Below are 1,153,433 nucleotides of genomic sequence, written 5' to 3' on the forward strand. Positions count from 1 at the left end.
CCATAGCCTTGACTAGATGGAAATTTTTTGGCAAAGTAATGTCTCTGCTTTTGAATATGCTATCTAGGTTGGTCATAACTTTCCTTCCAAGGAGTAAGCATCTTTTAATTTCATGGCTGCAGTCACCATCTGCAGTGATTTTGGAGCCCCAAAAAATAGTCTCTCACTGTTTTCACTGTTTCCCCATCTATTTCCCATGAAGTGATGGGACCAGATGCCATGATCTTAGTTTTCTGAATGTTGAGCTTTAAGCCAACTTTTTCACACTCCTCTTTCACTTTCATCAAGAGGTTCTTTAGTTCCTCTTCACTTTCTGCCATAAGGGTGGTGTAATCTGCATAACTGAGGTTATTGATATTTCTCCCAGCAATCTTGATTCCAGCTTGTGCTTCATCCAGCCCAGTGTTTCTCATAATGTACTCTGCATATAAGTTAAATAAGCAGGGTGACAATATACAGCCTTGACATACTCGTTTTCCTATTTGGAACCAGTCTGTTGTTCCATGTCCAGTTCTAACTGTTGCTTCCTGATCTGCATTAGGTTTCTCAAGAGGCAGGTGGTCTGGTATTCCCATCTCTTTCAAAATTTTCCAGTTTATTGTGATCCACACAATAAAGGCTTTGGCAGTCAAAGGCTTTGGCATAGTCAATAAAGCAGAAATAGATGTTTTTCTGGAACTCTCTTGCTTTTTTGATGATCCAGCAGATGTTGGCAGTTTGATCTCTGGTTCCTCTGCCTTTTCTAAAACCAGCTTGAACATCTGGAAGTTCACGGTTCACGTATTGCTGAAGCCTGGCTTGGAGAATTTTGAGCATCACTTTACTAGCGTGTGCTGCTGCTGCTGCTGCTGCTAAGTCGCTTCAGTCGTGTCTGACTGTGTGACCCCATGGATGGCAGCCCACCAGGCTCCCCCGTCCATGGGATTCTCCAGGCAAGAACACTGGAGTGGGTTGCCATTTCCTTCTCCAATGCATGAAAGTGAAAAGTGAAAGGGAAGTCGCTCAGTCATGTCTGACTCTAGCGACCCCATGGACTGCAGCCTACCAGGCTCCTCCGTCCATGGGATTTTCCAGGCAAAAGTACTGGAGTGGGGTGCCATATTAGCGTGTGAGATGAATCCAATTGTGCGGTAGTTTGAGCATTCTTTGGCATTACCTTTCTTTGGGATTGGAATGAAAACTGACCTTTTCCAGTCCTGTGGCCACTGCTGAGTTTTCCAAATTTGCTGACATATCGAGTGCAGGACTGTCACAGCATCATCTTTCAGGATTTGAAATAGCTCAACTGGAATTCCATAACCTCCACTAGCTTTTTTCGTAGTGAAGCTTTCTAAGGCCCACTTGACTTCACATTCCAGGATGTCTGGCTCTATGTGAGTGATCACACCATCGTGATTAACTGGGTTGTGAATCTTTTTTGTGTTCTTCTGTGTATTCTTGCCACCTCTTCTTAATATCGTCTGCGTCTGTTAGGTCCATACCATTTCTGTCCTTTATTGAGCCCATCTTTGCATGAAATATTCCCTTCATATCTCTAATTTTCTTGAAGAGATCTCTAATGTTTCCTATTGTTTTTCTCTATTTCTTTCCATTGATCTCTGAGAAAGGCTTTGTTATCTCTCCTTGTTATTCTTTGGAAATCTGCATTCAAATGGGTATATCTTTCCTTTTCTCCTTTGCTTTTAGCTTCTCTTCTTTTCACAGCTATTTGTAAGGCCTCCTTAGACAGCCATTTTGCTTTGTTGCATTTCTTTTTCCTGGGGGATGGTCTTGATCCCTGTGTCCTGTACAATGTCATGAACCTCTGCCCATAGTTCATCAGGCACTGTGTCTATCAGATCTAGTCCCTTAAATCTATTTGTCACTTCTACTGTATAATCATAAAGGATTTGATTTAGGTCATACCTGAATGGTTTAGTGGTTTTCCCCACTTTCTTCAATTTAAGTCTGAATTTGGCAATAAGGAGTTCATGATCTGAGCCACAATCAGCTCCCGGTCTTGTTTTTGCTGACTGTATAGAGCTTCTCCATCTTTGGCTGCAAAGAATATAATCAATCTGATTTCGGTGCTGGCCATCTGGGAATGTCCATGAACAGTATGAAAAGGCAAAAAGATAGGACACTGAAAGATGAACTCCCCAGGTCGGTAGGTGCCCAATATGCTACTGGAAATCAGTGGAGAAATAAGAAAGAATGAAGGGATGGGGCCAAAGCAAAAACAATACCCAGCTGTGGATGTGACTGGTGATAGAAGCAAGGTTCGATGCTGTAAACAGCAATATTGCATAGGAACCTGGAATGTCAGGTCCATGAATCAAGGCAAATTGGAAGTGGTCAAACAAGAGATGGCAAGAGTGAATGTCGACATTCTAGGAATCAGCAAACTGAAATGGACTGGAATGGGTGAATTTAACTCAGATGACCATTTTATCCACTACTGTGGGCAGGAATCCCTTAGAAGAAATGGAGTAGCCATCATGGTCAACAAAAGAGTCCGAAATGCAGTACTTGGATGCAACCTCAAAAACGACAGAATGATCTCTGTTCGTTTCCAAGGCAAACCATTCAATATCACAGTAATCCAAGTCTATGCCCCGACCAGTAACGCTGAAGAAGCTGAGGTTGAACGGTTCTATGAAGACCTACAAGACCTTTTAGAATTAATACCCAAAAAAGATGTCCTTTTCATTATAGGGGACTGGAATACAAAAGTAGGAAGTCAGGAAACACCTGGAATAACAGGGAAATCTGGCCTTGGAGTACGGAATGAAGCATGGCAAAGGCTAAGAGAGTTTTGCCAATAGAATGCCCTGGTCATAGCAAGCACCCACCCTCTTCCAACATGAAATCTTAGTCATAAAAAAGAATAAAATCATGCCGTTTGCAGCAACATGGATGGACGTAGACATTAACATGCTAAGTGAAGTAACAGACAAATGTTGTGATATCACTTATAAGTGGTCTAAAAAATGATACCGATGAACTTGTTTACAAAACAGAAACAAACTCACAGACACGGAAAACAAAACTACCAAAGGGGAAAGGGACAGTGGAGAGATAAATTAGGAGTTTGGCATTAGCAGATATATGCTGCTGCTGCTGCTAAGTCGCTTCAGTCGTGTCCAACTCTGTGCGACCCCATAGATGGCAGCCCACCAGGCTCCCCTGTCCCTGGGATTCTCCAGGCAAGAACACTGGAGTGGGTTGCCATTTCCTTCTCCAATGCATGAAAGTGAAAAGTGAAAGTGAAGTCGCTGAGTCTTGTCCGACTCTTAGCGACCCCATGGACTTCAGCCTACCAGGCTCCTCCGTCCACAGGATTTTCCAGGCAAGAGTACTGGAGTGGGGTGCCATTGCCTTCTCCACAGATATATGCTACCGTATATAAAATAGATAAACAGCAAGGTCCTACTTATGCACAGGAAGCTATAGTCAATATCCTGTAATAAACTATAACGGGAAAAAATCTGGAAAAGAATGTATATATAGATACCTCTGTCTATCTATCTATGGCTTCCCAGGTGGCGCAGTGGTAAAGAATCTGCCTGCCCATGTAGGAGACACAAGAGATGTGGGTTCGATCCCTGGGTTGGATTGATCCCCTGGAGGAGGGCATGGCAACCCACTTCAATACTCTTGCCTGGAAAATTTCATGGACAGAGGAACATGGCAGGCTATAGTCCAAGGTGTCTAACAAAGAGTTGGACATGGCTGAGCAGACAGGTATATATGTGTATATTATATATAGACCGGAATCACTTTGCTCTACACCAGAAACTAACACAACACTGTAAATCAACTATAAATAAAATAAAAACAAACAATAAAAACAAACAAAACTCCCCCTGGGATTTCTAAGAGAGAGCCAGGATTGAGATTGTGAGACCCAGAAACAGTCAGAACTGGGAGGCTCCTTAGCGCTCATTAGGAGCCCAGGCCCCTGGGGCACACTCCTGAGCTGGGGACCGAGCTGCTGGATCTGGGGGCAGGCTTGCATCTTGTTCAGCAGAAGGTGCTGGCAGGAGCCGGTGTGGGCAGGAGCTGTAGGGCTTCGTCGCTCAGAGAGCAGCACTGAAGTTCAGGCTAATCGGCAGCTTTTCCTTCCCCACCTCCCCCTCAGCATCCCACTGCCTCCAGAAGGCCTGAGCAGGGAGGAGGGAGAAGGGAGGCCTGAGGGCTGAGACTCGGTTTGGCTACCACGTCTCCAGGTTGCCCGAGGGCCACTTCTGCTTCTCTGAGTTAGTCAGTTCAGTCGCTTGGTCATGTCCAACTCTTTGCTACCCCATGGACTGCAGCATGCCAGGCTTCCCTTTCCATCACCAACTCCCGGAGCTTGCTCAAACTCATGTCCACAGAGTTGGTGGTGCCATCCAACCATCTCTGCTGCTCTGAGCTGGGTTCCAAACCCAAGGGAGTTTGGGCAAGTTATTAACCCTTATTAAATAGCCAGCCATTAATCTCAATTAACTTGATTGTTAATTGAGAAAAAAAAGCAGCAAAAACAGCACACAAAAAAGTTCAAAAAACAGCTCAAAAATAGGGAGGAAGACTGTCGAAATAAAAATCACTCATGGCAGGCAGACAGGCTGCGGTCTTTGAGAACCAGTGGGAGTCAGGAGGTCCTAGCTCTGTCCACCCTTTTGCTAAGACCTGAGGGGAGCAGGAGTTTGCAATGCTAAACCAGGAGCTGATGGACAGTTATAGGGCATATGTTATGTAGATGAGCAATTTTCAGAGAATTGGAAAAACAAATAAATTCAAACTAAAAACCATACTGAATAGTCTATAATTTCTCTTTGCTACAAACTACATTTCAGACTTGTGCCCTGTCATTATATCATATAAACATTGATTAGAATCACACAGCAGTGTAAATAGGAATAACAGGCGCTCAATAAATAGTTATTGACTAAAAATGCTTTCTAAGACCCTGAGATGGGGTATCAGTGGTTTACTTTGATTGTTACTTTATATTAGTGCATGTTTATTGTGGCAAGCTTGAGCGATGGAGAAAAACATAAGAAAGTTGCCTTGAGATCACTGTAGCGAACAGTTTTGTGTATATATTTCTAGTTCTCTTTTTCTATGTACATATACACAGCTTTCAAAGATAAAATCTTTGATGCGAAAGTAAGTGGGGCAGGGGGAGGATATATTAGAAGTCTGGGATTAACCTTTACATACTGCTATTCTTGCCTGAAAAGTCCCATGGACAGGAGAGCTACAGTCCATCGGGTTGCAAAGAGTCAGATGAGACTGAGTGACTGAACAACAAATCCTAGGCAGGAAGGATGAGAGGTCCCTAGTTAAGGAGGCTCTGGGTATGTTATGTACAGTTTCTAATCCCCCCTCTTCCACCAATTCATGGGAAGGACTGGAATGAATCTCTCCACTCTCTGAGCATCTGTCCTTTCATATACAACAAGGGATCTGGACACACTGATTTCTAAGATGCTCTGCAGATAACACCCTGAATGGGGCTAAGAAGAAAACAGAAAGTGGCCTCTAGAGTTGCAATCGTAAGCCTCAGGCAAAGGTGACAGATATATTAATTGAGACAGGCAGTTGCCACGATAAGAGAACCCACAGGGCAAAACTTAGGGCCTGTGAATAAATTCCATTTTGTGACCTCAAAGCTCTTTTACAGAAGGAAGGGAAAGGAAAAGTGAAGTCACTCTGTCATGTCCAACTCTTTTCAACTCCGTGGACTGTAGCCTAACCTGGCTCCTCCGTCCATGGGATTTTCCAGGCAAGAGTACTGGAGTGCGTTGCCGTTTTCTTCTCCAGGGGATCTTCCTGACCCAGGGATCAAACCCAGGTCTCCCGCATTGCAGCCAGAGGCTTTACCCTCTAAGCCACCAGGGAAGCCAGGGAAAAAAGAAAGAAGGTTGAGATCACAGAGTGGGTACCTTCCAGGAAGTACATACAGGGGTCAAGGGGAATAATGGCTGGAGCAGCAACTCTCCTGGCTTATGGGATCCATAGCCTGGACAGAATGGGCCTGGTATCAAAGAAGAGTCAGTGTGAAGTCACATAGCCTCCTGCACTGCACTGTGCCTCCCAGAGCTTGTGCAAAGCTTGGAGGTCAGTCGCACACCCTAGAGCCACAACCACCTGGTCACAATCCAGATGCTGAATGAGCAGGGCTGTTTCTGGACAAATTTGAACTGGTGAGTCTACCTTCATACCCTCCTCAGCCATCCCCCTTCCTTTAGAATTTTCCTTTGGTGCTTCAGATGCTCAGAGTTTCTTAGCAGCCTCCAAAAATGGTGCCTAATCAAGGTTGATGCCCTGTAAACACGGCCCGTGTTCCAGAATTTTCCGAACTTCTAGGTTTCCTCTCTTGTACCATTCAATTTGGGAGCCACTAGTCACATGCAGCTATTTGCATTTCAAATTTCTTTTCTTTTTCTTTTTTTTGGCTGTGCTGGGTCTTCATTGTGGCACACGGTTTCTTTGCTGTGATGTGTGGGCTCCTTTAGTTGTGGCACTTGGGTTCTTTAGTTGTGGGCAAGCTTAGTTGCCCTGTGGCATGTGGGATCTTAGTTCCCTCACCAAAGATCAAACTCATGTCTTCTGCATTGCAAAGCAGGTTCTCAACCACTGGATCACCAGGAAATTCCTTTCAAAATTCAATTCATTAAAATTAAATAAAAATGTGGTTCCTCAGTCACACTAGCGACAATTTTCAATGCTCAATAGCTACGTGTGGCTAGTAGCCATCATGCTGGAGAGTGCAGATAAAGACCTTTTCAGTGTCACAGCAAGTTCTAGCTGACAATGTTGCTGACCCCTCATGGCCTGAGCACTCAACTCCAAGGCTTCCAGGCTTCCTTACAAAAATCTGGATGTAGGAAGGGCAAGCAGAAAATGGTTTGGGAGACCTTGTGCCCAGAGTGTTTTAAACCCTTACTTTCAATTCCACTGGTTTGAAAAATTACAAGTATGGTTAATACTAGCAATGATCAGTACAATGAACTGAATGTTTGCGTCCCTCCAAAATTCCTCTTATGAAGTTCTATTCTCTCTCTCATTTTTGCTCGGTTGTGTCTGACTCTTTACAACTCCATGGCCTATGCCCACTGGGCTTCTCTGTCCATGAAATTCGCCAGGCAAGAATACTGGAGTGGGTTGCCGTTTCCTTCTCCAGGAGATCTTTCCAACCCAGGGACTGAACCCAAGGATCAAACCCAGGTCTCTTGCATTGCAGGCAGATTTTTTACTGTCTGAGCCACCAGGGAAACCCCTTGGAAATCCTAACCCTCAGTATAAGTAGGACGTGAGACCTTTGGGAAGTGATTAGGTGATGAGGGTGGAGCCCTTATGAATAGGATTAGTGCCCTTATACAAGACCCACAGGACTTTCCTGGTGGTGCAGTGGATGAGAATCCACCTGCCAATGCAGGGGATGTGGATTTAACCCATGGTCTGGGAAGATTTCTCATGCTGTGGACCAAGGGAGCCCCTGGGCCACAACTATTAAGCCTGCATTCTACAGCCTGTGAGCTGCAACTCCTGAGCCTGTGCCACAACCACTGAAGCCCACATGCCTAGAACCTGTGGGCTTCAACAAGAGAAGCCATTGCAGTGAGAAGCCCGTGCTCCACAAGTAGAGAGCAGGCCCCGTTCACCAGAACCAGAGAAAGCCCATGCCAAAAGCATCGAGACCCAGTGCAGCCAAAAGTAAATAAACAAATAAAGAGACCCAGAGAACTCTCTTGCCCTCTTTCTGCCATGTGAGGATACTATAAAAAGAGGGTCCTCACCAAAATCCAACCATGCCTGTACTCTAATCTTATGATTCAGCCTCCAGAACTGTGAGAAATAAACTTCCGTTGTTCCTAAACTACCCAATCTGTGATGCTTTGTTACAGCAGCCCAAGCAGACTAGCAGACATACAGCTGCTCTGAAAGCAATTCTGAGGCCACACTGGGCATTTTATGCAAACATAGTGGCGGAAGACAGGCAACTTAGTTGGTGAGGGGCCAGGAGGGGAGGGGTACAGAATTCCCAGAGCCAACACATTCAGAGAACAGCAGATGGTACCTGAAGGCTAAGAGTGATATCTGGACTTGCCAAAGGAGGAGACATATGGATGAACAAGGAAGGCATTCTGAATACTCCTCCATGCTTCATGTACTGGCCAGATCTGTCACCAAGTGAATAAAGCTCAGGAGTATTTTCAGGCATCATCATGGCATGTCTCCTAGAGCCTGCCATTTCCCCTCAAGAACAAAGGCTGTCGTGGGAGTGTGTGTGTGAGTTAGTTGCTCAGTTTTGTTAGACTCTTTGTGACTCAATGGACTGTAGCCCACCAGGCTTCTCTGTCCATGTAATTCTCCAGGCAAAAATACTGGAGTGGGTTTCCATTTCCTTCTCCAGGGGATCTTCCCGATTCAGGGATCAAATCCGGGTCTCCTGCATTGCAGGCAGATTTTTACTGCTGAACCACTAGGGAAGCCCACTGTAGGAGTGTTCAATAACAGTAACTGTTGTACTTCAGGGAAATGTGTTTATTCAGCACAATGTGCATTTAGGCACAGTTACTGTTCTTGGAAAGAAAGTTATGACCAATCTAGATAGCATATTGAAAAGCAGAGATATTACCTTGCCAACAAAGGTCCATCTAGTCAAGGCTATGGTTTTTCCAGTGGTCATGTATGGATGTGAGAGTTGGATTGTGAAGAAAGCTGAGCGCCGAAGAATTGATGTTTTTGAATTGTGGTGTTGGAGAAGACTCTTGAGAGTCCCTTGGACTGCAAGGAGATCCAACCAGTCCATCCTAAAGGAGATCAGTCCTGGGTGTTCATTGGAAGGACTGATGCTGAAGCTGAAATTCCAATATTTTGGTCACCTCATGCGAAGAGCTGACTCATTGGAAAAGACTCTGATGCTGGGAAGGATTGGGGGCAGGAGGAGAAGGGGACAACAGAGGATGAGATGGCTGGATGGCATCACTGACTCAATGGACATGAGTTTGAGTGAACTCCAGGAGTCGGTGATGGACAGGGAGGCCTGGCGTGCTGAGATTCATGGGGTCACAAAGAGTCGGACACGACTGAGTGACTGAACTGACTGACTGACTGACTGTTGGAGAAGACTCTTGAGAGTCCCTTGGACAGCAAGATCAGACCAGTCATTCCTAAAGGAAATCAATCCTGAATTTTCATTGGAAGGACTAATGCTGAAGCTGAAGCTCCAATACTTTGGCCACCTGATGTGAAGAGCCAACTCACTGGAAAAGACCCTGATGCTGGGAAAGATAGAAGGCAGCAGGAGAAGGGGACGACAGAGGACGAGATGGTTGGATGGCTTCACAGACTCAATGGACGTGAGTTTGAGCAAGCTCCGGGAGATGGTGAAGGAAAGGGAAGCTTGGTGTGTTGCAGTTCAAAGGGCTGAAAAGAGTTGGACATGACTGATCGACCGAACAACAACAACTGTTCCCTCTGGATGGGTGCCTCATGGGACCCTTAACTAAGTGTAGATTATTCAAACTAATTTTATTCGGTGGCACTTGCTCTCAAGTTTCTTATTTTGATCTTGCTTTGATATGAGTTAAGACTGTTTTGGTTTCCTACTTTCCTGGAACATGCTGGGGAGAACACGTGGTCCAGCAGAGAGAGGGTGAACTTCAGCACCAGGCAGCTTGGCTTGAATCACCACCTTGCCCTGTGAGCTGTGAGACGGTAGGCACGCGATGTCACCTCTCTGCCTCAGAGTGCTGTGGCAGAGACACAGTGAGATAAGTCCACGAAATCACCCACACAACATCTGACCCAGAGGTGCCAGGAATCAACAAATAGTCGCCTCCCTCTTCTCCCACCTCCTGCGGAACTTACGGCTACAGCACTCTACACTGCAATCTCAAATCAAACTCCTGCTTTATTTTTTCCCTCCTCCTTTGGCTTTGAATGCAGCGGCTGGCCGCTTCTTTACCCACCAGTATTTGGAAAGAGGAGGCATTCATCATTGGCAGCTCTCTTCTCTCTCCTGGTTGTGCAAATTTCTCTGCAAACTACCAACCCTTTATTTTGCGGCTGGGTTCTATAATTCACAAGTTGGTGTGGGTACTTCTTGGAAATGGCAGAGGGATGATCTTCTCTGGGGTTTATCGAAACTGCTGAATTTGAACTCTTTTTGCCAAAGCCCCTTCTGTAGGATGTGAAGCAGATGGTGGGTTGGCAGATGCTATCCTAGCAGGAGAGAGGCGCCTGCAAAACAAGGACTCTGATGAAAATGTCAGTGAGAGGTGCCCAGGCCTGCAGGAGGGGATACTCAGCACAGACAGATGGCCTGGCTACAACACTGCCCTCTGCCTCCCACCAAGTATGGTTGTGGCTGCTCCATCCAGGATGGAACCCTCATAATCAAGCAAGGTGTCAGTCCAGATGGCCTGTGACGAAGGCATGGGGGCCACAGGTGGGCAGGCAGGTAACAGAGCTCTGGCAGCCCCCTCCCGTGCATGGTTAATGCATGAGGTGACATTCAATCACCTCCCCGTGGAGCAGTTGGGAGCAAGAGAGCGGCTAACTACACAGCAAATGACCAGCCTAGACACCACTGGAGTCAGGCTGTAGCTCAACAACCAAGTTCTGTGCTGGTTCCCAGTACATAGTTTCCAAAGCTGGCCAGGGAGGATTTCCTACAGCCTGGATTAAATCAGCTTACTTCTTTCCCTCAAGCTGAAAGAGAGGGCCTGGGGGCTTCTGTCTTGTGACCTGAGTGATGGCGTGGTGATGGGGGGTTGCGGGGATCATTTTCAATCCTGGACAACTTTGGAAAAGACTGGCATGTGGGAGGGAAGTCAGCAAGCACAAGGTACTGGCAAGCCCAAAAACATGACTGACAGGGGAACTGTGGCCAAGACTGGGGATCAGGGCCCAGGGAGTGGGGAGAGGCTGCTGCCAGGGCAGGGCATGTCACCAAGAAGTCCCCATGCAGATGAGAGCTGGCGGCCCTGCCTGCCTTTAACTACATGGTGGCCCCACCTGGAGGCTGTTGACCCACCCATCCTGATCCACTAGGGGCCAGCTGACAGCTCCCCTTTGCCCCGAGACCTTGACACCCAACTGGGGGCATGGGAGCGGGTCTGTGTCCTCAGGGCAGGAGTGAGCTCTCAGCCAGATGCGAGAGAAGGGCCCATATTCTCAGTTCTCTTTCTGATTTCTTCTGTGAGGTCAGAGCTAGGAGTGGTTGACAGAGAGTGAGGGGACATTCTTTCTCTGTCAACCACAGGAAACTGTGGGCAAAATTTCAGTGGTGAGGAAATACATTTTCTAAGCGTCGAGTCGCCTGTCATTTAACAAGGCCCGGGTGTGTGGACTGGGTCAAAGTTCTCGTGTCTCAACCAAATTCCTTGTTACCACCTCCCCCTAGGTCTGTTCCACCCCTCAATCCTCCTGGTTAAGCATGACAAAGGGACTCTACTTCTGGTAACTCCAGCCAAACCCTTTAAAGCCATCCTCTTCCCCTCTCAAACCCCACATTCTTTCTCTCATCAAGCCTTGTTTCTCCTCCTTCAGGAAGCCCACCGTCTAAACCACCACCCCTTGTCTCCCAGCTGGTCTCCCTGCCTCCTATGTGACCCCATCCCAAGCCATCCTCCAACCTGCGTCCCCAGTGATCTTCCAGAACATCCCTCCCCTTGTAAGACCCCTGCCTGTGGTTCTCTACACTCCATGGGATAAAGCAAAAGCTCCTTTACCTGTCTTATTATGCCTTTTGTGGTATTACCGCTTCTTACTTTTCACAGGCCTCTCACACCACTCCCCTCCCCTACTGCTGGCCCTTCCACCACCATCCAGGCCTTTATTTATTCATTTTTATTAGTGACTCATTCACCAAGTATGTATCAAGTTCTTACTGCCTGCCAGCCTCTGTTCTAGGTACAGTGAATACAGCAATGGACAATACAGCAAGGGCAGCAAATGATCTGCCACCAGAGAGCTTACAGTCTTTAGTGGCAGGGGTGGGGGTGGGGGAGCAGGACAAAAATATGTAATGAGCAAATACGCAGTATGTCAGACGATGATAAGGGCCAAGGGGAAGATGGAGCAGAGGAAGAAATGGTTGGTAGAGATTTCTAGCGCTCACCTACATCCAATTGCTCTCTCCTTCTAGCCCATGGCCTAGCAGGGTCACCCTCCATTGCTGTCCTCTGAAGTTAGATGGGGCTAATAGATATGTGGTTGCCAAGGGGGAGGGAGTTAGGGAAGAGATAGAGTGGAAGGTTGGAATAGTAGATGTAGGCTATTACATATGGAATGGACAATCAACAAGGTCCTACTGTGTAGCACAGAGAACTATAGTCACTACCCTGTGATAAACCATAATGGAAAAGAAAATAAAAAAAGAATGTATGCATATAGATAACTGATCATTTTGCTATATATTAGAAATTAACACAACATTAACTATAAATTAACTATACTTCAATTTTTAAAAAAGGAAAAAAGTCAGATGAAGCTATTCGACTAGTTCTTACCAATGGGACGTGAGCCTTGGTGATGTGAGAGTCAGTTTGGGGCTAAAGCGTTTATTGGGGCGAGGTCGTCCAGTGCTTACTTCCCCGGCCTTCTCTGGCTCTCTCCAAGTGCACATTCCTCAGTAAGTCACTCAGTACTCTCCACAATTTTGACCTTCATTCTTACCTCCTTCAATATCTTCCCCAGCATCTCCCTCCATCCCCCTGGCTCCCCTTTCCTCCAGCCATAACAATCTACTCCTCCCAAGAAGACACCTTGACATATTGTGCCTCCTTTCTCCACTCCCCTATCTGCTAACATTTCAAGGTTTGCCTCAAATTCTATCTTCTCAGGAAGTCTTCTTGGATTTCCTCATCAGGGTGAACTTTTCCCATCTGTAGGACTCCACCACCATTAGCATTTCTGTTTTAGCATTTCTCAGAGGCTGCGTTCGTTAGTTGCTTGGTTATATGTGTGTGCTCGCCAACCAGTTTTGGGGCTTCTGGGGGTTGAAGACTCTGCCATATTCATCTCTGTCTCCAGGGCTGCTGTATAGGGTTGCGCAGGTGGGACTCTGCACAAGAACATCCAGCTTGGAAGTGAGGGGAAGGGTGAAGGGAGAGGGTTGTGGGAGATGATGTAGGCTGAGCATTGCTCACCAAGCTGTGCTGCCTGGCAACAGCCTGCGTCAGTCCAGAGGAAGAGATGACTTTTTACTTCACACAAAGATTCTGTACAGGTGAGAAGGGGCCTAGCCTGTGCCCCTTTTAATACCTGAGCATTTTGCTTTGCAGGTGATAAGGGCTTCAAGAACATTTGCAGGCGAAGCAGCCCAGTTCTTACCATAAATGCTAAATAGTGATTGAAGGCCGTTGATGAACAGAACAGATCATGCCCTCATGCTCTTTTCCATGGCTGCCTCTGTGGGCCATTTGAGTGGTTCACTTTGTTATGAAGACCCTGCATATGCCTGTGAAAGGATTTAAGAAACTGTCCTGCATCACGACCCTCAGCCTGCAAAGCTGTCAGCCCCTCCCCCTTGGAGAGCAGCCTACTTGTCCTTGTTCTCAGGTGGGTCTCAGCCTCGGCCACATCCTTGGGTGGCTGGTGGAAGATTCTACTACCAGAGTCACAGAAGGCCTGGAGCCAGCTGGAAAAATAACTGCATTTCTGTCCCCCAAAGTGAAAATTGTCCATTTTCGTGTTTCTACCTGGGCCAGCCCTCTGTGGCGTCATCACATCCACCAACTCTTTGCCAAGCCCAGGGGGAAGGGAAATTGTTAACAGGAAATTCCTTTCAGGGGCGTCCAGAGGCCACCTGGACCTCCACATAGGAAAGTCATCAAAAGGAACAAGGGCTGTGCTTGGGGGCAGGAGAGAATGAGGGAAGGTGGGGGAAGACCATGAGGCAGGTTGGCCTGTCATGGCCTGAGGCCCAGTAGGTTCCCAGGCTGGGAATCACTTGGGGGAGCTGTTCCTGAAAACAGCTGAGACTGGTTGGGGTGGGGTGCGCCTTGACCTTCCAGGCTCTTGCCCTTCTGCCTGTGTCTTTGCTTGCTCTTCACTTTCTAGGCCCCACATCTCTGCACATCTTGGCTGGTCACCTTCCTTCTAAAAGTCTTCACTCTTCTGGCTTCTACAGCATGGCACCCCAGTCTCTCTGGATCCCTTCCCTCCCAGGGCTCCTCTGTGCTTCCCCTCTTCCCACCTCTGCCACCCACTCTTGGACGCTGGTGGACGTCTGATCTCATACTGCAAGCCTCCCTGGCTAGCCAACAGCATGGAGGGTAGCCTCATAGCTCTTCTCCCCTTTGACGGTGTATGAGTGCACACACATAAGCTACTTTTTTAAAAAATCAAGAGTTTCCTACTATGTGTACTGTGTTCTTGATTTTACCTGATAATACCATCATCCTCTGGTAGCAGAGGCAGAAGTCTGGAATCAACCTTGACTCCTATTTCTCATGCTTTCCAATTTAATCTTCTAAATCATTCTGAATTGCCCTTCTTGTCTATTTGGACTATGCCCATTCATCACCTCTTACCTAGATGATTATAATAATTTTCTAATTGGTCTTTCCATCTCCAGATTGGTCTCCTTTAGATTAAGCCTTTACATCATTAAAAAATAGGGTTTTTGAAATTGAGATGAAAGTCACATAATGTAGAATTCACCATTTAAACTATTTTAAAGTGTGCAGTTCAGTGGGTTTTTTGGTATATTTATAATACTGTACCATCATCATCACTATCAAATTCCAGAATATTATTATACCAGTGTTTTTGAACTCCAAGCCTTGGCCTATTACTGGGGGGTTATGAAATCAACTTAGTAGTTTGAAACCATTATGTAATTAAAAAAAATAAAATCACCATAGATCAGGGATCATTGCAAAGGTGAAAAGGTAACTACTGTTTCATGAAAATTTTGTTTCACCTAGATGCTTTATATGTTTCTTGTGTATACAAAAAATTGAAATGAATTTCCAACTGTGAATCATGATTTTAAAAAGGGGAGCAAGAAGACCATTATGAGTCCACAGTGTCTAGCTAGAGAGATTTTAAATTATAAATCTAAGTATGTCACACACATCCCCGCCCCCCCCCCCCCCAATCTAATGCTTGCCAGTGGCTGCCTAGCTAAATCATTCATTAAGAAACATTTGTTAAGAGCCTAATATGTACAAGTCACTGTTCTAGGGGCTGGGATATAGCAGTAAACAGAGTGGACAAAAACACCCGCCCTGATTCAGTTCATATTCCATATGAGGGAACATAGTAAATAAGAAAACTGTACAGTATATTGGGGTTTCCCTGGTGGTTCAGTGGTAAAGAAGCCACCTGTCAATGCTGGAGATGCAAGAGACATGGGTTGGATCCCTGGGTCAGGAAGATCCCATAGAATAGGAAGTGACAACCCACTCCAATATTCTTGGCTGGAAAATTCCATGAGCAGAGGAGCCTGGCGGGCTACACAGTCCATGGGGTCACAAAAGAGTTGGACACAACCCAGCAACTAAACAACAACACAGTGTTAAAAGGTGGTAAGTGCTCTGAAGGAAAAAAATTCAATGGGGTGCAGGGGTTTGGAGTGTAGATGGGGGAAGGAAGCTGATGAAATTTGGGAAAGGATGTCAGGGCAGGATTCATCAAGAAGTAACATTTAAGCAAGACTTAAAGGAGGTGAAGGGGTGAGCCATGTAGATGCCTGGGAAAAGAGCACTTGCACTAGAGGGAAGAGGCCAGGAAAAGATCCTGGGGCAGAAGCTGCCTGGCTGATCTGAGGGCTAGGGAGGAGGCTGGGAGAATGTGTGGGGGCCACTGGAAGGAGATATGGTCAAAGAGGGAGCTAGAAGCTAGGCCTTGTTGGGCCTGTGGGCCATTGTGAGGGTTTTTACACGGGGGGAGTGGAGCCATTGCAGAGTTTTGAATAGAGGAGTGACATGCTCTGGGCTACATTTTTAAAAGACCATCCAAGGACTTCCCTGGTGGTCCAGTGGCTAAGACTCCACGCTCCCAATGCAGAGGTCCTGGGTTCAATCCCTGGTCAGGGAACTAGATCCCATATGTTGTAACTAAGAGTTCGCATGCCACAACTAAGATTGCATATCCCATGTGCCTCAACTAAGACTGCTGCTGCTGCTGCTACTGCTAAGTCGCTTCAGTCGTGTCCAACTCTGTGCGACCCCATAGACGGCAGCCCACCAGGCCTAGGTACAGCCAAATAAGTAAGTGAATATCAAAAAAAAAAAAAAAATAAATAGACCATTTATTGGATTAGTTTGAGGTTCACAGTCCTTTATGTTTTGTTCCTGACTACAGATCTAGATTCACTTCTGGCCACTTCTATCAGCAACACTAAAACGCTCTCATTTCCCTCCAGGTACTATGATGTTTCCCACCCTGGGACTTTGCTGTTCATTTTGCTTGAAAGACCCCTCCCCTGTGGCTGGGCTCATTCTCCTCATACGCTCTCAGCTCAGCTGCTCCCTCCTGTCTCAGTCCTCCCTTGGACTGGTTGATGTGCTCCGCTACTCAGCCCCCACCCTTCCCTGAATGTCTAGCAGTTTCCTGGATTGTACTGTGACTCGTGTTACAGTGTTCAGCTTGCTTGCACATCTCTGATTCCTGGGAGGCACAGGACCTTGCCTCTTGCATCTTCTCATCCCATTACCTACAGCAGTGGTGCCCGTAGATCAAGGAAGTGGTACGGGGATGGGTGTTGAATCAGCTGTTGCTGCTGAGAACTCAGCGAGGCCTAAACCAATTGCCCAAGCCACGCAGCTTAGTGCTACCTGCTCCTCGCTGGTGTCCCTTCCACTACACCTTGAGGTTCCTTTCCTGGGGTTCTCTGAGGTTTTCCTGGGGTAGGAGGAGTTGCAATTCTGCAATGTCCCTGGAGGAATTTAACGGATGGGATGGGACAAGCTGAGTGGTGGGAGGGCTGGGGTAGGGAAGAGACTTAGAGGTGGCAGCCTGCCTAAGGTTATGCCATGCTCACTGGACTTCGGGGGGTCCCCTTGCAGGTCTGGCTCTGGACCATGATCAGTCTACATGATATGCCCCAGGCCTGGCTGTATCTCTTCTGAGCAGCAGATCTCCTTACACCCAAAGTGCTTCATCACATTAGAACCAGATCAGAGGGGACAAGCCGGTGTCCCTGTGGCCCCTGGCATAGACAGAGCTTTGGCATAATTTGGGAGCAAACTCAGGGACTCCCCTGAGACACCAGAGTGTTCTGCCCTGGGCTGCCCGGCCAGTGCTCAGAGATTAGGAAAGAAGGGGTGCAGACTTCCCCTGTGAGCTCCTCTCTCCTGTGGTGAAAAAGACACACATGGAGGGGAGGGATAAGTGAGGAGCTTGGGATTAACAGATACACACTGCTATATATAAAATAGGTAAGCAACAAGCGCCTCCTGTACAGCACAGGCAACTCAGTGTTTTGTAATAACCTATAGTTGAAAATAATCTGAAAATAATATATATTTCATTATATATTATATATATATATACATTATATATTATTATATATTTTTATATACATATTTTATATAGTGCTTAGCCTCTTTGAGGTGTCCAACTCTGTATGACCCCGTGAACTGTAACCTGCCAAGGCTCCTCTGTCCATAGGATTTTTCAGGCAAGAATACTGGAATTGGCTGCCATTTCCTACTCCAGGGGGTCTTCCCAACCCAGGGATTAAACCCGTATGTCTTGCATCTCCGGCATTAGCAGGTGGACCCTACCCTGTGCCACCTGGGAAGCCCTATATATTTTACATACAAATATATATATTCATTTCAGGTTATTTCTTATATATATATATTTATATATAATTATATATAATGTATGTAACTGAATCACTTTGCTATATACCTGATATCTAACACAGCATTGTAAATCAACTATATACTTCCATTTTTAAAAAAGCCAGGCACACAAGAACAGGGGCACGATTGAAAATGAAATAAAAGGTCACACACTGTTCCCTTCCCACACGTTGTTTTCCTTCTTTTCTCCCCTTTCTCCCCATAGGCAACCAAGAATCACACTTTCTGGACACACTATGAGCTTCCTCTTCCAAGCATCTCTGCAGCCTAGACTTAGAGTTTTTCCTTCCCAGGTCTATTTCCTTATAAATATTCCAAGGTGAGGCTGCCAGCCGGTGATTTATTTACGAGGGAGTATCATTTCAAGCAGCTGTGGCTACTACACCTCTCACCAAACTTAGCCTCGTTATCTATTTTAGATGAGACCAGGATGATTCACTGTATCTTGAGTTTTCATTCCAGCCAAGCTAAAATGATTTCTGCTTTAAAAGATCTAGAACGTAGAAAATTGACAAGTCGAACGAGTGGCTGGTCTGATGGCGGCCACTACTCCTAGTGCTCGAACCTTCTCACAGGGAAGGCACCCACGTGTGCACACACTGGTGTGCCATCACCCTGGGGCCTCTGTCGTGGTTCTCCACCCCCAAAGGGAACCTTACAAAAGAGACAGAGGAGCGCACACGGCCAGGCCAGTCTTGCTATATGGCTGCTTATCCCAAATCTTTCTAAGCCTCCTTATTCCACCCCTGTAACTTCTGGGGGATTGAGGGCTCTCTTGGGATTTCCCAGAAGATGGTGCCTGTGCCCACGTGCAGACCACTTCTGCCTGTGATTCCAGGAGATGCCGGAGAGTGAAGGGCAGCAGATATAAGGCAGCAGGTGCTGGAGGAGGCTCGAGGGGGCAGCAGTCCAAGGGGGTCAGGCCGAATGGGTAGGGATAGGGAGGGGTAGCTGCAGTCTGGACCCTGGTTTAGACTTGGCGACAGAGAGGAAATGAGAAGTCCTTCAAAGAAGAGATAATTCAAGGTAGAGGAGCAGACACTCAGATGTCGTGCTGTGGAGAAACAATAAAGGGAAGGCGGTGAGCGCTTACTGAACACTGCTATGTCCCAGTCACTGGGGTATGTACCAGAGGGTATAAACAGGTGTGGTCCCTCACCTGAGAGAGCACAGAGTCTAGTGGGGCGGGCAGGTGAGTCCTGGGTGCCATTAACTATAATACAACTCAGGGGGCATCAGGGAGCAGTAGTGCCATTGTCAAGTCCAGAGGCTGCAGAGGGGCTGCGATGGACGGGCATCCCTGGTTCCAGGGTCCTCACCCCCAGGGCAGAGGGATGGCTTCCCATTAGGGGCTGGGCCCTAGGGGCAAATGCATGATGCCTCAGTTAAGGCTTTCAGTTTTCTGGAGGTCCCTGCCAGCTCCAGCTTCTCACATCAGACACAGGCAGGGTCATATCTTGTTTTCTGGTGTGGTGACTCAGCTGACCAAAATAACTCATGCTAGCAGCAGCTCTTTCTGCACCTTGTGGGCTGGGGACAGGCAAGCTGGGAAGGCCCACACTGCCAACCACGGAGATGAAAGGACTGCTCCATCTGACTCAGCCACAGATACGGAAGGGGAGAAGAGAAGCAGAGACTCAGAGAGAGACGGAGAGAGGCAGAGTGGGGCTTCTTCTAGCAGTAAGGTCGGGTGCTCCTCAGCTCTTGGTTCGGCAGCTGGGGAAGTCACAGGGTGATGACTACCAGGGAAAACAGCTTATGAGTCTCAGAACTCAGGATGCTCCCCCCGACCCCGAGACACTGCTGGCCACACCTGCAAGGTGGTGTGAGTGCCCCCCCTAAAATGGACTCCTCCCAGTCAGTCTGTCTGCTCCCAACTTGCCCAGGCTCTCACACTTCCCTTGCTCTTGGCTCCAGGATGGTCCCACACATTCTGTCCCCAGGATCCCCTTGTCTTGGCCCTTGGTTGCAGGGTATGAATGTGCACTTCACAGAATCACTTCACAGGTGCCCTTCTCCTAAGGCCGCCTCATTCTGTAAGTTGGGATTTGCCAGTGAAGAGGGATGCCAATCCATCTTTCTGCTCATCCATATCCAGTTCACACACCAAGGCTCATTCATCCCCACTTCTTCCATTTAGAGTCAGCACAAGAAGCTCACATTTAAAAGTGGGTCTCTTACACTGTTGGTGGGAATGCCAACTAGTACAGCCACTATGGAGAACAGTGTGGAGATTCCTTAAAAAAACTGGAAATAGAACTGCCATCAGATCAGATCAGTCGCTCAGTCATGTCTGACTCTTTGTGACCCCATGAATCGCAGCACGCCAGGCCTCCCTGTCCATCACTGGGCATACACACTGAGGAAACCAGAATTGAAAGAGACACGTGTACCCCAATGCTCATCGCAGCACTGTTTATAATAGCCAGGACATGGAAGCAACCTAGATGTCCATCAGCAGATGAATGGATAAGACAGCTATGATAATATACACAATGGAGTATTACTCAGCCATTAAAATGAACACATTTGAATCAGTTCTAATGAGGTGGATGAAACTGGAGCCTATTATACAGAGTGAAGTAAGCCAGAAAGAAAAACACCAATACAGTATACTAACGCATATATATGGAATTTAGAAAGATGGTAACAACACCCTGTATGCAAGACAGCAAAAGAGACACAGATGTATAGAACAGTCTTTTGGACTCTGTGGGAGAGGGAGGAGGGGGATGATTTGGGAGAATGGCATTAAAACATGCATAATATCATATAGGAAATGAATCACCAGTCCAGGTTCGATGCAGGATACAGGAAGCTTGGGGCTGGTGCACTGGGATGACCCAGAAGGATGGTATGGGGAGGGAGGTGGGAGGGGGTTCAGAATGGGGAACACGTGTACACCCGTGGCAGATGCATGTTGATGTATGGCAAAACCAATACAATATTGTAAAGTAAAAAAAAAAAAAAAAAGTGGATCTGGCACCTTGCTGGGGCTTCTCTGATGGTTCAGCAGGTACAGAGTCCACCTGCCAATGCAGGAGACATGGGCTCAATCCCATGGAAACACAGGCTGGGAAGATCCCCTGGAGAAGGGAAATGGCAACCCACTCCAGTATTCTTTCCTGAAAAATCCCATGGACAGAGGAGCCTGGTGGGCTACAATCCAAAGGGTTGCAAAGAGTCAGACACGACTGATCAACTAGGCATGCATCACCACGGCACTAGGCTGAGTGCTGACCAACATTCTTTCATCTAGATAATAAGCCCAAGACATAGATACTGTTAAGTAGGGGAGAAAACTGAGTCCAAAGAGCATCAGTGATTTGCCCAAGGACTGATCCTGAGGCTGAAGCTCCAATACTTTGGCCACCCGATGTGAAGAACCAACTCATTGGAAAAGACCCTGATGTTGGGAGAGATGGAAGGCAGAAGGAGAAAGGGGTGGCAGAGGATGAGATGGTTAGATAGCATCACCAACTCAATGGATATGACTTGAGCAAACTCTGGGAAATAGTGAAGGCAGAGAAGCCTGGCATGCTGCAGTCCATGGGGTGGCAAAGAGTCAGACGTGACTGAACGACTGAACAACACAAACACCAGTGGTTAGGGTGCAGCTGGGTCTAGGCCCAGTGCCTTCTGAGGCATTGCACCCAGGGTCACATCCACATGCCTCTCTCTCAGAATCCGACTGTGGTGCTCAGAGCCCAGATAACTCAGAAATACAGATGATTTTATATTAATAATAGCAAGTGGAAGTCCTCTTTTCCTTGTGATTAGGACTTGTAGTTGGTTGATTAATCAAGCTGTAAAGTCAAAATAGGACATGCATAATCTTATTTTGATGTGAATCCAGGGCCTTTTCTTTAAAAATAAAAAAGCCCCCTAATGATAATCTTCTTTGTCTTGCACAAGCCACACTCATAATTTCTGTTTTTATAGAGAGAAATTAAGCCATGAAACAATTTAAATGCAGAATCCTAGATTTAACAAGTAGCAGTAGTGTTAGTTGCTCAGTCATTTGTGACTCTCTGTGACTCCATGGACTGTAGCCAACCAGGCTCCCCTGTCTGTGGGATTCTCCAGGCAAGAATACTGGAGTGGGTTGCCATTCCCTTCTCCAGAGGACCTTCCTGACTCAGGGATTGAACCCAGGTCTCCTGCATTGCAGGTGGATTCCTTACTGTCTGAGCTACAGGGAAAGCTCCCTCTGATTTTTAGTTATCTCATCTTTGAAAGATTTTTTAGTGGTTCACCTTTGCCAAGTTTTTCTAAAGTATTGTGTTTGTCATAAAATAGCAATAGTTATCTTTTGTTCCACTCCTCTCTTTTGGTTTATATTCCTTTTGATTAAATCAAATCATTACAGTGTTAAGTATAAGTGTCATAAATAGATTGGGGAAAAAAATAATTGATTCTTGGTAAACATTTGGTGGGAGCCAAATGGTGACTGCCATTGTAGATTTGGGCAAAAGGCATTATATGTCTTCACCTGTTTTCTTCTCTGTAAGCTGAAGTGATTATGTGAAATTGTCTGGGAAGGCTCTCCTGGCCCTGTTAGTTTTGAGCATCTCAGGATCAGGTTTCCTGTTCACTCTCGTCCTTGGGGATCTCAGTCACCCTCAAGGTGACAGCACGCTTCCCTAAGACTGTAGTGACCATTTTGCCCCCACATGTTCTGCATTGAGCAGACCCATGATTCCTGCTGTTCATCCAGCTGCCCTGCAAGTGGGATGACCTGACCTCTCTTGGATGAACAGGTGAGACATTTTAGATGAACTAAATGCAAAAGCATATTGTCAAATGACAATTACTAAGATAGTACCTCTCTGGAGCACAAAGGGCTCTCTTATAAGAACATAATACATGATAAAGGAACTAATGTTTGGTATTAGAAAAGCTAAGTAATGGTTTAGGAAAAAATCATTTAGGCTCACATCTCAAACTATACTCAAAAATAAATAAAGTTTTTCTTAAAACAATTTTTTCTACAGAAAAATCAAGAGAAAATGTAACAGAATATTATCAAAGCCCTGGAGAGAAATGTCTCTGAAAGTCTAAAAGCCATGGATAAACTCACAAAGGGAAAGAATAATTGGTTTCACTGGTAGCTCAGAAGGTAAAGAACCTACCTGCAATGCAAGAGACCTGGGTTCAATCCCTGGGTCAGGAGGATCCCATGGAGAAGGGAATGGCTACCCACTCCAGTATTCTTGCCTGGAGAATCCCACTGGCTATAGTCCATAGGGTCGCAAAGAGTTGGACATGACTGAGGGACTAAGCACATGTAAAAATAGGTAAAAGCAGTTTGTGAAATAAAGAAAGGGGCGGCAGGAAATATTTCCAGCTAAGATAAAACATGAAGGGTTAACAGATAAGAAAACCAGCAAGACACCTATCAACAAATGTTTCCTTGTAAAAGAAGACATTCAACTGGTATGGTAAAAATTCCAAACTTTTCAGTAGTTACATACATGCATGAAAATTAAAATAAGAACAAATAAACCATTAAATTAAGCAGAACATAAGAACTTAGACTATTAGTGCTGATAAGCCTAGGAGAAAGTTGCCAGGTGGAACTATTAATTCCAACCATTTGGAAATTGATTTCACTTCAAGACATTTAAAAATGGCCTTGTTCCCTTTGATTCTGCTTCTAGAAAAGCATCCTAAGAAGATGATGTTAAATATAGATAAGGCTATTTCTAATGAAGCTGTTCATCAGAACATTTTTAAAGGAAACACTATATATGTTACAGAAGAGGGATGAGTTAAACATCATGCATTAATGCCAACCCAATGAATGATTTTGCAGACATTGAAAGAATCAACACTACGGCAAGGTGGAAAATGACATTTACGTTGCAACTCAATGACCCTCTCTGAGCTTCAGTTTTCTTATTAACAAAATGTGGGTAGTAATAGTAATTTCCTTGAGAAACTATAATTTGAAAAGATATGTTCAATAGCAGCACTGTTATCAATACAAGAGCCAAGACTGAAATCAATCTAATTGACAGATGAATGGATAAAGATGGGGTACATATATACAATGGAGTATTACCCAGCCATTAAGAAAGAATGAAATAATGCCATATGCAAAAACATGGATGAACCAAGAGATTATCATATTAAGAGAAGTAAGCCAGACAGAAGAAGACAGACATATGATATCACTTACAAGTAGAATATTAAAAAATGATACTAATGAACTTACTTACAAAACAGAAGTAAAGCCACAGACATAGAAAACAAACTTACGGTAACAAAGGGGAAAGTAGGGGGAGGGATAAATTAGGAGTTTGAGGTTAACATATACTACTACTATATATAACATAGACAACCAGCAATGACCTATTGCATAGAACAGGGAACAACATTCTTTATTTTGTAATAACTTGTAGGAGAAAATAATCTAAAAAGATACATATACACATACATACAAATATATACACACACATATATGAATCACTTAGCTATACTTTTGAAACTAACACAACATTGTAAATCAACTATTCTGAAAAGAATAGTAACTTCCTTAGAATGTGTTATAAGAATTGAATGAAATCATGTGTGCTGTGTGCTTAACCTAGAACCCGGGCTATGGGAAGCATGCAATAAAGGTCAGTTAATGCCATTATTTCCATAATTGTCAAATACAGATAATATAGAATTGGAGTGGAATATAAAAAACATAATAGTTATGTTAGGGTGGTGGGCTTATAGGTGTTTTTTCCCTTCTATTTTCCAAACTTCACATACTATTGATATATTTGGTTTATAATCATAACAGCTTTATTGAAGATCAATTTATATAGCATAAAATCTATCCATTTTATGTATACAGTTCAGTGCTTTTTAATATAGTACAGAATTGTACGACATCACCAAAACCTATCACCCTAAAAAGACTGCTTGTGCAAGTTTGTAGTCCCTTCTTGTTCATACCTCAGCCCCAGGCGACAGCTAATCTGTTTTTTTGCCTCTACAAAGTCACCTCTTTTGGACATTTCATACAGATGGATATAGGCAAAAATGGTCTTTGATGGGCTTCCCCAATGGCTCCCCAGCAATAAAGAATCTTCCTGCAACACAGGAGACACAGGAGACCCACATTCGGTCCCTAGGCAGGGAAGATCCCCTGGAGGAGCATACGGCAACCCATTCTAGTATTCTTGCCTAGGAAATCCCATGAACAGAAGGCCACAGTCCAAGGGGTTGCAGAGTCTGAAGCGACTGAGCACAGCACAGCACAAGCACATGACCTTTTGGGTCTGGTTTATTTCAGTATATAATTTATGGGAGTTCAAAAGAAGAGTATGCCACTGTCATTGCAAAACAAAAAACAAAACAAAAAGCAGTGGTTGTTCCTTGGCATGGTTGTCCTTTACATTTTCATCCAAACTTCCAATAACAGCCAGGCTCCTGGCAGAAACAGATGCCCACTTGGAGAGGTCAACTCAAGAGAGTTTAATGGAAGCACTGTTTAGAGAGGGGCTGGTTAAGTGAAGGGACCCGATGGTGCATCATCCAAGGCCTCCCATCAGACAGCATCTGGTCCCACCTTGAAGCCTAAAGGACAGAGGGGAAGAGCAGTGGTGCTGGAACCTGCAGAGTAGGGCCAGACGAGCTGGCACAGAGGAAGTTGGTGGACGGTGGGTACCAACATCCCGACCTTGCTCCCTGTCCTCCATCTTCATCTGCTGCCTCCTATTGGCTAAACCCAGCGGGAAGGCAGCAGATTGGGAGCTCCTAGAGGTCAGCCTTCAGGGCAAGAGGAGAACAGAGAAAGGTCATGTATGGGCGTAGAGGGGCCACAGAGACCCCAGAGCACAGTTTTCCATTCATGTCTCCCTCTGTCTCCACACCCTCCAGCACTATGCACTTAATCCCACTACAGCACTTGGAAACCTTCCCCATGCTGTGAACTTTAACATCCTCTTGCGTGTGTGCGTGTGTGTGTGTATTCGGTTATGTCCAACCCATGGACTATAGCCCACCAGGCTCCTCTGTCCATGGGATTTCCCAGGCAAGAACACTGGAGTGGGTTGCCATTTCCCTCTCCAGGGGATCTTCCTGACCCAGGGATCTCACCTGAGTCTCCCACATCTCCTTCACTGGCAGGCGGATTCTTTACCAGTGGGCCGCCTGGGAAGCCACCACAGGAGGTTTAGTCTCTTAGAAGAGCATTAGTGCATTTTGCTGTAATTCTGTGTTGGCATGACTCTCCATTTCCCTGGAGGGAAGTAGCTGTTTTAGTCATGATGCCTGGACTAGCGCCTGTCACATGGTAGGTGCCCAAAAAATATTTGTCCAAAGGAACAGTGCCCTCTAACTTTTCTGTGTTCCTGCCACTCCGTCCCATTAGCATCATCCCCAGTGTTGTCTTCTAGCTCAGAGGATGGATTTTAGTGTGCTGGTAAATGATGAATAACCTTACATTTTAGAGATGCTCTAGGATAAGGCAACTGCATCATGACCTCTGACTTCGGGATAAGCCCACAACCTAATGAAGGTGGGAAGTAAGAGTATGAATGCTCCTTTTGTACAGATGCAGAGTGACTTCCTCACTATTTTATTTATTGAAAAAATATTTTATTTGTTTACTTAGCTGCACCAGGTCTTAGTCACAGCACATGGTATCCTTGATCCTCACTGTGGCATGTGAACCCTTGGTTGCAGCATGTGGGATCTAGTTCCCTGACCAGGTATTGAATCTGGGCCCTCTGCACTGGGAGTGCGGAGTCCTAGCCACTGGACCACCAAGTCCCTGGGAAGGTTTTTTAATTTAATTAATTAATTTATTTTTGTACTGTACAGCATGTGGGATCTTAGCTCTTAAACCAGGGATCGAATCTGTGCCCCCTGCATTCACAGTGCCAAGTCTTAATCACTGTACTGCCGGCCAAGTCCCTTCCTCATTTTAAGCAGCTCCAAGCATTTCACTTTCTCCAGGTCCTCTATCCCAAAGGAAGGGAACCTCTCTAACTTTTTGCTCAGCACTCAGCTTGCCCTCTCTGATTAGGGAGACAGTAATCATCCCTTGGACTGCAAGGAGATCAAAGCAATCAATCCTAAAGGAAATCAGTGCTGAATATTCATTTGAAGGACAGATACTGAAGCTTCAATATTTTGGCCACCTGATGTGAAGAATTGACTCAGTGGAAAAGACTGATGCTGGGAAAGGTTGAAGGCAGGAGGAGAAGGGGAGACAGAGGATGAAATGGTTGGATGGCATCACCGATTCAACGGATGTGAGTTTGAGCAAGCTCCAGGAAGGAGTTGGTGATGGACAGGGAAGCCTGGCAAGGTGCCGTCCATGGGGTCGCAAAGAGTCAGACATGACTGAGAGACTGGACTAAACTGAACTGAACCATCCCTAAAGCAGAACCAACAGAGTGAAGCTAAGACAGTGAGTGAAGTGGCATGAACCAGGCATTCACAGATGCCCAATAAGAGCTCAGCCCATTGGAGAAATCTGCTTTTGAGACTATCACCCATTTCTCTCATTTCGTTGGTTCTCAAGCTCCTATAAAAGTCCTCAAAGGAAAGAAAAAGAAAACAATTTTCACATTCAGGTGCCCTCCCAGCTGAAATAGATGCCTTTGTGTGCAGCCTCAAGCCCAGTGGCATTTCCTGACTGGCCACTGCAGTGGGCATTCCATCAGGAGCTTTGTCCTCCAAGTATCATCCCTGGCAGGGAGACTCCAGGCCACAGAACAGACTAAAAAAACTCCGAATCCTGGGCCACAGAGCAAAGTTAGTTATCTGGCAAGAGAAGGAGGAACGGCATTTAGGAGGGTAGCTACTCGATCCCAAGAAAAATACAGAATGAGTACAATGCCATGCAGATGACCATGAAAATGCCCCTTTCAGGAATGGTCCAGAGGGTAGAGTGGTGGAGCAAGAAGATGATCCTTTGAGCAGATCCTTGTCCAAACCCTGCCTCGGACACTCATTGGCTGCGGTAGGGGTAGGGGCAGCATGAGGGTTCTCAGGACACTATTAAAACAAGATTTCCTGTTGGCTTCTTCCCAGGAAGGCAGCATAGCATAATTGCAAGGGCATGGCTTTGGAATGACACAGACCTGAGTTTGAATGTGAGTTCTGTTATTTACTAGAGCATGCACTGCCATTTTGCATAGGATTTTTAGCTGGGCACATTAGCCACTGAGCTAAAAGCTGCATTTCCCAGCTTACCTCATGGCTGGATATGATTGTATGACCCCAAGTGGGAGTGAATATGCAACTCACTCACCTGCCCTGAAAGTGAAGGAGCATGTACCACCCTTCCCCGTCCTGACTTTCCTATTGTCTGGAAAGTAAACAGGGGGTCAGGGGACTCTGCTTGGATCATGCAAATCCCCCAGGTGACTGGCAGAAGCAAACCCAATTCATCTCTCTGTGTGTTAGTTGCTCAGTCTTGTCTGACTGTTTTCGACCCATGGACCGTAGCCCACCAGGCTCCTCTGTACATGGAATTTTCCAGGCAAGAATACTGGAGTGGATTGCCATGCCCTTCTCCAGGAAATCTTCCCAACCCAGGGGTCGAACCCAGGTGTCCCGCCTTGCAGGCAGATTCGTTACTGTTTGAGCTACCTGGGAAGCCCAATTCATCTCTGGAGCAATGTAACTTCTATTTAGGCCTCAAAGAACTCCATAAAGAACCAAGGCATAAATGTTCACAAGACAGAGACTGAGAAAAAAAATATATGCAAATAACATATCTGAGAAAAGACTTTGTCTTAGTTCATTCAAGCTGCTATAACAAAGTACCACAGACTGGGTGACTGAAAAACAAGTGAGAGGTATTTCTTACAGTTCTGGAGACTGAAGTCCAAGATTTGGATGACAGCATGGTTAGGTGCTAGTGACAGCTACTTTCTTGTATCCTCACAAGGCAGAGGGAGAGTTAAGGAGCTCCCTGGGGTTGTTTAGCCATTTAGTTGTGTCTGATTCTTTGCGACCCCATGGACTGTAGCCTACCTTGCTCCTCTGTCCATGGGATTTCCCAGGAATACTGGAGTGGGTTACCATTTTCTTCTCCAGGGGATCTTCCCGACACAGGGATCAAACCTGCGTCCCCTGCTTGGAAGGTGGATTCTTTACCACTGAGCCACCTGGGAAGCACCTGGGGTCTCCTTACAAGGCCACTGATCCCATACATGAGGACCCCACCCTCATGACCTCCCAAAGGCCCACCTCCTAATACTATCACACTGGGGGTTAAGATTTCAATATATGAATTCTGGGGGGACAGAAACACTCATTTTATAACAGACCTGTGTGCAGAATAAAGAAAGAACTCTTAACAACTCAATAATAAGAAGATAAACATTCAATTAAAATGGGCAAAAGATTTGATCAGACAGTTCACTGAAGAAGATAAGCAAATGGTTAATATGTGATGAGAAGATGCTTAGTATTAATACCATTAGTCATTAGGGAAACGCAAGTTAAAACTACAATGAAGTACAGTTTGACACCCATTACAATGGCTACAATCAGAAACAAACAACAACAAATATTGACAGGAATGTGGAGAAATCAAAATCCTCAAGTATTAGTATTGGTAGGAAGCTGCTTTGGAAAAATGTTTCAGTTTCTTAAAACTTAAACATAAAGTTGCCGTGCTGCTGCTGCTGCTAAGTCGCTTCAGTCACGTCCAACTCTGCGACCCCATAGACAGCAGCCCGCCAGGCTTCGCCGTCCCTCTTAGAGATAATAATCAAGAGGAATGAAAACATATGTCCACATAAAGACTTGCATACTGTTCATAGCATCATTAATCACAAAATGGAAACAAGCAATTAGTGAATGGATAAACCAAATGTGCTGTGTTCATACAGTGAAAGACTAAGTAGAATGCTGAATGAAAGAAGCCAGACACAAAAGGCACATGTTGCATAATTCTGTGTATATGAAAAGCCCAGAAAAGGCAAATTTTTAGAGACAGAAAGTAGACTAATGGTTGCCTAGGAGTAAGAGAAGGAATTAACTATGAGTGAGTATAAGAGATCTTACTGGGATGATATAAAAGTTCTAAAATTGTATTATGATAATGGTTATATTACATTATACAACTCAATAAAGTCACAAAACTATTGAATTGCACACTTAAAATGGATAAATTTTATGAGATATAAATTATACTTCAATAAAGTTGAGACATAGAATTGTATACCATTAAATTTTTCTTTTAAGAACAAGAACAAAAAAATTTTCAGATAAGCGCAAATCAAGAGAGATTTTAAAAAGACAGTTTTTTAAAAAGACATTTTAAAAAGGAATCTTTAAAGGAGATAATTTAAGAAAAAATAATATGGGAAGGAAGATTGAGGAAGGAGAAATGATGAGCAAATAAACTAGGAAGGGAAGAAAATGAATTAACCTGATCCAAGGCAACTATAGGAGATTGCATAATTACCTTCTCAGAAAAAAGAATTTATAAATAAATTTTTAGAATTAATGAGATTTTAACAAAGCTGATGTATTGAAGGTCAATATGCAAAATTCTGTTATACTTCAACACACCACCAACAATGTTTGAACATATAATTGAAATGATAAGATTTATATATAAACAAAATATGCAAAGTATGAAATTAACCAGACATATGCAAGCTCTTTATGGAGAAAATTGCAACACTTTCTTGAAAGTCGTTAAAAAAAATAAGCTGAATTAAGAACTAAATCATGTTCTTGGATAAGAAGATTCATCATTGTAAAGATATTGATTATTTACAACATAGTTTAATGTAGTTCCAAGAAAAGCCCTAACAAGATCATCTGTGAAACTTGAAAAGACTTCTAAAATTCATATTGAAAAAAAAAACAACCCAAGATTAGCTAAGACACTCTTGAAGAACAAAGACTTGGGAATTAATCAGCTTGCTGCTGCTGCTGCTGCTAAGTCACTTCAGTCGTGTCTGACTCTGTGCGATCCCATATACGGCAGCCCACCAGGCTCCCCCGTCCCTGGGATTCTCCAGGCAAGAACACTGGAGTGGGTTGCCATTTCCTTCTCCAATGCATGAAAGTGAAAAGTGAAAGTGAAGTCGCCTCAGTCGTGTCCGACTCTTAGCGACCCCATGGACTGCAGCCTACCAGGCTCCTCCGTCCATGGGATTTTCCAGGCAAGAGTACTGGAGTGGGGTGCCACTGCCTTCTCCTTAATCAGCTTAATATAAAATAATTAAGATAGTGTGGTGCTAGAGCAGGAATGGATAAGTAGATCACTGGAGTAGAACAGAGAGATCAGAAACAGACATAAACATATACAGAAACCTGAATTATTACAAAACAGTATTGCATATAAGCGGGGAAAGGATGGACTATCAATAAGTGATGCTACAACATTCTTGATAAATGATCCCTGAGAACTGGAGGGACATTGACTATCTACCTCACACCACACATAAAAGCAATTCCAAGTGGGTTAAGCACTAAACAACGAAATGCAAATCTATACATGGGACCAAATTATGTAAAAACCATACACACACACACACACACACACACACACACATATACACACAGAGTATATGTGAAAACTGGTGAAGACAGAATAAGGTCTGTCATCTAGCCAAAGTTTCTGGGTTTTTACATTGTACTATAGGTATACAAGATGTCACATCTATTCATTGGTTTTGCAACTCTCTGTGAGTTTATAATTATTTCAAAATTAAAAGTTAAAAAAAGGAAAAGCCATTAAATGTTTAGAAGACAATATAGAATGTGTCAAAGACCTCAAGGTGGAAAAGACTTTCTTAGCCAAGATAGACGATGTAGAAGCCATAAAGGAAAAGATGAATAAATATGATTACACTAAAGTTAGAAACTTCTTCATAAAATGACATCTTTTATAAAGAAGATAAGAATACAAGAAAATACATGTGCAACATATATAGTCACCAAAGAATTAGCCTCTAGAATATAAAATAACTATGCATCATCAAGAAACAGAAAAACAAGACTTCCCTGGTGGTCCAGTGGTTAAGATTCCACCTGCCAATGTGGGGACGTGGGTTTAATCCCTGGCCTGAGAAGATTCCACATGCTGCAAGGCAACTAAGCCCGCACACTGCAAATATTGAGATCTGAGCAGCAACTACTGAGCCCATGTGTCTTAGAACCCATGTTCTGCAGTAAGAAAAGCCACTGCAATGAGAAGCCTTTGCACTGCAACTATAGAAAGCCTGCACACGGCAACCAAGACCCAGCACAGCCAAAATCAAAAACAGATAGATAAATAAAAACAAAGCCAAAAACAACCCAATAGAAAGATGGGCAAAATGTACCATAGACATGTTCAGAGAAAAAATAAAAATAGCCTAGATATATGTGAAAAAAAAAAATCCCCAATCTACTTAGTAGTCAGGGATGTGTGAAATGGAATCTCAATGAAATACCATTTTATACCCAACAGATGAGCAAAAATTAAAAAATCAGACAGTATTAAGTATAGAAAGAGATGTAGAGAAATAGGAACTCACAAATACTGAGGATGGAATTACCCACTGTGGACATCTGGCAATAGCTACTAAAACTGAACATATACATATCACATGACCCAGTAGTGCTGGTGATAGGCAAACACTGGAAGTAACACAAATGTCCGTCCATAGTTGAACAGATACGTTGTAGACTATTTACATGATGGAATACTACACAGCAATTAAAATGAACAGAACATAACTCTACAAAACAAAATGAATGAATCTCACAAGCACAAGTTTGAATGAAAGAAGCCAGACACTAAGGAATATATAGAAGATGATTCCATTCCCAAAACAGGCCAAATTAAAATATGTTTCTTAGTGATACACTCACAGAGGGTAAAACAAAATGAAAGGCAAAAAAAAAAAAAAGATTACTTCAAAAGTCAGGAAAGTGGTTATTCTGGGGCATTAGGGGAGTGGGGTTTGCTTTTGATCAGTGAGGAGCAGACAAATGGCTTCTGAGGTATTGGCAGATATTCTCAATCTAGATCTGAGTCATGGTCTTTTTGGTATCCATTTGTAATTATTTCTTAATTTGTATATATGGTATAGATGGTGCTAGTGGTAAAAAACCCATTTGCCAATGCAGGGGATGTAAGAGATGCAGGTTTGATCCCTGGGTCTGGAATATCCCCAGGAGGAGGACATGGCAACCCACTCCAATATTCTTGTCCGGAGAATTCCATGGACAGAGGAACCTGGAGGGGTGGGGCTTATGGTCCACGGGGTCGAAAAGAGTCGGACACAACTGAAGCACTTGGTCGGACACAACTTAGCACACACACGCACACAAACTTTTCTATATGTGCATCTCCCAATGAAAGAGGAGGGAAAAGCAGAGCATGTTCTACTCTACATTTCTTCTATTACAGCCTTTATCACCAGATTACAGTTGCTCATGGCACAGTTGACCCATTACCATATAAGACACATGAGAGCAGGAATCACGTCCAGTTGTCCTTTTAGCCTTGCTGGGCACTGAGGAAGTGCTCAATGATTGTTCAGGGAATGAACAGTAACCTGCCACTCTTTGAAGCAAAGCCTGAGCTCGGGAAATGGCATCTGATTTTACAGCCTAACTTACCCTTCTGCCCAGGAATGACAGAAAAAGACTCAACCAGCAACTCTCACCTCCACAAGGGCACTGTGACCACAGTGAACCAGAGAGAGGGGACACATCCAGTTGGCTGCCAGCTCTCAACACATCACAGAATGTTAGACAACTTGTGGAGAGAAATTACAGCTCAGCTGGGTGGCTCATGATTTAAGGCCTTCAACATCCTCAGTGGATGGTCTGTGGTGAGAACTGTCAGGAAAATGTGCCTGCCTGGAGCCAGCCCCTGTCTAGTGAGGTCCCTGGAGAAACTTAAAACAATGACAACAGCCCCGGGTTTGTTCACAATGTATGGTTCTCTGCTTATGACCTGACATCAAGCCGCTGAACCCAGCTGCCTGGTAGATGATAGCAGTTTGCCTCCCCGACATGGGTCCCAGCAGATGGAGGAATAAGGAGGAAAGAGGTCAGGGAATCAGACAGTCTTTTGTTCCACGGGAAAACTGTGGTCTAGTGATTCAAGCAGAAAGCCTGTATTTCTGCCTTCCTGCTCCCATAGGCTTGGAATGTGATTGCTAGCAAAGCCTGAGTCAAGTTAACCCACAGCGGTTGAGTCACAAAGGTCAGGGATGCTGGGGCTCACATATGGATTGGTCTAGGGGTACACACTTGGTGCTCACACATTCACTCAACAAGCATGCGTTGAGTGCCCACCACGGGCAGCTGTTGTGCGGGCCCCAGGGAGAGTGTCCAGAGAAGAAAGTCAGATCACCTTTCCAGACTAGACTGGTGCAGGTTGCTGTTCAGGAAGGCACAGATATGGTGGAATTGACCAGCAGTCTCAAGATGCTGGTCCTGAAGGAGTTTCCTTGAGGATGGAACTCAGGAGTTTTAGGACCAAGGAAAGGAGGCATCACCTTGCCAGATTTCTCATGGGAAGCCCTGGAACAGGCTGGGGAATGTCAATGCTTACAATACAAATCTGGGTTGACTGAACTATAAAGGGAGACACAGATGTTTGGGGAAAGACTCCCAACTTTTGAAGTTATATCAGGAAGAGTAACTGTTCTTTTTAAAGAGCTGTGCCTTGCTATCATGGTTAGAGACAGCATGCTTGGCTAACAAAAGGATGAGCACTGAACCTCCCCATGGCCCCAGTCGCATTTATGGAGCCCAGGCTAAGGCCCAAACAGTCCTTGTGTGGTGGGATACATGCTGAGCCCCTCACCACGATAACACAATGGGCTTATGCTGTAATGGGGCTACATGAAACACTTTGTCCTTTTTCTTAAGAGTTCATCTCAGCACATTTTTTTTTTAATTGGAGCACTCCTGCCAAAATATGGAAAATATTCAGTGATCCTGTAAGAAGCAGGTTTGTTAACTTATATAAATATTGATACTGAGAGGTGACAGGCAAGTATGCAGCTGTTTATAAGAATCATATACATTTCTGATCATTTATGTCATTAACCTTCTCAAATCTAAACTTAGAATTCCCACTCCATGAAATGTTTTTTGAACAGTACATAAAAGTGTGTGAAATTTGGATATTCTCAACTGTATATTTAGTTAATCAAAGAATTTTATGCATTCTGAACTCTTATGTGTTTAATTATGGATTTGAAAATTTAAAGAAGCATAAAAATAAACTATGATAGAAACTTTGAGAAACCATGGAAGAAAAATTAATTAAACATCAAAGGCGAGAGCAGACAGACTGCAAGACTGATTTGAAAGTCTACTGGTGTCTCAGTCAGTAAAGAATCTGCCCACAATATAGGAGACCATGGTTCAATCCCCAGGTTGGGAAGATCCCATAGAGAACGAACTAGCATTCTCAGTCGTATCCAGTTCTTTGCAATGCCATGGACTGGGGCTTGCCAGGCTCCTCTGTCCATGGAATTCTCCAGGCAAGAATACTGGAGTGGGTTGCCATTCCCTTCTCCAGGGGAGCTTCCCAACCCAGGAATCGAACTTGGGTCTCCCGCATTGCAGGCAGATTCTTTACCATCTGACCCACCAGGGAAGCCCAATTGTGGTCTAACTTATAATTAATGCCCTGTGTACTTTTTTCTTTTTATGTGAAAATTTAATAAAAGATGTCCTGTCCTGTAAACTCTAATATATACATAAATATATATATACATATATGTATATATATATTTACAAAACAGCTCATACAACTCCATATAAAAAAAAAAATCAACAAAAGGGCAGAAGACCTAAATAGACATTTGTCTAAAGAAAATATACAGATGGCCCAACAGGCACATGAAAAGATGCTCAACATTGCTAATTATTAGAGAAATGCAAATCAAAACTACAATGATGTATCACCTCACATCAGTCAGAATGGCCATCATCAAAAAACCCTGTAAATAATAAATGCTAGAGACGATGGAGAAAAGAGAACCTTCCTACACTGTTGGTGGGAATATAAATTGGTGCAGCCACTATAGAGAACAGTATGGAGGTTCCTTAAAAAACTAAGTTACCATAATATCCAGCGATCTGGTTCCTGGGCAATATATATATATATAATAAAAGGTGAAAACTTGAATTCAAAAAGATACATGTACCCCAGTGTTCACAGTAGCACTATTTACAATAGCCCAGACAATCAACAAACTAAATGTTTATTGACGGATGGATAAGGAAGATGTGATATAAATATTATGCAGTCATAAAAATTAATGACATTTGCAGTAACATGGATGAACCTAGAAATTTCCATAATAAGTAATTCAGACAAAGAAGGATAAATATCGTATGAATCATTCATAGCAGAATCTTAAAAAATGATACAAATAAACTTATTTACAAAACATAAATAGACTCACTGATATAGGAAACAAACTTATGGTTAGCAAAGCAGAAAGGGGTGGGGGAGGGATAAATTAGGAGTTTGGGATTAAAAGATACATACTACTAAATATAAAACAGATAAACAATGAGCATCTACTGCATAGCACAGAGAATTATATTCGGTACATTGTAATAACATATAATAGAAAAGACTCTAAAAAAATCTTTATATGTGAATATATAAAGATGTGGGCCTTGGCCACAGCAGATTTGGAAGCCATGGAGGGTATAATCATACCTGGGATTTTATGAGTAATCATGATGACACTGTGATGTCCAGTTCAGTGAAGAATGATACTAAATTCAGGCTAGGCTGGAGAAGACCACAACAGCCTAGGGAGGCAGGATGAGGCTGCAACAAGGGAGGGAGGGACAATGGGGTGAGGAGAGGAGCTGGTCTGAGAAGCATGTTGGTGATAGATGGACAGATCTTGGAGTCACTTGGCTGATGGACAAGGAGAGCTGGACCAGACCATGACTCTGGTGAGGATAAGTCCAGGGCATGGAGGTAACAGGCTGAGGGACAGACCTGAGACAGATTCAATATGGGGGACATTGGAGTCTTTGTAGAAATGTCAAAGGGATCACCCAGGGAAGAAACTTAGAGAGAGCAAGAACACTTAAGGGAGGGCAGAGGAAGAGAAGACAGTGGAGGAGGTGGAGAGAGGTTAGTTGGCTCCGAAAGGTTGTTCTTTCTTATCATCTTACAAAGAAAACAGCTTCTTTTCTTGAGTGCCTCCAGCATCCTAGGCCCTTAGCCTCTATGACCTCTTTTTATCTTGTCTCTGCATTACTGACCTTTCTGTGTCCTTTCCTATGTCACCGTGGTGTGATTGTGGACCTCCAGCCTTTGTGGCGAGGTTAGCTCTATGGCTACTTCCCTTGCACAGGCCAGACCAGCAGTGACCCTTGGCTCAGGCATGGACAGAATGGAAGGACCCCCTGAATGACCTTTTGGACCCTACCCAGTTTCTTTAAACAATTCAGCTCTAAAGAAATAGCCCCCGTCATGGGAATCTATGGTTTCAGGTGCCTCAAAATGGGCTTCCTTGGTGGCTCAGACGGTAAAGAATTCTGCAATACAGCAGACCTGGGTTCAGTCCCTGGGTCAGAAAGATCTCCTGGAGGAGGGCATAGCAACCCACTCCAGTATTCTTGCCTGGAGAATCCCATGGACAGAGGAGCCTGGTGGACTACAGTCCATGGGTCACAGAGAGTCAGACACAACTGAGCGACTAAGCACACACCGCCTCAAAATAGTCAGCTTGGGAGTTTGTTTCCCATAACAGCCCTCCCCTGAAATAGTGCTCTGAGGCTCTCTCTTAGTCAAACAAAAATGACACTGTGCTCACACTGTGCCTGTAGAGCGGCCTTAGAACTCAAGACCATGCTTTTTATGGGAACAAAGCCAGATGATGCTCAGGATCTAGTTAATGGAGTACAGTCTTTGCTGGGAGAGCACAATCTCCAGGTGTTAGCCCACGGCTGGGAGCAGTGTTCACTGTAAGAACCTGGATAATCATTTACAAGAGCCTGCTCGGTGTCAGGCTCAGTGCCAGGCCCGGTGGGGAGGGGTAGGGGTAGGGGGATGGGATATGGCCTCACTATTGACTGCTTCAAGGAGAGGAAAGACAGAGGCCTGGAGCCTGTAAAGATAAGTACAACCCATCTTAGACAAGTCCTGCTGCTGCTGCTGCTAAATCGCTTCAGTCGTGTCCGACTCTGTGTGACCCCATAGACGGCAGCCCACCAGGCTCCCCCGTCCCTGGGATTCTCCAGGCAAGAACACTGGAGTGGGTTGCCACTTCCTTCTCCAATGCATGAAAGTGAACAGTGTCCGACTGAAGCTGAGTCGCTTCAGTCGTGTCCGACTCTTCGCGACCCAATGGACTGCAGCCTACCAGTCTCCTCCGTCCATGGAATCTTCCAGGCAAGAATACTGGAGTGGTTGCCATTGCCTTCCTAGGGAGACAGATACAGAGGCAAATCCATTTCAGAGAAATGAAATAGGTTGGCAACCTTCCCCAACATCCTCAATTTTCACACATTAAAAATAAGATTATCTTGGGGACTTCCCTGATGGTCCAGTGGTTAAGACTCTGTGTTTCCGGCAGATGAATAGATAAGAAAGTTGTGGTACATATACACAATGGAATATTACTCAGCTATTAAAAAGAACACGTTTGAATCAGTACTAATGAGGTGGATGAAACTGGAGTGTGTTATACAGAGTGAAGTAAATCAGAAAGAAAAACACTTAGGATACAGTGTATTAACGCATATATATGGAATTTAGAATGATAGTAATGATGACCCTATAAACGAGATAGCAAAAGAGACACAGATATAAATAACACACTTTTGGACTCTGTGGGAGAAGGCAAGGGTGGGATGATTTGAGAGAACAGCATTGAAACATGTATATTACCATATGTGAAATAGAGCAGCAGTCCAAGTTTGATGTATGAAACAGGGCACTCAAAGCCGGTGCACTGGGACAATCCAGAGGGGAGGGAGGTGGCAGGGGGGTTTGGGATGGGGGACACATGTACACCCATGGCTGATTCATGTCAATGTATGGCAAAAACCACCACAATATTGTAAAGTAATTAGCCTCCAATTAAAATAAATAAATAAATTAATAATAATAAAAAAAAAGAATTTGCCTGCCAAGCAGGAAATGTAGGTTTGATCCCTGGGTTGGGAAGATCCCTTGGAGAAGGTAATGGCAACCCACTCCAGTATTCTTGCCTGGGAGATCCCATGGACAGAGGAGCCTGGTGGGCTACTGTCTATGGAGTTGCAAAATGTCAGACACGACTTAGTGACAAATAATACCAACAACAATATATATAATCTACAAATTTTTTTTCAGGATAGTGAAGTGAAGCTACAAAATATATTAAAAAGGAGTTACTGGTTTTGAATGGCTTAAATGTTCTAAACTTTTAATATGAACTAAATTCTGAGAAAACTTAAGATATGATGTTTATTACACAAATCAACAACAAAAGCTTGAAAACTGCTCTAGTTTTGTAGGTCAGGCTGGCTAGAAGCTGCCAGGTATTTTTATACACCTCTAGAACATGGGCATGGTAGGAATAATTCAGATTTATTCCGTTAGTAAATTTGATGGTTATATTTATTTTTTACTTTATTTTAGAATACAGCAGTTAACAATGTTTTGATACTTTGAGATACATAGTCAAGTGACTCAGCCATACATATACATGTATCCATTATTGTTGTCTATAATCATTACACTGCATTAGACCTCTAGGACTTTTTTACCTTTTGGTTGTAATACTCTTAAAAAACATCTGTTCCTGCACCCTTTAGCCCCTGGTAACCACAATGTTATTTTCTGTTTTCATGCATTTGGCAATAGGGGTGCCAACTGATGCTACAGTAGCAATCATATTGCAATATGTGAATATATTAAATCATCAGGTTGTATGTACACTTTAAACTTACACAATGTTATATGTCAAATATATTTCAATAAAAAATAATAAAATTTTACAGCACTGTTTACAATAGCTAGAACATGGAAGCAGCCTAGATGACCATCAACAAATGAATGGATAAAGAAGTTGTGGTACATATACACAATGGAATTACTCAGCCATAAAAAGGAATGTATTTGAGTCAGTTCTAATGAGGTGGATCGACCTAGAGCCTATTATACAGAGTGAAGTGAGTCAGAAAGAGAAAGATAAATACCATATTCTAACGCATATATATGGAATCTAGAAAAATGGTACTGAAGAATTTATTTGCAGGGCAACAGTGGAGAAACAGACATGGAGAATAGACTTATGGACACGGGGAGAGGGGAGGAGAGGGTGAGATATACAGAAAGAGTAACATGGAAACCTATATTACCATACGTAAAATAGAGAGCCAATGGGAATTTGCTGTATGGCTCAGGAAACTCAAATGGGGCGGGGGGGAGGGGGGTGTTTCTGTATCAACCTAGAAGGGTAGGACAGGAAGGGAGATGGGAGGGAGTTTCAAAAGGGAGGGGATATATGTATACCTATGCTGATTCATGCTGAGGTTTGACAGAAAACAGCAAAATTCTGTAAAGCAATTATCCTTCAATAAAAAATAAATTAATAAAAAGAAAACAAAAAAATAAAATTTTTTAAATGGGGCGTGTATAAGCCTACATCAAGTTAAAAAAAAAAAAGACTCTGTGCTTCTTTTGAAGAGGGCACGGGCTTGATACCTGGTCAGGGAACTAAGATCCCACATGTCAGCGAGGCAAAGAAAAAATTAGAGTATCTTGAGGAAAGTTTTCTTTATACTAATAAAAGGTAAATTACAAGCTTCATCTCTGCTTAGACTTGAGGGAAAACATATATTAAATATTGTGGTAAAGGATAAGAATCAACGGTTAACATAAAACATCACACTGAGCTAAAGAGTTTGTATTTCTTTCTGCTGTTGTTTAGTCACTAAGTCATGTCCGACTCTTTGCAACCCCAAAGACTATAGCCTGTCAGGCTCCTCTGTCCATTGGGTTTCCCAGGCAAGAATACTAGAGTGTGTTGCCATTTCCTTCTCCAGGGGATCTTCCCCATCCAGGAATCAAACTTGAGTCCTACCTGGCAGGCAGATTCTTTACCACTGAGCTGCCCGGGATAGCTGTATTTCTTTTTATTTGCCATCAATTCTATATGTTTAAGTCTTATTTAAAATGGTATATTTTTATATAATAGAATAAAAATCCATTTAAATTGCTTATTCTCTGCTTTTTTGACATCTAAAATGATCTTTTTACAAAAACAGAATTTAGTAGAATCTTTGGATTATTTATCCAGGACTAAGGAGAATCTATCTGTAAGATTTCAAGATTAGATGTACGCACTATTATTCAGGTGGCAGGAGCTTATCCACATGAAAAGAATAAATAAAAAAATTGATGCCTATGAAAACATCAGTATATAAAATTATTATAATCACAACATTGTTTATAATAGCGAGAAATTAAAAACAAGCAAAATGCACAACAGTAGGGAACTGAACGAATTCATTGTGGATAAGTTCTACATTATTGCTGTTAAAAATGATGCTGTAGAGTAAATTTCTGGGGGTTTGGGTGTGAGGTTGGGTATACAGATTTTCCCACGTCCCCCTCTTTCCTTAAGATTCTGGCCAAAAGGAAATCATTGGACAAAACGGTATCAAAATAATAGCATTATTACTAACAAGGGAAACACCAATAACCAGTACCAGCCTACAGGAGAACAGGACTTGGAGTTGATGCCAAACTAGAGCCTCCTTCTTCCCCTGGATACAGACTTAAGGACTTGTCTGTAGGAATGAGTAGGCCCACCCAATTATCTCTGAGTCCAGTTCCCCTACTGGCATCATGGACTTGGCTTGTCTCACTTGCATGGTTACTGCAGGAAAAAAAAGAGAGAGAGAATAAAAGAGGGAGGCACTGGGCCTTGCCCTGGATGAGTTTACCACACGGAGAAAGGAAGCTAAGGAGAGGTCAAGCGAGTCCACCCTCAGGAGCTGGCCTTTAACGTTTTAACTCTGCCCACTAGCCAAACAGAGCCTGATGCTGGGCCTCACTAGAAGAGCTACTTCTGCCCACTTGAGAAGAGTGACTGAATGTAGAGAGAGAAAACAGAAGAATGAGTTCCTTCCAACTCTCTCCAAGGGAAAGGAGATATGGGTTCCCTCCTCCATTTGTTGTGGTAGAAATACAAAAAGAACAGTGTTCTCCTCCCCCCAGTACATAGAAACATGAAAAGAATACTCTGATATATGGTTATTGTATTATTTATATTCTCATATATAAAATATAACATGTTTTAAATATTTTTTTCTTTACAGACAGATTTTTTTTTACCATTAGCATTCATTACTTTTTAAAAGTAATTCATTTTAAAAATACCAATAAAAACAGTAACATTAGGGTAAGCTGGGTAAAGTATGTATCAGAACTCTGTATTTGCAACATTTTCATAACCCACTCCAGTGTTCTTGCCTGGAGAATCCCAGGGACGGGGGAGCCTGGTGGGCTGCCGTCTATGGGGTTGCACAGAATCAGACATGACTGAAGCAACTTAGCAGCAGCAGCATAACTTTTAAATTATTTCAAAATAAAAATCTTAGGAGATACTAGCCTTGTAAATACTACAGCATGATGGAAAAGTGTTTGATGTCATAAACATCATCCAGTAAATGGGGTTTGCCTATGCCTTCTGTCCTAGCTGAGATAGAGCAGTAGGAACTGAATATACCCACCTACTTGAAATAACTAAAAACTGGATAAATGGTTTTCAAGACATTAGACAACAAGCAATGACGGTCAGGGGTCTTGGAGAGCTGGGAAACAACTAAGGGAAGCCTGCAATTACTCTCAGTAGAATTTACAGGCTATAGCATGGAGAGAGGGGGCCCAGGCGGATCCTTGGTGCTCCCCCTGAGTTGAGGAGATGGAACTGGGAGTTTGGTGAAGCCAAAGTGAGTAGCTTTCACAGGGCCAAGCACCAGAGAGGTGAAAGCTACACAGAGAGAAAATTCCAGAGATCCTCAGAGCAGCCACCTGAGTACTGGAGAGTACATTCACATGAAGAAGTTGCCCAAAGCCGGAAAGAGAACCACCCTAAAGGATTAAAAGGAACAATCCTCAGAGGCCACACAGAACTGAAAATAGTGCTTGTTCCCACAAGCCAGATGGAAAAACTCATAATTCCAGAGGGCAGTGGTAGAATACACAGGAAGCTTTTGCCTCCGTAGTGGGAATAATTAACCTCAGGTGGAGTCCTCTAGATCCACCTAACAAGTCATAAAAGCAAAACCCAAAAGCATCAAGATGTTTCCAAGTAACTGAACTACATCTCAGAACAAAGCTCAAGAATATTTATAAGAATTCAAAAATATCCAGTGCCCCCAAGTGCATGGCATCAAATAAAAAATTGTCAGGCATGCAAAGAAGTGGGAAAACAAGAGCCACACTGAGGCAATAAATCAATCAACCCAAACTGACCCATCTTTTAAAAATTTTGAGTCACTGTATTGTATACTTGTAACTTAAATAATACCATCCAGCAACTATACTTCAATAGAAAAATAAAGGGAGGACAAAAACACTTAAAAAAAAAATGACCCAGAACTGACACAGATGATAAAGTTAGTTTAAAAGGACATTAAAACAGTTATTATAATTCTATTCTATATATTCAAGAAACAAATGAAAAGACTGAACATGTTCGAAGGTAACATGGAAGATATAAAACATATTCAAATCAAACTTCTAGAGATGAAAACCATGTCTGAGATTAGATTAATGGGAGATTGCATGGAATAGCGAACCTGAAGACTAGTGAAAGATTCAGTGCAATAAAAATGATCCAAAACTATCCAATAGAAAGAAAAAAGAGTGGGAAATAAAGGAACAGAGCACCACCGAACCATGAGAGAACTTCAAATATACGTGTAAAAGAAGTCTCTGAGGGAGAATGGGAGAAAGTTGGGAAACAAAAAGTTACTTGAAGAAATAATGGCCAAAAATGTTCCAAATCTGATGAAAACAATAAACTCACATGTCCAAGACTGGGACAAACTCCAAGAAACATGAATAAAGCTACACCAAGGCATTGCACAGTTAAATTGCTCAAAACCAACAATAAAGAAAAACTCTTAAAATCAACCAGGAAAATAAGACAGATTATGTACAGAGGAACAAAGATAAGAAGGTCAGCAGTTATTTTTCTTTGTAAATAATGTGAGAAAAGAGTGGAGCAATATCTTTTAAGGAATGAAGTTTTAAAAAATACAACTTGTCAATCTATAATTCTATATCTAGCAAAAATATTTTCCAAGACCGAATGTGAAATAAAAACCTTTTAAGACATACGAAGCTGAAAGAATCCATCAACAGCAGAACTGCAATATAAGCAATGTTAAAGGAACTTCTCTGGTCTGAAGGAAAATGACACAAGATGGAAACAGGGATCTCAGTAAAGGAATGAATAGCACCAGAGATGTTAACTTCATGGCTAAATAGTAAGATTTTAAAAATTATTTGGTGTGTTAGTCACTCAGTCATGTCCAACTCTTCGCCACCCCATGGACTATAGCCTGCCAGGCTCCTCCAACCATGGGATTTTCCAGGCAAGAATACTGGAGTGGGTTGTCATTTCCTTCTCTAGGACATCTTGCTGACCCAGGGGCTGAACCCCAGTCTCCTGCATTGCAGGCAGATTCTTTACAATCTGAGACAACTTAAATGACTTTTGACTGTTTGGGGCAAAAACAGTAACAATATATGATTACATTCATTTGTGGAATCTAAAAAAAATTTAATACAAACAGACAAAACAAAAACTAACTCATAGATACAGAGAACAGACTGGTGGTTCCCAGAAGAGAAGGGGATTGAGGTGGGTGAAATGGGTGAAGAGCGTCAGTTGCATGGTGATGGATGAGAACCAGACCTTTGGTGGTGATCACCTAATAGAACATACAGACATCAAAGTATAACGTTGCACGTCTGAGGCTTACATAATGCCATGTACTAATTGTACCTCAGTAAAAAGTAAAACAAGGTAGTGTGGGGTTTGTAAAATATGTAGAAGTAAAACATGTGACAATGGCAGAAAGGCCAGGAATGAAGAAATGGAGCCATTCTGTTATAAAGTTCTCATACATATGAGAAGCCCACTTGAAAGTGGACGTGGTAAGTTAAAGACGTTACCATGTGCTTTCCATTGGGCCTGTTAGGGAAGAACTGATAGGCTTGGAAAGACGCGGGTCAGGAACATCAGGATCAGGGCTGCTGATCCTGGGGATGGACTTGGGACAGGAGCTGGACACCCCCTCCCTGGTCAGACAATGCTGCAAGACCAGGGCAAGTGGGAGGAGGCCAGAGCCAGCCTCGAATAAACCATAATTTCTTAGACTCAGAACTGAACTTGAGTGGCAAGAGGGTTCTTTTCAGTATTTCTTCTCACTGGCTCTGCATTTAGAAGTCATGTGGATTGTTCCAGACTATAACCAAATAAGATTCCATATTCCCAGTGGGTGCTATAGTTCATTTGACATTTTTTGAGGCCAAATACAATAGTGTCACAGGTTAAGACATTGAGATTAAGGAACTGATCTGTGAGATGGAGGAGATGAAAAGAATAAACACAGTGAAAAGAAGGCATGATTCAAAGACAACTCAGGGTCTACAATGAAAAAGCCAGACTTCATGAGATGAATTTTAACCAAGAGCAGGCTCCTAAACATACAGTGAAGTAACACACAGAAGTCAGGTTTCTCCACATAGAATAAAACATCCAGGGACGGCCCCGGTGGTCCAGTGGTTAAGAATCTGCCTTGCAATGCAGGAGATGCAGGTCTGAAATCTGGCTGGGGAACTAAGATCCCGCATACCATGGAGCAACTAAGCCCACATGCTGTAACTACTGAGCCTGCCCACCAGAAGTAGAGAGCCTGTGCACAGCAACTACTGAGCCTGGGTGCTTCAAGCAGAGTCCATGTGCCTCAACAAAAGATCCCACAAGATGCCATGAAGATCCCATGTGCCAGAATTAAGACTCAATGCAGCCAAATAAATTAATATTTTTAAAAAATAAAAAAGAGAACAAATCATTTTAAGAAAAAGCAAGAATAAAACATCCAGGTGGGGGAACACATGAAGAAAGTCTTACCTCCATTTCACTGATGAGGAGTGCAAAGCTCGCACAGAAAGATTTGCCCAAGGATATGCTCATATATCAGAAACAGGTCTTAAGACTCAGGCTTCTTGCCTTGTGATTTAGACTTCTAACTAATTTTAAACTGGTGCATCTTTGAAACATTTTAATGAAGTATAATATGTAGGCAGAAAAGTGAACAAATAAAGGATCAGAAACCGAACACACCAGCATAACTAGCACGCACATCAAGAAACAGCACTCCCAGCCCCAGAAGTCACTGCCCCCGCCCCTTTCCACTCGCTTTCCCTATGAATTGATTACTAGCCTGATATTCAAGCACATAGAATACTTTTGTCTGCTGTTTTACTTTCTAGAAATGGAAAGATAAATATTTTTTTGCTTCTGTTTGCTTTAGCTAAGCATTTTTTAGTGAGGTTCACCCATATTTTTGCATATTCATATGCAAAAATGAATTTCATATTGCATTTCATTGCATTTCATATTCATATGCAAAAATATGGGTGAACCTCACTAAACAGTCTATATTCATATAGACTGTTCAGTCTCATTGCTGTACAGTATCCCATTAAGGGCTTCCCTGGTGGTTCGGGTGGTAAGGAATCTGCCTGCAATGCGGGAGACCCAGGTTATATCCCTGGGTTGGAAAGATTCCCTGGAAAAGGAAATGGCAACCCACTCCAGTATTCTTTCCCGGAGAATTTCACGGACAGAGGCGCCTGGCAGGTTACATAGTCCATGGGATCACAAAGAGTCAGACACGACTGAGAAACTAACATACACATCCCACTATGTGATTATGCCACAATTTATTCTTTCTATCAAATACTACAAGCACTTAAGTAGTTCTCAGTACAAAGCTATTACAAAGAATGCAGAAATTAAAGTCCTTTTAGGTGGCTCTGATGACTATATGTACACATTGCTGGTGGATACATATTTAAGACTGGAATTGCTGAGTCTTCAGGTATGTATATGCTAAGCTTTAGTAAACACTATAATTGTCAAATTTAAATTTTGGTTATCATAGTTTGAAAATCACCTAACTATAAAATTCAGAATTTGTTTACATCTGGGCATCAGTCTCATATTACTGAATAACTGTCTTCTCTGCTTATTTGGATCACTGGGGAGCAGCTCATGACTTGAACTTTTCTTTTCCTCCTTGGTGCTGGATACTTGGGGTAGGTATACAGTATCTGTTATATAAATACTTTCTTATCCAAATGTAGAAAGAACTGCATAGGCATGAGTCTGCTCCCAGAAAGAGTCACTGACTCAGACACACATTCAAAAGACACAAAACACCTCAATAGAAAGAATAACGAAACCAAAATTGGTTTAAAAACTTGGGAGCAGAGCTCATGGTTCATGAATCTTTGCTTCCCTCACAGTATCTAATACTGTCTCAAACAGAATAGGTGCTTAATGTCTATTTGCCAAATGAATGAAATCAAGATAGGGATGTCTGTGAATTGCATTTACCACCTACAGCTCAAAGGCAAGTGCCTTTTGAGATGGGAAAACAAGATGAATATAGAATCGGGTAAAAGTTGGAGGAAAACATGCTTTAATCCAACTCACAGAAAACATTTCATACAGGAAAGAAACCTAAGTGTTTTATTAACGTTCTGGCCCCTCCCTCCAGAGACAGAGAAACCCTGGATCTCTTGCCCTGATCCTAAACAATGTAAAACTGGAGAACAGACAAGTTTGAGGTGCTGGACGTTAAACTTTATTCCTCAGTACCTGGAGGCAGTGCAGTGGGAGAAGCAACATTTGAAAAGTTCCAGTAACACCAAAGACAACTGCAGCTCTCTGAGAGACCCTCACCTTGAAGACTCAAGGTGAGCCCTGGGGTGGTGGCTGACAGAGGGTCTGAACACTGGCACAGACTCTGGTTACTAGGAATTAAGGTTCAGCTTCCCCGTTTATGCAGCAACAACGTTCATAAAGACAGGCTTAAGCCCTAAGAAACTGAGACAAGAGGGTAAGCTGTTTCTTGAAAGGGTTTTTTAGAGAAAAGCAGAGCTTTGAAAAGAGATCTGAACTTGACAGTGTCTTGAATCCCTCGACAGACCGTAGGCCCCGGCAGACAGAGAGCATGTTACCCAGACGTGCATTTCTGCTGAGGGCAACACAAAGGAAGTGTCTTTTGTGCATTTCAAAGCCAGAGAGAATGAAAAATAGACCTCTGTGAGTTATGCTCATGGCCTGTTTTGACATCTCACAAGAAATCACAGTTCTGCCAAGGAAAAGCCAAGGGTTTTTGGTCAGGACCCAAAGGAGCCTTTCAAACTTCTCATTAGCAAGCCAGAGGACAGTGTGAGCATTCTCACCCACCCTGTAAACCGTGGTGAATCCCCTTCATTCCAATCAGAAAAACCCACGAATATTTTTCTAAATGGGGAAAGAACTCGAAAAGGAGAATCACAGCTGTCCTACAGCCAGGATGGGAGGAGTGACGCCTTCTCAGGGCCACTGTAGGCAGGTGAGCCCAGCCCAGTCCCACCTGGGCTTGAGAGAGACAGGAAAGGAGATGTGGGATGGGATGGGGAGTGGAGAGAAAGGAAGGGAAGACGAGGGAAAAACTAGGAGCATTAGAGGTGGAGAAGAAAATGAAAGTTTATTGAGCACCTATTTATAAACTAAATCGTTTATTTTTATGTAAACTATTTCATTTGATCCCCAAAGCACCTCTGACAATGAAGGTGTATTATTCCTACTTTTGCAGTCAAGGAAATGAATGCTTGCCTAAAATCACACAGCCAGTCCCCTTCCCCTTGAGCAAGTGGGCTCTAGAGGGCTGTACTATGGCCAAATTGCTCTCCATGTGGTCAAGAGACCCAGGGGCAGGGGATTTCCCAGAGCCTGTGCATCCCTCATCTAGATGCTGCTCCAAGGACCTGCAACCCAGGAATCCCCTATCAGAGGACCCCCAAGCCTTCTTTCAAGGTCCACAGAGGTTTCTTCCCTGAGTCCATAACCCTGAAGGGGTGCTGAGACGTTAATGTGTATTCCCAGGCCTCAGGGGGGTACCAAGGGGTTACTGTTGGCAGGGGTGAGCTGGTGTCTGCACCCGTCCATGTGAGATTTCTTGTGATGTAGGATAGACAGGGTTGGGGAAAAAGTGGGGAGAGAAGGATGGGACAGACACGGATTGGGGAGGAGGCTGGAGCCTGGGTCTTCTCACAGTATCAGAGCTGAAGTTCAAGGAGGCTGGGAATTCTGAATCAAAGCTGGCCTTCCAGATTCTTACAAAGGTATGTTTATCAAGGTATAGGATAGAACTCACATTTAACCATTTGTTATATATATATACATGTAAAACATACATTTGTTATATATATGTTTATGTTTGTTTTATGTATAAATATAAATAATAAATAAATATATATATATATATATAAAACACACATATATATTTAACTCTTCAATATTGAGCCATACAGCATGGCAGTCTTCATTTCTGCTCTTGCATGGCTCCTGCAAGTGTTAGTGGTGGGGCTGCGTACAGCCTATAAGAGATACAGCTGGTGGGAACTGAATCTAGCTCTGTCCAACATCAAGGGTGAATGCTTTCAACCAACTGCCCCGTGACTCCTGACCCCACAGAGAAGTGGGATACAGGAACAGAGCTGCTATGTAATTTATGGACATGTTCTCATTTTACAGAAATTATCCCAGATGATTTCCCATGGCAGGTCCTGAACTGTTATGAACATGCTGCCCTTGGAAAGCCACCTGCTCCTCTGGGCTCAGTTCCCTCTGCTAGGAACAAAGGGCCGATGACCTCTAAGGAGTCATTCAACTTGAAGACGCTGGGCATCTGAAGAGTACTAAAACCTGTTTTCTGACTGTACTGGGTCTTAGCAATGACAGTAAATAACAATATAAAGACCATGATGGTGAAGATAACAAAAGGAACAAGTCACCTCGGACAACTGAAGGGCCAGGCTTTGGCCATCAATGTCTGGAAAGGGCAGGGGCAGTAGTAGGGAAAGAGGGTGGAAAGCTGAAGATCTCTTCTGTGATGGGAAACCAGAGGATCTAGGGAGCTTCTGGAGGTTGGGTCAGTGGGGTCTGGCCCTGGGATCCCATCATGGCCCCTCCTGCTCCATGTCTTTTGGAGGAGAGGGGGCAGGAGGCTGGGGATAGACCCTGGAGAGCAAAAGAGTGCATTTGGGCCCCTGGGCAGCCAGAGCCAGGCTGAAGGAAAGGAGGGGCCTGGTTCCGGTTAAGGTGGGACCCTGACAAACTCCCCAGAGGACTCCCAGGTATGGGTCTTCTCATCTTGGGTCTGGAGATGTGTTTCTGCCTCTCAAGCTCCATCACCCTATTCTCTGTGTGAAGAATTCTGCCTCCCTCTCCCTTCAGTTCAATAGGCTATTTCCTATCCATTAGCCTAAAGGGTCAGTGGGTACTGAGATTCTCTGCAAGAGGGGTGGGGTGGGGGGTGGCTATCTCTTTAGAAAGATGCATTGGTCTCTTGCCCCCTACTCTGAGCCTTGGATCATCAACCCTGCTCCCCACAGACCCAGTGCTGAGGCAGCTGGCAGTCCTCCATGGGCCCTGGTCCTCCTCAGGTGTGCTGAGAGAGGGTACAGGTGGGGAACTACAGGATGGGAGGAGCTTTGGATTCTTGAGTAAGCAGATCTGGGGTTAATCTCTTGCTTCCTTCCCTAGTGGCTCTATGCTCTTGGGCAAGACTCTGCATTGTTCTGAGACTCAGTTCTTCTCATTTGTAAACTGGGGATGATAGTTTCCTATCTTTGAACCATGAATTTAACACCAAATTATACATGCATGTATTTCAGTACTTCATATTAAGGTCAATGTTGCCTTTAAAAAATAAGCAACATCATGCGTATGGATTTCCTCTTTCCATGCTGTCTCAACCCTCTTCACTTATTCTGTGGGTCTTCCCCAGGGCAATCAGATAAAAGGCATGTTCACTGGAATCTGGAATAAGACCTGGCAGCCTCTAGATTATGCCATTGGTCTCCCAGAGGGTTCTTACATCTCCCCAGACATTTCCCTCCACTGGACTTAAGCATCTAAGCATTATTTATGGAGAAGACCAGACAAATAGACAATGGAGGAGACAGGAAATCAGGACTTGTGTGTTGAGGAGAAACACATCTGGCTCAAGTTCTGGCTTAAAAGAAGGACCCGGCTTCTTTCAAGCAGCAGACAGCCTTCTGTTGCAAACTCTGCCAGGTCAGTCCCTGGATTATCAGAGTAAAACCCAGAGGACATGCAGGCAAAAGCCTTGGTTGTAGAAGACAGAGAAGCAGACGTGGGGAGCATCTACTGCATAGAAGTGGACCTCCAAAATGAGTAAGACATACTGTACAGCCTATGTGCTCAGTGGCCCAGGCCTGGGCAAGGTAGGGGTTTGAGGGGCTGGGTCAGAGCAGAGTAACAGGTGACAGGACAAGGAAGGTGAGCCAGGCTGTAGTTACGGCTGTGTAGGAGGTTGAATGCACAATCCCATTTCCAGTTCCTAGACTGCCAGACCTGGGGATGGTGTGTGCCCAGGCTGGACCAGACAGTAGCCCTCGGATAAGTGCTGAGACTAAAATACGCACAAAGGGATCTAGAAACATAAGTGAGAGGGCCATGGTTTCTGGCTCCGTGTGTGTGTGTGTGTGTGTGTGTGTGTGTGCATGTACAGCATGGGGAGATAAACGTCAATACTGATTCCACCAATACCTCCTCTAGACCTTCTTTCTGCACCCTCCTCCTCTTTTTCTCTGGCAAAAATCCCTACTTTTTGACAGTGTATCATAATGACTGGAATGATTCTTGGCTCCATAATTCTTTGACATGCACAAGACTTGGCAGACTCACAGGAAAATGAGGTCATTTAATAGAAACCTTGTAACGATTGGAACCTGTGCTCTCTATGGTAGGCAGTGAGGCAAGGGACGAGGGGGAGGGAGAAGTAACCTGGGACAAAATCTTGTCAGTCGGAAATGTTCAAGCTGGGAATTTCTCTTCTTCGGGGAGGTGTGATGGATGGGGGGCTTTTATGTCTGGGAATGGGTTTCATACCATTGAGCAGAAGCCTTTGTGCTGAGAACATGGCTGGGTTGGCCTGCCCATCCCAGCTGCTTTGCACATAAAATCTGAGCAAGCTTATTTTAGAAAGATATTTAACGCCAAATGCCGAGTGCATGGCTTACACATACCTGAAAGTGGTGGGGGCCAGTCCATCACAGGACGGAGAGCAAATCAAAGTTGTCCTGTAACATTAGCCGCCGGGGGCAGGGGGTAAACTGATAGCTGACCGTGCTTACCCCATCCTCCAGAGTCACCAGTTCACATTCTCACAGGACAGCGGATTAACAGCTACAGGTGTTCCTACCTTGCCACATGCCCTGAAGTCTATGAGCCACTTTCTGCTATAAACACTTTTGAGAAGAAGCAGGGGTTCTTAGCACCACAGAACAGCCTGTGCACGTGCAACAAACTGCTCTTTTTTTTTAAAAAAAGATTTTTTGTATGGATCATTTTAAAAGTCTTTATTGAATTTGTTGCAATATTGCTTCTGTTTTTTATGTTTTGGTTTTTCAGCAGAGAGGCATGTGGGATCCTAACTTTCCGACCAGGGATTGAACCTGCATCCCCTGCAAAGAAAGATGAAGTCTTAACTACTGGATCACCAGGGAAGTTCCCAATCTACTTCTTGATTAAAAAAAGAAAGAAAGAAATGTCCCTAGGCTCTAACGCTTCTCTAGTGAAGTCTATCTTTCTGGGAGACTGTGGCAGGGTTGGGGGGGTAGTGCTGAAAGGAGTGACGAGGCCAGGGTCTAGTTTTGGATCCTTTTCTTACTATTAAAAGCACTGAGTTTCTTTGCCAGATCATCTGTCTGCTTTAGCTTTATTATATATATATATATATATATATATATATATATATATATATATTTTGTCTGTTAACACACATTTGATATCTGCCTATCCCTTGAGGTCAAAATAAATCAGATACAACACCCAAGGTACTGTGAAAGCTAAAAGTGCAATAGGACTATTGTTATTTTGCTGTATAGTCAATGTTGGACTACTCTTTCTTATGAGCCCTAATTCTAATCAACATGAGACATGTGAAAAGCCTAATCAATTCATCCACTTCATGTACATTAAGAAACTACCACGTGCTAGGAATTCTGAGATTCATGCGCTAGCCACTGAGAATACAAAGATGAATACTACATGATTTCTATTTTCAAATTGATTGAATTTTAAGTCCTCTGTATGCACTTGTGGGCTGTATATTTATGAGTTAATGAACTAACAGACATTTCACTTCCATCTGCCTTGGGACTCCAGGAGATATATAAACACACACACACTTATCCTCACTTCTTTCCAAAACTGCGACCCTCTGGTTTCTGCTCCTCTGCTTGTAGCTGGGGTGTGGCACAGTTAGCTCCACATGCAACCTTGCAGTAAAAGAGGGTCTAGTGCTCTCAACACATGAAGCTTTCAGGGCCTCACACAGTCAGTCCTTGGTGTTTCAGTGGGAGAAAGAGAACTCAGTTGAGTTCACTGAGACCTGGGTTTGAGTTCTAGCTTTGTTTATTAGCAGCTCTGTTACTTGTATTCCCTTTAGCAAGGCTGAGCCCAGCTTCTCGGCCTATAAGGCACCCCAGCTCAGCGTGCTCTCCTAGAAGGACCAGAGGAGCCCCCAGTTCAGATCCCTTCTCTACAGCCTGGACAGCTTCTTAACCATGCTGAGAACTAGTGGCGGTCATTCACTCACCCTGTAAATACTCACTGGGCACCTCCTCTGTGCCAGGCACTGCTCTCACTATGGAAGAAAGCAACAGCCAGGGACCTGCTCTCCCGGAGCCCATCCTCCAGCTTCTTCATCACAGGGCCCTTCCCAAGGACACCAGGGCCTTGAAATCCCAAACAAGCATCTGGACTCAGCCCCTGTATTCTGATCTGGAATAATTGGTTGGGCTTTTCTTTTTTTTAAACAAATGCTGCATTATTTCCACGCCCCCACCCCCACCCCCGAGCCCTTTTTTCTTTTTGACCACACCATGTGGCATGGGGAATCTTAGTTCCCTGACCAGGGATTGAACCTGCTCCCTCTTCATTGGAAGCATGGAATCTTAACCACTGGACCACTAGGGAAGTCTCAGTTGTTGTTGTTGATTAGTTGTTAAGTCGTGTCTGACTCTTCTGTGACCCCACAGACTATAGCCCACCAGGCTCCTCTGTCCATGGGATTTCCCAGGCAAGAATACTGGAGTGGGTTGCCATTTCCTTCTCCAGGGGCTCGTCCCAGATCAGGGATCGAACCCATGTCTTCTGTTTGGCCAGCAGATTCTTTACCATTGAGGCACCTGGGAAGCCCGTAGGAAGTCTCAATACAGGCTTATTTCAATTGCGGTCTGATAACTGGGAAAACCAAGATCTAAACAATGATTTAGATCTTAGTTTGTTCCCATGGTTTGCTTCCCAAGTGCTATGGCTGCTTTCAGGTTGGCCCAAAAAGAGTGCCTGTGAGGGTCCTGTAGACAGAAGGGTGTCATTCACAGCCATCAGCACACGCAAATTATGGAAGTCATGGCCCACGGGTTCTTTTTGAGTCATGTGGGAGGGGCCTGGTGCCAAGCTGCAGACCTGAGGCGGGGCCCAGGAGGTGCAGCAAAGAGCTGAGGTTTCCTTAAATCTTGCTGGGTTCCAAATTCCCCTGTCTCTGCATCTCAGTGGCCTCGTCTCCCACTGAGACTATCACTGGCTCCCTTGGCCATGGGATCTGTATTAGGACCAAATAAAGCAATGAAAAGCTTCCTTGAATAAGCACACACACATGACATTTAACAATAAGAAAAATAATATCATTTCAGGATGATCTCACTGTCTATACGTTGATATCACGTGGCCCTCTTTGGGTTCACTTTTCCCAAGCCATTAGTTTTCCTTGGTAGAGAAAATGGAACTCACAAAGCTGTGTCTCTGGACAGAATATAGCCCTGCTTTTGCAAACAGAGTGGAGGCAGTCAAAGAAAACGTGTGGGCCAGCGGAGAGGGCAGATGCGCAGGTTTGCTCCATGTTATAGACAAACCATCAGGCTTCCTCTGCAGGAATGTGTGAGGCCAGTCAGCCCAGAAGTCAGTCTAATCTGGCAGGGATGGAAAGGGATATTTGCATTCACCCAGGCAAGCCTGGAGAACAGGTGACAGGATCTACCATCCATGGTAGGCACAGGACTGACTCTCCTGAGACACACAGGGTCTGACTGCCTATTGGAGCCCTAAGAGCCACAGGATCAGCCTGGGGTGGGCGAGGGTAGGGGCCTCTGACTCCTTCCAGGGCGCCTGGTGTCCTACAGAGAGGCCTGACCCTCCAACATTTAACTTAGAAATGGTTCAGCCAAGGCCTTCTGGGCTGTAGGCTGGGTCAGCTTCCCATGCTGAGTGCAGGCCTGGAGTCTCCTGGCTCACTCACTTTCTGCCTCTTCTGTGACACAGGGTGAGGCTCTGTGATATGAGGGTGCCAGAGGTGGAACCTGCTGAGCATAGCCAGCCCCGAACAGCAGTGAGGATGCTGTGGGTGGGCAGAAATCCAAAAGAAGGGGGCTAACATTTATTGAGTTGTACTATACCAGATGGCTTTGGCTTCCTAGGTAGCTCAGTGATAAAGAATCCACCTGCCAATGCTGGAGACGTGGGTTTGATCCCTGGGTCGGGAAGATCCCCTGGAGAAGGAAATGGCAACCCACTCCAGTATTCTTGCCTGGAGAATCCCATGGACAGAGGAGCCTGGCAGGCTACAGTCCACAGGGTCTCAAAGAGTTGCACGTGATCGAGTGTCTGAGCACACACGCAGTATACGAGGTAACTTATGCTAGGGGCAAAAGAGGGCAAGGGTCATGCCTCCTGAGATTACCTGGGTTCAAATGCTGGCTCTGCTACTCACTTGCTGTGGGGCATTGAGCAAACTGCTTTACCTCTCTGGGCCTGGTTTCCTCACCTGAAAACAGGAGGGGTAGTGGGCACTTCCGTCGTGGGCATCAGAAACAGATTCTGGTTCACTTAAACAAAGGGGGACTGAAGGTGTAGGTAACTCACAGAGGAGGGGGACAGCTGCAGACAGGGGGGCTCAGACACATCGAGCCCCAAAGTTACTCCGGGGATCCTGGAAGCCAGACACCAGCCCAGGTTGTGTTCTCCGTTGGGGATGAATCAGGCCCTCTCAAGCATCCCAATCCTGATGGAGACTTCCCTCATGGTCCAGTGGTTAGGAATTCGCCTTGCAATGCAGGGGACATGGATTTGATCCCTGGTCAGGGAACTAGGATACCATGGGACATGGGACAGCTAAGCCTGAGCACTGCAGCTACTGGGCCCACGTGCTGCAGCAAAGTTCCCAAGTGCTGCAACTGAGACCGGACACAGAGAAATAAATAAATATTTTTTAAAAAGAAAAAGGACCAATCCTGGGGGACAGAACCCAAATGACCTTTCAGGATCACCTGGCCAACCTATGGCTAAGAGAGGAGGTGAGACAACCTGGCCAAACCGCCCTGTGCGTGTGAAATAAATCCAAGTGGCTGATACATATTGCTGGGGTCTCCTGTGCCCCCACATCTCTGTCTACGTGCGTTTTCCACTATCCTTCAGACTTCATTTGCAAAACAGAAATTGAAAGATAAAATTACTAAAGATTTCAGGACAGTGATGGCAAAGCATTAAAACCAAAGGACAGAGAAGGACAGAGATTGCTCTCAGGACAGAGCTGGTTGCAGGACCAGGAGATGGCATGAATGGCTGCTGGAGCCAAAATATCAGAGGAATCCAATGTATGGGCAGTATCACCCACTGATGGCATTGTTGTGAGGAACAAATGAGATCAAACGGTAAAGTGCTTTAAAAAGAATACATTTGAATCAGTTCCAATGACGTGGATGAAACTGGAGCCTATTATCTAGAATGAAGTCAAAAAGAAAAACACCAATACAGTATACTAACACATACATATGGAATTTAGAAAGATGGTAACGATAACCCTGTATGCGAGACAGCAAAAGAGATACAGATGTATAGAACAGTCTTTTGGATTCTGTGGGAGAAGGCGAGGGTGGGATGATTTGAGAGAATAGCATTGAAACATGTAAATTATCACATGTGAAACAGATCACCAGTCCAGGTTTGATGCATGAGACAGAGTGCTCAGGGCTGGTGCACTGGGATGACCCTGAAGGATGGGATGGGGAGGGAGGTGGGAGGGGTTTCAGGATGGGGAACACATGTACACCCATGGCTGATTCATGTCCATGTATGGCAAAAACCACTACAATATTGTAATTAGCCTCCAATTAAAACAAATAAATTAAAAACAAACACCTCAGACAAACAGTAAAGTGCTTAGCATAGTGAGTCCTAAGCGGTCCCCAAGGTTTAGCTGCCCAATGACTTATCTTAATTCTCAACAACTGTGAAATATTGCCCCCATTTTCCAGATGGGAAACTGTGACTCCCAACTGGTAAAGAGAATTACCCAAGGCTGCCCGAATACCAAGCAGGATCCTGACCCCAACACTGGCTTCAGGGGCAGCTACTCAAACTGCAAAGCCCTGTGCAAGGCAAAAATCGAGGGACCCTTTATTCAAAAAGCAGGGGGAAAAGATACCATTCGAGGAACTTAAACAAAGCTTTTTCCTTCCTCCAGTGTCTCTCTCTAGAGTATTGGTGTTTTTTTATTTCTACTTAATGTCATTAAATTAAAAATTTTAATTATTACTGTCAATTTTACTGGCCATTAAATTGGGCAATGCCAGTTTTAAATGCACATAAGAGCATTTAACTTGTATGTGGAGTCATCAAGTCATCTGCACGAGTGGTTGGCGAATCCAGAGAAGTAACATGAGTAAGAAAGGATAGAGTTGACTTCCTTAGATGTTCCTGCTTCTTGCAATAGCACTGCCTTCTTTTTGCCTGGAAAGAAAGTTTTGATTTGATTGGAAAGCGTAGCCTCTTGCGGTTTTCAGTGTCATAGGTCTAACACTCTTACCTTGTGCTGATGCTGGGTCTCACTGGATTCCCATGCATCATGGGTCCCCTGGAATTCTGCATTCACGGGGCACCTTGAGAGCCTTGAGCATGTGAGACAGCTCCAACTGGCCGAGACGTATTGCTGGGGTCTCCTGTGCTCACACATCTCTGCTTACGTGCATTTCTCGCTATCCTTCAGGCTTCATTTGCAAAACATAAATTGAAAGATAAAGTTACTAAGGATTTCAGGACAGTGATGACAAAGCATTAAACCAAAGGTGAGGCCCTTCTGAACTGGTCCTGCTTGCCGCTGACCTCAGAGCCTTGGCTTGTGGAACACACGTACCCCTGGCCCCAGGAGTCCACAAGCCTCTTCCTCCTCTGGGTTTACTTTTTGTTCTATGACAGAAACTGAGTTCTGCCATTAGGGCTCCAAGAGCTGAGGAGGAGGAGGAATGTGTGCCCAGGAGCCTCTTTGCACAGAGTATAGGGCCACAGGGACTGTGAGCTCCAGCAAGGGCTGTATTGTTCATACCCAGCACACTGTGGTGAGGGAGAGACACAGGTCTGCAACTGGAACCCTGATTCTCTGAGGGTAATGCTCCAATGGATCTGCCCAGCTTCAGCCAGCATGAAGCTGAGGGGTTGGAAGCACAGTACCCCTCAGGCAACTGTGTCCTGGGCCTCTTGGTTGCAGGTGGCCCCCAGGGTGAGCTCCCCAGGGAACATGAAGCACCCACAAGACTTGCTCTTGGGTCCAGAGCAGAGCGGGTACCCTGCCTGCTGACTTCTCCTCCTCAGGAGTACCCCTCCAGCTCTGAGGGCTGAGCCGCCACCTCTCTTAAGCATCAGACCCATGCTGGCTCTGTCAGCTCCAAGGGGCTCAGCCAGGATGCCTCCCAGGGTCTTGGAGGCCAGTTCTGGAAACTTCTCCCTCCCCTGCCCCCCACCTCTTGGGGATTCCAAGTGGTTAGAGGAGAACCACCCCACACCCACAAAGCTCAGCTACATACACATAGGTGCTTCCTGGGGATTTTATTGGCAATCCAGCCACTGGAGTGACCAGTAGGCCCCCTTGGTGTGGGTGGGAGGCTGAGGCAGTCTGAGCAAAGAGCCATTTCTCCTTTGTTCTTAAAGAAAAGAGAACAAAAAAGACTCAGATTTATCTTCTGTTCCCAAGAAGCCAATAGGGGCTTCCCAGATGGCATTAATGGTAAAACAACAGCAACAGCAAAGAACCCCTCCTGCCAAGACAGGAGGCGTAAGAGATGCAGGCTCAATCCTTGGGTCCTGAAGATCCCCTGGAGGAGGGCATGGCAACCCTCTCCAGTATTCTTGCCTGGAGAATCCCCTGGACAGAGGAGCCTGACAGTCTATGGTCCATGGGGTCGCAAAGAGTTGGACATGACTGAGCAACTAATACACACACAAGAAGCCAATAAGAATATTGACACTGTGACTCGTTTCTTACCTGTTAAACAGGAAATTTTTCAGAGGAGGGAAAGCGAGAAATAAAATGTGGAGACTGAGCTGTAATGGTTGTAAAGCCTCTCGACATCCCGGGCTCGGCCACCCACCACCTCCTCCACAACCTGTGCTAGCCTGCACCAGCCCCTGTGCCTGCATCTGGAAGGGAGACGGGGTGCCCCCAGCCTCTGTGAGGATTACGGCCATACAGGCTGGGACGTGCCCAGGCAGCGCTGCGTGGAGGTGCTGTCCTGTTGCTACTGTCCGATTTTCAGAAACTCTCCCAAAGCAGATTTGCTTCCTTTTAAGCAGACAGTAACCTTTGTCTCCGCCAGTTTCAGGATTTTATATTTGAAAGAAAGAGCCACTGTATCAGAGAACAGGAAATAAGATTTGACCCACAAATGTTTCATTTTACCAACTGCCTTGGGGAAACTTTGTGGTCAACACCCTCCCTTAAAAGCTTGCTGTGGGAGCTCTGAAATCGTCTCCCTCATCCCTGGAGAACCTTTGTCTGCTTGGCAGGAGGATGCCTTTCTAGACCCACAGTAAATCGTTGTGGGTCAAGGGGCCCAGTGAGGGAGGGGTTACAGCCCTGCAGTTAGGGCAGGCTGAGGAGGAACCAGGCAGATCTTAGGACTGGAGCCTCTTCAGAAAACCCTCCCTCTGCCCGCACAGAAATACCATCTACCTTGCGAGGAAGGCCATCCTCCCACGCTCCTCTCCTTTGTTCTAAAATGTGTGCTCAGGGCCCAGAATATCTCCATGGGCTGGGCCTGTCTGACCAAAGCTCCCGGGCAGGTCTGTGCCGTCCAACTGCTGCAGGAGCAGAGCTCGATGCTGAGCCCTCCAGTGTGGAGCCATCTGCCGTGAAATCACCTCTCTGTCTTGGGTCAGAAAGGAGAAGAAAAATCCACTCTCAGGAGCTCAGGTCGGCGTTTCTTGCTCAGGCCCTGGAAGTGGGAAATGGCGCTCCTGGGCTGGACAGGTGCGGGTTACTGTCTGCTAATGAAGTCTTTAAGCCCTGCACGTGAACCCTGCCCACAGGGGCCCAGCAGCCTATGGGGCACTCTCATTAAAGGGCTGTGGAGGAGCTGGAAGAGATGGCTACATTTTAGGCACAGGAACAGCCACCAAAATTTCCTGGCCATTCCATATCGGTGAGGTTGGCTCCTTACCCCGAAAACAGAGGCAAGGGGAGGAGCAGCAGGCTATGCCTGCATCCTGGCCCCTGCTGACCCCACCCTCCCCCACTCCCACCCCACACCCTCCTCCCCACGCCCTCCTCCCCACCCCCACTCCAACAGCACAAACATTTCTTTTGCTAGGCTCAAGGATGGGGGGTGGGCATCAGCGAGTTGGTGTCTGAAATGTGTCAAGTATAGAAACCACACCAGAGGGACTGGGTGTCTATTTAACATTCCAACTCTTCCAAGAAGCCTTCCTTGACTTCTCCAGAGCAGGTAGATTATTCCTTCTTGGAAACTCACACAGTATGGACAACCTGTACTATAAATGCACCCTTAGATAGGAACACAGTCTGCCTGGCCTCAAATCTCACCTCTGTCATTGACTAGATAGATGTGTGACTCTGGGTGAGTTACCTTCTCTCTACTTCATTCCATTACTTTCACTTTCACTTCCTCTTACTTTTCTGAGAACACTGAAAATGCCCACTGCATAAAGTCATGGCAAGTACAGTACTTAAGATATACAAAGTGCTTAGAACAAGCTTTAGACAAGAGGCTGCTATTGTAGTCATATCATTTTTTTTTTTTTTTTGTGGTAAAGTATGCATAACACACGGAGAAGGCAATGGCACCCCACTCCAGTACTCTTGCCTCGAAAATTCCACGGATGGAGGAGCCTGGTGGGCTGCAGTCCATGGGGTCGCTAAGAATCGGACACTTACTGAGCGACTTCATTTTCACTTTTCACTTTCAAGCATTGGAGAAGGAAATGGCAACCCACTCCAGTGTTCTTGCCTGCAAAATCCCACGGATGGAGGAGCCTGGTGGGCTGCAGTCCATGGGGTCGCTAAGAATCGGACACTTACTGAGCGACTTCATTTTCACTTTTCACTTTCATGCATTGGAGAAGGAAATGGCAACCCACTCCAGTGTTCTTGCCTGGAGAATCCCAGGGATGGTGAAGCCTGGTGGGCTGCCGTCTATGGGGTTGAACAGAGTCAGACACGACTGAAGTGACTTAGCAGTAGCAGCATGCATAACACACGGAGAAGGCAATGGCAGCCCACTCCAGTACTCTTGCCTGGAAAATCCCACGGATGGAGGAGCCTGGTGGGCTGCAGTCCATGGGGTCACGAAGAGTCGGACATATGACTGAAGCGACTTAGCAGCAGCAGCATGCATAACACAGGGCTTCCCTGGTGGTTCAGCAATAAAGAATCTGCCTGCACTGCAGGAGACCAGGGTTCAATCCCTGGGTCAGGAAGATGCCCTGGAGGAGGGCAAGGCAGCCCACTCTGTTACCCCTGCCTAGAAAATCCCATGGACAGAGGAGCCTGGCAGGCTGAGGTCCGTAGGATCACACAGAGTTGGACATGGTTGAAGCAACTAAGCAGCAACAGCTGCAGCATACATAAAAATTATGATTTTAACCATTTTTAAGTGTTTAGTTCAGTGCCATTAAGTGTATTCACATTGTTGTGCAACCACTGCCACTGTCCATCTCTAAACTTTTTCATCATCTCAAATTGAAATTGTTTCATTAAAGAATAACCCAGCACTTCCCCTTCTCCCCAGCCCCTCATAACCTCTTCTACTTTCTGTCTCCAATCATAACTTTTTATATAAATGTCTTATTTTCTTTATTTGACAAGTAGTTATTAAATACTTACTTGGCACCTGGAACCGAAATAGAATTTGGGGACACAGTGGTCAAAAAGATTGATAAGAGTCTATGCCCACATGGAGCTTTTACTCTAGTAGGTTGAGGCTCAGTTCAGTTCAGTTCACTCAGTTGTGTCTGACTCTGAGACCCCAGGGACTGCAGCACACCAGGCTTCCCTGTCTGTCACCAACTCCCAGAGCTTTAAACTATTGTCCATTGAGTCGGTGGTGCCATCCAACCATCTCATCCTCTGTCGTCTCCTTCTCATCCCGCCTTCAATCTTTTCCAGCATCAGAGTCTTTTCAAATGAGTCAGTTCTTCACACCAGGTGGCCAAAGTACTGGAATTTCAGCTTCAGCATCAGTCCTTCCAATGAATATTCAGGACTGATTTTCTTTAGGATGGACTGGTTGCATCTCCTTGCAGTCCAAGGGACTCTCAAGAGTCTTCTCCAATATCACAGTTCAAAAGCAGCAATTCTTCGGTGCTCAGCTTTCTTTATAGTCCAACTCTCACATCCATACATGACTACTGGAAAAACCTTAGCTTTGATTAGACGGACCTTTGTTGGCAAGGTAATGTCTCTACTTTTTAATATGCTGTCTAGGTTGGTCATAGCTTTTCTTCAAAGGAGCAAGCATCTTTTAATTTCAAGGCTGCAATCACTATCTTCATTCTTGAAGAACTATACAAAAGGTTGAGGCTGGAAATGAGCAAATAAATACAAAAGACAATCTCAGATAGAGATGCATGCTACTGTTGAAAAAATAATTTGAACTTGGAAATAGGCAAATGAGAGTACAGTACATCCTTTCAAAGCCACACATGGGTTTTCTTTAACAGTACTGCCCAAAGATCATTCAGTACTCCAGAGGACACACCCATGTTTGATTTAACTATTTACCATTTGATCAGATTGCAGACACTGGGAGTTGCATGTTAACTTGCAGATTTCTTGCCAGTGGAATAGATTATCCCAAAGATTATGGGTTTATTATCCTGTAGGACAGTAGCCAAGTTTGTAGCTAACTAGACTGATGAACTATGGACCGAGGTTCGTGGCATTGTACAAGAGACAGGGATCAAGACCATCCCCATGGAAAAGAAATGCAAAAAAGCAAAATGGCTGTCTGGGGAGGCCTTACAAATAGCTGTGAAAAGAGAAGTGAAAAGCAAAGGAGAAAAGGAAAGATATAAGCATCTGAATGCAGAGTTCCAAAGAATAGCAAGTAGAGATAAGAAAACCTTCCTCAGTGATCAATGCAAAGAAATAGAGGAAAACAACAGAATGGGAAAGACTAGCGATCTCTTCAAGAAAATCAGAGATACCAAGGGAACATTTCATGCAAAGATGGGCTCGATAAAGGACAGAAATGGTATGGACCTAACAGAAGTAGAAGATATTAAGAAGAGGTGGCAAGAATACACAGAAGAACTGTACAAAAAAGATCCTCATGACCAAGATAATCACGATGGTATGATCACTCACATAGAGCCAGATATCCTGGAATGTGAAGTCAAGTGGGCCTTAGAAAGCATCACTACGAACAAAGCTAGTGGAGGTGATGGAATTCCAGTTGAGCTATTTCAAATCCTGAAAGATGATGCTGTGAAAGTGCTGCACTCACTATGCCAGCAAATTTGGAAAACTCAGCAGTGGCCACAGGACTGGAAAGGGTCAGTTTTCATTCCAATCCCAAAGAAAGGTAATGCCAAAGAATGCTCAAACTACCGCACAAGTGCACTCATCTTACACGCTAGTAAAGTAATGCTCAAAATTCTCCAAGCCAGGCTTCAGCAATAAATGAACCGTGACCTTCCAGATGTTCAAGCTGGTTTTAGAAAAGGCAGAGGAACCAGAGATCAAATTGCCAACATCCACTGGCTCATTGAGAAAAGCAAGAGAGTTCCAGAAAAACACCTATTTCTGCTTTCTTGACTATGCCAAAGCCTTTGACTGTGTGGATCACAATAAACTATGGAAAATTCTGAAAGAGATGGGAATACCAGACCACCTGACCTGTCCCTTGAGAAACCTATATGCAGGTCAGGAAGTTGGAACTGGACATGGAACAGACTGGTTCCAAGTAGGAAAAGGAGTACGTCAAGGCTGTATATTGTCACTCTGCTTATTTAACTTATATGCAAAGTACATCATGAGAAACACTAGACTGAAAGAAACACAAGCTGGAATCAAGATTGCCAGGAGAAATACCAATAACCTCAGATATGCAGATGACACCACCCTTATGGCAGAAAGTGAAGAGGAACTCAAAAGCCTCTTGATGAAAGTGAAAGAGGAGAGTGAAAAAGTTGGCTTAAAGTTCAACATTCAGAAAACGAAGATCATGGCATCTGGTCCCATCACTTCATGGGAAATAGATGGGGAAACAGCAGAAACAGTGTCAGACTTTATTTTTCTGGGCTCCAAAATCACTGCAGATGGTGACTGCAGCCATGAAATTAAAAGACGCTTACTGCTTGGAAGGAAAGTTATGACCAACCTAGACAGCATATTGAAAAGCAGAGACATTACTTTGCCAACTAAGGTCCGTCTAGTCAGGGCTATGGTTTTTCCAGTGGTCAAGTATGGATGTGAGAGTTGGACTGTGAAGAAAACTGAGCACCAAAGAATTGATGCTTTTCAACTGTGGTGTTGGAGAAGACTCTTGAGAGTCCCTTGGACTGCAAGGAGATCCAACCAGTCCATTCTGAAGGAGATCAGCCCTGGGATTTCTTTGGAAGGAATGGTGCTAAAGCTGAAACTCCAGTACTTTGGCCACCTCATGCGAAGAGTGGACTAATTGGAAAAGACTCTAATGCTGGGAGGGATTGGGGGCAGGAGGAGAAGGGGACGACAGAGGATGAGATGGCTGGATGGCATCACTGACTCTATGGCGTGAGTCTGAATGAACTCCGGGAGTTGGTGATGGACAGGGAGGCCTGGCGTGCTGCGATTCATGGGGTCGCAAAGAGTCAGACATGACCGAGCGACTGAACTGAACTGAACTGAGAAAACTAATAGGATGAGAGAGCTCAGAAATGAACCCATGTTTATATGTGCAATTAATCTATGACAAAGGAGGCAAGAATATACAATGGGGGAAAGACAGTCTCTTCAATAAGTGATGGCTTCTCTTATGACTCAGATGGTAAAAAGTCTGCCTGAAATGCAGGAGATCTGGGTTTGGTCCCTGGGTCGGGAAGATCCCCTGGAGACAGGAATGGCAACCCACTCCAGTACTCTTGCCTGGAGAATTTCATGAAGAAGGAGCTTGGTGGGCTACAGTCCATGGAATTACAAAGAGTTGGACACAACTGAGTGACTAATACAGCCTCAATAAGTGGTGCTGGGAAAACTGGACAGTTGCATGTAAAAGAATCAGACTGGTCTACTTTCTCACTCCATATACAAAATTAAATTTTAAATGGATTAAAGACTTAAAAGGTAAGACCTGAAACCACAAAACTTCTAGAAGAAAATATAGGTAGTACATTCTTTGACCTTGGTCTCAGCAATATATATATATATATATGAATATATTTGGTTCTGTCTCCCTAGGCAAGGGAAACAAAAGCAAAAACAAACAAATGAGACTACATCAAGCTAAATAGCTTTTGCACAGCAAAGGAAACTATTAACAAAATGAAAAGGCTGCCTATTGAATGAGAGAAGAAATTTGCAAACAATATGTAGGATAAGGGGCTAATATATAAAATATACCAAGAACTTCTACAATTCCATATCAACTCCCCCTCCCCCCAAAAAAAAACCCAATTAAAAATTGTACAGAAGATCTGAAAGGATATATTTTCAAAGAAGGCAGAATGGCCAACAGGCACATGAAAAGATACTCAATAACAACTCAAACTACTCCAAGCCTGGGCCAGCTGTTTCTTCCACCAGACTTTGTCTCATCCCTGGCTGTGAGAGTTTGGGTTCGGGAAGTGGATGCCCTGCAGAAAGGCATGGAGAGAGAGGGGCCAGCCCTGGGCTGGCTGGTAGGAACCCAAAAGAGGGACGTCCAGTGAACCCCAAGAAGTTGCCCTAGGGCTCAGCAGTTGGCCGTGGTCACCAGTGTGTTGGATTCAGGGACTTGGTCGCACTCCTGCTGTAGGACCTGTCCAGTCAAATATGAGTGATACTTTCACCTCTAAAGCCCTCCAGAATTCCCTGAACACCACCCCCAAAACTACTCTTCAAATCCCCTTTCTTGCAGGGAAGAGTCCTCATGATAGCGCTACTGAGCAGTGCCCTCTAGGGAACCCTGTGTTCTGGCTGGAACCCCTCTGGGGGAAGGGATGACAGGCTTTTCACAGAGGCCCAGCCCACTCCAGTCCTCGGAGCGCCTGCTGTGTGCTCTTTAAGGTGCCATCAGCTGTTGTTAGGTCTGGGAGCAGCACAAGAGCTCGCCGGTCTTGTTCACCTTTGGGCCTCAGCACATCATATTGCCAGCACATACTGAATATTCCTTAAGTGCTTTTTAAATGAAAAAACAAGATGCAGTGTTTGGACCTTAATGAAATCAATGTGGGGACTGTCTTGTGTTACTTCAGAGCTCTAGCATGAGCAGAAGTTGTGTCTTAAATTAAGCTCAGCCTAACAGGCAGCTGTGTATACTGTTAAGCAGAGTTCTGGAGTCAGACGGCCTGGCTGTGCCACTTAACAACCCTGTGATCTCTGATAAATTACTTAATCCCTCCAGATCTAAATTTCTCTTCTGTTAAAACAGGGCTACCTCATTGTATTGCCATGAGGGTTAAAATAATTAAAAATTGTAAAGTATTTAAGAGTACCTTTGCACTGTGTTAGTATATGTTTAAAAAAAAAGGGAAAACTTGCTAAAAAATGGAGTACACAATAAACAGTCTAAGTAATATGGTACTGAATTGTCCATAACAGAGGATGTGTTAGCTCTTTAAGATAATCAATCATAACTATTATCTATTAGGCACGTAATGTCCTCCAGCACTAATGCTAAGTACTATGCACTTTTTATCCTATCTGTCATTGTCTGATGCAGGAAACAGAGGCTTTGTGACAAGTTGAGATCCCTTAGCAGGGAGCTGTTGATTCTGAGGTGAGTCATGTTCAGGGAACACCTGGGTGCCCGAGGTCAAGTGGGGCATGGGAAACACGAGGAAAAGGCAGGTGAGTGATCTGTGGGCTGGAGGGAACACTCTAGGATTGGCCAAAGCCCAGGGCTTGGTGATAAGAAACCCTTTGCGTTGGCGCCCAAAGGCAGAGGAAAGGCAGTTGGGGGCAGGGATGCGGAGGCAGCTTTGGTAGCAATCAATCAGATAGTCAACCCACCCACCAAGCCAGAAACATGCTGTGTTTGGCAATGGAGGGAAGGGAGGGGCTGACAGGTGCTTCCAAATGCCCCAGGTGCAAGGCAGTGTCTCAGCCGGTCCATGAAGCTCTTCAAAGCAGGTGTCCCTGCAAAGACAGAGCTGGAAAATACTGGAGGAGGGAACCGCAGGTAGATGGGATGAGAGATGGGGGGGAGGGGGGACTTCCTCGGCAAAGTGGGGACAAGCCTTTCACAGCAGGAACAGGACGGAGGACAGGAAGGGAGAGACATACCTAGAGGCAAAGAGGAAGGCTTTGCCTTTACAAAAAAAAAAAAAAAAGTGGAGATTCAGTTTTGTCTTTTATAATAAAAAAGGAGCTGAGATCCTCAAGTTAAGGGCATGAAGTCCTGAGTTTGGAGGCTTGAGAAAGGCATAGTTTGTAATAAGTCTGAGTGAGGTATCCTAGCAGAGCAAGAGAAGCAAAGAAATCTTGACCCAGCAGGCAGATCTGGGGAAGGAGGGTGGGAAATCAGGGGTGCTCAGCAAGACAGATATTTATATGTAGGGGAGGTGACTGCTAGCTCAGTCTCTCTGCTACTCAGCCCCCTGGTTCTTATGTGAGAACTCCAAGTTCTGGGCACTCTGGGAACTGTCCTATTCACCTATAAGTTATTCTTTCTCCTTGTCCAGCCACTCAAGAGCACATGGAGCCCTTTCAGTGGCCCCATAGGACTCCTTGGGCTTACACATCTGGTGTACTCTCTACCCACTTCCTGTACCCCGTGCCTTCTCCACACTGACTCTCAGGAAGACATCAGTGACCAAAGAGGGGTGTGGCCGCAGCCTCCAGACTGTGTTCCTGGATAAAGCCTTTCCCAGTTATCTCACCGGCAGCTAAGTGGGCATCTAATGAACACCGTGACTTCGTTTTCCAGGTTGGGAGAGTTGACTGTATCAGGTTCTCCATCAATAGAAGCTGCATCAGGCTGCCAGCAGTTGTCTTGATATTAAGGCAAGAAGTGTCTGGTGCTGTGGTCTGTACCTCTCTCCGTCCATGCAGGACCACTCCCATCATTGTCCTAACTGTGGGGTTCCAGGGGGTGTTGGGGCAGGGATGGCAAACACTTGAAACACACATCTCACCGTGCTTTAATCTGGCGTCTGTGGCAGACACCCATAATCTGTCATGCACTGTTTCTCAACACGGTACTCCAGGCAGCAGCACAAAACGAGTGCAGTGGGAAATTATTCCATTTGTCGGGTGGGTTGCTCCAACACCCTTCCTCCTGTGAAGCGGGATGGCTGAAGGTCAAGTTGTGAAGGCATGAGGTGTGGCTTTGCCCCTCAGCCCCGCTTCCCCTTTACTTCCAGAGCTGGGTTCTCTCCTGAAGGTCAATCTCCTCAGGGTGCTGAGGAGCTAAACAGATTATCAGGGTCATTGGTTGGCCACGATGGGAGGAGCAATGGGTTCCCATCACAGCCACGCCCCCTTCACTGCCTTCCTCTTGCTAAGGCTTTTCTCTTCTGTAAAGGAGTCAAATGGCACCCACCTGTGAATCCTTGGCCCTAGGACTGGGCTCAGGATAGAAATGAGTCCCTGTATGTGTAAGATTCTAAATTGAAATGATCTTTATCAACCTAAGAAAATCTTACATTTAATCCCCAGCAACAACACTTCGCATATTTTAACAGGTGCTTTGAGGGCATGGGGCTTCCCTGGTGGCTCAGACACTAAAGAATCTGCCTGCAATGCAGGAGACCTGTGTTTGATCCCTGGGTCAGGAAGATCCCCTGGAGAAGGAAATGGCAACCCACTCCAGTATTCTTGCCTGGAGAATCCCATAGATGGAGGAGCCTGGTGGGTTACAGACCATGGGGTCACAAACAGACACAACTGAGCGACTTTCACTTGGGAGCACAGCTTTTTAGTTTGAAAGGAACAATTCTGATAGTGGAATTTTAAAAAATGTACTTATTTATTTATTGGGTCTTTGTTGTGGAATGCAAGATCTTTAGTTTTAGTTGCAGCATGAGGGCTTTAGTTTCCTAACCAGGGATTGAACCCAGGCCTCCTGCACTGGGAGCTCAGTGTCTTAGCCACTGGACCACTGGAGAAGTCCTTTATGGTAGAATCTTTAACTGGCGTAGATATTTGGAGGCCTTGTGGCACCCTCAAACCTACCTCATGCTGCCACAGAACTCACATGTATATGGTGCTTAACCGGTGATAAATAAACAGCTGATAAAGGGTTTGGCACTTTCTCTTATGAGCACTCTGTTGCTATTTTAGTGGCATCAGCATGGCTTTGTAAATTTCCTACCTGGTAGATGCTGCAAATTCCTTACTTCCCCCTCCCCCCATTTTTAATCAAGGGCTCATGATGGAAGGTAACTTGCTGGGCAGGGACCATGGTGGACAGAAGTTCTGTCTAGGCTGAAAATGTTTAATATGGGATCATTCACCCATCTCTGCCCCCAAGGGCAGGGAGAGCATAGCCAAGCCAAGCCAAGGGGAGGGTTATTTTTAATCCCAAAGATGCAGCGTTTGAGAACAAACAGCCTTGGCCCTGGAGTACCTGCCAAATGAATGTGGGCCTGGAGGTGTCAGAACATGGCCACTTCCAAGAGCTCCAGGGCCCCTCCAGAAACTAGAGCTGCGCGGCCGTGCATATTTTTACACCCGCTGACTTGCTGTGGCCTCTGAGAGCCAGCAGGTCCTGTGAGGACGGGGTGGGAGCCCCATAAGCCATGACCTTTAAATCCAGTCAGGCCCTAACCCGAGACGGTGCCTGGCATCCCCACTCCTCCCCCAATTTCTCATTGCCTGATGCTCCCAACCCCTCCACCTGCTGCCCCGTCCCTATTCCAGCCTCACAGAGCTGAAGGCCACTGGTGAGTATGCTTTCTTTCTTTTATATTTTCCTCTTCTCTTCCTTTATTCTCTGTAATGCAGATAATTCATATTCATTGTAGAAAAAATAGAATATTGAGATGAACAAAAAGAAAAGAAGGGACCTCCCTGGCAGTCCAGTGGTTAAGACTCCAACTTTCCAATGCAGAGGGCATGGGTTCAATTCCTGGTCAGGGAACTAAGTCACAGGCTGTTCAGTGTGGCAAAAAAAAAATTTTTTTTTTTAAATTTAAAAAAGAAAAGAAAAATCCCTATCACCCCCTGATCCTATCCCACTGTGGGTGAGGACCAGCACTTGGTAATACTTGGTGGATATTTTCCCTGACTTTTTGCTATAAATATTTTTTACACACATTTATTTTTTTCAAAACAGGAACTCCACCCAAGGCCTGGTACTGAGGAAATCATGACGGCTCCTCATTTAGGAGGAATGCTGACCTTCTTTCCCACTGAGGGCCACAGGCTTTATGGCCAGAGCTTTGAGAATGTTACAGGAAAATGCAGCCCAGTGCCTATTTCATACACGCAATTCTCCTCTCCATCCTCATCTTTCCCAGCAGGAATCATTTTGACAGTGTCAGGTTTTGTCTGTCCAATTAAGAAGGCAGGCTCTGGGGACTTCCCTAGTAGTCCAACGGCAAAGACTCCAAGCTCCCAATGCAGGGGAGTCTGCGTTCAATCCCTGGTCAAGGAACTAGACGCTGCATGCCACAACTAAAAGTTCAAGTGTATGCTCAGTCCTACTCTTGCAACCCCATGGACTGTAGCCCACAAGGCTCCTCTGTCCATGGAATTTTGTAGGCAAGAATACTGGAGTGGGTGTCATTTCCTACTCCAGGGGATCTTCCTGACTCAAGAATAGATCCCACATCTTTTGTGCCTCCTGCATTGGCAGGTACTTCGCTACCTGGGAAGCCCAAGAGTTTGAGAGCTGTAACTAAAGATCTTATGTGCTGTAATTAAGATGCAGCCAAATAAATAAATAAACATTTGAAAAGAAGAAGAAGAAAGCAGGCTCTGGAGTCAGGAAGCTTCAATCTAAACCCTTGCTCCGCTTCTAAATAACTGTAAAGTTGGGCAAGTGGCTTAAATCCTTCGTGTTGAATTTCCTCATTTGTAAAACAGAGATGAAGATAAGATACCTGTTACAGGCCTGGCATGAGAATTCAGTGAACTAATACAGGTAGAGCAGCTAGAAGAGAGGCTGGTACATAGTAAGTGCTCAATAAACATTAGCTCTTGTTCTGCTATAATGAGTATCTTCTTCACTTGTATGGAGCACCTTCTGTTTCTGGCACTAGTCAAGCTTCCTGTATGACTTGGGGCAAATTAATTATCTGATCTCTTTCTTACTTCATTCGATAGGTGTTCAAGGCAGTCGTGGAATGGGGAGTAATTCTGGGTACTTGGATATCAGGAGATGTAACACATTTGCATCATGGGGTCACTTTTAAGTGTTAAAAGCCATGTGGCTTTCGTTGGAATTCTCACGCACATACTACTCCAGTTGTGTACTACTTTTGTGTCTGTTTAAAAACTTCCATAATAAAAATTTTATACATATATATGTATATAATACATCCAGGGCTTCCCTGGTGGCTCAGATGGTAAAGAATCTGCCTGCATTGTGGGAGATCCAGGTTCAATCCCTGGGTCAGGAAGATCCTCTGGGGAAGGAAATGGCAACCCATTCCAGTATTTCAGTATTCTTGCCTGGAGAATTCCATGGACAGGGGAGACTGATGGGTTACAGTCCATGGGGTCGCAAAGAATTGGACAAGACTGAACCACTAACACACACACACGTATATAATATATATATCCTAAAAAATCCACATCACTCTACTTTCACATTTTTTCTTCATTGTTTTAACATACTTCTTTACAATGTTAATTTTTTTTTTCATTAATCAAGACAATGCAACCATTAGAAAGGGCTTCCTCTGGGACACAGTGGTGTTGACAGAAGCCATGGCTGGTCTGTAACAGTTTCTGACTCTGGGCTGGTCATACTCAGCTGTACTGATGACGTACAGAATTCCCAGCTGACAGGTGATGGGGACAAAGAGCAGACACACTCTGCACCTGGTGCCAGGCTGCCCGACTTCCTTTCTTTGCTTCCCAGTACTGGCTTCCGGCCCTTAGTTTGGGTCACCCTCATCTTATCTTTGTCAATGTCCAGCACTTAGTGTCCACCACTAAAACTCTGAGAACAGAAGAGGCGGAGGTTAGAGACACGCATCGGGATCAATCAGAACTTCCCACCTCAAGGTTAAGCGGCCCTGACGTCTGTCCCCTCCCTCTTCCGGGAAGCAGAACAATCAGCAGATTGCTCACATCTTTCTCCCTGGTTTTGGCATCCTCCAGACTCTTGACAACACAATGTCATGTCCTCTGTTGAGAGGACCAAGCTTACCTTGCTTTTTGTGATCATCCAGATGCATTGGCTGTTTTTTGTTGCTACGAACGTTATTATTGTGAATAATTACAGCTTCCAATTACAGATTGATTACTGGGCATCAAGTGTTGTTCATCCATGGGTATGGTCTGATTTAATCCACACAACAGCCAATAAGGTAAATACTGTCATCCCATTTTTCAGAGGAAGATGTTGACGCTTACAAAGGCTGAGTGACTCATCGAGGGTCCCAGAGCTAATAAATGGAAATTGAAATCACAGGCTGATTCCAAAGCTCATTTGTTGTTGTTGTTATTTAGTCACTCAGTTGTGTTGGACTCTTTGCAACCCCACGGACTGTAGCTGCCAGGCTCCTCTGTCCACGGGATTCTCTAGGCAAGAATACTGGAGTCAGTTTCTTCCTTCTCCAGGGGATGTTCTGACCCAGGGATCCGACCTGTGTTTCTGCGTTGGCAGGCGGATTCTTTACCACTGAGCCACCAGGGAAGCCTTCCAAAACTCACGCTCTTGACGCTATGCTAATTAAGACTCTTTTCCATCCTCAGAAAGAGGAGAGGGATGTAAAAGAATGGCTGGCTTTTACTAGGCCTACAGTTTTGTTGCTGTTTTGTCTATATCATAAACAGAGATTACCATGAAGAGGAACCCCTTGTTTCCTGGGCTATGGCCTTTCATAAAGGGACCCTAGGAGGTGGATATGTTCATGTGTGTGTACCTCTAAATGTATGAGGGCTGTCCACAGGTAGAGGACTGTCCACAGGTAGAGGACTGTCAGGTAAGACTCAGCACACATGGTTCCTGCCTCAGCTCTGACACTCACCAGCCTGTTCTCTTGACCCAACCCATTCCCCTTCTCTGGGAATCAGTTTCTTCATCTGTAAAACAGGGATAACAAAACCTAGGTTACTGTCAGCAAGCACATTCAAGGAGATCCCAAGTGGGATGTGCCCAGCTGAGGGTCTAACTAAAGTAGAGCTTGAAAACAAAGGTATGCCTGAGACAGTGGTCCCACAGCAGGATCTGGAACAGGAGAGAAAGGGGCAGTGGGGGTGTGTGTGTGAGTGGAACGAAAGAGGGTGGAAACCATCCTGTTCTGAGTGCTAAGTCTGCCCTCTCTGCCTCACATTCCCTATCATCTTGCCCAGGGTGCTGGCCGGCTCTCCACACACCCTCCATCCTGCTCCCAGCCAAAAAGAAGATCCTGTTCCTTGTCCACAACACAGGTCACAGCCATGTGTTCTGGGCAGCAGGTGGTTGGCGAGATCCTAGTGGGCTTCTGGTCCAAGAAGTTTGGCCACCTGTGCTGTGAGCCACCTTCTCTTAGGAAACCTAGAATCAAGTGCATTCCTGACCACCTCTCTCTGCCAAGAACACATGCACACACACACACACACACACACACACACACACACGGACAGACACAAAGATGCACAGACACACTGGCTCTCTCCCAACCCCCAGGGCCAGCGGTACCCCCTCTCCAGCTCTGACTCTGTCGTCTAATAAGGGTGAGTGAGAAAGGGTCATGCGATTCCAGAGAGATTCCCAGTGCTCTCCTCCAAAAGCCTTTCAGTTGAATGTTCAGCTCTGGGCTAGCGTCCAGAGCCCAGGGCCCCAAGGCTGAGTCATGGGTTCCTCAAGCCCCAAGTCTCAGTATTAGCCCAGTCCAGACCTTGGGCCTTTAAAAAAAACTCACAGGTCATCCCTCTGAGTCAGCAAAGGTTCCCACAGAAACTCCATTTGGTGTGCATTTAATCACAGGGTATTTTTAAAGCCTCATCTGGAGGTAATTTGGAATTTAAATTACCAGGAGAGAGGATATTTTTACCAGAAGAAGGGCTTGAAATAGTTATATCCTGTCAGTTATTGATCAACCATTTCCAAAGAATTTAAAAAAAATAGACCTGTCTTTACCAAATATGTTATAAAAATTCCCTTCAGGATTTGCTCATTATTAGCGTAACTGATATAAATTGTTCCACGACACTTAGGAATGTGTTCCATGACACATTTCATGAATTTTCTAAATCAAATTGAATCATACTTAGACCTCCATCTACTGGGACCGCAGAAAATTCCCAGCCACTTGCCAGGGCCCCTCACTCTCCCTCCACACAGAACTCTGAGGCCTTCAGGATTCCAGAAACATGGAGAAGGGCACCGGGTCTGTGATGGTCACTACTGAGTGGCCTCTAGTCCAAGCTCTAGCAGACCACTTGGAGGCTGCTGCTGCTGCTGCCCACAGCATCTTCTCCAAATCCAAGGCCGTGGCGCACGTGTTAGGTCCCGGGCATCCCTTCCCCTCTTAGTCACTCCCCCAAGGCCCTGCCAAGTCCAGCATGCCTGGTGGAGGCCCAGCACTCAAGGGTCCTCCCAGCCCTTAATGACTTCTGGGCTCCAGGCCCCCTCCCAACCCTCTCCATCTCTAACAACTAGTGTTAAGACTCCAAACCCTTAGAAAATCGAAGAAAGGCCTCTAACTTTTCCCTGGGGCAAGAGAAACCCAACCCTCCAAAACGCAGAGGCCTCTGGAGAGGAAAAGGGGAAAATAGCTCACATTCTTTTCTAGTGAGCCTGTAGAAGAAAAACAGACATGGTTAATTTCTCAATCACAGTAGTCCCTGACTTAGACAATAATTACTCGATTTACTTCGTATTGCACACTCTTTGGGGAGTAAGTAGAGAAACTTTTGGGACCAAAACAAAAAACAAAAACAAAACCCCTTCCTTAATAAAGGTTATGAAATCTTTTGGCTTCTGTGATTTTCAGGGTCTCTCTAGGATACTCCTGTTTGGACATGACATCAAGCCACACAGATGCCATCTAGTAGCTTGGTGTCCAGTAGCTTGGTCTCATGGTTGTTCTTCTTTGTGGAAGAACTACACTCCATTTGAGGACAGATGAGGTTGAGATGCTTCCTAGGTGGTACTAGCAGTAAAGAACCTACCTGCCAGTGCAGGAGACACAAGAGACATGGGTTCAATCCCTGGGTCAGGAAGATTTCCTGGAGGAGGGCATGGCAACACACTCTAGTATTCTTGCCTGGAGGATCCCCGGACAGAAGAGTCTGATGGGCTACAGTCCATAGGGCTGCACAGAGTCAGATACAACTGAAAGGACTTAGCGTGTATGCATGAGGTTGAGATAAGGGATGACACTGAAATTCAAGTAAACGTGGGTTAGCTTCAACTCACACCCAATACCACAGAAGGCAGGGGGGCTTATGGTTAAAGAGGAATGGCTGTGGAATCAAATCAATCAGTTTAAGTTCTGGCTCCATAACTTTTTGGCTGTGTGAATTTAGACAAGTTACTTGGCCTCTCTGAGCCTCAATTTTTCCATTTCTAGTATATCAACAACCTTGCAATTAAAAGAGCTTTTCTTTACAGGATTAAGTAAAAATTTCATAAGCAACTTGTGATTTATAATAAGTATTCAGTTCAGTTCAGTCACTCAGTCATGTCTGACTCTTTGTAACCCCATGGACTGCAGCCCGCCAGGCTTCCCTGTTCATCACCAATACCAACTCAAACTCATGTCCATTGAGTCAGTGATGCCATCCAACCATCACATCCTCTGTCATCCCCTTCTCCTCCTGCCTTCAAACTTTCCCAGCATCAGGGTCTTTTCAAATGAGTCAGTTCTTCATTGCATCTGGTGACCAGAGTATTGGAGTTTCAGCTTCAACATCAGTTCTTCCAATGAATATTCAGGACTGATTTTCTTTAGGATGGACTGGTTGGATCTCCTTGCAGTCCAAGGGACTCTCAAGAGTCTTCTCCAGTATCACAGTTCAAAAGCAGCAATTCTTCGGTGCTCAGCTTTCTTTACAGCCCAACTCTCACAGCCATACATGACCACTGGAAAAACCACAGCCTTGACTAGACAGACCTTTGTTGGCAAAATAATGTCTCTGCTTTTTAATATGCTGTCTACGTTGTTCATAACTTTTCTTCCAAGGAGCAAGTGTCTTTTAATTTCATGGCTGCAATCACCATCTGCAGTGATTTTGGAGCCCCCAAAAATAAAGTCTGTCACTATTTCCATTGTCTCCCCATTTATTTGCCATGAAGTGATGGGACCAGATGCCATGATCTTAGTTTTTTGAATGTTGAGTCTTAAGCCAGCTTTTTCACTCTCCTCTTTCACTTTCACCAAGAGGCTCTTTAGTTCTTCTTTAATAAGTATATATTTGATCAACATCCCTCTTCCTGGCATGGAGCTCCTAGGACCCTTGGAGTTTCCTGTAACAAGTGTCTTTTGTTGTATGAATGAGGTGACTTTGGGGAAGCACATAGGTCACCTCAGAATGGGGACTGGTCACCAGAGGAATCAACGGGTGATTAGAGACAACTTTCAGGCCTCTCTGGGGAGGGGAGAGCAGCTGAAGACTGAGTTCAGTCACTAAGGGCCAGTAATTCAATCTATTGTGTCCATGTAATAAGGCTTCTGTAAAAACCCGAAAGTGGAAGAGTGGCAAGCTTGGGGAGGGCATGGACACTCTGAGCCCCTCCCCACATACCCTAGCCTATGCTCCTCGTTCACCTGGTTGTTCCTGAAGTATATTCTCTTATATATACTGGTAACCTGTTCCCAGGTGGCTCAGTGGTAAGGATTCTGCCTGCCAATGCAGGAGATGCGGGTTCAATCTTTGGGTCAGGAAGATCTCCTGGAGGAGGAAATGGCAGCCCACTGCAGCATTCTTGCCTGGATAATCCCATGGACAGAGGAGCCTGGTGGACTACAGTCCATAGGGGTGCAAAGAGTTGAAGAGGTGTTGGAGAAGACTCTTGAGAGTCCCTTGGACTGCAAGGAGATCCAACCAGTCCATCCTGAAGGAAATCAGTCCCGAATATTCATTGGAAGGACTGATACTGAAGCTGAAACTCCAATACTTTGGGTATCTGATGCGAACTGACTCATTTGAAAAGACCCTGATGCTTGCAAAGATGGAAGGTAGAAGGAGAAGGGGACAACACAGGATGAGATGGTTGGATGGCATCACCAATTCAATGGATATGAGTTTGAGTAAACTCAAGGAGTTGGTGATGGACAGGGAAACCTGGCGTGCTGCAGTCCATGGGGTAGCAGAGTCGGACATGACTGAGCAACTGAACTGAATTGAGTGACTAAGCACACACACATAATCTAGTCTAAATGTTTCTCTTGAGTTCTTGAGTTCTGTGAGCTGCTCTAGCAAATTAATTGAACCAAGGATGGGGTCACTGGAATTCGTAGTGTTTAATATGTTGGTCAGAAGCACAGGAGAGAACCTAGGCTTGCAACTGTCACATGTGATGGTGGCGGGTAGGAATAGTCTTGTAGGACTAAGACCTTAACAAGGGGAGTCTGATGTTGTCTCCAAGCAGACAGTGTGAGATTTGAGTTGCAGGACACCCAGCTGGTGTTGGAGAATAGCTTGGTGTGGGGGGAAAACCACATTGAAATTGGTGACAGAATCTTACAACTATGACACATGAAGACAGAGATATCTCTGTGCCCAGAGCTTCAGAAATTAAATTTTGTACAGTTTTTCATAGTCCATAATATTTCAGAAAGGGAAATTCTCTGGCCTGGGTTGGTCTTCTCTGCCTTTATTAAATATAAACACATTCTTCAGCCACTGAGTGGACCACAGCCTGAATTCAACAGTGACAGGATGTGTGTCACTCAAGAAGCCAGACTGCCTGATGGAGCTGCCCTCTGAAGGACCTTAACAGCACCCAGGGAGCTCCAGCATCAGTCCTCCTCTCGGAAAGAAGCAAGGACTTAAATAATTAGAGAGTACCATGTTTCCTAAAAGTCTTGTTGATGTATCTATTCCCTAAAATTATCCTTCAGAAAAGAAGGAGTGGTCTTAGACAAGCTCTTAATTACAGGGTGTTCTCATAATAATTGTATTTTTGAATAAGAGAACACTATTTGGAGAATGTGCAAAATCCTCAAAGAAACTCTATCGATGTTATTTTTAGGTTGGTAAGGAGATCACTTGACAGATTTTGGAGGAAGCAAAGAAATGAATATAAATGTACTCATTGCTGGGGCAAGATGTTCACAAATGTGAGTGCTGGTGGTGGTGGTTTAGTCACTAGGTCGTGTCCGACTGTTGCAACCCCATGGACTGTGCCCCGCCAGGCTCCTCCGTCCATGGGATTCTCCAGGCAAGAATACTGGAGTGGGCTGCCATTTCCTTCTCCAGGGGATCTTCCCAACCCAGGGATCGAATCCATGTCTCCTGTGTCCCCTGAACTGCAGGCAGATTCTTTTGCCGCTGAGCCACCAGGGAAGCACTGGATATCACTACAAACAACTGTTTAAAGATCACTGATCAAAACGATACTAAAACTAGTTATGTTACAGAAATCATACATATACTCCCAAAAGAAACTTAGAAAATTTGTCTTACAAATATGCCAGTGGGTACTTGTGGCTTGGTATAAATTTCCATTAACAACAAGAAACACAGATTCACAAAGTGCTGGATTTCAAACAGTTTTAGGAATTAAAGATGACTGTGGGAGAGGACTCAAGAAGCAGCTCCAGTGAGAGAGACAGTGATGGTAAAGAGAAGTTGGAACAAATCTGTTCCATGAAATGCAAAAGAGGGGGAAAAAACATAATCTTTCTCTGTGATTTTTAATCATGTGATTTGTAAGTTTGTTGTAAATAATATTAAATATTAGCTGTACTTGACTTTTCTGCCGACATTCCTAAAACTTAGTACATTCAAGTTGTGTCTCCTTCCCAAAGTTTTTTGTTGTTGTTTGTTTAATCTCTCATTTGGAAAAAAAACAAAAGATGGTCAATATTCAGGGTTGACTTTTGCTTGGGTATATAATTTAAGCTGTAACAGGAAAGAAGGTGATGAAGGTCCCTGACCTTCCTTGCCAAGCAAGCCCAGCTGTACTGGAGGTAACAGACTCCACTTAGACTTGCTTTTATTTGTGCCTCTTTGGCAGGTCCAGGTTTGAATCCCTGGGAACCTGAGCACACTGAGGACATGTCGTTGTTCAGTTGCTAGCTGTGTCCTACTCTGTGGGACCCCATGGACTGCAGCATGGCAGGCTTCTCTGTCCTTCACTATCTCCCAGAGTTTGCTCAAATTCATGTCCATCAAGTCGGTGATGCCATCCAACCACCTTGTCCTCTGTTGTCCCCTTCTCCTCCTGCCTTCAGTCTTTTCCTTTTGCAATGAGTCAGCTCTTGGCATCAGGTGGTCAAAGTATTGGAGCTTCAGCTTCAGTATCAGTCCTTCCAATGAATATTCAGGGTTGATTTCCTTTAGGGAACTTGGAACTACTGCCTTCACTTACCCAAGAGCAGATAATTGCCTGGTTCTTCCCAAGAACTCCTAAATGTTCTGGACTGAAGGTGTCCCCCACTCCCCAAATTCACATATTGAAGTCCTAACCCCCAGTGAGATGGTGTTTGGAGATGAGACTTTGGGAAGGTAATTAGGTCTTAATGAGAAGATGAGGGTGGGGTCACTGTGGTGAGATTAGTGCCCTTATAAGAAGAGGAGGGGACCAGAGCCTCCTCTCTCTGCTGCATGAGGATCCAGGCAGAAGGCAGCCATCTGCAGGCCAGGAACGGGCAGCAAAGAGGTAATGAACTTCTGTCCGGCTTCCCTGTGGAACAGCAGAAGAACTGACTTTCTCTGTTCATGGCTTTCAAAGTCCAAGCCCAACACAGTGGAGAACCATCACTAAAACCATGGGTTGGAAAGGCTCATGATCCCACTGGGAGCGTATGGTTTCCCTCTCCCTACTGGGTGTCCCCCAGGCATCAAGGAAGGCAGGGAGGGAGGGTTACCAAATTCCACCCTCCTTTGCAGCCCAGGAGATAGTCGGGGGATAATTGACTGTCTGAAAAGGACCCTGTCAGGGCCTCCAGGAGCTGACTTCCCACCCCTTCATCCCCTCCCAGCTGCCAACTCTGTCTGAACCGTAGACAAAGCAGCCAGTTGTAACCGAAATGACAGAGTATAGAATATCTGAGGTTGTTTCCAATTAGTTTTTCAAGCAGTCCTACAGAAGGGGTTGGGTTTTTTTAAGTGCTACTTTGCGCATTAGGTAATCATCACTTTCGGCCTCTCTGAGCAGAGCATCCAGAGTACCTTCTCTTGGGTCTCCTGGGCAGGAATCCAGAAGTTTCCATTTCATGGAAATCCAGAGCCTTTATCCTTCCTGTCAACATTGCTGATAAAAGTTGTAGATCATTAGATCCTGGGTAACTCAATGTGGCAGCAGCCTTTCATGATGTTTACTTTTTACAAAAGTTATAAAGTCGAGAAGGTAAGAGCAAACTGTTCCTGGTGAGATGCCTTCCCTGTATCAGCTCTGTCTCTAGTAATGCTGCCCCATGTGGAGGTTTGTGCAGAAGCTTGACAAGGTGCTAAATGACCTCAGTTTATTTCAATGGGAGGAAGGTTGTTTTAGTTGAATTCATAAGCAGATCATAAGAAAATCAGTGAGGCCCAGTGGAAAACGGCCATGATGAGCAGGATTGAACCATGATGATTTAAACCCGTTGGTATTAAGGCAGAAAATGTATCACAAACTCCCCTTCCCTGAGTAGTTCATGAAACTTGGATACACATAGATGGAAGACCCTAGAGTTATGGCAAACCTTAGGCACACATTTGGAAAGCTTCAATAAAGAAGCCTCCACCAGAAGCTCATAAAACCCAAGTGGGATGGAGTTTGGGAGTCAGAACAGAGCCTTCAGCTCCGGGACATCTTGGAGCTTCACCTCATGCTGTTCCCTTCTTCGTGGAGGCCATCCTTCCCCTCTTCCCACCTTGGCAACACATAGCCATTCTCAAGGACCATCTCAGGGACTTTCCTGTGGTCCAGTGGTTAACACTCCACACTGTTAATGCAGGAGGCCCTGGTTTGATCCATGGTCAGGGACTAGACTCCACATGCCATAACTAAGACTCGGTGTAGCCAGATAAAGAAATTTTTTTTTTTTTTAAAGGACAAGCTCAAGTCCTGAAAATTAATTTGACATCAGTCTTGGAAAGTCCAAAATTATCACCTAGTTCTATAATCTACCCCCCTTTATACTTTTGAGCAAGAGTTTGAACACCATTGTTGACTGGAGACTCATTACCCCCAGAGATAATTCCTTCTAGCTCCAAATAGCTTCATTTTTATTAATAACAATATATACTATTTGGGCTTCACTCGTGGCTTAGCTGGTAAATATTCCACTTGCAATGCAGGAGACCTGGGTTCGATCCCTGGCTTGGGAAGATCCCTTGGAGAAGGGAAAGGCTATCCACTCCAGTATTCCTTCCTGGAGAATTCCATGGACTTTGGGTCCCAAAGAGTCGGACACAACTGAGCAACTTTCACTTTCGTATACTATTTACTGTGTATTAACTTATGCCTGACAACTGTCACGTGATATAATTCTCACAAGAACCTTATGAGGGAAGGTTTTGTTTCTCTTTGGGAACCCAGGATGGACTGCACAGTGCTGAGCACACCTCTGATGGACTGAGTGGCAGTGGAGAGAGTATCAGACCAAGGGTCTGGCGTCCTGGATTCTGGTTCCAGCTCTGCCACCTCCAGACCAGTCTGGCCCATTCTCTAGCCTCTGTTTCCCCACATGAAGCAGATGATGTGTTGATGTGTGCCCCCACCTCTCTTTGATGCTGGCCAGCTAAGCGCTGGAGCTCTTTCAGGCCACAAGACTTGAAGTTAAGGCCAGGGAGATGGAATCCATTACTTAGACTGAATCACGTCTGCAGGCACCCACCTGGAGAAGCGGGAACGGTCCTTTAGAGCACACAGCTGGCACAGGGAGCCAGGTAGAACCCATGGGCAAGCGCTAACTTCTGTAGGCACCTTGGTCTATTTGTCCTCTACACTCTCCAGGCTGATAAAAAACAGAACTAACCCTTGCATAATTCAGAGTCTTTCAGCCTCTAACCTTTTCAGAATTTTCTCAATATTTAGCAAAATATAATTGCAAGAGATAATAAAGATACTCCACTCATAAGGTTATTATGAGAATAAAATCATGTGACAAATGTCAGGCAAAAGTTAATAAACAGTAAATAGTATATATTATATTATTAATTAATATTATAGTGACTGAGTGACTTCACTTTCACTTTCATGCATTGGAAAAGGAGATGGCAGCCCGCTCCAGTGTTCTTGCCTGGAGAATCCCAGGGACGGGGAGCCTGGTGGGCTGCCGTCTATGGGGTCACACAGAGTCGGACATGACTGAAGCGACTTAGCAGCAGCAGCAGCATAGTATAGTATTATATTATATTATTAATAAAAATGAAGCTATTTGGAGCTAGAAGGGGTTATCTCCCTTCTTTCCCAAATCTCAATATTTCACACAGTGTCACTGATAATCTCCAGAAATTTCTTTGGAAAATTCCTTGCTGGAGGTGAGGAGGGTGGACTGGGTCCAGCCTCCAGCGTGGTGTTGGGGAGTTTTTCATTCATTCGCTCATGCACTTCACAACCTGTGTGTGGCAGGTGGCAGGGGTGGCTGTTATATCCCAGGCACTGTGCTGAGTGGTGTCTTGATCATCTACAACGATGAATAAGACTGGACATAATTCCTGTCCACAAGGGGTTTATAGTCTCACTGGTGCTAAAAATATTAAGCAAATAATCACACATCATGATTAAAATTTGTGGTGTCATAAAAAAAAAAAAACACACACAGGGGGCTACCAGGGAGACCTATCTTAACCTGAGGGTGAGGTGGGATCAGAGAGGGCTTCCTGGAGGAAGTGGCATTTGCGCTTAGACCTGAAACATTCAGGAAAGAAGCGTGGTGAGGGTTGGGGAGAGGTGGCTCCAAGGAGGGATAACGTGTGATCCGACCCACAACATACTGTGGTGGGTTGGCATGGGACTCATACTCTCAGCTCTAGCTTTCACTGACTGTGAAACTGTGTGAATCACCTAACCTTTCTGGGCCTCAGGGGCTTTTCACTTTGTTTGGGTTTTGTTGGTTTGTTTTTTATCCCTTCTGTAAAATGAAGATCTGCTACCTCAAGCAAATGTTGTGATGCTCAGATGAAAGCATTGGCTAAGATACCACCCAGAAAAAGAATTCTACGTGAATAAATATGAGAGATTCTTATTATTGACATTTACCTTTGAAATTCACTGCATCTGTGAAAGCGAAGTTGTCTGTGGGAGAACTTCAATTGACATTCAGAAAAAATGTGAGTGGAACGGGTTTTCCTTATTTGGATTCTCCACTTTAAATGCAATATTCCCAGATAATGTACAGACACATGAAGGGGATGCAGAGGGATTGGGAAACCTGGTCCCAGCTGACCTTGAGAGGGAAAAGCCAGCAGACGAGTGATGGGAGAAAGGGGCTTATTAAACAAACCTCACCGACAGTCACTCACCCTTCTTTTCCAGATGCGCCTCAAAACGTTTGCCAAGAACTCTAATGAGAAACAGACCCTCGCTCCATCCTTCACCTGCAGATTTCTAAGCAGAGATATTGCTGCCACTTCTGCTCAGAGTCCAAGAGTGGTTTGTTTTCAATTCTCCCTTGTAGTAATCGGGACTTTGAGAGCTGGAGAAAACAGTTCAGATTTTTCCTTCGTCTATACTCCAGCCAAAATGCACAGGGTCAAAAAACGAAAGGGAGAAAACCCAGGACATTTGGTGGAGGCCTGGGGCTAATCACCCACCGGAAGCCCTGGTAGTTAATTACCCAAACCCGTATGTTGAGAGGAAGCAGAGGAACCCTAGTTTGCACACAGAAATGTTTACTCAGTCGTGGGACTGTCCAAGTTTATGGTCCCCACCCACCCACCCACCGGCTTCAGTGTGGGTCAATGAATCTATTGTGGAAAAAAGAAAGCCAAGGCAAGACCTTAGCCAGCAAAATGTAGAAGTGGGATTTGTCTCCTTAGCCTGAAACAGAGGTTATAAACAGAGATCTGCCAACTTCTACCATCTTGGATTGGGGGTTTCCTTCCTAACTGCATAACATTCTAAGACAAATGTGTTCTCCTCTTTTGTCTTTTGGGCCAGAAATCCAGGCCTGCCTCTCTTCTCCACCACCTGTCCTCGTTTCTCTGAGGCCTGTTTCAATCTGTCTTGCTTGTTTCCTCTGCTTTCCACAGACTTTGCTTGCCTGCTCGACCTGCAGAGCCAGGATGGAGATTCTTTCTGCAAGGCACTCTCTCCAAGAAGCCAGCACAGACCCTCGCTCTCTCTTTCTGTGTTTACATACAACTGTGGGAAGACCATACTTTTCTATTTCTCATGTCATGCTGTCTCTTAAAAAAATCCTTATTTCTAAAAACTTTTCCTTCCTGGGACTCCCCTGGTGGTCTTCACTCCTTAGTTCTGATGGCTAAGACTCTTTACTCCTAAAGCAGGGTGCCTTCAATCCCTGGTCAGGGAACTAGATCCCACATACTTCAACGAAGATCCAGAGCAGCCAAATACATAAATATTAAAGTAGCGTGGGGGACAAAAACCTTTCCCTTCTTACAGGCAACCAGGATAATGGTTTGCTAAAAAAGAGTTGAGCTATAATCGGCATAAGTGGTGGGAAAACCCAATTCTTGACATCCTTTTGGATCTGTTCACCCCACAGCACCCAATTTCTCTCCATGAGAGCGCTATGCTCTTTAAACCAAGCTTCACCCACATGAAAGTTTGCCAAGACAAACTCTCTATGCGGGAGGAGCTCCCGTCAAAGCCTCTTGTTGGAATAGTGTGCTATGTGCCAAATGAATGCGCAGAGGCTAAAAAACAAGCTGGGAAACCATTTTTTATGATAAAGTTACGTGAAAAAGAAAAGCTAGAAGCAAAACTGGAATTTCATGTGTTCAAAAGTATGGAACCCAAACATTAAAAATAAAAATGCTTGCTTAAAAATAAGAAAGGTTGAAAGAGAAGATTCCAAGATGCACTATAGCTGTGAGGATAGTTGAGTGGGATGAGAATGTGCTATGGGGCCAGGCTACTTGCCTCCAGGTAACAGCTCTGAGTGAATTCTAGGAGCCTCAGTATTCTCATCTGAAAATGCTCCTCCTCTCTGAGGGTTCTGGTGAGGATTAAATAAAGTGATGTATGTGAGAGTTCTGGGGGCTTCCCAGGCGGTACAGTGATAAAGAAAGTCCCCATGGACTGTAATCCACCAGGCTCCTCTGTTCATGGGATTCTCCAGGCAAGAATACTACAGTGGGTTGCCATTCCTTTCTCTAGGAGATCTTCCTGACCCAGGAATCAAACCTGGGTCTCCTGTATTTCAGGCAGATTCTTTACCATCTGAGCCACTAGGGAAGGCCCAGTGGTAAAGAATCCCCCTGCCAATGCAGGAGCTGCAGGAAACATGGATTCGATTGGGTCAGGAAGATTCCCTGGAGTAGGAAATGGCAATCCACTCCAGTACTCTTGCCTGAGACAGTCGGACACGACTGAGCAACTGAGCACACAGCACGCATATGAGAGTTCGAGCAACACCTCTTCAGCCTTAAGTTGTCTACTATTCTGCACTTTCTAAACTTTCCATGATGTTTGTATCCTCATTGTGGGGAAAAGTAAACTTATAATAACAACAATCTGGTCCAAGTAATTTCAAACAAGGTACATTTCAAACAAGGTAATGTTACCCAGATTGGATATCATATCTAGTGTGGCAAAACTTCTAAAGTGTTTCCGAAAGCTTTAGTAATAACTGGTCTAAAAGTGCAATTATTTTATCCTGCCAATAACGCAACCATAGACTCAATCTGCCATGGTAGAGAGAAGGTTTCATTTCTTTGTAATGATGGCTACTCCAGGGAGCACATTTTAGAATACTGATGCCTCCCACAGAGATGCAAGGAACTTGGCTTTCTGCTTTGAAAGATACCCAGCAGGCTGAATGTCTCTGAGGAATGAGAGTTCCCCTCCCCCAACCCTTTAGATCCTCTGAAATGGCAACATTCTTCTCATCAAACATTTTCATTAGCATCCTATTGTAACCCATTAAGTCCTTAACAGCAGCTTTGACGGGTCCCACCTGTTTTCCATCAAGATTTCAACTGTAAGCCAGCACAAACACGTGTGATAAGTTGATGCTAAAATACCATGACACACTCCTTGGATTTACTAGCGTTTAATAAATGAAGGAGAAAGCTTTGCCTTTTATAGCTCTGAGCCTCCCAGGCCCAAAGCAGACATAGCAGTTGCTTCCTGCTAAGCATTCATCACCCACTGCTTCCAGATCCAAGGGCCAGTCACCTCCAGTCCCTATAAGGGCAGGAGGACCCCTCTCTTTAGGAGTAGCAGGTCCAGCATTCTCAGTCCTGACTGTAGCTCAGTGTCAACCAAGTCGTTTTCTAAGAAGCCCCCGGGCCCAGGCCCCAGTCCCAGAGATTCTGATTTAATTGGTCTTTGGTGTGTGTGTGGTGGGGGTGGGGGGTGTGGAGAATGGGAGCTGGGGACTCAGGGAGTCATAGTTTTTAACAACTCCGCAAAGGCCTCTTGTGCATAGACAGGACTGGGATCTGCTGAAAGTGATTTAGATCATAAGCAGTATGAAGTGAAGTGAAGTGAAGTGAAAGTTGCTCAGTCGTGTCTGACTCTTTGCAACCCCATGGACTATACAGTCCATGGAATTCTCCAGGCCACAATACTGGTTCCTTAGGAGAATATAGTATATTCTACCATCATCTTGGATGATAAAACCTCTCTTCAAAGCAAAGTGCCTATCATATAAAGGTCAATACAACACCGTAGTAGAGATTCTAGTCAACATAATAAAGCAAAAAGAAGAAATAAGACACATAGACTGCAAAAGGAAATATCAGTTCAGTTCAGTTGCTCAGTTGTGTCTGACTCCTTGCGACCCCATGGACCACAGCATGCCAGGCCTCCCTTTCCATCACCAACTCCTGGAGTTTACCCAAACTCATGTCCATTTGAGTAGCTGATGCCATCCAACCATCTCATCCTCTGTTGTCCCCTTCTCCTCCTGCCCTCAATTTTTCCCAGCATCAGGGTCTTTTCAAATGAGTCAGCTCTTTGCATCAGGTGGCCAAAGTATTGGAATTTCAGCTTCAACATCAGTCCTTCCAATGAACCCCCAGGACTGATCTTCTTTAGGATGGACTGGTTGAATCTCCTTGCAGTCCAAGGGACTCTCAAGAGTCTTCTTCAACACCACAGTTCAAAAGCATCAATTCTTTGGCACTCAGCTTTCTCCACAGTCCAACTCTCACATACATACATGACCACTGGAAAAACCATAGCCTTGACTAGATAGACCTTTGTTGGCAAAGTAATGTCTCTGCTTTTTAATATGCTGTCTAGGTTTGTCATAACTTTCCTTCCAAGCAGTAAGCGTCTTTTAATTTCCTGGCTGCAATCACCATCTGCAGTGATTTTGGAGCCCAAAAAGATAAAGTCAACCACTGTTTCCATTACTTCCCCATCTATTTGCCATGAAGTGATGGGACCAGATGCCATGATCTTAGTTTTCTGAATGTTGAGCTTTAAGCCAACTTTTTCACTCTCCTCTTTCACTTTCACCAAGAGGCTCTTTAGTTCTTCTTCGCTTTCTGCCATAAGGGTGGTGTCATCTGCATATCTGAGGTTATTGGTATTTCTCCTGGCAATCTTGATTCCAGCTTGTGCTTCATCCAGCCCAGTGTTTCTCATGATGTACTCTGCATATAAGTTAAATATAAAATTGTCCTGATGTGCAGATGGTGTGTCTACATAGAAAATCCAAGGACTATTAACAAATGCTATTGAAACTAATAAATTTAGCAAGATTGGAGAACCCAAGGTCAATGACAAAAACCAATTATATCTCTAAATCCTAGCAATGAGCAACTGAAATTTTTGGTTTAAAAAGCAATACCAGGGCTTGCCTGGTGGCTCGGTGGTAAAGAATCACCTGCCAATGCAGGAGAAATGGGTTCAATCCCTGGTCCAGGAGAATTCCACATGCCACGGAGCAATTAAGCCTGTGCACCACAATTACTAAGCCTGTGCTCTAGAGCCCAGGAACCACAACTACTGAGCCCATGTGCTGCTTCTACTGAAGCCTGCACACCTTAGAGTCCGTGCTCTGCACCAAAGAGAAGCCACCACAATGAGAAACCTGAGCGCTGCAACTAGAGAGTAGCCCCTGCTCACCACAACTGTGGAGAAGTCTGTGCAGCAAAGAAGACCCAACACAGCCAAGAATAAATAAATAAATTAAAAAAAAAATTTTTAAGCAATACTATTTACAACATAAAAAAAACATGAAATACTTAGGTTTAAATTTTACAAAATATGTGTAGGACCTATATGTTGAAATCTAAAAGTCACCATTAAAGAAATCAAAGGAATCTAAACAAGTTACATAGATTAGAGGGCTACATATTAAGATATCAATTATCCCCAGATTGATTGAGTATAGTCCAAATCAATATCTCAGTAGACTTTTTGTAGAAATCAACAAATTGATGCTAAGATTTATACAGAAAAACACGGGACTTAGAACAGTCAAAACAATTCTGAAAAAAAAAAAAAGGAGCTGGAGGGTTTATATTATCTTATTTCAATACGTACTATGGAAGTAGAGTAATCAGGACCTAGTGGTATTGGTGAATGAAGAAAGGGGCCCAGAAATAGATCCACATATTTATACGGTCAGCTGATTTTTGACAAAGGTACAAACACAATTCAGTGGAAAAAGAACGGGATTTTTCAACAAATTGTGTTGGAACAACTGGATATTCATAGTAAAAAAAAAAAAAAAAAAAAGAACCTTGACCCTTGATCCACATTCCATAACTTGTACAAAAACTAACTCAAAATGCACCATAGACATAAATGCAAAACCTAAAACTACAGAACTCTTAGAAGAAAACACAGGAGAAAAATCTTTCTGACACTGGGTTAGACAAAAATGTCTTAGATATGACACTCAAAGCACCATCTATAAAAGAAATGAATAAATCAGACTTTGTCACAATAAAAAAAAATCTGCTCTGTAAAAACCACTAAGAAAATGAAAAAAAAACAAGCCACAGACTAGGAAAATATTATTGCAAAATGCATCTGACAATGGGCTTATTATGTTCATAGTGCATAAAGAACTCTCAAAATTGAACAAGAAAACAAACAACCCAACTTAAAAAAATGGACAAAATATTTAAATAGGCAACTTAACAAAGACCATATAGATGGCAAATGAGCATATGTAAATATAACCAGCATTACTACTAGAGAACTTCAAATAAAAACCGCTATATACATTAGAGCAGCTAAAATTTAAAAAAAAAAAATTGATAATATCATGTCCTGTTTAGGTGGGGAGCAACTACAATTCTCATATATTGTAATGGTGTAAATGCAAAATGGTATAGCCACTTTGAAAAGCAATCTGTTAGCTTATAAAGTTAATAAGCACTTATCAAATGACCTAGCAATTCTATGTCTAGGTATTTATCCAAGAGAAATAGAAACATTTTCACATGACAGTCCGTATACAAATATTTACAGTGATTTTATTCAAAATTACCAAATGTGGAACTCAAATGTCCATCAATGGGTAAATGAATAAGCAAACTGTAGTATATCCATGCAATGAAATACTACTTAGCAATAAAAAAGGAAAACCAACCACAGATACATATAATACACAGATAAATCTCAGATGCGTTTTACCAAGTGAAAGAAAAGTGAAAGTATTAGACACTAAGTTGGATCTGAGTCTCTGCGACCCCGTGGACTGTAGCCCACCTGGCTCTGTCCATGGTATTCTCCAGGCAAGAATACTGGAGTGGCTTGCCATTCCCTTCTCCAGGGGATCTTCCTGACCCAGGGATCAAACCCAGGTCTCCTGCATCACAGGCATATTCTTTACCGTCTGAGCCACCAGGGAAGCTAGACACAAAAGTCAGCAATTTATGTGATTCTATTTATATGACATTCAGCGAAAGGGAGACATTTAGGGACAAAGAATAGATTAATGATTGCCAGAGGCTAGAAGTAGAAAGAAAGGATGACTACACACAGTGATATGAGGGAAGTTTGGGGGGTTATTTAATTGCCCAATGTCTTGATTGTGATGGTGGTTAGATCAATATATGCATTTGTCAAAACTCATAGAACTGTACAACAAAAAGTGTAAATTTCATTGTATGTAAATTATACCTCAATTTTTAAAATGTTGGGGCATCTCTGAAATAAAGAAATATAGAATCTCATTGATATGTGGATTGGTTTGACTCAAAGGTCAAGCAGTGGGTGAAAGTGATTCTTCTGCAAAGTCAATCACAAAATTAAAAGAACTGTATCAAGTAAACTAGACCAGTGATTTTAAATCTGGGTCATTGGAGCCCTGGGGATTTATCTAAAAAAGGTAATGATTAGGAATATGGAGTTATTTCCATATTTCAAAAAAAAGTCCTAAGAAAAGTTATGTTTTATATGAGTAAAATCTCACATTCTTTTGCTTTTGGCTGGAATTTTCTTTTTCTGCTGGTCATATGTAATTCATAGAGAGTTAAAAAGCCCAACCTGTAGCTTGTGGATAAAAGTCCTTCTGAAGACGAGGCTCATGGGGAGAAAATTGTAAAAGGGGTTTTTGGCAGTGAAAAGGTTGTGAATGGCCAGATAAAACCAGACATATGAGGGAGGTGAAGGCATACACTCCTCTGGGAAGGTCTGAAAAAATCCAAACATGGTTTTATTTGCCCGAGATAAATTAGGCTCATCCTGAGAAATGGTGGGGAATAGCCCCCCTCCCACCCCCCACCTCAAATCCTTTCAGGCCTGTAGGAGCTCCAAACCAGCCTGTGTGTAAATCAGAGACTGAACAAACCCTCGAGGTCCGATACCACATGTCAACCCCATCTAGAGCTCCTCTCTCAGTACTAGGACATCCCAAATGAAAAGAAGTGCGTTTCTAGGGACTTCCCCGGTGGCCCAAGGGCTAAGACTCCCACTCCCAACGTTGACGGCCTGGGATCAATCCCTGATCAGGGAACTAAATCCCACGTGCTGCAACTAAGTGTTCACATGCCGCAACTAAAAAGATCCCGCATGTTGCAACTAAGACCTGGCTCAGTCAAATAAATAGATATCTAAAAAAAAAAAAAAGTGCATTTCTAGGGCCCAGCCTGAGCCTCTTTGTTGACAACTAGTTCATTGGTTTTATGATTTTTCATCGTAGCAAGAAAAGTTGGGGTTTTGCATCAAGCAACACTGAAACAAGTGACACTGAGCCCAGGCTGAGGTGGGAAAATGCAAGAGATTATGACAGCAACCTTAGACCCACCTGTACAGCGGCCAGTTAACATGCCCTCCTCTGATCAGCTTGCACACAGCTCAAGGGAGCTTAACGGGATTAGGGATAAATACCTTGTTGTTATTTTTAATATAGCTCAACTCTCTAGTAAATCTCTCATTGTCCCTGCCAGTAACCTCTTGGTAAGCAGAGGCATTCACCCTTAGAGACACAGCAGGCAAGACTAGACAATTATTTGTCTGAGACCTTACCCAGCAGTCCCTAAAAAAGAGACTCATAATCTTTGACATCTGTGCCCTTTACGGCATGATAGGAAGTTTAAGGGCTTTGAAGCCAGGTAGAGCCAGATTTGAATACCGATTCTGCCACTTATGAGTCATGGTCAAGTTATCTTGCCTCTTTGAAGCTCAGTTTTCTTTAGAACAAGGAAAATATTACCTACCTCATAAAATTATTTACTTCACATAATGAATGCAGAGTCCCTGAAATGGAATTTATTCCCTAGGAGATGCTCAGTAAAGGTTGGCTACACACACACACACACACACACACACACACGTATGTACTAAAACCTATATTCACATGTAGCGTGCATGTGTGCTAAGTCTCTTCAATCACGTCTGACTCTTTGTGACCCTATGGATGTAGCCCGCCAGGCTCCTCTGTTCATGGGATTCTCCAGGCAAGAATACTGGAGTGGGTTGCCATACCTTCCTCCAGGGCATCTTCCTGACCCAGGAATCAAACTTGCATCTCTTACATCTCCTGCATTGGCAGGTGGGTTCTTTACCACTAATGTCACCCAGGAAGCCCATACACATATAAGTGTATATTTAAATTTTAATTAATAAATAATTAGAAGAAAAATAAGACGCACACTTTTTCACCTTTGAACATTTCTGAGAGTGGCTTGTGTCTTTTAATTGATGTCAACCAAAATTTGCTAGCAGCAAATAGAGGAGTGACTCATGACATGGTTGTCATCACAGAGCTGTGCAAACTCAGTGGGTCTCTCCAAGTAGATCATGGACGTGAGAGCTGTGAGAAGCTGCTGGGGCTAATTCGTGCCTTGTGGAAGATTATCACTAGACACGACACATCCATTTGTCAAAAGTGCCTGGCTGACTTTCAGATTTCCAGTGATATGCAATTCAGTAATGGAGAAAATGAAACCATGAGTTTAACCAAACAGGAAATACATGCAAAACCTGACATTAACTGTCTTTACTAAGTACACCCAGGAGGTCAAGTCCACGGGTGCAGGCTCTGTAACTCTACATATCTTTGGCAGTATTTGCCTCAAATGGGAAGTATCCTTAGACTTTAAATGCAGAGAAAACTTAGAGTAGATTGTAAATGGTTACATTAAAATAGAAAATGACATGTAATTGTATAGATAAATAAATGTACACCATTATTCATTACAAATTTTAGATGAATTTTAAATTATAATATGATGTGTCATTTCTTTTTTTAATCTACATCAAATTGATGATGCATCTTATAATTGAAGGCATCTTATAATACACTGGACATGCTAATAACTAAGTCTGATAACCTCACATGGTTGTGTTTTCTGTGACATTGGCTGACTGGGCTGATTCAAAGGGAGCAGTGGCAGGCAAAACATATGGCCAACTAACACATCCGATCTCATTAATAATTAGGAAAACACAAATAGAGATTACAATGAGATGCCATTTTATAACCATTTTTGGGGGTAAAATGTGTAAAAGTCTGAAAATATTCAGGTGCTGGAGAGAAAGTGAATTCACAAGATCTTCTAGGCATTCTTGTAATTTAGTATAACTACTTTGAAAGACAGTTTGGTGTTCTCAATAGCCAACTCATTGGAAATGACCTTGATGCTGGGAAAGATTGAAGGCAGGTGGAGAATAGGACAACCGAGGATGAGATGGTTGGATGGCATCGCCGACTCAGCGGACATGAGTGAAAGTTGCTCTGTCATTCCTGACTCTTTGCGACTCCATGGACAGCGGCCTGCAAGGCTCCTTTGTCCATGGACTTCTCCAGGCAAGAATACTGGAGTGGGTTGCTCTTCCCTTTCCAGAGGATCCTCCCTACCCAGGGATCAAACCTGGGTCACCTGCATTGCAGGCAGGTTCTGTACCATCTGAGCCTCCAGGGAATGGACATGAGTTTGAGGAAATTCCGGGAGATGGCAAAGACAGGGAAGCCTGGGGAGCTGCAGTCCATGGGGTCACAAAGAGTCCAACGTGACTTAGTGCCTGAACAACAACAACAGGAAGTTGAACACACATATACTCTATGGCCCAGCAATTCCATTCCTAGTCCAGGAGTCTCTTTGTTCATGTGGGCCAAGAATCAACATGAGGAAGAGGCTAGTTCAGCCCAGGACTCAGTCACACAAATGCTGGTATCACGACGTCCACTGTGCCTCTCTGTGTGTGCTTCCTATTTTATCACGCAAGATATTATAGACATGCTCAAGAGTTGAGGTTTAATAAAATTAATAAGTTTTACTGTTTTATTAAGACATCATCTTAATGAAACTGCCAATTCTTTTTTTGTGGTATGACAATGAAGAATGAAAGGCGGTATAGTGATTAAGACTCCCTGCTTCTGATGAAGGGAGCCTGGGTTCAATCCCTGGTCAGGGAACTAGAACCTACATCCTACAGTGAAGATTGAAGACCCCATGTGCTGCAACGAAGACCCAGCACAGGCAAATAAAATTTTTTTTTAATGAAGAATACAAAGAGCAACAAGTACAGTGAAATGTTACTGCCTCAATTTATGTTCAGTCACTCAAACTTTAATCAGCCATTGCTTGCCCACCATCAGTGGCATATAAAAATCAGTACAAATGTTAATAGAGAGGAGAAGGCAAATAATGTCTTAGAATTATTGTGAGAATAATCTGACCTTGTAGATTTCCTGAAAGGATATCAGGGACTCCCAGGGCCAGGCCACACCATGAGATGCTGCTGCGTGGCATTCCATAATATGAAGAGCCTCTAGATTAATTAATGTATTCTAATGCTGGGCTTTCCAGGTGGCACAGTGGTAAAGAATCTGCCTGCCAATGCAAGAGACACAAGAGACACGGGTTCAATCTCTGGGTTGGGAAGCGCCCCTGAAGTGAGAAATGGCAACCGGCTCCAGTATTCTTGCCTGGAAAACCCCATGGACAGAGGAGCCTGGTGGGTTACAGTCCACAGGGTTGCAAAGAGTTGGACACAACTGAGCACACACGCAATACTGGTGGACGTTTGGGTAGTTTCCAGTTTGAGGCTATTGCAAATGGTTTATAGCAAGCTTTTTAAATAAAGTTTTCTCCCTGCTACATAAGATATGTACTCAGTTCAATGTCTAACATACAGTACATTTAATGCATTATGATTATTAAAATTCCCTTACAGAGATGTCCTCATTCTGTTCTGTTTGATTCCCCTATCCCATCCCACACAGGACGTAGTGGAATTTCCACGCCTACAGATAATAAAAGATGTTTTCTCAAAAAGCCATAAAGATAAATGAATTAGTCACACTGGAAAAGGCAGAAACAAAAATTCACCTCTTCCCTCCCCTCACCCTGGTCCCCAAGGGTATTCCTAAACTTTTCCATAGCATGGGGGCAGGGATAAAAGACTTGATGAACGGGCTGCCCATCCCCAACAGGAAGTACCTCTCCAGCCAAGAAAAGGACACCCAAAGAATGGCTGATGCCTGTCCCTTGGGGCCTCTAGGCCTCCTTCCCCTGCCACCGGGAACCAGAGGGTCCTACTATCAGCCTGCTGGCAGTACTAAGGTGGAGATGGGATCCAAGTCTGTACAATTTGGAACTCAGACCATTGGAGGAAAGATGCAGAGATGGTGCGAAATTACTCTTGGAAATGGTAGCTGTTTCCTGGACATGCCCTTGCCCTGCTGGCTGCCACCCTGCCTCACTTGGTTCCCATCTACTGAAGCCTGGATTCTCTGGATTTCCTGCTGATGTGGGCTCCCTACAGACTTCTGTGCTTGAGTCAGCTCATGAATCTCTGTCACCTGCCCTCAGTGACCCTGGCTCACTCCAGCCCTTCATCGGAAGCCAATTCTAAGGATCCTGTCTCAGAAGGAGGTCAAGGCCAGGCTGCCACCCAGGGAGCCTTCGTAGGGGTCACCACACGTTGGAGTCTGTTCACTCCAGGTGAACAGTGAATTCACTGTTCACATTCAGCCCTCCCTCAAGGCCTCACCCGGACGCACTGTCAGCCTCCTGATCGGGCAGCAGACCAAGGTGACAGCCCTCAGAGCCTCTTTGCTCCCACGGGCATTAGTCATGACCGCCTTCACTCTCCCAGCACCTTGTCTTCACCTCCCATGAGGGACAAATCACATTCTTCCGCAGCTGTTTGTTTACCCACCTGCCTCTGTGTCCCTCAGGGCTGTGGGCCATCAGGGTGATGATGATGATCCAGGAAGCAGTTTACACTGTAGCTGATGACCCAGCACCAAAATGACCCAGACTGAAGGGCCAAATGTGCTCTTCTTCTCACCTTCCCATGAGCAAGCCAGGGCTGAGGAACTCAGTTCTACAAAGAAGCCGCAATTTAGAAGGAGAAGGTTAGTTTTCAGAGAACATACTTGCGTGCTTTCCTTGGGAGAGAGCTTTGCTTAGATTCTCAGAGACATTTCCTAGCACGGAAGTTGCAAGGCACAGCCTACACCTGGAAGGTTGGAATCCTCACGAGCTCTACCTCCAGCTGGAGAGTCACCACAGCAGCCTCTGGACCCTCTGGACCCAGGAAGCAGCTGCCTGGAGTGAAACAGGCTACTAGAGGTGAAAAGCCCTGAGTGGCCAGGTGAGCACACTTCCATACCACCATTGGCCTCAGAATCCCATACCTGCTGGGGAAAGCCCCCTGGGAGTGATGGTGTTATTGGTTCAAGGGTCCTCAGGCAAACCTCCTTTACCTGCATGTGGATCCTTCTGAATGAAAGGTCAGAGGTGGCAGTGGCTGTATCACCCCTGGGGCCCTACTCCTGAGGCTCTATGACGCCAGGTGACTGCCTGGCCTGTTGCTGCAGCCTGCTCTGGGCCTTGTTTGCCCAGCAAGAGCTGAAGGGACATTCAGTGCAAAGTTCAGGATGGTCCTGGGCTGTCCCCCATGGCTGTAGAATTGAAGGGGACCCCAAATGTCATCAGTTGCCTGCACCTGGCAAGGCCACCCCAAAGTTCTCCCATCTCTGGTCCAGGCAAAAAGCTGTTTCCCAGAAGTGGCGTTACCTGGGAAAGCATTCCCTGTGGGTCCCCTGAGTTAGCTGTCTTTCTCATTGTGACCAGACCTCGGGGAAGGTAGACAGGGGCTATCATGTCATGGCTGCAAGATAAGACGGGGTCCCTTCTCAAAGGGCATATTATTAAGTAGCCATGATCACAACACAAGGGGTTTTCAAAGGCTAGACTTGTCCCCTAACACTCCAGAGATTCCAGGGGCAGGCGCCTAACTCTCAGAAATCAGGAGGCAGAAGGTGATGGGACACAGGATATGGGGCTAAGTTGGGGTGGGGGAGCGGCATTCTTTTGGAGAGAGAATTAAGGTGTAACAAGTTCCTTGGCTGATAACTTTTATGTTTCTTTTTTAAAGAAGACTTTTAGTGTGGATCATTTCTAAAGTCTACTGAATTTGTTACAACATTGCTTCTGTGTTTTCATGTTTGGGGCTTTTGGACCAGAGCGATCTTAGCTCCCCTACCAGTGATGGAACCCACGACCCCTGCTTTGGAAGACAAAGTCTTAACTACTGGATCACCAGGGAAGGAAGTCCTGAAACTTGTATGCTTCTATCATCAAAAAATGATTCTATGAAGACTCATGGATGACGGGCTACCAGAGATCAGCTACCCCCACCCTCACCATGGGCTCCACTGCCCTGGGCCTCTCCTGTGCCCCACAGCAGACAGAACCCACGGCTGAGAGAGAGAGAGAGAGAGAGAGAGAGAAACCTAGGACTGAGGGGCCACTCTCCCTGGACTCCTCAGACTTTCCCGTTTACCCCACCAACTCTCAGCTTCTTCACCTCTCAAGGAGGGAAATCTGAAACCTCCTAAGGGTTTTGTGAGGCTCCCGAGAGACAGGGCAGGTACACTGAAGTGTGAGGTGCACAGAGCTGCACAATGTGAGCTATTTTTAGTGTTATTGCTGACTGCTGAGTGTGGCCATCCCTGACGGGGAGGTGGCATGCAGAGAATGCCCAGCTGGAAGGGAAGTGGGCCACAGGGGACTTGCTGGGGCCTGTGACTCGGGACAGTGTGCCTGGAAGCCAGGTGTGTGAATAGGGAGTGTGTCTGAGGCTGTGGACACATACCCCACACACAAAAGTGTAGGTAGTACGGGCAACCCCGCTTTCAGGACCAGCTCTTCCTCTAGCTCAGCTTGGAGCTGGGAAGCAGAAGCAGGGGGCGGACCAGAGCTTGGGGTTGGAGATGATGAGGGGGCTGAGGTGGACCTGCCTTGAGCGTCTGCTGTGGGAATGCCATTGAGCACATGCCCTCCACTGTTGCTGCCTGGCTGGGTAGAACCAAGCCCCTGTGCCTTTAAAACTGTTTGACATCTTTGAGATTGGAACCAGAGCTCCCCAGCGGAAGGCCAGCGGTAGCTCTGGAATGCTGTTCTAATAGAAAACTCACTCTGGGTGGATTTCAACCAATACTCCCACTGTCAGGCTTCAGAGCGAAATCACCTATTATGGTCCTGGAAAAAGCCCCAGATTTCCTGGGCTGATCTCGCACCCATGTAGGTTTGTGAGAATCAAGCTGTTTTCCTCTCAGGCTGTGCAGCCTTTTCTTCCACCCCAGCTCACCGAGCCACCCTGAGGTTCCCATTTGGATGCAGGGCTAAGAGCTCAGGGCTGGGGAGCGAGTGCCAGGGTGGGCTGCCTGAGCCTCCTCTAGCCTGGCCGCTCCGGGTGAGCCTTGCCCAAGCACTCACGGTAGGCGAATGGCAGAGCCTGGACTGGCAGCCAAGACTCCCCTCTGCTGCTTCCCCCACTCCACTGCCTCCTCCCCCAGACCATACGTGGGTGCACATTTTGTGTGTTCATGGAATCCAGTTGAACTTGGACACTCTGGCCCCTCTTCATGGCCAGTCAGCTTCCTGATGGGAGGGTCCCTTTGTCCCACTGTGGGAGTTCCTCATTACAGCCAGAAGCCTCTCCAGCCACATCCCTCCTGGGCTGGGCCCTGCCAGTGGTCAAGTTTTCTCTTCAGATGCAGGCCCTGGAGGCAGAGAGAGCAGGGTTGAAACCTGGCTGCTGTTCAGCAGCTGTGTTACCCAGGGCAAGCTATTAGACCTTCCTCATCCTCACTTTCCTTATCTGTAAAATGGGAATAGGGAATATAACCCTTTCAAGGTGTCAGGAGAATTAAATAAGCTAGGCTAAAAATAACAACCTAGCTCAAGAGTTCTCAAAATGTAGGTGGGGTCCTCGGAAAGTTCCCAAGATCCTCTCAGGGATGTGGGGTTGAAACTATTTTTCTGAAAATATTAAGATGTTTTTTGCCCTTTTCACTCTCATTTCCTTGAGGGTACAGTGGGGTTTTCCAAAGAGTACTGACTCTGTCAGGTAATGGAATGTGTGCTGGGTATTCTTTTTTTTTTTTTTTTTGCAGTCTCTACATGTGGCATGTGGGATCTTAGTTCCTCCACCAGGAATTGAACCCATGCACCCTGCATTAGAAGCGCAGACTTAACCACTGGGTCTCCAGGGAAGTCCCTGTGCTGGGTATTCTTGCTTTTAGTTGTTCTCAGTTTTAATTTATAGAATAGTACATGCCAATAGATATAATACACATCAACAGAAACTCTCTGAGGTCATCGATAATTTTTAAAAGTGTAAAGGGGTCCAGAGGCCAAACACTTTGAGAAATGCAGACCTGGTACAACAATGGGTGCAGAGATTTTCTTGTCTCTGGGCTGTCCTCCTCACCCACGTCTCCACTCTTCCGTTCATTTGGTTCCGTCTTTTGCACCATCAAGGATGCATTGTACTGTTACTGTTCCAGTCCCAACTTGTACCTTCACATGTGGGAAGATTCTAAGTATTCAGCCTGATGTGTTGGTCATTGTTTCTTTGCTCCTATTGCTTAAAGGGGTTTATGTAAATGCCCATCTGGCTTGCAGCATGACCTCACTGTTGATATTATCCTGTCCAAACTGTAAAAGCAGTTTGGACAGTTTAAGAAGACTAAGCAGTGTCACTGAAGGTGAAAGTCAGGCTCAGACCTGTGGGTTTCCTATGGCTGGACAGTAACAGGGACTCCTGGAAATGTGGACATGGCCTTGATATTCAGCCAAAATCTGCTTTACTTGGTCTTCAGATTTTGGAAGTTCAAATAGTCCAAAGTTTTCTTCAAGATTCTTCATCATCGCTGAACATTGAGTGTGATCAGTGATTTTGTGACTGTGTATGTGATTGTACTAGTTGGGGTTTTAGTCAAAATAACATAAGCCATTCTAGGTATTTTCAATAGGAAGAGGCTGTGCAGGGGATTAGAGGCATTCACAACCTTGGGACAGCAGTGAGAGGAGAGGTCAGAAAGGCGGCTTTCAAATCTGGAAGTTCAGAGACCATAAGGAAGTGGTCAGACCATTCTGAGGTTTCAGAATCCTGGAGCACCTCAGTGGGTGATTCTCAAGGAGATGCCCCCAACCACATGCAAAACCCCACAGATGGAGCTGCTTATGTGCCTGTTTGGACTGCTTCTGAGACATCAGCCTCTGCTTATTTTCTGTATCCCCTCCAGATGCCAATCTTGGACAGAGCTAGCCAGGGAGTCTGGGAAGTCTTATTTTCAGGCTTCGTGTCCCTGTGGTTTGGTGACTGCTTAGAAGTTCAGGGAATCAGCAAACAATATGCCTCATGATGGTTTGTGCTCAGTTATTGAGTTGTGTCTGAATCTTTGTGACCCCATGAGTTGCAGCCAGTTAGGCTCCTCTGTTCATGGAATTCTCCAGGCAAGAATACTGGAGTGGGTTGCCATTTCCTTCTCTCCAGGTGATCTTCTCTACCCAGGAATCGAACCCAAGTCTCCTGCACCAGCAAGCAGATTCTTTACCACTGAGTTATCAGGGAAGCCCTCCTGACAGCATATGTGGCTAATGGGCGAAACAATGTTGGTAGTAGGAACAACCATTCAGAAAGATGTACATGTGAGTATTTCCTCTCAAACTCTGAGAAGTATTCTAGATGTATACTTGATTTTTTTCTTCCAAAAAATATTCTGCTTAGAAATTCTTCATGCTTTCTGAGATTCATTAGAAGTAAAGTGTCAGCTTTGCCACCCACCTTAAAATTTCAGGAGGTGCAAATGAAATGTGAAATCATCTAAGCATGCATGATGAATCATTCTTAATCCAGAAATTAAATAAAGTATATAAAGAGTGTTTGCTATGACCAGTGTGTTCTCTTGGCAAAATTCTGTTAGCCTTTGACTTGCTTCATTTTGTACTCCAAGGCCAAATTTGCCTGTTACTCCAGGTGTCTTTTGACTTCCTACTTTTGCATTCCAGTCCCCTATAAAGAAAAGGACATCTTCTTTGGGTGTTAGCTGTAGAAGGTCTTGTAGGTCTTCACAGAACCGTTCAACTTCAACTTCTTCAGGGTTACTGGTCAGGGCATAGGCTTGGATTACTGTGATATTGAATGGTTTGCCTTGGAAATGAACAGAGATCATTCCGTCGCTTTTGAGATTGCATCCAAGTACTGCATTTTGGACTCTTGTTGACTATGATGGCTACTCCATTTCTTCTAAGGGATTCTTGCCCACAGTAGTAGATATAATGGTCACCTGAGTTAAATTCACCCATTCCAGTCCATTTTAGTTCACTGATTCCTAAACTGTTGATGTTCACTCTTGCCATCTCCTGTTTGATCACTTCCAATTTGCCTTGATTCATGGACCTAACAATCCAGGTTCCTATGCAATATTGCTCTTTACAGCATTGGACTTTACTTCCAAGATGAGTCACATCCACAGTTGGGTATTGTTTTTGCTTTGGCTCTGTCTCTTCATTCTTTCTGGAGTTATTTCTCCACTGATCTCCAGTAGCATACTGGGCACCTAACAACCTGGGGAGTTCATCTTCCAGTGTCGTATCTCTTTGCCTTTTCATATTGTTCATGGGGTTCTCAAGGCAAGAATACTGAAGTGGTTTGCCATTCCCTTCTCCAGTGGGCCACATTTTGTCAGAACTCTCCACCATGACCAGTCCATCTTGGGTGGCCCTACATGGCATGGCTCATAGTTTCATTGAGTTAGACAAGGCTGTGGTCCATGTAATCAGTTTTGTTAGTTTTCTGTGACTATGGTTTTCATTCTGTCTGCCATCTGATGGAGAAGGATGAGAGGCTTATGGAAGCTTCCTGATGGGAGAGACTGACTAAGAGGGAAACCGGGTCTTGTTCTGATGGGCGGGGCCATGTTCAGGAAATCTTTAATCCAATTTTCTGTTGATGGATGGGGCTGTGTTTCCTCCCGGTTGTTTGACCTGAGGCCAAACTATGGTGGAAGTAATGAAGATAATTGCAACATCCTTCAAAAGGTCCCATGCAGGCATTGCTACACTCAGAGCCCTTGACCTTGCAGCAGGCCACCACCGATCCACCCCTCTGCCAGAGACTCCTGGACACTCATGGGCAAGTCTGGGTCAGTCTCTTGTGGGGTTACTACTTCTTTCTTCTGGGTCTTGGTGTGCACAAAGTTTTGTTTGTGCCCTCCAAAAGTCTGTCTCCCCAGTCCTGTGTAAGTTCTGGTGGCTCTATGGTGGGGTTAATGGTGACCTCCTCCAAGACAGCTCTTGCCATGCCCAGGTCTACTGCACCCAGAGCCCCTGCCCCTACAGCAGGCCACTGCTGACCTGTACCTCCGCAGGAGACACTCAAGCACAGTTCTGTCTCAGTCTCTGTGGGATCTCTGGGTCCTGGTGTGCACAAGGTTTGTTTGAGCCCTCCAAGCATCTCTGGCAGATATTGGGTTAGTTTCCAAATGCTATTTTGCCCCTCCTACCATCTTTCTGGGGCTTCTCCTTTGCCCTTTGACATGGGGTATCTTTTTGGTGGGATCCAACATTCTTCTATTGATGGTTGTTCAGCAGCAAGTTGTAACTTTGGAGTTCTCACAGGAGAACATGAGCACACGTCCTTCTACTCCGCCAAACTCAGGTCTCCTTGCTTCCATATCTTCCTTCCATAGCACAAAATGAATCAGATCAAAGGCTAACAGAGTTTTGCCAAGAGAATGCACTGGTCATAGCAAACACATAGAGAAGATTCTACACATGGACATCACCAGATGGTCAACACCAAAATCAGATTGATTATATCCTTTGCAGCCAAAGATGGAGAAGCTCTGTACAATCAGCAAAAACAAGACTGGGAGCTGACTGTGGCTCAGATCATGAACTCCTTATTGCCAAATTCAGACTGAAATTGAAGAAAGTAGGGAAAACCACTAGATCATTCAGGAATGACCTAAATCAAATAGCTTACAATTATACAGTGGAAGTGACAAATAGATTCAAGGGATTAGATCTGATAGACAGAGGGCCTGAAGAACTATGGACAGACGTTTGTGACATTGTAGAGGAGGCAGTGATCAAGACCATCCCCAAGAAAAGAAATGCAAAAAGGCAAAATGGTTGTGTGAGGAGGCCTTACAAATATCTGAGAAAAGAAGAGAAGCTAAAGGCAAAGGAGAAAAGGAAAAATATACCCATTTGAATGCAGAGTTCCAAAGAATAGCAAGGAGAGATAAGAAAGACTTCCTCAGTGATCAATGAAAAGAAATAGAGGAAAACAAAAGAATGGGAAAGTTGGACACGACTGAAGTGACTTAGCAGCAGCAGAGATCTCTTCAAGAAAATTAGAGATACCAAAGGAACATTTCATGCAAAAATAGACACAATAAAGGACAGAAATGGTATGGACCTAACAGAAGCAGAAAATATTAAGAAGAGGTGGCGAGAATACACAAAAGAACTATACAAAAAGATATTTATGACCCAGATAAACACGATGGTATCATCACTCACTTACAGCCAGACATCCTGGAATGTGAAGTCAAGTGGGCCTTAGAAAGCATCACTACGAACAAAGCTAGTGGAAGTGATGGAATTCCAGTTGAGCTATTTCAAATCCTGAAAGATGATGCTGTGAAAGTGTTGCACTCAATATGCCAGCTAATTTGGAAAACTCAGCAGTGGCCACAGGACTGGAAAAGGTCAGTTTTCATTCCAATCCCAAAGAAAGGCAATGCCAAAGAATGCTCAAACTACCGTACAATTGCACTCATCTCACATGCTAGTAAAGTGATGCTCAAAATTTCTCCAAGCCAGGCTTCAGCAATACATGAACCATGAACTTCCAGATGTTCAAGCTGGATTTAGAATAGGCAGAGGAACCAGAGATCAAATTGCCAACATACCCTGAATCATTGAGAAAAGCAAGAGAGGTCCAGAAAAACATCTACTTCTGCTTTCTTGACTATGCCAAAGCCTTTGACTGTGTGGATCACAATAAACTGTGGAAAATTCTGAAAGAGATGGGAATACCAGACCACCTGACTTGCCTCCTGAGAAATCTGTATGGAGGTCAGGAAGCAATAGTTAGAACTGGACAAGGAACAACAGACTGGTTCCAAATAGGAAAAGGAGTACGTCAAGGCTGTATACTGTCACCCTGTTTATTTAACTTCTGTGCAGAGTACGTCATGTGAAATACCAGGCTGGATGAAGCCCAAGCTGGAATCAAGATTGCCTGGAGAAATATCAATAAACTCAGATATGCAGCTGACACCACCCTTATGGCAGAAAGCAAAGAACTAAAGAGCCTCTTGATAAAAGTGAAAGAGGGTAGTAAAAAAGTTGGCTTAAAACTCAACATCCAGAAAACTAAGATCATGGCATCTGGTCCCATCACTTCATGGGAAATAGATGGGGAAACAATGGAAACAGTGACAGACTTTATTTTTCTGGGCTCCAAAATCACTGTAGATGGTGACCTCAGCCATGAAATTAAAAGACACTTGCTCCTTGGAAGAAAAGCTATGAACAACCTATACAGCATATTAAAAAGCAGGGACATTATTTTGCTGATAAAGGTCTGTCTAGGCAAAGCTATGGTTTTTCCAATAGTCAAGTATGGATGTTAGAGTTGGACTATAAAGAAAGCTGAGCACCTGAAGAATTGATGCTTTTGAACTGTGGTGTTGGAGAAGACTCTTGAGAGTCCCTTGGACTTCAAGGAGATCCAACCAGTCCATCCTAGGAAATCAGTCCTGAACATTCATTGGAGGGACTGATGCTGAAGCTGAAACTCCAATACTTTGGCCACCTGATGCAAAGAACTGACTCATTTGAAAAGACCCTGATGCTGGGAAAGATTGAAGGTGGGAAGAGAAGGGGATGGCAGAGGATGAGATGGTTGGATGGCATCACTGACTCTATGGACATGAGTTTGAGTAAGCTCTGGGAATTGGTGATGGACAGGGAAGCCTGGTGTGCTGCAGTCCATGGAGTTGCAAAGAGTCAGACATGACTGAGCGACTGAACTGAACTGATATAAAGAATATGAAACAATGAAGTGTTAGAGAAAAACGAGGTTTTCAAAAATATATTTTTATCTCACTCATCACACTTTACAACAGATTTCAAAAAAATGCTTTAAAAGATCATTTGTTACAGTTTTGAATTATAAATGCTAAATTTTTAAATTGTCAAAGCAGTTGCTATAGACTGCTAACCATTTTTACAAATGGAAGCGCAAGGATTAAAAAAATATATATATATTTCCCAAAGTTTCCTATTGCTGCTATAGGAAATTAACCACAAATTTAGTTGCCTAAAATGACATAAATCTATAATCATACCATTCTGGAGGTCAGACTGAAAAGTAGGTTTTGCTGAGCTAACTTCAAAGTGTCGGCAGGGCTACATTCTTACAGAGGCTCTGGGGAGAATCTGATCTTTGCCTTGTCCATCTTCCAGAAGCAGCCCACATTCCTTGGCTCAAGGCCCCTTCCCCATCATCAAAGTCAGTCATCACATCACTTTAACTTCTGCTTTTGTCTTCCCATTTCCTTCTCTAACTCTGACTCCTGTGCTTCCCTCTTATGAGGACTTTGTGATTATACTAGTCTCACCCAGATAATCCAGGATAATCACCCCATCTCAAGATTTTAACCTAATCACACATTAAAAGTCTCTTTTGCCATGTAATGTGATATATTCACAGGTTTTGAGTCTCAGAGTATAAGCATCTTTAGGGGTCAGTGGCTGAGATGGTTTGGATGGCATCACCAACTCAACTGACATGAACTTGGGCAAATTCTGGGAGGTGGTGAGGTTCAGGGAGGCTTGGCATGCTACAGTCCCTGGGGTTGCAAAGAGTCAGACACAACTTGCTGACCAAAGAACAACAACAAATCTTTGAGGGGTCATTTTCCTGCCTACAACAGTTAAGAAAAATAATAAAATCAGAAGCGCCAAAACTTATGGGGGATTGAGCCTTAACTGGTGTTAAAAACAAGTTATGTCAAGTTTTAGAAAGCATGTAACATTGATTAATTCAAGGTCTAGTGTAAATGAATTCTCTAGAAAGCCTTTCTAACATTTTTACATTAATCAAGTTTTCAACAAAATGATTGATTAAAAAACCCTCCTTGGGCTAAGTTCTCATCACTTTTAATGATTCTATTATAAAATAAATAATAAAGAGCCAAAAAACAAAAAATAGTTTATTGAAAAATGTTTTCCTTCATTATACTGTCCTGTGTCAAAAGGTTAGAGAGATTATGTGTGCCAGCTGAGTGTGACACCTACTTAGCAATAGAAATGTGCAGCATAGTAACCACGCGAGCAATCTGAAAACTGATATTGCTGTGTGTTTTTTTTTCCCCCTTGTAGCATCAAAGTTTAAGGGTTTGAAATTTTAACTAAAATAACATTTCCCTTAATAAAATTATAAAATAATTAAAATCTAAAAGTAAAATTTCAGCCTTATTCTTGTATTCTCAAAGTTATTCTATAATCATGCTATTTGACTGATGTTGAATATTTATTTTAACACTTGGCCTTTCAGTTTCAACTAAAATGTAGATTTTGTGCACTCTTGCTCATGTGCTCAGTCATGTCCAATCTTTGTGGTCCCCATGGACTGTAGCCTGTCAGACTCCTCTGCCCATAGAATTTTCCAGGCAAGAATACTGGAGTGGGGCACCATTTCCTTCTCCAGGGGATCTTCCCTGACCTGGGGATTGAACCGAGTCTCGTGTCTCCTGCATTGGCAGGTGGATTCTTTACCACTAACGACATCTGGGAAGCCCTCTTGTTAACCCTTCCCCAAGACAATATAGAGTATGAAAAGAGAGAAACAGTGTTTTTTAATAAAACATTATACTTCTCTCTTATGTCTATCTGCTCTAGATATAATACACTTTAACTTATTAGAAAATGTCTTTCCTTACCCAGTTTTCGATCATTTGTGACTGGGTGTCTTGACTCTCTCACGCTCAGCTAGGACAGAGGTATTAACATACTTGTAGTCACAACGTCTATTTGTGTGGTTTAAAAAGTTTTCTTTCGTTTTTCACTCAACTGAATTTCATCATTTTCTTTTTTTTGTCTTTGTGATGTTCCAAGCTAATAACCTCCTGGGAGGCATCTAAAAGGATTTCAAACGTGGATAGCAACTTCCCAGTGATCAGCACAGAGTAAGCATCACTGGTTTTCATGCGTCCAGCTGCTTGACCCTGGCCCTGCAGGGCCCACTTACTGTCCAGGCTTAGGGCTGCTGGTCCCATCCCCCGCTTCCCAAGAGTGCTTGGTGAAAGTCTCTCGTGGGGGCAGCCTAGAGGCTCCACAGAGGGACTTTCCACCCTCATTTCCTCTAGAAAATGCTGTCACTTCCACTTGTCTTTTTTTTTTTTTTTTCCCCAAGTATTTATTTATTTGACTGCCCAGGTCTTAGTTGGGGCATGTGGGATCTTTCGTTGCAATATGTGAGATCTAGTTCCCTGACCAGGGATTGAACCTAGGTTCCCTGCGTTGGAAGCACAGAGGCCCAGCTGCTGAACAGCCAAGGAAGTCCCATCCTTCACTTACCTTTAACCAGCTAAATAGGGTGCTATACTGGGAGACAGGCATTAAGTGGCACCATCTTTCTGACTTGGTTGGCTGGTGTTCTGGTGCCTTCACGGACTTGTGACCTGGACAGCTGGCCCAGTACTCCATCCAGCTCTGTTAAGAATAAAAACTTTGGTGTCTGATAGGCTTTTTTTTTTTTTTTAAACACTGACAATAGCTTGCGGACAGCCCTTCTTCCCCATGATACCCAGCTGGGGACAACTTCCCCATCTACTTCTTCACAATCTTGACCTTTTCTCAGGAAAGTTGAGGCCTTAGTGGGGACCAAACAGTCCACAGTGAGATACTCCCTTAGGGTTTCAAAAGGCTTTCTGGTCCCATCACCCAGAGCAGAACATGGCACTAATTAAAGATGATTTGGATCCATTTAAAAGATTAAGGGGACCCTGAACTGATTTGCACCCAGTAGGAAAGGCTGTGCAATAGGACTGGCTCTGGTTGTTCATCTGTGAGCTGGGTCAGAGTGAGGACTCCATCAAGGCGGGGATGAAAGACACTGTGGATGGGATCCGGAGGTGAGGGGACGGAACTGGGGTTGGAGATGAGTTGCGAGAGGTAAGCCGACTTGCTTCACTTTGTGTGGCAGAACCTAGGTCTATCCACATCACTACAGATGACTCAGTCTCGTTCCTTTTCATGGCTGAGTAGTATTCCATTGTGTACACGTATCACATCTTCTTTTTCCATTCGTCTGTCACTGGTGTTCCAGGTTGCTTCCATGTCCTGGCTATTGTAAAGAGTGTTGCAGTGAACACTGGGGTATATGTATCTTTTCTGTATGACAGTTTTCTCAGGGTATATGCTCAGCAGCAGGTCAGGCTGCAAATGTAGAGAATGGACATGTAGACACAGCAGGGGAAGAGGAGGGTGAGGCAGACCGGGAGAGTAGGACTGACATATACATACTACCACGTGTAAAATGGGTAACTAGCTGGAAGCTGCTTTACAGCACGTGGAGCTCAGCTCTGTGCTCCGTGATGACCTAGAGGGGAGTGATGGAGGGGTGGGGGGAGGCTCAAGTGGGAGGGGATATATGTATCCATACAACTGATTCCCTTTGTTGTACAGTAGAAACTAACACCACATTGTAAAGCAATTATACTCCAATAAAAAACAGGGGTAAGCAGAGATCACAAGACTGCTGCTGTAGTCTGCTTGGGCTGCTGAAGAAAGCAGCGCAGACTATGTGGCTTTGAGCAGAAGTATACTGTCTCACAGATCTGGAGGCTAGAATTTCAAGACCAAGGTTCAGTAGAGAGTTGGTCCCTTCTGAGGGCAGGGAGGGAAGCATCTGTTTCAGGTCTTCTTCTTTGGCTTGTAGGTGGCTGTCTTCCCTCTATGTGCCCCTGTGTCCACATTTCCTCTTTTTACAGTAACACCAGTCAAGTTGGATTAGGGACCACCCTCATGACCTCATTGTAACTTGACTCATTCTATAAAGACCCCATTTCCAAATAAGGTCATATTCTGAGGTACTGGGGGTGGGTGTTGAGACTTCAACATATGAATTTGGGGGGACACAATTCCACTCATAACAGGCTCATGATAAAGTGTGACGGTGTCATGATCTCAATATGAAAGTACTCTGCACAGACATAAACTCGGACACAGCACATGAAGTCAACCAGGTGTTCGTTTCTGGGCGATCACACTTAAGTTGATTTTTGATTATCATGCCTCTTCATAGTTCTACATTTTTAAACTTGAAAATATATTCATGTATAACTGGGTGAATACTCTGACAAATAAACATTAGTGGGGGAGGAGAGAAGAGTAAAAACTGCCAAGTTCCAACTGCCCGTGCTCAGATACTGGCTCTGTCACCTTGCGGCTGCGTACCCGTGGGTTAGATAACTAAGTTCTATGTGCTTTGTGTCCTCATCCAGAAAACGGGAACAGTAAGTAATACATAATAGAATATATGAAGATTGCATAAGTTAATATGCGTACGGTTCTTTCAACAGAAATGACAAAAACATAAGCTGTTATTCATTTATTGCAGTATTTTTGAGCTCTTGCTTGTACTACACGAGGTGCCAAAGACAGCCAAGTATACAGATAGCATCATGATGGTTAATACAAACTAAACCCTTTCTATAGGCCAGGTGCCTTTCTAGGCCTTTATGTCATAGAGCATTTAATTCTCACCATAACTCTCTGATACAGTTCCCATTTCTGGTTCTCTCTTCTAAGTGGGGAAACCAAAGCACAAGGAATATTAAGCAGCAGAGCAGGATCTGAACAGACAGCCTGGTTTTTAACCACTTCGTTGCCACTCCCCAAATGCATCCAATAATGGGCTATCGGAGGCCTAAGGTGACTGAAGTCTGTCTCAGGCATCACAATTCATGGCACATAAGCTATTTAGGAAGAAGGGACACTTCACACTTAAATGACAGCACTTCAATACCAGGATCAGGGCACACCTGCCAGCTTGGCTGTACCAAACGCAAGGATGCTTTACCCAGGGATGCAGATCTGGAGCTTGGCGTCTGCTGGCTTCATGTGGATCCTCCTGCCTTGATTTTCCTTTCATTAATACAGAGATATTAGCATAGTTTGTGTCAAGATCCATGTCCACCCTCTTATTTTACTCTCAAAAGAAGTCTGTGACTCGAGAGAACAAAAGCTCAGAGGGGTTTTCACAACCTGCCCAAGATGACACAGAGGAGGGCATAGAGCTGTCACCAGAGTTGGGTCTCCTGACTCCTGGCCCACAGTTGCTCTTTCACTGGGGCCCGCAGCCTCCGCAGGAGAGTGTGGGCACAGAGGGCTTCTCCCCTGGACAGAGGAGCGCTCACGTGGCCAGGGAGCCTCTCCCCTGCCCCGCCTCCCTGCCTGTCCTGCTCTCAGAGGGCAGGGTCCTCTGCTCCCCAGCAGAGGACACAGTGCCTGGTGTTAATATTCACACATTAATGGGGGGATGGGGCTAGAAGGTACCTGGAGATAGCCTTCGTGTTTGAGTTCTTAAAGCACCAGACCCCTTTTCCAAGTGGAAATACACATGGAAGCCCAACACGAAAGCAGATAAAAGCAGCTCCATCGAAGTAGGTACAGGGTCCTGACTTTCAGCGTCCTCTTCACACATTCCTGCAGAAGAGGCTCCTGGGAACCTTCTGAAAACCCTGGACTCCAAGAAAATTTAGTGTGAAAACCACCAATCTAGGGATTTCCCTGGTGGTTCAGTGGCTAACACTCTGCGTTCCCAATGGAGGGGGTCTGGGTTCAATCCCTGGTCAGGGAATCAGATTCCACATGACACAGTTAAAGATCCCATGTGCCCACAATGAAGATTAAAGATCTACAACTAAGACCTGGCACAGCCAAATTAAAAAAAAAATTTTTTTTTTTTTAAGAAAACTGCCAATCTAGTCCAACTGCACCCCCTTTCCCACCTCATCACTTGGAAGGCTGAGATTTACTGAGGGTAGGTGAGTTACACATGGACCCAAGAGCCAGGATATGAAGACAGGTCCCCTGACTCCATCCACTTTCCAGCACTCCAGTTTCCTAGATACACAGCCAGTGTTCAGTGTGTTCACACAGAGGACGCAGGCATGGAGGATGGAGTTTCTTTGTTTTCATTTTTCAATGATGAGAAAAACCGTGGGCTTCTTGGTTTGGAAAGACCACTTGCCCTGGAATCAGACGGAACTGGGTCGGAATGCCATTTCTACCCTTTAGCAGATAAAGATATTGTACCTTAGCATCTTTATCTATCAAATGGAGCCAATACAACTCATGCTGCAGAACTGCTGAGTGGTGAACCAGGCAGTGGATGTGATCTGGTCCAGCAACGACTGGCACAAGGGTGCTGAAGAAACATTTACTGCTTCCATCTAGGAACTAAAGAGTTGGTATTCACAAAGCACAGACTCCATCTGTAAGAACTGAAGAACTGTCAGTAAAGAAACGGTCAAAATTACAGAAGTAATTAAGAAAACCCAATACGCCAAAATCCAGATTTGCAAACCAAATAAAGGTAAATGATTCTTCTTGCAGAAGGATTCTCCTATTTCTAAAACAAAACAAACAAAACTCTGAAACATGCACAGGAATCCCCTTTAAATTATGAAGTAGTAATTTTACTTATCCAGTCTTCAGGAATGTATTTATTGCATAAAAGCAAATTCATGACAACTTGGACAGCTCCCTCTCAGAACTGCCCAGGGTCTGAATTCCCATAAAGGGAGGAGGAATTTACTTCTTTTAAATAAGAGTTAACCATAAGCCTTTGAGATTAAAAAAAAAATGCCCCTTGGATATTCTCAGCATAAATGTTTTGATCTCACGGTCACAAAGAAAATGCCATAAAGGGAAGTGTTTCAATAATACCACAGGAGTGTAATTCACAGGAGGAATCTTCTCACTGGAGGTTCATTGCACGTCTCTCTTTATCAAAACCGTTGCTTAGCTCTGTGGCCTTGAGCCAGCTAGGTGACCTCTCTGAGCCTCAGTCTCTGAGTCTATGATTAGGGCTTGGAGAGGGGGCCTAGTCTACATGTCAGACAACAGGCCTGCATTAGGCCTTGCCCTGAAAGGCCAGCTTCCTTCCCTGAGGCAGTCACAACAGGAGATCTGGCCACCACTACTGTTGCCATTTCTGTGCTCTCTGTAAAACACTTGTTATTGATTTTGACATCAAACAGTCTTCCGAGCTGATGCCCGGAGCTGGACTTTGACCCACAGTGGACTGGGGAAAGGCTTTGCTTTGAAGGACACCAGGCTTAGCTGGATGCGGGTGGGAATGAGGCCAGCAGAGGCACCACGCTGTCTTCATGGACAACAGCTTTCAGCCCACCTGGAGCAGACGTCTGTGTACCGGTGAGTGGGTGACTCATGCAGGGCAGAGTTCTCATCCTTGGCTGCAGGTCAGACTCATCAAGGAAGCCTTTAGAAAAATACTGATGCTCAGTACCCACCTCGGACAAACTGAATCTGAGTCTTGGGGTGTTGTCACGTAGCCCTGCCTGATTCCAGGCCATCGTCATGGAACCAAACTCCCCTTTTGTGACCCTCCTTGGCTCAGGGGAGTCCAAACCACTGTCAGTTTAGGCAATAGCAGCGAAGCCTCCTGCCACATTCCTTGGACATGCTGGGACTTTTTCATTTTATTTCAGCCTCATAAACACTGGTGCTTGGCAAGACAGTAGATGAGCAGCCAGTATTTTGCGAAAAAATTTTAACAAGGACATTCAGGCTCAAGGAGATAAGGAAGCTCGCCTAAGCTCACATGGCTGCAAAACGAAGACAACAGGATTCGGGGGCAGTTCGCTTGCCTCTGAAGCTAGTAACACCTGGGTTGGCAAACTGTAGCCTGTGGGACAAATTCAGCTTGCTGTTTACTTTTATACAGTTGGGGAGCCCAAAAGTGGCCTTTACATTTTAAGACAAAAATAAAAACAAAGGCGATGCAACAACAGATGCTATGTGTGGCCTGCCGAGCCTAAATATCCACCATCTGGCCCCACCGTAGAAGTTTGCCAGCCCCTGGTTAAGACAGTGACAGACGCCTGCGTCTGAGCTCACGCTGGGATGGCTGAGGAGATGACCCTCGATGAGGTGTCCCTCCAAAGCTTCACTGTGACAAGCAGCCTTCACAGCGGTTCTGACCCTTACATGACTAAGGTCTTCAAAGGCTCTTGCAATCCTTGTTCTCCTAGCTTGGCATGAAGGTGATGCCCGCTCGTTTGGAGGCACCACAGTTTGCCGGAGCATCCCAGAGAGTTAAGGGCTTCGCAGTGTAGCCTGCTTTTCATCAAAGGCCTCGTTTCACATGCCGGGGCTGAGCCCAGTGGCTGGTCCGCCATAAATCAAAAGCCAGAACAATGACTGACCCCATCTGCTGTTTTATTCACTCCTATTTGATCCTCGCAAAAATTCTGTGAGATGGAAGAGAGGGTATTGTTATCCTAACTTGAAAAATCTTAGATGATGCAACTATGGCTCAGAGGTATAGAGGTGAATAGGCACACAGAGTGGCGGGCCACAATTTGAACCTGGTGGTCTTCTAATGTGAATTATCACGCTCTTCTAGGTTACAACAGCCTTGGCGGGGTGGTGGTCATCAGCCCAAGCATCCAAAACTTGGAGTTAGGAAAAAGAACTGCATGGAGACACACCAGAGGCTTATCGAGTTTTCTAGGGATATATTCCTTTGTTTTGACCTTCTATTTACCAGTTGACTGAAGCACTGGATTACTTCAAATGGATGTGAAATCACAGGAGACTGACAGTATTGACAGCTAATTCTTGTCTTACAGAGGCACCATGATTTTGTCTGGAAGAAGAGATTACAACCCAACAGTTATAGTTTCGCTGCCTTATAAAATAATTAATTTAACAGTGATAACCCACATACTGTATTCCAGCAATGATTAATATTTTTCTTTTTGAATGAAACTTGCCATTCTGCTGGTTCCTTCATGAATGAATTCAATAAATCCTTGATGTATGTTCACTCTATATTTGTATAAGATTCATGTTTTTTAGCTTTTAAAATTATATTTTGACACCCTCATCCATGGATACAAATGGAGACCTCCAATATCAGATCTACCAAGATGCAGTGGTCATGCTGGGTGTTCGAAGAGTCTTCTCTCTGGGTGTATTCACCTACTGAGAGGGCAGAAAACCTTTGGAAAGGTTTGTTTTGAAAACAAAGAGGTTCCAAGAAGTCAAGCAATGTTCCCAGGATCATTCAGCTAGAGCCAGAACCCAAATCCCATGACTCCCAGGCCACATTCTGTCCCCTACACAAAGCCCAGGAGCCAGACACTGAATCTGTGTTATAAACGGCTCAGCTTCCTGCCTGTCTTATTCTCCCTATAACTTTCCTTCCCAAGGAAGCGTCTTCCTCCTGCTGCTGCTACTCCTGCTTCTATATTTCAACTTGACTTCCACTGGGGGGCCAGAGGAAAAAGCCAGAGCCTGAGCAAACAATACCAGGTAGACGATGGCACCACGCAATCCCAGATGCAGGAATAGAGGCCGAACCGTCCCGCTCCCTCCCTCTAATTTCCACTCCCCTGGGGTCCTCAGCTCTATGCTTGTGCCTCCAGACAAAATAGTTCAGGATTCCCTTGCCAAGTGATGAACAGAAAAAACAAACCCACGCCATACCACATAACCCTGCATACCAGACATTCCTCGGATGGTTTGCTTTGTAGATGATTGGCCACAGACGGCACCACCTTACCAGTGGCAGATGTCCGAGAGAGCAGGCATGGAGACTGGGGGTGGAGGAAGTGGAGGACCTGTGCTCCTGGTGCTTGTCCCAGAGTCAAGAAATGGGACTGAGACCTCTGCTCTTCACATGCACATCTATTATTACTTCCATTCCCACTGAGCCAGCCATAAGCTGGAGTCCAGGCATGGCCAACATCACCATTTAGAGGTGAGTCCCAGGTTAAGAGTCATTCAAATACTTACTGAAGACCTGCCATGAGTCTAGCGCCATATTAGGCTCACAGGATTTAACTCTTGAAAGTGGAAGAGATGGGATTTTCTTGGGACACATTCTCAAGATTGCATTTATGTAGGCATGAGGCAAAAAGGAAACTTTACTGAATGCCTACTCTGTGACCAGATGCTTGCTGGCCTTTCCGCACGTGACTGCTGCCTGGGATCAATTACACTGTGTTGGCAACTCAGGCTGGCTTAAATATGGCAGGAATGTATGTGGTTAGGGACTAGGATGTATGAAAGAATTAGACATGTTGATCAACAATGTCACCAAATACCCAGATTCTTTGATTATCTTTGCCATCCTTGGTGAAGGCTCCATCCAGAGGCTGGTTTTACTTGTGGTCAGAAGAGGTTTCTTGATCCAACCCTGATGCAGGGTGGGGAGGCTGATGCCCCAGCAGACACTTCTTCCCAGTTCCTTGGCCAAACCAGGTTTTAGTTCATCTGAGAACCAATCACCATTGGGAGGAATGATGCTGTCATTGTGTTGCAAGAAGGGAGATCCCTTCCAGGGTCTGAGAGTGGGCTCTTGTCTAACACTCAAAAATGAACTGTCCAAAGAGACACATGTGCTGACAAAGTAAGAGACTTTATTGGGAAGGGGTGCCTGGGTGGAGAGCAGCAGGCTAAGAGAACCCAGGAGAACGTCTCTGCCACATGGCCCTTGAGTTTTATGGTAATGGGGTTAGTTTCCGGGTTGTCTCTGGCCAGTTACTATGACTCAGGGTTTGTCCTAGTGGCACGCGCATCGCTCAGCCAAGATGGATTCCAATGAGAAGGCTTCTGGGAGGTTGGCAGGACAAATAGACCGGAGTCTTCTCTCTCCTTTTGACCTTTCCTGTATTCTTCCAGTTGGTGGTAGCTTGGTAGTTATGCATTCCTCACCAGGACTTCCTGATGTGAGGTAAGTCATGCATATGAGATAATTCATTGCCCCTGGCCAGGGTGGGCAGTTCCAGCCCGTGTTTCCCCCAACACTTGGACTAATCAGGCCAGCTGTAGACTTGCCGATCAACTCTCCCAAATTACTGCTGCGGCTCCGCAGGATAAGCAGATGTTGGGAGGTGAAGTACAGTGTTCAGTCCATATCCCCACAGGCTTGGAAGGAAGTCCCCCAGGTGTGCTCTTTTCACCTCACCGTGCTGCCTTATGAGGCGAGAAAAAGGAAGGAAGAGGGGTTGGAGAGTCACATTTCAGGTGCCCTTCAGCTGCAAGGGGAAACTCTGGCTTTATTAAAGAAACCTCCAGCTCAGCCTTTCCCTTTTTTCCAGATGGCCTCCACATTCCGCTGGGATTTGGGCCATGAGCACCATTTTACAGCCATCAGCTCACAGCATCTGAGGTGTTTTCAATATTTTATTAACAACCCCCTACTGGCTGGCGCCCATCTTCTGGATTTTTCTGAACAACGGTGTTACCAGGAGGTTTCAGGATATATAGGATCAAGTTGTGCTTCCTTGCAGCTGTCTTAGGAAGGGAATCCCAGGAAAGCAATTTTCTGAGGAATTATTTTAGCAAAAGTGTTGCCCTCTGGCATGGTGGGGCCCCATGAGGGTGTGGGAAGGGAAGGAACAGCTGTAGTGTATGACTGGGTTTTTTTTTTCTCCCTATTCAAGTTCAAATCCAAGCTGGAGTCCAAGACAGCTGATCCCCAGGTCATAAACACTGATTGCAAACTGCATGGTCTAACGATCACCCGGGCAATCAATCTTCATTGAATTTCTCACATATCCACAGCTCAGTTTTAGGTGCTGGAAAAGCTACATGTGACAAGATACGATCCCTGCCTGTGACCTAGATGAGGCTGCTGCACAGACGAAATATTACCTAGTAACGCTAGACAGAGCACCAGCCACGTGTGCTAAGGGGGCAGGGGCACAAAAGAGTAATTCCACTGGAATTTTAGGACAGGGTTTCCCAAGGCACGATCCTTAGAACATCTGTCCCTCAAAATATACTGGAATAAAAATAAAAAGTGCTTCAAGGAGCAAAAACAAAAACAAAAACTGGGGCAAAACCATATGTCAAATGCTCCTTTTGGAGGTAGCCAATGTATTGGTTGGTCAAAAAGTTTGTTGGGGTTTTCTGAACGAACTTTTTGGCCAGCCGAATATATGCATTTCTTACAGGCCCCAAGACACCTTATAGAGAATTAAGACATTTGTTTGTCTAAATTTAATACAATGATTCTTACATTTATTTGCCCACAAAATGTCCTCTTGTTTTCCTTAAGGAAAACAGGAATGCTCTATTAGTGTCCCATGGAACCACACTGCCCCCTGTGGTCACAACCTGCCAGGACACATAACAGAGAAGACAATCTTGGGTGCTGAGGGCTTTCCTCCCGGGAAGCCAGAACAGCCCCAGTGGCAGGAGGGCTTTGGCGGGAGCCATCTAATCTGCAGACAGGGGGCCCTCTAGGATGCAAACCGAGAATGGGCTCCACGGTGCACAAACATCCCACGCATCAGGTGAGCACATGGTGAGCTGGCAGACATAAAGGGCAAGCGTGAAGATTGTGGCCCTGAGGCAGAGTGCAGCCAGCCTGAAAGCTTTGCTGCGTCTCTCCTCTGCTTCTCTGTCTTCTCCTTCCTTTCGGATGAAGCTCTGATTCTACAGAGCACACCTCTGCCCCAACTCCTCTCCCCAGCTCTCGGCCTCTCTGTGGTACTCTCTCTCCACCTGCTCCTTCCTGCCTGCAGGCCTAGGCCCCCAATGTCCTCCCTGCTCCTGGCAGCTAGCCCAGCCCAACTGTTTTCCATCAACTGCAGGTCTCCCCTGCTGGCCTCCCCGCTAGCCCACACTGTTGCTCGTGCCCTGATGCCCCGCACCCTCCCAGCCCTCAGCCCAGCAGAAGGCAACTCGCACCAGTCTCACCTTCCTCGCAGGAGACTGCATTCTTCAGGAAGGTTTGAAGGGTACAACTGCGCCTTTTAGTCTCTTTCCATTTTCATCTTCCCTCATGCCCATGGAGTCCGGTCTGCCTCTTCCTTCCTGCTTCTCCTTGAACGCCCCGACAGTATCGGGGTGCTAGGACCACAGGACCGGGGAGCCTGGCTCACCCTGGGCTGCCACAATTACAACATGGCCCGCCTCTCAGAGAACCCAGTAAGAACTTCTTCAACATTCAGTTCTGGGCTTTACTGACCAGGATTCTCTTTCTAAAAAGTAAGTTCTAGAGTCCCACTCCAGTACTCTTGCCTGGAAAATCCTATGGATGGAGGAGCCTGGTGGGCTGCAATCCATGGGGTCGCTAAGAGTTGGACACGACTGAGCGACCTCACTTTCACTTTTCACTCTCACGCATTGGAGAAGGAAATGGCAACCCACTCCAGTATTCTTGCCTGGAGAATTCCAGGGACAGAGGAGCCTGGTGGGCTGCCGTCTATGGGGTCGCAGAGTCGGACACGACTGAAGTGACTTAGCAGCAGCGGCAGCAAAGTCTCTGGAGAGAGAGGCCCAAGCGGACAGGAAGCTGTTAATGATGGCCTGTACCCATCCCCCACCTCTATGCCCAACACACACACACACAAGTTGCCAGACCCACCGGGCACTTCTGCCTCCAGGCACTGAGGGCTTCTTGCTTTGGGATATTCAAGGAGCAAACCTGCCGGAATCCTGCCCTGCTCAGGGTGGAGAGTGTTCAAACAAAAACATATGGTTGAATTGCTCTGAACCACAGGGTTACTCTTGAACGCTGGTGGTTTAGACTCCGTAGAGAATTGTGATCTGAGAGAAAAAGACCCCAAACAGGATTTTTGAGACACCAGGTAAGAGTAGAGCCAAGCCAGGCTTGTGGTAACCTGTACATTAAAAAAGAAAAGCTCCTTGCCAGGTGCCCATTCAGTGACCCTCATACAGATGCAGACTCACCACCGACTCCTGTGGTACCTACTGTCCCCTCGACCCCCCACCCCACCTGCCCAGCAGCCCCCTTCTTGGACGTCCTAGGCTCTACCACATGACACGTGGTTCCCTCTGCTCCAAGGTCTTTCTCTTTACCTCTGCCTAATTTCCATCCAATCTGCCAGGCTCAGATAGCTTCTCCATCAACTCTTAGCTAAAAATGAGCTTTGGAAACAAACTGGAGTTTCAGCTTCTGCTTGGCCACTGGTGTGTGATCTTAACACCGTGGTTGGGAGATCCCAGTTCTGTTGGCTGTGTGGCCTTAGGCAAATGACCTAACCTCTCTTAGGCAAAAGACCTAACAGTCTTACCTATGTCTGTGTGTGTGCTCAGTCGTGTCTGACTCTTTGTGACCCCATGGACTGTAGCCTGCCAGGCTTCTCTGTCCATGGGATTTTTCAGGCAAGAACACCCTTATCTATACAATAAGCATGAAAGACTGCCTATGCTTTGGCCTTCCCAGGTTCCCCAGTGGTACAGAACCCACCTGGCGATGAAGGAGACAGGTTCGATCCCTGGGTTGGGATCCCCTGGGAAAGGAAATGGCAACCCACTCCAGGATTCTTGCCTGGGAAGTAAACAGCAACGTGGGTCATGCTTTACATGTTGTGGTGGGGACTCAGGGTAATAAAGGCCCATGCCTGGGCACAAGTACCTACTGGTATAGTAGTTCAGTAAGTGCCAGGCATCTGGAGACCAAACCCCCTCTCCCCTCTAAGCAAAGCCTGTCCCGACTCCTGGCATTGGTCCTTCCTGCTATGGGATCTCCCTGAGAGGCTTGGTGGCTCGGCTCCCATCCTCTTTCCTTGCTCTGAACATCTCAGGCCCAGCAGCTTGGGACCCACTTACTCCTGAGTTACTGACCACGGTCAGGTCATCCCCACACTTGGATTGTGAAGACAGAATCTCTCTTCTGATGCCCCCACAGAGCGATTCATCAGCTAACTGTCCCAAGTGCCTTGGCCTGAGCAAGGCCCTCCTTGGGCTCCTGGCCACATTTCTCTCCATGCCGCTCGCCCTTATCCCTGACCACACTGAACCCTTACTTGTCCCCCTAAGCAACCAACTCCTCATGAATCTGGGTCTTTGCATGTGCCCTTCCCATTGCCTGGAACGCTGCCTTCACCTTCTCCCCCAGCTTCTCTGCCTGGGAATGCCGATTCATCAGGAGTCAGGCCAAAGGCCCTCTGCGCGAAGGCTGTTCCTTTTCAGGGTTTTGCCCTCTTTGTCCCCTGGCCTGGGCTCAGGTTTGTCCTCCCTGGACTGTGACCTTCTCCAGGAATAAGATAGGGGCCCCAGTGTGCTGCACATAGTAGGTGACGGGGCAGTGAGTAATTTTTTATAATCTTTGATTGTAATCAGCCTGATTTAGCTGCAGAGGGTGTGAATTCCCACAGCTTCCAATCTCACGCCTACCACTGCCCAACTTTCCTGAGTTGTTGTCCCTCTGAAAAACAGCCACAGCACCTTCCCCATTGTTGGCCAGGGCTGAGAGGGTTGCATGTCCAGTGCAGTCCATCCAGGACACCCCACAAACATGGGCACCCCCTCACCCACTCTTGGACCGCACATCTCAGACTTCCCACCTTCCTTTCTCTGATAGTCCCACCCCCATTTTTAAGTCAAAGATAGAAAAACATGACTAATGGGCTTAGTGATTCTAAATCACCATTTTAAGAGGAAAAAGCCTCTTAGTTGTCAGACATAGTGGTGACATTCTCTCCGTCGCTATGGTGAATCTTTGACATTACCCTCTCACAGACTAGAAATGATGCACAGTTTCGCCAAGTCTGGTTCCCCCAAACAAGGACTCTGGCCAAACAACCTGCGTGCCCACTCTCTACAGGAAGGAGGGGTCACAATCTCTGGAGGCTGCCTTTCTGCCTCGGCTGCTGAAGGTAAAATGATCTTCTGGGGTCAGGCTCCGAGTCAGGTTCACGGAAGAACATCTGCACAGGGCATCCAGCTGTGCAACCTTCGCATCAGGGGATGTGTGTGGTCCCACGGCCTGAACTCCTTGTCTGGGACCCTGCTTCTTTAGGAGGAGGAGAATAGCATCTTCCTACTTAGGGTCTATTTCTTACTTGGATTTCCTCCAGAGTCAACAATGCTGTATGGAATTCAGTGGTTCCCTGTGGCTTTGCCTTGGTCTCTCTCTCCCTCACACACACACACACACACACACACACACACACACACACTCACTCTCTCCCCTCCTCTAACACAGGTTGGTGACTACAGAGCTAGTGCTCAAAGGGGAGTTTCTCTCACATGATAAAGACACAGTCTCCTCTTCCTCTTTTCCATGTTCCCATTCCCGTGAGACTTTCACACGGGTTCAGTCCTTTACAAGTTTATTTCTGGTGAATAATAAAAAAAAAAAAATTTATGCGACCAGATCAATAAAGACATCACGACCCAGGGCAGAACTCGGCTATCCCACTTCCTTGCAGCTTTATCAGCTTGGAAAGAAGGTAGCCAAGGGAGACCCAGCTGCATGCTTTGTGGAATCAGGAGCTGCTCACACGACTGGGACGCCTATGGGGGTGGGAGGGGGCTCTGAGGAAGGCAAAGCCAAACCTCTTTACAGAGAAGAACTCTCTTTGTAGTGTTTGTTTCTTCAGTTCACAGATGCTCTGTCACATGCCTGTTCCTAATGCCCGTGAACATAACACACCGAGCAGATGCTCAGAAGGATGGAGCAGTCATCTCAGGGACATTTAAATATGGCGCCTGGGGACTCTGTAGGGGAAGATGCCTGCTCCACCAGAGGCCATCCTGAGGCCAGCACTTGGAGGAGGCTGTGCTGAGGTGGGACTTGAGTTGCTGATAAGCTCTTAGGACCACTGGGTTTTTTAATTCTACTGCCTCTGAGCCTGAAGTGAATATCCCCCAGTTCCGTGGGATCCCCTCAAAGCTCTGAGAGATAGCCATCACCTCGGTCAGCAGAGGCTGCCTCCTCCAGGATTCTGAGTGCTGAAACATATGGATAGCCTGTGCTGGGAGCACACAGCCCGATCCCTGGGGGCCCAGCCAGTGTCCAGAACCTCAGCGCTGGGGGATACCTGGGGGTTCACACCCATGGAGGAAGCAGGCTTGCTCACCACATCACCCTGCTGCCTGGCTCCCGTGTGAGGTTGTGGCTTTGGGAACACATGGGTGGTAGGGTTCACTCTCCTGGGTGAATTTTGGTTGTAACATTTTGAGAAATATGGAATACACTTTGGTTGTCTGTAAACTCACCTAGAACGCAAGCAAGGAGAACCCATGAGGAGCCCTAAGGGGCTTTCTGGGATAAAGCACACAGGGCTCATCACTTAACCATGTGAGTGCTCTGCCGGCGGCCTGGGGGGCTCACAACACCGGACTGAAAGGTGCCTACAACCCAAGGTTCCTGCTGGCACTGATCACCTGGCCTGCACCTGACCCGATGCCAGCAACTTAAACAAGAGCTGCTTGTTCAACTGAATTGGCTTGAGCATTCTTACTCAAAGACTTCTTCTGAAAGGCAGAACCAAGCAAAGCCCAAACTCCCCAATCACCTGGCAGTTCTGAACTCCAGTTCAGGTTCCTTTTTTTGACCTTCAGATCAGTTCAAGTTTCCTGTCAGTTCCTCTCATGGGGCACACACCTACATACCTACTCCCCCTTCACACAGAGAGGCATCTTTATGCTCCAGGCTTGGAACCATTTTCCATCTGAAACCACTCTCTTGTTAGAGGCTCTGAAATGAAAATTCACACCCGCTCCCCCCAAATTCATATTTCCCTTTGAAGGAAAACCAGAACCCTCCCTCCCTTGCTGCCATCCGGGCACACCTACAGGAGCACCTATTACATCATGCCCGAAGCACAGCCTTTCCCCCATTTCATGAAATGGGGAGAGACCAAGTCAGTCACGAGGCCACTCACGTATGTGGCAAAGGGTGGACGGGGGAGGGGCAGATGAAAAACCAGCAACACGCCAGGTGGGGAACCAGCTTCCCTAATGCTCACAGCTGCAGAACGTGCCGGATGGAGGACATTCACCCAGGTCCTACAAAATCAACTTTATTCCCTACCTGTTTTTTGGAGTTTAAAAAGGGCAGGCCTTCCACCTGGCTTTCTGATATCAAACTCAGGACAGGTTTTAAACGACTCTGAGGCAGGGACACAGAACTCACTGGCTGGCTCCTGGGATGCCAGGCTGTGACCCAGGACAGCTGGAAGGGGAGGAGCAATCACATAGCCTGGAAGACAAGGAGGTGATGGTGGGGTGTGGTGGGGCTCCCCAGAGGCCTGCTATGTGAGGCCATTAGCACATCTAGATCCTGAGCCTCTGGATCTGATTCCTAAGAGTCTCAGAAAGCATGGTACGCCCACCTGCAAAGGGATTCTTGGAGACAGCCCCCAGCCCACGGGCTAAGAAATGACAGGGTGCAGCCCAGACAGCAGTGAAGACTTGTGCTGGCCACACTTGAGCAGGGCGAGCCACAGATTTGTTAGTTTCTCCCATTAGATGGCAGGGCCCGGCCAGCTCCCTCTTCTTTAGGGTTGATTCCTTCATCCCTAGCTCTCTACAGACTCTCTCCACTTGCTTCTCATTTATACTGTATTTCTTGTAGCTTCCTACGTGCCTGGGAAAAAATTCTATGTGGAGTACTTACAAGTCTCTTATAAATAGGAGGAGCCATCCAAAGTTTAACTGCATTTTACAACCATGGCATGGGCCAGGGTCTGTTAAAGCAGGACCATTGGGCAAAGTCTACAGGTGATTCTTTTTGAGAACCAAAGCATCATCTTTTCCCTGGGTGGAATATTCAAGCTATCCTGTGAATGAAATATGAGATGTGAGACCACAGGACTGGATAAATGGAGGATGACTGCTGTCAACAGTTACCAGCTTTAAAAAACCACATACCTCCATCACCACTGTCTTCCCTCAATTAAATTTTTTTCAAAGACACCTGCTACCTGGCATTAGTAGCTATCCCACAAGCCATTCATCCTTCACATACTGTCTTGGGATAAGGCTCAAAAAAGTCTTAAAATGCCCTTCCAAGGAGAGGGCTCTGAAAAGAGAAAGGAGGTGGGGGTGGGAAATATAAGATTCTTGAACTGTCGCATCCAGAAGACAAACTCTGAAAATATCGTATGTCATCACTTTTAAGATGGGCTAATTAGCAAAACTATGTTGTTAAAAATTCATTATGGTGTTAGAACGCATCTAGGTTTTAGGACTATCAGGACATAGAGAAAACATCCATCTTGGGTTAGAGAGTGGGTGACAGATTTTTAAACAGAATTCTGAATGCTGACCATTTTGAGAGCAGAAAATCTGATATGGGACCTAGAAGACAGGGTCACCAAGGAATGGCTTTACTGGAGTTGAACCCTCAGTTTGAATGCCTAAGGTGGGGGCTGCTGTATTGACTGCTACCTGGAGGACCTGGGTTTATGTGGATGAATTTGTATGAACTCAAACAGCCTCTGCAGAGTAAGGAGCCCACACATTTTATTACAGCCCCTGCTCACCGAGCCCTGACAGTCCCCCATGCCTCTGTCCTTTGGATTATGGAGGAAAAAAAATCATTCAATTTTCTGGGCCACAGAATACAAGTTGGAGCTAGATTGTACAAGGAGCTTACACACGGAGGCAAAAAAGCGTGCAAACAGGAGCAGGTATTGTTCACCCTCCGGGTGAACCAGTGCTAGTGACAGGCAGGAAGGCCTGAGCTGCCCTCCTGGAGTCCACACTGGTTTATGTTTCTGGCTTTTATGAACTGTGTCCAACTCCAATGTCCACCTTCGCCTGAGAGGGAGAAGAAGATCTTTGAGTATCTATGGCATTAATGATTTCCCCCGAGCTGTTTTCGTTTTTTCCTATTAAGATTTCACAGCAGGCCCAGCAGCAGGCCTAGAAAAGGACCGACAGAAGCACGAGTGTCCGAGGGCGACGTAATACTGCCTTCGTTTTGGTAACAGTCCGTGAGCCCGCGCCCCTCTCTCCTGAGATGTGTGAGGTGGGGGGAGGCGGCGGAGGAGCTGTGGGGGGCACTCACTGTACCGTGCGACATCACGATCATGCAGCCGGTGCCTGACGGCACAGCGGAGGGAGCCGGAGCGCTCAGGCCCCGGGCTCGCCCCAGGGGGAGGTGGGCGGTGCCTGGGCAGTGCCCGGCCTCCCAGGACCGCTGTCTGTCCAGTTCGCGCGCGGCCGTCCCCTGGGGCGCGCACCCCTGGCTCTGGCCTTATCCTTCGTCCTCCCTCAGCTCAGTGGGTAGGAATTTATACTGCTGTTGGCGGATCTGGGCCAGTTTTTTCCTTGCTTCTTCCAGTTCTCGTTCCTTCTTCAGCATTTCCTCCTGGGCGGCGATGATCTAGAGGGAAAGCATCAAGCTGGAGGGGTGTGAAAGATTCTAGCAAACTGCCCTCCCCTCCATGCCTGCCTCAAGAGCTCCCACAGCCTCTGCTACCACGGGACACAGCACTGCTTCAAGACTGTGTATTCTTAGCTCTGGAGACCCACCTCTGGGCCATGGTTCAGGTTTTAAGACTAGTGATCCAAGACAATAAGCTGATTTCTGGCCGCTGATTTCTGGCCCCTGATTTAATAACCGACATAACCTGCATCCCTACAATGCACCCGGCTCTGGTTTAAGCACTTTACATAGAGTGTTCCATCACCTCCATGGTGACATTGTAAAGTGTGGCCTATTGATAATGTCTCATTGTTCCAAAGAGAAACGTGAAGCTCAAGAGATGTGGGTCCACTTTCCCGAAGGGCCTCAGCTAGTGGAGTAGGACCCATCTCAGGTATTCTTGAAGCTAAAACTGGAGCCCTTAACTATTAGACAGCTTTCATATATTTATTTCAAGCCTCTAAGGTGTGATCTGAAGAATATTAGTTCACAGGTTTCAAGGGGAAAGGGTAAGCCTGTGCTCTAGAAAGCCACATAGATTTCTGAAAAGCAAAGGTCTTTTCAGAGCCTTGCTAGACTAACGAGCATTGTGATATCTAAGGAAGGAGAACAGAGTTCAGCCATTCCCAGAACTGCTGGATCACAGAATCTTCTTCATGGAATTTCTCATGGAACTACTGTATTGAGAAAGAGATTCCGGTAAAAATGTATCCTGCTGCTGCTGCTGCTAAGTCACTTCAGTTATGTCTGACTCTGTGTGACCCCATAGATGGCAGCCCACCAGGCTCCTCTGTCCCTGGGATTCTCCAGGCAAGAACACTGGAGTGGGTTGCCATTTCCTTCTCCAATGCATGCATGCATGCTAAGTCGCTTCAGTCGTGTCTGACTCTGTGTGACCCTATGGATAGCAGCCCACCAGGCTCTTCCATCCATAGGATTCTCTAGGCAAGAATACTGGAGTGGGTTGCCATTTCCTTCTCCAAAAAATGTATCCTATGTATTTCCAAATACAGGAAATGGTTCAGGAGGAGCTAAGGAAGGTGTGGGAATGAGTAAGTTCAGCCACGGAACCTCAGTGCTCCTGGTGGAAAACCCATCTTACATGAAGGATTTATATGAACATACCCAAACTGCAAGCCCAGTTTCCTGACCTTTCCACCGCACTCCCATGCACAAGAATGCAGGCCCGCATAAGTCAGATTCCCATCCACTCTTGTAAAACTTCTGGGAGAGGGTCATCGTTCATTCTTTCTCTAGGGCCAAAGATCTGGAGTAGCAGCTCCAAATGCAACATTTGAAGATAATATTGCTGTCCTCTAACTCTCTTCTTTCCCTTTTCTATAAGAGAATCCCTGATTTTTAGGCAGGCACACTACTACTCAGAGAAGAATACTGCGTTTCTTTGCATCCTTTGCAGCTAGGTTGGCCATGTGACCGAGTGCTGGCCAATGGCATGTGAATTAACTGAGGCAGACAACTTCAAAGTCATGCCTGCCCTAACTTTTCATCTTCCTGCTGGCTGGAAACCTGAGGCGATTATCAAGCCATCTCAGACCGAGTGGCCAAGGGAACATCTTGGGGATGGTGGAGTGATAAGGCAGATGGAACCTGGATCTCAGACATAAAGAAGCCGCCATACCATGCCTGGACTCCTTATACCCAAGACTGTCTTACCAGGGAGAAATAAACTCCCATCCTGTTTAGGCCACTGTTATTTTGTGTCTCTATTATAACTCAGTGCTCATCTTAGGAGTAAACACTGTCTGGGTTTAATCACAAACCTGAGCAATGCCCCCTACAAACTTTGTTTTCACTACAACATCGTCATCATCAGCTTTGCCAAATGCTGCCTTCTGGGCTGCACGAACAAGGTTGTCTGAGGCTCTTTTCACAGCATTTCCTGCTGCCTGGAGAGGGGACAAGACACACATGATACCATTAAAAACAGTCATTTGGATTCAGCAAGAACAGACATGGAGGCACAGCTCACGAGACTAGGTATCTATTTATCACCCAATTATATACAACACAGTTTCTCTCTAGGTAGTATTCATTTGTCTGTCCGTCCACTCATCCATCCATCCATCCAATCCATCCATCCATTGATTCTACCAGCATTGGCACCTACCTAACCTTAGCTCATTCATTAGATTGAGACACACTTCCTGGCTCCCAAGGAACATGCAATTCTAATGGGAATTACAGTTATGTGAACACACGATTATAGCACTATGATACGAAGGTTAACAGAAGCTTGCTCAGGACCTGTCTCCTGGGTGAGAAATTCACCTCCTCCTGCCCCATCCAGCTGAGGCATACTTGAGGAATTGGCTCAGAGATCACTTTTTCTGTCCGCCTTGGCCTTACCCACACCCTCCCACGCGCCCCTGGAATGCTCTGTGCTGGCTTCTTTGCAGCCCTTACCACACTTTTGGTTGCCTCTCTCGTCCCTGGACAGTGAGTAACTTGAAGGCAGGGGCTGTGACTTGAATCTTTGCATCCCCAGCACTGGGAGCAGTGGGTACCCAGGGCTTGTGCCCACCTAAGGCTTTCTGAGGGAATGAAGGGAACACAACCTACCCCCCGCCCCCCGCCACCGGAGGAACGGAGCCCTGCAGTAACTAGGGCCTTTACAGAAGTGGTTTTAGAGTCACAGCTGGCCTTGGGCTGCAGGCTCAAGGAAGTGGCAGGTGGTAAAGACAGTTACAGAAGGGATGGTCCTTATGCAGCCTGGATCTGCAGCGAGGGTGGACCAGGGGGCTTGCCCTCTGCCACCTGAGGTTTGGAATTTCCTTTTCATTGTGGTTAAGGTTTTGTTAAATCTCCCATAGTCCTTGCCCAGCCCCCTTAGAGTCAAGAACTTGCACTTGAGGGTAAGCCATCAGAGTGATGAAATTTTCTCAAAGTTAACTGGGGACTTCCCTGGTGGTCCAATGGTTAAGATTTCACACTCCCAAAATAGGGGGTCCAGGTTTGATCTCTGGTCAGGCAACTAGATTCCCACATGCTGCAACTAAGACCCAGTATGATCAAATAAATAAATAAATATGAAAATAAAAAGTTAACTGGCTCATCTGGTTGGTGGTTTAAAGTGGCCAAGGGGTTTAAAAAAAGAAAAGTGGCCAAAGGGGACCATGAAGGCTTGCACAAGAAGGGAAGGTCAGAAATTATTAGTGCACTTTTCTATGTAGAAAGTGAAGTTGAGTAACCTAAGATTCTGCAGCTGATAAATTATAGAGCTGGGATTCGAACAGAGGTCTGTGTAGCCCCAGAGAACCTCTGGGTCATTGTAAGGGACTCATACAACATTGCAGCATACAGTTAAGTCAGAAATGATGACATAAGAGTGATGCTCGGCTACACCTGTGTAAATCCTTAGGACTTACAAAAGCACTTTCACATTTCTTGATTCTTGTAAGAGCCAGTGCCAGCATCTCTATCCTCATTTTACGAAAGAGGCAACTGAGGCCTGAAAGGTTTGAAATGATTTGTATAGGACATTGCACTTAATGAATTGTAGAGGCATCAAGGTCTTGAACCTAGGTATCTGTAGAGGTCTTGAACACAGGTATCTCTTAACTCAGGATATTTTCCAAAGAAGTGTCCCCCAAATCCATAAATCACACATTCACAAACATGCAGCTCCCGACTTCCCCCCTGGGTTTATGCCAGGAGAAAAATGAAGGCAGGTGAAGGAGAGAGATTGACACAGGAGGACCAAACGACCGTAACACACTTTACAACTTAGGAAATAACAAAAAAGTCTGGAGTTTCACTGGAATCATTCAAATATTTCTGCCAGTTATGATCTTACATAAACATTTTTAGCAACATAAACAATGTGCATTACAACATTTATAATAGCAAACATCTAGAAAACTGGACACAAATATGTCTAATTTTGTAAAGAGAAATTCTGGAATAATTAGTTGATAGAATGTCATGCAATCATTAAAAATGAGACTCATGAAGAATGAACCAGTTAGCATTGCATAGGGCCATTACGAAGACTTTTCTTCCAGGAAAAAAAAAGTGTAATAAAATGTGAAGTGAAAAAATGCAGACTGTCTCTGCTTAGGATGACAACTAGACAAAAGCATTTTATATAAGATAAAAATAGGATGAGAAAAAACATAACATTGGACACATGAAGATGCTGAGGCTATCTTTTTCATTCCCACATTTCCTTTACTGTGTTTAAAATACTTTTATAATGAAAACAATCAGGAAAACTTAGATCCACTGGGCAGGATTCATGTGTCACCCTCATAAGTATGTTCTTTGAGCTCTGGGAAACCTTAGCAGCATCTCATATAAATTCTTCAGTCCTTTGGCTCCTTTCTTTAGCAAACACTAAATGAGAGCCTTCACTGAAACAGGTACCATCTTAGGGGTGAGATGCAAAGATAAAGATCTGGGACCTGCACCCAAGAAGCTCAGTCTCATCAAAGGCAGACATACAGATAAATCTGGTGGTACAGGGTGACAGGAACCATTAGGTTGGTCTGTTCAGAGGCTCTGGCAGGGCAGAAAAAGGACTGACTCCCCAAGGCCTAGGAGTCAAGGAGGGCTTCCCAGAAGAGGTGGCTTTGGAGATGAGTCATGAAGGATGAGCAGGAGTTCACCAAGATTGGTCTGGTGGGAGGAGGGCCCCAAGACATGAGACCAGAAAGTACATGTGGAGAACATCAGTTTGGCGGGGCGGAAGGTATAGGATGCATGCCTCACGTGGCAGGAAATGAGAAACGTGGGACAGAGCTGGCTGATGGAAGGTCCAGTAGGTCATGCCAAGAAAGTTAGACTGCTTACCCTCTGGTGACACTTACCCGCTCCAACAGGAGTATTTTCCCACCAGCATCAGTGACCATTACCTGTAGCCGCCTCATGGCCTCCGAATCCTGATCAGCCTTCACCTTGCAGGCCACAAGCAGCTGAGCCGTGGATGCAGCTACCTGCTTGGCAGATGAGATGAGCTTCTCCTCGCTGGCGTGTCCCTGCACTGAGGCGTTGGCTGCCTCGCAGAGACTGCTGGTCGCGGCTGCCACCATCCGGGCCTGGCGACAGTCAACAGAGAAGTGACCCCCAGCCCAAACCTCCCTCAGGGGATCTAAAAAGCCAACGGGGAAGAAGGAGAGAGCGACTCACGGCAGAAATCAGGCCCTGCGACCACTGTCCGTCGTCCGCAGCATTGGCAGGAATGGAACCCACCTAGAGAGGAGCATAGAAGGGGTAAGGAGAGTGGGAAGGTGCAGGGTGACTGCACCGCTCATGCCCTACTCATGACCTGCAACTGGACAGAAAAGCAGCTCATCAGACATGCAGCATCTCCCGGGGACCCCTGCCAATGGCACCTTTTCCCACACAGGACCCTAGCAGCTCCAAGACTGCAGGTCCTGGCCGGTTTCCACCTGGGCCACAGGCGACTGGAAACGCTCTCAATGGCCTCCTTTTAGCCATCAGGTACTACATTTCTGGGAAAATGGCTTAGGAACAATGGATGGGGCTATCTTGATATGTCTGTTTCCTCTGCTGACCCCTCCCCGTTTCTAACACGGGAGCCATGGAGGCCTCTTCATTTAAGAGGTGAGGGAAGCTGAAATCTCTCCTGATTCCTGACTCTGGAAGTCACACTGTGACTTTCTGGCAGATGATGTTAAAAAAGGAGTACATCTCTGTACAACTGAGCACAGATCCTTGTCTTAAGGAAATACAGACCATTTTGTCAGGGGTGGGTATAGAAGTAAGAAGCTGGAAGTAGGATGATCTCTGTTTCTATTTAGAAATTATGGCAACAAATAAAACGTTTTCTGACCAGATGTAGAAGGAACTATGGGAGCAAATACCTTTACTGGTGGGAGGTGTGTGGAGAGGTAAGAGATGAGTAGCTAAATTTGAATATGAAACTGGGGATCTCTTAGCAATTACAGGCATCACATGAGGGCTTGTTGAAGGTCAGATAAGGCCCCAGGGTTCTGCATACAGTTCCCCCAATCCAGCTGGACCGCTGCTGTTGTTGTTCAGTTGCCAAGTCATGTCCAACTCTGAGAACCTCTGTTACCAACTTTTTAAATGCTTGAACATATAAGTTCCTTGGAGGACAAAGCCTTGGCCATGCTCAAGTTCAGTTCTCTAGTATCCAACCCTCTGTCCAGCATGCAGACGAGTCTTCATCAAGATGCAGATGAACTGAACTTTCTAGGTAGGATATTCTTCTCAGTGATCCATATTTGGTCTTTACAGATCAACCAGTTAACAAGTCCTAGGTGAGTAAGGACTGCACTCTGCTCCATCAATAGGGGATTAGTGAGAAGGGGAAAGGGACAGATTTATGCTGGCTGGGGAGATGTGCATACATTAAATTGGAACACAATGGTTTGGAAAGAGGAGCCAGTGTACGCAGGTTGGATTAAGACATGGCTAAGCTTCCCTGGTGGCTCAGTGGGTAAAGAATATGTGTGCCAATGCAGGAGAAATGGTTCAATCCCTGGGTTGGGAAGATCCTCTGGAGGAGGAAATGGCAACACACTCCAGTATTCTTGCCGAAATATTTCCATAGACAGAGGAGACTGGCGGGCTGTAGTCCATGGAGTTGCGAAAGAGTAGGACACGACTTAGCGACTAAACAACAAAAACAAACAAGCTTACGAGAGACTTCATGGAGGAAAACGGAAGGCCACTAGCTGAGCCTAGCCATCTCTATTGCAAGTTTTTAGGTCAAGACACAATTGCATCTGTCATCTGTACACTGACAGTAAAGAGCTTTTAATATCAAACAGAAGTGACTGACAGGTATGGTGACCAAATCTCCCCAACCTGTCAGGATTTCTGTGGTGCCTCTATGATTGAAAGTCTTTTCTGCAAGATGTAATTTTGATGGAGTGGTTCCATGCTATATAGGCATAACAGGACACATGGAATATTTTCAATTGAAAGGCCTTCCCACACGCAGGATTAGTCTAATGTACTATTAATCCTCTGGATCACTGAAAAAGAACTAAGCTTTCAGGCTAATGCAGATGGAATGGGTGACTGCAGATAAAGCAGGTCGAAGAAATCTCAGCTTTAAAAACAGACCAGTTTTTTGACCAAAGGACTCAGGAAAATGCTAACTGCAGAGCTGGATGGCATTCAGCTCAACAGTCCTAAGAAAATGGAGTCACTGGAACTGAACAAGGTATTACAAAGCCCCTGACTATGGTGCTTATATAGCCATCCACCGGGAACATATGACAGTTTACATCTTTAAATAGACTAATGGACAGCAGGGAGATAAATGAATGTTCAGGCCCTGATGGCTGCCTGGAGTGGGAGCTCTCCTTAATAAGAAGCAGGTGAGAGGCCTGGAAGCCAAATCCTTCATTCTGTATGTTAAGCTGAAGCAGAGTGTGCAGTGCGATGGGCAGAGCGGGGTGACTCGGGGAAGGATGGGGCGACAGGGCTTCCTCGCTCAGAACACACGTGGTACTGCCTTTCCCTCGGTCCTCAGAGGCTCCAGCAGCCTGACGTTCCTCACGTGGCCAGCGAGGTTTACAAACCTTTCCTTGGGCCACCAGCTCCCTCTGGGCTGCCGAGGCCGATTTGACCAGGGCACTCGTGGCAGCAGCAATGGATTTAGCAGCCTCCAAGATCTGTTCTTCAAAATCCAGGGTCTCGTCCGCTTGCTATAACCAAAAGAAAACAGCATCATACACAATTCATATCCCAAAGGACATTTTCTGCCAAATGACTTACTTCTCGGTCACCTGGCTCTTCAACTGTACATGGCTTCTTATGGATAAACCATACCCAGGGTAGAAAGGCTTAAGTTGGCTGGAGGCCTCTCCATCTGCTACCTCCCCCCACCCCCTCTCTAAAAGATAAAAATTACCAGCATTGAGATTCTGTACACATTTAAAATCAGGCCATTTTAAGACGGATGATTTTTCCAGACCAGAGTCTTTAAAAAGACATAAATTCACTGGGAAATAAAATATATACAAATATATACAAATGGTTTCATCAACATCAACAACTCAAATCAAAATAATCAATAATCAAAAAAAAATCAATAATCAAAATTCAAAGACTAAGTGGTAGCACACTCTCTCGCCGTGTAGGGCCTGAAAAATGGGTTGAAAAAAGGAAGATGGCTATTAGCTGTTGAAAAACCTTATTTCTCTTGGGTGAAAACAAAGGTAAAATAGTATTTGCATTTCTGTGGTTGAGCAGAGAGTCACATGCCAACCAGAGATCACACGTGGTAGAAAGGAAGCCAGGCAATGTGACATCAAGGTAGGGCTGGCCCCTTGGAAGCCTGAGGCATGGTTCCACCTGGGGAAGAAAACAGGCTCTGACTGCACTGGGGCTCTCAGGTCATCAGGGCTCTGCTTGAAATTCGCCATCACCAGGTCTCCTGCTGCCAAAATGTCTGGGTTGTTGAAGAGAAGCTTTTGGGAAGTTGGGCAAGTGTAAAGACCCTAGTCCCAAGCTCAGTGGGACAGAGCATCACCATAAAGGGTGGCCAGACTAGATAACCTGCAAGGTCCCCTCCAGCAGCATTGCTCTGTGGCCATGAGCCAGTGTGGATATGGATAAGTGCCTCTTTGGTCACAGTACCTTAAAGATGTGGCTGGTACCTTTCAGGCATTAAGAGATGATGGTCAAGGACAGCAATAGTTTTCTTTGTGTGTGTTGGTAAAATAAATGTAACACAAAATTTACTCTTCAAATCAACTTAAAGTATACCATTCAGTGGCACTAAGTACACTACCAATGTACAACAGCAATACGTTTTTAAGAGTGCCTACTATGTGCAGGTATTTACTTCCATGCACACTGACTTGTTTAATTCTCACCAAAAAAGCAAAAAGTCTTGCACTGAAGTTATCTTTATCCTTATATTTACATTGGAATACTCAGGCTGAGGGAGGTGGAATACTGGCCCGAAGAGGCCAGTGGAGGCGCGAAGACTCTAGACATGATCTAAATCTAAGCTTCTCAGCCTTCATCAGGATAGGCTTTTCCCAGACCAGGCCACCTCTTAGGGCATCAGCTGGGGGCAGACTTCAGGTCAGAGGCTCCAAGTCGGCTCACACATGGTCCCATGTGAACCACCAAACAGGATGGATACACAGATACAATGCTTTTCCAGTTCCCTATTCTTTATGGGATCTCTCATGATTCAAGATGTGGCCATTCTCATTTCTGTTTGAATAACTCATTATCAGAAAAATATTTCCACGCAAGTCCTGTGGATGTGAAGACGGACGGCAGCACTTGAGAAGTTCTGAGACAGAAGCAGTATATTCTCTATTTCTGACAAAGTCTTGCTCCAGGAGCATTCAGGATAGAAATGGGCTCAGTTCCAAAAGATTAAGTTTGGATTCCTGGGGTGGGGAAGCCTGTGGTAATGGTGGAATATAAAATTTGTTTATTGAAACATAAAACAACCCATCGTAACACACTCTGGCATAAAAGGTACTGGTATATTGAGTTGGCCAACAAGTTCATTTGGGTTTTCTGTAACATCTTTAGGGAAAAACTCAACTGAACTTTTTGGCCAACCCAAATACACAAGCCATGAAGAAATGGTACTGGGCTCTGATCGGTGTATTCAGTGACCTTGAATTAAGAACTTTTCTGGAAATTTGTTCTGCAAAAGTTAAGAAAAGTTAAGCTTATAAAAGATATAAGCACTGGGGAAGCCAGAGTGTCTGAGTCCAAATGGAGCTCCTACTCCTTTTGCAAATGAGGAGATGGAGGCTTGCTGGTGGCTCCTAACATCTCCCAGGCCCTTTTCACAGGCCCTCAGCTATGCTATGGCTTCTAAGATCGAGTCCACTTCACAGGAGGTTTCTGATTTCCCAAATTTTAACATGCATAAAAATGGAATTTCCTTAAAACTAAGTGCAAACTCTAAGCATGGACAGATCTAAAAGAATATCTCATTAGAATCAACGTAAAAGACCTCTCCCATATCTTTTGCTACCCTTGAAGTATTCCGTTTTGTTTTCATAAGACACATGGATTAACATATGCCATATGCACACTACTATATATAAGACAGATAACCATCAAGGACCTACTGTGTAGCACAAGGAACTCTACTCAGTATTCTGTGATAACCTATATGAGAAAAGAATCTGAAAAAGAACGAATATACGTGTGTGTGTGTGTGTATAAAACAAGTCACTTTGCTATATACCAAAACCAATGCAACACTGTAAATCAACTATACTCCAAATAAATCTAAAAAAACCCCATGTGCTTGAAATATATACTCAACTTGGAAATATTTCTTATACCCACATATTTTTCTTGCCATGGTAAGTGTTGTAATGCCCTTTGATGAATATCTTTTCCTTTCTATAAGATCTCTAGATTTCAAAATAGACATGGCAGGAAGCCTTATCTCTGGGAGACATTTGCTTTGATTAAAAAGTATGAGAGTTTCCAAACAAAAGGCTTAATAAAGCTGACTGTGATGGAGAGTAAACATTTAAATGCTGCAGTTGGGCACAGTTCCATGATGATATCTGCTTTCTACCTGCCGGATCTGTATCTTTCTGCAGGCCAGATTTACCATCAAGACTAAATGCCCACTTTATCTCTCCTGCTGAAATTATGCATTAACACTTGATGTTTCCTCACACCATACAACTTCTAGCCTAAGAGAAAATGGGATTTTTCCAAGTCAAGGAGAATTCATGAAAAGCCATGGTACTGCAGTCTGAGTTCCTGTTGGCTTTAGCTCCTGCCACCAACATACAGGATGGACTCTGGGAGAGGGGTGTGAGGGCAGCAAGAAGAAGAAGGACATATGCTTAACCACGTTGCAAAAAAGGAGACAAGTGGAACGGGCGTAGTCTTTGAAGGCTTTCCCTAAATAAAAGAATCACAATTCAAATGCTGGACTGTTAATAGAATAAACCCCACTGTAGCTGGGAGATCAAGAACAGTAACTTGGAGATGCAGCTAGGAAACCCTGGGAAATAATTTGCAGACCAGGACACCTGAATATGAGGAAATGCTTTCACTCAATGGGCCGGTAAATGGACAGCCCTTCCTTGCTCAGATCACTGAGGATCTGGTGCAAGATGCAGGTGGTAAAGGCTGCTGCTGCTGCTAAGTCACTTCAGTCGTGTCCAACTCTGTGCGACCCCATAGACGGCAGCCCACCAGGCTCCCCTGTCCCTGGGATCCTCCAGGCAAGAACACTGGAGTGGGTTGCCATTTCCTTCTCCAATGCATGAAAGTGAAAAGTGAAAGTGAAGTCGTTCAGTCGTATCCGACTCTTCACGACCCCATGGACTGCAGCCCACCAGGCTCCTCCGTCCATGGGATTTTCCAGGCAAGAGTACTGGAGTGGGGTGCCATCGCCTTCTCCGTGGTATAGGCTACCCTAGGGTAAATGCAGGCCTGGGCTCAAGACACCAGTGAGCTGAATCCTACCAGCCTGTGATCTCCTCCAGGGCATGGACTGTTGTTTTATCCAAGTTATGTCTCTGGAGCATAGCATGAGGCAGAGAAACCCATGCAGAAAAGGTTTGTTGAGAGAATGTATCCATTTAAGATGAGTTTCTGAGTACTAGAGTTCAGCCAGAGGACAATTTACATGGTAAGCAAAGGGGAGAGGCATGGAGTAAGTGCCCGCATCAGTAACTTTCCTTTCCTGATCTCTGGGGATAACTGGACATACACATCAAGGCACTGACTCCTGCCCTGTGGAACACTGTGGGTTGTTAATTGTATGCCCTGCCTGTATGCCTCAACTGGCACTCACACTCTGACACTGATTCACGCATATACAGATGCAAAACACAGCAGCATGTTACTAAGAGGCCCTCTTAACAAAATAGTGTAACAGATGTTAAGCTAAGAACCTGCCCTTAATGAAGGTGTCAACTGCAGCCTCTGAGATCTGAATCCACCCTCTCATCCTCTGTACAATACTCTTTCCCTGGTCTCTACTCCAAAAGACTATTGACCAGGTCACCTGTAGTACTCAGCAACTGTCTTTTCTGGACTGTTGAGTAGACTCTAGCTTTGACTTTTCAGTAGCTTTGAGAAAAGTCTAAGTACCCTTTTGCTGACATTCTTCCTGTGAGGTGATCTTCTCCAGAACTCCTTTTTTAAAAAGTTAGAGGTTGGGTGAGATCCCTCTGGGAAAGGCCACACTTTGGGCTGACTCCCTCACTACCTGCTTCCCGTGCACGAGAGAGCATTTGAGACTCTTGTTGTACTGATGGAGAAGAGGAAGGAGAGGGAAAAAGAGGGCGGAAAAGGGAGGCCTTTACTCATTTCTGTCTTTCGACCTTTCAGGAATTCTTGTTCTAGGGACAAATCTGACTCCATATTGGATCTGTTTTTGTTTTTAAACTTTAACATCTGTATTCTATTGTGTTTGCTATGAGTTAAGAATGTTGTCTAGAACCTGAAATATATAAAGTAGCCCACTCTCAAGGCTCTGGCCTCTAAAGGCATAACACTTTTCCATTCATTTAGAGACAAAAAGTTGCAGAACAGGCAATAACATGTGTCATGTTTGAGTTTATAGAAACACTGTGACCAAACCTACATGGACAGCTGCAAGAACAAAGGATTCCAGAACCAAGAAGTTTGTACCAACCAAGCACACCCTCTTCCCTTTTAGTATTAAGGGAGCCTAAATCCTAACTCAGGGAAGATGGTTCTTTGGGACAGGAGTCACCATCTTCTTTGTCGGCTGGCTTTCTGAATAAAGTTGCTATTCCTTGTCCCCGTGCCTCATCTCTTAATTTACTGTCATGTTGTGTGGCAAGCAGTATGAGCTTGGACACAGTAACATTCTGAGAATATAATCTTTGTGGCAGTTCACTCATTTTCCTAACCTACCTTCCAGCCTGCTGCTGCTGTTGCTGCTAAGTCGCTTCAGTCGTGTCCGACTCTGTGCGACCCCATAGATGGCAGCCCACCAGGCTCCTCTGTCCCTGGGATTCTCCAGGCAAGAATACTGGAGTGGGTTGCCATCCAATATGGCAGTTATATATACATTATTAATATACACAAAGCATATAGTAAATGCTCAATAACTCCCAATTAACTTCATTTTTCTTTCTATTAATACACATACTTTTTGTGGTTTTCAACAACAGTTTTTCAGAGTGTGAGTTAAACTAGTTTGTTTCTCTGCCTGAACCCTATTCTTCACCCATAATTCTAATACAGGTTCTAGCTGCTATTTCTGAATACAACCTACAATACAAACAAAAAAGACAAATCAAAGATAAATGAAGTGTCAAGCGTCGGCACTGCTTCTAGCTCCTCCTTTGACACCCAACCAGGAAATAGACAACTGGGTTTCAGTCCCTGCTCTGCCCTGTCTGGCCAAGTGATTGGGGAATTTGATGCCCTTCTCCAGATATCAAACAAACATTTCATTTTCTGTTTGTGAAATCTTTTTAAAGAATGCATGGACTAAAATTAGCACAGACTCCATTTTTTCTTCCTTCCTCTCTTTTGGCCTCCTTCCTAAAGGATCTTTACTAACGTCCACCAAGCCCATCCTCCTACACAGGTCCCTGGGCATGCACCTGGCAGAGGAAGAACATTTCCGCCTGTGGTCCTCTTTTTTGCCCTTGTCTTTGTGAATTACATCCCTGAAACATCGTGTCCCTTCCCCGACGGACTTGACAGTGAAGGAGCTGAAGACAACCATAGGAGATGGCCTAAGGGTCACTAGCCTCATTTCTGCCTCCCTCCCTGAAAACCTCCTCTGAGGGATCACCTAGCTGAGTGCTGATAAGCATCATAGTCATCTCTCTCACAGCTGGCCACTAAAACCAGACTACAACTCACTGCACTATCTTTCCAGTTAGGAATCACGCTGTGTTTGGTGTTACTGAAGGCCTTGTGCTGCTATTGCTGCTAAGTCGCCTCAGTCGTGTCCAACCCTGTGCAACCCCAGAGACGGCAGCCCACTAGGCTCCTCTGTCCCTGGGATTCTCCAGGCAAGAACACTGGAGTGGGTTGCCATTTCCTTCTCCAATGCATGAAAGTGAAAAGTGAAAGTGAAGTTGCTCTGCCATGTCTGACTCTTAGCGACCCCATGGACTGCAGCCTCCCAGGCTCCTTCGTCCATGTGATTTTCCAGGCGAGAGTACTGGAGTGGGGTGCCATTGCCTTCTCCGAAGGCCTTGTAGACACTTACAGTTAAAAACAAGGTCATAAATCACATCAGAAATTAAAAAAAAAATTTGGGTATAATTTTCTTAAAGTGTGAACATCTGCATATAATTTAAATGTCCTCCAGGAAAAAAACAGAAGGCAAACAACAAGAACTTCCATAACGTGAGTGAAGCATTTTCCTGCCAGGTGGAAACCTGAGTGGAACAGGCAGTCCCAGGTTCCTCTCTTTTGGTAGTGAGTCTGGCCACTAGCGGTTTGCTTCTGATTTTGAGTTGAGAGGAGCTGGAGGGGAGACCTTACCTGTACTCAAAGACCTGAACAGTATGTGAGCCAGGTCAGCTTCTCTTCTGGAGGACCCCAGGTGGGTTGTCTTTAGGACTACCACGCTTACTAGTCCTAATAAAAGGGAAACTTCTCAGAACCACGGGAACTGCCAAGAGACCAGAGCTGGTCAGCTGGCCTGGTCTCCCCAGGTTGATCTGGTCCTAGGGGAAACTCCAGGGAAACAGTCAACAGACAAAGCAGGTGCCAGAGAGAAAGCGTTGCCAAATGGTTATGCCAGCCACCTGGGAAGGGACTGGCCTCTGCACCCAGATGTGGAATAACTGCATGTTTCTGCAACATCTGATGGACAAAGTCCAAGCTTGTCCGATTAGTATTTTGGGAGCAGTTTTCCCACAGCAGCCACCACTCTTTCTTTAAATACCACTGGAATAATCTTTTAACTATTTCTGTTCTTTTTTTCCTGTATGTCATTCCAGATTTATGTTACAGATATCTATCCATCCATCTGTCCTTTATCAGCGGAGAAGGCAATGTCAACCCACTCCAGTACTCTTGCCTGGAAAATCCCATGGACGGAGGAGCCTGGTAGGCTGCAGTCCATGGGGTCGCTAAGGGTCAGACATGACTGAACGACTTCACTTTCACTTTTCACTTTCATGCACTGGAGAAGGAAATGGCAACCCACTCCAGTGTTCTTGCCTGGAGAATCCCAGGGACGGGGGAGTCTGGTGGGCTGCTGTCTGTGGGGTCGCACAGAGTCGGACACGACTGAAGTGACTTAGCAGCAGCAGCAGCAGCATCCTTTATCAGAATCTACTAATTGTGCTTTCTATTTGATAGAAAAATTCTTAAAGATAATGTCAAACTCTTAAAAAAATATATAGGCACTCGAGTGTCTATCTAGGAAGCATGGATGAAGAACAGATGACAGGATTTTCCCAAAGATTTAATTAGGTAGAATTGTTACACTGTAAAGCCATGTGACATGAATCCTGTGTGTGTCTGAGGAGGGTCTGAGAGACCCACTGCTCTATTTGGTGGGGAGTCATGTGGGAATACATGCTGACTAGGGGCCCCACTCACCTTTACTCTTCCGCCCACCTCACGTCTCCTGGCCTGGAAGCAGCTAGTGGTACAGGAGCTCAATGTCCACTGCTTGGTCATAGAGAAAATGCTGTATCCTTCTCCCTGAACATCTGGCTGCCTTTTCGCATTTGCCCAACTAATCAGTAGAGCCTGCTGGTCAACAGCAAAATGTACCCTAAAAAGATACATCAACTCTAATGTACGGGCTTCAAACTTCAGGTCCTTTTAAACTGAGCTTTTCATTATTCAGAACAGCTTGCTGTTGCTTTTCCATGACTGTCATTTTGGCCAAACAACTTTAACTGGGCCTAAAACCCAAAACAACGCCATCTAGCTGCGTGAAGGTAGCATTGACTACGGCAGCATCTTGGCTGGCGTACAGCTCTCTTCTCAATGAGGAGGATCCCAGGGACAGGCTCCACTTCCTGACTCTGGAAGCTGGAGCCCCAACACTGTACTGACCTCCCCTGTGTCACCACTTGTCTGCTGCTGTGACCTGTCACTAGGCGGTCCCTGCCAGCAGCGTTGGGCTGGCTCTTAGACCCACCAGAAGAGGCTTTCCTAATCCACCTGTACACACTTCTGGCTCACTATCTTCATAGAGTAGTGTTTGTATGTTCAGGAGTGACCTTTACAAGAGCACATCCTCTTTGCTCCAAAAATCGGAGCCATTAGCACAATACTTCCCCTTTCAGAAAGCAGAGTTTTAAGTCTTTTGTTGAAAGAGATCAGAATGAACTCACATATCCTTCACAGGCTCTTCTAGGGGGAGGAGGTCAGAGCTAACCCAGTTAGGCTGTTACGTGCCAGGAAAAAATGTTTCACAATCCCGAACTTCCTGTTGCACCCAATTAGGCTATGGAATCACTTTCTGATTGTCGGCATATTCTAAATATTATCAACCTCTTCTGACAAGTTAACCTGCAACAGGAAACTCAACAGACAGAGTATATTCCACACTGCATTATCTTTATTAGATATATTTCGTCCCCAAGGTTTATATAAAGCCCAGTGACTCACCATCCATACATTTGGTTTGGCTGATTTGGTTTATACATTTTGTTACTGTGGGTGGAAAGCAACGTTACAGAGAGTTGATTTGTGCTTGAATTTTTTGCTGAAAGCTTGATCGTGAAAATTACTAATTTCTAAATTGAAGATCAGGATAAAACTGAATTAAAATGAAATGTAAATCTAGATGTGTCTGGAGGTTATAATCCTGACCCTGTATCACAAACATGGGTTTTATTCCCCCACATTGAGCACAGCCTTTAAGGATTCATCATTGCACAAAACTAAGCTATACATAATACCTAAGCTCTTATGAAACATCATTAATTATGATTTGTTTCTATAATAAACAAAATAATCTAGCAGTACAGATACAGGTTTTAAATGCTACAAGAAGAAATGGAATATAACAAAAGAGATGTAATGAGTAATCTACCTCTGATTCTAACACATTCTTTCCTGTTGCCTTATAAGCTATATTAGGAACCCCCGGAGACAGGGCAAGACACTGTAGGAATATGTTTGATATATAGTTGGATTAAATAACAACCTAATATATCAAACATATCACACAGAGGCCTGCAGAAAGGCATCCAGGTCTGACTGAGCTGAGAATGGGGCACAGCATTGCAAGCTGCAGCCACGTGGGGGTGGGGTGGGGAGGGCGCCACTGTGGCACCTCCGTTACCTGTCTGTGGAGCACAGGAGTGTCTGCAGGTATGGAAACGGCGCCATCAGCGGGATCCTAGGCACACGCACCTGGGCTCACCGACATTCTCATTTTGCCTTTATACCATCTTCCCAAGCAAACGGTGGATCCAAAGATGCCAATTTGTTACTTGTGTCTGGGTGATTCCCGGTAAAAAGAGATGCTTACATTTTTAAGGGCCCAAGCTGGGAATATACCAGGAATCATCTTTACAAACTCTGGATCATTCTGTTTTTAAAACAGGCAACCTGGGAATGTGGTGGGCAAAGCAACGGAGACGAAAACACTGCCCATCCCCCAAACTCCCTCAAAGAAGTGGAGCTGCTTCCCAGGGACAGAAGCAAAGCACATTCACCCAGTCTTGGGTGCCTGGGGTTTTATGTAGTTACCAGGGGCAGAGGTATGGCAGGAATGGCCTACTTACAGAACCCTGAGGATTTGGAATTGATTGACTTCCATTTTGGAAGGGGATGGGAAGAACTGGTTGGTCTCAAAAGACTGATTGATTATGATGTCAGATTGGGATCTTTTTTTTTAAACTGGGGAGAAATTCCTTCTTGAAGTCAAGAAAGATATTTTATTTCATGCAGGCATTAACCACAGAGGAGATGGCATTCCCAGACAGGCACAGAATCTGGTCTTGGGTGATGGGTTCTTCAGAATGGTTTTATAGATAACACAATCCATGTGGTGGGAACCTTTGTCACTGGCTGGAGTGAGATTTTTAATCATTTTAAAGATTCAGGAAGGGCCAAATACTCCTTCATATGAAGATGGGAGTGACACAGTGTAGGTACCCCCAAGGAAGGGACTCAAATCAACACTTATGTCAACTGTGACCCTGGCTTTCCTTATAAATCCACACTGTAAACAGAAAGGCTGGGTGATCCTGGGGCAGCGGGGGAACGCGCACTGGCCCAGTTCAGCAGTCATCACTAACTTTTTAAGTGCTATTATTTTTAAAACATTGTTTTATGAAATTTTAAGACATAGACCCTCCCACCACCCCAGTCCCACCATCATTCTTACACATTCCTCACCTGTCTCCTTCACTCACAAGTGTTTCTTTTAACAGAGTTGTGATCATACTGAGTACATGACTCCACATCCTGTTTTCTTTTCACTTAATATTATGCCAGGAGCACCTTCTTCATGCTACACAGACTGATCATCCATTATTCTGAACAGCTACATACTCGTCCTTCAAGGAGACACTCAGGGTCACCTCCAAATTCTTGCTGCTTTGAATAGCATGAAAGGAGCAACTCTCTCATGCACACAAGACTTTTATCCTCTCTGGATTTCCTCCTCTGGACAGATTCCCAGAGGTGGGATTAATGGCTCAAAGGGTATGGGTAAACCAAAAACATCCCCCATGGGACTGCACCAGAGTTCCTGATACTAGGTAGGCCAAGAGGACTGGAACAGGCTAAACTGCCACCTGGAGCCCACGCAATGCTGCTTCTAGCTTGGTCGAGGTCACCTGACTCTGGCAAGTAATTTGCCTCTGATTCCGCATCCCTAGAGCAGGGATGCTAATGATGCTGCCTGGTGGACTTGTAAGGACCAGATGAGTCAATCTATGTAAAATACCTAGAAGATTGACTAGCATGTGCTTGGTACTCAATCAGTGTGAGTTTTTTTTTTTTTTTTAAGCTAAGGCCATAAGCTCATGGATCCATGGAATAACTTTTGTTTCAGACATTTCCTAGGAGGTAGTAGATAAAAGTTCCAGAAGTGTATTTTTGGTGATAGTGATATTACTAAGTCTTATGACATGTCAGACACTATTTCTAAATTATCTAATATGTTATATTAATAATCCCATGGGGTAGGAACTCTAATGACCTTGTTTTTCAGATCAAGAATCATGAGATAAATCAAGAGCTGGACAGAGGGGAAGCAGAATTGAGAGCAGACAGAGCTCGGGAAGATCCTGCCGAAGGACAACAGGACTGGGGTTGAGACAGCAGCTCTTAGCGCTTGGGAAGTGCTGGGGTAAATTAACGCCAGGCTGATTCTCCAGGAGAAAGAGCAACTGACACGGCTGCAGCGCTAGCAGACAGAAGCTTTCCCCAGAGGACAGCAAAGTATGTGGCAAATCAGAGAAGGAAAAGGAAAATGAATTAAGTTTAAGCCTCAAAATCACAGTTAATGGCTGCCTGCTTCTTAGCTGAAAGAAGTTTTCCACTCACGCTGAACGTGTTTTATAAAGCAGAAATAAAGTCAAGTCCAGAAGACGGAGCTGCCCTTACCCCTACACTTAGCTCTGAAGTTTGCAGAGAAAAACTTGGTTAAAATCTCGTATCACCTAAGACCCTCAGGTTAAGGCCAGTAAAGAGGACCTTGACAAACTCAAAAACTAGAAGCTAAAACTCTGAAGTTTTGAGTTCAGATGAGAAATTCTAAAAAAGGCCTTTACCAAAGTTAGAGTGGCAATTAGGAGACTGGCTCTAAGAATTCCAAGGTTTTAAGAAGGTTTGCAAACTTAATAGATTGACTATATGCCCATGTCTATTTTACACACATCATGAGCCCAAGAACTGCTTTTGAGCACTTTGGTGTATTTTAGTACTCAAACTCCACCCTTTGTTTTTTTTTTTTTAAAGGTACACTTTTAGGCATATCTAAACTGGAGATCCAACTTTTTTTTGAGAAGAGCCAGATTTTACTTCCTAATGTATGTGGGTCCTTGGAAGGGAGGTGAGGTTATCAGCAGGGACTTGCTTGATTAGAAAGATGGTTCCCTTTGGTTCCACCATCCTCCTGGTGAAGACAGCCATGGGGGAGACGGGATTATGGTTTCTTTACAGGGTTGGGCTTTGTCCCCCAGACAGCACCAGTGCGCTGTCTTTTTACGAATTAATTGTCCTCTCTACTGCACTACCTTAAAGTATCTCTTTCTTTTAAATGACTTTCTCTTAACACATATTTATGATCTTAAGTTCTCAACATTTATCTAGATGACAACCATAGATGGAGAAAACATGCCAGTTAACCACAGTCTCCAGCATGTACTGAAAAAAGTCAGTTACTGGGTCCACTTTTGAGGTTCACATTGCTCTCTATTGATTTTTAAGGAAAGGAGAGACCCAGCATTGCTACTTTTGGTAAAAAGCATTATGGAAACCAGAAAATTACAGGGTGACAGTCTCACATTCAATTACTGGGGCTTTCTATAGAAAACATCCAATACCTGCTTCATATAATAGTGAAACAAAAATCACGATTTTTTTCAAGAAACACCTGGATTCTTCCTCTGGCTATCCAAAGGTATTTCTTGGGGTGGTTAACCTGAAAGACCCACTCTTGGGTTTTTTCCATACCCTGTAAAAAGGGGCTAGGCAGGCAGAACAGGTTTGCAGGTTACTAGTTCAAGCACAGGTAGGGACATGAGCTCCCTGCAGCCCACCTGGCTCCACTCACAGCCATCCACTGGAAGACCTGCTGACATCAGATAAGCAGCCACACATGGACACTCACTTTCGGTTTTGCTCTTGGCTTCAGCTGCTCTAACTTCTTAGCAGCAGCCTCAATGGATGCTGCAGCCCCCAGTAATTCTGTTTCTGCAATGACGGTTGGGTCTTCGGGATCCACCCACTCTGTTCCTAAAATCAGTCCAAAAAGGGTCATTCTTTGTAGCTACGGAACTCAGAGCAGTGACTTAATTGCAAACAGTATCGGGATTTGCATGCAGGCATGCTCCATAAGCCGACCAGCTGCACTCTCCTAAGGGATGTTCTCCCCAAGCTCTCGCAGAGACCAACTGGGTGCAGTGGCCGCCTGTCTGATCCTCGCTTTCCAAACCAGTTGTACAGACAGCCCTAGCACAGAAGCAGCCGTCAGTGTGAGCTGCAAAAGTCAAGATCTTAAAGACTGAGGCTAGCTTGAGTTTTACTCTGATTTGTAACTTAAAGCTCATGAATGCAAGTCAGCATCCACAGGAGAAATGAGATCATGCTGAGCACAGAGATTTGTCATTCTCTTCTGGGAACTCATCCTCATGAGTTCCCAGAAGAGAACAACCACTCCCCTCAATGCAAACAAAGGGAGATTGGTTAGAAAACCCTTCGTGGGTGAGCTGATTGCTTCCATGTTAACCATGAAGGGGTGTGTAAACAATGTACCCAGATAGCACCATTTCTAAACATGAAGTGTATTATTTAAATAAAAATAAATATTCAAAGAAAAATACAGAAGAAAATGGATGGCAAGACCCTTAAGAGAGAAGTGAACAGTTCTAGATGGATTATGCCATTTATGTTGAAGCACTTAATACATAACTTGTATTATGTATGAGAAAAGACTTGTTTCAGAAGGATATTACTTTTTAAGTCTAACTCTACTCCTATTTGCCTTTAAAAACTTCCTCACTCTATTCCTCTGGCTGTCAAGAAAAGGCCTGTGTTGGCTGCACATCTTCTCTGCTCAGCTGGCTGTCCAGGCTGCCCCACAGGATGACATGTGAGAATCCGGCCTACCTTTCATGGCCTCTGCTGCCTGGATGAGCTCAGTCACGGCGCCAGCCACGCGCTTGGAGAAAGCAGCCAGCTGGTGCTTAAGTTCTGGTGTTGGTTTCTGAAGAATCTGTGTGAAGAACACGTCAGACATGTAAGGAAGATGCAGCCATTGTGACAGGAAGCCCACTCTTGCTGGTGGATGCAGAGCTGGACCCCCTGGTTTGAAGTTGCAACTCTGTCCCTGAGTGACTTCAGAAACTTAGGGGAAACACCTAAGACTCACTGGCCTTCAGTTTCCTCACGTGAGAAATGAAAAGTTGAGGAGCAGGGGTTTTCCTAAGGTCTTTCTGACATACTTCCCTGAGACCATAAGGGAGATGAAGTTCTTAGTTGTCCTTTTATTTGTACCTAAAACAAATCTACACACATGAAAATTACCCAAGGTGAAAGAATGCTCCGAGTGAACATGAAAGCCCAAGGCCACAGGTCATTTGGTGCTTGTGACAAAGCAAATATGGGGCCAGAAGACACGTGTGACTCAGGTGGGATCTTGGAGGGAAAAATCCCCAAGAGGAGGGCTGTTCCTAAAAGGACAACTCATTTCCAGGGTTCTGACTGCAAGCTCTCCTGGGAGAAGTCCTACAGACTTTCCTTCTTTTAAACCTAGCTTCAAGCGGCTTTAAACTTGCTTTTTTTTTTTTCTTTTTTTATGGTGTTAAAAAACATCCTAAAAAATAACCCTAATCCAATTTAAAGGACATCCTCAGCTGATTTCTTCCCAAATTAATTCAAGAACAGAACTGTGAAATAGACGAGCACTCCCTACCATCCTCCCCCCATGGATTTACATCTGACTTACACCATCTTCTTCCTCCCTAATCTTGAAATTTCCTTCTTTCAATATTCTTTTCTGCATCTCTTACCCATGCTTTACAGGGGTCATGCTGAGATTTAGAAATGCTCAGACATTCAGGAGGAAAGCACCACTCCTGATGACTATGGACAGTTTTGGAGCCTCTGAGCAGTAGACAAAGCATGGGCTTTGGCTTTGTCAAACCTGTGGTTCAAACCTGGCTTCACCTGCTCCTGGTTTGTGACAATGGGCAGATTACTAACCCCCCTCAGAACCTGTTTTCTTATTTGTAAAACTGTAATAATGTTTACTCCTTAGGAGTGGCATAAACATCAAACGGAATCACACACAAGAAGTATCTTGCACAATGCCTGGAACAAAGTAGGCATTCATGAAACGTTAAATTCCCTTTTTGGTGTCCTATACCCTTTTCACATGGCCAGGAATTGTACTCTTTCTCATGAGTTCGGAAAATATTTCTTTTGAATCCAAAAACTATAAGAGAATTTTAAGAGAAGCTTGGTGAAAAATCTGGGGTTGGGAGAGTTAACAGGGTTACACATTGACCCAGACATACCAGTGCACAGAAGACATTATGCTTGAACTGATCAGTCACAGATTCTGGAACATCACTTCCCAGGCCTCTATCCCTACCCTCCTTCCTCTGGCACTCTTCTAAATGTTATATTTGTTACTGTTCTGAGTTCAGCTATTCTATTTTTCTCATTTCCTCACCCTAGGACCTACCTACACATGTCACCATGCAGATATTAACTCAGTACAAACCTGTGAATGACTGAACAAATAAATGAAGTACAACTGTCTTTGTTTATAAATAACATGAACGTCTATGTAAAAATTTTTAAGGCATTTGTTAAAAAAAGTAAAGGAAAAAAAGGTAAAATAAGTGAGTTTATTACCAAGGTCACAAGATATAAGGTCAATCTACAAACACCAATTATATTTCTACATATTACCAGTGAGTAAAAAAAAATTTTCACTGTCAATATGCTACTACATATTAGGAGTGAGAATTAAATTTTTTTAAAAAGCAATACCATTTATAGTAGCATAAAAATTATGAAATACCTGTTAAATTTGATAACAAATGTGCAAGATGTGCATGCTAAAACTATATTGTTGAAAATATTAAAGAAAACCCACATAAATGGATAGATATACTATATTCATTGATTAGAAGATTATTAAGATATCAATTGTTCTCAGATATCTCCATGATCCTAGCCAAAATCCCAACAAGATTTTTTTTTAAAAGATACTGACAAGATGATTCTAAGTTGCATGTAAAATGCAAAGGACCTAGAACAGCTAAACCATTTTGAAAAAGAACAAAGTTACAAGTCTTATAATATCTGATTTTGAGACTCATGATCAAGTTGTAGTAGTGATCAAGACAACATGATATTGTACAGACATACAGATCAACGGAGCAGGAGAGAGTCCAGAACTAGATTCTATCAGCCATAATGGTTGACTGATTGAGAACAAGATAATTGTGTCAACAAATGATGCTGGAACGATTGGATAGCCATAGGTAAGAAAATGAACCTGACCCTTTCCTTACACTACATGCATACATGAACTAGAAATGGAGTAGAAAGCTGACTGTAAGAATGAAAACTGCAGAACACAGGAAAATAACCTTAGTGATCTTAGCTTCTTAAATAGGGGACAGAACACATAAATTATGCTTTAAAACTTTAAAAAGCAGGAACCTGCAAGTTTGTCTTAGAACCTTAAAAACATTACGCTGCATGAAAGAAGCCAGTTACAAAAGACCACACGCTGTATGATTGTGTTTATATGCAATGACCGAAATACGCAATTCATCAGTTCAGTTCAGTCGCTCACTTGTGTCCTACTCTTTGCGACCCCATGAATCGCAGCACACCAGGCCTCCCTGTCCATCACCAACTCCCGGGGTTCACTCAGACTCACGTCCATCGAGTTGGTGATGCCATCCAGCCATCTCATCCTCGGTCGTCCCCTTTTCCTCCTGCCCCCAATCCCTCCCAGCATCAGAGTCTTTTCCAATGAGTCAACTCTGAGGCATAAAAAAGATCAGTGTTGGTCTTGGGCTAGGAGTGGGGCTGAAGGGAATGAGGAGGGCTAAAGAGCATGAGGTCTCTTTTTGGGAAGAAGAAAATGTTCTAAAATTATTATTATGGCCATAGTTGTACAACTCTTAAATACAGTGAAAATCAAGGAACTGTATGACTTAACTGGAAAAGTTTGTCATATGCCAATTATATTTCAATAAGGTCGTTAACAAGAAGAGAATTAACTAGGCAGCCAAATGAAAGAAGAAAGCGAGGAAGCTGGTAGTAAAGTATGTCACTCCAGAATGTGCCTCTTTGGCATACAGATTGCTTTCAGTTGGTTATTTTGAGAAAAATCAGACACAGGAGATGCTCTGAAAACAGGGAAGTTACCCTTTGAAAGGGAAATACACATTTATAAAAGAAACCTCCTTCTCTGTACCAGTAAGAGAAGGCTGACTCAAAATCACAAGAGAATGCTGTCAATGAAGACGGCTCTGACTTGGACTTCTCCAGTAGTGTAATGGATAAGAATCTGCCTGCTAATGCAGGGGACATGGATTTGATCCCTCTTCTGGGAAGATCCCATAGGCCCAGAGCAACTAAAACCATGGGCCACAATTGCTGAGCCTGTGCTCTAGAGCTCACCAGCCACGACTACTGAGCCTGCACTTTATAGAGAAGCCACCGAAACGAGAAACCCATGCACCACAATAAAGAGTAGCCCCTGCTTGCAGCAACTAGACAAAGACCACGCAAAGCAACAAGGACCCAGTACAGTCCAACAAGAAAAAACGCTCCGACTTAAATCTGCTAACAATCTTAACCCTCATTAACCCTGCTTTTCCTGACCACCTGCTCCAACCAGCCTCTTCGCACCATAAACACCTTTCCCCCTTTTTTTTTTTTTTTGCTTAAAGGCAGTATATAATCGGGTGGCTTAGGCCAGTTTGTGAATTACTCGTTTTTCCCCTGGGTAGCTTCCATTTATCCATGGGGTACACATGTGAATAAAATTTTGTTTGTTGTTCTCTGGTTAATCTGTCATACTATATGCGATCTCAGGCAAGAACTCAGAGCAGAAGGAAAATTATTTTTCTTCCCCCACACTGGGATATAATCCTGAAAATAACTTGATAAGCTTGGTGAACAATCTGCCTGCAATGCAGGAGATCCAGGTTTGATCCCTGGGTCAGGAAGATCCCCTGGAGAAAGAAATGGCAACCCATTCCCATAATTTTGCCTGGAGAATCCCCATGGAGGAGCCTGGCAGACTACAGTCCATGGGGTTGCAAAGTTGGACACGACTGAGTGACTAACACACACTTGCAAACAAACATTCAGTTCTTCCTAAATGTTTAATATTTTAGATATAAGACATATCTTAGTTGCACTTTCATTTTTACTCAAGTTCTATCTGCACTTTTTTGTTTTTGGTCTGCATTGCTGTAATTTTTTTCCTTTTAAATATACATTTGTCTCCCGCTGCCAGACACTGTTGGATTTCCTTGGTGGCTCAGATGATAAAGAATCTGCCTGCAATGCAGTAGACCTGCGTTCAATCCCTCGGTTGGGAAGATCCCCTGGGAAGATCCCCTTCGGCTCCTCGCTCCCCTCTAGTATGCACTGTGCATCTGCATTATACGTTAACAGATCTGCCCAAGAAATAGCTGCTCAACCATAAAGATCAATTTTTCTTCTTCTGATGTTGCCATGTAACTCCTTAGAAGATAAAATTCCTTTCTCAATCCTGTAAGGGGTCACAATGACCCACTATTCACACCATGTTCATGCAGACTTCTTTGGTGAACTTCACGTACAATGTCAACATACCATTTCCCTTAAAGATAGAGATGGATGCAGAGTAGATTGTTTAGACAATCTGAGGAGATACTGGGCCACACCTAATGAAAGTTCTCAGCTTAAATACTTACAACCTTATTAATGCTACCAGCATTAACAATTACTTGTATTCTGCCTATTTTACAAGATTATTGTTTCTTGCATTACCAAATGTGTGACTGAGCTTCAGATAAAACTAATAATGACTAGGTGAATTGAAACGACTGACCAAATATATAGTGCAAGGACATCAATGACTGTAACAGTGTAACTCATGATATCGGAAGAAGAAACAAGAGGGAACTGAATCCTGGACCATAACAGACTAGTAAGACCTGTGGTCCAGAGGCCTCTGGTTACTGTTAACAGGGCCTGGTCCTATAACAGCACATTGAGTGGCCTATCAACAAAATCCTGGCCTGACCTGTGAATGAGCATTTCTAGTACAGTGGCACAAATTGGTCACAAAATGCCTTCCAATCTCTGGTTGCAATTAAAACTGAAAGGGAAGGGAGTGTAAAATAAAGAATGTTGCTCCCCCCATCCAGGCCTGTAAGGATTAAGTCATTCTCCACTAAGTTACTGACCTATAATACATCCTCAAAGAAATTTAGGGCAAGGATGAGGCCTTTTGTGCTCCAGGAAAACCGACTGAACTGGTCCTAAGAGAAATAGATATTTTTAAGAGATTTTAAAAATGAACCTGAATTCTTACATCTTGTACTGTGAAAGCACTTGAACTAAGATGTCTATTTCTAGTGACTAGCAGCAAGCTTCTCCCAAGATGAGTGCTTAATTGTATGTAGTCTCTTTGCTAAAACCACATATATACTGATGCCTGCCTTCTCACTTTTCTCTTCAAAACAGTTCTCAGAGCTCTCTGAGAGACTGTCTCCCAGGATATAATCCTCAGGTTCACTCAAATAAAAATTTTCATTTCTTTCTTTGATTGACTATTAAGGTATTTCACCGACATGACAAAGAACTCATGCCTAGAAAATATAAAGAACTCTAATCAATAAGACAAAAACCCAATTAAAAAGGGCAAAAGATCTGAACAGAGATCATCTGAGAAGATATACAGAAGGCAAACCGGTACATAAAAGATACTCCATGTTGTAAATTAAAACCGCAGTAGACTTCTCTGGTAGTCCAGTGGCTGGGACTCCATGTGCCCAGTACAGGGGGCCAGGGTTCAATCCCTGGTCAGGGAACTAGATCTCACATGCCGAAACTAAGACCTGGTGCAGCCAAAATATATAAATATTAAAAAGAAACCACAGTAAGATACCACTTCATACCCACTAGAATGGATAAAATTGAAAAGACTGACCATTCTAAGGGCTCACAAAGACGTGGAGAAATGGGAACTCTCATATATTGCTACTGGAAATAACCACTTTACAAAAGAATTTAGTAGTTTCCTAAGAAGTTAAAAATATACCCATACTATGACACAAATACTCCACTTTAATATATTTATCCAAGAGAATGAAAACATATAGGCAAAAACACATATATAGGATGCTCTTAGCAGCTTTATTTTTAACAATCAAACCTGGAAACAACCCAAGTATCCATCAACAGGGAAACAGATTAGAGAACACCATGTAACAATAAAAGGGGTGAAATTACTGCTACACATAAGAATGTGGATGGAATTGAATACACTGATGCTGAGTGAAAGAAGCTAGACAAAGAGTATACACTAGAGGATTACTTTTATATAAAAGTCTGGAAAGTGTAAGCAAATCTATAATAACAAAATGCAGATCAGTGGCTGCCTGGCAGTTTTGAAGAGTAATAGATATACTCATTGTTTTGATTGTGGTGATGTTTTCACAGATGTATTCAAATATCAGCACTCAAACGGTAAACTTCAAATATGTGTTTATTGTATGCTAGCTATGCCTCAATAAAGCTGAAACAAAAGTGAAGGGTGTGGTAGGGAGATTCACTTAAATCATCCAACTGGAGTGGTGAAAGACTTCTGTCGTTAAAAGAACCTTGATGGAAAGAGAAAACCACTTCTGTATACACTCTGGCTCTAAGAAAGGGAACGGCTCTGACAACAAAGCACGCTATTTAGACAAGGCAGAGCAATGGAGGTCTATTTTTATTCTGCAATTAAGTCAACATGATTTCTAACAGCAGAAAACAGAACAGAATTAAAGTGCAGCTAGTGAAAGTGAGGGTAATTTTAACCTTGTCAAAGAGCTTATATTGTGGGTTAGCAGCAATATTGAACTGTGGTCACTGCAGAGGCCAATTGGCTGTCTCTCATCCTGCAGTAGAAATCCTCCACGACAAACCAGCTAACAACAAATGCAGAAGGCCAAAACTGCTCAAACAGGCACAGCTAAAGCTGCATAAAGTAGCTCCCAGGGCAGCAAGGACAGGGTTCTGCCTAAATTAGATCCCTCTGTTTATAGACTGATAACTGGATTCTCAAACAAACAAACAAATCATTCCCCAAGGAAGGGTTCTCGATTTGGAGTTTCTAAATTCCCAAAGGATGGAGCGGGGTATCTGGGAATCCTCCTAACAGTTTAAGGGACATTTGTGTTTATGTGCTGATGTTTCTCCTATGAGGGTAGAGAGATGGCAGGAAATGGGCTTTTACCTAATTCAGGGAGGCCCAAATCCATGAAAGGTTAAGAAAGCTGAAATCATGATAGTTATTCATGCCTCAATAGAGAAAAAAAAGGAGAATGATATTGGTAAAGGATATAAAATTAATTATTGAGAGTTTTTTTTTAAACAAAATAAGAATCTGAAACAAATAAGACAAAATATTAATTAACAGTTAATTATAGATGGTAGACACACAAATGTTGACATGGTTTTCTGTGTTTTAAGATTTTTTTTCTAAAGTTAAACTAAAATATAGAAATCAGCCAAAACAGGTGAGGAATCCTTGACTCTAAGATATTTGAACCGAACAAGCCAAAGCAGGATACCTTCTCCCACATTTTCGTGTGTCTAAATTTAAGAAAAACAGCCCCTAAAGAAGATAGCTGAACTTCTCTGGACCACTTGAAAGTGATCTCAGTTTATTCCTCTAAATTGCCAGACACTTTATCCAAGTGAGGAGGAGGGGAGGATGGGGAGTATGGTGTGTGTGTGTGAATCTCTAGTTTTCACTGCTTTTTAATTCACCACTCTCAAATAGCTTATCTTAGTATTCTTTCCCTCTACCCGAAAGGTAATTTCCAAATGAATCTAATGTCTTCTCTGAATTTGCAATTTGGCTTTCTTTATCTGACTCTAAGTTCCCTCAGAAGTGAACACTAGTGTCTATGTCTGTGCATTTCCATTTTCTTCATTTCTTCTTGGGTTGGGGCATCACCAGCTCTGTCCTAAGCAGTCTTATGGCTCATGGTCCTCTCATGTGGAGGGCTTCCCTGGTGGCTCAAGTAGTGAAGAACCTGCCTGCAGTGCAGACGTGGGCTCTATCCCTGGGTTAGGAAGATCCTGTGGAGGAGGAAATTGCAACCCACTCCAGTATTCTTGGCTGGGAAACGGACAGAGGGGCCTGGCGGGCTGTGGTTCATGGGGTCACAAAGAGTCGGACATGACTGAGCAACGAAGCACGCACGCCTCTCATGAGGAACAATCTTCCTCATACTTAGCATCGTATTAGCCCAGATTTCTTTCAAATCTGTTTGGAGAAGGAGTGAGGGCACATGAGGTGAAATGTGAGCTTATTTTCAGCTGCAGGACCAAGGAAACTACCACTGTCTGCAGCTTGGAGGTCGGAACGCTGTCACAGAGGTTCCACCGCTTTCAGTCAGGAACTCGTATTTTTCATGTTTATGATAATGAACATTATTATCTGGATGTTTCCTTCCTGTATTTTTATTGGAAAATATCCTTTATGGAATATGTGCAAGTCTCTAAAGAAACAAAAATATATGAGCTAATTTTCTAAAACAAATATTTGATGTGATTTCATTCTTATCTTCTTGGACATTAGAACCATCAGCACTTGTCACCATAAATAGGCAATAACATCCTTCTTGCAAAACATGAGACCAATTCTGTACGCTGTAAAAAAGTTTTCATGTCATCTAGCTTTTTTTCCTATTAGTGATTTCAAATTAGCACCAGCGTTTTTCACACCGTAAATCTCAAAACAACTATGGGGAAACAGGACATTTATACTTCTGCTTTACTTATGGGTTACAATGATAATAATTGTATAGAAAAATAAAAAGAAATTCAGGTGGCAGGCTTCTAACAGACACATCGACCACCACACAATCAACCAAATTAGGTTTGAAAACATAAGGTTTCAGAGTCCTGTTTCTTTAGCAAATATCAGGAAGAACTCATAACAGAAACACCGGGGAAGCATAGCTAGCTGTAAGGTGCAGTGGTGCTCGTGGGTCCATGAAAAGAAGTGAGTGGTCGCTCCCCTATTGCCAACCTCTGGCTTCACATGAAACCTCCCTGTGGAATGTGTCCTTCCTGTTCCAGAAGAACCTACTGATTATCACTAGGGCTGATGCCTGACAGTCCTTGTGTCTGTGATAAGGCGCTTTAGTTGTGTCTGACTCTTTGTGACCCTATGGACCGTAGCCCTCCAGGCTCCGCTGTCCATGGGATTCTCCAGGCAGAATATTGGCATGGATCACCATGCCCTCCTCCAGGGGATCTTCCCGACTCTGGGACTGAACGTGCGTCTCTTACGTTTCCTGTGTTGGCAGGTGGGCTGTTTACCACTAGCGTTGCCTGGGAAGTCCGACACAGCCATTAAGTGGCCATAAAGCTGGGGTCTCTGAGTGTGTGGCCTGGGAACGGCTCCTAGGTCTTCCCTCACGTTCACTGACACCCGGAATCCTGGGCTTCTTCTTGAGCAAAGAGGCCAACCATTCCCCCTGCCGCCACCCCCAGGAGGCCTGTCTTCTGCCACTAACACACGGCGTGCAGGGAGAGGAGCTGAGGAGACAGGAAGCGCCTTGGTGGATGCCGCATCTGGTTCCCAGGTACTGGGAGAGGGGCTACAGGTGGCTTGAGGTCAAGGAGGGGACCCTATGAGGGCTCCCTTTTCCTTCTCCCTTGGGAGAAACTTCTCAAAACAAGTGCAGGTACCTGTCCTTCCTCATGCAGACAGAACTCACCCGGGACTAGGGGGGAAGGAAACTCGACATCGTCACTGTTTGCCTTGAAGTCTGCTGCATCGTTCCATGCAGCTTCATGGATTTGGCAAAGACGCCACTGCAGGTGGGTCCCAATGCAGTAACATTCTCGTTAAATGGTTCACCAAGAGCAAAGGTGTGCAGGGGCCTGGACCTACTAACCCTGAGTCAGTTGTCAGTGCAACACAGATATGGACATAGGAGTGGGAAAAAAATATGGATTAACCAAGAAACGGACCTGGAGGAAACAGGTGAAGTGAGGATCCCTCCTGTGAGTAATAGGAAGATGCCAGAATTGTGGTGCTGGAGAAGACTCTTGAGAATCTCTTAGATAGCAAGGAGATCAAATCAGTCAATCCTAAAGGAAATCAACTCTGAATATTCATCAGAAGGACTGATAATGAAGCTGAAGCTCCAATAATATGGCCACCTGATGCAAGGAGCCGACTCACTGGAAAAGACCCTGATGCTGGGAAAGACAGGGCAGAAGTAGAAGGGGCAGCAGAGGAAGAGATGGTTGGATGGCATCACTGACTCAATGGACATGAATTTGAGCAAACTCCAGGAGATAGTAGAGGACAGAGGAGCCTGGCGTGCTGCAATCCATGGGGTCACAAAGAGTAGGACACAGCAACTGAACAACAAGGAAGTATTAAACAACAGAGACAGAAATCAAAGCATAGGAGAGACAAGGAGAAACGGGGGGTCAGGGGAGAGCCCCATTTAGGAAGCAAGGTGGGCACTACTGCTGTAGCCCCGCACCTCCGCTCAGCCAGGACGGGTACCTTCCAGAAGTATTTCAAATAAGTGTGCAGCAGAGGTAAGCTCAGCCAGTGCCCTGGCCTCCCCACAGTCTCACTTAATCCTGAATAAGCTGCCTGTCTAACATCTGAGCAAACTCAAGCCCAGAAATGGCAGTTGTGGAGCTAGTTTCTTGGCAGAGCCTGAATTTGAATTCGAGGGTTCTGAACCTTAGCCTAAGACTGTTTCTACTATGCTTTCTAATGTTTGGACATAACAAGATTCCATGTGTCCAGAACAGATCGTCTCATCCAGAAAATGATATCTTTTGGAAGCCTTACTGGCTTCATTCTCTTAACACTGAATTTCCTGCTAAGTGTGCTCATGGGCTGAAAACTTCAGTCCCAACACAGAGAGCTGGTTTGGCTGAGGGAGGCTCGTGCCTGCAAACGCTGACTGACCAAGATGTTCTCACCTGGCTCACAAGCAATATACTGGCTTCTACTCACAAGTATTCAGGCTTTGGGAGCCCAATGTGAGGAACCCCAGACTGGTCACTCTAACAAAAGATGCACTTTTGTACTGACCACAGTTACTGGTGGCTCAGTGGTAAAGAATCTGCCTGCCCGTGCAGGACACGTGGGTTCGATCTCTGGGTCAGGAAGATCTCCTGGAGAAGAAAATGGCAACCCACTCCAGTCTTCTTGCCTGGAAAATCCTATGGACAGAGGAGCCTGGTAGGCTACAGTCCATGGAGTTCCAAAGAGTTGGACATGACTTAACAAAATGACTGAACAATAACAGTTACCTGGGTGAAGAATATAAGTAATGCTCCCTTAGAAAACCAAAAATGCTTAACATCAGAGGGAAATTTAAGGTGAAGAGAAGGCACTGAAATGCTAGGATGGGGACAGCTGAGAATAGTAAGTAGGACATGGTCCCAGGTCTCCCATTAGTAGCTGGTAACCTCAACCAGGAAGCCAAACATCTTTGAGTCTTGGATCCTTCCTTTGCCCTGTGAGCCGCATGTGGTTGCATGAAAAGAGAAAAATTTCAATGCCCAGAGAATCAAAAGGCTTGACAGTCTTTGAGGTACATGTGTTGTATATCTGAAAGTGATGGATCTTTTTTTTTTTTTTTAGGTTTGGGAAGAAGCAAAAGTATTGAAGGGAGGGGAGCTACCGTCAAGTCTCTCCTGGGGTGTTGTTTATGACTCCTGAACAAGCTCTGGTCCTGACCTCCCCCAGTCCTTTTGGATTTGAATGGCACCTCTCTTCAGTCTACACCTGTATCTTGTGAGTTGGAGCAGTGAATTGTGAGACGCTTTTTGGCTCAATCTAGTCCGAGCCTTGCAAGTGGAGCTTGCATGAAGCTCTAAGTGGGATTTTCCCAAGGAAAGGATACTTAGCTCCTCCCCAGCCCCAGCGCTGCCTACGCCCCTCCTCACCACCAAGACGTGCTCCAGGAGGTCCAGGTAGCCGAGGGTGCACTCCGTCCCATACCGCAAGGCTCTGGTGCGCACCTCCTCACTGACGTCAGGGTGGAAGGAAGCTTGCTGGAGAAAGAAAGGAAGGTCACCTTAAGACAGGAAGAACCAGGAGGCAAGTGGACCAGGCGGCCACGTGGTGCTGTATGTCCACCTGTTTCCACTTTAGGTTCTCTGACAAGTTTGTGTCTGGCTTTTTCCAGTGCCAGGGGCCAGACAAAAGCAAGTGAATCTGGCCTCTTTTTTCTTCCTTTCTCATCATGCTGATGCTCACATCCTTTATTGAAAGGAAGAAATTCCTCACTCTGACCAGACCACACTGCAGTCATAGCCAGTCTCCTGACCGGGCCCACTGGCTCCTGGGAACCTTCAGAGAGCGAGCTCCCCAGCACCCTCAAGGTGCCATAAATAACTCACATTATACATGTCGAGATAAGCCAACCAGGACATATGGTTAACACAGCATCTGGCCCTCCTTCTTTTTGTACTTGTGACCTGCTGACTTGAGTTACTCAAGAAATATCGTTTCACATGGCACGTCCATTCACAGGGCCACCAGATGAACCACATAACATCCAGTGATGTTTGAATTTTGAATAAACAATGAAAACTTTTAGCCTAAGTATGGGGCACCCTGGTATGGTTTTTTTATTTTTTTGCTCAGTCTGGCAATCCTACCCATTTAGCCTTTCCTGCTATAACTTCACTCTGGAAAGAACTCCAAGGGGCTTACAAGAATACAAAAAACAGAAAACTGCAAAAAAAAAAAAAAAAAAAAAACACAAGTCAGGACAAACACAAATCATGCATTAGGATAAAAGGTCAAGGCAGAAGGGGAAGAGTGACCTGTCTCCATGCTTCCTCGTGTCAAATCCTTTTTCCCAGGGATTGGGGGCTATTTGGAGAATACCTGGGATTTCTCCTCACCTGCCCCCCAATTTGAGTGGCCAGCATCTATCATTTATGAGCCTGGTTTTATTCATCTGAGAACTAACAGGCCAGGCCTTTAACTCCTTCCACACTTTCATCAGCCTTGCTCCCCCATGTCTCCAAGCGTGAGGACAGAGCCCAGGTCTGGTTCAACGGGGAAGACAAGGGCTACGATGCTCCTCTGGTAGGTAGTGCGCAAGACCCTCATTGAGAGCTGTGTGGGTGCTGATGATCACTGCTGGTCATCACTGCTGGTGCCTCTAACTTGACAAAACCCTTGGGGAAAGCAACCTAGCAATAACTAGAAAGTCACACTATTTGACCCACTACTTCTGGGGGTTTTGCCTAAGGATATTATCCAAAGCATAGAAAAATACCCAAAGATGCCCAAAGATGTTCACCTAAGTTGATGATTAAGCAAAGTGCAGATAATCTAAATAGCTGATGGTAGGGGAAAGAGTATATTTATTAACAATGTATTTCATGCTCATTAAAGAATCAGTTACAATGACTTACAGTAACAAAGAAACAGTCATGTAATGTTAATTGTAATTGGAGGTATGAAGTTGTATCTGATAAAGACATATGAACATGAAAGCATGCTCAGAAAGAAATACACACTGGAATTAACTGGGGGTGCAGGGAAATCTGTGTTCCCACTGGAGCAATTAATGTAATCCTCCGTGTCTGGTAAGATGAGTCAATATGGGTTGTACCCCACTTCTGTTTCTTCCCTGGCTGCCCTGCTCAGACCCAAAGGCGGTGTTCAAACACGGCCATGTAGCCCTCTGCTTGGCACAGAATTGTTCCTTCTTGGCCCACCAACTGGCATGCCTAGTTTTCTATCTATTTACTGCACACCTTTTCTAGAAAGCTGTCTCATTTCCTTTCTGCAAGGGATGGGAGATACCAGAGACCACAGGAAACGTAGGCATCTGTAAGTCCTGTCCTGAGAGGAGTCTCTGGGCTTAGCAGTGACCCTTGTCATCAAGTCTGGTGTTGGCATGTGAAGCTCTGGCTGAAAAGCAGGATGGCTTGAGCCAGGGAGAGATCATAATGAAGAGTCAGGGCTAGGCCATTGGCACCTGTACTTTAATCCTTAACCTCTTCCCCTGGAGATGGGAACACAGGGGAGGAAAATCAGAGCTGTCTTCCATTTCACATCTGTAACACGGAGACAGAGGTTCCCGTTCACCATGGTGACCTTGATCTCTGTGACTGGGAGGCCACGAGGAGCAGAAAGAGACGGGACTGGAGCTCAGAGGGTACGATCTCAGTTCTGGTTCTGATTGTATGACCTTGGTCATGCCACATCACCTCTCCAATCAAATAAGGAGAATTCCTAGTTAGAAGAATTCCCTTACCCTACCCATCTAGGATCGATTCTAAAACTATGAGGTGCTCTGCATGTGAACCGTGGTGGTGCTCACTAGCCATATCTGGCTGGCAAATACTGCAGTGATGGAGGTTATAACCCAAACAGAATGATCACTTCTGCCAGGGTAGATCCCACTGAGTGCATCAAAACTGTACTTGGGAGACTTCCCCGGTGGTCCAGTGGTTAAGAATCTGCCTTGCAATGCAGGGGATGTGGGTTTGATCCCAGGTCAGGAAACTAAGATCCCACATGCCAAGATGTCAAGGGGCACTTACACCCTGATGCCACAGCTGTTGAGCCCACGTGCCACAACTAGAGTCTGCATATCTCGAGGAAAGATCCCTCGTGACTTGACTAAGATCCAACACAACCAAATAAATAAAAGAAATAACATAATAAAACTACACTTGGGGCCTGAGGAGAGAAACTGCCTGGCCCAGCACACGTGGGACTCGTGACAGCGGCCCCACCCTCTTGTCACCCTCTTCTCCTCCCACCTCCCCTCCCCTGCACCCCGGGGTCCAGGAAATGCAGTGTTGTTCGCCACACCCAGCCCTCCAGCCTGACTGCCTTGCCCTGCCTCTGCCCAGGGACACCAGCCCATCCATCCCTGCTGAGGAACAGGAGAAGCCATCGTCGGACCCTGCACCAGCTCTCCCCACAACTCACTTCACCACAGAGAAGGGCCTGTTCCCAAGGACCCCAAGGTGCAACAGCTGCTTTTCCCCTTCTGTGGTTCATCTCCATCTGCTGACCAGGGTGGTGGGGGTGGGGGGATGAGAGGGTGGGGTAGGGGTGAGGTGTCACTGATCCATCATGGGGAGAAGTCAGGGTTCCAGGGACATGGCTATCCCCAGAAGGGTGTTGGACTGGGGTGGGGCTGCTCAGTGGGAGGTGGGGGGCCTCTTATGGCTCCTTGGCTTAACAGATGTAAAGTCAAAGTTATAAAGCTCAGGTTATAAAGCTCAGGTCTCCCCAGCTCTCTCCAGCAGCACCAGCTCAGGGCAGCTGCCCCTGCTGTCCCCCTAAGGGTTGGAAGAGCTTCCCCAAGACTCCTGGTGCTGTTTGGTTCCTCTAACTCACTCCCTCACCCAATCATGGCAATACCCTTCCTGGCACAAAACGGCTGATTGAGGAAGCAGGTAAGGGCGCAGGCTGACGAGGGGTGCAGTTTTCCTTTGGAGGGCCTGGGACAAAACCTCACAGTCCTGCTCCACTACTGCAGCCCCTATAAGAAGGTGTCCCCCACCTATTTAGGAAGAACTGAGAGATGAAGTGGGAGGGCAAGTCAGCAGACCAAGTCCACGCCCTCTTAAATATGAAGCTACCTCCAGAGTGTCACCTCCCATGGCTGACGGGCACACCTGTCATCAGTGTGCACTCTATCACACAGGCCAGGGTACTGAGCTGCTCACTCCTACACATGGCCAGTCCCTCTCCTTCTCCAGACTGACTGCAACAGCTCAGCCACGACAGAGCACCACCCTACCCACCCCAATCAACGCCAAGGCCTTTACCTTGCAGGCCGTCAACATGTCCGACACGGCCTTCCGGCTCAGATTGGCAGTGGCTATCACGTCCTCCTGTCGACAAGAGTTCCCAGCAGCCACAGCTTTGGCCGTTGCCATGGTGATGCCTTTGGTCATCCTGATGGATTCTTCAGGTGATGATGTCTTCTCAGGTACCTCTTTTGACTGGAATACCTGGAAGTGAGAAATGGAAAAGCTGAAAAAAGTCAAAGAGGGAAGAATGGAAATAACATATGCTTCCCCTACTGGCTGCAGCGCAGTGTCTGAAAACCGAGCCAGCTATGGGAGGAAACTGGTCAAATGGCAGGAAATCAGAAATGTAACTGGAGTACAGTAATATCATTCTTGCTTTCAAAATTCCAGCGTGGATAAGCCCCACACACCTGTCTGCAGCATTCCTGGGGGGAGAGTGTGGGGCGGAGAATGATCCACACTGTTAACATGCTTGCCTGCGGACACTGACACTCCATGTGCATTAACTTCACCCCCGGGGTGGTGGGGTGGGGTGGACTGTGCAGCTTCCCAGATCTTCTGGCCCATTCCTGCTGATACCTCAGTGGTCCCCAGAAGCTCCGCAGCCCTGATGCTGGTTCCAGAGCAAGACTGACCTGGATGAATCACTCTGGACTCAGCTCTCTCTCTTAAAGACAGTGTGAAGCTGGGGAAGAATAAAGCATTCCATTTCTTCTATTCTCAGCCTGTCTTACAAATATAACTCCCTAATTGTGTGGAGGTGTTCATGTCGAGCCTGCCACCGTGACATTGTGAATTATTTAACAATACTCATACACCTTTAGAGAAGCTGAAATACATTAGCTATGGTAAGTGAGTATCTCACTTTAAAATTCCACCTGCCAGTCAAGCCAACCATTTCTGCTTCCAGCCCATCTGCCACGGTTCTACCATGAGTGATGGATCCCTGAATACGAGGACCCCTGAAACAGGTGGGGCTGCTCTGTCTTCAGTCCTTGTTGTTGTTCAGTCGCTAAGTTGTGTCTTTGCAACCCCATGGGGCTGCAGCACACCAGCCTTCCCTGTCCTTCACTATGTCCCAGAGTCTTCAGCCCTAGGCAGCCATGTTTGAGCCACGATTCAGAAGGGAGGACCCAGCTGACATCCCTGTCATGTGCCCATCAGCGTCAAACATCACTAACCCCCTAAAAATGAACAACAGCAATCTACTGCCCAGGACCACCCCTTAATGCTGCAGTGTGATGAGCATGGACAGAGCCCTCCATGCTAACATGGGCCTTAGGGCTCATGCTACTTTGGGAACCTCCTATGTTCATGGACATGCATTGTCTAGGTCAATTCTTTTTTTTTTTTTTTTTTTGATCTAGGTCAATTCTAGGCTGACCATCTGTAATATCCCAGGAATTACAAATCTCTTTCATTGCCACTGTTTGGCCCACCCACACCTGTCAGAATGTGCTCCAGACTTTTGATAAGAAACCTCATCCCAGGGACTTCCCTGGTGATCCAGTGGTTAAGAAACTGAGCTTTCAATGCAGGGGGTGCGGGTTCCATCCCTGGTCAGGGAACTAAGATCCCACATGCCATGTGGTATGGTATGGCCAAAAAATAAAATTAAAAAAAAAAGAAAAGAAACTCCTAGCCCATGTAGGCAGGTGAGAGCCAGGCAGCAGTCTTAAGGATACTGCCTGCAGTTTTTAGTTTCTTCTTTGCGTGAGAACTAAGCACAATGGCAACCAAGGTTGGAGTCATTAAAAACAGGACACAAGAACCCAAGTCTTCACCACTAAAACCCAACAGAATTGCTCATCTCTGCTGCTTCCCAGATGGCACTAGTGTTAAAGAACTCGCCTGCCAATGCAGGAGACATAAGAGATGTGGGTTTCACCCCAGGGTCATGAAGATCCCCTGGAGAAGGAAATGGAAACCCACTTCAGTATTCTTGCCTGAAGAATTCCATGGACAGAGGAGCCTTGAGGGCTATAGTCTGTAGGGTTGCAAGAGCTGACATGACTGAAGCAACTTAGCACGCACACACTGCTGACCCTCAGGAGCTTGTGGCCTTTGCAGGTGACTCTCTGAAGACTCCTCCTTCCAAAAGAGAAGCTGAATCTGTGAGCAGATCTGCTATTAAAAAGGAACCTCACATGATGGCCCATGTTGCCTCTGCATTTAAATTTTATTTATCTGCAATTCTTTGAAAAATATCCTAAAGCTGTCTGTTTAAGTCATTTGGCCTACTAAGAATAAAGGTACATATAAAATAATGAAAATAAATAGCATTTGTAATAGTAAATTAAAAAAAGAGGAATCTTAGTTTGAAGGTACTCATTTTCAGCATATTTGTTTCAAGGGATTAGGATGAGGCAATCCACAAGGCAATCCACGACCACCATGGAGTCAAAAGAACAGGAGACAACCACAGTAACCCCAGGATACCCTCATTCTAGGACAGTGGAACTGGGCAAGAGTGAACACAGGGTCGGAGTCTCTGAGATCAGACACCTCACGTGGAAGGCAGCCTGAAGTTAAAGGGAAGTGTCCCCAGTAAAAGCGTCTGGGTTTTCCTAACAGTGAACTCAGACTCCCACATCTATCTGTGTGCAGCAGGATGAGCTGCTGTTGGTGGCCATGGGAATCAGGCGAGGACTTCCCTGCTGTCTCAGTGAATAAGAATCCGCCTGCCAACGGAAGGGACACAGGTTTGGTCCCTCGTCCAGGAAGATTCCACATGCCACGGAGCAAGTAAGCCCATGTGCCGTGACTACTGAAGCCTACGTGCTCAGGGCCTGTGAGCTGCAACTGCTGAATTCTGTGCACCCTACAGCCCATGCCTCACAACAAGAGAAACCAGCGCAGTGAGAAGCCTGTGCACCGCAACAAAGAAACAGCCTGTTTCCCGCAACTAGAGAAAGCCTGCATGCATCAATGAAGACCCAGTACAACCAAAAATGAATAATAAAATAAGTAAAATTAAAAAAAAAAGCATAAACTCAAGGCGAGTGCAAAGGGCCACAATGAGTTTTCCCTTTGCCGAGGCTCTTCTGCAGTGCTTTCATTTTATGCTGCTATTTTAGTGGAATTAAACATGGTCCCAAGTCATACATTAATTCATTTAATTACATTTGCAAACTGATCCTAGCCAAACTCTGAGGTCAGTATCACATAGGTTCTCCATGGCACAAGGCTACCAGCAGGCAGGTGAGTGGGCCCCCCTAGCTCAGGCACTCCAAGTAAAATCTCAGAGAAGTTGCACTGGGGTCGGCTGTTGCACACAGGGCCTTAGAGAGGTGACTGGTGGCACCTTACCGTGAGCTCCTGCTTCATGTACTCGATGGTGGCCTCTAGTGCCCGTGTGCCCCGAGTGGCCTCGTCCTCCACTGCCTTCACGGTCTTGAGGAGGGAGGTGACATTGGTCACCATCACCTGCATGGGAAGACAGGCCAAGAGAAAACAGTGAGCTGAGGTCCCATCCCTCTTAGTGCAGCTCTAATGTGCCCACACCTCTACGTGAGGAAGGAACTCAGATGCTCACTGCCCCCTTCAAAACCCGAGAGTGTCATCTCTGTCTCTCACTGGAGCACCCCTGGCATACTTGCCCCTGGCTGGGGCTCCACTCTACCTTGGCAGCCCCCTTGAGCTGGTACATGGAGGGGTCATCAGCAGGCTTGCTGGCAGCTCCCTTGGTAGCACCAATGAGATCTGAGAGGGCCTTGGCCACGTCTTTGATGGCATTGATCAACACTACCTGAAAGAGAGCATGCACCCCCAGTGAGCAGCCGCACCAAGATCACAGCACAAGAGCAGGGCAGGGGGGACCTGGGAGGCGGGGCTCAGAGTCCACAGCTCCCCCGCCCGCAGCACAGGAGAGTCCCCAGGGCTTGCCCTTGGAGACTCCAGTGTAGGAGTCTGGGTGGAAATCCAGAATCCACGCTTGAAGAAGTTCCCTGAGGGAGGCAGGTACTGAGCCAGAATGCCGAACCCAGGTACAGTCTATCTGGCAAGTTCAGAAACATGTCCTGGCTGACAGCTCTGCTGAAAAGCTGCCTGTTAAAGGATGAAGGCAGCTAGGCAGACACCCCGAGAGGCAAAACCACTCACCTGTACCCAGAACTGGTCACCAAAAGCACTGAGAACAAAATGCACGCCCCCTGGCCTGGCCTGCAGCTCCCATAGCAGCCTGCCTGCATCCCCAAGTGGGATCCTGACCCACTCGCCATGCTACAGGCATGGACGTCTATCTTTTTCCCCATTGGAAATCCTCCCCGACTCTGACCTCAGGGCCTCTGCTCCATCCCCTTCTCTGCCTGGACCCCAGCTTTTTTATCCTTCAGGTCTCAGGGCAAATGTCACGTCCTCAGAGATCCTACTTGACCACTTGCGCCACAAGCCCATCTCCACCGGAATGCCCTCAGCTCGCCCTGCTTTATTTAATGCACTTAGCTGTAGTATAATAGTGATAAAGTAATGTGGAATTAGTTCATTATATACCATCTGCCTTCCTCGACTGGGATGGACGCTCCAGGAGGGCCAGCCTGGACTTCTGTTGTGTCTTGCACTCAGAACAAGGCCTGGCATGTGGTGGGCACTCAGCAAATCCTCAGGCAATGAGTGGATATACAGGTGTGAACCCACATAACACTAGATGGAACTCAGCGCCTTCACTCTTCTAACTGAACAGACAACAGACCACTTCTGGGTGACTTGGAATCTCAAGTACCAGGTGTCCTTAGGAATTCCATGATGCTGGGTATGACATTTAAGTCTTCTGGGTCCAATAGCTACAATAACAACTCCTAATTCTTACAACAGCAGCTTCCCTGCACAGAGGGCAGTGTTCCAGGTGCCGAGCCAAGTACAACGCACATGATCTTATTTAACCCTCATCACTACCTTTTCAAGTGGGAACTACAATAATTGTGTCCATACTTGAAGAGCCTGGGATCAGCTGGGTTGGGATTCAGACTCTGGTCAGTGTGATGCCAAGGACACGGTCTTCACTTCCACACTGTATTGGGCTCCTGTGGCCCTGGCTCCTTATCTGCAAATGGGGTGAGTAGTGCTAGCCACACCCCCCCACCCCCTACCACACTGCCGGCAGATGAACCAGGTAACAAATGTGAAAACATCTTAGAAACACTAGCGTCCCAGACACTGCAAGCACAGCCAGGCTGTGACTCCCAGCCTCCCACCCTCTCCATCTCGTGGCTTCTCACCCACAGAGTGCACGAACCTCTGCCAGACTCTAAAACCACAGGGCAGGCTGGGTTGTGACGGGGCTCCCGAGGAGGGGCTGTGGTGGGGACCACAGGGGAGAGGCAGAGTGGGCAGCTGTGCTGCTGACACCTGGCACAGGCTGTCCCCTCCCAGTCACTGGACACTGACCAGGAACAAGTGGGTGTACCTTTCAGACAGGGCATTTTGCACTGGTGGTCTCAAAAGAAGATGGGCTCTGGGACATCTGGATCATTTGGGAGTTAAAGACTAAGCAATTCGATACATTTTGGATTTAAATCCGAAGATCTAAATTCTCCCAGCTGATTCATTCCAGGTTGAGCCAGGCTCGGGTTCCAACTGCACTCATGCATTTTCTAGCTTTTCCTTCTTCCATGCGGGTAAGAACAATGCCCAGGCAGAGATTTCTGTGAATGCTTTGAATTCCACAGGGCAGTCAATCTGGGCTCTGATATTATCAAAGAGAAAGCCAGCACAGGAGTAAAAAGCCAACACATGGAATGTTTCCCTCAAGGGGCTCCACTCCACTGGAAGATGTCAGGAAGGGAGGGGTCACAGCCGTGTGGGAACAGAGCTGGTGGTCTGGTTGTATTCATCAGCACAATAGCTGTCATCAACTCTGGCACAGGACGGAGGGACCCTTCGTCTCCAGTGATGTCCAAATGGGCCTAACAGGCTTGTTAATTGAGTATAGTTCAAGCAGTGGAAACTGAAGTGTTCACCATTTGATGGTGCTGGGGGGTGAAACAACAGAGGGATATTTAAATTTTGCATTCAGGAATGGGAAGAATCCATCAATGCTGGCCATGGTTGGCTGTTAGTTCAGCAAGAGCTCAACTACTCTGTTGGGCATCCACGATGTGTGGAAGCCGTGAGTTTGTTTCAAAGATCAATAAACCATGGTTTCTGTCCTTGAGGAGTTGATGGTCTTGGCTGGGGGCTAAGGACCCAGCAGGTAACATCAGTGAAGTGGCTGAATCCAAAGCAGAGAGTCACAGAGCCTGGAGACCATCTCTGCCCCCCAGTTCCTCTCTCTCTTCCCCTTCAGAGTCAGATTTCTCAAATAGGGCATCTATACATACTGCCTCCTACCTTCAGCCTCATCTGGCCACTCCTCACTAACAGCCCTGACAGGGTGACCGCTGCCATCCATGGTGCTGGAGCTGGCTCTCACATCTCCTTTCTTGCCTCCTCGGCAGCGTCTCTGGAGGGCTGAAGCACTGCTTCCTCTTAACATCAGGCCCCTGGCTTTCTTCCCACCAGCTGCTGCCACTTCTCAGTCTCCTTGTGCATCTTTTTCCTGAAGATGGTCCAAATGATGGGTTCCTCAGCTTTGCCCTGACCCCGTCTCCTCATTCTCCTCTGTGGCTGTGGTCACTGTTTACTGGAGAACAAGCCCTGCATCCACACCCTCCAACCTAAGCCAGCTCAAGCCTACTCACTTGTTCCAGCTGAGTGTCTCTCTGGAACTTCTAATTCAAAACACTGCAATCTGAATCCATCTGCATCTCCACCCAGGCCAGGCCTCCCTCCAGGGAGCCTCGGCTGGGTACCGGGAGCCACTGTCCATTCACTGATGTAGCCTGAAACGCACGGTTGTCCTGGCCAGCTCCCTTGCTGTTATCTCCAAACACTTAGCGTGACCAATCATTTACCAAGCCCAGCAGAGACCTCCTTACAGATTCCTCTCAAACCTGTGGGCGTGTATCCATTGCCACAGCTGCGCTACAGTCCATGCCACGATGCTGCCTGGATAACTGCTTCCTACCAGTCCCTAAACCACAGACGCACCCACACACATACTGTCTATTCCCCAAGTTCCTATTTTGCCTTCAGTTTCTTCTAAGACCTGTGCATAGAGTCTGTGGGAACATGAGGCCTGACGACATGCCTACCTGGGTCTCGGGGTCATCAGAGCCCAAGCTGGCGGCCCCCAGCTTGACCACCTCAGCGAGCTGGGTGATGGTGGCTGCAGAGGACTGAGCTGCCTGGGCCAGCTTGTCTGGAGTGGATGCAGCCCCCGACACCAGCAATTTTGTGTCTTCCACCAAGGCCTTGGCTGTCTTCAGAATGTTCTCCCTGAGGGGAGGGAGGGCAGGGGAAGGGGGCAGACAAAGGGTAGACATTGGTCACTGGTAGTCAGGAAGAAAAGAAACCCTGTGTGTGTGTGCTCAGTCATGTCTGACACTTTGCGACCCCATGGACTGTAGCCCTCCAGGTTCCTCTGTCCATGGGATTTTTCAGGCAAGAATACTGGAGTGGGTTATTTCCTACTCCAGGGGATCTTCCCGACCCAGGGAATGAACTCACATCTCTTGTGTCTCCTGCATTGGCAGGTGGATTCTTTACAACTAGCACCACCTGGGAAGCTCAGTTAGGAAGAAAAGAAATCCTCCTAAGGGCTTTTATTAAAGAAGAGAAGGGATCCAGTTCTCCTCTTGTAATAGGAGGCTCTCATCTCCATGTAAGAGAATTAGGATAGAGGAGAGGAAAGTCAGCTCAGAATTCCCAGTCAGTTAATCGTAAAACTTCAATTACAGATTCAGGGCTATCAGTTTGGTCCCCTTCCCCTGCCCCCGTACCTTCCTCCCTGTGGTTCCTAGTGGCTCTGAAAATACTTCATAGCGACAGGGGGCCGTGAGGACACATGGGCAAGGGGACCTGGACATCAGAGCCCAGGGGGCTGAGTTTTGGAAGGGGTGACAGGGCACTGGGAATCACCTCCCCTGCCCAGTCTTGGGGCAGTGGAGAGAGGAAGAAAGGTGCTGGACACGTGGCAAGCACACGGGGGGATATATCCAGCAGCAAACGGAGACCCTAGCACCAGCCTCCGAAGCAGAGTCTGAAGAGCCAGCCTGGGAGAGACAGCAGGCTTGGAGCTTCACTCTCCATTTAGGTAGGAGCTAAATGCCTCCCCGGGCCACTCCCAGTCCCACTAGGGTTAGTGAAAAAATCAAGGGCATAGCTTTTTAGCTTAGAAATAAAAAAAAAGACGAAAAAGTTGGAACAGACTGGATGTAGGCTGTGAATGGCAGAGCTGGAACACAATTCTGTTTGTAGTTGAGAAAAGGCACTTATTTGGATTACGTGGTCCATTTCCCCCACTTGAACATCCTTGCGAAATAAAAATGCATAACCATATTTCTGGATGTTGGTCAGCATCTCCAAAGTCCATCAGGCCACAATGAACGTCTCCCTGTCCAGGAGCCCCCAGGATGGCTGTCACTCCCATACCTGTGGTCTGCGAATGTCTCGTTGTTCTCTGCATTCAGGGTCCCTGCAGTCGCAAACATGATGGTGGTGTCCAGGTCGGCGATGATCCCGGATACGGCAGTGGCAGCTGTGATACATGCCTGGGTCCCCTTGTTCCCAGCCTGGAGAGCGGACAGCACCAAGGATACCTGAGGGCAGAAAGGGAAAGTCAGTGGGTGTGGAAGATGGAGAAAATACAACCCTGAAGTTTAAAAACTAAAAAAAAAGACCACAAAGAACACAAAAAATAGAAGAGGAGGAAACTCTTCCAAACTCACTTTACGAGGCCAACATTACTCTGACACCAAAACCAGGCAACGATACCACAAAAAAAAGACAATTACAGGCCAATATCCTTGATGAACACAGAGCAAAAATCCTCCACAAAATATCAAGAAACCAAATTCAACAAAACAATAAAAGTATCACACACCATAATCAAGTGGGAATTACTCCAGGGTTGCAAGATTGGTTCAACATCCAGATATCAATGTGATATACCACATTTACAAAACAAAGGGTAAAAATTAAATAAGTCATCTCAATAAATGCAGATAAAGCATTTGACAAAATTCAACAGCCATTTATGAAAAACACTCTCAACAAAGTGCATATAGAGAGAACATATATCTCAATACAATAAAGGCCACATACAACAAGCTGATAGTTAACATTATATTCAAAGGTGAAAAGCTAAATGCTTTTCTTCTAAGATCAGGAACAAGACAAGGATGGCCACCCTCACCAGTTTAAGTCAATACAATAGTAGAAGTCCTAGCCAGAGCAGTAAGACAAGAAAAAAAATAAAAGGCATGCAAATTGGAAAGCAAGAGTAAAACTGTCCCTATTGGCAGATGACATGATATTCTATATAAAAAACCCTGATGATTCCATAAAAAAACACCAAACTTTTAGAACTAATAAATGAATTCAGCAAACTTGCAGGATACAAAATCAATAAACAAAAACCTATTGTGTGTCTATATACTAATAATGAACCAGCAGAAAGAGAAATTAGGAAATCAATCCCATTTATAACTGCATCAAAAAGAATAGAATACTTAGGAATAAATTTAACCAAGGAGGAGAAAGACTTGTGTACTGAAAACTATAAGAAGTCAAAGAAATTGAAAAAGGTACAAATAAATGAAAAGATATTTGTGCTCATGGATTAGAAGAATATTGTTAAAATATCCATGCTACCAAAACCAATATACAATTTAACACAATTCTTGCCAAAATTAAAATGGCATTTTTCACAGAAAATGAACAGTCCTAAAATTTGTACGGAACCATAAAAGATCCAAATAGCTAAAGCAATCTTGAGAAAGAACAAAACTGGGGGCATTATGCTTTTAGATTTCAAACTAAATCAGAAAGCAACAGCAATGAAAACAGTATGGTAAAGGCATAAGAACAGATATGTAGATGGAATTAGAAAGCTCAGAAATGAACCCATTCATATCTGATCAATTAATTTATGACAAAGGAGCAAAGAATATACAATGGGGGAAGAACAGTATAGTCATTAAATGGTGTTGAAAAAACTGAACAGCCATATGCAAAAAAATCAAACTGTATCACCATGATTCACCATACACAAAAATTAACTCAAACTGGGTTAAACATAAGACTTGAATATAAGACCTGAAACCATAAAACCCCTAGAAGAAAATATAGCTGGTCACTTCCTTGACAGAGGTCTTGGCAATGGATCTGACACTTAAAGCACAAGCAACAAAGCAAAAATAAACAAGTGGAACTTGTTTACATATTGATATATGTATATATGTACATATATATGAATATATAAAACTAAAAAGCTTCTGCACAGTAAAGGAAACCACCAACAAAATGGAAAGGCAATCTACTGAAATGGATAAAATATTTGCAAATCATATATTTGATAAACATAAATAGAACTCAAACTTACACAACTCAATAGCCAACCTCACCCCCCCCCCAAAAAAACCCCATCATTTTAAAAACTGGCAGACTATCTAAATGGACATTTTTTTCTGCAAAAGATACACAGATGGCCAATCAGTTCAGTTCAGTTGCTCAGTCGTGTCCGACTCTTTGCGACCCCATGAATCGCAGCATGCCAGGCCTCCCAACAGGCACATGCAAAGATGCTCCACATGACTATCAGGGAAATGCAAATCCAAACCACAGTGAAATATCTATCACCTCACATTGTCAGAAAGTTTATTATCAAAACGAAGCAACGAGTGTGGGCAAAGACGTAGAAGAAAGTGAACCCTTATGCAACTTCTGCTGGAAATAAAAACTGGTGCAGGCGTATATGAAAAATTTTATGGAGATTCCTCAAAATATAAACATAGAACACTCATATGACCCAGCAATTTCACTTCTGGCTATGTATTCGAAGAAAAAGAAAACACTAACTCAAAAAGATATATGCACCTTCAAGTTCATTGGAAAACTATTTGTCATAGTCAAGGCATAGAAAAAATCTAAGCATCCATCAAAGGACATTAGATAAAGGGAATGTGGTACATATATGCAAAGGAAAATTATTCAGCCATAAGAATGAAATCTTGCCATTTTCAACAACATGAATGGACATCAAAGACATTATACTAAGAGAAATAAATCAAAGAAGGACAAGTGCCACATTCCTCCCTTTTATGCGGAATCTGAAAACAAAGACAAAAACAAACACCAAGCCCAAAGATACAGAGAACAGATCGGTGACTGCCAGCGGCGGGGGATGAGGAGGAGGAATGGGAAAAAGAAGAGAAACTTTTTGTTCTCAGTTTAAATAAACTGAATAAAATTGAAAACAAAACAAATTCAATCAAATGCACAGAAAAAGAGATCAGATCTGTGGTTATGGTAAGGGGGTGGGGTAGAGTTTGGTGGTGGTGAGACAAGGAAACTGGTCAAAGGCAGAAACTTCCAGTTCTAAGGTAAATCCTAGGGATGCAGTGCACTAATGACGACTATAGCCAACACTGCTTTGTGATCTTTATAAAAGATGCTGAAGTCCTAAGAGTTCTCATCACAAGGAAAAAAATACATAGACACATACACTTTTTGCATTTGTAATGAAGTATGAATAACATACAGCGTTATCTGTCAACTATATAAATCTCAATAAATCTGGGGTGGGGGGGAGTAAAAAACAAAACAAAACAGAACAAACAGAAGAGTGAATTTTCTCTCTGGGAGTCAATGTGGCTTGGGGTTACCAGCAGTTTGGATTCAGCAGCCTGCCCGCCTTGGCACTGCCTTTGCTGGCGACACAACCTTGGGCAGGGTGTTTCACCTCTCTAAGTCTCAGTTTTCTCATCTGGAAAAGCGGGCTATTACTTCTTACCAATCAAGGCCGATGGGATGAATAAGTGGGGGAAAATGCATGTAAAGTACTTGGCATGTAATAAGGGTTTACTAGATGGTGCTGGAGAAGACTCCTGACAGTCCATTGGACTGTAAGGAGATCAAACCAGTCAATCTTAAGGGAAATCAACCCTGAATACTTGTAGGAAGGACTGATGCTGAAGCTCCAGTATTTTGGTCATTTGACGTGAACAGCCAACTCGTTGGAATGGGAAAGATTGAGGGCAGAAGGAGAAGAGGGAGTCAGAGGATAAGACGGCTGGATGGCATCACCGATGCAATAGACATGAACTTGGGCAACCTTCGGGAGATGGTGAGGGACAGAGAGGCTTGTCCTGTAGTCCATGGGGTCATAAAGGGTCGGACATGACTGAACAACAGAGGGCAGGTGCTACTTGATGATAAAAACCACAAAAAGGGTTAAGGGTCAGGCTCCTATGAACAGTGTGCCTGTTTCTGTCCCCACCGATCAGACTTTCTGTAGAACAGCCCTCTGCTGACACTTGTCACTCCTTCCCTTGGCTGCCTCTTTACTAGAAATTCTCCAGAGTGGACCCCAAAGGGGCTGGAGCCCAAAGAGGATGCCTTCCTTTAACCTCTCTACTCCACCACTCCCTTGCGTCACCACCTGCCACCAGCATACTCTTATGCTTCTAGAAACATTTCCCCCACAAGGCAAGCTGGATCTGCCCCACCCCTGGGGATGGCTCTTCTGCCACGGTAGAGAGGAGCTGAGCTCCCTTCACAACCACCTCCTATCTTCCAGGCCTCCCTCCATGTTCCTGCCACACCGGCCCCCTCCTTCCTTCTCCAGCCACCTGCTGTCTTCCTCTTATGGGTCTGTCCTCCTGGGTGGGGATGATCACACAGACATACCTAGACAGGTAAGGATGGTGCTGGGTGGAGATGGGAGGGCAGGGAGATGCAGCAGGAATCTACCCGTAAGGCTAGATGCTCTGAACAAACCGACTCCCTGCCTCTGATCCCTCTCCCGGCATCCTGAGTCAGGGGTACTCTGCTTGGAGAAGCAGGAAGATGGAGGGAGGCCAGCTCAGGAAGATCAGCCTGAGTGGCCACGCTCACTGGCACCTTGCAACTTGGACCACCTCCTCCCCTCCTTCATGCTCCTATTCCAAAGTCTCCTACAGGGGAACTTGGCAGGAGTAACTTCAACAGGAAGGGCTTTCAAAGGAGGGAGAATGCCTTCCTCGAGCTGAGAGATTTATTTCCTCGTCCTGGGGAAGCCTGGATAGTCCTGTGGGCTGTGGGAGACCGATGCCTGACCACGGTGAGAGACCACGGACAGAGGAGCCTCTGTCCCGGCAGCTTCAGGGGGAGGGTCCCCTGTGCACCCCTCAAGTCCCGCTGCCAAGCTTCTCAACAGTGCGGAGCTCTCTGTCCTACAACCCAAGCGAAGGACAGGGAAACACCCGCTAAGCACGGGTGCTGCTGCCGGCACCCCACGCGGCCTGTACAGCAGCGGCCCTGAAAAATAACTCCGAGAAACCAGCCAAGCAAAACCATCAGCAAACTGCAGGAGGGTCCAAGAGGAACGGACATTCAGAATGGGGTGCTATGAACCAGGGAAAACCTCCCAGAAGAAGGGGTGTTGGAGAACAGACTTAGGGAACAGTGGTTGAAATCAATCAAACTTTGAATGGTGTGCCTGGCATGGTGCCAAGCTCTTTGACACTCATCACTGTATATAACCTGCATAACCCCTGGGCCAGGCATTCTTCTTCTTCATCCTCCCTTGACTGACAAGGAAATTGAGGTGTGGCAGGGGAAGTAGCTTAGCTGAGCCCTATGCTCTCTGCTATGAGAGTCTGTCTCTACAAACAGCTGCCCATAGAGTCAGGAAATGTCCTGTGGCTCCTGTCCCCCTTCCTCACTGTGTGAACTTGGGAGGCTTAACCCTGCTGACTGCACTGTCTCCTCTGGAAATAAACAGGTTACACAAGAGGAGATGTGATCCTTCTTACCTAGTCTCAGCACTTGGGAGCCTCCCTGAAAAGGGAGGGTGGGGGCAACCATGTCCCCAGGGGCTTTAGGAGAGGTCCTGGCGCTGACTGTGACTTGGACATGGTCTGACCAGTCTATCCATAGGAGAGCCCATCAAAGTGACCACCAGGGCCCTGACCTCGGTGGGACAGTCCCTCCGTTTCTCAGGACGACGGATCACCCCCAGCTGCCCTGGGGAGACCCTGGGTGGGAGGGAAGACATCTGGACCTGACCGGGCTGGCTGGTTTTGGGCTTGGTTGCCTGGTCTGTGCCTGGGCACAGCTGGGTGCCATCGTGCCCGCCTGGCCTGAGGGCTGCTCCTTACCTTCTCTGTGACAGCGCGGGCACACTCTATCAGCTCCCTCTTGGTGTAGCTGTCCGTAGGGCACACCTGGAGGGCCCCCGCCTTCTGCACCAGGAAGATGCAGCCGTGGCCCAGGTCCTGTACGCGAGTGCGAATCTGGAAGCCGATCTGTGGAGGCAAGTCCGGGGTGGGGAGGCGAAGTATGATGGCCCTGCCGTCGAGGTCTTCCCTCCATGGAAAATTTCTTCTATGTCCTAGGGGAGCCTGGCTAGGAAAATTCCACTGCTATTAGGAGCCTGTGTTTGGTGAACTATGGAATTTGGTTGGGTTTGCTTCCCTTTTCAGAGACTGTAAAATGCCCACAGTCCCCAGTAAGCAAGCTTGGTAATATTTGTTACCTTTTCTGCTGCATTGCTTATCTGTATCCTGAGCCACTAAGTAAGAATGTTAATTAGATGAACTCTGTGGGATTATTCATTCAACCCGTGTTTATTGAGCCCTTCCTGTGTGTCAGGGCCTCTTTGAAGCAGGCAAGGCATTTAATTTCATTGATTCCTCACAAAAGCCTGGAGAGGGTAATTAGAAGTTCAGAATACACAGCTTTAGTATAAAGCATATTTTAAAGGGTTCAGATTCTTACAAATTGCTGTTTGCCAACCAGAACACCTTTTTTCCTCAGCTGTACCACGGAGTGAGAGCAGCCGTGCCAGGCCCAGGCTTCCTTTCCAGCAAGCCAGGTTGAGGTTTCCGTAAACAGTTACACTTTGAGAGCTGCTGGCCCAGGAGGCATGCATGCTTTTAATGACCTCTACGTTTGTGTGATCAGAAATGGTAATTTGCTTAAAAAAAGCCAAGTAAGCTCCATTATGGATAAGGTGCCAGCTGTCTCTTTGTGGTGTAATAAATTCCACCTCCATTTCCCAACTATGGTTTTTCTAGTAGTCATGTACGGATGGGGAAGCTGGGCCCTAAAGAAGGCTTAGTGCCAAAGAATTGATGCTTTTGAAATGCTGGGCTGGAGAAGACTCTTGAGAGTCCCTTGGACAGCAGGGAGATCAAACCAGTCAATCCTAAAAATCAACCCTGAATATTCACTGGAAAGACTGATGCTGAAGCTGAAACTCCAATACTTTGGCCACCTGATGCGAAGAGCCAACTCATTGGAAAAGACCCTGATACTGGGAAAGATTGAAGGCAAAGGAGAAGGAAGTGACAGAGGATGAGATGCTTAGATAGCATCACTGACTCAGTGGACATGAATCTGAACAAACTTTGGGAGACAGAGGAGGACAGAGGAGCCTGGTGTGCTACAGTCCATGGGATCGCAAGAGCTGCACAAAACTTAGCGACTGAACAACAGTAAACTATCTCCCAAAGTTTGCATTCTTCTGGCTCCGTTTCACAACAGTTTTCATTTTGGTCTGATCAATACAGCCCAAGTAAGCAAATGAACACAGAACAAAATAACCCTAAGCCAAGTGTTATTTTCAAAAATCCATCATAATTAGAAGCTGAGTGCTTATCCTTCCAGCATCTCTCAAGAAGAGTTACTCAGAGAGTCCAGGTTTTATGACTAAAACCTGGGAACTCACACACCTGGGAATTTGAGCTACCTGGGTGCAGTCTTTCAACATCATCCCGTGTGTCAGAGTTTAAGAAAGGGTGATTCCGGGGAGTGAGGAGGCTGCAACTGCTCACTCTGTTATAGACAGACATAATGCTTTCAGGGGAAAATGTTATTTCCTTAACCCTCTGAGGCCCAAAGGATGTTTAAATCCATTTGGTAATGCATTCTCCTGCCTAGGAAGTGAGCTTCTGCTCTTTGGGGTGTCTTCTAATCACACATGAGCAGGTGCTACTAAAGCTCTGTAATTAGGCAGGGCTTCTTGCTGACCGTCTCCACATGGAATGAGACACGAGCATCAGGCCAGAATCGTGCAACCAGATAGCTCTGAAAACACATCTGGACTAGTGCAGCATCAAGGTCACCATTGAGAACGAGACATGCTTGAATTCAGCCCACACAGTGGCAATGCCATTTAAGTGCATCTCTTTGCTGGGCATGTCTGCTGCTTTAAACATAAGGTCAACCTGAAGCAGGGGGATGCCCCAGTAAAGACTATTCTCAGTCTAGCTCTAGAGGCTTTTCAGACCCATATGGTGTAACCCTAAGTTCTCAAGAGTCAGAGCAAGGGACTTCCCTGGTAGCCCAGTGGTTAAAAATCTGCCTGCCAATGCAGGGGACACAGGTTCAATCCTTGGTCCAGGGAGATTCCACATGCCAAGGAGAAACTAAACCTGTGTGCCACTACTGAGCCCTAGAGCCCATGCTCTGCAACAAGAGAAGCCAGTGCACCACCACAAGAGAAAGCCTGTGTGTAGCAAAGAAGACCCAGCACAGCCAAAAATAAATAAAATTTAAAATTAAAAAGAAAAGAGTCGGAGCTCACCCCAAGGTAAGAGCTCTGCTGTCAAGGATGAGCACAGGTCTTTAAGGGGCAAGACACTAACAGGGAAGTCAAGTAAGGGGGGGATGGAGAAAGAAACAATCACAGACTTTCAAAATAAACAAAGACCTCATGAGCTCAGTCTTCCCATTTTACAGATGAGGAGACTGAGGCCCAGAGAAGTGCTGTGATTAGCCCAAGATCACACAGCCAATCCCTCACAAAGCCAAATGACAATCTAAGTCTTTCATCCCAAGCATGGTGCACTGTTCATTAGATCAGTGTTTTTCTAATTTAATTTTTTTTTTCTACTTAGCAGAACCCTTTCCCACTCCCCAAGAAAATCTTTCATGGAAACTCAACATCTAAAACTTAAGGAACTTGTTATTACTATACTCTTTCTTTGGAGTTAAAATTTATATTCTTGACTCAACAAGTCAACAGTTGAGGCTAAGTGATCCAAACATGGGATTATAAAGGCCAGTTACTGCCTTGGCCCCCAACTTGTTTCTGTATTTTGCCCTGCTTGCATGGTGTGGAGGATACTCGCCTGTGCATAAAGCAAAATGGGAGCATTTTCTTACAGATCCCTGGCCACCCCAGACAGAGCAGATGCCGTGCCAACCGGAGGCCAGCATAAAACCACCCATGCCCCAGGGCAAGGCAGGGGGGTGGGCAGCAGTGTATGTTTAAAAAGGGAAACTTGAGTCAAACGTGCAGAACTTCCAGAGCACCAGCTGCTTGAGGGTTCTAGAGAATGTGGTGTGAGGCTACGGTGCCAGAAAAGACCTGGTTTCCAGAAGAGCCTTCTCCAGGCACCTCTCCTGCTCCCTGTACAGAGCTGAGCCTGGGCTTTCTGTTTGCAGAATGACAGGGCACTGGGGCAACCACAGGCCACTGAAATCACTCCCCAGTCACGTGGGGGTGGGAGGGAGGAGGACCCACTCCTGAGCCGTTCCAAACCTGATATCTATGGGCTGACAATGATAAATGGTGGGAAGACACCCCCTCACCCCCCGCCACCGCAACCCACTCATGTTCTCTTAGCCCCCTCAGAAGGCTGTGCTATAAAAACACCCCAACATCCTGATGTTCAGCCTCCTTCCTGGAGATGACATCACGTTTGTAGCAAGCAATCCTCTAAATACAACTATGGAGCTGGCACAGTGGTCACCAGTTAGGAAGCCCAAGGAAGACCAGCACCAGAAAGCAAAGGGATGAGACCAAATGAATTCAACAACAGAAAAGCTTTGGAGTCCTTAGTCAACCCTGGGCTTCGTCCTGGAGTCTGGGTTTGTGCTAGATCACATGACTATCTTCTATAGCCTGGTGTAGGGCAAAGAGCACAAACTGTGATCCCCACTAAACCTGGGTTCGAATCCTGACTTTTCTGTCTACACAATAACTTGTTACCTTATTACACTTGAAACATTCACTTACTGCACAAAGTTATTTAAAAACAGGGCTTTGGACTTCCCTGGTGGTTCAGTGGTTAAGAATCCATCTGCCAATGTCGAGGACACGGGTTTGATCCCCGCTCCGGGAAGATTCCACATGCTGCCGGGCAACTAAGCCCGTGTACCTAGAGCCCTTGTTCTCAACAAGAGAAGGCACGGAAATGAGAAGGCTGCTCATATGGCACCTATAGAGTGGCCCCGCTCACTGCAATTAGAGAAAGCCTGTGTGCAGCAATGAAGACCCAGTGCAGTCATAAGTAAGTCAAATTTTAAAAGGAGGGTGGGTTCAACACTAACTATTGCAGCTGTGTGGCCCTGGGCATTTCTCAGAGTTCCTTGAGTCTCCTTCGTTTGCTTATCTACAAAATGGGAAGGGCGAATGAGTCTCGCCTTACACACTGCAGTTGAGGGAAGATGGGCCAGAGCCCATCACACCATCTGTGCCATATGGATTGGATAAATGGTTCGCATATTCCTTTCTGTCTCCACGGGCACACGGGTTAGTGAAGGACACCAGAATCAACACACTCAATGCTACTGCAATTTCACGGGAGGTTTTGTACTGCTGGAGGAACATCCTAAAAGGGAATGCATTTTGAAAGGCTGTTTCAGATAAGGGCTTTAAAAATGCTAAGCTTCTCAAAGCAACACTAAACTTCTCAGCAAACAGGACTAACCCCTTCCACCTCCCACCTCCCTGCCCGCAAAGTGATCCAACTCACCACCAGTGTTTATTATAAAGGAATGTTGCTCCAAGACATAAAACTTGGAGTTTGAAATTGGCAACTTGAGTCAAGCAATACTTAAACCTCAAGAAAAACCCTCAATTCCCCCATCCTGCCCAAATAAAAGTAAAATGGAGAAGACTGTCTCCTGGTTTTGTGCCTTGCGGGAAATTAGAAGCCTGGCTTTCATGAAGTTCTGGCTCTCATTTCAATTGGAGGGAGTCTAAGAAACACTGATCCATCTTTTACTGCCTCAAACTAAACAAAACGTACAGATTTTTCTCAGGCTTCAAGATCAATTACATCGGAAACCAGGTCAAGTGTAATTTGCCTGGGAGAGCTTATGGAAGTTGGAAAGGCAGTAATGGATGTTATCTGACAAACTACATTTTCTCCTGAGACAGAAAACATGGCAGGGAAAACCAGCGTGTAGAGCAGAAGCAGGGCATTGCTTTCCCACCTACAGAAAGTGTGCCTTGAAGTGGAAAGTTTTAGGGACGTCTAGACTGGACGCCCGTCCCATCTGGGGGAGAGGGCTGTGGTTCTCACCACGGGCTCTTGACAAATGTTCCTGCCAGCTTTTAAGACACCCAGTGTTATGAGTGGTTACAGCAACGTGCTCTCAGACATGGCACCATCATCACTAAACCTTTCCGCAGTATTTACATTTAGAAGCCGGTGGCTCACGGGATTTGTATCTTTTTCCTTCTTTTTTTAAAAAGAGGAAGTGCAGTCGCAGTGTAGTGTTAGTTGCTCAGTTGTGTCTGACTCTTTGCAACCTCTTGGACTGTAGCCTGCCAGGCTCCTCTGTCCGTGGGATTCTCCAGGCAAGAATACTGGATTGCCATTCCCTTCTCCACAGGATCTTCCTCTGGGTCCCCTGCACTGCAGGCAGATTCTTTACCATCTGAGCTATAGGGAAATCCCTTTAAAAAGAGGAAGTGCATCATAAAATGCCAAGCTGCCAGAGGGTTTTAACTTTTCTGGAGAAGGTATTGCAGAGATGTTAGCAAAAGTTTTGAATTTTCCATGGAAAAACTAGCAGATACAAAGCTCCGGCTTGATGTTCAGAGGGCAGAGCCAGGACTTTTCCTGTCATTGTCACATTCTGGAAAAGCCCAAAATGCTGACTCAGGAGAGCAGACTGCAGGCCCTCAGTGAAGGGGGCAGCTTCTTACTTGCCCTGGATATAAATATTTTCACATGCTGTGATGTGGGGCTCTCTTGGGTATACACATAATTCCACAGTCTTGGGGAAAAAAACTACATTGCTTCAGGGATCTCCTAGCCTTCTCAGTTTTCCCCCAAATATCTGTCTGGCAAATGCACACAAAGAATTTTCCTTTAGCAAGCCACTGGTAATTTTATATTCTCTCTGCCCCTCTGCGCTCCAGGTCACACTGCTCGTGTGTCTGGAATGTAAAACACATCTCAAGATGTAACGGTAAACAGGGGAAACCTTAATGGAAACGTCAGCTGCCGCAAAGGCAGGGCCAGGATGTAAAGGAACTTGCTGCTTTGCTTTTAGCAATGAAATTTTTTTCCTGGCCTATTTTGTTTCAGTGGTCTGGGCTGCAATTAGAAAACTGTTTGCTTCATACACAGGGTAGGGTTGCTAGCTCATAAGAACTCAGATGTGGAAAGTGTTCTATAGATCACGAAGTCTTCACTCAGCAATGCTGTTTAGGCTAGCACTGAAACTCTAGGAGTTGGTGATGGACAGGGAGGCCTGGTGTGCTGCAATTCATGGGGTGGCAAAGAGTCGGACACGACTGAGCGACTGAACTGAACTGAACTGAAACTAACCAAAGAAAAATCATGGAAATTCCATCTTTAAAGATTTCTAGAGACAAGAGATCCAAACCAAACCTCCCCCTACAATCACAGTCTCTTTTAATTTTCAATCCTCTCGAAAAGCCAAACACGTCTTCCTTTTGTCCAACCAAGCTTTCCCTTACTGTAACAGAAGTTCCCTTATGCTTGTTTATGAAATTCAAAATTGCATGTTAATCAAATGAATTATGAGTCCAGTTGCTCTTACTAAAGGTGGGGGGGGTTCTGTTTTTTGTTTTTTAAATGATGGGCCTGTGTAAAGAAATCAAAGGAATCTTATGTGGGTCTCTGATCATTTTTCTTTCCTGGTAGTGACTTGACAGACTCATGGCAAATAGAATTATTCATGCTGCAGTCTAAAAACTCAATCATCCTAAAATCTCAAAACGCAGGCACTGTTAGAAACTAAGGTCATCCCATGCTGGATATATATGTATGCGATACATATATATGTGGTACTCCCATTTACATGCATTGTTACAACATACGTTAGAAAGTGATTTGGTTCTGGGTCTTCACTTCAGTAGTGTCGCTGGGAGTCTTGGTGAAGACATGCTTAGACCCGACTCCCAGGAGAAACAGTAACTTGGGGACACTGTCTGTCATCGAAAGGAGAAGGGAAGACCAGCCACAACCTTCTGCCTTGACAGCCTGGTACATCTCAGAATCCCATGGATGGCGTTCCCTTGTTTTCCCTGGTCCCTGAAATTCACTCCACTGTTCTTTACTGCAAGCTGGTCTGTCTGTCTCTAGGGGGCCTTGCACTGGGTCAGGCCCCTTCCATGTGTTTAACACTGATACAGGTGTAATCAGGGGCCCCAGAGTTTCACCCACCCTGTGTGCTGGTCAATGGACCATTCGATTTCTCAGAGGTATGAGATATGGGACCTCTCAGAGAGTGGCTTCTGGAGTCAATCTTTTGCCACTTTAAGCCTCCTACAGGTATAGGTGTTCCAAGGTGAGTCTGTGTTGGCCGTTAAGGAAAGTGGCTGAGGGAAGACGGGAGGGAAGGACAAGAAGTCCACAGGGATCCAAGGACAGGGATCTGGACCAGTTCTTCAAAAGTTACCAACAATATTTGGGCAAGACTTTGTTAAACAAAAGCAGGCTGGCTACGCAGGTTTTTCTTAAGGGAGGTGGGGTTACATCCCATACTTGGCTTGTCTAATACTTCTGTGAGCCTTTGGAAAATATACAGATAATCGAGTAGGCTGCTAAGCAAGCACAGGAAGTACGAGGAGAATGGCAATGTGTGCCCTGCTCTTGGCATCAGGTGATGGGCTGGGGGACAGGAGACATGGCAGAAACTGTCAACAGAGTCCTTCTGAAAGCCCACCTCGCCAGGTGGCTCCAGCTGTATGCCCAGCAGCCTTAGGAAGGGCAGTGAGCCTGGAACACAGGCTGGGGCTGCTGGGTGTGAACCTGCGGGGTTGGCAGCAGAGGAGAGGGAACTATGCCTGGCTGTGGCTATCGGGGTGGGGTGTTCTGGAGTGGAGCTGAGCTATGGAGACTGCCGCCCCTCCCACCCCCACCATCGCCCGGCTGGGGGAGCGGGCACTAGTGTGGGTTTGCTTCTAAAAACAGGGACTTAAGGTGGCAGACCTCCTCTGGTTCCGCCGTGGCTGCTGCCAGCTGGCCCTGGAGAGCCAGGTGCCCATAGTCACTGGTCATTTGTGAAGCCAGTCCTCCCAACTCCTCCGGGTTAGTAACCGACTTAGTCATCTGGAAAAAGAAAACAAGCAAGACACAAACACACAAAGACACACAGAGAAAAGCATGAGAACCACGTGTTAATACCACTGGGAGCCAAAGGGTCTCATTCACTTTTAAGCTTGTGGCTTGCGTGTGGGGGCTGGACGCTGGAGAGTCCAGTTCAAGCAAAGCCCATGCTGCAGCCCACACGACAGGCCAGCGGGTCCTGGCTGGGTCAGGCGACATGCTCGGGTTCAGGCTGTGCAGTGTGGAGGCCAGGCCAAGGGGTCCACTCTCTGGGAGGTGAGAGCGGTAGCCTCCACCAGCCCTGCCCTGCGGGGTCACCAGGGGAGCCCCCCCGAGAAACCACAAGGGAGCCCAGCCCTGGGCAGGGCGCACCCCTGGTCATATGCTGCTCCCAGGCTGGTCTGGTCTCTGGGGACCCAGGAGCAGGTGCCATGCCACCGAGAGAGGGCACGAGGACAGGATCATCAGGAAATCATGCCTGTGGTGATGAGTAAGTCTAACGTTTTGGTGGCAGGAACTCACAGAACACAGCTTTGTAATAACACTGCTCTGAAGAATGATGATGTTTCAGTCATAAATTCAATGAGGAGAATACTGTAGCCTAAATGGTCAAGTTCTGCCCTTTTTACTCTGAAGATATTCTATAGTTATCTTCTGCTTCACAGAAAAACTCACCTTAGTGTACTCTACCGAGCTAATGTGCTTGCTTCTGTTTTTTTTTTTTTTTCTCCTCTGACAAAAACGCCTCTTGTCTCACAGGGGCAGTCTTAAGCTGCCACCGACAGGTGTCCACGTCCCTGTTGGATCCAAGCCCTCCTCCCTCCGTCCCTCCTGTTCTCTCACTCTGGGTGACAATACTTCCTCACTCTTTGTGGCATTTGAAGTCCTTGATTTTAAAGGACTTGAAAACAAAAATCTGTTAAATGACTACACAACCATTCAAGCTGGACAGGAACGTGGGCCCATCTAAGGCATGTTTACCAGGAAATGTCACAGGCTTTCGGGTAGAGGTGTGGGTGTGCAGGAAATACACACCGCATGCCAAGAGAACAAGGCTGTGCCCAGAGCTGCTCCACGTGACCCTGCCGTGAGGAGCACGATGACCCTGGGGGCCGTCGGTGTAGGGGGCTCTTACCCCCCAGGGCTCTTCACCCCTCAAAGCTCTAGCCAGTCCACCCAGGAGCAGCAATACTGGGCTCCTTAGGCGTGTGGACACCGAGGGTCAAGACAGGCGGGCTGAGAAACTTTCTTCCAGAAACTCCTGAGGCCACTGAAGATATTTTCGCCCCTTCTGTGATGCTCCCTGCTCAGAAGAGTCAGCACTGCTGGGCTGCCAGATTTGAGCCACGATGCCCCTAAGCGCTCCTGAGCAGGGCCAGCTCAGGGCCAACTCCAGCCTTCTCCTCGTCGCTGAGATGGGCACTGTTCCTTCCTCTGCAGTCCAAGTCCTTTTCAACAACATTGAGCCTGGCACAACTGCAGAGTTTCTAAGAACGAACAGCTGCCGCCAGGGGAGCCTCTGTGGTCCAAGCTCAACCTCTAGTGGACACAAGACTACATGACAAAACCATCCAGAGAGGCGCCTGGCCTGATGGGGCAGGGACCACGAGGTGGCCCAGTCTGGTCCCTGCAACTCAGGCTTAGGTGGCAGCATCTAAGAGGCCATCTCTTAATTTTATCCTGTGACATCTGAGCCTTCGGAAGTTAAGAACTTTCTTACTAGGTCCTCGTATTAAAGCTTTGAGGACAATACTTTTCTTTCCTTATACAACTTTTTAACCTATCAAGATAGTAGTCACTGAATCTCAATGCCATTTACAGCTAAATATCCATATAATACAATTCTGAATACATTACATTTTAGAAACAAAACGAAACAAAAAAGCCACCTCTAAAAGTTACATGCCTTCTGTTGCCAGGATAAAAAATTTTTCATATAACCACAGTGTTTCATTTTGCCTGAAAGACTGTCACTATTGTACTATTCATTATAAGCACTGTCCAAACATTAAAATTTGATTCATCAGACAATCTCAGTTTTGTCTCCAAATGCCTTCTCTTGTACTGTAACTTAAGTGTTAAAAACATCTCAAGTTTTCTGTGAGATAAATAGGATTTTGTTCTTTCTCTGTAACTCGCAACTTCCTTCTCATTTCCTCCCTTCTCTTCGCTCCCCTGTCCTCATGACCAACTCTCAGTCATTTTCATCTGGAGCTTCTTCATGAGAAGAGTGTCCACTGTAGCCTGTGTCCAGTGGCCTGGGGCTTCTAGACCACAGGCAGCCAGAAAGACCACAGACTGGGATGAAGCTGCGGCCTGGGAGGAACTAGGAACACAGAGGGCTGATCTCTCTGCACCACAGACCCCAGACCTGAAGATCCAGTGGTGTGGTGGGTAAAAGGGCAGCCAGCAGCGGTGGAGCAGCCCCTTTTCTTCTTACCATTTCCTGAGCTGTTACCGCGATAGCTTTGGAGTATTTAACCACCGTCGTCTGATAGTCGACAAACGTCCCCTTCGGTTCTGGAGGAGTACCTTCATCCAGCTGCAGGGGAGAGGAAAAGAGCCCAAGGGTCATCAGAGGCCTGTTCATTTTTGAACAAAATGAACAAAATGTGAGCTTCATTTTTCAGAATCAGTAACTTGGGAAAAATGGAGAGGCCTGCAGAGTTTTTTGGTCCAGAGTCAACAGAATCCCCCAGCTTCTGTGATAGGGACTTCTGTGACAGAGGGGCACACAAGTTACTCAGGGCACACAGACAAGGAGAGGCTCCCCGTTTGTTGGAGGAGAGTGGCAGGGCTGTCTGGAGGAATGGTGATCCAGTCAAGTCTTACCAGGTAAGGAGTATGCCATACACAAAAGGTGGGGAAGGAGTCTCAAGGAGCAGGATTAGCACTCAAGCATGTGCGAAGGTGGGTGTGAGTCGGACACATGCAGGAAGGTCAGAACGGAGAACAAAGAGCTGGGGGAGGACAAAGAGCCTCCATCACAAAGGGCTTTCCTAGGAACGGTGTAGCCCAAAGATGTCTATGCTCTAGAACCCTTGCTTCTGATCTACCTTGGGGAAGAGAAGGAGGTGGAAACATAGGAAGAACTTGTTTATCTGACTCTAGTGCCACAAGAATTGAGAGATCAGTGTGGAGGGGAAGGGATAGAGGGTCTGCCCCTTGAAGGGCTGGAGATTTTACTGGCTCAGAAGACTTGATTTGAGACCTGGTTCCGAGACTTGTGAATGGGCCTCAAGCTGGGTATTTAAACTGGTTCTCTGGTCTTTCACTGGAAATTTCAAAGCTCATCATAAGGTTGTAATAAAGACCAACTGAGATGATACCCCATCTACATGAATGGAGTGGAAAGGATAAGCATGATAATGAAGATGATGATGGTGATAAAGTCCATGATGGTTATGAGGAAGGCAACCCATCCTCACCACCACCATCATCATGACTGTCACCACTGATTGCCAAACAATATTCTAGGTGAGGAGGCAAGGTGAACAGAAATGAATACAGCAAGAGACAGCAGTGAACAGGAGAGAGCTGTGGAGGGGGTGGGAATCAGGCTGGACCTATTTAATAAAGAAGTTTGTAATCATGAAGAAAATGGTGGGATCTGCAGTAGGCAATGATCTATCTGAGATCTCCCTGGCAGCTCTCTGCTAGACAGACTTCAGTCTGGGAACACACTAGGGACCACAGAGCAATTAGGAAAAGGTTAGATGGAGTCTTCAATGGGAGCTACTTATCGTGAGCAGATCCCTGCTACAATGTGAGTTGAATGAATGTGTCACTGTAGCCTAGTATAATGTGCCTGCATAAACTGGATGTAATCGCTACTAAACCAACAACACAAACTCCAGGATAGACTTTTTTTTTTTATGTTTCTTTATCAGGAGATAGGGGGCCTCACTGGTCAAATGAGGACTGAGGTGTGGACTCACACACTCAGTATAAATTAACTGGGCATCTCGTAAGGGTCAGGCCACGTGCCAGGAACCTCCATATGAGATGTGGTGTAACTGCAAACGTGCCCGGATATTGGAGCTAGACGGCAGCTTAGAACACAGTGTCCACAGGCTGCCATGATGAACCTTTTCCCAGTGTGAAGACAATGAGAGCAGTAAGAACAAAGAAGTGACTATTTTAAAAAATAGGATTTAAAATTCATTTAGTTGAAAGAACTTTCCTTCATTCTGAAATTATAGTCTTTTTTTTTTTTTTGGCGTTAACATGTCCTTTATTTTATGGAATATTACTGATGTAGATACCAAGGGTTTTGTTTGTTTTGTTTCTTTAATTACCTTCCTTGACCAAAAGGAAAAAAAAAAAAATCGCCCAAACACAAAAACAAACAAAGAAAAGTGACTTGATCATAAAATCCCAAAGACTGAGACTAAGCTCATTGAATGGAGGAAAACAAGGTTTAGAAAGCTTCAGTAATTTGCCCAAGGTTACCCAGAAAGCTTATTACTTCATGCTGCTAAGTGCTGCTAAGTCACTTCAGTCGTGTCCGACTCTGTGCGACCCCATAGATGTCAGCCCACCAGGCTCTCCCATTCCTGGGATTCTCCAGGCAAGAACACTGGAGTGGGTTGCCATTTCCTTCTCCAATGCATGAAAGTGAAAAGTGAAAGTGAAGTTGCTCAGTCCTGTCCGACTCTTAGCGACCCCATGGACCGCAGCCTACCAGACTCCTCCATCCATGGGATTTTCCAGGCAAGAGTACTGGAGTGGGGTGCCATTGCCTTCTCCATGGTAACCTATTAATTCTCAAACCTCTGTGCTTATATACAGAGAGAAAAGTCTCAAAGAGATCCTCCAGAGCAGAGGCTCTAAAAGTGTCAAGAACTGTACCCAAGTTAGAATTAACTTTGTGTACACTTGGGTTTTTTCTGTCACTCACTGCCTTTTGGAACTTCAGACAATGATTCTAATAGTATGTCAGTGTTTTAACCAAATAACCCAAGCTCAGAAAATGACATATTTATATAATATATACTTACATAATGTGTTGCTGCTTAGGTGATCAAAAGACCTGAGATATCACTTAATACCGAGTTCCCAGTGATGAGCAGGCCCGGGTGGGCTTAGCAAAGGAAAGAGACACTGTGTGGTACTTGGGATGTAAGGTCAGGGTAGATAGGAGTTCAGGAGCATCAGTGAAATCCCAGTCATAGTAAATCCCCTACATATGAAGGAAATCTATTCCAAGAGCGTGTTTGTAAGTCCAGTTTGTTTTAAACTCCAAAAAGTTAGCCTTGGAGTTAACCAACTAACACAATCAACTATATAGCACTGTACACTGTAATAGGTTTATAATACTTTTTACACAAATAATACATACAAACAAAAAATAAACATTTAAAATCTTACAGTACAGTACCTAGAAAAGTACAGTAGTACTTTACAACAGCTGGCATACCAGGGTTGGCATCGAGTGAACAAGCAAGAAGAGTTACTACTGGAGGAGAGAGAGGAGGTAGGAGATGGTAGAGCTGAAGGATCATCAGCAGAAAGAGATGGAGGGCAAGCTGCAATTTCACTCTTGCCTGACGTTGATGGCACAGGTTCTGGTTCCTTGCTGGAACTAGATGCATGTTTGCAACTTGAAGGTTCATTCATATATAGGGGACTTACTGTATATACTTTGCAGAACTGAGGGGGAAAAAACCCTCTGCTCATAGCCTCGGGGGCTCATGTTATTAGCAGTTCCTAATTATTGCCCTCAGGTAACACCAGGCCTATTCCCCAGTACTTCCAAAAGAATCCAGTGTGTCCTAGGCTGAGAGCAGAGCTGTTACACCCCTGAAATCAGACAGTACAAGAGCCACTTTCCTTCTTGAAGAGCTATCACAATATGCAAGGCTCAAAGGCTATCAAAAAAGACTTCCCTCTTCTAGGGATTTATGCAACTCTTCCCTATAATAAGAGTGATGGTGAAAAGCACCTCCTAAGAAGGAAAAGATTATCATTTGACTTTCTAATTTGTACCTTGAGTTGCATTATTTAATATCGTTGGTAGATACAGGGCTTAATTTCAAAGTTTTGTTGTTCCGATTTTCTAAAAATCAAACAAGCCCACTAAGACTTAACTAAGGGCCTTGAGGAAGCGAATTCCATTCATTTTCTGCCAAACTGTGCAAAGCTGAAGCATGAGAAGCCCATGGCAGAAACTACTGGAGTGCTTTGACAAGGAAGCTTGGGGTCTCTGAGGGATCCCAGCACCCCAGCCCAGCTTGGGAGCTTATCAGTCTGATAATGTCTGCATAATGTTTAATGGGAATTATCCTAATGATAGTTTCAGGCTATCATCTCTTTACAGAGATACACACCAACCAATCTTCTCTAAATTAGCAATTAAAGACCACTTATTATCCTGAAAAACCACATTAGTGTATTCACCATTGACAATGGACATTCCAAAACACAGATGAAGTCTGCAGTTCTTGGCTATGCTATCAGAGAATGGCAATTAGATGCTGATGAAGAGTTGTTCATTCTAATGAGCAGCAAGCTGGCACGACTAGGGAAGGATTCCTTGAGGACAGAGCACGAGATACTGTCCGGTCATCCTTTCCTACTGACCCAACTCAACTGAAGGGTCACTGGAGAAGAATTGATACCTCTGACATCTCTGTCTGCTGTTCTCTGAGGGTTTTACACTTACCATTTCAGTGGTCTCTGCAACGGGTTAGATGCCAGAACCATGGGGAGATTTTTTTAAATACTAGGATCCATGTTAAAAATAAATAAAGTAAAATAGATTAAATTAAATTAAAAAAAATACTAGGATCCACCACCCCACAGAGATTCCAAAGGATTAGGGCTGGGAGAGAGTCGAGGGATGTACATTCTAAAATGCTCCCAGGGATTCCAAAGGAGCCATTTTGAAGACCAGCACTTGGGAATCACTTCATTTTAGAGTTTGCTCCCTACAACAACTCTATGAGGTGGACAGGGAAGGTAAATAATTACTTCCATCTTATAAGTGAGGGGACCAAGGATGCCTTCTCCATTTTTCCCCTGTGTAAATGTGGAAGGAAGGCTTACAAAAGTAATGAATGAGTAATAAAGAATAAAGAGTATGCTGGACGTTCATTAAGCAGACCCCTCAAGAAAAGAGGAGGCTTGGCGGTGTCAGCCTGGACTGCCAGCTCCTTAGAGAAAAACCTCTGGGACCAAGTTCAAGGGAGATCTTGGAGGAAATGGAGTTAAGGAGTGCAGGAGGGCGTCTGGGAGCCCAGACCCACCTTGCTCATGGCTTCTGCGATGGCGTCAACCATACCTCCCACCAACCCCACTTCACTGGCAGCTTCATTCAGTGTCACCATGATGTCATCCACGGCCTCTTTCATGAGCTGGGCGGCCTCCGTGATGGCATCGTGGGTGTGCTGTGCCTGAGAAGGAGGGGTCGGAAGAAGAAGATAATTGTAAGCTGTTTCCATAAGCAGAAGACAATGGTGCTTAATCTCTTTAAGAATTACTTCACTTTTTAAAAAAGATAACGTTAAAAAGCAGAATATAAAACTATATTCTCACTATGTAACACAAAAATGTATTGTCTATTTTTTCCTTTCCTTTTATTATATTTGTATACATTTCTTTGCCAGATAAATAAAAGCCAGAAGGACAAATAGAAAAAAAATCTCTTTTTGGAATCAAAATGGAAAAAACCCCTGCAATTTCAACCAGCATCTTATGACTCATTTTATGGTACTATGTCTAGGGTGGTAGAAAAAGAATGCCACAGATTCCCTAAAATACAAATTGACAGATTTAATAGGAAAAGAAAAATGATATAAATAAAAAATGTGTTCACAACCAACACTGCTGCTGCTGCTGCTAAGTCGCTTCAGTCGTGTCCGACTCTGTGCAACCCCATAGACGGCAGCCCACCAGGCTCCCCCGTCCCTGGGATTCTCCAGGCAAGAACACTGGAGTGGGTTGCCATTTCCTTCTCCAATGCATGAAAGTGAAAAGTGAAAGTGAAGCCACTCAGTCGTGTCTGACTCTTAGCGACCCCATGGACTGCAGCCCTCCAGGCTCCTCCATCCATGGGATTTTCCAGGCAAGAGTACTGGAGTGGGGTGCCATTGCCTTCTCCGACACAACCAACACACTTCTATTCAAAGTTACCCCACACACTAGAATTCCATTTCTATAAACACGACTGGATTATGGAAAAATAAGTACAGACAGGAGAGAGAAACCTGCAAAAGGCTACATGGGCTTTGAAACTGAGTCACACATTGTATTTACATGAGGTTGGAGGATGAATGGTGAAAGTTCTCCAGGGACAGACACTCTGCAGGCAAAGCTGGAGTGCTCATGAGTTCCCCTAGACAGTCCTCAGAGAAGCTTTAACAACACGTATGCAGTCCAGAGCAGGCGCCGGCGAGTGAGTGCATGAAAGGCTGAAAGAATGGTAGTGCCAGCGTCCTTAGAAAACACCTAAGTGACAGCAAGATGAAGTGGGGAAGAGCTAAGGTCCTGAGGTCAAGAAAAAATTCTGGGGCTGAAATCTGTCTCCACTGCTAACTAGCTAAGTGGTCTGGGGTGAGGCTTCCTAAGCAAAATGGGAATGATTATAACCATGTTATGCAGTGAAAGTCTAATGAGGTGATATGGTTGCAGGCATCTTATCATTTATAATAAGGGGACTGTGCCCTTACTCGGGAAATCTGACCTAATGCTGGGCAATTGGTGTCAAAATTCTATCGCACCAGGTACTGGATGCCCCCACACAGTGGTCACAGCTGCCCTGATGCTCCTCAGAGGAAGATGAACCCTTGAAAAGGACAAAGAAACTGCATCTTTACTTTGGTAGATGAGAAAGTAAGGAAGCCAATAAGAGATGGTAAGTGATAACTCCTTTGCATGATTAAATAAAAGAGAAGAGTTAGGAAGAGGCTACATGAGCCACACGAACTGGCTCAGCCTGTGGCATTGAAAAGTCACGGGAACCAAGCAGAGTCCTTTCAAATCAACATCTGATGAGATGTGAAATGTATTAATTATGGATGGTTATTCTCAAGGTGGGGCTTCCTACGTGGCTCAGTGGTAAAGAATCCACCTGCCAAGACAGGTTCAAGATGTAGGTTCGATCCCTGGGTCAGGAAGATCCTTTGGAGAAGGAAATGGCAACCCACTCCAGTACTCTTGCCTGGAGAATCCCATGGACAGAGCAGCCTGGTGGGCTACAGTCCATGGGGTCACAAAGTTGAACACGACTTAGCGACTGAACCATAACAACAACATTCTCAAGGCAATGGTGCTAGGACACAAACGTTAACTACTGACATTACTACTAAAATCACTTTAGAAGGTAATAATGTCAAATAACCTTGAGGAACAAAGATTACTTTGTTCCTTTGACTCTTCCCCAGACCAGTGTCCACCTTCTCTATTTCTCAGGCCCTCCATGGTGTTGGGAGGCACCTCCCTCCCAGACAAATTCCCCCATCTCCCTGGCACAGAGTTCTGGCTGCCATCTGGCTGGTTTCCTCACAGCTCCACCCTCTCATGCTCTGCCTGCAGAGACTGGCTCTGTTTGTCTCCTCCCTCCTCCCCTCCATCTAAATCCTAGCCCTTTTTTCAAGGGCCAACCTCAATACCACCTCCTCCACAAGCCTTCCAGGGATGGTTGTGTGCTCATCAACCTTCCTCTACATTCCTACAGCCCTGAGAGGAAACTCAGGAGTCAAAGAGTCATCAGAGGGCAATGGCCTAAAGTAAAGAACTGGGGGACAAGTGATGATGCCTGATTTCTGGTAATGGAAAACGATACAGCTTCTGCCTGGCTCTCTCTGAGGATGTGTGCCTTTGAAGTCTTCAGCCTCTATGTGAGAATGTTGGCTATCTTGAGGCTGTATGGCTGGCAGACTGCATGGTGAGACCACAGTAGAAGTAGCAAGGGGTGTTCCAGACCTCCAAAGTCCGGGTGATTTCTGCTCAGGAGCCAGACCTGGGAGTGACTGAGCCTTAGGTCCTTCAAGCCCCAGCGGCCATATGGCTACAGCTGCAAGAGGGACTGGGTGAGGACTGCCTCGTGGGGCCCAGTGGATCTGTACATCTGCCGGAGAGAATACAAAACTGGCAGTCTTTTAAGTCACTTCATTTCAGGGTGGCTTGTTTGTAGCAACAGCTGAGTGGGACAGTACCTAAGAAGGGCTCCTAACCCAGCCCTGGCATCAGAGAAGACTTCTCAGATTCTCTAGGCCCTGGAGGAAGAATTCAGTCTCTCACAGGGTGAGGAGAAGCGGGGAATGGAGGCAGCTTCCAGGCAGAGGGGACAGCCTGTACGGAGGTCGAAGGGTGAGAAGGCATGTGCGCTGTGAAGAGGAGAGGAACGCCGTATGGGAAGGGTCTGGTGCAGTGCCTGGCACACAACCCCTGCCCCCTTCTGCTGTCTCTCCAGCCAGGCTCTGAGCTCCTTGCAAGCCATTTGCTCTGCTTTCCTCTAGAAGATGGGTTTAAGGTGCTGAAAGAGACTCATATTTATTTTTGGAGGTATTTTTATAAGCATAGCCTTCACAGGCCACTGGTGCAAATCTCTCCTCTGGAGACTCATTCAGAAATAAATGGAGCCATCTTGGGACTTCCCTGATGGTCCAGAGGCTAAGATTTTGCACTCCTCATGCAGGGGGCCTGTGTTTGATCCCTGGTCAGGGACTAGGTCCCACATGCAGCACTAAAGATCCTGCATGCAGCAACTAAAAGACCCCACATGCAGCAATAAGACCCAGCACAGCCAAACAGGTAAACAGAAAAAAGAAAGAAATGGAATCATTTGTTTTTAGGCTTCAAAAGATCATGGGTGGCACACTTGGGGGCAGAGATGTGGTGTGTGTTGGGTGGGGGTCAGACTGGGCTCACTGGGGCTGTGATGACATGCCCCCGCTCCTCTAACTGGACCAAGAAAGCCCAACATTCCTAAGGACGTTGGCAAGATGCCAAGGGTTAGCGTGTACTTGTATATGTGAAAGCCAACCTGTGGACCCAATGAGACTTTTGTTCAGTTTTAAAGTCTTGGTTCTTGTATCCTGGGCTGGGTATTTGAGCATTTTATAGACAATGCTTCATCTTAGGTGTCAGACAGAGGCCAGGAATAACAATAAACATCAAACCACAGAAAAGCGGCAATGCAAGGACAGCCGCTAATTTGTAAGGGACATTTCCAGGGGACCCTTCTGTGCTAAGCACTACACTGAGTGCCATACACCTTCTGAAATCCCTACAGCACTCTGGAAGGCGGGGATTGGATGAGAGCCCTCTGACAGGTGCAATCTGGAATGGGAGCTTAAGCACTTAGAGCTTACAGGCCTGGTGGAGGACAATCGCCACTTACCAGCTGGCCATTTGCTGAGCCTAGGCCACCAGTCAAAAGGGAAATGAACCTATGGCTAGATCAGGTCAGGTTTACCAGCACTCCTGAACAATAAACCTTAATGGAGGGAATGTGCCATCTACAAGGGGGAAGTTTCAGCCTGTCCCTCTAAACAGGGTGCTTTTAAACAAAGTAAAACAACCAAGTACCATGTGGCAAAAGCAAGAGACCTCAGGATCAGGAGCTATCCAGAAAGTTGGCTGGGCGCCCCCTCACCTAACATCCTGGCATCAGCCTGGCCCCAGCTCTCAGCCACTGTGGCCTCCACACCTGACCATGAACTTATTACCAGTTCCCCAATTTTTTCCTGGAGGCTCACTCCTCGCCTCCCATGGCCTAGACTGCATGTGTCTTTCAACTCCAGGTAGCTGGCCACTGGATGAAACCCAGCCCTGGAACCTCACCCACTGCTGAAAACTAAGACATTTGGTTGATCTTTGTCCTCAGTTCCTAGGAACTTTTAACCCCTTAGTATTTCCCAAATGATCACACAAGTTTCTGTTATTTATGGTGGCCACACAGTAGCTTATGCCAACAAGGTCTCATGGGGCCATTAGGTAGATTCAGAATGGGGTTGGCTGGGTCTTTAAGCAACACGGTATCACCCTGACCGCCACATCTGGGGAAATGAGGGGGAATGATGGAATGGTTCGTCATATGACTAAACTCAGTCCATCAAGGCTACTTCGTGAAATCCCAATAAAAGCTCTGGACTGGAAGCTGGTGGGTGATGCACAGCAGTAAGCGGGAAGGGTGACACATCCTGAGAATATGGGAGTTGCAAATTTGAGACCCTCCCAGATCTCACGCTCTGGGTTTCTTCTTTTGGCTGGTTATATCCTTTATCATGGACTTCTCAGGCGGTGCTTGTGGTAAAAGAACCCGCCTGCCAATGCAGGAGACTTAAGAGATGTGGGCTCGATTCCCGGGTAGAGAAGCTCCTCCAGAGGAGGGCACAGCAACTCACTCCAGTACTCTTGCCTGGAGAATCCCATGGAGAGAGGAGCCTGGAGGGCTATACAATCCATGGGGTCATAAAGAGTCAGACATGACTGAAGTGATTTAGCATGCACACACACGCATCCTTTATAATAAAAGTGTGATTGTAAGTAGAGCAATTTCCTGAGTTGAGTTGTTTCAGAAAATTAACCAACTTAAGGAGTGGTGAGAACCCCTGAATGTAGCCAGAGCTGGTCAGAGTAAGAGAGGTCTAGGGAGCCTGGAGCTTAGGGCTGGTGTCTGAATCGAGGGCAGTCTAGCAGGGGCCTGTGGTCTTACCTGGGGAATCTGACCTAATGCCAGGTAGTGGGAGAACCATACTGCCCAGGTACCATGCAGTGGCCGTGGCTGCCTTGATCCACCTTAGGGAGACAGGAGCCTTCCAAAAGACCCAAGAAACTCCTTTGGTAGATGAGAAGGTAGTGAGAGATAGGAAACGATAACTCTTTTGAATGATTAAATGAAATAGGAGAACTCCAACAAGAGGCTATGTGAGCCATAGGAAGGTGAAAATTGAAAAGCCACAGGAATCAAGAAGAGTCCTTCAAATACAACGTCTGATGAATTGTGACATATGTGATCATGGATGGCTATCCTGCGGGAACTGTGTCAGAACGCAAAGCTCTCTCCCCGAGGGATGTGATGGAGGGGAGCTGGTCATTTTAGGCCAATGGCGGATTTCATGGCACGGAGAAGGTAAAACATAAAATGCGCAGATTGCTTCATTTGATGGAAGCCTGAAAAATGACATCTGTACATAATTTTTCAGAGAGAGAATCTCACATAAATATGATCTCATTGATAAAAAAGGTAAAATGTAAGGTGCACGTTTCTGTAAATCTCACTTAGACTGAAGTGACTATGGGTGGCAAAAAATGTCAGCAACTCTGTGCTTTTATATTAAAGCAAGTACACATTTTGAGGGAGAAGAGAGTCTGGTTTTCCATAAAGGTATAGTAAGGGATCAGAAGCTAATTTGGGGAGTGGCAAAAGTACATCACAAAACAGTTCTCTGAAACTCCCTGGAAAACATAAAGGACACTTCCCATACCAAGCACCAAAACCTACAAAAACACATCCTTGTTCTTGGCTGTCCCAGAAATGAATCACCCAGAATTCTGTTCTCCTTCATTCCACATATTAAAGTTTTACAGATACTTAAAGGGCCAGCTCAGAGTCTTTGAAGCCTGCTCCAATTACTCCATGCCTCACCCAGGACTGCTTTCTCTAACTCCAATGGCAAACCTCATCTTGATCACACTGCGGAGGCCAAACCCCACATGCAGGCTGCTTGAGCACACCAGCTTCAGACAGGGAAAGACACAGCAGGCTCTCAATTAAGGCAGGCTTAGCTGTACAAGGACATCTGGAAAGGGGAGCTGGCAGGCTCAACAATGAGGTTGTTATCTTAGAATCTGGAGGGGCTCCTTGTTTTGTTCCTCACAGAACAACACAGGAGAAAAATCAGACTTCACTCCTCTTTGGAAACAAGTCTGAAGTCGAATTCCAAGGGAGCCTTACTTCTTTATTACAATGTTTCAACTACAAAGCCCAGTAAAGCAGGCGTGGACATCACAGGAGTTTGGAAAATGGAAGAAAAGGCTACGGGGGCAGACCTCACCTTTAGTAGAGAGAAAAAAACAACTAATAATGAGAACTGCCCAGTGATGGACACCAGGGGATATTTGTTGGAATGTTACAGGCAGAAGTTGGAAGGTCCCTTCAAGGAGGATGGGGGCGGGGGAATGAGTGGGGGAGGGTTGGTGGGGGCCAGAGCTCTGGAGGTAGAGAAGGAGTGTAGAAGGGGCTCAGTGGGATGGGGTGAAGTCATACACCAAATGCCTTGTAGGCTCTGGGCCTGCCTCTTTTTAATTTTTTTCTTGCTAGATCAAAGCCACTAAAAACCATTCAACCACATTTTAACCACATTTCCTCTGCAAACAAGGACTATGACACCTAATACATACATACATGCATATATCACCTAACACACAGCAAGTAACACCTAGTGAATATTTGCCCAAAGAATTAGCAATCCCCTGAATCCAAGGGGATTAAGTCTCTGCATTTGGCCTCTTAGGAAAGGGGCTGCAAGCCCAGGTGCAGTGTCCCGGGCTCCCTGTGACAGGCCTGGAGGAGTCAGCAGACAGCACGGGTGATTGCTGTTGGTGAGAGGATCAACAGCAAGCCTGAGCTGCCGTCGCTCATCACGCGTCTTAGTTCCTCACCTGGTGCTTTAGGCCTTTCACTGGAAACGACCCCACGCTGGTCTCCAGCCACCACCTCCGGTCAGAAGATGTCATTATCAAGCTTACAGTGCTGACTACAAATGCTCAACCATGAGTTTCCTTGGCAAAAAAAAACAGACTTCCACGAGGACCTCAGAACTCACAGTCCCAGCAGATGTGCTAATATCGTAAACATGCAGAAGCATCCTAATTTGAGTTATTCTCTGAGAACAAAACTCCCTCAGGTTAGGAGTAGAGATGCGGCATTTAAACAGCCCTGGAGAAAAGACAACCCAGAACTGAGTCTTGAAGGTGAGTCCTGGCTCCTCCAGTTCAGGGAGGGAGCAGAGTGGGTGGGCCTGACTCTGGGACACCTATCACTAACCCATCACAGCCAAGAGGGCATTCTTGTTCTTGCTCTGCCCAGCGCTTCAGCAACTAGACTTATTTCGCCAGAAGACTCAAAACAACTTGAGGGCCGAGGCTGGCTCTCAATATTTTTAGCATCCCCAGAATTAGTCTCTTAAGAGTTGCCAGATGCATGAGTGAAAAACTGAACATAGAGGCTGCAAGTCAAAACATTATCCATGCTGTTTCCAGAATGGAGTTTCTAGACTATTGGTGGGTTGTCATCATCCCACGTTGCTCACAATAAAGCCCCAGCTGCTCCATGTGGGGAGGAAGCCGGTCACAATACAGCCTGGACTCCCCTCCCATCCCACTGTCCCTACACTCTCCATGCCCTATACACACCAGCATGTACGTGCTCAGTTAGGTCTGACTCTTCGTGACCACATGAACTGTAGCCTGTCAGGCTCTTCTTGTCCATGGGATTCTCCCGGCAACAATACTGGAATGGGTTGCCATTTCCTTCTCCAGGGGATCTTCCAGACGCAGGGACTGAGCCCGAGTCTCTTTGTGTCTCCTGCATTGGCAGGTGAATTCGTTACCACTGTACCACTGGGGAAGCCCAGGCCAAGTGCTAAAAAGATCCCAATCCTTCTATAACTCTATCTATACCTTTGCAGATGCTGTTTCCTCTTCCTACCATGGCTCTAGCTACCCTTATATGCCAGGTAATTTCCTTTTGTTGAGACACATCAGCCCTCCTCCCTGTATCTCTCCTTGACCCTCCCAGCCCTGCTCCAGGCTGAGTCCGCCGTGTTTCCGTAGGGTGCAGGCTCAGCCCTGTCCCCACATGCACCTCATCAGACATCTCAGGCAACTCAGCAGAGAAGTCAGCTTCCACATGTGTACAATGCGAACCACCTATGTCACAGAGTTTTTATGAAGATTAAATAGGATGAGGGCATAAGATGTCGTAAATGACATAGAGTCAGCACTCAATAACTATTAGCTCCGAGAACACTATTTGTGATTCTGACTCAGTCTAGAGTTTTCTCTGCTATACCGCTTGACTCATTTGAAGATCTTAGAGATACAACAAAACACACTAAGAAATACATATGGATCCCTGGAGCTTGTAGGTCAGTATCCTACAGAAATCTTTCCAGTAGTGCTCCCTCAAGTCAGTCTGCTTAGAAGAAGACATTCAGATCAGATGACTTAGTGGAGGAACGTGTTAGAACAAAATACGAGTGTAGTGGGAAGCCTCCACACCCTCTCCAGGTTCTAGAAACCTGAGGAAACTTAAGGTTCATGCTGGATTTACAAGTAAAACAATCACTCTGACAAAATCATTCCCAAGAGAAAAGAACATGCTGCCACCATCTCTGGCCACTTAAAGTACCCGAGCGACATATCAGGCTGAAGAAATGTTCCACTTGCAAACTGGTGAGGGAGATTTTCATATTAAACTACTGTCTCCAAGGCAACAGCAGCGTATGCCACAGGTGACCGGGCACCATGTTACTCTTTGAACTTAACTACCAGGAATGGAAATGACACTTACTGGAAAACAACAGAAGTTTGCTTTGTGTAAGCTGCGTGTCAACACCAAGTAGGTGCCCGGCTGGTATGGTTTTTATTCCTGTAATAACCACACAGTATATTTTTCTTTCCCAAGGACTCTTGCCTCTACATGCCTGAGCTCTAGAGCCTGTCAGCCTCAACTACTGACCCACACAATGCAGTTACTGAAGCCCATGAGCCTAGAGTCTGTGCTCTGCAACAAGAGAGGCCACCGTAATGAAAAGGCCATGCACGACAACAAAGAGTAGCCCCCGCTCCCCGAAAGTAGAGAAAGCCCATGAGCAGCAAGAAGACCCAACACAGTCAAAAAATAATAATAAAATAATGATAATAAAATGATTAATTAGAAAAATGCCACCATCCAAAATGTGGAGGTGCCTTCCCTGGAGGGATATGATACAGAGGAACTTCTGATGGCTTCTCAGTGTCCTCGGTGAGTCCCTAGCATCCTGAGTTGTACCTTGGGGTTTCCTCCGCCTTCCTTGGCTGCATACAGCATCTGCAGGGCAGACTCTGCGAGCGTCTTGGTCTGGTCCAGCACCGTCATCTGCTGCTGATGGTCCAGAATCTTGGAGGCGACACCCACTGCAGCTAAGATCAAGGGCTCAAAGTAGCTCGCCAGCTGTGTCACCTTTCAAAAAAAAACAAACACATACATGAGTCTCCTTTAGGGGTCCCACTGGTGAGGAGGGAGCTTCCTGGGTGGCTCAGTGATAAGGAACCCGTCTGCCAAATCAGGAGATGCAGGGGCTGAAGGTTTGATCCCTGGGTTGGGAAGATCTCCTGGAGGAGGAAATGGCAACCTACTTCAGTATACTTGCTTGGAAAATCCCATGAACAAAAGAGCCTGGTGGGCTGCAGTCCATGGGGTGGCAGAGAGTCAGCCACGACTGAGCACAGCACTACCACCGTCGGGGAGAGTGGGGAGAGACGAGGGCAGAGACGGAAAGAGTTGCAGGGAGAGGGAGATCTGCTGGACTCCACTTTTGTTTTTCTCTACTGTACATCCCTTGCTATGAACTATAGTCGCCATGTTCCATTTATTAGATCCTCGGACCTTATTCCTTGTTCAGCTTCAATTTTGAGAGTACTTGTAATGAATTAACTCTTGCTTGGATTTCTATTCCTCTGGGAAGTTCTCTCTCTCTGATCATAGCAGAAGTGCTAAGAAATCTGTCCTGAGATCCAGAGTTAGGTGTGAGAATTTTACAAATCTTACAAAGTTTTAACTTCACGAATAGAAGAGCTTTTGAAAGAACCAAAGGTGAACAACGTACGGACTCAAAAGGAAGGGGGCTAGGAGAGCGGCAGGGGAGCAGGAGATGAGAGAAGCAGCCTGAGAAAAAATGAGAGTAAGGGAAGGGAAGTTGCTCAGTCGTGTCTGACTCTTCGAGACGCTATGGACTGCAGCCTACCAGGCTCCTCCATCCATGAGATTTGCCAGGCCTTAGAGTAAAGACACCCTCAAAAGGGTTTTAGAAAGTCAACCCACTGCCCTCCACCCCCAAGTATTTTGACCAAACCATGGATTTGGGAAAAAAAAAAAAAAAAGATTTCCCATCAGTCAAAATGTTCTGTTTATGATGAACCCAACCTGGGATAGATCATGGCACCTGGTCCCATCATTTCATGGCAAATAAAAGGGGAAAAAGTAGAAGCAGTGACACATTTTATTTTCCTGGGCTCAAAAAATCACTGCAGATGGTGACTGCAGCCATGAAATTAAAAAGACATTTGCTCCTTGTAAGGAAAGCTATGACAAACCTAGACAGTGTATTAAAAAGCAGAGACATCACTTTGCTGACCAAGGTCCATATAGTCAAAGCTATAGTTTTTCCAGTAGTCATGTATGGATGTGAGAGTTGGACCATAAAGAAAGCTGAACACTAAAGAATTGATGCTTTTGAACTGTGGTGTTGGAGAAGACTCTTGCAAAGAGTCCTTTGCAAGGAAATCAAACCAGTCAATCCTAAAGGAAATCAACCCTGCATATTCATTGGAAGGACTGTTGCTGAGGCTGAAGCTCCCATACTTTGGCCACCTGATGTGAAGAGCTGACTTACTGGAAAAGACCCTGATGCTGGGAAAGACTGAGGGCAGGAGGAGAAGGGGGTAGCAGAGGATGAGATGGTTAGATAGGATCACCAACTCAATGGATATGAATTTGAGCAAACTTCAGGAGATAGTAGAGGAGAGAGGAGCCTGGAGTGCTGCAATCCAGGGGGGCACAGAGTAGGACATGACTTACTGGTTGAACAACTACGTGGGAGAACAAAAAAAGTCCATCGAGACAGTTAAGCGCTGCTACAGCAGAGCTCTGTCTCTAGTTGGTAACACTATAGATGGCACACACAGTCGTCCCTTGGTATCTGCAGCGGGTTCCAAGATCCCCGTGAATACCAAAAATCTGAGGATGCTCACATCTCTTATATGAAATGCTGTAGTACAGTCGGCCCTCTGCATCCGTGGTTTCAGCATCCGTGGATACACGGGGCTGAGTGGACATGCTCACCAAAGCTCACCGTCTACCTAGCATCTGTAATATCAGATGTTAACATTTTGCTGTACTTGCTTCAAATGCCATCATCTATTCCCACTCGGATAAAATACAGGAGGCGGGTGGTGGTGGTGGGGGCTGTGGCAAGGTGAGGGTCCAAAATATGAATGTTCATTACAGTAATACTGTGAGACTTCCTTGGTGGTCTAGTGGTTAAGACTCTGTCTTCCCAAGGCAGGGGGCCTGGGTTCAATCCCTGAGTGGGGAACTAAGATCCCACATGCTACAACTAAACCTATGTGCTGCAACTAGAGAAGCCCGCACATCGCCAAGAAGAGCCTGTGAGCCACAGTGAAGACCCAGCACAGCCAAAATAAATAAGCAAATAAAGTAAAATTATAAATATATATGTATATAAAGCTAATAGTGAGATAAGACTATCAGTGAAAAACAAACATTTTTACTTTTCTATTCCCAATTATAGTTATCTTACACATAGGTTTCAAAGCACTTGAGCAGGGCTGCTGCTGGCCCTTATGGTGCTTTATATGAATTTTAAAGGGGCTCCCCAACCTCTGGGCAGACTGACTGATGCCAAGGCATGTGACTTGGCTGGATTTTGACCTTCAGGCAAAGACTTATGTGTCAGGCCCAGTCTGCACGATCCAGGGCACAATCTTTCATGTTTGCATTGGATTTCATCTCCACTTCCCCAGGAAGGGCACTGGTCTCACCACCAAGAGCAGTGATGGGTCATCAGGAGTCAGGGCTCAGGATGGGTCCTGTCAGTACTAAAAGAGTCAAAATATTTAACACACTAGAATCCAACATGTTTTCTAGATTAGTTTTACTCAGATAGAAAAGAATCTGCATGCAGTGTAGGAGACCCAATTTCTATCCCTGGGTCGGGAAGATCCCCTGGATCCCTGGAAAAGGGATAGGCTACCCACTCCAGTATTCTTGCCTGGAGAATTTCACAGGCAGAGAAGCCCCGCAGGTTACAGTCCATAAGGTCGAAGAATCGGACATGACTGAGCAACTAACACTTTATTATTTTGAAAGTGAATTTTAGGGATTTCCCTGGTCCAGTGGCTAAGACTCAAAGCAGGGCGCCTGGGTTCAATCCCTGGTCAGGGAACCAGACCCTATAGGCTGCAACTAAGACCTGGCACAGCCAAATAAATATATATGTATTTTAAAAAGTACATTTTTTCAATGCAACTATAAAATGCTGTGCGCTAAGCATAAGTGAACACAGCTAACCATGTGCCTGACTGCCTCAGGGAGGGAGAGTGGTGGGGTGATGGGGAGTAAGCTGTAGCTGCAAAGCCTCTAGATTAGAATCCTCCCTACTGACTCTGTTTTAAGACATCTTAGGCAGGTTCCATCCCATTATTAATACTAAATTTTAGTTTTCTCCTTGGTAAAATGTAAGTAAGTTTCTTCAGATTTCTCAGGGATTAATTCAGCATATGTAAAGGCCTTAGCACCGGCCTCCATGTGGTATAGCAAGCACTAGGGGTCCTTATTCCTCACATATTGTGGGGCAAAGGTTTCAAAGGCATGGGATTTTTTTTTCTGTATTTAAGAAGTCTGGCAAGGACTCCAACAGCTTCTGTTCTTAGAGACATGATAGAAAAGGAAATCTTCTTACGTGGGTTAGCACAGAAGTTAAAATAAAACAGAATTTTGAGTATTTGGTACATGATGTGAGTCCCTAGGCCTAGGGAAGGTGAGTGGGTTGAATGGTGACCCCTCCCAAAGGTTTGTCCATGTCCAAACCCTGGAGCCTGTAAAGGTGATCTTACAAAGGGATCTTTGCATGAATATTTATGGATCTTAAGATGAGATCACTTTGCCAATAAAGATCTGTATAGTGAAAGCTATAGTTTTTCCAGTAGTCATGTATGGATGTGAGAGTTGGACCACAAAGACGACTGAGCACCAAAGAACTGATGTTTTCAAATTATGGTGCTGGAGAAGACCCTTGAGAGTCCTTGGACTGCAAGGATATCAAACTAGTCAATCCTAAAGGAAATCAACCCTTCATTGGAAGGACTGATGCTGAAGTTCCAATACTTTGGCCACCTGATGCAAAGATCTGACTCATTGAAAAAGATCCTGATGCTGGGAAAGACTGAGGGCAAAAGGAGAAGGAAGTGGCAGAGGATGAGATGATTGGATGGTATCACTGACTCAATGGATGAGTTTGAGCAAACTTTGGGAGACAGTGAAGGACAGGGAAGCCTGGTGTGCTGCAGCTCATGGAGTCACAAAGAGTCAGATACAACTTAGTGACTGCACAACAGCAGCAACAAAGATGAGATCATCCTGGATTTCTTGGGTGGGCCCAAAACCTGATGACAAGTGTCCTTAGAAGAGACAGGAAAAGGGAAGGCAGAAAAGTGGGCAAAAAAGTGATCAGGGAGAGAGACTGGCCAAGATTCAGTCAAGGAAGGCCAAGAACCACCACCAGTAGGAAGCTGCAAAGAACAGATTCTCCCCAGAGCCTGCACAAAACTTGTAGCCCTGCCAACACCTTGATTTTCGGCTTCTGGAGTCCAGGGCTGTGAGAGATTAAATTTCTGTTGTTTTAAGCCCCCCAGCTTGTGGTACTTTGTCTCAGCAGCTGTGGAAAAACAATCCAGGTGGGGTCTGAGAATCTGCCTTTATCCCTCCAAGTGGTACTGAAGCTGCTGAATTGGGGCCCCACATGAGCACCTCCACGAAACACTGGAATGAGGTGGGTATTAACCATCAGCCCGTGATCTCTGTGGACCAAGGGCCCCTAGGCTACCTTTGTCTAGAACTCCCTTTCAGAAGATGAGCCTTGTTTAGTCAAAGGGCCAAGAATCAATTGATAACTCAAGTGACACAAGTTAAGTTTTCTTCTCAGGCCACCCACGGACAGAGGAATTAACCTTCCACACAAACAACATACTGGCAGAGATAAAGATGTTACCCTGGAAGTTTAGAAATATTTTCTTATGAAATTCCTCCTGGAATCAAAAGCAGCTGTTGGGGACTTTACTGGTGACCCAGGGGTTAAGAATCCACCTACCAAGGCAGGGGACACAGGTTCGATTTCTGGTCCCGGAAGATTCCATGTGCCACTGGAGCAGCTAAGCCCACAACTACTGAGCCTGATGCTCTGGAGCCCATGCTCCGCAACAAGAGAAGATACTGCAATGAGAAGCCTGTGCACCTAGAGAAAGCCTATGCTCTGCAATGAAGATCCAGCACAGCCAGAAAATAAAATAAATACGTTAAAAAAAAGTAACTGCTGAAACGAAGTTTGGCTTCTGTGCCAAACTTACTCTGCCCACAGTAGTCACATACACCACACGCCAGCCTCCAGGCCTGTCCTTCCACCCGCACAAACCATTCCACACCGGTGGACAAGCCCTTTCTTATCATAAAGGGGCTCAGTTGAGAAGTGAAATTGGCCACACTTGAAATGGCAGAGAGACACTGACCATTTTAAATCTTAAATGCCTCTCCTTAGAACTGGCAGGAAGCTTAGTAGGCCCTTAGGTAATTTGAAAAAGCAGGAATATTGATTTTTTAAAATCAATACCTGCAGAGACAATTTGGCTACTAGATTTCTTGATCTGCACATTGCTGACGGTGGCACTGATAAATGCTAGGAAACCCTGCATGTTGTTAAAAATCCAATGTCTGTCCTCTCTCTGCTGAGGCCTTGACAAGTCAATGCTCCCTGAAGGATCTGCAAAATGACCCCAAACAGGCAAAGCGTTATGCAGTGCCTGAAACCATGTGGGTCTGAGTGCTCAGTTGAAGGGCTGACAGAGTGGCCACACGGAGGTTTTAGCCATCGAGGGTGAAGTCTGAAAGTCTGCTTTGCTTCCTCATGTCTGAAAATGGACACAATACCAGAAACTGTGGAGGAACACTGTGTCCTAAACACACTGGGAAGAGGCTGGCCAGCCAGGGCAAAAAAAACGGCAGACACCAGGCCAGGAATGCCAAGTTCAGTCTCTGGCTTGTTCCAGGAAAGATGAAGAGTAAGAAGTAAATGCCTTGTTAGCTGCAAAGTCTGACCATGGCTAAGTTTTAAGACGCTTCAGTCGTGTCTGACTCTTCAGGACTGTATGGATGGTAGTCTGCAAGGCTCCTCTGTCCAAGGGATTTCCCAGGCAAGAATACTGGAGTGGGTTGTCATTTCCTACTCCAGGGGATCGTCCTGACCCAGGGACTGAACGTGAGGCTCCTGTGTTTCCTGCATTGGCAGTCAGGTTCTTTACCACTAGTGCCATCTGGGAAGCCCCAGAAAAATTTCCCTGCAGTTTTTGTCTCAATGCCAAGTCAAAAGAGATCCTCGAGGGGGTCATTTTTGGAGAAGCTGTTGAGGGAGGCTGAGTGGTCTTTTCTCTAATGTAGGCCAGCACTGACCTGGCTCTAACACCGGCCAAGAGCCTTTGAGGAACAAGAGCAACAGAATCAGTATCCTCTCTCCCCCCCACCCCCACCTCCTCCTTGCACTCTTGGCAGGGTCCCCGCACCCAGCGTCTGTTACCTTATGTCCCAGCTGAGCTGCTTCTCCCCGAGCCGCTGTGGCAATGGGATCGATAAGGTGCCCGATTTCCTGGACCACTGAAGTCAGCTGCTCCTGTAAGGCCTGATAAGGAGACAGATCTGTCAAGTTCACCCCACAACAGCTCCCCAAGTAGTTGTACTGATTTAAAAAGGCCCACGTGAAAGATAAGGGAGGTCACAAAAAATGGATGTCAAAATGCCTGGGCGTACCCTCCAGCCACTGTTCCACTCTAGCCCTCCCAGGGACCCTCGGTTCCCCTGGGATGGACCCCCCAGTTCTACCAATAAGGGGCATGAGATGGGCCCTCGGAACACTTTTGCTACTGGCTTCTCACTCAACTGGTGCTAGTGGTATCTTTATTTTGGGTTACTCAGCATCATTACTGGAAGAGTGGAACTGTGGTGGCTTTCCAGTAAGGGAAAAGAACTGTGTCCAAATGGAAGGAACTGCCTTGGGGTCTGAGGGATATTCAGGTTGCTGCATCCTCAGAATTAAGAACCCCTTAAGTGGGGAATGGGGAGGAAGGTAACCTAAAAATGAGATTGGCTCTTAAAGCAGGACTATTTCCCAGACACCATCCAATGAAAATGCCAGATGAGGTGCCCACTAGGCTTAGGTCAGGCGCTCTATGCGCTGTACTTGGTGACGCGGATACCATTGTTGAAAATGGCACCCTCAAGGCATTTCTTCTCAGGTTTGAGAGACAGTTTAATTTCTCCATCCCAAAGAATTGAACTGCTCTCAAGAGACGGGGGAGGTACCTAGATGATTCTGAAGTATGAAGGGGGTGAGGAATTCAAAGATGGAGAGTGCTAACTGGTAGTGGGAAAGATCAGATCCTTCAGTGGGAATCTTCCACGGAGCTTTCCGAGACAGACAGGATTTCTAGGTCAGAATGCTGGGTGTTTTGGGTCTGCACATGCCAGCATGGAATGGGGTGATTCCTAAAAAGGTGACAATGTCCTGCCTATTAAATAGGGCATCTGGGCTACTTTCCCACCCAGCAATGCTGCACATGGGCTGGTGAGCTTTGAGCAGAGTTCACTCAATGAGAGGAGCAACCTAACCCACAAGCTTGGAAACAAAATCCTGGGTAAGAAATAAAAAAAGGAAAGAGAGTGATAGAGGTGGGTGGAGAGAAACCTCCACACTTTCAAGGGTCTTATTTAGCAAATTACTTCTGGTCTTCCCACTCATAACTGCAGTTAAGAATGTGAGACTATCCAGGCAAGGTTGTCTTGTTAAATTAAATATGGCTTAAATATGGTATAAGTAGGAAGCACATGCAGATAAAAGGGAGGGATTTTCTTCCCAAGGAGAAAGTCAAGACAGAGGATATACTTTGGAAGGGTGGTGAAAGAATGGGAGAGCAAGAAGTGGGAGGGGTGCTCATCATCTCAGGTTCTTGCTCAGGGTGCTAGTTACAGGATGTGCTTAGTTGGTGGCGGTCTATGAAGCTGCACACATGTGACAAGCACACTGTTTTGTATGTATATGCTACTTTAATAATAAGTTAACAATAATTCTAACATTCTACTTGGAATGAGAACGCACATTATTTCTTTCTTTCCTTGGAAATGGGGAAGACGGGTAAAGTTGGAGTGAAATAGTTCTATTAATAACAATAACCAATTCCAACTCCAGACCCTGCTTAGAGACAGGCCAAAGTTCTTTTTTTTCCCCTATTCTTTGGCCATCCTACACGACATGCGGGATTTTAGTGCCCCAACCAGAGACTGAACCTGTGCCCCCTGCCGTGGAAGCACAGTGTCTTAACCACTGGACCACCAGGGAAGACCCCAAGGTTTATTGCTGATGACCTCTGGGTCAGGAGGGAAACATCAGTCAATAGACCATCCATATTTATTAAGCACCTTGAGTGTCAGGCACTTGCACACAGGAAAAAAAGGAGTATGAATCAGGGGACTTTGTAATAAGTAATAGAAAAAACTCAAGGGAGCAAAGTAGGAAAGTCTATTCTCAACTTCAAAATAATGGGCAAGAGAGGGCATAGTGGCTCTGAACAGAATAGAAGAGGTGTCTCAATACTAGACACTAAGTAACAAGAGCAGAATCTGTGATTTCTGCATGGACAAAACACAGAGCATTGAACGCTGAATTTGCCCATTAGTCTAAAAAGCACATTGCTGAAATATGATAGGAAGCACTCAAAATTTACATGCTTAGGCCTGCTCTACTGAGGTATTCAACTGAATATGGTAACTCCACTTACGGATACACTTTTATTTGACAATAATCATTGCCTCCCAAATTTCAGCCACAGTGCACGTGTTCCTTCACCAAAGCATTGTTCTCTGCTCCACATGTGCCCTACCCCCTCCCAAGAACTTCCCAGGCTGGTTCCAGGGGAAGATGGTCCAATGATGAAACTCTTGCATCAACAACATGTTGGTACTATTCCCCCATTCCCAAAGCCTGGTGCCGGGATTCTTCAGTCCTTCCAGAGGCTTTCAGGCTGACCACACAGCCCCACATACCTCCACGGAGATGTCATCCCTCGTGGCCAAGCTCTGGCTGACGGCCGCCAGCGAGGCCTGCTCGATGTCCCGGATGCACCGGTTGATGCTGTCGATGGAGAAGTCACACTCTCTCTGTCCCGGGGCCTTGTCCCTAGAAGGGACAGGGCAAGTTGAACACAGGGTCCATGAAGTGCAAGTCCTACAACCTGCTCCAGCACTAGCGGGCCAGGAGCCCCTGTCTACTTTCTACCCCACTCCATTGCTTTAGCGAGTGAATCCCTGACTTTTGCTTGGCAATGCTTCTCTGCAGACCCTAGGCATTTCTTCATTTAACAATTGTGCTCAGTCTACTTATTTATGGTGGGAAGGGTAGGGTGCTGTCCTGCATCACAGGCAGGTTGCCAGGCAAATGAAACAGTTTGGTATTGGATTCTCCATTCAGTGGCTTAAACATAGAAACATCATTTAAACAAAACGAAAATCAGTGCATTTCCAGTGTAAATATACTATGCTCTCTACATTGCACACTACTCACAAAGTCCTGGGCTATGGCAGGAGTTAAAATATTTAGTGGATCTTTCTTCGCAAGGCATTAGAAAGTTGACGTGATCCTGAGTTTTAAAAGCAATTGAAAGACAAAATAACAACTGAGGAAAGGGATGCGATTCCATACTGTGGGCTATTAACTTTGGTCAACTTCAAAAATGTTTTATCTACGCAGGGAATAACTTTTCAGGCTCCTACTATCACCAAGGAGGGTAGGGATGCCAAGAGTTACTGTAGGACCTAGAATATTCTTTTCGTCTTATCAGCAAGGTAAGTTAACCATGAAGTGAAAGTGAAAGTTGCTCAGTCGTGTCCAACTCTTTGAGACCCCATGGACTATACAGTCCATGGAATTCTCCAGGCCAAAATACTGGAGTGGGTAGCCTTTCCCTTCTCCAGGCGATCTTCCCAACCCAGGGTCGAACCCAGGTCTCCCGCATTGCAGGCAGATTCTTTACCAGCTGAGTCACAAGGGACAAACGTACAAAGTACAAAGTGAAGTTGCTCAGTTGTGTCCGACTCTGCGATCCCATGGACTGTAGCCTATCAGGCTCCTCCGTCCGTGGAATTTTCCAGGCAAGAGTACTGGAGTGGGTTGCCACTGCCACAAGGGAAGCCCAAAGTTAAGCACGAATCCTGCTAAATATACAGTGGTGCTCTCTGCCTAAGCTCCTAGGTATAGACAATACGGTACAATGGTTAGAAGGACTGAGGCTGAAGCAAGCAGACCTGGAGATGACCTTGGGAATGTCATCTAAATTTCTTTCTGAATTCTCTCATCAGGAAAAGGGAGATAATAGCAGCATCTATTTACAAGGTTGTTATGATAAACATAACATTAATACAGGTAAAATGCCTTGAATAGTATCGAACACGTAACAAATACTTAAGTTAGTATTTGTATTGTTGCGACAAGTGCTACCATTGGTCCCAAAGAGGCAAAGAAGAAAAAATGATGACAATAATCAATAACACTGCTGTTAAATAAAAGTCCCGATGGGCTTATCCCCCTCCTGCCCTGTCAGATGCAGGCTGCAAGCAATTTCTGAAGGAGACACTAACCTGATGGACGTGATGAGACTCTTGATAGAGTCAGACACAGTGTGGGAATGTCCGGCTAGCACCGACCAGGTGGGTGGGTCTTTGGGGTTGATGGCCAGTGAGCGGGCAGTGCGGATGAGGTACGATGAGCTTTCCAGCATAGTCTTGGCTGAGACCAGGATTGGTTCCTGTGCCTGGGAGCCCTGGGACCAGACAGCGGAAGTCAAGTGCAGGGCACACAGATTAAGTGAATGAGTTTGACCCAGGAAGGTCATGCTCTTTATCAAGACAGAGGGAAGGGAACCACGGAGGCTGGCTCACATGGAGCCTGGATGGGGAGAACTTGGGGCCATGTCCAATCTTTAAGTATCATTTTTGAGTTTGACATATACCAAGAATCAGCCCCAAACCTATGCCCAGAGATTATTCTCAACATATAAAACCAAGACATCACCTTTTGAGAGATATACCAACACAGTTTCATTAACTGCATATGTCATCACCGACAAAATAACAGTGCCCTATGTACTGACAGACAGGGGTTTTGGAATTCTTAACTGTTCATTCCATTCAGGGACACACAAAACTAGCCACAGGCCTCAATGTCACTGTTGCTGTGAAGACTCCCTACCTCGGAGCTGATCTGGGCGGGAACACTGACAAACTCAGGGTTGGAGGCGAATGCCGTCAAGTTCTCCACGGCTGCGATCAAGGGGGCAGTGGCGACGCGACACTTGTTGCGGTTGTCCTCGGAGAAGTCCCCATCCAGGGCCTGATGGGGGCAAACGCAGAGATCACTCCTGGGCCACGGCAATCACCGCCCAGTGAAAAGGTTCAATGGGAATACTCAAAAGGTCTGGTGAGTTTATAAACAATGAATAAGAACTGACGAGCAGGCTCTCCGCCATCAAGCAGAGTGACTAAGTGAGCAATGATAAGGAATAAAGCGCAACATATGGTTCACAGGCCAGCCGACCTCACAGTCCATCAACTCCCGGCTCACATGCTTCAAAGGGTGCCCTGTTCTCCACTCCCCAGTCATGCTACCAACCTTCCGGCTGAGTCACTTTCTTCCCTACTTTTGAAACTATGTTTTGGCCCCTCCATTTCCACTCCAATTAATTCTATTCCCTCCCAAACTATAAAAATACAATTTTTCACACTGTGTGGCACTTTGAACTTCTAAGTTTACCCGGATGTCCCTGAATAACTGACAGAGGGAGGGCTTTTGTATCTGCCCTTCTGAAATGAGCAAAATGGAATGCAATGGAGAAAAAACAGAACTATTTTAAAGTAGAGTTTAAACTAGTTTAAACTTTAAACTAGTTTAAACTATTTAAAAAACTAGAACTATTTCCTAAAATATGGACAAATCTCACAGATTTAATGTTTAGGTAAGGAGGTCAGACACAATACAATACCCACAAATTCCATTTGTGCAAAGTACAAAGGCAGGTGAGACTAATTCTGAGTGTTGGCTGTCAGATCACCCTTTGGAGCCAGTGAGATTAACGGAACACAAAGTGGGCTTCTGGGGGCTGGCCACGTTCTGTCTCTTCATCTGGCTGCAGTTACTTAGGTGTGTTCAGCCTAGAAAATTCACTGAACTCTACACATATGGATTTTTTGGTCTATGTATCTTAAGCTTTCAAAGCTTATTTCTTTTTAAAATTAGCAGCATTAATACCACATCCTTCTTCTCCTTTTGCCTTGGGTGTAAGATGACATGGTTAGATAGTATCACCAACTCAATGGATATGAATTTGAGCAAACTCTGGGAGATAGTGAAGGACAGAGAAGCCTCGTGACTGCAGTTTATGGGGTTGCAAAGAGTTGGACATGACTTAGTGACTGAACAATAACACCATGACCAGAGCACTGAATGATTCATCACATCACCGATTAATAGCCGGCCTGGAAACCAATCCAGGAAAGCAGCCTGTGATGCATGCCAGGCAAACCCACAAAGGGTTAACACTTGGATCCAAAGTTCCCCGACCCCGGACTCCACATTCTCAAGTCCAAGACTGTTAGAACCAACAGTCTGTGATCCAGTGACAGTACTCCTGCCTCACAGCAAAGGGCTACATTTGAGAAGGCAGTTATGTTTGTAGAATAACATATACTTCCTTGTTAAATGACCAACTAAACTTTTAATGTAACTATTATGAGCAGTATATAAAAGTCAGTTTAGACAATTAGTGAGCAAAAAGCCAGAGGCACCAGAATTACGAAATAAACTGGATCTGAGATGGGAATGTTTCTATTTTTCAACACGGCAAGAGGCGGCAGGCATGGTTAGATTTAAAGGCTATTTGAATAACAACTATATTCCAATCAAGTCTTGGCAACTTGGGACAGCAATTATACATGCACCATGCTACTATTTTTCAGAGGAATCCCCATTAAGCCTCGTTAATTTAGTGTCTTTGCTAATACTGTGCAGAGCTCACCTCTGCTCAGGCCCTTCTCCACCAGACAGGCACTGACTTTGACCCAACCTTGCTCATTCTGCGGTTCTTCCAGGCCCAGTGGAAATCCAACGTGCCTGCTACTTACTCATATTGATGGCTTCAATTCTGACTGCCACACGTACTCACTGAGTGTTAAGTTAGCACCACCCGTTACTGCCCTGCAGCACCGCACTGATGATGTGGCAGTGAGCAATCTCGCTGCTCTCATGATCTTACACTCTTACCATCATTGACTGCTTGAGGTCAGGCCCTTCCAGCTCAATGGAAAATGCCCGGTCTCTGGGCGGTGCCACTTATTCCTCCTGCTCTTGCCCTCTCTGCTCTCCTCCCATCCTCTTCTTTACTTTCGACAACGCCCTCAGTCTATTAGGAAGGCAGATTTCTGATCATGTCACCAACCCTCAGGTGAACTTATGAAAAATGTCAAGATGATTACCCCAGGTTAATTCCAAGGAATGGTTTTTCTAATTGTGCAGTTTCATCAACTGCACCAACAGGATGATGAAAATATTTTTTTTTTTTTGAGCATGGGCCCTAAAATCATAAATCATGTGGCCCACTGCAGGTCAAGGGCGGGACCCTGAATAGCACGGACTGTGGACTAGGATGCCAAGCTCCAATCTGGCACCGTTGTTCATTTTCAAGAGGGAAAAGCACCGAGTGTCAGAAAGGATGGTTTGTTTACATGGAGAGTTATTTCACTTCTGAATGTGGCTTCCCCTCTGGGGATGGCTGAGACACCCCAGTAAACTGAATACTTAGATCTGGCTACAGGTAAATTTTAGGCAGGCATGACAGTTTTCATAGAGACATTCCACATCACATAATGACTAGCACCCCAGCCATAACAACATAAAGGTAAATCCACTGAGCCAAATGCGCAGGCCCCACCAGGAGAAGGGCACTCTTCATCCTGGGCCCGCAACTCTGAATTTTCTTATTTAGCAAAATCTCACAGAGATGTGGGAGAAATCATTTCTGCGTGTGCAATAGAATCAAGGCTTCATGGATTTCAAGGATTAGAAGGGATCTTGCTGCTGCTGCTTAGTCGCTTCAGTTGTGCCCGACTCTGTGTGACCCCATGGACTGTAGCCCACCAGGATCCTCTGTCCATGGAATTCTCCAGGCAAGAGTACTGGAGTGGGTTGCCATGCCCTCCTCCAGGGGATCTTCCCAACTCAGGGATTGAACTGGGGTCTCCTGCATTGCAGGCAGATTCTTCACTGCTCAGCCACCAGGGAAGCCCCAGAAGGGATCTTAAAGATCACTTTAAGATCTTTAAAAAGCTCCAATGTTCCAGGTGACAAAACTAACACCTAGGAAGTGACATGCGAGGCTAAGCTCATGCCTCAAACCAGAATCCAAGACCCCTGGCTCCCTTCCCTCCTACTGACCTTAGAAAAGGCAACAAGAAAAGGCATAAGAAGCCCAAGAGGTTTTTTTTTCCTCCCTCCTTTTTATCTCAAGAAACCCACTTTACCAATTCAAACAAAAGGATGATCAAGAAAGCATACTTACAGCCGAGTTTAAACTGGTTAGTGAGAGCTGGACCTGGTATCTTTTGGACGCCCTGGAAGTGCTTCATGGCAAAACCCTGAGCTTCAGCTCTGCTGTGAAACGCAAGGCTGAGCTCCGGCTTCTCAGAGCAACAGAAGCCGTTGTTGCACAACTTCTACTTGGCATCCAAACCTGAGTGACTGCACATTTAAAATAACATTCCATTCCCCACATCTGATTTGAGGCTAGGTAAGAAGCTGATGAAAGGGAGAAGCCGGCACGGGTGCATGTGGGGACGAGCAGGTAGATGGCACCCGTGGTTAGGGGTCCATGTGCTTCCAACTTGGCCGGCATCGAGAGCAGGGCCTGGTCAGAAGGAGGGTGCACACATTTATTCTTTCTGAGCCATGCTTTGGGATTGCAAAGAATGCCATCAGTAGAGATTTATGATTCCTGGAGGCAGACATTCTAATGGGTGCTGATAACCCACTGTGATGTAATCTGCTCCCTGCTCTCCAATGCCCCTCCGGGGAGGGGGAGGTTCCCCCCTTTCTTCAGGACTAGAAAGGTGTGGCGCTTAGGCATACCCTTGTGATTTAAAGGGAAAAATAAGGTTGACTAAGAAGTACAGAACCTAGAGCAAAATGCAGCCTTGATGGCAGCCATTTCAAGCATTTAGGGAATTAAATATTTATTTGTTCTGCTATTTGGCAGAATTCTTAACCATTCCTTAACTCAGGAGATCTATTCGATATGTAGTATGGTATCGGAGAAGGCGATGGCACCCCACTCCAGTACTCTTGCCTGGAAAATCCCATGGATGGAGGAGCCATGGATGGTGGGCTGCAGTCCATGGGGTCGAAAAGAGTCTGACATGATTGAGCGACTACACTTTCACTTTTCACTTTCATGCATTGGAGAAGGAAATGGCAACCCACACCAGTGTTCTTGCCTGGAGAATCCCAGGGACGGGGGAGCCTGGTGGGCTGCCGTCTATGGGGTCGCACAGAGTCGGACACGACTGAAGCGACTTAGCAGGAGCAGCAGCAGCATGCTGCACTGAAAGGAACTTCACCATTTTCCTATTAGTAAATTAAAAACAAAGTTTATTGTCTTCAGCAAAGCCTGCCCCCTGATGGGAATTGAAAAGCCAAGCTCACTTCAGCAAGCTGAGGGTGAGTGGGTCATTTCTATGTCTCCTGCGCTGCTACGGATCCCTGGAGTACTGGTGGGGGAGGAGGCCTCCATCTACCCCAGTTACAGCATCCTGCATGCACAGGCCTAGCTTTCAGGCCATCCCAAGAGATCATTGGTTATAGGGAGCTACAAAGAGGGCTTGCCACTGTGAGGAGAATCTGAAAAGGAGATGAGATCTTAAAGGAGACAGGTTAGGACTGAAAACCAAGGAATGGGGCAGGAAAGAAAGGTTTCCCAGAATTTGTAAAGAAGAGTTTCTTACCTTTTCCCCTCCTTGGCCCATCTAAATACAGCCTGTTTTATGACAATCAAAACGATCGTAAAATGGTCAAGTTTAACTAAAGTTAGTAAATTACATGGCAATGAACTATGATGTCATTACTTTTCAATTCTACTGCTGTCTTCCACCCCTGCATCTCCCCAAACTTGCATACAAGCACTCTAAACACACCCAGGGATTTCTTCCCAGGCTGGTGAGAGGGGTTAGTCTCTCCACGGTATGTACTCTGCAGGCCAAGATCGAGAGCAGGTTTGGAAAGAGCAGGGGATCTGGGTTTGAATTCCAATCCACTCCTTACTGGCTGAGTCACCCCAGGAAAGTTACATAATCTCCTGTAAAGATGGGGATGATAAGCACAGGGTGGTTGGTTGTGTGGCCTGAATGAGAGATCTATACAAAATATGGAACAGGCCTTGCTCAAATTAAATATTAAAAAATGTAAGCTTTCTTCATTTCTAATACCGTGGATCATGATGGTCATTAAAGTGAGCTGCCACCAGGATCCGGAGGGCACCTGGGCGTGAACTTTATTTACTCATCTTCAGTCGATCTTGAGGTGCCTTTTACTTTTTTAAAAGGCTGTTTAAACAGCTGCACAATCTCTCCTTGGCTTCTGCTTGGCCCAGCCTGTTGACTAATTTCTCCACAAGATTAAATTGGCTTTGTGGATAGAGGAGTCTGGTGGGCTAGAGTTCATAGGGTCTCGGAGTCGGACACAACTGAATCGACTTGGCATGCAGGCACAGTGCAGGAATGACGTGTGTGGTATCATATCCTCTGGAGGGGATGGGTGGTAGGGAAGCCCCGCTCCTCCAGGACTTGCCCAGCAACAAAGCAGCTCACCTCACCTCCATGACCGTGAAAACCCTTCAGTAAAGTCAAGCCCTCTGACACCCCTCCCTTCAGCAGGTCTGGTTTGCACAGAACTGGCAGCTTGCCTCTCTGACAGTCTCCTTTGGAGGCTCTTTGCCTGGGGTCAACTGTCTAGACGGCGCTGTCTTCCCACCTGGTCAGCTGCTTGCTCTCTGCTTAGTGTCCCACGTCGGGCAGGCCAGGTTTACAGTCTGATTGCCCAGATACAAACACTACAGCCCAGCTACTGCAAGTGCCTCCTCACAGGGCACCCTGCCCTGCCACTCCCACCCCCGCACCTGTTTACGACCTCGATCACAAAGACGAACTTGTAATCAACATGGGATATTGCATTTTAAGAAGTTGATGCTCCATTGAAAACATTTAAACAACTATAAATGGAAGAGATATCATAGGCTAGAATAGATTAAAAAAAAAAAAGACGAAAGAGATTTTCCCAGCAATTCCCCATTCCCTTCTTCTTCCACCTTATCTCTTAGTCCAGAGATATGTAACCATGGTAGGGCGCCTCAAAACTGTCCCCCTCCCAAACACACAGCTCACCCCTCCCTACACACTATGCAGAAGGTTCGTAGACACCAAGGCTGTTGGTTTTTCCTAATAACTATGTCCATCACCAACGAACTCCTCCTCAGTGACTGAAATCACGAGAACAAACGAGAAGTTGCCCCTCACTAGAAGCAAGTCTAGGAGCCGAGCTTCATTGCCATCTCGCTCTCTCACCTGCAGAAGGTGTTACAAAGATTCCTGAGGTCTTAGCTCAGTGACCTACCTTTATGGTCTTCACCAGGTTGGCGGTGCTGTTGGCGACCTCCTTGGCGGACTGGACAAAGTGCCTCTTGGCCACGGGGTTGCCCGTCTTGGATGAGGCGATTCGGCAGGCGTTGCACAGGGCTGAGGTGTGCTTGGCGACAATCGTGGCAGCAGACAAGACCTACAAAGCAGGGACTGCGTTGGGGGCACCCTGTGCTTCAGTGCAGAGGGGGTCAGTTCAAAAGAAGGCCACCCTGGTCCCCAGCCCTGGATTCCCCCAACTCACACGTCTAGGGCCGCTGTAACTAAAACCCATGTCTCTAGCTCTGCTACCCCCAGAGTCCCGCCGAGAAAGGGGAGGGCGAGAATTATTAAGGTAGAAAGAAGAAACAAAGAAAGAGAAAGCTGGCGCTGCTGTGGTGATGGGAGAGGGCTGGGCTCCAGGTGGTCTTAGAGGAGAGGCTGTCAGTATGCTTTGTAACCACTAGCCAGGAGGGATATAGCCCAGGGCCTAGGCTGGGGTTACCCAACAGAAATACAGTGCATACCACATACCTATTTTTAAAATTTCTAGTAGCCACATTAAAATAAGTACAGAAACAAGGGAAGTTATTTTAAATAACATATTTAAACCTCAGATATCCAAAATATTTCATTTCACCATGTAATCCATTTAAGAAGATTAAACTTTCATAATCCTTTATCATACTAAGTCTTTGAAATCGGTCTGTATTTTATACTCACAGCCTATCATGGTTTGGACCAGTTACATTTCAAGTGCTTAACAGTCACGTGCAGCTGATGTCACCCCCACCCCCAGGCGGGCTGTAGGCACCTTATGAAGGGGTCTGGCTCAAGAATTTTGCAGGCTCCAGCTCAACTGCTTTTCTGAATCTGCCTGATCCACTTTGCCGAGGCTTGTAACACTCTTTGGCCTTAACTGGACAGGTGAGGCATCTCAGGTACACTGATGCTTGTTTGGGGTCCCGGTGGTCCCTGTATTATCTCCTTTACTGGGGTCCTTCTCTTGCCTCAAGGATACTGGTCCCAGGGTCAAGCATGGACGAGCCCCTCATGAGCTGCCTCTGCTGGCCCATATAGGCCACTCTTGTTCCTTATAGTACATACTGCTGGAATTACTGGGCTTACCAGGTGGTGCTAATGGTAAAGCACCTGCCTGCCAATGCAGGAGACATGAGAGAGGCAGGTTCGATTCCTGGGTCAGGAAGATCCCCTGGAGGAGGGCACAGGTCGCACAGAGTCAGATAAGACTGAAGCGACTTAGCACAGTGGAATTACTGAACCTGATCCATGCCACTTGGGTATCAGAAGTATCATGGAAAGTCGCAAATTCTGTCTAGTTCTCAAATGTCTCTATGGCTCTTTCTGCACTGCAGGTTCTGACCCAGGTTTGGGGCCTGGGTCAGCACCACTATTTCCAGGAAGCGACCCTGACAGCCCCTCAGAGAAACCATTGACAATCCTGGCATGGTTATCATACCCCAATCACTCCAGCTTCCAAATTTTATCCAATAGTAAGAGTTAAGGGGGTAGGGGATTGGGTCTTACTCATGGTGACCCTCAGTGCTGAGCACAGAACCAGTAATCCATGTATCTCCCCTGAACTGATGAATGGAATTGTGAGCCTCCTGATGAATCTCGCTGTGATTACACCACTGTGACTGCCTTCCAGCACTCCATTTCAAAGCACCTACCTGTATTCACCTTCATCATATTTTGCAATAATCCTCTAAGTCATTATCTGGCTGGCCTTGCAAGCTCTGAAAAAACAGTAATCTTCATTCTTCCAGTCTCCTAGCACCCACCTCCAAGAGCTCAAGGATGCACAGACTTCACATTCCTCACCCCCTTCCCCTGCCCAAGGTTACCTGTGACGGGCTGCTGCCGGGATCCACCAGGTTCTGGCACGCCATCTGGATAGCCTGGTTGGCCCTGGCAAACTGGATGGGATCCACAAGGCCCTGGTGGCCTGCCTGGCTGTTTGGATCAGAGACGCCGACCAGGTAAGCAGCCTGGGAGGGAGGAAGAAGGCCACAGCTCAGGCTCTCTGTGCACCTAGATAAGCCTGTGGGGGATTGTGGTCCCACAGTGTACATGCAGCAGTCATTCTCAGGTACTCCCAGTGCAAGGTGGTCAGAGTCATCTCATCAATAAGCGTTTAGGGGTAGACAAGCCGATGCTCGCTTGGGCCAGGGAAGTGCCAGCAGGAGTCTGCTATGGGCTCTGGGGAACAAAGTCTCCTTATTCTTAAGAGAGCTTTGAGAAGCTCTTCCAGGGGAACATGGTCAAGGATGCATGTACCCCTGAGTGCTCTGGCAGCCACTTTATGACTCTGAGGAGGCCCAGGCTCAGCATGAAGCTTACTCTTTAGCTGGCAGATGGGAGAGGGAAAAAAACCAAGTGGGTGTAGACTGATGGCATGGAATTGCTGGGTAAGCCAACCCTGGAACCTGCCCTACATGAGGGCTTCTCATCTCATAGTCTAATGTATCCTTGGTGTTTTGGCCAATTTTTTCAAACAGTAAGTAAGAATGAGTAAGATGGTTCAGGGAAACAAAATAAAGGTAATATTTAGTCTCCAACAGGACAAGAGGGTAGAAGAGAAGGTCTTTTCTTCAAACGCTTTGAGTGTGTTAGCCAAATAACAAGGAAGAGATGAATCTGTGAGGGGGCATTTTAACCTCAGCTCATTTCCCCTGAGATGTGAGGGGCAGAATAGGAGGGAGGCAATTTCACCCCCCAAACTAGAGATGTTTTTCTTTGGTTCAATAACATCTTCCAGGCTTGAGGTAACGTCAGATGATAAATCCTTCAAGGTAAATGCTGACATTTTTGAAAGTTCAGTGATATGAGCCCAGTAATTATTGGAAATGCACAGGACCTTCAAAGACGAGCCAGGAACATGCCTGATCACGTCTCTGAGTGATGGCATCTAATTTTTTTTCCCTCTGATTCTAAAAAAGAGCATGACTAAGATTTTTGCAACTCTAAAGCCTCAGAGGGAATTTGAATTATGTAGTACACATCTTCCCCCCACCCCAAACAACTTACCTGTAACTATGACCTTAAAAAAAATTTTTTTTAAAAAAGCTGGCCTCTGAACCCTTATGTTGGCTTTATAGTACTCAGTGTCCTCTCCAGTTTGGTCTCTTCCTGGGGGTAACTGGCTGATATTTTGCCTAAATGCTCAGGAAGCAAAAGAGCCACCATGGTTTCCATGGTTTAAGTGGTGGTGGTCAGAGTTGGAGCTGAAGCCCCCTGTGCCTCCCTCGTGGACCAGGCACGGGATGGGCTGGAAGGCCTACATCATGGGGCATGGGGACCAGTCCCTTACCTGGGCTGCAGCCTCCGTCAGCCCACAGAGAGCCTTGGATGCAATCCCCACACACTCCCCAAAGGCAGGGAGGTCCCCGGTTTTGGCATTCTGCGAAATCCCTGCCATCGATTCTCCCAGAACCTGCAAAACACATCACCAGTGATACTGTGACCAGGATTCCTTCAGACCATGAGGTAAAGGGGCTACCCTTCCAATTTGAATACTCAAGGACATTTTATTTATAATATTTGCATTATTCTCCTTTATTTGCAGTAAGAAGAGATTCAAGATAATTATATCGCTTCTATCTCATTAAAGAGAAATACATAATGAAAGTATGAAGCTTTCATCTAAAAGTTATCTATATCTCAAGGAGGTACAGTTAATATACGCCAATCACTAAAGTAAAATCTATACAGGGCACCCTATGGGCAAATGGTCTAAATTGACCATCACACAAAATCACATATATCTGCCGAGCTGTAGATGAAGACACACCCAGAAAGTAGAAAACACACCCGTCCCTTCATTTATTTATTGACAGTAAAATCTAAATATATCTTTAAGGAGTGTACATGTAAAGAGGAAGATAGTCTGAAACTAAGGCTAAAATAATTTTTAAGGCTAAATTCTTAAAGTATTTCCCTTTCCTTTGAAAATCATTGGTATATTCTCTTTTCAGAGGTCTTGAAAATAATAGTCAAAAGGGATTTTAGTATTCAGAATACAACCCAGGGAGGTCAAGCACCCTGTACAAGGGGAGACAGAAGGTCACGGGGGCAGAGGCAGGGTGTCTGCCCCATATCTGGGGCTGTGTCTTCTACAGTCTCCTCACGTCCCAGGAAGGCAGGGGTTACTTTCCAGGGTCACAGATGGTAGAACTGAAGGACGTGCAAGGGACGCTTTAGAGAGACTATCAAATTCATGTCTAGAACACAACACAGAGCTCTTTGTCAAGATGCCATCTTGGATGGGCAAAGAGAGAAATTCCCTAAAGTTGCCTAGATACACAAAATAATCCAGTTTACATAAGGACTTGCAAAGCAGTTAGTGGGTATTTTTATGTACGGTATTTTCCTTTCCTTCTCCCTGCATCCCTCTTTAAGAAGAACAGTTTCTTTGGATCTAAGTGTGGGAAACACGTGCAGCCTTCGTTTAGACAATCCACAGTACCATAAAGGATGCTGGACAAAGCAAACTCTAGTCTTAGCCTAACTTGAATAAGACTTCCTGACACCACCAATACAGCTGCCTCTCCAAGCAGAAGAGCCCAAGCCATTCTCATTGTAGGCTTGTTGTTGTTCAGTCGCTATGACAGGTTGGGCTCTTTTGCAACTCCATGGACTGTAGCCCACCAGGCTCCTCTGTCCAGGGGATTTTCCATGCAAGAACACTGGAGTGGGTTACCATTTCCTTCTCCAGGGGATCTTCCTAACCCAGAGGTTGAACCCACATCTTCTGCATTGGCAGGCAAGCTCTTTACCACTGAGCTACTAGGGGAGCCCTGCTGTCTCCCCAAAGCTAATGTAAACGTGATGTAAGCTAACGAGCAGGAACACTCAATGTATAAAGCCATAAGGCAACTGCTCAATATCCATTCAGCTGACTTGCATTTCACTTCACCTGGTTCTGAGACGTTCTCAAAAACACTGGTGTATATGCAGAATACATCATGAGAAATGCTAGACTGGAAGAAACACAAGCTGGAATCAAGATTGCCAGGAGAAATATCAATAACCTCAGATATGCAGATGAAACCACCCTTATGGCAGAAAGTGAAGAGGAACTCAAAAGCCACTTGATGAAAGTGAAAGTGGAGAGTGAAAAAGTTGGCTTAAAGCTCAACATTCAGAAAACGAAGCTCATGGCATCCGGTCCCACCACATCATGGGAAATAGATGGGGAAACAGTGGAAACAGTGTCAGACTTTATTTTTCTGGGCTCCAAAATCACTACAGATGGTGACTGCAGCCATGAAATTAAAAGACGCTTACTTCTTGGAAGGAAAGTTATGACCAACCTAGATAGCATATTCAAAAGCAGAGACATTACTTTGCCAACAAAGGTTCGTCTAGTCAAGGCTATGGTTTTTCCAGTGGTCATGTATGGATGTGAGAGTTGGACTGTGAAGAAGGCTGAGCGCTGAAAATTGATGCTTTTGAACTGTGGTGTTGGAGAAGACTCTTGAGAGTCCTTGGACTGCTAGGAGATCCAACCAGTCCATTCTGAAGGAGATGAGCCCTGGGATTTCTTTGGAAGGAATGATGCTAAAGCTGAAACTCCAATACTTTGGCCACCTCATGCGAAGAGTTGACTCATTGGAAAAGACTCTGATGCTGGGAGGGTTTCGGGGCAGGATGAGAAGGGGACGACAGAGGATGAGATGGCTGGATGGCATCACTGACTCGATGGACGTGAGTCTCAGTGAACTCCGGGAGTTGGTGATGGACAGGGAGGCCTGGCATGCTGCGATTCATGGGGTTGCAAAGAGTCGGACACGACTGAGCGACTGATCGGATCTGATCTGATCACCAAAGGTCAGTGTTTCTCAACCTTTTAAAGTATTATTATTACTGCTCTGCTAAGAAGTCTTTTTAGACTACCCTCCCTCCAATTGCCACCCATATTAAATTAAATACTAAGAAATCAGAATCTGTTGAGCAAGGTCAAGATTTGGAGAAGGGAGGATATAAACCATTGTATTATCTTAGATATTTTCACTGCTTGCACCCCCAAAACCCCCACAAGTTTTCATATCCCTTTTTTTGGTCAAATTCCATAATATTTTATTTATTTATTTTTTTATTAGGTAAAATTCATGGTTAATATTTTTCTTTTTTTATTTTCAAAGTAATTTATTTATTTATTATTATTTTTTTACTTTACTATATTGTATTGGTTTTGCCATACATCAACATGCATCTGCCATGGGTGCACACGTGTTCCCCATCCTGAACGCCCCTCCCACCTCCCTGCCCGTACCATCCCTCTGGGTCATCCCGGTGCACCAGCCCCAAGCTTCCTGTATCCTGCGTTGAACCTGGACTGGCGCTTTGTTTCTTATATGATATTATACATGTTTTAATGCCATTCTCCCAAATCATCCTCCCCCTCCCTCTCCCACAGAGTCCAAAAGACTGTTCTATACATCCGTGTCTCTTTGGCTGTCTTGCATACAGGGTTGTCGTTACCATCTTTCTAAATTCCATATATATGCGGTAGTATATTATATTGGTGTTTTTCTTTCTGGCTTACTTCACTCTGTATAATAGGCTCCAGTTTCATCCACCTCATTAGAACTGATTCAAATACATTCTTTTTAATGGCAGAATAATACTCCATTGTGTATATGTACCACAGCTTTCTTATCCATTCGTCTGCTGATGGACATCTAGGTTGCTTCCATGTCCTGGCTATTATAAACAGTGCTGTGATGAACATTGGGGTACACGTCTCTTTCAATTCATGCCCCTTGAGGACACATGCCATAAATGGATGGTAACAGGAGCACACAGGAGAGTCTCACATACGGTCACTGATAGGCTTTCCCCAGCATGCCGTCCCAGGTGATGGACATGCATGCTTAGATTCACAATAAAACTCATCCCTGAGAGGGTATAAGTAGTGGTTCTCAGAGTGTGGCTCCTGGACCACATGGCCAGACCTGGGAACTGGTCAGAAATGCACAATCTTGCCCATTTTGGGATGTACTGAATCAGAAACTTAGGGGTATGGGTGTGGCCTAGCAATCTGTGTTCAACAAGACCCCCAGGTGATTGCAATGCATGGCTAGGTTTGAGAAACACCTGGGCAAAGGCACCACGAGCCTTTTAAGACATGGGCACCCCCAGGCCTGTGCATACAAAGCACGTCCCGATTCCTTCCCACAGTGGGGAGGGACGCTAACAGCACAGTCAGGCTCACCTTGGAGTTTTCCATCACACTCTCGATGCAGTCAAAGTACGAGAGGTCACTGACAGGTTCATTGGGATTGTCCAACATCCCCTTGACAGTCTACAAAGGAGAACATGACTTAAAAAGCAAGCAAGCCTTAGAACAAGGGAAACAACAAAAAATACCAATTATCAATCTCTCTGGCACACACAGCATTCTGATCACAATCGCTCATTGCACACATTCCTGGGAGGAATTTCAGCTGCACCAATGGCCTGATCAGCAACCTGGGTCTCAGTCAGGCCCTTCAGAAGGTGCAATTAATTCTCCCCTCCACCCCTAGCCCACCCTCTCTCACATGGTAAGTGTTCCTATTTCAGAAAACTAAAGGTACGTAGGGTACGACCAAGCCACACCCATTGAGATAAACAATACAACCTGAATTGGTTAAGACTGCTTTATGGACAGGTGGGCACACTGATTTTAGTTTTACTCACATATACTCTATGGGCATAAATAAATTTTCCATGAAAAATAAACCCCAAGTATGAATACAAATTGATTAGCACCCACCCTGTGTTCTGGGCCACCAGGGGCCTCATGGCCACCTTCATAGTAATAAGTGTTACTCTTGGGTTTTCTCTAATGCATCCTCTACATGCTACAAAATCAAATGTACAGGAAGACCATTTTTACTCAAAAAGTACTTTATCCTAGCTTCTCAGCCCTAGAAAAATCACTCTCAAACTTTTTAGGTAGAAATTACTTATTCTCAGCCTCCATTCAATACCAGAGGCCTCTTCCTGTTTGAAATAAAGACTCTCTTAAAAAAACAACTCTTAGAGGAAATACGGAGGCAGGGGTGATAACCTCACCAAATCTAATTTTTCTTGAATTCCATCCCACGAGATGGATGGAATTTAAGATTAGAACTTTGGCCCCAAAAGTTTCCTAGGAAAGATAAAAGGCAAGAAGAAAGGAGAAGAACCTGACCCTGGAGGGAAAGGACAGACAGACACATGCTCTTAAATCCTCAGCAGCCTTTCCAGGGACGCACCTCGAGTTCCCGCAGGGCGTTATCACATTCCTTCTGGCCAGGAGCTTGTTGCGTGCACAGCGTGATGAGCTGGTTGATGCTCTCAGTCACAGCTCTGAGACAGAAACGGGAAGAGTGTTTTGGGTTGTGTTTTGCAAAGATCAACAGAAATTTACCCAATGATGTTTTGTGGGTTTGACAGGAATACAATTAATTCACTATAAAGGCTGCAGTCCCCGTGAGAGCTCTTTCACAAGGCTCTAAACCAAAAATAAACCAGTCAGTGAAGAGAGAATGAGAATCCACACCTTGCTTCTCATTATTTATTCACTGATTTACCCTTAAAAGTACAAATAGGTCTCTTAAGAAAAGTGTGGCTATATACTCACAAGAAAGAAGTCACAACCAAGTTGCAAATCGCAAAGAGCTCCTGTTAACACTGAAGTCAGTATCCTTCACTAGCAGCCCATCAGGAATAGGATGATCTCAGCCAGGCTATTTTGGACAGCCTTTATGTAGTTTGGACTATTCTGTATATTTTAAAATAGTCACACTGTAAACTGTGCCTTATGATTTTAAAACCTCTTCTTTCCTTTCATTTCTACATGATTGACCAATTCCTAGAAGCTATACCAAAATTATTCCTTAAAAGAGCTATTTTCTTTGTTAACATTAATAGGAACCAGAGATTCTTAGATGATTTTATATGTGTTTCTATTCTTCTAAGAACTTAAGACACGGCCCAGATTTTTTTCTTCATTGGCAAGGGTTCTCCCCTTCCTGGGCAGTCACTGTTTAGGTTAAGCCATGGATATATTTTAGAAAGGCATGGTCCTTTCTGAGTTAATTCCTTTAATAAGGTGTGAAATATGGATCCAGATTTTAATGAGGGGGGGATATATGGAGATCTAATTATTCCATTACTTTTTTGATCCAAATTTTAATGGGGGGAGAATATCAGTTCAGTTCAGTCGCTCAGTCGTGTCCGACTCTTTGCGACCCCATGAATCGCAGCACGCCAGGCCTCCCTGTCCATCACCAACTCCCAGAGTTCACCCAAACTCATGTCCATCGAGTCGGTGATGCCATCCAGCCATCTCATCCTCTGTCGTCCCCTTCTCCTCCTGCCCCCAATCCCTCCCAGCATCAGGGTCTTTTCCAATGAGTCAACTCTTCGCATGAGGTGGCCAAAGTACTGGAGTTTCAGCTTTAGCATCAGTCCTTCCAAAGAACACCCAGGACTGATCTCCTTTAGAATGGACTGGCTGGGGGGGATTATGGAGGTCTAATTATTCCATTACCTTTTAAAATGCCATCCTTCCTGATATGAATTGCTTTTGTAACTTTGTGGACAATCAGTTGACCATATTTGTGTGGGTCTACTTCTGGATTCTATTCTATTCCATTGAACTGTGTGTCTAACATTGTTTGGATTACTACACCTTTACACTAGGTCTTAAAATTGAATATAGTATGCTTGTTTTTATAAACGAAAGAAAGAGAGAGAGAGAGAGATGAGATAATTCCCTAAGGAGATGTTACAATAAGGTGCAAAAATAAGACTTAAACCCATGCTCATTTGACTCCAGTGCCAGATCCAAAACCATTTTTCCGCAGGGTGATAACTGGTCTGTACCTTTGGCAGGACCCTGAATGCTATTCAGTCGGTAACCACTGCAGCTAACGGGCAACTTAAACAAAATAAAAATAGGATGCACATTGCTGCTGATCAGTAACACTGACTAATATAAAAATGCCTCATTTTATTAGTTAAATTGGCTTTGCAGCTTCCCACAGAATATCAAATTAGATGGAAAATGATGTTGCCAATGTACGAAGGCAATCAGCTTAATTATTTGATGAGGAGCTACTGCTTTGAATTTTAAATTTAGCAAGAATGATGGGAAGAAGAAAAACATTCCTCAACTCAAGAAAGAATCCTCAAATAGTTTCTGTTAGATTGATTCATTTAAAAAAAACAAAAAAGATCGATTCATTTATTTGGGGAAAAGTGCTTAACTATGTGTCATGGGGGAAGCACTGTGTCTTCCAGGTGCAAAGCAAAACAAAGACAAGTGACATAGCAGGACAGTCTCTAGTTGGGACCACCTTTGGAGGGTGCAGTTCATGACGTATTCATTGGAAGGGGCCCCCAAAGAGTCCAACACCGTGTTCTGTGTGGCAGCCCTCAAGACACATTTTAGAGTGGGCAGGCTAGATGTTTCAACATAGCAAAGGGTGCAAAATGACCCTAACTAGGATGACACAATCATTTGGGGAATATTTCCACATATCACACACGCTTTCCATTTAGCTTCTTCAATGTTTCCCATTTATCTACATTAAAAAAGTGTGGTCTCTATATAAAGATATTTCCATTAGAAACTAAGTATTCATGGGAATTCCCTGGTGGTTCAGCGGTTAGGATTCAGTACTTTCACTGCTGCGGGCCCAGGTTCCACAGTTGGTCAGGGAACTAAGATCCCATAAGCCTCATGGTGCAGCCAAAAAAACCCCCCAAAACAAAGACACACTATTATGTATAAAATAGGTAACTAACAAGAACCAACTGTATAGCACAGGGAATCCAAAAAAGAGGGCTCTATGTATACATATGGCTGATTCATTTTATTGTACAGCAGAAACTGACACAGCAGTGTAAAGCAATTATACTCCAATAATAATAATAATAAACCAAGCGTTTACAATTGGTGAATTCAGAGACTGTGTAGCTATTCATTGGCCTATTTCAAATATTTTTTAGAAGTAAAAAATTTCTAATAAAAACTTGGGGCAAAAAAAAATCCAAAAACCCAACAGACTAAGGATTTGTGGTCGGATAATCCATAACAGTGCCAGCATGGCACTGCTTGTCTGAATGAGTCACTTGGTAATACTGATCCATGACTGAAAAGCATTATATAGGTATCATTTATCCTCATAACTCATTTTAGAGTGTGAATTGCATAGCTAAATAAAAAACGTACAGAGGCAATTGGTTATGTAGATCTGACAATTGGAAATAGTATTTTTATGGTTCAAACTATAAAACATATTCATAAGAGCAAAGGATTAGAGAAAACCCAAACACGCAACAATAAAGGAATGATGAAACATACAGTCTACAACATAATTCTGGAGATTATTCCTTGTATCACAGAATATTCATGATATACAACTAAGTTGGATATACAACTAAGTTAATGTTAGAAAAGAATATATAAATATATATAAAGAATATATAAACGTGTAAACCATATGAGCCAATACCAAAATGTTAAGTGATTTTACAATATTATTTTTTAAATTTATTATTACTATTGCTTGCCATTTATCGGCTTGCAGATCTAGTTCCCTGACCAGGGATTGAACCTGGGCCACAGTAGTGAGAGTGCCACGTCCTAAGCACTAGACCACCAGGGAATCCCCAAACAATATTATTTTAAAGCAAAGATTTTAGTAAATTGACTAAAACACTATGAACCAACCAACTCACATCATTATAAAAATATGGCCAAAATTAGTTGCATGCTCCCTCTGCTACATGTAAATCCCATTAGGCTTGAATTGTAGTTATTTTTATTTTCCCCAGTTTTTTTGGTAAAGATCAAAGCTATACAAATTCATTTTAAAAATACAAAAAATTAAATAACCATAATTTCATCATCTAGAGATAGCGTTTTCTTATAATTCATTCTTTATCTAAGCATATGTAGCTACTCTCTGTCTTTAAACAATTGGAATCTACAACCTTAGATGTAAGAGGCTTTCTAACCTATAGCCAGTTAGTGTTCAGAGATACTAAACTGATTCAGACAGGAGTTTGTGAGCTCTGGAAGGAAACGGTTTATAGACAGGGAATTGGGGCAGAGGTGAGAGAAGAAAATCAGTCAATTTGTGCTCATGATGATCTATTAAGCATCCAATAGCGAGCCTGGAGGGAATAAAGCAACTTCAGACAATTCCCATCCTTAAAGGAGGATATGCTTAGGAAAGCAGCAAAGAGCAAACCAAAATTTAACCTTTGGTATTCCCTGGGTCCTACCATCACAGGCATGGGGAGTAAAAAAATAATACAGTTTAAAGCTCTCTAGGAAAGCAAGATGCCAGCAATCCTGTTGGAGAGGCAAGATAATGAACAGATAAGACATGAAGGTGCACCAAAGGAAGCAGTGATGGGGGTGTGACATCAGACAGGACTGGCGGGACACAGGCAGGACTCGCTGGGAGTGAAAGAAAATTAAAGCCTTGACCACAGGTGTGGGCTCTGCCTGTTAGGGAGAGCCAGACAGGGGCCACAGCAATTGTAAAGTCGGGGCTCAGCAAGATCCCAATTTGGATAATGGGAACAGAACATTGTAGAGGAGACTAAGAGACAGAAGGCCCAGTGTACACTTTTCTACTTTATAGCATGGAATTGCTATTTGGTGGGTCATCCTTTTTCACCATCTCTGGAGCCAGAAAGATGCCTGCCTGGCAGGAACCTCAAGGCAAAGGGCAGCATGGGGAGAGGCACCTCCTGCAAGGCCCTAGGGAGCCCTGGGAAACCGGAAAGCAGCAGAACACCTGGCTTAGGACGGTCCTGCTGCTGCCGGCAGTGGGCGTCAAGTCTTCAGCTCCCAAGAGTCCTTTTGAGCAGGGAGACTGTAGGCTGAGAAGCAGCTTGGGGGTGCTTGGAGGTAGAACACTCCTTTTTTTTTTTTTTTTTTTTTGCCACTGCAAATTGGCTTTTCAGTTCCTTGACTAAGTTTAGGGAGCATCAAACCAGCCCCAAGTCACAGAAAAAGCTGATAAACAATTACAAGAGTCTCTGGCCCACCCAACTGGCCAGAAAAGAGCCGGAGCCAAGCAGTTACACGGGAAGAAGAACAACAACAAGCCAGACACTCCACAGAAAATGACTTCCTCCCCACGAGGCATCAAAAACCAAGGGACCAGTTTGTACCAGGGCTCAAATGCAGAATGATGAGCAAAGCAAAAAGCACACATACTCTACTGCTCTCCCAGAAGTAAACCTTTTTTTTTTTTTTTTCTAAAGCAGGAAGAATCATGGTGACTAGAAAGAACAAAGAAAGGGTTCAAGTCTGCTGACATAGGAGCAGGGTGGAGCTGAGTTGGTCCAGGTGTGGGTCCCTACAGTGGCATGTCTGGGGTCTTTGGACATCCACAGGGACAGGGAGGGTACCGCTGTCTTGAGAATAGGGAGGCCAGTGGGACTGCACATGAGGACAATAACCATCAGATTCCTGCTACCCAGCTCCAAAGGTACTTATACACAGGACTTTTGTGAGGCCCAGAGAGGATGGCAGCCGTATGCCCTGGATGTGCCTGTCCTGACTGGACCAGGGCTGTCCTTTCTTACTCACAGTGTGTGCCCAGCACTGGGCCCATATCAGGCATGCAACAAAAATCGGTTTAATGAACAGATGAAGTAACAAGAGAATGAATGATTGCACCCCATGGGCAGAGCTTTACCCCAAAGAGGAGCTGGCCTGACTCACTCAGGCAAGCTCCCACTGGGAAAATACCCCAGGGAGCCGAGCTTGCCAAGAAGCCAAGGAGAATAGGCCAGCAACTTCCTGCAGCAGTTCCAACCCAAGGCTATCAATTCACGTGATGATTTTTGAGTGCTTACTTGGCTGTGGAACCATCAGGCTGGGAATTCTCCCTATCAACTGCTGAAAGCCAGGACAGACAGGGCAACGGAAGCTTTCTCACCTCACCTCCAGGGCCCTTCCTCAATGTAACCACCAGGGGGCGTGCAGACACGCACAGAGCGAGGACACCAGCAATAAGCTCTCAGGTCCCGGAGTCCTTTCTTTAAGGGGCTTTCAAAATGCCCATTTATACTCTCCTTTCCTTCTCACAATTTACGAGAGACGTCAACACGCCTCTGAGTTGGAAACTGTAATTTTGAAAAGGGGCAAAAAATTGAAGATAACGAAAAACAACTGAGTTCAGGTACCTGGAAACATTCGCTGCTTTATACAAAGGCTGTTCTTGAAAAAAAAAGTGATTAAGAGGGTTTTATATCAGAAATAGCTGCTCAATAGAGAGGACATCACCGTTCCTCCTCACCCCCACCCTGAGCTCAGGAGGGCATGCACCTGCTGGAACAATCACAAGCAAAGCACAAGATGGAGGTGGGGAGATGTGAGTATGTATCCCATCACCTAGTGGCTCTCGCTGTTGTTTGAAGGTAAAGTATCTTTGGGCCTCCCAGGGGGCACTAGTGGTAAAGAACCCACCTGCAGATCCCCTGAAGGAGGGCATGGCAAACCACTCCAGTATTCTTGCCTGGAGAATGCCACGGACGGAGGAGCCTGGAGGGCTACAGTCCCCAAGGTTGCAAAGTGTTGGACATGACTAAATCAACTTAGCACTCAAAGTATGTTGATGAGAATGAATGAAGAAATTCAAAAGTTTTCAAGGGAGTTGCTCTGAAATTATCTAAATCCCCCCATAAAAAATAATACTGCAAACAAAGAGGAGGCCAGAGACAGGTATTAACCAGTGGTACCAAGATACCTTGTCTATTGGGAATGGAACAGAGCTCAAGGGTGATGTGGGCTATACACATTCCTGTTTTGCGAATGGGAAAGTTAAGACGGGTTGAGTGGTCTGACCAAAGTAACCTACTTAGTCAAGCAATGAAGTCTGTATTAGAATTTAGGACTCCTGATTCTGACAACTTAAAAAAAGCCAGGAGAGATAAAGACATTGGAAAACAAGTAAGCAAACAAAACCAAATTTTAAAAATTTTAAGTAGAATTCAAGCCATGCTTTTTAAAAATCACTCATCTGCGTATTTTGAAAATGTTTCCAATTAGGCTACAAATCCTAACGGTCCTGCATTTAATCTTTCACTGCTGCTAGTTTTCCGATAAAGTGATACTAAGTAAGGCTAAGAAAACAGGCCTGCACCACCACAGAATTACAGAACACCCTACCCCCTTGGTTCAGGAATATGAATGTGGGATTACCAATATAAAATCTTCCTTAGCTATCACTGCAGTTTCTCCAGATACCAGCATTCAATCACTAGTCACTGAACTAAATTGCCAGAGTGGACGTGGAGCAGAAATTAATATCATATTACCTACTTCCTTGGGTGAAAACAACAGCAAAGAAGGACATTCACATCATCCCAAGTTCAGATTCATGTTTTAATATATTCCCCCAATTTACTCTCATCATCACCCCATCCATCCTGACTTTGAGCCCTTCTGCATGTGACAAAGTGACCATGTTTAAATCTAGCTAATTAACATGGGTGCCAGGCTCATAGTAGTAAACACACAAGAAATGTTGAATGGCTAGTTGAGCATCTTTTTTTTTTTTTTTTAAACTTTTCAGCATCTTCTGATTTCTTTTTAAAGAACATATGGTACTTTCATAATCTGAATGATATTAGCACTACTTAAAAAAAATCTAAGCCACCATATTTATAAATCAATGGAGGCCTTCAGTCTAAACAAGTCCTCCTGAAAAGGCTTTAAGAGGAGACAGAAGGCATCTTTAGCGGAGAATGCACATGCAAATGAGTCCATTTAATAAGATACCAGCATCTATGTCACTCTCGCTTCCAACTCTGAGAACAGAAGGTTAGCACCACTTCTTCACTCAGCAAAAGCAGCAGGATGTCAGGCGGACCTCGCAAACACTGATGTTATTTAACCAACATGAAAGCCCATTTTGTTCCACACTTACCTTGCAGCTGCAGCCAGGAGATTTTTCGCATTGGGGGCTCCTGGGTCTACGGAGAGAGATTTGGCAGCTAACAGTAGCTTGCTGGAGGCCATGGAGATATTCTTGAGGTTCCCTATGACTTGGATCTGGTCTTCTTTCGTCTGGAAGGTGAAAAGGAGCTAAAGTAATTAGGGGCTGCCCATTTCTCCTAAGCAGCATTCAGAGCTAGGAGCAGTACCCTGAAATGGAAGGAGGTTATCTGTACAGATGGCATGAAGCCCAATTAGTCTGCAGACGCCTAGCGTGTCGAGACTCTGCCTGGTATCTACTGTTCCCCAAACAGATTCCCAAACCGAGATGCACACAGAGGCACAGAAATCCATTCCCAAGTGGGTCAGCCAAGAACTATGCTGTATCACAAGTGTGGGTATTAATGGGGGGTGAGGGGTGGGAGTGAGTAAGAGCGTAAACAGACCAGGCCACAGTCCAGCATCTTGCTCAACAGTGCTGGAGATGTCCAGGGGCTGGTGCATCCCCTGGCTGGTGCATCCCCTGGTATGCCTGGCACATACCACCATCACTGCCTGGACACTGAGAGCTGACTGCATCCCAAAGGCTTCTGACTCTGCAAATAATACACTGCTCACCTGGCTTCCCATCCGAGAAACAGCCCTTTGTATATAACAGAGTAAGAAGCATGCTGGGTCCCACTTTGAGGGAGTTCGAAGCAAATAAATAGCTCGCAAATAAATAGCTCAGTGAGCTCACCCCAGACCAGTCATCCTCCCTTGTTCTAAAGTAGGGGTTTATCTGTTCATCTGAAGGAGGTAATTTTGAATCACTTGATACTCAGGGTTAGACACAACCTTTTCAAATGGACTCACCAAACCTGAAATAACATGAGTTTTTATAGTACCATACTACATTTGAAGTATAGGATGCAGGGCTCTCCTCCTTCTCTCCTCTGCCCTCCTTTCAAACAGTATAAGATGATGAGTTCTGCTGGAGGATCGTGGCAGAAGTTATCGGTCATCTTCATCTCACACATAAGCTAATAGCGTCTTTGGGAATATCATTCCTGTAAGCTCACGAAGGTCTCTGAGCAGCAAAGATGATGTAAAGCCGTGGGCTGTTCACAGCTTCCCAGCTCCTATTTGCCGCTTAGCCTCGGGGGCTGACAGTCCACCAGAGGCGAGAGGCAAGGGTCAGCTCCACTCGGCAACCCCCTCCCCCTCACCTGCGCCTGGCCTGCCATCTCAATGCCAGCATCGAGGAACTCATCGAAGTCATCACTGAACTTCCCGGAGGCTGCGGCCAGCTCTCCGCTCTGGCCCCGGGTGGCGTGGACCACTTCCCCCGCAGACTGGTTCAGATCGGCGGCTGCTTGGTTCAGTTCACTCTGGGCTTCCTGGAAGGGCTTTGTGCTTGGCGGTAACTGTGGGAAGAGAGGGCACAATTGCAGAAGTTTTACTGAGGGTAGGAGGAATGGTGGATGCGGCAGAGGGAAGACAGACTCTCCAGGATGCATTTCTGAATCGTTTAGGTGAAAAGGCTCTGTGTGGCCTGAGCCCACGTTACGTTTGACCTTCAAATAAATATACCCATTCACTTAAATTTGCTGAACACTTATTCAGTGCTAGACAGAGTGGATCTAAAAATAGTAAGGATGGCTTTCCACAGAGTTTCTGGTCTCCTAAGCCGCACAGCCAAGATTCATACCTGGACAGCCTGACTCTGGGATCTGCTCTCTGAACCCATGCTCTATCCTGGCATTCTCAGATGAAAACTTGCAAAGTTTTAGCTTTCTGGTACTAAAAGGCAGATGCTATTAATCTTTAAATCCTATTTTTCCAAACTAATAGTCACCAATTTTATTCATCAGTTGGTCTCTGCTAACAATATAGCTTTCCCTCAGAAGTGCCACTAGCAGAACTGTAACTGTTGGTAAAAAGTTCTAGAGAGTTAAGCTAGATTATATGAGTCACACCACACCCACTGTCTGCATACCTGGTTATGTGCAGGCACACAGCAGAGAAGAAACAGAGATGAAGAAGGCCAAGTCCCCCCAAAGGGGGCTTACAAAAAAAGAAGGGAACAAGCTCCACCGTGAAATTCCACAGACCACTCACTCTTTCAGTGAGTCCTGATGAGAGGTCAGATGATCCAAACCCTCCCCATCAACAGCCTGCCCCATTCTTGGCTCACAGGGATAACCCAAGATCGAAGGGCAACGTGGGCTCAAGGAAAAAGTAAATTTTAGATGCTCTACCTGGGAATTCGGCTGATTGGAAAGCAAAACAAGGAAAAGGCAAATAGGCACGAAAACCAACCCCTAAGGGAAGGTGAGCTACTCAAAGGGTCCCTGGAGGGGAGAAGACCCCACCTGCACCTGAGGTGAGCCCAGGGCCCCAGGTACCCCTTCCCGAGCCAAAACCTCTCACCGAGTCCACCAGAAGCTTCTTGCTTGACTCCCCAATGCTCTTCAAGGCCACATCCACATCCTTCTGCCCAGGGAGACAGTTCACACAGTTATTCAAGGAGTGAGAAACGGCTTTGGCCACCTGAATACACAGAGGGAGAAAAGCCCCATCAGAAAGCAGCTTCCAGGGCAAACAGACTTGCACATGTGTTGCGAGTGGGCAGAGCTAAGAAAGACGGAAATGACCCACCAGCATCTACCTGACACTGTTTACCATTGCATCAGGGCATTTAGGCCTCTCAGTGGCGTGAACATCCTGTGTCTTGGCACCAGCTGTGACACAGTGACAGAGCATGCTCTACCTGCTCCAGAGGCCAGGCCAAGTCCTGACTGTGACTCAGATACAGCCCTCCAATATTCTGTCAGGTTCCAAAACAAAGATGGCCAGTACCAAGAGGAAGAGAAACAGTTCCCTGCTAGGGAGTCCTGCAGAGGGCCTGAGGTAGAAGGAGGCCCCGAGCTCTTTGGATCACTGTTAGGCAGGCCTGTGATGAATTTCTGCTCAGTGACCCTCTGGTGCCATCACCTCCACACCTCACCCAGCTCAAGGGCTGGAGGGGCGCTCTGAGCTCTTCCAGACCAGCTTGGAGTTTGCCCACACGCTGCCTTTAAAGGAGGTTGTGAGGCTCTCCGTCCGTACTCTCTGGGAAGACTCATCTGAAGAGGCACTAGAGAGAGTTTAAAGTGTTGAGTTTCTAAACCAAGTGTATCTACCTCACCTCCCAGGCCAGGAAGAGGGATACATGTAAGTACACTAGGGCCCAAGACAAGCTTGCTGTGTCCAGACCCTTCAAGTTCCAAGCACAGGTCTCAACAAAACCCCTGTACTTTCTGTTGACTGAATTAAGAAGATCTCACGTTATGGGGGCTACCAGGCAAAGCTTCTGAAAGTGCTCATTACTGGGTGACAGCCTGTCAACATGTCACCGCGATGGTGACCTTAGCTGCCAGTTCTGGGCCTCACCTGCGCTAGTCTCTGCTGACTCTCGGCGTCTCCGGGTGCAATCAGGGCCTGTTTGGCCTCCTGGATGAGCATGGCCGAGCCCTCCATCACGTCCCGGGCAGAATCCAACATGGCGCGCGCAGCCGCCGGGTCACTCGTGGATGCAGCCACGCCCCGGGCAGCCTGGGCCAGCGTTTTCAGAGCTTGGGCCGTCTCTCGAGCAGCCACCCCTGGGGATTTAAAAGAAAAAAAGGCCCACCAGACTTTCTATTAGGTTTTATCCAAAAGCCATCCTTTTACTTGGGAGTAAATCTCTAGGTCCTTCTAAAGAGAAGAGAATCCTCAGACAGTGCCTAGCACAGGTAAGCTCCAAATTGCTTTTTATAAAATTTGAATTGATGTGCTTCTCAAAGAAGTAGCCCATGCCACTGGCTCTGGGCTGCTCCAAGAGGGATGTTACAACAAATGCCACACTAAAATCTATTTCCTTCTGCTTCTGTCACCTGCACTGTCCCGTCTGTCCTTAGACCTCAAATGCCAAGTGCACAGGATCCAACTCACAGATAAATCATTCTAATTCACTTTTCTTTCCAGTCACTTCTATCAGGGCATAACCCACATACAACAAAGTGAACAAGTCTCCCAGAACGTACAAATGTGTACACCCACGTACCTGGCATCCAGATGCAGACAGAACATTTCCATCACCTGTACTCCTTCCCAGTTAATAGACTCTCACACCAGAAGTAATCCCTATTCTAGTTTTTATCACCTTAGCCTAGTTTTACCTGCTCTTAAACTCCATGTTTATTGAACCACACAGTAGGTGTTCTTTTGTGTTTAGTTTCTTTCTCTGACCGTAACGCTGTGAGATTTACCCATGCTGTTACACACAGCAGGCCATTTCTTTTCCTTGCTGTGTAATATTCCATTATAGGAACACAGCAACATCTGCTTATCCATTCTTGCTGGACATTTGGGGACTGTTTCCCTTGTGGATTATTGTGAATAAAACTACCAGAAAAATTCTCATAGCAGCATTTAGGTAGACAAATGGAAGTGATTCTAGCAGATTTAAACGTAGGAGCTGAATTCCTGGGCCACAGACTAAGTGTATATTTAGCTTTGGCGGACACTACAAAACTTCTTCAGAATGTTTTTGACATTTTACACTCCACCAGCACTATATGAGAGTTCAGTTACTCTGCATCGTGGACCAAACTTGCTATTGCTAGATTTTTTTTAGCCAACTCTGATGAGTGTTCAGCTGCATCTCACTGAGATTTTTCTTTTTTGCGGGGGGGGGGGGGGGGCGCGGGGCGGGGCAGGTGGCACTGTTCGACATGTGGGATCTTAGTTCCCTAACCACAGATTGAATTCATATCTCCTGCAGTCCACAGTCTTAAAGTCTTAACTACTGGACCACCAGGCAAGTTCCTTACTGAGGTTTAATTCTTCTGCCCCCAGTGAGCAGTGATGTTGGACACTTTTCTCAGTGGCTGTTTGGATATCCTCTTTTGTGAAGTGCCTGCTCATCTTTAAATTTACTTCTAAAGATGATGGGATTTGGTGATAATCTGTAAATATAACCAATTCTTAAAAAATGATAGGACTTCCCTGGTGGCACAGTGGATAAGAATCTGCCTGTCAGTGCAGGGGACACAGGTTTCCCTGGTCTGTGAAGATTCCACATGCCTCGGAGAAACAGTCTGGAGCCACAACTACTGAAGCCCACACCCTCAGAGTCTGTGCTCCGCAACAAGAGAAGCCACCACAAGGAGTATGCACACTGCCACGAAGAGTAGCCTCCGCTCACTGCAACTAGCAAAAGCCCGCAAGTAGCAACAAAGCACAACCAAAAACAAATCAATTAAAAAAACTTTAAAAACTATAGCACCACCTCTCATAGAAAGGAGAGGTGCTACCCTACATGACACCTAGTATTTGGCACACCCAAGAAAAGGATGAAGACTGGAAATGCCAAAGCGTGTGACAAAAGGCTCCTAGAACCTGGGGAACTGCAGAATATCCAGCCTCAAAGCTCGTCTCATGAAACCATTTCAGATGAGGACCAGCGCTGCAAAGCTTCTTATCTGTGGACACACTTGAGATCTGAGGTTTCTTACATCTCAGATGTGTAAGAAAGGGGTCAGACCCTGCTCCGTGCTGTCTGGGACACAGAACCATGAGGGATTCTTGTCAGAACCCACAACATCCGCATGAAAAATTCAGATCATCTTCTCTTTCACCACAGGCTTCGGGTATAGGCCAAAGGCCTCATCTACAGGCTTCGGCTGGGTGGCCTCCGGGCACCACTGAGCGTGGCCTTTACTGCCGCTGATTCAGCTGAGTGGGCACAGATGCAGCAGGTGGTCCTTGCCTTACTGGGGACGAGGTGACCTAATACAATAAAGAATGTGAAAGGCCCCGGACCCATAAAACAACCTCACAGTGTTGCAGGCTGGCTCATCTGTAAATATTTAGGAAGCCACACAGCTGGGACATAACTCTACAATCTAATCAAGAAAAATCACAAAGCTGCCAATCTACCCTTTATCACCTGGCACTTCTGAGCATAGCATGTGGAATGAATGCATGTTTTTTTAAAAGTGTTTTTTATGGAAGAGGAGAAAACATTAAGATAAATAAAGCCAAGGTGAAGCAGACAGACACGCCGAGCAGAAGTCTGCATTTTATGCTGAAGTTGCTGGCACAGGTTGGAAGGACATCCTTGCTCAGAAGGGCCCCAGGGTGGTTAAGACCTTGTCCAGCTCTGGGGCTGGTGAGCTGTGTGGGCTAAACTCCTGCCACCTTTTCCCTCTGGGCCTTGGTTTCCCACAGGTTGTAGGAGAGGATGAGACCGCATCTTTGACCAAAGAAAATTCAACACAGTAATTTCTTAGACCTCGCCTCTTGACTTCCTACAGGGACTCTTGAATTTATCTGAGTTGTATGATTTTGGAAGAATAAAACATTTATCACATCCAATTAGAAAAGTCATGATCATGCAAAAATCATTCACCAAAAACCTTTTTTAGACTCAGACAGTTTTTCTAAAAGGCAGAAACCAGGAGAGTGGAATTCCAAAAGCTGAGGCATATGCACCCTATGTGTTTTCTGCTGAGGACTCACTATGAAATCTCTAGGCACATCAAGAATCCTCTCTGGAAGGATCAGGTTTTGGAGAAAGCAGAAGCCACACCAACAAATGGATGAAAGAGGACCACCAGATGCCAGGAAGCCCAATAAACATCGAAGTCTGTACATGGCTGAATTTATGGGAACGTTCTCAATAGTGATGTTGGTTATCATCAGGGTCATGTGTCCAAGCAATCACCACTCCCCCCCTGCCCCAAATTATTCCTGTAGTCAAGGGTGCAACATACCCCAAACTGCCAGTGGGAAACACTGAAGCAGACAACTATTTCAATAACCACAATCCTTGGAAGACACAGATTACGTTCACAGTATTCCTGCCAGCTACTTCTCAAAATACTGGGTTGGCCAAAAAGTTCATTTGGCTTTTTCCATAAGCTGGAAGTGAAAAACCCATACGAACTTTTTGATAAACCCAATATATTCAGCAACAGAGCTTAAGGAGACACATTAATAATATGAAATACAGGGGAATTCTTTATCAAATCATCAATCCTGATCAGAATTCATGTAGATTGTGGGTAGACAGCATTAGATCACATATCAAACTCACAAGGTAAAAACCATGTATGCATACTCGTAGCTGATTCATGCTACTGTAAGCAGAAACTAAGACATTATAAAGCAACTATACTCCAATTAAAAAATAAATTTAAAAATTCATGTATGAAAGATTTTTTTAACCTGCCCCCAAAGGATCTGGAAAGGGTTCTCTGTAACTGTAATCAGAGGAGACTAAATGCATTTTGAACACCATGCTGGCCAACCCCCGCCCCCCCCCCCTCCCCGACACATACATCTGCATTAGAATGCAGTCCAGGGGTAGCTTGTGTATAACTTCTGAATACCCCACACATCACAGATGTGGAGAGGGAACTGACACCCAGGGAGAAGTTGTCCACACTCACGTCCTCTCCCTGCTTCCCATCAACTCTTCGACTTTATTGAAACAGCCGTCAACAGGGAGAGTCAGTGACTTAGTTTTTTCTTAAGCCAAGCGGATGCTTAAGTCCCTCTCTTCAGTGTCTTTCTAGGCAGACACTGAGCTGAGAGACATCCCTTTCTCCTGGTTTCCTTGCTCTAAGGATGCACATTCTCGTGTCTTTCAAAGATTTCTATTGCTCAGCCTTCTCCTCAAAGGGTTCAGCAGGGTTATATCTGATAAAATTTTTCTTATTGTGCCACTACCCCCACCCCAAGGCAAACTTCTCTACCTCCCTACCATCGTATCAATCAACACCATTTTATTCAAAATTTAAAAATATTTATCTCCAGCTCAGACTTCTCTACTGAGTTCCGGAAGCAAATATCTAGTTGCCTAATGAGCGCCTCTCTGTGGATATCCTGCAGGCACTTCAAATTGAATCCATTTGAAGTTGAACCTGGAATCCTGAAATTCCAGCCCTCAACATGTCTTCCCATGATCCAGTGTTTCTACCACAGTGTGTTCAGCCATGAGGCTAAACTTAGAGCTGTCTATGTTACTTTCCTTACTCCCATTCCTACCAACTTCTAATCCACTGCCAACAATTGTCAAGTCTCTTTGTCTTTAATCCATCCCTCATCTCCAAGGCCATTTCTAAATACATTTTTATGTTTGGAAGTTCTCAGATCACGTACTGCTGAAGCCTGGTGTGAAGGACTTTGAGGACAGTCTTGTCAGCATGTGAAGTGAGTGCAATTGTATGGTAGTCTGAAAATTCTTTGCATTGCCTTTCTTTGGGATTGGCATGAAAACTTTCCCAGTCTTGTGGCCATGGCTGAGTTTTCCAAATTTGCTGATACATTGAGTGCAACACTTTAACAATATCACCTTTTAGTATGTTACATAGCTCAGATGGAGTTCCATCACCTCCACTAGCTTTGTTCATAGTAATACTTCCTACAGCCCACTTGATTCCAGGATGTCTGGCTCTATGTGAGAAACCACACCATAATAATTATCGGGTCATTAAGATCTTTTTTGTATAGTCTTCTGTGTATTCTTGCCACCTCTTCTTAATCTCTTCTGCTTCTGTTCGGTCCTTACTGTTTTCTGTCCTTTATCATGCCCATTTTTGCATGAAATGTTCCCTAGGTATCTCCAATTTTCCGGAAGAGATCTCTAGTCTTCCCTAATCTATTGTTTTCCTCTATTTCTTGGCAACGCTCTTATCTCTCCTTGCTGTTCTCTGAAACTCTGCATTCTGTTGGGTATACCTTTCCTTTTCTCCTTTGTCTTTCACCTTTCACTTCTCTTCTTTCCTCAGCTATCTGTAAAACTTCCTCAGACAACCACTTTGCCTTCATGCATTTCTTCTTCTTTGGAATTGTTTTGCTCACTGCCTCCTGTACAATGTTACGAACCTCCATCCATAGTTCTTCAGGCACTCTGTCAGATCTAATTCCTTGAAGCAATTTATCACCTCCTCTTTATAATCATAAGAGATTTGATTTAGGTCAAATCTGAATGGCCTGGTGGTTTTCCCTACCTTCTTGAGAGATTAAAATGCCAGTATTCTTTGGATCATGGAGAAAGCAAGGGAGTTCCAGAAAAACATCTACTTCTCCTTTATTGATTACACTAAAGCCTTTGAGTGTGTAGATCACAACAAACTGTGGAAAATTCTTAGAGAGATAGGAATACCAAACCACCTTACCTGCCTCCTGAGAAATCTGTATGCAGGTTAAGAAGCAACAGTTAGAACCTGACATGGAACAACAGACTGGTTACAAACTGGGAAAGAAGTACATCAAAGCTGTATATTGTCACCCCGCTTATTTAACTTCTATGCAGAGTACATCATGTGAAATGCATGGCTGGATGAAGCACAACCTGGATTCAAGACTGCTGGAAGAAATACCAAAAACTACCAATATGCAGATGATACCACTCCAATGGCAGAAAGTGAAGAGGAACTAAAGAGCCTCTTGATGAAGGTGAAAGAGGAGATGAAGAAACTGGCTTGAAACTCAACATTCAAAAAACTAAGACCACGGCATCTGGTCTCATCACTTCATGGCCAATAGAAGGGGAAAAAGTGGAAGCAGTGACAAATTTTATTTTCTGAGACTCCAAAATCACTGTGGATGTTGACTGCAGCCATGAAATTGAAAGGCGCTTGCTCCTTGGAAGGAAAGCTATGACAAACCTAGACAGTGTATTAAAAAGCAGAGACATCACCTTCTGACAAAAGTCCATATAGGCAAAGCTATGGTTTTTCCATTAGTCATGTACGGATGTGAGAGCTGGACCACAAAGAAGGCTGAGCACCAAAGAATTGATGCTTTCAAACAGCGATGCTGGAGAGGACTCTTGTGAGTCCATCAGACTGCAAGGAGATCAAACCAGTCTATCTTGAAGAAAATCAGCTCTGAATATCCAATGGAAAGACTGTTGCTGAAGCTAAAGCTCCAATACTTTGGCCACCAGATGACAAGAGCTGGACTTACTGGAAAAAGACCCTGATGCTGGGAAAGATTGAGGACAAGAGGAGAAGGCGGTGACAGAGGATGAAATGGTTGGATGGCATTGTCGACTCAATGGATATGAGTTTGAGCAAACTCCAGGACATAGTGAAGGTCAGGGAAGCCTGGAGTGCTGCAGTCCATGGGGCCACAAAATGTTGGACACAACCTAGCAACTGAACAACAACAAAATCTCCACGACAAACCACTAACATTTCTTATATGGATAATTGCAACAGCCTTCTCACTGGTCTCAGTGCCCCCAACTTTGTTTCTAACTTATCTGCACATGAAAGAAGGGTAATCTGCATTAAAGGGCAATTTAGACTGTGCCCATGGATGCAAACTTTTCAGTATTTTCACATGCTCTGAGATTAAATTTCAATTTATTTATTGTTTTAAAAATGTGTATTTATTTGGCTGTGTCGGGTCTTTGTTGTGGCTCATGGGCTCTCCAGTTGTGGGGCTTTGGCTTCAGAGTTGGTGGGTTCAGAAGTTGCAGTGCACAGGTTTAGTCGCCCTACCACATGTGGGATCTTATTTCCCTGATCAGGGATCGGACCTGTGTCTCCTGCATTGCAAGACGGATTCTTTTTTTTTTTTTTAATAATTATTTTATTTTTGGTTGCACTGGGTCTTCATTGCTGTTGCACCAGCAGGGGTGTCTCTTGTTGCAGAGCACGGGCTCCAGGTGTACAGGCTGCAGTAACTTCAGCATGCTGGTTCGGTAGTTGTGGTACATGGGTTTAGTTGTTCCACAGCATGTGGCATCTTCCCAGACCAGCTATCAAACCCGTGTCCCCTGCACTGGCAGGCAGATTCTTATCTACAGGACAACCAGGGAAGTCCGAAAGGCAGATTCTTACCAATTGACCACCAGGAAGGTCCCTCAATTTATGTAAATTTGCTTATGAGGCCTTTTGGGGCTTCCCAGAAGGCTCAGTGGTTAAGAAACTGCCTGTCAATGCAGGAGCCACAGGAGATGTGGGTTTGACCCCTGGGTTGAGAAGATCTCCTGGAGGAGGAAATGGCCACCCACTTGAGTATTCTTGCTGGGAAATCCCATCAACAGAGGAGCCTGGTGGGGTACAGTCCACAGTGTCACAAAGAGTCTGACACTACTGATGGATTGAGGATGTATGCATGACGCCTTTCAGGATCTGACCCCAGCCGACCTTCACAGCCTTATCTTCTCACTGCCTACCTCCCTGCCTTTTACTAGGATCCCTCTCAGTTCATTTGATTAGCCTTCTTCTCCTGCTTTTGGGACTTCACATATGCTGTTTCCAAGTCTACCTAGTTGGTACCTGCCAAAATGAAATGGGGCTATTCCTAGTCTGTTCTTCAGACACCAGCTAGACAGTCTGTCATTCTGGATGTTAATCAGTATCAGATGATACAAGTTGTAAAGCAGTCATTCCTTCAGTAAAAATCCATTTCATCATCTACATAAAATTTGGCAAGATTTCAGCAATGTGCAGAAATTCCTGAAACTACATCTTTATTATGCCCTACACTTTTAAAAATTTACATACACTTCTTCTCCTTAGATACTATGTGAGTTGTAATAATCCTTAAGACCCCTATCAAGTGTCAATTCTGCTTTAGTACCTTCCTTTAGCCTCTCATGAAGATAGAATTGCTCATTTTTACTGTTGTAGGTACTATATTACACTATGCTATAATTCTTTTTGTGTTCTTGCTATGCTTTTATTTTCAAAGTAATAAATATACAGTTTTTTAAAAAACCAAAGAGGCAGAATAACTTATCGCAGATGAATCCTCCCCTCCTGAGAGACAACTAGAAACACTGGGAGAAATATATGAAACATCTGTTTGAAGACAATGGAGAGATACCAAGGAGCCAAGGTAAAGAAAGCCAAGATCCTGAAGAGAAAGAAAGCACTTAGAAGTGAGTACAATGTTGCTTTTCCCTCAAGGCATTTTCTAATTCGTAAACTGCTGCCCAGAAGCTGAGAGGCTGAGCAAAACCTTCTGCAACGGCGTGGGGTTGGGATGCTAAACACATAGTTCTGAGTTCAACTGTCAGAATGGCCCTCATAAACGCCACAGGTGTTTGGACAGCTGGCACAAAGGGCTACATCATGGAACGTACATTGGAAATAGACTTTACAATATCCAGTCAGTTCAGATCCACTCATATTATGGTGATCTGCTCATTTCTAAACCACCTGCTAAAATAAAAGAATAATCCTCTGTATCGAAGAAAGCACAATCTAGAACTTCAAATTATCTCTACAATGAAAATACCAATGATTAGCATTAAATTTTTAAAATATCAGAAACATCAGGAGATAAGATCAATAATTGAAAACAGAGGGAAAAACCCCCAAAACAGACAAGAAGATGCCCATAGTTGATCTTGACATTGGATCCTCAAGGCTGGGACTTTGGAACTTCCCTGATGGTCCATCCAGTGGTTAAGACTGTGCTTTCAATGCAGGGAGCATGGGTGTGATCCCTAGTCAGGGAACTAAAACCTTACATGCTGCATGACCAGGCAGAAAAAAAATTTTTTTTTTTTAATTTTTACCTGGGTTTTAGGTAAATGTGAAAAGTATGTTGAAGAAGTTAGATGACAAGATAGAGAATTTCTGCAGAGAAGGGGGAAGTATAAGAAAGCTATCAAAAGACTAGTATAAAATATGACATTAAAAATTAAAAACCCAACAGAAGGTTTAAAGATAGAATAGACACAAATAAACAGAGGAATAGTGAGCTGCAGATTAAAAAAAAAGCCCACAGAATAAAGCATGAAGAAAAATCATGCCCAACATAGAAAAAAAGCATAGGAGACACATATAGTGAAAATGTCCAACATAGGGGGTAACTGGAATCTACAAAGAGGAGAGAAAAAATGGGATGGAAGCAATATTAGAAGGTGCAGTGGTTGAGTTTTTTAAAAGTGACCTAAGATAACAAATCTCATCTTCAAGGAGTACTAAAACCCAAGGCAGGATAAGTAGGCAAAACAGCACACAACAAAACTCTGGGCACAGTGGTTGAAAATCAAAGACTGAGAAAATTCAAAAATTCAAAAAAAGATCGAGAAAGTTCAAGTAGCAGAGGGAAAACTAAAACCACATTACCTGTAGAAGAGTAAAGTGACAGCTAACTTCACAGCAGAAATAAAGGAAGCCAGAAACCAAAGGAATAACATCTTCAAAAGCTAGAAGAAAGCAACTGCCAACCTAAAACTTTATAATACATAAAATTATCCACCCAAAATAAAGGTTACACAAGGCATTTTTAGGCAAACAACAACTGAAAGAATTGGTCACAGCAGACTCGCACTAAAGGAAGTAATGAAGGGAGTTCTTTGGGCAGAAAGGAAACAATCCCAGGTGGAGGCACACTGAGATCAGGGAGGAATGAACAACAGTGGAAAGGTCAATGTGGAGGAGCACTTGATTATTACTATGACGCAACTCTGAATCCGAATTGAGGAGGTTAAATATATGTAGAATTAAAACACTCAACAACAAGGAACGAGTTGGAAGAAAGATAAATAAAGTGTATGTGTCCCAAGATTCTTGCACTGTCCAGAAAGAGGCAAACATACTAACCTATATTATACTTTTAAAAAATTGTTAAAGAATAGGCAATGAGGACTTTCCGGGTGGGCCACGTGGTTAAGAATCTACCTGCCAAAACAGGGGACATGGGTTTGATCCCTGTTCCAGGAAGATCCCACAAGCCAGGGAGCAACTAAGCCTGTGGGCCACAACCTTGCTCTGCAACCAGAGAAGCCACCACAATAGGAAGTCTGCACACGGCAAAGAAGAGCAGCGCCCGCTCACTGCAATTAAAGAAAGCCCGTGTGCAGCAACAAAGACCCAGCATAGCCACAAAACAAACAAAATAGGCAATGAAAGTACAGAAAACCAATCAAGGGTAATGGATTTTATAAAGCACTTATAAATCCGAAAGAAGGCAAGAAAGGAGAGAAGAAGGGAACCTAGGGTAGGTAGGACATAGAGAAAAGAATAGTAAGATGACAAATTCAAACCTTGATATATCAGTAATTACATTATATGTAAGTAGACCAAATACTCCAACTGAAACGCAAATAGTGTCACAGCAACAAACAACTTCTCCCCCCATAAAAGGACAACTACATGATATAACAGGACACACATTAAATATAAACATAGAGCAAAACTGAAAGTAAAAGGGGAGAAGCTTGATGATGCATACTATAATGAAAACCAAAATATCTATGCAAAAAACTATAAAACAATATTCAGAGAAAGGAAACCTAAATAATGTAGACACATGCCGTATTCGTAGATTGTAAGACTCGGTGATATAAAAATGCCAATTATCTCCAGATTCAGGAAACCCAAATCAAAATCAAACCACCAAGAAAAAAAAAAAAAAACTAACAAGGCTTTTATTGGTGGGAAGGCACAAATTGATCGGCTGCATCTAAAACAGAGTGGATATAAAGGGTCAAGGAAGTCAGGACTAACTTGAGGAAGAACAGTAGGGTCAGGGCACTCACGTTCTTAGATACAGTTAGTATAAAACTGCAGTGATTAGGCAAGTGTGGTACTAAGGTAGGAACAGGCAATTACAGCAATGAAAAAGAAGCAAAGTTTAGCAACTGATTCACACACATTGATTCACTTAATTTATAATGAAGTGGCCCTCAAGACCATTGGGGAAAGGAAGTGCATGGATGCCCTAGTGCAAAAACAACTCCACTAGGACCCCGTTTGCCACTCAGTTCCAGGTGGATCACAGTTCTAAATATAGCAAGTCCATTACAAATGAACAGGTTCCATTCCAAGAGCACATTCATTAAGCCCAATTTGTAAGTCCAACAAAAATAGCCTACCCAATAGGCTATTTTATAAAAAATAGTTACCCAACTGACACAATCAGCTATTCAGTACTGTAATAGGTTTATAATACTTTACACACAAAGAATGCATAAACACACACACACAAATATTTTAAATCTTACAGTACAGTACCTGGAAAAGTACAGTAGTATAGTAAAACAGCTGGCATACAGGGCCTGGTATCAAGTAAGGCAAGAAGAGTTACTGACTGGACAAGGGAGAAGAGAGGGGAGAGGGTAGAGCTGAAGGACTGTCAGCAACAGGAGATGGAGGGCAAGCTGCAATTTCACTCATGGCTGATGCTGATGGGATGCACATTTGCATCTTTGAAAGTTCACAGCCTGAAGGATCATATACAGGGGATTTATTATACGGAAAGTGAAACAAAGCTTCTAGACTATAACAGCGAAGAATATCTTTATGACTTGGAAAAGTAAAATTGTTAAATGGGACACAAAAAGCACTAACCATAAAGGAGAAGTACAAATTGGACTGTATTAAAGTTTAAGTTTTGTTTATCAAGATACACCTTTAAGACAGCAAAAAGGTAAGCCACAAAATATGTGACAACTAATTCCTGCAGATATATAAGGAAAAGACAGAAAATCAATATTTTTAAAAATGCACAAAAGACATGAAGAGATGCTTCACAAAGAAGGTATCCAAATGGTTGATACACTGAAAATATCCTCAACCACACTGCTTCTCAGGGACACACAAATTAAAAACCGTAATGTGATTCCACTACACACTGAATAGAAAAGCTAAAATTGACAGAATAGAGCGGGGCCCAGGATGTAGAACAAGTAGAACTTTCAGGCACTGCAGGAAGGAGTGTAGCTGCGTAGCTGCACAGCTTTGTTTTCTGTTAAAGTTGCAAAGTCGTGTCCAACTCTTTTGCGACTCCATGGACTGCAGGCCACTAGGTTCCTCTGTCCACGGGATTTCCCAGGCAAGAACACACCCTCAGTTCAGTTCAGTCGCTCAGTCATGTCTGACTCTTTGCGACCCCATGAATTGCAGCACACCAGGCCTCCCTGTCCATCACCAACTCCTGGAGTCCACCCAAACCCATGTCCATTCAGTCAGTGATGTCATCCAACCATCTCATCCTCTGTCATCCCCTTCTCCTCCTGCCCTCAATCTTTCCCAGCATCAGGGTCTTTCAAATGAGTCCACTCTTTACATCAGGTGGCCAAAATATTGGAGTTTCAGCTTCAACATCAGTCCTTCCAATGAATACCCAGAACTGATCTCCTTTAGGATGGACTGGTTGGATCTCCTTGCAGTCCAAGGGACTCTCAAGAGTCTTCTCCAACACCACAGTTCAAAAGCATCAATTCTTCGGCGTTCAGCTTTCTTCACAGTGCAACTCTCACAGCCATACATGACCACTGGAAAAACCATAGCCTTGACTAGAAGGACCTTTGTTGGCAAAGTAAAAAGTCTCTGCTTTTTAATATGCTGTCTAAGCTGGTCATAACTTTCCTTCCAAGGAGTAAGTGTCTTTTAATTTCATGGCTGCAATCACCATCTGCAGCAATCTTGGAGCCCCAAAAATAAAGTCAGCCACTGTTTCCCCATCTATTTGCCATGAAGTGATGGGACCGGATGCCATGATCTTAGTTTTCTGAATGTTGAGATTTAAGCCAACTTTTTCATTCTCCTCTTTCACTTTCATCAATAAGCTCTTTAGTTCTTCTTCACTTTCTGCCATAAGGGTGGTGTCATCTGCATATCTGAGGTTATTGATATTTCTCCCGGCAATCTTGACTCCAGCTTGTGCTTCGTCCAGTCCAGCGTTTCTCATGATGTACTCTGCATAGAAGTTAAATAAGCAGGGTGACAATATACAGCCTTGACGTACTCCTTTTCCTATTTGGAACCAGTCTGTTGTTCCCTGTCCAGTTCTAACTGTTGCTTCCTCACCTGCATACAAGTTTTTCAAGAGGCAGGTGAGGTGGTCTGGTATTCCCATCTCTTTCAGAATTTTCCAGTTTATTGTGATCTACACAGTCAAAGGCTTTGGCATAGTCAATAAAGCAGAAATAGATGTTTTTCTGGAACTCTCTTGCTTTTTCCATGATCCAGTGGATGTTGGCAATTTGATCTCTGGTTCCTCTGCCTTTTCTAAAACCAGCTTAAACATCTGGAAGTTCACAGTTCACATATTGCTGAAGCCTGGCTAGGGGAATTTTAAGCATTACTTTACTAGCGTGTGAGATGAGTGCAATTGTGTGGTAGTTTGAGCATTCTTTGACATTGCCTTTCTGGGACTGGAATGAAAACTGACCTTTTCCAGTCCTGTGGCCACTGCTGAGTTTTCCAAATTTGCTGGCATATTGAGTGCAGCACTTTCATAGAGTCATCTTTCAGGATTTGAAATAGCTCAACTGAAATTCCATCACCTCCACTAGCTTTGTTTGTAGTGATGCATCCTAAGGCCCACTTGACTTCACATTCCAGGATGTCTGGCTCTAGGTGAGTGATCACACCATTGTGATTATCTGGGTCATGAAGATCTTTTTTGTACAGTTCTTCTGTGTATTCTTGCCACCTCTTCTTAATATCTTCTGCTTCTGTTAGATCCCTACCATTTCTGTCCTTTATTGAGCCCATCTTTGCATGAAATGTTCCCTTGGTATCTCTAATTTTCTTGAAGAGATCTCTAGTCTTTCCTATTCTATTGTTTTCCTCATTTCTCCCAGCAATTTCCCTGGGATGCCAAAAAATCACAAATATTGATAGTTTGGGGGAATCATATTTGATTAGTTTTTGTATGCTTAGCATCAAGCCCAGTAACAAGCATGTGGAATGTGCTTGAGAAATGTGTGTTGAACTGCTGAAATAAAAACATCAGGTTCATTGTCAAATCAATGAACTCCTCCCACCAGCCCGTGGTCTGTACCTGGCCTCAGGGCATCATGAAGGCGAGTCTCACCTGTGTAGTGCTCATTGCCTTGAGCAGCACAGGTCAGGAGCTGCGCCATGGAGGAGCCTACTGCTTTAGATGTACTTCCCAGGTCCTGAGCACATTTTTCCAGCTGTAAGAATATGCAACAGGGAGAAGAACTTAGAAGAACCAAATCATCCACAAAAGTCTTAGTCCCCAAATAATGCAAATCAAACTCTGGGCTTCAATTCTTTCCCATCTAATATACCAATGGCCCTACGAAGAAGGAGGGTGACAGAGGGGAAAGAACCCAGGTTTCAGGGTAAACAAATCTGAGTTCACACCCTGCCCTCTGCTCCCCTCCTCTACTTGCTACCTGTGATAGGTTTGGGTAATTCACTGAACCTCTCCAAGTCTCTGTGTCCTGAGATTATAGTATCTAGCTCAAAGGTTTTCAGAGAATTAATGTAGGTACTCAACAAATGGTAGCTATTAGTATTATGCCTTTAAAAGCTAATTCAGAAAGTCTGCAAAAAATCCTTAGTGAGAATTAATTATGCCTTGGCAGGAAGTGGGCAGACATCCAGCTGTTCCACCTTCCTGGCACGTGGGACCATTACCATTGTTCAATTTGATCATAATACTTTTATGGAATTCTAACCAGAAGGAAATGCAATAGAAATAGAGGCTTGGAGTGGTAAATGAGATTATAAAAACGGGCAAAGTGCTTGCTTCCCATGACGAGCACATCATCTTGCTTTGTCAACAGAATAAATAATTCAGAGAATAAAGTCAATAGAGGCCTAGGATACGAGTAATTGTTTGATTACTAGATGAGGACAACATTTTGGAAGAGAACTTTTGGGTGATCAGGAAGTGCATGCCATTTTAACCACAAAACATGTTTTCTAAGAGGCATTTTCTTCAAGTAAAAAACAGCCTGGTCCATTACAGGCAACCATATAATACAGTACACACAACAATTTCTTTAAAAATTACATGATGTTTCTTGCATTGTAACTAACCAGTTGTTTTACGTAAAGGCAGAATGGGCTCCTTGGAGCACAGAACTTTGCAATGGGACCCTGGACCACAGTTCAAAGCCGCTGGCCCAGGAGCCAATCCTGACCTCAACATTAGCTGGGGCACTTTAGGTAAGTGACTTAACCTCTCTGAGCCTGAGTTGCCTAGTTTTTACAATGAGGGGTAGCTTGACTTGATTATTTTCTGTGTGTTTCCTATGTACCAGGCATTGTTCAATGATAAATTAGTCTTCTTATATTCTTAACGTTTTTAGTTCATCCAAAGAGTGGCACTAGTTAAAAGCTCTCAGTGTAAAATATCAAGGACATGGGTTAGGGAGTCCTGTAGATCTGGGTTCAAACCATGATTGCGATGCTAATGCCAGGTAGCACGAAGAAGAACAGTGACAAACACACACCTCTGTTTTCTCAGCTGTAAAATGGGATGAACAACACTTGTTAATTAAGTTACTGTCAGGATAAACTAGATGGCTTGTGTGTGTATACACTGCTTAACAGGTGCTTAATAAATGAAGGTATCTCATCAGCGATGTTCAAGAGAGAGGGAAAGGAGAAATCTATATACAAACAAGGACAACTGGTAAAACTGTAGCCAAGAAAACCCTGGCACAGGCATTAGGAGGTATTGTAATAGGATTAAGTTAGATTTCTGGTGCCATCATCCCATGTGCTGTTGTGGGTTTGCTACAGCAAAGTGCTTTGTCACTGCCCATTATACAATGGAAAAAAATTTTTTTGAATATGATTGTTGAAAATAATTTGCATTTATATTTATAACTTAACTGCCACCCATTTCACAGATAAAATACTTGGAACATGGAGATCAGGACTTGCTCACAACTGGTAGATGATACATCCTGAACCAAGAAAGCCAGAACTTCTATGTGTAAACACAGTTCATTCAGCTGCACTGGGCATTCTTTTCAGAAAAAGGCACAACCACCAGCAGGTATTGTTTATGGAAAAGAGGGGTGAATGTTAACAGATGCCTGGTCATCCCAGGCACACCCTAGGGGAGCACACACAGACCCATCACCAGAGACCCCTTGGAGCCATCTCTACCCTAGTTCTAGAGACATGGGGCCATCCTGGGCTTTGCATTAACAAAGCTTGAAATTTAGGCGCACTGACCCACAACTTCTAAAAATGCCTCAATGTATCCTAATTGAAGGTGAAGTCCCACCCCTGGCTGCCACCGATATCTCCTACCGTCTCCCCGGGGAGTGGCTTCAGCTGACTCTCCACAGCCGCCATCTTGGCGTCCTGCAGTTCACTCTTCAGGGTCTGCACGGTGCTCAGTGCTGAATCGATTTCCATGGGACCACAGGCTTCGTGGGCCTGTCAACAGAGATGGGAATATGTACACGAAGGTCTGCTTGGAAAAGCAACCCCAGTACCTTGCAACACATGAATGCTTTTCGGGATATAATCAATGACTCTCCTAATTTAGCAAGAGCAAGCAAAGGTAACTAGCATTTCCTAAGAGAACAAAATTATGCTCAGTTAAGACTTTAGTCCTAAGTTCCCTAAATAATCAATTGTGTGTGCTTCACAACAGGATATACTTAAAATCTCCTTGAAGCTGTTTATATCTGCAATACACTGCCTCTCATACTAAGAGCATTCTTATTCACTGTGTCTGGGTTCTAGAAATGGGGCAACCAGCACAGTATGAGTGCACACAGAAACTTGGGAAGCATGTGGGAGCTGAATGAACGAACCAACAAATGAACCCAGGACTCTAGGGACAAGTCTATACCAAAATTCAGTTCAGTTCAGTCACTCAGTTGTGTCTGACTCTTTGCAACATGGACTGCAGCACGCTAGGCTTCCTATCCATCATCAACTCTCCAAGTGTGCTCAAACCATGTCCATTGAGTCGGTGACGTCATCCAACCATCTCATCTTCTGTCATCCCCTTCTCTTCCTGCCTTCAATCTTTCCCAGCATCAGGGTCTTTCCCCATGAGTCAGTTCTTCGCATCAGGTGGCCAAAGTATTGGAGTTTCAGCTTCAGCATCAGTCCTTCCAAGGAATATTCAGGACTGATTTTCTTTAGGATTGACTGGTTTGATCTCCTAGCAGTCCAAGGGACTCTCAAGAGTCAATTCTTTTTCAAATCTCTAGATTGTAAACCATTACCTTTTCATACTGAAGGTTATGAAAGATATTTTTCCTTAGTAAAAACTTTAAAGAAAACTACTTTATTCTGTGATCTTTTAGAAACATTAGTCTCCAAATGCTTTCATCACATCCCCAACACACTCATTAATAAATTATACACAAATATATTAAAAACAGGTAAATCTTAGCATCTTTCATTTTTAGATAATAGTAACAGCAGCAGCAGTACACACTATTTGATTGATTTCTGTGGTTAGTATTACTAGGTGAGGATGCTGAGACATAGAGAGGTTAATTAAGTTGCCAGGTTACAAAATTAGTCGATAGCAAGGCCAGAATTTGAATATTTAGATTCAAATTCTTCTTTTTTTTAAAAAAAAAATTATTTATTTGGCTGAGCTGGGTCTTAGAACTTTGCTGTGGCCTACGGGATCTTTAGTTGCCACATGTGGGACCAGTTCCCTAACCAGGGATTGAACCCTGGCCCCCTGCGTTGGGAGCACAGAGTCTTAACCACTGGACTACCAGGGAAGTCCCAGAGCCTATACACTTAACCCTCACACTATATACAAAAATAATTGGAAGCTCTCACAGAATCTTCGTGAACCGAGTGAACAGTCTTGCTTGAGTCCCACTGTGGGGCTCACAGCTCCAAAGCAGTTGTTGGAGGGGGGTGTGTCAGGGTCACTGAGGAAATTTATTAAAATGCAGACGTTTGGGCTCTAGAACCTGAGACGCTGACTTGGGTGCTCAGGGGCAAGGGCCAGGAGCCTGTATTTTAAGTGCTTCCGTGTGATTCCAGTGCAGATGGCCTCGGGACCTCTCTTTGAGAAACAGGGTTCAAAATAACTTTTTTATTAGATATAATCTAAATCTCTAGATTATATCTTTCCTTAGGTGATATAGTACACTGTTATATTACAAATTCAAATCAGCTTCAAACTTTCTTCCCTTAGTCATGTATGAGGCTGCTTGCTTCTACAAAGGGAATGTTACAGTAAGAACAATGAATTCATGCCAGAACTTCACGCTAATACCATATCAAACAGAACGGTAAGGAGGGTCTTCGGGAATTAATAAGTTCCAGAGACAGAAACTCCTCAATCCCTAATTCTGTTCTATTAAGAATCCTGGTGAGGTGAATGTTCCCATTTAAGACGTGGAAAACTTTCAGGACAAAGATAATACAAATGATCCTCCAAGTTAGACCTACCACCTCAATAATTTGTTACTAAGTTCACAAGATAATGTCTGAATGATGTGATCACTTACTTTGCCCACAGACTACCTGGCATCAAGAAACAGATGACCAGTCTCCTCTAAGACTGTGAGAAATAGATCATTGCTAGTCCCAGCATAAGGGAGGAGGGGGGAGTATGTAACCTAGCATAGTTTAACCAAAGTCATCTGTAACCAGAAGGTGATAACTAAGTCGAGGAGACAGCAGTTAAAAGTGGTAGAAGTCAGTCCACACAAGCATATTTAATGGTCAAGCAAAGGAAACAGACAATTTCACCAAGAAACATGCCCAGCAATGTTCTGGCCCCAAGGAACACCCAGGTCACAACAAGCAGCAAGGAATTAAAAGCTCCACTTGCGGCAAGCTAACTGCCATGACGAGGGTGCACTTGCCTTCTGTGAGGCGGTACGCAGCTCTGCCAAGCTGGTGGCGAGGTTCTTGGCACACTGGCTCAGTTGCATGGCCGCAGCCTGGTCGCTGACCGTGGGCACTGCAGCTTTGGCAGAGGATACCATCTTGCTTCCAGGCTGTAGAGAGAAAAACAGAAAGTCAGACAGCTCCTGGGCAGCAAGAGTCAGAGAAGAGAGACCCAGAGAGCAATGCCACCATATCAGTCACAACTTACTTTGGCCTAAAACAATGAACATTAAAACTATCTAGTTTCCCCCCAAATTTGCCACCCCAAATCAGATACTCTAGGGCAGGACACTCTAGGAATGTTTGAAACAAAAAGTATGTGTCTTTGTGGGTAGAGTGGGGAGTAAAATTAAAATTGGGATGGTGGCTTGAAATTCTTATTTAAAAAAGATTTGAAAGAGATTTCTCGTTAAAGATATTGTGTTTCTTGGAATAGCTCTTGAATATGTATCTCAACTATATCTAATAGACTATTCAGAAAAATACAGGGATATAAAATGAAACAAATGACCTCTCACATCTCAGAATCCAGGAAAATTTCAATATGTGTGGGTCCTGTGTGCATGCACATATATTTTCCAAAATAAGATCATACTACTTATTCTGTTTTTCAATCTCCTTGTTCCGCATATTCTATTTTTTGATAGCTGTTATAACACTCCAGTGTATACATCTGTTATGACTTTTCAATTCTGTATTGAGTATGTTTTCATATTTTCAAATATAATAAACAATAATGTGATAAACACTTCTGTAGCTAAAATGTTGTACACATTCATTTTTTTTAAAAATAAATTCTACAAAATAAAGTTACCAGAGCAAAGAGTATACATAATTTTAAGGGTATTGATATGTATGCTACACAATTGCTCTTAGCACAGCTATAACAATTTAAATATCAGGTCATAAATATCAAGAACATAGGAATATTATTAATATTTAAAGAATTCATGAGGATTTATACGAAAAATTAGCATGAATATACAAAAAGCATAAAGACACAAGTTTACATAATAAAAACAAATAACTGAAACATGACCACTGTTAAACACTGTGAAAACCACAGAAAGGCAAAATCAAACAATAAAAGCTTTACCAAGCAAATTGGTAAAAACTTTTTAATGATTGCTTTCCCAACTTGGAAGACATGTATTAAAAAGTGTGCTCCATACACTCTAGCTGTACACTTAGATTCATTCATCCTCCTGGAAAGGTTCTTCTATCGCACAGAAGAAGAAAGTTTAAAATGTAAACTTGAAAAAAAGTTTGAAACTTTCGGTCTGTTGATTCCATTTCTATTTATTTCTGACTCTGAACTTATTCTTGTAAAAGTCTGATGCACAGCAAGATTAGAAGAACAAAAGAAACAGGAAAACAAGTGTAGGGACTGGCAGAGTAAGCCCTGGAACACATCCACACTGTACTATTCTAAGACCCTACAATCCTGCTGACCGTGGGACAGACACGGCTGCGTCCAGGCCCGCTAACCACCTACAGCAGAAGACAAACAACTGGTCTAAGCCATAATTCTCGATGTCCCAAGATAAAAATAAGCTGCTTGCAATCTGAGTTCTAGTAACTTACTCTGAGGAAACAATTTAGGAGGGGCAAAGATTTGAGCACACATTAAGTCTCTTTTATTTTTATCATATCACAGGTTGTTTATGATGGCAACTGACTGTAAACAACCTGTATGCCCAATGACAGAAGAAAAGCTAACCACTGAGTATAGGAGATGGGAGACTATGAATCAAAATCATCAATGTTCTTAATAAATGTTAACTTGAAAAACACAGTTAATACACAGTGAATCCCAAGAGAATGCATACATACATAAATGTGTTTATGTATGAAGTTAAAATGTGAGGAAGCACAAGCTTTTCATGTTCTATACCTGCATGTCAGAGCTAAGGCACTTTAACCAAATAGATGTATCAGTGGGTCCTGTAAGTAGAGATTTGAATAGACAGGGATAAGGAAGAAACATACCAAACCAAATTGACTGTTTATGGGGTCCAAGTTGGCAAAGTGCTGAGAGATGTGAAAACAAGAAGTACAAAGGGGGAGTGTTCCCACAACTTAATAGTCATATTTTTTTGAATTAAAAAAAAAAGTGAACCTAGCCTCACTTAACAAAGACCAACAATACTCACTAATTCTACAACTGTCACAAGAAGGCATGACACCTTTGGAGAAGATGTACTCACTGCTTCTTGTTTCCCTGGCTATGAATAGCGCCATGAGATACTCCGGAAACTTGTCATAGTGTTAGTCATTCAGTCGTGTCCGACTCTGTGACTCCATGGACTGTAGCCCACCAGACTCCTCTGTCCATGGAATTCTCCAAGCAGGAATACTAGAGCGGGTAGTCATTCCTTTCTCCAGGGGACCTTTCTGACCCAGAGATCGAACCAATCAAACCGGGGTCTCCTGCATTGCAGGCAGATTCTTTACCGTCTGAGCCACCAGGAAAACTCAGTGAATAATGGCATGACGTATTCCAGAAACTAGCGAACCTAAAGCAATACTGAGTACTAGGCTGTTCTCAAAAAATGGAACTGGTTACATGTCTTCCCTCAGAGAAGAGAAATATAGATAGAAAAATGGCAATTTCCCTATACGTCGGCATCTTGCTTTGCCAAGCTCCATCTCCCTCTCCAGGTCTGCTTACTATGAAAACTTTGCTCTTGCTCTAGAATCTGTGAAGTACTCTCGTAAGGATAAAGGAACCCCCTGCCCAGTGTGGGGTGGGGTGGGTTCTGGTTCTGGGGAAGAGCGGGGCGAATGCTGCTGTAGTACCTGGAGGAAGTTCTGGCTGGAGATGATGAGAGCCAGCTGGGCGCTCAGGTCTTCTGCTTGAGCTTGGCTCCCTCTGACCCCCTGGACCAGCTGAGGAATGTGATCAGCCACCGCCTGCAGGAAGCAAGAAAGATGAAAACTGAGCACATCCAGGATGGTGAGTTACCAACACAGCGTGCGGGGGCAAATGCCCCAAGTGATAATGTTCTGTAGGTGTGCCTTCCCTCCTGGGGGGATGCCTGGTCCAGACCCTGCATTCACTCAGCAGCTGTAGCCAGCAGGGTCCCTGCCAACACTGCGTCCCAACACAGCACCTGTGGGAAGGCTCCTCCTGCACACCCCCTACCATGTGGTCCTCCAGGTCCCAACACACCCAGCACAAGACGATCCTCTATAACTTGGCCTGAAAACAATTTTACCAGTAGCAACTCATACCATCCTGACTCATGAGGATTGAAAACCCTAGAATTAAAGAATCTCTCCAATTTATAGGTAAAGTAGAGATTTATTCAGTCCCATGATCAGAAGAAAGTGAGAGAAATACTCAACTAACAGTATACTTCAGCATGTCGATTTCTGACTTTGTGGTTATATGTTCTGTCCATCAACTTTCATGTCACCATGGTTCCCCTTCCTCTGTTCTCATTTCTTTAATGGGGAAACCCACTGCTCAGCGTGGGGAAGGGAGTACAGCATCCTGTGGTGAGAGCACTTGAAAGAGACCATCTCCACCGTGCCGAGGAGATGACGGCCTTTCACTCAGAGTTCTCCCACACGTCCTCTGCGCCCATGCCCCGTCTGACTAACCAGGCCCTCAGAGCTCATGGCACAGTGGCCAGCACTCTAAGGAAGGGCCCAAGAGCAGCCCACCCTGGTGACATGTTCTTTTCAGGAGTCCATTTAGGCAAAAATCTAAAAAAAAAAAAAAAAATTCGAGGAGACTGTCCGTGGATCCTCTCCAGCAATCTGGTCCGCTTTCCCTTCTGCACAGCATCCTGATAAACAGCAATGCTCTCATCCCCTGACAGGGATACCCACAGGATGAGTATGTTCAGTTTCCTCATAAAATGCAGAGGTGAGGGGTTTCATACTATTTACCTGGACGCAAGAGGCATGTGCTCTCTGAGAAGGGAAATGCCATTTTGCTCTGCCTACTGGCGGCTGATGCCAGGCCCTGATAGGAAACCATCTCTCTCCATAGCAGGCACCTGGCTCTCAGAAAAACCCCCTTGACATGCACAGTTCCAAGGTCAGGGTCCTCCTGTATTGCTGAGGCTTTTCTACCAGAGAAAACTTGCTCCCTAATGAGGGGCTGGGCTCAGAGACCCGGGATTCGGGACTTAAAGGGTCCTGGGTGGTCTCCCTGCAGAAGTAAAGCCATTTCTAAAGTAGAGGCAACAACACCCCTCATGCATGCAGCATTTCAGAGGGGAGTTGAGAAAGGAGAGAGAGGGGTCATAAATCTAACATGTCCCTACATCCAGGTCCCACGGCGGACTGCAAACGCTTGTGGGAGACTTTAGTGAGAAACGGTGCCAAGATGTGGGCGACAGCTATGCAATGAGAGTGTGCATCTGGCACTGCTCAGGGCTCTCCCAGGAGTCAACCGTGGGCCTTCAGGGAAGGCGGCAGAGGCGTGCTGCACCCTCGGCGGCACTGTGGCTTCAGCATGGAATCAGGGCCTGGTCTCCGAAGATCCATCAGGTAACCAGAGTAAGCCCCGAGCACAGCAGCACTGAGACCAGGCAGGACGGATAAATCCAAGACTGAAGGTACATGCCACTGCTCAAAGGGAGGGAGGCACTTGGGAAATTCGATGCTTCATTACTGCTTCAGAGCCCGAAAATGGCCTCATCATCGATTGTCCTTGATTTGTGCTCACAAAAAGGAGGAAAAGAATCCAGACAAAGGAAAGACAACGCTGGTAAAAACATTGTGCTTCCCTTCCAAGTACAGGCCATCCGCTTAATAGACAAAAGCCAGATGTGCGTATGTGTGTGTACACCTGAAACACGGGAGCCAGAACAAACTGGATTAGGGGCCTGGGTGATGGGTCTTAACTGAATTAGCCGGCACCACGTGCTCTAATGCTATCAGGGTGTCCTTCAGCAGACCTGGCTCTCCGGTGGCCAGAGCCTCACCTTGCAGCTCTGCACCAGCTGCTGCTGGGCCGCGGGGTTCTTGTTGGACACGGCTGCGTTCTGGGAGGCGGCGATGGTCTGAGTGGCTGCAGCCGCAGCCTGCTTGGCTGCAACCTGGGGGGGTGGGCGGGACAGAGAGAGGAGGTGAGCCAGGGTTCTCGTGTGCAAACACACACACACACTGATATACATCTCTCCACTAAAGGGGGCACCGGACAGCTATAAGAAAGGGAGCACCAGGCGCAGACTCCACCCTTTCAGCACCACTGAATCCTAACCTAGCTGAGTCCTGATGTCTTCCTTTGGTTTATGTTGCCTGGGACAAATGAAAAAGAGAGGCTGGCTTGAGTGTCCAAGTTCCGGTGTTCATTTTTCTTTCCACAAAAGACAAGGGACAAGTCCCAAGACCATATGGAACTGATAAGCAGCACCAAGCCTAAATGTTTTAGGAAAAAGGCCTCTCTCTCCCATGAGGCATGGGCTGCTTTCTGGGTCACGTGCCAGGCATAAACACTGGTGCTCCTAACTTGCCTGGGTTCAGAAAGGCCCAGGCCTTTCTGGGCCTGGCACACTTAATCATGTTGACTCTCCAGTCTCCTTCCATGGACATGGAGGCCGGTTGTTTTCCAGAACCCAGAAAACTACACGTTGGGATTCCTCACCAGACAGGCAAGTTCTGGCCTCAAATTCCCCCCAAATTGTACCCTAAGAGTCTCCTGTGTACATTTGTGAGATTCATTTTCTAAAGAATTTGTACCTATTACTTTTTTCCCAAGAATAAATGAGCATTCTGAAAAATGACAAAAGTATTTATTAGTCCCTTTCATACCTCTTTATTCCCATTTCCAATCTTCAAAAGTGATTACTTTCTATTGGAAGTCCTGAAAGAACATTACCTCCAACAAAATATTTACATTTTAGCTACACTTTTACATTTTTTCCTGAACATGTACATCCCTTAATGCCAGGGGAAAACAAACAAACAAAAAAAAAACCCCACAAAAACCCTGGTTCCTCCTGAAAGAAAATTTGAATTTTATTCAAGACTGTTAAACTTTGAAAAGATCTTGGCTTTGTGCAAACATGACCTGAAGCAGTTTTTCAAACTGTGTCAATGGATCTAAACCACTGGACCTAAACGAACAGCGGCCCTAAACCAGCTGTTCAAGTTGCTCATGGCATCTAATACATTAAACTGCATCATCCATATTGATTTAGCTTCCTTTGGATGGGCATTGCCTTATGAATTCGACTGTTCTTTCAATGGACTCTCTGCAAATCTAAACTCTAGCAAACCAGGCTCTTTACTCCTTACTGACCTCCAGTCGGTTGACGATTTTTTTCTTAATAGCATTCTGGGCCGCAGCATTGGTTGCTACCCGGAGACCTTCGGCAGCTTCTCTCAGCCTTTGCTGCTGGTCCTCGTTCTCAGGGTTGGCTGCAGCCCCCTGCCAAGGTGAAAGCAAAGATTCCAGGAGGTCCAGGGGGCAATGTGCCAAAGACACTGAATTTATGCCTTCAATTTTATTTTTCCTAGGAGTACAAGATATCTCAGAATGCTCCGAGCAGTATCTTTGTGACAAAGATGTTTCCTCTCAATAAAAAAAAAAATATCTACCAGGGGATGGGATGTTTCAACAATGCACAGCGGAACAGGAGAAATCCAATGGTAACACTTAAGGTGATAGCCTTCGTCATCCATATCAATTACCTTGTGGTCAGAAACCCACGGTTTAAAAGCTGTTAAGTCCCTCCTGCTCACATCTCTCGGGAAGAACTATATTTTAACTAGAGTGACAGACACATATCCCTGCTGAAAGATTCTCCTGTCCTGCTGTACTGGCGAATGAGAATGGGCTAAGATTACAGTATCACACAGGGGCCCAGGTTGCAGGGAGGAGGGAGAGGAATGCCATTCAAAGTTCTATGAGGCAATGTTGTTCAAGAAAGACCATATCTAGAAATTACATTTCTAGAGAGCCTGAGTTGGCAAATGTATTCAAGTAGAATTGGTACCCAATTGTACTAAAGTAACAAGAGAAATTGATGCTGCTATCCTGGCATGGAAAGGGGAGGGTTCCATGCACTGCCGATGGCCATGCTTCCCTCGTGTAAGCCCATGGCTCTTTTATCACGTTACTGGAGAAGTCCGAGTGGATTTTACTTAGATAAGTAGGGTTTTGAAGAACAGAAAGGCTAAAGACAATGTAGGGAGAAGATAATTTTACTGCATGATGAGTGAGTGTACAAGTGTTAGTCACTCAGTCATGTCCGATTCTTTGTGACCCCATGGACTGTAGCCTGCTAGGCTTCTCTGTCAATGGAATTCTCCAAGCAAGAATGCTGGAGTGGGTAGCCATTCTCTTCTCCAGGGGATCTTCCTGGCCCAGGGACTGAACCGTTGTCTCCCACATTGCAGGCAGATTCTTTACCATCTGAGCCACCAGAGAAGCCCCAAATCAACAAAAACATAAAGCTTATCCAGTCTTATACCTCTACCAGCAATAAAAAGCATCAATCAAGATTCTTCGCACAGGGCCTGGATGTTTTGTGACCAGCACTGGATGTAAATAGATGAATGAGTTTCTTTCCATGAACATTTTCAGGCCATAATAATTGCTTGCAAGGCAGAAAGAAACACACCAATTACTGAAAATCAATTTTTTGAACGTCTCCATTTCCCATATGGCCACCTAGCCAAGTTTACCAATTTGTAAAAATTGACTTCTCTGAACTACGGTATTTATAAGAAGTCATAGGAATTCACACTGAGTGGGACAGATCTAACACCCATGGCAGAGTTGTACTGGCAATCTTCTTGGATGGAATCTCCCATTCTTTCAAATCTAAAACCACTTTCACTAGTCTTGATTTTGTGTTTCTAGCAACTAAAAAATTGTATCTTTGCACTTCGCAGGTGAAAGGATTGTTAGGGCTCCTTTTGCATTCTTCTGCTTTCATGAGAGTCATTTTTTCTGGTCACTGGGTATTTTTTATCAATGCCTCCCGTGGCACACCAGCCTAAACTGTGTGTTTAAGCAGCAGGAAAGCACCATTTCTGTACTTTATACTGACGTGTGTGTCTGGATCCTTCCTTAGCAATGTCTTTGATGATGAACATATATTAGATATGGGGTACTAATTTTGGCCTGCAATCTTAGTTACTGATTATCTATATTTTTTCTTCACATTAAATATATTCTTTGTAAGTCTAACTACCATATATTCTTTATCTTTCAACAAAATTCAGCAATTAAAATATTGCCATGATGACTTTTAACTAAAAGATTAAAATAACTTAGAAAAACACTCAACTTGTCCCATTTAATATAAATAATCCAAAATAACAAATACTTTGGTAAGTCGGTATATGCAGTGAATGGGTCTGGGGACCACCACCACACATCTAGAAAAAAATGCGCACACTGGTTGGCTTAGTCCTGGTTACCTGATAATAGGCTTAACTTTTCTCTTAGTTCTAATTTTCTCATCTGTAAAATAAAGGACTAGACTTTTCACTCTGGAAGAGAGCATGGCAACCCACTCCAGTATTCTTGTCTGGAGAATTCCATGGACAGAGGAGCCTGGCAGGCTACAATCCCTAGGGATGCAAAGAGCTGAACACGACTGAAGCAACTCAGCACATATGCAGACTTTTCATTAAAGTTCTTTCCAGCCTAGCAAGTAATTTTTGTGAACATGAGGAGGTTTGCTTGAAATGGCTTTGTTTAAACTTAGAAAGAAGAGAGAAAAAAGGAAAGAAAACCAGTAACAACCTTAAAAAAAAAAAAAAAAACTTACTATAATCCAAAGGTCTAATGTGTATTTTTGCTAAAAGGCATGGTTAGAAGCAGAGCTTCTTGGCAGAAAGAGGGATCAGAGCAGAGGAAGGAAGTTCAGACTCTGCCCCTCCTTGGGATTCTCTTCAGTCCCACACAGGATATATCTCCGAGGACTCTCAGCCCCTCAGGTAATATAATGATGAGTTAGACAAGGAGGAAGGTCTACTGGATATCACTGCATGTCACAGACATTGAAAGTGAATGAAATTCACATACTTGGTTGAGATACCCTACTGTTCTGTTAGAAGCCAAGGAGACAGGCTAAGCTGTGGGGGATGTATAATGAACCTGAAAATGCATAGAAATACATTCAACATGTTACCTTGGGGATATGAACTTGAAGCTGGTTTCTATTTTTTTAATCATATATATACATGAATTGTATAAGGTATAAAATTATATAAGGCAATTACATATAAAATCATATATAAGGTAATCTTTTGAATTTTGCCTGTGTATGTATGTATATGTATGTATGTATATATATATATTCTTTTTCAGATTCTTTTCCCATATAGGTTATTATAAAATACTGAGTACAGAGTTCCCTGTGCTATACAGTTAGTTCTATCTTATATATAATAGTATGTATATATTAATCCCAAATTCCTAATTTATCTCTCCCCCACATCCCCTTTGGTAATCACAAGTTGGTCACTTATGCAAAATCTTGGAAGAAGTTTAGCTGAGAAGTCAAACGGAGGGTAAAGTGACATTAAGGCTACAGGAAGAAAACAGGTCAAAGTGAATTTACTGTTGAAAATCTCAACTTTAGTCACCATTTTCAATAATGTCAATGGCAATGCCTCAATGGAAAGAATACTTGCTAAGCAGGGACTCTGCTATCTATGGCTGAGTCAGCACCATTTTCCTAAAGAGTTTCATTCACGTGTTCCATGATTTCCCTGTGTCCCACTTGAAGAAGGTTAAGCATTACAAAGCCACGTAGATTTTAAATAAATAAAAACATATACTCTGTTAACTACTCTTTATCTTGAAGGTAACTTTCAGATTCTCACTTTCAATAACGTTCACTTTTCAAGTGAATAAATCCAATGTACTACCTTTGCAGCCTCCACCATGCGAGCTGTGGAGTCAGCCAAGAGTTTAGCTGCTGCCAGGAGCTTCTTGGAATTCTCCATGTCGATTTCAGCTTCCGCGTCTGACCTCATGGCGTTGACGAGGTCTGAGGTGGCCTGGGCCAGGACCCGGGCCTGGCGTACCATTTCACCTAGAGGGTGGGACAGAGGATGCAGTCTGTGCGTCTGCCTCTTAAAGCTCAGGGGAAACCTCAGGGGCCAGTACAGTCTCGTCTCTGTTCCTCTGGCAAAAAGGACAAAGAGAAATAAGCCTCCATGCTCCATTCCTAAGCAATGAAGCCAAGTCAGACCCAGAACCAAAAACATTCCCTATGGCTGCCAGGCCTGTCTACCCCAGAGGCATCCAAGTTCAGTCTCTAACTGTGCGGGATAGAGATGACATAAGTAACCTAAGAGGAACTTTTTATAAAGAGAAGGCAGGGAACAAGATTATGTGGATTTACTATATGCATTTATGCTTAGTAAATACTTATATAAAAAATACTATTTTCCACATGTCAAGAGTCTCTTATACCAAAGCCCCTATGATAAGCTCTTTGAGTAATGTGCATAGAAAAAAGTTATTTTTTAATTTTGAGCCTGCCTAACATCAGATGAGTGGTATCACATAACCCACTCTATTTGTGTCACTTGGCTCTAACTCATAGAAAGCACAGACCCCAGTTTCATGCTCAGATGCTGAGATCTGCTTTGGCCCAGTCTCCCTATCAATTATTTCTTTGCTCACCCTTTCCTTCCCAGCATTGGCTTTGATCTTGTTCTTAGGAACTGTGATTTTATTGAAATCTGTTTCAACTTCCTTTTGGAAGTGGGAGGGCTACCATCATAAACATTAAAAAATAAAACGATTCAAATATGAGCAATATCCTCCTTTGGGTCATTTGTGGAGAATCTTGAGGCACTACCAGCATGAAGGGGGAATGGGAAACTTCATGAAAATCATAATGTGCTCGATTCAAGGTACCCTGGATTAGCTCCTGGGACAAGGAAGGGACATTAGTGAAAAACTGGTGAAATCTGAATAATGTCTGTAGTTTAAAGAACTGTAATGTACCAATGCTCATCTCCCAGTCCTGACCAATGTCCTGTAGGCTGGGGGAGATGTTAAAAACAGAGGAAACAGGGAATAGTAAAGGAAAAGTCTATTACTCCAGCAACTTTTCTATAGATATAAAAAAATCCCACAATATGAAGTTTATTTAAATGAAAGAACCAAAAGAACCCACTTCTTAAATCACTTAAGAAAGATGGAGAAAAGCACAAGGTAGTTTTCTTAAAAAAAAAAAAAAAAAACTCGACTTCTCTGTGCTGATGAATAAGTAGGAAAATAGACATCTTTCAAACTACTGGTGGGGTTGCAAACTGTGGAACCTTTCTGGAGAGAAATTTCAGACATATTTAAAATTAAAAATGTACATACTTATTGACCCAGAAATTCAAATGATGGGAACCTGTCCTATCTATACTCCCCAAAGTAAACAGAGATATTTTTACAAGAATCATTACTACATTAACTTTATAAAACAAACAAAAATTTGGAAATTACCATTAGAAAACAACTGGTTAAGTAAATTATGATGTATTCTTGAATAGAATACTATGCTCCCATTAGAAAGAATACTATAGGTCAACAGGCAGAAACATTCTAATATATTCAGTGAAAAATGCTGCAAAAGAGTATATGTCATAGAACTCCATTAATATGGAAAAAAAGAGGATGTTATACACACATACACCTATATCTAGGTAGGAAGACTGAACATTTCTGAACAGGTAAAACGGAAATTGGTAAATGGTCATTTCCAGAGATTTAGATGGGATAGTGATGGGCTGGGTCTGCTGCTGCTGCTGCTGCTGCTAAGTTGCTTCAGTCGTGTCTGACTCTGTGCAACCCCATAGACGGCAGCCCACCAGGCTCCCCCGTCCCTGGGATTCTCCAGGCAAGAACACTGGAGTGGGTTGCCATTTCCTTCTCCAATGCATGAAAGTGAAAAGTGAAAGTGAAGTCGCTCAGTCATGTCTGACTCTTCTCGACCCCATGGACTGCAGCCTACCAGGCTCCTCCGTCCATGGGATTTTCCAGGCAAGAGTACTGGAGTGGGCTGCCATTTCCTTCTCCAGGGCTGGGTCTGGGGAGACTTAATTTTTAACTAATAGGCTGAAAAGGTTATATATATATATATATGTGTGTGTGTGTGTGTGTGTGTGTGTGTATGTATAGTGATGTTTGACATCTTAGGAAAACTTTTCTGGTTGGAAAGAAACTGCCCCTCACAAAGCTAGCAAATAGTCAGAGACAGTAAAAGGTCTAGCCAAGAGTATGGTGGCAAACTAACCAATCCAGAGCTATCCTCTATCTGGCCCCTACAGCTAGGAGGCAATATTTCTCTGCCTTCATCACCCCAGAGCCATGGATGAGGCAACTTGGGATCATACCTATAAGGGAAGAGCCAGCTGAAATTATTTAGACTAGTCAAACCTAGGTTGTTAATCTTGCTCCATCTTGCTTTTTCTATGGAAATCCCAATAAAGGCAGTGTCCTGAGCTCTCTCCTCAATCCTGTCTCTTGCCATCTGGTCAGAACCTGATGCTTCCCTTGTGACCCTGTGTGACAGGCAAAGACGCCCTGACTGGGACCTCTGAGTATAATAAACGCCCAAGCCTCATTCTTGCCTCTTCCTGTGGTGACACCAACTTCACCATAGCCAACATGGACATTCTGGGAACAAAAGGGATATACTGTGTACCTAAATTATATATATACATATAAAACTCTAGATGACATTAAGTCTCTCGGTGTTGCTTAGACGGGCAGATTAGAAGCCTTCTATCTTTCCCAGCTTCAGAAGAAGGCTATGACTGAGAGTGATTAGCATTAGCCCTTTTACCAGGTGTCCAGGAAACCAGCATCTGACTTGCTCACAGTCAGTGCCATCAGGGAACCCCACACTGCCTGGCCCACCCACAGCCCCAGCCCAGCCCCTCACCAGCATCGCCCATGGAGCTGAAGATGCTCTCGGTGACACACATGATGGTGTCGGTGGCCTGGTCGTAGCGACCGATGGGCTCGCCTCGGCTGGCGAACTGGCGTACGTGCTGCAGGAGGTCGTGGAGGGCCTGGCTGACCACGCTGGCAGCCGCGCTGACCTGCTTCAGCAGCTCAGTGTCGTCGGTGGCCGCCTGGCAGGCACGGACACAGTTTTCTACTGAGCGATCCACAAGCTTCCCTGCTTCAATCAGCTGCTCCTGGCACACGGGGGAGCTGATGGTGGGGCTCACGACCTGAAGCGAGACGGGAGTGGGTCTTGGGCGCTGAGTCACAACTCTAGTCTCCAGTGCCCACTAGCACTTCTGCCACGTCCTTCCCTGCCCTGGGCCTCAGTTCCTTACTTAGAGGACCAGCAATCAAACTGAACCGTCACTGGAGGTTTCTCATACTCGACCACTTCACTTTGTGATTTTTGGATGCCCACTAACTTTCACCTCCTTTACTGCTCTATGACCGTGGATACTACTGACTACTTCTGTAGAGAGAAATTTCTGATATTTACCATTTACCCCTCTTCCTCTTGGGAACCTCTGAACTGAGTATTCCAAGCTGAGATAAAGACTATGTCAAAGAATTATAATTTTTTTCCAGACATATTTCCTGGAAGTCTGCTTCATGGTTTAGAGAATAGAGTGGGTTGCTTCAGCATCTGTGAAACTCGGCTGGTGAACAAGGAAAGCAGGAGGAGGAAGACCATCAATGATGCTCCGATTGATGCTGCAAACCCTCTCCTAGGACTGGAAATGCCAGGCGGAACCAGATTACAGATCCGTGCGTGTGTGCTCGGTTGCTCAGTTGTGTCCGACTCTGTGATTCTATGGCCTGGGATCCACCAGGCTCCTCTGTCCATCCATGGCATTTCCCAGGCAAGAAAACTGGAGTGGGTTGCCCTTCCCTTCTCCAGGGGATCTTCCTGACCCAGGGATTGAATCCATGTCTCCTGCACTGGCAGGAGGATTCTTTACTGCTGAGCCATGAGGGAAGCTCTTACATCTGTACAGTATGTTGTATCGTCAGGTGGAGAAACTAACACCTACCATCTTGTGATGCATTATCTCAGCAAAGATACACGTGGTTGAGTGGAAAGGGTATCTGAAGTTAGACCAGCCTGAGTTGCAAGCCTAGTCCAGGCACTTATGATTTCTGTGGCTGTAATCACTCAGTAACATCTAAGGGCCTCAGTCTCCTCTTCAGTAAACCGGGGGTGATGGTGCTTCATGAGGTTCTGTGTTACACAGAGTGTGTGCATCCTAATGACAACCATGAACTACATCATTATCCCTCATTCTGATACTGTGCAGTGCAGAAAGGGCTCCCACTATGTAGGTTATTACTGAACCCATGTATAATGCTATAACGGCATAATCCAAGAGCTCTTTGTGCACAGGGGTAAATAAGACATGCTGAGAAGTCCGAAGGGGAGACACAGCAATTTACATGCAGAAATGGCAATTAGACACGGAAAAGTACCACTGCTTCAGGACTTGAGCAAGGAAAAAATTATTAAAGTGGAATTGGACAGCTTATGCTAAAATACTACCATTTCACCTAAAAGACACCTGAAGCAAGCTCTGAATCTCAGACAATTTTAACAAGCTCTGCCCCTGCTTCCTCTCACAGACTGGAGGCGGATAAGAGCACGTGACACTCTGAAGAAAGGGCTGGGGTGCCCACCAGCTTACCTTGGCGCACGCCACTAGCTGGGAGGTAGAGAGGGCACACTGGGTGGCCGCGGCGATCACCCTGTTCTGCAGGACCGTGTCCTCAGCCACTTGGGCAACATTCTTTGCCTTTAGTACCAACATGGCAGCAGCATTGGCAACAGCTTTAGCCAAACTCATTAAAACGTCCTAAGGAAGGGGAAACAGAAAATAGTTATTTATATTTTGCCAGTCATCCATCAGAGCTGGAAAATAAAGCACTTAAATATTTTATGAAAATTCCATTCGACCTTTTTCCTTCAGTACTTTAGAATAACACTTTTTCCACTTATTTTACTGAAATGTCAAGTTAGTCTGAAAGCTAATTAAGGAAGGAGACTTAATCCTAATACTACAGTCTCCTATACTATAAGTAGCATAGGTTTCAATATAAAATAGGTTAATTTGAAGGAAGGGCTTTTTTTTTTTTTTAGGGCTTTTGTTTTAACCATTGATTCACATTTGTGCATTTAAACAACACTCAGAATCTTGACAACACCTCCTGAGTATGTGGTAGATCCAGCTGAAAATATACACTGAGTGGTAGGAAGGATGAAATTCATGGCCCGCCATGTCATCATGCTCCACTGTGACTTGAAAATTTATCTTTTGGATCTCTACTTTGCACAAGGATCCAAGCTGTTATCAGTTCAGCCACATCTTGGCCTCCAGAGGGCAACGTTGAACATGCATGGCTAGGACCTCCAGCTCAATAGCTCATGAATTCTCTGAACATAAGTTATCCTCAGTGTTCTGTAGCCTTCTAGATGGAGATAAATTATTATGAAAAGTGGAAAGGGAGCCTATATAAATAAACCAGTCTCAAGAAGACCTCACCAATGATGCAAAGCACTCTGAGCCTTTAAAGATCAGTTTATGTTGCAGGTCAACATAAAGGCTTCCTGCCTGCAGGCTGGAGAATCCTTTGACTCCCCCATCAGGTCTGTCATCATTCTGTGACCTGAAGAATCACCACTGCTACATTTAATGCACTTCTTGGCTTTTAATATTGAAGGTCATTTATTTTGTTTGGAAATGCCTTCCCAAACATATAGGCCAATTTTATTTTCAACCAGCATGTCAAGGCTTTCTCCCAGAGGAAATGTGGTTAGAAGTCTTTATTAATTCATCAGATAATGAAAAGCACTTTTGATTCTGAATGCAAAAGGCACCCACAGAGTCTTTACAACAAGATATTTTATGAGAAGATATACTGGAAAGAGTGTTCTGCTTGTACAATTTTATACAGAGCAAAGACTATATGTTTATTGTTGCTGCCACTCTTTGCGACCCTATGAACTGTAGCTTGCCAGGCTCCTCTGTCCATGGGATTTCCCAGGCAAGAATACTGGAGTGCGTTGCCATTTCCTTCTCCAAGGGATTTTCCTGACCCAGGGATTGAACCCATGTCTCCCGCACGGCAGGAGGGTGCTTTACCACTGAGCCACTTGGAAAGCCCAAGACCATATACGTTATCCAGGCAAATCAGAAACCCATGCATCCACCAAGTAAGGAGATTTTAAAATGGACAATAACAAAGCAGTCAGAAAAGGGCAGTTTGATCCAGTCTTTCTTAGGTTTCTGGTGTTTACTCGATGTCCAAGGGGAAGTCATAGCCTGTGGTGCCAAGAGGTGAAGAGGCCTTTGGGATCCGACTGGCACTCATCTGCCACAGAACTTCTAGAAATTGATCCCAACACAGCCTGCAAAGCTATGGTTCTTGGCCCTCTATCTCAATGCTTAGTGAAAGCAAAATTTGAAAGTCACAAATTATTATCAAGATTTTTAAAAGCAGTCTTCCAAAATGTGTCAAAGTATTCCTTCCCTTGAAAGGAATCCATCTTCTCACCCAGAGACCAAGATGTGGTCATGGTTTTGTTAGACTGATTTAAAAATCCTGATTCTCCTACTAATTTTGTCCACCCCCCCGCACACAAAAAATACAGTTAGAAAAAGAACATGATCCTGTGGCTATAGTTGCTGACAAGGCCCTTGTCAAACTTTTCAACAAGACCACTATTATGCAGCTCATGTAGAATAAACCTTTGTTAACTCTGGGAACATGCAGTACACTGAAAACTCAAGAAAAAGCTCCAAGATAGGATCTCAAGAACTGGAAAACCAAGAGAGTAAGAAATCCAATGTCAGTAAGCCAGGGGTTACCCACAACTGGAGGAGACTGTAGGATGACCTTACTGCACTGGTGTTTACCTAGAGACCTTACAGAAACAGGAAACATTCAAGCCAGGTCTTTCCTGTTAAGAAAACCACCATGGGACACTATCCTGAACTTGAACCTGCTTCTCTAGCCCATCTGAATAGAAGCAGACATTGGAGGCAGAGTTTATATTTACACGTGATGGAAACAGTTTGTCAAAGAATAAAAGGGGAAAAATCTATTAAAAAAAAAAAAAACCAAGAACCCACATGGATATATGAGATGCTTTAAGAAAGAGCTGTGACTTCCCTCTCAACTATTCCCAGACATTAGAAAATAAGTTGACTGCTTCAGGATAATTAAGCCTAGTAAACCAACGGATGAATCTCATATTTAACCAATTTCTAAGTAGGTACCTACTTACAAAGAACTACTTGCTCTAATACAAAATCCATAGGACAACACATGTGTTTGGGGATCTAATCAAGGGGAAGGAAGGATGAGGACATAATTAGCTTGGCTTTAGCAGGTTGTATTTATGTGGTCTACGTTAGTTCTGTTTACAGTTATTACCGGCCATGCTAGCACAGAAATGGCTTCCAGGAATACCCCTACCACCCATTCTGTGCCTCAGCCTCCCTGATCACATGAATGTTCAGGCACTGAATGTTCAAGCCTTAATGCAGGATCTGAACGAGTCCTGTGTCCCCAGCACCCCAGGAATGTGGAAAGTAGAGGAGAAGGGGCATGTTTAATGTATCCACAACATACATGATCATATCTTAGAGTAACTAACGCATCTCGAGGTGATGAAATCCAGTAGTTCTAGATGAAATAGCAAGCAAAATTGCCCCCCTTGAGGCAACTGGAATGCTAATAGAAAGCTGGATGATTTTATTCTAAATTCTACAGAAATTCCAAACACTGAACCTGCCATAGGATTTAGAAAAGGGTACCTTCCTGAAAACCTGGACTGCAGCAGTTTAATGAGAACGTATTTGTATGTTACTTGTAAAATTAAGACTTAGGAGGAGGAGGAAGAGGAATGAAAGGCATCTGCCCATAAGTATGTGAGAAGAGGAGTTCATCTGGCCTGAAGATCCCCAGCAGGAGGCCTCCCCACCCCATTTGCGGGGGCTGGGAATGGAGGCAGACAAGTTGAGATCTTGTCTGAGCTGGCAGTGCATCCAGCCAGCTGTAGACAGTGGCTACAGCTGGTCCCCAGAGGATATGTCTTTGGTATTGAAAAAAAAGGGGGGGTGGGTGACAAAAGGGACTTCTCTGCCACACTTGTGGTTCTGAATATGACACAGACACATTCAAAGGTCTCAACACAATGGAATGCTTGTGCTGTGTGGGAGCAGAGTGTATGGGAGTGCGTGTGTTTTCACTATTACATGTGGACTCAAGAATGATGCAATTCAAAACTGCCCCAAATAGATAAAACAAGACTGGCCATGAGTGGATAATTGTAGAGTTGGGTGGTTGATATAAGGATGGTTGTGACATTATTCCTTCCATGTTTGTGTTTAAAGAAAGGGCAGCATGCTGACTAGTGAGAACAGCTAAGCAGATGTTTCAGTGTGGTGATGGATGGTGTAAGTGAATTGAGTTTTTCAATTAAAATTTTTTTTCGTTAACACATAAAAGATTACACTCTAAGATAATCCACCTTCACCCTTCTCTTGTCAGTTCAAGGAAGACTCCGTTTTTCATTACCTTCTCCCTGCTTAGGTCTAAGACCATCACTTAGGGTCCAAGATTATGGACTGCAAATATCTTACCTGGAATCGCTCGTCAGTCTCATTCTCTCCGATCTGCCGCAGAAGATCCCCGCTGGCTTGTCCTATGCTTCCAGCGGCGGTCAAAACTGTCTGTCGAGGCTACAAACACAGAGCACATCTTAGTGGGAAAGAGAATGCACTGCCTCCGCAGCAGCATCAGACAGGGCAGCGCAGGAAGAGGAGTCCTACAGACTGGCTTCCTCCTGCAGCCCAATAAACTCTGGAACTGTCTGCCAGACAGGAGACATACATGTGCTTGTGGAATCTGTGCAAGGAACTACCATTGCTCAAAACCAGCAATGTCTGAATAGATTTGAAACGATCAATTAACAAGCCTCATTCAACTGGTAGGAAATTAGGGTACAGATTTGTATTCCCTTTACATGTGTATTTGTCATGTGTGTGTTAGTTTCTCAGGTTACATCTAATCAAGTAGCCTTGGGTGAGGGAAGGGAGGCTTCCTTCTAAGAGCCTGTTGTTGTTCACTCGCTCAGTCATGTCTAGCTCTTTGCAACCCCATGGACTGCAGGATGCCAAGCTTCCCTGTCCCTCATCATCTTCCAGAGTTTGCCCAAGTTCATGTCCATTGCATCGGTGATGCCATCCAGCCATCTCATCCTTTGACATCCTCCTCTTCTGCCCTCAATCTTTCCTAGCATAAGGGACTTTTCCAAAGAGTTGGCTGTTCACATCAGATAACCAAAATACTGGAGTTTTTGCTTCAGCATCAGTCCTTCCAATGAGTATTCAGGGTTGATCTCCCTTAAGACTGACTGGTTTGATCTCCTTGCTATCCAGGAGACCTTCAGGAACCTTCTCCAGCACCAGAGTTGGAAGGCATCGATTCTTTGGTGCTCTGCCTTCTTTATAGTCCAGATCTCACAACCACATGGGACTACTAGGAAGACCATAGTCTTAACTATATGGACTTTTGTCAGCAGAGTAAAGCTTCAGTTAAGGCGCTCAGTCATGTCTAACTCTTTGTGACCACATGAACCACAGCACACCAGGCCTCCCTGTCCATCACCAACTCCCGGAGTTCACCCAAACTCATGTGCATCGAGCTGGTGATGCCAATCAACCATCTCATCCTCTGTCATCCCCTTCTCCTCCTGCCCCCAGTCCCTGCCAGCATCAGGGTCTTTTCCAATGAGTCAACTCTTCGCATGAGGTGGCTAAAGTACTGGCGTTTCAGCCTTAGCTTCAGTCCTTCCAGTGAACACCCAGGACTGGTCTCCTTTAGGATGGACTAGTTGGATCTCCTTGCAGTCCAAGGGACTTGCAAGAGTCTTCTCCAGTACCACATTTCAAAAGCATCAATTCTTCGGTGCTCAGCCTTCTTCACAGTCCAACTTTCACATTCATACATGACCACTGGAAAAACCATAGCCTTGACTAGACGGACCTTTGTTGGCAAAGTAATGTCTCTGCTTTTCAATATGCTATCTAGGTTGGTCATAACTTTTCCCTCCAAGGAGTAAGCATCTTTTAATTTCATGGCTGCAATCACCATCTGCAGTGGTTTTGGAGCCCCCCAAAAATAAAGTCTGACACTGTTTCCACTGTTTCCCCATTTCCCATGAAGTGATGTGACCAGATGACATGATCTTAGTTTTCTGAATGTTGAGCTTTAAGCCAACTTTTTCACTCTCCTCTTTTACTTTCATCTTCACTTTCTGCCATAGGGTGGTGCCATCTGCATAGCTGAGGTTATTGATATTTCTCCCAGCAATCTTGATTCCAGCTTGTGCTTCTTCCAGTCCAGCGTTTCTCATGATGTACTCTGCATATAAGTTAAATAAGCAGGGTGACAGTATACAGCCTTGATGTACTCCGTGTAATGCTTAGCCAGTATCAAAGGCTGCACCATAGCTTCTGCACACAGTTCAGCAACCCCAAACCTTGCAGTGTGGTAACGTGAGCGACTGGGATGGAAGGAGCAGCTAGGGAAGCAAGAGTCCCATGGGTCTCAAAAGCTGCATCTACCTCATCAGAGCCTGAGTGACTTTGGGGGAGAATGGATCCATGTATATACATGGCTGAGTCCCCTCACTGTCCACTGGAAACTACCACAACATTGTTAATTGTTTATACCCCAACACAAAATAAAAAGTTAAAAAAAAGAACCTTTAGTGACTGCTCACCCCAAAGCTCACCTCTCCAGAAGTTGGCTGCACAGCTTTCAGCAAATCTGACACAGCCCCGGCGAGGGTCCTCGCGGCTCTGAGCAAGTCCTCCCCACTGCCCACCTCGTCATCCATGAGGGCTGCTAGCAGCTTCACGCCCTTGGACATCTCCGTCAGGTTGGAAGAAATGGTGGTGATGGCGCATCCCACGGCAGTGTAGTCGGTGTCCGCAGGATCACCTGGGACAGAGAAGGATTGACACCATCAGAGAAGGGCAGTGAAGGCTGCAGAGAGCCCAGGGTAACACGAGACAGGGGGTGACACTGGCAGCAGACCCCCACCCGCTTGCGACATCCTGCAAGAGTCAGGCATCTCGTCTCCCCATCTCCAAGGCTGCTCTTCATGAGGTCCTTTCACCCTGAGGTCTCACACTTTGAGATTCTGAGTGTGAACACCTTTAAAACTAGCATCTCACAGTCCTTTTCAGAAGGCCTCTCCAAGGTCAGCAGCTTGGAGAGGTCAACTCTGTCCCTGAAACACTGCAAGGCTGCTTGGTGATGCCAAGATCGTCCCTGGCTCTCACTTGACAATGCGAGGCTGAGAGCCATGCAATCCAGAGAAGACCACAGTTAGACAAGATGGAGGAAGGCACCCGTGACGGCTAGTCATACAAAACCATTTTGAGACTGTAAGCTCTCAGAAGGCAGAAACTGGCCTCAATAAATTTTGAAGTATGTCCAGCAGCTTGATGGACAATGAGCTGAGTAAGTGCTTTTCACTGAAGGCGCATGATATAGTCACAAAGGCAAGAGAGGTTCCCCTTATTTCTCCTGGGTCAGGTGGAGAAAATGCTTGAAGCATTGTGAGGGCCTAAAAATAGGCTCTTCTCTCAGAATAGGAAAAATCTGTTGCTTCAATCAAAGACTAAGAACTTCTCTTTTTTTTTTTTTTTGAACAAAACCACAATACACCACAAATCCCTCAAGGACTCACCGGCTGTGAGGTTAACAACTGACGCGGTTCCAGCTGTGATGGCATCGACTTGAGAGTGGATTTCGTGTTTGGATTCATCCACTTTATTCTGAACCCACACCCTGGACGCCTGCAAAACCAGATAACTGCATGACACAATCGCTGCGCAGGGTTACCCAGGAAACCAGAGAAGCCGTGCCATAAAATGAGACCAGCATTCTGACCACACTCCTCTCACTGGGCCGGCACCTGTGAGGCCCTTACGTCATCTTTAACAATGTCCTTAACAGGTCTCTTGCTCATTCATTCATGCCACATGGAATGAAAATTCTCAATGCTTCTTACTCGGGCTACCTTTTATTTAAGATTTTGGAGACAAAACTCTCTATGGTTTTACATAGGTAAATCCAGTTAAAAAAATGGAGATAATTAGTATCTTATAATAATACTGCCCAGTGGCACCAACGTGCATGCTCAGTCATGTCTGACTCCTTCTGACCCCATGGGCTATAGCCTTCCAGGCTCCACTGTCCATGGGATTTCACAGGCAAGAAAACTCGAGTGGGTTGCCACTTCCTACTCAATGGGATCCTTCCAACTCAGGGATTGAACTGCATCTCCTGTGTCTACTGCAGTGGCGGGCAGATTTATTACCACCGAGTCACCTGGGAAACCCACTGGCAGCAACTGTTGCTAATTTTCAACTTCATTTTTTTAGAGAATGGAGTGAGAATCAGGGTATTTTAGCTGAGAGTCTTCTCTCAGTGTAGCAACTATCTTTTATGACATGAATATCATGCTGATGTGCACCTTTACTGGCAGGATTTTGAGGGGTGGTCTTCAGGACTCCTGCTCTGGATCCATAATATGTCATATGACATTGAGCAAACTTCACTTAGTTCCTGTGCCTAAATTTCTTCTACTGTAAAAACTCAGTGGTCTTATACTTTATGCTCATGTGACTCTTAGCAAATTCTGCTTTTGGCCATTTCTGGTCTTAGCCAATGAGTGCTTATACTGGCAATGGTGATCCCATGGTAATAGATGGTTCTGGTCTCCTTCCCCAAATAGTCCCCAAATATTAATCTTGGTTCAGAGTATGTCTAGCACTAAAATATTTTATATATTAATTCTTCAAAAGTTGGTGAAGCAAGAATATTAAGTCCAGATATTTAAAAACTCCCTCTCCCAACTATGCTGGATATGGGAGGCTGCCATATGTATTTTTAGTCTCAAGTTCCTGAAAGCAAAATACTTAATAACTTCAGAGACTTGAGACAAACAGCTTTGAGGATGCTGCACCCTTCAGGTTTACAGGTACACAAATGAAAAACACATTGAGCAGAGAGAACTTGGAGGCAGCTGTCCTGACTGGATGAGACGAGGCTACAAACTGTGTCTTGGTTCTGCCCCTGTGATGTCCAGGCAGTACTACAGCCATGGTTTCCAACCCTGGCTGCATATGAGAATCACAAAGAGATAAAACACCATGGAAACCCAGGCCCCACCTCCAGCAACACTGATCTGCTTGGTCTGACCTGGGCCCTAGGCTTTGTCCTTTAAGCCTTTCAGGTGATTCTAATGTGCAAAGCGGGACAGAGAATGACAATGGTAGCCGGTGCTTGGCAAACTTCCCTGTGTACACAAAACAGCTGGGAACTAAAACATAGATTCTGATTCAGAAGGGCGGAGGCAGGCCTAAGATTCTGTACCTCTCACAAGATCCTAGGTGCTGCCAAGGCTGCTGGCCTGGGGATCACAATTTAAACAGCAAGGGACTAGATGATTTCATGCAATGGCAGCTATGGGAAGGCAGTTAAACGCCCTGCCTCACTGAAAAGTTCAGTAGTACGAACCCAGCAGTTCACAAAGCATGGTTCCCAGACAAGCAGTAGCACCTGAGAACTTGCTGGAAATGCAAATTCTCCAGCCTCACCCCAGACCAACTGAGTCAGAAAAAATGGGGGAGGGGCCCATTTTTAGCCTCTGGATGACTCTGAGGTTTGCTTGAGTGTGAGAACCACCGGGATTAACAACAAATCCAGCTAATACTCACTGGGCTCACACTGTGTTAGGTGCGGGGCTAAGAACTTTGTGAAGTGAAAGTGAAAGGTGCTCAGTCGACTCTTTGTGACGCCATGGACTATACAGTGAGAACAGTATAGAGAACAGTACAGAGACTATACAGTCCATGGAATTCTCCAGGCCAGAAAACTGGAGTGAGCAGCTGTTCCCTTCTCCAGGGGATCTTTCCAACCCAGGGATCGAATCCAGGTCTCCCACATTGCAGGCAGATTCTTTACCAGCTGAGCCACAAGGGAAGCCCACACACAAGGGAAGAACTTTTTTTTCATGATTGTGTTGTCAACCCTCACAACAGCCCTTCTCAGGGATAACAAAGTGGACCTTAGAGAAAGTTGCCCAGAAGACATAGCCACTGAGCCGTAGGCCTGGAATGTGGGCCCCACTTGAGTCTAAGTTCTTAGCCTAAAGGGGTACTGCCAATAGCCCGTAGCATTTTATGATTCTTTCTTCCTGTGCTAAGTGCTAAATTGCTTCAGTCATGTCCAACTCTTTGTGACCCTATGGACTATAGCCCTCCAGGCACCTCAGTCCATGGGAATCTCTAGGCAAGAATACTGGAGTGGGGATCTTCCCAACCCAGGGATCAAATCAGTATCTTTTATGTCTCCTGCATTGCAGGTGGGTTCTTTACCACTAGTACCCTCTTCCTTGGGTGCAGCTTAAAGACAGGGACTCCATCTCTTAAAAAAAATATGGATTGGCACCTCACCCAGCTGGAGACAGAGATTCACCTCACTGAATCTAGCCAGAGCACAGAATCCCATTTTCTGTGAGGGCAGAGACATCAAATAAAAATGCTGAACTTCCCTGGTGGTCTAGTGGCTGACTCCATGCTCCCAAGGCTGGGGGCCTGGGTTCAATCTTGGTCAGGGAAACAGATCCCACAGGCCACAACTAAAGATCCCATGTGCTGCAATTAAGACTGGCACAGCCAAATAAATGAATATTTAAAAAAAGAAAATATTCTTAAAAAAAAAGTGCTGAATGACCCTCACCATATCCTGGCCGAGAGGTGGCAGGGAGTCGAGCTCGCTGAGGTCATCCTGGGCCTGCTGGACAGCGTGCATGCTCGTGTTGATGGTCCCCATGAGGGCCTGCTGGGCTGAGGTCTGCAAAGGTAGGTAACACAGGGATCACACCATGCTCCTGGCCTGGCAACAGAGCCTCTATGTAAGCAAGGAAATTGGATCTGGGATCAAGACACAGCGGTCCAGAGTACCTCTCAACAAACTGCCTGAACCACCTCCTATTTCAACTGGGGCTGGAAATAGGTATTGTGACACATGAATAGAATACTAAATAGGGGTGTCTGCAATAGAGTGATTATAATCAGCAGAGTGTAGAGAGTGTAATTAGCTGACAAGAAGGCTCAGAAAGAGTCCCCTGCTGGGAGCTCAGGGGCCCCAACCCTTGAGTATTCAGAACAGAAGTTCCCCTGCACAGGAATCATGTGGGTGTTAGATTTGAATTCTTGGTAAGTAAATAAAGATTTCACCCAAACCTACAATACAGTCAACATGCTTCTTCAGTCAAATCACTTCTGGGCTTTCAGGCTCTTCTGCTTTCAAAAAGTTCTTGTCCCAAAGCATGAGATTCCAGAGAGACTCAGGCAGACGAGCACAGTGTAAGAAACCAATGATGTGCTCGGGGGGTGTGTGGAGTGCAACGGACTTGGACTAGTTCTGAGCCTCTCTGAGGGGTACTGGGCTGATGAGCAAGTGGGCGAGCAGGGTCCTAGCCCTCACTCACAAACCACGTGGAGAGGCCACTGGCTCTTGTCCAGCCCTTGAGGACACCTGTAGTCCTAGACAGAGCACTGCCAGAGCCACCCATTTAAAAGAAAACACACTGGGAATTGGGCATTTGGGACTGCAGAGCTGAAGAGCCAGGGTGCAGATAGGAAGTAGCAAGCGTGGGGATAACACACACAACCCATCACCAGGCTGGTATCGCTCCCTGGACACCAGGGCAGCCTAGTGATGCACAGGGCAGGGCCCCCGGGAGCCTCACCAGCGGGGGCATGTGACCGCGGTGCATCTGCCCAACCATGACCTGCTGCTGTGGGGAGGGCATGCTGCCAACATTGAAGGTCTCAGGCCCGCTGGAGCCAGAGCGCATTACCGCTGGCAGGGCCACCGAACCATGTTCCACCTTCCCGGTGCGATTGAACTGCTGCTGCAGGATGGTGGACCTGCGGGGAACAGAAGCTTTGGTCACTGCGAGGTGGCCGCTCACATGGAGTGTCAATGCGCCTGATACCACAGGTGTTAGCAGTGTTCATGCTGCATGCTATGACAACCAGTTTAAAAGAGGCAAATATAGACAGGATCATGAATGAGGTAACAGCACTCAAATGCTCAGCAAAACCCTGAGATGAATGAATCCTTTGATATAATCAGTACTGTAATTAATTACTGGCTTTATGCTATTAGCTGTTCAGAAAGACACAGAAAGCAATGACGTTCTAGGCCTAAGTGAATGTTCTGGATACAGTGATGTAGTATTTGGTAAATTCTACCTGAAATAGCATTCATTCAACACAAATCTACTGCATGCCAGGTTCTATTCTAAGCCCTGGGGACAGAGATCAGTAATCCTTAGTTTGAAGGAAGAAATGTGGAAATGAACTTCACATCTCCCTCAGCTTAGCTCTCCTTTCCCAGGTGGAAAGCCACTGACCACAGAGGATGTTTCAACACCTGTGGAGCCTTGATGACTGGCTGACCTTGGTACCTCGTCCAAATGATGTCAACTTAAGTCTGGGAAGACTCCCAGAGCATCTAGTAAAAAAAAATTTCAAGTTTTTACCTCTTGATATTTTCCTGGAATGAGAGGTGAGTGCCAAGGACTTTGAGCACATGAGGGTAAGACTCTGATAACCCAGAGGACAAACCCACAGGGAATGTGGGAGAGTCTGTGTTGTGGGGTGGGGAGGGAGTGGGGCAGGGTTGGTGAGTAGCTGTGTTAAGGCATAGGAGCCTCTGTCCCAGGATTCTGGAACCATCACAGTGTACTTCCTGTTGCCCAGGGCAAAGGTTGTGAGTCAAGTTAGGGTACCAATCGACAGGTATCCATGGAGGGACATTAGCATCTGCAGAGGAACTGGCACTAGAGAGGGTGTATCTAAGGCTCCTCTCAGAACTCAGCTACATTCCAAGATATCAGCCAATGTCTAATTCAGGGAGAAGTGAAAGATCTCGTGATGAGGATCTCCCTGGACTGTGATGCCCTCTGCAGTGGGGAGGGGCTGCAGTGGTGCCAGGCAGGGGAGGGTCCCAGCACTCAGGGCACAGACACTTACTGAGCTTCTCCTAGGAGAAGTTCAAGTGCAGTGGAATCCTGTGAAGCGCACAGTTGACCCTATTAGGAAGCACTAGCTTACTAATATTCATCTGATGGTCATTAATAACTCCAAGAAATCAAGTCTTTTGCCAGAGGGTACCAAACAGTACTTGAAATGCAGTACATCAAATTTGGCTCCAAGTTGTATACTGCTGCTGCTACTGCTGCTAAGTCGCTTCAGTCGTGTCTGACTCTGTGCGACCCCAGAGACGGCAGCCCACCAGGCTCCCCCATCCCTGGGATTCTCCAGGCAAGAACACTGGAGTGGGTTGCCATTTCCTTCTTCAATGCGTGAAAGTGAAAAGTGAAAGTGAAGTTGCTCAGTCGTGTCCGACTCTTAGCAACCCCATGGACTGCAGCCTACCAGGCTCCTCCATCCATGGGATTTTCCAGGCAAAAGTACTGGAGTGGGGTGCCATTGCCTTCTCCAAAGTTGTATACTAATAGGGGACAAATAGAGAAACACTTTCAAGGGGATTACGATGCAAACTGTGAGAAAGCGGTACACAGCAGCCAAGGTGGAGAAACAGTGACTACGACTGGGCAAGTTCAAGATGCTGCCCTAGGACAGCGCCCTAGAGGAGATGTCGCAGACCTGAATCCGAGTCCTGGCTCGGCCCCAGGTGTACATCTCAACTGACCTCCAGGAGCTTCAGATTCCTCATCCACGGTCTGAGGATGACAAGATCTGGCCTACCTCTGCCATGGGGGATGTTGCTGGGATCAAGTAAGACAGCAAGATGGACACACACAATATAGACCAGAAAAACTGTCACTACAATGCTCCATGAACATCAGGGAGTGGGCGAACAGGCTTCTCAACAGGTCTTGCCTATTCCTAAATTTTAATAAGTCTCAGTTTCCTCATTCACAAAACGGGGCTAAATTGAGACTGCTCTAAATTTAGAATAATGATAAAAATAGCAAATATGTATTACAATCAAGAGATTATTTAATGTGCTTTATTTGTTTTATAAGCATTATTAAGAACTCAAGCATCAAAATCAACTTATGAGGTAGTACTATCAATCAGTATTCATGAAGGAGACAGAGAAAACTCACAACGCCCCCAGGGCCACACGTTGAAAAACAGACCCCAGATTGAAACCTAGTAACTCTGGCTCCAGAGTCCCTGTTTTTACCATTTCCTTTTGCTACCTCATGACATGTGTATCAAGCATGGCAGTAACTAGCGTCTCATAAACAAAAATTCCCCTACTGGGTAGGTCCCTAGCCCAAAAGATACAGAACTGAACTCACTCTCCAGGCTTTGATGATAATGATGCAGTTTATGAGATTTAAATCAGAAATTCAAAGTGGGACATGAAGGCTTACCATGTCTAAAGATGGAATTAAGTACCACATGGTCTTCCATGTCTCCCTGAAATCCCCAGCCGCCCTCACCCCAACAGGACACCCTCAACAGTGATGACAATGGTCTGGGGACCACACTCTGAGAAGCAAGACTCATCTATCTCATCCATCATCCCTCCACGTGAAGGACTTCAGGCAACCGGCCCAGAGTTGGCCTAGAAAACCTGCCCATGCTGGGAGAAGGCAGTTATCCCTGATCTTAAATACACTTACTTTTTAGGGGAGACAGATTCTTCTAACATAGTTGACTCCTCATCGCCCTCCAGTCCAAATCTATCTTTACTTTGTTTCTGAGGTAAAACAAGACAAACATGAAAGTTAGCAGGTCTTGACACAAGATGCTTTTAAGGAGGCCTTTTAAAATGAGCCACATAAGCAGGTACGTTACGGTTGATCCCAAATTCCTTGTATGGGATATTTAATAAGTGATAGGTGAATAAAATTAATAGTTATAATGAAAAAGAAATGTAATATTTAATATATATATATATAGTGCCTTTTGTATATATTATTGCACAGACAATTTCATATAGTTAAAATTAAGACACTAATACTCTACTGCTGCTGCTGCTGCTAAGTCGCTTCAGTCGTGTCCGACTCTGTGCGACCCCAGAGACGGCAGCCCACCAGGCTCCCCCATCCCTGGGATTCTCCAGGCAAGAACACTGGAGTGGGTTGCCATTTCCTTCTCCAATGCAGGAAAGTGAAAAGTGAAAGTGAAGTCACTCAGTCGTGTGTGACTCTTAGCGACCCCATGGACTGCAGCCTACCAGGCTCCTCCATCCATGGGATTTTCCAGGCAAGAGTACTGGAGTGGGGTGCCATTGCCTTCTCCGAATACTCTACTAGAACTTGGCTATTTCAGCGGGTGGTATCTTGAAACCTTAGGAAAGGTTATTTTATGTACCACTATGGCATATAACACCCTCCCCCTCATTAAAACTGGATGAGAGAGAAAGAAAAAAAATGAAAGTAAATCTTTAGGCCCTCAACCCAGTTTCTAGAGAGGAAAACATAACAACTACCTAGAGAGGAAGATGCTGAGGGGTGAGCTAGGCTCATTCATTAGCTAAATGATACACTTGCTCACTACCTGGCAGTCAATGACACAAATGTGAGCTGCAGCAAAATCAGAAATGGATACGCGGTCAAAGACTGCACACTCAAGCAATCTTAATGCTAAAGATTCCATTAGCGCATCAAGTACTTTACATGAGCTTTTTATTTTCCAGGTAGCTACACCATCTAAACTGAGACTTTTAAATAAAGAAGTGCTGTCTAATCTGCACAGTATGAAATACCTTTTTGAGGATGATGTCAATGTAGCCTGCAATCAGCTGGGATATTTGCTCTCCTTCAGTGGTCTGTACGGAGTAGTAGCTTTCCTGATACTCCCCAAAATCCTAGGGGGGAAAAACTCACGTTAGAAGAAATACAGTCACATCACCAGTTCCAAAGGTGAGGGGGTCCAATCTTGGAACAAGTTCTGGCATAGATTCACTGTTCTTGCTCATCTCCCCTAAATACAACACCCTAAAATGTATTCAACAAACAATGGTAGGGCTCTGAAACCTGGAAAGTTGTATTGACTGGTGACCTCAGTATTCGAGGCACCACAATCTGATGAGTTCTCGAGTTTTATTTTATATCCCACATTTCCAAGGCTGGGTGCTGGAGAGGCCTGAACTTGGAACCTCCAACAGGAAGGTTATGAAAGCCTGTTCTCTCTAGCCAAGGGACCAGGAGATGGGAAGCCCAACAAAGACCTAATTGGGAGCCTCAAGCAGCTTCACAACTGAGTTGCTCATGGGCGGCTGCAAAGCAGTGAAAGCCTGGCCATCCCAGGCCCTTCTCCACAACCCAGGAAGGCAGGTGGTCTGATCGCTCTGCAGCAGTGGCCACAGTGAAGCCCTGTGTCTCCCTCCCCTCCACTCACCTTCTGTGTTCCTAAGAAAGGTCACCTGTTAATAGTAGGTGGCCATAGGAATTACTTTATTCCCTCATAGACAGCACTAGCAGGCTTTGAGCAGGAACCCAGCAATGTCAGAAGAACAAGGCAGTCCAGAACATTGCCAGGGCTCAGAAAATAAATTTCCATTGCCAACTCAAGTCCACAGAAGTATGCCAGAACATTGGACTATACACCAGACCTAAATAAGGTGACTGTCTACGAAAACAGAGATTTAAAGAAGATCCTGATATAAAATCCATAGCATCTAGGATATAATTAAAAATCACTACGCATGTCAAGAACCAAGATGAATACAATGTAAGAAAAAAAAAAAAGATAATCAACTGATGCCAATACTGAAATGAATCAGATGTTGGAATCATCTGGTAAGAATTTTTAAATTTTGAATCATAAAAAATGTTTCAACAATGACAAAATCTCCTGAAACAAATGAAAACAAGAGGCTTAACAAAGAAATTTAAGTCATAAAAAAGAACCAGACTGAAATTTGCAAATAAAAAAATGCCATAATCGAAGTAAAAAACTCATGGGATAGATAAAATAGTACTGTGGAAATGACAAAGAACAGAACCAGTCAGCTCGAAAATAGACTGATAAAATTTAGTCAAGTGAAACAACAGAAAACAGGCAAAACAAAAGAGAGCTTCAGGGATCTGTAGGACAATTTAAAAAGACCTAATATCCATATCATCAGAAACACAGAAGGAGAGTAGAGCCTCCTACTGTTGGGCCAAAATATATACATACATTATATATATATATATATGTATATAAAGAAACAATGACTGAAAACTTATAAAAATTAGTGAATGACATAAGCCTACAAATTCAAGAAACTAAGCAAACCCTACAACAGAATAAGCCTAAGAAATCCACACCAAGAACTTGTGAAAACTGGAGAAAGACAATCTTCAAAACATTCATAGAAAAGCAGCATGTTACCTATAAATGAACACCAACATGATGCCAGAAAGTTTCTATGCTGAAACGGCAGAGGCCAGAGAGAAGTGGAATGACATTTTTCAAGTGCTAAAAGAACTGAGAATCTCAAATTCTGTATCTGGCAAAATTAATCTTCATGAATGAAGGGAAAATAAGAAGATTCTCCGTCAGCTAAAGGAAAACTAAAAAATTTGTTGCTAGCAGATTTACCTTTAAAGAATGGCTTAAGAAAAACTCTCTGAATACACAGAAAATGAAAACAAAAGAAAACTGGGAACTTTAGAAAGAGAAAGAGCAATGAGATGGATAAAAACAGAAGTAAATTATATCCTTCACCTCATGCGTTTTCTTCAGTCTTATTATGCGGATGAAGCAAAAGTAATACCATCTCATGTAGTGGTCAATGTATAATATATAGAAGAAATACTTAAATAATTATACTCAAAAAGCATGGCAGGTAAGTAGACCTAAATGGAAGGAAGGTATGTTTTCTGAAGATTCCTCCCAACTGGCAAGAGTCAATGCTCAAATTAGATAACTAACATTCCCACCAAGGCCCCTTCTTGATACCTTTTTTCTGATGCTCTGATGTAAGATCTTTCCTAGATGCAGATGTTTCAAGTGTTCATGAGAGCTGGAGAATGGTACCATTTAGGAGTTCTGAAGAAACTGACAAATTTCAACACTTTCTGATTCACTTATGGCTCAATACACACTACAAAATAATTGCACTACTGATTTTCATATATCAGTGTGGCTGGCTATAGTGAGGGCCACACGGTATACTCTGCTAAAAGCAGATACTGACATTGGGAGGGAGAATTCAGAAGTTTAAAGGTCTGGAACAAACACACATCCTCCTGACATTCAGTGTATTTCACTTTGGGCATTTTGTTATCATCGTCTCATTTGACTCTGGTAACTCTGAGAAACAGGTATTACTATTCCCATTTCACAACCAAGGACGTTAAAGCTCAGAGAGGAGAAGTAACTTGAGCAAAGGCATAGAACTGGGAAGGAAAGCTGATTTCGAACACTACCCCACAGTCTGTGCTATTCCCACTGTACAGCATGTCTCTTCATAGGCAGGCTGGGAAAACACAGCTTGGCAAGATGTCACAATTCTTAAGAGCTTATTTAGAAACTTCTAAAACTAGAGATGAGAAGCATCCCTATGGCCTCACAGCATCATCAAATTGCTTTTTAGGCTATACTGGGGATGGCATCAGAACCACAGAAGACCGAGAATCATCCTTGACTGGCTCTTTCTAATTAAGGAACTCAGACCGCCTTAGAGGACCAGAGATAAAGAGGTGGCTAAGGAGACCCAGTGCTCAGACATCTCCCTCACTTCTAGACCAGTGACTACCCCCACTCCCTGCCCTAGGGACCCCCACCATCTGTCCCTCTCCAAGGCCAGGGAAGCCCAGTGGGCTTGTCTTGTTTCCCCTGCCCCATGGTATCACCCAGAATATGCTAGCCCACTCATTGCTTCAGCCAGTCCCTACCAGTGTGAAGCTCTTGGGTGAGGCTGCCCAGCGCTTGACCGTGGTCAGTGGCCACTCCTGCAACACTTCCTTGGTCTTTTCATCCACACGCATCACTGAGTCTTTGGTGATCCCCAGCAGGCGAGGCACCAGCTTGTTCTTCCCTTTCATCTTTTCCTGAAACAGGAGGTACAAAGAATCAGTGCTCTTCCTCTGAATACATCTGATTTTTCCAAGTCATCAGTGATTTTGTGATTTTTTACCTGCGGTCAACTTACATCACTGTTTCAAAATAGGCGGGGCTGTTGGAAAATCAAGAGTTTTTTAAAGACTAGATAAATGACTCGTAAATTAAAGGGATGGAAGCTAAAACAGAGCTATCAGAAGACTGGAAGGATCCACAGAAATTGGAAAGATCCACAAGTTTTCTCTGCAGAGAGATACTGTCCAGAAGGTCAGGCTGCTCCAAAAACAGAGATTGTGACAGAAAAAACATATCCAGAGAAAAAGAAGTTAAACTGAACTCCTGGTAGCCACCTCAGTGAGTAACACAAAAAGGTTAATGTAGAATTTAAATATGGCACTTCAGCTATTTAGAATTAACTAAAATTGCCAGAGTAGTTATCTTCTTATTACTAAGCACAGATTTTTTTTTTTTAAATATTCCCTGAAATATATTTCCATCTGGAGGCTTGGGTTTTGTTATTTTTAATGTGTATCTATGGACTCAAAATATTTTGATTGGTTTTAATAAGTTTTTTAAAGAAATAGTTATCATACCTATTAAAATAATTTTTTAAAATAATAATTCCTACCTCATTTCATGCAAAGATGAGCACAATAAAGGACAGAAATGGTATGGATCTAACAGAAGCAGAAGGTGTTAAGAAGAGGTGGCAAGAATACACAGAAGAACTATACAAAAAAGATCATCATGACCTAGATAACCATGATGGTGTGATCACTTACCTAAAGCCAGATATCCTGGAATGCATAGTCAAGTGGGCCTTAGGAAGCATTACTATGAACAAAGTCAGTGGAGATGACAGAATTCCAGTTGAGCTATTTCAAATCCTAAAAGATGATGCTGTGAAAGTGTTACACTCAATATGCCAGCAAACCTGGAAAACTCAGCAGTGGTCACAGGATTGGAAAAGCTCAGTTTTCATTCCAAACCCAAAGAAAGGCAATGCCAAAGAATGCTCAATCTAAAGCACAATTGCATTCATCTCACACGCTAGCAAAGTAATGCTCAAAATTCTCCAAGCCAGGCTTCAACAGTACCATGAACTTCCAGATGTTCAAGCTGGATTTAGAAAAGGCAGAGGAACCAGAGATCAAATTGCCAACATCTGCTAGATCATCAAAAAAGAGAGTTCCAGAAAAACATCTATTTCTGTTTTACTGACTATGCCAAAGCCTTTGACTGTGTGGATCACAACAAACTGTGGAAAATTCTGAAAGAGATGGGAATATCAGACCACCTGACCTGCCTTCTGAGAAATCACTGAGCAGGTCAAGAACCAGCGGTTAGACCTGGACGTGGAACAACAGACTGGTTCCAAATAGGAAAAGGAGTACGTCAAGGCTGTATATTGTCACCCTGCTTATTTAACATATATAAAGTACATCATGCCAAGTGCTGGGCTGGATGAAGCACAAGCTGGAATCAAGACTGCCAGGAGAAATATCAGTAACCTCAGATACGCAGACGACACCATTATGGCAGAAAGTAAAGAAGAACTAAAGAGCCTCTTGATGAAAGTGAAAGAGAAGAGTGAAAAAGTTGGCTTAAAACTCAACATTCAGAAAACTAAAATCATGGCATCTGGTCCCATCACTTCATGGCAAATAGATGGGGAAACAATGGAAACAGTGACAGACTTTATTTTGGGGGGCTCCAAAATCACTGCAGATGGTGACCGCAGACATGAAATTAAAAGACGCTTGCTCCTTGGAAGAAAAGCTATGACCAACCTAGACAGCATATTAAAAAGCAGAGACATTACTTTGCCAACAAAGGTTCGTCTAATCAAAGTTATGGTTTTTGCAGTAGTCATGTATGGATGTGAGAGCTGGACTATAAAGAAAGCTGAGCACCGACGAATTGGTGCTTTTGAACTGTGGTGTTGGAGAAGACTCTTGAGAGTCCCTTGAACAGCAAGGAGATCCAAGCAGTCCATCCCAAAGGAAATCAGTCCTGAATATTCATTGGAATAACTGATACTGAAGCTGAAACTCCAGTACTTTGGCCACGTGATGCAAAGAACTGACTCAGTGGAAAGGACCCTGATACTGGGAGAGATTGAAGGCGGGAGGAGAAGGGGACAACAGAGGATGAGATGGTTGGATGGCATCACTAATGCAATGGACATGAGTTTGAGTAGGCTCTGGGAGTTGATGAATGACAGGGAAGCTCAGCATGCTGTAGTCCATGGGGTCTCAAAGAGTCGGACACAACTGAGCAACTGAACTGAACTGACCTCATACTCATGATACAGCAAATTCAAGATAGGTTAATAATTTAGAAAGAATATATAGTTGGATATTTTTGTGATTCCAGCGGGGGATGGGGTGGGATGTGGAAATGTATAGCACAAATGCCAAATAAAGGAAAAGATTAAAAGCTTTAACTGTAAAATAGATGGACTTTGATATATTTTTTTTGAAAAGAAAGAGAGAAATGAAAGAAAGAGACCTCACCATAAAAAATTAAAGACAGATGACTGGTGAATAAATATTTACAACTAATAGGATGATAAAAAATTTCATATGCTTTATATGTCACAGGTTATCATAAATCAAACATATGTGGCAAAGAACATGATCAGAAAATGTTTAAAATTATAAAATAACTAGTTAATAAGCCATAAGAAGAAATTAGATAAATTTTCATGTATATATAATAGTTTATCTTTTACAAAATTAATGCTCAATTAAAGAAGGTATGAAAGAGGACCACTATTGATGGTGATTTAAAACAGCAAAACCTTTATGGAAGAAAATTTGTTAATGATTCAAAGCTTTAAAAATGTTCCTACTTTCAGTCCAACTTGCTTTTAGAAACTTATTAAAAAAGAAGTTACAAATGTGTATAAAGATAACAAAGCACGAAGGCTTAGCTAGAGTTTTTCAGAGCAAAAAAATACAAATAACCCAAAATGTCAACTATAAGAGATTTGATAATTATGATATTCCAAACAGAAGACTACTCTACAATGGTGCATAATCATGCTCAGTCGTGTTCGACTCTTTGTAACCCCATGGACAGTAGCCCTCCAGGATCTTCCCTCCACGAAATTCTCCTGACAAAAAATACTGGAATGGGTTGCAATTTCCTCTGCCAGGGGATCTTCCTGACCTAGGCATTGAACCTGTGTCTCCTGCCTTGGCAGGTGTATTCTTTACCACTGAGCCACCTGGGAATCCCTACTCTACAACTATTACAAATCATAGTACAGAAAAACAACTGGATTCATGATAATAAATTATTCACATTAAAAAAGTTTGTACAGCATGATCCTATGAAATAAAATTTTAAACAGTTTTTTTTTAGAAAATTCACTACACGAGGAAATGGTAGCAATGATCATCTCACATGATTTGTATTATTGTCCTGTGCTTTTCCTTACTCCAAAAATTTAACTTAAAACACATTTCTAGTGGTCAGGAAAAAAACAAACTTTTCAAGATTATTTGCAAAAATCTAGCAATTCCCACAGCACCACTACAAAAGCAATATGCAGACAAATTAGCACAAAGTGTACAAGTATACATGGATGTGTATGCAAGGACAGGTACTTAAACCAGTAGTGTGACCGATGCTTAATAAATATTATCATTAATTTTCAGAGCCTCCCTCAAATGTTGCCATCATCAGCACCATCAACTTCCCCACCTTGAAATGAAGGGGCCAGCAATGATAATAAGTGATAAAGCCAGGATTAGAACACAGGTCTGAGTACAAAAACATCTCTGACTTTAAAAGAGACTGTCTACCAGTTTACTACTTCTGAGGGAAACAATTAGAGAAAATGCAAAAATACCCCTCCCAGTTTCTGTGGGCGGTTCACAAACCATCAGACAGGGAAGGTCACGGCACACCTCCAGCTTCCTCCCAAGAGGAGGAGATAAAGGCAGTAGGAATCTGAGTGGGTGTCTGAGAAGGGGAATATAGCACTGTAAGAACCTCTGAGTCCTTAGGGAAAACTCAGGGACGAGTCAGATCCTTTGTAGAGAGGCTAGTTCCACCAGGGGTGAAATCAGTGCAGGGTGGACCATGCCAGGCAGCATCACTTGGCTTCAGGAGCCACTGGTTTAGTCATACAGGGTTGGCACCAGCCCAGCTGCCGGGCCTAGGAAGGAGATCAGAAATAAAATATGGTTTGCAGCTGTTGCCTTCCTGCTCTCAAATCTGCACCTCCCCAGTGAGGGGCTTTGGGGTGAGGCAACACAGGATCCTGATGGATTGCCCCGACTCCCGAGATCATTCTGGTCTGGGAGAGGAAACCACAGTGAACAAGCAAACAGCTTACAGTGGGCATTCCAGTACAAGTTCATAACTGGGGGTGGGGGAAGAGGGTATAAAAGAAACTCAGAAAACACTGTCACTCAGCAACAGGGACCACCATCAAGGGACACAATTGTTTTTGAGTCTACCCGCAAAATGCAGAGCAGCTGGGGAAAGTTAAAACAGCAAGGGGCTTGGCTCTGTGCTAGTGATATAAGGGCTCCCCCAAGAGAGGATCTGCCTTAGAACCTTAGTGGCAGACCTACATAATAGGAGAAGGTCCAGAGTCAATAAGGTTCCCGCTTCCTCCCTAAATCTAGAATCTCAGTCCACCCCACACGTCTCCTCTCCAGTTTTCCAACTACAGACACCAGTATCCTTTTATCTCTGGGAGAAGACAGCAGGCTAGGCAGGATCCAGTGAAGACCCAACTCTTTTGTGCACAGACACATGTAGACTCTGGTTGCGATTCTGTGAGCTACCCAGCAACTTCTATCTTGAGGCAATCCTCATCAGGTTGGTTTTGTTCTGAGGTGTCGAGCTTGCATAACTTAAAGGCAGGAGAAGGTACGTATTCTACCAAGGAGAGGTAGGATCCACTAATAACCCCAGCCTTTCTTCATTCAGGGGCTTCCCAAGTGGTGTGGAGGGAAAGAAGTGGCTTGCACTGCAGGAGCCGTGGGTTTAATCCCTGGGTCAGGAAGACTTCCTGGAGAAGGAAATGACAACCCGCTCCAGTGTTCTTGCCTGGAGAATCCCATGGACAGAGGAGCCTGGCAGGCTACAGTCCAGAGTGTTGCAGAGAGTCAGACGGGACTGAGAATGCACATGATCCTCTTCCAAGCACCTCTTAGCCGTTACTGAGGATTCAGTCCTGGCAGCTGGCTGTGATTAAGTCTGCTTAGCCTTGGGCTCTTCTTGCAGGTGTGTGTACTGGCTGATTCTTACATCACCTGTGCCTTACATCAGGTTCAGACTGGGGTGGAGGGATGACAGTGGGCTAAGCTGTGGGCATGCTTTGGCTCTAAGCCCGACTCCAACGTGGCCTAAGTCCGTGAGCCTGCCGTGCTCACCAGAATTCTACAGTGGCTTCCTGCCAAAGTGCTGCCTTGGTGCTTTGCTGTGTCATCAGTATGCTTTTCTTTTTTAATCTTTTAGGCACATGGCAGAGAGGGATGCTCAAAAGCAAAATGGTGTTAAAGACTCTGTTCATTAGCGGTTTCTCTCCCTAAAAACAACTGGCAATTCATTTTGATTTAATTCATGGTTCTGAGTTGCTTTGAATGCCTTCTGTGATGCTTTTATAGTTCAGAGAGAAAAGGGTCAGCTCCCCAGGTTTCTCACCTCAAAGCTCTGGTTGTGGTTGCAAGGAAAGTTAAAGGCAAATTTATAAATCGGAAGGTTTACACAAAGATTTCTTGCAAAGAAACAAGATCTTTTGCAAGTCATGGGAAATGCCTTACTGTTCCTTATGGGGTTTTGAAAAACTTATCAAGATAAACTGCAAAAGATTTCAATGAAAGAGGAAGACTGCAGATGCTTACAGCTCCCATCTATTGAAATCATTTGTACAAGCGTCTCCTTTTCTATATTATTTCCTTTAAACCTCATAAAAAGTCAACGTCCTAGGTTAACAAACCGAAGTTTAGAAATGAAAGTAAAGTAACTTATGGAAGGTCAAACTATGTGCAAAGCCAGAATTTGAAACCCAGGTCTTCTTTCAGAGTGTATGTTCTTAGCCACTGAGAACACTGTCACGTAACAGGCTCATGAGAGTTATCCTCCCTACTGGGGCCAGCAAACCATGACAGGTACTAAAGCCAGTTTTCTGCCCCATCACCCCCCGATTTTTTTGGCCTTAGAGCTAAGAGTAAATTTTCTATTTCTACAGAGTTGAAAGAGATTCAAAAGAGCAATAATACTTCATGAAAAGTGAAAACATTATATTTCATAGTCCATAAATAAAACTTTACAAGAACATAACCAAGCTCATTTATTTACATATTGCCTAACTGCTTCTGGGCTACAAGCACAGAGAGGAGAAGCACAGCCAGCAAGGTCGAAGACATTGACTATCTGGCCCTTTATTAAAAAAGGTTTCTAGCCCCTGCTCTGTATCATGATTCTAAAAGCCAATTAAAAGTTGGAGGACTCAGGGGCCAGGAATTAGGAGGCTGTAAGAAGGGCTAAGGAGTTGGCTAACCTAAAATTTACTAAATATCCCTATCTTCCAGCTACTATATTTATTTACATACATTATCTCACTTAATCTTCATTAGAGCTCTGTGATGACCTAGAGGGGTGGGATGGAGGGGATTTATGTTAATATTCAGCAAAAACTAATACAACATTTTAAAGTAATTATTCTCCAATTAAAACAACAACAACAACAACAATAAATGGGGAAAAAAGACCTGTCAGATTCTTCATCTGAACCTGTCAATGCACTACTTAAAATGCAAAAGAATTATAATTCCCATTTTTCACATGAAGAAACTGAGGTTTAAGAAGGTTAAAGATGTCTCTCCAAGTCATGAGTTTCTGCTATTTCTCACAGAGACAATATTATATCAAGAATTCTAGGCCAATCTTCCCAGCTCCAACACCCAAGCACTTTCTATTATAACAAAGAAAATACAGCATGAAGTACAGCTGACCCTTGAGCCACATGGGTCTGAACTAGGTTAGTCTACTTCTTGTCAAAAGTTAATTCTATAGAACTACATGATCCATGTTTGTTGAATCTACAAATGGGGACAGAATATTCACCAATATAGAAGGAAATATGATGGAAGTATCTATAAACATATCAAACTTGTTCTCTCACAATATATATATATATGATTGATCTGAAGGCTGTGTGGTATAATTGTGTTCAATATCAATATCTACATTTTATAAATTATAATTTCATTGAGTTTTTTAATTTAGAATTCCGAATAGCCTATTCAAGTAATGAATGAATCACTCACTTTTAACTTACTTCTTAAATTATGCCAATGAACTTCCTTCAAGATTTAATGGTATGTTCAAATTGAGGACCTAGAGAAATATGTTATTTATGCCATTAAAACACATTCTACCCCTTATCCAAACAATTTTATGTGTATGTCTGCCATTCTGTGTGTGATCTCTTTTTACCATATATTCTAAATGGTTGCACATGGTTATACATACACACACATGGGTTATTTCATGTTTTTGACATATGTCATGTAAATTTACTTGTTCACTGAATTTAAAATAAATCTAAAAATTTTAAATGACTCTGTATATTGTTATAACATGTACAAGTATCTGCACACTGAAATTACAAAATGTTGAAAGAAATCAAAGAGGATCTAATACCATGTTCATAGACTGAAAAACTCAACATAGTAAAGTTATCAATTCTCCCCTAATTGATCTATAATTTCAATGCAATGCCCATCAAAATCCCAGCTAAGTTTTTTTTGTGTGAATACAGACAAGGTTTTTCTAACATGTTCATGGAAAGGAAAAGGATCTAAAGTAGCTAAAACAATTCTGAAAAAGAAGAAAAAAGTGAAAGGAATCATTCAGGTTGAAGTTAAGGCATACTATACAGTTAAAGTGATCAGGACAGTGTACTATCAGCAGAAGGACAGATACGCAAATCAGCAAAACAGATGAGGGCACCCAGAAATAGATCCACAGCAATATATTCAAATTAATTTGACAAGGATACAGAAGCAATACAATTGGCAAAACACCTTTCAACAAACAGTACTGGGGCAACTGGACATCCACAGGTCAAAATGAACCTTGATCTAAAACCTTCACACTTCATACAAAAACTCAAAATAGACCAAGGACATAAATGCAAAACCATAAAGTATTTAGAAGTAAACACGGGAGAAAATCTTTGGAGCCTAGAGTTAGAGCTCTTTTAAAATTTTTTTAATATATTATTTGTTTTTGAGTTTTTCTGCTTTTAAAGTTTTATTTATTTACTTAGTTTGGCTGCAATGGGTCTCCATTACTTTGTGTGGTCTTTTCTAGGTGCGGCCAGTGGGGGCTGCTCTCTGGTTGCAGTGTGCGGGCTTCCCATTGCAGGGCCTTCTGTTTTTGTGCACAAGCTCTAGGGCATGTGGACCTCAGTAGATGCAGCTTGTGGCTCTAGAGTGTGGGCTCAGTAGATGTGGCACATGGGCTTAGCTGCCTGATGGCATGTTGGATCTTAGTTCCTGGACCAGGGATCGAATCTGTGTCCCCTGCATTGGGAGGCAAATTCTTAACCACTGGATCACCAAGGGGAGTACCAGATAGAAACTCTTAGATGTAACACTTAAAACAAGATTCATAAAAAGGAAAACAATGATAAAACACTTGTCATCTAAATTAAGAATGTGTATTCAAGCCTGGCATGCTGCAGTCCCGGCAGTTGCAAAGAGTCGGACATGACTTAGTGACTGACTAAATATCAACAAAATTCTGTGAGAGATCTTGTCAAGGAGATAAAAACACAGCTACAGACCATGAAAAAATATTTGCAAATCACATTCAATGAAGGACTTGGATCCAGAATATATAAAGAACCCTTAAAACTCAACAGTAAGAAAAAAAAAAAATCTAACTAGAAAACTGGCCAAAAAAAACTGTGAACAGACATTTCACTGAAGGGGATACACAGATGACAAATAAGCACAGGAAAAGATGTTCAAAGTCATTAGCCATTAGGGAAATGCAAAATATAACTGTAATAAGATTTCATAAAACATATCAGAAAGGTAAAATTTAAAAAAATGATAACACCACATGCTGGAGAGGATGATAAGAAACTGGATCACTCATATTTTGCTGGTAAGAGTGTAAAATGGTATAGTCACTCTGGAAAATAGTCTGGCTGTTTGTTATAATGCTTAATGTGTTCTTACCATATGGCTCAGCAATTGTACTCTTGGGCATTTATCCCAATGAAATGAACACTTCATTCACACCAAAATCTATACACAAATATTTATAGCAGCTTAGTTCATAATAGCCACAAACTAGAAACAACCCAAATGTCCTTCAGAGATGAATGACTAGACAAACTGCTACTTCCATACTACGGGGTACTATTCAGCACTAAAAAGCGATGGGGCTATTGATGTACATTATGACTTGGATAGATCTTGAGGGATTTCTACTAAATGAAAAAAAGAAGTCAAAAATTTATGTATTGTATGATTCCATTTATGTGGTACTCTTGAAATAACAAAATTATTGAGACAGAAAAGAAATTAGAGGTTGCTACTGGGTAAAGAGACCAGGGGAAGGGAGCAGGGTGTGAGGAGAAGCAGGAAGGGGTGGGAGGTGTCTATGGCCATAAAAGGGTAGCACAAGGTATTCTCGATGGATTAGAGTTCAATATCTTGACTACAGTGGTGGTAACACAAACCTACATTTGTGAGAAAACTGCACGGAACTAAACACACACACATAAATAAGTACATATAGAACACAAAATCTGATTAAGGTCTATGAACTGTATGTACCAAGGCAGTTGCCTGGTTGTGACATTGTACTCCTGACATGTTACCATTGAGGGAAAATTGATGAAAAGAGGACTCTCAGCATCTTTATAATTTTTAAAATGCTGCTGCTGCTGCTAAGTCGCTTCAGTCATGTCTGACTCTGTGCAACCCCATAGACGGCAGCCCACCAGGGCTTCCCTGTCCCTGGGATTCCCCAGGCAAGAACACTGGAGTGGGTTGCCATTTCCTTCTCCAATGTATGAAAGTGAAAAGTGAAAGTGAAGTCGCTCAGTCGTGTCCGAGTCTTAGCGACCCCATGGACTGCAGCCTACGAGGCTCCTCCGTCCATGGGATTTTTCTAGGCAAAAGTACTGGAGTGGGGTGCCATTGCTATTGAGATATAATTCGCATAGCATACAATTCACCCACTTAAAGTATCTGATTCAGTGGATTTTGGTATCTTTATAGATATGTGCAACTATCACCATGGTCAATTTTAAAATATGTTCATCACCTAAAAAAAATTCCTGTACCATTAGTTATTACTCACCTATGTCCCATGATCCCACCCCACTCTTAAGCAACCATTAATCTACCTTCTGTTTCTATGGATTTGCCTTTTCTGGACATTCTATACCAAAGAAATCTTGTCATAGGATTTTTTTGTTTTTCTTGTGAAGAAACCTTCCTTCACTTCACATACCAGTTCCAAAATTCATCCATGCTGTAGTATGAAGCAGTACGTTTCATTTCATTTTATGACCAATTAATATTTCACCTCATAGATGTGTGACTTTTTGTTCATCCATTCATCAGATGATGAATATGTTATTTCTACCTTTTGGCTAAATGCAGCTATATACTTTCATGTACAAATTTTTCTGTGAATATATGCTTTGAATTCTCTTAGGCATATATACCCAGGAGTAGAACTGCTGGGTCATATGGCATCTCTATGTTGAACATTTGAGGAACTGCCAGACTGTTTTCTAAGGTGACTGCACCTTTCCTACCAGCAGTAAATGAGGACTCCAGTTTCCCTACATCTTTACCCATACTCGTTATTCTGACTTTTTGATTCTCTGCATTATTTTTCCAAGTTCCTGTGAATCTATGGTTATTTCAAATAGTTAAAAATATGATTCCATATATCTTTGCTAAAAGATAAACGAACATAGCAAATATTAATAATAATTTTTCTTCATTTCCTAAAGATATGTGTTTAAAAATTTTTTTTTACCTATTACCACACTTGCTAGAATGCACAAAATAATGTTAAAGGGTAACTTGCTCTGATCTCAAATTCTGCAAGTTTCTCTCTAGCACTTCTCTGTTGAGTAGAATACTGGTGATAGGTTTAAAACATTCTATCCTATTGAAGAAATATATTTGTATTCTAGAATTTTACAGAAATTTTTATAATGAAGAGTTGAATTTTATCAAACACCTTAGGAGTTTTATTTAAAATGATCACATGATGCCATCTTTTCTAATTTTCTTTGGATATAGCTGATTCAGAATATTATATAAGTTTAAGGTGTGTAGTATAATGATTTGATATATGTAAATATTGAGAAAAGATTACGACAGAATGTTAAGCCATCCATTACTTCACATAATTACCTCTTTTTAGCTGTTATGAGTGCATTTTAAGTGAGAATATTGAAAGCAACAAAGGAAAAGCAACAGACAATACACAAGGAATTCCCGTAAGACTATCTACTGATTTCTCAGCCAAAACTCTGCAGGCCAAAAGAGAGTGGCACAATAGACTGAAAGTGATAAAAGAGAAAAACCTACAACCAAGAATACTCTACCCAGCAAGGTTCTCACTAACATTTGATGAATAAATCAAAAGCTTTACAGGCAAGAAAAAGCCAAAAGAATTCAGTACCACCAAACCAGCTTTACGACAAATGCTAAAGGATCTTCTCTAGGTGGAAAAGAAAAGTCCACAACTAAAAAGAAGGAAGTTACAACGAAAAAACTCACTGGTAAAGGCAAATATACAATAAAAGTAGGAAATCACCCACATACAACTAGTGAGGAGGATAAAAGACAAAAGTAGTAAAACCATCTGTATCCACAATAAGCAGTTAAGGGATACACAAAACAATTAAATGTAAAATACAATATCAAAAACAGTAATCATGAGGACAGAAGAGTACAAACGCAGAGGATCTAAAATGTGTTTGTAATTAAGAGATTAGTAACCTAAAACAAGTAGGTATATACATACGCTGCTATACAAAAACCTCATGGTAAGTACAAGACAAAAATCTGTAATAGATATACACCGACAAAAAAAGAAAAAGGAATCCAAACCCAACACAAAAGATAGTCATCAAATCAGAAGAGAACAAAATAAGAAAGGGGAAAAAACAAATCCAAAACAACTACTGAAATAGCAATAGAAATATGAAAAGTGAAAGTCACTCAGTCATGTCCAACTCTTTGCAACCCCATGGACTATACAGTCCATGGAATTCTCCAGGCCAGAATACTGGAGTGGGTAGCCTTTTCCTTCTCCAGGGGATCTTCCCAATCCAGGGATCGAACCCAGGTCTCCCACATTGCAGGCGGATTCTTTACCAGCTGAGCCACAAGGGAAGCCCAATAGAAATATACATATTAGTAATTAGGTTAAATGAAAACAGACTAAATGCTCTGACCAAAAGACACCAAACAGCTGAATGGATACAAAAATAGGACCTGTATATACACCACCTACAAGAGACTCATTTCAGATCCAGAAAGTGAAAGTGAAGTCGCTCAGTCGTGTCCAACTCTTTGCGACCCCATGGACTGTAGCCTATCAGGCTCCTCCGTCCATGGGATTTTCCAGGCGAGAGTGGGCTTCCCTGGTGGCTCAGATCCAGAGATACATACAAATTGAAAGTGAGGAAATGGAAAAAGGTATTCCTTGCAAATGGAAATCAAAAGAAAGCCAGAGTAGCAACACTTAGACAAAATAGACTTTAAAGTCAAGAATCTTACAAGAGGCAAAGGACACTACATAATGATCAAAGGATCAATCCAAGAAAAAAATATAACAAATTGTAAATATATATGCACCCCAATATAGGAGCACCTCAGTATAAAACACAAATGTTAACAGGCATGAAAAAAGGAGAAATTGACAATGACACAATAACACAGGGGGAGTTTAGCATCACACTTATATCAATGGACAGTTCATTCAGACAGAGAAATCAATAAGGAAACACAGCCCTTAAATGACACATTAGACCAGATGGACTTAACTTGATATTTACAGAGCATTCCACCAAAAGCAATAGATTACACATTCTTTTCAAGTACACATGGAACCTTCTCCAGGATAGATCATATGCTGGGCAGGATGTAAAAATGAGGAAGTTACTGGAAGAGTTTCCTCGTCAACTCAAGAACACACTCTCTGCTTGTTCATAAACTGAATTTCAAAGACCCATCTCTGTCCTTCTAGGTTGGAAGGCCAGCAATTTGCAAGAAAAAACAGATCTGAAGGCCACAGAAAATCTGCAAACCCATCTGCTGCTGCTAAGTCACTTCAGTCGTGTCTGACTCTGTGCGATCCCATAGACAGCAGCCCACCAGGCTCCCTGTCCCTGGGATTCTCCAGGCAAAAACACTGGAGTGGGTTGCCATTTCCTTCTCCAATGCATGAGAGTGAAATCGATCAGTCATGTCCAACTCTTAGCAACCCCCATGGACTGCAATCTACCAGGCTCCTCTGTCCATGGGATTTTTCAGGCAAGAGTACTGGAGTGGGGTGCCATTGCCTTCTCCAAGCAAACCCATCTAACAGGATACAAATTAAGTACCATTAAGTTTGTGGTCAACAAACTTCCTAGTCCAGGGCACTCCTGATAACGTAAGTGAAACATTCTTAGGAGAAAGTGCTAGCAAGTAAAAGTAAAGGCACTCCTTTGGGGACTTCACAGTAGTGACAGAGAGCACAGCCAAGACACAGCTGTTCTGAGAGCCTGAGGGCAGCCAGGCTCACTCACCAGCCTCATAGCTAACTTCATGTCTGTCCCACTGCTCAACTCAGGGCCCTACTGCCAAGATGCTGCATGTGCAAATGCTAGGGGTCTGGGGACTACCCCTAGACTCTTGAGAGTCTCTTGGACTGCAAGGAGATCAAACCAGTCAATCTTAAAGGAGATCAATATTGAATATTCATTGGAAGAACTGATGCTGAAGCTAAAGCTCTAATACTTTGGCTACCTCATGCAAAGAGCCAACTCATTGGAAAAGACCACGCGATCCTGGGAAAGATAGAAAGCAGGAGAAGGGGACTACAGAGGATGAGATGGTTGGAGGGCCTTACTGACTCAATGGACATGAATTTGAGCATGCTCTGGGAAATGCTGAAGGACAGGGAAGCCTGGCGTGCTGCAGTCTATGGGGGTGGCAAAGGGACTAAGCAAGTAAACAACAACAAAAAAGGGACGACTACCAAGCTTATCAGTGAACGCTTTTAACAAAAGAAGTGGTAAAGACAAACGCTCCCCTCCACCACACCCAACTCACCTTCACCAGGAAGAAGGACACACCATATGTCCGAAGGGACCGCGCCAATTTGACATACTTGACTTTGGCTTCTATTTCGCTCATCTCTCCACAGTTCTTGTGCTCCTATAAAAGTGACAGAGGCAGGGACCAGTTACCGCAGCTCTGACCACAGGTGGACTTAGTGAGAGCTACTACTTCACACGCCATCTATTTATTTGTAGATGCACGTCCCTGCTGCCCAAGGGTCAGAGCACACAGAAAGCACTAATGCAAGCCTTCTTAACTAGAATGTGAGCCCAAATTCCCTGTAGATTTTGCATTATAGGGAACAATTCATGCATGTGCAGCGTGACAAGAACAGGGGCCGTAACTGTAACCTAATTTTCAAAGCACTCTAGGTTTCAAAAGGTTCAGGACCAACACTTTAAACAAGGACTAGAAAAATGTTATTGTCCTGGGAGAGCTATCATTCTAATATACAGGCAAAAGACAACAATTTCCAAACAGCACGACATATAAAAGCCTGGACATCTCAGTGTGTGGAAACAATACTGGATTAAAAACTATGCATTATACACATGAAATTTATCTCTTTCAATTTATATTTACATTTCAATGCCAAAGAAGACTTTGATATTTTGGATTCACTAGAGTGAGTGTTTCTTGGCAAAGTTGACGACAAAGCTTTTCTTACTGGTTGCCTAGAATAGATAACTCTCTGAATTTTAGAATAAATCTGGATTTAAAAAACACACCAGTTCCCAGATTCTAAGGTACAAAAACAAATCTCAGGATTAAAAAAAAAAAGCTCCTTGTAGCTTCCTTGGTACACTTTAATGGAAAATCACCTTGTTTCAATGCTTCAAAGATAATGTCTTTGAAATTAAATGTATGCACATTTTTCTCAGAAGGGCTAAGTAACCTTTAGCAAGAAGGTATGGATTAAGATAATAAATCTGCCCAAAGTAGAACTGTCAGCTCCTTTCCTCCTGAGTCACTAATCATTTATTATATAAGTGGAGTACATGCACGGGGTCTGAAGCTTTTATGTACAGCGGCCCCTCTCAGACTAATAAATGAGGACAGGAAGTGAGGAGAATAACAAAGCTCTGACCATTCCCAATACCTGAAATATTCTCTTTTCAGCTCCTCTCTGCTTGATGTATTCTTTGGGCAGGAATTCTTTTAGACTGAGAGAGAGAGAGAGAGTAAAAAAGGTAAGGCATTTAATCGTACTCTATGATGAGAAGGAAAGAAAAAGAGACTTTTCATAAAACTCACAGTTAAGTTCCTAACTCTCAGTATTTTATGGTATAATTAATAACAGACGGCCACATCCCACAATGCACTTAAGTAGAACAGAAATATAAAAACTAGTCTGATAAAAGGGTCAAACTATTATAACATAGTTCAAGAAGAAAGAATGTCCTGAAATATTGTAAAGTAACAAAGCAAAGCACCCTAGAGCGTACAGTATGCTAGCTTTTGGGGAAAAAGGAGGAGGATATCCATTTTACACTTTTAATATGTATTTTTAAAACATTAGAAGGGTAATTCTAGTACAAGTAAAAATGATTCTTCATGGAAAGAAAGAAAAAACACGGAGAAGGGAACATGGACGGATATTAAACCTTTGACTTTTCCTTATACTGTAGTCTTCACTTTAGAACCAAAAGAAATCACAAAGAGGGTAAAATGCAACACCTAAAACTCTAAAGCAAATGGAAACAAATGAACCGAACAGTGTTTGATAGAGCCTAACTTTGAAAAACAGTCTTTGACTATATCCACCCCAATGAGATATATCTTTAATGTAAAATGCGCCACAGTAGACTTGTTAAATCATTATTTTTAAACTACTATCTACTCTCATCCTAAATATATACACAAATACACATACTGTAAAATTAGTATATTATATTATATAAGTTCAGTTCATTTCAGTTCAGTCGCTCAGTCGTGTCTGACTCTTTGCGACGCCATGAATCGCAGCACGCCAGGCCTCCCTGTCCATCACCAACTCCCGGAGTTCACTCAGAATCACGTCCACGAGTCAGTGATGCCATCCGGCCGTCTCATCCTCTGTCGTCCCCTTCTCCTCCTGCCCCCAATCCCTCCCAGCATCAGAGCCTTTTCCAATGAGTCAACTCTTTGCATGAGGTGGCCAAAGTACTGGAGTTTCAGCTTTAGCATCATTCCTTCCAAAGAAATCCCAGGGCTGATCTCCTTCAGAATGGACTGGTTGGATCTCCTTGCAGTCCAAGGGACTCTCAAGAGTCTTCTCCAACACCACACTTCAAAAGCATCAATTCTTCGGTGCTCAGCCTTCTTCACAGTCCAACTCTCACATCCATACATGACCACAGGAAAAACCATAGCCTTGACTAGACGAACCTTTGTTGGCAAAGTAATGTCTCTGCTTTTGAATATGCTATGTAGGTTGGTCATAACTTTCCTTCCAAGGAGCAAGCGTCTTTTAATTTCATGGCTGCAGTCACCATCTGCAGTGATTTTGGAGCCCCCAAAAATAAAGTCTGACACTGTTTCCACTGTTTCCCCATCTATTTCCCATGAAGTGATGGGACCGGATGCCATGATCTTCGTTTTCTGAATGTTGAGTTTTAAGCCAACTTTTTCACTCTCCTCTTTGACTTTCATCTAGAGGCTTTTTAGTTCCTCTTCACTTTCTGCCATAAGGGTGGTGTCATCTACATATCTGAGGTTATTGATATTTCTCCTGGCAGTCTTGACTCCACCTTGTGCTTCTTTCAGTCCAGTGTTTCTCATGATGTCCTTTGCATATAAGTTAAATAAGCAGGGTCACAATATACAGCTTTGACATACTCCTTTTCCTATTTGGAACCAGTCTGTTGTTCCATGTCCAGTTCTAACTGTTGCTTCCTGACCTGCATACAGATTTCTCAAGAGGCAGGTCAGGTGGTCTGGTATTCCCATCTCTTTCAGAATTTTCCACAGTTTATTGTGATCCACACAGTCAAAGGCTTTGGCACAGTCAATAAAGCAGACATAGATGTTTTTCTGGAACTCTCTTGCTTTTTCCATGATCCAGCGGATGTTGGCAATTTGATCTCTGGTTCCTCTGACTTTTCTAAAGCCAACTTGAATATCAGGAAGTTCACAGTTCATGTTTTGCTGAAGCCTGGCTTGGAGAATTTTGAGCATTACTTTACTAGCATGTGAGATGAGTGCAATTGTGCAGTAGTTTGAGCATTCTTTGGCATTGCCTTTCTTTGGGATTGGTATGAAAACTGACCTTTTCCAGTCCTGTGGCCACTGCTGAGTTTTCCAAATTTGCTGGCATATTGAGTGCAGCACTTTCACAGAGTCATCTTTCAGGATTTGGAATAGCTCAACTGAAATCCCATCACCTCCACTAGCTTTGTTCATAGTGATGCTTTCTAAGGCCCTCTTGACTTCACATTCCAGGATGTCTGGCTCTAGGTCAGTGATCACACCATCGTGATTATCTGCGTCATGAAGATCTTTTTTTGTACAGTTCTTCTGTATATTCTTGCCACCTCTTCTTAATATCTTCTGCTTCTGTTAGGTCTATACCATTTCTGTCCTTTATCGAGCTCATCTTTGCCATGAAATGTTCTGTTGGTATCTCTAATTTTCTTGAACAGATCTCTAGTCTTTCCCATTCTGTTGTTTTCCTCTATTTCTTTGCATTGATCACTGAGGAAGGCTTTCTTATCTCTTCTTGCTATTCTTTGGAACTCTGCATTCAGATGCTTATATCTTTCCTTTTCTCCTTTGCTTTTCGCTTCTCTTATTTTCACAGCTATTTGTAAGGCCTCCCCAGACAGCCATTTTGCTTTTTTGCATTTCTTTTCCATGGGGATGGTCTTGATCCCTGTCTCCTGTACAATGTCATGAACCTCAGTCCATAGTTCATCAGGCACTCTATCAGATCTAGGCCCTTAAAAATATAACTAGAATAAAGTAAATGAGTAATTATGGTAGTTGTTAGAAATCAAGATTTTTTAGCATAAAATAGATAAATAGATAAATAGAGCAAAAGAAGTTAAATGAATCTTGCACTCTTTCATTTGAATGCAAATACTGACCTGAATGTTGATTCACTTTTCTTTTTCTGAAAACCTTTTCTAGTTCTGTCCACTGCAGAGGCTAAGGGCAAGGACAACTGGGTTGAGATGAGCACCCTAGTAGATCAGCCAGACGGTCTTCAATGTCAGTTCCACTAAAAAGAATCCTTGGAGAAATGACTGATTCTAGCTTTGGGACAGATGTATGAAATGTTCCTGGGGCTTCCTGTGCCTAAGGATCAAGTGAGTGACGTGAAAGTTACTCAGTCGTGTCCGACTCTTTGCAACCCTGTGGACTGTACAGTCCACGGGATTCTCCAGGCCAGAATACTGGAGTGGGTAGCCGTTCCCTTCTCCAAGGGATCTTCCCAACCCCAGGGTCTCCTGCATTGCAGTCAAGGAAGTTATCAAAATGACAATGGACTGACATCAAGGGATAACCAATCAGACAGGACTGAGCACACACTCCCACAACACACGAACATGATTTTTAAAACCTCATACAAAAGAAGAGAAAATAGAACAATGAACCCACTGCCCAGACTCAACAATTATAACTCATGACTCATCTACTTGCTTATCCACATTACCTCTAATGGATGATTTTGAGGCAAAGCCCAGACATCGTATAATTATTTTTATATGAGGGGCAATTTGAGTGTCAGAAAGAATGAAGACCGCAATGGGTCAAAACACAGGTGTGTAAAATTCAATAACGATTCTTAGAAATAATCATTGATCACCTTAAGAGGTTACTAGGGCACAAGTTCATACTGAAAATTGATGAAGGAAAAGAAACAAAGCTAATAAATGCAGAAGGAATAATAGAAATCCAAAATGATCATTTTACAACTCTGCATGGAATAGTCAATAGATCTAAACAAGCATGAGTGGCTGCTAAAACCAGTGACAAGTCAATGGGGGACTTTATAATAGATGGATGTCTGAGCCAAACCAAATGATCCATTTGGCATTAATGAAAGTGGGATAACCACACAACACATGCCTTCTGACTGATAAACCAGTAAGTATACAGTTTCACCTAGAAGTATTCTTGGCAATAGAGAAAAAAAAAAAACAAGTAAATATATAACTGAATATGAATTTCTTTAAGAATCCAGATATAAATATAAGCTTAGCAAAAAACCTCATAATAGTTTAAAAAAAGAGAGAAACATGGTAAGTGATACTACCAGGATACTATGAGCCAAATCCCATCATGGTAAATATTATAAAAATAACCTAGGTTTTTCACAAATAAATGGCTTGCGGGTAGAGGTAAAAAATTTGCCACACAAACAGATTAAGAGAGTTTTAAGAAATGTATTTATGGGGTGTCACTGGTGGCTCAGTGGTGAAGAATCTGCCTGCCAATGCAGAAGACACAAGTTCAGTCCTTGATCTAGGAAGATCCCACACGCTAAGGAACAACTAAGCTTGTACAGCACCACTATTGAGCCTGTGCTCTAGAGCCTTGGAGCCACAGCTACTGAGCCCATGTGCTGTAATTACTGACGCCTGCACACCCTAGACCCCAGCTCTGCAGCAAGAAAAGCCCAGGCATAGCAACCGGAGAGTAGCCCCTCTCACAGCAACTAGAGAAAGCCTGTGCAGCAATGAAGACCCAGCACAACCAAAACTAAAGAATTATTTAAAAGAAGAACTGAAATCTGTTAGTATAGAAAGAAAGAAGAAATGTATTATAAAACCACAGTAACACAGATAGTATAGTACTGACATTAGAATAGAATTGAGAAGCCAGAAATTAACCCTTGCCTTACAGACAACTGATTTTCAACAAGAGTGCTAAGACGCTTCAATGGGAAAATAACAGTCTTTTTAACAAATGGTGCTGTGACAACTAGATATCCACATGCGAAACAATGAAGTTGGACCTCTTATCTCACATGACACACCAAAATTAACTCCAGAACTTCCCTGGTGGTCCAGTGGTTAAGAATCCACCTGCCAGGGCAGGGGACAGGGGTTCAATCCCCGGTCTGGGAAGATTCCTCATGCAGTGTGGCAACTAAGCCCATGTGCCACAACTACGGAAGCCCGTGAGCTCCGGGGCCTGTGCTCCACAAGAGAAGCCATTGCAATAAGAAGTCAGCGCAGCAGCTAGAGAGTAGCCCCTGCTGGCTGTACTAGAGAAAGCCCATGCGCCGCAATAAAGACCCAGGGCAGCCAAAAACATATAAATAAATGAATAATAACTTAAAAAAAAAGATTGCTATAAAAAATGAACTCCAAATGGATCACTGACCTAAATGTAAGGGTTAAAAGTTTAACTCTTAGAAGAAAAAGGAATAAATTTTTATGACCCTGGGTTAGGCAAAGGCTTTTAAGATACAATACTAAAAGTACACGCAGCAAATGAAAAAAAGTAAACCGGACTAAATAAAAATCTGAAAAACTGAACTGCAAGAGAAATCACTGAAAAAAAGTGAAAGGCAACCCACATCCTGGGAGAAAAGAAGTGCAAATTATGTATCTGATAACTACTTGTATGGAATCTCTTGCAACTAATGATTTTTTAAAAAACAATTAAAATGGTCATAGGGTCTGAACAGTCACTTCTCCAAAGAAGATATAGAAATAGCCAAAAAGGGTGTGAAAATATTCTCGACACCAGCAGCCATCAGGGAAACACAAAGAAAATCAATATTCAAACACAGTATCACACCAGTGCATACCCAGTAGGACACCCCAATAGAAAAAGACAGGTCATAAGGAGTGTTGGCGGGGGTATGGAGGAATGGGAACCTTCACACATTGCTGGTGGGGATGTAAAATGGCACAGCTGTTGGGAAAAATGATTTGGTAGTTTCTCAAAACATTAAACAACAATTCCACTCCTAGGCATATATCAAGGAAAAGTAAAAACATATGTCCACATAAACATCTGTACATGAACGTTCATTGTAGCATCATTTGTAAGAGCCAAAAGATGGAAACAACTCAAATTTCCATCAACTGATGAATGGATGAAAAGAATGTAGTTGAGCCGTACAGTGTAACTTTACTTGGCAATAAAAAATGTATTCAGTATGATACATGCCATAACATGGAAGCACTGTGCTAAAGGGAAAGACGTTCATGGCAAAAGACTGCAAATAGTTATGTTTCTGTTTATATGAAATGTCTAGAATAGGCAAATCTATAGAGGCAAATAGGATTAGAGGTTGCAGACGTTGGGGAATGGAGAGGGGGATCAGGGCGGTGACTGCTAAAGGACACAGGGCTTATTTTAGGAGGGATACAAACATTCTAAAATCAGGTTGTGGTGATTAGGTTGCACAATCTTGTGAACACACTAAAAAGTGCTGAAATATAAATGGGTCAGTTGGATGGTATGTAAGCTCCATCTCAATAAAGCTGTTCTTCAGAAAAGAAAAACATCAACCACTTTAGGCCTTGTTTGGCTCGTCATACAAACCAAGTATAAAATGACATTTTAAATACTATGTGGGGGAGAATTTAACACAAACTGGGTATTAGATGTCATTAAAGAATTGCTGCTAATTTTGTTTGGCATCAGGATGCATTTGCAGTTAGGCGGGATTTTAATTATTTAAAAATTCTGTAATTGTCAGGAAAACATATTTAAGTATTGACATGTGAAATGGTATGCTGTCTTGGATTTGCTTTCAATCACAGTAGCCAGAAAAAGGGGCAAGGGACTTCCCTGGTGGTCCAGTGGTTCGGAATCCACTTTGCAATGCAGGGGACACGGGTTCCAACTCAAGTTAGGGAGCTAGGATCCCACATGCCAAGAGGCGACTAAGCCCCAGCACCACAACTTCTGAGCCCGCACACCATAACTAGAGAGTGTGTGCAACTGAAAGAAGGATCTGAATGACCCAACAAAGATCCTGCATGCCGCAGCTAAGACCCGGTGCAGCCAAATAAATGAATAAACAAAAAAATATCTTAAGAAGGGGTCAAGTTAAGGTTCTGGCTACATTAAGACTTGAATCATGATGCCTCTTCAACCTGTAAACTGCATTTGTAGAAAAAAAATTCTGAATACATTTTCTGGAAGGTTGGGGAACTAGGTTTGAGCACCAGCAGAATACTCAAACCTAATCAAGAGACCCCATGTCAGTCCACAGGAAGGAACCTAGGGAACAACTGGGCGGCCGCACCTTAGATGCTGTGACTATTGTTAAGCAGCTCTGGGGACAAAAAGGTCTGATTGAGAGAAGACTGGAAGACATCAATGTCACAGAAGAGGAAGCTGAGTCACAGAGAGGTCAGGAGACTTGGCTGAGGTCACAGCAGCAGAGAGCCTCTGACCTCCAGTTCAAGAGCGGATGCATGTGGACCCAGGGCTGTTCCAAGCTCCCCTTGGAGCACACGAACAATGATAACCAGGAAGCATCACGGTGGGCCACTGCTGTGAGCCTCTGGATGGCAGCTCCCACAGTATCAACAAAGGAGACCTGGCAAAGGTTACCTAAAGGGCCCCAAAAAGGGGCCCATGCCAACCCCCTCACAAGAATGACTGTTACTAGAAGAACACCAGATGGTGACTTGTTGGTCATTTATGGTGAGAAAGTTCTGTGTGGCAACAAGCTGCCCTCGACTCAGACTCTGCAAACTAACGCTCCCGTTCTTTTGTAGGAAGAGAAAACAACTTCTAGAAGCTCGCACTGGAGGTGTGACCCCTAATGTTGCAAGAGTCAATTTTGAGGTAGTGTACTATAAAGCGCGGGCTTCCCTGATGGTTCACATAGTAAAGAATCTGCCTGCAATGCAGGAGACCCGGGTTCAATCCCTGGGCTGGGAAGATCCCCTAGAGAAGGGATAGGCTACCCACTCCAGTATTCTTGCCTGGAGAATTCCATGGACAGAGGAGCCTGGTGGGCTACAGTCCATGGGATCACAAAGAGTCGGACATGACTGAGAGACCAACACTTCACTTACTGTATTTTGAAATCTGAACTGAGGGAGCATGCGTGTGTGCGTGCATGTGTGGGGGATGTATTCTTCCCCAGTAAATCAACAGCACGCACAGTGTCAGCAGGAAGCCAGAAAGAGCAGGCAGCCTGCCATCATCGCTGCCTGCCAGCGCGCGGGGGAGCAGTTCCAGCTCAGTTGTTTTTTTTTGATTACCAGACCCAAGTATGGAAGGTTCCTAAGCGTACATGTGAAATCTGTTGGCTTTCTCTGAGAAAATGAGTCAGATGGTCAAATCTGATTGGAAAATTTTCTCCTAATTAAGCAAGCACTGGCCAAGCCAAGTCCTACCTACTGCCTCCTGAAATATTCCCACCTTAAAAGGGCAGCCTGCAAACCCTCTGCCAGCCTCGTATGTATCATCTTTTCTGAGTGCAAGAGTAACACTGATTACTAATACAGCAGACTAGTCAGAGTTCCTCTCACACTCTCAGATCCACAGGAGGCTGAAATCTGCAGCCAAAAGACTCTTCTCTCATGAGCTCTACTTTTGCTCTGGCTGAGTCAGTTGTCTTTCTTCTCCCGTTTGTATGATCTGCATTTATTCTTCAATCTCACTGCTGGCTGTGTATCACATAATTATGCAATAAACCAAAGTAGCCCCTAACCAGGGGCTAAAATAGTCCCTGGAACAGTACAAAAGAGAGCTTACTGAATGCTTCCTAACAGTAAATATTTACAAAAAGTTATTAGATATAAATAAAACATGTGAACTACTAAACAGAAAAAAAAATTAAAATTTAAAAATAGTCTGTCCTCAGATTGCTTCATGATTGTCTTTATATTCTCTTATGGATGACGTGGTATATCCAACAAAGATAATGAAGAGCCCTATCCAGGTGATCCATACCAGGAAAAAAAGTTGGTCCTGTATCAAAAGACTGGGAAATAAATGCCTAAGTTGAAAGTTAAAATACAGGGTTTCAGAGAGGTAGAAGCATAGATTCTACACTTTAAATGATTTTGGGGGATGATCCAAGAAACAGTAAACCATGTTCATAGGGGGTTTTCCATTACCAACAGCTGCCATTTATTGAAATGCAAATACTGTTTCAGGGGTTTTACATGCATAAATAGATTAAACTCTAACAAAATTCTTGGAAGAAAATATTTCAACATTCCAGTTTTTTTATACATGGAACAGGAGGCTCAGTGATTCTCAGGAAGTTGCCCACAATCATAGCCAACAACTTAAGCCTCATGTGTGGGCTCCAGAGACCATGCTCTTAGCCACTTAGCACTCTGGTCTTCCCATGTTACCCTTTGGTCAAAAGACATACCATATGATAGGTATTGGAGAACCTTGGGACAAAGAAACAGTAACACCCAATCAGATAATGGCAACAATGACCATAGTGGTGGCAGTCAATTTTTTAGAGATGCCAAGAGGCAATGAATAAAGGAAGGGGAATTTAATAAACACATCTTGGGGAGAAGGGTCTGGAGTCAAATCCAGACACTCACTTAAAACTTCATTTTCATATATCAAATGTAAGCTGCTTCTATAAGTAATTCCAAAAGAGGCATTCTAAAGATGTTCTCTGGTCTCAAAAAAAGTGCACAAGTACACGGGAGGCAGCATGGTTTGGGAAATGTAAACTGCGTCTCACCTGTCTCAGAACTCTCATCTTGAAATTGCACCACCAGAGGCAACTCCTACCTCTCTTAGCTGGTCTTATCACCTGGGAAGCATTTAAGATTCCCACCTAGGAATCATGCTGCTTATATGAAAACAATGGCTGCCCTCTCATTCCTGGGGAAGGAGGGCAACAATATGAACATAAAGCAGTGAGGAGGGCTTCCCTGGTGGCTCAGTGGATAAGAATCCGCCTACCAATGCAGGGGACACAGGTTCAATCCCTAGTCTGGGAAGATCCCATGTGCCTCAGAGCAAACTAAGCCCACAAGCCAAAACTACCCATGAGCCCTAGAGCTCGGGCTCCGCAACAAGAGAAGCTACTTCACCCTGCAACGAAGAGTAGCCCCTGCTATCTAGAGCTAGAGAAAGCCCACATGCAAATGAAGACAAATTGCAGCCAGAGTTTAAAAAAAAACAAAAACAAAAACGGGCAGTAACAAGTCTACCAGCACACAGTGGAGCTCTAAAGAGGAGAGGGGACAATGACAGAGGTGCAGCAGAGACAGTGTCACTCGGGGATACGAGAACACCCAGGTTTCCGGAACCCATGCCGAATCACCAAATGACTAATAATATTTCAAATTTGGTATCACATAAAGTTTCAAAGTGTGGTCTGAGGACCAGCAGCATCGGTACCACCTGAAAACATATAACACGCGCCAAGTTTTTAGGCTTTGCGCCAAACCCACTGAATAAGAGGCTCTGAGGTAAGACCCAACAGTGTGTTTTAACAAGCCCTCTGGACGAGCCAGGGTGGAGGCTTCCCTGGTGGCTCAGAGGTTAAAGCGTCTGCCTGGAATATGGGAGACCCGGGTTCGATCCCTGGGTCAGAAAGATCCCCTGGAGAAGGAAATGGCAACCCACTCCAGTACTCTTGCCTGGAGAATCCCATGGAAGGAGGAGTCTGGTAGGCTACAGCCCATGGGGTCGCAAAAGTCGGACACGACTGAGCAACTTCACTTTCGCTGGATGAGCCTGCCATAGGCTAAAGGCAGAGGACCCACTGGTCTAGTGGGCCGAAAGCTTAAATGATGGAGTTGGATAAACTGGATTTAAATCTTGGGTTTAAATCCAGACTCAAAGATGAAAATGTGACTTAAGAATATTGGTCAAGTCCTGGTTAATTTGAAGTGATGAAGTAGGTGGAAGAAAACACTGGTTGAGTTGGAAAATAGTTACAGTGGCAAAAAAGTAGAGAGTGAAGATCACACGGGGAATGCACAGGCAAGGCGCTGAGGACCTGTCTCAGTCACACGGCAGTTCTGTGCTCCTGAACCAAACCCAGTGCCCTTCAGTGTAAAGGTGGGAAATCCCACCGAGGCTCACAGATAGCCTAGGGTTAGATACATGCAGAGGTTCCTGGTTTGAAAGTTATGGAGTCTGAAAGTCATTAGGGAGGGAGACAGCAACCTTAGGAGGCTGAAGCTAGGAGGAAACAGTGAAGGCAACATTGACTGGTCATCACCACCCCAGACCAAAGGGAGCACTCCCGGCTGTCAGGAGCATGGGACAAAAAACCCTCTTGCACTGCTGGTGGGAATGGAAACTGATTACAGCCACTATGTAAGACAGTATGGAGATTCCTATAACAAACTAGGAATAAAACTACCATGTAACTGAACAACAGCACTCCTGGGCATATACCCTGAGAAAACCATAACTGAAAAAGACTCCTGTATCTCAGTGTTCACTGCAGCACTATTTACAACAGCTAAGACATGGAAGCAACCTAAATGTCCATCGACAGATGAATGGATAGAGAAGCTGTGGTGCATTTTTACAATGGAATATTTCTCAGCTACAAAAAGGACCACATTTGAGTCAGTGCTAATGAGGTGGATGGACCTAGAACCTGTTAAACAGAGTGAAGTAAGTCAGAAAGAGAAAAACAAATACCGTATACTAATGCATATATATGGAATCTAGAAAAAAGGTACTGATGAGCCTATCTGCAGGGCAGCAGTGGGGACGCAGACACAGAGAGCAGGCTTATGGACACCGGGTGGGGAAGGAGAGGGAGGGAAAAGTGGAGAGAGTAGCATGGGAACATGTACACTACCACAGGTAAAATAGACAGCCAGTGGGAATTTGCTGTGTGACTCAGGGAGCTCAAACCGGGCTCTGTGACAACCTAGAGGGATGGGATGCGAGGCAGGTTCAAGAGGGAGGGGCATATCTATATCTATGGTTGGTTTATGCTGATGAATGGCAGGAACCAACACAACATTGGAAAGCACTTATCCTACAGTTAAATATAAAAATAAATAACCAAATAAATAAATAAAATGGCATTATCTCCAAAAAAATTTTAAAAAGCCAACCAGAGGAACCAGTGCATGGGCAGTGGAGAGGAAGAGGGGGTAAGACAGAGCTGGGGAGATACAAAGGCGAAACTCTTGCTTTACTGTGGGTTTGAAAACAGAATCCACAGCCAAGTTATTCTGACAAAAGCACACACAGAAGGCCAACTACAAAGGAGGAATATGTGTTTGAACAGATGCCAAGAGAAAAACTGACTTAAGACTTCGTACTGTGTCAAAGGCTTTGTTTGTTGACAGTAGAATTATCTTGAGTTTGTGGGGGAAAATCTCGAGGTCCTCTCTGAAGCCTTCCTCAGAGACTCATACCCCGGCTGCAGTGTTTTCTCAGTGAAGCACTCCTAAGGAACACGGTAACAGGACGAGGGTGAAACCAAGGAGGACGGTGGTTCCCCCTGCCTGCCTGCACCCAACCACTGCACCATTTCTCCCCGAGGCATCCAGGGTCACGGAACCTTTGAGCCTGACCTCCAAGGTCTCTTAATTTTTTCCTTACTACGTGGTATATATCCAGCCTCAGTGATTACAAGCTTTTATCACCTCTCACACAGACTATAGCAACTATCCTTTTTAAAGACATTAACTGTGGAAACACGAAGTATAAAGTATACACCTCAACTTATATACCAATCATCAAGGATAAATACACGTTACCATATTGTCATATTCGCTTTATGATTGCTACTTCTCTGCTTTAAAGAACAAATTACAGATTGCGCTGAAGTCCCACACCATCCTTCTTTCTCACCCTATAGGTAGTCATTTTCCTGAAGGTAATTTCCATGCATGGTTTATTATGTTCCTACCTCTCCTTGTGTCTATAAACAATACATTCTGTTTCTCTTTGTATTTTTAAATTCAACAGATTCATCTTATAAAATATCATTTCCTCTGTGCTCTGGTGTCTTCATATATTAAAATGTGTGCCCATCTGAGAGGCATGAAAAAGCTATATCCTTATTGATTTTGCATTCTAGATTGCTTACGAGGCTGAATATCTTTCCCTATCTTTACAAGTAAGTTGAATTTCCTCTTCTCTCAAGTGCCTGTGCATTATCTTGATCTTTTTCCCTAGTGAGGGCGCTCAGTCACTCTGTCATATTTAACTCTTGCGATTCCCTGGACTGTAGCCAATCAGGTTCCTCTGTCCATAGTGTTTCCCAGGCCAGAATATGCCATTTCCTTCTCTAAGGCATCTTCCTGACCCAGAGATCAAACGCACATCTCCGGCCCTGGCAGGATTCTTCACCATCGAGTCATCTGGAAAGCCCCATTTGGAAAACGTCTTTTGCCTACTGTTTTAAGTTTCATTAAGGCAAGTTCATCTGGAGAAGGCAATGGCACCCCACTCCAGTACTCTTGCTGGCAAATCCCATGGACGGAGGAGCCTGGTAGGCTGCAGTCCTCGGGGTTGCTAAGAGTCAGACACTTTCACTTTTCACTTTCACACATTGGAGAAGGAAATGGCAACCCACTCCAGTGTTCTTGCCCAGAGAATCCCAGGGACGGGGAGCCTGGTGGGCTGACGTCTATGGGGTCGCACAGAGTCGGTCACGACTGAAGCGACTTAGCCGCAGCAAGGCAAGTTCGTCAACCTTCAGAACTCTTACATCACCCTATGTTAATAATAGAGTGTTTAAATTACTATAGCTTTCTAAGAAATTGGGATTAGTTGTGAGTCTTCCATATATTTCACACATACAAACATATCTATACATTTATTTTTCAGTCCTGCAGATGAATACCATGGTTGTCTGGACCTAGGTGATGATAAGCTGCTTTTCTCTTAACAGTTCTGATAAATTTCTTCACAGATTGAGTGAATTATCTATGTAGATAAGCCTATCACTTGCAACTGACAGTTTCATTTTTCTAATCCTGAAGTTGTTTCTTTTTCCTTTCCTTATTTCGTAACTTCTTTGTTACTTATTATCTCCCTCTACACTAGAACAAAAGTTCCATCAGGGAAGGAATGTTTGACTGTTTTACACTGCTGTCCTCAATGTCGGAGAAGGCAAAGGCACCCCACTCCAGAACTCTTGCCTGGAAAATCCCATGGGCGGAGGAGCCTGGTAGGCTGCAGTCCATGGGGTCGCTAAGAGTCGGACACAACTGAAGTGACTTAGCAGCAGCAGTAGCAGTAGAGCTTACCAGGCAGAAGACATGAATAAATTATTTATTGAACAATGAATTTTGCATTCCTAGAGAAACCAGTTATAACTTGCAGTTACAGATAAACAGAAGCAATGCTGGACTTTACTGATTTTTTATGAATTTTAGGTAGGACCCATATTGAGTTTAAAATTTTATTGGTCTGTATTCAGTTCAATTTTGCTATTTGATCTGCTAGCTTCAAGGTAAGGTGAGGAATTTTTTTTCCTCTTTCTGTTCTCTGAAACAAAGTGAAGCTACTTTTTGTTTTGTTTTGTTTTTGATTCATTTATTTTATATTATGAGGACTATTTCTTTCAAGATCATAGATCCATCCAGATTTTCTTATTATCCATTTTTGTCTAGATCTTCAATTTTTGGCTTCAAATTTCCATTTCATTTTCTTATGATTTTTAAAATCCTTATCTGAAGTTCTTCCCCTATAATTCATTACTAATGATTATTTTTGCCTCTTTCTTCTTTTGTTTTACTTGACCAAATCTACCAGAGAGTTATACATTTTATTAATTTTTTCAGGCAGGCAGCTTCGGGTTCTGTTGATTCTCTCTGAATTTCTATTTCATTCTCTTGACTAAAACATTTTCTTTGTATTATTTTGATCTTGTTCTACTTATCACTTCCTGAGGAAGGTACGTTAAATTAGTCCACTAAATTTGTGTCTCTGAAATTCCCTGTTTCTCTTGCACCCATTTTCCCAACAATAGAGCAGCTGGGGGACACTAAATAATTCTGAAATTCCTGAAAACTCTGAGAATCGTTTAGTCTCTGATTTTCATTTTTCTCAATAAGCACCTTCACTAAGGTGCTTCTGAGTACAGAAATCATTAAGGGGTCTTAAGAAAGGTGAAAAAAACAAACAAACCCCAAAACTCATAAAAAGGTGCATAGTAACTACCGTATGATCCAGCAATCTCGCTCATTGGTGTATATCCAAGGAAACTGAAGTCAGGGTCTGCAACCCATGTTCACTGCAGTATTATTTGGAATAGCCAAGATAGGGAGACAACGTAAATGCCCCTTGATGGATGAATGGGTAAAGAACATGTGTGGTAGATATATACAATGAAATATTTTCCACCGTAGGAAAAAAGGAAACCCTGCCATTTGTGACAACACAGGTGAACTCGGAGGGCAATATGCTAAGTGACATAGCCAGACAGAGAATGACCGAAACTATATGGTATCACTTACATGCAGAGTTCTTTCTTAAGCCATTCTCACAGAAACAGAAGATAGAAAGGGTGGATGTGAGGGCTGGGGGAGAGAGGTAAACTGCATAATACAGGTCAAAGTGTATGAAATTTACCGTAAGAATTTGGCACACAGCATTACAACTACAGTTAATAACATGGTTCAGTGTACTTCAAAGTTGCTGAGTTGATAAGCATTCTCAACACACACACACAGACACAACACAATGTGAGGTAACGGATGTTAGTTATTTTGATCTTGGTAATCATTCTACATGTATATGGACATCATATCATCAAGTTGCATACTTTAAAATATACATAGTTGTCGATTATTCCTCAATAAAGCTTTTTTTTAAAAAAAAGGTCCATCGTATGCTGACTTTGAGCACAAGTGCTACACAAATTTTCAAAAAATTAAAAGAAAATTAATTTTATCGTTAAAAGTTAAAAAGAAAGGAATTAAAGTCATTAAACATCCCTCCATGTACCTTACCCAAAAGCTGTGTGACTAATATCTCTGCCTGGCTTTATCTTCAACCAGACTGTGTGACAAGGCCAATCTTTTATTTATTTATTTTTTAACTGTGAACTGTTCAAAGCCAACAGTATATATGACAGCAAGATGGTGAAAAACAAAGACTAGCAGACATGGTTTGTCACCAGGGTCAGCACAGGGACCCTAACCCTGAAAGGTCTCAGACTATCCAACATACAGTCAGGGAACTGTGACCTCACTGTTTTGTTTAAAAGGAGATGAATATTCTCAGGCAAGTTTTTACCTGTAATGTATGTGCAATAATATACACAATTAAACATCTACATTAAATAAAAATGCCTCATTACCTAAACTTGGCCTAATTAAAGAGTAAATCAAATTAATAAGAAAAATAATTTCTATGAGGCACATAAGCTTATTTTAATCTGGAACCCGAGTACGGATACATATACCATTAGAGTCCTGAGCTTTATACCATAATCTCAGAAACAAGAAAGTTGAACACAATTGCTTAACCTTGGTGACCTCACATTACTAAGAGAAGGCACGTCTTTAATAGAGTGTAGGTGTGCCCATAAGTCCCAGGAGACAGTTGTGTGAGCAATACCAGCATGCTGATACTGCACGTAATCCACACACAAGCAGTCGGTGGTGTGATGACACTCACTGGGATGTAATAGGCACAACAGAGCGGAAGCCAAAGAATCCTGCGATCACATTTTAAAGTACTTTCCTAATCTTGCTGCATACTGGGAGACCAGTGAAGGGGGCAACTTTGCCCTCCAAGTAGACATCTGTTTGTAAAAAATGTAAATCCCAATGTGAGGAGTCAGAAGCTACCTGCAGAAAAAGTCTATGTAACCACGAACAAGCCACTTCTCCTCTCTGCTGCTTCTTTTGCATCCATAGCATAAAAATATACTGCTTGTTCAATTCACAAGGAGGCCCTGAGGATTATCTATCCAAAAGCTCCAGAGAAAAGGCATAAATAAAATGACCAGGGTAGCATCATTTCAGGTACCCAATGCAAGGCTGAATTTGGATCACCTTCTGATCAGGGCCACACAGGCTCACAGGTATGAAAGCTTAAAAACTAAACGTAAAACTTTTTGGTTCACAAATCTCTTCACTTTCTCCCATGCTTCATCAGTCACTCAAAGAAACAAAATACATTTCCTCCCTCCGGGGCTTAATTAGTTCTTTGTGCTGTCAGTTTCCGTGGCCATAATCCATAGGTTTATGATACCAAATGTATCTGAGGGACCAACTGTGAGGGCAGAATCCAGGAAGGTGAGAGTAACTGAAAGCTCATGTGCTTTCAGTTACTGGAAGGCATCTGGGGTATAAGAACAGAGAAAGGCAAATTTCCAAGGCTCCTGCAGGAAGGAAGTCAGACCAACTGGATACAAGTGGCCCTGAGGAACTTGGCCAAATGACTCATTTGGAGGATGCAGAATAAACTTAATGACAGGACCTGCCTAGAGCTAGTCTCAAACTCAAGGTTGCTATATGGAATACTGTAGGACAAAGCATCACTTTGGAAGGGCTCCCTGGGATTCATCAACCCAAGGGCAGAGGTTTTTTTTTTTTTTAATAACAACTCAGTTTAGACCCAACAGCACACGGCCCAGGCATTCTCTGCCACCCGGAGAGAAGTCTGATTTCCTTTTTACCTCAGGGTACGTGCTGGTCCCAATTACTTTCCACCAAAGCAAAAGTGAGGTCAGGGGCCAAATAAGCAGTTGTTATTGTCTCCTTTCAATAGACTCAGATACAATATGATGAATGACCTACTTAATGCACCTCACATTGGTGTATCCTATAGAAAAGATGACGCCTGCCCACTCCGGTCAGCATTCCTGTCAGGTCCCCACTTGCAAAGCCTCCTGCAAAAGCTGCACTCTACGTGAGAGCATGATTTTGACCAGGTTAAGACTTCCTGTAGTGATATTTTTGGCTCAGCCAAATATTTCATTGGATCTAAGAGGAAGTGGAAGAGAGAAAGAACAAGTGGGGGAAACCAGATAAAGGAAAGAAATATTATCAGAGAAAGAAAGAGACAAAATCCTTGGAGAAGCCCAGGCCAAACCAGAGGGGAAGATGACCTCTGACAAACAGCTGCCTACAAATGGTGAGGCTTGTCTGCTGGACATCTCTAGGAAACCCAGTTCCTAAGGCCCATGTTCAGTGACGAATCTTAGTGATGAATCTGGAGGGTTAGCTTTCTCTTGAACCCGTAAGTACTGAACCAGAAAAATCACCCCCATCATTTCATAAAATCAAACCAAAGACCAGATGGGTGGGAAGTGTAGAGCCAGTATTTAAAAATATATACATCACACTTTTTCAGAGCAGTGACAATTTCACTAAATTATACTAAATGATGTGAAACTCTCTCTTTTATACTCTGTTGCTCTAATACTGAAGTCTTTAAAAGAAATGCAACATGACAAAATGCTGCCCCATATGAAGAATATTCTAAAGAGCAGAGATTTCAGAAGATGGGAAAAGCGAGTATCTCAGTTCCAGAGATAACCTGGATCAGGGGTCCCCAACCTCTGGTACTGGGTCCATGGCCTGTTAGGAACTGGGCTGCATAGCAGGAGGTGAGTGCTGAGTGAGCAAAGCTTCATCTGTATTTATAGCTGCTCCCTATGGCTACCATTTCCGTCTGAGCTCCGTCTCCTGTCAGATCAGCAATGGCTGATTCCCATATTAAATTCTCATGCATCACAATGTAATATAATAGAAATAAAGTACACAATAAATGTAAAGTGTCTGAAGCATCCTGAAGCCATCCCCTACCACTCTGTTCCTGGGAAAATTATCTGCCATGAAATTGGCCCCAGGTGCCAAAAGGCTAGGGACCACTGCCTGAGACAGTAGCTGGGAGGGGTACCGCAGACCCTGTGGTCCAGAGGAAAACACACCCTGCCCAAAAGTGGGAAAAGCCCTCTTCATAGTCATCCCAACACTGAATTTCGAGGCCCCTTGCTTTCTCCACAAATGTCATCATATATTGAATCAAGTAAAAACTAACAGTCTCACAACTGACCAAACCTACAGTGTGTACGTTGCATAACAAGCTCAAAAATAAATAGTGAAAACAACAGAAAAAAGAAAAACCAAATGGTCATTTACTCTAAGAATCCAGGCTTGTGTTTATGCTCCACATGAGGTCCGAATTGAATCTGGGCTTGAAATCCACCAAACTCACATGCTTTCTCGAAGGAGACAGGGTGGGAGCCATTCAGGATATCATCCCGAGCCTGCAACACAAGAGGAAGCAAAAAGCATCAGGAGCTTGGGGGGACCAACACGATTTCTCCAGTTCCATGTTCCTGGCACCCAAGCCTACCCTCTCTGGGGAGATGAGGGGAGGCGTGCCAGCCAAGCCAGAGTGAGGCATTCATTCAGGACGCTGTGAGCGACTGTAGCGTCACAGAATTAATGCAAAGGGAAAACAAGTCCGTGCCCAAATTGCCTATGGATGGAAGGCATCAGCAATGCCCAGTATATTAAAACTAAAGCTTGAGTGCAATCTAGGGAGGTAGAAGTGATTGTGAAAAATAAAGGGGCCAAGGGAAGTCCTTGTATAATGACCAGATTCATAGGGGACAGAAATGCAATAGATTTTTATGACCCTAAGTGATAAAGTTAATAGAAAAATTACCTAGAAGTAAAAATCAACCCAATCCCCACCCCAAGATAAACAGAACAGACAAGCACTCAGTACTGCAGACATCTGGGTGAAATGATAAGCAAATACACAGTCCAGGAATCAGGAAGGCACTGCACTTGAAGTCTTTCTCCTGTTTCCTGACCCCCTCACTTGTGTTGCTATTTATTGTCTTTCCTTTCTCTAGTTAAATGACCCCCAGAACACTTTCAGATGTACACTCTGACCTGTGGCCCTGAGCCTTAAACCAACAAGCATTTTCTTATTGTCTGGATCTCTCTCTCCCTCTGGCCTACCAGCCTCATTTCTCCAAGTCCTTCCTCCATCTGCTAACTTGGGGGCCAGCAAAATTTTCCTGTAAAATGCCGGAGAGTAAACAAATTACATCTTCTGGGCCATGAACTCTGCCGTCAGAATGCGAGTGCGGCCACTGACAATACGTAGACAATTATGTGATAAAGAAGGGGATTTACCAGTGTGCAATATGTAAACAAATGAGATGTGGTTCCAATAAAACTTTAATATTTATAAACACAGGTGACACCGTGGCTGCATTTTGCTGACCCTCCCCCTCCCACATTATTGCTAAGAGCCAATAGGTTGATAAGTAAAAGGAGAGGAAAGGGAAGGAATACAGGGAAGAATGAAAGAAGTAAGAGAGGAAGGAAGATGTTTTCCTTGGGCCAACAGAAGTCTTTGGGACTGTCTAGTCAAAGCCCACATCTTACGTACTGGGTAACTGCAACTCAGATAAATTGAATGATTCATCTGAGTTTAAACAATTGCTTAATGGCAAAAATTTTAAATGTTATTGAGAGAATATCTTTCAGTTAATGAGAAATACTGATTTTCTGACCAATATCCATCCTTGTTTTCTAGATGTGAGCTAAGAAAGCAGTAGTACATGTGAATGGTGAGTATTTCCTGCAAAGCCAGAAGACAGAGAGAGACAGCAGTGGCTACCAGGACCCCGATGGGAAGCCAACCAAAGCCCCTCTCAGGATGGCCGGCAGCACACAGTGGACGTCAACCTGCACCACAGCTCAACATGATTGAAAAGAGAACGTCACAGACACGCAAGAACCAGAGCCCAGTTCCTGCCCTCCCCCAGCCACAGCCGGAGTTCTGGAAAGCTCACCAACCTCGGGGTCTGAGCGTTCGATACTGTACCTGAACATAGAGCAAGTTCAGCTGCACGGGGTCTCTTGAGTCCACATTCTGATCAGAGTAAAAGAACTTCCGTCTAAGCAGCAGTGTTTCATTTTCATCTACTCCTTGTTCTCTGAATGTTCGGCTGTGATCCAGCCAATTTACTGCAACGCAAGATGACATATGAAAGAACTGTGTCTACTTTTCCTCTTAGTTCAAGGGGATTAACCAAAACAGCAGCATGATGCAGACGTGGATTTTTAAAATGCTCATATTCAGTTATAGTTGCTTCTTAGATTAAATCTGAGCTCTTTAACTTGGCAAAGTAATTGGATGCTTACTACATGACATATGAAAAAGCAAATGACAGAGAAGTTCACAGCTCTTCTTAAGTTAGTAAAACCCTACAATGAATTTATAATATGCCCATTCCTTGGGTGGAGGAAGAAACAAGGAAAACAATGCTTTAAGCCGAGACAATCAAGTCTGCATTTTCTTTTAAGTCAAGACTGGCCTTTACTCTGATCAGGAGAAATAATTTATAAACTCTGAGCATAATGAGTTGTTACCCTTGACCTTAGGCAGAAAAGAGGAGGAAACTGGAAGTAATTGGGACCAGGAGAGGACAGGACACTGAGGGGCAGGGGAGGGGAGAACCCTGCACATGGCCCACCAGTAATCTCACTCATTTAGAAAATACTGGCCTGATACCTAGATGCATGGGGATGGATCGTTGCTCTATACTTCCCACAGCTCTCATTCCTACACTCCTCCCCAGGCTTAACACACACACACATACTGAGAGCAAGTATTTATTGACAAGCCTTGACTTTTAGCACAGGGAATGTACTGAATGGACCTCCTCTCCCACACTAGCCGGGAGAGCATCATGCACAATATAATCTTCAGGATTTGTCTACCAAGGTCTCACTTGGAAAGAAGCATGCAATTGGAAATCGAATGAGGTAAAAAGAAAAGAAAAAAAAGAGAGAGATTGGAAAAAGGGTCAGAGGAAATGAAAGCCCCACTGAAGACCAACGAACATAAGGACAAGGATGACATCTTCCCAAAGCAGCAGCAAGAGAAAGAACAGTGAAGGAAAGTAAGAAGTTGGGAAGGTCTGAGTGAAATGTGCATAAAGTATGGTCCTTCTGGGAAGGTGTTGGGGGTGGTGTCAGCCAGTGCACAAAACACAGGCTTTGGGGACACGTGGTGCACACATACTTGTTTTTCTGTATATTAACTCTGTAGCCATAGAAAAGGATTTTCCTGTGGTGGAATTATATTACTATTTTGTAACCCCTAAGGAAATAATGGATGGAGGCAATAGTCATCCAAGGCTGTTAATGTCACAAAAAGGAAACAATCAAATTCAGCTTCCCAATGGACGTACCACATAGGAGTCGCTATTCTTAAACACGGATACACGTATCTGATCAAGCCTCCAGAACTCAGGAATTAAAAGGGACATATGAACATGTTAGATGACACCACAGGCATCTAACAAAATCCAGAATATAGAAAATTGTATACAAGTAACAATCCAGGGTTCTCCCCTCAAGAATTACAAGGCAAAAAAAAAAAAAAAAAGAGAGAGAGAGAGAGCGATGGAGAGAAAGCTTGGGACTAAAAGAGTTAAGCAGCCTTTCATCCAAGCTTATTTGGACCCTAGTTCAAACTGCTAACAAAAAAGCTTTTTTTAGAAGGCAATGGAGAAACTGTAAACATGATGCATGTATTTGACATTAAAAGATTACCTTTTAGGTGTGAAATGCTATTATCACTTTTTTCCCCCGTAAGGGTCTTTTTCTTTTAGTGACACAGACCCAAATGTTCATAGATGAAATAACACAAAGGAATAAAGACCCCTGTCTAGACCATACAAATTATGGGAGAGGAGAGAGGCGGGCAGCCCATGTGCCCACATCACACTTCCTCCCTGGACACTCACAGTCGTCATCCGTGTGAAGCTTGGCCTTCAGCTTCTCCATCTTCCTCTCATCTCTTAACAGTGTCCTGTCTTTTTTTAGCGTACCCGTCCCTTCTTCTTTCTTTTCTTCAATTGTTTCTTGGATTAAAGAGTATTCTTCATAGTTTGTAATTCCTAAAATTATCAATGAGTTTATCAGTTAGATTAGTGACTGCATTGCCATCAGTCCCTTTCGTCCTGGGGCCCGTAATACTCCAAGGAGTCCCTGGGGATGAAGGACAGAAAGAAGCCTTGCCAAGGGGGAAGGTCAGGGTCACTCCAGGGAGCATGCATCAAGTAACTGGCCACAAAGGAGGGTCCTCCACTAGGTAAGTCACATTCCAACGTCATGCTAAAGTCTCCTGAGTAATTTTTGAGTAATAAGAACAAAATAGAAATAGAACAGAGGAAGGTAAGACAATGTCAAACAAGCAGTGTCTGAAGGACCTGGGCTTCATTTTCATTATGAGAAAAATAAGACAGGAAAGGCCACTTTCTTCAAATATTCAAGCGGGTTCATATATTGCAACATCTGTAAGACGTTACCAAAAACCAAACGAACATTTTGGCCAACCCAATAGAAAGGAGACAGACTTGTTCTTTGAGGAGACAAATAGAAGCATGGTGGGGGGGCAATGTCTAATATGATTGTATAGGTTGGCCCCATGAGTCTTCAGGAGGTAATGGGGGTCAGTGATGCTTAGACAGAATCTCCCAGTCATGGATGGGAGCCTGAACCATATGATTTCAAAAACATTATTTTCAATTTGAGAATTCATTTAATTTTGAAAGGGAAATAAAAGCTCTCACTGACTCAGAGAGACACTTAAGTGTTTACAATACCAGTTAGCCGGTTTGCTAATCAGGAAAATGAACACACTCTCTTGGGATTGCGCCAAAGTCAATGAGTTATGATATGTTCAAAATTGCCCAGACACCCAAAGTGGGTGTAAAAAGGAGAAGCATGTTATTAACAACAAAGCCAAATCCAGAAGCTTGGCATGTGAACACTCACCTATCCTGCTGCAGATAGTAACCAGGAGTTCCCCGACTGTCTTGGAGTCGTCCACCATCACCGTTTTCACAGATCCATCAAGCATCCGAATTTTCTGAGGTCTCTGTTTCTTTTTATATTCCAAAATATCCTAGAGCAAAATCATGTAAACATTTCATGTTGCATGGGAAATTAGTTAATAAACCTGGACACTTCTCTTTAATAAAAGAATTTTCCCTAGCTCCCTCTGATTCCCTCCTTCTAATTTTTCACAAGATTTTTGCCACTAATACAGAACCTCCAGTGCTAAACTGCTTACATAAAGATTTCTTTAAAATCTGATAGTATACATGTATACCTGTGGCGGATTCATTTCGATATTTGGCAAAACTAATACAATTATGTAAAGTTTAAAAAAAAAAATCTGATAGTAAAATTGCACCCCCAGAAGTACTACTTATAGCTCACAGTTACTGAAAACTAACCTCTATGAAGTCAAAGTAACATATGTCCTTCTGAAAAGCTGAGAATGATCTGCTGTAATGAGAATTAGCAAAGGAAAATGCCTACTTGTTTTTTGAAAAGATTGTGCTTCTCCAATGGTCTCTTACACAGTAGTAAGAAATTTGTATATATATATATGTTATAAAAGACATAAATAATGCCCCCATAATTCTTCATTTAATGGTATATCACCAAAAAAGTGGTTTTCACGATAATGGCAAAACCAAAAAGGTAATAAGTTTGAGAGTTATGTCTAAATAAGAGATTTCTCTTTTACTACACTTCTTAAAAATAGAACTATGGAAGGAAAATTAACCGGCGCCTCACACTTCACTCTCATTTATGGAATACTGACTAATCTGATACGTCTATTCTGTACATCAAAACCCAGTATATCTCAGAAGTTAAGTTGAACAGAATATAACACATTTAAAAAAAAATTGAAGTATAGTTGATTTACACATTGTATTCGTTTCAGGTATACAGCAAAGCGATTCAGTTACAAACATACATTTTTTCAGGGCATCTTCCATTATACGTTATTATATGATACTGAATATGGTTTCCTGTTACTCATTACTTTTTACTCATTATTTCTTCCTACTTCCACAACACAACCATTTTTGTTGTTAATATTACTGATAGTGATTAAACACAGCTAATATGAACTTTTTATAAAAGCAAAACACTGGTTATGATTTAACCTCTGACAATCTTTAGGATTGTAGATAGACTGACAGCTTGACAGAATGAACAACTTTTTTGTTTCCTCTGGATCCTTACTTTCTATCACCAGTCACCAGGGGACGTCCTACATACTTAGAGGAAGATGCTCTACTTCATAACTACCATGGCCCAACAGCAGCATGTCGAAAGAGCTTAAAACCATAGCCTCATGCTGCTTTAATTACTCTGTGAAGTCTCAAGAATTTGGACTGTTGATATTCCTATCACTAACCTGGACAGACTTTACAAAATACATTACATCAAAACTATTAAACAATGCTCTGAAATCAAAACAGATTTTCCAATCTCTCCTTTTCTTTGAAGCATAATCATGTTGGCTTCTATGGAAGGCCTAGGAAGAAAGTGATGAAAACTCAAAGGAAGATCAACAGCATACCCCATTTCTCAACATGTAGTAATCCAGTGTTCTGCCTGCTTCCAGCCAAATTCCTTTCCTGGGGTCTTCATCCGAGAGAAATAGCCCATAGTCAGACGCTGGAGGGAAAACAGAAGGAAAAATAAAAGGCAAAGTGATGATGAACCCATCACTGACTTCCAGGCCCTTGAATCTGCTGACTTGGCAGGATGGGAGGTGGGCTCCTTCACCAGAGAAATACTTCATTCTCCAAACATGAGCAGCCACTGGGACTAAAACAGATTGAGAAGAATAAGAGCTGAGCTGCAAAACCAGCACCCACATACGAGGTTCAGATTTCTTAAAACCAGTGGGCAGTAGGTGTGTCTAAGGTTTAGGGAAACACCAGAAACAAAGCAGTCTAAATTTCTTGTTACTGAACTGGGCTTTTGTTTCCTACCATGTGCTTCTGGACTTCCCTGGTAGCTCAGACAGTAAAGCGTCTGCCTACAATGCGGGAGACCCGGTTTCAATCCCTGGGTGGGGAAGATCCCCTGGAGAAGGAAATGGCAGCCCACTCCAGTATTCTTGCCTAGAAAATCCCATGGATGGATGAGCTTGGTAGGCTACAATCCATGTGGTCGCAAAGAGTCGGACACGACTGAGCGACTTCACTTTCACTTTCTTTCAGGTGCTTTAAAAGTCAGGCCAAGAACTCATGAGAGACCATGGAAATGATCACTTGAGTCCAAGGCCACCCAGGTAAAGAGGGGCTGATGGAGACTTTATACTTGGCATGATCCTTCCATCACCCCCACATGGCGTTACAAAGTAAAAGAGTTCCCATGACGTGAAGTCTCTGCTCCCCATACCATCAAATTAAGAGTAAAGTCGGAGAGTTAAACCCTGTGTTCTTCACAGAAATCCCTTAATCTAACCCAGGAAGTACAAGATGGTGGAGGCAGGAGGAAAGCGGTATCATTTCCTGTCTCAAAAGCAGAGACATTACTTTGCCAACAAAGGTCCGTCTAGCTAAGGCTATGGTTTTTCCTGTGGTCATGTATGGGTGTGAGAGTTGGACTGTGAAGAAAGCTGAGTGCCAAAGAATTGATGCTTTTGAACTGTGGTGTTGAAGAAGACTCTTGAGAGTCCCTTGGACTGCAAGGAGGTCCAACCAGTCCATCCTAAAGGAGATCAGTCCTGGGTATTCATTGGAAGGACTGATGCTAAAGCTGAAACTCCAATACTTTGGCCACCTCATGCAAAGAGCTGACTCATTGGAAAAGACTCTGATGCTGGGAGGGATTAGAGGCAGGAGGAGAAGGGGACGACAGAGGAGGAGATGGCTGGATAGCCTCACCGACTCGATTGACGTGAGTTTGAGTGAACTCCGGGAGTTGGTGATGGACAGGGAGGCCTGGCGTGCTGCAATTCATGGGGTCGCAAAGAGTCGGACACGACTGAGCAACTGAACTGAACTGAACCCAGGAAGTACAAGATGGTGGAGGCAGGAGGAAAGCGGTATCATTTCCTGTCTCAAGATTTGTCTCTTCCTAAATGTGATTCAAGGAAACCTCTGAGACCCAGATGAGGGCCAGAGCTCCTGTTGTTTCTTAGAAAAACAACTTCAAGATCTGTAAAGGTTTGTATCTCCACCAGAGCTTTTTAGCAATCCAACTCAAACAAAGTTTAAAAAAGTCTGAGAATAAACAGTAACAGAAAAGTAAAAACATCAGATATGATTGGATAACCAGAACTTGGGAACCTGGGCAATTTTTTTTTTTGGGTGGGGGGAGGGTGGGTTAATCTAGAAATAACAGATTGTTTTGAATAATATAGATTATTATTATAGATTGTGTTTTGAATAATATAGACATTGCTTTTGGACCAAAAGATTCGTGGTTTTGTGAGTAACAGAACTTTTCATGAAGACCCATGCCTAACAATAACTGTCTTTGAATGTTTGATTTTTATGATTCCAATTTTTAAGGAAAGTTTTATTTCATTTTCACACTAAAGGCTTATGAATTCAGGAGTAACCTCAATTTCTTATGCATCAGTCAAACACTAAATAAAGGAAGGAAATGTAGAGAGAAGACAAAGGGAAATGGAAAATAAACTTGTATGACTGACTTGTTTAAACTCAGATTAACTGTGGCCAGTGGTTTAACCAAACATTAAACAAAACATGTATCACAATTTTTTTTTAAGGTTTGAGATAAAGATTAGAAGCCCCTGCAAAGTACTTGAAATATGATGCTTGCCCTGGGTCCTGATGGCAGTTCCAGTCTTCTTCAGGCTGCTGGCAGTAGAAACAGTGAAACAGGGCTCAGGATACACAAAAGCAATAACTGTTTGAGCAACTTCATCTGTACTCTATAGGCCTTTATACCAAAAAGTGATTTGTAAACTGCAGAACACGTTGCTGAAGTATGAAAGGGACATGATGATGATGCTGGTTCACTGGCAGAACTACAATGATGTCATTACAAGTTTTATATACGAGGCGAGTAAGGTCCAGGATAAGAATTTCATTCGAAACATATACACTAGCTGACCTGTGCACATATGCAGAGCCTCTGTTTCCTTAGCTACCAGGGTAAAATATACAAACACACTTCAAGCAGCCAGCAAATAACCAATGACCTACCTTGGCCAGTTTGCGCCTCGGGTACCCTTTCTCGAATGACTCGACACGCATCGTACACAGCCGTTGATGGCTCAAACTGCATGGTCTTGACCACATTGCAGTGGCGGACACAAATCTTTAAAGACAGAGCCACCATTTTCCCAGGAGATTTGAGGACCCTCACTTAGAGTGCCTGGAAAACACAAAGGGGCAAAGCGTGACATTCATGACACCTGGCCAAAAAAAAGTTACACTCTGAATCAGCTTTAAAAATCGAAAAAGAAAAAAATGGCAATTAAAGAGGCTTTGGACAAAACTACAAATTAAACAAATTTAGAATAAGACAGCAGCACACAGTCTTGGAGTTACCACAGCGTGGCAAGGAGAGCCTCCTAGAAGGAGGGAACTGCAGGCGTTCACCAAGGCTCCTTCCTCAGGCTGCTCCCTACTTGGGGTTTTTCCAAGTATTAGTCAGTCGCGTCCAACTCTTTGCAACCCCATGAACTATATAGCCCACCAAGCTCCTCTGTTCATGGGGTTCTCCAGGCAAGAATACTGGAGTGGGTTGCCATGTTCTCCTCCAGGGGATCTTCCCGACCCAGGGATCGAACCTGCGTCTCCTGCATTACAGGCAGATTCTCAACCGTCTGAGGGACTGGGGAAGCTGTTGGGTTTTCCCAAGGGAGAGAGGAGTTTCCCAGGTGAATGTCCTCCACGTGAGAGGCAGAGCACCCACTGCTGTCTGCTGTAGATACCTGTCAGTATCCTCAATCATAGGGCTCCCTCCCCAGCAGTTCCTGGGCACAGAGAAGGAGCACCTCTACCCTCTGGTGGTGCTTCTCACAGCCAAACTGCACCACGTCTGTACCAGAAGACTTGGCTTGTAGGCCCAGACCCATCCCCAGGAGACAGCAACTGGCCACTCTGCATCCATTTCCCCACAACAAGAGAGCTATGCTGTTTGCCCTGCATAATTCATAGAAGAACTGAATCCTGAGCGGACATCAATGCCAGGCCAATGCACAGCCATCACTAATGAGGCCAGAGTGAGATATTTTAAACACTCAGTGTGCCAGGCAGCTTCACACTCTTCAGGGGTCTCAATGTAGAGAAAAAGATGATTTAGTTGTTCTTTCATTCTGACAAAAGCCTGGGATATTTTACTTCTTACCCAGTTCAATGGCTTTAAAAATAGATAGGTGCTTAGGCTAAGTTTGAATTATTTCACAAAAGCCTTCTTTGCCATTTTATATCCAACCATTAAATACACTTTCCAAGTTGATGGCTTCTAGGTTATTCGAATTACCTGTTCTATTCCTTGGCCAAACTTACCCCCGACACCCAGCCCAGTCCAGTCTCTATCAATGCAGGCCTTGGGTGCAAAAGGGAGGCACTTCTCTGCACCTGAGGAGCCAACACGGACTTACCCAGCTCACTGTCATTCTGGCAACCAAAATAAGGGGCTTCACAGCGAATAAGCTATTAGAATCCTAGAATGGCATGAATAACAAACCTTCAGGAGTGGCAAGCTCACACTCCTTTCTTATCTTTCATTAGATAGTCTACAGGAAGTAAGCACCACAGCTCCCTCTGAGAATGCAAACCCTAAGAAGCAACAAGGTGGCCACAGGCAGAGAGGAAAACAGGCTGACCAGGCCCAGGCCTGGGGTGGCAGCCTCGATCTGCTTCCCAGCAAGCCTCAGTGACCACTAGCTTCCTAATATCAAGCAACTCTGGTCACTTGGCTATGGAGAACACTTTTCAACAGAAGCTCTGGTATCCATGGGCAGCATGTACACACACTCTCAGGCAGCAGCCATTTGGTCTGTCCAACTGTAAAGTCATTCTGACCTCTGCTTACCTTCTACATGAATTCTGTCCATGAAAACATGAAAATATTTCTTACTTGAGAAATATCAAGATATACTTCTTAACAAACAACAGTATTTGCTGACAATCTGCCTAAATGGAATTAATTGACTCTAGTCTGGTCATTGGCTAGACTGAATTATTCAGAATATCTGATGGCTTTCCATCTACAATACTGTGGTCTTACAAAGCCATATATGCAGGCATCCCTTTGGAGATGTTGCAGCTTTGGTTCCAGACCACCACGATAAAGTGGGATACTGAAATGGAGTGAATCACGTGGATTTTTCTGGTTTCCTCGTGCATATAAAACTCATGTTTACGCAATAATGTGGTCTATTAAGTGTACAATACCATTATGTCTGGAAAGAAAATACATATACTCTATCAGGAAATATTTTATTGCTGAAAAATGCTAGCCATTCTCTGAGCTGTGAGCAAGTTGTGATTGTTTTGCTGGTGGAAGGTCATGTTGATGAACGCTGACTGATGAGGCCAGTAGGGTTGAAGATCAGTCTGGCTGTGGCCACTGCTTGAAACGACAGTGAATTTTGCTGTACTGACTGACCCTTCCTTTCACAAAGGATTTCTCTATAGCACTTCTAATTTCCTTCGAGAACTTTTCCTCTGCATTTACAACTTGACTGCTTGGCACAAAAGGCCTAGCTTTTGGTCTGTTTTGGCCTTTATCACTAATGAAATCACTCCTAGCTTTGGACTTAAAGTGAGAGATGTGAGACTCTTCCATTTATTTGACCACTTAGAGGCCACAGTAGGGTTATTTACTGGCCTAATTTCAATATTGCTGTGTTTCAGGGAATAGAAGAGGCCAGAGGAGAGGGAAAGAGCTGGCTGGTCAGTAGAGTAGTCAGAACACACTTATCAATTAAGTTCCCTGTCTCATGTATGGGTGCAGTTCAAACAAACAATTATAATAGTCACATCACAAATATAATAATGAAAAAGTTTGAAATACTGTTAGGATTACCAAAATGGAAAACAGAGATATGAAATGAGCATATACTGTTGGGAAAATGGTGACATTGATAGACTTGTTTGACTCAGTGTTGCCACAAACCTTTGATTTATAAAAAAAAAACACAAAAAAACACACAGTATTTGTAAAGCACAGTAAAACAAGGTGCTATGAAATGCTGTATGCCTATAAGGTTCAACTCAACTCTTTTTATAGGCATATTTAATGAATCAACTCTCTAATTTGAGGAAATCAAAATGTACGGTATCACTTATACATGGAATTTAAAAAATAATACAAATGAATGTATATGCAAAACAGAATCAGACTCATGGAAAAAGAAAACATGTGATTACCAAAGGGGAAAAGAAAAGGAGAGGGACAAATTAAGGGTGTGAGACTAACAAATACAAACTACTATGTATAAAATAGATAAGCAAGAAAGATCTACTGTATAGCACAGGGAATTCCAGCCATTATCCCACAACCCATAATGGAGCATCATCCACAAAAATACTGGATCACTATGCTGTACAGCTGAAACTAACATCATATTGTACCTCAACTATACTTCAACAAAAACAACTCTAGAGATAAATTGACAAATCTGCTGTGATGCAGACCACTCCATGGGTTAGTTTTTCCCCTGCAGCTGGTGACAACTATGGGGATTCCTGAACCTGTGAGATCCATGTGCATGAAAATGAAAGTGGCTCAGTTGTGTCCGACTCTTTGTGACCCCATGGACTGTAGCCTGCTAGGCTCCTCTGTCCAAGAAATTCCCCAGGTAAGGATACCGGAGTAGGTAGCCACTCCCTTCTCCAGGGGATCTTCCCAACCCAGGGATTGAAACTGGGTCTCCCACATTGCAGGCACATTCTTCACTGTCTGAGCCACCAGGAAAGCCCCATGAGATGGCTGGTGGTAACTGTCAGTTGGAAAGACTGTGAAACTCAATGATTTCATGGATGCTGTTTATGAATACACCAAAGAGAATGGGATGGTTAATATTTTTCATTCCCTGAGAACAGGAAGCAGTACAATATAAGTGTCCCTGCATGAAGCATCTCTTCCCAGCCTAATCATTGGATTTTCTGAAGAGTAAATGAATGGTTTCTGCAGCCAAGCAGAGAAAGACTCAATCATAGAAAGACAGAGCCATGACATGGGGTGAGAGCAGAATTGAGCAGCAGAAGAGACCACACGGGAGCTCAGCAGGAGGAAGAACTAGGGCAGCAAGGAGAAAGGGGCAAATGAAGGTCTGGGGGCTGCTCTAGGACAGATGGTGCAGAATCAATGAGTAACGTGGGAGAGAAGCCCAGAACACTGGGAAGCAGAAGGCAAGAAGAGAAGAAGAAAAAATTGACGGTGAAGGAACATCTCTATCCAAAACAACTGGGAAAATGAAGAAGCCATTGACTGAGGAGGAGAAAGGTGCTGGAAGGCACAGGTTTGGGGTGAAAAGTTACGAATGAGTTTCTTTGGGATGTATTCAGTGAGATGTAGAGCGGAGTCCAATACAAAACTGGAGGTACGGGACTTCTCTGGTGGTCCAGTGGCTAAGACTCCACACTCTCCAAGGAGGGTGCCCAGGTTCCATCCCAGGTCAGGGAACTAGATCCCCCCCTGCCACAGCCAAGAGTTCAAATGCCACAACTAAAGATCCCACATGCTGCAACAAAGATGGAAGATCCCGCGTGCTGCAACTAAGCGCTGGCACAGGCAGGTAGCTAGACAGAGAGATACACACACACACATATACATATAAAATATTTTTTTTAAAAACTGGAGGTATAAGTCATCATAGTCAAATCCTTGGGGTTAGAAAGATCATCTAGGGAGTGAGCAAGAGTGGAAACAGACCTGAGGTCTGGACCACAAGAAGGCCTAGTGGTGGGGGAGGGAGGAGTATGGAGAGGGAGTGCAGGCAGAGGAAGCTGTGTCACACAGGAGGGAGCGATCACCTGGGTTAAATGCTAGTCACAGTTCAGGAAGAGGGGCACTGAGCTAGGACAGCTGAATTGGACAGCTTGGAGGTGTCTAGCAGCGGAGGTAAGAGGAGGTAAGAGGAGCGGGAAAGGCCAGAGCAGCAGCTTTACGAGACAGATGAGGAGAAGGGCTGGCACACAGAGTATGGAGACCTGCTGGAAGGCGTGGAGGGACAGGCAGTGGCTCTCATTCATGCGTTAAAGGCTCTTTATCCAGAAGCAATTCATCACATGCTTGCTGCACACTTTACAGAGTATCTATATAGCCCTGGCTGCCCCCTTATTACAGCCCAAGGGGCAGCCCCGGGATAGCTAAGTGCCCTTCCTGGAGACAGGTGCCTCACCACACACTGCAGCGTGCATGTGTGTGAGAGGAGAGGGTAGGAGTAGGTAAGCCATGGTTCAAGCAAAGGGTGCTGGACGGGAGCAGGCGGACCAGGGTCAATCCCAGCCTGTCGACACCTTGAACCTTCTCTCTCGGCTTTCCAGAGAGCAGGAAGTGACCAACTCCCACGAAAGGAGCCAGCAGACAGGTGATGCTCAGCTAACTCCTTCCCATCTCCTTATCCTGATATCTCATGATGGAGGCCACTCTCCTTAGTTTAGGACAGATGTTCAACAGAATAAGGGACACCAGATTCATTACTTGATCCGTGTTCAACTTTTCTACCCTCTAAAAACAATCACTGCAAAAACCATCAGTTTCACTACATGGGGACACATTACACAAAAATACAAAAAATCCAATTAGTCACCCTGAAAGAGCTGTGCACAGTGGTTGAAAACTACAAGGCTCCAATTTCTTCTACTAGTCTTGGCTCTCTCTCTTCTTATGACTCAGTGTTCCCAACCATGAAAGCATGAAACAAGACAGACAATTTCCTACATGGGAATATTTTTTTTAATGTAAATTATGTACATAAAATGCTTTACAAATGACAAAATTCTGTATAAAGACATATTTACTACTAACACGCAAGAGGATCCCACACACAGAAAACCCTCAGTGAAGTTTTGAAACCAAAGTGCATAGAGATTTAATCACCATTCCGCCAGGAGCACAGCAGTGAGAAGTTCCTAGCCCTACTCTCAACATGACAGATGTGCAGAATGGACATTTGTTGGAATAAAGTGTCCTGACTTACAACAAAAAGAAAGTAGGCTTAAAGTATAAAGCAGCCTAGAGATGTCAGCAAAAGATGGGTATGTATTCAACACCCCTGAGAAGTCTCTATAGATCCACTCAGGCCCAAAGAAAATTAGGCAGCTCTGATGACACGTGATAAAACCTGACTTTGCCTCTCCACTGTGATGTTTTCAGGTCAGTGCAGCACTGACTCTGACAACAACTGACCCTCCTGTCCACTTTTCTGTATTCTTAGCCCTCCTGCTAATTCCTGGCCCTCCAGGACGGGAGCCTGGGAGACATGACCAGGCTGCTTCTTCTCATTTGGCTTCACAAAGACAGAGAACTGAACACGTGTGCTATTTCTTTCAGTCCTGTTAGAGTCTGATGAACCTCTATTCTACGTTCCTATCCTTGTTCTTCTTCTGCCCCAGGCGGAATGTCTGCTATAAAATTGGACCTTATGTTCCTGTTCTTTTTTTTTTTTTTTGCTAAAATACAGGTATAGGAATTCCTGGCAGTTCAGTGGTTAGGAGGACTTGGTGCTTTCAATGCCTAGGCCCTGGTAGGGGAAATAAGATCTTGCAAGCTTCGTGGTGAAGCCAAAAAAAAAAAGACAGGGTATAAAGGCATAAAACATTCATTACTCTCCTTTGCAAAATCTCTTCTCATTCCGACCATTTTGGCCCTGCGCGTGTGAAGGTTGCCTGGACCAAGACAGAAACCCTTCTGCGCCATCCACTGTGGAAGATGAGCCAATGGAACCAGTGGTGAAGCGCAGACGTTCTCTCCTTTTAAAGTAAACACTTTTCAGTCCCAGAGAGCTGTAAACAGCCCAGTGTGATGGCAGCGGCGCTGGCTTGAGGCTAGCTCCAAGCTCCAGTACACCCTGGGACAAACAAGCCTGACTCAGCCAGACCTCATCCTCTCTGAAAGCACACCCACCATTGGTCAAGATGAGCAATCACCCCTTGGATCTCTGTCCTGGTAAGTGAAGGCCATGAAGTGCTCCCACTGCCCCCGACCCCTGCCTTACCAACTCCCACCCTGAGCTGGTCATTTAAGTGCCACCTGCCTCAGTCTTCTCTCTGAAATAGGAGACAATAATAAATGTACCTCTAAGATGGCTAGAGAACTAAAGAAATTCATACATGTCCAAGGCACACAGAAAGTACTGGGTCAAGGTTTGTTGTTATTATTTATTAGTCATGGTAGTTGGGAAAACACTGGAAGCAGCATACTGTGTTCAGTCACGGCCTAAGCTGCAAACTTCACTTTATTGTTTAGTTTGCATCTGTCATACACTAGATATTATGATGTTGGTGCAAAAGTAATCACGGTTTTACATTGGTGACCTTTGCTGTTTGATATTGAAATATATTCATAAATGTGGTTATACATCATTTTAATGTGTATTTCTCACTTTATGCTTTTTTGCTAATGACTTATTAGCTGCTGTGTATTTTATATTTATCTTAGATTAGGAAAAAGATGTTAGATAGAAAGTAAATTCGAGCAGTTCTCTTATTTGAGTTCAAAATAGGATTTAGAGCAGCGGAGACAACTTACAACATTAACAACACAATTGGCCCAGAAACTGCTAATGAACATACAGCGCAGTGGTGGTGGTTCAAGAAGTTTTGCAAAGGAGAGGAGAGCCTTGGAAGTGAAGAGTGCAGTGGCCAGCCATTGGAAATTGATAATGACCAACTGAGAGTCATCATTGAAGATGATCCTCTTACAACTACATGGGAAGCTGTTGAAGAACTCAACGTCGACCATTCTACAGGTCATTCAGCATTTGAAGCAAATGAGAAAGATGAAGAAGCTTGATAAGTGGGTGCCTCATGAGCCGACTGCAAATCAAAAAAATCGTCCTTTTGAAGTGTCGTCTTCTCTTATTCTACACAATAACAATGCACCATTTCTCTATTGGATTGTGATGTGCAAAGAAAAGTGGACTTTATGCAACAAGCAGTGATGACGAGCTCAGTGGCTGGACCAAGAGGAAACTCCAAAGCACTTGCCAAAGCCAAATTTGCAACAACAAACAAAAAAGGTCATGGTCACTGTTTGGTCATCTGCTGCCAATCTGATCCACTACAGCTTTCTGAATCCCGGTGAAACTCTCACATCTGAGAAGCATGCTCAGCAAACTGATGAGATGCACCAAAAGCTGCAACACCTGCAGTGAGCGCTGGTGAAGAGAAAGGGCCCAATTCTCCTCCATGACAAGGCCCAACTGCACATCACACGACAAAGGCTTCAAAAGTTGAAAGGATTGGGCTACAAAGTTTTGCCTCATCTGCCATATTCACCTGACTTCTTGCCCACTGACTACCACTTCTTCAAGCATCTTGACAACTTTTTGCAGGGAAAATGCTTTCACCACCAGAAGGAGGCAGAAAATGCTTTCCAAGAGTTCAATGAATCCTGAAAAATGAATTTTTATGCTATAGGAATAAACAAACTTATTTCTCATTGGCAAAAATTTGTTGACTGTAATGGTTCCTATTTTGATTAATAAAGATGTATCTGAGCCTAGTTATAATGATTTAAAAGTCACGATCTGAAACCACAACTACATTTGCACCAACCTAATAATACTTTCGGAGAAGGCAATGGCACCCCACTCCAGTACTCTTGCCTGGAAAATCCCATGGACGGAGGAGCCTGGTGGGCTGCAGTCCATGGGGTCGCTAAGACTCGGACACAACTGAGCGACTTCACTTTCACTTTCATGCATTGGAGAAGGAAATGGCAACCCACTCCAGTGTTTTTGCCTGGAAAATCCCAGGGATGGCGGACACGACTGAAGCGACTTAGCAGCAGCAGCAGCAATAATACTTTTACAGGCATTAGGGAAGCAAAGACAGACATTCCTGCCTAGTTAGAACTTACTGTCTAGTAAACTTGTTCATCTTTATTCAAATCATATAACATGATTTTTTGAAATGCAGAACTATCCTGGGATGAACTGTGATGCTGAACATTTTTGTGCATCAGATAACTGCTAGTACCTGGACTGTTGCTCTTAGATGTTGGTTGAATTCCCTCATACCAAGAGCCCAAAGGGAAAAGAATCTCACCCTCTGGAGCAGGGTTGGCACCACAGTAGGCCCATGTCCTAGGGCTCATCAATGTCCTCTGCCCAGAGTGACCTATATGAGGTGCCACTGGCTCTGCACTCTGCTAGACAGTAGAGGAGTGGCACTCAGCTGGCAGGACCACAAGGCCAGGCCACCACGCCTCAATGGAGTCCTGGATATGAAAAAGAATAAGAGCTAACCACCAATCACAGCCTCTTCCTCCAGCCACGGACTCCATTCTGACCCACTGGAGGCCTGCTGTACCCAATTATGATTGCTGCACCTCACCCGCTCTGTGGTTCTGCTCCTCTCTCAGCAGGCAAAATACAATTCTGTTTAGTAACAGCATGCATCACATAATTAGCATAAAATGTGGGCCTATACAAAAGCTACCATTCATCTGTATTTATATCCCCTATGAATGATTCTGCTCTCAAAGAAATGCCCTGGAAAGAGCTTCCCCTTCTCTCCACCCCTTACCTCCTCCTCCTGCAAGGGAGGAAGGAGGAAAGCTCATCTGACAAGAACGAACCCATCTGGGTAGTCATAGCTACCCAGAGGTGCCTCCAAAGCAAAAGCCAGGGTCTTATACTTCACCTGTTCTCCTGGGCTGTTAGGTACCTTAGGGCTCGCCTTGAACATTCAGACCCCATATAGTGAGCCTGCCAGGCATACACAAGTGTCTATATCATTATGGCCACCTATGCCTCTCAAGGTCATAGCACAGTACCCACAAGTATGTTTGATAAATGTTTGTGGAATTAATAGGTACACCATGGAAAGACAGATGTTTTTTCTAAATTAGTCATTAGGAATTATTCACACTCACAGCATGACTCAAGGATGAACAGAGGGCAAACATCCCAGCAGACCCAAATATTCCTATTCATCCACAAATGTTTACACTGACCACAGAAACTTAACCTCCATGGCTCACAAGATGAAGTTCTCCATTTTAGAAAATGAGAAACAAAGAAAGAACCAAATCCACAACAGTTGGAAGATCCCTGGGGATCCCTTCTCACGTACCTGCCAGAAAGGAAGGCTCAATACCTGTTTATTTAATGCACGGTTGGAGATACAAGTCAGCATTTTTAATTTCACCAAGAGAACCAAAGAATGCCTACAATGGGAAATTCAGAAGGATGAGAAAAAATCTTTGAGATTATTTTCCATGTTTAGATGAAGACACTATAATCTTGAGACCAAGAAATCTTCTCAAGGTCACATTGATAGCAAAGCACAAAGCAGAGCTCCTCACGTTACCACAATGAACAGAGCTGGTTATGTACATGGTATGGTCAGAGTTCTCCGAGGATCCCTCCAATTACCCTCCAATTCCCAGATGGCTCCTGGCACCTGAAACTCCATCATTAAGTACATGGTTGGTCATAATGATTTGTGTCCAGTTAAACTCTGCTGTAAAAGCAGACACCTACATTTATCACTGTATTAAAAAGCTACATTTCAGAACCTCTCAAGTAAAGGAGATGAGAGCTGCTCATTATTAAAGATGATTCCTAATTACCAGGAAATTCTGAGGAGGGAGGGATAGGTTAGTGCAAATCAATCCAGAACCTGACACTGTTGAAAAAGGTCAATGAGCAGAGAAGCACAGGAAGACCCACTAAAAGGAAGGAAAACAAACACCTACCTGTTCACAGAGTTCTAATTTGCTTAGAGGCCATTTTTAATACATACAACATTTTGAACTATATGAGTAGTCAGGCTCAAACTGCTTAGCTCAAAGGTCTGGGCCCCTCATTCACCCATTTGCACCCCTACTCACATTGTAAGAACTCTTCATTTTAACAGAACAAATGTATTTTCAATCCCCGGATAACTCAATTATTTTCGCCTTGTGGTATACATCTGTCTAAACATGCACCACCATGCTTCTCCATTCTTCCTGGTTATTCACCAGCATCAAGCTTTGCTTTTAAGGGGACTTCCTTGGTGGTCTGGTGCTTAAGAATTCGCCTTGCAATTCAGGGGACATGGGTTCGATCCCTGGTCGGGGAACTATGATGCCACATGCAGAGGGGCAACTAAGCCCGTACAAGGCACTATGCACCACAACTAGAGAGTCCGTGTGCCACAGCTGCTACTGAAGCCTGCACACCACTACTAGAGAATCCGCGCACTGCAGCGAAAGACCTCGCACACCACTACTAGAGAATCTGTGCACTGCAGCGAAAGACCTCGCACGCCACCGCTAGAGAATCCGTGCACTGCAGCGCAAGACCTCGCACGCCACCGCTAGAGAATCCGCGCACTGCAGCGAAAGACCTCGCACGCCACCGCTAGAGAATCCGCGCACTGCAGCGAAAGATCGCGCACACCACTACTAGAGAATCCGCGCACTGCAGCGAAAGACCTCGCGTGATACAACCAAGACCTGACGCAGCCAAAGAAATGAATCTTTTTTTAAAAAATAAAAAGCTTTGTTTTTAGAAACTAGTCTTTCCAGAAACTAGAAACTGTAGTCTTTCCAGTTGGCAGAAACCCTCTCCTCTCCTAGGCTCTCAGAATTCTCATCAGTAGCCCTCTCGGGGCAGGGGGGTGGAGGGGGATTGGGGGGTAGGTGGGGTGCGGAGTCCGTATTGGAACAACCATGAGACGCTACGCTTGTGTCCGTTAGGCATGGAGCAGTCAATGGCACTTTCACAGGTGTCCTTTCACATGATGTGCTCAACAGGTTACAAAGGAAAACGAGTTTGGTTTTGCTTTGCATTTCACAGATGGAGACAGAGGGTCTGGGAGGGTAGTGAATTCCTGGCCTGTGTGTGGCATATACTGCTGTCTCCCATCAGACTACTAAGAAGGCAGTGCTGGTTTTCCAGTAATCCCTCTAGTCCACCTATGCTCACCAAGACAGTTGAATAAATCATCTACGAATCTCAGTCCCTTTGCACGTTACCTATCAGTCTTTCCTCTGACAAGTAAGGAAGAAAGCTCGACATTTAAACAAAATATTTCTCTGTATTTATTTGGCTGCACAGGCTCTCAGTTGCAGCACACAGGAGCTTTAGTTGCAGCATGAGAACTTGTTAGTTGTGGCATGTGGAATCTAGTTCCCCGACCAGGGATCAAACCCAGGCCCCCTGCATTGAGAGCTCAGAGTCTTAGCCACCAGACCACCAGGGAAGTCCCTAGAAGGCTCCACATTTAACTCTGATTTTGAATTCTTTTATATCCTAACTCATACAAATGATTTGAAGCTGTTTACAGAAATAGGACAGAGAAATGAAAGGTCGGGTCTAAGAAAAAAAAATAGAAGAAAAACAAAAGTGAAGGTCAAGACCAGGAGAACTATGAATTATTTACTATTCATTTGGCTAACTGGGAATAAACACATCCTATTATTTCTTCTGACCCTAGTGACAAGCCTGTAAAAGCCTAAGAAAGGGATTCTTGAGGCTACTGCTGATGTTGACAAACACAAGCTTTGTCACTAAAGGAACACACCCCTGGCGTGGGTACAGATAGAATACCTTTCACTTGGGAGGAAAAAAGGAGAGGGCTTTCTTCTACAATGATACGGAAAAAATATATATTCAGTGTGTTTCTGACTGAACCTGGAAGAATGCATGAAAGGAACTGCACACAAGTTCCCCCTCAGGTCATCTTTCTCAAGCTTGTGCCGAATTTAATGCTAAAATAGCATACACCTGACTGAAGGTAGCTGCCAAGTGTGCACTTCACGTGTGAAGTGACAACACAGGCCATCATGCTTGGTTTCACTTAAGAAACTGAGGAAAATCTCCCAACTCCTAGCTCCATTTTCTTTCACTGACAGGGTTTTCACCGATGACCTCAGACCAATGAATTCCTGGCCACAAACCCCCAGCATCATCCATCATTCAAAAAGGTAATAGTGCGTGGTTTTGGCAAGGATGGATTCTGAAGAAAAAGGAGTATTAAAAACATATTATTTCTATTTCTTTATGTTAATCCATTAACCATAAATCAGCAGTGCATTTGTGTTAGAGCCCAGACTTAAAAATCTGGCACTTACGTGGAGAATGGAAACAAACCAAGGGATGTGACTAAAATTTACATTTCTGGAGAGTCAAAGTCCATCAGCATATTATCAGAGTACCAATCTCAGCATTTACTCATGAGACTAGATTTTCCAAAGGATCTCCATTTTCTATGGTTATTCATTCCAAGATCACCCTTGTTTTATAACTAAAAATTGCAATGTTTCAGTTACACTTAATATAGCCTGTGGTATCCCAAATCTCAGCCTTAGACGTCATTCAGCTCAGCTCTCTACAAAATACATAAATCTTTGCTCTAACTTTCCCATTCTTCTGAATTCCTTACCTTCATTTATTTTTTAAATTTCTTAAATCAAAGAGAATAGCAAGGAACATAGAAGCAATTATGTGTCTGGCACTGGTTCCAAGCCCTTTTCATAATCACTGAATCTTTGCCGTGACCCCAAGCTAAGGAATTTAGGCTTCACCCAGGGAAGACAACCAGGACACAGTGGTTCCGTGGCTTGACAGAGGCCACTGCTGAGGGCACTGCCTCCAACTGTGTGCTTTTAAAACAGAGAGAAACAGGGAAAAATAAATGCAGTGCTTGTGTTAGAAGAGTAGTACAATGCATGAGCTGTGTATTTTGTTTTTTACTAACAACTGGCTTTTTACTGGTTGTAGTATTACATGTCATACACTGAACTAAGCACTTGACTTAGTCAGTGAGAGAGAGTCCTTATTTACCTTGGAAAATCAGGCTTAAGAGGCTATGTCTCCTAAGCAACAGGCTCACAGAGGTGCGAGGGGAGGTTGAATGTAGACTTTCTGTCGGCCCTGCCTTACCCAAAGATGAGCACTGCTAACATTTTGACACACCTCCTTTCTTTGTTTATGCATAACTTTATGTAGGTTGGAATTCTGCATTCCAATGCTCCCCCCATTTTAATTACACAATCATTTTCCACAGTATTGCAAAGTTTTTAGGAACACTGTTTAAATAGATGTGTAACATTGCAATGCAAGGCATCCTGATTTACTTTGCTCTATCTTCATTTTTGTGTACATCAGCTACCTGTTTTTGCTATTATGAATAAGGCTGTGAAAAGATTTTTCTATTTAGAAACTCTTGTTCTTTATTTCAGACTTTCTTAGGCTAGGTTTCTCTTTAAAGGAATCATCAATGTTTTTAAAATGCAACCCAGAAGATGTTAAGGTAAGAAGGAAAAATGAAATCTGAATGTACAGATATTGGTGGTTTGATTTATGGATTAGCTAAGTGAATATGCATTAACAACAGGAAAAGCCAGAAATCAATTTAGATTTTTATGATGCAGTCCATCGCACAGAATGATTCGGCTAGCAAGGGCTCAGGGTGCAAAGGACTCTATCCAAAGACAAAGTAGACAAAAGGCATGAATGGGGGGAAAACAGCTGGCATGGGCAATGAACTAGTTTTACAGAAAAGAGGCGGAGGAAAGATGGATGCTTAACACACATTTAGAAATATATTGTGAGCAGTGGAAATAACAGACAAAAGAAATAATTAGACTTTACTAAATGAAATAGCATGGATGTGCATGGTCAATATCAACGTTCTGCTTTCTGTAAGCCCAGGTTTCTAAAACCATCCGGTAGACAGAATCAGAATTACAAGAAAGATATTAACAAAACCGAAGCAGTATGATGGAGCACCATTTTCCTATACTTAATAAAATAAAGCCAAATCAAAAGTCTTGCCAATTACATCAGTGAGTGATGGATAAGATTTACATTTACATTACATTTCCAAATGACAAAACTAAATCTAATTTTAAGCCTGTGTACATAAATATTACTTCATTAAGAGCATGAAAAAGAAAGAAACACGTCCCCGGGGTTATGACATGAAATGATGAACTCTTGACAGCATGGGTAAGCATACCATAGTATTTTAAATTATGATTGTAAGATAGTGTTATAGTTCTCTATAACCTAGACTATTTGGAAAACAATTCTGAGAACATATACAGAACTTAAGCTAAAGGGGGATACACAACAGAAGAAAATAGAGAGACCAGTCAAGAGAGAGGGAAACCAAGGCTAAGCATCTCTAAAGAAATGGCAGGACTGAAGTGTGTTCTGGCTTTGAAAGTGAGAGTGCTTCATCAACAGGAATTATGATACAAATCCTGTCATCTATCAGTATTGGCTTATAAACCTGATACTCATCCTGTCCTCCAACTCAATACCTAACATATGTTTATGGGTTAAATTGTGTTCCCACCTCTCCCCATTCTTAAAACTCACGTATTAAAGTTCCAATCCTAAGAATCTCAGAATATGACTTTATTTGGAGATGGGGTATTTATAAATATAATTCAGGTTAAAATGAGGTTGCTAGAGCAGGCTCTAATCCAAAATAACAGGTATGCTTATAAAAAGGGAAAATTTGAACACAGAGACATGGATAGAGGGAAACTAATGTGAATACACACAGGGAGACAGGCATCTACAAGCCATGGAGAGAGGCCTGGAAAAGATCCTTCCTCTCTAGCCCTCAGAAGGACACCTTGATCTTGGACTTCCAGTTTTCGGAATGGTGAAGCAGTCAATTTCTGCTGTTTAAGCCACCTAGTTGTGGCTTCTTTGTTACGGCAGATTCAGCAAACTCATACACTTACAGAGAATTATGGTTCAATTCAGATTTCAACTAGTAGCATTTTCCTAAATACAGGAAATTAGTACAGTTTTGACACAAACTGACTAACGTGTAGTAAATACATGTTTTCTTTATGAACATGTAAAGGTAGGCATAGGCTTTCCGGGTAGCTCAGTGGTAAAGAACTCACCTGCCAATGCAGGAGATGCAGGTTTGATCCCTGGGTCGGGAAGATTCTCTAGAGAAGGAAATGGAAACCCACCCCGGTATTCTTGCTTAGAAAATCCCATGGACAGAGGAGTCCATGGGGCTGCAAAAGAAGTCGGACACAACTTAGTAACTAAACAAGAACAACAAAGGAAGGCACGGATGCAGCTACTGCCCTATGCAGCGGCTCATGGACATGGATACGTTCCGTGTAAAGTCACAAGAGTAGCAAGTGATGGCAGGGGATGGGGGTCACAAGAGGGGTAGGGGCTCTAACCTGGACATACCTACCTCCAAGGCCTTGCCATAATACCACCCAACACATCTAGATTGTAATGTGGAAAGGACAGTATGATTGAAGACAAGTAGAACTTGGAATTCTTAGACAAAAATATGGGAGAAACTATGTGTCTTATTGGAGTGATAAAATCATATTTTTTGAGTGGGACTTCTTTTTCTCCTTTAGTTATACACTTTTTCATGAATTTAAATAAGTTCAACTACAACAAAACAACACTTTCAATTACTCTAATCTTGATGAAAGGGAATGGCTCTCTTCCTTCTAAGATCATCCCATCCAGTGTACAAAGAGACAGGAAGCTCCCCAGGCCTTTTTATGTCAGGCAATGACAAGCGGACCAGAAGTACCCACTGGATGAAGACAGGACTCTGGGAAGAGTCCGCTGAGAATCGTATTAGGCTGAGGGTGAGATGTGAACTTAGCCTTAAGCAAAGAACAGGATCTGAGTAGATAAGGGAGAGGATTTGAGTAGATGAGAGAGAAAAATAGCCCTCCAGATGGTGTTAGGAGAAGCTACCCTTTAACCCCAGAGGAAATTCGACTCTTCGGTCAAGATTCAGCTTGTCTCCCCCTCCTACTCCTCTCTCAGACTGTACTCACCTCCCAGGACTTAGTGACCACCATGCCTCCAGGGCCCAGCACAGAGCCTGGGAGATGAGTACATATTTCATAAAGACTGAACACTGAATGACTGTTTCTGAGCCTACTTTTCACACACTATGATGAGCTCCTGGAGGGCCCATAATTACGCGTTATCCACAGCACTGGGCAGACTTTCAGAACTCTTTGATAAATAGTCGGCGGCAATTCCTCCATATGATTTCCTTTTTATCCCAGAGGAACAAACATCAGAAAGAATTTATAGTTCTGTTAAAAATTAGGCCAGTTCCTTCAGATTTAAAATAACCATCTTTCAGCCAAATTCAAGCATATCCCCTCCACTGTCTTGACTAATATTGAGACAAACCATGTTATGGAGAAAACAAATTTGGTCTTGGAGTTAGAACACATGGGTTTTGATGGCAGTACCACCATTTAGGGCCTGTGTGTTTCCAGAGTTAAAATGCACACCGAGTCTCAGTTCACACAAAACTCACTTGAAATAATAAAGATCTTGTTGTTGGAAAAGTCTAACCACAGTATTAGCTGCTACTATTATTACTATTAATACCTAATATGCTATTTGGATTAAAAAAATGTGGAATTCTAAAAGTTATCCCACCTCCAAAAGAGATGCAAAGACAGATAATTTATAGTTATTTGGCTGGTGGACAGGGTAGGAAGGGTAATGGCTCCTCGATAAGAATTAACTTACTACACCCTGTTTGAGTGATTCTTTCTCCCCCTTACCTAAAAGGTAGTCTGTGGGATAATTTTATGACTCAGATAGGTTTCAGATGCAGAAAATTTTTAGACAAGGCAGGGTGGCATCATGGATACTCTAGTCCTTAAATCTTACATAGAACTAATTTAAAAAGAGAGACAACCAAGTTTCAGCCCTGGATCTGCTCCTCACTATGGCAGGAAGCCAACTACTGCAACTGAATGGTGTACAAAATGCTCGATCCTTAAAGAAGCATTCATCCACTTATTCACCCACATAGACTCACTGAGTGCCATTTACTAGACCAGATGCTCCTCCATGGACAAAGAGAGTCCCAACAAGCAATACAGGGTGATGAGTCTCGAATAAGAACTGATGTCACTCTGATCAAGAAAGTCCTCTCAGTGTTTAAGTGACTGTAGGATGGAGTAAGGGCTCTAAGTGGTTGTGAGTCCTTGAGGCTCCTGAAGAGCTCTAAGATTAGTCTGAGTCCTTGGCAGGCGAAATTTAACTGGGGGTGCTTCAGTTAGAATGGCAATGGTCTATAGTACAGGCAGGCAAGAACTGACCCCCCGGACAGCACTGCCCCACAGAGTGGCACAAGTCCTCAGCAGGACACTGTGTCCTTTTTGAATGATGTGGGCTTTCCTGGTAGCTCAGAGGTAAAGAATCCGCCTGTTAATGCAGGAGGCCTGAGTTGGATCTCAATTGGGAAGACCCCCTGAATAAGGAAATGGCAACCCACTTCAGTATTCTTGCCTAGAGAATACCCATGGACAGAGGAACTTGGTGGACTACACTCCATGGGGTTGCAAAGAGGTGGATACAACTGAGCAACTAACACACACAGGAGTGATGGAGTAATGTTATCTATAAATATTTATATTTTCCTGAGAAGATGCCTTTTTCTTTTGACATTTAGACTGACACAGAGATAGCCACAAAGAGACAGGAAGCTCCCCAGGCCTTTTTATGTCAGGCAATTCCATTAAATAGTCCATCCCTCAACTGAGTTATTTTCACAAAATTCTGCCCTTTTAGGCCTTATGATTAAAGGCCTAAAAATAGCTGCTGGGGTTATCTCAAAAGCTGTGAGGAGGGGAGAAAACAACTTCTCATCAGTACTTATGTGACTACTGTGTTTTACTGGTGGCCTGATGGCATCATCCATTGTTATTCTCATGGGCTTACATCACCATGGCTCCCAATGAAGCTGCAACTGACAGGTTTTATCATTACCAACATTTCATATATAAAAATATGACTATTAAAATACTACTATCAAACTCTCACGCTTAAAAAGAATGATAGATGGTTATTTGTGTTACAGAAGGTATCCTGACACACAAGTGAATTCACTGAGCAAGGCTTCTTGAAAATTCAATTGTTTATCATCAAGTCCTCAAGGGACTACAGCCTTTAACTCTGGGTCCCTCATCAAAGACAGTCTTAAGGGCCCCAGACATAAGAGTCCTGCTCCAGTCTGCTCTATTATTTCAGTGGATCTCAACTTTCTCTGGATTGGTTCTGATTTTAAAATTCCATGGCTCCATGTATCAAAAAGATTTTATGTACTCTCTAAACTACATACATTTATAATAATCAACCCTCCACTTTCTGGTCACCAAAGACTTAACCCTGATCAAAAAGCATAACCACCTTCTCTACACTGGGGTGCAGGAACTCAAACCAAGTAAAAGAGCTAGGCTTTCCCTGTGCTCACCTGCCTGCCTTCAGGATTTTCAAAATGCAGAAAGCATGCTCAAGGGCCTTCCAAGCAAAGAGGCATGGCTTTGCTTCAAGCTCCTTCTCAGGCTTCTACCTTCCTCAAGAAAGGTAGGTGAGCACCTACTGGGATTGGGCTCGGGGCTGCTCTGAGGGTCTCCACACTTTATGGTGGCTGCTGGACCAGGCACGACAGAATGACAATCCAGGAAGGACTGAAGCCAGGACTGGGAGAAAGGACACATTAGGGAAGCCAGAGGGACCAGAACCAGAAAAGGATGGGAAGCTGATGGGAAGAAAGCTGGGGGACACATGGGAAATTGTCAGTCAAACTCATCTATTTTGCTTTTGGGGAGCATAATTATAATCCAAGCTTCCCCTGATTGTTACTATCTCAAGTGAGAAGGGGTTGGCTAAATATTTCAATGCCCCAGAAAAAAAAAATTATAATGAAAAATCCTTTCGAGTTTTCCCATGTACACCCTTGAAAGGCATGTATAAAGTTGACTGAGAAAAACTCTCTTCATTCTCTGCCCCCTGCCCTAGTGGTGGCTATCTCTGTGAGCCAGTCTAAATGTCAAAAGAAAAAGGCATCTTCTCAGGAAAATATAAATATTTATAGATAACATTACTCCATCACTCCTGAAATGTTAAACAGAGCAATTTCTTCATTCTTCTCTTTATTGATTTAGGTATGCAGTACATAATAATCAGAAAGCAAAAAAAAAAAAAAGTAACAGAATGCAAGTCACTAGGTCATGCATCAAATAAATGGAGACCAAAAATAATATTCATTAAATCTCTCTGTGATATATCCCCAGAGAGGTACCAGAAACAAGAAATCAATGTCAAAAAAAACCCAGCCTCGGGCCATTGGAGATTGGCTGCTCAAGTACCTCCTTCTGTGACGAGACTGTCCAAGTCTGTGGAATTCCTGCTCCAATATACATGCTCTCGAGGGCTAATTTTCACCAGCTGACTGAAGGGCCAGTGAGAAAGAGTGGAAATGCAGGGGGGATATCAAGTCTTCATTCAGCTCTAAAAATATTTTGGGAAAGTGAAGAGGAACTAAAAAGCCTGTTGGTGAATGAAAGTGAAAGAGGAGAGTGAAAAGGCTGGCTTAAAACTCATTCAGAAAATGAAGATCATGGCATCAGGTCATATCACTTCACAGCAAATAGATGGGGAAACAATGGGAACAGTGAGAGACTTTATTTTCTTAGACTCCCAAATCACTGCAGATGGTGACCGCAGTCATGATATTAAAACACACTTGCTCCTTGGAAGAAAAGCTATGACAAACCTAGACAGTATATTAAAGAGCAGAGACATTACTTTGCTGACAAAGGTCCATATAGTCAAAGCTATGGTTTTTCCAGCAGTCCTGTACAGATGTGAGAGTTGGACCATAAAGAAAGCTGAGTGTTGAAGAATTGATGCTTTTGAGGTGTGGTGTTGGAGAAGACTCTTGAGAGTCCCTTGGACTGCAAGGAGATCAAACGAGTCCATCCTAAAGGAAATCAGTCCTAAATATTCATTGGAAGGACTGATGCTGAAGCTGAAGCTCCAATACTTTGGCCACCTGATGCGAAGAACTGACTCATTGGAAAAGACCCTGATGCTGGGAAGGATTGAAAGCAGGAGGAGAAGGGGATGACAGAGGATAAGATGGTTGGATGGCATCACTGACTCAATGGACATGAGTTTGAGCAAGCTCCAGGAGATGGTGAGGAGAAGGCAATGGCAACCCACTCCAGTACTCTTGCCTGGAAAATCCCATGGATGGAGGAGCCTGGTAGGCTGCAGTCCATGGGGTCGCTAGGAGTCCGACACGACTGAGCGACTTCACTTTTACTTTTCACTTTCATGCATTGGAGAAGGAAATGGCAACCCACTCCGGTATTCTTGCCTGGAGAATCCCAGGGATGGGGGAGCCTGGTGGGCTGCTGTCTATGGGGTCACACAGAGTTGGACACAACTGAAGTGACTTAGCAGCAGGAGATGGTGAAGGACAGGGAAGCCTGGCGTGCTGCAGTCTATGGGGTCGCAAAGAGTCAGACACAACTGAACAAACTGACCTGAACTGAACCTCAGTTTTCTTGACCTCTATTAGACCTCATGTCTTCTAAAGTCTCAGGTCTGTTTTCTGGGTCCCTCTTATGAAACCCCAAATTGGGTTCTACCAGCATGACAGTCATCTTCATAAGTGATAGTCAACTTGGAATAAGCAAGGATTATGGTGACTGCAGCCATGAGATTAAAAGACACTTACTCCTTGGAAGGAAAGTTATGACCAACCTAGATAGCATATTCAAAAGCAGAGACATTACTTTGCCAACAAAGGTCCGTCTAGTCAAGGCTATGGTTCTTCCTGTGGTCATGTATGGATGTGAGAGTTGGACTGTGAAGAAAGCTGATCGCCAAAGAATTGATGCCTTTGAACTGTGGTGTTGGAGAAGACTCTTGAGAGTCCCTTGGATTGCAAGGAGATCCAACCAGTCCATTCTGAAGGAGATCAGCCCTGGGATTTCTTTGGAGGGAATGATGCTGAAGCTGAAACTCCAGTACTTTGGCCACCTCATGTGAAGAGTTGACTCATTGGAAAAGACTCTGATGCTGGGAGGGATTGGGGGCAGGAGGAATAGGGGACGACAGAGGATGAGATGGCTGGATGGCATCACTGACTCGATGGCTGTGAGTCTGAGTGAACTCCGGGAGTTGGTGATGGACAGGGAGGCCTGGTGTGCTGCGATTCATGGGGTCGCAAAGAGTCAGACACACCTGGGAGACTGAACTGAACTGATGATTAATAAGTGTGATATCTGCACAGCTTTTCCAACTCAAGAAAGATGCCCCACTGTATTGTCAATTAACTTTATCAACTAGCTCTATCAGCTTGACTGAAAATTTTTTCTTCAAAAATCAATTAGTGTAATCTATCACATCAACAGGTTTTTAAAAAAATATCACGCAATCATGTTAATAGATGCAGAGACAGCATTTGACAAAATCCAACACTCATTAATGATAGAAACTCTCACTAAACAAAAAATAGAAAAGAATTTTCTCAACTTCACAAAGATTATCTATGAAAAATCTAAAGCTAACATTATACTTAAAAAGGTGAGAAACTTAAAGCTTTTTCACTAAGATCAGGTAAAAAGCAAGGATATTCCCTCTAACCACTTTAACATCACTCAGGGAGTCCTTGCTAATACAATAAGCAAGAGAAAGAAATAAAAGGTATACAGACTGGGAGAAAAGAAATTAAAGAGGATGACATGATTCTCTATGTAGAAAATCCAAAAAAGTTGACAAAAAAAATGAAAACCCTTGAAGTAATAATTGATTATAATGCACATTTGGAACATTCAAGTTAATATGTAAAACTGAATTTCTTTCCTATACAGAAACAATGATCAAAAGGAATTTAAAATTAAAAATTCCATTTACATCAGTTCCTCCCAAAATAAAATATTTAGGTATTAATATAAGTCTAACAAAACACGTATAAAATCTCTATGTGGAAAACTACAAAATCTAGATAAAGAAAATTAAAGAAGCAAATAAATGAAGGGCTATCCCATGTTCACAGAGAGGAACACATGATACTGTCAAGATGCCGGTTCTTCCAACTTGATCCATACATTCAATCAACCCATGTCAATATCCCAATGAGATATTTTATGGGTATCAATGAAGTGATTTTAAAATTTATATGGATTTCCATGGTAGTCCCATGGCTAAGATTCTGCACTCCCAATGCAGTGGGCCTGGGTCCCATTCCTGGTCAAGGGACAAGATCCCACGTGCTGCAAATAAGTTCACATGCTATGACGAAAAGATCCTCAGGCTGCAACTAAGACCCAGTGCAGCCAAATAAATAAATATCAAAAAAAAAAAAAAAAAAGCGAATGATTTGAATAATTTTTTTAAGTTTATATGGAGTGATAAAACTCCCCGAATAACCAACATGACATAGAAGGAAATAACAGTTGGACGGCTGAGGATACTCATTTTAAGACTTATTTACAATTGTATTATCCACAGTAGCCAAGGTATGGAAATAACCTAAGTATCTGTTGACAGATAGGTAGATAAAGGTAGTATGATATATATATACACACATGTATGCATATACTGTGGAATAGTTCAGCCTTAAAAAAGGAAGGAAATCTTGTCATTTGTGACAATATGAATGAAACTGGCAGACATTATGCTAATAAGCTGGACAGAGAAAGATGAATACTACATGGTATCACCTATATACGGAATCCTAAAAAAAAAAAAGAAGCCAAACTTGTAGAAACAGAAAGATGCTCAACATTGCTCATTATTAGAGAAGTGCAAATCAAATTACAATGAATGTAAACTGCCACAGCCACGATGGAGAACAATATGGAGATTCCTTTAAAAACTAGGAATAAATCTACCATATAACCCAGCAATTCCACTACTGGGAATATTCCCCGAGAAAACTACAATTCTAAAAGACACAAGTACCCCAGTGCTCACTTCAGCAATATTTACAATAGCCAGGACATGGAAACAACCTAGATGTCCAGTGACAGATGAATGGATAAAGAAGTTGTGGTATGTTTATAAAGGAATATTACTCGGCCATAAAAAAGGAATGGATTTGAGTCAGTTCTAGTGGGGTGGATAAACCTAGAGCCTGTTCATATAGAGTAAGAAAGAGAAAAACAAATATTGTATATTCATGCAAATACATAGAATCTATGGTACTGAAGAACCCATCTGCAGGGAAGGAATGGAGACACAGATGTAGAGTAAAGACTTGTGGACACAGTGAGGGAAGGAAGAGTGGGAGGAACTGAGAAAGTAGCATTGACATATAAACACTATCAAGTGTAAAACAGATCGCTGCGGGGAAGTTGCTATACAGCACAGGGAGCCCAGCCTGGCACTCTGACAACCAGAGGGGTGGGATGAGGGAGGGGAGGGAGCATCAAGAGAGAGGGGAGATATATATATAAAATTATGACTGATGTGTTATTGTGCAGCAGAAACCAACACAACACTGTAAAGCAATTTTTCTCCAATTAAAAAAAAAAAAAAACCTTGTAGAAACAGTAAACAGGTAGTTGCTAGGGGACCGAGGGGTAGGGAAAATATGGACAGGTTAGTAAAATGGTACAAACTTTTAGATATAAGATGAGTAAGGCCTGAGAATGTAGTGTAAAACATTGTGACTATAGTTGATACTGCACTGTAAAACTAAAGATTGCTGAGAGAGAACTAGATGTTCTTAGCCCCTGCCCCCCCAAAAGGGTAAATATGTGAGATAATGGATATCTTCATAACTCAATGATGAGATCCTTTCACAGTGTCTATAGAGTAGCAAATCATCACGTTGGCAGTTTCATTTGTCAATTATACCTCAGTAAAGCTGGGGAAAAACAGACTTACTACAAAGCTACAGCAATCAAGACAGAGTGGTATTGGCAGAAGAATAAACCAATGGACCAATGGAACAAAAGAGAAACTTCAGAAATAGATCCCCACAGATTCAATCAGTTGATCTTTGACAAAGAAGCAAAGACAATACAATGGAACAAATAAAGTCTCTTAACGAATGGTCCTGGAACAACTAGACAATCACACACAAAAAATAAATCTAGACAAGCTTACATCCTATACAAAAATTAACTCTAAATGGATCAGGAATATGAATTTAAAATAAAAGTGTAAAATTCCTAAGAAAATAACACAGGAGAAAACTTGGAATACCTGGGATACAACCATGCTTTTTAAAACATAACACCAAGCACATCATGCATGAAAAGAATCTATTGATAAGCTGCAAAAGGTAAAAATTTAAAACTTCTGCCCTGTGAAAAACAGTATCAAGAGAAAATATTTGCAGAAGGCATGTCTGATAAAGGACTATTATCCAAAACATAAAAACAACTTTTAAAGTCAACAATAAGAAAACAAACCACTTGGTTAGAAAGTGGGCCAAAGACCTTTAGAGACATCTTGCCAAAGACATGCAGGTGGCAAGTGAGCATATGAGAAGATGGTGCACGTGATGTGTCATCAGGGAGATGTAAAGCAAAATGAGATACCTACCTATATGCCTATTTCTGCTGCTGCTGCTAAGTCGATTCAGTCGTGTCCGACTCTGTGCGACCCCATAGATGGCAGCCCGCCAGGCTCTCCCGTCCCTGGGATTCTCCAGGCAAGAACACTGGAGTGGGTTGCCATTTCCTTCTCCAATGCATGAAAGTGAAAAGTGAAAATTAAGTCACTCAGTCGTGTCCTACTCTTCGCGACCCCATGGACTGCAGCCTACCAGGCTCCTCTGTCCATGGGATTTTCTAGGCAAGAGTATTGGAGTGGGGTGCCATTGCCTTCTCTGATATGCCTATTAGGGTAGCCAAAATCTGGAACACTGACAATACCAAACGCTGTTGGTGAGCATATGGGGCAACAATAACTCTCATCCATTGCTACTGGGAATGCAAAATAAAACAGCCACTTTGGGAGAGAATGTGATGATCTCTTACCATACAATCCAGTAACTGTACTCCTTGGTATTTATCCAAAGGAGCTGAAAATTTATGTCCATATAAAAACCTGCACATGGATGTTTATAGAAGCTTTATTCATAACTGTCAAAACTTGGAAGCAATCAAGCTATCTTTCAATGTGGTTTAGTTGCTAAGTTGTGTCCAGCTCTTGCGACCCCATGGACTGTAGTCTGCCAGGCTTCTCCATCCATGGGATTCTTCAGGCAAGAATACTGGAGTGGGTTGCCATTTCCTGCTCCAGGGGATCTTCTCAAATGAGGAATCAAACCCAGGTCGCCTACATTGCACGCAGATTCTTTACCGACTGAGCTATGAGGGAAGCCCGTCCTTCAATAGGTGAATGAATTAATAAACTGTGGTCCCTCTAGACAAAGGAGTAGTGTGTGTGCGTGCTCAGCTGTGTCCAATTCTTTGTGATGCCATGGACTGAAGCACACTAGGCTCCTCTGTCCATGGGATTCTCTAGTCAAGAATACTGGAGAGGGTATTACTCAGTGGTAAAAAAAAAAAAAAAATATGAGCTATCAAGCCAGGAAAGGACATGGGGAAACCTTAAATGCATATTACAGAATGAAAGAAACCTATCTGAAAAGGCTATGTAATGTGTACTTTCAACTATGTGACATTCTGGAAAATGCAGAACTATGGAAACAATAAAGAGATCAGTGATTTGAGGGTTAGGGGTGGAGTTAAGTAGAGCTCAGAGGATTTTTAGGGCAGTGAAAGCAACTGTGTGTCATATTATAAGGATGAATAGGTGTCCCTATATGCATTTGTCCAAACCCATTGAATGTACCACATCAAGAGTGAATCTTTAGGTAAACTATGAACTTTGATAATAGATTTGGGGTCAATATAGATTCATCCTTGGTTTAAAACCTTTTTTTCTTCTTTTACTCTGTTGAGTGATGTTGATAATTGGGGAGGTTTTGCATATGTGGAAGCAGGGGATATATGGGGACTTTCTATACTTTCTTCTCAATTTTATATTGTAAATCTAAAAGTTCTCTTAAAATAATGAAATCTTATAAAAAATTGTTTTCCTCTTAGATAAAATTCTCAAAATTCTCTTTTCTTGGGTCTATACCTAGAACTGTATATACCTAGGTATATATCTAAACATAATTCTTTAATTTTTTGAGAAACTGCCTGCTATTCTGAATCAGCCACACCATTTACATTCCTCACCAGACATGAATGAGGATTCTACATGTTCTCCCCAACACTTACTGTCTTTTTGATCATAGCCATTCTAACAGGTAAAGTGCTATCTTACTGTGGTTTTGATTTGCATCTCCCGGATGACTAATGATGCTGAGAACATTTTCATGTGATTATTGACCATCTGTTTATCTTCTTTGGAGAAAGAGTTATTCTAAACCTTTTGCTGTTGTTCAGTTGCTCAGTCACGTATGACTCTTTTCGATCCCATGGACTGCAGCACACCAGGCTTCTTAGTCCTTCACCATCTCCTGGAGCTTGCTCAAACTCATGTCCAAGGAATCAGTGATGCCATCCAACCATCTCATCCTCTGTCGTCCCCTTCTCCTCCTGCCTCCAGTCGTTGCCAGCATCAGTCTTTTCTAATGAGTCAGCTCTTCAGATCAAGTGGCCAAAGTACTGGAGCTTCAGCTTTAGCATCAGTCCTTCCAATGAATATTCAGGACTGATTTCCTTTAGGATTGACTGGTTTGATCTCCTTACAGTCTAAAGGACTCTCAAGAGTCTTCTCCAACACCACAGCTCAAAAGCATCAATCCTTTGGGGCACAGCCTTCCTTATGATAAACCTTTACTCCATTTTAAAAACTGGATTATTTGCCTTTTTATTGTTGGACTATCTGACTTCTTTATACATACGAAAGTGAAAGTCGCTCAGTCATGTCCGACTCTTTGCGACCCCATGGACTATACAGTCCATGGAATTCTCTAGACCAAAATACTAGAGTGGGTAGCCTTTCCCTTCTCCAGGGGATCTTCCCAACCCAGGGAGCAAACCCAGGTCTCCCGCATTGCAGGCGGATTCTTTACCAGCTGAGCCACAGGGGAAGCCCCTTTATATATATTATATACATATATATATAATTTTTTAGATATATGTATTTTTTATTGAAGCACAGTTGATTTACAATGTTGTGCCAATCTCTGCTGTAGAAAGTGACTCCGTTACACATATATAGACAGTCCTTTTTATATTTTTTCCATTTTGATTTAGGACATATTGAATATCCCTGTGCTATACAGCAGAACCTTACTGTTTAACCATCCTATATACAACAGTTTATAGCTGCTAACCCCAAACTCCCAGTCCCTTCCTCCTGTTACTGCCCCCCGTTTTAGCAAGCACAAGTCTGGTCTCTCTGTCTGAGAATTTGTTTCTGTTTTGTAGATAGGTTCACCTGTGCCATATTTTAGATTCCCCATGTAAGTGATCTCATAGGGTATCTGTCGTTCTCTTTCTAACTTCCCTTCACTTAGTATGATCATCTCTGCTTGCCTGCTGGTGCTGCAAACGGTATTATTTCACTCCTTTTGATGGCTGAGTAGTATTCCATCATATATCCGTACCACATCGTCTTTGTTCATTCACGTGTCGATGGACATTTAGGTTGTTTCTGTATCTCGACTATTATGAACAGTGCTGCTATGAACATAAGGATGCATGTATCTTTTTGACTTATAGTTTTATCTGGGTATATGCCCAGGAGTGTGATTGCTGGATCATATGGTAAATTTATTTTTAGTTTTCTGAAGAACTTCCACACTGTCTTCCACAGTTGATGTACCAACTTACATTCCCAACAGCATAGGAGGGTCCCTTATGCTCCACACCCTCTCCTTATAGACTTTTTAATGATGGCCATTCTGACCAGTGTGAGGTAGTACCTTACAGTTTTCGTTTAGATTTCTCTAATAATTAGTGATGCTGGGCATCTTTTCATGTGCCTACTGGCCATATGTAGTTCAGTTTATTACTTGTTTTTCTTTTGCTGCTTGTGCTAATGGTATAATAGTTAAGAAGCTGTTTCCTGATTCAAGGTCATAAAGCATTACACCAATGCTTTCTTCTAAGAGTTTTATAGTTTTACGTCTTACATTTGGACCTTTGATCTACTTTGAGCTAATTTTTTATATATGGTATGAGACAGGAGTCCAATTTCACTTCTTCCCTATCAGCTTTTAAAACTAAGAAATAGCTTTCTTCTAACTTTCACTGAATAGTGGACGTAGGGAGAAAGAATAGCTATTTCCAAGTCCAAAATTAATTTATGAATAAGAAGAGAAGACAGCAACTGAATTTTTCCTGAAGAGTCTGAAATCACCTTCAGTAATTGTAGAAATCCAGTATTTCAAGCATTGAGGTGAAGCTCAGTGCTCTGTGATTTTCCAATGACCAGCCAAGTAAAAAGAAGACTTCACTTTTAAGGGATACCATGTGAAACCAACAAAATAAATAAAATTAATGGATAACAGTAATATACCCTGCACACTGCTAGCCCCTAAGGTATAGTATACATATAAATATATGTAACTCACAGTCACTTACCCTAATGGCTAAGCTTGTGAAATAACGCTGGTTTTCCAGGAAGTAGTTCAATTTCAATGAGTGAAGTAGTTCAATTATGTAAGCCTTTGGAGGAAAAAAAGGGGTCAAATTCCTTTTAGGAGATATATCCTATTTGCTCACATCAACAGGGCTGGTGAAATATTCAAACAGGGGCACAAGGATTTTGTAAAAACAAGATTTTATAATCTTGTTGATAACCATTCCAACAACTCTTTAACTTTTTTATTGAGTATTAGACAGTGGACAACCATTTCATCAAATAAACAAAAAAAAAAAAGGAAAGAAAATTTCCTGATTTTGAAGACACAGATAGAAGAGATTCTCTAAATAGAGAATGATGGGAAGAAGGTATTAAAATGGCCTCTGCATCTTCAATTACCTTTAGAATAAATGTTCATGTATTCAAAAGAGATTTTTTCAAGGCTTAAATGGATTAGAACTTGGTTTAACTGAGTCTTTAAATTTTTTAAATAGCTTAATATTTGCCTTTTATTGGGTCTCACAAACACAAAGAAAGTGGAAAAAAAGGAAAATGTATTCAAAACCATGTTTAGAAATATGTAGGAAGATGAGTAGAAAATACATAAGATCAATATACCCATCATTCTCAAGGGAACAAATGTTTCATAAGAGCTTCTCTGAGCCAGGCACTTGCAATCAAAAGAAAACTGTCTCCCTCTGATAGCTCATGGCTTAGCCTCACAGGGACCTACCTGAGAACGTCAAGAAAACTTCAGAAAGTGCCTCATTAGAGAGAAAGCCATCCATAAAACTAACAGATACCCATGGAGAAAGACAGGCCAGAAATAAGAAATTTTAAAAACAAAAATAACAGGTTATCACTGAGATACCTTCTGATGCTCGGCTCAGAGTTCCTCTCTGAATCACCACAGAAAAGAAGAATCAACTTAGAAACTGGACAGTCTTGGAAAGTGTCATGTAAGAGTGACATTGAAGTTACATCTCACACAGAGATGGGCTCACCATTTATGATAATCCATTATGCAGCAGACATATAATGATTATCTGACCTACACCATCCAGGGACCACATAAAATTGGTGACACCAAGGAAGTGATGGAGCCTAGATGATACCTACCTAAGTTTTGGTCTACCAGCATAAGGACTGATACAAAAAATGGAAAATTGATAGTTTCACCACCAAATAGGTAAGTCACCAGAAGAAGGCAATGGCACCCCACTCCAGTACTCTTGCCTGGAAAATCCCATGGATGGAGGAGCCTGGTGGGCCGCAGTCCATGGGGTCACTAAGAGTCGGACTAGACTCAGCAACTTCACTTTCACTTTTCACTTTCACGCATTGGAGAAGGAAATGGCAACCCACTCCAGTGTTCTTGCCTGGAGATTCCCAGGGACGGGGAGCCTGGCGGGCTGCCATCTATGGGGTCGCACAGAGTCGGACGTGACTGAAGCGATTTAGCAGCAGCAGCAGCAGCAGGTTAGCAGGATAGGAAATTATTGGAGTAGAGCAAAATGTAGCTGAATATGATTACCACATGACTGACTGCTGCAAGGCCACCCAGAACTCCCTGCTCTGATTCTATAAGCTACAAGCAACTTTTTGCTTTAGTGAGTAGATGGGTCCTCCTAGCAGCTTCCAAATTAAAAGTCCTCTCAAGATGTCTCCTTGAAATAGGAGACCTCCTCCATCACTTAACATCTACTTAACTCTGATGAATAGGGCTTTATGAAAAGAAGGCTCAATTTTCCATTTACTGTCAGACTGTCTTTCCCCATACTTGGTATACAGAAACATCCGAACTTTCTTCTAATTCTAGATCTTAATTATGAGGATTAATTATCAAGACTTAATATCCAGACCTTCCTTTGAAAAATGTCTCTGTTTTAAGACAAGGTTAGAGAAAGCAATATGGTCTCCACTATAACTCAGACATACTTAACAATAAATCCATTTAATTCAACAAATGTTTCTTAAAGATTCTACTGTATACAATGTTTTAAGTGATAATATTATTTCAACTTTTGCTCCTGTTGCAATGGAACTGTCTAATTGGGATTTTGCCTGTACAAGGCCCTCCAGGAAAACCATGAAGTAGAACCTGAAGTTGTTCCTTTAAAACGCCAAGGAAGCCTTGGCGGGTGTAAGAACAGTTTCAAAACTACGATCATTTAATCTTATGCCAGAATTATACAGTGAGTTATTAGTAAAGAAGAATGAAAATTATAGCCCTCAGCTTCTTACCAAGACTAAATAACTGCAGCATGAGGTTTAAATAGAGCAATGACTAACAATTAACATCACTGTTAATCTTCAGTTTCTCAATGCAAAGAATCTTAGGTCGCTAGTACAATGATGAAGTTCTGATTCTGTATCGCAACTATAGAAAAGGAGAACATCCACTTTCCACATTGACAGTCCATGTGTGATTTCATCCTGTTCATAATTTTCCCTATTGGAAACTCAAGTCATAGTTCAACCAGAATCTTAATGAATGAAGAAATTCCAGTGCTTCAAAACTCCACATGACAAGGCAGAGCAAACAACACAACCCCTACCTGGAAAGAACTGAGAAGACAAAACCAGCAAGCTGAAAATAAGAATCATTCATTCTGGAAGTTTTTACAAGATGGTTTCTTAAAGAACCCAACGCTGGAGAAATTAGAAAAGGCAAAGAAAATTCATGTACTGCACAATGATACTGTAATGATGTTATAACCAATTTTTTAAACGCAAATAAGTAGAGGTAATTCTGGTACAGCTAAGAGACAAAACCCTTAGCATGCATTCAGTATGGCTCTATTTTTAAAATAATGCCTCTGACACACAGCAGTTCAATTTCTGTGTTAGCCTCTAAAAAGCACAAATCAATGTTTCACAATATGATTCTCTGCATGACGAACCTCTTCACTTATCTCAAGGATAATTGCAGCTATTAAATATTATTCTATGAATACAAGTTAATAGCAGAAATGAAGACTTAGCTTACCTAATTCCCTCTTTGGCTGGTTCCCAAAATTCACCAACTCCCTCCATCAGGAGGGACAAAGAGACAGCAAGACAGAATGGGAAATATCTATTAAGGCTCCTCATGATGAAAGCGACTGAGGTATCTGGGATATGATTCTATATCATTCTGCCTTTGGCAGGGTAGAGAATTTAATATCAAATCTTTCTGCACATCCAAGAGAATGGATCAGCCCCTTAAGAATTCTCTTTTGCCAAGAAACAAAATGGTCTACCTACTAGCACTGCATTAGCCTTTGGTGATGATGAAATTTTAAAAGGCATGTGTAATAAAGGCGTGGCTGGAATAAGCAGGCATAAAGCAAGTCATTCCTTGCTTCTTTAACCACCAGCACTTACCTTAGTCCTTCCTTTCAACCCTCAAAATAATAAACACACAGTTCTATTTTAGTAGGGAAGGGTTTAAAATACTTATGTTAATATAACTGAACATCTGCCAAGAGGAAAAACACTAATATCTGTCCTCATCCCACACTCAAGCTTTTTTCCCCTCTATGTCCACCATTCAGTACCAAACATGACTCGTGACATCTTTAGTTTCATCTATATGTCAACTTCACACTAGTAACCACAGACACCTGGTCCAACTTAAAGCTCTGCTTTGTAACTTCCCATATAGCATAGCAATATACAGGCCTCAAAGAGCTGAGTGTCCTTGGACAAGGCATTTATCAATTTGATTCCCACTTTCCTCATGTAATAAGTGGTGATCGTAAGAGTGGACTGCCAGCATCTAATGCCATACGTCTGGGTGCACATCATTCCTGTTGGCTCACCCCTATCAGGGAGAAAGCTAATGTCAGTCTTGGATCCTTGAGTTCATTTATCTCAAAAGACTCAGGATTTGAAATTAGGAAAGAAAATTTTAAAAGCCAGTAGTGAGCACATTTGTTTTTTTCCTACACCTCAGTCAATAGTGCTTTGACCTGGGCTTTTGACTGCAGACATCTTAGGGCAAGAGACCTATTTAGGATGATGTCAGCAAGCTATTTATGTTATTACTCCAGCAAAGGGGAACAATAAACCCCTATTTCGGAGAAGGAAATGGCAACCCACTCCAGTGTTCTTGCCTGGAGAATCCCAGGGACGGGGGAGTCTGGTGGGCTGCCATCTATGGGTTTGCACAGAGTCGGACATGACTGAAGCGACTTAGCAGCAGCAGCAAACCCCTATTTTTGATGTTTTTGCTTGTTCAAATGGATGACAATCAACAAAAATAATCGTTCATATTTTCATAAGCTACAGAACACAATTCTAGCAGATACAAGGTAGAACTATCACTCTGAAAATCTGAATGTCAGTAATTTTGAAAGCTTCAAATGCATGATCAGCTCCTATTAAAATGTCTTATGTGTATTTACAAGTGCTAACGTCTCACACGTACCCTTCTGTGCTATCACCCAAATGCTCAAAAAATCATTAGGAGGAATGGTTCGAGGTTGAGGGCTGTAGGAAGACACATGCTGTCCAACTCGCCTTGTGGCACATGGGAGAATGTGGACTCTGCTCACTTTTCAGAAAAGAATGAGAATGGATTTTATGGGGAATGCAGACCTATCCTCCCAATAGCCTCCACATCCCCTGACTCCCTGTGCTGCACAATCACACAGGAGCAGCCCATAATCGTCCAGCATCCATTCCCATCTGCTCATTCATCTCTGCTTTCTCCAGCAAAATAACATCACCAGAGTGCAGTCCACAAGCCAGGCTGGTGACACGGAAGCCCAGATTGCCTGGATCTGAAAGAAGAATCTTATGGTATAAAAAGACAACTGGCTCCATTTAAGATTCCTCCTTGCCCATCAGCTTCAGCCCATGCTCCCTCTTAATCCCCTGAACATATGCTGTGGCAGTTCCTGTCCTCTCCCTGCCCTTGCCAGGGCACAGGAGCCTAGCTGTTCCCAGCAGTTGGTGGCTTCCTCTTGGCTCACCACCGTGTACTAACAGAACGGATGCTAAAGACCAGCTTATGGCAAAAGGCATTTTCTCAGACTCTTAGACTTAACCACGGCCTACATCCACTTCCCTTTCACCCAATTATGATCTCTGACAGTGAAATATCCCCAACTCACACTGCAGCCATCAAAGCCCAACCATACCCAGTGTAGGGGGCTCCACTACAACCCTACGCTTTGAAAGGTTTTAGTTGTGATCAGCACGGTTCCAACTAGGAAGAGTTCTCCTAATGGGTTCACTTAGGCAGGCGCAACCAGAAAAGTAGGTCAGAGGCCTGAGTTACAGTCTGAAGGCTTATATGCATGTTGGCTAGCAAAGCCAAGCCCCAGAGTTCTGGATGGTTTGCAGGATGCAAGCAATGCTATCTGCAGTTGGATCCTCCTGCTACTGCCCCCAATACTCCCACATCAGCCTTGACCAGCACAATGACAAGACACACTCCTGCGTCTTCCAGTTATCCCCAAAGCCCAACAACACTTCCCTTAGGTGGCAGGAAAAACAAGTCATCTAGATGTTATTGGTACAAACAATTTTCTGGTCACCATGCTCCAGCTGTCCCAGGCAACAACTTCTAATTAAGACAGGCCTGATCTTGCTTAGTTGCGATGCTTTTTTCCTATTTGGTCAACAGATGTCACATTAATGTGGTGTTTTTAGCTTTCATACTTACATTTAAAAATAAAATAAAAAGTAAGCTGTCTTCTTGCCTTTACTCCATCATGCACTTATGCTTATTATGTAACTGTACATACACAGACATGCACACACACAACCACACACTTTTGACATAACAGAAAGGATTGTTAAGGGATTAAGTCAGTACTCTAAGCTCTTGAAGACAATCTGACAAAGCAGCAGCAGAAAACTGTCAAAGCTTATCCATTTCTTTGGTTTTTCCCTCATTACTGTGATAGTTGTTTTTTTTTTTTTCCCCCTCTCTCTGCCCTCCAAAGAGAAAATCTTACACCTTTCGACAGCCCAATTTCTGAGCCTAAGCTACAAAATAGCACTCTCCCATGCCCTGTGTCATTTGAGACCTTCCCACTTCTAGGTTCTCCAGGATCAAAACACTCTACACCCTTTTTGGGGCTACAGACAAGAAGATTTGTTCAGAAGGCCAGAGGTGGCTTACTCTATCTGGTGAGAAGCAAAGAATTTCCTGAGTGTCACAGTAACTTTTAAATCCATCAGAAACTATCTAACACTAAGTTTTTCAAACTTGGGAACAAACATGGAAAAGTGACCATTTGCAAAGAGCAAGCATTGGAGGTTCAATGGTGTAAATCTTCCTGGATCTAAGGAATGTTAAACCAGCCATTGAAAACCAGCAGCAATGTATTACTTCTGAGTAGAAAACTCATAGCTTTACTGTGAAACCATTTGGAGTAGGACCCTTAACGTATATTCTTGGGCCCTGCAGATATATCAAATCCCTCACTCTCCTCTGTATTTAGGGGAACAGTGGAAATCCTGGACCTCAGCCATCATACAGTTGACAGCAAAGGAAAAATAATAATACCGCAAGCCAAAAAACCAATTAAGGGTAGCTCTAACAAGAGTAGTGAACTTGATGGGTTCCTGTTCAATGAAATGGCCAATCAACAGTTCTTATGAATGCAAACACGTCCCCACATACTTTACTCTTTTCAGCCTTATCCAGCCCCAAATGAAATACATGAACTTACAAAAAAAAAAAAAAAAACCCAAATCAAAGGTCTTATGTCAAATGAAAAACTGCCTAATGATAACAGTCAACTTACTAAGAAGCAAAGTCTTAGAAGACAACTTATACTTTGAATTCTTGTCCACATTCATATTAGCAGTAGCCATAGAGCTGATTACCTATACTGCACAGTGACCTCAGCTGGTGCTGGCATGGATTAGCTATGATTTAAATTTAAGGTAAGATACATTTATATTCTATAAATGTATTTCATGCATGAACTACAGAATGAGCTTATGACTGCTATCTTATCAACACAGTCAGCAAAAACTCATTCACAAATTCATACTTGGTTTTGGTAAACAGAACCATCACTAGATCCCTGGATGAACTATATAAGAGGTGCTCACTTTTCCTTTGACTTAAAGCTCTGAGATTTTCGAGGAAAATAGAACAAATGATTTTCCACATAGGTTCAAACCATTAGCCCCCTTCATGCTTAGTTGTGGAAAAACACATGGAAAGTAATTCTAAAATGCTAGACTATTTACCTAAACTCACCTGGTTTGGGACCCCCTTTCCCAAACAGCTCTGCTCCCACTGGTATGGTCATGTTTAATTCCTTTCTACTGTAGCACAGGTTTATTAGCAGAAGGCTTGCTAAAATCTCCACTGTCCATTCAAACAGTCACTCCGTATGGATATTAAGTAAAGAAAATCCACTTAGTGATGTGCCATTTGGAGGGGAGGTCATATTGATCATCCTGATTAGCACTGTCAGCTAGGGTAAGGAAGACTGGCTGGCGCTAAGGGCCAGCTGCGCAGGGTACACAGACCAAGACAATGAGCAACATCGATGGCCTCTGAGCCAGCGGACTAGGCAGTGATGGATGTCATGTGAACAGCTTATGGGGTTATTAAGGGTAGAGAACTGGCCCGAGAGAAACCCAAAGTCCATCTCCTTTCATTAAGATAAAGTTGGATTTTCCATGACACAGTGCAGGGCTAAGGTTTTGTCCCTTTTATCACTGACACACACAAAAAATCAATTCATATATTAAATAAAAACTCATGAGCATGTGTGTAAAACAAATTACAAAACGCTACTTGTCTGTTTTCTTTTAAATGAAGAACAGAATATATAAAATTCCTTAGTAGACACAATTATAGATTATTCAATTCTATGTTATTTAATCTGCATTGTTTAATGCAGATTAACTGCATTTAATTGCATGGTCCAAGGGAAGAACAAGAAGCTGGGGCTTTCTCTGCATCCTTTTGTGCATGTAAGGGGTACATGCTTAATAAGTACGGGTATAATATATCACACTGCAGTCTTCACCTTACACCTTAGACTGAATGGAGCCTGTTGCATCCTTCTAGACCCGAAAGAGTCCTTCCTAAGTTGCAATTAAATAGTTGAAATCAGAAATCATCAGTAAAAAAATGTCCCTGTATTTACACATACATATACATACTCACTTATACTTTTCCCATTTCTTTTCTTCTGTGCTCCCAAAAGAAGTCTCTACTATTAATAATTACTTAACTGTATAACCTGGAGTGAATCATTTTAACTTTGTGGTCCTCAATTTCCAAATTAAGACTAAAAATCATTTTCACATTAAGAAATGTCTACAAACCACAGGAACACCCTAAAGACTAAATTGAGTAAGTAATGCCCAGTAGAGTTCATATTAGAAAGACATTATTATCCTTCCCTTTGCTCTCCAACCCTTCTAGCACTTAGCCCTGTCAGTTCCAGAAAAGCTTGGCTCACGTGGAGCACCTCCCGGGAAGGATGACAGCAAATGCTTTCTTCTGGAGAGCAGCCAGGTTTTCGTGAATGTGCATACATGACATCTAAAGCTAGCAGAGTGATTTTCCAATCCAAATTGGCTTCATGTCCTGAGCTTGTCTGAGTTGGGAGGCTCTCTTAGTAGGATCACTAGAAATTCTGTGTGGGGAAATCTCTGGAGTTTGCCCTTCCTTTTGAGCATCCGATAATGAAAATAAGAGAGACTTTTCCATTGGGCCAATTCTTAATGGTCAGGGAGCCCTTCAGAGCAAATGAGAGGGCTCCTGTTGCAAGAAATCAAGCCAAAGAACATCACGTGGAAGCGCAAGGCTGCAGGCTCTTGGGGATGTTTCTCAGACACTTTGCCACTTCCATCACCACTCCAGGGGAACATATTACTGCTGCACAATCGAGTTCCGCAGCCTGAGGACTTGACTCACCTTGATTTATGCTTCCAGAACACACTTGGGAATACGGGCCTAGGGGTACCACACACAGGGAGGCTGAATCAATGTCCTCAAGATACTGCATTTTTATCTCTATTGATCAAGAGTCACAACTCCCTTCAAAGACACTGTTTTCAGTAACTGCATATCGACTTCCCTTTCTCCTGATGATAACATGTGGGGCAGCAGATTGTGCTCCCAATGCTGTGCTTCCCAGTGGACATTCAAGAGGATCCCGTCACAGAGGGCAATCTTGCATCCTTTGTAGCGTTTCCCTCTTGTTTGTTGACACCCCAACCCCAGTCCTTGAGCACTGAAGGTGTGAACAAATACATCCTTAAAAGACACAATCGATTTCTTATTCCTTAAGTCCCAACTTGCTACACAAGCAGGTTTAAGGAATTTGAAAAATCACCGTGGTGGAAAAGCAAAGGCAACAGCCATCTAGCCCCACAGACCACTTCCTACAAATTAAGATTTAAAAAGTCCACGGGAGCTCCTTCAAGTGGCACAGGATTCCAGTAAGTCGCCTTTTACAACACATTGACCAAATTAAAATGGAAGGCTTACCAGACACAGCAGCTTCCTGCACATGGAAAATTTCACTGCACTGAGTATAAACACTGAGTATAATCACAATTTAAAACCTTGCTCACCTCACAGCACCTCAAGCTGAAGGTCAGTAAGAGGATGGCCTTCAAACTATGCCATTTTGTAGCGGCTGTTACATTAATTCCCTAGAGCTGCCATGTGCATGCATGTGGGCTCAGTCACTTCAGTGTCTGACTCTTCACAATTACCATACAATGGGTGTCTGCAAACAACTGGACTTTATTTTCTTATAGCTACAGAAGCCAGAGGTCTGGAATCAAGAGTCTCTGGCGGGTCACCCTCTTCAGGATGACTCTAGGGAGTGTTATTTGCACAGTGGTGTCCCACTCTTTGCAACCCTATGGACTATACATACAGCCTGCCAAGCTCCTCTATCCATGGATTTTTCCAGGGAAGAATATTGGAGTGGGTAGTCATTCCCTTCTCCAGGGGATCTTTCCAATCCAGGAATCAAGCCTGGATCTCCTGCATTGCAGGCAGATTCTTTACCATCTGAGTCACCAGGAAAGCCCAAGCTGACTCTAGGGAGAATCACTCCTTATTTCTTGGAGCTTTCCGAAGGTTCCATCTCCACATAAGTCACCCTTCTCTGTGTATCTCTCTGTGTCCTCTCCTCTTTATATAAGGATGCCAGTCATCAGACTAACCCAGTACAATCACACCTCTATCTTTAAGCAATTGTATCTACACTGAATATTTCCAAACTGGGTCCCATACTGGGGTTTCAGGTAGACATGAATTTGGAGGGGATATTATTCAACCCACTACAGTTATTAATGAAAAGTCCAGTTGGACTCCTATGGCAAGGATTAGCTTGATATAAAAATAATACTTTCTGGGACTTCCCTGGTGGTCCAATGGTTAAGAATCTGGTTTATAATGCAGGGGACAAGGGTCTGATCCCTGGTCAATGAACTAAGATCCCACATGCCGTGGAGCAACCAAGCTCACACCACAACTAGAGAGTCTGAGCACCACAGCAGAAGCCCCTGCATGGCACAACTAAGACCCGATGCAGCCAAATAAAGAAATACATTAATAAAGACGCGTTCTGCAGAAATAGGAAAACAAAGACTATATTTAAAGCCATTAGAGCTGGATAATAGGGTATGTGAGTGACTCATCGAAGGAGATAAACTGAAGTTAAGCTAAGAAAAGCCACAACTATGAGTAAGCCCACACCAAGAGCTTCCATACTTCTCTCTCACTCTTCTTTAAGGGGATAGAGAGCTGTGTCGTCAGAGCCAAATGTGGAAATTATATGACATTTTTCAGGGGGAAGAAAAACACTGCAGCTCTGCTTCCTTCTCCGCCTCCAACCCAAGGAAGACTGTGGACAATACACACCACACTCTCACCTAGACTCATTGCTACCCTCATCTAAGAATCAAACATCTCAGCATCCAAGCAACATAACTTAATCCAAACTTGGAAAAAGAAAGCACAGCACAGTATAGGCCAGTTAGAAATGCTTCCTTTGCTTCTCCAAGTTGCTCTGCAAAAATTAAAAAGCACAGTTGTTCAATCCTCTAAACTAGCTTCTATGCTGTGAGTCTAACTTGTAGGATTAATAGAAACTTTAGAATAGAAGTCATTTTAACAATGCATATTTTCTAACTGAAACTTTATTCTCTACATATAAAGCTGGAAAAGGTGTTCAACATCTTCAGCATTACATTTCACTCTGAAAACTAACACATCAGGAGAAACAATCTAGGAAGCTTCAGGAAACTCCTTCACCATTGCAAGCTCTCCAGTTTTCAGGAATAACCACCTTCATTGTACCATAAAAGTGTTTCCAAGAGGAAGACTGTTGAATGACTAATTCTCCAAGCTTGCTGCTCTCCCTGGTTCCTCCTGCGGGTGGACAGAGACTTGGGCTGCCTTCAACATGCAGTCCTGGCGAGCCAGTACCCTGGCTACAGTGGGAGAGTCTATGCCTCTGAGCCCCTCTTTAGAGCACACGGGAGTATTTTAATACACAACCAGTTCGGAACAGTCACTCCCAGTCCTCTAGCTGGGAGTTCCTACAGGGTCTTCCGTCAACACTAGGGTCCATGGTCTCAGTAATCACCTCACAGTAACAGGCTCCAATGTCTGAGAGCCTCCCTTTGTGCCCTGGGAGTAGCAGGGAAGACTGGAAAGAGGGATGAGAAGAATGGAATAAAAACTTTCCCAAGACTTCCCTGGTGGTCTAGTGATTAAGACTTCATGCTTACACTGCAGAGGATGGGGGTTCGACCCCTGGCTGGGGAACTAAGATCCCACATGCTGTGTGCCAAAAAAAAAAAAAGTATGCAGGAATGTGATAATCAATGTACATGTCTGAATATATCTGAAAAAAAAAATTGTCAGTGAGCAGGAAATTTAAAAAAAAAAAAAAAAAAAGAAAACTTTTCAAATCTTGTACCAAGAAATCATTGATGAAGACGGACATAGACCTATCAGAGTATCTAAACAAAAGGTGGAATAAAGGAATAGGAGAAAACGTTCAAATTCCAGTTCAAATTCAATGAAACTCTGTAGAACTATTTGCCCAGGTCTTGGGTGACTATGGCCCTCTCTGCTGTTACTGAAGGAGGAAATGTGTATCTTAAACAGCAACGGAGAGATGAACCAGCATGGATCATCAACCTCCTTTACGATTCTCCTTTCTTTTAAGAAAGGACTTTTCATCCGGCTGATGACAAAGCCTGCTTCCTAGTCCATACTTTAAATGCGACAGCATCTGTTTTCACTCGATAGCAAAAGGTATACATTTCTTCCTTTACATCTTCAGCACTACAATCTTTCTCCCTCCTCTATGCCCCTGATTTAGATGTTGCTAAAACCGCAATGAACAGAAACCTCAAAGGAGCACCACTCAGAGTGACAGGCACTTCAAACAGTTCAGCAGTCAGAGGTGTGAGGAGGCTTCGAGGGCCATGGCCGTGCCAGGCGGCCTCCGGGACTCAGGTGTGACAGCCCACGCCAGGCTGCTCACAGAGGCGTGACAAAGGCAGAGCAGCGAGTGTATCTCCTGCTTCTGTTTCGGTTGTGTTTCTTCTCTCTGCAGCTCTGCTAATAGGTCTTTATAAATGTGCAATCGATGGTAAGTGGATACCTCAGCATATTAGATCAGGGAGGTGAAGCGTCGGCGTCACTCAGCTCAGGGAGAGAGAGCAGACTGTGAAGCCAACACCAGGAAGTGATCGACGAGAGGCCTTCAAAGGATGGCCCTCGAGGGACAGCACATCAAGGATGGCCATCGCATCACTGCCAACAGCGTCAGGTGGAGCCCTGCACTCAGCCTAACTCAGACGCAGCAAGTGGGCTTGGCCGGGCTAACTTCTGCCTCCTGCCCGGACACGTTGCAGCCCCTGCACTGTTTCCTTTACATTCATAAAGCTGACAGGATGGAAGTAAGGCGCTGACCTCACTCCAGAGAATGCCTGTGCACTGTGATGTATAAACTCACAGTCCAAACAATCTGAGCCCATGAAGCCTTACAGTTAAATCCCAACTCCAGTCAGGACATTTTATGGGCATGTGGCATACCACAGCCTTGTCCTCTTAGGTTAAAAAACCTTCCTGAGGGGACTCTTCTGCGGCTAAGACTTTGCCTTCCAATGCAGGAGAGTGTGGGTTTGATCCCTGGTTGGGTAGCTAAAAAAAACCAAAACATAAAACAGAAGCAATCTTGTAACAAATTCAATAAAGACTTGAGAAATGGTCTACATAAAACAACAACAAAAACTTTAAAACCTTCCTGAAGATGCACACTGGGGTGACACCTTCTCACCTGCCAGACCCAGTCCAGATGGCACGGGCCATACAGGCCACAGAGAGGAACATGTCACTTCTGCACTGCTCTTCTGAAAAAGTCATTATTTATTAAGTGCTTTCTAAGAAAATGAGTCCCATCACTTCATGGGAAATAGATGGGGAAACAGTGGAAACAGTGTCAGACTTTATTTTTTGGGGCTCCAAAATCACTGCAGATGGTGACTGCAGCCATGAAATTAAAAGATGCTTACTCCTTGGAAGGAAAGTTATGACCAACCTACATAGCATATTCAAAAGCAGAGACATTATTTTGCCAACAAAGGTTCGTCTAGTCAAGGCTATGGTTTTTCCTGTGGTCATGTATGGATGTGAGAGTTGGACTGTGAAGAAGGCTGAATGCCGAAGAATTGATGCTTTTGAACTGTGGTGTTAGAGAAGACTCTTGAGAGTCTCTTGGACTGCAAGGAGATCCAACCAGTCCATTCTGAAGGAGATCAGCCCTGGGGTTTCTTTGGAGGGAATGATGCTGAAGCTGAAACTCCAGTACTTTGGCCACCTCATGCAAAGGGTTGACTCATTGGAAAAGACTCTGATGCTGGGAGGGATTGGGGGCATGAGGAGAAGGGGACGACAGAGGATGAGATGGCTGGATGGCATCACTGACTCAATGGATGTGAGTCTGAGTGAACTCCAGGAGTTGGTGATGGAAAGGGAGGCCTGGCATGCTGCGATTCATGGGGTCGCGAAGAGTCGGACACAACTGAGCAACTGAACTGAACTGAACTGAAGAAAATGAGATTAATGAGACAATCCAGAAACTAGATGAAAAGGCAATAGCAAAAGCACCTTAATTACTGAAGTGTACCGGTGGCTACCCCCTCCAGGATTCTTGCCTGGAGAATTCCACGGACAGAGGAGCCTGGCAGGCTACCGGCCGTGGGGTTGCAAAGAGTTGGACACGACTAGAGTATAATCATGTTAAGAATTTAAGAAACAAATGTTTTGGGGAGATAGCAAAAGCCTCAGACTCACACAAGATTCCCTGTGAAATTCCCTGTGGCGCTAGTGGTTAAGAACCCACCCGCCAATGCAGGAGATGATAATAAGAGACATGAGTTTGATCCCTGGGTCAGGAAGATCCCCTGGAGGAGGAAATGCAACCCACTCCAGTATTCTTGCCTGGAGAATCCCATAGATGGACGAGCCTGCGGGGCTACGGTCCATAGGGCCGCAGAGTCAGACATGACTGAAGCGACTTAGTAGTAGCAGCACACAAGATTCCCTATGAAATTCCCTATATAAGATGAAGACTGGGGAGAAACTTGCCACACCCCTTAAGAGCTTTGACTGCATCTATCTAGAACAGTTATTTTGAGAAAAATCATAATGAAAGCAATAAAAAATGTTGCAAAAAAATGAAAACTTACTCACCAGATTCTAAAATGACAATAAAGTTGAAATAACTACATCCTCACAGTGGTAGAAGACTCACAGATAAATTAGACACGATATAATGTTCATATGTGATAAAAGTGTCACCAAAATTCCATGAGCAAACAGTACTTAAAAAGTGGTGCTATGAAAATTGTTTAATTTGAAAAAAAAAAAAAAGATCATACTTCATACTGTAGGCCATAAAATTTACATCAATTAAAAGTTAGATTCTTTTAAAAAAGAAAACATAAAACAGAAAGATCTATGCAATTTATCTCAGTCGGAATGGCAAGGTCTTTCTAAGTAAAAACAACACAAGAGAAGAAATCACAAAGGGATTTCACAATATAAATAGTAAAAACATTATAAAATAAACCCAGAAGATAAGTAATCAACTTTGAAAATATGCTTACAGAGTATTACTACCTATCTGAGAGATACTAGTGAGGGCTGGCAAAAAATAATTAAGAAAATAAAACAAATACCCTAATGCAAAATGGTTAAAGAACAGTAACAAATTAAAAAAAAAATGGGAAGGAAATAAAATGGGGGGAAAGTTCATCCTTAATAACATGTTTAAAGTACAAATCCAAATAAGACATTCTCTAACTATCATGTTAGGAGGTATCTGAACACTCATCAAGTTGGCAGGAAATACAGTGAAATACACACTTCTCTCTATAGGAGGTACACTTAAGGGGCACAGACAGTATGGCCATAGTATTTAAAGATTATAAATATGGCGGTCACATTCTTTAGGCTGCTAACTTCCTTTGTAGATATTTAAAGGAGATAAATAAAGATAGGCAGTTTTTAGGTTTGAGAACATTTTTCACTCCTTTCATAACCATGATAAAAACTATTACAAATTACACATTCATACTGCACAAAGACTAAAAGAAAATCTTCCTACATTTATTTTAAATTATGTAATAATAAATTTTATTATCTTCAAATTCTGGTTTGTAAATGATTATAGTTGGCCATGTTTTGATTTCCTACAATGTGCATATACAGTAGACATTCTCATAATCAACTTAACTCTTGACTCAAAGCTACTCTTTGGTGGCTATACCCACTAGGGAGTAGTGTGCCGACACGAGTCTGTCTGTTCTGAAACCTGTTCAAGTCAGTCGTATTTATTATGTATTTGTATATTTAAATATCTGGGCTTCCCTGGTGGCTCAGTTGTAAAGAATCCATCTGCCAGTGCAGGAGATGCAGGTTCGATCTCTGGGTCTGGAAGATCCCCTGGAGAAGGAAAGGGCAACCCACTCCAATCTCCTTGCCTGGGAAATCTATGGACAGAGGAGCCTAACAGGCTACAGTCCAAGGAGTCACAAAATAGGTGAACACAACTTAGTGACTAAACACCACCACCTGATCTCTTCACACATGGACGGACATTTGGTTCATTTTCAATTTGGGAGTTGACAGTACTGGGTGCATGTGTCTACTGCCCGGCCTGTGACATCTGTGTACAAGTCTTTGTAAGAACATAGCCTACGTATTTCTCTTGGGTGAATCCAAAGGAGTAGAATGTCTAGGACATATGATAGGTGCTATGTTTGTTCAAAAAGTGATGCTGGGCAAATTTTTATTTGATTTTAAAAAGCTAGATCATAATTGATACTATACATGACAATAACATTTATAGGAATTGATAGAGATTTTAAAAAACTAGAGCATAAGACATGGGAAGCTGAAGAAACTGCCAAATGTTTTCCAAAGAGTTGTACCATTTCACATTCCTACCCTTAATGTGTATGAGTCCCACCTGCTCCATGTCAGCTGTATGTATGTTTTGTAGGACACGGGACCCCTTGTTTATGAAATACACACTATACACAGCTGAGTCTACTTTTAAGGCATTAGAGTATTAGGTGACCATCCTAATTAATTATGAGTGGGAATTTTTAATTTCTACCCTCTCCCTATAACACAGATGATAATGAAAAAAAAAGTACATTGATAACAATATACATCTATTGAGTGTTTACCACATGCTTGATTCTATGCATTCCATCTTGTAAATACTCTATGACCCGACAAAGCTAAGTGTGTGTGCGTGCTAAGTCACTTCAGTCGTGTTCAAATCTTTGAGACCCCTATGGACTATAGCCCACCAGGCTCCTCTGTCCATGGGATGCTCCAGGCAAGAATACTAACATGGGTTGCCATGCCCTCCTCTCCAGGATCTTCCTGACCCAGTGACTGAACCTGTGTCTCTTACATCTCCTGCACTGGCAAGCGGGTTCTTTACTGCTACTGCCACCTGCTGCTGCTGCTGCTGCTAAGTCGCTTCAGTCGTGTCCGACTCTGTGCGACCCCAGAGACGACAGCCCACCAGGCTCCCCCATCCCCGGGATTCTCCAGGCAAGAACACTGGAGTGGGTTGCCATTTCCTTCTCCAATGCATGAAAGTGAAAAGTGAAAGTGAAGTTGCTCAGTCGTGTCTGACTCTGTGCAACCCCATAGACAGCAGCCCACCAGGCTCCTCCATCCACGGGATTTTCCAGGCAAAAAGTACTGGAGTGGGGTGCCACTGCCACCTAGAAAGCCCTAATAAGCCAAGGACTAAAGTTAAACCATTAAACCCATCTTATAAGTGATTTAAGTATGGGGAAAAGACAACAAATAAATTATACATGATCACAGAGCTAATGAATGGCAGAGTCAGAATCTGAACTCAGAAATCTGAGCACTGAGCTTTAGCTCTTAACTACTATCTGTATCCCGGAATCCCTAGCTATCATCTACACATTCCTGAACGTTGGCTATTCATCTTTTTTAGTACTTATTTATTTAGCTGTGCTGGGTCTTAGTTGTGGCATGCAAGATCTTTAGTTGTGGCATGTGGGATCTAGCTCCCTGACTAGGGATCGAACCCAGGCCCCCTGCATTGCAAGTATGGTGTCTTAGCCACTGGACCACCAGGAAAGCCCCTCAGTTTTTTATTTTACAAAGCTATGAATGATTCCTAATATTTCTTTTCAGTTCTACCTCAGAAACAACTGATTTCAAGTCTTTCAGGAACAGATTGAGAAAGAAGCCCTGGAATATTATTTTGAGCAGAACAAATGCTCAATTCTTACAATACCAACATTTCTACATAATATAAAATCAGCACAGCAATGACAGAGTGGATATTGATTAATTCAGTCCAGCACCTCACCGAGTAAATGCAAAAGTTGGTCCTAAGCTGTGAGAAAGTATTATTTCAAGGAACATGGCTTACTTTGTAACAGTGCTTTTCTGGTGCAAAGAAGAAAAAAAGAAAATAAATAAATAAATAAAACCTCCTGAGCAGACAGACTCATTAGCCACTGTGTGTCAGACTGCTGTCCTGTTACTGAAAGGCCTGACCATAAAGACCCAGGGCTGGAAGATAACCAGGTCAGCAATGTGTTGTATTTTAAGAACTTCCTGGCATTTGTAGCCATTATTCTAATGGGTGAAAACAGAGGGTAATTGTACAGCCACTTCTTTGTCTAAGGAGAGCCTAGGAGTCCAGCAGGGATTGAGGACAGTAGCTGCATTAAAGAGAAAGCAAGGAAAACGGCCCTTTCTAGCAGCGGCAGACTGTGATATCGACCATGTGATAGAGAATTTTGATTCATCATCAAAAGGAAAAGAAAGGTTAGAAAAAATAATCAGCATCTCCCCAGTACTGACACAACAAAAGGAAACAGTTCTACTACAGAGATTAACTCCGGGTAAAAGGGTCTTCAAGAGAAGGAGGATTGTTCGATGACAAATTGGATTTTTAATACCTACTGAGTGCACAGCATGCTGCTGGGGTTGGGGGATAGGACGTTAGGCAGTAGTTAGACACAAACAAGAAGTAGGAAACAGGGACTTTCCTGGTGGTACAGTGGATAAGAATCTGCCTGCCAACATAAGGCACATGGGTTTGATCCCTGGTCCGGGAAGATTCCACATGTCACGGAGTAACTGGTCCCTGAACCATGATTACTAAGCCCATGAGCTGCAACTACTTAAGCCTGTGGCCTAGAGCCTGTGCTCTGCAACAAGAGAAGTCATGAAATGAGACACCATGCCCCACAACAAAGAGCAGCTCACCACAACTAGAGAAAGCCTGTGCACAGCAACAAAGACCCAGCACAACTGAAAATAAATAAATATTTGTTTAAAAAAGAAGGCAGAAACAGAAGGGGGGTCTCTATGCCAGGCTGCAGTTTATCAAGCACTTGGGGAAAGTGCCTATGCCCCGGAAACAACCATGACGCACACCTTTGCTCACACTAAGTGCAGCCACACGTCAAGTCCTCCCAAAATGCTGCCTCCTTTACTCCTACGAAGAATCACATGAGGCAGGCATTGCTCACCTCCATTTTATAGATCATTAAACGGATTGGGGAAAGTTTCGCTACTTGCATCTACCCATGTAGCTGGTAAGTGGTATAGTCAGGAATCAGTGCAGCTCTGTTTGACTCCAAAGCTGATGTTCAGTTACTAGGTTATAAAAACTCTCCAGAGCCTTCAGAAACTCTTGCAAGAATGATCCCTCTGGTTAGTGAAGGCCTGGAAGGCCTCCTGTAGGAAGGAAAGTCATGGCAGAGAGACTGAAGAAAAGGGGGCAAGAACATTACAGTGGGCAGCCAGTTGGTAGCATGTGGTCAAACACAAACATTCACCACTCACTTCATATATGCCAAACTCTGGTGACAGTGATGAGAAACTCAGACCTGATCCATGCTCTCCAGGGACTCAATGTTTATCAAGAGAGGCACACACCTCCACGAGGGTGAATCTACCAGGCAGGGACATACTCCTGAGGGTCTGGCACACTTGGCAAAGCCCCATCATTTACACCCGATCTAAAAAACAACAGTGAGTGCTCTGTTTACCAGATAGCATGGCACTGCCACAAATCAATAGCATAAAGTCAGTTTTCATTTCCTGGGACTCAACAGCTTTGAAACTTTAATCTGTCCTTAAACTGGATGATACTTGCGTTATTTCAAATTATGAGAAAACAAGGAGGCTTTATAAATATTTTAATATCAGCCTATTGTTTTTTAGAGAATAGTTGATTTAGAATGTTGTGTCAGTTTCATTTGTACAGCAAAGAGATTCAGCTATAGATATATATACTTTCATTCTTTTTCAGATTCTTTTCTCATATAGGTTATCCCAGGATTCTGAGTAGAGTTCCATGTGATATGCAGTAGGTCCTTGTTGGTTATGTATCTTATATATAATAGTATATCTGTGTGTTCATCCCAAGGTTCTGATTTATTCCTTCCCCCAGCCCCACCATATTCCCCCTTGGTAACCATAAGTTTGTTTTCGATATCTATAAGCCTGTTTCTGTTTTGTAAATAAGTGCATTTCTTTTATTTTTTAAAAAAAATTAGCTTCCACGTATGAATGAAATATGATATTTATCTTTCTCTGACTTATTTCGCTTAGTATGATAATCTCCAGGGTCCATCCATGTTGTTGCAAATGACATTATTTCATTCAATATCAGCCTATCCTAAAGTGACATAATATATTATACATGTGATCATAAGATGCAATCATACCACTCACCCTTTCCTTTCTGAAAAATTCGGCCTTAAACTCATTAGGTGTGAAAGAACAAAACACGTGCCAGTAATGGGTATGGGAGGGGGTACCATGGCGCTCAGAACAAAGGGAAACTAGAAGGAACCTCATGGTGTTACACTGGAATTTAAAGCACAAGTGTCAGTTTTCAAGATAGACAGGCAGGTTTTCAAGACAGACAGGCAGACAGATATACTTTTCTGTATGTCTGTAATACACAGACACACAAAGCCGTAGTACTGGCAAAGCGAATATACGTACACACACACACACACACACTCTTCACCCTTTACTGATTCCATATTTCTGAATCCATTTACTCAGGAAAGTTTACTTGTAACCCTAAACTTGATACCTGCAGCAGTTTCCTGGTTATTCTTGGACACATGTAGAGTAGGAAAAACTCTGAGTGACATGATATACATTTTCCCAGCTGAGATTCAAGAAGGCAGTGCCCCGCCGTCTTGTTTCAGCTCTCACACTGTGAACATGTCCTTATTGTGGTCTATTTAGTGCCATGTTCTTTGCATTTTCTGTGGTTTGCTTGGTATTTACACTGCTTAAAACGGCCCCAAGCGTAGTGATGACCTGTCTTGTGTTCCTAAGCACATGGATGCTGCAATGTGCCTCATGGGGAAAACTGCTGTTGGCCAAGAGTTCAGTGTAAATGAATCAACAATATATATTAAATACATTGTCTTTAAACAGAAACACACAAATACATGGTTACATACAGATTACTTAACAAAGATGTTGTGACCTGAGGCTGGCAAGAACTCAACCCTGTATTTCCCCAAGGAGCAATGGTTCAGTATTTGCTAATTCTATGTTCACTCTGGCTTTATAAATCACAATACTGTAAATATCAAGAACCACTGAGGAAGCCTGGGATGGATGATACCCCAGTAGCAAAGAGCACTCTCAATGCCCAGATATTGGCTTCAAATCACCTTTTTGCTAATAAAAGCTACCAAAGCTCCTTGGAGAAATGGCTGGAAAAGGGGAAATATAAGATGAACCCGGCATTTCTTTTTCTATTAGAAAGTAAAGAATTGCTCAAAGAACGATGATGCATGAAAAGGCCACAGGAACAAATTCGAATGGGCTCCCACTGGTCACATCAAGAACAATGTGAACAGAAAAATAATAGTTACAGATTATGTCTTGCTGAATAAAATATGAAACATTAGTCCCTACCAAAATAAATGAATAAACAAAATGAAAATTTGATAAGAAGTGGAATAGTTACACAGTTTCCAAGTATCTCCCAACAAAGTCGTTATTCATCGACTTTGAATAGAACAGAGAAAAACAAAACAACAATCAAAACCTTTACAGGAGTAAAATCTAGCCAACACAACCTCAATCATGTGATGACACGAACATCATCAGTAATGGGACAAAACTAGATTGTGTACCACATGTGTGTGTGCTCAGTCGTGTCCAAACCTTTGCGACCCCATGAACTGTAGCCCACCAGGCTCCTCTGTCCATAGCATTTCCCAGGCAAGAATACTGGAGTGGGTTGCCATTCCCTTCTCCAGGATCTTCCCAACACAGGAATCGAACTTGAGTCTCCTACATCTCCTGCACTGGCAGGCAGGTTCTTTACCACTGAGCCACCTGGGAAGTCCAGTGACAGGACACAAAACGAACAGCATCATTCTTGTGATATTCTTGACCAAAGATGCACAACTTCAATTAATCCATGAGATAAGACCGTAACATTGAAAGATAAGCTACAAACTAATAGTCTTTTCAGCTGCAATAGTGTCACAGTCATCAAAGTCCAGAAGAGGCTCATGGACCATTGAAACTAAGGAAGACAAAGGACACATAAAAGACACGTGACAAGTAGTCACAATGAATGATTCTGCGTTTGGTTCTCTTGCTATAAAGAACGTGAAAGGGACATTTGTGGTGCAACTTGAAGGGCATCTGAGGATTAGATGGCAGTAATTGTGATGACTGCACTGTGGTTAGTTCAAAGATGGCCTTTTCTAGGAAACACCTGCTCAAATAAAAGTAACCGGAGATGACTCTGCATTAGGTAGGCAACTTAAAATCAGATGGTTCAGGGAATCATTCTTTGTGCTGTACTTTCAAGTATTTCTTTAAGTTTGTGATTGTTTCTAAAAAATTACAAAGTTTTTTTTTTTTTTTTTGCAGTAAGCTCAGAAAGGAAGCTAGTCCAGATGAGCATTCCTTTCTACTAACTTTTCCTCCACCTCTAAAGCAAAGAAACACCCGCCCCCACCGCCCCACTACTGCATGCTCACAAACCCTCAGGGCTCCCACACTGCCTCTGTCCTCCCCCAACAGGCACAGTCCCTGCAAGGGTTCTCAGGGTACACTGAAAGACCTCTAATTGCTCATCTTCTGGTTTCTGCCCAGTACTCCACCGGAACCCATTCTGGCCACTTTTCACATCTCTTCCCTGCTGATAACATAGGCCTTCCCTGTCCAGTCTGCCCCCCTGCACAGCGCTGGACACCAGTGGGTGCTCTACTGGACCTCCCACCTCTGACCTCCTCCCTCTCCGTCTCCTCTGGAGGCTCTCTACCTTGCCTAAACCTCATGATCCTTGAGTCTCCTCTTCCTCCTCCTCCTCTTCCACACCTTTGCCTGGTGGATCTTATCTGCTCTTAGGACTTGAAATCACCAGATCTATAGAGAGAGGCCAGGCCTCCCTGTGTTCTCCTGATCCATGATGTCATCACATTTCCCCAAGATCTTTCACCATATCAAATTGATGCTATCAACAAAACCACCAACATTTATGCTACCCCCCGCCCCTGGGTTTCTGATCTCACTGGCAGCAATTCAGTTCAGTTGCTCAGTCATGTCCGACTCTGTGGCCACATGAATGGCAACATGCCAGGCCTCCTCATCTATCACCAACTCCCGGAGCTTGCTCAAACTCACATCCATCGAGTCGGTCATGCCATCCAATCATCTCATCCTCTGTCATCTTCTTCTCCTCCTGCTTTCAATCTTTCCCAGCATCAGGGTCTTTTCCAATGAGTCAGTTCTTCACTTCAGGTGGCCAAAGGGTTGGAGGTTCAGCTTCAGCATCACTCCTTCCAATGAATATTCACGACTGATTTCATTTAGGATTGACTGGTTTGATCTCTTTGCAGTGCAAGGGACTTTCAAGAGTCTTCTCTAACACCACAGTTCAAAAGTATCAATTCTTTGGCACTCAGCTTTCTTTATCATCCAGCTCTCACATCCATACCCAACTACTGGAAAAACCATAGCTTTGACTAGACAGACCTTTGTTGGCAAATTAATGTCTCTGTTTTTTAAATGCTGTCTAGGTTGGTCATAGCTTTTCTTCCAAGGAACAAGCGTCTTTTAATTTCATGGCTGCAGACACGATCTTCAGTGATTTTGGAGCCCAAAAATATAAAGTCTGTCACTGTTTCCACTGTTCCCCCATCTATTTGCCATAAAGTGATGGGGCTGGATGCCATGATTTTAGTTTTCTGAATGTTGAGTTTTAAGCCAACTTTTTCACTCTCCTCTTTCACTTTCATCAGGAAGCTCTTTGGTTCCTCTAAGCTTTCTGCCTTAAGGGTGGTGTCATCTGCAAAGCTGAGGTTATTGATATTTCTCCCAGCAATCTTGATTCCAACTTGTGCCTCATCCAGCCTGGCATTTTGCATGATGTACTCTGCATATACATTAAATACAGGGTGACATATACAGCCTTGACATATTCTTTCCCCAATTTGGAACCAGTCTGTTGTTTCATGTCCAGTTCTAACTGATGCTTCTTGACCTGCATTCAGATTTCTCAAGAGGCAAGTCAGGTCATCTGGTATTCTCATCTCCTTAAGAATTTTCCACAGCTTGTTGTGATCCACACAGTCAACGGCTTTGGCATAGTCAATAAAGCAGAAGTAGATGTTTTTCTGGAACTCTCTTGTTTTTCTATGATCCAACGGATGTTGGCAATTTGATCTCTGGTTCCTCTGCCTTTTCTAAATCCAGCTTGAACATCTGGAAGTTCTCGGTTTGCATACTTTTGAAGCCTGGCTTGGCTAGCATGTGAGATGAGTGCAATTGTGCCGTAGTTTGAGCATTCTTTGGCATTGCCTTTCTTTGGGATTGGAATGAAAACTGACCTTTTCCAGTCCTGTGGCCACTGCTGAGTTTTCCAGATTTGCTGGCATATTGAGTGCAGCACTTTCACAGCATCATCTTTTGCTACTTGAAATAGATCAGCTGGAATATTAGATCCATGAGTCAAGGTAAATTGGAAGTGGTCAAACAGGAGATGGCAAGAGTGAACATTGACATTTTAGGAATCAGTGAACTAAAATGGACTGGAATGGGTGAATTTAATTCTGATGCTAAGTCACTTCAGTTGTGTCCAACTCTGTGCGACCCCATAGATGGCAGCCCACCAGGCTCCCCCGTCCCTGGGATTCTCCAGGCAAGAACACTGGAGTGGGTTGCCACTTCCTTCTCCAATGCATGAAAGTGAAAAGTGAAAGTGAAGTCGCTCAGTCGTGTCCGACTCTTAGCGACCCCATGGACTGCAGCCTACCAGGCTCCTCTGCCCATGGGATTTTCCAGGCAAGAGTACTGCAGTGGGGTGCCATTGCCTTCTCCGGAATTTAATTCAGATGACCATAATATCTACTATTGTGGGCAAGAATCCCTCAGAAGAAATGGAGTAGCCCTCATAGTCAACAAGAGAGTCTGAAATACAGTACTTGGGTGCAATCTCAAAAATGACAGAATGATCTCTGTTCATTTCCAAGGCAAACCATTCAATATCACAGTCATCCAAGTCTATGCGCCAACCAGTAATGCTGAAGAAGCTGAAGTTGAATAGTTTTATGATGACCTACAAGACCTTCTAGAACTAATACCAAAAAAAAAAGATGTCCTTTTCATCAGAGGGGACTGGAATGCAAAAGTAGGAAGTCAAGAGATACCTGGAGTAACAAGCAAGTTAGGCCTTAAAGCACAAAATGTAGCAGGGCAAAGGCTAACAGACTGTAGCCAAGAGAATGCACTGGTCATAGCAAACACCCTCTTCCAACAACATATGAGACAGCTCTACATAGACATCACCAGATGGTCAACACCGAAATCAGGCTGATTATATGCTTTGCAGCCAAAGATGGAGGAGCTCTATACAGTCATCAAAAACAAGACCAGGAGCTGACTGTGGCTCAGACCATGAACTCCTTATTGCCAAATTCAGACTGAAATTGAAGAAAGTAGGGAAAACCACTGGACCATTCAGGTATGACCTAATCAAATCCCTTATGATTATACAGTGGAAGTGACAAACAGATTCAAGGGATTAGATCTGATAGATAGAGTGCCTGAAGAACAATGGATGGAGGTTCATGACACTGTACAGGGGACAGGGATCAAGATCATCCCTAAGAAAAATGAATGCACAAAGGCAAAATGGCTGTCTGGAGAGGCCTCAAAAATAGCTGAGAAAAGAAGAGAAGTTAAAGGCAAAGGAGAAAAGGAAAGATATACTCATCTGAATGCAGAGTTTCAAAGAATAGCAAGGAGAGAGAAGAAAGCCTTCCTCAGTGACCAATGCAAAGAAACAGAGGAAAACAACAGAATGGGAAAGACTAGAGATCTCTTCAAGAAAATCAGAAATACCAAGGGAACATTTCATGCAAAGATGGGCACAATAAAGGACAGAAATGGTATGGACCTAACAGAAGCAGAAGATATTAAGAAGAGGTGGGAAGAATACACAGAAGAGCAATACAAAAAAGATCTTCATGACCCAGATAACCACAATGGTGTGATCACTCACCTAGAGCCAGAAATCCTAGAGTGTGAAGTCAAGTGGGCCTTAGGAAGCATCACTGTGAACAAAGCTAGTGGAGGTGATGGAATTCCAGCTGAGCTTTTTCAAGTCCTAAAAGAGGATGCTGTGAAAGTGCCGCACTCAGTATGCCAGTGGCGCCAGCAACCACCCAGCTGTCAAAGTCGGAAGTGAAAGTCATCCTTGACAGGCACCTGTCCTCTGCTGTCACATCCACTCACCTGACGACTGAAAACTTCAGCTCCTAAGTGTCTCTCAACACTGTCCTCTTCTCCAGCTCTAGAATACAATCGTCTTCTGCCCAAATTAGTCCAAAATCATCCCAACTGGGCTTCTCACTTCTGTTCTTACTGCCCCTAAACACATACTCCACGTCCTAAAGATCCCACTCATCTTAAATCCTTTAATCCCTGTTTTTAAGAAACATCCAAACTCCTTACTAGACATTAAAGATATCTTTGTCATCTCTATCTTTAATCCTCTGCACCAATTATATTACATTTTCCATCCTCAGCCTGCCAACAGTCCTGCTGCCAGCATCCAGCAGAATGCCGAGTACTCTACAGACAGTCAATGAGTGCTTACTGAATGAACGAATGTATCAGTTAGATGAGGGGACAATAGACCAACCTATTATCTGACAGACTCAAATCTTCAGATGTACAGAAGTGTTAAGCATGTGACTAAAACCCCTGGCAAATGCTTCAAAATGTCAGAGAGGGTCTGCACAAAGTAATTAGCAGTTCAAGGTCAAGGTCCTTGAGGTTAGATATTAAAGTGGAAGAAGGGAAACACAGTTGCTTACAATCAAGTACAAAGTGGTTCCCTCTATCACATGCCACAATAGGAATTGATGCCACTTTATTTAAGGTGTGGGGCACACTGCCCATGGTGTACTAATAGTAAACTCAAATATAGTGGGGCAGTGGGCTTGCCCAGGGACAGACAGACAGACCCAGATACACACACACACACACACACACAAACCAAGGGCTGGGGAAAGTCAGGTCTGCTGCACATAGGGGTCAAATAAACTCTAAGAAAGAAAGAACAAATGACAACCAAAAACCAAATGAGGAACATTTATAGAAACTCACATGACACACAATGGTATGGAATGATCTTTCATTTATTATTTCTTATATTTACCCTAAAACTCCACTAAAATTTGGCCATTCTAGAGGTGTCACTAAAAAGAGAGGCTATTAATAATATGGTCCCAGCTAGGGTCACTCACTTTAATTTAGGTACTGCTGGGAGTCAAAGGAAACATGAAGTCAAGAAAAAGAAAACAAATGCAACGGAATTAAGGCAAGTTTAGCTAAAAACCATAATTGAAATGGAATCAGTAATCTAATTAAGGGGTGGGGAGTGCCACCAACCTTTCCAGCCTCAGAAAGAGCACTTGATGTCTAGATGACAAATAAAAAGCTATCATGACTTCTAGTGACCCCAGGATGGCTCTGATGCCTACTAACCATTCACAGAGATCTTTCCCTGAGAGGAAAGATAGTCTATGAAGAGTCCAAGAACACTTGAAGGGCAGGAGAAAGCCCAAAAGCACAAAAAGGAAGCAACGTTTGTGGGACCCAGGACCACAGGTGAGAAAATCAGGAGATGAGAAGACCGAGGACCCTTCAGGCCCTGCTGGTACTGGTGATGCCACCACACCAACAGCTGCAGCCCACCACAGGGTGCTGGCTGTGGGCCAGCTGAACAGTATCTTACAACAAATGTTGTGGGGAGGATACTATTAATTCCATTCTTCATAGCAGAAAGGTCAATTCCACCCAATATGTAAATCAGGCAAATGGTGAAATGAAGACTTGACCCGAAATCTGCCCAACTTCCAAATAATGACCTTCTTTTTGAAGTACCATGTCTAGTTACTCCCGTATAAATGACTATTCTTATCCAGAAGAAGAAAGGGAGTGTCGGGTTAAAACACTCACAGAAGAATCTGGTAGTGAGGAAGCTAGCCAGCCAAAGCATGGTGTAAAATCATCCTGCTTCACTGATCTTATGTTCAGGTTAGAACAACCAATGCTAAAGTAATGGATGAACAAGACAATACTTTAATTTACCATCCTTCATGGGGAAAATGAAATACTGTCCTCTAGGCCTGGATTCCACCATCACTGAACTTCTCCCTGTTGAATGATAGCTGTTCCTTTCCTTATATTACTCAAAATATTAATGAAGTGAAGTGAAGTCCCTCAGTCATGTCCAACTCTATGTGACCCCATGGACTGTAGTCTAAAGCCTCCTCTGTCCATGGAATTTTCCAGGTAAGTGTACTGGAGTGGATTGCCATTTCCTTCTCCAGGGGATCTTCCCAACCCAGGGATCAAACCCAGGTCTCCTGCATTGCAGGCAGACACTTTACCATCTGAGCCACCAGGGATAATTTCAAGCTAAAAAAAATCTTTGTGACATGGCAGATATTGCCTAAGTTTTATCAGTCACCAGCAATATGACTTACACTACTACTAAAACTAACAACTAGGAACTCTGGTGCAACACTAGTAACGCTAGTTACTGTGATCACTATGCAAGTCTATCCAAACAGACCACATGTAGCCAAGGAAGGGAAAATCAGATATTCTGTTCTTTTACACCTAGCAGTGGTGGCATATGTATCTGAAGAGGCATTTCCTGCAGTTTGGAACTGTGGCAAATACAGCAATTGGCTCACTTGTACAGAGAGGCTGCAAAGCTAACATGATGCCCAGGCTCTCTTGCCACTGTGGGGCCCAACGGCCCATAGACTCTGCCAATGAGACAGCTTCACAGGTGACTTCCCTTTGGAACTAAGGCATGGTGAAAAGAGGCAGAATGTGTATGCATCCTGAGAAGACTCTTTTAAAACTTCTTATTTAAAAAAAAATAAAAACTTTTTATTTTATATTGGGCTCGTTGTTCAGTTGCTCAGTAGTGTCTGACTCTGTGATCCCATGGGACTGCAGCACACCAGGCTTCCCCGTCCTTCACCATCTCCCAGAGTTTTCTCAAACTCATGTCCATTGAGCCAGTGACGCTATCCAACCATCTCGTCCTCTGTCATCCCCTTCTCTTCCTGCCTTCAATCTTTCCCAGCAACAGGGTCTTTTCAAATCAGTCAGTTCTTTGCATCAGGTGGTCAAAATATTGGAGCTTCAGCATCAGTCCTTCCAATGAATATTCAGGGTTGATTTCCTTTAGGATTGACTGGTTTGATCTCCTTGCAGTCCAAGGGACTCTCAAGAGTCTTCTCCAACACCACAGTTCAAAAGCATCAATTCTTCAGTGCTCAGCCTTTTTTACAGTCCAACTCTCACATAAAGTACTGGGGTATAACCGATTAACAATGTTATGACAGTTTCAGGTGGACAGCCAAGGGACTCAGCCGTCCATGTATATGGATCCATTCTCCCCCAAACTCCCCTCCCATTCACGCTGCCACATAACACTGAGCAGAATTCCCTGTGCTATACTGTAGGTCCTTGCTGGTTACCCATTTTAAATATAGCAGTGTGTTCAGGTCTATCCCAAACTTCCTAACTATTCCTTCTTCCGCACCTTCCCCAGCAATCACAAGTTCGTTCTCTTTCTAAGTCCATGAATCTCTTCAGAAGCCATTTCTTTTCACAGGAGGCACAGAGCAGGAGCCAGCCATTCACTTGAGTATCTACCGTTCACCCAGTACTTACTGGGTTCCTCATTAAAGACCTTCCCACAGCAGCAGCCAGGGCAGCTTTCCAGATTCTGGCAGGAGATGAGGATCCTAAAGGTGGGGTGCGGTGTATGCTGGGGGCTTAGCCTAAAACTCACTCCTCCAAACCTTCGAAGGATCCTGGAAGCATTCGCCTCCAGGCTTAAACCTACTTCAGCTCTAACTCCCTGGAGGAGATTCTGTGTCTAATACAGGAAATGTGAGCAATAAGAAGAAGCTCATCACTTCTACTACTTTATTAAATTTGCAAAATATTAGGTATAAAATACTTAACCACAAAGGATAAAGAAACAAACTCAATCTATTTTCATTATATTTTGGTACAATATCATTTGGGCCAGGGTAATGCTTATACACCATCGTATCACACCATTTTATAAACCTGAACCTACACTGTAATTCACCTCATTCATAAACATGAGATAACTTGACCTACTTTCTAATATATTCAGCTCCTTCTTGTCTGCATTAATCTGCAGTGACATTTTAAAAGTTGCTCTAATAATTTCCATTATATGAAAATGCATTTTTCATTTACATCATCTTTGATTTTCCTCCCACAAACAAAATACTGTGTTTTTTCAACGGTTAGCCTACAAATGTCATGGGAAACAAGATGTACAGGACAGCTGATACAAAACGTTCCACAGTGAATTGGGCTCAGTTTTTTGGTGGGGGATGAGGGTGGCTGGAGGAGGAAGAGGCAAAGAATGAGGCAACTTTGGCCAAGTCCACATAATATGGGATGGTGGGTTTGGCTCTCTTGTTGTATAACCTGTGGCAAATTAGAGAGCACAGCTTTAAACAGTAAATGTGGGCAATGGCACCCCACTCCAGTACTCTTGCCTGGAAAATCCCATGGACGGAGGAGCCTGGAAGGCTGCAGTCCATGGGGTCGCTGAGGGTCGGACACGACTGAGCGACTTCACTTTCACTTTTCACTTTTATGCATTGGAGAAGGAAATGGCAACCCACTCCAGTGTTCTTGCCTGGAAAATCCCAGGGATGGGGGAGCCTGGTGGGCTGCCGTCTCTGGGGTCGCACAGAGTCGGACACGACTGAAGCGACTTAGCAGCAGCATGATTTCATATCAAATAATGTAATGCTTTCCAAATAACATAATGCATCCACTCATCCCAGTAATTCTCCAATCTCAGGTTATAAAGAAGAAATCCACTTCTACTCTCGTAGCTACTTACCAACTACATCCACACTTGACCATCAATAGCCTCTCAGGCTTGGGTTTCTTCCCTCTGACGAAGCCCTCTTTAAGCCCATTATCAACAATCCTTTTCAATAGGTCCTGCTGTGTTGGAGAACTTCCTCTGGCTCCCCAACAATGAGAGCAAAGGTTTGCAAACTGCGGCCCACAAACAAAGAATGGTTTTTACATTTTTGAATGGTTGAAAAAAATTAAAAGAAGAATTACACTTTGTGACATGTGAAAACTGTGAAACAAATTTCAGTGTCCATAAATATAGTTTTATTGAAACACTCATTTATTTATGAATTGTCTATGGCTGATTTTGATTCCAGCAGCAGAGTTGACTAGTTACAAGAGAGATGGTAACTTAAAATATTTACAGCCTAGTCCTTTATGGTAAATGATTGCCAACTCCTAGCTTGGGGTGTAGCATCCATAGCTCTTGGCCTGGCAGTGCAGGTCATGGAAACTTGGATCTAACCAACCTTCCTAAGCCTTATTTTCGTTTATTTGAAGACATAACATCTACTTCACTGAAATGCTCTTCTCCATTTGTCCCCAACTTAACTCCTTTTCCTTCATTGCCTTTTCCAAAGCTCCACTTAATTCCAACAGCTTTTAAGTTTTTTCCTAAAATTTATTATTATTGCTCTTATTTTATTTATTTAGCCACTTGGCTATAAGATCTTATTAATAGTTCCTCAACCAGAGACTAAACCTGGGACAGGGAAGAGAAAGCACCAAGTCCCGTTAGGATTTCCCTGTACCACTAGGGAATTCCCCCCACACCCCAATAGCTTTTAGATATCCTTCTCTTTCTCCATAAAAAGTGAGATCATACAGATTTATATTCCATGAGGTTAAAAAAGAAAAGTCATTTTTAAAGTGCCCAAAGGTATTCTCCATAGCACTATTTACAGTAGTAAAAGATGAAAAATATCCTAATGTACACCAGTTGGGCAGGGTGAACAAGGTCAAGGCAATTCACACAATGGAGGATGGAACAGCTGTGCCAAGGGGTGAACTTCATCACTATGACCACTACATTACACCACTATGACCACAACAGAACAAGAGCCAGGAGAGAGTAAATGAGAAAAAGCAAGGTGGAGGGAAGTGTGCACAGCATACTACTATTTGCCTAAGAAGGGGGTGAGATATAAATATTAATATGAAAACATACAACCATTTGCTGAGATTTGTTTTTTCAAAGGTGCAAGGAGAAGTCCCATCTTTTTCAATCACTACATAAGGGGAGGGAGGATGGAAATGCATGTGTGTTCAGTTGCTCAGGCGTGTCTGACTCTGTGCAACCCTACAGACTGTAGTCAGTCAATCTTCTCTGACCAAACGATTCTCCAGGCAAGAATACTGAAGTGGGTTGCCATGCCCTTCTCCGGGGGATTGTCCCAGCCCAGGACTGAACCCTTATCTCTTATGTCTTCTGTATTGGCTAGAGGGTTCTTTATCACTATCACATCTGGGAAACCCAGGATGGAAAAGGGTGTTTGCCTGAGCAAACACCTCTGAACATATACACCTTATTTTATGGATGAGACATGGAAAACTTGACCATGTTGTGCAAAATTATTTAAACTGAAACTGAAAAAAAGAATTTCCTAAAAGCAAAAAAAAAAAAAAAAAAAGGAAGGAAGAAAGCAATGAACCTAACTATATATCCAGTTGGTGGTATAATGACAGAGAAGAACTATTCCAAATGTCTTTAAAATACTCTATTGTGCACATAGCATGGTATAAAGCAGACGAAACATATAACACCGTTAGTGAAACAGAAATCTGGGTGAGTGAAAAAATACAAAGTTGATAAAGCTAGGTAAAAATCCTGTATATCTGAATTGCACTCAGAAGTATTAGTATTAATTAATAATGAGTTTTATCTCTGTGTATGTACACATACACACAGACACACATTCATCAGTACCTACTCCCTAGTTCAGTTCACTGAGAGGATCCAGGAATAACACTAAGTCCAGTAGTAATAAATATTCCTAGTTTCTACATTGTACCTTCTAAATACTCAAAAGAACTATGGTTTTTTAGAGAAGCAGTGGATCCAAGTTTGGGGTACAAAATGGATAAGAAAAACCAATAACATTTTGTCATACAAGAAAGGACACAAAAACACAAATTATGCCAAAATGACTTGGTCAGTACTTTCCACTGGTTAAATATGGGACAATTTGAGTATCAATAAGAATATTAAATTGAAAGACATCAGTAACATTTATACTGAAAAAAAGAAAAAGAAAAAAAACAGCCAAAAACAAAAAACAAAACACCCTCAATGTTAACTTTTAGATAACCCTACAAAAGAGAACTCATTGCTTTTTCAACAGAGTCAAAGCATCAAGCATCTATCCTGACATTTCTCTGTGAATCTCAGGGTAAACAAACAGTTGTGATTAAATGTCTTTCTTCCTTCCTTCCTATTTTTTTTGGCCACACCACACTGCTTGCAGGATCTTAGTTCCCTGATCAGGAATTGAACCTGGGCCCCAGCAGTGAAAGCACTGAGTTCCAACCAGTGGACCACCCGGGAACTCCCTGAATTTCTTTTTATATATGTATTCTCATTTATAAACAAGGAAGGAATGACAGAATTGGCATATCACTATTTTGCAATCACTAATGAATTAAAAGACATAGGTAATAGGCATCAATGATCAACAGTATCACAAAATAAGACCACCGTTTACTATGTATTTCTTAATGAAAATACACAACCTGCCTATGATATAGTCTTGCCAAATAAAACAAAAGTCTGTATATGAAGCTGACCAAAACTCGAGATTCAGTGAATAAATTACAGCAAACACAAGGAACAGAGGAACATGTTAAATGGCACTATGGGGAATCAATGATGAAAATCCAGATTGTGAAAATTTCTACAGCACAGTTTCTCAACCTCAGCACTGCTGACGTTTTGGGCCACATAATCCTTTGTTGTGAGGGGCTGTCTGTGTACTGTGGGTTGTTTAGCAGGACCCTTCGCCTCTACCCACTAGATGTCAGCAGCACCTCCGAGCAGTGACAATAAGAACTGTCTCTAGGCAGTGCCAAATGAAGAGAGGAGATCATCCCAGGTGGAGAATCTCTGCTGTCAAGGATAAACAGCCAGTTTCTCCAATAAATCACAAGGGTGGGAAAAGATGGAAGGGTAACCTGTAGATCAAATGGAGATTAGAAACATGTCAATCGACTACAATGTATTTTTTAAAAACTATTTATTTATTTACTTATTTGGCTGCACCAGGCCTTAGTTGCGGCATGTGGGGCCTAGTTCCTTGACCAAGGGATCGAACCTGGACCCCCTGCATTGGTAGTGAGGAGTTTTAGCTACTGGACCATTAGGGAAGCCCCCAATTGCAATGTATAAACCTTATTTGGATCCTGATTCAAAGAAATTAAAAAAAAACAGTCAAAGAAATTTGAACATTAATTTGATATTTAATGATATTAAGGAAGCATTGGTAATTTCTATGTTTTTGGTGTGATAAGGTTTTGTAGATATGTTTTTAAGTCTTATCGATTAGGGACATGTAATAAAATACTGACAGAGGAAAAAATTAAATAGCAAAGCAGTACCTCCAAGTAACTGGTGGGAGATAGGAAGGTATACGTGATGTAAGACCAGCTAAGAATTAATCATCATTGAACTTGAGTGATGGGCATGTAGCTCACCATACAATTCTCTTAACTTCTGGATATGTTTGAAAGTCTCCATCAGGGCTTCTGTGGTGGTGCAGAGGTTAAGAAAGTCTCCATAATACAGAGGTATGAATAAATCAATCTGGCAGGTAATTTCAGTCCCAGTCCTCACAGAGCACATAAGCTCCAGAATGACCAGCAGAGGGATGTAAGAATCTGTAGTTCCCCAGGTCTGTCCAGTTTCTAAATGCCTCCTGGGGTCCTACTGGGATGCTGAAAGTAATCATATTGTTTACGACACAGCCCTTAGACACAGGAGCCAACTGCTTAGCTGCAAGTTCTTTCAGTGCTGGGAGAAAACTTGTGTTGGGCTGAGTGGGCGCTAGAATTCTGGCATCTAAGGTGGCATCTGCCTAAGGGATATTCTAGGGCAAATTTGTCTATAAAGGATTTTTGCCTAAGTCCTGGATACAGACGTTCGCCTCCAAGTAAGGTATCAAATTTTCCTCATCCTGGAAGGAACCCAAGCTCTGTGAGCTGCCCAGCCTACCTCAAATCATCATCCTAGGTAAGAGAAAATAAACTTCTATCTTGTTTAACCTATCAGGATTTATAGTCTGTTCCACCATGCACAGCAAAACTTATACCAATTAAGCCAGAAATAAATTCTTCTTTCTCTTGGAAGGCTGTTCTAGCCTACAAGAAATAGCCACTTCTTTCTCTGAACTGACTCTCTTCCTGCACATTTGTCACTGATGCCTCTGCACTCTTCCTGGAATTTCTTTCTTCCTGGAAACTTGCAGACCAAACACGACGATGTCATTGCGTGCTCCAGGGCCAATTCTTATTTCTGTCCTTCCTAGCTCAGAGCATTGACTGTGCCTCCTCTGAATCTGAGTTTCTGTGAACAGTGGCCACCAGAGAGGACAAAGGGCCTTGCTCCACACAGCTTATCCCCCAGGCCTGTGTTAAACTCTCCAGTGGGACAGAAAAAGGAACCAAGAATCCTGTGTGACCCAGATGCCTAAGCCAAATGCTCTCCTGCAGCAGAGATAGAGTCATTCTTCACTCCTTAGAGGTAAATAAATGGACAACTATAAAATGTTCAGGGATTTGAACATTTGAACATTCCTGGGGAATGTTCAGGATCAGGTAATAAAAGACTAATAAAAAAGACTTCTTAAATATCACTTATTTCCCTCTCTTGCTCAGGGGTTGGGTTCTATCCCAGTCTTCTAGAAGCTATGTTTATAGGCATGGGATAAAACCTTAACCAAGATTTAAATTATCCTAGGAGACTTTTCCGCCAAATCACTTTTGCTCAAGTATCACTTGAATATAAAACTGAAGATCAATGATCTTTGTAAAACGGAGCCAAAATTGTCTCACGTGTATTACAACTCTGTTCATTTAGCACACTTTGCTACCCTGACAACCCATCAATTGACAGATAAATAACAAATTGCCAAGTCAGAATTTATCTTTGCAAGATGATGGCAAGGTCACCTTGGACTAATCATTATCTAATTGAAATGTGAGAATTCACCTCTGATCACCACTTCAACAAAGGAAATACTGACCCCTCTCTATTCATTCAGTCTCAATTTCACTAAACTCAGATAGTTCCTCTATAAACAAACAAGCGTGCATGCATGCTAAGTCGTTCAGTCGTGTCCAACTCTGTGTGACCCTAAGGACTGTAGCCCACCAGGCTCCTCTGTCCATGGGATTTTCCAGGCAAGAACACTGAAGAGGGTTGCCATGCCCAGGCATTGTCTAAAGACATCTCTTTCATGCTTATTTCGGGAACATGCACAAAATAGGTCAAGATGTTTGGAGAATAAGCACTATTTGCACTGAGGACCCCATGTTAATGCCACCACCTTGACCTAGCAGAGGAGACAAAGAGGAACTCCATCTGTGGCCTCTGACACCTCAATGGGCTATGACACAGAAAGCAGATGACAGGCTCCATGGTAGACAGTGGAGAGACTGCTGGTTCCACTATTAAAGCTCCACCTGGGTCTACTTAGTAAGTAAGGCAAGCATCCCAGAGAAGGGAGAAGGACAACACTGTGTGGACCCAACAGCCATCCATCTGGTCACTGTCATAACACTAACTCACTAAACACAGTTAAGCCAGACGATTTACTCCGACCAGTCCATTCATGAGAGAAAGTAAAGTGTGTTCAAAGTACAACTTGATTGTCTCTCCAATCTTTCTAAAATAACTACCAAAACACACCTTATATTAAGATAATCAGAGAATTCCCCTGGTGGTCCAGTGGCTAAATGCACCTAACTCACACACAGATACTTGAAGGTCTAAGAAAACCCTTAGATCAATAACCACCATTGATAAAGCACCTTTCCAGTTTGCCAGCACGACAAAGAGTATAAAGCCCTCTTTATTACTTTGAATTCACAAAAGGGACATTAAGCAGGTAAGTACTTTCCAATTTCCAGTCATTCTGTATAAGGAGTCCCTGATCACACACTGCAGCCACAAGGTTGAAGATGGGAATTAAAACAGAGCTGATTCTACTAGAGCAGCAGGAATTTTTCGGGGGAAGATAAGAGGTTTGTTGAAGAAATCATGCAAGAGACAGAAGTTTTTTCTAATCTATAAAATTACAGCTGCCACCATGCCCCCAGCCTGTGCCAGAATCTAAGAAGCACTTCCCAGTGGAGACCTTGGATAGCTGTCATTGAGATTCTCAACTTCACGGTATACAAAACGTCAAGGGTAACATCTGTTTCATGGGGCTGGTGTGAAGATTTCCATAGACACCAGGCCTCTAGTACCGAGGTGTCTAACACATCAGGTCCTCATTAGATGGTGGTTAAGGTCAAAGATCAATTGGGCTTCACTGGTGACTCAGTGGTGAAGAATTTGCCTGCCTAGACAGGAGATGTGGGTTCAATCTCTGGTTCAGGAAGATCCCCTGGAGATGAAATGGCAACCCACTCCAGTTTTCTTGCCTGGAAAATCTCACGGACAGAGAAGCCTGGCAAGCTACAGTCCATGGTCTCGCAAAAGAGTCAGACATGACTTAGTGTTTAAACAACAACAATGTCAAAGACCAGGCTACGGTCCCTTTATAGACACCAGAGTCTGAAGCTACTTTTCCAACAGCAGAAAACAACAACAACAACTTCTCCTGCCATCAGCACTAGCTCACAGGCAGGTAGCACACCCAGAAATCAGTTCTTGCTAAAGCCTGTGCCAGTGAGACCTCCACTCACATCCCAGTAGGGATGAGAAGGCAGAGTCTAGAAAAAGACTCAAGACCGCTGGGGCTGTGTGCAAGGGAGGATCCACTCACATGTGCTCCATCGCAGGGCCTAGGCGTGAGGACATCAGGCTCAGAGAGGAAGAGATATAACCACTCCGTAATCTGACTGCCATGGGAGCAGCAGCTACCTAGTGATGATAGAGTCAAAGGTTGCTTCTTGGTTTTAACATTTGGAGTCAAGTTATAGGTAACTCATGGAAACCTTTGCAGGGATGAAAGAATATAATTATTACCAACTCCGAGAATATAAAAGTCAAAGGTACAGCTGCCCAAAATGGAAAGGCTGAGTGGAGGAAGGATGGTAGACAAGAAACAGTGACTCGAGGACCCAGAAACAGTGCCTCTAAGACTGGAAGGGGCTGCACGTGTCATCCAAGGGCACAGAGGGAGGATTCAAAGCATGAATCAGCCATAGAAGGAAGAGAGGTGGGGAGGTCAGAAAGAGCTAAACAGCCATCACAAGATACCAAAAACCTGCCTTTTAAAACTGATAAAGGGAGAAATGGTGCTGCAAGCATAATATTTATATATGTGGAAATCACCGAACAAGCAGGAAAAATGATCCGTGTGGGTGGGGGTGGCGGGACAGCGGAGAGTGGTTACTTCTAAGAAGTAAAGCTGGTAAGTGGAGGAAGAGAGAGGGTGAGATACTTGTTCCTTTCCATGAGAAGCTTTTCTGTAGCATTTTCTGTTTTTATCCATTTGCATACATTACTTTGACTTAAATTTTTTTTTTTTTTAATGAAAGATCTTCTATAAGACCATTGTTTAGACCATAGCAGGAGGATTCTTCTCAACTTCTACCAGGCCTGACCTTGGTGTGTTGAGAAGACTGCAGCTGGCTTTACGCTGTGTTTACTTTATTTTAATCTTAACGAAGTCATGTTTAAACTCTACAAGTGCAGTAGGCATTTTACAGTTCTGGAAAGCTGTCCAATTCTGGTTTGTTGTAAACAGAATAGAAAGGCTTTGATGGTCATTTTAGATTGTCAGAAAATGGGGCTTCACAGCTAAGAAAACAAGAGAGTCATTTTCAAGATATATGTTCAATAGGCACAAGTATTCAGAGCCTTGGAGTCCATGAAATACAATCAATTCTTAGACAGCAAAGGCTCAAATCTTGAGTTCTCCAGGAAGGCTTTTAAACTTTGAAAGAAATTAACTGATGAGCATAATTAGCCAAAAAGCTTAAGAAACAGCATATTCTACAACACCCATGGATTAAGTTTAATTACGAAAACGATCTGGAAATGGCTATTTTGTTGTTGTTGCACAACATTTAGCAAATACAGACAGCAGAGGAAGGACTCCATCACAAGTCTGGAAATCCTGATCAAGGAGATAATGCTAATTAGGACTCTCAGCCACTCGGGGAGCCCACAGCGGGTGATAAGGGGCAATGCCTACAGTCGACAAGCAGAGTCACCTCAGGAAAAACCAGCTAATGGAGATGGCAGGAAGACAGAAGTGCATAACAGATTACATTTTTAATGAAGAAAAGCAAGCACAGGAACAACTTATCTTTTCTGACATAGCTGATTAAGTGACTGATACAGAGTAACAAATAGCTATGTAGATCCTGCCTTGAATTTTACAGATTCAATCCTCTCCTAAACAGCTCTGGGAACTAAAAATTCCCCAAGCGCCAAAAACAATGTTTTTCATTTAAACTCAGTTTTAAAATATTTTTTCTTACTAGCCTGCAGGGAACATGGAGATAAGTTCAGATTATTGCATCTATTCTCAAATCTGGAATATACCATGAGTCATTAAGTTAAACACTAAACAAATCATTTATCACATGCTCTCGTCCATCTACTCTCCATCAATCTCTCTCATCTCTCTCACTTGCTTGCAATGCTTTAAAGCATCCCGTTTATTCTTGTGAAGCATGGTTGTCTCACATTTAATAGCTTATCGCTACAACATCTCACCCAGCATGGCCTTGCCTTCTGAGAGGCTCACAACATGACTGATTGATAACATTGCTCATTCTTTAAATTTTATTCAGAGTAGGACTGGCCCAGATCCCTACAATTCTACTTCCTCTCATTATGTCAAAATAAAAGTGCCTCTAGCATTTATTCATGACTTCAGACACTTCCAGAAACGTCAACATTTCAGATCATCTCTCTTATTCCTATACATTTAAGAGAAATGTTTCTGTTATTGTCATCATTGTTTGATACAGCTTTTCCCTTTAAAGAAAGGGAGGGGGTGGTGTGGGGTGGGCAGTAAAATAAATATCCCTGGGGTGGAAGCAACCCAACTGAAGCATACAAACCAGGCAGTAAACCAAGTGTCAGGCTGACAGAAGGGGAAACAACCAGATAAGTCTGTCAGATTTCATTTAAGTTTCCCAGAAACTAGGAATATTAAAACACAAGAAAGCCAGACATCACTGGGGGAAAGAGTTTAAAAGGACTTGAATCACCATGTTGCAATCAACAAAGACCATAGTTAACAACACAGCATCCTGAAGCAATCAGGGTTGGGCATGCGGCATCGTGAACCATGTGTTAACTACTGCTCCTCCCTCACACTATCTCACTGTCCTCATACTCAGTCCATTATTGCCTGTGTCCTCCACCCATCCCACCCCTCCAACACATCCCCACATCTCCAAGGAGAAGTAAGCAAGAACCGTACTCTTCCGTTCTCTACAGACCCAGGGCATAAGAACACATCTGGCACACTGGTTTTGGATCTGAAATTGATGGGAAAGCCATATATCTGATGCTGGGAAAGACTGAAGACAGAAGGGGAAGGGGGTGACGGAGGATGAGATGGCTGGAAGGCATCACCGACTCAATGGACACGACTTTGAGCAAGCTCCGGGAGATGGTGAAGGACAGGGGGAAGCCTGGCACGCTACAGTCCATGGGGTCGCAGAGAGTTGGACACAACTGAGCGACCGAACAACAATGGTATATCTGATGTGTTTCCTGTCCACTGTGCCCAGCCCTTCACTGAGACTGGCCACCTAGTGCTGTCTGCACATCCTCAGAAGACAACATCCGTGTCAAGACACCCAGAAGATCTCAGGGCAGGATGGCTCCTTTACTTTTTCCTGTCCTGTATATGTCTGGTCCCACTGCCCTCAGCTCCTAACTCTTGACCATGTCCTTGACCCCTTCCCAGCCTTGCATTCCTCGCACTTGGCATTTGCAATTGTGTCCAGAGTTAGATATTCAGCCCTTCTCACCCCTAGCTCTCAGCATCCCTATAGTGCAGGCAGACACTTATCCATCAAACATCACGTGTCCAGAGGCTGCCCACAGTGGTGTGAAGTGAGGATTCTGCACACTTTTATCAGACAACTCAACACACTGTCACATCTTCATTTTTCCACTGACTGCAAGGTGGCTCACAGATAAATTTAATGTTCACATGGACGAGCCATTTTCACTTAGGTTCCCCAGCAGAACAATCCCTTGTCTTTTCACCTCTGACTTCTTGTCAGAGAAGTCAACCATGCCAGCTGTCACAGTACTTTCTGAAAATAGCCAATGTATATAACTAGAGTATATTTCTTTCCCACTTTAAAGGAATGATACAGTTTTAGAGGTAGAAGAGCTCTTATGAATCACGCACCCAGTATTTCCCAGAACTCAGTCCCCAGGCCGGCACTAGTTGATGCGTAATGGTCAGTGGTCACCAGAGAAACAAGAAAGAGGAAGGAAATAAAGAGCGTTTTCACAATGCTAAACACAATCAAAAGGCAAATTCACGACACACCTACTTTTTCAGTATTAAAATATTTTTCTTTCATGAAATGATATTAGCAGATGCTAGTTATTTTTGAAAAATATTTATGAAAAATTGTAAATACAAAATAAAGAGATTAGCATATAAATAGAGAACACTCATGCACTATCCAGCTTAAACAATTACCAACTTCCTTTAAGTATAGCCTGAAAAATCTAGTAAAAATAGATCTTCATTTTCTGTTTTCCTCTTTCACAAAATATAAAAGTGTGGGAATTATGAGGCTGGGCCAGCCTCTACATTTTACAGATAAGGATTTGGAGACTAGCAGAGATTAACCCGTCTAGAGTTGCACAGCTGGTCGAGAACTAATATATCTGTTATGCCATGATACGGTTTTGGAGCAGAAACCAATCCTTTTTAACCTGTTAGACTTTAACTGAGTCACAGCCAAGACTTGAAGAAGACCGCCTTTTGTCCCTGCCCAGGGCACTTCATACACACTACTTGGGAGCAGAGAGAAGGCAATGGCACCCCACTCCAGTACTCTTGCCTGGAAAATCCCATGGATGGGGGAGCCTGGTAGGCTGCAGTCCATGGGGTCACGAAGAGTCGGACACGACTGAGCGACTTCACTTTCACTTTTCACTTTCATGCATTGGAGAAGGAAACAGCAACCCACTCCAGTGTTCTTGCCTGAAGAATCCCAGGTACGGCAGAACCTGGTGGGCTGCCATTTATGGGGTTGCATAGAGTTGGACACGACTGAAGCGACTTAGCAGCAGCAGCAGGCACAACAAATACAACTAAATGAGGAAAACCAATAATCTGTAACCAATGTATACTTCATCTCACACTGTAGCAATTGTGTCCCATCGCTGGAGGGCTCCAGGAACCACTAAACTGTTTCAGCACAAAGATTACTGAAAATAGGTCCATCATTACTAAAAAAAAGGGTATCTTTTTAGATATCATGCTGCTGCTGCTGCTAAGTCGCTTCAGTCGTGTCCAACTCTGTGCGACCCCATAGACGGCAGCCCACCAGGCTCCCCCGTCCCTGGGATTCTCCAGGCAAGAATACTGGAGTGGGTTGCCATTTCCTTCTCCAGTGCATGAAAGTGAAAAGTGAAAGTGAAGTCGCTCAGTCGTGTCTGACTCTTCTCGACCCCATGGACTGTAGCCTACCAGGCTCCTCCATCCATGGGATTTCCCAGGCAAGAGTACTGGAGTGGGGTGCCATTGCCTTCTCCTTAGATATAAATATGCGTGAGTTAATATACAATATTTGACTTTTTCTTTCTTCACTCTGTATAATAGGCCCTAGGTTCTTCCACCTTGTTAGGACTGACACAAATACATTCTTTTTTATAGCTGAGTAATATTCCATTGTATGTGAGTGAGTGAAGTCGCTCAGTCGTGTCCAACTCTTTGCGACCCCATGGACTATAGCCCACTGGGCTCCTCCATCCATGGAATTTTCCAGGCAAGAGTACTAGAGTGGGTTGCCATTTCCTTCTCCAGGGGATCTTCCTGACCCAGGGATTAAACCCGGGTCTTCTGCATTGCAGGCAAACACTTTACCGTCTGAGCCACCAGGGAAGTACCAATGTATAATGTAACACAATCTCTGTATCCATGGAGACAGACCTAGAGAACAGAATTGTGGACACGGTAAGGGAAGGAGAGTGTGGGACTAATTGAGAGAATAGCATGGAAACATATACACTCTGTATGCAAAAGAGATGGCAGGCGGAAATTTGCTGTGTGACACAGGAAGCTCAACCCAGTGCTCTGGGATAACCTAGAGGGATGGGGTGGGGAGAGAGACGGAAGGGGAGTTCAGGAGGGAGGGGACACATGTATACCTCTGGCTGATTCATGCTGATGTATGGCAGAAACCAACACAATATTGTAAAGCATCCTCCAATTAAGAAACAAAAAAGGCTGCTGAAAGTTCCACATTAACTTCTCATCCAGTACTTCCCTCCCTAACTCCAAAATTATAAGGTAAATTTTGAGTGAGAGAATGACAGTCCACACAATAAGGTAAAAAACCAGCTACTAACCCCTTTTTCCAAGCCCTACCCTGCCCCCATCAAACTAGCAGACGGAAAAAAATCACACAGCAGTGGAGGTAATAAGACCAGGCAGCTACAGTCCTATCTCACAGAACCGTGGTAAAAAAAAAAATCAAACAAGACAGCATGAAGCGACAATGTTTTAATGCTCTGTAAAATTTTATCAGTGCAGGAAGGTGACCCATTGAAAATAAAATAGTTTTTTTTAACAGACTCACCTAAATTCTCAGTTTATGTGAAATCGATTTCCCTGAAGCATCTGAGAATCCTTCAGCAGCAATACCTAAAACAGTTATGAAAACCATCAGAATCAACTAATGTTATAGACATCAGTTTTCCAAAAAAAAAAAAAAAACTCAATCTATACATTTGGTCATTTCCCCCACACTAAGTGCGAAAGGAAATAACTCAGGAAACAATGAATTTCCGCTGCAACACATGGGCTGGGAATTTTCTTGACCAACAGGGAATCGAGGTCCCAAGGCACTTATTTCAGAGACCAACATTACGTTCCAGTTGGCAAAGAAGCAAAACACATTATTTTCTTCCCTGTGATGGGAATGTTTAATGGCTTTAGATTTAAACAAAGATCAAATATATACATTATCCTTCCTGCCCCCACCTATATTTAAAACAAAAATCACAGGCACTGCACTGATTGTTTTTAAAATCAGCATCCATGAGCTCTTGTCTTATTCACTTTTTCCTCCTGTCTGGGAAGCAGTCCCGTCTTGCTTCCACTGTTTCCATCTTACTCCCAGTTCTCTGAGGCACTTGATATCCGAGAATTTAGCACCTTATCCATGCAAACCCAATTTGAAAGAGAGAAGAACCATAATAGATCACAGATTATGGCCAACAAAATGGGCCAGCATTAAACATTAAACAATGACTGCTGTTAATAGTTAAACAATGGCCTGAGTGAGAACACATATATGAAATAACCAGACAATAAACATGCAGCCACAGAAACAGGTTTCATATGAAATAGACCAAGTGCATGTAATCTAGTCTGGGTAAGTATGTGAGACTAGTTAATAAAAGATGTTGGCTGGCTGTATGGGAGGAGAGAAAAATCTAGCGCGCTCTTTCTCTCTCTCTATTTAAAGAGAATAAATTCAAAATAGAATCAAATGAGTACTAGAAAAACATACAGATGAATAGTTTTATAATATTAAGATAGAAAGGCCCTTTTTAAACATGACATCAAAATGTAAAACTCAAGGACTGAGACATTTGGCTCGCAACATTTTTTTTTTTAAATCTCAAATATAGGAAAGGCAAAAACAAGTAAAAAATAAAGACAACAAACAAACAAACTTAGATACTTTGGGTAAAATAAGAAACTAAGTAAAATATTCATACAAGAACTAAAGGACGGACTTCCCTGGCCGTCTAGTGGTTAACATTTCACCTTCCAATACACGGGGTGTGGGTTCAATCCCTAGTCAGGGAGCTAAGATCCCCCATGCCTCAAGGCTAAAAAACCAAAACATAAAAACAGAAGCAGTATTGTAACAAATTCAATCAAGTCTTTAAAAATGATCTGTATCCAAAAAAAATCTTTTAAAAAAGTCAATAAAGAAATTAATACCCCAGCACAAAATGGATGAAGCAAATCAATAAACTTCCCGTGAGAAGAAATAGAACAGTGAACGATAACAAATGCATGAAGAGATACTCAATTATACTAACAACAGGAAAACACAACTTCAGAAAACCGAGCTCCTTTTATCTGTCAGATTGGTGATGATGTCCAAGACTGACAGGAGCTGTTGTTATGGCCACAGCTCACGATGTAGCCACTTTGGCAATTATATCAGCATGTAAAATGGCATACCTTTTGATCTAGCAATCTTTCTCTAAGAATCTACTCAAAATACGTTATTGTGAAAGCAGAAAGATGGATACACATAACATGTTTATAATCACTGAAGGCAGAGGGAGTAAGTATCCTAAAGGTTTACAAATAGGAGATGTCAAGTAAACATGTATTTATTGATGATAGTTATTGGTATGAAAAGAGCCGTGATACACTTCTGAGTGAATAAAACAGGCAAGACTTCCCTGGTGGCACAGTTGATAAGCATCCGCCTGCCAATGCAGGGAACACGTGTTCGATCCCTGGTCTGGGGAAGATCCCACACGCTGAGGAACAACTGAGCCTGTGTGCTACAACCACTGAAGCCTGTGTGCCTAGAGCCCATGCTCCACAACAGGAAAAGCCACCACGATGAGACCTGCGCACGGCATTGAAGAGCAGCCCTTGCTCGCCGCAAATAGAGAAAGCCCGTGCACAGCAACAAAGACCCAGTGCAGCCATAAATAAATAAATAAAACTTAAAAAATAAAATAAAACAGGTAAATGACCATGCAAAGTATGATTACATTTCTGCGTGTGCATGCCAGTGTTTCTAGATGTCCTTATACATGCTAGAAGGACGTTTATGAAAACAGTAATGATTGCCTATCTGAATTTTAAAGCATTCCTGCTTCTCTTATAACTGTTTGAATTTCATATAATGAGCATGAATTTTTTTTTCCCCAAAGAACACAGCGGAGCTGTTTTTTAATGTCACGCTTGAGTGTAAAGTAATACACTGCATAGATTGCTACTTTCCCTCCGTCACCTCTCTCTCCTCCTTGTAACGTTTGTGTCACACATGTGCTTGCTGTGAACACTGATGAAAGAGGTCCCTTCCTTCTCTCTGGTTCCTATTCATTCCTGAGGGCCACTTCATCCTTGCCTTAAGTTCCTAAGACACACCTCTATCCTTATTATAAATCTTTTTTTTTTTTTTTTACTTAAGCTAGCTTGAGTTTGTTATCTGTGACCACAGGAACCCCATGTAATACAGTGCTGCTTTTGATTTTCCACCTTCTCAATTATCCATTCCATTTGAAAACAGAACAGTAAATCTTGTAATCACATGAATGAAGATTTGTTATACACAATGCCATGTATTGTTTATGACCTACAGCCAAAGGGACTGAAGCAGGCAGCTCAAAGTTAGTATAACAAAGGCAAAAATACTATTCAATACTTCAAGAGATAGAGGAGCTCTTTCCTGACTAACATGAGAACCCATGAAAAGACCATTTGAAAAAGAATAAAAACAAAGGGGACATATTTGTCCAGATGGGCTATTTCTACGGTTAAAATAGTCTCCATTATCATGTTTTAACCACTTTGCAGATTTATTTTTATTGGGTTATATTTACATATGAAAAGCTTTTTTTTCTTTCTATTTAGACTATAAAATACAGAAATGTATTCCCATAATGGGCCCATTATGTTCAATTTATCTCCAGCAGACAAATTTACTCTTCTCATTGCCCTATCTTTAAAGGTTCAGAAGTTCCATATAATACAAGAATCCTCCTAAGACTGTAATTACAAACCTGGCTAAAAAGCAACAAATATACAAATCCCTTCAGAGGTGTATTGGATGTCAAATACAAATTTAATTAATCCCCCTCAATCTCCCAAAGGGTCCTATCCCCAAAAAAATTTCTCTAGAAAGTAGAAAAAGGACTATCCAATTTCAAAGACAAGCCATCAAAGGTTTAACTTAAACATCTGTGCCTCCAGGGCATCACTCAGACAAACCCGCAGGCCACCCAGTGCCCACTGCTGGCCTCTGTTCTGACCGCACACACCCCACTACCCAGGGTAGGGGCACCCTTCTAAGTAGATACATGGGGGAACCAGGTAAGTCCATATTTGAGGCTGAGATGCATTAGGATTTGAGACAGAACATGGCATTTAGGGGAAGAGCAATAGCACAGTGATTTACAGTGACTGACCCTGATTCTGTCATTTAGTAGACCTATTAAAAAGCAGAGACATCACTTTGCCAACAAATGTCCGTATAGTCAAAGCTATGGTTTTTCCAGTAGTCATATATGGATGTGAGAGTTGGACCTTATATAAAGAAGGCTGAGCGCCGAAGAATTGATGCTTTCGAACTGTGGTGCTGGAGAAGATTCTTGAGAGTCCCTTCGACAGGAAGGAGATTAAACCAGTCAATCCTAAAGGAAATCAACCCTGAATATTCATTGGAAGGACTGATACTGAAGCTGAAACTCAATACTTTGGCCACCTGATGCAAAGAGCCAACTCATTGGAAAAGACCCTGATGCTGGGAAAGATTGAAGGTAGGAGGAGAAGAGGCCAAAAGAGGATGGATGGTTGGATGGCATCACTGACTAAATGAACATGCATCTGTGAACATGGGCAAACCCCGGGAAGTAATGAAGGACAGAGAAGCCTAGCATGATGCAGTTCCATGGGGTCGCAGAGTCGGACATGACTGAGTGGCCAAATGACAACAATTAGTCATTTGGCTCTGGTGTACCTCAGTTTCTTCCCCTGTAATAATAATGCCCAGGAAAAGGGCTGTTGTGAGGATTAAAGGTAATAATACATCTAAAACAATGAGGTAAGTTCAAGAATCAAACATGACCTTGCTTGACCTCCAGCTCAGTGGTCAGTGAGATGGCCACTGCCCACAGGCAGAAACTCATTGCCTGATCAGAGCAAGGTCCCTAGAGAACCCTAGGACAGAATATGTCTCTACATAGGACACTTACCTATTCAAAATGTTTATTTTAAATATGAATAAGACCCTTCCAATTAAATAGGAATTTATTCTAAAGGTATCAGGAGCCTGTTATTTGAAGGAATGCTGCCTTTAAGTAGCCTTCTCTGGATCATATGATAAACCTCTTGGCAGCTCCCATGTTCTACCTTTTCTGGAGTATTTTGAGAAGTGTTTATAGACGTGATGAAAAGGCAGAAAAGCTGCTGGCTACAACGCTTGTCACCAACAGAAGTACCTAACTGTTTGGTTTTGTTTTTTGCACATCTTGGACCACGTCCTACTTCCTTGTGGAAACTTAGATATAATTCTCCAAGTCCCATGTCACTCATTACCAGAGAAAAGAGAGGAATACTTAGATACTTCAGATGCAGAAATAAAATGAAAACGGATGGGTGAAGTTCCTAACACAGTGCATGGAGCCCAGTAAGCATCTAGTAAAAGGTACATCTTTAAATGATTCATCTGAACAGCAGTAAAGAAGCAAAACGCATATTAAATAATCTGGGACTACACAAGGCACTTTTTCACCAGGAGAGTCTTACGGACTCTTTGTTTTCCACATCTCACTTGGCAAAATCCCCACAGGAATGCAAGGCCAAGTTGAAGGGGGTTTTAAGCCATGAAGAGCCTGCACAATGTATATGGCTGACCCATAGGAGCCAAGAACACATCTGTCCTAATATTCCAATCAAAGATGGAAAACGGCAACAGGACACTCAAACTTTACCCTCGTACCATCTACACGAGCATAAAAATACTAAGATAGGCCTGTGTGGGCAACATCCCAAGTGTTTTTGGTGCCCAAAGTTGCAAAAGGGCTTTTATAAGGCAAGACCAAGCAAAGGGGCAGGACAGCCACTAGATTTTAGCCAACCACGAGCAGAATATACTACTCTTAGCTTGAAGTTACCACTAACATTTGACACATTTATTACTAATTGCTCAAAAACAAAATCCAAGAAGAAAGAGACCAAGTGTGATGTTTCAGTAGCCATAAAATAAAGACAGGAAGAGCAAAGAGAGAAAAGAGGACAAATTGTGAAGAAAAAATTCTTCCAACTTCCCAACTTCCTCCAATTCTACCCCTTGCCAAGGATTTTTTTTTTTTTCTCCTCTGAAACCTTGAGAACATTTTCTTTGAAAGCGCAGTTCAATAATTAGAGTCCAGCTCTACTGTGTCAGAAGGTATCTGACTCCGAGGGAAATGACAATTCTCTTTCATGGCTTTCCTTGGCTGACTTTCCAGCTAGAGACTGGGTCCGGGGGTCAAAGGAAACTCAGTGAAGCCAAGCTCCAAGTAGCAATGCTCATGGCCCTCAGAAGTAAGGAATGATAGATGACCTTGATCTCTGCAAGCAGAAAGAAAGGCTCCACAAATCCCTCTGGATGCCTCTTCCAGCAAACCAGGAAGTAAGAGGTGTTATGCGTGAAAAAAGATTCTCAATATACATGTGTGAAATGCTGGTTTAAATCAAGGAGTTCCTTTAATGCAGAACATTTTGGACAGTTGAGTGTGCTAATGTGGATATAAATAAGAGGCCCCAACCTTATCTATATACAGATTCCTTTACCTTTTGTGGTCTATGTCTTGGTACACGTGCCCAGGTCGACAGTTTGGAAAATAATGTTATAAATAGTTCTTTTATGCAAATGACTATTGAAGGCTCACTCTGCCCCACTACACACGCAATGACATGACCAGGCACCATGCCCCTAAAGATCAGGTCACAGTGCAAACAATATTAATGCAAAGTGCTGTGAAACTTCTGTTTACTAGGAGGGTCAGAGAAGTGCTCTAATTACACTGCTTTACCTCCTTCAGTCTTTAGATGCTTTTCACAGCTGGACAACTTGGGAAATGCCCTGAATTCCCTGTTGCATTATAATACACTGTTCTCCATCTCTCGTTTATATGTAAGTAAAACTAAAATAGTAACATGAGGTAGAATGTAAGCTTTCACAAGAACAGGGACTCCTCTTGGTATAGAGCTATTCTTCCAGCCCTAGAATAGCTTGTACAAGGATGTTCCACAAATATCTGACTATTATGAATAAGTGTTAGTCACTCAGTAGTGTCAGACTCTTTGCGATCCCATGGACTGTAGCCTGCCAGGCTCTATCCGTCCATGAAATTCTCCAAGCAAGAATACTGGAGTGGGTGGCCATTTCCTTATCTGCTCTATGAATAAAGTACAGAATAAATAAACTTATATAAGTGTATCAACTCATTTTATGAGCTGGCCAAAATATATGCTCTACAGCTTTAAATTGATTTTGAAATGCTTACTGTAAAACAATTTCCTATTTTTTTCCCCAAAAGTAGTTTGTTTTGCCTGTTTCATTCCTACTAATATCTCTCATCCTTTGTAATTCCCTCCCACAAAACCACCCCTCTAAAATAAAGGATATTTTTCCTTTGACTTTTGGATTAGAAAGAACTTCAATATTCTGAACTTAATGTATAAAATAACCCTTGCAACACATTCAAAAGAATACATTTTAAAAGTTTTTGCTAAACTAAATTCACTGTAACAAAATAGGATAATGCATTAAAATTTTTTTAACAAGTATGCATTTTTTTTCTTTAAGGGGATGAGGAGGAAAGAGTAGGAAAAAATTGTTTTGGTTCTTCCTTGATCATTCAAAAAATTGACGAGACCTTTCCCTCGCCCATTCCTGACAAAACTATTAACGCCAACGTGTTTCTATTTGGCAATTTTCAACTTTTGGTTTGGCTACAGTCCCTTTTTTTTCTTTTTTTACTTTTTAAAAATTAATGTTATTAGAATATCATTGCTTTACAATGTTGCATTAGTTTATACTGTACAGCAAGGTGAATCAACTATATATGCCTACATGTATCCCCTCTTTTTTGAACTTCCTTCTCATTTAGGTCACCACAGAGCACTAAATAGAGTTCCCAGTGCTATATGCAGGAGGTTCTCAATAATGATCTGCTTCATACATAGTATCAATGGTATATCTACATATATGCATATCCTAATCTAATTCACTCCACCCTCCCATTTCCACCTCGTTGTCCATACACTTGTTCTCTACAAGTGTCTCTATTTCTGCTTTGCAAATAAGATTATCTACGCCATTTTTTCTAGATTCCACATATATGCATTAACATATGATACCTATTTTTCTCTTTCTGACTCATTTCACTCTGTATGACAGTCTCTAGGTCCATTCATGTCTCTGCAAATGGTACAATTTCATTCCTTTTATGGCTGAGCAATATTCCATTGTATATATGTACCACATCTTTGTCCATTCCTTTGCTGATGGACATTTAGGTTGCTTCCATGTCCTGGCTATTGTAAATAGTGCTACAGTGAACACTGGAGTGCATGTATCTTTTGGAATTCTGGTTTTCTATGGGTATATGCCCAAGAGTGGGATTGCTGGATTATAGTCCCGTCTCTTGCAGCAGCCCTGCCCTGTGCCACCAGCATGCCAGCCCTTCTCCAGCCCAGAGTAAACCATCTAAGAAAGTCATTTGAGCTATCCTCAGCTTCCCAACTGCACAAATCTCCGGGGCCCCTTTCTGCACCCCCCGCCTCATCTGGCCTGGCAGTCAGTGCCTCAGCACCAGTGTGCCCACACTCTACCTGGAACCCTGCACTCTGTACTGCTTCCCTGCAGTGCTCTCTGCCCTCCCAACCTCCATGCCTCAAATGGCCTCTGCACACCCCTGCTCACCCAGCACCCCATTGAGTTCCACCTACTTCAGGGAGACTTGATGGACCACATCTTTGTTTCTACATTTACCATGATAAGTCACTTCAGTTGTGTTCCGACTCTGTGCGACCCCATAGACAACAGCCCACCAGGCTCCCCCGTCCCTGGGACTGTCCAGGCAAGAACACTGGAGTGGGTTGCCATTTCCTTCTCCAAGGCATGAAAGTGAAAAGTGAAAGTGAAGTCGCTCAGTCGTGTCTGACCCTCAGCGACCCCATGGACTGCAGCCTTCCAGGCTCCTCCATCCATGGGATTTTCCAGGCAAGAGTACTGGAGTGGGGTGCCATTGCCTTCTCCGATATTTATCACATCATGTTCAAATAATCTATTTAAGTGTCTGTAGTCCACACAAGACAGTGAGCTGCCAGAGGACAGGAGCTATGACTCCCCCTGGAGCTCCCGCCTCAGCTCACAGCACTGTTCCTTACACCCATTATGTGCTCAGTAGGTATCTGAAGAATGAATGAACATGTGTAGTATGATTAATAACCTCGAGACACCGGGGATGAGAGTGGCAAACTTTAAGAGACTGGAGTACTACAGCAGCAGGGTCAGGGTGGGCTCAGGCACGCGCGTGTGTGTTATGTGTATACGCACACTCACACTGAAGAGAAGGGCGGCCTCATTCCATGACCCTCCTTCCTGCTTCTTCAAGGTCAAGGTTCCTGTTAACAAACCCCCACTCCTGCCGCCCCGCTTTCCTTTTTCAGTCCCAGGGGTTTTGGTTGATGACTCACTCTCCTGCCACAAACCTAAGTGTCTTTGAGTAAGCGTCTCTCCTGTTTGGCCTCCTATCAATAAGGGAACTACACCTTTTCATAACTATACCTTTTCCCCCATCTCAAAGCAAAGAAAGGCTTTGAGATTTAACGATTAGAGGATGGTATAAGATGTCCCCCTCTAAGCTATTCCCTATCCTAACTCCTAAAGAACGTCTGTTGGCTCACTCCAGCTTGGACCCTGTGGGAGAGCAGAGTCACACAGGGACCCACAGTGCAACCTAATGAGAGACTCATTTTCTAGGCAGGTTGATAAGAAGTCTGGGGGTCCCCAAGGAGAGAGGGGTCTGGAATTTTCAAAGAGGAAGAAAGGACAAACTTTTTTTCCCCTCTACATTCCTTAGGATTATATAATAATAATGTATCCTGCTTGAGGACAGTCTCTGGAAAAAACCTTCTGGCTAATCCTGTTATCTTAAAATGTAAATTATGGGAGTAGGTCTAGTGAGGTCTTTACAACCTCCAGACGTTCTTTTGATTCACTGTAATAACTAATTAGAGAGTATATAATTCCATTGCTAACACTAACAAGGGGGTACTCTTTCTGCCCCCTTCTGATGCCTATGTCAGAAGCTTTCTCTATCTCCTTTATACTTTAATAAAACTTTATTACCCAAAAGCTCTGAGTGATCAAGCCTCGTCTCTGGCCCCGGATTGAATTCTTCTCCTCAGGAGGCCAAGAATCCCGGAGTCTTTGCATGGTTCAGCAACAACCTTTCACTGATGCACACGGAGAGGCAAGTGTTAGTCATCAACCAGCGGCTGCTGCTGCTGCTGCTGCTGCTGCTAAGTCACTTTAGTCGTGCCCGACTCTGTGCGACCCCATAGACGGCAGCCCACCAGGCTCCCCCGTCCCTGGGATTGTCCAGGCAAGAACACTGGAGTGGGTTGCCATTTCCTTCTCCAATGCAGGAAAGTGAAAAGTGAAAGTGAAGTTGCTCAGTCATGTCTAACTCTTAGTGACCCCATGGACTGCAGCTCACCAGGCTCCTCCATCCATGAGATTTTCCAGGCAAGAGTACTGGAGTGGGGTGCCATTGCCTTCTCCATCATCACTTACTACCCCTAGCCTAAACCAGCAGAGCATTTCTTTTAGGAAGGCAAGGTGAGAGACGATACCAATGTGAACAAAAAGGTTCACCTGTACAGTGGAATACTGTTCAACACTAAAAAGAAGTGAGCTCTCAAATCATGAAAGGACACTGAGGAATATTAAATGTGTATCATAAGTGAAAAGCCAATCTAAAAAGGCTATATACTGCATGATTCCAACCAAATGGCATTCAACAACAGAAAAGGCAACACTATGGAGACAGTAAAAAGCTCAGCGGTCCCCAGAGGCTGTGGGCTCAGAAGGGATGAATGGGCAGAGTACAGAGGACTTTTAGGGCAGTGAAACCATTCTATGTTAAGCTATTGTGGTGGATACAATTCAATATACATTTGTCAAAGCTGACAGAACATACAACACCAAGAGTGGACCCTAATGCCAAGAATGAACCTTGGGTGGTTATGATTTGTCACTGGAGGTTCATCATTTGTAACAAACATACCCTCTGGGAAGGAATGTTGATAATGGGGTGGGAGGGGGAGCTATGTATGTGTGTGGAGAGTGGGCGTGTAGGAACTGTGCTCACTTTTTGGCCAATTTTGCTATGAACCAAAAAGTACTCAAAAAATAAAGTCTATGACAGTAAAAATAAAATAAGCAAGAAGAAAAGGGTGAGGTGTGATGTCATGGATGCCCCTCCCCTTCCCCAGCACTGAGGCCAGGGAAACTCCTATGGCAGAGCCTGGGGAGAGGCTCAGAGTGAGACAAAGTGCGCTTGGCCTGCAGAAACAGTGGTGGAGGACCTGGGCTCCCCTGGCCAACTGGATAGCACTTGCACACAGAGGAGTGAGGCTGAACTTGCCCCACGTGGAGATCCAACCTGCTAGAAGTGACCCTGAGAAAGTCTCCTCCCCCACAGTTATTCTCACTGCCACCTCAATCTTTAACTTGTGGGCTACTCCTCCGTACTAGCTCCTCAAGAACTTCTTCTGTACTGAAATCATTCAACTGAAGAACACACAGAGAGAATACTACTTTGTCAAGTGGTAAACTATGTAAATTTCCATGCCAATGAAAAACCCATCAACAACGATGGAATATCCCAGGGCTAGGCAAACAGGTGGCCTTCCCATAGAGGAGAAGTATTAAACTCCTATGAATTCGTTTAAACACTTATTCTTCCAGCCCTTAAAACCTGGCTGCCCAGGTGTTGTGAGCACCATAAAAGCAACAGGAAGAATCAAGGTGCATTGTGGAAATTCATTAGCTTCTGGGCAACTTAAATAGGCATTACAGACAAGAACACGGGGCCTTTTGGGAGGATGGCTTGGCTAATCAAGAACAAGTTAGCTACTCAGGTATACATAATGTGAAATCAGGGACACTTTTTTTAAAAATAAATAAGAACTTGTCATCACTTGACTGATCAGTAGCTATTGTATCCCTCATCATTCATCACTCAAACGTAATTTTGCTGCCCTCATATCTCTTACTATGTGCAATCTGGTCTTCATGAATGACCACCTGATACATTTTCCAAAAGGCTGAATCCTTCTGATCTTTGTTCCACTGGACAATGGTTCTCCTATACATAATCATTTTGGTACATTTCATTCAAAACCAAAATACTCCACAAGAAACAGTCTTTTGCCACTGAAATTTCCTCTTCTTGTTACCACATTTCGAATGTCAATCCTCCTGAGCCATATGTGTCCTCCTCCTTTCCCTGACCTGTCATTCCAAGCTCCTCCTTTTCCCAGGAGCCTTCCTTCCATGTGGTTTCCCCTACTCTTGCTGTTCTCTATGTTTTCACAGGTCTTGGTAGATTCTCTACATAATTTGGCCATTCATTATATCATACTGTATTCCTTCCAATTCTGGTTCCACAAGATTCTATGATTCCAATAGATAAGGTGTCCAACTATTCCAACAGGTAAGGTGCCCAAGTGCCCAACACAAAGCCTGGTGCCCAGTCACCCACGGCCAGGGGCATCCTGGTTCTCTTACACCCATGTTGAGTGCAGAGAGCAGTGTGGGTCCTCCGAGCCTCACTCCACTCCTCTACAAAAGGCAGAAGGAGGACCTCCTTCACAAGCCAACCTAAGGGCCACATAAGCATAAGGCCTGGGGTAAAAAACACCTGTAACCAACACTGACTTTTTTCTCTGAAAGTGTTATCTCTGGGCTCTGGAACTGGAATAAAATGTCTGTAAGAGCAACATCAAGACTCGCATCTTTCCTGTATTTCTTCAAGACATCTTCACATAAAGGAATGTTCAATAGATGCTTTTCAAGCTAATGGCAGTTACTGTTGGATAATGGATTTCAGAGCATTTTTTTTTTTTTTTACAACTTCATGTACCATTTAAATACCTAAAGCTTTCTATTAACAATTTCAAATAGCTAATAAAGAGAATAATGAATCCCTAAGTAATCATCACTAGTCATGTATAGATGTAAGAGTCAAACCATACGTAAAAAAGGCTGAGCGCCAGCTAAAGAACTGACGCTTTTGACCTGTGGTGCTGGAGAAGATTTGAGAGTCTCTTGGACAGAAAGCGGACCAAACTCTCAATCCTGAAGGAAATCAACGCTGAATATTCATTGGAAGGACTAATGCTGAAGCTCCAATACTTTGGTCACCTGATGCCAAGAGCCAACTCAATGGAAAAGACCTTGATGCTGTGAAAGATTGAGGCAAGAAGAGAAGGGAGCGACAGAGGATGAGATGGTTGGATGGCATCCCTGACTCAACGGACATGAGTCTGAGCAAACACCAGGAGGTACTGAAGGACAGGGAAGTTCATGGAGTTGCAAAGAGTCAGACACGAATTAGCGACTGAATAACAACAAAAGTACTTTTTTCACTCAGCTCCAACAATTATCAACTCATAGTCACTTTCATTTTGTCCAGACTCCCTCTTATTTCCTTGTGCAAATCTCCCTCACTGGAGATTATTTTGAAGCAATACCAGCTATTATCCCACTTCAATATAACTATTTTCTAAAACTACAATTTTTAAATCTGAAAAATGCACAAAAAGCCACTTTCACTTAGAAAAAAGAAAAATTCTATGCTTATCCATTAACATTATTGCCATCTCGTCTTCTCTGTCCCTGCTGCATACTGCAAGACACAGAGGACTCAAGACAGACCCAGCAGGCCTGAGTTCTGATTCCCAGCAGCACAGGAGCTATCTGGGCGACTGTGGGCAGGACAGTCACACGGCCCCTCCCTGTAGGCCTCTGCTACCAAGGAGGAAATCAGAACAGGAGGGCTCTGATGCTCACAGTTCCCCTGCTTGGGCACAGCTAGAACTTCCCCTTTTCTATGTTTCTTTGTCATTCCCAGCACCAACTTCACTACCCAGAGTAACCTAGTCTCTACCTACTCTTTGCCAAAAACAGAATTAGCAAGTATACAGTATTTAAATAGCAAAGTCTCTTCTAGGAACAAGTTTCCTACATAATAACCTTGCATTAAAAAAAAAATCATTCCTTATATATATATATATAAATTAAATCTCTCAAATAAAAAACAGAAACAATAAAGCATTGTCCTGCTTGACTCTTTCCTCTGGTCTCTGCCCTTATGGAATAAGCAAAAGCAATTCTTGAGTTCCCTCCCTGCCCCTGGGTGAGACTAAGCAGCTAGTCCACAGAAATGACCTGCTAAAAATCACTGATACAAATAGCCAGATGCATTTTGGGAGGAGGGGTGACTCCCCAGATCCCCCTACTATCCCCTCTAAGGTAACTATGAATTCCCTTGAAATTCTTCTGGACCAAATCCTAATTCAAATATAAAACTACTCACATAATTGTGCAAATTATCTCCCTCACTGTGGACTTCGGTTCTCAATCTACACTACCCAGTAACATGACTACTAGTCATTCATGGCTAATGAGCCCTTGACTGGCGGCTAATCCAAATCAAGACGTGCAATGTGTATAAAGTCTACTAATTTTGAAGACTTAGTAAAATAGAATATAAAATACCTCGTTAATACATTCTGTACTGGGACTTCCCTAGTGGTTCAGTGGCTAAGACTCCGTGTTCCCAGTGGAAGGGGCCCAACTTAAATCCCTGGTCAGGGAACTAGATCTTGCATGCCACAAATAAGAGCCTACATGTCATAACTAAGACCCACCACAGCCAAATAAATAAATAAATATTCAAGAATAATATGGGTTACTTATGGATAGCATTAAAAAAAATCTATAGCAAAGATGCTTTTAAAAATAAACAAGTAAATTCCATATTACATTTTGAAATGTTAACACTTCATATGTACTTGATGAAATAAAACATTAAAATTAATTTCAGCTTTTTCAATGTGGCTACTGGAGAATTTACAATTACATGCATTGTACAATATTTCTAGTACAGTGCTTCTCTACATTCTAATTCCTTTTCACAACAGCAAAAATAGGTTTCATGTTAACCCACCATAACTGGTGTTATTTGAATACAAGCCTAAAGCTAGAATTAATTTACTTGGACTTCTCCTTCAAATTATTTTGTATACTTCCCCTAATGGTTCTTCTTGCCAATTCCCATTAACATTTAAATATTTAATTTAAGTGTTCCAGTAAGACAATCACAGCTACCTTGAGCATAAAATACCACGTAATCACCAGATAGACCCCATCAGACTTCAAGTCAAAACATTTAAAGGCTGTGCTATTTAAAAAGCAATTCCCAATCCTTATTTTTTATCTCGCAATCAGAATATAACATTTCTTCTGGCTGTTATGACCTTGAGTATTAGAATTTCACTGTATGCAGCTGAGAAAATACTCAAACCCACATTTCTACTATAAGACAAAGGAGAGCTAGGTACACTCCATAAATGTGAAGGAGGAAAGCCGCTTATCTGCCTTCTACTGGTTTTCAACGGATGAAATAATGAACATCTGATTAAACATAGGGTTGAACAGTGATTTTTTTTTTAAAGTCAAACATTCTACCTGACCTCTGAAGGTCAGTAGACTTTACAGCTCTTCCTAGCTGTGTTTCTTTGTTATCAGCAGAAATCAGAATAAGTTGGAGCAATTTCAAAAAAGTTTAACAAAAAAACTGGACTCCATGGAAATTGATGAACAAAGTAAAACCTCCACTGTCTAGCCCAGCACTCTCCACAGGGTGGTCTGCCCACAACTAGCTTGTGACTGGTCTGCAATAACGCAAGTACAGAAATCGAGAGTAAACATTTGGAAAGTTTTATAGTAATCTGACAAAGTATTTATGTTGGTTGAATGTAATAAAAATAAAAGTGCTTATAGTTTATGTCTGTTTTAAATATTTCATCTTTATTGTATTTTTTTATTGACACACAAAAGTCGGTCAGCCCAAAACAAATTATAAATTAAATTATGATGGTTCCTTTCAGAAACACTAATCTAAACCAACCCACCAGAATCCTTCATTTTCTAATCATCTCATTCTTCATGTGTAGGACTTGGGAGGCATAAGGTAATGAAGGGGAAAGGGAGCAGAAACTACATTTTTGGGAAGGAAAAACCACCACTTACAAGAGGGTGAGTAAGGCAGAATTATGTCCAATACACAGCTAGGATTAGGGTCTATAACACTGTTAGGGGAAGCACATTGACTGAAACCGCCCACTCTGGCCAGGCACCATAGTAACCATTTGCATGAGTTGTCTTAGGACTGGAGGTCCTGGTAAGGGACACGGAACTAATAGCCACCACCAACCGGAAGAGTTCAGGAAAGATCAAAAGGAGACACCACATGTCAACCACCTCCCAGAATCCTCCTCTCTGGCGTCCATCTTGGCTGAACAAAGCATGCACCACCAGGAAGGACTCTGAGTCAGAATGATTGGCTAAGGACAACCTGGAAACTAATCCCATCACCATAAAACCGGAGACTGTGAGCCACATGGCAAAGTTGTTCTCCTGGGTTCCCTTATCCTACTGCTTTCCACCCGGGTGCCCTTTCCCAATAAAATCTCATGCTTTATCAGCACATGTGTCTCCTCGGACAATTCATTTCTGAGTGTTAGACAAGAGCCCAGTTTCAGGCCCCAGAAGGGATCCTTCTTCCTGCAACAACTCTGTAATATTTTTACCTCTACAATACAGTGCCATTTTTCTTCAATTATAGCTTCTTCTTCTTCTTTCTTTTTTTTTTTTTTTTTTGGCTATACCATGCAGCTTACAGAATCTTAGTTCCCCAACCAGGAATCAAACCCAGTCAATGAAAGTGCAGACTCCAGCTCTTTGCGATCCCATGGACTGCAGTATGCCAGGACTCCCTCACCATCTCCTGGAGGTTGCCCAAGTCCATGTCCATTGAATCAGTGATGCCATTCAACCTTCTCATCCTCTGTCACCCTCTTCTCCTTCTACCTTCAATCTTTCCCAGCATCAGCGTCTTTTGCAGTGAGTCGGCTTTACGCATCAGGTGGTCAAAGTATTGGAGCTTCAGCTTCAGCATCAGTCCTTCAGTAAGTGTTCAGGGTTGATTTCCTTTCAGATTGACTGGTTTAATCTCCTTGTTGTCCAAGGAACTCTAAAGAGTCTTCTCCAGCACCACAATTCAAAAGCATCAATTATTCGGTGCTCAGCCTTCTATTTTCCCAATTATTCTCCAATCCTATCACAATGTTGAGGTTCTTTTTTCCTGTTCTTCGATCTTAGTTTTAAAACAACAGTCACTTTACTAAGGTACTGATAAGCCCTAATTTCTACCTATCCTGCAACATCTCTGGGATTATTTCTCTTTTACTTGAATACCTACTGCAAAAATATTTTCAATGCTGGCTTTCAGTGGTACGATTTTGAGGGCATATACCTGAACTTATTTTTATTTTGCCCTTGTATTGTTTTTCACTTTAACATTTAAATGATATTGTGCTAGATAGGAAAATTGTAAGTTAAAAGTTCTTTTAGCATTTAAAAATTTATTTTTCAACTGTGTTTTTGCAAACAGAAAAGTCTGATGGCAAGCTTCTTTCTTTGTAAAAGATCTGCTATTTCTATCTGGAAGCGTTTAGAGTAGTATCATTGCTTTTGTTAGTCTAAATGTTGTTTTGTTAGTCTATATGCATTTGTAGTATTTTTTCTTGTCTCTCACTCTGAGCCGTTTCAGTTCACAGCCTGTTATTTAAATTTTTGAGACTCAGCAAAGAGTCACATTTTATAGCTTATAAATTATACCTTTATACATTTTAAAGCTTAGTTTGCACTTTAAAAATATTTATATATTTTAAAAATAAAATAAAATGCCATGGATTAAAAATCACTTTGTGATATGATATGCAAGTGATGGGTCCTGATTGACTATTAAATTATAAACAAACTAAAGTTCATATGTGGAATGATTACAACTCAACTGAACAAAAATGTCAAGTGTTCATTAAACATGCACGGAAATCAAGTAATGGTGTTTTCAAAAAGCCTTCTAGGTTGAAGTTAAAAGCCAAAAATTTTTAGGTGAGTAAGGAGCTCATTAGTAAGCATCAACCACATGCAAAAGGTTCTGAGGGACAGAAAACTGAAGAGGCAGCCTCTAAAGAATTCACAAGTGAGACAAGACAGATGGTACCCAAAATATCAAGGAGCAGAGAGTTAAGCAGCTTAAGCATCAAATGACTCGCACTGACTGTCACTTCAATTACAATCAGTCTCAGACTCCATTTCTAAGCACTGGGTCATCCCACAGAGAGGCTACTAAGAAGGCTGAGTCCTCCCCATGTCTGTGACCCAAGGTCAAGGGCTGAGCAAGGAGTCAGCATCCACACACCCGCCCCATGGCCAGTAGTCACCAGCTGTTCATGCCCAGCCAATTACTTCCCCTCTAAACCTCAGTATCCTCATCTGCAAAAAGGGTTAATAACGGATATCCCTCAGGATTATGGGGATATGGGGTTCTGATGCTAAAAAACTCAGGGATTTGAATTTGTAGACGGAAGGAAAGAAGCCACAGCCCAGAGGAGGAGGGGGACTCCTGGAGAAAGGGAATTATGGGGGAGGGGGCAAAGGAAGCTGCTTCTGCCCCAGAGCTCTTTCTTCACACTGGACACTGGCCGGGAGAGGAGGGAAGTGGGCCAGGGGGCACCTCAGGGAGCTCCGTGCTCTATGTGGGATAGGAGGGGTGTTCTCTATGAAAAGTGAGTGCCATTTCACCTTGCTGGGGAACACATGTATACCTGTGGCGGATTCATTTTGATATATGGCAAAACCAATACAATATTGTAAAGTTAAAAAATTAAATTAAATTAAAAAAAAAAAAAAGTGAATGCCAAGGAGGAGCTGGAGTAAGGGGACTCAAGCAAGGTGAGGTCTGCGTGCTTCCCGGAGGAACCTGAGTGCATGGACCAGGGGCTCCTAAAAGGACACCCCTGTGGGAAGAAGCTGAGAAGTGGCTGTGGATTTCAGTGTGTGCAGGCGCCAGCCTCAAGCGGCGTCCCCAGAGGGAGCCTGCATTCTCCAAGCCCCAGGGGAAGGGCATGGGGATCCAAGCTCAGGTCCCCAGTCAAGGAGGAAGTGTGAGCAGGGGATTCTAATCGAGTGGGAGGAAAGGAGGAGTTTCCATAGGGAGGTTTCAGTGAGGTCAAAGAACGGAGATTCATGGTGTCACCAGGGTGCAAAGAAACTCTCAAGAGAGCTGCTATATTATCTGGTAAACCAACACCTGCCTTGGGATGTGGTTATGGAAACTGGAAGGAAAGGCCTTGACAGACAGCCAGTCATGGGTCAGCTGGGTTGTTAAAGGGCACACCTGCAGTGGGGGCTGGAGCTGCCAACCATGCAGGAGCCTGGGAAGGTGGGAAGGCCCACGCATGGGGGATCAGCTCCTGGGGGATGCCTGGCATTGAGCCCCAGGGACTGCACATGGTGGGGAAGGAGCCACTGGGCAAGGAGGGGCATGGTAGCAAGAGGTGATGGACTTGCAGGAAGGGCAACTGGGAGGTGGTAGCAGGGAGTCAACCCCTCCTCCAGACCCCGGGGTCCTGGGAATGTCCTGCCAGGGCAACAGTGACTAAGGAAAGGCAGGGGCTATGAAAGAGCCTGGAATCAAAGTGTCAGCAAGCAGCATTCCAGGCTCAGCTTTGTCACTCATAGAAACTGCTCAGTCACTAGGTACTCCACTCTCAGGGACTTCCAGATCTCTGGCTGCACCACACATTCTGGCATAGAAACGTTTGGCAGAGGACTTCCATGGTAGTCCTGTAGTTGAGAATCTGCCTGCTAATGCAGGGGACAGAGGTTCGATCCCTGGTCTGGGAAGATCCTGCATGCCACAGAGCAACTAAGCCCATCTGCCACAACTACTGAGCCCGTACTCTAGAGCCTGTGCTCTGCAACAAGAGACGCTACCGCACTAAGCCCGCACACCACAACTAGAGAGTGGCTGCTGCTCGCTGCAACTTTTGCTTGAAAGCCCAAGCAAAGCCACAAAGACCCAGTGCAGCCCAATAAATAAATAAAAATTTAAAAAAAAAAAAAATGGCAGTGAGTAGATTGAAAGGCTTCATTTAAGTGTAGGGGAGGAGACGGGAGGCTTACAGGCCCACCCAAGAGCACATGTGTGCTGAGGAGAAGCTACAGAGCAATTTAAGGTACCTGCCAGCTGAGTATCTTCCTTGAGAAAATGACTGTGCCCCATGTCAAGCCAGAGAACCTGAAAGGAAGAACTCACAGACTTTGAAGACAAGCAGGTACCTACTATGTTTCTGCCAGGCCAGGCACTAGGCCTAACACCTTCACGTATCCATACACTGGAAACAAAGAGAATGAAAGATGGTTTCCAATCTGTTCTGCCCTTGAATATCATGATTAGATGAAGAAGAGCCCTGCTGCTGCTGCTAAGTCACTTCAGTCGTGTCTGACTCTCAGCGACCCCATGGACTGCAGCCTTCCAGTCTCCTCTATCCATGGGATTTTCCAGGCAAGAGTACTGGAGTGGGTTGCCATTGCCTTCTCCAGAAGAAGAGCCCAGAGCAGAGCAAAAGGGACCGAGGAAACATATCAACCAAAGGCAACAGATATTTAGTACAAAGGCACTTTTAGGTTTAACATTGATTCATTTATTTTTAGAGAAGATAATTATGTTTAGAAAAAAAAAAAAAGCTTCAATCTTTTAGAGTTACATACTGAAATATATATAGATGAAATGCAATGTGGAGTATTTAAACTAATCAAGTGAGTGGAGAAGGAGATCTTGATGAAACAAAACAGATTGGAATTAATAATCACTGAAGGGGGGGATGGGTACAGTGGAGCTCCTACTGTGCTTTCTGCTTCTGTAGATGTTTCCAATTCCGATTAAAAAACAAAAACAAATAAATGAGAGGCACTACATGAAGGCACAGTACGTTGTTTGTAACCTAACTGTGTTCCTTTGATAACAATACTGCAACACACTCAAAATTCTGAAAGTATGTTTAAATGATAGAAATGCCTCTGGCTTTAGAGGCAGATCAACAGTTTCATAGGGATGCAGTCTTTTCTGTAAGTTTTCTAAGGAAGCACTACTAGCCAGCTGTACGTACAGGCAGTCACGCTTGAGAAGATCCAGGAAATACATCTGCCCAAACAATGTGTCACCTTGACATCCAAGTTCGGCACCTTCCCCTCCGATGACACGAAGTAAGTTTGACTGATTCACAGGCGTTGATAGGCAATAGACTCCTGTCATGCTTTGCTGCCCAGGTGAGGAATCAAGCAATGGAAAGATGCCAAATGTCAGGCATCCTCGATGTGACTGGCATCCCCGTCTTAAAGCCACCAGAGGAATGGCAACAAGTCAGGGAATAAGCCTGCTCTAAAAGCTAACAGTCAATAATGTCGATTTGATCAACGACCTACTGGCCTCACTTGTGTGAGACCCACCTCATGACCAGATTGAGCACGACTAGGCTGAAAGGACTCGCAAGAAACAGGGGTCAAGGCTGAGGAATTGAACCACCACTCCTCCGTACCCAGCGCACACATACCTTTATCCTTTCCATCATCAAATTCAGGGCCCTATCCAGGGGCTGGACCTGCGTCCCTTGTGTCTTCTGCATTGGCAAGCAGATTCTTAACCACTAGCGTCACCTGGAAAGCCTCCTTTTGTGCTATCACTTTGCAAAGGATCGGCTTAAGCTGGTGTTTCTCTGCCTCGGGTGATTTTGTCCCCCTTCCCCAGGTAATGGGACACTTGGCATTGTTTGGATTGGACACTTTTAGCTGCCACAACTAACTAGGGAGAGGTGCTACCAGCGTTTGATGGGTGGAGGCCAAGGACACCACTGCTCAACATGCTCCCCTGTATAGGACTACTCCACACGACAAAGAATTATCTGGCCTAAATATCAATGGGCTCAAGTTAAGAAGACCAGGCTTAAACAAGGAAAATGAAAAGTGAAAGGAAGATTCAGACTTGTTCAGAGAGGAGGGAGGGCAGGAGAATGCGACTGCCTTCTGCAAGTTCTGTATCTGCATATTTCTACCACTGTTCTTCAACCAGATGTGGTATTTGATGCCATGCCCTCTCCTGTAGCTCTTCTTCTTTTGTCCACTAACACGAGAGGGACCAGACACTCGAGAGACTACAACTGCCAAGACCAATATTTGCTCTTTTCCAACGGCCATGTTTACTCAAGATTACTCTGCCCTTGGTGAACTGGAAAGCAATTGGCTGTTGACACACTTGGAATAGAGCCAAGGAATAGTCTGACATCCTTGCTCATGGGTGGTGAAGAGATAATATGGTTAACAGATGAGCCGTCTCTAAAAACCACCTCAGCTTTGGGATGCAACCCCTTTGAAACCATTGGGAAACAAGTTCCTATCAACAGGGCAACCCTGATAACATTCTCAACAGCACAGGAGACCTTCGAGAAGCAGAAAAAGAATGGCAGTGAAATTAGGAAAACTACACAGAGAGGGAAGGGAGAGGGACTACAATTATCAAATAATTTAACGGCACTTTGACCTGAAGGAGACAGAAAGGAGAACTCACACCTAATTACCGCTCCATCAACTGCAGTTTTATAGCCAGTTGAAACGATATATGTATCTTGATTGTAAACCCAGAAATACAACCCACACTGACCTCCATGGTGACTAGTCAAAGATTCTCTCCTTGTTTGATTTTTATTATTTACATTTGCATAAGTGACCTGTTTATATAATAGATACTTCTGGTAACTGAAATTCAGCTGCACCTGAAGGGCACAATCGCAGATTTTCTCTCACGGGCCACAGAGCTTCATTTTTCACAGCCATTCATGCCCCTTTAGCACAAAAATTAAACTGTGGTAACTGCCCCGGTGGTCCAGTGGTTAAGAATCCACCTCCCAATGCAAGGGACGCAGGTTCAATCCCTGGTTGGGGAAAATCCCACGTGCTGCAGGGCAACGAAGCCCAAGCACCACAACTAGAGACAAGCCCGCACACCTCGATGAGCCCTTGCACACCGCAACTAAGGCCCGACACAGTCATAAATAAATACATACATACATAAATACTTAAAAAATTAAACTGTGGCTATAATTACTACCAACCAAGTTCACCTGCTAACATGAGAAGCCAAGAGATTTTGGACTAAAGACTATACCAATGCCACACATGAATTCCAACTGCTATCCAATTCAAGAACGTCTGGGCAGAAGGTATGCCCGAGATGGCAATTCTGACATCCTGGCAACAGCAAGCACCCATGCCTGCTGATGGGTTCTTTCTCAATCTCCCATGCCTGGACTAATGTGGGCTCTGATGGATTCTTTCTCAATCTCCCCACTTCTGGGAAGGAGCTCAGGCACCAGACCCAGAAAGTCAGACCAGAGGTCCCTGCCCCAAGAGTGCATAACCTTAGGGTGCAGAGGCCAGGTCAGAGCAGACCCTTGGTCGTTTCAAGAGAACTCACACCCAACCTCTGCATGAAAGGGCTGAATACTGGCCTCTCAAAAGATAAGTCCGTGACTTAACTGTGGGAACCTGTGAATGTGGCCTGATTTGGAAAAAGATTACAGATACACATTCGGATAGATACTGACAATACTGAGCTGAGATGACCCTTGGACTACACAGGGAAGTCCTAAATCCAATAAGAAGTGTCCTTATAGGAGCCAGAACAGAAGACACAGAAGACAGAGGTCTGTGTGTGGAGTGCGGTAGCCACAAGGCAAGGAATGCCCAGGGCCACAAGAAATGAGAAGAGGTCAGGAATGATTCTCCCCCAGAGCCTTCCAAGGAGCATGGCTCGGCCAACACCTTGATTTTTACTTCGGGCCTCCAAAACTATTAAAGAATACATTTCTGCTGTAGTGAATGAAAGGTGGCAAAATATGCCGCTTTGGTATAATGATTATTTTCAGCTGTAGGCAAGGGAGAAACAGCAAATGCAGGGAGATGCTTTCTGTGATCTGCCCTTATTTGCCTCAAGATAAACCTCCAAAAGCAACTGGACTGTAAATCCCTACCCCTGGAGTTTCAGCACCCAGGAGAGGAAATACACCCTCCCTGCTTCTTTCCCTATTAAGTACATGTATTAAACAGATCCCCAGCCCCCTTCCCTATTAAGATGATGTTGTTTAGTCACTAAGTTGTGTCCGATTCTCTGCTACCCCATGGATTATAGCACGCCAGGCTCCTCCATTCTTCACTATCTCCCAGCGTTTGCTCAAATTCATGACCGTTGAGTCAGTGATCCCATTCATGGATCACAGCCTTGTTGTGGCAAAGAGGCTTGTGTAACTCAATGAAGCTATGAGTCATGCCATGCAGGGCCACCCAAGATGGACAGGCCCTAGTGAAGAGTTCTGACAAAATGTGGTTCACTGGAGGAGAAAATGGCAACCCACTCCAGTATTCTTCCCTAGAGAACTCCATAAAGTGGTATTTAAGCCAGAATTCTACCTCTACCTCTTAGAGTTACTTATTATACCCCACGTGTATCTCCCATTACACATGAGGCATACATGTCAATAAACTTCTGTTTTTCTCCTGTCAATCTTTTATTATAGGAGGTCTCAGCTGAGAACTCAGAAGGGCGGAGAAAAAAATATATTTCCTTCATACATAAGCCACTCAACTTGCAGTAATTGGTTAACATGGTCCTGGGAAGCTACTCCATGGCCCAGCACTGGGCCTGGCCAGCCTTAGCATCTCAGAGTGGCCAGGTCAGGGTACACCTGGGCATATTCCAGAAGCTTCTGCCTGAAACTTGTGAAAAGTTCAGGTAGGCAGGGCTGAGGATATGCCTTCAGCCCTGAAAGCCCAGGCCAAGGATGTTTTCCAAAGGATGAGCTCTGCAGAAAGTCAAGAAAGTGATTCCATCTGTCATGGGCAGAGCACCACTGACAAGAAACAACCCCCCCCAAAGGGACTTGGGCGGGGGGCGGGGGTGGGGGTGTAAAAAACACCCACCACCTTGAGGGTCCTCAGATGAAGGGTTGTTCATCATCAACCACCTTTCCTGACACTTCCTGAGAACTTCCCACTGGCCATACCACCCAGGTTACTACTTATTTTGAGTTTTGATTGCATCATTTTCTGCCTTTTCTTTAAATTGGTACCTCTTGCATATGTTGCTGCTGTTTAGTTGCTAAGTTGTATCTGACTCTTTGCGACCCTATGGACTGTAACTCAACAGGCCCTCTGTCTATGGGATTTCCCAGGCAAGAATACTACAGTGGGTTGACATTTCCTTTTCCAAGCGATCTTCCCAACCCAGGGATCAAACTCGAGTCTCTTGCATTGCAGGCAGATTCTTTACCCCTGAGCCACTTAAGAAGCCTGAAAATTTTCATTTAGTGTTGCACCTGAAAAGACATTGGCCCTATTGGTACACCTCCTGAGAACACTGAAGCTGAGGGGATTTGAGCAGGTTGCCCCCATACTGTGGGTTAGCTGAGGGAGAAGCCAGAACTGTGAGTTGCAGCAGACTCCAGAGCGCATGTCTTCAGCCTTGGGCCACTCTGCTCTGCCTCCCTTGCATCCAAGAGGCTGGTACTAAGCCCACCCCACCCCATTCCAGCGTGCTCCCTGCCAGGGCCCCCTGCCTAAGCCCCACTATGGCAAGGTCCCCGTTCTTCCCAGCCTGAACCTCAGCCATGGCCCAGGCCCCTTCCCTTGACCCCAGTACCTAATGGTGTTCAACAATAATAGGTACATAAAAACGCTCATGCCAGGTATCAGGGGTTCAGAGAAAATCCAGACAAGAATAGGGAAGTGTAAACAAACGGTTTTGTCGTAAGAACCATAGGGGACCAGAGAAGAGGGAATTCCCGAGGTCCTAACTCAACACCTGTCATCTTCACCTACAAAATGACATTGGCTCTGGCTAAAGTTAATGATCCCCATAAAGGCAGGCACCTCACACTCAAGCAAGGTCCCGTCACTCTGTCGGCAATGCCACTGCCCTCCGGGAGCCCACATGGCCTAACTGCTCTGACTCCAGCCTCTCTGTGCTCAAATCCACCCTCTGCCAAAGTTCCAGGAATCTCGAGGACATACAAAGCTTCACTACCTTTTCAGTCAGTGCTTTCTTTTGACCAAGCATTCTGACAGTGCACTTCAGACACCTTTGAAATACCTGGTCCCTTGAGCCAGCAATCACAGTGATGGCGATCTACCATCACGGAATACTCTTACATGCAGAAATGCTTTCGTATATGAAGACATATATGAAATAAACCTTCCTTCTTCACCCTAGCAAGAATTTGAAAACAACCCTATGTTCCAAAAGAAGGGGCTAAGTTATTAACAGGGTTTGATTCTCTTGATTGGATATTAATTACCTAGCTAGGAAAAAAAAATGTTGTTTATGAGATTTTGAGAAAATGCTTACTGTCTAATAAATAGAAAAACCAGAAAGCTAAATGTACTTATGGCATGACCACAACCAACCCACCCCATGGAAGAGAAATCTGAGAGGCAGTCAGTCAAAATACAAGTGTTTCCTGAGTGGTGGGGCTCTAGGTGTTTCTCTTTTACTTTTTAATTTTGCCACACATTTTCTATAATGACAATGTTGAGAGCAGAGGAAAAATGAACTTCCTAGGTAAGACAAAAGATAAGGCTCCCAGAGCTCCCCACTGCTGCCGCAGCTGTTCAAAAGGACACAGAGGACCCTCCACAAGTGAGTGCTACCTTCGGCCCTCAGCTTCCACAGCCCCTTCCCCCACCGACCCTGTGCACCCCACCTTCCAGGCACATCTCATTACTTCATATTCCTAGAAGCACCCTTACACCCTCCACCTCAGATCTCCACACCCTGGCGCGTCCTTCCCCCCCCGCCCCCCCCAGGGAAACTGCAAATACAAGGTTTATTAGTCACAGGTCCTGAAAGATAAAGGGGCATGCCTAAGATAAGAGAGAGGAAGTACAGATGTGGGTTCTGTCTTTAAAGGAGTGGAGGGGAAAGGTGACTAGTACTTGAAGGTTCACTCTATATTGGTGAATTTAACACATAGGAGGAACTAGTGTGCAGGAAGAGAAAAATGGGGTCACTCAGGCAGTCAGTTACCTAGGTTACCCAGGACTCTCTAAAAGGTGACCTTAGTGGAAGGAGTAGCCTAGTTTTTGTCTGATTGTTTAGCTGGTAACTGTTATGCAACCAGTAATAGATTCATCTGAGATGCTGAGATGGATGTCTTTGAAACAGATGCCTCAGCAATTGAAACCTAATGTCAGCCACTTACACTGTAACTTTTTAAATGCAAAGACATTCCCCCAGTTTCTTAAGGAGAAACTAACTCCCCCAACGAAAGAAGGGCCTTTTTCTGTCTATTAAGATGCTTAGAGATCTGGTCAAAGTGTTCTCCCTCTTACAATAATCCTTTTTTTCTTTTTTTTTGGTGTGGTCTTCCTGTCTCCCACTGGGATGCAGGTTCCAAGAGGCCACATGTTTATTACTCTGCATAAAGAAGGCTGAGCACAGAATTGATGCTTTCAAATCATGGTACTGGAGAAGACTCTTGAGAGTCCCTTGGACTGCAAGGAGCTCAAACCAGTCAATCCTAAAAGAAATCAACCATGAATATTCACTGGAAGAACTGATGCTAAAGCTGAGGCTCCAAATACTTCGGCACTTGATGCAAAGAATCGACTCATTGGAAAAGACTGTGATGCTGAGAAGGATGGAAGGCAAAAGGAGAAGGGAGCTACAGAGGATAAGATGGTTGGATGACATCACCAACTCAATGGACATGAATGTGAGCAAGCTCTGAGAGATGGTGAAGAACAGGGGAGCCTGGCATGCTACAGCCCACGGCGTTATAAGGAGTCGGACACAATTTAGTAACTGAACAACAAAAACTAGCATAGCAAGGGTAATCAAAAGAGGTCCAAGTTCATTCGGGATTAATATACAGCTATGTAAGGAATTTAAAGGTGCAACTGTTGCCAGAAAGTGCCCCTCCAGCAATCCAGAAGCACTTCATTAACAAGTGGTATGTTAATTGTTGCTCACATACCCCTGGGCACAGATTCCCCTGAAATTCTCTACTGAGCAATAATGTCTTAAATTTGGGGCCGATCATATTTCAAAAAGCTCTTTGAGGCGTGTCATCTGTCAGCCTAAAGCAATTTATTGTGAAGATACTTTAATGCTTTCAAATTTTCCTTAGAATTCTAAGTTAGGTGACTTCTTGCTATTCCAAACTAATGAAAATTTTTACTGCACCAAAAGAATATTATGAACACTTCTCAAAATGATATTTATGAACTTTCTTCACCATGGCAAGTCAAGGGGAAGTTTGTGCCCTGAGTGTTAGCAGGGACCTCACCCAATGCATACCTGCAGTGTTTTAACACTTATTAGCAGCCTGTCTGGGGTTGCTGCTGAAGCTCTAGTAAGCAGACACACACCAATTAGCAGGTCAGACAGGCACCTCTGCTGTATAAGGCTAACTGCACAGGTGACGAGGGGATATTTATAAGCAATTCTGAGCACATATGTGTCAGTGGGAAAAATGCAGCATCTTATATAGTTTGAGAAATTAACATGCTCAGGAAAAACAACATCCAAGTGTGATTTGTAAGAAAATCTATAAGGCATATAATCCAGGATGGGGCCAACCTAGGCAAAACCTGAAGTGGTCACAGAAGTTTCTCATCTAGGTCTGAAATCTTCAGAGATTAAAGTGGGTGGGTGGGAGTAGTTTGCCATCATGGGAAATAGCCAATCCAATCATCTTTGCTTTTACTGTGAGACCAGACTCTCAACCCCACAATAAAGCCAGAAAGCTGGGCTGCCTGATTCCTACTAGAATGTGACTTCCACTGAGTCTACAGGACTTTCCCCTAGTGGGGAAAAGTCCACCAAGCAAACCTCTTAAGACGCAGGTCTCCGTCACCATCATGCTTCCTACAAGTCAAGTGGCTACAGTTCTGAGGCCCTCAGACTCCCTTCCTCACCGGTGAAATAGGACAGGACCTGTTTACAGCTTCAACCTCTGACAGTATTAGGGTGTGTGCAATCATTTAAAAAATTCTAACACCATCACTGAAGATGTGTATATTGTTTTTTTTTTTTTTAATGTTCCCTACGAACTAATTTATTGGCTCAAGAAGTAGGAATTGCCTGCATGGCACTTGGTTAGGTGATAGGAACCTAGGAGAGGTCATGCCAGGCCTCTGCTATAGAGCTGTCCTCCCAATCCAGGGGAGGAAAGACCCAAATACAAAGGACTAGGACATAATGAGGTACACAGTGGCAGGGCTGTGGGGTTCATCCAGAGTGTTCTGGGGGTAGACTGGTAGGGGAACCAGAAGGAACCTTTTCATAAGGAGCTTCCCATGGGAGCTAGGTGGAGCTGGCTCTGGAAAACGACCAGGGCCACGGCAATTGGGTATCATGTGCAAGAGGGGGCAGAAAGCCATGATGTTTCAGAAGGGACATTTCAGGAAGGCCAACCCAGGGGCAGACAGAGGGAGGAGCAGTCAGAGAGCTGGGCACCACCATCTCCGTGACTGCATTTCACCCTCACTATTCTGCAGTGACCATCACAAACCAGAAGTTAAAAATGAGGACTGCTCCAAAGGATACACACACCTCAATGTTCATGGTAGCACTACTCATGATAGCCAAGATACAGAAGCAACCTAAATGTTCATCAACAGAAGAATGGATAAAGATGGGGTACATATAGGATACACGCACCTCAATGTTCATACCAGCACTATTCACAATAGCCAAGACACGGAAGCAACCTAAATGTCCATCGACAGAAGAATGAATAAAGATGTGGCACATACATACAATGGAGGATCAGTCAGCTATTAAAAAAGAAAGAAATGATGCCATTTGCAGCAACATGGATGGACTTAGAGGGAGTCTCAGGTAGCTCAGCAGTACAGAATCCACCTGTCAGGGCAGGAGATGCAGGTTTGATCCCTGGGTCAGGAAGATCCCCTGGAGGAAGAAATGGCAACCCACTCCAGGGTTCTTGCCTGGAAAATCTCATGGACAGAGAAGCTTGGTGGGCTACAGTCTGTGGGGTCACAAAGAATCAGACACAACTGAGCAACTGACCACTCCCACAGGGATGGACCCAGAGACTGTCATCCTGAGAACTAAGACAAAGAGAAATATCATATAATATTTCTTATATCCAGAATCTAAAAAGACATGATATAAATGAACTTACAAAACAGAAAGAGACTCACAAACTAAGAGAAAGAACTTACGGTTGCCAGGTACGGGAAGGATGAGAAGAAGGGATAGTTAGGGAGTTTGGGATCGATGTGTACACACTGCTATATTTAAGCTGGATTACCAACAAGGACCTACTGTGTAACACAAGGAACCCTGCTCATTGTTATGTGCCAGCCTGGATAGGAGTTTGGGGGGAATGGATCCATGTATATGGATGGCTAAGTCCATCTGTTGTCCACCTGAAACCATCATAACATTATTAATCAGCTATACCCCAATACAAAAAAAGTTAAAAAAAAGAAAAAAAAAGTCCTGCAACCCAGACATTGGGACTCAGGCAACTGTCTCAGCAACCCCTTGCTGCATAGTTACCACACTCCTGGCACATGTAAGTTACAAGAGATAAGACAGATGGGTAAAAACAAACCAAAGTGGTTTCAATAAAAACACTATTTTAAGATCAGAAGTTGTCAAGGGTATCACAGAAACATATTTATGTAATATGGGCTTAAATTGGCTCTAGAGAAAAATAAAATGAGAACATATCATTAGGAGACCAAATGCATCCAAACCACTAGGATGCAGCAGGAATCACCAAACTGAAGATTCATAAAACACTGTCCTCAGCATCTAACAGAGGGGTGGGGACTGGGGGGTCAGCACAGGAAGGAGGAGTAGGGGGAGGCTTCTCAAGGGAGAGGATGTTTAAATCTGCAGATTGAGAAGAGAGGAGAAGAAAGGGGGAAGGGGTGGTGGGATACTGCAAACAGGAAGTTCTTGAGAGGGGATAGGAACCTGGCCCAATAGGAAAACCACAAGCCAGAGGGTTGGGAATATTCTAGAACATGAGGCAGCTGATCTGCAGACTGAGGACAGCAGCAGGCCACTGGACCTGAGCACAGAGAATGGCACCCTTTTGCAAGAAAAGAGACTTTTTTATATAAACATTTTCCTCCACCCCATACAAAGTGTTTGGCTCACTGGTGCTTGGAGATGGAGGCAGTTGTCCCTGGAATATCAGAAGCCTGTGTGCACTTTCTGCAGGAGAGGGTGGGGCATTCAGCCACAGGACTCCCTGGAGGACTGTGACGTAAGGTAAACTCACCTGGAAAATGGTCCCCTGGCAGAGACCCTAAGGAGGGCCTCTGAATGACTCCGCACAATGCTCTCTCTGGCTCCTCTGGTGAACGCATTAGCTGTTCAGGAGAGGGCTTAAGGAAACACAGACACACCCGCTCAGGAGGGGCCCGGTGGGGCGGGTCACATTCCTTTGAAAACAGGGCCCTGCTGTAATTTGTGCAATCAGACCAGAGATTGGACGGCCCAGCTTGGCTTCCCATTTACTACAATATCTCGCTCCTGCTCAGGAAACCCCACCCGGGCTTTTGTTTGGAATTTTTGTTCCTTGATTAGGTGTAAGCCCTGTTATTCCCGCCACTCCAAAGTAGCACAGGGGTCTGATGGAGCCGCAATGCACAGCACAGGCAGAAACCCACTTCTGTGAATCAGGCAAGCGCATTCTTTTCTTCTCAGTCGTTTTAGAATGATGATTTCTTTTTCATTCACTACTCGAGAGAGGAAGGTGGAAAAAAAAAAAAGAGAGAGGAAGGTGGGAGAAGCAGGGACATTTTGTGCAACTGGAAAGGCAAATCAGTTTTATTCTCGATTTAGAACCACGCGAGCCCAAGGGACACTCCTGGGCTGTACGCAGAGCCTCTCATTGCCTCCTGACCTGGAGGCCTGGTACATCTCTGCATTCAGCTAGTGAGAGGGGATGAAGGAGACTAAGCCCTATCTGTGCATCACATCTTTGCAAAGTCTGCAAAGTCTTCCTCCTGGCAGGAATGGCAGAGCTGCACTGTAATGCTATCTGACCGCCTTCCTTATGCAGTTCAGCTGGGATCCAACCCCTAGGGCAGGCTGAAGAGCAGGGCAGGGTCAAGGGCCAGTAGGAAGATAGATTCCAGAATGATTGACATTTCTTACAAGGAAAGACAGAATTTATAGGTAAATTTCATTTCAAAGCAGCAAATATTAGAATTGGCAAAAAGAATAAATCATTTCATTAGTTAGTAAGTACTCAAGCAACGTAGGAAGGCCTATCCTGTGGTTTGTCCAACCTCAAGTACCATAGGCCTACCTAACCTCCTGCCCTTCCAACAAAGCCTTCTGGGGCAGGGGTGGAGGTCTGAACCTAAGGCAGCTAATCCATCATCAGGTCAGGGACGTAACATTTAGGTGATCTGGCTCTAACAAGCCAATTTTGGCCTAGACTATCCCCCAGTCATTCTGATGGAACCCTAGCAGGGAGGTTGGAAGGTTAGAAGTCAGAAAAGCCAGGACTGGACCTTGCAAGTTCAAGTGCATGAAAAGAGGATCAAGGACACCTCAAGCTAGGCTCAGAGATGAGGGAGCCCAGAAGAGCACCTTGAGTGTCTCAGCCCAACTCCCCTGAGCCCTGGACATCCTATTCTTCCCATCCTGTGAAGTCCAAGACGACACATGGAAACCTTCCCCGCTGACCAAACTGATGTGAACGGGTTTCTCCCACAACCAAAGGCCCTTGCCTGAAATATTTGCCCAATGTGTGTACAGTGCTATTTCAGAGCTAAGACAAAATCTCTTACTGGAAAAACTGCAGAATGTGGCAGCATAGCTGCAAGAAAATGCTAGTGAGATAATACACAAAGTCTGGCTCAGAAATGGGCAGCACAGCTCACTCTGGGTCAGATTTGCCAGAGAGCACTCCTTAGGAGAGAAAGGACTCCACCTTGCCCAGGAAGAACAGGAAGGGTATATCTGAACATGGAGGACAAAGTTGATAATCCCTCTGTGAACAGGACTTCATTCTAATTCCTTTGGGCTGCAGCCACATCCGCTGGCCTCAGTCGCTTAGACTGTAGCCCACGCAAAACGGGGAGAGGTTCTGCTGGCGAGCTCTCCTGCCCTGATTTTTGGTGATCCTAGTGAAATATAGCAATCCCCCGGGGTAGGCTACTTAGTGCTCTCCGGTTAACAACTGGCCTACAGGCTGAAAAGTAAGAGGCAGGTCAGGCTGCTGGGGAATCCTGCCTCTAAACTCCTCCCAACCTGGCTTCTGGTTCACATCATGAGCAGAAGGGCAAGGGGATGTTCATTCATAGCAGTCCAAGTGGAATCAGGAACTACATCCTGAACTTGTCAGAGGTATTCAGGGATGAGGATGAGAGTGGAGATAGAAAACAAACAAAGATGCCATAGCACATCCTTAAGCAGCTTATCATTTATCAGGAAATATGACTTGTACACAGCTGACCCAATCACAAGCATGCACACACTAACTGCTCACACTAAGCGCACACACCAGATCAGATCAGATCAGATTAGGTCAGTCGCTCAGTCGTGTCCGACTCTTTGCGACCCTATGAATCACAGCACGCCAGGCCTCCCTGTCCATCACCAACTCCCAGAGTTCACTGAGACTCACGTCCATCAAGTCAGTGATGCCATCCAGCCATCTCATCCTCTGTCGTCCCCTTCTCCTCTTACCCCCAATCCCTCCCAGCATCAGAGTCTTTTCCAATGAGTCAACTCTTCACATGAGGTGGCCAAAGTACTGGAGTTTCAGCTTTAGCATCATTCCTTCCAAAGAAATCCCAGGGCTGATCTCCTTCAGAATGGACTGGTTGGATCTCCTTGCAGTCCAAGGGACTCTCAAGAGTCTTCTCCAACACCACACTTCAAAAGCATCAATTCTTCGGCGCTCAGCCTTCTTCACAGTGCAACTCTCACATCCATACATGACCACAGGAAAAACCATAGCCTTGACTAGACGAACCTTTGTTGGCAAAGTAATGTCTCTGCTTTTGAATATGCTATCTAGGTTGGTCATAACTTTCCTTCCAAGGAGTAAGTGTCTTTTAATTTCATGGCTGCAGTCACCATCTGTAGTGATTTTGGAGCCCAGAAAAATAAAGTCTGACACTGTTTCCACTGTTTCCCCATCTATTTCCCATGAAGTGATGGGACCGGATGCCATGATCTTCGTTTTCTGAATGTTGAGCTTTAAGCCAACTTTTTCACTCTCCACTTTCACTTTCATCAAGAGGCTTTTGAGTTCCTCTTCGCTTTCTGCCATAAGGGTGGTGTCATCTGCATATCTGAGGTTATTGATATTTCTCCTGGCAATCTTGATTCCAGCTTGTGCTTCTTCCAGTCCAGCATTTCTCATGATGTACTCTGCATATAAGTTAAATAAACAGGGTGACAATATACAGCCTTGACGTACTCCTTTTCCTATTTGGAACCGGTCTGTTGTTCCATGTCCAGTTCTAACTGTTGCTTCCTGACTTGCATACAATTTTCTCAAGAGGCAGATTAGGTGGTCTGGTATTCCCATCTCTTTCAGAATTTTCCACAGTTTATTGTGATCCACACAGTCAAAGGCTTTGGCATAGTCAAGAAAGCAGAAACAGATATTTTTCTGGAACTCTCTTGCTTTTTCCATGATCCAGCGGATGTTGGCAATTTGATCTCTGGTTCCTCTGCCTTTTCTAAAACCAGCTTGAACATCAGGAAGTTCACGGTTCACATATTGCTGAAGCCTGGCTTGGAGAATTTTGAGCATGACTTTACTAGCGTGTGAGATGAGTGCAATTGTGCGGTAGTTTGAGCATTCTTTGGCATTGCCCTTCTTTGGGATTGGAATGAAAACTGACCTTTTCCAGTCCTGTGGCCACTGATGAGTTTTCCAAATTTGCTGGCATATTGAGTGCAGCACTTTCACAGCATCATCTTTCAGGATTTGGAATAGCTCAACTGGAATTCTATCACCTCCACTAGCTTTGTTTGTAGTGATGCTTTCTAAGGCCCACTTGACTTCACATTCCAGGATGTCTGGCTCTAGGTCAGTGATCACACCATCGTGATTATCTGGGTCGTGAAGATCTTTTTTGTACAGTTCTTCTGTGTATTCTTGCCATCTCTTCTTAATATCTTCTGCTTCTGTAAAGCGCACACACCAACTCCTCATAAAATAGATGAGGAAATCACTTCTAAATCCTGAATTCAAGGGAATTTTCATTAAGAAGTACAACTGAGTTGCAATATAAAATATTGTAGTTACATAGGCAGGATCAGTATTACCGTCAAAACATGATTTAAATGAGTAAAATGAATGACAATGATGGCTTTCAAGTTTTGTGTTTTTTTTTTTTAAAGCAGCCAAGTGTTTTCTTTAAATGTAACTTTACTCAGAAGCCAATAAGCAAAGTAGATTCATAAAAGCAGAGCTTCTGTGGTTGAATGGGGGCACAAGACCTGGAGCTCATTTTCTGTAGGCTGCTCATGGGCCACCATAGCTGGAAAACACTTCCTGTAACATATTGGGGCTGATGTCTTTCAGGCACACGTGGTAATTTTAAACTCACCTAGTGGAAGTGTACCCAGGCAGCTGAATATACTTGCAAAAAAAAGGTGATTGTGTACAAGGTAAAGACTGAGATTTTTATTTTACCTGAGCCTGTGGTTTTAATTTTAACTCTGCCAGTCTACCTCTGACAACCCAGAAACTTATCCCTCATCTCAGGGAAGGGCTAGAGTCCTAAGCTAACACACTAGACACCTTGTATGTCACTATCTGCCTCTTACACATCTGCTTCTTAAGTCTAAACTCACTCTGCTCCTGCGCAACCTCCAAAGTCCCTCTGAATCTAACCTTCAGTAAAGATTTTCTGAATTTCAACCCTTCCAGTTTATTCTCGGGGCACACTGATAATGTGGCTCTGAAACCGTTTACCTTAGTCTGAGACTTGACTTCACGTGCTGGGACGCAAACCCAGCCAAAACCCTGCCTGGGACTCGAACCCCAGTCTCTGGGACTCAAACCTAGCCAAAACCCACAGTCTTCCAGCTGAAGTCACACGCCTGGTTTTAGAAGCTAGTAAAACTCAGGTTCTTGACATCTCGTGGCAGAAAGAATTCAGTGAAAGACTAAGTGATAGGTAAGAAGTGGATTTATTTAGAGAGAAACACACTCCACAGACAAGAGTGTGGTCCTTCACAGAGGGAGAGTACAGCCTCGAAATGTGGTGTGGTTAGTTTTTATGGGCTGGGTAATTTCATAGGCTAAAGTGTGGGAGGATTATTTCAACTATTTGGGGAAACAGGTGGAGAGATTTCCAGGAATTGGCCATCACCCACTTTTTGGTCTTTGATGGTCAGCCTTGGAGCTGTCATGGCACCTCTGGTTGTGTTGTTTAGCTTGCTGCTGTGCTACGATGATCATATATTGAGGATCAAGGTCTAGTCGAAGGTAACTTGTCGGCCACCTTGGACCCACTTGAGTCTAATCAGTTTAAGTTGTGTCCTTGGACTATGTCATGGCTTCCCTGGTGGCTCAGATGGTAAAGCATCTGCCTGCAATTCGGGAGACCTAGGTTTGACTCCTGGGTCAGGAAGATCCCCTGGAGAAGGAAATGGCAATCCACTCCAGCACTCTTCCCTGGAAAATCCCATGGACGGAGGAGCCTGATAGGCTACAGTCAGTGGGGTCGCAAAGAGTCGGACACGACTAAGCGACTTCACTTCTTCACTTGGGCTATGTCATTCCTTCAAAGGTTGTGCCCCGTCCCCTTCCCTCCTGCTTCAGCTCCATCTGCTTAAGGAGAATATGACTATTATATCCCAAGATTTCACCCCAACCTGTGTCTATGCCCCCTCTGGCTAGACCCCCTCTACTGAACCTATGCTCTCCAAAAAATCTGATCATCAGGCTCATGTAAGTCAGCCTGGCCCAAAGCATGTTCCTAGGATTGCTCCAGAGATCCTGAGGACCAGAAAGTCCTCAGAGGCTTCAGCAGCCTCCTATATGCTGTGAATTCCTTACAGGAGAATCAAGAAGGAGCACCTCAATGCATAAGAAACATTTCATGTGTATGGCATATCCCACATCACTGCCATGTCCTTTGGGAAACATCAGTGACTTAAACATTTCCTCCAATTATAGTCAATTTGATATTTTCTTATAAATACTTTCCTATAAAGATAACTAAATCAGAAATATGTGGAAATGAGCCAACAAATGGTAAATTACAAGTAATGTCCCATTAAAATGATGAAGATGACAAGGATGCATGCTATTTCTACTCAATATTTTACTTCACCCTCTAACTAATGCAGAGAAATGAAGTAAGATAAAAATACTAGGAAGGAAGCAGGATATCTTCATATTTTTTGCTAATGAAATGCCTGTCTGCCTAGAATCTAGTCAATTATAGATGGCCAGATACAGTAACCATTTAGAAAATGCCATTTTAAAAAATTCCAATCATTATCAAGAAGGGGAGAAAGGGAGGGAAGGAAACGGGGGGGGGGGGGGAACCTAGAAATAAACTTACCTATAAATATAACACATCAATCTTATCTTAAATTTTATTGAAGGACAGTAAAAGAAGATACAATAATGGAGATAACTACCGTTTCCCAGATGAAATAACTCAATATTGTTAAGACAGCCATTATCTCTCTCCCAGTTTAAAAAAATCAGTGTGACCCAACCAACATAGCAACAGGATATTCTATAGAACTTAAAGCTGATTCTAAAGTTTAATTGGAATAGAAAAAGCTTCAGAATGACTATGTTTTTAAAAAAGAAGGGAAAACTATCCTGACAAAACTCAACATGCTGTAAAGCTACAGTAACTAAAACGGTGTGATATCATCACACAAATAATGAACAGGATACAGGACACAAGAAACAAATGCATAGATATCAAGGCGACAACAAACCTACCATTTAAAGGAAAAACAACAAACTATTTGACACACTATATTAGGAAAATAAATAGTCATGTAACAAAAATGAAGTTACAAGCCTACCACTGTCAGACACAAAAACAAATTCCAGGCAGGTAAGAGGCACAGATGTAAAAAATTATAGAGCCAGAAAAAAAAGTGAAGGCACTCATTTATGTATTTACAAAGCCCATGAAACAAAGAAAAACTTACAGATGTGGCAACACTACAGTTAAACCTTCTACATTGTATAAACAAAGCCAAAGACATGCAAAAAAGAGACGTTATCTGCAATCGATATTTTGAGGAAGGCAACACGATTAGCTTGATCTATTACTTTTTACTCTCAAACTTCTTATCATGGTTAAGTATTTAACATTTGAGAACTCAAATATTGTTAATAATACATATTTAAATTTTTTTAACCAAAAAAGTTAATATGAAGGAACACTTCAAGTAAACCCTTTCATAAATATTCACAAATTAAAAATTAGTACAGTAGAAAAAAACTTGTTTGCTATTTGTCAGGAATAAAAATAAGATGACTGTGGGCAATTATCTAAAATATTTTCCTTTAAACATTGTCCTTAGTGCCTCTCCCATAGATATTCTGGAAGAGAAACTATGCACTCAAGCGGGTGTGCCTCTTGATTTTTATGATTATCTGAATGCCTGCACGAGTAAACAAACAATCATCCCATAAGTAAACTAAGAATCTCCTAGGGAAGAGACCCTGTAACTCCCAACCTGTGGGAGGGATGTTCTCTTTTCTTTTCAAAAGGGATAGATTTTATAAAACTAAAGAGTTCTGTGAATTTTTCATAGCAAATGCATTGTAAAAAATAAAAATTGTTTTAATCCATATTTCTGCCAAATCCTTAAGTTTTCTCCACATCTACAAAGAGACCTACTGGAGTCTTGTTCAAGTGCTGAATTTGGAATCAAGGTGCAAAGTTATCGTGTAAAAGACACTCCCATATTGCAAAGTAGAATCTTATGCCCTGCAAAACAGAATCTTCTCGGCCTTTTTCGCTGTGAGGTGAGGAAATTCACACTCAGCCAGTGGCATGACCTTATCTTTTCCATTCTTTTCAGAAACCAGCCCTTCTTGGTAAAGTCATACTTATTATTTTACCATTTTCTAATAGTCAACTGGTAACGTTGCCTATGTGCTCACTCAGTTGTGTCAGACTCTTTGCAACCCCGTGGACTGTAGCTCATCAGGCTCCTCTGTCCATGAGATTTTTCAGGCAAGAATACTGGAGTGGGTTGCCATTTCCTCCTCCAGGGATCTTCCCAAACCAGAGATTGAACCCACATCTCCTGCGTTACAGGTAGATTCTTAACCACTGAGCCACGGGGGAAGCCCCACAGGGAACCCTAAGTGGGTACAATTTCCCTGTCCTAGAAACAGCATATATCATTTATTTCAAAGGTCTTTCCATCAATCAATGCTACTAATGTGTTAAGTCTTTCTTTCCCAGGAGCATTTTTGTTATCTCACTTTAAATCATCCTAGGTGAAAACTATAGTTTTCTGATAGAAATTAGGCTTAAAATTCTATCAAATGTTCATATCTAGTATCCACAGCTGGTACAAAGAAGTCTCACTTCCTCACCCTAGATCAGGGAGTTCTTATCTACAGGATTCCCAGTCACTCCAAGTAGTCTCTGTGGCCATGAAACTCATAAGTGAGCATCAGATGTCTTTTTTCCTCTAGTCATGGTGAGGGGAGGGGTTACAGAATCATTTTGACATAAAAGTGTTCCTCACATTGTAATCATTCCACGAACATCTGTGTACTAATTAATATTATGCATTTTGCCTGATCCTGGGCAATGTTTACCCACTGGCATCCACTGATTACTTTTCTATCAGGAAATTCAATTCTCTGAAATCCTCCATCAAGCCTAGTGATTAAAAAAAAAAATCATAAAATTCCAAGACTGAATCTATGTTGTGTTCTGTAGCTTAGGCTACTGGCAAAAAAATAAATACAAATTAGATTAAAAGACATTTATCACAAGCTCATTGCTTAGCACAAAATTAAACTATCACTATTAAATAGAAACATTATTTATGCAATTTTTCCTGACAACTTAAGTATTTTCTAAATAACGGGAAGCATTTTTTACACCTAAATTATATGAAGTAATAAAGCATAACACAAAATAGGCAAATATTCAGTTTCATCTGTATTAAATTATGGGTATAAAATGCATTTAATTTCATGTGTGTTTATTAAAAGCCTTGAAATGACACATACCAAATTCTTAACACTCTTTAGGAAACGGTGGGGAAAAGTGAGACGAAGAGAGATTTTTACAGTTTATTTTCTAAGTGTCTGTATCACTTGAATTCTCTAACACGTTCAATTTTTTTCATTTTAAAAATAGGAAAAATGCAGAATAATGCTGGCACAGATGTACTGGAAACGGCACTGTGGTGAATTGCTATGGCACAGGAAACTGGTACAACATTTTCACCAGGTATGTAACAGTTTTAAATGTTTGTGTCCATTGACTCTGCAATTATTTGTTTTACCATTACCATGGCTATCTTAATTTTTATAAAGAAAATCAAAGTAGGTGAACATATATATCGCAGTAGATCTTTAAAATACAGGCTTTTGAAATGTAAGCTAGCCAAGTATCAGTAGAGTTGATCCTTGCTATTTGCAGTGGTTATGTTCTACAGTCACCACAAACACTGAACTAGTCGATACGTAACTACTGCTTCAAAGGGAAAATCCAGGCTTGGGCAGGTTCCTGTGAGCCTCCAGTCACAGCAGTTTCATCAGCTCATCAATACATAACCCTGTGTTATGCGTGTCTCCAGACAGACAGATGGATAGATATGACTGACATTGAACTCATGGCCAACAGCACCATCATTCATGCCTCAACGACGCTTATATAAAATACCCCCATTTTCTCCATAAGGCATGTTACAGCCCTCCTGTGCTTAAACACTACTCAGCACTATACTTAGGGGCTGTTTGAAAGGGCAAAATCACCAATAAGGAGCACAAAAATCTGAAAAATGTGGCACTAAATAGACCCTGAAAGGGATACTTGTTTACAGACTGAGAGTTGAAACAAGGCACAGCATCACCTTATTTGACCTCAGCTGGGAACAGATGCATCAGGTGACTCAGATTTTTTTTGCCTCTCTGCACATGTGTGTATCCAAGACTAACTGTAAAGGAGCCAGGAGTATCGATTTTAGGTTTACAAATGAACTTTAGCAAGTAGACAAATTTGCAAATATGTAATCTTACATAATAATCAATTGTACGCCTTTCCCTTTATTAGATAGAACAACATTCTCAAAAGATGAACAGCAGAATCAAGAGAGATCCGTGAAAAACTTTCTCGTCTCTGCTTGGTGGTTCTCAACCAGGTGTGATTTTGCTCCCAGGGGACATTTGGCGCTGTCTGGAGACGAATGTTGGTTGTCATGATTGGGTCTAGTGGGTAGGGGCCAAGGATGCTACAAAACACTAGGAATGTACAAGACATCCTCCGAACAACAGGATTATCTGGCCCAAATTATCAATAGTGCCAAGAATAAGAAATCCTGTGCTAAGTGACCTTTATCTTTACACCTATCAAGATACACATTAATGCCTAAACAATAAACAATTAAATGTCAAGGACAAAGCAGTTCTCCTACTTTATTGACGCCCCTTTACTTTCAAGCTTAATTATGTGCAACTGAAGGGGCGTCCCTCGTGGGTCAATGGTAAAGAATTCACCTGCCAACTCAGGAGACACAGGTTCCATCTTTGGTTCGGGAAGATCCCACATGCTGCAGAGCAACTAAGCCCACACGTCACATAGTGCCTACACTCTAGAGCCTGGGAGCTGTGACTACTGGGCCAACGTGCTGAAACCACTGAAGCCTGTGCACCCTGGAGCTCATGTTCTGCCACAAGAGAAGCCACAGCAATGAGAAGTCAGCATATGGCAACTAGAGTAGACCCCGCTCAGCACAAGAGAAAAACCCACACCTTAATGAAGACCCAGTGCAGTCAAAAATAAATAATAAACAAATGCAACTGAAAACACAAAACAGTTATAAGCTATATTGAGAAGTACTACTTTTCCCATCATTTCCACTTGAACAGGGAAACTCCAACAATAACACAAAACATTGCACCAGCCTGAAATTTTTTTTCTGCTTCAACACTAGGAAAGTAAAAATTATTGCTGCGTAGGTAATAAGAAAGTATAATCTGTAGTATACTGCTCATGAGATAGAGAAGTACACTTACTCCTAGCAGCTTTCAGATTAAGTTACAAGCCTTTGAGAAGGTTCTTATAGTTACCCTGTCTGAGGAACAAAATGCAACAGTCTTATGGCTTAATGATTCTATGAAAAAAGGCCCAGTTAAGTGGCCCCCAAATATCCTTACTGCACACTGAACCCTTTAATATTATACATTTATTCAGTCTTGAATCAATCATATTTTTAAATAGTGAATCAAGCAATTTGTAGAGTGGCCTCCAAGGTCACTCAAGAGCATTTCAAAACCCCTGAGCTAACTTAACAAGGATAAATAATTCCCAACTGGGAGGCACACTAGTAGACTAAGAATTGTACTTGGAGTTTGGAACCTGAATTCTTGGCTGTGTGAGTTTAGAGCCAAGTGATTAATTTAAGAGTCTTTTATTCTGGAAAGATGTTTCAGCACAACTGTGTAAAAATAAGGCCAAGATACTGTTTCCTGTCCTAAGTATGCTCTGCTGGAGATTATACGCTCTGCTGCCAAATGCTTTCAACTTCCTACTGGGTCCTGCTGACGACTCAGACCTAGAAACCCTCTATCCAAGCTAGTGCACTAGGACGACCCAGAGGGATGGTATGGGGAGGGAAGAGGGAGGAGGGTTCAGGATGGGGAACACATGTATACCTGTGGCGGATTCATTTTGATATTTGGCAAAACTAATACAATTTGTAAAGTTTAAAAATAAAATAAAATTTAAAAAAAAAAAAAGAATAAGGCTGATTTAGAAAAAAAAAAAAGAAACCCTCTATCCTTCTGCAACTTCGCTGGCCACCCTCTCAGGCTCCCGCTCTTCTTCTCTTCCAGCCTACATTTGCAGCCCCACACCCACATACCACACTCCAGGCCAGGACTCTTCAGACCACCAGGATCAAAACCACCCAAGGAGTCAGAGATTAAAATGTGATTCTCAGCCCACATTCCTGACCTGCTAATTGAATCTTGGATGGAAGAGTCGAGAATCTGTATGTCCACTCCACATCCCACTTATTTAAGAACAATGTAGCCCAGCCACAGAATAACACCTGTGGCTTCCTGAAAATGTATCATTTTATCTTTGATTTATTGATCACAATTTCTATCGCCTGACTCTATCCCCTAAGCCCACTTTCAGCATGCTAGTGGAGCTAGGAAATGTCATCTGTTGTTAATACATACATTTGAGACAAATACCTCTTTTCTAAACTTTAATATGCTACTTATGATATCCACCACATAAAGTCAGAATTGTGCATTTATTGGCTGCCACAACCAGACCGAGAGCACAAGGGTAGAGATTATGTGCCATACCTAGCCTCATCCCCATGCACAAGCACAGTCCATGGCACACAGCAGTTCTCATTCGTTGAACAGATGGATGGACGAGTGGATGGCCTGCCTCTCAATGGCACTATTGAACTTCAGTAATTTTACACAATTTGTGATTAATGTTAATGTGAACAATCCAAAGACTCAATTGAGTACCCCACCCCTCAGAAGAATTTTGAGTGAGTGGATCTTTGAGTGTGAATTTTGAGTGAGAGCCTCACAGCAAAAAGGAGAGGTACTTCTCCAGAGCCATTCAAATTTGGCACTTTGTAGGGTCTTCATAAGTTGGCTAGTTGACTGAGCAAGTGTACTCCTAGCAAGGAGCAAAAGCAGACAATGAAGACGAGAAGGAAACTGGTCACCAAAGAACTTTTCTGGGCATGAGAAGACTATAGTTAAGGCCAAGGTTAAACATTCTTATCATCAAAGATGAAGACAAATCTGTAATTAGCCCAAATGGATCAGCCCACAGGATAAAGTCTAGACTCATTCAAGGTCAATTATCCTGGGATTCAAAGCTGTCCATAATTTACAGGTGGAATGGACTTTTTTTTTTTTTTTTTTTCCATTGTTAACCCATTGACCAAACCTCCTATTCACTTCCACCTTTCTAGATTTTCCTTTGGGAAATCACTATATAGCAGCCTCAGGATTTAGGTGCTGCTGCTGCTGCTAAGTCGCTTCAGTTGTGTCCAACTCTGTGCAACCTGAGAGACGGCAGCCCACCAGGCTCCCCCGTCCCTGGGATTCTCCAGGCAAGAACAGTGGAGTGGGTTGCCATTTCCTTCTCCAATGTATGAAAGTGAAAAGTGAAAGTGAAGTCGCTCAGTCGTGTCCATCTCCTAGTAACCCCATGGACTGCAGCCTACCAGCCTCCTCTGTCCATGGGATTTGCCAGGCAAGAGTACTGGAGTGGGCTGCCATTGCCTTCTCTAGATTTAGGTGCTAGTGGTCCTAAAAAATGAGTCCCAGAGGTTGACCCTTACTAGTATAAGCCAATCAGCCCCATCTTATCCCCATTCTGACTAATTGTGAGATGAACAGAAACTCAGGCCTAAGTACAAGGCATTCCCCTGGCTGCCTCGATGGTTAAGACTGGTCCAGTCAGAAAAAGCTCAGGTCTTTTATTTGATGGTATGGATGTGAACAAAGAACTATGTAGCCATGCTGCTGGCAGCCATCTTGTGAACATGAGGAAATCTAAGGAAATCTTGAGGACCAGCTCTGCAACCTGAAAAGTGGGCCTTTTCCCCCATAATCAAACCAAGGAGTTATCCAGTTTAAGCTAACTCGGGTTTTTCTGTTATCCAAAGCATCGTGATGCATGCCCATTCCTACTTTTCAAGTTGCTCTTTCCCTTTTCTCTTAGCACAAACATAGATCTACTATTTCAAGAGTCTGTACATTGTCCACTAACATAACTCATTCATTCCCACCTCCACACTCAGCATGTCATTTATGCCTAAAACGTTCTTCCCTCATTCTCTTTTATTCAAATTCGGTCTGTCTTCTAGACCCAGGCTGGCATCCTTATCTCTCTAAAGGCAGATATCCAGAACCATAGTTTTCTTATCTCCTCTGAACTCCTGACCTTGAGCACACCATCTTTATTAGTTGTCATCCATATCTCAACCTTACACTTTTTAAGAAATGTTTTTATTTTTAATTGGAGGATAGTTGTTTTACAATATTGTGTTGGTCTCTGCCATATATCAACATGCATCAGCCATAGGTATAGATGTGTCCCCTCCCTCTTGAACCTCTGGTGCTCTGTGACAACCTCGAGGGGTAGGATGGGGTGGGAGGTGGGAGGAAGATCCAACTTTACACTTTTAATGATCCTTTTAACATTTTATCCATTTTTAAAACAGAGTCACAAACTAGAATTCAAGTACTCTATATTTTTCAACCCTTTCTGAACAGCCTCTTGCACAATGTCTTATGGTTCGCAGAAAACCAATACATTTCTCCAGGCAAATTCAAAATGTGATTTAAACCTCTAAGTGACTGCCAGACATACCCTCTTACTTCACAAAGCAACACAGAAGATAGCAAGGAATTTCGGCATTACACAGTTGGCCAGGGTCCCATCACATTTCACAACCAGACTGGCAGTAACAGCTGGATGAAGATGAGAAATTCATCAGGCTGCCTCCCCGTGTGCAGATCACTGAAGGCCTTCCAGTGAAGATGCAGACTGACACTGCAAGTTCTAAAAAGTCCAGTCCCAGACCTTTCAAACACCTGTATAAAAATCATCCTAGGGGCAACACCAGACTAGAAAACAGGAAAGCACAGTCCAAGGCGTTCACAGAACAACAGCTCTGGTCACCTGTAAGCCTTTCATATCCTCTTTCAGGCTTGAAGTCTTAGGTTCCTTTATAGCACCCAAGGGTGCATCTGTAAGATTTAAATGAGAGTCATGCAGTAAACAGAGACTGAGATTTATCCCCCTTCACAGCGACAGTTAGACAATGAGTAAGGTGAACAATGGTATCAGGATCCAGGATTATTTCCACTGAAGACGACAGAAAATGAGAAAAGGGGAAGTATGTGTGTGTGTTGTGTGTTCACACACAAGCAGCAAAGATGCTGATTCAGCCAAAGGATCAAAACAGTCCTGGCCACTCAAAGTCAACCCTTTAGTGTGTGGCGTGACAGGTCTCCTGCACAAAGATTTTGATGTTCCAGTTAGGGTCTATATACTATCACCTGACCGTGTTTTTCAACAGGTTATAGAAATGGAAGGGCTGCCTGACAAAATTTACACCACCACTATAAATGATCTATAGCAACAGCTTTCTTATATGTATATACCTATAATGACTGAGAGCCTAGTGCCAGTTAATCCTCCCCTCCTAGAGACTAGTGGTTTCTTTGGTTTCTTGGCTCAATGGCCAGAGTCATCCATTCAGTACTGCTGCTTCACTCTTTTCCCTCCCTGTTCAACAGTGCCTTCTCTGCCTAGGTCCTAAATGGGTTCTGAAGAGGTTCACAGATTGCATTTCATTGACCAGCCCCTGCAGACAATGTGACAGATCAAAGGCTTGTCAACTGACACATTCCATGTCTTCTCACAGTCTCTGCATATCACAAGAATTACCGTGAGGAATTCAGTTCTACTAGTGGCTCAAGTTTGCAAATGCTCTCAAAATTGCCCTTTATTATTAGCCACGTGGCTAGAGATGGCTCTCAAAGCACTTTCTTTTTTTTTTTTTAATTTTTATTTTGTATTGGGGTATAACCAATTAACAATGTTGTGAGAGTTTCAGTTGAACACTGAAGGGACTCACTCAGCCATACATATAAATGTATCCAGTCTCCCCCAAACTCTCCTCCCATCTAGGCCGCTACATAACATTGAGCAGAGTTCCATGTGCTACACCACAGGTGTTGTTGGTTATCCATTTTAAACACAGTAGCTGCACTTTTTGTTCTAAAGAGATCTGCCTTGGCTTTGTGGTCAGTGACCAACCTGGTTTTGCTTTTCTATCCAGATTGTCCATGGTGCCAAGATGGTGTCATGTGCTATCGCTGGCCCAGACTCTCCCTGGATCTGTACGCTAAGAAGGACCCTCTCTCCTATTCCCTAGACCGGACAGAAAGAACAAACCTTACAACTAAGTGAGGTTAGAAAACCTGTCTCCTAAGAAGCCAGTCTGGAAGACCAGTCTTACTGCTTCTTTCAAAAAATATCTCCCTAGCTCACAACTATGGGCCAAGAAATGAAATAACCAGAATAGGGCAAAAGCAGAGGAGCAAATCCAAATAGCTGCTGTTTCACCAGGGGAAGAAACCAACCAACCACCGCCATAAAAATCTCTGCCCACACTTACATCCCTTCTCTGAATCCCACAGAGGCAGATTAGCCATGTCCCATTGCAACGGTCTAGCTCTGTGTTAAAGGGGAAGTCCCTGTCCAGAATCTACTTCAATGAAGCCATGTGGTTTGCAGCAACTGCTTTTCTTTATAACCAAGAGGTCAGGAAAAGTGCCCCCTCAGAGATGCGGGAGACTGAAGTCCATGCCTGCTTCCTTCCCCACGCTATGTGCCAAGCAGACCAGCCACATCTCCTATCAGAGGACCTGCTCTTGCCATAAGAAGCACAAATGGCTGTTCCCCTCTCAAGCTTCCAGTCTTTCAGAATGTTCCAGCCCCACCTAATGTCCTGCATGCCTGGCACTACTGCTTCACAGAACCAACAGAATATGGAAACAACATCCCTTAGACCTGGGATGCACAGAGATAGCCAAGCCTGTCCCTGGTAGTCTTTCCAAACCATGTTCCAAGAACTGACAGGATCATTCTGGGACACAAATACCCGCAGCTTCAAGCTGCTATTCTGGGTGTCCATTCAATATTTATTGAGTGCCCAGCTGGAACAAGGTACTGTCAATACAGCCCAGCCAGGTTAGGCTTGCAAAGGGCTCACCAGCACACCCTGAGTGGCATGAATTTCAGGGCTCTGTCCAGGAAAAGGGAACTATTGTCCTTTATTGATTTAGTTGAGCATAAAAGGATATGCAAATTTGCAGGCTATGATATATCTGGAACACCGCCAGAAAACTTGGAAACTAACACACACACACACACACACACACAGTAGAATAAGACATATGTTGCAGCTACAAGGTTAAAGAGAGGCTTCCTCACTAGTAAGGTTTCTTATCCTATCAACCTGCCTTTTCCCCAGTTTAACTTTTCTCCTATAAAGGAAAATGTGGACTTCCCCCAAATACCTTAATCATTATTGCAACAAGTAATCTATGAAAGGAAGAGCAAAGAAATGTATTGTTTTCCATCCCCCATTTTCCCATACACATCAGTCAATAAAAAAGAAAAAAAAAAAAAAACACGTAATACACATAGTGAACTGCTCCCTGAGGTCACCCCCAAATCTCCACCAACTTAGGCTATTAATGCAATGACTATGCTGTCCCCACTGATATGGGAACAAGGAAAACTATAATAAAGCAAACTTATCCTGATAATGTTTCTTTATTTCTACTACAACTCAGCATAGAAATAGCACACAGTCACTTTTTTTGGTATCTCGGCTCAAACTTGCTTTTAAAAGGTCTTTCTCCAGAGAAGAGTAGATGATCACAGGGCAGAGGGAGAGAGGGTGTAGGATGGTTTGGTGGCAGGTAAGTTAGGAACAGTTGCTCCAGAAAATGAAAAACGTTCCAAAGCAGATCAGAGCCTAGCATCTTTGCAAGATTATGAAATTCACGTCTGTTCTTTTCAGGCAACTATGACCCTTCCTGTCCAGAGTGTGCAGGTTTTTCCCCAGGTGTCTGGAGACAAGCTTTTCTAGAAATACATGATAAACCTCACGTCTTCCATTCTAGTTATCATTAGGTATCATCTTCTAGAATGACCCATGAAAAGATGGCTGAGAATACAGATGCCCCACAGGAGGCATGGACTATACGTCCTGAGAGTCTGGAAGAAGGGGTGCCCTGAACTCGAGGAGGTTGAGGGTACTGTGGAAGCAAGATAGAACTAGGCTTGGACCACTCAATGCATACCTGTTACAGGCAAGAAACTTCCACAATATTTTTGAAGGTCTGGAGAAATAAGAAACATTATTTTTTCAACTTTCAGGTACATAATACAGTATTGACTATAATCACCTTACAGTACATTAGATCCCCCCTATTTATTTACTTTGTAATTGGAATTTTGTACCCTTTGATGGATATCTTCCCATTTCTCCCACCTATCAGCCCCTGGCAACCACCATTCTATTGTTTCTGTGAGTTTTGCTATTTTAGATTCCATGAAGTGATATTACACACTATTTCTCTGACACATTTCACTTAGCATAATACCCTCAAGGTCCACGCCTCCACAGTTGTCACAAATGGCAGGACTTCTCTCCTTTTCATGGCTGAACAACATTCTATTGTGTATATGTACACCACATCTTCTTTATTCATTAAGGAACATTTTGAAGGAATCTGAAATCTAGATTATTAAAGAACAGATAGATTCATGGAGAGATTAACCCTAAGAACACATATAATTATAATAAAGAAAACTATAGATAACTTCATATGGAGCTTGGAGAGAGAAGGATGGCCTACTGTATAGCACAGGGAACTCTGCTCAATATTATACAACAACCTTATACAACAACCTAACTGGGAAAAGAATTTGAAAAAGAATAGATCCAGGTTTATGTATACCTGAATCACTTTGTTGTACAACTGAAACTAACACAACATTGTTGATCAAATATACTCCAATATAAAATTAAAAGTTAAAAGAAAAAAACGAGACTTGATGTGACCTCTCAGATACCTCTTAGACTATGGGGACCAGACGGCCATCAGATTCCTCGAGGGCCAAATGGATTGCGAAGTTCTCACTGGCCTTTACAGCAGCTACAGGCTCTAAATGTCACTCCCCTAAGGCTCCATCCTGGGTTCTTATTCCCTCTAGTCCTCCTGTAGCTGCCCCTGGCTCCCTATAGTAGAACTGAATATGGCTTAAAGTATGTATTTATGTGATTATTTTCATTAACTATTTGCTAAGGGCCAGGCATGTGTCAGAACTCCATCTAACATCTGTCTTACCATTTAGTCGGTGCTTATCTTTTCCAATAAGCCCATAAGGGCAGAGGCCATGTGTACTCTGCCTGCTGTTTTAACTGTAGTCCCTGACATAGAACCTGGCATCACAGGTGCTCAATAAATACAGGGTGAATTAATCTAGACCAACCTCCTTACTTAAGAGTTGAGCGTACTGAGTTTCTGAACAATTAGACATGTAACCCAAGTCAGACTCCTGGAGAGTGACACGCAAAGGACTATGGGCTGAGACTTTCTGAGAAACAACACTGATAGTGAGGGTTGTCAGCCCTCAGCTAATAACCATCCTAGGGAAAGCAGCTTCAAAGGAGGTTATCATTTGGATGACAAGGTTCTGGGACTGGACGGAGTACTATGTTCAAACCCCAGCACTCAGACTTCCCTAGTGGTCCAGGGTTAAGAATCCACCTGCCAATGCAGGGGACACGGTTTCAGTATCTGATCCGCGAAGATTTCACATGCCCCAGGGCAACTAAGCCCATGTACCACAACTACTGAGCCATCCACCTAGAGATCATGGTCTCAACAGGAGAAGCCACCGCAGTGAGAAGCCCGCATACCACAACTAGAGAGTAGCCCCCACTCTCTGCAACTAGAGAAAGCCCACGGGCAACAACGAAGACCCAGAGCAGCCAAAAAAAGAAAGAAAACAGCCCTGTTTCTGTAGGGAACACCAATGAATGGCCTCCCAACACTCATTTCCTTCTAACAAACAGCCTCTGCTTGTATTTATGCTTCTCAAGAAGTTGACATCACTCCTCAGCTGCAGGACATGTGTTCTAAAGTCAGTACAAGCAATGGAATCCTTTTCCCTGGCCACAGTCATCCGTTTAGGGCAAACACATGACCTCAACCAGTCCAACGCTTGTGAATTTCAAGACTTCTGCTTGCAGTGCTGGTTCAAAGTTGCCGGCTCTTCCTCGGTTGATGGAATGCTCTAGAGCTCTGAGGCTATTGTTGCTTTCATGAGCTGAAGACAGAATGAAGGTGAGGCCTCCCATACAGAGAAGAGCAGAGCTGAAAGAGTCCTATAGGGACTTCCCTGGCGGTCTAGTGGCTAAGACTCTGCATTGCTAATGCAGGGAGCTTGGGTTCAATCCCTGGTCAAGAACTAGAGCCCACATGCTACAATCAAGACTGAAGATCCCACACACCACAATTAAGACCTGGCACAGTCAAATAAATAATTAATTTAAAAAAAAAGAGTCCTGTAGACATGAAACTAGATCCCTAATGCCAACATGAATCTCTAGCATATCCCATCACTTTATTTCTTAGTCCCCAAACCACTAAATACCCTTCACCATTTCAATCAATCTGTGGTAGATTTTCTTTTGCTTACAACCCAAAGAATCCTAGTACATACTAGGTGTGTGACACTGGAAAAGCAAAAATGGAGGTAATGTTTACTTCGAAAAGGATATCTTACAAATCAATGGGAGGCAAGAAAGGACTTACTGCCGGGACAACATCTGGCACTTAACAAGTCCTAAATACTCTCTACTTCTTATGAAGGGATTCACCAGAGTTCCACTAAATAAGTCTTTTCACCCACCATATTAAACAGATTGTTTACAAATAATCTACAACTTAGCAAAGCATCTAAAGTGGCCACAAGACACAAAAAGGTTGAAAGTCACTGACAATCAAGGCTCAATACAAAATGGAAACAAATATCCTTGAAGTTATAATAAACATCTATACAGTAATGTCTACAGGCTCAGGGAGTGATAGCCTTCTACTGTACATACACATGTGTGAACAAAAATATGATGCCAGGAAAATCTAATGTTTGCAAAGCATTTCAAGAAGCCATCCTCTGTATAAAAGGGGACGTTATCAATTATGCTGTCTTCAGCACATTCTCTTCCCATTTCAAGCCCCTGTCAAACCTCCCCACACTCCAACACACACACACAATAGGTACCTGGGCCAATGTGGTTCCAATCAAGCAGGCTGATCCCTGTGACTGGAGGGTGGGGGGTGTCAGCAGAGGTGGTTTTTCAGGTGTCACGTAGGCTTGTCCTTGCAAGTAGCATTCAGGGTCAAAACCAGAAAAGCTGGATTGTCCAAAATCCACAGGGCAAATTCCAGGTCACAAACAGAAGACAGCAAAAACTAACAGACGGGGGAAGGAAAGGTGAAATTTGGCCAAGACAGTAGGCAATAATAGCAATAGTCAACTGTCACCAAGCACAGCGCTGGGTGAGATGTTTAGTGTTAGATCTCTTTTCAGTATCACAAAAACCTGTGAAGCTCTTGTTCTCCCTATCTTTAAGATTATTACCGAATCCTATTTTCAGGGCAGAAAAGGAGACGCAGACGTAAGCAGCAGAATTTTGGTCACAGTTGGGGAGGGAGAGGGTAGGATGACTTGAGAAAGTAGTATTGAAACATATACATTACCATATGTAACATAGATATCCAGTGGGAACTTGGTGTATGATGCAGGGAACCCAAAGCCAGAGCTCTGCGACACCTTAGAGGGGTAGGATGGGGAGCAGGGTGGGAGGGAGGTTTGAGAGAGAGGGATATGTGTACATACATGTGGCTGTTTCATGTTGAACTATCACAGAAACCATCACAATATTGGCAAGTAATTACCCTCTAGTTAAAAAAAAAAAAAAAACTCACCAAAACCCACAAAAAAGTTCAATGAACCTAATTACCACATCACAGCTACAAAAATCTACTCAGAGAGAACCTTGCTTGATCTGTACCCACATGATGCACTGCTCAGCGCTGCCCCACACCAGGAGGGCCAGGAAACCACCAATAAGTCATGTCAGCAAGCCCGGGTGAAAATTCGAAACTCTTAACTTTGACAGCACAAACCATGGCCTGTTTTGTCAAGCCTGCAAATCTCCATTCACTGGGCAGGTACAGGGTCCGGTTCTGTACTGTAGTGAACTGTGATCACCGCGAACATCGACAACAGAGCTGAGCTACCGCATGTCAAAGACCAGGGAAAGACCTCCAATCTTTATCTTCCCCCAGAAACTCCATTAGGGACAGGGGTCCTGGTACTGCCTCAACTCCTGGGTGATTTTCCCCACAAGTAGATTAATTTTGTCTTTCCAACTAGATCATGCACTGTGACCTGGGCATCTACTGCTAAACCGCACTTCAGGATCAAATCCAAACTGATGCCCCCAGCTAGAAAGGCTCGCCACCTCCGGCACTTTTTCTCATCTCTCACATATGCCCCCCTAATACCCCGGAAACACTGAACATCTTGGTGTTCCGAAGTACAACTCCCAGCCTTCTGCAAGGATTTTCTCACCTTTTGGCTGAAACGTTGTCCCTCCCCAAAATCACCAGCGATGGCTGAACATTCCTTTCCTCACTTCCAGAAAGCTTTCTGGGATAACCTTTTTGTTGTTCAGTCACTGAGTTGTGTCTGACTCTTTGCGACCCCATGGACTGCAGCACGCCAGGCTCCTCTGTCCTCCACTATCTCCTGGAGTTTGCTCAAATTCCTGTCCATTGAGTGATGCTATTTAAGCATCTCATCCTCTGCTGCCTCCTTCTCCTTTTGCCCTCAGTCTTTCCTAGCATCAGAGTCTTTTCCAATGAGTATTCCTATAAAGCCACACCCATCTCTCACTCTCTGCACACCTACCCACATCATTTTATAGTGACTCCCAATTTTATTAAGTGCTTTTTGAGGGCTGGGAGATTTAGCTATTTTTTGGTTTTATTTTTTATGTTTAATGGAAATCTAAGAAATAATGATGACTTTGTCTGGACTGAGTTTGATGAAGAATATTTACATGTACCTGCCCAATGACTAGCTAGAGGTCTAGAGATCTAGTGAAAGTGAAGTCGCTCAGTCGTGTCCGACTCTTTGCGATCCCATGGATTGCAGTCTACCAGGCTTCTCTGTCCATGGGATTTTCCAGGCAAGAATACTGGAGTGGGGTGCCATTTCCTTCTTCAGGAGATCATCCTGACCCAGGGATTGAACCCAGGTCTCCTGCATTGTAGTTAGGTCAAAACATACTTCTGTTCCTTTTTTAGTCTTCAGTGCCTAAAAGAGGAACACAGTAGGTCTTCAAATAATGTTTATTGAATAAAACAAGCCAAGGAAAGAATGAGATGATGGCCAGATGGATAGCAGGGAACACACCTCAAACATTTATTTGTCAACAGCACTTCATGGCCAGATCTAGATACAGCTGATGGACCAAGGTAATGAGCCTTTTGGGTTAACACCCAACAGACACTGTGCCTGCTTCCCTTCAGCCCCTTGGGTACCCGCTAATCCTAGTACTCAGTTATTCAACAGACAAGCTTGTGCTCACCCTGCTGACAGGTTTTACTATGATGCTGACTTCCATCAAAAATCCCTCAGGCCCTTGTCTGAAACTGACTGCAAACTCCTCATGTCTTGAGCATCCCGCTCCCACTGAAGGCACACTATTATCTGGATCACTTTAGCTGCACTTTCTGGACCTGGGCCCTCAGCAGCAAATTTCTTAGGAATGACACCATTACTACAACCAAAACTACTCAAAGCACAGTGGGTTGTCTTACCTACCAATCATACCCACCATCTAAGCTTGGCACATACAACAGGATAACTCTCTCTGTGCTCAACATCCTACACAGATAAAAACAAAAACACTAGAATCTAAAATACAACACAAAACAAGACATGAATTGGGATTTCCCTAGTGGTCCAGGGGTTAAGAATCTGCCTTGCAATGCAGGGGACACAGGTTCGCTCTTTGGTGGGAGAACTAAGATGCCACATGCTGAGGAGCAACCAAGCCCACGCAACCACAGCTACTGAGCCCAGGCACTCTGGAGTCTGCAAGCCACAGCTAGAGAGTCCCCGCACCACCGCAGAAGACCCCACATCATGCGACAAAGACCACGTGTGCCACAACGAAGGCCCATGCAGCCACATAAATCAACAATTTTTAAAAGTAAAAATCTTTAAAAAAAGAAAATAAAATGTGACAGAAATGAACATATATCTACGAAACAGAAACAGACTCGGATGTAGAGAACAGACCGTGGTTGCCAAGGAGGAGGGTGTAAGGGAGGGATGAAGTGGGACTTTGAGGTTAGCAGATGTAAAATATTATATATAGAATGGATAAACAACACGATCCGTTGCATAGCACAGGGAACTATATTCAATATCTCGTAATAAGCCATAACTGAAAAGAATATGAAAAAGAACATATATATAGTAAATCAGCTCTACTTCAATGAATGTTTTAATGCTCCTGAGACAGTGCATCTCCTATCAGAACTGCCTTGGAATCTGTCTTCTTATCTGAGGTTGGGGGAGGGGGTACCATCAGGGAGAGGAAATCATCCCTACCTTTCCATGCAGGTAAGCTACGGTTTCTGCCTGAAGGTGAGCCTTAAAATTTAGATTCTACAGGTAGCTTCTCTTTGCAAATCACAACTGAATCACCCTAAACCAGCCTCCACCAGAAATAAGGCACTGGGTATAGTACTTTAAGGTCTATTGTCATTTTACATTCCTCTAAAGAATAAAGATGTTTTATTATGGTAATCAGCAGGTTATAAAGCATTCGACTTCTCTCTAAAGTAAATCAGATATATCTCTCCCCAAGATTTTTTTTAAACCATTCCATTTGTTCTTAGAACTTACAACAATTTTTCAGAGCGACAGTACCAGGCTTATTGATTCACAAATGGCCTACACATGTCAAGTCGGTATATTGCTCTTCAAGTAGAAAGGAGTTGGAGGGGAGAGTTAAACCTTCTGATTCACAGGCAGAACTCACCTCCATTTGCCTCTTAGGTCATGTACATTGAACCCTGTGGACATAGAAATCTAAGACGCCAAATCTAAAACCAAGGAGGAAAAAATGAATACATAAAACCAAGGAGGCAACCTAAAAAGCTCTCCAAGACCAAACACTGGGGACAGAATTTGCTTCTATAAGTACATGTCCCTGCAATGACCTTTCCATTTCATGATTTGGAGGGAATTTATTTATCTGGCATAGCTGAGTTGCAAGCTCACACTGAGGTCTGAGACCTTGGACAAGTTAGGCTACATCTAAAGCAGAGTATGGCAGAGTACTGATGATGAGAAAACTCTGCAGTGATCCTGTGAGAATTAGAGCTACTGGGGCAGAAGTACTCACAAGAAAGTGTTAGTTGCTCAGTTGTGTCAGACTCTTTGCGACTCTATGGACTGTAGCCCACCAGGATCCTCTGTCCATGGGATTCTCCAGGCAAGAATACTGGAGTGTGTTGTCATCCCCTTCTCCAGGGGATCTTCCCCACCCAGGGATCAAATCCAGGTATCCTGCACTGCAGGCAGACTCTTTATGGTATGAGCCACCAGGCAAGCCCATCCCATCAATGGCCATTATAATGTGATTCCTTAAACTCCTGATAAAGTAACAGAGGTAAAAATAAAGAAAGACGGGCGTTCTTCAAGGCCTTGAAGGACAACTGTTGTGACAAGAGGTAGCATTTAGGTCATTTGCAGTGATGTGGATGAACCTAGAGTCTGTCATACAGAGTGAAGTAAGTCAGAAAGAGAAAAGCAAATACCATATATTAAACATATATATGGAATCTAGAAAAATGGTACAGATGAAATATTTGCAGGGCAGGAATAGAGACACAGACACAGAAAACAGCCACATGGACATGGTTATGGGGAAAGGAGGGATGGGTAGGAAGAACTGCACTGACATTTATATACTACCATGTGGAAAACAGATAGCTGGTGGGAAGCTGCTGTATAACACAGAGAGCTCAGCTCAGTGCTCTGTGATGATCCAGAGGGGTGAGATGGGGTGGGTGAGAGGGAAGCTTAAGGGGGAGGGGATATATGGATACATATAGCCGATTCACTTTGTTGTACAGTAGACACTACCACGAAAGAGCGACTTCACTTTCACTTTTCACTTTCATGCATTGGAGAAGGAAATGGCAACTCACTCCAGTGTTCTTGCCTGGACAATCCCAGGGACAGGGGAGCCTGGTGGGCTGCCGTCTATGGGGTCGCACAGAGTCAGACATGACTGAAGCGACGCAGCAGCAGCAGCAGACACTAACACAACGTTCTAAAGCAACTATACTCCAATTTAAAAAAAAAAATTTTAGGTCTTTCTGAATTCCATAAAAGGAAGAAGGTATCCTGATTAAATGTATGAACTGGACTCTTAAGATCAGTCTCTGCAGTAAAAAAGCTGAGCAATAAATCAGGGTTGAACTTGATAGAAGTACCTCTTTAAACCTTCTCATCCATCATCTAGCCTCTTAAATGAATCTAACCAATGAGTAAACCATCCGGGGCTGTGGTCTAAGAGTAAGAACCAGTTGAGGGACTGAGCAAGAAAACCCCCTCTGCCCACGAGGCTCAGCTTCCTCAGATGTAAAGAGTTGATTCTAAGCATCCCATAAGATCATCTTCTTTAAAGAATTTTAGAAACTTCATATGAAGCATGGCATTGGTCCACCTCCCAGGAGCTTAGCACCCCTGGAGAGCTGGTTCAGCTTCTGAACTAAATAAACCCTGCTGGAAGATGAGCCCCTAGCCCCTGAATACCAAGGAGCTATTAGTCCCAGAGAAGCAGACTTTCGCTGAATACTACTTATTTAGAAAACTCCTTTCATGAACAACAACTACAGTATCTATTCTTGGAAACAGGTTAGTTGGGAAAGCATTCCACTGGCTTTACATAGCCCTAGCAGGCAGCATCCATCCATCACTTCCCTCACTCCCACAGAGAAAGCGCAGGTGAGCCTGGGACATCGCTCAGCCAGCCTCCTGAATGCAGCTGCGTGATTACGATCGGCACAATTCCAGCACTGCGCACGGTCCCCACGGAGGGAAGACAAAACCAACGTGCTGTACCAGCTATTTCACCACCAACAGGTGAAAAGAGCAAGTGGACAAATAATCGGTAAGCTCTAAGAAGTCATTTTCCTTGAATCCTTTTCAAAATTGCACCCAAATCGGTGCCACAGAAGGAAAAATGAAATGTCAGAAGCATGTGTCTTTGCTAAGAACCCTGACCTTTCACCTGCAGATACATTATAGAAGAATCAGAAGTGGCCCTCAGGCCTGGCTGCCCATTAGTGACACCTGGGCAGTTTCAAAAAGGCCAGTGCCTGGGGCTCCCTTAGACATTCTGTCAAGCTGGTCTAGGGTGTGACCTAGGTGCTGCTCTCCAACAGTGCAACACACTGATTAAGAGGGTCTCCAAACTGAACCCACAACAACAGAAGAGAAGAGAAGGCCATGTGTTTCGGTTTGTCATATTAAGGAGGAAAAATCAAAGTACATTTATGAAAATCAAATGCCAGCAGTCAATCGTAAAGGAAATCAGTCCTGAATATTCATTGGAAGGACTGATGCTGAAGCTGAAGATCCAATACTTTGGCCACCTGATGCGAACAGCTGACTCATTTGAAAAGACCCTGATGCTGGGAAAGATTGAGGGCAGGAAGAAAAGGGGACGACAGAGGATGAGATGGCTAGATGGCATCACTGACTTAATGGACATGAGTTTGAGCAAGCTCTGGGAGTTGGTGATAGACAGGGAAGCCTGGTGTACTACAGTCCACAGGGTCACAGAGCCAAACATGAATGAGTGACTGAACTGAGGAGTCTTGAATGCAGTGGTGACTTCATGATTCTATATTTTTAAAAACTCACATGTACGCATAAAGAGTTACTGTATGGAAATTAAAGAGAAAAAAAATCAAATTATGGACTTATTTAACCTAGTTAATTTTTAATCTTAGCTGAATAGTAAGAACCACCCAAATCCTGTTGCCCAGGCTACACCCCACATCAATCACTTAAATCTCCAAGTATCAATAATTCTAAAAACTCCACGGGTGGTCCAATGGACAGCCATATCTCCTCATTCCCCAGAAGAACAGAGGCAAAGGTGATCGCAACACAGGTCCATAGAAATGTGGCTCCAAACCAGTGATCAGACCTACACGTACAGTCCGTGATCCAGGGAAGTTCACTAACATCTACTCAAGTGTCCAAAATTTCTTTTCTATCAACTTTCATTAGGTTTCAAGACACTGGCATGATCCATAAGCCAAGGAAGAGCAGGGCTGGATAGTCACGAGTAGAGTACTCAATTGCCTCAAAATGTGCTGACAAGGGACTTCCCTGGTGGCTCAATGCGATCTGTCTGCCAATACAGGAGACACAGGTTCAATCCCGGAACCTGAAAGACCCCACATTCCACAGAGCAACTAAGCCCATGCACCACAATTACTGAGCCTATGCCCTAGTGCCCTGGAGCCACAGCTACTGAAGCCCGTGCACCCTAGAGCCCATGCTTCGCAACAAGACAAGCCACCACAGTGAGAAGCCCATATGTCAAAATGAAGGGCAGCCTCTGCCCATCACAACTAAAAAGAGCCCACAAAGCAACAAAGACCCAGCACAGCCAAAAATAAATACAGTTTTTAAAAATTAAAAAACTATTGCGTAAACCAGGATGGGCATCACCTAGGACTGGTTAGAAATGCAGAATCTCAGGCCCTATCCCAAACCTGTGGATTCAGAAAATGTCTTAACAGGATTCTCGGTGGTCCAGATGCATATTAAAGTTTAACAAGCATGAGTGCTGACCAATTCTCATGTTCATTCAGCAGAGTTACTGAGCACCTGGCCTACATACTATATCTAGCAGTGAATAGAGCAGAAAAACCTCTGTCCTCTAGAAGCTTCTATGGAGCAAAGGATGGAACTAAGGCCCAGGGCTGTGGGTCACAGAGAGAGTTAGCAGTAGAGACAGGTTTAAAATTTCTGTCTACTAAGAATACAGGCAACTTTCTCTAAAAATCACAAATATAATTCCCAGAAGAGAGGTTGCCAAATAAGAAACCAGAAGACAGTCTCTATATATCAAGTTAGAAAACTTTGGCATCAGAAATCCAGTTCCCATAAACCTCTACTCCCTGAGTAAACCAGCACCGCCAGATTACACCAGCCAACACGCCATGTTTACACAGGTAAGTTTTTCTCATAGGTGTCTGAACAGGATGAACAAGAGACACGCATTAAAAGGAAAAGCATCTTGACCACAAGCTAATACTCAAAGTCTTTCTTTAGATACTCTTAAAAATCTAGTCAACTGATAAGCCTCCCAATTTTTTCAAAATGTATTGTTCTGACACATTTAGATGAAAATCCAACTATTGGTGCTCTTCGCTTCTTCCTTGTCTCATAAACCAACGTCTGGTTGGAAGACTGCTAACATTTGTCCTGCTAGGTGCTTACGTAGACTATCCCTCTCGATCACACTGTCTCTACCATGCAAAGAAGAAAACCAAGGCTGGGCAAGGTAACTCGAGTAAACAAAGACACACAGGTAGCACAGCTGAAATGACAGAGCCACGCTTTAAATCTAGATCTAACTCCTAATCCCTTCCAGGCAAAGTGAGGTCCCTGGACCTCCCACCTAGAAGATTATTGCAAATGTAAACTCCCTGGTCCCAGCCTGGACCTGCTAAATCAGAATATGTATTTTAATCCTTGGTGATTGACGCCCACACTGACATATGGGAAGCATTGAACACATAATCCCAAAGGCAAGTTAACTGGCAAACATCTTCGGTTCACTCCATAAGCGGAGAGCAGTCACTTACCTGAGACTTGAAGCCACTTGTCACATCACAAACTCATAGTAATTCACATGGCTTGGTGCAGGGGGTCTTAATAGCTCCCTACAGGTTGCTGGACAGAAAGACCAAGTTTTCCCTCCAGGCAGAATGCCAGGGATGCTTACAATGTCTTAAAGCTTATAATGGTCTATAAGTTTGATATTAACAGGCCTGGGTTCAAACACCCATAAAGAAATAAATACTGCCCTAATTCAAGAAATAATACTGCCCAAATACTACTGGGCTTCCCAGGCAGTGCTGTGGTAAATAATCTACCTGCCAATGCAGGAGATGAAAGAGACTCAGGTTCGATCCTTGGGTCAGGAAGATCAAATGGCAACTTGATCCAATATTCTTGCTTGGAAAATTCCATGGACAGAGGAGCCTGGCAGGCTATACAGTTCATGGGGTGGCAAAGAGTCAGAGGACACGATTGAGTAACTGAGTACACTCACAAGCCCTCCTGGCATTAACCTCAGCAGTATGGTTCCTTGTTAAATAACTAATGAGGTGAGAAAGAAAAACACTATTATTCTCAGAGTACACCTTACTGTGTATCTCTGTGTCTAAATATACACACACATATATATATATATCTTAGTGTATATTTCTGTCACTGTCTCATTTTATACATATATATATTTATATATATATGACTGCAGGAATGAAATTAAAAGACACTTACTCCTTGGAAGAAAAGCTATTAGCAACCTAGACAGCATATTAAAAAGCAGAGACATTACTTTGCCAACAAAGGTCCATCTAGTCAAAGCTATGGTTTTTCCAGTAGTCATGTATGGATGTGAAAGTGACTTCTTGGAAAAGACCCTGATGCTGGGAAAGACTGAAGGCAGGAGGAGAAGGGGACAACAGAGGATGAGATGATTGGATGGCATCACTGACTCAATGGATATGAGTTTGAGCAAGCTCCGAGAGTTGGTAATGGACAGGGAAGCCTGGCGTGCTGCAATCCATGGGGTTGCAGAGTCAGACACCACTGAGCGACTGAACTGATATTTAAAATGATCCTTGGAGTCTAGAGACTTGAGTAAGAGCTCTTACAACTAAATGTAGGCTTGATCCAAATTCGCCATGAGGAGATGGGGAGGGAAGGAGGATGACGCCTAGGAACACATCCCCACCAGCTTTCCCTGACTCACCCATTTCCAGGTTTTAGTTAGTTTTGAGTTTCTCGAATTGTGGATCACAGGCCGACTGCTTCAGAAATTATTTAAGCAATAAAAATGCACATTCCTGGGCTTAAGACTCCACATGTTTAACAATCCCCCCCCCCCCCGCCAAAGATTTCTGCAAACATAAAAATTTTAGGACACTTGCTCATCTGACCTAAGTATCAGTTCAGTGGCTCTGTCATGTCTGACTCTTTGCAACTGATATGAGAATTATCAGACTCATTAATCCCATAAGCCACGAGCAGTTAAGCCCACAACTACTGAGCCTGAGTGCCCCAGGGCCCATGCTCCACAAAAGAAGCCACCGCAATAAGAAGCCCGTGCACCGCAGCTACAGTGCAGCCCCCACTCGCCACAAACAGAGAAAGCCTGCGCCCAGCAACAAAGACCCAGCACAGACAAAAACAAATAAATATTTTTTAAATAAATAAAATAAAATACATAACATCTTGAGTGCCTCTGAACTTGCAGATAATGATTCAGGGATGAAAGACAAACCCGTAATAGTACTAGGGGAAAAATACTCTATAAAATGAGTATTTCATAATAAATCCAAAAACACACTATCAAAGGAGTCCAACAATAAGTGATAAACTGGGATAAATTGTTTGCAGGTAAAACAAACAACCTCCTTAATATATTCAGAGTTCCAACAAATGGATAGGAAGTAGACCAACAACCTAACAGAAAAGAAGGCACAAACTACAAACAACTGTCAAAAGGAATTAAGACAGTTCTTCAACAAACCTATAAAAGGTACTCAACCCCACTTACAAGAGAAATGCAAATTACATCTGCGGTAAATCACTTGTTCATCTTTCAGGAAAGACAAAGATCAAAAAGATCCAGGAGTGGGAAGCAGAACCCCATACATCTTTCCCCAAAGAAAGAAGTGTAGCAATAGCTATCAATTTTTTAAATTGATATTCATTTGACCCAACAATTCTTTTAGAGATTTCTTCTAAATTCATGTATATTAGAAATCTTCATGAAGCTTTATTAAGAATAACAGAATCTTAGAAACCAAAAAAGAAAAAGTCAATTGTAGATGAATAGGCAAATAGGTTATGGTACATCCACATTACATAGAATACTAAGGAGTCATTGAAAAAAGGAACCAGAAACAGGCAGTTCTATATGTATTAATACCTATGTGCAAAGACCTACAAAATGTAAAGCAAAATACTAAAGAGTAACGTGGTAAAGCTATCACTTTTGCTTTAGAATAGATATAGTTATACTTGTGCCTTGTGCTTAGTCACTCAGTCATGTCCGACTCTTTGCAACTCCATGGACTATGGCCCGCCCTCTGTCTACAGTATATTTCAGACAAGGACACTGGGATGGGTTGCCATTTCCTCCTGCAGGGGATCTTCCTGACCCACGGATGGAACCCACGTCTCCTGAGTCTCCTGTACTGGAAGGCAGATTGTTCACCTGCTGAGCCATCTGGGAAGCCCCATAGTTATATATACACAAACACATGCATGCTTGTCTACATACAGATTATCTCTGGATGGACACATAAAATATGAGAGAAGGTTCCTTCTGGGTAAGGAATCTTGTGTCCAAGAGACAGAGGTAGGAAGGATAATTATTTTCCCCATGTATCTGCCCTCCATGCATGTACTGGCTAGTCAAAAAAATTTTAAGAAAAATAAGAGAACAACCGAAAGAGGTGGGGAAGGCAAAGACTGGGGTAGAATAGAGGAGATGCGACCGAGTATAAAATGAGAGTTCTCCCCACTTCTTTCCTCAACAGTAATGGACAGTATGTGCTAAAAGCTCTAAAAATGTTTCCTAAACCCATGTACTTCCACTTCTGATAATTCATCCTGAAACACTGAAAAACACTTTCTGTACAAAGATATATAGGAACTGACCAGGTCAACTTTTATATATTCACTTAAATTATGTATCAATTTAAACTATATTTACATAATTTGAAACAGCATTATAACCTTAGCATTGTCAACATTAATTGAAAAATGAAAATATAAAATTGAATAAGATATAAGCTACTTAAAATATTTCCTCATTTTATTGAAAAAATATATATACATATGTTCATCTATAAATAAAAGAAAACATTATAAAGAAATGCACTAAAAGGTTAACAGCAGTTATCTTCAGGGTAAATAATATATGCACATGATTTCATTTTAATATATTTTCCACACGTGTTATTTTTATAAACCTAGAAAAATTAAAAACATAAAGATGCACAGAGAAAGATACCAAGAGGAAATCTATCAAAATGCTAACAGTTGCTGTGAGTTTTAGAATATTAAGCTTATTCTAAATGCGGCTGGGTTCGGTTAGAATATTAAGCTTATTCTTCCACTATTATAACACTTCCAGTAATGATCATTTTGTATTTTATCATCAAAAAACCACACTTTTGCCTTTGAGAAAAAGAAGCTGGCATCAGTTCTGGATTAGAACCCCCAGATAAAAGCTGGCCCAGGAACTTCGAGTTAAGCCTTGCTGTGTTCAGGGCGAGGTCTCCGGGTGCTCCCAGTCAAAATACCATCTGCAGAGAGAATCTTCCATGTTACTTCCACAGTGGGGCAGGAAGAAATTTCCTACAAAGTTCCCAAGGCACATTTTCATCTTTGGGCTTGACTGACCCCTAGTTCCTCAAGAGTGTAAGGTAACAAGCCAGGTGGGTTTGTCCACAAAGCAGGGTTTTTGTTTGTTTGTTTTTCCTAAACATGCACAATAGGTCAACTGTTTCTTGAGGGAGAGCACTGGAATTTTTATCCCCAGCCCAGTTGTACAAGACAAAGGTACCAGCTCACCCAGGCAGGATTCTATAAGGGGAGTCAAACTAATACCAGTGTGAAGAAGACCAAAGTGTGTTCATAGTCATAATCACTTAAAATGGTCTCTGGGGAGAACTAAACTGAACTTCCGATTCTAGCACCAGATGCCTGACACCTTTCCAGTTCCAGCAGCTCCAGTATGTACTCCTCACCTACAATCCAACCCACCATTCAGGGCCCATCCAAGCAGCAAAGGGAGACTCATGGCTCAGCGTGTCTTTGGTACCAAGCGTGCATGCGTATACTACCTGTATACATACGCAAGCGTGTATACACTCAGTCGCTAATCCATCGGACTCTCTGCAACCCCACAGACTGTAGCCCACTAGGCTCCTCTGTCCATGGGATTTCCCAAACAAGAACACTGAAGTGAGCTGCCATTTCCTCCTACAGGAAGGAGGACCCCAACCCACGGATGGAATCTGAGTCTACTGCATTGGCAGGAGGATTCCTTATTACTGTGCCACCTGGGAAGCCCCTTGTATAATGCAGATGCACATACACACATACACTCTAACAGACTCCATAGATTGTATATAGGAGCTCACATACCACAATGCCCACCCATACACCTAAGTCTTACATCTGCTTTATAGCCTAACTTTTCAGTGAATCACAACTTATCTGTACCCACACAGTCTTATCTATATACACAGTCTGAGAATAGGACCCAGACTCTGTAACCCTTGCATATCCTTTCACACAGAAAGAGAGAACATTTCCAAAGTTATCAACGGAAATACAGACCACTGGGGACAGGGTCTGGGAGAGATCTACTTGGGCCAGTGTCCTAAGCTGATAGAAACAACATGAGATTTTACAGTTTTACTTCTATTTGGAGGCAGAACACTTTTAAGATCGCCAAGGGATTCTGCCCAGCAGGGGATAATGCCTCTTAACCCACTGAAGGAAGGGCCCTTGGGACCACTCAGACTGGCTAGACCACCCCAGAGACGAGGCCTGCACTGGAGCCGGGAGTGGCTGTCACTGGGTGTCAGAGGGGACTCTGACAAGCTGCAGAAGCAAAATCCCAGGGAGGCACGTGCGCAAACTAGTATCAGATCACACGAGAATGGCAGCTCTACATATGCACGTCTAAGGGAAAGGCACCCATGTCTCCACTGTCATCAGAAGATAGCATTCCTTAACTATTTTGTCTATCAGGTTTAAGTTTATCATAATATAAGAAAAGATAATAAATGTACCAGCAATCCCCATGACCAACCACACCACTGCCAACTCTCACACACCCCTCGTGCCCTAGGACCACCATTAATGCAAGACTAAAGCCTTTAGTTGTGGATCCAACACCACATTGCAAAGAGTTCTAACAAACATGATCAGAATTGCTCAGCAGGGCCTCCCTGGTGGTCTAGTGATTAAGAATCCAGCAGCCAAGGTAGGGGACACAGGTTTGATCCCTGGTCTGGGAAAATTCCACATGCTGCGGAGCAACTAAGCCCATGTGCCACAACTGCTGAGCCTACGTGCCACAACTTCTGAAACCCATGCATCCAGAGCCTGTGTTCCGCAACAGGAGAAGCCACTGCAATGAGAAACCCACGTGGCTCAGCTAAAGAGTAGCCCCCCCCGCCCCGCTTGCCACAACTAGAAAGGCCCACGCAGAGCAACAAAGATCCAGCTCAGCCAATAAATGGAAAAAAGAACTGCTCAGCAGGCTGGTGCGGACCAGCCTGGGGGAGCTGACGGAAGGCTTCAACTAGAGGCAGGGGTGTGGTGAGGAGCAGGGCAATGAGCACCGCATCACTAGCCTCAGCCCCGCTGATGACCAACTTCTCCGGAACCTGGTCTCCTCATCCCTTCACCTACTCTAAGGGTCCTTTTCTAGACAAAACAGCCTCACGTCTAAGTCAGTGTCCCATTTCCTGCAAGGATTTGGCGCTCTGTCCCTGAACATGTAATATGAAGCAACAAAGCAGAAGTCATCAAAATTGGCAAGAAATGGGTGATGCCATTAAATTTTCACCCACTTCTGATACTTGAGGACAAGATCAAATAACCTGTACATTACCACAGAAAAAAACTGGACTATCCTTGAGTACAATCCTGCCAATGACCTGAGAAGACGAGCCTGGGGGAGAGCGGGTAGGGAGGTGCCAGGGGACCTAGTGAATGACCCCATTTCAGAAGCAAACGCGGGGATGTATTCAATAAATTCCAGTAGCACCAAGTCACATGAATCTGGATGCACAAATTAACCCCAGGCTGGTTTTAAATCATCTCTAAGAGACTGTTACACATTTCAGGGAGATCTGAGAATGTTGTGCACATGATCCTCGCTTTGTGCAAGAAGATGCCTGCCTCACTGAAGGACAGGTGGCTGCCTTTAGCAACTTTGTAAGTAGATTAAACACACCAAAGAAGCAGTGCAGAGTTCTGGATACCAGGATGAGACCTGCAGCTAGATGGAACAGCACAGGAGCTGCGTAACCTTAACCAAGTGCTGCACATTCCCTAAGCCTCAGATTCCTTACATGGAAGACTGGAACAGCAGCAGCATCCTCATAAAGATGTCACAACATGAATTAACACACAGACACCATGCTGGTAACCATGGCAACACGACAACATTATTCTTGTCCTATCTAGCTAACTTTACGGCTTGAGGTCAATCATTTGAACTCTGTGGTCCTCTTTTCTCCCCCTCGAGTAAAAAATGAAGGGAGGAAGATTCTTTCCAACTTAAAATCCTTTGATTCTAAGCTCCTGTCTGCTCATCTGCTTAGGAGATGCATCATGGAGAGCAGAAACAACTTGAACTTCTAGACCCTACCAGTTTCTGAATTATCTGTAAGAATGACAGAAGAAGAGTCAACATGCAATGGATTATGAATGCAACCCAAGTGACTGCAAATTCTAAAGCTAAAAGTCTCAGTCAGTGAAGTTGTAGGTAACTATTATCCCAACAGGTATCATTTACTGCCACTTACTACTTGATGGACATGGGTTTGGGTGGACTTCAGGAGTTGGTGATGGACAGGGAGGCCTGGCATGCTGCGGTTCATGGGGTCGCAAAGAGTCGGACACGACTGAGCAACTGAACTGACTATATGCCAAACACAGAACTGTCTAAAATATACAATTTCCTCTATTCTTTCAGAGTGGAGAAGCAATAGGCTTTTTTTAATTGAAGTATAGTTGATTCACAATGCCATGTTAGTTTCAAGTGTATAGCACAGTAATTCAGGTGTGTGTGTGTGTGTATAATATTATATTGGTTTTCAGATTCTTTCCCTTCAACTCACTTTTATTCCCAGTGATACTGCTCTCCCGGGCTCTCAAGCTCAAGACCTTCTCTCTAAGCCACATTGCTACAAGTACCACTCAGCTCCAACAGGAACCAAAACAGCTTCCTACACACACCCCCCCCCCCACACACACACACCCACACACACCCCTCTGGGAATGAGAATTTCTACATTAAGAGAAAAATTTGCAGTATAAAATCCTCCATTTACAAAGCTCCTATTCACAGCTTTTTGAAAGCCAGTGATTTTAATTTACGTAGCAACATGACATTTTAATTTCCCAGCCTTGAAAAGGCCAAGTTATCAGGGCACAGGAATGCTGGAACAGCCTGGAATTCCCATAAACAAGGAGTCCCAGGTGGTTTTAAGGGCTCTCCCTTAAAAGAATAGAAGGGCAGGGATTTATATTTTAAAAATGCCTCATTGGGAAATGCAGAGGAGTGCCTGTGTCAAAAAAAAAAAAAAACCCTCCATCCTGGGCCCTTCAAAAGGAGAGAGGACCAGCATCCGATCTCTGTAAAACTGGGCTGCTCCACAACAGGCTGGCATCTCCACTGCCCTGCTGCCAGGTTAGCCCCCCAAAGCTGAGCTCTTCCTACCTGTGTCTGGACGCTCACCACGGGAAGGGAACTGAAGGGCATCTCACATCCACAGAGCACTTGCCTTTGTGGCTCTACATTTGCACTTGATTTTGATTCTGAGTAGCCTAAATAATGGGCTTCCCAGGTGGCACTAGTGGTAAAGACCCCACCTGCCAATCCAGGAGACACTAAGACACAGGGGTTCAGTCTCTGGGTCGGGAAGACCCCTGGGTCCTCCCTGGGTTGGGAGGAGGGCATGGCGACCCACTCCAGTATTCTTGCCTGGACAATCCCAGGGATGGTGGAGCCTGGCAGGCTACACCCCATGGGGTTGTAACGAGTCGGACACGACTGAAGCAACTTAGCAAGCACACACAGCCTAGCCTACATGATACTGACTTTAAAATTTATCGAAGACTACCCCTTGTCACTTTTCATAAATGTTCCACGTGTGCTTGAAAGTAAGTATGCTCCAGATATGGGAGCTGTATTTTATACATGTCCACTGCCTTAAGTGTCTATATTCTTCACTGTTTTCATTGTTTGCCTGCATTTGATATATGAAATACTAGGAAATGGGTAAAATTTCCTTAAAATTGGGAGAATTTGGTTAAATTCTCCCCCTATGCCATGGACTTGTCAACTTTTCCCTTTGATATCTGGCCAATTTTACTCTCTTTACATATGTACACATAAACATGAAAAGCCATAAATAAGGGCAAACAAGTTTAGAATTATTATATATTCCAGATTTACAGTGTTGCAGATTTATATTAGTAGTTTGAAGCCAGCTTCAGCATCTGAACAGAACTGGGTACGACTCCCAACTCCATAACCTGCTCTAAGCCTCCACTTTCTCATCCATGAAAAGAAAACACAACCTCAAACCTCATAAGCTGCTTGAGAGGATTAAGTAAGAAAGAGTATATACTGAGTTGGGCAAAAAGTTTGCTTGAGTTTTTCCATAAGATGTTAAGGAAACTTCTGGCCAACCCAATACACTTAGCATAGGTGCCCCATTCTGAGGATGCTAGCTACTAACAAAATGGTCTATGACTACTTGCCTGATATCATGCTGCTATGCCATAGTATAGAAATGGAACCCTTTGACCTCTTATTCATCAGAAAGCAGGATAGGGTGTCAGAGGAGGCAGATGTATTAAGTGTTTATTCCAGGGCTTCAGGGTTGGGGAAGTACAGGAGAACACTACCCAGTTCATATCTCACTGAGAATGTCAAGTCACATGGCAGCTGAACATGCCACCTGCCCCATCTGAACTGCAAGTGCCTGGTTTAGCTTAGTTCTCGTTGGGATTTATTTCGCCTTGTTGCTAGCTTGAGGGTTCTGTTGAAACAGCTGTACAATCGTGTACTTTATAAGATTCTAGTTCTGAGAAACACTTGGTAAATTCAAAGCAGGCAAGAAATAGTATCTAAGCTGTTGATTGCTTGTGTTTATCCCAGCCCTGGGATCCTTGGAATTGCGTGTACGTGTATACTTGGAGTAGGGGGTGGAGGCTGTAAGGGGCCAGTATGTGAGAAAACAATTTCAGGGCAGACCATTCATTTCATTAGCAGCTTCCAAACCCTCAACAATATTCTCCCACCCCAGCAGGGTGAGCAAACCTCTGCCAGAGTCAAAGTTAACTGCACATCCGGGGGAGAAGATGCAGCTTTCTTCTCTGGCTTTTGAACTCTAAAATTGACACTTGGGACTCGTTCTGTCCTGAAATTGTCAGCTGTAGGAAAAAAACAAGAAAAGCATGATAAGCCAGCCAGTAAAGCTGCCAAATGGAAGAACCATCTTAGAAAGCCTCAGCGGTTTTAGCAAGTCACAGATTTGCTTTAAAATAAAAAAATAATTATAATAAAGCAAAATCACCACCAGTGCTGGAAAACAACTCCTTATGAAAGGTTTTTGCCTCCAGGTCCATTAAAAATGGGGAACTACAGAGAGCCCACAGGGCATGCAAGAAGGCATTCAGTCCTGCTGCTGGGGCTGGCACAGACCAGCCCACACACAAGCTGGGCAGCACCCTGACAATCTGAGCAAACTGCATTCACAAGAACTTGATAAGCGGACAACACAGCCTAAAACAGACTTACTCAGAAACCAAACCCTCAAAAGGTAGAAACCAATCAAGTGCACAGGGTGTCAAACCCAGGAACAACAAAAATTTAACAGGATTTACTAACAGAGTCTCCTTTATTTCTTGACATGTTCCCTTTAAAAGAGAGGAAGATAATGCAGCTACTTAGACGTGCTGCTTTCTTTTCTTTGAGAGTTGCACCACTATTTGTCAAACGGGTGTCACCAGTGTCAACCACTCAATTCACACGCCCACAAGTGGTCCTGCTAATCCGATCCCAGGGCTCTCACATTCCACATCAGCCATTCTTTGCTTGCCTCAAAACCACTGCACAGACGTGAGAAACTCAGCCAGAGGGAAGGGATATAAGAGGGGGACATGATCTTCTGTGCAACAAAAAACTACATATGATCACCTTTCCCTTCAAGCTTTAGGCGTGCTCTTTAAGCACCTCTGACCCAGAATTCCAAGGATCAGACACACTTTCCCGTCAATCTTTTAATACATGAGAGACAATAGTTCAAGGGAAAAGATGAGTGAGGTTTTCACTGGGGTATCCTCTCCCTCCTTCCATGCGAGCCACCAGGCAAGAGCTTCTAACTCAACCCTTTGCCTTGGCAAGGACTAAGTAGGGCGGAGAAGGCAATGGCACCCCATTCCAGTACTCTTGCCTAGAAAATCCCATGGTCAGAGGAGCCTGGTAGGCTGCAGTCCATGGGGTAGCGAAGAGTCGGACACGACTCAGTGACTTCACTTTCACTTTTCACTTTCATGCATTGGAGAAGGAAATGGCAACCCACTCCAGTGTTCTTGCCTGGAGAATCCCAGGGACGGGGGACCCTGGTGGGCTGCCGTCTATGGGGTCGCACAGAGTCGGACACGACTGAAGCGACTTAGCAGCAGCAGCACAGGGACTTCCCTGATGGCCCAATGGTTAAGACTGCACTTCCAATGCAAGGGGCGTGGGTTTGATCCGTGGTTGGGGAACTAAGATCCCACATGCCTAGCAGTGTAGTCAAAAGTAATAATAATAATAATAATAATAAAATAAACTAAAAGTCTTATTTTAAAAAAATTGAAAACGATATATACTAAAGTTAAAAGGTCTCTAGCAAAACAACCTAGGGCAAGTGAGCAGACAGCCACTACAGAGATGACTTTACACTTCATTCTGTCTCCCTCAGATTTTCAAAAAATCTTGCTGATTTTATTTTCCAGCTAACAAAGGTATAAATGCTGGTAAAACAAATTCAAACCTCATTCCATCCCTGTTCCCCACCCTCCATCAAAATAATGTGAGTGTACAGTTTGACAAACTTTATTCCACGTGTTTTTTCCATGCCAACGATGGCTACATTAACTGAACACTTGTTGCATTCCAGTTACAATTCAAACTCTCCACTGTGTACCATTTGGCTTTCATCTTCATAATTTCTCTATGAGGTGAGTATTTCTAACCCACTTTATGGACAAGGAGATCGACTCAGAATAGCAGGTTATTTGCCCAAGATCACATCCCCCAATCCTGCTAATGAGGTCAACTTCTAAAATCGCTACATACACACACTCTTTTTACCTGCATGCTGAACCTCTTAAATACACAATTTGTTGCTCCTTTTCCCACTTAACAACATACATGGTCATCTTTTCATGTACCTCTTTGGTCCCCACACTGTAGCTCCAACTTCTGTTTTAAAGAAAGAAGGCTTTGATTTATTGTTCTACTGCCAAAGGGACCAGGAAAGGGGGGGGGAGGCAGGTAAGAAATAAAAGCTACTACTCACAATTCCGTATTTTCCGTGCATTTAAGATGGAAACTGTGGAGGTTATCTGTTTAGCCACTTCAGGAAGCTTGTGAGCCTGTGTACGCGAATATATTTTTGCACGAGTAAACACTGCTTGGTTCTTGTATCTTCCACATCAAAGTCAAATTTCAGCATGTAGACAGGCACGTGCCATTTCTCTCCAGAATAAATACACATTTGGGAGGGACACAAACCTCTACAGTGACAAAGATTTCAGATCCCCAAAGAAAGATGGCATTTTATTTCTCAGTTCCTGGCTCGTTCCCCACCCCCCTTTTTTATAGACACTAAAGACTCTTTTAAAGAGAAACTACAGGGATATTTTCTTAGAAATACAATTTCAATTTCACGAGCACATAACATACTCCCTTCTAGAGACTACGCTTTGTTGAGAATTGTGCAGCCAGTTTTATAGTCTTCAACCAAACGGAACTTGACTGCCACAAATTATACTCCTTCTACACCACTGACGAGACACACTTCCCTTTTTTTCATCCCTTTTGCCTCCTGGCCTGATTCTAGGGGCTGGCATATCCTGCATCAGCTTTTGGAAATAGGAGAATACTGGAGTCATCAGTTCCCAATTCTCCATTTTGCAAACAGACAGAATTTCCAAGGTTAAGCATATTTAATACGGTATTATCATCTCCTGCTAATGATTCCTACTGAAAAGGTACAGGAAGCAAATACCCTCAGTGTCTCATTTATGAGCCACTAGGGATGCAGTTTTAAGTAAGGATGTAAGCAGTAACAGAAAAAAAAAAAAAAATGAGCCTTGCCCACACCAAGAATTCCTTGACTTGGTTCCTATCAATACTTGGGAGATATTTACCAACTAAGTGAGAAATACTTTACCCTCACCCAGGGATGCTGGGTTAGCACATCCCCAACTGTTTGGGTGATGTTTATCTTTCATACAAAAAAGCACAATCAGGAGAGAAGCGTTTTATCTGGCTTAAAATCCCCAGCTCTGTGGTCAATACTGTGGGCTCTGGAAGCTTCAGACCAAGTTCACCCAGTTCTACCACTTATAGCTCTATGACCTTGGCCAAGACACATAACCATTTTGTATAATATGGGGACAATAGTAACTACCTCAGAATTGTTGAAATAAGTTAATACTTCTTTTTTAAATTTTTATTTATTTTTCATTGGAGGATAATTGCTTCACAATGTTGTGTTAGTTTCTGCCATTCATCAATATGAATCAGCCACAGGTATACATATGTCCCCTCTCTCTTGGACCTCCCTCCCACTGCCCAGCCCTGTAGGTTGTCACAGAGCCCCGGGTTGAGCTCCCTGTGTCACACAGCAAATTCCCACTGGCTGTCTATTTTACATATGGTAATTGGCTGTCTATTTTACATATGGTAATATATATGCTACAGTGCTGCTCTCTCCATTCATCCCACCCTCCTTCCCCTGTTGTGTTCACAAGTCTGTCTGTTCTCTGTGTTTGCGTCTCTATTGCTGCCTTGCAAATAGGTTCATCAGTACCATTTTTTTAAACTCCATATATATGTGTTAATTTATGATATTTGTGTTTCTCTTTCTGACTTACTTCACTCTGTATAACAGGCTCTAGATTCATCCACTTCACTGAAAGCAAAAGTCGCTCAGTCGTGTCCAACTCTTTGTGACCCCATGGACTATACAGTCCATGGAATTCTCCAGGCCACAATACTGGAGTGAGTAGCCTTTCCCTTCTCTAAGGGATCTTCCCAACTCAGGGATCGAACCCAGGTCTCCCACATTGCAGGCAGATTCTTTACTAGCTGAGCCACACTGGAACTGACTCAAATCCATTCCTTTTTATGGCTGAGTAATATTCCATTATATATGTACTACAGCTTATCCATTCATTTGTAAGTTAATACTTCTAACCACACTTAGATCTCTGTGTGGGACATGTAAGTGCTCAATAAATCTTTAATATTATTATCTATTCTTTCAACATTATATTTCCATCCTATACTCAAAATGCCACACTAATAGTAGCTCTGTACTGAGTACCATACTTTTCCATGCATTATCCCACTCTAAGGTTAAGCTTATTTAATAAGCCATCATCATCAATTCTGGAGAAGAAAATGGCAACCCACTCCAGTGTTCTTGCCTGGAGAATCCCATGGACAGAGAAGCCTGGTGGGCTACAGTCCATGGGGTCACAAAGAGTCGGACACAACTGAGCAACTGTCACTTCACATCTATTTATATTGTCCTCAAAACTAATGCCAGCTGAGGCAGATAGTAACTCAATTTTCTGTTGAAGCATCTGAGATTCAGATATGTTTAAACTCTTACCTAACATCCTACATTAGTGACCTGAAATCTGAACTTGAGTTTGTCTTCAGAAGCTACACTGTGCCTACCTCCCCAAGCCCTGGGCTCCTTTCTGCCCCAGGCACAAGTCAGCACAAAGGAGTGTTACGAGTCAACGTCTACCGAGTCCTCACCAAGTGCTGGGCCCAGAGTTAGTGCTTTATACACACTCCCACTCCAGACAGTAACCTTGTGGATGGGTAAAACCACCACTCCCAGTTTTCAGATGAGAAAATTGAGGTTTAAACAGTTGAAGTACTATGTGCAGGGGTAAAAAATTTACTAGGAAAGCTAGAACATGGGCTGTAGAGTCTCACATAATTATTTTATTAACAAAAACAAAGAGGAAAGGAGGAAATGTTCCAACAGGCCCAATAAACCTCTGTACCAGCAAATCAGTATGTTTTGAGGAAGAGTTAACACATTTGTTTCAAGATGGGCAATGTGGTAAGACACACAGCTCCTAATTCTCTTAGAACAACATGAACAGCATATGTGACTATTTTTTTATTAATTAGATGTAAGCAGAGTTCTCAAACAGCCTGTATGGCAGAGTAATTTTTGCTAAAAAAAAAACAAACAATAACAACAACAACAAATACTGGAGCAATGAACAACTAATCAGATTCATTACACAGCGATAACCACCTCCTTTTTCTCCAGGGCCCTTAGGAGAAAGTGGGCTGCTGCTGCTGCTGCTGCTGCTGCTAAGTCGCTTCAGTCATGTCCGACTCTGTGCGACCCCAGAGACGGCAACCCACCAGGCTACCCCATCCCTGGGATTCTCCAAGCAAGAACACTGGAGTGGCTTGCCATTTCCTTCTCCAATGCATGAAAGTGAAGGTATTCAGTCGTGTCCAACTCCTAGCAACCCCATGGACTACAGCCCACTAGGCTCCTCCATCCATGGGATTTTCCAGGCAAGAGTACTGGAGTGGGGTGCCATGGGCTTCATAACCGAAACCCCTAACAAATTGAAAAAAAAAAAACAAAAAACAGGCACAACTGTGCTTCGGGTATCTTTGCTTCTGTAACAATGTAACTCAGTCATTTTTCCAAAGAAAACATGAAACCTCACATTTTATCCCAAGGAGAACAGATACCTTAAACTTTTCTGTGATTGTTAACAGCAGTTTGGGGTATGAAGAAAAGGAAGAGGACAAACAAAGAGGAGTGAGCCCACAGAGCAGTAAAGCAGGACAGACAGACAAGGAGAGGAAAGGTGGACACTGGAGGTGCTACAGAGGAGGAGGAGGGGTCAGAATTCCAAAGATTCCAAGTTAGTAACACAGCCTCGCACTGTCCTTGGGGAAGGAGACACCCCCACCCCCCACTGAAATCTCCTTAGCTCACTCACCCATATTCATTGATCTTCAACGTTCAATAAAACGGTGCCCGGGAGGGAACTGCTCACGTGGGGAGGGACAGGGAGTGGGTTCCACCATCTTCCCATCTCCAGCATCACAGCTAGAGCAGTACCATCACCTGATGGTCCAAAGCAGCAGTCCCTGAACTTTTTGGCACCATGGACCAGAGGACAATTTTTCCATGGACCGGGGGGTGGCGGGAGGGTAGTTTGGGGATGATTCAAGTGCATTACATCTATTATTATATCAGTTCCACGTCAAATCATCAGGCATTGGATCCTGAAGGCTGGGGACCCCTGGTCCAAAGGAAACCCACATTTGCCTCCTCTCTGTTCAATCTGTGCCTCGGCAAGTAGGCTCAGGCCCAAGTTTGCCAAAATAGTATTCTGCCTCTTTATCATACAATTGCTCAGTTCACCTCTTACCTGAAATTGCCAGCAAACTGTTCAAACATACCTTTCCACTATCCCAATGATGTGACGCACAGATACTAAGACAGATTTCATAGCATAAAGCAAATAAGTAGTGATGCGATTGATCACCTGCCTACCAAAGATTCCAACCGGCTTAACGCCAGGCAGGCAGAGACTGACAGTACCAAAGGCAGAAGGACACGGGGCCTTCAGTCATGGGGAAATGAAACAGAGGGCAGAGGGGGAACTCTCCAGGTCGGAGCAGCTGTCTAAAAGCAAGCATGCTTCCCAAGTTGAAATCAAAGGACTTGAGTTAATTACAGGTCACTGACAACTCCACACAGTGAGCGGATTCCCTCAGCTGACAGAGAAATTTTGTCTTACTTGTAGTCAAAAGAAATCTCAAGTGAAATTTAAAATTCTTCAAGCGGAGGAGCACAACTAACTAGATGTCAGCATAATGTGATTAGGACCAAAATAAACCTACAACCCACATAAAAACACTAAGCATTTAAAGCGAGGCGGGCACAATGCTGTGTGTCACTTGCCAAGAAGAGAGAACAGAAAATCACATATTATTCTGGCCCTTGTTTTTTTTTTTTTTTTTTAAAAAAGCTTTCGTTGCCCAAAACCAATAATAAATTCTGAGTACATCAAGTCCTCTTTCAATACTGCCTTAGCCTCAGCCAATAAATATTACTAGTTTAAGAGAAGCTGCAACCTGAACCGCAGAAAAAGACATGAGTTCTATTTGGACATGCCACTTTCTCTACACCCACATCTCTATCTATAAAAGGAGCTGGTTGGATTGGCTCACCCTTCAGGTGTGGGTGTGTCCTCCAGCGTCTTGAGTTTGGGGATTTGTTGTGATTTCAGTTTTGTCACAGCCATGTCCTGTTGGAGTTGCCCATCTTGTTGGATGAGGACTCTACTGGCACGGGACTCAGTCGGGCACCGTACGAAAGTGATATGTCACTAGCACGGCTGGTATGGGCGTGATAAACACACACAAAGGGAAGGCAAAAAGTGCCTACCAAAGGGACGCCAAGTATGTCCTGCTGGATTTATTTATACTTTAGGATCTCACCACTGCCAAAAGAATTCACAGGAGTCTGATATGAAAACACAAACAATCATGTATACAGGGCAAGTGAAGTGAAGATAAAATAAACCAGAACCCACAGGGAGTTCTCTCCTCCACAACGATCACTGAGTCACTGGTAAGCAAGTCCACACAAATCAGGCCAAAGATAACTTCTACGTAAGTAACAATCCTGCAAACCTTCGAAGCAACCTTTTCTTAGGTGAGAATGCTCATCAGAAAGTTTCCTAAACTCCACAAATAATAGGACCCTGCACAAGTTATATCTCAAAGAAAAGGGGAAAGAAGGCTTAAAGTCCGTGTACAGGTGCACCAGACACAAGGCCATGGTCACTGGCTCCTGGGCACAGGCGAAGTCTGCAAACAATCCATTAATAGGAAAATGGATACATTATAGTATATACACACAAGGATTTAATACACAGGAATAAAAAGGAACAAACCTGTGAAGCAAACCATCACACACACAATGGTGAGGAAACAGAAGCAACAGCTAACTGACACAATAAATTTCCTTTTTTCAGGGGTCAGAATCGTATTAGGAGAGAGTGACCAGCCACCTACCACACAGATTTAAATAGGAGATCACAAAAATCCGAGAAGTAAACACAGCATTCAAATGGGCCTTAGAGCTCCTCTAACTCAGCTCCATCATTTGGGGAAACAGAGGTGGAGTTCAAAAGCACACAAGTCCTTACATTCCAGGTCTAAACCGTTGTATCAGACCTGCTCCACTCCTAAAAGGTTTGCAAGGTACATTTCTGCTCTCCTTGTGGATATGAGGTACATAACAAGACACATCTTGCTTTAGTAAAAGTTTTCACTTCCCCAAGTTGTTAATCCCACACCCCAAGATGAATAAACTCTTCTCATTAGCTATGCCCATTATTTAGTGACAATACCTGTTAAGACTCACTTAAGGGCAGCTGAAAGATTAAACTGAGCTTACAACTCTCCAAGTCTTTAACCCTTCAATTATCATCATAACCTGCCACAAAATTAACTTCCATGTTTTGAAATAATACACCAAACTGACATACAATTTCTGTTTTCTTCCCTCTGTCAAATGTCTGTGCCCATGAACTGTGAAATTTTCTTCAAAGGTTCTTGAAGGTCAGCTTATGTTTACATGCTAATGACTATTCTGAATTAATTACAACTCTTCATTAAACAACCTCATCTGCCTAATACAAGCTAGGAAAGACCTCTGAAAGAAAAAAAGCCACATTAAAACTCTGTTCCAAAAATATCATACACAGTTCTAAAGGAAGACCACTGGGGTGTTCTCTTGAAGGGATCACATTTGACCTTTTTAACAGAATTATATTTTACTGACTCATTGGAGGAAGTTTTAGGGTTATTTTTTTCAACATACTACCAACATAATGAAAGCAAGCAAACCTCATTCATAGTCTGTTCAAAACTTTTGCTTTCAAGTAATAAAAAGAGGACCTCTGGGAAATTAATTACCAAAAAGAATTGAGAAAGAATTGAAGATGTGTTCATATTAAGCTGGTAGCCTTCAAGGGATTTGTGGCAGGAGGGGAAGGGGCAAGTCATAGGGTGTGCTGTGCACATAATTTAAGCAAGAAAGTAGAAAGATAGGCCCTCCAAATTACAGCAAAGATAACACTGAGGTTTCTGCCTGCTCCCTAACAGGGAACTGTCATTCTCTCTTGCTTCAATAAGGGGGGCTGGGGGAGAAGAGATTAACATGTAAGAGATCTGAAACATTCTCTGTCTCTAGTAAAGACAGAATTCAGGGCTTCCCTCATGATCCAGTGGTTAAGAATTCACCTTGCAATGCAAGAGACATGGTTCGATCTCTGATCCAGGAAGGCTCCATATGTTGCAGGGCAACTAAGCCTGTGTGCCACAACTACTGAGCCTGTGCTCCAGAGTTGCAGCTACTGAACCCACGTGCAGCAGCTACTGAAGCCCACACTCTCTAGAATGTGTGCTCCACATGAGAAGCCACCATAATGAGAAGCCCCCATGCACCACAACTGGAGAAAGCCCAAGCACAGCAACGAAGACCCAACGTAGCCAAAAATAAACATACAAAAAAAATATTTTTAAAAAGACAGAAATTGGTGTGATAAAGCCTGACTCACAGCTCCCACAAATCAGGCTACAAATTTTTATGCCAATTTGATCTGTAGCTGCAAAATGTCCTGCAGGCCCTGAGGGGGCCTGTAATTCAGTCAGTATTTACCAGGCACCAAATTCATGCACAGCTGCTTCAAGACCCTGTTTGGACTGAGGACTGGGCAAGGAATTTGCATTGACCACATGCTTCTCATGTACAGGACACTCTTCAAGGCCCCTTACCTGGCTGTCCCATCTCAGCGTCCATTCTCACAGTCATCCTACAGAGAAGAGTGATGGGCCATTTCCAGGGGCAGCTGGAGGTTAAATGACTTGCCCAAGGGCACATAGCTCAGGGACAGAAGCAGGAGGGGAACCCAGGTCTACACGGCTGTCACATGTACTCCCTCCACTGCCCACACAGACCCCAGGCTACAGGACAGCCGCCCCCCTCCCCTGCAAAGATGAAGGAAACTCAACATTTGCAATAGAGCAAGGAACTTAAGACACAGTAAAAGGACATGAACATTGAGGTGAGATGACATGTCACAGGGGCTTGGGGAGGAAGACCCCACCTCACAGGCAGGTAGTAAGTGGACCAGAAAAAGTGCAAAGGAGGAATCACTGCTGCTGGGCTTTAGGGAATGAGGTGGACACCATGCCTAGTGACAGGTGGACAAGTACAGCAAGCAAAAGAAAAACATGGCTAAAGTACACAGGCCTGCAGAGTAGACACTTTACACAGGAGGTGGTGTGGGGAGATGAGGCACTGACAGGAGGAAGACAAAGGCCACCCTTGTGAGGAGGGCTCAGATGACCAACTGGGTTTATATGTCATCCACTGGAGAAAGTGGAGTCAGAGGGCATATTAGCCCATTCGGGGTGCTATAGCAAGGACGTATGTATATGGATGGCTGAGTCCCTTTGTTGTTCACCTGAAACTATCACAATATTGTTAACTGGCTATATTCCAATATAAAATGAAAAGTTAAAAAAAAAAAAAAACACTGCAGACTGAGTCGCATAAATAAGGTATTTGTTTTTCACATTTTGGAGACTGGAGGATCAAGGCGTGAGCAGATTTAGCATCTAATGAGGTTCAGAGATGGCCATCTTCTTGCTTGTGTCCTCACATAGTGGGAGGGCAAGGGAGCCGAGAGGGATCTCTATTAGTTGGTGTTAGAGGTAAAGAATCCAACTGCCAGTGCAGGAGACATCGGAGTTATGGGTTCAATCCCTGGGTTGGGAAGATCCTCTAGAGAAGGGAATGGCAACCCATGCCAGTATTCTTGCCTGGAAAATTCCATGGACAGAGGAGCCTGGGCTATAGTCCACAGGATCGCAAAAAGTCAGACATGAGTGAGAATGCAGCACCTACAATCTCATTCATGAGGATTCTACCGTCATGACCTAATCACCTTCCAAAGTCCCACCTCCCAACACTGTCACATTAGGGGTTAGGATTTCATCATATCAATCTTGGGAGAACACAAACATTCAATCCATAACAGAGGGTCTTGAAATGGAGGCTGGAAGAGAATGATTTGGGAAAGATTGAGTATTCACTTTTGCAGGCTAGATGAATGGGGGAAAGATACTGTTACAAACTCAAGCAGGAAAGAACAGTATCCTAGGTTTGTAAATGTCCAGAGTACCCTTTCCCAAACATCCTTACCCAAACCAGCAGTGCAGTACAGAAGATTTTTGAAGGATGGTTTCTCCTTCCAAGAAAAAAAGATACTATGGATAAATAATACATAAACAAATAGCTCCCAATTTTTTATTCACCTTAATGTAAGGAGAACCCAAGAATTATCAAGAGTTGGTTCAATGTCTATTCAGTTAATACAATCACCGAATTTAAAAAGTCTATTAAGAGAAAATATAAAATCTGAAAGGGAGAATTTTGCCTTTGAACAATTATCATCTATATTTCTGAAGTACATCAATAAACATCTTGATAGAGAAGACAGAGTGTTGGTTTAGTTATGAAAAATGTATATAGCAATCTATGTTTCTGTGACACTTCTGGGTCTTTTTAGAAAGAGTTACTGTGATATTTAGGTTTATCAATGTTATCAAGAATAAAGAAAAGCTTAGAAGTAGAAAACAAAAAAGGTTTTCTGACCCAGAGACATCTCTGAATTAATAGGCCCAGAAATGAGCCACTCAAAGAGAAGAGATAGAGAAAACTCAGCCAGAGGGCCCTAGAAATGATGCTCTTTCCATGAAATGGAGGCATGTCACCATTAAAAGACGAAAATTTTACTTTGCTATGACAGACCCAAACCATGCAGAGACATCAAGGGGCTGGAAGACTATGTGACATGGCAAACTGTGAAAAATTCATCCAGCTGTATTAATGTCAGATTCACCGGCCTTTAGTTCTAACTCGTGAGCAGAGCCTGGTCATCAATGAAGGGTATTCCTGTGAGCACTGACCAGGACTAAACACTGAAACCAGGGCACCAGGAGGAGGCCTTTAACTCCCAGCCTTTTACAGAGAGGGGTAAAACCAACGGGGTTGCTACTGGCTCCTCGGTAAGACATCCAAAAAAGACCATATGAAGGCAAATTAAAGATCTATTTTTATTTGAACTAAAGACAAGAAATCTAGAAAAACGGGGCTGTTCATTCAACCCTGGCTCAAAAGAACAGCTGGAATACATCCTGAGTTAGAAGTATTAGTCTCTAGAAATTCCACAATGGTGAATTAATGAAACTTGAATTGAATATTAAGAATTAGGAGTGAGGACTTCCCTGGTGGTCCAGTGGTGAAGAATCTGCCTGCCAATGCAGGGGACACGAGTTTGATACCTGGTCCAGGAAGATCCCACGTGCTGCAGAGCAACAAAGCCCACGCACCACAACTACAGAGCCCATGCGCACGGGAACCCGTGCTCCACAAGAGAAGCCACCCCAAGGAGAGGTCCACGCACTACAACTGGTGAGCCTCTAGTTGGGTTGCCCGCACTTGCTACAACCAGAGAAAACCCTTGCACAGCCATAAATAAACAAGTAAATGAAAGAATTAGGAGTGAAATTTTTGAGTATTCATCTCTAGAAACTCAAGGAGCATGGCTACATCCTCCCACAAGGCATCCTTCTTTTGGGGGCAAAAAGGCCTCTACTTCCCACGTGTCCCCCCAGGGTGCACTGCAGGCAGGGGAGCTACAGGACAAATGTGCCATCTCTTACAGGCCAGTCAATCCTCCTCTAGGATTTGGGAAGAAAAATACTGTTTCTATGTTAAAAGAGATAAGATGTACTATGAGATGGAATACAAAATTGAAGTATTCATAAGAAAAAAAAAAAAAAAAGGACCATTTAAATAAATTTTCACAAGCCTCTAGTGGACAGTTTGAAGCCAGGCCCAACCTTTGAGGGGGCGGGTGCTGAATTTTTCATGTAGAAGCAGAGTACTTCCTATAATCTCATCAGCCTTTCTTTAACTTAGAAAGATGCCTGAACACGAAAAACAGGCTGAGTGACCCCTCAGATGCCTGTATGTTTTACTATTTTGATATGTCACAGGTGCCAAGTTCTCCTAGTTGCTGCCTAATCATCCTTAGTGAATCATCCCTCAGAAACAGCTGGAAGCAGCACAACCAGAAGGAGGATCCACAGCTTGTGGTCACTCCTAAGTGAGGACAGAAGACAGACTTGCTTCAGGCCTAGCACTCAGCAATCAATAGTCAGCCCACTGGCATTGCAGGCACTTGTTATCAAAGTGCTTGGGAATAGGTGGCGCTAGTGGTAAAGAACTTACCTTCCAATGCAGGTTCCATCCCTGGGTCGGGAAGACACCCTGGAGGAGGGCATGGCAACCCACTCCAGTATTCCTATCTGGAGAATCCCAAGGACAGAGGAACTGGAAGGCTAGAGTCCATTGGGTCACAAAGAGTTACACACAACTGAAGCAACTTAGCACAAAGACCTAGGGCCAAGGCCAAGGGATGACCTGTACATCTTAACTTTTACACCTCATTCCAAATGCGACTTACCTTTTCTGAACTTGGGAAGGGCAAGTGGTATGACTTTATAGCATGCATTTGGATTTTCTAGAGGCTGTCCTTTCACATCCATAACCACACACTTTGTCATTAATTCTCAGAGTTGTTTCAAGGGCCTGGAGGCACCCAGTGGGGAGAGGCAGGGCGATGCTTGGTGCTCCGGCCCATCACAGTCTACCCTCAGCTGCAAATCACCAACCGCACTACTACCCTCAGGTGGGCAAAACATCACCATGAGCAGATCAGCAGGTGAAAAGAAACAGAGGCTCCAAACGGGGCCTGGGGCTACAATAACCAAAACTTACAAATTAAATGATGTGCTAATTCCCAGGCCCAGCTCAAAGAAGTAGTCTTATTATGTGTCAGACAAGATCCGTGTATTTTGCATGTATCATCACCACACACCTATGTCAATAATATCTCATTACCTGAATTATCCCAACGCCTCTGTCCATGGAATTCTCCAGGCAAGAATACTGGAGTGGGTAGCTGTTCCCTTCTCCAGAGGATCTTCCCAGCCCAGGGCTTGAACCCGGGTCTTTTGCATTGCAGGCAGATTCTTTACCATCTGAACCACCAGGGAAGCCCAATCTCAACTCTAGCCTAAGATAAGAGCCAACATAGTCCCCATTTTACAGCTTAAGAACTTCAGCAAGATGAAATGTTTGCCCAAAGCCACTAAGCAACATCCATGTCTGACTGCCCCTGAAGCCAGTGCCCCTACCCTCTGGGTCACTACCTCACAGGGCCAACGCTTCTGCACCCACAGCCCTGAGTCCTTGAGAAGACAGCATGTTCTGGTGGATCCCCAGTGCTGACTGATGGGCTGACAAGACATGTCATGATCTGGGACACTGAATGTGGGCCATTTGGGGCCCTGGAACCACAACTTCCCAGCTCACTTTGGAAAGTGCTTAACAAAACCACCAGGGACAACATCAAAAAGAATGGGAAAATACAGTCTGTTGGTAGGATTCCAACCTGAAAACTTCTCCTATGTGTTAAGAACATTCTGCTTCATGTGGCTTATAAAAATAAGAGCTTTAAATACAGAATTAATTTCAAACTAACATCCCTATCCAAACCCCAGCCTTAATGTTTCCTCTTCTTATTGGGAAACAACAGGATGTGGACACTGAATCAAAGCCATTGGATTCTCTCTTGCTCTCAAGGGAGCCCAAGTATAAGAAAGTGGCTGAGTAAAGGGAGTTCCAGGCAAGGAGGTGGAAGGTGGGCAGGGGTCAAGGCAGGCTGGTTGGTGGTCCTGCTGGGAAGGGAGGCATGTGAAAGGCCAAGAATTGACAAGCCCCCCCTAAACCCCTTTCCTCCCTGGCTCTGTGGGATGAGTGAGATGCTAGCAGGGTGGGGCTCAGAGAGCCAGATGGAGCCAGTCCTCGAGTTTATGCGTTCCAGGCAAAACATGCCAAGGATCCAAGTGCGGATGGACACTCCACACCCGGCTGCTGAGTCAGAAGTGGAATCCCAATGCCAAAACATTCTTTGAAATCTAGATCCTATCAGAAAATCCCTTGGAATTTTGCTCAGACAGGTTTGAAGTGTCAACTGGTATATCTGTATTTTATTATGATTATCACAAGCTAGAAATTCATAAGATAACAGAAATAGAAGGTCATCAATGGAATAACATGTACCAAACGCTATTATCCATAACTGGCTAAAACAAACAGGCTTTACTATTGAACTGAGGCTTTAACACACAAGAGTCATTCTTCCAAAAAGGTAAACCCTTACTGAAAAAAAAAAAAAAAAGTCTATTTATATTAAATAGCTACTCTAAGATCCTGACCCACTCAAAACCACCCCTGTCAGCATGACCAGTATATGCAGACATGATGCACAGGATGATGGCTAAAATCACAGACCCTAGAACCAGACCCCTTGGTTCAAATGCTGGCTGTGTCACTAAGTATCAGTTCAATTCAGTTGCTCAGTCGTGTCCGATCCTTTGCGACCCCATGAACCGCAGCACACCAGGCTTCCCTGTCCCTACCAACTCCTGGAGCTTGCTCAAACTCATGCCCATCAAGTCGGTGATGCAATTCAACCATCTTATCCTCTGTCATCCCCTTCTCCTCCTGCCTTCAATCTTTCCCAGCATCAGGGTCTCTTCCAGTGAGTCAATACCTCACTTCAGGTGGCCAAAGTACTAGAGCTTCAGCTTCAGCATTACTCCTTCCAAAGAATATTCAGGACTGATTTCCACTAAGTATGACAGGATCCTAAGCAAGTTACTTAACTAATCTGTAGCTTAGTTTCTTTATCTGTAAAATGAAGATAAGAACAGGACTTTCACCCTAGGGTTGTTAAAAAGGCTAAATAAATACTGGTATTAGAACCTGGTTTATGGTAAATCCATCCATAAGTGTTTACTTGTCATAGTTATTCAGTTCAGTCGCTCAGTCCTGTGTGACTCTTTGCGACCCTGTGAATCGAAGCACGCCAGGCCTCCCTGTTCATCACCAACTCCCGGAGTTTACCCAAACTCATGTCCATTGAGTCAGTGATGCCATTCAGCCATCTCATCCTCTGTCATCCCCTTCTCCTCCTGCCCCCAATCCCTCCCAGCATCAGGGTCTTTTCCTATGAATCAACTCTTTGCATGAGGTGGCCAAAGTATTGGAGTTTCAGCTTTAGCATCAGTCCTTCCAATGAACACCCAGGACTGATTTCCTTTAGGATGGACTGCTTGGATCTCCTTGCAGTCCAAGGGACTCTCAAGAGTCTTCTCCAACACCACAGTTCAAAAGTATCAATTCTTCAGTGCTCAGCTTTCTTCACAGTCCAACTCTCACATCCATACATAACCACTGGAAAAACCATAGCCTTGACTAGATGGACCTTTGTTGGCAAAGTCATGTCTCTGCTTTTGAATATGCTATCTAGGTTGGTCATAATTTTCCTTCCAAGGAATAAGCGTCTTTTAATTTCATGGCTGCGGTCACCATCTGCAGCGATTTTGGAGCCCCCCAAAATAGTCTGACACTGTTTCCACTGTTTCCCCATCTATATGCCATGAAGTGATGGGACCAGATGCCATGATCGTAGTTTTCTGAATGTTGAGCTTTAAGCCAACTTTTTCACTCTCCTCTTTCACTTTCATTATTATTAGAGAAATGCAAATCAAAATTACAATGAGGTATAAAACTCAGACTGGCCAGACTGGCCATCAAAAGGTCTACAAACAATAAATGTTGTAGACAGTGTGAAGAAAATAGAACTCTCCTACACTGTTGTGTGTGTGCTAAGTCACTTCAGTCATGTCCAACACTGCGACCCTATGGACTGTGGCCCTCCATGCTTGTCTGTCCATGGAATTCTCTAGGCAAGAATACTGGAGTGGGTTGCCATGCCCTCCTCCAGGGAATCTTCCCAACCCAGGGATAGAACCCTTGTCTTATGTCTCCTGCATTGGCAAGTGGATTCTTTACCACTAGCACCATGTGGATAACCCCCTACAATGTTGGTGGGAATGCAAATTGGTACAGCCACTATGGAGAACAGTATGGAGGTTCCTTAAAAAAGTAAAATTAGAAATATTGTATGATTCAATAATCTCACTCCTGGGCATATATCTGGAAGACCAAAACTCTAATTCTTTTATTCAAAAAAAGATACATTCATCTCAATATTCATAGCAGCATTATTTACCATAACCAAACATAGAAGCAACCGAATGTGCATCAACAGAGGAATGACTATAGAAGATACGGTGTGTATACACAATGGAATATTGTGCAGTCATAAAAAAGAATGAAATGGTGCCATTACAGCAACATGGATGAACCTAGAAACTACCATACATACAGAGAAAGACAAATATTATATGGTATCCCTTAAATGATGCCAATGAATTTATAAAACAGACTCACAGACATAGAAAACAAACTTATGGTTACCAAAGAGGTAAACAGGGGAGTGGATAAATTAGCAGTTTCGGATTAACAGATATCCACTACTATATATAAAATAAACAACAAGGACCCACTGTATAGCACAGGGAACTATATTCAATATGCTGTAATAACCCATAATGGAAAATAACCTGAGAAAGAATAATATATAAGTGTGTGTATAACTCAATCGCTTTGCTGTACACTTGAAATACAACAGTAATACAACAGTGTGAATCAGCTATACTTCAGGAAAGAAAAAAAGTGTCACTCTCACCATCACATGTATGTGAAGCAGCACTAAAGTAAATGGTGATTAGAAGTAATAGATAGGACTTCTCAGGTGGTACAGAGGGTAAGAATCTGCCTGCCAATGCAGGGGACACAGCTTCGATCCCTGGTCTGGGAAGATTCCACACGCCTCAGAGCAGCTAGGCTCGTGCACCAAAACTACTGAGCCCGCCTGCTGCAACTACTGAAGCCTGAGAGCCTAGAGCCTGCGCTCTGCAGCTGGAGAAGCCACTGCAATGAGAAGTCCTTGCACTGCAATCAAGAGTACCCGCCACTCCCCAGAACTAGGAAAAGCCCAAACGCAGCAATGAAGTCAGCACCCAGCACAGCCAAAAACAAATAATTTTTAAAAGAATAGTCTATTCACAGAAGGAAGGGAAAATAATGGCTATATACAGATCTTTAATAGGCTAAAACTACCACAGAAAATAATCTATTGTAAAAAGGAAAACATAAGCCTAGACATTTTAAACTAAAAAAGTTTATGCTCAAAGCTTGAACCCTTATATTCAAGGGAAATTTAAGAAAGTGAACTAAGTTATAAAATTTTTACTTTTTATCACTTGTTCAAAGTTAACATGTATTAAAAAATAACTTATTTCCCTACTTTATAAGTTAAGTGTTAAGTTAAGCAGCTAGTTCAACTAGCTCAGTTGTGTCTGAAACTTTGCAACTCCATGGACTGTAGCCTGCCAGGCTCCTCTGTCCACGGAATTCTCCAGGTAAGAATATTGGAGTGAATTGCCATTCCCTTCTCAAGGGGATCTACCCAACTCAGGGATCAAATCTGGGTCTCCTACATTGCAGGCAGATTCTTTACCATCTGAGCCACCAGGGAAGACCTACTTCTCTAAATTTCTTTTCAATGCAATACCAATTTGGCCACTTTTATTTCAAATTGCCCACATCTTAAAAATTTTTTTTCTTCAATGCTTAAAAATTTACTACAGTGGTTAAAAATTCATCTAGAAGAAAACACTACATTTTAAAATTTACCACCATAATTAAATGGTACTTTTATTCTTCTCTATCAAATGTACCAATTAAGGCTTACTCAGAGAGCCACTGTGAAGAATTTACATGGAATCTTACTTATTCTCTAATGAGAAGTACAAAAAAAGAGAAAGAAAAGAAAAAAAAAAAAAAGAAATCCAAAATTTACAACCGAAAGAAAGAGAGAAAGCAAGGCTTGAAATTTCACTAAGGATAGCAAGTAAACATTCTGCATGTCAAAAATCAAGTTCTATAAAGATTATTTCATATAAAATTATGAATCTGGTTTTCAGGTACAAATGATATGGGATTCAGCTCTTTATTTCAGAGAAACACCTCATCTATCTTCCTTACAAGACAAAAGGGCAAAACAGTCCCAAAAAAACAGCTTGTTAAAGACATCTGTGCTTCTCCTGCCGGGTGCTGCCTACATCCTTGGGAAGACAACTCAATTGCTTACTAGGCATGCCACATTTTATTATGCCTCAATTCCACACTTCCTCTGATCCACCGTATTAGCATTTAATTACCACCCAATTAATTCATAGCAGTAACTCAAGCTCATGGGCATTTCTGCTTTAGTCACAGCAATCAAACCAACCACCCAAAGCCCACCCCGCACTTCCCACCCACCTGTGCTCTGTCTCCCAGCCATTTCTCTGGGCTATGACTGCAAAAGTCGACAGAACATCAATTCTTCTCCAGCCTTAGCCACAGCTGCCCAGAGGAGAACCTGTCTTGGGTTTCCAGTGCAAATATCCCTACTGGATGGGGACTTGGTATTAGGAGGAGGACAACTCAAGCATCCAATGGGGTTTCAACTAAATGAGTGGTTACCAAACTAGAGGAGTGGTATCCCTCAGCAGAAAATCCCCACTCCTCCCTAAGCTATGCTGATTGATAACTTTCCCTTCAATGTCCTCCCCCTTGAGAAAACAACCTCAAGCCATCATTTCATTAAAACCAGCCATTTTAAAACCTAAAAAGTAGAACGGATATCATCTTTCAATAAAAGGTGATGCTTTGAATACATTTATCTTAATAGAAAGTATCTTTATATTTTTTCTCCTGTTGACTTTTTTTTAATCATTTATTTAATTTGGCTGCACTGGGTCTCAGTTGCTGCATGTGGAATCTAGCTCCCTGTCCAGGGATCGAACTCAGGCCCCCTGCATTGGGAGTGCAAAGTCTTAGCCACTGGACCACCAGGGAAGTCCCTCCTGTTGACTTTTAGAATGATTCATGGATCAGTTCTTTGGGATACACCAGCTTAAATGGTTTTAAGGTCCCTGCTGCTGCTGCTGCTGCTAAGTCGCTTCAGTCGTGTCCGACTCTGTGCGACCCCATAGACAGCAGCCCACCAGGCTCCCCCGTCCCTGGGATTCTCCAGGCAAGAACACTGGAGTGGGTTGCCATTTCCTTCTCCAATGCATGAAAGTGAAAAGTGAAAGTGAAGTCGCTCAGTCATGTCCGACTCTTAGCGACCCCATGGACTGCAGCCCACCAGGCTCCCTTGTCCCTGGGATTCCCCAGGCAAGAGTACTGGAGTCGGGTGCCATTGCCTTCTCCATCAAGGTCCCTACTGACCCTTAAGTTACTTAAGCACAGCCCAGCAAGTGTTTTTAAATTAAAGAAAAATTAAGATGTTTGATTATTTGTCAACAATAAATTTAAAAAAACAGGATTATTGGGTCATATGGTAGTTCTATTCCTAGTTTTTTAAGGAATCTCCATATGTGGCAACCTAGAGGGGTGGGATGGGGTGGGAGATGGGAAGGAGGTTCAAGAGGGTAGAGATATATGTATACCTGTGGCTGATTCATATCGTTGTATGGCAGAAACCAGCACAATATTGTAAAGCAATTATCCTCCAATAAAAAATTTAAAAAAATAATCTGTGGATCATTTCACATATGCTCATCAACAAACAGATATACAAGCCCAAAACAAGAACAACAGGGAGCACTGTAGGATTAAAATGAAGCTTTCTGCTTTCCTGGTATAATTCCTAGGAAGATTAATATCCTGTCTAAATGCCATTCTACTCATACGTGATTCCAAAAAGATGTTTTTCTGGCTCTACAACAGGAGCAAAATCAGCTGTTTTAACTTGGGGCCCCAGAGTGTAACTCTCCAGTTGCACAGCTATTTATAACTACAGAGAAATGCTTGCTTCTGCCACATCAAAGTATGCAAGACCCCAGGGAAAGGTCACAACACATTGTTACTTGTTTCAAACGCACTGCCAATTTAAGATTCCCTCAACCTTTGGGTGCACTTTCCTATTAAGAAAGCTCCAGAAACAAACTAAAGGGTTTCCTGGCAGGAGGGCTCTCACCTTACCTACATTCAGCAGATTTCCTAAGAATTCAAAAAGCTCGCCTGAAGAGCTGGATTCCACTTGGCTGTTTGTAGGATGATCTGAGTGATGCTCCCATGCAGATATGAACTTGCTCAATAAATATTTGCAGAACATTCCCTGCTTAGAAGCACCCCAGAGACTCTCCTCAGTCTTCTCCTCCCACCACACCCAAAAAAGGTCCACTTTTCCGGACGGTAGCCTGGGCTCTTCCACAAAGTGCCACGATCCGATGTGCTGTAACAAATGCCACGCTCTCAGACCGAGCAAGGCACACAAATGATTTCAGAGAACAGAGAGGTCGCTTCCCCTTAGAGAGATGGTGGTTGGCTGGATTTGAGTTGAACGCTTCAGGAAATTAACAAGGGAGAATGTATGTCAGGAAGCCTTTAACCGGGAACTAGAATGCCAGCTCCACTAGGGCCCGATCTTAGGGGTCTTGCTCAAAACGGTGTTCCCCACATCTTAGAACAATGGCAAAAAGTAAAGCTCTCTAAATATTTAAGAAAAATAAAGGAAAGAACGGTTCTAGGTCTATCACTGACTTAGCTATCATGTCATTCGCTTCACAGCATTCAACGACCTTGGATTAACCTAAGAACCAAGTCCAGGATGCCTAAAGGGGCAAATTTCTCCCCTCCACATTAAAGGGGAGAGGCAGACAAGACTCCACACTGTACATCAGAGACTGGCAAATGGGGTGCATGGAGAACTTCTTTCACCCTTCCTCACATCAGTCATGAATTCTTTAATTTCTACTGATGTCACAAAGCAGTCCTGAACCCAGCATGCAGAAGGGACCGAGTTGAAATTTCATTTAACATCTAATACTCGTGCCTACAAGAAGACAGAGCCAACACTGTGGTTGGGAGAAGTCCAGGAAGTGCACCAGCCTGGGGCCACCAGAGAAATCACAGCGCTGAGTGAGGGGTCACCCACCAGCTGTGCTCCCCACCCCCAGACCCCAATTAGAGGGCAGGTGGGCCCCAGTGGGCAGAACCCCAGGACAGAACTGCCGGAAGAACACTAGCTAAACAGGAGGAGTCCTTGCTTACTAACGTGACAGCACAGGACTGTTTAAAAGTCAGCATTTCCTAGTACATTTTAAAATAGGCTTTAAATGAACGTAAACCAGGTTTGAAACCACTTTTCCTGAGCTCTCTGCATAAGCTAAAGTGAGATTCACTTGTAAAATAAGAGGAAGAGGACAGTAAGAGAACCAAAATCTACTCTCTGAAGGTACCACCAAGAACATGGCTTTGGGGTTTTGTTTTTTGCTTATGTTATCACCCAATAGCAGTGTTAAGAATGCTCCAGAATGAAAAGACAAAAAACAACTTCTTCCTCTGCTACCCACTCAGCATTCAGCACACTGTTCCTCCCTCATGATTGTTGCTGCTGCTGCTAAGTCGCTTCAGTCGTGTCCGACTCTGTGCGACCCCATAGACGGCAGCCCATCAGGCTCCCCCGTCCCTGGGATTCTCCAGGCAAGAACACTGGAGTGGGTTGCCATTTCCTTCTCCAATGCATCAAAGTGAAAAGTGAAAATGAAGTTGCTCAGTCGTGTCCAACTCTTAGTGACCCCATGGACGGCAGCCCACCAGGCTCCTCCATCCATGGGATTTTCCAGGCAAGAATACTGGAGTGGGGTGCCATTGCCTTCTCCGCCCTCATGATTACATGATTACAATAAAATGTAGTTAGTCCTTTGATTACAAAAGAATCAACTAGTAGGATCTACCTAAATGAGCTATCAGAAATATCTGTTTTTGATCTATCTCAAGTTCGGTTTTTTTTTTTTTTTTAATTACAGTATAGCCTAAGAATCAAGGTTCCCTTTTTTCCATCTAGATACACAACAGTTCTAGCATGACTTGTTGAAAAGCCAGCCCATTCTCCATTGAATTAGTTTGTCTCTCTGGTGGAAGTCTATGGACCACTGATCTGTGGTCTGTTTCTAGATTCTCTGGGCTTCCCTGGTGGCTCAGATGGTAAAGAATCTGCCTGCAATGCAGGGTTCAATCCCTGGGTTGAGAAGATTGCCTGGAGAAGGGAATGACAGCCCACTCTAGTATTCTTGCCTGGAGAATTCCCTGGACAGAGGAGTCTGGCAGGCTACAGTCCAGGGGTTCGCAAAGAGTCAGACACTACTGAGTGACTAACAACAGTTTCTAGACTCTCTAGCCTGCCCCAGGGATCAAGTCTGTCTGCTTACAGGATGCTGCACTGTCTTGTGTCTATGCCATTTCATAGTAAGTCTTTAAATTACATAGTGTAAGCCCTCCAACTATGTTCCCCCTCAATTATTTTGGCTACTCTAAGTCCTTTGCATTTCCATGTAAATTTTATAGTTTGTTGATGTTCTTAAGATTTTTTTAAATACCTTTCTGGGATTTTGATTGAGACTGTATTGAACCTTTAGGTTAACTTGGGGAGGGGAATCTCTTAATGTTAAGTCTGCTGCTGCTGCTTTTAAGTCGTGTCCAACTCTGTGCGACCCCAGAGACGGCAGCCCACAAGGCTCCCCCATCTCTGGGATTCTCCAGGTGAGAACACTGGAGTGGGTTGCCATTTCCTTCTCCAATGCATGAAAGTGAAAAGTGAAAGTGAAGTCGCTCAGTCGTGTCTGACTCTTAGCGACCCCATGGACTGCAGCCTACCAGGCTCCTCCGTCCATGGGATTTTCCAGGCAAGAGTTCTGGAGTAGGTTGCCATAGTCTTCCAAACCTTAAACATGGTATCCATCTCCATTTTCTTGAGGGTCTATCAGAATTAAGCAAAAACATAAAATCTAGGGCATCTACCTTGTGTGTGTCAGGAAAGAAAGAACAGTTGGAAAACAATCTCTGCAAATTTACAACTTTACAGTTTCTACACGAGCTCTCCATGTGATGAGTTATATTGATGGATAAATAAAGGTTCAGGAATGCAATTATCAAAAAAAAAAAAAAAACAGCCAGATGCAGAACCAAAATACAGGTACTCTTTCTCCCTCAATTCAGGTTCTTCAGTCTTAGATACTGCACAGCTTGCTGAAAACTAGGAATCAAAGGGAGGTTTGTCAGGAGAGAGGATAACTGAGGAAGCAGTGTAAGCCGCACTACAGGACAGACACCTGCTCCTAAAGGAGCTCAGTGGGGCTTCCTTCCTCTTCCTTGTCCTCAGCCAAGCTCACAGGACAGAGGAGGAAGAGGAGGAACCACCACAAGAAATTCAGAGCCAGAAAAAACCCTTCTAGAAAGGCCCCAGCTGGAAAAGAGCCAGGAGAGGAAACGGGCAGGCATACTAGAGGAGCTCCACAGAGCACAGCCGCGGGCGCATGCATGGTCACCAGGATGCCTGGGAATTTCTAAGAAGGGAAAAGCTGAGGAGGAGGGCGGGCACTCTAATTTCCTTTTCACTCTACAGAAAAAAAAAAAAATCAGTTGCCTAAGGAGCTTTAGAAGGTGGTGACAGTGAGTAAATCTACTGCGCGCTTAAGAATTCTCTCAATGTACAAAAGCACATTTGGGTTAAGTAGACAAGTCCATGCTAAAAGGTGAAGTGGAGGATTCAAGCTCAGTGTACGATAAACACAAATCACATCAAGATATGCAGTTAAGGGCTTCCTTGGTGCTTCAGTGGTTAAGAATCCACCTGTCAATGCAGGAGACACAAGTTCGATCCCTGATCTGGGAATATCCCACATGCAGCAGAGCAACCAAGCTTGTGTGCCACAACTATTGAGCCTGTGCTCTAGAGCCCATGTGCGGCAACTGCTGAAGCCTTGTGCCCTAGAGCCTGTGTCCCACCACATGTGAAGCCACTGCAATGAGAAGCCTGCGCACCACAACTACAGAGTAGCCCCGGCTCACCGTAAGTAGAGAAAAAAACCCGAGCAGCAACGAAGATCCAGCACAGCCAAATAAATAAATTAAAAAAAAAAAAAAAAGACAGCTAGTTAAGTCCTTACTGGTCCCCAGTGCCTGAGGATGGTGAGTTCAGACCTCAGAATCACAGACACAGAATTTAGGGTCAATTCTGTGCAGAGTCAGGCCATTTGTTTTACTGAGTGGGTGCTTTTTATTCTCTAAATGTTTTACATTATCAGAGATTATCTACAGTAAACACATTACTTCTGAAATTAAAAAATAAATAAGATGTCTTAAATGGCTATGGAGGGAGTGTATCTACTCTGCTGCAGCTCCAAAACCAGCCACATAAATCCAGGCAACATGGATGAGCATGGCCAGGTCACGAGGTATGAAGCACTTGGCCTTGGAAGAATGAGCAGCTAATAGAGTGGTATTTGACAACACAGCAAAAACAGCTGTAAAGTAAAAGCCTTTCAGGCTTTACCATGTTACTTTCCTCCAACCCATCTCTAGGTTTTATGCTATCTAAAATGAAAGGATTAGCCTCAAAGTTGTTACCAGGAATGCAAGAATAAGAAAGGGAGACAGAGGTGACATGAAAGTAAAGTCTAAGACCATTTATCACCCAGCTTTTATATTTCACACTGCCCTGCAATTTTACAAGTGGCAATTCTCACAGCCTGCCTATGTGTTCATGTTTCCAAATTCCATCTCCAAACGTGGATGCAGAGCCATTGATTACGCCCCTCTGTCTCATCCTCCAGCTAAGCCAGAAGCCAAGCAACAGAAGACACAACAAGAGTTTTTGTGGATCAATAGAGTTGTGATAGGGGCTTCCCAGATGGCGCTAGTGGGAAAGAACCTACCTGCCAGTGCAGGAGATATGAGACGTGGGTTTGATCCCTGAGTCGGGAAGATCCCCGGGAGGAGCGCATGGCCGCCGACTCCAGTACTCTTGCCTGGAGAATCCCACAGACAGAGGAGCCTGGCGGGGCTACAGTCCACGGGTCACAAAGCGTAGGACACAACTGAAAGAACGTAGCACGCATGCTTGCAGAGTTGTGATAACAAACTGTTGAGTCCAGAGTGCAGTGAATTCCTTTCCGAAATTCATCATTTCAGGAGAGCCCAGCCATCACCGGCCCAGTGCTCCTTCCTAGCAACAAATCTGACACCCTGAGCCTGGAATGACTCGTCCAAGGTCAGGCACCAGTGGGCAGCACAGGCTTGCCACCCTGGCTGACCCCCTTACCGACTGCTTTTCCCGTTATGTCACAAAGACAACCTTCCTCAGAAACATCAAAGCCTAAAAATCTCAATTTATATCCCCTGAAGGGGAAGCTGGCAATCCAAGCATTTGTTTTTGGCAACTCTGTGTTCTATAATGGCACTTAAGAAAAGCTGTCAAAGTTAGAAAATTCAAGCTACAAGGTCTTTTCCAAGAAAAACAGGGCTTGTTTTAAAAAAAAAAAAAAGCAAAAGAAGAAGGAAGTAAACAGCCTTGTAAAGGAAAATAGATCCCAAATTCTGTAAAGCTTCATGCAGCTGAGGAAAGCTGTGGTGATTATCTCCCATTCAATGCAGTAGACTGTCCCATTCTTTTATTTAATATTTATTTACTCACTTATTTATTTACATGTGTCGGGTCTTAGTTGCAGCATAGTAGCATGTGGGATCTTAGTTCCCGGATCGGGGATCAAACCCATGTCCCCTGCATTGCAAGGCAGATTCTTAACCAGGGGACCACCAGGGGAAGAAGACTGTTCCATTCTTGAAGGTGGAGCCATCTCTCACTGGGCCCATCAGAACCCTAGGACTAAGAGGGCAAGGCAGACCACAAAGCCATGCCATATGCCAAGCTGTCTGCATCCCACACACCCTACTCTGTCCTAACCATGCTTCAGTGCTTTTCAGCCAGTGTCGTAGTACCTGACCCTCTATGGACATGATGTCCATTTATTAGTTATCTACCTTGGAAATCAACCTCTCCAAAATCAGCTGTCAGAGTCATGAGATTCTTCCAATCACATCTTTAAAAACTAACTACGGAGCAATCAGAGTCTTCATTAGATACAGCATAAAATCATTTACCACCCTAAAATCCTGCTAGTAAAACTAGGTGCAATCAAAGAAAAGACAACCACTTCCACAGGTCAACCCACATCAATGGGGATGAATCCTGCTCACTGTGCCTCTTCCTTCCCAAGGATAATGTACAGTCACTTCTGTGACTTAGATATTCTGCACCACCGCAGATGGCTTTACAATGCAGAGAGTGGCTGAATCATGAAAAGCTCTAATCAAGAATTAAGGTTTAATAAAGTAGATACGGTGTATGTATATACATACATATACATACAGTGGAATATTACTCAGCCATAAAATATTGTATATGAACAATGCGGCTTCCCAGGTGGCACAGTGCTGAAGAATCTGCCTGCCAATGAAGGAGAGTTAAGATACTTGAGTTCGATCCCTGAGTTGGGAAGATCCCCCGGAGTAGAAAATGGCAACCTGCTCCTGTATTCTTGCTTGGAAAATTCCATGGACAGAGGAGCCTGGCAAGCTACAGTCCATGGAGTTGCAAAGACATAACTGAGCAAGCACTCATGCAAGCATATGGACACACATATATGGGGAAAATCGGTAATAGACTATCTTATTTACAAAGCAGAAACAGAGACACAGATGTAGAGAACAAACATACAGATACCCAGGGTAAAAGGGAGGATGGGGTGAATGGGGAGATTGAGACTGACATATATACACCATTGAGTCTATGTATAAAATAGATAACTAATGAGAACCTACCTTACAGCACAGGGAACTCTACTTAGTGCTCTGTGGAGACCTAAATGGAGAATTCACTTTGCTACACAGTAGAAACTAATAACATTATAAGTAACTATACTCCAATAAAAATTAACTTAAAAATTAAAAAAAAAAAAAGAATAAAGGTTTTCCCAGGGCAGTCCAAGTACAAGCTTCATTTTGAGAAGAATCCATCAAAACCTCAGGGTGTTGTATGGTAGAAACCAATATGACATTGTAAAGCAATTATCCTACAATTTAAAAAAATTTTAATTAGAAAAGGCAAATGTACAGAGTACGAGAAATGGGTGAAGAAGACCAAAAAATACACACTTTCAGTTATAAAATAAGTTAAGTTCTAGGGATATAATGTACAGCATTGTGACTACAGTTAATAATACTATATTGCATATTTGAAAGTTGCTAAAAGGTAGATCTTAAAAGTTCTCATCACAAGAAAGAAAAAAAAAATCTAACTATATAAAGTGATGGATGTTAACTAAACTTACTGTGATGATTATCTCACAGTGTATACAAATACTGAAATCATTATGTTGCATACCTGAAACTAACATGTTGTATATCAATTATACCTCAAAGGAAAAAAAAAAATGGAAAAAAAAAACCCACCTCAGGTTGGTATCCAAGCAACCCCACGGAAGGGTGACCCCCTTCAGCACAAGCCTAGCAAGGACGGAACTGACGGAAGTTCTCAATGGCCAGTCATGAATGTCCACCCCAGCCTTCCCCATGGCCTCCGCCAAAGGCTTGTTTGATAAATGCAAGCCGAGAGACACATGTGACCGGCTCAGGAGGAAGGGGAACAAAGGGGACTTTGTATAGTCCTGAGTATGCCATCCGATGGCCCAACCCACGTCCTTCAGCCAAATGGAAGCCAGGAGTACAGACAAATCTTTTCTTAAACAATGCATGGAGGGAAGCTTACCTGGCCCAGTCTCTCTCAGCCTTTTGAAAAAAGTCTGCTCACTGGGATGGTCTCTACCATGCCCATGGCACACTGAACCTTTATTTAAGCAGAATATATCTACACTTCCAAATGTACACAAAATGCCTTTCTCAGTGGCACTATTAGTGAGGAACAGAAGTGCTTTGCCAAGAATGCAAGCCCCCTCAGGTTCCCAAATTCTCAAGATCAGGTTCAGAAAAGATGGCTTGTGAGAACTGTCTTGAAACAATGATATCTTTCTTCTGCATCTTTAACTGCTCAAGAAGACTATGCATGTTAAATAGCAGGACAAAGTTACTCAATTGAAGCAAAAATTCCTTTCCCAGTAGTGCTCCCTCAAGAAGGAATGTTACATTATGTTCAACTCCAAGTAAGAACTGGTAGAGCTTCGGATGGCCACAGCAGAAATTCCAGGTCTTTCTCAGCCATTTCTAAGGATGTTTTGTTAAACATAATCTTTCTCCCCTTACCTTGTTTTAGGTTTGCCTTCTGTGAGCCTGGCTGTGTTTTGGCACCATGAATACAAAGGCAAGTCAGGGACTTCCCCTGTGGTCCAGTGGTTAAGACTCTGCACTCCCAGTGCAGGCAGTCTAGGTTCGATCCCTGGTCAGGGAACTAGATCCCACATGCTACAGACCCTGCATTTCACAACAAAGATCTAATGTGGTCAAATAAATTTAAAACAGCAACAACAAAAAGGCAAGTCAGACTGCCCTTGCCCAACTGAATCCCCATTTAATCTACAACAAAGGTGCCCTCTTGTTTTATGACACAGAGGCCAGCCGCAATGCACCTCCCTGTATAATGAGCAAACGAGAGACAATGAATATTTGGTTCCCCAGTGAGGTCTGTGGCACCGTCTTGGCCAGGAAGTCCTACTACACACACTTTAAACCTGAAAAAAAAAAAAAAAACAACCCACCAATGGTTACCACCCATTGGGACATTCATTCTTCTAACTTTCACCAAAATTGCAATTTTGAAACAATGTGAGGAAAGAATGTTGAAGGAATGACAAATTTAAGCAAACTAAACTTTTCAACCACCTTTCTCTCAATTTCAAAATATGTTTGCTTAAAAGAAGCCTGGTTTCAAGTCATATCCAGGCCATTTCTCTATTCAAGTTTTTAAGTAAAAATAATGTCTGAGAGCAGAAAGATTAGACTGCAAATACAAATGCAGGCCCAGGGGGGAAAAACTGTCAAGTTATTCCTAGAATCTTCCATGAAGTTAGCATGGCATGTCTGTAATTCTGTCTTAATAGGTACTAGAGCAAAGATCCAATCTTCTTTCACTGGTCATATCATCATCAATGACTTAAGACTCCACTATATTCCATCAATACATTTCTTTTGTTTAACAGTAACCTTTAAACAGCTCTCAGAGCCTATTAACTCCTTGAATGGTTTTGCCAAATTTCTCTTAACAATTTTTCATCTCTTCCACCAACTTCTCCCTACTCTTCCTAAAAGGTAATGCTCAGTAATGAATATTTATCCATAAAAAGAACTGAACTTTAGGGGGAAAAAATCTCCTAGAAAGGATAAGTTCTGTGGAAAAGATTTCACCAGGTGTTGGGGGTCATTTGACATCAGGATGCACCTTGTACTCCTGTGAAGTATACTCAGACAGAGGTCAGGCTTGTGGCCATCTCGGCTCTCCAGGATACAGCCACCAACCCAGAAGCATATTTAAAAAAGAAAAAAAATCTCTTCAGGGAGATGAAGGCATTGTCCAATAGCTTATCACACTTTGTTTCTTTTTAAAAAATATTTTCTTGGCTGCGCTGGATCTTAGTTGCAGCACACGGGATCTTCGATCTTCACTGTGGCATGAGATCTTTAGTTACGGCCTGAGAACTCTTAGTTGCAGCATGAGGGATCTAGTTCCCCCATTAGGGATCAAACCCAGATCCTCTGCCTTACTGCATTAGAAGTACAGAGTCTGAGCCACTGGGCCACCAGCGAAGTACCCCCAACACTTGAAAGCAAGTCTCTCCTACCTGAACTCAAAATTGTTGACCACTGTGTATGTTTAATTCCAACAAACTTGCCAAGTGGCCCTTCTGCCAGCGAGTAAGTAGCCACTAGTCAAGAAGGGACAGGCACAGTGACCGTGGGGGGACTGACCGCTAACCTGGAGGGAGCTTGAAAGACTCAAAAGACTCAGCACTAAAACTGCACAAAAAAAGGTGTGAGGACCTACTTTGTAGGATTCTACAGTTCTACTCAAATCACTCACTCGTGCACCACAGGAGTTATGAAATGACAACAATTCTGAATTATCAGGAAACATGTGGTTGTAGCACATGCTTGAAACAAAAAAGCAGAAGAACTATTTAGACAGATTTCCAAAGGGTTTTAACTGAATTAAGTTCAAGAGCTTTCAAGGGTAAGAACCTATTCTCTGAATGAAAAGTTCACACAATGTGAAATACACCTCATCCCACAACGAAGCTGGATAAAAGAAGGGTAGAGACAGTGTTGTTTTCACATTCAATAGTTAACCCTTCATAGTAACTTTACTACACTGTATGATTTCTTCATATCATCCCAGCTCCTTGCAAAGCCAAAGGCCTTCCTGTCACCTCAACCATGCAGGGTTTGTGCACAAGCTTGTAAGAAATTTCAAGTAGTTACTGAAGGTATAAAAAATAAATAGCCTATCAGCCTTTTAATGACCTCAAAGACAGAGTCTTTTTAACATAATCTCATAGGCCAGTGGATGATGCTAGGGGCTGCTCCACTGTGCCAAAAAAACGCAAACACAACCATAAACCTACATGAGAGATATTAAGAAAAGCAAGTTCAGGTTAGATAGAAGAGCCAAAGCATTTACTTTAAAATCTAATTCTGACTTACATTTATAAGAGGTATACAATTCTAGACTTAATTTCTCAATTAAGACACAAAGCTGGGGATGTTCTTAGTTTTCATACAGCAAATTAAAAGCCATCAGGACTTGGGCATCAGTAAAGAAGGACCAGGTGATGTAGAATACAGAGAACCCACAGCCCATTACCAAAAGAAGAAATTATATGGATACTGGAATGCAGTTCTTTTTTCTTTTTATTTTCAACATTAATATGCCTTCTCAACTTAGCTTATGGTTATATTAAGCTGACTATGGGGTCTCTGGCATAAAACCATTCTCAGGAAGAAAAAAAAAAATCATCCTGTGATAAGGTTTTTGAGTGACCTGTGGCTACTTGAGTTCTGGGTGGCTGCAACTTAAGGACAGAACTTCGTGAAATCATTTCAAAGTCATCAACCCAAAGATAAGGCTAGACCTAGACACAAGCTTCTTCCCATCTAAGGATGCAGGAGGCATTGATTCATAGGAGGGCACTTCCAGAAGGAGCTGAGAAAAATACTAATAGGCTGTGAGTGACTCACAGTCATTCTAAACAGCCCTCCTAACAACCCAATTAAAGATCCAGCCATTTAGCCTAATTTTTTTCACCTCCATAGGTTTAATCTTCTTAGAATCAAGTACTACGATCTCCAATAGAAAACAAAGTAACCCTCACTTGTGATGCCCAGATATGTTGGGGAGGAAGTAAGAGAAAAAAACACAAGTGCAGAGATACCATCCACAGACAGAAGAAATACCAGAATTCCTCTGTGCTCAATAAACACTCATTCATTTATTCCCCCAAAGAACTTTCACTGAATCCCAGGTATGCCCTAGACACAGGGGATGCGGCCATGAATAAAGCTAGTGCCTCATTTTTGAAAACCAAAATTTTAACACACTGAGGAAGTGCGGGAACACTCCAACACTAGAGAAAAAATCATAGCCCAGAGAAAGAGCAAATCACCTCCATGTGAGAGAAGGAGACAGAGTCAGAGGTTGCTTCACATCATGGGGAACACAGGCAGGAATAATGAAAATAGAGCACAGAGAACCCTTATTTGGCTACAGAACATTGTTCATTTTACAAGTATATTTAAATGAAACATTAATGAGTATGTGTGTACTCAACAATAACAGGCAAAACAACTAGACATTAGTCACAATCCATAGAGGTGATTCACATAATTTAAAAAAATTAGACCTATGCAAATCACAGCCCCATCCTTAGGAGGAAAGGCATTAGTAGACTAAATACACAAATGCATAGAATCAATATTCCATTGCCAGGGAACAATCAAGCAGCGATCACACACAACCACATGGGAGCAGAGCTTCTCAAACCTTAATGTGCACACACACAAGCTGGAAGCTGGGGTGGAGCCTGACAGTCTGCATTTCTAATAAGCTCCCAGGTGATGCAGACAGGGCTGGGCCCGTGGCCCACTCTGAGTGATGCTCAGTTCTGACTGAGCATCCTACACATCTACAGAGGGGGCTCATAAACGAGACAAATTCCAGTCCTCATCTGAAACCTAATGAGCAAGAATCTTAGGAGATGAGGTTCCCTGTCATTTCTCTCTAAACTATAAGGTGGTTCTCAAGTGCAGCCAGACTTGGGAAATCAGTCACATAGACTTTCTGTATACCTCACCCCAAGAAACAGGTCAGTTCTTTTCTGTACATAGAAAATGCCAGCAGCTGTAGAAGACATCCATGGAGATAATGAGTCAGAAAGAGGAAGCCCAGCTAACCTGACCAGGCTGATCAACTTGACCATCGTGATGCCTAGAATCACAGCCTCCACAGGCTGACACCTGTCGTAGAATCTATCTTGACCCTTTTCATCCACTATAACTATAACCAAACTATAACCAAAGCTAGTGCTTAGATCATTATCTCTTTAGCTTCATAAAACACACCAAAGAGGAAAAGGACTTTTTTTTTGTTTTGGCCTAAAAATTATAGATAAGGGGTCATCCATGATGAAAGACTGGAAAGAAACCAAAAGACAAACATGCAATTAACCAGCCCAATGCCTCCAGGCTCCAGTCTTGAAAGGGCTCTTCAGCCACACACACCCTCACTACAAAGTGCAATTCTTTTAATAAAAGGGACTGAGTGGAATGTAGTCTTTCAAGGCTTTCATGCACAAAATCGCTTCTAGAAAAAAGGAAAAGTAATCGTTTACCATCTCCAGTGGAATAGGTGATAGACCCGGGTCCATCTGAAACACCAGCATTTCATGTTTCTCTATGTCCACTTTACATCTAAGGAGACATTTCTGTTCCATGTATTCAGCCTCTCGCTCCCAATTTCTATCCATCTCATTAAAAGTTGTAAGCTATAATCCCCTTCTCACCCCTGCTTACCCTGGCAGAGGGCAGGAAAATTGGAAAATCTTCAACTAGGATGAAGATGTTCATAGCAGTACTAGTCACAGTAGCTGAAACATACAAGCAACCTAAAAGTCCATCACCATATAACTGGATAAAGAAGATATGGTACATACGAACAATGGAATATACCTCAGCCATGAAAAAGAATGCCATCTGAAATAATGCCATCTGCAGCAACATGGATTATTATGCAGCAACTACAGATTATTATGCCAAGTGAAGTAAGTCATAACAGAGAAAGATAAAAACCATATGAGATCACTTCAACGTGGAATCTAAAATACGACACAAATGAACTTAAGTACAAAACAGAACGAGATTCACAAACAGAGAACAGGCTTCTGGCCGCTCAGTGGGGGAGGAATGGATTGGAAGCTTCAGATTGGCAGATGCAAACACTTTCTATGGGATGAATGAACAACAAAGTTGTGCTGTATAGCATAGAGAACTACACTGACTATCCTATGCTAAATCGTAATGGAAAGGAACCTGAAAAATAATCTATATATGCATTTTTTAAAGATGTGGTGTATATACACAATGGAATACTACTCAGTCATAAAAAGAAATTTCTCCATATGCAACAACATGGACGGACTTGTAGGGTATTATGCTAATGAAATAAGTCAGGCAGAAAAAGTATTTGTAATATCACTTATATGTGGAATCTAAAAACCATAACAAACTAGAGAATAAAAAAACCCTAGTAGATTCACAGACATAGAGACAAACTAGTAGTTACCAATAGGGGGTGTGGGGGGTACAAGACAGAGGTAGGGAGAAAAAAAGATTATTATGGGATTATATGAACTCATGTATGTGAAACTTTTGAAAACTGTAAAGCACTATAGAATTTAAAGAACTCTTCATCCAATTTTTTTTTTTAAGTGTTGTCAGTTCAGTCTCTCAGTCATGTCTGACTCTTTGCGACCCTCTGAACTGCAGCACACCAGGCCTCCCTGTCCATCACCAACTCCTGGAGTTTACTCAAACTCATGTCCATTGAGTTGGTGATGCCATCCAACCATCTCATCCTCTGCCATCCCCTTCTCCTCCCGCCTTCAATCTTTCCCAGCATCAGGGTCTTTCAAATGAGTCAGTTCTTCGCGTCAGGTAGCCAAAGTATTGGAGTTTCAGCTTCAACATCAGTCCTTTCAATGAATATTCAGGACTGATTTCCTTTAGGATGGACTGGTTGGATCTCCTTGCTGTCCAAGGGACTCTCAAGAGTCTTCTCCAACACCACAGTTCAAAAGCATCAATTCTTTAGCCCTCAGCTTTCTTTATAGTCCAACTCTCACATCCATACATGACTACTGGGAAAACCATAGCTTTGATTAGATGGACCTTTGTTGGCAAAGTAATGTCTCTGCTTTTTAATATGCTATCTCAGTGGGGTTCCCTGGTGACTCAGACGGTAAAGCGTCTGTCTGCAGTGCGGGAGACCCAGGTTGGATCCCTGGGTCGGGAAGACCCCCTGGAGAAGGAAGTGGCAACCCACTCCAGTACTCTTGCCTGGAAAATCCCATGGACGGAGGAGCCTAGTAGGCTACAGCCCATGGGGTCGAAAAGAGTTGGACATGACTGAGCGACTTCACTTTCACTAGGTATTGTAGTCAGGGTCAATAAGCAAGGCCATGTCCTCCTCCTCTCTATTTAATGCTCTGGGGAGAAAGATCCAAAGCTCCCTCAACTATACATGGATCACATCACTCAAATGAGAAAAAGGGGGATGGGGGAGCAGCAGCTTGCAATTCCTACCACGTGCCACACACAGCATGTTCATCTTTCTATCTTGAGTCCTAGGAAGGTAACTGTATAAAGAAATGAATGACTGGATAAATAACTGGAAATAACAGGATGAACAACATCCTGTCCTCCAGGACTTCCATTTTCTAGCTGGAAGACCAGACAGCACAGTGTAACTGCAAGTGCAGTGAAGGAGGTTCAGGCTCAGTGGCAGCTAGGAGGCGATGAGGCCTGCGTCAGGACTCAGGTCTTCCCATTCCATGTCACTTGCTCTGCTTTAGCCCATGTTGCGTTCTTGGAAACAGATGTCAAAAGCCTTAGAGGAACAGAGAGGGAGGAGGGCTCAGCTGGGAGTGGAGTGGCTGGGGAAGGCGGCAGAATGGGGTGGCATGTGACGCAGGCTCAGGCGAGGAACCAAACTGCCTGGCTGTCAGGGGCCCATCACTTGCACAGCTGTCTTGCAGCAAATCTGCTGGGAATTGACTACCATTTACTAGTATTCAATAAGCATGGAGGGGGGATGGGGAGTGGAGGTGAGATGGGGGAGGAGACAGGGCAATGTCTTTTCAAATGTATGTATTTTTTCCTCTTTTAAAAAAAAAAATTTTTTTTTATCCTTATCTGCTAGGACTAGGAAGGAAAGGACAAAAGCCTAGGATAGGAAAGAAATAAAGATGTTTTCCCCCTCCAACCAAAAAAATACACCGTGGGGACAGTCAGAGGTTCCTGACAATTTATCCCATCTGTGGAAGCATGACTCTCAAAATGGAGAATCACCCAGAAAATCTCCTATGGGGCCTGAACCTCTGCCATGTAATGATTTTTCCTTCTTAAGGGAATAAAGGTTAACAGAGTGCAACCTTTTTTCTAAATAAGGTCGCACAGTCCTTTTCGCAATCAGATACCTGCTCTGAGAATTAACACATCCAAATCCCCTGCTTGAATGGACATCTCCCTAATCTACTTCTGGAGAGGCGCATGCTTTTGTTTAAAACCCCCAAGACCCTGCCAGCTGAGGTCCAGCCATAAGCAGAGACTGTAATTTAATTTTGCCAAGAGCTCAGGACCTCAGTCCTAGGGAGAATCAGCCCTTAGTAAAGGCTCCAGGGCCGAGGCACACCCCCCTCCCCGGCCATGCCCACCCCAACTATGAGGGAACACACAGACCCAGGGGGTCTCAGGGCCCTTGGGATAATTGAAGATGCTAACTACAAACACTGAGGATCAAAATGCATGTGACACCTATTGGCCGGTCTGCTGTCCCTTGGCCTCCTACCATTTGTCTTCCTGGAAATAAAGGAATCCCAGTATTACCCTGACAGAGGGCAGCTGCACACCTAATTCAGGCAGATCTAAATGCCACCTTCCTCACCAGGATCCTCCCTTCTAGCAGACAAGCAGGCTCAGTGCTGTTTACTTAGATGTTTGATTTAGCCACTCTGTGATGGGCCTTATAATGTGGGAGAGTAAAGGGGTGATGCTGGGTAGATATGGGAGAACTTTTGGTAAGGCAAGCTTAGAACAGATTCACTCCAGACAATAATATGCTCAAATTCAACCTATACTTGTAAAAAAAAAAAAAAAAGCCAAGGGTAGATGGGAAGACAGTTACTTATTGTACAAGTATTATGAGCCAGACATGGGGATGGAGGCTTTACCTGCATTATCTTGCTTAGTCCCCTTCTCACAGCAACGCTACCAGGTGGATGGGTTCCCAGCATTTCACAGGTGAGGAAACTGCAATTCAGGAGCTCTCTAACTGGCCTGCACTCATGCAGCCATTAGATGGTGAGGTAACATTTGAACCCAGATCTGGGTGACCCGTGTCGGGCAGTATGGCTCTGCCCTCTGACACAATCGAAGATTCTCAGATGAAAGTTCACTGTTGAGTTACCAGTGCTGCAGCTGGCCAACAGCAGTTCAGAGATCAGACTTCCCAGATCATGGTTTACACCCATGAACTGGACCCTCCAGCTACAAACTACACACATCCTAACCCAGCGTCCCAAAGGAGGCAGAAGGGAACACAAGGCAAATGCAGACTTCTGATCCTTCTTCTACCCCAACAGGAAGGCACAAACAATCTGAGTGCTCCAATGTCACACAATGAGAAGGTGGCCAGAGCATCATCCTCGGCTAGCGCACCCTTTCCAAAGCACCACCTCAAATCACCAGAGGCTTCAAAAGTGGCCATGTTCTCTGTGATTACACAAATTCCACCAGAGGGGCACTTACCCTGGTAGTCCAGGGGTTAAGAATCTGCCTGCCAGTGTCGGGGATACGGGTTCTGTCCCTGGTCCAGGAACCAACATCCCACATGGGGTTCCTGAGGCAGATGGTCAAATGAGATACGAGAGAGGGGAACAACCCAAGGACTCTTATCAGTCTGGAGGGTTTTGAAGTCAGCACAGCATCCTGAGTCACAGAGGGGAAAAGATAAAACTGTGATACTTATCTACTCCTTTTTAAGTGGGAAAGTATACAAGATACTTCAGACATTTGCAAAAAAACACAGTAGTCTCACCTGTAATTGAAGGAAAGCTCAATCACTTAGCTAAAACTTGCTAATCCTGAATTCCTCCTTCCTGGAAGATCCCAAAGTAAACGAACCACCACTACATTCTCAGAGGGTTTTTTGTTCTTTTTTTTAAGATCTTTCTGATGTGGGCCATTTTAAAAGTATTAAATTTGTTACAACGTTGCTTCCGTTTTATGTTTGAGTTTTTTGGCTGTGAGGCATGTGGGATCTTAGCTTCCCAACCAGAGATCAAACTCACATCCCCTGAACTGGAAGATGAAGTCGTAACCACTGGACCACCAGGGAAGTCCCTTCAGCGTATTACTTTTCATCTATCCTAGCTCTTCTCAAAACCTTATTCTTCACATTTTCTGGACATCTTTGTTTGCATCCATCAGCCTCACCTTCCCTTCCCACACCTTCCCCAACACCTACTCCCCATCACACCCACCACCAGATCACATTTATCCAGCATTTCTACATTAGATTCAGAGGATCCTATAAAAAGAAAGTTATGCTTACTTGGCCAAAGCCCCTTCCTCATACAAAAATACCATAGGCAGAAAATCAAATGATGCTCTATCAGTGTCTTTAAAACTTAAGAACATATTAACAACTCAGAGAAGCTTTTGCTGATACCAAGACACAAAACAAGGGATTAAATTATTAACATTCTTCCAGGAAAGATGGACAAATGGCAGCCCACTCCAGTATTCTTGCCTAGAAAATCCTGTGGACAAGGAAACCTGGTGGGCTGCTGTCCATAGGATTGCACAGAGTCGGACACGACAGAAGTAACTTAGCATGCATGCATGCATTGGAGAAGGAAATGGCAACCCACTCCAGTATTCTTGCCTGGAGAATTCCAGGGACAGAGGAGCCTGGTGGGCTGCCGTCTATGGGGTCGCACAGAGTCGGACACGACTGAAGTGACTTAGCAGCAGCAGCAGCAGGAAAGATGGACTGTCTCCAAATCTAGTTGCCCTAAGGCTGTCCATAATTTTTACTCAAATTCAGGCATAAGCACAGCCTGAATATATGGCCTGGGAATACATGGCCAGGCATATTTATTTTTCCAAGCATCTGTCTCTGGGATGTAGTGAAGGTCTGCCATCACAATTCTTCTGATGACATGGACAAATGTGCTCTAAGTCATGCAGTGATAACCCCACAAATAAGTTAAGGCACTACAACTGCCTGGAACAAATCAAAACACTATTTAAGAAAAAAATGAATTCATAAATCAGTTTAATCTTTATAACAGTTCCTTTTTGAAAAGGGCAACATCCTTGAGGTCAGGGGTTGTGTCATATTCCTTTATATGTTCCCCCTCTCCAATATTTAGCAGGATACTGGGTAGAATAGTCAAGATGTACTGTTACTCCTGAGTATTTTTGAAACCTCTATGCAGGTCAGGAAGCAACAGTTAGAACCGGACATGGAACAACACACTGGTTCCAAATAAGAAAAGGAGTACGTCAAGGCTGTATATTGTCACCCTGCTTATTTAACTTATATGCAGAGCACATCATGAGAAGCACTGGGCTGGAGGAAGCACAAGCTGGAATCAAGATTGCTGGGAGAAATATCAATAACCTCAGATATGCAGATGATACCACCCTTACGGCAGAAAGTGACGAGGAACTAAAGAGCCTCTTGATGAAAGTGCAAGAGGAGAGTGAAAAAGTTGGCTTAAAGCTCAACATTCAGAAAACTAAAATCATGGCATCTGGTCCCATCACTTCATGGGAAATAGATGGGGAAACAGTGGAAACAGTGTCATACTATTTTTTTGGCTCCAAAATCACTGCAGATGGTGAGTACAGCCATGAAATTAAAAGACGCTTACTCCTTGGAAGGAAAGTTATGACCAACCTAGACAGCATGTTAAAAAGCAGAGACATTACTTTGTCAACAAAGGTCCATCTAGTCAAGGCTATGGTTTTTCCAGTAGTCATGTACGGATATGAGAGTTGGACTATAAAGAAAGCTGAGCGCAGAAGAATTGATGCTTGTGAACTGTGGTGTTGGGGAAGACTCTTGAGAGTCCCTTGGACTGCAAGGAGATCCAACCAGTCCATCCTAAAGGAGATCAGTCCTGGGAGTTCATTGGAAGGATTGATGTTGAAGCTGAAACTCCAATATTTTGGCCACCTGATGTGAAGAGTTGACTCATTTGAAAAGACCCTGATGTTAGGAAAGATTGAAGGCAGGAGGAGAAGGGGACGACAGAGGATGAGATGGCTGGATGGCATCACCGACTCGATGGACATGAGTCTGAGTGAACTCTGGGAGTTGGTGATGGACAGGGAGGCCTGGTGTGCTGTGGTTCATGGGGTTGCAAAGAGTTGGACGTGACTGAATTGACTGACTGACTATATTTCACTTTTAAAAGTACTTTCCCCCCTGTTTTTTTTGCCTTATTTTGTATCTTATTTTACTGACCCTAGACTGCATGTTGCTATGTTGTTTGCTTCTTAATAAAAAGTGGGATCAACAGCTCTAGGGTTCAGCAAGGTCAAATATTCAACAGGAAACAGCGCATAAAGTGGAAGAAGTTTGAAGCAGAATAAGCGTTAATCAAAGTAATATTGCCAAGGACTTCCCCAATGGTCCAGTGGTTAAGAATCATTCTTCCAATGCGGGGGAGACAGGTTTGATCCCTGGTCCGGCAACTAAGATCCCATGTGCTACAACTAAGACCCAATGCAACCAAGTAAGTTTTTTTTTAAAAAAAGGTAATGCTGGCCACAAACTGAAATGCCCAGAGCTCTAAACAGCACATCTTTCCCACGTGGCAGTCTCCTGAGTCTTGAGTTACATCTACAAGGAATCCCATGATTGCTTAATGAGCTGGGAGCAACCATCCTAGGTCTTAAGAATCCCACAATCAGTCCAAGAGCTTACACACCTGATATTCAACACCATGCAAGCTAACCAGATCCAAGCAGCTCAATGTCAGAATCCATGTCAGAAGAGATCATGAAAAGAAGAATGCAGCGGCGGCAGCCTGGATCATCATCTTTTGCATTTGTCAAACACATGTAAACAAGAGATTTCTCCACATCCTCATCGATCCTTTCCACTCCTACATAATTTGGAGACAGGCAGGACATTCAGATGGAGTCAAAGGGAACTCAGGGTTCACAAGGCTTTTGTAGTTCTGTCTCCAGGATTTACTCTTGCCACAGGGCAGAGAGGATGCTCTGTTCCTGCCTCAGGCAAGTTTTTTCCTATAAGTGGGTTCTGAGGACATCAGCCTTTTCACCTGCATTCAGGAGCAAACCCCGCAGAGAACAAGAGTGCCCACTTCAGGCAAGTCCCAAGTACAAAGAGCACCTGCAAACCAGACTTCCCTTTAAAGGAGGGTGTGGTCCTCTTTACATGCTCACCTCCTCTGGGAAACACAGATTAAATAATATAAGCTCAATATTAACCAAAGGGTCGCGGCTAAGATCAGTGTAGGACAGAAAGACATCTTGTGCTTTCTGACGTGATATACTGAGAAAGGTTCAAAACATCATTTATGTAGCATTCCTGACAGAAACACATCCAATCATGAGGAACCTCCTAGTGAGGAATTATCATACAAATCCAAATTGCTAGGAAGTAACTGACATTTTTTAAGAGTGTAAGTCAATGCCATCAAACACACACACACACACACACAGAGGCAGAGGGACTGTTTCCAATTAAAAGGATGACAGAGATGTGACAACTGAATAAAATCAGCACGATCCTGGACTGAATCCTAGGTCAGGGGAAGAGTGGCCATAAAGGATGTTATTGTCTTAAGTAGCAAAATTGGGGCATGAACTGTATATTCAACAATAGGACATCAATGTTATACATCCTCATTATAAAGCAACTATATTTCAATGAAAATTAATTTGAAAACAATTTTTTTAAAGAAAAAGATATGCAGATTGGGGAAAATGTTATGTATGTTCTGTTTTACTAACTAAACTAGAGTTACAAAGAGGAAATGTCTTTGTTCTTAGGAAAGACATGCAGAAGCTATTTAGAGGTCAAGTGGCTGACATGTGTAACTTCAAATGGTTCAAAAAAGATAATAGGCATCAATATGGAACAATAAAGCAAATGAGGCAAAATAGTCATAATTGATGAATGAAGGTTAGACTATACAGGAGTTCTTTTGTACTCTGGCAACTTTTCTGTAAGTTTATTTTAAAATAAAGCTTTTTAAAACAACATAAATTCAAATTCAACTTGCAAAGTATTTCTACAGTAACACTGGTTGAATAAGGCAAGGCCCCCATCCCATAGGAAAAGCACCTGTCACCATCCACCCACCCCCAGACCCAGGTGATGTACCCCTCTTCCACCTCGAAGTCAATATCTGGCCAAGCTCAACCATTGCGATTCATCTCCCAGGAATTTGAAACTGAGCCAGGAAGAGGTGAGAACACTGAGCAGAAGAGAAGGCAACTTCAGGTACGAGGCCTCCGCATAAAGAGTGGGCAGAGGAGTGGGTCTGGTTTTGATGAGGAGGACGTGGTGACACAGGACAGGACTGTCTCAGAGCACGAATGAGCATATTGGTGGTTATGTCTCAGGCACACAGCAATCCCTCAATACAGGCTGGCTGCAATCAGCAATTACTGGGCAGAAATGTCTCAGAGCACGAAAGAGCACATTGGTGGGTATGTCTCCGGCACACAGCAATTGTTCAATAAAGGCTGGCTGCAATCAGCAATTGCACTGAACAACTCCACAACTCCACCCCACCCCCACTTCATTTTAGCCACCTCAACTGTGTCTGTTCCTTGGCAACAGACCATCAATACAACAAGATTAAGAGTCCCCATGAACTCCTGCCCACAAAGGTAGACTGGGGAGTGCAACCACACACCCCTCTCCTGCTCCCAAGCTGCTGCCCTGTTTCCACCAAAGAAGGGATGGCTCCTTCTATTCTCATACCCACAGCCTCTTATCCAGGGACAAACTGGCTGCAGCAAAGGGTGCAGCCTGTAACAGAGACCACTCAACCTCTACCAGGCACGACACGCTGTGGCAAACAGCCAGAAGGAAAAGACCTGGGCCTTGACCAGGCAGGAAACCTGGATCCTTGCACTACTATCCTCAGTGAAAACCTGGTAAGTTACCACTCTCATCTGACCTGCAGGGAGACAGAATAATGGTACCCAAAGTTGTCCACGTCCTCATCTCTGTAACCAGTGTGCATGCTACCTTACATGGCAAAATGCACTTTGCAGATGGGATTAATTTAAGGACCTTGAGGTAGGGAGATTTTCCTGGATTATCCAAGTGGGTCCAGTAGAGTCAAAAAGATCCATAAAAGCACAGAACCGTTCCCAGCTGTGGTCAGCGGAAGATCAAAATGTAGCAGGATTTGAAGATGGAAAGAAACAAGCCAAGGAAAGCAGGTGGCCTCTAGAACCTGAAAAAGGCAAAGAGATGGAGTTCTCCTCTAGAGCAGGGGTCCCCAAACTCCAGGATCTAATGCCTGATGATCTGAGGTGGAGCTGATATGATAATAATAATAGGAATGAAGTACACAACAAGTGTAATGTGCTTGAATCATCCCAAAACTATCCCTACCCCCTGCCTGGTCCATGGAAAAACTCTTTCACAAAACCAGTCCCTGGGGTCAAAAAGGCTGGGGACTGCTGATCTAGAGCCCCCGGAGAAACAGAGCACTTGATTCTAGCCTCCTGAGACTCGTATCAGGCTTCTCAGCTGCAGAATTGTAAGATCAAATAGACTTATGGTGTTTTAAGTCACTAAGTTTGTGGCCATGTGTGACAGCAGCACTAGAAAACTAACACAGACTTTATTCCCTCCTCTGGAAATGAGAGGGTTTTCATCCTTTCTGAGAAGTGGGGTCAGTAGAACTCCTGGGGCACCCCTGGAGAAACCTTGGTCCTTGACCATAAGTTCTCTGAAGGTAAGTAATTCACAAAACCAACAACCTCCATGTCAGCTGGAATTTATTTAGTATCATCTGCCCTTGTTTTGTGGGCTTCCCAGGTGGCTCAGTGGTAAAGAATCTGCCTGGCAATACAGGAGACTCAGAAGGCATGACTTTGATCCCTGGGTCTGGAAGGTTCCCTGGAGGAGGAAATGGCAACCCACTCCAGTATTCTCACTTGGGAAATCCCATGAACAGAGGAGCCCCTGGCAGGCTATATATAGTCCATAGGGTGGCAAAGAGACAGACACAAGTGAGCATGAGCATGCATGCCCTTGTTTTGTATTTTGCCACTAGAACTCATTCTTTTTTTAGTAATAAAAATAAAATGTCTCCCAAGTTACTAACTAATTGGCAAACCCCAGGGGCCCAGAACACCAGCATCCACATTGTATCCGCTTGATCAGTAAACATTCCCCCAACAACCACGCCCACCCCAGAGGACTTTAGCGCTGTCTCAGATCCAGTAGTGAAATCACCATGGCCGCCTTCCAGATTTCTGAGTCATCTTCACCACTGCAGGTCCAAGCAGCAGCAGCTGGATTTTGACCTCAAGGCACCAAAGCCCAAACCCAGCCCTGGAAATTCAGCTGCTGCACAAGGCCCCCCAACCCCCACCTCCCTTCTCTAACATCTTCCCTATGCAACTGCCCTGCTGTCTCCTGGGAGCCACGCAGCTGGCTGAAGGAGATGCTGCCAAGTGTAATCCATGGGTGTAGTGATGCGCTCCAGCTACATCACGGGAGCTACTTAAACTGATTGCCTCTGTTCTCAGGAGGGTGTTTGAGGGTATTTCTTATCACGGAAATATTTACAATGAATGAAACATCTGGGGAAGACAGCTACTGTCCTAACTCTGATGCAGCCTCACTAGAAAGGCCTATGACAAACCTCGTGGCTGTAGTGAAGACGGTAGTTTTTTTGAGCAGAGCCTATTTGTAGCTTCCACTTCTTTATTCTCCCAAGAGCTGGAGAGTGTGTGTGCCCCCTGCAAGTGCAGTTCCAAGGACAAGAGGTCAAAGTCCATCAGAACAGACCTAGGAACAAGGAGCTGTTGTTCCTTCTGACAATCTTTGCTGCATCTATTCAAAACTGGGGCCACCAGGTGGGTTTCCCAGGGGGTCTATTCAAGTATAGAGATTATCACCTCTAAAGCAGAGAGCACCTAGATACCAGGGACTTGTACTGGAAATGGTTCTGGCCCAAAAGGGAGTCTGTTCTAAGCACCGTGGTGCAGGAATTGGCCAGACAGGGTGCCGGCTGCTCTACAAAAGGAAGAAGCCTGTTTTAGGGTGGGCAGGCCAACAAAGCTCAGCCACGGGGAATTTGATCACCTTTTTATCATCCTGTCATCACCCACTCCAGTTAAACCAAGATCTGCCACAGATGCCTGCCAAATGACAACGCAGGACCATGGCTCTGCCTTGGAGGAAAGTGCTCCTGAAACGTCACACAGTCATTCTGGGTACCCGGGAGACCCCGGCCACAGACAGCCCAGCACGGCCACGATAATCTGCCCAAGAGTCTCCCTCTGAGCAGGGGCAGAGGTGGGGAACTGGAGAAGGGGGTGAGCCCACAAATGCCTAGGCAGAAGGGAGCCGCCTCCCACCTGACCCACATCTTCCCTCTCCCATGTGCTGCAACACACGCTCCGGAGCATCCATCAACAGCACCACTGCGTATAAACAGAACGAGAAAGATGCAGAGAAAAGGAGCCTGCGGAGAGGAATCGGCAAGTCCAGAGGTGAGGCCTCAAAGGCTGAAACACAGAACCAGAAAAGACATCCTGGCAACCCTTGCTACTCAGAGACTTTGTTTGAAGCCCTAGAAACTCCTAAACCTGGCATGGCAATAATTCTTTTTCAAGTCCTCTATATATGAAGCTTTCAAAATGACGAATTTTCAGGACTAACAACATTCTGCGCTAGTGACAGCTCTTAGGTCACTGGGCACCTAAGAGTATCTCATCTTCTTAAAGGTGAATTTTTAAAGGTGCATAGCTTCTGACCTCAAGAGTCTACAGAAATGCCACATGGTCTACAAATAAATATTTTAAAAATGCTCACTACAGTATTAACAAAATGTAGGGAGAGGGAGGGTAGGAAGCCCAGCCAGCAATGAGAGAATGAAAGCTCATACAACTTACATTTTCATGTAAAAAATAAAACACAACAATTAACAACAACAACAAAATAATAATAATATGTGGTCTTTCAATATAGGATCGATTTTTTTAGCATGGAAAGTGTGTCCATAATAGTTTTTAAAATACATTACACAGATTATTATACCATATTAATTTAAAAGGAGAAAACATGTTTTCTCATGTTTTTTAAATAATGTCAGGAGTATAAAGAGTCCTACTACCACTTTGAAAATACCTTCCCTTCTCACAAAGAGCAAAGGGTGTCAACAGTATCCTTTATTGTTCTTAAAGCAGGTAAGGGCTCTGTCTGCAAGGAGGGAACAGTTGTAAAAAAAAAAAAAAAAAAAAAAACTGCCAAATCCCCAGTCAGTCATTCCTTTAATTAGACATCTTGCTTTTTTAGGCTTTTCTTTTTTTAATAAAGAGGAACATGCCCCTGAGGGTCCCAAATGAGAGAAAGCATTGGGATTGGAAGTCATCATAGACCCACAACTGCAGACAAGGTCATACAACAGATCAGAACATCCCAGTTGGCTGGATAGGGTGCCTCTGGGTAGTCAGCCACAGGCTGCGGGTGAAATCCTTCCGTGCCCCAAACCCCACGTGCCCTGGGAGCAATGCTGGCTCTAGCGTTGGCATGTTTTGAAATGAGGGAGATTGAGAGAATCCTGCATAGAGTCAGAGGTGGGAAGAACCGCAAATCACAAAGTATCCGAATGTTGTTTATTGCTTCATTTGAAGGTCTGTGTCTATCCTTCGGCATCCTAAAATGTATTACATCGTGAATTTTTAAGTATATCTGGTACAAAAAGGGGAGACAGTCCCAAATTTGGCAAACCTATAGCATGAAACAGAGGTCCAAGGGGCTGGACAGCTTGACTGGGCTTACCCGAAGGGAAGAATGTCATTAAAGGGGGAGCCATTCTCTTTCTTTCTACAAAATTTTTACTCCTCTTCTTCAATTACATGTTGTAAATTATCTTTGTAACTTTGTAAAGTACATTACATTTTAAAGAAATATAAGCAAAACCTGTTACAGGAAGAGTATACTTACTCTTCTTTTTTTTTTTTTTTAAGACCCTCATCCAGCCTCTCCCCTATTACTGAACATAATTGAAGAACCCAGAGAGGAGAACTTAAGTCCACAGAAGGCAAAGAAACACTTACTGTTGTGTTTACCTGTTAAGGCTTGCAATTACCAGAGATTCCTCTGACTACTGTTACCAGCAGCCTGTTTGCTCAGGGGTTCATCAGCAGTGCTTATTAAGCCATTGCTCTTCTGATACACTGGCTTTAGACAAGCCAATGGAAGAGAGAAAATACATTGTTGGGTTCATTTAACAAATGTTTATTGAGCCTAAGGCTGAGTGCTGGGCCCTGGGATACAGGATAGATAAAGCATAATCCCCCTGTCCTCAGGGGCTCTTTTCTGCAGACCAAGAAATTGGCTTTAGACACGAGCAAAGAGCTCGACCAGAGGGAATACAGCCAGACAGCAGGGGAAAGGGGCACTTCAGCTAGTCTCCGAAGAGCGAATGGCCAGGATGAATACACAGTGCTCAAAGAACATCATAGCTAAAACCACTCTCTCGTCTCACCTCCTTCCTTTCACTGTTGAGGAAACAAGTCCAGAAAATAGAAGCCACTAGACATTGGTGCCAGTATGAGAATGTAAAGTGCAGGTAAACGCTCTCAGGCCCAAGGTTACCCACTACAGAGCAAGGAGGTAAATCCAGCTCCCACTCGCTCCGAATCCTTAACTCTGGATGCAAAAGCCTAAAGAAGGGAGAAGGAGCTGCTTCCAAGATCCAATTTTACATTTTCACGGGTGGGCGGGCCCACCTTGCCACTCCGGTGGGGAGGTACAGGCATGAACTTGGTAACACAGACTTTGCAACACAAGCCTAACAGTACAGTTCCTCCATTGCCTAAAACATGAGAATAGGAGTGCACACCTTGCTTCGAAAACCCAGTTATAGGGATTCAACCTAATTCTGCATTTGGTGAGTGATTCAGTCGTTCAGAACGTAAAGCATCTGCCTATAATGCGGGAGACCTGGGTTTGATCCCTGGGTCGGGAAGATCCTCTGGAGAAGGAAATGGCAACCCACTCCAATACTCTTGCCGGGAAAATCTCATGGACGGAGGAGCATGGTAGGCTACAGTCCACGGGGTCACAAAGAGTTGAACACGACTGAGTGACTTCATCTTCAGTTTCACTTTTCAGCTTATACACAAACTCAGCATATATATGAAGCCAAAATCACGGAAACCTCATTCAAAACTTAAAACTCATAAACTCTAGAATTGTGTACCTGATACAGAATAGACAAAATAACCCTGAGCAGAATGAGGTTATTTGGAAATGGTCAGATACAGGAATCCCACACAGTGATCAGAAAATGGTCTTCAGAAACAATGCAATCAGGACTTCCCTGGTGCTCTAGTGGTTAACAATCGGCCTGGCAATGCAGCGGATGCAGGTTCAAGCACTGGTCAGGGAACTAAGATCCCACACGCCTCAGAGGAAGAGTCCACCCAGCCAAAAATAAATTAATTAAAATGTTTTTAAAAATGCCTTCAACCTGACTTCTCACCTTCTGCCTCCAGCAGGAGCCATCAAGGATTAAGTTGTAGCCCTGAATCTTAGGGCTAAAGGCAGTTACGCAAGCCCCCTAGAGACCTGTCACTGGGGAGGCTGGCGGGAGCCAGCAGGGGTGGGATGAAAAGCCAGCCTCCCCAGTGCACTTTTCTCTTCCCAGTTCATTTCTGCGAAGCAATGACCAAGTTCCTTCTATAACTCAAGAGGCCAAAGTGCTACAGAAGCAATATTTTAAAGCTGATACACAGGGCAGGGTCATACCCTCTACGGGTAAAATGAGGGTGAGATGGAAGAAAAACAGCACAAATAATCAGCAATTCAGTCTTGCCACCAGTAGTAAAGTTCTCTTTCTAGTTGTCATGCCGGTGATGAAAGAAAAAAGAGAGAAAACCCTGCCCAAGGTCCAGCAGACCAGGCCGGACCCTCGTCTTACTTGCTACGTGATCCCAGGCAACTGCCTTCACCCCCGACCTCAATCTTGTCCTCTATGAAATGGTCACTACCTGCCTCGTGAGTCGTCAGGAGGCCTAAGGCACAAGGTCATGTGCCAAGTGCTTTGCCTTAAACCTCGTATGTTGTAAGTATTCCATAAACGGCCACTGGAACTATTAACTACCCAAGAGGCAAATCAGTCTGGCTCTTTGTAAAAACTACACGACTTTTGAGAGGCCTGACTGCAGCTGTACAGCAGTGCTGAGCCGGCAACAGCAACACTCAGGAGAACAGCCCAGGGCCAGTTCACCAGCTGGATTCAAGACACCCTCTTTGGCAGCTGCATCCTGAGCCTCCCCAACAGCCCCTTGAACCCTCTCTCTGCCTGCTTTTTCTGTGGTCAGTTCTCTGCTTCCAATATAGTCTCTCTTCTCAACAACCCACTTAAGTGCGTTAGCCTAGCTGAGGCAGCCTGCTCTGAAAAACAAGAAACAGCCCCAGTGTTTTCAGAAATGCTGACTTCAAAACAGGCACACTCATCCTACGAGGCAGAGACCTCATAGGATTCTACCTCAAGAATCTGAAAAGTGCAGAACTTAAAGGGAGGATTTCCCTGACAACACCATAACACAGTATAAGGAGATACGAGCTCAGACTCTGGTGAGGGTAACTTAACAGGCTCCCATACTCCCTGGTCAGGCTCATATCTCAAACCACTCAGCCTCACATCGTTCAAGAGACGAACCCACCAGAGAAACTCCCGCAGGGTCTCTGAGGGTTTTGCAGGCACACACCCTAGGCAGTTCACCGAGAGTCACACTCAAGGACAAGTCTCGTGGGCATCAGGATCCCCTTAGACCTTTCTTCTCCAAGTGTGAGATACAAATCAGCAGCTTCAGCATCACCTGGACCTTGTGAGAAACACAGGCTCACAAGCCCCACCCAGACCTACCCCATCGGGGTCCCCCTTTTAACTAGATGCCAGGGTGACAGTGCTTGAGAGTATTTAGAACAAAGTATAGCCAGAATGGACTGTGATTGTTGACTCAGGTTTTCACTCAGTCTTTTCCTTTCTTTGTGGAAGAAAGGCAACTTTAGCCACTGGCACATAGTAGATAATCAATATTCGTTGAATGGATGAACAGATGAATGGGTAGTCTACCAAGTGACTCAAGAAACTTACCCTGTATTAAGTGCAAAGAAAGATGCAAGCATGGGCCTCAGAGACATTTGGGGGCCGGGAGAAGGCGTCTAAAGACGAGGTTGTCAGTGGAGGCCTCTCTAACAGGAGCTCACATCAGGGGCGGCGTGAAGCTACGCTGTGATGGATGAGCAGGCACATGCTGGGAAGAGGATGTCAGCCCTACAGGTCAGCACCTACACTGCAACATAAAGGGTCTCTGGCTGTAGGCCAGTAAGGATAGATAAGACTCATAAGTTTCTTGGTCCAATGGTTAAGAACCCGCCTTGCAATGTAAGGAACATGTGTTCAATCCCTGGTTGAGGAACTTAGATCCCACATGCCGCAGAACAACTAAGCCTGCGAGCTGCACCTAAATCCATGTGCTCCAGAGTCCTTGAGCCACAACTAGAAAGTCCGTGAGGCACAATGGAAGATCCCACATGACTTGATGAAGATCCTGTGTGCCACAACTAAGATCCGACATAGATAAATACATTTTTTTTTTTAATTTTTAAAAGAACCCTGGAACTAAGAAACTAAAGGGAAAAGAAAAAAATTATTTTAAAAAGACCCATAAGTTGGGCTCTGATGGTAGAAAAGAGCAGCTCTCAGGAGGCACATTCAGCAGGTCCCTGACTGTAAGACAGTTGGGGTCAGGAAGGCCGTGTCTGGAGTCACAGTTGCCATCTCCATGGCTCCTGGAGGAGGGTGTGCCAGAGGAGGGCTGAAGAGGGAAGCAGTCCATCAGCTAGACTCTGTTTCCTGGCCACAGCCCCTCCAGTCCAGAATCCCAAGCAGAGACATGGAGATTACTCACTGTTTTCTCCAAGTCGATCCAGGAACTTGCAGCCGAGCATCCAAGGGTCCAGGAGCTCAGTCCAGATGTTACCCTGCAACAGCACACTGGCCAAAAGGAGACAAACGACAGGAGTCAGTGCAGGTGGCCACGTTAGTGAGTAAGCAACACTGTCTCAGCATGGAATGACACTGACGGGGTTCAGATGATAAAGAGCAGAAAAGCAAAGTGCCCCCTCGGAGCCAGTGGTCTCAGAGCGCTGTGCAGTGATACGGCAAACTCCTCTGCCCTCAGCGCCAGCAGAAGCACCGGCCCACCAGCAGCAGCTCCAGAGCAGTCTCTCTGCAAATCCCCCGATATGGAGTCTAGACATAGGGCTGCAAAGGGCCCTTGGAGAGAATCAGGCCCAGCCCCTCTCTTTACAGACAAGAAAAGCCAACACTTAGAAAAGACAACAGGCCTTGTCTAAAATCAGCAGAGTATAAAGGCTAAGCCAGGAAGGGAATCGAGGAAGCAAGTCTATAAAAAAGCTTAAGTTTACCTGTAAATTACCTTCCTTCAAGAAACCTGGGTTCTAAATAAATGTTTTTCTTATCTGTTCTGGCTCTTAACAGACAGACAGAGCAGCCTGCAGTTCCAGATCTTAATTGTTTCCCGAGTTCTCTCTCCTTTATCCCCAAAGACTTTGAAGAGCCAAACTAAAACTCCTGGTTTTCTTCAAAAACAAAAGAAAACAAGGGAGAAAAAGAAAAACCCCAGGACTGTTCATATTTGAGTACAAGACGAAAAACCTAAAAACCTTGGAGAAAAACTTGAAGACCTAAAAATTCTGAATTTATGAGATATAAACAGCACAGAACAAACACAAAAGCTTCTCTTCCATACATCAGGTTTATAGACCCGAGAGACTAGAACATTCCAGGGACATGCCTGGAGACCATAAGAAGTGGTACACTTCAAAGACGAGGGGGCTGTCTTGTTAAAATAAAATGGATGATCAAAATGCCAAGTCTTTAAAAAAATGACAGTTCTGATTATGTTTTTTTTTTAAATGAATTGTCGTCTAATTATATATTTAAAACATAATTATGTAAACCGTTATCTCTTCCCCTGGGGTTCTAGTTCCAACTGACCTTGACAAATCAATGTAACCTTGGGCATATCACACCTAACCATGCACGTCTTCCATCAACTCATCCATGAAAAGGCAGTGATGGGATAAGACTCAACTCTTCAGCTGGAGACTTCTGAAAATCCCCTACATTGCTAAAACACGCTGAAAGTACCTCCCATTAAGTCAGCTTATACAAAGCATAGTTACTCGCCTACTTTGAAAAAATGAATGTCAGTCATTATAAATTTAAATTGCCATCTCTTAAGAAATAACTACAAAGTTGGTGTAACAATAGTCATGTTCTGTTTCCAGGGAGTTTACTTCAACAGTGACAAATCTGCCCCCACCTACACTAAATGGGGTATCTGGGTCTGTTTCCCCAAAGGTCCGTTATTATTTATAAGGATGAAAGTTAGGGTTTCTTTTGCATGAAGTGGAATTTAGGCAGTGAGGTCATTTGTTTTGAAACTACAGCAACCATTCCAGTTTTTTCCCCCCATTTTAGCATTTCAGTTACTCTGGGTCAAGAGTAAAAGATTAAGATTTCAGAGAAAATCCAAAGCCTGGTAGGCCACCCACAGAATGGTCAAAGATTCTGCCCTGGACAGTCCAGGGCACAACTAACCAAGGGGTTCCCTTTCCCAAGTTAGGCAAGTTCACTGATAAAAAGTCAGTGCAGACTTGCACACACACAGACTCATACATATTTCAAAGAATGTTCAACAGTCCCAGGATTCATTTTTTAAAAATAAACAAAAAAACAGAACCTACCATACTGACCACATGGTTCCTGATCCTTACAGGCAGGAGGGTCCATAAACTCCTCTGGAAATATGATGAACCCTCTCGCCCAGAAGAAGGACATGATAGATTCAGTTTCAAATTTTCACAGAAATTTCTCTGTACCTCTGGCTAAGGACCCTGGCTTAATTAAAACAAGGAATCCCTTTTCATCTTTCTCTCTGAAATTTGTACAAGCTCTTGGTAAAGAGGGTCATGAGTGACAGTCCCATTTACAAAGTGATACACAAGGGCAGGGACCGGTGAGAAAACTGGCTTCGTGCAGCTCTTAGGATGGAGAGTATGACTCTGCAGCCAGCAATGCTAACAACTGTTCTTGAGGCCCTGGCTGTGCCTGGGAGCCTTTGCCAAACAGTTTCAACAGGGACCTTCCCAAATCTGGTTTTGCACTTGGCACTCAGTTCTTCAAAACAACAAAGAATAGCACAGAAACATATATAATACCATATGTAAAAGAGCCAGTGGAATTTGCTGTGTGACTCAGAGAAGTCAAACCGGGGCTCTGTGACAATCTAGAAGGGTGGGAGAGGGTGGTGGGTGGGAGGCAGCTTCAAGAGGGAGGGGACACATGTATACTGATGGCTGATTCATTTCAATGTATGGCAGAAACCAACACAATATTGTAAAGCAATTATCTTTCAACCAAAAATAAATAAATTAAAATGGCTGCAACAACACAACAACAAAAATCAACAAACATCTGCATGACTTAGGAATGCATACTAAGGTACCAAGGATCAGTTAAAATGAAAAACCAAGATGCTTATCATAACTCTGAGGTGATACGGGGCGATTTTTTTTTGTTGAGATATTTGTAATGTTGATTTCTTAGCCTGGCTGTCGGCTTCCCAGATGTTCAGATTATTCCTATATGTTGCATATATTATTCTCCATGTATGTCACAGAGTAAAGCAATCTTCCTTACAGAGAGATTCAGGCCAGGGACAAGGCTCTCCAGGACTTGTCATCTCAGCCCCAGCTCAAGACACAGCAGTAAAACTGCACTGAGCCCAGCAATGGTCTGAGGGTGGGGCCCACCAGGGAACAGTGACCAGCTCTGGCCCCTGGGACACCATCTATAAATAAGTCTTTTTTTTTTTTTAAACAAGTCCACGCCCTGGGACAGTCCGCTGTTCTGGGCTGAGGCCACGCTGACCTCCGACGCTGCCCATCACTCTGGGAAATGCTGGTGTTGAGTTTCTGTGAACTCACTCGTCTTCCTCTGCCATGCTTGGCAGGCCTATATCCTGGGGCACATTCTGTTACTGTGAACAATCTCAGCAAGTCTTCCTGAACCGCTGAGAAAGGAACAAAGCCCACACTCATATGTGGAGCTGGCAAGACTGCTTAGCCATCTCCTTCCTCAGCTGGATACAGAGGCTGGAGGGGCCTTACGTGTTCTCCTTCAGCTGCCTCATTACTCCACCCTCCTGGTGAGAATTCTGCTCATTCATTGAGCGGTCAAGACATCTACTGGCCAGAAAAAGAGGTAGACAGTGTAAGGAGTTGTGACCAATATGTTTAGATTCCTATCCCTTTTGTCGGAGAAGGAAATGGCAACCCACCCCGATAGTCTTACCTGGAGAAATTTCATGGACAGAGGAGCCTGGCGGACTACAGTCCATGGGAATCGAAGAGTCGGACACAACTGAGCGACTAACACTTACTTACACTTACTTATCCCTTTTGCACACTTACCAATACTATCTTGATCAAATAAGGAAAGTATGCTCCTTGCCTAATAGTTTGAGCAAGAGCATGCCATTCCAAAAAGACCCATCTTAGGGTAATCTTACTAGCAGATGAGGGGCTTCCCAGGTGGCACTCGTGGTCAAGAACCCACAAGCTAATGCAGGAGACATAAAAGACATGGGTTCAATCCCTGGCCAGGAAGATCCCCTGGAGAAGGGCATGACAACCCACTCTAGTACTCTTGTCTGGAAAATCCCATGTACGGAGGAGCCTGGTGAGCTGCAGTCCATGGGGTTGCTAAGAGTCGGACATGACTGAGTGACTTCACTTTCACTTTTCACTTTCATGTATTGGAGAAGGAAATGGCAACCCACTCCAGGGTTCTTGCCTGGAGAATCCCAGGGACGGGGGAGCCTGGTGGGCTGCCATCTATGGGGTCGCACAGAGTCGGACACGACTGAAGTAACGCAGCAGCAGCAGCAGAGTCAGACACAACTGAAGCAACTTAGCATGCACACACGCACTAGCAGACAAAGCTCTGATTTTTCAGTTACAACAGCCAAATATTGACACTATGACATCACATAACATTTTAACCCGGTTTGGAATAACCTACACCCATACCCTGTGGCTTTTTCATACTGTTCATGGGGTTCTCAAGGCAAGAATACTGAAATGGTAAATGCAGCCATGAAATTAAAAGATGCCTGCTCCTTAGAAGAAAAGCTATGACAAACCTAGACAGTATATTAAAAAGCAAAGACATTACTTTGTTGATGAAGGGCCATATAGTCAAAAGCTGTGGTTTTTCCAATAGTCATGTACAGATGTAAAAGTTGGACCATAAAGAAAACTAAGTCCTAAAGAATTGATGCTTTCAAACTGTGGTGTTGGAGAAGACTCTTGAGAGTCCCTTGGACAGCCAAGAGATCAAACCAGTCAATCCTAAAGGAAATCAACCCTGAATATTCATTGGAAGGATTGAAGCTGAAGCTCCAATATTTTGGCCACCTGATGTGAAGAGCTGACTCACTGGAAAAGACCCTGATGCTGGGAAAGATTGAGGACAGAAGGAGAAGAGGATGACAGAGGATGAGATAGATGGATGGCATCACCGACTCAATGAACGTAAGCTTCAGTAAACTCCAGGAGACAGTGAAGAACAGAAAAGCCTGGCATGCTGCAGTCCATGGGGTTGTGACGAGTCGGACACGACTGAACAAGAACATACCCTGTGGAAGACAGACACACAGTAGACCGTGTTCCATAAAGGAAATAGTGCAGCTCTTCATCTCTATGTCTCTTCTACTCTTCTCCTAGCTCAATTCTGCAGTTCAAAAAAGCAAAGCAAGGGAGTTCCCTGATGGTTCAGTGGTGAAGACTCCATACTCTCAGTGCAGGGAGCCCAGGTTTGATGCCTGGTCAGGGAACAAGATCCCATGTGCCACAGCTGAGACTTTTACACATCAATGAGGCCAAAAAAATATTATTTAAAAAATGAAAAAATTTTATTTTAAAAATAAACAACGCAAAAGCCAAAATACAAAACCCACTCTCTAATATGTCACCTTCAAAAGTAGAACATCCCTCTGACTTCTGACCTTTCTCCTGAGTTCAAGACTGGCATAGCTTGCTGTGTGCCTGTGTGTGTGTGTGTGTATGTAAGCACTGGACAACACGCATGCATGCAAGCCCAACATTCTTGATGGACTCAAAACAATAGCTTACAGGGAAACTCTCGCTCAGAGCTCAGGAAAAGTAAAGGCCAGCCAATTCCAGAAAAACAAAGGGTTTTAGCAACTAACACCAGAACAAAATGATCTCATGCCCCTTTCCCACTGCGCTTGCGCCTAAGTGGGATCCTTCTCAAACTTGAAGTGCTCACTCAGAGGCAGTCACTGTTTCCACCCTAGGGAAACCCATGGGGAGGACGGCCAAGCCAGGAAGCAGATTCCAGAGGTAGCTTTTTGATGTTTAACCCAGAAGACCCACAGACGGGGGCTCCTCAGCCAAGGAGGGGCCGGAACGCTCGGTGAGGCAGGAGACCTCATCCTCAGGGCATGAGTCACTACGTCCAATAGCCAGTTCCTTTACATCAAGGGCCTGGCCCAGGAATGAAGGTGGACCCTCCAATAACAGGCCTGAATCTCTGGGGCCCTAGACTGTGCTTAAACTTCCTTTCTTTCTCTCTTTTGTAATTTATTTTTGGCTGCACTGGGTCTTGTTGCCGCACATCTACTCTCTAGTTGTGGCGCTCAGGCTTCTCACTGAGACGGCTTCTCCTGTGGCAGAGCGTGGGCTCTAGGCACACAGGCTTCAGCAGTTGCAGCACATAGGCTTAGCCACCCCGAGGCATGTGGGATCTTCCAGAACTAGGGATCGAACCCACGTCCTCTGAATTGGCAGGCAGACTATTAACCACTGGACCACGAGGAAAGTCCCTGTGCTGACTCTTTCAATCCTCGAGATTCTCTTACGTCTCAGCGAACACAGACAGGAAAAGACCACACTCACAGGGCTCCTGGTGCCTTCCCCCCATTATCACATAGAGCGGCACACAGGCTAAAGGGACAGGTAAAAGCAGGGAGCGTGCTCCAGATTTCCTACACAGTGCAGACCCCACCCCCCGCCCTCCACTCCACAAACACACCAGAGGAGTTGTAGTTCTGGCTTCCTTGGAGAGAGGAACCATCAAGACGTAAATGCTCTTAAATCAATTTTTAATTCATCCCAAAAGCCCCTACATGCATTTTTAAAACAGCAAAAAATAATTCTAAGGCATTATTAATTTATTCTGTAAGCAAATACTTAATACATATGGATTAAGGATCCCTTGAATGACTTCCACAACACAATGAAATAGTCTGTGTTCCACCTCACAGTGGTGCTGGGGCAGGGATTGGGGGAGTAAAATATAGCCCCCAAAACACCCCAAAACACTGGCCATACCTAGAGGCTATTCTGTTTGCAAGAAACTCTAAATAAGTCACGTGTGAAGGTACGAATTATTTTTGAAATCAGCCAAACCTGCATTGCCTCCCGCAGCTGGGTGATCTTCTCCAGCACACAACCCCCAACCACCGTCCCATGCACAGCTCTCCTGCAATTCCCTTTGCAGGGACCCCACCACTGTGCTTTTGATAGGGTACCAAATCATCTCTTCTCTGGTGTCTCACCTGGAGATCCCTGAGGGCAGCCTTGGTACCCTACACTGGGCACCCAGGAGATCAATAGTAAGGAACAGGTGGAAAGAGGGAGAGAGGTGATAACTTACAGAGGCCACTGCAGGTAACTAAGAGGAACGATAATAAAATTTGGGGAGGAGGACAGGTATAAGTGTACCTTTCCCTGCCCCCAGACCAGCATAGCTCAGCCAGTGCTCAATCAAGTTTGAAAACCCAGGACTGTGATAAAGATACAAAGAAACAGTCTTCCCAGAGGCCCAGCCCACATTGAGCAGCCAGCTTCCCCATCCATCAGCCTGACAGCAGCATGGACAGAAGCAGACTGGAAGGCGCTGGGTGTCCTCTGCTCAGAGCTGCGTTTTCCACCTCCTTTCTCCCTTCTCTCCTGCACTTGACGTTCACTGATTCCAGCTGCAGTTCAAATCTCTTACCCGGGGAAAAGGCCCTGCACACCCTGACCCCCTCTTGAGCTCCCCTGGCTCAGCCACTGCACAGAGATGCCCCTGCCCTCCCACCCCCACAGCCGCAACCTAGCCCTGGGAGTGTGTCTGGTATCTGGGATTCTCCCCAGCCCACCACACCCTGCCTTCTCCTCGCCCCCTTTGAGGTTTGTCCCCAAGCCATGCCTTCCAGGAAAGCCCAACACCCTCATCTGATATCAATCTACCTCCCCTCAAAACCCAGATCAAATGCCCTCAAGCCTCCAAAATTACCCCTCTGAGCCTCCCAATCAAAATTAGCCTTTCCTTCTCCATATATGCCATGCCAGAGGCTTTTGTCCCCCTGTGAGACACCCAATATCCAGAGGGTTAGTTTCTGTGTGCCCTTTCACACTCCTCCCTAGACTGAGTTCCTGGAGGGCAAGAATGCTATGTAGGGAACAAAGATAAAGGTGGATCAAACAGTGAAGCCTCTTGACATAACAGTCCAGACTTGGATACCTACGAGATGCCTATGCCTTGGTGTTAAAGATTCTTATGGGTTTCAGGGTGACAATTCTAGAATCAAATCAGGCACACAAATAGCCTAAACAAGGGTTTATGGGTTTGAGGTTTTTTTGGTTTGTTTGTTTGGGTACACTCTAGTAACTCAACCACTCAACCATATTAGTCCATAAGTTCAGGCTCTATCTCCCCAGGAAATAGACTTCTTCAGTGTTCCTTGGGGACCAAAAAATACTGCAACTTCAAAATGCAGAGGCACACTCCTCTTTAGAAAAGACACAGTGTCTCGATAAGTAACATTATTAAAGAAGCTGAATTTATAAACTCACGCTCATGGCATAGATTTCTTTTTGAGACAGATCAACCCACACACTTTTTCTTCTGATTCATTGAATGTGTTATGCGGGTCTAGAATCCAGACATTTCCTTAAGTCAGAAAATCCATTTGCTTGTGAAAAGACAGAAATGGCAACGTCGTTATGCTGGTCTCCAATGAGAAGCCGGCTTACATGCTCCAAATAAAGTAAGGAGGCAATATTTGACCCCAGTCAAGAAGCCTCTGGGATCTATTTTCCCCTCAACACAAATGTTTCTCATTTGGTCCAAGCTCCGTTTCAATTACACGCCAAGAAAAGACAAAGAAAAGCCCACTACCACCCACTCCTGCTTTCATGAAAACATTATAAATTATCTTTATTACGTCATATAGTAAAGTGGCCTCACATAAGGCAACGCTGACAAATGGTTGCAGCAGCCGCTTTCCTGCCTTGTTCATAGGTGTCCCCCTGCTTGTCCGCCAGGCAGTGGCCTTTCCTCTCCAGAAAACAGCCTGGGGACGTGCTGATGCCTTTGATGTTTGTTTCTAAAGGACTGTCATGAACATCAACAGAATAAAACAACTTCTGTGTAACATTAAATAATGTTTATTTCAGCAACAAAACTTGAATGAATACAGTGTCTTAACAGTCTATCTTTCTTCAGCTAAGTCAATCCCAGCTGCAAGCTGGGAGGTCAGTAGTTTTAACTTCCACCTAGAGCCCACAGGCTGGGCTTCCCAGGTGGCACAGTGGTAAAGAATCCACCTGCCAATGCAGGAGACATGGGTGATGCAGGTTCAATCCCTGGGCCGGAAAGATCCCCTGAAGGAGGAAATGGCAACCTGCTCTGTATTCTTGCCTGGAGAATTCCATGGACAGAGGAGCCTGGTGGGCTACAGTCTATGGGGTCGCAAAGAATCGGACACCACTGAGCGACTGAGCACAACAACAGAGCCCATAGGCCAACTCCCTTGTCACCATTCAGGTAGAAGAATTTCAAAGAAATTGAAATCACCAAGCTATCTCCTCTGGCACTGTCCTTCAATTAAGTAAACTCTTAAGTGTTAAGCTCTGAGGGTCCTACAGGCTCACACTCCAGAATGGAAGCCAAAGCTTTCCCATTTAAACCAAAAAGAAAGGAAGGAAAGCGTGAAGCATCTGAATTCTAAAGACTAGACAACCTTTATCATCAGTGTCTCTTCTTCCCAAGGTCCTGGATGGTGATTGGTATGAACTTACACAAGATTCTATACTCAAGGTCTACCTTCTTCATTCCAACCAGAAATTTTAGATGCAGTAGGAAACTTGGAAATTCCTGGGCCCATGGCTTATCAAATTCTCCTGCCAGAATTTCACTAGACAGAAGAGGGTGGGCCACCAGGATTGGGAAGCCATTCATAGCAAGCATGAGATGTTCTTCATTTCATTCAAGTTCTATATCCTAGCTTCAATTCTTATCAGGCAGATTTTCCACTTACTCAATATGTACATGTGGCCAGTGCCTCTTATGGCTTGTTCCACCTCTCCCTTGAGATGTTCTTTCTGTCGCTTCCTTAATAAACTTGTTTAAAAATATATATATTTATGTACATGCTAAAGTACCTCATCTTCCAAATTCCCTGGGTGAAATTAAGGCTCCAATAGTAACCTTAGGAGAACTCTGTGATTTCATACACCCAGGCTACGTTCACCACCCTGCACTTCATCGTGGTCCAGGAGGCAGGAATCTTGGCTCCGTTCTTCCCGCAGACGAGGAACCTGAATGTGTGATGACTTTACGAAGCGAGTTGGAGGCAGCCCCAAGTACAGAACCCAGGTCTCCGGCTTCTGAGTCAGGGGCTTTTCACCCATGTGCATCCAACAGTTCATGGCCACCCAGAGTCAATCCTTAACTCATAAGGTCCTGGTCCGCTTTAAAATCTGTCCCTACCTCTGCTCTATATTCAGGCAGGTTTAAGTTAATCAGTGTTTTCTTCTGAGCTTACCTCAAGGTTCACAAAATAGGAACTTGAATTTTCATGGGTTTCAGATTGCTAAAAATCCCCTTGGCCTTTGGAAATGTTTTGACTTCTCGCCCACTCACAGTGCACGGTGTCCCCATTGACACACAGTGCCTAAAATTAAACGTACAAGCTGCTTCGTGAAGGACAAGTCAGCATTCAAAATCTAAAAAGAAAACCAAATCAAATCTACAAGGGAAAAGTGTCATCCCAAACACAATGCAATTCAGTTCAGAACCATGCTGACCACTTTCCTATAAATGGCCTTGGAGCCAGTGTTATCTACTGTCAGAGATGGTTCAGATGGTAAAGAATCTGCCTGCAATGAGGAAGACCCAGGTTCAATCTCTGGGTCAGGAAGATCCCCGGAGAAAGGAATGGCTACCCATTCCAGTACACTTGCCTGGAGAATTCCACGGACAGAGAAGCCTGGCGGGTAACAGTTCATGGGGTTGCAGAATTGGACATAACCAAGGGACTAACACTTTGACTTCACATTTAAAAGCAAAAGGGGAAAGGGGCCATGCCAATATAAAAGTTGTATCTCTCAATTTCGAGGGGCATCATATACATCTAAAGCAGTGGTTCTCCATAGGGAGCACTTTTAACCCCTCAAGGGACAGCTAGGGATACTTGGAAACATTTTTGTCTGTCACAATTTAAGTGGAAGAGGGAGATGCTACTACTCTCTAGAGGCCGGGGTTGGGGCTAAACATCCTATAATGCACAGGACATCCCCCACAAAAAGAACCGTCCAGCCCCAAATGTGAATGGTACTGAGGTTTAGTACACGTACCTAAAACACAGGAAGAATACTAGGGTGAAGTCAGGAGTCCTGTTTCTTCCCCCGTGGGCTCTTGGTCTGGGCAAAGCACCCGAATTTCTGGGTCTCTGGTTCACTGTCACTCAAAGAGGTTGGCCTGTCTCAGAGACTTTGCAACCTCAGCACTGAATTCAAACATTACCTCTGCAAGCCTTCCAGCATGGCAGCTCTCCAAGCCTTTGTGGCTACTGTTTCTTACCCTAACACCCTTCACCAGGGGCATTTCCCACCAGTCCTCTCTCAGGTCCATCACATTTCCCTTGGGAGGAGGAGCAGTGCTGAAAGCGACCTGTTTCTTAGTATCACCAAGCGCCACACACATCCTCGGTGATCTCTGAGGTCACAGAAATAAAAGCAGAGGGTTCCTGGATACAACCCTCTTCCAACTCTAAAACCATTCTACGCGGTCAACAAACCAAGGACAGACATGTAAGCTTCATTTTACATTCTATATTCTGCTTTGAAAAAATGCCTAAGCAAAAAAAAGAAAAAAGTTTTATAATAGAAGAAAACAGCATGGCTACAATGGTATTCAATGATGTAAAAGGTTTTTTTGCATTTTCATAATATTTGGCAGCCATCAACCAGCCTACCACCCCAACTTAAGGAGCAGACTCGGTATGAAGTCACAGTTTTGTGGACAGAGTCAACATGAGACCATCTTCCCATTCTCAAGACCTTCTCTACTGGCTCCAGCTGTAGACACCACTTCCATGAGACCAGCTTAGCTGAGAGGCTGAGCCCCTCCATACACAATCCAATGGTATCTAAAACCACAGAACCCAGGAATTGTTTTACAAGTAGAATTCTCATTTTTAGGAAAACAAATATAACCTGTCTGACTAGGGGGAGAACATCAACATGTTAAACTGCCTGCATAAGTCCACATTGCTCTCTCTCTCAATGAAGGCAAAAGAGCAAACCATTTGTCCAGTCACGCTGCTTAGGAATCCCCTTGTCTCCACTGCGCTCAAAGCCAATGATTCTCCAGATCCCAAGCTGGGACACAGTACCTGGATTCACAGGAAAAGCAGAAGCCAACCAGAAGAGAAAAGAGGGAAGTGTAATTTCTAAGACTAAAATGCAATAGCACACACCCCTGCTGCAAGACGAAGGGTTTTCACACATTTCATTTGCCTCAAAAAACAAATAAACCAATACTCCCCACAAGTTTCCAATACATCCATTATCCATAAAGCAAATGGGAAGAAGAAATTCAAAAATCATTTAAGAGGAAGAACAAAAACTAGTGAAAACTCTACAGATGGCAACAGAGAGTTAATGTCTTGAGGCAAGGCTTCCTCTCGGCAAGTACAAATCCGAAATCATAATAAAGATGCTGAAGGATTTAGTCATGAGCCCTCCCCTCTGCCATCAGAAGGAATGGCAAAAATGCAGAGTGAGTGCTGGGAGCCAGAACATTTCATTTCTTTCTAACTGTGCAAAGAATTTGCATTTAAAACGAGCATTGCATCAGTGCTTCTAAGAATGCTTGATATTGCGCTGCTAAGAAGAAGAAAAGTGGTCCTCCACAACATCAAATTTCTAATTATTTAATTGCAACACAAGTATCTGGGTTCCCTGGTGGACTCAAGAACACTTGTAGCTAATTACATCTTCCTAGTCAGGTGAAACTTCAAACACAGTCAAATACAGACAACTCTAAAAATACACTCAAAATCACATTACTAAACAGTAACAAGGATAAAAAGTACCTTCCTGGTGACTAAACACCCCATGAGTCAAACTTTACTTTCTATATAATTTCACATTTACAAGGAAAGTAGTATCAAAGAGATAAAAGATTTGTATGAACTAAAAACCATTAGGAAAGCAAAAGGCATTTTTTCTTGAGCAGCTGTTTGTTGAACATCTACCGTGAGAAGGACGGGGTGCTGAAGCAGGATCAAGGTAGCAGGACTCAGTGGCAGGAAAACCCAAGAGAGACGCCCCTCCCACCCAAGCCAGGAAGGGGAGTGCTTATATACACAGGACCTATAAATTAATAACCCTGAATCTCAGCATCTACATTCAAAACACAAAACTAAAATTTGATTTTTTTTTAAAAGGAAGAAGGATGAAAGAGAGGGATCCAGGGAGAAACACCAGAGAGTGCCTCATTTCCTTCACCAACAGAAGTGGCATCAGGGCTTCCCTGGTGGCTCAGATGGTAAAGAATCTGCTTGCAATGCAGGAGACCTAGGTTCGATCCCTGGGTTGGGAAGATCCCCTGGAGAAGGGAATGGTAACCCACTCCCAGTATTCTTGCCTGGAGAATCCCATGGACAGAGGAGCCTGGAGGGCTGCAGTCCATGGCGTCACAAAGAGTCAGACACAGTGGAGTGACTAACACTTTCATTTCACTCCCTTCAGAAGCAGGATCAGAAAATGGGGATGTCAGTCAATGGCTTTGTCCTAAGTAATTTGTTAAAAGTGGGAGGGGTTTTGTCTTCTTCACTCAACAACATTGCAGGGTAGAAAGAAATACTAGAAAAATATTAATACAAGTTTTAAAAAAAAGGGTTACCAGAGCCGTGGGGCTGGAAAGAAGGCAAGAGCACCCTGTTTTGCAGGGGAATAAATGCTCCAATGAGACACGAGGCTCTTGTGATCAGAGCCACCAGCTGAACTGAACAACACAAAGGGAATTCTTGGGAATCTGAAGCTGTTTTCCCATCTCCTTCCACATCTTCCTCATGTGGGTGGCTGCTCTGCGGTCAGGATAGCTTTTCACCAGCACTAGATGACTTCCTAACAAGGGCATTTTAATTAAAGATGAGACATGAGGCAATGCAAACGAAAAGAGCCCTCAGCTAGGGATGGTGTCCAGCCTGAAGCCTCCATGCAGCTCCCATTCCGACCAGGGCCTGGCACCAAGCTGGCTTCATATGTGCTGGTTCTGAATCTGGACAGGCGGCCTGGACCCGCTGGCAAGAGCCACACCGCAGCTCAGGGCCATTTCCTGTGCTGGCTCTCCCATTATTTCAGCCTACTTCGCTACCCCACCCTTCTCCCCCAAACCGAGTGTCCCCCCCAGCTAAGCAGACTTCCCCAGCATCCCCAAGGGGTGACACCTCTGTCATCCGTGCCTGGCAAATTCCCAGCCTGGGGATCTGGACCATGAGGGTCCAGGGAGATGAGTCACTGGCTCAACACCAAGAACCCAGCAGGTAGTGCTGGTTTCCAAAACAGATGGCCCTAACGACTCATGGAGCAACCAGCCAACTCCATGGTGCTTCCCTTAACTGGACCGCCCACGGGCCTTTCAGACTGAGGCCAAGGGCCAGCTGTGGACAGCTGATGCATGCCACCCCACTCTCTTCTGAGGGTTTCTATGAAACAACAACAACAAAAATCCAGCCCTCCTCCTCCTCCTAACTCCTACACAGATTGTCCCAGGCCATTACCTCATCAGCTTGGATAGGGTCTAGCCAACACTTGGACTTTCCTGTGCTGACCCGGCCATTCTTGAGCCAGCAGCAATCTCCCTCAGAGCTCTCGCGTGTGTTCTTCCCTCTGCCTGCAGTATTCTGGCCCAGGTGCCTCACCTGGATGGCAAACTTTCATCCTTCAAGTCTTAGCTTAAATGTCATCTCTCAAGAGACTCATCCAAAATACCTACCCCCTACTCCTCGGCTCCCCCCTCACTAGGCTTTGCTCCTCTTGCTCCCAGCTGTCGGCCCAGGACTGGAGCGGAGCTTGGCCCATGGTGGATTCCCAGGCATGATTTACTCCACGAATGAATGCCCCGGGAAAAGTAAATCAAAACCACATCTGAATTCTCGCTCCTCAGAATAAATCCATCCGTGTCAAAATGCACGTACAAGAATATGCACATCAGCTTGTTTATAAGAGCCCAAATCTGGAAACTACCAAAATGTCCGTGAACAGAAGAGACCCTATGAATAAAAGGAATAAATACTAGACAACATCGGGAATGACAGTCTACAATTCACAGGGCAGCATGGAAGCATCTCACAACCGTCATGCTGAACAAAAGCAACGAATAACAAGGACACACCGGCAGGTTCCATTTATAGAAAGTTCAAAGTCAAATCAGGAGAGCGATTCCAAGGAGGACGCAAAGTCGCTGTTGGGGGCACCTGGGATTCTGGCTACACTCTTTCCTGATCTGGACACAGGTTATACAAGCGTGCTCAGTTTGAGAATTCATCAAGTTGTAAATTTATGATTTGGGTACTTCAATTCTATTTCAACAACGCTTCAAAACAACATCTGAAATAAACATGGGTTTCTTTTCTCTTTTTAAAAAAATATTTATTTATTTGTCTGCACCAAGACAGATCTTTGATCTTTGTTGTAGCATGCGAGATCTTTAGTTGGGGGCATGCAGGATTCAATTTCCTGACCAGGGATCGAACGAAGACCCCCTGCTTTGGGAGCACAGGGTACCAGGGAAGTCTCTGGAATTTTTCTCTTAAAAGAGCCAACTACAGACACTATTCTGCCACAAGGCCCGACATCCTACACCCAGGCTTCCTTGGATCGTGTTTTATGGGTGTGCAACACTAGCCTCCCTCTACATACATCTAGCATGTTGTTCAGCTGCCATGTGACTGCATTTAAGGCTTCCAGGGCTCAAATCCACCAGGACAATGCTATCTGCTACAATATTCTTCTTCCTCATAGTCCCAGAAATGCAAGACTGGGTCCTAACATTACTGACTTTAGATGGAAACAGGTGACAAGAATCACTGCCTACATAGGCTGAATGCTTGTATCCCACTTGTCCCTGCCCCCAAAATTCATATGTTGAAATCCTACCCCCCAGTGTGATGGTATTTAGAAGATGGTTAGGTCATGAAGATGGAGCCCTTGTGAGTGGGGTTAGCACCCTTATAAAAGAGACTCTAGAGAGCTCCCCAGCTCCTTCTACCATACAAGGACTCAGTGAGAAGATAGCCATCTGCTTATGAACAAGGAAGTAGCTCTCAGATACCAAATCCATCAGCACCTTGGTCATTGTAGACTTTCCAGTCTCCAGAACAGTGATACAAATTCCTTTTGTTTATAAGTTGCCCTGTCTGTGGTACTGTTAGAGCAGCCCGAATGGCCTAAGATGCATTCCCCTACAATCACAGCACATGGGCAGACACGTGAGGCCACAACTCAGCTCAAAACCCAGTGACCTGGACTTCCCTGGTGGTCCAGTGGTTAGGAATCCGCCTGCCAATGCAGGAGACACAGGTTCCATCCCTGGCCACGGGCATTCCACATGTCACCGGGCAACCAGGCCCTCACACCGCAACTATGAGCCCATGAGAGCTTGTGCTCCACAGCTAGAGAACAGCCCCTACTCGCCCCAACCAGAGAAAGCCTGTGAGCAGCAGTGAAGACCCAACGCAGCCAAAATTAGTTTTTAAAAAACCAATGACCTGAGGCCCTGGGTCACACAATGATAACAAGAAGCATGGGTTACCTTCTATCTTTCTAGTAATTTCTTCTTCTTAAAGTTGTTCGTGAGAACCAATCATTCAAGGGAAACTCCTCTTAGGCAGGAAAAAAAAAACCAATGAGTGACAAAGCAGTGGCCTCTTGGCTCAGTCCAAATCTTAGGAGCAGAGACAGCTAAATGGCCCCAGGCCAACTATGATCTGGAGGACACACGGCCAGCAGAGAATCAGAGGGAGGAAAAGAGAGGACTGCGCCTGCCCAGGACATCTACTGAGACACAGCCAGTGACAGACAGGTCTGTGCGTTCAAGGGCCCAAACCTCAAATACCAGTCAGATCATGATCCTACTGCCAACCTGCAAAACAGAGGTCCACACTCGACTTGCCTGGCATGCGTGTGCACTTTCACTCACACACATTCCACACACTTGCACACACACTATCACCTCCAACTCAAATAAACTTCCCTCTGTTGAAATTAATCTCACCAAATATTCCGGCTTGAGGAATAGTGCAAAGGTATACAGTTACTAGGGTTTCCCTGGTGGCTCTGACAATAAAGAATCTGCCTGCAATGCGGAAAACGAGGGTTCAATCCCTGGGTTGGGAAGATCCCTGGAGAAGGGAATAGCTACCCACTCCAGTATTCTTGCCTGGGAAATCCCATGGACAGAGGAGTCTGGCAGGCTACAGTCCCTGGGTTCACAAGGATTTCACCTTCCACTTTGTGGAAGACACAACTTAGCAACTAACATTTCCTCTTTCACACCCTGCTTTATAAAATATGTCCCCTTCCTGAATGAAGTACATTCCTGTTTTGTCATCCTATCTATCTATGCTTCTGCCCTGGAAAGGTAGAAAGAGCAGATCAATTGATCTCTGTTGCAATTCCTTTTTTTTAAACCAGACCCACTGGTTTCCAAAGGTAACCTGTGCCGTGTGAATGAGCAGACTCCTGGGATGGGGGTCCCACTACCATGGCCCCCACTCAGGTCCACTTGTCACGGGGAAGTGAAATGGGAGAGGAGGACAGGAAGAAACTGCCTGGCTGAACTCGTCTGGGCAAACAACAGGACCCCTCGACCCGGCACGAAACTCTCAGTTCTTAAGTCTGTGGAACCCCTCCCCCACCTAGCGGTCTGGGAGCCGCTCCAGGAACGGTACAGACAGCCAGGACCAGCCAGACACGGCCCTTTCCTGACAATGAATCCATGTGCCGTTTCTCATTAGGCCCAGCTCAGGAGGAGAAATGAGAATCACACAGGGACCCAGGGCCCCAAGGTGACAGCAACTGCAAACTTGCCAGTTCTAATTCCCATCTCAAGGAACGCGCGGCGGTGCAGGGGGCAAACCCTGCCTCAGCTTGGGCTTGGAGAGCAAGTGGAAGGAGGCACAAGAGCAAGCTTTGTCCCCCATCGCTGGCCCCAGGGGAGCATTCGCCCATCGGCGATGCCAGCAGAGCCACAACAGAGCTGGTCCGGGAGCCGCTGCGAATAAAGACCCCATTGTTGCCGCCTGTGAGGTTTTCAAAGCCCACGACACAGAAGCCAAGGCCTGACAACTGTCGGGGAGGAGCAGCAGGTTGGACTTGTCTCGTCACCATCATCTGAGGAAACCTTTTACCCATTTTCTTGGCCAACCTGCCTCCCCACGACTGCTCTTTACACCAGGACAGGGAGCTCGAGACATGACAGGCCACAGGAAAGGACAGAACAGCAGGGACTCCGTCCTGGGTGTGCAAAGCGGAAGGTGACAAATGAGAGAGACTGGCTAAAGGTGAGCAGAGAAGGGGACCAAATGTGACTTGGCCACCCTCCCTGTAACCCACCCAGGGTTCCTGCACCTGGCATCTGGCCCTCACTAAGGCACAGGCAAGCATGTGCCTTTGCAAGTTCCCACACACCTTCCTTTTGTCCAGTCCCTCAGCTTGTCACGGCCTTGTCAGCCAAAGACGGCGAAGGCGCCAACACAAACCAGCCAGCTTCCTGCCTCTCCAGATCCCACAGCCCTCAGTCCCGGCGGGATCCCTCCCTGGGCAGGACCACTTTCCCAGGGAGGCAGGCCATTTGAAAAGCCTCTTCTGCCAGTAAGGCTGGACCACCAAGTAAGATGGGGCCCAGCTCCCCTGCACAGTCATCCACCCCTGCCTGAAATAATTCACAGCTCAAATATTCAGAGTTGCTCAGTTGTGTCTGATTCTTTGCGACCCCATGGACTATAGCCCACCAGGCTCCTCTGTCCATGGAATTCTCCGGACAAGAATACTGGAGTGAGTTGCCATTCCCTTCTCCAGGGGATCTTCCCGACCCAGGAACTGAACCCACACTGTAGGTGATTCTTTGCCATCTGAGCCATCAGGGAAGCCCAAATGTCCCCTGGAAACCCAAGGAGATCCCCCTTTACAAAGAGCAGACAGCACATGGGCAAGCTACAAGGCATGTCAAACATTCACAAATTTTAAGACTTATTTCGAAAGCATGATGTCCTACTATCAAACCCTCTCCTCCCCAGACCCCCATCCCACAGCCTAATCCTAGGGATTCAAAGAGCCCTGCACACCCTCTTTCCTTCCAGAAGGCAGCAAGAGCAGACAGAGCAAGGGAGAACCTCAGCGGTGAGATACGTTCCAGACAATACCCCGGGACAATGCCAAACCCCAAGAACAGAAATGGCCGTACGTGTCTGTACGGAGATCAGAGCCTCTGAAAGCACCCTGACTATGCGATAAGCCCTCGTACCCACCCCAACCACTAAGAATCTAAAATTAGCCAGAAAAAGCGAGCACTCAGCCCCACTTCTCCTACACAGCACCTGATAAGTGTCACTACCTCCTCTGGCAATGGCTTGTCTCGGGGAGCGCTATAAATAGCACCGAGGCCTACCCGATGTGAATTATGAATACCAAGAATAGTTTCAGGGTTTCCAGGCACTGGCTATGTGACAGAGGTGTCAAATTCAAAGTCGCCTGTGCAAGACGCAGATGCAGAACACACAAACCCCTTCCACCCCGCCCTGCCTTCTAAACCTTGGGGAGGATTCCTCCAGCACTGCCACCTCCTGCGCGGCTGAAACCGCTGCCAGCACCACCGCCCTAGAAATCCAGTGAGATGCTCTTCGCTTCTTATCAAATTGCTAGGAAGTTTGAGATGCAGGGACTTAAGTGGTTTGAAGTTATAGATAAAGACAAGTAGGATTTTAGCTTTCTTAGGTACTTAAATCTCAGCGCTTTTAAGGGATACATGTGTGTACTCAGTCACTCAGTCGTGTCTGACTCTTTGCAACCCTATGGACTGTAGCTCGCCAGGCTCCTCTGTCCATGAGATTCTTGGAGGCAAGAATACTGGAGTGGATTGCCGTTTCCTATTCCGGGGGATCTTCCCAACCCAGGGATCAAACCCACATCTCCTGCATTGCAGGAGGATTCTTTACCACTGAGCCATCAGGGAAGCCCTTTAAAGGGGTGAGGCCCTTGCAAACAGAGGCTGGTGGGGAAGCAGGTATTGACTGGATGACCCCAAGCGATTTCTGTCTCCCTTGCACCTTGCATCCAGAGGGTGTTTAATTGATGTCTGTGGAATGATCTTCAATTGGGGGGCTTTCAGGGGTTCAAAACTGCAGAATCCTAACCCCTAGGGTCTTGGCTGGTGGCACTGGCACAGATAAGGGAACTTGCTAAAGAGCAGAAAGTCAGCTAGGACACTGGATTGGGTGAGAGATAAAGCCCTCGGCACAGGGAGTAGGGAATGATTTGGGAAGACAGAAGGCCAGGGATGCCGATATGCATAGACATAAGAAACAGGACTGACGGGAAGACAAGAAGGTGGGTCCAGGCAGTATCGTGTTCCAGAGGCGAAAGGGAGAGAGAGTGTTAAGAGAAAAGGATGATAAACAGCAAGATGTGAAGGGAGGCCAAGGATCCAGCTGTGACAGTTGGCCCCCAAAGGGGGTGAGGAGGATCTTCCAGAACAGTGTTCTGCTCAGCGGTAGCTGTGGAAGTTGAAGAGCAAGGGCAAGAGGTATAGGCTACACCTCTTTTCTAAAGTTTGTCAGCTGATATCTAACGACACTATACTAGTAGTGAAAAGAAAAATAATCACTCCCCATCAATTTACAGCCCTAGGCTTTTAACACCCTTTCTCCCCAATGTGCCTTCCCGCCTTTGCGTCTTTGTTCTTCCTTCTCTCCCAACCAGAACAATCTGCTTTTCAATGTCGTACAGAATCTCCAAGCTCAGTTGAGGCTGCACCTCCGGGAACCCTTCTAAGTTTCCCAGGTCCCCATCACTTCCTGTCCCTGTTGGGTACCACTCTCCTGACCCACAAATGGCTGCGACTGTGTGTCCTCTCTCATCACAAACTCCTGTAGACAGCGCCAAGGTCTCACTGTTTCCGTGTTTCTCTCAGGAGGTACCATAATCCTTTGTCCATGAGACAGCCTCAAAAAACAGCAATTAATAAGACTGTTTCTTTAAAACCAGTTGTTTTCTCCCTCCTTTGCCCAGATTCTTTGCGCTTAGTAACAGTCGTAACTGCCCACACACCATCCCTATGTCAAATATTTCCCCAGCGTGTGTGATTCTGTCAGCCCCTTGGGAAGAACAGAACATGGCAGTGAATCTAAAGGACTGGAGTTGGGGGTGGAGGGAGAGAAGACAAGATACTAGAGTTTCTCTCTTCTCTTCCCCAAGTACCGCCTCCCCCCAACCCCCACTCCATCCCACATAGTCAGAGGAAGCCAGGGCCTTGGGAAGAATCCTCTGGAGGCATCACTTCCAACCTTTATCCCAAGGAATTCAGGACTTATTAAGCTAGCCTAGGTCATTTTTTTCTCTGAAGGGCTGAAATAATGGAAGTCAGACTTCTAGAGTCTGAGCTAAATACCTGGAGCTGGGATTTCCCAGATGGTCCAATGGTTAGGACTCTGCACTTCCATGTCAAAGGGGCATGGGGTTCAATCCCTGGTTGGGGGACTAAGATACCACACGCCTTGCCACACAGTCAGAAAAATAGAAAACCTGGACCTACATGCTTGGAACAAAACCCCTTTCCTGCCCCAAGCCCTGCCCTCCCAGGGTCAAGATGAGGTCTGACAGAACTGAGCCAGGAGGAGCCAGTGGGCCAGATGCAGCAAGTCTAACAACCAGACCTAAAAATGACCCGACACTCCATGAAGGTAACCCCACATGGTAATTCCCACTAAGGCTCCTGGACAGAGAAGCAACAGCTGGGCAGGAGATAGACCTCCAGCAGCCACCACCCTCAGCCAACCACACTCCTCCAGTGAGCCTGGAAGCTGCAAGGATGGAACACGAGAATGTCAAGGCCTGGCCTCTCTCATATGTGGGGGCAGCAGCTGAAGCCCTCTCTCCCTTGGGGTCCCAGAGGCCCCCCTTCTCTCTCCCATTTCTGCCTGCCTCTGCCACCAACACTTGCTTGAGGACTGCTCTGCAAACTGACATCAGTAGAAAGGAAACATCCAGTCTATAGTCACAGTTGAGTCATTAATTATGGCATTAACTTTCCTGGGGAAGAAAAAGGCCAAAACGAGCCACCAATTGCTAGGGCTTCAAAACACCAAAATGAAGTGCGTATGCCCTTATGGTGAACAAAGGATACTGCATACATATGTCCTGGAAGTTTCAGGAGGCATCCTCAGCAGGCAGACCCTCAGCTCTCCCACAGGCTGCTGGGGGCCTGCGATCGCATTTGTGGGTGGGCCTGGCCCCGTAGAGAATAGCATCAAACACTGATTTTCTCCATCTACTCACCAGCAGCTCAGGAAGGGCTCACACTGTTTGCAAGGCCCGAAAACTATTATTTTCTGTCCTCCAAAACACAGCCCCAGGAAGCTAAATCCGAGAGGGAAGGGATAAGTGCAAACAGCCACATGGACAACACAGAGAAAGGAGAATTCAGTGCCAGGTTGACTTAGAGCAAATAGTATCGGTGGCATTTTTGTCGAACTCTTAAACAGAAGACGGACTCCAAGTGTCATCAAAGAGAAGCAACCTGAGGACAGTTGACTGTTAAACAGGAAGGGACAAGAGGGAAACTTGGAGTCAAGTTTCCATTTTTCACACTATATAAAACCACCTCTCCACAGCTGGCTCCATCCATCAACAAGAGAAACCCCAGCTGGGGCAGGCCTGCAACAGGCCCTGGAGAATCCCTCAAATACCCTCTCCAGGATCCCTGCAAACTGCCAGGTATCATAACACCTGCACGGGAATAATGAATAACTGGAGATCAGACCTCCTACTTTTGACACCTGTCATGCACAGGTCGTATTTTGATCACCAGTGGGTACTTTCTGCCGCTTTATCTATAGACACAATAGACAAGAGCCTACGAGATTACTATAAAAATCCGACTTTTAGGAAACAAGTTTTTAAAATTGTTTAATATCCACCAAGAGTAAGCTGATGATGCCAAGTCACCTCTCCCCTACCATCAAATCTGCCCATCTCCTGAGATCTTTTTTACCCAATTATCTGACCTTCTACCCAAGAACCACTTTGTGCTTACCATAGGGTTGCCCAGATTTGGCAAACAAAAATACAAGCTATTTGGTTAAATGTGAATTTCAGAGAAACCATAAATAATTCCCAAACACAAGTATGTCCCATGCAATATTCATGACACACTTCTCATAAAATTATTCACTGCTTCTCTGAGACTTAAATTCAACGGGGCGGCCTGTATTATATCTGGCAAGTCTAGTTTGACATTCTAGAGAAAACACTGAAGCCTGACAACAGCTGGAAGCAAACTTTGGGATCCCCCAGCTGTCGCCTCATTCCACACAGATTAGCTGAAGCGGTGCACTGGCCTTGCCGCTCTGGGCACAAGGACAGGAGAGGGAGGCGGGAAAAGTCTCTACCACACAGAAGTCAAGCCCACTCTCCACTACTTACAAGGCTTACTGAAAATATCAATACAGAAAAAATGTGAACTTAAACACACAAGCCAGACACAAAGCAAGCGTTTTATGCTTCTACTTATATGAGGTACAGAGATTCCTAGAGACAGGAAGTAGAATGGTGGTTGCCAGGGGCGGAGGGGAAGGAAGATAATGACAAATTACTGTTTAATGGGTACAGAGTTTCAGTTTGATGAGAAAGTTCTGGAGATGGATGGTGGTAGTGGTTAGGTAACTTATGTGTACTTACTGCTCCTGAACCGTACATTTAAATGGCTAAAGAACTAAATTTTATGTTATGTATATTTTACAACTTTTTTCTTTTAAATTAGCCAATTTTCTCCTCTTTTTCACATTAGCTAGTAGCTTTTCCCTCCCTTAAGCCTAATTTATCTCTAACTTCATGGAGTAGGTATCGCTGCTAAGATTCTCACAATGTATGAGGAAATCACATCAGCAAGACAGGGATGAAAATCAAGATTGGCGGGGCGGAGGGGGAAGGGGGTGAGTCCCTATACCCAGCTGGCCCCATCGATCAGGGCCTCCCAAGGCCCCGCAGAGGCACCCCACCCGCCACTGCACCCGCCCTGCTCCTGTGTTCTCAGGCCCCGTCATCATCCTCCACCCAGCCTTCAATAGGCTCTAGAAACCTCTCAGGAACTGAACTCAAGAGAGTCAAGAAAGGTCAAGGAGGCCACTGGGCCTGTGGAAGCAGAGCCCTAAGCTCCACACCATCTCTGTAGTCGGCATACTTCTCTTCTCTGAAACAGTAACCAGGTCTTAGGGCTCTGAACTTGCCTTCAGGAAAGTGAAAAAGCCAAACAACAGCTGAAAGACAATTGAAGGGAGAAAAACCAAGTTTGATTCCTCTGGGACCAAGAAAGGGTTCTTTCCCATCCGCTCACATAGTGATGTCACACACACATCCTTTCTACCACCCGACTCCGAAGGCTCCAGGCCAGAGGTCACTTCAAACACGTTCTGGTGTAAAGTTACAGGTCACTTGCCTTGCAAGGGCCAAACAAAACAAGATTTGGGGACTTCAGAAATGGCTCTGACATATACAGTTAAAAAAATAAAACCCAGGCAGAGTCAAGGGCTAGAAAATATTTTCAAAGGCCACAAACCTGTGCAAGGGTCCCCACGTTGTCTGGAGACAGCAGGGAGGCTCCCTCACTCAGTCCTGGTAAGTCCCTGGGTCGATCCTCAGGGCTGTGTAGACTCTCCCTCCCAGGAACCCATATTCTTTTTTTTTTGCAGGGGGGTGGGTTTGGGGTGGGGCGGCGCACCGTAAGTCCTTTAGGAATCCGGATTATTCTCAGCTCTTACTTGCCCAATCTGACCCTGACCTGGCCAGACAGCTAAGCAGCCACAATGACCCCTCATTCCCCACACCAGACTCAGCAGGGCAGACAGAGGGACAAGGGGGTGGGTCTTTAGCAGGGGTTCTCTTACCTCTCTGAGCCACAGAATCACCATGGAGATTCCCATGCCACCCCCACCCCATCCCCAGATTCCTCTCTCCATCTAGTGCAGAGTCCAAGGATCACCAGGTTTGGCAAGTACCCCAAGCAATTCCAAAGGAAGGGGACCCTCAGACCACACACAAAACAGAGGCCAGATTTAAGCTTTAAAAAAATAAATGTTAGAGCAATTCAATGATACATAAGAATGCTCACAATATAATGTTTGGTGGGGAAAAGCTGAATAGCCAACTTCATATCCTGGGGTCCAAGTTGAATATTTATATACACACTGAACTTGTTTCCAAGTTAACTAGTGGAGGTGATGGAATTCCAGCTGAGCTATTTCAAATCCTAAATGATGATGCTGTTAAAGTGCTGCACTCAATATGCCAGCAAATTTGGAAAGCTCAGCAGCGGCCACAGGACTGGAAAAGGTCAGTTTTCATTCCAATCCCAAAGAGAGGCAATGCCAAAGAATGCTCAGCTACACAATTACACTACTACACAATTACACTCATCTCACACACTAGCAAAGTAATGCTCAAAATTATCCAAGTGAGGCTTCAACAGTATGTGAATCGTGAACTTCCAGATGTTCAAGCTGGATTTAGAAAAGACAGAGGAACCAGAGATCAAACTGCCAACATCCGACAGATCACAGAAAAAGCAAGAAGGTTCCAGAAAAACATCTACTTCCGTTTCATTGACTACGCTAAAGCCTCTGACTGTGTGGATCAAAGCAAACTGTGGAAAATTCTTCAAGAGATGGGAATATCAGACCACTTTACCTGCCTCCTGAGAAATCTGTACACAGGTCAAGAAGCAACAGTTAGATCCAGACATGGAACAACAGACTGGTTCCAAATTGGGAAAGGAGTATGTCAAGACTGTATATGTCATGCTGCTTATTTCACTTATATGCAGAGTATATCATGTGAAATGCCAGGCTGGATGAAGCACAAACTGGAATCAAGATTGCAGGGAGAAATATCAATAACCTCAGATACGCAGATGACACCACCCTTAAGGCAGAAAGCAAAGAGGAACTAAAAAGCCTCTTGACAAAGGTGAAAGAGGAGAGCTGGCTTAAGGCTCAACATTCAAAAAATGAAGATCACGGCATCCAGTCCCATCACTTCATGGCAAATATATGGGGAAACAATGGAAGAAGTGACAGACTTTATTTTCTTGGGCTCCAAAATCACTGTAGATGATGACTGCAGCCATGAAATTAAAAGACACTTGCTCCTTAGAAGAAAAGTTAGACAAACCCAGACAGCATATTAAAAAGCAGAGACATTACTGACAAAGGTCTGTATAGTCAAAGTTATGGTTTTTCCAGTAGACATGTATGGATATGAGAGCTGGAGCATAAAGAAGGCTGAGCACCAAAGAACTGATGCTTTTGAACTGTGGTATTGAAGAAGACACTTGAGAGTCCCTTGGATTGCTAAGAGTCACACCAGTCAATACTAAAGGAAATCAATCCTGAATATTCTTTGGAAGGAATGATGCTGAAGCTCCAATACTTTGGCCACCTGATGTGAAGAACTGACTCGTTAGAAAAGACCCTGATGCTGGGAACAATTGAAGGCAGGAAGAGAAGGGGACAATAGATGATGAGATGGTTGGATGGCATCAGCAACTCAATGGACATGAGTTTGAGCAAGCTCTGGGAGGTGGTGAAGGACAGGGAAGCCTGGCATGCTGCAGTTCATGGGGTTGCAGAGAGTGGGACATGACTGAGCAACTGAACATACAGCCGCTGAATATACATACAGCCAATATGTATCAATCAGTACATATTGAACTTGCTTCCAAGTTAACTAAGGAATAACACTTCCTTCTATAAACATTTTTGCTTCCCTGGTGGCTCAGAGGTTAAAGCGTCTGCCTCCAATGCGGGAGACCCAGGTTCAATCCCTGTGTGGGGAAGATCCCCCGGAGAAGGAAATGGTAACCCACTCCAGTATTCTTGCCTGGAGAATCCCATGGATGGAGAAGCCTGGTAGGCTATAGTCCATGGGGTTGCAAAGAGTCAGACATGACTGAGTGACTTCACTTTCTTTGACTTTCTATAAACATGGTGATTTTCAGACACCATCAGCTTCTGAATCTGCCTGCTCATTCATCCATGCTCTGATGCCAGCTTCTGGTAGCCTCACCATCTGAAAACAGGATCTGCTATTGAAGGGAAGAGAGTGATTAGTGGGGAGAAGAGGGTTCCAGACCAGGATCTTTTCTGATTCAGAGCTGAAGGGTGAGGACTCCCAAGACACGCTGAGAGATCAGCAGGGAAACTGGCTGGCCAGAGCAGAGATTTTGCAGGAGATGGAAGAAAACATTAGAAAAGTGAGTTGGGGTCCAGCTATATATGCAACCGGGGCCACTTGAGCAGCACTGGAGCCGCAACACACAGTGAACTGTGTGCCAGAACTTGACGACAAGGAATGCAAATTGTTTTACAACCAGGACAGGGAAGAAACAGCAAGAAGGAAGGGGGATGGGGTAGGGGACAGTGGAGAGTAAATCAGAAAATACAGACCGACAATCATCCAACTACCCACCTTTGACTATGAATATTAAGTCTGGAAGCCCAGCCACCTTCCAACTTTCTCTTGTCTTTACTATGCATAGCTGTGGCAGAGGTTCTGTTTGCTTTTGAGGAGAACTTGGCACTCCAGGGCCAGTGGCTCGAAACACTGGAGTTGTCCTGATAGCAGCAACTGTGATTTCTCAACCCCCTTCCTTGTGCCAGCTCACCTGCCTTTCAAGCATCCACCTCAGCCCCAGGCTCCAGTAGCAGAGAGAGGAGTGAAAGGGAAAATGCCAGCATCAGGACCAACTCTGGCATGGAGCATCCTTCAGAAACAAAGGATTCCCGTTATGCACAAGACTTTCACAGACCCCCTTCGTGACAAACTACAATACCAGGCACCACCACTTATCACCCACCAGCCATGTGGGCCTCCTCCTTTAAGAGCTGGTCTATCTCTAAGGCTTCTCTTGGGAAATTAAGCCACTTTACTTCAGGCTTTGAAAACTAATGCTTAGTGACAAGTTATTTTTCCTACTGTCAAAGAATAATACCCAGAATTCAGTATTCTATATTAAAATCAGTTCTTTTTGCTATACATCAAAAGCCCATTCCCTCCTACAAATGGCAAAGCTGAGATACCATACCAAGGGATGTAAAAAGCAGCAGCCAGTTGCTCTGCAAAATCACGCCAATAATACCCTCTCTCGCCCTGAAGAAAGAAGCCCCCAACACAAATAAAGGAGAAGAAACTGGAAGAGAATGCACCATCTTAGTCATCTGTTAGTGGGATAAGCTGCATTTTGACATTTTAAACTAGGTCAGAACTTGGGCTCTGATCTTGGGCTTTCTTTTATTTATTATTTTTATTTTTTGGCTGTGCTGGTCTTTGTTGTTGCACAGGCTTTCTCTAGTTGTGGCGAGCAAGGGCTAGCTAGTCTCTACTTGTGGTGAACGGGCTTCTCATTACAGTGGCTTCTCTTGTAGAGCATGGGCCCTAGAGTACAGGCTTCAGTAGTTGTGGTACATGGATTTAGGGACCTCGTGGCATGTGGGATCTTCCGGGATTAGGGATCAAACCCATGTCTCCTGCATTGGCAGGCAGATTCTTTACCAGGGAGCCACCAGGGAAGTCCCTGGTATTGGGCTTTTAAAGTACTTTCTTACTTTATATTTGGAGTAACAGATTGGTGAGTATAGAGACTCCTTCCTAAATTATGATGCCTAATAACCAAAGCATACTTCTAATTTTTTTGGATCTCAATTACAAAGCCTGCTGTGCTTAAAAAAAAATTTTTAAATTCTTTGATTAAAACTATTAGCTGCACCATAAGATTAAAACATAAATGTCTTCTCCTCCAATGGATTTCAAGTGTTTCAGCCTTTAATCAGAAGTGGTCAACCTCTTACCTCTTTGTAACAAAGAATTCCTCATGGGTTTTAGACAAGCATCACATGACTGTGAGGGCACTAGAGGGAAGAGCAGACACACAACAGAATCAACTAGATGCAGAGGAGAGGCTCCTTCCAGCCTGCCCACTTCAAGTCTCATTCTTCCCTCCCTGGATGGCTCTAATATGATCATGCGTTCTTATAACTACATTTGCAAATGACTGACTCAATTCAATAACTGCTACCTAATTATATCTAGACTTGGGATGTACTTGTTTGAGGGAAGCTATATGGAATTAGGGCCTTAACAACCGGGAACTCTGTTGTTCTTCACTGCTGTGAGCCTGTAGTCTACAGCACTGGTGTCTCCCCAGGCCTCCCCAGGGCAATTCTGGACCCAAAGGCTCCAATGGAATCTAATGTAAGGTGGAGATATAGGCTCAGTGGGGCCAACCAGAGACAGGCTTCCAAGTTCAACTCCTAAATCAGCCTTGGGGGTGAGCTGAAAGTACAGATGCCTCGGCCCCTCTGGAGGACGCTCCACCAGCACCCTGGGGAGGGGCAGCCGCAGGTGACAGTGCAGCCTTAGCAGTTCAGCCCTGGCTCACTGTAGATAAGCAGTAGCAGTTCTAGGTAAGGGCCAGCGGCCCCTCACGATAGCACATTAGCCAAGTACGAAGCTAGAAACCAGCTTATTGCTGATCAATATAGCTGGTACAAAACCAGAAAAACACCGGAGTGAGGAGTGGTAGGAAGTCAGGTCCCCTAATACCCTCAGGGGATTTGGAACTTGAGAGGGGTTAATTTTATCAAAGGAGCACTTCCAAGGATGACTGAGCCTTTGAAGAAAGAGTCGGGGTCCTGTGCCGTTCCAGTCACTTGTCTTGCCAACTCAGTCACAGGCTTTTTCCATGTACTTCCCTGGCCATCCTGCTTGAAGCCACCTGTCCCCACTTTAAACTCCTAATGTACATCACTTATACAACTTCCCAAATTGCACCCCACTCCACTAGTGAATAGTCCATGACCTTAAAAGAAAACAAAGGGTTTCTTGGACAATAAAGTCTGATAAACCAAAGATTATGCAGATGTGTATTCATTATGGAGACTATGATTCTGAGGTTTTTAATAAATTGTTCAATTTTATTTGAGGAAAAAGCAAGAGAGTTCCAGAAAAACATCTATTTCTGCTTTACTGACTACGCCAAAGCCTTTGACTGTGTGGATCACAATAAACTGTGGAAAATTCTGAAAGAGATGGAAATACCAGACCACCTGATCTGCCTCTTGAGAAATTTGCATGCAGGTCAGGAAGCAACAGTTAGAACTGGACATGGAACAACAGATTGGTTCCAAATAGGAAAAGGAGTACGTCAAGGCTGTATATTGTCACCCTGCTTATTTAACTTCTATGCAGAGGACATCATGAGAAACGCTGGACTGGAAGAAGCACAAGCTGGAATCAAGATTGCTGGGAGAAATATCAATAACCTCAGATATGCAGATGACACCACCCTTATGGCAGAAAGTGAAGAGGAACTCAAAAGCCTCTTGATGAAAGTCAAAGTGGAGAGTGAAAAAGTTGGCCTAAAGCTCAACATTCAGAAAACGAAGATCATGACATCCGGTCCCATCACTTCATGGGAAATAGATGGGGAAACAGTGGAAACAGTGTCAGACTTTATTTTTTTGGGCTCCAAAATCACTGCAGATGGTGAGTGCAGCCATGAAATTAAAAGACGCTTACTCCTTGGAAGGAAAGTTATGACCAACCTAGATAGCATATTGAAAAGCAGAGACATTACTTTTCCAACAAAGGTCCGTCTAGTCAAGGCTATGGTTTTTCCTGTGGTCATGTATGGATGTGAGAGTTGGACTGTGAAGAAGGCTGAACACTGAAGAATTGATGCTTTTGAACTGTGGTGTTGGAGAAGACTCTTGAGAGTCCCTTAGACTGCAAGGAGATCCAACCAGTCCATTCTGAAGGAGATCAGCCCTGGGATTTCTTTGGAAGGAATGATGCTAAAGCTGAAACTCCAGTACTTTGGCCACCTCATGTGAAGAGTTGACTCATTGGAAAAGACTCTGATGCTGGGAGGGATTGGGGGCAGGAGGAGAAGGGGATGACAGAGGATGAGATGGCTGGATGGCATCACTGACTCGATGGACGTGAGTCTGGGTGAACTCCGGGAGTTGGTGATGGACAGGGAGGCCTGGCGTGCTGCGATTCATGGGGTCGCAAAGAGTCGGATACGATTGAGGGACTGAACTGATCTGAACTGAAATGCAGTTGACCTAGGAACATGTTTTCAAGGAAAACCTATTACTTACTTGCAGAAATGAAGATCTACAGAAGATGTGGGGAAATGCTGAGCTATCCCATTCACTCAACAACTCATTATGTCACATCTTATGTTATTTAAGTGACTTGAATCGTTATTCAATTTTTCATTATTTAGTTCTGTATGCATTTGGGTATTATCTTAAGTAGAACATTCATTTAAGCTAAGATCACATCTTACATGCCTTTGAGTTTCCAGAAGCCCCAAGTCTACCTGCTATAGAGATACACTCAAATTCTTTTAAGTGTTAGCTCTGACATTATAAAACATGTGTGTTAGAATATATGATTTTTAAAACCTCAGTTCATCAAGTTTCTATATACATATGGGCTTCCCTGGTGGCTCAGTCAGTAAAGACTCCACCTGCAATGCAAGAGACCCAGGCTGGATCCCTAGGTTGGGAAGATAACCTCAAGGAGGAAATAGCAGCCCACTTCAGTATTCTTATCTGGGAAATCTCATGGACAGAGGAGCCTAGAGGGCTACAGTCCATGGGGTCACAAGCATCGGATGTGACTACACCACCACACACACACATACATATAAAAGGGGCTTCCCAGGTGGCTCAGTGGTAAAGAATCTGCTTGCTGATGCAAGAGATGCTGGCTCAATCCCTGGGTCAGGAAGATCCCCTGGAGGAGGAAATGGCAACCCACTCCAGTATTCTTATCTGGGAAATCTCACAGACAGAGGAGCCTGGCAGGCTACAGTCCATGCGGTCACAGAGTTGGACACGACTGAGCACACCTGCACGCGTACACATATGTATGTATGTATGTATGTATACCAAAGCCCAGGGATGTAAATGGGTTGTCCAATATCATAAAAAGTTAATCAAAGAACCATGAGAAGATCCGAGGTCTTCCAACTCCTTAGTCTTCCTTCTGTAATTTAAGGAAGGCTTATCCTTTCAGGTTCCAGTTGGTTTTCCAGTAGGTGAAAGAATGAATTTCAGTGATTTGAATACTCTAGGGAGCATGACACACTCTTACCAAGTAAAGAACAAAAATGAAAAAAGATTCAAGTAATAACAGAGGTTCAGGGGACTTCCCTGGTGGTCTAGTGGCTAAGAATATGCCTTTCACTGCAGCAAGTGTGGTTTTGATCCCTGGTCAAGGAACTAAGATCTCACATGCCACAAGGTACAGCCAAAACATTAAAAAAAAAAAAAAAGGAAAAGTATATGCGTCTTGTGCACACACGTGCATGTGCGAATCTATTTCTTCCTAAAGGTGTCCAGTGATAAAACCATGATACCTCTTATTCCTCCACTAGTCTCAAAATGACATGGATTCAATCCTAGCAGATCTATATCAGAACCACTTGGGAAGAAAGCGGGGGAGGGGTGTCATCTGCTAATACAGAAAAAAGACCTCCAAAAGTGCAGGTCTCAGCATTTTCACAAAGCCCACAGGTGACACCAGCCCACAGACACAGATGTGAACTACAGGTCTGGAGGCCTGGAGCCAACTGTCTCATTTGCAAGGGACTGCCCAACGGACATTTCAAGATTTCACTCTACTCCTAAAGGTCAATTTCCTCCAACAAAGACTCTCCGACCCACTCTTCCGCAAGCCTGCCATTCTCTTTCCTGTTCCAGAATCCCTCAGTGCTTGACTTGTACAGCTGACAGTGAGAATTCTCCTGTAACTCCAGGGCTATGAGACACAGTAACCGTGAGTGTTAAAGCACACATCGTGGGACCTCCCTGGTGGTCCAGTGGTTAAGAATCCGCCTTCCAAGGCAGGCAGACTTGGGTTCGACCCTTGGCTGGGGAACTAAGATCTCACATGCCACAGAGCAACTAGCCTGCACCCCGTAACCAGAGAGAGCCTATGCAGCCAAAATATAAGTAAATAAATGCAATTTCCCCCACATTTAAAAACAAAATAAAGCATACACTGTGCTTCTTTGTATTAAGACTTTTTAGTTCCTCACGGGGGCCCAGACGTTCTCAGCCCATGCACAGACACTGCAGATGTCAGGCAATGCTGCACAAGCATTGCGCTCTGCTTCTCCCCTTTCCAAGCCACTCCATAATGCATATTAGAAACCACACCAGGGAAAACGATCTTATTACAAAGTGATCTTATCACTTTGCTCCCTACTTTCCAGTAGGTCATCCAAAAGGATGGTGTCTCAACCAGTAATCAGTAGCAAACCACCTCAACACAGCTCACAATTGATTGTGAGTCGCAGAAGTGTCAGGACACTGGGGTTAAGAACTGTTGACAGAACTAGTCACTACTATCCTTATGCTGGTGTTGGAAATGAAGACACAGAAAAGAAGACTAAGCAATGATGGTTCTCTAGAAAGTAGAAATGTCCATTTGTTCAAAATCTACTTTATTGCATTTAAGGGGATAAATTACTGACTATGGGAATAGTCCTCACAAAGCTGGTAAATCACAAAAGCTCCAAGACAATGGCCTTATAAAAATCTGAAGACTACTAATTAGGGAATTCCCTGGCGGTCCAGTGGTTAGGACTTGTTTCACTGCTGGGGTCCAAGTTCCATCCCTGGTCAGGGAGCTAAGATCCTATAAGCCAGGCAGCATGGCCCCCCTAAAAACATGAACAAATAAAATTTTAAAATAAAAATAAAGACTACTATTACTATACCTCCTTTGTGGAACTTATCCCTTACCTTATAGACAAGAACCCCAACATCAAAACTTCCCTGGTGGTCCGTGGAAGACTCTGCTTCCAATGCAGGGGGTGCAGGTTCAGTCTCTGGTTGGGGAACCACGATCCCATATGCCGTGTGGCATGGTCAAAAAATAAAATTAAATTATAATAATAAATAAAAAGGACAGCATCCACAGGGCCAAGACCATCTGAAGGCTCAGTCCGCATGTGGTTTGTCACCTCTGTGGACAGCACAAAGGTAACCAACGACCTCATGTTGGTAAAGACAAAGTCCATTTCTCAGAACCCCTCATCCTACCCTCTCATCAGCACCTAGAAGTCCTACCCTCACTCACCTCAACACCGCCCATCCCCTCGGTTTTCCTCCTCCTCCTCTGGCCGTACCTCCCTAGTCTCCTCTGCAGGTTTACCCTGCTCTGCTACACCGTGAACTGGGAAGGTTGCTCCCAGGCTCGTATCAGTAGGTACTCAAAGGTTTGCTGACTGAATGGTTAACTCTGTTTACACTGATGGATAAACTGCTGGAAACCAGATTCCCATGCTACAGGCACCCTACAGAACGATCCCCAGCCTCTCCAACCAGCAAGGCAACCAGAAAAACCAGGGTTTGCATTCATACCCTACTCTCTCCTCCTCCCAGTGCTCCTTGATTTTTTCATTTCAGGCTTAGGAACTTGCTTTTTTCCCATTTCTTTTTGTTGGGGATGGTTTTGATTCCTGTCTCCTGTACAACATCACGAACCTCCGTCCATAGTTCATCAGGCACTCTGTCTATCAGATCTAATCCCTTAAATCTCTCACTTCCACTGTATAGTCATAAGGGATTTGATTTATGTCTTGAGAGTCCCTTGGACTGCAAGGAGATCCAACCAGTCCATCCTAAAGGAGATCAGTCCTGGGTGTTCATTGGAAGGACTGATGTTGAAGCTGAAACTCCAACATTTTGGCCACCTGATGCGAAGAGCTGACTCACTGGAAAAGACCCTGATGCTGGGAAAGATTGAGAGCAGGAGGAGAAGGGGACAATAGAGGATGAGATGATTGGATGGCATCACCCACTCAGTGGACATGGGTTTGGGTGGACTCTGGGAGTTGGTGATGGACAGGGAGGCCTGGCGTGCTGCGGTTCATGGGGTCACAAAGAGTCGGACTCGATTGAGCAACTGAACTGAACTTAGGAACTTGAGAGGATTTTGATTAGGTCTCTTTTGAGGTAGCTGGGAATAAAAATTGTTCAACAGGAAAATAACTGCTCCATAACAGGTTTATTAAAGAGCTCCTTCCTAACTCAATGTATTTTCCTTTTGCCCAAGCTTTAACATTTTAAACAAAGAATGCAGACCTTTTATCAGTAAAGGTCACTGTCCAACAGAAATTGCTGATGGCGGTAAAACAAATAGTAGTTTTATATTAAAAAACAGTGAGGGCAACAGGAAGGGCATGTATGAAAAACAAACACTGTAGTCAGAAGAAATACTAGACAGCATCTATAAGTCTGATCTTTTAAAGAATAAAGATAACATATTAGGGGCCTGCTAGGTAGCGCTAGTGGTCAAGAATCCACTTGCCAATGCAGAAGACACAAGAGACCCAGGTTCCATCCCTGGGTCAAAACATCCCCTAGAGGAGAAGTGTCAACCACTCCAATATTCTTGCCTGAAAAGTCCATGGACAGAGGAGCCTGGCGGGCTACAGTCCATGGGGTTGCAAAGAGCTGGACACAACTAAAGGCACACACATATAACACCTGAGCTGTGACAGGCTGAGCGATGCCCTTCCCCCAGAAGATGGTCTCCTAATCCCCAGAACCTGTGCAAACGCTACCTCACACGGCAGAAGAGTACGTGCAGATGTGACTATGAACCTTGAGATGGGGACAACATCCTGAATCATCCAGCTGGGCCCAGTGTAATCACAAGGTCCTTAAAAGAAGTGTCTAGGTCAAAAGAAAGGAGAAGGGACATTGGAAGCAGAGGTCAAAGAGCAACCTAGGAAGATGCTATGCTGCCGGCTCAGAAGATGAGGCCACAGGCCAAGGAATGCCAGCTGCCTTTAGAAGCTGTAAGAGTCAAGGAAAGAGAATCTCTCCAAGAACCTTCAGAAGGAGCATAGCCCTGTTGACGCATTGTTTCTAAGACTTCTGACCTCCAGAACTATGAAGATAATTTTGTGTTGCTTTAAACTAGTAAGTTTAAGGTAATCTGTTATACTAGCAAAATGTTTTCATTTCCATGGCTGAGTAAATCACCTGAAATACTTAAGCTCATTTCTAATGAGATAAAAACAGAAATTTTCCTCTGGCAAGTAGGAAGTATGAATACCATTTTTCAAAAGAACAGGAGTACTTTAATGAGTCCACCTCGCCAGCCTTTCATGTGAACGTTCATATGGGCTTCCCTGGTGGCTCAGTGGTAAAGAATCCACGTGCCAATGCAGGAGATGTGGGTTCAGTCCCTGGGTAGGGAAGATCTCCTGGAGGAGGAAATGGTCACCTGCTGCAGTATTCTTGCCTGGGAAATTCCACGGACAGAGGAGCCTGGTGGGCTACAGTCCATGGAGTCACAAAGAGTCAGATATGACTGAGATACTGTGCACAAAGTCATTTATGCCCTTAGTGTGAACAAGCATCAACTCCTGATAACTGCCCCAGGGAGCAGATAGAATAAAGCGAGAAGTCAAGTTCCAACTGAAGGCAGGTTTACAGATCTCCACGGTGTAAATACTCTCACCAAAGCCAAGTAAAGCCACCAATGTAATGTCACCGAATATCAACTTGAGAAGAGATGCAGTCAGCTCACATGAGCAGCTATGAGACAGCTGGGCAGTTCATGCCCTAATTTTCTGATTCACAGTACTTAATATGTGTTTCCGGAGAAGGCAATGGCACCCCACTCCAGTACTATTGCCTGGAGAATCCCATGGGCGGAGGAGCCTGGTAGGCTGCAGTCCATGGGGTCGATAAGAGTCGGGCACGACTGAGCGACTTCACTTTCACCTTTCACTTTCCTGCATTGGAAAAGGAAATGGCAACCCACTCTGGTGTTCTTGCCTGGAGAATCCCAGGGACGGGGAGCCTGGTGGGCTACCGTCTATGGGGTCACACAGAGTCAGACATGACTGAAGTGACTTAGCAGCAGCAGCAATATGTGTTTCACTTTGATGGAGGTACTATGAGATTCTTTAGCAAACAAAGTACTCTTTTAATTAAATAAAAGTTTGGGAAACAGCACTATACCTTCCCTCGGATATTCATACATTAAAGGCTCTGACAAGTTCTGCAGGCTTTTTTGTGTTTTATTTTTTAAGCTCAGTTATCATAGTTCAACTCTGTGTTTTGTACTTGTATTCACGGGTGGGGCCACCTGAAGCTTACTCAAGTTAGAAAGCTCTTTTTAGGAGAAAGGATACAAGATTAGGTGCAGACCCTTGGTAGGGACCCTCTATTTGAGGGATCCTGGAGCTTCAACCTTATAGCTTCATGGCAAATTTCATCCGTGCATGTGTTGAAATCTCCCTGCACTTACCAACACCTGACATTGCACTAGTTCAAAGATGCACACACGTTAAGAAACGCTGTCCCAGAGCATGAATATGAAACAGGCCAGAAACAGAAAGTGCTTGCTGAACAAGGTATCTATTCTACACCAATGTGACTATATCTGGACCCTAAGTTTGTTTCCAAGGGCCAGCTTCCAAAAGATAGAAATAGCCTTGTTTTATAGGCTGCTTCCTTCAGGAAAGTATTCCCTGTAATAGTCACTGATTCATGCTTTCAACATTTCCTGAGCACCACACGGGAGGATACAAAAAAAGGCTGAAATAGCCTCAAGGAGCTAAACTCTGAAAGAACAGCAGATGTGCACCCACACCACAAGCTGCTTGGCATGACAGCTCCATTTGAGATGGGAGGTATCAATCTCAAGTAGAGGCATGGTGGTCAATGATTCTGCTATGATGATCTAGGAGTCCATAGCCAAGGGCAAGATAGGGACAGAATGGGGATAGGAGGAGAGAGTAATGAGGTTGCTATGGAAACCCTCCCCAGAGCAGTGAAGGACAGCCAGCACTGCCCTCCCTCGTCCTTGGGCACAAGCACCACTCTACCACCCTTCAGGCTATGGGTCTATTTCCAGAAAAAAAAAAAAAAAAAGCTCCGTTATTAGGTTACATTTACAGACCCACTGAGAGAACAATGCTCTTGCTAAGTTCCCAGATGCACCTCACCCAAGGAAAAGGATCTACCTTTAGGCCTAACCTACCTAAAAGATACAGGCTTCCTGGTGGCTCTGCTGCTGCTACTGCTGTTATGTCACTTCAATCGTGTTCAACTCTGTGCAACCCCATAGACAGCAGCCCACCAGGCTCCGTCGTCCCTGGGATTCTCCAGGCAAGAATACTGAAGTGGGTTGCCATTGCCTTCTCCCCTGGTGGCTCAGTGGTAAAGAACCTGCCTGTCATTGCAGGAGATGCGGGTTTGATCCCTGGGTTGGAAAGATCCCTCAGAGAAGGAAATGGAAACCCACTCCAGTATTCTTGCCTGGGAAATCCCATGGGCAGAGGAGCCTGAAAGGCTACACAATCCATGGGGTCACAAAACAGTCAGACACGACTTAGGGACTCAACAACAATAAACAACACCCAAAAGATATATAAGAATCAAGAATGACTTGGTCTCTATCTCAAGTTCAGGAATAAGGAGTTTGAACAGGCAAAGGTGCACCATACATCTAGTATTTTAATTTGGCAGTGATTAGATGATAAAGTCTGGAGAAGGCAATGGCACCCCACTCTAGTACTCTTGCCTGGAGAATCTCATGGACAGAGGAGCCTGGTGGGCTGCAGTTCATGGGGTCGTGAAGAGTCGGATACGACTGAGCGACTTCATTTTCACTTTTCACTTTCATGCATTGGAGAAGGAAATGGCAACCCACTCCAGTGTTCTCGCCTGGAGATTCCCAGGGACGGGAGAGCCTGGTGGGCTGCCGTCTACAGAGTCGCACAGAGTCAGACATGACTGAAGCAATTTAGCAGCAGCAGCAGCTAAAGTCTAGGTTATATGTAACCTCTGGGAAGTGGAAAGAATCAAGTTCATGAGAGGTCTAAACTGTTGTCCTTGTTGAAGGACAACAAGGCGCATGAAGCTGGGGAGGTGGTGAGAAGGAACCCAGGACAGAGAGTTCAGTGTCTCACACACAGTGGGTTCTTTACAAACATGTGTTGATTACATATGAACATGTCTGAACCTAGTGAATGAAGAGACCATCCCAGCTGTTCAGCTCACGTCTCAAGTCTAGTCACAGGACTCAGAGCCATGCCTTGCATGCTGTCAGCACTCCTGTCCAAGTACAGGAGTTCCTGTCCCTAGAATAACCTTGATCCTGGTTAACCCGGAGACCACAGCAAGGGAGACCAAATACTTTCTTGTCCCCTCGCTAAGGGCTCCTGACTTCAGCCCAAAGCAACTTTTAAAATGCCAAGTTCACTGGAATCGAGGCCAAAATCTCAGTGTTCCCATATGACAACTCATTCCCAAAGGGGAAAAGACCAACACTGACCAGAGGCTTTTACAATCAGAGTCACTGACTCTGGCCATTCACCAGAAATAAATATTTATTCCCACTGGAGGCCTTCCAGAGGCTGGTGGCATGCTGACCCATCACATAAAGACTGATCAGGACAGGGCAAATGGCCCATGCCTCAGGACTAGCTGTGTCCAGGATGAAACACAGGTTTCATCACACCTGCCAACTCCCAGGGACTGGCAGTGGCTCCCTCTCCTAGGATCAGTAGGAAACTGTCATGATTTTCTAACAATATCTGCCACAGGCACAAAGTGATAGCACATGGGCTATTTACTGCCCCTGGTCCTGGTTTACTTACACTGTATGAATTTTATAAATGCATATGCTAAATATATACACATATGTAACAATATAACCCATTTGTAAGTCCCCCTGATTAGCTTAAAAAAAAAAAATAAAAGTTTTATTACAAACAATTACATCTAAATTGCAACCATACTGAAGGGAAAGAGTAGGAAGCATGACTCCAATCAGAGCCCAACATGTGGTAACACAGCTCTTACTGGGAGGATCCAACTATACAGGCTTGTCAGCCACAGGCCTTTCCCTCCCCAAGCAGGAAGCTCCCGGGTGCAGAGAGAGGAGTCGCTGGGGAGGCACTTCCTCCCATCCTTGGGATCACCAAGTGCCTGCCTTGGCTTGGGCCTTTCACAGCAAATTCAGCAGGGCGAGGAGGGCTGACCCTTGCAGACCCACCATTCACTGCTCAAGGCTCTGTTTGGGGGACTTCCTTGGTGGTCCAGAGATCAAGAATCAACCTTGCAATGCAGCAGATGCAGGTTCAATCCCTGGTTGGGGATCTAAGATCCCACACACCATGGAGCAACTAAGCCCATGCACCGCAACTAGAGAGTCCGTATGCTGCAATGATGCAACAAAGGTCCCATGTGCTGCCATTATGATGCGATGTAGCCAAGTAAATCAATAAAAATACATTTTTTAAAAAAGGCACTGTTTGGGGGTTTTTACACAGTCTCAGGAGCCTCATAATCATCCTTAATCCCAAACTTTGAGCTAAATACAGTGAATGCTGGCTCCCCCTCACTTCCAACTTCCCTCTTTCTCTAGCTACATTGGATACCAGGACAGATCAGCTATGTATCCAGCCATGCGAGATGAAACATAAACACTGCAAGGGCTGAGAAGTAAGGAAATCAGCAACTCCATGATGCTGAAAAGGATGGCATATGTTTAGAGCAACACTCTAGCACACAAAGCTATGTTTCCACCTAAAGAGGAGAGAGGAATCAAATGGAATTTGTACAGGAAAGTGTAAAAGTGTCAGTCATTCAGTCATGTCTGAGTCTTTGTGACCCCATGAACTGTAGCCTGCCAGGCTTCTCTGTCCATTGAATTTTCCAGGCAAGAATACTGGAGTGGGTTGCCATTCCCTTCTCCATGGGATCTTCCCAACCCAGGGATTGAACCAGTGTTTCTTGCATCTCCTGCATTGCAGGCAGATTCTTTACCATCTCAGCCACCAAGGAAGCCCAACTTTCCTTTCCTTGTATAGGAAAGGACCTTCCTTTACAGGCAAGTTTGTCTTTCACTTGCAAGGATATATCTATTTCCACAAGGTAAAATGAAATAGTCTGTTTAAATATTCTGGCAAGTGCAAAAAACTAAAAAAAAAAAAAAAGCAAGGAGGTGGTCTGGCTGCTCCTCAGTGTCCCCTCTGTTTTCCATGAATAATCACTACCGGATTAGGTCATGTTGACTATTTCTAGAGCAGCAAACAACAGCTCAGCGCCAGACATCTTGGAAGTAAGTTTGACTCTCTGACTAAGGCTGGCTTGTGATGCTTCTCTGAATACTTTCTGGCCCTGAGGTCATCCCACTACATCCTCTTTAATGCCTGCCTTCCCTTCGAGCTGTCAGGACCGGGGCAGCTCCCACCAGAGGAGGGGGTGGGAAAGAGGATGGACTACTGATGTCTGGTGCTCCTCCTGAACCCTCAAGCCTGCAAATCAATTCACTGCACCGACAGTTGTAGCATAAATGATTCATAGCTGTGTTAATCAATACATTTCTGCAGACACTGCTATTAACTCTTGGTCATTTCAAGGGGAAAATACATTTCAGAAGCTGTTGTGCCAACCTGGTGGACACAAAATCCTGGAGCTTTGTGAAAGTATCTAGTCACACAGCGGGGGGAAAAAAGGTAACCTGACCTACAATAGAGATGTTAGTATTCTTAGGCAGAGGCTGGGATTAAAAGCTCATGCCAGTAAGGAGATGGCTCTACACATGCCCAAAGCAAGAGCTACGACTGTGACCCTTGCCCAAATTTACCTTTGCCAACAGAAACTGAGCAGCAGGGCAAAAGAGTACCTGTCTTTATAATTAACATTTCAGGTCACAAATGGCAAAAGAAACAGCACCATGATAGTAACATCCACGCCCAGTACCATGACAGATATTACTAATCCATCACCACACTCTGGGCCACAGAAGCCAATTTGGCCTCATGACTTCTCTCACCTAAATCCTCTCAGCAGCCTCTCTAATGGCTAGGATATGAAACTGAAGATGAAACCCATTCACATATCTGCTTAACTCCTAACACTGCTGTCAATGATGTACTAATCAGGAAATACTCCTGGACTGTGGGCAAGCTGCAGACTAGCATGGGAGCTGCTCTTTAAGAGGGCTTGATGGTATTTTATCTAAAGTAGCTTATGATCAATAAGAGATAAAACAGAACCATGCAAAACAAAAAGCCAATGTGATAGAAGTCCATTGAACAAATAAATGTGTCGGCAATTCTGAGGAAATATTAGAGGATGCACATGAAAGAGAAATCACAGAATCAAAGAATTGTGGAGCGAATAACCCAATCTGTAACACAGTCCACGAGACCCTCCCCTCGCAACCAGGCCCCTTGAGCCTTCTCTCAGAGACTTGCTCCAGCCACTGTGGCCTTCTCTGGTTTCTCTAATACAGTAAGCCCTCCTGCTCCAGGGCCTTGCCCCGCAGCTTCCTCAACTTAGAAGACCCCATGGCACCACTCCACTGACACCCTGCCATCCACTCCCTTGAGTCTGAACACCCTCCACTCAGACTACCAGCTTCCATTCAGACATATGCTCTGAAGGAAGCCCTCCTGAGCATCTTCATGACCACACCACCCCAGAGCAGCATAAGACTCCTGGTCCTTCATCAGCCCTCATCCCAGTTTCAGTGACTTGGAGTGAAGCCCACATCCTGGCTAAATTTTCAACTAGTTCTGTAAGGACAGGGCAGATGCCTGCTGTGTTCACCACTGCATCCCCAAAATACAGAGCAGTACCTGGAACCTACAGGGAACACTGAATCAATGAATCGATAGATCAGTGTGCAAGTAGACAATAAGGCAGAGAATTTAATTAGAGCTGAAGGTCAAACAGGGGTTTAGAAGATGATGTGTGATGCAGAGGGTGATGGAAGTCAGGAGAAAGATGTCTACCTATGACATAAGTTTTGAAACAATTAGGCACAAGAAAGACCCAGAGAGAGTAGAAAAGGCAGACAAAAACAGTATCATGAAGGATGATACAAACCCAAGTCATGAAATAAGTTTAACCACAAAAATTAAGTTTTCTGCAGGGAAAAAGCTAACAAAATCCAATGGCGGAAGTATGTGTATCAAGTAACAGAAGAATCACTTCCAGACTATGTAAAAAGCAACTAGAAATCAATAGGTGATCCAACAATATAACAGACAGATGAGCAAAGAACAAAGAGACAGTTAACAGAAAAATACAAATGGTTTAAGCACAGAAAAATATGTTCAAGCTCACACATAGTAACTGACATAAGATACCATTTTTTTCCCAGCAGATCAGAAAACACCAAGAAATTTGGTAACACACTGTTCATAGGGTGCAGGGAAACAGGAAAACCATGCGTTATTGGTTAGACAGTTAATACCTTTTGGAGGACAGTTTGGCAAATATCAAATTAAAGATGAATGCCCTCTCTGACTCAACCATTTACTTCTAGGAAGTCATCCCACAAATGTGTTCACACTTGTGTGCAAATGTGTGTGTGTTTGCATCAATAGCATTGCGTAGGACAAAGGAAGACTGGAAACAAGCTAAATGTCAATTAATAGGAAGCCAGTTAGAAGAGCCAATGGAACACTGTACTGCTGTTCCAGAAAGAGGCGCATCTATATAGTCTGATGTATTGGGCTGGCCAAAAAGTAAGATGTTACAGAAAAATCCAAATGGACTTTTTAGCCAACCCAATAAAATGATTTACAATGGTAAGTTTGTTGTTGTTTTTTAAGAAAGGTATATAGAAGTATATAGAGTACTCCATTCACATAGGGGATAGGAAAAGGCAATGAAAGAAAGGAAGAAGGACTACTAAATATTCACACACACACACACACACACACACAGATTATTTCCAGACCATACACGACACTGCTAATAGCGGTCATCTTTGGGAAGAGACCTTAGCTTCTAAGGTACAGGGCTTGGAGGGAAACTTTTCATCATATACCCCTTTTTACAGTCTGAAATTTTTAACCACACGATTTTTAATCATTTACCTTTGTAAAAATTAACATTAAAAACAGGGAAGGAAGACAGATGACTCCAAAATACAAATTACTGAGAAAGGAAGAGAAACTAGACAGGAGACCTGAGTCATCAAGATTCAAATATCCAGGCTGGAACCCAGAGGGGCATGCTGAGATAATGTCCCTCATACCAGAAGAGGGGCCCTTGGGTATAGAGGCTGTGATGAGCAAGGACCCTGGATGACAACCTTGACCCAGAAGCAGAGCCCACTTTGCAAGTAGACCCCAAGCAAGCAAGCACAGGCATAAAACATAAAATTCAAATGCCTGAGATCTGCCAACACCAAGCCTTTTAAAAACTGAGGTCAGTTACACTGATGATAGTCACTTGGTATGGGGAAACTGTCCTCTGGTCTTAGTAGGCCCTGACAGTTTTTAGAACTTTGGAGAATCGGTCCTCCTGAGCCACAGGAAAAGGTCGGTCCAGAGGGTGACCACAGCTCTGGAGTTGATTTAACAAGAGAACAAGAGGTTACAAAGTAGAGAGCCTCAGGCTTCTGTGTCAAGTTGTCCCCTGGGTTCCTGAGGCCGACAGCTACAGATGACAGTCACTGAATGAACTGCCCAGCCAGAGCCGAAGGAGGGCTGCAGTCTTCCTCTCAGGAAAACAGCACCATTTATCCTTAAAGTTTCAACTCCCTGGGTGTTTGGGTGGAAGACCCTAAGGTGGAGACCCTGAGTTCTTCACCCTAGGAGGACACATTTCTCACCACTTCTGCCCCGCTATTTGAGGCCTGTTTCCACTGCCTCTTTCAGCACAATTCTCTAAAATAGAAACCCGGTGACCTAGGCTGTGGTCTATTTCAGAAATCATGTTAAACACATCTGGACGGGAAAATGCCTGCCTGGCAGGGGCTTCTCCTTGGCACTTAATAAGCTAGAGCACAGACACATCTCTGTCTCCTGCCAATCGTGAGTGATCTTTGGAGTCAGTGAGTTTCACAGGCACAAATATTTCGTAAGTACGCATTTTAGTGAATAAACCAAGAGAACTTAAATTATTCATAGCCAAGTAGTAGTTTTAAATCTAAGTATTCAGATTAGCCAGTTGACTTCTAGGAAGTTGCCAGCGACCTAGTCAGAGCTCAATACGACACCTTCTGCAGCTTCTTGGCCTCTAAGCACCTAAGCCTCAAAAGGCCTAAAGGTAATAAAAATAAAAACACCTACCTGGGGCTTCCTTGGTGGTCCAGGGGCTTAGACTCCACACTCCCAAACAGAGGGCCCAGGTTCATTCCTCGGTCAGGGAACTAGATCTTGTGTGCCACAACTAAAGACCAGGCACAGACAAATATTTTTAAAAACACACACACCTAACACACATTAGCACAACTCTGCAAGCTTTTCAAAGTGCTCTCACACATTGTCATATGTACACGGTACACGTGATACATATGGTACCCTGTATGCTTCCAGCCCAAAGTAAGTGTGGCCGAAGCATGCTGCATGGTACATAGTAGCCTCCTCAATAAATAGCAGAAAAGAACGATTTATCTTCGAAAGTAGAAGTTTTCCAGAAACGTGAGACAAGAAAGTAAAGCAACATCTCAGGCCCAATTTCGTACAGACGGATTACAAAAGTTATAGCACTCCACAGCTCAGAAACATTACTTTAGGGACTTTTAGAAACTTCTAACTGCTTCTGATTTTTCCTCATAGTCACTCTAAACTCATTTTCTCTTCAAGTGGAGGATTATTTTTCCTTTAATGTTTATGTACTTCTTTTCCAGCAATTTTCTCTTATGAAAAATCTAATAAAGGCATAGTGTTAAAAACTTTTTTTAATTAACCACACATATACACAGCCCAGCCACTATGATACCAGGATGAGGCCTGCTATGATTCTGAATCACAGGTGAATTTGGTATCCATATGTACTAAGTTGCTCAGTCATGTCTGACTCTGCAACCCCATGGACTATAGCCTGCCAAGCTCCTCTGTCCATGCGATTCTCCAGACAAGAACACTGGAGTGGGTTGCCATGCTCTTCTCCAGGGGATCTTCCCAACCCAGGGATCAAACCCACGTCTCTTAGGTCTCCTGCATTAGCAGATGGGTTCTCTACCACTAGCATCACCATAACTGGAGCTAAAAGAGAAATCTGTCCCTTCCTGGAGACGCTCCCTGACTGTCCCTCTGATCCACGGCAAGGGATGTGCTTGCGGCCACGGTCAGGGCCTGAGGCCTGGACAGGTCTACCCTCTGTGCATTCCTATCCCAAACATTTTGTTCAGCAGAAATGAAATCCAAGAAAACAGTAACACCAAAACCATTGACAAGGACCAAAGAACTGGCTACCCATCAGTTTCAAGTCTCCTATTCTAGAACTTTCTCATTCCTTCTATCTCTACCCAAATTTCCCCCAAAGCCTTGGTCACAGCCTGAGGGGACTTGTGGCAATGAATAAGCAGCTTTCCCCCTTGGACAAGGGAAAGTTCTTAGTACCTAAGAACCAACTGATGCATGCTCTCTTTCTCCCCTTCGCACATTCGTCCAAATGGAGAGGCTGAAGAAAGCCGCACAAATTCCTATTTGCTGAGTTCTTAGGATCCCTTCAGCCTCTAAACTTGAACCAAACTCAAACAAGCCACTTGTCGATGTTTGGTTTCAAGATTCCAGAGTCTGAGACAACATGTGGTCCTTCTGGGCACAAACCCTGAGAAATCAAACCAGCAGTACAGTCACAGTTGTAGTTACTCAACCCTGGAGGGGGTTGTTCTGGTGTCCTGAGGATTCGGCACATGTCTCAATGGCCTAATTATGTCATTACCTAATTTCATGTTTAATATATCAGTGTGCGGTCAAATTATAGCCACAAATATGTAGGGGTGAATGCTGGGGCTTAACTAGGCATTTACCCCTGGGGCTGTGCTGGGTTCATGGCAGATTTAAAACCTTGATACTATTAAACTAGGTCTCTTTTTAATGTTCATTTTAGACATATACATAAATGAACACACTTCCCTTGTCCAAGGGGGAAAGCTGCTCATTTATTGCCACAAGTCCCCTCAGACTGTGACCAAGGCTCAGGGAGAAATTTGGGTACCTACAGCCCTCTGCCTGGGCCCTTCAGAAAGATGCTGACCTGTTCAAGAAGAGGTTTTCCTTCAAACCTCACTCTGTAGACCTGGGGCGCTACAGGCAACATCGTTGCTCAACAAGAATCCAGGGCGAGGTATCCAGTCTCTCAGTTCCTCTCTTGTGCTTGATCATCCATGTTACAACCATCATCTTGGGAAGAACTGAAAGGCTTCTTTTCCAGGAAGGCTTCGAGATGTTCATACAAAACCCATCTGTCTGCTGGCTAAAACTGAGGCATGCTCAATTGTGTCCGACTCTTTGCGACCTCACGGACTGTAGTAGCCTGCCAGGCTCCTCTGTCCATGAGATTGTCCCAGCAAGAATACTGGAGTGAAAAAAAAAAAAAAAAGAATACTGGAGTGGTTTGCCATTTCCTCCTCCAGGGGATCTTCCCAACCAGGGATCGAACCTGTGTCTCCCGCATGTCCTATATTGCAGAGAGATGTTTTTACCACTTAGCCACCAACGAAGCCCCTAAAACTGATGATCATTCAATAACTGTCCTGAGCAACTTACCCTGAATTATTCATGTTCCTTCATTACCTTGAAATTGCTGCCTCCATCTAACAATCTTGCTGCTTCATTCTAAGTACTGAGCTATGTTTTATACTATGTTCATAATCCATTTGGGTTTAAATACAAGGCAGGGCACCAGTATACACACAATGAATACTTATTAGCTGTGTTGACTGCGTCTCCAACAGTGGGACGGATTTTCTCCAGCACTCATCTGAACTCCTGCAGAAGCAAGCCACTGTGCCCAAACTTTGAGTGCAAATTAACTCATGAGTGCTAAACTTCCCAACACAAACTGCTTGCCCCCAGTAACCCAGATTAAGTGCTATTTAGAAAACAAGGGTCTAGGGGAAAAAACAGCTGCAGCCCTAATTGGGGTCAACATTCTATAGGCAGGGAGAGCTTGGACAGGAAATGGCAGCTGTAGAGTTGGTTTTGCTAGCTTTTCTATGGCTTAAATTGAACCATAGATGACCCAATAAAACAGGTACACTGTTTTCAAGCTCACAGTAATTTGCTCTCCACTTAAGAAACAAAGCAGTTGTTTAACTTTCCACACAATGGTATGTTCCCCAAAGTCAGTTAAAACTGTAATGGAACTGTCTCCCTTCAAAACACTAATAGTATCAATCACTGCTTCTGTTAGAAATCTAATAAAAGTGTTCAGAATATGTAAATACTTGGGACTAACAGACACCTAATTTTTTTAAAAAACCTGTATACATTTAGAACAGAAATAATACATGTTGGGGAGGATGTAGAGAAAAGGAACCCTGGTACACTGTTGATGAGAATTGATGTAGCCACCATGGAGAACAGTATGGTTTCTTAAAAAACTAAAAATAGAATCTAGCAATTTCAATCCTGGGTATATATCTGCAAAAAAAAAAAAAAAACCAATGCAAAGATATATACACCTCAGTGTTCATAGGAGCATTATTTATAAGATATGCCAAGATATGGAGGAAACCTAAGTGTCCATAAACAGATGAACGGATAAAGAAAGTGTGGTATGTGTATACAATGGAATATTATCTCAGACATAAAAAAGAATGAAGTTTTGCTATTTGCAGCAACATGAATGAACTTGGAGGGCATTATGGTAAGTGAAGTAAGTCAAAGGAAGACAAATACTGTATGACATCACTTCTGTGGAATCTAAAAAATACAACAATAATGAATATAACAAGATAGAAACAAACTCCCAGATACAGAGAATAAAATAGGAATTACCAATGGAGAGAAGGAAGGGGGAAGAGGCAGTATAGGGGGATTTTATTAGATATAAAATAAGGTACAAAAATATATTATACAACATGGGGAACATAGCAAATATTTTACATAGTAACTATAAGTAGGTTATAAACTTTAAAAATTGTTAATAACTATATTGCACACCTGTAATTTATATATTATATATCAAACTATTCAATTTTTAAAAACCTGTACACTTTTAAAATATTCCAAAAAACTCAAAAACCAGAGTAAATTAGCTTTTTTGGAGTATCACTAAATTAGAATTATTATAAAGTGAAAACGTTTTTTGCAGTCAGGACCAGGATTTCAGGAAATTTCTGTATTTATATCAATTATGTAGGAATCCTAACCAGTGATCTTAGATCACTTCTAAGATGAAACAATAAAATCCTTTCTGGGAAAGTATCAGAATTTCCGTCCTGCATCATCCTTGCCAAGGAAGCTGAACAGAGGCACAAATACTCCAGCACTTACTTATGTCTGTTTCTGTATCGTTTCTGGTGTTTCTGACATCAGCGTGCCCAAGGTTTTAGGAATTCACGATTAAAGTAAAAATGACTAGGTCATCCTGCACACCTTAACCAGGAGTCAGCCAGAACACTGTCCAGCTTCTACTGTGAAAACCAAGCTAAACTGCTGGCGCTCCTCCAGAAGACTTCCAATGTGCGTCCTTTCTCTGGCTTCTCTGAAAGTCACTGATACATACACCGACAAGAGTGAAATTCCCCCTGAATTATGAACCTGGCAGGCAAAACTTACAGGATAATAAACCGTGAACAATCAAGACACGTCTAGAGTGAGTAGAAGCAGGGAACCATTCTTAACAAAGTCATGTCTGCCAGAACCACAGTGAAGACTGAGCCACACGCAATTATAACACATGTGCTTCTTATAAACTGTAAGACGTTTTTAGATTTTTAAAGCAACTGAAGGGAAGGGTTTGGGCATTTTCAAACCGATCAATCAGTTCACTCTGCTGGCTTCCCAGCATAGCCACGTCATACCACCCCGGGCAACACCATCACACGCATATAACCCTGCTCACAATTTGCTGCTACCAGGCATCTTCTCCACTACTTTCCTAAAATAGTACCATCACTAGCACCACACCCCCAGAGGGGATGGGGTGTTGATTGAGGACTCACCCCGACCCTCAAGACAGAGCAGCAAGGGCAGAGAGCCTGGAGACCTGTCAGGATAAGTGACATGTTCTAGGGCCTGTCTTCACACAGAAGTCTCCCCTGGGAGACTTTGAAAAACAGGGTCCCACATTCCATGCAGAAAGGCTCTGATTCCCCGGGTCCAGGGGGGTTTAAGTCTGCATTTTCAAAGCTCCCCTAGGTGATTCTAGAAGGTCAGACAGGATCAGGAATCCATGAATATTAAATCCCTATTACTAATAACTTGAAAGAAAGTGAAAGTCCCACAGTTGTGTCCAACTCTTTGCAGTACCATGGACTGTAGCTTGCCCTGCTCCCCTGTCCATGGAATTCTCCAGGCAAGAACACCAGAGTAGGTTGCCATTTCTTTCTCCAGAGGATCTTCCCAACCTGGGGATCGAATCTGGGTCTCCTACATTGCAGGCAGATACTTTACCAACTGAGCCACTAGGGAAGCCCAAAAATATGATTATTACTCCAGGCAAGAATACTGGAGTGGGTTGCGATGTCCTCCTCCAGTGGATCTTCCCAACCCAGAGATCGAACCCATGTCTCCCACATTGCAGGTAGATTCTCTACCATCTGAGCCAAACCTGACCTATAGGACATTGTGACATTCTTGGAATTCCCACACCTGCAGTTTAACACAGGACATACAACACTCAGCAGGTCATCAATACACAAACGCCTCTTCCAGAGGGACCACACGCCATCCTTATGGAGAAAGGAACACAATGCTTTGTAAAAGCTTTTTCTCTTCTGAGAAGCACATTCAGTAGTGGGAAAGAATCTGAAGAGACTCTGCTGTGAATATGGAAAACCAAACTGAAGCAGCCCACTCTGGACACAGCAGGCAGGAGACGGAAATGGCCCTTGAAATGGTCAGCAGTCAAGGCAAATCCGCTTCTCGTGCTTTCTTTCTTGAACTGAGTTTACAACCCTGCTCCTACTGTTGTTCTTAAGATAAATCCTAGAGACACAAACATTCGGTCTACATTAAACACAGGCCACAGAAACCAAATGAGGAAGGAAACGTCTGTGCGTCCACAAAGGCAAACAAACAAACAGTGTTTCAGGCTGTAAACCTTTACGGTTCCAGGAAACCAAACTGCAGGTTAGCTGTCACTAGAGTTAAAGCCACCGCCACCAGATACAACTGCCTCTCCCTCCAGCCCCCTCCCCTCACTCCTCCACCTAACCCCTGAAATCCTCTGCAAACATGCCAGTCTACCAACGACATGCCAATCTACCAACGAAAGTAACATCCCCAATTATTAAACATTAGGTGGAGAAGGAAATGGCAACCCACTCCAGTATTCTTGCCTGGAAAAGTCCATGGACAGAGGAGCCTGGCAGGCTGCAGTCCATGAGGTTACATGACTGAGCATGTGTGCATGAGGGTGGAGGGTCACGGGTTGGTAGCAATAAACTGGTAGAACTAAAAAAAAAAAAAAAAAACCATTAGGGACGTCTCTGGTGGCCCAGGGGCTAAGACTCTGAGCTCCCGATGCAGGGGGCCCAGGTTCGATCCCTGGTTGGGAAACTAGATCCCATATGCTGCAACTAAGACCCAGCACAGTTACAAAACAAACAAACAAACAAGTTCACGGGAGGGCAGCTAATTAAAATAAACAAGTAAACAAATAAACATTATTTTTCTTCCAACAAATCAATGAATCTCCCACCTTTCCTTGGGAGCAGGCTATGAAAAGGGGTCTGAGGAAACGAGAAACCAGCAGAATGGGATTAGGGGGAGATGGGGAGGGAAAGAGGAAGGTGGAGGGTGCACATCCAAGAAAATGAGGGCTGAGCTTGACGTCTCAGCCACTTGCTGGCCCCATGAATCCTCCCCTTCTGAGAGCGGAGCTCATAAAACAGTGAGGAGCAACACATATGTCGGTCATCCCACAAAGACTTAATGATGCCTTCCAAGTACCTGGCACCAGGCCCATCCCTGGGAACAATCCTCAAGGAGCTTTGAGGAAATTCTAACGGTGATCGAAGGGTAGGCACCCTTTGGAGAGTGCCCGAAGATGGAGAGTCAGGGAGACTGCTACCAGGAAGTAGACTGCTACCCTGGCTAGGACTGCTACCTATCCAGGCTGAGATCCTGTGTACCTGTCAGTTGGTCAGTCAAGAGGGCAGGGAGAGATAACTTCCAGGATATGGGCATGGAGGCAGGGCCAGACTCTCCAGGGATCTGGAGCCCAAGGGGCTTGTCCAGAGGCAAATGATCTGACCCGACCTGCAGGTCAGAGAGACTCCTCTCCAACTGTGGCCTAAAGGAGGAGGCAGAGGGAGGCAGCAGGATCTTCGATGTACAAGAAGGCTGTGCCCAAGGTGGGGCACCAAGGGCAGGTTTCTGCTGGGAAAGACCACCACCACCGCCACCCCCACCCAAAGGTTTGGTGCAGACTTTTAACCTGGCCACCTTATCAAAAAAAGGGAGAGAAAGAACATAAGAAAAAAGGAGACAAGACTTGTTTCATGAGTGTAGCAAGAAGGCAGTTCTTAGATAAAGCAGCATAGGCAGCAGCAGGGGAAACCCAAGCTCCCCAGCAACACCATGCCCTGAATCCCACTCCAGGATGGAGCTGTGAGAGGGACACCTGCAGACAGACCCTCACCCATCACACCAGGCCTCCAAGCCGTCACACCTCTCCTGGAGGCCTAAGATCCACCCCGTTGACACTGTCCCTCATCTCAGACCTAGCAAAGTGACCAGGGCTGGGTCTGTTCACTGATCGACCCTTGGTGCCCAAAGTGGCAAAGGGGCTCAACATTGGTTAAGTCAATGGTTCTCAATGGGGTTATTTTATCTGCCATGGACATCTGACAATGCTGAGATATTTTGATTGTCACAGTGAGGGCAGAGGGTGATGCCAGCATCTACTGAGCTGGGGCCACGGATGCTGCTAAACATCCTCCAGTGCACAGGACAGCCTCTCTCCCCCTCAATAGAACTGATCAGCCCAAAGTGTCAACTGTGACAAAGCTGAGAAAGCCTGGGTTAAATGAAACCAACGTAAGACTGGGAGCAGCAGGCTCAGGGTAGACAGCACCTCTGAGACACCTGGGGGACTAGGCCTTGGCACCCACAGCACTGATGCTGCTAAAGGTGGGGGTTGGGGGGAGTACCCACCCACCTCCAACCTGGCAATGGTCAAACTCTGCCAATCTCCCATCCCTACTTTTCCCCCGCTGCTGCCTCTTCCTGCCACCTTCAAGCCCCACTTGGTGGTGGGGATGCGGGGGGAGGAGGAGGACTCACCCAAACCACTCAGGAAGTAGATGGTATCTCATAAGAGAGGCTACAACAAGGCCAAAGTAGAAGAAGCCTGGCCAAAGAGGATGAAAGCAAGAGAACCTCACACAGATCATTTTTAAGGGCTCAGACATAAATCTGGGCAGCCCCTCCCCCAAGAGTTCCTGGAAGACCCATCTTTCCCGGCCCTTGCTTCTCAGACCCATAACTCCTCACATCTGTGGACACCAGCATGCTCACGTGCACAGCCCTCAAGACCCACGTGCGCCGAACCCTCCCCTTCCCTGCCTGATATGTCCGTAGAAATGCCCAGAAGCACCCCAGCCAGAAGCCAGGCATCCTGCTCCTCACCTGCACTCACTCACTCACTCACTCCTTCGGCTCTGCCCCGTGAAGACCCCCAGAACCAGTCCCTCCTCTCCCCTCTCTAGCCCTTTTGCCACCACAAAACCCAGATTTTTGATATTTCTCACCCAAGTGGTGGCAATACCTCCAGGGCTAAGCTTTTCAAACTTTGCAGTAATCTAGGAATATAGAGGTGGTGTCTGGAAGGCTTGCTTAAAATGCTGATTTAGTAGCTATGGATGGAGCAGAGGAATTTCCCAAGTACACGGATGCAGTGCTCCCAAACCACATGTGGCCCAGCAGGCTTTGGAAGCACCCCACCTCCACCCCCAGAGAGCTGGCACTGTGCTCAGCTCTGTGTCCCTGGCACCACAAGGCAGGCCTCCCAGAAAAATGCCTCCTGAGGGAATTAACACATATTACACACATATACCACACACACACACATTAACACATGTACACACATATACCACACACACGAAAAATGTCTCCAGAGGGAATTAACAGACATATACACACGCACAGCAAACTGACTGAAAACCACAGCCTCCTGAGGGAATTCACACACACACACACACACACACACACACACACACACCCCCAAACTGATTGCAAACCACAGCAGACAGATAGGACTCAAGCACCAGCTTCTTTCTAGCATCCCCATCCAGCGATGCTAATGATCTAAGAGTGAGTTCAGACAAATGTCCAGCTTTGAGCCCCAGTCCCCATCATCCTAGAAGAACTCACCAGGAAGTCCAGACTAAGGTGTATCTGGATCTGAAAGGCTCTTGTCCACATCCCCTCTTCTCCTCCCATCCCAATCCCTGCCCATAGTGGGTGCCCCCCAACTCTCCCGGACCCAGCCCACCTCCCTCCCAGTCAGAGTCCAGGCAACAGGGTACCAACCCAGGTCCAGGCCAGGCCAGAGGCCCCAGAAGGGCAGCAACGGCTTTGCTGCTCTGCATCTCCTGAGGGTACAGGGCCTAGAAAGTGTTTGCTAAAATGGTAAAATCAAATGAGGGGAGAAGACAGTGAACCGTTGCAAGCTGCACCTTTCCTTTCCTTTAACTTGTGGTACAGCACTTGACAGCCCCACAGAAAGGCCTGGAAGGAGCAAGCTAGTGACAGCAGGAGTCGCTTCTTGGACACATCACCGGCCTCTTCAGGCCTTTGCCAGGCAAGGTTTCAGGACCTATGCTTCCACACAAACGCCTCTGGCCAGGTCATATTCTGGACTTCCCATGCACTGGAGAAAGACAACTCCCACCACCAACTCGCCCCACCCTCACCCGGTAAAGACACAGTTTTAACTGGTCTGGAGGCCTGAGAGGGAAATTTAAGACAGAAACAAAAAGCTGGTGGTTTCAAGGCCTCCCAGCAGTTCTGACACAGGTCTGGGTTGAAAACTGTCTACGAACAATCATTATTATATTTGGGCCAATGAAGAGTTCTCCCCAAAAACAGGGATGGGAAGGTAACAGCAGCAACTATCACTAAAAGCAATGTGACAAAAGTTACCCACCGGGACTTCCTTGGTGGTTCACAGATTAAGACTCTAAGCTTGCAGTCCAAAGGGCATGGGTTTCATCCCTGGTGAGGGAACTAAGATCCCACATGCTGGGTGGCATACCAAAAAAAAATTTTTTTTTTAAATAAAAGAAAGAAGCTACCTACCAAATGGATCCTGTAGAATCAAGGCAGACAATCCTTATGTACCAGCACTTTTATGAGGCTTAATTCAACCCAGGAAGGACACAGCCATGCACAAGTTTACACAACAAAACACAAATGTGTCGTCCTATCTCCGAGAGGAGACAAACACCAAAGCAGGAACATTTACTCCCTAAACCACTGTACTGATGGACTGAGGCAACTGTATACCAGCCTCTTCCAGTCTTCTTAGAACCATCCCTTGTGAAGTCCAACCCTCTCCTATAAAAGTCCACCCAGCCTCTGGAATGCAAAGAAGGGTCTGTTACAAGACTACTGAAGTCAATGCTACTTTACCTCCACTATGAGGTGAGGCCAAGGAGCCCTGTGAGAGAAGGCAGCTGACCAGGCTGCTCAGTGGACGCACATCCCAAAAAGAGAGCTCAGAGCACACACGGAGACCATGCCGGATTTGCATCAGCCCCATGGGCAATTAACCCAAATGCACATTAAAATCACCTGGGGGGGTACTTCCCTGGTGGTTCTGTGGTTAAGACTTTGTGAGTCTACTACAGAGGGCAAGGATTCAATTCCCGGTTGAGGAACTAAGACCCCTCCATGTCATGTGGCACAGCCAAAAATAAAACAAAAATTAAAAATAAAATCACCTGGGGGCTCTTGTAAGACAAGGATGCTTGGGCTGCAGCAGTGGTGTTACAGATGACACTGGTTGGGGCAGGGCGGAGCGTGGGTGGAGTTTAATAGTTTTCAGGTGAGTGTAGTAAGCAATCAAAATGGAGAGGCACCAGCCAGTCCCCAGGAGGAAGCCAGCTATGCAGCTGGAGAAGACCTGGTAGCTGGTACGAGAACAGCTCTCCTGCCATCTGCTGCACAGACTCCACTTCTCTAACCCCTGCAGACCTCACCCAAAAAAGACAGGACCAAGGATGTCCCTGGTGGTACAGCGGATAAGAATCCGCCTGCCAATGCAGGGGGCATGGGTTCGATCCCTGGTTTGGGATGATGCCACATGCTGTGGAGTAGGTAAGCCCATGCACAAGAACTACTGAGTCTACGCTCTAGAGCCCAGGAACCACAACTACCGAGCCTGTGCTCCAGCGCCCAGGAGCCGCAACTACTGAAGCCCTGAGCTTGTACACCACAATGAAGAGTAACCCCTGCTCACCACCACCAGAGAAAGCCTGCGCAAGGCAGTGAAGACCCAGTGCAGCCAAAAAAAAACAGAACCAAGCCTGTCTGAGGCCTCACCACTCAGCTCCCCATCCTTCCTATGACGACGCACAATTCCAGCCACCTCCCAGAGAAGCTCGATCCACCAGCCTTCAACAGGGTGTGGGGCACAGCAAACACAATGTTTGTTCCTGTCCACTGTTCTGTCACTACCATCTTCAGGCTTAAGAGAAATAACCAGTGAGCACTTCCTCTGCCAGGCCTTGCGCTAAGTGCCTTATGCATTGGATCATTTAATCCCATCACAACTCATTGAAGCCAGTAACCGTTATTATTTCCATTTTACAGATGAGGAAAGTGAGGTGTGGCCAGTTAAGAACTGAAGCAGCGAGCTGTGCCACTAGAACCACGATTCAAATCCAGATGGTAGGGCTCTAAGTCTTTGCTTCCAGCCATTCTGCTACTCAGACAACATCGAGTTAGAATTACCATCAAGGTCAACTATGGCAGAGAGCAGATGTTACCCAGTGAAAGCAGAGTCCATTAAAGCCCTGAATTTGGTATCTTAAGAATTTCATAACCAGAGATGGGGGATATCTGATTCTTACTGACAGTTCACATGGATAGGTTTTAGGGACCATCCATTTGTTCTTACATATTTGCAGGGTACCTATCTATTATAGGTAAGATATAGAGATGGGGTGTTGGTAACATGGAGACACACAAGCCACTCCCTCCTGATGACTTTCTAAGCTAATGTGATTCTGGGCTACATCAGGACAACCTCCTCCTCATAGGAAAAGCCAGCCCCATGTTGCTCTGCACTGGGCTGCATAGCTATTTGAGTGATTGGGTGGTTATTTCATGTTGGTTTTAAAGACCAGGTGCCCACACTCCACTCTAGACTCTCTAAACCAGTCTCTGGAAGAAGGTCCAGGATATGCCAGCTTACAAGGTTCTCCAGCTGGGCTGAGAACCAGTGACCAAAGAATGGAAACAAGAAGGTCAACAATCCAGAAACCTCACATGTGAAGAGTTGTTGAAGATGGGTTGAATAAAAGGGACATTTAGCCTGGATAAAAGATGGAATAAAGGGTGGAAATGGGACATGGGGACTTCCCCATGGAAGGCATTTCTACATTGCTGCTGGGGTGCCAGGGGATAAGATCAGGACCAATGGGGAGACAACAGGGAGAGGAGGACAACTCCTAAGAAAAGAAATTTGGGGCCCCTTCATTTTGGAGATCTCCAAGCCTCCTCCCAACTCTGGTTATTGTGCTCTGAAAAGCTTCAGTGTAAATGACCTGCTACCCAGATAATCAAAAGATAATTACAGTAATATAATAAAAACTGCCATTTAAAATTAATAGCAACTAACTGCTTTTGAAGTTCTAGACAAGAAACTTTGATCTCCTTGCAGTCCAAAGGACTCTCAAGAGTCTTCTCCAACACCATAGTTCAAAAGCATCAATTCTTCGGTGCTCAGCCTTCCAACTCTCACATCCATACATGACTACTGGAAAAAAAAAAACATAGCTTTAACTTACAGACCTTTGTCAGCAAAGTGATGTCTCTGCTTTTTAACACACTGTCTAGGTTTGTCAAGGAGAAGGCAATGGCACCCCACTCCAGTACTCTTGCCTTGGAAAATCCCATGGACGCAGGAGCCTGGTAGGCTGCAGTCCATGGGGTCGCTAAGAGTCGGACTTCACTTTCCAACTGAGCGACTTCACTTTCATGCATTGGAGAAGGCAATGGCAACCCACTCCAGGGTTCTTGCCTGGAGTATCCCAGGGACGGGGAGCCTGGTGGGCTGCCGTCTATGGGGTCGAACAGAGTCGGACACGACTGAAGCGACTTAGCAGCAGCAGCAGCTAGGTTTGTCATAGCTTTCCTTCCAAGGACCAAGTGTCTTTTAATTTCGTGGCTGCAGTCACAATCTGCAGTGATTTTGGAGCCTAAGAAAATAGAGTTTGCTACTGTTTCCACTTTTCCCCCGTCTATTTGCCATGAAATGATGGGATCAGATGCCATGATCTTAGTTTTTTGAATGTTGAGTTTTAATTGGTCCACTCACTGGAGAAGGGAATGGCAAAACTTCAGTATTCTTGCCTCAAGAATCCCACTCATAGGGATGCTCAAAGGATGCCTTCTGAATGACTGAATAACACACTGATTTCATTTTTAAGTCAGGATTGGTTAACCATTATCATCCAAAGTGGTATGAAATTCTATTGAACATTTTATTCAACTCAAACTTCATTGCTTTTTAAATGAGAGCATTTAAAATTGTTTACATGCAATACAACGAGCCTTGCTGGCCCACAACTGGACCATGAATGCACCAAATTCTGGACCATGTGGCTTTCAAGCATGTCTGCTGTACAGTGTGACACTGTTTTGAATTTCCCAACTTTTTAACAGTTGATTGCTGTTACTGTTCTTTGACTGGGGGCCTAACATAAAATCCAAAGGGGACTTCCCCAGTGGTCCAGTGGCTAAGGCTCTGTGCTCCTAACGCAGGGGACCCAGGTTCAATCCAGATCCCACATGCTGCACTAAGAGTTCACATGCCACAAAGAAGAGCGAAGATCCTGCATGTTGCAACTAAGACCATGTGCAGCCAAATAAATACGTCAATTTAAATTTTTAAAATAATTTAAAAGAAATATATCGGAAGGAAGCCAAGTTGGATCAACAAGGAACCTCAAAGAGCCCTAGGGGAGAGCCATCTTTCAGGAAGTAGACCTGATGGAGAAAAGGAGTCCCTGGAGCTGTCAGGAACCAAAGAGTTCAGGCTTCCGCAAGGAACACAGCAGCCTTTATGAAAGGAATGCTCTCCCCATCTTGCCCCCAGGAGGACACACTATTGAGATGCGGCAATGGTTTAGAATTTTTAAGTGGCCAGCACTCACTGCTCCTTACATATGCAGGTCACTGAGGAAGACCCCAGAAAGCATAACTCTACAGCAACTTCTGGATCCAGCAGCTTCTTTGTGGCCTTCCAATTCGCTTCTGTGATAGACCAGGGTCTAAGCCTACAGAAATATGAATCATACATTTTTTCTTACAGAAATATAATTTGAGTCATATATGTGATTTTAAATTTTCCAGTAGCCACATTTAAAAAAGTAAAAAGAAACACGTGAACATGCTTTTAGTAATGTATTTTATTTAATCTGATATACCCAAAATATTATCATTTCAACATTTAATCAATATAAAAAATCATTAATAAGATATTTTACAGTCTTTCTTTTATGCCAAGTCTTTGAAATCTGGTGTGTACCTTACATGTACTGCACACTTCTTAATCTGGATACAAAATCTTCATTGGAAATAAACGTGTGATCTATATTGTGAATTCATAACACTTACAGCTGAAAAGGCTGATTCACACACCCAAGTTATTCCAAACACACTTACAAGTTTTCCTATCACCAAATTGAGAAACTGATTTTAAATTCACATTTAAATGGATTACGTAAATTCAGAAATTCTATTTCTCTACCCCACTAGCCACATTTCAAGCATTCGAGAGCCATATGTGGCCAATAGCTACCATAATCAGACAGGACTGAGGGGTCTTCTTTCCAAAGCACTCCATGTTGAAAGCTTTCTTTTCTTAGTCATCAGAAGGAAGGGCTGCTCATAGGGTAAAAGCATGAGGGATTTGTCGTTGTTGTGAATATTTGAAAAGTTTTTTTGATTCTAGACCAGTATATGCAGTTAATGGCCTCTCTTAAGGATGACAGGTTCAACCAGGAGAGAGACCACGAGGAAGAGAGTGGAAGCAGATTTCCAGAGCACCTACTGTGAGCCAAGCACTGTGCTGAGTGGAACAGCCACTTCCTACTTGGTCCCCACCATCCCCTGGGTGACTCATCATTAAGTAGATTTAACAGATAAACAATCTGAGATCAGCCGCAGTAAGGGAATTGCCCAAGGCCCCACAACTCTACAGAAGGACCCTTCCTTTCTCCCCATGCCACATCAAAATCCAAGGATTAGGGGCGGAGACATGCTGTGTCCTCTTTTTTTTTTTTTTTTAAACTCTTTTGGCCATGCAGCATATGGGATCTTATTTCCCCGACCAGGGATCAAAGCCATGCCCCCTACACTGAAAGTGCATAGTCTTTACCACAGGACCGCCAGGGAAGTCCCTGTGTCTTCTCTACATTTAGTACCAGGTAGAATTCAAGACAAGCCAGAATGCAGGTAACCAGAGCTGACAAACCACACACTGGTCTGAAAATGAATGTGGAGGGGAAGGAAGGGGGAGCAAGAGGATAAAAGGGAGGGAAAGATCTGAAAATGCTACTTTTTACATTTTTGTCCCACTAAATACAAAATCCTTCAGTGGTGCCCCCTCACTGCCCACTGGCACTGTTGTGGCCAAGAATTGGGTGCTCGTTTCCCACCGCCAGGCTCGGAGCCCTCAGAAGCTTTACTTAGCTCTAGCTTCACAAGTCTCCATCTAGACTGGATTCGGTTCTTGCAGAACCGAGGTGCCAACTGTGAGGTTCCCACAGTAGGGCTGAATCAGGCAGGGAAAAGAATTTTCTGACTTGGTAAATGAAGGATAAGCAATTCATTGAAGCATCATCTGATAGGAAATTTCTGTACATAAGCATTGCCAGTCAACTCAAAGTTTCTTGGCAAAACCTCAGAAAGACCAAGGTAAAGCAGTTTCAGCTTCCTCAGGACTTCCCTGGTGGTGCAGTGGTAAAGATTCTGCCTGCCAATGCAGGAGACACAAGAGAGGCGGGTTCACTCTCTGGGTCAGGAAGATCCCCTGGAGGAGGAAATGGCAATCCACTCCAGTATTCTTGCCTGGAGAGTCCCATGGACAGAGGAACCTGGTGGGCTACGGTGTCCATGGGATCACAAACAGCTGGACACATAACTGAGCACACAGGTGACCCTGACGTGAGGCTTCCTCAGGCATTAGAGGAAGGAAGCATAAAATGCCGGGGCTAAAAGGCACATAAAGTCTCACTACATCCTTTAGAGAAGAGCCAGAGAGTAAGCGGGTGAGGATTCTGATTGGAGGGGGAAAAAAGACAAATGTATTGAAGGCAACAAATTGGGGAAGGACGGTGACAAATTAAGTGATTTTTATCACCTTATAATGGCAGGGTGAGTCAGATAATGAGCAAAGATTGAAACCCGAGCAGAATCCTATGGGGCCTTTCCAGGTATAGAAGTCCCTCCTTGTGCCCCATTTCCTGTCTGTGAAAAAAAAAGGTTTAGTCTCCTAGGCTTCCCAGAGTTTCAAAGAGCACTCAGACTCAAGCAGTTAATGATTAGAACAGTAGAGTCACAGAACTCCTAGTTCCTCCCAAAGGGATATAGATAACAATCTGACGCATATCTTTGATTGTTCCACAGAAACTAAGACCGCAACACAGGTGGAGGATGGTGAGGACATGCTGACCACAAGCCTATAAACCCTGGACCAGGTGGAAGCAGAAGGCTGATGACTGAGATTCCTGAAACATCACCCCTGCCCTCACCCCTATTGTTGCCTTTTAAAACTCTTACCTGAAAGCCACTGGGAAGTTCAGGTCTTCTGGGTACAAGCTGCCCGTTCTCCTCGCCTGGTGCCCTGCAATGAACATGGTACTATACCACAACACGGTGTCACTAAATTGACCTTGCTGTGGTTTCAGGCAAATTCTGTCTGCTGTACAGAATTATCCTTCAGGACCTTACTGCTTGGGGGAGAAGAAGGTGGCTCTGCCCAGGGGTACCCCAAGGCCTGATGCCATCTACGAGGCACTCCCAACTGGAGCTCCAAAAGCTGGTTTGTAACTCGATCTGCATATATGTATGATCTGGTAAGATTTCTTAGCCAGGCTGCAACGGCTGTCCGACCAGGCTTAAGAAGAGAAAAAATGGCAGCTTGGGGAAATGAAATGGAAACAGAGCCTCCAAATCATGAGACCAAAGAGCTTTAGTCCTACCTCTTTTTTTACATGAGAATCCTAAGATACTCCTAAAAGGTAGTTGTTCAAGGTCAATGTCTATATCTGTAGGTAGGAACCCCAATGAACTGAGGAAGATCCCTGATTCCAGGATACATAAGCCACCCTCACCAGGGAAATGGGGCAGGGCTGCTCACGTAAGGTCAAATACTAAATAAGCCTCTCTCACAACTGCCTGAGAATCACCTCTTTAAACTGTAATCATCGAGGAAAATAAAGCTCAGTTTCCTGGGAGGAATAGGACTTAACTTCAGTTGTCACCAGCCTCCAAAGTGCAAGCCCTACCTTCAGTGGTAAAGACTTGACAAACGGAACAATTCTATCTTGAAGGCTTGAATACAATGCATCGTACCCACCTAGCTACAGAAAAGACTGAGAATTCTTTCCACCTTTGTAATCTCTAGCTTTGCAGTCCTCGCAACAGGCTGCCTGTGATATGTATCACATTCTGGTTTAATGTTTATTCAATAACAAAATGGTTTTCTTTCTCTTCTCTTTGTGGGGAGGTGTTCTGGGCTGGGAGGAGATTTTGTCTTTACTTGTATTTCCCTAACACTCCTCATAGAAATGCCCCAATCTGCACCCAGATCCGACCTCCTAGAAGTTATTTAAGTTATTTTTTATTTTAGTTATCTTACACTAAAATGGGGTACTATTTTGGCTTTATGATGTGGTTGGCCATATGGGCAGGGGACAGTCATCTCCATAACCCACTCAGAGATCCTAAAAGAAAAAGCAGATTGTAGCTTGGGGACAGTCTTTTCCATTAGCCCCTCATACCCCAAGGTCCAGAGAAACGATCCCAGCAGATGCCAGAGCCCCTGAGCTGTGGCTGACTCCTCCCTTAAACCGTGCCCTCTGCCAGGAAAGACGGACAGCTGCCCCTTCCTCTGGGTAAACCCCCTACCATGGCAGGAATTCTGTCTTACCCCACTCTTGCTGTTGCCCGGCACAGAGAAGGTATGAATGAATGGAAACCTTTAACTCTCCTCTTTTCCCTCAAGTCAATACTATCTCCACACTCAGTTTGATTCAGTTGGAAACATTTGTTCCACAAGGAAATGTTTCTCAAACAGAGAGGTCTGTTTGAACTGATGGAATGAAAACATCCTTTCAAGAGACGAATGCTCATCAAACATTTCTGCTATTGCACAGCCAGCAGAAACACAGGTGAAAAACATCCCCCTCTTAACCCTGCTGCTTGTTATGATGTTTCCACAATGGAAATCTGTCTCTCTGCAAGGTCCTCAGCCAGTTTTGGCACCTCTCCTGTTCTTTCCTCCCTGCGACCTGTCCATCTCTGTCTACCCCAGACAGGAACACTGTCAAAGACATCCTTGAGAGGAAATGTCCTGAAATTGATTCATCGGAGAAGGCAATGGCACCCTACTCTAGTACTCTTGCCTAGAAAACCCAAGGATGGAGGAGCCTGGTAGGCTGCAGTCCATGGGGTCACTAAGAGTCAGACACGACTGAGCAACTTCACTTTCACTTTTCACTTTCATGCATTGGAGAAGGAAATGGCAACCCACTCCAGTGTTCTTGCCTGGGGAATCCCAGGGACGGGGGAGCCTGGTGGGCTGCTGTCTCTGGGGTCGCACAGAGTTGGACACGACTGAAGCGACTTAGCAGCAGCAGCAGTCACCATCAGAGCATGCTTTTTGCAAAGACCGGTCTGAGGTGAGTTGGACGGACCTATCCATCCAGACTGTGGGCTACTGTTAAATATTACTGAGCACTAATGGAAATCTAGCTCTATGAACCCCCCATTAACTTGGCCTGGGTTACCAGAACAAGAACCCAACCCAATGGGAAGGCTTCGGGAAATGATCCACCAGACTGAACATCCAAACAGTTCCTACTGCTTGAGAACTATACGGCAGGGACTTCCCTAGTGGTCCAGGGACTAAGACTCCACATTCCCAATGCAGGCGACGCGGGTTGCATCTTTGGTCAGGGAACTGAGATCCCCATGCCGTGCATCACGGCCAAAAGAAAACGAAATAAATTGACTGTCTATATTTAAAAAGGGAGAACTACACAGCAGCGGTTCTCAAACCTTGCTGTGCAGTCCAACACTCTGCAGAACTTGTTCCAACACAGGCTCCTGGACCCCTGCCCCAGAGTTATGAATCAGTAGGGGAGGGAAGGGCCTGAGGGCTCTGCCTCTCTATCAGTTCCCAGGTGATAACTGTGCTGCTGGTCCCAGAAGTACACTTGGAACAGCTGAACACAGCACGTCAGTCACCGGTTGAATGACCAAGCTAGAACCTGGCTTCTTACCAGACTGGCCAAGGTGCACACAGAAGCCTAGTGGTTCTCAAACCCAGTCCCCGCAAAACACTGGTATTCTACCACTGAAACCAAAGCATGGGATTTCCCCTCAGCTTTCAAAACAAACTCAACCTCTGGCACTAACAAATTACTTGCTTCTGTCATAATCTAAAAGGATCTAATTTCTCGACACATTATATACTTTTGTTAATACTTCATTGATATATATATATAAATAGATAACCAACAAGGACCTACTGTACAGCACAGGGATACACTCAGTATTTTGTAATAACCTATAAGGGAAAAGAATCTGAAAAAGAATAGACATATATGTGTATATAGAGATATATGTATATAAATGTGGTGGGGCTTCCTGGGTGGCTCAGTAGTAAAGAATCTGCCTGCCAATGCAGGAGACATGGGTTTGATCCTTGGGTCAGGAAGATCCCCTGGAGAAGGAAATGGCAACCTACTCTAGTTTTCTTGCCTGGACAGAGGAGCCTGGAGACTAGTCGACAGGATCACAAAGAGTCAGGCATGACTGAGTGACTGAACAACAACAATGTATATGTGTGTATGTGTGTGTGTGTGTGTGTGGTATGTATGTATGGTGTTGACTAAACAACAATTTATATGTGTGTGTGTGTATATATATGTGTGTGTGTGTGAATCACTTTGCTGTACATTTGAAACTAACACAACATGGTAAGTCAACTATACCTCAGTGGAAAAAAATAACTTCATTGAGTTCAACCAATATGACACATGACTGATAAGAATTTGTAATGGCCGGGCTGACACAGCCAGCACCACAAGGAAAGACAGCAAAATTCAGTGCACTTGGCCTCTAGCTCAGGTCCAGCTTCGCTAAAGCGTTTGTCTCCTCTGACTGTGTCATCAGGATGTTTTAACTACTTAACACACCCCCAAGACTGCTGGACAAAAGAAAGGTTTGGTTGTCCTCAAAATTCAATCTAGTGAACAAAATGAAACAGGCACACACATTACACTTTTTTAAACCAAGGCAAAGTGTAATCTATTTGCTAAGCCATCCCAGGCTTCAGATTTTCCACACGAGCAATGAAGCATCACAGAAATGGCCATATCCTCCCCATGCCTGGTCAGCAGGGCCCTTTAGGATTCCCCTCCTCAAGCCAAAGGGGTTTCCCAGGTGGCTCAGTGGCGAAGAACCTGCCTGCCAATTCAGGAGATGCCGGAGACTCAGGTTCGATTCCTGGGTCAGGAAGATCCCCTAGAGAAGGAAATGGCAACACACTCCTGTATTCTTGCCTGGAAAATTTCACGGACAGAGGATCCTGGCGGGCTGCAGTCCACAGGGTCACAAAGAGTCAGACATGACTGAGCACGCACACATGCACTCAAGCTAAAAGAACCACCAAAAAATTTCAGTCTTCCCACAATTTAATTTTAAAAATGTAATATGCGTCTGTCCTTGGCAAGAGCATCTAAACCCATACTGCAACTACGAACATAAACATTCTGCCCACGTCCAGCGCAGAGCCTATCCCTGTCCTGTGTGGCACAGGACACTCAATTTGATGCCTCAAGCCAAGAAAAACAGCCTAGTGTCACACCCCCAACCACTGGACACTTACCAGCTTGGGATTTTTCCTTCCTGACCTTTATCCCTTGAATGCATAAGGTGGACTAGCAAATGAAACCAGCAGATTTAAATATTCTATTTCATTAAAAAAAAAAAAAACACTATGTTAGCTTTAAAGGGGGGGCTGGGCCAGAACATCTGGATCCAATCACTATAAAATTTCACATTCTTAGCATCTTCCCTCCCATAGAGAAGGCCGCAGAGCACAGGGACAGAGCACAGATGGAATCCCTGGACCCTGACCCAAGCTTTGCCACTAACCCAACACATAACCTTGGATAGAGTCCATGACCTCCCTAGGGCTCAGTTTCCTAAAGAGTCTCCGTGGCCACACCACCAGTGGTAACTGGTAATAGAATTCAAATGCTGATGAATTTGTAATGACCTTCATTTTTCTGCTTAATTTTATCTGCAAAGATTTCAATTCTCCTGGGAAGAGACAGAGCCATTGTTCCTTTCTCTCTGGGGCCATCACTTCCATTGCCCCTCCTCCCCATCCTCCCCTCTCCCTGGCGGTCTCAGCACTTCCCCAATTTAACTTCTCCAAGAGGGGGCTGCGATGAGAAAGAGGGCCCCTGGGAGAGCTTCCCAAATTGGCACTGAGCTCTCTTCGACTAATGTCTAGCACAGCAGGCCTTTGGTTCATCAAATAAGCTTCTAATTGTCGTTTTGGAAATGTGTGTGGACGTTTATTTCAAGCCATTTGGCAAGAGCCTCACAGGGTATGTTCTCTGACATTGTGCTTGGAGAAGAAGGATTAAAAAGTCTGGAGGAGCATTAGAAAAATTGCACTCCATCTGACCCTGACCTTGGATGGAGATAAAACAACTTTTTCAGGGATCCACCACCAGGACGATACAAACTTCTGCAGGTCTCCAAGAACTCAAAGGTGCTGACTTTGACATTTGGACCTAAGTTTCTTCCCAGGAACAGTGAGAAGGGGTCTTGACAGGGTTAATGATGCCAGAATCTCAGCTTCTCTATACACCGGGGCCAAATCAAATCTTGAAGACAGTTTTGGGTGAAATAGAAAAGGATAGTTTTATCACTTTGCCAGGCAAAGGCGGACACAGTGGACTCCTGCCTCAAAAAAAAACTTTGTGTCCCCATTTGGAGACAATAGAGAGGAGTTTTATAGTAATGGTTCAAAGAGGGTGTGATCAGATTGTGGACATTCTTCTGATGGGCTGATGGTGAGGTAAGTAGGAGTCAGCATCACCAACCTTGAGGTTCCAACTGATCTAGGGTCTACATGCTTGTGGACAGTACACCATCATTAATCTTAACTTCTCCCACTTGGAGGGGGTTTCAGTATCTGCAAAACAATTCATAGATACTGTTGTGTGTATCCTTTGATAGGGAACCAGGGCCTTGACCCAAGATTGCACTATTGTTTCTCTTGACTGTTTGTTTCTCCCTTGTCTTACATCCCCTCCCTTCCCTAATTATCAACTTCTTGAATCTACCCATTGGAACTCTGGGAAGGTCATGGAGGCTGAATGAAGGCTATTTCCTATAAGCAAAGAAATGGAAGACACAGAAAGGCTTTGTGCCCAGGAGCCCCACAGGGCCGACTCTGTATCATGAATGGACGCCAAGGACTACGGCACACTTGAGTGTTCCCAGCAGTCCTCTCCTGTCCCCAGGTGGCATTCTTCCCAGGTGCAACACTAACAGGCTGAGGGCCCTGACATCAGGCTAGAGACACACCTTCAGAGTCCGTAAGTACTGGAGCTTCAGCTTGTGTGTTCAGTTCAGTTCAATTCAGTCACTCAGTCATGTCCGACTCTTTGCAACCCCATGAACCGCAGCATGCCAGGCCTCCCTGTCCATCACCAACTCCCAGAGTCCACCCAAACCCATGTCCATTGAGTCGGTGATGCCCTCCAACCATCTCATCCCCTGTCACACAGCTTGAGTGAGGATCACTCAACTTGGAATCAGAAACCTGAGTTCAAATCCCTGGCCTAACATATCTTCTGATTCCTCAGAAGAGATAATCAGACGTGTTACCACCACCTCTCTGGTGTAAAATGTTGACAGGTGTCCCTGCCCTCTAGGCAAACCCTGCCCCAAATTGATTCTGGATATACATTCAAGTTGGGATCTTATTAAAATGCTGATTCTGAGTCAGCAGGTCTGGATGGAACTCAAGAGTTTCAACGAGTTCCCTGCTGATGCTGATGTTGCTGATCCTCGAGCAAATTCAGGTGGCAAGGACAAAGGGATTTATGACCTCATCCAGGGTTTCTCAAATATCCCCTGTAAGAATCACACGGGGTAACTGTTACATACACAGATTCTAGGGCCCAAATCCAGACCAGGGCAGGCCTGATGAGCTGTCAGCTTAGCAAGTATTCAAGGGAGTCTTATTATCAGAGAAGTTTGGGAACTCTAGTCTAGATCATCTGCATCTCTCATTTTACTTTATTTTTGGCTGTGCTGTGTCTTCATCGCTATGTGAGGGCTTTCTCTAGTTACAGCCGGGGGTGGGGGGGGCCTCCTCTCCAGTTGCAGTGCTTGGGCTTCTCACTGCGGTGGCTTCTCCTGTTGTGGTTTGCAGGCTCTGGGGCGCACGGGCTCGGTAGTTGTGGCTCACAGGCTTAGTTGCTCTGCGGCATGTCGAATCTTACTAGAGTGTGGATTGAACCGATGCCCACTGCATAGCAGGTGGATTCTTAACCACTAGACTACCAGGGAAGTCCTGCATCTCTCATTTAAAACTCCCAGGCAGCCAGGGGCAGTCCTTACTTCCTTTACATTGTTCTCTTCAGTGAGAAAAGAACTTAAAAATCTAGTAACCTAGCTCCTGCTTCCGGGGATTAGGGTGAGAGCACATTTAGAGATGTGCTCCCCCCAAACTTTTCCAAGTCTTGGCACACCTGGAAAATTATCCTCTTTGTCCAGCCTGAGCTCTGCAGGCCCTGAGAGCCAGAGGAAGGAAGCGGGCATCACTATCTCAGTGAGCTTATGATCATAACCCAGCTCCCTGGCTAGAAAGAGCTGCTCCCACCTCAATCTCATTAGTCAATGAGCAAAACCAACTAAGACAGCCCTCCAATATATTCCTCCATCGTTCTTCAGATGATCCAAAACACAAGAGAAAAAAGCAAACATTCCAAACTACCATTCTGAGGTTGTCCACAAGAGCCAGTGCAGCACAGTGGTGAGAAATACAAACATATTTACTCACCCTAACAAATTACAGATAATTACCATGTGCCCAGAAGCATGCATAGTATGCTTTACATTTATGATCTCATTGAATCTTTGCAACAAATCCTTGATTCGTCTCTTTTATTGAGGTCACTGACGCTTACAGAGGTTAGATGACTCCCACAAGGTCACACTCTGAATAGTGGTCACCATATTACAGGTTCCTACATGTAACCTTTGTGACACTCAACCCTGCCAATTACAAATTGGCCCTTGCTGAGGGCATTTGCCATCTGCCTCTATGGAGATCAAACCCTGTGCCTTGCAGCTGTTGAAGTTCGACATGCCCTGAACGGAATTCAGGGTGGAGAGTGAAGCACTCTGTGCTCCAGGGAAACTGGTGGAACAGGTCTTTAGATAGATGTTTTCAGAAACTGACTTCATGAGCCCAATCTTTGCATCTCCTCATATCTAGAAAAGCACTGAAAACCTTCATGATAATATCAGCTGTTTGTGACTAGCAGAAAAGTAAAATATGTGCTTGACTCATTGAACTTCCCCTTCACCAAAATCACATATATCAGTCTTCCCCCACGACCTCTTCGGAGCAGTTCCTCAGAACTATCTGAAGTGCTGTCTACCGGGCTGCAGTCCTCATTTTGACCCAAATAAAACTTAACTTGAAACTCTCATGTAGTGCATCTTTTTTTAGTCGACAATCCTCTTCTGATTTGTTTTAATGCCTCCTGCCCACACATACCCTCCCAAACTGTGCTTTCCATGAAAGCAGGGCTCCGGTCTGGGCCATATCCACCATGCATGCACCTTAGAGACACTCAGAAAACGACCTGCCAAACTGATGAATGGGCTCCTCCATGATAACAGAATGCCTCCACTCTACAAGGCTACAGGTACACCTAGGTTTAAAACACCCCCAGCTGATAACACATGAATTTACAAGACCTAAGTTGAAAAAAAGATGGTGAAGGGCAGTGGTCTGGGAGTCAGAGGCATGAAGGAAGGATTCTTCTCCCATTTCAGCCACGCTGACCTCACATCTGGACGAGCCACTTGGCCTCACGGAACTGAACCTTGCTTTCTCCATCAACATGATGGTTTTATTCATCCCCCAAACCTTTGTGAACTTCCACCATGCACTAAATGTGGCACTGAGATGAAAATGATCCAGATGGGTGGGAGGCGACTTCCCAGGTGGCTCAGTGGTAAAGAATCCTCCTGCCAGTGCAGGAGACATGGGTTGAATCCCTGGTCTGGGAAGATCCCACATGCTACAGAGCAACTACTGAAGACCACTTGACTAGAGACCGTGCTCCACAACAGAAGCCATCACAGTGAGAAGCCCACACACGCTAGAGAGTAGCTGCACTCACAGCAGCTAGAGAAAAGCCTGCGCAGCAGTGAAGACCCGGCACAGCCCACACACAAAAAACAATGGGTGGAAGGCAAATCCCACCCCTCAGTCCTGTGCCGTCCCCACTCCTCCCACCCCACTAAGGACCAGCGAAGGTAAAGCACACAGAACACTTTTCAAACAGGTATGGAACAAAGATGACCCCAGGGGAGTCATGTGCGTCACAAACGACATCTTGAATTCAAAAATTAATTCACAAAAAGAATGGTTAAAGTGACAAGTTCCCCTGGCACATTTTTTGGAGACAGATTCATTTAAGTATTATTATGTACAGTAAATTTCACCCTTTTTAAGTGTAGAGATCAATCGATTTTGACAAACACATGCAGTTTCTGCAGCAATGTTAAAAATAGGTTATTCACCTCTAACTTTCCAAGAATATGTTACATGAAGTAAAGAGGGCACATATGGCTTGATGACACAAAACTAACTCTAGCTTCTCTTTCTAAAAGTAATGGTCCCCATTCTGCCAGAAAGAAGAACCTAGAAGTGAAAATCTTGTCTTTGGGGGAAAAAACATCAATTTGTAGATGCATCTACAAAGCAAGGAATGGAAACTACCAAGATATACTGGTCAATGCAGTTGAATTTCCTTTACTAATGGGAGAGTCCCTCCCCTTGACAACACCCCTGCTCATATGAAAGCATTTACCTTTTTTTAAAATATACAAATGGAGCCCAAGAATACAAACCTATTTCTACCATAGGTCATCTTTAGCCACTTGTGCAGTTTAAAACCACAAAGCCTCCTTGAATTCATTCCAAAAATCTCTAATAAGTTTCACATGACTATCAATGCTCCAAAGGAATTTACCTGGACAAGGAGCATAACTTTCATTTTAAGACGTATCTTAAAATGAATTGCATGAGCTTATGTACAAAAGGGAGGGAGGTGATTATTCAACTAGAACTCTAAAAATCTGTTAAAATTACATCCCAGCTGCAGAACAAGGTCCTGGTAACTTCAGACTACAAAAAGAATTACAAGTCGGAAAATGGCAACAAATGCCACTGTAAACAATCTAACAGTGTTTTGTTAATTTTATTTTTATGTATTTATTGTTGGCTATACTGGGTCTTCGTTGCTACACGTGGGCTTTCTCTAGTTGTGGTGAGCAGGGACTTCTCTCTGGTTGCAGTGCATGGCCTCCTCGTTGCAGTGGCTTCTCTTATTGCACGTTCGCAGGCTGTAGAGCACCAGCTCAGCAGTTGTGGCACACAGGCTTAGTTGCTCCATGGAATGTGGGATCCTCCCAGACCAGGGGTTGAACCCACGTCTCCTGCATTGGCAGGTGGATTCTTAACCACTGGACCACCAGCAAAGTCTCTAACAGTGTTTTTAACCTTCCTATTTGGCTGGACTCTGGTAAAAACCACAGGGTTTTCCAAACCCTGGCTGAGTGGCACTGAAACCTCAGTATCCCTAACAATCTTCTGATTATGAAAACTCCCTATTCTTGGGTCCCACACAGATCTACCAAATTAGAATACCTGGGGCCTGGGCAACTACAGTATTTAACCTTCATCCTTTAACCTTATTCCTGGGTAATTCTGATCATACTTGACCTAAGGACCACATTCTAAGAAATACACTAAGAGAGCATGTGTTTTGTTATACAGTCATCAAAATAAAGTCAAGTTGGTGAAATAACTTGAACATTGATCCTGAGTATAAGTTATATAATCTACAGGCTAACGGCCAAGGCTTAGGAATGTTTTTGTGATTCAGAGAGAATGTCATTGTAATATCAACAGATGAACTACACAGGGATAGTCTTTCATTAATACTGGGTTGCCAGTTCTGTGGTCCCCAGACTTGTATCTCAGAATTTTTGAATACCACATTAGAAAAAAAATCTCTAGGGCTGGAGCCTAGAAATCCAGGTTTGAAAATTTTCTCTAGGTGTTTCTTCTGTACTGGGCACGCGCCACCACACTTTATTTCCTGTGAATCCATTTTATAATGATGAATACTTAACAGTCACAAAATTTTTCTTGTCCTCTTACCAGCTCTATTTCTGCCTTGATAATGCATGCAATGCTTATGTGCTACCACAAGGCAACAGTTTAACTCTCACCCGCTCCCCACTGCGCCGCAAGGTGCGTCTGTACAGCACGGAAAGTTCAAGACAGATTTGTTGTCCATTAGGTAAGAGAGTGTGCACAGCCTGGCAGCCAGAGGCCCTCCTCATCAGTATGGTGGCAGGGGCATGATCTACGAAGGTGCTTCTAGGCTCAAAGCACCCCAATTCCAGTGAGTGCCTTCTCAGGATGTCTCCAAGGGCCTCCCAAAGCCGCCAACAGAAAAACGCAAACTTGACAGTGTTGGTGGGTTCCCTCCCCGCCAAAAGCACCTCCACGGCACAGTGCACTCGTTCTCACATATTGCAGTGCATCAAAAAACCTCCAGGGGAAACAATAAAAATACTTGGCCATGTGTGGCTGCACAATATGGCGTGTGCGATCTTAGTTTACCGACCAGGGATCAAACCCGTACCTTCTGCAGTAGAAGCATGGAGTGTTAACCACTGGACCTCCAGGGAAGGGCCCAGAAACAATAAAAATACTGCTTCCTTACTTGCAACCTCAGCTTCTGGTTCAGTAGCATTCCACAAAGTCTCCTAAATCTTAGTATTTTCAACGAGTCTCCCAGGAGATTCTTATGCATACCAAGACTTGAGAAATCACCACTGTTATAGGAGACATCTAAGATACAGAGGAGAAAATCTGAACTTAAAACAAATGTACCCAGTGTTTAGTGTGTAAACCTTGGAACGTATCAATTTCCTCAAAGTAGAAATAATTCCTGCCTGCCATGGCCGTTCTGATGGCAGAAAATACAGACAAGACCTTAGGAAAATATAAAGTCCCAGGTGTAGGTCAATGAAACTGTTAGGTGCAGAATGACAGGCGAGGGTCCCTTAGCCTAAAGAGGTAACTTCAGTAACAACCATTCCATGCCAGAGGCAGACTCTGAGAAACAAGTCTGTCTAACAATGTGTTATGCCTTAAATTGCATCCCATCAAAAAATAAATGCTAGAGATTTCCATGGAGTATCCCCTGACAGTTCTTTCCCTGTCAAAGAGAAAGGCTGACCTAGAACCACTTGGGCTCCCTTTAAAAAAAAAAAAAAAGGGAGGTCCAGTAGTTAAGACTGTGTACTTCCAATGCAGGGGGCAGAGGTTCAATCCTTGGTCTGGGAACTAGATCCCACATGTTGCACAGTGCAGTCAAAAGAAAAGAAAATGTTGGAGTCCTAACCCCCAGAACCTCAGAATGTGACCTTATTTGGAAATAGGGTCTTTACAGAGGTAATTAAGTTAAAATGAAACTGTTAACAGTGGGTCCTAGGCTCCCCTGGTGGCTCAGATAGTAAAGAATCCGCCTGCAATGCAGGAGACCAGGTTTAATCCCTGAGTTGGGAAGATCCCCTGGAGAAGGGAATGGCAACCCACTCCAGTATTCTTGCCTGGAGAATCCCATAGACAGAGGAGCCTGGCGGGCTACAGTCCATGGGGTCACAAAGAGTCGTACAGGACTGAGCGACTAACACTTTCACTTTCACTCCCTTATCTGTTGTGACTCATGTCCTTATATTGATACAAAGAGGAAATCTGGACACAAAAACAGAGCTGCCTAGGGAGAAGATGGCCATTAACAAACCAAGGAGAGAAGCCTGAAATAGATGCTTCCTCGAAGCAACAGTTAGAACTGGACATGGAACAACAGACTGGTTCCAAATAGGAAAAGGAGTACGTCAAGGCTGTATATTGTCACCCTGCTTTTGATGTATGCAAAATACATCATGAGAAACGCTAGGCTGGATGAAGCACGTGCTGGCATCAAGATTGCCGGGAGAAATATCAATAACCTCAGATATGCAGATGAAACCACCCTTATGGTGAAAATCGAAGAAGAACAAAAGAGCCTCTTGATGAAAGTGAAAGTGGAGAGTGAAAAAGTTGGCTTAAAGCTCAACATTCAGAAAACTAAGATCATGGCATCCAGTCCCATCACTTTATGGCAAATAGATGGGGAACAGTGGATACAGTGGCAGACTTTATTTTGGGGGGTTCCGAAATCACTGCAAATAGTGATGGCAACTGTGAAATTAAAAGACGCTTACTTCTTGGAAGGAAAGTTATAGACCAACCTAGACAGCATGTTAAAAAGCAGAGACACTACTTTGCCACAGGGCTTGTAGATTCCACAGGGCTTGTTCTCATATCTTCATCAGGTATATTCATAAAATTATATATACTCTACTTGTCAGTCAGGACCGTCAGACACCCAGCTCTTGGGGGACAAGGCATCACAGTCTGGGACCTGTAGCAACTGTCACAAACTCACAGCTCCAACACTTCTGGAAGTTCACCAGCCTGAGAGCAAGCAAGTGATTTTTCATTCTGACAAAATAGTGCAAACCCACCTTACACAGCCAATCAGACTCCCTTTTTTCTTCCATCAGCACCTATGGGCAGCTTTTCACTTCCAGTGGTCTGAGAGCTGGTAAGTTACCTTCAACATGCAGGCACCCAGAGACCCTAAACAAGAGGACCCATAAAAGCCCTCAGGACATGATCCTCTCAAACCGAACACAGCTTTCATTCTTGACTAAGTGGCAAAACACATTGGGAAATGCTCCCAAAGAAAATATACAGTCCTGCTAATATGCATTACACCCAGAACCCCACAAGATCACAGTCAGTAAGCAGAGGGAGTGTGGGAGAGAGAAGAGCGGACTGGCCTGGTTGAAATGATTACGCAGCCTCAGGAAGAAGCCATGTCTGTCTAGAGTGCAAGGCTGGCAAGCATCACCCCTGCTGGGCAGCTGTCCCCAAGGCCCTGGCTGATTTTACCCCCTTCATACCCTTTCTGGGCAATGTCTCCTAGAAGGCTCCCTTTGTTGTTCGGTGGCTCAGTCATGTCCAGCTCTTTGCAACCCCAAGGACTGCAGCACACCAGGCCTCCCTGTCCTTCACCATCTCCTGGAGTTTGCTCAAATTCATGTCCATTGAGTCGATAATGCCATCCAACCGTCTCATCCTCTGTCACCCCCTTCTTCTCCTGCCCTCAATTGTTCCCAGTATCAAGGTCTTTTCTAATGAGTTGGCTCTTGGCATCAGGTGGCCAAAGTAATGAAGCTTCAGTTTCAGCATCAGTCCTTCCAGTGAATATTCAGGATTGATTTCCTTTAGGATTGACTGGTTTGATCTCCTTGCTGTCCAAGGGACTCTCAAGAGTCTTCTCCAGCACCACAGTTTGAAAGCATCAATTCTTTGGCACTCAGCCTTCTTTATGGTCCAACTCTCACATCCATACATGACTACTGGAAATAGTGTCCAGGTCCCGCTCGCCAAGATCCCAAATCGAGGGGAGTCTGGGAACTAGCACAATCAGCCTGTTTAAGGAGTTTTCTTGGTGACTTTTTTTAATATTTATTTATGTATTTGGCTGTGCTGGGTCTTAGTTGCAGCCCTCGGCATCTCCAATCTCCACTGTACCATGCGAGGTCTTTCAGTTGCAGTGTGTGGGATCTAGTTCCCTGACCAGGGATCAAACCCAGGTCCCCTGCACTGGGAGCACAGAGTCTTAGCCACTGCACCACCACGGAAGTCCCCACTGGTGATTATGATACATGCCTAGAGCCTAGAATCATAGTCATGAATTAAAGTGAGGGTTCACCCGGGCATCCCAGAAAATGGAGGCCGTGGTGGTCAGGAGGGTGGGAATTCAGAGCCAGTTGTCCCAAGGGACCCCGTCAGTCACATTCTCTGGGACTCAGTTCTGTCCCTGTCAAAGAGAAAGGCTGACCTAGAACCACTCAGGCACCCTTTTAAAAATAAATAAATAAATATAAAACACTGATAATAAAAATAAAGATGTCCCACAAGACATCACTCTTTCTTCCTGGAAGTACTAGACTCAAGGGCTGTGTGGTGCACATCAGGCTGCCCGTGGCTGACATCTTACCCACAGGAAGAGCTCCTTCACCCCATGGGGAGGGCCCAAGAGTGACAGATGCTAAGCCCAATGCAGAGCCCTTCAAGGAGAAAATTAAGCCTCTTAAAGTGCCCTTGATGTAATCTCTCAAACCCAGGAATAAGCCACACTCTTCTTGGAAGATTTACCATGCATGACCTCAGGCTACACTCAGGAAATATCTCCACTTACATCAAACTAGGTCCTGGACACGGATGCCAAGCAATTAAATGGGCAGTCGTGAAGCATGCAAATAGCGAGAGAAGACAGGGCCTTGATTTAAACACACAAAGTCTGGAGGCTGAGAGAGTAGTGCAGAGGGAAGCATAGAACACTTCACCCATCTGCAGGAATTCACTCCGCGAGGGCCTCAAACACTGTGCGAATAAAAAAGAGTCATCTCTCCGTGTGGTCGAGTGGACTCTGGGGACGAGTGATGAACCAAGACAATTCACCAGAACACTGAGGTCAATGATAAACACTTAAGACAAGTGAACTTACGTCTTCGACCCAGCGGCAAGTTAGCAAGCAGACCACTTAAGAGCCCCTCTTCAGAGATAAAAGCGAGAGGCAGCCATTTGTCTCGGTCTAGCTGTCCTCAGCAGGTGCTTTCCACTACTCGACAAGTATTTAATAAGGACAGGCTTCATTCATTCAGTGCTTGGACTCCCTAAATCTCAGCACATGACCTAAGAAATACTGTCCCCCAGAGACGCTGCTTTTCTACCTCAACACTACTCTCTTCCTTAACTCCAATCTGGAAAACAATAATTTTTCCTCACACAAGGCTAACTCTATAATCAACAAGTTTTCCTCATCAATTACTCACATTTTTCTTGTTGAATGAACCTATCTATGAAACAGAGACAGACTCACAAAGAACAGACTTGTAGCTGCCAAGTGGGAGATGAGGGGAGGGGGAGCGGGGGGAATGGACCGAAAGTCTGAGATTAGCAGATACAAACTAGTACAAAGAATGGGTAAACAAGGTCCTACCACACAGCACAGGGAACCACAGTCAATATCCTAGGATAAACCATAATGGAAAAGGATATGGGAAAAAACGGTACGTGTGTGTGTATAGATATATATATAAAACTGAATCACTTAGATGTATAGCAGAAATTAACACAACACTGTAAGTCAATTACATTTCAATAAAAAAATTCTGTTGTTGATGATCTCCCATGTGCCAGATGTTGTTTGACTCTTGTGGACGGGGTGCCATGGATGGTTTCTCTCACGAGCTTACATTCTAGTGCCATGAGACAGGCATGCAATGAATCATGTATGTAATACAGGCAGACCTCATGTTACTGCACTTGGCTTTACTGAGCTTTGCAGATGCCACTATTTTTACAAACTGAATGTCTGTGGCAACCTTGTGTTGAGCAAGTCTATCAGGACCATCTTTCCAAAAAACATTTGCTCATTTCCTGTCTCTGTACCACATTTTGGTAATTCTCACAATATTTCAAACCTTTTCGATATAATTATATTTGTTAAGGTGATGTGTGATCATAGATCTTTGATGTAACAATTATAATTGTTTGGCAGGTACCGTGAACTGCACCCAAATAAGATGACGAACTTAATAAATGTGTTCTGGCTGCTACACCAACCAGCAGCTCCCCGTCTCTCTCCTCCTCCAGCTTCTCTATTTTCTGAGACACAATACTGAAATTAGGCCAATTAATAAGCCTACAAAAGCCTCTAAGTGTTCAAGTGAAAGGAAGAGTCACACATCTCTCACTTTAAATCAGAAGCTTGAAATGATTAAGCTGAGTGAGGAAGGCGTGTCAAAAGCCCAGACAGGCCAAAAGTGAGGTCTCTTGAGCCAAACAGCCAAGCTGTGAATGAATGCAAAGGAAAAGTTCTTAAGGGAAATTGAAAGTAATACTTCAGCGGATAGACAAATGATATGAAAGGGAAACAGCTTTATTGCTGACATGGAGAAAGTTTTATCAGTCTGGATAGAAGATCAAGCCAGCCACAACATTCCTTTCAGCCAAAGCCTAATTCAAAGCAAGGCCCTAACTCTCCTCCATTCCAGGAACGCTGAGAGAGGTGAGGAAGCTGTAGGAGAAAAGCCTGAAGCCAGCAGAAATAGGTTAGCGAGGTTCAAGGAAAAAAGCTGTCTCCATAACATAAAAGTGCAAAGTGAGGCAGCAAGTACTGACGCCAAAACCTGCAACAAGATATCCAGAAGATCTAGCTAAAATCATTAATGAAGGCGGCTACACTAAACAACAGATTTTTCAATATAGATAAAACAGTCATACTAGACGATGTCATCTAAGACTTTCATAGCTAGAGAGGAGAAGTCAATGCCTGGCTCTGCGAAGGACAGGTTGACTCTCTTTTTAGGGGCTAATGCAGAGGATGACTTGGAGTTGAAGCCAATATTCAGTTACCATTCTAAAAGTCCTAAAGCCCTTAAGAAAAAGACTCAAGCTATTCTGCCTGTGCTCTGTAAATGTATCAACAAAGCCTGAATTACAGCACACCCAGTTTACAACACAGCTTACTCAATATTTTAAGCCCACTGTTGAGACCTACTGCCCACAAAAAAAAAAAATTTCTTTTCAAATATTACTGTTCATTGACAATGCACCTGGTCATCCAAGAGCTCTGATGGAGATGTACAATGAGATGAATGTTTTTCATGTTTACATCCATTCTGTAGCCCATGGATCAAGGAGTCATTTCAATTATTAAGTTTTATTCTTTTAAGAATTGCATTTTATAAGGCTGCAGATGCCATAGACAGTGATTCCTCTGATAAATCTGGGCAAAACAAACTGAAAACCTTTTGGAAAGGATTCACCAGTCTAAATACCATTAAGAACATTCATGATTCATGGTAAGAGGTCAAAATAACAACATTAACAGGAATCTGGAGAAGCTGATTCCAACTCTCATGGATGACTTTGAGGGTTCAAGGTTTCAGTGGACGAAGTAACTGCAGATGGGGTGGAAACAGCAAGAGAATTAGAATCTGAAGTGGAGCCTGAAGATGTGACTGAATTGCTTTGATTTCATGAGAAAACTTGAATGAATGAGGAACTGCTTCTTATGCATGAGCAAAGAAAGTGGTTTCCTGAGATGGCATCTGCTCCTCGTAAATGCTGTAAAGGTTACTGAAATGACACCAAAGGATTCAGAATATGACATACACTCAGTTGAAAAAGCAGCAGCATGGTTTAAGAGAACTGACTCCAGTTCTAAAAGAAGCTCTACTGTGGGTAAAATGCTATCAAACAGCACTGCCTACTACAGAGATCATTCATGAAAGGAAGAGCCAAGCAATGTGGCAAAGTTCATTGTTGTCTTATTTTAAGATGTGGTCACAACCACCGAACCTTCAGCCATCACCTCAAAAATAGGTTAGCAGCCATCAACATCAAGGCAAGACCCTCCACCAGCCAAAAAAAAAAAAAATAAAATATGACTTTCTGAAGACTCAGAGGACGGTTATCCCTTTTTTGCAATAAAGTCATTTTTAATTAAGATATGTACATTGGTGTTTTTTAGATGCAATGCTACTGCACACTTAATAGACTATGAAAGTGAAAATGTCAGTAGCTCAGTCATGTCTGCCTCTTTGCAACCCCATGGACTGCAGCCAAGCTCCTCTGTCATAGAATTCTCCAGGAAAGAATACTGGAGTGGCTTGCCATTTCCTTCTCCATGGGATCTTCCCAACCCAGGGATCAACTCAGGTCTGCCACACTGCAGGCAGATTCTTTACCATCTGAGCCACCAGGGAAGCCTATTTACTATAATATACTATATACTACATATAGCCTATATACTATAATAGACTATAGTATAGTATAAATATACTCTAGGAAACCAGAAACTTTGTATGACTCACTTTGATATTCACTTTATTGCAGTGGTCTGGGATGGAAGCTACACCATCTCCTAGGTATGCCTGTTATCAGGGGATGACACGTGATATGAAAACAAGGAAGAGGCTGAGAGCAGGGACAAGGGGGAGCTAGGAAGACCTCTATGGAGGCGACACTGGAACAGACACCCAAGTCAAGTGAAGTGTGAGAGAACAGCCCCCACCTTCAGAAGCCAGGAGGAGGAGATCAAGCAGCAGAGCAGGAGTTGGAACAGCCTGAGTGTAGGAGGAAAACCAGGTGAGGACCGTGGCGCAGAAGCCAAGTGAAGACAGCCAAAGAGAGAGCTGGCTACCTGCTGCCGAGGCCACAGGCAATGACAACTAAGCGCTGGCCACCAGGCATCACTGGCGCCTGGAGAAGTGTACTTTCTGTGAAGGGATGGGACAGAAGCCAAATTGGTGGGTTCAGGACAGAATGAGAGAGGGACATGGAACAGAATGTATGACAATTCTTTTGGAAGATACTGACTCCAAGGGAGAATAGAGGAATTGGGAGAACCGTCAACTGGGATATTGGGTTAAGAGTGTTGTGTTGGTGGTACTTTTCCCCTCAAGATGAGAGAGACTACAGTATGTTTCTCATGGAGATGATCCATCAGAGGGAGAAAGCTGATGGTGCAGAAGGGAAAGAAGATTCATGCACGAGTGAGAGCCCTGCATGCCAACAGGGAACAGGCTCCAGGGCTGTGCAGCTACAGTGCAGGTAGGCTAGCAGATTTAGCATGAGGAAATGATGAAACTACTTCCCAACTGCTTCCTTTTTCTCAGTGAAATAAGCCAAGTCATCAGCTGCCAGTGAGGTGGGGACAGAAATACAGTGGGCTCTGCAGTGCCAAGAGTCCATCTGGAGGTTTATGGTCATAAATAAAAAGTGAGACGATGCAGGATGGCTGGTTTTCTCCAGCCAGGTTCATCAGCCTGAGGCAGGAGCAGGGTGGACAGAGGATGGGGTTTTCCTAGGAAAGTAAGATGAAGGGAGAAATAGTCAAAGAAGTTGTGGGATGTAGGCAAGCACCTTGGGGGGGGGGGGGGGTTGAGGGTGGGGCATAGTGGGAAGAGATAATAAGGGTGACAGAGGATGAAGAAGTGCAAGGGTCACCAGGTCAGAGCCCCTTGGAGGGTGCAGGCTGGGTGTACTTGGGTAATAACAGGAATAAGGCGAAAGAGAAAAGGCGAGGGTCAGATGGGAATGCTTGTCAAGATTTTGATGGAGGTACAGTTATTGGTAATGATAAGGTCTACACTTGCGATTCCAAGTTTAGTGGGTAATAAAATCAATTTAGCCAGTCATGACCAGCAATTTTTTTTTAATGAGACAAAATAAAAAGTATGTGACTACATTAGAGCTAGTAAGGGTGAACACTGTTTGTGAAACTTGGTTCCGTTGTATGTATATTTGCATTGGGTCATCACATAAGATGTATTTCTCTTATAAATCGGGGTTTGAAAAAAAAAACTCCCCCAGGACACCAGGGCAAGGTTTCTCTATCGTGACACTGCTTATGTTTTAGACCACGTAATTCTCTACGTATGGGGGCGGGTACTGGGGGAGTGCATTATACAGTGTTTGCCAACATCCCAGGCCTCCACTCACTGAATACCTGACGCACTTCCATGTCCCCTCAAGGTGTGACAGACAAAAATGTCTCTGCATGCCTGCAGAGTCGTGTCCGACTCTTTGAGACCCTATGGACTGTAGCCCGCCAAGCTTCTTTGTCCGTGGGATTTTCCCGGCAAAGAATACTGTAATGGGTTGCCATTTCCTCCTCCAGGGAATCTTCCTGACCCAAGGATTGAAGCCAAGTCTCCTGAGTCTCCCGCATTGGCAGGCAGATTTTTCATCACTGAGCTACCCGGGAAGCCCTAAAATGTCTCTGCTGCTCCTGCTGCTGCTGAGTCGCTTCAGTAGTGTCCGACTCTGTGTGACCCCATAGACGGCAGCCCACCAGTTCCCCAGTCCCTGGGATTCTCCAGGCAAGAATACTGGAGTGGGTTGCCATTTTCCTTCTCCAATGCATGACAGTGAAAAGTGAAAGTGAAGTCGCTCAGTCGTGTCCAACTCTTCCCGACCCCACGGACTGAAGCCTACCGGCTCCTCCACCCATGGGATTTTCCAGGCAAGAACACTGGAGTGAGTTGCCATTTCCTTCTCCAAAATGTCTCTAGACATTGCCAAATAGCCTCTGGGTGGCAAAACTGTTGAGAACCAGCAGTCTAAGAATAACTGTGGGAGGGATGGCTGAAGTAGACAGAAGAAAGGATAACTAAAAGAGACTTGGTCAAAGGACTGAGTTGGGTGGACAATCTACATAGATGCCCAAGTTACCAAAAATGTTTATCAGAGAAGGGACTGTGGTCCAGATGAACACCATCTTCAAAGAATAAGGCAAAGTGACCCTGAGAACTGTAGATGCATGTTCTCTACCCCAGCTACATATTAGAATTACCTGGAGAACTTACCCACCAATGTCCAGGCCCCATCCAGACCAACTAAATCAATATCCCCAAGTGATCCCAACACGTGGCCAGGGTGGAGAACCCTACAGAAGGGGTCCACCCTCCAGGGGAGTATGATGAAAAACAAAAAAACAGGAACCAGAGACTAATAGGCTTCTCTGCTTTCCCATGAGAATCCACTACAGAATATTTAAAATAAACCTGAACTTTGACTTTCACTGTAGATTAACCACACATCCATGTATGAAACATCATTATATCCCCAAACACCTACATCGGATACAGACAACAGTTCAGTAAAGTAACTCAAATAATTCTTTTTCTCAGCTAGGTGAAACTGATAAAACTGAGTTAATTTGCCTCAACTGGCATTGTAACTTCCATCCATGAAAGGGTAGAGCACTGGCTGGACAAGAACACAACAGCTGCAAAACACAAGAAACTGTTCCCCTACACCAGTGGTTTGCAAAGTATGGTCCAGGACTAGGAAGATCAGTGTCATCTGCGAACTTGTTAAAAATGCAAATTGTCAGGCCCTACCCAAGACTTCCCTGGTGGCTCAGACGGTAAAGCATCTGCCTGCAATGCAGGAGACCTGGGTTCAATCCCTGGGTTGGGAAGATTCTCTGGAGAAGGAAATCGCAACCCACTCTAGTACTCTTGCTTGGAAAATTCCATGGATAGAGGAGCCTGGTAGGCTACAGTCCATGGGGTCGCAAAGAGTCAGACACAACTGAGCGACTTCACTCACTTTACTCACTCACCCAAGACTTGCAGAATCTAAAACTGTGGCTCAACAAAGTGGGTTTTAACAAGTCCTCCAGGTGATTCTGATGGTGAAGAATCACCATCTCCTGCCTGCAATGCAGGAGACCTGGGTTCAATACCTGGTTTGGAAAGATCTCCTGGAGAAGGGAATGGCTACCCACTCCAGTATTCTTGCCTAGATATATCCTTCCCACAGATGGGGAAGCCTGGTGGGCTATAGTCCATGGGGTCTTAAAGAGTCACTGTGCAGGGGATTCTGAGGCATTCACACCTGGAAACCACTGAATCTAAAGCACGGTTTTCAAATTTGCAGCACAGCCCTGGCTTCCAAGTGGCTGAAATTCTGAGTGTCCCACCAGCATTCAGAGTCATGTGATATGTACTTTTTAAAATGTGAATGGAGGTGTCACTGCTTTTGAAAGTTTCATTTTTTTGGTAGTGACTGCCAAGAACTCAAATACTATCAAGTTTCAAAAAACACATCTAGAGGCAGGATTGAAAATGGTACACAGGTAGAGCAATCAGCTAAGCTAAAGATAGTGTGGATGGAGACCGGGATTCAAATGCCAGCAGAATCATTTAGCAGCGACGCAGCAGCAGCAGCAGCAGCTCTGGGCTTCCCTGATGGCTCAGATGGTAAAGAATCGGCCTGCAATGCAGGAGATCCGGGTTCGATACCTGGATCGGGAAGATGCCCTGGAGAAGAGAATGGCTACTCACTCCAGCATTCTTGTCTGGAGAATTCCACAGACAGAGGAGCCTGGCAGGCTACAATCCATGGAGTGCAAAGAGTCTGACATGACTAAGCAACTAACACACTCATGTCTCTCTCTCTCTCTCAGGCTCAGGAAAACCAAGTTTGAGGACATGCTGCCTGTCTCCTGGAAGACTCTCCAGTTGGCCAGAAGACCTCCCCTCTACCTTCAGAATGGGATCAAAGAAAGTCAAGGAAAAGGGTTTCACAAACTCTTATCATCACTGTCCTGGGAGACAAAGGTAAATAGCTCTTCTGGAAGCCAAGGCTTATACTGAAGGATTTCACTTAAAGTTGGGAAATCTCAGAATTTTAGAAGATAATTGAAAGTTTCCAAAGAGACAAGAGATTGCTGCAGAATGGATCAGGAAAAAAAAAAACAGAATATTGCCCAGTTTTTGTTTCTAAAATGGTTCCAGACAAATTTCCTATTCATTAACCAAATAATTCTTTAAAATGTTTTCATATGAAAAAAGCCTGAATGTTTAGGCAAGTAAACCATTCAAGGTGTATAGGGAGCAAGTTAATCACCCCTCTGCCCCACAGCTAATTTTAAACAATGTTAGGTTTTAATGTGTCCTTCCATATCTTTCTTCAAGGTCATACACATAGGGCTTCTTTTTTAAATCAGAAATAGTATCATACCACATATGATATTTGCCAACTTTTTTATTTACATATATCATAGACATCCTTCACAAAATAATCTCTCTATATATGGATGAGAGGGTCCATATATATGACCCTATATATTCATCCTACTGACGGAAACTCATAATGCTTCTAGCTTATTTACTGTAGTAATCTGGCAACAAACATCCTCACACACAGATCCCTACATGCTGTTTCTACTTCTGCAAGAAAGGATTCCAAATATGCGACTGCATACACAAATATACACATTTCAAATTTTCACTGAAACTGTCTGCTTTCCCACAAGGGTGTACCCATTCATACTCCCACCAAGAGTCTGAGGGTTGCCTCCAACCCACCTAACAGAGGATGTTACCAACCTTTAAAACACGCACTAATTGGATGAACAGAAAACTAACCGTTCTTGGCTTTTTAATTTGCATTTCCCTGACCGTGATGTGTTATGAGAATCTTTTCACGTTTATGACCATTTGTATACCCCTTATCTCGAGAATTGCCTGTTCACATCCTTTGCATATCTTTGATCATGCTGTCCTTCAAGTACTATTTAATCTCATACTATTGCCCTCCTCCACCTTCCAATCTACAAGATGCATAAAGTATAAAAGATCATGTTCTAGGAACTGGGTGTGTGGGGTGAGGCCAGGAGATGTCTAAGTACACAATAAACCCTCAAAAACAATCAGAATAGCAGTGAATAGCAGACTTAGAAAATTTTGTTTGAGTGCAGCTAAAAGAGTAAAGGGAAATACAAATATTCACTTCCTATTCTACATATTCAGAACAACATCACTTTGGATGAAATTTAATTGTTGGTTAACGGAGAAATGAAACATTGTCCTAGCACTGACTCTAACAACCCACTGTGAAAGAGCGGCAAAAAAGCCGTCTTGATTCACAGCTCTGGGTGGTACCTAAACAAAGGCTCTCAAAATCAAGTGACACCTGCCACTAAGCCACAGGCTTGGTCAACAGACAGGTGAAGTCCACCTTAAACATTTTGTTCTTTTCTTGTTTTATCTCTGCTGCCATCCAAGGTTTTTTTGCCTTTGAAAATTTCCTGCTTATTGAGGAAGGGAATTGAGGACCGCCTACAGGGGAGTTTGATAGAGTTCAGATTTCTTAACTCTTTTAACTTTAGGCAAAACATCTGGTTATACCCAGCATTTATCCCCATTATTTGTAATAGTTCTGTTTGGCTTATATTTTAACTAGTCTCCTTATTAAATATAAGAGTAATAGGATTAAAAAGTTCTGGGGGAAAGTACTGTAATTAAAAAGGCACCAGTTGGGTATATGTTAAGCTGTAATTCTGGTCCTGCTTATTAAGTTTTCCTTCTTGTCTTTAATTTTTTTTTTAACCCATAAAAATAACTTTGAATTACTTAACTCTTTTTTAGTACTTCCTGTATTGGCTAATTCACCACCTCAAACCTCCAAGAAAACATTATGACTCAAAAGTTCTGAAGTAGTAATGTCAGATATCACAAGTTTTAGACACTGTCCCAAGAGTCTGGGCATGCCACACACACACCACAACACACACACCACACAGTAACTTGACAGGCAATTCTCCAAAATGAATAAACATTTCTAACCTCTTGAAGTTATAAAATCTTAATAGGAAAAAATTGCAGGAACTTTGATCAAGCCAAGAAGTTATAATAAGAATCAGGCTGCTAAGTCACTTCAGTCATGTCCAACTCTGTGCGACCCCAGAGACAGCAGCCCACCAGGCTCCCCCGTCCCTGGGATTCTCCAGGCAAGAACACTGGAGTGGGTTGCCATTTCCTTCTCCAATGCATGAAAGTGAAAAGTGAAAGTGAAGTCACTCAGTCGTGCCCGACTCTTAGCGACCCCATGGACTGCAGCCTACCAGGCTCCTCTGTCCATGGGATTTTCCAGGCAAGAGTACTGGAGTGGGGTGCCATCGCCTTCTCTGAAGAATCAGGCAAGAGGCAACAAAGCACAATCTGTAACACTTTGTTAAGAGAGGCATAAAAAATATATATATTGAATGAAGATACAAGGGTTTATAATAAAACTTTTTTAATTTTTAATTTTAGCTTTATTGAGAATACTTTAGATTTTTATTATGTAATGTTTAGCACATGCACAAAAAATATGTGACATACATATAGTTATTAAGCACAATACTAAGATGAATAAATACATCTTTAGACTTTTTTTTTTCTGAGCAGTTGGTAAAAATTTTAAATTGTTCACCACCTATAACCATCCTTAACTGCTCTTGGAAACAAATGATCTGCTGGTAACAGGGGGAGGAGGAATGGGGGAATCAGTATAATTTGAGCTATAGAAGAAACTAGACTAAAGCAAATAACACACACACACCTCTTTCTAAAACCTGACTTTGCTTAAAAATACTTTAGGGAATACTGTTTGAAAATCCCCAAACAAGTAGATTTAACAGTAGATGAATTCAAAACCCATATAAATAAACCTATGCCTATAAAGAATATCCCCAATAACTCAATGAACAGGGCCAAGTTTTAAAAGTGCACTTTCCCTTTGGAGGTAAAAGCACATCAATGCCAAAAACAGAACCTCTAATAATTCTTCAGTACTCCTTGATGACCTGAGTGGGTACAAAGGCAGAGAGAATCCAAGGACTTCCCCAATCTGAGGAGCCCTGTGTTTTCTGATTCAAGGCACCATTTCTAAGACTGGCAAGTTTACAAAAGGGATGGAGGCTTTCAGCAACTAATTTGATTCTCTCCTAAATTAATTATGCTAATTCTAGAAAAATGTATCTTAGGCTCAGGTTGTTCTCCACAGTTCTAGGGCTCAGTGAAAACAAAATTAGCATTTTTGCAGGTATCCCTCCTCTCTCAAGGTCATGTGTCTTGTCACATCCACGGCATCTCCCGGGTTTTTGCATAGGTACCCCAGATCAGCCAAGGAAGATAAAATGTTGGAAATTCAATGCCTGACATTCTCACTGGATAGTATTTATTGAAGGGACAGACGTAAGAGCAGCCTAAATCCTGACATCACAGGGCACATCTCTGAGATGAAAGCCTCCCCCCTCCCCCACATGCTCTCAGTGATCCCTTAAAGCCTTTCCAATGATGAAGCCCCAAAGTGCTGACATGACCTCAATACTATGGCATCATTTCTCTAGCCAAGGAAAAAGGCTGGCACGTTCCTGCCAGCGAACTGTAGGTCAGCCAACTCGCCCGTCCCCTGCCCCTTCACAAAGCAGAGATCACAATCTATCTCAAAAGTAAAGATTTCCCCACCGCCCCCCTCCCGAGAAGTCGCCAACTCTAAGCTCTGAAGAAAGGAGAATAGCGCTCAACCTGACGAATGTCACCACTCAGCACCCCGGGTTCTATCAGAAGCCAAAGTTCAGTGGTATTTAGAGCACCGAGCTGCTTGTAATTTATTATATCTGGGGGTCCAGTTCTCCAGAACACCCACCCCGCCCCGCTACTCTCGCGTCTTTAAATGCGTCTCGGACAACACCAACACTTCCGCTCATTCCCCTCTCTCACCGTCTAGAAATAGCCAGAGGTTAGTTTTAACCACAAGACAGGCATTCTGAATCAATCTCCTTTTCCCAAGTCACCTGGGTTCTTCACGGGCAGCAAAAATCCAAGTTTCCCCACGCATCCCGTGAAACCCCAACTTCTGGAATGTCCCCCTGACCTCGCCTCCACCAGCTGGCACCGCGGGGAGAGCCGAGCACGCAGCCGCGGGCGCTGCTGCTGTCGCGGCCGCAGCCAGAGTCGAGAGGAGGCTCGGGCTGGTCTTCCGCCACGGGGTCACCGCAAACCACGGACGATAACCGGGGCTCCTCCTTTATGCTGGGAGTGAGCTCCCGCGCTCTGATGGGCACCCAGGAGGGTCCTGGCGCCAGCAAGACGGTCCACACCGGCGCCCGACCGGGAAAAGCGGTCAAGCGCACGGCTCCAGCGGAGCGCCCAGGCGGCCGCGGCCGCAGGAGAGGGGCGTGTTCCTTGCGCCTCGGAGCCCGACCGCCGCGTCTCGGCGGGACCGTGGACCGAGGCAGGCAGAGCGCGCAGTCTCTGACGGCGGCTCTCGGCCCTCAACCCCGGCGAGCCGGCCTGGCGACGCGCTGCAGCCCGCGCGCCCTTGCGGGGACAGGCGCGCTGCGCGCCCTGTGGAGCCGCCTCCGTGCCGGCCTGGGCGCACAAACTTTCCCGGGGAAAACCGCTCCAGCCTCTCCTGCCGGGGCGCCGCGCTCTTCCCCCGGCCCACCAGCTGTTCGCCCACTCCCCTCGGTAGCCAAGACCCACTGAAAATATGGCGCCCTCGAACGTCGCTCCTCGGTCCCCTTGGGGAATCCCGAAATGCCGGTGTCCGGGACCCCTGGCTCCCGACGGGGGCGAAATTTCAGCTCCTGGGGCCAAGGAGAGGGCGCCCCTGGTCCAGCGCGAGGACAGCGGCGGCACTGAATCCCAATCCTCCCCTCGCTCTTGGTCCCCCAGCTTCCAGCAGTTTGCTAGTGGTGAGATTGCCAAGTAACACAATCGTGGAATCGGCAGGTCTGAGAGTCCGGGACTGGGAAAGGAGCTCCGCACCGGCCGGCTGTCTTTGCCCGGAGCCCGGCCGGAGACTTGTTTGCAAAGTGGCGCTGGAGTCGGGGCGACCAGTGCTGGAACGAAGCCGCTCTGCCCGCGCCAACTCTCCCGGCGCGGGGGCCCGGCCGGGGCCGAGGGGACACTCCAGACAGGCGGGGCCGCTTTTCAAAGCCCAGTTACCGGAAACCCAGGGGGAGCCCCGCAGGGGACCAGCTGCCCACAGCTAGGAATCCGCTCTCGGGAGCCGGCTGTGAGGCTGTTTGCAAACCGCCGCGCTCGGGTCCAGCGCAGTGAAACATACATGTGCAATAGACAGGTGCATTAATTTCATTTTATTTTTATTTTCCTGCAAAAAGCTCCCTAGAACATCAAATCTGGGAGCTTTGCGAGGTTTTTTCTGCATTGGCATCACTCACGAGATGCAAAAGGAAGGGGAAAACCACCCACATTTTCCTTCTGTAAAGGGGAGGGAAAAGACACGAGAAATTCATGCAACGTGCATGCAGCTGGAGGAAGAGGAAAACCCGAGTGAGCCGTGCGCCTTACCGGGGGATGCATTTACTGTCTCACTGCAGAGCGCCTGCCTCGGAGTGCAGCCGGCGTCCCCCAGCGCGCCCAGCTACCGCTCCGCTCCCGCAGCCGCCCCAGCCGCTGCCGCCGCCGCTGGCTCCAGGCGCGGAACAAGAGCCGAGGGCGAGCGCGAGCGCACGGCCCGGGAGCGCCGGGAGGGCAGGAAGCGCGTCATCACTCGGGGACGGCGCGGCCCCGCGCGGCTAGGATTCGGCCGCCGCGCAGCGCGGCACCGAGGTTGGGCAGGCACGGGCTCCACCGGGCATCTCTTAGGTCTCTAGCCAGCCGTCCGGTGCTGGGAGATTTCGGGGGCAAAGGGGGGCGCCGGCCGAACTGTCGCAGAGCTCGAGTCTGCTGTGTAAAAAGGAAGGGAATGCACCGTCTTGGGGAATGGGGCCCCTGGGTCCGCAGAGCGCTTCCCCAAACCGCTGGCCCGCCGCGGAGGGGAAGCGAGGTGAGGTTCCAACACAAGGAACCTGGTGGGCTCAGGGGTCCTTTAGCGATGCTGTCGGTGGGAACCCCAAGCAGGATTGTCCCTCTCTCTAAGTGTCGCACGCGCCGACACCAAAACCCACCAGGTCAGAGGTCATTTAGGGATTTAGAGAACGGCTTTTAGGGATGAGGGGGTGTAATCTATTAAATTCAGCAGAAGAAAATTTTCTCCTGCCTACTGTGCCCTTAAAGTCAATGATGTATCTTTGCAATTACACAGCCATTAGGAAATGTTGTAGGATGACCTGAAACAATGAGAAGTTTTGGAGGTCAGGAGACATCGCAAAACACTATGTACTATATGATGTCATTTTTGAAATTATGTGGAGAGGTAGAAAAGACTGGAAGCAGAAACCAAGATGTTAACTGGGGCTCGGTAATTGGAGTTGTGGGTGATTTTTCTTTGTCTGCTTAGTTCTAGTTTGTGATTTTTCTATAAGGGACACATGAAAGTGAAGTCGCTCAGTTGTGTACAACTCTTTGCGACCCGATTGTAGCCTTCCAGGATCCTCGGTCCATGGGATTTTCCAGGCAAGAGTACTGGAGTGGGTTGCCATTTCCTTCTCCAAGGGACATACATAACTTTTGTAATTACAAATAAAATGTTTTTAATAAGAAAAGACCTTGCATTTTTCTCCATCCCAATATAAAATAATCAGGATTAACTCCTTTTCCCAAAAAACAGGTAGCAAATCTCTTTAATTACTCCTAACTGAAACTACCACAACTTTTTAGTGTTTCTCAGAGCATGAAACTTCTGCCCTTATGAATTGGAGACTATGTAAATTGATCTGTCTCGATGAACTCTGTTGAGACATTGGATAAGGCTGGATACTCTATAAGAAAAAAAAAGCATGTTCTTGTCAGGGCTGATGGAGTTGACTTTACTATGACCACAGATGTTAATAACAGAGAACAGCTTTGTAACTTATTTCAGAAAATAAACTTTATAAAGCAAAAAGCACAGTTAGAGAACCAATGAACTGGCTACTTGAGAAAGTTCAAAACGGTTCTGTTCACCACACTCTTTTAAACATTCCCCAGTCTAACAATCACTGGTGGTGGCAAGAAGCCACCTCAGGGGATGGTTAGAAAAGTAAATGTTTATTGATTTTTGTAAGAGATTGGTAATAAGGTCATTAAATTAATGCCACCTAAATTGTCCCTTGGTTTACTGACCGTATTTTTATAGCTCAAATGACAGGTTTGTGTAAGAGGCTCTTCAAGACAAAGAGAAGAATTGACTACAACTAAAGCCATTTTCCCCTTCTGCTTAGTTGTTAGTTCATGGGTCCCAGTGACTTCTTGTCAAACATCTCAAAATTAGATTTTTTCCCCAACTTGGATTTAAAGATTTTCCATAATTTAATTCACCATTCTCAAAATATCCCATGTTCTCCCTCTGCCTGCCAGTGAGAAGCTGTTGAATTTTAGAAAGTAATAGCAAAGTTATTTCTTGTGCCTCTGTACCTAAAAGGGCCGGACACTTAGTAGGTACACAATAAATACTTGTTCCATGAAAATGGCATATTTGTTCACTGTCTACTTGACTAGTTCCTGAGATATTTGAAGAGTCATCTCTCCTGCTAGACTATCAGTGCAATCCTGGGATACCAACATCTTGTAGAGTTATATATAGCATTGGTTTAGTCCAGTAATTTCACTCATTTCAAAATAGCAGCTAAGCCTGAGACATTCAGAGGAGTGAGGTGCAGGTGTCTAAATATCTATGCATTATGTGTTCAATTAGCCTATTTTGTGGTTCTCAGATCAATCAGACCCTTTCCCCCAGTGAGAACATCAGTCCTAGAATTCTTTGCTTTAGTCTGGGCTTCTAACCAACTGACTTTGAACACTTCACCTATCTTTATGATGTCTCAGTTTCTCTAACCTCTCTTAATAACCTCAAAGCCATTTATTGTTTCTTTAGAAAAACCAACTCTAACCATTCTAATGGCTAATAGTTTATTTTTCAACAGTTTTCCAAATAAAAGTAAAATAGATTTTACCAGTAACCTACAGTAACTGCTTTGAAATTGAGACACCTTCTGTAGACCTTCAGTGCAGTTCAGTTCAGTCGCTCAGTCATTTCCAACTCTGCGACCCCATGAACCGCAGCACCCCAGGCCTCCCTGTCCATCACCAACTCCTGGAGTTTACCCAAACTCATGTCCATTGAATCTGTGATGCCATCTAACCATCTCATCCTCTATCCCCTTCTCCTCCTGCCTTCAATCTTTCCCAACATCAGGGTCTTTTCAAATGAGTCAGCTGTTCGTATCAGGTGGCCAAAATACTGGAGTTTCAGCTTCAACATCAGTCCTTTCAATGAACACCCAGGACTGATCTCCTTTAGGATGCACTGGTTGGATCCCCTTGCAGTCCAAGGGACTCTCAAGAGTCTTCTCCAACACCACAGTTCAAAAGCATCAATTCTTCAGTACTCAGCTTTCTTTATAGTCCAACTCTCACATCCATACATGACTACTGGAAAAACCATAGCCTTGACTGGATGGACCTTTGTTGACAAAGTAATGCCTCTCATTTTAATATGCTGTCTAGGTTGGTCATAACTTTCCTTCCAAGGAGTAAGCGTCTTTTAATTTCATGGCTGCAATCACCATCTGAAGTTATTTTGGAGCCCCCAAAAATAAAGTCAGCCACTGTTTCCACTGTTTCCCCATCCATTTGCCATGAAGTGATGGGACTGGATGCCATGATCTTAGTTTTCTGAATGTTGAGCTTTAAGTCAACTTTTTCATTCTCCTCTTTCACTTTCATCAAGAGGCTCTTTAGTTCCTCTTCACTTTCTGCCATAAGGGTGGTGTCATCTGCATATCTGAGGTTATTGATATTTCTCCTGGCAATCTTGATTCCAGCTTGTGCTTCATCCAGCCCAGTGTTTCTCATGATGTACTCTGCTGCTGCTGCTAAATCACGTCAGTCGTGTCCAATTCTGTGCAACCCCATAGACAGCAGCCCACCAGGCTCCCCGGTCCCTGGGGTTCTCCAGGCAAGAACACTGGAGTGGGTTGCCATTTCCTTCTCCAATGCATGAAAGTGAAAAGTGAAAGTGAAATAGCTCAGTCGTGTCCGACTCTTAGCGACCCCATGGACTGCAGCCTACCAGGCTCCTCCGTCCATGGGATTTTCCAGGCAAGAGTACTGGAGTGGGGTGCCATTGCCCTCTCCAGATGTACTCTGCATATAAGTTAAATAGGCAGGGTGACAATATACCGCCTTGACATACTCCTTTTCCTATTTGGAACCAGTCTGTGGTTCCATGTCCTTAAAAGACAGTTACTTCTAAACTATTTCTATAAAGTCAGCTATTATTAGTCCCTCTCTTTACTAGTTACAGTGATCATAATTCATTGTAGACCAGCAGAAAACCTGTTCTAACAAGTTCACATTCTTGAACTCTGTCTCCAACCAGCAGAGGAAAACATGGTAGCAGTTTATCTTAGAGTCTAGAGCTTGTGATAAAACTCATTCCATTAAGCAATTTACCAAGTCTTCATATGGTCCCATGGAGAAGGAAATGGCAACCCACTCCAGTATTCTTCCCTGGAGAATCCTATGGACAGAGAAGCCTGGTGGGCTACAGTCCATGGGGTCGCAAGAGTCAGAAACAACTTAACGACTAAACCACCACCACCACTACATTGTCCCAATTCCTGCCAAGCAGATCATTAGAAACTGAAAAAAATGCACATTTTGTGTGACTAAAATGTACGATATTGGGGGAACTAAATCAAAGAGATAGCTTCTGAGTCGATTACAAATATATCTGGAACTAAAATTTATTTTTTTCACTAGCTAGACAGCATATTAAAAAGCAGAGACGTTACTTTGCCAACAAAGGTCCATATAGTCAAACCTGTGGTTTTCCAGTAGTCATGTATGGATGTGAGAGTTGGACCATAAAGAAAGCTGAACGCCGAAGAATTGATGCTTTTGAACTATGATGTTGGTGAAGACTCTTGAGAATCCTTTGGACAGCAAGGAGATCAAACCAGTCTATCATAAAGGAAATCAACCCTGAATATTCATTGGAAGGACTGTTGCCAAAGCTGAAGCTCCAATTCTTTGGCCACCTGAAAAAAACTTTCAAAGAAAGAACTGACTCATTGGAAAAGACCCTGATGCTGGCAAAGTTGAAAGCAGGAGGAGAAGGGGACGACAGAGGATGAGATGGTTGGATGACATCACCAACTCGATGGACATGAATTTGAGCAAGCTCCGGGAGTTGGTGATGGACAGGGAAACCTAGTGTGCTGCAGTCCATGGAGTCACAGAGAGTCGGACACAACTGACTGACTGAACTGAACTGAGAGCTATAAACACCAAACCATACTTGCTTGGTGCTACAGAAATTCTAAGAAATTGATCTATTCACCCATTTCCCTATTAGCCATAACCTCTTAACTTCCTATTTGCACATATGCCTAAGAAAACCCTATTGTGTCCATGTTGAAAAACAAAAAGAAATTCCACCAAACATTTTGTTCTACTTTTGTTAATACTTTTGTTCATATCTTGTGGTATATTTTCTGGCATTTCCTCAATACAGTACACCAACAGTTCATGATATTTTCAAAATTGCCTTACCCATTCCAAGAAACAGGGTGGACAGGGGAACCATGTTTTCTGAAAATGTCCTGTTACTCAGAACCAGAGATGGAAATGGGATGCTTGAGCTTCTATTTATTCTCATTTGACACTTTTAGGTTTATAGAAATCTCTCCATCTGCTCTATAATTTTAAGATCTAGGAGAGATTACTACCTAATAATTATAGACAGAATATTATCTGAGTTTCAGTACAGCATATAATTGATAAGTTACTTTCATTTTATTTGAAGGGCAGATTTTTGACATTACGCAGAATTAATATATTTTAGCTTTGTAGCTATCTCCATAGATAGAGCCTCACCTTATTCCTGACATTCAATGTGGAGTGGAGGATGCAGATTTAAATGTTTTTTTTAAGAAAAGGAAATCATTCACATGGATTCAGGAAACAATTGTTATTATTGTACCCAACACAGGAGATGCTTGAGATTTATTTCGTTTTCCTATGATATATAAAACACACCAGTGAAGGTTCTTTAAGTATCTCTGAAGAACATGCTATCTGGAAGAATTCCAGTAATTATGATGTTAAACTGGATTTATCTTTAATGCAAATCACATGGTTAATATCAGCATTCAGTTCAGTTGAGTTCAGTTCAGTCGCTCAGTCGTGTCCCACTCTTTGTGACCCCATGAATCGCAGCACGCCAGGCCTCCCTGTCCATTACCAACTCCTGGAGTTCACTCAAACTCACGTCCATCGAGTCGGTGATGCCATCCAGCCGTTTCATCCTCTGTCATCCCCCTTCTCCTCCTGCCCCCAATCCCTCCCAGCATCAGAGCCTTTTCCAGTGAGTCAACTCTTCACATGAGGTGGCCAAAGTACTGGAGTTTCAGCTTTAGCATCATTCCTTCCAAAGAACACCCAGGGCTAATCTCCTTTAGAATGGACTGGTTGGATCTCCTTGCAGTCCAAGAGACTCTCAAGAGTCTTCTCCAACACCACAATTCAAAAGCATCAATTCTTCAGTGCTCAGCTTTCTTCACAGTCCAACTCTCACATCCATACATGACTACTGGAAAAACCATAGCCTTGACTAGATGGACCTTTGTTGGCAAAGCAATGTCTCTGCTTTTGAATATGCTGTCTAGGTCGGTCATAACTTTGCTTCCAAGGAGTAAGCGTCTTTTAATTTCATGGCTGCAGTCACCATCTGCAGTGATTTTGGAGCCCAGAAAAATAAAGTCTGAAACTGTTTCCACTGTTTCCCCATCTATTTCCTATGAAGTGATGGGACCAGATGCCATGATCTTCGTTTTCTGAGTGTTGAGCTTTAAGCCAACTTTTTCACTTTCCTCTTTCACTTTCATCAAGAGGCTTTTGAGTTCCTCTTCACTTTCTGCCATAAGGGTGGTGTCATCTGCATATCTGAGGTTATTGATATTTCTTCCAGCAATCTTAATTCCAGCTTGTGTGTCAGGAAGCAACAGTTAGAACTGGACATGGAACAACAGACTGGTTCCAAATAGGAAAAGGAATATCAGCATTATGTGAGACAAAATGTTTCCCTTTTGGTTGCTTGATAACTGAGTTGAGAAGACTTGTTTGGGGTTATTATACTGTGGCTAAAAACATTTTAAAATATTTTTAGTGTGGATTATCAAAACTCCTTTACTATTAAATGTCTAACTTTTAAGTCTTTCTTGTCATTAGGGATTTTTTTTAAATGCTATATGTATAAACATATTTTCATGAAATGTTCTCTAATACCAAGGTATTGTAGAAAGACTTTTAAACTAAAAAAAAAAATTTTTTTTTTAATCTGTGATCATAGTTAATTGAATAAGAACGGCTGGTACTTCTCTGGTGGTCCAGTGGTTAGGAATCTGACTGCCAAGGCAGGGGGCACAAGTTTGATCCCTGGTCTAGGAAGATCCTACATGCTGCTGAGCAACTGAGCCCAACTGCCACAACTACTGAAGCCCGAGCACGCCTAGAACCCACGTTCTGCAGCAAGAGAAGCCACTGCAGTGAGAATCCCACCCACTGCAACTACAGAGTATCCCCTACTCACCACATCTGGAGAAAGTCCAAGTGCAGCAACGAAGACCCAGTGCAGCCAAAAATAAATAAATTTTTTAAAAAGAATGGCTTCTTTGGCTCTAGAGATGTATTTACTTATAGGTGCCAAAAATTTTGTTTAGGCATCAAACCAACTTTAATTTTAAAACAATGTATTTATGTTCATGTAGGGAATATTATTCTAAATCAACCTCAAATGGAATAGACTGGTTCTAAACAAATAAGATGATTAAATTATGGCTAAGTCATTAATTGTTTTTTATTACATAATTGAAAGTGATGAACTGAAATAGAGTAAATGTAGGTAGAAATTAGATATTTTTAATGTTTCTTCAGAGAGGTAAGTGATGGCTTTGGGTCTACATCAAAGACAAAATAAATATATCCAACACAATTGTTACTTGCCTATTTCTTTAAATAGATTTAGCAAATATTTGTTGGATTAGTGCCAAGACTCATTATGAGCAAAACACTCTCCCTCCCAGCTGCACAGAATCCAACTGAACAAAATACAGTCCTTGCCTTTCTGGGAGGCTTCCCTGGTGGCTCAGGGAAAGGCTACCCACTGCAGTATACTTGGGCTTCCCTTGTGGCTCAGCTGGTAAAGAATCCACCTGCAATGTGGGAGACCTGGGTTCAATCCCTGGGTTGGGAAGATCTGGAGAAACGAAAGGCTACCCACTCCAGTATTCTGGCCTGGAGAATTCCATGGACTGTAGAGTCCACAGGGTCGCAAAGAGTCAGGCATGGCTGACTGAATGACTTTCACTTTCATTCAGAGTGACTTTCACTTTCATTCAGAGTGACAAGCTCTTAATGTTTCAGTTCAGTTCAGTTCAGTCAATCAGTCGTGTCCCACTCTTTGCGACCCCATGAATCGAAGCACGCCAGGCCTCCCTGTCCATCACCAACTCTCGGAGTTCACTCAGACTCACGTCCATCAAGTCAGTGATGCCATCCAGCCATCTCATCCTCTGTCGTCCCCTTCTCCTCCTGCCCCCAATCCCTCCCAGCGTCAGAGTCTTTTCCAATGAATCAACTCTTCACATGAGGTGGCCAAAGTACTGGAGTTTCAGCTTTAGCATCATTCCTTCCAAAGAACACCCAGGGCTGATCTCCTTCAGAATGGACTGGTTGGATCTCCTTGCAGTCCAAGGGACTCTCAAGAGTCTTCTCCAACACCACAGTTCAAAAGCATCAATTCTTCGGCGCTCAGCTTTCTTCACAGTCCAACTTTCATATCCATACATGACCACAGGAAAAACCATAGCCTTGACTAGATGGACCTTTGTTGGCAAAGTAATGTCTCTGCTTTTCAATAGGCTATCTAGGTTGGTCGTAACTTTCCTTCCAAGGAGTAAGCGTCTTTTAAATTCATGGCTGCAATCACCCTCTCAGTGATTTTGGAGCCCCCCAAAATAATGTCTGACACTGTTTCCACTGTTTCCCCATCTATATGCCATGAAGTGATGGGACCGGATGCCATGATCTTCGTTTTCTGAATGTTGAGCTTTAAGTCAACTTTTTCACTCTCCTCTTTCACTTTCATCAAGAGGCTTTTGAGTTCCTCTTCACTTTCTGCCATAAGGGTGGTGTCATCTGCATATCTGAGGTTATTGATATTTCTCCTGGCAATCTTGATTCCAGCTTGTGCTTCTTCCAGCCCAGCGTTTCTCATGATGTACTCTGCATGTAAATTAAATAAGCTTTTAGAATGCACCAAAAATAATGGTTTTCCCTACCAATCCTAGGCACAAAGGCTTAGCTGTAGTCCTTGTAGCCCAATGGTCTGTTGTCCAGAGCAGCTCAAAACAGACACCTTCGGATATCAGCTTGGCATCATTATGTGTTCATTTAAATCTTAGCGATCAACTACAATGCAGGAGTTCAAATGAACTGGCCCATATGTCATTTGTCTCACCGTTTTGAATATACTTTTACTTCCTGCCAACCAGATCCATCTCCTGAAGCTTCCTCAGGTTAAGAAGATTTAATTGTTCTCATTTTGCCTCAAAGGTGATTCCACTGAGTTTTATCAAACTTTCAGCATTATATAAACTCAGAATTTTCAGCATTAGAACCACCTTTGCAAAGACTGTAAAGCTGGCATTACACACAAATATGTGCAGGGTTAGGTTAGTGAGTCAGAAGGGAGCTAAAAAGAGAAAGAAATATCCATTCTGATGATTTGTAATGCATCAGCTCTTAACATTATTCTTTAAGTATTTTCCCAGTGCAATATGAATAATACTAAAATTTAAAAAAAAACTCAAGCATCAACTCAATTAGCTTAATTTTTTCTACCCAAAGGTAAAATAGAAACAAAGGGATAACATTTCATCTTCCTTCATATCAGAATATATGCAAAAACATCATTTTGGTCTCCTGTGAAATTAAAAGATTTTAATTTTTTTAATGTATTAATATGTGGGTCAGAACCACAAGGCCACCATGGAAATATAGGGCTCTTTACAATAATCAGTGGGATGAAATAGTACTTTAATATCATTTACCTCTCTAATTCCTCTCCATGCCATTCTAACTTTTATTAATAATCCTTATTGTTACAGTGAGTGAGTGAAAGTTGCTCAGTCATGTCCGATTCTTTGCAACCCCATGGACTATAGAGTTCATGGAATTCTCCAGGCCAGATTACTGGAGTGGATAGCCTTTCCCTTCTACAGGAGATCTTCCCAACCCAAGGATCAAACCCAGGTCTCCCACATTGCAGGGGGATTCTTTACCAGCTGAGCCACAAGGGAAAGTAGTTGAGTACAAAGTTTCCAACACAGAAACTTCCTGCATTCACTGGGCTTCAATCATTCTAACATAACTCTTTCTTCATTATCCATATGACTTGGCACAGCTAAATAGAATTCTTAATTAACCATAAAGACAGTCAAAATTAAATAACAGTTATTCAGAGGTTCCTTCTTTTATGCCTAAAATTAAAAATAAAGCATTAGTGAAATTATGTTAAACACTATCAATTTGATGATGACAAGTGTCTGACTCATCTTTTTATCTCCTGAGACCCATAGGAGCCCATTCAGTGCCCATAGGAGCAGGCACTGAATATATGTTTATTAAAGAAATTTCTCTACCATTATTTAGATAAATTAACTCCTTCAGCTGAATGTGGCCCACAGATACCCAATTTACAACCAATAAATGACTAGGGCACTGAGAGGAATAAAACTAAACTAATGAGGGCCAAATCTATAAAAACTAATTTCTGTCCTTTTGCAACATCTGCATATGCTGTGCTGTGTACTGTGCTCAGCCATGTCCAATTCTTTGCAACACCATGTACTGTAGCCCTCCAGGCTCCCCTGTCCAAGGAATTTTCCAGGCAAGAATACTGGAGTGGCTTACCATTTCCTCCTCCAGAGGATCTTCCTGACCCAGGCATTAGACCCGGGTCTCTTGTGTCTCCTGCATTAGCAAGCAGATTCTTTACCACTGTGTCACCTAGGATCTTCTCTTTTAAAAAATTATTTGAGGAACTCCCCTGGTGGTCGAGTGGCTAAAATTACTTCGAGCTCCCAATGCAGGGGACCTGAGTTTGATGCCTGTCAGGGAACTAGATCCCACATGCCAAAACTAAAGATCCTACATGCCACAACTAGGACCCAGCACAGCCAAATAAATAAGTTAATTAATTAATATTTTTTATTATTTGAATAGCCTTCCTTCCATCCTTGTCTCCCAGTCACCTAGTTCCTCTATTCAGAGGCAATCTTTTTACTAGTTACTAAGGTATCCTTTCAGGATATACAAATATAAACATATTTTCCCTTTTCCCCACGAATTGTAGTATACTATTCTGTGACTTTCTTGCTTTGTTATTATTTGTAGGTAGAATTTTTTTAAACATGGTATTACGAAGATCTTAAAACATCTACCAAAAGTAGAGAGCATTATGTAATGAACCCCATGTACTACCACACCTAATTTCAACCATCTCAAGGTATTACCACTTGCTTTGTCTATTTTTTTACTTGTATTGTATATTTTATAGCAAATCTCATACATTGTGTCATTTCATCTCTATTCCCTAAGTACCTTCTACTGTCTAAATTCTATGAACATTTTCTTGTATAACTACAATGCCATTATCCCACATAATAAAATTAATTCCTTGGTATCATTTAGTGCCCAGCCTATACTCAGGCTTCCCCAATTTTCTTTGTTGTTTTTAAATATTTATTTAATTAACAGGAGCTAGTGTATAGCACATGGGACACTGCTCAATGTTATGTGGCAGCCTGAATGGGAGGGGAGTTTGGGGGATAATGGATACATGTATGTGTATGGCTGAGTCCCTCATTGTTCACCTGAAACTGTCATTAAAAAAAAAAATTGTTGACCTGCTATACTCCAACAAAATTACAAGTTTAAAATCAATCAATAAACAATGTTTTATCTACTTTCCCGTGCCGGGTCTTGCCGCACTCGTGATCTTTGCTGTGACATGCAGGGTCTCTTAGTTTCGGTGTGTGGGATCTAGTTCGCTGACCAGGGATCAAAATGCAACCCTGCATCGGGAGCGAGGAGTCTTACCCACTGGACCACCAGGGAAGTCCCACCCTAATTGATAAAATGACAAACACTAGATTTACTCTCTGTGTTTGTTATGCCTCCTTTCATCTTGACATCTGAAGTAACCCATCCTTATTTTTCTGGTGGTACTGACTTGAAGACAACTGTTTACCATCCTGTAGAATGTTTCACACTCTGGATCTACCTGTTCTCCTGTGTGCTGTTGCTTACTTTGTCCTCTATCTCCCTATTCCTTGTAAACTGGAAGTTGTTTCTCTCAACTTAATTAGGTTCTGGTTGAAATTTGGGGCAAGCAGATTTCATAGCTGGTATGAAATCGAGACTCAGGTTCATTCCCTGGGTTGGGAAGATCCCCTGGATGAGGAAATGGCAATCTACCCTAGTATTCTTGCCTGGGAAATCCCAAGGACAGAGGTACCTGGCGAGCTACAGTCCATAGGTTTGCCAAGAGTCAGACGTGACTGAGTGACTAGACACACACACTGCATGTCTCACACCACACCACACAAGGCAACACATAATGGTAAGTTGTCCAAATTTCAGTGAAACTGAGATTGACCAGTGGGTTCAGAAGGTGCCATCCTGGTGTTTTCGTAAATTTCCCACAAGCCTTTTATCAAGGTGTTTCATCATTGATGATTTTTGCCTATATCAGTGATTCATTAAGGGCTATAAAATGGGAGTATTCTAGCAGTACTGTGTGGTGACAAGCACCTTCTTTACCTGAACGGATTCACAAGATCTTAGAATTCATTGTGAACTGGAAAATTTACAACCAAGTTCATGGAAATACATGATCCCAAGAATTAGCACTAAGAAGTTTCCAAATCTATCTCAATTCCATTCAAGTGAAAATTAAAAACTTGTAGCTTCAAAATCTTTGTTTTTAAGGCTTAAAAAGTCTAGATCCATTTGGGAGGAACAGATCTTATCACTTGGGTGGGGGAGGTGTTCTGCAGTTATATAACATTATAAATATAATCTACCGGGAATGTCTCCCATATGCACTAGGCAGCCCAACATATCTATAGAAAGAATATTCTCACTCAATATGCAATTAATTATAGAATTATTCCCTGTATAGAATGCTAGAAAGATGAAAACAATCCTCTCCGGAGAGGAAATCTCCAGGGAGATGAATATTTCCAGAATTGCAGATAAGGGCCAGCAAAGAGCTAATGTGTGGCTTCGAGGCCAGAGAAAGGGAGGATGTTCAAGCATTGGGCATCTCTCTAAAACGAGGGGCTGTCTCTTGTCCAAACTTAGACTCAGTAGGCTTCTCACTCAAATGCCTACGCCCTGCTCCAACAGATTCAGATTTGCTAAGTTTCTTCCTTTAAAAGCATCCCAGGAGAAAATGATGCAGTGGTCCAGTGCCTTAGCAGCCTTTTCATATTGTAACTGTTAGATCAACATGATACGTGTCCTAAAATGAAGTGAAAGTGTTAGTAGCTCAGTCATGTCTGACTCTTTGCGAACCCTTGGACTGTAGCCCACCAAATTCCCCTGTCCCTGGAGTTTTCCAGGCAAGAAAACTGAAGCGGGTTGCCATTCCCTTCTCCAGGTAGTCTTTCTAAACCAGGGATCGTACCCAGGTCCCCTACATTGCAGGCGGATTCTGTACCATCTGAGCCACTGGGGAAGCCCGGTATGTGTTCTACCCTATTTTAAAGTTGAAAGTGTAAAGATCTCTTTAAAAAGAAAAGAGAAAAAAAAAAAAAAGGAAAGAAAACAAGGCAGTGGGTCCAGAGATCACATTCAGAGAAAAAACCCACAGTAACTACTGAGGGTTCTGAATCTCACACCTGTACACACATTTGCCATTGTCTAGTACACCTGGGAGGGACTGGGGGCAGGAGGAGAAGGGGACGACACAGGATGAGGTGGCCGGATGGCATCACCGACTCAGTGGACATGGGTTTGGGTGGACTCCAGGAGTTGGTGATGGACAGGGAGGCCTGGCGTGCTGCGGTTCATGGGGTTGCAAACAGTCAGACACGACTGAGTGACAAGACTGAACTGAACTGAGTAGACTGGCTTCACTGTAACACTATTTGTCTCTGAAGTGTTTCCTCAAGAACTATATCCATTACACTACACTGGGAAGATATATGCATTCTCCATACTCTTTGTGCAAGTTCAGCAGAGCCCTTTTATCAGTGCTCAATAGTATGCCCTGCAGTTGTGGCTGTGCCAAACAGGACTCTGCTTGCCATTGAGTTGAGTGTGACAATGATTACTTCTACTCTGCATGCCCTCCCACCCCTTCTGCCGTTATTTCTGTGCTGGAGAAGTTTTGACCTCCGATGGCTGATAAAAATGTGTCAGTCGTAGTGCAAGATCCATCACGGATGAGCAACGTGGGAGTGAGACCTTAAGCTGTCGACAGGCTCCAGGGCCTCCTAGGAAGCAGCCACAGAGGGTAAAGAGCAGTGGGCAATTACAGGTTGGTGAAGGGAGATTTTCTGGAGGGAGAAAGATAGTAAGGTATATCGCAGCAGGGTGGATGGGCCAACAAGAAACCAGGAGGGGAGGCCTGAGACTTCAGAGGAGGTTGGAAGAGAAGTGAGGAGCACCTACTAGTGCAAAAGTTTGGAGACATCCATCTCCAAAGAGACTAGTGAGGACCTCGTTCATCACTGAGTTAGTGAGGCAACCTCACCCTAGTCTCTCCCCCGCCAAATCCCCACAACACAGCTTAGTTCTGTGTTGGGCTTTGGGCTGGATAATGAACCATTTAAGAATGGAGAAACACCAAAGTGTAAGAGATGTGTGGAGTGTGTCCACGCTCTCTGCAGAGACACTGAAGGGGCTAGGGTAACCAAAAAAAGCCACAGTGGAGGGCTGGAGAGAAACACTGCACAGGATAGAATATTTTTGTTTCAAGAGTGTGTTAAGGAACTCAGGTTCTAGGGAAGTGAGCTAAGAGTAGAAGAACCACTAGAATGACTCAGTCGCAAAGAACTAGGAGAGTGTCCCAGTTCAGAAGAGTCAAGGGATAGAGGTGTTGAAAAAGAAATACAGAGACCTGGAGTTAGGAAGAAGCTAAGCTCCAGTCTACTTGAGTAGGTCTGAGTAGGACGTGATATGGAATGGATGGGATGCTTGAGTTCCCTTGACATATGTATGCTTCAGAAAGCAAAGCACAACAAAATAGATGTTTTAATACATCAAAACCCTTCATTATTAAGAACATTATTAATGAGTCACTCAAGTAGATGTACCTGAAGTATCTAGTGCTATACTAGGCACATGGAAATCTCCTAGTAACTGTTTTTTAGTGAATAAACAAATAATAGGGCTTCACTGATTCAATGGATATAAGCTTGAGCAAACTCTGGGAGATAGTGAAGGACAGGGAAGCCTGGCACGCTGCAGTCCATGGGGTCTCAAAGAGCTGGACACGACTTAGCGACTAAACAGCAAACCAATGGGTGGGACTCAAGCCAAATGATGCTTCACATCAAACAAAGTAAATGGCCTCTTTGTAGCACAGACAACTCTAGCGCCATCCCACCATCCACGTCCCTGCTCTGGTTTTCCTTGTAGCACTATACTTGACTCACATTCACATCTCTGTCTTGTCTACCAGATCAAGCTGCCTGATGACTTGGTTCCTGAGAGGCCATATCTTACTCATCTCCAAGCCTTCAGTTCTTACAAGGTCACTGAGGATAGAGTAAGTGCTGGCAAATACCTGTTGAATGAGTGATTTCAGGAATGAACAGGTAGTTACTTATCAAAAGACTCAGATCTTTAATACTGACTTGGTCCTATGTCACCTAAGCTGCCCTTTCTGTTACCCCCTCAATGCATCTTACATATCTGTAAAAGTACCTTACATGGATGGGAAGAAAAAAAAATGAACTGGAAAGTTCTAGAAGAAAAGGAGACCCTTAGAAAGCCATGCTGTCATTTGGAAGACAGTGAGCACTACTACAGACTACAGTTATGGTTTACCAAATAACCTCAACAGCGGCTAGATAGCACCAGTGTGGTCTGGTCTTGACTCTGGTTTTCTACTTTTATGTTCTTTGGTGTTTTTTGGGAAATGATTCAAAAACTATTTCTCATTTCCACAAAATGAGCATAGCCGGGGCAGATCATTTCTTCAGGAGAGATGGCGGCCTCCCACATGACCACAAACAGTCTGCAAGTGATAAAATGTGAAATTACTTGCAAGCTGAGGGCAGTCATTTCTAGTCCCATTTCTTGACTGACAGTTGTTTAGATTAAAACCAAAGATATTCGTTTGACTTTAATTCTTCTGGTGAGGACCTCTTTTGAGGGTTCTGCTTTCTGCCTTACCTAGATCTAGTCACAATTATATAAGATCAGTCCTGTCTCAAGTAATCACTTCTAAAGGCAGGGAGTGGGAGGTTTACTGAGGAGGAGAATGAGGACGGAAATGGGAATCAGGAAACCTAGGTGGCTCCTTGGCAGATATGTAAGCTTGGACATGTCCCCCATTTTTCACATCAGAGTATTCTCACTTGGAAATGGAGCTGATTGGGTTCAAAAATCCATAATTCCACTTCCAGCTTTCTGTCATTTCTCCACACATCTGTAAAACAGACAATCAGTGCCATTCACTTACCACTTAATAATCTATTGCCTTGTACTGTGGTTAATGTACATGGTCCCACAGTAAGAGTGTAAGCTCCTTAATGGCTGAGACGCATCTTTTGTTTTGTGGTGGTTGCCCTGGTACATCCACTGAGGAATCTCTTCCCTCTGTTGCTGGAAGTGTTGTTGGCCAATAGCTCCTATCTGAGTCCCTCTCCACCCTTCCTGGTACAAGGGAAGTGTGTGTGAGTGGCGTGTAGGGTAAAGATAGCCAGTATCCAACAACTAGATGGTTGATGTGGGAGGACTAAGAATAGTGGCCAAGGGGGGACAACTCTGAAGAGCTGCCCCAGAGCAGAGCTGGAGATCCTGGAGATCCCTGGAGATCCCTGAGGTCTTTCTGTGACCAGCCTCTTCCTCCATTTATCCCGCTCTCTTCACTCCCTCACAGGTGTGGTTAATAAGAGCGTTTCCTAGTTGACCTCCTGCACACACATCTGAATCTCAGAGCCTGCTTTCTAGGGGCTGTAATTATGTGCCTGGCTACCTTCCCATCTCCTCCCATGTACCCACCATGTCCCCTGTGTAAGGTGGGCTGAAATGAGCTGGAGTCCACAGGGCCACGTAGGTAGGAGAGAAGCCCTGTTCCTTGTCTCCACAAGTGCTGAAACTCACTGTGTTTCTCCCAGGCTCCAAATCTCCACCAGCGAAGCCAAGAACAGACGAAATGCTCTGCATGGGTAAGGCACCCAGGAATGATTTGTTCCTGCTCATCTCTTTTCTTGTGTACGTCTAATTCCTGGCAACAGCTAGAGTGGAGTAACTGAGTCCTATGTAACACAACTAAGACTAACAGAATATTTAAAAATTGGCCGGTCTCCTTGTGTTTCTAAAGCCAGAAGGAAAAAAACCCTGGTTTTCAAGCTGCTTCCTCTCCCAAATGAAAACCAGGAGGAAACTGATCACACAGGGATGGTCTGGCATCCATCAGCATAGATGGTGTCAAGGTGTTTAGCAAAGCTTGCTGCTCCCTTCCATAATAAAGGGAAAAATTGCTTTAGGCAACTCCTCTCCCCTCCACATATTCTAATACATTTACTTGATTGCTCTTATGAGCAAGTTGTGTCATTTTTAACCAGGTTAATTATAGAACCTACACACACAGCCACACACACACATCTTAATCTGTAGAACCAACTGACTGTGCTTTATCATCTTGTGTTCACATAAACCTTTCAAAAGGATACTTGCTTTTAATACGCAATGTCATTTCCTTTCTGCTGTATGCTTTTCTTGGATAGCCAGGAGTATCTGTGCCTCATTTTTCCCCTGCTTTTTTGGTTTGAATCTCAGACATTTGATATGATTTATAGAAGCACAGTCCTTTGAAATGATAAGACAACGAACTGCAGATTTGGGGCATATTTAAATAATTCAAACATTGTCAGAGACATTGTGATTCCAAGAGGAAAGGAGAACAGTCGACACCAGAAAATTTCCTGCTGGAATTCTGCCAAAGAATAGCTGGCCGTCCTGGGGAGGTCCGTCATTATGGGACTTTGCTGTTTGTAAATTTAATAAACGGCTCACATCTGCTTATAATATTATGGAAGCCTCTGCTAGCAGTGCTTCTTCCATAAAGCACATGGTTTGTTTTACAAATCGATCGATGCTTTCTGTTTGTGGGATTTGTCAGGGTGGACAGTGGAAACGCAACACCTGTATTTACACAAAAGAGCCCAGGCGGCTGCATCTGCATCCCACTTGTGTCTGAATCGCAGTGTGACCCTGCTGGAACCATCTAGTCCTTCCTCAGCACGTATAACCTAGGCCTGGGGAGGGACTCGAGGGCAATTCATCCAGAGTTAGTGACAGAGTTAGGGTTCAGGGGTTCAAAGGGTGTCAGAACCCTCCCTCCCTCCCTCTATATCCTTCATTCCTTCTTTCTTTTTTTTAATGTTTATTTTTATTTATTTGTTTATTTGGCTGCGCAGGGTCTTAGTTGTGGCACACGGAATCTTTCATTTGCAGCATGAGGGACCTTTAGCTGTGACATGCCCACTCTCAGTTGTGCCACGTGGGAATCTAGTTTCCTGACCAGGGATCAAACCCAGACCCCCTACATTGGGACTGCAGAGTCTCAGCCTCTGGGCCCCCAGGGAAATCTCTTCTTTCTTGCTTCTTTTTGAGTGACCGCAGCATACTTCTCGTCCCCATTTGGGGCACACGCACAGCATCCTTGATCTGAGCGTGGTCCCCCTCCTATCTGATCCATGCACTGCGGCCTCCCTTCCAATCAGGCCACCCCTCTGATGTGTTTCACATGCCTCGTTTTCATTTTTATGAATCTTAAAAGTGTCTGTTTCTCCACCCCCCAGACACTGGCTTTGAGGTCCTCCCACGGTGCTCCGTGTGTGTTACATGTATGTAGTACCTGTGAGAACGCTGCCCGCTGCAGCCTCCTCCGGGCACTGGGCTTCTCCGGCTGTAGCACCCTGCCACCCTGCCATTCCGTCCCACTGTGGTTCTGCAACCCCATGTCTGGGCTCCTTTGCACTCTTTCAAGCAAAAGACATATCCCCTCCCCCCTTTTATAAAACTTATAAGGCACAACAAATCCAATGAATATAAGCGATTTAGCAGTGGCTTCAGTAACCTTTCACCTCTAGATAAATTACTGGTACGATTTAATACAATACAGACGGAAAGTGTTCAAAAACTGTTTTATGCAATCAAAATGGGCAGAATGTTCTGAAAATGTTTTCCCAGCACTAACTTCCGTTCTCAGGAGACAAATATCTTCATTGTTAAAAAGAAAGAAAAGAACTTTGGCAGGAGTACAGCGGGGAACTGGACCATTTCTCTGAAAGACATTTCTGCAATATGTATTAAAGGCTTTGATCCACTAATTGCATCTCTAGGAATTTATCACAAGGTAATAATAAGGAGTGGGTGCAAAGATTCATCAAAGAATGTTAGCAGAATTATTATTTATAATTGTGAAAAAACTGGAATCCATCTCAATGTTCCACAATAAAGGATAATTTATTCTACTAATTAATACATTCTACTAATGAGTTCATTCAACACATGTTTATTGAGTTCCTGCTGTGTGGCAGGCAGGGTGCTAAAGGTTGGGCATATAGGATGATCAGAATAAACAGGGTCCCAGGGGCTTCCCTGGGCTTCTCCAACGGCTCAGGGGTAAAGAATTCACCTGCAATGCGGGAGACACAGGAAATGCGGCTTCAGTCCCTAGGTAGGGAAGATTCCCCCAGAGGAGGAAATGGCAACCCACTTCAGTATTCTTACCTGGAAAAACTCCCATGGACAGAGGAGCCTGGCAGGCTAGAGTCCATGGGCTCGAAAAGAGTCGGACACAACTGAGCTTAAAACTGAGCTTAAGCACTAGTATGACCAGGGACTTCCCTGGTCGTTCAGTGGATAAAACACTGAGCTCCTAATGCAGGTGCCCAGCTTTAATCTCTGGCCAGGGAACTAAGATGCCATATATCTCAACTAAGCTCGTGCATGGCCCACACACCTCAAGTAGATAAGCCCACATGCCACAAGAAAGAGCCTGCCTGCCCCAGCAAAAATCCAGCACAGCCAAACAAATAAAAAATAAGGTCCCATTCTAGAAAACAGAGAGCCATTCAACCTGATGCACTGAAAACATTCATGATAGAATAAATGATAAGAGCAGGCTAAAGAAAAAACATTATTATTACAATGTGCAATGTTTTATTTTTAGATTTATTATTGCAGAATGTTATTTTTAAAAAGCAAAGGTATAAGTTAAATACAAAATAACAGATGTGATTTAAAAAAAAAAATCACTCAAGGCAGCACCTGGTCAGCAGAGCAGCCAGACACACCCTTGGAGGCAGTGATGACCCCCAGAGGCTCTTGTCCCTGGGGCAGGTTAGCACTTATGAGTTAAATTACCATTATGAGTTATTTAACCCTTGGTCTGCTGAGCTGGGGGCTGGGAGGTCTGAGTTCCACTTGAACATGGTGAGAGCAAAGACAGGCTTCCATCTGTTCATGACTCTGTTTCTTACCTGTAAAATGAAGGTGCTGGACTTGGGGGTCCCCTCTAGTCCCCTTCAATCTGAAGTTTTTCCTTTCCTCCTGATTGTATTCCACATACTATCATTTTCTTATTTTCCCCCCTGTTTTGTGACATTTGTGTTTTTTCAACTCTGAGTGACTGAACTGGGTCACTGCTCCGTAAATCCAGTTGTCAGCCTGTCACCTGTGGAAATGACTGGAAATACACGATTGCCTGTGCTGAGAGCAGCATAGCTGGGCTGTACCCGTATGTCCTTAGGGTTTTCTTCTCCGAACTGCATGTGTCACTAATAAAAGGCAAAACTGCTTCTGTGGTCACATACCAAAGAATCGAGATTTTTATTTCATATCTCATATACTCTTCTTATTAAAAATGTTTACTTATAAAGTTAATTTTCTTCTAAAACTAGATTTTTTTTCTTCTCATTTTAGAATTTGCAAGTCAAGTGTTGCTTCACAGTAAGAACATAGTATTCCATCAAAACCTAGGGAAACATTTACCGTCTTTCTTTATAATATAGTTATTCTGAAATACCCTCTCTGATGGCCACTGTACAATGATTATATTTTGAACTGTGAAAAATCGAACATAGTTGCGTTTTAGGAGATGGAGAGTATTAGGAGGGTTTGGAGCAATTGACAGATCTGCTGGAAATGTCTGAAGGGCACTTGTCAGGATGACATTTCGCACTCTGCCTTGCTGCCCACCCTTTGCCTAGTCTTTCTAGACATGCTTCCATTCATAATTTTAACAAATACAGTATCTGATGACATATATTATGTATAGTAACTCAATTGTTCTTAAACTTTGACAGTCAAAGCAACATATTATGCTCATTAAAAACATAGATTCCTAGGGACTTCCCCGGTAGTCTAGTGGCCAATACCTCTCACTCCCAATGTAGGGGGTATGAGTTCCATCCCTGGTCAGGGAACTAGACCCACAACTAAAGATCCCAAGTGCCACAACTAAGACCCAGGCAGCCAAAATAAATATTAAAAACATAGGTTACTGGACTCAATCTTAGACCTACTAAATCCTAAATCAGAGTCTCTGAGGCTGAGGCCTTGAGATCTGAATTTGCCTCCCCACTCCATGTGACTCTCAAGTACACTAAAATTTGAGAACCCCTGAACATTATCATTTTATAATTAAAATTAGCCACTCTCGAGTATTTTATCTTCTCACTTATAATCCCATGTTTCCTTTTGTCTAATATGTCATAATTCCTGAGGCTTACCCTTGATACAGTCTCCACAACTAATCTTTTCTTTGGAAAACTTGGCCATTAACTTCCTCTTTGTGTTTGTGGCTGTGACTAGTTTTATCCAGGAAGATCCCAGGACAGGATCTCATTTCTATCCGTTGTTACTATTTGGAAATGATTTTAAAGACACTAAGGTCCTTATGAAGACACAGCGGACTTTGTTCTGTTGTAGGTTCTGGGATTAGAATGTCTTTTTTATGTCAAAAAGAAAGAAAATAATTCTTCTCTTCGTTCCCACTCAAGTGCTCCTCCAGTATATTCCAGAAGTTTTAACCCCAAGTGGGATGTAACTCTAGCCAACACCAGCCTGCTTAGATTTTATCTATGGAAAGAAAGTAGAAGAGAGGAAAGACAGCAACAAGACCTCAAACCAAAGAACAAATTTTTAAATTGCTCTTTCAAAACACAAATAATTAAGAAAAAAATACAAAAAAAAATACCCCTTAAAAAAGATTTCATATTTCTATCTCCCTTCCCCAGCCCTTCACCACAATCCCCTTCTCTTTAAAAGAAAAAATTAAAACCCCTTAATGAAAACAAAATAATTAATGTAAAGTATTCCAGTCTTCCCCCTCTCATTCCAATGTCCCAACTCCCTACTCTGGGAATGAGTTCAGCAGTTAGAACCTAGTGATTAATTTTCTGACCAAATTTATGTCATTTATTAGTCACATATTCAGGTGACTTTCTGTATTAGTTACCTACAGTTATGTAATAAGTCATCCCAGGTTTGGTGGATTAAACTATAAATATTTATTATCTCACAGTCCCTGCAGGTCAGGAATCCAGGAGCAGCTGACCAGTGTGGTCTGGCTCAAGGCACCTCACGAGGTGGCAGCCAAGATGTCAGCCAGAGCCGCGGGGCAGACACTGGGCTTGACTGCGGCTGAGGGTCTGCTTCCAGAGTGGTTCATTCACGGGCCTAGCAAGTCGGTGCTGGTTGTTGGCAGAGGCCTCAGTTCCTTCCCACACTGATATCCCCAAAAGACTGTGGGAGGGTCCAACGGCTGCTGGTTTCCCCCAGAGGGCACAACAGAAGCATTTCCAGAGAGGCGTGAAGGTAACATTAGGGACAAAGAGATGCTTTGGAAGCTTTTCTCAAATTCTGGTTCTCTATTTTTTGTTCTGAGGTTGGTTAGTGTTCTTCTTTTTCCCCTAACATTATACTAACAGTCATACTAGAATGCTGTGGGGGACATTTCTTTAAAAAGGAAAGTTCAGGAGACTTCCATGGTGGTCCAGTGGTTAAGACGTTGCACTCCCAATGCATGGGGCAGCAGTTGGACCCCTGGTCAGGAAACTAAACTTCTGCATGCTGCACAGTGTGGCCTAAAAACATGAAAAGGAAAGTTGCCTCTTTTTTTTTTTTTTTTTAAGTTGCCTCTTTTTTGCCCCTGTGGCAGAAGGCTGCTGGCAAGGGTGAATTTTTTTAGTTCTCCAGAGAAATACATTCACATGTAAAAATGCAAGTATATCAAGAATACTAGACTAGGTTGTGTTTCCCTGGTAGCTCACATGATAAAGAATCTGCCTACAACACAGACCTGGGTTCGATTCCTGGGTTGGCAAGAATTGGCAACTTCAATGTTCTTGTCTGGAAAATATCATGGACAGAAAGCCTGGTGGGCTGTAGTCTGTGGGGTTGCAAAGAGTTGGATATGACTGAATGACTAACACGTTCAGAGTGAGTGGCCATTCTCTTCTCCAAAGCATCTTCCCGACCAGGAATTGAACCTGGGTCTCCTGCTTTGCAGGCAGATTCTTTACTGTCTGAGCCACCAGGGAAGCCCCCACCCAGTATACCTGGGTTTGGCTAAATCATCTTCTAGGCTGAATATTTTGTTGTTCAAAATTGAGTAGTTGTGAGACCAATTATCTGAAGTCTTTTTGGAATTGGAAATCTAGGAGGCAGGGGTTATCATATTGGAAATAGATTTTGAAATAGATCAGAACTATATCTATAAGCTTTCTTTGACTCTGGGCATCGAGGCTTTTAATAAACTGTTTAGTTGAGAAATGACATAGGAGGAAACAAAATCCTGGACCAGAGCTCTACAGACCAGGTTCTAATCTCATGTGGCCCCTGACACTCTGTATGTCATCCTGGGCCTCGCTTCTCCCATAGGAATACATGGTTGATAATGGTTTTTTCCTTCTACATTGAATAACAGTAATAATATCAAAGTATCCCATTATTCCTGAATAGCTTAGCCAAAGATTAAGAGTGGAGCTATTTAAACCTCTGGAGATAGATGGAGAGAAAGAAGCAGTGAAAGGAAAGTAAGAGAGGATTATAAGGATGCTTTAGTCACCAGCTGTGAATGAGCAGCTAACTCTGGGAGGTGAGACTATGGAAAGAGCCAAAGAAGCTCACTTTCCTCATATCAGCATGGTGATGACTACACACCATGAGAGGACAATCAAAAGGAATCATGTACAGAGCAGATGACACAACCCTTATGGCAGAAAGTGAAGAGGAAGTAAAGAGCCTTTTGATGAAGGTGAAAGAGGAGAGTGAAAAAGCTGTCTTAAAACTAAACATTCAGAAAATGAAGGTCATGGGATCCGGTCCCATCACTTCATGGCAAATAGATGGGGAAACAGTGGAAACAGTGAGAGACTTCATTTTTGGGGCTCCAAAATCACTGCAGATGGTGACTGCAGCCATGGAATTAAAAGACACTTGCTCCTTGGAAGAAAAGCTATGACAAAGCTAGACAGCATATTTAAAAGCAGAGACATTACTTTACTGACAAAGGCCTACCTAGACAAAGCTGTGTTTTTCCAGTAGTCAAGTATAGGTGTAAGAGTTGAGCCATAACGAAAGCTGAGCACTGAAGAATTGATACTTTTGAAGTATGGTGTTGGAGAAGACTCTTGAGAGTCCCTTGGACAGCAAGGAGATCAAACCAGTCCATCCTAAAGGAAATCAGTCCTGAATATTCATTGGAAGAGCTGATGTTGAAGCTGAAACTCCAATACTTTGGCCACCTGATGTGAAGAATTGACTCATTAGCTGATGCTGGGAAAGATTGAAGGCAGGAGGAGAAGGTGATGGCAGAGGATGAGATGGTTGGATGGCATCGTTGACTCAATGGACGTGAATCTGAGCAAGCTCCGGGAGCTGGTGCTGGACAGGGAGGTCTGGTTGTGCTGTACCCCATGGGGTCGCAACGAGTCAGACATGAATGAGTGACTGAAGTGAACTGACCTGACAAAGCAATTATAGCTCCCTTTGGGAGCCTTCACTCTTCACCCATGTCCATGGTTAATGTGAGGTTTATCACATACTTTTATTAAAAGTTGATCAGTTGGTCAATAAAGTATCCACTGTAGTTTAGTTTCTTTCCGTAGGCGAATTTAATAAATTTGTACTAAAGTCCAATCTTTCACATGCAGTTTTTCTTAGTTCAGTCTGATTTCTGACATATAAAAACTATCTTTCATTTACTAGGTCCCCATCTGAGATCTTTGTGGTACACTTCATCTTCTATTTATCTATGCATCTTTAAAATCACTGAGCAGTTAGGGACCCATTTTGATAAAAAGTATTGAAACTTTTTAAACTATTTATTTACTTATTTGGCTGCACTGGGTCTTAGTTGCAGCACACAGAATCTTTAGTTGCGGCATGCAGGATCCAGTTTCCTAACCAGGAATCAAACCCGCACCCCTGCATTGGGATCTCTGAGTCTTAATCACTGGACCCCCAGCGAAGTCTCAGTACTAAGGTTTTAATACTTCATCCCTTTTGTATGTCTTTTTATGTGTTTTTTTTTCATACATAGTCCTTTTATGTGTGTTTATGCATACATAAAGCAATGCATGATGGGAAAAAAGAAGCCCAACTCTGCCCTTGTGGAAAGTGTTAGTTGCTCAGTCGTGTCTGACTCTTTGGGTCCCCATGGACTGTAGTTCACCCCACTCCTCTGTCCATGGAATTCTCCAGGCAAGAATACTGGAGTGGGTATATTAGCTTCCTCACCAGGGATCAAACCTGGACTTCCTGCTCTGGAAGCCTAAATTTTAATCACTGGACCCTCAGGGAAGTCCCCCTAATAATTTTTTAATTCTTTTAACAAATAATCCTCTAGAATGGACAATGAGCAGGCTTATGCTGTGTAGTGGAAGAAAATAGTAGAAAAGATGGTTCCCATTCTTGCTCTTACGGAGTTTACAGCCTACAGAGGAATATAGATTTATAGCAGGTACTTTAGAAGGAGGGGTGCCGAGTGCTGAGAAATCATGGGAGAATTTTTTTTAACAATTTCTTTCTTTTTTAAATTTTATTTTATAAATTTTATTTATTTATTTTTGGCTATGCTGGATCTTTGTCACTGCTCAAGGGCTTTCTCTGGTTGCGGCAAGTGGCGGCTACTCTCTAGTTTCAGTTCACGGGCTTCTCATCAAGGTGGCTTCCCTCTTGCAGGGCACAGGCTCTAAGGCGCATGGGCTCAGTAGTTGTGGCTCACTGGCTTAGTTGCCCAGCGGCTTGTGGAATCTGGGAAGATTCCAGGGATCTTGAATGATTCCAGGGATCAAACTTGTGTCCGTTGCATTGGCAGGCAGATTCTCAACCATTGGACCACCAAGAAGATCCTGTGAGAAAGTTTTTTATGCTTGTATCATATTAATCTCAAATCTGCAACTTTAGCTTTCATGATCTGTAAACCCAGGAAACGGAGGTGCTGGGCAATCTCAGGCAGGACTGAAGTAGATGACAGATCTGTTACTGGGCTGGAAGTAATGGATGAGGTCCCCTGTGACCCAACCCAGGAATGGGAGAAGGGCCACACCTCACCCTCCTAACAAATACTGCAAGATTTTTTTCTCTCGTGAGTGTTAATGGGGTTAGTTTTGTGCCCTCAAGACTATAAGCTAGAGTCATCCCTCAATTTATCTTTTGTGTTTAAAATAACATCAGCTTATTCAAGTAAAAGAGACACCCATAAAATCCACTGATTTGAAGTGTACCATTCAAGGATTTTTAGTAAATTTCCTCCGTTGGGCAATCATCACCACAATCTAGTTCAAGAACATTTTCTGTCGCCCCTGAAAGAAACATCCTGCCCTTTCGCAGTCATTCCCTGTTCACGTACCCAGCCTCAGGCAACCACTAATCTATTTTACATCTTGATAGATTTGCCTATTGAGGACATTTCATACAAATGGAATTAAACAGTATGTGGTCATTTGCGTCTGGCTTCTTTCACCTGGCATGACGCTTTCTCGGTGCATCCGTGTTGTAGCTGCTCTCTGCACCCTTACTGCTGAAGAATTGTGCATCACTTGGATGTTGCATATGTGATCCCCTCACCAGCTGATGGATGTTTGAATTGTTTCCATCTTGGAGCTATTATCCTTGATTTCGCTTAGCCCCTCCGTGAACAGGTCAGATTGCTGGCAGAATTATCCTTGTTTTTGCCCCAAATGCAGAGTCACAGTGCCATTAAAGCCTTCAAGCAGCATCCTCAAGAGAATGGATATTTAATTCTTGTTTTTTTCTTAAGTCCTCTTTCTCTGTCTTTTGTCTCTTCGCTCTGTCACTTCTCCTTCTTACTCCTGCCTCACTGTCTCTCTCTCTCTCTTAGCTGGCCACGACACAGACAGCATGGTTCATTGGCAAGAGCCTTAAGGGGCAAGCCAGAACATCTGGATTTCAGCCTGCTGTTAGCTAGACCCTCTCTGGGCCCTAGTGACTTCATTTGAAGGACAGTACTAGATCTAGTGACCTATTGATCACTAGATTGGAACAATATTATTTTACTCATTTTTAAAATTAATCAATTCATTTATATATATTTGGCTGTGCTGGGACTTTGTTGCTGTGCAAGGGCTTTCTCTAGTTGCAGTGAGCGGGAGCTACTCGCTAGTTGCGGTGAGTGGCCTTCTTATTGTGGGGGCTTCTCTTGTTGTGGAGTACAGTCTCACACTTCAGTAGTGGTGGCGCACAGGCTCGGTAGTTGTGGCGCATCAGCTTAGTTGCTCCTCGGTGTGCGCAATCTTCCTGGACCAGGGATCAAACCTGTGTCCCTTGCATTGGCAGGTGGATTCTTAACCATTGGACCAGCAGTGAAAGTGTTAGTCGCTCAGTTGCGTCCAACTCTTTGTGACCCCATGGACTGTATAACCCACCAGTCTTCCCTGTCCATGGAATTCTCCAAGCAAGAATACTGGTGTGGGTTGCCATTCCCTTCTCCAGGGCATCTTCCCCACCCAGGAATCTAACATGAGTCTCCTGCATTGCAGGCAAATTCTTTACCATCTGAGCCACCAGAGAAACCCATTGGACCACCACCACCAGGGAAGCCCCTATTTACTCTTTTAGTAGAATCATTTTCTTAAAATAAAATCTTAGTAGACTCTCACTGCATAAAAGAATAAGCTGCCACAAAGTTTGTGGTGGAGGGTGAAGTTTAGGATCCTGTTGACTTTGTCTGGGGGTGTTCTATCTACCTCAGAGCTCCAGGGTACCCAGCTTGAAATGCCCTGGGCTAGTTTCATTCTAAGCATCTATCCGTGTTTTTAAAATCTCAGATTATCCTAGCCCTTCTCCAACATATTCAAATGGAAGGAACCAGGATAGTGATCATAGCAGTAAACATAAGAATCAGAAAAATAGACCAAACTCTAACATTTTTTAAGTGTGTAAACTTGGGCAAATTATTAAACTTGAATCTTAGCTTCCTCATCTGTAAGTTGCAACTGGTAATAGATATGGTGATGTCACATCATATGCACATTTAATATACCGGTTGTGCATAACATAATGTGCATAATGTAAAGTACAGGCTATAACTGGCACGAAGAGAAGTTTACTTATTATGCAGGTCCTGGTTCTATTTATCCTCAGCTCCATTTCTCACCTTTTATCTGCTCTGTGTCTTGGGCAATCAGACTGATCCCTACAAGCTGCATCTGACTCCATTGTCTGCTGGCTGGCAGCTATGTTCCACTAAAGAGAGGAGCTGGTTGGAGACCAGAGGGAAGGAAGGAGAGGCCAGGGTATTTCTCCCTCACCTCATCTTGGATGGCGTCTCCTTTATGGCTCCACTTCCTTCAAAGCTGGCCCACCTTGTTCCAGTTTAACTCCAGTGATCCCAGCCCATAGGTCCTGGTTACACTTTTTTCTGTTTTCCTCCATCCAAGTGGTGGTAGAGGCTTCCAGAAATTAGGAGACGTTTGATACCTTCACTGTCTTTTGTTTGACTTCTCAACTCTCATCTTCTGAGCGCTTCTATCACCTATATACCAATTTCCTATATTCCAGCCCATCTATTTGAGTATCCAGAGTGGTTTTTCTTCTCTTGGTGAGACTCTGACTTTTGCAACTAAACACTTGGCAAAAGAGAGAGAGATAATAAGAATCTAAACAGGTTGGGTGGGACTTCTCTGATGGCCCAGGGCTAAGACTCCATGCTCCCAATGCAGCAGGCCCAGGTTCTATCCCTGGTCAGGGAACTAGATATCACATGCCACAACTAAAGATCCCATATGCAGCAACTAAGACACAGCATAGCCAAATAAATAGATAAACAAATAAATGTTAAAAATAAATAAATGGGTTGCTCACCTCCACTAGTCATTCATATCAATGACCTAGTGCCTTGAGTGAGAGTGAGTCAGAGACATGAGCCCCTCAGTCAGGCTCCTGTCCTTATTGCCTACTCCCCACCATTGGGCTTAAAGTTGTGGAGGGTTTTAGTATATCCAGGCCTCTAAAGGCAAGCTAACTTATTTACATAGACACCAAACCATGTGTTCAGCACTTTGTGATCAGGAGACGTTAAGTAGATGTGATTTGTCCTTTGCTGATGACTATAGATCGCCACCCTCCCTGCCCCCACTGCCACACAAGATAAATTCTGCTGAGCATCACAGGACAATATGAGGATCAGATAAAATCGTGTGCGTGAAAGCAACTTATAAACTGTAAAATTTAAAACAAATATAGGGTATTATTATTACTTATATTCCAAGGTTAGTTCTTCCAGGAACAGTGCAACTTAATACTGCCTTTTTATGGGACTTAACAAGTCCTTTATAACTCCGAAGTTACTTAGGAAATTGTTTCAGGGTCCTTCATTGTTTTAAACAACTGTTCCACAGGGGAGATGAGGAGAAGGCATTTAAGTTCACAGTTTTGACACAAAAAATCCCCAAAGTAATGTTCTTTCCTATTCTATAAAATGCATTGAAATTTACAGAATCATTCAAAGGCCATGTTGCTCTTTGTCTTGGAGATGAAATTGGTTTTGGGGAAAGTATGACATTTTCTTCTCTTTACCTTGCTAAGCGCTCAATGCCAAATTAATGTTTCTTAGTATTTCTTTACACTTCCTTCTCCAGTTACCTCGAAACTAAAATTAGAAAAGGAAAAGAAACTTAAATTCCATTTTCTTTTTTTCCAAGTCAGAAAGGCGACTTTTGATAAACCACAGGATTTTCACATTACTGTACTAAATGACCTATGCTACTAATGTGAACTGCTGCTGCTGCTGCTGCTAAGTTGCTTCAGTCGTGTCTGACTCTGTGTGACCCCATAGACGGCAGCCCATCAGGCTCCCCTGTCCCTGGGACCCTCCAGGCAAGAACACTGGAGTGGGTTGCCATTTCCTTCTCCAATGCATGAAAGTGAAAAGTGAAAGTGAAGTCACTGAGTCTTGTCCGAGTCTTAGCGACCCCACGGACAGCAGCCCACCAGACTCCTCCGTCCATGGGATTTTCCAGGCAAGAATACTGGAGTGGGGTGCCATTGCCTTCTCCAAATGTGAACTAGGCCCCTATAAATTTTTTCCTCTGAAAATATGGATCTTATGGGCACTCGTTTTGAACAAGAAAACATTTTTCTTAAGTTTTCATTCAAATCTTTAAATGCTTTAATGGCTTGTATTTTAGGACCAAAAACTGAAACTTCTGTTTGATTATAAGAGGTAATGAAGCTAATGAAACATTCATCCAAGTTGGACTATCAGTTACTAATCTCAATTTCACAAAATAATAATGATGATTACAATAAGCCCCAGGAGATTGCTGTCTTGGCTTTTTAAAATTAGAATTGAGAAGGAGTTACTACCTAAACATCATAAAATTTGTTCCCTGGATGCTGCATGTGAAAAATTTGTCTCTGGTGACACATACCCGGCTTGGACCCATAGGATGACGAAATACCCTTCTTATTGCCTGATCTTTGTTTTGACTGCAAATTCAGCAATAGATCTGAATTTTTGTATTCAGCTTTTAGATTACTCCAAGTGTCTCCAAAAATGTAATAAAGAGCTCCAAATCAATTTTTTTATTGGTTCAAAATACAGTTTTTCTATTGAGACAAGCACTGATGGATATTGCTGGATTTTTACCAGCATGTGTATGGGGGTGGTGGGAGTGGGGAGGGGGTTGTAGAAGGATGAGGAGGGACAAGCTGGGTCTGTCCTGCATTACCCAGGGCTGAAGTCTTACAATACATGCCATGTAATCAGGCTAAGAACAAATAATCCCCATGAATAAATTTACAGTAAATTGACCTACATTTCACATTAGATAAAGCACACTTAAGTCATTAAATGAATTTCTCCCTCTGGTTCATTAGTTCTCAGCGTGCTCTGATCCTTTATCCATTTGTCATATAGCTCATGAAAGCTGAATATGAAAAAGAAACTAAATTATCGTGTCCATCCCTTTACCGGGTCAGGACATGTTCCCCACAGAGGAATTATGACAATATCGGAGATTGACTGGCTCTCCTCTTGATCTTGGCTAAAAGACCAAGAAGTTACCTTCGACGTATGGGCCTTATGGCACTCTGCCAAGCACTGTGCCCATTAGCAATGATGTGCCCATGCTCGCCCGTACCCAGAAGTTATCTAGTGCTAAGAGCTTAGATTCAGCATTTTGAGAGCCCTCGAGAATGGATCTAGTGACAGTTCTGAGCATCATAGTTGACGATTAAAGAGGTTGGCCTTTTAAAAAAATTCTCACTTGAAGCTCAAACACTCTCTCTTTCCTCTCTGAAGGTACTCATTGAGTAAAGGTGGGATGGAGGGGAACAATGTAGGTTTGCCTTGGGTAATTTTTGCCACACCAAGTGGACCTACTTTTTTAAATTGAAGTATAGTTGATTTACAACGTTGCGTTAGTTTCAAGTGTACCTCAGAGTGATCTGGTTATACTTGTATATGTATATATCAATACTCTTTCTTTTGACTCTTTTCCATTATAGGTTATTACAAGATATTGCATGTAGTTCCCTGTGCTGCACAGTAAATCCTTACTGTTTTTCTACTTTATGTATGCGAGTGTGCTTCTGTTAATCCCACGCTCCCTATTTTATAACCCCTTCTTCCCCTTTAGTGGGCTTCCCTGGTGGCTCAGATGGCAAAGAATCTGCCTGCAAAATGGGAGACCTGGCTTCCATCCCTGGGTTGGGAAGATCCCCTGGAGAAGAGAACAGCTACCCACTCCAGCATTCTTGCCTGGAGAATTCCATGGACAGAAGTGCCTGGTGAGCTACAGTCCATGGGGTTGCAGAGAGTTGGACACAACTGAGCAACTTTCACTTCACTTTTTTCCCTTCAGTAACCATAAGTCTGTGAGTCTGTTTCAGTTCTGTAAATAAGTTCATCTGTACTATTTTTTTAGATTCCACATATATATGATATAGTAATTGTTTGTCTCTGTCTGACTTACCTAATTTAGTAGGAAAATCTCTAGGTCCATCCATGTCGCTACAAATGGCATTGTTTCATTTTCTATATGAATGTTTTATATATATATATATAAAACATCTTTTTTATCTATTCATCTGTTGATAGACATTTAGGTTGCTTCCATTTCTTATCTAGTGTAAACAGTGCTGCTATGAACATTGGGATGCATGTTATCTTCTCGAATTAGAGCTTTTGTCCTTTCTGGGTATATGCCCAGGAGTGGGATTGCTGGATCATATGGTAACTCTATTTTTAGTCTTTTAAGAAGCCTCCGTACTGTTTTCCATAGTAACTGTACCCATTTACCATCAACAGTGTAGGAAGGTTCCAAGTGGACCTATTTTTAAATAGCATTATCCTTTTTGGTGAGGGACTTGTGGCATTTCATGAAGCTTAGGGTCTGGCTTTGGAAAGTCTGAGAGACAAAGAGATGCTAACATTAGCAGCTAAGGGCAGTATTTTAATAAATAAGGTCATATATACAGTAATGCTGTAGGGTAGAGACAGATCTGCAAAAAGGAAAAAAGGAAACCAACACAAACAAGACTAATTATCTGTCATCAGTGGCTGCCTTCAGAGTTCATGGGGTCTTGGTTGTCACTAGTTAGATATACGAACAATGGAAGGAAGGAGGTACACTGGGAAGACTAAACCTATGATATTTGTCCATAATATTGGCTGGTGCTGTAAGAGGTACATAGGAAAAGTGGAGTATGTTCAGAAGTGAGTAATACAAGAGAGGCCAGGACTTCCTGGTCCAGTGGTTCAGACTGCGCTTCCACTGCAGGGGGTACAGGTCCGATCCCTGGTCAGGAAACTCACATCTTGCTTGCTGTGCAGTTTGGCCAAAAAAAAAAAAAAACAACACCAAGAGATGCCATATAAAAATTTATTATATTAAAATAACATACGCTAAGACAAGTCCAGAGCTAGGGACTAGAGATACAGAGATGAATGATACCCTCCCTGCCCTGAAGGAGATAACAGCTTAGTAGCTATGATCTGAAGATTGCTAGCTAGGTAAAATGAAGACCCTGGTGCTCAAATTCTTCAAAAATCATCATCTAGCAGAGGGATTAGTCCTGTTCTGTGTGTTACTAAGAGTAGAATTAAATCCAATGGGCAGAAGTTCATTTCAGCTCAATACAACAATATCAGGTTGACATTTTTAACTTTTAGAGGTATCTAAAAGTATAACGGACAGCTTGGAGAAACTGTGAAGTCTGCATTCTTAGGAGGCCTGATGACGTGCTGGCAGGAATATGGGGGTAATAAAGGCACTCACTCACTATTTATGAATCAGTACACCAGGTATGCTACTATGTGAGCAAAACCCAGGATCCTTTTCTCAAGGAATTTGTACCTAGTGGGAAAAGACAAATATGAATCAAATGATCACAAAAATACATGTAGAAATGCAACGGGGGAAAATATTTGGATGGAAAGACACATGGCATTACAAGAATAGGTAAGAGTGCTTGACTTTGTGGCAAGGTCGGGGAAGACGAGGTGGAGCTCTCAACTGAGTTGAGATCCAAAGGGTGAGCGGGGGTAGAGAAGATCGTTTTGGGAAGAAGGACAAATAGCACAAGGTCCTATGGTGGGAAGAAACCGCTGATGATGGCATTTCTCGATGACCTTTAAGGTCCTTTCCTTTTAGGAATTTTAATTATTTATTGAATGAGAATAAATAAACGAAACAAAATTCAAAAGTAGGGAAGGTCATCAAGTGAAAATAGATCTCTCTTTCCGCTCTTGACTTGCTGAAGACAGTAACTGTCACAGGTCTATCTGATCCTTCTGGAGGTATTAGACACATCAGCCAATATTCCCTCCACAGAGTTGTGGCTCCCTATACACCATTCAGCATCATGCTTTATTCTCCAAATGGTAGATCTTGAGGCTTGAGAGAGTGTCCTTTAAAGCTACTTGGAAGTTTTTTTTCTCTTTTTAATAGCCATTTTTATAGCAGTCCATTAAAGAAGGGACCATAGTTTATTTAATTTCTTCTTTACTGAACCCATTTGAGAAAATGGCAAGCAATGTAGCAATGAATATCCTTGTATGCATTGGGTTGACCAAAAAGTTCGTTCAGGTTTTCTGTACCATTGTATGAAAAACTCAAATGAACTTTTTGGCCAACCCAATACATAATTTTGCACATTTAAAAATATAACTGTAATGCAAATTTTTGTTTTATTCCTTAAAAAATTTTTTTTCTTAAATTGTTGTGGACCATTTTTAAAGTCTTTATTGAATTTGTTACAATATTGCTTCTGGTTTATGTTTTTGGTTTTTCAGCTGCAAGGCAGTGGGATCTTAATTCTCTGATGAGGGTCTGAACCCACATCCCCTGCATTGGAAGGGGAAGTCTTAACCAGTGGACCACCAGGGAAGTCCCTGTTTTATTCCTTAAAAAAATCTTTCATTTCTCTTCTATTGGCTAAAATGATACCTGCTTATAGGGAGGTATTTAAACATTGCAGAAATACATCAGGCAGAATGTGAAAGTACCCAAGAATTTTACCCTCCAAAAATAACCACGATGACTATTAGTTTACCTAGATGATTTCTAATCTAGCGTAACTAAAAAAGAACAGACATGGTGCAAAGATCAGAGAGTAAATGCCAGAATATCTCTATGTTTGGGGCTCCCGTGGGAGAGAAGTTGCCAGAAAGGACTGATGGTTTCCTCTATTATATTAAGGGTTTTTAATCTGTCTGGGCTCCATAGATGGCTTTGGAATGCAGATTAATTTATTAACACAGCTGTATTTTCCAAAGAAGGGGTTTATAGCTTTCATCAGATTCTCAACGGAATCCCTTGAAAGTCATGTCTGACTCTTTGTGACCCCATGGACTGTAGCCCAGGCAAGAATACTGGAGTGGGTTGTCATTTCCTCCTCTAGGAGATCTTCCCCACCCAGGGAATGAACCCAGTCTCCTGCATCTTTTGCATTGGCAGGCAAATTCTTTGCAACTAGCGCCCCCTGCCACCAAAAGAGAGAGGCCATTCTTGTTTAAGAACCATGCTAATCTTGGCAGAGGTCTCTTCCAAGAGTTCCCAAATTCTTATGGAATCTGAACAAATTATTTAGCCTCCTCTATAAAATAGGGATAATAATTGTAATTCTTAGGGTGGTTGTGAGGATGAATTAATATTTATAAACATTTAGAAACGTTTCTGTCCAATAACAAGACTTACATACATGTCCGTAAATTAACTCTAGTTCCTATATCCCCTGCCTTCCCAACCCCAGTAAGAAAACCAAGGTCTGTAAGTAAAGAACAGCAGACGCTTGACAAGCAGCCCAGACCTCCTGAATAATTTCTACTACAGAATCCTCCCCAGGGCAGCATGCTAACCCTATCCAGGGATCAAAATGTATCTAGGTCAGTTGAGGAGGTGGCTAAGGCAAGAGGACGTTGAAGCACTGCAGTAAAACCTGGTGTTAATTTTGCAGCTAGTAGGATAGTCTTTCAGAGAAGGCAATGGCACCCCACTCCAGCACTCTTGCCTGGAAAATCCCATGGACAGAGGAGCCTGGTGGGCCGAAGTCCATGGGGTCGCTAAGAGTCGGACAAGACTCAGTGACTTCACTTTCACTTTTCACTTTCATGTATTGGAGAAGGAAATGGCAACCCACTCCAGTGTTCTTGCCTGGAGAATCCCAGGGACAGCGGAGCCTGGTGGGCTGCCGTCTATGGGGTCGCACAGAGTCGGACACGACTGAAGCGACTTAGCAGCAGCAGTAGCAGCAAGATAGTCTTTTGGGAGAAGGGCATGGCAACCCACTCCAGTATTCTTGCCTGGAGAATCCCCATGGTCAGAGGAGCCTGGTGGACTGCAGTCCATGGGGTGAGAGAGAGTTGGACACGACTGAGCGACTAAGCACAGCATAGCACAGGATAGTCTTTTAATATAAAAAATGCAAATTAAATTATATGGGATAAATAAATACATACATTCACACATACATACATACATATGCCTTATTTCTATAAGAAATTATTTAATTCTCAATAGAGGAAATTTTTTCTCTAACAGCAAGAGAAGAAAGTACCTCTAAATCAAAATAACTAAAAACTCTCAATTAGGATATGGATCCAGCGGGAATTATGACTGCTCACTCTTTTCTCAACCATTACCCTCTTCACAAAAACGTAGAATACATCCACACCCACACACCCTGTCCACGTCCAGCATCATCTACTTTACCCAGTTGCAGGGCACATCCCACACCTGTTTGGTGGGCTTGGGATGCTGCTCTTATGTGGATCTGGGCTCTGTGGACAGGCCTAAGAACAAGCAGTTAAAAAACAGTCCCACTTGCCTGTTTCCTTAGGCCTGTGCCACTTCACTGGCAGCTCTGTTCTCTAGGCCAGAAGCTGGAGCCCAGAGCCTGGCCCACATGAACCTAGCAACAGCAGACCCTGAATTGTTCATTTGAAACTCCCTGAAGAAAGCTTCTTATCAGCTGAACTTGCTGTCTTTAAGGTTTTGATCTTGGCAAAGTTGAGTCATTCTAAGTGCTTCTGTGTGTGGTTTGGAGAAACATTCAGACAGGGCTGCAGGGCCAGCTCCTCACCGAATCATCCAGGATGAGCTCCTGTAGGGACCCACTGGAGGCCAGTCCCTGAGGGACATTCCCAAGAGTCATGATAACAAGATGTGCTTGTTTATTTTATTTTTGGCAGTGGAACTAGTTTTCAAAGCACAGTCACACTCAGGCAGGTTGGGGCAGGTATGACTGACCCTTCCTTACAGCTGAGAGAAGAGAGGACTAGGGGTGGGAACTCAGGGTTCATGGTACTATTAAGTTGCAAAGGTAAGACAGGAATGCAGTTCTCCCAATGCCAGGCCCTGTGATCTTTACATTCTTTCGGTCTCAGACCACCCTGTAGAGCCAACCAGGTTTGTCTTGGAAACTTTCTGCCCTTTTGGTGATCCAGTGCGCTGCAGTAGCCTGCAAACTCATTGTCAAGCTGAGACCTGCCTCCCTTCAGTGAAAGGCACACGTTCTGAATTGCGCTTTTCTCCATCACCTCATCCGATCCCTCACTGTCTTTCTGCACAGATCACAGGTCAAAGGGGAAAGTAGTGGAATTAAATGCATTTGTGCATAGATGTGAATTAGTAAATAATTAATGAGAGATCAGGGCTTCCCTGGTGGCTTAACGATAAAGAATCTGCCTGCAATGCAGGAGCCACAGGAGACATGGGTTTTATCTCTGGGTCCAGAAAATCCCCTGGAGTAGGAAATGGCAACCCACCTAGTATTCTTTTTTGGGAAATTCCATGGACAGAGGAGCCTGGCAGGAGACAGTCCATGGGGTCTCAAAGAGTCGGACATGACTGAGCAACAACATGCATGTCACATTAAATACTTTGGAATCCCCAAACATAGGCTTCTGGGAAAGTACAGGTTCAAGAGCTATTGCTGGGCACAAAAAATACATCATAAGGTATCTGCTTGCCTCTTTTTCTAAAATATTTATTCATATTTATTTGGCTGTGCTGGGTCTTAGTTGTGGCATGCAAACTCTTAGTTGCAGCATGTAGGATCTAGTTCCTTTGACCAGGGATAGAACACATGCCCCTAGCACTGAGTGCTCAGAATTTTAGCCACTGGACCACCTGGGAAGACCCTGGTTACCTCTTTCTAAAAAATATTTGTATTTATTTATGTGGCTGTGCTGGGTCTTAGTTTCAGCATTCAGGATCTTTAGTTGTGGCATGAGAATGCTTGGTTGCAGCATGTGAGATCTAGCTCCCCTGGCTCCCTGTACTGGGGCACAGAGTCTTAGCCACTGGACCACCAGGGAAGTTCCGAGAGTGTTTTATACAAAGGTCAAAAGCAAAGTCAGCATCCCTTTTGTGAGTCTCCTGAACGAGCACCACAGTTTAAACCTCTGCAGCTGACTTCTGTTTGCACCAAGATTCTAGGGTCTCCACCATTGCGTGTAACCTAGAGGGCTGCTTCTCAAACTTTGGAGTGCTCCAGGATCGCCCCAGAGTGTTTGTTCAACACGTACCTTTTGGGGCTGCTCCCCACACCTGCTAAATTACAATCTCTGATGAGAAGGTAGGCTCTAGGTGGGAGTCCTGGGCTATAATCCTGCTTTAGGAGAGTTACTTAATTGATTTGTGCCTCAGTTTTATTGTCTATAAATTGGGGCTGACAGCATCTCCCTGAGGGATTACTGAAAGGAATGAACAAGGTTGTTCAGTTGCTCAGTCATGTCAGACTCTTTGTGACCCCACCTGGAGGAGCAGGGGCTCCCAGGGTCCTGCCTGCTATGGCTGCTGCCAAGTCGCTTCAGTCGTGGCCGACTCTGTGCGACCCCATAGACGGCAGCCCAACTGGCTCTCCCATCCCTGGGATTCTCCAGGCAGGAACACTGGAGTGGGTTGCCATTTCCTTTTCCAATGCATGAAAGTGAAAAGTGAAAGTGAAGTCGCTCAGTCGTGTCTGACTCTTAGCCACCCCATGGATTGCAGCCTATCAGGCTCCTCCGTCCATGGGATTTGCCAGGCAAGAATATTGGAGTGGGGTGCCATTGCCTTCTCTGCCTGCTATGGCTAGGGGGTTTCATTTCTTCAACAGAGTCTTTTGTTATTGTGGCTGAGCAGGGCTGGAAGCAGGAGGTGATGAAATATTGCTTTATGTGTCTCTCTAACTTTTCAAAACTATGTCCTTCCGCCAACGGGTGATGTCATTATCCTTGTTTTTCTGTTGAGAGAAACAAGGTTCAGGGAAGCCCTGTCACTTGCTTAAGTCCACGCAGCTTCCAGATGGGAGGGTGAGGATCTGAAGCCAGTGTGTGACCCCAGAGTCTACCCTTCACCTCCACCGTCCTCTGGGAAGGCTCCTGTGTCCTCTTGTAGCATCTGCCCCTTGAGCTATGTTGCAGGAGGTCCCCTGCTTTCATCTCCAATCCTTTTTTCCAGTCTTCCTATTCAGGTTCTACAGACTTGTCTGAGTGACACAACACTATCATTTGGTATAGACTCCAAGTGAGGCTGAACTCTTGCTGGCTGTGTTATCTTGGCCAAGTTAGTTAGCCTCTCTGGGCCTTCGTTTCCTCATCTATAAAAGAAGACTCAGAAGGCAGTGTAATCATGGTGTTATTGTGAGGACTGTGTCCTAGGCTCAGCTCAGAGCCAGCACTAGTCATTTATATGTGACGTCTTTATAGTCATTTGTATTGATTACACTTTCATCTTTTAGGGAAAAAGTTGGTATCCACAGTTTGTGTACCAAATCTGGCCCATCACACATTTTTGTATGAACAGTGAGATGAGAAGTTTTTACATTTTTAAATGGCTGAAAAAAATTTAAAGAATACTATTTCATGACACATGAAAATTATATACAACTCAAATTTCAGTGTCCAAAATAAAGTCTTATTGACATACACCATGCTCATTCATTTGTATATAATCTGTGGTTACTTTCCCTCTATAAGTTCAGAGTTGAGTAGCTGTAACAGAGACTGAACTGCATGTCTGGCAAAGCCAGAAATATTTACTATCTGATCTGTTATAGAAAATGTTTGCCAATCCCTGATATAGGGAATAAACAGCTTATTCTAAAGTCTTCTGTGTAGACCTGTCCTGGGCTATAAGTAGGGAGGAACCCTCTTAAAAAAAAAAAAACAGGTTTTGAACCCCTGGTGGTAAAGAAGGAGAAGTAGGGACTTCCCTGGTGGTCCAGTGGTTAGGAATCCACCTGCCAATGCAGAGGACATGGGTTTGATCCCTTATCAGGGAACTAAAATCCCAAAAGTCATGGAGCAACTAGGACTGTGCGCCCGACTACTGAACCCAAGCTCTAAGCCTGTGCTCTGCAACAAGAGAACCCTGAGCACCGCAACTGGAGAGTAGCCCCCTCACTGCAACTAGAGATAACCCGCATGCAGCAATGAAGGCTCAGCTCAACGGAAATTAATTTACTAATTAAAATTTAAAAAGAAGGAGCAATGAGACTCCTGTGTAACTGCTGACCATGTTGGAAGGAGCAGTTATGTGGTATCACCACAATGTAGGTCTTGGACACAATGAGGCAGCCCACAAAGAGTGTTGGCAGAAAAGGTATAAAGTTGTTAGCTGGGATTCAAAGAGACCCACCCACCATCTTCTCCCAGCAGACACACCTGGCTTCCAGAACTTCTCAGCCTGCATTTCATCTAGCGGGGTCATGAGATCGAGCCCTGGACGAGGACCTATAAGCACAAAAGCTGTACCAGCTTCCAGAACACTTCCTTAAAAATAGTTAGCATGGTCACTCCTTCTTGGCCCTTTCTTTTGCTTTGTTGCCTGGGGGATGACCGAAGATCTAGCATCCATGTCGGACCATGAAAATAAGAACCATTTCCTTGGAATGATGGAATAGTGATCTGGAAGCAGGCTAGAGCGCAAGGACTTTGAGGAAAAGGGACACTGCTCCTGGCCTGAATTGCTTACCTCCAGACTTTTACAGGAGGAAAAAAAAAAAACAACTTTGCTGTTATTTTGAATTTCTTTTTAAAAAATCTTTAATTTTTTTATTGGCATATAGCCGATTAACAATGTTGTGATGGTTTCAGGTAAACAGCAAAGGGACTCAGCCATACATATTGGAATTCTTACACTGAGTCAAACTTAATCCTAACTGATACAGTTTGCAAGGTGTCTTCTGGTGATAACTTCCTCTTTTCTGCCAGTGGTTCTTGACCTTCATTTTAATTGACTTTCCCTGTGTCAGAGTGTGGGGAGCTGTGGAGGGGGAGACAGCCATCCCCTGTGATTGAAGAGGTGGAATAGGAGGGTGGTGGAACTAAGTAAGGGTCCTTCCTTTTAGCTGATTTCTGTGCTTGCCTTCCTCAGCCTGCAAAAAATGATGGCAGTTCCGTCCCTCATCTGAGCACCGAGCTGGGCACAGGCAAAGAGGTTTTAATTAATTTTATTTCTTAAACTAGCCATCTGCAGGCTCAAAATTTATCCTCTGATAGTTCCCCAAGTACTGAGGGCAAGCATTGCCTTATCCAGTGGACTGGTCACTTCCATCCGTACTTGAGTATATGTGCTGCTGAAGCGAGTGTACTTCCAGCCTGCTTTAAAACTGGCATCGCCCAATGTTTCACATTACCTGTAAAGCCAAGAGTAACATCTTTAGTCCAGCCATAAACTGCTTCAAAATATGGCTGAAGCCAACTTCTTCATATCAGCCCCTGCCTTTCGGAAAATGAGAAGTGCACCTGCTGAGACGTTTTACTTGAATAAAACGCAGCTTTCCAGTGGCATCCTGTTCCTCAGGATGTTGTGTAGATTGGCCACTAGAGAGACCCTTCTCAGAGTCGAAGACTAGTGTGTGTGTGTGTCTGTGTGTGTGTCTGTGGTGGGTGGGCTTCGAGGCGTCGTTGTCAGCTTCCTCACCTAAGAGCAGGTGGTAGAAGACACTGATCTGGACTGGCACCCTGAATATTTGCTCAGGCAGATTGGATCAGGGAGCCAGGAGGAAGTGGGGGAGGGAGCCCTGGAAAATCTGGTCCAGACCTGCCTTGTGGTCCTAACACTCTCTACAAATCCAGGCACTGAACAGACTAGGATATTCTTTATTTTTTCTCCATACCCTGCAATATGTAGGATCTTAGTTCCCTGACCAGGATGGAACCCATACCTCCTGCAGTGGAAACTCGAAGTCCTAACCACTGGACCACCAGGGGAGTCCCTAGGATACATTTTTTTGAATTAGGACTCAACTCCTTTACTTTCCTAATTCAGGAACTCAGGAAACTCAGGAATCGAATGGATTTAGAGATCACAATACCCCTTTCTATCTCAATGCACTTTCCAAGCTCAGGAATCAGATAGAATGATGAGGGGTAAGGTAAAATATTCCCCGACTTGATACCCAATGGGTCATTATTTCATAAAAATATAATTATTAATCTTATAGAACAAAATTTATTTCTGGGGTCAGGTTTATTAAAAGATTGCAACTTTTAAGCTGGTTACATATTTTTTCTCTAGAACCAGAGTGATGACAAGATGGTTTATAACTGTCACTGTTTTCATGGCCATGGGCTGGCTGCTATAGCCTCAAGTTAAATTCCCTCAAAAGATGTCCAAGATCCTCCACAATATTAGCCGTGTTTTCCTAACCAGCTAAACCATCTCACTGTCTACCCATATATGTTTGCTCATTTCTTGCCTTGGCTATCAGCTCTCTGTGCTAGGAACTTACTCTCCCTCTCCTTTGCCTTCCAAATATAATCCCTTTTTTTAGAAAGAAATACTGCTCTTCTGAACTGTAATCCTCAGAATGGATACCACCAGTTCAAACACTGTAGAATTTACCTGTTTGCTTTCCTAAGGTGCATGCACGTAAGCCTCCTTCCGTAACAAAACCATAAGCTACTTAAAGATGAAGACTGGGCCAATGCTGTCTTTTCTTTCCTTTCCGTTTTCACTTCTATATCCAGGGTCAGGCTAGTACCAGAATTTCAATAAGTATGTCTGGGTCCCTGCTAAATGTGCCACTTGTTCAAAGACAGACATTCAACTCAGAAGTGCACCAGGACCAAGTGGGAACCAGAGATAATAAAACCCCATAAAATGCAATTTCCTGTTTTCTGTGATGCCAGAGTCAAAGATTTCTACCATATCTCCTAGGAAATATAGAACGAATCAAAATTGAAAAATGGAAGGAAGCTGAACTGAAAAGCTGCTAAGGAAACAAAAACAAGCAACGAGTTTTCCTGGCCATAGATTTCTCCCCCTCCCCCAACCCAGGTGACCAGTTGCAAGGTAAGGACATCCTTTGCCAAGTTCAGAGTACTGGATGAGTTCAGAGCCTGCTGCACCTTGTGTAGGTATGGCCACTCATTCCATTCTGTCTTTTGAAACCTCTGTAGGTGAGAGGCTGACTAAAGGTGCTCTTCTAGCAGCCAAGGACTTCTCAGATGGCGCTAGTGGTAGAGAACCTGCCTGCCAATGCAGGAGACGACACAAAAGACTCAGGTTAGATCCCTGGGTCAGGAAGATCCCCCGGAGGAGGAATTGGCAACCCATTCCAGTATTCTTGCCTGGGAAATCCATGGACAGAGGAGCCTGACAGGTTACAATCCATGGAGTCACAAAAGAGTTAGACACAACTGAGCAACTGAGCACATACACATGCCTAGCTGCCAAGGCAAAGGGCCAAAGACCGGATGACGGGTCCTGTATCTAGAGGAGGGCTCTGAACTTTGACTTGGCAAAGTTGGCAGTGTCTGTACTACATTACCCAGACTATCCTGCTAGCTGCTCTTGGTGGGAGTCTGCCACTGGGGACTCCAAAGCAGGAGAAGAAACCAGCTTACACTGTCTCTTGCTCTTGGCAGCATCAGAGGGTGGTGAGCAGGGTGGTGAACAGTGAGTGGCAAGGAATCTAGGTGGCCAGCAGCGGTGAGGGCACTAGCATCTTGATGTCTGGGGCATCTCTTCTCCCTGTTTTCTCCTCCCCTTCACTATCTTTGCAACCAGCTCTTTGCATGAAATATGCAGAGCAGATACTGATTTCCCAACTGAACCTTGCTCATACAGATGCCAGATTAAATAGTCCATAACCCAGATGCTGTGGATATAACAAAAGGCCCAGGGGGAGACCCAAACAGGGCAGAAAAGTGAGGAAATGCAGAATGGAAGGCATTTGGGACCAGGAGGTCAGCCACCTGAAAGGAAGTTTCCTCTGCTGTTCGCAGGTCAATGAGTGAGAACTAAATGGTCAGCTGGGTATTAGATCAGACCCAGCACAAAGTCAGAGACTATCCTGAGAAGAGGTTCCGAAGGAGGAGGGAAGTGTGGAGAGGACACAGAAGTTGTGTGTGGAAGAGAAGGGCCACTAAGAGGCAACGGGGTGGTCATATTCCCAAAGACACTGCCGTTTCACTGCATGGCTTGGAACTGGCCTTAACGCATAGAGTGATGAGACAGTTAGATTTCAGGCTATGGCTTAGAGTCACCCATTGGAGTTAAGGCAGATTTGATAATACACTGTACTTTGAAAATATCTTAAAGTGGATTTGATGAACTTTAAGAAACTCAGGACTTCCCTGGTGGTCCAGTGGTTGAGAATCTGCCCGTCAATGCAGGGGACAGGGGCCGGGTCCAGGAGGATCCCACATGCCTCAGGGCAACTAAGCTCATACGTCACAATTATTAAATTCATGCTCTAGAGCTTGTGCTCTGAACCAAGAGAAGCCACCGCAGTGAGAAGCCTGAGCACCACAAGGAACAGTAGCCCCTGGTCGCTGCAACTAGAGAAAACCTGCGTGCAGCAACGAAAATCCAGGGCGGCCAAAAAATACACACGTACATAAATTCAGACCTTGCTTGGGCTGTAAGTTTGGTGTTACCCCAATAGAAGTTCTTGCCTTTCTCAGTGTCCCTCAGTCCCTAGGTTGAACTTGGTTCTATCAAATAACATGCTGTAAAGCTGATGGGATATCACCAAGAACAGGTCACAATAGGCTATTACTTGTCTTGTTAGTGCTCTCTTTCATCGGCTCTTCTCACTTGCCGGCTTTGATAACACCCTTGTGAGTTGTCCTATAGAGAGGCCCATGTGTCAGGAAACTGAATGTGCCCACTGGCCAACAGCCCACAGGGAACTGAATCTTGCCAACGGTCTCATGAAGAGATGCCTTCCCAGTTGAGTCTTGAAAAGTCTTCAGCTCCAGCTGACACCTTGAATGAAAGACCACACCCAGATTCCTGCACATGGAAACCAGGTGCTAATAAATGTTGTTTTAAACCTCTGAGTTATGGGGTAATTTGTTACACAGCCTAGAGAGCTGATATAGATACTCAACCTTGAGTTTAGCCAAGATGAGGTTTTCTTACCCACACCCTCCTCTATTTGCAAATCCAAAGCATGAACCCCATTCAGCAGTGCATGGACAGGGATAAATGAACAATGACTCCCTTGAAGACCGACCCAAAGGAGAGGCAGGATTCTTTGAAAGGAAAAGAAGCATAGGAGATAAATAAACTAAGAGGGAGCAGTGGGGGTGTGGGGAAGGTGAAATTGGGGGAGACCTTACAGAAGGATGTAGTCCTGACAGCTGAGAGCTAGGCCCACACCTTAAACAGGGGCTGGGTTACAAGTGAACTTTCATCAGGGCTGACTCTCAGCCACATACTTCTCTGTATGTACAGTCTGGAAGGGTATATGCCAGTCTCTTGACAGTGGAGACCTCCAGCAGATGGGATTAGAGAGGACCTTTTCTTCCAACTTTGTAGATTTCCATCTTGGATAATGATTTTTAAAAATTTTATACTATTTTTATAAACATAAAAATTATATTAGTGAGTACTATAGAACCTTCTTGAAAATTTGATTTGGATTGCATTAATTTGATAATGACATCATCTCTAGAATAATTTTCTTGTCCTGTACATTGTGTACAGTGTTACTTTTACATTTTCAGTAACATTTGGTTACACAACACGTGTGTGTGTGTGTGTGTATGCGCGCGCTGTGTATGTTAAGAACAGAATAACTAAAATGCATCAGCTGCCTTCCCTGTGTTGCCCGCTGTTTATTCATAGGCCTCACTTTAGTACTGCTGCTGCTGCTGCTAAGTTGCTTCAGTCGTGTCCGACTCTGTGCAACCCCATAGACAGCTCCCCCGTCCCTGGGATTCTCCAGGCAAGAACACTGGAGTGGGTTGCCATTTCCTTCTCCAATGCATGAAGGTGAAAAGTGAAAGTAAAGTCGCTCAGTCATGTCCGACTCCTAGCGACCACATGGACTGCAGCCTACCAGGCTCCTCCATCCATGGGATTTTCCAGGCAAGAGTACTGGTGTGGGGTGCCATTGAACTAGGAAATAGGTATTTACAGATGAGGAAACAGGCTCCTGACTTGCTGGGAACTGGGCTCCCAGTCTGAATCAAGATGAAACAGAAGCATCATCTTTTCTCCAGGTTCCCTATAGTCTAAAGCAGTGGTCCCCAACCTTTTTGGCACCAGGCACTGGTTTTCCAGAAGACAGTTTTTCCACGGATGGGGGGTGGAGGGTGGTGAGCTATCAGGTGATAATGCGAGAGGTCGGGAATGATGGGGAGTAGCAGATGAAGATGAAGCTGTGCTTGCTCACTTGCTCACCTCCTACTATGCGGCCTGGTTCCTAACAGGTTGCAGACCAGTACCAGGCCACGGCCCAGGGGTTGGGGACCCCTGCTCTAAAGAACATAAACTGGGTGTAGACGAGATAAGCTGTGTGATATCCATTCCATAGTTCATGAACCTCTTTCTCCTTTGGCCAACCAATCACAACCTACAATATACTATAGAAGCATACATTAGTATGGAGTTGTGAACTGTTGGGGTTTAAAAATATTAAAACTTAACTTCACTCTAATGATTGTACTAGCCTACATGAGACACTTTTATTTCAAGAATCCAGGATTTTCATCAACATTAACGGTCAGCATCCTCAAGCACTTTCAGAATGTACCATATATTTTTCCATTTCACACATCAGTAGCCACTTTTCTTTAAAGTTATGTGTTTTTAATGGGTATAAACATATTTTTTTTATATTTCAGAAGAGGCTTTCTTGAAGAAAACTAGGGTCAGATGAGACTCTTTTCTCTTGGAGGCTCTAGGCCATCTGCTGAGAAGCTCTTAGTGGCACAGGGCAGAGCAGGTGCTCTGGAGTCAGAGGAACTTGGTTTGAACCCCGATTCTGCCATTTCTTTTTTTTCCCCATATTTATTTACTTATTTGGCTGTGCCAGGTCTTAGTTATAGCACACCAAATCTTTGATCTTTGTTGCAGGATCTGTAGTTGCAACACGTGGGATGTAGTTCCCTGAACAGGGATTGAACCCAGGTCCCCTGCATTTGGAGTGTGGAGTCTTAACCACTGGACCATCTGGGAAGTCCCTCTGCCATTTCTTACTGTGTGTCCTTGAGTAACTTACTTTACTCCTTTATCAGTTAGGAAAACAGAAACCTGTTGTTTTACCAGAGAGAATTTTATACAGGAAATTGATTAAATCAGTGCTACAGGGACTACAGAAGCAAAAGGTAACCCAGCAAGAACACAATAAAATCACAGAAAGCAGCGGTTTTGTCCCCTCTAGGGCTGCGGGGAATGGGGGGAACATGAAAGAAAAGCTGGGGTTCTCAGAATCTAGAAGCTGTCAGGAGCGACATTGTGGAGTGGGAGCCCAGATCTTTGAAGGCAAGGGCCATCACTGAGAAGGTGTTGACAGGTGCAGGAAGCTGAGGGAAGTGGCAATCCCTCCTTCCCTCTCCTTGCACCCCTTGTTGGCAGAACCTGACAAAGCAAAGAAGAAGAGAGGCTGCAGAATCCCAGCTCAGTGGTGCTAGTGGTAAAGAAACCTCCTGCCAATGCAAGAGACATAAGAGACATGGGTTTAATCCCTGGGTCTGGAAGATCCCCTGGAGAAAGAAATGGTAACCCACTCCAGTATTCTTGCCTGGAGAATCCCATGGACAGAGGAGACTTGTGGGCTACGGTTCAAGGCATCTCAAAGAGTTGGAAATGACTGAGCATCTAAGCACACATACACAGCTCCTAGAGTCACAGCACAGTGTACGGGGTAGCTGTGTTGCCCACATCTGAAGCCTCAGCTTCTTCAAAGAGAATTAGAAATGATAAGAGTACTTACCAAAAGCTTGCATTGTAACCGAGCAGAGCCTTGTGGGGTTCCTGGGCAAAAAGCCTTCTGGGTCCCCAATTTCTTGTTTGTAGGAAATAGATTTCATTCTGCCTCCAGGATCTTCCTTGAGTTCCAAAGGGCAGGTTGAAGAAGCTGCTGATGAGGGAAGGGAGGGGGTTCAGGGAGAAGGAAGGAATTATCAGGAAACAATAGTGCAGCCTTACGGTAGGGCCTCGGTTCACCCATCAAGGGACACACATAACAATATCTTTGAGCTGTTTTGCAGATACTGAAACCCCCACCTGTGGGCATGCTGCCCACAAGGAGGTAGACCCCAGACCAGTTAGAATCAGAAGATAATGATGCTGACTCCCAATTACCTCACCACCAACCAATCAGAAGAATGTCCATGAGCTGATCATGCCCTCCTCTATGAACCATTGTTATAAAACTCTTCACTATTGCCTCCAGGTTGAGACAGTTTTGAGGACATTATCCTGCTATGGCCCCCCTTTTGCCTGGCAAAGTAATAAAGCTGTCATTTTCTAGTTTGTCCAAAACTTTGTCTGTGAGAATAAATTTGGCACCCATGTACGGAGGCCGAATTTCGGCTACATTATAAGCATGAAATGAGATCACGACATTGAAGTGATCAACCCAGTGCCTGGCAAATAGCAGTGATTCATTTTTGGTGACTTACTGTTTTATTGGAAAAGACTTTGATGCTGGGAAAGATTGAGGGCAGGAGGAGAAGGGGATGACAGAGGATGAGATGGTTGGACGGTATCACCTACTCAATGAACATGAGTTTGAACAAACTCCGGGAGATGGTGAAGGACAGGGAAGCCTGGCGTGATACAGTCCATGGAGTCAAAAAGGGTTGGACGTGACTGAGCTACTGGACAACAACTGTTAATAAACCACATTCAGTTTAAGACATATGCCATGGAAATCAGTGTCAAAGTGTTAGGTAGTTAGAATAGGAAAAAGGAGTCAAAAATGGCGGTAGCTAAAAGACAAAGAAGGAAGAAGCCTGCGAAAATAGAACAAAGGAAGATCCCAGGACCAGAGTGAGAACCTCAGGTGAAACATGCAGCCCTCCTGGCTAGCCCAGTTTACAGAGGGCAGGCTCAGGGAGAGGAAGCCAAGATGGATTGAGGCTCTTCTTTCGGGTTGGCCTGCCTTCATGCCTCAAGGATGTATTTTTCCTTTGCTCGCCAAATAAAACTGAGCTGTTATCGAGCTGTAACACTGGTCTGCTGTTTCAAATTTTCACTGTGACGAGACAGAACCGAGGAACTTACCCACTGCCCCAACAAAAGAATAAAAAACATTTATTTCACTTTTTAAATTATTTTTTTAGTTTATTTTAATTGGAGGCTAATTACTTTACAATATTGTAGTGGTTTTTGCCATACATTGACATGAATCAGCCATGGGTGTACATGTGTCCCCCATCCTGAACCCCCGTCCCACCTCCCTCCTCATCCCATCCCTCAGGGTTGTCCCAGTGCACCAGCTTTGAGAGTCCTGTTTCATGCATCGAACTTGGACTGGTGATCTATTTCACATATGGTAATATACATGAAACATTTTTTTAAATTTTATTTTATTTTTAAACTTTACATAATTGTATTAGTTTTGCCAAACATCAAAATGAATCCATCACAGGTATACATGTGCTCCCCGTCCTGAACCCTCCTGCCTCCTCCCTCCCCATACCATCCCTCCAGGTCGTCCCAGTGCACCAGCCCCAAGCATCCAGTATCGTGCATTGAACCTGGACTGGCATCTCGTTTCATACATGATATTTTACATGTTTCAATGCCATTCTCCCAAATCTTCCCACCCTCTCCCTCTCCCACAGAGTCCATAAGACTGTTCCATACATCAGCGTCACTTTTGCTGTCTCGTACACAGGGTTATTGTTATCATCTTTCTAAATTCCATATATATGTGATATTTTTTATGTGCAAATTGTTTATTCACATGTGAGGGTGTCAACTGGTAGAGGAGAGGAGGACACAGGAAGGGAAAGGGGGGTGAAGAGAAGGCAAAAAAGTACCTAAGCCTTGGGAACAGTGACTTAAAAAAAAAAAAAAATTTATTTGGCTGCTCCAGGCCTTAATTGCAGCACACAGGATCTTCAACCTTCATTGTGGCCTGCAAAACCTTTTGTCGTGGCATGCAAACTCTTAGTTGAGGCGTGTGATATGTACTTCCCAGACCAAGAATTGAATCCAGGCCCCACTGCATTGGGAGTGTGGAGCCTCAGCCACTGGACCACCAGGGAAGTCCCAGTAGTGACTCTGGCTTGCAAATGTTGGTTATACTGGTTACACAGCAGCAAGCAGGAACATTCTTTGAGTAGGCCGACTAGGCATATCAATTTATGGATTTTCTAAATATCCTGAGAGCTTGGCTGTGTGTGCATTGGGCAGACTAGTGTGTGAGCATCCTTCTGCCAGCACCATCCCCTTTGTGTGTGAGCATCCTTCTGCCAGCACCATCCCCTTTGTGTGTGAGCATCCTTCTGCCAGCACCACCCCTTTGTGTGTGAGCATCCTTCTGCCAGCACCATCCCCTTTGTGTGTGAGCATCCTTCTGCCAGCCCATCACCTTCGTTAGGTAAGGGCTGCACTAGTTCCCTCCTTGGGAGGTCTCACCTGGGTTGGTACTTCAATCTGGGTCTCACCAGTGATTCTAAGCCTTGGCTGACCTTGTAATTGCCTGGAGCTTTGAGGAACTGAAGCCTAGCTCCATCTCTACCAATTGTGATGTAATTAATATGGGGTGCTGGGTAGTAGGATTTCTAAAACTTCCCAAGGTGATTCTGAGGTGCATCCAGGTTTGAGAACCACTGCTGTAAACAAACAAAGCAATCTGAACTGGTGTTGTCTGAATTAACAAATCAATTCAATTTTTAAAAATAGGCCTGCTTAGGGACTTCCCTGGTGGCCCAGTGGCTAAGATTCTGAGGGTTCTTAGCCTCAGTGCAGGGGGTTCGGTTTCAATTCTTGGTTAGGCAACTAGATCCCACGTGAGGCAAATAGGAGTTCACATGTCTCAACTAAAGTTCCTGCATGCCACAACAAAGATGGGAAATCCTGATCCCTGAGTGCTGCAGCTAAGACCCAGCACGAGCTGAATAAATTGATTAACCAATTAATTAAAAAATAAAGAAAATAAAAAGTTCAGCTTAAAGAGGAAATAATTGACAATAGACCAATTTTTTTAGCTTAAGAAAAAGAAAGGAAAGGAAAAAACATGAAATGTTTTACTAAAACAAAGTAAGAAATAGGTAAACACTAATAGCCCTTTCCCAGATCTATTAAATTAGAACCTTGGAGATCTGGTGGGAATCTAGAGGCATTTTTTTTCCCTTGTTCATATTTTTTTCCCATATGGCTTATCACAGGGTATTGAATATAGTTCCCTGTGCCGTACAGTAGGAGGGAATCTCAAGTTTTAAAAGTAGTCCAAGTGATTCTGATGATCCACCAGCTTGGGAAACTCTGCAGGTAAAGTACAATTCATTAACTTTTCAAAAATTCCTCTTGATATTAACATCTTCTTGGCTTAACTTGCCTTCATGTTGGATCCAGACTTAATTAGAATATGTCCTCCAAGTATATCCTGCATTTTTGCAACAGATCATTCCTGGATTCTCTCAAAATCCCTTTGACTTAAAAACCCCTGCAAATTTTCACAGTTGTAGGCTGTACACACTTTACTAAAGGACACTCTTCAGTGGTGGCCTTTGCCCACCCGATTTCTTCCTAATAGCAAATGCCGAAGGTTAGGTACAGTGTGACTTGAGTAATGAACAGTGCAGTCCTGGAAAATGAGCCTGCTTGGGGCAGTTAGGAAGGCAGGGCTCAGGATGGGGAGGAGATAGCCCCAGCCCTTAGATTCTGAGTTGAAGAGGCCAGCATCTCAGCGGTGCCTTCATTCAGTAGTGGGAAAGGGATGAGAGACACTTTTTCCCAAACTGATCAAATAACCCACACCATGGCCAATTACAGGGCCAGGGGCGGCTGCAGATTCATTAGATGGCCCTGGGGCCCAGGTAGGGCCCATTATCACCTCTAGGTGTGTTACTATGTTGGGTGTAGAACAGAGCTTCCCTGTAGTGGGGTTGCTCACCAGAGTCCTGATGACTCACAGAGTAGGCTCAGTTGGTCATTTTGAAGGCCAAGGTATACAAAAACACCTAGCTAAGTATAGTACAATTTGCGATGAAATGTGATTGGCGTGTGTTATCAGAACATTTCAACACCCACCTTGGTCAGAATAGAGTGGTTTTCTTCTCTATAGATCAGTGTTGTGGAAATGCAAAGAAGGGGGGAAAATTAGAAAACAGTGTATGCTGTAAGATTCAGTTTATGTAGAAAAGTAATTTTATGACTAGAAAAAAGCTGGAGCAATAGATTAAATAATAATATGTTAATAGTTTTCTTTAAGTGTGGGACTTAGCAGTAATTTAAAATCTCCTGTTAATCTATATTTTCTTAAGTGTGAAAGTGAAAATGTTAGTCGCTCAGTCTTATCTGACTCTTTGCAACCCCGTGGACTATAGCCTGCCAGTCTCCTCTGTCCATTGAATTCTCAAGGCAAGAATACTGGAATGGGTAGCCATTGTCTTCTCCAGGGGATCTTCCCAATCCAGGGATAGAACTCGTGTCTCCTGCATTATAGGCAGACTCCTTATCGTCTGAGCCACCAGGGAAGCCTATTTTTTTTTCTAAGATCAGATCAGATCAGTCGCTCAGTCGTGTCCGACTCTTTGCGACCTCATGAATCGCAGCATGCCAGGCCTCCCTGTCCATCACCAACTCCTGGAGTTCACTCAGACTCACATCCATCGAGTTGGTGATGCCATTCAGCCATCTCATCCTCTGTCATCCCCTTCTCCTCTTGCCCCCAATCCCTCCCAGCATCAGAGTCTTTTCCAATGAGTCAACTCTTCGCATGAGGTGGCTAAAGTACTGGAGTTTCAGCTTTAGCATCATTCCTTCCAAAGAAATCCCAGGGCTGATCTCCTTCAGAATGGACTGGTTGGATCTCCTTGCAGTCCAAGGGACTCTCAAGAGTCTTCTCCAACACCACAGTTCAAAAGCATCAATTCTTTGGCGCTCAGCCTTCTTCACAGTCCAACTGCCACATCCATACATGACCACTGGAAAAACCATAGCCTTGACTAGACAGACCTTTGTTGGCAAAGTAATGTCTCTGCTTTTGAATATGCTATCTAGGTTGGTCATAACTTTCCTTCCAAGGAGTAAGGGTCTTTTAATTTCATGGCTGCAGTCACCACCTGCAGTGATTTTGGAGCCCAGAAAAATAAAGCCTGACACGTTTCCACTGTTTCCCCATCTATATGCCATGAAGTGATGGGACCGGATGCCATGATCTTCATTTTCTGAATGTCGAGCTTTAAGCCAACTTTTTCACTCTCCACTTTCACTTTCATCAAGAGGCTTTTTAGTTCCGCTTCACTTTCTGCCATAAGGGTGGTGTCATCTGCATATCTGAGGTTATTGATATTTCTCCCAGCAATCTTGATTCCAGCTGTGTTTCTTCCAGTCCAGCATTTCTCATAATGTATTCTGCATAGAAGTTAAATAAGCAGGGTGACAATATACAGTCTTGACGTACTCCTTTTCCTATTTGGAACCAGTCTGTTGTTCCATGTCCTATTCTAACTGTTGCTTCCTGACCTGCATACAAATTTCTCAAGAGGTAGGTCAGGTGGTCTGGTATTCCCTTCTCTTTCAGAATTTTCCACAGTTTATTGTGATCCACACAGTCAAAGGCTTTGGCATAGTCAATAAAGCAGAAATAGATGTTTTTCTGGAACTCTCTTGCTTTTTCCATGATCCAGCGGATGTTGGCAATTTGATCTCTGGTTCCTCTGCCTTTTCTAAAACCAGCTTGAACATCAGGAAGTTCACGGCTCACATATTGCTGAAGCCTGGCTTGGAGAATTTTGAGCATGACTTTACTAGCGTATGAGATGAGTGCAATTGTGCAATAGTTTGAGCATTCTTTGGCATTGCCTTTCTTTGGGATTGGAATGAAAACGGACCTTTTCCAGTCCTTTGGCCACTGCTGAGTTTTCCAAATTTGCTGGCATATTGAGTGCAGCACTTTCACAGCATCATCTTTCAGGATTTGGAATAGCTCAACTGAGATTCTATCACTTCCACTAGCTTTGTTCATAGTGATGCTTTCTAAGGCCCACTTGACTTCACATTCCAGGATGTCTGGCTCTAGGTCAGTGATCACACCATCGTGATTATCTGGGTCGTGAAGATCTTTTTTGTACAGTTCTTCTGTGTATTCTTGCCATCTCTTCTTAATATCTTCTGCTTCTGTTAGGTCCATACCATTTCTGTCCTTTGTCGAGCCCATCTTTGCATGAAATGTTCCTTTGGTATCTCTGATTTTCTTGAAGAGATCTCTAGTCTTTCCCATTCTGTTGTTTTCCTCTATTTCTTTGCATTGATCGCTGAAGAAGGCTTTCTTATCTCTTCTTGCTATTCTTTGGAACTCTGCATTCAGATGTTTATATCTTTCCTTTTCTCCTTTGCTTTTCACTTCTCTTCTTTTCACAGCTATTTGTAAGGCCTCCCCAGACTGCCATTTTGCTTTTTTGCATTTCTTTTCTGTGGGGATGGTCTTGATACCTGTCTCTTGTACAATGTCACGAACCTCTTTCCATAGCTCATCAAGCACTCTATTTATCAGATCTAGTTCCTTCAATCTATTTCTCACTTCCACTGTATAATCATAAGGGATTTGATTTAGGTCATACCTGAATGGTCTAGTGGTTTTCCCTACTTTCTTCAATTTAAGTCTGAATTTGGCAAACAGATCCTAGAGAACTCCTTTAATCTTTCTGCCATATTGAGAACATGTTGAGAAGATAGCCATCTGTGGGCTAGGAAATCATCCCCACCAGATGCTGACTCTGTAGGCATCTTGATCTTGGACGTCCCAGGCCCTATGAGAAACAAATGTTTGTTGTTTATAACCTACCCAGATTATGGTATTTTTAAATGGTGCATGGACTAAGACAATCCTACTTCTTAAATTTTAATTTGATAGCTTAAATGGTGCATGGACTAAGACAATCCTACTTCTTAAATTTTAATTTGATAGCTAAATTAAAATTTAAGAAGTAGGATTGTCTTAGTCCATGCACCATTTAAAAATACCATAATCTGGGTAGGTTATAAACAACAAACATTTGTTTCTCATAGGGCCTGGGACGTCCAAGATCAAGATGCCTACAGAGTCAGCATCTGGTGGGGATGATTTCCTAGCCCATAGATGGCTATCTTCTCAACATGTTCTCAATATGGCAGAAAGATTAAAGGAGTTCTCTAGGATCTGTTTTATAAGGGCACTAGTCCCATTCAGCAGATGAATTCTGTGCAACACAAACATTCAGTCTATAGCAATGGCTTTATAGACAGGAAAGGAAAAGCTGTGGAGAAGCAGAGTCTCATGTGGGCTGGGGAGAAAGATGTTGGCAAGCCCAGTTTCCAAGTCATTGTGCAGACATAGGATAAAATTGCATAATGTATCAATATCTATTTGTTGGTTGACTTGTTTAAATCAGAAGGAAGAAATCAGTGGAGGAAATGTCTGAGGTGCACGTAAGGAAATCACATTTAAGTAAGTAAGGAGACCATATTTGAGTCTTCATGTTTCCCTGCAAAGTATCTCATAAAGGCTCTGCATATAGTTTTACATGAAACATGTTTTTCATGTGTTTATCTGTTGAAGAAGAGAGAAATTTTAAGTGGTAGCCCTTCAAAGAGAAGGCCAATTTAATGTAGTATAAGTTAAACATTTGTGTCCTGGCAAGGGCTTTTTTTTTTTCTGGAAGAAAAGAAAAAAAATCAGAGCAAACCTCATCCACTTGTGACACTCCCCAAACAGATTTTGATCTTCATTCCTCCAAAAAAAAATTTTTTTTCCACAGTTTAGTTCTCTCTCCATTACATTTTGAGGGCCTTTGATCTCCTCAAATCCAGCCTTTAGGAATAGCCAACTAATTAATCTTCTCCCAGAAGCAGATGCTTTGGAAAAAATAATAATTAGGAGGTGAGTGAAAAAAGCTTTCATCTCAAATATTTACTAATGAGTAAGAATGTTCATCTTACCTCTGCCCCAGAAGACTACAGAGTTCTGTCCACCCCAAGTCTGGTTGCACAAAGGTCTTTTTGATTTTTTTCTTTTTCATTTAAATTTCTCATCACAGCATCATGTTTTGGTAAGCGGTGGATTTTTGAAGTGGTCTTTGTTTTGGGTTATGGTTTGCAATTCTAATTGTTATAATCAAGCCCGTCAACTCCATGCTGCCAGACGAGAATGATCACATTCTACCATAACAAATTGGGTAGCACCTGCTAACCAGTTGGGGAGCCCCAGGAAGAGGTCCCTCACCCCTCTAAGGCCCAAAGATGGGGTAGAAGTGAGGTGGAATTACACAGGGGTAGAGGGAGGTGGGTAGAAAATGAGTAAACCATTCTACATGGGAGGATTTCTTCTCCCAGCATTCTGAACAGGTAAAAATATTAATTATTTTTTAATAGATAATACATGCATGAGGCACAAAATCAAAAAGGTACAAAGAGGGTGGCAAAGGATCAGATGCTTAAATAGCATCACCGACTAAATGCACTTGAATTTGAGCAAACTCTGAGGCATAGTGGAGGACAGAGGAGTCTGACATGGTGCAATTCATGGGGCCGCAAAGAGTCAGACATGACTTAGTGACTGAACAACAGCAACAAAAGGATATACAATGATGCGAAATGTGTTTCACGCAGGCGCATAGCTTATGGCTACGCGTGTAGTTCACTGCACAACTCCCGGGAAACCTAATTCATAGTTTACAATTTTTATGTACTTATTTTTCAGGATAAACTCTGTTTTCTTATTATATAAACAATGTATCTTGATGGAAAATACTGAAAAGTCCAAATTACGTAAAAATAAACTGTCTTTCCAGCCAACTAGCAGTAACATCTGCCTGCGTTTGGATGTGGTTTCTTTCAGCTTTTTAAAAACACATACATTTGCTAAGTGCATTGAATAACACACTTGCATTAACTAATTGCAATTCTACTCCCATCTGCTAGTCACTTCAGCATCCTCTCAAAGTCTAACCATAGCCAGGGCCCAGAAGGCTTCGTTTCATATAAATAAAATAATGTTTAGGTTGTGGATGCCTGGCCTAGTCCAACATTTAAATTGTCCAGTCCTGATACCTGAGCCCCAACTCCAAGCCTGGGATTGGCCAGGAAGTGGAGGTAGGGCTTCTGGTAGGGTCAAAAAAACTTTTGGCAATTTTAAGCAAATTCTGGACAAAACCTTTGCTTTTCTTGGCCCTTTTGGGGTTTTTAAAAGGGAGTGGTTACCAAATGCCACAGGTCCATGAAAAGGTTTTCAACTATTCATATCGTGAAAACAAAAGGACAATGCAACGTTTTTCAGAGTTAAATGTATTCAATATAAAAGGATTGTCTTTCATAATGTCTGACTTTTTTTATGTTAAAATAGGCTTTTCTTTTAGAGATGGTGAATGTTTAAAACCGATTTTCTTAACAGTAGCAAAAAGTTGACAATCTGGTATCAATGCCTTAAATTATTTTTAAAGTTGTAATGACCTGTGAAATCTTTGAGCTCCATAAGAACCTCTTACTGGATGAAACCATTCCATAGTAGGCTATGTTACGTATTCACTTCCCTTGCACACCCAAGGCACTCAGTGCACGTTTGTCATTGCTCACAAAGCGAGTGGGGATGAGACTGGGGTGGGGAAGGGGGAGTTAACTGGGTTGAGGCTCCCTGAAACACTAGATCTGAGAAAATTATTCACATTTGCTGCAATGACATTATTGCCTACCTTAAAGAGGAGCTTTAAAGTCTTCATATCTCTGAATTGCTCCTGAGGACATTGCAAGTATCAGTATTCTCATTTTATGGAAGAGGAAATGAGAACTCTCAGAGACTAAATTGCCCAAAACCACACAGCTGCAGAGTTTAGACTAGAACCCAGGCTAGTTGGACCCCAGAGACGTGACATCTCCCCTATAAAAGCATCCAGATCACAGACAACCAGTTCAGGACCCCTGAAATTTGAAATTTTCTTTATCTACCTCCCTCTTCCCCCAAAAGAAGAAAAATATTAAGGGGGAAGAAAAGGGGAGGTGTCATCTTAATTCTCAGTAGCACTTTGGTTGATAACTCTGAGCCGCTTCCACCTGAGTAATAATGGCTCCATTTCAAGATCAAATTGAAGAAAAATCATAAAGAGCTAATCCAATTTTATGCAAACATAGCAGATGAATGATCTGTATTCACCCTCAGGTTTCCTTTTTGCATTTTTTCCCCCTCTCTAAATTTACTGGCTTGTACCCAGCCAGCCTCAATTTGATTTAATGGAATCCCTTAAGGCTGAGTCATGAATGTTTATTCACACTTATATGTGCAAAGCACACAGTTAGATTCAAGCTTCTTGAACTTGAAGGTGCAAACGAATCACTTATGCATCTGGTAAACACGAAGCATCTGATTCAGTGGGTCTGCGGTGGGATCTAAGAGTCTGCGTTTCTAACACGATCCTAGTAGATGCTGAAGTTGCTGGTCCTTGGAAGACCCACTGAGCAGTGACATTTTAGGTAATAATTTTCCTAACTAGGTAATTTCTGAGCTGTTTTCCACAATAAAACCTTCTTTCAGGAATAATAGAGATGTGGATGGGCCTGGAGTCTGTCATACAAAATGAAATAAATCACAAAGAGAAAAACAAATATTGTATATTAAAACACATATGCGGAATCTAAAATGGTAAGGATGAACCTGTTTGCAGGGCAGGAATAGAGACACAGATGTAGAGAACGAACATGTGGACACAGGGCCGGTAGGGAAGGGTGGGATGAACTGGGAAAGTAGCACTGACATATATACAGGTACAATAGATAGCTAGTGGAAACCTGCTTTAGAGCACAGGAAGATCAGCTCTGTGCTTTGTGGTGACCTAGAGAGGTGGTGTGGGGCTTCCCTGTTGGCTCAGACAGTAAAGAATCCTCCCGACAATGCAAGAGACCCTGGTTCGATCCCTGGAGAAAGGAATGGCTACCCACTCCAGTTTTTTGCCTGGGAAAGCCCTTGGACAGAGGAGCCTGGGGGGCTACAGTCCATGGGATTGCAAAGAGTTGGACACGACTGAGCAACTAACACGCACACACAGGGGTGGTAGGGGGGGTGGGAGTGGGAGGGAGGCCCAAGAGGAAGGGTACATGTGTGTACATACCCCTGATTCATTCCACTGTACAGCAGAAACTAACACAACCTTGTAAAACAATTATACTCCCTGATTTCCTTCTGTGTGGATCAGAATAAACTGTGGAAAATTCTGAAAGAGATGGGAATACCAGACCACCTGACCTGTCTCTTGAGAAACCTATATGCAGGTCAGGAAGCAACAGTTAGAACTGGATATGGAACAACAGACTGGTTCCAAATAGGAAAAGGAGTACGTCAAGGCTGTATATTGTCACTCTGCTTATTTAACTTATATGCAGAGTACACCATGAGAAATGCTGGGCTGGAGGAAGCACAAGTTTGAATCAAGATTACTGGGAGAAATATCAGTAATCTCAGATATGCAGATGACACCACCCTTATGGCAGAAAGTGAAGAAGAACTAAAGAGCCTCTTGATGAAAGTCAAAGAGGAGAGTGAAAAAGTTGGCTTAAAGCTCAACATTCAGAAAATGAAGATCATGGCATCTGGTCCATGGGAAATAGATGGGGAAACAGTGGAAACAGTGGCTGACTTTATTTCTGGGGGCTCCAAAATCACTGCAGATGGTGACTGCAGCCATGAAATTAAAAGACGCTTACTCCTTGGAAGGAAAGTTATGACCAACCTAGACAGCATATTAAAAAGCAGAGACATTACTTTGTCAACAATGGCCCATCTAGTCAAGGCTATGGTTTTTCCAGTGATCATATATGGATGTGAGAGTTGGACTATAAAGAAAGCTGAGCACTGATGCTTTTGAACTGTGGTGTTGGAGAAGACTCTTGAGAGTTCCTTGAACTGTAAGGAGATCCAACCAGTCCATCCTAAAGAAGATCAGTCCTGGGTGTTCATGGGAAGGACTGATGTTGAAGCTGAAACTCCAATACTTTGGCCACCTGATGCGAAGATCTGACTCATTTGAAAAGACCCTGATACTAGGAAAGATTGAGGGCAGGAGGAGAAGGGGATGATGGAAGATGAGATGGTTGGATGGCATCACCGATTCAATGGACATGGGTTTGGGTGAACTTGGGAGTTGGTGATGGACAGGGAGGCCTGGTGTGCTGCAGTTCATGGGGTCGAAAAAGAGCTGGACACAACTGAGCAACTGAACTGATTTCCTTCTTTACGATTATAGAGTTATAGGCTTCTGTGATAGCTCAGTTGGTAAAGAATCTGCCTGCAATGCAGGAGACCCCAGTTCAATTTCCAGGTTGGGAAGATTCCCTGGAGAAGAGGAAGGCTAACCACTCCAGTATTCTGGCCTAGAGAATTCCATGGACTGTATAGTCCATAGGGTTGCAAAGAGTCAGACACGACTGAGTGACTTTCCCTCACTCATTCATGTCCATGGGATTCTTCAGGCAAGAATATTGGAATGGGTTGTCATGCCCTTCTCCAGGGGATCTTCCTGACCCAGGAATCCAACAAGCATCTCCTGTGTCTCCTGCTTTGCAGGCAGATTCTTCACCCTCTGAGCCTTCAGGAAAGCCCATTTGCTTATAGCTGATTTGTGTTGTTGTACCGCAGAAACCAACACAACTTTGTAAAGCAATTATCCTCCAGTTAAAAAAAAAAAATGAAATCATGCAGGAGCATGGCTGACCACCTGCCCCTACATTTTGGCCTCCTGAACTTTTAGGACACAAGGAATCAGACTGGTGAGCTTCCACTCATTATGAATTAGCACATTCCCAGAACATGAGCGATGGTATTCTGGTGGGTTCTATGTTTAGCATCACATGTCAGGATATCTGGCAACTACTTTTTAGAATTTAAAAAAGAAAGTGCTTCAGAAAGAAAATTGCCTAGTGACAGAAGCAACTTTCAAATAATTTTTAGCTTTCAGAGTATTTTCTTCCCTTTAGCAATTATATAATTAAGTGCCTGTTGCTTAAGGTTTTCCTTCCTTCTCTTTGTCGCTCCCTGCTTTCCTTCCTTCCTCCCCTTCTCCTTCCTTCCTTTTTTCCTTTCTCCTTCTTTTCCATCTGTCTATCCATCCATCTGTCTTTCTTTAGGTAACTGGGGATTGTCTACAAATATAGATATGCTGGGAAGCAAAACTTAACTTATACGACATGCAGGGAGCTATAGTTTTTAGGAAAGTAGAGTTTAACAAAACACACTTAAAATTTTTTCTCAAAGTGTTTCCCACAGAACACAGATCTCATAGGATGTGCTGGTAAAACCAACCAAATGAAGAGGTTCTGTGCTCTTAACTGGGAAAATTTCCTAAATGTTACATGTGGAATATATCTCTTGTAGATTTATGATGCCCGTTAGTATATTAAAATCTCCGGGAAGTACTTTTGTAATACATTTATATTTTTTTTAAACTTAAAATATGGTCTGTGGATTAGGTCAGCTGAGTGTTGGAATTGTTTTCATACTGGTTACTGATAAGTATTGAAATGAACAGAGTAAGCATTTAGAAACTTTAGAGAAATTTGGCAGAAAAATGTTTGTTGACTGTAATAAATTTCATTTATTTGGTGACAAGTTTTATTATATTTGACAAAAAATGGCCTGAGAAAAACAGAATAAAAGAAACACTGGTCATTCATTACAGAGAGTTAGAGAAGCTTTGGTTTAAACCAATTTTTCCAGACCTATTTGACCAAAGAAACTCTGTCATCGGCCACCCTGTTAGCAGCCTGAGGAATTAGTTTTGTACGCAGCATCTTGGGAAATGCTATGCAAAAATTTTAACTGTACATAATTTAATATTCAATAACTTCAAAAGTACTTCAGGATTTTGAGGACCTCAAATTCATAATTTAGACAAAGTTTTTTGCCCTGCTGCACATAGCTGGCTGGTAGTTTTAACGACTAAACATGTGTACCATACAGATGACCAGGCTGAAGGATTTGCTCTGTGAAGAGCTTATAGCTCACATTAAGGATTAGAGACAGTTCTGACAAGGCTGTCAGCAAGGGGTGAAATTTGCAAAAGGTGAAAAAATTTTAAAAAAGGAGCGACATGAGACGAAGTACTTAGTGCCAATTAAAATTTCATGCTTTGTCAAATCAACTGCTCATATTTTAAAGAAATTTAAGACTGCCATATAAGTTATAAAAATTTTATTTCATTTTATCATTCCTTCAAATCTGAGTTGAAAGGATTTCTCTGTTTAAAATGTCCTATTTCCCCCAAATTACCTTAGCTCAATGCTAATTTAATCTCTTCATTATTCATTCAAATTTGCAAAGTTAAAGGAAACCATGATAATGAAAGGAGAAAAAAAAGGCTTTATTTAAGTATATATACATACCTATGTGCTTGCATACTAAGTCTCTTCAGTTATGTCCGATTCTTTGCGACCCTATGGGCTGCAGCCTGCAAGTCTCCTCTGTCCGTGGGGTTCTCCAGGCAAGAGTACTGGAAATGATTGCCGTGCTCTCCTCCAGGGATCAAACTCCAGGGATCTTGACCCAGGGATCAAACCTGCGACTCTTGTTTCCTGCATTGAAAGGTGGATTCTTTACCATTAGCACCACCTAGGAAGCCCCATACATACGTGTAAGTATATACTAATAAATAATACATATATATTGTATGTATGTGTATATATAATAATTATACAATACGCTGTATTACATATGTACACATATATTATGTATGTTAAGATTGGCAGTTCTCTGGAACACACTTTGGGAAACTCTTATAAAACCCATTCAGAAAGCAAAAGTGAAAGACGCTCAGTCCTGTCTGACTCCTTGAGACCCCAGGACTATGCAGTCCATGGAATTCTCTAGGCCAGAATACTGGAGGGGGTAGCCTTTCTCTTCTCCAGGGGATCTTCCTAACCCAGGGATTGAACCCAGGTCTCTCACATTGCAGGCAGATTCTTTACCAGCCTTGAGCCACAAGGGAAGCCCAAGAATACTAGGGTGGGTAGCCTATCCCTTCTCCAGAGGATCTTTCTGACCTAGGAATTGAACTGGGGTCTCCTGCATTACAGGCGTATTCTTTACAAACTGAGCTATCAGGGAAGCCCAAAACCCATTCAGAACTGAAACTTTATTCACAAGAGAAATACATTTAAAACCCAATATCACTATATATTTTATATATATATATAGTGACTATATATATAGAAATGAAGATTTTTCACAATTGTACAAATTGTATAAAATATGTTATGTACTATATCCCTGGGTTGGGAAGATCGCCTGGAGAAGGGGATGGAATCCCACTCCATTATTCTTCCCTGGAGCATTCCATGGACAGAGGAGCCTGGCGGGCTACTGTCCATGTGGTCACAAAGAGTTGGACACAACTGAGTGACTAACACACACACACTCACACATATGTTATATTAGTACATAATATATTTTAATATCCAATAAAAACTACCCTTGAAAGTATATTTAAAATCCACTGACAAGGCTTCCTTCTGCCAAAATTTGTACAATTGATCACAGACTAATGAAATAGACAAATAGACAAAAGTAGCTAATTGTGGCAGGTGAACGGGAGTGACAAATCTATATTTCATAAACTATATAGTAATAGATACGGAGTTTTAAGATGTATTTCACTACTGAATGAAGTTTCATTTCTAAATGTGTTGAATAAAGTTTCCCAAAGTGTGTTGCAGAGAACAGTTGGTCTTTACATAAACAAGGGATTCTATGTTCATGAGTCTCATTACACCATTTCTCTCCAAGTTCACAACGTATATTAGCGTCTTAGCTCTTGGGGCTATTATAACAAAATACCACAAACTGAATAGCTTGCAAACAACAGTTGTAGAGGCTGAAATTCCAATGTTGGGGAGAAAGAAAATTTCCTCTACCCTCCTAGATTCTTCTGACTTATCTAAGGATTAACCTGACATGAGACAATTAACAGGAGAAAATAGAATTTAATGTCATATGTACGGGAACCCCACATACATGAGAGATTCAGAGATAGAAAGGTAAAATGAGGTGTATGTGCCACGTTGAGCTAAGGAATAGGATAGGGGCACGGGGCTTCCAAGAACAGGAGGATCCATTCATAGGATGATAAGAAGAGATATTTGGTATTACACGTTTGCCCTGCCATATTGATGGGGCCACTTGGATAAAAATTTATCTGTGGAAATAATTCTTTTTTGGGGATAATCTCCAATTGAAGTTCTTCTAGATTGTTAAGGGAGAGACCATAGTTTCTCTTCAACCGCAGGGTCTTGATTGCCTTTAGCTCAAAATAATCCTCATGCAAAAATGACTTATTTTGGGAAGACTTGTTCTGAACCTCTACATCAATATCCCAGTGCTAGCATGGTCAGGTTCTGGCTAAGACCTCCGGCCAGATTGCAGACTCCAAACTTCTGGATGTGTCCTCACTGGGTAGAAGGAGCTAGAGAACTGTGTGGTGCTTCTTTCATAACAACAATAGCCTCTTTTGAGAAGGCTGCACCTTCAGGACCCAATCATCTCACAATGGCCCCACCTCCTAACACTGTCTCATTGGGCATTAGGATTCCAACAGTGAATCTGGGGATGAAGCAGGTTCCAGTAGGAATTAGCATATAAATGACTCTGAGGCACGCTGCAGTAAAGATACTGCTTAATTTTGTTTAAATAAAACTTTGCAAAATTTAATTGACCATGAGATTTAAACATATTTTATCCATAGTTAACTACCATATTTTAGAACTTATTGTGGCCCAGGCAGCTTGCAAGAATTATTTTCTTTAATCTATTGCTTCAAACACACACACACACACCATTTCTTTTTTTTTTAATTGAGATACAATGGATATATCATTGTGTAAGTTAAAATTTTATAGCATGATGATTTGATACACATATATTGCAAGATGATTACAGTACATTTAGTTAACCTCCATTACCTCATATAATTACCTTTTCCCTCTTTTTGTGGTGAGAACATTTAAGATTTACTCTCTTAGCAATTTTCAAATGTGTAATACAGTATTGTTAACTATGGTCACCATGCTGTACATCAGATTCCCCAGAACCTATTCATCTTATAAGTGGAAGTTTACACCCTTTAATCAACACCTTGCCATTTCTCCACATTTCAGTCCCTGGCAACCACCATTCTAGTCTCTTGGTTATTTTATTTTATTAAAAAAATATTATTTATCTGACTGTGCAGGGTCTTCGTTGTGGGGTTCAGGATCTTCAGTCTTCCCTGTGGCATGCAGGATCTTTAGTTGCGGCATGCAAACTCTGAGTAGCAGCATGTGGGATCTTGTTTCCTGGCCAGGGAGGGATTGAACCTGGCCCCCCTGCACTGGGAGAACGAAGTCTTAGCCATTGGACCACCAGTCCAAGTTTGGTTATTTTAGATCACATACATGAGTAAGATCACACAGTATTTGTCTTTCTCTGTCTGACTTATTTTACGTAACATAACGACTCCAAGGCCTATGAATGCTGTTGTGAACGGCAGGATTTCCTTCTATCTCACGACTGAATAATATTTCATTGCTTGTACACGTGTCACATTTTATGTATTCATTCATCTGTCGATAGACACTTGTTTCCATGCCTTGTGAATACTGCTGGAATGAACATGGGAGTATAGATCTTTCTTTGAGATAGTAATTTCATTTCCTTTGGATTCATGTCCAGAAGTGAATTGCTGGACTACATGGTAGGTCTATCATTCATTTTCTGAGGAACCTCCATACCGTTTTCCATAGTGGCTGCACCAATTTACATCCCCACCAACAGAGCATGAGGGTTCCCTCTTCTCCACACACTCCTCAGCATTTGTTATCTTTTGATAACAGCCATCCTAACAGTTGTGGGTGATATCTCATTGTGGTTTTGATTTGCATTTCCCTGATGACTGAACTGAACTGATGACTAGTGACGTTAAACATATATTTACATATCTATTAGCCATTTGGAAGTCTTCTTTGGGAAAATATCTATTCAGGTCTTCTGCTCATTTTTAAATTAGATTATTATTATTTTTTCTATTGAGTTCTATGAGTTCCTTGAATATCAAATAGATGGTTTGCAAAGATTTTCTCCTACTCCACTGGTTGCTTTTCATTTTGTTGATTGTTTTTTTTTTTCACTATGCAGAAGCTTTTTTTTTTTTTTAAAGCTCAACATTCAGAAAACAAAGATTATGGCATCTGGTCCCATCACTTCATGGCAAATAGATGGAGAAAAAGTGGAAACAGTGGCAGACTTTATTTTCTAGGGCTCCAAAATCACTTCAGATGATGACTGCAGCCATGAAATCAAAAAGCGCTTACTCCTTGGAAGAAAAGTTATGACCAACCTAGATAACATATTCAAAAGCAGAGACATTACTTTGCCAACAAAGGTCCATGTAGTCAAGGCTATGGTTTTTCCAGTGGTCATGTATGGATGTGAGAGTTGGACTCTAAAGAAAACTGAGCGCCGAAGAACTGATGCTTTTGAAGTGTGGTGTTGGAGAAGACTCTTGAGAGTCCCTTGGATAGCAAGGAGATACAAGCAGTCCATGCTAAAGGAAATCAGTCCTGGGTGTTCATTGGAAAGACTGATGTTGAAGCTGAAGCTCCAATACTTTGGCCACCTGATGTGAAGAGCTGACTCATTTGAAAAGACCCTGATGCTGGGAAAGATTGAAGGTAGGAAGAGAAGGGGATGACAGAGGATGAGATGGTTGGATGGCATCACCGACAGGATAGACACGGGTTTGGGTGAATTCTGGGAGTTGGTGATGGACAGGGAGGCCTGGTGTACTGCAGTCCATGGGGTCGCAAAGAGTCAGACATGACTGAGTGACTGAACTGAACTGAACTGAGAAGCTTTTTAATTTATAGTTCCACTTCTTTATTTTTATATTTGTTGTCATATATTAAAGAATCATTGCCAAGACCCATGTCAAGGAGATTTCCCCTATGTTTTTTGCAAAGGATTTTACAGTTTCAGGTCTTACAGTTAAGTCTTTAATCCATTTCAACTTAAGTTTTTGAATTAATAGCTTATTTTTGGCTGTGCTGGGTCTTTTGTTGCTGTGCTCAGGCTTTCTCTCTTTGTGCTGAGCGGGGGCGACTCTTCGTTGTGGCGCGCAGGCTTCTCACTGCGGTGGCCTCTCTTGTTGCAGAACACGGGCTCTGGGCCCATGGGCTTCGGTAGTTGTGGCAGGTGGGCTTAGTTGCTCCATGGCATGTGGAATCTTCCAGACCAGGGACTGAACCCGTGTTCCCTGCATTGGCAGGTGGATTCTTATCCACTGTACCAACAGGGAAGTCCTCAACTTAATTTCTGTGAGTGGTGTAAAGCAGGGGTCCAATTCCATTCTTTTGCAGATGATTATCCAGTTTTTCCAACACCGTTTGTTGTAGAGATTTTCCTCTCCCTATTGAGTATTCTTGGCTTCCCAGTCAAACATTAGTTGATTGTCCATGCTTACTCACACACAATTTCATCATTATCCCTAAACAGTCAGTGTTGATTCTTTGGATCGAAGGAAATGTTAAGTGAAAAGATAAACATTTCATCACATATTATGCTTATCTCTTTATATATTTTACTCTGTAATGTATTTGACTTCTTGGTATTTTAATTATAAACATTTCCTGTGTGATAAAAATTACATAAATAACAAGTACATGGTTTCCCTTAGTTAATGCTGGCAACTCAAAATGATTAACAGCGTCTCCCCCAGAAACTTTTTCTCCACAAAATGTCCTGAGATTAAACCACGGAAAGGAATTCTTTGGTGCTCTCCATATTTGTATTTAAATGCTCATATTAATGTGATAAATAAAAATAACCAAAATCCTCAAGGAAATAAAAGCATAGCACAACATCTTTGTGCTTCGAGCTGCAGGGTAACAGTTGAAGCAGTACAATATGTGTGCCACATGGGCTCCTGTGTATCCAGCAAAGCTAGGCCAGGTTCCAATCTGACCTCAGGAATCCTGTAATATTTCTAATGTAAGGTATAGAAACACTACCACATCAGGGGAAAGTCTGTTTTCTTTTTTCCTCCTTTTTTTTATGTTGAAGTTAAATCAGCTATTGAAAAAAGGATTTTAAAAACACATTCCTGTAGGAACAAGCTTCAGCACATTCTGAAGCTCCAGAAATGTAAACACAACTTGGAATTTGAATCCGGATGATTCCTGACAGGATCTGTGATTTGGACTTGACTAAAAGTTCTCAGTCTGATTTTCCAGGCCTGCTCCTCTCCCCTCCTGCTTCCCCGACTCTGCTCAGGCCTTTGAAATCCGCACCAGCTAACAGCCGCTGGAGGTAGGCAGAAGGGCCTGGCAGGGATGGGTGGCCCCACCTGTGTCTCAGTGGTGCCAGCCCCAACAACTGTTCACCGGGCTGGTAGAAGGGCAGAAGGACAGAAAGACAAATCCAAGGGCCAGAAGTCAAAGGAATCACGGTGACAGAGGGGTAGTTAGAGTCAGGGGAGAGGAATTTGGGTGGGGAAAGGCCTGTTCAGTGGCTTTAGTGTGAGGGATTTGGCTTCTCTGAGGGATTTGTTGGAATCACACAGCACCAGTGAATTGGGAGGCCTCTCACGGAAGTGCAAATTAACAATAATTCCCTTTAAAAAACATAGCCACCTAGGTGGTATTCTTAAATCCTCTGATCCTGTAAACCCAAAAGTTTGAAACGTGATAACTGCTACTGATTCCATCAGAGGTAAACAGACCACATACACTTTTCAGACTCAGAGGTGAGCTCCACTGGGGGTCTCCCTCAGGAGGGCAGAACATCCCAGGAAGCCCTGGTTTTGAAACTGCACCACCTCTGATTGGGACTTGAACCCAGCCTAAACCCATCGTGGGAGTTGAACCCATGGTCTTCTAACTGAGATCACACCTGGTCTTGGGACTTAATGAGACTCAGATTCTTTTTTTCAACCTATAATTGGAGGATAATTGCTTTAAAATGTCACGTTGGTTTCTGCCATACAACAATGTGAATCAGTCAAAGGTTTACATATGCTCCCTCCCTCTTCAACCTCTCTCCCATCCCCTACCCCATCCCACTCCTCTAGACTGTCACAGGGCACAGGGTTGGAAGCTCAGATTCTTGATATCTCATTGAAGAAAGAATTCAATGAGAGACAAAGTGATAGGTAACAAGTGGATTTATTTAGAGAGAAACACACTCCACAGACAGAGTATGGGCCATCTCAGAAGGCAAGAGGAACACCAGAGTATGGGGTTGTCAGTGTTACAGTGTCGGGTGATTTTATAGGCTAATGAGTGGGGGAATTTGGGGGAAAGAATGAGGATTTCCAGGAATTGGGCCACCACCCACTTTTTGACCTTTCTGGTGGGCCTTGGAACTGTCCTGGCCCCTGTGAAAGTGAAAGTGTTCGTTGCTCAGTCGGGTCTGACTCTTTGAGACCCCATGGACTGCTGTAGCCCACGAGGCTTCTCTGCCCATGGAATTCTCAGACAAGAATACTGGAGTGGGTTGCCATTCCTTTCTCCAGGGGATCTTCCCGACCCAAGGATTGAACATGGGTCTCCTGCATTGTAGGCAGTTTCTTTACTGACTGAGCTACCAACGAAGCCCACTGTTACAATGAGTGTATATTGAGGCTCAAGGTCTAGTGAAAGGCAACTTGTCTACCGTAATCTTGGACCTATTTGGTTCTAATCAGTTTGTGTTGTGTCCTCAAGCTATGTTATTCTTTTGTGCACTGTCCCCTTCCCTCCTATTTCAGTTTCAGACAGCTATGATGAAGGCCTCCTCGAGGTAGAAGCCAGACAATCAGGCGCAGCATCACAACTAAGTCTGAGCACACTCAGGCTTTTTAGGGTCCCCAGCCCAATCGCCTAGAATACTCCTTATCACGTCTTCTTTTTAGGTAAGGCCTGAAGGGCAGGGCAAGGCACCTCTGGTAAAAATGCAGCCTCAGCCTCGGGGGTTATGACTTCAGATACCCATGATTCACAGGAGACACTTCTTTGGAGGACTGCCCTGGGCTACATTCAGCCACTTGTGCAGAGAGCCTGAAAGACCTGGAAATTTCTGCCTGTGGGGCTTTTAGCCAATGACACTGGAGCTGGATTCATTGCCTCAAATCAGGACAGACTCTGAGGTGCAATGTACTCTCTGGAGCTCCACTGCAATATCAGATTGAAGCTACCTTCTGTAGGATTTTCTAAGAGCTCGCGGCTCCTTCATAGGGAAGGAGCTATACTTTCCCCTTTATCCTTCTAGGTTCTTGGCTGAGACTCCCCTATAATAAAAGACAGGTTAACAAGAGAAAAACAATTTAAATTACATATGCACAGATACACCTATGGGAGTTCCACAGAGATATGAGACTCAAAGAAGTGAACAGACCAAGAAACTTTTATACCTTCTAGACAAAGAAGCAATACATTTGTGAAGAATTGACAAGTGGTTTGGGCTAAGGATAGTAACCTGGTGAAGAGGTAACAAGCTTTGTTTAGATAGCCTTCGTGGCCCTAAATTCCCTGTCTCTGGTGAATGTCTCCTTTCCTCCCAGCACAGGGAAGGCACCTTTCAAAGGGAGATTTATCTCCTGCTCTCAGGGAAGAATGGTGAGATCAGAGAGACCTTCCTGTTTCTGTTTCTCAAATTCCTTTATCTTAAAGAATAAAATATTGTCAATGTGTTAAAGTGACATATTTCAGGGTAATAAAACAGGAGGGAAGGGGGCAGGCCATAACCTTTGAAAGAATGATCAAGGACACAGCATAAACTGTTTAGAACCAAATGGGTCCTAGACGGTGGGCAAGTAGACTTCTACTAGACCTTAAGTAAGTGTTAGCTGTTCAGTCATGTCTGACTCTTCGCGACCCCATAGACTGTAGCCTGCCAGGCTTCTGTCCATGGGATTCTCCAGGCAAGAATACTGGAGTGGGTTGCATTCTTTTCTCCACAGGATCTTCCCAACCCAGGGATCGAACCTGTGTCTCCTGCATTGCCGATGATAGCTTACCGTGAACGGTGTCAGATTCGTGATTTCCGAAGAAGATTTGGCTTTGGGACCAGGGACCAGGCTTGATCACTCAAGAGCTTTTGTGTAGCAGAGTTTTATTAAAGTATGAAAAGGGACAGGGAAAGCTTCAGACATAAGACATCAGAAGGGGGACAGAGAGTACCCCCCTCGCTAGTCTTAGCAAGGCCTTATTTACTTTTATCAGACCCACTCCTACAACATACATCTTAAATTAACAAGATTAGAACTATCAATAGAAAGGTCTTACCAGACCCACCCCCCAGTACACAAGTTTTAAGATAACAAGATTAGTCAGAAGGTTCTTGATAAGGAGAAACATATCCGGAGCAAGATACATTGTTATATTGACTAAGACAAAGCAATGTAGAAAAAAATGTTTGTCCTTTTCTCCTCCTTGAGATCCTCAGACCCCTCTCTACTCCTTGGGAGCCCCAGACCCCATTCTCCTCCTCGGGGACCATGGACTTCTCATCAACCTGACTAGGCATTGACTCTCTCACAGGTAGATTCTTTACTGACCTTAAGCCTCAGTATATGCTCGTTGTAACACATCAGCAAGCTAAATGACACATTCACAGGCAGCACGACAGTTCCAAGGCAGACCAGTCAGTTCAGTCCTCATTTGTGTCTGACTCTTTGCAACCCTATGAACCGCAGCACGCCAGGCCTCCCTGTCCATCACCAACTCCCAGAGTTTACCCAAACTCATGTCCATTGAGTTGGTGATGCCATCCAGCCATCTCATCCTCTATCGTCCCCTTCTCCTCCTGCCCCCAATCCCTCTCAGCATCAGGGTCTTTTCCAATGAGTTAACTCTTCGCATGAGGTGGCCAAAGTTAGCTTCAGCATCAGTCCTTCCAATGAACACCCAGGACAGATCTCCTTCAGGATGGACTGGTTGGATCTCCTTGCAGTTCAAGGGACTCTCAAGAGTCTTCTCCAACACCACAGTTCAAAAGCATCAATTCTTCGGCACTCAGCTTTCTTCATAGTCCAACTCTCACATCCATCCATGACCACTGGAAAAACCATAGCCTTGACTAGATGAACCTTTGTTGGCAAAGTAATATCTCTGCTTTCCAATATGCTATCTAGGTTGGTCATAACTTTTTTTCCAAGGAGTAAGAATTTTAATTTCATGGCTGCAATCACCATCTGCAGTGATTTTGGAGCCCAAAAAAATAAAGTCTGACGCTGTTTCCACTGTTCCCCATCTATTTCCCATGAAGTGATGGGACCAGATGCCATGATCTTTATTTTCTGAATGTTGAGCTTTAAGCCAACTTTTTCACTCTCCACTTTCACTTTCACCAAGAGGCTTTTTAGTTCCTCTTCACTTTCTGCCATAAGGGTGGTGTCACCTGCATATCTGAGGTTATTGACATTTCTCCCGGCAATCTTGATTCCAGCTTGTGCTTCTTCCAGCCCAGCGTTTCTCATGATGTACTCTGCATAGACGTTAAATAAGCAGGGTGACAATATACAGCCTTGGCATACTCCTTTTCCTATTTGGAACCAGTCTGTTCCATGTCCAGTTCTAACTGTTGCTTCCTTACCTGCATACAGGTTTCTCAAGAGGCAGGTCAGGTGGTCTGGTATTCCCATCTCTTTCAGAATTTTCCACAGTTTATTGTGATCCACACAGTCAAAGGCTTTGGCATAGTCAATAAAGCAGAAATAGATGTCTTTCTGGAATTCTTTTGCTTTTTTGAAGATCCAGCTGATGTTGGCAATTTGATCTCTGGTTCCTCTGCCTTTTCTAAAACCAGCTTGAACATCAGGAAGTTCACGGTTCACATATTGCTGAAGCTTGGCTTGGAGAATTTTGAAGATTACTTTACTAGCATGTGAGATGGGTGCATTTGTGCAGTAGTTTGAGCATTCTTTGGCATTGCCTTTCTTTGGGATTGGAATGAAAACTGACCTTTTCCAGTCCTGTGGCCACTGCTGAGTTTTCCAAATTTGCTGGCATATTGAGTGCAGCACTTTCACAGCATCATCTTTCAGGATTTGGAATAGCTCCACTGGAATTCCATCACCTCCACTAGCTTTGTTCGTAGTGATGCTTTCTTTTTTTTTTAATTAATTTTTTTTTTAAACTTGCAATGCTAGTGATAGAACCAAAGGCCAATGTCTACATCAAACAGGAGAAATGTAATGGAAACTAAACAATTTTACGTAATAACGTTGCCTTGCTCCTATACAGTCAAATGGACATTCAAAAGGACATGATTTTTCTGAATGTTTCTTTCAGAAAGTTAGAATTGGATGCCTGCAAACAATAAAACTAATAATATATTAATACATAATGTTAATAATATACAGTTGGTCATTCTTTTTCCTATTCTACCACAGCTAACTGACTGGAAGTCAGTTTTAGTAACTACTAACATAAGACCCTCGTCAATAAGTGAAGATATATAGGAAAATCCATAATATATCTAAAAAACATCAAAGATAAAATGATGATAAAAAAATACAGTGACATCTTAGTTGATATAAGAAACAGGATGATTATGAAAGCAAAGCCCACGATCACATACAGGCCATGGAAGCCTGTGACTGTCACGAGTGTTGACTTCTCCTTCATCTGAGGTTGTAAAAAGTGCTTTGTAAAATCCTGAGGTTTGCAGCAGTTGTAACCTTCTGAAGAGACTGCAATAAAAAGGGTTTCTAGAATATCCTGACGATTTCCATCTACCAGGCTGTGGTGAGCTCAAGCAATACATACTCCAGAGGACAGAAGGCAGACCTGTTGGGAAGGGGAATGACTTCTACTGCACTTAGGGAGAAAGGGCATGTTGCTAGTCAGCCTAGTACAAGTGCAGAAGCAACACCTCAGTGATTCAACCTTTAAAGACTCTATAAAAATGACAACGACTGGTAGGAATAAACCTTCAGAAGTGCCTTCTCAGACCTCCCGTCATAAGCACAAGCATAATAAAAACACTGAGTTTTCATGGTCTCACACAAAATTAGACTCACTTATGACAATGGCCAGAGAGGCTCCTATAAGACATTGGGGCTGGGATTTACTGTAGGAAGCACATCAGTTTCAGTTCAGTTCAGTTCAGTTGCTCAGTAGTGTCCGACTTTTTGCTGTATCTCAGCACGCAAGGCCTCCCTGTCCATCACCAACTCCCGGAATTCACTCAGACTCACGTCCATCGAGTCAGTGATGCCATCCAGCCATCTCATCCTCTGTTGTCCCCTTCTCCTCCTGCCCCCAATCCCTCCCAGCATCAGAGTCTTTTCCAATGAGTCAACTCTTCGCATGAGGTGGCCAAAGTACTGGAGTTTCAGCTTCAGCATCATTCCCTCCAAAGAAATCCCAGGACTGATATCCTTCAGAATGGACTGGTTGGATCTCCTTGCAGTCCAAGGGACTCTCAAGAGTCTTCTCCAACACCACAGTTCAAAAGCATCAATTCTTTGGCGCTCAGCCTTCTTTACAGTCCAACTCTCACATCCATCCATGACCACTGGAAAAACCATAGCCTTGACTAGATGGACCTTTGTTGGCAAAGTAATGTCTCTGCTTTTCAATATGCTATCTATGTTGGTCATAACTTTCCTTCCAAGGAGTAAGCGTCTTTTAATTTCATTAGAAACCGAATCTAATACTTTCCATGTTTACTAGCACAAGAACAGTGAAAGATCCTTGTAGAAGAAAGTCAGACAGACATGCTTCTGTTTTATCATAGAAGCTGCTTAACTGATCCTGCTCACACACAGATTGCTAATTCCAAATTTATAGACAGTTATGCAGATACTCTTTACCAACTGAGCCACCAGGGAAGCCCTAATAGCTCAGTTGGTAAAGAATCCGCCTGCAATACAGGAGACCCCGGCCTGATTCCCGGGTCAGGAAGACACCCTGGAGAAGGGATAGGCTACTCACTCCAGAATTCTGGTCTAGAGAATCCCATGGACTGTATAGTCCATGGGGTCACAAAGAGTCAGGCACGACGGAGCCACTTTCACTTTCACATGCGGATATCATTTAAAAAAAAAAATGTGGTAACAGATCTAGTACCTTTGTCAAGCTAACGAATGAGTAATATAAATATGAATAATTAACTTCGTTCTTCATAGTTATTACCATCCTGTATTTGCTTTGAGAGGAGTTGAACTACTCATTGTTAAAGAGAAATGATCCTTTCCTCTCTGAAACATTTGTGAATCATTCAGTTGGGTGTGGTGAATAAAATACTTAAGGATCTAATACATAAAAATGCAATAGGCAAAGCACATAGATTTTTCGCTCCCTTTCTCAAAGGATGGAATATTTTGTATTCGCCCTGATTTTATGTCTTGACTTCATGTACAATTGTATATTGATATTTTTAGTTGAAATACAATAGGACTAAAAATATTGATATAATACTAATAAATCATGTTGGTATGTGTGGTTGTCACATAGGATTCACAAGAGATTTACATTCACAGTTGTCAAAGTAAAGGATTAATGCTATTTAGCTTCTTCATTAATCTATACCATGAATGAAGAGCTTTTCTCAACATATTTCACTGAGGGAACTACAAGGATGACAGGCATAATACTATGCTTCAACTCATGGATTTCTAAGCATTGCTCACAATACAGATCTGATTTTCAACATTAGGGTTCTTTCAGTGTCCTTGAACAGCATTTGCTTTTCTGTTCAGTTCAGTTCAGTTCAGTCGCTCAGTCATGTCCGACTCTTTGTGACCCCATGAACTGCAGCATGCCAGGCCTCCCTGTCCAGCACCAACTCCCTGAGTTTACCCAAACTCATGTCCATTGAGTCGGTGATGCCATCTAACCATCTCATCCTCTGTCATCCCCTTCTCCTCCTGCCTTCAATCTTTCACAACATTAGGGTCTTTTCAAATGAGTCAGCTCTTCGCATCAGTTGGCCAAAATATTGGAGTTTCAGCTTCAACATCAGTCCTTCCAATGAATACCCAGAACTGATTTCCTTTAGGATGGACTGGTTGGATTTCCTTGCAGTCCAAGGGACTCTCAAGAGTCTTCTCCAACACCACAGTTCAAAAGCATCTATTCTTCTGCGCTCAGCTTTCTTTATAGTCCACCTATATATTCCAGACGAAGTTCAAGGGAAGCTGTGATGCTCACTGACCTTGAAGGAGTCCTCACGGAATGAAGAAGTACTGTGGGAAGTCTATTAGTAACCACCATGTCTTGGGTCCTCTGGATGACCAGGCTCCTCAGTCCATTGAATTCTCCAGGCAAGAACACTGAAGTGGGCTGTCACCTCCTTCTCCAGGAGATCTTCCCGACCCAGGGACCGAACCCGGGTCTCCCGCACTGCAGGCAGACTCTTCACCAACTGTGGTCTGCACCCCTTCGCTCCGCTCACTGGATGCCAATCGATGGGGACCCAGGAGCCCACGAAATGGGTGTTCCCAGCTGCAATGGTGACCTGTGAGAGCACAACTGGGACCCCCGCCCCCGATGCCCATAGTGATGCTTTCTAAGGCCCACTTGACTTCACATTCCAGGATGTCTGGCTCTAGGTGAGTGACCACACCATCGTGATTATCTGGGTCGTGAAGATCTTTTTGTACAGTTCTTCTGTGTAGTCTTGCCACCTTTTCTTAATATCTTCTGCTTCTGTTAGGTTCATACCATTTCTGTCCTTTATCGAACCCATCTTTGCATGAAATGTTCCCTTGGTATCTCTAATTTTCTTGAAAAGATCTCTAGTCTTTCCCATTCTGTTGTTTTTCTCTATTTCTTTGCATTGATCACTGAGGAAGGCTTTCTTATCTTTCCTTGTATTCTTTGGGACTCTGCATTCAGATGCTTATATCTTTTCTTTTCTCCTTTGCTTTTCACTTCTCTTCTTTTCACAGCTATTTGTAAGGCCTCCTCAGACAGCCATTTTGCTTTTTTGCATCTCTTTTCCATGGGGATGGTCTTGATCCCTGTCCCCTGTACAATGTCATGAACCTCCATCCATAGTTCATCAGGCACTCTATCAGATCTAGTTCCTTAAATCTATTTCTCACTTCCACTGTATAATCATAAGGAATTTGATTTAGGTCATACCTGAATGGTCTAGTGGTTTTCCCTACTTTCTTCAATTTAAGTCTGAATTTGGCAATAAGGAGTTCATGATCTGAGCCACAGTCAGCTCCTGGTCTTGTTTTTGTTGACTGTATAGAGCTTCTCCATCTTTGGCTGCAAAGAATATAATCAATCTGATTTCGATATTGACCATCTAGTGATATCCATGTGTAGAGTCTTCTCTTGTGTTGTTGGAAGAGGGTGTTTGCTATGACCAGTGAGTTCTCTTGGCAAAATTCTATTAGCCTTTGCCCTGCCTCATTCCGTACTCCAAGGCCAAATTTGCCTGTTACTCCAGGTGTTTCTTGACTTCCTACTTTTGCATTCCAGTCCCCTATAATGAAAAAGAGATATTTTGGGGGTGTTAGTTCTCAAAGGTCTTGTAGGTCTTCATAGAACCGTTCAACTTCAGCTTCTTCAGTGTTTCTGATTGGGGCATAGGCTTGGATTACTGTGATATTGAATGGTTTGCCTTGGAAACGAACAGAGACCATTCTGTCGTTTTTGAGATTGCATCCAAGTACTGCATTTAGAACTCTTTTGTTGACCATGATGGCTACTCCATTTCTTCTAAGGGATTCCTGCCCACAGTAGTAGATATAATGGTCATCTGAGTTAAATTCACCCATTCCAGTCCATTTTAGTTCGCTGATTCCTAGAATGTTGATGTTCACTCTTGCCATCTCCTGTTTGACCACTTCCAATTTGCCCTGATTCATGGAACTAACAGTCCAGGTTCCCATGCAATATTACTCTTTACAGCATCGGACCTTGCTTCTATCACCAGTCACATCCACAACTGGGTATTGTTTTTGCTTTGGCTCCATCCCTTCATTCTTTCTGGAGTTATTTCTCCACTGATCTCCAGTAGCATATTGGGCACCTACCGACCTGAGGAGTTTCTCTTTCAGTATCCTATCATTTTGCCTTTTCATACTGTTCATGGGGTTCTCAAGGCAAGAATACTGAAGTGGTTTGCCATTCCCTTCTCCAGTGGACCACATTCTGTCAGACCTCTCCACCATGACTTGTCTGTCTTGGGTGGCCCCACACAGCATGGCTTAATTTCATTGAGTTAGACAAGGCTGTGGTCTGTGTGATCAGATTGGCTAGTTTTCTGTGATTATGGTTTCAGTGTGTCTGCCCTCTGATGCCCTCTTGCAACACCTACCATCTTACTTGGGTTTCTGTTACCTTGGACTTGGGGTATCTCTTCATGGCTGCTCCAGCAAAGCACAGCCGCTGCTCCTTAACTTGGACGAGTCACCCCTCCTGACCTTGAACGTGGAGTAGCTCCTCTCGGCCCTTCTGTGCCTGTGCATCTGCTAAGGCAGACCAGAAAGGTCCAAAAGTGGGTAGTGGCCCAATTCCTGGAAATCCCCATCCCATCCCCAAAATAGCTAGAATACTCCTTCCATTCATTAACCTCTGAAATTACCTAGCCATATAAAAACTGATAACTTCATACCCTGGGGCCACTTTCACCTTCTGAGATGGCCCAAACTCTGTGAAGTGTGAAAATCGCTCAGTGGTGTCCGAGTCTTTGCGACCCCATGGACCCTTTATGACCGAAGGACCTGCTAGGCTCTTTTGTCGATAGAATTCTCCAGGCAAGAATACTGGAGTGGGTAGCCATTCCCTTCTCCAGGAGATCTTCCCAACCCAAGGATCAAACCTAGGTCTCCTGCATTGCAAGCTGATTCTTTACCATCTGAGCCACCAGGGAAGCCTGATAGGTAAGAAGTGGACTTATGCAGAGAGAAACACTTTGTTTCTGAATTATTTCTGTGATGAGACATTAAGAACCTGGGCTCCATTAAGTCCTGGGACCAGGTGTGTGATCTCAGTTAAAAGACCATGGGTTCAAGTTACATGATTTCAGCAGCATGTCTTGAAACCCACCACACCTTTCACTCTTCTGCTTCCCCATCTCTTCACCAGTCTCTTCTGGAAGCACTTTGTTCATAAATCATTTGTTCCCGAATTCTCCTCTTGACATCTGCTTTTGAAGAAACCAACTTAAAATGGGCAGTTCTTAAAATCCAGGTGTCCCTGAGAAGAATAGCACCTTTGAGACACAAACGGGCCAGTTCATTATTTGACAAGTGCAGTCCCATTAAAAAACTGAAAATAAAAGTCACTCAGTCGTGTCTGACTCTTTGTGACCCCATGGACTGTAGCTTACCAGGCTTCTCTGTCCTTGGAATTCTCCAGGAAAGAATACTGGAGTGGATAGCCATTCCTCTCTCCAGGGGATCTTCTCAACCTAGGGATCAAACACAGGTCTCGATTTAATTAAAAAGTGCTTGCTCCTTGGAAGAAAAGCTATGAAAAACCTAGAGAATGTATTAAAAAGCAGTGATATCACTTTGCTGACAAAAGTTTGTATAATCAAAAGTATAGTTTTTTCCAGTGTACGAATGTACGAATGTGAAAGTTGGACCATAAAGAAGGCTGAATGTGGAAGAATTGATGCTTTTGAATTGTGATGCTGGAGAAGACTCTTGAGAGTCCTTTGGAGAGCAGGGAGATCAAACCAGTCAGTCCTAGAGGAAATCAGCCCTGAATATTCATTGGAAGAACTGAAACTGAAGCTCCAACAATTTGGCCATCTGTTGTGAAGAGCCAACTCATTGGAAAAAACCCTGATGCTGAGGAAGATTGAAAAAAAAAGGAGAAGGGCGTGACAGAGGATGAGATGGTTGGATAGCTTCACCAGCTCAATGGACATGAATTTGAGCAAACTCGGGGAGACAGTGGAGGACAGATGAGCCTGGTGTGTGTGTGCTGCAGTCCATGGGATCACAAAGAGTCAGGCTTGACTTAGTGACCAAACAAGGTTGGCCAGTCAGGATTCTAGGCTGTGATTTCAAAGCAAAAGAACTGCTCACTTATCTGGCTACTTTTTAACCATTCCTCTGGTTCTCTGTATAATGAGAATGCAAACTAAGAGAAGTTCAAGGCTGTACTGTTTGTACTAATTTAAAAATTTTAGCAATGTTTTACACTATCTTAAAATCATAACCTATAGAAATAATGCAAAAAAAACCACCAAGTTTCAAATGATCTTTTCCTGTAGGCACCTAAAACCCAGGTGTTTGGGTTTTAACTCTACGATCTTGCTCCATTATGTATTTTTAAAAGTTACATGTAAACAGGCACCGTTTACTGAATATAAAGGGAAATCATCTGATTTGAGCAGGACAGGAAATATGAACAATTTATATGCCTTGAGACACAAATGAGAAAGAATGGTAGAAGTTGTAAAGTCTGAATGAATGGAATCTATTCATGTTCTGTTAAATAGCCTGGGACCAAAGCAGAAAGTATGTGATATTAACTTAAGTAAGTACCTAGGGCTGAAAATACAGGGTTTTGTTTTGAAAATGTGAGGAGATCTAGACCAAGTTAATTTTAAAGTCCTAGATGGATATGATTATTAATACTTACACTTTGTTGCTTAAAGTGAGATCGGGAAAAGGTAAGGGTGTTAATAGGACATGAGATTTTTTTAGAAAACGAATTTTAAAAATTGTTTTTGTGGACTTCCCTGGTGGCACAGTGGATAAGAATCTCCCTGCCAATGTAGGAGACACGGTTTGATCCCTGGTCTGGGAAGATAACACATGCTATGGAACAACAAAGCCCGTGCACCACAACTGCTGAGCTCGCACTCTATGGTCTGCTTGCTGCAACTACTGAAGCCTGCAGGCTCTAGGGCCCATGAGCCACAACTATTGAGCCTGTGTGCCGAAACTACTGAAGCCTGTGCGCCTAGAGCCTGTTCAGTTGAGTTCAGTTCAGTCACTCAGTCGTGTCTGACTCTTTGTGACTCCATGGACCGCAGCATGCCAGGCCTACCTGTCCATCACCAACTCCCGGAGTTCACCCAAACTCGTGTCCATTGAGTCAGTGATGCCATCCAACCATCTCATCCTCTGTCGTCCCCTTCTCCTCCTGCCCTCAATCCTTCCCAACATCAGGGTCTTTTCAAATAGGTCAGTTCTTCGCATCAGGTGGCCAAAGTATAGGAGCTTCAGCTTCAGCATCAGTCCTTCCAATGAATATTTAGGACTGATCTCCTTTAGGATGGACTGGTTGGATCTCTTTGCAGTCCAAGGGACTTTCAAGAGTCTTCTACAACACCACAGTTCAAAAGCATCAATTCTTCAGCGCTCAGCTTTCTTTATCGTCCAACTCTCACATCCACACGTGACTGCTGGAAAAACCATAGTCTTGACTAGATGGACCTTTGTTGGCAAAGTAATGTCTCTGCTTTTTAATATGACTTCTAGGTCGGTCATAACTTTCCTTCCAAGGAGTAAGCATCTTTTAATTTCATGGCTGCAGTCACCATCTGCAGAGCCTGTACTCCACAACAAGAGAAGCTGCCGCAAAGAGAAGTCCACGTGTTAGGGGAAGCACACTGATTGAAACTGCCCATCCTGGCCAGGCACCATAGTAACTATTTGCATGAGTTGTTTTATGACAGGAGATCCTGATAAGGAATATGGAACTAATAAGCCACCACGAACCGGAAGAGTTCAGAAAAGGTCGGAAGGAGACACTGCGTGTCCGCCCACTTTCCAGAATCCCTTTCACTAGTATCCATCTTGGCTGAGCTGTGCGCCACCAGGGAAGACTCTGAATCAGAATGATTGGCCAAAGACCACCCGGAAACTAATCCCATCACCATAAAACGCGAGACTGCGAGCCATGCGGCAGAGCAGTTCTCCTGGGTTCCCTTACCCTATTGCTCTCCACTCGGGTGCCCTTTCCCAATAAAATCTCTTGTTTTGTCAGCATATGTCTCTTCTCGGACAATTCATTTCTGAGTGTTAGACAAGAGCCCAGTTTTGGGCCCTGGAAGGGGTCCCCCTTCCTGCAACACACGCACCACAGCTAAGAGTAGCCCTGGCTTGCTGCAGCTACAGAAAGCCTGAGCACATCAACAAACACTCAGCACAGTCAAAAATAAATAAATAAATTGTTTTTGTGAAGTATATTACACCAGAGAATATATTACGCATGAATAGTCTGAAGAATATAAATGGCATGTACCTGTGTACTCTGCACTCAGCATTAGAAATAGATTATATCAACACTTCTGAGGACTCTGAATCCTCTGTCTCTCACCTGGCACTCTTTCCTCTCCTTTAAGGCATAAAAGTCAAACTATTAGTTGCTCAGTTGTGTCTGACTCTTTGCGACCCCATGGACTGCAGCCCACCAGGCTGTTTATGGAATTCTCCAGGCAAGAATACTGGAATGGGTTGCCATTCCCTTCTCCAGGGGATCTTCCCAACCCAGGTATCCAACCTGGGTCTCCTGCATTGTAGGCAATTTTTTTTTTTTTTAACCATCTGAGCCACCAGCGAATCCCTTAAGGCATGACTGCTGCTGCTGGTGCTAAGTCACTTCAGCAGTGTCCGACTCTGTGCGACCCCACAGACCGAAGTCCACCAGGCTCCACCGTCCCTAGGATTCTCCAGGCAAGAACACTGGAGTGGGTTGCCATTTCCTTCTCCAATGCATGAAAGTGAAAAGTGAAAGGGAAGTCGCTCAGTTGTGTCCGACTCTTAGCGAGCCCATGGACTGCAGCCCACCAGGCTCCTCCTCCATGGGACTTTCCAGGCAAGAATACTGGAGTGGGGTGCCATTGCCTTCTCCGTAAGGCATGACAGCTATCCTAAAATCTGTATCTATCATTCTTTTGCTTTTCTTTATAGCTTTACATATATGTTTGGAGACTTTAACAATATTTTGTTAAGCTTTGTTTGTTGTAGATCTTTATATAACTAGAATCACATTGTATTTTCCTGTTAACAGCTTTTTCTTTCTTTCAATATTGCTTTTGAGATGTGTTAACTGTAGTCCATTCATTTTCATTGTACTATTTTATTCCACTATACTTATACCATCATCCTCAATCCATTCAACTCTTGGTGGGATCTGATGTTGTAAAACAACAAATCTGGCTTTATGAATGTTTTTCCGGTGCACAATTTAAAAATTCTCTAGGGAATACTTTGGGCTTCCCCTGGTAGCTCAGCTGGTAAAGAATCTGCCTGCAATGCAGGAGACTCCAGTTCGATTCCTGGGTTGGGAAGTTCTGTTGGAGAAGGGATAGGCTACCCACTCCAGTATTCTTGGGCTTCCCTGGTGGCTCGGATGGTAAAGAATCCATCTGCAATAAGGGAGACCTGAGTTCGATCCTTGGGTTAGGAAGATCCCCTGCAGGAGAGCATGGCAACCCGCTCCAGTATTCTTGCCTGGAGAATCCCCATGGACAGAGGAGCCTGGTGGGCCACAGTCTATGGGGTTGCAAAGAGTCATGTATGACTGAAGAAACTAGCACACAAGGAAAACCTAGGGGTGGAAATACTGGGTCCTAGGTATGTGCATCTTTAACTTTTAGACAATGCGTGGGTTCTAATCAGGTTAGGCCTGACAGTGTTTTGCTTCAGGTGAGTAACACTACCTCTTACCTCCTGCTCTGGATGCTCAATTTGGAAATATGGAAGGACTTAGCACCTTCTGGGGCAAGCCTCTGACTGATGGTGGATGAAGCCTGTGGCTTCCCTCTCTTTCTTTACCGCCAGGAGTCAGAGATGCAGTTCCACCAGTTCCTCAAAGGATGACCCAGAGCACCTCTGGCAGCAACACAAAATGCCTCCTTAATCTCCCTCCCTCCTCTCCAGCTTCACTCCCTCTTTCGATTTTGCCCCAGGGAACACCCTCTCCAATACAATGCTTTGTTTTATTTGGCTGTACTTCCTGGGAAGTCCAAGCTGCTGCTGCTAAGTCACTTCAGAAGTGTCCAACTCTGTGCGACCCCATAGACGGCAACCCACCAGGCTCCCTCATTCCTGGGATTCTCCAGGCAAGAACACTGGAGTGGGTTGCCATTTCCTTCTCCAATGCATGAAAGTGAAACGTGAAAGTGAAGTCACTCAGTCATGTCCGACTCCTAGCGAGCCCATGGACTGCAGCCCACCAGGCTCCTATGTCCATGGGATTTTCCAGGCAAGAGTACTGGAGTGGGTTGCCATTGCCTTCTCTGGAAGTCCAAGCTAAGCTATGCTTATTGTATTATAAACTTTCACAGCTATATATTTTCTTCTGATTTCCCCCACTAGTTGTATCTCAACACATTTTGATGTGCACATCTTTTGTTGGGGGAATGGGGAAGTTCTTAGACTTCTCCAATTTTCACTAATTTTTTGTCATTGATTATGAATTATTTATGTGTCTTTATATTTTAAAATGTATAGATTTTAAAGTTATTTGATTTTTTAAAATTTGTATTGGAGTAAAATGGTATGGACCTAACAGAAGCAGAAGATATTAAGAAGAGACGGCAAGAATACACAGAAGAACTGTACAAAAAAGATCTTCACGACCCAGATAGTCATGATGGTGTGATCACTGACCTAGAGCCAGACATCCTGGAATGTGAAGTCAAGTGGGCCTTAGAAAGCATCACTACGAACAAAGCTAGTGGAGGTGACAGAATTCCAGTTGAGTTATTCCAAATCCTGAAAGATGATGCTGTGAAAGTGCTGCACTCAATATGCCAGCAAATTTGGAAAACTCAGCAGTGGCCACAGGACTGGAAAAGGTCACTTTTCATTCCAATCCCAAAGAAAGGCAATGCCAAAGAATGCTCAAACTACCGCACAATTGCACTCATCTCACACGCTAGTAAAGTAAAGCTCAAAATCTCCAAGCCAGGCTTCAGCAATATGTGAACCGTGAACTTCCTGATGTTCAAGCTGGTTTTAGAAAAGGCAGAGGAACCAGAGATCAAATTGCCAACATCCACTGTATCATGGAAAAAGCAAGAGAGTTCCAGAAATAACATCTATTTCTGCTTTATTGACTATGCCAAATCCTTTGACTGTGTAGATCACAACAAACTGTGGAAAATTCTGAAAGAGATGGGAATACCAGACCACCTGACCTGCCTCTTGAGAAACCTGTATGCAGGTCAGGAAGCAACAGTTAGAACAGGACATGGAACATAGACTGGTTCCAAATAGGAAAAGGAGTACATCAAGGCTACATATTGTCACCCTGCTTATTTAACTTCTATGCAGAGTACATCATGAGAAACGCTGGGCTGGAAGAAACACAAGCTGGAATCAAGATTGCCGGGAGAAATATCAATAACTTCAGATATGCAGATGACACCATCCTTATGGCAGAAAGTGAAGAGGAACTAAAAAACCTCTTGATGAAAGTGTAAGTGGAGAGTGAAAAAGTTGGCTTAAAGCTCAACATTCAGAAAACTAAGATCATGGCATCTGGTCCCATCACTTCATGGGAAATAGATGGGGAAACAGTGGAAACAGTGTCAGACTTTATTTTTCTGGGCTCCAAAATCACTGCAGATGGTGACTGCAGCCATGAAATTAAAAGACGCTTACTCCTTGGAAGGAAAGTTATGACCAACCTAGATAGCATATTCAGAAGCAGAGACATTACTTTGCCAACAAAGGTTCATCTAGTCAAGGCTATGGTATTTCCAGTGGTCATGTATGGATATGAGAGTTGGACTGTGAAGAAGGCTGAGCGCCGAAGAATTGATGCTTTTAAGGGTGGTGTTGGAGAAGACTCTTGAGAGTCCCTTGGACTGCAAGGAGATCCAACTAGTCCATTCTGAGGGGATGAGCCCTGGGATTTCTTTGGAAGGACTGATGCTAAAGCTGAAACTCCAGTACTTTGGCCACTTCATGTGAAGAGTTGACTCATTGGAAAAGACTCTGATGCTGGGAGGGATTGGGGGCAGGAGGAGAAGGGGACAACAGAGGATGAGATGGCTGGATGGCATCATTGACTCGATGGACGTGAGTCTGAGTGAATTCCAGGAGTTGGTGATGGACAGGGAGGCCTGGCGTGCTGCGATTCATGGGGTCGCAAAGAGTCGGACACGACTGAGCGACTGATCTGATCTGATCTGATCAGATAGTTGATTTACAATGTTGTGTTAGTTTCAGGTGTACAGAAAAATGAATCAGTTACATATATATATCCACATATAATATCTATTTATCTATACCTATATATATCTCCACTTTTTTTAAGATTGTTTTCCCATATAGGTCATTACAGAATATTGAGAAAAGTTCCCTGTGCTGTATAGTAGGTCCTTTTTAATTATCTATTTTATCTATAGTAGTGTATATATGTCAATCCCAATCTCCCAATTTTATTTACCACCACCCCCCACCATTTCCCCTTCATAAAAAGTTATCTTTTATAAATTAATGTCTATCTCATTTGCATTGTGATTAGTGGATAGGTCATGTTAGGCACTGATTCTTTGAAATTAATTATGAAGATTTGCTTTATGGCTTACTATATGGTCATTTGTTATTTAACATAGCCATTTCTTAGTTTTTTTGTAACAGTGTTCTTCTCCAAATCTTCTGTATACTTGCCAATTACTGTTTTGTGTGTTTAACCTGACAATTACTGAGAGAAGATTACTAACATCTCTCATTATGATGGCAAGTCTGTCAATTTCTCCTAGGCATTAAGTTTTTATGTATGTATTTTTGCTTTGTATAGTCAGCAAAAGAGGTTAGTCAGGCTTAAAAAATGTAGTTGAGGTCAACAAAATGATTGCTTCAGCATCTCATATTCTCCTAGTCTGTTTTAAATGGAAAGAAATGGGTAAAACTCAACTGAGCCAGTTCTTCTTAAAGTAATGAGTGAACAGGTAAGGAAAACCTAATTTGTCTGTAATGACTTGTTCTGTTTGACTATATATGGATTCTCCACACAACTGAATTAGGCCAATTAAATGCCCAAGTAAATGACATTTAAATGTTTAAAATTTTAAAATATTTAACTGTTTTCTCTTCCTATCTTTTCATTTTGAAAAATTTCGAGCATGTGTGCATGCTCAGTTGCTTCAGTTTTGTCTTACTCTGCAACCCCATAGACTGTAGCTCACCAGGCTCCTCTGTCCATGGAATTCTCCAGGCAAGAATAGTGGAGTGGGTTGCCATTTCCTTCTCCAGGGGATCTTTCCAACCCAGGGATGAGACCCACGTCTCCTGCATCTCCTGCATTACAGGCAGATTCTTTACCCCTGAGCCACCTGGAAGCCCTGAAAAATTTCACACCTATATAAATTTGAAAGAATAGTATAATGAAAGCACATACAACATTTAAACTCTTTTTCCAAATTCACCAATGTTAATGTTTTGCCAGATCTGCCTCCCCCTCACCTTATATAAATATTGTTAGTTGAACCATTTAAAAGTAAATCGCAGATGTTGTAACACTTCACCCTTATATGTTTTAGCCTGTGTCTCCTAAGAACAATGGCATTTTCCTAAAGAACCATGAGACCATCATGTCATTGAAAAATTTAATATTGACTCAATAGAATTATTTAGTATACATGATGGTGGTGGTGGTGGTGGTTTAGTCACTAAGTCATGATTGACTCTTGAGGCCCCATGGACTGTAGTCTGCTAGGCTTCTCTGTCCATGGAATTCTCCAGGCAAGAATACTGCAGTTGCCATTTCCTTCCCCAGGGGATCTTCCCGACTAGAGATTGAATCTGAGTGTCTTGCATTGCAGGCAGATTCTTTATCATTGAGCCACCAGGGAAGCCCTTATTGTGTGTGTCTATTTTTGATATTTTTTGATTGATATTTGATATTTTTCTTATTCTTTTGCATTGTAGGTTATTACAGAATATTGAGTTCCCTGTGCTATACAGTAGGTCCTTGTTGGTTACCTATTTTACATATAGCAATGTGTATATGTTAATCTCAAACTCCTAATTTATCTCTGTATCCCTCAAATCAATTTTTAAATACTGCTTGATACATTAATACTATTCTGAGAGATTCACCATCAATCAGGACATATTAGAGGGCCAGAGAACAAATTTGTTTTAACTTTAACTCAGCATTTCCTAAACTTAGTTGCCAATGGAACCCTACCCTTCGTTTTTTGAAACGCAATAAATACCACTTATTCCAAATTTCCTTGATAATGAGGCCTGTTTTCCAGTTTTTTCCTGTCTCCTCCCTCCAGGGTCATCCTCATTGAACGCTGTTTCAGCGAGACTGCAGCCTCAAACACAGTTTTCTAACTCAACCACAAGGTGGCTCTGCTTGTCTTACAAAAGAAGGCTGCAGGCACCTTCCAACATCTGGGCAGGGCCTGACACAGCCAGGGTTTGAGGCTGTGCTACACAGGGTAGTCTGTTCTAGAGAAAACTGGGGTCTTTGTTACCTGTGTACATGGGTTAAGTTAGAACTATAGTTCCCTGATCCAGATGGGTGAAGCTTTCAGAAGGATTTTGTAAGAACTGAGATTTTCTGGTTGTCCCTTCCAAGTTTCCGTTTTGAGGGTACATTTCTGTAGAGTTCATGAACAGGACGCTTTTCTCCCAGGTCAGTGATGAACGAAGCACCTAAAATCTGGAAAGAGGCTTCTCCAGCAAGCCACTGATTCCAACTAAGCATATTTTTGTTTCCTTTTAGGTCTTTAAGAACAAAGAAATCTTGAAGCAGGGAGATGTTGGTACTGAGCTCTATTGCATCCTAACCTCCGGCTTAACCCTAGGGGTTGATGAATTCATTTTAATTAGTAGCAGCAGGAGCAATTCAGCGGTTGAGCCTATCCTGACTGAGTTGTTTCTGAAGAACTCCTTTTTGCAGATATATGCATTTTTAATGAATGGGAACAATTACTGTCCTTTAGGTCAGAAAAGTGATGTTTCTCACTGTGTTGAAAGAGCTTATAATATAAGCTGTGCTGTGGGTAGGCAAGAAGGGTTAATGATTTCCAAGGGTGTCAGTATCCTTGTGGTCACCAATTCTAAGGTCTGTGTTCATAGATGTTAACTTCAGATATCTTTAGGAAAAATCTCTTTATATCAGCTGGTTCTCAGTCACCCACTCTGTTCTTTTTTAAGTTCTCTCTCACTCCAGGTTTCATTCATTCATTCACTCCCTCATTCAAAAGATTTAGTATCTATTCTTTGTAAAGCACATAGTAAAATGCTGTAGGAGGTTAGAAGATGAATTCTCTTGACATGGAGGTTGGGGAGGTGTGAAATAGACAAATAAATAAAAAGTAGCAAGTCAGTCTGTCTAGCTTACTTTCAACCCTCACCTGCACCCTGTGTTCAAAGATACCTGATGTCTCCAATCTGATGAGTCTATGACCAAATTTGTCCTGTCTCTTTTTCACCTTAGTTTTCAACTTTCTCACATCTGCTCAATCAGTTGCCACTTGTCCATTCATTTTCTAACATGTGAAACATTACTGCCATCTTTCCTCTGCTGTCATTTCCACTCAGCCTTCTGACTAATGCCTTTTTAATTTTGATCTGGTTGTGTTTCTGCTGGAACTTCTGGGAATTTCCAGAGCCCACCCCACATCCACATTAGTAGTTGTCGCCTCTGAAACCACTGGAGTCACAACATGAGTACTGAGATCAGCTCAGTTCACAGCAGCCTAGGAAACTTTATTGGCTGCATGGTTAGCTGTATTGCTGCTGCTGCTAAGCTTCTTCAGTTGTGTCTGACTCTGTGCGACCCCATAGATGGCAGCCCACCAGGCTCCCCGTCCCTGGGATTCTCCAGGCCAGAACACTGGAGTTGGTTGCCATTTCCTTCTCCAGTGCATGAAAGTGAAAAGTGAAAGTGAAGTCGCTCAGTCATGTCTGACTCCTAGCCACCCCATGGACTGCAGCCTACCAGGCTCCTCTGTCCATGGGATTTTCCAGGCAAGAGTACTGGAGTGGGGTGCCATTGCCTTCTTCGAGCTGTATTGCTAGCCTGTTCAAATGAGTACTCTTAGTCACAGGCTTAATGTGGCTGAAAGCCCATGTGCCATATTGAATACTTCTCATCCTAGGTAAGTTCTCCTTCCATCATCATCATAATCCAGATACAATGATAAGCAAGGGGACATTATGGAGAGGGAAGTGGGGATGCGACCTTAATCCCTAATACAGATGTATGTGTTCTTTCAGGTCTCATTTGATGATATTTTCTTCCTGTGGATATATATGACTTATCACATATACCTTCCTATGAGCAGTAGAAATGCCTGTGAGTGTACTTGGTAGCTCCTGATATTGTGACTTCCAGGATGATTGCTTCAACATGTAGGTATCTTCCCAAGAGACTTGTATCAATAAGATAAATACTGGAATTACAAAGCCTTCACTAGATAGAGTAAAAGGAACAGCCCAGCTCTAACTCCTGGACTATGCTTTTAATCACAAAGGAAGTCGAATGACTATTTCAATTGTAAGATTTAAAGAAGAAAGTGAATTATCATTGGATGCTTTATATACACATCAAGTTAGGATGCTGTGTAACGGAGACTCAGGGAAGGTAGAACACAGAGTAAGGCAGGTTTTATTCTGTATCTCCATCTCCTTAAATAGAGAGCTTCGTTTGTATCTTTTTCCTCAACCTAAGTTTCCTCCCCATGTCTGTTATCTAGTCATGTGATCTTGGTGAGTCATGTAATCAGGGGTGATATTAAAAATGTTTCTGCTGACATGAGGCAGGCTCTGCTCTTCAGAAGACAGTCCCCAGGTTTCCTGCTGTGCTAAGCATTAATCCTTCCTTGGTGGATTGTGATGGGGTCCAGGACGCCCTGGGGGAGGGTCTGGGACGTCTGGAGCAAGAGAAGCACTTAGGAGTCTTGGGGCAATAGCTATGTACTACTTGGCTTAGAATTAGTTCAGCGTTAAATGAACTGATGTGACCGCACTAGTGCGCATGATCTTTTTGAGGGAATGTTCCTCATCTGTGAAATGGGGATAAGATCCACTCTGCCTTCCTGCGCTATGTATATAAATATTCTCTGGGCATGGTAGAGCCCTGAATAACTGAAAGATGAGATCAGAGTTCTTGTTTTATAGGTAAATGTGCCTCTGGTGGGGGAGGTGAGGCACTTTCCCAGTGGGTGAGGGTTCAAAAGGGCTGAGGTTGTGAGAGGGACTGACTCTACTCTGAGAGTACCCAGAATTTCAACAAAACTAAGAGCTGATTGTGGACAGTGGGGTAGGCCTGCCAGAAGAGAACTTTCAGCAGCTATTGGAGCCAGACTACAGGCTACGTACGAGGAGGACTGGAGCTCAGGGAGGACGAAGAGGTGAGGAAGAACCACCCCCGCTGCAGGAACTGTTTCCCAGGACTGCTCTTCACTGACCCCTGAAGTGTGATTTTGGGGTGAGTGGACAAGAGATGGAGAGAAAAGGAAAACCTTGTTTCAACTGTGACCCCATCAGGGGTTTTCTGCCAAAGAGAATATAATTAAAAGTGTATGGCTAGGGACTTCCCTGGTGGTCCTGTGGTTAAGATCCCCATGCAGAGGGCCTGGGTTTCCATCCTTGGTCAGGGAACTAGACTGCACATGCGGTAACCAAGACCTGGTGCTGCCAGATTAATTTTAAACAAGTGTATGGCTCATAAAAGGTACTCCGTGTATGTTGATAATTAATTGCCTATGCAATGTATACTGAAACAATATTGTGTAGAAGATACTTAAAGTGTGCTTATTATTTATCTGAAATATCAGAAGTATCTAAGTTACCTGTCTCTTTAATTAGATTTCCCTGATGATTCCGTTCTCCTTGATGGATCTTTGTTTTGCAGAATTTGCTTATTAAATTCCTTACAGTAGCAATCTAAATTCCACTGCACTGTAACACATCTACAGTGATCACATCTAACTAAGTGCACTACTTTGTCTATTACACATTCATTAATGAGCAAACACATTCAACAGTAACATTACAAGCCAGTTTACTGAGCATGTACTGGCATATAAACAACTTTGAGAACTGTTCTTCAAATTTTATTTGTTGAAACACATAATACCATCCTTTGTGGCCAAAGCTGCTTTTCCATTTTCTGGATTGCATTGCTTCTCTTGACCAATGACTTTTAAAAATGTCCACTGACCTAAAAAGAGCACTGTCAAAAAAATTTATTCCCGTCTTCAACCCCACATATGACTCTTTCACTTGCTCCCATGTCAGGAGAATATTTAGTAACTCCATATAAAAGACAGAATTCTGTGGGAGATGAAACTATTTCAAAAGATAGTTATGGTAAGGGTAAGTGCCATAATAAGTATCCACTTCAGGTAGGAATTTCTTTACCTGTTCATAAATAAGGTTCCTTTTAAGAATATCCTTGACATTCAAAGGATTTTTTTTTTTTTTTTGCCAATACTTTCCTTATTGCTTTCAAAAAATTCCCGTAAGTAATGGCGTTCTATTAAAGCTGTTTGTTCTTTCAGCATACATAATCCTATTGCTAAAGAGATATTGAAAATTATGAACAAGACATAAGTAGGTTTCACTCAATGGATTATTGGGATCTTTTCTTTAACATTTGACTATTATTTCAGCACTTCAAATAAACTGATATTTTCACACCTGCAGGTTTTTTTAAAAAAATTTTTTATTTTTAATATGGACCATTTTTGAAGTTTTTGTTGACTTTGTTGCAATATTGCTTGTTTTATGTTTTGGTTTTTGGACACCGAGGCGATATGGGATTTTAGCTCTCTGAGCAGGGATCAAACCTGCACCCCCTGAATTGGAAGGCAAAGTCTTAACCACTGGGCCACCAGGGAAATTTCCTCACACTTATATCTATTAAAGAGAGGCAACAGGATTTAAATAACAGAATGGAAGAATACTGAGTAACACCTGTGTTAGGGGTGCTGGGCCACCTCCACACTCAGCGTTTAGATGTGTTCCTGACTTGTTACAGAGCCATGGCAAGGATACACAGCCAGGTCGGAAGGGGGGAAGACTCCAGTGGAGTCTGGAAGAGTCACTGCCCTGGCTTCCCAATGCTCTCTTCCTCTCACAGGGGTCACACTGAATATACTCTTCCCCTGGCAACATGTGTGTAATGTTCCTGCCCAGGGAAGGCCATTAGTGTCTTAGTGCCCAAAGTTGCCTCTTTTTAAATAATTTAGAATAACTCTAGATTTACAGAAGAATTGTAAAGATAGTAGAGTCTCCACTTACCCATTTCCTCTATTATTATTTTGGCCACACTGCACAGCATGCAGGATTTTAGTGCCCAGACCAGGGATGGGATCCATGCCCCTGGGAGTGGAAGCACAGAGTCCCAACCACTGGACCACCTGGCAAGTTCCAATTTTCCTCTGTTATTAGCATCGCATTCATATGGTATGTGTCTGTGTGTGCTCAGTCATGTCCGACTCTTTGTGACCCCATGGACAGCAGCCCACCAGGCTCCGCTCTCCATGGGATTTCCCAGGCAAGAATACTGAAGTGGGTTGCTTTTCCAGGGGATCTTTTTGACTCAGGATTGAACCCAAGTCTCCTGTGTCTCTTGCTTTGGCAGGCAGGTTCTTTACCACTTCATCACTTATTGGACTTTTTGGTCACAACTGGCAAATCAACACTGATACTTTATTGTTATCTATTTGGGCTTCCCTTGTGCCTCAGATGGTAAAGAATCTGCCTGCAGTGTGGGAGACCTGGGTTTGATCCCTGGGTTGGGAAAATCCCCTGAAGAAGGACCTGGCAATCCACTCCAGTATTCTCGCCTGGAGAATCCCCATGGACAGAGGAGCTTGGCAGGCTATAGTCTGTGGGGTGGAAGAGTCTGACTGAGTGAGTAACACACATGTAGTTTATTCAGCTCCCTTTTCACCCAAGTCCTTTTTCATTCCAGGATCCCGTCCAGGACACCGCATTACAGTTAGTCATTACGTCTCCTCAGGGCCTTCTTGATTGTGACAGTTTCTCAAACTTTCCTTGTGAACTGATCCCAAGTCACTGCTAATTATCAGTGATTATTTTCTTGATTTGGGATTTTCGTTAAAGAATAGTTTCTCTCTTTCTTAAATATAAAAAAAAAAAAAATAAACGTTTTTACCTCTCAGTCCCTTCTGTTGGTTTTCCCTCAGCTAAATCTGCAGGAGGGATCATAAGGAATTGTCCAGATCTTTATTTGGGAGGGATGTGTATGATTTTTAGCCAGTGTTGCCATTTAAGTGATGTAAGTACCAGTAACTGTGGCAGGAAAAAAAGCTAAAACAGCTCTAATTGCTGAATTCTTGCAATTTATTGAAAAAAGCTGAATATAAGACATTGAAGGCATTCTGACACGATCAACATAGGATTCAGGGCAAAATTATGCAGGATATATTCTGCCTATACTCTGGTAATCCTATATTGGGGTCACTATCCTGGGACTCTCATATGGCACATGGCTTGCTCTAACCCTGAGGATAGAGGCAGCCTGGGAACCAGATAATCCCACCCTACCCCAGGGCCTCCACCAAAAGGAGCCTTCCTCCCTTGTTTTGAATTTTCTGACCCTGGTTCAAACCTTGCTGGCACCTATGGGCTTTTAATATTTTGTGCCCCTGGCTGTTATACAATATTTCACCTCAAAAATATAACCTCCCCCTCACCAAAGGGTGCACCTCTCCAGTGAGAGGACCTGGCTAGGTAAGTGGAGGTGACCTACCGCCTCTGGAGCTTGGAGGAGGCCCAACCCAGCACTGCAGAGAAAGAGGGGGCAAAAATGTCTCTCCATTTTTGAGGAGACAGAACCAGTTCCTGGGCCAGCCTGAGGCCTCCTGGTCCCACTCGAAGCCCCACTGGAAGCCCGGATCCCCACTGGTGCAGGGGTTGGGGGGGAACCCCTCATCTCTCCCACTCACCCTCTGATCCTGGTCAACTGGCTTGATTTCTCTGAGCCCAGTGGGGATGACAACAGTCCCTGCCTTTCAGGGTCCTTGTGAGGCTCAACTGTCACTCATTCGGCTATCCGGGAGCTTTAAATCCCACCCTGTGCAACCCCTGGGCAGTTCTGATGTAACTGGTGTGGGCGCCACAGGGACCACAGTGGTTTGAAAATGCAGATGATTCTCACAGCAGCCTGACCTGCCGCTCTGAGGGGACAGCTCTTCCTCTGGGGATGCTGGCCAGGCTGCTGCTTTGATGAGTGAGGGTGCCACTCCCCCATGTTCTTGAAAATATGACCCCAGGGATGCCTGAGCTCCACCGTGGAGGGAAAGCACTTAGAAAAGGCTGACAAGGGTCCTGCAGATGCGCCCTGGGCTTTCCCTGTTGGCCCTGCCCGCAGCTGGATGCCTCTGAGCACCAGCCCAGCCCCAACACAGGCGGGGACCCACAAACCTGCCTTGGTGACCCCTCTGCTGGGCAGCCATCCCCATGGGGACCCAGCCTCTCCTGCCAGACGCAGGCCCTGGGCCCGGAGGGTGGGGTTTGGGGTGGGGGTAGGGCACCCTACTCTGCCACCTGTCACTGCAGAGAAGGGCTGCGGTCACCGGAGAATGAAGGAGAAGAAAGCTGGAGGCCCTGGGGTCGGGGAGATGTCTGGGGACCTGGTAGGCAGAGCGACATCTGCTTTCCTCATCCTGAGGAGAGAGGATCCACAGAAAGTTCCAGAGCCCAGAGGAAGAAAGTCCGGGGAGAGCCAGGCGTCCTGGGGTGGGGGTGGTGGAGTGGAGAGCAGGGTTTCCCGGGGATGCCTGCACCCCCGAGCCCGGCCCTGAACAGAGGCCGGAGAGCAGGTTGTCTCCGGGGGCCACATAGCGCTGGCTTGGGAGCTTCACCCAGAGTCCAGTTTCCCCAGCGGAGGCCACAGCCCTCAGCCTCCCAGGACCCCAGTGTTCAATGGGTCAATGAACAGCCGGCAGGCTTGGGGGCTAGAGTCCCCACGAGAAACTTCAGCCATGGGAAGAAGAGGCCAGAAACCCTGTTGCGGGGTTTATTCAAAAGACAGGGTCCCAGGTTCCTAGCCAGAGGGAGGGAAGGAGAGAGAAGGAGGGAAGTATGGGGAAGGGGAGCGTGGTGCAGGCGCTTCAAACCCTTATGAAGGATGCTTGCCAGTGATGAATTCTCAAGGGATGTTTTACTTTCACCTGAGAAGAGGCAAATTAGGATAGGCACTTTTCTTTGCAGTGTGTTGGGAAGTGGTAAATGCTTCTACCTAGCATCTATTCGGAGAAGGCAATGGCACCCCACCCCAGTACTCTTGCCTGGAAAATCCCATGGACGGAGAAGCCTGGTAGGCTGCAGTTTATGGGGTCGCGAAGAGTTGGACACGACTGAGCAACTTAATTTTCACTTTTCACTTTCATGCATTGGAGAAGGAAATGACAACCCACTCCAGTGTTCTTGCTTGGAGAATCCCAGGGCTGGCAGAGCCTGGTGGGGTGCTGTCTATGGGGTCGTGCAGAGTTGGACACGACTGAAGCAACTTAGCAGGAGCAGCAGCAGTTCTTCTGGGGTACCAGTATTATGGGGGGTAGAGTTTAGGTCCTCCACCTTGAGCCCCCTGGGTTTCTCCCTTAATCATCTTACCTCCATGAGGCTATGGAAACTGAAGTTCAAGTTCATTTTCAAGACTGGGAGGTCTACTGCTGATTGGCTGCCTTTGTTCTTGTTCAGTTGCTAAGTCATGTCTGACTTTATGAAGTCCTTATGATAAAAGCTGATTGCAATGCATAGCTTACCTCTCTAGATTCTTGGGGTTTTGGCCTCAATATTTCTTACTTCCCCTCCCAGCTCATCTGTGTGTTTAAGAAATTTAAAAATTTTTAATCAGAATTTGTTTTCAGAAGCATGCTTGTTCAGGACACTTAGTCCACCTTACCACCAGAGAGGGAAGTGTTCTCAGTTTTTTAATCTAGAAATTGAGGTAGTTGGACTGGAGAAGAGGGTCCTAACATTTTTGGGACAGACTTAAAAATCTGATGAAAGTTAGGGCCTGAGGACTCTCTTTCCAGGAAAATGTATGTGCATACATACAAAATGCATGCATGCTCATTCCCCTGAAGCTGTTCACAGACTCAAGGTTAAGAACTCACAAACAAGCTGCTCTCTGAAATCCCAGCCAGAATTAACACGGGCTTGCTGTGTTCTCTGTTCTGGGGAGAGAGTTTCCGTGTCTCCTCTTAATAGATCTGCAGAACAGAGACTTTCTTTTGTGAACCAGGGCTTCCAAGAACTTCAGGACCTGTCAGAACAGGGCAACAGACTCACCAGCTAAGACTCACCTGGTGTTGAAGCAGACCCCCTCTTATTCAGTCATTCATTCAAAAAACATTCACTAACCTAGTTCCAGTTATCTATTGCTGTAACAAACTACCCCAAAACTTAATGACTGAAAGTGAAAGAAACTGAAATGGTAACCTACTCCAGTATTCTCACCTGAAGAATCCCATGGACAGAGGAGATTGGGTGGCTATAGTCCATGGGGTTGCAAAGAGTGGGACACGACTGAGTGACTAGCACTTTCACTTCCACTCATGGTTCTGTTGGTGACTGGGCTCAGCTGTGTGTTTCACTTAGGACTTTTTGTGTGGTTGCAGTCACACAGTGGCTGGGGCTGGAGTCATCTTGAAGACTTAGTGTCATGTCTAACAGTTGATATTGCCAGCTAGAACCTCAGCTGGAGTTGTCAGCTGGAACCCCTGTATGTGGCCCACGTTTCCTCCTAGCAGGATGAGTTTCCCAAGGGAGAGAAAGCTGGGCAGAAGTTCTCTTACCTCTCAAGACCTATCCTTGGAAGATATTTGACACTCCTTGATGGTAGAAAAATTAAAGGATATGCAGGCATGTTTTAAAACTACTACATAACCCCTCCACATCAAGCACGGGACAAAGCACTTGGGATGGAGAGCGGTGAGTCATACAAATCCTGCCCTTATGTTGCTTGGTCTAGTGGCAGAGATAAACCCTAGTAAACAGTATTACCAGTATGTACACAATCATAAACTTTGATGGTACTATGGAGATGAGTACAGGGAGAATGAAAAATTGTATTACATATTTGTATGACCTGGACCAGAAACCCAAGGGAGAATTTCCTTAAGAGGAGACATTAAATTCCTAGCAAGTCTTTTTAAGTCTCAAAATCAGTCTTGAATCTGTCCACTCCCCTCCATTTCCACTGTTGCCAGAGCCACCAGCATCTCTCACTCAGATGGGTTCATCAGCTTTCTAACCACCTCCAACTTCTACCCCTACCTGCCACCCAGCCCCCACCCAGTTCCTTCTCATAGCAGCTAGAGTGAGTTAAAATGTTAGATGAGGTTGCATGTTCGTATGACTTTATTTATAGTTAACAAATGGCACCTTTTAAGTGCACTGTTTGATGAGTTTTGACATATGTACCCATGAAGCCATCACTACAATAAAGTTAATGAACATATCACTGTAAGAGTTTCTTCATGACCCTTTGCAATCCAAACCTCCCTCTCTCACTTCCTACCCCCTAAATCACCACTAATCTGCTTTCTGTCACTGAAGACTAGCTTGCATTTTCTAGAATTTGATGTAAATGAGATTATATAACATACTATCTTTGGTATGGTTTAATGATTTCATTCTGTTACCAATACTTACTTTTTATTGCCAAGTAGAATTCTTTCATAAGGGCTTCCCAGCTGGCACTAGTGGTAAAGAACCTCCTCTGCCAATACAGGAGATGTAAGAGATGTGGGTTTGATCCCTGGGTTGAAAAGATCCCCTAGAGGAGGGCATGGAAACCCATTCCAGTATTCTTGTCTGGAGAATCCCATAGACAGAGCAGGCTATGGTTTATAGGGTCGCACAGAATAGGACATGACTGAAGCAACTTAGCATGCATACCTGCAATCTTTTATATGGATGTAATGCAATTTGTTTTTTCATTTACTTTTTGCTGGACATTTCAATCACTTCCAGATTTTAGCTATTAAAGATAAAGCTATGGGAAGTCTTTGTGTGGATATATGCTCTCATTTCTCTTGGGTAAATAGCTGAGAATGGAATAGCTGGATCATGGACTTGGTATATGTTTAACTTTGAAAGAAATTATCTAAATATTTTTCCAAAATAATTTTACTATTTTCTATCTCCTCTCCTGAAGTGCCCGAGCTTTTCTGTTGTTCCACATCCTCTCCAACACTAAGTATGAGCAATCTTTTTTATTTTAGCCTTTCTAATTGGTGTATAGTGATATCTCACTACGGTTTTGATTTGCATTTCCTGGTGACTAAAGATGCTGTGTTTTTATCATGTGTTTATTGTCAGACTGGCGTGCTGTGATTCATGGGGTCGCAGAGAGTCGGACACGACTGAGTGACTGATCTGATCTGATCTGATTGTCAGACTCACACACACACAAGTCAAAGCCAAGGCCTGCGTGGTTTAACTTGTAAGGATACAATGAGCCACTTTCAGTTTCTACAGTTACTTATGTAGGTAGTGAGTAGAAGAGTAAGCTAAAGGCGCCAGCTCCCATGGTTCTTGCCTGACACAATAGAAAGAATGAGACTGAGACAAAAAGGGCCAGATGACTGTGTCATGAAATAGGGGAAACCCCATCACTGAGGAGCCAGTTCTAAACTCAGCTAAGAGGTTTTATATTCAGCCAACTCTTCTGATGAGGTGGGGCCTCCCAGGGAAGATTGCCTCGAGCTTCTCACAAGCCCCCGGTGCTCTCCTGTTCTCCTGAGACATTATGCCAAGACTCAGACAGGCTGTGATTCAAGCCTTTGCCTGTGGGGTTGCCGCAGCTTGCCAGGGTGAACCTGTTTCCCTAGATTTATTTACTATTCATGTTATTTTGGAAATTTTTAAACTTAAAAATTTTTATTTTTATTGAAGTATGGTTGATTTACTCATGTTCTCTTCTTTGATGAAGTGTCTGTTTAAAGTTTTTGCCCGCTTTAAAAATTGGGTTGTCTGTCTTATTGAGTTATAAAAGTCCTTTATATAATCTATATATAAATCCTCTCTTGGATTTTATGCTTTGCAAATAATTTCTCCCAGTCAGTGGCTTATCTTTACATTCTTATTAAAGTTTAAAATTTTGATTAAGTCTAGTTTACAAAAATTTTCTTGGGGTTCTTGGTGACAACATATCTAAGAAATCTTTGTCTAGCCAAAGTCACAAAGAATATCTCCTCCATTTTCTTGTAGAATCAGTAAGTTTTATAGTTACAGGTCTTATATATAGGTTTATGATACATATTGAGTTAATTTTTGTGTATAATGTGAGAAATAAGAGTGGAGGCATTCCCCCCTCCCCACAGATACCCAGCCAGTTGTGCCAGTACTGTTATTGACAGTTTCCAGCTGGGCTCCAGCAAGGGTCCTCCTGGCTGGTGAGCTATGGAGACTGAGTTGGGTTCAGAAGCAAAGGAAAGCATTCTTTGATTAAAGAATGGAGAGGTGGGAGCTCAAGCTCTAGAGTCCAGACTCTGCTGGAGAGGCAGAGCACCTGGCTGCTTTTTAGGGGTCTTGGCAGTGGGGGAGGGGGCAGGTGCCAAGTTCTCTGCTGCTTTGCACTCTCCAGATCTCAGTGCCAGGCACAGTGTCTCTGCACACGGCCCACTGCGGCGCCATCTTGAACTGAGGTGTCATGTCCAGCACTTCTGCACACGCTCCTGGAGCTGAGGTGTCAGTTCGGCCATTTTGGAAGGAATTCTGTCGGGTCTGAAGTGCTGGGCACTGCAGTTGTGTGCTGGGATAGCTCATCTGATGTGTTAGGTACAAGGCTTCTGCACACAGCACTTACAGGCAAGTAAAACTAAATTAAGCAAAAAAGAAGTTAGACCTCATAGCCTAGATTCCATTTTATTCCCCTGTCCCTCCCCAACCCCTACCGCAGTGGGCTTTGCCGGTGACAGCACCACTCCTTGAAAAGATTATCCTTTTCCTGTTAATTACCCTGGGAACTTTGTTGGAAACCCATAGCCATATATATATGGAACTACTTCTGTGCTCTCTTATATTCCATTGAGCTGTATATTTATCTTTATGCTGATGCCACACTGTCTTTTAAAAAATCTTTATTTATTCATTGGACTGCTTGGGGGCTTGGTTGCAACCCTCAGGAGTTCTTATTTGCAGCAGGTGAACTCTTAGTTGTGGCATCTGGGATCTAGTTCCCTGACCAGGGACTGAACCTCAGCCCCCTGCACTGGGACCTCAGACTCTTAGCCACTGAACCACCAAAGAAGTCCTAATACCACACTGTCTTGATCACTGTAGCTTTATACTAAATCTTGAAATCAGGCAGGGTAAGCTCTCTAATTTTATTGTTCATTTTAAAAAATGGTCATCTTAGATTCTCTGCTGCTAATGTTATGCTTCCTTCAAAAAAATTTTTGGTAGCTTTTTTCCTTTTTCTAAGTTCTGGATATATTAAATTTTTCCCTACAGTTTGTTAAAATTACTCTGTGAAGTCATCTGGGCGCAGGTCATTTTGGAAGAGTAGGGATTACTATCTGACAGTTTCCTGGAAAATCATCTGTTTCGCCTACATTTGCAAGTATATTTGCCTGAGTAAAATAATCACTTTTGACTCTATTATCTTCTTTTAGGGAGGGCTTAATTTTTTTGTGTTTCTGATTTTGGGTGTCTATACCTTTCTTTTCATTGTTTAGGTTATATAATTTATTTTTCAAAGAGTTAACCTACTCTTTAAATTTAATCATCCAAAGAACTAGCTCTTTAGTTCTATCCTTTTCCTGCTTTATTTATTGTGATGCTTTCCACTTTAATCTTTATTAATAAGCTCTTCCTGTTTTCCAGATTTTTGAACTGGATGTATAATTTATAATTATTTTTTACTTAATGGAAGAATTTACATCTATGAATTTTATTCATGGAAATGCTTCTGCTGAAAGCCATAGATTGTGATAGTTGATGTTTTCATCATTATTATGTTCTGGATGGTCTACAACTTTAGAATTCATTTCTTATGCACAAGAGCAAAAGGAGTTCAAATTTTTCCAGGTGATAGAATTTTAATCTCTTAATTTTTAGTTTCATTTATTCAGAGAATATTGTCTACACAATTTTCAATACAATATTTCTACTTTGGGGACTTTATTGAGTTTTTCTTTGTGGTATGATAAATGGTCAGTTTTGCAAATATTTCAAGGGGTTTTGAAAAGGTCTGTCTTCTTTTTCAATGAATAGAGTATAATATACATCAGTGAAAATCTACCCATCTTTAAGTTTAAAAGCTGAGAAGATATTTTTTGTGTTTCGTGGTTATATACTAGATTTTTGCTTCATGGATATTTAGGAATCATGAAGGTTTTATCTATTTTCCCTTTTATCTATTTTTCCTTACCTGTTTTCCCTTTCATTTCTCTTCTATTTATCATATGTGTAATAAGTAAATTCATTTTATTTTTAAAATTGGATGTTTCACTGAAAATAGTGAATGTTCTATGTTAAGTCAAAAGTCATATGTTGAGTGGAGTAATTTAGAGTTCTTCCTTTATAAAGAGAAAGCTTATCTATTTTAAATTTACATGATTTCCTATTCCTTTTTAAGAGTAATGGACTTGCACATGTACAAAAAAAGTGGCCTATTTAGGCAGATGTGATTGTAATGACCATACTAGGGTAACAACCTAACAATCCATCAATATATTTATAGAATGACATGCAGCTCTCAAGAAATATGGAAAAAGACCTACATATACAGACATGCAATTCTCTCAAACAGTAAGTGAAAAATGGAGTGTATGTACATGCAGGCACATATTGTAAAGACAAGAGACAAGACAAGAAAGATGGTCAAGAGGTTGTTGTTGATTGTTACTCATAAGGACAGGTAGGAGGTACATGGGACATTTTGCTTTTTACTCTAAATTTATTCTAATTCCTTGATGTTTCATGAGACCATACAAATATTGTTTTGTTATTTTTTTTTTAGTGTCTAGGCCCTCAAAAGTAGAGGATAAAGGTGTTCTGTACCTCTAGTCTATGTGTAGCATGTATGACAATACTGTGGATGAGATGTTTTCCTTTTTCCACTTGTCAAGAGGCCTTGCAATTTCTTTTCTCACACTCCCTTTCAGAAAGGTTGTGGCAAACACACCACTCCTTTTCAACTGTCCTTGGTATTCAAAAGTTATCCACCTTGATATCCTACCTAAGTGCGGGTAATGGGCAATGTTAAGACGCATCCTTACATTTTCTCCAAATAGAATTTATCTGCCATTGTCCTTTTCCCCTAAAGTTTATTTCTTGCTAAGTGAAAATGGGTAGTAATGTATACTTAATGCTAACTTGAAGCTCGTTACAAATGGTAATAATCCATGAATATTTTTTGCAAAGGTAAATCTTGGAACAAGCTAGGTAACATATTATTACTCTTGGAAGATACATCTGACTCTGATGCCCATGACTGAACATTTCTCAGAAGATTCTGCTTCCCTTTCCCTCCACCTGGGAATTGGGTGCCAGCATTCCAGGCGGAAGATGAAGTACAAGGGCAGGAGCTCTACTTTCTCCCACCCAGGCCCTGCTCCTGCTGCATCCAGTCCCCTCAGACTTACCGAGCACTGAAGTGTTTGCAGGAAGGTGTCGGTGCTCCCCAGCCAGCGATCTATGGTACAAGTCTGAAGACACATGCGCCAGAATGTCTTCTGTCTCAGGCACTGATTCCCTGGAGATGTGTGAGATGAATCGGGGCAGCACAAACCTGCTCTGCTGAGAAGTAGCCCTGACAGTTCCATCCTGGCCCTTGGAATGGGGGGCAGTCCAATGTCTAGTTTATCAGTTTCTCCTAGCTGTCCGCCTACTTCCTTTGGCTGGAAACTATCCAGGCAGCAGACTCACTGTCAGATCATTATCAGGGATGAAATCCTGGAATCTAGAAACCCTGGGCACAAAGCCCCCTTTTCCCCTAATTCTTTTAAAATTTACCATAGGAACCTGGATCTGCTTTCATCCTGCTTCCTAAGAGAATTATATTATTTTAGAGTTGTTGAGGGACTTGCAGAAACCATGCATTCAACCCCTCATTTTACAGATACAGTCACTGAAGTTCAGGGAGGGGAAGGGTCTTGCTCAGGATCAGGCAGCTGACAATAAAACATCACAGACTGAGTCTCTGCCTTGCCCTTCAGCTTGCAGGCCATCAGATACTCTTATGCCAGTGAGCACATCACAGAATTTCCCTCACAGTTTCAATTTCAAATAGTCTGTATCTCACAATAAGACAATACTGTTTTATTTGATAGAAACTTAGGCTCACTACATGTACTTCTGTGGTTAAAATCAAAGGTTTAACTCTCAAATTCCAAATCTGAAACCCTTTAGATATTGGAATCTCTTTGAGAGCCTGATGAAATTTATGAAACCTTTTCACCAGAAAATCCTACTCACATATACAAATATACTTTTGCATGCAATGTCAAGAGGCCTACAGACAACTTAAAGTGCACCAACGTCTACAAAGTATAGGTTCAGAACACTGATTTACAAGTAGAAATTTCAATATTGGTCAAGAGGATGGAAGCACCATAATAGACAAAGGTGTGCAAATATGAGGTGGCAGCACTCAAATCATAAGTACTACAATGACAAGGAATATTATATGTTCACACCTTAGAAAGATCCTTTTAACCTCTCACTACTGTGTGGTTTGAAATAGCTCAACTGGAATTCCATCACCTCCACTAGCTTTGTTCATAGTGATGCTTTCTAAGGCCCACTTGACTTCACGTTCTAGGATATCTGGCTCTAGGTGAGTGATCACACCATCGTGATTATCTTGGTCGTGAAGATCTTTTTTGTACAGTTCTTCTGTGTATTCCTGCCACCTCTTCTTAATATCTACTGCTTCTGTTAGGTCCATACCATTTCTGTCCTTTATCGAGCCCATCTTTGCATGAAATGTTCCTTTGGTATCTCTAATTTTCTTGAAGAGATCTCAGCAGTGGCCACAGGACTGGAAAAGGTCAGTTTTCAGTCCAATCCCAAAGAAAGGCAATGCCAAAGAATGCTCAAACTACCGCACAATTGCACTCATCTCACACGCTAGTAAAGTAATGCTCAAAATTCTCCAAGCCAGGCTTCAGCAATATGTGAACCGTGAACTTCCTGATGTTCAAGCTGGGTTTAGAAAAGGCAGAGGAACCAGAGATCAAATTGCCAACATCCGCTGGATCATGGAAAAAGCAAGAGAGTTCCAGAAAAACATCTATTTCTGCTTTATTGACTATGCCAAAGCCTTTGACTGTGTGGATCACAATAAACTGTGGAAAATTCTGAAAGAGATGGGAATACCAGACCACCTGACCTGCCTCTTGAGAAACCTGTATGCAGGTCAGGAAGCAACAGTTAGAACTGGACATGGAACAACAGACTGGTTCCAAATAGGAAAAGGAGTATGCTAAGGCTGTATATTGTCACCCTGCTTATTTAACTTCTATGCAGAGTACATCATGAGAAATGCTGGACTGGAAGAAGCACAAGCTGGAATCAAGATTTCTGGGAGAAATATCAATAACTTCAGATATGCAGGTGACACCACCCTTATGGCAGAAAGTGAAGAAGAACTAAAAAGCTTCTTGATGAAAGTGAAAGTGGAGAGTGAAAAAGTTGGCTTAAAGCTCAACATTCAGAAAATGAAGATCATGGCATCCGGTCCCACCACTTCATGGGAAATAGATGGGGAAACAGTGAAAACAGTGTCAGACTTTATTTTTCTGGGCTCCAAAATCACTGCAGATGGTGACTGCAGCCATGAAATTAAAAGACGCTTACTCCTTGGATGGAAAGTTATGACCAACATAGATAGCATATTGAAAAGCAGAGACATTACTTTGCCAACAAAGGCTCATCTAGTCAAGGCTATGGTTTTTCCAGTGGTCATGTATGGATGTGAGATTTGGACTGTGAAGAAAGCTGAGTGCCGAAGAATTGATGCTTTTGAACTGTGGTGTTGGAGAAGACTCTTGAGAGTCCCTTGGACTGCAAGGAGATCCAACCAGTCCATTCTGAAGGAGATCAGCCCTGGGATTTCTTTGGAAGGAATGATGCTAAAGCTGAAACTCCAGTACTTTGGCCACCTCATGCGAAGAGTAGACTCATTGGAAAAGACTCTGATGCTGGGAGGGATTGGGGGCAGGAGGAGAAGGGGACGACAGAGGATAGATGGCATCACTGACTCGATGGATGTGAGTCTGAGTGAACTCCAGGAGTTGGTGATGGACAGGGAGGCCTGGCGTGCTGCGATTCATGGGGTTGCAAAGAGTTGGACACGACTGAGTGACTGAACTGAACTGAACTTAACTGTGTGGTTAGTTAATATCAGTAAACCAATTTTGTCCATGAGGAAACAGAGGATCAAAAATTTCAGGGACCATTCCACTTTGCTGAAAAATGGCAGAGTCAGAATTAAAACAGATCTTCTCTCTAGCACTGTCTCAGCTACACTACTTGCAGATTTGTCTCAGGATCATTCTTGAACAACTAAAGGCAAGAGTTCTTTTTTTTAAAGATGTGGATCTTTTTAGGGTTTTGCAAAAATATCCTTAGACAGCAATATGAGTTAGAGGCTTACTAACCTCTTACAAAACCAAAGGAGTATAAGCCTGTAGCTACCCTCTGAGCTTTTTCTAAGATCCCAGAGAAGTTCCCAGAATAGACTGGTTGTGACTCGGGATGAGCTCTTATAACCACCAGGGCAGATTCCACAGAGGTGGTTGACATGAAGCCTTCCTACAGCTGTATTTCTCCAAGAGCTAGCCTAAGCAATGATACCTAACATGCAGCCATGAGAACATGATTGCTTTGGTTCTGAGACCTGTCACTGTTCTAAGAGAAAAAAATATAGATTTTTTCCATCCTAGTCTATCCTATTTTCCCACAGGACAAATGAGGGATGAGTTTACAAGCGGAGAGAAGACAGAGCCTCTGCCAAAATCTTAGAGAAGGGAAGCAATAAAGGGCACACAAACAAATTTTACTTATTTCATATGTGAAAAGAATTCTAAAGCAGGATAGTGGGGTGACATTAGAAGTCCCTGTATATGAAGTCAGGTTTCAAAAGAAATAGCAGTGATCCTTGCTGCAGTGCTTCTCACCCACCCCAGGCAAGCGGGAAAAGTTTAAAACCCTTACAAATGTGGGTCTTACTGCTGACAATCCCTGGACTTCATCACTTATAAAGCAACTCAAAGAGACACAGTGGGGAGCTACATGTCTTTTTCACCCTAATATGAGTTATTCTGGCCTTGTGCCAAGGGACAGCTGAACGATTTATCAAGAAGAAGTGAGCATCCCAAGATACCATAGAGCACTTGTTAGGGGAGTGAAAAACACAGAAGCCAGAACTCTACAGGAGGTGGAAGATCAAAAAAGCAACTTTCTGTATTTCATGAAGAGATCCAGGACAGTCCCTCAATAAAGATTCTATAGAAATCTAGAGATTCCCCTCCCTGCAGAGGGTGGCAGTTTCCTAAGGCAGAGAGGATGAGAACCCCGAGCCTACCCATAGTCAGAAATTTCAGAAGTGATGCCAGTCACTTGTGTCCTCAGATAGGGGCAAAGCACAGGTTCCTGTGTATTTCAGGCCAGATTCCTGGTGACTGCACTCTCCCTTCAGTGACAGCTTGGAAAGTGGGGAAAGAAAAGGGGTGTGGGATTTTGAGCGTATTTTTCACGTTTGGCATCTGGTCTCTTCTCTAAGGATGAATGAAAGTTGGTTTTGATAGGGGGAGTGGGAGACAGAACATGAAGGTTCTGGGTACCTGAAGGAAGGCTAGAAAGAAAGATAGAGCATCAGAATGGGAGATGGGAAGCTTGAGAACAAGCACCAAAGTCCTCTGTGGGTCTAGGGCAGGCTGAAGGAAAGCTTCATAAAGTCCTCAAGATGCCCTCTACAGAATACATGGTAAAGCTTTAAGCTTGCAGGACAAGATCTTATGTTTATAAATCAGATTATTTCAGAAATGATCACCATTAACCTCTCCCAAGAAGGGACAAAGTGTAGATCGAACCTACACAGTCAGTCATAGAGGAAATCAGTCCTGAATATTCATTGGAGGGACTAATGATGAAGCTAAAACTCCAACTCTTTGACCACCTGATGCAAAGAACTGACTCATTGGAAAAGACCCCGATGCTGGGAAAGATTGAAGGCAGGAGAAGAAGAAGACGACAGAGGATAAGATGGTTGGATGGCATCACCAACTTGATGGACATGAGTTTGAGCAAGCTCCAGGAGTTAGTGATGGACAGGGAAGCCTGGTGTGCTGCAGTCCATGGGGTTGCAAAGAGTCCGACACAACTGAGTGACTGAACTTCGTTGCTTTAAATTTAGTAGATCCCCGAGGGCCTTGAGCTATGTTCCTGATCTGCCCTTGTTTCTCCCTTGGGAAGTAGCTCAACAAAATCACGTGTAGTTGGGGAGGGAGCTGAGATCATTACCTTAGTGAATTCCCTGCCCTCACAGAAAAAATGACAACTTGGAGTTAGCTTTGTTGCGCAGGGGGAAGAAAGAGAATAAGTACCTGGGAGGTGGCAGCCAAGAAAGCAAAAAAAAAAAAAAAAAAGCACAAGCAGTAGCTGGGAGAGCAAGAAGCAAGTGGTTATGGTTCATAACAAAGTCTAGAGCAAGTTGTGGGACAACTGGGTTTCAGACACTCCTGAAATACAGGCTATAGAGGCTGCCATGTCTCAAAGCCGGGCAGGATGAGGACACAGAACATTCTTTTTTGTAAGCCAGAGCTTACTGAAGGGGCATCATCTACCTTTGCCCTAGACAGGGGAAACAGACGTGTGTAAGCCTGTTGTGAATCTGAGCCTCTCTTTCTAATGGCTCAGAGAGGCATAGAGAGGCATATGTGAAACCAAGGTGATTTCTGAGGAGCTAGAGCTGGGTTAATGGCAGGGGTGCCAATCCCAATCTGAAGCAATGGGGAAGATCCAGGAAAATGTTTTTACTGATGCAAGCAAGAGGAGAAAAGATGAAACTGTATACTGAATTTTAAAGCCAAATGATTCCTTTTGAAAGTTTTTGCTGTATTCTTACAGTTAGTCCTTTCTAATTTTAAAAACTTTTGTTTATTTTTGGCTGAGCTGAGTCTTTGTTGCTGCACCTGTGGGGCTTCCTCTAGTTGAGGTAAGTGGGGGCTGCTTCTTAACCGAGGTGCGTGGGCTTCTCACGGCCGTGGCTTCTCTTGTTCCAGAGCATGGGCTTATTCTCCCAGAGGCATGTGGGATCTTTCCAGATCAGGGATCAAACTTGTGTTCCTTGCTTTGGCAGGTAGATTCTTAACCACTGGACCACCAGGGAAGTCCAGTTCTGTTTTTTTGGTGCCAATTTTTTTTTTTTTTAATAAAAATGACCAGGGAATACAGAGTGACTTGGTTTTATGAATTTTTGTTAAAATGTTCTTATGAGGCTATATTAAAAGTGCCAAGCCTATATTATTTTTGTTTGTTTTGTTGTTGTGTAATTTTGCTTGCTCATGTCTGAGACATACTGGGAAAATTCACAGCATCCTCAGCTGACTTTTAACATCACATCAAAAAAAGCCTGGGGTGGCAGGAAACGTTCTCCCATATCAGCAGACACCTGCCCTTCCCTTTGTTTTTCCGCTCCTATGGTAAATGGGTCTTCTGGGCACAGGATTATTTTGGAAACACCTGCCAGTCCTTCAGACCTCTGGGGTGCTGCCCAAATACACACTCTCACTTCTTTCCCTTCCTTGTTGCAATAAGCTGTACCTGCTTTCCAAATTATTCCCCCAAACCTTCCCATATGTAGAGACAGATGCTATTTAATATTTTTTTCTCTTTTCACAGGGATGTTGGATGATGTGGAGATAGAGATAAGAAGAAACAGGAACCAAGGAGAGAAGGAGCAGTTCCATGATGTGCACCCCCTCCCTGTACTTGCTCCAAGGATTTGAAGGGCCAGAGCAGGCAGTGATCCACTCCCAGCTGTGCTGCAGCTCAGGCCAGACGAAGAGTACTAAGGTGCCTTCAAATACCACCGGCAGGAGCAGGTAATATCAAGAGACTGATAAGGGAGGAGTTACTGGTCTGACTGCCTAATTATACAGTTTTGTTTCTCAAAACTGCCTCCTTTAGGCAACCCCTAACCCCTGACCATTGCTGCTACCTATACTCCAAACCAATTTATAACACAAAACTTGACTCTCTCAGAAGACTGGCTCATGGGAACACCCACCTCACGTAGTCCAAGGAAGTCTCACAATAGTATCTATCCCACCCCCCAAGATTCTTCTCACATTGGGTGAAATCAAGTATAACTGTCCACCCCACCACAAGTTCCACCCTAATTGAATATTTCTAAGAATGAACCAACAAGAACAAAAGTTTTTGACCAAGGGTCTATATACAGCCTTAGGAGTTTAAGGACCTGCAAACAGGGCCCCAAATATATATATACAGATTTTCTCCTTTAGAGTACTTTCTATTACTTTGGGTGAAAACTGATTTTTTTTTTTTTTGCATTCACCAGATGTTTAAAAAATTTCCTTTCCTATTCCTCATTCAGGAAAGACCAGACAGTAGAATGGCCAAAAAGAGAAGGGGCCAGAGGAGAGGCAGAGTTTCGTGGACCACCCAGCAGAAGAGGACATAACCAGGGATGGGAAAGGAGGTAGCATTGTTCCCTCTTCTGGTCTGTTTGTAAATAGGGAGTGAAAGCAAGAGATATCCATCAACCATCCCCTACTCCAGGTTTTTATTCAACAGCCCTAAATGTCACCCCGATCCCTCTAAAGGATATGGCAGCACCTTTAGAGACTTGACCTTGCAGCTAACACCTACATCACTTGACATCCTAAGTATTATAATATATAATACTTATATTACCTGAAAGATATACTAGGGCCTCATCTGATGTCCTTCTGCCACCTCTGAGACACACATGCAAAGAAGGCCATTGTGGGAAAGCCTCCACCCTCTACCATATACTTATTCTCACTTTAGGCCAAGTCATCTATCAACAGAGAGACGGGAAGGGAATCCAGCTATAATCTTGGTTTAAAAAAAGAAGAATAGAAGAAAAAGCTGTTATTTTTTAGCCATTGTGAAGGTTATATGACTGCTTCCCAAAGGGCAACTGAGGGTTGGCTTGAATAAAGGAGGAAAGGACAGAACATGAAGGTTTTGGTTACCCAAGAGGAGGGCTCAGATTCACTGCAAGGGAGGTGGCAAGGCTGGAAGACAAACACCCCGACCTCGTTGAAGTCTACAGAAGATCCTGGCGACATTCCTAATCCCTGGAGAATTCTCCCCTGGGAAACATGTCACTAGCAAAAATGGAGAACCATGGATGTCTCTGACCACAAGTGCTAATCGCTAATTATTTGCCTTCGTATCCAAAGAGCTTAAAGGAGGTTTTGACACGATGGTGCTGAGGACATCAAGACATTGGGCATGAAGAGGAAGGCTATCAAGAAGATGGAAGAGGGAGATGAGAGGACGAGTGAAGGAGAGCAAGAAAACAACCTTATCTTCTTTCTCAGAGAAATCTGGGGCAAGCCCTGGTGAAAGATTCTAACTGTGCTCTAGGGCTACAGTGTGATGTATCCCAGAGCAGGCATGGTGAGAATGCACAGCCCATCTGTATTTCAGAGGTTTCAAAAATATGTTTCTTCTCTGTCTGCCTGGATGAGGGGAAATGTGTAGATCCCTGAAGTCCAGACAACATTCGTGTTGGCTATTGCACTCTCCTTTGGGCTGTAGGTTGACCATCAAGACGAACTATGGGTCCTTTTCCCCTTGGTGTGATGCACCTGGTCCTTGCTGAAGGACACATGATTTTTGGTTTTGCTAAAGGAGGAGGAGACAAAACACGAAGGTGTTTGTTGACTAAGAGGAAGCCTTGACAAATACTTCAACTTTGAAAAGGGACGTGGGAGAAGTCGGAAAGGACCACACTTCACAGAAGCTCAAAAGAAAAGGACCCCTCTGTTATTTATGGCCCAAAGATACTAACAGCAAGAGAGAGGGGTGTGTCTGAAACCAGACAGAATGACAACTCTTCCACAAGCCAGAGATTGAGGAGTGACGTAAGCCACCTCTGTCCTAAGGCAGGGAAGGCACATCTTTGCAGACTGAGACCTCCATCTTTGTCCCCATCCCCTCCCTGCAGCACCTTGGAGAGGAAGCAGTGGGGAAGGTTTGATTTCACTTATGGTGAGTGATGTGACCTGTGATGACTCACAAGGATGACTGTGAGCTTGTGTGGGCAGAAGGATATCAAGGAAGTGGGTACTGCAGAGGAGCCTGCCATGGAAAATACTGACAGTATTGAAAGGGCAGAGGAGGAGCTGGAATATAGCACCCAAGCTCCATAGACACCAGGGCACATCTCAGAAAAAGCTCCAAAGGTAGGCCTAAGGTGCTACCCACCAATCAACTGAGTTCCAAGACAGGGGATGCAGGTCCATGGTTTGGTGTTGAAATGTCATCAAATTACAGTGATGGTAGACATGTGTGTACTTATATGTGTTGCTTAATCCCACCCTTAGTAGATGCTGATTCAGGGAAACTAGAGGAAGTCTCATAATTTCTCCCACAATATATATAACTGAGGATGTGGCAGCCGTGGGCCCAGTAGTCCTAAAGTACCCAATTAACACTTCCAGTGGTGCCAGAATCTTTAAAGGTCTGACTCTTTAGCCACTAGCCACATAACTGGCTCCCCGTCCCAGTATAGTCTGTGGACCCAAATTTAGGGTCATTGAAATCAGTTTCTGCCCAGTATGCATGAGGAATGCCTTAACCCCACCAAGCCTTGCATTCAACCACAGTCCAGCTGCAAGAACATTGGCATTATTCCTGCCTTTGGCAGGGTATCACATAATTCACCAGCAGGCAATTTAAGAGCAAGGAGCTGGTCTCACTCATCTGATTTCCCCTTGTTTCTAAGCCTAGTGCACAGAATAGTCAGCTCTCAATATGTATTTATTAAGGAATAAAGGAAAAAGGGAGACGAGGGCAGACAGAGAAAATATGCTTCTGGGAGAAAGGATACAACTATGTACTCTTGCTGTCCTCTCTTGAAAGACTCTAACCCCATGCCTTTTTTCTCTCCTTCTTCTTGCCTATATCCTTCTTCCAGTGACCAATTATTTCTTTACTTTTAATGTCACCTAATCTCTTCCTGTTTTTGCCTTGTTTTTACCCATATTTACTTTCTCACCATTTCTGCTTTTCTCTTACTCAGGTTTTTGCATATCTCATCTGCCTATTTTTTTCTGTTTGATCTCTTATTCTATCATCTGATAACATTTTATTTTATTAAATAGGAATGTTGCAGCTTCAGGAGAGTAAAGGGGTGAAAGAGTAGTTATAAAGCAAAAGTGTCATCTGGGAATTTTCCATATTGGTAGGACCCATTCATCCTTCTTCCCCTAGCCTTTCCCAAGGAATCAGAAAGGACCGTTCAAGGCTGTCCCACCCCCATCACCCTCTGGGCTCTATCTGGTCGCCCTTCCGGTCTACCAGTTACCATCAACAAGGGAACTAACCCTTTGAGGCACTGCCTAGCTTTCTGTCCTCTACTGCACTATCTCAAAGAAACAAGCCCCAGGTCCTATTTCTGAGCCTATATTCTACAATGAAGACCTATTTCTTCAAAAGCCAAAAGAAATCCTTGTTTTCTCCACAGTCTGCTTTCCCAGAAGCTGACATCTGAGAACCCCACATGCCGGTCTAGCCTCGGTACTGAAGTTTCTAGGAACTTTGTTAGATATGCACAGAGACTGATTAGCCCTTAATTAAGGGATGAATCCCAGCTTCAGCTTTCAAATACCCTAAGATCAGCTCCACTAATTGAAAAGAACCTTCACAGAGTAGGGGCTTTGAACCTTAGCATTACCAGGGAGTGACTCCCCACAGTAGGTTCTCTCTATTTGAAGAATAAAATAATTTCCTTAAAGGCATTACAATGTAAAAAATTTAATTTATTTATGGCTGTGCTGCCTCTTTATTGCTGCATGTGGGCTTTGTATAGCTGTGGTAAGAGAGGGCTCCTCTTGCTGTGGAGCATGGGCTCTGGGGTGCAGGGGTTTCCGCAGTTGTGGCACACAGGCTTAGTTGCCCCTCAGTGGTAGGTGGGATCTTCCTGGACCAGAAATCAAACCCATATCCCCTGCATTGGCAGGTGGATTCTTAACCACCGGACCAACAGGGAAGTCTGCCATTACAACTGAAAGTTCATTTTTTTAAAGCATTATAATACATGCGAAAATGTAAGGAAAAAACGTTTGCTTCCTTTACAGAATGAGGTAGGGGCAGGTAGAGATCGGGGCTACTACCCTTGCCTGGTGCAAAAAGCATGGCTATGTGTGGAGACTCAGAGGGCGAGTCTGCAGATCGCAGTCAGTGAGTACCTGTGAAAGTGGGTGCATCTGATTTCTAATGACGTGGAGGCGAGCACACAAGGGCATCTTTCCCTTTTTCAGAATCCTCGCGTGTGTGCCTGGGAAGAGGATCTAATTACACAGACACAAAATAAACTGTCTAGAGTCACCACCTGTCTGATAAAATTGCCCTCAACCAGTGACTCCTGCTGTTCAGATACCAGCCCCTTTATGAGAATTAGTAGTCTTTGATACAGTCCAACTTCTTTCAACTCTAAGACATTTGAATGGCTTTGATGCCAGGGATATTTCTTGAAATGATGCTTGTGGGTTTAAATCTTGCATTGTTATTATTTAGATTGTTGAACATTAAGTCCAAGATTTTCGTTCCCCTTTCAGCAGGGCCTAGGATTTGGTGTGCCCACAGTACACTGTAGATGTGGGTAGGAGTTGCATAACTGTTTCATCCATTTCAACTCTCTGACCCTTGTGATTTAGCTCTTGTTCTTAAAATTGTTCTTCGCAGTTGTTCTTAAAATTACAGTGGCATCTGCATTTCTGTTCTCTTCGTATTTGCTTCTGTCTTGAAGAAACGCCTTTGTTCTTCAATCATCTTCATCTTCCCCTTTGGCTCGGTACCTCCAAATTGGGGAAATGGTATGTGTAGCCACATTGGAGTTGTTTTCTAATCAGGAGTTCCTCTCGAGTCAGCTTAGTCTAAAACTTTTCCTGACCTTTTCTTACATCCTACTTATTCAGGGCCTGTCCAGTTCTGATTCTAAACCGGGTATGAATATGCCTTAATGGTGGACTGCTAGAGACACCAGCAAAATTTCTGTCCTTCCCCAAAATAAGGCTTTTAAATTCAAAGGCCTATGAGTGAGAAACTGAAATTCCATCATTATTCTGATTTCCCAAGTTTAAGCAATTGCCTTTTAGCTCAAAGCAAATAAAAGGGTCCAAAAGGCAGAGGAGAGCAAGTTCTGAGGCTAGAGATGGAAAGAAGGGACTAAAGAACAACAGGATATGAAGAAGGAATGCAAAAAGGGTGAGAGCATCACTGGCCTTCCAGTGATGACCACTCCAGACAAGGAGTGGTCCTTGTCTCTGCTCCACTCCTCTCTGTTCAAGCTGTTACTGTGAAGAGCTGTTTCCGGCAAACAACCCATTGAGGGCAGAGGGCCTGGTCAGCTACGTCTGAACTTTGTTCAGCCACGTCTGGACTTTGTTCAGCCCTTCTGTGTTTATTCTCTCTATACCTTTCCCCCTCATCTGTCTCTCTCAGCTTTTTGTGGTGTCGTCCCTTTCCTTGCCCTCTCATACTCTTCCCTTCATTGCTTATATTTGCTCCCTATTCTGTTTTCCTAGCTTGTCCTCAGTCTTTCCCTTGGTCTCCCAAATCATGCCATGACCCACACCTACAAGAACAAAGGACAGCAAGAGGAAGGAAATCATTTCTTTCTAATTTATGGACCGACCCTTTGAGCCAAACTGATGCTCTAGTTGATGCCCCATCCTTGTTTCCTTTAGAGTTCACACCCAGTACCCTCCAAATTCCATCATCATGGAAGCTCTACTGTTTTCCGAAAGTGTAATCTTAGTCTCCCCCCTCCAAAGAAAAATGTTCAGTTTCATTGTAGAAGGCCACCGCAAGAACTAGTTATTTAAAGGCTGATTTCTTCATACACATCTTTTTCTTGCCTCTTAGACTGGTGTCATCTCCCCAAGTTCTTGTTCCAGTGACTTTCTCCCCAGACCCAGTTCAGCAGACTAGAATTTCTGCCAGCTCCTCCACCCAACCCCAAGGCAAACGATCACGTGATGTGAAACATTTCAAGGACAACTCTGAAGGCCATGTCAGATGTTGGCCCTAAAAATGGAAAATCCTCATGGCCACTGTATTGCATGTATAGAAATAACAAATTACAGTGTTGTACACCTGGAACTGACAGTGCTGTAGGTCAACTACCCTTCAATAGAAAATCAAATATAAATTAGAGAAAATTTTAGCAGTATGCCATAAGGCTGATGTTTTATATAGCTATTATTAATATAATTTATTAAAGAAAGAATATTTTTTAAAAACCGTTAAGTTATTTTAAAAAATAGACAACCTCAAAGTTTTATGCTGCCTCATACCAGGTGAACCCAAATGTCAAAATTCCTTACCCCATTAAAAAGCAAAGTTAGTTGCTCCACTGGACAGGGAATCCTTTGAGACCAAAACTCATCCATTGTTTCATTCATAATGCTCCAGTGAGCCTAGCGCATGGTAAATGCTCCATAATTGACTAAAATGATTTCTCTAAATATACCAGAAAAAATCAGGGTTCACTCTCTATAGTGTATCATCTAGATTTGGTGACAAATAGAAGGGAAAGCATGTGGTGCTGTGTGACACAAAGTATAGAATGAGTAGGATTTGATTGGAACATGAGAGGAGAGAAGGAAAACAGGAAAATTCAAGACAGGAGATGCCCCAGGTTGTGATAGACTGTAAGCTGGGCACAGATGCACATTTTTGATGATCTCAATTGCATCCGGGAATGGAGAAATCTGTGACCTGCAGATCCCTAAAGGAACCAGAAGTAGGTTTTCCTCAACAATTGTAATCAAGAAAGCTACTTATTAGGGAGAAAAAATTGTCTCAATATTGAGTTAAACAAACCATCTGCTCTCCTTGTGGTTCATATTCAACATCTATTAAATTCAACTGTACATTTTCTCCAAATTGAGTATCTTTTATGTCATTCTTTTTCCCCATAATAAAGTTTGAGTTTGGAGTTTAATTTACAGCCACCATGTGCTTGTCCTATTAATGGGCTTTATAGACTCCTGCAGCTCAAACCCACTCTCACTCTAAGGTCAGGTCTCAGGCCACAGCTTATGTGGGAAGTGTGGGCCCATCTACAGTTCAAGTTCTCAGCTACCGAGGTTTTTGATTTTCCAGTTTGCTATTTGCTAGGGGGGAATCCTCTCGACAGTAGCGGCTCTTTACAAAGTCAATTATCTTTACCATCTTTTGGACCAAATATAAGTAAAGTAACAGACATTTCTAGGTGGTAACACTCCCTAAGGTCTGACGGAAGGTCAGGGGTTGGAGTTTACTTGGCTTCTTGACAAGCTTCCTGGCAGGGGCCATCAAATATCCTAGTGATATTGTCAAGTTTTCCATTTAGCATATGGGGGCTTCTTGTCAGGAGTTCTGGGAATGCTGGCTCATTCAGCAAGGACAGGCTCAGCCCCTCTAACAGTTCACTCCTTCATTCATAAAGCTATGTATTGGAGCACCCACAACATGCCTGTCTCTCACTGCGCTTAGCAGTGGGCGTTTAAGAGGACAAAGTGTAGGAGCTAATGGTCATCACTGATAGATGTCCCCAGGGCTCTCTTCTGCTTGTGGCAGCTTCCAGAAGCTCTTCCTTCTTCAGTTCACAATGTCTACAGTTTCTATAGAAAATTTTCAAGTTTCTATCTTGCCTGACTGCTTCCTGCCCTGTGTTCCTGTATTTTTTAAAATGTGCTACACTCAGTATGTCTTCAAATTTGGAAAACCTGGCAGTGGCCACAGGACTGGAAAAGGTCAGTCTTCATCCCAATTCCCAAGAAGGGCAGTACTAAAGAATGTTCAAACTACCAGACAATTGCACTCATTTCCCACGCTAGTAAAGTTATGCTCAAAATCCTTCAAGTTAGGCTTCAGCAGTACTTGAATTGAGAATTTCCAGATCTACAAGCTGGGGTTAGAAAAGGCAGAAGAACCAGAGATCAAATTGCCAACATTTGCTGGATCATAGAGAAAGCAAGGGAATTCCAGAAAAACATCTACTTCTGTTTCATTGACTGTGCTAAAGCCTTTGACTGTGTGAACCATAACAAACTGTGGAAAACTCTTAAAGAGACGGGAATACCAGACCATCTTACCTGTCTTCTGAGAAACCTGTATGCAGGCCAAAAAGCAACAACAGACTAGTTCAAAATTGAGAAAGGAGGACAACAAGGCTGTACATTGTCATCCTGTTTATTTGACTTCTATGCCGAACACATCTTGCTAAATGCCGGGCTGCATGAGTTACAAGCTGGAATCAAGATTGCCGGGAGAAGTATCAACAATTTCAGATATGTGGATGATACCACTCTAACAGCAGAAGGTGAAGAGGAAATTAAGAGCTTCTTGATGAGGTGAAAGAGGAGAGTGAAAAAGCCAGCTTAAAACTCAATACTAAAAAAAAACTAAGATTATGGCATCCACCTCCATAACTTCATGGCAAATAGAAGGGGAAAAGGTGGAAGCAGTGACAAATTTCTGCTTTAGGGGGCTCTAAAGTCACCATGGATGGTGGCTGCAGCCATGAAATTAGAAGACAATTGCTTCTTGAAGTAAAGCTATAACAAACCTAGACAGTGTATTAAAAAGCAAAGACATTACTCTGCTAACAAAAGTTCGTATAGTCAAGGCTATGATCTTTCCAGTAATCAGGTATGGATGGATGGGAGAGTTGAACCATAGAATGCTTTTAAACTGTGGTTCTGGAGAAGACTCTTGAGAGTTCCTTGGACAGCAAGGAGATCAAACCAGTCAGTCCTAAAGGAAATCAACCTTGAATACTCATTGGAAGGACTGATTCTGAAGCTGAAGCTCCTAAACTTTGGCCAACTGACTTATTGGAAAAGATCCTGATGCTGGGAAAGATTGAAGGAAGAATGAGAAGAGGGAAACAGAGGATAAGATGGTTGGATGGCATCACTGATTCAATGGACATGAACTTGGGCAACCTCTGAGAGATGGTGAGGGACAGGGAGGCCTGGTGTGCTGCAGTCCATGGGGTTGCAAAGAGTCGGACATGACTTGGCAACCGAACAACAACAGTAAAATGTACTTAATATAAAAGTTACTGTTAGTGACATTTAGTATATTCATAACTATCACCAGCATTTAGTTCTGGACAATTTTCACTACCCCAAAAAGAAACTCTATTCTCTTTATAAACAGTTACTCCCCATCCTCTGCTTCTTCCCCTCCCACGACCACCCAGCAGCCATGAATCTGCTTTCTGTCTCCATGGGTTTGCATATATAGATATTCCTTAAAAACTGAATCATGCAACATAATAACCTATGTATGTGTCTGTCTTCTTTCATTTAGTATAAAGCTTTCAAGGTCCATCCATTTTATAGCATTTGTCAGTGATTCACTCCTTTTAATGTCAGAATAGTATTCTGTGGTATGGAATATACCACATTTTATCCATTCATCAGTTGATGGACCTTTGGGTTGGTTTTACTTTTTTGGCTATTATAAATAGTGCTGTTCATCCATGTTGCTGTACATGGCATTATTTCATTCTTTTTTATGGCTGAGTAACATTCTAGGATACCGATAAATCACATCTTCTTTATCCATTCCTCTGTCTGTGGACATTTAGGTTGCTTCCATGTCTTGGGTTGTTTTTACTTTGGGGCTATTAAAAGTAGTGCTGCAAGTTTTTGTTTGACACCTGTTTTCAATTTTTCTGATATAAGCCTCGAGTGAGATTGATGAATTATATGGTAATTCTAATTTATTAAGAGGTTTTCAAACTGTTTTCCATAGTGGTTGCACCATTTTGCAGTCCCACAAACAGTCTATGAAGGTTCCAATCTTTCCACATCCTCACCAGCACTTGTTTTCTGTTTTTAATTATAGCCATCCTAAGGGAATGTGAAGTGGTACCCTCTTGTGGTTTTTATTGCATTTCCCTAATGGCAAATTATGTTGAGCATCTTCTCATGTACTTTTTGGCAATTTGTTTATTTCCTTTGTAGAAATGACCATGCAAGTCCTTTGCCCATTTTAAACTGTGTTTTGTCTTTTTGTTGTTATGAGTTCTTTATATATTTTGGATAATAGACCCTTATCAGATACATGAGTTTAAAATATTTTCTCCTATTCTGTAGAGTGTCTTTTCACTCTCTTGATGGTGTCCTTTGATGCACAAATGTTTTAATTTTTTTTTACTGAAGTATAATTGATTTACAGTGCAGTGTTGGTTTTGATGTACAGCACAGTGATTCAGTTACACACACACATTTTTCCTTTATAGATTATTACAAAACATTGAGTATAGTTTCTTGTGCTACAGTAGGCATTTATTGATTATCTATTTTGAGTGTAGTAGTATTTATTTATATGTTAGTCCCGACCTCCTAATTGATCCCTCCTCTCCTTTTCCCTTTGGTAAACATAATTTTGTTTTCTATGTCTGTGAGTCTCTGTTTTGTAAAAAGTTCATTTGTATCTTTTAACAAAATAGATTCCACATATAAGCAAAAATCATATGATATTTGTCCTTCTCTGGCTTTGTTGTTGTTCAGTCGCTCAGTTGTGTCTGACTCTTTGTAACCCCATGGACTGCAGCACACCAGGCTTCCCTGTCCTTCACCACCTCCTGGAGCTTGCTCAAACTCATGTCCATTGAGGTGGTGATGCCATCCAACCATCTCATTTTCTTTCGTCCCCTTCTGCTCCTGCCTTCAATCTGGCTGGCTTACTTCACTTAATATGATAATCTCTAGGTCCATCCATGTTGCTGCACATGGCATTATTTCATTCTTTTTTATGGCTGAATAATATTCCACTATATACAGGTAAGGAGAAGGCAGTGGCAACCCACTCCAGTACTCAGGCCTGGAAAATCCCATGGACGGAGGAGCCTGGTAGGCTGCAGTTCATGGGGTCGCTAGGAGTCGGACACGACTGAGCGACTACACTTTCACTTTTCACTTTCATGCATTGGAGAAGGAAATGACAACCCACTCCAGTATTCTTGCCTGGAGAATCCCAGGGATGGGGGAGCCTGGTGGGCTGCTGTCTGTGGGGTCACACAGAGTCGAACACAACTGAAGCGACTTAGCAGCAGCAGTAGCAGCATATACAGATAAATCACATCTTTATCCATTCCTCTGTCAATGGACATTTACGTTGCTTCCATATCTTGACTGTTGTGAATAGTGCTGCTATGAACATTGCAATACATATATCTTTTCAAATTAGAGTTTTCATCTTTTTTTGATATATAGCTAGGAGTAGAATTGCTGGATCATATGGTAGTTCTGTTTTTAGTTCTCCAAGGAAGCTCCTTACTGTTTTCCACAGTGGTTGCACCAATTTACATTCCCACTAACAGTAGAGGAGAGTATATTTTCCTCTGCATCCCCTCCACATTCCAGCCTTTATTATTTGTAAACTTTTTGATGATGGCCATTTTGACTGAATGAGGTTAATACCTCACTATAGTTTTTATTTGTGTTGGTCTATTGGAAGGAAAAGTTATGACCAACCTAGACAGCATATTGAAAAGCAGAGATATTACTTTGCCCACAAAGGTCTGTCTAGTCAAGGCTATGGTTTTTCCAGTGGTCATGTATGGATGTGAGAGTTGGACTATGAAGAAAGCTGAGCACTGAAGAATTGATGCTTTTGAACTGTGGTGTTGAAGAAGACTCTTGAGAGTCTCTTGGACTGCAAGGAGATCCAACCAGTCCATCCTAAAGGAGATCAGTCCTGGGTGTTCATTGGAGGGACTGATGCTGAAGCTGAAACTCCAATATTTTGGCCACCTCATGCGAAGAGTTGACTCATTGGAAAAGACCCTGATGCTGGGAGGGATTGGGGGCAGGAGAGGGGGATGACAGAGGATGAGATGGCTGGATGGCATCGCCGACTCGATGGACATGAGTTTGAGTGAACTCCGGGAGTTGGTGATGGACAGGGAGGCCTGGTGTGCTGTGATTCATGGGGTTGCAAAGAGTCTGACATGGCTGAGCGACTGAACTGAACTGAATAATTAGAAATGTTGAGGTTTGGTTTTTTTTTTCATGTATTTTTTGGCCATTTGTATGTCTTATTTAGAGAAATATCTTTTTTGTTTGGTTGGCTTTTTTGTTTTTAGAAATTATTGCTTTATTTGAGAAACTTACTTCCAAATTACTTTTATGTGTTTTAAAAAGTCATAAGGAGCAGTCAAGAAAAAAAACATATATAGTTTCCATAGGAATAAGGACAAAAAAATGGGGTTGATGACTGCCAAATGATATTTCCTAAAGGAAAAAAGTGTAATATTTAACTTCTTTTTTTTTTTTTTTTGAGGCGGGGTAAGTGAACTACATACATCATAAATAAAATTTTCTTACTTTACAAGGAGGAAGGACTGTGATCCTGTTTTTGATGCATATTAAATACAAAAATCCACTGTTCTGATCAAGATGAGAGAAGAAACATCATTCTTCAGCACTTCAGTTCTCCTGCGATGGAATCCAAAGGTCTGTTGAATCCCCCTTTTCCATTCATGTACTGCCTATACTTTCTCTTCTGAGACACGTTTATGGCACAGGCATTTACAGAGCCATCCACCTTTTTCCCTTTTGTGGAGTCAAAGGAGGCAAATCCCATTAACTTCATCATTTCTAGTTCTTCCTCTGTTCTGTTGCTTACTCAGTTATCTCACGTTCTTTGCTCTTTGTTTTCTTTGTCCTCCTCATCTCTTCTTTCTTTCAGTCGAGAAGGGGAGAGAGATGTGGATCTGTGTCATCTTGGGGACCTGGAACGCCTTCTGTGCGGGGAGCGAGAGTGGCTTCCTCTCCGATCTCCCTTCCTGGACTGGGACCTTTCTTGGTGCCTGTGTTCTCTTTCCTGGGACGTGGACCTGACCGCCTATGCTCCCTGTGACCCATTTGGAATACTCCTCCAGGACCGAGAAATATCTATTTAGATCTTCTACCTAAGATTGACTTGGTTGCTTTTTTGATATTGAACCACATGAGCTGTTTGTACAGTTTGTAAATTACTCACTTTTTAGTCACATCACTTGCAAATATTTTCTTCCAGTTTGTAGGCTGTCTTTTGATTTGTTTATGGTTTTCCTTTGTTGTGCAAAAGCTTTTTCTTTTCTTTTTTAAAAAAATATTTAACTGGCCTGTGCTGAATCTTCGTTGCAGCATGCAGAATCTTATTTATTATTTTTGGCTGTGCTGGGTCTTCTTCATTACAGTGCATGGACTCTTTGTTGTTGCACAGACTTTCTCTAGTTGCAGCAAAAAAAGGCTGCTCTCTAGTTGCAGTGTGAAGGCTGCTAATTGTAGTGGCTTCCCTTGTTGGAGAGCACGGGCTCCAGAGCACATGGGCTTCAGTAGTTGTGGTGCTTGGGTGCAATAGTCCAGGTGTGTGGGCTTATCTGCCCCGTGGCATATGGGATCTTAGTTTCCAGACCAGGGATTAAATCAGTGTCCCCTGCATTGGCAGGCAGATTCTTAACCCCTGGACCACGTATGTGGGATAGTCCCAAGTATGTGGGATCTTTTAGTGGCAGCATGCAGAATCTTTAGTTGCAGCATGTGAACTCTTAGTTGAGGCATGCAAACTCTTAGTTGCGATATGTGGGATTCTAGTTCCCTGACCAGGGATTGAACCCGGGTCCTCTGCATCGGCAGCTGGGAGTCTTTATTTAGCCACTGAACTACCAGTGAAATCTCTGCTGTGCAAAATATCTTAAGTTTAGTTAGGTCCCATTTTCATTTTTATTTCCATTACTCTCGGAGAAGGCAATGGCACCCCACTCCAGTACTTTTGCCTAGAAAATCCCATGGATGGAGGAGCCTGGTAGGCTGCAGTCCATGGGGTCGCTAGAGTCGGACACGACTGAGCGACTTCACTTTCACGTTTCACTTTCATGCACTGGAGAAGGAAATGGCAACCCACTCCAGTGTTCTTGCCTGGAGAATCCCAGGGACGGGGGAGCCTGGTGGGCTGCTGTCTATGGGGTCGAGCAGAGTCGGACACGACTGAAGTGACTTAGCAGCAGCAGCAGCAGCAGACCAATCCAAAACGATATTGTTGTGATTTATGTAAGAGTGTTCTGCCCATGTTTTCCTCTGGGAGTTTTATATTAACTGGTCTCACATTTGGGTTTTTAATCTCTCTGAGTTTATTTGTGTGTGTGGTGTTAGAGACTTCTCATTTCACTCCTTTACATGCAGCTGTCCAGTTTTCCCAGTACCACTTACTTTTTTGCTTCTTGTTTTTTGGCTGTGTGGCACTGCTTGTAGGATCAGGGATGGAATCTGGGCCCACAGCAGTGAAAGCATGCAGTCCTCACCACTAGACTACCAGGGAATTCCCCCAGCGCCACTTATTGAAGAGACTGTCTTTTCTCCATTGTATATTCTTGCCTCCCTTGTCATAGATTAATTGGCCATAGTTGCATGAGTTTATTTCTGGGCTTTCTATTCTGTTCCATTGGTCTATTTTTTTTTTTTTTCCATGCCAGTATTATACTGTTTTGATCACGTAGCTTTATTGTATGATCTGAAGTTGGGGAGCCTGATTCTTGCAGCTCCATTTTTCTTTCTCTAGATTGCTTTAGCTTTTTGGGGTCTTTTGTGCTTCCATACAAATTAAAAAATTTTTTTGTTTATTTCTGTGAAAAATGCCACTGGTAATTTGATATGGATTGCACTGAATCTGTAGATTACCTTGGGTAGTATAGTTGTTTTTACAATGTTGATTCTTCCAGTCTAAGAATATGGTGTATCTTTCCGTTTGTGTCATCTTCAATTTCTTTTATCATTGTCTTGTAGTTTTCTGAGTACAGGTCTTTTGCCTCCTTAGGTAGGTTTATTCTTATGTATTTTATTCTTTTTTTAATGCAGTGGTCAATAGGATTGTTTCCTTAGTATCTCTTTCTAATTTTTTGTTGTTAGTGTATATAAATGCAGATTTCTATGTACTAATTTTGTATCCTGCAACTGTACCAAATTCATTGGTGAGCTTTAGTAGGATTTTAGTATTTTCTATGTATAGTTTTCTGAGCTTTCCCAAGTGGTTTAGCAGTAAAGAATCCACCTGCCAATACAGGAGACACAGGTTTGATTCCTGGGTTGGGAAGATCCCCTGCAGAAGGAAATGGCAACCCACTCCAGTATTCTTGCTTGGATAATTTTGTGGACAAAGCAGCATGGCAGGCTACAATCTATGGGGTTGCAAAAGAGTCGAACATGACTTAGTGACTAAACAACACATATAGTGTTCAATTATCTGTCATCTGCAAATAGGGATAGTTTTACTTTTCCAATTTGGATTCCTCTCACTTTTTCTTCTCTAATTGGTGTGACTAGGGTTTCCAAAACTATGTTGAATAAAAGTGGCAAGCAAGCATGGGGATCCCTGTCTTGTTCCTGGATCCTTTCACCACTGAGTATGACGTTAGCTCTGGTTTTGTCATTTATGGCTTTTATTTTGTTGAGGTAGTTTCCCTCTATACCTACTTTCTGGAGAGTTTTTTTTTTTTTTAATCATAAATGGATGTTGAATTTTATTAAAAGCTTTTCCTGAATCTATGAAGATGATTATATGGGTTTTATTTTTCAATTTGCTATTAAAAAATATTTATTTGGCTGTGCCAGGTCTTAGTTGCTATGCATGGAATCTTCAGTCTTCATTGCAGCATGTGAACTCTTAGTTGTAGCATGCAAACTCTTTGCTGTGGCATCAGTTTGATATTTTTATTTTATTTTTTAAATTTTATCAAAGTATAGTTGGTTTCCAACGTTGCGGTAATTTCTGTTGTATATCAAAGTGACTCAGTAATATATACACATATATTATTCTTTTTCATGTATTTTTTCTTTATAGTTTGTCACAGGCTATTGAATATAGTTCCTTGTACTATACACAGTAGGACCTTATCATTCTCATCTTCAGTTTGTTAATGAGGTGTATCACACTGTTTTGTAGATAATGAAAAATCCTTGTGTTGTTGTAATAAATCCCACTTGATCATGGTGTATAACCCTTTTAATGCATTGTTAGATTTGATTTGCAAGTATTTTTTTGCTTGTGGCTATGTTCATCATTGATATTGGCTTGTACTTTTCCTTTCTGTGTGTGGTATATCTTTGGTTTTGGGCTTCCCTGGTGGTTCAGTGGTAAAGAATCCACCTGCCAATATAGGAGACTCTGTTCGATCCCTGGGTCTGGAAGACCCCTGGAAAAGGAAATGGCAACTCACTTCTGTATTCTTGCTGGGGAAATTCCATGGACAGAGAAGCCTGGCAGGTTACAATCCACGGGGACACAAAGAGTCGGACACAGCTTAGTGACTAAACAGCAAAAACAACAAATCTTTGGTTTTGGTACCAGGCTGATGGTGGCCTCATATAATGAATTCTGAGGTGTGTGTCCTTTATTTTCAAGTTTTTTGGAATAGTTTCAGAAGAATAGGTATTAACTCTTCTCTAAATGTTTGGTAAAATTCACTTGTAAAGCCATCTGGTTCTGGACTTTTGTTTGTTGGGAGTTATTAAATCACAGATTCAATTTCAGTACTTATAATTTGTCTGATCATATTTTCTATTCTTTCCCAGTTCAGTCTTGGGAGATTTTACCTTTCCAAAAATTTATACATTTCTTCTAGGTTGTCCATTTCATTGGCATATAGTTGCTTGTAAAGATTCTTATGGTCTTTTGTTTTTAGTTGCTGTTTTTTTTAAAAAATTTGAATCATACCTTTTTTTGGGGCCACACCCCATATCATGCAGAACTTTTTCAATCAGGGATCAAACCCACACCCCCTGTAGTGGCAATGCAGTCTTAACCACTGGATCACCAGGGAAGTCCTCTCCTATGGTCCTTTGTATTTCTGTGGTGCTGGCTGCAACTTCTTTTTCATTTCTGATTTGATTGATTTGGACCCTTTCCCTTTGCTTCTTTATGAGTCTGTGATTCTGCCCAAAAGCTTATAAATTTTGTTTATCTTTCAAAGAACCAGTTTTAGTTTCATTGATCTTCACAAAAGTTTTAATTCTGGTGAAATCCAATTTATTTTTTGAAAATTATTTGTGCTTTTGATATTATATCTAAGAAACCATGGCTAAATCTAATGTCACAAAGATTTACCCCTATATTTTCTGTTATGAGTTTTATGGTTTTAGCTCTTATATTTAGTTCATTTTGAATTAATTTTTGCATAAAGTGTGAGGTAAGATCCAGCATCATTCTTTTGCACATGGCTATCCAGTTGTTCCTACACCATTTGTTAACAGGACTATTCTTTCTTCATTGAATAGTCTTAGCATCCTTGTCAAAAATCAATTAACATTCAATTTATATTTCTGGAATCTTAATTCTACTTTATTGATCTATATATCAATCTTATTCTAGTATCACATTGTCTTGATTATTATAGCTTTGTAGTAAATTTTGAAACAAGGAAGTAAATGTGAGTCCTCCAACTTTTTTTTTGTTTTTTTGTTTTTTGGTCCCCTTTCCATTCTGTATGAATTTTAGAATGATTTTTTTCAATTTTTGCAAATAGATCTTTGGTTTTGTTTTTTTAAAAAATAATGATTGCACGGATTCTGTGGATTGCTTTTAGTATTATCACTATCTTAACAGTTTCAAGTCTTTCAATTCATGAAAATGAGATGTCTTTTCATTTTAGATAACCTCTTTAATTTCTTTCAGGAATGTTTTGTAGTTTTCCTTGTATTATACACATCTTGGTTAAATTTGCTCCTAAGTATTCTATTCTTCCTCATACTACTGCAAACAGAATTTTAAAAATTAATTTCCTGTATGGACTGTTTATTGCCAGTTTATAGAAATACAGCTGATTTTTGACCTTGTATAAAGTTGATGAATTTAGATGAATTTTAGCTCTAACATTTTTTTAATAGATTCTTTATAGACTATTCTATATATAGGATTATGTTATCTGTGAATAGAGAGAGTTTTACTTATTTTTCAATTGGTTGCCTTTTTTTTTTTCCCCTTGCATGGTTGCTCTGGCTAGGACTTCCAGTACAATATTGAATAGCAGGGGTAAAAGTGAGCATCCTTATCTTGTTCTTGATCTTTAAGGCAAAGATTTCAGTCTTCTATGCATATGAGTATGATATCACTGAGCTCTCTCCAAGAGCTCACAGGCAGAGCTGCTCCTTAGGCTTTCCTGCTGGTGGGGGCTGATACCATCTCCTCCTGCCTTTAACTCCCATGGGGTCCCTAGTCTGTATAGCCTTGGTTCCCTTCCAAGCTCAACAGTTCAGGGAAAATCTTTTAGCTCCACGGCTGGGGACCAGCTCCTTACAGAGTCTCTGGTAGCAGTTCTGTTCCACGCTCTTTCAAAAAGTTTATAAAGACCTCCTTGGAATGGCACTAGGAGACTGAATAAATCTATCATTGCCACACCAGCTATAGTTCTCAGGCCCTCTCTGGCACTTCGTGCACTGGGGGCAATGGTCAGGCTCTTCAAAGAGAAAAAACCTGTAAAGGCCATTGGCCCACCGCTCAGTCCTACCCCAATCTTTGTTGGTCTTGTAGCCACACTTTCCACCACATTTTCATGTGTTACAGGGAATAGATCCCATGAACCACAACAAAAGAGGCATACAGTCTCTAATGAAACACACCAGGAATGGAATTAAGCCTCTCCCATCTTCAAGAGCTTCCTCAGTCAGAACCTTCTTTCCACAATAGTGAGATTCCAGCCAGCTTCACATCCCTCTTCAAAGAACTGACCCCCAATAAAATCCCTAGATGTCCAGCTTCCATCAGACATTTTTACAACCCTACATTGAGCAATCAGATGCCCTTCAAAAGAGATATAAGCAAGAGCAGGTTTTGAGATTTGAAAAGTAGAGAGAGGACCAGGTGGTACTAGGCAACTGAGAGGAAGACGGGGCTTGGATGGGTGTGAAAAGACTGCAAATAGACTTCCCTTCTGAATAGCTGGCCCTCAGGCCAACCCTGAAAACAAGATCCAAACAAGATCCAAATAAGTACTAGAAGTGATGTGTACAACAGACACAGTCTAAGAGAGGCAAGACTAGAGCCCAGCTGGCATGGCAGGCTTTCAGGGGAGTGATGGGTCATCTCTCCGTTCTAAATATCCTCCTAAACCCAAAATACCCCTTCTTGCTCCTTGTTTTTCTCCTCACTGCATCCCTCCAATAGACCAGAAGAGCCTGGATGGGACTTTAAGGGTGCCAGCACTATCACTGGGTAGAGGAGTAATGGCAGCCAGCATTGATAGATGGTAACATCTAACTACACAGAGCATTCTGCTTGTATTGAACTCATTTTACCTGCCCTACATCACGCTGAGGTTGGTACTAATTATTATTTCATTCTTACTTTACAGTTGAGGAAACACAGAGATTTCAAGTAACTGGCCCAATGTCACACAGTTGGTATAACAGCAGGACTTGAACTCTGACAGTCTAGCTATAGCCTCTGACCTCTAGTGCCTGCATCTTTCCATGGTGACTGGGAATTTCTCTGGCAAGATTTCTTTTCCATCAGTGTTTTCTTCCTTTCACTTTCCCTTCCATTTTATTCTTTTAGCTGAAGAACACCACTTTTGGTTGCCGCAGTCCTCCTGGGACAACATTTTCTCTAACTTTTCCCAGTCAACCCTTCTAACCTGGACTTTGCTCTGCTACCTGCTCCCCAACCTCGAGGACTTGCAAACGTCTTTCTCCTTTTCCCTTTGAGCTGAGAGAACTGAAGAGGAGGTCTGATTTGGCAAGGGAGACTCCTTGCAAGGTCAGAGAGATACTGCGTGGTCAGCAGGATCTGAGCTCCAGTGTCTAAATTTCCTCCATGTTCTTGGGGGAACCTGCTCTCTTCCACCCTCCCTCCTGCTTTTTGATCACTCTGTCTCCTCCGCTATTACTCTCCTGGCCTGTGGCTCCTCCCACCCCCAATACCCATTTCCATTTTTTCATTGCTTTATCTGTTTTTCTCTGCATGTTCCCCTTCTCCTGATACATGTTCATCTCTGGAATATTTTTCCTCAGCTTACTTTTTCTGCATATATCTCACTGAAGTTATGTCTGTGTCTGTTTTGTGTGTGTGTGTGTGTGTGTCTGTCTGTTTTTTAATGCTGATTTTTTTTTTTTTTTTGGTCGGGTGAGCCCAGAGGGGAGCAAGAGCTCAGTAAGATTTATTTATTTATTTATTTATTTTTAAAGATACTCCTATTCTCTTTTAATGTGGTTTAAAGGCCTTTGCCACTTGTGCCCTCCAAAGTGATGCTGTACCCATAAGCACCTTGGCTCTTTGCTCTACCCTTTGGAGGTACCATTCCCTTTGCTAGAAAGAATTTGCCACCCTGAACCCACTATTCAGCCAACTCCCACTCATTTTTCTAGGCTCAAACACTGCTTCCTCCAGGAGGCAGTCAGTGACCACCCAGGTGTCTAAGATGGGCTTCCAGCCTGTCTTTCTGCTGTTAAAGCAACAGTCATGTGTACTGCATTTGCCTTTTATCTTATATGTCTCCCCATTAGACTTAGCTCCTTGGAGGCAAAGATTTACTTCCAGACTTACTTCCTTTTAACGGAATAAAAAAAGGTCTCCAGTTCTTGGGCCTCCCTAGTGGCTCAGCTGGTAAAGAATCCACCTCCAATGCGGGAGACCTAGGTTCGATCCCTGGGTCGGGAAGATCCCCTGGGGAAGGGAACAGCTACCCACCCCAGTATTCTGGCCTGGAGAATTCCATGGATTGTCTAGTCCACGGGGTTGCAAAGAGTTGGACATGACTGAGCGACTTTTACTTCACTTCAGAAAAAAGGCTGCTTCTGGCATGCTTCCCTACCAACTAGTCTCTTACCACATCATTCTCTGAAACAGTGGCTCATTTCTGCTGATCTGGGGATTCTACAAGCCCAAATACTACCTGCGTCCTCCTCCAAGTCTTAAGAGGCTTTGGTTCCTTGGGGGTGTTTCTTCTGGCTTCTCAAGTCAATCTCTTGTTTTTGTTAATTAATCATGGAAGAAAGGTTAGGTGGAGGTTTTGTGGAGTCCTTCTTATAACCACGTTGGTGGCTCCACTTCTAGGTAGGAAACTTAGGTGAAACCACATATAAGCCTTCCCCACTGCTCTGTAACAATAGTGTGCTTTTCTCTAAGGGAGGCACCATATCTTAGTTTTTTCCTTCTTCTCCCAACGCCCTGAAAAAACATTTGTGGAAATGTTTCATTGATATATATACAATATACATGTGTATGTGCGTGTGTGTATATACCTACGTACAGATTATCTAGATATAGATCTTCTACATAGATGTTTCTTTCATAACATATATATGTTTATATGTACATATCTATATATAACTGAGAAATTGTGAATTTGGGCCATAAACTGGATTTTGAGAGGACCCAGTCAGTTCCAACACCTTTAAATCTGAGCCGTGAAATTTATATATTCTCTTAAAGGAAAATGTCTTCTCCAGTAGCTTTCAGCCAAAGGAAAACTACATCATTGCTAGCATTCTGCCTGTAGTGTCTGTTTCTTGAATGTTCAAACACTGGTTAGTCAATTCACATTTCTCTGCATGTTCCCCAATCCTAGAGAGGGAAATCTGAGCCACGGCAGATTTTAAGTTTCCTGTTGCTGGTTTCACCCTCAATCAGGGCACCCAGCAGGGTGCGCTCTGCCCTGGTCTCCCTCCTGGTGGTGGCAGCTTCCTTAGCTGATCTGCTCAGAGTCACCCTCTCCACAGCAGTGCCCTGGCTGAGTCCTTTCACAGACCTTTCTGTGCCCCAAGCCCAGGCATTCAGGAGCTCTCTTGAGACCCTTATGCCACATCTCATGATATCCTCAGTTGTCTTCTTTTATGTGATTTTCTTAGCTATTTTAGACATTTACTCTCCCACGTGATCTAAGATCATCTTATCTGATTTTGGAACAATAAACAAAAGAATTCTTGAGCTATTTTAAAAATCTTCCATCATAGCAAATATTTAAAGAAATCAAGTTCTCATTGCATGGCTAGTAGTTTTTGCTTGATACACTTAGTAGCTGTATCCCTAGGCGTAAATAAGTTTGTGACATAATTTATTCAACCTAGCTTCTTAGTGATAGTATTTATGCTTTCTTGTTTATATATTTTCATTTGACCATTCTTTAAATTCTTCAGGCCTTTTGAAAGCATTTTAAGTGTATTTCTTGTTCAACAGCATATAACGGGTTTGTTTGTTTTTTTTTTTAACTCAGTTGCATACTGTCTTTTAATAGGGAAATTCAGCCCATTTACATTTCATAATAACTATATTGTTAATCTCCCTTTTATTCCTTTCATTCTACTTTATGTTCACCATTTACCAAGGGTATCCCCTTCTCCACTCTTTTTTTTTCCGCTTTCCTTAGTTTTCACTTTCTCCTGGCTAATTTAGAAACTCTACTGTGTTTATCCATTTTGTCATTTCCTCCCACTTTCTGACACACATGATCAAATGCATGTTTCTTTTCTGGGAAATAAAAAGATACAAATTTTCCTCCACTCCCTCCATAAATTCTATATATGTTGTCACAGAGAGAGGACTTTGCCCAGCCATATTTGGCTGAGGAGGGGTAGGGCAGGTAAGCAAAGTGGGCTCAGACCTGAGAATGGGACTCCAGGAGCCCCCATCCAACACTGTCTCTATGGACAGACTAGATCTGACAGCTCCCAGTTACCAACACCCCAAAAGCCCTACTCTTAAAGCTGGAGATGCCTCTCTCAAGACTTGATGCACCTGTCCTCAGACCCCTTTGGGGACTGATGTGGGAGGAGGAGATAAAGAGGCTGCACCAGTAAGTGCACTGAAGGGAAGCTATGGGGCCCCTCTGTCTGCAGAGTGGATATGGAAAGCTCCCCACACCAAAGCCAGCTGGGGCGCTGGGCAGCTGGAGTGCTGGGGGCTTCGGTGCTCATAGGGAGGAGGGTAAGGCGTGATGGGGAAGAGTGCTCCTGGGGATCACGGCTCGGGGAGGGGCATATAAGATAAACAAAGAGGCCCTGCTGGGGAGGCGGGACTGCAGGAAGACTGAGTTCTATGACAGGGGCTTTCCTGCTATGGAGGATGTAATTTTAACTGGGGAGGAGAGGACAGTATCCTGGGTCTTGTGACTCAAGTGTTTCTTTTCAGGGAACATAGAAGTTCTGGGGTAGTCAGTCAGCCTCAGATTGGGAGTGGGCAGGCCCCTCTACCCTTTGCCCTCGGCTGTGCACTGCATATTTAAGAGATTGGTTCAGAGCCTGCGTGAGACTCTTCATTCCCCATGGGGAAGATGGACTCTCCAGCTCTGTACTCCAAAAACCCAGGATCCTAGACCCCAGAACACCCTAAAGGACAGTGAGGGTCGGGGGTACCCTTTCTCAGGGTCTGCAAAGGGTTCTGTGAAAAGGAACGCATCTCAGCTCCACTATCTAATACTGGGTTCTCATAGAGTGTTGGGCATACAGATGAGAATAAGGTGCACACTAAAGGAGGCTAAGGCTCCTTTGGTGGTGGGGAAGCAGGAAAGAGGCTACTAATTCTCATCTAAGCATGGACTACCTGACAGGCACTGTGAAGTACAAAAATCCTGACAACAAGCATTGTCAACACTCATTCAGATGAAAAACCAGAGTCTCTGACTGGATGGCCTGCCCAAGGTAGCACACCTCATCCGTGTGGAAAGCTCAGATGAAAGCTGATCCTGTCCAATTTCAAAGCCCAAGTCCTAACCTCTAGACGCTCTCAAGTTGTTTTGAATACTCTGGTAGCCATAATTCGGAATCTGGCCTTACACTTACCAGTGAATGGGGAAGCTACCCAAGGACTGAATAAATAAGATACAGGAGATCCCCTGGTGACAGGGCAGTCTGCTCCCAATTCACAAGTATGCAGTGTGGGTTGTCCTCTGGTCCTTCTCTTAGGGGAAGGTATAATTAATTACTCAGGTCCCTCGGCCCCAAACCATGGTCAGAATCCCCACTAACCCTTTCCATACCAGTTCCTTGTCCCCTAAGCTGCCCTTGCTTCCTCTTTCTGTTAGAACCATACTGTGTGGGAAAGGCCTGTGAGTATTAGAGGAAGTTCCCCACAAGAGCAAACAGGTATCTCTTGATCAGGTTGTCAAAGGGCTTGGTTCCCTGTTCCCACAGTCTCTTCATATCTCTTAAAAAGCCTTTTAAAATATATTTGCATTGTAGAAAACACAGATAAAAGGAAAATGGAAAGCATTCATCTCATCACTACTAAATAACCACTGTTCCCATTATAGCAAATCTCTCTCCATCTGTCCTGGGAAAGAATAGGTCTGTGAAGCAAAGCTTAATTGTTGCCTTTGTGGAGGTTAGAGGTTATAAAGCCTATAGTTCTTGTAAGAAGTTTTGTTGGCTGTTTAACCCATTGTTCAAAAGACTCCACCATACTAACTTTATAATTTAGATAATATAGGTGATGTTTATTAAACCTGTTATCAACAGGTAATGCTCAATTAAAAATGTTTTTCAAAATGGTATTCATTAAATACCTGAGTTTAATAAGCCAAGCACAAAAGACATACAGGTAGTGCTTGCCATGGGCAGAAGCCCTTTGGATCTGAAGGGTAGCCAGGTAAAGGACATGTGAGTAACTGAGACCCAGGAGAGGGTGATGAAAGGACATAGAAAATGCCAAAAAGACCCAGGAGAGGCCAGGAACACGGGAGTGACAGGAGCACAGATGCCTCAGATGCTTCAGAACAAGGGATTGTATGACCACCTTTGCTCAGCCAGAGCCCTCTTACCTGCAGATGAGAGCCAGAGGGCCAGTTGGGCAAAGGGGGCAGGGATGAGGCTTAAATGCCCGCCTAAGCATCCAGTGGAGCAGGACAAAGGAGAAATGGCTTCATTTCTGGGGAGGATTAGGAGGTGAGAAAGGGGCACCTGCCCTGCCCCCATGATCCAGAATAGTCAAAGACTGTTCAACCCATCAGGTTAAAAAATTGAGACCAGAAGGGCTGAAGAGGGCAAGGAGAAGGCATACAGGTCTGCCCGCCCCGCCCCCCACCATGTGCAGTGTAGAGCTGCTAATCTGGCATCCAGAGGGCCCACATGGGGTCTCGTTGCTGTCGGGGGAGATGGGCAGACAGCCACCACAAGCGGGACAGAACCCCAGCCTGCGACCAGCCGAGAGCGTCCATGTGACACCCCCAACGTCTCAGCGGGTGGTGTAGGGCTCGCGCACAGAACTCCAAGGTCACAGGAATGAAAGGAGGCGGGGCTGCCCAGGAGAGAGACCACCGACAGCTCACCTGGACATCAGCCCGGTCATTGGTCAGATCCCGGCAGGGAAGCTCTGAGAACCCTGCGCACCAGCCCAGTCACCCGGGAGACTCCGGGGCGGGGCGGGGGAGAGGGCTGGGAAGGGCACGAGGGACCGGGCTGTCGTTGAAAGGCGTTGGCCGTTGGCGGAGCCCCTCTGCAGTCTTCTTTCTGTTAAGTTCACTGCTGGAGTCAAGGTTGGCCACACGCCCTCAAGGCTGCAGCAGGCTTGCCAGTCGAGAGGCTGTGGAGGTTGGAGACTCGAAAAACTAAACTGTTGCCCAGGCCTTGAACTGTAGCAGAGCCATATATTCTTGTGGTGACCGTGGCCTTAGGAAAAGAAATCTTCCTCTAGGATGATTAGGTTGGAGCTGCGCAAGCTTTATTAATATAATGCAACCGGCCTATGGGGTGACCTTGGAGGAACCGCGGGAACATTTCAAACCTTGTCCTGGGCAGGGGGTTATATGGTGGATGTCAAATTGGGTAGTTACACCCATAAATACAGAGTTTGAGCTGATGATTTCTCTTTAGCTCAAGGTTGAGGATTTTTAGCCAAGTTTTCTGATTCCAAGGGGGAGCAGACATGCCTCCTGCTATGAGTGACTGATGGGATCATTGCCATCAGTTTAGTGACACCTCCACATAGTTAGGGTTTCATGGACTCGGCCTCTGCATCCAGATTCCTGTCCCCATGAGACAAGCCTAGGGGTTCCTGTCGTCATTCAGGCCATCTCTATTTTCCTTCCGTTCCTTTCTTTTCCCTATCAAAGCCCTCTCCTTCTTCATCTCTTAGGATACAATAGTTTAACCTCTCTTCCCCTTCTTACTAGATATGAGGAATTCCCCAAATGACTTTTAAGTCACTTTGATGTCATTGGGGAAGTCACTTGGTTATGGTTAGGGTTACAATTAGGGTTAACAGTTAAGCATGCTGTTAAGGTTCAGGGGATGAGACAAAAGAATATTGCCCTTCAGTGGGTTCCCTCCCTAGTGGGAGGAAGAGTCTGGTGTCTTAAGTAAGGCAGACATTCTGGCTTATAGGTTAAGTGGGGTATGTGAGCTGCATTAAAGCTCTGAAGTTTGTCTGTTGATGAGGCAAAATTTGTGGTGGTCCTGCACTGGAGCCCTGAAATGATATTGGACTGGATCTGGATCTAGGCTTACCAAGAGTTGCTGGGCATTATGGGATTGGGGATGGGTGTTTTTCCCAGAAACCAGAACTGGGGAAATAAAATAGATAATACCTGGGGTAGTGAGAAAGGCTGCCTTTAAGGTTCTGTGGTGGGGCCGCTCTTAGAACTTGTTTTAAAATAGGTTAAGCCGGTATAGGAACTGTTCACATCCATGGTAATAGTCATTAGAAAAGACTTAACTGCAGTCTTCAGGGACCCAAAGGAAAAGAGGATGGCACATCACTGCTGATAGTTGTTCCTGAGCTAAGAGACACATGTGGGCTTAGAGGAAGACCAATTCTTCCTTCCGGAATTATTACCCTGTCTCTGTAACTGGGCCTGGAAGATAGAAACAATATCGCAGAGAGAACAAAATGGCAGTCAAATGCAATTTTAAGGGTTGTTAAGAGTTTGGGATCCAATCCTGAGATTGAATGCCATTTAGCACTTAAGGTCTGGGAAGTGGGTGTCAGAGTAGCAGGAGTCTGGTGGAGAAGGGGACATATGATATTCATTGTCAGGCAGTTTGTCACTATAAATGGCATCTCCATGGTCTGCTTACATCTTCTGCCTAGCAGGAAGGACCCTGGATGTATGATGTCAGCTATGCATCCACGTTCTAAACTGGGGAAATCTTTTTTGGTAATTTGCTGCTTTGGTCTTTTAGCTCTCCCCTCCGTGTTTATATCAGCAAAGTGCCTAAAGTTAGCCTGTGCTGTTGTTCCCCCACTGAAAACATGCCCTCTATGCTAAAGTGGGAAAGAGTGTTGGATTCTGGTGGGAATCTAGGGTTGAATTTGTAAGGATTGTAAGTCTTGTCCCTTCCTCCAGTTGTGAGATCATCGGATGAGGCCAGACACTTTTGGAACCCAGATTAGAACTGGGAAGAGGGAGTTTGCAGAGGCAGCAGCCCTGAAGGAGGTTGCATTATGATCAGAAAATGGGGAGGTACATGAGATGCGTAGCAGTGGTGCTGAGCAAGGGCTTGGCTGCAGCCTTAGGATGCTAGCTGGGGCCTTTGCTGTCACTCAGAACAGGGCCTCGAGCTGCCTCTTTGGAGCAGTGTGCAGAAAAAGCACCAGGTATCCTTGTGTTGAATGAGGAGACATACCCCTGAAAGCATCAGTTCCCAGGTTGATGGTAACTAGAAGAGTTTTTAGGGTTACTTTGAAGAAGCCAAAGGATAGGCTAGAAAATACCTGAATGGAAATGTCTTATTCTTTGTGATAAGACAAAGGCAGGGGAAAGAATGATTTCTATTTATTGAACCCTTGGGCCTTGCTTTTGTGGGCCTCTTCTTTTTGGCTATTGCTTCATTTTTCATCATTTTGAGGTATTCCTCTTTTTAGAATTTTTTTTTCTTCTCGCTTGCTTTAGGTCTGTCAATCCTTACCATAAAGGAAAAATAAATGAGGCCATGAATAATGAAAAAACTAGAGTAAGGAGAGGAGAAACCAGGAAAATTGTAGAGAATAAAAACATTAGGGAGTTTAGGTTACAACAGCAGAGAGAGGAGAAAAACTTGGGGGGGGGGAATTAGGAGGAAAAATTGATTCAGGTTAGAGATTATGTGAAAGGAAAGATAGAGGAATATTGAGGAAAGGGCGAAGGCTAAGAAGAGCGAGGCTGCTAGGGCAGAAGCATAAGAAACCCACACGCAAAACAGGAAGAACTAAACCTCCTTCCCTCTGTCTCTACTTTGCTGCTTTTCTCCCTGCTTTCCTTCCTACGCTGAATGTTGACTACATGCCAAGTCCTGTACAGGCACTGAGGATAAAAGATGAGCAAGAGTCCTTCCCTGCCCCATAAGAGCTTATATGTAGTGGGGAGATAATGTCTAGGCTGTCTGTAGGATTGTGGGGTGAGAAGTGGGTTTCCAGGAACTCCCTTTTCCATGTATAGGTAAAGAGAGGACTAAGAAAATGAAGACTTCTGCCCCTGGAATGGATCCTGAAGTTTTCTCTTTTAATTGTTATTGGCCCGAGGGTGGAAGACCAGCTGATATGTATGGTCTAAGGATTCAGACTCTACTCACTACTTCTCTTTGCGTTGTATTTTGGGGAAATGTTATAGGCACCCGGCAGGGGTCTGAAGTGAGTCAGGGATAGGATGTTTCTTGTGTCTGGATGCCACACCCACCAGGCACCGAGAGAGGGGTCAATGATCACATCTTTCAATGAGGTTGCAGGTCATTCAGCAGCAACGCACCTTGGGCTCTTGCTTGGCTGTCATGCTATGTGCAAAAGAGAGTAAAAGAAGTTGTGAGAAAATTGGGAAGTACAAAGAAGGATGAAGAAGCATCTTTATCCCCAAATAACAACAACAACAACAAAATAATAATAATCTGAAGAAGAACAACTTGGTATCCAATTTATGGGTTCCTAAAGTCCAGGAAGCCCCCAAACCAGAGAACACATACCCCTCCCCCCGCCCCAGCACACACTTTTGTAGAAGAGACCGCCAATATTTAAGGGTTGTTAAGAGTCTTTGCTGAGACTGAGGAGGGAGGTGCTGGGACAGAGCAGAAAGAGCCAAGGTTTTCAACCCTTGATGGGAGAGCCTTTCGCGGGGAGGTACTTTTGTGAAGGTATTTAAGATCTTCCATATCCTTGCGGGTGGAAGAGTATACAGAAGGTTTCCAGAACAATAGCCTTCTGAGAGACTAAAGGTTTACTATGCATCTAGGTTTTTAGTTTTATAAAGCAGACATTGAAAACTAACTGAGTTTTGGGCAACAGGGTTGGGTTTTGAGTGGATCTGGGAACTCTTTCCTACATGCTCTGTTTGGAAGGTATTCCCTTCTGTTGATTGAGAGAGGGCCTCAAGGTCCCTGGCCAGAGTCCAAAAGAGCCTGGAACTAATGTACTGAATAGATGGACACTAACCTATAGACACAAGGTCGGATGAAGGACATTGGCTGTCCTGCTGTCATTTTACCAAGTATTTTGAGTGTTTTGTGTACCAAAGTCCTCTAATGATGGGTGGCATGTTAGGTTGGACAGATGTCTTCACTACAACAAGAGCAGCACCACCATATTTGCTCCATCACCATGGGCCTTTGAAAACTTTCAAAAAATTGCCACAGTCCTTGGACAGTATTTAGTTTTCATGGACCCACGCCAGCAACAATGGCATAAAGTCACAAGAGATTCCCCATCTTCATTTCTTTGAGCAGATACCCAAAGGAAGAGTTCTGGGAGTGTGACCAGAGACTTGACAGAGGTTCTGAAATCTCTGACTTATGAATTGATTAGGGGTTCTCACCTTGCTTTGCCCTACTGGAGGTGTTTCTCTGGCCGTTTAGCAAGTTTCCTGACATCTTAGTCTTCCTATGACTCTTCCAAGTCTTTTTTCTAGCTGTCATAGCTCCCTTTTGGTATGCATTATGCCTTTCCTAAGATGTTACTGGCTGTTCTCACAACTAAGCTGTTCTTTGGGAAAGGCCAGATATTTCCTAACTACGGAAAAAAACAAAAAACAAACTTGTGTACCTCACCACTTCTGGCATCTGGTTTTGTTTTCCTTTAAATGGTGTTTAGTGTCTGGACTCCAAAGCCTGTAATTCTAATGACATTTTTCTGGTAACCCGGCCTGGGAGTAATGCTTGCAGAGTATGGTGACCCAAGGACTAAAGAGCAGATAAAACCAAGGAGGGTCTTGGAATGTAGTAACGGAGAAACCAGACCCTTATTGTCCTTCCCTCCCCCCTATTGTAACTATTAATGGATTTCAGGTCCTCCTGAGCAGCACAACCTCTCTCTCCTCCTACCCGCCACAGGGAGAAGGTATTTGCCTTACTCTTCCCCCACCCAATATACGTGCCTCATCCAATCAGCAAATGACCCGCAAGACCCCTGTCCCACTCCTTGTACCCTGGGTATAAAAGTGGACTAAGGATCCCTGTTCAATGCCCGTTCTCCCTCGAGCTGCCCGCTGTTCTAACAGCGTCTCCCATTCTAATAAATTATTTCCCTCTCATTCTGTCTCATGTCTGGAAATTCTTTTCCAACCTGTGCCTGGACCATGACACAGAGTGCCACTATAAACAGCACGATAGGGCGCCAATCTGCGGTCTTACAGTCCTCTCCTACTTGCTGTTCAATCTTAAAAATAACTGCTTGTTGAAATGGGTTGCCAATGAGTTTTCCCTGGGTAGAACCTTCATTCCAAAATGGAAAATATTATATGTGAAACTGTTTTGAACAGGGAACAAAAAGCCTATGTTCTGGTCCAGGCTGCAGACTTATTAGCTGTGTGAATTTTGGCACATCTTCAGATTGCTTTGGGTTTTGGTTTCCTCATGGGGAAAATTAGGATATTATACCTACCTCACAGGGTTGTTGTGAGGATTAAATGTGCTCTATAATATGTCATACCATATAAATATTTGCAACTTTTTGTTAGGATATGAGTTCTTTAAGAATATTCCCTTGCTACATAGCAGATATGCTGACATTTCTGCTATCAGATTAAGGATTTTCACTGTCATGTATTGTATAGTTGTCTTTGGAACAAAATTTTATGTTTTCAGGTAAATATTTCTGGGTGGAAAGGATTCATAGCTTTCATGTTTCCTAAAGAAGGGATTCATTGCCCTAAAAATGTTAAAATTCAGCACTTAGGAATTGGAAAGTTGGATTCAGTAACAGAAATTTATTGCTTCCAGAAGGTCCCTTTTAACACATCTGTAGTAGTTGCAATGTTTTTTAGATAGTCAAATTCTTAATGTGGCCTGATGACTATACAGAATATTTGAAATCAGGGCTGAAAATCTTGGACATATTGTATATTGTCATGGTAGCAATTAGATTATCCAATTGCCTACAGTGTGAGGGTAGGTGTAAAACAAATTAACTTATTTAGCCCCATGAAAGTCACCTTACCTCATAGAATCTGTTACCTTATTTGTGAAGTGTAAGAGATTGGACCTTAAAGATTTTCAAGGTTGAATTCTAGGTTGAATTCTCTAGGAAAGTGAGACCAAAGTTTGACTTTGATGGAACCCTACTGAGGACGAAATGAAACAGGCTCTGTGAAAGAGGAAAGAGAGGGAGTGTCCGAGTGAGCATCCCGGAAGCCAACCCTCCATAAAAGTGGAAACGCGGGCCTGCTGAGGTGAAGAGCCACAGTACTCCGGGCAGTAAAAGAGCTGGGGTCTACTTAAGATAAAAGACTCTGATGCACCAGAGGCTTAGCCTTCACCTTTCTCCATGGGACTAACTTGCCAGAACAAGCTGTTCCTCAACAAGAGAACACATCATCTCCCAGAACTTTCAAAACTTCTTCCAGTTCTCACAGGAGCAAATGCCTGGAGTCTTCCCACTTTCCACGTCAGGAGGTTTACCTACTTTCAGAACATGCTGCTCTACAGACATCTGAAGCTACAAGTAAGTCAAGGAATGACAAGGCTGTTTGGAGTGGTGAAGAGAACCCCAAGACTGTACTTTTTTAGGGTGCCTTGGAATTCCCACTCCCACATGAGGAATTTTAAGCATAAAACCTTTATATTCTTAAATTTCTTTTCCAATATATGATTATTAACTAAAGTCTATAGTTTACATTCACTATAGGGTTCAGTATTTGTGGGTTGTTTTTTTCTTTAACTGGCTTGAGGCTATTTGTGCACGTTGGATGACTGTCTCATCATGTAGTAAGTGTATATTTAGCAGCCAAAGAAACTACCAAATTGTTCTCTGAATTGATGGTACCACTTTACATTCCTACTAACAGCGTGTGAGTATTCTATCCTCACCAACACTTGACATTATCCTTTTAATTTTATCCTTCGGATGGATTTTGAGATATCTCATTGTGGTTTAAATGTTCAGTTCTCTAATGACTAGTGAGGCTGAACATCTTTCATTGTTTTATTTGCCATTCATATTTTCTTTGAGGGCTTGTCTTGTGGCTCAGCTGGTAAAGCATCCAAAATCCATGCTCTTAACCACTACCTTGTTTAACCTGCCTCAGAGGCCCCACTGCTCTGCAATCACCGGACTTGAAAAGCTAGGCTTTTATTTCTGAGCCTTAGCTCTTCACACACATACTTCATAGTTCATTGTGAGAATTAAATCTATGCGTGTAGATCTGTGCATGGTGCCTCACTAGTAAACACGAGCAATGTGAGTTATCAACAACATCGCCATCACTACTATTACTAAGGGCCAAATGCCTACAGATCCATGTTTCCAGGTTTGCCTGCCCCTCACACTCTCCCTCACCTGTTGCCCTGCGCTAAGGTAGGTCTCTGACACTCACAGTTACTCCCAGGCTGTCTCCACCTTAGTTTCCAGGCTACTATGTAGCTCAGCGGCTTCCCTTTTGGCTCAGCTGGTAAAGAATCTGCCTGCAATGAGGGAGACCTGCGTTTGATCCCTGGGTTGGGAAGATCCCCTGGAGAAGGGAAAGGCTACCCACCCCAGTGTTCTGGCCTGGAGAATTCCATCGATTATATATAGTCCATGGTCTTGCAAAGAGTCAGATATGACTGAACGACTTTCACTTTCTATTTTCTTTGAAGTGTCTGTTCAAATCTGTTGTCCTCCTCTCCACTTATTACTGAATTTCAAGAATTTCAGATATAAGCCCTTTTACAGATATATCTGATGTTTTCTCTCAGTATGTTTCTTGTCTTTTCATTTAGCAGTGTCTTCTAAAGAGCAGAAATTTACAATTTTGATTAAGTCTAGTTTATCAGTTTGTTATATATATATATATATACACACACATATATATATGTATATATATATACATTGTATTTTAGGAGTAGTATCTAAAAAAACTGTAGCCTAACTAAAGATCACAAAGGTTTTATTTTGCTTTCATCTAGAAGTTTTATAATTTTAGATTTTACATTTTGAGTTAATTTTTGTATATGGTAAAAAACGTTGTATATAGTCCTTCAAAAATACAACTCAAAGTTCACTTTTTATTGGCATATGGGGATCCAGTTGTTTCAACACCACTTACTGAGAAGATCATTTCTCTCTCTACTGCTTTGCAACTTTGTTAAAGATCACTTGTTAATATATGTGTGCTTCTGTTTCTGAACTTTCTATTGTATTTCATTGATTTGTTCATCTTTGTGCCAATATCATATTGTTTTGATTACTACTACAGTAGCTTTACAGTAAGTCTTAAAATCAGATAGTACTATTAGTCTTCTGACTTCTTCAAAGTTGTTTTGAATCTCCTAGGTCTTTTGCATTTCCATGTGAGTTTTAGAATGAGCTCATCATCAGTTTCTCAAAAAATGCTTTCTGGAATTTTTATTAGGGTTATTTTGAATCTATAGCTCAATTTTAGGAGAATTGCCGTCTTAGACTGAGTCTTCTGAACTATGAGCTATGGAATAGCTCTCTATGGGTCTCCTGTAATTCAAGCAGATTCTTCACTGTTTGAGCCACCAGGGAAACTTACTTGTTAGATCTTCTTTAATTTCTTTCCACAATGTTTTACAGTTTCAATTATAGATCTTGTACATCTTTTGTTAGATTTATCCTAAGCAGTTCATATTTTTCAATGCTTTTGTAAATGGTATTGTTTTCTCAATTGTTTGTTGCTGGTTTTGACAAATATAATTGATTTTTGCATATTGATCTTACACCTTGCAAATTCACTAGGCTAACTTACTAGTTCTATTAGGTTTTTTATTTTTAAGACTTCATCCAATTTTCCTGTCATCTGTGAATAAAGGCAGCTTTATTTCTTTTCCATTCTGGATGTCTTTCCTTTTTCTTGCGTTATTGTACTGGTTAGAAACTCCAGTACACTGCTGAATAGAAATGGTGAGAGGGAACATGTTTTTATTTTTCCTGAACTTAGGAATGCGTTCTATTTTATACCGACAAGTATAGTCTTATTAAAATTATGATGATAGCTATAGATTTTCTTAGATGTCCTTTATAAGATTAAGGAGGTTCTCTTCCATTATTGATTTGCTGAGAATTTTAAGAATGGATGTTGGATTTTGTCAAATGGCTTATCATCCTCTGAGATGATTATGTATTGTTGTTGTGGTTATTTTGAAAAAATAAATTAGCTCTATTGACTAGAAAATTTAGGAGCAAAAGGTTACTTTTTTAATAGTGATACCCTTATTTTATGATTCTCTAGCAATCAGCAAACTTTTTTTGTAGTTAATATTTCAGATAATATTTTAGGCTTTGTAAGCCACATACAGTGTCTGTCACTTATTCTTTGTTTTTGTTTTTTTAAACTATTCTTAGCTTATATTCTAAAATTTTAGTCTGGCCACCTGAACTAAAAATAATTTTAACATTATTACATGATTGGCTATATAGTTGTAAAAAGAAGCAACTTCAGTAGCAACAAAAAGGTATATGATTACCAAACCAAAATTTTCTATTGGCCCTTTGCCAAAAAAAACCTTTGCAAATCTCCTATTCTAGAATATTGTTACAGAATACTTTTCAAGGAGTAATACATTTTCACATATTGTATATGGCCTAGATAAAATTAAGCCAAGAGTGGTAGCTTCTCCCCATCTGTAATCCTAATCCTTAAACTGGGAATTCTTTTTTAAGTGTGATTATTAAATATGTGGCATGAAGAAGCAGCTGATAAAGTCAATTTCATTGTTAGTCTGGAAATTAATTGATGGCAACTATGCTTGATTTCTCAGACATTGGAATACCTGGCTCCTAAGTTTAGAAACAGCACTGGCTGAGACTTGCTTCTTTGGAAACAAACCAGGTATAGTCTTGATTGGCTGGGTGTTAAATACTCACTTTAAGTGCATTTAAAACTGACACTTGCATAGCAGTAATTGTATTCCGGGTATTGTGTTATGGGTTTTTTCCTCTGAGCATGTCTCCTTGTCTACAAAATGGGGATGATAATGATGTTAATAACAGCTTTCTTGTAGAGTTGCTGAGGGGGGTTTACGTTACTTAGCTAAGATGCTTATACAGGTGGAAACAGAATCTGGCTCTTAACTCTATATTGTGCTATTTCCCTAGTGCATTAAGTTATCCTTTCTCTGCTTCCTCCCTTTACCATTTGATCTTCTCTAGGTCCTTTAGGTTGTCACAAAGACTGAAAAGTTCCATTAACACTAAATAAAGTGAACTACAAGATTTATGGTAGTTTTTAAGCAGTGTTCAATTTTAACTTGCAGTACAAAACAATGTTTTATTAATCTTCATTTTGGTCTGGACTTAATATCTGTTCAAGAATTCAAAACCTTATGAGTGAGGAGGGTCAGAATATTTTAGAAAGGGAGAAAGAGAGAGACAATAAGAATGAAATTAAAGAAACTAAGAACTAGAAAAGCTTGCACCCATTTCTTACCTGAATATAGAATTGAAATTTGGAGGTAGTCAAAGTACTTTCTCCCTTATTTGGCTTCATTTGGATCAATTTAACCAATTTGTGTGTTTTTAAAAGAACCTCTCTGGGCTAACCATCAACTGCATGTCAATTATGACAGTACTTTCAAAGGTCAACAAACAAAGTAACCCAAATCAAAATGACATGTCATTCGTTATAAACTACATTGATTCATTCCTCATACCATGTACATCCTCAGGGTTACTGGTTTTCTTCCTAGGGAATGGGCCAGGATGCACCTGTCTGATGGGGCATTCCACACAGATCTACACTACTGATTCACTCTTGTGACTAGTTTCCATCCACTTCCCTGGGCTAGGCCTGATTCAGTTCTCCCACAGGCTCATGGTCCTTGGTTTTCCCCTTTCAGCATAAGTCCATTGCTCTATTACCAAGCCCCTAGTCGTATGGCTTCACATATACAGCAGTTAAGTAGTGTGGGTCTCTCTCTGCCTGGCAGGGGCCCACCATTTGACCTATAAGGGAATCAGGGAAAGCTACATTATTTTCAAGCTACAACATTTTCACTTTTTCTTGAGCTTTCAGTGAACTCATGTACTTTCCCATCTGCCTAAAGCCTTTTTATTTTACCCAGATCTGTCCTTTCCCAAGTTCCTGGGCTCTGAAGTGGCAACTGTTAGACTGACTATATTTAAAACTCCATCCTAATATCATCAAATATTACTCACATTCATTGTCTAAAGTAGCTTCATGTCCACCTCCCTAGAGAAGTACCTACTTCTTAAGTGCAAGTGTTCTATTGTGGAACACTACCATTTTGGTAAATCTAGAAAATACCAGCAAGCAATGAGATAAAGATTGGAATTATCTGCAACCATCCGGAGTCAACTTGCTGGCCACATTTCAGTGGATATCCCCACAGTGTTTGCCCTGTATACATTTTTTTCTTTCAGAAACGGGATCATTTAGTACAATTCTGTCTACCACACTGATTTTTTTAATGATCTTTAATATAATTGTGCTTTAATTTAATTAATAAATTAACAAACTTGTTAACAAATTAACAAAATTAACAAATCTGCTGTTGCCCATAGGTCCCATTCCAGGAGGATTTTCACATGGAAGGTGAATGGACACCAACCAGAGACTAGAGACATTGAGAACAGGGACCCCCTGTGTTGCTCCATCTCCTGAGTGAGAGGGCAAGTGTGCTTTTAAGTGTGGGATATTTGAATTCTTCTGTGTGAGGTTTCTTTGAAACTCTGCATTTCCACTCACGAAACAAATGGTGCCATAGAATGCCTGGCACTAAGGTATATAAACGATTTACTGAAACCTTGACATTTGTGCTATCTCACAACATGTGTACTTCAAGGCGATACTAGAGCATTGTAATAAAGTGGACTTTTGATGACATATGATCTGACAAAGCGTTTATTTGTGTGAAATATCTTTCAAAGATGACACAAATTAAGTAATATGTAGTACTATATATGTTTTAGATAAGGGTTTCTTCATACTACTTATATACAAAAATGTCATACAACTTGAAGCCCTCACTTGCAAAGGACAGCAATAAGTGTCATGTATTAGCCATTGGAGGGCTCTTCATTATTTAGACTGTACCAAGGCCCAAAGTCTTAACTCTGAGAAAATATTCAAGGGAATGTGGGGAGCTTTTGTTTTTTAGTCCATTGGTTCACTCTGAAGATGCCTAAACTCCACTGACCCTGGGCTGGGCTGGCTGCAGTGAACTTAGCACTGCTACTCTCAAAAGCTATGTCCACGGTATACAGCTTCCCATGGGGCCATTATGTTTTCTCCCTTCCAAGATGCCTCTGTCTCAGGGATGCTGAATGTGAGTAGAGTGATAATATTATTATATTAGCTACCATCCAAACTGGAAAGCCCAGCTACCTCAGTGGATCCAGAATCCATCTTTTCTTCAAGTTGGGCAGTTCATCCTGAGAGCTTTGTTGGGTCTCTGTCTCTAGTCAAACAAAGTGGTGACGAAAGGGGTTATTCAAGCTGGTTTATCTGCACTTGGCTTGAAACATGCACACGGTATCATTCCAACTGTGAACCAGAAAATATGACTCAAGACAAATGTCAGACTGTACTTAAGTATAGAGAGACTTTTAATTTTTAACAAGGCACTCCAGTCATCTCTCTTAAAAAAGACCCCCTTCACAGCACACAGAACTTTAAAAGAAGGCACAGGGACATGGCAGATTATGCTAACAGTATTTGAATAAAATGTATTTAAGGGAAATACTAATTGCAGAGAATGTCTGGCATTTTAAGAGAAAAAATTGCTAAGTCGAACCAAGTTTTGTCCTTTATATTATGGAGAATGAAAAGTATTTTATAGCCCTTTAAATTTCCTTAAGCAGCAACTGTTCTTTAGCAAATCTGGGAAAGCTTCACGGATGAGGCAAGACCCTGGCCAAATTGAGAAATTTTCATGTTTCCCTTGGGAAACATTTGAATAGTCTTATTGAAAAGCAGAGGTGTAGAGGTGATCTCTCTTTGCTATGCTGTGCACAATTGATTTGGTTCCTATGACGATGCCTGTCTGTGTCTCAGCACTGAAGTTATGCCATCTTCTCAATTGATGAGAATGGATACTGCTGACAGTAATAATAGCAACAGGAATAATGTCCCACTTTTGTTTGCCGTGTGGCTGAACCTGGCTATTATCATGAATCTCTAAAGTCTCAGGTCAAATACTACTATTTACTGTAATATTTTCTGTTTTCTCCATACAAAATTGATCCTCTTTGGGTTTTCCAAAATGCTTGTTTTTTGTGTGTTCCATTACATGTGAAAAGTTTTCTCGTAAAAGTTGCAGAAAATGTACATAATTCCATAGCTCCAGAAGGAGTAGTTTGAGAAGCATGGTGCTAAATAATAACTGACCACAGCTCTCACTGAGTGCCTGCCTAGTAAGGCATCAGATGGTGCTCTGTGAGGAGGAATTTCTGCAACCTGGAATAAAGGGAGATTTGGGGAGCACCACTCAGGCAGCAATCACCTTATTAGTTGTATCTTATTATAACAAAAAGTTGTTGGGGCCTCCCTGGAGGTTCAGTGATTAAGACTCCATGCTTCCAATACAGGGGACACAGATTTGATCCTTTGTCGGGCAACCTAGGACCTTGCATGTCACATCACAAAAATAAAAAAGAAACCATTTCTTCTGACTGGGCCTTTGGAATTAGTTCCAAGCTCAAGTTACACGTTACACTCTTTTGTTTATTGCAGCTAGAAAAATACCTCCTAGATAGCTGAAAAGATGAAATGATAATTGAGATATATTTAGTGTTCTAGGAACTAAATATGTTCCATGTAAACATAGCTTGGAGTAACCACTGATTGCATCTTAATTTTGGACACTGATTAGCATTCAAAACCAAGAATAAATTAATCAAAGACAAAACTGCACATGTCATTAAGAGTAAACCATTCTTCCTTAAAGGCACTTTTCCCAAGTTACTGATCTTCTTCCTTGGGGAGAAGTCAGAATCCTTCCATCACATGCTCAGTTCAACTCAAGTCAACCCCTGGCATGTAGGTGCAATGGGGAGTTCCTGTGCAGCGTCCCATGACAGGCATGGGGGCTTTTCCCACAGGAAGATGTTAATGTCTGTCTGCAACAGCATGTTTCCTTAACTTTCTCTGAGCTGATAGACTTCAGGGACATAGACTGACATGCACACAGTTAGGTGTTGTGTTGAACGGCCTTGCAGCACACAGAGCTCATTTGATGTGCTCTTTTGTCAGCCCAATGAGCCGCCGCTTCCGCCACCACTCTTTGGTGGTGGCCCTAGGAAAGCCCCAAGTGAAACTGCAATGTTAGGGCGTATCTCGTGAGACAATTACTTTTTCAAATTGTTTATGCTTTGGAGAAGTATTTCAGAGAACTCATGCTTCCTGACGAATTTCTAGACTAGAAAGAAACAGGAGAAATTATTTTTAATATTGTATATTATTTAACCCAATATATCCAAAATATTATCATCTCAAGATGTATTAAAATTATTAATGGGATATTTTACATTTTTAATACTAAATCTTTGAAATCTTGTACTTTACAGTTAAAGCACACTCCAGTTTAAACCAGCCACATTTCAAGTGCCCAAAAGTCACATGTGGCCGATGGTCACTGTTTTGAACAGCACAGGTCTAAACCTTCTTCTCTTACTCAGACCTCTCCTTTCCTAAATTTCCTGGGATCTGAAGTGGCCAGTATAATATACAAATTCCATTTAAAATCCTGTTCCTAATTTCTTCCCCTGGTGATTAAACAAATCACTGCTTGATTAACATAGTCATAAGGCCTGCTCTTCATCTACTCTTCAGAGGAGAAATGGTTTTTCGTCCTATTACAGAAGTAACATGCTTATTGGGTTGATCAGAAAATACATTTAAGCAAGAGGAGAAAAATTTGAGTACTCCATAATTCCACTGTCCAGAGATAACTACACACCCTGTTTTAGTGGCCATTCTGAAAGATTTCATATGTATATCTTTATCCAGAAATGAGATTGTATGGTGCACATTGTTATAATTATTGTCATCTATAACTTCAGTTTAAGTGATCTCTAACATAATGGATATTATTGTGTTGTTTAGTTGCTAAGTTGTGTCTGACTTTTTTGTGACCCCATGGACAGTAGCCACCGCTGGGGTCCTCTGTCCATGGGATTTCCCAGGTAAGAATCCTGGAGTGTGTTGCCGTTTCTATCTTCAGGGAATCTTCTCAACCCAGAGATCGAACCTGTTTCTCTTTTTGGTAGGCAGATTCCTCACTACTGAAGCCATGGATGTTATATCTCAGTTTATTTAACCAGTCAGCCCAGAGGCTATCAGAAATGAGGACTTGGTCTAGACAAGAAATGAATATTATCTGGATATACCTTAAGTAGTCTTACCACTCAGGAAGGACATGAGTGCATTTGTGATTAAATGAGGGATGGGTGAATTGTGTTAAGTGGAGGAATCTTTAGGATTAGATATTTCTGCAAATGGAGTGAAGAATGCCAGCATGTGCAGAGTGGCCATGGTGTGTGTGTTTTGAATGTGTCAACTCTCCGGTAGTCACTCCAGAGTGAGAATAGTCACATGAGGCTATGGTGTGTTGCTCAGACTACCACCCCCACTTCAGCTTCTAGGCACTCATTCTCCTAGCTGCTAACAAAACACAGATAAATTCTTCTCCAGGAAGGAATTGCCTTAGTTGAGGGACTCAACCATGATCAAGGTCATGCCCACTTCCCTGGGAGACCTCTTGGCCAATGATTGATTGATGAAGGCAAGAGGGATAATAATTGCCTGCCTCCTTACCCAACACTGAGATAACTCCTCAGGCCTCTCCCAGTTCCAGAGCTCTTTGTGGAAGCTGCAGAGGCCTCTGTGGGGACTGCCTTGCCACTTTCGTGCCTTGGCCCAATCCTGCTCTCTTCACACCCCCCGCCCCCACAGGTGTATCTCTCAAGAGCATCTTCCAATAACGCAGTTAACGTGCACATCTCTAGTTTACTGTTTCTCAGGGAACCTAGTCTGTGACAGACACTTAAAATTTTATTGATCTGACAAAGAGTTTGTGTATATTTTATAGAAACAACTCAACTATTCTAATTGTAATAGTTACAGATTTCTCCACAATTCGGGTGTTACTAGAAATGTCACATTTCCCTTCTAAGTGAGATCTGGCTTGGATTTCTTGCTTGAGAAGGCAACTAAAAATGTTCTGTATCTCTCCTTCTCTATGGCTCTTTCCAGGCTTCCCTGGTGGCTCAGACAGTAAAGAATCCACCCTTCAATGTGGGAGACCTAGGTTTAATCGCTGGGTTGGGAAGATCCCCTGGAAGAAGGCATGGTAGCCCATTCCAATATTCTTGCCTGGAGAATCTCATGAATAGAGGAGCCTGGCGGCTACAGTCCATGTGGTCACAATGAGTTGGACACCCCTGAAGCTACTTAGCATGCATGCATGGCTCTTTCTTTACCATTTGGGCTGTACCAAGATCCCAGGTCTCTGGTCTGACAAAAAGTTGACAGGCGGGTGGGGACCCCCTGCCCAGGCCTTAGCAGTCTTCTCCCTTGAGGGACCCCTTGCCCTGTGCTGGCCTGGGCTCTTCCATGCTCTACTCTGTACTCATGTGGCTCCACAGCTCCCCACGTGGAGGAAAAATGCTCTACAACCTAGTTCCTTCCTAGAAATTCCAGGCTTTATTCAGTCATTTCCTTATTCATGATGAGCGGATTTTATTCTTTAAACAGCAACAGTTGGTTGTCAGCCAGTTGGAAGCAGCCTCAGGAAAGTGGCCGAGCCTTAAGTGAGTTGGCTAACTTTCACATTTCCCCTGAAGAGGCAACAATTATAAATATCTCTACCCAAGAAGCAGAGGTGTGGAAGTGGCCTCCGGTTCCTGTGCTGGGAATAACGGGGTGGTTCAATTTTTATGGGGATTCCTACATTTTTTCCTCTTTTAGAAATTCCCCAGACGTCACTGATGACAGATGGATCAGACATGGTATGATTCAGTCATTGTTGTGGGTTGAATTGTTTCTCCCCAGCATATCTGTGGAAGACCTAACTCCAGTACCTCAGAACTGGAGTTCTTGTGACCAAGTTTAGAAAAATAGCATCTTTACAGATGTAATTGGTTAAGATGAAGTCCTATGGGAGTAGAGTAGACCCTTAATCCAATAAGACATGTGTCTTTTTAAGAAGAGGTGAAACACAGAAGCACAGACACAGGAGGGAGAATGCCATGCATAGAGGCAGGCAGAGACTAAGTTGCAGCTGTAAGCCAAGGAGCTCCCAGAGCTTCCAGCAAGTAACCAGAAGCCAGGAAGAGGCGAGGAAGGATACTTCCTACAGGTTTCAGAGGAAGCACAGCTCCGCTGACATCTTCATTTTAGACTTCTAGCCTCCAGAGTCAGAAGACAATTTCTGTTTTCTATTTCTCAAAAGACATCATAAAAATATGAAAAGCAAGTCACAGGGGAGACAGGTACAGTACTTAAAAGTGACTGAGAAGTAATGTTCAATGTGTGTATGTATGTACAAGAGAAAGAAATGACACAATAATGTATTTTTTTTTAATTTAAAAGAATTTTATAGAAGAAAGCTGCATGATTAATTACACACAAAATTGCTACACCTCAATTATCAATGACAGGAATGCAAATTAACATGATAATTTACTATTTTAAAATCACTATATTAGTATCTAGGGCTGCCATAACAAGGAACTACAGACCACAGGTCTTAAATACTGGAAACTTATTTCTGCACAGATCTGGAGTTAGGAGTCCAAATCCAGATGTTGGCAGTGTTGACTTCTAAGGGACTCTCTCCTTGGCTTGCAAGTGACCATCATCTTCATATTGTCTTCCCTCTGTGCGTGTCTGTTCTAATCTAATCTCTTCTTCTTCTTTTTTTTTTTTTCTATTCTCTTTTTATAAGGATACCAGTCACATCAGATTATGGCCCCCTCTAATGACCTCATTTTGGAGAAGGAAATGGCAACCCACTCCAGTATTCTTGCCTAGAGAATCCCAGGGATGGGGGAGCCTGGTGGGCTGCCATCTATGGGGTCGCACAGGGTTGGACACGACTGAAGTGACTTAGCAGCAGCAATGACCTCATTTAACCTTAAATACCTCTTTAAACCAGCCATTTTGGATGATAAAGAAGGCTAAGTGCCAAAGAACTGATGCTTTCAAATTGTGGTGTAGGAGAAGATTCTTGAGAGTCCCTTGGACAACAAGGATGTCAAACCAATCAATTTTAAAGGAAATCAACCCTGAATATTCATTGGAAGGACTGTTGCTGAAGCTAAACCTGCAATCCTTTGGCCACCTGAGCCAACTCATTGGAAAAGACCCTGATGCTGGGCAAGATTGAAGGCAAAAGGAGAAGAGGGCAGCAGAGGATGAGATGGTTAGATAGCATCGCCAACTCAATGGACATGAATTTGAGCGAACTCCGGGAGATAGTGAAGGACAGTGGAGCCTGGCGTGCTGCAGTCTATGGGTTTGCAAAGAATTGGACACGATTGAGATACTGAACAACAACAGCTTTAAAAGATCTTGTCCCTAAATATAGTCACATTCTGAGCCACTACAGGTTAGGATGTCACATTGTGAATTTTGGGAGGGCACAATTCAGCCCACAACACTCACCAGATTAGCAATATTTTAAAATCTGAGGCGTCCCTGGTGGCTCAGTGGTAAACAATCCACTTGTCAGTGGAGGGACGCGGGTTCAGTCCCATATATTGAGGATCGCATATGCCGTGGAGCAACTAAGCCCCTGCACCACAACTATCAAGCCTGTGCTCTAGGTCTTAGGAACCACCACTTATACTGAAGCGGGAGTGCCCTAGAGCCAGTGAGCCACAGCAGAACAAGCCACTGTAACGAGAAGCCTGTGCACCATGGCTAGACAGTAGGCCCTGCTCACCACAACCAGAGAAAAGCCCACACAGCAACAAAGACCCAGCACAGCCAAAAATAAATAAAATTATTAAAAAACATCTGATCATACTACATGTAGTTGAGGATGGGAGCAATAGCAAATCTTATATACTGCTGTGAGGAAAGTGATTTCACATTAAAACTGAAGGCGCAAATACACTAGAGATGTACTCTAGAAAATCTTTGCACAGGTGACTGAGAAGACCTGTATACCTGAGCTCATACAAGCTGTGGAAAAACTGGAAACAATCCGAGCATCCATCAGCAAGAGAATGAAGCATGTTTACACAATGGAATGCTGTACATCAGTAAGAATGAATGCACTAGAGCTCTACATGGGCACGTACATGAATCTTACAATGTAGAATGAAAAAAAAAGCAAATTGTGAAGAATGTTTAGAATTATCATTTTTATAAAAAATGGAAAAAATTTTTAGGGAGAAATATGTATATGTGTTATTATTTAGTCTCTAAGTCTTCTGACTCTTCTTGACCCCATGGTCTATAGTGCATCAGGCCCTTCTGTCCATGGGATTCTCCAGGCAAGAATACTAGAGCAGGTTGCTATTTCCTTCTCCAGGGTATCCTCCCAGCCCAGGGACTGAACTCAGGTCTCCTGCATTGGTAGGCAGACTCTTTACCACTGAGCCAACAGAGAAGCCTACATGTGTATATGCAATAAAACTAATATTTAAAGAGGAGGGGAGGGACTTCTGTGGCAGCCCAGTGGCTAAGATGCCTCGCTCAATGCAGGGGGCCCAGGTTCAATCCCTGGTCGGGGAACTATATCTCACATGCTGCAATGCAGATCGAAGATCTTCCTGCACGCCTGCAACTAACACCTGGCACAGCCAAATAAACAAACAAAATAAAGGGGTGGGGGAGAGAGAGGGAGAGAAATGAGAGAACAACAACCCCAAATTCAAGATAATACTTAAATCTGGGGAAGAGACAAGAATGTGGTTAAGAAGTGTTACCGTGGGAGCTTCAACTGTTTTCAAAATAGTTTTTTTTTTTTTTTTTTTTTTAAGCTGGTTGGTGGGTAAAGAGGTGTTCACTATATTATGCTTTGGTCTTTACATACATGAAAAGCATTTTTTTCTAAAACCTAGAAAAGAAAAATTGAAGAAAATGTGAATGGAATCTAGAAACCCCAGACAAAGAACAAAAATAAGTCTTCAACAGGAATGTTACTTCTGGTCAGCATTAAAGTAGTGATAGGAAAGAGAATGAAATACTTAAAAATTTGGTTGCTATTTGCAGAGAAAAGACAGATAAATCAGTGACTGACTACCTAGGATCAAGCGTTTCACTGGGGATCAAGACTAAAGAGTTTATTTTCTAGACAGCCCATAAGGAAGTATAAGCTGCTATGCATTAATTAACTGTGTTCACCAATTTTAATAAGTCATATCAAGTACTTGATTTAATATGAAGGTATCATAATCACTATCATAATGTAAATGTACGTACATGGTTAAAATTTTAAAAGACTATTTGACTTACAGAGATGGAAATAACATTAATGACACTGTACATAACTTGGATTAAGCAGTAATTAAGACAAGCACCACCGGAAAAAACACACAACTACCCCAGGAAAGAATATACTAACTTAGAGTGGAAATGAAAAGTTAATACTACAATGAGGATCCATTGTATAGCACAGGGAACTATATTCAATATCTTGTAATAACTTTTAATGGAAAATAATTGAAAAAGAATATATATATATATATATATCTGATTACTTTTCTGTACACCTGAAACTAACACAACATTATAAAACAATACTTCAATTGAGAAAAAATAAAGTTATCCCCAGCCTTCTCACGGGGGCTTCTTTCACACCTTGTTCTTCCCATTTTGGGGTCATAGGTAGTGTCAATTAGTGACGTCACTCAGGGTTCTTAGCTAATTGCATGTCTTTTCCATTTTCACCATGTCAGGCGTTAGCTGACAATAGATTCTCTGGGTCTTTATTATGTGGATCACTGCAAATCCTATTTTGGAACCAAGGTATGGTATAAATACAGAGAATCAGTATACTTCCCAAGAAGACAAGGATTCTGTCTGCAAGTGGTATAACTAGTGATTTCCTACTTAGGACAATTGCATGTTTTAATCTTTTAGGTGCTGGTATCATCAATAAGCAGAGAAGGCAATGGCACCCCACTCCAGTACTCTTGCCTGGAAAATCCCATGGATGGAGGAGCCTGGAAGGCTGCAGTCCATGGGGTCGCTGAGGGTCGGACACGACTGAGCGACTTTCCTTTCACTTTTCACTTTCATGCATTGGAGAAGGAAATGGCAACCCACTCCAGTGTTCTTGCCTGGAGAATCCCAGGGACGGCTGCTGTCTATGGGGTTGCACAGAGTCAGACACGACTGAAATGACTTAGCAATCATCAATAAGGTGTGTAGTTTCAATGCAAGGCCTTGGGATAAGGCTTTCTTTTCCTTTTGTCTACCTACCTAGAGAGGAGATGGGTTCAGGAAAAGCAGCTTTGAGGGTGGCACTATACTGAAGTGGTTAAAGCACACAGGGAATGAGCTGAAGTGATCTGAATTTGAGTCCCAGCGCCACTCTTACCAGATGGGAGATTTTGGACAATTGTTTACTCTCTACAAGCTGCAGTTTCTAAATCCCTACCTTCTTTAGAGGGTTGTTTAGGGATTAAATAAGACCCCAGTATGTAGTGAGTATTCAGTAAACATTAATATCATTAATGGTATAGTTTCTTTAACAATTTCAGAGCCTGAATAAAAGATGATGGTGAACCTTTTGTATTTATTTGTTGTTGCTGTTCAGTCACTCAGTTGTGTCTGACTTTTTGTGACCCCAAGGATTACAGCACACCAGGCTCCCCTGTCACTATTTCCTGGAGCTTGCTCAAATTCATGTCCATTGAGTTGGTGATGCCATCCAACCATCTCATCCTCTGTCGTCCCTTTCTCCTCCTGCCTTCAATCGTTCCAGCATCAGGGCCTTTTCTAAACGAGTCAGTTCTTCACATGAGGTGGCCAAAGTATTGGAACTTCAGCTTCAGCATCAGTCCTTCCAATGAATATTCAGGATTGATTTCCTTTAGGATTGACTGGATAGATCTCCTTGCAGTCCCAGGGACTTTCAAGAGTCTTCTCCAACACCACAGTTTGAAGGCATCAGTTCTTTGGTGCTTAGTCTTTTTTTTGGTCCAGCTCTCACATCCATACATGACCACTGGAAAAACGATAGCTTTGACTATACAGACCTCTGCAGGCAAAGTAATGTCTCTTCTTTTAATATACTGCTTAGGTTGGTCATAGTTTTTCTTCCAAGAAGTAAGCATCTTTTAGTTTTCTGCAGTGATTTTGGAGCCCAAGAAAATAAAGTTTGTCACTGTTTCCATTGTTTCCCCATCTATTTGCCATGAAGCGATGGGACTGGATGCCATGATCTTTGCATTCTGAATGTTGAGTTTTAAGTCAGCTTTTTCACTCTCTTTCATCTTCATCAAGAAGCTCTTTAATTCCTCTTTGCTTTCTGCCATAAGACACAAAATAATGAAATAATGGTGTTATCAGAGTTTCCGCTGGGGGAGGGGGTTTTCACTTTCTACTATTGTGATTTAAGAATCAGGAAGGATACCAGGCCTCTAACTCTGGACTCAGCCTATAGCTATTGGTTTAGATGAATGAATGACTGAAGTGTATCCCAGTGTAAGTAATTTAATTGTCCTGTATCTTAGTTCTCTTCTGTAGAATATTAATCTATGGAAAACTAATTGTTTTAGAAAACCCTCTATATAGAGATTGTGTTTATAGGTGTGCTTATGTTTTTCCATGAACATGGCTATACTGGTAGCATAATTTCTCAAATCTCATGTCCTGCTTTTAGTGGATTTACTCGCTGACAGAAGTTCTGTGTGTTCATGTCACAAAGACCTTCAGGAGAGGAAAAGCCATTTTCACTGAGGTCTCATTGGAAGTGAGCTGGCTCCTGGGCATATCATGCAAGTGTGCTATGCTTAGAGAAGGCCATTCACCCAAGAATTTGCAGACTGGCCTGAAGAATCAGTAGGAAATGATCCAGTCAGAGACCTCTGGGAATTCTTCTGCTTGCAAGTTTGACTTCAGCAGGTATGGTTACTACTCCCTGGCTGCATATTGATTCACACTTGCCCTCTCAAAAAACAGAACAACAGTGATCACTTTTAAAAGAAAATATTAACTATTCACTTATGGAAAACATTCACTTTCCTTACCTTTAAAAATTTGGAAATAATGGTACTTAATCCAAAGCAAAGATAATGGAAAATACTTAGGAGACCAAGTTGCTTTAAGAATGAACGTTCTGGATGTTAAGTGCAATACAAAACATGCACACAATCTCTGACACATAGTGAACTCAGTGAATGAAACTGAACTGAGTGGATGAATGGAAGGAGAAAGGAAAGAGAAGGAAGAAATTAGCAAAACACTAGGATTTACAATACCTGAGCTGTGATTCATAATTTGACTGATAAGCCTCAGTTTCTTTTATCGTAAACAGAAGCAATGTCCACCGCATTGGTTTGTTGTGAGAAAGAAATTGAACAAAGCAGAGAGAGATGTGGTTAAAAGCACATGACAGTCATAAGACCGGATCAGGCTAAATACAACACAATATAATTCATCAAATATTTACTGAGCACTTATTATTTGCCCGGCATTGTATGTCCTGGCACTGAAAGTGGAGGAGATGAATAAGACAGCCAGGCTTGTCCCTTAGAGAGGTCTGCTCTGGGATGGAGGCTGACCCAGGTTCTAGACAGTAGCCCTTTTCTTTATTTTACATATACTGATAGTAGGTCCCGCAGATTCCTCTCTGGTCGTCTTACCACAGTCCTTGCCCTCAAGAAATTCCTAGTTTAGTAGGGAAGACAAACTTGTCAACCAAAAATTCCACAGCAGGCTGCTGAATGCAGCAGTGGTGGTGCCTAGAATGCACATGAAGGGAATAAGGAGACATGGAGAACTGTAGTGAAGGAGTCGAGTAAAGGATTCTGAACAGGTGGATGTCTGGCTGAAGTAAAACAAAAGGAGTTCTTTATAGAGGAAAAAAAAAAAAAGCAGAGAAGGGCATTTCAGATAACAGGAAGTGTCACGTGCAAAGGCAAACCGACAGGAAATTGCTAGTTCCAGCTTCTGCCATTAATTAGTTCTGTTGAACCCTTTACAGGATTTCATCAAGTCCCACTGGACTTCCAGTTTTCTCATCTTAGAAAATGAAGGTTGGGAGGGAGGTAGAGGTCGAGAGGCAACGTGGATTTTTTTGTTAGGTGCTTGAGTAGAGAGAAAAGGGCAGCTTTGAATTATCATGTCATGTTTAGGGCATGAGCCAAAAACCCATTATTTGTGACAATCAAAATGATAGGCAGGGACTTCCCTAGTGATCCAGTGGCTAAGATTGCATTCCCAGTGCTTGCGACCCGAGGTTCCAACCCTAATCAGGGAACTAGATCCCACATGCCGAAACCAAGACAAACAAATATTTAAGTTGATAGAGCCGGTAGACATTCAGAGATTTTTGCATACTTTAATTCACCCACTCCACCAACATATATGGCATTGACTGAGGCAGTCAATGATACTCTTTAAGAAGGCCAAGGTTTAGCAGAGGGAGACAGACGCATAAGTAAGTACACGAGTACCATGGGAACTATACTGGTCTACAGACTGCAGGTTCATGGGGGCGGTAAAACAGAAGCTACTAGTGTGTGTTGTTCACATGTGGGGTTGGGGGTGAGGAGAGGGGGACAGGATTTAGCTCCCAGCTAAAAAGAACTTCTTGCTTCCTTATCCTTCACCTTTTCCGAGAAGCCGCCGGCATTTTCAGCCGCCAATTCTTCCTGGCAGGCCGATCCAGGCGTTCTCCCTCTACCGGCAAACTTTCGCAGGCCCATGTGAGCGGTTCCCTGCATGCAGAGCGGATGCAGGCCCCAGGGCTGAGCAGAAGGGGGCTGGCCTTCGCCACAGCTTCGCTCCCACGCGAGCCCCAGCAGCTCTGGCGAGAAGGGGCCGCCGGAAGGGCGAGCCGGCCGGCGCCTCCAAGGGTTGGACTCCTGGCCAGCTGGGCGGGACTCAGGCTGCAATATAAGGGGGAGCGCCCCTGTCCCGGCTACAGTGCTGAGGCTGGAGCGTCAGCAGGCACTAGAAGGCAACTTGAAACTTACGAACCAGAGGGATTGAAAAAGAGGCAAAGGTCTGATTTCTGCTTCTTTGTTTAATTAGTACCAATGAATGGAAGGCGGGTGGCTTTGTGGGCGCGAGCGAGCTCGCCGGGACTGGCAGGGGATCGTTGGCGCGCTGATACCCCGAGGGCTCTGGATGGGTGTCCAGCCACTCTCGAGAGGCCCGAGGAGCCCAAACTCATTCGCTTCTCTCCTCCCGCAGGAGCGCTTCTTCCCGCCACTCCCAGCCCCAGCCTCTGAGGATGCGGCTCCTCGGGAAACTGCGCGCCTCGGCGGCGAGCAGCGCGCCTCTGGAGCCTGCCTTCTCCAATGTGCTCACCCCGAACCGCATCCCCGAGTTCTTCATCCCGCCGCGGCTGCCCACCCCCTATGCCCCCGAGTCCTCCCCCCCGGCCGCCGCGCTGCCCCGGAGGTGCGCTGCTGAGCCAGACCTTTGGCTTCGAGGAGCCGACGACGGCGCGGGGCGTACGGACTGGGACCCGCGCTCGCAGGCCGCACTCTCGCTGCCGCACCTGCCCCGGGCGCTCACTGCCTACGGCTTCTGCGCGCTGCTTGAGAGCCCGCACACCCGCCGCAAGGAGTCACTCTTCCTCGGGAGCCCGAGCTCCGCCGCGCTCCCGCCCGCGCCCCGTCCCCGGGCCCACACCTACGGGGGCGGCGGCGGAGACGCCCCCCTCGCTCCCGGGGCGAGATCCCCCATTGCGACCCCCGCAGCCCGCGGTGGCCCCAGCCCGTCCCTGGACACGCTCGCCCCGCCGCCCAGCTGCCGCCGCCTCCTACGCGCCCCGGAAGGGCTGCTGCGCCGAGCATTGCGGGCCGGGAGGAGCCGAGGCCTGGCCCGCGCCCGCTCCGTCTCCAGCGGGGACGGGGAAGATGATGACGAGGACGAAAGCCGCGCCAGCCCCGGGTCCCCGACGCAGGCCCCAGTCACATCCCTTTCGCCGCATCGCGACCCGCGTCCCGAGCGCCTGGAGGCCGAGGGCACCGTAACTCTGGGCCGCGCCGGGGGCGCCCTGCGCCTGGCCGCCGAATACAATCGGGCCAGCGGGCGCCTCCGTGTCCGTCTGCTCCGTGCTGAGGGCCCGGCCGGAGGGGCCGCCGAGCCCCGCGCCCCCGTCGGCTGCCGGATCAGCTTCGTCCTGAAGCCGCGGGGCGCCGTGGTCCGGCGAAGCCGCAGGGCCGTCTTGGAGCAGGACTTGTGCTTGGACGGGCTCTCGGAGGACGAGGTGCGCCGCCTGGCCGTGCGCGTCAAGGCCGAGAACCGGGGCCGCGGGCTGGAGCGGGGCCGCCTGCTGGGCCAGGGCGAACTGCTGCTGGGCCCCCTCCTGCTCCTCTGAGGGCGCGCTCTGCCGCGGGGCCTCTCCGACACTGATTAGCCACTGATATTGTACAAAATAAATGTTATTTATTTATTTTTCTAATCATGTTCTTGCTTTGTTGCCGTTTTAATTCGTAGATGTCCGGATTTGCCATCGTTTATTGGTAGGGAAGGATAAAATTATGACTCCCTCCTCTATTCAAAACACTCAATCCTTTTTTCCAGGCCTTTTTTTTTTTTTTCTAAACATAAGAGATTGGCTTGTGGCTGGACGAAAGGAAAAACAACGACACTCCATCTGCGTTGTTTTGTCATTCCTAATTTATTAATATAGCAATACCAAACGACTTACGGGTTTTTTAAAAAATGGTATTCCTTCAGCATCATGCCCAAGGCCAGGATGGACATAGGCAGCTTTCCATGTTTGGTGTGGTGCGGGTTCATGTTCTCATTCGTGCGCACACACCTCAGGGTGGGAACCTTCTGTCACACGGATACCTTGGTGAGAAAAGAATTCCTTTCCCATGAAGAAAGAACAGGATCTTTTTGAAAGTGGAGTCTTTAATAATGGCTGAGGAAAAAGCAAAGAGAGGAAGCAAAGGAACTTCCAGTGGATGGTATGTGGGCAGTAGATACTCCTGGCCTCCCCTTCTGCCTTCTCCAGAAGGAGCCCTGGGAAATACAAGCTATTTCAGAAGGGAATTCATTCTTGTCTCTGTAAACAAGGTGATATTTTGCTTTGTGGCTTTATTTCTGCCTAACTATATGTAAGGTGCTCTGTCATTTCAGTCCTGTCTGACTCTTTGAGACCCCATGGACTGTAGCCCACCAGGTTCCTCTGTCCATAGAATTTTCCAGGAAAGAATACTGGAATGGGTTGCCATTTCCTACTGTAGGGGATCTTGCCAGCCCAGGGATCAAGTGTCTCTTGCAAACAGATTCTTTACTGTTGAGCCACTGGGAAAGCCCTGTACATAGTAATTAATCCTATTGGATTTCCCAGATGAGTTGAAATGTAAACTGGTAGTTTTTTGAAAACAAGTTTCTAAGAGAGGGTTTCTTAATCCAATTTATTTTCATTTGTTTATTCAACAAATAGACCTGAGTTCACTGGAAACTGATTATACCCAAGAAGGTATGCCCTTGACTATAGGTATCTATGGTGTGATGGAGAGCAAGAGGAGGTTAGAGAGTGATCTAGATTTCAGTCTTATGTCTGGTGCTTGTCACTTGTCTGTACTATGACAAGTCAGTTCACCTCCTGGAAATCAGTGAAAGGAGGAGTTACCCACCTCACCAGGTTTTGTGACGATATGCCTTAACATCCAAATAACCCTTAAATACACCTGAAATATGCTAGCATCCCTGAAAAGACTTGAACTGTACTAGTGAACAGGTGCTCAATGATGTTCCATAAAATGAACTCCTTCATTTATTCTCCTTTCTTTCTAATTGTTTCTCCTCCATCCTGGAGTGGAAGCTAGCAGAATGAATGGCCACCTGAGACTGAGGATTTAGGGCAGCCCAGGTGGGGTTATAGAACTGTTCAGCATCCCCGTGGTGAATTTCCCCAGAAACAGTAGTTTGCACTCATGCTTCATCAAAATGCACTTCAACATTGTTATTAGCAAAATGAAGTTCTAGGTACCAATTTGGTTAGAATAAATAGATAAAAATCTTGGATTTTAAGCATAATTTCAAAGTTGACAAATTAGCCCTTAGAAATCAGCTAATCAAATGACTTCTGAAACTGATAATATACCGCAGAAGTGACAGGTCCAAAGCCAGTGACTAGCTGGGCTCAGACAAGAGCCAAGGTGTCCTGACTTCTGCAGAGGACTGACCTACCCTTTGTTTTTTCCTTCAACAATTAGATGTTGAGTTCTTACTCTGAATAAGAATGGTACCAAGGTCAGGGGACAAAGCTATAAACAAGATAAAGTTCCTGTTCCCCCAAGAGTTAATTTTTGTAAGGGTACCAAACCAAAGCCAAATTTTGTTGTTATAGTTGCGGTGACTATCATAAAGACAATAAATTATGGAGGGTGATAGAGATCCTGTGGGTTGGGGAGGTGGCAAGTGGGGTGTTCTCTGGGACAGAGTGGTCAGAAAAGTCTCCATAAGATCTGAGGAAGGAATCATCCACAAGAGAAATCTGACCTATCCAAATAACCGCTTAATATGGACATATGACTCATCAATACCTCCAAATCAGAATTCTCGATTTTCTCCTCCCAAATCTCTTTCTCCCCTGATTTTCCTTATTTCACTAAATGGCACGATCCTTCTTTCTTTTACTCGGACCAGAAACCTGGAATCAGCTTTAACTTCTCTTTCACACACCCTCCACTTTTCTTAGATGTAAATGTCACCTCCTTAGAGCATCCTCCACTGGCCATCGTATTTTTAAAAAGCATCATTGTCGCTGGCACTGCTTTATTCTTTTCCATAGCACTTAGCACTACTTTACATTATATTATAGACTTATTAATTTTTGTTTATTTTCTTTTCAACTAGAATGCATGCTTTATAAAGACAGATTTGTTTATTTATTCAGTGCTCTATTTCCAGTGCCTAGAAAAGAGTCTGACATATAGTAGATATTCAACAAGTATTGATTGAGTGTTGAATGAATAGAGGAAGAGATTAAATAAATAGAGGAGAGTGCTTACTCCTTGAAAGGAAACTTATGACCAACCTGGATAGCATATTTAAAAGCAGAGACATTACTTTGCCAACAAAGGTCCATCTAGTCAAGGCTATGGTTTTTCCAGTAGTCATGTATGGATGTGAGAATTGGACGGTGAAAAAAGCTGAGTGCCAAAAAATTGATGCTTTTGAACTGTGGTGTTGGAGAAGACTCTTGAGAGTCCCTTGGACTGCAAGGAGATCCAACCAGTCCATCCTAAAGATCAGTCCTGGGTGTTCATTGGAGGGACTGATGTTGAAGCTGAAACTCCAATACTTTGGCCACCTCATGGGAAGAGTTGACTCACTGGAAAAGACTCTGATGCTGGGAGGGATTGGGGGCAGGAAGAGAAGGGGACGACAGAGGATGAGATGGCTGGATGGCATCACTGACTCGATGCACATGGGTTTGGGTGGACTCCTGGAGTTGGTGATGGACAGGGAGGCCTGGTGTGCTGTGATTCATGGGGTCTCAAAGAGTTGGACGCGCCTGAGCAACTGAACTGAACTGAACTGAGAGGACCTAGGACCAAGTACTGAGACAGTCCAACATTTGGAAATGTAGAGGAGGAAATGTCAGTGTAGGGGACAGAGAAGCAGCAGCCAGTGAGGTAGGGGAGAGGCCAGGGTAGCACAGAGTCCTGGAAGGCAAGATAGGAATGTATTCCAATAAGAAGAGGGTATTCAACTCCTTTACATCCTGCTGGAAAGTCTAGATAAATGGAAACAGAGAAATGCCTATTGACATTGGGAAGGTGAAGGTCAGTGGCAAACTTGACAGGAGAAAGTCTAGTAGAATAGTGACATTTGGAACCAAACTAGAATGGATTAAAACATGAGTGGAAGGAGAGAGTGCACAGACAAAGTTTTGGACGAGGAAAGGAGAGAAAAAGAGCTGTAGCAGGAAGAGAATACAGAGTCAAAGGATAATCATTGCTTAAAAAAACTTTTTAAAAGATTTTTTTCATGTGGACCATTTTTAAAGTCTTTATTGAATTTGTTACAATATTGCTTCTGTCTTATATGTTTTGGTTTTTTGGCCTGAAGGCATGTGGGATCTTAGCTCCCTGACCAGGAGTTGAACCTGCATCCCCTGCATTGGAAGATGAAGTCTTAACCACTGGACCACCAGGGAAGTCCCACATTTTGTTTTAATCTGAAAGAATCCAGCACATGTTTGGAATTCCCAGGATGGAGGGAGGTATTGATAATGAAGAGAAAGAAAACCGGCAATAATTATGGAAGTACAGTCTTATAAAAGCAAGAGAGGGCCCAGAACACCAGTGGGTAGAAACAGGGTAAAGAACACACATTCCTGGTGCATCTCTTGTTCCACAGCTCCATTCTGCCATCTATGCATCATTCCATCCTGGGGAAGCTCACAGTTGTAGTCTGAGGATGCTGGGACTACCCTCTGATTTCTCATCAGAGACCAGGCTAGCGAGAAGGCCTTGTTTCTACAAACATTTCCATAAGACTAAGAATGAATTTCCCTGGAAAACCCCAGTGAACTTCTCCACGTGTTTTATTGGCACAAATTGAATTCATCGCTGAGTATGAGGTCAGTGTCTACTGAGGCCCATGCTTCTTCCTATTAGGAAATAAGACGGGAAATGATGTGGAGTATTAAAATAAGCCAAAAGCCTGATGCTGGAAAGACTTCGCTTCAAATCTTGGCTCTGCTGCTAACTAATTGTTTGATCTTGGGGCACATGTTTAACTTCTTTGAATTGAGGTTTTTGTCTTTTCTAAAATACTGAGTGTGAAGACATGTGTGTGTGCTCAGTTGCTCAGTCGTGTCCAGCTCTTTTGCGACCCCATGGACTGTAGCCTGCCAGGCTCCTCTGTCCATGGCATTTTCCAGGCAAGAATACTGGAGTGGGTTACCATTTCCTCCTCTAGGGGATCTTCCTGACCCAGGGATCGAACCCTCGTTCCCTGGATCTACTGTGTGAAGGTGGCCAGGGTTAAAATAGAGAATTCCATTTCATCCCAGGAAGTTTTGCATTAACAGAGGGAGGGGCCCTTCTGTTTTTGAATATATTGTGAACACCCTTCTTCAGCACTTGCTGACGAGTATCATTTTGCTGAATGGTTTCATGTTCACCTGTGGTTCTAGTCTTAAGTCTGTACAAAGGGCAGGCTGCTGGGAACCTGTCTGGGTGGCTGCACTAAGTGACATAAACACAGAGAATTGCATCTTTCCATTCCACTGGTTGTGCCCTTCAGACTCCATCTGCCGTGTTCCCAAGAGAGGAACAACAGCTCTGCTGGTGTGTCCTTCTAAAATCCAGCCATTACCACGAGGAGGTTTCATCGTTTGCGAACAGCAAGTGCTTGATAAATATCCCCGGTGATCAGACACTGTTTGTCCTGATATAGAAAATCCAAACTTTATTTTACTTGGTAAAAAGAATAGGATTTATTTTGCAGATTGCTAACACTTTTTAAAAAAGAAGCAGTGTCTCCTGTCTTCACCTGTCAGGCTGCTGCTACTGCTGCTAAGTCACTTCAGTCATGTCCGACTCTGTGCGACCCATAGATGGCAGCCCACCAGGCTCCCCCGTCCCTGGGATTCTCCAGGCAAGAACACTGGAGTGGGTTGCCATTTCCTCCTCCAATGCATGAAAGTGAAAAGTGAAAGTGAAGTCGCTCAGTCGTGTCAGACTCTTCTTGACCCCGTGGATGGCAGCCCACCAGGCTCCTCCATCCATGGGATTTTCCAGGCAAGAGTACTGGAGTGGGGTGCCATCGCCTTCTCCAGTCTGTCAGGCAACAGTGCCTCGTTTGTCAGAACTGCCCTCACAATGCTCAGGATCCTTCTCTCTTCCTCCTCCTGGTCACTGTGGCAGGAGCCACCCTCTTTCCTCCGCTTAGGCTGCTCTGCATTGCCTCTTCACCATCATCAAACTTTTAATTTTTATTTTGAAATACTTTCAGATTTACAGAACAGTTGCAAAAACGGCACTAAAAATTCCCATATACCTTTCACCCACCCAAATTCTCCACATGATAACATTTTCCACATTTTTATCATGACCATTGTTTATTTACAATCTACTCTAGGTACCCGTCTGTCTTTCTTTTCCTGAAAGATTTCCGAATAAGTTGTGTACATGTGCCATTTTGCCCCTCAAAGCCATTGTAAGGGCATAATATGCTGAAAGCAAGAGGGCCCTGCTCACCCCTCTGTGTACAGACAAAGCCATTGTAAGGGCATAATATGCTGAAAGCAAGAGGGCCCTGCTCACCCCTCTGTGTACAGAACACCTGCTCTACTTTTTTTTTTTTGGCCACGTCCCACAGCATGTGGGATCATAGTTCCCAAACCAAGGATTGAACCCTCACCCCCTGCGTTGGAAGTCTGAGTCTTAACCACTGGACCATCAGGGAAGTTCACCTCCGATCTTTCCTGAGAACCTCTGACGTCTGGACCAACGACGGGCACCAGTGACAGTGCCAATAGTTCTGTTGGTAAAACTTGATTTCCTGCTTTTAAGATGAAAACATAAATATCTATATTGATATCTTTTTCTCTGAAATGGATTATCTTTCCCCCAGGGTGCATAGAATCCATAGAATCCAATCCTCTAGATTTTTAATTGTCAAGGAGATCAAGTACTCATTAGGAAGATGAATCTACTTATTCCCTGAAAGAAATTGCTTCGATCCTTAAGAGAGAAATCGAAGAAGTCTAATACAAACAGAGGAATTCATAGAGAATGAGCAGAGAGTGTAAATGTTAGCCTTTTTGAGGCTAGTAAATTGCCAACATTCATTGAATCATAGAAAAAAGCAAGAGAATTCCAGGAAAACATCTACTTTTGCTTCATTGACTATACTAAAGCCTTTAACTGTGTGGATTACAACAAACTGTGGAAAATTCTTAAAGAGATGGGAATATCAGACCACCTTACCTGCCTCCTGTGAAACCTGTATGCAGGTCAAGGTGCAATAGTTAGAATTAGACATGGAGCAACAGACTGGTTCCAAATTGGGAAAGGAGTAAGTCAAAGCTCTGTATTGTCATCTTGCTTATTTAACTTATATGCAGAGTACATCATGAGAAATGCTGGGCTGGATGAAGCACAAGCTGGAATCAAGATTGCTGGGAGAAATATCAATAACCTCAGATATGCGGATGACACCACTGTTATGGCAGAGAGCAAAGAGGAACTAAAGAGCCTCTTTATCGAAGTGAAAAAGGAGAGTGAAAAAACCGGCTTAAAACTCAACATTCAGAAAACGAATATCATGGCATCTTGTCCTATCACTTCATGGCAAATAGATGGGGAAGCAATGGAAACAGTGAGAAACTTCATTTTTTGGGGGCTCCAAATCACTGCTGATGGTGACTGCAGTCACGAAATTAAAAGATACCTGCTCCTTGGAAGAAAAGCTTTGACAAATCTAAACAGAGTGTTAAAAAGCAGAGACATTATTTTGCCAATAAAGGTCCATCTAGTCAACGCTATGGTTTTTCCAGTAGTCATGTATGGATGTGAGAGTTGGACCATAAAGAAGGCTGAGCACCAAAGAATTGATGCTTTTGAGCTGCAGTGTTGGAGAAGACTCTTGAGAATCTCTGGGACTGCAAGGAGATCAAACCAGTCAATTCTAAAGGAAATCAATCCTGAATATTCATTGGAAGGACTGATGCTGAAGCTGAAGCTTCAACACTTTGGCCACCTGATGTGAAGAGCTGACTCACTGGAAAAGACCCTCATGCTGGGAAAGACTGAAAGCAGGAGGAGAAGGGATGACAGAGGATGAGATGGTTGGATGGCATCACTGACTCAATGGACATGTTTGAGTAAGTTCTGGGAGATGGTGAAGGACAGGGAAGCCTGGTGTGCTGAAGTCCATGGGGTCACAAAGAGTTGGACACGACTGAGTGACTGAACAACAACAAAGCATAGTAAATATATGAGGCCTTGTACTGGGTTGGCCAAAAAGTTCATTCCTATTTTTCTAAACATTGTATCAAAAAAAAAAAACCGAACTTTTTGGCCAACCCAGTACTTGTGACTTGTCTGACAAGTGATTTCTGACCACTCTCTTCTAATGAGCACTCTGTCCTGTAAAATTTGGATCAGTAGTGGGTATTTACTGATAAGTAATTACTCCTTGTGGCGGCAGTATCTTGATTTTCTTAAGTGGCATCTCTCTACCAGTTCTCTCAGTTGATACGTTTCAGGTGATTCTGCATCATTTCAGGGGTAGGCTGACTCTGACCTGGCCAATGAGAGTATTTCTTACTCTTGGCCTCAATGATTGGTTTGAGGATGGAACTGTGATCCAGTGAGGCTCACGTTTGGTTCAGTGAGATTCAAACCCAGGAGTTGTGTTGAGAAGTGAAAGTCACTCAGTTGTGTCTGACTCTTTGCAACCCCATGGACTATACAGTCCATGGAATTCTCCAGGCCAGAATACTGGAGCTGGTAGCCTTTCCCTTCTCGAGGAAAGAGAGAGAAACAGACAGACAATTTGTGTTGAGAAAGAGACAATTTGCTACTGAGTTTGAACCTGATGAGACGCAGGCCTGGAGCTCCTGCTTGCTTTCTTGCCGGTGCATTGAATGCAAGGATAAAGGCAACGTGAAGGGGAGCAGAATGGTAAGTGGAAAGTTAGCATCCCAGCGACATCACTTGCCTTCTGAATCTAGCTGTGGCTGTAGCTGGGTTACCCTTCATCTCTCTTCAGTTAAACTGGGTTTGAATTGGACTTTCTGTCACGACATCAAAAAAGAACTTTGACTGGATATGCCAGAACTTGAGCTCACCTTATTTCTCATCTCCTCCCCATTATGGACCCTACTTGTCTCCTTGATTTCTAACTCAGGAAGTCAGTGATGGAGTGAGGTGCAGAATCGAGCAAGACTCGACAATGGGGTAAGTATGTATATTTAATGTGTTGATTGGTCACTCAAAAAGAAAAAAAAAAACAAAACATCTAGAAGCTTAAAGATTTGTTTGTGGGCCAGGTCAAAATATGCCCATGTCAAGATGACCATGTCAAAATATCAAATACTTTCCAGGTAAGGCTGTACCTGGCAGCAGTTCGCTTGAATGGCATGCATCACATCTTGTAGGAAACAGGTCTCTGAAAAGATAATCTTAGAAATTTGAAGCTTGCAAAGGGACAACAATTTGAGAGGTGCTGTTTGTGTTGTGAAAACATTTTATATGAATAATAACAAGAATTTCCTGCCTATCACTTTCTAGTCTGTAAAATGTTTTCACTGAATTTATTGCTCTTGATCCAAACAGCAACCCTTTAAGTCAGATGTAGATACTTTTACTGTTATAGCCAGTTGCCCTATTTTACAGATTAAGAATTGTAATAAATTACTCCTGCAAGCCCAGTAAGTGAGGGAACCAGGAATCAGTCCCAGATTTTCTGATTATATCAACATGTCCCAGTGGAATTGTCAGCTCTTTGAATCAAGGTCCATTTCTCACACATCTTTACATGTCCCTGCCAATGCCCACCACCCACCGCCCCTCCCCTGCCCATCCCAGCCCAGCTGTATTCCATGAGGTAAGCCTGCAGTGAATGCAGATGAAATGGTTCTGTGCTGGGCATTTGGGGACCAAATCAAAAAAGGACAGGATAGAGAAATGTCCCTTGGAGCTTCAGGCAGTTGAGCAGTTGTGAGAGGTCCCTCAGACCAAACCAGAGTTTTATCACCACTAACCTTCCTTCCCTATTCTTCCTCTCACTTCCACAACCCATATTCTAGGATGTTCTGGGTGTCAGTCACAAATTTTGAAAACTCTGTAAAATTTATTATAGGAGGTCCTTGTTTCTGATAATCTCAGCTTAAAAAAAACTAAAGTACAAACAAAAATCAAAATTGCGCCCCCCACCCCAAAACCTGGACTTGATGTGGTTAGTTAATGATAAAGAGGAAAAAAGAAACAGAAGTAAAGTTCCTATTTTAACTTTGGTTTTGATTTACAGAATACATTAATATCACTGGATTATATGCCTACATAATTTAAGCAGTTCACCTAGAAGCTTGGCTACAGTGTAGTTTAGACTATAAAATAATGGCTCAGAGATATTAGTCATGGGATAGAAACTTTCAGTTATAAGGTGCATAAATTCTGGAATCCTGTACACCATCTGTACAGCATGGTGACTGTAGTTAATAGTAATGTATTACACACTAGAACTTTGCTAAGAGAGTAGATCTCAAGTTTTTCAACACAAATATACACAAAGTAACTGTGGGAGGTGATGGGTGTGTTAACTAGATTGTGATAATCACTGCACAGTGCATACATGTATCAAAACATTACCTTAAACACCTTAGATATATACAGTTTTTAACTGTCAAAAATGCATTAATTAAAATATTTTAAAAACTAATGGCTGAAAGAGACAGATTTGTCTCTAAAGGGACACTTGCTTGACTTAATTTTATATCCGTACTTGATTATGCTATTTTTCTCCCAGGGTCAAATTGGAGTCATTCTGGATTTGTTCCATGGTCACTGTAGATTCCCACAGTGAGTATTTCTGGGCTCCCTCAATGCTGCAGTGAGGAACGCTTCCCACTGCTCCACAGAGGCAGTAAATCGGGAGAAAAGTCAGTCTTTGCAGAGAGAGACAAAACTCAGCAAGTAATACATATCATGAATATTACTGCTATTAGGAGTGTGCGATTGTGGTCATGCTTTTCTTTATTCATAATCTTTTTTTTCAAAGCTGAGTTTATAATTTAAAAAACCATTAAAACACCCCACTCGATTTTACAGAGATCTGTCTTAGAACCTGAAAGAATGATCCTTGAGCGCAGTGTTTAATCTTGCTAAGCCTCAGCTCTATGTACATTCATGGTGATGGTTTAGCCACTAAGTCAGTCCATGTGACGCCATGGATTGTAGCCAGGCAGGCTCCTCTGTCCATGGGATTCTCCAGGCAAGAATACTGGGGTGGGCTGCCATTTTCTTCTCCAAGAGATCTTCCTGACCCAGGAATTGAACCCTGGTCTCCTGCATTGCAGGCAGATTCTTTACCAACTGAGCTACATGAGTCAGTGAGTTAGTAAAAGTTGCTCAGTCGTGTCTGACTGTGACCCCATGGACTATACGGTTCATGGAATTCTCCAGGCCAGAATACTGGAGTGGGTAGCCTTTCCCTTCTCCAGGAGATCTTCCCAACCCAGGGATCAAACTCAGGTCTCCCACATTGCAGGCAGATTCTTTACCAGCTGAGCCACAAGGGAAGCCCACTGAGTTACATAGTAGCTTGGAAACTAAGGTGGAGACAGCCTGGGAGTAACTGTGAGTATCAGAGACCTACCTTATCGCAGGGCAACAGGTGAGGGAGAGTGCGAGGGGCAGGCAAACCTGGAAACATGGATCTGTGGGCATTTGGCACTTAGTAATAGTAGTGATGGCGATGTTGTTGATAACTCACATTGCTCGTGTTTACTAGTGAGGCACCATGCATAGATCTACATGCATAGATTTAATTCTCACAACGAACTGTGAAATATGTGTGTGAAGAGACAACTAAGGCTCAGAAATAAAAGCCTAGATTTTCAAGCCCAGTGACTGCAGACCAGTGGGGCCTCTGAGCCAGGATAAACAAGGTAGTGGTTAAGAGCATAGATTTTGGATTTTAACCATCTCTCTTCTACTTATGAGCCATGTGACCTTCAGAGATTTACTTTTTTCCCTGTGTTTCCTTAGTGTGAAATCAAGGTGTAACACCACCTACCCTGGAGAGTTCTTGGGAGGATTAAATCAATAAATATGTTAATTACTAGCCTATTTCAGGTACCTGTCAGGTTGTTCCCTTTAGACCAGGACTGAAATGAAAGGATGTTTGCAGACGCAGAGTCACAGTGGGACCTCCTTCTTTAAAAAAATTATTTGTTTATGTATTTGGCTGCACCAGATCTTGGTTGTGGCACACAGGAGCTTCGGCCTTCGTCACCCCTTGCAGAATCTTTCAGTCACAGCATGTGAACTTTTCGTTGCAGCATGTGGGATCTAGTTCCCTGACCATGGATCGAACTCAGGTCCCCTTCATTGGGAGTGAGGAATCTTAGCCACTGGACCACCAGGGAACTCATGTCCACCTTCTTAGCTGGAAGTCTAGAAGCTCAGCTCTCCCGGCTGACTTTGCACAGGGTGGACTTGTGTTTCAGCCCCCAGCCTCGTCCCGCTGTATCCCTCCATCCTCTGACTCTGGTACCTCTGGGCCCACTCAGCCTACTCCCAGCCTGCGGTGGAGATGCTGAGGCTGACTCTGCATATCCTACCAAGTCCCTGGCTCTGGAGTGATCACCAGGGACTATAGGTGTTGATCACATGTGTGTGTGTGTGCCCACCTTTGGGAGAACGGAGTGTGAGAAGGGAACCTTTGTGTGCTCCCCATGCTGTCTGCATCAGGACCTCAGAGACTGGGTGGGGCTGGGAAGCAATGCTGGGAGAAGGGACGTTGTTGCTGGAGAAAACCCCTGAGTTAGGTGCGGGGCAGAGGTTCATCTATGGAGGGGTGTGATGAAAAAGTACATTCACCTCTTTGGGTGTCCCGGGCTGGGCCCCTCCTCAAAGCAAAGCGGAAAAAAAAATCAACAATGAGGGATTCGTGCGTGAAAATGAGCTGGTCTCTCACCAGAATCTCAGCAAGGAGGGCTTGGACTCTGTCCCACATGGCAAAAGGCAATGCTTTTGCCTCTGGAAGTGAGGTTGTTTTGAGTAGGAGGAGAAGGGCAGTGCTGGGCAATCTCTTGACTCCCAGAGAAGAACCAATCTTGGTCACAGAGGATCAGGCTTCTAAGTAAGAAGCCTATCCCAAGATCTTTTCAAGCTGCTTGGGGCTGAAAGCCTTCTGTGATGGGTACCTTTTGGGATGGGGCTGCTAGCTTACTGGTGAGCCTGGCAGGTGGTGAGCCTGGCAGGAAGGCCAAGCAGTGGTTGGTGAATGTAGCCCCTACCCAGAGCTACCTGGGGGCAAAGAAAGACAAGGGATCGAGGAAGACAAGAGTGTTAGGACAGGAGTGGGTGCTACCAGCACTCAGGGATGTGATGAGGGGAGGGCTGATGGGAGGATACAGCCGTCCTGGAGCTGTGTCTTCCTGCAACTGCCAAGCAATGTGCGATTGGAGGAAGGGTGAGAACAGGAAGGAAAGGAAATTGTGATGGGGTGGGGTGATCAGGACCCTATTGAGAGGGACAATTCTTGATCCTTCTTTTGGAGGTTTTATTTGGGCAGAAGGTCACAGTTTTTTAAAGTATTATTATTTACCATCTCATTCTGAGTGCAAGGCACTGTTCTAAGTACTTGAAATTTATTCAGGTATTTCATGCTCAAGGCCAGGGGTCCCCAACCTCTGGGATCTAATGCCTGATGATCTGAGGTGGAGCTGATGTAACAGTGATAGAAATAAAGTGCAAAATAAATGTAATGCTCTTGAATCATCCCCAAACCACTGCCTCTTCCCTCGCCCCCAGTGCCCATGGAGAAAAACTGTCTTCCGTAAGACTGGTCCCTGTGCCAAAAAGGTTGGGGACCACTGCTCGTGGCATTATTGTTCCTACTTTGCAAACGAGCAGAATGAGCGACAGTGGAATCTAGTATCTTGCCCAAGGTCACACGACTAGGAAGGGGTAGAGCTTGGATTTGAACCCAGGCAGGCTGGCAGGAGAGGTCCAGTTCTTAACCCTAGTTCCTCTCTTTGGAAGACTCTAGATGTGGGCTACGGCACACACTAGAAGGCAATGGCACCCCACTCCAGTACTCTTGCCTGGAAAATCCCGTGGATGGAGGAGCCTAGAAGGCTGCAGTCCATGGGGTCACTGAGGGTTGGACATGACTGAGTGACTTCACTTTCACTTTTCACTTTGATGCCTTGGAGAAGAAATGGAAGCCCGCTCCAGTGTTCTTGCATGGAGAATCCCAGGGACGGGGGAGCCTGGTGGGCTGCTGTCTATGGGGTCACACAGAGTCAGACACGACTGAAGTGACTTAGCAGCAGTAGAGACGTGGGCTAAGGAGCCTGTTGCACATAGAGACATTGGGTTGGCAAAACAGGGAGAATTTGAAAACAAACTTCATCCATCTCCCAACCTTTTTACAGGCACTAACCTTAAAAAGGGCTTCCCTGGTGGCTTGGTGGTAAAAAAAAAAAAAATCCACCTGCTAATCCCAGGAGACCTGGGCAAATTAAACCCCAAACTGTTTAATCGGTTATGTTCTTTGTGTTTCCATTCACTGTAATGTGGTCATGATTACAATATCATTTTTGTTCCCAGGAACAGAATTCCTGAAAGGGAAAGGATCAGGTGAGAAAAAGAGGAAAGTATGAGAGCAGAGAGGTTTCCTGATACCCTGAGCTCACTCCAAAGTGCGTTAGTCTGGACTGAGTTTTCCTTGCTGATGGGCCACAATGGTTTGCCCTCTTCTAAAGAGGAGAGCATGATTATGGAACCGTAGAGAAGGCTTGGGCTTCACTGGTAGCTCAGACGGTAAAGAATCTACCTGTAATACAGAAGACCTGGGTTTGATCCCTGGGTCAGAAAGATCCCTGGAGAAGGGAATGGCAACCCACTCCAGTATTTTTGTCTGGGAAATCCCATGGACAGAGGAGCCTGGTGGCTACAGTCCATGGTGTTGCAGAGAGTCAGACATGACTGAGTGACTAAGCACAGACACAACCTTAAGAAGTAAATCCTGTGGAAATAAGGCTTAGAGAGAATGTCCTAATGTACTTTACCCTGAGATATTAATGCTATAACTATTCTGGAAAGCAAACATAACGTTTACCTTCCAGAAAGTTTTTCTGAAAATGGATATCTTAAGGACACTTTAAAAAATAAAAAGTAGATACATTCTTTGAAAGGGGACAAATAAAAATAATTAGTAAAATAACTAATGCACAGAAAAGGCTAAAAATCTTAAAGAGATTTGAATAGAACATTGGATGTGGATTTGGTTCCAGGTACATCATGTGACAAGAAACCCCAAACAGTTTAATCAGTTCTGTTCTTTGTGTTTCCATTCACTGTAATGTGGTCATGGTTACAATGTCATTTTTCTTCCCAGGAATAGAAATCCAGAAAGGGAAAGGACCAGGTGAGGAAAAGAGGAGAGGGTGAAAGCAGAGAGATTTCCTGATGTCCTGAGCTCACCCCTAAGTGCGTTAGTCTGGACTGACGAGTCCCCATTGGTTCATCCTCTTCTAAAGAGGAGAGCGTGATTATGGAAACTTAGAGAAGGCTTGGGCTTGCTTCACTGGTAACTCAGATGGTAAAGGATCGCCTGCAATGCAGGAGACCCAGCTTCGAGCCCTGGGTCGGGAAGATCCCTGGAGAAGGGAATGGCAACCCACTACAGTATTCTTGCCTGGAGAATTCCATGGATGGAGGAGCCTGGTAGGCTACAGTCCATGGTGTCACAAAGAGTCAGACACAACTGAGCGACTTTCACTTCATTTCAGAGAAGGTTTATGAAGCATTTCCTCTGGGCTGCCTTCAAGGAACTTATAATCTTGTGGAAGAGAAGGCATGTCTACAAGACAAGACAAAGTGAAAGAGTCCAATGGGGGCAGAAGCCGAGACGCTGAAGGGCTGATTAGCTACAAGGCCCCCTCCCGGGCAGGGCTGATCTGTGCTCTTCCTTCTGCTTTCTCCCTCGTGGTTCCTGAGTGGGAACACAGCACCCAGGGCTGATTCTGATGGAGATTAACTCAGTTCCCAGGGTACTTTCCTAGAACACACTCTGGAAGGCACCATGAAGTGGGGGACACAGGTGGAGAGTTTGATTTTCACGGAGCCTCACCCAGAGCATGGGGAGGCATGGACTGGTGGAACAGCCTGGGATAACTTGCCTGTGCCTGGGAGGCTGGGTCCAGGGCCAAGACAGAGGATGCAGGGACAGAGGGTGCCATCTTGTTGGAAGGCTGGCTTCCTGGGGGCTGGAGAGGGCTTGCTCAGTTTTGGGGTGTGAGGAACAAAGGAGGTCGCAGTGAGGATTTGGGTCGGGGGTAAGGACTATGGCAGTATCTATGTCCACACACTATGCCTACACACACCAGGCTTCCCTGGTGTCTCAGTCGGTAAAGAATCGCCTGCAATGCTGGAGACCTGGGTTCGATCCCTGGGTTGGGAAGCTCCCCTGGAGGAGGGCATGGCAACTCACTCCAGTATTCTTGCCTGGAGAACTCTCACAGACAGAGGAACCTGGAGGGCTATAGTCCATTCAGTTTCAGTGAGTCAGACACAACTGAGCGACTAAGCACAGAACAGCTCATGCCCACACAACAGTTGCCCTGGGTCAGCTTCCTTACCTCCTCCCCCACCTCCTCAAGCTCTGTTCCCAGAAGCTTATATGCGACCTGAACATTTGCAAAATGGATTCTATTTTTACGCCTTCCTGTATTATACTTCCTAAGATGTTTTACCATTTCTGTTTGGTCCTCAATGGTCAGTTTCTACAAACTTCAGATTTAACAAATGTTCTGTTTCATCCTCTCCTCTTCAAGCCAAACTTCTCCCTAACTCTTCCAGCTCACGTGTGCACACTCTTAAATATAAAGGAATGGTTTTGCTTAAAGGAGCACTCCAAGATTTCCTACTTAGAATTTTGCTTTTCTTTCTATGCACTCCCCTACTATTGGTGCAGAGGCAGAGCGATATCAGACCATTTGAGTTCCATTAAGGCTCAGCCACCTAATACCTAAGTGACCTCAGGTAATTTACTAAACTTGTATCAGCCTCAAGTTTATTACTGAGAATAACAACGTCCATCTAATTTAGGATTGTACTAAGATTAGAGATAATACATGCAAAGACCTGGCACATAACAAGCACTTGGTAATGGATATTTATACTGTTGTAAAAGAGATCATTTCAGTGCTTTTAATACTTTGATAAATAATCCACAGCATGCACAATCCTGGGAATCTGTAACTCTGACACCGTGAGAATTGCTCAGAAGCTTTTAGGTGTGTCCTGTTTCAGGGAAAGTTTAATATTTCATGGGTTGTTTGGAGGTAAGGATTAAAATAAGCTGTTTTCACAGTGAAATATGTGTACGTGGTTGCTAAGTTGCTTCAGTTGTGTCCCATTCTTTTCGACCCTTTAGACTATAGTTCTCCAGGCTCCTCTGTCCATGGGATTTCCCAGGCAAGAATCCTGGAGTGGGTTGCCATGCCCTCTGCCAGGGGATCCTCCCGACCTAGGGATCGAACCCTCATCTCTATGTCTTCTGCATTGGCAGGTAGGTTCTTTACCACTAACGCCACAGGAGAAGCCTGTTTATTATCTACCTTGACACATTAGACTCTAACTTCCATGAGATCAGGATTTTCATCTTGTCTTGATTATACTGTATCCCCAGTACCTAGAATAGTACTTGCCACATAGTAGGCACTCTATCAATATTATCTGATAAATGCATGTCAGATAATTTCCAATAAACTGTTTAGGAAAACAAGAAGACATGTTTATGTTTTGTGTGTGTGTGTGTGTATTTATATTTTTTCTTTTTAGATCTCTGACAACATTGGTCATCACTTTATTCTTTTATAGTTTTATTTATTTATTTATGGCTGTGCTGGGTCTTTGTTGCTGCAGAGGCTTTTCTCTCATTTCGGCGAGCAGGGCTATTCTCTAGTTTTGGCAGGGAGGCTTCTTGTTGCGGTGCCTTCTCTTGTTGCAGAAGCACGGGCTTCAGGAGTTGTGGCCCTTGGGCTCAGTAGCTGCAGCTCCCGGGCTGTAAAACACAGGCTCCATAGTTGTGATGCATGGGCTTAGTTGCTCCTCCGCATGTGGGGTCCTCCTGGGCCAGGGATTGAACTCATATTTCCTACATTGGCAGGCAGACTCTCCACCACTGAGCCACCAGGGAAGCCCTGGTCATCACTTTTTAAATGCTACTAGATGAATGCCTTGTCGTGGGGCCTGCCTGGGAGGACAGAAGTGGCTGAGGGAGTAATGCCAAACCTGTGGAGTTGGGGTAAGCTCACGTGGTGTGATAAGGCCCCAGAAAGCATATAGAATTCCCCAGGGCACCCCAAGAGGAGCTCAGCAGTGACTGAGAGCCAGTTGGTCCACCCAGAAAGGCCTGGTGTCAGAACCAAGAAGTAGAGTGTGTGGGCCCAGAGAGCAGAGGCCATGATGAGACGTGAGCATCTGTACTGTGACCGGTTCATAGGAATGAAGACCAGCTGAGCACCGTGAAACCACCACTCAGCACAGCCAGGCACCTCTGACAACGGTTCTCTGTACATATGCCTCCCTGTTGAAAGGAGGAATGAAAGGTAGAGAGAGGTGGGAAATCTTGAACTGATGGAGTTTAAACTCTGAATTCACCATGTTTAAATGTGAGAATTATGGAGTTACTGTAAACCCAACACACACATACACGCACGATGCAGAAATCCCTCCAGACAAAAAGCTTTCATGATATCTAAAGTCAAGTGTTTAAAATTATGTAATTTCAAAAAACAACATGGGTAACAAAACCTCAGAACATGGGCTCTCTAAAATCCTTGCAAATTGGTTTGGCCTGGCAGGTATCAGGGTCAAAGTTAATCTGATAACTAAATTGTTTAATGGAAATGCGGCTGCTTGTGGGAATTATAACTTGTTTGAACTTTGGTCTAAGTTGGCAGTTTCTAAAGAGACAGGTGGCTGAGGTGAAACACTAGGATTGGGTTACACAAGCCAGAGTCTGGCTTCACTCTTGCTCTTTTTTAATTGAAGTATAGTTGATTTACAATATTGTGTTAGTTTCAGCAAAGTGATTCAGCTATTACTTTGTGATATATATATATATTCAGATTATTTCCCATTATAGGTTATTTCAAAATACTGAATATATTTTCCTGTGCTAATTCCCTATGCTATACAATAAAACTTTGTTGCTTGTTAATTTTATGTATAGTGGTTTGTATCTGTTTAAACCCATGCTCTTAATTTATCCCTCCCCTCTCCCTCTCCCCTTTGTTTATTTTCATGTCTGTGAGTCTGTTTCTGTTTTGTATACAGATTCATTTGAACTATATTTTAAATTCCACATATAAGTGATATCATATATTTGTCTTTCTCTGACTTAATTTAGTATGATAATCTCTGGGTTCATTCATGTGGCTGCAAATGGCATTATTTCATTACTTTTTAATGGCTGAGCAATATTCCACTGTATATATGTATCACATCTTCTTTATCCATTCATCTGTCAATAGACATTAGGCTGCTTTGATGTCTTGGCTATTGTAAACAGCACTGCAATGAATGTTGCGGGGCATGCATCCTTTTGAACCATGGTTTTCTCTGCACATATACCTAGGAATGGGATTGCTGTATCCTTTGGCAGTTATATTTTAGTTTTCTAAGGAACCTCCACGGAGAAGGCAATGGCACCCCACTCCAGTACTTTTGCCTGGAAAATCCCATGGATGGAGGAGCCTGGTAGGCTGTAGTCCATGGGGTCGCTAGAGTCGGACACAACTGAGCGACTTCACTTTCACTTTTCACTTTCATGCATTGGAGAAGGAAATGGCAACCCACTCCAGTGTTCTTGCTTGGAGAATCCCAGGGACGGGGAAGCCTGGTGGGCTGCCGTCTATGGGGTCGCACAGAGTCGGACACGACTGACGCGACTTAGCAGCAGCAGCAGCAGCAGCAAGGAACCTCCGAGCTATTCTCCGTAGTGACTGCACCAGGTTAAATTCCCACCAACAGTGTAGGAGGGTTCCTTTCTCTCCACCCCTTCTCCAGCATTTATTACTTGTAGATTTTGATGACTGGCTTTACTTTCAATGGGATGTTATGACTTTGAGGGCAGTGTTCTGCAGCTGCCACAGTTGTTCTCATGCTCACATGGGTAGCATGAGACCCTGGGTCTTGATAGCTACTGTATCTTAGCCTTTTGTCACTCGCGCTTTTCCAGAAAAGCCCCACAAGATTCGTTGTTTAGCTGTAGACAGAACATACGGACTGGGAATCTGGGTTGGGGTGAGAGAGTCATTTCCTAGGCAGGTTGATAGGAAATCTAGGGGTCCCCAAGAAGAGAGGGGTCTGGAATTCTCAAGGAGAAAGAAAGGACAAACTTTTCACAGTCTTTGTAGACCAGGACCTGGGGACTGGAGTCGATGAAAATGAGAGGGTAACAGGCAGGAAGGCCAGGGGTCTCCAAATGGAGGAAATAGCCTGCAAGTGTCAGACATTTTTATCTCTCTTAAGAGACAGGAGGAAACAAACTAGCAATATTTTTTCCTTCTCTATACAAATTTAAAGGGAGGTTTCTCTTAAAATACTGTGTTGCCATAATGACACCTGGTTTCGCCTGAAGTTAGCTATTCTTGAGCCTAGAGATAACCAATGCCTTTTTCTTATGGAAATATTTGTCTTAAGCTATGCTAATGTACTATGCCTTTACCCTAAACTCTGTCTCCAAGTCGGTTCCGCCTCTTGGACCAGAACCTACTTGACAAACCAGTATGTTAAACTCAGATATTGTTCCCCTAATCTATGTAAATGAAACTATTTGTATGGTGAACCTTCTTCAAGATTCAAGTTAATCATTTTATGGCCCAGGATAAACCATTTGGTGCCAAGATTATCCCAAAATGCATCTTATGGGTGAGGGGCCTGGTGCCATTCTGAATTTTAAGACATTCCTTTTTTTCATTAACAGACTGCTAGTGACTATATAACATCCAGCTGAAGACTAGCAGGGGGGTACTCTTTCTGCCCCCTTCTGATGCCTATGTCAGAAGCTTTCTCTATCTCCTTTATACTTTAATAAAACTTTATTACACAAAACTCTGAGCGATCAAGCCTCGTCTCTGGCCCCGGATTGAATTCTTCTCCAGGGGCCAAGAATCCCAGTGTATTCACGTGATTCAACAACAACCTTTCAGGGGGACACTTGGGAAGTCATGAGGACAAGTGGATGGCATGAATAAAAGGCTGGGAATGGAGGAAACTTCCAGGCCTTCAAGTAGAATGGGACACACACAAGAAATGAGAGCTGAGTGAGAACTGAGTGAGGTGTTCCAAAAGGGGACTGGTTGACACCAACAGTTATCAAAACTGGGGCTAAATTAGTTGCTAATAAGACTTGACGCTAAACTCCACAATGTGTCTGACTAAACTTTTTTGCATCGGATCACGGTAGGGCCCAGGAACTGGGAACAAGAATGGCCCTGCTAGTGCAGATTCTCCAGCTTTGGCCAGGAAACAAGCTGGGTCCAAGAGTCTGTCCCAGCATCTGCTGCCTTGAATCACAGTATAACAGTGATAAGAGTCCCACAGGCCTGTGTCCTGTCACCCCAACTAGACCAGAAGGCAGGGACCACACTGCACACTTCTTTGCATTAAGCACATCATTCACCTTCTTGTTGATATTCAGTGAATGTATGCTCTGGATTGATGGGTCTTTGTTCCTTCAAGTTACAAAAAAAAAGACTGAAATATCATCTCCTAGGTAGTCTGGCTATTTCAAAGAAGTTGTTTTCCTGGTTTCCTGCATGGAAAATGATGAATAATCATGGAGCTGGAAGCAGGGTCTAGGAGGCCTCTCTGGGGTAGGGGAAATTTATGAGGCGGGGTGGCTCGTGGTCAAGTCAGGGCACGAGGGACACTCTGGAGATGCTCTCACTTCTCCCTGCCACAGACTCCCATGGGCTGCATTCCTCTGCAAGACGGAGCTAAAGGCACTGCTGGGCTCCAGGCTCCGCCCCGTGTCTCAAGTCTCCAGCAGTTACAGTCTTGACACATATGCTTTTCATTTTAGGTTTTGCTCACTGGATACTTCCAAGTCCTCTGTCTCCCAGAATCCTCATGTTCAAGGACTCTCCCCTTCCTTGGAACTTTGGAATCCCACCAGTCTGAGTGCGTAAAGCAAGGCCCAGTGTCCTTGATTCCTTATGATTGTCCCCTTAAGGCAGCTCGAGACTTGGGCTTGGTGTGAGTCAGAGATGACGGGAGAGAAGGAAAGATTCTCTCTTCAGGCCCAGGAAGGCCAGATAATTTGGTGCTGGCCTCTGCTCTGAAGCTTCTTGAAGGGACCAGAGCCAGAAATTCCAGAGCAGGGTTGGGGAGGTCAAAAGAAGCTGATGAGGACTGAAGTGCTAGAGGCAGAAGGAATCAGGGATTGGATGTTGGTCTTAGGGAGAGCCTGAGGTCAGACCAAAATTAGGATGAGGGTTGGAAAGGAGGGTGGAAATGGTCAGGTAGAGTGGCTTGATTCAAAGGCAAAAGGTCCAAAGAGACACCAAAGCTCTGACAAGATCATGGTTGACTTTTGAAATAGCTCTGTCCTTGGAGGGTAGAAACAAACTATATGAAAGTCCCAGTGGAGAATATAAAGGAATTGTTCAGATTTATACCTGCATCAATTCTTTTAATGTTTGTAGCTACCATGTTATTGCCATGATAATGCCCATTTATGCCCAGTGTAGTAATATGGAAAGAGTCCTAGTCAGGTTTCTGGGGTCTGGTCTCTTCAATAGAAAGACACTTATCTCTCTGAGCCTCAGTCTTCTTATCTGTAAAATGGGACAATAATATTGCTCTCAATGTGCTGACAGAATTGGAGGTAATTAAAGTGATTTCCTAAGAAGCCCAAAGGCCAATACCATTATAAAAGAAAGAGTTTTAATTGTTTACTGTCCCAGCTATGGAAAGATGTGAATTTGGAGAGGTTATGTGTGGAGGGTGTAGACAAAATACTAGCATTTTAAATTTATTTCACATGTTATTTGTTTTTTCTCTTGGGCTTCTGAGATGAATAGGAGCCTCTGAGACCAAATTTTAAAAGGTAAAGAAAGACATCAGTGAAATTTTGGTATCCTGTAAGCAGAGCCCAGTCTCCTGATAAGATATTTACATTTCCACTAGATATTAATGGACATGTGTTTTAACAGAAAAAAAAAAAAAAAAGAAGGGTTTTTCAGGTCTTGATAACAGTCTACTTGAACCATATTTCCTAGCCAGCCATATTTTTGCTTGCCCAGAGAAACAAGGTCTCTATTGCTGTTGGTTAGTATTGATTTTTTGCTATGTTGATAATCCTGTTACAATTTCACCTCTTTTTAGTATTTTGTAAACAGTACCTTAATGGTGTATTTCAAGCAAAAAGATTTCAAGAATTCTGATGACACTGCTGTGCAGCCAGTGTTTACTTGTGGACCTGTATCAAAATGAGGATTTATGATGGAATATGGGGTTCAAGGGCTTAATTATAAATTGTCAAAATGCTAGAGACAATGAAAGAAATAGTCCATTGGGTTTCCCTCGTGGCTTGGTGGTGAAGAATCCGCCTGCCAATGCAGGAGGATTCAATCCTTGATTCAGGAAGATCTCACATGCCTCGGAGCAACTAAGCCCATGCACCGCGATTATTGAGCCTGTGCCCTAGAGCCTGGGCATCACAACAAGAGAAACCACTGCACCGAGAAGCCTGCACGCTACAGCTAGAGAGCAACCCCCGTTTGCCACAACTAGAAAAAAGCCCGAGCATTGAGGACCCAGCACAGCCAAAATGAAGTGCTCTTTTTAAAAGAAATTTTTTGTTCTTAAAGAGCTGGCTTAACCCAAATGAGAAACAATTCTAATGCGACACTAGGGGAAGATCTGATAAAAATACAAGGAATGATAGTAAAAATTTGAAGATTTAAGAGAGTAAGAGTGGAAATAATGCCCAAGAGAAAAGGTTACAAAATGGGATCAGAAGTCTCAAGGTCCTCAGTTGTAAATAATATGCCTTTGTCTGTACTGTTGTATCAAAAGTAACTTATTGAAATTATTTTAATTTGAATACTGTGCAAACATTTCAGAACGTTAGGAAACAAAGAGGATATATCAACCACAATTCTACCACCTTATCACACACAGCTAGAATATTTTCATATTTCCTTCCCTATTTGCTAACTTTTCAAAATTACAGTTGTACACTTCCTACAGTGTTGTGCATTTCCACATTTTACAGTCTTCATAGTTATGGTTTTCATAGGCATGTTTTGCTTCCTTCACTGATTTCTTTTCCTTGTCTTACAAATATATTCAGATTTCTTTTAATTGAAATTTAGTTGATTTACAGTGTTGTGTTAGTTTCTATGTATACAGCAAAGTGATTTAGTTATACAAATATATATATTCTTTTCATATTGTTTTCCATTATGGTTTATTACAGGATATTAAATATAGTTCCCTGTGCTAGCCTCAGATTTCTTCATCATAAAAAAGTATTCCTCATCTCTTTATTTTAAATAGAAAAATTCAATATATATATTGCCAAGTGGAAAAAAGTCAAGCTCAGGAAAAAAAATGTGTATGGAATGCTCCTTGCTCCTTAGATGTAAGACATCCACTTTGATTATAGCCAGTATAGAATTTTGAGACTCTTCTAGATAGGAAGTGTTATAATTCTACCAACAGTAAAGGTTTTGTGCTCTGTTAAGCAATTCTTGGGCAGCTTTCCCTTTCCCCTACAATCCTTATCTTTCTCATTTGCTTCTTAATTTAGTATTATTTCCATATTCTATCTGGGGAGCCAAACCTATAAAGTCACTGCCTCAACTTTATGATTCAACCTCTGTTAGGTACCCATTGTTAAAAGATAAACTGAAGCATATTAAAAACTTTAAGAGTTTATTTGAACAAAGATCAATTTCAATTGGGCGGTGCCAGAGTGCAAATGGTTAGGAGCCCTCTGTGGACAGGAACTTAGGGAGAGAATTTTATAGAGGAAAGGCGGAAGCAAGGTAAGGAAATTATTGATGGGCTCTAACTGCAAGCCTCGGTGGCTGTTTGTGATTGGTTGTCCTTATGTTTCGATTTTGTAATCTTGAGACATTCACAGGCATAAAGTGTGGTTTGCTAAATGGGCTGCCATGGCATTAGAGCCACCTCAGTCTGATGATCTCCCTGTTTATTTAGTTTAACACCGTTTACAGGACCCCCGGAAGGTTTGATATAAACCCCTTAGACCTGAGGCAGGACTTAGCCTTAATACTGTGTATTTACAAACTAATTTGCTTCCAGACTGCAGTCATTGCTCTGCCGTAGAGTCCTTTTAAGCCTCAGAATTAATCCCTACAAACACCTAGGGCATGAGAATATTTTGCACTTTAATTTTGTATCCCATTAGTATATATACCTGGGGGCTTCCCAGGTGGCGCTAGTGGTAAAGAACCCGCCTGCCAATGCAGGAGATTTAAGAGACATGGGTCCGATCCCGGGGTCGGGAAGATCCCCTGGAGGAGGGCGTGGCAACACACTCCAGTATTCTTGCCTGGGGGATCCCATGGACAGAGGAGCCTGGCAGGCTACAGTCCATGGGGTCGCAAAGAGTCGGACACGACTGAAACGACTAAGCATGCGCGCAGCACATACACACAGGTCAATATTTCTTGGAAAGTAGATATGAGCCAAGTATTTTAATGAGATCCCCCACTACTTAGATTAATTATCATCAGTACTTGATAAAATCAACCAGGTGATTGCTTCACTTTTCTGAATTATTTTCCCAATTTCAGAACCTACTCTTTTAGAACATCCAAAGCCCTCACTTTCTCCCAATTTCCTCTCTTTTTAGCAATGCATATTTCAGCACTTAGAACACTGCCCAGTACATAATCGGGATTTAACAAATTTATCAAGTGACTGCATGTAAAGTATGAATTCTTATAAAGCACTTACTGAGATGCTATGCAGTGTTTCACATCAGACCTTCTTTAAATCCTATAATCTTGCAGAGTAGGTATTATTATCCCCATATACAAAGGAAAAAAGAAAGATTCAGAGAATAAAGTGGCTTTTTTTTTTTTTAAGTTCACTTGTCCACTCGTGGTAGGTTGGATAATGGTCCCCCAGAGATATCCACATCCCAGTTCCCAGAACCTATGGATACATTGGGTTTCCTTGGTGGCTCATACAGTATATTTGGGAGAGCTGGGTTTGATCCCTGAGTTGGGAAGATCCCCTGGAGGAGGGCAACCAATCCACTCATATATTCTTGCCTGGAGAATCCCCATGGACAGAGGACAGAGAAGCCTGGCAGGCTACAGTCCATGGGGTTGCAAAGAGTCGGACATGACTGAGCGACTAAGCAAACATGAAGACATTGCCTTACATGGTAAAGGAGACTTTGCTGAAGTATTATGCGGAGGATATTGAAATGGGAAGATTACCCTGGATTATTAGGAGAGGAGTGGTCGATGAATCACAAGGGTCCTTAAAGAGGGAGGCAGGAGAGTCAGCTAGATGGAAGGCAACATAATGATGGAAGCTGAGGGAGAACTAGAACCCATGACATGATTTGAGACTCTGAGCCAAGGAATGTGGGCAGCCTCTAGAAGTTGTGAAGGGTAAGCAACAGATCCTCCCCTGGAACCTGCAGAAGGAACACAGGCTTGATTTTGGCTTGTAAAACCCACTTTGGACTTCTAATGTTCAGAACGGTAAGATTATACATTTGTGATATTTTAATACACTGTGTTTGCAGTCATGTGTTACAGCACTTGTGGGAAGCTAGTACACTGCTTTAACTGGTCATCAAGGGGGCAGGACTCATAACAGCAATATTACAGAGACCTCATCTTTTCTCACCCCACTCCTGCTGTGGGGCTGGTTCTTTGGCCTGAGATGAAATCTCATGCTGGTACCATAACTTCTATGTAATAAAAGTCCCCAGTCACCTTAGCCCTTTAAATCATCTCCAGTAATAATTAAAATGTCAATTACAATGTAATTTTTATTTTTAGCTGTTCTGGGTCTTTGTTGCTGCTTGGGCTTTTCTCTAGCTGTGGAGAGTGGGGGCTACTCTCTATTGGGGTGCAGTTTCTCACTGCGGTGGCTTCTCTTGTGTAGAACAGGCTCTAGGACTTGTGGGCTTCAGTACTTGCAGCACATGGGCTCAGGACTTGTGGTTCCTGGACTCTAGAGCACAGGCTCAGTAGTTGTGGTGCATGGGCTTAGTTGCTCCACAGCATGTAGGATCTTCCCAGACCAGGGGTCAAACCTGTGTCTCCTGCATTAGCAGGTGGATTCTTTACCACTGAGCCTCTAGGGAAGCCCTGTGTAATTTCATTTTTAAAACACAAACCCTAAACTTTAAACATGAATCTTCTCTGTCTCCCCAGCCAGGACCTCTGATGGAACAAACCTGCCTTGGACACTGGCTCTCCTGACATCACTGCTTTTTTGCACATCAGACTTGCTTTACATTCAGATGACTCCAAAAGTTGCAGTGGTGAGAGGAAGGAAAGGAAAAGATAGGAAGGGTCTTATTTGACCAGCCCTGGTCTGATTTCAGTTTTGTCTGACCTGGCAAGTGTCTAAGGATGAGTTTCTCTTTGGTGGTTTTCTTGGAGATGAAGAAAGAAAGATGGATTTCTTTCTTCCAGGCTGAAAATCCTTTCCCTTCCATTCCCTTGTTGGTGGTAGATGTGTATCGTCTGGCTGGTCATTTAGTAACTCCTCCCTCTACCCCTCTGACGCTCAGTACAACTTTGGCCCTTATTCTTCCAAGGCAGACCCCTGGGGTGGGACCCCAAGGTCTCCAGGCAAGGTCTTTCTGCTAGGGCTCCTATCTGGATCTGGGCAGACACCAACACATCCTTGGACCTCCAGGAGTGCACTGACACCATAACAGCAGCCCCTTCTCCTGGCCCAGGCTGCTTCTGCCGCTTCTCCTCTTGAACTGTTTCACTGACAAATGCAGTCCTCTGAGCAAACAGCATGGCTCTCCTGCCCCCTCCTTTCTGTCCACATCACACACACATCTTCCTCTTTGGCATGAGGGCTGGGACTCACAGTGCCCTGGCAGTTCTCTAAAGAGATACTCCAATCTCCAGGTTCTCTCCAGCTCTCTGACTGGACTCACAGCGCCCTGGCAGTTCTCCAAAGAGATGCTCCAATCTTCAAGTTCTCTCCAGCTCTCCGACTGTTACCTTTTGGGGTTTGCAAGTGGTAACAAGAGTTCCAGCTACCTGGAAATTTGAAAGCAAAATTGATACTTTGCCATGCTGCTATTTTAAGTAATGTGTACATCATTTTTTCACAACCAAAGAAAACAAAAAAGTCAACTTAGGTTGCAATGGGAGATTAAAATAAATCGATCACTATGTCTAGTTCTGCTTCCCCAAATAAAGGAAGCCTTGACCTTGTCCAATAATAGGTTTCTAGCCACTGTAACTGCTTCCTCAGGGGTAGAGTTGTCATCTGATTCTTACCTGACTTGAACAAAAACTTTACCCTGCTGACATCTGACCGCAAGTTATGACTTTTGAGGTTATGACAATCACATGCTGCTTTTCTACCACGACAGCTAATTGAAACTAGGTGGCTTTTTCTAATATTGAGTGTTTTCCCTATTTAAATATCTCTATGGATTTTCTTTTAATTTTTGCCAACCTGTCCTTCTGAAGACAGATTCCCTTGAATCCTTTTTAAAGTAAACTTCTTTTCTTTCCTGGGCTTCCCCGGTAGCTCAGCTGGTAAAGAATCTGCCTCCAATGCAGGAGACTCCAGTTTGATTTCTGGGTCAGGAAGATCCCCTAGAGAAGGGAATAGCTGCCCAGTCCAGTGTTATGGCCTGGAGAATTCCATGGACAGAGGAACCTGGCAGGCTACAGTCCATGGGATCGCAAAGATTCGGACATGAAACTTCTTTTCTTTCCTAAATGCTTTTGTCTCTGAATCTTCTTTTCTCAAATCCACATGGGCTGTCCATGCAGCCTACACGGTGGGCATCTATCATCTTGGACATTGTCTTGTGTTAGCCAGAATTGAGACTGACATCACGCCACGGTCACATCTCGGCCCACGAGTCGGGTACGAGACTGGGAGTCATAACTGGGCATCATGGAGTAAAAGTGCCCGAGCTTCTTTACTCACTCTATTTGTGTTTAGACTTCCATCTCTCCTGGAGCTGGACAAAGGAAGGCGTTGTCATCAATGCCTCCACTTTCTTTAGCTGACCTAAGAGCTTCAATGCACGCACACCTTTGCTCTTAGAGCTGTGTGCTGGAGGGAGCAGGGTGCCTTCAGGATGATGTACAGTAAGAGGAGGCCAGAAGGAACCCTCCCCTGATGGCAGGGTCACCCACTGGTGACTTAGTTAATGTGGGTACCGTGTTCTTTTCCAGGCCAAGGCTGTCACACCACTGCCCTCTAACCATTTCCCATCAGCACTGCCATCTTTCAGGTTGGGCTTCCCCGTGCTCTCCAGCATGTCTCCTGTTGAACTTCCTGTCTCAGCACTGGCTGTGTCCCCCGAGACCCACCACTCGGCACCCAGTCCTGATGCCCCTGGTGCTGCTGGCTGTGTCTCTGCCCACCTCCATCAGACTGGTTTTACCTTCACCTGCCTCCAACAGACTGGCCTGACCTAAGGGTCTGTGAGCCGGCTAGTCACCAACAGCATTAACATTAGCACAATAGCCTGAGCAAGGTGACCAAAGTGACACCTTACCTGTCCTCGTGCTTCTCATTCTCATTACCTTTTTTTTTAATGTGCTTTTAGGATCAGTGGTGTGCTGAGGCCTGTGGAGACCTGAGTACTCACAGCCTGGTGAGGGGAGCAGACTTGCAAACAGATGACTGCCATCAGTGTGATAAAACACTGTCAAGTTCGTTTGTAAAAATTGATGGTGATCTTAGCGTGGTCTCCTACCCAGATGAAGGCACTCTGCTCAGTTCAATGTGAGGTTCTTAAAGTGGAACAGGTGCCATGATGGCTATGACTGTGTATGTGTGTGTGTGTGTGTGTGTGCGTGTGTGCTTCTTAAAGCATTCCTTCCTCTCTGTGATGCCAAGGATAGGGTCACACGCACAGGATTTAGGCAGAATCATAAGCCTAGGTTCCATCTCTACCAGGTGGCCTGGGGAAAGCCATTTAAATACTCTGAGTTTCAGTTTCCTCATCCTTGAAACCAAAATTGAAAATTGCCTCACAGGGTTGTTGTGAGGATCAAGAGTTAATGTATACGACAAACGGAACACACAGGACTTGCAGTGACTCCAGCCAAGTTTGGGGGTGTTTGTTTAGAGTAGGCTGCAGGCTGGCTGCCCGTGCTGGCCTTGTAAATGCCTCGGGCTCTTGGAGAGCTGGGAAGAACCCCGCTGTGCCTGCCATGGCATCTCCTCCCACACCCTGGGTCCTGTACACACATGGGCAGAACCTACCTGCTTTGCTGCTCAAGTTGCCAGGAATGTTGGCTGCTGCTGGGAAACTGAAATGAAGAAGGGGCAGTGTGCCAGGGAAAATAGGAAGTTGGCACATTTGAACAATAATGGGGATTTTTTTTTTTGGTTGGGAGATAAGGGTGTTTTTGTTAGTTTAAGAGAGGCAGGGGGCTCATAGCAGTTATCTGAACAGAATTTGTTTGTGATGGTTCCAAGCTGCAGAGCTGGCAGGTGCTGGCACTAGGTGAAACTGAAGTGTTTTGAACCCAGAGGAAAATCCGAAGGTTCCTGATTATTGCTATAGTGCTCAAGTCTGCAGAATGGACCAACACTCAGGCCAACCTAGAGCCTCGACGGAGGTAACAGAGATGCTGCCAAGACCCTGGGACTGGGTGTTGGGCTTGTGATAAGATAAAACAAGTAGCTAGGGGGAGCCCAGAAAGTGTCAGGGCTGAGGCCTCTCCTCTCCCTGGTCTGCAGTGAACAGGCTGAAATACCTAATCAGGGGACCAGGGAAGAATTTCTCATGGCCCCAAGGGTGAATTCCTAGACACGGGCTCTGTAACCCTGTGCTGCCTAGTTCTGCAGTCCAAGGTCAAAGCCCTCTGTGAGCTGATGCAGTCTAGCCCTCTCTCAACCTCACATCAACCCTCTTGGCTATATACCCTTCACTCTTTAAAATCCCCTGATCTTGCAGATGCCCTTCTGTATCCCTGTAACTTTGCTGCTGCTTGACATCCCCTCTGCCCCAGCCCGAACCCGTCGCCTTTCTTATTTGTGACCCGGGGATGGGGCGGGGGCTGCAACATCTTCTCAGTACTCTCAGGTGGAACTGATACTCCCTCTTGGGTTTCCTGGGGCTTTTCCTGGGTACAAACCTGCTTAATAAGCTTTGCTGCAACCCCATATAGGCATCTGTCTCCCCCAGTGAGGCAGATGGCAGAGCCTGTGTCCCCTTGGTTTTCCTTATACCTTCAATAAATTAAATCTCTGATGTGCTGATGTGCTCAGTTGCTCAGTCATGGCCAACTCTTTGCGACCCCATGAACTGCAGCAACCAGGCCTCGCTGTCTATCACCAACTCCCTGAGTTCACTCAAACTCATGTCCATTGAGTTGGTGATGCCATCCAGCCATCTCATCCTCTGTCGTCCCCTTCTTCTCATGCCCCCAATCCCTCCTAGCATCAGAGTCTTTGCCAATGAGTCAACTTTGCGTATGAAGTGGCCAAAGTATTGGAGTTTCAGCTTCAGTATCAGTGAACACCCAGGGCTGATCTCCTTTAGAATGTACTGGTTGGATCTCCTTGCAATCTAAGGGACTCTCAAGAGTCTTCTCCAACACCACAGTTCAAAAGCATCAATTCTTCGGTGTTCAGCTTTCTTCACAGTCCAATTCTCACATCCATACATGACCACTGGAAAAACCATAGCCTTGACTAGATGGACCTTTGTTGGCAAAGTAATGTCTCTGCTTTTCAGTATGCTATCTAGCTTGGTCAAAACTTTCCTTCCAAGGAGTAAGAGTTTTAATTTCATGGCTGCAATCACCATCTGCAATGATTTTGGAGCCCCAGAAAATAAAGTCTGACACTGTTTCCACTGTTTCCCCATATATTTCCCATGAAGTGATGGGACCAGATGCCATAATCTTCGTTTTCTGAATGTTGAGCGTTAAGCCAACTTTTTCACTCTCCTCTTTAACTTTCATCAAAAGGCTTTTTAGTTCCTCTTCACTTTCTGCCTTAAGGATGGTGTCATCTGCATATCTGAGGTTATTAATATTTCTCCCGGCAATCTTGATTCCAGCTTGTGCTTCTTCCAGCCCAGCGTTTCTCATGATGTACTCTACATAGAAGTTAAATAAGCAGGGTGACAATATACAGCCTTGACGTACTCCTTTTCCTATTTGGAACCAGTCTGTTGTTCCATGTCCAGTTCTAACTATTGCTTCCTGACCTGCATATAGGTTTCTTAAGAGGCAGGTCAGGTGGTCTGGTATTCCCATCTCTTTCAGAATTTTCCACAGTTTATTGTGATCCACACAGTCAAAGGCTTTGGCATAGTCAATAAAGCAGAAATAGATGTTTTTCTGGAACTCTCTTGCTTTTTCAATGATCCAGCAGATGTTAGCAATTTGATCTCTGGTTCCTCTGCCTTTTCTAAAACGAGCTTGAACATCAGGAAGTTCACAGTTCACATATTGCTGAAGCCTGGCTTGGAGAATTTTGAGCATTACTTTACTAGCATGTGAGATGAGTGCAATTGTGCAGTAGTTTGAGCATTCTTTGGCATTGCCTTTCTTTGGGATTGGAATGAAAAGTGACCTTTTCCAGTCCTGTGGCCACTGCTGAGTTTTCCCAATTTGCTGGCATATTGAGTGCAGCACTTTCACAGCGTCATCATTCAGGATTTGAAATAGCTCAACTGGAATTCCATCACCTCCACTAGCTCTGTTCGTAGTGATGCTTTCTAAGTCCCACTTAACTTCACATTCCAGGATGTCTGGCTCTAGGTGATTGATCACACCACAGTGATTATCTTGGTTGTGAAGCTCTGTTTTGTACAGTTCTTCTGTGTATTCTTGCCACCTCTTCTTAATATCTTCTGCTTGTGTTAGGTCCATAGCATTTCTGTCCTTTATTCAGCCCATCTTTGCATGAAATATTCCCTTGGTATCTCTAATGTTCTTAAAGAGATCTCTAGTGTTTTCCATTCTGTTGTTTTCCTCTATTTCTTTGCATTGATCACTGAGAAAGGCTTTCTTATCTCTCCTTGCTATTCTTTGGAACGCCGCATTCAAATGGGAATATCTTTCCTTTTCTCCTTTGCTTTTCGCTTCTCTTCTTTTCACAGCTATTTGTAAGGCCTCCTCAGACAGCCATTTTGCTTTTTTGCATTTCTTTTCCATGGGGATGGTCTTGATCCCTGTCTCCTTTACAATGTCATGAACCTCCATCCATAGTTCATCAGGCACTCTATCTATCAGATCTAGTCCCTTAAATCTATTTCTCACTTCCACTGTATAATCATAAGGGACTTGATTTAGGTCATACTTGAATGGTCTAGTGGTTTTCTCTTTCTTCAACTTAAGTCTGAATTTGGCAATAAGGAGTTCATGATCTGAGCCACAGTCAGCTCCTGGTCTTGTTTTTGCTGACTGTATAGAGCTTCTTCATCTTTGGCTGCAAAGAATATAATCATCAGTCTGATTTTGGTGTTGACCATCTGGTGATGTTCATGTGTAGAGTCATCTCTTGTGTTTTTGGAAGAGGGTGTTTGCTATGACCAGTGCGTTCTCTTGGCAAAACTGTATTAGCTTTTGCCTTGCTTCATTCTGTATTCCAAGGCCAAATTTGCCTGTTACTCCAGGTGTTTCTTGACTTCCTACTTTTGCATTCCAGTTCCCTATAATGAAAAGGATATCTTTTTTGGGTGTTAGTTCTAAAAGGTCTTGTAGGTGTTCATAGAACCATTCATTTTCAGCTTCTTCAGCATTACTGGTTGGGGTATAGACTTGGATTACTGTGATATTGAATGGTTTGCCTTGGAGATGAATAGAGACCATTCTGTCGTTTTTGAGATTGCATCCAAGTACTGCATTTAGGACTCTTTTGCTGACCATGATGGCTACTCCATTTCTTCTAAGGGATTCTTGCCCACAGTAGTAGATATAATGGTCATCTGAGTTAAATTCACCCATTCCAGTCCATTTTAGTTTGCTGATTCCTAGAATGTTGACGTTCACTCTTGCCATCTCTTGTTTGACCACTTCCAATTTGCCTTGATTCATGGACCTAACATTCCGGTTCCTATGCAATACTGCTCTTTACAGCATCAGACCTTGCTTCTATCAGCAGTCACATCCACAACTGGGTATTGTTTTTGCTTTGGCTCCATCCCTTCATTCTTTCTGGAGTTATTTCTCCACTGATCTTCAGTAGCATATTGGGCACCTACCGACCTGAGGAGTTTCTCTTTCAGTATCCTATCATTTTGCCTTTTCATACTGTTCATGGGGTTCTCAAGGCAAGAATACTGAAGTGGCTTGCCATTCCCTTCTCCAGTGGACCACATTCTGTCAGAATGTGACAGTCCTTTAGTAAGGAGGACTTACTAAATATCAAAATGAAATGAAAAATTATAGCATATGAAACCGTATGATACTGACATTGGCCAAGAACTAGAGATCAAAGAACCTAAAAACAAACCAAACCAGCCCTGCATAGTTGAAAACTAGGTTTTTGAGGAAGGTAATATTTTAAATGTTTGAGAGAAGGATGGGTAACATTTATTAACTTTTATCAAGATAACTAGCTATCCTTTTATACAGAAAATTTCTTCCTGATTTTGTGTGTGTGTGTGTGTGCATATGAACTTCGGCAAACTTTGGGAGATAGTGAGGGACAGGAAGGTCTGGGTGCTGTAGTCTATGGGGTTGCAAAGAGTTGGACACAACTTAATGACTGAACAACAACAACAACATATGGAACGATAGAGTCAGAGGCAATTTGGGGCTTTTCCTTTTGGTCCAGAGACTTACTGGTTTAAGATATGAGACTCCTCTTAGAGGGTCACTAGAATAAATTGGAAGGGTCTTAGGTGGCTTACAGTATGAACAGTTTTTTGATGATGATACGTGATGTAAGAGTGAACACATAACTATGATTGATTGACTGGAATGGAGTAGAGAATGAGCTTGCTGGGCATGTTTGGTAGTAATCACAGTTACACCCTGATAAGCTCTTGACAAAACCAGTGCTTACCTTGGCAATGACCAGCTCTCTATCTGTGCTAAGTGCTCAGGGGAGCACTGCCCATCCCAGGAACTCCAGACGCAAGTGCTCTGTGTCTCCTGGAAGGAAGGAGCTACTCCTTACCTTTATTTTATGTTTAAATTTATTTACGTATTTGGCTGTGCCAGACCTTAGTTGAAGCACGTGGAATCTTCCACCTTCTTGGTGGCATGCGGGATCTTTTTTAGTTGTGGCAAGTGAACTCTTTGTTGCAGCACGTAGGATCTAGTTCTTGGACCAGGGATCAAACTATGACCTCTTGCTTTGGAAGAACAGAGTCTTAGCCACAGGACCACCAGGGAAGTCCCTACCCCGTAGCTTTAGGGGGCCCACCATTGGTCTGGCTGGGAACATAGCTGGATGGGTATATCTGTACAGGTGCCTTCTCACTTCCCTACTCCTACTGCTAGCTCTCTGGGTCAGGGGCAGTAGAAGGCAACAATAAAATACATTTGAGTTTTATTGAAACTCTTGCTGTAAGTGTGTGCTGTCTATACTAGGTCCAACCCACAGAAACAAAAGCTAGACACAGTGTAGTGAAACTGCAAAAGTTAGAGGATACAGAGAAAACCTTGAAAGGAGTAGATGGAAGGAGAGAAAGGAAAGAAGCTGATGATAACAGGAGAAAGGCTTTGGAAAAGAGATTTTTTGGCTTGTTTTCTTGGTGTTTGTTTCTAAAACTAAGAGTGATTTGAGGCTATTTATGCTAAGGGGAAGAAACTCTTTTTTAAAAGGCTTAAGATAGAGGAGTTCTGATAAAATGTGGTCCACTGGAGAAGGGAATAGCAAACCACTTCAGTATTCTTGCCTTGAGAACCCCATGAACAGTATGAAAAAGCAAAAAAATAGGACACTGAAAGATGAACTCCCCAGGTTGGTAGGTGCCCAATATGCTACAGGAGATCAGTGGAGAAATAAATCCAGAAAGTGTGAAGAGACAGAGCCAAAACAAAAACAACACCCAGTTGTGGATGTGACTGGTGATAGAAGCAAGGTCCAATGCTGTAAAGAGCAATATTGCATAGGAACCTGGAATGTTAGGTCCACGAATCAAGGCAAATTGGAAGTAGTCAAACAGGAGATGGCAAGAGTGAACGTCGACATTCTAGGAATCAGTGAACTAAAATGGACTGGAATGGGTGAATTTAACTCAGATGACCATTATATCCACTACTGTGGGCAAGGATCCCTTAAAAGAAATGGAGTGGCCATCATAGTCAACAAGAGTCGGAAACGCAGTACTTGGATGCAGTCTCAAAAGGAACAGAATGAACTCTGTTCATTTCCAAGGCAAACCATTCAATATCACAGTAATCCAAGTTTATGCCCCAACCAGTAATGCTGAAGAAGCTGAAGTTGAATGGTTCTATGAAGACCTACAAGACCTTTTAGAACTAACACCCAAAAAAGAGGTCTTTTTCATTATAGGGGACTGGAATGCCAAAGTAGGAAGTCAAGAAACACCTGGAGTAACAGGCAAATTTGGCCTTGGAATACAGAATGAAGCAAGGCAAAGGCTAATACAGTTTTGCCAAGAGAACGCACTGGTCATAGCAAACACCCTCTTCCAACAACACAAGAGATGACACTACACATGAACATCACCAGATGGTCAACACTGAAATCAGATTGATGATTATATTCTTTGCAGCCAAAGATGAAGAAGCTCTATACTGTCAGCAAAAACAAGACCGGGAGCTGACTGTGGCTCAGATCATGAACTCCTTATTGCCAAATTCAGACTTAAATTGAAGAAAGTAGGGAAATTCAGGTATGACCTAAATCAAGTCCTTTACAATTATATAGTGGAAGTGAGAAATAGATTTAAGGGCCTAGATCTGATAGATAGAGTGCCTGATGAACTATGGATGGAGGTTCATGACATTGTAAAGGAGACAGGGATCAAGACCATCCCCATGGAAAAGAAATGCAAAAAAGCAAAACGGCTGACTGAGGAGGCCTTACAAATAGCTGTGAAAAGAAGAGAAGCAAAAAGCAAAGGAGAAAAGGAAAGATATACCCATTTGAATGCAGAGTCCCAAAGAATAGCAAGGAGAGATAAGAAAGCCTTCCTCAGTGATCAATGCAAAGAAATAGAGGAAAACAGTAGAATGGGAAAGACCGGAGATCTCTTCAAGAACAGTAGAGATACCAAAGGAACATTTCATGCAAAGATGGGCTCAATAAAAGGACAGAAATGGTATGGACCTAACAAAGCAGAAGATATTAAGAAAAGGTGGCAAGAATAAACAGAACTATACAAAAAAGATCTTCATGACCGAGATAATCACAATGGTGTGATCACTCACCTAGAGCCAGACATCCTGAAATGTGAAGTCAAGGAAACATCACTACGAAAAAAGCTGGTGGAGGTGATGGAATTCCAGTTGAGCTGTTTCAAATCTTAAAAGAGGATGCTGTGAAAGTGCTGCACTCAATATGCCAGCAAATTTGGAAAACTCAGCAGTGGCCACAGGACTGAAAAAAGTCAGTTTTCATTCCAATCCCAAATAAAGGCAATGCCAAAGAATGATCAAACTGCTCTACAATTGCACACATCTCACATGCTAGCAAAGTAATGCTCAAAATTCTCCAAGCCAGGCTTCAGCAATATGTTAACTGTGAACTTCCAGATGTTTAAGCTGGTTTTAGAAAAAGCAGAGGAACCAGAGATCAAATTGCCAACACGACTGGATCATTGAAAAAGCAAGAGAGTTCCAGAAAGACATCTATTTCTGTTTTATTAACTATGCCAAAGCCTTTGACTTTGTGGATTACACCAAACTGTGGAAAATTCTGAAAGATGAAAATAGCATCTAGGTTGCTTCCATGTCCTGGCTATTATAAACAGTGCTGCGATGAACATTGCAACCTAGATGCCCATCAGCAGATGAATGGATAAGAAAGCTGTGGTACATATACACAATGGAGTGTTACTCAGCCATTAAAAAGAATACATTTGAATCAGTTCTAATGAGATGGATGAAACTGAAACCTATTATACAGGGTGAAGTAAGCCAGAAAGAAAAACACTAATACAGTATACTAACGCATATATATGGAATTTAGAAAGATGGAAACAATAACCCTGTGTACGAGACAGCAAAAGAGACACCGATGTATAGATCAATCTTATGGACTCTGTGGGAGAGGGAGAGGGTGGGGAGTTTTGGGAAAATAGCATTGAAACATGTATAATATCATGTATGAAACGAGTCGCCAGTCCAGGTTCAATGCACAGTACTGGATGCTTGGGGCTGGTGCACTGGGACAACCCAGAGGGAGGGGAGGGGAGGGAGGAGGGAGGAGGGTTCAGGATGGAACGCGGGTATACCTGTGGCGGATTCATTTCGATATTTGGCAAAACTAATACAATATTGTAAAGTTTAAAAATAAAATAAAATTAAAAAAAAAGAAAATATCAGACCACCTGACCTGCCTCTTGAGAAATCTGTATGCAGGTCAAGAAGTAACAGTTAGAATTGGACATGGAACAACAGACTGGTTCCAAATTGGGAAAGGAGTACGTCAAGGGAGTGTACCGTCACTCTGCTTATTTAACTTAAGTGCAGAGTACATCATGAGAAATGCTGGACTGGATGAAGCACAAGCTGGAATCAAGATTGCCGGGAAAAATATCAATAACTTCAGATATGCAGATGACACCCCCTAGAACTAAAGAGCCTCTTGATGAGAGTGAAAGAGGAGAGTGAAAAAGTTGGCTTAAAGTTCAACATTCAAAAAACTAAGATCATGGCATCTGGTCCCATCACTTCATGGCAAATAGATGGAGAAACAGTGGAAACAGTGGCTGACTTTATTTTTGGGGGCTCCAAAATCACTGCAGATGGTGACTACAGCCATGAAATTAAAAGACGCTTACTCCCTGGAAAGAAAGTTATGACCAAACTAGACAGCATATTAAAAAGCAGAGACATTACTTTACCAACAAAGGTCTGTCTAGTCAAGGCTATGAATTTTCCAGTGGTCATGTATGGATGTGAGAGTTGGACTATAAGAAAGCTGAGCACTACAGAATCGATGCTTTTGAACTGTGGTATTGGAGAAGACTCTTGAGAGTCCCTTGGGCTGCCAAGAGATTCAACCAGTCCATCCTAAAGGAGATCAGTCCTGAGTGTTCATTGGAAGGACTGATGTTGAAGCTGAAACTCCAATATTGTGGCCACCTGATGCGAAGAGCTGACTCATTCGAAAAGACCCTGATGCTGAGAAAGATTGAAAGCAGCAGGAGAAGGGGATGACAGAGGATGAGATGGTTGTATGGCATCACCGACTCAATGGAGATGAATTTGAGTAGACTCCAGGAGTTGGTGATGGACAGGGAAGCCTGGCATGTTGTGGTCCATGGGGTCATGAAGAGTTGGACACAACTGAGTAACTGAACTGAACTGAACTGAAGACAGGGGAGAAGATTGTCTCCAGAATATGATCAATGGTTACAGCTTCAATGACCACGTAAGCTATCATTCCCATCCCCTCCTTTAAAATTCTTATTCTCAACTACCTCCCTGACTTTAGCCTTATCTGTAATATCTTAATTTCTTAAATGAAAAAATCCATTAGAGTCATTAATGAATAATTGGAAATTAATTTAAAACCCCCAGTTCAGGAGGGAGGCAAGTTCTTTTAAAGAATGAGATCCAGTATATTAAGTTAACCTTAAAAATACATTCCAATATACTTGTTTCACATGCATGCTTCATGGACCATAGCCCACCAGGCTTCTCTGTCCATGGAATTTCCCAGGCAAGAATACTGGAGTGGTTGGCATTTCCTATTCCAAAGGATCTTCCTGACCCAGGGATCAAATCCATGTCTCCTGTATCTCCTGCACTGGCAGGCAGATTCTTTATTACTGTGCCACCTGGAAAGCCCCTAATTTAGGTGCAGACAAATACTGTTTGATTCCACTTGTAAGACTTCCACCTTATAAGGTGGAAGGTCAAATTCATAGAGTCAGAAAGTACATTGGTAGGTGCTGAGTCCAGAGGGTGGGAGTGGGGTGGGGAGGGGAATGGGGAGTTAGTGTTTAAGGGGACAGAGTTTCAGATTAGGAAGGTGAAAAATCCAGGAGATGGATAATGGTGTACAACAGTGTGAATGTACTTAGTGCCACCAAACTGTACAGTTAAAGATGGCTAAAATAGAATGTTTTATATTATGGAAATTTTACCACTATGAAAAACTATTGGAAAAAAAAGGGTGAGGTCCAGAGCATAGGTGACACAAAGTTTAAACTTGGATAGAGAGGAGTGAATGTAGTAATAATGAATAAAGACAGGAGAAAATGTGCAAAATACAACAAAAGATAGTATCTTTCTCTAGGAAGTGGTACACACATCCTTTCACACACTGGGTTCCAGTGGGAATGCCTTTTTCTAAACTTGGCAGGTTGGGGGAGGGTGCTCCTCAGGTTTCAAATAAAGGAAATGTGACCAGGCCCCTCATCCCATCTATTGGTCCATTGAATTTGAGGGAACTGTTCCTTTATACCCATCCTGGTAACTCATTGTGCTAAATTGTATGAATCCTCTTTTGAGCTGAGCCAAGAGAAGCTGCTGACAGGTAAGGCTTGCCTTGATGGATTGATTGACAGGGTCGTAATATATGGGTGGGTCTACTTGGTCCAAAGGACTAAGAATAAAGTGAGCAAATTAGAGAGGAGATCAGCTGCTGAGCATCAGGAAGTGTGGAACAGAGAAAGGCTGAGGATAGTGTGTCAAGGAAGCTGCTGAAAGAATTGCCAATGAGCATCAAGGCCCCATGGGTCAGGAAGATCCCTGGAGAAGGAAATGGTAACCTACTCTAGTATTCTTGCTAGGAGAATCCCATGAACAGAGGAGCTGGGTGGGCTAGAGTCCATGGGGTTGCAAAGAGTCAGACATGACTGAGTGTGCTCGACTGAGTGTCTGAGCACACACATCAAGGCCCCAAGTGAAGTTCTTAACCTTCTGTCCAGGTAGAAAAGTGAGATAAGGAGTGATTTCCTGTTTCATTTTACCTAAAATATCACAACTTCTTTTACTCACTAGTACTTCTGCAAAATGATTGTTTGAGTGTGAAAGTTGCTCAGTCATGTCTGACTCTTTGAAACCCCACAGACTGTAGCCCACCAGGCTCCTCTGTCCATGAAATTCTCCAAGCCAGAATACTGGATTGGGTAGCCATTCCCTTCTCCAGGGGATCTTCCCAACCCCGGGATCGAACCCAGATTCTTTACCATCTGAGCCACTGGTGAAGCCCTGCAAATGATATGGGTCTGAATTTTTCCAAGGACTTATGCATTTCTAACAGCTTGCCTGTAGTATCAGTGATTCAGGAGCAGTCAATATTTGTACAGCCTTGTGTTACTTGAGGTTGCAAATGATTACCTGTCAGTAGAATACAAGCAGTTTCCTAATCTCTGAACAGGCTTATTGTATTTTTCCCTATCGCAGACTTTTAATCTTTTGTTGAGAAAAAAGCTAAAGTAGAAAGGCCACCTCAACATAGTGATTAAGAACACAGTTTCTGGAGAGGGGCCCTCAGTGGGTGAATCCTGATTTCAGTATTATGGCCCTGTGATCTTGCAAGCTGCTCAATTTCTTCGGGTCTGTTTCCTCATTCTACATAATGTGAATAGTAGTACCATGGGCCCCCTAGCATTGTCATAGGAATAAAATGACATAATGTAAGCAAAGTGCCTTGAGTAGTACCAGGATCCAGTAAACACTGAATGCATCGTGGTTGTATATAGCATGTGTAAGAGGAATGTTAAAAGATCCTGGGTGGTCTGTGAATGACTAAAAAATAAATCAGAAGTTTAGAGTCTGAAAGAGATGGTTGAGATCATTTCTGTGAGGATGGTAAATACCTAGCCTATTTTCCACCATGGCAGATAATCACTAATCAATTCTGAAATTCTTTCCCACGGAACTCAGGAGTCTGAGTCCTCCAACAAGGTATCTTACATGATCATTACCAACTGATTGGTGTGGATCCTTGAAATGAAACCCATCTGCCACCCTTAGTTAAGGAAGTGACCTTTCTAGTGTGTCCCAGGTGATTAGTGTCAGAGTCTGGACAAAAACAAGAGTCTCTTGTTGCACTGTTGACTGTATCCATCACTGTATGCTCTATAGCCTTATAGAATACAAAATCTTAAAAGGATCTAAAAAATAAATGCTCTTGGAAGGAAAAGGGTAGCTGGAAGTAAATTTGGGGGCTGAAGAAAATGAGAAATGGGAAGTTATTATTGTCTACACTTGAACTCTTTTCAATCTTGGCCGTTGGTCGTGGTTTGGATGATGGAAAAATTTAAGATGACTGCAGAAATCATGCATTCCACACCATTCCAAAAAACTTTGTTTACTAATTCAACAAACATTATATTTGGTAGAAATGAGATTGTATGGAGGAAGAGATTCCTCTCTACCCTGGGGCAGAGAGAAAGAGAAAGAATTCCTACAAGAAAGACATGGACAAAATTGGGTGCATCAATAATTTCATTTCAGTAAAGACACGTTCAGGGTACCATGGGGAACAAGTGGTCAATTCTACACAGGGGAATGGAAATCAGGAAGACTGCTTGACCTGAATCTTCAAGGAAAAATTAACCTCTGTCGACTAAAGAGAATAGTCAAGCTAAAAGTTGAGAGTTTGTGTTTTAATTATTGAGAGTTTTTAGGACTTCAAGCCCAGGAGACAGCATCTCAAGTGACCAGGAGAGAATTTTTCCGAGGAGGTGGTGGCGGTGGGAGGTGGGAGCAGTCAGGTTATACACAAGTTTGCAACAAGGGGCAGGTAGTCTGAACATCAAAAGATTATTGTTAATTAAGGAAAACCAGTTATCTTAGACTTAAGGAATTTAGCACTTTTCTATGTATGGGAAGAGTTTGGGCTTGCTGAAATCATTCCTTTCTATGCATCTCAGCTATCTGGGGCCAGTATCCTGGGTCTCAGTACTTGTGGTAGGGAGTGGAGGCAACTTGATGGTTGCCAGAGAGTGGGCATTGTTCTTCCTATGCACTCTCGGGGCTCAGAAATTCATATTTGGAGGGTCGGAATCGTTGATAGCTATGATATCTTTGTTTATTGATATGGCAGAAAATACTCTATTTCTCACCTCAACAACCCAGAGATTCTGAAAAATGTTAGTAACCATACTGGCAGGCTAGAAGTTGCATTTTGAGGTGATGAGATTTATGTGGACTTAAATTTACTCTGTTATAAATTACTCCTAATAGTCATATGGGCTTCCCAGGTGGCACTAGTGGTAAAGAACCTGCCTGCAAATGCAGGAGACACAAGAGACATAGAGTGGATCCTTGGGTTGGGAAGATTCTCCTGGAGGAGGTCTTGGCAACTCACTCCAGTATCCTTGCCTGGAGAATCCCCATGGACAGAGGAGCTGTCTATGCAGTCCATGGTGTCACAAAGAGTCAGGCAGGACTAAAGCACCTTAGCATGAATAGTTACATGGTTTTGTTAAGGGGAGGCCACAGTGAATGTTGCTGCCTGCCATAAAACTAATGTCACAAAGCAATGTTTGCCATGACCACATCTCAGGAACAGATTGCTTTGCATATTTACCTGAGGGCCAAATACACTTCCTAGTCTACTGGCCTCTCCTCGTGTGTCTGAACGGCAAATGTCAAGGAGTTCACTGACACTGTGGGAACCCTGCAGGTTCAAACCTATGTGAACTCTAGGCTTAAACCTGCAAGACCAAATTGATGCTTTACCCTGTTTGACGTCATGGTCTTAAAATCAAATTTGTTTACCCTCAATCTTCCATTGTTAAACACACTCTGGTTATTGTTCTGCTGTTTCCTTAAGAGAAAAAGATAAAGAGGCTCTAAAATTTTAGGCTATAAAAAAACTCAGGGTGGCTGAAAACCTGCCATCCAGATGCCCTTGGGCAATTGGTGGACAATGAAACCTAGGGTCAAGTAGGTCACTCAACCTGTTAAGGGTAAAATTGGTAGACTGACTTCTAAAAGTGTTTTTCCACTTTCTTTGCCAGGGATAAGAGGAAATGCATTCAAAGAGGTCAATAAAATCAAGTTTGCCTGGAGCTTTGCGGCTAATGAAAGGCTCTGTTCCAATGTGGACCATGGCAAAATATCATTGACCCAAATCCTCTGTTGAATGAACACCACTGAGAGATGCTGACCCAGTTTCTTTCCGTATGGCCTTTATTTTCTCTTTTTATGTTTGGATTTGAGTTACTATGGATGCCAAGAGACAAAGGTTTTTTTGGGTCAAAGACTTGGTGTGATTGTGAAATCACTCCTCTAGGAGCCACTGAAATGAAATTTGAGGCTGAGCCTGAGATGCCCTTGGATTATATCAAATGTAGATTAGACTCTTACAGAGGAAATTTGGCTAAAACAAATGTCAGTCTTTTTTACCCAGTGGTGTTAATAGCTCTTAATGCTTCAGGCCACCATGGAGTCAGGAGCAAGATTGGAATTAGGAGAAATGGCACGCTGCAGGGAACAGTATGAGGGAGGGGGCAGAAGTGAATGGAGGTGCGTGGGCACTGTGGGCAGGATAACAGTCTAGAGCCCCTTCAAAGATTGTTTGACGTTATGTTGGAGGAGTGCTCTGTCTGGAAGGAAGAGAAATGAGGTTAAGTCTATCACCACCAAGAGCCTCTCCTCTCTGGTCTGGGCTACTCAGTTCTGGATCCAAATTTGTAGACTCCTAACAGAAGACAAGATGGTTGGATAGCATCACCAACTCAATGGACATGAGTGAGCAAACTCCAGGAGATGGTGAAGGACAGGGAAGCCTGGTGTGCTGCAGTCCATGGGGTCTCAGAGTCAGACACGACTTGGTGACTGAACACTAACTCAGCAAAGCCAAAAAAAACCCAAAACAAAACTCTGAAGGCAGCTGAGGTATTTACTGCTCTTTGTTATCAGAGCACACCTCTTGGGGATCTAAATGCTGCATTAGTATATAATAGCATACAGTACCATGTTGCAGTAACTGTGATGTTCTCTGAATTTCTGCGTTTCTGGTGGGTCTTCTGTGCCTTGTATAGAGGACTGCCCTAGGGGAATGACTAGCCAGTGATTCCTGCTGGAGAAAACCAGTAGTACTGTTAGGGGAAGCACACTGATTGAAACCGCCCACCCTGGCCAGGCACCATGGTAACCATTTGCGTGAGTTGTTTTATGACAGGAGATCCTGATAAGGAATACAGAACTAATAAGCCACCACCTACCGGAAGAGTTCAGGAAAGGTCTAAAGGAGACACCGTGTGTCTGTCCACTTCCCAGAATCCCTCTTGCTAGCATTCATCTTGGCTGAGCGATGCGTGTGCCACCAGGAAAGACTGAATTAGAATGATTGGCCAAAGACCACCCGGAAACTAATCCCATCACCACAAAACCCTAGACTGCGAGCCACGCAGCAGAGCAGTTCTCCTGGCTTCCCTTACCCTACTGCTCTCCACCCAGGTGCCCTTTCCCAATAAAATCTCTTGCTTTGTCAGCATGTGTCTCCTCGGACGATTCATTTCCGAATGTTGGACAAGAGCCCAGTTTTGGGCCCTGGAAGGGGTCTGCCTTCCTGCAACAGTACCGGGAAGAAAACCCAGGATGCCTGCTCTGAGCCCACACGCTGGGATAGCCACCAGAGAGGGGGTTCTTTGAGGGGTTCTTTGTCCAGCTGAGCATGGGTGGGCAGGACTATAAGCTAAGTCCTGAGAATAGAAGAGCAGCCCGGAGGCTGAAGCAGCCAACTCTGGTTACAGGGCTGGGCTACACAAACAATGGTCCTATTGTGCTAAATCTTAGAACATGATAAAAATATAATTTTGAAAGAAATGTTGAGTCTCAGTATTCAGAGCCTCTCATACCAGTGGCAAATTTTCTGTGTTCAATTTTGGCCTCTGACCTCATGCCACTTTTCCATTGTCATGAATCTCCTCTGTTTACTTAAGACATTTTCATACAGCATCTTATTTCTTATTGTTCAGGTACAGTTCTAGGGACTGGAGGTGGGGCTAGCTCTATTCTCTTGGATACTATGTTTTACTGGACGAACAGACAGAAACAAAGACATAAGTATATAGTACATAATAGATGCTATATGAGATGGTTGGACGGCATCACCAACCCGATGAACCTGAGTTTGAGCAAGCTCTGGGGGTTGCTGATGGACAGAGAAGCCTGGTGTGCTGCAGTCCATGGGGTTGCAAAGAGTCAGACACGACTGAGTGACTGAACTGTACTGAACTGATATACTATATTATACCATATCATATCATTCCATACCATATCACATCATGCATACATATATTTTTTGATGTGAACCATTTTTTAAGTCTTTATTGAATTTTTTACAATATTCCATCTGTTTTATGTTTGCTGTTTTGGCCATGAGGCATGTGGGATCTTGGGTCCCTGATCAGGGATCGAACCTATACCCCCTGCATTGGAAGGTGAAGTCTTAACCACTGGACCACCAAGCAAGTCCCTCATACATACATTTTTTAAAAGTGATGCTGAGTCTCCTCCCTAAGGGAGGAGAGAAGGTGGGGTCAGAGAGTTGTCTCCTACACATTACATCTTCTCTGGCTTAGAGCACGAATTCCCTGCTATGGATGAAAACCTGGACTGGGGAATAAGTTTTCCTTTCAGTAGGAGTTGCACAGGAGGCAGGAAATGTGGGTGAGTTCCTTGAGCGATACTTCTTGCTCTAAGCAAGGGGGGCTGCTGTGTTCCTAATCCCTGAGACTGGCCTGACGGATGCTGGATAATCCATCTGTTGAGCGTGGCTGGCTGGCAGAGAACCATGCTAGCAGTCAGGGCCAGCTCAGTCTCTTCCTATCCCACTCTGACAGCTTATTTATCTTATTCACCTGGGTAACAGTTGTAGCAAAGTGGAGTGTGGGGTCTCTGCCATTAGAGATGACATTATGCTGGACAGCAGAGCCATCCTGTTGTTTAGTGAAAAGACAATGACCGTGGCCTTGCGCTCAGCCAGAGGGACTTCATCTCTGGTGACCTGGCTGGTGATGACTGGGGGATCTGGGGACTCTGATTTAGCAGGGGGCCGGAAAGAGAAGGTGAGGGGTCAAGCAAGTCTAGGTGGTGTTGGCACACAGGAAAGGGCATGGAGAGTGACAGCCAGCAGGTGTGCAGTTACGTTCTGGGACGAGAAAAATGTTTTAGGATGAGAGAGGGGTGACGGTTCCACAACTTTCAGGATATACTAAAAACCACTGAATTGTGCCCTTTTATAGGGTGAATTTTATGGCTTATGAACTTTATCTTTTTTTACACTTATTTTTAAAAATTTTATTGTAGTATGGTTTATTTATTATCGTGCATTCGTCTCAGGTGTACAGCAAAGTGATTCAGTTATACATATAATGTGAAGTAGTAATTATCACAAATAACTTCAAATTCAGCAGAAAGGGGGGAGGAGACTTGATTTCCTGACCTCACCTCTTAATATTCTTCCCATCTCACCACAGCCACCTCTTAATTATGTTATTATGTTACCTTATTTTTCATCAAAGGAAAACATCATAAATTCAAAACCATCTGACTGGTTCTGCTTCAGGGTGCCCAGGGACTTGTGGTTCCACTTTTGTTTATAAGCGAAGTCATTTAATCCCAGCTCAGGCAAAAACAAAAGCAGTGCGCTAACAGGAAGTCACTGCCAACACCTGTACACAAGAGCACAAACACGAATTACCATAAGAACAGCACGTTTCTGAATCATTGGTGTGATGAGTAAGTGAGAAGAAGCCAAACAGCGTCGCAGTATTGCTGAAGGCCTGAGCTGAGTTATGGCTCCCAAACTGTTGAATTGTAGAGAGGCCTAGGCAAGGGGGGCTGCTGTGTTCCTAATCCCTGAGACTGGCCTGACAGATGCTGAGGAATCCATCTCTTGAGCATGGCTGGCTGGCAGAGAACCGTGCCAGCAGTCAGGGCCAGCTCCGTCTGGCCCTGCAATTAAAATCAGGGGGGGAGGGTCTGCAATTAAAATCAGTAACCCCATATCCTAAACACAAAATGACAGCACCACCTTGATAGGAGAGAGAAAGGAAGCACATTGTGCAAAAGGTGGAAGCTTTGAGGGGAGAAAGTAGTCTTCCCCTGGCTTCCTATAACCACAGTAACACCTCGAATCCAGTGGAGGTGGGAAGCCTTACAACCATTGTCCCTTGACTTACTGGGAAGATCAGCAAAGACCGCTCCTGTTTATGCCACTTCCACCTATAAGATCTAAGGATGTCACATGGCCTTCCTGAGCCTCAATTCCTTCATCTGTATAGTGGGGATAGTAATAGTTCATCCCTGGTAAGGTTGATAGAAGGGTTAAATGGGATACTGCCTGTGTACCCTGCCTGTATACAACTAAGATATTAAAAATATGGTAGCTTTTCTTGGCCAAGAGGTAGTCAGGAAGGTGCTGTGGTCTGATTTTACAGACAGAGGAACTGCAGCCAGAAAGAGTGATTCATGGCCTTCCAGAGACAGAACTGAATAAATTCCTGTTTTGTGGCCTAGCCTAACACACTGTCAATGTTATCGTAAAGATAATATATAAAAGAGGTAAGAGAGGCAAAACAGAACATGGAGCCTCCCAGAGTCACTTCCCAGAGAACTCATGTTGCAAACTGTCTCCTGCCTTCTCTTTGTGTGTGTGTGTGTGTGTGTGTGTGTGTGTGTGTGTGTGTGTGTGACTGCATCGATTCTTAGTCGCAGCATGCGGGAGCTTGGTGTGGCATATGTGGGATCTTGGTTGCTGCTTGTGGGATCTTTAGTTGTGGCATGTGAACTCTTAGTTTTGGCATGGGGGATCTAGTTCTCTGACCGTGGATTGAACCCAGCCCCCTGGCACTGGGAATGTGGAGTTCTAGCGTCTGGACCACCAGGGAAGTCCCCTGCCTTGTCTTTTGAAATCACATGTCAGATTATGACACAAGTCATGTAAATTCCCCTTTCCTTTCAGGAGAAATTCTGGGCTTGCTGCTGGGACATTTCAGGCCCTTTTGTCAAGGGCCCAATTCAGCTGGCCAGACTTCCCTCCTGCTTCTTCCCTCAGTCAGTTCTTGGAGTTTCCGGGCCATGTGGGTCACCCTACATGTCTTAGCACAAGTCAGAGCCTCTGTTCAGAACACCCTTTCATCTCCAACTCAACCTTGAAGGTCTGTTTCCATTGCTGCTGCCCCAAGAAGCTTCTTCACTCACTGGGCTTCACTTCACTGTGGTTTCATGGGTGACTCCTCATGCACAAGGACTCTGTGTCTGAAACCCCGTGGATGGGATGGGATGGGATGGGATGGGATGAGATGAGATGGGATGAGATGAGAGGAGATGAGATGAGAGAATCTTACAGTTAAATATCTTAAAGCCGTGGGTCCTGAATCAAGGCTAGCAGTTTGCTGAAGCTGTTGGTTTCAAGCAGGAATATAGAGAAATCTCTTTCTTTGGTCTGTTGGCCTTTCAGAACTTAGGAAATGTAATAGTCAATTCATTAGAAACATCTCAGTTGTTGGTGATACATACAAGCTAACACTTACTTATAGTTGATTAATACTGGAATTCCAAAACTGAGAGCTCTCTGATTTAACTTGCTCATTAGAATGATAATACTGTTAGGTCTAATTACTGCTGCTGCTGCTAAGTCGCTTCAGTCGTGTCCGACTCTGTGCGACCCCATAGACGGCAGCCCACTAGGCTCCTCTGTCCCTGGGATTATCCAGGCAAGAATACTGGAGTGGGTTGCCATTTCCTTCTCCAAAAAATCTAATTACTACCCCCCCGAAATTGCTGTGGGATGATTCTGAACTGTGAGCTCTCTCTGAGTATTATCCTTTTGTATGGTCAGAGTCCTGACTTGTATATTTTAGACTTCATTCAAATTAGAAACTTATATTTACTATTGGGCTGTAAAACATTTTGAGTTCTATATTGGATTGTGAAAGTGCATCCTTATTGCACTTTTGAGACAATCGAGACACTAATTGAGAAATTGGGACACTATTCTCTCTATTGACACAATTGTCTCAACTGGGACACTAATTGAGAAAGTTACTTACTTTCACAGTAAATGCACTTTTTAAATATTATGATCTTCATTATATGAAAGGCATAAATCTTGCCAGATTTCATTTCCCTGGAAAGATATACAAATATTTGGATAGTAAAATGTATCTTTTTAATACAAAGAAAGGAAATTTTTCTTGCTCTTTAGAAAGGAAAACTATTTTTTTTCTATTCTGTTTATTAAATATTTAACCAATTTAAATAAATAACTTAAGGTCTTAAGTGAAACATGGAATTGGAGACACTGAGGTCACAGATCCACCAAAAACCCTTATTTTAATTTTTATACTTAACTAACTAAAATAACAGGAACTATACCATTACTAAACCATTGGTAATATTTTTATACATATTAAGTAATAATTCCTTAGAAATGTTTCAGAATCTGCTTCCCTTGCAGTTTAAGCGAGAAGCTTGTGTGAACATTTATATGCATGCCTAAAGGTATTTTGTTTTCCTTGTCTGATTTTATGACTTGAAACTGGTGGTTCTTGTCATCAGCTCCCACCTTGTCCCCAAAGAAACTCACTTAAATGCATGCCTTAACTCTCCTTCTTCTGAGAAATGGGGGATGTGGTTAAAATACCAGGGTTTACTTTCTTTGTCTTGTTTCAGTTTTTAAAATTTTACTTATTTATTATTTTTGGTTGCACTGCGTCTTTGTCACTGCCTACTGGTTTTCACTAGTGGCGAGCGGGGCCTCCTCTCTGCTTGTGGTGTACAGGCTTCTCATCGTGGTGGCTTCTCTTCTTGCAAAGCATGGGCTCTAGGGTGTGCGGGCTTCAGTGGTTGTGGCATACTGGCTTAGTTGCCCCATGGCACGTGGAATCCTCCCAGAGCAGGGATTGCACCTGTGTCCTCTGCAATGGCTGGCAGATTCTTAACCACTGACCACCAGAGACACCTTGTCGTTTTTAATCTCTCCCCAGGATGCATTGTAAATACCTTTACTCCTGACCTGCTATATGGACTATAATTTTTTTTTCTCTCCCTCCCTTTCCCCCAACCTCAATTATATCCAAAGAAGTGACATCTGATCATCTGGGTGCTGAGGAGGTGTGTAAAGAAACAAATAATGCATGCAAATACCAAAACTTGGCAAAAGAAGAATGTGTCAATAGGGTGTAATTAATTATCTTATTTGGGGAACAAGATATAGATTTCCTAACAAAAGTTCATCCAGTGGGTGAATGAGTGAATAAATTTGTAAAGATAGAAACAGGATGAATAAAGGCCAGGGTGAACTTGGGCTTGAAGAACAAGAATAATGACTGCTTTTATTTGGTTCAGGGCAGAAAGAACTACAAAGGCATGAGCCTGTTTGGGGTAGATGATATCATGTTTACAAGTGACAAAGAGAAAACGCACCTGTTTTTTAACTTTGCCATTCTATCAAGGTTAATGATCAACACAATGCAAAACATGGGGAACAGGAAATGGAAGCCCAAGGTAGGGGAAGAAATGGGGGGAAAAAAAACCACCTGTTTTGAATAAGTTCATATCCTGATTCAGTCAAATTGCAGGTAAATGGACTAGAATGCCTGTCAGTCATCTCTGAGGAATTATGAAAAACAGGAAGTATGGAAAGGCTCAAGGTAAGAAAACACTGCTCTAGACCCAGCCAACCCAGGCCAGGGCCCCCATCTCCAGGCCTCTGGCTTCAGCCTTCCAGCCTCAGCTCCCTAGTAAGTGCCTTCTGTGTCCCCCTTCACACCCCAGACCCCAAGGACCCAGACCTGGGGTGGGAGCTGCCTCTCTCCTGGTGAAAGTCTTGCCACTGCCCAGCTCTCAGGCATGCTGGCCAGGTATGGCTGGGCTCCTGCAGGCCTCTGCCCACCATGGGCCCAGCATCCCCCAAGGCCTGTGGGCCCCCAGGTGCTGCCTGCCTCCCCCAGGGAGCTTCTCAGCCCCATGTTGGCCTGGGACGCTGCCTGGACAGTCCATGCTGGCCAAGGCCAGCCAGCCGGTGCCACCTGCTCCTGTTCCATTGGCCCCAGGCTCTGGCAGCTCCCCACTGACCCCCTGCCTCCACCCTCTGATTGAGCTCTGCATGTTCCACTAACCCATGTAGGTGGCGGGTGGAGGAGCCCGGCTTTGGCTGCCTTGGAGGGCAGAAAACTAAGCTGACCATGGTGGGCCTGCCATGCTTGCCCCAATAAAAGCAATTCCAACCTCAAAAAAAAAAAAAAGAAAGAAAGAAAACACTGCTCTAATTGTCAAAAAAGGAAAGGAGGTAGAATCAGGACTTAACCTGGCAGCCCAGTGGTTAGGACTTCATCTTTTAATGCAGGGGGTTTGGATTAGATTCTGGGTCAGGGAGCTAAGATCCTACATACCTTTTGGCCAAAAAACCAAAACATAAAACAAAAGCAATATTGTAGTAAATAAAGACTTAAAAAAAAAAAAAAAGGAAAGAAGGTAGAATCTAGAAGCTCCTTAGGGAATTAAGTGAATGTTTTGTGAATTCTTAGTCAAGCAAGTAGAAATTTACCAAGAACCAGCAGTGGCTCGCTGTAAATCATACCCAGCGATTTTTTATTTCCCCTTCCAATGGGACTATTGGTCGATCAGATCGGGGGTATGTATGTAGCAGGTATGGTATATCTGGACTGTAAAGAGCCACTAAATTTATAAAATGAAGAAATGCCGATTGAGTTAGGAGAGAGATTAATCTGTGACTTTTTAAAAGACGGAATCTAAAACATTATTGATTGAAGAATGGGTGACAGAATGGAAGAAAGCTTCTAAATACATTCTGAAAAGCTTTGGTCTTTAACAGTCATGTTCAGTGTTCATATCAGCGACTCAGATTCACACTATACATCTTAATCGAATTTGAGATTTATAGAAAGACAAATGATAGTGAGTTTGATGGTAGAATTAGGGCCCAAAATAATTTCAGCAAGGTGGAACAGCTGCCTGATGTCATCAAGGTGGAATGTCATGGATGGAAATGTACAGTCTTGCAATGACTGATGAGTATAGGAGAAGATCTGGGACACCCCTGGTTAAGGCTCCGTGCTCCCAAGGCAGGGGGCCTGGGTTCAATGCCTGGTCAGGGAACCAGCTCCCACATGCCACTACTAAGACCCAGCACAGCTAAAAAAATTAAAAAAAAAAAAAAAGACTGCTTTTGCTTTAAAAAAATGAAATACAGGAGAAGACCTATGGGAAAATGAAGTCGTTTTCATAAATCTGGATAAGAAGATCAGGACTAGAAATGCATGAAAACATTGGTGTGGTCTTTCTGATGATAAGGGCTGTCTGGCAGTGAAAAGAGGTGGTACTCTCCCTATCACTGGAGCTATGAGAGCAACCAGGCTGAAGAACCCGCTATAGACAGTGATTTCCTGGACTGAATAAGGGTTGCTGCGTTCAGTGGCCTCTAGGGGGCGCCAGGGCCAGGCCCTGTAGACAGGGGTCCTCTCCCAGGCTGGCTAAGCAGGCACCAGCCACAGGGAGGAAGGCAGCAGAGGGGGCTGGAAGGGCAGACTTCCCGGGTTCCAGGCCCTCTCCTCGCTGCATGTTCTGTCCTCCAGCCCACTGTGGGATTGCCCCTTAGTGCCCATGAATTTCAGGGCAGGCGGTTCTGACAGTTTTGGTCACTGTGTATTTCTTGTCCCTGAAGCTGTCTTCTTTAACCATTAGGACACCGGTGGAGTTGGGACCAGAGCAAAAGTGAGCGGGAGCAGGAGGTCATGAGACAGTTGGGGCCACCATATGGGCAGAGTGCATGGGATGCACAGGTGGTCTGTTGGCCTAAAGGACCAATATGGGGCAGCCATCGGCAGAGGGGGCGGCTGACCACGAGCTGACAGAGCCTGATCTGTGTTAACGTGTGAGGGTGACGGTAATGGAAAGAATGAGACAGGAGGGAATTGCGAGGTAATTACTCCTTGACAGCCAGATAAGGAAAATGAGATAATCCGCAGCAGTGGGGACAGTGATGAGTGCTTATGAGCTTTAAAGGCAGAAAGCCTCAGGGTTGAATCTTGGCTCTGCCCCTAGTCAACTGTGTGTCATTTAACCCCTTGAGCCTCTCTTTCCTCTCTAGTCTGAAGGGCACAGTATACCAGCTCTCGTGTTGTCAGAAAGAATAATGGAGTCTCAGGCCTGATTGAAAGCATGTGCCTAGCATGGAGGGAGTCTTTTGGTCTTGTTTTGTTTTCTGGCCTTGTCCTACAGCATGTGGGATCTTAGTTCCCCAACCAGGGATCAAACCTGTGCCCCCTGCAAAGGAAGCGTGGAGTCTTAACCACTGGGCCACCAGGGAAATCCACAGAGGGAATCTGGAAAGGAAGTTCATATGGGCTCTTCTCCTTTCCCTGGCTTCTATGTTCTCCTTTTTTCTTTTTCATTTATTTTCTCAACTGTGGTAGACTGGCCAAAGCCAGTGCGCTATTTCTAAGCAGGGTTGGGGCAAACACTCCCATAAGAAACCTGACAAGGATGGTGGGTGGGTCCAGGGTTGACAGCTCCATGGCTGGCGGATCAAGGCCACTAGTTGTCCTTCCAGGGCCATTAATTTAATAGAATATCTCCTTGTGCAAGAGATGAAATATCATCTCCAGAAAAATGGTGGTTGTACCAAACAAGCCCCCTACCCCTCTAGAAAGCTGCCTGGAGCTCCAGGGGTGTTAGTGCAAATGAGATTGGTCTGTGTTTCCTATTCACATGGGCTTCCCAGGTAAAGAATCTGCTTGCCAATACACGAGACACAAGTTTGATCCCTGGAGTAGGAAAGCTCCCCTGGAGTAGGAAGTGGCAACCCACTCTGGTATTCTTGCCTGGAGAATCCCATGGACAGAGGAGCCTGGTGGGCTACAGTCCATGGAGTCACAAAGATTTGCGTGTGACTGAGTGAGCACACACATATGCACATGGCAAGTCATGCTTAGACACTAACCATCTTCCTTGTGGCAGCAACCATTTAGGCCAAATTTCTTGCCCTTCCATGTCCTCTCTCTTCTCAGACTATCCCCATATTCCTTGCTCAGTGGACAGCAGTGCAACTACTCTGCTTTCCTCTACTCATGAACATTCTCTGTTCATATTGAGTTGGCCAAAAGGTTTGTTACATAAGATGTTATGGAAAACCCAAACAAACCTTTAGGCCAACTCAATATTTTGAGGAGTATCTTGGGAAAAAATACACCCATGTTTTGAAGAAACAAAACCTTAAATCCAAATGGATGCATGGGAGTCAACCTTCGCAGTGTGAGAAAACACATCACAACAACACTGGTTATGTGCTGCAATTAGTGATGGAGAGCTTCCTTTACACTCCATACAAGCCTTATGTCTTCCATTTTCGGGGCACTCACAGGGCCAGACTACTTGTACATAAAGTCATAAAATTGCCCCCTGCAAAATGAGAAGGGTGTGGCAAGCTATTTAGAAACAATGGAGAAAAGCAAAGAAAGAAACTAACGAGATTCTAGGCACTTTGCAGGTTTCTGGGGACCAGAGCATAGTCACTCTAGCCCTGGGGAGCACTAGTCAGCCTGACCCTGAGTGTCTGATGGTGAGCCTGAGTCCTGGCTGAGGGCAGGCCTTGAAGAGCTGGTGGGTGGGTATAGGTATTTCATGTGCCATTGTTTGACCACCTTCTCTACAAGTCACAGACTTGACTATTGGCACATCAGTTGTTAGATGGTTTTTATTGTTGTTTTTTAACACACATTTCTCCAGTGATTTTTTTTTTCTTTTAAAGAATGGACTTTGAAGAGAAAAAAAATTGGGGGCAGAGATGTATAGGATAGAAAATATTGATTAAATGGAAATGTAAGCTGTCTTGCTAACTGTTTTATAACTACAACAAACTAGTACAGAGAATGCCCTGTACAAAACAATAAAATTTCAAAGATCGAGCCATTCTCTTAGGCAGAACTGAAGATTTCGGTCTTGGGTATTTGGAATTTAGCCTGCAGTCCTTGTGTTCGGATGGATAACAGGGTGCGTGGGGCACAGTCCATGCTCTGATTTGAACAGAAGAAGGGCCACTTGGCACAGGTAGAAATAGATGAAGCGTGGGTTTCTTGTGTCATGTAATTACAGTTGTTCCTCCCCATGATGCAGCGTCAGGTGGGGCTGGACTTACTGTCAAACCCCTTGACATCATACTTCTTCCTCTAACCTGGCAACAGGAGCTCAGTGACCCTCCTACCCACATGTCTCCTTAAATTGTTAAAAATGTATCTCTTTAGAGAAGGAACTCTAGCTCTCCCAAGTATTTCCTATCTCCTCACTAGCTCAGCTTCCTGAGAGAAACCCCACTTTCCTTCCAACACAGTCTCTGTTGGTTTGGGTTTTTTTTTTTTTAATGTTTACTTATTTGGCTGCATTGGGTCTTATTTATAGGATGCAGAATTTTTAGTTGCAAATGTAGGATCTAGTTCCCTGACCAGGGATCAAACCTGGGCCCCCTGCATTGGGAACGCAGAGTCTTAGCCACTGGACCACCAGGGAAGTCCATATAGTCCCTGCTTTTTGCTGAGCTAGTTGGAGAAGATTTCTGTTCTTTTTGCCTAAAGGAAAAGGCGTCTGAACAAAGAGGATGGTGCACAGTTGCTTCCTGAGCCTGGGGCAGCAAAAAGATGCCTGTGGGTAGGAGGGGGAAATTGACTTCACTGAAGCAGCACTAGAAAACCCTTTGAAATAGCTGAGGTGTGGACAGAGGTAGAATTTGTTAATGCCAAGTTTGATCATCATTCCTTTGTTCCATGACTAGAAAATGTGGGTTGACCCTTTAACCACAGGGTTCCATAACTATCATTGGAAATGCTTTTCATCTTGTTTTCCTGTTTACCACACCTCAGCTCAGCAGAGAGAAAACAGCCTATCAGTGACATTCATATTAACGTAGGTCAAAGAGACATGTGAGTAATGTTTGGCTCTAGGAAAGAATGTACAATAATGATGAGAGGGATGTGAGTAAATTATTCTGACAGTGACTCAGTCATTCCGCTGCCCCACATGAATCATTTGTAGAGGCCAAACAAGTATTAATACAGAAATGTGTCCCAAACACAGGGACAGATTTGACATTCTGTAATAGCTCTCTTTGTCATTGATGGTCCAAAACAGATGAGTTTTGGAACACGTAATTTTATTGCTGAAATCAATCAAGGCTGGCCTCGAGCCAGGGCTTAGAATAGCTGTTGCAACTGTCTGGCAGATGGAGAGATTGTTGCCTCAGGCCTCTTGGGCTTGCCCTTCTGTTGGCCCAGACTCAAACCTGGTCCCCAACCCTCTATCTTCCATCCCAGCCCATGGATGCTGAATCCCTTCCCCACATCACTGAGGGTCACAGCTCAGACTCAGCGTCACCACATGTTGGTGTGATGTAGCTTGGCCTCTCTTTCTCAGAAAGTAAACCAAACCAAACAAACCATTATTTTTCCATGGTCCACAGCACAGTCTGAGTCATAAAGGCCACCAGTCATTTTGAGAATTTTCTCCCTCATTTGGGACAGGATTTCAGGCTTGGCTACATGCTGACATCTGTCACTGCCCTTATTGTGGGGCACTAGGAACCTCCTGGAACTCTGGTGTCTTGTTAAGAGCACTGACCAAGGAGGCTGAAGTTAAAGGTTCTCATTGTAGTGGTGCCATGAATGGGCTGTGTGAGCCAGGCAGGACTCCACATTTCTCTGGGCCTTATTCCTCCAACTATATTGGCTCAATTTAGGCAGGGATGGGGGTCCTGCAGAGATGCTTCAATTCAGTTCAGTTGCTCAGTCACGTCCGATTCTTTGTGACCCCATGAACCGCAGCACGCCAGGCCTCCCTGTCCATCACCAGCTCCTGGAGTTTACCCAAATTCATGTCCATTGAGTCAGTGATGCCATCCAACCATCTCATCCTCTGTCATCCCCTTTTTCTCCTGCCCTCAATCTTTCCCAGCATCAGGGTCTTTTCAAATGAGTCAGCTCTTCGCATCAGGTGGCCAGAGTATTGGAGTTTCAGCTTCAACATCAGTCCTTCCAATGGACAACCCAGGACTGATCTCCTTTAGGATGGACTGGTTGGATCTCCTTGCAGTCCAAGGGACTCTCAAGAGTCTTCTCCAACACCACAGTTCAAAAGCATCGATTCCTCAGCACTCAGCTTTCTTTATAGTCCAACTCTCACATCCATACATGACTACTAGAAAAACCATAGCCTTGACTAGATGGACCTTTGTTGACAAAGCAATGTCTCTGCTTTTTAATATGCTGTCTAGGTTGGTCATAACTTTCCTTCCAAGGAGTAAGCGTCTTTTAATTTCATGGCTGCAATCACCATCTGCAGTGATTTTGGAGCCCCAAAAATAAAGTCAGTCACTGTTTCCCCATCTATTTCCCATGAAGTGATGGGACCGGATGCCACGATCTTCGTTTTCTGAATGTTGAGCTTTAAGCCAACTTTTTCACTCTCCTCTTTCACTTTCATCAAGAAGCTCTTTAGTTCTTTTTCACTTTCTGCTATAAGGGTGGTCATCTGCATATCTGAGGTTATTGATATTTCTCCTGGCAATCTTGATTCCAGCTTGTGTTTCTTCCAGCCCAGCGTTTCTCATGATGTACTCTGCATATAAGTTAAATAAGCAGGGTGACAATATACAGCCTTGACATAATCCTTTTCCTATTTGGAACCAGTCTGTTGTTCCATGTCCAGTTCTAACTGTTGTTTCCTGACCTGCATACAGGTTTCTCAAGAGGCAGGTCAGGTGGTCTGGTATTCCCATCTCTTGAAGGATTTTCCACAGTTTATTGTGATCCACATAGTCAAAGGCTTTGGAATAGTTAATAAAGCAGAAATAGACATTTTTCTGGAACTCTCTTGCTTTTTCAATGATTCAGGGACTCTGCAAACTCTTGAGTCAAATTTCATTAAAATATGAAAGTGGCTTTAAACAAGAATAAAAGACAGTAAGAATAATCAAACAGATCCAGTGTAATTTTAACCATAGGAGATATGAGCATATGAATATATATTTACATGTGAACTTTTTTTGTAGCCCTGGAAAAAATCTTGTCGAAACATCTCAGCCGTGCATATATTGAGATCTCTTGTAGATGTGTATTGATCTGGAAGCTTGCCACTCCTTGCTGGTCTTGTGTGAAGGTCAAGGCTATGCATGTGTTTTAGCACAGCTGTGTGGACCTCACTGGATTGAAGGCTGGGCCAAGTGCAAATGCATCATTACAGAGTTATTCTCACCTAGGTGATAACTTGATAACTAGTGAATTACGAGCATGTTACAACATGAAAAATTATGTTATCGATAATAAGCAACGATTGTCCATTCTTGGTGCTGATGGATATATATATATATAGATAGATAGATAGATATACACACACACACACATGGATATATACATATATGTATACATATCTTCAAGCTTTCAGTTTAGTTCAGTTCAGTCGCTCAGTCCTGTCGGACTCTTTGTGACCCCATGAACTGCAGCATGCCAGGCTTCCCTGTCCATCACCAACTCCCAGAGAATACTCAAACTCACGTCCATCGAGCCAGTGATGCCATCCAACTATCTCACCCTCTGTTGTCCCCTTCTATTCCTGCCTTTAATCTTTCCCAGCATTAGGGTTTTTCCAGTAAGTCAGTTCTTCACACCATGTGGCCAAAGTATTGAAGCTTCAGCTTCAGCATCAGTCCTTCCAATGAATATTCAGGACTGATTTCCTTTAGGATTGACTGGTTTGATCTCCTTGCAGTCCAAGGGACTCTCAGAAGTCTTCTCAAGGGTCTATTGAACACCACAGTTCAAAAGCATCAATTCTTTGGTGCTCAGCTTCATTTATGGTGCAACTCTCACATCCATACATAACTACTGGAAAAACTATAGCTTTAACTAGATGGACCTATACAAGCTTTAGGGATGTTTTTCTCAAAGTGTCTCTCAAGACTGACAGAAGAACTGTTAAAAGACTGGGACCATTAACAACATGCAGCCCAGTTTCCTAGATCCTGAATAACTCAAACAACAAGTTATTGAAGATGATAGAAAATGTAACTGTCATCTAAGGTCCTAATTTCAACACAATCTTCTTGTTCATACATTTTTGGGTTATAATGAGCAAAGGTTATACAATTGCACTGAAAATTTTTATATTGATGAAATAGGATATGTTCCTGTTTTATAAATATCAGGATCCAGGGTAAGATTTCGTTTGAAAGAAGAGAGATAGTTCCTTCTAGAAATGTCTGCACTCTCCTGGGGGGATGATCCTTCCTACCTTACACTGCCCTTCCAACCAAGGCCACCCCATAAGAGGAGGACACCTATCTGGTGTGACTGAGGCCACCAGAAAAGTCCTTGCTATTTATGTGGTTTTCTTTACCAAGAGGTAAAGCCCCTTTTTTCCCTGGTGAGGCTGAATAGTTATCATGGCATGCTTCTGGATGGAATGTTCCGAGAAGTAGAAATTCATATGAGGTGGCAAAGCTTGACATCAGAGCCTTTCCAGAGAGCAGATTTTGGCTGCTGTGGCAGCTCCCAGGTACATAAAGGAGGTAAAAGGGGGAAATGGAAGCTGGAGTTTTTGGATTTCCTCAATGGTTTTGGCAAGAGAATTTTTGTTCTAACTCTAGAGAAAATAATTTGCTGATGATTGGGGTGGGAAGGCTCAGTATTTATAACATACCAACTATGAGCTCATAGTCGTAGGGGACATTCTTACCTTTGATGTCTTAATCCTTACAACTACTTTGCAGGGTAGTTACTATTACTTCCAAATAATAGGTAAGGTAATTGAGATGTCAAGAGACTAAATACTTTGCTCCCAGCGGTCTGCCTGGTAAAAGGCAAGACAGGATTGAAAAGCCTGGTCTTGCCTTCACATTCCACATCAGGGTAGAGGATCGAGCCTGTAGCCCTTTTTCCCTTTGCTGGAACTAGGAGGGGAATGTGCTTCCATGACATTGGAGGTTTGTGAACGCAGCCAAGATGATAGCCACCAGATGAAGCTGGAGGATGCACTGTGGGAATGAACATGTTGGCACTGGGGTTTGACCTTTGCAGGGAATCTCACGGCAGTCTGAGTTGAGTCATTCCTCCTGGTTTCAGCTGGAAGACATGCAGATGAAGCTCCTAGCAAGGAAGAATTGAGGGGAAAAACAAGATGAATGAGAACCTCTGAACCTATCCTCATGGAACTTTATATTTGTCACTGATTGACAACAGTCATAACAAGTCCTTCTTGCCTCCAGCTGATTCTAGTTACTGATTTAACCAGGGCGTTATAATGTGGCTGCAATTCTGTGCACGAAGCTTTTGAAGCTGTTAATTCCGTCTGCTGGCTTGGAGCTCTGGTGGGCAGAGGCTGTCCCATCAGCACCCTCCCCACCCCAGCACCTGACACACCAGCTCTCAAGGACAGTGACCCCCTGCAGAGATGGGCCCAGAAAAATGCACTGGAAAACAAAATCTCTATCAGTAATTTTGGTGGACAATCAGGGCTTAGACTCACTCACCTAGTACCTAATAGGTGGTCAATTTATTTTTCTTGAGCAATTTAGTAAATAAAGATTGAATGTCACAGTGACCATGGAAATGCACCATGGATCTCCTGCCAGCAGTGGGATAATTAACTGAGGGCCCCAGCTGTGGCCTCTTTGAATCCACCACAGTGTTTGCACAAGGCCATGTGTCCTGTGGGCTGGCTTCCAGCCAAGAACAGAACATGGCGAGGATACTCAAGGTGTCCCATTGCTGTGAGACACATGGCTCCTCTAATGGGCAACTGGCTTGAGGAAACCTTTCTTGCCTGTTATGGAGTGAATTGCATTCCCCCAAAGTTCATATGTTGAAGTCCTAACCCCAGTACCTCTGAATATGACTTTTAAGAGGTAATTAAGTTAAAATGGGGGCTCCCCAGGTGGCTCAGTGGTAAAGAATCAGCCTGCCAATGCAGACGATGCGAGTTGGATCTCTGGGTTTGGAAGATCCCCTGGAGAAGGAAGTGGCAACCCACTCCAGTATTCTTGCCTGGGGAATCTCATGGGTAGAGGAGCCTGGTGGGCTACAGTTCATGGGGTCAAAAGAGTTGGACACAACTTTGTGACTAAACAAAAACAAGTTAAAATGATGTCATGATGGTGGACCAATCCGATATGACTGGTGTCCTTATCAGAAGGGGAGATGAGGGGGATTTCCCTGGTGGTCCAGTGGCTAAGACTCTATTTTCCCAATACAGGGGGCCTAGGTTTGATCCCTGGTCGGGGAACTAGATCCCACATGCCACAGATAAAAGATCCTGCATGCTGTACCTAAGACCCAGTGCAAACAAACAAACAAACAAATCCTAAAAAAAAAAAAAAAGAGGAGGATGTTATGATATAGACCTATACAGAGGGAAAATGAAGTACAGACACAGGGAGAAGACAGGTATGTACAAGTCAAGAAGAAAGCCCTTGGAATAAAACCAATCCTGCCAACACCTTGATCTCAGAAATGTAGCCTCCAGAACTATAGGAAAATTTCCATTCTTTAGGTCTCCCAGTCCATGGTCCTTTGTTGTGGCAGCCCTAGGAAACGGATTTCAGTCTATCCGAAATGTTCTTAGAGAACCTACAGTCTGAGACCTTTCCTCCCCCACCTCCCAGTGCCGCCTTTCTCTTCACAAGTGACAGCCCTGCTTTGGAGTCTGGAGTCTCTCTCCCATCTCCCCTGGCTCCCACTGTGCCTTTTCCCTCACAGGTGTTTCCCTCAATAAATCTCCTATATGTCTAAGCCCCTCTTGGCATCCGCTTCTCAAAGGAACCGAGCTATCACAAATGTGATATGTAATATACTCCTGAGATTATCTTTAGACTTTTAAAAAATAATAATTTACTTATTTATATTTGACTCTGCTGGGTCTTCTTGCTGAGCAGGCTTTTCTGTAGTTGCAGCGAGCAGGGGCTACTCTCTAGTTCCGGTGCATGGGCTTCTCAGTGCGGTGGCTTCTCTTGTTGCAGAGTATGGGCTCTAGAGCCTGCAGGCTTCAGGAGTTGCAGCATGCAGGCTCAGTAGTTGTGGCTCCTGGGTTTTAAAGCACACATTAGTCTCCCTTGCCAGTATAGACAGGTTTTTAATGCTCTGACCATGTTTTTCTGCCTTAGCCACTGGATCACCAGGGAAGTCCTGAGATTATTTTAAAGTCCTGAGATTGTTTTAAGGTCCTGAGATTATTTAAAGCACAGGCTCAGTACTTGTGGCACACAGGTTTAGTTGTTCTGCAGCATATGGGATCTTCCTGGATCAGGATTTGAACACATGTCTCCTGCCTTGGCAGTTGGGTTCTTCACCACTGAGCCACCAGGGGAGCCCCTAAATTTTTAAAACATTTATTTTTATTTATTTGTTTGGCTGCACTGAGTCTTAATTGCAGCATGCAGTTTCTTCAATCTTCTATGCAGCATTCAGGGTCTTTAGTTACTGCATGCGATCCCTCTGTTCCAGCATGTGGCATCTAGTTCCCTGACCAGGGATTGAACCCGAGCCCCCTGCTATTGGGAATGCTGAGTCTTAGCCATTGGATCACCAGGGAAGTCCTGAGATTATTTTTAAAATAAGCTCTAATAGTAAGTGACAGGTTTTTTTTTTTGGGGGGGGGGTAAGTATTTTACACATCAGTCTCCCTTGCCAGTATAGACAGATTTTTAATGCTCTGACCATGTCTTCTGCCATGATCCTCTGGGCAACACAGCTGTCTTGGGGCTGCCTACTTCTGCTTGGGAAGGGAAGGGAAGGAAGTGACCCCCATCTCGTAAGACTATAGCTGCCAGAGCTGGAAAGGACCTCAGAGATGATCACTCAATTTCTGCCCCTTACCTCCATTTGGAGAGACCGAGCACCCACATGGTTAAGTGTCCTGGTGACTCACCAAGGTCACAGAGCTGACAAATGGCTCTTATTGACATTTCCATGAATGTGTTTTTTAGAAGTAAATAGATACTGTTATTTAAAATGACATGTTTGGATCACCTATGAGTTACTAGTCACTTTTACTGGTTATCTGTGGTCCTGTTGATGAAATTCTGGCTCTCTAGTCTCACATGCAGTCAGAAGGAAGGATGCATTTTTCCCTTTCACCAATACCTGGGGCTGTTTCTAGGTACAAGCTTCTGACAGCATGCGACGGGGTTGATATTTTGTGAGCTGTCAGAGAAGATAAAGCCTAGCCCAGTAATTGAAGCGCACAGTGCACCCACATCAAATAACAAGGCCTGCCTTGGGCTGGCAGCAAGCTGGATAGGGTCTGCCTGCCTCTTCCTCCATCTGTCCCCAGCAGATCTCATGTGGCATTGCCAGCAAGCTGGCTGAGCCTGCCCTCGTCAGCTTGGGGTTGAGGAAGGGGAGTGTGGGGCTAGAGCTACAGGGCAGAGGCTCTGCTTGAGTCCAAGGCCTCTCATCAGTCTTTTTTCTTCAAAATCAAGTGAATGGCTTGTACTATTAATATGGGAATAAGTGAAAGTCATTCAGTCGCGTCCAGCTCTTTGCAACCCCATGGACTATACAGTCCATGGAATTCTCCAGGCCAAAATACTGGAGTGGGTAGCCTTTCCTTTCTCCAGGGAATCTTCCCAACCCAGATCTCCCACACTGCAGGTGGATTCTTTACTAGATGAGCCACAAGGGAAGCCCAGCAATACTGGAGTGGGCAGCCTATCCCTTCTCCAGCAGATATTCCCGACCCAGGAATCAAACTAGGCTCTCCTGCATTGCAGGCGGATTCTTTACCAACTGAGCTAGCAGGGATGCCCAAGTTGCTCAGTCGTGTTGGACTCTTTGTGACCCCATGGACAGTGTCCATGGAATTCTCCAGGCCAGAATACTGGAGACGGTAGGCTTTCACTTCTCCAGGGGATCTTCCCAACCCAGGGATTGAACCCAGCTCTCCTGCATTGCAAGTGGATTCTTTACCAGCTAAGCAACAAGGGATGATCCTAATTGTTAGGGAAATGGAGCATCCTCTGCTTTCCCACACCTCTCTGAATCAGGAGGCCAATTTAGGGCTGACTTATAGCCTGGTGGCTCACACGGTAAGGAGTCTGCCTGCAATGCAAGAGACCCAGGTTTGATCCCTGGGATCGGGAAAATCCCACGGAGAAGGGAATCTTCTCCAACCCATTCCAGTATTCTTGCCTGGAGAATTCCATTAGTAGAGGAGCCTGGTGAGATATGGTCCATGGGGTCACAAAGAGTCGGACACAACTGAGCAACTAACACAGGAACAGGTATAGGATAAGAAGGGCTTCCCTGGTGGCTCAGTGGCAAAGAACCCATCTGCCAATGCAGAAGATGAAGACTCGATCCCTGGGTTGGGATGATCCTTTGGAGAAGGAAATGGCAACACACTCCAGTATTCTGGCCTGGGAAATCCCACAGTCAGACATGACTTAGCGTCTGAGCACGCACGCACGTAGGATAAGAACACCTCACAATTCCTGAGTTCCAAGAAGCCCTAGGACCCAGAAAGTTTCTTCCAGAACTTCAAAAATTTCTAAGGCAATGGTGAGGCAGAGCCTAACTCCCCTGGGAGGTAGCCCAGACACTATTATAAAAGTTACTTATTAATAAAAAACAAAAAATGCAGGCAGGTGCTCACTTTGGCAGCACATATAGTAAGATTGGAACGATACAGAGAAGACTAGCCTGGCCCCTGCATGGATGACATGCAAATTCCTGAAGCGTTTCATTTTTTTTTTTTTTAAAGCAGCCAGCCTGCAGGCTGTAGTTTTCTGGTTCAGTTTTTTTTTTTTTTTTAAGTGCATTAAAATATTATTTAACTTGCTGAGTTTTTGGTGCCCTCTTAAATTTTACACCCAATGCAAGTCTCAGCTTTGAGATACCTACTGCTTTCTGTCCAGCATCTCCTTCTCCTTGGTACCAGGACACCCAGTTTCTTTGGAAAATTAACCCTCTGGCTCTGTTCTTACTTGTGGTTTGGGTGGGACTGACCCCACCCCTAATCCAGGAATGGGCTGTGATTGGCTTAAACCAGCCAATATATCTCTTTCCCATAGGCTGGTTGGTTCAAAGAGAGGGCAATTAAGCTTGTCCAGGGACTTCCCTGGTGGTCCAGTTGTTAAGTTCGATCCCTGATTGGGGAACTAAGATGCTGTCTGCCGCAGGGCCAAAAATATATGCATTTTTAAAATATATACATTAAAAAAGGCTTGCCCAAGAGGAGTGACCTAGGGAATTAAGCTGGGAATGCAGAGCCACAGATACCTTCTCCTCCTTAGGTTTGTGGTGAAAGATTTCTGGTCAGAGATTGCTGGGAAAGGAGCTTCCCTGGTGGTTCAGATGGTAAAGAATCTGCCTGCAATGCAGGAGACCTGAGTTTGATCCCTGGGTCAGGAAGATATCCTGGAGGAGGAAATGGCTACCCACTCCAGGAGGAGCCTGATGGACTACAGTTCATGGGGTCACAAAGAGTCAGACACAACTGAGCAATTAACACTGAAAGTAAGCTTGAAGCTCTGGGCCACTCTATGGATCCTTCTAAAAGGATGAATCCCAGGGTAAATGCAGGTTCTGTGAGGTCTGCAGCTTATACAGTTTTGGTGATCTCTTTAAGAAAATGAGCAATAATTATAAATACATAAGTACCTATGTGAATATTTAATTTGATAGAGAAAAGAAGACAAATAACAAGCTAGAGAGAACTGACAAATACCATAGGCATAACAAAATCCTGATAAACAGCATGAAATTTTTATGAATGAATATTTGACACACCTCGAAAGTACTTTCCCCAAGTTTTAGGCTGTATACTACTTGATCACCTCTTTATATTACATTAATTTAATAATACCAATTTTATAGAGAGGAAAAATAGGTATTCTTCCCTTTAGTATGAATTAATTAAATATTTTACTATTGATGGTTTGGAAAAGTTTGTTTCAGCATTATAATTCATTAATGGTAGTGTCATGGAATGTTTTTAGGATTGCTGTCAAATATGGAAAGCTTAAGCTTCACTAGCTTCGTGGTAGCCCTACCTCTTTTTAAAAATTTCATTTATTTATTTGGCTGCTCTGGGTCTTGGTTGCAGCACTCAGGATCTTTGCTGCAACATACAAACTCTTCATTGCAGCATACAAACTCTTCGTTGCAGCATGTGGGATCTAGTTCAATTCCCTGACTGAAGATCAAACCCAGGCCCCCTGCTTTGGGAGCACAGACTCTTAGCTGCTGAAGCACCAGGGAGGTCCCTAGACCTATCTCTTATCTTACTCTTTTCCCCAACACAAACTACATATTAGATGATGTCTTCCTGCCTCTTAAAATCTCTATGAGACTTAGTTCAAATTTCTATTCCAGGCTTTATTAAAAAATACAATGCCCTTCCCAAGACTTCTACAATTTCTGTGTAGGGTCTTATATACTCATGGTAGTGGTTTTAGGGTAGCCCAACATCTCTTCTCCCTGTTTCTAGTAACATATTTTTGGTCTTTTCTTCCCCCTGTATTGGTGAAATACACAGTGAAATGGGTTGTCGTTGTTTGGTCACTAAGTCGTGTACAACTCTTTTGTGATCCCATGGACTGTAGCCTGCCAGGCCCCTCTGTCCATGGGATTCTCCAGGTTTGGAGCACCTGTCCCATATATAAAGCCTCCTGGCCACCATCTTTGGTTCTGGAATGGGCATGAGCCTCAGTCAGAATTTACGATATTCAGGGAGTCTTTTGTTGAAACTATTGGGAAAGAGATGTTTGCTGCCTCCTAAGAAAGTTTTAGGTTAAAGTATTAAAAGTGTCCAAGTAATTGCAGGACTGTGTGAACTAGTTTGGAGAAAGGAAGAAAGCTGGGCTAAATTTAGCCTTTTTTGCTCCTTTGTAATATTTGGGAAAATATTACAATCTAACATGTTAGATTTTTATCTAATATCTTTGTTAGACTGATGGATGTCATGGTTACTACCAAAGGAAAGAAGATACGAAAAAGGGAACCAAGGAGAATGAGCAAAAGACTGAGTTTAATTTTCTTAAGTAGAGGAAGACATCCAGATTCTTGACTTTTAAGAATAAAAAATGGGCCCAGCCAAGGGTAGGACAAACTAATCTCTTTATAGCCAAAAGGGTTCATAAACCTTAACCCAGTGACCTATTTATTTTGAGTAACATTTAGTATATAGAGTGTTTGAGTTGGGAGGACCCTTCTTAAAAGGCAGGGCTTAGAAATATTAGGATTTCAAATATTAGGATAAAAAATAAAGTTCATATTCAATGGGAACTTGGCTTGTTATTTTTATTAATCTTATTTCTCAAAGCTTCAATGACACCAGGAATCCCCATATATAGATAGATAGATAGAAAGAACTCATGACAGAATTTGTTATTCACCCATTTGCTCTCCCATGCAACGTGACTCATTCCGATCATGAGAGCCCTTTTTTAAGTCTGTGTCAATGTGTTTATGGATCTCTCTCTTCCACTAGACTTCAAGCTCCTTCAAAAGCTCTTTCTTATACTGCATTTTCCCCAACAATGCCTGGCCAGATTTGGAGTCTCACTTCTTTCCCTGGCTGATAAAATATCCTTGGACAAATTATTTTAACCTTTATGAAAGGTCTCAGCACATGCTTCATGCAGAATATATGCTCTTCCCTCTGAGCAAATGAGGCTGAGGGGAAAAAAATGATGATTCCCAGGAAACCATTAAGAATATGTGTGATAAGAATCCAAGACTTTTGCACGCTTGGCCCAAGCATCTTACTTGCAAATCTTTCTTCAGCTAAGAGAAAGCCATTGCTGGAATTCATCTCCCAAATCCAGGTTTTTCATGTTTGACAGGAGAACTGTAACCCATAGCAACTCCTCGCCATGATGGATATAATGCTATACCAAAGGAACCATGTGGCTGGGCTTTATGCACAGCTGATTAAATATTTGAGCAACTCATTTTATAATGTGACTTCACTAAGTGCATACTTATCACACCAAATCTATTGGCAATTAGAGGGCTCAGAATCTCCTTGAATGCAAAGGCACATCCTTCACTGCTTAAAATAGAAAAATCACTAACCGTCTCCTGATGGATGCAAATAGAGATGTTGGGACGTATGCCATTTTTTAATGACTCAGCCAGAGACAAGTCCCTGTCAATGGGACTCCTCCGAGGTTGCCCAAATGTTACATGACAAGCAGCTGTAAAGCATGATTTAGAACTTGTATTCTGGTGGTAAAACCGAGTGAGTGTGTAGCTGAGGTTGGGATTTACATTCATGTTAAGCTCCTGGCAAGCAGTAACTGCCTTTTCAGTTGTCCATAGCTGCTTCACTTCCTCTGACGTCAATGAATTAGGCAGACTTCCTTCTAAACACATTAAAAAAATAAAAGAATCTAATGAGTTAGAATTTTCCATTCACTTGAAGCATACTGACTCATGACCAGAATTTTTTTTTTAGTAAATGGAATAGAGTGCCATAGAATAGAAAACCTCAGCATCTTTCACGTATAGTAAGAGTAGGAGTGTTCTATGTATGTCTTAGTTTCATGCATGAAATGTATTATTATATAAATGTGTTACTTATGGTGGGTCATAAGGAAAAATTGAATGCTACTGGATTTGAGGATGCAGGATCTTTGTTTCCCAACCAAGAATCAAACCTAGACCCCTTGCGGTGGAAGCTAGGAGTCTTCACCACTGGACCACCAGGGAAGTCCCAGGACTCTTGTTTTTAAGATGACTTTACCATCATCATGGATCACTTTACCATCTTTATTTGTTTTCAGCTATTACCACAAATCTTTCAATGAAAATTAAATACTGTCAGAGGTCATTTTGGTAATAACATCCACTATTTGTTGGATACCTACTACATCCCTGACATTGCGGAAGTTGCTTCCCAGAACTTATTTGCAAGCTAAGTTTTAATATTCCTATTTTAGCACTTAGGAATCTAAGGTTTAAAGCTGATCATTGGGGACTTCTCTGTTGGTCCAGTGGCTAAGACTCTGCACTCCCAGTGTAGGAGCCCAGGTTTGATCCCTGGTCAGGGTCCTAGAACCCCTATGCCATAGCTAAGAGTTCTCATGCTGGAAACAAACATGGGAGATCCAGCATGCTGCAGCTAAGACCAGGTATAGCCAACTAAATAGGTAATTTTCAAGAATTAAAAAAATAAAGCTGTTCATTTGGTGTGTCCACCATCACACCAATGGCAAATATCTCACTTTAGGACTCACCTTCTTTTCCTTATGCACATCATTTTAATGAAAAAATGATAAAAGGATAAAGTGCTCTAAAAATCTGTTAGTTTGGGTTTAGAAGAGATTTGAACTCTTTAGACATGGTTGTTGGAGAATTTGCCTTGCACACACAAAGATCTGGGATAATACTGGGCAAGATAGAGGCAAAAGAATGTATCGCCAACTGCCCACACTTCCTTGAAACTGACTCAAATGATCTAAGGAAGATAAAAATAGAAGACACTGGGCATCAACTCTGAAGTCAGAGAAAGTGTCCTCTATATGACCAGCTTGGTGGAATTTCAAGGAATTTCACATGTAATCACAGCTCTGTTTACTGAGAAAGTAGTACTAAGTCATGGAAAATCCTAGTAGCCTCCCCAGTCCCTGGCTCAGATATCCTTAATTTGGAGGGTTGATAAACTGCCATCTCTACCTCTAATCGCCTCTCTTCCTCTTCCTCCCAGACCTTCATTCAATGCTTACCAACACGAGCAAAGAGATCTCAGGGTGGGTTTGTCTCTCCTGGGCTTTCTTGCTCTTAAAACACTTCCTTCTATTGGCTCCTTGTTTTCCCAACTCCTGTGTAATGTATTCCTTGCCTTAAAGCTCCATGATTTTAAGTACTCAGGGTCATTTCTGTCTTCCAGGTTAGACCCCGACTGAGTCACCATTCTCTGAATCCCAGTTATATTCAGCTGGAACGCTTTGCTACGTGTCTGCGTGCATACATGTTCAGTTGCTCAGTCACATACTCTTTGAAAGCCCGTGGACTGCAGTCCACTAACTCCTCTGTCCACTGAATTTTCCTGCCAAGAATACTGGAGTGGGTTGCCACTTCCTACTCTGGGGATCTTGTTGACCTAGGGATCGAACCTGAGTCTCCTGCATCTACTGCATTGGCAGGAAGCTTCTTTACCACTGAGCCAGCTACGTGTTTACCCAAAGATAAGTATGGCCTTGTGAGTGGGTAAATAATAAAGTGTCTGAGAAATTACCTACATGCAGGTGAGATGGAGAATGTGGGCTCTGGATCTCAGGGGACCTAGCTGTAAAGCAGCATCATGACTGCTCTCCAGGTCTGAACCTTTGATGGTAGACTCCCATCACCTCCTGGAGCACAGAACTATCTGGACCTCGCTAAGCAGGGGAAGGAAGGAAGGAAGGAAGTGCTCCCCCACCACCTCCACTGCCATATACTTAATTCCTGTCTAATGACTGTACAGCAAATAAAGGTCTTGCCTGGCTGTAAAAAGGACAAAGATCCAAGATATTCAGGGGTTTCCAGCTAAAGTATATTCTTCACCTGGCCTTGGCTGTTGGTATCTTTAGATTTTATAGTAAATAAAATGGATCTGGAGATAAAACTCATAAATAAGAAAAACCTACTTATACTTACAACTTTATTTTTATTTTTGGCTGCACCATTCAGCATGTGGGATCTTGATTCCCAGACCAGGAATCGAGTCCGCACTCCCTGTGTTGGAAACACAGAGTCTTAACCACTGGACCACTCCAGGTAAGTCCATAACTTTATAAAATTAACATGATACCATGACTGTGTGTGCGTGCTAAGTCACTTTAGTTGTGTCTGACTCTCTGTGACCCTATGGACTGTGGCCCACTAGGCTCCTCTGGCCATGGGACTCTCCAGGTAAGAATGCTAGAGTGGGTTGCCATTTCCTTCTCCAGGGGATCTTCCCAACGCAGGGATTGAACCCACGTCTCTTATGTCTCCTGCATTGGCAGGTGGGTTCTTTACCTTTAGTGCCACCTGGGAAGCCCACCACAACTATAAGGGAGACACAAAAGAAATGTAACAATGATAAAATTTATTTCAACATTTAAATGGTAGGGAACCACTTCACTAAAAGACAGTGAATTGATCAGATGGTTGTTTGTATACCTAATAAATGAGTCAGGCTTTAAAAGAATAAAACAGATAAGATATCATCCAAAATATAAGATATAAGGGAGAATAAAAGAGCAATAGTAGCTGGGGAAGTCACTGCAGGAGGAACTAGTATGAGGATACATATTAGCAGAACAGAGTCATTTATCTGTGATAAGAGAAAGTGGGAAGTAACCTTAGTTAAAGTAGGGATAACATGCCAAGATAAACTACATACTAACATAGTGCAGAAAAAGAGGAAGTGTGACATCATCTCCCTAACAGACTCAGACTTACTTATAAATATAGTATCAGTTGTTGGTTTTGTTATGAGATTAACTGAAGAAGAACTGGGTTTTATGGCAAAATTCCTATTTTTAAATCCTACCACACGTTGAGTTTTTAAAAATTCCATCTCTAGTGCATGAGAACAACTTTGGAGACTGTATACTTCAGTAGGTGATGAAAGGTAAAAGATAGACTGGAGGAAGAGCCATCATTCAGGAGTAGACATTGAAGGTTATTAGTAGAGTAAGGTGGAGAAGAACCCAGGCAATCCTAAATGTTTAATTGCAATACTAGGTTTCTTATCACTTCTAAAAAAATATAAATAAGTGATAGCAAAATTGTGAATATTAAGAAAAAGTTTTACTAGGAAAATTCATGATGTTTATTTATAAACATATGTTAACATATAGCCATATTTTAATAAGGAGTAGGAAATGGCAACCCACTCCAGTAATCTTGCCTGGAAAATCCCATGGAGAGAGGAGCCTGGCGGACTACAGTCCATGGGGACATGACTGAGCATATTTTAATAACATTTGGATCTAAATCTGTTTAAGAATCTGCTGAAGGGAGTCTCAAATGTCTTTAGTTACATTTTTACATGAGACAGTTATAAATACAGACTAACAGGTGTGTGCAGTACCAAATCAGCAAGTGGACTGACTCTCCACAGTGATGAACAACTTTTGATATATTTCTGAACAAAACAAATTACTGATTTCCATAGGATTTATACTCATGAAAAAAATCAGTTTCTGTTAAGATAAATCCAAACTGACTTCAAGTTACATGTAAAAACAGAAGTAGGTTCTGTTCATGCTTAGTTGCTCAGTCATGTCTGACTTTTGCGACTCCATGGACCAGGCTCCTCTGTCCATGGAATTTTCAGGCAAAAATACTGGAGTGGGTAGCCATTTCCTCCTCCCAGGTTGGGGAGATCCTGGGATCTGCCTAACCTAGGAGTCGAACTCACATCTCTTGTGTCTCCTGCGTTGTAGGCGGATTCTTTACCCACTGAGCCACCTAGGAAACCCCACGCTCATATAATGATAAAGAGGTTTTTCCACTATGTGGATACCTGCTGGAACATTTAACAGTCATGCCAGACTTGGAAAAATTCTTCCTTATCTGAAACTATCAAATTGCAGGCCACTTAGGATTCCCAGTGTATCCACCACAGGAGGACAGTGTTCCTATGTCACTGTGCTGACCAAAATCCCTTCTTCAAATTACCAAAATACCTCCTGAGATATGATATCATCCCATTAAGAACCACTGCTTAAGTCATGAGATGAGCTTATCTGACTCTTCCCCAGCTGTTCTATCAAGAGCTTGTCTCCCCTCCCCACTCCGATGCCGGGGTGACCACAGGGGCTGAGCTGATGCCTGTTATCCAGTGCACGGCTGGTGTGGCTTTCCTGGGACATGGCCCAGCTGCTGTGTGTGGTATTGCACACAGGGCGAGCAGCACATAGTCCACCAACTGGGATGTGAGCCAAGGAGAGGGAGGAGGAGAGGTTTCTATCACATACCCCATCAGAGGATACGTCTTGACTCCTAAACTTTTACTATGAACATAACAACAGCTTATTCAGCAGGATTCCTCTTGCTGCTCCTCCCACTTCCAGTGATTGAAGGATTCAAGATCTCTGGAGGGTTGAATGCTGATTCATCAATTCCTCTGTCCAGGCCCTTGCTAGCCCACATGATGGTGATGGTGATGCCATCCTATAAAGTACTAAAAGACACCCTCAAGATGCTTCAGTAGGAAAATGCCATAATATGCTGATTTTGTTGTAATAAATCCACAGATCTGTAGGGTCTACAGCGTGAATGTTCCCCTCCCCCACCTTCAGTCCTCAGTCAGCTCAAACCTTTGGGCAGCCCTGGATTTTTCAGTCTGTATGAATCAGGCTGTGGCTCCTCCTGGTCACTGCTGATTGTAATCATTCTGACTCTGAATTAACTCAGCAAACACCTATTAATCTCCTACTACGTGTAAGGCTCTATGCTCAGCCCTGAGAGGGAAACATAAAAGGGATTATTAAGACAGGGTCTCTTGAGGAACTCATAATTTAAGTTTGTGAAAAGAAAGTGTGCTGTGTATTTCCCTGACTGCTGCTTTTGGATTAGTAACTTGAGATAGATAACTTGCTGAAGTTTATTCCAGATGGTTTTCCAATAGGAATTCAACTGGTCTCCTACCAATATCTTAGTAATTGTGTGAGATATGAGGACTGGGAGAAAGAATCAATACCTTAGACATTTAAAAAATTGGGGCATAAATGACTTTCTCCTACATAAACATAATTGCTTTGGAATCTGCATCTTGCTGGAAACTGTAACCTCTTGCCTTGTAAGAGATTCAGTTTTATCTTGAGGCCAGGTGGAAGAGTCACTATTTAGAGTCTGCTAAGCATTTTTTTCTAGTGATTTCTGGTGAGCTGCTTTTATTTTTCAGCTGACAATGCACATTGGATGTGACCTTCCCAGGGAAAAACTGCAAGCTAAAAAAATTATATGCCTTTAATTAGTTCTTTGACATAAATACAAAAATCATATTTTCTTTTAGGAGCACTTCAATTCTGTTCCCATGATTAAAGTGCACTAATAAATTCAAAGGATCACTCAACAAGTTATAAGAGTTCAAGGACTAGAACAGTACTGACTTGTTCACATTCCAGACTCTAAATGATGTCATTTAAATTGGTGAAAAAAATAACTTCAAGAAAAATGTATTGAATCAGGCAATACAAATTTGACAAAAGATACAAGAGATGTATTTCAAATAACCTGCGTATCAAAAAGATCATCAAAGATCATCAAGATCATCAAAAAGAGAAATTGAAATTTTCTGTAAATGTGCTACCATAGCATAACATACCATGAAATGAGGGCAAGGTTTTCTGAAGCATATTCTTCGCAAGTCTTGTTTTTGACAACTTGCGTTACTAGCAGAATAGCTTCTCTCTTCCCAAATAAAAACTCTTTAAGGAACTCTGGAGGAAAAGAAAATTTAACAAGTTACCACAACTTAGAATTAAAAGTGCTTCCCAGGTGGCTCAGTGGTAAAGAATCTGCCCACTAATGCAGGAGATGCAGGTTAGATCCCTGGGCTGGGAAGATCCCCTGGGGAAGAAAATGGCAATCCACTCCAGTATTCTTGCCTGGGAAATCCCATGGTCAGAGGAGTCTGGCAGGCTACAGTCCATGGGGTTGCAAAGAGTTGGCCATAATACTTATGCCCTTATTAGCAACTAAACAACAAAGAAGCAGAATAAAAATGAAGTTATAAAATTATCAGTGATATGATTCACATTTTAAAGTTTGTTTTGTATTGACAGAATACCTTCTTTACTTTTTGTTGCTGGTGGTTTCAAATTTCCAAGTTGATAAGCATAGTAATTTTTCCTTCAGAAGAAATAATGGTATTTGGTTATTAATAAAGTTATGTTCCCATGTGTAACCAAGTAAGCCTATTTTTATGTACTAGGGGTGGGTATTGGAGGATGAACATCTGTTGTTTTTCCCTGGCATCCCTGTGCTCTCTCTCCTGGGATAGCACCCCCTTTCTTGGAGGAACTGGCCCTCCATCACTCCATGAGGTTTTGGTCCCACTGCTGACAGTGGTACCCTTCCTTGGCCATGGTGATTGGCCCAGGGAGCATCCCAAGACTAGGCTATGCCAGTCAGAGGCTTCCCTCGGAATGGTGTTGCTCTTCTTTCCTCTGAGGTTGTTAGGCTAGTTTAATATATGCTGAAGATGTTGGCAGCAGTGGTCTCCACCCATGATTTTCTCCACTCCATGGAAGAGACCTGATCACTGGAGGAGAACTGGAGATGGAGTGAGAGACAGAGAGAACCGTAGACGGGTTGCTGTGGTTTGGTATCTTTTGATGATCCAAGTTCCCATCCTGCTTGACAATACCCTGTGCACCCTTATTGCCAGCATATCGCAATCATTATCTCAACCTTGTTCCCAGCTGTAAACAATAATAGTGATAGGAGTAACAGTGAATACTTACTGAGCTTGTTTGTTTAAGCTGTGCCAAACCCTGTAGTCCCAGTGTCTTATTTTGTTCTTACAACCACTGCAGAAGTATTGTAGCCTAGCAGAAATACTGCCTCTAGTTTAAAGTTGAGGAAACAGACACAGAGAAGTTAAGAAATGTGTCCAAGACTACATTTTCTAGAGACAGAGCTGACATCCGAAGTTAGGAAGTTGCACCCCACAGCCTCAGTGAGGTTTCCAAGATTCCAATATGAGAGATGCAGACACAGGAATTCATGCCTCCTCCTTGAAGCCCTCCTGCATTACAGACGTGATATTAAACTCCCTATAATCTCAGCCTTATTTACCCTTATAGCCACTTCTCCAAGAGGTTAACATAAGGGGCAACACAGAGTGTGGTTAAGAGTCTGGGTTCAAATTCTAGCTTGACCTCTTCTAGTGACCTCAGCTTTAGTTTCCTCATTTGTAAAGTGGGGATAAAAATATAGTACCTCACTCTTGACATTGTTGCCTGCATTTAGAGAAGGATCTGTCTCTTAGTATGTAAGTGTTAGTTGTTATCATCCTAATGTTCTCCAAATGTTTTTGATGTCCATGTTGCCTCTCTGGGTAGAGTTTAAGGTTTGTGAACCTTGAGTCCCTTGTCCCTCTAGCATCCTCCAAAGAGGCTGATGATACATCACACAGTGTGTGAGGAGGAACACCGAGTAGGCACTTATGGATTAAATGCCTGTGGGTGAAGCCTGCTATTTTTTGACTCAGTGTCCTGACTCATAAGCATTATTAAAGATGCATAAGGGAAAAAAAAAAAAAGGGCTTCCCTAATAGCTCAGTTGGTAAAGAATCCACCTGCAATGCAGGAGACCCCAGTTAGATTCCTGGGTAGGGAAGATCCCCTGGAGAAGGGATAGGCTACCCACTCCAGTATGCTTGGGCTTCCCTTGTGGCTGAGCTGGTAAAGAATCCGCCTGCAATGTGGGAGACCTGAGTTTGATTCCTGGGCTGGGAAAATCCCTTGGAGAATGCAAAGGCTACCCACTCCAGTATTCTGGCCTGGTGAATGCCAGGGACTATATAGTCCATGGGGTCAAAAAGAGTTAGACACAATGGAACGACTTTCACTTTCAAGGCAAAAATGCTCATTTGGAATTTTGCTTTTCATGCCCTATATTCACATTATCTGTGACAGTGGAAACCTACATTAAATGTTGTGTTAGTCTCTCAGTTGTGTCCAACTCTTTGTGACTCCATGGACTGCAGCTTGCCAGGCTCCTCTGTCCATGGGATTTCCCAGGCAAGAATACTGGAGTGGGAAGCCATTTCCTTCTCCAGGGGATCTTCCTGACCCAGGGATCAAACCCAGGTGTCATGCATTGCAGGCAGATTCTTTACCATTTGAGCCACCAGGGAAGCCTTATGTTTCTGCCCTATAAAATCAGAAGACCTGAAAATCAGACACACTTTCTGGGAAGTTCCCCAGTCCTGGCTCAACATTTGAAAGCCTGACCTTCCCAGCAACCATCCAACAGGTGGTGGCTTGGGGAGGACCACGGAAGGGAGGGAACTGGAGAGGAAATATGAGCTCTGAGAAAACAGTTGTCTCTTTCAAAATATCACCAGCAGAATGAGGCGCGTCACATCCAGCTGACATTTTCATTTTATTGAAGAGATGCAAACAAAGGGTTGTGTAAGGGCTTCAGCATTTATTGAATCAGGGTTAATAGCCCTTGGGGCTTTACTTAGCGAAATCACAAAGATCACCAGGCTTACGTTACTAGAGTCATCTTAGAGATGAACAACTTCATTATTTGTCAGCTGGTGACATCCATTAGTAGGTAATTTATCTCTGCAAATTATGTGCATGAGCTTAAAGTGCCAATTTCAAATTTGAAAGAAAGAACAAAGCATTGGAGGTGGATTCAGAACCTGGATCTTCTACCTGTACCTGTGTGACAATCCAGAGTCTTCTATGTAAAACAGATATAATGGGTGAATTGTGGTGAGAAGTTGAGATAATATATGGCAAGTACCTAAACCGTGCCTTGAAAACATTTGGTGCTCAAAAAATAACTTCAATGAAAGAGATGATGTCAAAAGGCAATGGACAAAATGGCTGGGTTGAATGTTACCAGATTTTCATTCAACAGTTACTTCCTAATCAAACATTTGGACCAGGCTATATCCAATTTAAAGATTCAGATGCATGTGTGCATGCTAGCTGAGTTGCTTCAGTCTTGTTGGACTCTGTGCCACCCTCTGGACTATAGCCGGCCAGGCTCCTCTGTCCATGGGGTTCTCTAGGCAAAAATACAGGAATGTGTTGCCATGCCCTCCTCCAGGGGATCTTCCCAACCCAGGGACTGAACCCACATCTCTTATGTCTCCTATATTGGCAGGCAAGTTCTTTACCACTAGTGCCACCAGATACATACTTTAAAAATGGAGTTTACCCCCTTAAAACTAACATTTGAACGAATGTTCAACTGGCCTCATTACTGATAAGTTTCTCTGTCTTTGTATTTTAACTGGTACCTTGTAAATATGGGGCTTTTGAGTATAAGAAAAAGGTTTAAAATAGGAATAAAATGTGTGACAATACCTTCTTATCACATTCTTGGCAGACATTATTGATAAATTACAGTTTTTCTTTTCCTTGTTGCTGAACCCAGATGTGGTTTCTCTTTTTCAACACATTGCTCCAGATAGACTTTCCTAATTGATCACATTTGATGTTTGAAATAAATTCTATTTGTCATCCTGGCTTAAATTCAGATAATTGAAAAAATAATAGAAGCCTATGGGGTAATTGGAGAAGGCAATAGCACCCCACTCCAGTGCTCTTGCCTGGAAAATCCCAGGGACGGAGGAGCCTGGTGGGCTGCAGTCCATGGGGTCGCTGAAGGTCGGACACGACTGAGCGACTTCACTTTCACTTTTCACTTTTACGCATTGGAGAAGGAGGTGGAGGCCCACTCCAGTGTTCTTGCCTGGAGAATCCCAGGGACGGGGAGCCTGGTGGGCTGCCGTCTGTGGGATCGCACAGAGTCGGACACGACTGAGGCGACTTGGCAGCATGGGGTAAATAATTTAGCCAGGTGGGCCCTATGTGCCCCTCAAATTAAATCACAAGCAACTATCTATGAGGTTCAACTCAAGGGGACAAAACCAAAAACCCATCCTTCTTTATGACTCTGATTTTGCTGGTTATAATATATTTGGGGGGTTTTGTTTTTAACTATTTGATTAATTTATTTGGCTGCACCAGGTCTTCGTTGCAACATGCAAACTCTTAGTTGTGGCAAGTGGGATCTAGTTCCCTGACCAGTGATTGAACCCAAGGCCCTGAATTGGGAGTACAGAGTCTTAACTGCTGGACTACCGGGCAAGTCCCATAAAGTAGTTTTTATGTTGAACTACTGGTATGGATTTGAATCCACGCAACATGTTTGCTTTGAGACCTTGCTGTGTGTAATACCTGGAGTTATCACCAATATGACAGTGCAGAAAGCACAGAAGCAGTCTGTAGAGGGATCTGGGGGTTGTGGTGCCAAGTGCATGCTGCTCCCTGTCATCAGAGGAGCAGAAAGGATGGACGGAACCTGCACACGAGAGCCCACTGCATGCTGGAGGCCTCACTGGAGCTCTTGCCTACAGCAAGGCACACGAGGTTGTTCTCCAAGCCAGAACTAACGGTGTGGAGGCTTGAGGTAGACTCTGACGATGACTCAGAAGCCAAAGTATTTCTCATTATCCAAAATTTAAATGTTTAGCTTGGAGGAAAAGTTAGGTCCAGTGGTTCATACCATCCCCTAGGCAGCTCCTTTAACATTAGCGATTAGTGCTCTGGCTCTACTGGAGATGGGGACCAGAGCCAGTAGGAAAACCAGCACATCAGAATGGCCATGGATTTGCAAAGTATACTCTTAAAGTCCAAGGGATTCCAGGAGGATTCTGGAAGCAGTTATGGGAGTGAATAGGAGGCTGAGAGGCAGGGCTTGAAACTATGTCCAGATCCTTGACATATTTCTCACTCTCTCTAGTGCTTCTGCCCTGAATTCGTGTCTGTGCTTTCATCCTCATTGCCATCTAGTTTATTTTCAATGCAGCAGCTATAGTGAGTCTGTTAAGACAGAAGTCACGTTAGGCAACTCCTTGACTCAGAACCCTACAGTAGTTTCCCCATTTCACTCAACGTAAAGGCCAGATTCCTGGCCAGACTCTTCAAGGCCTTGCACAGTCTAGCCCCCTTTACCTCTCCAGTCTCTTCTGCCGTCCCTCTCCTCCTCGCCTACTGCCTCCCTGCCACCCTGGTATCTTTGCTGTTGCCCCACTGTGCAGGTGTGCTTCCACGCAGAGCCTTTGCTCAGGCTACTCCCTCTCCTGGGTGCTCTTCTCCCAGACACCTACTTGGTGGTTTCCTCACTCCCTTCTCAAATATTTGTTCAAATCTCACTTTCTCTATGAGAACATCTCTGACTTCCTTCCCTATTGCAATTTTCCCCACATCAGCTGGGCACTCTGGATTCTCCTTCCTCTAGTTTACTTTTCTCTTTCTTGTTTTATCACCTTTTATTTATACCACTGTTTTTACCATGATTTACCAACATACTACGTATATTTACTATATGTTGATTTACTCTGTTTATTGTTTATCTACCTTCTTGCTGAGAAGGAAGTTTCATAAGGGCAGGGATATTTATCTGTTTTGCTCACTGATGTTTTCCAGAACACTGCCTGACACATAATAGGATTTCAAAAAAACATTTGTTGAATTAGTGTATGAATAAATGAATGAGTTTTTGGGTCCCTCACCTCTTCATCAACCAGAGCAACTTCATCTTTAAAATGAGCATTAATGTTAGATCTCTCTGTAAGATTTCATTTTCAGTCTGTTCGTAAAATTTTATTTGAAAAAGTCCATTTAGAAACCACCTCTCTTGTCCAATGCTGCCTTTACGTATATTAGGGGGACAGCGCCCAGAGGAGTGACTGGTCTGGTTAGAGCAGAACCGGGAGAGGAACCATCTCTTTTATTTATAATCTCACCCTTCTTCAGTCTTTCACTCTCATCATGCCCACCTAATGCCTTCCCTACTTCTTCCTTATCTCTTTACACCTGCTTTTAAAGAAGAAGCATTTCATAATTATTTCAATCAATAGTTTCACTGCTGAGAAATAGTAGCAGAGCTACTCTCTGAAAACTCTCCTCCCCTGCTTCTTTTTAAAGCTCTGGTTACCATAAGTGACAGGTTTATAAGTATGTGATAAGCTGGGTTTTCTGTTTCCAGCTCAACCACCTCAGGTGTGATTAGGCTTATTGATGCTGTTATTACCAGCAATTAGCTTACATAAATATCTGTATTCTTCTGGCTATGCCAAGTTCCTAGAAATTTCGCAAGCATTTCTCACATATGCAAAGGTTAATGAAGTGATAAACATCACCATCTGTTCTCTATTTTCCTCCCCAGGATTTTTTTTTTCCCCTTCTCTTCTTTTTTATGGTATCTTATGAGAAAAACAGTTGGTTAATCAGTCAGCCAGAGTTATAAACCCTTCCTGGGCTTTATCTTGTTTCCAACTCTAAATAAAAAGGAAAAAAAAATCCACAAAAGAATTGCTAATGCTTATCTCAGTGAGATTTTGATGTTCTGGAGTGAACAATTTGACCAGAAGGACAATATTAAGGTGCTGATGACAGAGCATCATAAGGGTACCCCTCCTTCTAGGATGGGTGGTCATGGTGGTTGCAGGGGCTCTTCCCTCAGTCCGAGATGCCCTGCCCCCAGGCCTACCACGGTTGGCCTACCTCGGTCTCCATATCAGCACCGTCACCTGAGACAGGGCTTCCCTGTCGCCAGTCTATCACATCACTCTTGTGTCATTTCACGTTACTTCCCATACCTTGTTTAGCTATCTTTTAAAACTCATTTACTGTCTGTCTCCAATCCCCTGGATCCAGGACCCCTCTTTCTTGTTCCTTTCTGTATTCCAGTGCCTGGAAGAAGGCTTGACATGAGTTGCATACTTCCATATAACCATGTTTTAGAAGCTTGTACCTCATTTAGAGTTATTTATCTCTGGGTCACCTGAATATCTTTTATTTTTTTTTTTTGCAGACACAGTCCTTCCCACCCTGTGGAAGCAATTCCCTATATTTTCTTATCTTTGTTTGAAATACCCAAAGTGGTTTTATTTTCATGATTGGACCTGTCAACAAGTGATGAGATCACCACTCAATATCTGAAATGAAAAACAAAAGTGAGGTTATTGCCAATTATAGGTAGATGGCTGTGTTGGTCAGGCATATCCGTTTTGAGCAGAGAAGGCTGCTAATATCTTTTAGGGGTGTTGGGGAAAGCATGGAGGTCAGGGATTGGAGGACTTTTTGAGGCAAAACTGATGAGGTTCTCTGCAGCTGCTGGCTGATACAGCTGAGACAGTTGTTGACTGGTAGTCACTCAGAGGCAGGTTTACAGAAGTGAGTCCATCTGATTGACTAGCCTCCAGAAGTGAGGGTTGATACTGGTTGGTTGGTTTTAGAAGTATGTTCAGTGCGGCAAATTGTTGATCAATGAAACAGGTTTAATACCAGTTTTTGTGACTTCTTATTACCATAGTTATATATCAGTCTTTTCCTAAAGTTAATGGGAACTTATTGTAAGGCTCAGCCCTAATCAATACACTCACTTAGTCTAGTTCTGAACTGTAGGTCTGTTTCCGACTATGCCCCTTATTAATGTTGTGACATTTTTTGAAAAAGTTACTTAACTTTACTAAATGTCTTGCTCCTCGTTTTTAAGATGTGGCTAATGATACCTACTTCTAGGGTTATTGTGAAGATTAAATGTTACAATGGTTGTGAAAACTCTGTAAACTTCTCAAAACTCTGAAATCTTCTCAAAATTTGATAATGTATTCCAAGATGGTGTGTAAATTCTAAAGTGCTATAATAAAAAATATATCATCTTTTTTAGTATTTATATTATTATTATCTTGCCCTGTTCTTTAAGACTCAATTTAAGTCCTTTTTCCTCCAAGAAAATATCCCTGACTACCCAAGTCCGGAGAAGGAAATGGCAACCCACTCCAGTATTCTTGCCTAGGAAATCCCACAAGCAGAGGAGCCTGACAGGCTACAGTCCATAGGGTCACAAAGAGTCAGACATGACTTAGCAACTAAACAACAACAGCAACCCAAGGTTGAATTAATAAACTGATCTTTGTATTCTCTCAGTTTTGATGTTTATCATCTATACCACACAAATTAGCCCTTATAATTTTTCCACCTTGATTTATTCAATGTATTTAATTTCTGGTGGTTGGTCTTATTTCCTCGAGCACATTTTAAGTTACTTAGGGCACAAATCTTATCTTCATTAACATTAAAGAATAGCGGAGTTGGAGAGCTCTTGAAACCAGGAGCTCTGGTCCTGGTAGCTAAGTAGTAGCACAAGTATCCATACCTCTGTGTGAACCTACACAGACATAGCTAATCAATCAACAGCACTCTTTGCTGCTGAGTCCGATGTTGTCTTAATAATCATTTCAACATTGCACTCCAGGCTACCACTGTAAGTTCAGTGGAGCTTATGCCTGAGATGAAACCTACTTGCCATTCTGGAGCTACTCCAAGCTTCTCATTTTCCAAATGAGGAAATTAGGACCCAAAGAGGAAGTGACTTGCTCATGGCATGCATAGCCAGAACTAGAACTCGTGTCTCCTATTTCTTGTCATCTTCTTTCTTCAGTGTTGTTAATATCCCCAAGGGTGCCTGACACAGTTGCTAAGTTCATACTGGGTGCTCAACAAACACTTATGACCATCTTTCTCAGGGTTGAGTTTACTCAGGTATTTGAAAAGCAGAGTATTTCACAATGTTACTGACATCGTAATTTAATATCATTGGCTCTGCTTGGGGTGACAGCTTAATTCATGATTGTGAATTATTTGACATCTCAGTTCAAATTTGTAATTTTCAAACTCTTTTCCTCCTGTAATGAGATCCACAAAAGATATCCCAAATCTATTAAATACAAAACCCCTTTCAGCACTTGCAACAGTCTTATATCAGTCATGCAAATGGAGTCTATAGTTGTACAAAACCTTCTTGGTTAAATGTGAAAAACTATATCAATCGTATTCATAATGAACATTAGATTTAAAAAGCTTAGTTCTAAAAACATATTTGCCCAAAACCAGTTTATTCTCCTCCAAATGATTTAAGACTGAGTTTGCTGCTTATGAGCAAATTATTATTGCCAGTTCTTTTTCCAGGCACTTAGAAAGGTGCTTAACAAAATGCAATTAAAGGCAATCAGTTCAGTTCAGTCACTCAGTTGTGTCCGACTCTTTGCGACCCCATGAATCGCAGCACGCCAGGCCTCCCTGTCCATCACCAACTCCCGGAGTTCACTCAGACTCACGTCCATCGATTCAGTGATGCCATCCAGCCATCTCATCCTCTGTCATCCCCTTCTCCTCCTGCCCTCAATCCCTCCCAGCATCAGAGTCTTTTCCAATGAGTCAACACTTCGCATGAGGTGGCCACAGTACTGGAGTTTCAGCTTCAGCATCATTCCTTCCAAAGAAATCCCAGGGCTGATCTCCTTCAGAATGGACTGGTTGGATCTCCTTGCAGTCCAAGGGACTCTCAAGAGTCTTCTCCAACACCACAGTTCAAAAGCATCAATTCTTCAGCACTCAGCCTTCTTCACAGTCCAACTCTCACATCCATACATGACCCCAGGAAAAACCATAGCCTTGACTAGATGGATCTTTGTTGGCAAAGTAATGTCTCTGCTTTTGAATATGCTATCTAGGTTGGTCATAACTTTCCTTCCAAGGGTTTTTAAAATCCCACAGGAAATACCATTGCTCTTTGGGGCCTCTTGTTGTAAACTAGACCCCGACATGGGAAAAAGGAGATTGGAGAGGAAGGTTTCCATGCTCAGAAGCAGTTCAGACCAGCAAATCCTTTGAGAGAATCCTTACTATCCATTAACATATGGCAATAGTTTTACCTACAACAGTAGCCAAGCCATACTCATTCCTTTTCACTTGCTGTGTTATCTCTGAAAACACTGTGCCTTCTACAAATACGTTCAGTTCTTTAGTTACAAGCCTATTAAATTTAGGGCTTTTCTCCTCAGAGTACTTCTCTTCCTCATTTCACTTTGTAAAAGAAAATATAGCAAACTGAAAAAGACAGTTTATTAAGGTGTATTAGGATTCCCTTGTGGCTCAGCTGGTAAAGAATCCACCTGCAATGTGAGAGACCTGGGTTTGACCCCTGGGTTAGGAAGATCCCCTGGAGGAGGTCATGGCAACCAACTCCAATACTCTTGCCTGGAGAATCCCCATGGACAGAGGAGCCTAGCAGGCTACCATCCATGGGGTCTCAAAGAGTCTGACATGACTGAGCAACTGAGGACACACAGGAGAGATCACCTTGTTCATAGCCTTTAATCCTGAAATCACATCACTTAGAATTTATTCAAGAAAAAAAATTAGAGAAAAAAATTGGGAAGAATGAAAAATGTTCAACAATAGGGATAATGTGATATTAATTATTATATGCCTTCTTCAGGAGCTATAATACCAAGGACCAATGGCAACACGAACAACTCAAATTATAATCATAAATAAAAAAATAGGGACTTCCCTGGTGGTCCGGTGGTTAAGACTTCATGCTCCCAATGCAGGGGGCATGGGTTTGATGCCTGGTCAGGGAACTAAGATCCTACATGCTTTGAGCCATGGCCAAAAAATAAATTAATTAAATGAAAAATAAAGTAAATTAAAAATAGAAAAAATTCTATGTGTACATAAACTATTCTTGAAACTATGTAAGTACTGGCATCCTTATCAACAAATACTGGCAAGTAGTGAATAAAGACAAGAATTATTTAAATAGATCAGAGTGGCAGAAGAGTGGTTGTGGTTTTTTTTTTTTTTTTTTTTTATTGAAGGATAATTGTTTTACAGAATTTTCTTGTTTTCCATCAAACCTCAACATGAGTCAGCCATAGGTATACATATGTCCCCTCCCTTTTGAACCTCCCTCCCACATCCCACTTCATTCCACCCCATCCCACCCCTCTAGATTGAATCAGAGCCCTGTTTGAGTTTCCTGAGCCATACAGCAAATTCCCTTTGGCTATCTATTTCACATATGGTAATGTAACTTCCATGTTACTCTTTCCATACATCTCACCCTCTCCTCCCCTCTCTCCCTGTCCATAAGTCTATTCTCTATGTCTGTTTCTCCATTGCTGCCTTGAAAATAAATTCTTCAGTACCATTTTTCTAGATTCTGTATATATGTATTAGAATATGATATTTATCTTTCTCTTTCTGACTCACTTTACTCTATAATAGGTTCTAGGTTCATCCACCTCATCAGAACTGACTCAAATGCTTTCCTTTTTATGACTGAGTGATATTCCATTGTGTATATGTACCACAACTTCTTTTTTTTTTTATTTAATTTTTTAACTTTACAATATTTTATTGGTTTTGCCATATATCAACATGAATCCGCCACAGGTATACATGTGTTCCCCATCCTGAACCCTCCTCCCTCCTCTCTCCCCGTGTACCACAACTTCTTTATCCATTCATCTGCTGATGGACATCTAGTTTGCTTCCGTGTTCTAGCTATTGTAAATAGTGCTGCAGTGAACAGTGGGATACATGTGTCTTTTTCGATTTTGGTTTCCTCAGGGTATATGCCTAGGAGTGGGATTGCTGGGTCATATGGTGGTTTTATTCCTAGTTTTTTAAGGTATCTCCTTACCATCTTCCATAGCAGCTGTATCAATTTACATTCCCATCAACAGTGCAAGAGCATTCCCTTTTCTCCACACCCACTCCAGAATTTATTGTTTGTAGACTTTTTGATGATGGCCATTCTGACTGGTGTAAAGTGTTATCTCATTGTAGTTTTGATTTGCATTTCTCTAATAATGAGCAGTATTGAGCATTTTCCCATGTGTTTATTAGCCATTTGTATATCTTCTTTGGAGAGATGCCTGTTTAGGTCTTTTCTCCACTTTTTGATTGGGTTGTTTGTTTTTTTGGTATTGAGTTTTATGAGCTGCTTGTATATTTTGGAAATTAATCCTTTGTCAATTGTTTCATTTGCTATTATTTTCTCCCATTCTGAGGGTTGTCTTTTCACCTTGCTTAGAGTTTCCTTTGCTGTGCAAAAGCTTTTAAGTTTAATCAGGTCCCACTTATTTACTTTTGTTTTTATTTCCATTACTCTAGGAGGTGGGTCATAGAGGATCTTACTTTGATTTATGCCATCGAGTGTTCTGCCTGTGTTTTCCTCTAAGAGTTTTATAGTTTCTGGTCTTACATTTAGGTCTTTAATCCATTTTGAGTTTATCTTTGTTTATAATGTTAGAAAGTATTCTAATTTCATTCTTTTACATGTCACTGTCCAGTTTTCCCAGCACCATTTATTGAAGAGGCTGTCTTTGCCCCATTGTATATTCTTGCCTACTTTGTCAAAAATAAGTTACCCATAGGTGCATGGGTTTATTTCTGGGCTTTCTATCTTGTTCCATTGGTCTATATTTCTGTTTTTGTGCCAGTACCATACTGTCTTGATGACCACAGCTTTGTAGTATAATCTGAAGTCAGGAAGATTGATTCCTCCAGCTCCATTCTTCTTTCCCAAGACTGCTTTGGCTATTGGGGTCTTTTTTGTTTCCATATGAACTGTGAAATTTTTTGTTCTTGTTCTGTGAAAAATGCCATTGATAATTTGATAGGGGTTGCATTGAATCTGTAGATTGCATTTGGTAACATAATCATTTTCACAATATTGATTCTTTCTAGCCAGGAACATGGAATATCTCTCCATCTGTTTATGTTGTCTTTGATTTCTTTCATTAGTGTCTTATAATTTTCTGTGTACAGTTTTGTCTCCTTGGGTCAGTTTATTCCTAGATATTTAATTCTTTTTGTTGCAATGGTGAATGGGATTGATTCCTTAATTTATCTTTCTGATTTTTCATTGTTAGTATATAGAAATGCAAGTGATATCTGTGTATTGATTTTGTATCCTGCAGCTTTGCCAAATTCACTGATTAGCTCTAGTAATTTTCTTATACTATCTTTAGGGTTTTCTATGTACAGTATCATGTCATCTGCAAACAGTGAGAGCTTTACATCTTCTTTTCCAATCTGGATTCCTTTTATTTCTTTTTCTTCTCTGATTGCTGTAGCTAGAACATCCAGAACTATGTTGAATAATAGTGGTGAAAGTGGACACCCTTGTCTTGTTCTTTATTTTAGGGGGAATGCTTTCAGTTTTTCACCATTGAGGATAATGTTTGCTGTAGGTTTATCATATATGGCCTTTACTATGTTGAGGTAGGTTCCTTCTATGCCCATTTTTTGAAGAGTTTTAATCATAAATGGGTGCTGAATTTTGTCAAAGGCTTTTTCTGTATCTATTGAGGTTATCATATAGTATTTATCTTTCAGTTTGTTAGTGCAGTGTATCACATTGATTGATTTGCATATATTGAAGAATCTTTGCATTCCTGGAATAAACCCAACTTGATCATGGTGTATGAGCTTTTTGATGTGTTGCTGAATTCTGTTTGCTAAAATTTTGTTGAAGATTTTTGCATCTATGTTCATCAGTGATACTGGCCTGTAGTTTTCTTTTTTTGAGTTGTCTTTGTCTAGTTTTGGTATCAGAGTGATGGTGGCCTCGTAGAATGAGTTTAGAAGTCTTCCTTCCTCTGCAATTTTTTGAAAGAGTTTTAGAAGGATAGGCATTAGCTCTTCTCTAAATGTTTTATAAAATTCTCCTGTGAAGCCTTCTGGTCCTGGGCTTTTGTTTTTTGGGAGATTTTTGATCACAGCTTCAATTTCAGTGTTTGTAATTGGGTTGTTCATAATTTCTATTTCTTGCTGGTTCAGTCTTGGAAAACTGAACTTTTCTAAGAATCTGTCCATTTCTTCAAGGTTATCCATTTTATTGCCATATAGTTGTTCATAATAGTCTCTTATAATCCTTTGTAGTTCTTCACTGTCTGATGTAACCTCTACTTTTTCATTTCTAATTTTGCTGATTTGATTCTTCTCTCTTTTTTTCTTGATTTTCTTTTTTTTTTCTTCTTCTTGACAAGCCTTTAGTCTGGCTAAATGCTTGTCAATTTTATCTTCTCAAAGAACCAGCTTTTAGTTTTATTAATCTTTACTATTGTTTCTTTCATTTCTTTTTCATTTATTTCTGCTCGGATCTTTATGATTTCTTTCCTTCTACTAATTCTGAGGCTTTTTGTTCTTTTTTTTTCCAGTTGTTTTAGGTGTAAAGTTAGGTTGTCTATTCAATGTTTTTCTTGTTTCTTGAGGTAGGATTGTATTGATATAAACGTCCCTTTTAGAACTGCTTTTGCTGTATCCCATAGGTTTTGAGTTGTCATGTTTTCATTGTCATTTGTTTCCAGAAATGTTCTGATCTCCCTTTTGTTTTTTTCAGTAACCTGTTGGTTATTTAGAAACGTGTTGTTTAATCTCCATGTGTTTGTGTTTCTTACAGTTTTCTTCTTGTAATTGATATCTAGTCTCATAGCATTGTGGTTGGAGAACATGCTTGAAAGATTTCAATTTTCTTAAACTTACTGAGGTTTGATATGTGACCCAAGATGTGGTCTACCCTGGAGAATGTTCCATGTGCACTTGAGAAGAAAGTGTATTCTGCATTTGGATGGAATGTCCTGAAGATATCAATGAAATCCATCTCATTTAATGTATCATTTAAGACTTCTGTTTCCTTATTAATTTTGTTTTGATGATCTGTTCATTGGTATGAGTGGGGTGTTAGAGTCTCCTACTATTATTATGTTACTGTCAATTTCTCCTTTTATGTCTGTTTTTCTTAATATAAATTTATTTGTTTTAATTGGAAACTAATTACTTTACAATATTGTATTGGTTTTGCCATACATTGACATGAATCTGCCATGGGTGTACATGTGTTCCCCATCCTGAACCCCCCTCCCACCTCCCTGCCCATCCCATCCCTCAGGGTCATCCCAGTGCACCAGCCCCGAGCATCCTATATCATGCATCAAACCTGGACTGGCGATTCATTTCACATATAGTAATATACATGTTTCAGTGCCATTCTCCCAAATCATCCCACCCTCGGCCTCTCCCACAGAGTCCAAAAGACTGTTCTTTACATCTGTGTCTCTTTTGCTGTCTCACATACAGGTTTATCATTACCATCTCTCTAAATTCCATATATATGTGTTATTATTACTGTATTGGTGTTTTTCTTTCTGGCTTATTTCACTCTGTATAATAGGCTCCAGTTTCATCCACCTCATTAGAACTGATTCAAATGTATTCTTTTTAATGGCTGAGTAATACTCCATTGTGTGTATGTACCACAGCTTTCTTATCCATTCATCTGCTGATGGACATCTAGGTTGCTTCCATGTCCTGGCTTTTATAAACAGTGCTGTGATGAACACTGGGGTACACGTGTCTTTTTCAATTCTGGTTTCCTCGGGTGTATGCCCAGCAGTGGAATTGCTGGGTCATATGGCAGTTCTATTTCCAGTTTTTTAAGGAATCTCCACACTGTTCTCCATAGTGGCTGTACTAGTTTGGATTCCCACCAACAGTGTAAGAGGGTTCCATTTTCTTCCACACCCTCTCCAGCATTTATTGCTTGTAGACTTTTGGATAGCAGCCATTCTGACTAGCATGAAATGGTACCTCATTGTGGTTTTGATTTGCATTTCTCTGATAATGAGTGACACTGAGCATCTTTTCATGTGTTTGTTAGCCATCTGTATGTCTTCTTTGGAGAAATGTCTGTTTAGTTCTTTGGCCCATTTTTTGATTGGGTCGTTTATTTTTCTGGAATTGAGCTGTAGGAGTTGCTTGTATATTTTTGAGAGTAATTCTTAGTCAGTTGCTTCATTTGCTATTATTTTCTCCCATTCTGAAGGCTGTCTTTTCACCTTGCTTATAGTTTGCTTTGCTGTGCAGAAGCTTTTAATTTTAATTAGGACCCATTTGTTTATTTTTGTTTTTATTTCCAATATTCTGGGAGGTGGGTCATAGAGGATCCTGCTGTGATTTATGTCGGAGTGGTTTACCTATGTTCTCCTCTAGGAGTTTTACAGTTTTTGGTCTTACGTTTACATCTTTAATCCATTTTGATTTTATTTTTGTGTATGGTGTTAGAAGGAGAAGGCAATGGCACCCCACTCCAGTACTCTTGCCTGGAAAATCCCATGGATGGAGGAGCCTGGTAGGCTGCAGTCCATGTGTTCGCTAAGAGTCAGACATGACTGAACGACTTCACTTTCACTTTTTCGCTTTCATGCATTGGAGGAGGAAATGGCAACCCACTCCAGTGTTCTTGCCTGGAGAATCCCAGGGGCAGGAGAGCCTGGTGGGCTAACGTCTATGGGGTCACACAGAGTTGGACACGACTGAAGTGACTTAGTAGTAGCAGTAGCATGGTGTTAAAAAGTGTTCTAGTTTCATTCTTTTACAAGTGGTTGACCAGTTTTCCCAGCACCACCTGTTAAAGAGATTGTCTTTTCTCCATTGTATTTTCTTGCTCCTTCGTCAAAGATAAGGTGTCCATAGGTGTGTGGATTTATCTCTGGGCTTTCTATTTTGTTCCATTGATCTATATTTCTGTCTTTGTGCCAGTACCATACTGTCTTGATGTCTGTGTCTTTGGAGTAGCGCCTGAAGTCAGGCAGGTTGATTCCTCCAGTTCCATTCTTCTTTCTCAAGATTGCTTTGGCTATTCGAGGTGTTTTGTATTTCTATACAAATTGTGAAATTATTTGTTCTAGCTCTGTGAAAAATACCGTTGGTAGCTTGATAGGGATTGCATTGAATCTATAGATTGCTTTGGATAGTAAACTCATTTTCACTATATTGATTCTTCCGATCCATGAACAGGGTATATTTCTCCATCTATTAGTGTCCTCTTTGATTTCTTTCACCACTGTTTTATAGTTTTCTATATATATGTCTTTTGTTTCCTTAGGTAGATATATTCCTAAGTATTTTATTCTTTTTGTTACAATGGTGAATGGAATTGTTTCCTTAATTTCTCTTTCTATTTTCTCATTATTGGTGTATAAGAATGCAAGGGATTTCTGTGTGTTGATTTTATATCCTGCCACTTTACTATATTCATTGATTAGCTCTAGTAATTTTCTGGTGGAGTCTTTAGGGTTTTCTATGTAGAGAATCACGTCATCTGCAAACAGCGAGAGTTTTACATTTTCTTTTCCAATTTGGATTCCTTTTATTTCTTTTTCTGTCCTGATTGCTGTGGCCAAAACTTCCAAAACTATGTTGAATAGTAATGGTGACAGTGGGTACCCTTGTCTTGTTCCTGACTTTAGGGGAAATGCTTTCAATTATTCACCATTGAGGATAATGTTTGCTGTAGGTTTGTCATATACAGCTTTTTTTATGTTGAGGTATATTCTTTCTATTCCTGCTTTCTGGAGGGTTTTTATCATAAATGGATGTTGAATTCTGACAAAGGCTTTCTCTGCATCTATTGAGATAATCGTATGGTTTTTATTTTTCAATTTGTTAGTGTGGTGTATTCAGTTCAGTTCAGTCACTCAATCGTGTCCAACTCTTTGCGATCCCATAAATCATAGCACACCAGGCCTCCCTGTCCATCACCAACTCCCGGAGTTCACTCAAACTCATGTCCATCAAGTTGGTGATGCCATCCAGCCATCTCATCCTCTGTCGTCTCCTTCTCCTCCTGCCCCCAATCCCTCCCAGCATCAGAGTCTTTTCCAATGAGTCAACTCTTCACATGAGGTGGCCAAAGTATTGGAGTTTCAGCTTCAGTATCAGTGAACACCCAGGACTGATCTCTTTTAGGATGGACGGGTTGGATCTCCTTGCAGTCCAAGGGACTCTCAAGAGTCTTCTCCAACACCACAGTTCAAAAGCATCAATTCTTCAGCGCTCAGCTTTCTTCACAGTTCAAATCTCACATCCATACATGACCCCAGGAAAAACCATAGCCTTGACTAGACGGACTTTGTCAGTAAAGTAATATCTCTGCTTTTCAATATACTATCTAGGTTGGTCATAACTTTCCTTCCAAGGAGTAAGCATCTTTTAATTTCATGGCTGCAATCACCATCTGCAGTGATTTTGGAGCCCCCAAAATAAAATCAGCCACTGATTCCACTGTTTCCACATCTATTTCCCATGAAGTGATGGGACCAGATGCCGTGATCTTCGTTTTCTGAATGTTGAGCTTTAAGCCAACTTTTTCACTCTCCACTTTCACTTTCATCAAGAGACTTTTTAGTTCTTCTTCACTTTCTGCCATAAGGGTGTTGGAAGTTTACCTTCCTCTGAAATTTTCTGGAAGAGTTTGAGTAGGATAGGTGTTCGCTCTTCTCTAAATTTTTGGTAGAATTCAGCTGTGAAGCTGTCTGGTCCTGGGCTTTTGTTTGCTAGAAGATTTCTGGTTAGTTTCAATTTCCCTGCTTGTGATGGGTCTGTTAAGATTTTCTATCTCTTCCTGGTCCAGTTTTGAAAAGTTGTACTTTTCTAAGAATTTGTCCATTTCTTCCACGTTGTCCATTTTATTGGCATATAATTGTTTATAGTAGTCTCTTATGATCCTTTGTATTTCTCTGTTGTCTGTTGTGATCTCTCCATTTTCATTTCTAATTTTATTGATTTGATTTTTCTCCCTTTGTTTCTTGATGAGTCTGGCTAATGGTTTGTCAATTTTATTTATCTTCTCAAAGAACCAGCTTTTGGCTTTGTTGATTTTTGCTATGGTCTCTTTTGTTTCTTTTGCATTTATTTCTGCCCTAATTTTTAAGATTTCTTTCCTTCTACTAACCCTGGGGTTCTTCATTTCTTCCTTTTCTAGTTGCTTTAGGTGTAGAGTTAGGTTATTTATTTGACTTTTTTCTTGTTTCTTGAGGTATGCCTGTATTGCTATGAACCTTCCCCTTAGCACTGCTTTTACAGTGTCCCACAGGTTTTGGGTTGTTGTGTTTTCATTTTCATTCGTTTCTATGCATATTTTGATTTCTTCTTTGATTTCTTCTGTGATTTGTTGGTTATTCAGCAGTGTGTTGTTCAGTCTCCATACGTTGGAATTTGTAATAGTTTTTCTCCTGTAATTGAGATCTAATCTTACTGCATTGTGGTCAGAAAAGATGCTTGGAATGAGTTCAATTTTTTTTGAATTTACCAAGGCTAGATTTATGGCCCAGGATGTGATCTATCCTGGAGAAAATTCCGTGTGCACTTGAGAAAAAGGTGAAATTCATTGTTTTGGGGTGAAATGTCCTATAGATATCAATTAGGTCTAACTGGTCTAATTGTATCATTTAAGTTTGTATTTCCTTGTTAATTTTCTGTTTAGTTGATCTATCCATAGGTGTGAGTGTGGTATTAAAGTCTCCCACTATTATTGTGTTATTGTTAGTTTCCCCTTTCATACTTGTTAGCATTTGTCTTACATATTGCGGTGCTCCAATGTTGGGTGCATATATATTTATAATTGTTATATCTTCTTCTTGGATTGATCCTTTGATCATTATGTAGTGTCCTTCTTTGTCTCTTTTCACAGCCTCTGTTTTAAAGTCTATTTTATCTGATATGAGTATTGCTACTCCTGCTTTCTTTTCATCTCTATTTGTGTGGAATATCTTTTCCAGCCCTTCACTTTCAGTCTGTATGTGTCCCTTGTTTCAAGGTGGGTCTCTTGTAGACAACATATATAGGGGTCTTGTTTTTGTATCCATTCAGCCAGTGTTTGTCTTTTGGTTGGGGCATTCAACCCATTTACATTTAAGGTAATTATTGATAAGTATGATCCCATTGCCATTTACTTTATTGTTTGGGGTTTGAGTTTTTATACCCTTTCTATGTTTCCTGCCTAGAGAAGATCCTTTAGCATTTGTTGGAGAGCTGGTTTGGTGGTGCTGAATTCTCTCAGCTTTTGCTTGTCTGTAAAGCTTTTGATGTCTCCTTCATATTTGAATGAGATCCTTGCTGGGTACAGTAATCTGGGCTGTAGGTTATTTTCTTTCATCACTTTAAGTATGTCCTGCCATTCCCTCTTGGCCTGAAGAGTTTCTATTGAAAAATCAGTTGTTATCCTTATGGGAATCCCCTTGTGTGTTATTTGTTGTTTTTCCCTTGTTGCTTTTAATATTTGTTCTTTGTTAATTTGATTAATATGTATCTTGGGGTGTTTTGCCTTGGGTTTATCCTGTTTGGGACTCTCTGGGTTCTTGGACTTGGGTGATTATTTCCTTCCCTATTTTAGGGAGGTTTTCAACTACTATCTCCTCAAGTATTTTCTCATGGTCTTTCTTTTTGTCTTCTTCTTCTGGGACTCCTATGATTCGAATGTTGGAGCATTTAACATTGTCCCAGAGGTCTCTGAGATTATCCTCATTTCTTTTGACTCGCTTTTCTTTTTTCCTCTCTGTTTCATTTATTTCTATCATTCTATCTTCTACCTCACTTATCCTATCTTCTGCCTCCCTTATTCTACTGTTGGTTCCCTCCAGAGTGTTTTTTATCTCATTTATTGCATTATTCATTATATATTGACTCTTTTTTATTTCTTCCAGGTCCTTGTTAAACCTTTCTTGCATCTCCTCAATCCTTGTCTTCAGGCTACTTATCTGTGATTCCATTTTGTTTTCAAGGTTTTGGGTCATTTTCTCTATCATTATTTGGAATTCTTTATCAGGTAGATTCCCTATCTCTTCCTCTTTTGTTTGGTTTGGTGGGCATTTACCCTGTTTCTTGACCTGCTGGTTATTTCTCTGCCTTTTCATCTTGTTTATATTGCTGTGTTTGGGGAGGCCTTTCCGTATGCTGGCAGTTTGTGGAGTTCTCTTTATTGTGGAGTTTCCTCACTGTGGGTGGGGTTGGATGGGTGGCTTTTCAAAGTTTCCTCGTTAGGGAAGCTTGTGTCGGTGCTCTGGTGGGTGGAGCTGGACTTCTTCTCTCTGAAGTGCAATGAAGCGTCCAGTAATGAGTTATGAGATGTCAGTGGGTTGGTGTGTCTTTGGGCAACCTGTATATGGAAGCTCAGGGCTGTGTTCCTGTGTTGCTGGAGAATTTGTGTGGTATGTCTTGCTCCGGAACTTGTTGGCCCTTGCGTGGTGCTTGGTTTCAGTGTAGGTATGGAGGCATTTGATGAGATGCTATTGTTTAATGTTCCCTGGAGTCAAGAGTTCTCTGGTGTTCTCACAATTTGGACTTAAGCCTCCTACCTCTGGTTTTCAGTCTTTATTCTTACAGTAGCCTCAAGACTTCTCCATCTATACAGCACTGATAATAAAACATCTAGATTAAAGATGAAAAGTTTCTCCACAATGAGGGACACCCAGAGAGGTTCACAGAGTTACTGGAGAAGAGAAGAGGGAGGAGGGAGATAGAGGTGACCAGGAGGAGAAGAGGGGAAATCAAAAGAGGAGAGAGCAAGCTAGCAAGTAATCACTTCCTTTTGTGCTCTCCACAGTCCGGACCACTCAGAGATGTTCACGGAGTTACACAGAGAAGAGAAGAGGGAGGAAGGAGAGAGAGGTGGCCAGGGGGATGAAGAGGAGAATCAAAAGGAGAGAGACATATCCAGCCAGTAATCAGTTCCCTAAGTGTTCTCCACAGCCCAGAACACACAAAGAGATTCACAGAGTTGGGTAGAGAAGAGGAGGGGGAAGGAAGAGATAGAGGAGATAGTGGAGAAAAAGGAGAGTCCAAAGGAGAGACAGCAGTCAAGCCAGTAATCTTGCTCCCAAGTAAAAATGGGAACTGAAGATTGGGTTCTTAAAGGTACAGAATTGATAACAAATACCAAAAGGCAAAGATTAAAAATCTAGAGTAGAGGTTGGATTCTCAAAAATACAATATTAAAGGGAAAAAAAGTCACAAAAATTATAAAATATATATATATGAAGTTTGATTTATAAAATAGGGTCTTTTTTTTTGCAAAGTAATGCTAGGTTATAAAAATGAAAATTAAAGGAGTAATAGAGGACTTAAAAATAATTTTTTTTTAAATTTAAAGAATGATAATAGTAAAAATATATCTAGGACTTTCTCTGGTGTTGTTGTGGACAGTGTGGGGTTAGTTCATTTTCAGATGGTTCCTCGATCTGGCTTAGGCTTCTCAAGATCTATAGGCTCCTTCCTATGTAGTCAGTGGTAACTACAGGGGTTTAATCCAGTGCACCTCTCACTTCCAAGGCGGTTCCCTCTGTTTGTTTTAGCTTCTTCTGTTTGCTGGTCTCTTCAGTGTCTAATTTCCGCCCTGACACAAGGGGGCGGTGGTGGACACTTTTTTAGGCTCACTTGTTCAGTCGTGCTGTGGGGAGGGAGGAACACGGCAAACAAATAACACTGGCGTGTGCTCGCAGTGTCTCAGCCACACTGGGTTTGCCCCTGCTCACGGCTTGTGTGCTTTCCCTGTCTACACTGCTTAGGCTCTAGGTTGCTCTGCAGGGAACTGTCTGAGGCCGGCCCTGGGTTGTATGCACTTCCCAGGTCTAAGCCGCTCAGATTCAGGTAATCGGGTACTCCACAAAGGCGCAGACTTTGGGCCTGAGTTTTGTGCTCTTCCCAGGTCTGAGCAGCTCAGGTGACCAGGTGCTTGGTGAGCGCAGTCACTGCGACTTATCGCCTCCCCCATCCCAGCCGCTCGGTTTTCTGGGTGTACAACTGGCGCACCTTCTCAGGTGTGCCGTGTGTCTTTTCTGGGGAGCTAATCTCTGGCTGCAACCCTCCCAGCGGATGTCGACCATCCAGAATCCCAAGAAGTCTTGGTTAGCAACAAAGCCTGCTTGCATTTTTGTAGATGATGCCTCTCTGGGGCTGTGATTGCCCCTTCTGGCTTTGGCTGCCCTCACCTGTCTGTCTCCGGCGGGGGATGGGCTGGTCCTCAGCCGGCTAGCTTTGCTCAGTCCTTTATTCTGTGAGTGAGCCTGGCAGTGTCTTAGGTTAGGGCTTTTCATGGGACAGCTATCCCACAATCTGGTTTGCTATCTCAAGTTAGTTCCCTCAGATTGTCCTTGGGGCATTCAGGACCAGTACTTACTCTAAGCAATGCAGCCCACGGCGCCTCCCTGCCCAGCCCCCGCTTGCTAGTGGCGGATGCGGGCGTCTGTGCTGCTTCTCTGCTGGGAGTTACCTTTGGGCAGGTAATCTGTGGGCTTTGATATATTCTTTTTTTTCTTCCGTTTATGTTGCCCTCTGAGGTTCCAAGGCCCGACACAGACTCGCCAGTGAGAGTGTTTCCTGGTGTTTGGAAACTTCTATCTTTTTTAAGACTCCCTTCCCGGGATGGGTCTCTGTCCCTATCTCTTTTGTCTCTCTTTTTATCTTTTGTATTTTTTCCTACCTCCTTTCAAAGACAATGGGCTGCTTTTCTGGGTGTCTGATGTCCTCTGCCAGCATTCAGAAGTTGTTTTGTGGAATTTACTCAGCGTTCAAATGTTCTTTTGATGAATTTGTGGGGGAGAAAGTAGTTTCCCTGTCCTATTCCTCTGCCATCTTAGACCATCCCCCCTTTTATATCTGTTATAGTGTTTGTTTTAAGTATTGAGATGCTCCTATGTTGGGTGCATAGATATTTGCATTTGTTATATCTTCCTCTTTGATTAGTCCCTTGATCATTATGTAGTGTCCTTTCTTATGTCTTGTAATCTTTATTTTAAGGTCTATTTTATCTGATATTAGGATTGCTACTCCAGCTTTATTTTGCTTCCTATTTGCATGGAATTTATTTTTCCATCCTCTTGCTTTCAGTCTACATGTGTCTTGAGATCTGAAGTGGGTTTCTTGTAGACAGCATATACATGGGTCTTGTTTTTGTATCCTTTCAACCAGTCTGTGTCTTTTGTCTGAGCATTTAATCCATTTACATTTAAAGTAATTATTGATATATATATTCCTATTGCCATTTTCTTAAATGTTTGGGGTTGATTTTGTAGATCTTTTTTCTTTTCTTGTATTTCTTGACTATATAAGTCCCTTTAACATTTGTTGTAAAGCTGGTTTGGTGGTACTGAATTCTTTTAACTTTTGCTTGTCTGAAAAGCTTTTTATTTCTCCTTCAATTTTGAATGAGATCCTTGCTGGGTACTGTAATCTTGGTTGTAGATTTTTCCCTTTCAGCACTTTAAATATATCCTGCCACTCCCTTCTGGCCTGCAGAGTTTCTGCTGAAAACTCAACTGTTAAGTGTATGGGGTTTCCCTTGTATGTTAGTTGTTGCTTTTCCTTTGCTGCTTTTAATATTATTTCTTTGTGTTTAGTTTTTCTTAGTTTGATTAGTATGTGTCTTGGCATGTTTCTCCTTGGGTTTATCTTGTATGGCACTCTTTGTGCCTCTTGGACTTGATTGACTATTTCCCTTTCCATGTTTCAGAAATTTTCAACTATAATCTCTTCAAAAATTTTCTCATACCCTTTCTTTTTCTCTTCTTCTTCTGAGACCCCTATAATTCAAATGTTGATGTATTTGATATTGTCCCAGAGGTCTCTGAGACTATCCTCAGTTCTTTTTACTTTATTCTGCTCTTCAAAAGTTATTTCCACCATTTTACATTCCAGTTCACTGATTCATTGCTCTGCTTCAGATATTCTGCTATTGATTCCTTCTAGAGTATTTTTAATTTCAGTAATTGTGTTGCTTATCTCTGTATGTTTATTCTTTAATTCTTCTAGGTCTTTGTTAATTGATTCTTGCATTTTATCCATTTTAATTTCAAGGTTTTTGATCATCTTTACTATCATTATTCTGAATTCTTTTTCAGGGAGTTTGCCTATTTCCTCTTCATTTATTTGGACTTCTGTGTTTCTAGTTTGTTCCTTTATTTATGTAGTATTTCTCTGTCTTTTCATTATTGTTTTTAACTTTTTGTGTTTGAGGCCTCCATTTCCCAGGCTTCAAGGTTGAATTCTTTCTTCCTTTTGGTTTCTGCCCTCCTAAGGTTGGTCCAGTGGTTTGTGTAGGCTTTGTATAAGGGTGAGATTTGTGCTGAGTTTTTGTTTGTTTGCTTTGTTTTTCCTCTGATGGACAAGGCTGAGTGAGGTGGTAATCCTGTCTGCTGATGATTTGGTTTGTATTTTTGTTTTGTTTATTGTTTAGATGAAGCATCCTGCACAGGATGCTACTGGTGGTTGCGTGATGCCAGGTCTTGTATTCAAGTGGTTTCCTTTGGTGGGTTATCACTATTTGATACTCCCTATGGTTAGTTCTCTGGTAGTCTAGGGTCTTGGAGTCAGTGCTCCCACTCCAAAGGGCTTGATCTCTCTCCAAGGACCAGCCTAGGTCCAATCTATCAAGACAAATTTCATCCGAAATGAAAGGGCCTTTACTTGAGTTCCAAAAGCCAGTGCAGAAGAACACAAAGGAGATCCCTGACTCAGTGGAAACTTGGTATTGCCTGCCATGTGGACTGGCCTCCTTGGATTGCAACAGATGACTAGAGGGTCTGTCCTTGGCAGTGGTCAGCAGAACTGTGGTTGTCTTTTGATGGTGATCATTTGTTAAAATGTTCTTTAATTATAACAGTCTACCAGTGTAGTTAGTATTATGGCAGGTGAAGGGAGAAGAGGTTCTAAATTGGGAGTCAAGATATGTCACTACCTGACAATATGATTCTGCAAAATCCTTTCACTGTTTGATCTCACTTTTTTCATCTATAAAATGAGGACACTGAGCAACATTTTTCTAAGTTGATCTAAATTCTATTATCTTCACAGACTTACCTTCTTCTTTATTTAAATTGACATTTTGAAAGTATTTGCTACTATGTACAAAATAGATAACTAATGAGGACCTACTGTATAGCATGGAACTCTACTTTGTAATGACCTATATGGGAAAAGAATCTTAAAAAGAGAAGATATATGTATATGTATAATTGATACACTTTGCTGCACAGCAGGAAGTAACACAACATTGTAGATCAACTATACTCCAAATACAAATTAAAACAAAAAAGTCAAATGTTTTAAAATGTTTAAGGATGGTAAATACTTGTCACATTTCAGGGCCTTGGTCCAATAAAGAACTCTCAAGTCTCAATCCCAAGTTTAAAGAAATGAGTTATATAACATAAAAAGTAATATATCTGTCTTGGTTCAAAATCAGTCATTTTTTTCTTAAGTGAAAACCTTTGATTTGTCCTTTTTTTCAGAAAAGCTCATACTTAGAACTACTGCTGAATACATAGTTAATCATGCAATAAAATATCTTTAAAAGATGGAGAAATAATGTTGTCCTTGGGCGACATGATGTTTTGAGTGAATAAATCTTGACTGCTAACATAGGATGAGCTACTTTCTGCTAACTGTTGCAAGGCAAAGTGGTATCTATGTTTTAGTTAATTTACATAACAGGACTTCAGCAAGCCAAAGTTCTCCACACGTGGGACATGGTCACCAAAGATGCTCCCAGGGGCTGTTGGGGATTTAAGAAGCAGTGTTTCCAGAACACAGTTTACTTATCTTGGATTCAAAACTTAGTTCCTTTTTAAGGTTGCCCTTCTCCCTTTTCTGTTTAAACCCAAATCCAACCCCCTTCTTGGGTACCCAAAGTCTAGTAGAGGCTGTGTGGTCATATGTTGTTGTTGTTTAGTCGGTCAGTCGCATCCAACTCTTTGTGACCCCGTGAAGTGGTCATATGTACTCAGTTCCAAATCAGTGTCTTTCCTTTTACCAGCCATATGAAACGCATCTTTTCTGAGCATCAGAATCTATTTTTTTAATGGAGTATAATTGTTTTACAAGGTTGTGTTGTATTCTGTTGTACAACAATGTGAATCAGTTGTAAGTATACATATATCCTCTCCCTCTTGCGCCTCCCTCCCACCCGGCCCTTCCCACCTCCCGAGGTTGTCGCAGAGTACTGAGCTCCCTGTGCTATACTGCAGCTTCCCACTAGCTACTTATTTTGCACATGGTATTGTATACATGTCGATGCTACTCTCTCAATTCATACCAGCCTCTCCTTCCTCCCACTGCCCCATGTCCACAAGTCTGTTCACTACGTCTCCATATCTATTCCTGCCCTACAAATAGGTTCATCAGTAGCATTTTTTCTAGATTCCACATATATGCATTAATAGACAATATTTGTCTCTTTCTGACTTACTTCACTCTGTATGACAGAATCTAATTCATCCACATCACTACAAATGATCCAATTTCTTTCCTTTTCTGGTTGACTAATATTCCATTGCACATATGGTACCACATTTTATCCATTCATCTGTCAGTGGACATCTAGGTTGCTTCCATGCCCTGGCTGTTAAAAAGTCTTTTTATCACTTGGCAGTGGCACAAAGATATCTAACACTGATTGTGTCTCTAGTACAATGTCTGGAACATCAGTATTAAATAAAAGTCAGAGCCTTTCTCATTTCTCAATTCCCCTTTTTAAGAATCCTTGTCTAGAGCACTATTATTTGTAACATTTGCTTTGGCAATTTGTATTGTTCCTCAAATGATTCATATGAGTATAACTTACCTACTAAATCCCTTAGATGTCGGGTTCCAGCTACAGGATAAGCAACTACTGAGCATTCCAGAAGCTTGGGGGGAAAGTCCAGAAACGTCATCCATTATGAAGAAACCAAAAATAGAACTACTATTTACTGAGTGGTTCTACATAACAGGCCCTGTGCAGAGGACATTGAATTCATTATCTCCTTTCATCTTTACACAAATCCTATGTGGTAGGTAACATTATTATGTCTCTTCTAACGAAGAAATGACATTTAGAAAAGCTAATTGACGTGACCAAGAGACATGGATAGTAAACATCAGCTGAGATCTGGAATCCATGTCCCTCTGACTTTGAACATGAACTCCTCTTTAAAAAATGAATTTACTGTCAATGACCACCACTTGGAGAGTTGCTGCAGTCTCCAGGCCCAGATTTGTATGTGGAGTGGCACCTTGGACTAATGGCTGTCAGAAACTGGCCCCGCATCTGTTTTCTAGCTCTGATGGCACCAGATAGCTCATATTTCTGCTCTCCCAGCTTCAGGGTGATACAGAAAAGAAAGAAGAGATTGTCAATTCCTTGATAAAGATGATTTCTATTAACCTACCTACCAGAAAAGTAACAGTGTCTCTAAGCTCCATCTATTCAGACTTTTCTCTAGTGATATAATTATTTCCTTTAACTGACTCTCACAAAATTGGATCCTGATCTATGGTAAATCTCTTTTATCTGAATTGTTTTAAATGACTAAATTACTGGCTTTGGGAAAGAGGTTCAATGATTCCTGAAACTTGAAAGGAATTGTCATTGAATATTTTTAAAAATTCTGATGTTCTAGGATTATTTTAATGCACCAAGATATTTTATAGCTATGTTATACCAAGATAATAATGGTTACATTACTTTGAAATTCTGCCCTAATTGAGACCTTTGCCTAATTATTAATGCTACATTTTAATTATTAAAGTAAAACTGTCATCAAAATTCTTGAGGGGACTGAGGTACATGCTTATAACAACACATAAGCAACAGAATAGAAACTTTGTAAAATGTAAAAATATATATATAGAAACTTTGAATATGTGTTTCCTTCAAAAGATCTTTATATGTGCAAGCTTTGGTGAGGATGTAGGGCAAACAGAATTCTGACATGTTGGTGGGAAAGTTAAATGGTATAACCATTTTGTCACTTTCTTATATGATGATCCACTTTAGGTATTTACCTAAGAGAAATGAAAGTGTATGCTCACACAAAATCTTGTACATGAATAGTCACAGTAGGTTTATTTGGAATAGTAAAAAACTAGAAACAATCTAAATCTCCATTAATAGGTGGATGCTGGTTCTGCAAGTCTAGCTTCCTAAATGGGGTCAGATTTTCTTTTTTAAAAAAATTTATTCTATTGAAGTATAGTTGATTTACAAGATTATGATAATTTCTGCTTTACAGTAAAGTGATGTTATATATACATATATATATACACACACATACCCATACATATGTATATACATATATATATATTCATTTTCCATTATGGTTTTTCATAGGATATTGAATATAGTTGTTCCCTGTGCTATACAGTAGGACCTTGCTGTTTATCCCTCTGGGGGTCAACTTTTCTCTAGCTGCTTCCCCGGTGGCTCAGACAGAAAAGAATCTGCCTGCAATGCAGGAGGCCCGGGTTCGATCCCTGGGTTGAGAAGATCCCCTAGAGAAACAACTGGCAACTCACTCCAGTATTCTTGCCTGGGAAATCTCATGGACAGAGGATCCTGGCAGGCTACAGTCCATGGGGTTGCAAGGAATTGGACACAACTAAGTGACTAACACACACACAAATAGTTGTCAGTGTATACTGCAAGCAACAAGGCAACCACTAAAGAAAATTTTAAAAGAAATATAACTGATATGAAGAGGGAGAAGAGAAAATGAAATCCTATAAAATGCTCAGTTAAAACAAAACAATGCAGAAAATGAAGGAAAAGGGGTAAAAAAAACAAGTAACAAGTATAAGGAATAAATAGAAAATAGTTACAAACAGGTGAATAAAAAGAGTTGTGGTTTATCCATTCAATAGCCCTTCATTTAGCAATACAAAGAAACATACTATTGATATGGAAAAAATATGGATATACCTCAAAATACTAACGCTACGTGAAAGAAGGCAATCCTCCCACTGACTCCAAATATATGATTTCTCTATTTGCATAAACTTTTATAAACTAATCTGTAGTGAAGACAGCAGATGATTCCCTGAGGACCAGAGAGGGGAGGTGGAGAGGGCAGGAAGAAAGGGATTACAAAGGAGCATAAAGAAGCTATTAGGAATCAGGAATGTTCATTATCTTGATTTTGGTGTTGGTCTCATGGGTGCACGTGTATGTCAAAACTCATGAAATTGTATACATGAAACAAGTGCCATTTATTGTATGCCAATTGTACTTAAAAAATTTTTTTTTAATAGCTTACATGAGGAAAGATGATGAGATGTGAAAAAAGCAGTGAGCATGGAGGTCTGAGAGGTCTGTAATTAAATTCATGATTTACTCAGTGCAAGACCTCATGAAACTTTTTAAATTCTTCTGAGTAGAAACCAATACAATATTGTAAAGTAATTAACCTCCAATTAAAATAAATTAAAAAAAAAAAAGAAATGTCCTTCTCTGTAAAACGGATATTGTCTGTATCAGTTAAGATTGTGTTCATATACATCTGAATACTTGACAATGGCTGAAACAGGTAAAGGATGTATTTGTCTCATAAACAGGAACTTTGAGTTTAGGCTGTCCAGAGCTAGCATGGAGGATTGGTGATGTTATTGGGGAGCTAAGATCATTTGGGAAAGACTAGATATCTCTTCAAGAACATTAGAGATACCAGGGAAACATTTCATGAAAAGATAGGCACAATAAAGGACGGAAATGGTATGGACCTAACGAAAGCAGAAGATATTAAGAAGAGGTGGCAAGAATACAGAGAACTACACAAAAAAGGTCAAGAAGCAACAGTTAGAACCAGACATGAAACAACAGACTGGTTCCAAATTGGAAAAGGAGTACGTCAAGGCTGTATATTGTCACCCTGTTTATTTAACTTCTATACAGAATATATCATGCTGGGCTGGATGAAGCCCATACAGAAATGCTGGGCTGGATGAAGCACAAGTTGGAATCAAGATTGCTGGGAGAAATATCAGTAACCTCAGATAGACAGATGACACCACCCTTATGGCAGAAAGTGAAGAAGAACTAAAGAGCCTCTTGAATAAAGTGAAAGAGGAGAGTGAAAAAGTTGGCTTAAAACTCAACATTCAAAAAAACAAAGATCATGGCATCCGGTCTCATCACTTCATGGTAAATAGATGGGGAAACAATGGAAACAGGGACAGATTTTATTTTTTTTGGCTCCAAAATCACTGCAGATGGTGACTGCAGCCATGAAATTAAAAGACGCTTACCCCTTGGAAGGAAAGTTATGACCGACCTAGACAGCATATTAAAAAGCAGAGACATTACTTTGCCAACAAAGGTCTATCTAGCCAAAGCTGTAGTTTTTCCAGTGGTCATGTATGGATGTGTGAATTGGACCATAAAGAAAGGTGAGTGCCAAAGAATTGGCACTTTCAGACTGTGGTGTTGGAAAAGACTCTTGAAAGTCCCTTGTGCTACAGGAGATCAAACCAGTCACTCCTAAGGAAATCAATCCTGAATATTAATTGAAAGACCTGATGCTGAAGCTGAAGCTCCAATACTTTGGCCACCTGATGCAAAGAACTGACTCACTGGAAAGACCCTGATGCTGGGAAAGATTGAAGGCAGGAGGAGAAGGGGATGACTGAGAATGAGATGGTTGGATGGCATCAGGAACTCAGTGGATATGAGTTTGAGCAAGCTCTGGGAGATGATGAAGGACAGGGAAGCCTGGCATGCTGTAATCCATGGGGTCATAAAGAGTCAGACACTACCGAGTGACTGAACAGTAACAACAAAGGTTATTTTACTGTCCTTCATGATGTCTGCCATTTCTCAGGTACCTTGTGTCCTAGCAGGGAGAGGGAAGGGGCAGAGACACCACCTGCTGACTTCCCCACATCTTCATTGGCCACAGTGAGTTGCTTAGCTGTCCTTAGCTGAAAAGGGGCCTGGGAAGGCAATTTTTTATTCTCTAGCCTCTATAGCACAGAAATTAAAGCAATAAGGGTTTGAATTGTGTGTTGAAGGAGACAGACTACAGCATCTAACCCCAGGTACACTACGAGTAACTAGCCCAAATTGTCTGTGAGAAGATTTAAGCATACAAGGATAAAATTGGAGCTAAGACTCCAACTTCCCTGGTGGTTCAGTGGCTAAGATGCCATGCTTCCAATGCAAGGGGGCCTGGGTTAAATTCCTGGTCAGGGAACTAAATCCCACTGGCAGCAACTAAGACTCATGCAGCCAAATAAATTAAAATAAATAAATATTTTAAAATTTTTGTTTGAAAATTATAACATTGCAGAAAAAAATCATGTTGCTATTTGCTTCCTAATATCCTGAAGGCCTAATCTGGCCAGAGTTTGTAATCCTCTCAAATTAATGCCAAGACTATTCATGGCACCATAATAAATCCTTAGCTATGGGATTTTGCTGTGCTAAATTATGCACTGCAGTGAAAAGTGGGTTTATAAACTCTATTGGCTGCCTCAAGTCAATTTCATCTGTTGAACTAATAAGCTTGGAGGCAGATCTCCTACATAGAAATGTTGAACCCCACAGGAAGTATTTCTCACTAGTGATAACTTAATAGCAGAATTCCTAGGAAAACACTTCTCAGATCCCCTGGGAGGTCAAGAAGTCCTCAGATCAGGACATTGGATTAAAATATGATAGTAATACGTATGTAACCACAAGAGGCTCAGTGTCAGTATACAGGCCTTTCTTAACCATCCAATCTAAGGTACCCCTTCACCCTAGCTAGTCATGCTCTTTACCATTAGCACATTTAATTTTCTTAAACACTACTAAAATGATTTGTTTATTGTCTGTCTCTTCCCCTGGCTTTAGAAACTTAATTCCCTATGAGCAAGGACATTTTATGTCTTATTTACATCTACAAATGTAGCATCTTGAACATGATAGATGTTCTAAATGAACCTCTTTGGTACCTTTTTATCCACTTATATATTTTTATTACTTTAATGTCATAGGGATCACATAGTACCCACTTCTTGCTCTGTCTCTCAAATATCTTTGACTAAAAGAGTAATTTTTACCTAGGTCCTGGGGATGGATTTAGGGAGAATTGTTGAAGTCTGGGTAAAAGAAAATTAGATTCTAAAGAAACAATATTCTAGGCATGTTTCAGTCATATCAAAGCTAATATTTTAGATGTAGAATGCATTGTCTTAGCAAGGCTAAGTGACCAAAATGTTGATTTGATTTTAAATTTGCACTTAATGCTATTTAAATCGACATATTTCCCATTGTTGTACAGGTTTTTGTTTTTGTTTTAATATGTTCAGATATTAAACCACAAAGAGACAGGATTGTGCTGTGTCATTCACGGGAAAGATATGGGTACCTAAAGCTCAACTGGAAACATGAGAACTCTTAAAGCAGTTTTCTGCAACCAACAAACTGTTGCCACACACACCCAGCTTCATTATTACTGGGAAAGTTTTTTTGTTTTTTTTTTTTTTTAATCTAAAATATTTTGGCACCTTTTATGCTCAGATAGCTATATTTAGTTATTTTTTGTGATGTGACTCTTCCTGTCATCTGGTATTAGCACACATCAAGGTCATTGTGTTCTGGCATTGGATTGGTTGAAACGGTCCAATAGGAAGAAGACAGACCCACTGCCAGAACACTCAAGGGATCCACTAGAGCACAGCAAAATAGAAACCAAATTTGCCCCTAGAAAGACTGATGTCCTCACAAAAATGAGCTCTAAATAAGATTCCTTAAATGCAAAAAAATTCACATTAGATCAGTCTTAAAATAATTTATGCACAAGTATTTTTCCTTTCTTGGAAACACTGGTCCAAGAGCAAAATGAAGACAGAACTGTGTGAATAGCTCTTTTACTAATTGTATACTATGGGGCAATCGACAATTTGCCTCTCTGGTCCTCTTCTATGATACACAGATTTGTACAAAATGATGCTCAGCATTCTTCTCAACTCTAACATTACATGGTTTTATGATTAATGATTCTATTTAAGTCATTTAAAATCTTTTTGATTAGGCTATTATATTATTTAATGAACTGTGACTTAACATTAATGGAGATTCTGTTTGGGTATTCCCAAACTGTTATTTCATGGAAAACTTAGGTCCCTGATTTGCACCGATTTACCTTCTTAATAAAATTACACTTCTGTCCCCAAATTGTTACTTGTATATAAGCTAGTGTCAATCATGGTTATAGTGTTTTCTGGAATAAATTGTATGATTTGAGCCATCAGTGCAATCTGTTTGCATTAAAAAAAAAAAAACATGATGGTATTGTAAATACCCAGGTTGTTCTCAATTTCCATTTATTAATATTTTTCTTTTAAAGTACTGCATATGTGAACTCAGTCACTGTACCAATTCTAAATTCTAATGATTAAATTCTAAATGATTAAGAAGGTTTTATATATATTATATACCTGAGTCTCCTTCATTGCAGGTGAATTCTTCACTGTCTGAGCCACCAAGGAAGCCATATATATATATATATATATATTTTTTTTTTAAAGCATTGGTTTGAAGACCAAGGAAACAGTGACTGTGAGTAGATAAAAGAACGTGTTAAAGATATGAACTACCATGATGTCATCAATCATTTAGTCAATCAATCACTTTGAACTTCCAGATGTGACTGATTTTGACAGTCAATGAATTCACACTCTTCACATTTGTTCAGTGAATTTCATTATAAATATCTATCATAATAACCCATCTTCAGTTTATGCCTGGGCTATTATTAAAACTGAAACTCTTTTCTAAACTCTTTTCATGAGCACCAATGGATAAAACTGTCAGCAGCTTAGTAAAAGCAGAAACCATTTCCAAACCCAGACTGATAATGTAGTCATATTTAACAGTACACCACATGTTTAAATATTTTCAGCCCTCATTTAGGATACATTTTCCTCCTATATGCATAAGAAAGGAAGTAATATGGCTGGCTGGCAATGAATTTGAGGGATGAAGGAAAATCATCCTTTAAAAGATAGTAAACCTATTATTGGGCTTCCCTGGTGGCTCAGTGGTAAAGAATCTGCCCATAATGCCAGAGATGTGGGTTCTGTCCCTGGGTTGGGGAGGTCCCTTGGAGAAAGAAGTGGCAATCCACTCCAATATTCTTGCCTGGAAAATTTCATGGACAGAGGAGATTGGTGGGCTACAGTCCATGGGGTTCCAAGAGTCAGACACAACTTAGTGACTTAAAAAAAAAAAAAGTGAAGTTCTCTCAGTCATGTCCAACTCCTTGTGACCCCATGGCCTACACTATCCATGGAATTCACCAGGCCAAACTACTGGAGTGGGTAACCATTTCCTTCTCTAAGGGATCCTCCCGACTCAGGGATGGAGCCCAGGTCTCCCACATTGCAGGTGGATTCTTTTATCAGCTGAGCCACCAGGGAAGCCCAACTGACTAAACCACCACACAAACCTATTATTACCATCAGAAGCCAGAGGAGGAAGAATACCATTATAGGTACTCTTGACTCTGCCCTAGCACATTAGCTCACCTGGTGCCAATAAGACTGGTACCCCTTTTATCTATGACTCCGAGGTCCTTAGTTTCCACCTCAGTCAATTGTAGACCCAGCTCATCTCAATGCCTGATGTCAGCAGCTTGAGATGATAAATCACTCATTTTAATGTATTTGCTTTTCTACTGGAGGGTGAGAAATGTGAGGAGACCTCAGCCTCAGAGTCAACAATTTCAGATATAAGTTGCAGTTTCACAACGCTAGTAAGATAAGCTTTTCAGACATTGTAGTATTACTTATACAGCTTTATGAGGAAAATACTGATCACTTAGGTGCAAATCCTTCTTGTCTTTATTCTGTACCTCCATACTCTCATCTGTAAAATGGGGATATAGTCATACCAGTTTTTAAGGTTGTTTTAAGAATTAAATAAGTTGATTTTTGTAAAACTATTACAATTATTATTTAAGCTCAGAATATTAAAATGGTTTCAATTCTTCCTACGTTTTTCCAAGATGTAGCCAAGAGTATGAGATTGGAGTTCCTACTAACAGTTCACTGTTGACCTTTAACAAGTCAGTTTCTCTCTCTCCATCTCATTTTCTCGATCAAGGTCTGAAACAATGCTTCAAAAGTAGTTCATGTTCTAAGATGGTTTCAATGGATGTTGTGGAATGAACAAACTTCAAAATGAGGATATTGGAGCAAACAGACCATCAGGAAACCCTCTAACTTTAATACTTCTTATGATTCATTATCTCTCAATAAGACCCTGGGTAACACAGGAAATGCCATTGGTTATCCACATTGGGAAACACCACTGCAAAACTCCATACTGTTTACTGAAAAATAATGTTGACAGTATATACACAAAATATCCACAAAGACAAGTGTGTGTGTGTTAGTCACAGTTGTGTCTGACTCTGCAACCCCTTGGACTGTAGCCTGCAGGCTCTTTTGTCTGTGGAATTCCCCAGGCAAGGATACTGGGGGGTGCCATTGCCTTCTTCAGGCAATGAAGAACTAGTAAGATAAGCTAAGTAAGTAAGATCAGGGGATCTTCCTGATCCATTGCAGGCAGATTCTTTACAGTCTGAGCTACCAGGGAAGCCCCCTCATAGCCAAAGCTATGGTTTTTCCAATAGTCATGTATGGATGTGAGAGTTGGATCATAAAGGCTGAGCGCCAAAAAGTTGAGGCTTTTGAATGGTGGTGCTGGAGAAGACTCTTGAGAGTCCCTTGGACAGCAAGGAGATCAAACCAGTCAATCTCGAAGGAAATCAACCCTGAATATTCATTTAAAGCACCAATGCTGAAGCTGAAACTCTAATACTTTGGCCACTTGATGCAAAGAGCCGACTCAGTGGGAAAGACCCTGGTGTTGTGAAAGATTGAGGGCAGAATGAGAAGGGGCTGACAGAGGATGAAGATGGCTGAATGGCATCATTAACTCAATGGACATGAGTTTGAGCAAACTCCGGAAGATAATGAAGGACAGGGAAGCCTGGAGTGCTACAGTCCGTGAGGTCTCAAAGACTGCGACACTATTTAGCGACTGAATAACACAAAATATAGCATCCTTTATCATGGTAATTAATCCAACATCATCTCTGCCAATACTGGACCTGAGTAAACAAAGACCTGAGGAGAAGAATGAAAACACATTTATTTTGTACAAAGCGGCTGTCAGTGTCCGAGAGGCCCCGCGGCAGAGCGCGCCCTCAGAGGAGCAGGAGGGGGCCCAGCAGCAGTTCGCCCTGGCCCAGCAGGCGGCCCCGCTGCAGCCCGCGGCCCGGGTTCTCCGCCTTGACGCGCACGGCCAGGCGGCGCACCTCGTCCTCCGAGAGCCCGTCCAAGCACAAGTCCTGCTCCAAGACTGCCCTGCGGCTCCGCCGGACCACGGCGCCCCGCGGCTTCAGGATGAAGCTGACTCTGCAGCCGACGGGGGCGCGGGGCTCGGCTGCTCCTCCAGCCGGGCCCTCGGCACGGAGCAACCGGACACGGAGGCGCCCGCTGGCCCTACTGTACTCAGCGGCCAGGCGCAGGGCGCCACCTGCACGGCCCAGAGTTACGGTGCCCTCGGCCTCCAAGCGCTCGGGAAGCGGGCTGGGAGTTGGCGAGGGGGACGCGCCCGGGGCCCGCGCCGGGGACCCGGAGCCGGAGGGGCCCTCGTCCTCGTCCTCGTCGTCTCCGTCCCCGCTGGAAACAGAGCAGGCGCGGACCAGGTCTCGGTTCCTCTGGGCCCGCAGCACGCGGCGCAGCAGCTCCTCGGCAGCGCGCAGGAAGCGGCGGCAGCGGGGCCCGGGGCCGAGCGCGTCCAGGAGGGAGCCACTGCGGGCCTTGGGGGGCGCAATGGGCGCTCTCGCCCGGGGCGGGAGGGAGTCGTTTCCGCCGCCCCCCCCGTAGGTGTGGGCCCGGGGACGGGGCGCGGGCGGGAGCGCGGCTGCGCCCGTGCCCCCGAGGAAGAGCGACTCCCTGCGGCGGGTGTGCGGGCTTTCGAGCAGCGCGCAGAAGCCGTAGGCAGTGCGCGCCCGGGGCAGGTGCTGCAGCGAGAGTGCGGCCTGCGAGCGCGGGTCCCAGTCCGTGTGGCCAGCGCCGTCGTCAGTCCCTGCTTGTTCGTCCCAGGAGTCTCGGACTGCAGTCAGAGTCGGGCAGGGCACGAGTCGCGGGGGGATGCAGAACTCGGGGATGCGGTCCGGGGTGAGCACGTTTGGGCACCCGGCGGGCGTGAGGGCCGTGGCTCGGCGGGCTCCATCCTGGTAAAGCCGGTTTCTGCCCCGCAGGAGGCGCTCGGGTCCCAAGAGGAGCCGCTCCAGGCACCACATTAGGCAGCAGGTGCCGGTTCCTGAGGAAGCTCTGCTGGAGCTGGTCATCCTGCAACGCACAAGCACACACGGATCTCAGAGTGAGCTCTGCAGGGCACAGGAGCTCCGGTCTCCGGTCTCTTCTACTTACGGGGTGCCTCCTCCTGCCTCCCTTGGAACCAGGCAAACTGCCCCTCACGCTGCTATTGCAGATGTTTCAGTGTTTCTCTGATGTCTTTGGGTTTGTGCCTTAATCTAGACCTGCCCTCGCTGTTCTAAGGCAGAGCTTTTCAACATGTTTGCCTCGCGTTGTCCTTGGTGCCAAGAGGCACTATGCTTGTGCAATGGTTTCCTGAATCCTTGGATTATTGCATTCTAATCCTCAGAGAGATTTAAAATATTTATTATCCTTTCTAGGATATTTGGCTTGTTCCCCGCTTTTAAGCTCAAAGAGCCTCAGACAAGTCCCTGGGAGAGTTAAGCAAGGCTATGGCCTCTCCTAATATACCTGGGGTCCAGCGTCACATAGGTCTCCGCATCGTTGTGCCTGGGGCACCAAACTGTAGAAGTGCACGGCCTCTGGGGAGATCAAAGTTCCTGCTGCAGGGTTCAGTAAAGTTTAAAGGCAGTCGTCCTGAACCTTTATACCTGAGGCCTGGGAAGCCCGCCAATGGGCGGGCCGAATTGGCACTGCTAGGTAACCTGACGCCAAGCCTTCCAACTTTGGCTCTGCCACGTGGCTGGATCCGCAGTGCAAATTCTAGACATTCACTTCTAAATGGGGGGTGCTTTTGTTTACTTATGTGCAAAAGAGGGCTCAGCCTTTACTATATGGCAAAGTCATTGTGAGGATCAATCGGCATACTGAATTGAATCACAGAAGCTCTCTATACCCACCGTGAAGAGGATACAAACCTCGAGTTTGTTTCATTCTTAGTTAATATCCCCCCCACCTTCCAAATCCAGCCTTTACTCTGCCCAGGTTTCAAAGTTCCCTACCTGCCTTATGGCTTTCTGCTCTGATTTTAAATCATTTTCCTTTGTTGACTACAAACCACTGTGTGTACAGGGAACCTTATAGGTTGCTGGAAATATTCTGCATCTTGATCTGAGTGGGGTTACTGGGTTGTATTCATATGTAAAAAGATAATCTAGCATGCATTTAAGATTAGATATAAGATTATGTATCTTATACCTCAGTTTAAAAAATAACAACCCACTTCTTAAACCTTGTGTGCTGATTTTTAAATTGGGAAATTATATTCCTGCACACATCTGGGCTGTTGGACCCATCCTTTGGAGGCACCCTAACCACATCTGGCCTTTCTAGACTGTGCTCACCTGAGAGATCTTTTCCTTCCTTTGAAAACTGACCTAAATTTACTTTCTAAGTGACCTTCTTCCAGCTAGCTTAGGTTGAAAGAGATCTGAGGCATTTTGTTTGGGTGTATGTTATTTCTGGGCTTCCTTGGTGGCTCAGTGGTAAAGAATCTGCCTGCGAAGCAGGAGATGCATGTACCATCCTTAGGTCAGAAAGGTTTCCCGGAGAAGGAAATGGCAACCCACTCCAGTTTTCTTGCCTGGAAATCCCATGGACAGAGAAGTCTGATGAGCTACAGTTCATGGGGTCTCAAAAGAGTCAGACAACTAAACTGAGTTAGTTGTCTAAGACAACTAAGAAAATCAGACAACTCACAAAAGAGTCAGACAAAGCAAAAGAGTCAGACTTAACAACTAAACAGCAACATGCTATTTATGCTTAAGATTGAGTTCAGTCTTTCAGTCATGTCTGACTCTTTGTGACCCCATGGACTGCAGCATGCCAGGCTTCCCTGTCCATCACCAACTCCCAGAGCTTACTCAAACTCATGTCCATTGAGTCGGTCATGCCATCCAACCATCTCATCCTCTGTCATCCCCTTCTCCTCCCGCCTTCAATCTTTCCCAGCATCAGGGTCTTTTCAAATGAGTTGGTTCTTCACATCAGGTGGCCAAAGTATTGGAGTTTCAGCTTCAGCATAAGTCCTTCCAATGAATATTCAGGACTGATTTCCTTCAGGATTGACTGGTTGGATCTCCTTGCAGTCCAAGGGACTCTCAAGAGTCTTCTCCAACACCACAGTTCAAAAGCATCAATTCTTCAGTGCTCAGTTTTCTTTATAGTCCAACTCTCACATCCATACATGACTACTGGAAAAACCAGAGCTTTGACTAGATGGACCTTTGTTGGTAAAGTAATGTCTCTGCTTTTTAATATGCTCTCTAGGTTGGTCATAACTTTTCTTCCAAAGAGCAAGCATCTTTCAATTTCATGGCTACAGTCACCGTCTGCAGTGATTTTGGAGCCCCCAAAATAAAGTCTGTCACTCTTTCCACTGTTTCCCCATCTATTTGCCATGAAGTGATGGGACCAGATGCCATGATCTTAGTTTTATGAATGTTGAATTTTAAGCCAACTTTTTCACACTCCTCTTTCACTTTCATCAAGAGGCTGTTTAGTTCTTCACTTTCTACTCTGAGTGGTGTCATCTGCGTATCTGAGGTTATTGATATTTCTCCCAGCAATCTTGATTCCAGCTTCTGCTTCATCCAGTCCAGCATTTCTCATGATGAACTCTGCATATAAGTTAAATAAGCAGGGTGACAGTATACTCTCTTGACGTACTCCTTTCCCGATTTGCAACCAGTCTGCTGTTCCATGTCCAGTTCTAACTGTTGCTTCCTGACCTGCATACAGATATCTCAGGAGACAGGTCAGGTGGTCTGATATTTCCATTTCTTTAAGAATTTTCCACAGTTTGTTGCGATCCACAAAGTCAAAGGCTTTGGCATAGTCAAAATGCAGAAATAGATGTTTTCCCGGAACTCTCTTGCTTTTTTGATGATACACTGGATGTTGGCAATTTGATTTCTGGTTCCTCTGCCTTTTCTAAATCCAGCTTGAATATCTGGAAGTTCTCAGTTCACATACTATTGAAGCCTGGCTTGGAGAATTTCAAGCATTACTTTGCTAGTGTGTGAGATGAGTGTAATTGTGCAGTAGTTTGAGCATTCTTTGGCCTTGCCTTTCTTTGAGATTGGAATGAAAACTGACCTTTTTCAGTCCTGTGGCCACTGCTGAGTTTTCCAAATTTGCTGGCATATTGAGTGTAGCATTTTCACAGCATCATCTTTTAGGATTTGAAATAGCTCAACTGGAATTCCATCACCTCCACTAGCTTTGTTCGTAGTGATGCTTCCTAAGGCCCACTTGACTTCACATTCCAGGATGTCTGGCTCTAGGTGAGTGATCACACATCGTGATTATCTGGGTTATGAACATCTTTTTTGTATAGTCCTTCTGTGTATTCTTGCCACCTCTTCTTAATGTCTTCTGCTTCTATTAAGTCCATACCATTTCTGTCATTTAGTATGCCCATCTTTGCAAGAAATTTTCCCTTGGTATCTCTAATTTTCTTGAAGAGATCTCTTCAAGAGAGATCTTTCCCATTCTATTATTTTCTTTTATTTCTTTGCACTGATCACGGAGGAAGGCTTTCTTATGTCTCCTTGCTATTCTTTGGAACTCTGCATTCAAATGGGTATATCTTTCTTTTTCTCCTGCCTTTCACTTCTCTTCTTTTCATAGCTATTTGTAAGCCCTCCTCAGACAACCATTTTGCCTTTTTTTGTTTCTTTTTCTTGCAGATGGTCTTGATCACTGCCTCCTGTACAATATCACAATCTCCATCCATAGTTCTTCAGGCACTCTATCAGATCTAGTCCCTTGAATCTATTTCTCATTTCCATTGTATAATTATAAGGGATTTGATTTAGGTCATACCTGAATGGTCTAGTGGTTTTCCCTAGTTTCTTTTATTTTAAGTCTGAATTTGGCAATAAGGAGTTCATGATCTGAGCCACAGTCAGCTCCTGGTCTTGTTTTTCCTGACTTAGATCTTCTCCATCTTCAGCTGCAAGGAATATAATCAGTCTGATTTCCATATTGAGCATCTGGTGATGACCATGTGTAGAGTCATCTCTTGTGTTGTTGGGAGAGGGTGTTTGCTATGACCAGTGCATTCTGTTGGCAAAACTCTGCCGGTGCCAGCCAGCAAAGCCGATCAGGTCCCGAGAATGTGCACGGCGGGGCTAAGAAAGAAACTAAAGCAAGAGACTACAACAAAGATGGGGTCGAGAGGTTCAGACACGTCTCCATGAAGGGACGCAGTCTGACACCAACTTTATTCAGCATCTTATATTTATACAGAAAAGCGTGAGAAAGACAAGACAGTTGACATTTTTTCTTGGTTGGCCTATACATCTTACAAACAGTCACAAGAAATCTTGAGAGCATGGGAATGGCTCCCTGTTATTATTTCTTACACCAGATAACATTTCTCTGTGCATGAGAAGTTTGCACAGAACTCCAGGTGCCTGCAGTAAATAAGCGCCTAATCTCTGGGGTGGCGGGACAGAGAGCTATGTTTGCAAGCAAACCCTCAAGGACTGAGGCAGCTCCCAGAGCTGTGTCCTTTGGACAAAGGACCCTGTTCTCACGGGCAGCTCCCCGCAAAACTCTATTAGCCTTTGCCCTACTTCATGCTGTACTCCAAGGCCAAATTTGCCTGTTACTCCAGGTGTTTCTTGACTTCCTACTTTTGTATTCCCGTCCCCTATAATGAAAAGGACATCTTTTGGGGGTGTTAGTTCTAGAAGGTCTTGTAGGTCTTCATAGAACCATTCAACTTCAGCTTCTTCAGCATTACTGGTTGGGGCATAGACTTGGATTATCGTGCTATTGAATGGTTTGCCTTGGAAACAAACAGAGATCATCCTGTCATTTTTGAGATTGCATCCAAGCTTTGCATTTCAGACTCTTTTGTTGATCATAATGGCTACTCCATTTCTTCTAAGGGATTCTTGCCCACAGTAGTAGATATACTGGTCATCTGAGTTAAATTCACCCATTCCAGTCCATTTTAGTTTGCTGATTCCTAAAATGTTGATGTTCACTCTTGCCATCTCCTGTTTGACCACTTCCAATTTGCCTTGATTCATGGACCTAACATTCCAGGTTCCTATGCAATATTGCTCTTTATAGCATTGGACTTTACTTCCATCACCAGTCACATCCACAGCTAGGTGTTGTTTTTGCTTTGGCTCCTTCTCTTCATACTTTCTAGAGTTATTTCTCCACTGATCTCCAGTAGCATATTGGGGAGTTCATCTTTCAGTGTCCTTTCTTTTTGCCTTTTCATACTGTTCATGGGGTTCTCAAGGCAAGAATACTGAAGTGGCTTGCCATTCCCTTCTCCAGTGGACCACATTTTTTCAGAATGCTCCACCATGACCTGTCCATCTTGGGTGGCCCTCAACAGCATGGCTCATAGTTTCACTGAGTTAGACAAGGTGGCTGTGTGGCACTGGAGTAACTTTGAGGAGATACCCCACATCCAAGGGCAAAGGAGAAGCCCCGGCAAGACAGTAGGAGGGGCAAAATAGCGTTTAGAATCAAACTCCATACCCACCAGAGATACTCAGAGGGCCCAAACAAACCGTGTGTGCACCAGGACCCAGAGACCCCACAGAGACTGAGACAGAACTGTGTTTGAGTGTCTCTTGCAGAGGTATGGGTCAGCATTGGATTGCTGCAGGGGCAGGGACTCTGGGTGCAGTAAACCTTGGTATATCATAAGCCCTCTTGGAAGAGGTCACCAAATACCCTACCATAGAGCCACCAGAACTTACACAGGACTGGAAAACAGACTCTTGGGGGGCACAAATAAAATCTTATGCACACCAGGACCCAGGAGAAAGGAGCAGTGACCCCACAAGAGACTGACCCAGACTTGCCCGTGAGTGTCCAGGAGTCTCCAGTGGAGGTGTGGGTCGGTGGTGGCTTGCTGCAGGGTTGGGTGCACTGAGTGTAGCATGAGACCTTTCAACAGAGGTCACCATTATCTTTATTACTTCCACCATAGATTGGCCTCAGGTCAAATAACAGGGAGGGAATATAGCCCCACCCATTGACAGAAAATTAAGGATTTACTGAGCATGGTCCCGCCCATCAGAACAAGACCCAGTTTCCCTCTCAGTCAGTCTCTCCCATCAGGAAGCTTCCATAAGCCTCTTATTCTTCTCCATCAGAGGGTAATGGGATTAGTGACCTAAAGACCCAGGAGAACTGCCTCGCCACTATCTATCTATTGTTCTTGTTTATTCGCTAAGTTGTGGCCAACTTTCTGCAACGCCATGGACACTAACCTCCAAGGCTCCTCTGTCCGTGGGATTTCCCAGGCAAGAATACTGGAGTGAGTTGCCATTTCCTTCTCCCAGGGAACTTCCCTACCCAGGGATCAAACCAGCGTCTCCTGTGTCTCCTGCATTGCAGGAGGACTCTTTACCACTGAGCCACCAGGGAAGCCCATACAATAAGATAATGCAGATGAAAAGTTTAGCATACAGCCTGATATACACAATGTCAGATATTTATTGTTAGTACAGAGGAGAGTAAATGTTCATTAGTCCACTTATTCATTCAAAGTGATATTTACTGGATGCATCCTGGCTTCCAGCCACTATGCTAGGCAGGTAGATCCTGCTGTACAAGATCATATTAGCTATGCACTTCTGTCAGAAGAGGAATGAAATAATGAGGATGGCGTATTTGAACTTTGCTTGGCTGAGGCAGAAATGAGAAGAGACTGTTGAACACGGTTTATATATCTAGCCTGGGGGCAGGGTGGGTACATCCTTGAGTTTGCCATGCCCTTGACTACCTACTTCTTTGTCTTCACTTGAGCTCCACTCCTGGCCAAATTTCTTGTTGTTGTTGTTCAGTTGCTAGGTCATGTCCGACTCTTTGCGACCCCATAGACTGCAGCACGCCAGGCTTCCCTGTCCTTCACTATTTCCCTGAGTTTGCTCAAACTCATATCCACTGAATCAGTGATGCCATCCAACCATCTCATCCTCTGTTGTCCCCTTCTCCTCCTGCCTTCAATCTTTCCCAGCAGCAGGGTCTTATCCAATGAGTTGGGTCTTCACATCATGTGGCCAAAGTAAGGTCACTTGACTTCACACTCCAAGACGTCTGGCTCTAGGTGAGTGACCATACCATCATGGTTATTTGGATCATTAAGACCTTTCTTGTATAATTCTTTTGTGTATTCTTGCCACATCTTCTTAATCTCTTATGCTTCTGTTAGGTCCTTACCATTTCTGTCCTTTATTGTGCTCATCTTTGCACTAAATGTTCCCTTGGTATCTTGAATTTTCTTGAAGAGATCTCTAGTCTTTCCTCCATTTTGTTCCTCTATTTCTTTACATTGTTCACTTAAGAAGGCTTTCTTATCTCTCCTTGCTATTCTTTGGAACTCTGCATTCAAATGGGTGTATCTATCCTTTTCTCCTTTGCTTTTGGCTTCTCTTCTTTTCTCAGCTATTTGTAAGGCCTCCTCAGACAGCCATTCTGCCTTGTTGTATTTCTTTTTCTTGGGAATGATTTTGACCACCGCCTCCTATAGGATGTTATGAACCTCCATCCACTGTTGTTGATCACTCACTCAGTAATGTCTGACTCTTTGCGACCCCATGGACTGCAGCATGCCAGGCTTCCCTGTCCTTCACTATCTCCCAGAGCTTGCTCAAACTCATGTCCATTGAGTTGCTGATGCCATCCAACCATCTCATCCTCTGTCATCCCCTTTTGCTCCTGACCTCAATCTTTCCCAGCATCAGGGTCTTTTTTAATGAGTCAGCCCTTCACATCAGGTGGCCAAAGAATTGAAGCTTCAGCTCAGCATCAGTTCTTTCAATGAATATTCAGGACTGATTTCCTTCAGGATTGACTGGTTGGATCTCCTTGCAGTCCAAGGGACTCTCAAGAGTCCTCTCCAACACCACAGTTCAAAAGCATCAATTCTTCAGTGCTCAGCCTTCTTTATGGTCCAACTCTCATATCCATACATGACTACTGGAAAAATCATGGCTTTGACTATATAGACCTTTGTTGGCAAAATAATGTCTCTACTTTTTAATGTGCTGTCTAGGTTTGTCATAGTTTTTCTTCCAAGGAGCAACTGCCTTTTAATTTCATGGCTATAGTCACCATCTGCAGTGATTTTGGAGCCCAAGAAAACAAAGTCTGTCACTGTTTCCATTGTTTCCCCATCTATTTGACATGAAGTGATGGGATCAGATGCCATGATCTTAGTTTTTTGAATGTTGAGTTTTAAGCCAGGTTTTTCATTCTCCTCTTTTACCTTCATCAAGAGACTCTTTAGTTCCTCTTCATTTTCTGCCATAAGGGTGATGTCGTCTGCATATCTGACATTATAGATACTTCTCCGAGCAATCTTGATTCCAGCTTCTGCTTCATCCAGCACGGCATTTCTCATGATGTACTCTGCACGTAAGTTAAATAAGCAGGGTGACAATATACTCCCTTGACATATTCTTTTCCGAATTTGAACAGGTCTGTTGTCCCATGTCCAGTTCTGACTTTCTTCTTGACCTGCATACAGGTTTTGCAGGAGGCAGATAAGGTGGTCTGGAATTCCCATCTCTTGAATTTTCTACAGTGGGTTGTGATCCACACAGTCAAAGGCTTTAGCATAGTCAATGAAGCAGAAGTAGATGTTTTTCTGGAATTCTCTTGCTTTTTCCATGATGCAGCAGATGTTGGCAATTTGATTTCTGGTTCCTCTGCCTTTTCTAAATCCAGCTTGAATATCTGGAAGTTCTCAGTTCACGTACTATTGAAGCCTGGCTTGGAGAATTTTGAGCATTACTTTGCTACCATATGAAATGAGTGCAATTGTGTGGTAGTTCGAACATTCTTTGGCATTGCCCTTCTTAGGAACTGGAATGAAAACTGACCTTTTTCAGTCCTGTGGCCACTGTTGAGTTTTCCAAATTTGCTGGCATATTGAGTGTAGCACTTTCACAGCATCATCTTTGAGGATTTGAAACAGCTCAGCTGGAATTCCATCACCTCCACTAGCTTTGTTCGTAGCGATGCTTGACTTTGCTTGACTTCGCACTCCAGGATGACAGGCTCTAGGTGAGTGATCACACCATAGTGGTTATCTGGGTCGTTAAGATCTTTTTTTGCATAGTTATTCTGTTCTTGAATCTATTTGTCACTTCCACTGTTAATTACAAGGGATTTGATGTAGGTCATACCTGAATGGTCTAGTGGTTTTCCCTACTTTCTTCAATTTAAGTCTGAATTTGGCAATAAGGAGCTCATGATCTGAGCCACAGTCTGCTCCCAGTCTTGTTTTTGCTGACTGTATAGAGTTCTCCATATTTGACTTCAAAGAATATAATCAGTCTGATTTCAATGTTAACCATCTGGTGATGTCCATGTGTAGATTCCCCTTTTGTGTTGTTGGAAGTGGGTGTTTGCTATGACCAGTGTTCTCTTGGGAAAAGTCTGTTAGCCTTTGCCCTGCTTCATTTTGTACTCCAAGGCCAAACTTACCTGTTACCCCAGGAATTTCTTGACTTTCTACTTTTGCATTCCAGTGCCCTATAATGAAAAGGACACCTCTTTTGGGTGTTAGTTTTAGAAGGTCTTGTAGTTCTTCATAGAACTGTTGGACTTCAGCTTCTTCAGCATCAGTGGTTGGGGCATAGCCTTGGATTACTGTGATATTGCATAGTTTGCCTTGGAAACGAACAGAGATCATCCTGTCATTTTTGAGATTGCACTCAAGTACTGCATTTCAGATTCTTTTGTTGAGTATGAGGGCTACTCCATTCCTTCTAAGTGATTCTTGCCCACAGTAGTGGATACAGTGGTCATCTGAGTTAAATTCGCCCATTCCGTCTATTTTAGTTCACTGATTCCTAAAATGTAGGTATTCACTTGTGCCATTTCCTGTTGACCACATCCAATTTACCTTGATTCATGGACCTAACATTCCAGGTTCCTATGCAATATTGTTCTTTACAGCATCAGAATATACTTTCACCACCAGTGAAAGTGAAAGTCTCTCCGTCATGTCTGACTCTTTGCGACCCCATGGACTGTACAGTCCATGGAATTCTCCAGGCTAGAGTATTGTAGTGGGTAGCCTTTCCCTTCTCCAGGGGATCTTCCCAACCCAGGGGTGGAACCCAGGTGTCCTGCACTACAGGCAGATTCTTTACCAACTGAGCTATCAGGGAAGCCCTTCACCACCAGACAAATCCACAACTGGGTGTCCTTTCCACTTTGGCTCAGCCTCTTCTTTCTTTTTGGATCTGTTTCTCCACTCTTTCCCATTACCACACTGGGTACCTACTGACCTGGTGGGCTCATCTTTCAGTTTCGTTATCTTTTTGCTTTTTCATACTGTTCATGGGGTTCTCAAGGCAAGAATTCTGAAGTGGTTTGCCATTCCCTTCCAATGGACCACGTTTTGTCAGAACTCTCCACCATGTCCCATCTGTCTTGGGTGACCCTGCACAGTGTGACTCACACTCACAGCTTCACTGAGTTACACAAGGCTGTGATCCATGTGATCATTTTGATTAGTTTTCCTTGATTGTGGTTTTCACTCTGGAGGTCATTCGATTGTAGCTCTTGCTTCTTCTGTCTGCCCTCTGATAAATGAGAATAAGAGGCTAATGCAAGCTTCCTGATGGGAGAGATTGGCTGGGGAAAACTGGATCTTGCTCTGGTAGACAAGGCCATTCTCAGTAAATCTTTAATCCAACTTTCTGCTGATGGGTGGGGTGGCACTGTGCTCCCTCACTGTAGTCTGTCCTGAGGTGGCCCAGAACTTGAGCATGCAGTCTCTGTGTGCTTAGTCGCTCAGTTGTGTCCAACTCTCTTTGACCCCATGGCCAGGCTCCTCTGTCCATGGGTATTATGCAGGCAAGAATATTGGAGTGGGTTACTATGCCCTACTCCAGGGGATCTTCCCAACCCAGGGATTGAACCCAGGTCTCCCACATTGCATGCAGTCTCTATGGTAGGGCTAATGACGACCTCCTCCAAGAGGACTTAGGCCATGCCTCTTAGGCCTTCTGTGCTTCTGGCCCTGTGGCAGGCCACTGTTGACCCACACTTCTGCAGGAGACCCTCCAACACTCAAAATCTCTTGTGGGGGTCACTGCTCCTTTCTCCTGTTTCCTGGTGCACACCAGGTTTTGCTTGTGCACTCCAAGCGTCTCTGGAGGGTATGAGGTTTGATTTTAACATGATTGCTCCCATTCTGGAGAAGGCAATGGCAAGCCACTCCAATACTCTTGCCTGGAAAATCCCATGGATGGAGGAACCTGGTGGGCTGCCGTCTATGGGGTCACACAGAGTCCAACACGACTGAGCCACTTACTTTCACTTTTCACTTTCACGCATTGGAGAAGGAAATGGCAACCCACTCCAGTGTTCTTGCCTGGAGAATCCCAGGGACGGTGGAGCCTGGTGGGCTGCCGTCTATGGGGTCGCACAGAGTTGGACACGACTGAGGTGACTTAGCAGCAGCAACAGCTCCCCTTCTAATGTCACGTTACAGCTTTTCCTTTGTCCTTGGATGTGGGGTATCTTTTTTTTTTTGCCTTGGGTCACTGTTAAACCTGTGGGAGAATGTTTACCAATTATACACTCAAGGGTCACGTGATTGTGTTTTGACTCATCTTTTCTCAGGATGCACGATGCTGTTAACTCTGCAAATGAGAGCCCAGAGAGCCCTGGATTACAATAGTGAGGCTCACAATCTGAGAAGCTGTCTGAGAAGTGGTTAAGCAAAGCTGTGCTGTGGAGGGAGAGATGAATTAGTGGTAAAGAAACATAGACTTTGGAGTTGTCCATCCTCGGTTCAAATATTATGCAGCTTTTTAACTATGGAACTGTGGCCAAGGAAATTAACTTCTCTGAGTTGAAGTATAATGGCGGTTACAAGGCCTACCACACATGATCACTGTGAGGGTTGAGGGTTAAATGCATGAAACGCCTGGTACATAGTAAGTGTTGGCTATCACTTAGCAGTTATTATTATATGAGTCTGCTTGATTAAGGATTAGGTGATTCACACATGGATTCCCTTAAAAACATTTCTCTTTCTGGCCAAGCCAAGTAGATTTGCTTTGTTTTTATTAATAAATCACCTTCTTCAATAACACTTTGGAAACATTTCCTATATAAGATGTCTTGAAAACAGCAGAAACATGCCCTTGCATGGCTGGTCCCCTGTGACCACATTAAGCCTAATGTTTTACTTACCTCGGAAGCATGATCCATGCAGTACTCGGATGGTTTGTCTAACAGGATGAGGCTCTGTTCATGGAACACCCAAATCTATTCAGAGGAAGACTGTCATTATCCGAGCTCACAGCTATGGGAACATTCAGTGATGGAGCTGGAAAACAATTCTGCAAAGCAAGCATAAATAGATCACTCACCATCGAGGTCAGAGGTGCTCTTGGAGTAGAAGAAGACACACCATTTAAAGCAGACCTTGAACTTCCCTGGTGGTCCAGTGACTAAGATTCTGTGCTCCCAGTACAGGGGGCCCAGGTTCAATCCCTGGTCAGGGAACTAGATTCTGCATGCCGCAGCTAAATATCCCACATGTTGCCACGAAAATTAATGATTCTGTTGCCACAGTTAAGACCCGGTTCAGCCAAATACATAAATAAATATTAAAAGATAAAGCAGACCTGCAAGATAACATATAGATGTCAAGGAAAGCAAGAAGAGGAAAGTTTATAACCAAATAAAATACTGGTGTTCTGACTTACTCATCTCGTTCAACAGAATTAGAGTGTGAAGTAATGCAAAGTACACAGACCAGGGAATTGGGACACTTGGATTTTAGCTCTGATAGTAACTTCCTGAGGGACTTTGGCTAGTCCCTTAATTCTCTCTCGCACTCAGTGTCTCCATTTGCCAAAGGAGGGGGTTGGATTAACCAGATGATATTTGATCTCTTCTCTGACATTCTGCAATCCTCTCACAAGCCTTCTCCCAGTTAAACTTCCAAACTTTTCTGAAAAACCACAGTAGCATTCTTATTCTCTAGCTTTCTCCTCCATTTCCTTTCCGCCAAATCCCTTTGTTTTTCTAAACAAAGTTGAGGACTAGGAGGAATGGGGTGTGGGTAGGAGGTAGTAGTGTGACACTACAATTTCTTATTTTTCAGTCTTAAAGCAAAAGTCGTCAATTTCTAAAGTGTCCCTAATTTTGACTTAAAAAAAAAATAGAAAAATATTTTGCTAATCAGTTTTTATTGCTCAATCCCTCCCTAGCTTTTGATCGCCTTTGTTAAACTTCTCATTGTTCTGAAGCCAGAATGAATATAAGAGCTATAATTAATAGAATGCTTATGTTTTTTAGTTAACCTGTGTGTCCAAATTCCTTTTGGTATAGTGTGTTACAGGGCAAATGATGCTTCTTTCATTAGTCATGGTTTGTTTTGGATTAGGATTTTTTCAAGAAGTATATGAAATTTGGAGCATTACTCTGTGCACATAATAACCAATTCCTCAAAATATACTTAAAAAGTAAAATATTAAAACTTAAAAAGCTTTTTATCCTATATGGTAATAGCATTATTTGTACTGACAATTTTGAGCTGAATTTTTCTACTCTGAGATTTTCCATTCTGTCAGTACCCTTTCAAAATAAGATCTCTGAGAATTATTACTAGCCTAGTGGTGATTTGACTCTACTTATTAAAAGAGAAAAAGTGGCAGTGCTCAGGGAGCTAAGGGAAAGAAATACTTGCTGTGTAGTTTTATGTAAATCATTTAATTTTACGTAAATCACTGACTTTAATTTTCCTATAAATGAAGACAGTACTATTATCTGCATTACTTGTCTCGCAGATCTTTTGTGAGGATTACTTGAAAATGTATACCTTGGCATAATACTGAAATGACAGCTCATGAGGTACAGCTGCAGAAGTATTAATAAAATGGAATCATGCTTATGAAGGTAGGCATATGCATTATGTTACATTCCTTCAAAAGTGTAAAGTACCATAAAAGTATAAGAAGTTATTGTTACGCAAGGATTAGTATTTCCCACTTCTCCCAGCAAATTTCCCCTTCTGTTCCATTTCTTTGACCACACTCTTCGGCTTGTGACATCTCTTTTATCCTCTTGTACAGTTATTCATATGTCCTTGCATTTTTTGGTTTCTCAACTTTTTCTGGTGCATGCCTATTTCAGTAACAATGTATGGATATCTGTACGGATCTATCTATACATCTTTTTTTTCATTCTGTCTAGTGCATAGTTGGTGTGTATGTACAAGGGGAGAGGGGTGGTTGGGAGCAGATTAAAAACAAGTTTGGCACAGGTTAGCGGGTGATTGCATAGTTTGGATGATATATAAAGAGAATTTAGGAAATATGCAAAAGCAGAAGAGACATGTTTGGCTGTTAATTGGTTGTGGATGGTAAAGGAATGAAGTATGAAGTGCTTCAAAATACATCCTAGGTATTTTGTCAGGGTGACTAAGCTAGGAAAAACAAATGGTTAATGTTTTATTTTCTGTGGGCTGGAGTGAGGGATGAAGGTGGTTATTGATAGCATTAGTACTGCTTAGTGTGGATTCTTTTCTTTTACATCCATTTTATATAACACCAATTCTAGATATTTTGACTTTTTTCTCCAGTGAACTTTGTATTTAAGGAATGATTTTTCTTTTCGATCCTCTTATTAGTCTGTTCAGGCTGCTATTACAGAATACAACAGGCTGGGTGGTTTAAAAATAATACAATTTTCACAGTTCTTGAAGTTAGGAAGTTCAAGATCAAGGTGCCAGTTGATTCAGTCTAGTGAGGCCCTACTTCCTGGTTCATAGATGTCAGTCTTCTTGCTGTATCTTCACATGGCAGAAGGGGTGAGGGAACTCTCTGGGTTCTCTTTCATAGGGGTACTAATCCCATCCATGAGGGCTCTACTTAATTACTTAATGACCTAATTACCTCCCAAAGGCCCCACTTCCTAATACTCTGACAGTAGAGGTTAGAATTTCAACATTTGCATGTTGATGTCTGACAGAAAACAACAAAATTCTGTAAAGCAATTCTCCTTCAATTAAATAAAAAGAATTTCAACATTTGAATCTGGGGGTTACACAATGTCCATAGAAGTTGTTTAAGAGCAATTCACACATAGTTTTTCAGACATGTGCAGCGAAGCATTTAATAAACATGTGACCACAAATAATCTCATTATCCTCAGGTTTATGTTTGCAAACTATCTCAACAGTATTTTCTTTTTCATAAATTTTAAAAAATGTCCTGTTCTCTTAAGAGAATTGGCTTGTCAACGAGTGGCTAAATTTTACTAAAAGTCCTTGAATTATAAAAGTCTCACTTTCAAAAAGTCTTGGCACACCAGAAATAGTTCAGTGATTAAAAGAGATGAAGTTAACAGCTAACCTACACTTAAAGGGAAAAAAAAGCAAGTACTACGTCGTTTTGTTCTTTATTTCCTTAACTTAGTATGTAATTAAGAAGTGACTCCTGAATTAACTAAGAGCCAATCAGGCACAGAAGGGAGTAAAAGAACGAGTTAACGAAATGCATACTGAGCTCCCATTCTGCCATCTTATGATGCAGTTCTGTTTCCCCTCCTCTCACTTGCAAATTACTGAAGTGTGTTTTGCCTCAGAGAGCTGGTGCCAGGTGCGGCTGATGTGTAGCAGAACTAGGGTGCAGGGTCTCCTATTTTCCCCTCCTGAACGGATGGTTACTTATGAGGCTGCTCAGTGTGGACTGGAGGCCTGGGAAGCGCCGGGTAGCCATTCGGTCGGCTCCGGCGCCGATGCTTCCCACCCGGACGACGGAGCCTTACGGTCCTCAAGGCAAAAGAAAGAGACTCAGAGGAAGCAGAGAGACGGTCAAAGATGTACCCGTGCTCAGCAACTCCTGCCTCCCTTTTCTTTCTCTAACAACTCTTTCCTCTGGTGCTGGCCGCTGAGGCAAGCCACAAAGCAGCTTCTCCGCCGCTCCGCCCGCTGTCAGGTGCCCTGGCGGCCTGCGGCCAGGGGGTCACGAGTTTGCGACGCGCCCCCGAAGCTCCAGCTCCGGGAGGCGGGAGGAGCAGAACCAGCAGCAGCAACTACAGCAGCAGCATCCGCGGCGGCGCTGTGGCGCGCCTGCGCACAGCCCAATCACGCGCGGTGCAGCGCGGCGCGGGGGCGGGTCGGCGCCCGGGGGGGCTGTCATTCGCAGCGCTGGTCGCCGCCCTCAGCTGCGCCGGTCGGTTCCGGCTCCTCCCTCTCCTGTGCCTGGGTCCCACCATGGTGCTGGAGTCGGTGGTCGCGGACCTGCTGAACCGCTTCCTGGGGGACTATGTGGAGAACCTGAACAAGTCCCAGCTGAAGCTGGGGATCTGGGGCGGTAAGCGAGAGGGCGCGGCCGCGGGTTGCTGGGGGTTGCAGACGCTGGCCATGGGGCCCCAGCCGCAGGCTGCTCCCCTCCCGGCTCCAGCCCCGGCCGAGTTCCTTTTGCCGTCTGAGGCTCCGCCTCCGGGGAGGGCACTCGGTGGGGCCCCCTCCCTGGGCCGCAGGTGCAGGGCGTGGGGAGGCCTGTGCCCGCCTCCACCGCCACGGGGTCCTGGGTGCTCGCAGGGTCTGGAGAGGGGCGGTTGGATCAAGCCCGTCCCGCGGAGATTCCCAGCTTTCGTGTCCCTGAGTCCGAAGTCCCTGCCCGGTCACATCTGCCCACCTGGGGGGACCTCTGCCTGCCCTCGGCCTGGCCCCTTCGACTCCACAGAACCCTTCCTGTTCTCACTCCAGGTGGAGCGAGGCTGGCAGCGTGGTCACACACGCCCAAGTGGCATCAAGGAAGGAGAAACAGGAAATTGTGTTTCGCAGTTATCTTTTCTGGCAGTTGATAGCTGTCAGGAACTGGCTTTTCCCTAAAGGGTTTGGGAAACGATTGGCAAGTAGGGGAAGATCATTAGGAAAGGCTCTTCGGTAGAAATTCTTAACTCATAATACTCTCAGCTACTGAGAAAGTGACTACTTCCCTTAGGATTGATTTTCCTCTTAAGAAGAGGAGTTTCAGTTTTGTTTTGGAGCAACAGAGAGAAATTCAAGCCACGAGCTACATCATCATTAATTAGGTGACTCCGGGAGTTGGTGATGGATAGGGAGGCCTGGCGCGCTGCGGTTCCATGGGGTCGCAAAGAGTCGGACACGACTGAGCGACTGAACTGAACTGGTTGCACACTGAAGAATTGACACCAACGCTTCTATCCTAGAGGCTGTGTATAGAAGTAGACCGTAGTGTGCTTCTCCATCTTCAGAAAGCTTATTTGCACCATTTACCTGAAAAGCTCTGGGGACACTGGGGATACTTCCTCACTCTACAGAAGAGTTTTGGGAATTTTGTCAGCTTTGAAGGGAAATCTGAAGTAGTACTCAAATGGATGTTCGGTTCATGGCCACTATAAGAACATTTCCAGTGTAGTTAGTGCAAAATAAATTGTGCTAGATGTATAAAGTACACAGCAAGTTTTGAAAATACTCAATAGGAGAAAGTGTAATATCTCAGCAGTTTTTTATATTGATCATGTGGTAAAATAATATTTGAATATATTGGGTTAAATAAAATATACCATTAGAATTTATTCCATTTCTTTTTGAGCTTCCATGGTGGCTCAGATGGTAAAGAGTTGGCCTATGATGTGGGAGACCCAGGTTTCATCCCTGGGTGGGAAAGATCCCTTGGAGAAAGGAATGGCTATCCACTCCAGTATTCTTGCCTGGAGAACCCCATGGACAGAGGAGCCTTGCAGGCTACAGCCCATAGAGTCACACAGAGTCAGACACAACTGAAGTGACTTGGTACTTGTGCGTTATGCCCATGGCCAGCATCAACTTTATAACAGGCCCTGAGCAAATAAACCCATTTCTTTTAGGAAATGCCTCTGATGGAAGTCCATTCAGGTTTATCAGACCACAGCTAAACTCGTATAAAGTTTTGCTGCCTTTTGTTTTTGTGATAAGCATAAAGAAAGCAATAAGTTATGAGCTTTTACAGCTATTGCTTAAATATTTTGTTTATAATACTAATTCTCTCATTAAAATAGGCAAAACTGTGAGCTGGTGATTTCTGTTCTTTGAATAAATTTATCTTACACTTTTTATAGTAAAACAAATGAGATTATTAAGTTATTATTAAGAAAACAGCTGATATTTATGAGATCTTTAACATTGACAAGCTTTATAAAGAATTTAAAATTTTATATAATAATTACTTGAAAACTGGTTTAGCAGATAAGATTTATGAGTCACAGAGTTTGACCTTTTAGTTTTTTTCTTAAATTTTCATATGTTGAGAAAGGGAAGAATTCCATCTGCAAACATTTCGCACAGCTGATCTACTATTCTTTCCAAACAAGGGATAAATTGATACTTCTTTGACTAATCTATGGCAATGGTTTTCAACCAGGAATGACTTTGCTTCCAAGAGAACATTTGCATATCTGAGACACTTTTGATTGTCATGCTGTGGGGAGATGTGTGCTTTTGGTATTTCCTGGGTGAACCCCTAAAGACTGTTATGTTCTAAATGCTCAGGACAGCTCCCCACAGCAAAAAGTTGTTGTTGTTTAGTCACTAAGTCATATCCGACACTTTGTGACCCCCATGGACTGTAGTACTCAGCCCAAAATGTTGGTTGAGAAACCCTAGTCTAAGGGGAATATTGAAATTGTATTTTGCATTTATAGTAGACCTTCTGGTGCTGAATAGGTTGTAGTAGAAAATTAAAAGGTACTTGGAGGAATTATATGCTTCATGAAATTTTTAACTTAAGAAAGAAACAGAAGTTTTAAGAAGTGACTTGGTAGCATGTCAGTAAAAATGCATAATCTTTGCTTGGATGGTATCAGGAAGGACTTTTAGAAATCAAAATGGTGTGTTGATACAATTTGAAAAATTTTCTGTGCAAATATTCATACATATACAGGCATTCCCAATGAAATCCACAAGAAACAAAAAATTAGAGTGAGAAAGATGGGGAGAATTATTGGAAGGCCTAGAATCTGAAAGTTTATTGTGAATATTGCCTTAAATTGCAACACACACACACATAAAGGCTTTGTCATCTCCGTTTTTATTCTTATAAAGATTTTTTTAAAATGCCCAGCAGTTCCTCTGTAATTTTAAAAGTGATTTACACATAATGATTTTTAAAAAATTCTTGCTGTGGTGGAGAAATGAAAACTTATTTACTAGCTGTGGGATATAGGAGAAACATTTAAATTCTTTAAGCCTTAGTTTACTTATCTCCCTTTTAAAATGCGGAAATAACACTATTTGTAAGGTAAATCATGTGAAAAGTTTTTGTGATTCTAATTGGTAAATTGTTAATACTGATAGTAATGGTGATGATACACAAACCTAGTTGAATGATGGAAACCAGCCTGCTTGTTTTATTTTATACGAATACCTTGAGAAATATTGAGAGTTTGGTTCCAGACCACTGCAATAAAGTGAATATCAAAATAAAGCAAATCACATGAACTTTCTGGTTTTCTAGTGCTTATTAACGTTAATTTGGAACATACCTTAGTAGTCTTTCAAGTGTACAATAGCATTATGTCAAAAAATGTACATACTTAATTTAAAATACTTTATTGCTAAAAAATGCTACCCATTATCTGAGCCTTTAGTGAGTCATGATCTTTTTTGCAGTAGGTACATCAAAAATCACTGATCACTATAGCAAATATAATAATAATGAAAAATTTGATAGATTGCAAGAATTACCAAAATGTGACACAGAGACATGAAGTGAGTAAATACTGTTGGAAAAATGGCACCAGTAGGCTTGCTTGACAGGGTTGCCACAGACCTTCAATGTGTAAAAAATTTGTAAAAAAACAGTATCTGTGAAGCTCAGTAAAGTGAAGTGCAGTAAAATGAGCTATGCCTATTTTCATAAGTATGACCTTTAAGGTTTTCACATTCTTCAGTGTAATAATTTTGTGTAGAGAGCTAATACCACATTTCCAAAGATTGTTCTTAAAAGAAAAAAAACTATTTCCATTTGAGTTTACACTTAGAGAACTTATACCACCTGCCAGGTATTTTGTAAGTCCGATTTTCAAAGGTTCAGAAAAGTGCCTGGTGGGCATGTTGCTGCCTATGTAGGTGGGAAGGTTTGTCTAGGTTTTGTTACCCATAAACTGGTACCAGGAGATAAGTTGCACAGCCTTTAGCTATTTGAGGCATGTCCAGAATTTAATTGTTTTAAGAGTAACATATTTGAAAAGGTATGTTGAAACACCAGATCTTTTGCAATTTGGTTTAGGCGAGATTGTGGCAATGTAGAACCTTTTTCAGTTTGATTTTTCAAGGTGACTTGCCATGAAAAGTCATCAGAAAATCTCCATTCAGAATTCTGCTGCTCTTGCTTCCATTTGATAGGTAGAATATACACAGAGGCTGTGAAGAGTTGGATGTAGGAGATGGCTGTGGTGACCTGCTGGCCACCAGTAGGAGTAGGAGCCAGGTGGAGTACCCTCAGAGTTTTAACTCTGATTCCTCTATTGTCCTTCACTCTGCCCTTGACACTTTCCTGTCAGCTGCCAGATGTTCTGAGCTGAGCAGCATAAGGGAGGAGGAAACATGGGATCTAATTACATGTCCAGTACTGCCTGGTTCACTGGTTTTTAGCAAGTCACTGCCCAGTGACTACTAGCTTCGTATCTGTAAATGAGAAGGCGAGGCAAGGTCGTTTCTTCCGGCTTTGAACTTTAGTGACTTGAACAAGGCCAGATCCATGTGTACTCATTCATTAAGTACTCCCACTTGCCCTGCATTCATGGAGAGAAATGATAGTCAAATCATGTTTACCTTTTTGTTCTTCACTCACTACTGGTGAGCAGATTCACAGTCATGAAGTATGACAGGAAGAATGAAGTTCCAGCCTCATGCTGATATTTGCAAATCCAAATCTATATATTACATTGTCTTAACAGGTAGCTGAAAGGCAGCTTGAAAAAACAGGCCTCTTTGCTTCTTTCTAACCTTAATCCATAAAACATAGCAATATTTAAGCATTTCTAAACCTGTTGAGGAATTTTATTTCTCTCCTCCCAGCCAACACTTAGCCTAGTGAAAGCCACACTTCTCATTAGCTTGTCCTGTCACATGTAAACAAAAAAGTTCAATATCGTAACATACTTAGGTATTTAAATATCATTATTTAAAACAATGCTTTAAAATTTTATTAAAAACAACTTTCCACAAATTTGAATAGTATGATAAATTAAAACCACCCCTTTCTACAAATAGAGCTGGAAGTTGGTACTTGGGTAACCATTCTGCAAAGGGGCTCTGCCACACTACTTACTCTTACGAGAGCCCTGAAATGTATTTGAAAAGGAGAAAGTTCAGTGGTGACATGGCAGCTTTCCAGCTTTCTTTGCTGAGACTTCCTGTTTCCATAGGGAAATGGAAGAGTGAGAGTCAGTTGTTTCTTCTCCTTCCCCCAGCTTCCCCTCCCAAGACAAAGTTACTGTGAACTCCTATTAAAAGGACTCTAGATGAGATAATTTGGGTTAAATAGCTGGATTCAACTGAAATGAGTTGATATATTTTATTAAGTATTTTTACTAAAGCAATAGTTATCAAAATAATTTGATTTATTTTAGAAATGTTCATTCATTTACTTTAGCTTAGGGCTTCCCTGGTGGCTCAGATGGTAAAGAATCTACCTGCAATGCAGAAGACCCAAGTTTGATCCCTGGGTTGGGAAGATCTCCTCGAGAAGGGAATGGCTACCCATTCCAGTATTCCTGCCTGGAGAATTCCATGGATAGAGGAGCCATGTGATCGTAAAGAGTTGGACACGAATGAGTGACTAACACTTTCGCTTACTTTAGCTCACGTCCTTGGGAAATGAATGTGTTTGAATATTTATATATACTTTCAAATAAATAATGAGTTTATGTTACAGATAAGCAAAGGAAATCTTAAATAAAAAGTGCATAGCACCACATATTCTTTTTTCACCATTTTATAATATGCAAAGCTAGTTCCCTGGATGAGGGCATTTTTGTTTATTGGTTGATTTTTTGTTTTTAATCCCAGTTTTGTATTTGTCTGTGTGTTTTATATTAAGAACATTGACCAGGGAGTCGGGAGACATAGATTCTATTCTAAGCACTACTGCTGTTGCTGTTTAGTTACTAAGTCATGTGACTCTTTGCCACCCCTTGGACTGTAGCCTGCCAGGCTCCTCTGTCCATGGTATTTCCCAGGCAAGAATATTGGAGTGGGTTGCCATTTCCTTTTCAGGGGATCTTTCTGACCCAGGGATCGAACCTGCAGTTCCTGCTTGGCAGGCATCGCCTGCATTGGTGGGCAGGTTATTTACCTCTGAGCCACCTGGGAAGCTGCTGCTGCTGCTAAGTCGCTTTAGTCGTGTCCGACTCTGTGCGACCCCATAGTGGCAGCCCACTAGGCTCTCCCGTCCCTGGGGTTCTCCAGGCAAGAACACTGGAGTGGGTTGCCATTTCCTTCTCCAATGCATGAAAGTGAAAATTGAAAGTGAAGTCACTCAGTTGTGTCCGACTCTTTGCGACCCCATGGACTGCAGCCTCCCGGGCTCCTCTGTCCATGGGATTTTCCAGGCAAGAGTACTGGAGTGGGGTGCCATTGCCTTCTCCGCCTGGGAAGCTACTACATATTAATTGTATAACCTTGCATAAACCACCCAGTCTCTTTAAAAGATTTCCTCATGTATAAAGTGAAAGCAGATTAGGTTTTAAGGTCTTCATGATCCTAAAACGTTCTAAATCATAACTTATGAGTTTCTTTTGTTTTTAGAAAAATGTAGATTTTTAAAAAGTACTAAAATGACCCTTTGCAATGCTATCTCCTGCTTCTGCGTTTCCCACGGAGACACATTTCTTTTTCTTAACATAAAGCTTGACTTTCCTTTCCTTTCTGGTTATATCTTTGCTAGTAATACTGATTTTAGTTACCCTTTTTGGTTTTGGGTTTCTAAAGAAATTCTTTTAAAAAGCAAAAACCAAAAATGGCTCACCAGCTATCCAGACCTCTCAGTGCGGGGTCCAGTTCTTACATGGCTTTTTTTTTTTTCCCCAAGGAGGACAGAATTATCAGATTCTCTAAGCTATCTGTGCTCTTTGGAAGATCGTGTAATGTTTTTAATACAGCCTGGGGCATCAGGAGATTTGAGCCCTGGCTGCACCACTTACTATGTTCACATAGTGTTCTTAGGCCAATCATTTAACCTCTAAACCCTGATTTGTTTTTACATCCTGCCTCCTTTTACACCCAGGAGGCTGTGAGGATCAAGTAATGTAGTAGATCTGAGAGTGTTTTCTATCAATAACATAGAAAGATTTATGTTCTTAATGTAGTCATTTCTATTTCAGTACAAATGGCAACCCACTCCAGTGTTCTTGCCTGGGAAATCCCATGGACCGAGGAGCCTGGTGGGCTACAGTCCATGGGGTTGCAAAGGTTGGACACAACTGCGCGACTAAAACACACACAGGCATTCTAATTAACTGAGTCAGTGTTTTCTGAGTGCCTTCTATGAGGAGAATCAATGAGTTTGAAGTTAGGTGGGGGATTTATATACCTGAGTGTTAAGTGCCATAAGAATAGTGTAGTGAAACTTCTGTGAAAATTCAGATTATTTCAGACTGGAGGTATTTAGCATCAGCAATGAATTTCTTACATTTATTCTGTAGGCCATTATGTGTTTTAAAAGCTATTCTTGGACTGAGGCAGACTTGCTCCACATTATATCAGTGGCATTTGATTTTTATTCACAAATGTACCAACTTTGTTATTTTGTATAAGTTAGCAGTCTTTTCTTTTTCTTTTGAAATTTTTCTGAGCTGGCTCCAACTCTGCCTCCTTGGTTTCATTTGCTAATTTAATGGATTTACTTTCATTTCCCTCCTCTGGTTCATTCATAAAGATTAAATTAAATTTTGATTGAGGATTTACTCTTTTAAGATGCTTCTTTAAAATATCCTTCAAGATTAGCTTTGAAAGTTTATATGTGACACTCTGGTCACATACATTTGTTTCTTCATGATTTACTTTCATTTCTTTCATCATATAGTGCATTGAGAGGGCTGGGTAGCTTGTGGGCCATCATTTACTTTCATCATATAGGATCAAAATCAGAAACCTTGTCTTCTGAAGCCAGACTAACTTTTGCTGTCATCCTTCAGACTTGGCAGTCCATCATAGAAGGCAATCACTTCACAGAGCCTCTTTTCTTCTTTCTCACCTTGGTCTCCTTAGAAATTTGTGGGCTTAGACACACTTGATTGTGGGATTGGCTTTAGTGCCTTCCTCGCTGGCAGAGTTAAGTTTATCCATCTCCAATTATTAGTCTTTCTTTCCTCCCTTTTTTGGGGGGGGGGTTGTTAAAGATTAGACACAAATATTTATCCTTCCTCTAGGTTTTCAGGAACTTCCTATGACCTCTGTGCTCTTAGCCCTGGGTGATCTGATTATAGCTATTAAAGTTCCTTGCATGTATATAGAATTATATTATCTTGAATAGAGATGGAAAACTAAATCTTAACTTTTGCCTCAGCAGTCAGTTAAGTACAAAGAGGCTGATATTCTGTATCTGCAGAAAAGCATGCATTTTAGTGGGAGAGTACACTAAGAGCACAGTGCCTTACTTAGATAAGGCACTCATCTACCGGTTGAATAAATGAATGCACTTTCACCCTGGTGTTAATCAGAAATACGCTGCTGTTCCTCCCCTTTTCTTTGTGTTAGGAGTAGTGACTCCTCCTTCAGTGCAAATAATTTATAGAATATATCATTCTTATTATCACTGTTATGGTTACTATTTGTTAGATAACATTTACATTTTTTCCAGAGAGGAAATATGCATTTGATTGCTAGACTCTTAAGTAGTAGAAATAGATCTTTTTTTTTAATGTTTCTGTAGATAGTAAATAGTAAATATAGGAGGAATTTAGATAAAACATATTAAGGTCATATTGACATTGACATTAGAGTTTACCTTGTTTCCCCATTTCATATTATAATTTAATAATATTAACATAAAAGTAATATCTGTTTATTGTAAAAACTAGAAAATACTGAGGAACATGAATTAATAAATCCTTAATTCTGCCTCCCAGAAATAAACACTATGACCTTTCTCTCATATGCCTTTCTAAATGTGCTTGTTTAGCTCTGTTAGCCATATTGGTAGCTTTACTATTTCACATCTTAAATAGCATCTATCACTTCATTAAAGAACCACAGTGCCACTGTGGTAGAAAGTGTGCTTTTTATGAGAGCACTTATATTTTTACATATGTTAGTGCTTTAACAATTGTTAGAAAATGCTTCATATCTACTGCAGGTTACTTGAGAACATTCCTGGTGACCCTTGACACTCTAGTTGAAAATCAAGGGGAAGAACAAGCAAAATTCATGAGCAAGTTTACAAGCCTCCCTAGAGGTGTTGCTGCTGCTGCTAAGTCACTTCGGTCGTGTCCAACTCTGTGCGACCCCATAGACAGCAGCCCACCAGGCTCTCCCGTCCCTGGGATTCTCCAGGCAAGAACACTGGAGTGGGTTGCCATTTCCTTCTCCAATGCATGAAAGTGAAAAGTGAAAGTGGAGTCGCTCAGTCGTGTCCGACTTTGTGCGACCCCATGGTGTTAGGTCTTGTTAAACTGGTGTGTGTGGCTTCACATGTGCACTGGCTTCTGTGCGCATTACTTCTTTTGACTCACATAGAATTCCCAATTGTAATTTTTTTGTAATTCATCATCTGACAGAATTAAGTCCAGGAATGTTCTCCCACTTTATGTAATTTTTATTCATATAATACTTTTTTTAAAGATTTTTTTTCTTAATTCTCAAAATACATGTCAGTTTTCCATGACTACTATATTATTCATATGTTTGGTCAGTGATGACATCTTGTCAGTTCTAGCCCCAAAATAACTTTTTCATCTGTCTCTTTGACCCTGAAGTTATTGCCTACTTCAGGTTTTAATTTTTCTTCAGTATATTGTAGAAATTTTCCTCCTGTTATTATGCTGTAGTATTTTCTTCCCATTTGCGAGGCTTCTACCTCCTACTTTCCTTTTCTTGCAGCTTTTAAGTTTATTATAGAAAATTTACAATATGCATATATAAAGAAGATGAACTTTATTATATGGTAATAACAGCTGTGATTATTATGGTGTCTAGTGTTAGAGTTGTTTGTTATCTATGTATATGTGCATATATGTAATTTTAAATATATAGATCAAGCTGGGCATTCTTTACCATTGTTTTAAACCTCACTGCTTTATGAGTGTGTTTCCCATGTCTGTCTATATTTTGTTGCTCTGTTATAGGTTATTATGTTTGCTGTCTTTTTGGACTTGGAGTTCTTTAGGTCCTCCCCCCTCCCCCCCCCCCCATCAGTCCTTTCTGCTTTGTAACCAATATTGCAGTATCTTTAGGTAAATTATTTGGACAGATCCATTTCTTAGAACAATAGAATAATGGTTCTAGCTCAGATTTTGTCATCCTCGTTGTACATATTTCATCTCTCTCTTGTAACCAGTCTGAACTTTTCACTCTGAAGACTCTTGGTTAGCCTAACTCCTGTCAAACTTTCTGGCTTTATCTCCCATCCTCACATCCACCTGCAAAAAACCACATGTGCATTCTAAAATACATTGTACTCCGAGATGTCTGTTGCCTTCTTTTCTTGGTGGTGGTGGTTTAGTTTTAAGTCGTGTCTGTCTGACTCATGCGGCCTGGTGGACTGTAGCCCACCAGGCTTCTCTGTCCATGGTATTTCCCAGGCAAGTATACTGGAATGGATTGCTCTTTCCTACTCTGGGGGATCTTCCTGACCCAGGAATCAAACCTGTGTCTCCTGCATTGGCAGGCAGATTCTTTACTGGGGAGCCACCAGGGAAGCCCTTTGCTCTCTTTTTTTATCCACCCAATAAATATTCCTTCAGTCTTCTAGCTTGAACTTTTGTGTGAAGTTCTTAGTCTCCCTTGGCAGAACTAGGTGGTTCCTCCCTTGCATCTTATGTACTATTCTGTTGGCATGTCAATAGAGTATTAACCAAATTTTAGAAATTTGCTCTCCTCAACCAGCAGGCTTGTTCTCTTTCCAGTACATGACTTGGAGTAAGTGCTTAATAAATGTTTGCTTGAATAAATCTGAGATCTGGGGAAAAGCGAATCTCTTAACAGTGGCATAATAGAGGAATATACTTTTTAGAATACCACCAGAAAGAAACTGCTTGATTGAGAAATGTTTTGAGAGAGCATAGGAAGCATAGTATTTTTTGAAAAAGCAAAACAAAAACAGAAATGTGTCATGAGTGATTAAGAAAATGCATGATTGAATAATTTATACTTGTATTTCATGTTGGAACTTGCATTTTAGTAATCTTTAGAGAATTTACATGAAATGAAAACTTTTTTTGGCTTATATTTTTATGTAAACAAGAATATTTACTTATTCTGTATGAACATATAGGTGCAGTGTTTAAAATTTGAGTCATGCAATAGTGTCATTATGGCTTTTGTTTTTATAACTTAATATCTGAATAAACTTTTAAAAAGTTGGACTAATGAGAGAATAGTAGAAGCATAAACAATTACTGGGGAATAGGATCTTTGAAGTTTTAAAAGACCAGCACTGTATTCTTATAGAAATTATTCACTGACCCTATGATTAAGGAAAAGATTCTGGGTTACAGGATAATTGATCTGTTCTAATAGTAACCTCTTTATTTCCTTCTTTTAAGATTTTGGCTTCATCATTCAAAATGATGGATATATAGATATTTTCAGTTCTAGAGTTCTTTAGTCTGAAAGGCATCAGTTTCTTTCTCATTGTCTATTTAAATGTTAGCCAGTTTAAATATTTTATGATTTCTTTTGCATTGGGCTCACCTAAAGTATGCCGTAACTAATACTTCTTGTATATATAGAACAACTCTTTTGTGCCTTAGCTTCTTAAATTCTTGAAGTTTGCTTTGCTTACTTCTTAGCATTTAGCATAGTGTTGGTGCTGCATTAAGATGGGGTATACTAATACTAATTGGTGTATTAACTTTATAATTTTTGTCTTTTTTTTTTTAAAGGTAATGTGGCCTTGGATAATCTACAGATCAAAGAAAATGCTCTGGTAAGTTTTTTTTTTTTTTTTAATATAAACTATGTTGAAAGTAAAAATGTTAGTTGCTCAGTCCTGTCTGACTCTTTGCAACACCATGAACTGTAGCCCACCAGGCTCTTCTGTCCATGGAATTCTCCAGGCCAGGATACTGGAATGGGTAGCCATTCCCTTCTCCAGGGGATCTTCCCAAACCAGGGATTGAACCCGGAATCTCCTGTATTCCAGGCAGATTCTTTACTATGTTGACTACCCAGTTAATTCGATAAGCTCTTTGAAACCCTGGTTGCTGGGTACTTGGTACCAGGTACCAGATGAAGTGATTATTTGTTTAATGATTTATTCTAGGAAAATCTGAGATTGAAGATTTAGAAAAAGAATTTTTTTCCTTATGATGGAAATAGTATCTTTTGGAAAATGAAATGTTCTTTAACTATAAACTCTTTTTCTATCATCCTTGTTTATATTTTGCTTCTCTTATGAATTCTTTCTTAAAAGTCAATTGTAAGTTAATAAAAACATTTTTTCACCTATGAAACATATCCTTTATGAGTTGCTCAGATGTAAAAATTTTATTTTTCCTTAGAGATGATCGTGTATTTAAATAATTATTACAGAGATGATTTGGAGGCACTTAATAGTTTAAGATGTTGTTTAATTTTTTTTTTCTTTCTTCTGAAGAGTGAATTGGATGTTCCTTTTAAAGTCAAGGCTGGCCAAATTGGTAAGTACTTCACTCTTCATTTGAGTTATTCTTCATCCTTTTAGTTTTTTATTTTTCCTGTTATTTAATCTCAGACATCTTTCTTAGCTTGAACAAAATGTGATAGGTTTTTGGCTTATGTTGATTAGAGCTTTCGGAGTTCTGAGCCTAATGTATGCTGTACCTAGTATATGTATGGAAGTTTTTGAGCAAAGTGTAGAAAATTACCTTTTAAATTAGAAGGATATTTGAACTTCAGTGATATTTTTCAGGCTTTGGTTCCACCACAGAAAAGTATCTTCATTTTCAAAGTTGATATGCAGATTTTTTTTTTAAATTTCAAAGCAGTATAATTTGCAGACTCTAGTAAAGAGAATTTGTTGTTGTTCAGTTGCTGAAAGTGAAAAGTGAAAGTGAACGGTCAGTCGTGTCCTACTCTTTGTGACCTGTGGACTGTAGCCTACCAGGCTCCTCTGTCCATGGGATTCTCCAGGCAAGAATACTGGAGTGGGTTGCCATTTCCTTCTCCAGGGGATCTTCCCGACCCAGGAATCAAACCCAGGTCTCCCGCATTGGTGGCAGACACTTTAACCTCTGAGCCATCAGGGAAGCCTTACTCAGAACTCAGTTGCTGAGTTGTGTCCAATTCTTTGCAACCCCATGGACTGCAGGACCCCAAACTTCCCTTGCTTCATTATCTGTTAGAGTGTGCTCAGATTCATGGCTGTTGAGTTGGTGATGCTGTCTAACCATCTCATCCTCTGCCGCCCTCTTCTCCTTTTGCCTTCAATTTTTCCCAGCATCAGGGTCTTTTCTAACAAGTCGGCTCTTTGCATCAGGTGGCCAAAGTATTGGAGCTTCAGCTTCAGCATCAGTCCTTTCAGTGAATAGTCAGGGTTGATTTTCTTTAGGATTGACTAAAGAGAATTGAAGTATAGCTAATTTCCCTTATGTTTTATTCAGCCATTTCACTTGATATATTGTGCAGCAATGTGGTATAAAGGATATGTTCTGTTAAGTTGAAAGTCTGTGTAGCTAAACTCTCACACTAAGATCATCCATAACTAAGCATACATCTTTGTTGGAGAAATTTTTCAATAGGAATTTTAATATTGCTGCTGCTGCTAAGTCGCTTCAGTCATGTCTGACTCTGTGCGACCCGGTAGATGGCAGCCCAACAGGCTCCCCCGTCCCTGGTATTCTCCAGGCAAGAACGCTGGAGTGGGTTGCCATTTCCTTCTCCAATTCATTAAAGTGAAAAGTGAAAGTGAAGTCGCTGAGTCGTGTCCGACTCTTAGTGACCCCATGGACTGCAGCCTACAAGGCTCCTCCGTCCATGGGATTTTCCAGGCAAGAGTACTGGAGTGGGGTGCCATTGCCTTCTCCATTTAATATAGCAGGTCCTTTCAACTCTCTGTGCTGCCTGGTTTTTACTTTTTAAAAGCTATAAATTACAACCCTAGATGAGTTACTCTTACTTTAGAATTTTCACTTATGCCACCAATCCTTCCTTTCATCCCTGTCACCCTGCTACTTCACCATATCGCTTTCCTTCTTCATTCATTATTTTGTATTCAGGGAAGGCTTTGTCTTTTACTGTCGTAGCATCTTTTTAGTAATTACTTGAATACTTCTGTGAATCTGCATTACTTCATAAATATGTGTTCCTTTTATATAAGTTAAAACATTTTAATGTAAATTCTTTTTTTTTTTCCTCTTGAAACAGGAGATACTCCTTTAGATTGAAAATATTGCTAGGGCAAAAAATTATATTTTTTGTTTGTCTATTACACAGAGCCTTGTTTAGCAGTGTTGTGGATGTATTGTAGCCCTGCATGCTTAATTGAAATCCTCCAGTGAAGTTATAGTTATTAACTCAATCTTTTACCTTTAAGATACATAGCTGTGGGAGAAGCAAGGGTAACTATGGTATCTTTGTCCTCAAAGATACTAGAGAGATCTATAATTAGGACAAAATATTGCAGCTTCATATCCAGGTTAATGGGTGAGTTATATTTGCCTAAATAACTTATATGTTATTCATTGTATTATTACAACAAAATTTATATTTTGGAAGAGGTTTTCTATGGTTCTGAATTTATTTTCTTTGCTTTTAAAGTATTATAAGAATTTAATGGCTTTCTTCCAGGTTACTCACTGAGTTAGGAGAGACACTTTGCATGTAAGGATGAAAAGCATATTTTCTTTATACTTATCTCTGTTTTGAGGTTTATCAGGCACTTACATTACTGTTAGCTTAAAATTAACAGTTTTTAAATTACTGTTAGCTTAAATATTATACCTAACCTGTCGAGTTAGTGTGGCTAAGTACACCAAGGATGTTTTGATTTTCTAAGAGCTAGATATGTTTGTGGATACTGCTTTTACTTAAAAATTTAAAAAATTTTCCTGATTTATAAAAGGAAGGCAGTGGAACTTAATTTCAGTGGAATACAGAATAGTCAAGGACGGGAGGATAATGAGTTATGGTAAAAGGAGAGAAAAAAGGCTTAGAGAACAGATAATTTATTTTTGGTATATTAAAGAAGCATTTCCCACTTTTTCAATCTCATGCTCACCAAGAAGGCAATTAAATCTATTTTTAGGAGTTGATGAGATAATTACAAATAAAACACTATCTATTATAAATATAGGTGGTGCTCACTATAAAATCAACAGACTTAGAAATGACCCAGAAGTGTACTGCCCTTACCTCTAGGCTCCTCTGATGTAGGAACCATTTAAGGATCTCATCAGGGTTACAAGCTAGAGAAAAGTAAAAATCTAGATGGAGAAATAATTCTGGATTTTAACCTCGGTAAGAGATTCCCAGCCAGAACTGGCTTGCCTCCATAGCCATCCAGGTGAAGCAAAATATCCTCCCTTACATTACATTATTTTATTTCTTCTTCAGCTTTTTATCCAGGTCAACAATTGTTTGAGCTTTCAGCATCTTGATTTAAAAGTGCCAGTGATTCTGATGGTGTAAGTAGTTTAGTCACTCACATATTAGCATGACTTAGTTGAATCAGATTCTTTTGTCTTAAGAATCTGATCGGCAGTACTGAGAGAACTATAGCTTTTATAGGGTCATTATTTTTTAAATTGTGATGAGAGAAGGTATCTAATTTTGGAACATGGAAAACTGTAGGGGTGAAAAGGTTTGGGTAGAATTGCTCTGATACAGTTGAGGGCAGATTGGGACATTGTGCTGCCTGGAGACCTGAAAAGAGGGCATACTAGTGATTGGGAAGAGGGTAAAGAAATAATAGTGTGGAAACATACCAAAGACAGATTTTTGCCCATTTCAAAATTTAGCTGAAAATATGCCCTTTTTATCTTCTCTCTCCTGCTTTGCATAGCTTTTTCCCATAAAACTCCAAACTTGGCTTAGTGACACTTAGGGTAGTTCATCTACATTATGGGTGAGAAAGTTTCTGTAGGCCAGTCTCTGAAGGACTTGATATTAATACCATTATTTCTAACAGAGAAGATGTGTTCTTCCTTTCATGTAATATTTGGAATATAACTAGTCTGACCTGCCTGTCACTTTATAATACTGGTAATCATAAAACAGTACCTTGCCTTCAGGGTTGGCCTCTTCTAGTTGTAGCAATTTAGCATACTGTCAAAGGTCTTTTCCTTTGGTGCTCTAATCTGTGTTGCTGGTTCAATTCCTGGGATCTTGAACAGATACTCTTTTACACTGATGGTGTAGAGATGACGTTGCAGGTGTGACTAGAACAGCATGTACCGTATTTAGACCATCAGTTCTGGTTCCATTGATGACTTGAGTGGACTTAAGCAAATAATTAAACCTGCCTGGGACCGAGTTTTCTTTTTTTCCAAACCAAAGTAATAGTTGCCTCATTTTTCTTATAGTTTGGGAATATTAAATGAAATAATAGTTATCAAAAAGTTTAAAAAATATAAAGCACAATGTGAATAGTTATTTCTAATAGTAATATAATATAAAAAGATGTTTTAAACTGTGTTAGTTTCTTTTTTTCTGAGCAATGTTCATACTCTATATCTGAAGGGTTTTGTATACTTTTTCTCTTAATGGAAAGCGAGAAATGTATATCTTCTTGAGCATCCAAATAAGAAAGTTGAAATCATGTTTGTTTAGATAAATTAACTTTGAAGATTCCTTGGAAGAACCTTTATGGCGAAGCTGTTGTTGCAACTCTAGAGGGATTATACCTGCTTGTTGTCCCAGGAGCAAGTAAGTTATTTTAGGTTATAACCATTCAGTAAAGTCATAGTAAAATTAAATTGTTACTTTGGTTAAATATTTTAATATGTTTAGTAAAACAGAACATAATTTAAATAAACTAATCATACTCATATATATACACACATACATGCATTTTACATATACATACATAGCCACATTTTATATAAAGTATTTTATATTGTTGTTGGAAAGAGTAATTTCAACCATTTGTGAAATTTATTATATTCTCTGTGAATAATTATTTTACAACTAAGTCTTCTGTTGAGATGCATTAGACAGATTTACTTTTGAGAATGAAAGTAAATAAATTTTAAAAAATGTACTGTCATGTTAATCTACAGATTGGAAATTTTTTTCCCATTTTGTTGCTTCTGATTTTGAGTGAATGTTCTTTCAAAAGCATGTATAAAGTAGGTAATTTTCTCATCATACATTATAGTATTTTAATTTTTAATGAATGTTTTAAAGTAGTGATGTTTTTCAAAGTAATATCTTTCACTATTAATTTTATTAATTTTTTTTCAGTTTGAGATCAATATAATGTTAAGAAAAGTTCAGATATTTTAGGGAAAAGTTACTTGTTTTATCAACCATAAAAGACAATTTGTATTTTTATAACTTGTTTTCCAGTCTTTACTGTATACATGCTTGATTTAACATAGCATTTATCACATTATATATGTAACATGGATCCAGCTTCTTTGCTTAGTATGTGTATATATATTTTTTCCAAACTTAACTTATTTTTAATTGAAGGAAAATTGCTTCACAATGTTGTGTTGGCCACTGCCATACATCAGCATGAGTCAGCCATAGGTATACATGTGTCCCCTTCCTTTTTAACCTCTCTCCTACCTCCCACCCCTCTAGGTTACAGAGTGCTGGTTTGAGTTCCCTGAGTCACACAGCAAATTCCCACTGGTTATCTATTTTGCACATGGTAGTGTATCTGCTTCCATGTTGCTCTCTCTGTTCATCCCACCCTCTGCTTTCCCCCACCCATGTCTGTAGGTCTGTTTTCTATGTTGGCATGTCCACTGTTGCTCCGAATAGGTTCATCAGTACCATCTTTCTAGATTCCATGTACATGTATTAATATAAGGTATTTGTTTTTCTCTTTCTGACTTAAGTTCCCTCTGTATAATAGGCTCTAGGTTCATCCATCTCATTAGAACTAACTCAAATGTGTTCCTTTTTATGGCTGGGTAATATTTCACTGTATTTATATACCATGACTTCTTTATCCATTCATCTGATGATGGACATCTAGGTTGCTTCCCTGTCCTAGCTAAATAGTGCTGTAGTGAACACTGGGGTACATGTGCCTTTTTCAATTTTGGTTTCCTCAGGGTGTATGCCAAGCAGTGGGGTTTGCTGGGTTATGTTGTAGTTCTACTCCCAGTTTTTTTGAGGCATCTCCATAGTGTCTTCCGTAGTGCCTGCATCAGTTTACATTCCCACCAACAGTGCAAAAGGGCTATTTTTGATGAAATATGAAAACCACAGTTTCCATGGTGATAGTGACAATTTTGAAAGGCTATATGATATTTTATTATGGACTGCCAACTGGTTTTTGCTATTACAGTGAACATTATAAACTCATCCTCCTTATAGATATCTTTCTCATTTTGTGTTTTTTCCTTAGGTACGTGATCAGAAATGAGATTGCTAAATTAAAAGGATATGATTTTGTGTATTTTATGATTGTTGATACATGTTCTTGAATTACTTTCTCAAAGTCTTTTTTTAAATCAATCTTACATTGATACCAGCTGATATTGGATTTTACATGTTTTTGTAGTTACTCAAAATTTTACCACTCAGATCTAATAACTGGAAATTTTTGGATGTTTTTTCTGCCTTCTCTTTGTTTTTCCCTTTTACCTTCCTACTCACCCTTTCCCCCAATCATCCTTTTTCCTGTATTCTTTCTCCCTTTAATTCCTTTCCTTCCTTCCTTTTCCTTTTGATGTGAACTTTGTAAGTAGATAGGAATCATTTATGTAAACTTTTTGTAAAGCCAATCTAAAGAATATAAATGTTTTTTGCTTACAAAGATTACCTGTTACACATACACACAATATTATAATGAGGCTGAACTTTTCTTATTTATTTATTATTGCCTTTCTTGATATGTGAATTAACTATATATATATTTTAGGTATTAAATATGATGCTGAAAAGGAAGAAAAATCCTTGCAAGATATTAAACAGAGAGAGTTATCCCGAATTGAAGAAGCCCTTCAAAAAGCAGCAGAAAAAGGTACAATATGTTTATGTTTTAGAAAAATGTACATATACCTATGTTTTAGATACATTTAATATTCTGTAAAGAGGATTCTTTCATAAGCCTTCATAAGCTATTGTTCCAAAGAATCTTTTAATATCATATCTCATAATATTGATTGTAAAGATTTTAATGACACATTTAGGAATCATTGCCTTTGTGATTATTTTATCTCACTGCCAGTTAAATTTTCTTACTTTTCTTAACCAGTCATTTCTACTATGCTACTTTATGGAGACTTAACCAAATTCTTTGAGTTCTTGTAGTCCTGTTTGTTTTTGCCAAAGGTTAATGGTTTCTTTGTCTATATTTTCACCTGTGTTGTTGAAAGATAATAAAGTTCAGCATATTAATATAGTGAAGTAATGTTTAGAGGAAATGGTGCTGTAATTCTTTTCCTTGCTATATCTTTTCATATTATACAGGATAATTGTTAAAAATTGGTTTTTCAGATTTCAACATTTTAACATCTTAAGTTTTAATATTTTGTTTTTATCTAAAAATAAATCTGGTGACTGTTTTAATTTGGTTTATGGAGCAAGAATAAGGATAGGATAAAACCGAGTAGTCTGTAGGATGGTGAGTTGAAGGCATTTCCAAGCCTTTCCAAGTTTGTTTTTCTCTTTCAAGGCAAATCATACTCTGATTGCTGATTGGCGTATGAAAATTAATGGCATTTTACATCATTTTTGCATCATTTGGTAGCATGTTTATATATTTCTATGATGGAAGAAGATGGTACTAGAATGCCTAAGGCATTTCTCTTTGGTCTCTCTTTAAAGATATGGCCAATGTTAGAAATGATAGAAATTATTTTTAGATACTATAATAAGATGCTTAAGCTGCTGATGTTTAATTAAATCAAGAGAAATCTCTCTTAAAAATAGCTTGTTTATTAAAATTCTTTGTCAAAGATTCTAAGTCTTTTTTCCCTGGCTGTTTTTCCCTTATTCAGAATTACTGATTCTTTTACAGAAAAGTACTAAAATATTTCAGATACAGAGGCTGTTTTTAATGGTAGAAAAATTTTAAAGTCTAAACATTTTTTTCCTTTCTCTTTTCATATTTAACTGTATCTTATATTTCCGCTGAAACTTAAGGATCTGTATTTCCATGAAAACGGTTTTGTTAATTTCTGTCACTTTTATCTGCCAAACAAAGCAAAGTGGTCATGGTTTTGTTTTATGCCAATTCAGTGTGAATATTTCTTCTTACTTAATATTGGTTAATTAGAAATAGTTTTATTAAAATGAGGAAAAAGGCTTAGAGAGCACTAGAATTTAATTTCTTCCTTAAATCAGTTCAGATTAAATCTGTTTGTTAATACACATACATATAATTGTATGTAGTCATCAATTGGTATTTGTATGGTTGGATATATTGCTGTTACATGTAATTATATACTTTTAATTTATAATATATATAATTTATATTTTCCCTCTTGAGAAACAAACCCCAAACTCATTTTTTTCTTTTTTTTGGAATAGAAATAACTGTGATTGCTTTCAAAATATTTTAGTGTTTCCAGTGAACTATAAGAGAAAGCATGGTATATACTCTCTCCGTTTTAGTAGTTGACAGCTTAATCAGCAAAATGATATAGCAAATGAGTTTGCTATACATTTTGTATTAAGTGCTTGTGAATTTTGACTACTGCTACTGCTAAGTCACTGGGTTGTTAATACTTTGGAAACTTATTTTTGGGTCTGGCAGAGAGATTGTTAAGGATGATTTGATAAATCTATAGAGCATCAACATCTGTAGTACTAAGCTTGTGTAAATGGGGCTGTTAAGCTTATAAATAATCATTATATTGTAGCTTCTTGGATGATAAGTTTAATTTTTGTTAGTATAGAACTAAGATTCAGAAATTGAAACTCAGTTTCATTAACATTATTAGATTTGTCAACAAAATGCTCCAAGTATAAAAGAGATAAATTCAGAAGTTGGGAAATATGTTGATAGAGATTTTTTTTCTCAATTATTAAGAAATACATTTAGTCATTTTGACTGCATTTAAGTACTTTCTCTAGTTTATATGAATATAGACCCTATCTTCATATAATATTGTTCATGTGAATGATTAAAGACAACCCTGGCCTTTATATGCTTTCCATTTCATCATTTTTAATGAACAGTTTTGACTTGATTACTATACTTTATTTTTTTTTACTTATTATTTTCCCACTTATTTCTTGAGTTTGAAAGCACAAAAGTACTATTGCTTATATATGGAGACTCAGAGATAAGGAGAGAAAATGATTTAACTATAAGCAGCAGTTGATAAAAATGAAAATAGAGTTTTTAGTCTGATCTGCTTTAAAGATGTACTTTTACTCAGTTTGTTTCATTTGATAAAATAGAGTGCCTGCCCACTATTATGTGGGAAAAAAAGAAAATTGAAATACAAGTTCATTTCTAGAGAGCTTGCTTAACTGTCAAAATAAATTTCTTGATATTTTTCTTCTTTTATTTCATTGTACTAAATTTATTTTTTTGGAAAGGCTATTGTAAAGTAAAGGGTAATATTAAATTCCTAGTAAAATCAAAAGATTTTCAAATGCTATATAGATTCTATATTTTAAAATATTAATTTATCAAAACTCTTAAAATTTTAGAGTTAACGTTAACTCTGAAATCAAATAGTTTTTCCAAAAAGATTTATGAAAAATGTCAGTTTCTTGTTTCACCCTTCTCTACCCTTTCAACTCACTCCTTAGAGGGAGCCATCATTTTAGAAATAGTAACATTCTGTGGTTATCTAATTTATTAATGTAAGGCACTATCTTGTATTTCCTTCCACAGTAGTCAAGGAATTTACCTCTCTTACCATCTTCCTTCATCCTCAGTTCCTCTTTCTATCTTCTCATAATATGGTCGTATCATAATTTTTGGCCAATTATGAGTCAACATTTACATTACTATGACAAAATAATTACTGTTCACTGGATGGGTCAGATAATATACTGTGATTATATTTCCTCTGCACCAGCCTTTTGTTTTTCTTTCTTAAATTTGTAAATGCTTCTTTCCTTCTGTTTAAATTTACCTTAAATTCTTTTGTGTGCTACATGAAATCTATCAATCATATGGCTCTCAGTGTTATTTTGCAGTTGTCCAAACACATCTGTTGTCCTCTCCCTGTCCCCCTTGCCCTCTTGAAGAGCAGTTTTTTTGGTTGTGTTTTGTTTGTTTGTTTGTTTTAGTTCTGCTATATAATTGTCATCCTAGAACTGATCTTCACTGCTCTTCTGTTTTTAATTCATTGAGTCCCTTGCCTTTTGTTCTTAGTTTTGTTCCTTTGTTTAGCTGAAGCATTTCTGATAGCTTTTAAGAAAGGATGCACTGGATATAATTTTTAAGATCCTTTCAAGTCTGAAAGTTTTGTAATTTATTTCCACACTTGTTTGATTTGGCTGGGGATAGAATATTGAGTTTAACATTAGAATTTTAAGGGTAAAAATCTTTTAACTTCCAGGTACTTTTGAGAAGTCTGCTGCCAGTCTGTTCAACACATTGTTGTAAACACAAAAATTAGAAAATTCCTGTAGCCTACTGTCAGAGACCTCATGTATGGTAATAGACAGGAGAGGGTGTTGAGTCTCATTAATGAGATGCAGTTAGAGTATTACAGAAGTTCCTAAAGGGCTTATCATGTTCAGCCAGAGATCGGGGTGGACACTCTGAAGGTCTGTATTTCAGCTGAGTATGCAGAAGGGAGAGGGCGTTCTAGGTTAAGGCGATAGTGAAATGAAAAAGTGTAGAGCATGTATGGGGAACTGCTAAGAATTTGGGACTTTGATAGTGTAGCTGGAGGGGAGTTGGAAAGCTAAGTTTATATCGGTTTTGAGAAATTTGAATACCGTGATGGTGATGATGATAATGATAGCAGCTAACATTTATTGAGAATTTACTGTTTGCGGGTCACTCTTCAAAGTGGTTAATATCAGCTGACTCATTTAATAGTCATAATTCTATGCTTTAATGGCTTTTATTGTTCCCATTTTATAGTTGAGGAAGCTGGAAGTTAAATAGCTTGTTCTAGGTTATGCTGTTAGAAAATGATAGAGCTAGAATTTGAACTCAGTCTGGCTCTTGACTGCGTTATAATGGACTTTGATCGATAGTCAGTGAGACAGTCAGGAAGTTACTTTTTCTTTAAAAATCTGGAGAGTGATTTGATCATGGCTGTGTTTGGGTAGTGGTATATAAGCTGGATTTGGGGAGCAAAATGGAAGATGGTGTTACCTAACCATCACTAACAAGAATGAATAGAAAGGATTCAGATAGTGTGTCTTTGAAGGGAACATGATACTAAAGTAAGATGAATTCATTTCAGTTAACCCTAAAATTAGCATAAATATTGCAGCAGTGTTTCCTTCTGAAAATGAACAAATGGTGGGCAGAAAGGGAACCAAATTAGCAGATTTTTACTCTCTTTGAAAATTGGGTAAATCAATGAGACATTAGCCATAATTGATATTTGTCTGTTTTGGTTAACTTGAAATTATTAATTGTTATAATTTTAATTATTAAGAGTTTTTGTTTTAATATATGAAAACAGAGCCTGTCTGTTGAAAGAATGGAAATGGTGTCACTTGAGAATATTTCCGTAGAAGTAAGTTGTTTTAGTGTCACTGGATTTTACTTGTTCTGTTATCTGATGTCTAATTCTTTGAACTGAGTTCAGATGTATTTTACATGTGAAATTAAAGATGTCTTAAAATGCTTTGCATTTTGGTTATTGCTGCCGTGCGGATGCAGGCGCACATTCAGGGGAGTTCATATATGGCTTGGAAAACTTTGTTTACAAGGACATAAAGCCTGGTGGGTATGCACGGTTAATTATACTGAGCTACATACAAAATTATATTCTTATCCATGCTTGTGCTTTTAATGGAGTTTATATGGCATGTCATCCTTTTAGAAAATATGGAAATGTAATTCATGTTTTTCCCCTTCACTGTCATTTCGTTTCTCCATCTTCTGCAGCCATTTATTCACTCACCAAATGCTTAATGTCTTCTAGTAGGAAGACTATGCTGGATGCTCAGTGTTCGTGGGGTGAAACAGACCCAGCCCACTGCCTTATGCAGTTTACAGTTTGATCTGTGGATAACTTCCAAATCTGGACTGCCTTTTTGACTTCGTTCAATAGTATAGTAGTTTTTCAATTAAACGATTTCTCTTCTGTAGCAGTGGTTCTCAAACTTGTAAAAAGCAATAAAATGGAACCTTTATTTTTTTGAGTGAGACTTTATTTAGGACCTTGATAAAAGATGTTTCCCTGACTTTCTTCTCCTATCCTCCCTGATTTGCTTCATCTGTGTAGTAGCTTTGCAGCACATGTAGACTACTGTCTTGGACAGTCTCACAAAAAAGGCAGATTTGAAGGCTGACTGTTTTAGGATTTACAGTAGGATTTTTTTGTATCTTAGGAAGTTTACCAAGCACATTAAAATAATAATTTCTAATATTTTAAACAATATTTAAATACTAAAATATTTTAAATATTTTTAAATATTTTAAATATATTTATAACTTTTCAGGAACTTGTTATATTAACTTAGTCACACTTAAAATTTGTTTCGATTAAGTGGCAAGCAATTGGCATCTCTATTTCAAGATATAAACAACAATAAGCATTATGATAGAATTACTTTTGCTGCTAGAAACTTCTTTAATTTTTAGGTTCATTATGACAAATGGAAGGATGAGTTGCATGGCAAATTTCATAGCATGAATGAAATTATCCTGAAAGGAGTTTCTCTTTGAACAAATCTGCCCCTTGAGTAAGAGTGACTGACTCTTGTCTTAGAGTCACTTTGTTTAATATAAAAAATAACTCATGGTTCACTGTCCAATTTTGTGGGTTGTAATGGAACCAACTTTCTGTAGACTGCCAGGGGCAGTGTTTTCTGATCTTACTAAGTGCAGCCTGCCTCCAGGATACAAATGAGTTCTAGTGGCCTATTTAAATATGTTAAAAAAATCACTGGGCAGCAAGCAGTGCTTAAAAAACAAAACAAAACAGACAGAGGTCACTCTAAAGTGAAACTTCATGATTCAGAGTTTCTTTTTATTCCAAAAATGTGTATTAGCCTGGATTAAAAAAACAAAACCAAAAAACTAAACTTGGCCTAGAATTTGATGATTCTGAAATGAGAACAGTTAATTTTGTTGAAGATGTCTTTTGTTTAGTTGCCCTGGACTTCATGTGTTCTTTACAGTGCTTTCATTTTTTCAGTTCCTGAGTGTATATTTGTTGTTGTTCAGTCGTTCAGTTGTGTCTGATTCTTTGAGAGTGTATATTTACTCATTAAAAATTTTTTTTCTGGAGCAATGATTTTCAAAAAGTCAAAACTATTTTCATAATAATTCTAAGACGTTATTTTTTTTCCCCACTGTATTGACATTGGTACTGATGGTGCAAAAGCAATGTTGTGTAAGATTGCTGGCTGCCTTCCCATGATTTAAGGCAGTGGCACCAAACTCTACTGCCAGGAGCTATTGTATTGTTCCCTGCCAGTCACGCACAGTAAAAACCAAAATAGAATGGAAGAAGCAGCAATTTTGCTTAAGAAAACCATTGATGAAATAGAAACCATTTAATTTTAATAGATTACAGCTCTTGAGTATATGTGTCTTTGTCATTTTGTGACAAAAGAGGAAGCATACATGTTGCACTTCTGTAGACTGAAGGAGGATAATTGTTTCAAGGGAACATACTTGTGCAGTTGTTTGGGTTTTCTGATCTTACTAGTTGAACTAGTGGAACTAGTTGCTTTTTTCATGGGAAGCCATTTTACTTCAAAGAATGGCTGACAGACGATTATTACTCAGATTTGGGTGTTTGGTAGACATTTCAACAACACAGCTTTAAGAAAAAAGAACTGACACTGTTTGTTACCAGCAATAAGATTTGGGCTTTTGAACAAAAATTAGAATTTTGGGGAATTTGTATTTGCTACTTTGAGCTTCACAGCTTCCCATACTCAAAGACTTTTCTGATGAGATTTTTGGTGGTATTAACAATGTGATTTTTCATATTAAAAAATAAAATGACTCTGCATTTATAAGATCTGTATAATTCATTGAAGCAGTATTTCTGTATTATAAAAGTGTGGTAAAATATTATGAATGTATTAAAGTGCACAGTAGACCGGCTTTAATTTAGACGAAAAATTGACGGATAGTTTCAGATTCCAAGGTACAGCTTTAAGAAGCTATCACTGGTTGAGTTTGATGTAGTATCCATAATTACATGAAAAGATGGTCATATGCAAAAGATGAAGATGTTCCTCCTGTTTCCTATTACATTTCTGTGATTAGGTCAGATTTTCCTCACATACTCCAATCTAAACAATAGATCCTAAAAGAGCAAAGGCAAAAGCAGGTATTTGTATCCAGCAGTCTCCTACTAAACCAGACATTAAGGAGATTTGTGACTGTAAAACCGTATCAGTCTTCTCATTACAAGTTTTTGTTCAGAAAACATAGTTATTTTTTATAAATACACGTTACCTGTGCTATTGCATAATGGGTTATTTAATAAGTTAATAACTATTAAAAAGCTTTTCAGTGTTGATTTCCAACATGGTAAATATTAGTATCTGTAACCCACCCTAATGAAAAGCTGGTTAAGGTTCTTAAATTTTAAGTGTATTAAAGGGACCCTAAGACCAAAACATTTGAGAACTGCTTTAGAAAGTGACTATCCATCAGATTAAATGAAGACTCTGTAGTACTCAGATTAGAGTTTGAAACCATTTGGAACATGGTGCGCCTAACATTGAGATCAAAGACTGAACAAGGTTCTAGGACAAATGTGAACCCAGAAGGATAATAGGAGGTCAGATGAGAAGGGTGAGTTACTCCAGACTCTACACTGTCCAGGCAGCTGAATCCTGTCTCCGAAAACTTTCTCCCTAAGTGGGATGGTTTTCAGGGCTTCTCTGGCTTTCTTAGCTATTTCTTTTCAAATAGTATTTCTCTGAGAACGTCGCTGAATGTTTTATTTGTAAATGAAAAAGATTTAGGGGACCATCACTGTGACAAGAACTCCTGGTAATAGCAAAGTCCTGTTTGTTACAGGTTTAGTAAATATTTTCTTCTTGAAACTTAGGGTCTTATGCTTAAAATCCAGGACTTGATAATTTGATTCTTAGTTCTTGTAGTGGCAGGATAATTTGCTTTAAAATATCAAGGAAGAACAAATTTAAAATTTCAAGCTAAATATCAATGTATTCTCTATAACATTAATTGAGCTTATATATTTTATTTTAATATCCAAATGTAGATAACTTTGATTCAGTTGAATAGATACATATCATGTGCTTTGTGCCTAGATATTATAATTCTTGTCCTAATGAAGGACTCCTCCTGACTAGAAACAAACCAGTTGTGCAGATACTTCAAATACAGTGTATTCATTGCTTAGTGGAAGTCTGCATAAGGTCTAGAGTGGATGGCCTTGGAGATCCTTGGAAGAGTTGAAGGAGGCATTGCACATGCAGTTGTGCTAGACCTGAGATTTGAAAGCCTCCTAGGAATTTGCCTGAAGAACTTGAGGGAGAGCAAACTAAGTTCAGGGAATCTACTATGTGTAGAGGCAGTAAGGCATTAGAAAGTTATAGCTTGTACTCATGGAACTCTGCTCAGTGTTATGTGGCATCCAGGATGGGAGGGGAATTTAGGGGAGAATGGACGCATGTGCATATATGGCTGAGTCCCTTCTCTGTTCACCTGAAACAGTCACAACATTGTTGATCAGCTATACACTAGGACAAAATAAAAAGTGTTTTTTTTTTTTTTTTTTAAGTTATAGCTTGTTTTGGAAAGTAGCAGTAGTCTTCTTGAAGTGTCCAGTGCAAGGATGAGTGGCAGAAGATAGAACAGGACAGAGAGATAGGGACTGGATCATAAAAGGACCTCTGTGTCATGCAAACACTTTCTCATTTTATTTGGCAGGCTACAAAGAGCCTTTAAAATAATTTTGAGCAGGGATTAACAGGCTGTGAATAGTATTTTGGAAGACGTGAATCTGGTCGTATTAGGTCAGAGGAGGTTAGATCAGAGAAAAGAGTGGAGATTGGAGACAGGGGAGACCATACAGAGGCTGCCCCAAGAGTGAGGACTGGATTTGATGTGTAGCAGGCAGTTGAATGTAAAGATTTATAAGTTGGGTAAGATAGGTTTGGGTTAATGCCATGAAACAAGGCAGTGCCAAATAAAAGAGATACTAAAGGAATTATTAAGCTAAATGTAAAATTCTGTGTACAGTTTTTTTCCCTTTTTGTATTCTTTATATCCTCGAGACTGCAAAGGATCCTGTTTTTGTGAGGCGTATCATTCAGAGGAAGTCATCTGTCAGCAACCTACCCATTCATTTCGTTTGTGCTCCTACCATACATATTCTGTCATTATTACATTTCCAATATTTTGGCAATGTTGAAATTAAAAATTAAAGTTTATATTATAAGCAGTCGTAAATATTCTAATGGGCACTGTGTACAGATATTTTACTCAATTTTTGTGTAATTGCATCTGCCAAGTTACTTTCTTTATTACAGAAGGTTATTCTAGACTAAAAAAGGTTTGTGAATTTCTGCCTGTATTGAAGTAACAGGTCAGTTTAGAATAAAATACGGTGAATTGTACCAAATTTGCTGTCAGGAAGAAGTCTCTTGTTGTTCTCTTCTGTCCTCTAGTCTTCTAACTTGAATTTTATCCTTTTCTCACTAAAATGCTTCCACTGAGAAGGACGTAAACGTAAAAAGCACAAAAAACATTTTAAGAAACCTTTTAAAGGTCTTGATCGCTCAAAAGGTAGGTAAAAGTGGTTTTTATGCCATGTGTTATTTATACACATTGCCACTTGATTTCTGTCTTCAAAGGTAAAATAAATGTTAGATTATGATGTAACTTCAAAATAAGTTTTAGGGATTTCCCTGTTGATATAGTGGCTGAAAAATAAGTTTTAAGTTGGAAATGCATATTAAAATCTAAAATAAAGCAAGGAATAGGTTGTAATTCCCATTGAGTAGTACTTTAGCTATCCTTGATCATTGATTATGAATTATGTGTAATTTAAGCTCTTGAACTTGTATTTTTGTATTTTTTATAGATAAACCAAAAGAAGCCAAAAAGGATACATTTTTGGAAAAATTGGCAACTCAAGTAATTAAAAATGTACAAGTAAAAATCACAGACATTCACATTAAATATGAAGATGATGTAAGTAGTTTACTTGGTGTAAGTAATTGTGTGTTTTATGACATTAATTATTGATTAATTATTATTATTAATAATTAATTATTGATTTGCCCATACATGGCAGTTTTAAATCCAAGATTAAGTTTTTCCTGATTAGTACACTACTGTATCTCCTTACTAGCATTAAGCTTTTTACATTAAATGTGTAAATATATCATAAACCACCATATGTTTCTTTCTAAAGCTAATTTAAAAGATTTTTGGATTTTCCTTTATTATTTATTTTGAATTTTGTTTAAAGACTTAGACTAATAAAGCTTTAAGGAACTAATTTTTTAATTTTTTACAAAGACAAAAAAATTGGTTCCCAGAGGTAATGAAGTAATTGGTTACAATGGTGGTTGTTAGAAAGGGGACTAAAACCTAGGTCACTTGGCTGGTAGTCTCATGTACTTTACATTCTACCACACAGGATTTTAGCACACGCAGCTACTCACATACATGTGGAGCAATGTTTAGAAACCACTTTACTGATAACTAAAAGCTTAACGTTAGTTGATTAAGAACTATTAGATTAATTTCAATTAAAACATAATCAGTATTTTAAACTTAATGTGCATTGCTTTGTCTTAAAGTTTGAAGCATAATTGAAAAGCCTTGAATTTTTTCATTTATGTAACCAATTGGAAATGCTTTTTCATCTTTTCCAAAAATGAGTTGCTTTCTTTTTTGTTTTTAGTTTGCTCTAAGTTTAGATTACATTTAAAGTCATACTGCCATATAGAGAATTTATTTTACTTTCCTGATAAGTCCCTTTTTTCAGTTCATATTCAGTAAGATACACTTGTAGTTTTTCAAGATATACCATCTCCGTCTTATACCAACTTTATGTTTTGGTTTTCTATAGTCATTAGACTGAATTTTGCTAACAAATGTCTGAAAAACCTAGCTCATCATTAGACTGAAATTTTTTTTTTGGCTGTGCTGAGTCTTCATTGCTGTGGGCTTTTCTCTAGGTGTGGTGAGCAGAGCCTGCCCTCTAGTTGCGGGCCTGGGCTTCTCATTGCAGTGGCGTCTCTTGTGGAGCGTGGGCTCTGCGTGTCCCGGCTTCAGTAGTTGCAGCACATGAGCTCAGTACTTGCGGCTCCTGGCTCTAGACCACAGGCTCAGTAGTTGTGGCTTAGTTGCTCCGTAGCATGTGGGATCTTCCTGGGTCAGGGATCGAACTCACGTCTCCTGCATTGGCAGGTGGATTCTTTACTGCTGAGGCACCTGGAAAGTCCAGTAGACAGAATTTTACAAACAAATGTCTAAAAAGCCTAATTCATAAATTGCCTTGTTTAAAACAAACTTAGAACTCAACTTGTCATGGAAGTAAAAGAATTATTCTTAAAGCCAGTGTGGTATGTTGATGAATAATAATCTCAGCTTTTAAAACTTTTTTTATTTATAACTGAAGGATAATTGCTTTACAGTATTGTGTTGGCTTCTGCCAAACATAAACTTGAATCAGCCATAGGTATACCTATGTCCCTTCTCTCTTGACCGTCCCTCCCACTTTGAGTTTAAACTTGAACTAAGCTTTTCTACTGAGCAAGTACAATTTGAAAGGTACATTGTTTCTTTCTCTTTAATGAAAAAATACAGAGATGCACAGGAGTGGGACAAATAACATCAATTACAGTTAAATTGTTGTCAGTGACAAAGTAAATTAAAATAATCTACAGGAAAAATTAAAAGCGCAAAGGGATCTTCCTGGTATCTTGCCTCTTTCAGTGTGATTACCTTAATTATTGTGTGTGGAAGGATAGTTAAAAATATAGAAATGAGGGTAGGGGGAGTATAATTTATCGTAAAGATGCTCTTTGTATGACAGCAGTAATTTATGGGCAGTGCATTAGCAGCTGAGGAGTTGTGCTTTATTAAAGTTTCTTCTGAAATAGCTGCAAGCTATTTTGAGCTTGATATCCATAGGCCTAAAAAGATGAATGTGAGAATGAAGCAAATATATTTTGCCACAAACCATAATATATCTGATATTAAAAATCAAAGCTCACAAAGCTCATTCTTTACAGCTATACCAGATCATGGTTTTCCTGTTTGAGAAGGGTGTATGTGACTCAAGTCTCTGATGGATGATTTAGAACATTATATGATTTTTCTCTTGTCTCTAGTTTCCCTATTTTCTTTCGTGACCAAAAAACACTAATTTTTGTACATCTCTGAGATGTCAAAAACAAAGTCATCATACACACAATAGCACAGTTTAAGCACTGTGTATAAATATTACTTAGATATTGAAGATGAGAACTAGATCAGTTTAATAATGGCAGATTTTGGGTTAAGGGATTGAGGAAATTAAATATTAAGGATCTTGAGCATCTTCTAACAAACATTCTTTTTTAAGTGTCATTGGAAATTAAAGGTGTAGAGAGACAGTTCACGTTTCTAAATGTGAAAATCTTTGTAAATAATTTAGTGGCACTGTTTTATCTGCAACTCCTTGTTTTATTTATCTGTGGAGAACATCTTTAGTGGTATGCATAAAGAGGCTATCTCTTTTAAACTATGTGGGCAAGAATCTGTTTAGTGAGTGTTCTCACTTCTAGTAAAAAAAATAGTTCCACTGGGAAAGTATCATGTTAGTGTCATGCCTACAAAATATGGAAAATCTCAGCCATGTTACTGTCTTCCTTCCCTTTCTTCTCCACAAATCCATTTGTGTTGTGTAACTTCCTTGTAAATTCATTGTCCTGTGTTGCCTGTTGTAGAGTGTAAAATGGATTTACCCTCACTATGAGTGTATTTTAATGTCACTTTTTTTCTTTGACAGGTATCAGATCCAAAGCGGCCTCTTTCATTTGGTGTCACACTGGGAGAACTTAGTCTATTGGTAAAGTTGACCTTATTTAAAATTTCTGTGGAATCTGTAAAATATTATTCTCAGGGTGAATTTCCTAAAATCAGCTATTGCTGCAAATAGCTATTTTATTTTTTTGTGTAACCTTTCTACAGCTTTTCTAGAAATTTATTATTTTTAGTGATACTTTTATTATATTCTGTAATTATTTTATCTTTGAGTTTAACAAATATAGAAATATTAAGAACAAGTGTTTTGAAGGTCTTAAAAGCTGTATCTTAAATGTGTAGTAAATTAGGGGAAGATAGATTTCCAGAGTCAAGTTCTTCTCCACAGTATAATTTCCAAATAGCTTGTACATGTGTATCTGTTTATATGTATGTAAATGTGTGTTTATTATTTTGAAATATACATAATTTATTTTGATTAAGTATTTTACAGTGCAGTTTGTTTTTTCTTTTAAGATCCTTAGTATATAGAGTGTACATAGAGTGGATATATCCTGATTGGACTTTTTTTTTTTTTTCTATTATGGACAACTAAGTGGTAGGAACATGTTTTAAAGTTAAGGACAGTGAGTGGTAAATCACATTGGGTATATTTTTGCCTTTTGATTAGTTATGTGAAGAGGGCCTTAGGAAGGAAAGAAGACGAAGGAAAAGGAAAGAGAAGTAGTCTATTAAACAGAAAAAGGTCTTTGTTCCATGGATTCCTTAAGAATGATACATGCATACAGAGAAGTAGAGATATACATCAGTTGAAGATCAAAGCAAAAAAAAAAAAAAAAATTAACAGGTATTGGAGAAATAAAGGAAAGGGAGTCAAGGAAACTAGTGTTTAATACACTGTTTATCCTTTGCTTGTCTCCAAAATAAACTTGAAATAGCTTTCAATAAAAAAGAAATAATCCTATAATACTTTCGAAGAACCAGAATCTGTGTTCTGAAAGGTAGAGACATAATCGTTTCAGAAAAGTGAGACTAACAATATTAGTCATAAGAAAGGTCAGTATTTAATATTGAGCTTCTAGCAGACCAAATGAAAAACACAACATAGTCATGTGACTTAGTTTGCATTGACTGATGGCAGGAGTACTAGGGTGTAAGGATGATGTAGTTTCTTGTTGTTTGATCCTCTGTATCTTTCCTCAGATTTTTCATATGGTTTTCTTTGCCCGTGTTACTCTTTTCCCTTAAACTTCCTGGTGATTTATTCAGGTTTTAATATTTCCTTGAGATATTACTGTTTCTCATTTTTTTTTTTTTTTACTTCACTCTTAGAATTTACTATTTCTTTTTTAAAAATACTCCCCTTCACATTTTATCAAAGCACCTGTGACACCTTACTGTATGGTTACCATGTTGGTTTCCTTCTATCCAACCTCCATTCATTACTACAGTATTACCTGTATTTTAGTGTTTTTGTGATGATTTATTAAATAGTTTGAATAAAGTATTTGCCACATTGGCTCAATTTCTGCTTTAACTACTACATTGACTATTATAACAACAATAATAGCAGACTCACCTCTTTCTGTATCTGTACCATTCCTTTTTTCCATCTTTTCAAATGCAGACTAACTCTTAAATCTTAGATAATCTCCCCACCTCTGATTGGATCCCATCCTCGCCCATGTCCTTAGGAGCCTTTCCCCGACTTTCTCTCATTCTCTTCTACCTTTTGTCCTTTCTTCCTTATTTCTGTCAATTTCCTTTTCTTTCCTAAATCTTCAACTCTTCTTCCCTGCCCACCTCTGTCTTCTAACCATTTAAGCGCATTTAAGTCTCTCCTTTATATTAAAATTGAAAAGCCTCTCCTTAACCTCCTCTGACTCCACTCAGCCACATCTAACTACTGCCTAGCTAGCTCTTTGTTTTTTTTTTTTTTATTCATACCCACTCTCAGACACACAATAGCTCAGTAATTATTTTCTGGATGAATGAACTCAATTAAATTAGAACCTCCTCAATTCTCTTTTTCACTGTTCCTTTGATTTTGTAATATGAAAAACAGGTAACTCACATTAGCCAGTGTTAACTGGATGTCTTGTTATTTCTAAGTTATTTTGTTACGGTTATTAGAGCATTGTTTTGTGATACATATACTTCATTTCACAGTTACTCTTTTTTTCTGTTTTAGACTGCAAACAAACACTGGACACCATGCATATTAAATGAAGCAGAAAAAATTATATACAAGGTATTAGACTAGACTTTTAAATCTAGTTATTTTCCTAAGTACAAACGTTTAATGTATTTTCTTCAAGAAATCTTGATAGAACAGAATATTCCATTGAATGGGAGTTGAAAGTTTAGGGTTTAGTTTTCGCTCAGCTAGTTACTATGTTACCTTCTAAAATCACTTACCTTTCTTCACCTAGAATATAAAGAAGCTGGATAAAATTAATATTTCCCAAATTGTATTTGATGGGGCATTAGATAATTGAGATAATATTAGATTTGTTGAAAACATATTCTCTGGTCAAATAAGATTACTGACTAAAACAGAAAGGTGTTCATAGTTAGACAGGTATATTTTGTTTTGTTTTAAACTCCAGGATTTCACAATACTTTAAATATGCTAATAAACACTTTGAATCTTCCAAAGGGATATTTTGTATGTACTTTTCTCCACCTTGTTGATCATAGAATCCTCTTCCCTTCACCCTTCCTTTGAAACAGCCATTTGTATTCATTGGAGGAATCATGTCTTTCTTATTCATTGAAATACAGAGTCTGTTATATACTGAATTCGCAATAAATATTTGATTATTGAATGAGTAAATCCCCTGGGGAACACTGTTCCTGCAAGCACAATTCAGCAAATGCTAGATTAATACGTGTTAGTTACTCAGTCATATCCGACTCTCTAGGATGCTATGGATTGTAGACCGCCAGGCTCCTCTGTCCATGGAATTCTCCAGGCAAGAATACTGGAGTGGATAGCCATTTTCTTCTCCAGGGGATCTTCCTGACCCTCAGATTGAACCCAGGTCTCCTGTGTTGCAGTTAGTTTTTTTCACCATCTGAGCCACTAAGGAAGCCCAGATTAATAATAAAGTCTCTGAAGAACATACATACATTTTCCTCCACTTTTGCATTATCTTCTTCCCTTTAAAAGTTCAAAATGACAGTTGGATGATTTTGGTATAGTGAACATGAGAATATTCTTTTAATATTGATACATAACTTCGGTTTGTTAGTTGCCTGATCTTTTCCAACTTTTCTTTTATAGCTGATACGACTTGATAGTCTCAGTGCCTACTGGAATGTGAACTGCAGCATGTCTTACCAGGGGTCAAGGGAACAGATCTTGGTAATTTCAGTTTGTCCCCTGAATAGCTGACTATACTCCTGGGATTTACTTTACATATGCGGTCTCTCTCTAATGAGGACAAGATACTGGTCTTTTGCTTAAGTTGTAACTAAGTCAGAAGTGTGCAACACAGTTTTTGAATTGACTCCGTGTTAAAAATAGCACTTTTGTTTTTGAAGATCTTTGTGACTGACGTCTTTCACTTGACAGTGAGATGAAAACCTATACTATCAAATTAAAACTGGATTTATGGTTTTTCACACTCTCATTTTGATGGCATTCTGGTTGCATTGTGGAGTTTCATATGAGAATGATTACTTGAAAAGGATTGTAAAGAAAGATGATACCTGTCAGATTTTTAAAAAATGTATCCGTAGCATATATTTTAAGCATTTACAGTGATGCATCACAGTGAATGATTGATTCAAAACTAAGCATGCTAAGTCATGTCTTAAAGCTAAGCAGTCTTAGTCATATTTACCTAGAAAAGAACAGTTGAATTTTCTGAACTGAATTAATTCCAAGATTCTGTCTTTTATTTCTCAGAAAGATATTGTAATGATTAATTTGCCTTTGTCTAGAAAGTGATTGAGATCCTAATTTATGAATGTGTGTGTGTGTACACATTATATACCTTTTAAGTCAGAGTGGAACAGTCTTATGTTGTTTCTAGGTATTTAGAATTCATAAAAATTACCTACTGAAGTAATATTCTAAAGAAATATATCTGTAAATAGTGCTCAGTGTGTTTTTCTTATGGACTAATAATTACAAAGTTGGGAATAAAGATACTGATTTAGAACCAAATTTCATGTGTGTGTGTGTGTGTGTGTCAGGGGTGCTGAGAATATATGCATTTTCTTTTTCATTCTCATATCATTCAAATTTTTTTTATAGGATCAGCTGAAAAGTGAAATTCTTACAAGTAACAATATACCCCCAAACCATCAATACAGTAAGTAATGGTAAAAGTTTATTTTATGTTATAGGAAGCGTGGAATTAAATACTGTATTTTAATATACTTTTTCTGATAAAGTTATTTTGACAAATAGAAAGTATTAATTTTATATGTTAGTGTCATGATAACAGCATATTCAGTATATATTTTAGTATTTAGATATTGATTGTAACACTTACACCACTGGAGAGTGAGAGAGAAGGGCTCTGTGGGTATAGTTCACTCCCAACAGCTAACCCCCTTGACCTCCATGTTTTTTCCCTATCTTGTTAATGTCTACTTTCTTTTAAGAATTAGATTTTCTTTTTTTTTCTTTGTTTAATAATGAAATCTCTGGGGTCTTGATATTCAGGTTACTTTGAACATGTCAGTATTGTAGTGTTAAGACAAAGTACTCCAGAGATTTTTAAAAAAAGAAGTATAGATGATTATAGCATAGCCTCCCAGGTGGCGCAGTAGTAAAAAATCTGCCTGCCAATGCAAGAGATGCAGGAGTTGCATGCATGCACATAGTTGATTTATAGTATTATGTGAATTTCAGGTATACAAAGTACAGATAGTGTATTTTTACAGATTATACTTCATTATGGATTATTATAAGATACTGGGTCCAATTCCCTGTGCTATACAGTAAATCCTTATTGCTTATCTGTTTTATGTGTTGTAGGTTGTACATGGTAATCACATACCCTAATTTGTCCCTTCTCCTTCCCTCTCCTCTTTGGTAGCTACAGGTTTCTTTTCTACATCTGTGAGTCTGTGTCTGTTTTGCATATTCAGTCATTTGTGTTTTCTTTAGATTCCATATATAAATGATATAATGTAATATTTGTCTTTGTCTTATTTCACTAAGCATAATATTCTCTAAGTTCATCCATATTGCTACATATAGCAGTATTTCATTCTTTTTTATCGCTGAGTAATATTCCATTGTATATACGTACCATATTTTAATCCGTTCCTCTTTTGATGGGCATTTGGGTAGCTGAAATAGCTTGGCTGTTGTAAATAGTGCTGCTGTGAACATTTGGGTGCACCTGTCTTTTCAAATTAGTGTTTTTATTTTTTCAGGATATATGCCCAGAAGTGGAATTGCTGGGTCATACGGTAGTTCTATTTTTAGTTTTTTGAGGAACCTCCATACTGTTTTCAGTAGTGACTGCACCAGTTTACATTTCCCACTGACAATGCACAGAGGTTCCCTTTTCTTCATATTCTCTCCCAGCATTGGTTATTTGTAAACTTTTTGATGGTAGCCATTCTGACAGATGTAGGGGGTAAACTCACTGTTGTTTTGATTTGAATTTCTCCAGATCTCTTTTCTGTTTCTTGGCAGCCTTACCTTTATTTATTTTTGAGTAGATCTCTAACAAAGCTGCCTGTATATTATTTATCCCATACATTTTCTCTGCTATTCTTTTTTTTAATATAAATTTATTTATTTTAATTGGAGGCTAGTTACTGTACAATATTGTATTGGTTTTACTGTACATCAACATGAATCCGCCATGTGTGTACACGTGTTCCCCGTCCTGAACCCCCCTCCCACCTCTCTCCCCATACCATCCCTCTGGGTCATCCCAGTGCACCAGTCCCGAGCATCCTGTATCATGCATCGAACCTGGACTGGCAATTCGTTTCATGTATGATATTATACATGTTTCAATGCCATTCTCCCAAATCATCCCCCTCTCCCTCTCCCACAGAGTCCATAAGACTATTCTATACCTCTGTGTTTCTTTTGCTGTCTCGCATACAGTGTTATCGTTACCATCTTTCTAAATTCCATATATATGTGTTAGTATACTGTATTAGTGTTTTTCTTTCTGGCTTACTTCACTCTGTATAATAGGCTCCAGATTCATCCACCTCGTTAGAACTGATTCAAACGTATTCTTTTTAATGGCTGAGTAATACTCCATTGTGTATATGTACCACAGCTTTCTTATCCATTCATCTGCTGATGGATGTCTATGTTGGTTCCATGTCCTGGCTATTATAAACAGTGCTGTGATGAACATTGGTGTACATGTGTTTCTTTTAATTCTGGTTTCCTCAGTGTGTATGCCCAGCAGTGGGATTGCTGGGTCATATGGCAGTTCTATTTCCAGTTTTTTAAGGAATCTCCACACTGTTCTCCATAGTGGCTGTACTAGTTTGCATTCCCACCAACAGTGTAAGAGGGTTCCCTTTTCTGCACACCCTCTCCAGCATTTATTGCTTGTAGACTTTTAGATAGCAGCCATTCTGACTGGTGTGAAATGGTACCTCATTGTGGTTTTGATTTGCATTTCTCTGATAATGAGTGATGTTGAGCATCTTTTCATGTGTTTGTTAGCCATCTGTATGTCTTCTTTGGAGAAATGTCTGTTTAGTTCTTTGGCCCATTTTTTTTTTGATTGGGTTGTTTATTTTTCTGGAATTGAGCTGCAGGAGTTACTTGTATATTTTTGAGAGTAATTCTTCGTCAGTTGCTTCATTTGCTATTATTTTCTCCCATTCTGAAGGCTGTCTTTTCACCTTGCTTATAGTTTCCTTTGTTGTGCAGAAGCTTTCAATTTTAATTAGGTCCCATTTGTTTATTTTTGCTTTTATTTCCAGTATTCTGGGAGGTGGGTCATAGAGGATCCTGCTGTGATTTATGTTGGAGAGTGTTTTGCCTACATTCTCTTCTAGGAGTTTTATGTTTCTGGTCTTAGGTTTAGATCTTTGATCCGTTTTGAGTTTATTTTTGTGTATGGTGTTAGAAAGTGTTCTAGTTTCATTTTTTTACAAGTGGTTGACCAGTTTACCCAGCACCACTTGTTAAAGAGATTGCCTTTTCTCCATTGTATATTCTTGCCTCCTTTGTCAAAGATAAGATATCCATGAAAGAAAGAAAGAAAGAAAGTGAAGTCGCTCAGTCGTGTCCGACTCTTTGTGACCCCATAGACTGTAGCCTACCAGGCTCCTCTGTCCATGGGATTTTCCAGGCGAGTACTGGAGTGGTTTGCCATTTCCTTCTCCAGAGGATCTTCCTGACTCAGGGATCGAACCCGGGTCTCCTGCATTGTAGGCAGACGCTTTACTGTCTGAGCCATCAGGGAAACCTATCTCTGGCTTTATCTCTGGGCTTTCTATCTTCTTCCATTGATTTATATTTCTGTCTTTGTACCAGTACCCTACTGTCTTGATGACTGTGGCTTTGTAGTAGAGCCTGAAGTCAGGCAGGTTGATTCCTCCAGTTCCCTTCTTCTTTCCCAAGATTGCTTTGGCTATTTGAGGTTTTTTGTATTTCCATACAAATTGTGAAATTATTTATTGTAGCTCTGTGAAAAATACCGTTTGTAGCTTGATAGGGATTGCATTGAATCTATAGTTTGCTTTGGGTAGTATACTCATTTTCACTATATTGATTCTTCTGATCCATGAACACGGTATATTTCTCCATCTATTAGTGTCCTCTTTGGTTTCTTTCACCAGTGTTTTATAGTTTTCTATATATAGGTCTTTAGTTTCTTTAGGTAGATATATTCCTGAGTATTTTATTCTTTTCAGTGCAATGGTGAATGGAATTGTTCCCTTAATTTCTCTTTATATTTTCTCATTATTAGTGTATAGGAATGCAAGGGATTTCTGTGTGTTGATTTTATATCCTGCCACTTTACTATATTCACTGATTAGCTCCAGTAATTTTCTGGTGGAGTCTTTAGGGTTTTCTATGTAGAGGATCATGTCATCTGCAAACAGTGAGAGTTTTACTTCTTTTCCAATTTGGATTCCTTTTATTTCTTTCTCTGCTCTGATTGCTGTAGCCAAAACTTCCAAAACTATGTTGAATAGTAGTGGTGAAAGTGGGCACCCTTGTCTTGTTCCTGACTTTAGGGGAAATGCTTTCAATTTTTCACCATTGAGGATAATGTTTGCTGTGGGTTTGTCATATATAGCTTTTATTATGTTGAGGTATGTTCCTTCTATCCCTGCTTTCTGGAGAGTTTTTGTCATAAATGGATGTTGAATTTTGTCAAAGGCTTTCTCTGCATCTATTGAGATAATCATTTGGCTTTTTTCAATTTGTTTATGTGGTGTATTACATTGATTGATTTGCGGATATTGAAGAATCCTTGCATCCCTGGGATAAAGCCCACTTGGTCATGATGTATGGTCTTTTTAATGTGTTGTTGGATTGTGTTTGCTAGAATTTTGTTAAGGATTTTTGGATCTATGTTCATCAGTGATATTGTCCTGTAGTTTTCTTTTTTTGTGGCATCTTTGTCTCGTTTTGGTATTAGGGTGATGGTTGCCTCATAGAATAAGTTTGCAAGTTTACCTTCCTCTGGAGTTTTCTGAAAGAGTTTGAGTAGGATAGGTGTTCGCTCTTCTCTAAATTTTTGGTAGAATTCAGCTGTGAAGCCGTCTGGTCCTGGGCTTTTGTTTGCTGGAAGATTTCTGGTTAGTTTCAATTTCCGTGCTTGTGATGGGTCTGTTAAGATTTTCTATTTCTTTCTGATTCAGTTTTGGAAAGTTGTACTTTTCTAAGCATTTGTCCATTTCTTCCATGTTGTCCATTTTATTGGCATATAATTGCTGATAGTAGTCTCTTATGAACCTTTGTATTTCTCTGTTGTCTGTTGTGGTCTCTCCATTTTCATTTCTAATTTTATTGATTTGATTTTTCTCCCTTTGTTTCTTGATGAGTCTGGCTAATGGTTTGTCAATTTTATTTATCTTCTCAAAGAACCAGCTTTTGGCTTTGTTGATTTTTGCTATGGTCTCTTTTGTTTCTTTTGCATTTATTTCTGCCCTAATTTTTAAGATTTCTTTCCTTCTACTAACCCTGGGGTTCTTCATTTCTTCCTTTTCTAGTTGCTTTAGGTGTAGAGTTAGGTTATTTATTTGACTTTTTTCTTGTTTCTTGAGGTATGCCTGTATTGCTATGAACCTTCCCCTTAGCACTGCTTTTACAGTGTCCCACAGGTTTTGGGTTGTTGTGTTTTCATTTTCATTCGTTTCTATGCATATTTTGATTTCTTCTTTGATTTCTTCTGTGATTTGTTGGTTATTCAGCAGCATGTTGTTCAGTCTCCATATGTTGGAATTTGTAATAGTTTTTCTCCTGTAATTGAGATCTAATCTTACTGCATTGTGGTCAGAAAAGATGCTTGGAATGATTTCAATTTTTTTGAATTTACCAAGGCTAGATTTATGGCCCAGTATGTGATCTATCCTGGAGAAAGTTCTGTGTACTTGAGAAAAAGGTGAAATTCATTGTTTTGGGGTGAAATGTCCTATAGATATCAATTACGTCTAACTGGTCTATTGTATCATTTAAAGTTTGTGTTTCCTTGTTAATTTTCTGTTTAGTTGATCTATCCATAGGCGTGAGTGGGGTATTAAAGTCTCCCACTTATTGTGTTATTGTTAATTTCCCCTTTCATACTTGTTAGCATTTGTCTTACATATTGCGGTGCTCCAATGTTGGGTGCATATATATTTATAATTGTTATATCTTCTTTTTGGATTGATCCTTTGATCATTATGTAGTGTCCTTCTTTGTTTCTTTTCACGGCCTTTGTTTTAAAGTCTATTTTGTCTGATAGGAGTATTACTACTCTTGCTTTCTTTTGGTCTCTATTTGCATGGAATATCTTTTTCTAGCCCTTCACTTTCAGTCTGTATGTATCCCCTGTTTTGAGGCGGGTCTCTTGTAGACAACATATATAGGGGTCTTGTTTTTGTATCCATTCAGCCAGTCTTTGTCTTTTGGTTGGGGCATTCAACCCATTACATTTAAGGTAATTATCGATAAGTATGACCCCATTGCCATTTACTTTATTGTTTTGGGTTCGAGTTTATACACCCTTTCTGTGTTTCCTGCCTAGAGAATATCCTTTACATTTGTTGGCGAGCTGGTTTGGTGGTGCTGAATTCTCTCAGCTTTTGCTTGTCTGTAAAGCTTTTGATGTCTCCTTCATATTTGAATGAGATCCTTGCTGGGTACAGTAATCTGGGCTGTAGGTTATTTTCTTTCATCACTTTAAGTATGTCCTGGCATTCCCTCCTGGCCTGAAGAGTTTCTATTGAAAGATCAACTGTTATCCTTATGGGAATCCCCTTGTGTGTTATTTATTGTTTTTCCCGTGTTGCTTTTAACATTTATTCTTCGTTAATTTGATTAATATGTGTCTTGGGGTGTTTTGCCTTGGGTTTATCCTGTTTGGGACTCTCTGGGTTCTTGGACTTGGGTGATTATTTCCTTCCCCATTTTAGGGAAGTTTTCAAGTATTATCTCCTCAAGTATTTTCTTATGGTCTTTCTTTTTGTCTTCTTCTTCTGGGACTCCTATGATTCAAATGTTGGGGCGTTTAACATTGTCCCAGAACTCTCTGAGATTGTCCTCATTTCTTTTAATTCGCTTTTCTTTTTTCCTCTCTGTTTCATTTATTTCTACCATTCTATCTTCTACCTCTCTTATCCTGTCTTCTGCCTCCCTTATTCTACTGTTGGTTCCCTCCATAGTGTTCTTTTTATTTCATTTATTGCATTATTCCTTATATATTGACTCTTTTTTATTTCTTCTAGGTCCTTGTTAAACCTTTCTTGCATCTTCTCAATCCTTGTCTTCAGGCTATTTATCTGTGATTCCATTTTGTTTTCAAGATTTTGGATCATTTTCTCTATCATTATTCAGAATTCTTTATCAGGTAGATTCCCTGTCTCTTCCTCTTTGGTTTGGTTTGGTGGGCATTTATCTTGTTCCTTTACCTGCTGGTTATTCCTCTTTCTCTTCATCTCTTTTATATTGCTGTGTTTGGGGTAGCCTTTCTGTATTCTGGCAGTTTGTGGAGTTTTCTTTTTTTTTTTTTTTATGGTTTTGCACGCTTTATTTTTATGAGAACTATCAACATGTGTTTTCTTTTTTTTTTTTTTTTTTTTACTTTACAATATTGTATTGGTTTTGCCATACATCAACATGAATCCGCCACGGGTGTACACGTGTTCCCCATCCTGAACCCCCCTCCCACCTCCTTCCTCATACCATCCCTCTGGGTCATCGCAGTGCACTAACCCCAAGCTTCCTGTATCCTGCATTGAACCTGGACTGGCGATTCGTTTCTTATATGATATTATACATGTTTTAATGCCATTCTCCCAAATCATCCCCCCCTCCCTCTCCCACAGAGTCCAAAAGACTGTTCTATACATCTGTGTCTCTTTTGCTGTCTTGCATACAGGGTTGTTGTTACCATCTTTCTAAATTCCATTGTGGAGTTTCCTCATTGTGGGTGGGGTTGTAAGGGTGGCTTTTCAAGGTGTCCTGGTTAGGAAAGCTTGTGTTCTGGTGGGTGAGGCTGGACTTCTCTCTGGAGTGTAATGAATTGTCCAGTAATGAGTTATGAGATGTCAGTGGGTTTTGAGTGACTTTGGGCAGCCTGTATATTGAAGCTCAGGGCTATGTTCCTGTGTTGCTGGAGAATTTGTGTGGTATATCTTGCTCTGGAACTTGTTGGCTTTTGGGTGGTGCTTGGTTTCATTGTAGGTATGGAGGCATTTAATGAGCTCCTGTCGATTAAATGTTCCCTGGAGTCAGGATTTCTCTGGTGTTCTCAGGATTTGGACTTAAGCCTCCTGCTTCTGGTTTTCAGTCTTATTTTTACAGTAGCCTCAAGACATCTCCATTTATACAGCACCGTTGATAAAACATCTAGGTTAAAGATGAAAAGTTTCTCCACAGTGAGGGCCACCCAGAGAGGTTCACAGAGTTACACAGAGAAGAAAAGAAGGAGGGAGATAGAGGTGACCAGGAGGAGAAGAGGGTAAATCAAAAGAGGAGAGAAGAGCGGAAATTAAAGGAGGAGAGTAATCACTTCCTTATGTGTGCTCCACAGTCTGGACTGCTCAGAGATGTTCACGGAGTTATACAGAGAAGAGAAGAGGGAGGAAGGAGAAAGAGGTGGCCAGGGGGATGAAGGGGGGAATCAAAAAGAGAGAGACAGATCCAGCCAGTAATCAGTTCCCTAAGTGTTCTCCACCGTCCGGAACACACAAAGAGATTCATAGGGTTGGGTAGAGAAGAGAAGGGTGAGGGAGGAGATAGAGGCAACTTGGTGGAGAAAAAGGAGAGTCCAAAGAGGGAGAGAGCAGTCAAGCCAGCAATTTCGCTCCCAAGTAAAAATGGGTACTGAAGATTGGGTTCTTAAAGGTACAAAATTGATAACAAATACCAAAAAGCAAAGATTAAAAATCTAGAGTAGAGGTTGGATTTTCAGAAACACAATATTAAAGAAAAGGAGAAAAAAAAAGTCACAAAAATTATAAAATATATATATATGAAGTTTGCTTTAAAAATAGGGTCTCTTTTTTTGGGGGGGGCAAAGTAGTGGTAGGTTATAAAAATGAAAATTAGAGGAGTAATAGAGGACTTAAAAATAAAAAATAAAAAAAAAATTGAATGATAGTAAAAATAGTAAAAATATATCTAGGACTTTCTGTGGTAATGGTGTGGGCAGTGTGGGTTCAGTTCGTTTTCGGATAGTTCCTTGATCCGGCTTACATTTCTCAAGATCTATAGGCCTCTTCCTATGTAGTCAGTGCTATCTACAGGGTTTTAATCTACTGCACCTGTCACTTCCAAGGAGGTTCCCTCTGTTTTAGCTTCTTCTGTTTGCTGGTCTCTTTAATGTCTAATTTCCGCCCTGGCACAAGGGGACAGTGGTAGACACTTTTTAGGCTCACTTGTTCAGTCGTGCTGTGGGGAGGGAGGGACACTGCAAACAAATAACACTGGCGTGTGCTCGCAGTGTCTTGGCTACACTGGTTTGCCCCCACTCACGGCTTGTGTGCTTTCCCTGTCTACACTGCTTAGGCTCTAGGTTGCTGTGCCGGGAACTGTCTGAGGCCGGCCCTGGGCTGTGTGTACTTCCCAGGTCTAAGCTGCTCAGGTTCAGGTACACGGTAGTTCTCAGAGGCTCAGACTCGGTTGGGCCTGCATTTTGTGCCCTTCCCAGGTCAGAGCAGCTCAGGAGACCAGGTGTTGGGCGAGCGTGGTGGCTGCGACTTATCGCCTCCCCCTTCCCTGCTACTCAGCTTTCTGGGTGTACAACTGGCGCACCTTCTGCGGCAGATGTTGACCATCCAGAATCCCAAGAAGTCTTGGTTAGCATGAAGCCTGCTTGCAGTTTGGTAGATAATGCCTCTCTGGGGCTGCGATTGCCCTCTTCCTGCTCTGGCTGCCCTCGCCTGCCTGTTTCCAGAGGGGGATGGGCCGGCCTGCAGCCGGCTAGCTTTGTTCAGTCCTTTGTTCTGTGAGCGGGCCTGGTGGTGTCTTAGGTTAGGGCTTTTTGAGTGGTAGCTATCCCATAGTCTGGTTTGCTATCTCAAGTTAGTTCCCTCAGATTGCCCTCGGGGCATTCAGGCCTGGTCCTTACTCTAAGCAGTGCAAACCACGGTGCCTCCCTGCCCAGCCCCTGCTTGCTAGTGGCGGATGCGGGTGTCTGCGCTGCTTCTCCGCTGGGGGAGTTACAGTTGGGCTCATAATCTGTGGGTTTCAATTATTTATTTATTTTTCCTGCCGGTTATGTCGCCCTCTGTGGTTCCAAGGCTCGCCACAGACTCGGCAGTGAGAGTGTTTCCTGGTGTTTGGAAACTTCTCTCTTTTTAAAGACTCCCTTCCTGGGATGGAGCTCCGTCCTTACCTCTTTTGTCTCTATTTTTATCTTTTATATTTTTTCCTACTTCCTTTCGAAGACAATGGGCTGCTTTTCTGGGTGCCTAATGTCCTCTGCCAGCATTCAGAAGTTGTTTTGTGGAATTTACTCAGCGTTCAAATGTTCTTTTGATGAATTTGTGAGGGAGAAATTGGTCTCCCTGTCCTATTCCTCCACCATTTTAGGACCGCCTCTAATATTCTTTTGTATATATTTAGTGTACCTCGTTATGTTTCAGTTTTTATGCCCATGTTCTTCTGTATTCCATACTACTATGGTTCACTGTTGTTTTCTTTTTATTCTTTTATAGCTAACTGCCTTTATATGAGAGTTGGCACTTTTTCTTTATGTCCACAAGCATGCCTGTTTAATGATGGTAAAGCTTTCAGATGCTGTTAGTTTGTGAGAGCATTTAGTTTCATTCATGAAATAACTTGTTTAGAAAAATCTGCAACTTTATTCTTGGGCATGTTTCAATTATAAATAACCTCTAAATAAGTTAAAAAATTTTATATGATCTTTCGTATATTATAAATACTATAAGATACCACAATTTATATAATTTTAATACTATTCACAATTATAATTTAGTACATTACTTTTTGTTCTGTCATATTCCCTGATACTCTTTTTTTATACTACTTAACTTCAAGAATATTGTCTTCTTTTGAGTCTAAAACTATATATGTAATAGTCATTTGAAAATTATAAAGTAGTAGGTAATTTTTTCTGGGTAATATGAATTTCATTCATGATTCTGTTCCTAAATTCTAACTATGATTAAATAAGATGAAAATTAATCAAGTTTTATTTCCTGTCTTGTATTGTTATTTTTTGTGGGGGCATCTCAGGCAATAATGACTATTTTTAAAAAAATTTTTATTGGAGTATAGTTGATTTACAGTGTTTTGTTAGTTTCATGTGTGCACCAAAGTAAATCAGTTATCTATCTATCTATCTATCTATCTATATATATATCCACTTTTTTTAGATTCTTTTCCCATATAAGCCATTACAGAGTATTGAGCAGAGCTCCCTGTGCTATACAGTAGGTCCTTATTAGTTATCTGTTTTATATATTATAGTAATGTGTATATGTCAGTCCCAATGTCCCAATTTATCCATACCCCTGTATTAGTACTTTTAATGAATAATAAAATCATTAAATATCTTGCAGCAAGGAAGAGAAACATAGTTTTACATAGACTGTAAATAATCAAGATTAGATTGTGTATATTTTGTGCATTTCTTACTTAGAGGCATAGAACACAATCTTCCTCCTTGGAGATTCTACTTTTACCATTGAGTTGGGAATTCTTATTATGTAGATATGCTATGCTATGCTAAGTCACTTCAGTCGTGTCCGACTCTGTGTGACTCCATAGACGGCAGCCTACCAGGCTCCCCTGTCCCTGGGATTCTCTAGGCAAGAACACTGGGGTGGGTTGCCATTTCCTTCTTCAATGCATGAAAGTGAAAAGTGAAAGGGAAGTCGCTCAGTCACGTCCGACTCTTAGCGACCCCATGGACTGCAGCCTACCAGGCTCCTCCATCCATGGGATTTTCCAGGTAAGAGTACTGGAGTGGGGTGCCACTGCCTTCTCCGATTATGTAGATAAATAGGTGCTTAAGTAGTTTTTGGTGATGATTTTTTTTTAATATTTTTAAAAATATATTTTTGATGATTTTTCTTTACTTTCAAGGTAACAGTGTTCTCATAATTATTTACAGTTTTTCATAGGTAAGGGCATATAAACATATCTTATGTCTTCCCATCTTGTGTAAGTTTTTCAGCCAATATCAGCCTCTGCAAAACTTTACATGAATCCTTATGCAGAAACAGAGCTCAAAACACCTAAACTTGATTGGAACATAGAAGTACAAAATATTGCAATTGAACTGACCAAACCTCAGGTAAGATTCATTTAAGGACTTCCAGCTTTGAGTAGCCTTGAATCTCAACAGCTTTTGTCCTCTGTGACTGTTCTTTCTTCACTGCTCTGGTGGTTCTTTTGGTTTGTTATTGTTGAGTTTTGATTCCTCAAAATAGATTGTATGTATTATTTTAAAATAAATACCAAATATAAGAAATAGTTTTCTTTCATTTTTTATGATTTTCATCTTATTGGTAGAGAATCCTACCAAATTATAGTATATGGCATGGTTCCATTTAATTCCCAGTTCTTGATGAAAAATTTTAATGGTTTTATTTTCCTTCCTCAGATTTTAATAGCAGACACTCTTACATTAAATATTGTTTACTTAATTTTTAGAACAGCTGTGTTGGCAGTTTTTTTTCCTTTACTTGTTTCTCAAGTTTGGTTATGTACCTAAGGAGTTTCAATAACTAATTTGGAGAACTGGAAGTGAAAGGAGGATGAGGGCTTTATAGTTAATTGAACTTTTGGCTCAGTGCAGTCCAGTACACATATAATGCAAGTTATATGTGGAATTTTAAATTTTCTAGTAACTACATTAGCAAAGTAAGAAAAGAGGAAATTAATTACTAAAATTAATAACATTTTATTTAACTTAACCTACCCAAATATTATCATTTCAACATGTGAAAAGTGAAGTCACTCAGTTGTGTCCAGCTCTTTGCATCCCCACGGACTGTAGTCTACCAGGCTCCTCTGTCCATGGGATTTTCCAGGCAAGAGAACTGGAGTTGGGTGCCATTTCCTTCTCCATAGGATCTTCCCGACCCATGAATCAAACCCGTGTCTCCTGCATCGTAGGCTTTACCATCTGAGCCACCAGGGAAGTGGTGATTACATTTCAACATGTAATCAAAATTAGAAATTGTTACAATGTTTTATATCCTTTTATTTTTTAAGTCTTCAAAATTTGGAGTATGTTTTACACTTACAAATACATTTAAGTTCATGCTATCCACATGATAAGTACTGGTTACTCTTAGGTTAGACCTCTCCTTTCTTTATCTTCTCATTGTGTGTGTGTGTGTTTTCCTCCATGTGAGTTGTTTGTATTGGTGGTTAAATAATTTTATCTTGCTTTAGTTATGCAATAATTCCCTGGAGCAATTTGGAAACTTAGCTTATAGGTTGCCACTACTTGAAATGATGGTCCAGAGGAAAGTATGTTTGGTTTTAGCACTAAGCGAGTTTCATGTCAGTAGTAACAGATACCGTATTTCATTGGTTCTAAGATTTACATTTATATCACACTTTAATATATCTGAAAATGGCATGTATATTATTATTAGTGGTATGATGTTTAATCAGCAGTGCTTAATATTATCTTACAATTGGTGGTTTCTTAACTTTGATGAAATATATTATTGAATTACCAAGCAGCTATGGTATTCATTGTTCAGATAATTTGAAATCTCACTAGGCAGAAAATATAATAAAATTTGGTATTTATCCATGTTGTGATGTAACAGATGTAACTTGGTTTTTGTTTTTATAGTACTTAAGTATGATCGACCTTTTGGAGTCAGTGGATTACATGGTTAGAAATGCTCCTTACAGAAAATATAAGCCTTATTTACCACTTCATACCAATGGTCGACAATGGTAAGTTAGAATTTTTAAAAAAATATTTTATGTAATCATATGATTAGGAACTCTCAGAGCTAACAGACCTTGAAAGACATGTAACAAAGCCACTTTTTTTTTTTTAATAGACATTAGAGGGCTTTTATATTATGTCCTTGTTACTTTTTTTATAAACACATTCTCCTGTACTCTTGCTCCTAGATTAAATTCTTAACTCAGCATTCAAGACTTTCAACATTTTTTTGATCATATTGCCCTTCAGTCATGCATGTGAACTCAGTGTCACAAATATATTGGGATATTATTAATTTCACACAGCATGTCATTTTGTGTCTTTATTATTTTGCTTTGACACACCCTCTTCCTCGAATGGTTTGCTTATTTCATAATGTATTTAAGTCAGAGAATTGAAGTATTGGGGAACTGAAATATTATGGCTGAACCTTTGTAAGAATACAGTTAATAAGAACAAAATAAGTAACAGTGTAGCTGTAAAATGTCAGTGCTGTTTTCCTGCTTTTTAAACCTTCATATTCCAATGTGCATTAACAAAATTTGGTTTACAGGTGGAAATATGCAATCGATTCTGTTCTTGAAGTTCATATAAGAAGGTATACACGGATGTGGTCATGGAGTAACATAAAAAAACACAGGCAATTGCTCAAGAATTATAAAAGTGCCTATAAAAATAAGCTAACCCAGACTAAAGTCCCAGAAGAAATACAGAAACAAATTCAGGTATATCTTGCATGTATTGGGAAGGTGTTATTTGTTAAATCATCCTTAAGTATTAATTTTTCTAGATATAAATTTAAAGACAATTTTAGGAAGAACAATACTGAGTTCTTTTTGAGAGAACTGTATGGAAAATGCAAAGTGTTTTTTACCTGTTTTTTCCCTTTAAAAATACCTTGCTAATATCAGCCTACTATAAACTATTTGGAGAAACGTGTTTAGTTTTTATAATAATAATATTTAGAAAATCAGTATCAGAGCTGTTTGAGTATGTAATTATTATTAGCTAAATATGTATTGTTTGTTTTGTTAGTGGCTTTTTTTTAAGAGTTCAGAGTATTTGTAAAAAAATAGTTCTTATTCCTTAAGATAGGAGTCTTATTTACCCTCTTTTGAAATACAGAAAAACACTGTACTAAATATATAATTTATTTGTAAAAAAAAATAGTTCTTATTCCTTAAGATAGGAGTCTTATTTACCCTCTTTTGAAATACAGAAAAACACTGTACTAAATATATAATTTATTTGTAAAAAAAATAGTTCTTATTCCTTAAGATAGGGGTCTTATTTACCCACTTTTGAAATACAGAAAAACACTATACTAAATATTTAATTTGCTGAATATCATCTGGTCTTGATTATATCACTATTTTTGCCATAAATTCATAATGTAAAGAATTAATTGTTATTCTGAAATATATGACAATCACTAGTATTATATATTAGGAAAAGCATCAATTTTCTCAACATCTTAGATCTGTTATTTTCATGTATAAAATGGAGATAGTATGTATCTTACACTCTTGTGGGAATTGCATGAAATAACAGATAGAACATCTGACAAATAGGTCATCCAGTACATGTTAGATTCCCCTTACATAAATTCCCCAAGTCAGTTTCTGCTTTGGCATACTTGACTTGAAGAATTTTACATTCTTAAATTTTGTATTTTATTAAGGTGACTTTAGTATAATGATTGTAAAATAGCATGGAGAAGAGGGAGTCCAAAGTAACAACCATAAGGCCAATACCTAAAACAGGTCCCCCTCTTAAATATTTTTGTTTCCATTTGCATGTATGGCTGTCTCTATATTGTTTTGGTTTCATTAAAATTCTTACTTTCATATTTAATGAGGATTTACTTTTTTGCAAAACTATTTTCACATTGCAAAATGTAAAAATGTAAAAGCCAAATATCTGTTCAAATTTATACTTACACTTTCATTAGATCACAGATACTGTTTGTTCATGGACTGGAATAAGCCTAGAAATATATATGAAAAAAATTTAATGACCATTTTCTTTGTTTACAAATGTCCCTTTGTTTTATAGGACTTGGAGAAGATACTAGATGTTTTTAACATAATTTTAGCAAGGCAACAAGCACAAGTTGAGGTAATCATTTTTATTAGCTGATTTTATGTTTTAAATGGGTTAATACTACTCCTTTAAACCTGGAATCAAGAATTTAAGTTGCTTAGAAAGTTGTTTAAATTTACTCAATTGATAATAAAGGTTGAATTTTCATGGCTCAGTCTCAGAAAAAATAAAATTGGAATATTGTGGGGGAAAAAACCTCAGTAGTATGAAGGGGGAAAATTCCTAATTTTATAACAAAATTTTTGCTGGTCCCCCAAAAGAAAGTAAGTAAAAGTCAAACAGTTCTAGCAACACAGAATGCAGGTGTTACCATTTTGATATGTAGGCTTCCAGTTGTTCTCTCATGCATATGTCCCTAGTTACTTATGCTTCGTAGCCCCTATTTCTTTCCCTTTATTTCCTCTTCCTTCCCTTCCTTCACCCATCTTCTTTTTTCCCTCCTTCTCTCTTCTCTTCCTTCCTTCCTTTTCTTTTTTTCTAAAATTGAATTCAGTCTCTTTGTAATACTTTCAGTACTTACAATCTTTTTGTAGTAATAATTACTGACTTACCTTACTTGGTAACTTCTCCTCTTTGTTTCTTGTCATTTCTATTATTCTGTAACATAACTTTTCTGGTAATTAAGATATAGTTAGGGAGATGGTGATGAACATGCACACACTACTGTATTTAACATGGATCACCCATAAGGACCCACTGTATAGCAGATGGAATTCTGCTCAGTGTTATGTAGCAGCCTGGATGCGAGGCGAGTTTGGGGGAGAATGTATACATATGTATGTGTGGCTGAGTCCCTTGCTGTTCACCTGAAACTGTCACAGCATTGTTCATCGGCTTTGTTGTTGTTCAGTCGCCCAGTCGTGTTTGGCTCTTTGCGACCCCATGTACTGCAGCATACCAGGGCTCCCTTTCCCTCACCACCTCCCAGAGTTTGTCCAGTCCATGTCTGATTTTCACTGGTGATGCCATCCAACCATCTCACCCTCTGTCACCGCCTTCTCCTCCTGCCTTCAATCTTTCTCAGCATCAGGGGCTTTTCCAATGAGTTTGGCTCTCTTAAGGTGCATTTCAGCAGAGCGCTGAAGAACATGAGGGAGTCAACCAGAAAGATACCTGAGGAAAAAGTATACCAGGAATAAGTAGTAGAGCAAGCTGAAAGGTTTTGGGCTAGGAGCACATCTGACTCATTCAGGGTTCTAAGTAGAGTGGTGAAAGAGAGGAGACACCGGTGGCTGTGGTTAGTGAGGTCAGAGAAGTGAGGTGCTAGAGGAGGGGGAGAGGTGCTTGTCAGTATTGAGGAGGATGTCAGATTGTGGAAAGTGTTATAAGCAGTTGTGTGGATTTGGGCTTATCTTCTGAGTTGAGGAGCTATTTTGAGAACAGAATGATATAATCCAATGTAGATTTTTAAACATTACTCTGGCTGCTCCTTTGAAAGCAAAAGCCCATAGAGGGACAACAAGGATGAAAACAGGGAGGACAATTAGGATGCTATTGAAATATTTGAGGTGAGAGATAATAGAAGTTTGGCTGAGAGTAGTGGCAGTGGAGGTGATGAGAAAGGCTCAAACCCTGGAAATATTTTGAAGATAGAGCCAATATTTCCCATCTAATTAGATACGGGTTTTATGAAAGAGAGGTTGAAAGTGACTATAGGGATTTGGGCTTGGAGCAGTTGGGAAGGATGGAGTTGCCGTGAAATGGGATGGGGAAGACTAGATGGAACATGCTTGGGTGAGATGGGAGAAGATCAGGAGTTCTTTCTGGGACTGATGATTTAAGCTATCATATATTAACTTGGAGATAGGGAGTATGCAGTTGGATGCATGAATGTGGAGTTTGGAAGAGAGGTCTGTGCTGGATATATATACACATTTAGAAGGGGTCAGAACATAGATGTTATTTAAAAAGCCATGGCATTGGATGAGATCACCTAAGTTAGAGTACCTGGAGCTTAGAGTACCTGGAGTCCAAAGACCCAAAGTCTATGTATTGTTTATAGGTCAAAGAAGTGAGAGCCGTGGTTACCATGGAGGAGTTGCCAGAGAGGTAGGCTGAAAGCTCTATGACTGTAATAACCTCAAAGTCAAGTGAAGAAAAGATGTCAGGGAACAGGAAGTGATCAGCTGTGACAGATGCATCTCATTGGGCAACTGAAATAAGGACTGAGGATTTATCAAATTTGGGATGTTTCAGCCATTATTTCTTCAAATAATTTTTTAGTTCCTATTTCTTCCTTCTTTCCTTCTTGGTCTCCAAATTTCAAATGTGTATATGTGTATATATATATAATATAACACATACACACATATATGTGTGTGTGTATATATGTATATATACACACAACACAAACATGTATGTGACCATAGGTTCTTGAGGTCTTGTTCATTTTTTTCCTTTAATCTTTTTTTCCTCTCTGTTCTTTTGATTGGATAGTTTCTCTTAATCTCTTTTCAAGCTTACTTTTCCCTCTGTTATCTCCATTTTACTATTGAACCCATCTTCATTTTTTTATTTCAGATATTGTATCTTCCAGGTCTAGAATTCTTACTGAATTCCTTTTTATAGTTTCCATTTCTCTACCGAAAATTTCAGTCTTTTTAGTAATTTCTAAAAGCAGAGACATTACTTTGCCAACAAAGGTCTGTCTAGTCAAGGCTATGGTTTTTCCTGTGGTCATGTATGTATGTGAAAGTTGGACTGTGGAGAAAGCTGAGCACGGAAGAATTGATGCTTTTGAACTGTGGTGTTGAAGAAGACTCTTGAGAGTCCCTTAGACTGCAAGGAGATCCAACCAGTCCATTTTAAAGGAGATCAGTCCTGGGTGTTCTTTGGAAGGACTGATGCTAAAGCTGAAACTCCAATACTTTGGCCACCTCATGCGAAGAATTGACTCATTGGAAAAGACTGATGCTGGGAGGGATTGGGGGCAGGAGGAGAAGGGGATGACAGAGGATGAGATGGCTGGATTGCATCACCGACTCGATGGACATGAGTTTGGGTGAACTCCGGGAGTTGGTGATGGACAGGGAGGCCTGGCGTGCTGCAGTTCATGAGGTTGCAAAGAGTCGGACACGACTGAGCGATCGAACTGAACTGAATGTATTTTTGTTTATCTCATGTAACATGGATACAGTGACCCTGTGATAGTTTAAACATCTTGATTATATGAGTATTGGCATCTGTAGACTTTTCCCCTTGAGAAATGGTCACATTTTTCTTTTTCTCTTTGTCTGTTTTGTTTTTGTATGTCAGGTAATTTTGGATTGTATTCTGGATGATGTGACTATTATATTATGTGTCCTTTGGAAAATGTTTGATATTTTGTATTAACACACAGTCTGGTTTGGTTTTGATTTTAAGTTGGGTTTTGCCTTCTGTGGATAGTGGTTTAAATCTCAGTTCAGTTCTTTCAGCCTTTGGTGTGATTGTTTGAGTCTGTTTTGCACATGAGTAATACAGGAGTTTGAGCCTTGTGCAGATGATTTATATCCTGCTTCGGGTCTCTAAACTTTCACTGCTTTCATTTAGATCAGTTTCATACTGAACTGAAAGTTCATCATTGGATTTAGCCATAAAGAAATCATTTAAAGAGCAAATTTTATGGGATATTATAGGTAGAAATTTGATAGGAATAAGAGAAGGTGGAAGATGAGGAATTGGAGAGAGTAAGCACAGGCAGTCCTGATACTTCATTGTAAGTGGAAAACAAGATAAAGGGTGGCAACTGGTGGGCATTGTGGAGTCAAGGAAAGGTTTTCTAAGTTACTTTTGTGGCTCAGACGGTAAAGAAACTGTCTGCAATGCAGGAGACCCGGGTTCAATCCCTGGGTCGGGAAGATCCCTTGAAGAAGGGAATGGCAACCCACTCCAGTATTCTTGCCTAGAGAATTTCATGGACAGAGGAGCCTGATGAGCTACAGTCTATGGAATTGCAGAGAATCGGACATGACTGAGTAACTAACACTTTTGTTTCTTTAAAAAAAATACTGTGTTCTGTTTTATATAGTATTCCATAGAATTGTTTATCCAACATAATTTTGAATAACTGACTCATATTCCATTCTGTTCGTGCACTGGAATTTGCTTCACAATTTCCTCCTGGTTATATTTAATTATAAATGACACTACAGTGAATAGCCTTGTCGTCACATTTTCCGAAGCATTTCTAATTTTTTTAAGGACAAATTCCCCAAGGTGGGTCAGAGAGTGTCTGAGTATTTTAAAAGGTATTTGCTACTGCTGTGGATTGTTCCTATGAATTAGAGGAGTAGTTTTCCAGAAGAAACAGTTAATTCCAATCCTCCTTAAATTAAGTGGCTTCAATTTAATTGGTATTCTTAATAACACTTACCAGTTGCTTGAAAATTGAAGGAAGAAGATAAATTAGTTGTTGTAGCTAAAGAAGGGCGGGATGTAGATGAAGAGATGACAATTAGATTCATCCCAAATTGATGCTTTTTCATTGTAATAGAAAATCTGCAGGGCCAGAGAGTTTAGAATGTGGGCTGAGGATTGGCTAAAGTTATTTACCTTGGCCCCTTAGCTAGATAAGGAAGGGAAGTGAAGGCAACAGAGGTGGTATTTAGGAAAAAGTGAAAGGGATCTGCATCCCTCTTCATATTAGGTTTTATACACATTGTAAAAGTTCTTTTTGGTCTCATATAGATATATTTTACTGTGGAAAATAAAAATGCATACTAATCTATGCTAGGAGAACAAAGAAATTAATTATTATTTCATATAGAATACAAACCAGCCAGCTATATATTTTTTTTACCCATTGCATTTCTAACTCTTGAAGATGGATAAAGCTTGACAAAAGATAGTTACAACTGAGATATAATGGAAAACATTAATGATTTTGTGGACAGATACAAACCTGTTTCCCTATATAATATCTACTTGTCAAAGATAGCTTAGTTTAAATTGAGTTGTTAATCAAACTATTCTCTTTACTATATAATTCAGCTCTTTTCTTTAACTTTGCTTTTGGATTATTTCACTTTTTGGTATACACTGAAGCTTGCAGTATGTTACCAATTCACTACCAATTTAAAATATTTTAAATTTAAAGTGGGAAAATTATTTACTTACTCAGGGAATGAGAAGAGTCTAAATTACTTAACCCCTTCATTCTTTTTATCCTTTCATTTTCCACTCTTGAGTTATTCATCTATATTTTACTAAAAAGGGGTGAAGACAAGGAGCAGCAGATAAGCCAAGATTTGTTGAGAAAGAGGATGAAATGAGATTTGAGCACTTTCTAATTTTATTTATATTCTGTCCCCAAATTATGTTCATAGTTAGCAAGTCAACAGTGTGTATGGATTATGAAATGGGATTGTTAAATTTTATTTTTGAGATCACGTATCTTCCTTTCAGGGAACTTTTCATTTTAAAAACCTGCTTTCCTCTTGACTTCTTACCTTATAAATTTAGAAAACACATTGCTCAAAAGAATTTTACTTGAAACTTTATCTGAATCACTCACAAAATGCAGCTTCATCAGAAAGCTGTCAGTACGTGTGGAAAGTAATTAATAGTGAGATTGTATTAACCAGATAATGCTGAGAATCAGTTCAGAAGGAACTAGCTGTATTGACTGCTTTTAACTTTATGTAGTGTTAAAAAAAATGTAACCACTGTTCTTACCTGCCTGGACCTGAAAGTGAAGAGGGCATTTATTCTTTAATTAAATTTTTTGATTTTTAATTTTTAGGTGATTCGATCAGGGCAAAAATTGAAGAAAAAGTCTACTGACACAGCTGAGAAACGTGGAGGCTGGTTTAGTGGGTTTTGGAGTAAGAAGGAATCTAAGAAAAAAGATGAAGAATCTTTGATTCCTGAAAGTAAGTTCCAAGTCTTATGACTTATTGCACACTGGTAAGGAAAAAATATATAAATTCTGCTTTAGCTAGTTAGTTGAATTTTATTCTGTAATAATTTTGAAGTAAAAGTAGCTCAGTATAGTAAACATATAAGCAGATATATCAGGATGAAACATTTCCATGTTTATTTAAAAGGAAGCTTTGAATTTTTGAGAAAAGTCATTTGTGTAAAAATTTGAAAATTGAAATTCAAAAATCTCACATGTGGCATTCTTTATTGTTACTTTTTACATGGATATTTAATTAGATATTTCACTTAATTTTTAAAATACTTAGGAAATTGTAAAATTTCTATGTGACACATGAATTGCCTTAATGTTATGTCTGCATTTTCTTGACCTAAATAAGCAAAATACATGATCTTTAACAAGTCAACATAGTATACTAGAGGAAATTACTTTGCTGCTTTTGCTTCAGCCTTTGTGTCTATAAATTTAGGCCACCTGTTAATTTGTTTTGATTTTATTCACAGTCTCTGTAAAACTGAAGCAGTTGATTTCTTAAAATATTGTCTTTTTATAGCTATTGATGACCTTATGACACCAGAGGAAAAAGATAAGCTCTTCACGGCTATTGGTTATAGTGAGAGCACCCACAACCTAACTTTACCCAAGCAGGTAATTATTTAGGTGGTAATTATTCAGGTGGTTTCATTTTTCTGTACTATCTTGAATTGGATTAAACAAGTATTGATTTTTAGAGTAGCTACTAAAAACATGTTGCAATTTGTTTCTGCTTTGTTGTTGTTCAGTCGCTAAGTCACGTCCGACTCTTTGCCACCTCATGGTCTGCAGCACACCAGGCTCCTCTGCCCTCCTCGACTTCCCAGAATTTGCTCAAATTCATGTCCATTGAGTTGGTGATGCTAATCCAGGACCACAGTGTGAAAGTTTTGCTTTACTGTTTGTTAAATGTTTCAGCCAGACCTTACCATTTAAAACTGTCTCCAACTTTCGGTATACTTGCTTTAATGAGTGTGAGAATAACCTGATAAAAAGTACTTATTGCAGAGGTAATTAAGTCTTTTAAAATTTTATCTTTCTTGTGTATGTGAAATAGAACTCCTGTATGAAAGAGTGAGCAAAATCAAAATGTGTTGCTCATTGGATTTGTCATAAAGCACAACTGTGTAATTACCATCAAGGTTAATTTATGGACCTTGGCAATAGATAGGGCATTATTTTGAGATCCATCTCTGTTCTTTGACTAGTTGTATTTTGCTCATTTTCATTGCTGTGTAGGTATTTTCATTTGGAAATACCACTTTATTCATACTTTTGTTGATTGGCATTTGGGTTGTTCCTGTTTTTTGGTTGTTATGCTATTAACTGCTTGTAAATGTCTTTTACTGGGTATATGAGGTTTTCTGCTCATTAAATCCTTTGTAATGGAATTGCTGTATCATAGGATATGAGTATATTTAACTTTAATAGATTCTGCTAAATACTTTTCCAATGTGGAAAACATTTCTATCAATAGTATATGAGGATTCTCATTATTCCATGTCTTTACCAACTCTTATCAGTCCTTTAAATTTATCCATTCTAAATGGTGAGTATGTAATATTTCATTGTGGTTTTAATTTGTATTTCTTGGATAACTGAAGAGGTTTTTCACTTTTTTGTATATCTTCTTTTGTGAAGTGACTTTTGAGTCTCTTGTTTCTTATTGGGTTGTCTTTTTCTTGATGATTTGTAGAAGCCTTTTATGTATTTGTTACATTAAATTACATGACATCCCTAGAAATTATTCATCTGATAACTGGAAGTTTGTAGCTTTGACTGCCTCCATGTATTTCCCCCAAACCCTGCTCCCTGTTCCTAGTAACCAACAGCCTATTCTCTGTTTTTGTGAGTCTTTTCTTTTTAGGTTCCACATGTAAATGACTTACTTCACTTAGCATAATGTCCTCAAGCTACATGCATGTTGTTGCAGGATTTCCTTCCTTTTTATGGCTAAATAATATATCATCATGTATATCTATACCACATTTTCTTTATTTTTTCATCTGTCCTTGGAAAGTTAGGCTGTTGCAGTGTCTTGGCTGTTGTGAAAAATGCTGCGGTGAACGTGGGGGTGCACATATCTCTTTGCGATATTGATTTTATTTCCTTCAGGTAAATATCCAGATGTGGAATTGCTGGATCATGTAGTATGTCTCTATTTAATTTTTGAGAAACCTCCTCATTGGTTTTTATACTGATGATACTAATTTGTGGGCTTCCCAGGTGGCTCAGTGGTAAGGAATCCTCCTACCAGTGCAGGAGACTCAGATTTAATCCTTGGGTTGGGAAGATCCCTTGGAGAGGGAAATGGCAACCCACTCTAGTGCTCTTGCCTGGGAAATCCCATGGACAGAGGAGCCTGGTGGGCTACCTTTTGTGAGGTCACAAAAGAGTTGGACAGGACTTAGTGACTAAACAACAACAGTACCAGTTTACATTCCCACCCACAGTGTACAAGGGTGGGAATGTAAATTGGCATAGAATGATAGCCATTCTAAGAGGTATGAAGGGATACCTCATTGTGTTTTTTTTTCCTAAAGTACATTGACTGTATTTTCCTCCATATAAAGCTATTGCTTAATCTTTTTAAATTGAAGTATAGTTGATTTACACTATTATGTTAGTTTCAGGTGTACATCATAGTGATTTAATATTTTTATAGATTAGCCTCCATTTAAAGTTCTTAGGAAATAATGACTATATTTCCCTGTGACATATAATGTATCTCTGTTGCTTATTATTTTATATATAATAATTTGTACCTTTAACTGGATTATTTGTTCTTTTGCTGTTGAGTTATATGAGTTCCTTTTGTATTTTTCTTATTAACCCCTTATCAGGTATGTGGTATACAAATATTTTTCCCATTCTGTTGATTGCATTTTCATTTTGTGATTTTTTTTTTTTTTCTGTGCAGAAGCTTTTTAGTTTGATGTTGTCCTGCTTGTTTATTTTTGCTTCTCTTCCTTCTGCTCGGTGTCATATCCATTGAATCATTGTCAAGATTGCCACCAAGGAGCTTTTTCTCTATGTTTTCTTCTAAGAGTTATAGTTTCAGGTCTTATATTTAAGTCATTAATCCGTTTCTAGTTATTTTTTTGTGAGTGGTGTAAGACAGGTGACCAATTTCATTCTTTTGCACATGAATATCCAGGTTTTTTAAGCACCATTTAATAAAGAATATCTTTGGCCTGTTGAATATTCTTGATTATTTAGTCAAATATTAATAGACCATATGTGTATGAATTTATGTCTGTGCTCTTGATTAAGTACTGTTGGTCTGTGTGCCTATTCTAATGCTAGCACCATACTGTTTTGATTTCTGTAGCTTTGTAATATAGTTTGAAATTAGGACATGTTGTGCCTCTAGTTTTGGTTTTCTTTCCCCTCAAGATTGCTTTTGCTATTCATGGTCTCTTGTAGTTCCATGCAAAATGCCATTGAAGTCTCGTAGGGATTTCATTGAATCTATAGATTACTTTGGGTAGTATGTACATTTTAAGAATCCATAAATAAGACATAGCTTTTCTGTTTATGTTTTCTTTAGTTTCGTTCATGACTATCTTTTAGTTTTCAGTGTAGAGATCTTTCAGCTCTTTGGTTAAGTTTATTCCTAAGTATTTTATTGTTTTTTTTTTTTTTTTGCTGTTGTAAATGGGATCACTTAAATTTTTTTTCTCAAATAACTCAAGAAACACAACTGACTTTCATTTGTTAATTTTGTATCCTGCAACTTTACTGAATTTTTTCATTAGTTCTTTTTTTGATGGAATCAAGGGTTTTCTCTATGTAAGAGGATACCATGTGCAAAGACAGGAATTTTTCCTTCTTTCTTTCTAATTTGGATACATTTTGTTTCTTTTTCTTGCCTGATTGCTCTTGCTATCATATCAGATACTATGTTTAATAGTAGTAGTGAGAGTGGGCACCCTTGTTTTGTTCATAATCTTAGAGCAAGAACTTTTTTACCTTTCAACATTGAGTATGATATTAGCTGTGGGCTTGTCATGCTGAGGTTGATTCTTTCTGTACCATATTCCTTGAGAGTTGTTATTTTGAATGGGTGTAGACTTGTGTCAAATGGTGGTTTTTGTTTTTTTTTTTTAACCTATTGAAATAGTCATGTGATTTTTATCCTTTTATTCATGTGATGTGTTGCATAAGTTATTTTCATTTGTTGAACCAACCTCACATCCTTGAGAGGAATCCTAATTGATTATGGTGTATGGTCTTTTTATCCACTCCTGCACTCTTGCCTGGAAAATTTCATGGACAGAGGAGCCTGGTAGGCTACAGTCCATGGGGTCACAAAGTCAGACATGACTGAGCGACTTCACTTCCTTTCTTTCTTTGATTATTCATTCAATCTCCTTCATCATTGGTTTATTCAGATTTTCTGTTTCTTCATGATTCATTCTTGGTAGATTATATGTTTCTCAGTATTTATCAATTTCTTCTAGATTTTCCAATTTGTTGGTGGATAGCTGTTCATAGTAATCACTTATGATCTTTGGTATTTTTATGGTATCAGTTGTTATGTCTCTTCTTTAATTTATCATTTTATTTATGTGTTGTCTTTTTTTTTTGTTAGTCTATCTAAAGTTTGTCAGTTCTGCTTTTCTTTCCAAAGAACAAATTCTTAGTTTTGTTAATCTCCATCGTGTTTTTATTTTTCTATTGTATCCTCTATTTCATTTATTTCTGCTGTAATCTTTATGATTTCCTTTATTCTTCTAACTTTGGGCCTAGTTTGTTCTTTCATAATTCTTTAAGGTGTGAAGCTAGGTTGTTTACTTGAGATCTTTCTTTTTTCTTGATGTAGGCATTCATCACTATAAATTTTCCTCTTAAAACTGCTTTTGCTGCACCCAGTAAGTTTGGTATGTTGTATTCCCATTTTTGTTGTCTCATAATAGTTTTTGTTTTCCATTTTGATTTCTTTCTTGATCCAGGAGTATATCCAGGAGTGTGTTGTTTAATTTCCATGTATTTGTGAGTTTTGTACTGTTCTTATTATTGGTTTTTAGTTTCATTTCATTGTGGTTGAAAGATACTTGATATAATGTGTACTTTCTTGAATATTTTGAATTTTTTTTTTAATGGTTGAGTGTATGATCTATCCTAGAAAATATTCTGTGTATTCCAGAAGAATATTCTGTTGCTATTCGGTGGAACATTCTATGTATGTCTGAGAAATCCACTTGGCTTGTAGTGTTATTCATATCCATTGTTTCCTCATTGTTTCTGTCTGGATGATCTCTCCCTTGTTGAGAATGGAGTATTGAAGTCCCCAGTTAATATTATATTGCTGTCTATTTCTTTTGGTTCTGTTAGTATATGATTTATATATTTAGGTGCTCCAGTGGGTACATGATATATTTATAATTGCTACCTCTTCTTGATAGTTTGACCCCTTTATCTTTATATAATGACCTTCTTTGTCTTTTCTGACCATTTTTAAAGTTTTTTTTATGGTGTAGGTATAGCTATCCTGTTTTTTCGTTAATGTTTGCTTGATATATCTTTCTCCATCTCTTCACTCTTAGTCTGTGTGTGGCCTTAAAGCTAAAGTGAGTCTCTTGTAGGCAGCATACCATTGTATCTTTTTTTTTTTAATTCATTTTGCCAGTTTCTGTCTTTTGATTGGAAAATTTAATTCATTTACTTTTAAAGTAACTACTGATAGATAAAGATTTATTATTTACATTTTGTCAGTTGCTTTCTGACTCTTTTATAGATTCTGTGTTCCTCCTTTTCTTCTTGTGTTGTTTGATGAGAATCATCTTTCTGGTTATCTGTCCTACCTTTAGTCTTGACCTATCAATTTTGGGAGCAGGATTTATTTTTCTCCATGTCTTATTAACTCTCCAAAGTCATTAAGCAGATGTTCTTTGAATGTTGTTCAGTTTTTGAGCTAGATGATTGATCTGAATTAATTTACTTTATTGAAAGCTACTGAATTGAATATTTAGGCCACAAAATATTTTATCATTTCATTTTTTATTACCTTAAAAACTAAGAGAAGTTAATTTTGAATCTTTTGCAATTTTGTATTATTGGGTTTTCTAATGTCCTTTTTTTTTTTTTTATGGTGAACATAGTGATGCAAAGACCAACCATGTTGTTTTGTAGATCATTTTATAATTTAACAATTTTAAATATGAAGAAATTATTAAAGTAATTTCTTAAAATTTAACCATTTTCATTCATTTTTTTCATTTAGTATGTTGCTTATATAGTGGCACTGAAGTTAGTAAGCACCTCAATTACAATAAGAGAAAATAGAAATATTCCAGAAATACTGAAAATTCAGATAATTGGTCTTGGAACCCAAGTATCTCAGCGACCAGGAGCACAAGCACTTAAGTAAGTTTTAAAAACATATTATTTCAATTTTTATTTCTAGGTGTGACTTCAAGCCAAAAAAATATAGTATAGTTAGCATAAAAAATTGATTAATAGTAATTCCTCTGTTTTTTTTTTGTTTAGCATGTGAGTATGGTCATTTTATTTGAGTTTGTTTTGTTATGAAACTATGTGAGAAGCTCATTATTTGTTCTCTTGCTTCTTTGCTTCACAAATATTTCTTGTATACTGTTCAGTTCATGGATTTGTTACTATGAAGGCTGTGCATAAGAATAGTAACTTTTTGTTTTCAAGGTGTTTATGGTATAGATGATAAGAGAAGGAATACAGAAAGTTAACGTAAAATCTGTATAATAATTGGATTGGCCAAAAAGTTTGTTTGGGTTTTTCCTTAAGATATTTTGTGCTTCCCAGGTGGTGCTGGGAAAAGTGGTAAAGAGCCTGCCTGCCAGTGCAGCAGACATAAGAGATATGGGTTTGATCCCTGGGTGGGGAAGATCCCCTGGAAGAGGGCAAGGCAACCCACTCCAGTATTCTTGCCTGGAGAATCCCATGGACAGAGGAGCCTGTCAGGCTGCTGTCCACAGGGTTGCATAGAGTTGGACATGACTGAAGTGACTTAGCATGCACGCATTATGGAAAACTCCAAATGAACTTTTTGGCCAGCTCGATATTTCAGAGCTCAGAAGTAATAAGGAGCTGCAGTGTTAAATACCTTAGGATTAATGCTGTACAAACTCAGCTGTGGAAGGGAATAACTGGTCTCAAAGAACGGGGACTTAGCTTAACTGATTGGAAGGGCCAGCAGGAGCAGGGATGAGGGAGAACAGCTTTAGGGTCACGTGAAACCGGGATGAATCCCATGAATTAAGTGTAGCATGTATTCGTGTGACAATTCTGCAGTGTTTTGAAGCTAGCCAAAGCGGGTTTTCATGAGGATTAGGAGAACAAAAAAATAAACCAAATCAGGGAAAAAAAAAATCCCAGACTCCGTGGGTAGTTAAATGCCAGGCTAAGGAGTTTGGACTTCAACTCTGGATGATAGACATGGTCCTGATTCTCAAAGGAGTTTTTTTTAAAGGGAAATTTGTACTTCAAACTGTTATATTGCAAAGGATCTTATTTGTAATACTTCTTTTTTCCTCATTGGATTGTAGAGTGGAAGCAAAATTAGAACACTGGTATATAACAGGTCTGAGACAACAAGATATTATACCATCACTTGTGGCTTCAATTGGCGATACTGCATCATCCTTGCTTAAAATTGAATTTGAAACCAATCCAGAGAGTAGTACTGCTGACCAGACTCTGGTTGTTCAGTCTCAGCCTGTGGAGGTCATCTACGATGCTGTGAGTACAAGGAGAAAGTGAATCTTAATCAAACACATCTTAAGCTTCTGACATACGGTTTCTTGTTTTTCCATTTTCATATTTAATCTTTATTTACCTAGCAGCTCCATTTAGTGATACTTTTTTCTTGTTTAAAGGGCAGTACGTATTTAGTTTTTTATATTTATTTATTTGGCTGCATTGGGTCTTAGTTGCGGCATGTGGAATCTTGGTTGTGACGTGTGAGCCTGTCTGCTCCGTGGCATGTAGGACCTTAGTTCCCTGACCAGGGATCAAACCAGAGTCCCTGCTATGGAAGGTGGAGTCTTAACCTCTGGACCACCAGGGAAGTCCCAGCAGTTAATTTTGATTTTTAATATACTACAGATTTTTTTTTCCCTACTGTAAGGTATACTACCTATGCTTGTGTTACATTTTTAAAAAATGGTAATATATTCTTAAAGAAGTCTATGCTTTTATACCAACTAACTACTCACAAATAATTATATACTGACTTTCTACTCCGGTTTCTTTTGGCTTATTCTCCCTTTCTCCTCAGTGTTTGTAACCAATTTAAGGAACTTTAGGAGCAAATAAAAGAATTTTAGATACTGATCATGTGAGAAAAAAGTGTTGTCATTTCTGTGTTATTGAAACAGCTGGCTCCAGTTCTGTATCTGTAGCTCCGTCTTTATCCAGACTCTGTTAATTCATCCTGAGCTAGCCAAGACGTGGAAGGCTGTGGTTCATTATTCCATCACTTGTTGCTTGGCCCACTTTGTGTTTTAAGGTCTCTGACTTATTTTTACTGTACAGTTATGGAAATAATTTCACAGTGTGGGTCAGAGGCAGAACTTACTGTTTTCTCTGATTTTTTAAAAAAATTTAAATTGTGGTAAAATACATATAATTTACCATCTTAGTCATTTTTTAAGTGTATAGTTCAGAAGTGTTAAGTACATTTGCACTGTTGTACATCCAGTCCCCAGTACTCATTCTTTCTTTCAAAATGTCTGATTTTTAAGTTGAAGTTTTAGATGTAGGTAAGGGCAGAACAGTTTTCTTATTTCCTTTCTAAACTTTAGAGCACAGGGGAATCCAATTGCGGTATACATTCTGCTGGCTAAGACTAGAAGTAATACCCCATTGCTACATGGACATGATACCACCAAACATAGTCAAGGTCACCTTAATGATATGCACACCTTTGTTGCCTTCTCAATAAGCTTAACTGGCCTATTACCTTTTTTCAGGTTCTCTTTCCCTCCAGAAGAAGATGTAGGAGGGTAGCTTATCTTTGGAAGTGCCGTCTCAGTTCAGAGCCAGATTTGATTAGAATTAAACTGTAACTTTAAAATTTATAATATGGAAAATACTGTGTATAACTTGCTTATATTTTCAATGATTTTACAGAAAACCATCAATGCAGTGGTTGAATTCTTTCAGTCAAATAGGGGATTGGATCTTGAGCAAATAACATCAGCTACATTAATGAAGCTGGAGGAAATTAAAGAGAGAACTGCTACAGGTAAAGAATTTGATGCAGAAGCAACATCTCAACTCTCAAAAATTTTTTTCTCTTCTAATGTAAACACTACATTTGAAATAGTGTAGGTAGCTTTTTCTTGAATATACCTGCCAGACTGGGTGAGAAAGAGAATGATGTGGGGCATAGGTGATTCTGTCAGCTGTTCAATTTAGGAACCCGTGCTGCAGAGTAAATTTGAAATGTAAAAGTTCCCTGTCTCAGTTCTTAAGGGACTGTTCACCATGCTGTGTGTGAATCGAGTTTTAAAGATAACATACTTTTGTGCATCATGGCCTCTAAGTTCAAGTTACCCACTATATCTGGTTACTTAACTAAAGTGAAAAGTGAAAGTTGCTTAGTCGTATCTCACTCTTTGTGACCCTGTGAACTATACAGTCCATGGCATTCTCCAGTCCAGAATACTGCACTGGGTAGCCTTTTCCTTCTCCAAGAGATCCTCCCAACCTAGGGATTGAACCCAGGTCTCTTGCATTGCAGGCAGATTCTTTACCAGCTGAGCCACAAGGGAAGCCCAAGAATACTGGAGTGGGTAGCCTATCCCTTCTCCAGGAGTGGGTAGCCTATCCCTTCTCCAGCGGATCTTCCCGATCCAGCAATTGAACCCGGGTCTCCTGCATTGCAGTCGGATTCTTTACCAAGTGAGCTATCAGGGAAGCCCACTTAACTAAAGAAATAATGAATTTTTCACTCTCTGACTGAAATACTAGGTGTGTCAGGTTTATTGTATTATGCAGTGTGATTGTTTCCCATTGATCACATGTAATTTAAACTTACATGCCAAGTGGAGGACCTAATCTGTGAAAAGAACGTCACCAACATACTATTCAAGTGATATTCTTTTTCTCATTAATGATACGATTATATTAATGTATTTAAATTTGGCTGTTTTTCATCATTTCCTTTTCTTCTTGTAGGACTTACACATATTATTGAAACCCGAAAAGTTCTTGATTTAAGGATAAATCTGAAGCCTTCTTATCTAATAGTTCCACAGACCGGTTTCCACCATGAAAAGTCAGATCTTCTCATCTTAGATTTTGGTACCTTTCGGGTAGGTGTGTATACATTTCTGCCTGCCCATGTTTGCTCAGCTTAGTAGCTAGCTGTCTGACAGTTCACTGTTTTTCTCTCAAAGTTCACTTAAACTAAACCCAGACTTACTTCTTGTTAAGCATTTTGTCACGTTTAACATAGATTGTGTAGTTTCTATGTATTTTGTGGCTATTCAAAAAAAAATACCTTACATTTTCTGAAATGGTGGATGATTTGATATTGAAGGCTGGATTAGTGCTGTCTTTTCCTAATTAGAAAGATGCACTTCTAGTTTTCAAGCGTTCCTAGGTTTCTAAAATCCAATTACATAGTTTTCTTTGTTCATTTATATATCTTGAGAATAGAAAATTATGCAAACATGATTATATATTTGTTAAATCACTGACAACAACTATTAGAATAAGAGAACTCCAAGGACGTGGATGTTGAACCTCCCAGCATTCCAATCTTCTGAGAAAAAGTGATTTCAAAAACTGTTGTCCTGAATTGATCCTTGATTTCCTTTCAGCAGAGGGAAAAGGAAGTTGAGATTGGAGCTGAATTCTAATGGCCTAATTATGCATTTATGTAGTGGGGAGAGGAAGGAATAAAACCTTCTTTTTTATGGTGGAGAGTTTAAGATGAATTGTAGGGGAACTTGATCCACAAGTAGTGACGACTCCTGAGAGCCAGGATTTGTTGCATGTTTAGACAGATTGAGAGAGAGTTCTTGTAACTCATCTTCTAATTAATGTCAGCATGCTGAGTCCCTGTTATCCAAACATAATAGAGACGTATGCTCATATGGTATATTCCAAATAAAATATTTGCTAATAACTATCAGAAACTGGAGCAAAATGTGAATTCATTAAGAGCAACATTTTAATTTTATTTAGGCTTTAAGAAAACAACTTATGTTGATATATAGATTTTTCTGTTAAAAAATTAAGCTTTCTCTCCATTTTAGCTTAACAGTAAAGATCAAGGTTTGCAGAAGACCAGTAATTCATCTCTGGAAGAAATAATGGATAAGGCATATGACAAGTTTGATGTTGAAATAAAAAGTGTGCAGCTACTCTTTGCAAGAGCAGGTAAACTGTTGCTCAGTTTTCAGGACCTTGAAATTATGCTGAATAGCTTTGGTAAATGGATATGTATGTTCGCATGTATATCATCCCTGATGACGTTTTGAACATGTATGCTGCTGGTCACTTAAGAGAACCAAATAGGAGCCCCTCAGTGAAAATCTTTGTCACAATTCCAAATAGAGATGGTGGCTGTTCATCTTCAGGTACTTAGTACTGTTGGTATCTAAGTCCAGTCACTGCCTATTTTTTTTTTAAATGTGATGTAAAACTCCCGTAAAACACAAAATAGAAGTTGCATTTAGCTCACGTTCCTCTATCCCAGTGTGTTTGGGATGTCTCAGTGTTGTTTCTCCTTGCTGCCTTCATTTTTAAAATATTTTACTATCAGCCTGGTTTTTATTTTGAGTAGTATTACATTTGATACTTGAGAAGTATGGATATAATCTTTAAAGGTAGTGAACTTATTTTCCAAAAGCTTTGGTGTTTTCTGCTTAAATGAAGATCACTGGTTCTCTATACTTCTTTAGTATCTAGAAGCAATAAATATTTGCAAAATATCCTTGAGTATATATCACTCTGTGGAAGGTCATTGGAGGAAAGGATGTGGCTTCTATGTGCAGAGTATATACAATAGTGGGAGTGCTGAGATTTATTAAAATATAAATACATAATGCTGTACTTAGTCTTATAGATAGAGCCTGAATATTAATTTCTTGAAGAGAAGTACCTGTACAGACCATTAAAGCTGCCTTTTCTTTTGTATATACTTAATAGTAATTGTTTGAATTATAAGCAATAAAAGAAGTTTATTTATTGCCATCAATTAAGATATGTGTAGGGTTCTGTTAATCATTGGAAGTTTGTCTTTACAACCTTCTTATTTGGAAGAGAAGTGACTATTGTTCTTTTCTTGTCGTAAAATCTTGCTTGATAAAACTCATTTTTCCTTTAGAATAATTGCCAGAAACTTCTTTGTTCTTCCCCCTACCCCATTTTCTCCTTTTTCTTTTCCTGCAGCTCCCCAGCCTTGATCTCTAATTCTGGAATCAAAGGCAGTAAATTCCTAGATTGTTTTCTCTGTTAGCTTTAAAATGTAAGATGTTATAAAAAAATTCTTCAAATAAATATTTAGAATTATTTGTATATCATAGTCTTTGACTTTTGTCAATTAAAAAATATAGGTCATTTAGCTTGTATGTTGAAAGAAGTAAAAGTCAGTATTATTGAATATATTTCTAAATTATTTCTGATCAGTTTTCCATAGAACATCTGATAATCTAAAATAATTATTTAATAAATAAAAATAGTGATTTAAGTAAACATTTTTTTAAGATGAAAACTGGAAGGAGTGTCGATTTCAGCATCCATCTACTATGCATATATTGCAACCCATGGATATTCACGTTGAGTTGGCCAAAGCAATGGTGGAAAAAGACATTAGAATGGCAAGGTAATGTATGAGTTTCCTTTATATTATAAAATCAACAAGGTGAAATAATTCTGCATCAGTTACTGAATTTTAAGAAACCACAGCTAGGTTTCTAAAGGGCACAAAAAATAATGATTGTCTTATAGCAGAAATACATTTTTAAGAAAATGTTTATTGGAATTATATATCACCTCTCTTGTTTCAGAAGCATTTGGACTTTCACATCCTGTAAAAGTTGGTTATCCATTTTTTATTTTATTAATTTTTATTGGAGTATGGTTGCTTTATAACGTTGTGTTAGTTTCTACTGTGCAGCAAAGTGAATCAACAGTATGTATACCATGTGTTTTTGGATGGATCAAATTCAAGGTTCTATATTAAAAAAGAAAATCTTTAAAAATTACAAGCTGTTTTGATTATGAAGCCATAGAAATCTTGAGAATAAGGGAATGGAAAGTAGAAACTGAATTTTGAATTTAAGTCAATAATTATGATATATTTTTGTTGCCTTTTTAAGAACGGTCTTATTGAAGTCTCATCGACATTCAATAAGCTGCATCTGTTTGAAACGTACTTTTTGATAAGTTTTGATGTAAGTATTTTTCTATGGAACCGTCTCCATGGTCAAGATCATGAACACGCCCATCATCCTCAGAAGTCTTTGTGCTGCTTTGAATTTGCTCCCTCACATCCCTTCCTGCTAGCTTCTCTCCCCTCGGTCTCCAGGAAACACTGATCTGCTTTCTGACACTCCCAGTTTGTTGGAGTTTTCTAGACTTTTATATAAATAAAATCATACAATTTCAGTTCTTTTTTTGACTTCTTTCATTATAATTGATTTGAGATTTATTTGTGTTGGGTGTATCAGTAGTTCATTGGTACTCTTTATCAGTTGGATGTTAAACCAGCCATTCATTACTAGATAAACCTGTTTTAGTAATGTATTATTCTTTTAAAATGTTGGAATTGCTTGCTAAAATTTTGTCATGAAGTTTTAAAACCTTACGTCTCTGTTTATGAGGGCTGTTGACCTGTGCCTTAGTTTCTTGTTTTGGCATCAGTGTATCAGGCCTCAGGGAGGGAAGTTGTGTAGAATTGGTGTTTTTTTCCTCCTTAAACATTTGGTAGAATTTGCCAGTGAAACCTCTTGGGCCTGGAGTTTTCTTTCTGGGGGAAGTTTAATACTATGTCAGGTGCTGACAAATGCTATAAAATTAATTAAAGGGAGGTAAGAAGGTAGAGAATGATGGGGTGGGTACTCTTTGATGTTTAGAATGACAAATCTTTAACACCAGCAAATAAGTTATATACAGTGTTTTAGGTTTTAAAACATAGACAATTTGTGTTTACAATATCTTCCTAAAAAATAAGTTTTGCTTAAGATAGTTTAGCTGCTTAAGAAGGATACAAAACTTGGCTTACATAGAACTTCCTATTCCCTGACAGTGTTGAGACATTAATGTAATTATATTAAAACATATCCAAGGTAACTTTGACCCCACAAGGTAATCTCCTCTCCACTCCCTTCCCTCTTCCATAGTATAGAGAAGCTGGACCTTGAAACCTTAGAGTTTAATTAATTATGTTTTTAGATTTAAAGTATCCGGAGGGCTTCCTTTGATGCATGTGAGAATTTCTGACCAGAAGATGAAAGATGTGCTATGTTTGATTAACAGTATACCCTTGCCACAGAAATCATCTGCACAGTCTCCAGAGAAACAGGTAAATAGAGATAATAAAAATTCTAAATATCTTTACATCTTTATATATGGTGAGTTTTTTTCATCTTTTTGTGAGCTGTTTTGTTTTTCAGTATTGTTTACAGCCAGTTTCATTTATGTGATATTTTTGGGGGGTTTATTGTAGTTGATTCTGTACACTGAGTAAATAAAGACTAGCCTTTGGTTGCTACTGTTTTGGAGTGATGGTATAAAGTCTCTTGTAGGGAATAACGGAAACAAAGATACATAGATGAAAAGAAAAATGTTCTTCACTTTTAGGAAATGTGTTTTAAGTAAAAGTAGACGTAGAAACCAGACATGGTTGTCTGAGGCCTTACAAATTGCTGAGAAAAGAAAAGACGTGAAAGGCAAAGGAGAAAAGGAAAGATATACCCATTTGAATGCAGCGTTCCAAAGAATAGCAAGAAAGATAAGAAAGCCTTCCTCAGTGATCAGTGCAAAGAAATAGAGGAAACCAATAGAATGGGAAAGACTAGAGATCACTTCAGGAAAATTAGAGATATCAAGGGAAAATTTCATGCAAAATTGGGTGCAATAAAGCACAGAAATGGTATGGACCTAAGAGAAGCAGATCATAAGAAGAAGTGGCAACAATACATAGAAGAACAATATAAAAAAGATCTTCATGACCCAGATAACCACGATGGTGTGATCACTCACCTAGAGCCACACATCTTGGAAGGTGAAGTCAAGTGGGCCTTAGGAAGCATCACTAGGAACAAAGCTGGTGGAGGTGATGAAATTCCTGTTCAGCTATTTTAAATTGTAAAAGATGATGTTGTGAAAGTGCTGCACTCAGCATGCCAGCAAATTTGGAAAACTCCGCACTGGCCACAGGACTGGAAAAGGTCAGTTTTCATTTCAATCCCAAAGAAAGGTAATGCCAAAGAATGCTCAGACTACTGCACAATTGCACTCATCTCACACTCTAGCAAAGTAATGCTCAAAATTCTCCAAGCCACGCTTCAACAGTACGTGAACCATGAACTTCCAGATGTTCAAGCTAGATTTAGAAAAGGCAGAGGAGCCAGAGATCAAATTGCCAGCATCCATTGGGTCATCAAAAAAGCAAGAGAATTCCAGAAAAACATCTACTTCTGCTTTATTGACTATGCCAGCCTTTGACCGTGCAGATCACAACAAACTGGAAAATTCTGAAAGAGATGGGAATACCATACCACCTGACCTGCCTCCTGAGAAATCTGTATGTAGGTCAAGAAGCAACAGTTAGAACTGGACATGGAACAACAGACTGTTTCCAAATTGGGAAAGGAGTACGTCGAGGCTGTATATTGTCACCCTGCTTGTTTAACTTATATGCAGAGCACATCATGAGAAATGCTAGGCTGGATGAAGCAGAAGCTGGAATCAAGATTTCCGGGAGAAATATCAATAACCTCAGATATGCAGATGACACCACCTTTATGGCAGAAAGTGAAGAAAAACTAAAGAGCCTCTTGATGAAAGTGAAAGAGGAGAGTGGAAAAGTTGGCTTAAAACTCAACATTCAGAAAACTAATATCGTGGCATCTGGTCCCATCACTTCATGGCAAATAGATGAGGAAACAGTGGAAACAGTGACAGACTTTATCTTTTTGCGCTCCAAAATCACTGCAGATGATTGATTGCAGCCGTAAAATTAAAAAAAGCTTGCTCCATGGAAGAAAAGTTACGACCAACCTAGACAGCATATTAAAAAGCAGAGACATTAGTTTACCAACAAAGGTCCAGCTAGTCAAAGCTGTGGTTTTTACAGTAGTCATGAATGTATGTGAGAGTTGGACTATAAAGAAAGCTGAGCACTGAAGAATTGATGCTTTTGAACTGTGGTGTTGGAGAAGACTCTTGAGAGTCCCTTGGACAGCAAGGCGATCCAACCAGTCAATCCTAAAGGAAATGAGTCCTGAATATTCAGTGGAAGGACTGATGCTGAAGCTGAAACTCCAATACTTTGACCACCTGATGAGAACTGACTCATTTGAATAGACCCTGATTCTGGGAAAGATTGAAGGCAGGAGGAGAAGGGGATGACAGAGGATAAGATGGTTGGATGGCATCACCGACTCGATGGACATGAGTTTGAATAAGCTCCAGGAGTTGGTGATGGATAGGGAAGCCTGGTGTACTGCAGTCCACGGGGTCACAAAGAGTCGGACACAACTGAAAGACTGAAGTGAACTGGAGACATAGAAATCTTTAAAATATTGCCAAACATAATGATCATTATAAAGTGTTCATATGTGTTAGACTTAAAAGTCCTAGATCACTTTACTTGGAATTGATCTTTATAACATAAAATATATGTTGGGCTTCCATGTATTTTGAAGTGAAGTTTGAGATAGCCAACTAATATTGATACTATTTTCCAGAAACCTTGGAGAAGATGTAGGGTTACTATTGTAACAGACAGCAACTGAATGACACAATAATAAGCAAACTTACCTACTAGTTATACATGATTTTGCCCTTTTAAATGCAAGTGATAGTCTTAATAATAAGTAAACTCCAGCCAACCATTAGTTAGTTGATTGTGAAGTGTGCTTTGTTGGAAGATTTGTGTGCTGTATATGTGTCTTTGCAGCTCTCACTCACTATTACTTTTTAAGTATTTATCTCATTTATGTACATTTGCAAATTAGTATGTTTAGAAAACTTTTTGTATTATTTTCTAGGTATCCTCAATTCCTATTATATCAACTAGAACAAAAGGCCTACTTGGTACGCCTTTGTTGCTGGATGGCATTGAATCAGGTAAGGAGAGTAAAATGTTCTTTATTAAACAAAACCTATCAATTAGTATATTGAAATACAATTTTGACAAAAGAATTGTGAAAGTGTTGTAGTATTTGACTGGTTTTATTTCTAGTTGTGCTACTAACCAACAGTGAGACTTTAAATCATTTATTTTTATTTATGGCTGAGTTTCTTTGTTTGTATGAAAGTGTTTTTGTGATTGACAGTGTTTAAGATTCTAAATAAGCTCCTTTTTTTTGGCCCTGATCTCTACTTGAGTCTTTTCTTTATCTCTGGTCTAACTGATCTTTTTTGATTTAGAACTGGAATGTAAACTTGATGAAGGCAAGGATAATGTCTGTCCTGGTCACTCTAGTATCCTTAGTGGCTAGAACAGACTGATATGTGATAGATGATATCCAATAAATATTTTATTGAAAAGTGAATGAATAAGCTGAAGTGAAAAGCAATCAGAAATGTTGAAGAAGGAAATAGAAAGGCAATTTGATTTTATATATGATTATCTCATGCCAGGTTGAGTTACTTTGTGGGACTTAGAAAGAAGCTGTATTATGATTCTGAATATGAAGGCTTTGTCTAATAAATGAAGTTTACTTCTGAGCTATTTCAGTTTGAGTGTTTTACGCAGTTTTTGATGGACATTCTCTCAAGTCAGTTTTCTTCCTTTAGAATCTGATGATGAGTATTTTGATGCTGAGGATGGAGACATACAGCCTAGTAAAAGTACGAAAGCGTCAGATGTGAAAAAAGCTCCTGAGGCCCCAAATGAGGAGCTCATTAATCTTCTACTAAAGTTTGAAGTTAAAGAGGTATGTGTATTTGTTTGTCCATAAATATATTCTTGTTACTGCTGTCCTTATAAACAAGTGTCTTGCTAGACCCAAACATTAAATATATTTAAAATATGGTATTCTATCTTCCCTACTACCACAAACGCATGCATGTGTGTATACACACACATAGACACATAGTTCTAAGGAAATAAAATGTTATTTTGTAAAAACTGATATGTGTGATCTACAGTATATCTGATCTAGGAAAAGCTTGAGACTCTCAATTAGGATTTTCTTTTCTGTAGAAAATTTGTGACATATTTACTTCAGTTTTTTCAATTTTTAATCTAAAGAATATAGTTTATTTTCATGCTTATAATTTAGAAAAATGCAAGCAACCTAAAATTGCAGCTGGCTCAGACAGTAAGGCATCTGCCTACAATGCAGGAGACCTGGGTTCAATCCCTGGGTCGGGAAGATCTCCTGGAGAAGGAAATGGCAACCCACTCCGGTATTCTTGCCTGGAAAATCCCATGGATGGAGGAGCCTGGTAGGCTACAGTTCACGGGGTCGCAAAGAGTCAGACATGACTGAGCGACTTCACTCACTCTAAATTTGCAGCATTGTCTTTACAGTCATTAAGTCATGTAATAATAAAAGGAAACATTGACATGGAGCGATGTTCACAGCATATTTTTATTTGGGGGAAAAAAAGAGGTTACAGTTCCAAGGATATAATTCCATTTAGAAATTAAACACGTGCAAACACACCTTTTTAAAATAAATGATAGTGTTCCTCTTTGCATGGTGAGATTATAGTTTTTCATTTTCGTTTTTGCCTCTTTGCTTTTTATGTACTAAGGAATTTTAAATGAAAATCTATTGCTTTGGAATAAAACAGAAAAGGTATAAAAAGGAGGTGTTTCTTAGTGACTGTTGTATACCTATTATTGGGATTTGTTTGAAGAAAGATGTATTTTCCATGTTCAGCCTTCGAATTACCTGTCTCTCATATTTCCATCTAACATATTAGAAAACCCCTTGACTTTACCTTCATAAGATTCTCAAATGATTTCCCTTCTGTTCCATTGGACTATTGCAGAAGGCTCTTAACTGTCTCCCTGCTTCTATCGTGTACTCTGTTCTCTGCACAGTACCTGGAGTGATCCTTTGATAGGGAAAGTCAGATCATGCTTTGCTCATACCCCGATAGAGGCTTTCCATCTCACTCACAGTAAAGGGCTAAATTCTTCCCATGGCTACAGTGTTTTACATGATCTACAATCACACTATGTGACTTCTTTGGCTTCATCTGCAGTTCTCTTCTGCCTTGTTCATTCTGCTCCAGCCACATTTCATTCATTCCTTCAATAAATATTTATCAATGTCAACAAATACCAGGCATCATTTTAAATAATAGAGCTACAGCAGTGAGCAGATTTCTTGCCATGTGGAGCTTATGCGTGCTTTTTTTGTTTCTTATATGCACCAGCACATATTCTTTGTGCTTGCTGTTTCCTTTGCCTGGAAAACTCTTCCTGTATGACTTGATTCTTTACTTCCTTCAGAAATGGTAACTTACTAGAAAGGCCTGACCACCCAACATAGGAGAGTAACCTTTGCTTTCCCCTAACGTCCCTAGCAGAGAAGGCAGTGGCACCCCACTCCAGTACTCTTGCCTGGAAAATCCCATGGATGGAGGAGCCTGGTAGGCTCCAGTCCATGGGGTCGCTAAGAGTCGGACACGACTGAGAGACTTCACTTTCACTTTCATGCACTGGAGAAGGAAATAGCAACAACCCACTCCAGTGTTCTTGCCTGGAGAATCCCAGGGACTGGGGAGCCTGGTGGGCTGCCATCTGTGTGGTCGCACAGAGTCGGACATGACTGAAGTGACTTAGCAGCAGCAATGTCCCTAGAGTGTAAGCTTCATGAAGACAAGGACCTTGTCTGTCCTGGTTATTTTGATGTTCTAATTGGCTGACACTCTCTTATACATGGAAGATGAAGCTCAATAAATATTTTTTAAAGTATTAAATTAATGAACTAAAGTGATAAACAATCAAAATCATCTAAGAAAAAATAGTAGTGTCATTTGAAATATTTTTCCCAGTTTGACCTTTTTTTTATGCCATTCCAAATTTTTAAATATTTATATAGTGAAATTTATCTAATTTTTTTCTTTATATTCTAGTTTTAGGGTGTGTTTAGCATTTTAGTCCCAAAGAAGGGCAATGCCAAAGAATGTCCAAACTACCGCACAGTTGTGCTCGTTTCACATGCTAGTAGGGTAATGCTCAAAACCCTTCAAGCTAGGCTTCAATAGTGTGTGAACCAAGAACTTCCAGATGTACAAGCTAGATATAGAAAAGACAGAGGAACCAGAGATCAAATTGCCAACATTTGTTGGATCATAGAAAAAGCAAGGGAATTCCATAAAAATATCTGTTTCTGCTTCATTGACTATGCTAAAGCCTTTGACTGTGTGGATCACAACAAACTGGAAAATTCTTCAGGAGATGGGAATACCAGACCACCTTACCTGGTTCCTGAGAAACCTGTATTCAGGTCAAGAAGCAACATGAACATGGAACAATGGACTGGTTCCAAATCGGGAAAGGAGTACATCAAGGCTATATATTGTCACCCTGCTTATTTAACTTATATGCAGAGTACATCATGAGAAATGCTGGGCTGGATGAAGCACAAGCTGGAATCAAGATTGCTGGGAGGAATATTAATAACCTCAGACATGCAGATGACATCACCCTAATGACAGAAAGTAAAGACGAACTAAAGACCTTCTTGATGAAGGTGAAAGTTAAACACCTGGCTTAAAACTCAGCATTCAGAAAGCTAAGATCATGGCATCTGGTCCCATCACTTCATGGCAAATGGATGGTGGAACAATGGAATCAGCCCATGTTCCTAGGCTCCAAAATCAGTGTGGACAGTAAATGTAGCTATGAAATTAAAAGACGCTTGCTTCTTGGAAGAAAAGCTATGACAAACCTTAACAGTGTATTAAACAAGCAGAAATATCACTTTGCTGACAAAGGTCCATCTAGTCAAAGCTGTGGTTTTTCCAGTGGCCATGTATGGGTGTGAGAGTTGGACCATAAGGAAGGCTAAGCGCCACAGAATTGATGCTTTTGAACTGTGGTGCTGGAGAAGACTCTTGAGAGTCCTTTGGACAGCAAGGAGAACAAACCAGTGAATCCTAAAAGGAATACTCATTTCCTGAATATTCATTGGAATATTCATTTGAAGGACTGATGCTGAAACTGGAGCTCCAGTACTTTGGCCACTTGATATGAAGAGCTGACTCATTGGAAAAGACCCTGATGCTGTAAAAATTTAGTGCAGAAGGAAAAGGGGGAGACAGGATGAGATGGTTGGATGGCATCATTGCCTCAATAGACATGAGTTTGAGCAAACTCTGGGAGGTAGTGTAGGAAGGGGAAGCCTGGTGTGTTGCAGTCCATGGAGTACAAAGAATTGGATACTACTGAGCAGCTGAACAATAACAAAAATATTTACCCATGATTTTATTTATTATTATATGATTTGAATGCTTTCATTTATTTTTTTATTTTAATTTAATTTCTTTTTTTTTCTTTTATTTTTTAACTTTACAATATTGTATTGGTTTTGCCATATATCAAAATGAATCCACCACAATGCTTTCATTTAAATTACTGATTTATTAGACATTTTTGGATCTCAGTTGTGTATTGAATTATCTTACAGGACTGTTTTACTGTTTCTGTTTTTCAGTTGACACTCTGATTTTCTTAGATATATGTTTATATCACAGCTGATAATATTAGCTTTTGCTTTTTCCCTGGCATTTGTATTATTCTAGTTACTATGGCTGGCTTATAGGTTTTCCCAACATGTAGTAGTCCAAAACAATTATTTTATCTTGCTAATAGTTTTGTGGGTTGGGAATTCTGGAAGAGCCCATTTAGTAATTTTTGCATGTGGTCTTTCATGTGCTCTTGGTCAGATTTTACTGGAGTAGCAGTGACCCGAATGAACACTCAGAGGGCTTCCAGAGATGGCTCAGTCATGAGGCTGGCAGTGGGTACTGGACCTTGACTGGGGCTCAGCTGGGATTGTTGACCACAGCGCCAACTCTTGGCCTCCTGAGCATGGCAGCTTCAGGGTAGTTGAACTTTTTATCTGGCAACTAGCTTCCCCCAGAATGAGAAAGCCTAGGTTGACGTTTCATGGCCTTTTTGACTTTGGAAATCCTTATGGAACTCTGTACTCTATTGATTGAAGCAGTTATAACCCTGCCCAAATTCTAAGGGAGGGGACAAAGACCTCCATCTTTTGATGGATATCAAAGAGCTTGCATGTTTTTAAAAACATATATGTTTTATTTTGTTGGCTAAATATACTGACTGTCATTTCTGCAGTAAATCTGAATAGTAGTGTAATAGTAAACATCCTTGTCTTACTTTTTACATTAATGGTGATGATTCTTTTATCACCAAACATGACTTTTAGTTTTGAGGTATAGGTTTTAGAAAATCGTATTAAGGAAGAATTCATGTAGTTCTATGTTTACTAAATTAAAAGAGTAAATCAATAAGGTTATAAAATTTCATCACAATTTCTAGATAGATGTAGTTATATTCTCATAGAGTTTAAGATGATAACATGCAATCATGGTAAATAGCTTGATTGTAATAGAAGAGTATAAGCAAAATTTCTATTATTGTCTTGATGATATATATGAAGAAGGATTTTGTGTTTTTAAGTATGATTCAGAGTACTTTCTTTGGCTATCCTGATTGTTTTAGGTGATTCTGGAATTTACCAAACAACAGAAGGAAGAAGATACAATTCTAGTGTTTAATGTTACTCAGTTAGGAACAGAGGCTACAATGAGAACATTTGATTTAACTGCAGTGTCTTATTTAAAGAAAATCAGCTTGGATTACCATGAAATTCAAGGTAATAACCATAAAAGTAGAAATAATAGACAATAACAGCTTTATTATCACTTTTGAGTATATGAAACACTTATATTTATTTAGTAATAATTTATAATAAATAATAGCTAGAAGTGTTCTAAGCATCTTATAAATAGTAACTCATTTAACTCTTATAACAATGCTATGAGATAGGCAATGGTATTATCTCTAGCTTTCACAAGAGGAAATGAAGTTGTAAATTGGTTACATAATTTACCCAAGATCACACTGCTAGGTAGTGGCTGAACCATGATTAAAACCCTAGAAATCTGGCCCTAGGGTCTATATTCTTAACTACTACTATGATCTTCTGCCTCAGAGAGTCTGTATAAATCCCCATTATATAGGGCGTATTACTCCCATTTAACAAAGGAAGGTTAAATAGAGAAAGATTAAGTGGCTTATTTAAGATTATGCATTTTATGAATGGCAAAATTTAGAATTTATCTCTGGTCTTATAATATTGAAATCCTTTTTCTTTCAATTCAGTAGTGTTTGTATATCAGAAACAGCATCAGGTTATAAAAATTAAAACGATGGGACATAAAATTAATTCTCTCAGTAGCTTTTATGGTTTATTCATTCCAGGGTACATCTTGTGTACTCACTGGATGTTTGAGGAATGAAGGAATGAATCCACAGTAATTTCCTAGGCTATTATTTCCCTTAGAGAAGATTATTCCAGTGGAAAATTCTAAGCTATCTCATAAACAGGAGTTATAAGACTGCAAATAATAAAAGATGGATAAAACAGTGGATAAATCACATCTCCCTCCCTGGCTTCCGGAGGCAGTGACTGGTATATCTTCATGAGGTTATAGAGGATATCTGGTAGTACCTGTTAGCAGTTTATTTGAAATACTTTTTTTTTTCTTTTTCTTTAATCCAGGATCTAAAAAGAAGCCACTTCACTTGATTAGCTCTTCTGACAAACCTGGGTTAGATCTTTTAAAAGTGGAGTACATTAAGGTAAGGGTCATAGAATGTTTATGTATTTATTTTAATACTCTAAGCTATCCTCTGGGAGGGAAAAGATGAGAGTAGATTATTAAAGGCAGTTGTTTTGTGCCATGGCTTTGAATCACAGGGATATCTACTGTTTCTCTTTCCATTTGTACACCTTCTTTCTCTTTCACTCAAGTACAGGACTAGGATTTTACAAAGCCAGACTTCTTGTCTACAAAGATGGAAGCCTGGATGAAATAAATCCTCCTGTCTTCTGGGGGACATTCGTCCACCTGCATTCATTGCTTGTGTAGGTGATATTTGGCTGGGTATCCTACCTCAGAAGGGATGCAGTCCAATCAAATCAAATTGGATTTGATTGAGTAGAGAACTGCCAGGGTTTGGAAGTGACTCAAAAGTATGTTATATGAAGAATGCTGCAGGAACTGATGGCATTTGGTTTCATTCAAGATTAGTTGATTTGTTTGATCATTCAATAACTATTTATTGAATGTCTTTTGTGTCAGATTCTGTTACGCATTTGGGATACAGAGATGAAAACATTCTCTATTCTTAAGGAATATGTAGACCAGTAGGGAGATAGGTAAGCAATAATTAAAATATAATGTGTTTGATTCTTTAATAAGGAAGAACACAAAGCGCTGTGGGAGTGGGGAGGCAGAGATACTGATCTAGCCAGAAGGCTTCTCACAGGAGGTAAAACTTTGAATTTATGTATTCCTGAGGGACAGAACTTGAAGCAGTTGGTAATTATGATGGGAGATGGGTTTTTGATTCAGTGTGAAGACCTCATTAAATCAAAGTTCTCTAAAGTTTGGAGTTCTAAGGAAATGAGATTTCTTTTCCTGGAGATATCCTAAAATTGAAGACTTTCTAATGGGATTTAAACATTAGGTAATAGATGGGCTGGGCTTCCCTTGTGACTCAGCTGGTAAAGAATCCTCCTGCAATGCAGGAGACCTCGGTTCAGTCCCTGGGTTGGGAAGATCCCCTGGAGAAGAGAGAGGCTACACACTCCAGTATTCTTGGGCTTCCCTTGTGGCTTAACTGGTAAAGAATCCACCTGCAATGCGGGAGACCTGGGTTCAATCCCTGGGTTGGGAGGATCCCCTGGAGAAGGGAAAGGCTACCCACTCCAGTATTCTGTCCTGGAGAATTCAGTGGACTGTATAGACCATAGGGTTGCAAAGAGTCGGACACCACTGAGTGACTTTCCCTTTCTTTCACCTTCTAATAGATGGGCTAGACTACCTTGAAACCTTCTAGCCTTCATAGTTTATCCTTCTGATCCCTAGCCATTTCCCAAAAGTGAGTGATGCCATGCTCTCCTCTGTTTAAAGGAGGAGGACAAATTTGTACTCTTCTAATAAATGGATTTGGATGTAACTTTAAAATAATGATAAAATTAAATATATAATGTATTTAAAAATACAGTTGTAACTGAATATAAATAAATTAATGACTATAAGTAAATGATTTGTTTACTTTGGTCTTAATTCCTTCCTTAGAACATTTTTTTTTTTTTAGGCTGATAAGAATGGACCCAGTTTTCAAACTACCTTTGAAAAAACTGAACAAACATTTAAGGTAAGAAATTCTATCAAAAGACTACATCCTATTTGGAAATAACCTACTCTGGAAGTCTAAGTATCCTTTGAGGAACCATTACAAGTTATAAATTAACCTCATAAATGTCTTTTCATACTCAGTGTTTCTGATTCAGGATAATAATGCTCTTATTTTAACTTACTGTATCACATCCAGATTATTTCTAAAGGAGGGAATGCTGTAGATGAGGGAACTTTAATTGACGAAGAACCAACAGGATTCTGAACAAACCAGACAATATCATTTAATGCAGGGCTCAGAAAGAATGTGAAATATAAGGAGAGATGCTGAGTACTCTGGAGCCACACTAAGGTAGTCAAATAGAGGAAGAATTTTGTTTTAGGAAACAATAAAAAGAAAATGAGAGAAATGAGTTTCAGATTTTATCTTGGAGACATGGGAGAATCTATTAAATATTGATTCTTCCTTTTAATAATTTTTATGTCCACTTAGTGTTTTGAAGGAGAAGGCAATGGCAACCCACTCCAGTACTCTTGCCTGGGAAATCCCATGGACGGAGGAGCCTGGTAGGCTGTAGTTCATGGGGTCGCTAAGAGTCGGACACGACTGAGCAACTTCACTTTCACTTTTCACTTTCATGCATTGGAGAAGGAAATGGCAACCCACTCCAGTGTTCTTGCCTGGAGAATCCCAAGGGCGGTGGAGCCTGGTAGGCTGCCGTCTATGGGGTCACACAGAGTCGGGCACGACTAAAGCGACTTAGCAGCAGTAGCAGTGTTTTGAAGCAATGAAAACAAATTCTTTTGAATAAAAAGTGAGTTTTTTAAAAAAAATTTCACTTTGGGATTTCCCTGATGGTCCAGTGGTTAAGACTCCCTGCTCCCAATGCAGGGGGTTGGGTTTGATCCCTGGTCAGGGAGCTAGATATCCTGCATGCTGCAACTAAGACCTGGTAGAGCCAAATAGATTAAAAAACAATCAATTTGCTTTTAGAAAATCATATATTCTTTAAAGCAGTTTGTTTTCTATTTTAGCTTTTTGGAGTTACTGTTTTAAAAAATATATTTTTTCCTATGAGTTATATATTCTTTTTTTAATGATAAGATCATAATTGTGGTAGAAGATCAGTGACTGAGTCACTCTTAATTGCATTTTTTATATTTAAATCTCATGCATATCACATTTGAAATAATTTATTGACATAAGGGTAACACATGATGATTCTGGAGTTTCATGTGCTAATATATATTTTATATAATCATAATAGTCAGTCATTGAAGATTGAGAAAAGCCATGTATATTTGGAATGTTAGAATGACCATTACTGGCAGATTATATACTCTATGATAATTAGGCTTGGGGAGTGGAGTAATTAGGTTATCTTGATCCCCACTAAGTGTAATTTATTCTGCATATAGTCCCTATTTAAGGATTGTGGGTTATAAGTCTTCCTTTCCTCTTCCTTCCTTCCAAGCAGTATAAGGCAGTGATGCAAACCTAGTTAGGAGCCTTTTGCATTCATCATATGGAGACTACTGGTACAGCTGGCCTGGGAAAGTAATTTTCTTTCTAAAATATTTCTAGGTGGCTTTTTCATCTTTAAACCTGTTGCTGCATACACAAGCTCTTCTCTCTTCTATTAACTACCTGACAACCATTATTCCATCAGATGGCCAAAACATGAGTGATACCAAGGACATACAGGTTTCTACTGAAAAACAGCAAAAAAATTCAGCTCTGCAGAAGGGTATGAAAAACATGGTTGTTTCTTGTTAGAAAGGGTTTTAGAATTGTAGAGCCAAATGGGGAATCTTAGAGACCATCTAGTTAGTCATTTACATGCCATTTCCCCTCCTTTTGTTCTTTTCTTCAAACTAAGTCATACGTGGGTGCCTGATATCTTAGATAAATGTGATTAATACTGTTTTTTTTTTTTTTAATGTCTGTTTTTGTTCTTATTTTGTTGTTGATGGGCGATGCCTTTATCAAGGTACTAAGGGAAGAAGACGTGTATTGATTTTGAGCTCTTCCTCCTTTCTTAGTGGCTCCTGAATGGGCTCCATAGAAGACTAATCATATCTAACATTTTGCAGATAAGGAAATCAAGACCCACAGACATGAGGGCCAGGATGCAAGGTTATCATTGAATTGGAAAAGAGCCCAGCTTTTGAACCAGAAAGAACTCAGTTTAGATCCTGACTCTGCTACTTAAACTGTGGGACCATAGGCACATTATTTAGCTTCCTTGAGTTTCAGTGTCCTTATATTTATTTAAATGTTTTCTTGCTTTTACATTATAAAAGTAACACCTCACTATTGCAAATGCAAACTACAGAATATATAAAGCGAAAAAGTGTTTGAAATCTTTAAGAACTTGAGACTTCTGTAATTATTTTAAGCCGAACACTTAATATAGGGAAGAAACCTTCATAGAATATGTAACCCTAGAATCCCACTGTGATAGAATTGCTTTGTTTATTTGCAGTGGTTGTATCCTCTAAAGACAGTGACATGATTCACTTCAGGCTGTTTGCCAAATTGAATGCTTTCTGTGTTGTTGTTTGCGATGAGAAGAACAATATTGCTGAAATCAAGATTCAAGGTAAAAGTTCTCATGATCTTAAAATTCATTGAAAAGATAAGGTTTCTTTTGCAATGCAAAAGCATATTCACAAATGGAAGCCTCTGAGCTTTGAAAACTGGCTTATTTTATGACATAATTGGACTACATACTTTCTTTTTAACTCTTCAAGAGCTGAACCACATATACTGGTGAATTGGACCTTTTTGAGAGTTGTCTCTGGAGAAGGAAATGGCAGCCCTCTCCAGTATTCTAGCCTGGAGAATCTCATGGACAGAGGAGCCTGATGCACTGCAGTCCATGGGGTCACAAAGAGTCAGACACTGCTGAGTAACTGAGCACGCACACACAAGTGTCTCAGAGGTGAAAGGAATACTAATGTCTTTGTAGGGATGCTCCTGGTGAGCTGAGCTAAGTGTCAACCCAGAATTCAGTTTAAGGTCTGTGAATATGCTTTAGCTTGGTACAAATACAAAGCAACCTTATGAAGAACAAATCCTAAGAGCCCATTATGTTCTTTTAGGCAAAAGCTGCTAAAATGAGTCTAGATTTTTTCTCTGACTCTATAAGCTCATTGTGATCTGGTAAAGGTAAAGAATGTGTGTAATACAATTCTTGTAGAACTTAAAACCCAGAAAACCAGGCTTTTTCTGTGTTCTTTTTGAACTGGAGTGTATCTACTAATCTGAAGTTGATTCATGAAACTTTTACAGTCTCCATGTAAATGACTGGATATAAGTATAAAGAATTTACTAAAATCCTAAGATAATCTGTTTGTACTAGATGTAGTTTCTTCACAAGGTTGAAAGTTCAAATATTATTTTTTAATGAATTTATATGCTTCATTGTTTATAAAACCAAAAATATCTAATATTGCACTTATCAATTGGGAGTTCAGACATTGCTAAATTTATGAAAATATCACCTACAAAATAAAGTTATGCAATAGAAGAAAAATCTTAAGATCCTATTATGGTATCTATAGAAATTAAAATAATATGCTTCTTTTCAGGACTTGATTCTTCCCTTTCTCTTCAGTCAAGAAAGCAGTCACTATTTGCCAGATTGGAAAATATTATTGTCACAGATGTTGATCCTAAGACAGTTCATAAAAAAGTAGGTGACAGTAAATCATTAATATTTTTTGGTGAATGAGAGATTTTATTTTAATATATATTTTATTTTTTAAAATGGTAATGAAATATATTTTGATAGAAAATGTTTCTATAATGATTATAAACACTTTTCAATAGGGATTTTATTTTATCATTGTCATTGTTCATCCACATTTCTGCTTTTCAGGCTGTGTCAATAATGGGAAATGAAGTCTTTCATTTTAACTTGGATTTGTATCCAGATGCTACTGAGGGGGATTCCTATACTGACATGTCCAAGGTGGATGGTGTGGTATCACTCAATGTTGGCTGTATTCAGATTGTCTATCTCCATAAATTCCTCATGTCACTTCTGGTAAAATCACCATTTATATATAGATTTTTTTGACTTAGAAGTACTTAAGCAAGTCTGATAATTATGATTGCAATCTTAAAACTTTGAATTTAGGATGTGCATTGATTTGATTATTGATATTATTTATGGATTAATGTAGAGGTCAAAACCTCTCTTTAACAGTTGAAATCATTTAATGATTTTTGTCTAGCATTGCCTACAATGGAATTGTTTTTTCTGGAACATAGTGAATCTAAATTCTCAAGTGTAAAAACTATTATAATTTTTTTTTCTGTTTCTCAGCCATATAACTCTATTTATAATTAGCCATTGTCAGGTAGCTCATGCATATGGATGGATAGTCAGTAATTCTTTCCTAACTTTAGAAAAATAGAACTCAACTGAAAGTTACTTATTGGGAAAACATTAGCACATAAATAAAAAGAAGATGGTGTTAGAAATGATGTGCTTATCCTCCTGTTTGAATTTGTCCTTTTACTTTGTGTCTCCAGAACTTCCTGAACAATTTCCAGACAGCGAAAGAGGCTCTGAGTGCAGCTACTGCTCAGGCTGCAGAAAAGGCTGCCACAAGTGTGAAAGATTTTGCCCAGAGGAGCTTTCGTGTTTCCATCAATATTGATTTGAAAGCACCAGTTATAGTCATCCCACAGTCTTCCATTTCCACCAATGCAGTAGTGGTTGATCTTGGGTTAATCAGAGTTCAGAATCAGTTCAGTCTGGTATCTGGTGAAAACTACTCAGACCCTCCAGTGATTGATAGAATGGATGTGCAACTAACAGAACTGAAGCTTTCTAGGTAATGCTCTTTCAATAATTACGTATTCAAGTGTTGTTTAATATTGTCTATGAAGTTTTATGACTGTTGAAATTCACACTCAACATATTTCTGTTGCACAGAACAGTATCTTAAATCAGTTATCTTAAAATATTTATTAATTTTTTTGGCTGTTTTGGGTCTTAGTTGCATCATGCGGGTTCTTTGTTACGTCATGCGGGATTTTCTTTGGAGTGCGTAGGCTCTCTGATTACGGTGCATGGGCTTAGTTGCTCCAAGGCCTGTGGGATCCTGGTTCCCTGACCAGGGATTGACCCGTGTCCCATTGCATGGGTTCATGCAGTGAATCTGTGTTCTTACCCACTGGACCATGAGGGAAGTCCTTTAAATCAACTTTTTATTTTGAAAAATCTCAAGCCTGCAGACAAATTGCAAAAATAGTAGTACTGTGAGTTCACATATAATCCTTCACCTGGATTCACCAATTGTTTGCCTTTGCTTTAATTCTGTATATATACTTAATATTTTAAATTAAAAATTTTATTTTTATTGAGATATAATTGACAGATTATACTAGTTTCAGATATGCAGCTTAGCAATTTGATATTTGTATGTATTGCAAAATGGTCACCACAGTAAGTCTAGTTAACATTTGTCAACACACATATTCCAGAAATTTTTTGTTGTTATTATGAGAACTTTCAAGATCTACTCTCTTAGCAACTTTCAAATATACGATATAGTGATATTAACTATAGTCACCATCCTATACATTACGTCCCCAAGGTTTATTTCATAACTGGAAGTTAAAACATTTTTTGCTAAACTATTTGAGAATAGATATCTTATCCTTTGCCCCTATATGCTTTAGCATGTGTCTCCAAAGAGCAAGGACTTTAATCCTCTTACATAATCACCACAGTTACCAAATTTAACATTGGTATAATGTATTATCCAGTATGGGTTCTATAGGGCTTCCCCGCTGTCTCAGTGGTAAAGAATCTACCTGTCATGCAGGAGTTGCAGATTCAATCCCTGGGTCAGGAAGATCCCCTGGAGGGGGGCATGACAGCCCACTCCAGTATTCTTGCCTGGGAAATCCCATGGGCAGAGCACATAGCACATGCAATCAATATTCAGATTTTACCAGTTGGTCCAAGAATTTCCCCTTTAGTCCATGGTAACATGTGGCATTAAATTGTATTTTGTACTAGGGAGGGGGATTTCTATACTGATAGACTATTCTGTAATAGTTCTTTAGCCCTCTTTGTTTTTCATGATGATGACAGTTTTGAAGAGTGTAGTCTAGTTGTTTCATGGAATGAGTCTCAGTTTTGTCTGAGTGATTCCTCATGATTTAATTGAGCTTATACATTTTTGGCAGGAGTGCTGTGTAAGTTATGATGTGTCTCTTGGGCTCACACCAGAGGACATTTGAAAGTGTGTCCATTCATCATTTTCTACCCCATCCAAGGATATTTAATTATCTTGAGTAAAAAAGGAATGATTATAAGGCATGTCAAGAAAAGAATCCTGGTGAAGAGCTTTATAAACTTAGAGCTTGCTTTTCAAATGCCGCTTTTTTCTCTAATCTCTGTACCAGCGTATGTATGAATCCTTGAACAACTGTACAGATAATTCCTCCATATTGTCAGTGATATCAGTTTCTTTTTAAAAATTGTTGTCATCTATCTTCTGTTTAAAGAAAAAAAATTTTTTTAAGGTTAATTGTATATCATATACAGTTGACCCTTGAACAACATGGGTTTGAACTGCATGATTCTGCTTATAAGCAGATTTTTTCCCATTGGTAAATAATGCAGTGTTAACAGCCCATGGTTGTTTGGAGCCATAGTTGTGGAGGAACTGCATATACAGAGGAACCAAAATATGGAGGGCAAAGTAAAAGTTACATGATTGAGTGGAAGGTTGTCACCACTAGCGCCCACCCCCCCCCCCACCCCCGCCCCATGAAGTTCAAAGGTCAGCTGTATTTTAATCTGTTCATGCTGGTGCATTGTAGATTAAATTAACTATAAATCAAGTTTAGAAAACACTAAAACAGCATTGTGTTTCAAATCAGCATTTAGAGCAACAACTTTGGACTTTCTGTTTTTTTTTAATGATATATTGCATTTACCCCTATGTTTATGCGTATATATCAATTATATTTCCCATAAGGACAGTGATCCAGCCAGGAATCTCCCATCCTGATATTCAGCTGTTGCACCCAATTAACTTGGAGTTTTTTGTAAATCGGAATCTAGCTGCATCTTGGTACCACAAGGTGCCTGTTGTGGAAATTAAAGGACATCTTGAGTCAATGAATGTGAGTAGATGAGTGGAGAAAACCTTGTTATTGAAAGTTGAGACTCTGAAGATTTTCTCATTATAAATCCAAATGAAATGTGGACTTTTTTTTTCACTGATTGTTGTAAGAAAAATTTCAGTGTGATATTGTCCAACAGTATCTTCATTGTTTTTAGTAGAATTTAATCTTTAGTTAAGTGTTCTTTAGCTTTTAAATTTGTTATATGTACACATTAGCAAAGATCTACTTGTAAATTATTAGTATCAGTATATTATAATTCTATTTCTTCTATATATTATATATACAACCTTTTATTTTAGGGATATCTAAGTACCCATAAGATAATTATAGCATTGAATGAACCCTATTTTTTATATTGAAGATGGCCTTTCTATTACATTGAAATTGTTATTATTTAAAAAATAGCACTTATATGTGCATAGTAGCACTTATGTTCCAAAATTAATTTCTTTAAAAAAAGGTGATCTGATTTCTTTAATCATTATTAACTTTCACTGAGAATCATATTGATTAAGTAGATGAAACTAATACTGACTCATAAATCATACTGTTTTTCTCAGACACTGTCTTCACTTTGACATGAAATAAGTAGTGAAATACTTGAGTGTATAGTGATTATATAATTTTTTAGTCATCATTAAGATTATTCGGTCCTTAGTGTTTTGTTACTAAGGATTTATTTTCTGTGTTAGAATTGTTTCATTAAAAATGAAATTATCTTTTCTTGGAACATTGTATTTCACAGGTTAATCTAAATCAAGAAGATCTTAATCTTTTATTTAGAATACTAGCAGAAAATCTTGGTGAGGCTCCTGAAGATTTGAATAAAGTAAAACCGAGAATACAGGAGACAGGTAAGAGGCTAACAATAGGCGGCATAATATAAGTTATTTACAATTTAGTAGGAGAAGGCAATGGCACCCCACTCCAGTACTTTTGCCTGGAAGATCCCATGGGTGGAGGAGCCTGGTGGGCTGCAGTCCACGGGGTCGCAAAGAGTCGGACACGACTGAGCGACTTCACTTTCACTTTTCACTTTCATGCATTGGAGACGGAAATGGCAACCCACTCCAGTGTTCTTGCCTGGAGAATCCCAGGGATCGGGGAGCCTGGTGGGCTGCCTTCCATGGGGTCACACAGAATCGGACACGACTGAAGCAACTTAGCAGCAGCAGCAGCAGCACAATTTAGTAGGGGTGATAGACAATAAAAATGAAATAAATGAATACATATTTACAACTGTGGTTTGTATTACCGAGAAAGTAAATAAGATACTATTGAATAAAACGACAGTTTGCTTTTAAGTTAAGCAAACTGTCAGTTATTTCTAAGTTGCATGAGTTAGGAGGAAGCCAGAAAGAAGGGTTTCAGATCAGTGGTGAATTCCTGGAATAAGTTTTAAATTTGCACATATAGGAAAGAAGAAAATTTAAGTTGACAGTATGCTATGTAGCCTACTCAATCTGACTTTAAAATAAGATTTAGTAGTAATATACCTGGGGCTTCCCTGGAGGCTCAGTGATAAAGAATCCGCCTGACAATGCAGGAGATGTAGGTTTGATCCCTGGGTTGGGAAGATCCCCTGGAGAAGGAAATGGCAACCCAATCCAGTATTCATGCCTGGAAAATCCCATGGACAGAGGAACCTCATAGGCTGTAGTCCATGGAGTCTCAAAGAGTCGAACATAACTGAGCATGCACACACTAGTAATATAGATGTAAAAACTGAGGTGGTTGATAAACAAAGATACGGAACTAAACAAAGATACGGAAAAAATTGTACTGCAATATAAATGCAAGAGGATTTAAATTATTAGATACAGTGGCCCTTTAACTTGAGGCAAAGTAACTGCCAGACTTATTTTCTAAGCTGTTTTATATGTATGTATATACACATAGCCTAAAAGAGGGCATGGTAACCCACTCCAATATTCATGCCTTGAGAATCCCATGGACAGAGGAGCCTGACAGGCTACAGTTCATGGGGGTGCAAAGAGTAGGACACCACTGACATGACTTAGCAGCATGTACACATACACAGTGTATCTTGGTGTTCATTCCATATCTGTATATATGCTGTGTATAGATCTAACTCATTCTTTTTAATGGATGCTTGGTATTCTATTGAAGTATCATAATGTATAAAGTCCCTATTAATGGACATGTCAGGTTTATTTCAGTCTTTCACTTTTATTATGTTGCATTAATTATTCTAGTGCATACACTTTTACAAGTACATGTTTATCTGTTGGAAAAATACCAGGACTACTGGATAAAAGAGTATTTAGTTTTTGTTAAAATAATAATTTAATTAGTACATGTAATAAAATTTAATTTCACTTATTGTTTTGACAGTTGAACCTCATAGAGCTTATACGCAAAATGAGCATGAGTGTTTTGTACTCCCATCAGGTTGTTTTTCTGTGCCTTTTCTAACACAGCATATTATCAGATTTAAAAATTTTTGCCAATTTGCTGAGTGAAAAAATGGTATACCACTGTATTTTTTTTTTTTTTAAAGAGCTGTTCTTTTTTTTTTTTTTTACCTAAAACTAATACAATATTTTAAAATTTTAATTGGAGGATAGTTACTTTACAATATTGTGATGGTTATTGCCATACATCAACATGAATTGGCCGTAGGCATACATGTGTCCCCTCCCTCCTGCACCCCCTCCCACCTTCCTTCCCACCCTGTCCCCTCCAGGTTGTCACAGAGCACCAGCTTTGGATTTGCGTTCAATAATTTAAGTCAGTTGTATCTCAAAAACAACAATAACAACAACACACACACACACACACACACACACACACACACACAACAAAAAAACTAAGGAGGGGTGTCTTATTTTTTTACAATATGTTAACACATATAGTAAAGTGTAAATTCAGTGAACTTATTTATATATGGCTACACTGGTGTAATCACCAAGATTAAGATATAAAACATTTCCAGCACTGCACCCTAGAGCCCTCCCTATGCCCTTTCCTGGTCAGTACCAAACTCCCACCCTCCCCTAAGATCTACCCAGAATTTACTGCCATTCTAGTTTGTAATACCGTAGATAGAGTAGTTTTCCCTCTTTTTGAAGTTCATGTAAATGGAATCATACAAAAATTTTTTCTTGTTTGGCTTCTTTCATTAAACATTTTGTTTGTGGGATTCATCCGTTGGAGTATCTAGCACTAGTTTGTTCCTTTTATTCCTGTTTCCAGTTTTTGACTATCATGAGTAAAGTTTTTATGAAAGTTATTGCACAATCTTTTGGTACAGTTATATTACTTTTTTTGTTCTGAACATACAACTCAGAGTAGAATTACTGGCTTATATGTTAGCTTACATTTAGCTTCAGTAACTTACGCCAGGTTATACTGATCAGTTTTCCACGTGGTTGAATCAATTTACTTTGCTACCAGCTGGGTATGAGAGTTCCAGTTTTTTCACATTCTCACCAAGAAGACCATTGTCAGTCTTTGGTTTTTATTTATTCCTTGGTAACTAATGAAATTGAGGATCTTTTCATATGCTTATTGGTTATTTGGATATTCTCTTTCTCGACATGGTCATTCAAGTTTTCTCAGCCTTTTGACTAAGATCAAGTGTAGTATGGGGCTTCCTAGGTGCTCAGTGGTAAAGAATCCACCTGCGAGTGCAGGAGACAAAAGAGATGCATGTTCGATCCCTAGGTCGGGAAGATTCCTCTAGAGAAGGAAATGGCAAACCCACTCCAGAATTGTTGCCTGGAAAATTCTATGGACAGGGGAGCCTGGCAGGCTGCAGTCCATGGGGTTGCAAAGAGTCAAATACGACTGAGCAACTACACACACATTCGAGTCTATTGACCATTTTTATTAAGGTGTGGTCTTTTTTTCTAATTGGTGTATAGGAATTATTTATTCATTCTGGATAGGAGCCCTTTGCTGGTTACGTTTGCTATATGTATACATGTTAGTATGTGTGTAGAAATGTCTTCTCTCAATCTGTGGTTTACCTTTTCACTCTTAATGGGCCTTCTGTATATAGAATTAGTTACTTTTAATGAACTCTAATACATATTTTTTAAATGATGAGGGCTTTTTATTTTCTATTTAAGAAATCTTTGCCTATTCTAGGAATTGTTTTCTAAAAGCAAAATATTTGCTAGAATTATTTCCCCTGGATCACATTATGCCTGAAACAGTGCTAAAATAAGGGGATAGTTAAGAAGCCTTGCCCTGTGTATTGCTTTCTCAAAGGTAGTAATTAACAGCAGTGGTTTTCCACATGGAAAACACTAAGCAAGGCACTGAGTCTGTTGGGAACCTCAGTTTGCTCATCTGGGAAGTGAGAACAATAAAGTTTTTACGTCAAAGTATTGTTATGAGAGTTAACTGAGCTAGTCCATGTACATCTGTTACCACACATCCTACACAGAGGTGAGTACTTAGCAAGTGATAGCTGTTATTAGTGTTGTGTATTACAGTTTAGAAAGCAAATTTTGTTGTGTTTCAGGGTATGAATTTCAGGACAACAAGCCCATAGTCATTTGGTTTTACTTTGGGTTTTTGGTATGGCATAAGAAGCTTTAACTTTCCCCTGCTTTTCTTCTTATCAAACCTTGATTCTTGTTATTCCCCTCATGATTTAACCATTTCAAACTCCTTTCTGTTTGCAAAACCTGTCCTGATGTGTTCTTTCTCTGTGATTTTCTGCTACCTCTTATTTTATTCCTGTCTGTCTCTTCTGAGGAGACCCTCCAGTTCCACTTGAAGATAACTGTCCTGTTAAGACTTTCTTGATCTCCTTATGGCAGTGTCTTGCCTAGTTACCTGGTTTATATCCACTTACATAGAGTCTGTCAACATTTGTCTATTTAATAAGCAGTTGAAGCCTGCTTATTTTGTTTGTACAATATATGTGTGTGTGTATATGTATCTTCTACTAAACTGAGCTCTCTAAGGGCTGGGGCTGTATAATTCTGATTGTAGATTTTGAATGCTTGCACCAAGTCTGGAGTACTTGTCTAAGTCCTCATTGAGTATTCATGTAGGAAATGTGTGAATAGAGGTAAATCAATTTCTTTTAAACCTCTTTAGGTGAAATTAAAGAGCCACTTGAAATCTCTACATTGAAACAAGATGTGCATGTTTCTCAAGATACTTCAACAGCTGGAGTGGAAGAAATAAAATCTGTAGACATCATTAATATGCTGTTGAATTTTGAAATTAAAGAGGTGTGTAATTTTCATCTGTTTTTATAAAATGAGGTGAACAGATAATGGATATTTGGAATTACTCTACTAAAAAAATCTTACATAGGCTATTTGTAATTTGTATGTAGATGTAATATTTATAAATTTGAGCGTTAAAGATGAGTTATTTTTTGAGGTTATAATATTTCATAGAAAAAATGGTAGTATGCCCTCTAACACACTTTTCAAATGATTTTAGGACAGATGGAATGTGGCTTGCTTTGGATTTTGTATAGGAAAGACAGGAAAAGGACTGAGAAAATTCTTTGAAAATTTTAGTAACCATTAATACAATAGAATAAAATGTGTATAAATTTAAAAGATGTTATCTTATTTTTAGTCTGCTGTCCAGCTTCAGATTCTTAAGGAAAGAGTAAATGAGTTTTCCTCTTCTGTATTCACACATGTAACAAATACTCATTGCATGTGCTGAGTGCTAAGGAAACAAAGGTAAAAGGCATAGACTCAACTCAAACAAGAAAACTATTAACATTTTTGTAATATTCCCATTAAATTACATTCTGTCACGTGGTTCCCAGTCTGTGGTTCATGGTAATGGGGTTGGTTGCCAGGTTATCTCTGGCCAGTCATCTTGCTCACCAAATACGTTTGGTGACTCAGGGTCTTCCTGATGGTGCACGTGTGACTCGGCCAATGTCGATAGCAGTGTGAGGGCTTCTGGGAGGTTGGCTGGACATATTGTCTCCTCCCTCCTCCTTTTGGCCCTGTCTGAATTCTTCTGGGTTTGTTCGCTGGCATCTCCTCCCTCCTTTTATCCGCTTTTATCCCGAATTCTGTCCATTAGTTTTCAGGGGAAGCTCTGTTTTCCTTACTGGACCTTCTGCTGTGAGACAGTTCAGGCAAGCGGTTATCATCATGCCCGGCCAAGGCAAGTGGTTTCCGTCCTTGGTGCCCTCACAGTAGGAAGAGGGCATCTAAGCAGTCTGAGAGGATCAGGGAAGATTTCCTGGAGGAAGTGAGATTTGGGTTGCATTTTTAAAGAGTAATAAAATGGAGTCTGAGAAACAGGATTCAGGAAGGGGACTGGGACAGGGTAGAGAGAGGAACCAGACATAAACATGTTTATATGAGGGAAAGTGTCACACAGAGGGACTTGGAAGAAAAAAATTTCCTCTAAAAATCCCTTCATCGTTAAACAGTTGTGTAGAGGTTATATTCTGTCTCTGAGTTAAGCATAATAAATTTTTAAACAATTGAATGCTCCTTTTAAAATCTGAAATATATGCTTTGAAACAAACTTCCTTAATGTTAAACGTCTGCTGTTTTTCTGGTGATATTAAGTTATTGAAGATTTTTAAGCTTTGATAATTGAAACGTTGATAGATGAATCATTCTATTTGCACGTGGGCTTCATTAACATATGTACATAGAAAAACCCATAAGTCCTTTTTAATATCATTTGTGATACATGTAATTACAGTTATCTTTGCGAGGACAGTGATTAGGGTAGGAGGAAGCAATTTACTGATAATAGGCATCATCTGGAGAGAGTTTTGGTTTTTGCCATCCAGAGAGAGGGGTCTACTGGCAGCCAATGGGTAGAGGCCGGTGATGCCACTGAACAGCCTGTAGTGCTTGGGACTGCTCCTCCCTGGAAAGGATGACCCAGCCCCAGATGTCATTGGTGCCAAGGTTGAGAAACCTTGCCTTAAGTGTAGTTTAAAAATTGATTGTATATCTCAGACTTTGAGATTTAGTCTGACACCATCCATCAGACTAGGACTTCTGGGAATTAGGTAGAACCACTTTTTTTTTTTTTTTTCCCTAGCTGTCTTGAAATCCACTAGAATTATTACAGGTAAGTGTGCCTCCAAAGTAAATAACTCTAGGCAATTTCCAGACACAAATAGAAGTGCACATCTTTACATTGGGTGAATTTTTTATTATATCACTCTGGATGGTTATTAAATTGTTAACTTATATCTTCATTGTATATTAGTGAAATAGTTTGTGGTAATACTGGTATCTTTTTCTAGGTTGTGATTACTTTGATGGAAAAAGCAGAAAAGAAAGGAAGGCCTTTACATGAACTAAATGTCCTGCAGCTTGGACTGGAAGCTAGAGTTAAAGCCTATGACCTGACTGCTGAAGCTTATCTAAAAAAGATTAGTATGCGATGCTTTGAGTTCACTGGTAAGTATGAAGTGTAGTCTTTGTAAATTGTGCATGTAATAGGCAGAGGTCCCTACCTTTTTATAAACTTTAAGCATATCTTTTAGTGTCACCGTAATTATTTAATTAGTTTAAATTTATTACATTTAGTAGAAAGTAATTTGATATTTAAAAATTAAAAATTCATTATCTATGTAGTAATTGATCATAAAGTAAGTCTATATCTAAATATTTAGCACAAAGTAGAATATATCTAAAAGAAGAATGAGGCCTATGTCTCCAGTGTCTATATAAAACACTTCAGAACTTGTAAAAGGCAACATTATAACTATTCTCTGTGAACTGACATATTAGGAAATCACAACCCAAGTACAATACTCAGGTAGAGAGCCCAGGGACCCTTTTTGAAAGGTGAGTTAGTTTACTAGAAAGTAAATTTTTTGTTTGATTTTTAAATTTATTTTTAAATTACAGCAGTGTTTTTTTGTTATATTAATATATTAATAATATTAATATATACTTGTAAAAAATAACAAGCAATATGAAAATATATAGAGGAAAAAGTTTAGCATTCTTCTGTAGTCTCTTCAACCTTTCAAATTCACTTTCTAAATTGCACCAAAGTAACTTTTAAAGTTAATACGGGTATTTAAAGTTCATTGGAATTCTATGGGGTCACTTTAAGTAAAGCAGACTTGTATTGAGAATAATCCCTAGTTTAAGTATTTTTTAGCTTTGTCCTTTAATATATTCTTATTTGTTGAAATAAGTAATACCAGTAGTACCAAATATTATATCATTTGTAATTGGCTAGTGCTGGTTTTTTGTCTTTGTGGAGTATCTCGGATTTTATTTCAAAGCCAGTTTTACTGAGATATGATACATACAGTAAAAGTCACCATTTTTAGCATACAACTCTTGAATTCTTTAAAAATGTATTTACATGGTTTATTTTTGCCTGTGCTGGGTCTGCGTTGCTTTGCATGTGCTTTCTTTAGTTGGGGTGAGCTGGGGTGGCTCTTTGTTCTGGTGCAGGGGACTTCTTGCTGTGGTGGCTTCTCTTGTTGCAGAGCACAGCCTCTAGGTTCAAGGGCTTCAGTAACTACAGCCTGCGGGCTCCGTAGTTGTGGAATGCGGGCTCTTGGGCACTCAGGCTTCAGTAGTTGCAGCACATAGGCTCAGTAGTTGTAGCTCAAGTGCCCTAGGGCACAGGCTTTAGTTGCTCCACAGCATTGTGAAATCTTCCCGGACCAGGGATGGAACCTGTGTCCTCTACACTGGCAGGTGGATTCTTATCCACTGCACCACCCAACTGTTGAGGTTTGGGAAATGTATATGTTGTGTATCTGGCTGATCTGTTTTTAATATATTTGAAATATCTAAAAGACTTCATGATCTCTCTTTCTCTTTTAGACTCTAAAGGAGGACCTCTTCACATTATTAACTCTTCCAATGTAACAGATGAACCCCTTCTGAAAATGTTATTGACAAAGGTACCTAGTTTTAGTTCTAAAATTCTTTAATATTTGAATGTATGAAGTTACATAGTTCCCCCATATTCAATGTCTCAGTTTTTTCCCCTAAAATTTTTTATTCTAAAACTGGTTGATTATAGTGCATTATGCAAGCATCTGACAGTCCTGGATCATTTCAGTAACCTTCAGAGTTAATCGTATGTTTTTGAATAAGTGGAAATATACAAAGTTCCATTGTAACTTGAAGCAAAATATAATCCAGATGCACTAGCATTTTCCCTACCTTTAGCATTTCCTCCTAGTTTGGGATTTTGCTTTTACAGAATGTGAGAATTACTTATGTGGTCGTGTTTTTGGCATATTCTTCTTTGCTTTAAAAAACATATTTATAGTGTTTTCATAGCATGCTTTGAAAAGTAAAGACTATATGTATATATATTTTGCACTGTGTGAATTTTTATTGTTTCCAACCTGGTGATTTAATCCTCCATTATTTGTAGGCAGACATTGATGGACCAGAATTTAAAACCACTCATGACAATACCAAACAAACACTTGAGGTATGTCTTTTCTAACTCACTGTAAGGCTAGGGTATATGTTAATGATTAAATATAGCTTCAAAGCCATCTTTAGCTGTGAGATTGTGAGTTCTAAAATTAGAGTAAGAGTGGTAATGATAATAGATCTAATCTTGTAGATGGAAGAAATGAATATAGAGCTGAGATAAAATTATTACAAAAGTTTGATTTCCTAAAAGACTATTTGTTTCCCACGTACAGATTAATGATTCCTTGTTGAGGACAAAATAATACATTTTTAAGGGAATTTTATTCACAACTCTTATTTGACATCCTATTAATGGAAGCATTAAGCACTTGAATTGTTAACTGACTTTAGGATTAGAAAAAAAATTAAGGGTCAGGCAGAAAGTATGGCTCAGTACAGACATTGCCTGGAACCTTCTATAAGGGGACTGAGCTAAGGCTGATAATACTTCTAAATCTTTACTTAAAAGCTATCGAGTTCTGTTGAAGTTAGAAGTATGGTCATGTGTGGAAGTTGGCAGTGTTAGTTTATTGTCTGATAAGGGATTAACAGAGTAATAGTGAATTCTTTCTCAAATAAAAAAGGTCCTTGATTGAACTATTCTTGGGCTACTTGTATATGTTGAAGTTTGACATAAAAATGTTTCCATATCTGAAATTTGCCTCTTTAATTGTTCATTATCTTAGGTTTCATTTTCATCTTTAGACTTAGTTCTTCATTTGGAAGCTTTACTGTCCTTCATGGATTTTTTGTCCTCTGCTGTTCCATCCTCTGAACCTTCTAAGAAGGACCCGGAGCTGAAACCACTTATGGGGGAGTCCAGAAGTATCATTGCCAAAACTGGTATTAACTTTTGAGTCATGGTCTCATACTTTCTACCTGAACTTTAATAATCATGTGTAATAACTGAACTGAACAGAATAACTTGTATTTTTAAGCTAAGATAACCATTTAGCACCTTAATGTTTCCAGTGCTTTAACAGATTATGTTGGTTTCAAAAGAAAGCGGATTTTACTCTTATGGTATTGATATAAATTTAGTGAGAGATTTTAAATATGTGTTTAATATTAATCATGTATTTATATTTGATTCCACTGCCTTGCTTCTTCATGAAATAAAGTCGTATATACTTTGCATTGATGTGCCCATAGCCTTCACTCTAGTGAAAGTGAGAAAGGAAGAAATTAAAGTATGATCACAGTCATGTAACAAAGGCCCATTTCAGTCAGTTAAAACTACCTGGTACTCAACAGGTTTAAGCTTTGCAAGACACAAAAGGAATAATCTCATGGAAGAGACAGACTCACTTTGATTTCAAACCAAAACTGGATTTAAGTCACATAGAGATATGGGCACATGCCATGACTTGTGCCCTGAAAATATTAGATGTAGTATAGCCTGAGTGAATATGTGCCTATTTTTAAGTCAAATATTACTTTAATTATTTTTCTTTCATATCATATGGTGTGAGTATCTAAATATCTGGTCATTTAATTTTCAGACCATAATTGGTTGCAGTATCTATATTACTGGCATCTTTAAAGTATAAAGCTGTTAGTAATATTAGATCTGATACAGGGAGTATTTAAGCTCACAATAAACTATAAAAAAATCCTAATCCAAAGAAGCAATATTCTAGTTATGCTGTGTAGCTGTTTTTTTATGGTTTGATTATGCTACTTTAAATTTTAAGGGAAAACAAACTCTTTTATCATCTTGGTGATTAAGGACTGATGTCCCCATACTTTTACAGTTTTATAAGAAACATTGTTTCCTTCAGTCAAGACACATCTCTAGGAAATTATATCTTATATTTATCAATCCGGACTTGAACTAAAATAGATTAAGGGAATCCATTTGATTGTGATTCTTAGACATGTACATAGACACAAATACATATTATAAAGTAGCTTTTTGTTCCTTAACTTTAGCTCTTTATGTTCATTTCTTACAGACTTTATCTTAGGATTCTTCATGGAGAAACAGAATACAGTCTAGAGAAATTGGCTGTATAGTTAATAACATGTATTGTATGTGTCATAGTTAATAATACATATTTTTACTAATTTACCATTTCAGTTTTTCATGAAATATTTTTCTTTGATCTAATATATGATGTGAAAAGAAGTTCCAAATCAAAATTTATCTCTATTAGAATCCTAGAATTCTATTATAGGGATTTTTCTTTTTTTTCTAGGAGAAAAGTTATAGTAAAGTTTTCCATCTAACAAAATTGTACTTACCAGGTGCTAATAAAGGTTGCCTTTATTTTTAATTTGGATGGAAAAATACTAGTTTTTGTCTGATTGGCATTTGAAAATTGGTTTAAAAATAATATTATGTGTAATCTTAATGGAGACCTTTTTGGTTCTTCACAGTTCATATTGTACTTCTAGTGAATTTGAGATTATTTTATGTGCTATATCTTCTTTACATTTTGCTGATCACAAGGATTTTGTTACTTTTCAGTATCCAGCAACTCTTCTCAAGACGATGTGTTTGATTTAAAGGTCACCGCTAAATTAAATGCATTTAATGTTTTTGTCTGTGATCAGAAGTGTAACATTGCAGATATTAGAATACATGGTAAGTACTTATTCCTTGGTGTAGGTACTTTTGTTTTTACATAGACCTTCAGGAAGAATGAGCTTGTTGCATGGTAGATTTCTCATGGCTTGTCTTTTTTTTTCCCCCAAGATTTCAGTAACAGTAAAATTATATTTTTTCCCTCATCTGATTGGCTATTCCACATTCTTTGCATTTCCGTGTAAATTTTACCATTAGCTTTCCAACTTCACAGTTGTTAGAGTTGGACCATGAAGAAAGCTGAGTACCAAAGAATTGATGCTTTTGAATTGTGGTGTTGAAGAAGACTCTTGGTTCCTTGGATTGCAAGATCAAACCAGTCCATTCTAAAGGAAATCAACCCTGAATATTCATTGGAAGGACCGATGCTGACACTGAAGCTCCAATATTTTGACAACCTGATGTGAAGAGCCGACTCTTGGAAAAGACCCTGATGCTGGGAAAGATTGAAGGCAGAAAGAATAGGAGACGGGAGAGGATGAGATGGTTAGATAGCATCACAGACTCGATGGACATGAATTTGAGCAAACTCCAGGAGATAGTGTAGGACAGAGGAGTCTGGTGTGCAATGGTCTGTGGGGTCACAAAGAGTTGAACATGACTTAGCGACTTCAAGGACAACAGCCAATTTCAACAAAAAGCTTTGTAGTATTTTTTTTTTTCTTAGCCTTGTAGTATTTTAATTGGAATTGCATTGCATCTGTAGACCTATTTAGGGAGAATTGATATCTTAATGATATTGAGTTTTCTCATTCATTAACAAGATACAACTTTCCATTTTTTTATTTTCTAAATGGTAAACTTTATTATGTATTTGTTGTTTAGTTGCTAAGTTGCATCTGACTCTTTAGGGACCTCATGGACTGTAGCCCGCCAGGCTCCTCTGTCCATGGGATTACCCAGGCAAGAATACTAGAGTGGGTTGCCATTTCTTTCTCTAGGAGATCTTCCCGAACCAGGGATCAAACCCGTGTTTCTCGGACGCATCTCCTGCATTGCAGGCAGATTCTTTACTGCTGAACCACCAGGGAAGCCCTATTTATTTATTTTTGAAATATTTTATTGGAGTATAGTTGCTTTATAATGTTATGTTAGTTTCTGCTGTATAAAAAAGTGAATCGGTAGGCTTCCCTGGTGACTCAGTGGTAAAGAATTAGCCTGCTAGTGCAAGAGACATGGGTTCAACCCCTGTTCCAGGAAGATACCACAGGCTGTGGAGCGACTAAGCCATGCACCACAACTGTTGAGCCTGTACTCTGGAGCCCGGGAACCACAACTGCGGAGCCCTTGCACCAGAACTACTGAAGCCTACGCACGTCCACGCTTCACAACAAGAGAAGCCACCACAATGAGAAGCCCTAGCATTGCAAAGAAGGATAGCCCCTGGTCAACGCAACTAGAAAAAAGCCTGGGTGCAGCAGTGAAGACCCAGCACAGTCATTAAAAAAAAAAAAAAAAGTGAATGAGCTATAAAAAGTGAGTGTGTTAGTTGCTTAGTTACATCAGACTCTTTGCGACATTCTGGACTGTAGCCTGCCAGGCTCCTGTGTCCATGGGATTTCCCAGGCAAGAATACTGGAGTGGGTTGCCATTTCCTTCTCCAGAGAATCTTTCCAACTCATGGATTGAACCTGGGTCTCTTGCATTGGCAGGCAGATTCTTTACCATCTGAGCCATATGTGTACATATATCCCCTCCCTCTTGAACCTCCCCCGCACCATCCCACCCCTTTAGATCATCATGAGTCATCTTTGGGTTTATTTATATTGAAGACTCCTGCAAACTTTTCAGAGATATGCTTTGAAATGTTAGAAGTAAATTTGTTATGATTCATGACCGATATAAGACATTTGTTATATTTTAAAATTTTTTTCAGAATAAGTCTAAGATTTAGTCTCATGTTCTGTTTGCATTTTCAAAATAATATGAGTTTAAACTGAGAAATGAATAGCAGAGCATCTCACTGAGTAAAGAAATTGTCATTGTCCTATGGCCCTTGCCTTTTGTGCGTATATGACATCAGTAAAAGAGGTTTCTAAAAGAAATTTTATAAGCTTTACTCATCATCAGTCTGATAGAAAGATGAGTTCAGATTATACCATGGATTCTGGAACAGCCTGTCAAGGTTCAAATTTTGGCTCTAAAACTTACTGGTTGACCTTGAGCACGTTAATTTATGTTTCCATGCCTGAGTTTCCTCATCTATAAAACAGACATTGTTACAATAATTATTCATGGGATTGTTGTGAGGATTAAGTTTGCATATTTGCATATATTAAGAAAAATGCCTGTCATGTACATAATAAGCAGTTAACAGGGGTTAGAAAATCAGTTCCATTCAGCAGATACTACTAAGGATCTGTTTATGGGTAACGTGGTAATGATCTAGGTTCATTTTTGGGGTTGAGCTATAGCCATTCTCCGATTCACTCTGAGAAGTGTTTTTAAAAATCATGCCTTTAGAAATCATGAAAATGACAAACATTTTTTGGAGAGAAATTGTGTTTTGGATAAAGTTTATTGTAGAAAGAATAGTATTTATTCATCAAATTATATTTATTCATAGTTTTCAGATTAATAGTTTTCATTATATAATGTTTATAAAATGACTGTTCAACGTATGTTAGGTGTTGTCCTAAATGACTGATTTTAATCATGCTAATGCCCAGGATACTTGTTTTTGGAGACCTGTGATTAATTGTCTTTGAAATTTGATTACTTTTGTTTTGAAATTTCCACAGATTTTATGGGTGAGATGCTTCTAGCACTTGAAGATATTGTAATATTTAATAAGTATCTCATACATAGTAGTTGCTACCTTTGGAACTTCCCTGGCGGTCCAGTGGTTAAGATTCTGTGCTTCTAGTGCAGGGGGAGCTGGTTTGATCCCTGGCTGGGGAACTGAGATCTGACATGCCACATGGCACAGCCAAAACATTTTTAAAAAACTATTAAAAACTAAGTTGTTACTTTACATATGTCTAATAGTAATTTTATCTGTTCTCTATCTTGGTAGTATATTATTGAATTTAAATAACACTGAATTAGTTCACTTGGATTAGATTAAAAGTGTTGTATTTCCCACAGGAATGGATGCCTCTGTCTCTGTGCGGCCAAAGCAGACCGACATGTTTGCCAGACTTAAGGATATCATAGTTATGAATGTTGATTTAACATCCATTCACAAAAAGGTAATTAAAAAAATGTGTTTCAGTATTGAAATTTATTTTTGTTTTTTTGTGTCTGGAGATGTCTTTAATCATTTGTTCAGTGTATATGTAGTATCTGTCATGTGTCAGGCAATTTGTTGGGAATTGGCCACGAATATGGTCATTGTCTGCTTTCACATTGTATATAGACTGCTGCTGCTGCTAAGTCGCTTCAGTCACGTCTGATTCTGTGCGACCCCATAGAAGGCAGCCCACCAGGCTGCCCCGTCCCTGGGATTCTCCAGGCAAGAACACTGGAGTGGGTTGCCATTTCCTTTTCCAATGCATGAAAGTGAAAAGTGAAAGTGAAGTTGCTCAGTCGTGCCCAACTCTTAGCGACCGCATGGACTGCAGCCTACCAGGCTCCTCTGTCCATGGGATTTTCCAGGCAAGAACTACTGGAGTGGGGTGCCATTGCCTTCTCCAGTATGTAGACTAGATGATGTGTTAAAGTAATTTTTGACCAATTAAGTGATTGATATCTCCACTGATAAACCTTTTTCTTAGAGATTTAGGAAAATGTTATTGTCAAGTTAAATGCTTTTAACTAGTATTTTGTTGAAGCTTGGATATAAATGATGCTTCTTTGTATGTCAAGGACTCTGTAATAAGAAACTGTGTAATACAGTGATACAACTCTTTTGATGTAATAACGAGTTAATTTAATACTTTTAGGCTGTCTCTATTTTGGGAGATGAAGTCTTTAGGTTTGAAATGACTCTTTATCCAGATGCCACAGAAGGAAAGGCCTATTCTGATATGTCTAAAGTAGATGGCAAACTTAGTCTCAAAGTGGGTTGTATTCAGATTGTGTATGTTCATAAATTCTTCATGTCTCTTTTGGTAAGTTTATTTTAAAAATGTATTTATTTCTCATTGAAGCCTAAATATCTTTGCCTGTGTATCTGAATCTAGATAGTCAAAATCTTTACTAAATAGGGTTGTGTGATAAACTCCTAAATGCTAAATAGATTATTACAGTTATCATTGGTTTGAACCAACTATGAAGGATCATTCTTTAACATAGTTACATAGTTTGAAAATACTTTCTGATGTTTGTTATGGCTTTTCAGTTTTAGTTGTTTTGAGAGATACCCTTAAAATATGGTTAGCTAAAAGAATCCTTTAAGGAGACCATTAGGCATTGGAAGGGCTAATACTGGAACTTACAGCTTTGATTATAATTATAATAAAGAAAGCCATAAAATTCTTTTAATTATTTATTTCCATGTAAGTTTCATGGAGTAATGAGTTTAATTTGCCTATACCTTTCTTTTAGCAGGACTGTTAATCAAAGCTTTCAAATCACACATTTCTATGTAAACCATGATGTTTTATTTTTCTGAAAAGTAATTTATTTGGAGGGGGGTTAGTTAAATAAACAACTGAATAAGCCATCTGTGTTATTAATGGATGTGCATCAAGAATATCGCTTCCAGTTCTTTTCTCTTTTGGGAAAAGACTTTCTGTGTTTAGTTGAATTTGAGATGAATGGTATCTTACTCTAAATAAATAATTTTTGACTCTTGTTAGTGATAGCAAGATTGTAAAACTTAAGCACCTTTGCTCATGTTGAAGTACACTTAAGAAAAGAATCTTCAGAAATAAGCAGGCAAAACCTTAGTTTCTAAAACTAGACTTTATTCCTATGACCTAGAGGTACAGATTCAAAGCTACTTTGGGAGCCATAAAGCTTTCTCCTCCACCTCTTTATGTAAATTTGGGTTAAAATGGCCAACACTCATGAGTAAAAGGGAGGTTTTAAATGAGTGAAAGGGAGGTTTCATGTCCATGTATGACAGAAACCACCACAATTGTGTAAAGTAATTAGCCTCCAATTTAAATAAATAAACTCAAAAAGTATGAAACAAAGAAAAACATGTAAAGCATTTAACAAGTCCTCAATAAACATTGTTATTTTCACACACACAAAAAAGAATTGCTACCAAAATTTGTCAATAAACAAATAATTCTGAAATACATAAAGTGAAGGGACTCTTGTTCATGTTAATATATCAGAGTGTATCTTTCTAAATTTTATTTCATGTACACAGTCATAAATAACATCTCTTTTATATCACCTCTTTTATTTAGCTTCACTTTTTTAAAGTTTTTCCTTTAAAAAATAAATCCCTGTTTTGGGGGGAACTCTAAATACCAGTATTTTCCCACAGAACTTCCTCAACAATTTTCAAACTGCCAAAGAAGCTTTGAGCTCAGCTACGGCCCAGGCTGCAGAAAGAGCTGCTTCCAGCATGAAAGACTTGGCCGAAAAGAGTTTCCGCCTTTTGATGGATATCAACTTGAAAGCACCAGTTATTATCATTCCTCAGTCTTCAGTATCACCTAATGCTATTATAGCAGATCTGGGTTTAATCACAGTTGAAAACCGGTTTAATGTAGTTTCTAGGGGACATCATTCTCTACCCCCTGTCATTGATAAAATGGACATCCAACTCACTCAGCTAAAGCTGTCCAGGTATAAATATATAATCCAATTGCATACTGTTTAGTCGCTAAGTGGTGTCTGACTCTTTTTCCATCCTGTGGCTATAGCCCGCCAGGCTCCTCTCTCCATGGGATTTCCCAGGCAAGAATACTGGAGTGGGTTGCCATTTCTTTCTCCAGGGAATCTTCCCTACCCAGGAGTTACCTGCATCTCCTGCATTTTAGGTGGATTCTTTACCACTGAGCCATCAGGGAAGCCCCAACTATGTATTACTTACTAGAAATAGAATTTTTATAGAATCATTGCCAGGGTAAAACACTCTAGTGGTTCATGGTTCATATTCCTTATTTCTTCTAATCATGAAACTTTGACCATTGATTTTTGGTTAGTGGTTGATAGTGATGGACCTCATAGAATCTATACTTTGTCTTACTAAATTTATGATGTGATTTTTTACTCTATAAAAACTTCCTATTATAAGATTATTGTTAATACTCAATTTAGATATTTATTTATTTGCTTTGCACAGAGCTATACATGGACAAAGCCTTCTTAAAAATATAATAAAATTTAAGATTTATTTCTCGTTTCCAAAGCATGTCACATCTAGGAATTCTCAGTAAGCTATCTAATGGATTATCAAATCAAAATGGGAAGGTGTTGGCTCTGTTGGATGACAAGAGCAAATTATTTGATGGTTCAAATATGTGTTAGATGGCAGGCTAGAAATGAGTATTATAATATGCTTGTTTAACTTCTAAGTTTGGTGAGCTTTTCCCTTTGAGTTTGGAGAAGTACTAATAGCATAAACCTAAGGGCCTAGTACAGCACCACTTTCTTTGTCCTTCAGAGATGTTTTAGGAGGATGTAACATTTGTTTGTATGACATTGGTTAGTAGCTATTATTAGTCTTTGGGAAAGATAGTAAATAGCGCAATAGTCATACTCATGCAGTTTGTTTCTTTGAAATCAGCATTGCATGGGCTTTGTTTTATGTAGCTCTGTTTTCTAAACTTATCCTGATTGATTTTTGAAAAGAAGCATGTTCTAAAAGAATTCTGATAGCAGTCTTTAGTGTTTGGAAAAATGCTGTGTGGAAACTGGTACACATATGATGATAGTCTTCATTTTAAAATGTACATTTTAGAAATATAAAATAAATTTTTAATTATCTTTCAGAACAATTTTGCAGGCTGACTTACCACAACATGACATTGAAATTTTAAAACCAGTCAACATGCTTTTATACATACAGCGAAATTTAGCAGCATCATGGTATGTGCAAATTCCAGGAGTGGAGGTAAAAGGAAGACTAAAACCTATGCAGGTAAGTATATGTATAAAATAATTGCTCGCTAGCTAGTCTTTTATCATTGATCACAGTGTAGTTCTAGTGTACATCAGAAAGTAATAAAACGTTTAAAAGGGAATGCTTTGTTAACTGAAAATGAAGGTGTCGTAGTTTTTCACACTTTTCTTTATTTCTTATTAGTTGGATATTTGGTGAAGCCAGCAAGAACTCTGAGGTTGAAAGCTAGGGAGTCTACTGAGATTATTATTAGTAATTTTAGAAGATTCTGTTCAAGTTTTAAGACAAATAATAAAAGAAAAGTGATATTTTAAATTTTATGTAAAAAATTTTTTTGACCATACTACATGGTGTGCGGGATCCTAGTTCCCCAGCCAAGGACTGAATCTGTGCCCCCTGCATTGGAAGGATAGAATCTTAAGTATAGACCCTCCAGGCAAGTCCCTGTAAAGTGATACTTAGATACCACATCCAAAGCACCTTAAATAGTGTTTTCAATGTATAGAAACACGCTTTTAATTAGAAGAGCAGACATTTTCAGTAGGTGAATATGTTTCATTGGTAAGCATATAAGCAGCAGTATTTTTAGTATTGTAGTTAGCAGGTCGTAGGTAGGCTCACAGGAAGAGATGATACTGGTCAAAGATGGTCACCCTAGTGTAGGAACCTTGGGATTCTTGTGTGCCTGTGTGTGAAACTGCTGAAGCCAAGCAGTAGGGGATAGGGAAGGAGGGAGTGACTAAACAGAATGTGTGGAAGATGAGTGAAAATTCGGCAGTGTAATGGGTTTTGAAATCTGTGACTATTTCAGAGTTAGTTCTAAGATATAGCAAGAAGGGTCAAAGGAGCCGAGTTCTACTAGTGAGGATATTAAAATTGAGGCTTGTTATAGGAATGAGAGATCCCTGTCTGTGGTATGGATAAATATATAAAGAAGAGCATGTGTTTATTCAGAGTATTGACTTTTCTATTCTAGGATATAGTACTGTTCTCTTAAATTCTCCCTTGCTCAGATTAGATCACAGAACTAACATTGGATCTTTTTCAAATACTAGGAGGTGGTGAAGTTAGCTGTTCTTCGGGAGGCTATGCTATCTCAGTTGGTAGCACAAGTGGGAATGAATATAGAAAGAAGTTCTGGGAAGTTAAAGTGATGTCTGTTTTCTAAGGACTGGGACTTGGAGCAAATAAGAAATCCCTGGTCATCATCTCATGCTAAAATATGTCCACACTTTCATTTAGGCTGGGAATCAGGTGTTGTCCTTGGGGATAGGGGCACAATTTGAGGGGCTCAGGGTACTGCAGGGTTCAGAAGAAAACGTGCTGTGAATACACCTGTTTGGATTTGGGTTGGAAGGAATGATGCTAAAGCTGAAGCTCCAGTACTTTGGCCACCTCATGGGAAGAGTTGACTCATGGAAAAGACTCTGATGCTGGGAGGGATTGGGGGCAGGAGGAGAAGGGGGTGACAGAGGATGAGATGGCTGGATGGCATCACTGACTCGATGGACGTGAGTCTGAGTGACTCCAGGAGTTGTGATGGACAGGGAGGCCTGGTGTGCTGTGATTCATGGGGTCGCAAAGAGTCGGACACGACTGAATGACTGAACTGAACTCAACTGAACTTCAAAAAGACCTTTTGGATCACTATTACTAGGTGTAGGTTATTACTGTTATTTAGTTGCTAAGTCGTGTTTGACTCTTGCAACCCTATGGATTGTAGCCCACCTGGCTCCTCTGTCCATGGGATTTCCCAGGCAAGAATACTGGATTGGGTTGCCATTTCCTTCTCCAGGGGATCTTCCTGACCCAGGGATCAAACCTGAATCTCCTGTATTGGCAGGCAAATTCTTTATCTCTGAGCCACTAGGGATGCCTCAGTATGTGTAGGGGAAATGCACAAACGATGGAAGGATGAAAAGGTTTAATGGGTCTTAGCAGCCAGTAGCATCTTTCTTTATTCTAGCAGCTTCATGTTGTTCTGCAGCCACTGATGAGGAAGATATTATTTCTCATGAGTTAAGGAGGCTAAGAAACTTAGCCAACAGCACAGCTTGAGAGTGGTATAGTTGACACATACCTACTTGACTCAAAATCTCTTGCCTTTTTTTTTTTTTTCTTTTTGTCACATATCCCCTTTTTATAAAGGTTGGAGATTAGCAAGATGCTCATCTTGGCCTGTGTTTTGGCTTTTAACAGTTCTGTGCAGATGGATTTATTACTGTTCTAGGAGGCATCATCTTGATAGGTTAAATGATTTAAGTATATGCAGACACGCATGTACTGAGAATAAGACTACATTGCAGGAGCGCATCTTTTTCCTTCTTGATGGAGACTGGAAACTGAACAGCATTCTTCCTATTTTGAGTTTGGGGGAGAGCAGACAATGTGGAGGAGGATGCCGGTACTGGATGAGAAGAGAGAGAAGCAGAATGGAGATGAGCTAGGGAGAGGGGAGAGGAACACAGGTCCAGACAGAATGAGTTACAGTAACAGTAACAGTTAAGGCAGCAGGAGGGGCGTACCGGAAGCAGGGGCTTGGATATGAGTGGAGGCAAAAATCTGTCTACACACAGGAGTAATGTCTAATACTATACAAGATAAAATACTTTCATCCTGCTATTTATGGTCTCAACTCGCTTATTTTTTTTAGTTAGATGAACAGTTTATTTGACAGACCATAAGTTAAGACATAGATATTTTGCATCATTTATTGTTTTGTATTAACAGTAACCTATTGTGGTTTCTAGGTTGCTCTCAGTAGAGATGACTTAACAGTTTTAATGAAAATTTTGCTAGAGAATCTTGGAGAAGCTTCTTCACAGCCAAGCCCTACACAGTCTACCCAGGAGGCTGTGAGAGTCAGACAAGACGTTTCCAGTAGACCTGAGCACTTCATAGGTATAAATTGATGGAGATTTTTGCTTTGATTGTTGAAAAGAATTAGATGTTAATGTCATATTTACATTTAGTGGGTTTTTTAATTGTCCAGTGTAATGTGGTGTGAACTGGTCCAATGCTGTATTATTTACTGTGGAAGATCAGAAGGGGCTGAGACTGCCTTGAAGTTCCCAGGGGAAAGAACTGGGCTCATTGCTCTAAAGGGAGGGCCCACCTCTTGTTGCCTGCATGATGCATGCTTGCCCTTTATTTGTGAAAGTTGAATTTGCCCAATTCAAGGGGCATTGAGGTAGTATTATTACAAACAAAGCTAGTAGAGGTAATGGAATTCCATTTGAGCTATTTCAAATCCTAAAAATGATGCTGTGAAAGTGCTGCACTCAATATGTCAGCAAATTTGGAAAACTCAGTAGTGGCCACAGGACTGGAAAAGGTCAGCTTTCATTCCAATCCCAAAGAATGGCAATGCCAAAGAATGCTCAAACTACCACACAGTTACACTCATCTTACAGGCTAGTAAAGTAATGCTCAAAATTTTCCAAGCCAGTCTTCAGCAATACGTGAACCATGAACTCCCAGATGTTCAAGCTGATTTTAGAAAAGGCAGAGGAACCAGAGATCAAATTGCCAACATCCACTGGGTCATCGAAAAAGCAAGAGAGTTCCAGAAAAACATCTATTTCTGCTTTATTGACTATACCAAAGCCTTTGACTGTGTGGATCACGATAAACTGTGGAAAATTCTGAAAGAGATGGAAATACCAGACCACCTGACCTGCCTCTTGAGAAACCTGTATGCAGGTCAGGAAACAACAGTTAGAACTGGACATGGAACAACAGACTGGTTCCAAGTAGGAAAAGGAGTACATCAAGGCTGTATATTGTCACCCTGCTTATTTAACTTATATGCAGAGTACATCATGAGAAATGCTGCGCTGGAAGAAGCACAGGCTGGAATCAAGATTGCTGGGAGAAATATCAATAACCTCAGATATGCAGATGACACCACCCTTAGGGCAGAAAGTGAAGAACTAAAGAGCCTCTTGATGAAAGTGAAAGAGGAGAGTGGAAAAGTTGGCTTAAAGCTCAACATTCAGAAAACGAAGATCATGGCATCCGGTCCCATCACTTCATGGCAAATAGATGGGGAAACAGTGGCTGACTTTTAATATTTTGGGCTCCAGAATCACTGCAGATGGTGATTCCAGCCAGGAAATTAAAAAACGCTTACTCCTTGAAAGGAAAATTATGACCAACCTAGATAGCATGTTAAAAAGCAGAGACATTACTTTGTCAACAAAGATATTGTCCGTCTAGTCAAGGTATAGTTTTTCCAGTGATCATGTATGGATGTGAGAGTTGGGCTATAAAGAAAGCTGAGTGCAGAAGAATTGATGCTTTTGAACCGTGGTGTTGGAGAAGACACTTGAAAGTCCCTTGGACTGCAAGGAGATCCAACCAGTCCATCCTAAAGGAAATCAGTCCTGGGTGTTCATTGGAAGGACTGATGTTGAAGCGGAAACTCCAGTACTTTGGCCATGCTGGGAAAGATTGAGGGCAGGGCACGACAGAGGATGAGATAGTTGGATGGCATCATGGACTCGATGGAGATGGGTTTGGGTGGACTCTGGGAGTTGGTGATGGACAGGGAGGCCTGGTGTGCTGCGGTTCATCGGGTCACAAAGAGTCGGACACAACTGAGTGACTGCACTGAACTGCACTGAACTGAAGTAGTATACTTTGAGAGAAAAAGCAAAGTAGGGATGCAGCATAGTAAGAGCCCAAAATAATTAAGAGAGAAAAGGAACTGGTGTCATACTCAGATGACTGGTCCATGAAATAGGAAGGTATTCTGGTTCAGTAACAGCTTTGCTTATCTGTCTTCACTGGGGAGTGATACAGTCAGATACAGAAGGGAATTTTCCAGATTATTAAAATTGTTATCTTTCAAAGGCACTGAACCTTTTAAATTCAGCTATTTTTAAAAGACAATCTTTCTAACATACAAGGTTCCTTTCTGCTTTCTTGGCCAAGTATATAGAATAGTTTTATAATTTCACTGTTTTTCATCATTTAAAATTGTTATGTGAATATCATGTTTTGTTTTAGACTGTGAATAAGTTAGTATTTTCATGGCTAAAGTGAGATGGAGTGTTCCTTGTCCATTTAATAAATGACCCCAGACTGTTGTGCTTTTATCACGTTTAAGTCATTGACTGTTAGTTATGGCAGCAGTCAGTTAAGCTGCCAGTAACTATACTAAGCCAGCAGTGCTTCTCCTATAGTTAGGTCTGGTGTGTTTTGAAGTCATAAAACAAATGCCTGGAGCAGTGAGCAAAATAAGGTTTTTGGTTGAGGATAGTTATGAGCACTATATGAATTTAGTGAGGCCTCCCTGCATCTCTCCCCAGGCTGAGTTCATGCTGCCGTGCGGACAAGTGATAGATACGTAGGCTGTTGCTATAGTCAGACAGGAACAGTGTACTGTATGGACGAATAAACTGCAGCAGGCAAGCTTTATGTGGTTAACAATCTCACTATATTCACCTGTGGTCAGTCTGTGTCCCTGGTTCAAGCTGTATAGTTAATGTGGCACTTGGGAAAACAAAACAAGTTCTGATGGAAAAACTACGTGGGAATGTAGCTTATTTTCGGGAAAGGTAAAGGGAAAAAGCCTGGCGTTTTCCAACTTGGAGAAGCCTTAATGTAGTTAAAGCTATGCTGTGCTTGCTCTTGCAGTAACATGTAAGAATAGACTTTCCTATAAATGACCAAAATAATAGAATCCATCTCCAAAAGAGACTGCAGAGTCACTTTGTAAGCAGGATTGAAAGCATTATGTATTTGTCTAAAAAGTTTCTGTCCAAAGATGAGGGATAAGACTGCATTACTTCTTGAAGTCTCTTTCACCTCAGAATTCCAGAGACTCCCTGTGCCACATTATATTTGAGGTTTCTTCAACTCTGCTTTTAAGTTATCAAAGGTAACTCTGCTTTTATCTATCAAAGGTAATGGATTGGATGTCATAGGTAATTAAAGATAGTGAGACATGAACTACACTAGCAGAGGATCTTTTACTGACTAGCTGTCTGCTCTTGGACAAAGTATTTTACTTTTCTCTGCCTCCAATTTCATAATCTCTTGAGAATAGCCTGTAACCAGTTAAGTGAAATGCTTTAATAATTATAAACTACAATTAAGTAGACTTGCGTTTGTAGGGCTTTTTAAAAAAAGTTGTCTTAATAGTCTTTGCCAGGCCGTCTTTTTATTTTTAATATAGATAGTCTGTGTACATTTTGCCCAGTACTAAATATTTATGGAATATATTGCTATTTTTGTTCATTGTTTCATCATGATTTAAATAATTCTTGAAAGTATCATATAAATTTAGAATCATGCATTATTATCCTAGCTTTATGTATACAAAATATGTATAAAGTCATATACATACTTAAAAGCTTACTAATTTTCATATTTATGTTTGAACCATTAGAACAAGAAGATGTGACAGACCCCAAGCTTGCTTTGGACCAGAGTGTCACTCTCCAGTTTGACTTTCACTTTGAATCTCTTTCTGTTGTACTGTATAACAATGATACCAGCCAGGTATGTAGTTAATGTCTATATCTAGGAGAAAGTCCTTAGCTTTTGATATTCAATTTTAGAATATTGTCATTTTTTTGATGTGATTCTTCTTCTTAAGGTTGATCTCTGTTAAATTCTATTTGGCCTACAGAGTATGCATTGGTCTTGCTCTCTGTTTGCACTTTGTTAGTGTTTTTAATCTTTCTAGGCTTAGGAAAACTTTTTACTTTTTTCCAAGTAATATCAGTGCTAAAATATTTAGACCTAGCTCTAGGAGAAATATTTTATATGTGGATAATTAGCTATATGTACAGTTTTACTACATAGCTATATATACATGCATATTTAACTATTTAAGGAAAATAATTTAGTGGCTTTGGAACCTTAGAGGGTTATTTTAAAATTTATGATTATCTATGATATATAAGCATTATGTTTTCCTTGAATAAACTTTTTATTTATTAGATGATATGTTAAGGATACTGATGAGTGAATTGAGGAACCAAGGTCTAGTGTCATTATGATTTGAACCACATAATATGTCATTGATTTTTTTTAGGAAGCTTTTTTATATAGTGTCTTCTAATAAATGTTTTTTATTATATCAGTTGATTAGTATCATCATAATACTCATGCATATAATAATACCCATAATAAGCACTTATTGTAAGTATTATATCTATTGTTTATGTCCATGTATATGTTTTGTTATGTTTCATATTATAAGAGTTATACAGTATTCATATATTATTACCGTTGGACCTTGAGCCAAGTATCTGTCATTTGTGCAATTCAGTTCAGTTCAGTTCAGTCGCTGAGTCGTGTCCGATTCTTTGCGACCCTATGAATCGCAGCACGCCAGGCCTCCCTGTCCATCACCAACTCCCAGAGTTCACTCAGACTCACGTCCATCGAGTCAGTGATGCCATCCAGACATCTCATTCTCTATCGTCCCCTTCTCCTCCTGCCCCCAATCCCTCCCAGCATCAGAGTCTTTTCCAATGAGTCAACTCTTCTCATGAGGTGGCCAAAGTATTGGAGTTTCAGCTTCAGGACCATTCCCTCCAAAGAAATCCCAGGGCTGATCTCCTTCAGAATGGACTGGTTGGATCTCCTTGCAGTCCAAGGGACTCTCAAGAGTCTTTTCCAACACCACAATTCAAAAGCATCAATTCTTCGGCATTCAGCCTTCTTCACAGTCCAACTCTCACATCTATACATGACCACAGGAAAAACCATAGCCTTGACTAGACGGACCTTTGTTGGCAAAGTAATGTCTCTGCTTTTCAATATGCTATCTAGGTTGGACATAACTTTCCTTCCAAGGAGTAAGTGTCTTTTAATTTCATGGCTGCAGTCACCATCTGCAGTGATTTCGGAGCCCCAAAAATAAAGTCTGACACTGTTTCCACTGTTTCCCCATCTATTTCCCATGAAGTGATGGGACTGGATGCCATGATCTTCGTTTTCTGAATGTTGAGCTTTAAGCCAACTTTTTCACTCTCCACTTTCACTTTCATCAAGAGGCTCTTTAGTTCCCCTTCACTTTCTGCCCTAAGAGTGGTGTCATCTGCATATCTGAGGTGATTGATATTTCTCCTGGCAATCTTGATTCCAGCTTGTGCTTCTTCCAGTCCAGCGTTTCTCATGATGTACTCTGCATATAAGTTAAATAAGCAGGGTGATAATATACAGCTTTGACGTACTCCTTTTCCTATTTGGAACCAGTCTGTTGTTCCATGTCCTTTACCGTGTTGTATTCATTTCTGCTATATAGCATAGTGATTCAGTTATACATATATATATATTCATTTTTTACATTCTTTTCCTTTATGGTGTATTATAAGATATTGAATATGGTTCCCTGTGATAGACAGTAGGACCTTGTTGTTTATCCATCCTATGTATAACAGTTTGCATCTACTCCTCCCATACTCCCCATCCTTGGCAGCTACAAGTCTGCTCTCTATGTCTGTGAGTCTGTTTTTGTTTTGTAGATACGTTCATTTGTGTCACATTTTAAGATTCCACATATAAGTGATATTATACGGTATTTGTCTTTCTGACTTACTTCACTTAGTATGATAACCTCTAGTTCCATCCATGTTGCTGCAGATGGCATTGTTTCATCCTTTTTGTGGCTGAATCATACTCCATTGTATTTATGTACCATGTCTTCTTTATCCATTCAATGGTTGTTTCCTTATCTTGGCTATTGTGAATAGTGCTATATGAATATAGGGGTGCTTGTATCTTTTCAAATGTATTTCTGTCTGGCTATATGGGCATGTGATCGCTAGATCATGTGGTAACTCTATTTTTAAATTTCTAAGGAACTTCCACACTATTTTCCATAGTGGTTGCGCCAGTTTATATTCCCACAAACAGTGCAGAAGGGTTTCCTTTTCTCCGTACCCTCTCCAGCAGTTTGTTATTTGTAGACATTTTAATGATGGCCATTCTGACTGGTATGAGGTGACAGCCTTAATTTCTAATGTTTAACGTTAATGTTAATAAAAGGTCAGAAAATGATGTAATGCAAAATGAACAGTTAAATATATTCTTCATTTCGATTAAGGCACTATTATTCTACTGGCTGCCCAGCCTTACAATCCTGTTGTTTTCTTTTACTTCCTTCTTCGTTGACATTCTTTATTCATTTGGACACCAAGTACTGTCAGTTTCAGTGAATTTCTGTTCTTTCCTGGAAGTTCTCACTGCTGCATCATTTGAGGCTTCTTAGCTCACACAGTACTGCAGTGGCTTCCTTGTTTGTTGTCATTCAACTTACACATTGGCACAAGTTCAGGTTCCTCAATGTCATGTAGCCATTTACAGATTCCCATTTTATTTATTTTTTTATTTATTTTTTAATTTTATTTTATTTTTAAACTTTAAGATTCCCATTTTACTTAGAAAACAGTCAGTGTTACATTATGTGAATTTTAACTTATTAAAAAAGAACATTCAGTTCAGTTCAGTTCAGTCACTCAGTCCTGTCCGACTCTTTGCGACCCCATGAACCGCAACACGCCAGGCCTCCCTGTCCATCACCAACTCCCGGAGTCCACCCAAACCCATCTCCATCGAGTTGGTGATGCCATCCAACCATCTCATCCTCTGTCATCCCCTTCTCCTCCTGCCCTCAATCTTTCCCAGCATCAGGGTCTTTTCAAATGAGTCATCTCTTCACATCAGGTGGCCAAAAGTATTGGTTTCAGCTTCAACATCAGTCCTTCCAATGAACACCCAGGACTGATTTCCTTTAGGATGGACTGGTTGGATCTTCTTGCAGCCCAAGGGACTCTCAAGAGTCTTCTCCAACACCACAGTTCAAAAGCATCAATTCTGCACGTAGCTTTCTTTATAGTCCAACTCTCACATCCATACATGACCACTGGAAAAACCATTGCCTTGACTATACAGACCTTTGTTGACAAAGTAATGTCTCTGCTTTTTAACATGCTGTCTAGGTTGGTCATAACTTTCCTTCCAAGGAGTAAGCGTCTTTTAATTTCATGGCTGCGATCACCATCTGCAGTGATTTTGGAGCCCCCAAAAATAAATCCAGCCACTGTTTCCACTGTTTCCCCATTGTTTGCCATGAAATGATGGGACCAGATGCCATGATCTTTGCTTTCTGAATGTTGAGCTTTAAGCCAACTTTTCCACTCTCCTCTTTCACTTTCATCAAGAGGCTCTTTAGTTCTTCACTTTCTGCCATAAGGGTGGTGTCTTCTGCATATCTGAGGTTATTGATATTTCTCCAGGCAATCTTGATTCCAGCTTGTGCTTCCTCCAGGCCAGCGTTTCTCATGGTATACTCTGCGTATAAATAAGCAGGGTGACAATATATAGCATTGATGTACTCAGTGCCTCCAAATCGTCTACATCAGTAACCATACCGGAAACCCTATTATATTGTGATTAGTAGATGTGTCATTGGTTATTTCTATTAAAAGTTACAAATCACAAGTTTGTGAATTATCTGTATTTTTGTAAATTAAAGACATTGCAAGTTTCCAATAATAATTTCGTTCTGACCCATTTACATGCATTGTACTCTTTTGAGTAAGAGAAGATAGACAGTTACAACCACGGTGCCAAGAATTGCCCATCAGCAGCACCTTTATATCAATACACTCACTGGTCTGTAGTGAGCAATTACTGCTAAACTGAAAATCCTACTTCCCCAAAGATTTTCTCTCTCTGTGGTTTATTTATTTATTTATTTTTTTGCTTGGTTGGTTAGGTTTTGTTCTTTTAGTGTCTCATCATACCTATAGAAATTTGAGCTATGTGTTATGGTGTGGAATACATATTGAGGTTGTTTTTCCTTAAAGTTTAAATCTTGAGGGTTTGAGACCACAGTTAGGCCTCCACATTTCTTTCTAGACTCTTTTCCCTACTTTTCTTTTATTGAAATATTCAAGCCTAAGATGCCAGCCTGTACCTTGTGCCCCCAGAGCATCTTGAATTGTTTGCTCATGTTCTTTCTCCATCTGGAATGCCTTCTACCCCTCGTAGCTTGATTCCAATCACTCTCTGAAGTTCAGTTAGTTCTCACATTCTTCATGAATTTTTCCCAGCCCACAATTATCTCTTTGACCCTATGAGCTTTTGCTGTTTTTATTCTTTACCTAATCTCTTAATATTGTTTGTGGAATATAGGAAGATGTAAGTATGAGTAGATAAGTGACAATGTATCATTTTTTATTTATTTACAAATTATAGCATCTCCTTGTGATGTTCTTTGTAATAAATTTCCATTTTATTTTTTTCAATTAGAGTATAAGCTTACTAAGATCGTGTACCATGCTTTATCCTTTCTCGTAAAGCCTTTAGTTCCTATCACAGAGTGATTTACAGAAGAGCCCATTAAATATTTATAAGTTAGAGTGATTGATTGACAGTTTCCCGATTTTCTTTTTGCATTGAACTGTAAATCAGAAAATTTTATGTATTAACCCTTGTTGAATATGAGCACACACACTTAGGTATGTATTTGCATGTGCATGTACAGTCACAAACATGCATATTTTTCTTTGTTCCAGTTTTAATACCCATACTTTAAAAATTTGCTTTTAATCTCTGAGTTAAGAAATATGTTTAAAACTAATTACATACACCTGAAGATAATTGATTCTTTTGCTTGAAAAATGTACCCCAGGAATCCAAACTTGCATTTCATAATGATAGTTTCCGGCTCGGTGAACTCAGGCTACATCTTATGGCCTCTTCAGGGAAGATGTTTAAGGATGGCTCAATGAATGTCAGTATTAAACTTAAGACCTGCACTCTTGATGATCTCAGAGAAGGAATTGAGAGAGCAACATCAAGGTTTGTCATTTCTCAATTTGCTGCACATATAAAAGGTTGATGCGCTTGGCATTGTTACCAGGCATTGATTGCTTGGCTTCAGATTGTCAGAAGGGATCTTTTGATTATCATTTTTGGGATTCTGTTCCTTGGAATTATCAACGTAGGTCTTTGGTCATATTTCAGTTTGAAGTGCTTCAAGAAATAGTGCTAATTTCAGGTTCAGTTGCTTTTATGTTTGAATTAAAGGGAAGTTTAATAATATTGTCTTAAAAGTGGGAACTAAGAAAATGTAAGAATTTTAATAGTGAAATTCATGTGTGTGGTTCATTAGTGGTACATTTTTGTAAATTGTTTTCAGTAGGCAGAATCTTTTTTCAAAAAAGCCTTCAATTTATGGATCTTTTGTCTTATTTATTTTGTATATATATTTTAAAACAGTTCTGTAAAATTTCTTTAAAAGTTTTAGTAGATCAACTATACTTAAATTTAAAGAAAAGACTCTACAGGATTAAAAAAAGTTTTAGCAGAAATGGAATCCCTAATTTTCACATTTATCAACTCATTTTTGAAAGAGTAATTCATATCACCCTTTTGGAAAGTGAGAGACACGCAACTTTAGTGGCCTAATAATATTTTTATTCCTTTCACAAATAATGAGATACATAATATTTTTGTTCTTGATTATTTTTGGAGAAAAACTGTTCTGCTGCTTGAGCCCTTTGTCTTTCTAAGAGATGAATAAATGAGGGAAGAGTGCTTTCATGCATTCAGCTTTTCTAGTTTGCAAACTTTGTGTCTTGGCAAGGGTGCCTAGCCTAGCAGTCTAGGCGAGGGTGATAAAGACCATGCTTCTGTTTCATAGCCTGCTTTTTGCAGCATGCTTGAGGCTGTGTGGAAACTGTCATTGCAGACCCTTGATGAACACTGCCAGATTTGAATTACATGGACTAACTTGGGAGTCAGTTGTATCGAATGATCTTTGGAGATAAATTCCTTCAAGAAGGTTTTATTTTATAAAATAAAGAGGTTGTCTTTTAAATTTTGTGGGGCTACAATAATGTGTTTTGCCAAACTTCCTTTCAGTGGTCATTGATTTGTTTTTCTAGTATTGCGTTATAATTATAAAATGCTCTTATGATTACTTATTACCATGAACCTTGGCTGTGGAGGTTAGGATACCCTGTCTTGGTTGCTGATTAGCTAATTAGATTGCAGTTAACACTGATCTGTTTTCTATACAGGTTGGAAACTGAAAGGTGAAAGAAAAGCTATTACAAGACACTTAGAAAATTTTTCATCTTTTTAAGTGTTTTAGCAGGAATAAAATATTGAATGTACATAAATTTTTTTCAGAATGATTGATAAGAAGAATGGTCAAGAGAACAACAGTTCTATGATTGACATAAGTTACCAACAAGGAAAAAATGAAAGTCATATTGATGCTGTTCTTGACAAGCTGTATGTATGTGCCAGTGTGGAATTTCTGATGACTGTGGCCGATTTCTTTATCAAGGCTGTACCTCAGAGTCCAGAAAATATGACTAAAGAATCACAGATTCCACTGAAACAAACTGCCTTAGCAAAAATCAAGATGGAGAAAGGTTAGCAGAATTTATTTGTCACAGATGATAACTTGTCTTATATTATACCAGAATTGCAAACAGGAAAAAAGAGAAATGGAGCATTTAAGAATGTAAAATTACTCTTTCAAATTTAAATATATTCAGAAGAAAAACCTTAGTAAGTGTCAATTTTTGAGAGAGAGGTAGACCCCCAGAGAAGGAAATGGTAACCCACTCCGGTATTTTGCCTGGGAAATTGTATGGACAGAGAAGCCTGGTGGGCTACTCTGTCAAAGAGAGTCAAACACAACTTAGCGACTAAACAACAGGAATAGAAATGTGTATTGGATCAGGGGCCAAGAAGCCTGTGCTCTGGTTCCAGCTCTGCCATTAACATTTCTTTTCTCTGTTAAATTGTAATTGTCTAAGGTCATGCATATTTCTCTCTAATGTGCAATTGAGCAGTATTGGAAAACTGCTGTTCACTGGCAAGGTCAGAATTTTATTTTTCCATTTACCTTTCTTAAACAGTAGGCATATGATATCTCTGTATTCATATATACATGTAATGTATTTATACTATAGATTGTATGACACTGACTATATACGTTAGGGTAAAATCAAAGTAAGCAAGTAAAGTGGTCTGTGTGCTTTTAGCAGGTCTCTTGTCTTCTTCCTGATGTTCCCCTCACCTGTTTTCCCTTCCCTGCTCTTGCAGCATACATAGTACACACTCCGATGTATATACATGCATTGCATATATGCATTAATTCTGACAAAAAGAACTTCAAGACTATTTCTGTTAGGTCAAAGTCTTAAAACAGGTATCAAGATTGCATTATCCCACATAATCAGCATTAGTTAATAATTATTTATGGTTAGTCCTAACCAATCAGTTATTTATATTGTTACTTTCACCATATCCCTAACAGCAGGATATTAGAAGCAGTGTAGAAACTTACAGATAACATATACACAAGTGACAAGATTTACTTCACTAGAACTTTTATGGTTCCCATTTATGTTTCTTCAGATGACTCTCTCAGACCAAATATGATTTTAAACGCCAAGATCACGGATCCAGAAGTGGTTTTTGTTGCCAACCTGACAAAGGCTGATGCTCCTGCTCTAACAGCTTCATTCCAGTGTGACTTCTTTCTATCAACATCCAAACTTGAACAGATAATGACAGCTTCTCTGGGAGATCTTAAAGTGCTTGCTTGCCCTTTTCTCAGAGAAAAGAGAGGAAAAAATATTACCACAGTAAGAATGACTTTATATCCTCAGCTTGAATTGAAGGATGGCAGAAATGGTTGATTCATAGAATCCTAAAATATGAGGGCTCTATATTTACTCCACCTTGAGATGATACAGATAATGATGTTGAATTCCAAAGATGTTAAATGATTTACCCATGTTTGTAGTGACAGAACTATAGACTATTTCCAGACTTATTTTCATTATACCATCTTTTGCTGAACAGTATTTGAATTTTAGTACATACAAATCAATATTCCGTTTCAACTGTTGCTTTTTTTCACCACTATATATCCAATGAATGACTGAGTGGATGAATGAACCAAACATTCAGTGGAGTCACATGCCCAAAAGAGATTGTTTTTCTTTATTACAAATTAACTTCAATGGTGCTTTCACATTACTGTCAAAAAATGTGATTTTGGTTAAATGAATTAACTATCACACCATTTGGTTTTTAATATTAAATTGATTATTTTATGTTAAAGAGCATCATTATATAATTTGACTTATTTGCAGTGTTATTTTAAGTTTACAAAAAAATGGATGGATAAAGTGACTTGTGTAAAGAAATACAGTGCTGAGCTTAATCTGTACGTTATCATGAAACATTCTTAAGTGGGATCGTCTTGACATGTCACAGAAAGTTTATATTAATCATTTCTATTTAAAGCTCATCCTAATTTTTTAAAAATGAAAGCTGTTTAGTATTAATTCCCTCATTCAGTTCAGATGCATTTTATTTGTTTCTTTAATGATATTTAACAATATAGGCCTCATAGTTTTAATAAATCATTGAATTTGAAGATTTGCAATCTGTTCTAATAAGGACTTACAGGAAATTCAAGACTGACCTGTTGTTAATCATTGGGAAACTGTTCATTTACCTACCTTACCAAATAGTCTTTTTTTAATAAAAATGTTAACAGAACTATTTATTTAGAATAACAATTTCTAGTAATTTTGTGATCATAAAAATTATAATGAAATACCTTTTTCATCTACCTCTTTGCAAATGTAAGACCTTGCTTAGCTCATTTTTATAAATATCTTTAAAGTATATTTTACACAGGACATCATTTAAAAGATATTTTGGGCTTCCCTGGTGGCTCATACGGTAAAGAATCTGCCTGCAATGCAGGACATCTGGGTTCGATTCCTGGGTTGGGAAGATCCCCTGGAGAAGGGAACAGCTGTCCACTCCAGTATTCTAGCCTGGAGAATGCCATAGACAGAGGAGCCTGGTGGCTACAGTCCATGGGGTTGCAGAGAGTTAGACACAACTGAATGAGTTTCATTTAAAAGATATTTTAGACTTCTGCTAGTAAATGTGCATTACTACCTAAGAATTTGGCATAAAGGAATTCGTCACAACTGCTGAAAGTCCTTTACTGTGATCGTAGACTTGCCATAGTTTGGAAGAGCCCTCATGAGAGGTTTTCAGATAATTTAATTTGCTTTTCCTTTTAGTAATAGGTGATAGTTAAAGATCTCAAATTAAGTAAGACATGTCCTTAAGTAAATTTCACTTATCTGTTTGTAGGTCTTACAGCCCTGTTCTCTATTTATGAAAAAATATACACAGACATCAGGAAAAGAAAATATAGATATTAAAGTTGAAGAATTTATAATTAAGGTTAGTGCCTATCATATTATTTGGGTGAAAATCAATTTTTCTTATCTTTTGATTTGTCTCATGTTTAGAGCATTATGCTAGTCACATATTTAGTAATCAGTAAATACCCCTAATCCGTTTTTCTTTAATGCAAATGTTTGTTTCTGTTTTCTTTGAAAGACTGCAGTTGACCCTTGAGCAATGTGGGGATTAGGAGTGCTTAACTTTATAGTCAAAGACCCTGATATTGGGAAAGATTGAAGGTGGGAGGAGAAGGGGACGACAGAGGATGAGATGGTTGGATGGCATCACTGACTCGATGGACATAAATTTGAGTAAACTCCCAGAGCTGGTGATAGACAGTGAGGCCTGGCGTGCTGCGGTCCACGGGATCGCAAACAGTCAGATATGACTGAGCGACTGAACTGAACTGAACTTTATAGTCAGGCCTCGGTACATGCAGTTCCTCAGATTTTCCATGTCTGAGGTTCTAAATCTGTAGATGCAAATAGTGTAGTCCATAGTATTTGCTATTGAAAATTGGCATATTTAAGTGGACCCTCATGGTTCAGATTCATGTTGTTCAGGGTGAGCTATACTTTTAAATGTATACAGATGGTCAGGATAATTTTTATCTAGTATATTTGCTTGTGTGTTGGAGATTGGGTTTAGGTGGGAAGAACAGAGATGAAGGGGAAAGAGAAGGAAAAGATGGAAAAATGAAGTTGCTGTTATTTTATTTACAGTGTTATTTTTAGGCTTTTATTTGGGGTGCTCTTTGGTTGAATTTAATATTTATGTAATTGTTTTATATGTCTTATAAAATATTTTAATGACATGTATGCTAGAAATAAAGTATTAGAATTTTTTTATCTCTTACATTTGAAGTATTGAAAAAGCAATCTGTTCTCCAATGCCTTTCACATTCTCTAAGTATGACCTCTTGGTCAATTACAAATGAAAAGTACAGAATACTTTATAAAATCTGTTTCTCTCTCTGTTCAAGGGACACAAAATTGAGGTGGTTAATAGCAATTCTGATAGTAGCTTTATTATTTAGGTAAATAGTGAATAGTGAATAAACCAAGGTTCAAAATAATGTCATTTGAATTACCATGTAAATAATAATTCAGTTTTCTCTCAGTGTAGTTGGTCTTGGGTGGTATTTTGTTGAGACTACACTACTAAATGGGGAGAAAACTTGAATTTGTATGCACTTTGTCTGAGACACTGGGTTAAGATGCTGAGGGACTGTTTTTCCATGTATATCACTTTACTTATATATATATATATATATATATATATATAGGTCCAGGTTTGAAAAATCCTTTAAGGTCTTGAAGGGATGATCCCATATGTCTGGGGAGAATGGTATAGTGGAGTTGGGACTAAGAGGACTAGTTATAGGTTACATTAACAAGGCAAGGCAAAAAAGGATTTGGTTGACAGATAAGTTTGGGAAGCACTACATACTGGATCCTTCTTTTGGTGATGTAATCATATTTCTTTAGCATATTAAATAAGTAAGGATTGTAAGAAGTGAACATTGAAACGATCCACTTAACTTATTGCTCAAACTTTGGAAAGTCATGGGTAACTAATTGATGAGGCGTCAGGTCACAAAGAGGTTTGTGTCCTTAAAGAGAGATCTAATCTTATCCTGAAAGCGAGGGGAAGTTGTTGAAGATTTTATTAAGCATAGGAATGACATGTTCAGATTTGGGTTTTAGAAAAATCATGTGGAGGGTGGGCTGAGATGGTGTTCACCAGGCATGGAAGACATCATCATGGAAGACGTAAGAACTAAGGCACAGTGATTCGAATGAAGAGGTGAGCAAAGAAACTGTCCAAAGATGGTAGGAGGTGGACTCTTCATGTCTTCTTGTGAAAGGGGTTCCATGGTGAGTCTCAGGTTTCCTGTTTCAGTGAGACCAGTGAAAACCATGTGTGTATATCTTGGTGAGGATCACGCAGTTGGTTTAGTTAATGCAGCTGGTTGAAAAATTCAGTTACCCTTCTGCATTTTTCTCTTCACATAATACTATTTGCCTCTGAATTAATTGATTTAACTTTAGGTTTTGACAGTTGACATGCATGTTAGTTACTTAATTCTAGAACAAGTTGAGCAGAAATCACTGGTTTGAGGTCAGTTAACTGGACGTGTGATTTTGTGTGTGCTCTCTTTTGTATTCCTTAGTTATACAGTTGATATATTCAAATTTTAATTAGTTACTTAAATTTTTTTTTGTATTATGTATTCATTCTTCTCATCTGGGAAAGAATTTACTCTGAATTTTTTTCTGCTTTTTTTTTTTTTAAAGATTTCACCCATAATTCTTAATACCGTGATGACAATAATGGCTGCTATGTCCCCAAAGACAAAAGAAGATGAATCCAAAGATACATCTAAGGAAATGGAAAATCTCTGGGGCATCAAATCTATTAGTGATTGCAACTCTTGGTTTCTTGGTGTTGACATGGGCACAGAATTAACAGAAAGTTTCAGAGACGTTGAAAATCAGTCGATAGAGGAAAATTGTGCTGTTGTTGTCGAGTCAGTTCAAGTTACCTTAGAATGTGGCCTTGGGCATCGAACTGTACCTTTATTATTGGCAGAGTCTAAGTTTTCAGGAAATATTAAAAATTGGACTTCCCTAATGGCTGCTTCTGCTGACATGACATTAGAGGTATGACCACATTAATTATTACCTTCCTGCAGAGGCAACTTCTTAAAAGTACAACTGATGAATTAAGAAGAGAGCTTTTTGTGTGTGCATGATCATAGCAAGTATACATATGAATAGATAATACAGTCTAATATTTAATTTGTTGATGTATAATACTGTTTATTTGGCCATCATTTTTAAAGGGTTCTTTTGCTAAATAATTTGTTTGTGAAGCCAAGACAGTAGAATAAAATGCACCCTTTTTTATGTATATTCTTTGTGTCTTGAGGTATGTTTTTAAAATGGTTATTGACATATTACATTACTTAGTATTTTTATACTGATTATGGAAATATGTAAAGTTTAAAGATTCTCATTATAATTCTGTGCCTTTCCAGGTTCATTATTACAATGAGACCCATGCTGTTTGGGAGCCACTGATTGAGAGAGTGGAGGAGAAAAGACCGTGGAATTTAAGCCTTGCTGTAAGGAAATCATAAAATATCATTGTGCACATTAATTTATATATATTCTTTTAAAAAGTTCAGAGATTCTTAAGATGTAGTCCAGGATCCTTGAGACCCTTTTAGAGGATACTGGGATCAAAATTCTTTTCATAATAACATCCAGTCATTGTATATCATTTTCATTCTCATTCTCTCATAAGCAAACAGTGGAATTTCCCAAAGAACATGTAATTTTGCAACAGATTGTATACAGAATTAGAAATGAGAGACCACCTGTCTTCTATTTTTTTTTAACTTTTTATTTTGTATTGGGGTATAGCCAATTAACAATGTTGTGATAATTTCAGGTGAATAGCAAAGGGACTCAGCCATACGCATGCATGTATTCATTCTCCCTCAAACTCCCCTCCCATCCAAGCTGCCACATAACATTGAGTACAGTTCCATGTGGTAGGTACAGTAGGTCCTTGTTGATTATCCATTTTGACTATCCACCTGTCTTCTCCTAAGGTTTGCACTAAAGAGATTTGTAAATGCCCTTCTCACTATGTATTTTTAACAGTTATTTTTCATTAAAATATTATTAACATGTAATTGTTAGTTTTAAATGAATATTTAAAAATTTCTCAGCTTTTAGTTTTTTTAGAATCAATTGACATGAGTGTGAGCAAACTCCAGGAGATAGTGAAGGGCAGGGAAGACTGGTGTACTACAGCCCATGGGGTCACAAAGAGTCAGACATGACTGAGTGACTGAGTAGCAACAACAGCTTTAGTTTCTCATAGAGTACATACCGATAGATAATAACCCACATAAATGAATCTCTTTAGGATTCAATCATTTTAAGACACTGAAAGACTCAAGAACTGCTCTTCTGGCTCATGAATTCTTTATGTTACCTCTTTATGGTACTTCTTGAAAACCCTTCAGAGTCCTAGATACTGAAGTTCGTCTTTCTAGATTAACAGGAACATACTTTTATACCCTTCACAAATGATCCCATCACATCTCTCTGGGGCAGCCTGACTCAAGTGTGAGGCATTGAAATTGGTTCAGCAATTTCTTATTTTAAAGATGAGCAGTCACTTAACCTATGTCCCCGATTTCCTCTCAGTAAAGTAGAAATAATATTTCTGACCTAGCCTTCTTTGGTATAGGTGGGCTAACAAAGTTTGATAAGATATTTGTAATGCCTTTAGAATAAAAGCTATGATGGAGTCTGATGACTGATTGGAAGCTTATTGTATTACTTATTTATAGGTATTACTGGTAAAAAGTAGAAAAAATTCCAGGTGTTACTTCCAGTGCCGATAAGTTTAGATTTCAGTGTCCTCTTAGAGTGTTCAGTAGCATAAAATGAGCAATTAGTCAGATGACTCTAGGTAAATAGCTTTCTGTAGAGAATAGACTGGAGACAACTATCATAACTTCCTTGGAGTGCTTCCATGGCGCAGTTGTAAACATTTCCCTACGTGTGGATTACACACTGAAAGAAAGAATGTTGATCTGTGCTAAGTCAAGGTGAAGCACTGAATATGTTTGAGAATTTTGAGGAGCCTTGATATTAAGTGACAAAGTTAGAAGAATTTAACTCTGTCAAGAGTATTTTAATTTTATTATTCATTGGCTGATAAATTTGTTATGTATTTACCCTCATAGGTAAAGAAGAATCCAGTTCAAGATAAAACTTTGATGCCAGGAGATGATTTTATTGCAGTTCCTGAGCCACAGACAGAAATTGATATTTCTTCAGGAGATACAATGAATATAACAATATCCAAAAGCTGTCTTAATGTTTTCAACAATTTAGCAAAAGTATGTTTAATTGTTGGTTGCAGTATGTCAAATGGAATTTAAATTGAAACATGCGTGTTATTTTTGTGTGTCATCCGCATTAGTTTCTAAAAAACATGTAGTCATAATTTAGTTTTTTAAAAAAACTTGTAGTTTGCAAATATTTAACTGTGATGTTGTGTTCCTTTTCAGGGTTTTTCAGAGGGCACTGCTTCTACTTTTGACTACTCTTTAAAAGACAGGGCTCCTTTTACAGTAACGAATTCTGTAGGTGTTCCCATTAAGGTGCAGCCCAATCATAATCTCAGAGTGATGGGCTGCCCTGAGAAAAGTGATGTGTGTGATGTTGATGCTGGTCAGATTCTGGAATTGGAATACGCCACTATGGAACCTTCACGTCAAGGGAAACTGTCTATACTCAGCCGTCAAGAGAGCTCCCTCTTCTCTTTGACCTTTGGTATGCTGTATTATTTTATTTTTAAGGGAATTTTTAGAAGTACTGATATCAGCTTATTTTTGGTAAAATATGGAAAAATATTTTGCTGCAGATTTCGAAAAGCTTGAAACAGTTGACAAACTTTTGTTTTCTTTCTCTAAACTTGAGAAAATTAAACTTGATTAATTTAAAAATTACCTTAAAGAGCTAAATTATCTCTATACGCTTAAATAGTGCAGTATGCCATATGCTTCAGAAAGGACGGGAGTTCACTGAGGAGTGAAAGTAACTACATTCAGATGTCTCAGAATGTTGACAGTAATTATCACCATTTCAGAAAACAAGATGATTTTTATTGTTTTATAGAGTTGGGAAAGTAAGGAATGAACTGGGTCTTGTTTGTTTTAATACATACAAAACCTCCACCTCAAGAGAAATCGTTTTGGGTCAGAAAATGTTATAACAATAAATAGTTTCCTTTCTTTGTTAGCTCCTGTGTCTTAGACAAGAATTTTGTGTAGTCATCATTTCTAGTCATGAGGAAGGATACGCTTGTTGTTATTTTGAGGTGCTGCTGTTGATTCTGTCTTATAAAAGTTTGCGTAAATTAGTACTTGGAATGCTCTGCCTTAGCACCTCATGGATATACAGAAGTAACCAAAGTCCCAATTGCCAGACCTGGACGGCGGCTGTATAACGTATGGAATCCTAATACCAGTCATTTTGACTCACTCGTGGTACAAATTGACGCAACTGAAGGGAATAAAGTAATTACTGTTCGTTCTCCTCTCCAGGTAATGCATTAAGTGAATTGTATTCCTTTTAGTATATCAAGAAATACTAAACCACTTGGCTGACCATGGGAATATAATAAAACTTCATTTTATTATAGATCATTACTGATTTTCAGAAATAAATAATAGTTTAAATTGGCTGCTGTTTCCTGTCCAACTTACTTTTGTAACATTCTTCATTTTAAATATCTCATAAAATGCTCTTGTTAGTTTAAAGTCGATTATTGTTGTCTCCTGGGTTTAAAATTAATGAAACGTTTTATCTATTCCTTGGAAGATTCAAAACTGAGGAGTATGGTAGTAATAGCTGGTGGTCAAATAAGATTACATTCCGTTCTCTGTGTATTGCATTTTTCAAGTATGTGTGAAGGAATATTGGAATGATCTCCCCCAAAAAAATAATTTAGCATGTTAACCTGTATAAATATTTTTTTCACTTTTAAGACTATTAATTTTTCTTTTTCTGTGTGTTATAACAGATTTCAGCATATGATCAGCAAAAGAACATTTCTTCTTACCTAGAAAATTAGGTGAAAATGAAAGGATTTCAAGTTCTGGTCCTTGTTGTCTCTCAGTTTGCTATTAGGTCCTACCTATATTACATTATGGAGAAGGCAATGGCACCCCACTCCAATACTCTTGCCTGAAAAATCCCATGGATGGAGGAGCCTAGTAGGCTGCAGTCCATGGGGTCGCTAAGTCGGACACGACTGAGCGACTTCACTTTCACTTCTCACTTTCATGCATTGGAGAAGGAAATGACAACCCACTCCAGTGTTCTTGCCTGGAGAATCCCAGGGACGGGGGAGCCTGGTGGGCTGCCATCTATGGGGTTGCACAGAGTCAGACATGACTGAAGCGACTTAGCAGCAGCAGCATATTACATTGAAGTTAAGGAAGAACTATACAATGTTTATTTACCTCATTTTTCCTTTGCTATCCTTTTGTGTTTAGTCATATAGTACTTTGAGAAAAGGTTATAATGAAGAAAATATTATGGCTGAAGTCTTCAAAGATTAATACATATTTGAAAGATTATAATGTATACTAAAATTCAGCATGTAATATGTGAACATGTGAATATCGTAATAATTCTTAGCTTCCATTTAACAGCAAGTTTCAGATATATAGCACTTAAATAAATAAAAATTTTCAATTACCATAAAAATATCTTCCAATTTTGGGCTTGTAGTTTTTTAGATCTAAATGTAATTGTGTGCGGCTCACAGTTTTCTTTTTGAATGTCTACATCTTTTTAAACAACTTGTATGTTTTTTGTCCAACAGATTAAAAACCATTTTTCTATTGCTTTCATCATCTATAAATATGTTAAGAATGTGAAGCTGTTGGAGCGCATTGGAATAGCCAGACCTGAAGAGGAGTACCATGTTCCTTTAGATTCATATAGGTAGATACTTCCTTGAATATATTAAACTATGAAAGATTCATTATGTATATTTTTAATTCTGTGAATTAGCAACTATATTCTGGGAAAAAAATAAAACATCTGTATTCTACAATAACAATAATTCTTACTATCTAAAGATCTATAAAATCCAATTTTAAGACATATGGAGAAATATATTTATTATTGAATTTGCCAAATGAAGCTTTTTCATTTGTATATTTGATGTTTCAGAATTTTATAAGACTTATTAGATTGTCTTTGTATTTGATATTAACTTTTTTTTTAGTTGTCATTTTTTACAGCGTAGTTTTTCTCAGAAGGTGCCTCCATGAGTCAGCTGTGTGACTTTGGGCAAGTTTCTTAACTTTTCTTAGCTTTGTTTTTCTTATCTATAGAAATAGGGATAAGAGTATTTGTCTTGTAGAGTCATCAAGAAGAGTTAGTTGAATTCTTTTTCTTAAGTTCTCAATAAAAAATTTTTTCCCTCTCTGTTTTTTCCTTTAGATGTCAGTTGTTCATTCAGCCAGCTGGTATCTTAGAGAATCAGTACAAAGAATCCACCACTTATATTTCCTGGAAGGAAGAGCTTCATCGGAGCAAAGAAGTCAGATGCATGCTGCAGTGTCCATCAACAGAAATGAACTTCTTACCTCTCATAGTCAACACAGTTGCTGTGCCTGATGAATTGAGCTATATAAGTGCACAGGGGGAAGACTGGGATCCCGCTTACATCATTCACCTTTACCCTACTGTCACCTTGCGAAATTTTCTCCCATATTCTCTAAGATACTTACTTGAGGTATGTCTTTTGCATTTTTTAAAAATTCTATTTGCTTTACAATATTGTATTGGTTTCTGCCATACATCAACATGCATCAGCCACAAGTATACATATATGCCCCCTGTTTTGCATTTTGTTTGACTTTTATTATTGCATGGAGTGAATTCTTTTTTTTTTTTAATGGTATTTTTGTTGAGTATTTATGTGATTTATGTGATTATGTATTTATGTGATTACATCACATACTTGTAATGCATTAATAGTAATAATAATAGCAAAAATTGGCATGGCATCTACTTTGTGCCAGCCACTAGTTCATGTGTTTTACATGCATTATTTAGTCCAAACAATAACTTCCCGAAGAAGTTGCTATTATTTGACCCATTTTACACATAAGGAAACTGAGTCACAGCGGGGTTAAGTGCCAGGCTCAGAATCCCGCATCTAATAAATGGTAGAACTGAGATTTGAACCGAAGCAATGTGATTGCTTGTTCTTCACCACTGAACTCTGCTGCATCTGCTATAAATTAATACTTGTATTTATCTCTTTATTATCTAAGTGCAGTTCTTAGCTAAAGTACAGGAAAGCACCAGTGAGAAAATACTTCATCTTAATTTATTATGAAGTTAATCTTAAAGTTTTTTAAAGTGATGATTATTTAGTTCAGATTTATTTTAAAGTGATGATTATTTAGTTCAAGATGAACCAAAAAATAATTACTGTCTGTCCTAAGAAGTATTAGGGAACATTTTCTAGTAATGGAGTATAGTATATGCTTTTATTTTATTTTATTTTTTTAAAAGGCTTAAAATGTATTTTAATAAGTTCATGTTGCATTATTCATTTCTCAGAAAAACTTCAAAGATATTAGGGACAAATCAAACATGGTACACCAATAAAAAAATGCACAGCATAACTACCTAAGATAGGCAAAGCTAAGAGCTACCGTCTGACATTCAGCATACAGCAACCCTGTTCTCAAGATTGTACTAGGCCTATCAAGAAAGCTGTGAATGGCAACATCACAGACACAAAAGGGCCATTTCTGGGTTTTCCTTACCCAAGAAAAAGATGGAGGCAAGTTTAACACAAGATTTTTTAAAGATACACTAAATGAAAATCTCTAAGAGAAAATGTCTTCCTTGGGACATGAAAGGGTAATATATGGGACATAACAGAACCGTATGTATGTTGTCTGTGACCTCTGTGGACATGTGCCTGAATTCCCACCTGGGAGTGATTGGAACAGTGGGGCCAAGGTCACTGGGGGATGTTTGGTTTTTGTGGTATTTGTGGCAGGATCTCTGGGGTGAGACAGTGCACTAAGTCGTGTCCGACTCTTGCCACCCCATGGACTGTAGCCTGCCAGGCTCCTCTGTCTATGGGATTCTCCAGGCAAGAATACTGGAGTGGGTTGCCATTTCCTTCTCCATAGTATATGCTTTTAAATTTGTTCATGCCACAACATTTCAAAATACAAAAATCTGAAAAGTGTTTGGAACCTAAATTAATTTTCTTTATGTGACAGGAAGCCACCCTTGACTTGTGGAGACTAAAATTAATTAGATGACCTAGGTAGTATTTATTTAGTAAGCTCTTGCTCAGACAGTAAAGAGTCTGCCTGCAGCACAGCAGACCCAGGTTTGATCCCTGGGTCAGGAAGATCCCTTGGAGAAGGGAATGGCAACCCACTCCAGTATTCTTGCCTGAAAAAAAATCCCACGGGCAGAGGAGCCTGGCAGGCTATAGTCCATGGGGTTGCAAAGAGTTGGACACAACTGAGCTACTTCACTTTCATTTTCAAGTAATATTTATACAAGAGAAGCTGTTGGTAAGGAAGCCTAGTTTATTATATTGCCATTACTCATTTTTAAAGTAGTTCTACCTTAGATAGCTTGTCAGAATAGTTTGACATCACTTTCCTTGTTTTATTTGAATGAGAACCATTAAGTGTAGAATATGAATAAAGGATGAAGCTGAAGCACAGGCTGTTATATGGCTCGTGTAAGGACATATCTCTTAATGGAAATAGCCAGTGTTCTTGAATCCAGCCTTAGATTCTTGACATGGGTCTGAGTTTTTCTCAAAACTAACAGCCATTGGCCGATGATAGCTGAATGACAACTTCTGCCTTTGGCTATGTTAGTGTTTTCTTTTTAGTCCTTAGTAATTGTTGGATATTCATAATATGTAAAGATGGTACCTTGAAGACTTCTCAGTTAATGTGAATCTGGTAGGTAATTTAGTATTTGTATAAGATGGGGAAGTTATTTCAGAGATTTTTTTTAAATTGGTAAGCAAATTTAGTTTTTGTTTGTTTTTAGGGAACAGCAGAAACTCATGAGCTGACCGAAGGCAGTACAGCCAATGTTCTACATTCGCGAATCAGTGGAGAAATAATGGAATTAGTTCTGGTGAAATATCAGGGCAAAAACTGGAATGGACATTTCCGTATATGCAGTACACTTCCCGAATTCTTCCTTGTGTGTTTTTCTTCTGACTCCGAAGAAACGTTGACAGTTGACCTGTCAATACATGTCAAGCGAATTGGCAGCCAGATGGAGCTCTCCATTTTCAGTCCCTACTGGCTAATCAACAAGACTTCTCGGGTTCTCCAGTATCGTGCAGAAGATACGCATGTGAAACATCCAGCTGATTTTAGGGATATTGTTTTATTCTCTTTCAAGAAGAAGAACATTTTTAGTAAAAATAAGGTACGTTTTTATCAATAAAACAAATTGTTCAGTGTCACTGGTATGCATTAGATCCAAGACTACTTTTAAGGAATACATGATTAAGTGGGGTATGAGGAACTAACAACAATAGTGTCCCAAGGCTGAGGTGTCTTTTTCTCCAGTGCCCCTAGAATTACTTCTGTTCTTGACATAGTGTCGAGTGGAAAGCTTGACTTTATGTAGGTTACCGGTGATGCAATGGCATTTCAAAAGAGAGAGCAGTTGAATTTGGTTTATTTTAACTGAGCCTCATATGTATGAAGGATTAAGGCGGGCCTTCAAGAGAAAAACAAAGCCTAAGGCCTGATCTGATCCTTTTTGCTCTGGTTGCTTCTTTCCTGTGCAAACTCACATCGTGATATTGCTTTTGTGTAGCTACACCTGCTTAGAATGTCTTTTGCCCTATGCTTTCCCTGCCTGCTTCTTGTTTTCTCATTATCGCTGTTCATGCTTTGACATGCTGCTCCAGCCTGACATGTGTGAAAGATTTTCTGATCATCTAAAGCAGAGCTAGATATCCCATGCATGTTCTGTTAGAGCAGTGCTTCTCAGTCTCAATCTCAGTGTGTAACAGAGTCACCTAGAGGGCTTTGAAAACAGACTGCTGAGCCAGGCCCCCATAGTGCAGTTCAGTAGGTCTGAGTAGGGCCTGAGACCATACTTTGAGAACCTCTGTCATAAAGTGTTGATTAATGCTTGATATTGTACCTGTTTATGTGTCTGACCTTTGGTTGTACTCAGGTTTTTATCATCTGCTGGGTAGATGGAGGTTAATACAGGAGCAGAATTAGGTCTCTTCTGTAAAACTTTACCTTTTCCCATAGCCATAAGTAAGCTTTTTATCCTGTCAGTTTGATAGGATTTTATCCCTCTTATGTGGCTGTTATCACATTGTCTTGAATTATAATTATTAGTGTGTATTTCCTGTCTCTGTTTAGTTGGAAACTTATTGAGGACAGGTATTGTGTCTTCCATTCTGCTTATCAAAACACTTTTCATTGTCTGCTGAATAATAAAAGCATAAATTTCATTAGCTCTGTATAAAAAACCTAACACTGGAAAATATCACTTTACATTTTAATTCCTTCCTAAGTAACAGAAGGTCTCATTGGTACACATCTTTAAATTCATCATGCTCATCACAGAGGTGAATGCAAAGGGAACTTTAGAGCTCTGCTTTTATTGTATTGTCTCCTAGAGTTCCTGTGGTTCTCTTACCCATTTGCAGCATGCCTTTGATAATACTTTTCTTTGTCTCATGTTATTAAATAAATTTCAGGTGGTCTAGCACCTATCCATCAAATAAAATTAGTACAGTGTTTTAGATTTCTTATATAATTGTCTGTGTTCTCTGGTGTAGGTACAGTTAAAAATTTCAACTAGTTCGTGGTCCAATGGTTTTTCATTGGATACGGTGGGAAGTTACGGATGTGTGAAGTGTCCCGCCAACAACATGGAATACCTGGTAGGTTTTGCTTGCTTATTTACCTCTGATTTCATTCACATTTTCTTCACTAAATAAGCTGGAAATCCTCAGGGGTATAGAAATGTGAATTCAGGGTATTACATGGAGGATGTCTACTATTACATTGTGTCTGTCTACTTAATTTCTAGTACAGTTAGTAGCAAAGCAAAGCCTAAATTTGTCAAAGTTTAAGACAGTGATTTGAATACATTTAAGGAAGGAATTTGGTAAATATTCAGAATTACTAGAATCCACATCCATACCACTCCCTGCCAAAAAGTCTTAAATCTTAAATTTCACTGCAACAATTTGAATAATCTGATACTAGTTCACTTGTTTTATTACTTCTTTAAAATTTTTATTTCATTTTATTGATAGCAGAGAGAATAAAGCAGCAAAGGAAACTGTACACTGATTTTAAAACAATTTATTTTGGAATGTGTAAAAGTAAAGGATTTTTAAAAATTAAGTTTGTTATTACAAGTCATCATTTGTTAAATTACTGATTGATATTTCTTGAATTGGTTTCTGCTGGTCCCAGACTAAGGAACTGAAATTTTTCTTCTTAGTGAGAAGATAGTCATGGAATATGGTTCTTTTTAGTTACTTTATTTTTTTAAGAAATCCTATTTTAAAATACTTGAAGAAGACTGTGAGTGAATAGCTGTGTGTGTTTCAAGGTGTGTAAAGTGGTGGGAAATGATAAACTTGTTTGTTTCCTTTCCACAGGTTGGTGTCAGCATCAAAATGAGCACTTTTAATCTTACACGAATAGTTACTTTGACTCCCTTTTATACCATTGAGAACAAGTCATCATTAGAACTAGAAGTTGGTGAAATTGCATCTGATGGCTCACTGCCAACTAGTAAATGGAACTATATTGCTTCTTCAGAGGTAATAATTTTCCTTTGATATAATTGGCTCCTAAAATGTACAAGTAAATGTCGACATGTAAATAAGAATTATATATCTCTCTGTCATAATCACTTTGCTACCATATTTGTGTGTTAAACTATGACAGCCAGCTTAGAAAGACTTCCCTTTCATACTATAAGCATATGTTAAAAAGAAGAAAGAATTGTTGATAATATTTATCACTAGTCTAGACTGTTAACACTCATTTTATGGTTCTTCCTATGTGTATAAATGTGGATATGTACTGTAAAATGTACATATAAATAATGTACTATTCTGTCAGTAGTCAAGATAATGTCTTTATATTCAAGAAGCATCCAATCTTGGAAGGCTTAAGACTCTCTTAATACATAGAAGAAGATAATATATGGCAAGCTACTGGAGGCAGGTTACCTGGTCTTGTACTCCCACCTCTTAAAGAATTTTCCACAGTTTGTTGTGATCCGCAGAGACAAAGGCTTTGGCATAGTCAATGAAGCAGAAGTAGATGTTTTTCTGGAACCCTCTTGCTTTTTTGATGATCCAGCGGATGTTGGCAATTTGATCTCTGGTTCCTATGCCTTTTCTAAATCAACCTTGAACGTCTGGAAGTTCATGGTTCATGTACTGTTGAAGCTTGGCTTGGAGAATTTTTAGCATTACTTTGCTAGCGTGTGAGATGAGTGCAATTATATGGTAGTTTGAACATTCTTTGGCATGGCCTTTCTTTGGGGTTGGAATGAAAACTGACCTATTACAGTCCTGTGGCCCCTGCTGAGTTTTCCAAATTTGCTGGCATATTGAGTGCAGCACTTTCACAGCATCATCTTTTAGGATTTGAAATAGCTCAACTAGAATTCCATCACCTCCGCTAGCTTTGTTCCTAGTGATGCTTCCTAAGGCCCACTTGACGAAGCAACAGTTATAACCGGACATGGAACTACAGACTGTTTGCAGATTGGGAAAGGAGTGCACCAAGGCTGTATATTGTCACCCTGCTCATTTAACTTATTTGCAGAATACATCATGAAAAACGCTGGGCTGGAAGAAGCACAAGCTGGAATCAAGATTGCCAGGAAAAATATCAATATCCTCAGATACACAGATGATACCACCCTTATGGCAAAAAGCGAAGAAAAACTAAAGAGCCTCTTGATGAAAGTGAAAGAGGAGAGTGAAAAAGTTGGCTTAAAACTCAGCATTCCAAAAACTAAGATCATGGTATCTGGTCCAATCACTTCATGGCAAATAGATGGGGAAACAATGGAAACAGTGACAAACTTTATTTTTGGGGGGTACAGAGTCACTGCAGATGGTTACTGCAGCCATGAAATGAAGACGCTTGCTCCTTGGAGGAAAAGCTGTGACCAACCTAGACACCATATTAAAAAGCAGAGACATTACTTTGCTAACAAAGGTTGATCTAGTCAAAGCTATGGTTTTCCACTAGTCGTGTATAGATGTGAGTTGGACTGTAAAGGAAGCTGAATGCCGAAGAATTGATGCTTTTGAACTGTGGTGTTGGAGAAGACTCTTGAGAGTCCCTTGGACTGCAAGGAAATCCAACCAGTCAGTCCTAAAGGAAATCAGTCCTGAATATTCATTGGAAGGACTGATGCTGAAGCTGAAGCTCCAATACTTTGGCTACCTGATGTGAAGAATTGACTCATTGGAAAAGACCCTGATGCTGGGAACTATTGAAGACAGGAGGTGTAGGGGACGACAGAGGATGAGATGATTGGATAGCATCACCAGCTCAATGGACATGAGTTGAGCAAGCTGCAGGAGTTGGTGATGGACAGGGAAGCCTGGTGTTCTGCAGTCCATGGAGTCTACAAAGAGTCTAACACAATTGAACGACTGAACTGAACTGACTGATAGGTGGTTATAGGATCTCTGAATAGATGAACTGGAAGTTTCCTTGGAAAAAATCCCCAAAATTCAACCACCTTACTTTACAGAGAAGGAAATTGAATCTGTTTTTTTTTTTTAGGTCAGTAAGGTTATTGGAGATTGAGATCATTGTGGCCTAGATCAAAAGAAAATGTTTCATAGAAGGGCTGGTATTTGAACAAAACTTTGCAGACTCAACAAGAGGTGAAGTGAAGAGAATAAGGAAAGTGGGGGAGGGGGCAGGTGCACCAACAAGCATTACTGCTTGAATTTGCCTGAGTTTTCAACCAAACCAGCTGACTTAAGGATAGGACTGTTTTTCTGTACATCTAAAAAGAATTCTAAAATTATCTTTAAAATTGCTTGGCAAAAAGTTTAAGAGGAGGGACTCCACTTACAATACAAAGTTAGACCTCTAAGAGGCATGGGCTTTCCAAGGCACTTAGGATGATCTCCATAGACTTGGCAGCAAATACGTGTTCCTTATCTTTTTATCTTTGATGTGAGTTTGATAGTAGTAGTATTCTTTTCCGAAATAGCTTTTACCCAGTATTCTGTCATGGGTGAGGAACTTTTGTTTTATGAACTAAAATCTCAGTTTTACAGATAGGAAACTGAGGCTCAAAAAGGTCAAGATTAAGATCAAACAGCTATAGGGGGATAGTATCAGGAGTGCCAGCAAGGTCCTCTGCCTTCAGTTGCCTTGTGGTTTATCTAGGACAAGATACTCTGAAAGAATTCATAGTACAATTCATAAAAGCAAATATTAAGATTATAATTTTTAAATATTTAAGATATTTGAGATGTTCTTAATAGCACTTCAGTTCCTCATATTGTAATTATTCTGTAAGTATGAAAAGACTAATACATCTATTCTTCTGATGGAGTTTCTTAGGCTTCATAAATAATCATTATATTGTCAATAATCTCAATATGAAATGTAAAGGAGCTATTTTAAGAAACAGTGATAATTGAGTTATGATCTGAATTAGAATTTAAAACTTTATTAGCCACTGTTTTACTTACCATAGTATTAAGACTGATATTTGACTTCCATATTTTCAGAACCTTCCATTTTGGCCTGAGAAATTTTCAGGCAAACTTTGTGTGAGAGTGGTGAGCTGTGAGGGATCATCCAGGCCATTCTTTTATAACCAACAGGATAATGGCACTTTATTGAGCTTGGAAGATCTGGTATGTTTTCCTGTTTTTAAAATAAAATATTTTTGATTTTTAAAGTTTGCTTTACAATATTTTATTAAGACGTGCTGTAAAATATCCTGATAATTAATTGAAGGTATGCTAACTCTAACAATATATAATGCTGTACATATGTTTGTAAGAGATCAGAGCCAATGTGATTTTCTGTAGGAATTTAAGAAAACAGACTTTTTAATATCTATATGAATGATTGAAATTCTAAATGTAACGTGCAGTTTAAACCAATGCTTCAGACATACTCCTTTTTTCTGCAATAGAATGGGGGTATCTTGGTGGATGTAGATACTGCTCCACATTCAACTGTCATCAGCTTTTCTGACTACCATGAGGGATGTGCACCTGCCCTAATAATAAACCACACACCATGGAACATCCTCACATATAAACAGAGGTATGAAATAAAAAGGGTTCTTAGAAAATATGATTTGTTTTCGATGGTTTAGTTGCTAAGTTGTGTTCAACTCTTGGAACCCCATGGACTGTAGCCTGCCAGCTCCTCTGTCCTTGGGATTTCTGAGACAAGAATACTTGAGTGGGTAGCCATTTCTTTCTGTAGGGGATCTTCCTGACTCAGCGATCAAAACTGGGTCTTGTGTGTCTCCTGCATTGGCAGGCAGATTCTTCACCAGCTGAGCCACCAGGGAAGCCCACTGGTCCACAGTTCCTTCTAGGAAATACTTGGATCTAAATGTGTTTCACCTTCCATGTGTTTTCAGATTTTAGAAAGGTAATAGGGATGCGTATTGCTAATAGCCCTAGCAAGTTCTGAAGCAGTATTCTGTAACCAACACATTAGTATTCCTGCAGCAAAACATGTAAACATTTATAATAAGTGAGATAAATGAAAGTATTAATAGTTTCCCATCAGTTCAGATAAGTTTTGCTGCCACATGAGTTTGGACACCAAACTTAAGAGAAGAATATTTGGAATTTTGAAGCTTTTTATATTTCAGAATTGGATACAAGGAACTGTGAACTTGTTTAAGCAGTACCGTTCTTTTGTGGTCTCGTGATGCTCAGTGAACTTCTCTCTATAAATTGTATTTTTTTGGTTGGATAGTAGAATATTAAACAGGAGGGTAGAGGGCTGAAGACAGATTTAAGTGGAAGATTAAATAGTGATATTGAATGTATTGTAGTACAGACTGACAGGAATTTTGTTGTCCTTGTGTGTGCTGTTGTTTAGCTTGGGTGATGCCATTAAACAGGGGGCTTTAGATTCTTAAAATATGTAATAATATATTTGCAAAGAATTATTATTATAAATCTTCAGGGCATTATTTTTACGTATGTATATATAATATAAAATAATAATATCCATTATATATATGTGTACACACACACATGCATATAAATATATAAAAAATAATGCCTTGCTGGGACTTCCCTGGTCATCCAGAGGTTAAGAGTCTGCCTGCCTATGCAGGAGACATGGGTTCGATCCCTGGTCTGGAAAGATCCCTCATGCCTCAGAGCAACAGAGCCCATGTTCCGCAACTGGTGAGACCACGGGCCACCACTACTGAAGCCCAAGCGCTCTAGAGCCTGAACTCCACAACAAGAGAAGCCACCACAATAAGGCCGCATGCTACAGCAGAGTATCCGCTGCTGCTGCTGCTGCTGCTAAGTCGCTTCAGTCGTGTCTGACTCTGTGCGACCCCATAGATGGCAGCCCACCAGGCTCCCCCGTCCCTGGGATTCTCCAGGCAAGAACACTGGAGCGGGTTGCCATTTCCTTCTCCAATGCATGAAAGTGAAAATTGAAAGTGAAGTCACTCAGTCATGTCCAACTCTTCGCGACCCCATGGACTGCAGCCCACCAGGCCCCTCCGTCCACGGGATCCTCCAGGCAAGAGCACTGGAGTGGGGTGCCATGGCCTTCTCCTGAGTATCCGCTACTCACTGCAACTGGAGAAAGCCCTCAGACAGCAGTGAAGACCCAGCACGGCCAAAGATAGATAAATAAATTTTTAAAAATTAATGCTTTCCAGATCTAACGTATTCTTAACTCTCATGGCTTGAATCTGCTGAGAGATTTGAAAGTATAGATTAAACCCTAAATGGGTTACTTTTTGTTTTATTTTAGTTCTCTGCAAAGTTTCTTGTATTATCTAGACCAGTACTCCTTAAACTTAAATATCAGTATTAAGAACACCTAGAAATCCTGTAAAAATGCAGGTTCTGAGTTAGTTGGTTTTAGGTGGGCCCCAGAATATTGCACTTTCCAGCAAGGCTCGAGGTGATGCTAGTGCTGCTGGCCCAGAGACCACACTTGGAGTAGCAGTGGAACAGACCTGTTGTTTTCTCTTCTGAGACTCTTACTTCTTATGCATTGCTTTTGATTAAAATCTCAAATTTGAGTACCAAGTACAGTTCTCTGCTCCTAAAACGTTTACTATTCACAACCTTTTCTGTAGATGAATTCTGAGGTACCAGTCTGTTTCCCTTCATGAATTTTGTTAGTGCCATCTTACCTGGATCAGTTCAGAATATACTGCAGCTTCAGAAAGAGCAATATTCTTTTCCCTCAAGCCTCAAAATCGTTAGTTATTTGGACATTTTAGGGTACTCATTTTTAGGCACAGTTGTGTTTTATTAACAAAGGCAGTTTTATACCATGTTTGTGCCAGTCCCCTCCTCGATAAACCACAGGTCTACGTTTCTCAAGGCCAGGGTGTTTTAACCTTCCCTCTGTCGCTTGTGTTTCAGCGGGTCAAAGGAAGAAATGGTATTGCTGCCAAGACAAGTTCGACTCTTTGCCTGGGAAGATCCCACTGGTACCAGAAAGCTTAAATGGAGTTATGCAGAAAATGTTGGGGAACATGATCTGTTAAAGGTATCATCTGATGTGAATGGGTATCATATGAAGTGTGCTGTGCTTAGTCGCTCAGTCGTGTTCGACTCTTTGCGACCCTATTGACTGTAACCTGCCAGGCTCCTCTGTCCATGGGGATTCTCCAGGGAAGAAGACTGGAGTGGGTTGTCATGCCTTCCTCCAGGGGATCTTCCCAACCCAGGGATCGAACCCAGGCCTCCTGCAGTGTAGCAGATTCTTTATCGTTTGAGCCACCAGGAAAGTGCCTGATAACAAAGGAAGTAGACAAGTTAGCTTCACACTGTCAGCTTTTTCTTTATTGAACTAAAAATGAATTGCAAGTATTTTCAAAATAAGTTGCTTTGGGGCTTTAGTTGGTAAATAGTTCACACCAATATTTTGTCCTAGATCAGTCAAAATACTTTATTTGCATCTGTTTCAGCTTGCCTAAGACCAGTACTTTTTTATTTACTTTTTTTTATAAGGAAGGAGTTTTGAGGCTAAGTAAAAAACAGGTTTATTTTGTATACCACTGTTAGCTGTAAGATTTTTTAAGGCAAGTTTTCCCTATCAAAGCCATATGGTTTTTTAATTAAAGGAGTATGACAGTAGTAAATTATCCATATAAGAAATATAATGAATTACTTATGGAAATACTATTTAGGTAGCTAAATTAATTAAACATGTTATTTCCTAGACACTTAGACTTTGAGTAGGGCTTAAGAATTCATCTGCCAGGAACTTCCCTGGTGGTCTAGTGGCTAAGACTCCATGGTCTCAATGCAGGGTGCTCGGGTTTGATCCCTGGTCAGAGAACTAGATCCCACATGCTACAGTAAGAGTTCACATGCCTTAACTAAAGATCTCGCATGCCACAACAAAGATTGAGATCTCACATGCCACAACTAAGAACCAGTGGAGCCAAATAAATAAATACTTACAAAGTAAAAGAATTCATCTGCCACCCTCCCTCCAATATAGACACTGGTCCTCTGCGAGTGGTACCTAGTTTCTGTAGGATTATATTCTATGCTGAAAAGTTCTTACAGTGTCATATTCCACTGTCTGATAATGCCAGTTGTCATAAAAGCTTTCTTGGTTATTTAAAATAGTAATTGGCCAAGAGTGACTGAATTATCCTCTCCTATATTCTCTCTGAAATACCCATAAAAGAGAGAGACTTTTGAAAAATCAGACTGATGGTTATGAGATTCTTGGAGTGATTTTTGCCATGACAATTTGATGGAGCTCTGTTGCCTGCTTTACTTTTTACAACAGAGAAACCCTCAAGTGGTAAGTGGTAGAGAGGAGCTTAAGTTCCCTGTTACAATGAGGTCTCTGGCTCAGAGACATGCTAGCTTGACCAGGGATCCCTGTACTATGCTGGTGTTATTTTCTTTCTCCTCACATTTCATGCTCCTCGGCAACCACAACTCCCATAAGGCAGTACACAGATACTGGAGAAAGAACGGTATCGCCATCCTGAAAGACTATGTCAAGGTCTATAAATTCAGGCAAAATCATAAAGAATCCTGGCAGTAGTGTATTCACAGGCTTGTGGTTTTAAATGTTTCTGTTCTATTCGGTGTTAGAAAACCAGACAGTAAGAGATAGATTATTGTGCCTTAGTCAACTGGTGATCTGCCAGGTTATGAAAATTAAGCTAGAAACAAGACAGTTAGCCATTTCCTGGCTGATCTGAGAAGGGAATTCTTCTGAGGCTCAGGTGTACACGAAAAGGGAATTCAAAGAAAATCCACACAGTACTGTAAAGCACTTTCCTCATTCAGTTCAGTTCAGTTCAGTCGCTCAGTCGTGTCCAACTCTTTGCGACCCCATGAATCGCAGCACGCCAGGCCGCCCTGTCCATCACCAACTCCCGGAGTTTTCTCAAACTCATGTCCATTGAGTTGGTGATGCCATCCAGCCATCTCATTCTCTGTCGTCCCCTTCTCCTCCTGCCCCCAATCCCTCCCAGCATCAGGGTCTTTTCCAGTGAGTCAGCTTTTTGCATGAGGTGGCCAGAGGATTGGAGTTTCACCTTCAGCATCAGTCCTTCCAATGAACACCCAGGACTGGTCTCCTTTAGGATGGACTCCTTGCAGTCCAAGGGACTCTCAAGAGTCTTCTCCAACACCACAGTTCAAAAGCATCAATTTTTCGGCGCTCAGCTTTCTTCACAGTCCAACTCTCACATCCATACATGACCATGGGAAAAACCGTAGCCTTGACTAGACGGACGTTTGTTGGCAAAGTAATGTCTCTGCTTTTTAATATGCTGTCTAGGTTGGTCATAACTTTCCTTTCAAGGAGTAAGCGTCTTTTAATTTCATGGCTGCAACCACCATCTGGAGTGATTTTGGAGCTCAAAAAAATAGTCTGTCACTGTTTCCAGTGTTTCCCCATCTATTTCCCATGAAGTGATGGCACCAGATGCCATGATCTTAGTTTTCTGAATGTTGAGCTTTAAGCCAGCTTTTTCACTCTCCACTTTCACTTTCAACAAGAGGCTTTTTAGTTCCTCTTCACTTTCTGCCATAAGGGTGGTGTCATCTGCATATCTGAGGTTATTGATATTTCTCCCGGCAATCTTGATTCCAGCTTGTGCTTCCTGCAGCCCAGTGTTTCTCATGATGTACTCTGCATATAAGTTAAATAAGCAGGGTGACAATATACAGCCTCCTTTTCCTATTTGGAACCAGTCTGTTATTCCATGTCCAGTTCTAGCTGTTGCTTCCTGACCTGCATGTAGGTTTCTTAAGAGGCAGGTCAGGTGGTCTGGTATTCCCATCTCTTTCAGAATTTTCCACAGTTTTGTGATCCACATAGTCAAAGGCTTTGGCATAGTCAATAAAGCAGAAATAGATGTTTTTCTGGAACTCTTGCTTTTTCAGTGATCCAGCGGATGTTTAAGTGTGAATAAATAGGAAAAAAACAAACAAACATGGAGTTTACGAAAAAATAGTTCAGGAGAAAACTGTAGCCTGATCCTAAAGATTCAGAAGCTGATCACACTTCTGAAAATTTTTTTTTACCGCAGAAGGACCAGAGAAAATTTTCAGCATGTTTGCCTGGGATTCCCAAAGTTATAAACATATGACAACTGATAGGAGAAAGTTGGTGAAACAAAAGACAAAGACAACAAAATAAAATGAAAGGGGGAGCAAGGAAATAGTATGTTATGAACAGAATATATTAACAGCATTTAATCCTAAATTTTAATTACAGAAATATAGATCAAAGATGACTTTTTTTAAAAAGGATACCAATTAATAGAAGCAAAGTGAGTAATAAAAGAATTCTAAAACAATTGAGAAAATGAAAATAAAGAAAAATTTGCTCTTACAGTAAAAGAAGGAAGCCTAAGGAAGTATATAGTAAGTGGCAAATGTCAGTACATTTTGTTGAATATATCATATGTTAATGCTTATTATATAGTATCATAAATTCTTATGTTTATAACTTAGAACTGCTGGTTAGAATTCAAAACCAGATCTTCTTGACTTCATAGTCCCTGGACTTTTCCCACTAAACCATGCTTCCCATCAAGTATGTCAGTAAATGAAAATGGTTTAAATTCTCCTATTAAAAGATCACATTCAGATTAAGTTAAAAAGTAGTTTCTAACCAGATGCTATTTACATGAGATCTGCTTTAACTGTACAGAAAGTTAAAAGCATGAAGAAATGATAAAGATTTAACAAGTAAACAAAAGTAAAAAAACAATTTATGATTCAAAGCAAAAATCATTAAATAGAATATGATAATGTGACAAAGAAGTCATGATAGCCATAAACCTTCATGCAGTGAATAATATTGCATCAAAATGTGTAACTGAAAATGTTGGAAGTCAACTGAAACATTGTTGCCTGGGGATATTTTAAAATATACCTTATTTAATTTTTAACAGATCCAATAGATTGAAAACAAATGGAGAGCATTTGAATAATAACTAAGATTGAACCAGGAAGCATATCAAATTTTGTAGTTTACAAGGAGAAAATTCACCTTCTTTTGTAGGTATCTCTGAAACATTTATAAAATTTAATCATGTTAGAGTAAAAAATTGGGCCATCTACTTTGATATATGTTAAAAGCTGTAGATCAGTTTCAGAGAACAGCAAATACCAACCATTTCTGTGCTTTTGGTGACATCCTTTGTTTTTGGCTTTTGTGTCCCAAGAAAGCATGAAATGAAAATCACATATTAGGTTCTTATACTTCGTGTTGAAATGAACTGTTGTTTTATTTGTTAAGTCCAGAATGAAAAAAATCATTATTTAAATCTCTGAAGACATGCACCAAATCAAGCCTAATATTTTTAAATGCTATAAAAGACTGTCAGCCAAGAAGGCTCTTCTTAGTGAAAGTTAATACAAACTGATCACCATAGTTTGACTGTTTAACAGTGTGATTTATATAAATACTTGCAGCATTATAAAGTATTAAAACCTAATTTTATCTGATATTACATTTCCAGTAAAGTTTTAAACCATTCTGTTCTCTATCTGGGAGACAAGTAAGCATCTTATGCCATTGGTGCCTTTGAAGGAGATTCGTATTCCTCCTGAGTACCCTTTGAGCCTAACTAGGTAACTTAAACTAAGGTTTTAAAAAAATAAGCACTATTGATCTGTTACAGTTTGAAAAAATTGGTGAGGATGTTTCAAAACACATAACTTTAATTAATTTATATTATTTTGATGGTTTTCTGATTTATAGTCATGCTTTCCTAGCTACTGCAGTTCAACTTTATGTAATAAACGCTTACTGTTCGTGGTTTTAATATGAAATCTTTCTTTCCCACAGGATGAATGTGGACAGTTTGCCTATGATGCAAACATCCAGATACACTGGGTATCATTTCTCGATGGGCGCCAGAGAGTCTTGCTTTTCACTGATGATGTTGCCTTGGTTTCCAAAGCTCTGCAGGCAGAAGAAATGGAGCAGGCCAATCACGAAATAACTTTTTCTCTCCATAGTCTTGGGCTTTCACTGGTCAACAATGAAACCAAGCAGGAAGTTTCATATATTGGGATAACCAGGTATGGGAGAAGAAAGATAAGGTATCAGAAATCTTTAAAAGGCATTAAGTTCATAACATCAAGTTTGATGAGAGTAGACAAATACCTATTTTGAATTTGATGTACTTGTACATACCTTTCAGCAAAGCTTACTGAACAGCTGCTTTCACTGCTAGTTGAAAAGCCCCTAAGATAAAATCATGTCTTGGCCCTTACGACAACATTCATTAGTTGGTGGGAGAAGAGGTTTTTTCTTCCCTTGTTGTTTGTATGTATTTTTTAAATGAATTACAAAAACACTAAAAAAAAAGCTACAAAGAAGTATGAACATGTTCTGTGGTGCTGTAGAGGCTGGAGACACTGGTGTGGGTTGGGGAAGCCAAGAACACTGAATCACATAAACTGGAAAAAAGTTTCACGGAGGCAGTAGTTTAACCTGCGTACATGATCTTATTGGATGGTTGTTTAGAACATTTTAATAATGATGGAACCAGTTCTTTTCTCTGATTCTGCTTATACTTATATAAGGAAAATATTTGAATTTATCTATTTTGGTTTTCAATCACACTGACTGTGGTAAAAGACTCATTCTTCTTTGGAGGCTGTTGAGGGAAATAATTATCAGGTATAACCAGTATAGGGTCTACGGATAATAATGTGTTTGGTGAAGTTCAAAAATGCTCTTTGTGCAGCACCTGGCAGTTTAATTTTGTGAGAAGCGGCTCACCATTTGGTAACCATGCCATGAATGAATGAGAGATTCCTGGTGTTCCACATCCTTGCCAGCATTTAGTATTGTCAGATCACCACAAATCTAATAGATTTGTAGTGATCTCTGTTTGTTTTAATTTGCAGTTACCTAATTACATATGATGGTGAACATCTTTTCATATGCTTTTTTGTCATTGAACCTCATTTGATGAAGTTTTGATCTTTTGCCCAATTTAATATTTTTTTGCTATTGTTGTGTTTTAAGAGTTCTTGGCATGCTTTGGGTAGAATAAGTCCCCTGCATACAAACAAGTTCTGTTCCAAGAGCATGTTCATAAATCCAATTTGTTCTTAAGTCCAACAAAGTTAGCTTAGGTACCCAACTAACACAGTTAGGTATATAGTACTGTACTGCTGCTAAGTCGCTTCAGTCATGTCCGACTCTGTGCGACCCCATAGACGGCAGCCCACCAGGCTCCCCCGTCCCTGGGATTCTCCAGGCAAGAACACGGGAGTGGGTTGCCATTTCCTTCTCCAATGCATGAAGGTGAACAGTGAAAGTGAAGTCGCTCAGTCGTGTCCGACTCTATGCGACCCCTAGGTTTATAATACTTTTCACACAAATAATACATAAAAAAACAAAAACAAAAAATAAAATATCTTTAATCTTACAGTATAGTACCTTGAGAAGTACAGTAGTACAGTGCAGCGTCTGGCGTTTCTTGGGCACCGGCTGCATCACCACTGCTTTTATGTTTGCTTCTGGGCATCCTGGGCTTGACATAGAGATACTGTACTCTATGCAGTACTACACAGTAAAGTACTGAAAAGCACAGCCGCTTGTATGCACACCTGTGACAGTGTACACCGGACACGTAAACTAACTTATGGGACTGGACATGTGGACACCTGTTCTTATCTTTGCAAGTTTGAAACTTAAAGGTTTGTATGTAGGGGACTTACCATATCAGTCTTTCATCAGATGTATGTTTTACAAATATTTTCTCCCAGCCTTTCCATTCTTTTAACAATGTCTTTCACAGAGCAGAAATTTTCAATTTCAGGAAAGTCCCACATCTATTTTTCTTTCATGGATTGTGCTTTTAGTGATGTATTGTAAAAGTCACTGCCAAACCCAAGGTCACTTAGATTTTCTCCTATGTTATATCTAGGAATGTTATAGTTTTATGTTTGATGTTTAGGTCTTCCGTCTTGATGGGTTTTTGCCTAAAATATCCCCATATGAAAAAATTTTGCCAGTTCCATAGTTCATTGATGTCAGTGTGTGATACAAAAACGTATCTCCTGCCTCTTTTCCTTATGTACTTTTATATAAAACGTAGATATATTTTGGTGTTTAAAATCTCTTGTATAAATGTGATTTTCATAGGAGTTGACAATTGTGACAATTTGGAGTTGAGTGAAAATTTCACAACCTAAATTATGCATTTAATTTAATTAATTTTCTTTGTGAATTATTTTAGTTCTGGTGTTGTTTGGGAGATGAAACGAAAACAGAAGTGGAAGCCATTTAGTCGAAAGCAAATAATTTTATTGGAAAAGTCCTATAAGAAATATCTAGAATCAAGAGACCTTGGCTGGATTAAACTAGATGATAATTTTGAGGTATACCAAATTTGTGTTTTTTCTTATTTATGTATTATGTTGCCAGTGGTGGTAGTAAATAAAATTTTGCTATCCAAGTAAATATATGTATGCAGAAACTAATTTGTTAGTAGCATTAGTATGACTAAAAATTTATTAGCACATTTTAAATTAAAATATACTGTTCATCATATACTGTAAAACATTATTTAAATATGTTTCTTATCTGCATTTTTATAATTTCCTCTATTTGCAAAGCAGATAGTTTCATGTAACTTGTTTTTAGGAAAATTATGGAGAAATCAGCGTTACTTATTGAAACTTCTGTTCTGAATGATATCAATATATTGCTATAGGCTGTGCAGAAATGTGTATCTCAGTGATGAAAACCCTATAAAAAAACTTGCCCAATTAAATTCATTAAATGTAAATTATTTTAGGACATGAGGAGATGTCCACAAATAAACATATGCTCTACACAGGGCCCTACATTATTAAAATTGAAAGTCACTTTTGCTTCAGGAAGAGCCCAGAAGCTTGACTGAAGTTGCAGTCGTGCAGTGTGTGTTACTCTTTGTCTCTGGTGGTTGCATTTGCATTATCAGCATACCTGCTTCCCACCCCCACCCTCATCCTTACAAATGTTGGTCATGCTAAAGTGAAAGAACACTATTCAGTTAGTGTCAGACATAACTAAGCGATTGACTATTCACTGTTTAACTTTGTTAAAACAAAGCATAAGTGTTATCTGGAATTATTCATTACTGTTGACGCTTTTTAGAGAAGGAAATGGTAACCCACTCCAGTATTCCTTCCTGGAGAATTCCATGGACAGAGGAGCCTGGCAGGCTACAGTCCATGGGGTCGCAGAGAGTTGTATTCAACTGAGTGACTATCACACACTCACTCTTTGAGGTTTTTAAAAAAATGAAAAACATGGTTTATGTTCTTTAAGTACAGTTCATACCACTGAAAATATATTTTCCACATAACCTTAGTTATGTGATGATTCTGCTTCAAACATCTCAGCTGTAGATCACCTTAAGGTAGATCTTTTGATTAGATGTAGAAATGAATATTTTTCTTTTTCAGTTTGTGAGTAAGTGGATATTTAAAATGGTCTACACTGCTAATACCAGTTCATCACAAGCACATCTGCTTTTTTTCCAGGTGAATTTTGGCAAGGACCCAATGGAAATGCGCCTCCCTTCTCGGTGCTTTATAAGGCGACATTTTTTATCAGGAATTCAAGTTGAATATAAGCAATCCCCTCACCAAAGAAGTTTAAGGGCCAGATTGTATTGGCTTCAGGTAACATTGTCATCCTATTCAATCAGTTTTGGAATCTTGGGTCTGAATTTTATTTTTTCACAAGATTCTGTCAAGGGATTAGATCTGATAGACAGAGTGCCTGAAGAATGATGGATGGAGGTTCATAATATTGTATAGGAGGCGGTGATCAAAACCATACCCAAGAAAAAGAAATGCAAAAAGGCCAAATGGTTGTCTGAGGAGCCCTTACAAATAGCTGAGAAGTGAAGCAAAAGGCAAAGGAGAAAAGGAAAGATATACCCAACTGAATGTAGAATTCCAAAGAATAGCAAGGAGAGATAAGAAAGCTTTCCTAAATGAACAATGGAAAAATACAGAGGAAAACAACAGAATGGGAAAGACTAGAGATCTCTTCAAGAAAATTAGAGATATCAAGGGAACAAAGATCCATCTAGTCAAAGCTATGGTTTTTCCAGTAGTCATGTATGGATGTGAGAGTTGGACTATAAAGAAAGCTGAGCACTGAAGAATTGATGCCTTTGAACTGTGGTGTCGGAGAAGACTCTTGAGAGTCCCTTGGACTGCAAGGAGATCCAACCAGTTAATCCTAAAGGAAATCAGTACTGAATAGTCATTGGAAGGACTGATGCTGAAGCTGAAACTCCAATACTTTGTCCACCTGATGCGAAGAACTGACTAATTTGAAAAGACCCTGATGCTGAGAAAGATTGGAGGTGGGAGGAGAAGGGGATGACAGAGGATGAGATGGTTGGATGGCATCACTGACTCAATGGACATGAGTTTGAGTAAGTGCTGGGAGTTGCTGATGGACAGGGAGGCTTGGCTTGCTGCAGTCCATGGAGTCGCAAAGAGTTGGACAGGACTGAGCTACTGAACTGAACTGAACTGAAGGGAACATTTCATGCAAAGATGGGCACAGTAAAGGACAGAAATGGTATGGACCCAACAGAAGCAGAAGATATTAAGAAAAGGTGGAATACAAGAATACACAGAACTATACAAAAAAGATCTCCATGACCCAGATAACCATGATGGTGTGATCACTCACCTAGAGCCAGACATTCTGGATTCCAAAGTCACCTGGGTCTTAGGGAGCATCACTACGAACAAAACTAGTGGAGGTGATGGAATTCCAGTTGAGCTCTTTCAAGTCCTGAAAGATGATGCTGTGAAAGTGCTCCACTCAGTATGCCAGCAAATTTAGAAAACTCAGCAGTGGCCACAGGACTGGAAAAGGTCAGTTTTCATTTCAATCCCAAAGAAGGGAAATGCCAAAGAATGCTCAAACTACTGCACTAATTTCACATGCTAGCAGAATAATGCTCAAAATTCTCCAAGCCAGGCTTCAACAGTACATGAACCCAGAACTCCCAGATGTTCAAGCTGGATTTAGAAAAGGCAGAGGAACCAGAGATTAAATTGCCAACATCCGTTCGATCATGGAAAAAGCAAGAGAATTCTAGAAAAACATCTACTTCTGCTTTATTGACTATGCCAAAGCCTTTGACTGTGTGGATAACAACAAAATGTGGAAAATTCTGAAAGAGATGGGAATACCAGACCATCTGACCTGCCTCCTGAGAAATCTGTATGCAGGTCAAGAAGCAACAGTTTGACCCGGACATGGTACAATGGACTGGTTCCAAATTGGGAAAGGAGTATGTCAAGGCTATATATTGTCACCCTGCTTATTTAAGTTATTTGCAGAGTACGTCATGTGAAGTGCCGAGCTGGATGAAGCACAAGCTGGAATCTAGATTGCCAGGAGAAATGTCAATAACCTCAGATATGCAGATGGCACAACTCTTAATGGCAGAAAGCAAAGAGAAACTAAGGAGCCTCTTGACAATGGTGAAAGAGGAGAGTATAAAAGCTGGCTTAAAAGTCAGCATTCAGGAAACTGACATCATGGCATCTGGTCCCATCACTTCATGGCAAATAGATGGGGAAACAATGGAAACAGTGACAGACTTTATTTTCTTGGGCTCCAAAATCACTGTAGATGGTGACAACAGCCCTGAAATTAAAAGATGCTTGCTCCTTGGAAGAAAATCTATGACAAACTGAGACAGCATATTAAAAAGCAGAGACATTACTTTACTGACAAAGGTCCATATAGTCAAAGCTATGGTTTTTCCAGTAATCATGTATGGATGTGACAGTTGGACTATAAAGGAAGCAGAGCGCTAAAGAACTGATGGTACTGAACTGTGGTGTTGGAGAAGACTCTTGAGAGACTGCAAGGAGATCAAACCAGTCAATCCTAAAGGAAATCAACCCTGAATATTCATTGGAAGGACTGATGGTGAAGCTGAAGATCCAGTACTTTGGCCACCTGATGCAAAGAGCTGACTCATTGGAAAAGACCGTGATACTGGGAAAGATTGAAGACAGGAGGAGAAGGGGGTGACAGAGAACGAGATGGTTGGATGGCATCACTGCCTTGATGGACATGAGTTTGAGCAAGCTCTGGGAGATGGTGAAGGACAGGGAAGTCTGGTGTGCTACAGTCTATGGCATCGAAAAGAGTTGGACGTAACTTAGCAACTGAACAACAACAAAAATCATACATCAGAATTGATATCTTTCTTTTTGTTTATGTTATTCTCCTTCTTTCACATATCCTGTGATTCACCATACTAATTATCCAAGGCTAAATGACCACTGAGACTTTTAATTTTGTCATATGTTTTCTTACACAAATTGTTATTTTTAATATTGCTTTAAATTTGTCATCAAATCCCAAATTAAGATTTTCTTTTATTCTTCTATATGGGAATGATTAGGGCTTTATTGGAGGCTGTTTTTATCAAACGGTTCATTTGCTTTCTCCCTTCCTGCCTGCCTCCATCTCTTGTTTTTAACTACGGATTACTGCTTTTTAGGACATTTTTGTTCTCTTTTTCTTAATACCTAACCTGTAATTTCATATGCAGTCTTCACTTACATTTTTATTTAAATTATATATAGTTGAAATCTCACATGATCCATTGATACAAATATTTCCATCAGTGGTGTTCATGCTCCACAGTTCTAGTGCAATTATGAGAGTGTTTATGTATTCCTGTATGTGGAAACTTGCCCTTGGTGAGATATATAAGAAATTTAGATTTAAAGTGAAACTTGTAATAGCAGCACATACAAAAAAAAAATACAGATATTATTTATGATGTAATTAGTGACATCTTCTGTAATACATCTCTGAAACAAAAGTTTAAATTAAGTACGGTTGAATCAGTTTTCTTTTCTTTAGGTTGATAGTCAGTTACCAGGTACAGTGTTCCCTGTTGTATTTCATCCTGTGGCCCCTCCAAAATCTATTGCTTTGGATTCAGGTAAGAAAAAATTAAGTTGAGATATACCCTATATATAAAAGTTGAATAGATATCATTTTGACCTACTAGAAAGCTTGATTGCCTTTTTCCTGTTTTCTTTCTTCCTTTTAGAGCCCAAACCTTTCATTGATGTGAGTGTCATCACAAGATTTAATGAGTACAGTAAAGTCTTACAGTTCAAGTAAGTAAAGATACCCTTGATCATCTAAAGGAACTTAAAATGAGACTCTGCTTTGAAAATACATTATGTTTTAGAAGTGACTTTTGTATGAAAATTATTTCCACCTGAACGTATCAATCTACTTTATGGTCAAGTGATTTTATATGTTGACATTTATTTTAATAATAGCCTCTATATATTTTAAAGTGTGAAATTCCTTCAACCACTTCTCCCCTTTGTAACTTCCATTAGAATATAAAATAGTGAAATATAAATGATGTGTTTCTGAGGTGTGTTCTTTAATTCCTGCGGACTTTAAAAATTAGATAATATATGCTACATCATCATTGTTCTTATATCTTCCATAACATGGTAAATAGAGCATTTGGAGCTTTAAATGCTAAGTGTTAATATAGCAGTATTACCCCTAGTGAAACTTTTACTTTAATTAAAAAAAAGATCTCAGTCTAAATAAACTTCGATCTTGATAACATAACCCTTGTTTTAGAGATCACGGAACAAGATCTTGCTGTGGTTTTTGGCCAAAATCAAAGTTTTGACATGGAAAATTACAAGCTTTGATAAAATGCCTTTTTCATCCTTAAAAAAGCTTTTTCTATTAAAAAAATGTTTTTTTCCTTAGGTATTTTATGGTTCTCATTCAGGAAATGGCCTTGAAAGTTGATCAGGGATTTCTAGGAGCTATCACTGCGCTGTTTACCCCAACAGCTGACCCTGAAGCTGAAAGAAAATGGGTAATTTTTATTTTTGGGGAATATTATGAAAGATCAACCATTCTGTTGTAGAAAAATATTAAGATAGAAAATCTTGGTTAATTCTTTTTCAGACAGAGTTGATCCGGGAAGACTTAGATGCTATAAACACAGAACTAGTGGGGACCTCAGTGACTGATACATCCATGCTTAGTTTCTTTGAAGATTTCCATATTTCTCCTATAAAGGTTTGTTGTAATTATTACTTTGAAAATTTGACAGAAGTCTTGTAGAACTTTTAAAGGATCTGTATACAAATGTGGGTTTTAGTTTGTTGTATCTAATATTTGGAGGGGAGTTTTGTTTGATTAATTGAAATAATTAAGACAGTTCTCTGTAACATATGTACAGCCACAGTTCCCATAGAGAAACCACCAGAGCATGATCTCTAGTCTTGAATTAATAACCCCTTTCTTCAAGGAAGAAGCTGACAAAAGCATTTCTTAATTAAGCAAAGAAGTGCTCACCAACATTTAATGTTGTGGTTGTGCTTTGTAACTCCTCCCTGTCTGAATAGAAAGCTATAATGGGTGTCCTAACCAGCCTGTGAAAACGCTGAAGTTGCTGTTACACTGTTGATGTGGTATTTTCCACCCTTCCAAAATTCGATTGTAACTAGGGGAGTGGAAAATTGGATACCTTTCACTTGCCTGATTTTGTCCTTTATGAACCCATTTCCTTGTCTCCTTTTGTTATTCCTTTTAGCTTTTCTAGGGAAAGGTGACTGCTTAGAGAATCCACAAATGCTATCAACCATAAAGCTCTAAACTTGTGTAATGGGCCAGATTTACAATTAAGTAACTCTTTAAAAATATTGATGATCCTTTACATTCTCAAAAACTGTTAACAGCACATTATTGTCAGTTGCATTCACCAATCCATTCAGCTAAGTGAATGGAAGTATAAAATGAAGTTATTGTTATAAATTGATATATTAGTTTGGTGATATCAAACATTGATAGTGTTAGGTTCAGAATTGATATTGTTTTATGTGGTGAGTTGTACACAATTTCTTTTTCATTATTAAATGAAAATCAGTTCTTTATGAGATTGGACAATACCTTCAACAAATTGTTAACTGAAGACCTGCTATTGAAGTTGCTGTTGAAGATATAAAATGACTTCATGGGGTTTATAATCTCCATGGGGTATTACAGGTTTATAATTTACCTATACATATTGTGACTCAGTTAAAAATCCTCCTGCCAAGCAGGAGACATGGATTCAATCCCTGTGTTGGGAAGGTCCCCTGGAGAAGCAAATGGCAATCCACTCCAGTATTCTTGCTTGGGGAATCCCATGGACTGAGGCAGGTTACAGTCCATTCAGTCACAAAGAGTCGGACTTGACTGAGCGACTATGTAACAACATTTTTAGGTGCACTGGGAATTGTCCCATAAAGTTGAATAACTAAAATTATGACTATCATGGTCATTTTCTTACTCTGTAGGAAAAGGCTGGATCTCTTTTCACCTAAGATTGCCTTTCATGAATCCCAGCCCTCTCTAAGTCTGCAGATGGACAAAAGTCCACATGTGAGAAGAAATTCAACAACCAGGCTTTCCTAGCTTTTCCACAAGTTCCCTCTATTGAGCTCTCTGTTGATGAGGGAGAATGCCTAGAGAATTGGCAGAATGAGAAGGCAGAGTTATCTGCTTTACTTAACACATTGAATTACCTTCTGCCTGTATCTTCTGGCACTGTCACACTAATGTTGATGCAGCACAAAGTAGAAGAAGCTAAATGGGAATGTGAAAATCTCATGGTTAAGTCTGAGTTGAAGGGGTTGTGGAAGCTGAAAACCTTATTATTCTTTTAACCATTTATTTGGAACTTGCTAAAGTGTTGCCATAATTGTCATGCTGTTGTTATGGTGTTATCATATAATTATACTGCAGGTATTCTTATTAATTGTTACTAAAAGTTATTTATCTTGTAGAAATGATTATCCATTATTTTGAGTTAAACTGCTGGTAGGCCAGTTGACGTTTTTCCTCTTAAAATGATTATGCTGCTTTTGCAAAGTGTTTTTGTTTTTTTTTTTTTGGTTTTCTCCATATAAACACAATGTTATATATAAAGTTTGAATAAAATTATAGTTCCATTTTGGAACTATATTGGACAAATTGATTTGTATTTTATTAGAAAGTAAATATGAGGATCAGAGCTGTTCTGTGTAATATATAGAGTAACATAATAGTTTTCTTTAGGATTCTAATTGAAAGATACATTTGTGTCTGGACAATTTGGTGTCCATGTATGTAAATATTTTTGTTTTTAGTTTTCATTTATTGAACATTATTTTCCTTTTAGTTGCACTTGAGTTTGTCTTTGGGTTCTGGTGGTGAGGAATCAAACCAAGAGAAACGGGAATTGATTCCAATTCATTCTGTCAACCTGCTGTTGAAAAGCATTGGTGCTACTCTGACTGATGTGGATGACCTTATATTCAAGTAAGAGTTCTGGTGAAGTGTGTTAGGAGGTTTTATACCAGCATGCTGTTTCTGGTATTCTTTTCATTTGTGCTAGAAGTTACCTTAGAAAAGTGGTAATTCTTACTACTTACACTGTTAATAGTTTGGACTTTAGGTATATTTATTTTACTCATAATGACAAGGTAAAGAGTCTAACATTTTTTTCAGTTATCAGCATCTAGATAATACCTGAATATAGTATAAACATTGAATTATTTTAGTAGTATGTTATAAATGGACCATGTTTTAAGTGAAATTATATTTAGAAATATATAGCAGTAGGATTAGATTTCAGTATAATTTGTGGCAAAGTATAGATAATAGCTCCTTGCTACCTTTAATATAAGAATATTTGTGTGTGCCAGATACATATAAATTCAATGAATATTTATTGAATTGAATGTTCAACAGTGGTATTAGAGAAAAAATTCATTAATACTATTTTTACCTTGTACACTATCAAATTTTATAGGACTCAAAGGCTTAAATATTAAATTCAAATGAAAAGAGAAAGACTAAGGAAAAACAAGTTAATTGCTATCAAATCTCTAAATAAAAGGAAACCTTCCTATGTTTAAAAGCAATGGCAAAAATCCTGATGGAAAAATAAAAATTAATTTGACTACATAAAAATTAGACTCTTAAAACAAAATCAATGAAAATAATTAAAAAACAAAGAACTGGGATGATATGACAAGTATAGCAAAAGGTTAATAATTTAATTTTTAACCTAAAAATTCGAATGCTGTAGGTACTAGAGAACAATGTTAACTAATTCATAAAAGGGAAGATACAGTGGCTAATAGTTTAGCTTTATTATTTATCAAAGAATATATGCAAATTAAAGCAAATAATCAAAGATTTTCAAAATATGAGAAATCCTAGTACTAGAGAGAAGTGCATCTAAGAAATGGACTTTTTTTTTTATCATATGTACGAGTGGAGAGGGATATATCTCAAGAGTCTTAAACGTTTTTGTAGTCTTTCACTCAGTAATTATTTTGGGTAGGAATTCGGTCAGGAAATAATATTGAAATGCAGCCAAAGTTATATTCAGAATACACATGGCAACTCTGATTATTATGTCAAAATTTATAAATATCTGATCATGAAAGAATTGTTTGACCCATCCACATGATGGAATGCTATGTTATTAAAAATGGTTACATCAAAATTTGAAAATCTAAAAGTATATTTATCTAAAATGTTGAGTATAAAAATGCATACAGAGTGTTTTAATATTTTTCAGTTGCATAGAAAAGAAAAGAAAGAATTTGAAGTGGAAAATGAGGAAAAGAAAAAGTTTAAGAAAAAATTCACTGTGTAGTGGGATTATGGTCAACTTTTTACTCTTTATGTGTTTATGAAAGATTTGCATGACAATGTACTATTTTTATCATAGTTTTGGCATCCTAATATTTAACATCTCAAACTATATGTACAAACCTAGTTGTGATTTAGAAATGATTAATTTATCACTGAAATTTTAAGTCTTTTTTTTTTTTTTCCAAAAAATAATCTTAGTACTTTTGACTCTTTCTCCTCCCAGACTTGCTTATTACGAAATTCGGTATCAGTTTTACAACAGAGATCAGCTCATGTGGAGTGTTGTTAGACATTACAGTGAACAGGTAACTTCCTGTCATATTAACAGTAGCTCATACGGAAGATACTTCATAAAATATCAAAGCAAAGCATTTATGACTGTAGTGGGTGACATTTACCTAACTTAGTGCAATTCACAATCTCATTACTTAGTAGTTTTCTGGAATGATTAACTTCTATTTCTTTAATTCCACCTCCCTGCCTTTGCCCCCCACCAACTATGTAAACCTTTTTAAAAGTTTCCTTTAGTGTATTTTCCCTTTGCAATTATACATTTACCACTTTGGGGAAGAATAGTGATTTAAGGGTCATTACATTTTATTCCCTCAGTGACTATAGTTTCTAAGCATAGTGTAGAATTGCCGGGAAACCCAGCTCCTCTTACTGATGCCTGTCACTCCAGGTTTGAAGTCTGTGCACAGAGACACAGTAGCTGTTTAGGGGCACTAGAGTACCATTGGCTTCCCAGGTGGCACTAGGGGCAAGGAACACACCTGCCAATGCCGTAGATATCAGAGACGCAGGCTCTATCCCCGAGTTGGGAAGATTCCCTGGAGGAGGGCGTGGCAACTCACTCCAGTATTCTTGGCTGGAAAATTCCATGGGCAGAGGAACCTGGCGGGCTACAGTCCATGGAGTTGCAAAGAAGCGGACATGACTCAAGCGACTGAGCATGCACGCACGAGTACCATTGCTATGGGGGACATTCCTCTTGCCTGCCTCTGCTGAAAGGTCTTTTCTCTTAAGGTGTTTAAACTTGATTTTTACATGTCCAAATAAGGATATTTTTTCATTTGGCTTTTTGTTTTGGTTATCAACCCATTTAGTTCATAGCAATGCTGATAATAATGTAACAAAAATGAGTACCAATTATTGAAATATATATTCATTTAATATGCATACTCAGCCATGCCTCCCAGTTTACAGATTAAAAGAGCAGGGCCTATAGAGACTACGCGACTTGTCCAAGGTTATGTAACTGATAAAGGGCCGACTTTGCCTCAAACCTGAGTTCTATCCCATTTGAAAGTCCCATGTAAAGTACAAGCATAATGCCTGGAACATAGTAAAACGTCACTGCAGAGTTTTCCTTTAACAACCTAATTTAGTCAGTATCCCACTTTTTCCACATTGGTTCATGATGTATTTTCTTAGAATGGTTGCAAAGATCTTCATTTATTTATTTATTTTCCTGTAGTTCTTGAAACAGATGTATGTCCTTGTATTCGGCTTAGATGTACTTGGAAACCCGTTTGGATTAATTAGAGGTCTATCTGAAGGCTTTGAAGCTCTTTTCTATGAACCCTTCCAGGTACTGGTCTTTTATTTATTTTAAGTGTAGTATAGAAAAACGGATGTTCTACTTTTTATGACAGATAATTCATATTTTAATTGTATCTTGGAACTGAATAATGTTCAAATACCAAGTACATCAATTTTATATATTTTTTAAATTACTAGAGATAACAGTAAAAGATTGTTTTAGAACTAACTGAGCACTTCTAGTATCTGGGTAATAAAGCATGCCTACATTTTCTAGGATTTAATGTAGTTGTTAGGAAGAGTGCTAAGTAGACTGAGAACATTTCAAAACTGTGTCACCACTGTGTAAAGAACTAATGGGCATTGAAAGCTGACTTTGTTTCATAGTCAAGCTTTCCTCTAACCTGTTCTCCTCCATTTAAAGGATGCAGGATCTCAGTGTGGTGAGGGTTTCAGAAGGACAAAGCAAAAAGAATAAATGGAAAAACAGGAGAGCCCAAACTGTGTGGACTTTAGTCTTGCTGTCAGTGTGGCTTGCTTTAACAGTCTGATGGCACTTGGTCCTGGAAGGCCAATTTCCAATTTTGGTTGAAGCCAATGATTTATTCCTCTCCAATTTTTGTCCTCTTAAAGGGTTTGCTAAGATCATGTGGGTTAAAAGTATCTTCAGACACAATAGGTGTTCTATCAGTTTTGGGATTAGAAGGTGAAAACTGTCAGCACAATGTTGACGTATCTTTGGGATTCTGTATCTTCATGGAAATTCTGAAATACTAGATTCAAAATCTTAAACGTATTTAAATTTTAAGTAGCAAACTTTTTTTAAATTTTCGACCAGGGTGCTGTTCAAGGCCCTGAAGAATTTGCTGAGGGGTTAGTAATTGGAGTAAAAAGTCTCTTTGGACACACAGTAGGTATGTATTACATATTTGTGTGTGTATGTGTGTAAATATATTATTATAAGTTATTATTAAATTCATTGTTTATAAAAAATAAATGACTATGTTTAAGAAAAGAGGGTTTCGCTGTACAATAATCCTTCTAAAAGACGTGTTCATTTGTTCTTAAATGGAAAATAATTTGACACTGATCTGAGGGTTTTTTAATATGTTAATTTGTTTATTTAATATGTTGATTTGTTAATCAGTGTACTTGAAATAGTTTTATTCCTCTTCTTGCTAAGTGGAAACTGAATACAATCAATATCTGCCTTTTTGTATAAGGGACAGAATTTTAAGCACCTGTTAGTTTCAAGCAGCCACATGCTCTCTATTGTGATAATGCTCTTCAAAGAAACAGTGTGATTTACTTCTCTGGGCCTTTTGATAGGTGGTGCAGCAGGAGTTGTATCTCGAATCACCGGCTCTGTTGGAAAAGGTTTGGCAGCAATTACAATGGACAAAGAATATCAGCAAAAAAGAAGAGAAGAGATGGGTCGGCAGCCTAAAGATTTTGGTGACAGCCTGGCCAGAGGGGGAAAGGGCTTGCTGCTTGTAAGTCTCCTGCTGAATCTTCAAGAAATACTAACTTACAGATACACTTTAGCATATGTACTGGTTGTGTGGCACGTGGAACACTGCTTGTAAGTAAAAGTCTGTCAGAGCAACAGTAGTGATAAATTGCACACTTTCTGTTTCCTTTTTTGTTGTCCTTTCCCTTTATCAGCATCAGTCTACCCTCCCCCCCAGCCCATTCCTAGACTTTGGTACTTGGGCTGGAGTGAAAACTATAATGATGGCAGATTAGCACTAGTGTGGAAGGTGGGGAAGTGGAGCAGAGGAATGGTGGAGGTAACTGGAAGGAGAGAGTCATTGTCTTCAGGTCATGATCAGTCAACTGTTTCTATAGAAGGCAGGTGCACAGGTTACGTGTTATAAACCAGGAACTACCTTTCATTACTTTTCAGGACTATACCATTCAATTATACAGGTAATACATGACTATCTTCCTTATGAGTAATTATAAGAACTTCTAAGTTATTTTTTTAAGTGGGTAATGGGAACCTAGGTAAGGCTATAAAGTACTCTTTGATTATCCCTCTCCTCTTCCTAGAGGTATCTAATCTTTTCAGTATAGTATACATCCGTCAGTTCTTTTTCTGTGTGATATACAGCCGTTTTTAGTTACTAACACTACTTGAAAGCTATGTAAAGAATGCACAAATATTACTTTTTAAATTTTGAAATTAATCCAGTAGACTGTTAACTGCTGTGTTTGTGCCTGTGATTTGTAACGTGTATTGTCTCCTCAAAGCGCTTTATTTGTCAGGTTATTTGCTGTCCATGAGAGGTCCCTTCATTTTTGGTTTTCCACACTTGGCACTAAATTATGGAGTAACTTCATTGGAATTTGGACTTCCCTGGTGGCTCAGACAGTAAAGCGTCTGCCTGCAATGTGAGAGACCCGGGTTCAATTCCTGGGTCGGGAAGATCCCCTGGAGAAGGAAATGGCAATCCACTCCAGCACTCTTGCCTGGAAAATCCCATGGACGGAGGAGCCTGATAGGCTACAGTCCATGGGGTCGCAAAGAGTCGGATACGACTGAGCGACTTCACTTTCCTTTTTCCTTTTCATTGGAATTTATAATTAGATCTCTAATTTTCTCAGCTCATTCATTTTACTGATATGGAAACTGAGGCTTAAAGAGATTGCATCAACTAGAGAATCCCATGGACAGAGGAGCCTAGTGGGCTAATGTCCACTGGGTCACAGTGAGTTGGACATGACTGAAGCGGCTTAGCACGCATGCACACAAATCAGCTGGTGATTGGTGTCAGAGTCAGATGTAAAAAATGTTCACCTTCTCTACTCTTCTGACTGTTAAAAAGTTCTGCTTCTGTAAAGTGCTTCATTTAATATGTGCTATGAGGTCATATTTTAAAAATCAGAGATCTCACTTATACGTGCATATTCTCTGTCAAGTCCTTGTTTTTTTTTTTAAAAAGTTATTCCTGTAATAATATGTCTGTAGAGACCTCTAGTGGTCGGTTTAAAATTAAGCACCTTCCATTCAGGCTTGACTTGATCTATAATTTCTCTCTCAGGGAGTTGTTGGTGGAGTGACTGGAATAATAACAAAGCCGGTGGAAGGTAGGTTGAGAATGTTTCCTTTCTGTACAAAGTCTGAAGAGTTGATACATGGTAAAAGTAATAGATGTTATTGTTAGACTAGATTCTCTTGGACTCTCAATAGCAATTGACTTTTTTTTTAATCCTAGTTAAAAAAGCACATTCTTTATTCAGTACAATCCCTATCAAAATCCCAATAGTTTCTTTTTTCAGAGATTGATGAACTGATTCTAAAATCTATATGGGAATTCAGGGGAACTCTGAATAGCCAAAAACATCTGGGGAAAAAAAGAATGAAGTTGGAGGACTTATACGATCCAATTTTAAAACTTACTGTAAAGTTAAAGTAGCTATGACAGGTGTTTCTGGCATACAGATACACATATAGAGCAATGGAGTAGAATTCAGATTTCAGAAATACATATTTATTGTTATGGTCGATTGCGTTTTGACAGGGGTGCCAAGATAATTCCATAGAAAAAGAATAGTCTTTTCAACAAACGGTACTGGGACAGCTGGATATAAAGATAGAGCTTATATATGTGACCCAGCAATTCCGCTCTTAGGTATATACCCAAGGGAATTGAAAGCATCTGTTTGCTCAAAAACTTGTACAGAAATGTTTATAAAAATATTACTGATAATAACCAGAATGTAGTAGCAATTCAAATGTCCATCAACTAATGCACGGATAAACAAAATGTGGTATAAGCCATACAAATGGGTTAGCATCCATTTATAAAAAGAAGTCAGGTATTGATACAAGTACAAGATGAATGAACCTTGAAAGCGTGATTCTAAGTGAAGAAAAGCCAGTCACAAAAGGCCACATATTGTATGATTCTGTTTGACCAGAATAGGCAAATCCATACAGATAAAAATTAGGTCAGTGATTGCCTAGACCTACAGGGTAGGGAGGAAGGAGGTAAACTGCATAGAATTGGGAAGAGGGTTTGGGGAAAAATAGGAAATAATTGCTAATAGGCATGGGCTTCCTTTTTGAAATAATGCAAATTTTCTAAAATTGATTATGCTGATAGTTGCAGAGCTGTGAATATACTATAAAAATGTTTTATTTGTATACATTAATGGGTGAATTATATGGAATGTGAATTATATTTTTATAAAGTTCTTATATTTTTTACAAAGTACACTTCTTGAAAAATCTCCTGATGGTTGGCAATAATAATAAGAATAATATTTTCTGGTCAATTCTTAGATCCTCCAGTCATAGTTACTAACTAAACTCCTGGATCACTAGTTGTAAAACTTGAGTATGCCTTAGGATTACCTTGAGGGTTTGTAAAAATGCAGATTACTGGCTGGGAGTGGGGCCTCATAATTTTGCATTTTTAATATACTTTGAAAACCACTGTTTTATCACAGGTTAGGATTAAATTTAACCTCTTTAGAATGTCAAATTCTAGGAGCTTCCTGGGTAAAACCATTCAGTATTTGACTTAGACGTTCGTTGAGTTCGAAGTTGCTGATTTTAAAATCTTTATACTTTCATTGTCTGGATTTATGAAGGTGCCAAAAAGGAAGGAGCTGCTGGATTCTTCAAAGGGATTGGAAAAGGGCTTGTGGGTGCTGTGGCTCGTCCAACTGGTGGAATCATAGACATGGCCAGTAGCACCTTCCAGGGGATTCAGAGGTAATTAAATATGTATGCCATGTACAGGCCACGTGTCTATGTGCTGATTGTTGCTAGGAGTACATAAGTATGCTAAATACTCTGCCTGCCCTTAAGAACCTTAGAGTCTGATCGAGAGCTCTTACTGGTCCACAAGGTGGAGCTCCCCCAGAGAGATGTAAGAAGAGACTTTTTTTTTAATGGCTCATTTTCTCTTTTATTTGACAAATGGTTATTGGTCCTTACTATATGCCAGGCACTGTGCTAGACACCATGGAATAAAAGAGTGGATGGCCTACTCCCCACCTTTATTATTAAGAAAAGGTGGAGGAACATGAAATCAAACTGACCTGGTTTTAATATTTGTCACATTATTTTGGCAAGTTATTTAAAATTACTGTTTATCAAATACTGATATATTGTGTTACATAGTGGAGCTTCCCTGGTAGCTCAGTTGGTAAAGAATCTGCCTGCAATGCAGGAGACGCAGGTTCGATCCCTGGGTTTGGAAGATCCCCTAGAGAAGGAAATGGCAACCCACTCCAGTATTCTTGCCTGGGAAATCCCATGGCAAAGGAGCCTGGCTGGCTATAGTCCCTGGGTCACAAGAGTCTGACAAGACTCAGCACAGTATTCATGGTTCATGTGTTACATAGGATAGTGGTTGAATCAATACAATAATACATTTGTTATTTTGAGAAATTCTCATGTGTTTTCTTATATGTACTTACACAGGGTTGCAGAATCAACAGAGGATGTGTCCAGGCTCCGTTCCCCTCGCCTGATCCATGAAGATGGCATCATTCGCCCTTATGACCGACAGGAGTCTGAGGGCTATGACATATTTGAGGTATAAATTCTGTTCTTTACGATCATGAGTGAAATTGAATTTTAAAGATTTCTATGGTCAGAGCTTCATGGCTGGTTCCTAAAGTTCCTGATTCATGAACTTCTTTAAAGATTACACAGGAAACAATGGTATGCAGGGTAGAATTTGATTTTTTGTTTTATTTTATTAGCATAGCGTATCAAATAGAAGTAACTCATCATTTTTTTCTTTTCTGCCCAGGATCAAAGCGTTTTAGTGCAGAAAGGATAATGTTGAAAGTAGTCATAGGCTTTATTACTGTTTGTACTGAGCGCCTTTCATTTATGTTGTTAAACTTCAGTCCTCTGCTTATAGCTAATTATTGGAATTTCGCTGCTTCCTTTTCTCTCAACCAAATTAATTTATTTGTCCTGTATTGTAAATCTAGATTTATTCAGGTAAACAGAAGCTGGAGGAGAGAAAAAAAGATTATGTACAATTATAATCTTTTGTTAAAACCTTGAAACTTTTTTGGAATTTCTTTTGGTTTATATTTTAGTTTTAATTTTGTAATGTAAACAATATACACATATGTAAAATGCTATTCTCTCATGACTAGCTTTCCTCCAAAATAAAATTTTTAATATTTTTCTACTTTGACTTTAAAATAAAATGACTCTTCATTGTTCTTAGCCTTTGGTTTTTATAGTATGTGATTACATTTTACCTTTCTGCATGCTTCTAACTTTATTTTCTTTCTTTTTTCTGCCTACACAGCAAGAACTGGAAATACAGGAGTAAATGTTTTATATACTACTACTTGATTTCATCCTTAAAAATCAAAACAAACTGTGCTATTAATTGACTGTCCTGATCTATTTAGAGTGAGAGTCCATTTTGATGAAATTATCTTTACATTTCTTACCTCTCTCTGAACTTTTTATTGTAGTGGCTTGGCTACAGATAAAAACTGTGATATTCCTAGTAATATTGTACAGGAATAAGAGGTCAATATAAAAGATGAAAAGATGCAGGAAATCAACTTTGTTTTATATTTAGTTGGAGGGATACTTTATTGAACTTTTACTGTCATCCTGAGAATTTCACCTTTTCTTATGGTATTCATATGTGTTTCTGGTAAAGTTGCAAAAAAAAAAAAAAAAAGAAGAATTCTTATGTCCAATCTGTGTGTTCTTTATGTATATGAGTCCTGCTGATAGAATTACATACCTGTGTTTCATAAATCACCATAAATTTACTCAAGTTATGAAACTGTTGATTGGGGCATATATTTTAAGAAATGAAGTATCACGTGCTCTGGGCTTCCTTGATGGCTCTGTGGTAAAGAATTTGCCTGCCAATGTGGGAGACTTAGGTTCAGTCCCTGGGTTGGGAGGATCCCCTGGAGAAGGAATTGGCAACCCACTCCAATATTCTTGTCTGGGAAAATCCTGTGGACAGAGGAACTTGGCGGGCCACAGTTGGTGGGGTCACAAAGAGTCAGACACAACTGAATGACTAAACAACAGTCAGTTGCTCTGGATCAGTCCCTCAACCTCAAATAAGTATTGGCACATCAATTTTGAGAATTTATTCCCTTGCCTCTTTTTCTATTTTAACTTCTCTATACTCATGCTAGATAAATTGCAATCATTTTCTAATTACGTTATGTACAGTCTTAGCCCTTCGTATTTATACTTTTTAAAAATTAAGTCTCCTTATTGGTTATGCTTATTTCACAATTATTAGATGTAAAAATAGAAATTGAACATGTAATTAAGCAGATTACTTATGTGGCTTTTGAATTGATGGATGTCTTTATATTTAAAAACCAATCTCTTTTGCTTTTAAATCCTTCAAGAGGATGCATAATCCTAATGGAAATTTAAAAAAATATAAACTATGATTTTGAAATTAGCGACCCCAGAATAAATTTTCAACATGTTATATTTTGATTTCTCTTTTTTCTATAATTGATAAAAATGTTAGATTTAGCAGTATCTTATCTAGCAACTTTCATGTTTCCTCCCAAAATTGGAAACAAATTATGAATTTAGATTTATTGTGTTTTACATTTAAAGAGAATGAAGCTGTTAACATACAACTGTTCAGTTGCATTATATATTTTTAAACTATAGTTATCAAAATAATAAATTGAATGCTTCGTATTTGAAGCAAGCACTTTATAGAAGAATTTGCAGCCCCATGAACTGTAGCCCACCAGGCTCCTCTGTCCATGGAATTCTCCAGGCAAGAATACTGGACTGGGTTGCCATTTCCTTCTCCAGGGGATCTTCCTGACCCAGGGATCGAACCCAGGTTTTCTGCATTGCAGGCGGATTCTTTACCGTCTGAACCACCAGGGAAGCTTCCTATTTGAAACAAGCACTTTAAAATAGAAGAATGACATCCAAAGACTAGCCTGCCTAAAATTGTAGCTGAAAAACTTTTCTTGCGCCTGGATAATTGAGGGTTGGCAGAAATGGCGCCTCATATACAGTTTCTATGAGAATCAAGCACAGTAACTAATTCAAGATTCTATCTTAAATCATCACTAATAATTATTCTTTCTTCTTAGGTAAAAGTAATATTTTTTCAATTTTCCTGGAAATATTATTAATACAATTTTATGAGACTTCTGGGAAAAATTTTTTCTTCACTGTTTACTTTTTGATCGTGTAGCTCTTTAGTGTTCTTTTCCTCATGATTTCTATTTCTTCCAACTGCATGTCAGTAAGCACAAAACTTCAAGAAACTATTATTTTAGCTAAATATAGTCATTGTGTGTGATTCAGTAGTTTTCGTTAAGATATGAGAACTGGAAGAAGCAGAATGATTGTACATTAACAAAAGAGCTTGGTAACTTTCTTCCATGGGTAGCAAGGGTAGGCGTGGATAGTTAAGGAGTTTAGGCTGTTTCGTCCCTTACTATCTTGTTGTAATCAGTTAGTTAGGAACAAAGTATTTGATTATCTACACTGTGCTGGATATCCAAATGAAATGAGACTTCTGTCCTTAACGGACCAAGTATAACAAAATGTGTAAACATTGAAGATCACTAGAGGGTAAAATTATATCCTCCTCAGTGCTTGCTATAATATGGGTACATTCTAAATAATTTGGAATAATTTGGGAATCTGGATTTACCCCCTTTTCTTTTCTCCTGAGTATTGTTCTGCATTCTTTAAGAGTGAGCTTTGAAAGTTACTGAATTATATTCTGTGTTTTCATAGGATATACTCTTCTACTTATCCTCTCTTCTCCCAGGATAATTACCATCTACACACACACATACACATTCATATAAATACTTACACAGAGACATATATGAAATATATATATATGTATAGCCAGTTTTTGTTTAATATTCATCTTGCTTTCCATAGTTAATGATTGTATAATATTTAAAATGGCATTCCTTGCTTTTTTGTCTTAATTATATTTTTCCTGGTTCTTAGAAATGCTTCATTTTTAATTCTTGCTTTATCTATTGAGCTAACTTTACCTCATATATTTGACTATTCCCAATTCTTGACATTAGAGCTGTTACCATTATTTTACATTAATGACACTATGATACTATATATATGTTTAATATATTTTACATTAATGATACTATGATAATATAATGATGTAATAAACATCATTATACATATTGCTTTTTCATATCTTGTATTATTTCCTTCGAATTTACTTGAAAAAATTGAATGCTTTTGCTAAATATTATAAATTCTTCCAGTTGCCTTTTTGGGAAGGAAGAGTGAATATTTTATAAACTCATCTGCCATAGAGACTGAATCTCAGAGTGTAGTGGGTTTCAGAAGTGCTGAAAACTAGGTTTCTGTAATGTGTTATGGTGGTAAAATATACTTTAAAAGCTTTAGTTTTGTAAAATGCAAAGCTTATAACTAATGAAAATGCATACAAGATGGTAGAAGATGGAAAGCGAGTAGTATTGTATATTTCATCTCAGATCTAAATGTTTTAACATATTTAAATTTCAAGGCTGAAAATAAATATACTAAATTGTTATTTTCATTTATATTCACTTTAAAGGAATTAAGGTATAAATATTAAAAGATATTAGTTAATTCACACAAGAAGATATGAAACAAGTAACTGTTAAACTTCACTTCTCTCTGAGATTCATTCTGAAGTTGAGACATCCATTCTGAGGTTGAGACCCCCATTCTTTAGGGATTCATCTTTGTTGTTCATGGCTTTTCGTAATTGGTCAAAGAATGACGGAACCAAGGATCTTTAAAAAAAAATGTGTATTTTACTATTGAAATAATAAACAAGTGTGCTTTCTCTGCTTGTGATTATTATTGATTATATTATCCTTTTGATAATATTGATGTATTCTTGGTTATAAATTGTTATTATCTTATTTGTTGGGTATGTTTATGTTTTATATTTTCATATATTTTCTCTAATTTTTAATTATGCATTATATATAATGTCAATAATATTTCATTAGCATTAATTGTAAATGTAACTTTATTGATATTTAATGTTTATTGATTGAGGTCACAATAGTTTTGAGATAGTTAAAAAATGTATTTTAATGTGCTACTATTTATACTTGAATTATTTTATGCTTGTAATTGTATTCAGTAATAAATTGTGCCAGCTGTTTGAAATCTTAGAAATTCTTCATGTTTGTATTAAGATTGCCATTAAGTTTTCTTTTCTACCAGGAATATAATTCTAGTACATATTTGTACTCCTCATGCATGTTTAATATATAAGACCAAATATTCAACAATATTAGTTATCTTGAAATTTTATTATTTTTATTATTGTAGATCAGTGGTTCTTAACATTTGAGAAGGATAACAGACCCCTTTAAAAATCTGATGAAAAATACGAACTGTCCTCTGGAAACAAGTTCAGAAACACATATTCAAAATTTTGTATTTTTTTTATGGTATTTCATAGGCCTTCCAAAGTCCTTCCAAGGACCCCAGTTTAAGGACCTCTGGAATGTTAATGTCCAGTTTTATACTAGTGTTGGTTCATATAAATAAAATTTGTGATTATTTCTGGTAAAACTATTTAAAAGTTTTGGAATTATCACACAACAAAGTGTATTTTATTAGAAGATTGCTTAGTAAGCATTTAATAGTTACTTGACTTTTAAGGCTCAGTGAAAGTTTATTTATAAAAATGCTGTGAACATTTTTCTAGCTTCATGTGCCAATCTGTAGAATTGTGCTTTTGGTTTTAATAATTTTTTCCTAACTGGCACTAATATAGGGTATTGGAAATACTGTTCAGATGCATGTTACAACACAAATCTTGAGTCTTCTTTTCTTTTCAGAATCACGTCAAAAAGTTAGAAGGAGAGACTTACCGATACCACTGTGCTATTCCTGGGAACAAGAAGGCAAGCTTTATGGTTACAAATAGGTATTGACTTCAAGTGACATCTTTTCAAATGCTAACTGTATATATTATAAGAATTTTGGAGACGAAAATGACATTGGATTTAGATAACTATGCTTCAGCTGCAAAATGTTCATTGTCATTGTTGTTCTTTAGTCACTAAGTCGTGTCTGATTCTTTGAGACCCCATGGACTGTATCCTGCAAGGCTCCTCTGTCCATGTGATTTCCTAGGCAAGAACACTGGAGTGGGTTACCATTTCCTTCTCCAGGAGATCTTCTTGATCCAGGGATCAAACCCGCATCTTCTGCATTGGCAGGTGGATCCTTTACCCCTGAGCCACCTGGGAAGCCCTGTTCATTGTCATAGAATCACAGAAATTCAGGTCTGAATGGTTCCTTCAAGATCATCTGTTCTGACCTTCTCGTTTTAGAGATGCTGAAACTGAGACTAAGCGTGGTTTAGAGGCTTAACCAAGTTACACAACGTCTGAGAGACAGAATCGATTAGAGTTTATAAGTACAGTAGTATACCTTTATATGTGAACTGTATGTCCAGTTATGGAGGATGAATTTACTTTTTCTCACTAGGTTTTATTTTGGAGGTTGAGCATACCTTTGTAAAAGTATGTTGTTATATCTTTGCGTCCCATTTTCTTTCTAAATATTTTGGGAGTAGTGGATAATTTTTCCCAATAAAAGAACTTGGACTAAACTACTAAGTTTATTTTCCTAAGATCTACCCTAATTATTCTAATTACAGATAAACAATTTTCAAAACATTCCAAGTTATGTGTTTCTTAGGACTAAAGCAAAGCACTTAGAGTAGGTAACATTTATATATTAGATTTCTTACTACTGCATTTAAATGTATTTAGGTGGGAAGGAGAGAAAGGAAAACTTGAGAATTCAGGCTTAAATCTACAAACTGTTTCTAAGAGAGAGTTAGCTAGTCCTCTGATTTGGCCATTAATTAAATCAAAATATTCACAAAACAATCTAAAGAGTAGTTTTTATACTTTTTATGTAATTCCATACTAAGCAGTGGAAACCCATATTTTGGGGATTGAATGTAATATTTTAGTAGTTGTTTGATTTAGGCATTTGGTAGGAATATTAACATGTACATTATACATCTATTTTTCTTCAAGTAAGTTGAAAAATCATAGTAATTTAAAATCATAGTAATTTCAAATCGGATCACTTGTAGAGATTTTCAGAAGACAATTAGTAAAATAACATTCCTGACCAGCTCAGTGAGTTACTCTGCCTTAGGTATGAAGGGGCGGCCTTTAGAGACGAGGGTTGGATGACTGAATATGAAAGAAAAGGGAATACCAGATGACTTCGCTGGTTTTTGGCTTGAGTACCATTTACAGTAGTTTGGCGGAAAAGATGATGACTTGTTTCCATTTTGAACTTAATGAGTTTGACATAGCTTTGAGATATTAAAGTAAAGGTCAAGGAGATGTGTAGAAATAAGTATAGGTGTAGATACGTGGAGTTTGGATAAAGATATGGAGTTGAGATCCAAGAGACCATCCTGAGAGAATGTGTTATTCAGAAGACCAAGATTTGAACTCCGGGAAACGTGGTGCAGGAGGGAGAAAGTGAAGGAGGTTGAGGGCAGCAGGAGGACAATTGTATTGTCGAAATGGTCAGCAGTAGAGTTTTAAGACAATCAAAACGGTGAATTGCGTTTGATGCAATGATTTGTATTAGTTATCTTTAACTCTTATCTCTATCTTCTGATTCTCTACTAGGCAGGAGGCTGGGGGTAGGGGAGCTGGAGTCCACTTCCTAAAGACTGTTTGAAATGGGTAGGGGTGTTGGAGGTTGTCATAGTCATTGGAGGCACTGCAGGCACTTGGTAGGCTGGGGCCCTGAATGCTGCACTTCCTACAGTGCTCGACACAGTCCCAAATATACCCACAATTTCAGGAGCACCTGTGCAGAAAGATGCAGTGCCTGGGGTCTGTATCAGTCCTTACCCCATCAGTCACTGAGTTCATTCACCCCTACCTTCTAAACATCTAAAATCTATCTCTTTCTTCTTCTCACAAGCCACCACCTTAAATGAGGGTCTCGCTGTTTCCTAATTGGACTATTACGGTCACTTCCCACCTTCACTGTCTACCCAATCTCTCCTGCTTTGGCCATGACTCTTCAATAAGAAAATTTATCATATCATTTCCATCATCTGTAGATTAAAATCAAAATTTCTTAACAACCTCCACTACCCCCTCAACCCCACCCGCCAACAAAGAAAAAAACCTTCAAGAGCTGGCACCAAGCTAATTTTCTCACCGCTGTATATGTCTGGTACTCCAGCTGCAGACCTCCACCTTCCTCAGATAAATCTTTCCTTTTTTGTACCACCATATATGTTACTGCACTCTTCCCTTTGTCTAGAATATAATTTCCTTAGAAGACTTCCTCCTTTCAAGAATCAGCTCTTACCCTACCTAGTTTATCAACAGTCAGTTCCTCGCTCCTGTGTACCAAGAGAATTTTCCACACACTCCATTAGTATTCTTGGGCTTCCTTTGTGGCTCAGCTGGTAAAGAATCTGCCTGCAGTGCAGGAGACCTGGGTTCAATCCCTGGGTTGGGAAGATCCCCTGGAGAAGGGAAGGGCTACCCACTCTAGTATTCTGGCCTGGAGAATCCCAAGGGGGTCACAAAGAGTCAGACCTGACTGAGTGAATTTCACTTCCCCTTTTAGCCTATAAATACCTCTCAAGTAGAAAGCCGGGTCTTTGTTTCTCCAGCATCGTGCGCATTCATAGATTCAACAGCTCTCCTTTCCTAGTTTTACTTTCTGTTACAGAAACTTTGGAATCAAGTATAGTTATATCAGTACCCAATCTGAATCACACACTGGGAAATCAATGTGGATGCCCTTTAAGGATTCTGTGATTTTTTTTTTTTTTTAATTGCTGTTGAGTAAAATGAGCTGCTCACTCTGTGATATAGTACATCAGTATTAAAATGTTCAAACCTGGTATTTATTAGTAGGCCTAACATGAATCTTTGCTGATGTTTGAAGTTTGTGACATTTCTTTCCTGATTAGAAGGCATACATGATTGACAGTAAAAAGCAATTAATAATTTTCCAAGTAAAACATTTTCAGGGGCTTCTGCCTTTATTACTTCCTGGATGAAAGTACAGCCTGTTCCTTATGTGTTTTAAAGAGAATGATTTCAGTTTTCTGCTCAGTATTTTTAAAATGACACTGTCCTGAATTTTCCGAGATTGGCAGAAGGGGGATTTTTGAAGTTCTGCTGTGTTAGTTGTGCTATGTTCGCTCTTTATTTGACAGTTATCTTTTTTTTTTTTAATGTGAAGCATACGTTTTTTTAGTGCTCCAGGTTATATTGCTTACTAAGCAAGTAATATCTATGGCATCTAGTCGAGGGAAATATTAGAACAACTAACTGTTTTTATCAATACCTATATATTTCTGTTTCCTTTTGCAAAATAGGCGAGTTTTGTGTGTAAAGGAAGTTGAAATCCTAGGCCATATGTCCACAGACTGGCAGTATCTATTTGAAGATTTTGTACGGCCTCCCACTGTCGATGGAAATCTGCTCAAAATATCAGTTGAGGTAAGAAAACATGAATCACACACCTTTAGAGTAAAAAATCTGTTAAATGAGTAGAAACCAGGAGTGCTTTCTGACTCTTGTTTTACAGTTAACTGCATAAAGTATTTGAAGAATTATTATTATCATATGCTGAAGAGTAAAGGAAAATGTAATTTGTGTTCTGTACTTCGTTTTCTGGCAGTCCTTGATGCGCTGAGTGAAATATTAAATCTGTTCACTGAAAGAGTTAGGTTCCTTTTTGGTAGAAGAATGGAAGTGAATAGAAGTGGGGTTTTTGTTGTTGTTGTTTGTTTTACTTCAAATGGATATGATTTTGCTATAATATAAAATACTCTTGGAAAGATTCCCCGTTTTAGGATTTAAGGAGATTATTATAAACATTATGTCCAGAACACTCACATTTAGTAATGTTTGGCATTTATAGAAGACTAATGCATTTTAAGTATGTAATAATGCTATCATGTCTTTTCCTCTCCATTTTCTGTGGAAAAACTTTTTAACTGTATAGCAAGTAATTGGCAAAAATGATACCCTATCTTTTGCTTACTTCTCAAACTCATTTTACTTTGTAATGTATAATTTTTCTTATATATGTTGTAATTCTATTTTCACCCTTAAAAAAAAAGTAGAAACTGTTATTCCAAAGATGGTAATTTCTATATTTTTTCCTAAGCAATAATTATGTTATCTCTATAACTGAAACTATTTAAAAAATGCTTACTGAATTATAAAATTCAATAGTTAGAGATGTAAGTACTATTATCCTTTATGTTTCCTTTCTTTTCAAAGAAGTTTACAAGTAAAAGAAACCACTTATGAAACCATGCCATTTTGTATTTCAGCCTTACCTCATTGTAGAATTTCAAAACTGAAAGAGTGCCTTGGTATATGAAACATAGTTTTCAGACCACTGAAAGACTGTGTCTTTCCTGTCAGTATGCATGTATATTACAGTTCTCTCAGTTATCACTTTCCTTTCACATCAGAGGTGAGAATTGACTCAGTGTATTTTACATTATGTACAAATTTTATCTATCAGCCAAGGAAATAAAGGGAGGGTTTTTGATTTGTCAGATGTGATGAGTTATCAAGTGGTATCTCTGTACGCGATTTATCATCGCCTGCAGAAAGCCATCATTTTATGCAGATAGATGTATACTGATCCAATTTCACAAATTCTAACAACTCACAAATATGGAGTCACTATACTTGTACCAAAAATGATTTATTTCTTATCAGACCTGAATATGTGTATTTGGTTAGTCTGCTGATTATAAAATAGAGTTGACATTTAAGCACTCAATTAAAGGTTATAGGTTTTTTTCCTTCCCCATAATAATTTCTTTTCTGTCATTATTTGTTTTGAAACAGAGACAAGGTCTGTTCCAAAAAAAAGATAGTGCCAATCAAGGCTACATTCAGAAAATTTACCTGCGGGATACCACCACGGCAGAGGTAAATGATTTATTTTAAAGAATGCTCCCTCCTTTTTTTAACTGAAAGACAAAAAAAAAAAAAAAATCTGTTATTATTAGCAACAGTCATCACTTTTCCCAAAAGATCTTCAAGTTGAAGCTTTGGATGGATATAAACTTGGAATAATATGTTGTGAGCAGACCAGTCTTAGCATGACATGTACTGACCATGTATTCTTCCTTTTGGACCTGTGCGGGCAGCTCGTACCCTTGAGCGCTCCACCATGTGAGCCTGTACTTGTCTTTGCCATTTGTGATAAATATTTTGTTTTCCAGAGAGCATGTCGTGCCATTGAGGAAGGACAGTCAGTGAGACAGCAGCAAAAATTGATGAAGCAACCATCACTGAGAATTCTCAGGCCCCAAGTACTGTCTTAATCACAGATCCTAGGGGCTGCTGCTGGGAGAAAAACCAATCACCGTCTTGTCTGTAAACCACTCGTCGTTGTCTTGCTAAAGAGAATTTTTCACGGAATCCTTTAATTTTGGAATTTTTTTCTAGAGTAGTTCGTTTTCCATTTCCCCCCCAATTTTGGCTCCCAGTTTGGCTGTGTGTTTGATAGCAGTCCATGTCCACACTGCCGCCCGATGGTCCCATTAAAGAAATACCACTTTAAATTCAGAGTGAAATTTCCATGAATGTTAAAATTGTGGAACAAGGGTAATAAACTTGTTTTTAATTACAATCCCTACTGAAAAATAAGAAAGGAGCTTAGAATGACTAGTGTTCTCCGAGAGCCTTTTAGACAATTGTGTCTTTGGACAAAATATGGTATATTTTGTTCAGTAATTGAACTGATGTAACATTTTTGGTAAACTGAGTGGTTGACTTAAGAAAGACCATTGAAGGGAGAAATGACGTGTTTCTTTCTTTTTTTTTCCCCCAGAAAAACATTATTTTCTCTTAATAAAAACATGTCTTGCTCTGGTGCTTATTTTTCTTCCTTTCACTATAATATAAAGACAAATGAAAATCAAACCTTAAAATATCTATACTCTGTTCTCTGGAAGTTTTGGGTATTATTTACATGAACTTATGTGGCACAACTGTAATGTGCTGATGCATGAACATATTGCACTTTAAGTTTTTCAAGTCAGGCATGAAAAATTAAATATTTTTATATACTTAGAACTTGTTTTTTATAAGTTGAAAGATTTTTAAGGGCATCATAACACTTAATTTTAACACATACCTAGAAATGTATTTTAAATACTTCTGTAGGAAGAATGAAAAATCTCTAGTTGCTTTATATGTGAATAAAATAAGGCATCTAGCCACACTGTGGAAGAATCATTGGTTGATGTGTCCTTTGAGCGAGCAGGCTCAGTTCATTTTTGTTCTTTCTGCATCTTGTTTATGCTGGTTAGAGATGCACTGCCTATTAAAGCTTTTTTAAAAATGCTCAAAAGTTTTTCATTTCCGTGGATGAACCCTACAATTTACTCATGTTTTTTAACATGACATTTACTTAAAGGCACTGAAATGAAATGAAGCTGTGCACAAACTCGGTTTGCTCTGTTTTGTTGATATGTGTGGTAATATTTTTACTATCCTTATTCATGTTTTTTAAGACTGGCCTTAAGACTTTAAAAAATGTTCCTAGTTATAAACTTACTGTAGGCTCAAAAAAAGGGGTATAATAACTAATGCCCTAAATATTTGATTCAGTATTGTTGTCTTTGCCTTTTCAACATCACTTTTTTTCTGTCAAGAAACATTTAACTTTAAGTAGAATTTCTGTATCAGTGATTAATTGCAGTTTATTCAAGTGTACTTATATTTTGTATTTATATTTTTGCAGGAATTTGAGATATCTAGTTATATTTTTCATAAATCACAGCTATTGACAGTGTCCTGAATATTAAAGTAATTAAATTGTATTGATGGCATGTACAAAACATTGAACTAAGAAAAATTAATTTACAGAAACCCAGAAATTCATCATCTCGTCGGCTTAGAAATAAACTTCCAAATATTTGTACTGTTTTTGTTTGATTTAATCCCCTAGGTGAGAAGTAATTCATTAGTGAAGTGTAATAATGTCTTTTGTGTTTTTTAAAATGCTTTGGGAGTCAACTGCTTGCATATGAACTATTGAGAGAAATTAAACATTTGGTGCATTATTTGCAGGAATGAAAACCTTGTGGGTTTGTGTTTCATATTCAATAATATTTGCTTTTACTTTTTGTGACATGTTAGATTAATAGTTATGGAAAGCTTTTTAAAAATTTTTATTGAAGTATAGTTGAATTATAATGTCATGTTAATTTCTGCTGTACGGCGAAGTGACTCAGCTTGTATATGTACATATATATTCTTTTTCATCTTCTTTTCCATTATGGTTTGTCATAGGATATTGAATATAGTTCTCAAGAGCTTTCAAAGATGCTAAGCAGGACAAGGTTTTTCCTGGGGGTATGGATCTTCAGTGCTGAGAGAATACAGAGACCTGATGTGACCATGGACCTGGCTGCCACATTGTGAATTTATAGCTTCATTTGCCCTGTCCATGCTTTCTATCAGTCACCAACTGGGGATGGCAAGGATATTGGGGCTCACCCACTCCTGGGAGACAGGGAGGTCCTCTGATAGCCAACTTTGGCTTGAAGACTCCTCAGTGGCTTTACAGAACCTTTCTCAGACCGCTCGGCAGTCTGGGAGGCTTCCACACAGCCTGTCTCTGTCTCTCTGTTTTTTCTTTTTTATCTCCCACCCTCCACCCCATCCCGCTGGGAGCTCAGACTACAGGTCTGAAGGCTATCACCGTACATGGTTATCCACTATGAAGAACAGGTGCTGGCTGAGGAATGTAGCAAAACTGGGGCCATCAAAATGAAAACAAGGACAAAAGATTCAAGATTCATAAGAAAAATGTGATCTAGGATATTAACACATATATATGAAATCTAGAAAGATGGTACTGATGATCCTAGGGTGGACTTCTTTACATGTGTTTCATGATTTAGTATAGTTTTTATTTTGATTTATGTGTAAGGGAGGGGACTGTCACCTTTTTGGTGCTGTGGGTCTCTAAGTGCATTGATATGGTGCTGCCTGGACATCTGTATTTTTAACAGGGCTCCATGTGTATTTCTAAGATACGACTGGGACTAAAAAAAGTAATACTGTGGATTTAAAGTAATCAAACTCTTGAAGAACTCTGCAGGTATCAATGCCAGTTAAATTACAGAATTGCAGTTACTGCCAGAGCTAGAAGAATCATCTCTTTACTGGGGAGAAAACCAAAGTTGGTTTTAATATATAACATTTTATTTATCTTTATTTTTGGTTGTGCTGGATCTTTGTTGCTGCTTGGGCTTTTCTCTAGTTGCAGCATGCAGGCTTCTCATTGTGGTGGCTTCTCTTGTTGCAGAGCACAGGCTCCAGGGAGCATGGGCTTCCATGGTTGTGACACATATGCTCAGTAGCTGCAATTCCCAGGCTCCAGAGCACAGGCTCAGTAGTTGAGGCCCGCAGGCTTAGTTGCGTGATGGCATGTGGAATATACCCAGATCAGGGATCGTACCCATGTCTCCTGCACTGGCAGGTGAATTCTTTACTAGTGGGCACCAAGGAAGCCCAAAACCAAAGGCTTTTAAGGGGTAGGAGATTATTCTAGAAATTTATAAGGATTTGGAGTTTATTCTAGAAAGCTAAGCACTGAAGAATTGATGTTTTTGAACTATGGTGTTGGAGAAGACACTTGAGAGTCCCTTGGACTGCAGGGAGATCCAACCAGTCAATACTAAAGGAAATCAGTCCTGAATTTTCATTGGAAGGACTGATACTGAACCTGAAACTCCAATACTTTAGCCACCAGATGTGAAGAACTGACTTGTTGGAAAAGACCTTGATGCTAGGAAAGATTGAAAGTGGGAGTAGAAGGAGACGACAGAGGATGAGATGGTTGAGTAGTAGCACCGACTCGATGAACATGAGTTTGAGTAAGCTCTGGGAGTTGATGATGGACAGGGAAGCCTGGCGTGCTGCAGTGCATAGGGCTGCAAAGAGTCGGACACAACTGAGTGACTAAACTGAGGAGATTATTCATATTAAAATGATACATCCTTGAGGGGCAAGCCCTTGTGGTTGAGAATCACTGCAAGGATGACGATTAATACTGATGAAAGTGGGTTCTGTGTTGTGTGTGTATGTTGGCTCTGAAAAGAAATTTGAGACTCCCTGGGCCAGAGGGAGCCCATTTATCTTAGTAATTGTGCATATAGTAGAACTTATGCTTACTGTTTTTGAATTTAATACTCAACACTGAGTTTCTTTTTGAACTGAGAAAGCCTTTGGAAACACATTTTGTTTGTTTTTTACATATTGCAGAACTTCAGTCCCTTACCTAGATTCACAAAGCTCTGAAAGCCAAAAAGTTTTTTTATGAGTTTATAGTGGAGACATTTTACAGCAAAATCTGAGCTGAACTGATATGAGACTATTGTGGTCTTAATTCTATTTATGTCAATGAGTTTGGCTGTAGCAAAGTTAATGTATTTGACTATGGGATCCCACTCCAGACTTCCTTGGAGGTGTACCAGCTTTACAATATATGAAATATATTGCCTTTCTAAAATTTGAAAAATTCTGTATTGTGAGATACATCTGGTCCCAAGGGTTTCAGATAGATTATAGGTCTGTATAACCTCAAAATTATCTGTTTATTAAAGTTCCATCCTGAATTTTGGAAACATCATAAAACAATAGGAGAAGCTACAAAGAACCATAGAATTTTCTTCCCTCTTCAGACCATGTCAGTGTTTCATTTCAGTTTTGCTGGCAAATTGTTTTGGTGAAGAATTCAAAGTAATTGGTGTTGTCATATAGGAGATTGAAACATTACTATGGTTTCTGTCCCCTTCTCTGTTAATTAAGTAAAAATCTGGTGAACAAACTGTTTTTAGGATTGACCCCTATTGCAAAAATAATTAGAATGGTAATGAAACAAGCCAACATGATCCTTTAGGGTGATAAAGGAGATAGGGCAAGAGGAGAAGGGGGCAACAGAAGATGAGATGGTTGGATGGCATCACTGACTCAATGGACACGAGTTTGAGCAAACTCTGGGAGATAGTGAAGGACGGGGAAGCCTGGTGTGCTGTGGTCCATAGGGTCGCCAAGAGTCCGATACGACTGGGCAACTAAACGGCAAGGGTGATAGCATACACTAAGATAGTAGTGAACACATACTTCATGCTTCACCAGAGACTGCTGCTGTAAATCAGTGAAGCATGCACTTACTGAGGGTTTAAATTAAGAGGCCACACGTGCACAGGACACATCTCCCCTCTCTATGGAGCTCTTTTAGAGATTCTTAACCCACTTTGACACTTCTGATCAAATCTTACTTCATTCAATTCAGGGTGATTCACACTTTCAAAAGTAGTGGGGAAGGAAAGGGACGGGGGCATGAATTAGAGTATTAACAGAGTTAAATTTTTCATTAAAGATTTCCTAGACTCTGCAGTCATTCAAGTATCAGCAGCTGTGTAATGTAAGTAGTAGATTTTTTTTTTTCTTTAAGCCAAGATAAGGGGGTCATACTTAGTTGTAAGGTCTGTATGACATTTTAATGTATCTGGAATTATTGACTGTGCAGGAAATAACTGCTTGCCTGTGTAAAGATTCCTTTGTTTAAAGCTTAGAGACCTAGAAAATGCTCCTTTGGAACTGACCCCAAATGAACAGAGCGGAAATTTTGCATGATGATTATTACAATCCAGATGGTGAATGGTTACTATTAAAAACACTGTTTTTTAGAGGTCATGAAGACTGATTACCCATGACTCAGACTGGTGAATAAGAATATATCGCCCCTTCTATTTAAAATTAATGACTCAAATCAATTAATGTTGAATTATAATGCAGCTCTTTTAGAAGCACCAATAATGCTTCCTTTTATGTCAAATGGATTAATTTTTAATTAGTATTATCATTCACTTTTTGGAAAAAGTAATTCCCTTGGCAGTCTTTGTTTTAGTTGTACTTAAATGCACACAATTATAATAATCTGTGGTTGGAAGGTCCTTACATTAAGCATAACTCTGCTTTCCTGTGGCTTCCGTCTGTTGAACTCAGTCCCAATCCTTGGGGCCATGAGAGTAAGAATGACTTTTTATATAGACAAAGCCCAGTTAATAACTAATCTTTCCTCTCCTGGCTGGTGTCCTTCTCATGGGATGCATTCCCCCCAGCAGTACATAAGTATTAATATTTCAGAGAGAAGAAACACAGGTTTGTTTTCTGTGAAAGAATGTTCCTTAAACTCTGAGAACTTTCATTTTTACAGTAGAAGACTTAGAAACCATTTACTGTCTGTCTGCTGTGCTAAATCACTTCAGTTGTGTCCGACTATTTGTATCCTTATGGAGTGTAGCCTGCCAGGATCCTCTGTCCATGGGATTCTCCAGGCAAGAATACTGGAGTGGGTTTCCATGCCCTCCTCCAGGGGATCTTCCAGCCCAGGGACTGAACCCGCTCCTCTTAAATCTTCTGCATTGGCAGATGGATTCTTTATCACTGAGCCACCTGTAAAGCCTGCTACTTCCCTGACCAGGGTTCAAACCCAGGCCCTCTGCATTGGGAGCATGGAATCTTAGCCACCCATTTATTGGGACCACCAGGGAAGTCCCAATAAGTGATTGTTTAAAACAATGACTTTATAAATGGAAGCCTGTATATGGAGGCACTGAGTAATAGAATTGAAGGCTGATCTCAGTCCATTCATTCAGCAAGTCATGTAAGTCTTCAAGTTCTCATCTCTTTCTACCTAAACCATCCCTGATTAGACATAAATTCGGGTCATCCCATCATCTTGATGGCCCTCCCCTAAATACAACAGTTAATCCATGTCTCTCTCAGATATTGTACCTGATCTGAATGAGTGTTGCCAGAGACAACTTAGGCAGAGTGGTACCTGGGCAATCGTATTCTCTTCTACCTTTCTAATAATAAGTATCCCAACCTATTAGAGTAATAACTTACATAAAGTAAAATGTCCCCATTATTGTACTACTTTTCCTCATGATTATAATTTATGAATCTCATAACTTTTACTTGAGAATATTGTTGTTTTACCTTTTATCTTTTACTAAGCATAACAGTGAATTTGTGTGGTACTATAAATTTAAAATCAAAAGATCCCCACCCCTGCCCAATCGCTTTACCTTTCTCAGCCTCAGTTTCTTCATTTGAAAGTAAGACCTCTGGACCAGATCTGCCTTTTTGTGCTCTGTGTGGATTTTATAGATATGGAAAAAGTGATGGGTTTTATCATTGTTAATTCAAAGTGTGAGATGTGTGACTTGAAAGTATTCTTATTTCCTCTTTCCCACAGTATCCCCATAGAACTTAAATATATGTATTTTTAATGGTCAATGAGTTCTTTAAACCACAAAGCCTTTAATAGAAAAGGAAGAGGAAGTGTGTAGTGGTGTTGCTAATTGTTGTGTATGAGAATGGTCTGGTAACTGAGAGCTGAAAGAGAGCCCCCTGGTTGGTCGGTGAAGAGGAATGGCTTAGTCTAGAGCCTGCCTATTGCTCTGCAAACAGAGTCTTGATTGTATCTTTCAGAGCCTTACCCTTAATGGTGCCCTTTAGTTGTCTGACCATTCAGGGTGTGTAATATAGGCATTATATGACACCAGTCCAGCCTAGGCCCTCCAGGAGGTAATACTGTAATGGACTGAATGTGTTATTTTCATATCCAAAATTCAGTTGTTGAGACTGTAGCCCACAAGGTAATAGTATTATAAGTTGGGGCCTTTGGAAGGTAACTAGGTCATGAGGATGGGGCTCTCACAAATGAGATTAGTGCCCTTATGAAAGAGCCCCTAAGAGATCCTCGCCCACTTCCTGCATGTGAGGACACCACAAGAAGCCACCACTTGCCTATGAGGAAGTGGGCCTTCACTGGACAGATCAGACTACAGAACTATGAGAAATAGTTTATTGCTTATAAGGCACCGTGTTTATGGTATTTCTGTTACAGCAATCCAAATGGACCAAGACAGTCATCCACTCAGAAGATTTCCTTGCTGCCCATCCCTGTCATCTGAAATTTTGTTGGAGTCCTTCCTTTGGAGAACGGATTGCAAGTATTACCTGCGGATGAATTTGCACAAGTTAATTTACCAAATCAGCAAAATGATAGGGTTGAATTACTGAGAAATTAGAAATATCCAGTAAAAAATGCTACATAGATATAAAGGATTAAAAACGACGTTATTTTGAAAAAGGAAGAGGCAAATTAGAATGAGAACCAAATCTTCCAGACATAAAAATAATCAGTGGGCAGCCATAATACAGCTAAAGGAAAAATTAGTGAATTTGTAGATAGAACTGACTCACTGTATTCCCTGGAGTGCAGCAGAGAAAAAGAGATGGAAAATATAAAACAGAAGTTAAGCAACACGGAGGACTGAGAATATCTAACATAGTTCTAATCTAAATCCTAGCAGGAAAGTATAAAGAAACAGTTGATACATTCCAGAATATAAGAAAGATTTGATTTGATAATTGTAGGAAATAAGGTGAGTCCAGGGCTGGATAAATAAAAATAAATCCAAACCTAACACACATTGGGTTGAGACTGTAGCTGTGCAAATACAAAGAGAAAAAATTGAAAAAAAAAATAGATGACCGACACAGGACCAGCAATTAGCAGAATTCTCAATGATGGTTCCCTGGAGGCAATGACGTATCTACAAATTGTTGAGAGAAAACCAACTCAACTGTGTGCCTGTTTGTCTTTTTTTTTTTTAATCTTTTGGCCACACTGTACAGCATGTGGGTCCTTAGTTCTCTAACCAGGGATCAAACCCGTGCCACCTGCCTTGGCAGCACAATCTTAACCACTGGACCACCAGGGAAGTCCCAGTGCCTAAGTTGTCCTTAATCTGCTAAATTATCATTCAAGAATGAGGGTTAAATGATCCCATTTTTCAGGGGAAAAAAAATGGAATCCTTTCTTTAAAAATCACTAAGGGATGACGTTCAGGAAAAAGGAAGTTGAACCGAGACAGGTGTATCTGCAATGATTTGTTCCATCACAAATAAAAGATTGTTAGCAAAAAATGGCAAAATGCTGATATCTGTTCAATCCAGGTGATAAGGACATGAATGTTTATAAGATTATTTTTCACACTTCATGTACACAAAACATTTCACATTTTAAAAGAAGTGAGGGAGGAAGGAAAGAGAGGGAGAGAAGAAAAACGTGGCTTGGTGGCCATGATATTATTTGGACTGGAGGACCGTTAGCACAGCTGGAGAAGTTGGATACCCTCATCCCTGGATGAAGGGAGCTCAGAACACAGGAGAGCTTTCTCTCTTTTGGGAGCCCCATGCACTATACAGAAAAGATAGACCTGCAAGGGTGGGGCTGCTCCTGGTGAGACGGGGGGCTGTGAGCAGATACTGAGTGACTCTGGGTCTTGGCAAATGTCAAGGAGGGAAAGCAGGGAAGAGGGGGTACGACCAAATACACTGTGGACACCATGCTTAGGATGTCTTAAACAAAGCAAGATGAAATCTGCATAGAGGTTCTCTCCTTACTGTCCCACCCAGATAACTAACTGGCAATGGAGAGAAAAAGGAACAGACCTACCAGGGGAGGACAGTGATGGAGACGTGACAGATGGGACTGTGACTGGTTTAGCAAACCAGATAGAGCTGCCACTTAGATGGTTTCAGGAGGGTTTGGAGGATGCCAAAGAGGAGTGAGTAGCTGGCACTGAGGAGCACTGGAAGCCTCAGATGATAAAGAAGGCCATGCTTGGGGTGGAACGGAACAGAGGAGACTGCATCGGAAGTCTTAAAATGAGTGATTCCGTCCCCATCTCATCTCTAGGCTCCCAGAGCTGGCTGATCTCCTTTCTCTGGACGATGAAGGAGGCAGGTGTGCAGGGCTGTGATGCTTGAGGCAGTTAGTGCTCTGGAGAACTTGACCTCAGCTTGTGCTACAATGAAAAAGGGGAGCTGTTAGGGGGGAATTAACAATTTAATGAAGCAGACCCACATCTGCTTCCCCTTCTTTGCTCAGGCTCCCCAGATGCTGAATGGACGTTCTTTTCCTCTGGAGAAACTGATTTTCCCAAGAGGTTTCTAACATTTGGAGGTGTCAGCATTAGAAATTTCTGACATTGGAGGGTCTCCCAGCAAAAGTGGCTGGGTCTGATTTGGACACGGGACAGCAGCTGCAACAAAGGGGACCCATGAACTTGGGAGATGAGGCCCCTCGTTTTCCAGAGCAAGGAACGCAGTCCCAGGGAAGGCAGGCCTGCCCAGGAGAACACGTAAAGAAGTCAGACATCTGCTGCTACACATAATCCAGGTGCTTGCTCTCTTGAAAATAGAAAGGCTGTAAAATAAAAATGCGCAAAGTCAGACCACACTGAAGGCAGCATCTCAGCACAGTCAATTCTTTTACTTTCAGGTACAAACGGTTCAGTCATTTAAACTAGGCTATCAAGGTATGGTCTAGCCAAGGCTCTGGGGAACCCACTTTAATGAATTAGATAAAAGTTGATTCATATCTCATATAGTGATTGGTTGTCAATTGCTGCTTCCAAGGTAATTGAAAATGCTTGAAAGGTAATTTAAATGATACTTTATCCTCTTAATTAGCTCTACCTAACTTTTTAATTTCATTGATAGAGCCCAGGCCTGGCTTGAATCACTTCAGTGATCCATGCTAAGAAGGTTTTCTGGGTAAGAAAATTTTTCTGGATCTAGTATGGTCTGACTGGAATTGGATTCAAATCCAGAAAACTTCTGGCCTTCTGTGGACCTTCATTAGTATTTCCATTGGCAGCCCAGCCCCAAGCTTATCTCAGTTTAGCCATTGATTAAAACATTTCCACCAGAAATATCTACCTCTTTCAAGCAGAACCCACATATTGGAAACAGGCATGTCTTTGGGCTGAGCTGATTAATTAATTAAGAAGCCAAGGCTTTGGGTAGTTAGCTTGTTGCTTCTAGAAACATTTGCTTTTGATTCAACTTCTTTGTCAAAACAGAGATAAACACGGATAATGTGGCCTCCTGTAGAAAGATAATCTTCCCCTCATTTGCTCTATGAGGAAGCTTGCCGTGTCTTTTATTCTTCCTGGGACAAAAGACATAGGGTGCAAAGAAATGCTGCACGTCTGCTTCCACAGTGGTCCTTGCCTTCATGGGCTGATCATCCAAATGGGAGTCCCAGTCCCGAGACCCAACCCAACACAAGGTCTTTGTGGAGGGTATGATTAGGGGTGACGCTGACAAATCTCCATGACCTGCATTCAATTGCCCTTAAAAAAAAAGACATTCACTATTATTTTTATTTTATGTTTTGACCATACCACACGGCATGCAGGATCTTAGCTCCCCAATCAGGGATCACACCTCTGCCCCCGACAGTGGAAGCCTGGAGTCTTACCACTGGACCACTGGGGAAGTCACTGTACGTGTTGATTTTCACTTCTGTTCCCTGAAATGCCCCCTTTTAAAATCTGCCCCCTTTCCCAGTTGCCAGCCACTAAAGAGAAGACACTCTGCACTCACCTACCTGGACATGAAGCAAGGCCCATCACACTGTGTTTGCCTGGACTGCCCCACTCAGAGGACGTGGCAGCTGATTAGCCATTGTAGAAGAGAAGAGCTGCTGGGATTTACCTTGAAAATGCTGCTTTTCTGGGAGGTGGGCATGCCTCAAGGCCCCAGCTGCACAGGCCTAAGAGGGAAGCACCAGTGTGCAGTGGGAAGGCCTGGGTAGGGCACTCGGAGCTGCCCTCACCTCTCTGAGCCTGTCCACCTGATGGGGACCAAACAGTTTGGTTCTGAAAGCCCTTATTTATTGCCAGATCGCAATAAGCTTGGAGGTATGTCTGTCCTTGGTGATATTTAGAGGCCTTGCTAGGGATCAGACCTGCACCCCAAAAGTTGTTATTACAGGTGCATTAAAGAAACTGAGCCCCAACCATTGGTCAAATCCTGTGCTGGGTGGGGATGCAGGGGTAACCAGTCTCTGCTTATAAGGGCCATTTGGCCAAGAGAAGCACCAAGGTAAGGAAGAAACAGATCTAATGACATTATTTTCATTGCTCTTGAAGTTTTGAGAATAGTTTCTCTTTTGTTGCCATAAACATATATTAATATATGCATAATTATCATTAGTCTAAAGAATTGTACAGTTGAGAATTAAATTAGGAAGCACAGTCTTACTAATACAAAAAGAAAATGGATGGGCATACTGACAGAGTTACCTTTTATAAATGCTAAATTGGCTTCTTGAATTAAAATAATCCTGTGTCTCTTGAAGAGATAGTTACACTGACAGTTTATAAATGCTAACGAAATTCCTCCCAGATCAAGCAGCCAGGCCCTTAGATTGGAGGCATTTAATTTTAGGAAAGGTGAAGTTTAATTAATTATTTTAAGTTATTTTTACATTATTTATAATGTTTTAGTAAGTGCTCCAAAGAAAAGCCAAAGTTGTCTTTCTGCAAAGAGCATTTGTTGATGTTTTCAAATCTGTTATTTAAAAGTTGTGCTTTTGGTGAATTTGGATGTTGTGTCCTCTTGGGAATACGTACCGGTGTTTTGTGTACTGTTTGATTTTGGTCTTCAAGTTTCCGAGTGTGTTTGTGTAATTTGGGTTGGAGATACTATTTAGGACATTTCTAAAGACACCTTTGTATGAGAACATTTTGCTGAATGTAATTACTGCAATCTTTTCCTTCTAAGCATTTACTTTATATTTCTGCAGTATTGTTTATTCTTTCTCTTTTGTTTCTTATTTTGTTTATTTGGGTCCTCTCTCTCTTTTCTTCTTGGTGAGCCTGGCCAGAGGTTTGTCAACTTTTTTTATCCTTTCAAAGCACCAGCTCTTGGTTTTTTAATTTTTTTCTAGTTTCTTTAATCTCTATTTTATTTATTTCTTATCTGATCTTTAACATTTTCTTCCTTCTGTTGACTTTAGTTTTGCTTTTTCTTCTTTTTCTTTCAGGCCGAGTTAGTTATTTGAGATTTATCATGTTTTATGAGGAAGGCCTATATTGCTATGAACTCCCCTCTAAGAATTGCTTTTGCTGCATCCTGTAGATTCTGTATATTTGTATTTTGTCATTTTTCTCAAGGTAAATATTTTTAAATTTCCTCTTTGATTTCATTGTTGACCCATTGGTTTCTTAGTAGCTTGTAGTTTAGTCTCCATGTAATCTTTTTTTTTTTCTCATTTCGTTTTCAGTGGTTGATTTCTAGTTTCATGCCGTTGTGGTCAGATTAAGCATTACTTTAATCTGACTTTTCTGAGTTGAAATTCTATTTGTCTTTAAAAATATTTTTTATTCAGTCAGCTTCCTCTGGTTTAGGGTACTTTGGAAGTAGGCTGTCCTTACCAGCAGTGATAATACTTACAAAGGAGGCAGTAAAGCAGGGTGGAAAGATCCCAGGCTTTTCCACCAGACGGGTGTGGTGTGAATCCCTGCACGATCATTTTGTGGCTCTGTTTAGTGTCCTTAACAATAAAATGGAAATAATAATCCTGCTTCATGGAGGTGTTGGGAAGTTTAAACAAGATTATGTATGTAAGGAGTCTGACAAGGTGCTTAAATGCTCAGAGGAACCAAGTATAAGATGACTAATAATGAAATCCCAGTGGTCTTTGATCTTATCTGATCCAATATTCCTGTTAACTATCCATATTCAAATACTGTTATTACATTTAATTGGTTGTATCAGTATTGAAAAACCATGAAAGAAGTAATTGTAAAAATATAAACAAAGATTAATAACGCATATAAATAATTCCATTTTGATGACAATTTTAAACTTCCATGAAAATGTAGGCTTACCTCCGTGCATGCCCACAAAATAGGAAGAGTGCGTCTGCCTGAAGCATTATTGGAATCTATTTCACAGGAATGGGTGTGCGCGGCAGAGTGGATTTTATGCTTTAAAGGGACTAATAAAAAGACCAAAATGCTTTGCAAATGAAGTGATGTGTTTTAAAAAGAACAGCCGCTATTTGTCTCGGTTTTCAGACCTCCTATTTGAAAGAGTTGTGCCTGGATTAAATGCCCAGACTTGAAAGTTCCCTAAACCAGGAGAACCATGTGAGAAACACATCAAGGGAGCCAGCCTTCCCCAAACCCAACTTCATTGTTTTTCTTAGAGGTGGAGAGAGCTGCCGTTCAGAAAAATTTCCAAGATTTCTGTGATTTGTTATGAATTGAAGGTCGTTCCCTGGACTGGATCGTAGGCGGGACCGGAATCTGCTTGCCAGTCAACGTGGAAGCAGATGTGTGCTGGCAATTTTGTAGCGGAGGAAAGAAAATCTGGGAGAAAAAAACTCAACTTGGCTTGTGGGGGGTTAGGTTTCATTTTGCATCTCTCCAGACGGTCTTCCCATCATCATCCACTAGAGGGCGCCCAGCTATCAGCTGTGCCTGTGCTCCAAGGAGGGGTCTTTACTCGTCCTGGTCCAAAGAGACAGCTGGGGTCAGCTACAGACTTGAGAGGATTCTGGGTCCAGCCTGGGGTCCATTGCTTCCTCAAGAGGTCACCCTCAGACTCCTTAGTGAGGGTGGAGACCGTGAGAGCCCTGCACTTCAGGACTGGGATTTCAGAAACCCCAGTGAGGGTTTTTCATTTTTAGTTGTCTCTCTTTGTTTCAGAAGGGCACTGCAGGGGTGAATTATGACAGATTCCAGGGCTTCGAGGACTATATTTCCTGCACCCCAATTGCCAGACCCCTCCAAACACATATGTCCTTATGGGAGCAATAGACTGGAATATTTGAAACCAGAACTCCAGAAAATCAAGAACAGATGTTTTCCCTGATCAGGGCAAGCCCTCTGTCATGGAGCCCCTGGGTCTCCCTGCCCCCTGCCAGTGTTGCTGTGGGTGAGGGTGATTACTCTTGACTTAGAATTCTAATTAACAGGTCACTGTTTCATAAGTGGGCTCCCACTCTGCATGCTTTATAAACAGAAGGATATGTGATAAATGTCTCTCCACTTCTTTGTTTCTCCTGGCTCTGTGTTTGAGGACCTAATTTTGAGCCACCTGCCCCTGTGTGAAATACTTCTTCCACTTTGCAACATTTGATTAGAATGACCGGGAGCCTAGTTTCCACTGCACTTACTGCTTTACAACATAATTTTGCACGCATGTTGTTTGATACCACCGTTAGGCATGACTCTGGAGCCCTCCCACTTCACAAATGAAAAAAACAAGGCTCAGAGCAAGTAAGTGCTGACACTCCAACCTGAACTCACATAATCTGATTTGAAAGGGATTACTCTTGTTTGGGGTTGACTTCAGAGAAAACCTCTGCCTCTCTGACCTTCACATGTGCATTAGCAGGAGATTGTGACATCCCTCCAGATCCTCTTCAGAAATGGCAGCAATATCTTTTTCCTGGAAAGGTTGAAGGATATCCTTCCTTGAGGCAGGAGGGTTAATTGGACAAACCCTGGAGGTAGTTTCTAACCATCCTGATAGGAATCAGTCCCTTTTAACGCAAGAACATTTATGGATAATTGTATGAAAACAGGCAATTTCCGGTCCAATTAATAACTACCGTGGACCCTTTTATGAGGTGCTCATCCCTATGATAGATTAAAAAATTGTTTTCAGCTCTGAGACGTCATTGTTTTGGAACCAGCTTCTGACCCATGTGGAAAGTGCAGTTCTCTCAGTGGCCACGGGGTAGCGGAGTGACTTAAGCTTCTTCCTCGCTTTTCAGTGTCAGGACATAAAGCTAGGCTCTCATCACAGAGAGCAAAATGGAGCAACTAGGCGTTTGTTTAGAGTAACCTGGACTTTTATAAACCTCTTAAAAAGGGAGCAGAAAGATCTCTGTTTCCAGAACATCAGTGTCAGGAAGGAGTGAGATCAATCTACTGCTTGATTCTGAAGCCATAGAAGAGGACCTTGGAAGGAGCTCCAAGTAGCCAAGTCAGACACACCTGATGACCCTTGACCTGGAGAGTGCTGAGCAAGCTCTGTCCTGGAGAATTCTGGGATCTCTTCCATCTGAGCTTTTTTAGATTGTTGGCTCAGACAGTAAAGAATCCGCCTGCAATGCAGGAGACCCAGGTTCAATCCCTGGGTTGGGAAGATCCCCTGGAGAAGGAAATGGCAACTCACTCCAGTATGTTTGCCTGGAGAATCCCATGGACAGAGGATCCTGGTGGGCTACAGTCCATGGGATGGCAGAGTCAGACACAACTGAGAGACTAACACTTTCGTATTTTTAAAATTTTTACTTTTATTTTTGGCTGTGCTAGGTCTTCATTGGAGAAGGCAATGGCACCCCACTCCAGTGTTCCTGCCTGGAGAATCCCATGGACGGAGGAGCCTGGTGGGCTGCAGTCCATGGGGTCGAAAAGAGTCGGACACAACTGAGTGACTTCACTTTCACTTTTCCCTTTCATGCGTTGGAGAAGGAAATGGCAACCCACTCCAGGGTTCTTGCCTGGAGAATCCCAGGGACGGGGAGCCTGGTGGGCGGCCGTCTATGGGGTCGCACAGAGTCGGACACGACTGAAGCGACTTAGCAGCAGCAGCAGCAGCAGCAGGTCTTCATTGCTGCTTGGGGCTTTTCTCTAGTTTTGGTTCTCAGGCTTCTCATTTCAGTGGCTTCTCTGTGGCAGAGCACAGGCTCTACGGAGCACAGGCTTCAGCAGGTGCGGCCCCCACGATCTACAGCCCTGGCCCAACAATTGTGGCCATGGACTTAGTTGCTCCACGGCGTGTGGGATCTTCCCAGACTAGGAATGGAATCTGTGTCTCCTGCATTGACAGGTGTATTCTTTTACCACTGAACCACCAGGGAAGCCCTGTCCCCCTTTTAAAACTCATTATTTATTAAAGGCTAAAGTGTGTATAAAGTAAGGAGGGAGGACAGCGCACAGTCCAGCCGAGATAGAGCAACAATCCATCTCTGAATCCCAAATTTGGATGTATGTTTCTAACATGCATGGCTGTATTTAACGGAATAATGAGAGAATCTTTAAATGTGGGACTGCTTTAGACTCCCTGGAACATGCAGGCACTGTGCATGCATGCACGGACACACACAATCGGAGCATAGAAGCCCCTTCCACGTGCGTGCCTGCTGTGAGCTGCGCAGTGCAGGTGGGCGCCATTGTCCCTGGACGCTTCAGGCCCTACTGGGCTCCCACAGGTAGATGGAGAGGACAGGAGCCGGACGGATCCCACGGAGGCCTGCGGAGAAGCCCTGAACTCTCACCTCCTGCAGCTTCACCAAGCCCGGGTGCCACCGTATAAAGACAGCAGAGGTTCAGTGCCATTAGCTCTAGTCCTCTCAGCAAGATTAGCAGAAGCAATGTTGAAATTCACCATGGGAACATTTTTCAAGCACAACTTGAAGGATGGAGGAGTCTCAAACATTTTTTGTAGAAGTGATTAATAGTCATCTTCTCAACTTTGAGATCATAGACTTGTGTGTGCGCCTGCGTTTGTGTATGAGACACACACGTCTGTAACACACACACAGAACGGGGGAGGTGTTGCTGCTGAAGTCTCAGAACAGAGACTGTGTATATTTAGCTTCTTCCTCCTCCAGTATTTGCTGTTGTGTCCATGTTTATGTCATTTGTTTATTAATCTTTTATAGATATTCAGAGAACACCTACTGTGTGCCACGCAAATTAAAATGAATCAGAGCCATGCTTATTTTTAGAAAAAGACCCGTGGGAATTGGTCCTTTATTTGGTAGGAAAAACAGGGCTGTGCCGTGCGGCTGAGCATGTGAGGCTGGGGCGAGGCTGCCTGGCTGTGAATCCGGCCTAGACTCTTCTTGTCTGTGTCATTCCCTTAGTTCTCTCATCCCCGTACGTGGATGAGAGCAGTCCCCACATCAGTGAACTGTTGTCAGGACAAATCAATGAGCATAAAGGGCTTTTCATCGCGGGCCTACAAAGAACTCAATGAATACATAGCCTTACTAGTCTTCCCTCTCTTTGTCACCTGAAATTTTCTGGGATTCTTTAAAAAAAAAAATATGTATTTATTTATTTCCCCTGGAAAAGGGAATAGCTACCCACTCCAGTATTCTTGCTCGGAGAATTCCATGGACAGAGGAGTCTGGTGGGCTACAGTCCATGGGGTTGCAAAGAATCGAACATGACTGAGTGACTAACACTTTCACTTTTTATTTATTTGGTTGTGCTGGGTCTTAGCTGCAGCATGTGGGATCTAGTTCCCTGACCAGGGATCAAACTTGGGCTCCCTGCATTGGGAACATGGAGTCTTAGCCACTAGACCACCAGGAAGTCCCCCAGGATCCTCTTTAACAGACATCCTCCATGTGCTTATGGTCCAGTTAAGGGGGACTGCAGATGAACTGGGCACAGGATCTCCTGGGAGCTGGGAGAGCTAAGGTGACCCATCTTGGTGGCCATCAGGGAGGGGTAGGTGGTGACAGAGTGAGCTCAGAGATGACCCCGTCGCTCTAGCCAACTAGGTGAGGGGTGAGGGAGGGGGCTGTGGCCCCGGGTGTGATTGGGTGGCCTGGTTGGGAGCCTGCATCCTCCTGAGGCATCGCTTCTGTGTCAGAAACTGAAGTTCCCTATGGAGAGTGTGACCTTCAGATACACAGAGGGCCCCTTCTCCCGCCACCAGGATGGTAGGGCGTTGGGGGCTGTCCTTGAGAGCTGGGCTGAGCTCACGTTTCTGGGAGAGCCCCAGGTCGGGGAGTCCCGTGTGGCCTTCCAGGGTCTGGTAATGGGGACACAGGCCCATGCTGGCACCCCCGATAGGATGCTGTGTGCATGTGTGAGCTGGAGCTTCCCGGCACCACACCTGCCCCAGGGGCTGAAGGTGTGTGTGTGTGGGAGCTGTGTCCTGAATTCCCTGGCTCAAGAATGGGGGACCCAAGCTCTGGGCAGAGGATGGGTCAGTTCCCCTCAGGGCAGTTCTCAAGGACTATGAGCTGAGGCCCACAGGACTTTCCTCTGGCCTAAGCCCAGGACCACAGCGGCTGATGGGAAGTGAGTGACTCTGTGGGCAGGGAGTGCCAGGCACCAGGGGTGCACCCCAAAAGTATCTGTTGGATAGAGGTGGAGACAGGATGAAGGGGACAAGGCCCAGAGGGATGGGAAGAACCCCTCCAGGAGGGCAGGGACCAGGCCTGAATGTCCGGTTACTCTTTGCTGGCCAGGAGGCCTCAAACAGCTTCTCTTACCCTTCGGGGCCTCAGTTTTCAAATCTGTAAAATAGGGAGAAAAATTGCCATGCTGCCTCCCTCACTGGGCCTGACCAATGTCAATGTGTCCAGCTGGTGTGTCTGGGCAGTGTGATCCCTGAAGAGAGGATCTACCCTTTGGGGCTGGCTGCCAGCAGTGTCCAGCCAGGCCTTCCCACTGTATCCCCAGCCTGCCTCCAACTCCCTGCCTCCCTGGGTGAGAGCACCTGGCGTGTCCCCAGGTTGTCCATTCTCATTATGCAGCCAAGGCACAACTTCCAAGAGCCAAGTTCTGGTGGGTTTTGAACTTGGCTGGCTCTGATCTCAGCAAACTTCTCAGCCCGCTCCCTGACCATGTCCTGCTGCCTTACAGAGGGCTTTCTGGGGCCTCACGTTCTGTGACACCCTTTCCTTCAGCCAAATACATAGACTCCTCAGTTTCCTGTGCTGGCCATCTAGTTGACTGGGCATGCTGACATCCTGGGTAGAATCCCTTAAGCCTGGGGCCTCTCCCACCCATGCCCAGCCCAAAGCACATTTTCTCCAGTGCCTGGAGCTTAAAGTCTGCATAAAGGGAGATCTGTGGTGCTCATGGGCTCCCCTTGTGGCTCAGCTGGTAAAGAATCCACCTGTAATGCAGGAAACCTGGGTTTGATCCCTGGGTCGAGAAGATCCCCTTGGAGAAGGGAAAGACTACCCACTCCAGTATTCTTGCCTGGGAAATCCCATGGACAAGAGGAGCCTGGTGGACTACATACAGCCTATGGGGTCGCAAAGAGTGAGACACGACTGAGCCAGTAAGCACACAGGTATGGTGGGGCTCATGGCAGGGCCAAGGGGGCCCTCCACTCCTCAGGAGGCTCTTCCCTGGCATTGGTCATGCTGCCTGTGTTTGCATCAGTCACCTCCTTCCAAGCTCACGGTGACAACCCTGGCTGTGTCCCTCTCCCTGGATTTCTCTCCAGAACCCCATGTGCTAAAAGCCCTCTGACACAGGCAGATGCCAGGTCCCGGCGGGTCTAGAGGACGCAGCCGTGTCCAAGATGTGTGGCCATCTACCAGGCGCTCATTGGCTGGTTGGTGGAGAAGGGTAGAGACTGCTTTACCTCTGGCCTCATTCTTGCATCTGTAAAATGGGTTTTCCTCTGGGTCCTTCAGCGGAGTCACCCCAGACATCCTGGTGTTCCTCAGGTCTGCTGATGCCGGACCACTGCTTATCTCTGTTGATGAGCTTTACTTAGCACTTCCTGTGTTCTCCCATGCTGGGCTGGTGCTGGGGGAACCTGCAGTGAGCAAGGCCATTTCTCCATGGAGTTTCTGGTCTAGAAGAAACCCAAAACAACATAAATATTCATCAGAGTGGGGGCAGCTCCATCATCGTTATATTTGCTTCTGTCCCGTGGCCCCGCTGCTTCTTGGGAAGTCTGGGTCTGTGCGTGGATGAGCCCCTTTTGCTTACTTGAATGGTCTCATGTAGCCCCTCTCCACTGGGTCCCTCCTGGGAACTACAGAACACAGATAATAATCTGAGGGACACTTTTCTCAGCTCTGCCCGGGATGGCCCCTAACGAGGACGGTCCGGGTGCACAGGAGAGCAGTGAATTCCCCACATGCAGCTGATGCCTTAGGGCACTAGGCTGTTTCTTTTTTTCTTCTTCTTTGCTCCTTTGTGACACATTCTTCCATTTTCTAAACTCTGAATGTTGGTTTCCCTTGCTTCCTGCCTCTTCTGAACCTTTTCTTTTTTAATCTCCCTGCTTGGATTATTTCTTCTATCCTTTATTCCCCTGAGCACAGAGGGAGAGGCAGAAACACAGGGCCGAGGTGGGGTACTTTCATTAGTGATGGGTGATGATTCTGCTTGATTTGAAAGTCTGCACACGGAGGGGTGGGATCTAAGACAAACACACGTTGCCATCTGTAACTCAACCAGGATTTTTTTTTTTTTTTCTGGTTAACCATGAAGAAGAACCTAAAATTCAGCGAATCTGTCTTATGCCCCTCCCTCCACAGTGGCTGACTTTGTAACAGAACACAGTTCTCTGTCCCATTTCTCTTAAAGGGAACTTCTCCATCCTGCCTTTAAAGCATTTGAATTTTAGCTTCTTTAAAAAAAAAAAAAAGATAATATATGCCCATAACCCAAACCTCAGCAAGATGCAAAAGTGCAGGCAGACCAGAAGCAAGATGCTCATCTTCAAGCAAGATGCCTTCCTTGAAGCTGAGTCTGGCCTCTGTACCCTACACTGAATTAATTCTCAGAAACAGAGGTTTAATTTTGGGTGAAGTATTAATAGAAAAGAATAGCTTTATTATTCTACCAGGCAAAGGGGACCACAGTGGGTTAATACCCTCAAAACCGTGTGTCCCAGCTGGTGTGGGTAATGAGGAGTTCCATAGTAATGGTCCGAAGAGGGCGTGACCAGCTCGTGGACATTCTTCTGATTGGTTGGTGGTGAGCTAATTGGGAATCAGCAGCATCAACCTTCTGGTTCTAACATTCTGGGGTCTACATGCTTGTGGGCTGCATACCCATCTTTAACTGCTAACTTCTCACACCTGGAGAGGGTCTCAGTCTCAGCAAAACAGCTCAAAGATATTGTTGTGTGTATCCCTTGATGGGGAACCAGGACTTTGCTCCATGGCTACACAGTTGTTTTTCTTGATTATTTTTCCCTTGTCTCGAACCCCCTCCCTTCCATAATTAGCATTTGTTTGAACCCACCTGTCGGAACTCAGGGACGGTCATGGAGGCTGAACGAAGCCTGTTTCCTATAATCAAAGAGACGGGTGACACAGGAAGGTTTTTGTGCCCAGGAGCCCCACAGGGTCCTGCTCTGTATCATCTTGGCTTCCCAGGCCACCTCACTCCCTTCTCCCAGGAAATCACCACCCACCACCAACTTCCTTCTTGGTTCAGTTCTCCAGACAAGTATGAGTGATGGATAAGAAGTGACAGGTGATATGAAATGAACTGGCCATCCTGGGTGGAAGGGAAGCCAGGGCAAAATAGTGGCTGGGCAGATGGAGGCCTTCTGGCTGATGGTGGGGTTCATGGACTGACTGTGGGACTAAGAGTCTCTGGTCATGGGTGGCAGTCCTTGGGGCCATTGCTGTGCTTTTTTCTCATTCCTCTCCGGGTGTCTGCCCACTTCTGCAGGGGCTGGACCCAGTGTGGGCCAAGGCCATGGTCCATAATCACTGTAGCCCAGCAGCTCTCTGGCCCTGGGTAGAGTGTTGGGAGGACAAGGAGCTAAGCAGAATTTCCTTCCAAAAATACTTGACCGAGCTCTGGTTTTGGAGCTGAGAGGGGGCTCTGCAGGTGGAAGACAGTGATTTGTTATTGTTATTGTTTAATATTCATCAAGTGCCTGTAATATGTTGGACGACATTGAAAAAGATTCGTGGCTCGTCAAATTAAACTGAGCTCAGAACTGGCCTGGTGCCTCTGGCAGGCCAAGTTCTGGTTTCTTCTCTTTGTCCACAAGAATGACCTCACAAGCAAGAAATGAGAAGCGCCCATCAACAGAGCCCTGCTGATAATTCTCCTTAGAAAATACATTGTTTCTCATTATTTTCTCTACCTCAGGAATACTTTTACCCTCAAGAATGAGAGAACCTGGGACTTTCCCTGGTGGTCCAGTGGTTAAGATGCCACACTTCCACTGCAGAGGGTCCAGGTTCAGTCCCTGGTTGGGAAATTAAGATCCTGCATGCAACAGGGTCAAAGAAAAAAAAATCATAAAAAAAAGAGAGAACCAGAGAGGGAAGGTGACCTGAAAAAGCAACAAAGCAAATCAGTGCAAATGACATCCTTGAGCCAAACCTGTGACATCAGCAAAGCTGGCCTGCAGCCCTTCCCTCACCTTCTTCCTGATTGGGGTGTTCCCTCCTTAAGACACACAGGCTCCTCATTCTCCCTCCCGTTTCAAGACCATCTGTCAGAAAAGAGTTACACACATTCATACTAAAGAGTAAAGGACTGAGGCATTATGCTAGGTATTTTTACCTCCATTATTTTGTTTAATACTCCCAATCACCCTTCGTGGAAAATGCTGGCATTCACCACATTTTTACAGGTGAGAAGACACAGCATTCAAAGTCATCTAGTCCACAGGTAGGAGGAGCCAAGATGCATCATCACTGCCCTCTAGGTACCACACCTGGGCGGTTTACCCTTCAACAAAGCAGAAGAGCGTTAGGCCTAGCTGAACATTAAAATCACCTGGGGGGGCTTTCAATCATACCTATGCCTGCGTCCCTTTCCTGTGACTCAGATTTAATTGGTGGGGACAGGGAGGATGCCTAGAGCTGAATATGCCTGCTAATGAGTGGGGGAAGGGGCGGGCATGCTCAGTAGCTCAGTCGTGGCCAACTCTTCACAACCCCATGGACTGTGGCTCACCAGGCTCCTTTATCCATGGACTTTTCCAGGCAAGAATACTGCAGTGGGGTGCCATTTCTTTCTCCAGGGGATCTTCCTGACCCAGGGATCCAACCCAAGTCTCCTGCTCCTCCTGCACTGCAGGTGGATTCTTTATCTCTGAACCACCAGGGAAGCCCTGGAAAGAGGGAGGGATAACCAACATAGGGAGGAGGCAAGGGCTGCGTTTGGGAAGATTGTCTTCAAGAGAGGAGGCAGTGTCTGTTAAAGAAAGTCAGTCTTGAGCCTTGGGGGATCATGCAAACGAATTAATTGCACTTCCAGGGAGAGGATAAGGACCCAGGAGCTGAGCCAGCAGGAGAAAGAGGCAATGGTGGAAGGAGGACAAGAACATGGGGAGATCAGATCTCAGAAGGCAGAGCTCGCCTCCTCCCTGCGGCTCCTCTCCAGGGCATGTCACGTGTGCCTCCACCAGGGGAATGCTGTCTAGAAGGGGCTGGTTGCTCAGGGCAGTTTGAGACTGTTCGTCTTTGTAGCCATCTCCCATGCTGAGCACAGAGCCAGACATAATGGGTGTTCAAAAAGACAACTCACTGGCCAGGGTTGCATGGGACTGAAGAGGTAGCCGTGTTGTGGAACTTTGAGTGCTAAAATGGGGAAAGCCTTGGGCAAACTGGAATGCACTAGTCACTCCAGTGCCCCAGGAAGCCTCAGAAGCAAAAGCCCAAAAGTAGCTGCTCCAAGACTCCTTGTGTTAGAGCTTGTGTTAACGGAGAGTATTGGTGTCACCTGGAGCTCAGCTGTTTTCCTAAATGACGTTGTCGATGCGGCATGAAGTATTTACCAAAGTCATTGATCCAACCAATTGTCCCCCCTCCCTTTCTTTTTGATACATGGGAAAAAATGCACCAATTCTGTGGGTGGTGCAGAAGGGGAACGGAGAAGGGGAAGCAAAGCCTTAAGTCAGAGACTGAGCATCTTCAGGGAGAAACTGACACTTGCCGCTTACTAAGAAGACAGTAGTGTTGGGAATACAGCAGCTGACCAGGTGAATGGTGTAGGAGAGTGAAATTGTGCTGGTATGAGACACAATAATGGTCAAAAGAATGGCTACTCTCTTTTGAACACCCGTGTTATGCCAGGTACTGTGGTAAGATTTTTTAATAATTTGAAAAATAGAGAAAAACACCCTAAATTAAAAGGTCCTGTAATCCCCAGTTCTTCCGGGGTGGTGGGTATGATTCTGTGACGTTAGATAGGAGAGCCCCCTACCTTCATCTGGCCGTCCAGTATCATGGTCCAAAAGGATCTCAGGCAGCAGTCTGGGATTTGAACTTCCTGACTTTCCCCAACATAACACAGATATATTTATGTCAATAACAGATACGTCTTTCAAACATATGTTTGGTCTGCAACTATTTTTGTCTCGTTTTGTTTTTAGCATATATAGACATCCTACTTTCCAGATCGTTGAATATTGATCTTGATACTTTCAACTTCTGCTTAGCCTTCCAGGGTGCAAATGCAACATAATTTGTCTACCTCTCGCTTATTGGTAATTTACTTGCTTCAGGTATTATTATTATCATTTTGCTATTACAATGCCTTATTAAATCTTTTTTACATATGTAAAAAAATCTTTACATATCCTTCTGCTCAGTAAATTCTTATACATGGGGGTGTCTGGACCAGAATTTAGCTACAGTTTGATCTTCATAAATACTGCAAAGTTAATGTGCAAAAAGATGCTACCAGTTTCTATTTGCGATTCTATTTCTCTAAGACCATGACATTATTGGACGTTATCATTTTCAAAAAGAGCTGCTGAGCTTGTGAGTGAATACTGGTATTTTGTTGAATATGCACTTCAATGCTCTTTTTAAAAATGAAACTAGAGTTGATGAACAATATGTGCTAGTTTCAGATGTACAGCAAAGTGATTGAGATGCATGTGTGTATTTTCCGCTTTTTCCCACCATAGGTTATTAGAAGATATTCAGGATAGTTTCCTGTGTGACATAGTAAGTTTGTGTTGCTTATCTATTTTTATGTGTACTTGTTTGTATCTGTTAACCCCATATTCTTAATTTATCCCTTCTCCCCTTCCCTCTTTGGTAACCATCAGTTTGTTTTCAATGTAAGTGTGTTTCTGTTTTGTGTATAGATTCACTTGTATTATTTTTTAGACTTCATATGTAAGTTATATAATAATTGTCTGTCTTTGGTTTACTTAGTATGATCATCTCTAGGTCTATCTATGTTGCTACAAATGGCAATATTTGATTTTTTTATGGTTAAGTAATATGACACATGATATGATAGTAATATGATACATACATGTATATCTCACCTCTTCTTAAGCCAGTCATCCAGTGATGGCACTTGGGTTGCTTCCATGTCCTGGCTGTTGTACACAGTGCTCCTGTGAACACTACAGGGCACGTATCTTTTGGAAGTAAGAGTTTGCACCTTTTCCAAATATATACCCAGGAGTGGGATTGCTAGATCATATGGTAGCTCTATTTTTAGTTTTTTAAGGAACCTCCATATTGTTTTTTCCTGGTGGCTCTGTCGGTAAAGAGTTGGTAAAGAGTAGTGTGGGAGAGCCAGGTTCGATGCTTGGGTTGGGAAGATCCCCTGGAGAAGGAAATGACAACACACCAGTATTCTTGCCTGGAAAATCCCGTGGATGGAGGAGCTTAGCAGGCTACAGTCCATGGGGTCACAGAGTTAGAACTGAACAACTTCACTTTCACTATATTGTTTTTGGTTACCTTTTTGACATGAATTAGAGCATCTTCTTACGTGTCTACTGGCCATTTAAATTTCCTCTTCTGTTCATATCCTCTACCTAGTTTTTTTATAAAGTACTTTTATTATACACGTGTTACAGATCTTTTCGTGCAAGATATATAAACACTTTGAGCATTATAATCTATTTTACTATATTTTTTACTTTTCAAATAAGCTTTTCATTTTGATCTGGCAAAATCTGTTAAGTCATTTCAGTTTTCTCTATTCCTGAGTTTTTATATAATGTACCATCCTTGCTGAATTCTTTGCCCATATTCTTGTATTTAAATTAATGCTGCAGAAAGCTAGGAAAAATCTGTAGGACCTCAGAGATACCAGTAAATAGAGATTGAGTGACAAAGTGGAAAAAAAAATGTAACAAAGTAGAAACATACATTTCATAGGTGTTGCCAAGTGGAAGTCTGGCCAGATTTTGTTATGGGGGAAGTTAATGCAAAAAGCCCTCCAGTCTTTTCTTACCTTCTCTATTCATCTTTAGGGTTGAAAAGATTAATTTTGGAAACCTTGGCTCGACTCTTCCAACTGTGAGCACACTATCTGTCCTCCCCTAGGCTGTGCCACTGTTGTCAAGCCCTAGTTAGAAAAAGTCATTTTGGAAAAAAAAAAAAAGGAAGGGGCCACAACAGGATGGCAGAAAGTGAATTTCTAGTCGCGGAAGTGCTCAAACCTCTTAATGTGTTGTTTTTTAAAGTTGAGTTTTTATTGGCTTTGATCGACATGTCTTGGCTGATGGTAGAACCTTACTTCCAGTGGAAGACAGCTCTTTATTTTTATATATTTATTTTTGGCCACACCACACGACGTGTGATACTCGTTCCCCAACTTGGGATGGAGGTATTGGAAGCATGGTGGTAGCTATGGAAGTGGCACTGGAAGCACGGAATCTTAACCACTGGACTGTAAGGGAAGTCTCTCCTATTTTTTTTAAGGTTGTTCTTTACTTTTAAAAAATATTACTATTTATCTATTTATTTTGGCTGCACTGAATCTTCATTGCTGCGCTTGGGCTTTCTCTAGTTGTGGTGAACGGGCTTCATTGCTACGCTTGGGCTTCTCGTTGCAATGGCTGCTCTTGTTTTGGAGCGTGGGTTCTAGGGGCGCAGACTTCAGGAGTGGTAGCATGCGGGCTCAGTAGCTGTGGTGCATGGCTTTGTTGCCCCGTGGCATGTGAAATCTTCCCGGACTAGGGATTGAACCCTTGTTCCCTGCTTTGGAAGGGGAATTCGTAACCACTGGCCTACCAGGTAAGTCCCGGAAGTCCCTCTTGATGGGGTTTTAACAAAGGAGATGGAATCCCAGGATCTGATGACTGTAAAACACTTACTAACCTTGGGGTCCTTTGAGTCCAGGACTCAGCAATGGAATACTGGGAAAGAATATCATATAATGTGTTTAACAGTGATAGAATCAGAACTCAAAGAAGGGGAGTGGGAATCTAGCAAATTTTCACTGGAGTGCACACCCCAACCTGGAGGGAGGGTGCTGGTGGAGAGCAACAGGAGTCCTATTTTCGGAATCTATGGATCATACTTTTTAAAGGCCTAACACAAAGCTGGCATGGAGGCAGGATCCAGGAGTGAAGGAAGACTTAAGCCATCTGGGCATCAGCCGGAGTCTCAGGCAGCTAAAAACAGATAACGTCTTGTCTTGCCTTGCTGACAATTTCATCTCCAAAGGGAGAGAAAGCAAAGAGAAAAACTGGTAATTGGGACAAGAAGGAGTCTATTTGGGGTAGGAGAAGACAAGAACCTTGAGGACTGTGGCCCCAGCCGTGGGGTCCATCTAGGAGGGAAGAGAGGCTGAGAAGGGAGTAGCATGTCAGTCATACGTGAGCAGGACCTGGTGCAAAGGTGTCAGAGAGAAGAGGGGTGATTCTTCTCCCTAAACTATTAAAAGGTGATCTGGTTGCAAGGGCAGGAGCCTCTCGACGGCCATTCTGCTTATGTAGTCATAAGTGACCTAGAAAGAAAGAGGAGAAGGCTCGCAAAGAAGCCAGTACAGCCACATGGAAAAGGAAAGCAGGAGTGTCTTAGTCAGAGTTCTCCAAATAGGATAGACACGTGTGCATGCAAACCTGCTCACACTCCTATATACACACATCCATGTAATTCTTTTAAGGAATTGACTCCTGTGATTGCGGGATTGGAAAGTCCAAAATCCATAGAACAAGCCAGATTGGAAGTTCAGATGAGAGTTGATTTTGCAGGCCGGAGTCCAAATTCTTCAGGGCAGCAGGTTGGAAATTCAGGCAAAGTTCCAAATGGCAGCCTAGGGGAGAATTCCTTCTACTTTAGGGAACCTCAGTCTGTGCCCTTAAAGCCTTCAACCTATTGGATGAGGCCCATGTACAATATTGGGGGGGTGGAATCTCCTTTCCTCAAGTGTATTGATTTAAATGCTACTTTCATCTAAAAACCAGGCAACATCAAGATTGGTGTTTGACCCAAAAATGGGGCACCGTACCTTAGCCCTATTGACAGGTAAGTAACCCTCACCAGAAACATGTAGCCAAGGACCAATTCAAGAACACTGCCTGGCCACAGGATGAACCCCAGGAAGGCTATGGTGGGATGTGGCTGAAAGGACACGGTGGGGACACTGAGAATTAGTGTGCAGTGGATAGAGGGGGCACTGATAACAAGATGCAGATTACTTTCTTCTTGGTTGAGGAGGAATCTCTGTAACCTGGATAGGGAACGCGAGAGATCGGATACCACATAAGATGCTGAAAGTTACTGATCTATTCCCGATGCCCTGTCAGAGTTGAAAACCATCAGCTTCAGCTTGTATGTAAGAATGACTGAAGATCTGGGAAACAGAGCGTTTTTTGCTTAAATTAAATTTTACTAATATTACACAGTCCTGAATTTCTCCTGAGGGAGTCATCATGGATATGTCCAAAGATTTTGTTGCAAAGCCTTGTGCATAACAGTAAGACAGGCAGAGAACCTAAACATCTTAATAAAAGGATATTAAGTGAATAATTATGGGATATTGTCACAGTGCAATACTATACTGTGCAACCATTAAACATGACAGGAAGATTTCTTAATGGATGTTGTCTACAGCATTTGGTCAAATAAACAAAGCAGGTTATAAAAAATGAGAAAGATCTGAGGCTGAAGATAAGAAGAGAGACCTGCACACCTTGAAGTCTACCAGCCCCTTGGCTAAGACCCATTTTGACTCAGGCTGCTGCAACTTTCTGGGGATGTGCTTGGTGAACTCCTATCGAGAATTCAGAGAGATCACAGAGAGCCCAGAGGGGATGAGAGGGATGCAGGGTAGCATTCAGCTTTTCATGCAGGGAACATAACTGGATATAAATCGTTAGCCAATTTCTAAAATAAATTACAAGCCAAATTGCTCAGAAACTAAATTCTGAGCATTTAGAAATACACGTTGCAGAGGGAGGAGGTAGCCTGGGGTAACAGGTTTGAGATGGATCACCCACTTGTGCATAGGGACTCCTCACCCCGTCCTCCCAGCCCTGGGCACGGGGCTGCCTTTCTTTATTCTCCTTGGTATCCCTTCTGAGAGCCAAGCACAGTCAGAGGGCATGGACCCAGTCAGCCTGAGATCCCGCAGCTGGACATTTAGGACCCAGGACATCAGTAGGGCTTATGTTCCTTTTTCTTACTCTCCACCAGGGCTGGCAAACTATGGCCATGGGCTGAATCCAGGCCCCTGGCTATTTCTGTATGTTCTGTGAGCTAAGAATGGATTTTATAATGGTTGCGAAAAAAATATTTTGCGACATGTGAAAATGATATGAAATTCAAATTTTGGTGCCCATAAATAAAGTTTTGTTGGAACACAGCCATGCCCTTTGTTTATATATCGTCCATGGTTGCTTTGGGGCAAGAAAAATGGAGTTGAGTAGTTGTGATAGAGACGGTCTAACCTGCAAACTTGAAATATTTACTCTCTGGCCCTTCACAGAAAGAATATGCTGACCCCTGTTCTCTAGCCTTGTGGTCAGTTCTTTTAGGGCTCCTATGTTAACGATGACTGTCCTACCAGAGAACATTTATGAAACCATGTCAGAACCTGGGAAATAAAATATAGAAAGCACTTTTGATATTGGCATAGCTGGTGGGGGGTGACACCATGCAGCATGGGAAGACGAGGGGAGACAGGACATGTGGCATTGTGGAGCTTTCCGGGATTTATTCTAGCTTTAATTTGTTTGTTGTTAGATTTTTTACCTATGGAGGACATGAGTAAAAATCAAGCTTTTATATTTTTGCAGATCAGATCAGATCAGTCGCTCAGTCGTGTCTGACTCTTTGTGACCCCATGAATCGTAGCACTCCAGGCCTCCTTGTCCATCACCAACTCCCGGAGTTCACTCAGACTCATGTCCATCGAGTCAGTGATGCCATCCAGCCATCTCATTCTCTGTCGTCCCCTTCTCCTCTTGCCCCCAATCCCTCCCAGTCTTTTCCAATGAGTCAACACTTCGCATGAGGTGGCCAAAGTACTGGAGTTTCAGCTTTAGCATCATTCCTTCCAAAGAAATCCGAGGGCTGATCTCCTTCAGAATGGACTGGTTGGATCTCCTTGCAGTCCAAGGGACTCTCAAGAGTCTTCTCCAACACCACAGTTCAAAAGCATCAATTCTTTGGCACTCAGCCTTCTTCACAGTCCAACTCTCACATCCATACATGACCACAGGAAAAATAAAAGGCTTGCAAAAAAAATACATATATATATATGATTTTTGCAAGCCTTTTATTTTGTATTGGGGTATAGCTGATTAATAACGTGTGATGGTTTCAGATGCACGGCAGAGTGACTCAGTCACACACTTACGTGTCTCCATTCTCGCCCAAGCTCTCCTCTCATCCAGGCTGCCACATAACATTGAGCAGAATTCCCTGCGCTCTACAGTAGGCCCTTCTTGGCTATCCATTTTAAACATAGCAGTGACATGTCCATCCCAAACTCCCTACCTTGGCAATCATTGCTTCTTTCTCTAAGTCTGAGTCTGTTTCTGTTTTGTAAATATATTTGTATCATTTCTTTTCAGACTCCACACATAAGGGGTATCATATGATATTTCTCTTTGTCTAGTCTTTTAGAGATTATGATCCGGGCTTTCAGTAGGGCCTTTGCAAAGTCTCTTGTGATATCCTGTGTATCCAGTAGTGAAAATGTGGATTTGATGATAAAAAATTAGTTACAGGTGTTAGAGGCTGATGAACTGTTCCCACAGGATGTGGTTAATGAATTGCTGCCATCCTAAGAATCTAGTACTGTGCTGTGGGGTCAAGTCTTGGAGCCTGTCTTAGCTAGCATTTACATCAAATCTTTGAATAAAGACAGAGAACATGGCCATCCAGTCCAGTGTAAAATAAGGCTGGGCGTTTTAGCAGTTCAAGGCAGAAAGCTGGGAGTGTCACATCAAGCAGGGGATGATTATAAACCCTGAGTGTGATATCATGAAAGACTAGGAAGAGAAGTGTGTGCTCAGAGCATGAGACACCCCAGGACTTGCACTGTACTGGAGAGATGTCCTGGGAGCATCGTGTTCCATCCCAGCTCCACATTGTAGGAGAGAAATTTGCAAGTGAAATGGTCAGCAAGAAGCTTGGCCAGGGTAGTTACAGGTCTGTGAACAGAATCACATGTGGAACAGGAGAAGGTATGAGGGCTCTTCAGCCTGAGGAAGAGCACTTAAATAGAGCATCATTTTAGTTGGGTTCCCCGGGAATGGACCATGAGACAAGCACTGGGTGTGTGTGCTACATTTGAGAAGTACAGAAACCCCGGAGGGGAGTGAGGCAGCCAGTGATGGATGTCAGCCAGCCAGCTCCCACTGTGGGTACTGGGGCTTAATTCTGCAGAGAAACTGGGAAATGGCATAGAACGTACATCTCAGTGATCCCATCTAGCAGGTGAGTTCTCTGGGGCATGTGTCATTGACTGGGGGCTATGCTCAGGGTCAAGCCAAGGCTTCAGAGAGAGCCCCAGGCCCACAATTGGGACACCGATAGTGGGAAGGCTCTACAGACGTGGTACCAACACATGTGCCATACAGACATCCAATCATCCTTGGATGTTTGAAGGGCTGTGATGTGGGTGAGAATAACAGAAAGCAAATTTGAGGTGAAAGGAACAAGGCCTTTGCTGGCAGCCGGAGTGCCGTGAATTGGTGACGTCACAAGTTTGTGTAGCTCCCAGCATAAGGACCTGAGGGACTCGATCTGGGAAATGCTGTGGAGACATTCTAGCTTTGATCAGGGTGTTGGAAAGAATGACACACTATTCCTTTCCAGGTCCAAGATGCTCTCATTTTATGAATGAAACCCTAATGGATGTTGGAGCACCCAGTATTGGGTGACAGGCCTGGTGGTGATGGAGAAGGAATGGGGGTCTGTGAGATGGTGCTGTGCACACAGTCCCCCAGGCTCCCTGGGCTGGGGCCAGCCTAGATAAGAGGGTGGGGAACTGCAGGCCATTCTCATCTAGGGCTTTGATCCTCTGATTCCCAACATCAGCCCTGGTGAGCAAAATTGAAGCACAATTGAAGAGTTCAAAATCAGCCCCTTGGGCAAAAAAATTAGCACAGGCGACTGTGCGGTCCTGCCTGCCTGGCAGCCCAGTGGCCTCAGCTTTGCTTCAGAGGTCTTGGAGCCCTGGGGCTTGGTCCCCCTTCCTACCTTCCCTCCCAGGCCCTCTGAGCTGGAGCTCAGCCGCTCAGGGCAGAGGCAGCTCATTATTTTGCTGCAGTTGACTTGCAATCTGAAATCAATTGGGTATCAAATATGCAGGCCTCAGTTTGATACCGTTTTTCAAAGGTGCAATAACGTTCAGAAATGACACTGCATTTCCTAATTATGAAATTCTGTCGTTGCCGCTCAGTCTAGGGTGACTTGGCTGCAGGGTTTTCTCTTTCTTTCTTCTACTTTTTTTTTTTTTTGTTAAGGGTTTAGCACACACTACGATTATTTTAAAATTGCTTTGGAAGAATATATTTCATCAGCGAACTACCAGCGTGCTTATTACCGAAGTTTGGAGGCAATTGAGAGGAAGGATAAATTAGCACAGACTCTGCAGGCCCAGGAAAGCTGTGCCCTCCCTGGCCCCCACCACTGGCTTCTCATCACAGCTAATAAAACCTTTCACCATCAGCACCTCCACATTCTTACCCTCCTTGCTCATGGCACATGCATCAAGATCCTGAACTACTTGGGGACCGCAAGAGGCTGCTTGGGAAACCCCTGCTCTGCATCGAAACTGGGGAGCTGCCATGGGGAAGGATGGAGAAGAGGCAGGGAGTTAATGACTCACAGAAAGCCAAGGTCCTTCACTTCCCCATGAACTCCACAACTAGAAGAATTGCTGCTTTGGTGCTCGGAGCTCCTGGGATGTCAAGGCTTTGTTTGCTCAGGAACCCAAGTGCCTCTGTGGGAGGTGGGATTGTCTAGTGAGCTCCCAACATTTACAAAGTGGTCCAGAGCCAATGGCTGACAGATACCAAGGCACGGTGAATCTGCAGATGTCATGTTGATTGAGAGAAGCAGAGACACCAAGAGCACAGGCGGCATGATTCTATTGACGTCACTGTTCTAGAACAGGCATAATGCATCCATGGGGATAGATATCAGAATGGTAGTGCCAGTGGAGAGGGGGAGATTGACTGAAACACAGCACGAGGGAACATGCCGAGCTGATGGGAACATTCTCATGTTGTTCTATGAACAAATAGACTTGCCCAAATTCACTGAACTGTGTGCTTAAAAAAAATCTTGGGTTGACTTAATGCTACTTAGGTGATGTAGCTGGGGGCTTTCAGAACAGTTGTGGCCCATCCCATATGGGTACTGATGACTCCTCGCTCTCAAGAGAGCATGGCCTCAGGGGTTTATGCTTTCTGCTATGAAATAGAATCACAGTGGCTATCCATCCTTGCCTGGGGCTCTGCCCTGTTATCCTAGCCATGAGCTAAATATGCAAATACTGCCCCAGTCTCTGGGGAAGCAGCCTTGGTTTCTGAGAAATATATGCCCCTTGCAGCCCACACCATCCCTGTCTTGACAAAGAAGTGACTGCCAGGGGTATAGCACAAAGTCAAATGCTGATAACACATGGGAACCTCCGGGGTTGGGGTGAAGGGGATCGGATGAGATGATACTTCCCAAGGAACTTTGTTTCATTCTTTCTTCTTTTTTTTTTGGTAACAAAGACCTCTTCACATTGGTGAATTATGAATATGCAGAAAAGATGGTATGAGACCACTCTGTGTCTCTGAACTGAGGCCAGTTTAATTCCTAGGGCTCTAGTCCCTGGTACTTTTCCTGCATTTTCAGCAGCACCTGAAATAGATTTCACTTCATATGAAATGCAAAACACTGCAGAGTAGAAAGCTCACCCTGGTCTGTGATCCAGGCGAGTGTTCTCAAGCCTGGTGTTCATATTTTTTTTTTCCTCCCTTTCTTCAAAATACTGTCTTGCTAAAGCCCACAGATGGGGATCATAGGATAAGTAGATGCATAATATATTACCCAAAATATTCCACCAGGCATCTTCTTTTACAGGTCAGGAGGACTTGCAAATGGAGTCTTCTAGGTCACCACATTTCCATCTGAGAGAAATTCTCTCTCATAATTAAGATTAGGTCAGCATTCCATTACAGAACCCGGTGGTAAAATCCATTCTGAAGTGGGGCTTGGTTTGAAAGCTCTTGGAGAAAACTCTGAAAATGGTCATATAGCACTTTTCCCTTTAGAAACTAGAGAAACAAAAATGCACCGCGAGTCAGAAGCAGCAGGGTCAAGGGGCTGGGGGAGGTTGCCGCGGCCCCTCAGTCCAGCAACATACGACATGGGAGGAGTTTTCAAGTCCCAGCCAGGGTTCCCCTGTCAATCCTTTGTTTTCTCTGTCAATCCTCTCTAACAGAATCACCTAGGCTCTACCTGTCCTCAGTGAATGCAGAGTCTTGCCCTCCTATGGCACAGGCTACCTGCTCACCAGATCCACCCACACAGAAGGGCCAGGGTGGGGCCTGGGAATCTGTATCTCATAACTAGGTTCCCAGATGTTTTCCAGGAAAAGGCAAAGCCTCCTAATCTAGGTTTTACTACTTTGTTGCTGGTGGCCTTGGCGAAATATCTCTACCTTCTGATGCCTTGTATCCTTATTTACAAATAACAGCTAAAAGTAAATAACATTTACTGAGTGTTTACCATGTGTGAAGCATGTTCTTAGAGTGTCTCATGACTTAGCCCATCTAATTTTCACAGCAGGTTTATAAGATTGGTACTATAATTATCTATTTTTAGGATGAGGAGTAGGAGACCCAGAGTAGTTAAGTAAGTTACCCAATAACACAGCTCAGTTGAGTGGCAGAGCTGGGCTTTGAGATCCAGTCTGGGGCGTCTCTGGTGGCTCAGACAGTAAAGAATCTGCTGGTAATGTAGGACACCTGGTTTGATGCCTGGGTTGGGATGATCCCCTGGAGAAGGGAATGGCTACCCACTCCAGTATTCTTTCCTGGAGAATCCCCATGAACAGAGGAGCCTGGTGGGCTTCAGTCCATGGGGTCGCAAAGAGTTGAACACGTCTGAGTGACTAGCACTTTCTGGGTCTGCCATGTTATGCTACTCCTTGGAGGATAATATAATTCTTACCATCCTGGATTGAGAGGGGCAAATGAAGTAGAGAATATCAAACTACTTTGTGGATATTTTTTTTAGGATTCAAAAAAAAAAAAAAAAAAAAAACGTATTTGGCTGAGCTGGGTCTTAGTCATGGCACATGGGATCTTTTACTTACAGCACACGTGAACTAGCTCCCTGACCAGGGCTTGAACCTGGGGCCCCTGCACTGGGAGTGTGGAGTCTTAGCCACTGGACCACCAGGGAAGTCCCTGTTTTTTGAATATTTCTCTGAACCCTGGGTCCACATCTTCTGGTTTCCTATCTGGAATTGTCTGGGTTCTTCCCGCTCTCCAGTCATCTTCCTCTCCCTTTCTGGTACTACTTGAATCTTTGATTTGTGAACAGCCAATCTCACTGGCTAATCTACAATCCAGTGTTGATAAATGATGATAGCCTAATGCGTTTGCTTTTCTCAGATTACACACTTCCATTTTAGCTGAAGTTTTAACTACGATTTCCTAGTCTGCTGACACTAGGGGTCCCCCCTCCTTCTCCTCATCAGCCCCATGTTCTATGAGATGTTTCTGAAAGAAGCAAACTTTGTAGGAATTGGTTCCACACATGCGAGCATCTTTATACTTTATAAGACAAAAGAGAATTTGTGGGCCTTATTTCTGTGTCTTATTTGAAAGCTTGAAAAGTTCAGAAGAAATCCTCCTCACTGCCATCTGAATGGGTCACCCTTGTAAGAACCATTGTCTTGGGACTTCCCTGGTGGTCCAGTGGTTAAGACTTCACCTTCCAACGCAGGAGGTGCGTGTTCTATCCCTGGTGGGGAGCTAAGACCCCACATGCCTCGTGGCCAGAAAACCAAAACACGAAAGAGAAGCAATGCTGTAACAAATTCAACAAAGACTTTAAAAATGGTCCACATCAAAAAATCTTAAGAAAAAGAACCATTGTCTCTCCCCAAGGGCCACACAGCTGGGCAGAGTGGAGGCTGTCAGAGTGGGGTACAGAGGGTACTGTGTGTGATAGGTGACGTCCCACTCTGTCTCTGGGTCAGGCTGGCCCTGCTGCTCAGCACGTTTCCCCCAAGAGCTGATGAGAAGGTGGACAGCAGACTCACTAAGAGGGTGGAACATGGAGCCCATGGGGATGGGATGGGGCTGCTGCCCAGAGAGGGGAAAACATGCCTGCAAGTTGCTGAGAAAGGTGTGTGTTTGCCTGAGGTTCATCACAGCCCTTCATCCTGTGTGCTGCTTGTATCGCCCCTGTTTCTGTTAATGGATGTATTCTCGGGGCTCTGTATACATACCTGACACATACAGGGGCTTCATTGCTCTGGGGCCATGAATGGCTCCAGGGCCTGAGGAGCATCTGTGCTGCCTCTTGCCCCCACCACCAACCCCACTCCCTCTCCTCCAGCCACACTGGCCTCCTTGGACACATGACCCGTACTCCTGCCTTGGCCCTTTAGCTGGTCTCTTTCTTGGGCTTTTGGTTCTAACAGTCTTACATCCTAGGCAAACTGAGGTCATTGATCCTCCTACATTTCTCTGGAATGTTCTCCAACATTCCAACCAGGCAAACAAATTCCTTTGTTCCCATCAGGTCTTTGCTTAAATCTTGCTTTCTCAACGAGGCCCACTGCTTCCTACTCTCATGGTAAAATGGAAATTCTACCATTTCCCTAGAATTAAGCGCCCTGAGGGGCAGTCTGTCTTGTTGGTTTCTGACTTAGCCTGAGTGCCTAGAACAGTGCCTGGCATATAGTAGACGCTCAATAAATAAAGAAGGAATGAATGAGCACTCATATTTTCTCTGCAGATGTTACTAGATATCATAGGAAGGGGGGTTAAAAAAAGCACTGCTGTCCTCGCTTTCAAAGAATTTATAATGTAGTGAGAGAAATACAGCAAGAAGTCAAGTTCTTTTCATCTGAAAAAGATTTATCCTTTATCCTGAGGTCCACTCTTGATATAATCTAATTCCTTCCACCTCTGGCCATGTAAACTCTGTGAGAGGAGGTGCTCTTTGAATGATAGCCATTTCTTCATTGTCCATCAAATCACACACTATTTGACTTTCTCTTCTCCTGCTCCATTGAAATCCTTCTCCTTAAAGCCATTGATAACCTCTGTACTGGCAAATCAGTGACTAGCTCTTAGCCTCCTGAAGCCTCAGTCTCATCAGCCTGGGTTGGATGCTTCCTCCTCCGTCAAGTGCTTCTTTCCTTTGCTTCCGTTGTATCCCCTGTGGAAATTCTTTCTTTTACAGGTCCCTTTAAAAGAAAGTGCACAGAGTGCCCCTCTCTGCACTTCCCAGATGCTGGTTCTTTTGGAAGGTTCTGTCCTTGGACTGCTCCCTATTCCTTTTACAGTGTCCCTGTGTGAACTCACTCACTCTCAGGGCTTCAGTGGTTTTATATTCCTGATCTCCACCTCTCTGTCCCCAGCTCAAAACTCACTACCAAACCGCCTCATGGACACTGCCTACTTTGTATCTCCCTTTGGATGACACCCAGGCCCCCCTGCAGGCCACATCCCAAGAGAACCAAATGCCAGCCACTCTTAACACACTGCTTCCTGTTTCCTTGATTTCTGTTAGTGGCACCACCATTAGTTAGGCTTTCAAGCTGGATAAGCGGGAGTCATCCTTGACTTCTCCTTCACCGCCTGCCCTGCCTCCCCCGACCATATTCATTAAATTATTGGGTCCTATTAATTTTACTTCCAAAACTTATTTTCAAATATGTCATTTTTACTCTATACTAACAACCATCCTCTCTCGCTTGCCCCTCTCAGCAGCCAGCAGCCTCCTAACAGATTTCATGCATCTGGTCCTTGTCCTCGAGCCCATCGTCCATGATGTTGTCGTTCTTTCCCTATTGACCGCTTATCGTGCGCCAAGCATGGCGATAGGTACTAGAAATACAACAGTGAAAAAGACATAGACCCCGTTTTCATAAATCAGCAAGATCCACATAAATAATAAATCTCACCCTGGCCCTTTCTGGTTTACAACCTTCCAACATGTTTCAACCCTTGTCCCAATTATCCTTCGCATGCTTTAGTCATGAATCCCTTTTGAAATCTGATAAAAGCTGTATTCCTGCATAAAACTTTATAACAGCTTCAGGGGGAAGGACCCTGACCCTGAAGGCCAGACTTCAAGAATCCTTGACCTTTGGGATGAGCAGATGCAAACCATTATACACAGGATGGATAAACAGCAAGGTCCCACTGTATATCACAGGGAACCATATTCAATATTCTGTGATAATGGAAAGAATATGAAGAAGAATGTACATATCACTTTGCTGTACAGCAGAAATTAACACAACATTGTAGATCAACTGTATGTATTCAAAAAATTAAAAAAAATGCTTGACCTGAATGATCAAGTGTAAGTAAGCCTTTCTGAATATACACCTAGCCCTCCATAGCCTCACCCACAGCCTGCTGCTTGCCTCGCCCATAGTCATGTCCACCTGTCTCACTCTTTGGTATCACAACAGCTTCGACCTTCCTGAAACTCCTCACATGCCTCATCCACTTACCTGGTGACCGTTCATGAAGAAGCGAATTTCTTAGATTCTGAGTCACAAAAGCACGGAGGTGAAAAAGAACGTGACGTGGGCTTTACGTTCCCCATGGCTTTCTTTTGCTTCGGCTATGCCCTCTCGTGGTGCCTCTCGGGTCCTTCCTTCATAACTGGTCATTGCCCACTTTGAAATTCAACTCAGGCATCTTTATTCCTGGAAGATTCTCCTAGATATAACCTCCTTCTTCAGATTGATTTCCTTCTCTGGGTTCATGGGTCTGCAAGTATCTGTCTCTGAGTCTTAATACATTATACTGGTACTTTTTTGTTACTTTGAAGGGGCTTCCCAGCTGGCACTAGTAACGGCACTAGTTCTTTCCAGATGGTAAAGAAACATAAGAGATGTGGGTTCAGTCCCTGAGTCAGGATGATCCCCTGGATGAGGGCGTGGCAACCAGCTTCAGGATTCTTGCCTGGGAAATCCCATGGACGGAGGAGCCTGACAGGCTACAGTCAATAGGGTCGCATAGAGTCAGACACAACTAAAGTGACTTAGCACACACACACAGGAGCTTTACAAGGGCAGAAAGAGTTTTGTTCTTGAGTGCTTTATCCTTTGGTGCATGCTTCGATTTACTGCTCAATAAATATTTGTGAAATGGATGAATGACGAGGAAGAATGAATAAGGCTAGAAATACTGTATCAAGCTGCACCAAAGGAGACCCCTGAATGCTGGCCTAGGCGTTTTGTTCTTTACTGAGTAGCTCATGGGAGAGTCATTGGACATGTTGGGCAGAGGATGGTAGGGTATAAGTGAGCCATAAGTGCATCTTTGTGATGGCAAATCCAGCAATGGCTTCCAAGTGGAGGAATAGCTTCTGCCAAGGGCAGAATCTGAGTACCAAAGAGGCGAGGTGGAGGAGGGAAGAGCCCTGCTGGAAAAGCTGGGTTGGGGGCTCTGGCTTTAGCTGCACCACTGTTTAAGCTGTGCTTTATTTTTACTTCCCTCTCCCAGCCCTGGTTTCATCACCTGTTAACTTAGGGAGTTTAATTGGATGAGCTCTGGGCTCCTGTTCTATGTCTCTGGGTCTTTCCTGCTTGATGGCACCTCTCTGTTACAGACCCAAGCCTGCAGCTTCTCTAGGAGCTCAGGAATTACAGGGTGCTTGCTAGAAAATGGCTCTTGGAGTCCACCGTAGTGACCTGGTTCGTGTCTTCCTTAATTTGGGTGCCTGGAGAGATAACTCAGACTTGGAAGGCAGTGGAGGGTATTTCAGGGTTGATAGGGATCTCGGATGTCACCAGGGCTTTGACTGCTGGATAATTAGACCCCAAGTGCCGGCTGGCTACATCTCCAGCCCCCGTGTCCCATGTCAGCCTGGCTCTGGCTCCCTCGTTTTCTCTTCTTGGTTACAAAGATGGCCCCTGACTGGGATATTCTTGCGAGGAGAGGCCCGTTGTCAGAGCTGGATGAGGTCCCTCAGAAGAAACTCCGTGCAGGTGAGAGGGGCCGGTGTGTGCCCACTCTTCCCTCTAACAGGCTGAGGCTTCCCATCTGGTTGCTGCTTTAAACACACCCCAGGTCCCTACAGGAGGCAGGCATCTGACAGGGATGTGTGAGCACCCCACCATCTGTGCCTGTGCATGGCCTTGCTGGGGTGTCAGGAGTGTCACCCAAGGGCTTTGCAACAGCCGGGGCAGGTGGCGTTTCTGCTTTTCTTGAGGAATGAGGGACTCAGACCCAGAGAGGCTGAGCAACTTGCCCTGGTCTCGAGCCAGTATTTGCCCCTGGGCTTTTAACTCCAGAGCCAGTAGTCTGTCTAACCATACAGGTGTGGAGAAGCAGCCATTCCAGCACAGCGACTTTTTACTATTGCGCAAAAATGGAGGAAACTTGGAATCCCCAAGGCGGGTTTGAGTCCTGACTCTGACATTTGCATGTGGCCTCTTGTGGCTCAGTTGGTAAGGAATCCGCCTGCAATGCAGGAGACCTGGGTTCGATTCCTGGGTTGGAAAGATCCCCTGGAGAAGGGAAAGGCTACCCACTCCAGTATTCTGGCCTGGAGAATTCCATGGGCTGTATACTCCATGGGGTTGTGACGAGTCAGACATGACTGAGCGACTTTCACTTTGGGAAGTGACTCCACACACCTGCGAGCTTCGTTTGCCGTATACAAATCAGGGGCCTCTGATCCCACTTACTATAGAAAGTTGTTGTGAGGAAGAACTGGGCTATCAGGCGTGGGCCCCAGGTTTTCTGGGAAGTGGCAGGATCCCTGTGGGAGAAAGAGGCAAGGGGCAACTCTAGGGCCCCTCTAGCGTTCCTTCAGGTGGGACCGAGAGGTCTCAGAGGCTCGGATGCAGGAGGAGGTGAGGAAGAGGGAGCCCCTTGCTTGGAGACAGTCACTGAGGAATGGAAGCCGAGCTTCAGCACCTGCTGGCTATGAGACTTCCTGTAATTAACTCGACCCCTCTGCACCCCAGTACCTGCATCTGTGACTCTCAGTGTACCCCACAGGTTGTTATACAACTTTTAAAAGGAGAGGAAGCCAGCCAAAGGGTGAATAAAAATATGGAGGCCGTATAGTTCTTTAAAAACTAGCTTATCGTGATGTTTTTTCTAATTTGTGAATATAATTCTGTGAAATGTCTTACGAAAGGACAGAATTAAACTGTATTTTGGTATAATTTAATGAATAATCTTTGTTTCAAAGACTCAAAGCATTTTGGAATATTGTGCAAAAAAAAAAAAAAAACGAAAAACAAAAAAAACAAAAACCTCTAGACCGTTTGATCACTGTTGATAAGGAATCCTTTTAATTCTTTTTTACTGATGTCAGTTGCAAGAGGCTGTAGATAGAGATCATGACAAAAGCAGCTGGGAAAACAGAATCTTCTCTGTCCCTTATGAATATTTTGAACACGTCCATAGAAAATATTTTTACCTGTTGACTCTTATTTCCCAACAAGGACAAACACTCACCCTCTCATGAATGCCTTTTTCTTTCCATTTTCAATGTTAATTCTCCCTATGATGTCCTTTTCTAGAGACCAAAGTAAGAGTTTGCTTGATATAAATAATGACACAGTGCATGGTCCTGGACTAACACAGAACACCAATTCAGGCCTGACGTTCCCCTATTATTTATTGTGCTATCAGCACAGCTTCTCAATTGGATCCTGGTCTTAAATCAGGGATCCCATCACGGAACCTAATGTGAGAAAAAAACCAGATGCCCTAGGAGCCTGTTTTATTTATCCTCCCTGGCTTGTCAAGCAGTCAGAAAACAGAGACTTGGCATTAAAAGGTATGAGCTGAATAACTCTGTCTGGTTGCTAATGATACTGTGATGTGTGAAACACCAGGTATTGCTGATGCTACTCCGAGCAGATCTGTATTCTAGCGGAGTCAGACCCAAACTCCTTTGTCTAATAAGACATTTAGCATTTAGAACATACAGCTAGAGCGTTCTCAAGGCATTTAAAATTTCATTTGAGTCTTATGGGAAATGCAAAAGGGTCGAGGAATTAAGAGAGTTGTTTGAGCTTCGAGGTGGACTCAGTAGGTTGAATTCCACTAGAGCATTGCTTGGACTACCTGGATTAAGTATGGGACAGTCCCCCGATGAGCTGCGTCCGGGTCAGGTGGGTGTTGTTCAACACACAGGCACTCAGTGCCAACTCTGTAACAGCTGTTTCTAGAGATGAATGCAGAGGTCAAAAACTGTTGGTCCCTGCCCTAAAGAACCTACAGTGTCAAGAGAGGTGGGAAAAAGAAAATATGATTGCAGTCCCTAGGTAAAGCTTCTGCAGTGCTCTCCATGAGGGTGACTGCCAGGCCTGTTGGACTTTGGCTTTGGGGCATCAATCATGGAAAAGAGTTCCAGAACTCTCCCATCTTCTGATTTCTGCCTCCTAGAAAGTGGTGGTGACCCCATGTTTTCAAAAGGGCAATTTTCAAGGGTCCTTGTTCATTCCCTCACAATAATTAACTAAAAGGAAAGGAAAGGCATTTCAATGAAAGACAAGAGGTATCAGGTGAGATCCTGGACGAAGTCCTATGATGCAAAGATGGATATTTCTCTTTGACCACCCACTCTCAACTGAGAGGCCGGCCACATGTTACAATGGAAAAACTCTACTCTCTCCTGGAGACCTCTGGCCAGGCATGGAACCTAGTAAACTAGGTCTCAAAGGGGAAAGAAATAGCCTTGATTTATAATGTTTGCCAGTTTCCATGGTGTAATACTTCATCATGGTTGATTTCAAGCTGTCAGTGGTTTAAAAATGGGCTTGAAATTTTTTTGAAAATTTAGTAGGTTCTGGTGAGCCACAGGGACTGGGTTCTGTTTACTGCTGCACGGAATACTGTTTAATCTTCATTTCCACAGAGCTAATAATTTCTGCCTTGGAATCTCCAAGGTTATGGTAAATATGGGCATGAGGTAGACTGTGCCATGGATTATCATGGAGGGTCTTAATAAATGTTGGTTCCCTTGACTCCTCTTTTCTGTATCTTCAGAACAGCAAAGTGATATAGGAATTGTCACTCACTCATTGATTCATTTGTTCAATATTTATTGATCAGCTACTATGTAGGCTATGCTTCTAGGCCCTAAAGGTTTAAAATTGACCCTGATGCTGGGAAAGATTGAGGGCGAGAGGAGAAGGGGACGACAGAGGATGAGATGGTTGGATAGCATCACCGACTCAATGGACATGGGTTTGGGTAAACTCTGGGAGTTGGTGATGGACAGGGAGGCCTGGCATGCTGCGGTTCATGGGGTCGCAGAGTCAGACATGACTGAGCAACTGAACTGAAGATAAGAATCTTGTCTGAGTGCATTCTCTAGATCGGTGTGGGAGATGGAGCCATGGGTCAGAGTCATAGTTGGGTGCACAGAGGTTAATGCTGTGAGCTAGCAGCATGAAGATCGTGAGCGGAACAAAGAGAAAGGCCAAAGAGGAGTGGGGGATCAATTGGGGAAAGTTTCTTGGAGCCAGAAACATTTATTAGTCCTGATGCGTGAGGTAGATGAGAAGGGGAGAAAGTCACTGTAAGCCAGTGTGGACAAGTGACTTTCTTTTCATTATTTCTCCTCTAAGGAACCTTTTCAGACATCTTTTTCTTAGTCATTCTGACCTTCCTTCATGGAAAGTAAAAAGAAGCTGCATATCTGTGTATGTACTGCATGGAAGCTTGGGCTTCATACATAAAAAGAGTGTGATACTTTTCTTCTCCCCAGAACCAAAGGGCAATGTTGCCTCTTATTGAGACTCTTTGCTAATTCTTGAGCCCATAATAAGCTGTTGATCATTATTTGCAGAATGAATGAATACATAAATAAGTGTCCCCACCAGCAGAAAACGCTACTGCGAGAAATGGGGCAGAAGAGTAGAATACAGCCTAGGTGAATGAGGCACTGCAAGGCTTTGCTCTCATTTACAAATTTGGGCTTTCCAGGTGGCACTAGTGGTAAAGCACCTACCCTCCAATGCAGGAGACGTAAGAGTCACAGGTTCAATCCCTGGGTCAGGAAGATCTGCTGGAGGAGGGCATGGCAACACACTCCAGTATTCTTGCCCGGAGATCTCCATGGACAGAGGAGGCTGGCAGGCTGCAGTCCATAGTGTCACACAGAGTCAGACAACGACTAAAGTGACTTAGCACATGCAAATTAGGAAACCAGGCTCAGAGAGCAGTAAGGGATAGGATTGGATGGGTCAGTTGGGTCCAGTGATTAGGTAGGTCTTCAACTGTAAGCCTGAGATGTCCAGTCTCAGTGACCTATGAGATTCTAAACCCCTTGGCTCACAGGAGGAGAGTTACCTGTGACTCTTAGGACTCCTCCTAGTTGTTCCTTAGCAATGAGCCAAGTTGAGGTCTGTGGACAGAGATGCACAGCCACTGGCTAACTTATTACGCTCCAAAGTTTTAATGAAAGAGCTACAATTGCCAAGCTCCCTGCCTTTGGCACTTGAGAATCCATCTCAATTTCCCCTTTCTTTCTGAAGCGACAGTGATTAAGGATTCATTCTGCACATAAAGCAAGTGATCAATGGCTCCTGGCAGTTGCCATTGTCTGTCCCCCCATCACCCTCCCATCAGTAGACAATGTATCTTGGGGAGCTGCCGGGGCCTGAGAAAAATGAGTTTGCCAGACACAGTTCTATTTTGATTTAGATCACAAATAGCTCAGCTGAGTTTTTACACTGATAACAAGGAGATGGGCTCTATTTCCTGAGTTCTGAGATCTGAGAGTACATTCCATCTCTGTTGAGAGAGAAGGGGAGACTTCTTGTTGCTAGCTGTAATACACTGGACCCAGAGTTCTGTGGTCAAGAAGGTGCCTAAGGGACTCAGTCTCACTGATCTGGCCCCTTTCCTGGAACTTGAGGGGTTGATGGGGTCACTGAGCCTGAGGTCTTCCTGGCCTGGGTCCTTCCTAGGCCCCTCAAACCAGGGCTCACCAGGCATCAGCCTTAGAGAGAGGGAGAGGGGAGGCCAACCTGTCAGCTACTGGTTCAGTGTCTAGGTGGGGAAGGGGCAGAAAATCCAGGGAGAACTAGAGGGTGGCGAGGGGTGTCTTGGGCTAAGGCTGCTGGGCCCGCCTCTCGTGTTCCTGGAGGGACGTCAGCCAGGAAGAAGGACGGGGTCTTGAGGAGAGGAGATTCAGCCTCCCCATCCCATACTCTCCCACAAATGCTTTCCTTCCCTTCAGCTTTCCTAATGGGAATAAATCCTGAATTTGTGCTTGAGGAGCCCAGGTTAGGGTCAGAAGCCAGTGGTAGGAATAATGAATGATCAGTGAGAGAAGTACCAATAGAAGCAAATGCTGAAGACTCTGGGGAAACTTGTGTCGAGGAGACTTTAGGGCAGGCAGTGAGGGAAAAGTGGGGAGTTTCCAGCCAGGTAATCAGGGGAAGGGCCTTCCAGTCAGAGGACACCATCTAGATTAGAACACGGTCCTCAGGAACTGGCGGGCAGAGGTGGGGCAAAGGTTGGACTATGTGTCTAGGGACAAGAGCACCTAGGGGTTATTCCGAGGCAAGAAGTGAATTCAGGTGAAAGTGTCCACATGTAATTTCAACTATTAACATAACCATTGAAAATAAAATTTGGAAGGAAAGAAATAAAACGTGAGCAGCACTTAGCTCTGGTGGTCACAGGTGACTTCTCTGTCCTTTGTTACATTTTCTCTATATTCCAACTGTCAGTGAGCATGTGCTAGTGTATTTTAGAATTTTTTGGCCTATTTTTAAACAGCTTTATTGAGATATAACTCACATACTATATAATTCATCCATTTAAAGCATATAAATCAGTGTTTTTTAGTATATTCACAGAGTTGTACGGTCATCACAATCCATTTTAGAATATTGCATTATCCCTGAAAGATGCCCTGTACCCATTGAGAAACATTCCCTGTTTTCTGCATCCATACCACTCCCCGCCCCCCACTCCTACTTTCCATCTCTAAGCTTGTCTATTCTGGACATTTCATAAAAATGGAATCATATGATAGGTAGGTGCTTTTGTGTGACTGATTTTCTTTCTTGAAATCATGTTTTCAAGGTTCATCATGTAGCCTGTATTGATACATCATTCCTTTTTATGACTGAATAATATTCCACTGTGTGGATATACCACATTTTTCTGTCCATCATTGGTTGATGGACATTTAGGTTGTTTCTAAATTCTGGCTGTTATGATTAATGCTTCTATGAATATTGTGTAAGTTTCTGTGTGAATATCTGTTTTCAGTTGTCTTGGGTATATGTATGTGCATGTGAAATTGCTGTATCACATCCTGGAGAATTCCATGGATAGAGGAGCCGGGCAGGCTAAAGTCCATGGCATCATAAAGAGCCAGACATGGCCATACGACTTTCACTTTTCATGATAACTCTCTATTTAAATTTTTGAGGAACTGCCAGACTATTTTCCACAGCAGCCCTACCACTTTACATTCCCACCAGCTATGTATGAGGGTTCCAATTTTTCATTGTCTTCTCAACACTTGTTGTTATATATCTTTTTTATTCTAGCCATCCTAATGGGTATTGAGTGGTATCCATTTTGTATCTGTGATTCCAATTTGCAGTTCCCTAACCTAGATAGCATATTGAAGAGCAGAGACATTACTTTGCCAGCAAAGGTCCATCTAGTCAAGGCTATGGTTTTTCCAGTAGTCATGTATGGATGTGAGAGTTGGACTGTGAAGAAGGCTGAGCGCCGAATTGATGCTTTTGAACTGTGGTGTTGGAGAAGACTCTTGAGAGTCCCTTGGACTGCAAGGAGGTCCAACCAGTCCATCCTAAAGGAGATCAGTCCTGGGTGTTCATTGGAAGGACTAATGCTAAAGCTGAAACTCCAATACTTTGGCCATCTCATGTGAAGAGTTGACTCATTGGAAAAGACCTTGATGCTGGGAGGGATTGGGGGCAGGAGGAGAAGGGGACGACAGAGGATGAGATGGCTGGATGGCATCACCGACTTGATGGACATGAGTTTGAGTGAACTCAGGGAGATGGTGATGGACAGGGAGGCCTGGCGTGCTGTGATTCATGGGGTTGCAAAGAGTCAGACTCGACTTAGCAACTGAACTGAATGATTAACAATATTGAATACTTTTTCATGTAATTATTAGCCATTTGTATATCTTCTTTAGAGAAATTTCCATTCAGATCCTTTGCCCACTTTAAAATTGGGTTATTTGCCTTTCTATTGTTGCATTATAAGAGCTCTTTATATATTCTGGAGACTCTACCCATATCAGATATACAATTTGCAAATATTTTCTCAGATTCTTTAGGTTGTGTTTTTTACCTTCTGAAAAATATCTTTTGCAAGACAAAAGTTATTAATTTTTATCAAAATTCAAATTTATTTATTTTTATTTTTCTTTGGTTTCTTGTTCTTTAGGTAATAAGAAACTTTGGCCTAATCCAAGGTCACAGAAATTTACCCCTATGTTTTCTTCTAAGAGTTTTATAGTTTCAGCTCTTACATTTATATTGATTTATTTTGAGTCATCTTTTTATATGATGTAAGGTAAGGTTCCAACTTAATTCTTTTGCATGTGATTTTGGGCTTCCCTGGTAGCTCAGAAAGCAAAGAATCCACCTGCAATGCGGGAGACCTGGATTCAATCCCTAGGTTGGAAAGATCCCCTGGAGGAGGGTATGGCAACCCACTCTAGTATTCCTGCATGGAGAATTTCCCTGGACAGAGGAGCCTGGCAGACTACAGCCCATGTGGTTGCAGAGTCAGACACGACTATGCGACCAAGCATAACACAGCATTTAGTTGGTCCATCACCATTTGTTCAAAAGTCTATCTTTTTTCTTCCTTTAAATTGTCTTGGCACCTTTGTCAAGAATCAACTTCCTTTTAAAGGTGTGGATTTTTAAAAACTTTTTTTTTTTATTTAAGGCTAATTGCTTTACGGAATTTTGTTGTTTTCTGTCAAACCTCAACATGAATCAACCATAGGTATCCATATATCCCCTCCCTTTTGAACCCCCCTCCCATCTCCCTCCCCATCTCACCCCTCTAGGTTGATGCAGAGCCCCTGTTTGAGTTTCCTAAGCCATACTGCAAATTCCCGTTGGCTATCTATTTTACATATGGTAATGTAAGTTTCCATGTTACTTTTTCCATACATCTCACCCTCTCCTCCCCTCTCGCCATGTCCATAAGTCTATTCTTTATGTCTGTTTCTCCATTGCTGCCCTGTAAGTAAATTCTTTAGTACCATTTTTCTAGATTCCATATATGTACATTAGAATACGATATTTATCTTTCTCTTTCTGACTCACTTCACTCTGTATAATAGGTTCTAGGTTCATCCATCTCATCATAACTAACTCAAATGCTTTCCTTTTTATGGCTGAATATAGTCCATTGTGTATATGTGCCACAACTTCTTTATCCTTTCATCTGTTGATTGGCATCTAGGTTGCTTCCATGTTCTAGCTATTGTAAATAGTACTGCAATGAACAATGGGATACATGTTTCTTTTTTCAACCCTGGTTTCCTCAGGGTATATTCCTAGGAGTGGGATTATTTCTGGATTCTTAATTCTGCTTTACTGATCTATATGTATATTCTTATGTTAGCACTTTATGTCATATAGTTTTGATTACTGTGGCTTTGTAGGAAATTTTGAAGTTGTGAAGTGTGAGTTCTTCAACTTTGTTTTTTTAAAGGATTATTTTGGCTTTTCTGGGTCCCTTGAATTATTATATGAATTTTAGGATCAGTTTGTCACTTTGGCCAAAAAAGCCTACTGGGATATGATCAAGATGGCATTGAATTTATAGATCAATTTGGGGGCTTTACTTTTAAAAAAGGAAAGTGGTCTTGAAGTGAAGCTGTATGGTATAGAAGAAAGAATGGATGGAAGTTTCAAAGTCAGGTGGGCATCAGTTCATATCTGACCTCCCAGCACTGGCAAACTCTTGATCTTGGGTAATTCAAGTCTTCTTCTTTGAGCCTCACATTCCTTATTTGTAAAGCAGATCTAAGGATACTTATTCTAAAGCTGTTTTGAGAATTAACCAAGCTTATCTGAACAATGTATAAGAACAGTGTCTAGCAGTGTCTGTTTTCTGGGGTCTTTGGAACTCACCCAACTAACAGGAGGGAAAGTATCAGATCATAAAAATGTAAGGGCTGGGAAGGACCTCAGTGATTAATGCATATTGAAACGTCTTTGTCTGTGACCTTAATCTTTCCTTTGCCCCTAGAATACTTTTCTCCCTATAGCGCTGACAAAATTCTGTTCCCTCTGATGGCCTAGTTGGAAGTAATCTTCTCTTTTTTGAAAGTACCCAGCAGTTTTTCTTCTCTGACAGTATCTAATTCTGTTTGCCTATTTTCTCTGGATTTGTGTATGAGTCTTGGCTCCACTTTTAAATTGTAAGCCTATAAAGGCAGGATTGGTCATGCCCTCCTTAACAGATCAGTGTGGCAGGGTGGGATGAAGCATGGCCCTGTTCATGGTCAGACAGTGTGGGTGTCTATGTGTGTATGTGTGTGGGGGTATCATTCCCTCCACACCTCTCTTCACCCTTCCCAAGCATACACATAAGCCCCCTCATGCTCGTCAAGGCTCTGCTGACAGTGAAGTGTTTAAGGACAGATGAGTTGACTTGAAGACCTTTGAAAGGGTACTGAGATTTCTTCTACCCTGGGGTGTGGGCGCTTCCTTCGTCACCCACACTCGGCTCAACTGGGAGGCGACTGACATCCTCTCCTCATTGATCATTACTTTTAGCTTTGCCAATTTGATAGGTGAAAAATAATATCATGTCCTAATTTGTATTTCTTTCATTGCTCCTGCAGTTGAATTTTTAAATATGTTTATTAGCTATTTGTAATTCTTTTTTGGTTACCTTTTCTACCTGAAGTATTTCAACTTTTGGATTTGTACTGCTAAGGAGTAGACTGGGATTAGCAGGAGATGCAGTTTAACAACCTTTTGCGGGCCAGTCAGTCAAAAGTTTGAAACTGACTCATTCTGGGGTGTGTGGGGGGTTGTGTGTGAGGTATAGGGTATGTCTGGGGGGTTGTGTGTTTGTAGGGTGGGGACACAGCCTCAGAGAACTGAGGACTCACTTCTGATATCAGTCTGTGGCACTCTTAGTTATGAGAGAACGATTCTGCCATGTGGTCCTTATTAAATGCAAATTTTAGCATCATAGCCCTCTGTGTAGAGCTCCAACTGAGATCTGTTTCTCTTAATTCTTTTATTTCAGCCTCCTTGCTGACTTCAGATGCTGGTGACTCTGTCAAAGCGTCTCTTCTGTGCACACAGGCTTCTGATCACTGCCCTTAGAAAAATAGAATGGAACATTACAGGCCCCCATTGGGGTGAAAAATTGCTTTTCTGTATCTGTTGCCAGTTGTCAGTTAATTACCTAAATGTTGGATGAAGGCTAGAAGTGGGGCAGGCTGGAGGCAGAAAGGGAGGGGCAGTTTCTGTGCTCCCTGGCCACATGGAGGGGTCCTGATGCCTGGAGTGGGCTGTTGGAGCAGGAGGATCACAGGAAGGTCCAGACAGGCTGTCCTGGTGAGGCCCTGGGAAGTTGAGGGCAGAGACATCAGTGCCCTGTAAGGCTCAGAACCCAAGAGAAAGATCTTGTGGATGGCTTCATGGAGCAGGGGATGTTTGGGTTAAAAGTGGGGGGGCAAGGGATGATGATGCTTTGTGTGGAGGGACTAGCAGGGAAAAGACCTGGGGCCATGAGAGCCCCACTTCCCCTGTGGGAAGTGGCAAGTGATGGAGACCAGCTAGGGCTCCAGGGCTCTAGGTGTGGATGGTGGGAATGAATGGTGGGGATGGACCCGGAGCGCCTGGAGGAGGCTTGTAGGTGGCGGAGATATCAGGTAGGACAGCCTCAGGGCTCTCAGGAGGCAGAATCTGCCACATTCACTGAGGGGCTGCGAGATGAAGTGACAAGGCCTTGTAGGGCCAACTCTGACTTCTGGGTGGATGGTGTTGCCAGGAACAGAGGTGGGGGTATCAGTAATGACTTCAGAATCAGTTCAGTTCAGTTGCTCAGTCGTGTCTGACTCTTTGCGACCCCATGAACTGCAGCACACCAGGCTTCGCTGTCTATCACCAACTCCCAGAGTTCACCCAAACTTATGTCCATTGAGTTGGTCATGCCATCCAACTATATCATCCTCTCTTGTCCCCTTCTCTTCCTGCCCTCAATCTTTCCCAGCATCAGGGTCTTTTTAAATGAGTCAGCTCTTTGCATCAAGTGGCCAAAGTATTGGAGTTTCAGCTTCAACATCAGTCCTTCCAGTGAACACCCAGGACTGATCCTTAGGATGGATTGGTTGGATCTCCTTGCAGTCCAAGGGACTCTCAAGAGTCTTCTCCAACACCACAGTTCAAAAGCATCAATTCTTCGGCATTCAGCCTTCTTCACAGTCCAACTCTCACATCCATACATGACCACAGGAAAAACCATAGCCTTGACTAGATGAACCTTTGTTGGCAAAGTAATGTCTCTGCTTTTGAATATGCTGTCTATGTTGGTCATAAATTCCCTTCCAAGGAGTAAGCATGTTTTAATTTCATGGCTGTAGTCACCATCTGCAGTGATTTTGGAGCTCAAAATAAATAAATAAATAAAGTCAGCCACTGTTTCCACTGTTTTCCCATCTATTTCCCATGAAGTGATGGGCCCAGATGCCATGATCTTCGTTTTCTGAATGTTGAGCTTTAAGCCAACTTTTTCACTCTCCTCTTTCACTTTCATCAAGAGGCTTTTTAGTTCTTCTTCACTTTCTGCCATAAGGATGGTGTCATCTGCGTACCTGAGGTTATTGATATTTCTCCTAGCAATCTTGACTCCAGCTTGTGTTTCCTCCAGCTCAGCATTTCTCATGATGTACTCTGCATACATATAAGTTAAATAAGCAGGGTGACAATATACAGCCTTGACGTACTCCTTTTCCTATTTGGAACCAGTCTGTTGTTTCATGTCCAGTTCTAACTGTTGCTTTCTGACCTGCATACAGGTTTATTCGAAATGGAACATGTTAAAATGTGGAAATTGAGGTGGGAGTTTGGGGAACATCAGGGTTTGTGGGCAGAACAAGGAGCATCTGTGAAAGAGATCAGGGTGAGAGGAAACTCTGTCCAGGTCAGTTTCTTGGAGGCCCATAAAGGAGGAGGTACTTCTAGAAGGCAGGCACCAGTGATAGTGTCAGTTGCTAAAAGAGTTTAGATCAATATTTAGATGGATTGGACAGAGACACATTTGGCCAAGGGCATGGGCTTTAGGTGGAGATGAACTGGGGTTCAAAATTTTGTTCCAGTACCTAGTATTTCTAGGGTCTTAGAGATATAATACTAAGCCTGAGTCTTAGCTTCTGCATCTGTAGAATGGGGAGATGATAGTAGTAGCCAAGGTAGGACTGTTGCAAGAATTAAGTGAACTGCAGGTGAGGTAGTAGGTGCAGATCCTGGAACACTGAGCAGACAATAAATATTACTCATTGTAGTTATGATAGGTAAAAGTGGTAACAATGTCTACTTACAAAACTGTGCTAAGAATTACATGAGAACGTGCATGAACGCGGACTTCCCAGGTAGCGCTAGCAGTAAAGAATCCCCCTGGCAATGTAGGTAGGTGTCAGAGACACAAGTTCGATCCCTGGATTGGGAGGATCCCCTGGAGGAGGGCATGGCAACCTACTCCAGTATTCTTGCATGGATAATTCCCCTGGACAGAGGAGCCTGGCGGGCTACAGTCCATGGAGTCACATAGAGTTGGACTTGACTGAAGTGACTTAGCATGCATGCATGGTTGCTGTCTCTTGTCTAGTCCGTGATGTTTGGGTGTGATACTGTGATTTGTAATAAGAAATGTATATATATTTGGTCTCTGTGGCCTTTGCACGCACGAATCTCTCCAAACCCCTAGAATTGTCTGTGATGAGGCCCATAAAGGCATCTTTTGTTATGTTAATGAGGTGACTTTTGGAAAGCATCTAAGAATGGGGGCTGGTAGCTGGGAGAACCAAACTTGTGATTACAGGGCTTGAACTTTCAGTGCCCCACCGCCCACCCCGTGAGCCCACCCCCAACCTCTGGGGAGGGTAAATGGACTGGAGATTGAGTTCCATTGCCAAGGCCAGAGATTTAATCAATTGTTGCTATGTAATGAAGCCTCCATAAAACCTCCCAAAGATGGAGTTTAGAGTGGTGTGCCTGGAGGGGGCATGGAAACTCTGTGACCCTTCCTGATACCCTGCCCCATGCATCTCTTCCATCTGGTTGTTCCTGAGTTATATCCTTTTAGAATAAACCAGTAATCTAGTAAGTAAAGTATCTCTTTGAGTTCTTTGAGCTGCTCTTACAAATTAATCAAACCCAAGGAGGGGGTCATTGGAACCCTTGACTAGACTGAAAGTCTTTCAGAAATATAGGTGACAACCTGGACTTGACATTGGTGTCTGAAGTAGGGTGGGGGCAGTTGGGTTAGGACTGAGCCCTTCACCTGTGGGATCTAATCCCATCTCCAGGGAGGGAGACAGTGTCAGAACTGAGTTGAATTATAGGACTCCCAGGAGGTGGGGAGGCTTTACCAGGGACTCGGCAGTAAGAACCCGCCTGCAGTGCAGGAGCCGCAGATGAGTGTTTGATCCCTGAATGGGGAAGATCCCTTGGAGGCGGGCGTGGCAACCCACTCTAGTATTCTTACCTGGAGAATCCCATGGACAGATCTCTATGGGGTCACATAAAGCCAGACACGACTGAAGCAACTGAGCATGGATGCACACAGCTGGTGGGGAGCATTGTTTGGATGTGTGGGAACTTCCACCCCTACACATACACACACACACACACACACACACACACACACACGATGTAATTGAGCGTAGACATCTTCATGGGGATGAGAGCTGCCAGGGGAAGGTATCAGCTAGGACCAGGCCAGGAGGAGTATAGTGTAGGTCTGAGAGAAGGCCTGGTGTCTGGACCAAGGCTGGGAGTAGTAGATTCAAGTTCAGTGCTCTAGGGGTCTGTTCTGAGAGGTCCTAAAGGTGATAATATTAAGTGGGAATCTTTTTTTTTTTTTTTTGAGAGTCTGACAAAATCCAAACAAGGCTAGGCAACAGGGTGAGGGGAGTGAGCCTTTGGGGCAGACTTGGGCAATGTGGGCACAAATGCTGTGTTCCTGCTTTGTGGACGCTGTAGCTGAGTTCTCTGTGGGGACTTGAGCTGGCCCCACCTTGAGGTGCACAGGCAGGAGAGCTGGGGACTATTTGCAGATGATGCTCACTCATGGGTAGGGCTCCATGTGTTCCCAGGTCTGGCTCTCACTGGCCCAGGACCAAGGCCTGGAGAACTGAGCTTATAGGTGACTGGGTACATCTTGGTCATCTGGAGATCATTTGTTATGAACTCACTGACCCTGTGAAAATGTCTAGACTGGGACTTGAAGTCAAGACGGTGTTGGGAGTTCATGCTTGAAAGTTCCCTTGATGTCAAACACATTGCAATGTGGGATGAAATATTTAAGAAGAACTCAAACATAGCCACATTCAATAAGGTGAGCACCTCTGTGAGCCAGAAGCAACACATTAGACTTACTGGGCTCCTGGGCTTGGGAATAGGTAGAGGGGGCTTGTAGTACACCTGCTGTGAGATGACAGGGACCAGAAGTTTTAGACTCATGACTGGGAACTAGACCTGAGCTCAATGGGTGAAACTGAAGTGCTCACTGCCAACTCTTCAGAAAGGACTAGAAGAAACTAGTTACTGCTTGGAGCTGCAGGATGTTGCAGAGCCGAATGCCTGGGTAGAGGGAAGAAGCTGAGGAAGCCGTACCATCAGGACCTCAGGAGCTACTCCTGGCCCAGTGACTAGATCTGTGATACCCCTAGAATCACCTTGGAAACGGAATCCTGAGCCACCATTACCACAGCTGACTCTGGGCTAGGAGAGCTAGGAGGGGAACTGATCAACTTCCAGACAGGGAGGGATGAGAGGAGACTGAGGGATGATGGGAGGGAAACGTTCCAAATGAACCTACCCACAGAAGTCCCAGAGCCCATGAAGTAAACTAATGTCGAGAAAGACAGCCAAAAGCTCAAAAATCAGCAGAATTCACTCCCATTGAAACTGAATAGAGCAACATGAAAATTACTTTAAAATGAGTATGTTTGAGATCCTTGAAGATATAAAGGAAGGAAGAACACCTAAACAGCAGGAAATCATGAACCAAAAACAGGCAGGTAGAAATCAAGAACAGGTGTATGTGAAAACGAACAAATTAGGGACTGGAAGTGAAAAACCAAGCAATTGGAATAAAGATATATTCAGGGGACAAGATCGACCCTGGAGTGGATGTGCCCAAGAGAGCATCAGTGATTTGGGAGGTAACACTGAGGTGGTCGCCTGAATGTGGCGCCTAGACAAAGAGGTGGAATCTGGAAAGAGACGTGGAGGAGACAGAGTTTCCAACAGATGGGCTTCCAGAGATGGGGAACTGAAGGAATAGGAGAAGAGCAGTTTTCAAAAAAAAAAATAATAGCTCAGAAAATTCTGCAATTGAAAAAAGATACAAATCCTCAAATAAGAAGCACATACTAAACACTGAACAAAAGCGTGTCTGGCACAGGACTCTGCACACAAGCGGTAGCTGCACAGTAGATATTAGTTCCCTTCCTTTCCCTGTCACTCCTTCCTCTTGTCCTTCCTGGTTTCTTTCCAGAAACCATTACTGACCATCTGGTATGAGCTTGACACCATGCTGGACTCTGGACACACGAAGGTACAACACGTCCCCCCCTAACAAAGAGCTGAGAATTTGGTAGGGAATACAGACATGTCAGCAAGTATTTGCAACTGAGTTAACAGGGTCCTTGACAGAGATCTGTTTAGAATCTGGAAGATACAGAAAGGAAGGAAAGGTGTGTTTGTGTGTACGGTTTGATAGAGTAAGTGATACTTCCAGAGTGTCATGGGAGGGATGAGCAAAGGAGAGGGGACAGCATAAACAAAGGCACAGAAGCTCATGCTTTTGCACCTGAGGGAACTGCAAGCAGCTTCCTGTGGCTGGAGTGTGGGGTTTGAGGGGTATGTGTGTATCTTCCCTTGATTGGCTCCATGTATCACAAACTCCCCAACAGTAGGCTCTGTGGGGCCAGTGCCTTTCCAGATCCATGAACAGCTGACCTTTAAAAAAAAGAGTCTTGCTGACCCACCTGCAGAGGTACAGAGCTGTCTTCATGGATGCATTTTATTGACACATTCTGGAGAACAGAGGTTCGATGCCCTCCACAGATGCTCTGTGGAGCTCATATTCAGGCCCTTCTCAAACCCAAATCCCCTTAGAGGAAGAGCTCCGACAGCCCAGGGAGGTGTTGCTGATTCCTTGGAGAGGGGCTGATCCACCTCCATGGGTCCCTGGCTGATTCACTAGGGGAGAGTTTCTCAGCTTCTCTGTTCTTTCATCTGTCACCGGGGGATGACTTCCGTGTTTCACAGACGTGTCGTTAGCAGGAGCAGTGGCAACACCCTTTGATATATGGAGATGAAAGATGCTGGATTAATTCAAAGCTTTATTTGTTGTTTTTCACTATTATTACTAGTTAAACTGCTGAACACACTTTTGACAGTCTTGTCAGAAGCTCTCCCATATGGCCTCTCCCTGGAAGAGTAAACACTGCCTTCAGAGGCATGACTACTGTGTTTTTTTTCCCCTTTCTTGGCAGTGAAAAATGACTTCAAATCACAGTGTTTAGGATGATGATATTTTTGATGTACTCTATCTTCTTTCAAGCTCTTACTCTACTCTGTACTCCTGTGTAAAAATCAAAGGACAAAAGAAGATTTAGGAGCCGGCCTTGCCTTGGCCTCCAGAGCCACCTAGGGGTCAGCGTGAGGAGGCTGTCTGTTGGTGGATGATGGGGAGGAGTGGGCACTCAGAAACAAAGATTTCACAGGGGTTGAGTTTCATGGAGGCTTCCCTGGTGACTCAGATGGTAAAGAATCTGCCTGGAATGCAGGAGACCCAGGCAAGAGAAGGGCTGTACCCTCATACAGGGGCCGCATGAGACACCTCTGAACAGGATCTGCCTTCTTCCCTAGATCACAAGCTCCTTGAGAGCCTGGATTTCGTGTAACCATCTGTCTTTTGGGTGGAAAAGAATTCTTTGGAAGTAATGAAGTGTAAGCTTTGGTAATCCTTCATCTCAGATCTCATCCAAGGCCCTAGGAGAAGCCCTAACAACACGTTCACATGTTTTTGTAAAATTTGTAAAACTAAGACATTTTAACAGCCATTGGTTAAAACCAGTCTCTTTCCATTTAACTTCTCTATTACACTTCCCTTTGTGTCCAGGGAGCCTGGGGTGGCCATGAACACACTGGGGATTTTGCTAATGGAAAGTTGTCTGGAAATATGCCAGTCTGACTGCAATTTGTAAAAATAATTTGGAATATGGCAATAAACAAGTAAGCATTTACAGATTCCAGATTTGGGCCTATAAGAAACATATCTTCTTTTGTCTTCATTTATTAAAGAGTTATGAGAAAATTCAGATGAAGATTAATAGACTGCGAAATGAATGCAAAAAGATATATAATTATATCAAAAAAATTCTCTACTTCCTGATGTTAGAATATGCAACGCAAAAAAAAAAAAATCCAGATTCTATTAAAAGGATATCTGTAAGAGAAAGAGATACATTTTTGAGTTTAATGACACTTAGGTCCATATAATTCTTGTCTGTAGCTCTCCCGGGCATTGTAGACAGTTTAAGTGTTCTTGGCCTCTGTGTGTTTATGTGTGCTCACTTGCTACAGTCGTGTCCAACTCTCTGTGACCCTATGGACGGCAGCCCACCCGCCTCCTCTGTCCATGGAATTGTCCAGGCAAGAATGCTAGAGTGGGCTGCCATACCCTCCTCTAGGGGATCTTCCTGACCCAGGGATCGAACCTGTGTCTCCTACATTGCAAACAAATTCTTTACCTGCTGAGCCATCAAAGAAGCCCATCCTTGGTCGCTACTCACTAGATATTAGTGTCACTTCCCTGGTTGTGATAACCTAAAATTTCTCCAAACATTGCCACATGTGCCCTGGGGCAAAATAGCTCCTTTTGAGAACCACAGACATAACTGCACTGAAGGGGGTTTGAGAAGAAAGGAGCTGACTTAAGTACTTTTGGAAGTCTGTGTTTTTGACTTGATACTGTAAAGCTAAAGACAGAAAGTATTGCTCATACACATGGGATTTTCCCATGGAGATTTGGGTTAGCAATTCTGAAAGTGCTTTCTGTGTACACTAGGGTACAAATAAGTAAAAGTATTGTCGAGAACAAGAGCTTTCTTACTGTAAGAGGAAGAAGTTAAAAGGGAGGAAAGTATAGATTGAATACTGTGGTATCTGGATTGAATTCAGAAAATTATTAGTAACTCTTAGTGTGTATATAACATACACATACACATGTAAATACACAGATGCACAAATATAGATGTGTGTGCACACAAGGGTTAATGTACATGCATTTAATTTTCTTCTGTGGCGCATGAAAAGGGCCTGGAAGCAGAGCAGTGACATCCCAGAAGCAATGAGCAAACCTGCTTTCCACATCGTGATAAACACTGCTCCATAGAAAGGAGTCAGAGTTCCTTGGAGAAGTGGCAGATTCCAGAGCAGGCTTAGGGAACAGACAAGATGAGCCTATAACAAAAAGTATGGAAGTCCACCCCCAACCCCCAAAAAAGGGGGAATATGTTGAAGAGCACAGAAGTCACTCTCAAAGAACTCCTAGTGGTCAAAGCTGGAAAATTTTGACAAAAATTAGATTAGGATAGCACTGGATTATATCCTAAAGAATGAAATAAATAAGCATGAGTCCCTAATCACATGGAAAGCAACTGATAAATGTGGGGGAAAAGCTCTTTCACAGGGAAGAATTCCACGTAGTAAATAAAGAATTATACTTAATAAATAAAGAATGAGAGAAATAGAAAGTCATGTTTAAAACCACTGTATTGCCACAATAATAATTTCTATAAGTAAGTTCTACCAATGGATAATAAAATTAGAGGGGGGAAGTTTAAAGGGAACCAGGATTTCTGCATAGTCTCCAAGTATCTTCTTCCCAATGTTTATTAAATACAAATGGAGAAATAGTTACTTTTCAGTGGAGAAGTGTGGCATGTGCCACCTTAACCAAGAATCAAGGTTAATATCACCTGTAAGGCAGAACAACTCAAGTCCCCCTGACGTGATACACCAGGGATATCACCTCTGTGGAATTCTTTTCAGTAAAGAATGTGCTCAGTTTAATCGTGGGAAAACTCCACAAATTCACACGGGGGACCTTCTGCAAGGCAACTGACTAGTACCAAATAAAAAGCTCAAGGTCGTGAAAGACGAGGAAAAGCCGAGAAACTGCCACACATGGGAAGAGACTAAAGGAACAGCTACTAAATGCAACGTGGATTGAATCCTGGGACAGAGAAAAGACATAAGTGGAAAAACTAGTGATCTCCAAGGAAAGTCCGTAGTTTCGTTCATGGTGTTATACTAGTGTTAATTTCTTGTTTCATGGCTTTCCTATAGCTATATGGAATATTTACATTAAGGGAAGCTGGGTGAACACTTGGTGCTGTTTTTGCCACTCTTCTGTAAGTCTAAAATTATTTCAAAATAAATATTTTAAGTTTTCAGTTAACTACATCAGAGGAAATATTTAGTTACCTTTGTAATCTTTAGTTAGGAAACATTATAATTGTCCCATGAAGTGGTAATGATAAAATATTCAGTCAAAACTGCAGGAAAAACAATATTATAGAGTGTGTAGAAACATAGACCTAAGTTAAGCAAGAAAACAAACAGTTAAGTAAGAAAAATATTGTTTTAATGAATTTTCTGGTGCTTTTTATTTGTCAACTTCTTATAACTTGCAGTGATTTCTCTGATTTTAATATTCATTTTTGTACTTAAATTTGTATTCTTAATCTTGTAGTCAAAGGCACAGAAGGGCTGTCTATTATCAATGTTGGTTTCCTGTCCCGTTCTTTCCTAAGGAACTGTTTTCTCTGTAACTTCACCACCCATTCTCCTCTACATAATGGTGAGGGCAGCAACCTCTAGCTCCCTCCACTGATAGTTTAACACAGTCATGGTGTGTCTGCAAAAGAGACAGACCTGGGGGTTAAATAAAGTTCTTGGAATCTTGATTTGAAGACCCTGCTCCTCATTTTCCTAAATTTCCTGGTTGTCTGTCCAGTGGTCCCAATGTGCATCTCTTTCTGTGTTTCATCCTCTATATCCACCGAGCTTAATTATTTGGGATCTCCAATGATGAGAAAATATATTTGCTTATTGTCTTTTTTTTTAGGTTATTATTTTCAGTCCTAGAAATAAATAAATATTCTCTCTTTGAAAGGAAGGAAAAAGAAAGAATTCTTTCCAAGAAATTCTAATTCCAGCCCAATCAATGTAAATATTTTAGTATATCTCGTTCCTGTCCTTTTCTTAGGCATGGGGATATGTGTATTTTAAAACATCATGGTGATAATGCTGTATGTATCATTTCATTTCCTGTTAACAGTACAACATGAATATTTTCTCATAGTATTTTATGTAATATTTATATGCGTCATATTAGTAACTACACACTCTTCTGTAGAATGAGTATCATAGTTTACTTAACCATTCCTGGGTCACCGGATGCAGCAATGGACTTTATACACAGAGTATGTGTGTTTTCATGCATGTGTGTGACTTTTACAAGGTACACTGAGGAAAGTGTCAGTCGCTCCGTCATGTCCGACTCTTTGTGACCCCATGGACTGTAGTCCACCAGGCTCTTCTGTCCACGGGATTCTCCAGGCAAGAATACTGGAGTGGGTTGCCATGCACTTCTCTAGGGGATCTTCCTGACCCAGGGATCAAACCTGGGTCTCCTGCATTAAAGGCAGATTCTTCATCATCTGAGCCACCTGGGAAGCCCTAAGGAAAGGCAACCAGAATACCTCAGCAGGGTGTAAGCATATTAGGCAAGGACATTGTCTCTGCGAGGCCCCTGGACTTTTCCCTCAGATGATGTGAAAGGTAGGGGGACCATACCAATTGAGAGACAAGTTTCAGTTCTAGTCTGAGTCTGGAGTTCAGCTTTTTGGTTAAACTAGATGATTTCCTTCTTCTAGGATGAATGCCTAAGAGGATGTTTATTAAGCACCAGGAGAAATGAAAATTAATGCAAATGTCTATGAGCCACTAAAGCCCAAGGAAGGACAAGAATGAGACATTGCAGCAGAGAGGAAACGCAATCCATAATAATGGAGCAAATAGTGTGTGTGGGGACTTCCAATGAAGACAGAGACTTGCAATGTAATTAAATCAGGTCCTTGGACAGCTGAAAAACAGGGCCGTTAATGCAATGAAGCCCACTCTGCAGCAGAGGTGTCCGAGGATGCATTAGAGATCAGAGCCTT

The 1,153,433-nt window shown here is 42.4% G+C and overlaps 4 protein-coding genes, 2 long non-coding RNA genes and 4 other non-coding genes across 20 annotated transcripts; 4 read left to right on the forward strand and 6 right to left on the reverse strand.

The window, feature by feature from the left end:
- Positions 1–125,130: 125,130 nt before the first annotated feature.
- Positions 125,131–620,349, reverse strand: TLN2 (talin 2). Of its 10 annotated transcripts, none has more exons than XM_061431108.1 (60): positions 620,264–620,349; positions 529,956–530,041; positions 460,336–460,526; positions 408,862–408,926; positions 335,578–335,749; positions 332,970–333,067; positions 331,364–331,493; positions 330,331–330,483; positions 328,401–328,543; positions 326,693–326,820; positions 307,828–307,891; positions 306,720–306,824; positions 292,218–292,373; positions 289,097–289,198; positions 288,009–288,085; positions 285,090–285,270; positions 284,075–284,188; positions 281,016–281,124; positions 280,053–280,261; positions 277,897–277,995; positions 273,937–274,104; positions 272,193–272,487; positions 269,170–269,336; positions 265,583–265,711; positions 264,264–264,377; positions 262,123–262,236; positions 259,299–259,433; positions 256,753–256,881; positions 254,516–254,651; positions 240,158–240,366; positions 239,156–239,275; positions 237,952–238,149; positions 236,736–236,875; positions 229,047–229,140; positions 228,020–228,109; positions 224,114–224,236; positions 222,648–222,791; positions 220,778–220,939; positions 214,316–214,456; positions 213,706–213,887; positions 212,116–212,248; positions 209,597–209,698; positions 203,023–203,193; positions 193,268–193,414; positions 188,461–188,562; positions 185,904–186,023; positions 177,861–178,007; positions 172,153–172,319; positions 170,814–170,997; positions 167,306–167,431; positions 166,993–167,109; positions 163,699–163,884; positions 159,835–159,942; positions 147,772–147,877; positions 146,774–146,898; positions 133,590–133,715; positions 131,200–131,262; positions 130,881–131,108; positions 127,836–127,961; positions 125,131–126,012 (listed from the first exon to the last, which is right to left on the reverse strand). In XM_061431108.1, the coding sequence occupies exons 5-60, from the start codon at positions 335,711–335,713 to the stop codon at positions 125,884–125,886; spliced, it is 7,707 nt and encodes a 2,568-aa protein (XP_061287092.1). In that variant the 5' UTR covers positions 335,714–335,749; positions 408,862–408,926; positions 460,336–460,526; positions 529,956–530,041; positions 620,264–620,349; the 3' UTR covers positions 125,131–125,883. The 10 variants fall into 10 exon arrangements, with proteins under 10 accessions (XP_061287092.1, XP_061287091.1, XP_061287097.1 ...); XM_061431107.1 differs by lacking the exon at positions 460,336–460,526 and adding an exon at positions 529,710–529,862; XM_061431113.1 differs by lacking the exon at positions 460,336–460,526 and having other exon boundaries at positions 130,926–131,108; positions 254,549–254,651.
- On the reverse strand, positions 258,125–258,197 carry TRNAG-CCC (transfer RNA glycine (anticodon CCC)). The gene has a single exon. It is a non-coding gene; the product is annotated as a tRNA-Gly (tRNA).
- A 94,340-nt stretch (positions 620,350–714,689) lies between the features above and the next one.
- Positions 714,690–725,423, reverse strand: LOC133256203 (uncharacterized). The gene is made up of 2 exons (XR_009739123.1): positions 723,968–725,423; positions 714,690–721,197 (listed from the first exon to the last, which is right to left on the reverse strand). It is a non-coding gene; the product is annotated as an uncharacterized LOC133256203 (long non-coding RNA).
- Positions 725,424–778,354: 52,931 nt separating this feature from the next.
- On the forward strand, positions 778,355–782,470 carry LOC133256202 (C2 calcium-dependent domain-containing protein 4A). The gene is made up of 2 exons (XM_061431115.1): positions 778,355–781,060; positions 781,252–782,470. Exons 1-2 carry the CDS (start codon positions 780,789–780,791, stop codon positions 782,384–782,386), a joined length of 1,407 nt encoding a protein of 468 aa, XP_061287099.1. The 5' UTR covers positions 778,355–780,788; the 3' UTR covers positions 782,387–782,470.
- A 48,922-nt stretch (positions 782,471–831,392) lies between these two features.
- On the forward strand, positions 831,393–831,524 carry LOC133256301 (small nucleolar RNA SNORA2/SNORA34 family). The gene has a single exon (XR_009739174.1). It is a non-coding gene; the product is annotated as a small nucleolar RNA SNORA2/SNORA34 family (small nucleolar RNA).
- A 6,955-nt stretch (positions 831,525–838,479) lies between these two features.
- TRNAG-CCC (transfer RNA glycine (anticodon CCC)) lies at positions 838,480–838,552 on the reverse strand. Its single transcript has one exon. It is a non-coding gene; the product is annotated as a tRNA-Gly (tRNA).
- A 9,118-nt stretch (positions 838,553–847,670) lies between these two features.
- LOC133256348 (U6 spliceosomal RNA) lies at positions 847,671–847,775 on the forward strand. Its single transcript, XR_009739210.1, has one exon. It is a non-coding gene; the product is annotated as a U6 spliceosomal RNA (small nuclear RNA).
- A 46,550-nt stretch (positions 847,776–894,325) lies between these two features.
- C2CD4A (C2 calcium dependent domain containing 4A) lies at positions 894,326–896,106 on the reverse strand. Its single transcript, XM_061431117.1, has one exon. The coding sequence runs from the start codon at positions 895,550–895,552 to the stop codon at positions 894,401–894,403; it is 1,152 nt and encodes a 383-aa protein (XP_061287101.1). The 5' UTR covers positions 895,553–896,106; the 3' UTR covers positions 894,326–894,400.
- A 15,514-nt stretch (positions 896,107–911,620) lies between these two features.
- On the forward strand, positions 911,621–1,093,020 carry VPS13C (vacuolar protein sorting 13 homolog C). 2 transcript variants are annotated; one of them, XM_061431118.1, is made up of 83 exons: positions 911,622–911,812; positions 923,553–923,596; positions 924,266–924,308; positions 928,417–928,512; positions 930,686–930,787; positions 940,938–941,047; positions 943,860–943,919; positions 946,026–946,085; positions 947,121–947,201; positions 948,099–948,156; positions 959,633–959,760; positions 961,279–961,385; positions 961,934–962,105; positions 963,436–963,498; positions 969,206–969,335; positions 969,897–969,991; positions 975,603–975,745; positions 976,903–977,095; positions 978,488–978,602; positions 979,538–979,674; positions 980,623–980,746; positions 982,076–982,193; positions 983,765–983,894; positions 986,587–986,665; positions 987,338–987,477; positions 992,253–992,406; positions 993,316–993,395; positions 994,920–994,979; positions 996,546–996,708; positions 997,447–997,563; positions 998,555–998,658; positions 998,845–999,012; positions 999,504–999,808; positions 1,001,969–1,002,116; positions 1,002,865–1,002,973; positions 1,007,196–1,007,332; positions 1,009,348–1,009,504; positions 1,010,897–1,010,976; positions 1,011,459–1,011,518; positions 1,012,192–1,012,348; positions 1,013,976–1,014,092; positions 1,017,180–1,017,283; positions 1,017,977–1,018,144; positions 1,019,476–1,019,780; positions 1,020,930–1,021,077; positions 1,023,810–1,023,960; positions 1,027,454–1,027,566; positions 1,032,716–1,032,885; positions 1,034,221–1,034,468; positions 1,035,463–1,035,692; positions 1,037,230–1,037,322; positions 1,039,623–1,039,988; positions 1,040,366–1,040,452; positions 1,042,094–1,042,249; positions 1,042,421–1,042,685; positions 1,043,298–1,043,458; positions 1,044,745–1,044,866; positions 1,045,371–1,045,665; positions 1,047,975–1,048,364; positions 1,049,746–1,049,850; positions 1,050,580–1,050,744; positions 1,053,703–1,053,831; positions 1,054,116–1,054,249; positions 1,056,568–1,056,694; positions 1,061,483–1,061,718; positions 1,063,893–1,064,034; positions 1,065,184–1,065,324; positions 1,068,560–1,068,641; positions 1,068,753–1,068,822; positions 1,069,445–1,069,556; positions 1,069,649–1,069,762; positions 1,071,888–1,072,027; positions 1,073,598–1,073,679; positions 1,074,852–1,074,965; positions 1,075,755–1,075,830; positions 1,076,246–1,076,409; positions 1,077,961–1,078,006; positions 1,079,516–1,079,639; positions 1,080,354–1,080,468; positions 1,085,750–1,085,838; positions 1,089,298–1,089,421; positions 1,090,793–1,090,876; positions 1,091,173–1,093,020. In XM_061431118.1, exons 1-83 carry the CDS (start codon positions 911,713–911,715, stop codon positions 1,091,272–1,091,274), a joined length of 11,133 nt encoding a protein of 3,710 aa, XP_061287102.1. In that variant the 5' UTR covers positions 911,622–911,712; the 3' UTR covers positions 1,091,275–1,093,020. The 2 variants fall into 2 exon arrangements, with proteins under 2 accessions (XP_061287103.1, XP_061287102.1); XM_061431119.1 differs by lacking the exons at positions 1,085,750–1,085,838; positions 1,089,298–1,089,421; positions 1,090,793–1,090,876; positions 1,091,173–1,093,020 and adding an exon at positions 1,081,204–1,084,737 and having other exon boundaries at positions 911,621–911,812.
- Positions 1,093,021–1,108,531: 15,511 nt separating this feature from the next.
- On the reverse strand, positions 1,108,532–1,113,452 carry LOC133256206 (uncharacterized). Its single transcript, XR_009739124.1, has 3 exons — positions 1,112,821–1,113,452; positions 1,111,202–1,111,417; positions 1,108,532–1,108,777 (listed from the first exon to the last, which is right to left on the reverse strand). It is a non-coding gene; the product is annotated as an uncharacterized LOC133256206 (long non-coding RNA).
- Positions 1,113,453–1,153,433: the final 39,981 nt, after the last annotated feature.

This window comes from Bos javanicus, chromosome 10, assembly GCF_032452875.1.
Source record: "Bos javanicus breed banteng chromosome 10, ARS-OSU_banteng_1.0, whole genome shotgun sequence".
In the NCBI taxonomy this organism is placed as follows: Eukaryota; Metazoa; Chordata; class Mammalia; order Artiodactyla; family Bovidae; genus Bos; species Bos javanicus.

Coding starts and splice junctions, on each gene's coding strand:
- C2CD4A (XM_061431117.1), bottom strand. CDS start 895,552: ATGACCAGCTCCAGCAGAGCTTCCTCAGGAACCGGCACCTGCTGCCTA.
- LOC133256202 (XM_061431115.1), top strand. CDS start 780,789: ATGCAGGCCCCAGGGCTGAGCAGAAGGGGGCTGGCCTTCGCCACAGCT. Junction 781,061..781,251: donor GGATTGAAAAAGAGGCAAAG/GTCTGATTTCTG, acceptor CTCCTCCCGCAG/GAGCGCTTCTTCCCGCCACT.
- TLN2 (XM_061431110.1), bottom strand. CDS start 335,713: ATGGTGGCTCTGTCTTTAAAGATTTGTGTCCGCCACTGCAATGTGGTC. Junction 264,378..265,582: donor AAATCGTCAACCGACTGGAG/GTCAGTAAGGAG, acceptor CCACCCCCCCAG/GTTGCAGCCAAGCAGGCTGC. Junction 239,276..240,157: donor GTCAGCAGAGACTAGCGCAG/GTGAGGCCCAGA, acceptor CTGTGTATTCAG/GTGGCCAAAGCCGTTTCTCA.
- VPS13C (XM_061431118.1), top strand. CDS start 911,713: ATGGTGCTGGAGTCGGTGGTCGCGGACCTGCTGAACCGCTTCCTGGGG. Junction 961,386..961,933: donor CATACCAATGGTCGACAATG/GTAAGTTAGAAT, acceptor TTTGGTTTACAG/GTGGAAATATGCAATCGATT. Junction 987,478..992,252: donor TAAAGTTTGAAGTTAAAGAG/GTATGTGTATTT, acceptor TGATTGTTTTAG/GTGATTCTGGAATTTACCAA.